Consider the following 1,037,597-nt stretch of genomic DNA (forward strand, 5'->3'; position numbering starts at 1 on the left):
CCGCCACCACTTTTGTAAGACTCCATTGGGAAGAGGAGAGGGCTGTGAAGAAATTAAGCCATACACATGCACACGTATGTTCCTTCATGGTGTTCTGCAGAGCTGAGAGACCCCAGAAAGCCGCCACACAAAGCAGAGCCCAGGGCTGGAGCCACCTCCCCGGCTCCGTGCCTGGCCAGGCCCGCGCGCAGCGCAGGAACTTGGCTCCCCACCCGTTTCATTAGTTGTGAATGGCTTTTGCATTACCAGATATCAGGCCTGTTCCTCCACCCCCCCGGCCCCCCCGACACCCCATGTACCACCCCTGTCACTTCCTGCAAGCAGCAGCACAAGCCCAGCTTCAACCCTCCAATTTGTCTGTTTAGTGTCTTCATAAAGGAGGTAGAGAATGAAAGAAAGAGGCTGGGGGAAGGGGACGGGATGACTAAATCAGTAACTTGTCTCTTTAATTTCTCTGCCCCCCCAACCCCCCCCCCCCCCATACATCCCCTGGGGACACGGGCTTCAAAGTGAGCTACAAATATTTACTAATTCTATTAACAGGATACAAATTGTTTTCAGGGGAGCATCAACCACACAAACCCGTGTCAGCCCCCTCCTGATCACAGACCCCCAGCGCACCCCCCCCGCTGCCTGCGCAGCCACATGGACTCCATAGCCAACCATTCCCTTCCCGCCCCCCCAATTTTTCCTAAGTTCAAGATGAGTTGAAGGGTCAAAAAGGCAAAGGGTGTTTCAGAAGTTTAGCAGACAGCATTTGGTAAAGGGAAGGCAGCGAGAGGCGGGAGGGGGCGGGGGGAGAGGGGAGAGGAGGAATCTGGCATGCATTAGGCTGAGCAGTTCCAAACATCCATCCTCCACAGACTTGTTACTTTCTTTCTTTCTCACAAGACTTTTTTTTTTTTTTTTTGTAATTTGTGGTTTGAGATTTTTTTTTCCTATCAGCCAACAACTGTATTTTCATCTCCTTCCCCCACCCTCCCGTGCTGCCTGCTTGCCTCCAAAAGCACGCACTCGCCTGCGATATTCGGACACATCCTCTGTGCCTCGCCGAGGAGCCGCTGCAGGGAGTTTGGCACAGTTGCTGGTACCCTCAAAGGCAAATAAAATACTCTGTGGTGGATGAGAAAGGAGCCCGAGGCGCTGAGATGCTCCGTGCCCACCAAAACACCAAGGAGGGACGGTGCTCGTACGTGGGCCCGTGAAGAGCATCCCACTGCTCAGCTGTAGGGGCAATGGGGAGCTCGCTAGGAAGGAGAATAAGATTCGTGGTCTTAGTCAAAGGCCATGGGTGCTGCTGCACAGCTCGGTGGAATATAATTAGAGTTAATACCAGCTAAGCCTTCGGCTCCACTAAGTCTTCCAGGATGTAATTTTCCCCAGGACTTAAATGTTGACCCATATCTCGTTATGTTTTATGAGCCCAAAATAAGAGCAGTACAAGCTTTGTGTTCAGAAGAAATAACACTTCCCAAATGTCCAGCTACCTAAAGCGAAGCCCTCTGGCTGACCAGACAGATGACCAAAGCACTCACGAGCATGTCAAGGTGACAGCAGGCCAGGTCCAACCTCTGGACACTGCCTCCTCACCCTGAAGGAGCATGGAAAACCCATCCAGGCATGACAGTGGGATGGACAGATGTGAAGTGACTCGGGGCAGACACGTCCCCTTGCTGTCACCAGGTGGGACACAAGATTATTCTCCTCCCACTGAACTGATGCCACGGGGAGAAGGCAGCTGCACATCGCTGTTTTTTAACCTTTTCTGGCATGCCAAATATTTTCACTTTTGTTCTGGGTCGAGGAGCACTGAAGATGGAGCTGAGTGTTCAGCACATTGCAGAGGAGCTGCTGAAGGACCTGCCTTCTGCCAACCAGATGGGAGAGCTGGAAGTCGTGGTACATGGGGATTAACACTGCAACCCACCTGACCGAAGACCTTCGGTATCACTCCACATCTTTGCTTCCAATAGCAGATGAAGCAGTCACTCCACCAGAATACTTTCCATGAACAGAACAAATAGATAAAATCCTATGCTTTAGGGGAAATTTCCCAACCTTCAAAAAAAGGGAATTCCCCCAACTTTTGGAGGAGAGAGGAAAGGGCACATGCACACAGGAGGGGTGAGCAGAGAGGGTCGACGAGGAACAGGAGAGCACTGCACCCTGCTGCACCTCGCCAGCTTCAGGCACTTCGCAGACACGCGTTTGAAGTCACGTTGCCCCCGCCTTATCAGTGAAAGAAATAGGTACCTCCAGAGGGCAATTCAAGTCTCAGGTGGATCGAAGTGCCCTTTAGCACTGAGCAGTTCAATAGTGCCTGAAATTAGCCCGGATGAATCTGGGCCTTAATCAGCAAATGGACTTTTCATGCCACAACAAGTGTCAAGATTGCAAATTATTTTTCATTTCAAATGAGGACCGAAAAAAACCCCACCAACATTTCATTTTCCCCATGATTTATTTTTAAATTAATTGGAGTTAATCAAAATATGTATTTTCAGTCCTTTCAGAAACATTCCCAGTTAATTTTACAGATCTTTAATTTGGCTAAATATAAACTACATTTTAAAAATTATTTCCCCCCCCCACAAGGAGAAAGAACAAACTCCCTTAGCTTGGAATTACTGAAGTCAGACCCCTGACATTATTTCCCGTTACATTATTTAAAACAAGAAGTCCTGAAAACGTATCCATTTGCACGTAGAAAAATAATGAGTTTTCAACCAAGGTGATGACGTTTTCCTAGAAGGAGCCGATACACTAGCATTTTCCAAATCACTTATGATTGCCATGACTTAATTACCCTATAGAGAAGGATAAGTCAAGGGCTGGACAGGGCTTTGGTGACTGCCAGCTTATCCCAGTCCACGATTCAGAGAAACTGAATGCTGCTTTTCCTAACAGCAAGTGACAAGGTTCCTAAATTCTTCCTACTATGAGCTATCATGTTTGACTATTCCTTGATATTCCTAACAGATCCACTTTATTCAATCTACAACAGAAGTCTTCTAATGCAGTTTAAGGGGGAAGGAGGGAGGAGAGGAAAAAAAAAATCTACCACCAAATTAGTTCTCTGATAGTTTTCAAATGTTCAAAACGTCAATCTCCTGGCAACACCTGCACATGGCACATAGACCTTGGCTTTCTGGAGTCCCTGCAGCATCTTTTCAAGTAATCTACAGGAGAATAGAAGGATGTGGCCTTGGAAAAAAACTCCTAAGTGCATAAACAGCTGTGGCCACATTTCCTACGTCTGACATCTCAAGGTTGCTGCAGGAGGGGAGAATAAGGACAAACAAGGCTCTGTAACAGGCTCTCCAAAGAAAAGTATTCCCCATGTGTTAGTTATTCTTTAAAGAGTGTAGCAACTGAATTTGTAGGAAGATTTTAGTTGCTTTCTGGTAGCTGCTTCTTGCAATAGCTGTTGGGTAGAAGATTTCTGTGCTGCCTACCTACAAATACCTGTGGGCACCTGAATATGCACGGCATACGGATGCTTGGGTAGATAAAGTCATAGATGTGGTAAAACACAGCAATAGAAACATCCTCCCTCATATGAGTGGACTTGCAAGGCTGATGAGCGTTAAAGTGACCACAACAGTCAAAATCATTACCGGAGCGTGGGCATTATGCAAACAGAAGATAATCCTGAGGATAACCTACAGCAGTTTTAGTTACAGTCATATCTACACCATCTGCAACACTTGACAACCTACCGCTATGACTGAGGCAGCAAATAATTCCCAAGCTGGGAACCCAACAGTTGCTCTCTCTCGGACAGCTCTGATGACACAGCGCTCACCTGGGGGACGGCGCCAGGGATCCAAGTGGCTGCTGTAGCCATTAGTGCTTTCTGGTTAGCTCATCACAGCGCAGGAGGACGTGAACGTCAATCTAAGGGGGGGACGTCTGGGTAATGCGTGCTAGCACCGAATGCAAGTCTGCATGAGGGGCTGGGGGCTCATCTACACCAGGTGTGATCTCCGAAGCTGAAGTCACGGGCTGCAGGGATGAATATTGGCAGGAGGGCAGGGACGGCACTAGGAATAATGCCTCTGGCTGAGGAAGAGACCTGCCTACTAAAAAGTGAGCTCAGAGTCACTGTATACCAGTGACATTGCTCCTAAAATGTCTTGCTACGCCCTGTAGAAATCCAAGCCCTGTTTTGCTCCCTGCAGGCTGTTTGACTAAACCCCGCGCTCCTCACGCTATCAAACACAGATAATGCTCAATCTAGGATGCAGATCAGAAGCACAAATGGGAATAAGCCATGTGAAGGAGGCATCTTTGAACACTGCTGAGCACTTGGTCAGGGAGCTGAAGAGCTGCTGGGCTGCGGCAGGTGAAGCCAGCTGTTGTGGAAAATGAGCAGAGCGCGAGAGGCTCAGCCTCCATCTATTCCCCTTGCTGAGCTCAACTCTCCATAATCCTTAAAAAGGGAGGAAAGAAAGCAAAACAAAGCCTCTCTGCATCAGCCTGTTTTGGCCATACATCCTCCCTACTGCAATGGCACTCAGACCATCGCAGCAACCCAATGAAGTGTTGCTGTAATTAAGGTTTAATGGAGCTGCAAGGCTGTGTCATAGCAAAGAGCCTTATAACGGAGGTGGAATGCAATTTACTACCCACCAGGTATAGAGCAATAAATCTGCAATATTTATTGGCAAGAGAAAGAAATGTGATCCAGAATTCCATATGCTGGGTTGGGGGAGGAGATGAACACCACTTCCAAGGGGGAAAACTTCCTCCGCTGCTCATAGCCTATTGCTGGTGCGTCCTGAAACAGGGACAGCATTTTTGTGCTGTAGCCATTCCCAAGGATCCCAAAGCAACTTCCAGACTGCACAGACTGCACCGACCTGGCTGCTACGAGGGCAGGGAGTGGCAGCTGGTACCCCGTCAGTCGCCGAGGGGAGGGAATACTGCTGCTAGCACATCTGGCCAGCCCTGCATTCCTGCAATATGAGCCCCAGGATAATGTGAACAGAAAAACCTCGGGGCCAGCCCTACAGCTGGTGTAAGCCAGCAAAGGCATACTGATTTGCACCCACTGGTGCTGGCCTTGGGTTCCCCCCCTTGCCTCTCTCGCTTGAAACTTGCGGGCAGGCAGTAAACTGCATTTTATTCAATTTATTGCCCTCAGAAGGGGGAAAGGCTGAGCAGGCTGCAGAGCTGAGCCTGCTATTCCTGAGGAACGAAGGCATTCCTGGCCTGCTGCTTGAGATCATTAAACCCTCCCCTTCTGCTATTGAGACCAATTCCCAATGGGGAAGCATCTGTTGTACCCCAAGTGCTCTGGCAAATTTGGGTCAAGTCACACTGCAGTGGCACGCTGAGCACAATGACACCATGGAAGTAGTGCTGAGGGGATGCCACTGATCAGTCCTCAAGTACAGAAGCAGTAACTAGAGAAGATCCATGTTGTTAAAGGCCTGAAAACGTATGAACATACTGTCAGAAAGCACATGTGCACAAGTAGAGACCACCATACCTTCCAACTTGCACAATACACATTTTATTCTATTAATTTGTTTTTAAGCTAAATGGAGTGCCTGTGTGGGAACGGGGTACAACATTCTTCATTGTCCAGAAGTGGATGGTCAGATGTCAATAGCTGAGAAATGCTATATTAGTAAAAGCACAATACAGAACTGCTGCCAGGTGGAAAAACAACCAGAAAAAAAAGCCCCAGTCCTGGAAGGTGCTGAGTACCTGTGCTGAGACAGTGGGAATGACAAATAGCTAGTCCCTCCCGTGAGACTGGATTAGTTGTTTCCTATGTGTCCAATAGACATTTTCTCTGAGAGAAGCAACTAGCAGGTGGCTAGTTCTGCCTCCCGAACCGGCTGTGGCAGATGCAGGGCTGCGCTGAAGGGGAAGCTAGGGTTTCACGTCCTTTAATTCCCTCCTAGCTAACTGGGTTGTTGGAGGGTCACCGACATTTGTTTGTCTGCATGTGCGAGTGTCAGAGACTGAGCAATGGACAAGAGGGAGTTTTCCAGCAAGATTAAGCCTCTACCAGAACTGGCTCTGTCCCAAGAGCGACTCTCGGAAATATTGGCATAAATCGGCAACTGATACTACTTGCTTCAATGGAGTTCCTTGGGAAGCAACTGACAGCAGCGTTTGGCCCAGTGGGTGCTGATCCCATGGCTTATGCTCTCATTTTCCCTCTCTGAATTTCCCACATGGATTTCCTATTCATCTCCACAGTTCAAAGGTTTAGGACCACAGAACTACATCACCATAGGAGCGATTCCCACTGAAGACCTCAGAGAAGATGCCTTGGCAGCAATACAGCTTGTACCTGGTACCATCTGTTGTAACTTTGCGGTGACGTTAGTGCTCTGGCTCCTGTCAGTCAGGAGGAGGGTGAGGTGACAGGGCCATGGGGCCCTTCATGTGGTTTCAGCATTTCAGCACGAGCGCGTTGTGGACTCTGGCAGCATTTCAAGATAGCGTCTGAGTTCACTGTAGACGTGCCAAGATGATAACCTTGGCCATATCTGCTGAGGCAAAGGTTTCAAAGGCTCCTCACGGGCCTGACTTCCAAGTTGAAAAAGCCCATCATTTATTGACTTAGGGAAAGAGCTTCATTACCAGCTGGGAGTGCACTTGAGATGAATAACCCTGAGAAACTGTAAATCTACCCAGAATGCAGACTCTTGTCCTAAGAGGTGTTGCATTAGCAGGCAGCTTTTCAGTCCACTTGGCATGGCGGCAGGCCCCTGCGGTGTTGGCAGATGGCCTCCAGCCTACAGTGGCAGCAAAACACAGCAGCTTTCACCCTACAGTTCTTGGGCAACTTCACAGAGCAAGCATTTCCCCCCAAGACTGCATGTCTAAAGGTTTCTTGTGGCCTTAGTGCATTCACATATCGCATACCCACATGGGACAGGGCTAGCCAGATGTCATACTGATGGGGTTCAGAGGGCAGGAGGTTTTTTTTTTTCCAGTCTTTAATTAAAATCATCTTTCTAAGACAGAGTCAGGTATCAACTGAATGCAGTGGTGTGCACCTCTAACTGCCGTGGGCTGAGCCACGTACCTCTGGAAGCCCAAAGCCTTAGTTCTTTGGCACACAGGAAAGGAAGACACAAGGCAGGTAAGACCTACCATTTCTGCAACATTCTTCCCAAAAGTCTTTCTGGTAGCCCCAAGCCTTCCATGGCGACAGGCCTCAGGCCACACCAAGTGCCTTGGGGATCTCTCCCCAGTTCTCCAAGCTCTGGAGCAAACTGCAAGAAACAGGATTTGGCTTTGGCCTGTTATACTTTGCTTGGCTTCCTTCACATACGACAAGCCAGAGACCCTTCTAGAAGGAAAGACCCTTTTTGGAAATGACACAAGCCACAAGAAGCTTATTTGGGCTTCTCCAGTCCCCTGCCTCAGCTGCCCTGCATTTGTCTTGCTCTACACCATCCTGCCCTGCTCTTCCCTTGCTGCCAGTGTCTGAGGGCTATCTTCAGCCTTTAAACCCCTACAGTCTCAAGGCTAATACCAGAGTAGCTGCATTGGTCAGCCCAAAGCCTCCATTTTGTTGGTCTAGATGATGTCCGGGACCTGCTTCAAGACAAACCTTCTCCACCACCTGCAGCTCCCACACCAGGGCCTGGCAGTACAGCACCAAGGGCTAACCCTTGCAAAACATGCCCTTTCTGCTCTGAGAAAAGCCCCATCTCTGGCTGAGGGCAAACACAGTTCCTCCTTCCCAAAGGCACTGTGAGGCTCTGTGCGCTGCCTAAAACACAGCAAAAAGATTGTTATTGGCTTTTTTTTCCCCACTCCTTCTCACTGCCTACAGAGCCAAAGGGCCTGTTTGCTTTCCTGTTACTTATCAGAAAGGTTTATTTGCGATTGCTTGAGAGGAGAAAAAACCCTCTGTAGCCACAGGCAGACAAGCTCAGTGCTCAGGAACGTAATGGCTGGAGCCCGTGGGCCCATATGCTCGCCATCCTGTGAGGTGGAAGGCCAGCTCTGATCATCTCCAGCTGCTCAGGATACAATTGATCAGGTATGGCTGCACGTCAAAAAACAGGAGTGGGTTGGCTGGGGGCTGTGGCAGGCAGCAGAATGGGCAAGGAGCTATTTAAAGCGTGTTGCAGCACTGGGAACGGTCCTGTTAGGAGACATCAGGGCTGCAAACACAAACACATGCACAGTCCCCGAAGGGAGGGAGGTTATATTTTCCCTGTCAGCTGCTATAGCATCCTCTGAGCTCCATGAGAGAACGAACTAAGCTTTCATACCGCCCTGAATAATTCGTGCATTTTTAGGTTCCTATTTCCTCCTCCCCAATGAATTAAGACCTAGGAATTCAGCTTGTTTGTTGTTGCTTTTGTTACTGAATATCCATGAAAAGCTCAATGTCCCTGGGAACTAATTAGGTATTAACCCTGCATTATTGCTGCATATCAGCCATGGAAACATGCCATTCAGATAAATCTCCTTGAAACATGGAAATATTAAGTGATCAGGTGGAATGGCTAAAGTTAAAAAATAGAAGATATGTGACACAGGAAAGAAAATAAAGAAGGAAATATTTCAAGTGAAAGCAACTACATGGTATTCTTGTATACCATTTGTACCAAGTGATAAACAAAACTACCAGATGGGGACAAATCTTTGCACAAAAGAACCATAAGGTCTCAGCTACCACAAGGAATCACGTCTAGGAGAACTGTGGGTGATGTTGGGAGCTATACAGGTCCCATTGTAACCTAACCTGAACTTCTTCTCTTGTTTTGTCCTTAGCACATCACCATACCTTTAATGTCTTTGTGCAAGATAATTTTGGAAGACCACCTCGACCAGGTCACATCTTCAAAGAGCAGGGCCTTTAGTGATGTTAGGCTCTCTGCAGGCAGTGATTTTGTATTTGGGAGGATCTCCGATGCACTGCAACCTTTCACAGCCCACTATTGCCTGACACAGAAGCACAGAACACTAATAGCATGAGATGAATAAGTGCGTGCATATCTACTTTATTTTTTATTACTCAAACCATTTCAAGAATTCACAGATAATTATTTCTAAATGCTTTTTCATCTGTTTTCCCTCAAAAATCTTCTCATTTGACTTAAAACCCTCATTTGCGGTCCAGGCAGCAACACACTTAATCACACTGAACGGGGCCACAAAGCAGCTCCAAAGATGCTTTTAAGTATCTGAAGAATCTGAAACCAAGCCATAGGCAATAGGATTGCTCTCATCCAGCCCCTCCTTGCCACAATATGCTACGTGCCCCCGTCCCAGGCCTTAGGAGAGACAGCAGAGATCCCGACGCCTCCAGTGGCAGGGATACAGCACCCTCCAACCTGGATGTTTCTACAACACTGTGGCAGCCTAGACAAACACTGACTCCAGTCAACACACCACTGAACCAAAATATTTTGATTTGATAAAACAAACTCAACAGCTGTTTAGACTTCAGCTGACCAGACTCACAATAGAAGTTTCCTTTCCAATTTCCCCTATTTATTCACACATCCCTGCCATCACGCAGTTTGGCGACCGCACCAAATCTATTCCCTTCTCCTTGCCTCCAGATCCCCTCCTTGTCCCTTCAGATGACCAGTTCCCCTGGATCATTTCCCACTGTTCGCTTGGAGCCAACACACAGGACTCTGGACTTCTTCAGGGAACACTAAGGCATGGCTATAATGATAAATTATTTTAGTTATTTGCTTTCAAGTTGTTGTACAAGCACTTCCCACAATCCACTGTGGAAGCGAAAAGCCTCGTTTCAATTGATAATGGATTTACAGAATTCGGTGGTCCTCCCACCAAATGTCATCTCCCTGTCACAATAAAATAATTCTGCCCCTGATGACAGCTGCACCCAGCCTGCAAGTCCCCTTGCACAAAAAACTCCCGAGAGCTCACAGTAGGTCTATTCCCACATCAAATTAAAGCCAGATAGAACCAATTAAAACAAAAAGGTTGGGGTCTGCTGAGACAACAGAAGGCATCTGGGGGCAAAGTCTCACACCTGAATTCAGAAGAGATGCCATGGCCCAGACTTTCTGGCTCCTCATTGAAAGCTGGGGCCCAGTGACACCTCTCCCTAGGACTGGAGACTGACAGTCCTAATGGTTTGTGGTGGGGCTCACAATGCTGAATAGCAGTGAAGACTAAAGTTTGGGACACTGGAAATCAGATGAGGGATTTCCTTCCATTACTCAGAGGCAACTAAATCCCGTGGGGGCCATGAGACAAGAAAACCAAACTCAAAACACCCCCAACAGATGAAGGTTTCATTCATCTGTAAGACTCATTTTCCACCATATATTCCTCTGCCATCACCAAAAGATCCAGCACACGTATTTACAGCTGTTCATACAGCCAGCCCCTCAAAAACATCCTCTGATGACCCAAGCCCTACTTGCTGGGAATGGCAAAGCGCTGCAGCCACTGTCCTCAGGAACAGATGTTGGTTTTGTAACGCCAGCCCCCTTCAGGCCACCCCCCTCCTTCTCTCCCCATGTGGCACTTTCAGCCTGCATGCCATCCAATTTGTCACCTACAAGGCAGGTCAGGGTCCCGCTGGGTGCTGCACATCTCCTCTCAGCTTGGGGCACTTTGTTTCAAAATTCCTCCTCCCCAGCAAGGCTTTAGTTGGGACAGAGAAAGAACAAGGCAAAGAAAAGACACTGACACAAGCCCTGATTAGTGAAGGATTTTTCTGTGTTGCTCCCCCAGCTCCCCGTAAATTCTCCAGTGTCCTACTAACAGCTCCCTAATTCCCAGATTTCCTGGTGTGTGTCAAATGCCTCCCCAAGATCCTGAGATCCTCAGCTTCCATCGGGAGCAAGCAAGCAGCATTAGCTCTTCTGACTCTGCCTAACCAGGCTGATTTGTGGTGTGAACACACTCTAATTAGTCATTTAACTTAAGAGCTAAGACTCCCAAGAGAATAAGATTTCAGAGGGGAATTCAGAGCTCTTCAGACTGAAATTATCATCAAGTGCCTAATGCAATTGTTCTGCTTCTCCTTTTCAAGGCCTCTTTTTCTCCATTTGACTCTTAAAATAGGCAGCATGAATGCTTCCACATCTTTACCAAACCACATCTTGTGTAGCCTCTCCTGAAGTCAATTGGGTAAACGCACATCCCATTTTTGTCTTCTGTATTTGCCCTGGGGAAAGGAAGGTGAGTCTCTTCAAGAGTCAAGAGCTGGCCAGCAACAAGTGCTACTTCATGCCTGCCTTACACAATGGATAGCAACTCACAGAAACCAGTTAAAAACTCCAAGACTCCCAGCATGTAAAGGGATTCTTAAAGATTCAGGATGCTCTGAACATTAGACTTGAACTGGACTGAGTTTTAAAGGTGATCAAATCTTAGTTTAAATCCTGATCTGAGCAAACCTGAGCCTGCATCTTGAAACAAGTCTAGTGCTAGCTGAACATCCTCACTCCTCTGAGATTGTTCAAAAGTTCCTGTAAATAACCACGATGAAGTGCTATCATTTGCAACTTTCCTTATGTACACCCAGAGACTGGAAAGCTTGTGTTTATGGCATTCCCAGCTCCAGTACTGTCATGCTGAGTAACCCAAACTCAGCACTATAGTTTCCCCAGCTCGTACTCCTCCTGATAGGATAGACAAGTTGGTGACTTTGTGCAGGGTTTGGAAGGTTTCCAACTAGTTTAGCACGGCTCTGTTCAATGACTTAATCCTCTGAAAAGATGCAGGTTGTGCAGTTTTTTGGCTTCGTATCAGATCATTGCCCAACTTGCTGGCTGTAAAGTAAAACCGACTTCTGGGCAGGCTAGTCTCCTGGAAAAAGCATTGGCCTGGGAAACTTGCAGCCGGGTTCAAATCACCCGATCAGGTACCTAAACCATGACTGTTGAAGCACCTAGAACATCTTCTCTCAAATGTTGCCCAGTCCAGAAGGGGCACAAATCTCATCAACACCTACTTCAGACGGCAATATCCCCCCCTGCACCTGTGCAGAAGCTCCTCTAGGTAGAGAAGCTACATCCCTTATTCTGCCACAACCCACACCATGATGTTCTTGGATGCTTCCAGCTCTGTTAACTCCACAAAGAGCCTGGACACCCGCATGCCACTGTCTTTAGGCAAGCACCTATTTCACGTGCCACAATGCCTAAGCCGGTATATAAAGTAGGTGTTAGGGTATTTGAGACAGGATTTCCTGTCTTGAATGTGCTACTGTCCCGCAAGATGGTTTTGAACCAAACACTGAGTGCCTATCTTTAAAATGGTAATGCAGGTAACATATAAAGCACATCGAAAGGAAGACAATCAGTTCTATGAGCTTGTGAATACACCATGCTTTACTCAAGACACTAAAAGACCCAATACACGGTCTGCTAAATGAAACTGAAGGCAAGATACTGGATAACTTGGTTAAGCTGCACACCAGCATTAGAAGATAAAAACCAAGCAAAAGTCTTGGTCACTATTGTGACACCTCAGAAGTAAATTCTTATTACCAGTAAACAATACCTCTTCCACCCAAACAAGAGAACTTACCTTTAGCCTGGCGTGTGCACAAAAAAAACCTGTTAAAATCTTTTTGATGTTGCTACAAGCGAAGTGTGAAAAACCTGCCATGCTGTCAGCTCTCCCTATCTTCTGAGCCCAGCTCTGCAGACAGCCAATATCATGTGCACCTACGTGTGATGGATCTGACTTGGGCATGAAATTTTCATTAGTTCTTGCACTGTGCACAGACACAGGGTTTCACTGATCTAATAAGCTTCACATACCACTACCTGGCTGCCTATAGCTCCATAAAAGAGGAATGTGATTAGACCTACATCTCTCTTTGTGTATTTCCAACCTTACCCCGCAACAGGATCACCAGACCTCCTTCCCAGTTCTTCTAGAGAAAATGTTGCAGTACAATACTTGAAAAAGATCTTAATTCCCCCCTATAACTTTTCTAGTCACAATAAAAATGGTTTTATTGGTGAGAAGGGTCTGCAATTTCTTCTTCAGCAGGACAGCTTCTGGAGGAGGTCCTGCAAAGATGTAAAGCAAGTTTGGTTTTGTTTTCTAAACAGAGACCGCCAGACAAGTCCTCAAGCTCTCTGTAATCTGTTCTTCCTGTTCAGTATGGTGCCTAAAGGAGCTGAACAGCTGAACTGTGAAAATAATCCATTAAAACTAAGTTCTCAAAGCATTCTTCCCCCAAGCACAGCACTGCATTTAAGGGGAAAAGATAATATCTTCTTGCAAGTGGGTACTAAATCCCTGCATATCCTTCGAAACATTCTGATGTCATATTAACATCTTTTATTCTGAGCCCTGGATCCCCCAACATCACAAGGAGCTCCTAGTAGCAATTCATACTAGCACAGAACATTGTTTAGCTCCTCTGACATCATAGCTCTGGACACCACACAATTCCTGTTGTTTTCTGAGAAATCCAGTGAAAAAAGTCACCACCACCATGAGATAGAAAGAATTTCAGCTAACACAGGGATCAAAGAAATCAATAGACTGAAAAAGAGCAAGCTTTGCCTCGCTAACCTTTTGAGCAAGAATTCCTGTACTAGAACTAACTGAGCTCAGAACTAGGCTGCAGGTTTCCCAGGGAGGAATCCTGTTTGTCACTAGTAAGCAGGTCCAGGGCTTTCTCCCCCAAAGCTTCAGATAACATTCAGATGATCCAATATATAACAGTCTGGTTTCACTGGACAAGTCTTCACAAAGCCAATACCAACAGCCCTCTAGGCAGCAAGTCACAGAACGAAAGGGGATGAGGCCCCCTAGTACTAGTGAAGACCCTGTGCAGCTCCTTACAGAACCCTCCTTGCTATTGCCACCTGTGCTGGCAAACACAGTACGTGATTTGCAGCAGTGACTCACATCGTTTTACCCATGTAAGAGAGGGAGGAAGTTGCACGTTTCCCCAGGCTTGAACCACCTGCTTTGCAAAATCCCAATCTCCAGCAACAGCCACACAGGACCATGGACAGCAGTCCCATGCAAGACGTGCCACACGCTGGTTGTCCACCTTGCACGCTTCAGCAGCCTCACAGAACCTGCCATACATAACAGATTTCAGAGAGAGGCTTGGTTTCTTAGTTAACCTGGACTAGAAGACGAGATCACTTGAATAAAGTATCTTGAACCCGTTCTGCTCATCCCGAGGTACTGCAGTTCTCCAGCAAGCATGCATTAGTCCAAGGAATGCCATTGTCTCTGGGGATCGCCTCAGCCAGAACTTTGCAGAGAACTTAAAATTTCTCTGCTCCATTGTAAACAGGAGCTGTTCCCAGCCCGCAGCCTGGTAAGTAGGATGCAATGACAGCATTTAGGGGAACACCTATTAGCTTCTCCTCAGCTCCCACTGTTACTTGGCCCCAGCTTCCAAGACACATCAAAAAAAAAACTTCTTTGTAAAGGCCAAGTTGTTACACCCCCACATACTCCATATGAATTCGCCCAACAAGCAGAGAGCATGATAGCATCTCATTTGTTTATCAACCATTTTACACAGCTGAGTTTACAGTTGTGCAACACCAGGTGTATAAATCCTTCCATAAGGAAAAAATAAACAGCACATTCATTTCTGCCATAGCACTAGTGCGAGTGATGTTAAATACCAATGCCCATTTATCATGACCTAATTATTAGTTCCCTCATTCCCAAATCCACACAGCAGACTAAACATAAGCAGCCTATCAGCCAAGTTTAACTAGCTGCCAGCAGCCACTTTTACTTCAACAAAGAGCACATCACTAAGACACTACAAGACCAGTGCTCCTATATGGAGGCTTCATTCTCATTCAGCATCCAGAGTTCAGCTTGGAGGATGAGGAAAACGAGAGAAACAGCTAGTGACAGTAAGCCTTGGTGGGGTCACGGGCTTCGCAACAGCTTCGGTGTGCAGGCGGGTGAAAACATCACTCACAAAGTAAAGGGACAGAAGAAAGAAACGAAAAAGGGAGGAGGGGAGGGAAGGGAAGAAAAAGGGAAGGGTGATGGACAGTTGGACTTGTTGAGGGTGAAATCAATTAAAGTGCATCAAATCCAGAATTCATGCTTTTTCAAAGTGACAAATATGTGCTGGAAACTGAGAAAGACGAAGGGAAAATAATGTCTTTGACCTCCCAGAGACCGGCTGTTCCTTCCGTCAGAGAAGCCAAAAGTGAAGTGAGATGCGTTCATGATAAATTGTAACAGCCAGGCAGCCACCTTAAAAAAGAACGAGGTGAAAAGGTTACAGAAGGAACCCAAAATGCAAAGAATTCAACCAAACATCAAGATAAATCAACTCAGGCCCTTGTGTATGCGTGCCCAGCCTTCACAGAGCTGCTGCAGCTCATCTCAATTTGTTAGCCTTACTTAAAGCGCAAGAGACATACACAAACATCTTGTTTACAAAAGCTTTTGAAAACATTGTTCCAGTGAAGGCGGAAGCCTTACCAAGCTCAGGGATGCACTGACTACATTACCTGCTGTCTTATCTGGGGCAACTGCTAAACAACTTGAGAATTTCTTCAGTGCACTCAAGTATCACTGCCACTCCTCTGTTCTGATCAATTCAGCTGCATTTTACATAAAAGTTTCCAAAGAGATAGAAACCTCTCTCCAAAACAGAACGTAAACCAGACAGTCACATCTCAAAGTTTCAGAAGGCAAAGTCTTAAGTATAACCTTATTTTCTCTCGCATTTAGGTATCATTTTCTGGTTTTGAGCTTCAAATCACAATACAAACATTTGTCTGGATGCATTGCAGCTTTAGATCTTTTTCCTACTGACAACCAGAAAATATTAAATCCGATCATTACCCCATGCGGAATAGTTCAATGCAAAGCTACAATATCAGAAAATCAGAAGGTACAAGATACCTATTAATAAAACTTGTTTGAAGCATTCCTCTAAGCTTTGTGCCCTACTTGGAAACATAACTTCACAACAACAGAACACCAACGCAATATGTTTTCAATATGTACATTTTCATGCAATACATTTTCCTTACATTCACAGAAAACACCAAGGCAAAACTGAACTAAACATTAAAAAAATGATAAGGCTCCCTCAACATTGGCATTTTCCATGTAAAGGAAAACTTGACAGTGGTATGCACAGCCGTTTTGGCTGAAGTTCTCCTAAATCAGCTCTAACAAAAAGCTTCCCCAGTGATGCATACAATGCTTTACGTGACCTGCAGCAAGCCAAAGCAGCATTTTAAGGGAACATCTAATGCAGTTCTGCATGCTCATTCACATCAGCAGGGTATGCCCAATACGCCTCCCATTCCAATACTCTGACTTCAGACTGACTCCCTGACATAGCCCATCAAGTTTTCAAACATCATACAATGTTGTGATACCCATTTCTTCTTGAATTATTAATAGTAATGGATATTGCCATTTGGTCTTGGAGCAAGAGTGGCCCAAGCCATGCTGACTATTCATGACAACAGCAGACAGACCTTTAAAAGGTTACTGAAGAAGCCATGCCCGCTCTCTTCTCTTGAGCTATTAGTGGCACTGAAGGGACCATACCAGGTAATTCACAACAGTTCAGATATCATCAGTTGAACCCGTTCACACTGCTGACTGTCACGTGGACGGTCATGCTTGTGTAGCCCTAAGCATGGGAGATGAAGGAGATTCCCAGCTGTGGTGGGGAATTTCTCATGCCCGGGATCCAAGCTGGCATCAAGAGTTTATTGTTGCAAACGCATCGAGGGGAGCAAAGTTCACATTGACATCGTGGCTGCAAGGAAGCACAACTATCAAGTCCTGGCTGGCATCCTCACAGCTCTGCCTTCAGAAAGCACTGGTGATCATCTCGCCAACTCCTCCTGACAGATGCCCACCCCACTACTGTTGCATTCTTCTTCACGACAACCTTCTCTGGACCGTCCCTTCCCTGAAACAGCATGATTCTCTCAGGGAGACACGAGTTCACATCAACAAATTCTTCCCGACACTGCCCTGAAGCACTTTCGCTATGATCAGCTATTCGGAGTGATGGGACACACTAGTTAGATCTCTCTGTGTGTTTATCAATCCCTTCTCAGCCATTTTCCTCTGTAAATCCGTCAAATCTTTTTCTTCAAGCTCTGTGGGAACAGTTAGGAGATATCTCCTCAGAGGTGCCTGCCCTGCCACTTGGATTTCGTCCCCCTCTTGGAGAAGTTGGCTGTCAGCAGTGGGAGGGCTGGCCTGCATAACACAGACACAGCGGCAGTGCCGCCAATGCCCTTGGAGTGGAGGGGTCCATATAAGACACCTCTAAGATCCCCTGTCCCTGTGCAGGGGACAGGGAGGAGCGCTGCCTCCTCCCTCATGAAGAAAGGGGGATAGGAAAGGCCCAGGGATGAAGCCGAGGAAGTCAAAATTCTGCAATCCCCCACACCAGACACAAACACTGTGCTCTGAGCTGAACCAGGGCACGAATTGAGCTGCTGCACGGGACCACTGGATTTTAGAGGATTTGAGGGAGATGGGACATAAAAGTGCATTGGACTCTACATCCATATCAGTATTTCATCTCTACTGCCACGATCCTTAACCAACATAAGGCAAGACATTTAAATGGCATCAAATCAAGTAACCAACCCATTACATCACCACGACAAGTGTAAATGAAGCCCCATACACCACCAACAGATTTGGGCCTTATAAGTTTCCTTCTATTCCTCCAGGGAATTTGCTGCCTGAAAAAAGTCACGCATCTTCCCTTTCAAACAGGGAGTATCAGATGGCATTTGCCTTCTAACGCTCGCAGCCTTTGTGGATGGCAGTGAATTGCCAGCCAGCCTTAATCATCATAGATGCTGTCCTACACAACTACAGTATGTAGCTTATATGCAGTGTGATTGCGCAGATCTAGGTCAGCATCCTGCATCCTGACAAATGTCAGATGAGAACACTTATTTCTCCTTTCACACTTGTCATCGGCCGAGCTGGTTATCAGCCCCATTTTGCAGCCAGGGGAATGAAGCACAAAGCAGTGAAGTGACTTGGCTCTGGCCATTTTGCAGGCCCGTGCCTCCAGGAACAGTGCCCACAGAAGCAAGTCCTGGGTCCTCTAAGCCACCACCCAGGGCCACACCACATCCAGAACACTCACGATGGTGCTGGGAAGATATACACGGCAGAGGGGCAAGAAAACCCACTTGTAGAGATCAACAATCAGATTCCTCAATCATCTACCTGAAATTACCAGAATTTCAGGTGGCTTGTGCAGCTTTCCCAGTGATAACAGACCAGAACTTAAGACAACACCTACTGACTTCCAACAAGCTCCATATTCTTTCCTTGCTCACCAGCCAGAATAAGCACTTGAGGTTTTGGATCCTTTCCTTTAAGCCCTGCAGAACGGGGCAGGAATCTCACAGAACAACCCTTCATGCTCTATTTCATCAAATCTGCTGAATGCAAGCAGAGAGACAAACATGAGATTAGATATACGAAACCAACGGAACATTTCACCATCCAAAAAAAGGGCTCTGTCACTATGATTGAATAGCTTCTGCTCCTGCTTCTGATGTCTCATGTCAGAAGGGGCAGATGAGAAAGGGCTGCATGGCAGAAACAGCTTCACGGAGGAGTCTGGTAACTGGCAACCAGACAGCTCCGTATCAGACATCCACAAGGTTCCCATGAGCCAGACAGCAACTGTTATCCTTTTAGGACTGAAATTTGTCTGTTTGTCCAAAAATATGTGCTGTCTGAACATCAGCACTTTTTATTTCAGTTTTGGAGTTTTTGTTGACTTCCACTAAATTGCCCTCATTCACTGCATGAAACCTTCCATCCACTCAGTGTTTCAGTTGTTTTTTTTCCATCTCTCCTAAACTCTTTTTCCATTTTTGTGGATTTCAAAGTAATTTGGTGCTGAAATATTTTGGGTGAACTGCAAATAGAGATAATGCTTTTAATTTTGGAAGGAAAAAAATATACATCTTTAAGCTCCAGTTTCATTGCTGCTCATTATACAAGTGAGCAAAATTTTATTTATTTATTTTTTTTTTAGAAGGAAAACCATCAGTAAAATGTGACCAAATAAAAGCTGCTCTTTGCTGATCCTTGACATTTGCCTTCACTACAGCTGCGGCCATACAAAGCCAGACCACAGGACTGGGGTTTAGACCCCAGGAAAGGTAAAGTTATATTTTTAGAAGGACAGTACAATTGGGGGGAAGAACCACCCCATGCCCCCACCTCCCCCCAAAACCCAACACCAACAGCAAACCAGCCTTCAGCTCTTTGGAGGACTGCCTCTAGAGAAGAAACAGAGCTCAGACAGCTACTGTCCAGGGTCCACAACATGCTGCTGATACACACCACTCACCTCCACACGTGGTAAGTGAGCATCCCTGGGTGGGAGCCGTGCTGCAGTGACCTTGCATGGTCCTCGAGCTCTGGCAGCTCAGGGCTCCTGCCTCCCGTGGCAGCGCGATCACCAAGCATCCCTACAGCATCGCCTGACCTGAGGGGCCTCCTGCCAGCGCTCTTCAAGATTACTTACTGCCTTGCTCCAGACTCAAAATGATTTAAGACTTTCTTGGACACCTTAGGCTCTATATTTCCTCCTGTCTCATCCCTTAAGGGCAAAGTGGTGATTTGTGTGGGGATGCCAGCAACGCCAGGATGCCTACGCAGTCCTGAGACTGTACTACACTGCTGGTACTAACACCATATGTGTGGCTTGTTGCTGTATTTGCTCCCTTTTGAGCATGGACTAGCTACAAGACCACATCAAACCTTCATCTACACCCTTAGACCCTTCCACTGCAAGCAGTGGCTTGAGCACAGCATTCAGGTTTGAAGGAACTGGAGCTCTCCACATGCCCCCAGTCCATCACACGAAGCATTTGTACACAGCACATGGTAAAGAAGTGGAAAATCCGTCTCCCCCTTGAGATCCCAACAAACAATGTTTGTTGGTCACACAAACATCTGATCTAATGGGGGATCCCAGGGCAAGGTAGGGGAATAAGTGCATGTTTAAGTATGGGATCACCAAGTGTTCTGTGCCATTAAGTCAGTGGAATCCACCACTAACTGAAATGGGCCATGTTGTCCAAAAGTAAATCCTAGAAGTGCTGGTGAGGGAGGGAATTCAGTAAAAACGCTATTACACAGTGCCACACATGCAACTCAGCTGGTTTAATTCACAGCTTTCCAGCCTTTGGAAGCCTTGACTTGAACAGATTTGTGAAGGACCTGAAGCACTAACCACCCCCTTCTTCCCTCTGGTACAGCTTCCTACACAAACCCTCTGGGACATTAAATCTTCCACTTGCCATATTCTCCTAGGCCAAGAGGATATGAATTTCATAACTCCTCAGCTGAGCTGCCATCAGGAGCCATGAAATACGACAGGAAGCCAACAGCATGGACCTGCTGCACTCCACGCACTCACATGAGCCGCAGGGCTGGACAAGCTATTAAAGAGAGCACACAGCACAGCTGCCTCGAGCCCAGAGGCACGTACAGAAGGGCACAAGTGCACTCGATCAAACCACAGAAGGATCAGAGGAGGACAGAGCCAACACCTGAGTTGAGGCTGGGCTTGCACAAGAAAGCCAGTGCTAGCCAGGAGTCACTCGTTACGTTTCTGACTTCAGGGCTTATGCAGGTACCGGCTGACAGCTTGGAAGGGCTGAAGGAGGGAAAAAAACCCTTAATTCACACGTTACAGCTACAAAACACCACAGGTTTCCAACCTGAACTTGCACCTCTCTGTTATATCCAAGTTGTAGGTGATGTGAACTGGTGAATGGACCAGACTTCACTGGGCAGGTGTGGTCTTGTTTCCCTCAGCAGGAGCTCTGCTCACATAGCTGTTTCTCCAGAAAATCACCAAGCCCAAAGGGCACAAGTTTTTTTTTCCCCTCATAAAATCTATTATGAGCAAGAAGTTCATTCAGATACCCTCTTTCACCTGAAGGCCTGCATTTTGAGCCTCCTTTCAGGATATTCACAATCAACTAAAATAAAAAAGTATTTTTTACATGCAAAACGAACAAAAAAAAAAAACACACTTTACACTTACTGCAGCTTTCAGTCTCTTAAATAGAAGGGCTGAATAGTTAAATCCCCGAAGGAAGTCAATCCTGTTGCCAGACAGTACCCTCCTGCAGATGCTATAAAGCCCTAAGACAGACAGCAGAGCTCAGCGCTTCCCCTGGATGTTTGGAAACAGAGGAGAGGGGGAGACACTTTGCAGCGGGTTCCAGAGTTGGTGCTGCAAACACATCTGACACTGTGCAGTAGGCTTTAGACGCCCAACGCACACCACAACTGGAATAAACAGTAACCGGGGAAGCCCCTTAGGGCTTAAGCAGGGGTCATACAGAAGGGAGAGACCAGACAAGGTCTTATTAATGCACCCTGTGTGGCAGAAGTCAAACCTACATGAAAGTGTGTACAGGAGAGAGTCTTAAACATCCACATGAAGTCTTGTGCTATGCAGGTGGTCAATACTCGTGATATACTGTAAACCAACTGCTGCAAAGCATCCAGAAGGCCCTTAGTACCACAGACACAGCCTGCTCTTCCAAATCAAGCTTCACCTACACCAAGGACACTCAGCAGCATTATAGCCATCCACGTGTTCATGCCACACAATACAGAATTACCATAGAATAGTGATAACATTCATTAATCAACCTGTATCAAAAGCTTTTGAATGCAACTGTAATATTTTTATTCTCATAGAGATCCCAGCGTTAAAACTGATATGCTTAGTTAAGGAGAAGGGAAGAGGAAAAAACAGACAGACTTGGATTTTTTGCTCACTGTTTGCCCACGGTCTCTAATCTGAGCAAGGTTTTAGTCAGCTCTCCATCTGAGCATGATTTGGTGCACTATCAAAGGAATCCCATCACATAAAAGCAACTTTTGAGAACACAAGTCTAACAGATGGACATTGTCACATATGGCATTTCTCCAACCAGGAAAACACTCAAGCCACACGCTACATTTGTCCAGAAAAACACGCGATCAGGCAACTTCAAAACAAGACAAAACAAGCTCAGCAAAAACAAAATGGCTCCTTGCACGTTCCCTCTTCAGGTATGCTCCAACCAGGATTAGGTATACGTCTCTCAACGTTTACAAACTCATTACTAAATTCCAACCTTTTTTTTTTCCCCAGAAAAGAACAGTACCTCAAAACAGCCAACTAACTCTTAACACACCCAGTGCTCCATCCTCCTGGGGAACTTGAACACCTCTCTGATGAGGCACCGCTCTGCAGTCTTCCTATCCACCACATACATTTCTTGTTATGCATACCGTATTTCCAGCCATACATGAAGTTTGCTTACTCACAGTCAGGAGTAGATGGCTGCTTTCCTTCAGTCTCTTCTAGTTGGTCCTCTTTCCTCGGGGTCCTTTGCAGCACGGCTGACTTTGAAGCCTGCAGTTTATTTTAGCCAGTCAATCAGTAGACTTCAGTAAAAGCAACTTCGCCCCACAGCGAGTTTTCCTCATGGCACAAGAAATACTTTTCTCATCCTTTGAGGAGGGCCTGCAGTCACTTGCAAACTCCACATTTGCAATATTACATAGGAACTGAGAACAAAAGGGAGTTTACTTATTACAAATCAACTCAGGTTGCCTTTTCTCCTCTTCTCAAAACAGCACAGACACCAGGTAACACCTCATGTACAGAATGATAGGATTTGAGTCCCAGCACATGACTACTGAACTTGAATCCTTCAGGTGAGGCACAAAGGGAAGGCCCACAGGTAGCCCCAGGCTCAAAGAACAAAAGAGGGTGAGGAACTGAGCTGAAATGGAGCAGAGAGGTAGGGAGGCAGCCCAGGTGAGGCTCATCAGGGCATTAAGGCTTCACTGGAGCACTCAGTACCCCGGTAATTTTTACTTAATTGCTGCCCATAGAAGACAGTTGGACATGTCCTTGCAACTTCTACCTAGAGAAGTTTCTGGACTTCTCTAAGGGAATGGCCCTCTTGGAAAGCCAGAGTGAAACAAGTGAATTTCTTTCACTTAAAACTTCAAACCCAGCTTAGGTGTCTCTCAGAAATACGGGGCTGTGATCAAGCCTCGCTGCTACCAGGAATTCAAACCAGCTAACCAGGCTGGTTTTGAATGTGATGAAGCCTATGAACCAGCACAGCTGCTGGGAACATAACACACCTCTGTCCCTGAAAGATCCTGCCTGCTTTTCCTTCCAGTCGAAGTGTCCTTTGGACTTTTGGCCTCAACTCTGCAAGGTGAAGGGGACCCAGACAGGGGCTGGCAAAACAGCCTGACAGAAGGCCCTTGTGTGAAACCCTTCCAGACCGTGGCACAAAACCTAAATGGAGCCAAGTCCAGGAGGACGAGGGGCACAAGAGGAGCACACAGGTTCCTCACCAAGGTGGCAGCTTTCTGAAGCTTCACTCAGCCAGCTCCACCTGGCTGGGATATCATACTCAGCTGGGCTGCAACCTCGCTCTTCTTTCACTTGCTGTTTGTTTTTGCTTCTCCTCTGCCTTCTCGACTCCCTGGAGTTAAGGAGATGAGTTAAGCACGAGTACAAGGAATTGTTTCCTTTTTTTTTCAATAGTCTTTTCCTTTCCTTCATGCTCTTCTTACCCCTTCCTGCACCCTGCCATCAGCTGCCTCCAGACAGCTCCTTGGCACTTTGTTCTCCTCGCTTTCCCTTCTAAGTCACCAGTAGCATGCTCCCCCCAACGCCGCTGCCTGCTGTGGCAGCATTTCTGCACCAAGAAGATAATAAATACATCAAGCCTGTCAAAGCCACGCTGTTTTGGCTGGGAAGAGGTGCCCCCCTGCCGGGTGAGATCACTTCCCGCTGCGATGTATGGCTTTCCCCTCACTGACAGCTCTCCAACAGGGAGTAATCGGTGTCCAACTGAGAGGAGTAGCCAGCTAACGCTGCTAAATGGCACTCAGGGCTGATGAGGGCAGAGAAGAGGAAAAAAGGAACATCAGGGCGATACACACAGCCTCTCTCTTGCTGGCGTGGTGTGTTGACAGAGAGACAAACTGGATCTCCTTGCTGGCCCTGCCTGCGGTTTCCCAGGCAGGAGGTGGCAAAGAGAAAGGGGAAACTGATATTCCTGCTTGAGTCTCAGGGCAAGTGTCAGCCTTAATCCTACACGGGGATGACACCTGTAGCTCTTGGTGCCAAAATGCATTAGCTAATGTGAAATTAAGAGAGGAAGGACATGAAGCAGGACAGACAGACAACACCTGTGTCCATGTGCTTAGCAGAGGCCAGGCCCTCTGCCCCCCATGCAGCAAATACTCCAGCAAAGCCCAGCCCCGAGCTGTGCTCCAGACACAGGACGGATTTCAGGGACAGGAGCTAGCAGGGAAACGACACTCAGTTGGGAAACGGATTTCCCATGGAAAAATTCAGAAAGAATTAATTTGGCTTGTTTGCATTTCACAGACGTCTAGGATGTTCAGCAGTATCTGAGACACCCAGGTACAAGCAACAGGTTTCTCACCTCCGGGTCACCCGCTCACCTCAGAAAGCTGTCATCATCGCCTTGTTTCTGATTAGGCCAGGTGAATTAGCTCTGTATTCATGGCTTTTTTTTTTTTTTAATTAAAGAAATATAAAAGAGTAAAATGATGATTGAGACACTGTGGCCAGACTGTGAGATACTAAAAGTCATCTGGAGTTTCTCTACCTCTAGACCGGCCTCTTCAAAGACACTTAAGGGAATCAATTGCCCGTATCCCACTAAAATCCTCTCTGTATGTGGTTCATGAAGCTCTGAGACCCTTTCCCGCCCCCACAGCCTCCATCCCTCACCTCTGAAGTCTCTCTAGTCCATTATTCCTGAGGCTGATTTGTGAACAATGTGTTCACTTTCCGTACTGCCTAATGAAGATGTTCCTGTCCCTGAATATTATATCTGCTGCACACTTAATGGAAAAAAATAGCTATTATTATCATTGGTGGTTCAGATGAGTTTCTTGGCAGTGAGGGTGGTACAGTTATGTGGACAATCAAACAAGCCAGTGATTATTGCCAATGCATTTTTGAGGAAATCATTGCTGTTTAAACTCCAATCACAACAATACCTCATTTAAAAGCATAAAAGCTTTCACTCAGCAGACCTACCTTTTTTTTAATAGCAAGACAATTAAATAAATCTCCTGACACTTAACCATCATTTACCCAACAGTCAGAAAATGGATTCAATGCCTTCGCATTAGTTAGATTATGATATTAAAGCACAAACTGAACAAGTACAAGCAGGTGAAGGAAGACCTTTGAGGAGTGCATGCAGCACTACAGGTATGGCATGCTTTTTTTTTTTTTTTTTCCAGGGGATAGGAGGGCAATTTTTTCTTTCCATGTTCAGATATCAGCTAAGTTCTTAGCATTATCACATTTCTTAAATTTCACCTTTCTTGGGAAAACGAGAAAGTTGTTCCTCCTTTTCTAAACCGGAAACTCAACTACAGCACTGATGATGCCATCCTGAAATTCTGCGTCTAAACCAGGAACTGAATCTGGATATGCTGAACTGTTCCACACAGTAACCTTTCTACACTTAAAACTGATTCAAGCTTTGTTTTGCTAGCATTTCCATTAAAACTGGTACCTAGAAACTTGAGTGTAAGTATGGATTAAAGCTCAGGAGGCAAAAAAGTCCAGGATCTAGTGCATTTTTGCTAGCATCTTAGGAAAGAATGAATTATCCTAAAAGACAGCCCCGAACTAACACTGAAGCAACTGTGACTGACCCTGCACTGATACAAACATCAGCCACTGACACATTATAGAGCTTTTATTACCTGTGATCCCAATGGTACCCTTAATCCCTGGCTCTAGCACTTCTCCCTCATTAGGCTCCTCGTGTGAAGAGCATGTTCCTCTGATACCATTATTCAGAAGCTGTTGCTAAATAGCTCCTGAATTTATTACCTTCTGCTGGCTGTCAGCTACCAGCATCGTAGTGGGAGTCCCTTTCTCCTCTCCAGGTAATAACAGCAATGGTACAAAATCCTTGTCTTCTAAGCAGTGTTTGAATTTAACATGGATTATTATATACTCACAAACCTATGCTGAATTTCATGGTCTCTTATTATAATATGCTTTCAGAAAAAAAAAAAAAGGAAGAAAGAAAGGACAGCTAGCAAATTGATCCAGTCTCATTCCAGACTCTAAATAACTGACAACTACATAGACAGCTAATTGTTTCCTGACCCCTGCTTATTCAATTTTTAAAGAGTTCCCATAGACAATTGTTACATAAGTGGACCTTTGCTTTTGCCTCCCTCCCAGCCCTCCTTTTTGACAGAAGACAATACCTGCACTTTGTAAAGATGTTTACGATGGGCTGGAAAGAGTTAAAACCTCATCTTCCACTCCTCCCTCTTTATCGTTTTAATTGGCTGTTCTGGTGACCTGACCACCTCTTTGATACGCATCAAATGCTGGCCCGTGAAATACAGAGCATGTCAGCCTGCCGAACAAGGGTCAACCAGATTGTCAATAAGGCCATCAATCAGACCTGGTGGCATGATGGATCCAATCCAGACCAAAAGTCCCAGCTGGAAACGAAAGAGCCTCCCCGCTGATAAGGCGGTGTGCAGCGCAAGGCCCGACAGCTCGCACCAGGGTCACCAGCCTGGAGGCCAGGAGGCGGCAAACTTCAGACTGGAAAAAGGCAACAGTGAGCAAACAATAAAACCCCCAAAACCAACAAAAAAAAAGAAGCCCTCTCAGCCAAGCCAGCGGTGGTTCCAAATCAAAGAAGCTCAGTGAGGTGAGAGGGGTGGGAGGACGTGCAGGGAGGCGACAAGGGAGGCAGCGGTGAGGTGACCTTCAAGGGCGAAATAGTGCACGTCTCGGCGAATGCCTCGCACCCTCATGCTTCTCCTCTGGCCTGTCCCCACAGGTGGGGAAGGGTGACACTGCCACAAATGAGTGCCACAATTGCACAAAAATGCCTTCACCCCTTCCTCGTCCTCCCTCATTCCCCAGTGAAGCGAATCAAGGAATAAATCTAAGGGAAAGCCAACTGTAACTCCTTCTGGAGATTTTTTGGGGACCACCAGGGAGCTGTAAGAACGCCTGTGCTAGCAAGAGACGAGAAAGCAGGAGTTTAGGATATTGCTGCTTAACTCCCTGGGTGTGATGGCTGCACTAGCTGCAGTGGTGGCTTATTTCTCTCTGGACAGTCATCATCACTGCAATCTACTTAAGATCTTCTGCTTAGGGATGGGATGTAAAATAGGGGTGATATTCCAAATAACTTTGCAAGGAGAAGCATCTCTAAGATGCCAGTCATTCCAGAAGTAGGATTTTCAGGTGCCATGACCACACCATGGGCACTGGGGAAAGGGATTCCCTCTTGCAAACCTGAGGAAAGACTTGTTCTTTCCAATGAGAAACTAAACGGCACAGAAAGGCCTAAAGACTTTTTGAGCTTTTTTCTGGCTCCATCACAGCTTGGCCTTCTGTGAAGGGATAAGGTCTGAACCCTCAACAGATCCAAGGTGTGTCTGTAAGGGCAGAAAGCTCAAGACAAAGTGCCTCAGCTCAATACGTATCACATGGGTAGTACACACACCCCCGTACACCACCATGCCCATTTCAAACCCACAGAAACACAGAAGCATACACACATGCCATGTGCTATTTTGAAAAACAGGAGTCTGGAAGCAGGATGGATAACGCCAGAAAACAGCACTTGGCTTGGAGTACCATCCCTGCTGCTGTTCACGAGAACCTGCTGCCCACGTACATTCACCAGATGACACCCACCACAGCACATGCAGAGGCCTTACCACAAACTCACACAGGCATGCACATTTACGCATACACCCCCAAAGACACATCCTCTTTTCCCTGGTGCCCCATCTTTGCTCTGAAGACCAGGCAGTCCCTTGCTAAGTGCTCCACGCCAACTGCCCCAGCTGCCGTTTGCTGGTTTCACACCCTCTGGCTTCCCACCCCTGCCCTCTGCTGCACCTACTTGTGTGGCTGCTCACGTCTCGTGGCTCAGAGCCTGGTGTGGTGCAAATATTTGCATGCTCTCTGGGAGGAACACAGTGCACTGGCCTCCAGGGGCAGGCTGTCTGCATATTTATTCTGGAATAGCAAACAACGCAGAGAGCAAAGAAGAGAAAAAGCCAGATAAGATAAAAGCGTGTTACCAGGTCTAACATAAAATCAACAAAGACCACAGAGAAAAGTTATCTGCAAAGCCCAGTAAACCCAGCAGCAACTGATTCTAACAGAGGAGCCCCTTTACAGGTTGGATCACTCAAAGGCTGGGGATACAGAGCTCTTTGTCTGTTGGAGTGCCCAGTATCAGGTCTTTGTAAATCACTGTGTCTTGTGACAATTTACATAAAAAAATCTTTTCTGGTCTCTGTCCTGCTCATGCTATGAACCTGCAAATAGCACCTTCATAATAACAGAGCTGAAATAAAAGACTTTCACACATATTATTAGATACGATTGCTCCAGAGCAAGCCGTAGCCTAACATCTGACTGAAGAGTGCTGTGAAACACTGCAGCAGTTCATTTCCAGTATGATGTGGGACAGGATATTTCTTCTAGAAGATAGATTCACCCAGCTGGAGGGTTTCCTCTGTCATTTAAAAAATATCCACAGTTGATGAAGTTTTAATTCATGTATGTGATTAATTTATAAAGTGAAACAAAGTGTAGTTGTTATACAAACTGCGCAGTGATGAATCCACAGGGAAAAAATAGAAGGGAGGTACTAGGAGAACCACATGTGAAAACCATATGGAAGGGTGTTCCACCAGCTTGGAACCAGATGGAAGAAAACATTGTCCCTGGACACTGTACAGAGTCCTACTGATAACACATGATAAATCATTCACTGAGTGTAAGCAGGAGAGTGAACATCACCACATACCAAGCTGCGCGGGGACAACAGGACCACAGGCTAGAGGACATTAGATAAAAGGACAGCATTAAATGCTCAGATGTTACCCCTTGGGTAGATCCAATCTCTGCTATTATCAGCAGGGACAACCAGAATAGCTGTAGAAAGAAAAAGCACAGCAGCACGCTTTGAATGCACTAAAAAACCCACAACACAGCTGGGTTTGCAATAATTGGAAGTTGAACATGAATGTTGTAGAATTGGGTTGATATTCACCCCTATAAAGAGGACGTGAACTTAGCCCTGTACCAACTTCGCTGTATGACCTTTGGCAAGTCATTTAAGGACCTCTGAATTCAAAGGGCATCCTTCCATTCGCTCCAAAGCACTGCTCACCAGCTGCTTTCCAAGCCATGCTTCAATTCCCAGGGGAGGGAAAATCCTTTCCCCTACACTCCTGCCCATTTGAATTGAGGTTTCTCTGGGACATTGTCTCTCTTCCCAGGAAGGACAACTGCTCCCAGCACAAGAGGACTCCAGGTTTGACTGGGTCAGATGAGAGGACAGCAAAAGACACATAAGTGACACTCAGAGGTATGTTAGACAGATAATGTGCCTAATATTCAGTAATTTATTTAGTGTCGTGAGTATCAAAAAGCACAGACTTCTGCAGTGGTTCTGCTTGAGCTCAGCGGGCCATTACATTGACGTGGAGTTGCAGATTTCAGACTGACAACTAGTTAAAGCTTTACATCCAGCTCAACTTCCAAATTCTGTTTATGGCCTGGAAGGTCACTCCCGGCCGTGACTCCTCTTCTCTCACCAGTCTTTCCATTTCTGTTTCACAGGGAATTTTCCTATCGCGGGGGAGGGAGCCCCATGATAAATACGACTACTTCATGCTCTCAGTAGCAGCCATGTGCACAATTATCTGTATAAGCACCAAATGACTTCTTGCCCTAAGACGGGCCTGAAATCTCTCTTACAAATGCAGTTTCTGTTTTGTTTTGTTTTTTAACGGTACAAGCCTGTGCAACAGACCCAAGAGCAGGATGGGTCATTGTGCACGGAGACAGGCAGACAAGGGAGCTGACCAAAACACATGTAGTATGCGGGACCACCAAAGATGACCCTAAATTAGACCACCCAGTCACTTTGTTGGCTCTATTTTGAGGAGCCAGGATCTCAGAGCAGAAAGCAGTGTCCTCACCCGGGTTCCTTGGCCTGCGTTTTAGACCATCGCGTATCTCCAGTGACTTCCTGCTACTGACCTCTTATAATAAATCATCCTAGCCAGCCTCCCTCCCTCCTGGCAACATCCTGTTCCTTCCTAAAAAAAAACCCTCCCACTCACAATTCCAAGGTTCGATATCAATCTTAAATAAATGCCTCTCCGGACTCAGCTGCATTCCCTAAGCCACCTTATCTCCTGCCTCTCTAGAATGGCTGCAGATTTAAGATGCATACACAGAAGCCTTTTGTGCTTTTTGCATTTCAATTCTACCCTAGTGTCTTCTTTCCTTTCCCCATTTTTTCTTACAGAGAAGAAAATTATGTTCAGGAGAATGTAAACCGCAATATAAGTGTGTGCTTATTTTTACTTCTGAAAGGGAAAAAAACGAAAGCCCAAAAAAGAGACTGAGCTGGAGTTTTTTTATACAAAATACAGTGAGAAGAGACCCTGCAGGAGAGGTTCTGTTGCATCGTCTCCCTTGCCCTGGCTTCCCTCACTTCATGGCTTGGGTGGAAGAAAACTCTTGTCAATATATATCTAGCTATCAGAGTACCTTCTTCAGCATCCAGAAGCAGGGGACCAGCTGTGTCCATCACCTGTCCACTTCCCAGTCAAGGCCTGGCTTGAACTAGGCTTTGCCAACCACAGTGATGACTGGTTCATGTTGGACTGCATTTGATTTTCACTCAGGAACTTTTTCCCCATATTCTTCGTTATTTCATCACTTCCATAACCCTTTTTGTTAATATATTTCCCTCCACCCCCAAAACCTTATGCCTAATGCTCTTCAGGTTACAATCCTTCCAAATGGAAACGACTCAAAAGCAATGACATTTGTCTGCTTACATTTCACATCTGTATCAGTATCTGTGGGATACTGGTGCTTATCTGCTCACCTGCTTCTTTTTACCTTCCTTTGCTCTTCCCTCATCCTTCCTTGCCTTTACAAACTACCAAAATGCTTGTGACCAGCTAACCAACTCCCTGGACTCCATTTCAATCTTTTTCTCACTTGAGAAGAATTCCTTGGGTCTCCCCAGACTTGTATCTCTCTCTCTCTCTTTTTAAAATGTAAGAGTAATTGACTAATTCATTAGCAGTTCACTTGATTACTGAGCCAGTGATCATCTATAAGAAAAGCAGCGATGAGCTAGCAGGCTTCCTAGTTAGAGGAAAAAGCTGGAGAAGAAGCAAAGAAAATGGGTTTTTAGTCAGAAAAACAAAAGGGGGTGAATAAGATGGCATGGCAGCCTCCTAAAATGCCCTCAGAGCTTATAAAGTAATCTTATTCCAGCACACACATCCCTCGGATGCCCTCCTTCTCCTTATCATCCAACTCACTCAACCATGTCACTGACATATGTACTTAGCAGCAGTTATCGTCAGTGGCACATAAATAAATGGCAGGTATCAAAGAATCAAGGTCGTCAACTCATCATGAATATTTCAGAGAGAAGCAACATGAAAAGCTCAAGTGTCCCAGCCTCTCAGATTTCCAACAGAAGGAAAAAAATACAAACCACACGCACACAGGCACGCGCACACACATACACTAGGTCTGCTGGCTTGGCCATCACATGCACGTAGTTCATTTCAAGGCAATACCACATATGTTCCAAGACAATCTGTCACATTTTAAAAATATATAAATATATATTATACATCTCCTCTGTATAATGTGCAAACTCTAAGCAGCTGGCAAGAGGGCAGTGGTGATTTAATGCAAGAAAACTGCGCTTTGCTGAAGGGGCTAGGGACTAGATAGCTTGGGCTGTAACAAGAAGCCTCTTTGACAAAGGCGCAGAGTGGCATCTTTTCACACAATTATATGTGGGTCACATTAACCTCTGCTGTGCAGGATTCCCTTGAGCTGCTTCTGTCTGCACGGCTCTGCAAAGAAATCAAAGCGGAAATTCCTCTCTCCCTCTCTTTCGCTGTGTAGGGTGATGTAGGGAAGTGATGGAGAGGGAGAAGGGGTTCCCAGCTCGTCACACAAGGCTTGTAGGCAAGGGCACGGGCCTGGTCGGAAACGTAACGAACTTCCTGGTTAACTGAGGGGCAAACTCCACACTTCAGGACCAAGCAGTTTCATTAATCAGGTACATGAATCAGTGGAGATATTTGAGATTTTGAGCTGTTTAGAGCATTATATTAGGATATGCATCTGTATATAGCTGAAGAGATGTTAAGTTTTGTTTTCAGCATATATGCCAGATGCTCTTTGGAAACTATTTGAATTTTGTTCTGTTGATGCAGAGACAGACGGATGGAAGAAGGCAGACAAGACATTTTTTCACAGACTGGAGATACAAATTTTCTCCTGTCAAATAAAACTCAGATTTGCAAACGGAAATTTCATCAAAGCCATCAGGATTTATTAAACAAAGCAAAGGTTTCTTTAACCAAATCATTTGGGCATTCCACTGTGTTCTGGATTTTTTTTGGTTTGATTTATTTATCAGACAACTCCATTCCTGGGAATGTGTCAGCAAACTTTCAATGAGATTAGTTTTCCACTTTCTAGTGCCTTGAAAGTTTGTTCTTTTCATAGATTTTTTTTTTTCCAGGTACCTCACCATATTCTTCAGCGTACCTCTGTATTTAGATGGTTTGATGTGGTATAGAGCAAATGATCTTTATGTTCTGTGGCAAACTGGATTTAAATGACAAGATCTTCTAGATTTGACAAAGTCACCATGAAATTCTGCTTTCATTTATATTAAAATGGGATCTTTCTCAACAAACTCATTACGGAAATGAAAGATACATTCCTTGAAGTGACAGCTGATACTTACACTGTCATTCAGCTCAAATTATTTTGTTCATTCCCACATTTTCAGTACCAGGATGCTGCAGGATTTTGAACTTGCAAAACACGAGAAGCTGGAAAAGTCTTTGAAGATGGCTGGAAACTGTGAGATAAGGACACATATTGGAAGTGTCTGCCAAGACACCTAAAAGTGAAGATTAAGACCAACAATTTTAGAGGTATTTGAGCATTTTTTACATGCTGAGATCACTTCCAGATCATGATCTGATATTATAAAGTACACAGTCGCATTACCAGAATCTGTAATTGCTGCTCACCTTTCACCCTGTGTTGCTCATTTCCCCTCCATGCCAAAGTGCTCTTTCCACTCACTTCTGCCAGCAAAACTGTGTGACCAGGCTCTGAACCAGACTGAGGAAATTTTCCTGTTTTAAACAAACAAACAAACACAACAAACTTATTTTATTTCATTTCATTTTATTTTATTTTATTTTTTGTGAGGTTGGCTTGCTCCTCCCATCTGGTTCGCAACCACATGAGTAGTTTTGCCAGCATAGCAGTACGAACAAGAGGCCGGGAGACAACATCTTAAACCAATGTTACCACCAAACAATTTGTAATATCAAACCACAGGCTAAATCTCAACTAAGAGCTTTTTGGGTTTAGAGTGAACACCTCTATTAAGATGAATTAAGCACTTCACAGAGTTCAGAGCTGCAGTTTCAATGTACTTCAAATCTCTATTTTCAACACTCAGCCCTGAAACAGAAATGGCCTGAAAGAAACCAGACAGGAAGACCATTAATTCCAGGTTTCTGTAGACAAGTGTTTTTGTGCATACGTTGTGTTTAATACAAAAGCACACCCCTGCACTGCAGTCACTGCCACTGTCACTGCACTGTACTGTAGAGACATCAGAGCTACCTTAAAATTAGCTAGCACAGGTCCTGATAACCATCTAGTCTCAACAGCACAGGCTCAGCATGGGCTAATTTGTTCTGACAAGATTATTTGCAAATTAGGTGAGGAGGTCAGACGACTGCCCTATAACTGCATTAAAATGCAGTAAACATTGGCTCCAAGTTCATACCCTGCCTACATTTTAAATGTTTTTCATGGGGCATTCACTTCATGTTCCCCCCTCAGCGCCAAGTTTCACCCACTCTCAGGCCTAGTTTCAGCCAAGAATACATTTAAATGCTCTGCTCAGTCCGATATTACAGGTGTGTGTCGATGCACGTCAGGAGTCTTTCAGTTGAAGGGTATCAAATAGATCCTCAGCTGGGAAGACTCATGAGTGGTGATGTTAAACACCACATGGAAACTGGATCGCTGGAATTAGACATGTAAAACCAAGGAGGATGGGAACAGGTTTTGTCCAGAACTATCAAAAAAAAAAAGAAAAAAGCCTTCTGGATGTTTCTACATCACATCTCTGCTAGATACATACCCTGCTCCATCTGGAGGGCTAAACTAGTCGGATGATGTTACTGTGAGAACAATTTTGGACTGCAAAAAGAACATCCTCCTCTGTTATGCTTTGCAAAGGGTCTGTCTCTGTTTTGTCATGCGGAGGCATGAGCTGCCTGTCAGTGAAATGAGTGGAGTACTGTGGGATTTCCCAAGCAAAATGATTCAAAACCCCTGGACTCACATGAACCCATCCAGATGTCTCAACAGTTTGTCCTGCCACACAGCATGAGCATGCCCACATGACAGTCTGAGCTGAAAGAGGCCTCACGCTTGTCTTTAATTCTCACCTTCGCAGGCTATTTGGAAATCACATTTCTGGATTTGTATGCCTTATTTTTGGAAGGATAACACCCCTTGAGTCTGGGGAGCCCTAAAAGAAGCAAGACTGGCTGGCTAGAGACATTTCATGTCCTGCAAAAAACAAGGTACAAGGACAACATCCCCTTAATCTTACTGGTATGTAGAAATGGTGTCTGACCACTCACACCTGGTCCCATTGCAGTCATGTCCTACGTGTCAATGCATGTCGACAGGCTGGACACAAAAGCAGGTATACACACTAGACTGACAAAAAACAGTGAAACCTTCCAGTGGAGTCATAAGGGCAGGAGGATGCAAGAAGCGCTTGGAACAAGAATAAGAAATGCTATACAGGGTCAGACCAAAAATCAACCTAGCTCGGTACCTGATATATACAAGTAGGCAGCAGCAGACACTTAAGAGAGATAAACAAACAAACAAACAAACAAAAACACAAACAAAACAGGTCCTCACAGGACTGACCTTTCCCTGTTTTACTTGGCCATTGTTTTAATAATGCTTAAAGGCAGCCTACAACAGGTGGCTCGTGCAACCATCAATGGAGCCACCCTCCATTTACACATCTGAATGTGCTCTGGACGTATTTGTGCCTTTGGCCATCGTGTAACTTGCCAATGACTTCCGCAATTTATGTAGCCACTGATGTCACAAATTATTTCCTTGTATTTGTTTTAAACTTATTACCTAAAGGGTTCTTCTGGTCCTCGTGACTCCAAAGCCTCCTTATGAGAGCTTCTGCCCTGTTACTGCAGTGAAGTCTCCCTCCCTCTAATCCTGACACCTGTTTTCTTTCCCTGACACACTGGGTGCATTTCTGACAAAGGAAGATGAACGCAGTATAGATTTCTCCACCTGAGCCAGTATCAGTAGGAAACCTTTAGAGTTAATAATAAGAAATAGAGATTTCCAAGGCATGATTCACATTATCCTGAAGTGAACCATTAAACAGGAATATGGATGACTAAATCATGTAAGCAACTGCAATGTAAACACCTAAACTCAGTTAAAAGAAATCCCACCTTCTGTCTTTGCTAAGACTCCTCTTGATTACAGCTTAGTGTCATGCACTCTGATTAGTTTCTTGTCATTTGGGTGCTTTAACAGGAGTGAATACTCTCCTCACAATATCCTTACTTTCAATGCCACTTTCTTCTCCTGATTTTCCTTCTTCTGTCTCTTTTCAGTGGTCTTGTTTTCCACCAGTCACACCAGCTGGTGTGGCTCACAAACTTACTTATCTCACAAACTTACTACCCAGCAGTCCCACTACTGAGAGTAATCCTCTTGTCCCCCCCAAAATAGTTTTCTAACGCTGCATTACCCTGTCCAGAAGAACCTTTGTGAAAGCCAGCTACGGATGTTCTCAGATAGCTCTGATGAACTAGGTTTAAATGACAAGTAAGGTTGGCTGTACAGAACAAAAGCTTCAGGTGTCCCAAAAATTCATTCAACTTTTTAGCATAATCATGACCTCCCAGCACCAAAACATAATGACACATACACAGAAATTAACTTGGCTAGCTACTAAATCAAAGCTGTGAAAGAGCCTTTTACATCACGCAAGGAACAAGCCTCTCTTACAACCTTGTCATATAAATGGCTTTCATTAGACTCCTGTTCACCAATTTGGGGCAGTTCCAAAGGATGTGGGGAAAGACACAGTGCCAAGATCCCGATGTGCTCCTTGAGAATGTCCCATGACCTTACCCCATCTCATGTATCTGAATAAGAACCTGAATCCCCAACTCATTACTCCAGTGTTAATATGGCCTGGGGATGGGGCAGTCCGTCAGGCAGGCAGATCTGAAGCCATTTAAGACTAAATTATAATTCTTAGAGTAATTCTCCAAGCTTTTTAGGTAAAGTGCTGAATTGGTTTCTGTCTGTGAAAATCCGATGTATGAAGAGGTTGCCCCACCAGAAGGTGACATAACCCAGATGCCACACTGACTTGACACTGGGTTTACAGCACTCTACAGAGAGGAAGCAACTTCCCCTTGATCAGGCAACACCCAGGACCTCTCCTGCATCACTGAACACTCAGAAGCTCCCCATCCCACTTACCTCCCCTTAGACAAAATGAAATGTTGTCCCTTATGCATCGTTCATCAAAGCCATACCCCATAATTAATAGCATCATTTGTTCAGGGGATTTCAATAGGTACTGAAATCTAAAGCATCAATTCAGCATTGTCTCAACCCAGCCTGGGTAGATAAAAATATGCCAGGAAGACTTTCACAGACGTGTGACACAGGAATCATCGTCCTTCGAAAAAGGGGTTTAAAGGTGTTTCAGCGCTATGAGATAGTGCAAACTAGGTTCTCAGCTCCAGCACAGATGATACTACTGAGGGGTGTTACACGAGGGGGTCACCCTTTTGGTATTTTGAGGCAACACTGTGGACTGGGACTGTCTTCACAGGAAAGGAAACAGCCACAGTTACAGCAAATTCCAAAGCTCCAAACAAGCAACAAATTAGGAGCAGCCAGGTTCACTGCAGGCCTGGTCACACTCCCTTTTCCTCTGGAACACCTCCCAGCCCAGCAGCAGAAACAACAGAGTGGCTCTTGTGAAGAGGCTGTTGTCCAAATCAGAGGTTCAACCCAGACCTCACCAAGCCAGTAACACAGGACTCAGCTGGAAACCCTTTCTCCCCAGCACTGCAGCAGACAATGGCTTGCCCCAGCGCAAGATCTCAGTCTCCTTCTTACAACTCTGCAGCTTCTCTGGAACAGTTTTTTGGGGCCTGTGGTTTTCAGCAAATAGGAATTTAAAGAACAAAACCTTGGTTCATTACATCATGGCTCCAGTAACGTCTAGGAACATTTTACATTTGATAAAATCTCCCCAGATTACCTTCTGAAAGCCTGCGGTCAAGTCACATGGCTGGAAACACAAGAATGATGTAAGTAACCACTGAATAGCCCATAGATCAGTTCTCTCATGATGCTAGCACAGAAGCTTGGGAGAGGCATCACATCTCCTTCAAGGGAGCATGGTAATTAGCTGAAGTCAAGGAACTGCTATGTCTATGCAGAGACAGGAAGAATGGCCTGGAGTTACACATGTTTAGTCTCACTTTGCAGGAATATTGGGTCCAAGGTTGTTTGCAGTGCCTACTCTCTGCACTAGTGCAGTCCAGCCTTATCTATACCTCTGTGTCCCAGTTTCCTGGGGGTACATTGTCCCACCTCCTGTCAGTGTGGTCTGGAAGCTCTCTGGGGAAAGAACATGCAAAACACACCTTTCACTGTGAGTTTGTACAGTCTGAGACTTTGCTCTCAATCCAGGTTCTTAAAACAAGGTTGAACCTACCTTAAAGGTGGGGACTGACATCTGAAGCTTGGATGTATGGGTGGACAGATGATCCACCAGAGCAGATGGTCAGAGGGCATCTCTTCCAGACTGTTAAACCTGGACAAAAATGGCATAGAAAACAGGGAGATGAAAAATGCCATGGAAGAACCTGAAGTAAACTTTTCCAATAAACGATTACTCTAAAGGGAATCTCTGTTTCATCCTTGTGCATTCTGCCTTCAGGAGAAAAAACACTTTGCAATCTATTATTTACAGGATAAGCCTGTGCTTTGGTGGGTACTATCCTCTGCCTTTCAGAGACAAAGTGTGAACCTTCAATCTTCAAGTAAAGCCACGTAAGCACAATCTGTACAGTTAACAATGGAAGGATGGGCAGGAGTCACCTTTAAATTCTGACCTCAGGTGACTTCTCTGATGTCAGAAAGTCAAAGATAAATTAAGGCATAATAACCAAGAATGCTGATTTCCAGACTGTACTCGCTACCACTAGTTCATGCTGCTTCTCATCAGAGCAATGTCACCATAAGACTTTTATTCATCTGAGAAAACAGAAGTGACAGCAGCTCTTTGTTGTGATTGGCCTCTAAGCTTCCCTTGTCACACCATAATTAGTTAGCTGGATTGCTTTATTGCAATTGGGGTATTTCATTTGCAAGTGCATTTGGATGGCTAATTCAAATATCAGTCTCAAAAGCAGAGAATAATACAATGTTACAAGCCCTACAAATGAGATGTTTCTCTTAAATAGGTGGCTCATCCATTCTGCCTACTTTCTATTATGGACTTATGGTCTTTATTTTTGCTCTGTAGACTCAAATCAGCTGGAGCTTTTATTGTAAGTGAAAGAGTCGGGGACAATACCTGTCCCAAAGAGCTATTTAAAACAGGTAATAGGTAAGAAAAAAAAAATCAACACTAATACTAGTTCCTCCTCTTTACAAATCAGGAGAAGAACCACAAGGAGATGAAATGACTTGCCTGCTCTCATTTCAGCTGAATCAGGTCTCACAGCTCTGGGTAATGACTCAGCCAGAAGCCCACCCTTCCTCTTCAACAGTCGCTGGAGGTCTGAATGCGAATAGCCTGCCAAAGGAGGGAATATATTGTTCACAGAGCTGAAGATTTCTGGATACCCTGAGGCTTTGCCACAAACCACCCCCCCTCCCTGCCTTGGCACAGGATCTTTGTCAAAGCAGCTAAAGATAAATGCTCGAGCCTGGTGTTGTTCCCAGTGGCCCATCTGCAAGCTTCAGTGCTAACTTCCTGGTAGGTGCCTCCCTTTCAAACTGGAATCCAATTTACAAAGCCTTTAATTTTAAACTTTCTCATCACTGACTTAATAAAACTAAATGACAGGTAATGGTCCCAGAAGCCAGGAACTATTAGATCCTTCTCAACACTAATAAGGGCTGATCAGATGCTTGTGCACTCTTTTTCCAGCTCACAAAAGCCCAGCTCCCCAAGGACTCTGCCACCGGGGGAGAAACAGGAAACCAACCCTCTCACAGGCAGGTGAAGAAGGGCAAGAAAAGAAAGAAGAAAAAAAAAACGGGAAAAAACCGACATCAACACGAACACTTTAAACTGGAAATGGGTAGCAGGATCGCTGTGGATAATGCCTGCTCTCTTCCTGGAGTTCATCTGGGGCCCACGTACTCGCTCCATTTCCCCACCAGGGCACTGGGGGCTCTCAGAGGCGCTACAGGCATCGTGGCTACGCAGAGGCATGGAGCAAACCGGCTCTGATTTCTGCCCAAAGGCATCAGTGTCATACCGGTCGGGATGTCAGCTCGGGAGAATGTCAAGGCAGCAGTCACGGTGTGCTGTCACAAAGAGAAATAGATATCATTTCAAACACACAGCTCTGGAGAGAGGAGGGAGAAGCAGAAAAGAGAATCCCATAATGCACTTCTAGGGAGGAAGAAATAGAGGAGGAGGCTTAACTCTGCTTTGGCCACACCAGAGGAGGCAGAAGCAGAGGATGCTCCATATCCTAACAGCCAGCGTGCCTCTAGGCTGGGAGGGGCAGGTGGGATGCTCCAGAATAGGCCTGATTCTTTGCTCTTTATTCACTTTTGGATTGAAAGAAGGAGCTGGAATCAGCCTCCGAGAATTATTTCCTGCTTTGTGGTCTTCCTTGACAAACCAGAAGCTGTGGGCTTAGCCTGTAGCACAAAGGAGATGGATAGTGATGTGGTGGCAATGAACTGGGCTCCAGTGGTTTTCTGTCCTCTTCAACACCTCCACACCTCCATGATAAAGGAGGCTTAAACCCAACCTCATTCCTACTCCAATTGTCTTAGTAAGAAGCAGACCTTATAGTCTTCACATCCCAGGCCTAAGGCAGCCTTACATACATTGTGTTACGGCCTTTCAAGGTGAGTGTTACAGTCATATCTTCCCCCATTACATAAAACCAGCAAGGTTACATGGCCTTTATTTGAAGACACTTCTCTTCACCTGCCAAGGGGGTGAATAGACTATGCTGTTCCTGTAGCCATTAAGTTCTTAGGCCTTGTTTTGCAAAGGGGAAGAAAGAGAGAATCTTCACTTCAGTCCCTTTGCCAGACAACAAAGTATGTAACCATATTTTCAAAGGAAGAAACACTTTTGAAATAAGACCTTTCAGTACCACAAAAATGCCATCCAAGAGCACATGTATTTTAACAAAAAGAGTGGACTGAATTACAGTTTGAGATAAACATGACATTTCCAAGACCTGATTATTCCTCCTTCCCCATAAAATATTTGCTTTCTGCCCATATGCACAAAGGGAACAGCACCAAGGAGTCTCAGGCTCCGTCTTTGAAGGCATCCTAGTGGAAGGCTTGGAGATGACACAATGAGCTTATCTTATTACAAACACACACACACGATATCGATATCTGTGTAACTTTTGTGATATACAAAGTCTGTATCACAGAAAGCCCTGGAGCCTGTTGCAATATAATTAATGTGATAGGAAATCTTGTACTGGAGCGCAGCCAGGATTTTCATCACACTCAAGCCTCACTCAGTAACCACTGGACTTTCCATTCCTCCCTCAGCCACCCACCTTATTTGTCTTTCCTTCCCAATTCCTCTGAAGCACCTTTTAAACCCTATTGACATGATTGTTAGCTATAGTAGCATGCTGAATCTATGAAGGACTCTCTGTCTGGAGCAAATTCCTTGCTTGCTGGCTCGTCTCTAGCCTAAATCAAGGCTCTCTTATCCTTGCACATGACACTAGCTCATATAGCCTTGAAATCTCTCACTTCCCTATTCCCATCAGACATTTTTATATTTAAAGTGGTTCCTCCTTCCTCACCCCTGTCCTCTTCCTCCCAAGTTTGGCTTTCCACATACAATTCTTCCAGCATTTCTAAACAGGGAGAAATCTCCCAAGACCCTGCGTTATGCTGGTTACCCTATACTTTGCCCTGTACTCTGGATCTCTCTCTGATAATAAGGTGCATACACTGTATATCACAGCTGTAGAAAGAAAGGGGATGTATACATGTGGCCTCTTCTAAGTGTAATACACAGGTCTGGATCCTCTCCCAACATCTGCTCTTAGTCTGGACAAAGGGAATGAAAGATGTTACAAGGTCTGTAGCTTGTGTAAGAAAGATCTCATGAAGAATTGCAATAGCATACTCCTAACCCATGGGAAATGGGTATGGACAGCCTCTTGGAACGAGGTGTAACCTTGACAGGGATGCTTCATCTTGCAACACTAGCTTTTTCACTGCGCTTTTTAGTAGTAAATAGCAAATAGCATTTGTATTGCTTCTTACAACACTGCACTGCTGGACAGATGAAGATATCTGTAGCCCGTAACAGACAGGATTACTAAAGGGGCTTTCCACATCCACACAATAAATGGACAGTAGGGTGAAGAAAATAAGCTGGTAGCTGGGGTTACATTGTTTAAAACATTGTTTATCCAAATGTTTTTAATCTTTTGGGAAAACATGAACTTTTTTTTGCTCTATAATGATTCTATGATTCTATTTCTACCTTCTGGTCACCAGTGGGCTAACACCAAGCTGTCACCCTCATCAAGGTGCTGGTTCATATCATCCAAAATCTGCTTCCACAGCAGAACATAAGTTACCCCTTGCTGGTAGTTTTGAGTTAACCTGGCTCTGAAGAAATGCAGCTCTTAACACTAATTATTCTTCCTTGTCCCCTTTATAGGATTTCTGTTCCTAATTAGAATGTAAATGTAACTGTGGCTTTTCTAACTGTCCATGTAAAGCCTGATACTTAGGTAAATTCATGGGAGTATATAAAACTGTTTCGAAACACTGAGCTTTATATCCATGTTTTAATATTAAATATGATAATGTTTAGGCTAGAACCTAATAGTTTAATAATATTTTAGGCTAGAACAAAGCACACGGTAAATTCCTAAAGCCTGTAAGTCAGCTTGCTTTTCACAGGACAAGATGGCAATACAAGGTTCACTGTAACACCACCAGTTTTAAAATACCCAAATAAAATAAAATAAAAGTTCTAGATGCCCTGTTCCTATGGAAATCCTGAATATCAGACCTTTGAGGCCTTGGGGGAATGCCCAAAAACCAGGGTTATCCTAAATCTGTAACTGAACGCTTGGATAACTGTCTTACCCTGTTGGAGCTCTCTCTCCTCTAGCAATGAGCTCTACCCCAGGCTACCATACATCCCTGGATAAGTGCTCTTTACCCAGACCCCAGTTTTGTCTTTGTCGGGTTTCACCACTTCAGACACTCTCCTGGGATTCCAGTTTGTTGGAGCTGTATCTGTGGTTGGACCCTTACGAGAAGTGCAGGAAAACAACTCTCAAATATTAATCTGAGGTGCACCGAAGTTCCTGGGTAGGAAAATATAAGTCCTCACCACACAATATAGACCATGCAGGTACAAAAGCAAGGCTGGCAGGTCTCCTTTCATAAATAACAATAATCTTTAAAATTCAGGCTAGGTGTTTCACCCGTCATAGAAAATAACAGCCTAAAAGGGTGTTTCTCAGAAGAGCTGAGTTGCTGTACTGATTCTGCTCCCACCTCTTTTTTAGAATCAAGGCAAATTTTTCAAAACCCAGGCCTCAGTTCTGCGTCTGCAAAAGGGACGCAACAGCCACACATCTCTCTTGGTCTCCACCTCATCATCCGCAGTCTTGTCCGAGCATTTCACAAGAAATGGCGAGGCCTAGTGCAATGACTTCAGCTGGGTCTTACGGGAGTGGCAAATAACAAATTCTAAGAGAGGAGCTTCTTGTCCCAGTAAATTGAGAACAAAAGATGAGATACTGTAATTTGGACAAATACAGAATAACACTCACTTCTGTGCCATGGCCGATTTGATTTCAGGAGAGCTGTACAGCATATGCATGATGCAGCTGGATTCTGCTTTGCGAAGCAGAGCCCTGAGAAGTTTTGCAGAGAATATTAGCAGCAGAATCTCACTGGTTGTTACAAGCTGTGATCTCCTTAGACTATTATTTTATTAAGGAAAAGCACATCTCTTGGAAATCTTCCTCCCTTCTTCCCTCCTGCGACTTTCCTTCTTGAGTTCCCAGGACTATTTAATAAGGCATAGCTTTCAAAGGAGCAGCAGCATGACCAGATGGTCTAGCGAAATACAGCTTGTAAAAAACAAATTCTCCATGAGTAGAAAACTTGGGATGCACGTGTCCCCTTGAAACAGATCTAAATGTGGATTTTGAGGCACACCATGTAAGGAAACGATGAGGGCCTGGGCTGCTTTCTATCTGGTACCTACCCAGTCCCACATATGACACACACTTATCCTTTTCATTGCTCCTTGTCTTTTCAAACCACACAACAGTGTCATTGTTCAGATGGCAACTTCACAGCAAAAGGCAATCGTCACATCCCTCAGCTGGAATTGGCTGCAGTTCAGATTTCAAAGCCCAGAGCAAGGTTTTTTCACTGAAGCTTTTCTTCTGGGAGCACGCTGACAGGCCGAATGGCTTACCCTCAAATGTGCCAGGCCATAATAAAATCACCAGTCACCCAGGATCTTCTCCAGACCAGACAAAGGTACTGCAAGGGCAGGGAAAACAGATGCCCTGCAAATGCCAGAAAATCATGTGGTGTTTACTAGGACTCTCAGCCTTGTTCCTGCCACTCTGCTGGAGCAGCTCCAGGCGTTCAGGGTTCACACTGGACTGACTCCAGTTTAAACGACAATGTAATAATTTATGTGCATCTCCATGCTTTGGTTTTAAAACCTACAATTAAAAGGATACAGGGACACAGTAATTTCCTCCATGAATCAGACCTGTGGGCCCGTTAACGCAGGATCCTACTCATTACACTGGTAAGTGGAAAGCTGACAACATAGTTCTCTCTGTCCTAGTATTTGGGAAATTGGTGCTTTAAGAAGGATGACAAAGGAAACTGGAACAGTCAGAAGTGACAAAAAAGAAAGCTTTGCTGAGAAGAACAGTGAGCTCCTCCTGCAGTACTTCCAGGATATCTGTACAGCATGCATGGTTCAGCCTGTGGGGAGCAAAAGAATAAATTTCCATTTGATAAAGAATTTTGTATTTTCATTACTTACTTATGTTTTGCTTTGGAAAAAAACCCAAAAGCTCAGTATTTCCTCCACAACTTTATTTTGAGCCCACTGAAATATGTTGCAAATGTTTTATGCTCTACTACATACTACTAGAAAAAGAAGCAAAAAACAAAACACCACTTGGAAAGAAAAGAACAACTAAATAAAAACAATGGCTTCAACCCATTCAGGCTCATCTCTGAGCAACAATAATGTTGCCCTGAAGAAAAAAAAAAAAAGTCAAATCAATATGATTTCTTCAACCATTTAATTTTTGCCAGAATGTCATTTTCCAATGGAAAACCACACTGTCGAAATGTTTCTGACCAATTCTATGTAAAATAGTTCCTAGAGAGCATCTATGTGAGCTGTGATAATTAGGACAAGATTTTCAAAAAATTACATTGCCGTGAGGAAATTCAATGCTTGCACATGGAATATAAGGCCATTCCTACCATTGTTTTTACCTTGAGCTTTGGACAATTTCTGGACAACTTACTGTCAGCCAAGAGATGTAGCTTATTACAGAGGAAACATATCAAATAGCGTCTGCCATGCAGACTTTATTCTGTCTGTCTTGTTTAGCTGTTTTCGGTTAAAAAGTCATTAGACTGAAAGTAAATGGTCACTCTTTATGGACTGAAAACACTGTGTATCCTTAGTTCATCAGCACAAAGAACACAAAACATAACGGATGGTTATCTTGTCTAGATGCCAATTAAACTTCTGTAAATGTGACCAGAAATTATTCTTACCAGCTCAGGAGAATCCTTTCTGGGGAAGATATTTCAGTGCTAACAGCTTTTGATTACATGAAAAATACTGTGCAGAAGTACTTTGTCAAGACATCTTGATAATCCAGCTGCCGATGCCAACCAGACAGGGGAATCTGAGAAGGGAATGAACAAATATGTAAGCATTTGTACATGATGGCGAGCTCTGGGACAGCCTGAAAAGCAGAGCTGTGCAGCTGCCCTGCCTTAGCAGGAGCTTCTCCACAAAATACTTCTTCCACAGCTATTTCCTACCAGTGGCAAGTTATTCCTGGCCTACAAGAGCAGTGAATTGCTTCCTCCCTCCTGGCCCCACACTGGCTCAGCTTCTTGGCCAGAAAGCAGAGGCATGAGGCCATCCTCTGTCTCTCTTCACCCTTTTCCCACCCAGAAGCTCTTTTTGAGCATTCCCACCTGCTCCTCCATGCTCAAATACAAGGTTGAGATAATATATATAGCGACATACTTGCTGTTCTAGCTCCCCAGGATAAATACTCTGCTTGACTCAGGATGGTGGTCCCAGAGTACAGGGAAATATTAACATAAAAATGTGCAATTCCCACCTCCTCCAACACGTTTTTATATTTTCCATGCCCTTTCAAGCCTCTTCAAACATTCTGTTTAGGTTCTGTTTATAACTTGGCTGAGAGATACTGTCTGCTGTTTACCTGCACCAACTCCGCACATCCATTCCTCTGTACAACGTGGGCAAACCCAATCCAGCTGAATGATACGTTCCTCTGCTGGCTGGAAATGGCTTTCAGATATGACTGAAGGCTAGAAAGGTCCTTATCTCCACACTTCAAAGGGCCTCCTCCCATTTGACAAGTTGGTGTCTCCCCTGGATAATTTGAAAATCTTATTCTCAACGGTTTTAAGCCTTTTGATCTTCATAAAAGCCAGGTCACAGAACATCTTATACTGTATGCCTTGAGGAATGCCATAAACTCTGAGCTGTTGCCACATCCAGGCCTCAGTACCTCTAATCTCGCAGTATTTATGAGCTCATATTTTCTTTGAAGGGACACAATCTACTTGAAAATCTTGTATTAAAATCACAAATGTCTGTACCAGTGCCTGCATTTTACATTAGTAAAAGGGGAATAAAATACATAATCTACTCATTTTTCTCCCATCAGTCCAACCTTTAAGTCATTTGCATTTACGTCCTCACCAGTAACAAAAGCAGATGAGGAAATTTCCAGCCAGTTTTGTTCTCTGGGCAGTGTTGCACATGCCAGTTCTACAGACGTCACATTGCGAATATTGCAGGGGAGTATTTTAATCTTAATAAAGACAATGCCAACCTGGTGTCTTTAAAATACATGCACAAATCCATTTCTTTTAGAAACACTTTGTAAGGCTGTTAAAATTGCAGGATACAAGCTCATTGATGACGTATATTTAAAAAACTCAGAAGATCAAAAGCAGAATGAAAGGGATTTATTTCTACACTCTCTTACAACATCTTCTTTTATCCATCTGTCTATGTGTCACTATTTCTGAAAGTGCTTTTCATCACCTTGTTATCTTAGGGCCTGATCTCCATCCCTAGCACTGAACACCCCAGAGGTGCAGAGGGCCCTCACAACTTCACTCATTACATTCAGAGCCAAGAGCATCAACCCTGAATTGATGTCAGCCTTGCCTGGTCTGGCCACAGCGTCATGAATACTGCCCATAGCTATCACCAAACATACCCTTCTGCATTTTCCAAAGTCAGGACATAGAGCTTGGCTGGGTTAGAGAAAGTGGTAACACATCCTGAACTCAGGACACTCCTGAGCTCAAGGATTCACATGGCGCACTGAAGGAATGTGCCACAGATATAAAATCCGGCCTCTAAGATCTCAAACACGAAATGGGTCTAGCACCAAGGTAACATTTCCACTGCTGCTAGAAGAACTGAAAAACAAGCTTCTTTCCAGCTTTGTTATCAGCGTATTTCAGCATAGATAAAGACAAACTATTTATGTAGCCCTATTTTGAGATGTGGGAAAGCAAGCAAATATCCTTCCTTTTCTGGATCTGCCACCCACGCAAGATGTGTGAACAGTTGATTCTTATTCCTGTCTGCTTGAAGAGGAAGATCAAGCTCTGCCTCTCTTCCTCCCCAAAAGAACAGTGAATCATGACAACTTGTGGCTTTTTTACTGTTTAAGTCAAGCACAACACAGATCTTTTTACAAACAATGCCATGGAGTTAGCTCCCTCCTTCCTGCTGGGTCAATACTTGTACAGAGACAGAAGTCTTGATCTGTTTTATGGTGATGCTCCACATGTCATGGAGTATTCCCCATCCCTCCTCCAAAAAGTGACAACAAGCAAGTACATGCCAAGTCATGGGGGAAAAGATGATGAATGTAAAGGGAATCTATTGGAGTTATGCTGCATTACAGAGTAAGGGAGAAATGCTTCCAATATCATTAAATTTCTCATTTGTCTAGAACATAACATTGGGGAAAAAATAAAAAAATCAACACACAATCAATAGGAAGGGAGGAAAGACTGATAAAATTTACACCGCCCCAAAATTAAGAGCACCTCAGATTTTGACATCATCCTTTTCTTCCCCTTTTAAGGGCAGGTTAAGGCAAGTAACAAAATTTTATACACACCACAAAGAAAGACAGGGAAGGGAAACAAAAAAAAAAAGGAAAGAAAAGAAAAGAAATCACAGGGCCTATGGGATGAATTTAGAAAACAAAACAAAACAAAACAAAACATAAAAAGGGTATTCCCCCTGCCAGCTGTCAGAGACTTGAAGGCACCTGGTACAACCTTCATCGATAAAGGCTCAGATCCGTATCATTAGGAGACAGCTCCACAGGTCTGAGGTCTAATTTATGATTTTCAGATTGCCAGCTGTGACATAATTCACTGGGCAGCAAGACTGAGGTCAATATACGTTTAAGTAAAAAGGTTTTTCGTAAGCCTGTGGGGTCAATCAGGAAAAGCTGTCATTATTGCATGGGAGGGAAGCCGGGGAGAACGGATGGGCTGGCAGGGGGAGAAGTGACCAAGCAGTCAATTCCCGTTAAGTAACCGAGGCTGTTTTATTGCTAAATAGCAGTCTAGCAACAAAGCGCATCCTGGAGCATCTGAGCCAAAGGATCCACTCCCTTGGAAAGAAATACTCTACCAAGTCTCCTGTCCCTTCTTCCCTGTTACCCTCTAAGCAGCTTCTTCCCAGACACACAGAGGGAAGACACACAATTCAGATAACTACTAAAGCACCTGGACAGACCTCACTTCAAGCAATTTAAGGTCCCTGTGCATGAGAAAAGCATGATGCAGGCCCTGCCCATCTCCTGCATCACAGATTCAGCAGCCTGTCCAACTTGAAAGGTAAGGCCTCCCAGACACTGAAGTTCCAAGTTTTACTCACACCTACCTTGCAGCCACGGTGATGTCATTTATTGTAAGACAAAATGCTTCTGCTTAGTAACAACCTACATATTCATACTTAAGCTGCGAAATTCCTTGTGGACTGTTCTGGGGAAAAACTCATGGCATCTAGACGAACTGACACAGACTAGTTTATGTCCACTCCTTGAAGGAGAACGCTCTCTGGTGAAGACAGGCTTAGTTAAGTGTTCCCTGGCCAAGTCTGAAACCTGCAATGCACATTACTGACCCAAGCCAGGCTTATATATGAGAAGAAAACTGGTCTTTGTGGTCAGTCCTCACTTCCTTAGAAAACTGTAGCACTAGCAGTGCATGCTCAAGTTGCCAAGATGAGATCTGGATCATTAAAGCCACACTGAGGAGACTGAACTGGAGTCCCTGTTCGTGTCTGCACCACTCCAAAGCAACACAACCATTTGTTTAACCTGACAAACGTCAACAGGAATCAGGCATGGGGTACAGAAGGAAAAGTGCCCCGTTGGAGCACAGAGGGTGGGAAAGGCTGCCAAGGTTGAGTAGGTAGTTTCAATAGCTTTTACTATTTGTACAGAAATGCAAAACGGCGAGAAGAGTTGAAACGCAATGCCAATCCAGCCCAAAGTATTAACGGGGTGACTACAAACAGATAAAGTAAGTATAGAAATTCATCTTCTTGCAGACTGTCTATGGTTAGACCTGGTAGCTGGAATCGTTCAGCAGGCTCTTGGTAAGATCTTAGCTGGCTGCCTGCACAAAAAAAGCCTGGGAAGCTGCTCTCCAGCCAAACTAGCTTGGAAAGCAGAGTTACTCACCAAGATTGTACCCGTGCTGTTCCAGAGAGCATGGATGTGGCCATGCAGTCCAGCTTGGTTTGGCACAAGAAGGTGGCTGCACAAACAGTGGTCAGAATGAGGTCCAAAGACAAGACCATTGCTCCCACAAGTGAAGATGGCACGACACAAAAGAGACAGGCCACCACAGGCAACTAACTGAGGCAGGGCATAACAAGTACAAGTTTGCTTTCTAGGTCCAGGCCATAACTGCTGACAGGGCTGGTATGTCCTAAGAAGTCACTAAAGACGAAGGCCAGGTTTCACCCACGAGCAGAAATCTGTATGACGACTTTTCAGTTCTAATGCAAGACCTCACTCTGACTCACCACATGAGCTGGTTACTGTTCACACTCAGCTTCAAATTTACTTTCCCTTCAGTTTGCTGGAGGGAAAGTATGTTGGCATTCATTTCTTCTCCTTCTTTGGCTGCTCGAATCCATGTCTTTACAGTACAGAACTGGCCTTTTTCTCCATACTTGGAGGGTTCTCTGCTGTGCGTAGGACTTGGGGATGCTGAGAGTACCTTCCAGAAAACCCCTTGCTGCCCACATTCTCAGAGGCTTCTGCAGCTGCTTCCTGAGACTCTGAGGTTTCTGTTCCAGGTAGCTGGGTCATTTCTGTTTCAAAAAAACAGCCTGAAAGCAACACTTTTATAAAACCATTAGGCATATTAAAGAAAAATATGATAGCGCATCCATTTCAGACAAGCTCTCTTGAGAAACAGGTATGAGTTGTTGGTTCAGGCCTCTGCTTTGAATAACTGAAATGTAAAGGAGCACACGGGGGTTTAGAAACATTTGATTTCAGTGTGGGACTCGGGAACTCAGCTCTTGCACAGCCATGACTGAAGATTAGGTACACCCACTATCTCTGGGCTGAGCACTTTCATTACATAGCATTTAGGATGGACTTTTGAGAACCTCAGCTGCAAGGTGCACACAAGATTCAAGTATTTTCCTCATTATTATTGCAGAGGCCGTAAATGGCAAAAGCAGCTCATGTCTTCTCCTGGTTTCTAACTTGCGGGAAAGCTCGTTATCAGCAGGGCATCCTTGAAACAGCAACCAAGAGCATTAACTTTTAATATTTAATGTATTCCTCAGGCTCTGGGAGAGCAATGTGAGAAATATCCCGTAAAAATCTATTAGTGTTAATAAAATACCACCCAACAGGTTGTCCATTATCAGCAATTAAAGTTTTCAAAGCAGGTCAGATAACTCCCTGGAATGATTTGTGTGGCCTTTACATCCGTTCTTTTCCTTCTTCCATTTTTTTTTTCTTTATTAAACTTTCTCAACTCTTTTTTCCTCCCTCCCACAGCACAGTCTGAGCCCTAACCAGTGAATTATAGCACTAATGAGGTGTTTATACTCTCTGCCCATCAATCACAGATGTGTGTGAGTGAAAGCGCCAGCCGATAGTCGGGAAGTGCTGCAGCCTTTGCTGCAGCCAAAAGAATATTAGACTGTAGCTAGATAAATCCCCTGCTCTTTTCCTTTGTTGCTCATGGCCACAGCGCAAGAGCAAATACACTCCATCTGATTTTCTACCCCCTGAAAAAGTGAGGACATCCCTGTAGTTCACATCTATAACCTTCTCCCATCCCATTTGCCTCACTTTACCCCTTACCCAGAGCAATGCATCCCTACAAAGTGACAGCCCTAACAACTAAAGGAGCAGCTAAGTTATGGTGCAGTGAAATAAGGCAATAGCTACCCCCAGTTCCTGTGACACAACAGAGCTTACTGTTGGCACCCCTCTCCTACCTCAGTGCTTTTCTCATCTTTTCATTGTTGATGTCTGGCTACGAGTCCCCAGAACAAAAATCTGCTAACGTGCTGGTGGCAGCACCCTGAAAGATGAACACCCAAACCATAATTACAAATCAGTTAATTTAAGATTTATGTTTTTTAATTATTGTTTTTAAGCACACTTGGATGTTTAATAGTGAGGCTTTGGCTTTCTCCCTGGCTCTCTCATCTTACAGAAAATCAACAAATCTAAATGAATGAATACCCATGTTTGCAGAGAACTCAAATAACTTTACACCTACACAAATGAAGTAATGAAATGAGGTCTCTGTGGTCTCAGTTTAGCATAACCTAGCAGAGAGTGGGCCAAACCCGGATGGGGTGTTCACGAAGAACTCAAGGTGTGTTTACTGCGGCCTTAGAGGTCCCAGAAGAAGACAAAGAGCTTCTGGCTGGTGCTCCCAGCAGCCTGGCACAGGAGTAGGAAGTCTCCGACATGATCTTTAAGAAAGGGAGTTGTGAGCAGAGACGGAGTTAAAGGGATGCTGCCACGGCTGCAGAACTAAAATCAGTTCCTCTAAAGCAGCTGCTTCTGCCCTGGTTTGAGAGCAGGATCCTCGCAAACCTGAGCCCCCCGTGCTGCCCAGAAGGGGAGCCAGGAGGCAGACGGCTGGGTGCCACTACGCTACTGGAGCCCAGAGCAGGGTGTGCAGTGCTGGAGCCTTCTCCCAAGGAGCTGTGGCTTTAACCTCACCTCGGCTCCTACGAGGGTGGAGCAAGCAGTTTTTCCTCATCCTGTTGAACGATTAGTAGGTAGGGCTTGTCTATTATTCCTAAAGAAAATTATATTTTCACTCGGACATGGTTGTTTTCTATGGTGCTTTTTGGAGCAGTATCCCCCCCACCCGTGGATTTTACAAAAATAGCTATCAATCATCCCATTTCCCCCCTTCCCACCATATTTCTCTCTTCCTCTTCTCCCAGGATCCTGTTCCTTCTCTTCTGGTGCATGCTCCATTCCTGTAAATAAAGTTCTCCCCATCTCCTGTACCTTTGGGTGCAGCCCCACACTTAAAGGCAATCCCCAGGGTGCTGCTTCTCTCCCCTTGCTCCACAGCTGCTCACCCATCGCTGCATCATCCTTTGGGGACGTTTCACTTCATTTGCAACAGGAGGGTTCTTGTCTTTCCCCAGGTTCACGGCTAGGGTAGAGGGTTTTAACTCTTTTCAATCTGTACCCCCCCAGCATTTTGTAAGGAAGTCACAGGTCCTTGTGCAGCCAATTCACACCTACGGACAGAAACCACGCTCTCCTTAGCTACTTTTTACAAACCCCTTCCCCATTATCCAGGCCAGGATCATGTTGAAAAACCTGATGACTTATCCCAATGGGAATAAAAGCCTCACTGCTGGGCCAGACCCCCCAGGAACCTGCTGCAGACTCCGGAGGGGCATCGCCTGCGCACCCTGAGATGGCTCAGCTGGCCCCACGGACACGCACATCGATAAGCAACATCGACAACATCACCCAGGGGCCAAACTGCTTTCAGCACTCACACAAATGCATCTGGAAGTAGCTTGGGTGCCTCCCCTCCCGCTGTGTGTGCTGTATGGGCACCTGGCTTTCTGAATTGGTAGGGAGGCGGATGAGAAGGGTAGGGAGGGAGACAGGCAGACACCGGGTCTGTGGTGAGCAGCGGGGAGCGGGGGCTTGGCAGCTCGTCATAGCAGAGCAGGAAGTCTTAATACTTGGAGCCAGTTGAGTAACCTCACTGACGACCTTCCATCGTAGGCGCCAGTGCTCTCACACAGGGGGAAAAAGCACAAGGAGAGAGAGAAACAGAAGCTGAGAGAACGTGGTGCAAACAGCACAGCACACAGCCAGAACGGACGCCACGCTCCCCAGATGATATCTGCACGTATGGGAATTGCTGGGGGGGGGGAGGGGGGCAGCAGATCCCCTTCCCTGGTGCACCTGGTCATAGATGTGATTTCTGCTCTTAAGGGTTAAGTTTATACTCATGCACCAAAACAAGTGGTTGCATTTTCTCAAGAACTTGGCGTGTTGGGAAAATGTGGCTTTGAGCGTCCCAGGGGCTATATGCAAATCACGGGGTAGGTGTGTCGTGCGGTCTCAGCCCTGAATCATTCAGACTGGTGACACGACCAGAGCACGCTACAGCTCCCTGACTCACATGCCCAGGATTCCTTCCTACGGAAACCAGAGCGTGGGAGGGGAGCAAACAGAAATGGTGCGCAGCCACATCTCGCAGCTGGGAAGAGAGGAGACAGTCTTCAACGCAAGAGTTGGGAAACGCCGAATATCCCACAGTTTAGCTAAAGCCCCAGGGAGCTACTGGGTGAGAAGTTCCCCTAAGAACTCAAGTTCTTATAAATCTTGTCTTCTTCTGACATCACAGGCAACAATAGGACAGAGGGAACAGGGGTGTCCTACTTTACCAAGACCACGAATGAGGCAATCTCTTTGGTTACATTTCACATATTTTTCTGTTGCTGGAATTGAGCACTCAAAATATAATTTGTCACCAAAATATTTTAAATACCTTTTTTCTCCCACTTTGTCTGGTGTAATGAAGGAGTTTAACAGAGCTTAGCAAATCATTTCCTTCCATCACAGAAACGAAGCCACCTCTAAGGAGGAATATCTGCTTAACGACACAACAGCTTCTACAGTGGAAGAATACATAGAGGTGCAAATGCCCACGTATGTTTTGAGACAATGTGTGCAAGCACGTGCAAGAGAGCCCCCAAACTCCTCTGGTGAATCCTCCTGCCCACAGCTCCCCACTCTACCTGCCTGCCAGAGCACTCTACCTTGCAGCAGGGTCAGCAGAGAAGAACGTGCCGCCATGCACACGACGGAGCCTGGGAAAGAGGGGGGAGAGCGTGGGCAGCACTGTGGTTTATGGGTAAGAATTCCATGTTTAGGACAATACTAGAAGTCAGCTGAAAATCATTAAGTTTGGTCACTTGAGTGCTTTTGAAATCCATGCCCCAGACATGAGTCTGAGGCAGCCCTGCTGCAGGGTGACTCATGCGGTGAGCATGCGAGCATCATACATGCAGAAGGACCCACACAACAGAAGCAGCTGTGTAGGGTGTAAAACAACAAAAAAATTCTAATTAAGGTCACCCTTAAATATGTCACAGCTGACACTGGCACTGCTACACTGCACATCAATTTTCCTTGCACTGTAGCCAGGATGGCAAAACATGCACTCTCCAAAGTCAACACAGGCAGTTTGGACAATGCCCAAGAACCCATATGTTGGGCTTACTCCAGCAAGGCTAGGCAGAAATGGCCAGCTCACAGCCAAAAGCTGTATTGCCACAACTCTGGATAAGCATGGAGCCAGGCTGGGCAAGCTGGAGTGAAAGGCGTCGATTCTATGCCACCAATACAAATTCTGTGAGCAGTGCTGAATTTCTCCTGCCTGTAGAATTAGGCTGTATATGGAAATGAGAGCCAGCATGGGAGCAGGGACAAGAGAACGAGGGGGAAGTCACACCCCATAATTTTAAGCCTCGAAAAGGTAGGGATTCAGTCCAAGCTAATTGTTTAAGTTCACTTTATATTTAACGGAGAAAGAAACTCATTGCCAGAATAGAATTTCTCTCATCTTGAATTGGATACGTGTTCCTCCCCACCTTTCTCTGTTAAAAAGAAAGGAAACAGAAAATTAGTTCAGTCTGAATACTTTAATACTGAAATCAGGTGAGATGAATCCTACCCTACATGTCCTATCCAGGTGAGAGTGACACAGCCAGGAAGAGAATGCAGGAGGGCAGCTTCATTTCCTCATGCCCTGACACACCGTCTCCTCTTTCTGCCACCTTTACTGATGGTGATCATCACCCAGCGCCTCGAGAAATCAAACCAGCTCCTGACACCGGGATGACTGGGTAAGCGGCAAAGTCTGACTTGCAGGAATAAAGGCAGGAATTTTGGGAACACGGGGGTGAGAGGCAGTTGGTTATTTCAAACAGCTCATACCAATTGCATGAGCTGGGGACAATTTCTCTTTAAACTGCCTACTTGACATATTTCTAAGCTAGATGAATTATCGGGCCCTGGCAATTCTCCCAGGGCACTGGAGCTTTCTTCCCAGCTTCCTCTCACTAATGGGCACAAGAGCTTGAGCCCCTGAACCCTTTCTCTCCTCCACCTTCCTTTGCTCTCTGCACCCCCAGCACACACTCAGACCCGCGCTGAGCACGGCTCAGCCTTTCTGTGATGGAAAACGAAGGCAGCTGCCAACACGCAGGGCTGCCGTCAATTCCTGAGTGCAAAGGAGGTGCAATTCACCTCCTCTGTGCCAGGTTACACCAACTCTGCTATCCGTGACATCCCCGGCCTCGCTCAACAGCTCCAAGCAAACTGCACGGACTTGCACTGATACAATTAGTCTGCCTCAGCCCCGGAAGAGGAGAACCCATGAAAATCTGCACTGAATCCTGTCTTGTCCAAAGTTCACAGCTTCCTTCTTTTCCTCCTTTCTTCATTTTTATTTCTGCAATTATTTCTCCCCCTTCCATTTTTTCCCTCTTCCCCATTAAGAGGGGAAAAACACAAGAAAGAAAACACAGGCAGCCAAAAGCTCATTAACATACTTGACCTTTTGGAAGAAAATTAATTCCAAATTCGCACATACCGGCTGTGTTGCTTGGTTTTGTCAAAACGGTGGCATCATTAGGGAGGAGAAGAGATGGCTCAAGGGGACGGGGTGTCTGCCACCTCAGTGGAACTTGCACCGAGTTACTGAGTGCTGGCACAAATAAAGCAATGACATGGGCCATTCTGTCAGCTTTTCACATGAAATTAATCTTCGTTTCGTTGGCTGTGTAAATTTTTATCACCACGGAGTGGGGGGTGATGAATATACCAAAGCATCCTGACAGCTATGGCCTGAAAACTCGAGATTGTCTCTGCATCTTAACCGCAGTGGTGCTGGAACAATTCTCTGCCCCTGATGTTCTCCCTGCGCGTGTGCACGCGTGCGTGCCTGTGCGCGCGGGTGTGCGCCGCTGCCTGGACGTGTGAGCACTCCGCTGACACTCTCTTTCAACTCGAATGTGCTGTGGCCTGGTAAATGCTTAGGGTTTGGATTTCCTGGCTTGAGGGCAATGGTAAACAAATTACTGCTTCTCTTTCACTCTCTGAGTCCCAATCCAAAAGCCGGTTTTGATCCCGGCGTGCTTTGCTGGGGTTGGCAGGATTTCCTAACTGATGATCAAAAAGAGCAGCTCTGCCTTCTCCTGTGGCTCTGGAGCTTGTTGGTGCTGCTGCTTTTACAGCGTGTGTCATGTTGCAGGCCAGGTAGAGACGTGACATTGTTTGCTGCTAGCAAGGATGTGAGAATAACACCCACCTCCGCGGCACTGCGTGCACGCTGCCTCCTCCCCAGCCAGCTCCGAACTAACACTCGTGCATCCACAGAGGCACCGCCACAAACACGCTCGCAGCCTCAGCCCTCCTAGCTGCACACCCACCCCAACACACAGGATAAGCATAAAACCACCCTCAGTGTACACTCGGATGCACATACACAAACGCGGCGCCACGTGAACCTGCAGACGTCCTCCGGATTACAGCGCACGCTGCGCTCCATGCTTTATCCGAGACAGATGGCAGACTTAAACCTTCAGGTCTCTACAGAGCAGCAATACAAATTTCATGAAGGGGCTCATCTCTCGAGCAGTCTGATTGATAATGGCCAGGAACAAAATCAGGAGGGTTGGCTGAGATGAGTGACCAGGCCTGTGGCCACGATCAGTCAGGCTGTGCTAGGCGTCACTTGCCAGTCAAGGGCATCAGCTGCTCTTTTTCAGAGCAAATGAGAGCTAGGCCAACCAAAGTCATCCCCCAACATCCCAGCTGTCAGTCAGAGGCAATATGCTAACTAGGAACTGCGCTGCTGACACTTTTAGCTTCACCTGCAAAGTCAGGATTTGGCCCCTGGGTGTAAAGCACGCGTCCCTTCCTGAACCAACCAATGCTCACTCTGTCCTAAAACGTGCATGCACAAAGTCTGGACAAACCTGCAGCTGCTGGGCGATAATAAAAGCACATCCAGACATGCATAACCACAGCCTGCAACACACACCCTGAACATCCACGCAGAACTGGCTGAGTGGAAGGATGCACACACCAAATAAGAAACCCATCTTGAAATGCATATGGACGTTCTCAGACGTGTGCACACATGAACATACAGATACACGTTCCCATTCTTGTATATTTGAAGAATCCCCACACATTATCATTACTAAGGTCTTAAAAGCAAACGTATGGGGAAACACTTAAAAGAGGTCAACCACTATTTGTAGTTAAGATGTTATCAATCTTATACCATTCCAATGAATGCGGCACTCGAGCAAATCATTGGAACCAGAGCTGAGCCTCCCTTACGCTGCGCCACAGGTAGCTAAAAAAAAAAGTTGTATATAAATACACATCCACACACATTCATGTCTGAAAGCTTTCAGAGGTCACTGTTCCCTGAACCCCTGGTTAACCACCAATATTCCATGTACTCTTACACACTGGTGGCCACTTCAAAGCCACTTCAGCCTGCTGTGCGCACCTTATACGTGGCGACAGCATTCCTGTGCTTTACATGCTTGTGGTGCAGACGAAAGCCTTAAACCTTGAGCTTCTTCAGCAGCACTGAAGAGTCCCAGGGGAAGCTCATCGCCCAAGCAGGCTGACTCATGGCCAAAGAAAAAGAATCAGGAATAGCTGGCTAAGAGGAGTGGCCTGGTCTCCAGCCACTATCCTGATCCCCATCTGAAAAATGAGAAAGAATCCCCCTCAGAAACACCAAAACCTACCCCCTGCTCCAGACTTCCTCCCAGCTTGAAGCCAAACTGAATGTGACAGTCACAAAGGCACATCACTAATGTCCACCTTGCAGGTGCTCTCAGTTTACCAGTTAGTGCTGCATGAAATCATCATCAGAAACAGAACAGAACATGATGTTGGGTGAATTTTTAGCCTAACAAGTTAGCCACCACAGCTTTGTCTTATCCAGATTGGGGTAAACACCCAGCATTTGCAGAATTTGACCTCTGACTGCAAAAATGTGAAAAAGCTTTAAAAAAGTCAGTTTCCTTGGATTTTTTTGTTAAAATGAAATTTTGCAGTTGTTTATTTCATATTCCCACTCACCTGAGTGCTTCTGTTCAGCATTCCTCTCTGCATGAAGCTGAAAAATGTCAACAGGGATTCTCCTAACTGGGGTCTGAAAAGAAGCTAAAAAAATACCCCTTTCCCTTCAGTGGATGCCTTACAGGATAATAGATAGGTAGGAGTCTCTGCAGAGTCTGAAGTTCTTCCCTGCATTAAGTACTGCAAGGTTTTAAACCTATGATTTGTAGGTGATGTGGATGAATCAAACTGAGCCACCTCTCGGTGCATAGCTATTTCCTGCACTGGAGGCTGTGTCAGTGCAGAAACACTGGTACTGTAAGAACACTGTGAGCCCATCGGTTGTCCTAGTGCTGTTCAGCAGAGCCAGTGATCATGGATGTCCCTCCCATATTCCTTCTGAAAAATGGGACTTGGACGGGGCCTTGTGGCCAGTGCAGATACCGGCCACCACAAGGACAGGACTGGAAGAGGAGATTTCAAATGGCTGATTCCCTCCAAACAAGAGGAAGGTAAAATGTTTAGTGGATCATCAAGGCCAGAAAGAAGAGCATGGAAGGTCATGATCATGCCGTTATGGAATAGATCTTGTAGGTCATCTTATCCACCCTCTTCTCCCCTAGCTAGATCAAGAACTGTGATCTCCTGAAGAGGGTCATGGAACTCTTTGAGGTCTCAGATCCATTAGATTTTAGCACAGACTGCTAAGAAGCTAAGCACACTGTTTGGCTTTCATATTTACTATTCTGTTATCAGTCCAATTCCAGCCAAGAGCACATGGATACTCAGCTGACAGGCACCTGGCAGCAACGAAAGCTAACAGCATCTTGTACTGTAACAGGAGCACAGCCAGTAGGTCAAGGGAAATGACTATTCCTCTGTAAATATCTCTGTATCCAGCTGTGGGTCCACAAATAGAAGGAAGACGCTGATGAGCAGACAGCCACCAAGATGGTGAGGGGGCTGGAGCATCGGCTCTATAAAGAGAAGTTGAGGGGAGTGAGTTTGTCCAAGCTGCAGAAGACTTAGGGGACTCCTAATAAGAGTCTTCTGATACCTACGATGTTATTGAGAAGACAGATGCAGGCTCTTTGCTTGTGTGTGTGGCAGGGAAGCAAAAGACATAAATTAATATCATAATGAAAGTCATAAATTGAAGGAGTGAAGGTTTTACCTGGATATAAGGACAGAAAATCGCATTATCAAAACTCTAACCCAGGAGGTTTTTTAAACATCTGACAAAGCTCTGAGCCTGTTTGGATGAGGAGGTTGGACTAAATCTTAAGAGGTCCCTTCAGACCTGATTTATTCATCCCTCCCTCCGAATTCTGCAGCTTCTTTGCAAGGCGCATAAATGTGCTTGCATCCTCGCACGCATGATTGCGAGAGAGGGGGAGCGTGTGTACTGGTGGCATTAACGTGCAGAGCAGCACATGCTGGTGGTTGGGGTTTCCATGAGTGTGATTGTGTGCACAGATAAGAGAATTTCTGCCTGTATTTATGCACGAATACAACAAAGTATTTGTGCATGTGTAAGCAAGTGTGTCCGTGTACTTTAACATCACTGAAATTGCTGCATGAGGGAATGTGTGTATGTGCACGCACGTGAGCTCAGGAGAGTGAGAGCATGTTTCTGGCTGCACGGAGTTTACAGAAAAGATCTCTGTGGAAAGCTGCACTAACAGAGCATCCTTCTCCCTCTTGCCAGACCGTTGTGGCTTGTTGAAGTAATGTAGTTTCTGAGGAGGGAAGTTTTATATCTTGAGACAAACCACATACCTCCAGGGCGTGCATCCAGCCTGGGAGAGAGCAGAAGTGAGACAAGAGAACAGCCCAAGTCTCTCGGAGGTGTCACTGTGTGCACTCTGAATGCAATGACTCGGTCCCATCGGAGGCGATGGGGTGAGAAGAGCAAGCGAGCTTCCTTGGGAGGACTTCAGAAATAGAAACAGGACAATCCAAACACGCATCCACTTGAAATCAAACCTCATGCATGTTACCAGTGTCAGGGATGCTCTAGTACGATCGCAGTTGGAAAAGTTGTTAAAAACCATGCTTAAAGAGAAACGTGAGGTGTGGTATTAAAGCGTGGTGTCAGAATACATGTGTAAAATGATGTGTGGCATCAAGTGCTCTCAGCCTAAATATTCACCAAAGGAGGTGCTGGTTAATCTCTAATGCTTTAATAACCCTCTTGCCAGCCTGGGTAGGAGCAGAGAAGCAGCACTCCCAAATTCCAGAGAGATGAATCACTGGGTAACCTGGGGGACCCTGGTCAGGCTGAGGTGAAGGAGAATTGAAACAGACTGCCGAGGAGCAGAAAGGCACACTGCGGGAGGAGGGAGAAGCACAGGGGATCGCAGCGCGTTCAACAGCACACATCCTGCCGCAGCCTGCGACACACGGTAATGTGAGAGGGAAAAACCCCTTCCAAAACCTTCAGCTCCAGCCACCCCGTTTGTCAGAGGAATTTGAATTTCAGCTCTGATTTGACTAAGGCGGCCCCTGACCGAGGAAGGTTACCAGGCAGCCCCGGGAGCTCTTCTGAACTTCTGGGTTGTTGCAGTTCATCCACTGGGTTATGAGCAGCAAGCTATGTACACAAGCCAGGGAGCTGTCTATCGAGCTCATTTCATCTGATAGGACGTGTGAGGGGAGACTCGTAAGTAGGTGACCAGAATAAATGATTTACCAGGGCACTAAAAGATCAAGGCAGTTGTTTCTAAAGGGGCTCAGAACATCTAAAGCCAAAAGCGCTATGGTGCTTTTAGGTGTACCCTCAGGCTGTCAACCTTGCTCCAGCTTCTTGGAATAAATAATTTGAACTGTTCCCCATTAGCCAAGTAGTAGAAAACCTGTTACAAAAATTGCTTGCACACTCTCCCAAGGAAATAGGCATGTGATAAATATCTGCCTCTTAAGTACCCACAGCCGATAAAGTAGGATAAAATTTCAGACTCATATTTAAAATAAGATCCCGTTTTGCAGCTCCAGTAGTACAAGAAGAAGAAAAAAGCTTCTGAAAATGCCTTTTCAAAGTCAACTCACTCTCACTCCACGTTTCATTGTAACTCAACAGCAGATGGTCCTTCTTGATACCCCCTTCAATTCATGGCTGTTTCTTTGGGTAATACAGCTGTAACACCAAAACCACCAAGCTTCCCTTAAAGGACATGAACCTCTGGGCTTATGGGAGCATAACTGGGGCCATGCCACCACATTAAGATCAGTATGGACTGTTCCACCCTCAATCACTATGAACAGTTTCTGACTGTAGGAAGTCCCAGCAAGTCAGTTACATGGTGCTCCTGAGCAGGTTGCGAGCAATGGGAACAAACTCAGTAGGTCAGGATTTTAAATAGCACTTCTAAATTTTAAGCCATATGTTGCTGGAGTGAAAATGGCTGCTTCGTTCGCTGAAAGGCGGTGTCTCACTCATAAACCTCTATGTGGCCAGTCACTAGAGGGGGCCAGAAAGCCACCTTGTAACAAGAGGGGCTGTAAAATCAATGGCGTGGACAAGGACTTGACTTCTACTCCCCAAGTAGTCCCCCTGAGATGAGTACGGCAGGCTCCTGAGCCTTTGCTTACAACAGATGCCATTTACTCCATGTGTAATTCCATGTAGATGAATGGACGTCTTCAAGGAGGCGAGTACTGGCCCCATGAGTAAATGTGACACAGTTCGGCCTTTAAATAGCACTACCCTTTTGACGACCTTCCACAATGACAAAATTAAGTCTAGAAAGAGCTGCGGGGTAAAATCAAACTGAATTTGTCAACATCTGTCAGAAAGAACATGGTATGTAGTCAACCTAGATGGAAACTTGTCTCCAAACCAGAAAAAGTTGGAGGTCACGAAGGAAACACAAGAAAAACTGAAGCCAAGTGAAGTCCACGGTGACATGGGAAGCACGCTTTGTAGGGCCTCTCGCTGCTCCCTTAGGGTTCAAGAAATGTATTTTTTTGGTTTCACAGCAGCACTGAAAATATTCTGCCTGACAAAGGGTCTTCCCACAGCAAGTACAAACACTGAGAATGTGGCAACTCAAAGATCTGACAGGCCACGAACACAAAAGAAGAAAAAGACCAACCTGAGACCCACAAACCCACCGACTCTCCAGATACCGGCACACCGGAGGAAGGAGCAATGCTCTGCCTGCATTAAAGTCCATGAGGGCTTTGGCCAGCAACCTTTATGTTCCTCACCCTTTGGTCCACACAGACAAGGGAGGCTCCTGGAGAACTTCTATGACCCCTGCAAAAGGTGACCAAGAAATGCAAGTGTCCTGTGAGGGGCTCCTTGGACAACTTTTAGGAATCCACAAATAGAAAAACTGCTTAAAGATAGCTCTGAAATCCCTGCTGTAAAGATGTATCCTGTGCTAGGAAAGAAGAGGCTCTTTGCTCTGCTGCTGGACAGCCCTTCAGTTTAGCCATTTATTTGCATAATACCCATCGTACAAAGCTCTGCCAGAAAAAGTTCTGATTAAAGTTATGAAAAGCTGTCAGTGATGAAAAAGGTAAGATTTGCTTTTCAACTCTTTTCTCTTAAACTGTCATTAAAAATGATTCATGATAAAGACAAAGTCTAAGCAACTACATGGTTAGAACTGAGACCCTCCATAAATTAAGGCTTTTCTTTCTGTTCTTACCCTGTTGTGCTGGATCAGGTTACCAGAACAGAATAACTGTATGAATCCAGAGACAGCCAAGTCTGACGACCGAAACTCAACTGCTACTTGTTTGAAAGGTAAGTGATATCTCAAGAAACACATGTTGATTGCGTGGCTTAAAACAATGGATCCTTGTAGAAAATAATAAACCCCTAGTTAAAAAAAAAAGTTACATTGTAAAATGACATTGACCATAAGCAGCAGACTCAGGGCACTGACACCACACGCCGCAATACTTCTTTAGGGCTGCTCAGGGAGGGAAACGAGAAAAGAAGAGCTGAGCATTGCAAGCATTCACTGGGTATTGAAAGAGGATGAACAGAGAATGCTTTTCCTCCTTGTTTCTTTCCCAAAGAGAAAAATAATGAAAATAGAAATTGGGAAAGTGTGGAGGAGTAAAAGAGCAGGGGGAGATGGAAAGAGAGATGAAAAGTCTATAGCTTACATGATTATTTTTTTTTTGAAAAAAAGAAAAAGAAGAGAACCCAGAAAATCTGGGGCTTGAATAGAAACTTAAGATTTGGAAAGTAAAATCTTTGAAGTCATAAATATGACTTCAGTAAGAAACAACAAATAATAAAAATAATATAATGTTCTATTATGACAACTGCATCACAGACATACACTAACTAAAATGCCAACTGCATATCCACAGCCACTAAACATTTTTGGATGACATTAAATAGTTTGGCAAAACGTATTTTGCCAAAAAGAAAGATGTGTCTTGTTTTCAGCTTAAGGAATATTATGCCCCAGCAAGACTAAAACTCTAGCTCCTATGAGGCCTTTCAAGGAGGCAAGAGGCAAGAAGAGTTGAGACAGTTCAGCTAAAATAAGACATCTGCTTCTCCTGCCCATTGTACAACTAAATTCAAACCTTAGGTGTAGGAAGTTCTGAGTCATTTGTTTCAAGTATCCACAGGTGTGGTTTTTCCTACCTGAACTGGAAAAGGAAACAACAAATAAATGCAGAAGACATTTTTGCTTAACATCTCTACAAAGAAGTCACGTGTTTTTCCAGAAAATCTTTTTGCATAAATCACAGCCACATTTCTGTAAAAGTGGGTGAAGTCTAGATCCACATCCTAATTTCACACACTCCACACAATATCCAGTCATGTACCTGTCCAGCAGTTAATGGATTTTTCTCCTCTTACGGTACATCCAGATCTGGCCCTCAGGTTCTCATCCCCCTGAGGCCGGTACACACGCCTTGCTTGCTGCATGCACGGGGCTAACAGCGCTCCTGGTCTGTCTGCATTAGCCACCACTACTGAATCCCTGTTGTCATAGATACTGCTACAGTAACATTATAGTTTCCACAAAGATGCTTCAGCAATTTACTCTGGTGATTAAACTGCAGCCATTTATTGCACAGAATAAATAACAGGGCAATGGTGAATTATGGGGCTACGACTCCATCGATGGGTCCCGGTGACATCATAAACCACAAGAACCAAGCTCGAGTCATCAGAACTCCCGAGATGGAATTATAAGCTCCATCATTCAAATTGTGCTTTTTAAAGATATTTGATATAATATATGGAGCCAACAAAATGAAAGAGAGAGAGGCAGAGACAGACCGTCAGGCTCTCAGGCCAACCACGTACTCTCCTGGCCACCACGAGTCTGAAGCCAAGATTGGTAACAGCTGCAGCTGCCACCGCGGCCGGGAGCGACAGACTGCCAGGCACTCGGCACAGCCAGGTACGCGGCCGCGGGTTGGCAGAGCTACTCGAGATCGATGCTGCCTGTGGGACCGCATGGCTCAGCACACGGGGCTCTGAACCCTGCAGCCCATCGGTCCCAATCTGGATGCTACAGAGTATAAAGAGAAGAATGAGCACGGATGAAGTATAGGCTTCATTTTCTTTGCTAGTTCCTTTTTGTTCTGTTAAACGGAGCGGAGTCACCTTTCTCCTAAGGTCTGATGAACTCCAGAGTGAGTGGGCTCAGGTTTTAAGGAGTCAGAGCAATCTCACATCTAACCGTTGAAGTAGTGTAACGATGTTTGTCTTGTGGCTCTGCCTCCCGGTGGTATCAATGAAGCACCTTTTTTAGAACAGGCCAAGACTATTTGCTGGCCAAGAATTTTCTTTTCTCTTAGGAGGGTATGGGGCCACGTTCTGAGCCTATTGTAAACTCCTGACATTGATTTAAATGAGCCAAGGCTCTGGCTCCAAGCCTACTGTGCTAGGATAGCATATACCTGCAGCTGACGACTGTGGAGGTTGAAAAACATTGATTGCTTCGTACGTTCTGGCCCATTAGATGTTATTTAAAATACTGAAGTATCAGAGAACAGAACAATCTATAAGATTAGTGATAGCAGATGGATCTGCTCACTCATGAAAGTTGTTTGTTTGATTTCAGTGCTTACCAAAAGTTGTCTTTAGCAGCTAGCCAATGTGAAGATTTTTTTCCCTGTTATTTTGAGAGCTTGGTGCAGCCAGCTACTCGTTTCTTGATGCATTCAGTAACATGAAAGACGTAAAATAGTCATTGCCAGCTCACTTTCCTGCTTGAACAGGTCTTCAGATTACAAAAAGTCCCTGGTGGGAAATCACAATAGAAATGCCAAAGCAGTACCGATCTGGGACGAATGAAACAGGGGGCTCTATCTACCTTTTTCTCCCTCTCATCACCATTTCTCAGACAGAACTTTAGGATCAGGGAACTTAGTCTCACTCTAGCAATTCCTCTTTAAATATATACTTAAGGGTAGTATTTTAAAAATCACTCATCATTGACCTAAAATGTGATGCTATTTGAGGTCAATGTTATATTTTCCATTGGGGACAGCTTGACCAATGTTGAGTACTTTCAAAATTTCCACCCATACACACACATATATATAGAGAGAAGGGAAGAATGTAGAATGATACATGCATCTTAATGTACCATACTAGACATGGAGACAAAACCACATTTTTAATAGCTTTCCATATTGATTTCAGAACTATTTATCATGTGCCTGCAATAGCATACATTTGCAGACTTTAAAAACTAAAGCTAAGCTTCAATATATTGGGCTTGATCCTAATCTCACTGTAAAATGACAACGTCTCTGACAAAAATAATTAGCCCACCGTAAATGTGATCAGAAACAGGTAATTTTGTCTCACTGTGTTCCTCTTTTCACCTTCTTTAGGATGGGAAGTTGTGTGCAGATACAGTTCAGAAGTGCCCAGACCTTTTGCAAGTTGGCTGGAATGACTCCTTGGAGCTGCAATTGCCTATACCCTCTCTTCTCTACAAGGGACCCCACCTGTTTCCAACACTGCAGCTTATTTTTTCTTGGTATTTCTTAGACATTGGCAAATTACAACAGGGGCTTTTTTAGCATGTTGATATCCTGATCTGTTTTTTTTTTTTAAACTCCAGTTTCTGTGGCTGTTGTTGCAGAAAACAAAAGGGTGGGTGGTAAAAAAACAACTCCTACAAAAACCACCACCAACAAAAAACCAGAGCACTTCACCCTGCATCCCCCCAAATAGTACCTGTTTTGCAGTGTGTAAAGATGTTAATGAAATGCCACATATTTCACCAGTTTTAACACAAATGCCCCCAAAACCTGAACGGAATAGCAACTTTCCCTCTGCTGCTTAGACTGCTTAAGACAGGTGGGCAAAGAAACCAAAATAGTATCATGATACCACAACAGGAACTGTGAACACCAAAAGGTAACACCTGAAAAAAATGACTTCGCTTGAAAACACTTGTGTTACTCAGCTAGTAACCAATCACTGTGTTCCATAGATATTCCAATTATCAATGTATCTGTTACAATGAATGCATCAACTTCAATTAGCCAAAGATTATAAAGAACAACCTTCCTTTCCTCTGAAGAACTCAAGGGTGGTGAAATGCTTCTCCTGTGGCAGAACACGTCTCCTGTGGCACCATCCCCATTAGCCAAATGTTCCCACATAAGCAGTTTAAACTGACCTGAAGTGCAGGTTGCTGTTTTCTATCTTTCTGTAAGTTTATTTTTATTGCCTTAGAGAAATGGTAGGTTTCTCTACAAATCTACACAGCAGAAGGATGATGAATTGCTATGGTTAATTAGTAATTTACTGATTGCACAGTTAGCAACCAAACAGAATTTATACTCTACTACACTAATCACAGCATACTCTATCTGGGAAAGAAAATGAGGTAAAGAGAGGGTATGAAGCAATGTGTTTCATGAAGACAGCACTCAGCTCTCTAACAGAGCTGCAGCAGGCAGTATCTTGGAAACACCCCAGAAAGTAATTTTACGGATGGCATAAACGCAGATAGCATAATGATGACAAAGATGTTGCCAGTGGACATTTCCCCTTCACACTAGAATGAGGTACCCATGTGTTTAAGGTGAGACTGTTGTCCATACCATCACAGAGCACAGATTTTGGGGACATTTCTAAAAAGACCAAAATTACAAAACAACACTACAACAGCAAGACAATTAGCAGAGCAGCAGACTTTGGCCTTTTTACGAATCTACTTGGAAGATAGAGAAGGACGTGGGATTTGAAAGATCTTGATCAGCTTTCATTCATTCCAGGTAGAAGCAGACTAAAGCCAAGAATGGGTCTAACTGGGCACAAGCTGATGTGTGTGTGTTTGTACTCACACACACATTGTGCACTGCAGTGGAAAAGGAAGCAGGAGAAGCTGTGAAATGTGGCATACTCTTTAAAACACAGGGCCTATTGTCTTACCTGACCAAATCTGCCTTAATCAGGTGCTGGCTCCATTTTAGCTCTTGAATACAAGCTCCTAGAGCTGCAAGGCACACAGTGCACTATAAAACCAAGCAAGTATAGGCCTAGCAGAGAAGGGGAAAAAACAGCCAAATACCATTTTGCTTTACCTGAGATCACTTTCACTTTAGTTCCTTTGCCCAGGTGAAAAGATCTTTTCACCTGACCAGAAAACAAAAGAACAGCAACAGAAAAATCAAATGGGAATAGCAGGAAGTGGGAGCAATGTAAACTGCCAGTTATTTTGTGCTTGCTTTTTTTTCTCCTTCTTTAATTTCAATTTGCAAAGACAGTGAAATGGAAAATGTGCCTCTAATTATTACCCCTCTGTGTTTCCTAAAAGCCTTTCTCTGAACTTTCAAGTCTCCTCAAGTTTCAGGTCCTCTCTCTCTCTCTCTGTCTTTTTCTCTCTCCCCCTTTTTTATTTAAACTAATCTAAAAAAGCTATAAAAAGCCTCTGACACTATAAATTTCCTTGTAAACCCTGGTTTTATAGGTTTAATTGCCTCATTTTACTGCCTTGCATGCTTTGTTCCTTCAGTATTTTAGAGAGCTGCCCCAGTATTTAGTACAAGCAGGCAACTTGGGGGAAAGAGAGGCCATCTCCAAGCCCTCTACTAGAATTTGGATGTGGTCAGAGCTTTGGCATGGTTAGCACCCTATGGAGACTGAGCCTTGAAATGGCTCCACTCAGACTCACACATGTGGGAAGTTGACCTAGACAAAAATGGAGAAAAACCTCAGCACTGGGAAATTCAAGTGTCACTTGGCATGGGATAAAATCACGCTCACAAGCCTTGAGGGTATGAGAGAAACCACAAAGGATCTCTCACAGGGGAAGGGGTGCTGGGAAGGTTCCTTTTGGTATTTCTATTACATGAATAGCTCTTTCTCAGAGTGTTTCCAAAGTATAATACAAGAATCCCAAAGAATCCTAAGCAAGTAGTAAGGGCACTCTTGTGCTAGGTGCTACATAAACAAGGTCAAAAAAATTGAGAACCTGGGCCAAAGAGCTCTCTGTCTCAACAACTATCATCTTCAAAGGTAAAGAGAGGCGTGTATGAAAATCCTAGCAAGATTTCCCCTTTATTCTTCATAGTCGGTAGGCTGTCTCTTGGTCACAGTGTTGATCCTAAAGCCTTGATGCCCAAGCAACTGGCAGAATCCACTTGTGCTTCAAACACACACATTTCCTAATTCTGTCACTATCTGCTAAACTGACTTTCACAGGTCTTAACTAGACACTGTGACTGTCCTGTGCGGTGCATCTTAGGGACAATCAGTGGGCAGAACAAGCTAGGATTTATCCTATCCATGTTCCATCCTTATCCCATGTGAAAAAAGAAAAAGAAATAATTCACTCCAGAGTTGAACTGTAGGGCACTAAATCGCACCAGGAGACATAGTTTTGAATCCCTGCCCTACATGATTGTAGAGGATGGACTTAGTCTAGGTCTTCTAAAGACAAACCTCTCAAGAAATGTCTACATTTGATCTCCAAAATCCTTCCACACTGCAGGACTTTCTTAATATAATCTGATCTTCTCTGTTCTCCTAATACCTTAACCTGTAGAACAGATGATTCTACTTTAAATAATACGTCAGATTTCTGGCTTAGATTTAAGAATAGAAAATTTGACTGATTTCTACAGCAAATTGGCAGAAGTCTGTTCTCTGCTATAGCATCCTGCAGGTCCCGTGCGTTAGAAGGACATACTACATGGCAACCCCAAGCTGCTCTGGAAGAGGCATTTTTTTCCTCAGGAATGGAACTGTCAAATGGATTTGCCTATTTGGGATTTTTCTCATTAAAGTACAAATAGAGCACCTTTATGTGCAGTTATTGTATAGGCACAGTCATCTTGCAGCAATGCTGTGGAAGCTTCTTTCTCACTGGCTTAAGCCTCAGATCCAAGATCTTAATGTAAAGTAAAATCAAACAGCACAACCTAATGCAGACCTTTCAGCGAAAGGGTAGGGCACTTTTCCCCTCGAGACAAAATCTTCAGAATCCATCTCATGGCTCCTGAAAAACATCAGATGACATCCTTGGCATCATCTAAGTCTAGAGATTTCTTTGATTATCACATCCAAGTGATCTACTAAGAACAACAGACTGTACAGGATTTTCTTTCCAAACTCCTTCCTTTCTTTACCAGTTCTAGTTCAGGCATGGGAAACAGAAAATACTAGAAAGAAGGGAGAAATAAATGAAAGCCTAAAAGCTTTCAAACAATTTGGTTTTGGCTTAACTGAGGAAATGGTAAAGGGATCCAAATGTGGGTTTTATTGGCAAATGAAGGTTTTTATTTTTTCTGTGTTTCCCTAAAGAAACAAGGCTTGTGAATCATGATGTGTAGGCATCTGTCACTACTTTTTGGTTTACAGTAACTTTAGACAATATTGAGCATTCTTAACCAAGTATGTCAGAGAGAAAGAAGTCTCAAGATTATTAAGTGTGTGTAAGTTTCATAAATGCTAGTCAGCCAGTAAAGGAGCAAGAAACAAATTTGTTTTCCCATGCTTAATCTAAACCATATAGAAACTTAAATTTCTTTATGCTGTTCACCAAGTTAACATTCTCTAAAATGGTTCTCCCAGCTCTGGTATAGGGGAAAGGGACATGCACACTGTATGAAGAACTGTTACCTTTGGTTTCTTCTGAATCTGCTTTTTCTGGTAACTGAAGTAAAAGAGTAGCAATCAATTCATTTTTCCAGGCCACTCATAATTTTATACACCTCTACTGGATCTCTCCTCAGCTACCTCGCAGGCTGAAGATCCCTGGTCTGTTTAATTGCTCTTCATAGCTACAATGCTTTTCCCTCTCCTCAGAATTTCTTTTGTTAGCTGGCTCCTATGAAGAAAAAAAGAAACATTCCTTAGTCACGGAAGGAGAATTTAAAAGTGTGTGTTCATACACATGCTATTCCCTGTGAACAAGCAGATCCTGAAAAAATACACTGCTTGTTTTAGTCATTAAGTTGCTGGCAGCAGGGCAGGCAAAGGGAACAACGATGGAAGCCTCAAAAGGGAAAGAAAGAGGAGGGAGAGGCACTTAGAGGATCAAAATCTGGAGGAAAAGTATGTTAAAAACAAATGAACTGAAGAAAGAAGTTGTTGTTGGTGAAGTTGATCCTTCATGCTGCCCTGCTATCTTGTAAAAGGAGTTTTATTTGCCTTTTTGTGGGAGTCCTGGGAGGAAACTATTAAAGGAACAGGCTTTAGGCAGTTTGTGGGGATGTGTATATAGGCATATTCGTGAGTGTGTGTGCGTGTGTGTGCTTGTGCATGCATGACTGTGTGTTTTCTCCCTCCCTTTTACAAGGGCCAGTTAGGTCGCAAGGTTAAAGCCAGGGGGGACTTAGTTTGCGTTGTAAGAATTTTTACAAAGTGTAAAGGATCAAAGTAATTAGCTAAGGGTGAGAGCCCAGGACTGTCAGAGAAGTAATGCAGCCCCTGCCCAGAGTCTTGATCGCAGCTGACCAGACTGAAACTCCAGATCCTGGGAATAAGGTAACCAACAGGTCTGAGCAGCACAGGGTGTGTTGCTAGATATGAGACTTGTAAGGAAGAGGAAAGGCAACATTTTGGATGGAGCGACTGGAAAATGTTCCAGGAGTGCGGCCGGATGAAGCACAGGAGCTTTTAGGTGCGAACATTTTAAAGCCAGCTGTCTGCTGCTGTGAGGGCTGCCAAACCACGCTGGCACTCTTCAGGGAGCAGGCCACTGCTTCCTGCTTCCAGCTGGCCTGCAAAGATTATCTGGAAGCGAGTCAGAGCTCTCCGTCCCTCAGCTTGGTCTTTCACAGCAAGAAGAAGACAGGCACACGGGGTGACAAAGCATCAAGAGAACAGTGGATCCCAGGGAGCAGGTCACAGCTACCCACAAGTGGCAGCCAAGCTCCTTCACGCTGGACTTCTTTATTGCCGTGCCAGCACTCCTGGCTGCCTGTTGCTCTCAGGATGCTCTCTTGATGCCGTCCAAATCAACAGCACTGCCACCTACAGCAGCTGTGCCAGGGCAAGTCTCCGTAGTGCCGGAGCATGGAAATTTCTCCTCTTACAGCAGTCCTGGGCTTCCTTGCCAAAACGTATGAGCAAGAAGCAGCTGAGTCACTCTCTTCCAGCTCCCCACAGGAAGGAGCTTTGCCTCTCTAAGCCCACATCACTTTTCTTGAGAAAGAAACTTTGATGACACAGATCTTCTCTGTCTATTGAAGTAACTCTGGTTTTCATTCCTCAAACGACAGCGGTATATGTGCATGCTATTCACCTCACAACAAGAAAATTCACTGTTACTTACATTGCACAATCTATCTGGTGATCTAGTGTTCCAGGTCCCCCCCACTCCTTTTTTTTTTTTTCTCCTACTGTAAAGAGAAATATCCAATATTGGGAAATACACGCTTGACACAAACTGTTATGGAGAAGTACGGGGATGAGAAAAGACCTCTAGCCAAAGAGATTGCCCTACCTACGCGTGACTTCCTCTGGTCCAGAGGTGGCTTCCATGTGTAAAAAGCCAAACTACAATGCAAATAAACACAGACTGCACCATGCAGAGCCTCCAAGTCCCTGGAGTCACCCGCATTTGTGATCGGCACTAGCAACTGAGAAGAACGGATTATTTTCTGTCTTGGAAACAGAGACCAAGGTCTTCCAGACAGCCACAGAAGAACTTGCTGGGCACTGTATGCTTCATCCAGCTAGGCCATCGGATCCCTCACCTCGTTAAACAAAACCATAGAGAAACTTAAATTGCAGGACCCGTTCAACAAAAATCTTATTAGCTGCCGCTATTAGAGTTCACAAAAATAGGAAGGAATTACAGAGTGAAACTCCAGCCATCTCTGCATCCCAGCTGGTGAGAAACCGTATGTCCACTTCAACCGGAACACTGGGGTGGCAGGAAGAGGCGGCATTTCTACACCCCAGCTCCAGCTGCTGTTTGAAAGAAAGGTATTTACTTGTGGAAAAGCTTCTTTTTTAAACTACTGCATTAGTTTTATTAACTGTTCATAATCTACATTTCACCTTTCCTCCCCAAATTATGCTCATCTTTGAGAGAGGAAAAAAACATCGATGCCTAACCACAACTTGGCTCAGAGCCGCCTTCTGTCTCCAGTCGCTGCGAGGATGAGTTAGTGCTCTGGAGGTGTTATCGATCTCCAGGCACGGATTGTCTGGCTGCATGCTCCTCGTGTCTCCTACCCTGCACCACTCCGCCAACCTGAGATCTTCCTTCCCTTGGCGTCCCCCTGCTTCTGAGCCTGTTTGAGATGCAAAATGTACAGCTGGCAGGTGTGGCTCCATGATGGCCCGCAGCCATTTATCACACAGTTCTCAATAAGCTAATAGCCCTAATGTGTGAAAATTGATTTCTGGGGTGAATGCAAAAGTCCCAGTGATTTACACTCTATTTCCAATTGATGAGGCTCAATTGATTTCAACGAGTACTAAAATATTTACCATAGTGAAAGCAGGGGGAGGGAGCGCGGTGTAGGACCGGGAACAGGCTCATCACTCACAGCGAGGCATCCAGCAGCACTTGTAAACAGCACCGTCAGCCCGTGGAAGGGCCCATCAGGAAATGAAGCGTTCGGTGCAAGAGGAAAACTACTGGGTCAGCATTAAGGTGCGCGAAGAAGGAAAGCAGTGACAAAAAAAAGAAGGAAAAAGGGATGTGTCATAAACACAGCCTTCCAGCTTTGGGGTGAGCTAAGATTCACAATGAGAATCATCTTAGGAATCCTGGAGAAATATCCCTGGGTGTGCTGCCAGGACCAGTCTGAACTCCAGGAGGTTTCACCCCTTCATGCAAGCATGCCCCATGAACTCCATGACTGCAAGGCTATGTTTGAGGTTAACGCGGAACCAAGGGCCAGCGAGCTGCCCAAACACCGAACCACAACCACCATCCGCTCTGAAGAAACCTCTCCAGAGCCAGCTTCCCATAGGAGAGATGTTTGTGCTGCGCCTCTTCACAGTCTGATGCTCAGGGCACCAGAGGGAAGCCACTGAGTGGGACAACACTGCCCACTACCTAATTCCCAAGTGGCAGCATCCACAAACCAATTGCCCTTGCGAAGCGGACAGGAGAAGGTGGAGAAGGGAATGGAGAACGGAGGTTGGAGCACTCTCACAGCCTACAAGCTCACTTGCTTCTATTTTCCTGAGACCTGCAGACTTACTACCCTTTATCCCAGTCCCTCCTTTCGCCTGAACCCGAACCAAGAAATCCAGCTCCCAGCTTCCCCTGCTCTTTCCCAAGCCATCCTATTCATCAATCCACTCCTCTCCTCCCTTTCCCTTGCCTCTGCAGGGTAAAGTTCCCATTTACCAGATCAAAGGTTAGCTCTTGTCAGACCAAAAGCTTTGATATACATCTCAGCAACTAATCATTTCCAAGTTCAGAGCTGACCCCATATCTTTGTCTTTGTCACTCAGAAGAGATTTCAGGGCTAGAGGCTTGTGAGCATTTCACAGAGAATGATGAAAAGCCATCTTTTAGCAATGGGGTCAGATCTAGATCTAGGTGTGAAACAGCTAATGGTCACTCGGTAGAATTTTTTCTAAGGGGCAAGGGATAGCTGGACAAGGGGGCTTTCGCCCAGCACACATCCCCTCAGGACCTTATCACGGGGAAGTGGAGGTGCTGCCCCATTCACCGCCCTGAGAACCTGTCTGCATGGGACTGCACCTGCAAATCTGGCAGCGTTTGGGTACTCATTTCCAGGTCAGTGCCAGCCCATTGAGCCAATATCGCCACACTCCTTGGGTTTATCGTGGCATGATCTATTCTGAGATCATCTCTCAGTAAGTGGTGGTGTATTTCCCGCATCACTCCGTCTTTTCTGACTTTTTGAAGACGCCTGCATAAGCAGAGTTTCTCTACCTCTTGTCATCCATCTACTCAGCCTGCTATTCATCCATGATGTCAAAATGCTCTGGAGACTATGAAGTAACAATAAACAAAGAGAATAAATTCAGCTAAAAAAAAATAAATTCTATTTCTACCAACTTCCCAATGCAGCAATGTCAGAAGATCAGGAGCACAACACGCACCGAGCTTAATGTACAGTGTGCAGTGACGTAACCCCTCCCAAATCTACTGCATTACTTGTAGATAACAGTGCCAGCTCCTCATCTGGAGAAGATCAGGACAAATCTGTTGAATCATCCAAACAAGAAGCTGCTTCAAAAACATTTGTGAAATCATAAAGGGAACAGCCAGATGATGAGCACTAGGACAATCCCAGCTAACAAAAAGCAAGAAGCCAATGGGGCTGTATTAGGCTGTAGCAGGCAACTCACTGAAAATTTAAACTTACCATTAGAAATTCTTAGCAAACTCCCAACCTGCCAGCTGCAAAGAAAATTACTGATCACTATTTACATTATTCACCTTTGTTATTCCGTTCTTCTTGGAAAGTGCAAATGAAAATACCAGCTTTGCTTCTCAGCAGTTTTGTAGGTTTTTTTCAGCCTTCGAATAGTCCAGTCTGACAGCTAAGCTTTGGGGTTGAACGCTCAGAACACCTCATTGCCATGGAAGTCTTTGTACTAAAACCTTAAACTTAAAACCTTGCCCTTTACTTCTCAACATACTGAATAGAAACACAATTTTGGCTGCTTCCTTCTCATCCTGGCACTCTATGGCAGATCCTTCAGCAAGAAGTTATTTGCCCGAGCAAAGATCCTTCTAGCTGCTAGGGAAAGAGCCTTGCTAGCACGTTTGCTTTTCTCATTTTGTTTGAAATGGCAGAAAAGGAGAGAAAAAAAGATATTAACGCTACCACCAAGTGAATATTGGTCAGCTACAGCAGTGATGAGTTCCATATAACAGCTCATCTTCCCTCTCACCCTCTGATTTTCCAGTTCCCTACTTTACGTAACTCCTTACTCTTCTTCTCAGTCTATACAGTTCCAAAGATCTCTCCCTTGCAAATTCAGGAGATAAGGGTGTGTAAAAAAAAAAGAAGAAGAAGAAAAAGCTACACCACCACCCATGTCTAATGGGCAAAACTAAAGCAACTCCAACTAAACTAAACTAAAGCAACTTCTTATTCCTCTGCCACTGACCTACTCCGTGACATCCAAAGCAAGTCACTTCATCAGTCCCTGCTTTCTTTCCCCTTTCTGACAAGCTACAAATTTGCGGCACTTGGAAAATTCAGTACAGTAAGCTCTCAGCAGTGTAAAGCAGCACTAATTGTTATTCACCTTCACAAAAAGATGACGTAGTGTTTCATCAGCAAACGTCCCCAAAGACAATTGAGCTCTCTAGGTGAAAAATGATACGCAAGTGCAAAGTGTTTTTTAAAAATACTGGAAATACATTTTATAAATAATAAAAGAGGAGAAACTTCCATTTTAGCCTATGTCTGTTCTTCTGGCCATCCTCATTCCCCCTTCCCCTGCTCACTCTGCATAGCTGTATAGAAAATCAGAATCCAGTCTCAGCAAATCCTATTGACTGTCTCCTGTCACTCACCTGATTAAAGGTTCCACTTACATCCAAATGGTTAGAGCCATGACTCTGAGCCATTCATAAAACTCGTATTGAAGGATTAGCTTTCACAAACTTTGCCTTAATGATTATGCATTCTATTGATCAGTGGGGGAAACTATAAAAATTGACACCAGAATAAACTTTGAAGGACTGCTCTCGCTCAGCAGAACTAGGATCAATTTGAATCGACCGGGATGATAGGGAAGGGGGGAAAAACAACTGCTCTCCATTAGCTGGGTGTAATCCTGATTAGCTAAATGTTTAAGTTTTTTTTTCTATCTGCCTCTATTTGACTGCTGAAATCTGACAGCATTTTAGCATGATGCAGACTATCAGACCTCGAGGTTAACTCTCTAAAATGCACTGGTGTATGCTCATTCCACCTTTGCTCCACAGATAAGCCCTCATTCATGACTGCTTTGATGCTGAGATTTTCTTATCCCCTTTCCCCAGTTTAAAACAATCCAACATACCACAGTGATTATTTTGTTCACGGAGGGAATAAGTATTAGCTACTGATAACAAAAAGGAAACAGCATGTTAATATGACATTCATTCTTAAAGTTAACCAGCAATTCTTTAGTTTTTACTCTTGGAATTCTTTTCCAGGGTAAAACCCTCTTTAGCCAGCATATGTATACATTCAGGTATCCAGTTTTGGCTAGCCTGTCCTAAAAAGGAAATGACTAGACACATGTACCCAGAAGTTCAACTGCTCTCTTAAATATTTCATTTGATTTAATAAAAGGGGAAAAAATCTTCTTCCCATAAAACTTTCCTCTTTCAAATTTTAGACCCTACAGTAGAGAAGATGACTTGCATTTACACATATGGTTTTCTATTGAGCAGACTCTGTTCTCCGGCTGCCAGCCTGAACATACAAACACATACACACCTGCCTTTCAACAGGCATCTGCAGGTTAGCTGCGATACCCATTTCCAGTTCCTCTTCTTCTTTGTATTTTACTGCCTAATCCCAATTATCTAATTTCATTTCAACAGTCGTCATGAATTTGAAACAGCAGTTGTAAAGATTGGTATATGGCCTTCCCAAGGCATTTCAGCTCCAGCACATGCAGAGGAAGAACAGCAGGAGCTCCCCGAGAGATTTTACAAGAGCTGCATCCAGAACCTGGATGACATTTCCACATGAGTAGCTGTCCTTTTCCAAGGAGTATGGATAAGATCCAGTCCAGCAAAGCCGATGTTTTAAATCACACAACGAACCTTACCTAGAGCCCAGCCTTCGTGGCCATTGGAGTGCAGCTCAAGTTTATATTATGCTAAGATATTTTCCCAGACTCGATTTCCAGGTGGTCACTTGAATCATTTGCAGTGGTCTCCTTTAACAGTGAGATTACCCACAGAACAAGTGATCCATTTTCTCTCGTTTGACACTCCTACCTACTGTTTTACGTGGTACCTCCGACACTTGGGCTAGTCTGAGGGAACAGGTTATCAAAAAGAGAACTGAGAATGAACCGATAAAAACGGGCAATTTGAAGCAGTAACACCCTTCCAGTAAAACAGGATGGCTATTTTTATTCTCCATAAAAATAATTTTGGGGTTATAAAAATTAAGCAATGGTGTGCAACTGAGCTGGATTCATGTCAGCTAATTTTAGCAGTTGGGAAGGGAGATCTAGCCAAGGCAGTCACCTAGCCTTACTGCTGAACCACTGGCACAGGAATCCCCAGGAAGTAACACAACCCATCCATTCTAGATACCTTTTGGGGGACAAAATGGCTCACCTTCTAAATAGGATGCACTAGACACCATCTCTGAGCTATCTCTATGGACCCAGGAAGAAGCAAAAAGTATGGTCAAAACACGTGGCCGAGGTCCACGTGATGAATACAGACAGCATTTAAAAATAATTCTCAGATGTCTTCAAAGACAGAGGCTCAGCAAAAGAACAAAACTGCGTACTCAATAACAACTTCAAAGGCCCCAAAGATAAACTCGGAAGTAAAGCCGATGTCATGAAAAGGAAGATTGCTGTAGCTTAAAGTAAAACAACGGGTGGATTACGCTGACCAGAAGCTACAGCCAGACATATTCAAATTAGCAGCTAAATACTTAGTCATGGTAATTAACTGTTGCAACAGACTGCTAGGATATGTTGGACATTGCCTACTTCTGAACGTTTGGAAGCTTTTCTGGAAGACGTATCTGCCACTTGTAACTAAATGCATTCCAACACACTCGCTTGCTTTGCAGAACAATTCAGACTGGATAATACATAGCTTTGACCTTTAATGCTATCAATTTATGAAAAGAGGCTTATTCTCATGATTGGAATAAAAAAGCCAAGCACGTAAACACATCTTCTGACAAACAAAATTTAAGAAAAGGCATAAAATGAAAATTCAATATTACACTTAAAAGAAATACAAACAAGAACTATCATAAATAAAAATATTCACAATCTTAACTGCATACAAGTTGCAAGTAAAGACCAAGTCAATGTCACCCTTTGAACGTTATTTATATAAGTGCTCTCTAGTATTCATTCTACTCCCAAGGTTCTCTAACAGTTTCTAAAAGCTCTCAAAGTGATGAATTTAGACTAGATGATGTTCTCATTTAGACTGGTGGCTTGAAAGAATACGTGGAAAATCTTTAAGTTTTGCAGCAGCCTAAAGAAACATATCTATGGTTGAACTTATAAAATAAAATAATGATATTACTAACAGGAGTGATCCATAATGGATGCAAGTTGAGTAAAGATGACTTAATTGCTGATCTAAGGAAAAGAAAAACCATAGCTAAAGTGTTTTGCTCCACAAGGCAAAGCAGATAGAGATATATGGGGATGATAAACTGATTTGGCAAAATTCATTCCAAATCTATAGATGGTCAATAAGTCCTTGTGGAAATTGTTGGAATATGAGGTTGCTGGCATTCGGCAAAAATACATTAATAGACATCTAAGTGGTTAAGATCATTTATTAACAACGTAGTTTTAAAATATTATGACATGACTAAGCTGGTTGTATTGGAAGCCCTGCTCCATACAGGCACAAAGTATCCGTCAGATTTTTAAAGTCATTTGCAATAGCGCATCTCATCTGAGCTTAATACAGTCCTAGGGGTGGCATGAAAGCGTGCTGACGCGGCACGCAGCCATCGCTGGGCCAGGGCCTTCTCTTTGGCCTATTCATCCTTAAGAAACAAGAAGGAAGTGCTCTAGGGCACAAGTGTCACGGAAAGCCAGACGAGATGGATAACAAAAGTCCTCCTAAAACCAAGTGGTCGTTCTGCTTGAAACTCTTTAGGGAACCTCAAGAGCTCTCAAGCTTTGAACCCCAAACATATTTTCTGTTCCAAGTAGTTCCTTGTCTAATCCAAGCTCACCACACCTGAAACCACTGAAAAATATCCAAGCAATGAACGCTGAACGAAGCAGGAAGCTAACCCCTCCAGACTCTTATCAACACCACTGAATCATTCTGCCCAAGAATGAAAGTTGTTGGGGAACGCTCACAAGGAGAGGCTACATCTAAGCTTCTGGGACATCACCAGATAGTGGGGTGAATATTTATCTTTCTAAAGAGCAACCAGGAAAAAAAGTACATTCCCTTTGCAGTTGCCAGTGATAATGGATGCTGTGTGAGCTAAAAACCCAGCAGTTAAAAGCTACATTTATTATCACTCTATCTCACACCAGCAAATTTATGATCCCTTCCAGACCTAAAACATCAAAGCAGAGCAGGAGTCAGAGCCTTTTCAGACTGTTATTTTTTTTTCTTCTTCTTTTCACATAGATTGCTTTATTTATTTTTTAAAAGGAGGTGGGCATTAAAACCAAAATCTGACCTTTGATCCCCTGAGGCAACTCATTACTTACAAGGGCAAATAGGGAGCTGAAAGTTTTTCCTGCATGAAACCGTAAATAATTCTTACATACATCCACAAATCACTCTAGGTTGGTAAAGTAAATAGTAATTGGTAGGTTTCTCCCTAGAGGCAGGTCTGAAGCGGGCTGTAGATTAGAGTTAGGGATTTTTTGTTTAAAACCATGTTTCCCTCAGCCCAGTGCTCCAGATGCTCAGGTAATACGTGAAGTTTTGGAGGTTTGTGTACGGTAGGATTGTGGGGAGGGGAAAGATTGGCCGTTTTTCTTATGTTTGGCAATTTCTCATGTTGGAATTTAAGAGATTCACAACTTTAGGGCAAAGGGGAGCATTAAAAAAATTAAATGCCGCATATGTACAACAGCCTTTTCCCTGCACAATCAAGGTTTAAAGAAGGGACGTTCTTCACACCTTCTGAATAATCAGCCCCATTGATTAGTTTGAAGAAGTAGCAGATTATTGCCTCCAACCCTGTTTTTTAATGTGAATGAACCACCAGAGTTAAACACAACGCACAGGCACTACACATTATCAGCTTTCAATGTTCAATAAATTTTACCCAAAGCACCTGAAGTCTACCAAAGTTCAAATCCCTTTTCAACCATCACTGTTTTAACTGTTATCCAAATGCTTTTATTCAACATCAGTCATTCAGAGAAATCTAAATAAGATATCTGTACTTGTTACTGGAGGAATACAGCTATTATAGCTGACCAGCTAATAGAGTGAGAAGGTGCACTAAGATTATCAACACCAGCTGACATCTTCCCATGCTGGACCAATCAGACCTGCCTATCATCAAAATAGGATTACCCAGTGGTGCACTGTCACAGCACAGTGATTTTCTCTGCAGGAAAATTATTTAAGAGCTTGCTGATAGCGTGTCAAAGAAAAGCCATCAAATGTAGAGGAGCTCTGTGCAAAACACCATGATCCCAGGAAAAAAAAAAAAAAAAAGGATACACAACTGTTACACTTTGATGAGAAAGGTCAGAATCATAAGGATAGCGAGAAAATGGAGCAGGAAAGTGGATGTTTATAAGTGTGACTGACACGTTTCTAACTGCATGGACTGACTACAGGCAAACACAGTTATTTGCAAGGAGAAAACTGGTCCCAAGCGTGGTTCTATTTCCAAGAAAAAACAGGGGCCATAAATCCACATTTAATAATTGAAACAAATGGCCTGACTTCCAGCCAGGCTGAGCACAGTGTACTGAAGAAACCTAAGGTATTGATTAAGACATGGGATTTTTGTACCTGGCCTCTGACGTCTTTGAAAACTTCAACCTCCAACGCTAAAGCCATGTGTGGAGTTTCATCTTAGACAACATTATGTTTGAAATTTTTTAGGTTTACCTTTCAGGCCCCTTCAGTCCCAAGATCTAAGACCCTTAGCATGTACCAGAAGAACTGCCAGGAGTTCTGCTGAGGACCCAGGAGACAACACAGCAAAATATGCAGGAGTTGCACTAACCTTCTAATGCAGCAGCCTCTGTTGTTACATGCCCTCTGTACTAGGCATAGCTGGTATATAAAATTGCACTAACTTGCACTACTGAAAATTGGAGTAGCAGAAACACTTGGTGTTTCCATATCTCTGACCTACAGCTTTCCCCCAAAGGATTTACGCTCTGGGGCAGGAACGACAAAGCCATACACGAAGCTGGTCCTGAACTGCTGCAGTTTGCATACAGAATTACTAAGGTAAAACAAAGCAATGTGCTTACTTTTAATAAATCAAGTTGAAAAATATCATCCATTCAGAGTGTGCTTCACAAGAAGTTCAGTCATCCTTCCTGAAATAATGGGAACCCAGGCCTTTATTTAAGTACATAACAAGAAAGTGATTTATTTTCAATCTCCCAGTGAATCAGGAAATTGTTTCTATTCCCAGACAGAGAACAGAGGCAAAGATAGATTAAACACCCAAATATCACACTAGAAGCCTTTGGCAGAGTAGGAAACCGAACTCACCCCTCCTTTCTGAAACGTAGCTCAGCTTCTTAAACATCAGACCATCATTCCAACCCTCACGTGATGCAGAGACACATACGCCACCTTCTGTGGGGCTCAGAAGCATGAAGGCAGCAGCTAGTAAAAGATTCCTGCTGGCCCAGACTCAGATCCTGTCTGGACTCAGGGAACAGGTTTCTGGTTTCAAAAAGCGCTGAGCTGAAGTCGGTTTCCATCAGTTGCAACCTTTTTAACAAAACAGGGAATTTTCTCCAGCAAGTAAAGCCATAAATCAGGACATCTCCCGAGGTTCTTTCTTTTGTTTTCCTTTTTTTTTTCTTCTAGTTAGTGTGCCCTCCCTCCCCTTTCCATCCCTCCAGACTTACTTCATAAACATTAGCTTTCAAGCATCTCTTCCCCCAGAGGACATATCATAAACATCATGTTAAATATTTAGAACAGGAAACCACCTCACTTTTCTAGCTACATAAAAGCTATCTTGGGAGGGTGCACTTTCTGTTCTTATGTCTTTTATTTATTTATTTCCTTGTGCAGATCACTTCAATAATCAGGGAGCTTACATTTGCCAGGGACATTTGACAACAGTGTTAAAAAGCCCCCCTGAACCTGGCCAAAGGGAAATAATCTGGGATACCTCGGGGTTAGGCAGTGCCTCAGAAGCACCCTGCTCCTTGCAGTGCCTTCGCAGGCCTCAGACAGTCACCACCAGGTCACCACAGGGCTCGGATGAGGGCCTCAACAATAACAAGGCAAGGCCACTTGGCAGCACTGGCTGCATCCACGTTAACGTCCAGCTTCTGGCTTGCTCACCTCAACTTCCCTGAGCATCCCCTGGAGCCGCTAAGTTCACATGTAGCAATGAGCTTTAATAACGGGCAAGCATTAAACACCACCAAGCCCCCCTCACGCTCAGTTGTAAACACTGGCAGTTCCAGGCTAGATTCAAAGCCAGACGAGTCAAAGGTATACAGCACAAAAGCCTTTTTGATGACTTCAGATGAAGGAGGATTTCTTGTTTCCCTCTCCTGTGATATGCCCCATGCCCTCACCCCACCTGGATTCATATAGGCAGACCAAAGGCTTTAAGCAGAGGGTGCAGTCCCAGCTCTGGGCACCTCTCCGTCCCTCAGACACCACGTTACCTCAGGACTCCGGCCACCTCAAACCGCTCCGGCCTCAGACTCACGACTGCCCTCGAGCGTTTATGGGGCTGTCCTCTTCCCTGCTCCTCCCCACACGTAGGCAGTGGCAGCAGCCCGGGCTTTGGGCCCATGCACACGCAGGACAAGGGCCCCCCCTCGCGTGACGGGGACGTGGTTGGGGCAGTGGCTGCAGGCCGGGAGCCAGCTGTGGACAGGAGAAGGCATTTGCTCAGCCCACACACTGCCTGTCACTATGATACAGTTTAGATCCTAACCAAACACCTGACGCTTCAGTTACCCCAATGCTTTATATTCTTAGGAGATTTCACAAACTAAGCCACAGACAAAGACTATGTATTCCTCCCATTTAGTGTGACCTTGCTGCCGTGCCCACCACACCGCCCAGGATTTTGTTCAATCTTCCCTTGAAAAATCCCACCTATTCTGCTGACTCCTCTAGCAGACAAATCCACATCCCCAAAAAACTCCCCTTTGCACTTCTAGTCACTGGTCCCAGCTATTCTTTTGGCTCCCGCTTCATCATTCTTCTGTGTACTTTGTGTGTGCCCATCAAACGCTGGCCTCTTACTCTACCATGCTGCACGTCGTTCGTATAAACTAAATCTGATGAACTGAGAACCTTTCCCCATTAAGTTGGTCTCTGGAGACCTTTAATATTAATTTACTTCATTTTAAGCTTCCAAATTTTGATAAGAAGTTGGCAAAACCTGAACTTAACAGTCCGACTAGCCACCAAAAGCACCAAGGCCATGGAGAAAACAAAGCAAAAAATCAGTACTGCAGCCCCTAAATTACCTTTCTCTTCCACAGCACATTGCAAGGTCGCAGTAATTCTTTCTCCACCATCTCCCCCTTCATCTGCCTGGCCCAGGGGAAGGCAGTGAGGGAGTTAGGCAAACCATGAAGTCCCGCTTCAGTCCTGTTTTGAAGATTTAAAAGGTGCAAAGGGGTTGATGTTGGCTTTTCAGATGTGGACAAATCTCACCCATTGTACTTAGGTGAACCAAATTCTCAGTGATGCAAACTGAAAATCCTTGCTAAGTATGCACGCAAGAGAAAGAAAAACAAAGACCATAAAGATTTATAGATTGCTTTAAAATGCATTCACCCTAAACCATGAGCTGCTCCTAAAAGCACTACCTACCTGGCTGAAAAGCTGTAGATACCTGAAGGATTCCTTCTGCTGGAGTGAGTGCTTTAGTGAAGATCAACAGAATTAACAAGCTAAACTTCAGAGTATTAGTTCAGTACCTCATAAAAACAATAACATTAAAAGTTTTATGTCTTTGAGTTATATGTTTATACTAAAAAGGACTTTTTAGGCCCTAGGGACGTACAGGACCACAGTGGTCCACTTCTTTATACTTAACGCCTAACACTTCTCACTGAGTTACATCAGCTGCTTGCTGCCAGGTCCACAATTGTGGCTACTTCGAAACGCACCCCTTCAAGAGACAAACCCAGCCATCAGCATAAACATTCAGTTGGGCAGGGGTCTAAATCTTCACACATGGTTTACCAGGCTGTGCAAACTCTGAGTTGGCGAAACAGACCTACAAATCTCTACAAGAACAAATGCCCTTGCACAATCCTAGTGTTTCCTGCTTTTAGTTAGGATAAAAACGAGGAGAAATAGCAGTCTCTATGGCACTAAAAGCACGTCCACTTTCACTACGTCAGAAGTGGGATCATGAATAGAAGTGTGTGAAAATAAAATGCACAAACATCAAAAAATAACAACAGATCATATTTTGTGATCATTTTGTTTCAGGCAGGAAGGCTGAGGCTGGTTCTAATTTGAATCTAACCAGTTGGCCAGGCCCTACCTTATATATTATCTTTGGAATGTGAGTCATTTTGTTGGCTTAGTTATTTCTTCTTCTGTAACATGGCACTCCTGACTGCAGCGGTATGTGGGAGCTATTTTTATTGGGTAGTAGTGAAAGGAAGTGATGGATAGAGCTGGTTGGGAACATTTCAACAAAACATTTTTTCATTAGAATTTCCTAGTTGCTCAAATGTGAAGTTGTTCACACTGAAATGGTTGGTTCCAGCCAATTTTTTATTTGAAAACAAAACTTGGAAAAAAAAAATCAAAATAGCCAATTCTAGTGTTTCTAAACAAAAAAGTTCTGCTGTTTCAGCCAAAATAATTTTGTTTTGAAATTAAGAGAGAAAAATTAAGTCAAAACAGAAACAAAATGTTATTTGAGAAAGACCAGACAAGCCTGATGAAGGAGCCATCCAAAGCATGCAAAGCCAAATACGTCCTCTGCGTAAGTATGTACTTGATTTTTTTCCCTTTAGATTTTAAGTTCTTAGATGTTGTCAAGCCTTTGGCTTTTCATCTCAGTTCAGAACAGTAGTTCCTTTTCATGGCCTCTTCGAGAATTTTAAGAACATCAAAACCCTCCTCCTGCTTCTTTGGCAGAACAAGCAGAGCACTGTATGAGCATGGGCTTGGGAAGGCAGAATCCGTGAAACACCTCCTGGTCAGGGTCATCTTGGTACTGTAGCACACAGTCCCTACCTGATGTGGTGTGGTCAAACGCAGATGGTAAACCACATGTTGGAAACCTACCAGTCCCAGGTGCCCACAAAAGCCAAAAATTAAAAGGGTGTATCCTCAATGGATGACCAGCCACTCCTGAGACCCTGCCTTTCCCTGTGGGCTTTTCGTAACAGCTTTCAAAAGCACGGCCAGCTACATCTTAAGCAAAGCTGGCCAGTGATCTAGGAAACTCTTCAATTATAGATGAGCACCAATAAACAGCCAGTGACTTGCTGGAAATTATGAAGTATAAATAATTGAGAAGCAGGGAGTTGGCCCAGAGGTACCCTTCTCTCTTGCTGATTCGTCTTAATGCATTTCCTTGATGCAACTCCCTGCTGTGTACCTAGCGCTGAAGGGAGCTGCAGGATAATGGCCCTTGAAGAATATGCTGACCTGCTTCTACATGGAGTTATAAATACGTGACCATCTACCAACCTGAAAGGTGCAACAAAGGCAAGGGGGTTAACTCAGGGAGCCCAATTCTCATCCGACTTCCAGCAAGGAAAGCAGTAATTGCATTTGAGTACAAAGGGGTTCTCCTGTCCCAGTGGAGAACAGTGTCTAGCAGCAGCTTGTGTGAAAGGACTGAAGTATTTATTTGCTGCTGCTTTTGCATGGTGTCATTAAACAGGAGACTCAATTACTAGAGTGCAGGAAGCTGCCCTCAGTTATTTAATGGGCTGACACCCTGAGCCCTCCTGTGAGAGGAAAGAGTTAACTTCAGAGATTCTGGTCTTCCAGCCTCGACAGCTAATGATCTGCAATGGATTTTCATATAGATGAATCCCAAAATGAGAGAAGCAAGCCTTTATTGGGGCTGCAACTCTGAGGCAGGACATGAAACAGAACCTGAAAGCTCAGCCCTCCAAAGAAGTTTCTTTGTGGGTGAACAGGGCTTTGGCCAGAGCTTCTCCCTTACTGCAACGGAAAAAGATCTTCTGGGTAACACAGAGCAAAATTTTCACCTTTGAGACATTTCTATGGAGCCTGTCAGATGAGAAAATGTTATCAGAGAGGATAATTTCTTCCTGCCCTGCTGGGTCAGAGATGCTGACAAAAACCAACCCAACAGGAAGATGTAGAGCAAGGACCACAGAGGCTATTTGTATAGAATCAAGAGCACCTGTCTATGCTCGGTCATGGATGATTCTAAAGGAATTTTATTAACACCCATCAGTTAACAGCTGTCTCACATCTTGCTGCTTATGCCATATTAATGTTTAATATAACTGTGGATGCTGTCACAATGTACATAAAATTTGAGGTCTCACTTAAAACTTGTAGCAAAGGTTCCCATTCAGTAACAAAGCATTGGGTCACAATTGTATCTATTTTCATGAGCTTTAAATGTGTCACTTAGCTTTATGAAAGTCTTTTGGCTCTTGCACTGAAAAAGAAATGCCTTATTTATCTCAGGTGTACACACTGGAAACAGGGAAGGAAAGAAGCTGAAAGGCAGATGAAGCACCTTCATAAGAAGTTTCTGATAAGACTTTCAGAGCTACTAAGGAAACTGGAAATTAAAGCATAGGATGAATCAGATCTAACTAAGATGTCTAAAACTGAGGTGTCTAATTAAGAGCTAATTCTCCTGTATTTTATTTATAGCCTTGGTAAAAGGGATATGATGTTTGCCTCATTATAAAACAGGCATCTTAGACCAGTCATATGAAGTGCCCTCTGGAAGTGTCTGATTGTCACCACTGACTCACATCAAGTGACACTACAATGCTTTCTTCCAAATTTTAGACACTTAAAGGAAGGTGACACAAATGAACTGTTTAAATTCTCATAAGACACATTTCCAGTTCTATCACAACAGGCAGGCCTCCGTGAATACTGTGCGTCACCCCTTGATGCCAGAAAGCTCACATACGCTGGTCAAAAGAAGAAAAACAAATATTTAAAAAAACAAACCAAAATAAAACAAAAAGGTTCAGAAAATCAGTGGGAAAGAAGGCTGGGGATGGCTACTGCTTTGCTCATGCGGTCCACCTGACCACAACTCTTTTTCAGCCAAAGAGAGCTCAGAAGTGTGGGGATTTCTAGGGACTCCTTCAGGCAGCAGAACGAGGCTAGCATGGAGGGAGGCTGGGTTTCAGGTAAGACGTTTTACCCGGTCTTCTGAAGGGCTTACTTCATTCTAAATTATTCCAATCAATAATGGCACAATATTCTCTTTTACATGAAGATAATCATGACAATTTTAAAACATCCGTGTATGTACAGTTATACACAGAGGGGTTAGGATCACCTGAGAGAAGACTTCTTACTCCTTTAGCACAGCACAGAGCACACCAACATCTCGCCGTGTGACAAAGATGCATCATAGCTTACCGAGCAAATAAAGTAAACATTCACGTAGGGGTAAATTTAGCTGTTGGCAATAATCAGGAATTTCTTATTAAAGAAAAAAAGCATGTATTCTGCCCCCCCAAATACCCGAGCAGTCCCCTCAGCCCCCTCCCGCACAGCAGAAGCGAGCAGTTTGCAGCAAAGCCAGCTGCAAGAAAGGAGACTTAAAAAGCATCAGGCGGCCGCAAGACACACAAAATCCTCCTGGACTAATGAGGTGGCTGCAGAAGGAACTTGGAGCTGGCAGTGTCTCCAAGGCCAGCATCAGGGCAGGATGGGCTGATGAAGTCTGAGTAGATGCCACAGCTCGTAGCTTTTAAGGTCTAAGTAAACAGTGTAAAGGGACATGGAACCAGGGCTCAGTATGCAGATTTTGCTCCATTACATTTCTGAGCTGTTTTTTCTCTTTTCACTCCCAGCTATGGAAGACGCCAAAGCTGTTAAATATCAAGCATGTATAATGGGAATCCCATAAGCTGGGGGAATGGCCAGGATTCAAGGATATGTCCAGAGCAGAAAAAAAAAATAGAAAGAAAACTAAGAAAGAAAGAAATAAGCATGGAGACGTGGGTGGATGAGGAGGAGGAGGGGGAGAGATCAGACCCACATCTTCTCTTTTGTTGTTCTGTTTTTTCAGGTCATGGTTTAACAGCACCAGAGTTGTTATTACTGCTGCTTTTGCTATTGTTATTATTAATTATAGCTTTTACCCTTGGTCCTAAGAATCTGTAAAGAACACAGACCCATTTATGCTAGATACTGCAGGTGAGCATGCATGCTGCTGGCCAGAGGTCTCCTCCGCAGAGCTCTCTCTGGGCTCTGGGCAGAGCACAATGTATGTCAGCCCAGCATCAAAGGAAGCAGGGGTGCCCCCAGACCTGCCCCCCTCCTTACCAGGCTGCTGTCACTGGAAGAGTCTTGCCCCAGCTGCTGGACACTGCCCTACTCTCTTTCAAAGACAGCTTCCTTCTGGGCACCAGACTGCATCACCAGCACAATGAGAGCAAAAACCAGCTCCTGCCTTGAGGTCTAGGGGTGACACGTAGCAGATGATGGCATGGGAGGCTGTGCTGTGCTCCCCATGCATCCTAAGACAGGGTGTGAAGGTAGGACATGGTCATAGAATGAGATAGGAGAAGAGTGCGTAATACAGTGGGTTTTGAATGATGCCGGAGACTCATTAATCTGATAATCCAGTCATATTCTCCAGACTGGCAAGAAACCCCTTATCACACAGGATTTCTCTTAATGCAGCCTCAAAACTCACAGCCTACACATAAAAAAATATAAAGGCCATTGCCTTTTTCCCATACTACTTGCATGCTTTTAATACAGGGGACAGGCTGAACTGGGGAATCCCAGCACAGTCCCAATCCAGTGGAGCTGCAAGCATTAGGCATTAAGAGCGGTGCAGTCGGTCAGAAGAAAGGGTCCTGCTACTGCCCAGGCTCCAGCAGTGCCTGGGGAAGGCTGGAAAGAGCAAAGGGACTGATGGGATCCCTCAGGACTAGACACAGTCTCACATTTTAGCAGTGAAAAGCTACTAGCACTTGCACCGAAGGGAGAACAATAGCAACAAACAAAGCCTTTGTCTTTGCCCCCTTTTTAGAGCCAGGTCCTTTCTTTCCATCCCATTCTAACACCATCAGCTGGGATCCTGAGTACCTAACTCTGGTTAACGAAACCATTCCTCAGTATTTTCCAAAAACATACTGTTTTTTTTGCCCCACTTTTTTTTTCCCTGCTGGGAATTAACTAGCAACTTAGATAGGCCCCGGACAAGCAAAGATGGCAGGAGGGAATCCTCTGGAAGAGGTAACAGGAGAGTCAGACAAAAAGCTCACAGTAAAGAAAGATAAACTGATAGAGCAGCTCATGTTATCTCACTGAAGATTCAGTTGACCCGTGCGTTATTTTTAAGCATGTTTCGTGAATTAGATACTATTTTCTGCATTTAAAAGATGGAAGAAATGAGGTACATGGCCAACTAAGTCCTTTGTTCAAGATTACAGAAATCTGAGGCAGAACCAGGACTTCAACCCTGATGCTATGTGTGCACATCCTGATAGTACTAATCCCAAGGCAGACTTGTTGAAGTCTTAAGCTTACCTTCAAAAAATCATTGTATCTGAACTATACTAAGAAATCTTGAAGATGCTCTTTGCTCACTGTTTACAGGGAAAATACTCTTGAAACGTGAGCTTACTTCTAAAATGTTAAGAAAACAAAAAACAACAACAACAAAAAAACACAACCAAAGCCTCCAGAAAATAAACGGAGGCTCTGAGGCTCTCACATAACGTTGTGATTCCAGAAGCTGGCACTTCACACCAGAGCACACACTTGCACGCTGCATAGTTTGCAAGCTTGCAGAAAGAAAACAAACCTGGCAATGCTGCAGACAGACAAGGCTACCAGAAAAAAGTAGCAGTTCTTCCCTTCCCATTCCAGTTTGCTTGGGTTTGTGTAGGAAAAATGCACTAGGAGGAGGGAGGGGGAAGAAAAGCTATTTTTATTTCCTCAGCCACTTAGCTAAGAAATACATCAGCAAATGCAACTTGGCCCAGGTCTATCGATAGCCATAAAGAGGCTCCTCCTTCTCACCAGCATTTCTTTCTGCTGGTTTGCTTAGTTTGCACAGGTGAATCTGAAGTACAGTTGCTGCTGAATCCCTGATGAAGCCATTTGATCTCAGCACAGCTCTGATTAAACAAGTGACTATTTTCAGTCCATCAGTCAATGTCAAATCTCAGACAGAGACAAGCACACTGCGAAACCCTGTGGCTTCAGCCCCGACTCACTGGCCAAGTCCTGAGGATCAGGACGGAGGCGTGTTTCTGGAAGCGGTTTACATCTTGCACAACAAAAGGAGGACAAATGGAAGGAGGAAAATCTCACCATGCCACTGAGAACCCTGATTTGGAGCTGCCTCACCCCTTACACTCCCAGATTCATTACAAAGATTTGGGAAATAAAGGAACAATTTAATAGGAAGACAAGATGCACTTAAATACACTGAAAAAGAACGGACAAGCACAATTAGCACCATGGTAAGAATCACTGCCTCTTCAAAAACATCTTTCCTTACCTTCTTGAAACCACTTCCCTCTTTTCAGGCATAAGTCCAGAAGGAGAAAAAGGATATTTTCCCTCCTTTTTGATAAAATAATCCATTTTACTGCTTCAGACAAGCTGTTATTCATCTTGAACCTGTCCATCCCTCCCACTGGGAGCTCCAGATTGATTTACCAGCTAATCCGGTTAGCAGCTCCTGCCAGCCACGGCATTCCAACATCCCCTAATACAAAGCAGAGGACAAACTGTGTAGGCATATACGTGTGTGTGACAGAGAGCATGTGTATGTTTGTACATGCATGTGTATCTGTGCGTTTGGGCCAGAAAGTGAGAAAGCAACAAAGAAATTGTTAACTCAGAAGTCCCTTTCTACTCTCAGAGCAGAACTACACTTCCAAGCTGAGGAGCAGAGAAGCTCTAGCAGAAGCTGCTAAATACAAGAACACAATGCTAACAGCAAAGTAGCACCGACTCTGCAGACCTCCTCCATACCCCCAAGCTTTCTGGTGCTGGTGTGAAAACAATCGTCCGATAATCCCTGAGATTTCACAAGACAAAGTATGGGTGGCAACAACACAGCGTCCTATGAACCCTTATACAGTTTTACCTATATTTGCTGACAGCCCTGCTTCACTCAACTCTCCAACCAACTAGCAGTATCTTTCCCTTTCCCTCGGGTCAGGCAGCTGGTTATATTACAAGAAAAAAAAAAAGTGGCAAAGATCAAAACTGCTATTGCCACATCTGCCACCTGTGACTCTGGCAGCAATGCTCAGTGAACAAGGAATAAATGAGGTAAGAAGAAAAAAGAACAGGCTGGTGCTGCCTGAATAGTATCACTGTCCCAGGATTTCCGACTGTACTGCAGTTGAGGTTAAAGCCTCACTGGAGTAGTACTGCAACATTTGGGGCCGTGCTTCCAAACAAGCATCCCTTTTCTAGGAAGACATTTCTGATAGCTCTGCATCCAGATTCCTATTCCTTGACAGAAGACAACACTGTTAGAGAGGCCGTGGGAGTATTTGGAAGACTAGGTAAGAAGCAGAAGTGTGGACATACGAAGAGGATGCATATGCATATACAAGACATGCCTGAGTATATCTTTGTGAGAAAGCAAGTGCGAGTATGTGCCCTTGCTGAGCGTTGAGACATGCCATGCTGTTTGCATGTTGTTACAAGCACATGGGATTGTTTGCAAAATGGCTTCAGATCAATGGGTCGACTCTCCAGTTGCTAAGCCCCTGCTGCTCTGGGTTCGCTATTCTTATACCAGGAGCTGCTCTAGCCGTACCGGGAAGGTACAAGAGCAGAGAAGCACACTAAGTGGGAAATGAGCAAGTGTCACGAAACAAAATCAATAGCCTGGAGCCAAAGCTGTTTCTCTCCCTTTCCTGTCTCCGATTTGTGTGTGTGCATGCGTGTGTGTGTGTGTGTAACTCCAGGGCTTCTTTACCTCCTCCATTCCCTTCTTTCCCTGCCACTGCAAATGTTGCAGAGCATGATAATGAAAGCTGGTGTCCAAGCCACCAGACAAGCCCATCACTGCAATCAGAACAACTGCACGAGATAGCAGCCTGCAGGCTCATCAAGCTGTCCTGACGCTGGCCAGCCTCGTGCACATGAAGATGCCAATCTCGCCTCTCTCCCATTCCTCCTCCTACTCTTTGGCAGCCCAGTCTCCTCACCCTCCTCCCGCTGCCACGCTCCCTTCCTCGCCCTCCCCCTCTCCTCCATCCATGCGCAGCACCAGAGGAACGCCAGCCTGGGCCACATCCCAGCCTTGTCTCTTAACGATTGTGATAGGAAATGCCCAGCAGGCTGAATCTTTCCTAGAAAAGCAAGGGGAGGTCGGAAGGCATATGGTTGCTGTCCTCTGAGCTCCGGGTGACAAGGTCTGTGATGCTGCCTCCTTCCCAGGCAGAAAAGGGAAAAAAAGAGAGAGAGAAAGAGAGAAATATCGCCTGCCTGGGCTTTGGGAAATCACAGGCTGCTCCCAGCAGTGAGCAAACCTCTCTGACCCTGTGCCACACTGCTGGGCACGTATCACACCATGCTGGCATAGCAGAGGCTGGCATTGTCCTAAAATGAGAAGTTAAAAATGCAGAGAGCCTGAAATCTCTCAGCTTGTTTGTTTAACACAGTCATGGGGTGCTCCACTCTTTGAGAGAACAAACATCGGGCTGCCTCTCCTCCCTGACCTAGAATCACAAATTTTTAGGCACATTTGGTACCAAAGATGAATCTCAAAGAGAGGACAGAAGAATATTCCTGTGTCTTTGCAACTTCTATTGTCATTGCTGGCAGATGTTTTGCCCAGTTCCATACACATCGTTACTTAAAACCCTGCTGGAACCAAGAGTTACCTGACTGTCCAGGCTGTGAGCTGGGCTGAATGTCTAGGCTGTTCGTTATGGCAAGAGCAACGTGCTCTCTGGAGAACAAGCTCACCGCTGCACAGGACAGGAAAGGTGGGCACAGAGTTGGCAATGGGCTGCACTCCGCTCAGAGACTCGCTCTTCCACTGGACAACCAAATTCAGCAGCTAAAAAGAAGAAGGACAACACTTCTTCTGCTTGCTGTATAGACCCTGTTGCAACAACCCCTGTCATAGTCATCTGTGCCACTGGCATGAAGGGAAGTTAGCAGTTTTGCATTTTAACCCTAAGTATAGGGCGAGTTTGGGTTATTGCACTGTAGGCCTTCTACAGGGTTGTCTTTCACCAGCAGCGTGTTCTCATAAAACACAGAATGGAACTACACGTTTCCCCACTAAACGAGCACAAGGGCTCTTCTTTCATACAAATGAGTTCTCTCAACATATGAATTCACTGATCTCTCTTACTGAAGCTACATAAAGCTTCTTTCCAAACCATACACCTCACCTTTAATAATCAATATTTCCTTTCCACTTGCTCAGCTTTCAAGGTCATATGTTGAACAGATTATTCACACTTTTAGAAATCTCGTCTTAGGCTGAGGCTAGCACTGACATTATGAGGAATTTAAAGCAAAAACACACTGAATCCAGCTTGGGGTTGACTTGCCAATGGAATCTTAGGCCAAAAAAAAAAAAGAAGAAAGTGCTATTTGTCCAAAGTAAAACGGTAAATAAAATCATTTCTAGGCTTTTAAAGAAGCTATTACATACAGCAAAGTAAAAGAAAGATTACTTGATGACAGTGGCCTTTTAAAATCTTACAGAGAGCAGGAGCACTAAGCAGTTAGCCAAAGGCTATCTATATTCTGCTACTCTTACACGTGCTCCTAGCTCCTGCTTTAGAAAATGTCCTTTCACAGTCATGGCACTGTATTCAGAACACGGAACAATTACCTGTAATCCTACACGCTATCATATCCATTGATTCCATGCAGTAGCTTTTAAAAATATTTATCTAAATGGGATTCGAGCATGCTGTAATACTAGCCTGCATTTGGAACGCAGTGCTAACTATAAGCAGAATGAAACAGAAGAAAAGTTCAGGAGCTTTTTGTTGTCTTTTCTTTTAAACACAAAATGTCTTCATTATTAAGATGATTTTATCCTAGAAGCAGAGAAATAGATTACTTACACCAAATGCCAGCGAGCACCATCACCTCTAGGAAGCTGTGGCTAGCCACAGCACTAAACAAGGTATTTGCTGCAGCTGAGCTTGTGCCAGAGTCTCCATACCTGCATGGGGAATGCATTGGTTTGGACAGGGCTGAGTCTAGCAGAAAAACCCAAGAGCTCACCAAGTACAACAGCCCAGATCTGTTCAGTCTCAGTACAAGATGAACTTCAGGTTCAAACATTTCAGCTCTGATATGGAACTGAAAGGGGGCTGTTTCCTGGAAATGATTAAATGGAGCGCACTCCACTGGAAATCTTCAGTGAGACCCTACATCACAACAGGCTGATGCCTCTGAAGACCTTGCTGGACTCCCACCACGATTTGGCCTTAAACCTGAAGTTTCAACACCCAGTTTACCACCCCCACCAGAGTGCTACTCTACCATTAACTACTGTTTTACCTTCAACACCATTTTTACCCAAGGACCTGAAAGCGCTCTACCAATATCAGATTTAACAATTCTAGTGATCCCTTGTCTTGGAGGCAACTAAGGCTTATTGCCCTTCTGTGGCAGACAGATACATTACTCACAAGGAGTTGACATGAGATGGAGAAGGTCAAACAGTAATGAAGTAGCAGTGGTTTGGAGGAGAACCCAGAAGTCCAGTAGCCCAGACCCCTGTTTAATCTTGTAGACTTCTCTATAACCAGTTTTTATGTTTCAGAAGGAAAACAAGAGTAACGACTGTGACTTATCAAATGTCTAAAAAGAAGTAGGGAAAAAAAAAAACAACAAAAAACAAGCGTGCTAGGCTGTCTGACTACTACAAAATGGTGAGCACTTTTGCATCCCTTTCTCTTGCCATGTCACTAAGAATTACAATCTGCCTAAATGCCTAAGCACATTGAGAACATATAATAATAATTTTAGTGTCAGAAGTCCCTTGGAGATCCAAGCCAGATCTTGTTTCCTAAAGTAGCTCAGGGAGAAGAGACTGTGACTACAATTTGCCCATTCTTTCATCAGCACCACACATTTAGAGTATTTTCATTTCCAGCTGAAGGGGCAGACAGGAGCCACCTGCACAACGCTCCTGATAGTCATGACATGTTTGTGACAACACAGCAAGGGCAAGTGACAATATGCTCTAGCATCACTCCACAATGGAGACTCCTAAGATTTGGAAAGATGAACAAAATTCAAAGCTTAGTATACCTGACTGTGTGTGACCACTGCAGGTCACTGCATCTCCCTTCAGCTTGGCAAGCTCGCGGCTCAGTTCACACCGAGAGTCTCCCATTTTAATGATTTCTCTATTTTCTGCTCTGCTAGAGTGTGATCACATCACTTGCCAAGGAATTTCAGCTCCCCTTACTTTCAGTGGCAAATGCAAGCCCTCTCTGTCCCTACACGAAGCATACGCTCCCTCAGAGGCCACCAAACGAAGCCTTCGAGCCATGTACAGAGTCTGGCTGCGAGCGTCTTATCTCTACGTGTTTCCTGGGCCAGGAACGGGTTAAAGCTATCAGGGCAACAACAAAAGCGAAGATCCTGAACATCATTTCATGCAAATGACCTTTCAGTGGCTTCCTGTTCGTTCACTGTGCTCTTGTCTGCCAGGGCCCCGGGGCCTTCAAAACCTGGGGCTAGATTTTAACTCATCTCCCCTTATCTGCTTGACTGACTGTCAGCCTCGCACATCTCCCCGCTTGTGATGAAGGCCTTAATTAGTGCTTGTCTGTTTACCCTTTTCCTATTGCCACCTCTCTTTTCCTCTCCCTCTCGCTATTCTCCTTTCTCTCTCCCATCACCCTCAGGCTTGTTTGCTTAGCTGGGCATCTCTTGTTTACTCAGTAGGGAGGTTATTATATATGTAAATAAAGGAAGCCAAACTCCACGGAAAATAAAAATATATCACATAAAAGATAAAGAAATATCAACACAGAAACATATTCTCACATTCAGAGACATCGTTAGAGCTGGCCTCCCTCTTTTTTCTAAGAAACAAAACCATTTTGCTGTCTTCTGAATTCAAAGGCAGTTAGGAAACTGAGCTGCTTCCCCCAGATTCCTTTCCTTGGAGACTTTATTATCACGAAATATGGACAGTGTGTAGTGATCACATCCCACCCACCTGATTTGATGTCTCTGGAGCAGACACCACCTACTTTCAATTAGCTAGTAGCAGCGTGCACTGCCTCACCAGGGCTTCTGCTCTGAGAAGGTATTAAAAAAATGTGAAACCTGCTCAGCTTTTGTACGATGAAAGAACATAGGATGCATGAAGATCAGGTAGGTTTCTCCTCCTTCAAATTATGTTGGCTACCAATTTGCTGTAAAAATTATCCAAAGAAATTGAAAGTTACAGACGAGAAAGAAGGATTAAAGTCAGGTAGAGCACCCAGCTTTCTAGTTTTGGCTCTCACATGTTTGTATTTTTTAGAATTATGTGGTCATCTTAGTGTAGAGGTCTGATCGATACATAACTACAGTCTGAAGCCCCTCAGACAAGGTCCCTGTGCTAAGCATGGCAGAGCCACATACACACTAAGAAATCACAAACACCTTGAAGATTCCTTGAACAAGCCAAGACACAACATGGAAGGATAAAGCCAACCTCACACAGCAGTTTACTGCCAGACTCAGAGGCAGAGCATGCACCTTCCGAATGCCAGGCTAGTTCTTATCCATTGGACCTGACTCTCCTTACTGGCCATGCTGTAAATGACGTGTTAAAACTCGTCTGCTTCCTACAGCTGCTCATCAGTCAGCCCTGGAATGTCTTGTCCTCAAGCAGAGCCTCTTTGCCCCATACCCCAGGCTTCAGACATGTCCTCCAGGCTTTCTGAGTGGCACAACAAGAAGCCATTTGAAAATCCATGCCAAATACACCACACCACTAGGACTGCTTACGGTTTTATTGTGTCTGCCCCTCTGACGTACCCCTCACAAAACACCTCTCCATGAACAAAATGCTGGGAAGTTTTGATGAAAACAAAGTCAGTGCCCTTCAAAAACGAAGTCAGTGCCCTTCTGCATAGGGGGCAGACAAAATCAAGAACTTGTGATGTTGAGGATATGGTGACCATGGTTTCACAACCTTCCCAATAAGCAGGGAACTAAAGCTAGCCTGGATGGTGAGAATTATATTTTATATCCATTAAAAAAGGGATGCAGCCTGCGTTTCCACAGTGACATCAGACAGCTGAGAAATCTTACCTGCAGAGCTTCTCCTGACACATTCCTCCCTAATAAAAGCTGCTTCACACCTGTAATACGGCTCATAAAATTTGCTTTGTAGCTAGACGTTTAGTAAAACTTCTGCAAGGCTTACAGGACTAAAGTGTGAACGTATGTAGCTGTTATGATCAAAAGAGGACCTGTGACTATTCACTCAAACACACAATGCAGTCTGGAGTCCTGAGCTTTTTAGACTCTTGCGGGTGGAGTTTCAAGACTTATCAAACCTCACAGGAAATAGCAGAGTTCAGGGGCTGCCAAAGAGCAAAGGACAGAAGAGAACAGTTCTCCCATTAGCAACTAAAAGCCATTAGCTTGAACAGAATAACGTGCTCACGTCATGAGAGAGGGGAAGGGAGAACTGGATGGAGGAAAGCTGGGAAGGAAGCATGATGAAGACTGGGGAGGGAGAGAAAAAAGCAGAATAAAACCCCTTTTTCTCTTTCTGACAGAGGATTACTAGGATAAAAATCATTCATGTTTCGGAATAACTCATACACTGTAGTGCTGTCTGGAACAGACAGACAGATATGGAGGTTTGAGGCTAGAGAGAAGAGAGAAAGACAGACAGACACAGGAGATCTCAGCATAAAAAAGAGAAAGGAATGTGGTAATACAGGGATAGATGGAGACAGGGCTGGTGAATGTCCGGAAGACAGTCACAGGCCTGGCCAAACATGTCCTGACCTATACAGCAGTTCAGCTCAATACAGGAGACAGACAGCTGTGCCAGACACCGTGCCGGGCAAGGCAAGGCCATCGGTTCAGGCAACACACCACTCGCTCTGCTCCCTGCCAGCTGCACACCAGCACTGTCACTGTTTTCCTGGGACTTACTTGGGATAAGGATCCTCGTAACAGATCCAGTAAAATTCATAGCAATAGGGTAGAAATATCAAGGGAAAGAAACTGAGCCAATGTATTTCTTGTGACAGTTTGTAATATTTCTGGGTAACTTCTTGAAGACTTGACATTTTTACACCTGAACTCAGTGGATCCACTCCCAGTTATGAACAGTTCGTGAATCAGAGACACGAGGTCATTTTTAATCGGGTTGAGAGACATTTCAGGGTCAGTTTGCAAGTATTTGTAAAAGGTGAAATTTTAGAGACTACTTACTCATTAACAGGGTGTGTATGCAGGCACACAATTAACTGCATTTCAGAAGATGATCAGGAGTGCTAGCTGCCTGTTGGGGCCTGAGCTCTAAGATCTCAGTTTGTCTTGATAATATCTTCTAAGACCTGAACATTGCAAGAGGTTGCGTCACTCCATGGCTTTAAATACTAGTGACACACCAGGTGAGAAACACCACACCTCAATCTCAGCACTCAGTATGAACCAGGGCATTCAACGCAAGCAGGAATTTATTTCCCTTTGGCTTCTAAGGTTAAAGGGCTGGAGCCTTCTCAGCCTAAAACCCACGTTCATCAAGACTACCCATGCTGAAAGCACTGACGTCAAAGGAGAAAACAGACAGAGAGTAAGTCCTTAATGCACGTGCCTTTTCTTCAGCCAGGTGCTCAACGTTCATATGATCCTAAAAACCGTATCTCAGCAGGTATGAAACACCAGGCTCTATTTTACAAACAGTGAGATCAAGTCTGCATGGCCTGAAAAAAGCTTAGAGAAAAAAGCAAGAGAAAAAGGCCTGCTCATTCCTCCTCTCTGCTCACCTACCTCAAGAGCGAAGGCAGCTGCTGCGGGCAATCTGAGCGATCGGCAGGAGTCACACAGGAGTTCTTGTGACAGACGAATTATTGCCTGGGCACAATCTCTTGACCTTGGTCAGGGTAACCAGGAATTGCACAAGTAGTCAATAAAGACTGACTCCAAGAGCTGCTTTTACATCTTTATCCTTCTGAAAAGGTAAAAACAGTCAATTGCCGCTAAAACACAGCATACAAAAGCAGCAAATCCAGACTGATGCAGCTAATTAAGAATAGAATTAACAGACATACATTTACATTATAAACCAAAGCAGTGGTCCTAAACCCCACCATCCTATCTCCTTGACAGATGACAAAATAGCTCTGCCTTTTATTGGGCATCTGCCAATAACTACTACCTCTGAAGCAAACATCAATGACTTTCTGACCACTAAGCCATTTTTAGTTACCAGGTACTGAAATATAGCCCAGGAGTCTGTAATTTCTGAGATGACATGCAGCACTTAATTGTACAGGTCAGGGGGTTGTTGTTCCACTCCTGCCTCCTTCTGTCTGCAAAAAGTTCACCAGAAATGGAAAAAAAAAACAAAAACAAAAAAAACAACAACACCAAAATTTTCATAAATGACACTTGGGAGTATTAGTTGAAGAGCTAGAAATAAGTTGCCAAGTAAACCCCAGAGGATGCTTGTTTAAGTGCAAGCTTAGACCTTTATCTTTAATTCCTCCAGAGCTCTTGGATGCAATCCATTTAGCCCTTCCAGAATACTGCTTCTTGACACCTAAGTGTCTCACCTTTATTACCTGAAAAGAGTAAAGCTGCAGTGGTAACTATTGCCAGCATCTGCTGGAAAAGAAGAAAGATGAACAAAAAGAATATTTAGCTGCTCTGAAGTTTTACTTTTCTCTTTGACTGCTTCTCTTCCTCTTGCAGAGATCTGAAAGATGCCCGTTAACCCTCAATAGACCTCCTTCTACTTCAAATGCTCAAGGAGTTTAGGGTCATTTTCGTTCCTTCAAATGTATTCCTATGTTATATTCCTTACGTTAGTAAGTATTCCAGACCAAACAAGAGCATTTCCACACTCACAAAGTTAAGTTTCTACATACAGTAGGTGAAGTTTACTGTTAGCCTTAATATTGAGCCATATTAACACTAATAGAAAGAGATGCTTCAGTTATTTTGCCGCTCTTTCCTCTAGACTCCTGGATTTCTTCTGTATTACTAGGTCTCTATTCACGTAGTATTTCTGGTAGAACCCTGGTGAGTAACTTTTTTCACTTTCATTTTTCATTTTTCTTTTACAGCTAACATTTTTAATGTTTTCTGCACTGAATGTTCTGGTTTCACCTACGCATTAGGAATACAACTAACCACAACAATATTCTCTTAGAAGTGCTTGGGCATGCTTCGCATCCCTCATCTCTACTATGTTTGGTCTAATTATTTCTATTCAAGTGTTAAGAACCTCTACTTGTTTGGGAAACTGACCTACTAGTAATTTCCACGTGATGAATATACATAATTTTCTTAAGAACTAAAATTCAGTTTTTGATGTAATATTTGATTTCCCACCATCTTTCCTCTTCAAAGAAAAGAAGGGATAAATCTAACCCCCAAAGCCTCAGAATGCCCAAATTTCACAGATTTAACTACTGTTCAAAAATCTTCTCCTTCTCAACAGCCAGCACCAGAAATCTTGACAGAAGGCCTAATCCTTCCCCAAAGGTGGGACGTCTGCAATTAATGCTCATCAGGGCAAATGGAAGAGGACAGAGTCACTGCAAAATGCACCACTGTGAACTTCTACTGATGCCTGACACCCATGGAGCACTCCACAAACATACATGCAACAAGCTTTGCAGCACCCCTGCCAAGTACAGAGCACCACTGCCCAATCTTCTCTGGGAGGAGAGAAATGGCAAAAGAAAAAGATGAGCCCATGAGTGGGCTAGGAATAAAACGTATATCTACCAGTGCTCAATTCCAACACCTCCACTGCAGTGTCATACTAGGGATGACATTCCAGCATGCATTAACCTCCTGGCTTCTGCCCAGCAAGCTACACAACAAAAGATAAACCTCACGTGTTATTGCTGGGAACGACTGAGAGCAGAGTGGCTGAAGAGAGCAGCGGATCTAAATAAGCACATTGCTGCAGTCTACACTCATCTTCCACTGCTCAAAAAGACAGCAACATGCAGACGGCTCCAGCTGTATCTATATTCTGTTCCTATAACAAAAAGAACAAAAAGAAAAAAAAAAACATGAAAAAATACGGGTAAATAAAGGCAAAATAGTCCTGGACGGTGCTGGAGGCAGATCACACACAAAATAAAAATAAAAATAAAAAAAAAAAGGTTTAACCAGTCACAGCTAGGGTGGTTGTGACGTCTTTGGCATCTTGTAACACCCTGAAAATCCGTTATGCTTCTCTTGTTGTGAGTTATCAGAAACACTTTCAGAGCAGTAAGCCACGGCACCAAATCAGCACTCACGGGTCCCTCTGACTCCTCAAATGACCTCAAAATCCCTTGAGCCAATTCTGCTGATCCACAAATCTGAACAAACAGATGGATATAGATAGTTGAGAGGTAGCTTCACTTGCACTCCTAGCTAGCAGGATGGAAACCTCTCCCTTCTGAAGTCCTTTAGACACATCAGAATGGGACTGTACCCCAGTTAACAAACCCCACTGCTCAGCAGGAAACACTGGGTCAGGTACGGGCCCATGGTAAAACACCAAGTATTTTATACATAATATCATGTAGGTCCTCTTATCTAACTGTTCTAAAATACACTGAAAGATTAAACTGTGTATCCACAGTTAAAATGATCTCAGAGCACACCTTGATTAAAGCTGGTCTGCAAACAGTTTCTGTACAAAGTTTCATAATGACAGAAATACTCCCTAACTGTAGTGAACCATAACAAGAAACTGAAAATTCAGAATTACCCTAAACCAGTAATTCTGGGGGAACAAAAGCTTGTTTAGTAGAGGTTCAAGCTCCTGCTTTCATAGCAACAATTATATTTTTATTGGATTTAATATTTATTTAATTCTTTAGTACATAAGAATGAAAGACGTACAGCTCAGTTAATATTTTGCCATGTCATAAAAAAACTGAAATGGAATTACTTTCAGCAGATTATGTTTCAACACTGTCAATATTTACATTTTGCTACTTGTAAAAACGAAGGATTTAGGTAGTTCCTGCTGAGCTATCTGACTGAAGCTGACTGCTCCCCAGAACCTCCTGGTGTCCAGAGGACTGCACCTTCCACCAACAACTTGGTTCACTGGACTTTTTTTCCCCCAAACACTTTTTACTAGAGCGAACACTTTTTTCTCCCATCTCCTTCTCTTCTGTCTCACACAGGAGTTGCTCCAAAGGGTGCCTGCAGTCAAATGCTGAGATTGTTTTGTTTCTGCTTTCATGCCAACCTTGCTGATGCCATTACCTTGGCTTTGGAAACGGAGCGTGGGCGCACAGCCAGCTGGCACTGCTTCAGCAGCATTTTCCTTTCTGGAGCTTGGCATATACCACACCAAAAAGACACTTTCCTAGATAGGTTGTGCAACACTTTGTGGGAAAAAGCAAATTAGTTGACAATGTCCCCTTCATGTTCGCAATGGCTCACACTAGAAAATTAATTAAATATTTTCTTCCTGCCACGTGCAACCAAGAATCACAAACTGCCTGCTCTCTTTATGGTTTTGGTTGGGGATGAAGGGAAGATTTGTTTTCCCTTTAATTATTACTTTTTGGTAAAAAAGAACCAACCAATGAAACAAAAAACAGAAATACCAATAAACCAACAAGAGCATCATATACTGAGAGAGCTGGAGAGAAATGATCCTGAGGACAGGAGCCCCCATGCACATAGACTATAACTCACTGCTAGGTAAAAGTCAGTGTAATACTTAATCCCCGCTTAGAGGTCAGCGGTGAGGGCGAAGCAAGCATAGGGAATTGTTTCTCCTCCACATGGGCTAAATTCACTTATGAAGAATAATAGCTACACCAGCACAGAACACATCCCTGCCTCTCTAAACAGCTCTCCAAGTCATGCTGGCCCCTCTGTTGAAACTGGCCTAGTGCATGTTACCTCCCATCCCAATCAATAACAGTGATGATCTTCCATCAGACAAGCTTCTTTAGGTATTGGCAATTAAATCAGTGGACCTGTTTTATACCGGCTTCTTAAATTTATCGGAGAATGACTTTTCTCTTTTAACCATCACAGCCAGAACTGAACAAGTGGCAGAGGTGAGAACTTCTGCAGTCTGTGCCATGGACAAAGGGTCACCCATCTGCTTTCTGGACTGAACTTTTCAGTGGGAAACCCGCTACTGGAACACACATCTCAAGCTGTAGGGAAAAACATAGAAAAGAGATACAACATTCAAATCCTCATTATCTGTTCTTTATCTTACAGCTCTTTGACTTGCCCTGTTACTGGGATTATTGCTGCTGCTGCTTTGAATTTTCTTGAGCACAAGCCACTATCTTTTCCCATCTATCCTACAGACACCTGCCAAGACAGAAGCTCCAGAGGAAGAAGCAAGGAGACACGGATGTGAACATGACCTTTCCTGTTTCCACCTCGACTTACGTTACACTGCGTCTCTGGCACAAGCCCCAGTTAAACATGCTTTTATTTCCCTACAGCTAGCATCATTTCAAAATCAGATGGCCTAAAACAGCAACTGGAGAACAATCCTCAGACAGTGCAAAGATGGGCACGCTCCCTAACAGGAGAATTGTCCTATACAGGTTGGAATCTGTTCGGTGTTAGGCTCTTCTGGGTTTATTTTAGTGCTGCCCCTCACCCCACCATCCTGCTCCTGCTGGGCTCCAGGCAAAGGTAACAGAGGAGGAGGGAAGGCTGTGACGAGGGAGTATCGGTGGACGAAACGGTACCAGGAATTTTAGTCTGCTGGGCGCGATGCACTTGAGTGCAGCTGACAAACCCAACTGCAGGAGACTCCTTTTGATGCTCTCTCCCACTACCGCACCACTCCCTAGAGCAGCAAGTGCCCTATATCTGCAGAGAGCTACGAGCCAGAGTTTTCTGAACACAATGCCAGAGTTACTCAGGAAAAACAACAACAAAAAAGTCTGTCAATGAGAACAGACTCAAAGAGGGCATTTCAAAAATTACACACAAGCAGCCATTTACTGTACGTGGAAAAGCCCAGCCAGTCTGGTGCTGCAAACGTAAAAAAGCCAAGAGAAGTGAAACCAGATGGTATAAACGTGGGGCCTCATGCCTGTCACCACCACCATGAACAGACTGGCATGACCCAAAGCTCTTGCTGTGGCTGAAGCCATGGCTAGCTTTTGGCTCACAAGTTGCCTACTGCCTCTTGTTTCCAGATAGCTGGTCTATAAGGTATAATACCACTGAGGGCACGGCTGAATAATAAAAGGAATAATAAAGACAAAAGGGAAAATGCCAAAGGGAAAACAAGAAGAGATCCCGGGCAAGAGGCCGCAGACACCAATGGAGGAATTGCACATGGGGGAGTTGTCAGATGCACCTAAATCTAGGATAACTCTCTTTTAATTCCCACTAAGAGGAGTCGTGCAACTCCCAAGTGACTTTCTAAACCTCCAATTTACTGGAGAAATATGTAATTGACTAGCAGCTACTGGAATACAAGAGACAGAAAATATAAAGAAACTGTGTTTAGGCACTCTGTCAATAATAAAATCCATAATAAATGTTTTTCACATCACCCTTCAGCATGTAGCCAGTGACTGTGTTTAGGAATAAATGAATAATTTCTCAGGTGACTTTGATGTAAATTGATCAAATTAAATAATAATTTCATGTTGACTGAATTGCCTTAACCATAGAGGTTCTGATCCAGAGAGGTACTATTGGGCCAGGGCAGGTGCTCAGCACCTGCCAGGATCTGGCTTTACCTTATCTGTTTCATTACCTTGCAAAGCTAGCACCACGATCCGTTAAACATGCTCCCTTAAAACATGGGTTAAATAAACAGCTGCCAGATTTACTCCTTTTGGCCCTTTGTCTCTTACATATACAGATACATTAGTCTTTTAAGCTTATCCACTGAGATCATTTCCTACAAAGCTGCAACCATCTCAAATTAGATTTTGACACTTCCACGTTCATTGATTAGAATAAGTACAGGAGGCAGCAATGAGAAAGGACACAAACGCAAATGTGTAAACTTCCAGAAAAGTTCTGGGTAATAAGACGTGATGCAAGACACTTCTCGTTACCCACTTCCAGCTTGTAAATGCAGATTAACCTCACCTCAGTCCATTTCACATTCAAAGGAGGTAGCTAGTCTATCCACCAGAGCAACATGAGAGACATCAGGACACCATCACAAATACCATGCTCATCTCCAAACAAGTTAAGTTCCTAATTCATACTTGCGCTTGGGAGATCTGCCTGTCCAAGCTTCAAGAGAATACCTGTATTTTCCTCATTTTTTTAATCAAAAGGAGTGTGCTGAGTGCTCAGTCTAGCTGTAATTATCAGTCATGGCCACCCTCAGCCATAACTGGGGGGCCATCTCCTGCCCAGGGAGCAGAGGGTCTGTAACACAGCCAGCGTTATTCTAACTGCTTGGGGGTGACACTTCCCTGTGCTTCAAATTGCTGCGATCAAAGCTTCTGCACCACTGACACACAGGAGGGCTTATGTAGGCTGCTTGCACTGCCTGTCCTGAAAAGGTCTGAATTTCACTGCGGGACTCCAACCCCAATAGCAGGGAGGTGTAAGTCTGCAAATTCATCCCAGGACTCGAGTGTTTGCTCAGCACTGTAAGTCTAGGTCAAACACAGAGCAAAACTGCCTGCCGCCTCATTTAAATATTCAGTGAACACGGCAAAGATTAACATTTCCTCTCTTGAATATCTAAATATTTGCCCACAATCCCCCTGCTAATGAGCAAAGACAAGTGCTGGTAAGTGGCAAGCAGCATTAAGCCTAGAGTCAATCAAATGAGCCCAACAGGCCCTTCAGCACCACCACAAGGCCCATGCGAGCTAAATTCAAAGCTGGTGGCTTGCAAATGGCCCTTCTCTCTCGCTAACTCTCCCCCCACCATACATCCACACACATTCCTCCCTCTTTCCTCTCCGCCCACTTTTCCGCTCCATAACCCACTCGGGGGCATAAAAAACTGGTACTGAGAAACCTGCCAACTGCTTTAGACTTTGGAACACAAGCTCTGCTCTTGTCAGCTCGGAGCCTTCCACACAATGGAAAACATTACACATTTCACTAGCTAACGACCACGCTGCTCATTTACATGTCGTAGGCAAATACTAACAAGGTCGCAGCCAGAAAAGTGCGGTCAGGAGCTGCTACTGCTCCTGGCAAGGGGTTAGTGCCTGGAAAAGGGCTGCACGGGAAACTCTTTAAACACCTTGAAACATGTGCTAAGCTGCTGAAGTATGAGGTGTGGTGACAGCAAGGTGTTGAAACAGCACTTTTAAAAGCTGCCAGTCATCATTAACACATCTCCGCAGAGCATTGGCAGCCAAGTCAAAGCCGACACCTAGAGCATCTTCTTGAAGGGTGGGTGGGGAGAACGGAAGAGGAAAGGGAGCAGGTGTGGGGAAGACAAAGGAAGCACACAGAAGTCGTGCAGAGGGGGTTTTCCCTCTTGCTATCATGCTCAGAGATTCCCATCCTTGTTTACAAAGAGGCAATGCGGATAGCTGCTCTTCATCAGCTCCTGCATCATTTGTCTGGGCAACCCGTGAGGGAAACCCTGCGTTACCCCTCCCTGCTTCTCCCTCTGAGAGCTTCTGACACTTTGGGGATCAGGTGGTCCTGTTCTTGGTTTTGCGAAGCGCCTGCCCCAAGGCTAGGGGCAGCATGATTAACCAAAAGCTGCTGAGACACCAGCAGAGAAGAGCTGTTGACTTGAGCAGCAAGGCTACCGGCAGAAATTTCTCTGTGCCACGGAGGAGAAAGTCCATGAGCATGGGAGAGCCCAAGAGCAGCTGCTAGCTGGAGATGCAGGGCAACAGCAGTGTTCACATCTCCTGCTCTCCTACTGCTCCTGGGTCCCCTGCAAAGAGACACAACCCACTTCTTTGTTCAACGGCGTTTGGACACATTTTCTTTCTTTTTTTTTTTTTTGACAAAATTTTGACTGATGTCTTTTCCAGTTGCATGCTTCCTGAGATTAATTTCAACTTTACATGAAATTCTCCCTTATCTCTGACTTTATATACTCAACCACTTTACAGAAGAGTCAAGTTACCAGTAGAAAATCTGGGGCAAAACTGCACCAGCCATGATGTTTTTCCTAGTACAAACACTAAGAAACAAACAAAAAGAAACCTAAAAACAATAAATAATAAAGTTCCTAACACTACAAAGTAGCTGGATAGGAAAATTTGCATGAATTAAAAGCGAACAGACATAACGAAATATAATCCTATGTTCTAAGAGTCTAAAACTATCATGCATCAAAACCTTAAATATTTATTTGAAATCATGCACCCTACTTATTCCATATTCTAAACCTGTGCAGCAGAGAGGCTGTAATTGTAATGGATTTAATAAAAGCTATCATATTTCATAATTCAGCAAGAAGGATTATGCATAGCACTAGATGTGACTAAGAATAGCTAAGTTTCTTCTTGTTGGTGATTGTTCTAAGAACTAAAAGAAAAAATTCATCCATCTCTCACGCTCCTTTTGCTCCCTCAGGTACTCAAGAAGCCCCATGCCCCACCGCTGGGCAGAATGCTCCGTTCCCCTCTCTTTAATGAGCTTCAGAGCAGTTGGTTCATTAACCCTTAGCAAGCACAGGCTTCCTCAATATTAGGGAAATTTCACCCCTAGGTTTCCAGGATGTTGCTGTAAGTAAGTGAACATCACTCCTAGCCCGACTGCTTAAGAAACAAATCTTTTTCTTTGACTGTGTTGCCAGTACAACTGCTCATTTCCCTCCTCATCGTGTAACTTTGGAGTCCGTCGTCCAGTCCTGGGCAAATCTGAAAGGGGGCAGAGTTTCCCAAATGAAGGCAAGGCAGCTAAAACCCAGCAGCTTACCTGTCATGAGCAGCAGGTCCCTCCCCAAAGGCTCCAGACAGTATTTTGTGCTTTGCCCAGCCCAGCGCAGTGGGGGACCTAGCAAGGACAGAGATGTCCCCAGCCATCTGCATTGGGAGACACAAGCTACAAGTCCGTGGGGCTTCACTAAATTCGCGGCTTCACTAAATCTGCTGCTCATGAAAAAACTTGTTTCTTTATCCTTTTTTTTTTTTTCTAAAACCGAAGCACTAAAAGATTAGAGAAAGCCAGACTTTTAAAGAGACATCATGGGGACTATGTACTTAATTACCTTTAAAAAAAAGTCTAAGCTGAAGTGACTTGCTTAAAGATAGAGCGAATGACTGAAACACATCTCTCAGCATCCAGATTTTCAGCAAAATCACTAAAACTTTTTTGATAATTCATTTCTTACCTGTGGATAATCATTACCGGAGAAGAAAGGTGAGGATTAAAAATAATCAAAACCCTTCTTTAGAGCCAGGGAGATGAAAATTACCATCCAACTTTCTCCTTCTCTTGCTGTCTCTCTTACACTTGCACACAGTTACATACCCATCTCGTAAACACGCTCCATCAGCTTGATGGATATATGCCACACCTGTTCCCAGCCCCCTTTAGGGAGGTTTTCCTCATTCATCTTCCAGGCAGGGACTGTCTCTTCATTATATGCCTGTGAAGTCCTTAGCACAACGAGACTGGGGCCTCTAGGCACTATCATCATAATAAATAATCATAATTCAGGAGTGTGATGCTTTCAAATCCCAAACTTACATTCTTCTGAGCTTCCCACCACACTTACATACACCTAACACGCCCTTTTCTCTTTCTGAATTTGACCTCTGCTCTCATTCAAAGCACAAACCCTCTGTTTCTGCAGGGGCTGAAGTTTGGTGGGGGATTCCCGGAAAGCCCGCTTGGGCTGCGTTTATTCCTGTGAAGCCAGGTGGGATGGGATGGCCATCAATCTGTTCACACCTTGTCAACAAGGGGCCTGCTCTGAGCACATCCCTCTTCTAGCTCTAGGAAATGACTGCAGATGATGGCAAGGAGCGACGAAGAGAAGCCGTGCACAGACGAAGAGACAGCAAGGAACATCTTGCACGGTAATGGTCCTGTGCACAACTCGCTCAAACACTGGGACAGGGCGGGACTGAGAGGACACTTCTCCATCTTGGATTCTGGGCCACCCTAAGCATTTGCAGGGGGGTTATTACCGACTCCCAGAAGAACCATCGTCTCCTTTTTTTCCCCATCAACAGATGACGGAGCCCAACAACTTTAGAATGAGTCTGCCCCCATAAATACGCCACCTGTGCCTGCCTCAGTGATGCCGTCGCTCCGCCCTGCAAGTCTTCCCCTTTTTCCTCTCTCCCCTTAATTCTAGCGTTGTTCTCCTCCCCTCATCTGGTCTTTTCTCTCTGTGTTAAAACTAATGGGTTTACCACATGTTGGAAGGCAGCAAAAGGAAGTGATGAAGTGACAAATGGGAATGCACATGCTTTAATTTATTATGACAGTCGTGCCCGGGTCCACAAAGTAAACTGAGTCAACAGAGAAGGACTTTGTGCCAAGTTATTTATCCACTTCTCTAACTGGGGGATCTTTTTTTTTTTTTCCCTAGCCAGCCATGAGACTGGTTAAACTCATCAAATTTATTGATGAACAGAAGCAGCAGGGAATTTTCTCACAAAACATGTTGTTGTTGAAACACTTGGATTTGTCCAAACCCAAACCTTTTTTCTAGGGATGGTTTGGTGTCACTATATTTCCAGACCCAAGGGAAAAAAAAAGATTGGGGGAAAAATCCAGAATAATCAAAACATGCTGTTTGAACAGTTACTAAAAAGACATTTGCTTTTTGTTCAAGAGAACTGTCTGTGCAGTTTAATTAAATTTTGAAATCTTTCATTTTGATTTTTTTCTTTTTCTCAGCTTTTCATAGAGATGTCAAGAAAAACATTTCAACTGAGAAAAACTTGTTTTTTTTTCCTTTTGGTTTGTCAGCACATGACATTTTCACTCCAGTCTGGCACAACACAATTTTTCAGCATTTCCAAATTTCCCAGCCAGCCATATCCATGAACACCCCCGACTGACCCCACTGAACGTAAGCCCAGGTACAGACAGGTGTCCTATGTGACCGGTGGATAGTTTGGCCCCAAACCTCAATCGTTCCTCTCTAGAGCAAGGCCACAAGCCAAAGCTGCTGCCCAGCATCCCAGCAGCAGAGCAAGGCACCTCTGTCCCCTTCCTTTCCCAAGTCACACAAACAGCCCAGCGTCCTGTAGCAGCTGTGACAAACAGCCACTGCCAAGGAAAGACAGAAAGGACAGGACAGGCACACGTAACATCTCTCCTGCAGAACGCTGTTCTGACCTCCAATTTGCACTCTGGGAGTTTACAGAGGCAGAAATGGTTCTTTTGTATTTACCTGCCCTCAACAGACCTTTTTCCAAGGAATTTCTTTTTCCTGCACTTTAGCTCTCTGGCTTTTGTCTCTTATTAGGGTCAGACCAATCTCCTAGGCGTTACCAGGAGCATTGTACCCAATGGAGGTCACAGAATTATTTCTTTCTGGCACATGTGAGTTCTCAGCTAAGTGCAGCATGTCGTTTTCAGATGCTGCATTTCAAGGGAAGGGTAGACAGACTGCATAAACCCCAGCAAACAGAAAAATGCTGAAGAAATGAAGAAAAATGCTGTAGGTGCAAGCAGCACCTACAAAGAAAGTTAGAAAGATGCGGGTCTCTACAGCATGCATGGGAAGTGAGCGCAGTGCTGGGCAGCCTCATACCCCCGATGCATGCAGCTGAGCAGGGATCTGCATGATATCCCTTTAAAACGCTGCTGTGTCTTTCACACTGAATCACATTCCAACATCGTGACACAACCTCCAAAGTAGCATTTTAACAACCTACAGTCAAAACAAGCAGGCATTGTTTGCCATCCTGCCTGTACAAACGCCCTTGCCATTGAGCTGGAACGTACCCACATCCGGGTGGAGGACACCAGGACTCCCAATAAATATCAAATCCAATAGAGGAGAATGGAGCTTTGATCCAGCAGGTACATCAATCAACAGCACCCGAGTATGCCAATGCAGACTAGAAGCCCCCAAATGATTTCTGTGCTCTCACAGTATTCTTTGGTCCGAGGTTAAGAACCTTCCTGCTGTGAAGCCCTTTCTTGCTGCAGTACAAGATGCTGTATTGCATCTTTCCTCGCCCTGCAGCATTTTTGAAACTGTACAGAGTAGGACATCTGGAAGGCTGATCCACAGACACAAGGGACATGAGTGGACTTTGTTTCTTGATGAAATAAATTTTGGCTAACAGGCATCAAATTTCTAATTCATGAACACCCAGGGCATACAATAATGCATGTTATCTATACGTAGAAAAATCAGAGGCACACAAGCTCAGGTGAACCCTCACTACCTTTCAGCTGAGTGAATTACTTACTAGCTTTTAGACAAACGATGCCGCTATACATCCTGTTACAGGGACAAAACCCTGGGTATTGATACATGCTGCTGGATCAGTTGATGCAGAGATCCCCCTCACTGCTCCTGCTTCCTAGGCTGAAATGAGGGAAACCAAAGTTCTAGGCAGAACCTACACGCTCCTCCCATGTTCACATCTCTTACCTTTAAAGGCAGGGAAACAGTTTGCATTTGTTGAAGTTTTTGTTTTTAGATCGCGTGCAGGCTTAGGCAAACGCTAGTTAAACTCAGGTGATATTTTCAAACACTTCTTCAGATCTGTGACAACTAAAATCTGAGGGTATCTGGGGGGAGGGAAGGACAATGAAAATTGAAATGTTGTTCTTCTGAGAGGTCAGATGTCTTCCATCTACTGTTGGATAGCTATATTTGAGCCAGGAAACTCCACTCTTCTTTTTATTATAAAAGGTAAGAAATTGGCATTTCCATAGCATGGATCTTCACCTGACCTGTTCTGGATGGCTTCTTTAGGATACACTGCCTCAGAAGTGTCTTTTTCACCACTGTAGTAATGTCAGCTCGGATGAAGCCACCTACAAACAAATCTACAAACCTGAACAAATCTGGATGGCTGAAATCCAGCCTACATGCTGAGGGTCTGAATCTGGTGGGTCTCCAGACTGGGCCATTGCTGCTCCTTCTCAATGTCTTCAACACAACTCTGCAGCATCATCCTCAAAAATAGTCCAGGATCTTTATTAAATACAACTATGACAACTTTTTTAGTACAACTAAGATAAATTTTGTCCTGGGCTACACGTTTGCGGAAGGCTTGTGCCACTGCTGCTTCCTTTATCTGCTCTGTGAATGTTATTAATGTCAACATACATCTTGAAAAGATACTCAGCTCTTCAAGGGGGTGATTTAACGTGTTTGACCTACTAGAGGTTAAGATGAGGTGTAACAGGGAGGCAGACTGTACAGCAACTAATTCATATAAGCCACACCAGTGGACTAGGTAGAACCTAGGTCTGATGACAAGTGACAACTCCTTTATTCCTAAATGTGGGCCTTTCTCCATCTTCCTTTGCCATCTGGGTAAACTACAGTCCTCTGGAGGAGATGTTGGACTTTACCTAGTCAATTAACCTGTTGCCCAGTCTGTTGGCCTGTTTCTCTGGCACATGGGCAAAGTTCACCTCTGGTACAGCTTCCCTGAAGTTGCAGCTCGTATGGTGAAAAAGCAGAACGCTGTAGTAAGATTTGCTTCCTTCCACTAAGGCTAAAGAGTTATAGTTCATAACTTCCAACTGAATTCATTGTACAGCCAAGCGTTTCTAATGAATTCTCCTAATGATCATGCCCTAACATTTGACTTCATTATGTCACTTTTGCAATAGTTAAGCTACAGAAGAACGTGCCTTTTTTTCAGTAAGGATCACTCAACACTCACCCTTCTCTCCAGCTGAACTGAAGTGCTGGCCCTGGGGAAGCTCGCTCCTTCCCCAGGCTCTGCCAGGAGAAGTGCCATACAGAACAATATGCCAGAGCTGGGAGTGGAGGAATTCCCAATGGGTCTTGCCCAAGCCTTTTTCCAAACCCTTTCTTCACTTCAGCTATCCTAAACAATACCCTTCAGATATCCCAGACAAAACCCACAAAACTTTTAGCTACTCCAGTCCTTGTCTTTCCATCAGGAATGGTGTAGAAATGCATTCGTAGCTATTTCCAGCTTTAAAGCACTGAGAAGAAAAGCTCTAGGTGCTTAAAGAGCTTCTTTTAAAAAACACAAAAAAGAAGAAAAGACCATTGTAGGGTTGAGAGACTCAGAATTAAAGATGCTCCTGACATTTTTTCCTGTGCATTACTCAGCCCAATCTGTTTAATGGGTCTTCATCAGTGATTGTGGTTGCTGATTCGTGCTGGCGACATCATTCAATTGGACATGGCTCTGAAGCAGAAGAATAATTATTTCCCATCTTCCAAAAGACCATTTAATTGACGCTCCCCAATCTCTGGGAATAGATAACCCATAGCCCTTTTAGTTCATTAACTCTCTGGGGCTGTCATCAAAGGATTGTCAGCTGCTCATACAGAGGTTGCACAGTTAGGAATTTGCAGCAAAGAGTGGCTGACAGCCTGCAGTGTCCCTTTTGCTATGGGCTCAGCAGGTGCTACTCTTGCCATGTATCTTGCCCCATCCAAACAGCTTCCCATAAAAAAAAGGAAAAAAAGGGGGAGAGGGGAATTTTGATTACCTCTCCCTCTTAATTCTATCAGACCAGGACCATGTCAGCGCACAATCCAGCAGCTGTCCTAAGGAAAACTCAATGCCAATGCAAAGAAGCAAAGTAAAACTGGATGCTAACAGTGCTGGGGAAAGCTGCGGTGATATGACTGGCAGAAGCAACAGCAGTGCTGGCGTTTGGGACTCAGCAGGACTGACTGAGGGCAGGATCCTCTGCCGCAGCTCACAGGGAAATCCAGCACCCTGACAGGCCACGCCTGAGGCTGTGCAATCAGTATGGACCACAACAGAGGAGGTAGCTGAGCCGGGCCATCCGGGGCAAAGACAGAGGTCAAGTTAAGTAAAATGTGGCAGAAGATGGTTTTCTTATTCCCTTCCCACCACAAATATCGAGATGTCTTGAAAAAAGGAAGCCAATAAATAAATAAAAATGCTGCTTTAAGACAGGAACAGAAGCTAGCTCTGTGAGGAGCCAAGGGCTCGAAACCCAGCCCTTATATAGTGCTTTTCAAGACTCGAGTTAAAAGCTCTGCGAAGGAGGTAAGTGCCATCATTCCTCCTTTGTGAAAGAGGGGAACTGAAGCTCCAACCGAGGGGAGCACGTACACAAACACACCCAACCGCCTAATGGCAGGCCCGGCGCAGGCCTCCTGTGTCCTGCACCCTCATCAACATCCGTCTCTCACCTCAGACACCTCCAACCCAGAATTAATTTCAGGCCCTGAGTGCACTTGGAGCTTTTTCTCTGAGATGGGAAATGTACAGACGTTGCAGCCAAAAAGCTCCACCTCTCTGAGATTATGAGTGGAAAGAATTTAGCTAAGAGGCTTCAGTAAATCAGCCCGAAGCCTCCTTTCCTCAGTTTGTATTATTTATCTCCCCATTCCCTTCACCACACTAAATTCTTAAAGGCATCTTGGCAGTGTACAAACACATAGGGGGAGTTTATTGAAAGTACTAACCATGTTCTAATTGTTTTCTCCTGCATTGCTCTGCTAAAACTTCCAGTGCCACGAGTGGCAGCGGAGGTAGACAATTACTGAGGCACTTCCAACCATCGTGCCCTTAATGTGTGGAAAGCGGTGAAGTTTAGCAGCACCAGGACCTCTTGAATTCAAACCTTCTCTTTGTGACTCGTTTTGCCTTTCAAAAAAGACTTTGTCTCCACTTCTCCAGCAGCAGTAAGAGGACAATAACCTTGTGTCCCTCATCACAGGATACTGCGAGGTTCACTTAAGCAATACTCATTAAAAAGCTTTGAAAATGATAAAGTGCTAAATAAATATTCAGTTGGACTGCAATTAAAGTTTTGGCATGTGGGTTACATGTAAATGCAGAAATGCCATCAATAAAAGTCAGCACATTCCTTTTTCCCTCTCTCTCATTCTTTCTTCCTTTGACTTTCTTTAGCTATTCCCCAGATCTCTGTCAGTGTTTGCTGAATTTTCATAAGGGAAAAAATTACTTCCTAAAATGTTCAAAAGCTTTTCCTTGGTTTGTTATTAGAGCAATTATCTAGCATAACACAGTGAAATAGCACAAAGTATTCTAATGGGAAACAAATGTGCCAAAGAAGTGACCAAACTTGGAATCTTTATTGAAAAATGAGGGGAAAGCGATTAGCTGAAGAGGCAGCAACGGAAAGATTTTCCACCTGGCCTTGGGCAACACATCAAACAGACCTCAAAAGAGTGCTATTTATAATTGTTGTCTGGCTGTCTATGGACCCCTGTCTGTCTGTCAGTCTGGTCTGTATTCTCCCTCCACCTCCTCTCTGCCACGTGTCCTGTCTGTGATTTGTTTATACAACGCACTTTCGGTAGGGAGGGAATCGGTAAGCATCTGAACCCGCAGAAAGGATGCCAATCTCACAGCCCGTTTGCTCTGGAGCAGCTCCGAGGGGTTCAGAGGAGTTACAGTGGGTAAACAAGCAGGAAACTGCCCCAGACACAGTGGTTTCTTTTTTTTCCCCACATCTGCTTAGCCTCTCTCAGGATACAGAGGCTTCTGAACTGTTTGCGTTACTGCAAAAAAAGGCAGACACAGGCAGAGGTGAGGGCTCACCGAATCGTATACGAAGTACAATATCTTGTCTGGCCATTTCCCTCAAATAACACCAGTTCATACTGGAGGAAAAATGTTGCCAGATCAAGAAGGTCCGATTTCACCTCCACTTTGCTCTGGTATAAATAGCTATGCAATTTGTAGGTCAAAGGCCCATCAGTCCCAGTGAGTTTGCTTTGGTGTAATTCAAGAAGCAATTACATTTTGCAAATATTGAGGTGATTTATAAGAACATCCGCACAAGTTTTAGGACCGTTGGTATCACAAACATAGGATGTGAAAGAATCATAATAGTAATTTCTCACTACTTGCTAATGGTCATTTATCATTCTCCTGTTTCATTTATTCAATTTAAATTGGGGAATAAAAGAAACATTGGGTGGCCAGATCCTCAGTTAGTATAACTTCTTGTAGCTTAAACAAGGCCTTTGGAGCTACAACCTTTTACAGCAACTGAGGGACTGCTCTTGTGAAGGTAACAAACTGCAAGGCACAGATACAAATGGAAAACAACTGACAGCGAGGTCAGAAAGACTAGTTTGCAAACAACACCACAGGCTTAAAATCAGTCCCATAAGCTATCTAGGAACTACAAGCAAGCATAACATTAATAGAAAACAGGATCGTTTAGTGATGGATCTGTGAACAAATAATGGGCAACACATCGGCAACAAGCGCTATTCTTAGCAAGTGCTACAAGATAGAGGCACACAAAAACCCACAAGCATGCCACAGCTTCATTAACCAAAATGGGGACTTTTGAAGTTCAGACATGAAAAATAAAGTCTGATTTTATCTGTTAGATTCCATTTACCCAAAGATGTCCAAACCTCAAAAGGGGTCAGATGTTCAGTGCAGATAATCACACAAAGTTGGGTGTGTAGTTGAAGTCTATCCAAATTATCTCAGGCTCTCGAGGATGAAGGATGGGAAACCTTGTGAGAAGAGTTAAGAGACACCACCAGAAGCTTTCTGGTACATTCTGCTTTCACTCTGATCATAAATACTGCAAGAACAGCCTTTGCTGTGGTATTTTAATGTTTCCAAACTCCACCTTCTCTCAGCTCTACTTAGAGCAATGCATTTATAAGTGCATATAATCCTCAGGTAAAATTCTGTGCCGTAGTTGGAAGAGCACTGTACATCAGGAAGCATCTATCCCCTGATTTACCCTATTTCCCATACACAATGAACCACCCCAAACTGACAAAGCCTCAGATAGGCACAAAAAATTCCACGGCGGCAAGGGATGGATTTATCATTCAGTCTCATCTTCTTCCCCTGTCCAGCCAAGGGCCAGATGAGAAGACTTTGGCACTTTTTCTCCTCTATCCTTGCAAGAACAGGCACGATTTGCTCCTTACCTGCATGCGTACACTCAGGGTCTGGGAACTCCTCAACCTGAAGCTCCCTCCGCTGTGCTTTCCAGAACACAACTGGGACTCTGAGAAACTGTCCCACATGGTCTTCTTGATGTACTGGTGGTCAAGGAGAAAACTGGCGTTAACAGCAGCAGATGTTGTAAAACATAGGCATTTTATGTTCCAATCAAACAGACTATATTCCAGAATTCCAAATTGTGACCAAATTGCCATAAAAATAATAGTTGTGTTTAGAGTTTAGCACAGAGAAAGAAGAATGGGTTTGCCTCATTAGTTCAGCTTTATGTTTCAGTAGTGATTGGGACATTAACTCAGGGAAGGACTCTCCTTGGGGTTACAGGAATCCCTGAGAGATTTCTAATTTCAACAGTCGCCAGCTAGAGAAAATGGAAGCAAATTGTCCATCGTCACACACAGCAGGTCAGTGGCAAAACCAAGAAGAAAGCTCTTGTTCTATTTCCCATCCGGCGTTCCCCTCACGTAAACAAACTGTGTGACACCAAGATGAAAACCTTCACTTCAACAAATCCTTTGTTCAGTGACACTTTCCTGTAATAGACTTGCTCTGAATTTATCCTTGATCCACCTTCTGCGGGTACACCCATACCTCCAACAGGCAATCAAAGAGCAGAGCTTAACCGAAGATGCCATTCTTTGCAGGAATGACGTTCTGCATATCTCTCCTTGGGTGGGACACCAAGCCCAGAATCCACCCTGACACATACAGGGAGCAAATCACCTATGAAATATTGTAACAAGGGTAAACACAGCCCTCTGCGGTATTTGTTGCCCATTTAAGCATTCAAAAAAAGATAAAAACTTTAAACCAGTCTCTGACCTCAAAAACTCACTCTCTGAATGACACTTTTTCTACAGAAGAGACTCTAGGGGTCAAGATTTCTGGGAAAGAACCACCCTATGCCTGTTCACAATCTTTCTTGTGTTTCAGGCCAAAGCTTTTCCTCATGAATAACTTCCAACTTTGTTACTGTATTTCCTCCATCTCTCCCAGACGCACCCTAAGCCCCGTGTCCATTCTCTCAAACCGAACTCGGTAGCCTCCAGCCACATATCACACACTGAAATATTTAGCCATTCACGTCTCCCACTGAAGTGTGACTGCGTAAGGCAGGGTTTTCCAGGAGACAATAGCTTGATTTTCTCTTCTTCTGACAAAGTTCATAATGGGATATAATATGTCATGTGAAGCACAACAAACATCAGCAGCATAAACCCCTGTGGAAACCATAATGAGCAATGCGTCTTGAACACATTGTTTGGATTCTTACTTCCAGTTGCAGAAAAGCAGCTAGAGCTGTGTAACTGCCTGAGATGCTCAGACTATCTTAATCAGCTTGCTGACCACTGTGTGTGCTCAGAGAAATAGTTATACCACACAAAAAAAAGCCTGTATATTTTCCAAAATTGCTTTGAAATAAATGAGGATGCTGACAGAAGAGCAATAGCACTCTCAGGCCAGGTGAAATGCTGTGAAAACAGCCCAATGACCAGCCTAGAGTCTTTCTGCAGGTGAAATGGGCATTTCGTACTTCTCTGATCATCTGCTGCTCATGTCAAATATGTTTCATATGAAGCCTTTTTCCTGGCAGATCCACCTTTGAAACTCATGCAAGGCCATCTTATCTATTTACCTGCACTCAAGTCTTCCTAGGCTTGCTGCACTGATGAAATAAATACCCTGTAATTCAGTAATACTGCACCTACGCATTAAGACACTTACTGGGAGCCAGGTTACCTGTATTCAGGTCCGAGCTCCACCACAGCCTTGATGAGCATGAGCTGAGCAACTCAGCTTCTGTTTTTCTTCAGCCTCCCCCTTTGCCTCTCGTCTGTTGGGACTGCAAGCTCTGTGTGACAAGAAAAATGTTTCCCTCAGTGTTTACTCAGCAGCCAGACTTCATCATGGTTGGGCTGATAGTTACCATCTAATGCAAGGAACTGTTATCTAACCAAGCTGTCTTCAACCTGTTCTGGGTACTGATTTACTGCCTGCAGGGGAGGTTCTGCTAGGGTGAACATATTCTGAAGTGACTTCACATGGAAACCATTACCTCATTTGCTGGAGTCTGACTAGATCGGGGCTGCAAGCAGCAAACGTTAAGAAGCTAACTAAATAAATGAATGAAGGAGCAGAATTTCAGTCACCTGTGAATGTTCGTCTTCAAAGAAAATCTAGTATTGAAAGTATCTGTGTTTTGGAATTATTCACTGGGGGTTTTTTGGTATGTTGAATAAATCTGGCAGCCTCTATGCGTGGGTCTCAAAACCTTCACAACATATATTCCTAACGCTTTCATCAACGGAAGTTTCATCTTTGTTTTCACTGAAGAGCTACCACCCAGATTCAGTCCCTGACAAATACTAGTTGTATCAACACCGGGTTGCTACAGGTTTTCACTCTTCCTTTCCACCGTCATTTATTTAGAAGCCTCATAAGAAGCCACGTCTGGTATGAGACCTGCAGACGCAGCAGAGAGCGGCCTCCCTAACCGTTCTTTTCAACCATCTGAACTCACAGCAGCAGCGATACATGCTATTTCCATCTTTGATGGAAATGAACCCTGCTGGGTTACATAAACATACATAGCTCAAAAGATGTCACAAGTCTGACCTCTGCCTTTCTTTGCTGGATTTCTCAGTCTCTGATGCTGGCTGTCAAACAGAATAAATGACGGGATGCACAGAGAGCAACATCAATGAGACCAAAGGAATTCTGGCCAAAAAGAAGACAATGAAAGATGGTGGAAATGATCTAAGGACATCACTTCACAACTTTATGATTGCTGTCCTGTCTTGTATGTATGACTTCTTAAAAATTTGGTTATACAGCTCCCTTGTGCCAGTTGAGATTAGAAAACCATTTGCACTGGTATCAAAGGAGACAAATTCTTTTTTCACCCTTTCTGATAAGAAAAGCAACGCCATCTTGCTCCTACCGGGCAAAATCTCATCTCGTGTAACTCCAGTGAAACAACGGAGTTTTATCAGTAATTAATTTGGTCTGTTGTTTGTCACAATGCCAGAAATGCAATAAATGTGCTGCTGTTGCTGGCATCTCTGGTGCGAGTTGCAAGGTAAATACTGCTCCGATATGGTCTCCCTTTAAGACAAACATCTGGATTTCCACTGACCTCAATTTAGCTGCATAGACAATGAAGGCATTATTGTTGCAAAAGGCATTAGAGGTTTCTATAGCACTGGCCATATTCAAGTGACCTTCAGCAGAACCAATTCTGAAAGGCAGTTTTAGCGCACACAGGAAAAAGAAGGAGGCACCTCATCACAGCTACTTTCCGTGCCACTTACTGGAGTGAGGTTCTGCTACATCAGCTACCAGACAGTTGTATAGGATTTAGTGGTGAATATAGCAAGTCCCTGGAGGATTTTATAGTTCAGATACAGGGAAGAGAACAGTCTTACAAGTCCTGATGCCAGTAAACATATAAAAAGAAGTGATGCGCCGGTATGAGGAACGCTGTACAGCTGCCTTATTTGTACGACCGAAACTGACTCCTGGAAGAGGAGCTTCGTGGCCTGGCTAACAGCGGAGAAGCCACTCCATTTCATGTTGGTGGAGTTCATCCTCCATCAGCTGTTACAACTCCACTGATAACAGCAGCAAGGTCACTGCTGATTTTCTAATGCTGTGAATTCTGATCTAATTAGGATTGCACTGAGACCACCAACTCCTTCCACTCAAGTTACAGAGCAGCATTCATTCATTCTTATCAGGAGTTAGGTCTGTGCTGAAAATCCCACCCAGCAAGTAGCCAGCCACTGTGTTTTCAGCTTCCGAGAGCTCTATTTTTGTTCTTTCCCTATGGAATAACAGTGAATCAAAGAACTCTCTTGAGCACATCATGTCTGACCCATGCTCAGGCTGTAAACTTTACAAGAGAAATATGTTTGGTTTCAGCTGTTCTCTTTCTTTTCCTTCCTTATTTTGTGGTCTTTGCACAGAGGTCAAAGACTCAGGGCCTCCCATGTGCTAGAGAACGTGCTACCGCAACTGTTGGCAGCTCTCTTCCCTAGGAATGATTCTGCCATTCATGCCCTGGATTAATCCATGACTGAACGATCTCTAGCGTCTGTATGTTTAACAGCCTCATTTTTCTCACAAGACACTGCTACTTAGCTTCTCAACTGTTAACAGTCGAGCTATTAGCACTATCCCCACGCTCCTTTCAGCTCAGTGCCTTGCAGATGTTTCTGGCCAAAAAAGGACCTTTGGGGACTTGTGTCTAAACTTCCTGTCGGGGTGAGAAAAAAGAACTGGCTTGATCTGGACTGCTCTAATCTGATTCCCAAAGAGGGAAATCCCTTTTCATTTCAGGCATCCTTCTCACCCCGAGCAGTGCAGCTGTGCGGTGGGATTAACCCAGGAGGACACTGCTGAGTTACCCAGCCGAGCATCCTGCATGGGACTGCCCATGGCTCTACTTTCCCACTGCGTCTCTCCCATCAACCACAGGACGCTGCTTCTCCCCTTGACACCACTTTGAGGTCATTATTGGTTGTAGTATGAAAAGGAAATGAGTTGTCAGTATTAAAACATAAACCATCTTCACTTATTGCAGTTGCAGCACGTTAAGTCTTCAGCAAGTGTTTGTCAACCTCGCACCAAAGTCGTGAAAGATGTCTTCAGACTTCTACAGCACTTTAAAGGGACTATAAAAGGGACTACTATACCTACACATCCCTTGCATGCTTACCTAAACGTTTTCAGGTTCTGCCTTTAAATGCAGATTTCTGTCAGACTTAAGCCACTGCTAAAATGTCTCAAGATTTTCTTTATGACGTACACTTCAAAATACCATGAAGGCCCATCGAGTGTGTTAGCACAAAGACCCAGATACTTCACAGTCTACAGATGTCATTAAAAAGAGAAGCTTACTCCCCAGAAGCAAATCCAACTCTTCTGGTTTTCATAAACATTATTCTAACCTGTGGGGTGCTTTCCCTCATCATTTTGCTTCTTCCTTCACAGTTCAGTGAAAATCCTGGTTCCCACAGGAAAGCAGTCTTCTTAAAAAAGAACTGTGTCATCCCGTGGCTCAAGCAGGAGAAATATTTTCTTCTTCCTGGCAGACTTGGTGGCAGTGGTGGTCACAGCTCCCGGACACAGGGTGGGCCATGCACAAGGGAAGGAGGAAGCATTTGGCTGTGGAAATTTTGAGCACTTGGAAACCGTGGCTTAGCAGGATCAAGGGTGTTGGGGAAGCACATGACTGAGTACCACAAACAAGGAATGCAAGACACTACGACAGTAGAGAGCAAAGTGAATTAACTGGCAATGTTTGGCTTAAATTATATTAATGCCACAATGTCAGCCTGACATTTTAAAATATACACAGTCATCTGTTTTGTTATGTCTTTGAAGGAAGCAGAACATGTAGGAACAATAATCGCACCAGGGTCAAGAGTTGAGATTGTTGTCATTCTTTATAGTACGGCAGTGTGAGAAGAGGCAACCAGGACAGGAGCCTCGCTGTGCTGGGTTTGGGACAGGAGATCGCACCCCGAACAGGCAAGCAGGGACGGGGAATAGGGTGGAAGGACAGAGCACCACCTAGGTCTCCTGACCAAGAACTTGTTAACCATTGCACTGCTCACCTGGTCCGCCGCCATTCCAGGACACAAGAATGACAAAAGCACATGTCTCTTCCCAGATTAACCTGTTTTGTCCTTTTTTTCCTCTCAGATAGAATACACACAGAGAGCCTTTCTGCTTTAATTGCATTTTTGGGGAAGAAAAAAACACACAGAATATTTTGTTTCCTGTATGCTGCTGTGTTTTCCCCAGTTGGGGAAAAAAAAAATCCACCTTGCGAAAATAACACCTTGTTCCTGCACATATTGGCACTTGCACTGCTTCCGTGTCATGTTTGCTCTGTCAAAACAAGTTTTCCTCGCCCCTCAGGGTCAACCTAGCTTTTGAAAACCAAGCTGTCGTCTCCAGGCATCATCACTAGCAGTAGCCAGATAACAGACTACGAGTTCACATTCCAGAATGGTTATGACTAGTGATGAATGAGCCAGCTCCGAGACAGAAGGAATTTCCTACAGGTTAGACTGCCCTTCCAAGAAACACGTTTGTCTGACTTAGTGAAGGCAGCAAAGAGGATGCAGAAGTCCAGGGGGTAGGAGGAGGAAGGGAGAAAACGCTGATTGCAATAGAGCAAGATACAGTACAGCACAAATCATTATTGTTCAGTGGCTCTGCGTCTCCCAGATTGTTCCAGGTACTTTAGCAAAGCATAGATAAAATAATAATAATATATTAAAGCACTATAAAGAGAGTATGTTCTTTCCACTGTCAGTGGAGGAAAACGGAGTAGATTACATGATGACAAGGAACTAAACAGTATGATCTTTTATGATTAACTCTTTGGCTTAAACATCACAAGCATCAGGGTGACAAAACATCACGCTCCTCAAAGCACACCAGGCTTAGTGTTCTCTCCGTACTGCCAGAATGCCAACTCCAAAGCCATACGTAGGCTTCCTGCCTGACATAGGAACCGGACTTTGCTGCCTGGAGACAGCCAGAACCTACATCCCGAGCTAGGTCATTGCTGCTGCAATTGCAGGCTTGGTCTGCTGTTTTGACACCTTCAGTGTATTTGAAGGCACACTGGCCAAACAAGCAATAAATCTACTCCAAATGGTGCATTTCAAATAGTCTGTTCATACAGTGCTGGTTATGAGATTATATAATCCCTCCATTGATTGTATCTACGTTCCCTGAATTTCAGCTGCAGCCCTAAACTGTTCTGCATAACTAATGAGCATTAATTCACCATCTATCACCATCTCTTGTAGCCACTGCACGAGTACAACAAGCACAGCCTTCCTCCCTTGGTCAGCCTTGCATATATTGCCAGCCCCATCCCCACCTGACTCCGAGCAAAGCCAGCACACAAGCTCGATGTAGGTTTTCCAGTGCCCAAAAGGTCCCCAGAAGGCTTTTTGCCACCTTCTGCGGAGCTCTGATGCAGGAGTCCTGAGCGAGAAAAGACTCTACAAAAGATACCACATTAAACCCTAAGATGCTATTAGAATCTCAGGACAAGACATTCAGAGGGAGTCGATCTGCATAGTTTTACTAACCCTGCATCAGCTAACAGCCTGATCCTTGTCATTCACCAGCTCATTTATTTGAGACGACACCAAAGCAGGAGATGCTGGAGAATGAAAAATTATCGTTAGGACTGGTGAGTTTATAATGCTTTAGGACAGACCGAGTTTTTCCCAAATTAAATTTTCTTATTTAGCTGAAGAGAGAAATGGAGACCTCAAGGAACATGACCTGCCCTAGCCAGCTGTAGCAGTATGTAGTATTGTGAATTCTGCAATTATATTTAAAACTTGAGAGAAATTAGGAAGGAGAAAATTAGGAAAATATTTCACTTACAAGCTGTTTTTTTCCTACGTTTTATGGATCAATAATTCTAACTCTTTGCTGAACCAGAAACATGCTGAGAAAAAAAGTTTTGATTGTGCTATTTTAGAATTTCCTTCCACAGCAAGAAAGAGGGAGTGATAAAAAACCCTTGAACTTCAATAAACATTTTGGAGTGAAAGTTCAAGTTGGTTCTCATTTTTTTCTGACCTGCTGCCTGTAATGATTGTTTACAGTTTTACATTTATATATATATATATCTTTGTTCTTAATCACAAAAAGGCAAAATAACAGATTTTTTGTCATGAGCAAACTTAGCCCTGCAATGCAACACACCACCTACAACTCATGAACTTCCTCTCAGAATGAGTAAAAATTATTTTAAAAACATTAATGTACATTTAATGAATGTGTATTCAAGAAAACATCACTAAGAACAGTGGTGACTTACATTTGTGTTCATTCTTTAGCTTTTTGTTGCATGCTGAAGCAGGGGCTTTACACAAGGGACCCTCCAGCTGGCTATTCACTGGCCGCAGTCCCCCCGGAGCTGCCCATGCTCCACGGAGCCGTGGAGAACTCCCCTGCACAGAGCGGCCACCCCAGCATCCTCCACCAGGTTCCTCACAGAGCAGGAGGAACGAACGTGTGTGCTCTGGTTGTGCTCAGTCTGCCTTGTTCTCTCTCTAGTTTATGCTTCATCACTTGCCATGGTCAACAAATATCCTTTGAAGGACATCTGCGCGCAAGTGAAAGGCTCGTCCCAAGTCTTGCTGAATGAGCCTACGCTTAGCCCCAGCTACAGCTAGGAGGAAGCATCACTTTTTGAAGAAGAACAGATGTTTTGACCCCAATTCAGCAACAGCCCTGCAGGGACCCCCGATCTGAGTTGCTGTGAGCTAGGAACACTAAATACAGCCATCTCTTGGTCCAGCGGGTAACAGGGAAAAAGACTGCAAAGAATACAACAATAAAACCATGGCCCAAAGTGAGAAAATGGAAAGGATGAAAGGCTAGGATGTTGTCCTTACCCCTAAAAGTCACGCTGCAGCTCAGCATTCAGGTCAGCTATGTTAACATCAATTTTTTGGGCATTGCAACTATTTCCATTCCTCTTAACTCTCCAACCTTCTCCCCCTCCCCGCACACTACATCACATCGTATGACTAATGAGTTTGACCCTTCTTCAACCCCTATCTGCAGTCTCTCATGGCTCCGTCACTGTGTGCTTCCTGCCTTTATTAAATCAGATGGGCTGTGTGTGCTCTGAGTCCCAGAGCCAGAGGAACACAGAGAGACAGAGAAATGAGGGCCATCCTCTCCGAGCCTCCAGGGCTGTGTGCCTTGTATTTCCTCACTATATTGCTTCAAGGACGTTCCACTCCATCATTTTTTCTCACTCTCATGATAAAATCACTAATTTCTCCTACTAGAAAGAGAAGGAAAGAAATGCAGGCCTCTTCATAATGTCATTCTACACTGTGCAGGACTGCATTATGGGTTTTCCAGGATATTTATTATTGTACTGCCTCGCTTCAGCAAGGGTGTTTCCTTCAGCTGCCGTCCCTTTCCCCACTCCCCGTTTCTTTCTTTCTTTCTCTCTCACTTTCCTGCACCTTTCACCTTTTTATTCCTTCTGTCTGCCTAACACACTGTGACCATTTGACCCTCTCTTAACATCACTTACCCATCTCTTAAAGGGAGACGATTAACACATCCCTTGCGAGCTGAGTATTTCTGATGGGTTTACTCCCATTTTGGGGCACCTTACTTGCCTTTTATCTCTCTGTGCTGGGATGGTTGATTCACTCAGCTTGTCTCGATGGGGTTAAATGGGAACAAGAAAGATGAAGTAGAAAAACTCAAACTAAATGATTCTTTTGGAAATTCAGACTGAAATATTCAGCAGAGATGGGTTAGTGTACCTCATTTCTGGTGTAAGATTTGAGGCAGACCTGTCTGCTTGGAATTCTCCAGAAACAAAGACCTGAGGACTTGTAGCCCAGGTCTCAAAGAAAGCCCATCACTTGCATTGCTCCTGATGGTGGTCACAGTGCCTGTTAGTGAAGATTTTCAACACCTGGGTATTTCATTTCTAATCTGAACAAAAACAAACTTTGAAATATCAACACACTTCACAAAAATACAGCTAGTTCTTTCTGCCTAGCTCCAAGCCAGGCAGCCCAGTATGAATACCACTCGTGGTATTACAGTCCAAGAGCATCACGCACCTGAGGACAGCATTCACCTATCACCGCTCCTGACAGCATCTGTCAGTTAAGCATACGTAAGTGAGAGATTTGTGTCGCCCATTATAGCAAGTGGGACTTGAAAGTAGATCCTGGAATTGAATGCCACACTTTCTAGGGTGGCGGATGTATAAATACTGCATGTAGGATCAATAAATGATTACTAGCTCTGTTAACAAGTGGCTAATGTCTTGCTACAGACTTTTATAGAGTCCAGTTGGTCAATAGGTTGCATTTAACCAAGACTTATGATCACCTATATCACATAATAACTATGCCTGTAATATGCTTACACAGTCTATTCATCATGCATTAATCCTTTTAAATTTATTTATTAATATACTCTTATTCTAATGCTTCACCAAATGGAATAATAACAACTGGCAAAAGAAGGAGAGCTATGCATTTTGCAGCCATGTTTTACCGTGCCCAGGGAACAAACCCACTCCCAGAGATTAGATGTGAAGCATTAGTTCAGGCTGGAAGCACATTCAGAGACTGCCAGAACTCCGTTAGAAGGAACACAGCTCTGCCATCTCAGAGAACGACAACAAAGGAGGAAAAACACCGAGATGTCTCTGGGGAGAGAACCAGGAAGGGGCAAACGGAGCAGAGACTCCAGTAATGAAAGTAGTAGAAACCATTGCAAAACCTCTGTTTAATTTCTTTGGACTAGACGCTTTGCCTAGAAAGCCAGTCATTGCAAATAAGCAGCTCCTTGAAGTGAGGAGCCATGCAGCGCACATAATGCACATAATGCACCCATGGCAGCGAGGACAAACAGGAAGACCCCTAGACTGCACATCTGCCCATGAATTCTTTTGCACACAAAATCTATCCCTGTTTTCTAAACTCCAGCTTGTACCTGTTGACTTGCTCTTACATTTGTAAGATGTACAGATGGAATCCTAGTAATATATTTACAACATATTATAAATATAATAACACAATGTATAAATATATTTATATATTATAAATATGTTATTATATAATATAATGCTATAGTAAAATACCATTAATTAATAATATTAATTATTGTATTATTAATTGTAATAATTCTCAATTAATAAATAATATTATATTATGAAATATAGTTCTCATGGACAGTACTAAACAGGTTCAAAACTTCAGCAAGCTCCCATTTATTCTAACATTAGGTCCCCCCAACACCCTTATGACAGCAAAGGCATTAAAACACAAGACTCTTATCTACTTTCTTCCACATTGCCAGAGCGGTGAACGCACGCATCAGGTATTGTGTATATAATTGTGAAGAGTGTGAAGTTTTGCCTATCATCTTCAAATCAAGCAGTTAGAGGGTATTTCAGAAATACTTAATGGGATTTTCCCACCAGTAAAGCCCATGCTCAATGGTACATTTTAATAAGAGCAGAATCAAAATCTCATTTATAGACTAAGAAGGTTGTACTGAGGGTAACATTAGGGGAGGCTTTGCCAGAGAAAACAGAAGACTTAATAAGAGCCGGGCTCAAGAGTATTAGTAAGAAAAGTTGTGAGCTGCCTACAGGCTTTTTCTCTTCTGGTATCAGAGTGGAAGAAAAGCCCCTGTGGTTGATTCATTATGCTGTTTCATTTCTTCATATATAATTTACATGCAATGTAAATACGGTAAATTATTATTTCTGGATTGCATTCTTGGGCCCCGATCCAAAGCCCACTGAAGCTGAGAGAAAGTCTTCTAGGTTGCAAAAATCAAACGTTATTGAGAAACAGGCCTATTATCCGCCAACATTCATTAGAAAGGAGTTTATATTCTAGCAAGGGTTAAAGACTCAGGCCCCAGCTCAGCAAAATGTTAAGTACATGCTTAACTTTAAGGTTACACTCAAATCCCAAGTGGATCTAAAGCACATGCTTAATTGCTTTGCTGAATCAAAGCAAGTACAGATTTTTATCTGAATTTAACTGCAGCGGTAATCTGGACTACTGGGTGGCTGATACCACAACGAACTTTCCTGAAGAGCTTCGGAACTTTCTTATTCTGGATCCAGCCAGACACAGAGAAACGCCACGAGGAATAATCATAATGATAAGGATTGCTTTGCAGGTTGAGGGGAAGAAAGAAATTAGTCCTCTATCAGTTTAGTTCTTAGACTAAGGCTTGTGTCTGTTTTTCTTTCATATGAACCTCTTTGTTCATCGCTGCTGTTTTGATTTTCTCATCTTTCTCCTCCCAGGGCTCTGGGTAAATCCTCCTGCCTCAGGAGCCGAAAAACCTCCTTATTTGGGTGGCAAACCAAAGCCAAGTGTCTGAAACCTCTGTGCCTTCTGATCCCAGTAATCCCGTGTTGGAACAAGACGACCTCAGAGGTCTTTTCCATTAACATCTTACAGACTTAATCATTCTTTTGGGTAAAAAGCAGTAATTCAGACGCTTATGTCCTATCTCCACCCCCCTAACTTACCTTTGCTGCCTTGCATTGGGGTGGGAGTACTCATGGACGAAGGAATTGTCTTCACCTCCCTAATGCAGCCCGATAACTTCAGTTTCTCCACGATTCCCCTCTCCCCACACCTGAATTTAAAGGCATCCTCACAACCTTTCATCCCCTCAACGCTTTTTGTCAGGTGACGAAGAACAATTAGTCCTGTTCCTAAGCTTGGGAACTGAAAGTCTGGCAGGTTTAACTATGGGCAAACCAGCTGCTGCTCAAGTTACTGAGCAAGTATAAACAGGCTGGCCTGCTCCAGCAGAGTAACCTTTTTTTTTCAGAACAGTCCTTTTAAAATTTGTATTTCAAAACTCACAACCCTTGTCACAGAAACTTTTCGGGATTTGCCTGGGATCACACAGAAAGTCTGCGGCGAAGCAGTGACAATGTCGCGGTCGTAAATCCACCAGCTCACGCTGGTGCTGGGCCGTCCAGCTCAGCCACGGCCCTCACTTGATTTTAAAGCACTCCCAGGGCACCTTTGCAGAAGGTAGCTTGGGACTTCCAAAACTTCCCTTGCCTTCCTCCGTATGGTGCTCTCGGAGTTATTTTAAGGCTTTCTCCCCATTATCTTGTATATAAACAGCAAGCATGAAAAGTAAGGATGCTGCAAGCAAGGAAAACGACTTTATATGACGAGTGTGAGCACAGATGTTCGTCAGACTTCCTGCTCAGGCCCTCCTGTCACCCTGGATGTGCAGATTTGTGAACACGCAGTGCCACGATCTTTCTGCGCTCTTCAGATGGCCGTGGCTGTTCCTGCTTTGGGGAATCTCTGGGGAAGCCCCACAGAGCTGTACGGTGATTTGTTAGCGTTACCAAGAAGGAGGAGAGGTTGCAGGGCAGAACACGTATGTATTAAAAACAGCGAGACAGCTCTGTTATGTGTGTCAGAGGTCTTCCAAGGTCAGCATATACCACTGGATTAATACCAACAGTTTTAAGGTAGAGGTGAGAAATGCCCAAATTATTTGATAAACTTCAAAAGGAAAGATCTTAATGCCTCTACCCTTTGGCATCCCTACTCTGTCCCAAGCCAAGAAGAACTAGAAAACTTCCAAGAAAGCCAGCTCCGTACCCCTGACCAATAATTCCAAAAAGTGTCGTAATCTTGGCTCACTTAAGCCAATTTCAAGAAAGGAAAAGCTGTGCCAGGTTTACAATAATTGCCTGTCAGGAGCCTCTTTATTGCAAAGAATATTTTTGCTTTTAAGTGGAAATTGTGAGAGTCATGGAGAAATATCAAGGCTGTATTTTGCACCAGTGAAAACTTTTGACAAATAGGCAACAGCTAACTCCCTCCAAGTTTACCATGGTCACCATGAGCCAGCAACGTGCCCTTGGGGCCAAGAAGGCCAACAGTAGCCTGGGGTGCAGTGGGAAGAGTGTTGCCAGCAGGGCCAGGGAGGGGATCCTGCCTCTGCCCCTCTGCTCAGCCCTGGGGAGGCCGCACCCGGAGCGCTGCGTCCAGTTCTGGGCTCCCCAGCACGAGAGGGCCATGGAGCTGCTGGAGCGAGTCCAGCTGAGATGAGGGGACTGCAGCATCTGTCCTGCGAGGGGAGGCTGGGAGAGCTGGGCCTGCTCAGCTTGGAGAAGACCGAGAGGGGATCTCATCAATATGTACAAATATCACAAGGGAGGGTGTCAAGAGGCTGAGGACAGACTCCTTTTGGGGGTGCCCAGCAACAGGACAAGAGGCAACGGGCACAAACTGAGACACAGGAAGTTCCAGGTGGATATAAGAGGGCATTTTGTCACTGTGAGGGTGACAGAGCACTGGAACTGGCTGCCCAGAGAGGCCATGGAGTCTCCTTCTCTGGAGATATTCAAAACCCACCTGGATGCCATCCTGCAGGGTGAGCCTGCTGGGCAGGGGGGTTGGACCAGGCGATCTCCAGAGGTCCCTGCCAGCCTCAGTCGTGCTGTGATTCTGTCTCACACAGCCTCCCCCAAACACATCGCAGCTGTCAGCGCCTGCCCACAGAGAACGACTTGTACTGACTCACTGAAGATGACCAAGAGTCCAAATTTGCCACGAAGCAGCAGAATTGCATTCAAAATATTTCCAGTGAATTTCTCTTCTCCCGTTCTGCCCCAAAGCTGTCTCAGCTGTTGCAGATTTCTCCTGTTGGCTCTCAGCCCGGAGAGCACCCCCAGAGGCCAGGCAAACCCCCTGCAGCAGAGCAGCAGTCCCCAGCCCCAGCAAGCTGCGGGCAAAACAATTCCTCCTCCGAGCATCCCTGCAGAACCAGGAGCCGACAGCCCCACTCTGCCAGATTAAAGCTCCTCTTAGAAATTTCCCTCTGCTGTGGAGCAACCAGGGACTCCAGGGACTCTAAACCCCCACTGTGTCCAGCAGCATGTTTCAGCTCCAAGTTTTAAAGGAGCAGCAATGCCACTGCAGTTCAGTTCCCAGAGCTGTGCCCTGCCACCAGCCCACTGCTTGACCTTTTGTAGCGATGGGTTCTGCTCTGGCTGCCAGTCAGCAGAGATGGAACAATGGGTATTCCCCTTTTACAGAAACGGAAGATAATACAACATCCCCGAAGGTGCAAGGAGCTCGCGCTAATAAATCAGGGAAATTAAATCCAGAGGATTGCGTAGGTGCCTGCTTTATATCCCATCGCCCCACTCCAAAGAGAGCTTTCCTGCTGCCACTCCCTAGCAACCCAAGAAAGCTGCTTGTTTTACGACTCCCTTTGAGCCTTCAGGTGTGGATGGCTGCGAGAGGTGCTGTGTGGGCCACCGGAAGATTTACGGCTGTGCAACGTAGCTGAGGGGCTGCGGGTAAAGTCAGGGCAGAGCCACACCCCGAGGAATACCTGCGCTGCCTTCTGGGCCCCGCACCAGCACCAGCAGGCAGACACGGGGCCGACGTGCAGGGCAGGATTAAGGTCGTCTCCAACCCCAACAGTTCCTCACGCTCCCAGGGAGTGACACCACGTAGCATGCTGGGTTCCAGCTTTAAAAAGTCAGATAAGGGCCCGAATTGGTGTATTTTAAATTCAGCTGTCCATAGTGTAAATAATGTTCCATCTGAATGCTCATTTTAGTTTTAATGAAAGATGACAAATTTGTCAGATTGCAATTCTAGCATTTTGTTCTAAGAAACAATATCCAGTTGCTATAGATGTAATATTTTTATGTAGCAGTGTATTTTTTCCTGAATCAAAAAAAACAAATCAAAAAAAAAACCCACCACACAAACCAAAACAAAACACCACCAAAGCGAAATCAGATGTCTACAAAGGGTTAAGCCAGAAATTGTTATTTAATGACTGGTGCACAACCTGCAGCTCCTTGGAAATAAATTCTTCTTTCTTTACAGGAAAGTATGAAGAGCATGAAAATGAAGGGATTACTGAAAAGAGCAAAGATCATACAAAAATGAGAAGTGGAAAACACTCAACCTAGAAATCTAGGAGGCTGGCAAAGACCCTTCCAAATCCACTTTCCCCAGCTGCTCCTCCCTGGCCAGTTCCCTACACAAGTCACAAGAAATTTTGGTGCACCAGCTGTGTAAGAAACTGCCCAGAGAAGAAAATACTGGGCTGGAAGCATTTCTGGGTACCAGAAGCAGGCTGTTTTTCTTTTTGGCCATCAGAACAGGCTGGTTGTGAGCAGTGATTACAGGGCACCATGCACACCTGCTTCTGCTGCTGCTGCCTCCTCACTGCTGTCCTCTTTTCCCTTGGCTGCTGATCTGACACTCCTTGCTTTCACAAGTTTTGAAAAAATACAGCACGTTCTCTAGGTCATAACTGTGCACTTGTTATCTTTAATGTCCCTGCTGCCATTAGCATCATGCAGCTCTAACGGGAAAACCTGGGATCTCCTCCACAGTTTACAATGCAGATTACTTAGTAAGAACTAAACACCCCATGTGGAATGTGAGGTCTCACCAACAACAGATTTTAAATGTCTCCAGCAAACCTTAAACAGATGAATTGCCATACCGTATGGTAAGACAACAAACCAAGCGGCTCCGTGCAGGTGGTGATGGTTTCCAGGTTCTGCTACAGTGGCACAGAGGCCATTCACCTCCGACAGGATCCTGTGTGAAAACCTTGCTCTTAAAACAACCGCTGCCTAACTCACGCTGTCATTTCCTTACGCACTTGGCTCGCACCAAGCCTGCTGGCCGCAGATACATGCCAGCTGGGTAGGAAATTGCAGTGTACTTCTCGCGTGCCAGCTTTTAGGTGTTGCAGACTTACTCATGCTCGTACCGTCAAGTTAACACGCTCTTGATTTGCCCAGACTAGAGCTGGCATGGCTTGGGGAACGACATTACTGGTCAGCTCCAGTTGACTCATTCCCGGTGGTTTTGCAGTCAACAGAACTGACATACACAACCTACACAGGGCTTACACTTTGTTTTACCTCTACTGGAACAAAAGTGGTTACTTGTCCCTGTAATTATGTACACTACAGTGATCCTTTCATATTTCTGGAAGACCTGGTTTGTTATGTCACGTATTTTAGCAGCTATCCTGCTCTGGGAGATTATCCTTTTCCTTCAGTGTCCTGGCCCCTTAACAAGTGCCTATATACCTAATATTTCCTGACACCACTCTGTACTATCTCTAGACTCTTCCCATTCTCTAGCACAGGTCTCTCAATCTTACTCCTACATTTTCTTCATCACAGAAGAGGTCTAGCCTCTTAAAAGCCCCACAGGTACATGAGCCATGGACACGCTCATTAGTTAGCCAAACTTCAGCGGACACTCGAAGGTCACTGGACCTTCTGGCTGCCTTTTGGCAACACCAGTCTTTTGCTAGCTTTGTCTTCAATATAGAACTAGAAGAGAACCCGAACTCACAGAAAGGTGGGCCAGCTGCCAGCAGTCACTTTGCCTTTACTGGGAATACCCTCGGTGCTATTTTTTCTATATTGGATTTTTAATAACCAACTACTGAACAAACAGGCATATCCAGATACTCCCCCTCATCCTGCTCAGAGTGGATACAAGTGCTCAAACTGCACTCACGCGTACACACACACACAGCTGAGACAGTAGAAAAAACTAAATTGTGACAGTGACAACTTGGAGCCAATGCTGACCCTGCAAGATCAGTTCAATGTCTGCAGAATCAAATCCTAGTTTGAGTACCAGTGCTCACAAACACCAGCTAAAATTAACAGAAGACAGACTTACAGTGTATTGCTTAGAAAACTCCATGATGGTGAATTTATATGCAATATACACCTACTTAAAGTGAAATGAATGTCATTTACAGTTTCCTAGAATGAGAGTGCCCGTTTTATAAGTCCTGTTACAATGAAGAATCTGCTAAGTGAAAGCAAATGCTCAGCTATGGCTAAGATTCTTAAGTGCCAATGTTAACTGAGGCTTCGAAATCTCACAGCTCAGGACTAAGAGTGTTTCACTAAGATCAGTATCTCCAAAGATACACATTTCCCTTTTTGAGGCTCTCACAGCACAAACACATCCTTGCGCATCTAGCTTATGACAGTCTCTCTTCAAACAAAGGCTAGCAAAGCAAGTGTGAACCTATCCTGCAGAAGTACTAGGTCCTAGCACTTATTGCACATACACACTCCCAGTACCTCCAAGCTGCATGCATGCCAGCTCTGCTCTTTTGCATGGGCAATGTTTGACTCAGTAAACCCAGCTGAGGTCATGAGAAAGACCAGGGAGTTTCTAACAGCACAGATGGAGTGTTCTCTCTGACCATGCTTCATGGGCAAGGCTAAGATGTAACTTTGCAATTCTGCAGCTGTTAAGTGCCTGACATATTGCCCAGATCTGCCTTTTATACTGCAAATGAGTGCAATAAAGGCAGAAGCAAAGTTAAATGTTCAATATGATGCATTATTACGTGGCCAGAATTTCCTGCTACAAGGGCAAGAGCACACAAGGTGCAAAGGAGAAGAGGTACCCCCCATGTGTGCTGCATCCACTTCCCTGAAGGAGTTTGATAAAAACTTGAATCCTGGGGCACCCCTACTCTGTACTTCTGGGGCTAGAACTTGAGCTGAGAAATAAACTTTATCTATGGGCACATAACTGCAGAATTCATCCAGAGGAACTTAGGCACTTTCATCTTGAGCACCTGGTATTGACTTCATATGCCATTGATTGAACCTGTTATGGTGATTCTCTTGCAAATAGCAATCATCTTCTGACATTGTTAAGTGGGAACAAAAAGGGAGAACAGACAGGAAAAGCAAAATTATCAGAGGCCACCACCAATTTCAGTTGCTTGGTTCTGGACACAGCATAACAACAAACCTAATGTACAAGCTGGACACAGACACGTTCCCCAGCTCACGGGTCAATTGACAGCAGAGAAAAAGAGATGACTCGCCTGCACAAGTTGATAACAAAGCAAAAAACAGGATCCAGACCAGACCTCCAACACCCAATACTGCATGAACTGAGAGACCAAAAAGCTATTCAAGGTTAATAACCATCACTCTGAACTATATCCAAAACTGAAATATGGAGTCAGACTATTGAACAAGCTAAGACTCATATTCTCAAAGTGTTCAAAACCATCAAATCAGCAACAGATTTCAAAGAACTTAACATCTATTGAATCCCTTAGAGAAGGGCAGACTTCCAAGAGAGGTCAGATGCTGGCAGACAAAGCAGTCACAGCAGTCTGTTCACCTGTTCAGATGGCTGAGCAGGTCTAAGGACTTCCAAAAAGGTCCCATTCCCACCCACGGCAGTCATGAAGAGACACCAGAGGAGTAACCCAGCCCGTGACAAGAACCGCAATGCTGCAAGGGCAGCATTAATCAAAGAAATCCAAGAAAAAAGACTCAGTAAATGAAAGCAGGTAGAAGAGTGATCCCTAACGCCAGTACTTGATTCTTTTTTTAATTTGATAGACCTAAAAACATAGCGAAACATCTCATGGCTCAGTTCTAGGTGCTGGCCAATTACATTTTGTTGGCATTTCAGGCCCAGCCATAACCTCCTTCACCTCACTTCATCTCCCAGCTCTCTGTGCTCATTCTAGTGGTATTAACTCCAGTTTACTCTCATGCAATAGACAGACAAGTTCAAAGAGTTTTTAAAAACTTCTGACCTACCGCTGAAGAAAGCTGATCTTTGGTGACAAGTGAAGAGAAACAAACGCTGCCTATTCACTGAGTGCCCTCCCCTTCAGTTGTGCCTCAAAGTTCTCCCTCATCCTCACTGCACTTCAAAGTCCTTCTGTTCTCGATGTGTCAGACCAGGCTATTCCACCAAGCTCTGCCCCTATTTATTACATTTCAAATACAAAGCATCCGAAATTACATTTGGCCTTTTCAGGCTTCCAGATCTTTCACTTAAAGATCCATTTCTTCCTTTGAAACTAGTTCCCCCTTTGGACATCCTCAGATCTCTTCCTACAGACAGAAAGCAAACGTCTGGGCTCATTCGGCTCGTTTGTCTGAACACATGTCCAGGAGAAGACAGCCTGGTTGGGTGCAACTTCACACACCCCTCCAATGTCTGCACAAGCACGGCTTGCGGGAGTCTCCTGCTCCATTACAATCAGGGCAGCTATTTCCAGTGACTTGCTGCGCTGGATCCAGAAGCCAAAAAGATTTAATGGGGAAGTCAAGTTCTCCTTGATTTAATGCAGAAAGCAGTATCACATTGAAAGTCTGCACTGCAGAACCAATACCACTAAAGTCTGACTACCTTTGTTTGTTGTTTTCAAAATTTCTGAAAGAATATTTTAAATGTTTCACTGTATTTAGAAAAGAATCATCTAAACAAGTCTGCTGCCAAATGGAATTTCTTTAACACTTTAAAAATCAGTTTGGCCCTTTATCTTTACATGAAATGCAAGAGATTGTCCACTTCTAGTTTAGATTCAAGTCTGAGATAGTCCAGCATTTTTTCCCAACTACATCTATATCTTACTAACTCAGCTGAATTGCAAAGAAAGCTGATCAGCAGAGCACATAAGCTAAAAGTTACAAGATGAGGAAAGCTTCTTTTGCTGTCTTTTTTGTTGTTGTTTGCTTGGTTTTTAACCTTCAAAATCAGAACATGCCTGAAACATCTAGTCAAGGCCAGAGAACTTGTGCTATACAAAAAAAAGTAGAAAGTGCCTGTATTAAAAAATTTCCATTTTCAAGAGTTTACAGAGTTTTCACAAGCTTTTACATGAACAAGCAATATTTCAAGGAGTATCAGCTTCCTGATAGAGAAAATCTCAGTAGAAGAGGAATTTTTTTTTTTAATATTAAATTACCAAAGGAACGTGTAAACCATATACAAGGGCAAATTTCTGGAGCTACAAAGAACAGAAAGCTATAAGGGTTTTATAATACCGCAGCTAATTTTTGGAGGAACCCATATTCCAGGTGTTTGTCTGCCAGACCAGACCAGTATTAGCTGTAAAGACCTCGGTAGATAACATTGTGAGACAATCTGATAATACTTGTCCAAGGCAATAGGAAGCATCCCCAGAGGTGTGTTGAGGAGCTAAAGTAAAGGCAAATGTGAATTTTTACAGTTGTCCCTGCTGGAGTAATGCAACTGCTGCCAATCGTTACCTGAAAGCATCTGAACTATCCGTTTATACCAGGTGTCCTTTTCCCAAAAGATGTATTTCTATGAAACACTAGACTTGCAAGGGAACAGTTTCCTAAACTGATAAGTGTTTCCTAAATCCCTTCCTATATAGCCAGGTGATAATGAGGAAAGCTGCCATTCAGGTGCGGATCTCCTGCTCTTCTCATGAGATTCCACCAACTGCAGAGAAGAAGAAAGGGCCAAAGACCCTACTTCAGGCATTTCAGGTAGAGTTCCACAGTTAAAATGAACGCACCTTCCTGCAGCGGAGAACTTTCAGAAATGTTTAAAAGAATCAGGTGGAGAAACTCCTTGAAGTCAATCATCCTCACGTTTGTAAATGCTTTTGACTTTGCCATTACTCACCTGACTTCAGTGCTTTGTGCTCTCCTCAATATATCAATATATAAACCTAGGTCACGGACAGATGGATGTTATAATGCTTCCCAAAATATTAGTGATTTATTCACAGTCTCTGAGATATTATTTTAATATATCTTACTTTGTCAATATAATTGTGATGGAATGCCCCTTCAGGTGAGTTGTAAAGGTGAAAAGAAAAACACCTCTGTTCAAAGCAGCAAAGAAATGAGGAAAAGCAAATAAGCAAGATGTGTTAGATACTGTCGGAGAAACACCTGCATTTCAACAGTACTTAAATGGATGTAGACACAACATCTATCAGGTCAGGTCTAGATCTCAGACAGCTCTCCCGCTACACATCTCTAACACACTGTGCTGCACGGCAACTCGTGCAGACTAATAGAGACTGGGGTATGCTTAATGTGAAATAAAATCTAGGCAATAAAAATACTTCTCTCACAAATTTCCTAGCAATAGGTAACTGGAAAAATCCTATGGAAAGTGAAATGAATGCTTCTTACATGCTTAGGCTCAAAGGTGATACATACTAACTTAGATATTATAAAATACATTGTATAAACAGAAATATTCAGTACAAAACCACAGAAGAAATAGTGATACAGTTTTACCATTTTTAAAGATTTTTAAAGATCTCAGGAAAGGAAATACAACCACGGATTATTAACTACAACATGCATTCTTTACTAAGGTGTAAGTACAGCCCTGCGCATTCCTGCATCTCTTAGTAAGTGTGGGACGTACTGCGGTATTCTTTACATGGAAAGATGTTTATCAAGAGACAGACATGACACACAACCAGCCTAAGTAAACACTGCAGTTCATAATTTGTATTTTTTGACATTTTGTGCAGCCTTAACATTAAATTAATCTTATTGCATTTATCTGAGCAACATTTGGAGCTGACAGCTAAGTTGCTGCTACCATCGGAGCTCTAGGAATTCGGTTTCTTTTCTTCATTTAAGGCAACTTTCTACAAGCTTCACTGATTTTGGTAGACGAACTCCTAGGTCATACCTTGATGATGACAGAAAATGAGGCCCAAAGTCTTTCTGAGAGCTTTTCATCAGCTGACAGGTAACTGCTTTCAAACATCCTCTGCGAGAAGTGGATTAAATACCCTAAAACCTCTCAAGTTCTTTAGGAGCCTCTCTCAGCTCCAAACACTAAGCACTCTCCCAGCACCTCTGGATCCAAGTAACAGCCATCAACACCAACAGCATCTTACAGGAAGAAAGCCAGGATTGCCTTATCTACAAACTGGACCCCCAAATTTACCTACCCCAAGTGTCAGGCTGGATTACCCACAGCTGAACAAGACCAAAACTCTCTAGCAAAGCCTCATTATAATTTGATTCTTTTAGCAGATCAGTAAAGGACAGAGAAATGCAGGAAGAGGTAAGAGTATAAAATGTAAATGCAGATGTATAGTTCTTCTATCGCTTTCTCCCTCTCTCTTTCACTGTGTATAAATACAGCCTCTCTCTCTCTAAATATATAACTATGCATCTTTGTGTACTGGAGCCCAGGGCTAATGTTGAGCTGACAATAGTGGCACTAATGCTAATGAATTCTGATTATTCGGATCGGTCATTAAACTAATAAGCCCATCTCCAAATTAGCGTGGCTGCTTCAGCCAGCGAAAATTTAATCAAATCTGCTTCATTATTTCAGACATGGTGCACTTGGCGAAAGTGACTGCGGGAAAGGAGAATGGGACCCTCATCTGATAATTTTATCACTTGACTGCCAGACCATGAAAAAATCGGTGTGATGAATTTTTTTTTCTGGGGGGTGAGGGTGTGGAGCAGAGGGTGGGTGTGTGCACGTGTGTATGTGCTGCTCTGAGCTTTCTCTCTTGTCCTCCTAATTAAACTAAACCCATCCTCCCTTCCTCTGCCCTGTAACTGTTTTGTTTTTTCCACATTTCCCCACCCCCTCAACATCTTCGCTCTCTTCTCTTCCTTCCCCCAGGTCCTACTCTGCCCCCATCTTATAGCCTTTGCACGCATGACCAAGGAACAGCTTTCAGCATCCACGACAGAGGCTGTGTGACTTGGGAGCTACGCAGCAAGTCAGGCTCTCTCCTCCCCAACTCCAGGCTCCTTACACACAAATGTGCCCCCCCTCCCTTTGCCCTCTCACTCTTATTTTTCTTTTAATTTCTGAAAAAAACAGCAGCAACAAACATGTCCCCTGGCAAAAACAATGTATAATATTTTTGGGTTCCATCTTTTACTTGGATTGTTAGCATTTTAAATGTGATGGGGAACATAAGGCCTATGCACTACACACGTTTCTATAACAGGAGCAGGGAGCAAGCTGGGGACACACAATGCCAGGACATGTAACTGAATACGTAAGCACACACTTAAACGCAAACTTGAAATTACCTTTCGTGGTTGTATTTTGTAGTATTCTTACATCTGTATGGAAATTAGAAGCAAATTTCTTGTTTTTCAATGGCAGTGCTGCAAATTAACAACGTGTCCAAGAATACATTTTCTGGCCACCCCACTTTCTGCAGCTCTAACACTGCTCCAGGGATGAAGACAAGCCCACCTGGGCCAGAGAGACTCATCCTTTACACAGATCTATCCCACTTGCACATCCATGTCTATAGCATAGAGACTCATTAATTCTTCCAGTTATTAAAGATAAACAAATGTTAAAATTTTCCCAAAGCCTACAGATATAAAAACAATATACTACAAAGCCAGAAAGTGAAAAAATTATGGAAAAGAGCAGGCCTCACAAATGCACGAGCCTCATCAATGCGCAGCCGTGCTCAGTAACTGCCTTCAGAAAGTGAAATCTCACACTGCATTTGGTGCTGGAGAGCACAGCTGAAGCTAAACAGAAAAAAACATTGTGTAAATAGCAAAGCAGTAAAGCACTGGCCATCCCACTAGCCAGGAAGAGGAAAGGAGCCAAAGCAAAGCACTGCCTTCTCCAGCACTGAGCAACTGTCCAACACCTGGCACGTGTGAAGGAACGGCCGTGTGAAGCAGCACTAGCCACTCCTGCTGCGGCACGGGGATTTAGCAGCACTGTGTTGGCAGTGGTATCAAAAGCACCCAAAGATCTTACGTTGTCCCCTGAGGTAGTCCCTCTTCAACCTCTATCAGAGATCTACCATCAAAAGCTGGCATTCAGTTCAATGCCTCATGTCGAATGGCTTTCCAGGTGTAATTTAGCCACCTAGATTTCCTATTTCTGCAAAAGATGAACCAGTGCTTCCAAAAGGCTACTCCAGGATTTCAGTCATACGTCTTACATTTTAAGGTAGGATGGACGCTCCCTAGATAGTTGCCTGTTTTGCCTGTTTTTCTTCACTGATTGTGTTGGAAATATACGCTGTTCCTTTTGACTTGAAAATAGTTGCATGTCTAAAATCAGGTAAATTGAGTTCTGGACCAAGGAAAAATTATACGTGATGTATCTTGGCCCGCCAAGGCCCAATGAAGATCTCAAACAGCTAGGTGCACAAGATTGATCTGCAACAGAAGTTCTTATAACTGAAATCAGACACCGAAGATAAAATTGACTGGCAGCCGACCAGGCTGTCAACAGCATCAAATACATTTGTACAGATGCCTTCCGAAGAAAGGTATCAGAATGATAATCTGCCATCAAACATATGAGCTCTAAACACTAACAGGAGAGCAGAAAGTAATGCTATGGATCTAATGCCATCAGCTCAATGAGGCAAACAAAACGCGTGCCCTCTTAGTTGAATCTCAGCCTGCTTGCTGCTTACTAGATGTCAGGCTTCGGCACGTTACATTTTCCATTTTGATATAGTCTTCCTCTCTCCTTCCACGCCTTACCTAGGCATCCCTGCTCACACTAACCCCAGCCTGTAGGCCTCCTAATAGACTGGCTCTCATCTAAATGCTCCTTGATTTTGCACAGAGGGCTCCATATAGACTGGTCTTACTCGCCCAGACAAGCAGCCCAAGCTCTCCAGCAGGACCTCGCTGCAATCTCCTTCCCTCGACCTCGCTGAGACGATGAAGCGGTTCAGATTCTGCTCCTCCTCCCTGCCGCCCAGCAAAGCCTTCAGAGCTCCCTTATTCGGTAAGACATTTTGATCTAATTTTAGATTTGAAGAACTGAAAAGGTACAAGACAATTAGTCTAATTAAGGCTATATGAGATAGCAGCTAGGAAAGGAACTGAGATCTTGTGACTGATCATTTCAGCTATTAGCCAAGTCTTTCTTTCAAAATTCACATCGATTACACTCACAGAAGGATCTCTCTTGCTGGCCCACATAAAAAAGGTGAAGGCAATAGCACTGACCAAGAGTGGAAACCACAACAGCACTGACTGTCTGTGCCCTGCTCCCCTGGAGAAGAAGCTACCAAAAGACAAGCAAGCTTAAAAGCAAACTCAGAGAATGAGTGGTGCAAAACACACCTCAAAAGTTTGGTAAAAACTATTATTGCGGAAACACAAGAGCTAGAGAGAACATGAGCAAGCAGTTCACAGAACAGAATGAGGAGCCAGGCTCTGCTGCTTGCTTTGCTGAGTTTCATTAAAAATGGAAAAAACGCCCTTCTGTGCAGCGGCTCTGAATGAACGGAAGCGGGGCTGAACCTCAGACCCAACGGGCCGTAAGGCACGCAGTGCGCAGCATCGCACAGCAGTGCCAGAAGAAGTTCAAGGTATAGCAAAAAAACGTTCTGGATGCTAAGTACTGATAGCAATGGCATTCTATGATTTAGGACCATCTTTTTCTGCTACCACGGTCTTTTCCAAAACCTTAACAATTCCACCCACCCAAAAAGAAATTAAAATAGCATAAACCTGGAACTAGAACTTAAAAATCCTGGTGCACCTGGAAAAAGAAACGCTGCCTTCATTCTACATGACCTCAGAGCGGAGGTGAAAGCATTCAGCAGCATGCAAAGGAAAGATGTAACACAGACCATTAGAGGAACCAAGGAACAGCCGACCAGAAATTAAGCTCGAGAACTGCTCTGCAGCCTTGCTCAGCCAGAGCCCGGCTGCACGCCGCTCATTATCTCCCCACTTGTACCCTCTTGTGAGGGACACGCTACAGCAAAGGAGCAAGAAAACACTTTCAAAGCCATAAGCACGGCAAGGCATTTAGAAAAACACTTCTCTAAGCAAGGCTGGCTGACCCTACAATCCCTTCAAAGCAACAAAGCAGAAAGTATTCATTTTCTTTTAGTCCCACAACCGGTGACAGCCAAGACAGAGGATACACAGAGACGTGCACACCCGCACGCGGAGCAGGTTTGCTATGAGATGGGTTCAAGCTCTCCTGTCCTATCGCCTGGAGGAGGCCGGGACATTTAGATCGTCCTCTGAGAGGGCCACGGAGACCTTTAAAACTGACACACGGGTTGGGAGCCCTCAGATTCAAAGAGACAGGTATTCCGGTGGCCTTCTCAACTTCTCAACTCCCTTTTTCAGTCGTCAAGACAAAACTCCATTGCAGACATGAACTATCCCCTCCTCTGAAAGGCCTCGCAATAGATCTGTGTCAACAGTGATTAGCTGTTGCCTGGCACGTCATCCATTTGCCATTTGTTAGGCCAAACATGCCAACATCGGTAATCTAATCTTTGGCCGGCAACGGCCTCTTCCAGGTTAAATGTATTAAAGGAGCCGAGGAAACCGGGCTTATTTCACAGGCTGTGGCCTGCAGCTTTCTAACATGGCCTGACCCCCCCTCCCGCCCCCTTCCCCTGGAGATTGCAGGGGTCAGGACCTGCACAGCATGGAGCTGAGTAAAACACTAACAGAGAGAGATGAGAGGATATTGGAAACATATTCTCAAGGCCTCAGTGCTTTGGAAATATGAGAAGAACATGAGGCGTTAAGTTAGAGCTTTCACTGCTGGGTTGTGTGTGCGTGTGCGTGTGTGTGTTTAAAAACATGTTTCAACAAGAATTTGATGAAGATATCAGGAAGAAGGACAAGGCTGTGGGTTTTTAACACGGGAGCAGCAAAAACATGGTGCTCTGTTCTTGGGAGAATCCATGTTACAAGGCACCTTAACGCACAGCTCACACGATGGGAAGAGGGACAGCTTGAATTTAAAGATATATGTTAAATATACCAAGTGTATCTTCTCCAGTAACAACTTTCCTTTTGTCTCCCACAGATTCCAAAGTATCCAGAGTTCACGGCACTGCTTGGTGGTCCAGCAGGAAGAGATGTTCCTGGGGACTCCTAAAATTGAAAATTATGGACCTGAAACTAAGCAAAATTGCCACCAGGCTTCTCAAGTATTTTCTTCCCTGAGAGGTAAGGGAACTCTCCTATAAAGGTGCCACTTAGCTGCTTGTGAGATCCTCTGGAGCTCTGTCTCAGACACAGGAGCAGACAATTCCCTAATGAGATAATTCCACTGAAGTTAGAAGTGAGAAATGAACAAAAGGCTTTAATATAATAAAATGTATACAGGACCAGTACTGAATGCCAGAGCCAGTCTCTGGAGCAGTCTAACATCAAATTACAGATGATGTTCCAGAAATGACCAAAAAAAAAAAAAAAGGCAATTCTCTGGCTTTAGTCCATCACAGCAGCCAGGATTACGTTGGTTCCCAAAAAGCTCATGGACACGAGCTGCCCATTCTCATTACCATCATTGCTTTTATGTGCATTTTTCTCTCCAAAGACTAGCTTGGGACATACATATCCTCTGCCCTGTCAACATCCATGAACTTGGAGGAAATTTCATACTTACACACACAAAAACCGTGTGCATCAAGTCTGCAATGTCCATTCCTAATGAAAGACAACTTCCATGCGTAGTGTCAAACCCCACAATTACATGATGCGAGACCTTTATTTCAAGTGTCTCAGCACAAAGTTGCATTTGCTTGTTAGAATTGGTTCTTTCCTTTGGGAAAAACTCCTGATCAAACTAAAGCATTTATAGCAAAATGTGGTTTGTTGCTAGACACTGAGAGTTCCCAGATGCTTACTGAAAGCTAACTTCAGGAAGCCAATTCCTTCTTTGTACTTTGCTTGGTGGTAATGTGTATTTTTTATCAGCTATTTCTTTGGTGCTAATTCATTCAACATCAAATAGGCTGCTGACACTACCGGCAGTGGGGTAGGAGCCAGATACAAAGGTGGAATCAATCAGCAAAGGGAGAGTGATCAGCACTGGACTGTGCTGGCAATTTGGTGCTGCGCACAGACAGAACCTGACACCCAGAAGAAGGCATTTAATACCATGGATGCTAAGTGGAACAGACAGGACATAGCAGCTGCAAGCAAACTTCCATTTCTTTAATCCTGTATTTCTGTTTAACATCCCCTTCGAGAGAAGAATGGATTGGGGGAGATGTCCATGATCTGTCTTCTGAGATGTCAGGCAGGACTAGGGCTTCTGGGGACTGCTAAAGGACAATGACTCTGGGCAGTGCAAGATTAAGCGCCATCTCATCCACCAGTTAAACTTAGCACAGCAGTTGGGTAGCTCAAGCATCCAAAAATCACTGCACAGACTGAATTCTTACTGCTAAGGCCTGCCCTCCCAAATGCAAGTGTTATATGAACAAGTCTCTTCAAATGAGATCATCCCACAGTACTCAAATGCTACAAGAAACACTGAGTTAGCACTTTCTGATTCAAGTTCAGAAGGAGAAAAGGCAGAACTATACCAAAAAAGCACTTTTACCTCACTTTTCCTAATTGCTTGCCTCAAATTTGCAGTAAAAACTCATGGCTGAAGGACCTACTTCACCTGGTAAATCCAACTGCAACATAGACATGTAGCAAGATCCCCTAAGAAAGATCCTACTCTCATTTGGGTGTGATTCAAAGACCTGAGAGCTATAGAAAGTATCTCACTTATACTGAAGATGTGAGAGAGACTGCTGCAGAGCCCAGCTGAAATGCTCCAACCACCAGCCCCCTGGGACAGGTTCTTCCTTAGGTCTGGAATCTGGAAAACACTTCCCTATTTCACATCCCCTTCAAATGACCTGCAAGATCTGGCGACAGAGCTTAGCTCTCCCTTAGATTTTATTTCTCCCCCAGAAAGAAAAGTTAAAAGAGTTCAGGAAATGTTTTCTATTTTGGACAAAGGTTCCATTTTCCCATTCACTGTGTGTATTCTCTGTGCAAAGCCAGAGCTGAGTATGACTGCACTTAGAAATATGCTTACTTTAATGAATTTGATGGGCTAACTTAACATTTCCTGATCTGGCCCAAGTCCATCCTTCAAAATACCATTTTTTCCTTGCTGCTCCCTGGGATTTGTTTTGTTTTGTTTCTGTTTTCCAACTGACAAGGGTCAAACACACAAAACCTGAACCAGAGACAAACCTGAGACCTGCTGGTGTCAAACAGGTTTGGTATGAGATCTTTATAGAGGCTGCTGAAATGCCTACTGACTTCAGTGCATTTCAAATCAGGCCCTTGCACTGCAGGCATAGGTGTGTGGGGTTTTTTGTTTGTTTCACTGCTCTTTTTTTTGTTTTGTTTTTCTGAAGGAAGCTGTTTAGGGTTCTTTAGAGCTGTTAAGAAACCGAAAGGGAGCTGCAGTGGTGAATTATTGGCATGACATTACTCTCGGGACCCCAAAAAAGAAATCCTATTAAATAGAGTCCTTGTGATCTCATCGCCGTGTATTTCATGGCTCTTCAAGAGGTTCTGCTAAAGTCATTCACAGAAAATTTCCCCTGGAAAGGCCCAGGGGAGAAAGGGGCTGGATCACCAGTTGGTCTGTTTAGCATTTACTGCCTCTGAAAGCAAGAGTTTTTTTCTACAAGCAGCACCGCTGTCTAAAGATGCATGCAGATTCCTAGAGGAAAAAGAAAATGTAGCCAGGATGCAATATTTTACAACATTCTCTCTTTATAGGGAGCCCTCAGGTCACAGTACAACTTCTCATATTAGAAGTATACTACTGACATTGTTCCCACTAATAAAACTTACTTTTAGTATACATTAGCTAGCCAAAAGTCACAGTGTGGTAAAACAAGGACACGCCGTGCTAAATGCCTGAAATCTTAAATAATCACAACCCCCAAGCAAGAGGGCCAGAGGTAGCTATCTCTGGGGATACTGACGATATTTGTTTTTAGGGAGGAATCCCAAACCAATGCATTCCCCCTGATAATTAGTGTAGAAGTTTTAATGAAGTCCCCTTTACAAAAGGACCTGTTGGGTAAGAAACCTCTTCAACACTTGTCTAATCCCTCTGGATGTTTTCTGTGTTACAGACCAGGTTACCGATTACATTAATTCAGTAATTGTAGAAGATTATTTCTTACCAAGTCGTGATCTGGAATCATTCATCCTTTCTCACTTTCGTCGTCTTTTCTCACTTTTTTAAAAGCACAGCAATCAGGATAACATCAGAACTTTAAAACTATTCTCATTGCACGCACAGCCAAACTCAAGCCCGTGGCATTCCCAATAGCTGCAACTGGGAATAGTGGGGGGAAGACGTAACAACAGCCCCCCCGAGCCTACCCCGACACTGCTCTGAGGGCTCGGTGTTGCATCTACAAACCCATTCCCTCTAGGCAGGCTGCATGCAGGATACGAAGGACAGGCTGGTGGGCTGGAACACCCAAATTTAAGCAAGAAGCCAAGGACAAGCTTCAGGGACAAAGCCAGACATACCAGGATGAAAAAGAGGGGGAAATGCAGTATATTTTGTTTTTAACAGATACTTGCAGTCATGCAGAGATATTAGCGCCAGACTCCTGACAGGAGGCAGAAGCTGGTGTTTCTTCCCTCAGTAGCTGTGCCTGTAAGGACAGAGCACCAAGTCAGGGGCCTCTGAGCATCACTGGATGGTCTGGCTGAGATTTATGTCAGGTACAAGGAGGAAAACGGAACCTTTTCAGCTATGCAGGTATGGAACAGGAGTGACAGCAAGATCTGACAGGAAGCACTCCTTTGCCTAGCACAGGGATGTCAGCGACTGAAATGAAGGAAGCAAAGGCAAAATCAAACCAAACCAAAAAGGGAGGATTATTCTACAGAGTCCCTTATCCTAAATTTGCATAGTTTTTCCAAAACAGTGAACTCACTGCCAGCTGCTCCAGTATCTAAACAAGAATACAGCAGAGGATTCTCAGAAGTTTTACCTAGCTTTCTATTTTCTCAGATGAAAAATAAAATCTCCTACTGAAGGAAGACAGTAGCTACAAGGAAAAATATCATGTTATTATATTTCTTCATGTATAATCAATACTCCATTTAAGAGCTACACAAGAGCTGCAGCTTTACAGACCCCTATCAGCATCAGGCAGGGATGTTTCCCCATTTGCAGGCAGACCTGGCCAGCCTGGCGGCTGCACTGCAGGAGGGCCAGTCTGACACACCATGCTCTGACACACCATGCCATCCCAAAAGCACAGCAGTCGCTCACAGCAGCGCAGCTGGCAGGGGGGTCTCCTTCCCGAGCCCCTTAGGCACGCACAGACAGCCCCAGGGGCGCTGCCCCAGCTCCCCGTGCACCAAGCCCTCCCGAGCACTGTGCACACCTCTGCTGTGAATGGCACAAGGGCTTGGACGTTATTTCCCTGTTTCACACGCAGGTAGGATGACGAAATCCAGAAGAAGCATTTTTAGCTGTCCAGTAGAACTATTTCATCAGGTTACTGTTCTGTACAGTTTGAAGATGAAATTTCAGAGCTCCCTCACCTTCACCTCTATCATAGATGGTTTTTGTCCGGCCACAAGCAGGTGTCATTAGCAAACTTCAGCTTTATAAAGTCTGATGGTTCACACAGCGATGACTGTCACTGAAATGGTGACATCAAGTGACATAAAAGGCTGGAAGGACTTGAAAGGGAAAGGAATTTGGTTACAAACCATCTAGCGTTCTCTACATTCTGGTTTTGTTTTGTTTTTGTTAGTACCTAACACCACTAACATTAACATGTCAGACATAAGTAACCTCTACCTAAAAATTCTCTTCTCCCTTCAGTATTCTACAGCACCACATCTCTGGCAAATGCAAGCAGTCCTCCAGGAAAAAAAAACATGAAAGGTAACTTTCATATTTCTTTTCAAGACACAAGCAATAGACTTTTTTTTTTTTAAAATATAAAACAAACATAAAAACAGAAAACACTTTCAGGCTTTTGTTCTAAAGAAGAATACTAAGGCCAACTTTGATTTCTGAAAAGAGAAAGAAAAAAAGCAAGAAAAGAAAGTTGGCAAGCCATCTTCAGCCACACATCTGCTTCATGGCTTCAGAAGGCTGCCATAATAAAATTCCTGTTTGCATGTAACCAGCACCATTTGTCTAGAAACTTGGTCAATCAAACCCTGTCCTGGATTATAGCTACAACACCCCCTCCCCTTGCGGAGATCGAAGGCAGCACTGCAGGGAATTGAGGGATGCTCTCTCCTCGTTTGGAAGTCCCCCTTTTTCTGCAACTTAAAAGAAACGAAAAGGGAAGGGAGAAAAATAAGTGTTTCACTCTGGGAAACACTAAGCAAGATACAAAATATATTCAAAACACTCAAATCAGATTGATCTTTAACTGTGAAACACATTTGTTTTTTAGCTAGATCCACTTAATACTGGATTTTTCCTTTTGGCTGTGGTGCAGCATACAGACTCCTCCAAGTGGGAGCTAATGACAGTTAGTCCCACTGTGCTTTGGGTGTGCTATCAGGTTAATGAAACTTGGGACTTTTTTTTTTTTCCCTCCTCCTCTTCTTTTCCTCTTCTCCTCCCTTCAGAGGAGAAAAATTCCTCAGTGCTGCAAGCCTCGGGGGAGAACATGGGGAGAGGGAAAAACAGGAAAGAAAGGGTAAGATTATAGTTCACTGGGGTTATGAAGTCTCGCAGAACAAACTATGTTTGTGCTGCTCCATCTTAGGCATTGTCTAAAGGATTTTTTCCTCTGATAATCTGTTCCTTCCGGTGAGAGCGCTCCATACGTGAGCTTTGCCTATAGCTCCCGTCACATCCCGTAAGGAAAGACAATATATCCTAAATACCTTCTTGATATATGGCAAATAGCCGCTTTCAATTTCCAATCACTCTCTTCGCGTTTGCCCATATGTTGATTGGAGTCTCCTCCGAAGATGGTGCGTATTTATTTTCTCATCTGGATACAAAGGGAGGGAAGCTCACAGAAGTTAACTTTCTGGGGAATTTAAGAAATGGCTCTAAATTATGGCTGAATGGAGGGACCTTCCGATACAAATCTTTCCCAAAACTCAGCAGTAAATCACCTGGCAGACAGCTCTCATGCAGCTGTAATACATGCACATAAGCAAGACGAGAGGAAGGTGGTCTTCCTCAACAGGAATCGAAGTTACAAAAAATCAAGTTGGGAAGTAAGGCAAAGGACTGAGGAAGTAAATGGAAACTTCAATCTGTACAGAAGTCACTGAAAGTGCCATATTTGGGGAATATAAAAGTTTAAGAGAAGGCTGAGTGCAGAATCTCTGTACTTTGTACGAGACAGTTTTCAGCAAAGCTTTCTCAGCATCGTGTTTTCTACAGCATTTTGCCTTTCCCTGTTACACTGTCTCTTGCAGGAAAACACCACCAAATTTACAGATAGTCCGTAGCATTTCACAGCATGGAAGGTACAAAGGAATTTTGTTCTCAAGCACCAATAGCATGAGGAGTTTGATGCTCTTGGGGTTATTTCAGCACAGTTTAGACAGGATTTTTGTTGCTCCTGGAAATTTTTTTTTTACACTGTAGCAGGGATCTTCCCAAACTCCCAATGCTTAGACTGACACCATGACCCTAAATCCATAGAGAAAGAATTGCTACTGAGACATTTATTCCAGACGGGGCTCCGTATCGCCTTGAATCTCATCCTAACACAGAGCCTCTTATTTTCTACAAGTGAAAACTGTGCACAGCTCAGTCACCAGACTCACTGCCTTAATAAGCCTAAAGTGCAGAACAAGGTTATCCCTATGAAATGGGACAAAGCCAAGCAACAAATTGAAATACAAGATCAGAACCTGAGGAAGTGACGAATGTCATCCTAAACACTGTTTCGTTTCAACTTCACATCCTTTCTTTTTCCAGTGACTCCTGCTCACAGCTAGTCTTATTAGAAACAGTCAGAAGATTTTATTAAAAAAAAAAAAACACTTGAAAAAGACACTGTTTTCTTTCTTCTTTGTTTCTTTCTCCTAGTGTGCCTGCCTTTAAAAGATTATAGTCAGAACCTCATTAGCAATTTCCATCCAGTTCAAATTAAAAGGTCATTAAAAAACATTAATTTTGTCATTCGTTGCTTTCCCAAGAAGCAAGGACAACACAGTGTTTCACTGACAACAGATATCCAACATCCATATCTGCATGAGAAATCAAATTCATCCTTCCTGACCTGTAATACTTACTTTCCAAGAGCAAATATTGAAATAACTTAAAATTTCAGCGTATACCCATTTGTTAATTTATTATTTAAAGTCAGTCAAGCAATTTTTATAACCCTTTTCATGACCTCTACCTAACAAATGACTTGTTACTAACCCTTCAAACTTTCCACACAATTAAAAAATGATTAACAACTGATGAATGGGCTACAATTCAAGAAATTAGGTTGCAATTAAGAAGACATTTAAATGAATGCTTAAAACTACTTGGATTATAATTAGAACCAGATCAACTACGAAGGTCACTCTAGAGCACTCTAGAGTGGTGTTCTTGTGGCATCAGAGATAATTCAGCCAAGGTTGAACAGCGAGATTTGAGCGGTCACTACTGGCATGGGATCGTGCATGGCTCAAATCCTCCTCAAAGCACGAGCCCAGACAGCCAAAGCCAGAGGCTGATCATAAAACGGACCCTGCGAGTTGCGGTCTTACCAGAGTGGTTCTTTCAGAAGCCAATGTTGCTGCATTTCTCTCTCAATAGCATCTTCAGTGCTTTACCCAGAAAAGATGTAAGAAATGTGACGGCACGAGGACAGAAGCAATACCGGAATTTACCAACTTTTCTAAGAGCAGCATTTTCAGTCACAGTGGCAGAGAGTTCTTCAGGAGCATAGGGCTGACAGCAAGGTGACTGCATGTAAAGCCGTTGGAATAGATCATTCATGGCTATTCTGTGAAGCTCAACCACATCTCAAGGCACTCAAAGGAAAGGATTTCCAATCTTCCAGCAGGGTTTGGACGCCCATTTCAAATGGCTTAAGGCAGTTTTGAAAATCTCAGTCAAGAGCTAATTCTTACTTTAAAAAAAAACAACTATCAGTATTTATCAGTATTGTTTATCTAAGTATTTAGCTTATCATTTATGCACTCCAAATGCTCTACACAAAGCCAGTAATTCTTAAATTCAAGTCAAGAAAAAAAAGTAAAGATTCTCATGACTAACTTCTGTGGTCACACAAGAAACTCCACAAAACAAAAGCTAAGAAACACCCGAAGAGAAGACCAACAATTTTGTTCATTCATTTCTTTCACAGAAGCAACCAACTACAGCCCTCCTATCAAAGCGGAAGAACTTCTGGAGATAGCTCATGGTCTGTGTTTACCCTAGCAGTCATTCCTTGTGACTCTTCCATCTGGCCCACTGCCACTGACCAAAATATTGCCTTTTACTGCATTCATGTTTCCATCATAATTGCTTCTCCCTCCTCAGTGCCAAAAAGAAATGACATCACATTTTAAATTGAATTATTACTCCAGAATGCTCATCTTCTGTGAATTCTCTCCATTTTTTTGTGCTCTGGGGAACAAGTTATGCCTTTCTTCTGCATTTTGAACAGCGTACAGCTAAGACCTTACCAAACAGCAGAAAATATGGCTGCAGCTACTGTCACACCACGTGTGCCTAGGCAGGCCTCTTAGCAGCAGATATTTTCCAAAGGTTTTGCTTCAGAGCCTCAGAGAACATCTTTAAGGAAGACCAAAGACTGCTGGCCGTGTTGAGATACCTCCAGCTGGAGTGAAGCAGCTCTGTACACTCAGAGAAGCTCGCTTCTTAGCAACCTCCAACCCCAGTCTGGGGAAAACACTGCTCTTTTCTGCACAGGTCCCATCAATCATTTCATCCCCAACCCAGCTCCTCGCTCAGCATCAAACGTCTAAGGCAGGGTAACGCGGGTGGAAATCCTTGTTTGCTATTAACAGCAGCAGCTGGGGCTTTCACCTTTTTTGTCACCTCAGGACCAGGTAAGATTTGCTCCATGTAACTCCCTGCAGGTCAGTTGTTTCTTTTGCCCAGGACACAGGCTGAAGGCTCTTTCAAACCTGTAAGACTGAACCCTTAGTTAGCTCAGCTCCTGTGCCTGGTGAAAAAGGAGACCGTGAGTGTTAAACAGAGAAATCTGCAGACACTCAGTGCCTGCACTGAGCAGTACTTCTGAGACAGCTCCTGTCTGTAACCGTCTGACAGTCCCGTGACTGTTCATTTTTAAGACTGAGGCCTGCGTATATGTGATGTACCAAGGGAACTCTTTAGCCTCACCTGCACGGAGCTGCATGCAGTCCCTGATTTGAGCAGCAATTGCCACCCTTGGGCTTGTTCCACAGAAGTGAAACAACATTCAGCTCGGCTCAGGGGTTTCTGCCCTAACCAGGAAGATTGCTGCAGGGCAGAACAGACAGGGCTCGGCAGATCTGAAATGGGAAGAGAAAGTTACCTAGAGGAGCTGCAAGTCAGATGGAGGTTTGATTTGGGGAGGCCGAAGCTTAAAACATAACAAAGCAAGGGGTGATCTACAGACTAGAACAAACAGGCATTTCCTGAGAAAGAGGACAGCAGTCGAGTCTGGAACCACTATGGATGACTTCATTCACTTGTCACACACTGGAGGAGAAGAAAGTACAAACAAGAAAAAATGGTACTCTGCCCGTTAGGAGGAGGTGAGAAACTCAGCAACCCCGTGTTGTCCCCGACCTCTTCAAACTAGCATCACCAGCCCCTCTCTTTCCAGAGGTTTCAATATTTATTGAGTTCAGTATCAACTTGCAAAAGGTGGGAAAACAAAACAAAACGACCCTTTGAGACCAAATCCAGAGCTGCTGCAAAGCCCGTGGAGCAATTCCAGCCTCCAGGTCTGAACTGAGCTCCCACCATCCCACTGTCCTTTCTGATGTCGAGTTGATGGATTACAACTTCCTAATGCAGGATTGATGCATTATGACATCCTAATGTTGGGACGATTGATTGTGACTCTTTTTTTAAGTATGGCTTACTAGGCAATTATTGACACCATCCATGCATTAGAGCCCTAATTCAGCAAAAAAGGGCTGACAGGCCAGCGCTCTGGGAAAAGATTAACCTATTCCAAATTTTATAGATCAGGGTGAGACAGGGCTTGTTCTGGGACATGGCCACCCTCTCATTACAGGCCTTTGGAGACAGCAAGAACTAAACAGTTTATGCCACATCTCGAAGAAAATTGCTTTATCCCTTCACCTTTAAGTGGATTCAGACGCTGCCAGTTGACTTGGGAGTGCTTTGGGGTCAGTGCACACACGCCGGAACATGGAGAGAGGAAAAAAAAATCCAAATAAAGGAAAGAGAGAGGTAAAAGCCAATGCTGTCAGCTCCTAGCCTCTAACATCTGTGAATAATGGAAGTGCGGAATCAAGGCTGGGAGCGGGGAGGTGAAGGGAGAAAGGGATGGTTGTAACAGTGACAAACAAGTCTAAAGGGACTTCTCTCCTCTCAAATGTCACTGGGGGAAGTAGACAGGAGACGGGGGAGGTAAGGAAGAGAGAAGGTCACGGCTGTAATACCCAGAGCGAGTGGACAATCAAATGTTTGCAGCTGGGCTAGGAAATGGCAATCCAGTTGCAGAGCACATCTGGCTCCCTTGCTGCACGCCATGGGGGCCACCTGGTTTTAATCATGCTGGGATCACCTTTGAAAAACAGAACTTAATCATAGGCCTAGTCCTAGCAATAGTGTTACATCCAGACTTCTCTCCAGGGGAGCAGAGGGCGGGAAGGGGGGAAAAGATGAGTTTAAAATATATATATATATATATATATTTCTTCTGTGTTTCGCTCAATCAAGGCTGGAACTTTGTCAACAATTTCATCTTTGTCAGGTTCAGTGGACTCCCTTTTTATTTTCTGCCTCTTTGCCTTTGATTCCTGCTTAATTTATACGTTCCCTACTACTATTTAGTCAAGCTTGCATGTGTGTAGGTGCTAAAGAGCAAAGCAAGTAGAGAAGAAGCTGTTTAAGGAGCCATTGTCCTTCTGCCCTACCTACTCCCACCACAGATAGGAACAGATGTATCATCCTTTGGACTATGAGGCCGTACACCATTCCCGCATAGTCTTCAAGATCATGAGGAAAGAACATCAGTGCCATGAGGAAAAGTCTTCCTTGGCTGAGAGAAGGCCCAAACAGCATGATCCTTCACTGTAACGGCCATGCTGGGTCAAACCACAAGTCTACCCCAACCAGACTTTCCTTCCAACACTGGCTGGTAGCAGAAAGATAGAAGAAGCTTTGCAAACCTTGTTCTTCAAAATTTTATTGACAAGTTTACTCTCCCAGATTAATTACAATCAACACATTCAGATCTGAAAAATGCAGGAGGAAAAAAAAAAGAATACATGCTAACCTGACCTGGGACACTTCCTTGAACATCTTGAGAGGAACAAAAACAGTTCAGCTGTTGCAAAATATGCACATCATTTACCCTTCTATTACCATCTATGTCAGTATCCTAAGAAAAATGAAAACCCAAACCTACCCAACGTCTTCAACCTCACTCTCTTTGCCTTCCTTACCTGGGTACCAACTTCCTCATATCTAATCTCTATTATTTCTCATTTCTAGAAAAGAAGTACCTAAGAATATTGGACATGGTAGAATATCATCATTTTTTTTTTGGTAACACTTTCATAGTAATTGGAGTGCATCAAATGAAGGTAGCAGATGTCAGGTTCAGAATAACAAAGGCAGCACTTCTTTACACAGAACATTGTTCAGTGATGGAACTCATTGCCACAGGATGTGACAAATGCCAGAAGTTTACATGGACACAGATGATGAAGTCAAGTCTCAGAAGGAAAAAACATCCACTGAGGGCCATTAAACATGCCCCACCTTTGTCTCAGGAAATGTCCAGGTCACTGGAGTTGGAGGGGTACTTCTAAGAAGTATCACTCCATTATTCCATTATTGTTATGTCTCTGCTTAAGTCTGCTTTTCGTGACAGAGAAGTGGGCTAGATGGATCTTTGATGTGACCCAGTGCACTTGGGTCACAAAACGTAGTCCTCAATCACAAAAGTAACTGTCAAATCAAACCAGATGACAACTGGAAAGCAAAGTAAGGAAAGAGAAACTGGAAAGGGAGATAAGATAGGAGGGAGAACAGGCAAGAAAATCTTTAAATGAAAGCATCCTAGGGGCAGAGACCATGGTATTGGAACCACAGCATCCTTAAACAAAAACCAAAATTGCAATTCTTGCTAACTAGTTGCTGGAGCAGCAGTAGTTTGGTTCACAAAGCCGAGCTCTCAGCCCCACCTCTTTCCCTTCAAATAGAGAAGAAAACATAGGTTATTTCTAGGTGACTCTCTCTTGAACCAACTATTGCAGTAAAAAATTGAGAAACAAAGATTCACTAGGTTCACGGATGTTTTCATGAACAGGAATGCTCAGATTGGTTCTTTACAGAGAAAACTATTTTGTAGGACCAAGGAACATCTCAGATATAAGTGTTTATGAAGACACGACAAGACTCAAGATGTGCACCTCACACGTTCTGGTAATGGAAAGGAAACCTCAAACCTTCAGTCCTACTTATCAAATACTTCAAATAACTCATCTTTCCTTTAGAGTTAAGATCAGATCATGAATAATCTTCTATCCATTGAAGTTCACTTTGTCACAGATACTGGGGTTAGATTCACTGGAATGCTTCAGCTGCTTCACACTTGTCATGCTGCAAAGAAGCTTTAAACGCAGCTTAACCACACCAACCACAAGTTGTTTTATATCCCATTAGAAAAATGACTTAATTTCCAGTATGATCTTGTGCAGAAGCTCAAATTTGCAACAGCAACAGAATCAGTACTGGAATATCATCTAGAAATATTATAATAAAAATAAACATAGTCAAAGAATATTTACAAATGTTAATTATTACTAGGGGAGAAAATCCTGTCAGGCAGGTATGTGATAGTAACAGCTATCTTATTTTACATGCAGGGAAACTGAGCCAGAGATTAAGAAGTTAAGTGGCTCGCCCAAGGCCATGAAGAGAAGCAATGTTAGGGCAAGGATTTACAAGCAGGAATTCCCAGCAGCCCTGCAGGCTATAAGGCCCTTTCTATGCACCTTTTTTTACCGTTCCCAAATCAGTTCCATTTGACTCCAATGGCTTCTCAGGAAATTTTCTGATAAGAAGTCCTGCCTGAGAGAGAATACACAAGAAGTATGCAACTAAGACTTCAGAAAGTTATCTTGATTTTCAGGAGTTTGACCGCACATTCTGTCGGAACTTTATCTTGGAAATAGTGCAAGAGAATCCAAAATATCTTGGCACAGCGGACAGAAAACAACCTTTTTTCTCCGTACCTGTTTGAAAGCAAGCCGCTGGAAACAGTCTGAGAAAAGTCATGATGTTTTGGTAGCCAGCATATCACAGTAGCCTCTTTTTTTTTTTTTTTTAATACTAAAAGTCTTTCCCATCACAGCTGCTTTTGCACTGTAAAATGATAGGAAGCAAAGACAGCAACTGCTAATGTGGCTTGGAAACACAAGGCTCGCTGTGCCACCTGCAGGGCTGGCTTGAAAAAATGCCTGTTGTAGGGATTAACACTGTCTCAGAAATCAGGAGCTACTGTTTTCATGCAGGATGGAGCAGCTTTGCAGCATCTAATTAGCCTGGTGAGCAAGAACATAAAATGAACTACAGAAAGGTCCTGTCTCATTCCATTGGGATGTTTCACTCCATTCCTGCCTGCGCTCACCTACCTGGGAAATTTATGTTCTGTTGAATGGAGGAACCTATGAAAAAGAAACACAGATGGGAATCTAAAACAGAGTTACAGTTTACATGCAAGTCTGTGGAACCCTCTCCCACCCACATAATACCTCTCAATTTCTCTCTACAATGAGCTGCCCAAGGACCCTTGCATTATGCTTCACTTCTCATTTAACACAAACATCACCCTGTAATTAGTTACTAATATTTCTCCAACTGTACACTTTTATCTAATGTTTTGCTGAACCAAATAAACCAAAAAAGGAGTTCAAGATTTGGCCTAAATATATACCTAAAACTAATACAGAAAAAGATCCAAAGAGTTCAGGATGGTCAAAAACAAATGTTCCACTTTGGATGGGACTTGCTTTACTTTCTTCTTTTGGTTGTGAGAATCTAGAGTGGAGGACACCAGCCAGAAGCAGGAGGAGTTCTGTTAAGTCATTGTGCTTTTGCTCATAGCAATAAGTGCTGGACAGGCAGTCCAGAATAATGAAGTCCTCTGTATTTGGTCCTTCTGACAACATAGGATTATTCCCCAACATACTGATTGCTAGTGCTTTCTGCAGTGTAGTGTTAGACGTCTCAGGGAATGGGGTTTCTACCACTTTCATTAGGAAATCGTTTACATAGCCCAGTAGATTTGACCCCTGGGGAGATTTTTTTTATTGTGTTTGGTTTCACTAAGAGCCTAGGTGTTGGTCAGTGATTGATTATTGTTTGTATTGTGGTAGCACCTAGAGGCACCAGCTGAAATTGCAGACCTGTTGTGCTAAGTACTGTACATGAGCAAAGGATGAAACAGCCTCTTCTCAAACACCTTACAGGAAGAAGAGTTCAGCCAAGCAAAAAGACACAAAGAGACAAAATGATTTACTGAGATCAAACAGCTATGCCTAAGCACAATCAGGAGTGGAAACACATCTGAGTCGGAGTCCAGTCCCTTGATGCAATTCCTGCCTTCACACCTATGTACAGCATCCAGAAAAACACCTCGAGTGTCCAGGCAATATGTACATACCCATGAGAGTTGCTTCTGATGAAAGAAGCACAAAAAATAACTATGCTGCAGAGTGAAATACTTCCATAAAAACTACAAGCCCGTTAGGGATAAGGATTGCTTTACATTACTCCTCTGCTTTAGTAGAAGCCACCTGCAAACAGGTTAAACTTCCACTGCACAATTCCCTTGCAAGCCATGGAGAAAGCAGAGAACTCCAAGGACGGTAACAGAAATGAAGAAAAATACAGGAAATATCAAAGGTTCAGACATTGGATGAGGTTGCAGGAGGAGGCAGATGATGAATTTTGATTAGATTTTTCTGTCCGCACTTTAAACAAATCCTCTCTTTTGGAAGCCAGTAGCCTCCTTCCCACTTGCTCTCAGATGGGGTTTATCAATTCAGAGCTAAAGCAAATCATTTGTTGCCAGGCTGCCTTTGCAAGCAGCATGGGGGACTTAGGTATAAAGAACAAGGTTAACACCTTCATTCAGCCAAGCTCTCCATTCAGTTGGGCAATTGCTCAACAGCTCTACAAACAGAACCCAACATCTCATTGATTTCATTACTTTCTTCCTTCCCCATGCAACTCTTATTCACAAGCCACTGGAGAACAGAAATACAGCACCCCATCTGAATAATAATAAAAATACTATTCCACAGTGCCGGCTAATCTGATGGATGTTTAAGACAGAAGTTAAAACCTGAGATGCACAAAAAACTGATTTTGCATTTTGCTTAAATTACAGAGAAATGGAGAAAAATTAGTTGGGTGATAACCCAAAATATTTTTTTCTGATTTTTTTTTCAGTGAACTGAAAAACAGAAAGAAGTAATATCTTGGTCTCAAGAAAAATATTTAATTTGACCTAAGGAAACAAAAAAACCTTTTAAAATAACATCGAAGTTAATTTCTAGTTTCTCATTTGAAAGAAAAATACTGGCAGGGTGTTTATGCTTTAACCGAAGTATTTCAGCACCGATTTGGGAGATATTTTATATGACCCACATCTGTATTTCCTGGTGTAGGAAAGAGAAAAGGAAAAAAGAGATAGAAAGCAAGAAAACAGGATTTTGGCCAACGACTGATGGTTTTGGTCACTACAGATCGCACTTGCCTTCCTCACTACTGACACAGCCCCGTGTTTGATTACAATACAGGAAAGCACACGGTTACATCCAAAAGAGCCTTTTATCCTGGGGAACTGAACGCCTATTGAGTCTCTCTACGTCCCCACTAAACAAACAGCTTTTTGGGTTGCTCCTGATGACACCGGGCAGGACCTGCCCACTGCCGCTACCAGATGCTCTTCCAGCAGGGTTGGTACGGGCTGGTTACAGTTTTGCTGGCACCACGCTTCACTGCCTCCAGCCAGATTTCTAAACTTCAGGTCCCCCATTTCCCAAGCGCACTCCTGTGTCTTTCAGATACGAGGATTTTGTCGGAAGTTTAAAGCTCCACTTCTTGTGTCAGTGTTAAGTGAGACACCGAGGGAAGGACACCGAGGCGTACAATGAAATGAGCCACTGCAATTTAGCCTCAAGGTTAGGGCAGGACTGAATTTCATCCTGTATTTAGTCCTAGCAGCAGCACCTTGGGAGAATGTGCTCAGTCACAGTATATACTACCGTCACTTGGATCCTCCTGTCTTACTCTCGAGCTCTGTTTATGAGGCTGAGAAAAGCTATCAAGAAGCTCACCATAATCCGTGGTGTGACTGAATATCCACAAAAGCCCCCGAGTCACAAAGATGACAAATGTGTATCCCAGCAAGGGCTGTTCTCCACTCCTTCAGTTTCAGCAATTCAAAATGAACGTTTAGAGCATCATGACCCTGTGAAGCCAAATCGTGTGTCCCCTGAGACCACTTCATTCCTTTCTCCCTCCCCCTAAGGCCCCCTCATCAAATAAAGTCAAGAGTACGTGCGTCATTCTGACACATACCCTTCAGGAAGTGATGGGAATAGGATAGATTTTCTTCCTCCTAATGCCCTGATTGTGTCCCTACAGCACGAGGTCCTTCATTCCCACAGTAACAGGCCTCCTCTTCTACAGAGCTGGGCGGAAACCTGAGGAGCCATGACCAATGTGATGTCGGATTAGCATCGCTCTGTGACACTGTCAGCAGCATTTTGCTGGGCTCTTTAAGAGAATATCCTGCTGTGATTCACAACAAGTCTTGTGTTTGAGAGACACAGAGATCTCATCCAGCAAATTAAAATGCGCTACAGGGAATTTCAGCGTTTCTGCTTGGAGGTCTCCCAGGGACCGACCTAAGTGGCGTGTGCTGTGTCGAGAGCAAGAGCCACCTGCTCCAAAACACCCGGACCCTGAGCCACCGCGACCCACCTGTGACAAAGGAGCACGGCCGATGGAACGAGGGGGCTGGAACAAGGGCTGATTCCCAGCTACAGTTTGGCAAAATAAGAAATAGGTTCATGGCACTTCAGCAATTTGTCTAAAACGTGTTGGATCACGTATCGGTAACTCTTCAATACATTCTGCATTATTCACTGACATATATTTGTTATCTTAATTACTAATTACAAAAAGTGGCATGACTCATTTACAAGATGGGTTGGAGAGACCACTGGTTTTACCAGACTTGCCTGCTGTATTGCTGGAGTTATGGTAGGTATATGCACAGCTGGCTGTGAATGAATTACAACAGAAGCCTGCTGCTTCAAAACCTTCTCACTTCAGTCTGTTTTATCTGCTCTGGGACAGGCAAAGCATTAGGTACTAAACGCAGAACAGATCAGGGAGCTGAAACTCACTGAAATATTCATAACATTCTGAATTTGAAAAAACGCTGAGCGGCGTGTGAAGAAATGCAGGAATCATTTGCATTTTTGCACGACAAATACCATAGTGCAGAGAAAAACGCTGCATCCCTTACAAGCAACAACAGAAGTGCACGGGCAGGAGGAAATAAGGAGAAGAATGTAAATGCTTTCACTGCAACATGCTAAAAATACAGGCTTTAGTACCTGTTTTCTTGTAAAATGGGCTTTTTTATTTCCACAAATGTTAGAACTGTGGGTTAGCATCTCCTTGGGAGGCAAATGCGTTGATCAGCACAGCACGTGCTAAATCCAACACCGGCAGTTGCTTCCCTTTTAGCTGAAAGCACGGAGTGCCATCAGTTGCAGTGCTCTCGTTGCTTGCTGCAGCAATGTTCCCCTTCGCAAACCCAGCTAGAAACTTACCTCTAAGCTGGGCCCTGCTTAGTCTGCAGGCAATATCCAGGCCCAAGGTAACATGCCTCCAAACACATTTTGATTACACCAAGAGAACAAAACCACTCAGCTGTGCTGCGGCTCCTCCTTTTTTCTCCCTCTGGCCTCCCACATTACAGATTAAAACAGCAGCGCATCTGGCATTTACCGAGCGGCAAATACTTCTCCGAGACCTCCTAGAACAAACAGGCCCCGGCTGCCTTCCTCCAAGCTGCTGATAGGTCTCCAGCATTGTGCAAGGGGTCAGACTTAGGAACTGTCAACAGCTTCCTAATGTATGCTCTTTCTCCGGGAAAGGGGGTCCCAGGTTTTATAGCCTAATAGATTCGTTAATCGGAACACACACAGGCTAGGAAAGCCACTGTTTGTTTTCTCTGACAAGTTTGGCATTTTCCTCCTGGGAGCCAGGAAGCTTTAAAGGCATAAGACTCTCCTACTTAACTGGACAAGAAAACCAGTCTGGACAAACCGAGACATGTCACTGTGTCTGCTTAATTCTGAGCCAGAAGGTGCCATTTTAGAGACTTTACAACAACATCAATGTCAGGGTAAAGGAAATTAAATTCCTCTCCCTCTCCTCCCCTGATGTCTCCATTTTCTCCAGGCTTCCCCTCCTGCCGCCAGGGTCAGGATCTGGTCCCTTGCAGGCACAGTACGTGCGACTGCACCGATGACAGGGATGTTCAATTCAGAAAGCAGCTCCAGAGGGAGAGTATAAAGCAAAGCAAAACTTGCTTGTGCAACAACAGCAGCGTGCCCACCAACTAATTCTGTTCACTCAGGACAGTGACTTCAAACACAGCAACACAAAATGGCAAACGTAGCAAGTAAACCTTCTACATGAAGCTACACACACACCTCCAGATCAGCAGTTCACAAACTGTGGTGTAGATTCTGCCATCAGAATAAGGATTTACTAAAAATATCAGGTATAATCACAAAGGGGGAATTTAAAGTGCTGCCAAGGTTGTGTAGCCCATGCACTAAAAATAAAAAAACCCCTATAGTAACACCTAGAAGCTGCCACAATTTAATTACTATACTTTAAAGGCCTGGAAGAGACATGAAAATTGTATGCTAAGATGTTATGCCATCAAGAAGAAAAAATCAACAGAGGGATTTCAGCAAAAATAATTTCAGCCTCTTTCCCTCAAGCCTTGCTAAACAGTGACACTTTCTCTCCCGTGAAATTGGTCCAGCGCCGAGCCCCAGTCCTCAGCCTGAAGATCCCCCTTGCTGTCTCCCTGGCCCAAAACAAACGTTCCGGTCCCCATGAAGTGTCCAGCTCAGCAAGTCCCCAAGCCACTGACTCGTCAATACTTTGCCTATTTCCTAAACTGGCTGCCTAAGCACCTGCTGTAAGGCATTGGCAGAGGCAGCTCCTAGGGCCAAACGGATCTTTGCTGTGACCATCAGAGCGCTGATAGGGCACATGGGCATGTTCCCGCTCTTCATCCCTGCATTCCTTCCTCTGCCCTCCTTTACTTTAGCTACAATCCCGTGGTCTCCACAACCTCTTCTTGCTCTGGTGCTCTAGCTATTGAAGCATGGCATGACAGGTACAGCCGAGACCAAGGAAGGCCAAGGAGTGTTTAATCCAACAGCGATATCTCGCAGAAAGAACATTCAATCATCATTCTTTAGAACGGGAACCAGCTTTATCTTTGATTTTTAAACACCCCCTCCCTCCTCTAAGTCCTCCAGTCACTTCTCCTGTTACTGGTTGAAGCAATGCTTATATCTTACTGAAGTCAAAGCATGTCCCGTTGAAGTTACAATGAAACACTGTGCTTAAGTGCTTTGCTGAATCAGAGCCATCGTAACTATCCATTAGGCTTTGATCTGGTTAATGTTTGTCCAAATATGGCCCCACAACGGGAAAGCAATGAACCATTATTAAAAGAAGGAAGGACAGCTGGAATTATTTTAGTGTGCAACTACATGCACAAACGTACACCAAGTATCAGACTGAAAAGCTGCTCTTGTTATCCCTCAAATTAGTCTTCCCCCGTTCTCCTAGTTACAAAACTATTAATTAGGGTCCTATTTTTGTTTCCCCCCCTTTAATGCACTCAGCGCTCACCCAATTTACACACACAGTTTATCTTGGCAAAAAAAGAAAGGGAAGGAGAATCTCTGTGCAGGGGTGGAGGGGGGAGAGGTGTTTGTTTGAGGGGAGTCACCGCAGTCATCACTCAGCCACTGTACAGCTGAAGAAGGAGAAAGACTAAGGAGGCTTAACTCTTCATGCTGTTTATACATGATAGAAATGTGATGTGTACAACTGAAGGGTAATTAAGTAAACACTTGCTGATGCTTTTTCACTCACACACACAAATCTATTCTTTCCATTTCTTAACAGAAAAAAAAAAAAGAAAAAGAAAAAAAAAAGAAAAAGAAAAAAAAAAAGAAACTGGCCTGCTCCAGTCCAGTTTCTTGAAAAGCAGGTTAGCTGCCAGAACATGCAGAAAGAAGACCTCTCAGCACAAAATTCGAAAGAACCGACTCCACCCATGACAGCAAGCTAAAACAAAGGCAAGGTCCATCCTCAGGGAGTTCAGTGACTTCTTCCTCCTCTTGCACTGACAAAGCCCTGCTCTATCTGAGGTGACATACGTCTGCTGGCACGTACCTTGCTTACACACTACCGATGAGGAGTTAATGGACGTCCACCACTGTACACCCCTGGCCTCTAGGCAGAAAAATGCTGACGAGGAGAGGAGCTGGATCCACCTTCAAGTACGTGGGTGGCTCCAGCACTTTCGTTTGATGGACTGCAGCAGAGTGCCACCATTCTTTTCTAAATCTTCCTGAGCTCCTTCTCACATGACTGGAGTGCAGGACTTCAATTCACCTTTGCCACTGCAAAGATACTATATACTCTATTTAGACAGCAGAGGTTTAAGAGATAAACAAACATTCTTTGTGGTATGTTCTGATTAGAAAACCCAAGTAAAAAGGCTCTCTTGATCTACCTGGTTAGGCTACTACAAACAAGACAGACACTCTCTTTCAAAAACGCTCTTTCATTCATCCATAGTTGATAAAGAGGTTTTTAGAGGTATAGATGAGCCATTTCTCCTGACATCGGTGAGGGTTGTGTGTGTGACCGAGGGCGTGTGTGCACCCATGTGTGGACACCTGTGCTCAGTCCCCCAGCGCTCCATTTCAAACAGGACCTAATAGGACTGCTCAAGGAAACATAAATATCAAAGGCAAGCTTAACAAGAGCATGAATAAAAGAGCCACTTGCTCTAAGTTTGGCATGGACAGGAGGCACCACCCTGCCCGTTTCCTGTTTTGCACTAGAACTAGCGCGAGGAGCTCCTGTTCCCCTGCCCAAACCCATCCCAGCACTTCGAAGGCATGGCCCCGAGGAGAGGAACTGCAGCACGTGCAGGTGGGGACATCCCACGTGAGCTGCATGCGGCCTGTAACAAAGGGCGTTATGGCATACGACCCTGCACCCAGAGCTTCTAGGTGGTGTTGGCAGACCTGAACTCCATCCCCAGCTTTGCCACTGACGCTGGGACCCTGGGCATCAACAGCTGCCGAAGCAGCACAGCACTTCTGGCCACATGTGTCACAAACCTTGTGTCCCCACCTCTAGACTATGGAAAATAGCATCGCTTACAGTCTCTGTAAACGCCTCCAAAGCCAGTGATAGAGGTGCTAAATACCCACAGTATCTCACTGAAAGCATGGATCCTACCTTACACCTCCAGGGACAGTCATCCAGTAACACTGGTGGGGCAGACACCAAACCTTTCCACCACGCATCTCTCTGGGCTACTCCGAAGGGACAGCACACACCTCTGCCCCTCAGCATCGCTGGGTTTGATATGACTTCAGATGGGAAGGCTACCAGTCATTTCCAGAGGGACAGAACAAATTGCTTCACCGGATCAGTCCCACAGTTCATTAATTTCAGTAGATGCAGTCTAATCTGGCTTGTTTTCTGGGACTTTTTTTTTTTTTAAGCTTTTTCCCATTCAGATTATAATTCTTCATTTCAAAACAGAGCAATAAAACAAATTGGAAAACCTTTTTCCTCTTTGTTAACACTATGACTTATTCTATTAACCTATTTTTAGAATTCTGACATGTATATAAAAATATACATTCCCAGAGGAATTTCATACCACTATGTAATGTGAACTTGTTTGAGGACAAATGACACACCCAGATTTATTGCTTCCCATGCTCTGTCTATAGTTTATTTTTTGATGAAAAACAAAATAAAACAAAACTAAACCAAACCATAACAAATAAAAAGGAAAGGATTTGTAGGTTTAGCTAAAAATAATTTTTTTATAAGCTGTTCACTGATACAAGATTTATCTTGTTTGGATATAGCTTTTAGACCAAACCTTCTTTTTACGGAGATTCGATAAAAATCTAGATGTGCCAGTATTTTTAAAACATCTTCTTTTTAGCTTCTCTTTGTGTTGAAGAAAAATTAGCCTTGATATAAAACTAAGAATTTCCCCTCAGAAATACTCAGGACTGTCAAAGACATACTGTTTGATTACATCTGGACAGATCTGAAGATGCTGATAAATTATTTATATATTAAAGTCGTACAGTTTTGTGACAGATTATTTTCAAACAATTTACTCTTGATTTAGAGGCTTGAGCACGTCTGTAGGGTAAGCTGTAGTTTTAACTGAAAACTTGGCAACAAATATGGTTTCAATGGAAAAAACTGGACAGTTTGGAGGAAACACATCGAGATTTCTCAGGTCTTGAACAGATTTATTAAGATGGACAGATGAAGAAAAGGCACTTAACGTGGACAGGAGTACGAAGTTGTCAGCCTGAGCCAACCATTCTTTGGATACCAACAGAACAGGGCACTGAGCTTGGATGAGAGAACTTACTGGTTCCTGAGGTTTTCACAAGCTTCCAGATGTTTCAATTCCACTGAACCAAGAAAGAATGGGCCATTTAAATACTTAAAATCTGTCTCAGCAATTACCTCAAATTTGCATATGGGGCTACAGTTTTTATGCACTTCTCAGGTTACTTTTGGCTTTACCTGCAAGACTTGTGCTTCCCATTTCATTTGTATCTCCCATGAAGTATTGCTGCTGCTTACTTTCAAGATGAACTCCTTTGTTCCAGGTACCTGGCCACTAAATAACACTAAATGGCAGGGAACATACAGCTGTAGGCCACTTTAAAAGCCTTAATAAATTTAATAAATCTTCAGCTCATGTTTAGCACAAAGATGTGTGTCCAAACTGTTAAAACTGCAGATAAGCAAAATCAAAAATTACACCTTTTTCTAGGTGTAAAAAAAAATGAGTGGAGCTTCTCTGCACACGTTGTTTAAGAACAGCTCTATCAGCTCCTTATAAACTTTGCATAGAGCCTCTCCTGTGCTCACTCTGCTTCTCTCTTTCGTAGACATGAATCAATCCACGACCAACCCATGCTCTCCTCAATGACAACAGCCCCGAAGGGTCCATTCCACAGAGGGAGAGGTCTGGCTTAAGAGGGATCTCAAGCCAAGTTCCGATCTCCACACAGCATCAAAACTCGTTGTCTTGGACTTTTATACTCAGTCTCACCCACTCGAATCCCCTCCTACAAATGAACAGATATACTCTGTAATCCTTATTGCCCTTCAAGGCCTTTGGAAGAGAGAACTGGAAGTGCCCAGCACATCACTGGCTTTACCCTAATAACAGTATTACCCTGCCAACATCTCCAAGTAAGAGGAGCATCTTTCTAGGAAGCATGAATCTTTATGCAAGATGTTAATTCAAAAGGAATTTGGCACCCTGTTGAACTCCTCCTGGCCAGGTCTGCAGGTCAAGTACCGCAAGCTGTGATAATGAGGCTTGATTCTGACAATTCTGACCAGTAGCTGTTGTCATCCTGACTTCTCCTACACTATCAAGAAGACACTGAATGACTTAGGCAGGGTTTATTTTTGGTATACAGATGTAAAGGAAAACGTAATTCAATGTCACCATGTCTGCCACAGTCTCCTAGGAGATCCGATTTCAGAAGCACATGAAGAATCTGCCCACCCAAGAGTATGCTCTCTGACCAGACTTCCCTTTCTCATTCACTGAGTTTGGATTTTTTGCCCACCCCCCCCCCCCTTTTTTTGTCCAGAACCCTTAAAATTCCACCTTTCTTACAAAGGATTTTCTGCCTGTAGGATATTTTGTGTTGAAGTGGTGTATACGTTACATCTCCATCAGTGAATAGAAACAGCTGTCTTTAATGTACCAATAGCAGAGAAAAAAGAAAGGTGGGGAGCAGGAGAAGCAACTGACAACAGTGAGAACGTTAACCCAGGCTCTCTTCTGCTTTAGTGTTCTTCTGACGCCCACCATGTAAATTACCCAAACGCACACTCGCTTCAGATCAGTTACACCCCATTTACATCGCTTGGCAATGCCGGCAATACCCAGCGGAGCTGTCACAGTCAGCCTCTAGGAGGGATGTGCTTCTAAAGGCTCCGGGCCCAGGAGGCTTTTAAAAGTAGCTCACAGTATCCTGTCACAAAGAGTCAAATGAGAGAAGCCTGTGCTAAGCTGGAGTGGTGTGCAAGACTCCGGCAGTTTTGGGAAGGAACAGCCCTGCAAGAGAGAAGGCCGTGACATGAAGGCCTCAAACCTGACATCCAGGTTGATCTCAGCTCTGTCACACAACCTGTGTGACATCGGGCACAAAGCTGATCTTGCTGACTGCTCCTCAGTCTTCCTACCTGTGAAAGAGCAATGAGAATCCTACTTTTGTCTTTTTAAAATATGAGCTTTCCATTTTTGAGACTGTAACTCATTCTGTGTACATACAACAGGGACTCGATCTCGGTCATGGCTTCCAGTTGCCACTGTAATAACTTAACATTGCAGAGTGCTTTAAGATAATGAAGAGACATTTGCCTACACTTATCCAAAGTTTGTGGGGACAGCTGACGGCTGCAATTCACAGAGAGCTTTGCAAAGGTTAATACAGACTATAAACGTATGGATCCCTTTGTCAGCTCAGCACTAACAGCTGCATCTTAACGACAGTGAAAATAATGGCCATGGAGTCGTTGTGCTATTCCAACTGTAATCACTAAATACACCAGCAGAAAAAGCATATAGAAAAAAGAGCAAAGCATAAACTTGCCAGGTGCAAAAACTATAGTCTGGATTCACATTCTTGTCATTTTTATCTTATTTATATTCCTTTTGAATTATTCTACGGAGGGATTATTAAAAGCCTAGAAAGGAGAATGCTGCCCATTTATTTCTCTAGGTCATTTCCTTATTTATTTACTTTCAACTGAAAAACTCACTCATTCTACTCAAATAAATCCGACAGAAATATTTTACATGTATAGTAGTCCAGGAATATAAGCATTAAATGTCTGATAAAATCCTCAGCTGAGGCAAGTCACCTGTAAAGTGCCTTTATGCTAGCAGAAGATCAGGCTCAGGCCAATAAGATCCCTCTTGCTGCTCTTCTGGAGTACATCGCTTAGCTCTGCCAGTATGACAGAAACAAGCCTTACCAGAGGCCAGCACTGATGTAGGTCCACCATCGCTGTAGGTCCATCCTTCCCCAAGAACTGCACGTGTGGATAGGCTGCGTGTTCTTACAACATGTCCCGGACAATGAGTACAAATCTAAAAATCACGTGTAAAGTCCAGGGATAAATTAAGCATCATTATGTCAACAGAACTGGGGGACTGAGATTTGTTTCTGTGGCTAAGGCTACAGCAGAACAGGAGACCCACACCACACTGTACCCTATCCAGAAATCAACTGACTGTAAGCCTTCATAAGCTGTGCCCAAAACCTTGGGCCGCCTGGCTCTCTGCTGCAAGGCAGATGAACTTCCTTAAGGCAACCCAACATTCATTTTCACTTCTCTCAGCAACATGGGAAACCCAGGCAATAGCAAAGCGAGGCCAGACACAGGGACCGGCCCTTCAAACAAACTCAGGAACAGAGATTCAGGTGTTCATCTCCCAAAATCTGGGTTGATGTTATGGAGTTCAGATCCTTTTGAGCACTAAGGGCTCTGCATTACCTAGGTGAAAATGACACAACACCATTAAAATGTTGGTTTCAAGTGATCAAAGAAGAGTGCTGAAGTATTTACTTGGTATATTACTTGTCTTTTCATATCTCTTCAGACTCAGAGGAAGACATTACAGATTCAAAGAATACCTCAAAGGAACAAGAACTGCAAGAATAGTTTCTACATCCCCCCAGAAGATATGTTTGGCCACTGGAAGTATTGTTAATTCTGAACAGTGGAACAAATAAGGCATGGGACGCAACAGAGAAGAAACCCCTGGAAAGAAAGATAAGGATCCCAGCTAAGTCTGCAGAAATTTTGCTAGAAGGAAAAGGCTCTGGGGCAGTAAACAGTTGCACCCTTTTTTCAACCAGTCATCAGGGTTATTATTACTAACTTCAGAGGAAACACCAGTAGGCTTATATCCCCAAGCCTCCGCTGCTTTTGGTTACACCATTACGCGTTTCACCATAAATCAGCCATTACCAAATTCAAAACAACTCTGAGCAGTGACTGTGGAGCAACACTGCACAACCACATAAGGGAACAGGCACAGACAATCTATTGATGCAACTTCTCTTTTATGCAAATGCCTGAGTTAAGACATGCAAAAACTATAAAAAAAAAAAACATGATCACAATACTTCTCTTGTCACTGTGGTGGCATTTACTTCCAAACAGCCTTTATGACGACGGCACCAGAAACTGACTTTGCCCTAGGGTGAGAAGGAAACATCTAATTAAGAAGCCTTAAAGAAAATGGTTGTCAGGACTTAAACCACACGTTAGACTGGGCAGACAAAACTTCTGCTCTTTGCAGAAACTGGAACAAGACCTAACTAGAGAGGGGGTGCTGAAAAACAGCAAAAGTGGAAGATACCAAAAGACGAACAACAGGAAAATAGTTTAGTTAAACTATCCTCTTTTTTTTTCCTCAACAAAATGTCTCACCGGGCCTTCTTTTTAAGTTCCTCCTGGTTCAATACTTGCTGAAATTAAAGTTTCATTAGGCTTTGCATCCCGCATTCCTAAATCTTTCCTGAACTCTGTCACCTGAAAGAGGAGCTTTGGGGCCTTGTAACCAACGAAGAGCTCAGCACAACCTGTGTGATAACTACCACGATGGCAGAGCAGAGACAGAGAGCGTTGTTCTGCTACTACTAAGAGTGTCAGCATTCATTTTTCTCCAGCCTCTGCTGAAACCTCCCCAAATACACAAGCAAAGCCTAAATCCTCTGCATAAACCCGGGATTATTACGGTCTTTCGCAACACAACGTCTTGTAACTGTGCCTTTCCCTACAAAAGACAGATCCTTGGAGATCCAAGACAAGATAGCCACAACCCCCGAAGTGGTATCCAATGCTACCATAAAAGTTTATGGGCCACACCCGCACAAGCCGCAGTTCTGATCTCTATCCAGTTGGCTCCAGGTATTTCACCTCCTAGGTATCTTCAGATCAGAAGGGCTCGGGCACTGAGTGGTGCTTAAACTCCCACCCAGAGCTGCTGGGTTAGGTCACAGCTCCTCAGCATTGCCCCAGAACTTTAACTACTGGAAGGAAGGAAGGATATCAGACCTTGGAGATCTGCTGCCCCACAGCTTACATATTTGGCCTGTGCAGTAATTCTGCTGGCCATAACTTAAGTACAGTCCCAGGCATAGCAAAATCAAAAACAATAAGAAAATTAAGAAGTAGCAGGGAGTTATTCTGGGTGCTGATAAAAGGGAAACAGGACAGCATGAAGAAGATGGGAAACTGTTAAAAGTCTTGAGGTATCAACTCCAACCCTCCCAACAGGGCCTGGTGTTATTAAACTTCTTTTCTAGTACTTAGGTCATTGGAATGTGCGTTTCAACATGGGACTTGAAACTCTTCCGATGCCTTGGCTACCAGCACCTGGAAGACGGGATGGATCAGTTGCAATTGTCCTGTTGGCTTATATTCTCTCCTGAGACACGCAGCATGGTATACTAGGATAGATGGGCCTTAGGATTAACTCATTACAGTAAATTCTTATGAACCCAAATCACAGGGATGCACGAATAGTAAAGATGAGTATTAAAACCTGGAGGCTTGCAGCCAGTGAGAGCCTCTCCTTTGCAATGCCTGCCTCTCCACCTCATTATCAAAAACATGTTGGGCTGAGATGTGGACGTGCTTGCAACAGAGGGAGCAACACGGATTTACACACAATTCACATACTGCCAACCACCTCCGTGCTCCTCCCTCAGGCCACCGTGCTTCTATAAGACACCACCGAGCCTGCAAAGTCACAACACTCTGGCCAATACAAATCAAGCCATCTTTTATTTCCTTTTCTGCTCACCGCTACTTTATTTTTTTTTATCTCACGTGTATAAACAGCTTGGTGTGAGGTCATGAGCGGACCGTTCCTTTCCAAGGCTGTGGGACACACCGCAGGACTGCTGGAGCACTGCTGGACGCAGTGTCAAGTAAGCTTCCTGAAGAAATTCCTCCCGTATTTGCTGTGAAGGAGGCTGAAGTTACCTGTTGACTCTAAACAAGATAAGTCTATCTAAAGGGCCAGTTGCAACATACAAAGTCGTATGAAGCCAAAGGTGCTGTTCTTAGAGAACGGAAGTTAGTTATATAAAGCAAATGGCTTATAAAGATAATCAAGAAGCACTAAGGTGGCATTAATGTGTTTGTCACGTGGACAAACCCAGAAAGGTCGCTGTCACTGAGCAATTAGCTAATGGAGCATTTCTGGTTACTGAAGATTGTCAAAACTCAGTAGTCAAATCTGTCCAGAATACCTGAGAACAAAAGCTTATCCGGAGTACACAGAAATCAAAGCAGATTTAAGAAGAACCATCTAGTAAAGCACTTCCTATGACAAAGAAAAGGGCAATTTATTTCTGAGTTGAGCATTTCTTTTCCTTTTGAATCATCTTCGTTTCCATCTTTTACAGGATTGCCAGACAGTAATACTGTGATGAAGATGAAGAAACTGAAAGATGAAGAAACACTCTGGGTAATAAACCTGGTCCTATGTCACACTGATTAGAACTAGTCAAGCTTCCTTAGATTTCACTAGAATGGTTTTCAGTTCCAGAGTTTTGGATCACACTGAAATGACACCACAGTCAGTGTTTCTTACCTCATTACTGCTAGAAGATTCTTCCTTCATTCTTTTATAGGGACAATTTTTTTTTCTTTCTTTGACATCAGTTGTCGAAATTAAAATATGGTGCTCAAAACTGTAAAAAGCAAGATCCTTAATTAGCATTAAAATTAAACTGTGTGGTGTTTTGATGTAAAGTAGCTGACTCTTTCAAGACAAGGTTTTCAAAGAAACAGAGAGGATTCAGTCATCTGACGTCACTAAATCCTCAAATATATTCCCCCAAGATCAGAACACACAATTCTGCTTCCAGCTCTGCCATTAATTTTCTTTGCATCTCAGTCTTGGAACACAGATAGCTTGATAAACTAAGTTACCAGGCTTCTCCTATCTGTGTGGTCACTGCACTGTGAGAGAGATACCTAACTGAGAAGAAACAGCTCTAACAGTTAGACTTACAATGGCAACCTCAATTCAAATTCAAGTTGAATTTGCTCTCTATATACATTACAGTTATTGACACAGGTTCTGATTTTCAGATGAGAGTTGGTCCGCTGAGCAAGACAGTGTGTTTCTGTACAGGCCCATTTTAGAGCAACACATAGGCAGATGCTCCCGAAACGCTTGGATACTGTCACGTGAAGACTTTTGGGTAAGACACACAGGCCGTGGGGAGGAACAACTCTTGGCTTGCTTTGGTTTTTGACAGGGAAAATAAAAAAGGGAGACACAGCAAAAAAAACAAGAGATGAAAGTTCATCTCCCCACCATAAATGAGGGCAGGCGACAGCAAGGGCTGGAAATCAATGTGCACACTGTATGTTGTTTACTCATCCCTGCATACAGATGAGAGGGCCATCTGACTTCAGCACACAGCCGCCTTCCCGGTAGCAGCATGGTGCCTGCCTCTCTCTGCTCCAGCGTGGCCATTGAAACGAGCCGATACAGACTTGACGGCGCCAGCAAACCTGCAATAACTTGTTCGTTGCCACAGAACTTCCAGGGCCCATCCCATCACCTATCTCCATTCACACTCCTCCTTATTGCTCACCTGATAACGATAGACCTGACTGTAATTGCTGGGCTGTGCTGTGGAGTGGCAGAGGAGTGGATAAGGAGTATCTATCCCTTCTCTCAGCACAAATGTGTAAAAGTTTGTTCAAGGTTTTACGAGGAACGGAGCAAAACAGTTGCTTTCACTGAGAGTCGAGGTGTTAACTGCTGAGGTATAGTGAGATGGCTCCTGCCTGCCCACTGTGTCTCTCTGGACAGGTCAACACACAAACTGCTGTATTGGGCTCGAACAGGTGTTAGGAAGGAAACTATTTCATGGCAGAAGGTGGGACAGAGGTAGGGATTTCTTCAAGTTTTAAAGGGCTGGAAAAAGTTGCTTTCAATTGAGGCTTCAAACAGAAAATATACAGCTGGAAAGTGAAGGCTTTCCCTGCCATGTCTCCAGTTCCCCACCTCTGCCTGGTGTTGCTGACCTGTTTCTCGAACTCCGAGGGGAATTTGTCTGACTCCAGATCTATAGCATCTCCTTCCAGGCTGTCACACTGTGAGAGTTGACTCTGTGATGCAGTTGCAAGTCCTGTACTGACCAAATTGAGATTTCTGATTCGTTTTGTATATAGGCCACAGAACGGCTGTCACGTAGTAAAACGTCTCAGGTGCAGGAGCCAGGCATTAATCAGCTACGAAAGTTGTGATTCTGAGCACAGGCTCTTATTAGTGGGCTTTTAATAGTCAGTATCCGAATGTATACACACGGGGATACTTCCCATGTTTACTGGACACTTAGTTCTGTCACCTGGGGAAGGCAGGTGTTGCAAACTTGATTAAGAAGAGCCAGAAGGAGGATTTTCACCTCATTTTGTCTGCACATAAGGCTTATTGGAAGGAACAGACTAATCCCTGGCCTCTGCTGAGGCTGGCTACAAAGCCAAAGGGAAGGTGTGTTTTTGACAGCAGTGGCCAAGCACTGGGTTAAGATCTATGAGAGGCTACCAAACATGTCACTGGGACATTATAAATGGAGGAATCGTGTTGGCTAATGCAGGTTTCCAGCTGTGCAAACAAACTCCTAGAATCTTGCACTGCAAATCCCCAACTAGTTGGGGAAATGGAGCGAAGAACTCTGATCCCAGCAATTCATCAGGCCCCTTCGCTTTGCAAAGCACCAGAGACACGAAGGCATACTGAACCACCAGTCAACTCATCGCATGCTACAACAGCTGGGCTTACTGCTGCCTGGGGATGGTACACATCCATGCCTGGATAAAAGGGCTTTGGTATCTTGTTCTTCTCTTCTCTCTCCAATTTTAAGAAGTTAAATGTCACATATAAGACACTATAGCCTTCAATCACAGTCTATTGTTGACTTTGAGTTTACTTTTTGCTAGCCCCCAGCATATGACCAGATATAGTTTTTCTACATGGGACAAACTGGGTCACAGAAACTTGGGACTGTGGAAAACAGTCGAGAAAGAGAAAAGGATTGCAGATAGCAAAAGGGTGAGGAAAAGCTGGAATTTCGAGGCATGCCAAGAGTAGGAGATTGGCTGGAAAAGACGGTGCAAAAGGGGGCCTTGGAAAAGGTGTGGGAGAAGGAGGGAAAAAAAAAGTAGAAGAGCAGCAGCATCAGAACTACCCCGTAATAGGCGTACGTAACACCCTAGGACAGGTGCCTCAAACCTCAAATAAGCACCAGTACTGCAGGCCTATGAAAGGTCTGCCTTTACCCTGTCATAAACGAGACCAGTTCTGGACCAAGGCTGGAAAATACCACCTCAGGGCAATAAATCTCCCATTGATAGGGTCTGGCAAACACAAGCTTAGAGAAAGGTTGAAGTCAGCTCTGAAGTATATAATGACTCACTTAGGATTGAGGGAATTAGAACGAAAGGCGACACTCAATCTAACAGCGACATTAATAAGTAATCGCTGCCTGCCAATGTCTGGGCAGTTATAAAACATTGGCAAGACAGACCTTCTTAATCTTACAAGCCTGGCTCAACTACATACAGCAAAATGTTCTTTATCAAGTAACCCTGGGGAAAGTCCTCCAAAGGATCCGTGCTGATAGATGATCACAGGTATCTGTTACACCTCAGCCCACACCTCCATAAAACCCTGCCATCCAGTAAAGTCAGAACCCTTCCTAGGGTCTCCTTCACAACCTTTCTGAAGATGTTTGTCAGTTCTCCCCCGCTTTCACGTTTGGTCCCATAAGGGAAAATTATTCCTGGCCAACTCCTGCATTTTGCACTGTATTTTAAACAAACCAAGGTGCTGGGAAGTAACACACAGCATTGGTGTAATCTGAGAAATGAGCTTTTTGGTCATTAGAAACGCAGCTAAAACAAATAATAAATATGGTGCAGTGACATTTATGGTGAAAGCCGCCAGAGCTTAGGAGATTTCCCTGCCTGGTGCCGTAAAGGCCTTCCCTGCACCAAAGGCATTTAAAGCTAAATTAAAATCCTCATTAGCTGCTCTTGAGTGTATTTGCATTGATGAGGTCCCTGGTGGATGTGGTTTTATGGGCATGGAGGTAAACCTGTGTGGCATAACTACAGAGAGAGCTTTCAGCTGCACTGATGTAACCTGCATGTGATATGCCAGTGATTGAGATATTCCATCATGAGCCAACCTAGTGTGAGTGCTCCATGCCACAAAACAAAAATAAACAAACACAAAACCCACAAACAATTGTCACTATGTTATCTGATTCAGAGAGGAAGATGTCGGTTTAAATACAGGTTTAAATACAGGCAAGGATGTTTATCTTTATACCCCGATACAAGAACATCCCAGAGCTACTGTTTATGTTTACAGTGAAAAGACTGGCCAGGACATTTTGTCCAAGTCTAAAATGAAGGGGATACAACCTGTTTGTATGAAAAACACTGACCATGATCACCCCTTCAGAGTCTCAAACCAACTAGACTAGCCTCTAGCCAGATTTTTAATTTAACTTTGCTTGGTGCTTTCAAGTCATGGTGATAGTAATACATAAAAGTCTTAAAAGAATAGACCGGCATATTAAACACATCCAGCAAGCTGTAACTCACAGTTAAAAGTAAAAGGAAGTTCAAGAAGAGCTCCTGAAGCGCCTTTCCAAGAAAAAGAACTCGAAGTGTGAGTTGGGATGAAAGGGGAGTAACACTGTGAGAGGTATTGCACACAGTGCAGAAACTAAGGGAAAAACAAGCCCTTTGGGAACCTCTAGATGTGTGGTTTGATACAAAACCCCAAGATAGCTGTTTAAGTGTGGGTGTCTAATTTCATATTAGAAAAGCACTCTATCTCGCACACATATCTCCCTTACCATGATGAAATAACCCTCTCAACATCCTGGCCAGGTACTGGAGATGAAACTCCCTGCAGGGGGAATATCCAGTTGATGTTATGCCATTTTGCTCAATGAAGGCTGAGTCAAATTATATAGCAGGCACCGTAGTGCTTCTGCAAGAGAAAGCTAACATTTAAATACAGTTCAGAATAATTACATTCTACTTATTCGTGATACTTTGATTCCATGGGATACAGGACTCTGCTTTCTGTCTAAAGAGCTCTTGTACATTTTTATAACTACCGCCAGTTTCCATTCAAATGTGACTGCCTTTCTGCACAGGGTAAGCACCTGTGCGTGAACGTATGTGTGTGCATGTTTTACATACACGCTGCTTTATACTGCCGTAAATGGGTTTGTGGATTGCAAAGTGGGTCCTATAAATCATTAATTAACGATAATACAAATATGAATAATGCAGGAGACAGAAGGGCAAGTGTCACCACTCCATCTTCAACACCATCTTGGATGCTTGGATAAGCAATGTGCCCACAACAGTCTTCCCTGCCAAGAGCACCATTACATACAGAAATGCTGAAGAATCACAAAAAGGTTGCAGTATGTTCCATGGGAAATGGAAGGACTTTATCAATAGTATGCTAATGCAGAGATTTAACTCTTTAAATCTTTCTGTCCATTCAAACTCCCCAGTTCCTGTTTCCTCAAACGTGGTCCATGGAATCAGGAGATAGTGCTGCATCCTGCTGTTAGAAACTGAACTGCAACTTGCACGCTACTCACAAGTTCACAGAAGGAGTTGTCCAGTCTTATCTTTATTAACTGTGAATTTATCTCTCCTCCCAGATACAATGTTGAGAGAGAAGGTGAGCTGGAGGGGGTCATTCCTGCTGTACAAGGATCAAATGCCATAAACGGCCCAGAGTGTGACTGTGTTTCGCCTGTACCCTTTTAATTGCACCCTTTAAAGCACACATTAAACACGCAATCCCTGTGACCAAAGGTAAGAGGGAGTTTGGGTGTAAGCAAGCAATCACTCGATAAGACAACAGCATTTCAAAACACCATAAATTAATTCCCTAGGCTAATTTCCCTAAGAGCAATGGAGATAATAAATCTCATTGTTGGCGTTAAGGGTGACTGAAGAATCTGCTTCATGTGCCTGCCAATACGCTACCGGAGCAATGCCACAGAACTGAGGCTTGCTGGCTTCTTCCACAGAGGAAGAGAAAAGAAAACAGTAGACATGTAAGAACGTGCTCCTGCCTCTGCTGCTGGGGCAGGTTACTTTTACCAAGGAGGAAGAGGAAGGAAAATAAAGAAGGAAACACAGAAAAACAGGAAAAGAAAGGTTCCACCAAATCAATTCATTCAATGAAACCAAGTGGGGAAATTGCATGTGGCAGACTGCAGGACATGCCCTAGAAGCTGGGACAGAAAATCATCCCTGAAGGCACAAGACATAAATCTAAATTACTGCGGATTAATGATTCAAGAGGAATGGGTCAGAAGGGCGATTTAAGGACACATACTGTCCTTGATCCATGTCTGGAACTGCCCTTGAAGGTTAACAGAAGACCCTTTACACATCAGAGTTACAGGAGGTCCCTGAAGCCAGTTCACCCTCGCACATGACGCAGCTCACCTCCTTCCTCATGAGTGTACAGGACCTGCCAAGCCTCCCAGCTTCACTCCCACGTTTCCAACATACATCTGCTGTGCATGAAAAGTCAAGGCATAGCAAGACAGTGTTACGACCTGGAAATCAGTCGGACCACCTCCTGTAGGCTTACACTGAACCCATTTTTCCCCTCCTCACTGTGGTTTTATATAAGTCAAAAGAGTTTACCCAATAAATGCAATGGGTGCTTACATGGGCCATCAGTATGAAAAATCTCTACCCACCAAATGAAAAACTAGCTCTTAGTACAGCTTAAATTAAAACAATTTAGGTAACAAAAGTCAATACAATGGAAGGATCAGATCGGTCTGTCTGCATCTCCTCCTGAGTTACAGCAGTTCATGTGCTGGAGAAGCAGTAAGCAGATGCAAAATCTCTCCCTTCAACCCAACACCATCCTGGCTCTACCTGACTTTGCAGAAACAGACCCAACAGCAGGCTATACTGGTTCACTATTACTGAAGTTGCTCAGAAATTCTTTTGAGTATTCTTATAGCACACATAAGCAGAGGGCTGGCAGGAGGGCAGAGGCACATAAGTAAAACACGACTTGGAGACAAAACATAAATGCTTTCTTCAGAAAAGGGCCCCCAAAAGTCTGAAAACTGGTTCAGATGAGCAGACGAGCTATTCAGAGATTTAATCAACCTCTACTTGCTATAGCTCCAGAAATTTTGTTAAAGAAAGTTGGGAAGTGACTTTGAGAAGTCCCCCCAGCCAGCCCTACACCCCAGTGCGTGCACAGAGCTCTGCTGCTCTGAGCCCACATCAGCAAGGACTTCTGAGTTTGAATGCCAGGGTGCTTTTGATTAGATTATTAATAAGGGCTAAACAGATGGGCATTTCTGGCAAATATTCAGAGGCTCATCTGTGCATAAGGGAATAAATAAAGGAATTCAAAAGAAAAGCAATGTATATTCCATTTATATATCCATATATAATATATACATACATTTAGGGGCATATATTTCTCTAACCGTGTTGCACAAATTATATATATTTATTAGATACGTTATGTATATATAGCATAATGCACTGAAGATTATTACAAATAATTTAGAAAACTGGCTAGTTTCCCTACTATTTAGCTTACATGGTACAACATACGATATTTTAAATACCATCGAAGCTGGCCAACTTTCCAATATTTAAATATCTGCGTTGTATCATCACAAACATTTTACAAGAGAAACATATGGCAAGCTTTGCGTTCTTTCTAGATAAGTGATAGCCAGATCCTCTGATACATGAACGATCCCCAGAGAGTCCTGCATTTTCACTGTTTTGGATGCGTTGCTTCTGATTTGGAGCCTTTCACTGAATCTTTGTCAACTTGAATGAAGGTTTACAGATTTCAGAGGCCCAGCTGTAAGAATGACAAGCGAGTGGTTCAGCAAGGGCATTTAGGCAGCCCATACGTTCAGTTCAAATTGCAAGAATAACACGCATTGCAAAGTCTATACAACATGACTATTATTTAACTGGGTGGGGAGGAATCCCAAACTGAAAACCTGGAGATTTTACCCAAGGTATTAAAATTGCTTTCCAACAGAGAAGTTAATTAATTTTTGAAGGAAGGAGATGCATCCTAGAAAATCATTAATTTCAAATGAAATTAATTTTCCTGTGAGGGTGAGTCTAATAGATTTTTTTTTTTAAACCAGCCTGCTATTTTCAGTACTCTAATGAAGCAGGCACTAAAACTGCCGAATATTACAGTCTGTAATATCCAAGTAACAATATTAACTCAAGAACATAGACATGAACAAATACAGGCTTTGATTCCTCATTTATGCTCCCACCTTTGTGCCAGCAACCCGCCAGCAGCTCCCTCCACTTGTCTCCAAAGAACAAGGGCACGCGTGCACAAGAGTGGACAAGGTGCTCCTCACAAGAGCCCTCTTTATTACAGACACACAGACTGGATGGCTGGCAGCTGCACAGGCTGGACTTGATTGTGCTTGACACGTTTTTGAAGAACTTTTGAACCCTTTAACTTTCATTAAGGGCTGAATCCAGGATTACCCAACAGTGAGGGAAGAAGCGTGATTCTGCCAAACTGTGACCAGCAAAGGGATGAGTCAGGTATGGCGTATGACAGAAGAAGGATGTGAGGGGGGTCAACAACTGAAACATATCGAAGAACTAAGGTAGGAAAAAGATGACCTGCAAACATGAATTCGAGGTCATTTTGGAATTTCCACAAAGACCAAGATGCCAATTAGCATAGGAGTCGCCACACGCTCAGCCTCGGTAGTTTTCTCCTTATCACAGGAAGGAAGAGCGTATTTGAAGATGTAAGAATGTCAGACAATAGAGAGGCGATTCCATAACTGGAAACTCACCAAGTTCAGAGGGAGGACAAATGTGCTCTATAACAGTAATTATATCCATTTGCAGGGTAAGCAACGCAGAGTTGCCAGTCTCAGACACGTATTCAGCATGCTCCCCGATACCAACGCAACCAGGAATCCAAGCACAAACTTCCCAGTTCACTGGATTTGAATTTCGTTGCTGCCTCCACATCTTTTGTTCATAATTGTTAGTAATAATAATAATGGCACCTAAAATTAAACTGCTTCATAACAGAGCTAGAGTTCCAAAATAGGTTCAGATGCTGGATCTATTTGAACTTCTTTGCATTAGTAATGTTTTGCCTATAAGACCACCACCATTACCCAAGTATTTTCCATCAGGATTCTCAATTCGTGCACAAAAATGACCTATTTAGAAGTTTAATCATGTTTCTGAGGGTGGATTTTAATGCTTGAGGAGGAAAGAGATGGGAAGAGAAGGGAAGGCCGTAAATGTAACTGCTGCATCCATCCATGTGCAGGACACAAGTGATTAACTGAGCCTAAGACCCTGGATTCTTTGAGTTTTCACTCGTGAGGACAAGTCAAATAAGCTGAATTTGGCAGAGCAATGAAGACCACAGAAAAACACAGATCTTTGGTACCCCTCTCCTTCCAATAACAAATAAAGCTACATAATTCAGGCCTGACACTTTATAAATCACGCTGATATCTACCTTAATATAAAACTAACCTCTGATTCTATTCACAGGGGTTTCAATCAGGCTGAGAAGTGATTACCATGGAGGACTGCAACACATCTATAAGTATGTTAAACCCCACGGTAAAGAGGTCTAGCAAAACTCCACCTAAAGATTTATCACAGTTTTAAAGACTTGGGGGGGGATGCAACCAACTAAAAGAATTAGAGAAAAGAATTTGAAATAGTCCTTCCTATAGCGTTAAAGCCCACTCACAGGAATAAAAAGTTCACAATATCTGGCATTGCACCACACCTGCAGAGATACAAAATGGAACACTTTGCTCAGGACCAGGGAAAGGATTTAATCTGTCTGAAAAAAAAAAAAAGCAATGAAACATGAAAGGGAAAGTGTACCTGTTCAACGAATACTTTTTGCATATACCAAATTCACCCCATTTGGCTCACTGAATCTCTCCTACATCACTGGAGAGCCCACCAGAAGAATGCTGTACACCTGTTGGAAGCACACAATTTTCAGCCCACACGGTTATGTCTTTCAACATGGTTTCACCCTGCATCATCTGCAGCAGTGAGACAGATGACACCTGCTATTACAGCTGCTAGCTGCTTTCCATTTGCAGTCATCAGCCCGCTCATCTGTTGCGAGCATCAGCATTAAGATGCTGCAGCCCTCCAGTCAACTGAGCTAAGGTCCATTTAGGACAAGGGGATGGGATTCCCTCTGCTCGCAGACTCCCAGCTCTTTTTTCCTGAGGGACGGGATCCTGAAGGCCACAATTTTAGGGACAGGGGAGCAATTAAGAGAAGTCTCTCCACAGTGCAGCTAGCAGGCACAGTAACTTTCAGTCTATAGGGAACACCCTTTTTCTGTAACAGATTCCATTCTGAGAAAGTCACTGTCGGTATTGATTTATATATCACTAGCACCTTGAACCTTCAGCTGATGTCAAAACTTACTGCACTGGGTGTTACACAAACCTGCAGGGAGGTGCAAAGGACACAAGTGGAAAAAGAGGAGCAGAAGCATGACAGGTAACTGGCAGTGAGATACCCAGAGCAAGTACTACATGGAGCTGGACAGCTTGTTACCCGTGTTCACCCATGCTCAATCCCTCGGTGGGATCACAGCTGTCAAGGTGGGAAACCTGTGCACTGATGTTGGATTGCCGTGATGTTAACAGGTTTGGGTTACAACTGGCAGCAGCTAGTACAGCACAAGTTGTGGAAGGGCCTTTATCTGTACAGTCCTCCAGAATTGATTTAAGAGAAACTAAATTTAGAATACGCGATAATGATCTCAAACACAAGTCATCACTTCCTGGTTCTGCTAACTTGGACTGAGCACACACAAACCAAACGATATTGCGAATGGCTGGGCAGTACAGCGAACAATACGGCGAACAATACCACAGCGAGATAATGAGGTTTCCAACTCTGTTTTGTATGCGCTATAGGTTCATATTAGTGCACAGCTGGTACCCTTCTGCTCATCAGCAAGGCAAAGAATGAGTAACCCCACTGACTTCAATAAAATTGTACTGATGCACAAGACGGTGGCACAAAGTTTGAACAATCTCAGTTCCTGGGAGATGCTGGTACACTGGTCTACACACTTTGAAGAATTCTTTTTTCCTTTTCTAATAACCACAGTGTAAATGATGAATGTTCCAGGTGTAAGGTGAAACTTATCCTGAGCAGCTGTAATAGCTGACTAGAAATAGTATGTACTATACTTAAAAGAACAACGTTTAAGTGGAGCCCGACAGGGAAAGAGGTCCAATAACTTAAAGGGAAGAGGGTAAAGAAAGGAGAAATGTGTTTGTATCCTGTTAACTAAATATCAATGCTTTTCACATAAGTTGCCTAAACCAAAACACCAAAGAATTATCATCTTAGCATGCCATAAACCTTATCGTCAGCATCAAACGCTCTATTGACTGAAACAAACCATAAAACACACGTCTGAATTTAAAAAACATCCTTATAACATTACCACTACATTCACTGTCAAAGGTTTCAGTTTTTAATATGCCTGAATGGCAGACCTAAAAGACTACAAGACACATCTGCAACTTACAGGATACCTAATTTAAGCAGCAGCTGTATCTCCCTGTTGTCATGAATTCTGCAGGTCTTACCGCACTTACAACCAAACAAGTGTATGGCAGCATCTGCAAGAGTAGAAATGTAACCTATAGGTGCTATATTGCCAGGTTCCTTTGAGAATAATGTAATAATAAAATAATACTGGAATGGTTGGCCTCATCCTTAAATCGTGCATAGTGATATTCTTTCTGTAACATTTCACAAAAGAAAGAGAGGGAACTTTCCACTGTTAAAGCACAGAGAAGTCTGGGGCAGAAATAGCAGCAGACGTTGTTTAATAATGCACATCTTCACAAATATACATCAGTTTCCTGCAGGAAGTGAGAATGTGTTTGCATAGAGATCAAACAGAAAGGGGAAACAGAATTTAGGAAAGGGAATTTGCTCAGTCCGATCAAAAAGCACCTTCATATTTGTGACATAAGCCACGTTTGCTCGAGTAACCACTGCGAACCAGGACCACCAGAATCGCAGTTCTGGAAGACCTGGGGCTGTCTGGCACTGCCCCGTGATCCCCGAGCTGGGGCACCGACCTGGCTCTGCTGCAGAGAACTGGACGTGGGGCTAGGCAGTGGGGCTTTTTCTTGATCCACTCTCCCAGCAGTCCTGCTAATCAGGGACAGCCCTAATAAGTTTCACCTGATAACAAGCTACTGTTTTTACGGTTGCAGCCCATTTTCTTAAGGGGCTTGTTAGATACAGCCTTACACGCAGCAGTGCAGCTTCCCTAATCCTTCCACCTTCCCAACGGGTCAGGTTTATTTCCTAAGCCACCTAAGTATCGCAGGCCAGGCTCACCAACTGCCCGAGAAATTAGGCAAGTTTCAATGTTTTTGTTCTTTTCCCAGGGAGATATTTTCGCACGGGGGTCACTGAACGAGCATCGTTGTCCCCTCCGCCCCCCACGCCCCCCAAACCCTAGGGGTTTCTGGGAACCCAACTGCAAATGACACTACCAGCTGAGACGTAATGGGTGTTGGAGCAGCGGCCGCTTCCTGCCTAGCAGGAACCGAATGCACAGGAATGTGGGAAGACTCCAGCAAGCCTCCTTAAGCAGCCAGAGTGGGCTGGGAACTAGAGCAGAGATAAGGGATGCCCTTTCCTCCTCCACCCACTGCAGAAGATAAGCATCATATGCCTCAGACATCTTGTCCACTGATCTGGGCTTTTCAACCGCGTCTCAGTATCTCTGACTCTACCTTCCTTCCTCCGCTGCGAGCACACCCCCTGCTTAATGAGCCAGTCCACCCAGAGGGCAGATAAACGCAGCCCGGTGACTGCAGAGTGACGGGCGAGGGGTGTGGAAGGGCTTCGCACCAGGAGACACCTGTCTCTTCCGGGGAAGGGACACGGATAAGAGACTTAGGCTCCACAGAAAGCAAACCTCCGTGTTTGAGGAGACAGGTGTGCTCTGACAGACGGAGTCAGAGGCTGTTTATTCAGGCACCATCCACAGGCTAGGCTCTAAAAGCAATTGATTTATAGCCTGTTTGGAAAGCAGCACAACCGCATACAAATAAAAAGTTAAGATTGCCATGAAATCACAAGACCTTGCTCAGCATATCGCAGCGCCGTGCCACTGCCCAGTCAGATGGGTGAGAGAGGCCGAACGGCGAAGGGACAGAGAGGCAAGAGCTCGTGCTGGGTAGCGCTGGGACGCCTTCCTGCCGCCAGAGCTGCGCCCGAGGGAGAGACAAGCACCAATTCCATCAGTTTGCTGCCTGGTCTGACAATACAGAACGGGGGCCAGAGGGCAAACAAGGAGGCCCTAAGATAAAAGCGTGCAGAAGTAGAAAGAGCTGATCACAGATTGCACATCTTCTGTCTCTGGAAGGAGGGCACTAAATAACTGACTGTTCTGCCTTGCAAACTCGCAGGCTTCAGGCCAAGATAACGACAGTAAGGCAGGCTGCATGTCAGTCCGGAGCATCCCACGATGCTGAGACAGAAGGCAGCAGCCGGTTAGGCAGTAGGGGAATTTAGGGCCAGCAGGAGCTAAAGATAAAGGAGTAAAATTCTTAGAAAATGGATCTGTGGAACTTCAGGTTATGTGCGCAAAAAGAAATAACCTTTCCACCTACCCATCTTACCACCAGCCACCCCCAGTAAAACTAATTCCAGAGTCAGGTGAGATTAAACAACCCTAAATGTATCTGCAGATTCAGAGGACCAGAAAGCCAGTGCTTTTTACGCTCTTTTAAGGTTTACTTGTTACTTATTTAGGTGTCTACCAGGGAGATTGTGCAAACGAAAGAATTTTGAGTCCCTGGCTTATCGTTAGCCCTGCTGCAGGAGCCAGAAGATAAGAGCAGGCGGGACTGGTCCCAGTGAAAAGGCTCAGTTCTGGCACTGCGGTTTTCCTTGTGGAGTGAAAAATTTCATGAAACTAGGGAACGCTACACTGGTTTGGAAGGCAAAACAAAGAACAGATTCAGTAACATTATAAGGTTTTCCTTTTGATGAGAGGATTTTGTTTTAATACCAACCTTCCACTTTCTCCCTTGCCTAAGCCTTCCTAGTAGAGAAGGTATAGCATTTCAACCCAAGCCCTCAACTACTTTAGTCTTCAAAGTTTCATTATTACTAAGGTGGAAAAAAAATCAGCAATATTCTGGACACTGCCTTGTTCTTACCATGCCTTGCCTTGCTCTTACCATCCCTTGTTTTGAACATTCAGCATGTTCTGAAATGATTACCCAACCTTGTGAATTTCTCCTGGTTTAGGTTTCATCTGATATAAAATCAGAAGAGCTGAAAAATTATTAAAGAGGTGTCTCTTGGGAGCTTTCTAATTCAGTTTTGTACAACCAACTTCAAAGAAAGGCAGTAAAAAGACAATTCTTATCTGAGCAAGTCCTTCCCATCTGCTGTATGAGCTGATGCTGAGCAGTTCTCTGATGACGCACCAAACTATTCAGCTCTGCACCACGCACAAACAAGCGTGTCAGTGAGCACAGAGGCCCCGGAATTGAATTGGTACCCCCAGAGCTCTCCTCTGAGCAAAACCCAAACCCTTCCAGGACCAGGCACATCTTGGTCCTATTACAAATTCAGGAATGTGTTTGTATTTCCGCAGAGGGGGCTCGCTTACCACTGACTGCCCATTTGCAGCACCGCCTTGAGAACGAGGGCAGGCAGCAGTCTAGATGACAGTGGCGTTTTGCTGTCTCTGCCTGCCCCCCAGCCCTCCCCAATCACATGCACACCCCCTCCTTTGTCAGCCTCTCATTTGGCTGTGATTGACAGACTCCTGAATTATGAAAAGGTAGAAAGAGCTTTGGTGAAGCACAGAGGTATTTTTATCACAGTTTGTGTCTCTCTTTCCCCCCATCATATATATCAGAGCAAGAATGCTTTTACACTGAAAAAAAAAATCTATAGAGTCCTCGAAGGAACAGTTTTTATACTCCTCTCAGCATTCTGTCCTCAGTCTAGCTCCCTTTTCAATGGGCTGCTGGCTCCTAGCTGTCTGCTGATAGGAAGGATTAGCTACAGAAATGGCATAGGGATAGAGTCAAAACCAGAGGGGAGCGCAGACCTCCAGCCCACCCAAGCAATTTGCTTGCATGCAACCACAGTGCCACAAAAGAAGAAGCTGCACGTGCTGCAATATTGCCTTTCACTGTCTGCGCCATCCCCCCAAAAAGCCAAGAGTCAAGTATCTGCAAAAGGATGAAAGGGGTTAAAAACAATAAAATACTGAAGTTATTAATGTACGCTTGCTTCCCTCCTTTCCCACCATTTTTAGTTTTAGATGCTATGTTCCCATGATGTTCTTTACAAACATGGACAGGCATTTTAATCTGTTTTCACAGTACACGTTTAGAGACAGAGTTTTCAAACTCAGTTGCAAAGCCACACTTTGTAATTTGGGTTAGCCATCATTCCTAAAGCACTGAGTATTTCCCCCACTGTCTTCCATGGGAAGCTTGGGCATCTTCGAAGATGGGTTACTTTCTCTGAGATGCACAAAATGAACTTCAGTTACATTTTAGGCACCAACAATGTTGAATAACCAAATCATTTGTCCAGGTTGGTCAAAAACAAGCAATAAACAGACACCAAATATCAGGAGTTTTGAAATGGAATCTGAAGATTTGGCAATGCTTCTACTACACGATCAAACACTCCCGTGTTATCTAACGTTTCTCCTTCACCCTTCAGTATCCTCTTCTATCTCTTATCATAAGCAGCCGTGTGTAAACCTTCTTCCTGAAAGGGAGAAAAGCTTCAAATCCTCCACTAACCTCCACACCCATTGAAAACCTTAATCCTCATTACTTATGTTTGTGTCTTCAGAAATACATACCATCTTGAGCTGAGCAACTTCTCAGCTGAGGAATCTGGCAATTCCATTAACTAGAAGCAAAACTGAATTTACAGAAAACAAGAGCTATTATCATTAGGTTCATGAAAGGATGCTCAGTAAGCAGGGAAAAAAAAGAGCATCTTCAACACCAAACACTCAGTGCTCAAGCTGCCGGACTTCATCTGTTCCTTCTGCCCACAGATAAACAAATTCCTGCAAAGAAGATGGCCTGGGGTCCTTCCTAGAAGGACTAAGTGCTGTCAGCAAACCGTGTGGATGTTGAACCCTGTGTAAATATCCTGAACTCTGAATTAAGGCTGTCTACAAGGAAAATATGGGCATCAGATCTAAGGAACGCCCCAGTCTCAAGTACAGTGCAAATATCTGCAGTAGAACCTCATCCTGGCCTCTTAATTTCATGATTATTTGCACCTCCTGCACAGATATCTGTATTTAAACAGGCCTAAAATAACACAAAGAGAAAATTAGAGGAAAGTCACTTCTCTCAGTCCTTGCTGTAGCCAAAACTCAGCTCACTAGCTTCTCTCTACTTCAGCCAAATGTTTCCCTACCTTTTATCCCCCACCCACTCAGCCACATGAAGAAACAGAGCTCCGTGACAAAGGCTCCGGAGTTAGTGGGAGAGGCAGTTAGCTGTTCACATAATAGGATACACAGCAAATTCAAACAGTACCTAAGATCATAATCCCAAGAAGTAGAAGCTGAACTAGGTTCCTCTGCATCCCCAGGAACTAGAACACAAGGCAGCTGGGACCACAGACTCCTGAGGTTCACACTTTTCTCAGGGCAAAGTGGCATCAGCTGTGTATAACAAGCATTTTACTACTTACACAGCACATGCTCTGGTTTGGAGGTACTTTCAGTCTGGCTTAGTTTACCTGGGCTGACAGAGAATTATTTAGAGGCTAGGCAATGGACTCACTCTTTGGGTATGTATCTGCTTTGGTCCGAGAACAAAAAAAGATTGAGTTATTGATAGTCCTCTGGTGCCTTCCCACAACTGTTCCACATTCACCAGGAAAAGAATACTAATGCATTTGTCAAACAGAATTAGAGGATATTCTTCCTGATGCACAAGAAAATACAGAAACAGCACCATAAGCATGGTATTTCTATCAGATGAGCAGAGACAAATCGTTAATAATGTTTCTAAGTCACACATTAATCACTAGCAAACCCAGAGACAGAACTACAGGATTTTTGACTGCACAATACAATTCTTTCTCTCCCTAAACGCTGACTTTTCTGCACCTCAGATATTTAAAAAAAAAAAAAGTTTGGAATAGTTTTACCTGTCTGTCACGGTAACCACCTTTTTAACAAGACCCTCCAAAATGCTTTGAAAGAGATCTCTGACACCAAACGCATGCAGTACCTTGGGAAGGAGCTGGTATCCCTGGTAAACATGTGATACCCCATTCATCACTCAAACCTTTATGATGCTTGCTCTATTATACACCTACTGCTTTTCAAAGCTTCAGTGTACACTGCTGAATCAGCTCTCCCTGTGCTACCCAAATAAGAAAATAATTTTTCATTTGACAAAATTATTTGGGGGAAAGAGTTTCCAAAAGGGCACTTAACGTGCCCCATTTCTGTTGAAGAACTACGAGGCTTAGGAGCTTAGACCTTTGAAATTCTCTCTTGGGTCCCGCAGAACAGTCGTTGTATATACTCTGTGAGGTTTTATATTTATTTCCCAGCAGTGTAAAAAGTCATCTTCTCACCCGTTTTAAGTACATGAGCACAAGTAGGCCAAGGCCTGCCTTCCTGTTTTAAGAAGTGAAAGCGCTAGGGCAGACTGCCAGAGGACTTAATATAGTCTTAGATCTAAATTTAACAACAATAACATGGCTCCAGTCTGACCCTACAAAGAAAAGTTTGGGAAAAAAAAAAAAAAAGCAATTCTTCACAAATTAAGAAAACAATAAAGGTCCCTTTCAAGTGTCAAGGAATATTCTTAGCCAGCCTACAACACCTAAATCAAGAGAGAGGTTGTTAAAATGGCATAATACCAGGAAATTCGCCTACAGGGTCTACTTCCTCCTTGGAGACTACAGCCTAGAGTGCCGGAGTCAGTGTGCTTGCGATGGGGGAGGCGGGAGGGAGCAACAAGGCTCCGACTAAAGTGACTATAACAAAAAGCCGAAGCTGGATATCAACACCACAGTCTTGAGATCTAAGATGATACAACCAGCCTTCCTGGCCCGAGATTCCGAGTCACATCAATAGCCTCTTTAATCCTTTCCCACCCAACATTTCCTGACACTGACCGCAAAAGTCAACAAGTTCAAACCCAGCACAGAAAATTAGCACTTGCACACAATACAGCCAAGTGATAATGCGGCTGTATTTATAGCACAGAGGCAGCCCCCTCAGAGGAGTTATTAAAGATCCTGGTGGGAAGAAAACACAACTAGAAGAAAGTTATTCAAGTAAGTTAAAGATACACCTGAACCCTCCCTTCCTCTCCCACCCCTCTCTGAGGTCATAACATCACAATATAGTCTCCTAAGCGAAGGACGTTCCTCCGGGACACACTGATAGGGAAAGTGTGAACAACAAAAGCCCATTGTTAGCAGGGAGCGTTGGTGCCACTTAGACCCTCGTTAAGTTCCCTGGGGGGATGTGGTTTGCGTTATGCAGGCTTAAAAATAAAAGGCACTAGGACAAGGGACAAACAAATAATGAAGTCATTTCCATCTACCTAAAGCAGCAAGGGGGTTGCCAAGCAGGGTAACCGGTTATCGCTGGGTGTTAGCAGCATCTCCACCCTGGGACTCCCACCTCCTCTATTCCACACTTCCACTGCAAAAAATTTCACATTGACTTACTTGACGAATTAGATGTGGATGACTCCCTCAGACCAATGCCACTTCTTAAACATCCTTTGTATCCTGAGATTTTCCTTCTAATGGCAAAATCAACTCAACTGCTTGGGAGTCTAGCACTCCTCCCCAGAATGGGAATATGCTTCTTAAAGGGTTGTGAGGTTTTCACTGGGCATTCCTCCTTTGGTCAAGAAAGATTTTTACAGGAGTATCGCAGCTGCAAATTGCAGTTAATTTACCTACCCTTGAATTACAATTCCTGAGCTATAAGGACGAGCGGTTATACCACCTAACAACATTCCAGCTACAGCATCTGAAATGTGCATGAAAGACAAATGCCATAACTCTTTGCACTGCCGAGCTGCTCTACTGATTCTTTCCCATTCACCTGCAAAATCTTCCATCAAACCCAAGAACGCATTATCAAAGTGCTGAGAGTCACCTTGAGTCCAGACTGAAGTAGTTGTGTTCATAGCTGACCAGGCGCATTAATCCCACATCAGCATCTCCTCCTAGATCAAATGCTTTGAACTAACAGCACGTCCACGTTGGACTGGAGAGTTCTTTTGTGTGAGTGGACTCCACGCTGGGTGCAATGCACACCCTATGAACTAATCTCGCAGTGAAGACAAGCCTCTAGGGCTGTATAGGGTCTGACTGTAGCTGACCAGGACAGTCCTCATTACCCTACTTCATAAATGCACAGCAGCTGTTAAATGGATTTAGCTTGCTGGAGGTTTGTCCAGTAAAGGTAAAGCTTGGGTAGCGCTAAATCCACATATCCACCTTCACATCACGCATACCTCTGGCAGCCTGAGAAGAAACATTTCAGCATTTACAGTGATTAGTAAATACCTAAGCAGAGGAAAATAAAGATGGCACAAATTCATCTTTGGCACTTGCTCAAGTTACAGTGAGTGCTGCTTCAGTTCCTATCAGTAGCAGCCTCATGAAGCGCACCATCATGAGTTTCCTCCTAGTTCTGGCTTTATTAAGCTGTGAAACCTGTAATGCCACTGGAAGCTACGCACCTGTTGAAAGGAGGTGCATCAATACTATGTATGCTACTTCTTTCCTGCAACTCAGTCTTTGGCATGGGTCGCCAACCGAAATCCTCCCTCAAGCGAACATTGAGGGCTGGGAAACCTCAACCACAGTAGCTTGCATTGATATGCCCTGAAGTTTTGAACACCAGAAATATGAAACGACGCTTTCCTGCAGATGCTGTTCTTCCCACTCCAGGCTTACCTTCTCCCAGTCAGGGAAGAAGAGAAAGAAAGTAATATTTCTGTCTGGAGCATTCAAACAAACAAAAACCCACCAGTCTGGAGAGCTGAACAACACCCTCCTACTTGGATTCAGTACTGGTTGTTCTTCCCTCCTGCACTTTGCATGCTCTAAAGCTGGAGACAGGATTTGGCTCCTACCCTGAGACAAAACGTAAACTTATCCCCCCCCAGCAGGGCACCTAAACAGGCAACACAGGAACATGGCTTCCTTACTTAACTCACAATTCACTTGTACATATGTGCAAAAAGCATTTGGAAGAATCATCTCTTTCCCAATAGCAAATCCTACTTGCAGTTTCATTTTGATGACCCTTGACATGATCAGCTCATGTACTTAATAAACCAGTAAAAAAATCAAGACTTCGAACCCCACGCATCGATTCAAAAGTTGCCCTTCGATGTCAGTGGAGGCAGCACTCGAAATGTTCTTTCAGACTTCTCTTCCTAACAATATTGGTGTGCCTGGAGTCGTGTGATTACACAAGGCTGTCAAACCTCATTCAGGAAAAAAAAAGAACGTTTCTAATCTTCATGGTTTCAGGGGACAGTCTGAAGACATAAGACCCAGAAAGAAGAAAAATCAGAAGGCAAATGTAAAAAAATAAACAAATGTGTCTTTAGATTTTTTTTTTAATCTCATCATTTTTAAGCCAGTCTCCATTTTAGAAGGCCTGATTCATGTTTTCAAAGGCTTGTGGTTTTCAATACTGCGAGGCTGAAATGCCAAAATGGCCCGCTGAATGCTTGTGGGTCTAAGCTAGCTGTTGGCTGAGGCTACAGCTGGAAAGTTTCTGCGTGTCAGTTCTGCTGGTAGTCAGTGCACAGCTCGGTGCCTAGACTGTGGGCCCACGCTGGAAGCGGTCACTTTGCAGTACAGCATGCATGCTGTTTTCCCACTCATCTGCCTTTAAAACAAAATAAAATGAACATTCACCACAACTGAATATTTGTGAAGCTTATTTAACATTTGATTTCAATCCAATCACAAACCACCAGCAAATCCCACATGCCATGCCTGTTTGCATCTGACTTATGATTGCATATTTTAACATGTGGTTATTTGTAGCCATAATTGATTATCAGTAATCATGGGAAAGTCACCCACTTCAATCCTGAAATAAAATCATAGAAAGTAGCTGTTCTACCCAAAACTACTCCTCTTTTTCCCACCAGCAAGTATCCTCCACAGGAAAGCAACAATGCTTCTACATACAGTTCCCTGTAATAAAGGACTACCATAAAGACACACAGCAGACTGAAACTACTCTCAGCTCTGTTTCATCTCCAAAATGCTTTGTGATCCAGAGTGATTCATTTATTTTTCCCTCTCCCTCAGTTTCCCCATCTATAAAACAGTATTTATTTTCACCTTGGGTGGGCTGAGAAATGTAGTTCTAGGACACTTCAGTATGCAAATAAAATATTTATATGTGCTAAGTATTATTTCATTTACTATTATAGTAGTACAAGCAGCTGTGTTGGGATTAAGTCTGCATAGCAATTTTCAATTAGTGGAGATTTCATAATGTGAGAACACCACACTGGGTAATCACTGCCTTTATACAACCCATTACTATAACAAAGACCGAAGGTTTGTTTTGCATTTACACTAAAGCTCTTTTATACATTCTGGCAGTAAATAAAAAAAATAAAAAAATAAAAAAATTTAAAGTGTATGCAATACTTCAAGTCTCTCTGGTACTACTTGTAATAAGATTTTAGCAGGAAGGCAAATTGGGCTCTGAACTTTTGACTAGTTCACAGTAACTCCGTTGAGATGTGGAAATAGAAGAGTTTAAATCTGGCTGCTCACTGGAAAGGGAGTTGGGCCTTTAAGGGTTCCTTTAAGTAACAAATGGCTTGCTTCCACCCATCAGAGTAGGAGTCCCTAAAATGAATTTCTCAGAGATAATCTGCTCCATTAATAAATTAATTGTAGTCAAGTTCTTATACCTGACAGCCTTTTCTGCCTAGGCATACTGACAAACACCATCAGGCTTTTGAAACTCCCTGCCTGACATTTATACAAATTTCCAAAGCTCTTATACAAATTTAGCAGAAATTTTGAATGGAGAAACTTGGAAACACTGCTGAGCTCCTCTGAACCCTGCGCAAAAGGTCTTTCCCTGCAGACAACTGTCAAGGGAGACATGATGGAAACCTCTGCACAGGCCCTCTGTGCGTACTGGCCACTTATGGCCACATCGGCAGCTACGCAAGGGAAATATATGCAGGGACTTGAGGGAGAGGCATTATTTTATCTTTAGTTATGTTGTTGTTGCATTTGGAAGCAAGCCTCTGAATTTTGAGGTGCACTTTCTAAGTCAATGGAGCCTTCTGCAGTTTTGCAGTCAGCAACATGGCAGCTACAAAGAGCACTCCGGGGCGGTTCATGGCTCCCATCAGTTCCGGATGTGAGGATCAAATGGGTCACACAATGAAATACATTTGCTAAGGAAATTGGCACTGCTAAAAAAGAAACACTCTGCGGAGAGCCAAGTAACATCTAAGGCTCCTTAACCCAATTAGCTAAACACTCTGCTGCAGCTAAAAAAAAAAAAAAAAAAAAAAAAAAAACTCGTGAAATTGAGATGAGTGAGTTTGGGATGGAAAGTGAGTATCTTGATAAACTGTTGGTATCTTCGCCTGCCAGAGCTATTAGCCAAGAGTCTGCTGAGTCTAGACAAAGGTTTGATTTTGAATTGAAAGGGGAATCATTTGCACAGAGTAAAGCAATTTAGGTTTTGAAAAACAACCATGAATTTTTAACTATTAACCCAAAAGAGAGACAAAGAGCCTCTGCAGGCACATAAGGCTTTTAAATATTACCCACTGCCACTGGAGGTCATTGAGATTGGAGTGATTTTAAGATCAGAGAGCTTCATTAGGCCAAAACATTTAATGTACCCAAGGGCTGGAGGGAAGAGATGAGATTGGAGGGGCTAGCAATGTGAAGGGAATACTTCGTATTCGCGTCAGTTGCTGAAATCGTTGGTTCTGCTCCGTATGATACTAACAAGGAGCAGCTGACAGTCATGAATCGCAGGAGAGGTGATAAGCACAAAGTACCAGATTGTCCCTGTTACCTGCATGACTGCGCAGGAGACAGAGATCAGGAAACTTGTTGCTCTATTTGAGCCTCTGAGTAGATTCTAGATATGAAATTATTTACCACGCAAGAACTTCCTCACTAGGTTGGTTTCAAAAAGCAGCAAGGGCTGACTGGGGTTAAAGACCCCCCACTCCAGCTCTCCCTTGACACACTGGAAGTGATGACCAGGCAGGGTTCTTCTGCTCTCAGACACCTTGAGGGGGAGAGGAAGGCAGGAGGCCTCTGCATCTCTGACACAGGCACTGCTCAGACTGGAGGCTGGGTGGACTGACTGCTGGGAAAGCTGGAGAGACTTTTTACAAGGGCATGTAGTGACAGAACAAGGGGTAATGGCTTTAAACTGAACGAGGGTAGGTTTAGATTAGATAAGAGGAAGAAATTCTTTCCTGTGAGGGCGGTGAGGCACTGGCCCAGGCTGCCCAGAGAAGCTGTGGCTGCCCCATCCCTGGAGGTGCCCAAGGCCAGGCTGGCTGGGGCTGGGGGCAGCCTGGGGTGGTGGGGGGTGTCCGTGCCATGGCAGGGGGGCTGGAACTGGATGGGCTTTAGGGTCCCTTCCAGCCCAAACCATTGCATCGTTTTATGATGCTAAATCCTGTTCTTCCTGCAGAGAATTCCAGCAGGAACTGTGACTCTTCTGGAACAGCATCTTCACCGTGTTCTATGAGCAGGAGAGGAAACTACTTTCTGTAAGGCAGAGCTTTGCAAACAGAACAAATGCAAGGCAATAATAACCTAGCCCAGGAGGTGCACACCTGAGACCCAGAGAAGCACCAGTCCCTGCCTCAGCATCAACACATGCATGGAGGGACCTGGCTGCTGTCAGATCTGCTACCCGCACTCAGCAGCACACCTAGTCACTGCTGCGAAAAGGGGTCCCTGACCCCAAAACACCAGACTGGGTGGGTCAGGCAATGCGGGTCCTCTCCGAGGTTTTGCGTCTGAGGAAGCCAAAGGAGGACGGGCTCCGTCCTGACCTCCCACGCTGTATGCCACAGCCATGTAAGCCTGTAAAATTAGCACATGGCCTTTTGAAAGAGGGGTTGTTTTCTTTCAAGCCCCCCAGCAAAATGTTATAGGAGGCTGCAGGTGAGAGCAGGACACCGAATAATGAGAAAACAACAGAATAATAAAGGAAAAGTCTCTTTATTTTCCATAGCTCTGTCTCACATAAAGGAGCCCGGAGGCATCTGGTTTGATCCTGGTTCCCTAAAGCAAGGATATGGTTTGACTCCTTTAGTGGTTTAATAACATCTAATTGCTCTGCACACCATCAACAAGTCTCAAAACTTCAATCATTTGGCAGTGGGGAAACTGAGGCACTCGAAGGACAAGGGACTTCCCTGATGCCACTCAAGAGGCTACTGACCCTGCCTACCCCCTCTGTCCACTGTACAACAGTGCCTTCTAGTGGATGGACACCAGTTACGCATGGAGAAAGGGGCCAGGCAGGAGACTCCATAGAAGAAAACCAAACAAACAAAAATCTATTTAGGGCTAAGCGGCTGTAGGCATGTGTCTTAACTACCGTCCTCTAGGAATTGTTCTGCGCCGGGCAATTTTGCTTCGCATGTTCCAGCCAGATTAATTTGAGACAACAAGGAGTCACTCTGGCCTTTGAGGATCCCTGGTAATCAAGCGTCAGGAAGTCTTCATTTTAGTAGCCACCAGCAGATCAAGCCACATCGTACTCTAAAGGTCACAGCAGTGCAATGGGACAAATATATTTTTCAGAAGGCACAAGGCATTCAGGCTCTGCTTTTGTGTTCTCATGACAATGATTGTAATGACGCAGCTGGAGTGGGAAATGGCCCAGCATAAATCCATCCTGGCAACAATACTTTTGTAACAAAAACTGTAAAAGGAGGCAGGCATGTTTAGGATAAGTTGGAGATAGTAATCTGGTTATTATTCAGAGGCCCTGCTTAGACACTACACTGAGGAGATCCTGATTGTGTCACCTTGGCCCCATACTGCACATATCCTTTGCTGAAGAACAATGTAGCCAGGAGCCTCTTGGACCGTATGAAAATCTGGGAGATAATTCTCAAAACAGGAAACGACACCACACGGTGTGTCTGCCACAGTCACTAATGGGGATGCGTTATGCAGCCAACTAGTTAAAATTACAGCTCTTCTGCGGGTGTGAGTTCAGGCAGCACTGCTGAAGGCAACAGTTACAAAGATTTGCACCCATGGAAGGAACTAGAAAAGACACTGCCATGAACGAGGGCAAGGAAGAGCTCTGAAAATTTGGTCTTGAGATGACTAAACCAGTGAAGAGAACATATCTAACCCACAGGGAGTTTTCCTGAACTGTTGTGTAAGTAGCTCATGTCCACGTCTGAGAAGCCAGAGGAAGTTGGTAAAGGCAAAGCAGTGGTCAACAGAGAGCTGGCCGGGAATTTATTGACGACGGGGTCTTCTGTTGAAAATGTTCATTAACCAAACCGGAAACCTTTTCCTCAGAATGTAGTGGTATGGAAAAAACTGTTGTGGAAACAGCATCCTTAGGTTCAAGAGGGAAATTCCACTCAGCAAAACAAACAGAGTAGCTCATAGCTTGCTGCTTTGGAGACTTCCTTAAGGTTTAGCAGACTCAGATTCAGTTTGCCTGCCCCAACAGAGGACTGGCCTGTTATCTATTTGGGGGGAGAGCTGAACCTGTTTGTGCCCAAGAAGGCTTTTGCTGATTTGCAAACCTCAGCCAGGACTTGTCAGCACAGGCACCTGGAGCTTTGATGGCCACCTTCCATCCTGGCCACCAGACTTTGGGCTGTTCCACACCTACATCCCTCCTCTGAAATTGCATCCTGACACAGGGAAATGATCCTGTTGGTATTCGGAAGGAGCCTGAGTCACTCTCCTTTCACAGTAACACCATCCATACAATTGAAAAGATTCCAGTACGGTTATACCAGGAAAAATGGGAACACCTCTTTTGCTGAGAAGTAATTGTTGATGGAAAGAGAGTGAAACCAGTTGTGACACATGAAAGAAGGGAGCCTTTCCTTCTGATGTGAGTGGCATTGCAGCATGCAATGCTATTTTACTTTAGACAATACATATCATTACACACTATGCAAAATGTAGTTATACAAGAGAATATGGATAGAGCTTTCATCCGTCCTCACTGATGTTTAGGAAAAAGAATTATAATCATAACACAATTCTTACTAGAGTATTTTTCACATATAGCTCCCAAGTGACTCGACAAGCAAACAAGAACTGTATTATTACCCCCATCCTAAGGAGAAGGCAGCATAACCTCACAGGGCAGGATTACAGGGACACACAATGTGTCAGCCCCTGGCGGATGCCCCCAAGGTGGACGTGCACCTGGGGCCCAACTCACCAGAGGGCACCAGCGGCTCTGCCAGCAGCCCGGCTGCGATGGGCAAATCGGGACACTCCACCCCAGGGGAACCCCAGCTTACCTGGAGCTACAAATGGCAAAGCTGTGCCTCATACCCATCTCCTGAAAGGTCGTGGACCGATCATCATCATAGTAACAACTGAAATGTGCAGCAGAAAATAAAATACTAATTTGCTGACACACCACCAGCAGCAGCGTTAGGGGGATGTGCTGACATACCAGGAATCTCCCTCCTTCGCGCCTCTGCTGGCTAAAGGTTTTACGTAGACCTCACTTCAGGCCAAGTCCATGTTTCAAGTCAGATCCTAAAATCTGATTCATCATTACAAAAATTTCTGATATAGAAATTTTAATGAGAAATATGACTTTTACCCAAAATAAAAACACCAGTACAAAGGCCTCGTGCAAACATAAAGACGACTTACAGCAGGCCACTTCACCTCCCGTCCCATACAGGACCAAAGAGAGCAACAACATAACTATGCCAAGGCAACAGTACCCACAACAAAAAGACTTTATCCTTTTAACCTTCCCAAAGTAACCAGAACAAGGCAGATTTTAAGGTAATTGCACAATCCTCGTGTTGTACCCCCAACATATAGGCTTATTTTCAGAAGTAACCATGAACTGTCAGCATACCAAACAGCACCCACAGAAGGCACTGCGACCTTCTGGCTGTGTCACACTTGTGGAGCTCAGCTCACTTCGGTATGCAGATTTTGTGATTCTGGTATCTCAGTCCTCTGGTCTACAAATCAAAAATTCCCTGTTCCCCAAGGAATGTGCTCCAGGGCGGGGGCTAATCCAGTGCAGAACTGAACCTCTCTGTCCAGCAGCACTCTTGTACAATTTTGAAGAGTGTAGCTGACTGTGCGACCACAGAGAAGTGCTTTCTAACATGACCAGGCGATTTTTAATGCTCTTAATGCCTGAGCACAAAACAAGAGAAGGCATTCCAAAACCATTCAATTGCCATACCATTCACTCCCCTAACACAGTAACTACAGCCAGTAAACCTTAAGAGCCCATCCTACACAGCTTGTGAGCTGCCAGTGTCTCAGCCTGCCAGAACCTCTCCCACGAATCACACAAATCTCCGCGAGGGCTTCCTTTGCAAGCACTAGCTTCTATCGTTTTCATTTCAGTTCACCAATCTACCAGTGGATGTAGTGTAACCCGTCTATTTCAGCACAGATACATAAAGATACTTCTGCTAGTACAGTTTACATTTACTAAGCTTTTTTAATATCATTATCACTGCAGCCACACAGAATATGTGCTTTCTATTAAGATGTAAAATTACAAGAAGCTGAGCATTTGTCCAAAATGAGGAAAAAAAAAAAGATTCCACTCCTGCATAACACCTCCAAAAGTCATTAATTTTGCTCTCTTTTTTAGACAACGGGTTGAACCCACAATTGAGAAGGTTTCTCTGTTCTTACATTTGGCACTTGTCTATTGCCCTTGGACTAACTCTTCTGGATTTGCATTTTGTGCAGAGTGTTGTCAGCTCCTGCTCCTTGGCTGGGTCCACTGTGACACAGAGGAGGTGCTAATCCTCCAGTAATTAGCACCTCATTGGGAGGTCAAGAAGGGGTCATGAAAGTGGGCTTGTTTATTTTTCAGAAGAATTCTGGTTCGCTCCTTGTTTTCATTAAGGCTGTGGGATTTTGAGGTGTTCCAGCTCTAAGCATGCTGATGCTTTGCAAAGCAAGAATAATATCCACCCTTGCTCTAGGCGTGGGCACCGATCGGAGCAGCTAATCTTCAGAGCAGAAGGGATCTCAGAAGAGTAAAGCAGCGATGAGTCTCATTTTGACACCCCTAACTCTCATCAGTCCTCACATGACAGGACCCCGACATACCTGGCTTTCATTTCTATCCGGGCCTGGTCTTTCTCCAACTTCCTGCATGCAAACAACGTTTGCATAAACTTTGTGTTACGCAGTAGACAAATATATTCACTTGGTCATCGTGACTCCTGCTTGTGAGAGCAATGACTTACACAGTGAGCCAAATTTAGGATCCCAAAATGTCTTTACTGTTTTTTGTTTGTTTGTTTGTTTTAGTAAAGGAATAGGACAATTTAAAGGAATGGGTCAATCCCACATAATTTAAATAACGAAAGAAAATTCCATTCCCCTTCAAACCAGGCAGCAAGGTCATCTGAGAGGAACAGCAGTCTTCCATCAAAAGTTGCTCTCTTTATGAGATCTCTGCCTACTTCCCCAGCTGGTAGCCTGTTACATCTTGGAGGAGGAACCCAGGCCCTAGCTGATTGCTCCCACCTACCTCTCAAGCAGACCCAGCTCTTCTCCAAGTTCTCAGAGTGCCCATATGCCTTTTTATTGCTTCTAGAATATTCATCAGTAACACAAGGGCCCTAATTTGCTTTCAGTGGCCACCACCATAAATAGAGTTTCACTGGCATCACATACCAGGTCTATCAGCAAGACAGCCCATCCCAAACCTAACAGAAACCTCCCCACAGCCCATGTGTGTGTGCTGCATATGCAAGATGTATGTAGAGCTCCTGATGGGTCACTGGGGATCTAGTTGCTGATAGATGGTTCAGGGAAAGTCAGAGAAAGTCCTGGATCTTTTATGGCAAGAAGTTAGGGTGTCCTGCCCCAAGCCCTTCAGATATGTAGCGATACACGAGTGAAAGCTCAAAAGGATGATTTCAACCCTGACAATCTTCCTAAAAAGGGTGATTGCTGGCGTTTAGGGGGGCAATACGGTAGTGCAGTAGTGCCGATTTGGAAGGTTATATCCACCATTTACAGCTATTCTACATTTACTGGATATTCAAAGCAGGGCATTAGGGTAAACTCAACAAACACAAAGGACATGGGGATCCCAGCTGCATTGTGCCTACAGCTCTGCTCTCATCACAGTAACCCTGTCAGGTTATGTGCAGTACTGCAAAAGGGCACTTCTCAGAGGACCTAGGGCATCCAGACATCCCTACCTTTCCCTACAGGATGCTTATGAATGCCAGCAGGAGCTAACAACAAAAGAGATGCTTACTTTCATGCAAAGGCCAGGACAACCGCTTTCTCTGAGGGGTCAGATCCCTTCCCTAAAACTCCCTGTTTGAATACTCAATCTCTACAAATTCCTCATTTCTCTAGAAACCGCAAGCACTTGCACACTCTTCCACCCAGAGCTGTCTGTCACAACCACTCTCACTCCCACTCCCCCGTCCATTCTCAGGCTAATCCAAAGAGACTGCAGAGGAAGAAAAGCTAGGACTTAAATCAGCACCAGCGATGCCAAGGGAGCCGTTACTGCTAGAATCCCCTGTTACTGAGTGGTCTCTATTAAGATCAATGAACCCTTGTGCTAGGCCCAGTACACAAATTATTAGCAAGCAGACACGTTAACTGCAGTGTCTATAATGACACAGCATCCATGGTCACTGGTTTCCATCAGGAAAAAATAAAGCCTGGTTAGTATTTCCCACATCTTCATAGCAAGCTTCCTTGCTATCTATTTGTGAAAATGTTTTTTACATATATATTGTATAAAGCACAGACTGACTTTTTTAAAAAATAGATATTTGGCCAGTTTTCAATATTTCAGTATATATGGAATGGTCCAAATATGTTTTCAATATATTTCAACACATTCAGTTGTCATATACAGGCCTGTATATTTTACTTATTAGTAAAACTAGCCAAGTATGTGCTATTTTTCAATATATTTGCTCTATCGCCTCATATATTTTAAAGACATGATTGTGCAGCACATTTTAGGTAAGATATTACAAATGAAAAGAGATCATTTTTCTCTTACAGAAAGGATGTGGTTTGCTAAATCACTTGGAAGGCAGAAGAGAGCCTGAACTGGATTGCTGTGTCACCTGGAACGGACTCTGAATACAATGCCAGGAGAAGAGCTGGATCGGAGATTTCTGGAGTGCCCAGAATAACCTGTTAGCACACTGCCAAATAGATACGGTACTGGGAAGAGCTTTTAGATGCAAGACTAAGGAGCAGAATAACCTGATCCATCTATCAAAAGTGGTGTTTGGGTTCAAGAAATACAGAAAGATGTATGTTAGATCTGACATCACCCAATTCTCTTTAAAATTAATAACTTAGCTCACAGTGTGACTGATCCAATAAGGACATCTGCTGCCAGCATTATCCAGTGACTTCACAGTCACTTCCAATGCCCCACAGACTTCACATTCACTAAATAGTGAGAAAAGCAAACTTGCTCGCTAGTGGAAGAGATCTACAAGGAAAAAGGTTGGCAGGTTGCAAGGAGAAACATCTCCAGACCTCACAAAGCCCTTTGGTCAACAAACAACTCTGAGTATTTAACCGAGTCTGGAGGAATAAAGAGCTGACCCAGACTGTCAGTATACTCTTTAGATTTCCAAAGGATTGCTAGTCAAGTCAGCAGGTTTAATTAGATGCAGCAGAGCTGTACATCAGTAGCATGAATATAGATTCAACCATGCTTGGTTTACTCATGTCTTGCACTACTGGCACAGGGAAAAGAACAGCACAGGAGGAAAATGACTGGCCAGGACACTTTCCACAAGTACTGCCAGCTTAAAATGTCTCTGAAACTACCCTGAGTCTTCTCACTAAATTCCAAGGACTCAGCAACAGTTTTTCTATAAGACTTGTACAGGAGATGTATAATCAGATTTGTCAACAACTGTAAATCTGAAATGAGTAGGGCTAACCTGTCCTGCATTGTATTAGTGGTGTCTGCAGCCTACGACTTCCACATAACCTATAGCTTGAATGCTGGACACCAATCCTGAAATCACCAACAAAAGAGTGAGGGCAGTAGCTCAACTCTAAAAGCAGTGATCTTTTGAAAAAATTAAATCACAAAACAACAAAAAATAGACTTCTGGCTTGCATATCCTTGTATCATCCCAGTAACATCACACGAGCATGGCAAGAATTGCATTCTGAGAGGCTCTACTCTCCTTTCTTTTCGACTAGTAGCATTTTACAGCACGCATCAGACAAGCCCAAGATTCACACTTTGCAGTGTAAAAGCTGCCATCCCAACAGCTGTGGCAGGTACTGTCCCTTCTCTCTCCTGCTACATGTTTTGAAGTAAATTGCTTACATATATATATAGGGAGCACTTGGTGTTGCTGGCCACGCTTGCACAGTTAGTAAAAGCTTCCCATATTTTCTCTGGACTCCTAGATGTTTACAGACATTTCATCCACTTAACTGGCTCCTTAAGCTGTCCTCCAGGTGACATCTCAATGTTCATTTAAAAAGGGGTTCTTATGGTTAGAACACAGCGCAGAACAAGGAGAGGTTTGAACTTTGCCACCACCAGAACACACATCCCTACGTATTTATATGTGAAACAAATCCACCACGTCTCTTGAAAAAGCCCAGACACGTCCAACTTTCAAGTTCAATGCTATACCTAGATGAAAAAAAAGCAGTACTAAAATTATGAAAATAGCATTTTGCATAATACAAAATACTTTCCTTGATTTACTTTCTCTTACCACAAGCTGAAGAATGATCCATTGGTTTTCCTAAACAAATTAGAGCACATGCTTGCTGGTAGTTTGAGTACAAAATAACAAAGAGAAGATTCCTACCCCAAATTCCCCCACTCATGGATACTGTTAAGCTTTTAAGTTGCAAAGACTGATATAACCATACCAAAAAGTTGGCTCTTCCAAATGTGTCTATTTCAAAAGCGTTCTAAATCACTTGCAAATTTGGAAAAAATTTACAAAAAGCATCACCAAGCTGTTGGAAAGAACATGCCTGCACTGCAAGGACAACTGTCAGCACCTTCTGATAAACTGCCAGGCTACCTTTCACACTTAGGTTTCACGGTACTTTGGGATTGGTCACTTTGATCAAAGGGGGCCAAGTTTTCCAAAAAGAGCTCACATCTGGGTTTCCAAGGGCTCAGCAGCCAAGGTGAAAGCTGCATAAGTACAGCGCCTGACACAGGAAGCTTATTTGGGAGGGAAAAAAAGGCGAAAACCTCATAACCCAAACCTACAAAACCTGTTTTGTTGCACTGCATAGGTGCTGAGCAATTCTGAAAATCCGGTGCTTGCTATTCATTCCATTTCCCTAACTAATTATCCAGCTCCTTGCATCTGAGGGAACAGATGAATCGTGTGCCACCTCCACAGGAACTGAGACAATTTCCTGCCTTCCACACCACTGTAACAACAAAAAAGGGGAAAGGGGGGAGGGAAATTCCTATAATCTACTATAATCTAATAAACCTTACAAGATCCATCCTCTCCATCACAAAAAAAAGAAGCATTCTCAAACTCTCTGGAAGTTTCAGAGTATGTATGTGTAAGGTACAGTTAAGACATTCATCTTGCAGCTTACAAAAAACAGGACAGATTCTTACAGCGAAGACGGACTGAAAGGGAAGCCATCACTGGAAGAAATCCTGGCATGGAGTCATAACCCAAAGGTCTTTGCCACACCAGTTGCACAGCCTTTGGGCTTACAGATTTTAATGAACCGAGACTCAAGTCCTCTTTGGATGTCTGAAAATAACACAGGCTGCCTGTCGTCTTCCAGGCTCTCCTCCGATCTGTTTCCTTGCTCGAAGGCTGACAGGAGCAGAGCCAGTCTGACTGCAAGCCCCAGAGCGAGGCGATGACCCACAAGATACCTCTGCACTCTGGAGGCAAATGCTCCTGCACCCCAGGGAGGTGAAGGGTCATTAGAAATCCAGGAGTAATGACTCCTAACAATATCATCTGATTGTGATATGTGATCAAGAAAAGGAATAAGGGTGGAATGCTAGAAAAGAAACATTTTTCTTTTGTTTAATCATCTTCTAGTCTCATCTTACAGTTTCCCTATAGAATTTGCTAATCTGTAAGAACAAAGAATACATCCTAGCAATACAAACAGAGGGATGGATAAGGAAAGTCCCTCTGTCCTTCTTTTATCCCTGTCTCTCCTGATTTCTGGGTTGCACTTTATTTAACCAAAATTTACAATTCAAAGTCAAAATTAAGTGCTGACTCCTTCAAAAGCAAAACCGTCACGTTCAATACAGTAATTCTGATATAATAAAAAAAAAGAAATGAACAAAGAAATTATGCTTTCCCTACTATTTTTTTTTTGGCTCTTGTGACTATGAGGCTAGCATAGATCCTTAAATGATCTAGCAGTCACTCCTATAAGGCTATTGGGGGCCACAGTAAATATAAGTTTTTTTTCAAGACTTCCAAGTTTCTTCTTCAGTGGTTCTCCTGTTGTAATCTCAAAGTGCAGATGAGATTCTGGTGCCTACACCTATATTTAACCTAACTGGTAAGTCTCCACCTCCTTGCAACAAGTCCTTGCAGAAGGACTCAAACAAAATCTCAGGGAATAATGACGGTAGCTGTTCCCTCTCCTCCTTCATAACAAGGCTAGCTTGTTGCATTGCAAAAAATAATCGCAGTTCTGTGTGGCACAGTTAGACTTTTGTAGGTTCTTCTTCCACAAGTTAGCATTGCCAAGTGACCTCCAGTAACACCTTGTTTCATTGGTTTTGTCAGCAGCCTGTGTTTGCTGGTCTCTCATTTTATGGTATGTCATCGCCACATGGTCACGTTCCTACTTACCACAGTTGCTGGGATTATAATGCAGCTGACAACTCGACTGCCTGTGATTGAACTGGTCATTAACCCAGAAATAAGGCAGGAAATGCAGAAGGTGGATGGCTGGCAGCCTTTTTCACCAGTGCTTGTAGCCCAGCGTGTCCAAGGCGCCAAGCTTCCATACACTGTCTTAGCTCCATTTTGTAGCTGTGCCCATGTTTGCTTCTCCAATACTCTCACTTACCACAGAGCTCACTGAAATGATGGCTAGGCCATGTTTCATGCACTGCTCTCTAGCTAATCTCACTCAAGGACTCTACGCTTGTAAACTTAATCTAGCTCATTAGTAGGAGAAGTATTTACAGAAATGTTCTCTGTTCAGAGCAATGTGCTAACAGTCACTAATTTTGTGGCTTGAAAGATAACTGTTAAAATGAGAATTTATTTCCTGGGAAGCCTTAGATGGATAGAGCTTGGGAAAAAATAAGTTAAGGAGAAGTTACATCACCTATATATAGACAAGAGTTGCTTGACTGTTCCTGAATTTCATGACGGATCTAAAAACTCAAAAACCTACAAAATCTTTAACAAGCCTACTCAAGAGTGCAAACAGAGAGAAAAAGAAAAAAGCAAGAAAAGGTAAGGAACAAATAGAGGAATGTCCTGTTTCCATCCTATCTTTCAGCAGAAGTCACCTTCAGGACCTGAACCAACCATGTAAAACAGACAGAGAAAATAAACATAAGCCACAAAAACCTCAACCCTCACAGAGACCATTTAGAAGGAGAAACTCACAGGGCTTCTCCATTCCACCTCACCCTGCTCATCAAATATTGATGAGAAACAGCAGTGGCAGTTGTTAGCTGGAGCTAGTAACGGAAGCATGAAAAGCAAAAATCAATGGGATTTTTTATTTTGATCAAGAAGAAAGGAAAAAACGTGTGTGGTGTGACTGCACGCTGAGTGTGCCTCCTCAGTATTTCTGTTTGCAAATACAGGGATGGGCAGATGGATATTACTTGGTGCATACACACATACTAATTCCTCTGAAGTCACATTTTTACATCCAGCCTTAAAACTGGCAAGTGTGATACACTTTGTACATCCGTGCCTGTACCTTGCGAAGAGCACGTGTCCTGGCATGGTCACACGGGTGTGTATCACCCAGCTGGGCTGAAGGGGCCTGTTTTTGTATGTTTTTGTCTGTGGTGGTGTTTCCTGCTCTGAGTACAAAGATACATTTTAATTTTATTGGTTTGCAAAGATACTCAGGAAACCTCAGACATTCTCCGCTCTACAAGCGTAGATAATGAGTTCCTTGATCTTTAATGTGCACACGTTTAGCACTAGGTAGCTAGCTAGCTACTAAGCCCCAGCTTTCAAGGAGAGTGTTTCTGTGTACTAACATTAAAGCAGTGGTAATGAATAGCTATTTACCATGTAAAAATTATCTTATTTCAATACAATGGCAAGTGAACCTTCATAGCAGTAATGATAACAACAGATCAACTATGCAGTTTGAGCAGCTCAGTAGGAATATGCTTATCTAAAAAGAAAACCGGAGATTACTTCGGAGCACATTTGATGAGGTCTATGTTTAGCACCTCGCTTGTATCGCACACACCACCACACTGAGGGAGCAGATTCTTCCACTCACTAATGGAAGAGGTCTCAGGTTCAGATACTTCCCGTCTCCACCCCAAGCAAAATTACAGTAATCACAGCCCTACATGCAAGTTGGTGACCCCTCCCCTTTTTCAGACTGGACTGGTTTGAAGTAGGAAGCTGACCAAAAGGTGTGAAGCACCGGGCCTGTCAAATTCATCTCCTTCAGCACCAATAAATTCACTTAAAACGTGAGTGCAGGGCAAGGCATGGGATAGAGGGAGCAGCTTTAAAGGCAAAATATTCTGCAATTCAAGCCAGTGGAACTGGCTTCTTCCCTTTATTCTTTGTCACAGATGCCTTTCAAAGCAGTACTGCACATAAATGGGGAAATCCTCTGAAGGAAGAAAAATAAGACCCAAGTTGACACAATGACTCAGTTCTTCAATTTCCCATGTTTGGCACTGAACCATTGGCGCAAATACACAGAAAAGAAAATACTTTGTCCTCTGCTTAAAGCCCTGATTCCAAGTCTGCTGAAGTGAGCAAAGACTCTGGATCAGTTTTGTTATGGGACATTAACCCATCAAAAGAGAGGAAGCAGTCTGCTGTTATTTGGATCCCATTAAAACTGCATTTTTTCTTGTTTTCCCTATCCAGGAAGCAATAAAATGTATCTTCTGTTGGTTTCTGTAGAAATAATGCACCCACCCACACAGAGACTTAAGCAGGGGTGTTCACTTTGAAAAAACGTTAGTATATTCTCCTTTCTTAAAGCAGTTAATAAGATTTAAAAGGTTCAAGAAACACTCAGCATGGCGCAAAGGGGAGTTTCATGCTTAAGGTTGTGAATTATTATTTGCAAGACCTGGGCTTGGTTTCTTGTACTACATACTCAAAAGCTGACAGGCCAGAAGTGCTAGAGGTCCTGCCCAAGACTCCAGCATTCAATTTTGAATGCAGAAGTCTGTCCATCCCTACTCAGCAAAACACCAAAGCGCGTGCCCAGCTGTAAGCACATGAATCATCAGCTCGGTGACCACAAGTGCTTTGTTGATTCACATCCAGGTGCTATAAAGCAAGGAGAGCCCTCACAGTGCATTACAAAGTTAAGCAGTTTTCAGTGAGGTAATCTCAGTTCTACAATAGATTACAAAAGAAATCCGTTCAACTCAAGAAATGAACTCAGCGAATAAAGAGCCCTCTGCGATACGATCTCTATAACCTCTAGAGTGTTATGTGGCCAAGCAGGGGGTAGTTTGGTTTAATCCAAATTCATCATTAAGTTTATAGCTGGATTAAACCAAACTAAGACCACAAAGGGACAATCTCACTGTTCCTAACTACCTGTTCTTGTTGCTTTCTTTCCACCACCACCAGTGATACTACCACTACAAAACTAGCCTACTCAGCTTTCTGATCTACAAATTAGCATAGCACAAAAAAAAAAAAAAAGGTCTCTCATTTTAAAGTGGATCAGAATGCTGACTTACATGTATGCCTGTAAGATCACTACTGTTGGCTCAAGTGAAGGCATGAAAACACACTGTAGAATGAAGGAAAATGAAGGAAAGAAGAGAACATAAACACAGTCTTAGAAGAGATTCCACCTGTCACGCAACTTCATTTTTGGTTAGCTGGGTATGAGTGAGCCTGGGTATCTCGTATCAGCGCTGCATTGCACTACGGAGATGTATCCAGAGTGACTAGGACAAGAAGTTGATTAGCAAACAGAATTCAAAGCTCAAAGTATTTTGTACACCCTGTAGGATCCAGCAGTAGCTCCAGAGGAAATGCCTCATTATCTGAGAAAAGGATGTGATGAACCTGTGCAAGTCATGAAACCCTTTGACAAGGAAGACTGAACTGAGAAAGAAAAGCCATGTACAGCTTTTTATTTTTTGTACCTGGTGCAAGTCTGGCCTGATATATCCTTGATCTACAATCATTTGCTTTTCTACCAAGCTTATAGGCTATCTTAAGGATGCCATATTCTAGAATTTTGTGTCCACGTGGAAGAGGTAGGCATATTTTGACTGTAAGACAGAACTGATCGTTCATGAACTTTAGATTTGGAACTTAGGTTTTGAAATAAATCACTCCAGAGCTTTCACTCGCTTTCAGCTTTCCTTAGTAAAAGTGACATGCTGTCAAATGAGCTTAAAAATCTCATACATCAATTCCACGATAACATTTTGAGAGGAAGAAAGAGGCAGAGAACTTTGGATCCTCAATCCTTTCACCCATGAATCTGCTCATTGTGATAATTTATAAAAAGCTTAAAATTGCCCAGATATCAGTACATTAAAATTTAATTTTAGAATGAAACTGTTATTTGAATTCAGTGGCCTGTGATAGATACATCTATTTAGAACATCCCACCAAGAGAACCTACTGAAGTACTTTCTGTAATTATTATTTAATACTGAACATTTTATACCAGCAGTGCCCTGAGGCCAAACAAGCCAAGTTATCACTGTTAGATACCACACAAATGTACCATTATTATAACAGTTCAAGGACGACCACTTTAAAGTTTTCTATGTGTTGCTCTGTGCAATGCTGCAAAACCCTGGTGACATCTATGGTTACGGTCCATTTTTAGGAGGGACTAGGGAAATGAAAATGTTCTGATTTCTAATGAGAGTAAGATACTGATCTCCTTATTCCCTCTCTTCTGATCACACCTTCCCATCCTTCTCCTTTGGGATGGAGTGATTCGACACTATCAGGAGATTTGATTTCAAATCCAACTCAGTAATATAATTACTTGAGCACATTGAAAGGAGGTGACGGGCACACGCAGCCAGGGATGAGACTGTACCTCTGGATGACTTGCCCTTCTTCACACAATCACACTGTCTTGAGTCAGCCATGAAACTGCATCCCCAGGTTTCCGGGTCCTCTGAAAACCAGACATGGGCACCGAAGTCACTCTGCACTGTCACTGAGGGGAATAAAGCCCAAAACACATTTGAAAATCTTGGCCTTTTAACACAGGAAGGATCTTCCCTACATAATCTGGATCTGAGGGACAGAATCTGAATTCAAGTGAAATTGGCTGCCACACAATGCCCTAGTCAAGGCTGTAGTAGTGCAATTCCAAGTTTCAGTTATTTGAACTTTCTAAACAAATGGTGGTAACCACCCACTGGAGTTTCTAGAGAGATCGCCACCTTGTTACTAGGATGTTTTAAAGGCTGGTGCACCATATCATCACCGGTAACGTTATTTACCTTGGCTAAATTAGTGTAAATATATCTTACCATACACTAAACTCACACCTTCATCTGACACAGCAAAACAGCTAGGCCATAAACAAGTCATTTCTCTTCACAGGAACTCTCATCACAGCACAAACTTAATTAGACTTTTCCTGCCTATTTAGAGATTAAAGTCTTAGAAGCAAAGATTATCTGTAACTGCATGCAGACACAATTCACAGCTCCGATCATGATCTGAATTAGGGGTCCTAGCTCAAGCAATTATTTCTGTACATATCAGCAACTTAGTGCAGTGAGGAGGTTGGGATTTTCTGGGGAGAGGAAGACTGAGATTTAAAATACACTACTGGTGTAGAATTTGACCTATTCAGCTTAAAAAATTGATATATATGTATTTTTAAATGAGAATTTATAATACATAGCAGATGTACGTCAAGGGCAGGAAGTGATATTCTACAAACCTGCATTCTAGAAAAACAGATTATAAGATAACAGATTTCTTTGGGAGCAGAAAGAGAATAAAGGTTTTGGGGGAAAAAAAAATCCAAGCAAACAACAAAGAGTTCTGTGATAGCAAGTCACATGACGACAAAGAGCTGCTCTTCATGATCTGAGCAGATGAAGACTGAGAACTTTAACATAATCAGCAGGAAAAATTATAGAAATAGAATATGATCAGCTTGGATCAAAGAGCCAAAATACCAAAGTTAACAACTCACCTCCTGCAAACAGAACCCTGGGCTTTGTAACAGACATTTGAAAGATGTCACTGTCAACAGCAGATCTGTTCCAAATGCAGCACAGTACACTGAAACATTTCTAACTTAGGATCAAGCTAAAACATGTACTTTTATAAAGCAAGAAGTATGAGTTCTTATCTATGTAGTTATACCAACCTAAGTCCTAATGTGGAAATAACAGAGGACAGACATATTTTGCCATGTCTATCTGTAAAGTGGAAATAATTAGTGACTCCAGTTCCAGCTTTCTTCTCCACCCCACCCACCCATATTTTAGAAGCTTACTACCCAAACAGCCATGCTGATTTGAGTAACACAGGTTGAAGAGTACTCACACAAGCATCTCTGCAGACAAATCAAAAACAGCATTCACCTCCAGCATGAGCTGAGGGGATAAGGAGCTGGAAGAGGGTCAGCACACAGCAATTTGTTCCATAGATACTGCTATCCACAGAACACACATTTCTCTACAAGAAAAAAAAAAAAAAAGTAGAGCAAAATAAACTGTGTGAAATGTGCAACGTTCATATGACTATACCATTCGGGGACACAAATAGTTGTTTTAGCGTTACCACGTATACCTGCGTGCTTAATACCTCAACATTTTCTACATAAACAAGGCTTACTAACAGAGGACACACATAAGTCTCTATCACCAGAAGTTGGATCAGACCTTTATAAGAAAGCAAGCTACACGCTGTCACTGCTGCTCATCCTGGCCTTGCACATACAAATCAGACCTTACCCAATTTCAGGGTTATGAACACGATCACAGCCTTAGCTGTCATTCTGTTTGGCTAAAATTTCCACGTGATGGAAACATCTGATGGCCCTAGAGCTAGCAAAGCTGAATCTTTAAACTAAAGAATCAAAAAGCAGCAATGGCAGAAAGCAGAGAATATATGAAGAGAAATAAAAGATCATTAGCAATTCTCACAATTAATTAAACAAAGCTAAGGAGGAAGAGGAACACAGCACTTCAGATAGCTCATCACTGGGACTAGAGGGAGGGGGGTGGTATTCTCCAAGGCCTTTTGCGGGTTACCACAAAGAGAGTTCACAGATCTTCCACTCACTTACTTAAATATTTGATATGAAATTAAAGCCCTGTTCCAACTTTTATGACCACTGTCTCCCTCACTCTCCCCCCCCCCTATTCCCAGCAGACCCCTTCATCCTTCACATGCCTGTCCTCAGACCAAGACATCAGCACAATTAGCACCAGCCCACTGGCGCCAATTAGCAGCCAGTAGTGTCTATATTATGGGAGGGGGGGATGGAGGAGCGGGTCCTGTGTCTCCAGCCTGCCTTCACACTCAATTAGATTAAGTGGAGTCTCCTGGCTGTGGTTGGTTGGACAGTTGTTGCAGTAATTGCGTCTTCTCTGTTGCTGCAGGCAACCTCCTCCTAGGCTCTCCGATCCCCCCTTTATTGACTCCCTGTGTTGTCCACTTACATCACGGCGCGTTTCTGCACAGAGGAAAGCAGAGAGGGGAGCGGAGAGGAGCAGAGGGGGGTTGGGGATGAGAGAAAGACCCCAATGTCTTCGTTTAAAACTTCCGAGTCTGAAACTTGAGGGCCATGTTGCTGTGGCCCCACTAGGGTTCAGCTGTGACTGCTCACTGTGACTGTCACAACCCCAGCTTCCAACAGGGACAGAGCAGGACAGAGCCAGCAAAATGCCTCGCTGGTGATCCAACTCGCCTCGCTTGGCATTTCACAGGGGAGCACCCAACAAACACTAATAACGTGTATTCAACTCAGAAGTAAACTTATTAGGAAATGAGCTGGTGGTTGCCCAGTCTTGCTCTTGGCCAGTGACAAACGCAGGGAAATGATGGGGATAATTGGAAGAGCAGCCTAAAGTTACACTGCTCTGCAACGCCTGAGCACTGCTCAGCACTACTGTAACATTTTCACTTTGGTTTTGTTCTCCTTCAGAACAATGCTTTGCAGGTATCTGACAAGAGTGAAATCCCATAATTTTTAATGCAGAGGTAAATAGGTACATATTTCTGTTTTTGTGTTCCCTGTTAATTTAAAATTCACTTCTTAAATTCTGTAGCTTTGTGCACTGCTTTACAACACCAAGCTGAGACAGCGCACTACTACCGCTGCTGTAATAGAACATACTCTGAGGGAATACTCGTTGCTTTCATTTTATTTTTAAACTCACGAAGGACAGCTGCTACCTAGCACCAATGTAAATATTTGGGCTCCTTTTGTAGATTCAAGTGTCTTCCTGTTTTGAACAGGACAGTGTGACTCTGAATAGGTTTCATTTCTATTTTGACACCTCTTTTAAGATGGGTTGATTTGTGTTCTGGAGCTGCAGATCTTCTCATACTGTCTACAGAAGACCTGCGGTGAATAGTTTGGATCAGATGGAAGGTCTTCAGATAACTAGACCAGAATGAGATAAATCCCACCCCCGATGCCACATAACCCATCACTGTTACTCCAAGTGCTGTTATGGACACGCAATTTGAAAGCAATGTGGAAAACACATATGAACCTCTACATAAGATACCTGATACTAGGAGGGGAAGAATCAGTTTTCCAAAGTAAATTTTTTCACAGGATTTTAAGAAATATCAGCACACTTACATGCGTTGATAATAAGAAATATTACCTTGGGTGGCAGGGGGGAGTTCCAAACCTTATTTTGACAAAAATGTGTGACCAAGACCAGGTTGAACTTCTATAGTAAATCTGTTCCAGGGAAAGGATAAAGGAGTAGGTTTTCAAGGAATATAAAGCCATAGTTTTATTCCTACATCGGGGCAGAAGTGATACACTTTGGGTATAACTGCTACCTCAGCTACCTGCTTCTTATCAGTAAATCACAAATGATACTTGCTATCCCACCTTGGGACTATGAAGGCTTACTACTAACGGTCATACATTGTGCGATACTTAAAACGGATTCTCTCTTGCTTTGTGGCAAGACTGAAGATTTTCCTTGAGATGCTGGCAAAATCACAGGGTTGATGTGGATTTCCTGAGGGAAGTTCTTTCCCTGTGCTGTATTCATTGGTCATTTTATATCAGCCTAACAGACCTTTCTGGATTTAAAATTCCTGCTTAAGTATTTCAGGTAAGAGCAAGGAATACACAGCTAGGAACTGAATACAAAGCAAAGAATTGCCAACAAACACTTGCTTCATCATAGCTCTGCTGCCTTCCCGAGGGCCTAGGGAACTGTGGCAATTTCTTGAAATCGCTTACTGCAAACTTGCATGGACAGAGAAATATCCAGAAAGAAAAAAAATGTTTCAGAAGAAAACAAGAGGATGCACAGACCAATGATGAAGATAGACTGAGGACCAGGATAGCTGAGTAGTTCAAGCACTGACCAGTTAGGTCTCTTAGGAAGGAAAGGTTTAGATTTAAGCAGGTATGCATGGTAGTTCTATCTCCAAAATCTTTTTTTTTTTTTGAGCCAGATTGTTTTTGAAACACCCTACTGATTTACTTAGTTTGCAGTTAGTATTGTACCAACTTGAGCATAAGTTGTGCTAAAAAATAACACTTGAAACTACATACTGTGCTGTATCAACAGCAAATTCTTGGAGTTTTGTTTTAATTTGTTATTTTACAATCCAACGATTCACATGGCTTTGGTCCAGGACCAAAATGGAATTTGAACTTTATCACTGATTATGCAGCATGTGCTCTGCTTATTCACAGTCAAACACCATTTTTCCAAGTTATTTAGATCAAATTCTGCATTATATACCAGTCTATAGAATTCCCTTCAGAATAGTGGTGTCCTCTACTAAGAGCAGAAATACCTGCACAGATCCCAGGCAGTGTGAAAGGATACAAACATTGGCTCCTTTTCTACAAACAGATGGGTGATTTCAGCTCACAGGCTAGATTTTCAAAACTGCTCTGCTACTGCAATGCTTCCCTTAGAAACATATTGTCAGATTTTAGACAGAGGATGCACATGATAATGGGCATCCAAGGCCAAGTCTATATTGAGTTTTAGCAGTCAAACCAAAAACCAGAGCTATCAATCATCTCTACTGAAAGCCCATCAACTCAGCTTCCAGCAGCCAGAGAGCTGCCTGCCTCTCAGCCCTACCCCCCTCCCAGGGTGTGTTTAAAGCATGCCCATGCTGTAGTTTGGAGCACAGGATGCCCACCAGCAACAATCATATAATGCCTGGTTCAGGTTTCCCATTTGCACTTCTCTTCCTGTCATCTAACTTGATGTAGATGTCTTATTTTTGCTCTCCAGTCAATTGACTACTTCAAGGGTAAGACTAAAAACTTGGCATTAATGTCAGAAGGACTTTCCCCCCATCCTTTCCCTTCACTTCTCTATGCCCAGGGTTCCTCTTACAAGCTCTGTCCCATCCTTTGCTGCTCTGGGCTTCTCAAGCTTTTCTGCAAAAAGGATCTGTTAGGTTAAACACTTCTCTCCACCTGTTAGTGCTTTCTTCCATTGTTCCTTTACGACTTTTTCTTCTTGTCCATTTCCAATGTGCTTTCAACCTTTCTCACCTCAGGTCCTCTCACATGCGTTTCTCTGTTGCTGTTCCACTCCCTCCAGAAATACTTCTTTTCTCCTTTTGCCATGTTATACTTTCTCTTTTCCTTCCTTTGTTCGTTCCCCATCTTTTTTCTCCTCTTTCAAATAACCTCTCTTCACATTCTTCTCTCTCATCTGCATCCTACTCCTCCATTATTTCACGTATGTCTTCCACCTTCTCTACTTGCCTGTTTTTCATGAGTGCGTTGTGAACTCTACTGGCTTTTTGTTGTGATCAGGAAACATTTATTGACATCAGAAACATCCTCATTAGCTCAGGACAGGTGGGAACCATCTTTGTTTCCTGCAGGCACCATCTCCTGTCTGCCCAGTAAGCCAGAATGACAGCTGCACGGCTCTGATGTGGAGATATCTTCCTCTCCCCACCCTTCCGTCTCCACCAGTTAGTAGGGCCCCAGCTCAAGCCCCCGCAGGTGGAGAGCAGGAAGAGGCTGATGGGCAAAGACGACCCCAATTAAATCCTGTTAAAACTCTTTCCTCTCCTTTTGACTTTGCTAGGATTGGAAGGTCAGGCTCAAGGGCTAAACATTACAAAGCTCTCGCAGCTGACTATTGCAGAATGACAGAAGTCAAGCAATTAAGATTATGAGCAACAAACAAAGGAAGAGAAAATAAAACAGATTCATTTTTTTTTCCCTCATTCAGGCAGTAGAAATTTTAGTTTTTTACTTTGATTTCACTGAAGCATTGAGCCTAGATCAATGAAAAGGCGAGAACCTGGTTCTGAGCTTGCTCATCACGTTGTAAGTAGGAAAACCGCAGGGAAGTCAAGGACATTTTACTGATTTAAACGGACGTCGGAATCAGACCAGTCATCTCCTTTCAGAAAATGATTAGCTTTGGTTGTAGAGTGTGCTTGTGTGCTTCCTGACAAGGCATTGGGAGGTACACACTCAAACCCACTAAGACATTATCTCCAAAGGCCACTCACTATAGAAAATCCATACATTCCTTCCCTTTGCACCACTAGGGACTTCTAGCGTTACTTTGGTTCTTAACCGACAGCACGTCAGGGGACTCTGGGCCAGTACCCCCCAGTGCACAGGTCTGACCATGTCCAAAGCATACTGGAGTGCCAATGCACAGATAGTGGAGCTAACTTGGAACAAGCTGACTGGGAAACCTGAGAAAACACGGTACCCATGGCTCGTCAGCAGGGTAAATTGCTTTGCACTGTGTCCAAGACACCCCTGCTATATCACATCAATTTCTCACGACTGATATAGCTTAGTTCCAATGTGTTTTCATTGCTTACAGACGATATTACATGACTAAAAGTACTTATGTACATCGATTATAAAACCCCGAGCTGGTTGGATTTTTCTGCTACACGTTAGTACACCAACTAGTACAGCAGGACTACTTCGGGAATGAGATTCGCCCAATGCTGTCTCCAACCTGATTTGCAACATTCCTAGAGGTAACGTGGGACGCATTTGACCATTGAAAGACACATATTTAAGAGAGCTGATTCATCCCATGGATATTTTTCTCAGAAAGAAGTCACGTGTTGGATTCAAAGGATTTAGTGATCCAGGTATGTTCCTGAGAGATGACTTCAAAACCTGTTCACGTAAACTGAGTTTTTCCTGGTTCCAGCTAATTAGGGATCAGACCTATGGATCAAGGCAAGATGGCAGAATTAAATCCCCATCTTCATCTGCCCATTCAGTCCTTCCATAAGTAGAGAAGTGTTATTCCATGTTGAAAAATGACTTCACTCCCCCCACGCTGAGCTCTAAGTGCTGCTCATTCTCCTACTATGAACCAGGACAGCAACTTTGCTTCCGAATTCGGAACCACGAGGAAGATTACTCTTATGTACTTAACTGTACTGCGAGGATATCTCAGACACATCTTGTCAGCACTTAAACATCCATGACAGGCTTCCCGCAACATTTTCCAGGTGAGCACCCTCGCTCCTTCTACCGTGTCACACGCTCATCATTCACCACTCAGACACGGCGGGAGCAGCCTGTTGACATGGTTTCTCTCACTCTTCCTGGCCCCTGCAGCTGACCTCCTGTCTCCCCAGCTAGATCAAATCCAGGAGACTGTACTTAGAGCTGGGTCACTGGATGGTGTTAAAAGCCTTTCTCTTCTTCTCTCAGCAACCAAAGTTGGAAGGTGGCAAGTGGGAGAGAAAACACTTCAAGCTGATTTTCCTTCAGGTGATGCATCCTGTCAGATGGGATGGGAAGGGCTCCCAGACACAGGCATGGGACAGGAGGGATTTGCAGAACTGCATATTCATGCTTTTGGAAGTTTAGGAACTACAGCTAGACATGCAGAGGCAAGGACCATATTGCCACATTTTTTCTTTCTCTCAAGTTCCGGCACACAGCAAAGGCAGGGAGAAATGATGATATGTAGAAAGTTCCCTTATCAGTTCTTCACTGCTGTTTGCAAACAACTCAAAGAAAACACCTCCTTTGAAGTCAGACAAACCAGGAGGTTCTGGCATTGTGAAATTTTGTTTTCCATGCCAGTATGAAACATTACGAGTCTGAAGGGGCTCGAGATTTCATTTTGCCATGTGAAACAAGCTAGGTCTGTCTCCAAGTTTAATTTAATGATCTGTCACTGACTACCTAAGAATTTGACAAAACGCTCTTGCAATTCAAAGCACACGCTCCTTTTGTAGCTCCAGCAAACTCGTCAAGTTGCATCTCACGCAATTTCAAGGGGATGTTGTGTCAAACTGAAAAACTAGTCTTTAGCTCTCTTTGTGGAGAAAAGGGCTAGGGCACCGCTGCAAAGATGCAGACCCCCCTCATCCTTCCCTTTCATGCCCTGAGTGTACTAATGGACCTTAACAGCCCTGCACAGCCTCACTTGGGACCTCCACCCAAGAACCCTCTGCTCCTTGGTTCTGAAGTTTCATTTAAGCCCCACTCCTTGCCTGAGCTACGACACAGAAACATCTGCGTCCTGCCTGTCCTTTGCTGCTCCTTGTTCACTGGCTGGGCTTCCCGTTTTGACCTCCGACGCGACTCATCACGTTGCATCTGTCTGTCTGGGCAAATGAGCCTGTGAATGGAAGGTGTCACTGCCACCACCCCTGTGTCAGTCTTCTAGTCCCGGGGGACTACACCCTGGCTGGTGAGGGCACCAGCCCTGCCTGGATTACGGTCACACTCAGCTCCCAGCTCACCGTCCCCTGCGGAGCAGCCCTGCTCTTGTTGCTGTTCCCTGCTAACAAGCACCCTTCTCTTTTCCCTGGTTATTCTGTTATCGTTCACTATTACAGCACAGACAAACCCAAATGCAATGTTCCTTCTCATGCTTTTCCTGAAGGTTTTCTTCAAGGCCTGTTCTATTCTTGTTGACTTTCTCTCAGCGAGCTCCTATCAACACCTCTGCATTGTACTATTTGGAAATAAATGTAACGGCACCATTTGGGAGCATACAGAGAAGCTTGCAGTCATATGGATGAGCTGAACAGCAACGACCACATCAAAGTGGGCGGCCATAAAATCGGAGCTACTTGAGAGATGATTTTTGCTGTGATTAAAGGAACAATTCTTCACTGAAACTGCTGAATAAAAAAACCACGATCTCTAGCTAACTTATGTTGTGATAATGAGCACAGCCTCCCTAATCCCAAGGCAGGATATGTTGGAATACTCTGCCCCAGAAGATAGACTGAAAATACTCTCACAGTATGGAACAATTTCAAATCTGGTCTACAGCTAAGGTATATATCCTTTCTTTTCTTTCTTTTTTGTTTTTTTAACTTCACTTCTCCATCATGTAAATTTTTTTTTGTTTTTGGCCACTGTAGGTAAAGGCATTTCCCTTCTTACGACAGAAAGTGACTCAGTAGCTGATCCTCACGTGAGGTGAAGCTCATTCCTTTACCAAGCTCTACCAGAATCTCTGCATCACATAAGCACGCCCATCACAACTCAAGGCCTAAGAACTTATGCGTTGACAAGTCTTCTGCTAGCTATCTCTAACTGTGCATGTTGCTGCTTGCTTTCCATGCCAAATACCGGTTTGTAACCACTGAAAGAATGTGCACTAAAAGTAGGCTTCCCCTTCCCAGAAGCGGTAATCAAACAACGCTTCTGTGGAAGCCATCTCCTTAAACGTGGCTTCCTCCCTATTCAAAACAATGTGGTCGGGATGCTTCATCCAGTCCATTGATCTTAGTGCTTTATAGCACAAGCCATAAAGCATATTGGCAAGTGAGCAAAGCTGCAAACACAAGTGTGTGAGCGTCCAGCATGTCAGATCCTTAGTGGGTTGGCATAAACAGGGAGGGTAAAAATATCCCATCATTGCAGCAGGCACAGAGATTTCTCAAGTGGCTTTTTTTAATAGGTCATGTGCCCCATTCAGCAGCTCCAGCTGATGCTTCCAAAAGAAACCCATTAACAGCCTCCCCTATGTGCTCCTTATTGTTTGCACAGCTTTAATGGCCCCATCTGGCATCATCCAAAAGCCTCCTGGTCAGAAGCAAACAGCAGCTTCTGGTTACAATGGCACGGGAAGTTGTACTTCTCAGCCTCCTTTCTTTACTCAGAAGATCTAACTTGCAAAATAAATTTGTTTTCTAAATGAAGCAAAGATTGGAAGGTGTGTAACAACCTGTAATCCAAGTGACACTACTGTGACATCAAACATAAACTCTCTTCCTCTTCACCAATGATACGGCACTGCCTGCACGCCAGGTGTCTGGGCCTCCTATCTGTCGTGGTATCCGTCAGTGCCGTACCCTAAGAGACTCACAGCACAGAAGGAGAAGAGGGAACCAAAGCATATCCGCAGTGATGAGGAATTCAAAAGGCCAGCCTCTTCAACTCCAGCACTACTTGCTAATGTGGGAACGGCCCACGACAGCTGAACAGGACGGATTTCTGCACAGAGAGCTACTACAATACAAACTACCTCCCAGAAAAACTGGCAAATCCACGTCATCTATTTTATTTGTTGAACAAGGCTGCTCAGATCTGACACCATGGTACTCCTTAGACAGAAAACAGTCAGGTTACTCTGGGGAGCCCCCAATGCTGTTTTACGGAGGCAGATCCCAGCTAGCCTGGGTAGCAGCAACATTGAAGATAAGCAGGGTAGGCTTCAGCACAACTGGGAAAAGCAGTGCGTGCGTCCAACAGCACCTGGTGTGTTTGCCACCACAAACCAGTGTGAGTGCCTTATTGATTTATTTGACTGCACAGACATACTCTAACCTGGGAGAAGTCCCTCTGCTTGGGAGGTCTCAGGATGGCTCCTGGGCTCCCAGACAAACACCACTTTATCAGTAACAGATGCTCTTTGGATACTCTTCAGAAGGCCACATCCTCTCTAGGTTTGGCCCTAGCCTGTCCCATTACAGGAGCTAGGCACACCTTTTGAGGTAAACCCCAGCCTAGCCAAGCATTAAAAGCACATAAACCCTATTCTACATGTGCATTAATTCCCTTTGAAAGCCTTAAGACCATAGGCACCTTCTGAAAACCGACTTCATGCCATTAGGAGGTTTCCAGTGTGCTTCTGGGAAGTGCAGCCAGACAGGAGGGTTATTATGAGAGCAAGAGCCAAGGCAGGAAGCTGACAGGGTTTGTTTTCTACTCTCTCTCCTTTCTTCTACAAAACAGTGTTGCTGAGAGCTAGCTGAAAGGTCAGAGACAGTCTGCAGTCGGCTGCTCTTTACTAAACAAAAGTTTACTTTCATCCACTGTGCTGCAGCCGCTGGAGTCACTTCCTCCTTCCTCCGGCCTTTCTTGGAGGCGAGAAAACAGTCGGCTCTTTCACCACGTTAAGAAACCCATTACAATCAATTTAGCCAGCGCACAGACAGACTCCGTGTCTACTGTATTCTGTTACCACCGGCCGGGGCGGGGGGAGAGAAGACCTACTGCCCAGCCTCCCCTCGCACTCCCTTCCGTAATGGAAAGGATGCCGGCGCCGCCAGCTATTGGAATCACGCTAACAAATGAAGCTGTCATCAAACACCTCTTGGGGGAAGTGGTGGGCAGCAGGGGAGGGTGCGTTCTTGCGGTGGAGTTGCCTTCGCTGCAGTGGTCCTGCTGGCTAATTGCTCAGCACAGAGAGCACACACTTAAAGCGCTATCGTCCTCGTCAATAATGGGGTATTAGGTGCCTCCTGTTCGGCGTGGCATTGATCTGTTCCAGCTTTCCCCTGTTGTTGTTGTGTTGGTGTGTTTTTTGTGTTTTTTTTTTTTCTTTTCCTTTTTAAGTGTTTTCTGAGCCTGTGTTTAGCGTGAGTGCTGCTTAAGTGCTAATTGTTACACCACAGATTGATTGGCGACAAGATGGCTTGCCAAGTTTCTTCTCCCATCTCCCCGGGAGGGGTGGGGAGGAAGGACAGCGGGTGGGGGCCGAGAGGTGGGGAGAGAGGGAATCCTTTTGCACTCACTGACTTCCTCTCCCACTGTCTTTCTGAGCTGGAAACTTTTGGCCTTTCAGACCTCCTCCTGCCAATTTCCATTCCTGTTTTGTTGCCTTCCTCCCTGCTACAGAAACTGTATACATCTTTCCATTATTTGAAATTTCCTTAAGATGCCGTCCTGTGAGCTAGATGACTTAATGGTTAAGAAGAATGCTGGAACAACAGAAGAGTCAGCATTTTGCCTTTCCTTATGAAAAGGAAACAAAATAAAAAATGAAACTGTTTAATTCCTCCAGATAGTCCCTTTCTCCACCACATTTATGCTTCCAAAAATCTGAAATCCTGAGGCCAACAGTGACATACAGTGAGAGCTGCATAACAAATGACACAGCAACTCCACAACTCTCCAGAATCCTGAAACATCCGGGCAGGCCCCAAAGCAAAGATTTGAAACCATCCCAGAGAATCTAGAACAAAGATCCGAAACATACAGATACTGGATTCAATACCTATACTATCCTCCTGGGTAATGTAAAACACTGGTAATGTTCCACCTGAGGTTCAAGAAGGTTAAACTCATTTTTCTTCCCAGTGTGTTCAACGGTTGCTTGAATGAAGATGTCCACTAACTCCAAAACTCGTGACTTCAAACCCTTTTTTTTTTGTTGTTGGTCACCAAACATTCATAAATTGCTATAATATAAAGAGGAGAAAGTTTCTCTGTAAAGTGGATGAGTACACAGTACAATCCCCAATTCATTCACGGGAAACTGGGGCAGGACTGATAGCTAACTAGTTTAAAGATACCAAGTTAAGGTCAAAACTGAAAATAGAACTCGGAACTTCCTGAGCACGGTATCTGTACAGCATCCTGTCACCCTGCATGTATTAGACCCTCACCTTCTTTTGGGAAAACACCAAGTATTCCACGGTATCGCATTTTCTGCCAGGCACTTTTTACAGTTTTGTATCCAAGCCTTATGCTAAATATCAGAGCTGAATAAACACCTTAGCGCATGCTGTATTCAAACACTGCCATTTCTTCCAACTTACCCAGCAAAGCATACAAGTGAATATAATCGCAGTGTTTACTACCCAGTGCCAGCCAGTCATGCTTCTAGGAAACAGAGGTGCCACCACATGACTGTACCGTGTCAACAAACAAGCAAGTTGTGAACTGAAAAAATGTCAAAATGAAATGTATTACTTCTTTTTGTGCCAGTTACAAGGAATTTTGAGCATAAGAGTCTGCTCTCTAGAACTATCAATTTGCATTAGCTGAACTAAAATCCTGGATTTTTTTGGAGTTTTGTATAAAAAAGTTCTAACAGAAGACACAGCTTTAAACCTTGCTTTTTAATTAACATGCATGCTACTAGCACCTCTGTACTTGAACTGACCAGAAAGCAAATGCAAGATGCAAGCATGCTCCAGTTGCAGTTTGCTTTTGAATTCATGCAAACTAACCTGCCCTGGGAAGGCTGCAAGAACCAGCTGTAGCGTTACCAGCAGGACCTGGCCGTCACTCACTTCCCTTAGAAGATGAAGGACACCCACGACTAGATTATCCTACCCCTCAAAGACCGGGTCAAACCATTGCAGAGGAATAAAAATGGCCTGTTGTACTCGTCCTGGCTTTACCCAAAGCAGCACAAGTAACTCCGCTACCTCTGGCTGCATAATGGGCAGCTGGAAAAAAATGAGAAGTGAGAAACATTCTCAAAAACTTGGCTGACTGGATGTCAAAAGAGACACAAGAAAACACATAGAAAAGCGAGAAACAGTAAATGAGAAACCAAGGAAACACGACCTTTCCTCATTTCATATCAGGTAGGGTATTTGTATTCTATTCCTTGCTCATCGTATGACAGAAGGTTAACATAGCATTGCTGGTAAGACTGAAAAATATATGAGCATGACAGCTATGAACTGATTGTAACCTAAATTTTCAGAAGACACCAAACACAAAGTTTTCCTTCACGTTCAGGAGATCTATGGACCTTCGGTACCTCTAAAAGTAGGTCACAAAAATACTCTGACAAAATTTAAGAGAAGCTTCGACTGGGAGAAGGTCAGAGGGGAGCGATAAGAATAAGAATCTTCTAAACAGCATTTGCTGTGCTAAACTTTCACATTTGCAATAGCAAATTTGACCTCATTCGGCTGCTAAACCCATGTGCACATTCTAGCCAAAACTTTTTCTATTACCATTTGCAAATAGCAACATGCCAACTCTCAAAAAAGCGTTTGCTCAGAACTTTTGCAAGACAACCCTCGGCAACATGACAAAGAAAGAGACCAGAAGGTACAGCTGATAAATCAGGATTTACAGAAGGCTTTTCATCACACACACACAAACAACAAGAACCAGCCCAACACCCAGAAAGAAAGAAATACACGCTAGGTAGAAAAGAGAGTCATGCTAGGAGTGCACACGCAATGAAAACTGTTTTCTGAGCTGCTCTTGTCCAAAAACCACAGAACAAATTGCCGAGGCTTTTCCCCACTGCACAAAGTGCCTTTTAGCATCCAAGGTTTTCTCCTGTGGGACAGGAGAGAAAGGGAAAGACAACTGGCGTCGAGCTGCATATTGTCTGAAGATGCTGTCAAGAACATCATAAGGAAAGAGCTGTGTCTGAGGTCATCAGATTAGAGAAGGAACAAGGAACCGAGCGGGGGCTGGGGATAGAAAGGGAAGGGGGAGGCACAGCGACCTGTGTGACCTCTACTGCACTAACTTGATATAACAAATAGTTCTGAAAAACCAAATACTGTTAACCCTTTTAAACTGGGTCATTCCCTGCTGTGGATGGCTCACAGAGCTGAGCCTTTAACTCCTTCCTCACCACACGCTTACAAACATCTACAGTTGACAGCACATTAGGGTATATTAAATTTACAGTTCTTACTACAAACCAATTCTTTTCCAAAAGAATTTCACCTTACCCAAGTCAAAGTATTTCGTGGATTGCAACTCCAAATTTTAGCCTGTTTAAGGCAAAACACAGGCTTTGCAAACAGAAAGGTGATCCTTTCTTTTGCAGAAAAGCTCACTTTTGGGTGAAAAGGCCAGTGTTTTTCTGGTGATACTCTTCAGAGTTGAAGAGATATTCTCAAGATGTACAGATCATATTTATTGAAAATCTCGTTTCCCTTTTGCGGGAAGGAGAAAGGAACAATGCTCCCCCACCACCTTGGACTCCCTGGAGCACCAACTGCAAACTGAGGAGGGGAAAATCTTCCAGGCCCCAGTCCTGCGCTTACAGGGCCTTACTCACACAGCTCTCCTTGCAAACCTGGCCCTGTGTTTGACCCAAGAACACACTCGGATGTCTGTTGTGTAACTGGAAACTGAAGCAAACCTCCTAACTCTGCAAAACTGAGCTCCAAACCTTTGAGGAAATGATTGTCTTCTGCGATTCTACTACATTTTTTAACTTCTGCTCACAGCTCCAACTGCTAGAAGAAATTGGGAGGTATCTTAGCCTCTCTGGTTCTATTCCTAACCACAAATTAAAATGGAAAAAATGATCCAGAAATTTCAGAACCCTAAAAAACAACTTGAAATTCCACTCTGGTTTTGAACATGGATAACTATTTCAACAGGAATCCTAAATTTTCCATTACCATTCTTTTATTCCTAATGGAAAAACCTCAGTTTTCTTATGCTGTTATTACCGTGACAGTCACTTGTTAGCACACACACCGCCATAGCAATGCAGATTTTTCCACTTGGGTGGCTGAAATGAATTTGCAGTTTTGAGACACCCAGAGCAAAGGCAGCCCATCGCTGTTCTAAGACAGAGGACAGCCTCCCTCTGGCACAGCTACCACGGGAAGGCCACTCCAGCAGCGAGGGCTGGCAGGGCTGCAGCAGTTCTGACTCCTCCAAACCTTAACGGGAAGACCCAGCTCTTTGTTGGAGGGGACTGAGGATGGACAGCAGCGCCCTGAGCTCCTCTTCCCCTCCACTTGGAGTGCAGCATGGATCAGATGACTTCCAGAAGTCCCTTACATCTTGAATTATTTTACAGTTCCGTGAAGAGATGAGGATTGCTTTGAAGAGCTATTTTTCCTATATTGGGTGTCTGAAAACATAAGGTGAGGGATGTCTTCAGAAGTATTTTCCTACGCACTACCAGACCAGAAAAATGTGATGTTCTCTATAAGCTGTCTCCTCCATCATGTTTAACATCAAAGAAGACATAGAAATTACTCCTGGAAGGAAAAATGGCCTTCTTGACCATTGCATGGGATTTTGTCTGTAGAGAGTGTACCCACTCCAAAAAAAAAGTGGAAGAGGATAAGATTCTTCCTGTTTCTAAACTTAGAAAAAAGTTCAGAAACCTCCGATTCATTATCCCTGAATCTGTAAGGTTATGTGGAAGTCTGCAGAGCTTTTTCCACTTCACATCAATGGTTACAGCTGAGATGAAAATCTAGTCCTTTTCCCATCATTTCATTTCAGTAGGAGAGAAATAAATTTCACAAAACCTCTGGCACTTTTTTCTTGGTCAGTTTGCTGTCTACACAGCACTTCCAGGCACACGAGACTGACTGGGTGCAGAGCCCTGAACTCCATCTTGCAGGTCAGCGGTACCCAACAACACAGGGACTAGGCTGAGGGTGGTGTTATTGTGCCAGACCAACTGGGCCTTTATAAAACTTACACCAGTGGTGTGAGACCAGTGACAAGCAAAAGCTAGTGCTTCCTTAGGTTGTTTGTATACAAACATTTTCCATGCTGATTATAAACATCTAGATGCTCTCCTCTTCCCCCCAAAGCAAAATAACAGATTAGGCACGCAGTGATGTAAAGCTGCATACCCCATCCAAAGAATATTGGCAGGATAAGCACTATTGAGGAATGGCACTGGCATCCCACCAAGATTGCTATCACAAGTAAATAGGACATCAATCGGTTGTTAAGAATAATAATTGACTTTAAAAAGGTGATGTGACTGGATAACATACCGGCTCAACTAGCTTTAAAAAACTGCCGATGCCTTTTACATAGAACACCCTACATGCTACTTGAATAGTTAACTGTTAAAAAGGTCCCAAGTCTTACTGGGGTGTCCAAGCACAGCCCACACAGAAATACTGACTCTACACAGAAAGGATTTTTGAGTTTAACATAGATTTGTGTTACACTTTGGCTCAATCACACCAGGAAGGCAAGCCCAAGAGCAAATTTCGTCATATGAAGGAGACAGTTTAAATCCAGCAGCTCTGGATTCTTGAGTAAGGAAAAGATGAGAGTCCCACAACAGTTGGAAGAGTCCCCTAATTATCCAGCAGTAACCATTCCGTCTGCCTGCATGGCCATAATCCCATTGTGCCAAATTTGTGGAGTGCCCCCCATACCATGGACGATTCCAGCAAGCTCACCAACAGGAAGCTGTGCCAATTTCCAGGCATGCAGTAGAGGCCTTCGACTTACCTGCTTCCCTTTTCCTATCCTCCTCTGCAGTTCCCTGGCCATCCTTACCCCAAACACAGCTAGGACCTTCCTCTTGCTGGTTCACTTGCACACGTGGCAGCTACTGCTTTATCGGTGAAGACTGGGAACCCAGGACTTCACAGCCTCCCTACCACCTATCCTTGCACTGTAAGGAACAAAGCAGAAGTAGGAGGTTGGCTGCTGCGGCTTACACACAACTGCTCTCTGCCAGAGATGCCCAGTTAAATTCTTTAAGGAATTTAAGCAGTTAACAGCTGCTTAAATACATCTCTCACTGATCTGCTTTTTGGTTAGTTGTGAACCTAAGCAAGCCCATCAAGAGACAGGTGAAATGGGGAACTCGGGCAAATTCAGCGTTCTCATAGATTAATGGTTTCCTCCACAGTAACAGCCGGGAGATACCTGCTTCAGAGCAGCATACACATCCTTCTCCCCTTGCGCCTTGGGCTCTAAACCATCCCATAAACACCTTAAAAACTAAACTTTAAATCCGGAGTAAGAGACCAACAGCCACCAGCAGGGCTCCAAGAACAGACTGTATAACACACTTGCTCCTTTAGCTTCAGGTAAGAAGCAAAGAGGACTTAGCTGCCTTTAACAGTGGTACCTGCAAGTGCACCAGCGTATCTCATTGCACTCCACCTGCAAAAAGGGTTAGGAGCAGTTTCTTTCTGCCTCTCTTCCTCCTGTTTTCATCAACGAATGTCTCCTAAACCCAGCATGCAAGGAGATCTCCTTGGCACTGCCTTTCTAAATAAAGAAGAAACTTCTCTCAGCTGCCTATTACAGGATGATTAAGGGGGAAGGGAGAATCTAAAGCAATCTGATGAGAATTTACAGGTCGTCAGCTCCCTTTCCCACTGTCAACCAGGGGGCAACCCTTAATGGGGTGAAACGGCTGCAGGAGAGCACAGGGCTCAGCCTTCGGTTCAGCCTCTAATGAGGGGCCATGGGCTCAGCTAGGTCAGCTTATTAGAAAGGGAAGAACGGCAGCAGAGTGAGAGTCGGGGATGGAGACTTACAATAGCTCTTGAGGGGCCATGAGCCTAAGCACAGGGGCTCCGCGGGAGGGGGAGGGGGCAGCAGCCATGTCGTCTGCCTGCTCCTTGCCTCTTAAAATCCCATTACCTTCCTTTTATTTCACAGCAGAGACCTGGTGGGGAGCGAGGCAGGGGGGTAGATGTCCAGGAGGAACTGCCTCTGTCTAGTGCCTTCCGTCAACAGAGGTCAGGCCCATAGGATCAATTTTTTTCCCTGTGTATGTGATTTTCTTGTCTCTCTCTCTCTCTTCCTCTTCTTCTCCTTTTTTTTTTTTTTTTAAACAAGAATACGGGCGCCAGGCTTACAAGAGGTCCTCAAGAGCTGTCAATCAGGGCATGAAATATTCAGAGAGCTTAATCTTCTTAGGGGATCTGTAGAGACCCCCTCATGGGGTCTGAATGCTCTTCATGAACTTGCAAAGAATGGGTAAGGGGAGAGGGGAAAATAAACACAGCTGAAAAGAATGAAAAGAGAGATATCCTTAGACAGACACCCTCATATCTTGGTGAGGGGCATATTATAAGAATTTAAATAGAATAGAAAAGACCTTTTAAGACCCAATTAGTGGAACAGTCTCCCTTCTGACTGGGAACCCAGAGAATCACCTTTGGGTATTCTTCATCACAGCTATTTCTTTCTTTTTTACTCAACAGGTAGCCCAGCTCGTTGACATGCCTAGCTCAATTATGACCTAGTTCTTGACCTTACGCAAGTTACTACTTCTCCACAGATTTTGCCTTTTCTGTGGGCCCAGCCAATACACAAGAACTCTACCAACCTGCTTAGTTAATGTTCAGGATCAGGTAGACTGCCCTCTGGGAAGCTTGCAAGCTGCATACGTTTCCTTTAAGGTCTCAGGAATGAGGTGTGGATTTTCCAAGGTACTCACATAGCTGAAAGTAAGCTGGTCTTCAGTTAGCCAACTACTGATTGCACAGCAGGGCTAACAGCATGTATTCAGAGCAAAGGAACACTCTCTGAATAAACGTATCTTGAGGTGTAACTCAGATATGTAAATAGTAAGAACACTTACGCATATCTAAGATAGAGATACATCAATTCATTTTAATATAGAAGTGAAATCTTGACCAACTATTTTTCAAAGACTACCCAGGGGCAGGCTGTTTCCTTTCCAGAAGTTGCTTATTAATTCAAAGAAGTATCAATAGGACAGCTACAGCTATGCAGATCAAACAAGGTGGATAAAGAAGAGAATTCCAGCAACTAGCCAGTTCAGGCTACAGGGGAAAATTTATACATAGCATTTAGGAAAAGAAGACACCAGTGTGGTAGAGAGAAAGGGGGCAGACAGGGGCAAAGGCAAGGTATATATTTTCAGTGGTAGTAACAAATCTAAAAAGAGAGACAGGGAGAGAAGCCTTCTTCCTCCTCCTCCTCTTCTCCTGCACCTGGGGTCATGCTGTGACCTTTTCGAAGATGGGATGTAAAAGTGACCTTTGTCAGAGTGTCACGGAGCGCCCAGCCCAGGTTTCTGCGAGGAGACGTGGGAGGCCTACAGGCAGTGCTCCTTCTGCGGGCAGAGGTCCTGACCCGCAGCAGCGCGCTCACAGAGCTGTCAGGGGCAGGCTCCCCATCCCCAGTTCCTCCACACAAGGAAACAATAAGAAGACAGGCTAGCAGACAAAGAGCCTGGTCTTAAAACTTTCTCATCCTACCTGTAAGTGGTATTGCTTGGGAGCTCTGAGACAACGCTTCTTTATTTCTCCCTCTCTCCCTTCCCTGAGTCTTAAAATAATCTTAAAAAAATGCCACAACTCTTATATGCTTGAGTTGCCTTCATGGAGCCACAGGCACACCTGCAGTACTTTCCAAGACAAGACAGAGAGGAACGGGGCCAGAGCTTCCTTGCTGCTTTACTTCCACTGCTTTATAAAACCACAACTCAGCACCCCTAACTGGATGTGTTGGTGAGGCACCCAACTAAGGAATGGCTTCACGGGCAGCCTTGCCTGGCTTTTCTCTGAGGGTGTGCATTGCTAACTACTCTGTGCCCATAAGCCATACCAGGGTAATATTCACACACTCATTTCCAAAATCACTTGCATAGTTGCTTGAGAAAGAAAGAATCCAGCACCAGGGCAGACACCAGCTTACTGTAAAGAAGTCAGTTGTGTGCAGCAAACCAAGCAAACCCTGGAGGACACAAAGAGAAAACACACTAGGAGCTGTCTGACACTGGGTCAGCCCCACACAGAACCCAAGAGCTCTGCTGCCACTCACAAAGACAGGCACTTCCTCCTTTCCTCCCCTAGCCCTGTCTTTTGGCTAACACACAGCAGATCTTCTGAATAAACACATCTCTGTTGGACGTGCAGTTCAGGTGCTGGCTGCTCCAGCTGCGAAGCCCCCATCTCCCTGCTATGTCCTGGAGGCACGAGAGGGCAGAGGAAGCAGGGCAATCTCCAACCTCCATCTCCTGCTGCCCCACGACCTCTGGGCTGCCACTGTTGACCCTGCTGGGGTTGCAGGGGGTGGACTAATTTGGACACGTTCAGGCAGTTGCTGTCATCAGCTTCCTGCTTTGTTGATCAGGGAGGTTTTTGCTGTAGGCGGGAGTCAATTATTTGGCAATCTCAGGATGATCGGAAGAGACTATTAGTGTTTGACATTTTAAAGGGAAATGGAAAACAGCCCACCTCTCCCTTTCTGCCAGCTAAACCAACCACTTCATATTAAACTTTGCATAGCTTCTTCCGCATACAAATTAGCTCAACAACTGCTGCTCTTCTACTATGTCAATGGGCCACAAAAAAAAATGCTTGACCATGACTCCTAACCTGCCAGCACAGAACACGGCCATCTGGACTGCAACGGCGTCTCAATAAGCCTACATGCAGCAAAAATCCCCGCACAGAAGACATAAAAGAGCAGGTTGAGCAGGGGATTCATGTCTGGAAGTATCCATAAAATTGTCAAAATAAACCAAAACTGAAATGCATGCATGGATGAACTGTGTTTGAAGCTTAAAAATCGTATTCCAGAGAAAGATCTGAGCTAAGTGAAAGGGTGGTAAATTTAAGAGCTGTTCAATAAACCCTTTTTATTCCTGAGAACAGACTCTGACTTTTTCAAAGACTTTTCCAAAGCTTTATCCTAGGCTTCCTTATGTGAGGAGTGGGCTGTCCACTCCTCCTCAAGATCCCTCTCCAGGGATTTGTTAAACATTTGTGCAGAAGAAACGACTTATCTTGAAAGTGTAAAACGGGGAGTATGACAGTCCATTTGGTAAGATAAGCAGTCAGGAGTCATAAACCAGCAGCCTTAGTTCCAACTGCAGTTAAGAAGTAGCCCTTGAGAAAGAAAAGAATATAGAGGGGCTCCTGGAAAACAATTTTCTCAGAACTAGCAGAAAAAAAGTGTTGTCTCCTGCCTGACAGGTCAGGATTTACAGCTTGGGTGTATACCTCCTGTCCTTCCTAACAGCAGAGTTATGTAGCACATTTAGATTTCCAGTACTGTTATGCAGGCATATGCAGAAATCCCAGTCAGAACCAACCCCTCATTGCACCTCATGCTATACAAATACACAGAAAACCTTTGATTTTCTTCTTTAATACTATGGGTTAAGATTTGAACAGCAGATTTGCTATTTCCAAAGCCTTAGCTATATTTACATCAGTAAACTCACAGAAAACCACGGAGTATTAATGACCTGCTCATACCGTACCCGAAAAGGAGAGCTGAAGGTGAAGGCCATGCTTCCCGATAAGAACTGCTGCAGGAAAGCGACTGCTCCAAAGCTTACACAAGCCAGTTCAGCAAGAAAAGGCCTGAAATGACTTACATTCTGTAAAACAGAGAGGAAGAAGACTTTAAAGTTTCAGTAAGTCCAGGTCCTCTGCTGTTACAAGTGCCAACAGTCACCTTAGATAAAGCCCTTTACGCTCTGGAATAACAACCCATGATGGAGTCTTAACAAGGAGCCTGCTGGTGGCGGCTTGCTCTCCCCCCGGCTCTCTATTACTACCAGTATCCAGTTGGACCAAGCTCCCCTGGGACTGTCCAGGATTTTTCTGTATGCAGACAGCTCTGATGTGGCAGCAGGGCAGACTCTAAGCGGTGGTGTGATTTAATAAACAGACACTTAAGGCAGTTTACGCTGGAGTCAGCCCACTTCGGATGGCCTTCTCTGCTAATTTAACACGGGTTGCAGCCCCCAAGCTGGCGTCTCCCTGCTCATTAGGGAAAAGGGGTGCGTATGCATGCGTGTGGGGGAGGAATTCTTGTTTCACATTGGTGCTCGAGAGACTTTATTATACAGGGCAGCTCGTTTCACTCACTATGCTGCAGAGGATTTTTCAACAGAGAGGGGGAGGCAGGGCATGCTAGTTGGGATCCTTCCCTGTTATTTTCATTAATTTTCCTCTTTTTTGTTTTGGTTAGGGGGGATGTGACAAAAAGGGACAATAATTGCCATTTGCCGCAGACTTCGAGGAGTCCTCCTCAGCCATTACAGATTAAATTGCATTCTGTACAAGTGTCCATCAGGCCCCAGCTCCAGACTCCAGGCTGGTTAGAGGGCAGCTGATTCAGCTGCAAGAACATTTTGCTCCGCTTCTGATCTGTCCTAATTATAAAAAGGATGCTCTTTCCTTTAACCCCTAGAGTTCTCTCTTTCCTTTAACCCCTAGAGTTCTCTCTTTCCTATTCTCATGGTTCAGTCCTTCAGCCAAGTATTCTGCTGGTTTACATGAGTTTTACGTGGACTGTCAGCAGCAGAGAAGCTGTATAGATCCATACTGCCTGAGCATCTCTTTTTTAATTTGTATCCCTCCGACCAATGAAAGACTTCAGATTTCACATAGAGAATGGCAAAACCAGGACACGTTCAGGACCCAAAGTATCTGCCTGAGCAGAATTTAGATTTTGTAAAATCAAATCTAAAACTAAAGAAAATACCCCCCACTTTCAGTCCAAAGCACAGGTAACTTGAATACACATGGCTGAGCTAGTTTTAAGGTAACAAGCACCAGTACATTTAGCAGTACAGCAATAGGAGAAGTAGAGCCTGTAATACTTTGAGAAGATAAGCTCATGGGCCCACATGGAGCTTATTATGGTTCTGGCAGTGCAGCCAGCTAGTTAACAGATGTCTCAGCAGAACTACACAAGCTGTACTGACAGCACTGCAATGTCAATACAGAATAAACATCTGGACTGCAACCAGGAAGTGGTAGGTTGTCATTTTCCCTTCAGCTGGTAAACAGTTCCATTTTAAAAGCTCTTACAGTGGATCTTTCCACATCTTTGGTTACAAAGTGGTGTAACAGGATGGAAAACAAAGAACACAGGCCTGATACTGATCACTTCAAGCTTTGCCTTGATGCAGCTCTGACTCTGACTTCAGCTGATTCACTCCTGACTGAAGCTGGTTTAGATACGAAAAGAATACGTACCACCTTTGTTGATCTCGCCCCTTATGTCCCATGCAGCGAAGCTTATGCTGCAGCAAACTCCTCCCCTCCTCCCACCAAGCTTCTGTCTTTTCCCACTCACAGCAAAGTCTTACCCCTTCTGCAGCCCCTCTCCTGGAAGAGGAGTAGGGTTGATACTCGGCATAGTTCTGGAAACTGGCATTGTGTTAACACTGCCCTGGGGTGCCATGGGCAGTTGTGAGCCCACAGCACCACAAACAGAGCAAGTCTGTGGCTTAGCACCACGCTTCGGGAAACGGTACTTTTGTAGGTTCACAGATCTAACACGAGAATGTACCAATACTGCCATATGGACTGAACTCCTGCAAAACAGACTATTCACAGCTCCTGCAGGGAAAGGAATTATCCTTCCCCCCTACATAGACTCAACATTACTAACAGCAATATCTCATGGTTGAGATGCAGAATAGTTTAAGACAGACATGCATTCTCAGTTTGTACACTCCATGTGATGATGAATCAACCACATCCTATGGCAGTCTGTTCCAACAGCAGCTTACCCAGCCAGACAGCGTTTTGCTTTTATATTTCCAATATCTCTTTGTCCTGAATACAAGAAAGTGCATTGTTTAGAAACATCTTGCTTTGGGGATACTGACAAAATCAACTGTCCCTGACAGTCAAATGTTGGCTGATAGCATCTAAATGATTTTTTTTCTTCCTTTTAGATACTCCCCTCTTTGTGTTAATGCCTTTGCTCGTTACCAAAATTCCATTAAATATTCTACCCATTCTGTTTTGTTAAGTTTGTTTGTTTGTTTGCTTGTTTTCCAATTAGTTTATTTCCTGTAGAATATTTCTTAGAATCAACAGCTGCCTAGCTATTGGTGGTATCTTTCAAATGGATTAATGGAAAATGAAAAAGAGAAAAGGGAAAAATCATATGTGGAGGGATAAAAAAAAGAGAAAAGCAAGCACAATACCTGTCTTCTCCAGCTAGTACTGGACAGCTCCCTCCAACCAGACTCTCATCCTCAATGTGTAGTGGCACTGGAAGCTTTTAATACCCTTCTGATATAAGATATAAAATCAGCTGTCACCAAACCCATTAGTCAGCTATTAACAATGACTGTCAGCACAGCTTCGAACACGGTGCAAAAAGCTTGCAGCAAACAATCTAGAGAAATGTTCCTTATCAATAAATTTCTCCTTACCTTTAGTAGTTAGTGGGTGACAGTGTTTGAGGTATCTGCCAGGTAACTTTTAGAAAAAATCCTTACCACTGCACTTGTGGAATTTTTATTATGTCTACCCTCTAAACAACTTTTTATGGAGAAGAAAAGTTCCCCGTACACTTTCTCCACATCATTCACTAAAATGACGAGCGTACTTATATCTTTTGGACTTACCTATCTGCATACGAAGCATGTAACATAGCAGCAGATGTGCTGTCAGTATCAGGTACTTATCTTACAGTCGATCCCACTGCCCAGTCCTTTAACACACAGTGGGTGATCTCCATTTTCTTAAAATCACATCTCTGAAAAACCAAAAATTTGCTACTTGAATGGAAAGAAAGCATGGCATTTCATCAATGGAATCTTAAAATACTGACAAATAAAGTCTATACAGGATTGCCATTTTTCCACTAGTTTTTGTCATATGCAGAGCTAAGGAAGGGGCAGAAATCTGTGCAAATTCCAATGAAGTATTCCACAGAAGTATGCAGGGAAAGGTTTGGTTTCAAACACAAACCATTTTGCAGAAAAATAAATGCTAAAATAGCAGAGCTCATGTTAGCCTTCTTTTATAAGAGAGATGGTTTACTCGGCTGGTTGAGTGTTTGAAAAATACAGATGAAAAAACACCTAACAAGAACCCTTGTAGTCTTCCAGTCAGATCTTCTATAGCTGAAGTCAAGCAGTAACTGATAGTGTTAAATCAAGACACTAAAAACATCTGTAGTTTTCTCAAGTCTTGAAGACCATTTCTTTTTAAAAGGTACTTAATCTTCTCTAGATGTAAACAAGGGTCAGCAAAACAAGTGCTCTGGAAAGGTTCTCCACACACAAATCTTCTACTATTCATGTAAGTAGTATTTACTAACTGTAGTAACTTACTAACCGTAAGTTAAAGCAGAATAAACTTCCTATTGCAGATCCAAATACACACAATTACTTCTTTGTGAAAAGGGAAAAAAGATAATTGTATCAATGCAAACTTATGCTCAAATTAGACGTTGCACTTCAGTAAACAACAATGTAAAAAGATCACATGCCTAAATAAAATATTTATAATGGTATAAATTTTATGAGTGAATGAAGCTGTAGGGATCAAACGCATGATCAATGATCAAATGTAAACAATGGACTGAATTTTACCAAGTTAGTCAGCTGAGCTACTGCAATTGGTCATATACATCTTCAGTTAATCCTAATTTTGAAAAATAGGGAGTTGAAATCAATAATTACTTAATGAGTAAATACTTAATTGCTCTTTTATTATTATTATTTTACATATTGCTGCTAGTGCCAGGAGGTTGAGGAATGAAGAGGTAGAGGGAAGTTTATCATAATAAGTGTGAGAGAGACACACGCTTGTTTAGGGAGCTTAAGAGGTGAGAGAAATGCTGAAGCCTACTAGAGGGGATGTGAACTGACTGAAAATCGCCACCTGAGATCTAATTAAAAAAGGTGACGATGGTATGAGGAAAGCAATAACACCAAAAAAATTAATTACACTGCAGAACCACCTCAGAATCTGTCACTGACCATCACCCTACTCTGCCAAGAGCTGAGAAAGAGGGGCCCCCGCAGGAAGACAGTAACAGCAATGTGGAGATCTCCACCTCAGTGAGTTGAAGAAAACAGTTTGACCAAAAAAACAAACCTAATTTATTCTCTCAACCACTGTCACCATTTCCCAATTGCGTTCTACAAATTCATATCCTGGCTTAAGGGAAATTACTTTTCCTTAGTTTACCCTGCGAGCATGTTGGAAAGATAAATACCTGTCCTGTCTGGAGAGAAAGACCCCAGTTTAAGAAAAGGAAATAAAGGCCAAGCTTTCAGCCATTTTGTGCTGCAGTTTCCAATGCCCTAGCACCGAGCTGATCGTGTCAGTATCTCAAGGTCCCCAGAGACGGTAATCTTATGTGTTCAGAGAGGCTTTAGTTCATGCAAGGTCAGAGTAATTGTGCATGATTAATGGTTTATCTCTTCCTGAAAGCCTTACACAAAGGCTCCAAACCAAGTTAGCCGTAATTCCATACTCCTTACAGTCTGCTTAAAGGGGCAGCATCCTATTTCCTCTTGGTGGGGCCAAGCCTGTTGACTTTATCAGAATTGGAAGCAGGCCACAAAGCCTTTGAAAGAAGTCTCTCTCCCCCATTCAGCTCCCTAGGTAACGTGAATACATTGTGAAAGAAAAAAAGAGTCCAAATTCAGTCTAAAACACCCCAAAGTCTTAAAAAAGACTGCTCTGTGACAGTCCCCAAACCTTTTGCTACAGGATTCTTTGGTTTTCTACAGAATTGGTCCTTAGCATATTGCCAGAGCAGGGCACATTAGAACCACCTTAGAATCCCATTTTTAGTCTGCAGCTGTATTTTGTTAAGAAAAGGATCATTTTTAATCAATTACAGCTTTGTGACCATGGGCAGCCACATAAGCTGATTAAATTATTATTTGCAGATAGTGCTCACAGATAATTCCTTAGGGATAGCTACAAATTTAGCCCTTTTTTTTGTTTCACAAAGCATTAACAAAGCTCGATTGCTTTGAATGTGCACTGTCTTCTGCTTGAGATTTTAACTGGCTGTTTTCAGACTATGGAGCATTTGTGAACTGTTCGGTTCAGCTATTTAGTTATACACAGTGTGTAATTGGGCACGTAAGTCATATGCTGTTGTTTCTGCTCTCTGAGTGGATGTCCTAAGCCCTTTACAGAAGAGAATAGTGAATAGTTTTGTTCACATACCAAATCTCTGTGCTCTCCTGTGACTAAGACGTTCATATCAAGCACAACATTCCCCGTGGTTTTCTGAGAATGAAACTCCCTGCATGTCAGGTTTGTTCACTAACAGCAGATGATAAGGGATCACAAACATGGCTGAATCAAAGCAGTCGTTTTCAGTCAATTTTTTTTTTGGTAGACGTAGTTCCCACAATTCAATCAGATTGAGTTTTGATTTAATTGGGAACTTGAAATATTCAGTGTTTTGTTGGGAGGAAGGAAAAAAGGCATACAGTACAGTTAGAAATTTCCACACACACGCAAAAAAAAATACAAAAGTCTTCTATAGTGGTCACAGAAAATCAGCTAGTTAGCCATCAGAAATGCAATACGGACACAGTCTGACTGCCACATTCTTAGGAACAGCTTTTTCTTTTAGAAGGTGGAGGAGTTGAACAATGTCAACGGCTATCTTAAATCTCTTCCTACCAAATAGGAACAAACCGGCTGAAAACTGCAACTGAAGGTAACTTGGAGGAAAGAGAATCATGACCGCTAGTCCTTTGCACTCAAAGAAAAAGTAAGATTACACAATGAAAAGGACACTGGACTACAAAACAGAAGATGGCAGCAAGCTGAGGGGAACTGGTAGATACAGAATCTCTTAGGAAAACTTCTAATGGGAAGCAACGTAGAGTAAAGTAGCACTTAATGAAACAGAGTATACAGTACTAAACTGACAGAAGTATCAAATGGAACGTCTCTGATTTTAATTAACCCCCAAAATAAACATTAATATTAAAATAGCAATACTTGAATAAGGGTTAATATCAAACAAGAACATGTGAGGAAGAAAAAAAATTAGAGACAGAACTTCAAAACTGATTATATATACCAAACATAAAGAGATGTAAAGAAAAAATAATAAAGTCATCAATGACTTTTTTGCTTCCAAATTCACAGAAATAGATTAATAGTGACTCACAGCAGATTTTCCTATCAAGGAAAGGGAGACAGTCGAGAACAAAGACCAGGCAGGTGAAATAACACTTTTGTCAGTACAGCCCAATCTGGGATCTGTTTGCCAAATCATGTCTTCTCCCAGAGAGAAAGGGAAACATCCTGAACTATCCAAGCTTTCAAAGAGCTTCTGTGCTTCCACAAGGCTTCGACCACCGCATACGCGAACAGCCAGGAACTGTGGGGGGCAGCAGGTCTCTCTGTAAAAGTGGGGACTGGGGTGCAATTCCGAAGCAGTGCTTAGACCCCATGGATGCCACATTCAGGTCGCCCTGAGCTACCTAAACTGAATACAGTCAAGTATTCAGAGCTTGATGAAATCTGTCCTAAAGCAGTTCAAGTACCTGAAGCAGTTAATCTGTGAATAACTAGCACTAATCTTGGTGTGATTTTGGAGAATAAGGGAGGTTCTGGAGAAACCATGGGCAAACAAAGGACTTATCTTCAGAAGAAGAACATAATTAACTGCACTGTCTAGAAAGACAAGAAAAAATTTAAACAATCAGTTTAGAAGTAACTGGAAGGTAATAGGATGATGAAAAATGTTCATTACGGAATGGTCAGGAACAAATTATGTTCCACCTATCATGTTCTATCGAATGGGGCAACAGTTGCAGTGATTATGGGGGGAAGCATTAGAGATAATTTACTTTGAAAAGTAAAGTAAAAATAGAACGCTTTTAATCCCTGCCCACCCAATGTTTTCAAAGTATACAAGGGAAATCAAACGTAGCTTAAAATCACTACAATTTGGGGATAAAGCTGTCTAGAAAATCCTCTGAAATTACTGGTAATTTGCTGTCAAATTGACAGGACACTTCACCTGGAGTTCTACAGGGGACCGTATTATCTCCACTTTTATTAGCATAGTCATGAGCATAGATAGGCCCTTACAGGTATGCAGCAGCCATATTTGAAGGTATAATTACAAGTCAACGATCTCCATAAATTGGAAAAAAAAATAACAGATTGTATCAAGATGGAACAAAATAAAAACGAGTACAAAATGTTGTATCTATCAGAAACAAACCCAAACAGATATGGACAAGTGGCAATATACAGAAAAGGATCTTTGACCTTCTAAGTAAATGCAAACTTAATTTTGATCAACAAATTGATGTCAACAAAAAAGAGAAGTGAGAGAGAGGAGGAAGACATCTCATCCCAGAACGTACTGACAGGTGAGACATGGAAAGTTTTCCCTGTTTGTGCTGTACATGGCTCAACTTAAGCCAAGACATCCAGGTATGGCCACCTCGCTTCAAGACAGATACAGATAAATGAGGCTATGAAGACCAATAGGAAGGTTCAAAAGCATCACTGAAAGGAAATGACTGATGGAAATGGACATCTGTTTTCCATCCAAAATAGAGAATGGGACATGATTATTCTTTTGCAGTATGCAGGTAAGTGGTGACTATGAAAAAGATGGTCATTGCTTTTTTTCTGTGGCCACTTGGGGATAGAACAAGATGTAATCGGTGTAGCATAGCTGACAGCAAGAATACTTGGGTTTGATATTAACATGACTTTCATGAATTTTTAAAATAAAAATAATAGTTAAACAATGGAATAAAACAGCTACATAGGAAGGAAAGAGAATTCATTTCAAATAAGGATTTCAGACAGGTTTGCCTCAGGGATAGTCTGAGTATGCACTCAGACATAAGCAAGAGCATCCTCAAGCTACTGGACATAAGTGTGTTATGGAAATTTCTACTCACCAGAAAATGGCTGCCCAGCTCTAAGAAGGACCAGCTCAGTATCTCAGGACACGGACCTGCAGTTAAATAAACAGCTTGTGACACAAGATGAGCAAGGTCTGGGTGATTAGCATAACTGCATCAAGTTACTATCTGCAGGTTGATTTAAAAAAAAAAAAAAAAAAGTCTTTGAGATGAAAGACGCAAGAATAATGAAGGATATCCTGACTGCTACTGCTGATAGTTGCAGCTGAGCTCCACCTGAGTAAACCCAGACTCCTGGTTGAGACAGCAGGTAAGTTCTGTACTTGCACTGGCCTGAACTAAAACACCAATAAGCCCAGAAAGCTCAGAAGCAGGCAGGCAATTCAAGATATTGATCTGATTAGCAAGATGTAGATTTGTGAGATTCACCAGGAATAGAGAATCGGGAATCTTGAATCAGCTTTCAAGTCCCCCATCAAAGTGCCTTGCACGTTTTGGATCTGACAGCACCGGACCCAACAGCGCCATACGAGGTCACAGTGCAGCATTTTCTCTAAACACAGTGTTATATCTCAATGTCATAAGGCAGCACTGTCTGGTATGTGGTCAAACCCACAACAAATGGTGACCTGCCATGTCAAATTTCCCTGGTTCGATGGTTATAAAGTTAGCATGTGATGCAGAACAGATTCAAAGAAGAAAAGAATTGCTTGCATCTTCAGTACACGTTTTCTGAAGCAGACCTAAAGTCACATCAGCTGGCTACCTTCTATTCCTTGTAACAGCCTTCTGTCCTGTTTTCCTCGGACTATCCCTGCACTGTTCTGAACACTCCCTGTAACAGCAGGCAACAACCCTGTCTTGGGATGCAATGTCCTTTCCAATATGGTAGCAATATATCTTTCCAAGCACTCATTTTTTTTAAAAAAAAAAAAACAAAACTGTGTTACAGTTACCAACTATTTGAACAATCTACCTCACAGTTGCCATGGAGCCTGGGCCTCAATTTCTTTTTCCTCTTGTCTCTTTGGGCTAAAGTAGATTTTTATGCCAGATTAACCAAAGTGCTACTCTTCTTTGATCTGCAGTTCAGGCCACAGTTCTGACTGGAGAAGGGAAAAATAATTCACCAGGGTACTCCTAACGTAAGAGCAGCCAAAAATGCTTGGGTTTCCAAGGTTTCCCCTATTTCCTTTTCAAAAGGGACATCGAGAAAATAGTAACAAGTTAAATATGTTGAAAGAGTTTTGCTCTTCGTTTCTTACTCGTGCTTTAACTTTCTCTACAAATGCAACTTGAACAAATACCAACAGTAGAAAAGCCTAAGGGTGCACCACCAGAAAAGCTAAAAATGCTTTTAAATTATTAAATAACCACAGCATCCTACCCCTCAATTTCCCTTTTTTACTTGGTCCCTCCCTGCCACCGTTTGGGTAGGTAGCCCTTCACAGACCACTGCCACACAGAACTAGCATGACCCACACCTTAGCAGGTTATAAAACAATCAGCTTGCATCATTGACCACAAGCACTTTTTGTTGTACAGCTTCTCCAACAAGTATCTAGTCCCACAAAGGACACCTTTGAAATCAGTTGAACTCAAGTAAATTTAATTTTAAAATAAATAAATAAAGTCACTTTAACAAAGACACTAGATTTTGTTTTTTTACTTTTTATATTTCTGATATCACATGCCAGAACATATATAAGGGAAACTCCTAGAAAGTTGAATTCAATCTGGAGCAGGAGATGACATATGACAGAGAACTTACAACATTCCTCAGCGCTTACACTTAGCCTCAAACCTTCATTAACTAGCTAACATTCAACAGTCTCTGTATAATTTTAAAAATTGTAATAGCAGTTACAGCTACCACTTAAATGAAAACTTTCTAAGTTGAGATCTTAACTGTTGGGCAGAATGATGAAGTCCTTCAGATAACAACAGTAAAATCACTTAAAGAGGGTAGATTTAGTGCTTTTCTTGCAGGGATCTGTGTTATTCTAATATGATGATGACATCTGCTTACTCATGACAAAATTAACATTAAATTCTGCATAACTCAGACACACAAACAATGCAAGGTGCTTAATTACCACTTAGCCTGGTGTTAATTACATCACATGTGAAACCCTCAGCTCTGTGTTTCAACAGAAAAGTTGTCAAGAAATGACTCTGCAGTCACACCAGAGGATTTGGAAACAGCTCATTAGCACCCTACAGAAAAAAAAGGATTAAGTTGTGCCCCAAAACATCTAGCTCATGCACTTGCGAAGTCATTCAACTAAATTCTGTTCTTTTTAGAATCATCAGGAAGTGAGACCTTTGGTGGGAAAAGTTGAGAAATCAAAAAACATCTTTCTTCTGTAGCCCCACAAATCCTTTTCTCCCACTATTTTTCCAGTTTCCCTCTATTTAGAGTTACAGAAGTTCTCCACTTCTAGTCTGACCTGCCACCAAGCTCAGGCAAAATATATTTTCCAGTTATCCCAGACCTACCTGCAAAATAGCATGGTTGTTTCTGAACCGGTTCTGAGGTAACCTCAATTTTTCTTTTCCCTCAAATGGACTCTGGAACAAACACTGGAACAAACTGATTTCAACCAGGCAGGTTGTTATTTGGCAAGTAGTAAGTGCAATATATGAACCAATATTAATAATCTCTACAACTATACATAATACACAAATGTCCAAGTCTGGGACTCCATTCAGGACATCACGAGGTAGACTTTTTTTTTCCTGTTACAATATTCAGCATGCAATTAAGGTAAATTCATCTGTTCTTTTCCATTAAAAGAAACATCCTTGACAAACCAAAATTTGACATATTTTTCTGAGCGATATAGGTAGCTGTTGGATTCATCATATAATCTGGGCCTACAGACAAGTGATAGAGAGAGTAATAGGCAAAGCCAACAGATTTTTTTTTTTGCCCCATTGCTGTATGCACTTTGTTAAGAAGAACTCACCAAATTTAAAATCTGGTTTAAAACCTCTGAGCTCAGGTGTACTAAACGGATGCAACCCTGCTTTGGAAGTGGTGTGGTGCTGCAGAATGCTAGAAGCAAGGAGGGTGACTGGGCCCAAAGACAGCTTGTGTGTTCCCAGAGATGACTTTGTCATCCGGTCTTCCTATTAAAGGAACATTCCTACCTGTTCCAAGAGGGACCTCTGCTGTCTTGGAACATCTTTCTTCCACTAGGTCAGCAGGTGATGAGAATCCTTCTGTGCAGAATTGCTCTCCACATCAACAGCATCTGTCAAAACAAAAAAAAAACAACACACGGTATCTCCTAATCCATGTAAAATCATGGAAAACAAAATCATCTTAAACAGTTGCAGCAGCACCTTCCTGAGTCAGTAGAGGCCTAGAAATAATGGTTCTTCGAGATGTAGTTTTCTCAGGAAGTTTCAGTATTTTACTAAGTAGAAAACACACAGACTTCAGATAAACTAACTACTTAACTTCTGATTGCTTCTAGTTACTTCTAACTACTTAACTTCTGATAACTTCTAGTCTGCATGTACACTCACATCCAAACTATTTTCCTTAGGTGTTGCAATCGGATAAGCTAAATGGATTGAGCAAAGTAGTTATTTCCTAATACCTGAAAATAGGAAATCTCTTCTCCAAGTGTATGGAACATTGACATCACCGCACTAGCCACAGTTTGACAGGGTATGATTTTGATGGGACAGCAAACACCACACAAACACATTTTGTGTTTTGCCTTAATATATGGTGCAGAAAGGAATTGGTTAACAAGAACACAGGAAACTCCTTACAAATTGGTAGTGTTGGCAATTTCCTGCAATAATTTAGAAGATTTTCACTTGCTTGGTTGGGTTGGTAACTCATATCCTTAGGTCGAAATTCAAGAACTTCAAGTTTTGACACACAATCCAATGATTAATAATATAGGCTGTATATACAAGACTGAAATATGCTGGGCCAAATCTATCATATAGCTACATTATGTGTAACAAAAATGCTTTTCAGGCCAATTTTTGATTTCAAGACAATTTCAGAAAGTTCATTATTGGAGAACAGGCTTAGAAATTTGACTCTATTGAAGAAAACCTACCACAACAGTCAATGAGAGTTACGTCTTTGCACTCTTATGCAAAGAATGAGCTTAGCAAAGACTTCAGCAATTATGATGGGATCAAAATCACTCAAACGATAGGGGGCCTACCAAATGATTTTTTTTTTGAGGCAGAGAGAGCATTCAGGCATACGACTCCTATCAGCTTTCTAAGGTATTAAGTTATTTATCTCCCACTTTTAAAATTTCTCTGCACAATCCCAAACCACCTAAGCACTTCTGAAAATTCTAACGCTAGCCCCTAGCATGAGAAGATTTAAGTCCTATAGGGTAAGTCCTATATGGTTATCAAGAAGCACACGCAGTTTTCAGAAGAACTCCTTACGCTGATTGTAGGTTAGCGCTGAGCTCTTCTGAAAATTCAGTCTTTTTATTCTGTTGCCAAAACATAAGCTAACATGCTGAAAACATTTGACGTGCAAACATCTGAAGATCCTTCTCTGACCTCCTCCAAAATCCATCTATTCCTGACTGAAATCAGAGGGGATTAAGAAAAGACACATTTGGATTAGCAGATTCTTGTAGGAATCTACTTCTGTACACCCCCCCCCCCCTTTTCTTAATGTGCACAGCTTCGGTTGATTTTTACGAGAGCTTCTGTGTTTAAAAATAGAATATATGGCTACTGTGTAATACACATGAGGCAAACAGGAGGAGAAAGAAGCTAAGAAAACACCCTGAAATCTCTGTTGTGAACCAGATGCTTCTACCTCAGAGCTTGACATGATCCACACGGTCTGATGTCCAACGGGCAGTATGTCATGCTTTAGTGTTACATTTTTCTCCCCTGTGGCAGCGAGTTGCATTACAATCTGTAAAGTAGGAAACCCACATATGCCATTATAAATAGCCATGGAATGCCCTGCAGTGACTGCAGTGGAGCTGGAACTGCACTCTGAGCCCCTCGAGGAAACTTCTGCTGTGGCTTAACTCCAGGGACATCGCTTATCCTATCAGTCGAATATCTATTAGACAGGTAGATGTGGGCCCTCACACAAGATGTGACAAGGTGTACAGCAGCGTCAGTGAATCCATGTTTGCTGTAATGAGGCTTTAGGGGCCTTCAGTCCCTGAAAACAGCAGTCATCGCTGTGCCATCTAATTTCCCAAAGTCTTTCTTCTACAGAAAATCATCCTTCTTGTTCAAGGGAAGAAGCAGTAGCTGCGGCCCAGCTCAGATCATCCTGAAAATAAACATAACACAGCTTCTTCCCTGGCCGACGTGGCGATTCCTCATGTGCTCCCTCACTGGAAGTTCCCATAACAGCCCAAGACGTACTTACAGCATCTATCTGGCTCCCTGCAAGATGGCTTAGAGAGAAGCCACCAATGCAGGCCACAGCCACCAACTACAGGGCACTGCTGAACTCCCCAGATGCTGCCTCCCCTTGGAGCTGAGCAGATTCACACCCTCTAACATCCAGCTATGCCTGAAACTTCCTCCAGGTGCACATGGAAATATGACTTGTCCCATTATGTGCCAGGAGTAAAACAGGAGACTCAACAATTCCCAGCTCATGCTCTGTCCATAAACCCTTTCAAAAGTAACGCCACAGCCTGAGGAACCCAGCACGTTCCATCAACGGGGAAGGTCCAATAACACATGCATCCTGTGGGAGGTCCTCTCGTTTCGCTTTTCCTCAATTTCTCCATTTCAACTTCTAACACATACTGCAGTCACCAGAACGGAACAAAGCTCAATTCTTTCTCTCTGCTGTTTGTGTCAGCGAGCATCTTGCCCTGCAAAATCAGCACAGAAACTCCTCCCAAGTCTTTCCTGGTTTTGTGGGTGACAATGGCTATTCAAAAATGGGAAAAGCAAGAACTGGAAAACATTCCCATCATCAAAAAATGTTCTCGTATTGTCACAAAACTGGACCTGAGCATGACCACAGTTTTTTTTTCCCACAAGTCCACTTGGCTCTTACTCTGAGCTTGCATTATTTGCTGCCAAAACCTGTGTGGTTTGATGCTCTGCCTTAGTCAAGGATTCACAGAACTTACTCACATGCCAGACTTGTTATGAAACCTCAGGCTGTAGGCTTCAGACAGCCCAGCTTTCATCGGGCTTCTGCTTTACCTGCCATGGAAGAAACGTGCTATGCAGAGCCTACCTTCCTCCTCAAAGGACAACGCAGGACCAGGCTGTCCCAGGAAAGCAGTATGCCCTAGAAAGCAGTAATTCTTCCAAAATGGCATAACATACACGTGGGTTCTGCTGTGCCTAGCCCAGTACTTGAGTGACACAGACAGAGGGGGACTGGGCCATGCTGCGTCTCGTCTCTGGTCTCCTGAAGCAAGAGAACAGAACGGACCCCTCTGGTCACCCAGTACTGAACCAATCCCTCTCCGCTGCATGAACACACAAGCTGAGATGACTCCTTGCCCTTCTCCCCAGGAACAGCCAGACACTGCCTACCTCGGGCAGATTTGCACTGTCCTGCATTTAATGTCTTAAACCCCCTCACATGTTCGTGTTCAGGACCGGAGCTGCGGCCAGCCCCCAGACAGGAGCCTATCGACACCCGTACCTGGGCAGTCACCCCGGAGCGGCACAACGCTCGTGCCTCCGCGCGGTATTCAAGTGCCGCAGCCAGCTAATTCTTTACAGCTTGCACTTTTTAGCCCTCGTTATGGCAGACAGTTGGGCGCCCCTGTACAGTTAAAGATCACAAGCCTTGATAACCTGGCTCTTTGATTTATGACAGCCCAGACCTCAGTGATCACCTAATGAGGGGAACCTGGAGTGTCAACCTGTTTATTAAATACCCAGAACCAGCTGTAGACCCAGCCAAGGAAGTAAGTTAATCATATTTCTCATTTATTTTGTGTATCCCTCTCACTCCCTGGCTCTCCCCTTTCTCTCCTCCGTTCTGCCTGGCTCCCTCTTTTCATCTCAGAAGGGGAGGGATTTCGGACAGGTCATTTACGGAGACTGTCAGGGGGCCGAAATGTTTGCGATTTCCTACTGATTTCTTAGGTGTTTAGAAGTTAATAATATTCAGCACCTCATGATTCTTTCCTAGATGTCAAACAAAGACATGAAAGGCAAGGAACCCAAGAGGAAAGGAGGGGGAAGGAGGGAAAGGGATGGAGCAGCAGGGGCAGTAGGAGAGCAACTTTCTTCTCCCCCGATGCAGTTTTAAAGAAAGCTGCATCCAAGAAAATCTGGCATTAGTCCTAACACACACACACACACACACACAAATAATAATCACGTAAGCATTGTGAAAACATCCCTCTGTTGCCTTTAATGAATAAAGAATTTCTTTGCTCATCCTCAGCAAGGCCTTGGGCAATAAAATCTGAGGTTCCAAAAGGCAAGGATTCAACCTGTAAAACTACTTCAGATTTACGAGTTTTCCCTTCTGTCCCTATTTAGGGCTTTTAGTTGCCTAATCCATTCAAGTTTTTATTTTATACTTTAATCCCTCTGAAGAAAGTTATGAAAGACAGGACTTGTTAAAAATCACTGAATCTATCCACCTGATAGGATACAAACATCCAGGGAGAAAAGTTACCAGATTTTATTGCAGTATCAGAAATCACATAAGTAATCTGGACAACTTAGATATAGAATTAATGCAGAGAAAATGCAGGTATGTTTATATTAACATTCTGTTAACTTTATAATCATTAAAAATTTAATAAAGCTCTGCTGTCACTTGTCCAAATATTTTCGCTTGCCTTTGACCACAACAGTTCACTTTTTGAACCAGAAGAGTTCGGATCAAATAAGTGTACGTCTTCTCACTGAGCACAGGCTCTGGTGTCTCACAAGATGAAGCTGCCCCCAGCAACTGTGAATCTGCCTCTGATTCAAGCCTGTCTGCCTCATCTGTACAAATGAACCTCAGAAACCAAGGGAATAAATGTCCTCATTTGTAAACACCTCAGTGAAACATAAAAGCAGAGAAACCGCTCAGATACCTGATCTGATCCCACACGGGACTATGAGTCAAAGCAAATCCTCTGCACTAAACTCAGAAAGGCTGAGCCAGCTGCTACAGAGCACCAGAAAGTCCAATATGTCGTGTTTTTAAGCCACAGTTTCCCATGTTTTACTTCATCCAAGCCAGCTGCATGTTATTTGAATTGCAATCAGAACTTTTCTGAAAAGCTGAAGACTTTCTGCCTACTGTCCTTGAGGTCACTGGGGCTGCACACCACAGAGGGCAGGTCCACAACCAACAGGAGTAGTTAAAGCCTCTGGGTTAGCTGTCAGGGAAAAAGGCACTACTGGCCTCCCTTAGCATTGGGGAGCACAACAGAAAAGATGCCTACAAGATGAGCCCATGCTTTTGAGTTGCAAATGTCAGAAATGTGCCTTTACTTCTGCTCCAGCAACAGACAGATATGCTTCCTAGTGCTGGGCTGGTCACAAGGGAGGTTGCTGCTATTCATACCTCTCTGCTTCTACCAGAAACTAGGAGGGCAGTAGTTGGCTTTTCAGGAAACGAGAAATAGGCCTGAATATTCCCTTCTTGGTGATTACAATTTTGATCCTTCTAAGGCACTAATAAGTGCCTCCCAGTGCCTTTGAGCAAAAAGCTTTCCCATACTTTTTCACAGCTGTGTCTGTGAAAGACAGGCCTTCCACAGGTGAAGTAGGAGAGGGAAGACAAAAAACCATTACAATTCCTTCTTGTTCACAGCTGCAGAAGAAACAAACCTCCTCACATGCCAGTCCTGCAAATCTCCCCAGGTGAGACGCCAGGACCTCCAGCAGTCTAGCTTATCAGAAATTGGTGTCTCGTCGTTTCAGGCTCAATATTAACAGAATTAGCCCAAGACATCAAGCGGTTCTGTTTGCAGAGGCTCTGCCTTGATACAGAGCACGGGATGATTTTCAAGTGTTTCAGACACCTGATCTCAGCTGAACAACTCTCCCATTTCAGCCCTCACATTTCAGTGTTGCACCCTCTCCTCAACCTGCGGCAGCACTTAACGGTCACAGGCAGCACTCACCTCAGTACGCACCTACCTCTATTTCCTTCTGCACCTTCCCAGCCCTGCCATCACACTGCGAACTAGCTTTTGCAACTCAGAAGTGAGGGCCCAGTGGCCCTTTTCTTCTTACCAAGACTGACAGGTTTACCAACCAACCTCACCGCCTGCTCTCACAGACGAGTGCTTCAAGCTGCCAAATTACTGCACCCTCTGTACCAAGAGCTTGCCTAAAGCTTCCCCACATCTCACTTCCATACTCAGGCCAGAAGGGCAGCCCAGAGTAGGCTTCCTCTGGTGCTTTGTCCAGCTTACTTGGAAATGATGGGGAAGCGTTTCCAGTTGCTGCAGAACAGCCTGATTTCTAGCTTCAGAAACCTTAACGCTTTGCTTGGTTTCCTTTTATCTGCCTCTTTATCTGTTTAAATTTAGCCTGGTTCCTATATTCTGTTTCTCAAGTCCGAGCCAATATCTGTTACCCAGCACCCAAGGGGGATCTTTCTCTGCCACTTTCCTTCTTCCTTCAGCTTTGCTCATCCTCTCTCAGGAGCTGAGGCTCCCTTGACCCAAAACAGCTATCCTGCTGGCAGCTGCTGCTACCGGAGGAAGATGTCTTCAAGGCATGCTATCAAGGAGTGCTGCAGAAAATAGGAGCAAGTCCTAAAGGCTGCCTGTGTCTATGCAATATATTTATTTAATTGATACGCTCTCAGCTTTCCTTAATAGAAATAGTCAGAAGCATCAAGTAAAATTGCCTCTTGCTATTTATAGGGTCCCCCAGAGCAGGCAGGTAGCAGATGGGGATGGGAGGAAATTGCTAACTGCCCTTATTGTGTGGAAATGAGCCTGCAAGCACTTGCAAAAGGAATATTTCAAGGCTCAACTGAGAAGTAATAATATGGGCATTGCAGCAAGCAGCTAAAGTGGGAAACGGGAGCAAAACAGGTCTGTGTTGAGAAAGGACTTGAAAGGAAGAGAATGTACCAAGTGGCTACTTGCATCAAGAGGCAGGCCTTGGGGGTGGCTCTCTAGCCGGGGATATTGGAGAGGGGAGGGAACAAAAGAGTTGTTTTCCTTCCCTCTGAAGCCCCTGCAGCCAACGTGACTGGCACTTGTCATTCAGGGCCTGTCTGCTGTGCTCTCTTTCACTCAGACGCCCTCGCTGGCATTGAAAAGAGCAGGATGTGTAAGGAAGCCACTCCAGGCAGCTGCCTCGGCTGCTCTCCTCAGCCCTCAAGGCTAGAGGGAGCGAGCAGGCACCACAGAGCTGTCACCAGCCCGCTGTCAGCCGGACACTCACAGCTCTGACGGGGCTGTCAGATCAGGGTGGCTCCCCCGGGTCAGCAGGGACGTGCCTCCCCCTCCTCCCTGCCATGCTCCCGACCCGTGATGTTTCTGACCGTGGTGCCGCTGCAGGGGAGCAGAAGGAGCCTCGTGGCACTCAGCCCACGCTCTTCCCCCTCTCGCAGAGCCACCTGAGGGGAGAAGACCAGTCTAAATCTTTCCTGCATCTATTTCAGTTTGAAGCAAACCCCTGTCACTACTTCACTGCAGGATGGACTCTTCTGTGCAACATGCTACCCAGATCACTGTCCCCTTCGGTTTTAACCCCTCAGCAGATCCATCAGGAGAAAGAATTTTCCACACTGAATGAGGATTTATTTCCACAGCTCTCCAGCGTTCAGATCTAAGATAGCCAGGCCATGGGGCAAGACAAAGAGATCAATCTTTACAACTGAGCATGAAGGAAGCCTGTTAAAATTTTTTTCTTTTCCCTTTCCATCACACAGAACAGCAAATCTATTCTTCTGTTAACATCCTTTCAGAATAAGAGTATTATCTCATGAGAAAGCCTTCAGGGCCAGCTGTGTCCATGGCCATAGCAGTAGGAAAAAGAACTGCAGTGGTTTGGATGCTTGGTAAAGCAGACTTGCAGCGGTGAACTGGAGCTTCCCTTGCCACAAACCTAGGCATGAAGACTGTTCGTAAAAAACATCCCTGCAGTGGTAGAGACCTGAAGGTTCTCTCTCACACAGCTTTAAGAGCAAGAACATTCTCCCTTGTCCTCAAAGCCTCCAGTTACATAGACAGATGAAGAATATCCTTGAAATAATTGCTGTAGCTACTCTGGGACAGAAGTCCATTTGGGCTCCAATCTTTCCCGTTCCTGTTTTTCTCCAACTCCACCAACTTGTGTTTCCTTTACTCTTCCTCTTGCTCCAAACACACTGCTAGTTTTGCCTTTTCACGTTTCCCTACACTGAACACTTTTTTCTCACCTCTCTTCTCCAAGGGGAGTGCAGGAATGCCATTTTCATCCTTCAGCTCTGGTTTTGTTATTGCATAACAAAAACAAACCATAAGCCGAGCACGCTGGGTTCCAAGCAAGTCAGTAGTTTCAATGCAACAACCCCCTTTTTGATGTTTACTCATAATTTTGTCAGGCAGCATTTCCAGAAATACCCCAGCAGTGACACCTTCAGCGAGACCGAGCTGAGCTCCAAGGTAAGGTGGGCTCCTAAAGACCAGCTCCACAGAGCTCTATCGGCAGCCACAGAATGACGTCTTGGACCAACCTTATCTCTACGAGTCACTTTGAAGTCAAAAGGAGACAGGTCTCACTCATTTGGTGCTTTTGTAGAGATCAGCAGGCATTTCAGATATCTAGACAGCTCTGTAAATTTGGCCTCGAGGCTCAGACCTCCAAAAAGGTGTTTAAAGCTTCCAGCCTCCGCTGCCTTCAGTAGAAGATAGGCACCTTAATACTTTTGCAAATCCAGTGCTCATGCCTAAATCACCTCGAAAACGGTACACGGTGAAAGTCAATACCACACAACAGCACACAGGGCAGAGGTCCCTAAGCTGCTAAATCCACCACACAGTAGAGCAGAGTGCTGCCTGGGTGCTGGGCAGCCCAAGGAGCAGCCCGGCTACATTAGCAGCATGCCGCATTCCCGCTGGTAAGCCCACCTGGTGAAGACATGCCCCGAGGCTCCTCTGTCACTTAGGTGCTTTTAAAATGTTGCCTTTCCACTAAATCCAGCTCCCAAATCAGTCTACTGACAATTCTGCCCCCTTGGCTTCAATTCTCCCCTCAAACGTTTATGTCACTGGAATTTGCTCACACAAACATTTCAGTTGTTTTCCTGCTGTAAATACAGACATCCATACATAAATCAAGGTGTTTGCTCATGCAACACTCCCCCAAACAACTTGTGTATAAAAACATAATTCCTTGGGAGACTCCTGACAAACAAAAATTCAATGCAACCTTGCTAGGCGGCTAATAAATTTGGCTCATTTCTGTCTTTCTCCCTCAGTCAGGAAGGAACCCAGCTATTTTTAAATCTGGATTCATGTACGTAGCCAAATATAATGTTCTTTCTTCTGTGAAAGAGAACAGGAAAAGATTTTAAATGTCCTAACATTTCCTAGGCCGGCTTATCTCTCTGTCACTCTCCCCCAGAGAGACCCACTGTCTGCTTTGTCTGTTTAGACTGATTTTTTTTTATTTTTTTTTTATTTTTTCTATTTTTTAGGCTGAAGCTGTCTTTTACTATGTGTTTGTACAAGGCCTGGTACAATGAGACCAGCCCACTCAGGGCACTGCTGTCGTAGGAATAACAAGCCTATGCTGGGGGTGTATATGGCAACGAGATCCCTGTTTCCCAAAAGGATTAGCATGCAGGTCTACGCCATGAAAGTATGCTAAAATTAAAAAAAAAAAAAAGAAAAAGAAAAAGAAAAAAAAAAACCCCAAGAAATAGAGATGAAGCTTTCTCAGATATGGGAAGCTTACACGCACCCACATCTCACTTCCTGGGACCCCAGCATGGCAGCCTTCTTTCCTTTGGTGGAATTGTTCCCATGTGAAGTATAAACAAGTACTTTTGTACTTTTCTGGACTGCAGCCCACACTGTCTGGCAGAGTGATAACTACCAAAGCTGATGAGCGGGGTGCGAATGCCTAGACATTAAGGCAGCCAGACGCAGGCCTTTCAAAACCCATCATTATTAAAGAGAGGTGTGGGTGGGAGGAGAATTCAGATCAGAAGGACACACCCAAGGTTACCACATTGTGTTCTAATTTTAACACTTATTATGACCCAGCAGCAGTACCTCTCGGGCTCTAGCTCATAATACCTACAAATCCAGGAAGCCATTATGATTCTTTAGGGTCAAAGGTTGCTTGCATTGTAATTCACTTCCTCCTTTGGAGATTTAATTTTGGAAATATTTCTAATTGCCATTGTACATGACATCGTCTTTCAGATAACCAAGGAATTTTTCTATTTGTCTACTATGACTCAACCAACTGAAGAAAAAAAAATATCCCCCTACTTTCTTTGGAACAATTCTTTGATAGTGACACAGCCTTTGCAGAGGCTGTTCAACAGTCTCAGTGCTCAGCTCCAAAAATAGAAGGGTGGTGCCTGTCATACCTCGGGTGTAAAGACTAAATACACTGACATGCTGTCAGTCTTGAAGCTCATTGTAAACAGCCTCCCCAGTCATCACAATCTCTGGTCCAATTAATGACTGTTCCACAGTCACAGAGAGAAATATTTTCAGTGGCCTTGAGCAACGCTATGGCTACCTGGATCTTTACTGCTTCACCTTCTGGTCCTTAATTACTGTACCTGCCAGCTCTGTCTAGGTACTTCTTCCCCCCAAAATCCCCTGATTTTGCTTTGACCCTGCTTCCTCCCCATCTTAATTTTCCTAACTTGTTCTTTGAACTCTTACTTGCTCTATTTTCTTGGCTCTCAACATTAGCCTGACCACAATACCCACTTCCATCTATATTCAGAACACCAAGGACCTTTCAGAAATGCCTGCTCGGGAGGACTTTTAAGAATTCCTAAGTGGATGATGCCACAGAAGTAGAAAATAGAATAGCGACAGAATAGAGACAGAATGTGTCATCGAAAAGAAAAGCATCTGAAACTTAACAGAATGTGGCTAACCTTACTGTGGCTGTTCCATTTCTCATTTTCCCCTGATTTCTTCCACCGGTAGCTTTATAGTTTTTTTTACTGGTCATTATTTTTTAGTGGCATCAAGAAGCTTGAGCGGACCGTATAGTATGCACCATGCAAATACCCAGAGGGTTACGGTTTGTGTCCCAGGAAGCTGGAAGACAACAAAGACAAGATATGAAGAGGGAACAAGAATGAAAGTGACTCAGCCAAGCCCTTTAGTATGGCAACAGCTGATTCACAAACAGAACCAGCTCTTCTAGCATAGGTGGCTAGTACAGGGGGCCGCAGTTAGTACAATCTCTGAAGTTTTCATGATATGGAGTTTAACAGCACTGCCAAATCACATTTGTTTCCAAACATACAAGAACAAACAATATATTTGAATCTCTCTATGACTCAGTCTCCCTAACACATTCAAGAAACGCATCTTTTTCATTCATTATATTTTTACCTTTATTTAGAGGACAAAATCACTATGGAAAAGAAACTTTGTTTTCATTAGGTTTAAGACCGGCACCTAGCGCAGTGGAGTCTGAATTTTTCAATGGGGACAGTAGGTGCTATTATAACGCTGTAAATAAATAGATTGAAAGACAAGTCAGGATATAATAGACTCGAGCAAATGTGGAGAAAAAATGCATTCGGTACAATTCAAAGAGATTTACATCCTTCTGCAACTGTAAGTTTTTTGTTCCACCCCCAGTCAAGTATTAATGTTTTGCTCACAGAACGTGCTTTACGCCCTGCAAGCTTTCAAGTGCTAAGGCCTAAATCCTTTCAGACCCTCCCCCCAGAAATAAAAATCACCCTCTAGGATTAACAGCTTCCAGCATGCTAACCCCCAACAGTCCACCCAGTTGTGCTGCTGGCGTGGAGGACTGTAAAGGAATGGAAACACTTTCAGCCCTGTTGACACCATGAACCGAAGAGTGGGGGCAGGGTGGGCTGTGGAGGAAGTGTTAGAAGTCAGACCCTGCTGGAGAAAGTGTGAACAAGCCAATTAAATCCTGACACTTCTGGACAAAGAGGTCTCTTAGGAAGAAAGAGATTAGCACCTCCTATTCATCAACAAACAGCAGCCAGCCTGGGCCGACTGCAGGCACCGAGGCTGCCGAGGCTTTACGGGGGCTGTAGAACTGCCTAATGTATCTCAAGCAGCAAGGCAAAGGAATGCCTGCCCTGCTGTCAGCGTGGTGTGAATGCACTCACCGCCCCTCCAGCAGAAGGACAGCTGGCACTGCAATCCACCGGAGTTTGCCTTTTTGCAGCTCGAGCGTGTGGAAAGAGAAGCAGGCGAGAGAGGCTCGTTTTTGAAATTGCTGCCACGCTGCTGTTCCGGCTCAGTCAAGTCGTTCTCTACTTTACCACCAAGCTTGTATTAATTATGCCGATAACTTTTGCCAATAGCGCAGCTGACTTCATCCACTTATTGCAACATCTTTTCTTCAAGCCTACGATCAAAAGAACAAGCAAAATTAGAGACAGCCACAAGGACTTCGTGTATTTGAATGAATTTGGACCTGGATGTGCGTCCTGATCCCTTATGAATCTAGTGACAATCACAAAATTTGAAGCTTGGTCAAAAATCACCATGTCACGTGCAGTAAGACTGTGCTGGACCGAGAACTGCAGAAAGGCCCTGCAAACCCGCCTGTTGGGCTTTTAAAGGCCCAGTTTAAAAACAAAATCATGACAGTAATTGCAGTGGGGTGCAGTATTCCTACAGGATGAAAAACATGCAAACCAAACCACGTACAATTTCTCAGTTAGGACACTGTAAATGAGGCAACAGAAGTACTGGAAATGGCTGAGCTTCTTGGACACACTTCATTTCCGCTTGGATTGTCATTCCAAGAGTACAATTCCCAACATTATTCACTTGACAGCAAACTGTTGTTCACCACTGCAGCTCCACTGTCTTTTATAAACTGCCACGCTTTACATGTGTTTCCATAATGGCAGTCACAAATTTAGCCTGAAGTTTGACAAGGGTCAGTAAAGCCTATGTCCGGGCCCTAAGATGAATGATTCCATGTTTACCTAACTAAGGCAAGTTGCCAGAACACAAGGAGGTGATGTGGTTATTGGAACAGAAAATGCATACTTTTTTATTAGTGAATAGGGTGCTAACAACCTATCTTTAAAAACATGGTCGCTTTTGAGACTTCCCACTCCTCTCTTCTTTGCCTTTTAGTTTCACACTTGCCCTGGCCTACTTAATGCCACCAATACAGGCAGGACTTTAAAGAACCATTTCCTTACATTCACCTAGTTACCACTGAGCACATACACATCCATAAACAGTCATTGCCCAAGTAGGATTGTGTAAAAATCAGCATCCAAAATTCACACATAGGTCAGCTGAGGTACTTTAAATAAAATGAACTCTCAATTTAGCTCGGTGACAAAATCTGTGAAAAATTATCTTCATGTGCCCTGGATCAGACGCTATATAGATCTGGTTGCGGCTGTTCAGTCTCTGACTTAGGTCCCAAGTGAACTTTCTACAACCTGAGTTAAAAGGGCATGTGCCATTTCACTGTTTCCTTGAACCTCTCCACACCTCATTCCCTTGCTCTTGAAATAATGCCAGAGAAAGCACAAGGATAGAGGGTTGGGTTATTAATTTGAGTAGTCAGGAGGAAGCAAGAAGCCCAAGCTACCAGCTACTAATGAGAGCTGATCAAATGCTTGACATTTTCTGTGGCTGTTCAACCCATGAATTCATTTTGCCTGTGTTCACGTTCCTTTGGGGTTCACTTTCCATGAGCAGTCCAGCCAGCCAGGTTCTTGGCAAGAAAAATCTCAGAAGAAGCCAAGTTCTAAAGAGACGTTTAGAGAAAACTTGTGGAAAAGGAATTTTCAGATTGTCATACTCAAATTTCATCCAAGCAATCAGGTCCTAAGTTCTATTGTATGTTTTCATCTATTAAGGGCACAGAAAGATGCCACATGATCAAACTATCCACCAAAAATTAGACAAAATTAGTTCTCTTCTGAACTTGGAGTATTCACACCTAGATGCTTACAATTTGCCAACAAGTTATTAAGAATATTATGTTTTGGAAGACCAGAAGCTATTTACAAAGATGAACAATTTTTAGAAAATCTCGCCACTAACCTGAGCCACGTCCCCTCACCAAAATCCTTCAACTTCCTTACCGTGACTGCAGTGTTAACCAACCAGAATGGCACATCATTGAGGACTAATCCAGGCCTTAAATGCTGAGACAGTCTTCCTTCGTATTTTTAAGCTATCTATGCCATCTCACAGTTCTGCCTGTGTGGCAATGAAGGACAGAAGATCTTTCCCTTAAAACCGTGGGAGACTTTCTGAAGTGGTTCTCCTTATACAGCACGAAGAATTGTGACTACATGCTGGGAGCACAGCTAGAACAGAGAAGCCTACCTCACAGTATGGCTGCTCCTACTTGGCCAACCGGAGAGAAGTACCCTAACTGTAGAGAACTTCAGTGACCTTGGGCAGTAAAGCAGATAGGTTTCCCATGTCCAACCTGAGCAGTTCTTTCAATACCTGTTTCTAAGTTCTTTGAACTTAGAAATTGTCCTTCTGTTAAGTTGAATTAGGTGAATTGAACACATTGAATTAGGTGACCACAAAGACATGGAAGAAAGTGTCCTTCAATATATACACGATGACTCCTGTAAAGTAACTTTTTGTCTTTCAGTTGAACCAATGGCCTCCTGTATCAGAGATCATTAAGGAAAAATGAGTTAGTTTGGTCTGTTCGGTATTTTGATTTAAAACCTTCGAAGTCTTTCTCCTTAGGGTCACGTGATCACCGGGTCTCACTGCGTTTGGTTCTTTTCCCTTCTCCTCCCGCATTTAATCACAACATTACTAATGAAAACAAAAAAGAAACTCTAGCTGTGCCTTGCATGATTTAGGGACCAAGTAAACAGTACTTAACAGTTCTAATTGAAGGTCAGTAAATCCCCAAGAGATTAAATGAATCCTGCAGTGAGATGTGTAAATCTCACTGCCTTTTACGGCGTCCCAGCCAAGACCCTGTGTTCGGTTGTGCAAGACTTAATAAACATGGTATGCACTTAATCAAAACCATTTTGCCACCAAAGGGGCAGCGGGTGTAAATCACAATTACTCTTGGCACTAAACCGCTGGCACAAAGAGGCCCACCGATGCCAAATATCATCAGGGGCTGACTTCTAGCCCCTAGTTAGCTGTCTGGCACTGCTTGCAGGCCTAAACGCCCATTTTGCTGCTCGGCAGGGGGAAATCCAGATGGGGAAAATAAAACACTAAAAAGGATAGCGAATGTATAAGGGTTTTGCTTCTCTCCATCTCACACTCTGTTTGCCCTCTGCCAGCTCTCACCCCAATTTAGTAACTATTAATAAGCTAAAGCATGGAGCTCTGGCAACAGCCTAACTCTTTGCAGCTAAACTTTGTAGATTTAATAATCCCATCCACGTTCATGTTCCAAATTGTATTTCTAGGTTTAATAGCTAGTGCACGGAGAATACTCTAGAAAATGTCATTGTAATCTTCAGATCTTTTTTAGCCAGTCTGGAATCCAGAGGGGGCAAAGGAAGCGTGACCCACCTGTGGCTCACGGTGGTCACCTCTGACCTTTTACCTGTGCCAAGATCAGCTACTGAAGTAGAATTATGATACAGAGACACTTGATTCCTCAAGAGCATAACAACATACAGAAATAGGTGACGACAAAGGACAGAGAATCTGACATTCGGCTTCAGTGCTGAAGTAGGTCAAAAGAGCTACAGAATAGAAAATCATGTTTACCTGGGTTACTGTAAAAGAGAAAGTCGCAGTGATGCCAAGAAGACAAGAAACCCCCAAACAAAGCTGCAGAGGTATGCAGCAGCTGTCGGAGATGGGAAATCCTTAGTATTCAAGCAACAAAACTGGAAAGATAAACGAGATCTAATAATGCTATCAAGCGGAAAAAAATTTGGGGTTCATAACAAACATAACTGCTGTCTCAAAAGCTCGTATCTCTTGGCACTTTAGTGTCCCAGTGGGCTGATCAGGACCCCTATATCTGTTCTGGTAACTTAGCAAGATTTTTGTCATGGCACAGCAGACGACAGACACGTCACCAAGCTTTCCAAATCTTAAGTGTTAATTCTGAGCTAGCCATTGTGAAACAGGGGTCTTAGATGCATCTTAGTTGCTCTTGAAAGCAATTCAATTCTCTCTGTTAATTCTAAAGGAGCATAAGGCAAATTTTGAGGTAGACTAAAAGTGAGATACGTAAGTCGGAACAAAATCCCACATGGTCTATTTCTTCCTGTATGCTGGTACTATGATCAGGAAGGGGGTTCGTGGCTATTGAGTACAGCCTCAAGACCAGAAGTTCTCAAACTCAAGATTACAAGATAAGGGTTGTTATAGAATTGGGGTCAAACAGCCAAAACAAACCCAAAAGGTTACGCCAGAACTTTTGTCACATGCACTTCTGAACTGGGGCTTACTACCTAAAATACTCGAGTGCTACTGTTCTGCACAAAACCACAGCAAGGTACACTTGGGACTGTTTTGTAATGCAAGGTAGGCTAGCACAGGCAACATCATGAATCAGTAGAAAGAAATTAATGCCATAAATTTGCTGGATTATGTGGCTGTGCTGCACCGTGACCCTAGGGGAGAATGACAGGTATCATCTGTTACTGCTTTATGCAAATCCTTTGCCCGTCTAATAGCATCCTTTGTGCTGAACACAAAGAAATCTTTTATCTGTTCCTCTTCTTAAACATAAAGTCCTTTACATACAGTGTTGGGCCTAACCAGGATATGTCTTGGTTTAAGGAACTGAGGGCATTTATGCCTTCCAGACATGCAGGGATAGCTCTGCAAGACATTCTCCTCCTCTCGGGTCCTGCTCGTGTACTTAACAATTCTGCAAAGTTTTCCCACTGACAGCAGCTGTAGAACAGCAGCCCATTTACATTTTCATTTCACTGGAATTGAGGAACAAAGGCATCCTCCAGCACCATAGTTGGTGGACTGGGACAATATGCTCTTCTTCCTGCCAGCCAGCAGCAAATATCTAAAAGTGCACAAGTTGCCCTTACCTTCCTGCTTTCACTGTTTTCCTTGCCACCTGTCTCATTCTATTACTTTTTCCTTCGTTCATCTCTCATGTAGTCACATGCTCATTTCTTTAGTGCTTTCATGCCTCCTCTCTCTTCACCACTCCCCTTTCTAAGCTTTACCATTTCCCCTTCTAAGACATTCTCACTTTTTTTTTCCCATCTTTCTCCTGACTCGTCCCATGCTGTTCTTATTTCCCACTCTTGCATTTTAGTTTCCCTTTCCTCCCCCTCTCTACCTTTTGCTTTGTCTCCTTCTCTTTCCCCTTCTCCATTATCTTACTTTTCCCTTATACCTTTTTTCTCTCTTCTCCTCCCCCAGTATGCCTGGAGCTTGAGCAGAAAGTCGGCTAGAGCCTTAATTGCTGCTCCCCTGCCTGACGTCAATTGGAGATGACATCTCCTGAACACAGAGCTGCAGTCGTCTTTTTGCATATTCCCTCTGTCTGAGTGCATCAGGAGAGATGTCACAACCAGAAAGCTAGAAGCCATCGAAGAAGCAGGGAGCCACAGAGATCATTGTGAAGCTAGCATGAAACATTGAAGAGGTTGGTAAGTCTTGTTTCCACAACAGGTTCTTCCAGTGCTTTCTGCACTGTTGGTCTCAGGCTCAGAGCATTTACAGGAACTGACATTTCAAACTTTGCACAGCAATGTTACACCAGGGCTTTTAAACAAAACAAATGTTTGTGTTCAACTCCATTATGGCTCTGTGGCTCCCTGTGGGAGGGTGACTTTCCAGTAATTGAGCAAAGATGGCATTTCATAGCATAGGGGGAACTGAGTAGTTACAGCATTTTAGACCTAGTCTTTGGTTGTGAAAATTAGATGCTCACAACATATGGAAAAGGAACTGTATTGGCAGCTCTGTCAATGCACTCGATTCCAAGACCTGACACAGGTGCTTCCATGCATGTCTTCCTGAGAAGATGCAGACCGCTCGCACCTCAGCCCTCATGGCTTTCCCCAAATCACTTCACTAACAGAGTTATTACAGCACACCTTCCCTTGCTGCTACTTCTGTAGTCTCTCATAATTTGCTACTAAGCTTCTTAAATCCACTTTAACCCTACAAATACACGTTTTCCCAGATTGGCAGTGAAGATCCATGAACTATATAAACACTTTTGTTTTGTTGATTTTGTTCACATCGTTATACCAAAGAGAACTTCCAGCCACTTCCCACTGAAACCCCCTGTAGCTCATGTGAAGCAGTGCTTTAGTTTGAGCCTCAGAAATATTAGGCCTAGCACTCTAAACTGTACAGGTGACTAGAAGGAGTAGGGAAATCCGGATGTCTGAGTCCTGAGCAGACGCATTTCCTGATCACCATTTGTCCACAAGCGCAATCAGGCACATCAGCTGCTGTCATATCGGTACCCTAATGTAGCAATTCAAAGTCCTTGCAAAGAACACCATTTCTCACCAAACGAGCAAGCATTTAGTAGCTGTTACAGATTCTATATTCAGTTTCATGGCTTTGTCTTAATTTAAAACTTCTTGATATATATTCGATTTCTTCTGCTGCTATGAGACCACTAGATACCATCTGCCAAATGTGTGGCTTGAAAAGTTGTCTGTCTTCCATCTTATCTCCGTTACAGAACTCAAGTTCAACAACTTAAAGGCCTGTTCTGTCCACAAAAACATAAGCTCAGCCTCTTTCAATTTTTTTTAATATGCGCCACCTCCAAACATGCACACAAACAAATAATGTGCACTCTCGTATGCCTCAGCAACTGCATGTGGTTCACATTACATCAGAGTCAAGAGCGGAGTTTAGAGCAAGAAGTTTGTTTTATTTGGTGCCTCTGAGAGATTTATTTTAAGATTTTACCTGAAATGGACAGTAATTGTCACTTTAAAAAAATAATAATAAAAAATGGATAATTTCACTTTTTATTAAAACCAAGTGTCAAAATGTCCGTGTTTCAGTTAACTACCAGGCTGCAAGCTTTTCTTTCATGATTTTTATTGTGTTCATATATTTTAATCCTTTCACTTTTCTATGTTTTCTATTTTATTAAACAGAGGCAATATGGTTAAGAAATGGACCACGCTGTGCAGGCATAACAGCACTAAACACATGCAGATCAGAAAGGGCTTCATAGAGCCCGGTAAGTATCCTTAGCACCATAATACATATGAAAACACTGAGACACCAGAAGGGGAAATCAATGTGCTGTATGACCACAGGCGAGTTAAGAACTCATGTTTCCTGGCTCACAAGTCAGTATTAGTTCTCATCATATCGACACTGAAAATTGCTTCATTGCACAGAGATTTGGAATGAAGCTAGTGTTTTGAACTGTATAAGTTTTTAGTGTTTGCCTGCCACTACAATTCACTAGTACGGCATTATAATAAAAATTAGCCAAATGAAGTTAAAAAAATTTTTTTTGAAGTACCTGAAGTATACCTACCTCATCTAGATACTAACTAGCTATTCCATAACTATCCTCCTCCACCTTCACTCTGTTCTGACCAGTGTCAGTTAGATTTTATTAGTATTAATAAAAATCAGCAGCAAATGCATAGAGTTCTGTGCTATTAACAGGCTTAGACCCAGTAAGTTATCAATATAAAAAGAAGGAAAAAGGAAATAACTATGATATCAGCTACCTGAAACCCAGGCATCTCAGCAAAGCAGGAAGGAAAAAGAAAAACGTCTGAGAGCTACAGCAAATCACCATCTCCAACAGAAGCCATTAAAGAAAGGTATTTACCACACGTAGGCTCCACATAGCTCCATGAAGCCATCCAAGTTTTAATGTGACTCCTTCTACAGAGAGGTGAGGCCCAAATCTCCTACTGGGGTTGAGATGGTGGGTGTCGTTTAGCAGCTCAAATTGCTGGCTGAGAATTCTGTGAGAGTGAACCAGAACTGAAGTTATCTGAACTCTCCATGTTCGCTTCATGCTAACCTTTTGTGGGAAATCATGCCTAACAGTCCAAGGCAGAACTATTTTCTTCACTGCCTCTTATAGGAGAACTTGTGCTCTGGAGCACAGGTCCTCAGACACCACTGACCTGAATCACATACTCACACTGCGTTACTGCAAAGCCAAAGAAAAATGTTCTAACTGCAACCTGATGGTACATAGCCCTAGGTCTGTATTCAATAAAGAACTGGACACAGTTATTGTAAAGACCCAATCTCAAAAGATGCATACAGCCTTCAAGGTTTACTAAATCCTCTGCTAACCTCACTGAACTCAGAGTTCAGGAGCAACTTGTGCAATTTAAAAACTGTGTTATGTGAGTAAGAAATTCAGTCCTGCCTTCCCCATTTTAAGCTGTCATACGGGACATGGGCTTTCTGATTCCAGGAAAAGTGTCTATTGACACACTGTCAGATAGACAGAGAAGGATCTCAATAGCTTGCTTAAGCTAGTGGAATAAAAGCAGACAAGAAAACCAGAAGAAAGAAATCCTGAATAAGTTACTACCGTTTCTTGCAAAGACCCCCAGGTTGGCCTAGGAAAAGTAGCTTCAGGTTTTAGAGATAAGGCAGTCAGGTACAAAGTAAAATGCAACAAATAAACAACAAGGAAAACTCCTTGAGTCCAAGAGTCTCTATGCCAAATCCAAAGGACAGATATACAGGATAGGTACAAGTAAGGACAGGCTGATCCTCAACCTAAACCCAAATGCATGTTTATCTGAGAGCGTGCACACATCTATGTTGTTATGCAGAGAGATCACTTGTGCACACCAGCTAAACCCAAAGTTTCATCTACACTGAAATTCAGTCTTCTGTGATACTGTGACACACTGATAGCACAGACACAGCCATTTCAGGCTCTAGCCATACAAATCTGAACAGACACTTCAGGAAGTTACAGTTTGACTAAAGGTACTGAAGCAAACGAGAGAAGATCAGAAAACTGTTTTCCCCTGAACTGGAAAAAGTGGAAGGTTTCTTCCTAACCCCCCCACTCTCCCCCCAACTTCCTAACAAAAGATGAGAAGTTGAAATTCTGGAAAAAATGTAATCCAATAAGTCACCAAAAAATAAAGTTTGCTTATATCAGTTAAATCATCAGTTAGAAATTCTGAAGTATTGAATTTTTAAAACCACAATACAAATTAACTAAAATTTCCAAATAAAATGCTTTCACAGCTTTGCTCTATAAAGTTCTAACATCAGAAATGGTTGGGAAATTTCATTTTTACATCTTCTCTTAAGATATAGCATCCGTATCAAAATGAGTAACTAACTCCTTGTCAGCGCCATGGCTTCACAGGCTGGTATGAAAATTCCATGCAAATTCTAAAATAGAATGGCACCATCCTTTTCCTCCTTTCCCCTCATTCTTTGCCTTGTTACCCTAACACCTTCCTCTAATGCGGCATGGATGTTAAGACAGTGAACCAAGTAAGGGAACTCATCTGGGCTACGGCTAGTCAGGGAAAAAAAAAGAAGTGCTGAGCTTTAGCCCTATCAACTCCTTGCTCCAAATCGGTACACACCCTCACCAACAGACAAGCTGGGACACGGACAAGGGAGGGAGGGTCATGCGCATCTTTCTATGGCATAGTTGGCTTAAAATGTTCAAAGAACTACTGGGTGTATGCAAGCACGTGAGTACACATGCATACATATATACACAACATGTGCATACATCCATCTCAGCATCAGAGCTTTCACAGCGCCAGCTGAAGCTTCTCAACAAGAACTTCTGTTTTCGTACTTGGGATGTACACTGGTATTCTGACAGGAGTAACCAAAAAAGGAAAGTGTGAAGACAGCTTAAGAGAAATAGAATTTCATATCACAATTCGTAGGACAGGCTGCATTGTGTACATTATACATTTTTTTCCTCAAACTTCTTTCCCTAGTTTCAGTGGAACTGCTACAGAACTCCCTACCTTCCATCCATGAATGCTCTTCAATCCAGAAAAATCCACTTCGTAAGTCAGTTTGACAAGGAGTCAAACCAACTGTTTGACAAAGAGTTAGCAAAAATCAATGGTCAAAATATATGTTTCTTGGGCCTTTCACAGTAGCTAAGAAATCCAACATTAATTTGTTCAATAAATATGAACCCATTCAAGTCTATCACAGTTAGTAGGAGTTAACCTGTTCCCATAAAGGCACTTCAGACCAAGTCCTTGCAGGGCTATGAGCTAATGAGCAGCGACTGGCCTGGTTCATTTCTTTACTAGAAGAGCCAATTAGAAGGATCTCTCTAAAGTTTTTCTGGGGAAACCTCTTGGATGCTTCAGTTCTGTCACAAAAAGGTAGTTTGGCCATAAAGAAAACAATTCAGTAACTATTTATGGCTATTACTTTCTCAGGAAAATCTTAGCTTTGCTACCTGCATTCTCAGCTCTGCTCCATCCACCTCTGTCCCATCTCCTGTCAGTGCCAGGAGCATAGGCATGAGGAAAAGAGGACCATTCAGCCCCTTCCCTTCCCCACTGCTTCTCAGGCAGGTCAGGAAGGAGAGGCACGAGCATGAGGTTTCATACCCTTGTTCACCTTCAGACCTCGGCACAAAGATGCCAGAAATAGTCCCACACCCTTTTTCCCCACCAGTATTAGCCTAGCTACAGAAACTAAACATTAGTGACAGTAGTAAGTCAGACAGCAACTGGAATATTTTGGAATCAATAGTATGAAGGAAAAATATCCTCAGGTGGGATAAGGGAAGGAAGCGATTCTTGTAATAAGCCACTTCCACATCACTGACAAGACAGTTCAAAGACTTGAAGCGAAGATCTGTGTATTCAGGAAGGAGGGGTAGGCAGCTGCACACAATAAAACCCAAAAGTGTCTCAGAAATAAAACTAAGCAATTAGTTCAGTCAATTCAGTCAGGCTGGAAGACCAAGACCACACAAAGGGATGTTTGTCTGGGATTCAAGTTCAAAAATCCTTGCTTACAGTAATGACAGAAGACAACATGTTAGCTTAAGTGCCCTCACCCTCTCTCTGCAGCAAACCTCTCCAATCATCACAGTAGCACTGAGCAGGATTTGCATCCTGATGGTTGGCAGAATTTATGTTCCTCAAACCCTCAAAAGGAGGAGAAAAGAATGAAATTAAGAAATCTTTCAGACAGTACAGAAATGTATCTGAAAGGCTGTGATTAAGTTAGCCTAATTTTACCTATTTTGACCAAGAACTGAAAGGGTGTTGGGGAAATTCTGTGCAAACACTGAACAGTATTTCTTCAACAACAGAAAATATCAATGGATTGTAGCCTTTGCTATCCTAGGTCCAAACTACAGACCACCTAGCAAAGTCTGTGACCTTTAGCAGTATCCAATATCTAGGGAAACAGAAAAAAAAAAAGCACAATTAATTAGGTAAAATTACCAGGCTTAAAGTAACTCTACATAATAAATGCTACGGCAGTGCTAACACACTGCTACAGTAAAATTCCTTGGTTTTAATTATGTGCATCTCCACTACCACAGTACTGAACACCTTCAGCTCAGGAGGAACAGGGACATGTTAGCACTTAAAAGTGCCGTTAAGTATCAAGTGCTGGTAGAATTAAGGCAGGTTGTGTCATTATGCACATGGTTAAACTCACTATTTCTCACTTCAGCTTCTGCACTTGTATCACACTTGAAAGCAAAACAAAGTTACTTATGCATGCGCTGCAATTCTCTCAATTTCCCATCCCTGTTCCCCAACTCCTAATACAGACCCACCATGATGAGATAAAACTCTGCTGAGGGAAGAGCACAAGCCCACAGGACAGATACTGAGGCTGCTCCTTAGAACACATATCCCCTCAGAAACAGAGCACTCAGCTCCCTTTCACCCACTAGAGGTTATCTGCATCTGTGGCTGGTGGTATTAGCGTAAGTGTCGAGGGGAGTGTAGATGTACATCCACGAAGTCATACCCGATAGAACAGGCAGCATATAGAGACAGCACACTTCCATATTCACCCACACAAGTCTATGTGCAAGCTATAACCTCTTATTCCCTGAAATGGGCTTCTAAAATCCCACTAACCTCCAGCAAAACCAAGACTCTCTACTCAAAGGATTCTTGAACTCCTATCTTCTTGAGCAGATAAGAGGAAATTTCCACCTTTTTTTTTTTTCTGTATTTTGCAACGGGATTCAGGCAGACTTCTTCAAAAATTTCACCTGGTGTGAAATAGAGTTTATCGTGTCTCCATCCACTGGGATCACACAAAATATCAACTTCCTATCCATCCCCCTCCTCTCTTTCCCTCTCTTCTCTTTCACTCCCTTCTTAACCCCTCCCTGGCTCCTCTCTCAGCTCCCACTGTCCCAGACAGAGCAGCTAAAGACGTTAGCTGACAGACACAAAAGGCGGCAGAAATCAAATAAAAGGCAAATGCAGCAGCCGCAGGTCAGCCTTGTATAAATATTTATGCTGGAGGAAGACTCAGTGCCTGAGTAATGACCTTGTGGCTGGTATTAATAGAGATAATGTGAGTCTGTAAAGACATGCTGCCAGAGAGAGGGAGAGTTTGGAGGGTTATAAATCTCCACGTCAGGCTGCAATGCTAGCTGACCTTTACACCGCTCTCTCTCTTGCCTTCCATCTTTCTTTTTCTTTCTTTCAATAAAAGAAAGATTGGTAGACCACATTAGCAAGGGGTGGAGACCCAAAATCCAAAGCACTTGCACAAGAGAATTTGGATTTAAGTCAGAATTCTTACAGCAACAAACATCGGAGCGATGAATCCAACAGGCACGTTCACCTATGTGACACATACAGACCTCTGCAGACTCTTCCAGGTGCATGCTTACGTGTTGCTCACAAACCATGCTCAGAAGCATAGTTATACCTCCCATGACTTGTCAGAATGCATACGTATACATATTTGCATCTCTATATATGTAAATCTCCATATATATATAGCAACACTCAGGTATCACAAACATAATGCTCACAACAGTAAGACGCACTCTCATGCATATATAATAAACAGGACAGAGAAGGGAGAGCTGCAAATAACAGCTTCAGGGAAAAAATTAAGATTATGCTGAAAGAGCTACAAGCCTCTTTGAATTTCTGCTACATACAGACCTGCAACAGGAGGTTTCAGGAGCTAAGGCTGCAAGGGTTTCATCACTAACAGCTGAAACATCTCTGCAGAGATGTAACGTAGCTATGGATTGCTCACTGAAGCGTTTCCAGCAATGCCAGCATCAGGGCACACAAGCTGTAGTGTTTAAAGCTCTTGAAACCAAGAAATTAAGCCACATGAACACTGGAAGACAAGAAAGTAAATCTCAATAAGAAGTGGGTCCTGGTGCCAGAGGCTGTATGACCGCAGCACAAACAGAGCAGCACACAAGCCATTAAGCATTGCTGTTGATGGTGTTGCTGGACATCAGTGCCTACAACTTGCACTGACATTTTCAACCCTGATTTCGGAGATAGAAAGGAACCGAAAGGCACACGTATGCAGAGCTGTGCTGAAAATCTGACTGCGGCAGACACATCAAGCAAAACTACAGCTGATTACTGCAGTAGCAGAAAGAGGGGAGGTAGGTACAAGGTTTTGATCCAAGACACAGCACATGAACATTAAGCATTGCTGTCCCTTATTAAGGGCTACTCCTACTGCCCCCAAAGTTGTAGTGGGAATTTCCAGATGATTATAAAGTGACTAAGATTGAGCTCCAAAACAGCCACAATTCCCTCTTGGGTGAACATTACTGGGCCATTAGTCTCAAGTCCCTAGAAGATTAACCCTTTGGCTTTCATCATGCATCATGGCATCTGTACTTAAGTCAGGCATCCAGAAATGCATGCTATAGAAAACAGCAGCATTCAAACTAAAATTTAAGAGCTAAGAGATGGAAGAGAGAAAATAGTTGCTCTGTGGTTTTTGCTGGCTTTCCTCTGTAACACTTGAGTAAAAAGAAAGCGAGAAACCACAGCAAATGTGCACAAAGTTCCATTTGGTAGGCACTTAGTCTTTAATATAGATTTATGCCTCTTGATATTTTTCTTCTGCAAAAAAAAAAAACAAACAGCCAAGCTTTATTAATATTTGATGGGGAAAAAAAGTCATTTGGTAGAAACAGACTCCACAATCTTTTTAATTCAAACATCTAAATGACAACTTTGTTATTTTACTGTACACTGACTCAGAGCTGGAACTGGGTTCTGCTGGGTCACACACAAAACATGATACAAAATGTCTGAAGTGGGGACAGACCAAGTCATGCTTTTGGTGTGCAGCTAGACAGGTAGAAAGCTTTGAAACTCGAAAGTGCTACTGGACCAAGACACTGGGTTTTGTAATGTCATTGAGACCCATCAGTATCAGCTACCCAAGAAAATGTTTCATAAAGGCAGGCTGAAGAGATGCCACTGACTTCCTGAGAGAGGCAACAGAAGGCAGACAGAAGCGTATGAGGTTCCCTGGGGTCAGGCATCAGAACCAGAATTAGATTGGCACACAGAAGAACATCGATGAACTACTGCTCATCTCACTGACAACACCAACATGACATTCCACCTAGACATAACTTAATCCTGGTTCTGTGGTATTTGCAACATGGGTATCTGCGTCAAACTCCACATAAGCCACCTCTGGTACCCTTTTCTTGAGTTTCTGTTCACTTCACTTCTACACTGATGGTTTTCCTCATTACTCTACTGCATTCAGGCACGTGTTTGATGCACACAGAAATCTTAAACTACCATGGCGGAAGAGCATTCAGTTACCCAGAATATTATAAGCTGTTCTGAAGTATTTCTCTGCCTCTTTTTTTTGATAAAATCTTTTTATCAGAATCTACAAAATCTTCTAGCATATGGGCAGTCTTTCTGTTCCTTACTTCTTTCTACCTGAGTTCCATTCAAAATTTTACACTGAAAACAAAAATAATTTCCAATAATCTTGCCCCTTCTGAAAGGATATGTCACCACATTTTTGATCCATATTTCACCACTTGCATCATTTGGGATCCTGACTTTTTTCCCTATAAGGCATTCATTCCATGTAAGACTTGTTTTGATTTTTGAGCTATGTTGTGACTACCCTGCAGGCCAGAATTTGCAAGATCTTCCCTAATACACGCAGACATTCCTAGCCCAGGGATATTTCAAGTAGTTACTACCTACATAGATGTCTGTGAAAGATTTGATCCTTTGGTTGGTATATAATATACGGTTAATGCCTAATTAGCCCATTCATGGATAATTCATGATTAGTTATTAACAAAAGCAAGAACAAACAAGAGCTATATGTTAAAGCTCTTAAATCATGGAACTAAACATGTCATACAAAAAGGAGAATGCATGATTTATTCAGGAAGGCAAATGTGGAGCCAGGCGACCACTGGGCAGCACAAAGCACCTCCACCCCAACAACCTCAGCTTGTCAGTCACCTGAGATGCACAGAAGTAAATGCCTGATTAAAAGACAAGCGTACACAGCAACTTCAGAAGAAGATACAGGTTTGTGGCTTACCTCTGACTCTTCTGAACAGGCCTGCATAGAAGAGAACAGGACTGTAAATGGAAAAACGAAGTGGCCCCAAGACATTTTGACTGAAAAGCTGACACATCAGTACATCTTAATGGATAGTTTAGGGACTAGGAAGTACTACCTATATTTTTTGCCTGAAAAGGAGCTGGATGTCATCAGGCCTGCTACACACTAGTCTACAAGCAGCAAGATAAACACACAAACATCATCCAGGGACAAGGAGCATCAGTGCGTGAACACTGCCACCTCCAAACATTACATCCCCTCTCATCAACATCATTCCCCTGTGTAAGTAATTCCAAATTCATCATAGCAGATACAGGAAAAATATCCCACAACATGGGAATATCCCTTGTGTAATACAAGTATTTAATGCAAATTGGAAGAGATCCAATCTGAAGAATTTTAGGAGCTCACCCTAAACACCTTAAACCTTGAGATAAGACTTACTCTGAAAAGCTTGTGTGAATTATTCTGCACCTAACTCAAGTCAGGATCTGAACAATGGAATAAAGCTCTCCCGTACCCGTTTCATCATTTCTGAATCACACTCTTCTTCGGACATAGAAGTTTTATAATTTTTTAGATGGATGCTTGAGCAAATATTGCTGAGATTACTTCTCTCCTGCACGGCAATTTGCAAAGGGACTGCTCCTTAAGCAAAACAATAGCAAAAAAACCCTAAAGATCAAGAAAGGTTTCTCTAACAAGTTTAGGCAATTGCTGCATATCCAAGAACAATTACTTGTGTTTTTTTTTTTTTAAATAACATTTCAGGAAGTAGAAGCACCATAGTATTTCAGTGACACACTGTAGAACACAAATATATGCACACAGTCCCCAAGCAAATAAGCAGAGAGAAACAGAAGCAACCTGTGCAAGGATCACCCTATAGGCAGAAACGTCTCCATATAAAGTGGTTGCTGAGCAATTTCAAACAATGAATACATTCCTAAAATATGTCTACTTGTGCATAATTCATGAACAGAAACAAGCACTAAATCCATTGGATAAATTGTGGACTATGAATCGTTTGCCCTGCTCTAATTATAATTCCATTTCAGCCTACTAATGGTACTATAAACCATTTGAGTTTCACCCTTGTGGTTTATTGCCTCATTAGCTCTCCTTTGAAGTAATTAATGCTTTGTCAATTTACCTGAATAGAGCTCCCATGGTGGCTATGGGTCAGATCCAACCAACTTTATGCACCCAGCAGACCTGGAACTTCGGCTCAAGTGGAAGACTCCAAACTCTTTGGGACAGAGGCTTTCTATTTTCTCATCCATACAACCCCCACCACAACAGGCCATACCTACATCACTGATCACTAATTTTGAGTGCTACAATAACATACACTTAAATCTAGATATGAATGACTGCATTTATAGGACAATGATTTCAGGATTAATTACTAGGGGGAGGGGGTGTTCACGTTTCAGCCAGCACTTTGCAGTGATATGATCGCTTTCTCTCATAAAACCTCTTGGGTAAACAACAGGCACTAGATCCTGGATTGGTTAGTCCAAAGTTAATATCATAAGCTCAGCTTCACTGAAAAAAAATCGTCTCTCTCCCTATTCCTCTCTCTTACTCAGCTATCCAGAAAGCTCCCTATTCTGCCCAACAGAGGGGAATCCTAGCCTTGGCACAAAATACACTTTTGAAAACTTAGCAAACCCCATCATTGGATTCAAACTGGACCACACGTGAGAAATTCAATAAACATCATTTGTCAGAAGCCTTTGTCGGCTCACAGCTGTATTTATTTATAGGCTCCCTTGTTATTTATAGGTCCTTGTGCTCTATATAAAAGCTTTGCAAAGGAAAAGTGGCCGTGATGCAGGGGGAAGGGAAGGCCAACTGTTTTACTGCTTATACCAACACCAGAGTCTCTTTTCTAAGGAGAACAACCAGCTGAGCATCTACTTCATTTCCCATCCCCTTCGTGTGGGCAGTGGAGCCAATGATCATCAAAGCCAAGTCAAACTACTTGCAATTGAGTTAAAAAAAGCATTTTAAGAACTATACTGGCTTAAGAGTTCTCCAAACGTGGCATGCTGCGGACTCCTACTAAAGGTAAATAACCTCTGTAGATGATACCTAACATAGAATCCTCTCATTCAATAACAGGAATTCTGTACCACAAACATCTCTCCTGCCACCCAGTTTACCAACGCAAAGCTCAGCTGCATTTATCTTGTGCATAGTTCTACACTGACTCCTGATTATCTGTTTTGTATCAGACCCTTGGGTTCAAGTTTTCAAATGCAGTTTCATAGGATCTCCTCTAAATGTTGTCTCCATTACTATTACTTCCAAGACTTTTTAAAATTGCATCCTTGTGTTTATAATACCTACTAAAGATTAAAATTACAGAACAATTCAAATCTACTTGATCTCCTAAGTAGAATTGATGTTACTTAAATTTGTGCACTCTGAACTTTAAAATTAGATTATAACCTCCCTTGATCTGAGGGTTTCATTCTCCCTGTAAAATCCAGATTAGAACACTCAAGTTTCAAGTTCAAAGAATTGTTTTGGCTTTAGAAGATGTTTTATTGAAGGACTCATGTTTGGTTCTCTTGAGGAGGGTTTGTTTGTTTATTTTTAGTGGGGAGACCAGAATATTAAATTATGAAAGTAAGTATAACTGATATTACACATTTGAAAAATCATCCGTTTCAAACAATGCTTCAAGGCTCATAAATTCACAGCTGAGAATAGCAGCCGGTAAGGATGGCAGCATGAAATAAGCATTTATGCCTACACAATATTTCTTCACTTGAAGTCTTGTTAAGCACTTTTGCTTTCCTTACTGACTTAGAACAGCTACAGTGGATCAGATCAACCATATATAATTAAAAAAAAGTGAGTTTCAAACAAATATTGATATAAAAGACGGTTGACAGCAGAGTTTAAGCAAGTCAGAAGCACAAGAAAATAGATCCTATTCTACCAGGCTTCTTATGAGGATGTAATAAGACAATCAAATTACATTTCCAACATGAACATATGGTTTCTAAACGAGATTTTTTGAAAAAACCTTTTTTAAAATCAAAAAAATAAATGTTTATGATATTCAAAGATTGACGACTTCTTCTAAGCAGAAAAGGACCAAAATTCTACTAGGGTTCTCGGTATGCTCCAGTGATGTTCTGACTTTTTTCCAACTCGCAGTCTCTTATAACAATGTAAGATGGATGACTTGAAGCAGCATTATCATGTCTTCCATTGCCAGCCGACAAAAAGAATACAGAGCAAACAAGAAACCAAAAAGAGAACCGGCACCAAGTCCTTGTAAATTGCATACACTATACAGAAGTGCCCACCTGCAAAATGTAGCGAACTGCATATGGACAACTGGGAAGGTCGTACGGCTGGCAACTCAGGCCAATCAGTGACATTTTGAAAGGGAAAGGATTACTAAACATCCCTGTGAGAAAAAAACTGACTTTCTACAGGAACTAAACTTTTAAATATATGGAACCATGAAAAATAATAGTACTTGGGTATGAAGCTCTGGACGTGAATATATTTCAATTCTAATGCTGCATAGATTAGCATTAAATTTAAAGGACATTTATGCCCTTCCTATCTAGTCAGCATATCTGTACCTAAATATAAAATTTTACATTTCTCAAATTAAGGTTAGTTATTACAAGGTCCCGTATAAATTGACCTTATGTTGCAACAGGGACGTTACTAATGTTTGTCCCATCAGTGCTGTCATTATTTATGTATTCCCAAATAAATTAACATCTCAAAATGGCTACAAGTCTATGAAAACTTAAAACAAGGAGGCCAAAGGGGAAAAAAAAAATCTGTTATTAGACTGAACAGGTGAAACATAAGCAGAGTTCACTGCCTGTTCTTCTGAAGTATCTGTAGGACTTGCAGATGATTCCACCACACATGACTAATGCAGTCTCTTTAAATTCATGGCAAAAGGTAACAAATTCCATCTTACCATTTGTGATGTGCAAAATAAAGAGCGATGCTGTGATTTGGAATGAAGCAGTCTACTCAAGGAACAGAGAGAAACAGAGAGGAATGACAGAAACCTAAAGCCTATCTGGGAATGAGTGGGGGTTCTATTTCCAGTGATTTGCCTTTGTATTTCTCACAGTGTTTCACACCCCTGATCCTTTGTCACGCTTTTAATTCAGGCCTCAGTTCAGATCATCAGTAAATGCTGTCAGCTACTGGCTGACACTAAGCCTACAGATACTTCAGGGTTGCTTGCAGCCAGAGATCCAGCCAGAACTTCAAATCTAGACCCATGTAAAACCACTCTGAAGCCCAGAAACACAACAACCAAGGGTCCTGAACTTTGTTACTGAATTTGCCTGTTCTGAAACTGAATTTCTCTTTGTTGGTTCAAAGAAAACCTAAAGTGACATTTTGTTCCATTTAGAAAAAAAGATGTAAACCTAGCGGATGTATTTTCCAGCCCAGTATTAGCCATATAATATAAATCCCAGAGTTACTGAACATGTAGAGGTAGGGTAAGAAGGGAAATTCCCAGACCTTCTACTTAAAAGATACCACAAGGAAGGTTAGGGGCACAAAAATAATAAAAATAAACACATTTAATTTGTATTAAATTTTTAAAACAGACCCCATGCACAGTATTTAATTCAACACACCCACAGAGAATTCTTATTATTCTTCAGCTCTTGACTTCATCAAAGAGTTGGATTCATGGTACAAATCAGCACAGCCTTGTTATGGCTCCATTAATAACAAATCATAGCTGATAAGGAACTGAATCACTGATTGATCAAATAATAAATCCATTCTGGGGTTTCCACTAAAGATTATGTAGTTGTGTGAGAAATTAAGAGGACAAAATAAAACAACCATATCATTGCCTCACTGAGCACGTTAAATTCTGGACGTCCTTGTCCTTAAGTTCATTTACCGAGTATACCAGCTGCAGTAGGAAGACTATTCTTAAAGAAAAAACTCTAGTTCAAGATGTACTCCGCAATGTGTACCTTGAAGGATCAATGAGAAATCAGAAATTGCACTGCTTGGTAGCTCTACCCAGAGCATCTTATTTGAGTGATGAAGGAATGTCAGTGTCATAGAACAAGAAACTATTCTGCACTCATCAATAGATGCATTCTTTCCAGTAGGCTGGTGGCTTGCACTGTAGCACAGTGTTGCCTTGCCTATGGACGGTTCCCTTTTGAAAGGTCATTAAATACTTTTGAAGCAGACGCTGTTTGCCCTCAAAAAAGAAAATTTGTAAAAGACTGTGGTTGGAAATACCCTAACGTCACCATCTAGAGCTGCTCTCAGCGAGGTAGATAGTAACCTTAGTTACCAGTGGGTGAAGTCAGATGAGCTACTCCTGTGAGCCAGACTCTGATGTCAGTCTCACGAGGGTAAATCCACAGCAACTCCACTGAAGCAGCTGGCAACACTCCAGGTATATCTAATGGCACTAAAATCACAGAACTGCTTTCTGCTAAGAAACTGTTTTGGCTTACTTCGTATACATCCCATTGAATTAGAATTACATCTCCCTGCCTTTCCCTTCCCATTAGACTGATTTCCATGAAAACAGAATCTTTGTTCCTTAAGGATTATGGATTTCTCTTTGGCCAAAATATGTCAAGCCTTGTTCTTCCAGAAACTTAGTGGCAGTTCCTGCATTCCCCACTGCTTGTAACCGTTGGCAGAAATTGGCAGCAACACACAAACATTCTTTGGTTGGGATGTGGGAGGGTAGGAGCACTGTTTGAAGAAATATTGGCTGGTAAGCCTTCATGCTATTTTTGGCAGGTGTGCATTTTGCTGAAACAAAAGGCTTAAGCAGGCTCTCCTGGAGCAGCATGGCCTGTGATGTTACATGGTGAGTGAAATATCAGAAGGTTTTGGTATGTTTGTTCAACAGTAGAAAGGATTCATTTTATAATGGCTGTTTCTGGGCTTGCAAACAGCATGACAGAGAGTTCTGCATGAGGGGTTGTAAAGCAAATACATTCCCTCAATGAATTATTGAATCCAAGGCATTTGTAGCCATGCCCCACAGAAAGCGAGTGTCTGTATTGATGGCATCTTACAGACATGGCTTGTCCCGGTTTCAACACCCATATTTACATACACTGCTGCAAATGCCATGTAGTATCTCCACTCTCCATAGTACAAATTCTGCTCCCAGACTGAACGTTTGAGAGTAAGTGCAGCATTTCCTATCACCATTTCTCTTCCAGCAGCTTCCCAGCATGATTCTTTACAGAAGTTTAAGCAGCCAGAGACTTAAGAGCTCCCTCCCTCCCATTCAGTCCTGATTTAGATGGGCGTACTTGGAAAACCAATGCAGAAATTCACAGTTCCAGGAATTTGAAAGTCAGTCACAGGATCCTAAAGCCAAAAAGACAAACAAACAAAAAGCAGCAAGTAACTTTGAATTCTGAAAAGAAAGAAGTGGGAGCTATTTTAATTTGCCTTCTGTTTTCCCATCCATTATCACATTTAGGGAGCACATTTTCAGGATATTCTCTACAACCAGGAAGACTAGAAATTTGACTCTTTAGTTAACAATAAGATTTTAATGAAATCCCAGAATGCAACACACCCCAAATACTGGAAGATTTGATAACACTAAGACAGATGCAAATCTAACATCACCTTTTCTTGTCAAGTCAGTAGAGATGACAGTAGCTCATGTGGACTCAATTTTCTTTGGTCTGCATACACTGCAGGGTAATCAAATCATTCCAGATTCATATCTGGAATCAGATGGAAGTTATAAACTGAGAGATCTGAGTTTGGAGCCTCAGCAGTAACCTTGTTACCTAACTTTGTCTTCTCCTTCTCACTTAACCACTGGTAGGAGAAGAAAGAAAACAAGGGGACAACAATGCAAGGGGGGCTGGAAATAAAAACGCTGAAGTAGATGGCAGTACCATCTGTTTTTCTACCATTCTGATAAAAGGATGGTAGAAATTACCATCCTGGTTTCTACCAGGAATTGTTGTCTGTACTCTACCCCACCAGGGGTATTAAACTTCTCAGTTAAGGAATTGACAAATAATTCTCCATTGGAAATTACAAGGGCAAAAGGAGGCAGAATGCAAGAGCAAGAGCTCAAGCTGTAAATTTAAGCCACATGCGACTGCCAATGGATTTTTAATGGCCCCCCAAGGAAGTAGCCACTGTCTGAGATCCTTTAATGATAGCAATTGCTGGTCATCCGTGCATTTGGTCACAAGTTTGTTTACCTGTCAAATAAACAATATTTTCTGAACCTTCTTCCCCACCCCAGAGATAGAGGATAGAGACTTGGAAAGTACGAACGTGCTTGCTATCTAGAGCATCAGATTCTAACAGAAGTTACGCTGACATGACTACTGGTTTTCTGAACCTCCTTACCCTGTGCTAATCACATCCGGGGCCTTCAATGCTCCTTTACTATCAACTGGACCAATTTCAAGCCTCATCTTTTACCAAAAAGTAACAACAAAAAAGTCCATTTAATCAGGTAGAACAACTTAATGGGGAAGAACAAACAAAGAAAGGAAGGGCAAGACAATCAGCAAAATTTTTTGTTTGGAAGGAAAACACTCCTAAGAGGAAAACGAAATTCATAGAGATGTTTAAAAAAAAAAAGTTGTTTTTCATATTCAACTGACTTCCCTGAAGCACAGGAAACCTGTCCTTCCTAAAGACTTATCTTCTGTCCTTGCTGTCTCCAAATCTCGTCTTCTCTTGATCACTAGAGATGAAAAATTAAGAGAATCCGTTGCAAACCGTTGCTTACATCAGCATTCACAAGAACTTGCTTGCAATACTACGCAGCATAATATCCCCAATCATAGAAATTAAGTTGTAGTGGGAGGAAGAAGCACTACGCAATCAAAGTGTCTGTACAACTAATTCTAGATTTTGAGATACACTCAAAGCAAAAAATCCAAACCAAGCAGGAAAGAGGGCAAGTAGAGAAGACTTAGATTTAAAAGGTCTGCCTTGGAAAAAATAAATCACAAATACCCCACATTATGAAAAAACATATTAAATATCATTAAAAAATTCTCAAACTGCTTATGTATTTTATGCTTTATGTATTTATTTATGACAATAGATAAAATACTTTAACATATTGTAGTGGCAACCTCTATTAGGATTACCATTTTAAAAAAAGCATACCGACATCGCATTTGTTTCTTCCTTTTCAGCACGTTACATCTAAACTAGCACTTGCTGCTGGAAGAAAGCAGATGAAAGAGTTCATTTACCACCATGTTAAGCCAGCCTCAAATACAATTTCTGGCAAAGGTTCCCTAACAAGAGTGTTCAAGGAAGCTGATCCAACAACAGAATGAACTTGCAACCAGTTAGTATCATAACGCCTCAAGTCAGAGTCAGAGACCTCTTTGTCTAAAAAAGCTTAAGCTCCTTTTGTTTGAAGAAAAGACTTATGCATACATTTTCAAAAGTACCAAAGCAATTAAAACACAAGCTCCTTTTAAATTCATCAACCCACACCATGCAAGCCACTTCTTATGCATCTCTTCCCTAAAGCTAGCCACAGTGTTTCTTGCTATTAGCTAAGTAAAATCCTTTCAGGCATAAGTTTACAAGCAATCCACCTCTCCTGGGCTCATTGATAAGGATCAGACCCTTGGAACAGCACAGAGGAAGCATGCACCTTGGGACACTAAGAGGTGGTTCTGCAGCTGCTAGAAGAAATGAGGGAAGAATAACGCAACCAGCAACTTTCTTGGCAAACCCTGACTTTAACCTCTGCTAGTGTGTTTGCTGTGCCAGAGGCAAGGTGGCAATCATACTATTTCCTCACCTTGCAGGGGTGTTGGGCTAGTTAGCTAATGTCTTCATAGTACAAAGTAAATGCTGACTATTATTATTGGCATATTATGTACTACCAAGTCCCTCTGCTCAGTAGGACAGGCAACGCTAAGTGGGAAATTGCAAAAGTAACAGCTAAAAGCTTATTCACTTTACAAGTTACCTCAATGTTTTTCTTTCCAGCTGTCAAACTGCTTTATAAGAAGCAGTTCATCTAAGCAACCCTCACCCTTTACAATTTGGTTTTGTTTGCTTCCTAACCTGGAAACGGGTGTCTCTTGTCTTTATTTCATTTCCAAGTCAAGCCTGAAAAGAAAAATGCTTGCAGAAAATCCTATAATTACCGGATCTGATTTTCATTTGAACTTTGATTCTTTCGTACAGTACCAACAGCTTTCCAAATTCAATGAAACTAATGTAATTACAATTTATATGGAAGAACAAGTGGGAAAGTTTTTGAAGGATATATATTATAGACTCTATGTCCATAAGAGAAAAATGTACTTACAGGATAGGCACACAGTGACTGGATCTGTAATAAATGAACCAGCTTTTCTGAGGAACCCAGACTCTATTTGGGAATTAAAGTAAGTGGCTAGCTTTTCTAACTTCCCTAGCTTCTTCCATGCTGAGCAATTTTGATTATCTGGCCATAAAAATGTCTCAGTGAGAACTGCTGGGTGCCAAGCACTTTTGGAAATCTGGGCTCAATTGTGGGCTCTCAGCATTTAAGAAACCACTAGCTCCAAATGTAAAGAGCGGTTGTATGAAGCTGTGGGCGAGGGCTATATAAGCAGCATATACAGGTCTCAAAGTACGTACATTTTCTCAGTTTCCCTTAAATACTCTGATTTATATCCTCCTTCTGCATGTTACCGTGTAAACAGACATAACCATGTTGCAAATCTTCGTACTGAAATTAATACAAATCTCAAAATAAGCTAAGATGTGTCCTAAATACTTTCTGCTTCAATGCAGAGTCTCTTAGGAAAAATACGATGATGCTCCTTAATAATGGTCCACCTTCATCTAAATGATGCAGTGCTGGTGCCAGCAGAGGATGAACTTAATTACCATGACAGGAGGAGCCACAGAGTCAGTAAGAGCTAGATTATGATGGACAGAATCCATCACACATCTGAAAGCAACATGTCTTTCCAATCCCACTGGAAAAAAAACAAAACAACAACACTACAAATCCTCAGTAAAGGAATCATTTGATTGGAAATAACAAACACTATGTCTCTAGCACTAAGTGCATGTTTATGAGACAACACCAACACCTTTTGCTTTTTTTTTTTTTAAGCAATCATAGGAGTGCTTGGATGTTCTCTGCAGAGGAAGTTACTAGGTTGTTTAGACATCTATTCACCACAACCCTAATTCTCGGAACAGATCTGGTAATGCCGAACGATTGGTTCAATGTTGACATTCAAACATTGTCTTGTCAATCCCCACTCCTGCACTCCCCTCCTGCTAGTCTCAGGAAATACACCGTAGCCTGCTGCTTCATGCTGTTTGGGGACATTTTGTAGAACACTGCTGTCTTGAGGCCTACAGACACGAGGGCTCCAAGGCTTCACTGAGTATGTCCTTGGATTGCACTTCCCAGAGTTTCTGAAAAACAGGCTGAACAGTTCATAGGACCACTCAGATCAGCAGTGCTTCTCCAGGAACACTGGTATATCTCGATCCCCAGAGATGAACAAACCACAAAGTCAGTTCAGCAGTAATTACTACCCTTTAGGTCAATCCTCTGCAAACACGCGCTAGAAAAATTTTGTTTGTAGGTAAAGAAAATGTTATGAAGTGTTGTGCCCCTCTGCCTCTGTATAAGTGTCTATTCTGTCAGTGTACACGTAGCCTTGCTGATAAGGCTCTTGTGGCATTGTGAGACATGTAATCAACAAAGAGAAATGAAACCACATGATCTAGAAGACCAATGGCATAAAAATTTGTGAGTAGTCAAGGAAAAACCATCTCAGAAAACTGTTTGTAAGCAACCCACAAGCCAAAATATGTTTATACGCAACATTTTTTAAATATTTTCCAATGACATGTATACTTGTAAAAATGCTTATGGAATATTTACAGACAAAATTTGCCAGCTTTATCACATCTTTTTGTTTGCAAGCTGTTTATCCAGCTCAATTCGCAGCTACATTACAGTAATGTTGGACCTAACTCCACCACCTTTAATCGTTTACAAGAAAATGAACAAATTCCAACTGATTCAGAAAGCTGCAAGGTAAACAGTCCCAGTCACTTTATGAAGAGGATACTTTCTACTAATCCTACATGCCAGTTACTTTCATTTTGTAAAAAGAAAACGAGTTTGAACTGTTGCTCAGTGCCCCAAGGGACTTTGCAGCTTTGTACAGATGCTGCTAATCTCAATGGTTAGGCCAGAATCACAAAAAGAAATCAAACACCCCACACAGACACAGCTTCATTAAACATTAAATTAAACTGGCATTAATTAGAAAAGCATTGATTAGTAATTTAATGAGAACGATGGACACACAGAAAACAAGGTGAAACAGGAAGACAAAGAAAAAGGCATGAGTGGTAAAAGAAAGGAAGAGTGGCATAAAACATTTTCTTCAATTGCTTTCTGTGCTCTTCAGAAGGGAATACACAATTCAATGAAGTAACATTTGAACAAAGAGGGTATTTTTGTTCCAATAAACGCTTCATTTCCCTCAAATCTGGATGGCAATGCTTCCTCTTTCAAAAGTGCCTCCTATTGATTCATAATAGTTAATCCCCTCATTTTTAGGTGACTCTTGTCTTTGCAAAGAAAAAAAAAAAAACACAGGAAAAAGGTTTTTGTTTCTTATTTTGTTTCCCGCACTGTTCTCTGAGAGCTTACAGAAAATGCATTCCTATCCATAGCAAGATTTCTAACAACTGCAATTTATATGTGCTAATGGAAACACTGGAAAAATGCAACTTTTACACATATGACTTTTTCTAAATTAAAACAATGAAACTTCTGTTGTGAAAGCTTTGGCCAAGGTTTGTTTGCTCCCCTCTTCTCCACCCTTGAGCCCCCTGCCTCTCTTCCTCTTCAAGTGCTTAAGAAATCAAGTGGCTGTTTTGTGCTTCAGTGTAGTAGCTTGTAACGCAAATGGATCAGATAGTACAGATTATGCCCTTTAGGCCTTTACAACACAAAACATTTTTTCCTTTTTAACTGTATAAACCAAACATTTCTTCGAAGCACAACTATTATTAAGCTACACCAAACCCTTCTAATCTGTATCAGCTAGAAACCAGTCATATGCCAGAAGAGCACTGGTGCACTCCCACTCACCACCTTTAATTAGTATGAGGAAACTGTCTGAAGTTCAAGTGTACAAAGCATTTGGAAATTTTCGCTTCCTAACACGGTAAGCTGTTCACAGCACTGTCTGGTGGATAGAAAGGGCTCCTAGACAGCAATATGCACTTACATGCGGTGACTGCAATGAATCTGAATGTGTTCCACAATCGATTACAAGCATGCGCACTCAGCTTAGGGTACTGAGAACGCGTCAGGCTTACTCTGTCTGTTTAGATCACACAGTGCGGTACATCCTATCCCGCATTACAACACAGCAGCTGTGTTTGTGGTGCCAATGGACATTCAGCAACCACAGCAAAAGTAGCATTCCGGCAAGACTGCTGAATGTCAGGAAATCCTGGGCAAAACAGGCAAAGCACAGAGTTCCTTTCTACTTATAAACAAAACTTCTGGGCAAATCACATAAACGGTAGCCCACACTTACCTGTTCTAGCTCTCAGCTACAAGTCTTAAGTGGTCACCACTTTGATGAAAGGAGCACTTTGCAACCCAGGACTTAATGGCCCTTGCATGTAACCTTGGTTTTTGTCACAAGTTTGCATTCCGCTCCATTTTGCACAAAAGGCCAGATTTTCAGAAAGGCTTAAGCTTATATTTAGGCTGTGGGATTACAAAATAGATTTTCTGAATGAGCTAAACCCCTCTGATGAATCCTGGATGGAGAAAATACATTGAATCCTTACTTTACTTACCTAGGTGAGAATTGAAGTCTTCAGAAAATCTGCTCTGCTAAGACAGGATGGCAGTCAGAAAGGTACTTTGGTTCGGTCTAAGACAAAACCAAACTATTCTGAATCAGGTCTGGCTAAGAGCAGTTTAGCTTCTAACTTCTACTAGACCAGAATTTTCAAAAGTCACCAGCATGAGCTGATTTTACAAACTGATTATTAGAAGAGATTATCTTTTCCCACTTCATTGCATTAAACAGCATAAAATCATTGCAAGTCCCATAAAATTTAAAGGATTAAGAAATAAGACTTTGAACTGCTCTGTATTCTTCCAGTGCAGTGTTAACTCCCAGGCTTTACCTTAGAAGTAGCTGCACTTGAGAAGCGATTGGTACTCTACATGATCCTGGTCTATACGGAGTTGCTGCAGTACCTTCTTCTCAGGGATGAAAGCAGTGACTCCCACAGTGGCTGGACAGTCCTGAGCAGAAATCTGCTGAGCTCCATACTCCTTCCATTCTGAGAAGACCTATTGATACAAGAAAATTCCCACTATTGTTTCCAGCATTAAACATCACACAAACTTTCAGTAGATTTCTGGGAAGATGAGGACAGAGAATACCCCAGCGAACAGAGGTTTTCTCTCTTCCCCACTTCTCCCTGTGAGCTTTTATCACTAACTTCTCACTCAGATAGACTTCCACTGTTCTTAGGCCCACTGCACTCTCTCTCACTTAGCTGTCTGACAGCCCCTTCTGTCCCGGTCAGTTTCCCTTTGCATTGCCTAGAAGAACGGTCCATGCAACTACAAGGGTTTAAACCTGCACATACTTTCTATCACAAGCGCAGATGAATACATACCAAATCTTCTTCTTTAAACTTGGAACCATTACAAACAATAGTAGATTTTATGAGTAGAGGTTTTTGTTTGTTTTTGCACTATCAGTGCAAGCATGTCTGTATCACTAAAAAGAATCATATGCACAGGAAAGTGATATGGTTATTAAAATGTCCTAGTGTTGATTTGTTTGATTTCATTTAATTTTGTTTGATTGTTATGCCAAGAGAATAAGAAATGCAGCTATCCTCTCTGTGCACTTTTTCATCCCAGACATGTTAGGTCAGAGTCATAATCTTGAGAATGGTTCTAGATTTTTAAAATTATATTAATACTTATTAATAATAAATGTTATGGAATTATATGCAGTATTAATTAGAGGCTCATTGTGGGCACAAAAGAGATTTTATGGGATGTGCTATATTTATGTATGGACATTAATGACAGGCAAAGATAAAAGGCAAGACTATTTTTAGAGCCCACAGAAGATAAAAATTGTGAACGTACGTATACATGAGTGTATGTGCCTGTATAAGACATGCAGAAGCAATTAGTGCCCATCAGCATGATCATCAAGAGACAATTCAGGGCATCTTTGGAATCCTTTACAGCATGAGTCTCACTGTTCAAAAATATAAATTATCCCAAGCCACTAGCAGCCTTCCAAAATTCAACACTACACATTCTTACAGTTTCAGTGTGTAAGCCTCCATTTTACTCTGACCCTTAGTCCTGCACGTCAGAGTACACTACTCTGCTTATTTTTCATTAAGTACACAATGATAAAAAAGAGTTTAATCTTGGAAATACTCCATGTAATGTCTCACAGAAATAAAAATATAAATAAAAACACCAAGACTGTAACTGCAGGAGATAAAAAGATTAAAAAATATTTTTCAAACTGTTTTGCTTCTTTTACTGTAATTGTTCTTACAAAGTACACTGGTTGCTTTGCTGCCGTCTATCACACAATGTTTGTGAAGCTCTTCAAAATATTTGAAAAGAAAGAACGTGAATTTGTTTTATATCAGAAAAAAGATATTTAAATAAATGCTGAAATATTTTGTTTGTCTGTAAAAAAAAAAATAATAATTTTGAACCTGCCCTAAATATCCATGCATTTTTAAGTATCCTCATGCACACAGGATTCTCTGGTTTCAACTCTTTTTCAAAGGGACCAATATCATCTGCACTTAGTAATTAGCTGCCAGCAGACAGTAACCATGGATTTTTAGTGTATATTTATTTCTATCTATTTTTGAACACTGCAAACATTGATGGTACTTTTGAATTCGATTTCCTCTGTCACTTGCTTTTAACCTGAGAAAGGAATATGAGTCCATTTCTCTTGTGTGCTTTCACAATTTGAGATATATGGAGGCAGAGGGTCTGTTTAATAGGAGATTATTTCCTAGTATTTTCTGCCCTGCTTGTATTTCCTTTCTTTCTAGTATTTTTAGATCCCAAGATAAAAAAAAAAAAAAATTAAAAAAAAGCTTGGTTTATTTGTGTTGTAAGACAATCCACCAAATAAAGCACGGATCACTGGGAGACTTTCTTCAATGAAAGGTCCAGTTTAACTGGTTCACTTTTAATTTAATGAATGGCTCTTTCCCTCAGACAAGAAGAAACAGCCACAGACATTTACAAAGACACAAAAGCCAACACTGGGCTGTTTTATGTTAGTTTCTTTTCTTAAAACATTTGTTTTTAACTTGAAATGTTCAAGGCAGAACTTGCAGATACAAATCCTTCCCCTTATAGAAACAAAAGTGTTTATACAGCCCATGGTAAATAAACCCTAATTAAATGTATCCATCAACTATAGTTCTTTTATTTTACTTATTATTTGTATTCAGCATCTACTATGATGTTTGATGGAGACCAAAAATTAAATCTTTATCATATATTGAATTTAATTTTTCTTTAGAACGTTACACACACTTTTCTTCCTTAGAAAGATATAATTTCTCATCTATGCAGCTTCTTACTACTAACTCCAGTACAATTTTCTGCCCTGTTTGGAAGTATTTTGACATAAAACATAACCATTTTATGCCATCAATTGCTGCCTCCACTTTCGTCCAACTGGTAATTACTGTGTATTTCTACAAAAGATTATTTCCTCTCTTCCCTCCTTCTCCAAAATTAAAATGCAAACAGCTCAGTGAGCATAACAAAAAGAAAAAAGAGGAATAAGAAGAAACAAGAAACAGGCCATCTAATATAGACCAGAATTTTTTTTTATTGTTTTTACAGAGTTTACACTGAAAAGAAAAAGGAAAAAATCATATTTTGTTTTTTGCCTTTCTAGTGGTTTGTGCTTGTTGTAGAAATAAAGTATTACAAATAGAAACCAGAGAGAGGCGGGAGGGGGAAAGCTCGTTTAGTTTCCCTTTTTCATTTCCTTTGCTGGAATACGGGTTTGGAACATCTGAAGACAAAAAGGATTTCAAAGTTCGATTTTTTGTTGTTGTTGTTGAAACGAGCCCTTGAACCAGTCCCAGGTTTGGCGGGAGTTCGTGGTGTCACAGTGCCCCCTGGAGGCCGGAGGAGGCAGCGCTGCCTCCTCAGCCTTGCCCTCCTTACCTTGCCTTTCTTTTGCAGCTCTCCAGACAGAAGGGAAGGGAAATTTTCAAACACTCAGGATCTTTGCTGCTCACAGCCGGACTGGGAAGAGGGTAGAGAATAACTGCTTAGTTATTTCAAACAGTTTCAAAAAAAGAAAACTCTTCCACTTTTCCCCTTTAAATCCACTTTAGTCATGGCTACTTCAGAAGGACTTACCTCCTATGGGTCTGAATTGCGCAGGTGTGCGAGGGCACAGAGAACTGCATAGACTTGTTTAAAGTCTTCGTGAACAAACTGATTATTTTTTTTTCCTGATAGTTTAACCATCATCATCGTAGGCTTCCCGCAATTTTTTAAACTCTCTCCTTTAGTGGTATCAATAGACTCAAGCGGGTAAAGAGTTCACCGCATTACAGAAAAGTCTGTCATATTTGTGTCTAATTGTTTTTGCTCAGTATGATTTTTAGAAACCTGGTAGTTATATACTGATCGAATTATCTTTATTATTAAATTAATTATTTTTGTTTGGTTTCAAAGTGGTGAAAAATAGTTACTTTTTGTGTAATAAAACTATTCAAAGCATGGTAGATTATGGATCTAATTTATTGCTTCATTAAGACACACTATTCACTATGGAAAATATCTCTGTGGATGCAAGACAAAACTAATCATGATATTTTGAGACATTAAGATACTTTTGATCCTTTTGGTTTTTTGACAAAAATTGCTACAGATACAGAAACATTTCATTATAATGTTTCAATAATTTAAGATGTACAACAAATTACAAATTTGGCCCAATATATTCCACACTTATTATCATTATATAATTTCAATGTTATTGCCTTCAGGGCTTTTCTTAGTATTGTGTGAACTCTCCCATCCCAAACCATTTCTTTTTTCCCTGTGGAAATATATAGTACAAGTTCACTTCAGCAGGAAGTAAGACTACGTAATTTTTTTTCTTTAAACCACCAGCACACAGACATTTATTGTCAACGGTAAAGAGAATACTAGGTTCAGTCACAATGTAGGATATTTCCTGTGATTTTGATAATTCTAGAAGTTTTTTTCCTCTAGAACATACTTAAAATTTAAAAAAAAAAAACACAAACAAACACATTAAATAAGTGATATTCTTAAGTTTGTTTCATATTTCAACAAAATGCTGTGTAAAATGTATCTGCATAATAATAATGTCTCAGAATGGGAAATACAAATATTGTACATCATGCTACATAGGACAAGTCAGTGCAAAACATCAATTTACACTTACAGTAACACTTTTTCAGTAGTCTGTAGGACTTTAAACAAGGTTTAATATATAATCAATGGATGTCTGTCTTGCAAGTAAAGTTACAAATGTGTGCACGTCACAGCGTTTCAAACTCTGTTGACAAAATCATGAAGTAGAAAGGACCGAGTATGTCAGATAAAAGCCACTACAATTTGACAATCATGTAAGTACACATATACACAAACATTAACCGTCTTGAGAATGCTATCCAAATTATTCTTCCATACTAAGCAAGGAACAAGTACCCTGTCCCTTCAGTTCTTGCACAACTAAAATCTCAATTTCTTGCACACTTCTTCCAATTTTATTACAACAGCATCTGGCTCTAACCAAATCATTGCTCTGGTAAGGAGACAACAGATCTTATTCTTACCAAATTCCCTCACTCAGACCATCCAACTGCTCAGCTTTCGAGCAAGTTTCCCTACTCCCTAAATCTGCTGTGAGACAAGAAACTGACCCCAGGGGCTCTAAATAGAGCAAAAGCAGACTAAAATGCTGAACCCTGGAGATCATTTGTAAAAAAGACCTTTACCGTGCATTTGAGTGAAAGACACTGGGCTGTTGGGAGAAGAAATTCTTTGATTGCTACCAGTCATTTAAATACTGGTGGGAAATTACAAAGCAGCTTTCCTTAAAGAGAGCTGACAGGAGATTTTTCTAAGAAATTATTCTCAAGTTCAGATTCATTTTCCCAATTGCAAATGTTCTGGTTGTATGTATAAAAAATGTTTGTATGTGTTACAACATTCTGGAAAAATCCCCCTCTTTGAGGAACTCAAGATCTTTTTATTAAGGTTATGATACAAACCAACAAAAGCCAGGAAGTACAATCTTAGGACTAACGCTGTGTTCGTACCTCTCTCATCATTGTGCTTCTTCCCACAAAACTGACTTACAACTGTGTGAAGTAACTAGGGAATATCAACCTTCACTTACATTTCCTGGCTTCCTCCAGCTGCTGTCCAAAACCTTCCTGTTATCTAGGCATAACTGAGTTCTTCAGTACTGCAGGTTTGCGTTGTACATGCAAAAACACAAAACGCATCTAATTATAAAGATGACAAAGTCTGAATAAGCAACGTCTTTGCGTGGTTAAAAAAAGATAAATTGTTATTGTTTCTATGATAAAAATATGGAAATAACAGGAATAGCTATCAAAGAAAAACAGAGAATTTTCTGTCACGTATACTACGCAACACCTTGTACTATTTAACATCACTAGCATTTTGGATTACACTAAATAGAAAGGGCACCAATGCAATTCACAAAAGAAGGCCCCGAGTCTCTAATGATATTTGCGTAAGAGTACAGTTCAGAAACACTCGGGTACATTTGAAGCATTTAGTCTAAGAGAAAGCAGAAAGTTTTCCAAAAGAAAGAATGGAAAAAGGCAAAAAAAACAAAAACAAAACAAACAAAAAAAAAAAAGAAAGAAAAAGGGAATGGACAGTTTGACTGCTACTATTAGTTTAGTGCTTAATAATTCAATAATACTGAGTGATGAAAGACTGAACACACAGGTTTTCTCCGTGTTGATTCTCTGCAAGTTCTTTTGCATATTTTCTTCAGCAAAATGTTTAAACTTTAACTACATTTTAGCATTTGAAGCATGATATATGTGCATGTAAAACTTCCTAGTATGTACGTAGTTATTCATTAAAATAAGCTTTATGGCACTTGCAGTTAATTTCTGCATTTTTAAGGTGCATGCAAAAAGCTTTTTTTTTTTTTTTAATGCATTTAAGTTGGATTTCATTGAATGTGTCATACACCTTGACATTTTAGGTACTTTAATGGGGTTTTCTTAGACACAAAAAAGAAGTTCTTGAAAGAGGTTTACAGGGGAGGGGGAAATCCTTTTAGAAGAAGGCTTGGGGCCGGGGTGGGGGGGGAAATGGGTGAAAAGACTTTATTTTCTACAGCTCAAATTCCAAAGGAGAAAGACGGGGAGAAATAGGAACTGAAACTAATTTACCTGCATTCCTTTGTCACTGCTTGGCCCTTGACTAGTAAATGATTCCTTTCACTAGCCAATAAAACCAAATCAAAAGCAGGCTTAGGCAGCAGAGGGGGAAGGAGGGGGATAAAGTAGAAGAGAGAATCAACTTAAACTCTGACACAAAAAAAAAAAAAGGAAAGCAAACTCACTCCTCTTGCTTTCCAGAAGCTCTCAGGAGCTATATGCCTAACTCCTGCGCTAACTTCCCAGCATTAGCACAGCACAAAGACGTCCTCTACCTGCTATCTCGCAGCACTACCTAAGGGTATTCCACTGTTACATGACAGAGTTGCTTTTGTCTCCTTTTGGAGCTGGCCCCAAAAGCCCTGCCAATTTAGCTCCAGTGGAAGGCCTGTACAACTGCTTCAGAGATTAAGGGCATCCGAGAACAAGTTTGCTCTGCATGGACTTGGTGCCCAAGCTGCATACCCCAGAGATCTGGTAAAAGGTCAGTTCAAAAGACTGCTGTATAGCAACATGACAGGCATTCAAGAACTCTGAAAAAAAAAATCAAGTCTGGTATTCCTGGACACCATGAAAATATATCTAGTAGTGGCTTCTACTTCTAGAAGAACTTCACATTCTAGAGAAGCAAGACAGAGGATCAGAGAGGTTGTATTGACAGGATCAAATTTTCAAAAGCATCTACACATTTAAGGCATACAGAAGTCCACTAATACATACTCAGAATTCTGAACTTAAATTTTACCCTATCAATTTTTACCCTATTAATCACTTTTAATAAGTCACAGCATCATAGAATGGTTTGAGATGGAAGGGACGATCATCTAGTTCTGAATAATAATTCCTGGTACAGCTAATGAACTGACTTCTTCAAAAGCAGACAATTGAAAAGTGTGCCATGGGAATTCTTTGTTCTTGTAACCACCATATCACCTTTTTAGCATCCAAGGGACTTCCTCAGAGCTGAGCAGATAGCATTTTTCAGGACTGGGCACCAGATTTTTCCTTCTTCCATCCCTCTTTTGAATAGAGAATAAATGGTCAGCCATCAGACAGACAAGCAGGCCAGTAAAGAGCATAACGGACAAAGAAAAAAGTCATATGTAGACCTCTGAGCTGTAAACGTGTTTTTATCATGTGTATCTAATGATGCCAAATGAAAGTCAGCAGGCATGATCAGAAATGGAAACACAGATCTACCAGGATGGGTAGCCTCTCAAGATCAGGCTCATTTAAAAATTAATGTTTTAATTTTCAAATATCCTCAGTTTATGGAGAAAAGACCCAGGGGCTATGACTCACTCTTGTCAGACAGAAACAGAGAACATGCTCTAGCACCCCACACGTGCTACCTGATTGATAAACAGTTCTCTACATAGCAGCAAAACTGGAATCATTAGGCCTGTGCGTAGCCACACGGTTCAGCAGCAGAAGAGAAATTAGATCAGATTTTTACTGAGATACCAGACTTAAATGCTCTGCATTTGATTGGAGTATCTCTACAACAGAGGTAAAGACAGGAGGACAGACACTCACCTCCTTTCTTCCTCCCCTGCAGAAGTGCGGAAGAATATACTAATCAGCCTCTTTTGCTGGAACATGTTGTTGGGCTGAGCAAGAATGACACGTCATCCCCATTGTAGAGCAAAACAAGATCAACGTGAGCATAGCCATGTTGTGGTGTTATCTGTATTATCAGTACTGCAAAAGACACAGGTTTCCATGGAACTGATGAACTTCCCTCCTACATGAACGGAAGGCTTGTCTTTGGACAGTACACCAGTTTTTCTAGCTGTCATATCCTTCCTGCTTAGGGAAATGCTGCCCATTTCATATGCCCATGCATATGGGCTCAGCATCCAAGTTACAGATGAAGAAGACATTTCTTCCCTTTCAACTTTCAGTCCAAGGGAACAGCCAAGATTCCCATTAAACAGCTTCTGGAGTTTAAAACAGAATAGAGTAAATGTATTGCTATTTAGTAGCTAATATAACACGTACAGGAAAGAATTCTGTCTTCAAAAATTCCCCCTTTCTACTATGCACATACTTATTTATGTGTATACATACACACACGTTTATCAGCACCTACTTTTCTTGCCCTTGTTTCACAAACACTCAAGCAACACTGTCACAGAGCATATGCATAGTCTGGGTTGTCTTGCTGTGGCACTCAATAGGGAAAGAAGAGAACAGTCAGAATTAATATGACAGAAGATTTCAGGAGCTCCAAATAAGATAAATCAAGAGCGCTGTACCGGTAAGGACCAATGGTCTGTAATACAGGGTTTTCTTTACAGTAATGAAATAAAAATTAAATGTCCTGGTGTAGGCAGTCTCTGTGTTCTTACAGTCCCACTCTGCTCCGAGATGGTGTACCACTGCATGGTTACGCTGTGGACAAAGAACGTAAGCAGAAAATGAACAATATTACTTGTGCTTCAAAGCTTTCTATGCACCAGTTGCTCTTGACAAGGACAATACAGACAGATAGTTGTGGAAGTTCCCACATCTCCCAAAAAAGAATATGGGGACTTTAAAGTAACAAGAATCTTAACTAACATATATCTGGTGTTTTCTTCTATTGACCAAGTATCTTACTTGGTAAAGTATGTCTATTCCCAGGCTTGAGCAGTGAAAAGTAAAAGCTGAGGCAAAAGGACTTGTCCTACACCGTACACAAAGCGCGTGGCCAGGCAGGATCAGACATCATGGCTCCTGAGCCCCAAACTTGAACTCATTCCTTCAGACAAAGTTGTCTCAAAACTAGAAAAAGTTCAAAGAACCTTTTTTCTCCAAGAGACTTAAGTTTTACAGTGTCAACCACACTCTTTATATAGGAATCCGAAAAAATAAAATAAGGACTGAACATCTATTTCACATAAGTGATCCGCAAAAAAAGAAACTGAAACAATTTTTATATTATATACAGGTGAATAATAGAACCTGCTAACATACAACAGTCAGTGTAATACCATTAAATAGGTATTTCTTTCCTTCTTTTTCTATCACTTTCTTCCTCCTGTAGCTATAATTTAGAGTTAGAGCTAACCCGTAGAGGGTAAAGAACCTCATAAAGCATCTATAACCTGAGATGGTGCTCTTCCACATTCCTTAAATGGAGTTTGTTTCAACTACAGAACGAAAAAGAAAAATGGGAATCGCTTAATGTTGTTTTCTTGAATGTCTATGTGCAGATGCCAGAAGTATGCTCAAAGGGCTTGCGCCAGTCACAAGCAATACCACTCCAATCACACTTTCTCAGCTCCTCTGAGAACTCTGAAAGCTGTGCAAATAGCACTGTCCTGATTCTTCCTTAATCTGCCTCATGTCTACAATCTTTCAAAAGCCACTGAGAGTCAGCTATCCAGCTCGCAGTGATTTTCAGTGAAAGATAAGCGTTTCATTCCATATGGCTCATTTGTAAAAATCTGGCACACATATTCTAGAGAATCTTTCAAGCTTGGAAAAGCAACTTCTCCTGTAATGCTGGGGACAGCAGAGAGAAAAAAAAGTACCTCCTGCACTTCCCACGTAGAGTGTGGCCAGACTCCCCAAGCTAGCATGCCCTGGTGTCACACTTAGTCACATATTAGACAGGACAGGTGTTAGTTATTTTGACCTGATATAGGTCAAAATTACCAAAAGATAAAAGATCTAACAGAGGCGTAAAATACCAGAGATAGCACAGTGAAGTTTATATGCAGATTGATTTTGAAATTGACAACATCTACCAGCTCATACCTCTGCTCTCACTGGGAATTTCAAAACTAAGAAGTAGAAGCTCTGATGTGGTGATTACCTCAGTCAAATCACCCTGAAGGACAGCTACATCCTAGAAGCTCCATACTGAGAATGGACTTTGAAGTGCTTTAAGGGGGGAATTTCAGTGACTTTATTCCCTAGCATTGCTCTCAACCATGTACCTACACAATTGCAGGTTGTCTGAGAGCACTTTTAAAGAGAAGGAAAAAAAAAAAAAGGCAAAAGAAAGTTAAAACGGAAGAAAACATAGAGAAGATAAGTAGTGTCACACCTCTTCCTGCTAGCTGAAAGAAGTCTTCACATCACAGCAGTCTTCACCTCTTCAGTGCAGATGCTAATAAACACACGAGTAACAATTTTTCCTTTTGTCAGAAAACTTTGATCAGACTTGTACCTCAGACATTCAGAAACATCTGAAGGAATAATAATGGGAAGTAAAATTAACTACAAAAAAAAGTAAACTTAATCGGTAGGAGTCTGTGAAGTCTGTCAACCTACAAGAGGGGAGGTGGTAGGAAGTCAGTTCAAATCAAAGTCACTAAGCCCAAAGTCGAGCTGTATAACGTGAACAGCCGGAGGAACTACGGAAGTCATGAAAATCCAGGAACATCATAGACATTTACTCCAACAAAAGAAAATGGCAAAAGATGGATTACACAGAGAACTCCAAAACATTTGTTAGAAATAACAAGTTACTATATGGCTGGCAAAGTATTGTCCAGGAAGCCAAATTCAGACCAGAGTAAGATGTCACTGTATGAAGCGTGGTAGGAACATAGAAGTCATAGCCCCTGTCTTGAAGTACTTGCATTTACAATGATAAAAGAAATTCATAAAATGTTGAATAGTTAGGATATTCTATGGTCTGTTTGCAGACAAGCCATGAAAATAAACAGGGACTGAAAGATTAAGTTTATCAGGAGAAAATACTCACTTTTCCGAGCAGACCTCTACAAAGCCAATAATAGCTTTTTTTTTTTTCACGTGTCACTGATCACTTATGAATATTTTTACTGATATGACTGCATAAACACATATTGCTTTCTGTAATCTTGGTTATAACCTGGTAAGGTGGAGCCAACCGTACATCAGTTCTAGCAGTAGGAACTTCAGCATAGTTAAGGCACCTAGCTTTTCTCACTTAATGCTGTGAAGTTTTTAAGACTAGCAAATTATGATGATATTTTGTTGCATGGAATAATCTTCCTTGCTCTCCCTAATCTCTTTGTCTCCACAGAGTCTATAATTTAATGGAGCAGGATGCTTCAAGATATTGCCAAGGCCATTATCTCTAGATGTATTAATAAACTTGCCTGCAGGACACGCCCATATTAACGTTACCACATACTGTAAGACCCATTTCACACAAAAAGTACACAAAATGCCTTAGCCCCCACAGGCAATGTTTTAAAGTTCTATGCAACAGAAATAGGTAGGGCATCGCAAACAGCCATACATGCATGCAAAAAAATGCTCTCAAATACACAAGAAAGCAGGCTGCGCAACTTATTTGCCAAGCTGTAAGTTTCCTCCAGCAAACAAGTCAGCAGGAAACTCCTCAAACAAGCCAGAGCTGGCCACACAAAAAGTGTCTGCTGTGAAGTAACCCCTCCCTTTGGTTGTTACATCAATAATGGGGCAATCCCTGGCCAGAGGGCTCAAGAAATAGGAAGGCAGGAACAGAAGATTTCAAGATTCAGCCCATGGAATGTCATAGTGAAGACTGCCTACCAGAGCACAGAAAAGAAAAAATAAATAAAAATGAATAACAGTAACACAACAAAAACAAAAACCAAACCCATCTCCAGCAAAAACTCCTGCAGTAGATACCTTGATCTAAAAGCATAAAGTAGATGGTTCAGTGAGACAGTCTTCCCAAAACAGTACTGAACTGCTTTGTCGGACAGCTGTGATTTCATAGGTGAGGAATCCATAAGTGCAGGTTAATATTGGCACACGTACAATCATTTGAAAGGGCAATGAAGTAAACGTGGAGTATCTCTGTCTGCTTTGGTAGCTAGCCTGCTTGCTACCAGTGTGCTTTCTAGGTACTGCAGAAATAAGAGATGAGGTTGGCCAACTGTAATCAGACATACAATGGGAACACACAATTGATTTCTGCCATACATTTTTGGTCCACATTGCAGTTGTGAATTCTTACCACAGGAAAAAAAAATATTTAGACCAACCTGATACGTTCCTAGACCTTATATTCCCACTCTGTCCTACATTATTTCTCAGATACGTACATTAAGCCAGCCCCAGCTTCAGCTAATACCAGACTGATTCAGAAACACTCAAGATCTTCTAGTTTCTCTCCTTGTCCTTCTGCTACTCAGATTTGTTCCTTTGGTGGCTATTACACTTATTCACTAATTCATGTCAGGACACTTTTCCTCTTTTTGATGCCTTCTGCAGCGTATGGTCTGCTAAACCAATGCAGGAGGCAACGAGGATTTTTCCCAACTTCATACACCATCTTTTGCCATTTGAGTAGATCCCCCCAAACAGTAGCAGAAGAGGTCATCGGGTAGCTTTCCTACACCTACAGCACTGAATTCAGTGATGACAATTACTTCTCTGCTATTTTGTATCTGAGTGCTTCTTTCCTTTTTCCTCTGGCTGTTTTGTCCCTGTGTTCTTTAGTGCCCGTATACCCTTTCTAACTTTGGCTTCTCTGCAGATGCTGTCCAAGATGGCAGAGACATTACTTCACTTAACAACACCTGCCTGCTAACAGCTACAGAAGAAAAAAAAAGTTCTTGAATACATATCCCAACAGTCAGACAAACAGAAAGATGTGTTGTTAGTACCTTATCTTCCTGAGCTATAAAATATTCCCTTGTGTATTACTATCACTTGTATCCCATTGCCATCATATGCCCCTCACTTCTCCCATTTTACTCTAGAACAGAAAGAACACAATTGCAGACACTTTTTTTGTCCTCTCAAATCTATCACTCTAGATACCAAAGAGTTGAGGCAAGGCAACATGTTAAAGTAACCAAGCTTTGGTCTTAGCTTCTACCTGGCAAAGGAAGTACCCTCCATACTTTGCCACTTTAAGGTCTTTCTTTGAAAATCCTTTCTTTTCTTTAAATAACAAGGGGTAGCAGTCAAGTGAAAGCACGGGCTACTTGATCCATTGTTTGGCCCCCAGCCAGGTTCTGCTGGTCCCGCTTTTCCTCTCTGCCACCCGTTTTTCTATCGTTCCTGTAATTTGGGGAGATTAAGATGTATAGCCTGTAAATTGGCTAAACTTTTCCAGGCTGCTTTAATGAGACTTCATATAATAGAGTTGGCTTTTTTTTTTTTTTTTAATATTTTCCTTAACATGACCCATATGGAAATAAAAAGATATATTTTTTAATGTATGCTAGATTATGGCCGACATTTTCCTCAAATTAAAATCCATGCTTCAGCAGCAGCATACATTTTCAATGATGTCAAATATATTTTTTCAGCCAACTGGCTGGGGTCACCCTTATAACTCAAAGTTTAAGTGTGCTGGATAATCAGTAGAACATGTGAAACTCTGTAGGGCACTGTGGTTGCCTCTGCACAGCAGCACACAGGACCTATTCTACTCTCAGGCACTCGTGGCAGGAGACACAGTGTAGGAGAGTGGTAAAGCTCTGCCTCCGAATGAGCTGACAGCCACATGGTTCACAGCAAGAGCCATGTGGCAGTAGCCTATGTCAACATCGAGCTCTTCCAGCAAAGATCACCAGAATGCAATCATCAGTCTATAAGCTTAGTCTTAGTCTGAGCATAAGCTAAAAATGCCAGGCACTCACTCACCTACCAATTGATGTGATGCCCTTCATTTGTGGATGCCATTCAAGCCTTGTCAACTAGCAGTGCTACCATTTAGTTGGGAACAATTCCCAGCGGAGGCCACCAATGGCTGTTGTCAACATTGTGCACAGCCTCTATGTTACTAAAGTACTTATCTCCCTGATATTTCCCACCTTAAAATAGGAATAAAGCAGGAATTTTACTTACAGAGTAGCAAACGCTTGGACCAAATTAACACTTTTTTTTAAGGCTTTAAATCAACTCATGCAATTTGCAACTGCACACAAACCAGAATTTAAATGAAATTCTGTCGGCATATCTGGATAGTCTAAATCTGAACAAATTGGAGAAATATTTACCAACAGTTAAAGCAAGAGAGAAGACTGTAACAATTTCCATATAGATATTATTGTGTTTTTCTTTTTTTAAACTACTCTTTTTGTTAAAAAGCCTCTAATAACAAAACTACATTTCTTTGGGAAACCAGAAGAAACACCAGGCTTTCAGCAATTTTCATTTCTTTCAATATTCTCACATTACAGTTTCTCATTGAAAATTGCATTGTTATCCTATTTAGACAAAAATTCCAGTGACCATAAAAAGAAGGTTAATTTATCTTTTCAAAACAATGTGTTTTGACTAATTTCAGAGCTTGCACAAGAACACAATGATATTTTAGGATGGAAAACTTGCCTACACTTAAGTTTCACATGAATATTTATAGTGGCTAGGTGTAGACAGTCACCCCGGTCATCCTAATGGGGATGCATTTCAAATGAGAAAAAAAAATTGTTTACATAGTTTATTTGGGGGAGTGGGAAATTATTATGAACCATAGCAACAAATGCTTCTTTCACAATAGAAGTTGTGACCCACTCAGAAGATTCAGCATTACAGCTCTATTAGTTAATTTATAGTGACAAATCCTTTGTAGTTAACACATAAATAGCTACCAAAGCTTCACTCATAGTTCAAATGGTAGATAACCGAGGTATAAATGATGATATTACCTGGACTAGGATTCAAAGAGGTTACGTGACATGCGTCAGACTTCTAAGAATAATTTTCTGTCACACCTGTCTTGCTGAACCCCTCAAACTTCTCCTCACCTTCCGCTTCTCTCACCTGGCTCCCACCGTTTAATGTTTCACCATGTGAAATATTCATTTCCAGCCTATGCCTCACAGACATCGAGCCTGGGTCTCACAGACACTGAGCCCCTTGGAGCCTCACTCTGTCACTGTACAGCCCTACAAATAATGAGAGCTATTACCAACTATATGCAGAACATATTTACAGTGGTGCATATTCACAGGTTTCCATCTGTGCACGGGACGTGCCAGTCCAGCACCCAGCTAGGCAGATGTGTGTCACCAGAGGCTCTAGCCCTGAAATAACTTTGTCCCAGGACATGGAGCACAGGAAGGGAAACGGGAGCAAAACACATTACCTGAAAGGCATGAACCTGCTGAACATATTTTGGATTAAAAAAAAAAAAAGAAAAGAAAAAAAAAAAGCTTTTTGATAAAAGCTGTCCACCTTCTTAAATAAAAATATACTTAATATTAGAAATATAGACTTCAGGAAAAAAAAAAGCAACCTTCAAACCTTCAGGTTTTTCATTATTTTGTTGATTATGAAATAGCACAACAAAAACCATCAGGTCATTTTTTAACATGCTTCACAAAGAACGAAACACATAACCCTCCCCCCCTTTTTGAACTTTTAAAAGGCACCCTTCAGCACATACTCACCACATGCAACTCCTTATGGAAAGCTATGACCCTTGAAGGCCTCCACAGTGCCTCATCCCCCCTCCAATCCAGTGACCCACAACTGTGCGCGTCCTTTCTGGCACCCATCTGCGTACCTAAACGCAGCCCTAAGTGCCTCAGGGCCACCTCGTGGTCACCTCAGGGCCACGCCGCCGCCATTTTGTGCCCTCCAGCACCTCGGCGGCTCAGGGCCGCCTCACTGCTCGCCGTGCCGCTCCGCACCTCAGCGCCTTCGCGCCTCTCAGCTCAGCGCGTGCCGCTCGGGGTCCCTTCACCGCCACGCGGCGCCTCCGCATTCCTCCGCCCCTCAGCATCCCACGATGGCCCCTTCACCCTCGCTTAATGCCTCTGTGTCCTCCCGTCCCTCCCCGCCACCTGCTGGCTCCTAAGCATCGTGCGGGGATAGACGGCTCCGGCAGAAAAGAGACGGCTCACCCGGCCCGCTCCTAGGGGTTGTGTAAGTAGATGAGGGCAGGCTCGCTGCTCCTCGAGCGGGTACTTATCGCCTCACACTGCCACGAGCACCTCAGTGCCTGTCCGGACACCCGGGGTGGCTTGTCCTGTCAGGACGAGGAGCAAGTACTCTTTTAAAACACCGTCAGGCTGTCCACCATGCTGGGAGGAGATGAAGTGCCAATCGGGGGGGGGTGAAGGCATGTAGATGCCCTTGTGTGACACAGAGGCGCTACCAAGTGTGACCTGTGGGTTTCTGCTGACTTATAGAACCCTGTACAAGGCTTGGCTCAACCTCAGGTAGGAGCTAGGGGTGGCTCTTGATGTCCTGCCCTCTCTCTAGGCCAGCTGAGCCGACTGCCTTTGGCTCTGGGGAAGCACGGGCAGCCAAAGGCAGATCCTGAGCCAGCAGCAGTGCATTAACTACTGGCAGCTCCGCTCCTTCCACTGGGGACCGATAGGGACAATTAATTCCAAAAAGCAAATCCAACCTCAAGGCGTTCTGTTAAGCTCACTCCTGGCTTGTGGACTGATCCACCATGAAGCAGAATGAAAAAGGGCCTGTTTTCTCGCTCTGTTCATTATTGTGTTGGTTTCAGTGGGGTTCCTCCTCATCTAAACCGGCAAGAGCAAGACTGAAGTATTCAGACAGCAATAAGTACAGAAACTGAGGGGAAAAAGAAACAATCAAGATGCTTCCTCATGAGATAGTTTGCCAGGACTAAAATCATGCAGGATATTGTCACATTTGTTGAAATAAAGCAAAAATACAATAGGTAATTGAGGCAATTTCTGTAAAAAATTGGGGGCCATCACAGAATGCTGCAGTGTATTATCATCAAAACATCTGGATATTCTCTTTTAAGAAATTCCAAGAATCTTTAAAATGTTTAATGGTATGCTAGGATGTGCTAGTGGCTGGCATGGTAGGCATCACCTGTAAGCATTCAGGATGAAAATCCTAGGAAGAGATTAATGTGCTGTGCAGTGACTGGACCAAGGAAGTTATTTAGAATATCATGGGGTAGGATGGGTTTTTTTTGTTTGTTTGTTTTTTTGTTTGATCTGACATTTGAAACACAGAATTCCTTTGTGGTACTAATTAACTGCAAGCTAGTAACAAGTTCAGTGTTCCAGCCGCTGGTCTGGATTAGTTCATATAGAACAGTGAGGATGGCTGGTAAGAGACTTCTGTGTGAATTTTTCAAGAGACAGAAATGCGAGGTAGCTCCGTTTGAAAACAGTTGAGGTGCCTAGTTTTTGAGTTCCGGATGATTGCTTATGCATTACATACCAGTGTGCTGTGCAGAGTTATCAAGATTGCAAATATTTTGGAAATAAGCCAATTATGATATGAAAACACCATTCTCAACATTATCAAACAAAAATACTTGTAAAGGCCCAGGAAATTGCCTCTGCTCAGCAGAATAATACTACCTATCAGCTGAAATATGGATTTGCTATCCCAGCTATATAGGATTAACTGTAGGATTTCATCTGTGGAAGCCTCTATTGCAAAGAACATCTCCACAAAATCATTTTCGGTATCGTAACATCAAATCATTGTACTTTGCTAAATCAAATTTGTAGCATGCTACCAAGAAGCAGAGAGGCTGAGTTCTGAAACCTGTTCAGTTTCAAGTGGTCTTTTTTGGGTTGGAGCGAATTCCCTGCCCAAATGATGGTTTGTCAACATATACAATCATATCAAGATGTCAACATATCTGTTTTGCAGAAGTTACATACTTCTGCAGATATTCATAGCTGACTACAAATAACAGTACTTCTATGAACTGTTCCTACTCCCAGTACTTAATTTCCCATACCACAGGGTATGCAATTCTACATTGTTGCAGAGCTGTATCCTCCAAAGAAGAACCAGAGTCACTTAAATGACACAACAAAGCAAAGCGAGACTGCGACTGATTAATGACAAGATGTTATTAAATTTTAGCTGAGCACCAGAAACATTTCTGAATGATGAGATCTGTTAGATAGTGAAACAGTCTTCCAGTGGAACAAGCAGAGGCCCTGTCATTACAGTCATTTGTAATTACACTGTACGAAATTCTCCAAAATATTCTGCAGGGAGCAGTTTCAGGAAGAAGCAAACTGATTTTCTCTCTCCAGGGTTTCTGTGGCTCACTGCACGAACCATGCGTGTTGGCAGCTGTGAGGAAGCTCGTGATTTTCCAGCCTCCTTGCCTATACTATTGACCTATGTGTGGTTGAATGTTCACTTCTGTAAGCTCTTCAGAACTTCCTGGAAAGTGATAAATAATCTTGACTCCCACTGAAAATTGAAATTACAGAGTTTTCAGTGACATAGAATGGCTGTATCCGCAGAATTGGGCCCAAAGTGAAAGGTGGGAACGCACCGGAGCAGATTTTGAAATTTGAATAGAGCATTGATACTTACGTTCCTTCTGGTCATCAAAATTTTTTCACTGTGTAGTCGTAACAAAGGCATTAACTTTGCACTTAAATCTCCTCATGCCACTAAATAAAACAAGACTTCGCTTCTGAACTTTAAAAAAGATTTCAGACTATTTTTTTTTCAATTCCTAAGTAGCTGTTAGGTTCCAGCTTCACTTGGGGATTAAAGGATGAAATAGAACTAAAAGACAAACTAAAAGAGATATTTCTAAATTAGCAAAGACTCAGATATACTAGAAATCTCATGAAAACATTACTTATCTGAGTTCTAGAAAGTGTTTTCAATCAGATGTCCAGAAAAAAACCTCCAAAGCCATCCAAGTAGAATAGAGAAAAGGGTGAAGAGAGAGAGAGGGATGAAGGTTTTCATAGAGGTTGAGAGATGCCGAACAGAATAAATCTGCAATGGGCAACAGGAAAAAAAGAAAAGGGGAGAATCATGTTACTGCTTTTCCCTTCAACAAGAAGTATTGCAGAAATACCCTGCTTTGGCTGATGATAGGTGGAGAAAGGGATACAGAGGATCTTTGAATACTCAGCCAAAATGATCATCTCTGTCCTCTTTTTAGGTTTCCCAAGCAATGGAGTGATTTGAAACCTTGTCTGCTCTCAGATACAGCTGTATTCAGCCACACAGCCAGATACAGGAAACCTTTCGTCTAGTTGCCAGGACATCCAGAGTGCAAAAGTAAGTAACATAGGCTGGTGTCACCTGCCAGTCTTGTTTGTGTGTGCAACAAGTGTTGCAGGGTCATTTCTGGCACAGTGTAATCTTGTTTCCCCTGTTTAGGTACTCTGCAGTTTCAAAAAATATATTGTTTCAAGTGGTCATCCAATACTAGCAAGTGTTTTTTACAAAATTGATCTAATGTTCATTATGGCACTACAGGAATGAAAATAGCTGTGGTCAGACTAGAAGAAGGCTAAATTAAATGAACAAACATCATTGCTACAGGACAACTGTAATAACTTCTAGTTACAGGGCAATGGAGAAACTGACAGCATCATTTCTTTTGGATACAATGATGTCACAGTGCACAGCTCTGGTCTGTTGACTGAAGGAGATTTTGTATTCCCATGTATCTTATCGTCAGCACTTTCAAATCAATTTTGTCCTTTTGAGGAAGGGAAGTGAGAGTTGGAGGTTGGGTTTTTATTAGACACAGCTGGTCTGAGGGACGTCATTTGTTCCTAAAGCTAGGGCTGTCTTTCATATGAAACCGTTAGCAATGGGGGTAGACGGTGGGCAGGGGGAATCACTTGAAGTAGTTTCAACAGCTGGGGGTCAAATTATAGAGAAAAGTGGAGAGAAGTGAAATTTATAATCTATAATTTGAAACCAAAATAAGAATGAGACAAGCTTATTTGAAGGACTGGAAGGAAAAGGATGTGATATATGGCCTGATATTGCCAAGCAAAATGAACACTGCCATTGCACTATTACTTTGCGGACAATCCAAAAAACCAAAAGGGCCAATTAAGGCTGCCTCTGTGGAAATCTAATTAGGTCATACAAACAATCCCTGTTGTTAATGGGACCCTTGAACTGCACACGGACGCCTTAAGAATTCTGTAGCAGATATAGGAAAGATTGTGATCCATGAAGGAAATAAGAAGTGAAAGAGAGAAGGAATAATAGATTAGGAACTGGCATAGGAGAAAATCTATAAAGACAAGAATGAAGGATGTAGGAGAGGAGCCAAATTGTTCCCCAGGTATGACATTGTCCTGTTGCAGGGGTACTTTGAATCTGCTTTCTTTGCTTTATGTTAAGGGAATGGAGAAGAGCAGTTGGTAGGCAACACGGCATTTTGAGGGAAAAGATAAAGAATTAAAGAACTTTCATAGACAATAACATGGGAAAGACCGTGTTAAAATGATGTGCTTGCCTAGATAGAGTTCTGATATCAGTGATTGCCCATAACATCCTAGTGAAAGAGATATAAAGGAAAGATCAGTATAAATTAAAACAGAAATATAAAAAGACCAGTGGGACCACTTCTGGCTTCAGGAACTCATGCAAGAAAGGGGTCAAAAGAATGTGGATCTGCACACAACGCCAACTGAACTTATTAAGGTAACAGCAGCACAATGGGACCTACCCATCCTTGTACTGAAATCATGGTCCCTCTTTACACTCGTTATCTTCTTTCCCTCCCAGGCTCTCAGGTAGCAAAGAGTTATTTCACACCCATTGCTCCCACTATGTCCCAATAATATTCTGACCACCTCTGTGACAGAGAACCCCACTCCTGTACTTAGTATAACTAAGTGTTGAGAAATATTTCTTTGAATATACCGTAGAATTTTGAACGAATTATGGATTTCAACGTAGCAAGATACTCTACAGACTGTTGAATTTTCAAGTTATGTAGCACTGTATCTACAGAGGGAGAATTTAATATCTGAATGTTTTCAGAAAGCACACACTGAATGGTACAGTTCATAACATACTTGGAATGTGCTGCTTGGTAACCAGTGAGGGTAAGGTATTCACATCACCTGAGTCTTGTAACTAACCCACTTTGGGTGAATTTGCAGATGGGATATTCACAGCAGGCAAGTTATGAGTTATTTGCAACGAGGAATATTGCACACCAACATTTACAAGTAATAATGCATAATGTGGTATTTCAGAATGTCACAATCCACTTGCAAATAGCTCCTTACTATAAAGGACCTAATTCAGTACTCAGTCATACACAATCTTCCTACAGACTTAAGTTCCCCAGAATCAAATCCCCAAAGAGTCAAAACACGAGAAATAAATACTTCAGGCAGCTTCAGTAATCATATGCATTCTAATCCAGCAAGGCAGAGGTACTACAGCCTTTACTGACAGCATTTAAGCTACTTAATACCCATATGAGAGAGAGGAAATATAGTGCTTTGTTTATGCTGCGTTGAAATAATTTCCTGAAGTTTGTATAAGGAACCTGTAGTTCAGCCTGCAAAAAAACACCACCCTAACCCATTCCTTGACTCACCATCAAAGAACGCTACAAGTATAAAAGTCCTGTGGAAGGAGATGCGTTAGATGACCTTTTAGTGTTCTTTCCTGCCCTGTTTTCTGTGATTCTATGCTGTTCTACCAAATAAGCCTGGGATTCTCCACTGCTTGGTATTTGGCAAGTCATAACTAGAGCAGCCGTAGTGAAGTGATCGTCTCTACTTGTTACCTTAGATAGTTTTTACCAATGTGTATTGCCTTAGAACCAAGAGCAAACTCTGACTGCAGACAGTCTCAGGAGGAAGCCATGAGTTTTAGAAGTAGTTCTGAAAAAGGCCTCAGCAATGGGTCAGAATTTCTTCAAACTCAACTGCTTCTGGGTAGGGCTTTACAAAAAAAATGTCCTAAATATGGAGTACTTTCTTGATTCACAGATCTGTCATTTGTATATACAAGGGAAGCAAAGAGTTGCATGAGAGTTCAGCCTGCCATGACTGAGCTGTTTCACTTTGGATTGAGATGGGACTTGTTTACAATAGGCCTTTTTCTGTTGCATATAAAACTGCAAAAGTTTACCTGCAGGGGTTTAAAATAGCCCAACAATAAAGTAACCAAAATTATTTTTAAGCATTTATAAAATTTAAGCAATATATATGCCAATTATATTCAGGCACCCTGTATATCAGCAGGTGCCATCAGACATAGGAAACTGCAGGCAATGATTTGGTAGCGAACTAACCGAGTTGATATGGTATTTTGCTGGTTCCTATGACATCATCATTGCTGGATGGCTCTCTAGAATAAATAACCTCTTCCACGTGTCCCTAAGCACACAGCTCCTGAAATAAATTTCTTGCTGTAAGGCTCAAGGACGTCCTAAATCACCTTGGGTTAATAAGCAGCAGGAATAGAGGAGGAGGGGGTCCAGGTTTTGTTTTCATTATTCCATCAGAAATATTCCAGATGAAGTCATTGTTAAATGCATTAGATAAAATGCAGGGCAATCAGGAAATAAAAATGTGAAGGCAGGAGTGATGTTTATATCGGATTTATCTACTGAAAACCTGGCAGGGTGTGGTGAGGTAATTCATGTATCCCAAAGCTCCATGTGAAATCCTGGCAGCATTCAAGGCAGGTTGAAGTTCCATCACTGTTTAAAGAGCAGTGTGTTTGTCAGGCATCTCTGCAGAGATATGTTCAGAGACATTTTTCAGAACAGAGAGGAAGTTGAATTCTGCGTAATCCATAATTCTGGAGTATAAATGGTGCCTTTATCTCATGTTGTCCCTCTGAACAGAGAAAATTTAAGAAGTCTTGAACAGATGCGCCATGGCTAAATAAGAAAGAAATGCCAGTTTAATTAGAAGTGTCAAGATTAGTTACTTGCTCTTCCAGGAACTAACATGAAAACAAGTCCTTGGCCAGTTTATGCTGGATCTCTTCTAAAAGGAGTACGGGTGAATTATTCCCCTGTCGTCTTTGCTTATCATTCTGTAAGACAGACAAAATTGTCTTTAGAGAGAACTTGTAGCATGCTTGCATATAGCATGACCTATCATTTCAACAAAAGGTAAGCCCTATCCAGGATACTCAGTTTGTTTTTCACTGAATTTTGGGGAGTTTTGGATGCAGCTTCTAGCCTGGAGTGTGTGATGCATCATAGAGAACACTAGGGTTGGATTCCCTACATTTTTGGGAAGACTGAATATGACTATCGATAGAGTTTCAGTCTCTAAAGACATCCAAAGTCTCTTACTACTCTTCATATGAGCACAGAATAGATTCCTTCCCGGTTAAACCCAGAACCTTTGGACATTGCAGCCTTTCAATACTTACAAAAAAAGGGCTTATAAAAAAAATAGCAACTTTTTACTCAGGCAGATAATGATAGGACAAGGGGGAATGGTTTTACACTATAAGGGGGGAGATTTTGATTAGCTGTTAGGATGAAATTCTTCATTCAGAGGTTGCTGAGGCACTGGTACAGGTTGCCCAGAGAGGCTGTGGATGCCCCATCCCTGGAGGTGCTCAAGGCCAGGCTGGATGAGCCTAGCCCTGGGCAACCTGATCTACTGGATGGCATCCCATCAGGGGGCTGAAACTGCATGGTCTGTAAGGTCCCTTCCAACACAAGCCATTCTATGATTAAATTACACTAGTGGAAAACCACTTGGTTTCCAGAAGCCTGCTGCTCACCAGGAACTCTAGCAATTTATTGCCCACGGTTTCACGTGCACCTAAGGTATTGATTTTGAATTGCAGAGCTCTATATAGTGTTTAGATGCTGTAAAACTAAAAATCTTCTTTTCCTTTACCACAACACTCTTAATTCCAGAAGAACTTTTCTAAAATGCGTAGGTACTGGTGCCTTCAGGCTAAAGGCACAGTCTTTGCTTCTGGAATTAGCTTCATGTTTGGCCATAAAATCCAAATGCATTAAGATAGAAGAGGATAATTTTTTTTTTTTGAATAGAAAAAGAAAGGGCTGTTTTGATGATGGACTTCATCTTGCTTATAAGACTGATTTTGTGAAGTTCATGGGCGATGATCGTGTTGTCAAAAGTCATTGTTCATAACTGTATAACTGACCGCCATAATCAATCACATTGACCATGAGCCTTATGGCATTTGTGTCAGAACAGAAGATGTACAGTTTTTCCAAAGTAAGTTAAAACCTTCTTGATATAGAAGGAGGGAAGATAATGCATTTATTTATACCCAGGCTTACTGTATTTTAAATGTGATCGCATGCAACTACAATGAAAGGCGTGCAGTAAAAACTGTTGGATGGGTATATGGCTGGATAGAAATGTCATTTATACTTGATTCATTTGCACCTGTGCCATCTTTTCTTTGTCTTGCATATACAGTAGCTTTTGAAGTCAGGCAGGGTTCACCAAAAGAGTTGGGGGTCTTCAGTAACATACTTTCACAGAATCATACAGGTTGGAAAAACCCTCTAATATGCCCTGGTCCAACCTTTAACCTAGCACTGTCAAGTCCACCATTAAACCATGTCACTAAGCTCTACATCTGTGTGTTTTTTGAAGACCTCTAGGGATTGTAGCTCAACCACTTCCCTGGGCAGCCTGTTCTTATACCTCACAACCCTTCCAGTGAGGAAATCTTTCCTAATATCCAACCTAAACCTCCCCTAGTACAACTTCAGGCCATTTGTTTTGTGTATCTCTCTGCTGCCTTTCTAATAGATGATTTCTCTCACTGAGTTGACCTCACCCAGACATTCCACTTGACTCAGTATCATAAGCTTCCTGAATGTCACCTCATCATCTGCAAAAGAGATATATTTGCACACAGGCAATCCTGGCCTTTCAACCCTTTCCCCACTAGCTCTGAACCTCTGCCCTTAATAGCTTTGGCCTGTCCAGGCAGGTGACAGCTGGACAGAAACAAAGATTGACAAATTGTTTGACCAGTAAGAAAAGGGACTAGTGAAAGTATACAGGTGCTGGTAAATTTTAAGTACAAAATATACAAAGATCATGTCCCTATGGCTAAGGAAGAGATAAGGGATTTCCTGGGGGCAAGGAGAAGGGGCTGGGGAAGAGTGATAACATTTTCCAGATTTGTCAGATTTTCCTTCTCCCTCCCCTCATGTTTTGTTCTCCTTAGACTGGATAATAAAGTATGAAAACATAAGAGCTTGACCTGAGAAGCGATCTCCTTTCAAGACCTAAAGGGAGTCCATTTACAAGGAATTGCTACCTCTTTTAAACAAACAAACAAAACAAGAGAAGAAAAGCTGAAGTTTGAGCAATTTATCTGCTTTCTATGAGAAAAAATAGGCTGAGCTTACAAATGCAATGGGAGAAGTACCCAGTGTCCAGAAACAGATTTTTCTGTTCCCTCCTTGTACACGGCAGTCCTCATACTAAGCTGAAACCAAGTTTCCCCCGAAAGTAATACACACCATATTGCAAAACCTAAAATTGTTCTGAGAGCGAAGTTCCAGGTCCTTTGTCTGGCTTCTGCTAACACACTATTGAGCACAATGCCATTTTGGTTCATGACAGAAAAAGGAAAAAAAAAAAAAACAACAACCAAAAAAAACCTGCTAACCTTTGATTGGTATCATCTGGCAGGTCAAGTCGTGTGCAGCTGAATTGGACTTAGAAGCTGTGTCACGTCTTTCAGTCAGAGAAACATAAGACAAAAGTCCCATCAGACCACTTTATGTACATCTCTACCATTGCTGAATTGCTCCCCACAGGACAATATTTCCCCTTGTCCTTTGTTCAACACTGTCTTAAACAATCCAAACAGCATGGTTTCACAAATTCCTTGCAGAGTCCATTCATCATCTCACATTTCAGCCCATCGCTACTCATTAAACTGCTCCAGAGAAGCTGAGGCAATACCTTCCACTGCTTGGTGGTTACGTGCTGGCGCGTTTGGCTTACCCACCGCAGCCCGGGCAGCTGTCAAAGGTGGAGGCGGTCAGAAAACAGTGAGTGTGAGACTAGAAGGGAGCACCTGGCACTGGGAGATCGTACTAGTAAGAGCTGGGTTAAAATTTCTGTCAGTGATGGGCAGTTGAGAGATACTTGACAGTTTTATCACAGGACAGTGGAGCACATGGTAATTTCACTGTTTACATGGTGGCATGTGCTTGCATTTTACTGGTGTTTGACTATCTCCTCACTTATCTGCCACACTTCTCTGCATGCAATGACTCAATTCACAAAATTGCTTTACACTTGTTCTCTCTCAGCCTCAAACCACATTACACTAGAAATTCAGTAGGAAGGAGTTTATATATCCCACCTCTCAGAAAATACTGTCAGAGGCTGCATGTTTTGAAATACATGAACAGCACAGGAGGTAGAGGAACTGTCCACTGATGAAAGTCATTGTTTCAGACTTCTGCCTTAGGTGAGCATTTCCTTAGCAATTTGCTATGTGGAAATGGTTCTCCCGTCCCTGGATCTAAATCCCAACCCCCCCTCCCTCATTCCCTACCTCACCCCCTGTATTTATAGAGCGTGTCAAAGTTACGCTGCAACATCATTACACCTGTCACAAAGTAGAGATGCCTAATCACAGTCTTTCGGGATTGTAGCTACTTGCAAGAACAGCACTGTCTGAGAAAACTATGGTTGCCCTTGTTTCCAGCTGCATGTATTCACATCATACACCTTATGGACCATGTAATGGGACAACTGACAGTGACACAGTCATGCTTTGGTTGTCCTCAGCAGCGCTAGCCAAGTGTTTCATCTTCAGATTGTAAAAGCTTCCAGCTCAGTTAGATCTATATTATGAAGATCCCAAGCCACATTGAACTATCATAACATGCTTGAAATCACACAGGCAACAAGCCTAACCTTGACATTAAATCTTATGAGGCAGAGGGACCTTGACAATCATTTCACAGTACTAAAGATGCCTGCATCAAGCCAGATTTTTGTAAGTCTTAACTTGTTCCACAATCCTTCCACAGCGAGAGTCTCGTGTGGTAAATTTTAAGTATGCCCTTCAAGGTTGCTCACAAGATTATTAGCACGTGAAAAAGCCCGCATGCTTTTCCATAAAAGCGTGGCACGCTGCCTGATGCACTGAAGCAACCAAGCTAGCAGATGACCGGTGTGTGCTCTCTGACCTCCCAAGAAGAGAGCCCAAGCGAGCCTCTGACAAGCCTCGTCCTTCACACCCCTGAGACCTTGCTGTAAGCGCTGTTCCTGCAGACCAGTCAGGGCAGCAAGAGGAAGGCTGGGACAGAGGACAGCAAGTCCAGGGAAGTTTAGTTTAGCAGGCTATAAATCCCCCTTCCCCTCCTCCCCTCTTTATTGCCTGTCTTTGGAAAACACAATCCGATATAAACCAGAGAGAGTGGAAGCAGGGCAATAAAACTGTACGGCAGGAGCAGCGAGTGTCGCAGGGGTGTTATATTACTGGCATTCCAAGTGGCTGATGTCAGGCAGTGAGCACGAGGGCCCACAACCCACCGAGGCAAAGAAATTCCCCAACTGTCCCTTGCAACCCTATGACATCCCTTCTTCTCAGATCGGTTCTCGGCTGTTATGCCATTCATCTCTTCTGCCCTTTGCTACTCCCAAGTCCTTGAATTATGGTTTGAAGGGCTCTGGTTTCAAAGCCATTCAGGCTGAGCACTCAGGCCTTTTGGCAGTGATGTTTTGAGTCAAGATGTTCTTGAAATGCACAGTGTGTTGTCTGATCCATTTGTCACACGATCAGCAGCATCACTCAGATAAAGATTATTTCTTAGTATTCACATGGCTGGCTTAAAGTATACATATTTCTGTATTATAAAAAATAATAATTTGCATGAATGTAACTCCTTTTGTATAGGGCCAAGAGTTTCAAACATGATTAGCAGTTTTGAGCACCCTACATAAGCTCCTTTAATGGGTGGTTTTCACAGGGTGGGCTCCTAGGACTTTCCAAAACTCAGGTACCTTTAAGGTAGCATAGATTCGGCACTGAAAAGAAGACAGACAGTGTTTCCACTTGTCTTTGCCAAAGCTTGCTGTGAAAAATTGAAGAAAGCTGTTTAACCACAGGACACGAGATATAAATATTGCTCAGAAACTCAGACCTATTTACATTCATAGGGGCTTGCACAGGTATTTCTTGGGGTTAGGTTTTTCTCTTCAATTGCCTGAAAGTTAGGTGTTTGCTATAAACTATCTGGCAAAGCTCCCTGTTTAATTGGTAGAGTGAAAGAAATATCTCTGAAAAACAATTCATCCTGCTTTTTTAGGATATGGTTGCACAATCAAAATTAAGCCTTCCTAAGTCATCGTGCAGTGACTCCTCTGTAACTAATCGTTTTCTCTCTCTTGTTGTTGTTATTGTTGTTCAGATTTGGTTTTACTTGGATCAGTTTCCCGACACAATTAGTTACGCAGCTGCATGAATGCCTGCTGGCACAAAGGAGATGGCAAAACATGCAGCTAGGGACAAGGGAATATGAGGTGAACTTGTTGTGGACAGCTTGCTCCTACATTGACTTAAAGCAATTGTGTAATGGCAGTCTCAAAGAGGCATACCAGGATCATCTTCTAGGGCTGCTTATCTCTTTCTATTGACTTAATCTAGACAACAAAACTAAACTAGAAACCTAACTTTAAACAACTGAAGTTAGATGAAGTAAATCCCGCCATTACTTAAGTATACACCAGGAGTACACAGCAACACCAGAATGCTCATAGAAGCAGAAAACTCAAGGTATTTTCAAAGCCCTTTCCCTTGCTCTAGATTCTGAGCCATCCTATAAAATATGACATATGCACTCTATGATACTTGTGGGCACGTCAGGAAAAAATATCCAAATTAACTTTTGAAGTGGACTAATTAAAGTGTAGTATATCCCTGTGTAGACACTCTTTCTGAGTATTGAAGAGGCCTTAATTCAGGTCAGCCTAATTTATTTTGAATTGAAGTAAAACAAATCAAATAAAGGTTGCTTTAATCCTAAATGAGAGTGCCTGCGCAGGCGGGTGAAGGGGGCTTAACGCTATTCAGAATTTAATAGTATTTGATAGCAATTACTTATAAAAGAGTAATCCCCTTTATGAGGTTTTTGGACCCTCCTCTAGAATTAAGTAGTACTGTATAACTGTTTGTTAAATTATATGGAATAAAGATAGCACTGACGAGTTAACATTGGAAATTGAATTCCAGAGGGCTTTGCATACGTGAAATGCGGAGGTTTAGAGTGACCGAGGTAGCAGGAAAAGGACATTTGACTATCTCATCATTGTTGATTCTGCACTGCTCTCCATATCGTTTATTTCTACACGTTTCTGCAAGTCAATGTATCACGTATTTTTAGATCTGAGCTTTTTGGTTCAAATGAACGTACCGCTTTCAATAGAAAGCTTTTAGATTAATGATCAAGTTTCCTCGTATGTATGTGTTAGGGGAAGTCCACTTATGTTCTCTTCTCTATACATGTATATGTAATGAATTGAATATCATAGTATTTTGCATTAATATATAACACTTCCTCCTGTCATCCCCAAATGCCTTTTGAATGTCCATGAACAAAGCTTCCCCACTGCCCCTGGGAAAATTCGCTAAGTGCCACCACCCCAATTTTACAGATAGGAAAGACAGGATGCTAAGAAGTGAATTGTCTTGCCTGAGGTTGTACAAAAGGAGAGAATGACTGCATGGAATAAAACAAATTCTTCTAAATCCCTGCCTTGTGACTCAGTCACAAGACTGTCCTTTTCTATTGTTTTATAACGAGCCTTTATTCCTCTATCTCCCTTTCCAGAAATTCTGCTGTCAATACAGGCCTTCTGTGGTAGCCACATTGTCTAGCACTATCTGTTACGAAGGATGGAGACGTTAGCGGTCATCTGGTTTAGGGCTGCCCTGACACTTCAATATGGTGGGCTCTTTCTGCTCCTAATCCATTGTATTAGCTTCTGGCAATTCAAGCACCGTCTACTGAATTGCTAGGGGTGAAAGGTCAATGCATTAAGCATAGCAGATTAATACACTGCAGTAAATCCCAGAACCAGCACTTTAAGGAGCCAGTAATATTTCACACGTGATTGTTCTACCAATTGATTGCACCATCTTGTGAGTGCGTGTGTGTATGTGTATTTCTTTTACTCCGTTTACGAGCTTTCCCAAGCTCCCCTGTTTAGTGGAGATTGCTGTGTCCCACACTGGTTGTACTTTGATCAGGGAAATTCAATACCTGAGGTCTGGGCTTTATAGGAAAGCAAGGTCCAGATTAAGGGAATTAGCCACAGTATATCACAACTAATAAAAGAGTGATTGAGCCCCACCACAGTGCTGCCCCAGGGGAAAGGAGGAAAAAGGTGGGGGGGCAGCTAGCAGAGGAGGGGGAGAAAGACTCGCAGATAAAGCCGTGTCCATAATTAGAAATGAACAAACCTGCTATCAGATCGTGCCTCTTATAGTCCTAGTAACCAAAAATTTTTTTCAACAAAATCTTTCAGCTAAAGCCTTTGCTTTACTATTTTCCTGATATATGTAAAATTCTTTCATTTTTCTGTTAACCTTCTCCATCCCCAGGTTTTCAGTGCAACTAAATTACTAGTCATTTTTAGGAACTGTATAGGGAAATAAATTACATATTCTGCAGATTTTCATGTCCATCTGACACAGTGATTAAATAATTTCCAACAGTAGAATCTGCAGTTTCAGACACTTGACAAAAGCAGGACTGGGAGCTACTGACACTGCCATTGTATGAATGTCAGGGCTTCTCTCTAGGTGAACCTGAATGTACCTTTTGTGAAGACCTATTTATCTTTATGATGAACCAGATGAGAATCAATCTTTCCTTCTCTGTGATGCTTGAAAAATGAAACCAGGTCTGAGGATATGGTTTGCTCTATAGCTGCTTTTTGCTGGACTAACTTTGTCTGAACGTTTTCCCATTGGTGTGCCAAGACACAGTCTAACATCTTCATATCTAAAAGAGGAGTTAATATTTGTTGTTGTAGAGACAGTGATTGAGGAAAGAGTGATGAGCATGCAATCAAAGAGAATCAGATAGCTGCACTATCAACCATTATTCAGTAACAAATATTTTGTGCAAAATATTTTTTCTTAAGATATATGCTCATTTTCCTCATATGGGAACACATTTCCATTTCTCTGCTGTTTTTTTTTTCCCCTGAGTTCTTAATTCAGACACAACTTCCATTGATTTTCTTTTCTTTCTTTCTTTTTTTTTAAGAGTTTTTTTCATTTCGGGTTCAAGCAAATCAGTAGGAAAAACAGCACATAATCACTGTGTCTGGCATGTCCTTTGCCATAAATGTCTGTGGCTGAGTGCGCTGTTGTAGGTGTGGTAACACATGGTCAATCTTGATTCTTTCCCAAAGTCTGAGTACTTGGCTTTCCAATTTTGATGTACTTTGTCCACGATACGCGTTTGAAAAACAAATACAGAAAAATAACTGACTTTATGGTATCAGTTTGCATTTAGACATCTGTTGTCATAATAGATTTTGTCATTTATTAGTTTAAATTTGCCTCTGTAGAGCAAAAGCATTTAAACATATGCCTAATTTGATTGTTGTATGCTTTAGGATCTTACTTGGAGTCAAATACAGGGTTAAGTGCTTTGGTGATTCAGTCACGTTAATTTAAACTACAGGCATTATGAAAGAAGGAATGTATTAATTATACTTAACGCTTTACAGAGTTTTATGTTTTCTGAGTGCTGAATAAATATAATCATCCTCTTCAGTGACAAATACCTCTCTTTTACTAAGTCTCGTACTTTCACCATTATCATTACCATTACTAAATCTCTTTTTACCATTACAATATGAACAGTGGTGAATACTGAAGCCAAGGGAAAGAACGTGTTGAACTAACTGCATATATGATCAGGTTCTGAGATACTATAACAACAAATGGTATGTGAAAATGGTATAAGGTAGATAGGTATTCTGTATAATTACGCTGGTCTGCCTGAAATCCCTATTCATTTGCCAGATAATGCATTCTTCACTCACATGGAACAATAATTTCAATTAATTGTAAACCTTTGCATTTTTTAAGAGCTTCTGACAATGCACAGTACTTCAAAAGCATACGCAAATATTTTTTCTCCCCTCATGCCCTACTGCTAATTAAATTTGCCCCAGGTTTTCAGAAGTACATAAAGTCAAACTTTTCCAGGACTGGGGCTTCCTGCTTTCTAACGCTTCTGCTTTCTGTAATAGGGATCTTCATGCCACAGCTGATATTTGTGCTTGTCATGTTTTCCCAGCCTTCTCAGCTTTGATATAATTCCAAGAGATGATACCAAAAAAAAAAAAAAGGAGGAAATAATGTTAAATTCAAATGAGAATTTGTAGTGAAAATCCATCAGTAACTCATGGACAAATGGTTGGTTGATGAGAGCAAACAATTTTAGTTAAATACCAGTTCCTGACACAACTGAGCCATCTGCTTGATCTGTATCTGTCCAAGGTGAACTAAACTTAAGAACAGGGTTCTATATACTAGTTGAAAGAGAGACAGTGACAGTGGCTTGCCTGGGTACACAAAAAGACCCACGTTGATACATAACATTGAAGCATTCATGTGAATATAATTATTTTTTTAATGACTTTGGAAATAAGGTAGATAAATTCACAGTTCTGAGATCACCTGCTTTTGAGAACTTTAATCTAAATTTCATGTCAGGAAAGAGGTTACTAGGTGATTTTCTTATGCAGCCTGCTACCTCCCAGTAACTAGAGACCAGTCCCATGGACAGACTGTCTGTGGCAGCACAGCTACTGAATCCTAGGTTACTGCAGATGGCCATTTTAGCAGTAAAGCTGAGCAGTTTTCCCTATGCTAACCCCCTGTATCGCCTATAATTCTGTCATTGGTTATAGTACATACTGGTTTAGATTATCCACATTCATTGTTTTAATATTTGGAAAAGGAAAAAGAAGAAAGAGAAAGAAGAAACTTTCTTTAAAAAAAAAAAAGGAATGCCATAGCTGTCATATCAGATGATACCTTTAAACACAATGACCCATGCGGGAACAGATCACAAATCGGGGTATCAGTGAGACGAAGTTGCCAAGGGAAATCATGTCAGTAAACAACTGTGGAAACTTGCTTAAGAAACCCATTTTAAATCATTAAAATTAGAGCAATACATGTACCTAATGCACTTAGGCTTTTCTTAACATCCCTAGACAAGTCCCTAATAACTCTCCAAGCTACCACAAGATTAAGTCTACTTCACAGAGACTAACATTTGAATTAGGCAAAAAGTTTGTCCCACAGAAGCTAATCTCCGGGATATCAGAAATGTCTAGGTAAGAGAAAAAAATACTGAAATTTTTTATATACCCATTAATCTTTCCTTCACACAGTACTACCATAGAACTATAAAACTGATTTCTTTCAGAATAAAAGAAGAAAGTAGTACCCACTAGTTTCTAGTTACATGAAATGACTTAAATGCAATTTTTTTCTTAACATTCATTCAGAAAAAGGTTATGAAAGGAGCAGTTTCCGAGTTTTTTCCAATCCACTAGCAACATACGCAGTGAGGTCTGAATTCCCACTTCATTAGTTTTTCCTTCCTGCTACTGTTCACATCAGTGGTAAAATTTGGATAGATTTGAATGTTGTATGATCAAGACTGAAAGAGCTGATATAAAGTCTGCTGAAGATTCTCAGCAACCCCTTAGTTTTTGAAGCAGGAGCCCAGATGAGCGTAAACGTGAAGCAGCTCAATGGAATTAACTAGAATAACCCAAGACAAGTTTGTGACTGTAACTTAACCCTGTTTTATAAAGTGGCAGGAAATGAAGATGCTGTTGATGGGCAGACCTCAGGAAACTGATGAAGACCCTCAATCTCTGTTTTTGAGATCCATCCCCACAAGCAGTGGATGAATGCTACAAGGGATGATAAAATACCAGTGAGCAGGGCCAGCCCACATCAACTGCTTAATAGCTGCTTGCCAGATGAACAGATTGGTTGTCAGAGCAGCAGGATAGAAACAATTTTCCAATAACCATAAGCTGAAATTCTGGCAAGGTCATTTCCTTCCTCACATCCTAAGACTGGGATGTTGACTTGTGATCCCTTCTGAGAATGTGATATAATGCATATAAGTTAAAACTAATTTCAAGTAGTTACACTGGTTAGTAGCTAGGTATTAAAATAGCTGTGTGAAGATATCCTAAACTGTACTGAGCACTTGCTGTATGTTGCTGTACAAAAGCTGTCCTGACGGGACTTTAAAATTACGATGTTGTCATCTCCGCATTGTCATGAAAGATACTTTTATGAGACTTCCCACATCCAGCTCCGTTAGCAGAGATTCCCCCTTCCACCTGGACTGTACGTTCCAGCACACTAAGTCCAGTCTCAGTTATCCAATAAAACTCATCTTTCTCTTTCATTTTAACACTTTTTATCCATTTATGTCAATATGTCTTACAAAGGAAGCCCATTTGTCCTTATCATTTCATAGAAAGGGACAGTGATTTACTCACGATCTCGAAACAGTTTAATGGCAGAGACAGCAATAAATGCAATCAGTTTCCTGATTCAGTGCCCTTTCACGGAACTACTCTCCATCTAATGCTCCATACCATCTGCAATCTATGCCATAGTCTATTATCGAAACCGTAATTATCTGGTATTATGCATACCAGTAATGTACTGCTTATAAAGTGTGTTCAATTCTTCTAAGAAAAGAGACATTAACTAATATTAGGTATAATGCCTACTTCTCTGGTTTTGCTTACTGTTTACCCAACTGTATAGTGTTGCAGTTGCCATCACGCCATCCCTCTCTGCCTGCTAATCATTTGTTACTAAACCATTTGACTGAAGTACAAACTTCATTTTACTAACACAGTAGGGGAGATTTTGACATCTCCAGTGCTTATGTTATTCTTCCCTTTTTTCTTCAGAAAGGTCCCTTATTAAAGTGAGAACATCTTCTATTCCAATCCTTTTCTTTATTGTAAATTAGCAGCCTGAGCTACAAATTCCTCTTACACGCACACCAGGTATATTTCTTTGCTGTATTTATAGAATGCTATAAACAGTTGTCACTGTGACAACTCAGTGGAGACTCTTTATCTGTACAACAAATAATTTTGTTCATTCTGTACTTGAGCTGGTATCACTTTATCCTCCTGCAGTTAACGTCTACCACATCACAGGGGATACTAATCACAAGCTTGTTCTATATTAACAGACTAATGACTAAGCCATTAGGCCTCCTGTTTTTCCAAAGCAAAGGAGAATAGAACATTCAGGACTACGGGTAATAGAAGGCAAACAAAATGCTTCCCTGGTCAGCCTGAAATCAAATGAAGCAAGGAATATTTTGTATAAATACATTCTCACAAGGTATTCAGAATATTTTCAATACTTCCTCATATAATGATGACAGTATGCAAGGAAGGTAATCCTTGGTTTGGGAAGCTGACAGATCTTATACCATAGAGATGACTATCATTGTATCCTGGCAGCTTCCTATTCTAGGCTGCCACATTTGGCATGGCTTCTGATTACCATTATGCACTAACAGACACTGCACATAACATTTTCTACTCAGACTGCTGTGATGAAAAGCCTTCTACACACTGATTCTGGCTGATCTTCTTTTGCCCAGAGGTAATCCTAACAAATGAAGTGCTGTAGTCAGGAGCATATGTTGGTATACACACATTCAGAAGGGTAGGATTGTTACTAAAGATAACATGGAAATAATACAGTGAAGTCAGTGTCTGAGTACCCTGCTGCCTTCAGTACTGCCTCCTTCTGTAACTGTGAAGTCACTTACATAAAACCTCTTCTAACCTCATACTAATCAGCTGCTTTGTTTACATCCATTTGTGTAGCCACTGTATCAATGAGAAGGCATGGGAATATCCACAGGTAGCTTTCAGATCTCTCAGTTTTCTTACGAGTTTGAGGACAGGCAGGATAATATATTTTAAGAGATCACAGAAGGGATGAAAGTTGTTTGTCCTGAGTGTCTTTGATCTGACGGAAGGGAGCCTAGTTTGGACTGGAGGCTAAGGTACCAGTGACTACAATAGAGCATTAGTGTGGGGACAAAGCTCTGCTGCACGGGATCCACATACCTGGAGAAACTCAGACTTCCATCACACTGTATAAACGGGGAAAACTTTTTCTAGGGAAAATTGGACTGTCACGGAATGCCTCCAGGCAGCAGCAGAAAGACAGTACAAAAGTCCAGTGACCTTAAAAAAAAAAAACAAAAACAAAATGGATGAGATGCCTAGCACCATGTGAATTGTGATGTCACATGGGCCATTGGAAGGATATAGGCAAGCCTCAAAACTTGAAAAATCTAGGAGAACTAGTATTTTGCCATTCTCTCCTCGCAAGTGGCTGTGTATCCTCCATGCTTCCTCTACCATGGAGCTCGGCAGTTTCACGCGGTGTCCCCACACCAAGTTGGTTGCCTAAGAGAAAGACTCTTCAATGAGCCCGCAAGGCCTAGCTGAGATAAAGTGAATGCTTATCCCTTTACTATGATTCCCTTCCCTGATTTTCCAGTAAGCACTCTAAAAAGTATATTCACACCACCCTAGAGGCAAGTTCTTAATTTGCTTCCTGCCCTGCACCATGTCTTACTCTTTCTTGTATTTTTCTCTTATTTTGAGGGTAGGGGACTGGGTTTTTATAGTGGCCATGTTAATCGTATCCCTGGTGGTCACAAAGGAGTTTAATAAAAGGGGTGGGTGGCTGGTTTAATTATTTTTTCCATCTGTATCAGGAGAAGAGTGTTTTAAATAAATACAGCTCTGTTGGAGCAGAAGGGTTGCAAGGGTAACGTTGTTTCCTTCTTTTTTCACCCCATCACCCTCCTTTCCCGCCCCCTAGTTTATTTCCTGCTGTGGAGACAAGTGACTTAATAAGCCATTATTTATTTGTTAAAGATGTCCCTTTCCAGCACTTACTTTCCTGCTAGGGAGATGAGTGCCTATAAAATATTTCCAAAGGTACCTACTTGAAAGGTTTAGTGAGGTTCCCCATTGCACACTCCAAGTCCCCTTGCTGTAAAGTTGGTGGCAGTTTATTTCACATGTGTAACACTGGGTGATTAAGCTAGAGGAAAGTTTAATTCTTCTCCCAAATATTTTATTATTTTATTATTTTATTTTATTTATTTTTATCTGCATCAACTTTTGGTCAATGTTCTGTAAAGCATGAGCAAACTTCCAAGCTAGCACTAAGCCTTATTTTGTTTAACAAGGCTCTGGTTTAGCTCAGGTTTCTACTGCACAGATTTGCTAAGCAGGACTCAGACTTTAATTTTAAACAACTCAGTGGAACAGTTGCTGAGCAGGGAGTCTTAAGTTGACTTGAAGGCCTTGGGCCACAGCTCGTAATATCAGATGGACCAACTCAGGTTTTTAGTGTTTCAAGATAAGAGTTTATTATTATTACTGCTACTTTGGGTTTTGCTTGTTTTGCTACACTGGTATACTGGGAGGAAACTGTACACAAATCAGGTTCTTGCTGCTTTGCATAGACTTTTTGCACCACGGACACACTGATTCATTTTATAAGAGCAGGCATTAGCTTCTCTTGGTTGCACAAAATTCAGTTTGCCACACTAAGTGCTGTATCCAGCACCATTCTGCTTTCCCCATAGAGGTCAATACAGTTTACTGCATAAATAACTGCATTCTAATAGTTTATGTCACTACAAATGGTATTTTTTCCCTCCAAAACTGTAGAATTAGAAGTTACTACTGTACATGGAAAAGTTTATGGAGGGAGTGCACATAGACTCCTACATTTATCAGTCGTCCTAAAGGTGAGGCCAGTCCAGTTCTGCAGGCCTAGCTTTCAAGAAAATGCAAACCGACACAGTGCCGCTTTTGGATGGGAACTCCTGCCTGTAGCAGGTTTTAGGCCAAGTTCTGGTTGTACAACACTGGTGTTGGACCTGTCACAACTGTTAAGCCCGGAGTCTGATTATGCACGCTTAGCAGCTAGCTTCCTGCTATTCCTGTCAGAAGCAGAAGAGCACTCAGGAACCCTTCCAAAAGGAAGGAGCTCTCTGTGGTTCTCTGCTTCCCCCAGGTGGAGGTAACTGTGCTAGCAATTGGCTGCTGACACTGGCATGCCATTCGCAGAGGGCATGTAGGGCTACACTAAGGGTAGGGGAAAGGGCACTTTTACAGAAACAGGGCAGGTGAGAACGCTACTGAAAGTTTTCCTTGAACAAAAATGGAAATAAGTCACTATGGAGAGTCACTGAGACAACTTAGGTGGAATAAATTGGCCCCTGAACAGAAGGCAGGAGTACTGGCAGAGGCAAGGAAGAGGGAATTCCTAGGTTGAGCAGTGGGCAGAATGAGATTTGGATGACCGCATTATGAGACTGACCACTATTCTGTACAAGCGATACTGGAGACTTCCTGACGTCTCCAGGGACCAAAACCACCACCACCTCATCACAGGGAGAGCTCAGCATTGCATGTGTAGGTACACATTACTTCTGAAAGAGTTTTCAGAATATTTGTGTTCACACTTAGATGAACTCAGAAGGAACAAACTATTCAAGGAGGAGATGGAGAGGGAAGAACTAATAGCTTGTCTGGAGATTACTTCTTTGAATTTGTGAAAAGATGGAGAGGTGTTACTTCTCCACTGGATAGAAGAGGAATGAAAGACCCTGAAGCAAGGAGTAAAAGATACTTCAGAAGTGTAACTACTGAGAGGTTGCAGTGGTATCTGCTGAGGATGCACAGAGCTCAGTGCCATGTGAAGAGAGATTGGCCTTGCGATGAGCAGAAAGAATACAGAGAAGGCTTGGGTAGCGGTGCTTTTTTGCCTACTCAGTTGTCTAATCACAGAAGTCACTGAATAGAGATGAATCAAAGCCTAAGAAATCCAGAGAGTGAATGGTGGAACCTGATGGTTAGCCAGCAGCAACTGGTAACCGTGTAAAACAGACAATTGTAATCGAGATTCAGCCCCACAACAACAGTTACACAGACACAAATTAGAGAACAGATTTTGCTAGCTTGAATTTCAATAGCCACAAGTACAGGACTCAGTCTGCTTTTTTTTTTTTTTTGGACACGTTTAGGAGTAGGACAGCTGAATGGAAAAAGAAATTAAATATTTAATTTCTGTGTAAGACTAAAAAAGCTAGTAAAATATATGAAGAGACATCCTATGGACTGTGAATGAAATAATTTATTATTCAAAACCTTCAAATTAGAGCTGCTGACATTACTCAACGTTATAGCTATGTATTATAGTAAGACCAAAGGATGACCCCAGTTTTGTCAGTCAATTAAAAAAAACAAAAACCATAAAACCAACAACAGTTGGATCACATGAGCTTAACTGACTTCAAACTAGAGAACTTACAACAGCGGTCTAAGGAACTTTCAGTTCTTGCTCACCCACCACATTTCTCAAAAAATCTAGCTGATGCACTTTGTTCACTTTGACAGCAATGTTGAAGCCATGCCAGGACTGAATTTAAGATACTGAAGCAACTGTCTCAAGACTGATGATCAAACTAAGTGGGAACTGGCATATTCAAAGCAGCTGAAAGAATTCCAGTTCTGACTTCCCTGTAGCTAAGGTGTGATGCTGTTGGTTTAGGGCACCAGCTTAGTGATAAATAGTAAATAGTGCTGCATGCTGTGACTTGGAAATCCTTAATAAACATCTTGAAAATACAGGTTGCCAGTAGAGCTTGGAAGCGGTTACCAGTCATATTAGATGAAAAGTTATGCAGTCCACTTCAGACTGTTACTTAGCGTAGAATCAGAGGTCATGAAAATAATTGATACAGCACCCACTACCCTGAGTTCAGACAATTTAACAATGCCATGGCCGTAAAACAAGCAGCAAGGTTTTGACTTCCAGCATCATCTCAGAATAGCCTTTTGTACAAAGGTACCTTACAGTTTCTGGTTTTATCATTGTCCTAGGTTGGTGGGTGTTCCCCCCCCCCCCCCCCCACTTACACAGAACTGTGAAAATCAGATCCTGGGTCACAGATACACCAGTGCAAAATTAAAGTATTCTGAAACATCCGAGGATTTGCAGCACTGGAATGTGAAATCTGCATCTTCCCATAGATTTAATGACACATTTCTTTCTCAGTGAGGCCCTCACTGATTTCAAGGACAGTCTTGCAAATGCAGTAAACGCTTCAAGCTTTGGCCCATAGTAGTAGTCATAAATTATTTTTTTGTTTGTTTTTGAAGAGCCTGATCCTTCACTCACTAACGTTCATAGAGAAGTTCTTATTTGACGTCATTTGGGAGGAACAGATCCCAAGGCGGTTGTTCTCAGACATATCAAAGCAACTATTTTGTATTGAAAGTGAATTAAAATGCAATATTCTTACGTTTGCCAGGAGTGTAAATCTCAACATCACTAATCAAATCTTAATTGTGTATCTATGTTAAATATTCCAAGTGAAACCTGTGACAGTCAGACAAGTTGTTGGCTAAACAATCTTTTAAAACCTTTGTCAGAAGTGAGATCATTCATTCAAATGATTACTTAAAATTACTTTTTAGTGGCTGAAGCACAAAGTGATCAAGATACAAACCTTAGGTGTAACAGTTTTTATTTGGAGTTTGTCTGTAGTTTCTCAAAGTTACTTGAGAGCAGAATGTCGCCTGAACGAGCTACTCCCTACACTAACCAGAAGGTGACTGGACAATTTACACAAGCATCCTTATTGACGGCAAGACTGAAGAATCTTTGTAGTTGGTGAGTCTTGCATCAATGTTATTATGGGGGAAAACAAACTAAGAAGAGTGAAGGAGGGAGAAGAGCAGGAATTTCAGAGTGATTTCAGTTTTCTGTGGCAGAAATGCAGAAAAAAACAAACTGAAATTGTTTCTGATCATATGGAATTTCAGATTAATGCTAGGATATTCAGAGTAATTCTTACTGCACCATTTAAAAATAATTTTCTTTCCAGTTTAGCAATCATACTCCACCTCACTTTTGTTCAATTAAAGTACAAAACATTCCTGACCCTGTAAATTCAATACTTAGTGCTTTGCATCCTTATTTTAAGAAGGAAAAATTTTTTTGCTTGTCACACCAGTAGGCAATTTGACTACCTTGAGTGACTTGCATGATTTAATTGCCATGGAAATCTTAGGGCATGTGTGTGTGTGCATATATGTGTATGTGTACACAAACACGCACGTTTGTAAGAAACTGAAATGAGTTGGTTTCTTTTCTGTTTTTCTCCAAAGTTTCTTTCCAGGCAAGGCAACTATTTCTAGGTTTTTATAAGCTGATGGAACAGGCTTGTCAAATAGTCTTTATGAGAGAAGAAACAGGAAGATGGTTTGGTTTGCAGACAGAGGGTTATTGGGCAATTATGTTTTTTATAGAGCTGTTGTAGGACAAATCACGGGCCTGCTTTTGCCTTTGATGCTACAAGGCAGACGGCCCAATAAAGATCAGAACAAGGGAGGGCAAAGAGGGTCAGGGACAGAGCCTTCCCTTGGGGTCCCGCTTCTGCCTCTTGGCTCAGAAACCAGACACCCCTTCCAGATGCACTGTAGCCACTCATCACGAGGCTTCGTTGTGACCCTCCTGATGGGCTGTGCTATGAAAAACGGGGACTGCTTCAGAAAGTTTTCGCCCTGTATATTTATTTAGATGCTTACATGGATGTTTGAGAGTCCACAGCCCTCTACTGTGTTCCCAGAACCAAGCATGTTGTTTGCTACCACGTGTAAAAAGCCATCGTACGAACTCTGAAGAAACTCAGTCTAACTGTAAGGAAAAAAAACCTTGCAGTTGTGTGACTGGCATAATCTCTCCCTGCACATGTTCCTTTTTTTGATATTGATTTCCTTTTGTGCTGTATGAACTCATCTCTCAGTCATTCTCTAACTTCTCGCAATTAGGAAGAATTTTCCTTGGGGCAAGTTGACCTATCAGTTTTTGATTTTGAGTTTATTTCACCTTTATCTTAGCATCTGGTACTGGTCCCTCTCAGAGACAGAATCTTGGCTTAGATAAACTACAAGTCTGTCTCTCTATGCCAATTCTTTTATGTAAAAGCAGCACTTAGTAGAATGGTGTGTTTATTTTCATGACGGGGATTCATCATATGCCCAGATGGGACACACTGAGGAAGTCACATCTCTGAAGATGGTATTTCACACAGTGTTCCTGGTCACACAAACATTTCTGCTGGCATTTATAGATATCCCAGTTGGCCAGTTCATTCCAGGTATAGAATTGAGAAATAAACTTGAACAACAACGGTACAATTAATATTGTCCTTTCCTCACTATCCGTAGCAGTATGTGATATGAACCTGAGATGCTTCTGTTGTAATTTATTTTTGAGACGCCTTGATGACAGCAGTAAGGTAGAGATCATGTCCACATAAAGTTATGACTACAGTGCTAGAGGTATCTGAGAACGAGAGCCTTGCTTTCAGACAGGTGATTGGGATAAGTGTCAGAGCCCAGAATTGCCAGGGGGGAGAGGCTAAATCTTTGGTGCTTGGCTAACCAAAATAGTAAAATGAACATATACATGACAATACAGGTAGTACCCAGGAAATTCTTTGAGCAGTAGAGCTGTTAGAATAAAATTGTTTCAGAGTTAAGACTGTGGCTTAGTTACATAAGAGACAGCTCCTGTACTGATATTTGGTGTAGGCTTTTAAATTAATCTACTTTGAAAAAAGAAAATATTTTTAACCACTGAGGTTGAAAAGACCCAGAAGAGGAGTTTAGAGGTAGGACAACCAGAATCATATGAGTTTATGCAGTGTATATTATGTCTGCGAAAATGGAAATACTCAGAGTAGGGTGTTTTGACCCTGGACTTTCTCTGCTGTGAGTATTGACCTCCTCATCACTCATGCTATCACAAAATTATCTGTTTAGTATGAACTGGACTTAGCTTTTGCACTGTCGGTCAGTTTTGTATTTAATAAATCCTTTTATCCCCTCTGCCCCCTTCCAGAACATAGTGTGCCACTGTGCTAGCTGAATACCAATGGAAAGGGGAATAAATGTATTACTTGATGAAGCTCGTGGGTATCTGCCATATAGTTTATTTGATAAATGCTTGATTACTTGCAGAGAAAGTAAAACTGTCAAATTATTACTGGAATATCAGGGAGATTAGGTAGTACATAAATGGTGTATAGATTGATCAGTTCTGCTTACTATACTTCTTGCTTTTAATATAACTAATTTTCCTGCTTGACAGACCTGTAACCTAACCTATCTCCTTTCTCTGCTATCAGCCATGGTTAAGCTTTTGCTGAGCTATCTGATGCTTCTTTCTGAGACATCCTTCAAATGAAAGTTTTCTCATGTCTGATTCCAAGTTTAAACCATAAAAGTAACATGACTGGCAGGTGTTCATTGATGTTATTCAAAACTCAGCTCTAAAAATTAAGCCTCATTCTGATAGTTTAACAAAGCTCTGAACTGCAGCACTGGAGCTACTGTCAGATTCAGACAGAAGCCTGCATCAGGGCTCTGTACGGGATGTACAGGGTTCGTGTTTCCATGCTTATAAGATGCCTAACTACTTCAAAATGTAAGAAAATGGAAAAGTCAGTAAAGTTTCATGTATGAGAGAGCAAAGGTTTTGAACCCAGAAGACCCTTCTTAATATGGGTATTGGAAGCCCAGAAGCCTTGAAGATGACTCACTACAGGGCTTAAATCTTTACCTCGTAGAGCGGAGGAATCCACATGTAACCCATTGCCTGAGCAGCGGGTTGCTGACAATCTGAAAAATGCTAAGAACTGTCCCTTAGGCCTCTTCCAGCACTGTCATGGGCAAGAGCCAGACAGAAGCACCAAGCACCATGCCTAAGACATCTTGAACACTTGAAGAAATTATAACTGCATACTCCCTGCCCTCCTATCTGCCTCTGCCCCCAAGTCACGTTTGACTCTGTAATTCACCTACCTTTGGAAATCTGCAAAATCTCACCTGTGACAGCTCTGCTGACAAACAGAGGAGATCAGAGTCTTTCATCTGGGTGATGAACTGCCAGACTGTCAGAACAGTGGAGTATCTGTACTGTGCTGAGACAGGTCAGAGCTGCCGCAGGGGGTCTCTGCATTCTGACCTTGGAAGGGTTTGGGGAGGACTATCAGCTGTGCCTGTTCTAAACTGTCAGGGTCTACAGGACAGTAACTATGTGTGTTCTTGTAAGAGACAGACACACACTGATATGCAAAAAAGATACATCCCTGAGTGCAAACAAGGCTTGGAGAATTTTAGAGAGATTGCCCCCGCTGCCTACAACTGTACTCCGCTTCTCAAATGAGGGCCTCCCACACTGGATGATTAATTGGCAAGTAGGTTCTAGAAACTGATAATGAGGTAATTACATGTAAAATTAGGTCTTTTAAGTACCTGAGTATGAAGCCTAGAGCATGGTATTATTTACCCACAGCACGATTTGATCCATTTGTAATTTTTTGTCTTAAAAAGAATCAACAGCAGCAGCTTTGGTTCTGCAACCTGGTAACCGTACATAAATTCCACTTTTCTGTGTGCAACAGAGTGCTATTAGAAGAAAAATCTCTTTTAAATACTGACCCAGGATGAAGAGAAGTAAAGTTCTCAGCTTTTTATTTCAAATAATGTTGTCTATCTGCTTTCTCCTGCACTAATTGCCCTCAGTGCGGTGACCTGGATAGCCACGCACTCAGCTCTGGATTGCAACTTGTTGATCTTTAATCATTTATTAGAGCAAATAGGAGATTGAATAGGAGGAAGATGACAGCAATGTAAGAGGACAGTAAGAGCACTGCTTTTTATTCTGTCACTGGATCACTGCAGCATTTAATTTTTGATTGCATCATGTTTTCAGTCTTGTAGTTAACGCTTAATTTGGTCCTTTAGCTCTATCTAAATTTGGAGCATGGGGAAGAGTTCATAGTCTTTGCTTAGCTACATTCACCACTTCCATTAAGCAGGGACTTGTTTGAGCTCAGAGTAAATTGTTAATGTTCAGAAGTTGAAGACAGAATGAGAAAATCCTAGACCAGATTTAGAAACGTATGAGGTGCCCAGTACTGAGATTTTTAAACAATGGCTTAATAAGACTTTCAGAAGTGCCTCCCATCTGCAGTTTTAAGCATCTATATACATTTCAAAAATAATCTGGCTGCAACTGGCTTTTTCTGATTACCCTCAATCAAAAGGACATCACTTCTATTTTTAAGCCACCATTCCTTTGTAGCACGGTAATACAGTTTGCAGAACAGGACATAACTATAGTCTGCTGGAAATAAAGCAGAATATCTCCATGAATTAAATACTTTACCCTTGATTATCAAAGGCCAAGAACTGATGTTATAAAACTGGTTTTGTTATTGTGCCTGGCTCCAACTATCTATTCAGCACCTTCTAAAGAAGGAAAAACAACTCACTTGCACAAAATGCTTGCTGTCAAAGCAGAAGGAAGTAATTAGCTCTAGCAGATGCAGTGACTGAGGATGGTCACATACCTTTAAGTGAGCTACCTCTAAGAGCGAGAGTCTCTGGAATATGAGCTCTGAAATACTGTCTTGTATGACACTGTGTGTATAAGAGCTGCACATGAATACTTGAGGAATTTCTCAACGCATCCTTTTCCAGCTTCACTGGATCTGATCTTTGAAAAGAGATGAGTTTTATCTGGATCTTTTGCTAACTACCTATGAGGACGCATTCTGGGTTGGGTTCTCTGCCTGATCATTACTGCTGGGATCAGTTCACTGAATCGCTCATTGCTGAGTATTAGGATATAGAAACGAGAAACATGTTGACCATTCAGCACTTTTTGACTGGAAATTGCTAAGTGATCAATTGAGAGGAGATTTCCATGACCTCCAGCTCCTGTTAGAAAATATGGTAACTCCCACAATTAAGCCTCTGAATGATTAATTTAATATTTTTTGGTCTGACAGCCAAATCCAAACAAAAAAGCAGGTTCAGATTACATTGACTAAATTACACATTTTACTACTAAAATGAGGCAAAAAGTTTTACACGGTATTTAAAAAAAAAACATTCCAACACAAAACAGACCTAGCTATTTCTTGGTAGAGGAAGAGTGGACATTTGTAAGAAAAATAAAGAAACCAAAGGTTAGATTCATTAAAGTACTTGCCATTGTTCCTTTACTTGTTAATCTCTTACTAAAAAGCATTCACCAAGGAGTTAGTAGGCCCACTTTCATTACCCCTTTCTATCTGGAGTAATCTGAACCCACATCTGATCTCTCTCAATAAAATGGCTTGAACAGTGTACTACAGTTAGTCTTTCTTGTGCCTAGGCTTAACATACATTATTTATATATATATATATATATATATATTAAGGATAGAACCAAAATAGAGTGATCAAGAGCATCTCTCTATCCCCAAATATCCCACATCTTTGTGTCAGTGCTTTCATAAGGAAGATGCAAGATAAAGGCTTAAGTGAATGAATGCCTTTAAGCCACATTATTAGTTGTAAGAATGAAAGCTTCGTCAGGCTGTCAACTTTATTTCAACCCCTCCTTTCAGTTGAAGTTATTTTGTCGTCTCAGAATTAATTTTTGTCAACACTTTGGAACTTTGTAGAGAAAGTTACCCTATCTTAACCCATTACAGATGCATTTTTCTACATACACCCAGAATGTAAAATTCCAGTTTAGAACTAGAGACAGAGGAAGTGGGGAAGGTGGCTTTCATTCAGGTGAAAGCCTCCTCTGGGTGCCCTCCTATGGGTGCACTGGTCATCTGTTTGTAACATCTGTAATTCCTGAGGGGACTGACATGGGATGAGATTACTTTATACTAGTCTTGTTTCTTATAACCTTACCATTTGCATCCACTAATAACCATTGCAACAGACTGGGTGCTGCAATAGATGCAGCTGTGATCTAATCTAGTTTGACTCCACTTGTGTGATTTGATAGGGCTCCAAAACCCTGCCTCCCCGGTGAGAGGATTTAAAAGGTTTACCCAGTTTAAATAGTCTTGATCAGTGAAGGTATGGGGCTGGGTTGCATGTAAACTCTTCACAGGACGGTGGCTTTGTTCATATGAAGTGGAATCAGGAGGCCTCTCTCTCAATGAAGAGCAAGCGCTATCATTCTTTTTCTCTCTCACTCCCTAAATTTAAGACACTGAATTGTTAAGATCAGTTGCCTCAGGTTAGAATGTTTCTCAGTGATATAACAGGATACTCTTCTCCTGGGGAAAGTACCGTGTCTAACTAGTTAGTACCTCCTTGCTCTTGGTGATTTATTTATAATGGCAGACACCGGAATTCCCCTTTCAAGATTTCCACAGTAGAAGAGGAGAAACTTTTTTCCCCCGATACCGTTTAACACTTTCTACATGTATTTTTGCTCGTTCATAGACATTGAAGTCTAGTGCTTCAACAGCTAAATAGATTTTCTCCCTTCCCATTTCCTCGAACATGCCAAGAATGTCCACTATTAAGTTGGAACTTAATATGTGGATGCCAAGTTAGCTGGATCAACAGTAACATTCAAAAAATAAGACACAGCAAGAAGTTTTGGGCAAGTGTTAATCACAGAGTCTGCTACGACAGTGGAAGGTGAACCTCAAAAAGAGAAATAATCTCTGAATGGCTCTTTTGGACCTCTAGATATCTGAGGATAACTCTAAGTTATAGCTGCTTAAAACATCAGAAATACACGCTTTGATGCATTTTGAACCCTCTCTGCTGCTCTCCTAGTACAAAGCACCCTTGCAGAAGTGGCAGAAACAGACCAGAGAAAAACTACTGCTTGGGAGGACTTCTCATCACTTAGTCCTTAAATCTAGCTCACTGAAAAATAAGAAGGATGCAACATAAGCACAACATTAGGAAGTAAAGAGGATGTGAATATGCTGGGGTGGTTCTACACTAGTGCTGTGAAGAGCCCCCTTGAAAGCAGATATAGTTAAAATGGAGTAACGTGAAGGTTGGTATGAAGACCAGTATGTAGCATCAAGAATGTATCCATCCTCTCCCTTAGTAAAGGAACAAAAAGTTGGCCTAAGCTCTTCTTAAAAGTTCCCATATTATAGTCCTTTCTAATTGCCTCTAATTCAGGTCTTAGAGATGTTTCACAAATTCTGCAGAAAAAGGAAATTTTATACCTGCAATATTGCAGAATGAAGAGAAAAGACTGAAGGGAACATACTGTCCTAAAACTCTTCAATTAGCTGCTTTTCCTCCTATTTCTCTCCTTCTTACCTCTGGGAGATATAAATTACACCACATCACTGCCTCCATCCATGGGAGTAAAACTAAAGTGCATAAGGGAGAAAGTGGGAAGGAAGAAGGAAGGGAAAGAATATGATATTCATGTTATTAAAAAGGAAGCAGGTTCAAAGAAGTGCAAGTTCTACAAGAAATACATGATGTTATGGGTCACTCATATCCTGCTAGCTGCATGCCAGATGCATGGAGGGCGATCTCGGTGAATGCTCTCTATGGTCATCGTGTTGTGACTGAGCTCACTTATCTTGCTTAAGTCAATCCAGCTCAGCTCCTATGTACTTTATTTTCTTTCTCCAAGGCTTTTGTTAAAGCACCCAGCTGTGGGATTTACAGATACCTTCGCCAGCCATATTCATCTGGCGAAAGAATGGCGTGTGCTCAAGTTTGTTTCACAAAACTGGTAGATCTGCCTTGCTGCCCTGTCATTTAGGGTTCTGTCACTAGACCCAGGAGCTGATGGGAAGACAACCATCTGGGTTTCAGACTACAACTTGTTTGACAGAAATTAAAAGATATAGATGGAAGAATCTTAATCTCAAGGCAGCCAGCCCTCTTTTCCCCAAATAAAAGCATCAGAGAGGGGCTTTCCTATACTCTTTGTAGAAATAAAGAACTGAAATCCCATTTCACCCTCCTGTTCAGGACTGCCTGCCTGTACCTGCTCCTCCTGCCTCTGCTGGTCTGGTGTGTGTGTTTGGAATGAAAGATTTTCCCTGCAAGCCACCCTGAACCTCTTCCCTGGCCTGTCTGTCAGATTCTCTTTTATCAGCACAGGTTTCTCTGTGGGCCACAGTGATTTACTGTCCAAATAGTTCTGTTCTTTGTCAGAGATTGTGATCGAAAAGCCTTAGTTTGCAACTAATAAGAATCTCTTCCCTTTCCCTCATGTTCTCTTTTTTTTTTAACCTTTCTTCAAATATTGTTTTACGAGCCTGTTGCTTGCTATCTGCTTAACACAGAAGCTGCACCTCAGGGCATCATTTTCTCACCTCCAAGCCAGAGGGTTGCTTCTTTGATGCTTGGTTTGAAAAGCTTGGAACAACTCCACATAGGGTATCTATCCTATCTCCCCAGGGCAATCTACTCATCTGAGGAAAGTGTCCTGCATGGTTCAAACTGGCATTCTTGGCTGTTTTTTCCAGCTGAGGCAAAAGAAGGAACAATTTTTATCCATTTGAATCAGGACACGAGCCTTTCATTCTGGGATCAATGTGTATGAATGCCCTGTACCTACTCAAAGCACGGAAGGCATTTCTGGAAAGAATAGACAATCCTGATTTTCCGAGTCCAAAATGAAAGCAGTTGAGAATCTATAGTCTTTTAAATTAAAAAATGTCTCTAAACAGACAGTACTCTAAGTCTCTTTATCAGTGGTTCTGATTCTGTATTTAAATTTAAAATGGTAGTTCAAGTCATGCAACCAGAATTCCCATTAACTTATTTTAAAATATCTTTCAGGACTTTTGCTTCTAAACTACACATGCAGAATCCGTGTCCAGATTTGGATTGCAGTCTCTATGCATATCTGGAATTATGTTAATCTACATCTGGTTTCACCCTATTAGTCTAGATAGATGCTATTCAGAACAGTGGGACCTGCTTGTAAACATCTATTGTTTTCCAAGTTTAGAAAGCTGGAGAATTAGAGTAGCCTTAAAAATTGAGAAGTAGCCTTAAAAATTGAGAAGGCTCTAGCTGCTAGATCATCAGTTCAAGCTTTTATGTGAATGTCTAGCACGCACCTGAAGTATGTTTCTGAAGGCTTATTTCATTTTGGCTCTAGTTCAAGTTGAGTGCTATCAGTACATGCAAATCCTTAACTGGGTGTGACACTGTCTTTGATGGATACAGTAGCTCACTGTAGCATGCACGTCCTTGGAACCTATATCCTTCCCTCTGAAACCCAGTTAATTGGAGGATCCTATGAGAAACTACTTAGATTACCTTGTTAATTAAGAAATCCCAAAGAGTAAAGAAACAAGACAGGAGGTTTCCCTGGATTCTTCAACACATCTGCAAGCCTTGTAATTCATTCATTTATCCAGCTTTTTAAGGGGGTTTGTGCCCCATGCCTCTCAGTGTTCAAGAGGCATTTGAGTAATACCCTTTATATGCTTTAATTTAGTTTAGCCCTGAAGTTGTCAGGCAGGTGGACTTGATCTTTGTAGATCCCAACTGAACTATTCTGTTCTATATTTGGTCTCCCATGCTGTTTTGGGAAATGCTTTGAATACCTTTGTTGTGTTTGAGTACGCAGGCACACAACAAAGATTAAAGAATGAAACAAGAACTGAATGGAATATCAAAACATTTAGAGAGGGAGAGGACTTAACATTTATGAAATGCTAGGAAACTGCAACATCAATAGGAGTGGGGAAATGCCTATAGTTCACTATCTGTATCTAAGGTTAAACTTCAAATGGTTGGACACTTTGTTCCTAAGAGGTCAACACAGCAATCAGGGAAGGGTACTCTGGACTGTGGTATACTTACAAAACAAAATAGAAGAAGACAGCTATCCTCTCACCAGCCTACAACTTAGATTACTACCTGTCAAGGTCCTACATGAATAAGAAAGGTGATGTTTTGACATGAGATCAATGAAACCAGAAGTCATGCTGCTTTGTTTTCATTAACAGTTTCTCACTCACTGCACTATTCTCAAAATAATACCATCCCATTTCTGCCTAGAAATACGCATACTGAAACTAGAGCCATAACCTTTATACAAAGTCTTGTCTTAAAATTCCTTTAGCTTTGTGGAAAGTCTTTTGTAACTGCTGATAAATAAATGGAAATTGTAAATGCTTTATATCTTTGTATCTTTAATTCAGGCACAAATACTGCAGATCAGACGCATTCAGTTGATGATATTTCAAGCACAAGGCAATGGAGATGTCTAGACTACTTGTAATTCCACTCTAAATGGATTTTTTTTTCCTCCTTATTTTACAATGGGGAATGCAAGTGTGCATTTCACTATTTATCTTCATACTGTAAAAATGTGTATTTTACCGTACCATTTTTCTCAAATGCATGTTATTATCTTGGTGTACACCTGAACAGTGATTTGACAGCCTATCATTTTCACATGTTAGAACACATTTTAAAATGTCTATTAAAAGAGCCTGTTCTTAACACCAACTACATTCACCCTTCAACAAGGCTGCTTATTAATCATCATTCACATAAAAAGCTGTTTCCTTTGACTGTGCAACAACACAAGAAAATGAAAAGGGCAAAAATGTAAAGATGCACAGATTCTTTGAAATTTAGCTAAGTACAATTGTAGATTGCATGCCATCTCTGGATGCAATCTTGTCAAATTGCATACATTTGAGCAGAATTACAGGGCAGACAACAATATGAGTTCCCAAGTAAACCTAGCATTGCAGTTAGTGATGTAGATCGTGCAATACATTGGGTGGCATGGTTACTAAACATCCTGCGGCACGCTCTGCAAGTATAGAGGTGCTAATCCTGACATCACGTCCAAATTCCAACTGTAATTATATTCTCTCCCTTAATGTGTTAGTGAATTTTCAATAGTGCATGCTTCTTTGCTTTCTACCCTGTGCTATTTTGTAACGTCTGTCCATCACATCGAATGGCTGTCAATTTCTGCCCTGAATGTGGCTTCATTTGTGCGATGGATTAGTGATGCTCCTTGTATGACCAAAACCAAGCTTAGTTCTTTGCTGAAACAGAAACCTCTTCCAACTATTCCACTGCACTGCTTGGTTCTCAGAAAGAAAAAAAAAAAACTGGACTTCCCAACTGGCTACAGAGAGTGCCGGTACCAAGAAAGTCAAGAGTACCCGTCTAAAGTGTGTGCTCTTCGACCAAAGGTCCAGAGACTCCATCTAATTTGAAAAGGATAACAGTATGTTACTGATATGCTGTGAAACTTAACAAAAGATCAGATAGATAGCTCTCCATTTATTTTCTTCCTAAAGTCAGGAAACCTGATCTCAAAGTAATAATAATAAAAACCCTTAAACTGAATGAAAAATCTTTCAAAGTCATATTGAAGCCTGTAAAATGCTTTCCAGTTGACTTCAGTGAACTTTGGCTCGTGCCCCTTAGCATCCGGCACAAATTTGCTTTGTCTCGTTCAGTTATGATGTCTTTAAGCTTTGAGATTAGCTTATGGCTGAGGTAAGAATGAGCATGATAAACATGTTGTTGCTGCGTATAAGCAGAACAATGAGAATCCTACCACTATAAAGGAATAAAATGCTATCTGAAATTCTTGCATCTAAAACGCGTTCAGCTGCGACTTGGATGAGTGACTCAGTTTCCCGAGATGTGAGGCCAGGAGTGAAGACACTCTTTGTGAAGTGATGTGCAGGTGAACAAGCTTAGATAAATGTTACCACCAGCCAAGCACAGGAAGGTCAGTGTAATGAACTCATATTCAAACTGAAAGATTTAAACTTCTACTGTAAGAGCCAGTAATATTCAAAAGAGTGATCCAAAAGATGAGATTGACAGGAATTTTTCTGTATGACATTTGGGTAGGGTGCCTGTATTCATTATGAAGAGTTAGAGTGATTTATAGTATAAATCAATGAAATTAAAATACAGTTCTTGATTTGGTACAGGCATCAAGAGTTCTGATAAGATCTAATACATCACAAAGCAGGACTAACTTTGTCTGATGTAGCAAGTGGTGTGGGTTTGTGAGGGCTATGAACGGCAGACTGCTGTGACTAAAGACAAGAATTGGACTTCATGTTCAACCACCTACCTCAGCCATATGGAGAGCAAGTCACATAATTAATATTCTGTGACTTACTGTCACAGAATTAATATTCCAGAGTAGGAAAAACACCAGCCCTTAAAATATACAGGATGGCAACTGTTAGCTAATTACTCAAATCTAATTGCTGAAGACTGTGGAGTTAAAAGTACTTGGTCACAGTAGATATCTGGATGTCAAATCAAGATGACTGAACTCCTGAAGCTGTCCCTCTGCGCTGAAAATTGTACAGAGAGATAGAGACAATACTTTTTCTGGGTAAAGATAACAGGGCTAAATAAGGAAAACTACTTCACCATAGAAACTGCTGCCTTTTAAGTGGTGACGGCTGTTACTGCTTAGTCCCGTTTTGGGGGATTTTGTTTTGGTTACCTTAAAAATATCAACTAACAAAGACTCAGAGTGGCCATATGCCTCTGATAGAATGAACCCAGCAAAGGGCTGCTTTGGTATGGTGTTTCAGTATTGGGTTAGCATCACACTGAGAAAAAGCTATCACACTGAATACTATGCTGATGGCTTGCTGTCCTTTCCTCATCTAACGCAAAGTCACTTTGCCACAGGATCTTGGAGACAGTTGGCTCTAATGTATGGAAGTCTTTTCATCCTTGATTCACTTGATGCATCTCCATGTGAGGTGTGACTATTCCAGAACTCACATTGGCACTCTCACTTGTAGGCACCTAAAAACAGTGAGAGGGTAGCGTGACTTGTGATTTTTCTCCCAGTTAAACTTCTTTTCAGAGTGATCAGTGCATTCTAGTTCTGTAGAAAAGTTTGCCACTTTCCTTCCCCAAACAAGCACACCCATTTGAGAGCAGAGACCCTCCAAAAGTGCGTTGAAAGAGCGCTTACTACATGAAAAACTTCTTACCAGTAGCCTTATTCTTCATGTTGCTTCTCAACTGAGTAAGCAAGAACTTTTGTTGTCAGTGCAGTTTTGTTGTTCTAAGTCAGATTTGAATTTGTTTTGTAGATGCCAAGTATTTATGGTATGCACGGAAGCGTTCAGCATTAGCAATTACGACTGGGAGTACTGTTCTCATGGGCCTCAGACATGGCATTTCTCACTCTTTCCTAAATCTGAGCAGCATTTGAGAATGAAGCCTCTTCATCTCAGCCAAGGTGGCTCGTGACTGCCATCTTGGTTCAAAGCAAGATCTCTTGTCCCATGTGACAGCAGGGTGTGGGGGGGAAGAGAGAGAGGGAAGACCAGCATGTACAAAATTGCAAACCTATGTTCCTTTTAAAAACCTGTTTTAGCAGTTAGAAGAACTGAGCTGTTTAAGCTTTAGGGCTGCTTAATTTTTTAGGCTCTTAGTTGTTGAACCAGCACTTCATCATTTCAGCCTCCTCTGCAGCTTTGACGTTGCCTGTGTCAGAAGCAATGTCACTCATCAGCCAAGTGCCCACTGACACAGGCACTGAAAATGTCCAAAATGCCAGCTGCAATTAGGTCCTTCTGTTATGAAGCCCCAGTTTGCACATGGTGAGAACAACTTTACTGCAATAGCCTTCCCTTCTCAGCAGTAAGAAAAACAATTTTTTCTCTTCCCAAGGAGTTTTACTTTCAGGTACTCACACTATCTACAAACATAAGCGTGCAATCTACATTTCAGCATGTAGATTTAAACAACGTATGACCCTTTTGTGCATCCATCCACTGCTTACAGAGAGCAGAAATACAATTAACCTCACTTCTGTCCTCAGGATTCTCTCTAAAAGAGCAAGCTACTATGTGAGAAAAGTCTGCTTGACTTCTCCCTGGGACAAAAGTGGTTTGTCTTTTTTTTTTTTTTAAAAAAAAAAACACCACCATGGTCACCCAGCAGAGCTAGTACAGTCAAGGAAGTGAACTGGATCTTAATGTCACTTGCTAACGTCACAGAGCTGACATCTTACTTTTCATAGGATCATCTTCATTTTCATAGGATTCATCTTACTTTTTCATCATAGGGAACATATTGCACATAGGGAAAATGCAACTGATGTAGTTTACCACAAGATTTGACCTATAAATTGCCTAAACCGATAAGGAGTTGAGGCAACAGGCACTCCCATTTCAGTATAAACCACTGCTTAAACACCGCTCCCAGGTTTGCAAAGCCAGCAGTTAAAATTGTGATTGTTTTACTCGCAGATTAAACACACTTGATCTGAAGTTTTTGCAACACAAAACAAGACAGTACTTCTTTCAGTTACTTCTAACACAGAATGGCCCAAGAGGCCCTTGCTCTAGTCCTCAGTGTTTATATGGGACTCAGAGTTACCACCTCAGGTGGCTTAATTTATCTGGTTATGACATACGACTAATGCAGTACTTTACCCTACACAGACTTTTTCTCCTTATTGCAGAGCAAATAGGTTTAGATAGTGCAGATTTGCTTTCTTCAGGGAGTGGGGAGAGAGAAGGCTGGGGCAATAAAATCCATTATATCTGTCTTTTTGTATCTCCTTGTCATGAACTTCTAAGAAAAGGAACTAAGAGGATCACTACTGAGAAGAGCACTATAATTGTAGCTCCTGAGCACCGCATGTAGAAGATTGCCAAGGCAACCAATCATTCCACGGCAAGGGCAGAGGTAGTTGAGTTAAGATGAGGTTGTTACAAACCCCTGTTGTGCATAATCATATAGTAAGCAACATTTTTAAAAGGCTCTTGAATAAAATAGGACAGAGGGAAAAGGAATGAGAGAAATTAATTTCCTCTATTTTTCTGCTTGCTCACTGATTGAGGTACAAGAGCAAATTATATGCATGTCCTGCACCTGAGGACACCGTGGGCTGGCAGGGAAAAGCTAGCCGCTTTCTTCACAAATGTAATGCAAGAGGCTATGACAGGTAGGACAATGGCTAGTTTTATCTGGAAAAAAGACAATTTAGTTCATAACATTTTTGAATATGAAGCCTGGAAAGAAAAGTGCACTGATGCAGAAGCTTAAGTCTCTGCCATTTTTGTTACAAATTGCATTCTTGGGGGAATGTTTGAAGTCAACAAGATCTTTTTGCAAGTAGAATTTACAATATGAGATTTGCAGATCAAACTCCTAAAATCTGAAATGGATAGGTCTTTCCCTAGCTTCCTCTATCCCATTGCTCCTAGTTATAGCAGTACAATGATTCATGGGACTGGACGGTCAGCTGAAGCAGATAAATTTTTCTGGCTGAAAGTAACCTTTACAGGGGGTTATTTCAGTGATTCAGCTTACACTGCTGCCCCACAAACAGTTCATCAGCATAACTGAAAGGAGTGTCTTGCCGTGGCGTAGGATGTTGCTAAATAAGATTCATTACTAAAGAAAGTCTACCATAATGCTTCACTGAACAGAGCTGGCAATTTATCACCTCATAGACACTGCTCCCCCCCACTGACCTTTCATTTTTCTTTTTTTTTTTATCTTTAAGAATAATTATTGCTTCACAAATGGCTGTTTCCTTTGGGCTTGCTGCTTTCCTGTTTTGAGCCACATTCAGTTGCTGGCTCCTTCACTAAATTCTTTGCAAACCAGCCTGGCAGCATTCTAGAGCCAGGTTGTGAGGATTCCAATTGCACAAGTTTAATTGACCCCTATGTTCCACAGCTAGATCTGCATCCACCAGATTTTCAGTTGCAATGGGAAAGAAAACAACACCCAAATAAGTTCCAACAGGTTCTTCAGCGTTACTTGTTGCCAATTTCCTCTATGTAGAGCATTAAGCATCACCCTCACAGCCTAATGTAAAAGGCATTGTGTTCAGGAGCACCAAGGGAAGAAGGATCAGAATGGAATTATCAGAATGGAATTGTGTTTCTCATCCTGTCAGTAACTTGTGATATATGGGACATTGTGATATATTGGACAAATCACTTCTCCAGTCCTCTCTTGCTTAATCAGGGGTAGCAGTGGTGTCTAAGCAGTAAAGGTACTAGATGTGGTGTCATATGCATAAATTCACCCCCACCAGCCCCACAAGAATGCTCTTATATCTAGGGGTTTGGCATGCATGGAAAAGGCCTTTTCTTTTACATTTCCAGGAAGTGTAATTGCTGTGTTCTTCTTTCACCAGCCAACTGTATTTTGTACACAGGACCCATTTCCTTGGTGTACAGCCCTTGCCTGTTGGAATTAAGACAAAAACTATCCCCATGAAACCAAAGGTGAGTATGGCAGATATCAGAAGTGAGATTCCCCCACTGTTGTCCTGCAGTGATGCTGTGTTGCAAAATTCATCTGCAGCCATAGCAGGGATTGATTTAAGCAAAACCCAAAACATTCCTCAGGGACAGCATTTTCCGACCTTACTATCTTACATGACCAGGAAGTTTGCTCATCAAGTGTTCTCCCCATCACATAAAGCATGGCTGTTAGCATTATTTAACTGAACCTCAGAGCGTACAGGAGTCTTCAAGGGCAGTGAGGGCCTGACATGGACTGAAGGTCCTGCAAGTTACTTTTCCCTGTTTTGTTAAAGACCTTTGGTGTCACCCATCTTTGTGGACTTAAGTACCTCCTTGCAGAGAAAGAGGAGGACGTTCTGCTGCTTGTAAAAATTCTTGATGGTGTTAAGCTTACTGCTCTTTCTTCCTCCTCAGTACTGTAGTAAAGCTAAGGCCAGATACAGGACAGCAGCTTATTTTCTTGGAATGTCAGTTGATTAAGTTTTCTTCTGGACAAAGTGAGCTAAGAAGAACAAAGACTAAAAGAAGTCTTGCTTGGCACTACTAAGTGTCAAAAGGGGCAAAAGGTCATGAAATGGGTTGGAATATGGCTCATTTAAGCAGGTGCACAGAACAGTACAAAGCCCTGAGAGGCGTGGCCATTTCTGAACTCATTATCCCACTATAGTATCTTTATATTAAAATAATTTCTTTACATACCTGAAACTAAGTAATTGCAATCAGTAAACTCTGAAAATTTAATATAAAATCCTGTGCAACAGATGTGAGATGAAAAACCATTATTGGTAGAAAAACTGAGGCCCTTTAGCAGCCTGTGACTTGCCTAAAATTTTGCATTAGAAAAGTATTGAAGTGTCGCATCTAATAAATATAGTACAGTTCTTTGCTTTATGGTGATTAATGGAGCTAATAAGTATTTAAATAGATATCTAGCAATGAACCAACTGCAGAGCTTTCCTGCACTGGGGTCTGTCTCAGAGAAGTTGCAGCTAAATGCTGTATATCCCTTAGCTGCATGTTTCTTTTACTGAAATTAGGCTGCAACTCACTCTTAAACTAGTAAGCTTCCAACTTCCTGTATGCTTGCCCATCTGGGTTTTTGGTTTGCTTTCCTGCAAAAAATATAAAATTTTCAAAGAACTGAAAAACAAGTTCTTCAGTTATCACAGGCCACTTGAGGAAATTACTTCTTCCGTAAATGTGAGATGACCAAAGAAATAGATATTTCTCTTCTGTAATTTTGAGTCTCTGGAAGCTTAGTTGTTTGACCTGCAGTTCAAGTTCCACCCTCACATTCATGTTCTAATCCTCTTCTTCATATTTTATGATCCTCAAAGTAAACTGCATGTTTTTCAAAGTAAACTGCATGTTTTTCATTGACATTCTGTTCAGCTCTTTTCCCTCCCTTTGTTTTAGTACACAAATGGGTCACAATTTTACTGTTATCCCACTCTTTTTAAAAAGAAGTATCTTCCCCATTTTATATACCCCCTTCAGCCTGCAATACCACATCTTCTCCATAAAGAATTCAGGTGTGGGTTTTGTTTGGTTTTGGTGAGGAAGGATGCTTTTATGTTGAGGCAGACAACTGCAGTTCAGGGTATTTAGGTTCTGCCCACAGGGCTTTTTACAAAGTTTTAACAGTTTGTTTAGCAAGTCATTACTTGACTTCTGTGGCATTGCTAAAAAAGATGGGAATAATACTTCGCTATTTCAAGCCAATGCAAAACTAAAATAGTGCTTTTGAAAGTATGCTGAAACAGCCTCTTTCCCCTCAGATAGAAGGTGCATTGGAGGCACTTCGTTAGTGTTATCTACTTACCCAGTCTCATCTGGATTTTACATGCTTTTGCCCTGTGGTTGTTTATGTTGAGTAGGTACAAATACTAGAAATATGATTATATGCTGTGAAGTAAATTGCTCTTATTTGCTGTTTTGTCCATAAAAGCTTCCCATAGGAGCTCAAAGGTAATTTAAGCCACATAAGAGTAGGTTTTATGCACCAACAAAAATTTTATCCTCTTCAATGTCCTCATCACTACCTCAATATGGCTTGTGTGTCCTCTTCTCAAGAAGTTTAATGAGGGGCCCATGTGCAGCGACAAGACTAACTCATCAACAAAAAATTGTGCCAAAGTATGCAGGAGAAGTGAGAACTGCCTTGAACAAAGCTATAAAGTCATGCCTAGTTTTACAGGCTTTACAGCCCCAATCGCACACATGCTTCTGTAAACATGTATTGCATACTAGTGGCTTGGACTAAGAGGACAAGACTTCTGGTATTATGGCTTTGGTTGTGCTCTGAAGACAGGAGCACTCTTCCTCTGAGTGTGCTGTATTTTATCCAGCACACTCCACAGAGAGAGTCTTATGTTTATGCCAGTGAAATTTCCCCATGAAATGAGAACCTATTTCCCTTCCCCCTAAGTTTGAGACAACGCAGATAGGGCTTCAGTTCACCAGGCCCAAGATGTTACAAACTTCTCTCACTTCTCACCTGGAAGCTGTGCATTCTGATGTCTCTCAAGTCAACATTTATCTCCCCAAATAAGTTGTAGGAGGAAAAAAGTTATTAAACTCCTGGGAGAAACTGGTTCCTTTTCTGAAAGATTTTGTTCCCTTTCCCATTGCCTATGAATGTCATTGTATCTGCTGTTTGCTGAGCAGGAAATGCATTATTAAAGCAGTTTCTCCTCCATAAACTGCTTTGCATCTGACTGTTTCATTGTAAATCCATAGCCACAAAGTCAGGCCACCTTGGGATAACCCAACATGAAATCTGACCTGATGAAAATGGTTCATGCCTCCCAGCCTGCATTGCAACCTGCAAGAAGGGCTTTTATTATTTATTCAAAACCTGTTTAAATCCCCCTTTTTCTGAAACAACCATTTTAAAAATATTAAAACGCCACAGCTAAGCTGGGAGATTAAACAAGTTTAAAGCTTATCATCGCAGGTGGGATATTAGTTCCAATAAAATGAGGAGAGATGGCAGGCTGCATGGTAACTGGAGCCCCTTCTACACAGTAACTAATCACTGAGAAAGCATTTGGTGAAGGAGGGGGAGAGCAGATGAGGGAGTGAGACAAACAATGCATCCAAGCTCCTGGCAACCCTAACTGTTTACCATGGTGATGCACAAAAGGAAGAATGCCATGCAGAGTAGCAGACCTGGATCTGTCCCCATAACACTTGCCCTAGATTCAAGTGCTCTGAGAAGCTGAAAATGTGACCTTCGGATATTTTTTTTGTGTTGGATGCTGCAGCTGGTCAACACTGTTCCAAAGCTGTCAGAAGGGTGCACAGTACTTACCTATATATCTTGTTACACATTTTTCTTCTAAATGTTCAGGTTTAAGTGCACCTCTACCAGATCTCTACTCTTGTACCTATACTTTTTAAATGGAGCCAGTTTTTTTTTTTCTGCCAGTAGTATTAACAGACTTATTACTTCATTAAAAATAACTGAACTAACAAAAAGGACCAAATTCCAAATTTTGCAAGGGAAGGGATGACTTCTTAAGTTCCCCTTCCCTCCTGCCCCCCATGGGAATAACACTTGCTAATGGGCTGGTCCTGTTCAGGGCATCATAGCTCCAGCTTTCAAGTCAGGAGTAGCCTACTGGAACAACTTCAATGTCCCACAACTAGGTCAACCCTTATCTTTCTCTCCCCAGGGTTCTCTCACAGATGCAAGCTTGTATCTAGTCCTGTGATGCAGAAGGACCACAAGTCGAAGCACAGAAGAAAGCTGGCGCCTGAGCACACAGGTTGGACGCCTAACTCTTGAGGCATGTACAGAGGAATCCTGCAAAACCTAATGAAAGTGCAAAATGAAGCTTTTATCAGTGCAGGTACTTCAGCATCTGAATGGTGAGAGAATCATTTACTGCCAAGAGAAATTACATTGGTTGCTTGCAAATATTCACCTCATTTGGTCATGAACATTGCAACCTACGTATCTGGTCCATTTCTAGGGCATCTTCCCCTAGGACACAATATAAAAAAAGCGCAAACCAGGTTTTGAAACCTGAGTGAGGGGCAGTAACCATTCAGTCCTATTTCAAGAATTCAAGTACACTGGCCATGAGAATCTTAAGAAAACTCTAATATGTAAAAACTCACTAGGATCCAAGTAGCTGGAGACAAAACAGTTTGGAACTACATTACTCCTGTCCCTCACTGTTGAATCTGACAAAGTTTTGAAGCAGAAACTAACATTGCCACTCTTCCACATACAAACACACTATAAGGACAGTTTTTCAAAGGAGAAGGAAAGCTTTGACAACCTGGAGCTGGCTTATTTGGGCTGGACAGCTTTTGTATGACCATCTTGGAGGAAAATGCTGGGCATACGTTAATCTGTCTTTTTTTTAAACACAGACCTGTTTCTAACAGAAGAATTTGTGCTTTTACCATGTATCACAGGCACTTAACTCCTTAGGCAGGCAGGCGGTGTGATTTGTATAAACCCAAGTCATTAAATAGCCCTTGGCCTTAAAGTGAGGCAAGTACCTGCCTGAGCTATGTACTTAAATTCTTAAGTGAGAAAACAAGGGGGGCAAGGTTAACAGAAGCCTCAAAGAGCTAAAAACCAAGCAAAACACCCAGGAGAACTCCTGAGTAACACATCCAGAAAGAAATGGGAGAAAATCTGATAAGAGCAAACAAGGAGCTTTGATGTCTCAGTGGGGCCACCAATTGGTGTCAAAGACTGAAATGCAGTTGAAATATTGGTGGAAAATCTTATACACCCTTGCTATGTTGCTTGAGACAAGATCAAGAAATAATAGCACAACCAGACTGCACATCAGGAATAGGTGTGGTGCAGAACCAGCTATCAGGTTCTATACAAGCACACCTGCTTGTGTACTCGCTGCCTATGTTGCAAAGACCTTAGTGATGCTCTCTGCCTCCTCTTTTCATGAAAGAGGACTGAAAAGTCTTCTTTCTGACTGAAAGGACACTCCACCAAGAAGCGGGACAAGGTTGATCATACTGAGTTAGAGATTTCCATGAGATTCCAGTGAGTAGCACATAAGTAAACCCACAGAAAGGGCCTGTGTGGGGTGCAAAACATCCCCATCTGTTTTCTCTTGAAGGATGGACTTCCTACTCATGAAGTGGTTCAGGTAAGTTTCCTACTGGCAACTTCAAAGGATTAGAGTGATTGCCCCCCTCCCCCTTTTTTTTTTTTAAATCTCCCTTCCTCCTAGTCTTTGCAGTCTAGGATATTTCCTTTTTCTGAAAGCGACACAGACAGTTCCTCCATATTCAGTATTCCTATACAGAGTTTAACTTTAGGCAGGGGACAATCATCATTTCCTATCTCAGCTATATTTGTCTCTTCCTATTTATGCCTATTCCTATGTATCAGCAGCCTATAATTACTGTTTGGGATGTAAAGCATGTTTAAAATGTCATGTTTAAATATTCATTGTCTGCTTCACCATTGTGATGCCTGCATCAAAGAGATGTACAGAAAAACCTCTCGATCTGATGTGCATGATTTTAAAACACCTCCACTCCATGTTATTTGCTGTTGCCTGGTTTGCACTTTGAAAATGTCACAAAACAAGCAAGCCCTGAGAATCCATTGTGCTGGCTGCCACAAGTACAACAAATGAATAGCATTAATAGCAACAAATAGAAGAGATACATAAATTTCTTATTTGAGTGTAATGGCACTCATTAAAACCCTGGAATTACAGAGATCGTCCACAAGACACGCACTACTGCCTTCTACTCGTGATGTGGTCCCACGATTCTAAGGTAACTGTGTCCTCAGTGGAAGAGTTCCTTAATTTTGTGTCTGCTTTAATGTAACACAGATATTAAGTCTCTTCTGCATGCAAAAATTCAATCCCTTACCAGACTGAGTGCAAAGTCCCTCTGCATTTCAGAGTTGCTGAGGCTTTAACACATAGGATGCCACACAAGGCATCCCAGCTGGCAGCAGGTTCAGCAGTCCACAGGTAGAGACCCACACTTCCAGTCCTGGCCCACAGGCGTGAAGGTAAGATTCTGTATGCACTTAGGTTGCGCTAACCACTTTGAATGTGCGAAAGAAAGGTTTACACGTGGAACTTCACCTTGCTGCTGTCAGAGAGCACCAGAGAGGCAGCACCGCAGATCAGCTAGTTCTAGCATCTAAGGTTTAGTTGCTCCACAGCTCTGCTTTTAGAAACCAGGTCTTCAAACACGGGCAAAAGACACCCCCGAGGCAGCAGAGAAGCCTCGTCACACCACGGCAGCACGACAAACTTTGCACGAGTGACCCGTGGGGCCTCCTGGCGCCTCCTGCTCCCCGGCACTCCCCAGCCTTGGTCTGCGGCGACACCTCCCGGATGGCTCCGGGAGCGGCCCCAGAGCAGGCGGCTGTCGGGATCTGTCGTGCCAGGACGGTGCACGCTTTCTCTCCTGCCGTTGTCTTTTGTCTGATACGTGGATTCGCTACTTGTAAAGATCCTTTTGAATTTAGATATTAAGACTGGGTCCAGGAACTCAACATCCTTTGGCAGCCCTTTCCCAAACCCATTCACAGAGGAAGGCTGCACTTTCTCCAGACCCTAACCCTAGCCAGAGCCCAGGTCCAACAGCACCCCGCCTAGGGCTGCCATGAAATAGTGCTCACAGTGGAGAACTTTGGGTAGCTCTCATCATCCTTTGGCAGCCCTTTCCTGAGCACAGCAAACAGATGCAGCAATTTACACAGCAGTGTCTGGGCTCTGGTTAGAGCTTTTAAGGATCTTGGTGGAGGTTGTAGGGTCTCCTGAGGAACTAGAGGTGATTATTGCCAGTCCTCTGATCAGACAGAGGTAGATTCAGTTGACTTGACTGAGTGGTTCAAGCACCCTGTGAGTCAGTGCCAGGAAGAGGCCTATATAAGAGCCAGGCTCGGAGCACAACAAACAGAGGCAATGGCTTGTGCAGAAGGGTGCAACAGGTCACCGTTGTTTCCAATCCTAGTACACATGCTTCCTCAGATATGGCCATGACACACCGCAGAGCATATTCCCCAGTAGCTGCTGGAGTCCCTGCATCAGCTGTGTCAGAGGTCTCAACCCAGACAGACCCCTGACAGCAGCAGTGTTTCTTCTGGTCTCAGGCTTGGGAGTGCTTGGGGCCTCTTTGGGAAGCCTGGACTGAGTCAGCCCTCCTGTAGAAGGTGTGCTGTTGTGCATGAGCTGTGCTGTCAGGTAAGGGAGTTACAAGAGGAAGTCAGCATGTTGTGAAGCATCTGAGAAGATGATCGAGAGATGGACAGGGTGTTCGTGGAGACCATACAGCTCCAGGAATCCCAACCCTGTCCAGCAGTGGAGTTGTCAGAGGGCTCTGCACAGAGTGGTACATCATAACACTATAGGAGAGGGCTGCAAGCTGGTCACTTCTCATAGGAGGAGAAAGGGTTTCTCCTTACTCCTCTTACTCCTTCTGAAGCCTTGCCATTGAGGAACAGGTTCAGTGCCCTACAGGCTGAGGAAGAGCTGGGCAAGACTTCAAGGGAGTCAGCTGCGCCGACAAAGCCTGTGCCTAGCAGCAACACCTGGAAGAAGCAGCAGGTGATTATGTGACTCCCTGCTGCAGGGTATGGAGGCACCTCTCTGATGACCTGACCTCATGTCTAGAGAGGTTCGTTGCCTGCCAGAGGCTCAGATAAGAGATGTCATGAAAAGACTGCCAAAGCCTGTTTGTGAGTCAGACTATTACCCTCTGCTGCTCATCCATGTGGGTGCTAATGACACCAAGGGTAAATTAGAAACCATCACGCTTTAGAGCTCTGGGCATGGTGATGGTGGTCAAGGGCCTGGAAACCCAGGTCCTTTTTTCCTCCATACTTCAAGCAGGCGGGAAAGATGAGAGGAAGAGGAGACATATTTCAAGTCAATGACTGGCTACGCTGCTGTTGTTGGCAACAGGGTTTTAGTTTCTATAACCACAGAACCCTATTTGAAGATCAAGAACTGATGGGGAAGAGTTGTGAGCCACCTCACTAAGAGGGGCACACGTCTTTGCTAATAGGATGGCCAACCTGGTAAGGAGGGCTTTAAACTAGGAAAGACAGGGGAAGGGGAGAGTTACAGGGACAGGGTAGATACGCCTTTTGCTGCCAAGTTGGGATGCCTCCAGCAGGCACATGCAGCCAGGGGAAGTGAGTGTAAGACATGACTATGGAGGATCCTCTTGCAGCCTTCCTGGGAAACCTGTAGGCTCAGTCACCTCCCTGAAATGCTTGTATAGCAATGCATGTAGCATAGGAAATAAACAGGAGGAATTGGAGATCTGTGTGCAGTTACAAGACTATGAGCTCATTGCAATTACAGAAACATTGTGGACTGGAATGCTGTCATGGAGGGCTATGTGCTTTTTTCGGAAAGACAGTCCAGGAAAGTGAGGTGGTGGAGTTACTCTTGATGTCAGAAAGCAACTGGAGTGCATTGAGTTCTGCCTAGGGGTAGATGAAGAGTATCTTGAGAGCTTATGGATAAGGATTAAATCAGCTCCATGCCATGGCTGATGCTGTTATGGGTGTTTGCTATGGGCCAGCTGATCAGGAAGTAAATGAAGCCTTCTACAGACAGGTGGAAGTAGCCTCACAGTCACAAGGCCTGGTTCTTATGGGGAACTTCAACCACCTAATATCTGCTGGAAAGACAACACAGCTAGGCACAAACAGTCCAGGAAGTTCCTGTAGAGCACTGATGACAACTTTTGGACATGTGTGGTCAAGGAGCCAAGGAGAAGTATGCTGCTAGGCCTTGTATTAAGAAACAAAAGAGCAGGCTGGAGATGTGATGGTTGGAGGCAGCCTTGGCTGCAGCAACCACAAGATGGAGTTGGGGATCTTGTGAGGAAGAAGCAGGGCAAGAATTAGGTTTGTAACCCTGGACTTCAGGAGAGCAAACTTTGGCCTCTTCAGGGACCCTCCTTGGAGGAATTCCATCGGCAAGGCCCTAGAAGGAAGGGGGGAATCCAAGAGATGATCAGCATTCAAGCATCACTTCCTCTAAGCTCAAGATTGATGTATCCCTATGAGTAAGAAGGCAAACAAATGAGGCCAGAGACCTGCATGAATAAGCAAGGAGCTCCTGGCAAAACTCAAACAGAAGGCAGCATGTGGAAAAGAGGGACAGGCCACATGGAAGGAATATTGGGAAGAAGACAGCATGTGGAAAGGGGCCAAGGCCCCTTGGGAATTCAGTCTCACCGGAGACATCAAGGACAAGAAGGGCTTCTTCAAATACATCAGTAGCAAAAGGAAGGCTAGGGAAAATATGGGCCCACTGCTGAATGGGGCAGGTGCCCTGGTGACAAAGGATACAGAGAAGGCAGAGTTACCAAATGCTTTCTTTGCTTCAGTCTTCACTGACCCTCAGGAACCTCAGGCCCTAGAGACAAAAGAGGAAGTCTGGAGAACAGAGGACTTCCCCTTGGTCATGGAGGATCAGGTTGCAGTCATTTAGGCAAACTTGACACCCACAAATTCATGGGTCCCAATGGGATGTACCCACAAGTGCTGAGGAAGCTGGTGGATTTTATTGCTAGGTCGTTCTCCATCATCTTTGAAAGGTCACAGAACAGAAATCAGAAATACCTGAGGACTGGAGGAAAGCCAGTGTCACTCCAGCCTTCAAAAAGGGCAAGAAGGAGGAGCCAGAAAACTACAGGCCAGTCAGCCTCACCTCCACCCCTGGAAAGGTGATGGAACAGCTCATCCTGGAGGTCATCTCCAAGCACATGGAAGACAAGATAATAGGGAAAAAGCTTAACAGTAGTAGTGAAGAGCTCTACTGCTTCTTGGCCTGGTGAAGAATTGTCAAAGGCCCAGAGCATATACCCTGCAGAGATAAATGCGGGCAGTTCCTGACTGTAGGTATAGACAAGAACATGTGCACACACTTAGGAAAGTTAAGTCTCAGGTCAGCCCCAAAACTTTCCCAAGTTGTACAAAGCCTTTGTTCTGGCTGTGACCTTTGAAAGGTGATACATGGGAACTTAACATGAGGTGCTGCTAGGGGACCTTTTAAAAGGTCTGTGGTGCAGCTGAGTCATTTCCACATTAGTCCCGTGCACACGTTCTCATTACTGATGCCTGTTGTACTCTAATGGAGGTGGAGAATTTGAGGCCTCTGTCAAAGACAGAACCTTCTGAAGTCTAAGCAGCAAGGAAGAGTCCTTAGCCTCCTTGCAATGATTTGGGCTTCCCTTAGCAAAAGGAAGTGTCCTCCATAGCTCTGAGTCACACACCACCACTGGAAACAATTCTCCGTACAAGTCCACCAGGTGGAAGAACCTGGTGACTGCAGTGGCTCAGGGGCCCTGTGGCCTCAGCTGACTTTGAGGGAACTTTGATACTTGTACATCCTTCAGTCTGCACTGGTGCACAAGTATCCTGCCATGTTGCCCTTGGAAGCAGAACTTGATTTCATGCAGGCTTCAACGTGCAGGTTGTTGAAGCTGGATACTGACAACAGGAAACAACTGACCTCTTCGTGCTACTGGAGGCAGCTCCTGCAAGCTCGGTCATATCCTCTCAGGTGTCCTCAGCACCACATTTCACCCAGGGACAGTTCTTACTACTCCAGAGACAAACATGCAACAGTACCATGACAGGCAGACACAAAAGCACACTTGATCTTCTTAATTTAACTGGGATCCTGAAGTATTTTGTAGAGGCAGACACCTGCTGTCAGCTGCTGTATCGTGAGCAGCACAAGAACACTGGCTACAGGACAGTGTCTCGCTACACTATTTACACCCCATCCCTGAAATGAGCGTTAGACCTGTAACTGCAGAAGTATTCCTATATGCTTGCTTTTCAGTCTCAGCTCTTCTCTATAATGTTCCCCACTCTGACCCCCCCCGCCCCAAGCCCCTCAACAGAACAGCACATAACAACTCAACAGAACGTAACAGCTTCTCTGAGGCCTCTTTGCAATTCTACAGGCTTTTGACACATTCCTCAGGAAGCACAAGGCCTCATCTAGTGAATGATTCAGATAAATATCAGCCTGGCAGCTAAAGATGGAGCAAGAGATGAATATAGAACTGGCTCGAGCTTTCTGGAACCTCTTCGCAGTCTTCAGCCTCCTCCCCTGGTTCCCATCTTCTTTGGAAAATAAACAGCTCCGATTGTTGTGCACTTGAGATTATGAAAACATCAAGTCCATTAGTATTTGGCAAAGTGCTCTCTCATTTCCTTCTGATGTAATAATTGAGAGAGAGGGAGAGGAGACTGCAGAGATAGCACAAAGCACAAGTTAATGACCTTCTCGCATGTATGTGTGGGCTCTTTTATAGGGAGCCTTTTCCAATCCCCATCTCGCCTCCACTCATACTGTTTCAGCTGAAGCACTGCTTCAATGTGGCTTTTATTATTTGATCTGATGTCCCTTGGCTGGCCTTCAGAGGCAGCTAAATGGCAGGCAGGTGGGGGTCTAAGAGACAAAAAGCAAATGGAGCTAGTGCTTCAACAGGCCTACTGCATACAGTCATCGAAGCTTCACTCTCAGCAGGCAAACGTCACTGTAGCCAAATTCTTTGCTGCTTTCACTTCTGTTATGCATTTAAGTTAATTTGTCGGGGTGTTCTATTTCCCTCTGTGGAAGATTATTTGGAAAACTGTAAGCCCAATACAATCAGGACATAGGTGGAATGACCAGGTGTAGAGAAGAATCAGCTGTTGAGGGAAAATTAACTGAGGTCATTGGTTGCCACTATGAAACATTGGACTGGCCACCCACTTATTTAGTTGCCAGATTTGTGGCTTTTCTTTAGGTACCTAGAGGCAAATTAAGGTCAGATAAATTCCACAGAAGGGTGTAGTGTTGCCTATTTCCTTCTAAGGACTTCTGTCTTTTGAATTGCTCCCAGAAGCCTCCAGAGATGTGTAGCTTAGCTGGAACCTATGCCAAAAATGCCATCTCATTTTGACAAAAAAAAATCTTAATTCTGATTATGAATCTAAGCTCAAGTTTTATGGAAAAGAAAATTACCTTTGTCAGAGGTGGTTTTAAGTTTCGGTGATCCACTAGGGAATAGCAAATTACTAGGCTTCCTTAGCAAAAAAAGGTGATAATGTGGATATTCATTCTCCATCACAGAAGTCCTCTGACAACTGCAGCTCAATCTAGCCCTTCGCCAGGTCTCCTTACCCCTACAGTAAGGGAGCATCCTGGAAAGAGGGTGCACATGCAAGGTTACAGGAGGTTTCAGTGAAACACCTGCTCCTATACATAGGGCTTCTGTCAAGACTGCCAGTAGTGCCAGAAGGCAAGTTACATATTTCCTCAGCGCCTGGAGGAGTTCTTCCCCTTCCTCCAAGATAAGGTTGTGCATACATCTGCTCCATTTGTATCCAAGACTGTTTTAATAACAGAATTAAGGAAGTTTGTCTGATGTCTCAGCAGGGTTTGGACCGTTCATTTTTTGGCCAAGGCATACTGAGCTTACATGTTCTTGGGCAAACCACTTATCCTTTGTGCAGCAGCATTAGAAGACCTGGCAACAGGTGGGGAATCAGTTTTACCCTCTCTTAACCTCCAATTCCTAAAAGGAACTGACAAATGGATTACAGGATTGATGTGTCCCAACAGATGCGTGATTTTTGAGAGGCCCTTTAGAAGGGCCACCAGCTAATTTCAGGACTGTAACAGAATTTCCTTGCCAATCTAATATACCCTCACATTCAATAAAGAGATATTTCATATCATAGAAAAGAGGCCTTTTTACAGACCTGGTTACATGTATAGTCATTTCCTTTTTCCCCTGTACATTTTCTCCTCCATATTTTATGCATGCAGAGACGCATACATTCTTACTCCTTTCTGCCATACTTATGGCTTCAGGTTTGATTTCATTGATTGCACACACCAATGTCTGCAAAGCTGCCTTAACTTGAAACAGTTGGGAATTCAAGGTGATTACATCTTTTTCCTTCAGATACATTGTTTTAGTTAAAAGCCACTCTGGCTGCTCCATAAGAAAGCCAGACACAGTGGTCCCCATTGTCCAACTCTTGGCCAAGGTAGCGTGTATGGATTAAGTGATGAATTGCAAAAAGGGCCTAAAAGCAAAGCTGCAACTTCACAAAAAGGCCATTAAAGGTGAGCGCTGTCGGTAAAGTGCCCATTTAGAATAAGCTTTTATGACCCTCAGTCTTCCCAAGACATACACAAGCCACAGATTGTTCAATCTGCCAGACTCCCGCTGCTGCAAAGTGACAGATTCTCATCTGAACTTGGCTAGGAGATCTTGCTGCAGGGACTGTGGTTCTCTGACTATAACTATCTACTCCCAGCTGGTGAGAGAGAACAAAACCTTGGTCCTGGTCAGAGACACAGAAGTTTGACAGTGAAACTTCAAGATGAAAAATTAAAAATTAGGAAAAGAAAATAGAACAGCTTTCTAGCCTCTCTCCCTCCCCTCCCCCACCACCACACACACTTAGCCCCATTCAGTTCTACTGAGTACCGTAAGAAATAGTTCTAAGAACCATTTAGCTCCCATACACCCCTTTATATGGTTCTAAGTCTATAAAGCATTTCAGACTCAGTGGTTTGCAGGTTTCTGGTAATTGGAGAGCCTGCAGTTGGTAGGAGCAAGGACTAAAGCAGCAAGAGAAGATTATAAAAGATGTCAGGTAGGACAGAAGTCTTCTTGACATGGAATTTATGGTTGGTCACCACTGTTAAACAGGCTTTTCAGACTTCCTGGGACGCTCTTAACAAGGCGGTTCCATTTTGTATGCATCAGTTTCTCACTGAGAGGTTAAGATAATTGCTGTTTTGGAACCAAAGCCCATGACCATCATTCCCTGATTTCAGATTGCTTTCGGGACCCTGACTGGAAGGTGTTATAAAGGACTGACAAATGTTTGCCGTTTAGATGCCCATGGTGTGATCCAAGACATTTCTCATTCTTAACGTGTCCATGCTGACTTTTTCCCCAAAAAATTTTCGAGTTCCTTCTGGAAGATTAGAAGCAGCTACCACAGCCTGCTATCAAGAAAGAAAATCACCACATCTTGAAGTGTGACCGCTCCTACAGCCAAATTCAAACCTAACCTACATATTCAGTCAAATGACTGCAACCCAACTAGAGCAAATGTATGTCCTAGAAACAGACAACAAAAGGCAAAAACAGACAACAAAAGGTAAAATCTTCACCAGCTGATAGCTCCAAATGCTCCTCTTTGGGTAGCCCTTGTTTCCCACCTGAGATGGAACAGCAGAAAGCTTGCAGATGTGAGGAGGACAACTCCCTGAACTGTGACATGCTCTGCCATTCTCCCAGCTGTTCCTGCAACCTTTCCTTTTGTACTTTGGACAAGCACATAGGAACAACAGTCGAACTCAGACAGAACATCTGAAAAACCTCTTAAATAGTAGTGTTGAAGTACAAGGATAGGCAGCTAGCAAACAGAAGGCTTGTCAGCTTGGGGAAGGAAGGGAAGCAATGCGTTTATGGCAGATAAATGGAAGACACAGGGATTCACAGTTAACAGAGAGAAACAGAAAGAGCAGGGAATGAGCATGTGTAAAGATAAGCAAGATGTTTCTTATGCAAAGGTCTAGACAAGAAACCACTCATCAAATCACATTACTTTGTAGAGCATGGTATATGGTGCTTTAGCTTTGGTTACTTTCTTGATTCCTCCATCAGAATTCAGGGAGAGGTTTCATAAACAATTATATCTGTCAATCCAGGAGATTATTAAGTACTTTTAAAAATAGTTTTATATGCAAAACCATTTGGAGGGCACAGGAACAATCTGTTTACTTCCACGTATTCCAAAGATTATTTTTAAGAGTCCCCACGAGCCCAAGACTTGCCCTGCAAACATTTGATTTTACATAGAAGAATAACCCAGGGAGGCTAAGAAGGATGCAACAGTGGCCCAAACCTAAAACAGGCTCATAACCAGGAAACGACAAGCTATTAGCAACCTGATCTAATTTTACAGTCCTTGTACAGCTAGCGCCCTGTGAGAGAGCAAGCCTGATGCATCTTTCCCTGGCACAAAGCCCACAAGTAACACTTTGCTATGTAGAAGAATAGAAGAAACACCAGTATAACAACAAATATATGAAAAGTTTATCAGCACTTGATAATTATTCTTACCTTGTAGGCTGCTTCAGCTGAGTACTAATTCCAGAGGTCAGTAATAGTTCCTCAAACAAGGACTACTTGTAAATGCCAAACACCATTTAAAACAAAAGAAACCTCAAAAAACAAACAAATGAAACCTCAAAAAACAAACAAACAAACAAAAACAGCCTAAACAAGAAGACCCCTTACAATGCCTGTACAGCTGATAAATATATAAGGATGCACCTATGGGCATACATGTATATATATGTATGTGTGTGTACCTGAAAGGGTAGATGGGATTGGTCAGCAAGAGGGCCAGAGAGTAATTTAGGGTCAGCTGACAGCAGAGACAGGTGGAAATGCTGAATGAATCAAGTTCTCTAACAAGTAGATAACTGAAGTGGGTTGAGCCTTGTCTAGATTGGGATGTTTTACTCTAGGAACACCTCTACACATTGTCACCAATACAGTATTTTTTGGGAAAGTCCAGATGACATGCTAGATATTTCCAGATTTTCTTATTATTATTTTTTTGCTGGGGGGAGGCGGTTCCAAAAAATGTAATCTCTGAGTTCAAAGGCATTCCATCTCCACTTGCTCATTCTGCCCAGCTGAGGATAATGGCTCTCTCTACAGCTGACTGTTGTAGATGATAAAAAGTTTCAGGGCATAGCTGGTTTTTATTCTTCCGTATCTGTTTGTTTTTCTAATTATTAGAAAGAAAACTCAGTTCTTGCCGTGCTTTTTGCACTTGAATCAGCCTAAGCTGTATGGATCTTAACTAGGGTTTGGTGATGTTGTAATGTGTTAGATACTTTTTTGAAATTCCATGGCTTTCCCAGTTACGTGAAGACTTCTAAGAGCACAAAAAATGCAGCGATTACACTTTTTCCTTTTCTGTATAAACAAATATTTTTTTGAAGTTTACATTGAATAAGACATTTTAAATATCCCAAAACAACGTATACGACTTTGAAGTTCCCTTTGTTGAGAGCTTCCAGATAGGTCAGAGGAGGATACAGTTTGTTACCATTCAGAACAACTCCTGACTTTGAATACTTCTTATAAAATGGGACTTCTACCTCTTGAGTGGCTTATATGTAGCCCGACATCTGTGAATGATAAAGAACAGCTCCAAGAGTTGTGCCACAACGTCCTCCATGGTGTCTCCTTTTTGCCTGTCTCAAATAGTCGAATTTGATTTCCCATTCTCCACCTCAAGTAGCAGAAGAGATCACACGTAATAGCATACCGTGCCACCAGTCCAAGCCCTTCACCCAATCCTTTTTTTTTCTTCCGTGGAAAATTAAAGGTTTTGGTTTCAATAATCAAAGCAACTTCCAACAGTATATTCCACCTGCAGCAATCTGAACCTCTGTGCTTATTTTGGCACGTGGATAAGGGCTGGTCTGTACTGCTGTCCATGTCTGGATATCGTGTAGTTGTACGGAGTGATCTGCAGCTAGATAGCACAGGTTCTGAAAGACGTCGTGGCAGTGATTTAGGCTACGTAGCGGTGTTACCTGGAGTTGAAGACAAGCTTGTAGAGGGCACACAAACGGCTCAGCTGGCAACATACAGTTGTCTTGAGAACATCTTCCTGAGCTGTAAGCTCACCTGAGGACTGCAACATACACATGCTTTATGGTGTAGCCTGATACTTTCTGTAAGCTAAACGTGCGTCTGAGTTAAGAATACAGATGAAGGAGATGGGACTGAGCCTAATTCTGATAGTTTCTATGACAATGTGGTGGACATATCAAGATTAAAAAAAAAAAACAACAAACAAAACAGTTTAAAAAGCAGCAGAATCATTATAGATATTTTGATTGCTCCCTGAAAGAAAAACATGCATTTTTCTCCTTCAGGGGGAAACTGAAAGGACCAGTTCACTAACTTCTGTGCGATGCTTTGAAATCTGTAATGTGGTGAATTTGTGAAAGGTTAGATGATGGACTGGAAAAATGGTGGTCTGAAATAGAGAGGGTTCTGCAAGCCAAACCAAATAACTTTACCTAGAAACTGGAGCACCAGATACCTTGTATAGCTTGAGGAAAAAGTTTTCTTGTTTTGGAATCAATAGCTGGAGGTGTTTCTTAGGCATCTCCAATTTAGCCTGAATTATATTTCCTATTTTTTCCAGCTATTGGCTGAATTTATTTCTTCAGACATCAAAGAAAACAGTTTTGACGTTTCTCTCTTCACAACACCGTATCCTCTTCTAGCCCTGCCTTTCTGCCCCAGCTGGCTTTGCAGAGATCCCCTTCCTTTGGCCTGCATTAGTGCTTCCAATTTGAGTTCCTGCTTCAGTCAAGGTGCAGCCTGTAATTCTTGCCTGCCTCCGTCATTTCACATTTGACTGGGAAGAACAGCCAAGGCTGTGCACTGTAACCAGTCAGAAGAAGTCTTCTGAATTTGATTGCAGTTATTTGCTTTGATGCAATTGTTTTTACATGAGTAAGTCCCTCCCCAGCACCCTCCCGGACATGAATGCTCTCCTCAGCCCTAATGAAGCCAGTCCTTCTGGCTCGGCGCCTGTGTTTGGGGCTTCACTTTGACATGTCATAGCCTCACACATTGCTGTGAAGGTGTTGGAAAGGCACCGCAGCCTCTCTTGGAGCGGTGCTTTTTAAACTTTCCACTGATTAGGGGCCTTTTAGCACTCAACTGGCTTTTCCTAATGGATTTTTCCTTTTCATTGAGACTTTTTTTTTTTCTCTTGCAGGCGTTGCCAAAGTAAACAGGCCTGGATAGCTATTTGGAAAGCAGGGGAGAGAAGAAAGGGGCAGAGAATCAGAACTGGTCCAAATGTGTCCCAACAAGCACTATGTATCAGTTGATATGTGTTGAGGGCCAAGTGCTGCCAGAATGAAAATCTCTGGGAAAATGAGGCCATTTGTTGAGAGACAAGCATGAGAGACAACTGCGAGGGCTTCTTTTGGACCAGAGATGCCACGCCTGCATCCCTGGGCCTTGAGGGGAGGTGAGGCATGAGGCTGGCATTAACCAGCCCCCTCTCCTCCCCCCATGCTTCTGATTAATATGCAGTTTTGAAGTCAGGAAGCATATGAGTAATTCCAACCTTAGAGCTTTCAAGCACATCAGCCCTTCACCGCTCTGAAGTAGGTAAACTTTGTTCAACTTGACGTGTAGGAGCCAATGAGGCACTATCTTGAAAGGAAGTCCCTTCCTTCTGTGCTGACCTGGTCACTGGCATCCCCACATCTCCTTTTGGAGCTGTTCAAAATTTAGTCCAGGCTGATAAAGAAAATAATGCCCAGCAGTTCTGATGTTCCCAGCTGGATAAGCATGGCCATTCACTTTTGTGTAGGCCCTCAATGCACTGCAGGTACACTATGAATGTAATACATTCATGGCCTGCATTTTTATCTATCAGAGCTTGGGGCTAAGAGAAAAATGTCCTGGATTTTACCGTTCTCTGATTCACTTCCACAAGGTATGGGAAGAACATGTCAGACCTATTGAAGTTCTTCCTTCCCTGTCCCAGGTCTGTACTGCTTTTGCCTGTAGCTTGGCCAGCTGCTGAATGCCCAGTCTGCTTCCTGCTCAGATTAGTAGCAAGAATTCGTATTTTTCTTCTTCAGCTGATGTTTGTTCGCTGCTGGAAGTTTCAGCTTTGTTTCATCACGCAGTGCACTGAGGGGTCACCTGCTTTGTTCTGGTCAAAGATGAGCAAGCTCCCAATGCAATGGGGTATTCTGCTCCAAGTTCCTCCACCAGCCAGTGCAACGGTCATGGACAGTCAGGCTCTGACCGGCGTTTTCTGGTGCTCACTACTTCCCCCGGCTCCTCTCCCCACAGCAGATCCTCCTGAATGGCCGGGTACAAGCTCTCGTATGACGTTGATCCATGCCAGGGCTGGATTCCAGATGGACACCTCCCCACTGCTGGCCTACGGGCATGTTTCACACAGGATTGATGGGGTGTTAATGATGCTACAATTTCAGCCAAGCTTCTTAGACATGCTGGGTTGGGAATGGGGAGAGCTCGGTTCTTAATCAAAACCTGATGTAAAATAGAGACCTCTACCTGCAGCACAGCCAGGGGAGTTACCGACACACCTGAAAGAGGGAAGTGAAGGCGGATACCTGCCTGATAGCACCCCACAAAGGCAGCAGTGGCTCTCTGGATTTTACCAGACTCCAGCTTGAATCAGGGCCCAGGATGAAACCATTTTTGGCAGGAAAGCCCTCACCACGGGAGCGGCCGAGGTTCCCACCTGGCACGCTGCCCTGCGCCGTGGAGGAGCCGCATGGAACCGGGCTGCGCCCCGCTCGGCTCCGCCAACGCCTGCGCCTCTCACCCCGACGGCCGCAGGCAGAGCTGAGGGACAGGATGCAGATGGAGCCCCCCCGAGGTATCCCCCCTGCCTCCTCCGCAGGGCCCTGGGAGCTTCAGGACGCATGTCTCTTCAGGTCAGCTCTGTGTGTCAAGGGGTATAAGAGTGGTTTCCCCTGCCCTGCAGGCAGTTTCCCAGGGCTTGATGCCACCCTGCAAGCAGAAGGGAGTGGAGCTGGTGGGCTCTGTGGCTGTTGGGTGTGCTGTGGTCGTTCTGGGGCTGATTGTCTTGGCTTTGTTTCAGGAGACGGGAGAAACCCAGTTTAGGAGGCAGATTTATCCTCAGTGGGGCTCATCCCTAGCGCTCAGCTGTCCTGGCTTGTGCAGGTTTTACAGGATGTTTCTAGGGCTCATGTTGTGTGAACAATCCTTGCCCTGTTGGGCTTTCCTTAACTTCAGACAGCTCTCTCTCTCTCTTTTTTTTTTTTTTTTCTTGGTGAAGCAAAGGACCCCAGTGTGTTTAGTCCTTCTTTTTTTTTTTTATGGGCATTCCTTGGTTTTGGTCATATTTGTTATTGTTTTTGCCTATCTATCTTTGTAGTTCTACTGTGTTCTTTCTGCACTGGATGGCTACAGGCGTGTGCAGAGCTAAAGGCACAGGGAAGCAGTGTGTGTGTGCTGGGGTTGGACTGAGCTTTCTTTTATGCTCTCTTCCCCACCGTTAAAGTCGTGACAGTCCATGTGGTTTTCCAAAGGCATTGTGCTACTTCCCCAAAGGCATTGTGCTACTTCCCCTCCCATGGAAATACCTGCAGTGACTTTGGGACCTTTTGCATATTGCATCCTAATTTACGTTATATCTTCAGATTGTGTCCTAGCTTAGAGCCGATTCTACATCCATGTGTTTTGTTTTTAACTTTTTGTATCTTACCATGCATTTTCTGAAACTGAATCACTTCTGCCATTGTATTTACCCCTTGCTCAACATTCTGGGATCTTTTTGTAAGTCTTTGCTGGAAGTTTTAGTTCTCACTGACCTGAATAATTTCATATCAACGTACTATAATGACTGAAGTTTGCAGACTAATTCTCCGCGTTCTTCTGTCCAAGAGTCTCTCACTTCTAATGAATCTGTGATCCAGACAGCTGCATCAATATCATTACGAATGCTACACAAACAAAGCATAACAAAGCCAACAGTTTGCCCAGTATCATCCATCTGTTACGGCAGTTTTAGAATTAGGGTTTTGATCTTTCCTATCTGCCCAATCCTTTTAGCATGTCTTGCTTATTAAATCTGGAGCAGTTCTTCTGTATAACCGTGGACTTAATAGCTGGAAACACATTGTTCAGGAGGCTGAAATGGTGGATCATATTTGCACAGAAACTTGGAACGGCAGCTCCATTCCACAACTGCTTGGCCTCAGGCATACTGGGATTAGGCATTAATGCTATGTGCCAGTGCCCCTCACCTCTGTCGGTGCTGTGGGCTGCCTTGTGCTTGCCCTGGTGGCTGGTTTGGTGGTGATGCCTAGGAAACAGCACAACACTTCCCTCCTATCTGCTAGATGTCAAAGCAAAGGGGAGAGGCAGGAGTGGGTAGAGATCTAGGTGGGACTGCAGGAGGGGATGTAGAACCACAAGAGGAAGGTGCACGTGTGGCCCGGTGACTGCAGTGAACAAGATGCAGCTTGGTAACCTGTCAGCTTGGCAGCTCTGCTTTTGTGCACTGAAACACGGAGTTTTCAAGCCATATGAAACAAGAAAAACAGCTCGTGAGTTTTGCAGTTGTACTGAGATTTTGCTTTCAGGTTATCCTTTGCAATCACATTGGTTAGAAACTTTTTTTCCTTTCTTATTTTAAAGCAAAGGGATGTACATATTCTTTAGCTGGGCCTTGGTTTTTATGCTGTGGTATTTAGAAAGAACAGAGATCAACAAGTGTGAAAAGCAGTGAGAAAGTAGTTGCCATGGAGGGCCCTACAGATGAGAATCTTGCAAGTGTAACAGAGGTCACCCTAAATCTTACTCACTGATCAAAAATCTGTAGACTATAACTAAGGGTTTGTGGTGCCTGTGTGGACAGAAGACCAAGTGATCCAGCTTGCTTTCAGAACTAAAGAAAAGTGGAGGTGTTCTGGGAAAATGGAGCCTAGCTCGCACAGCTGGTGGAATGGAGCCACTTGCCACACACAGGTGTTCTCAGGTTAGCGGTTGAAACATTTTAATTCAACCTTCTCCCTAATTTGTCTTTTTTTTTTTCTTTCCCTCTACATTCTTTCTTCTTCTGGTTAAACTTATTTAGAGAATGAAGGTTTTGCTACTTCAATGCAAAACTGCACTCGTGGAAATGATAATGTATGGTTACTTGAGCATGTTAGAAGACTGATTCTTCCAAGTGGAAGCAACATTTTGCTAGCTAAGAAGCCCCGACATCAAAAATAAGCCAACAACATAGAGTGGTAACAGAAGGGTGAGCGAGTGGTTGGGGTAAAGTCTCCAGTTCTGCTGCCAGCAGCAGAGGAGGGGTGGCCTATCCTGCCTCTGTCACTGTTCTGCATTATAGCATGACATGGGTCTTGATGAGACAGGCCTGCTACAATGTGTGTGTTGTTTTCCACTTGGACTCCCTGTTATTTATGTCTAAAGTCACCCTGAGACCAGGCTTGGACCCTGCCTAATCAGTGTTCCCCTTCAGGTTTCTTTTCTGCCTCCCGTCCATGGCTTGACGATCCAGTTGTGCACCAGCGTGTGTCATTGCAGCAGAATGCCTTCCCCACACGCTCCCAGCTTTTGAAGCAGGAAAGAAATACAAGGGCAATTACTTTTAGCTCCAAAATGCTGCTTAACCCAGCAGCTAGGAGAGTTGCTCCCAGCACCTTTCTTTTAGCACTTCTATGGGTCATTACCCTGCTGGGATTAACAGCCTCCCTTTCCCTGCCATACGCACCTCACCCCATCACCTGCTTCTCTTGTACTTGTCTTTTCCCCAGGCACTAATGAAATTACCACTGAACCTGATTACAAGTAGGGGTGGAGCACTTTGACCAATGAACCTGCACCTGTGCGCGTGGTTGACCTTTAATGATCGAGCTCTGTGTATGCGTGCAGTTTATTTATTTATTTATTTATTTGAGACAGTTCTATTAGGAATCTGGAGTTTTATTTGCCGTCAAAACGTGACCCCTGCTGGAAGAAAAGGGACATGACTTCAACTTCTTAATAATATTGTAGACAACACCTGCACAGAGACTCTAATAGGTGTGATTGATGCGACACTCCACAGCTGTCACTGCAGGAAGTCACAGACAACTGACAGAAATGGTTGGCTTAGAGAGAGAGACTTTTTGAAGTATTAACCCAACTACAAAGTTTAAAAACTATATGTGATTTTTTTTCCCTAACTCTGTGGGATTAGATTTTATAGAATTGCAGGAACCTGTGAGCTTTTTGTGCAGGTGTGTGTGGTCATTTGTTAAGTGGGACTCTGGATATTGGAATCAATTGGCAGGAAATATCTCAAAAAATGTGAGGGAGCAATGATGCATTTTAGAATGTTGTTTGTTCCTGGATTTATACTAGTTTGACGTTTTCTTGTTAGCATAATATTTAAATAAAAACAAAGAGAGTATTAGGCTGGTAGGATAAAAACATCTAATTTTCTTTGTAAGAAAAATTTCCTTTGTGAAGGGCCTAGGCGTGCTGTAGTTGTCACAGGGGTTGGACCAGTTTTCTGCTGGCATGTCTTTTAAAATGAGCCTCCTGAAATGAGTATCACTCTCTGTGACTTTAGAAGTTATTGATTTGTAGATGACAACTATCTTGCAGAAGCAGGCATTTCTGAAATGAAACATCTCTTGAACTGAAAAAGGTGCCTGTGTATAGAACAGAAGCCTGTTCATGGGATGTGAGGGTGGAAGAGGTGGCTGGGTACCATAACAACTGCGAAAGGAGACTTTTTTGTAGGTGGAGAAGTTGTTAACAGCAGAGGCTAGAGCCTAGTAATGGTAACCCTCTGTGTAAACCAGTCTCTGGATGTTACGGGCTTACTCTGAAGCAAGCAAAGGCTAGTAGGAGTTTCCCCTGGTTCTCGTTGCAGGGTAACAGAAGGTACATCGTCCTTGTTGAAAGACTGTATAGGAAGTTCTGGATATAAGTTTCCCTGCTTGCTTTCTACAAGGGGTCTTGGTGCTAACCAGTTTCATGTTTGATTTTATTTTTTTTAGTTTTGTCTTTTATAATGGTGTCATAATTTTGAAAGGGTTCTAATAACGAAAAAAACAAAGGGTAATGCTTATACATATTTAACGCATAATTCATATTTCTATCGCTTACATAAGCTATATTCTATGTTCTTATCACTTGATCAGCATGCCAGTTGGCTACTGAGTCCCCACCTCGAACCTCAGCGAGAGCCAGCGCGCACCGAAGGGTTTCCTAACCCCGGCCGGAGGTAACGCGGTAAGGTTGGTGGCAGCCGGGGGCACGCTGTTCGTCCAGAGCCAGCCTGTCAGAGAAGTGGCCGTCTTCATGTTCCATGGTTTTGAGGAGTATTTCAGATTTTGTTAAAATACCACTGAGGTTTATATATCCTCTGGAAAACCTTACGGGACTGCTGCTGGGATACCTGGTAGGCAAACAGTCGGCTAAGCATAAAATAAGCCGACGTAAACATTTGTCAGAGTGTTGAGATTCAGTTTCAAAATAGGGAAGTGGAAGCAGCATAATTTTATAAATACAGCTTTGTTGCTAAAGACCAAAGACTTCCTGTTTGGTGATCTCAGGGCTGTTTCCATTTCCACTAAAAATGGTGAGAGACTGAACACAGACCTCGTGTTTACTTTCATGACTTCCAATGCTTTCTACATGTGCTTAAACTGTTTTCAAGTGGCCGTGATATTTTGCTAAAAATAGAAATGGCAGTTAGGGAAAAAAATTAATTTCAGCCTAATCTTTAGAAAGCTTTTCTGCATTGGTATTAAAGAATCCATCACCACAGTAACATATCCATTTGTTAGAAATATCACATTATTGTTACAAATCAGCTGAGATTAATGTTTTTATTCTATTCTTGCTTGCAGTCCCCAGGGAACAGCATACTTGATTGGTAGATTATTTTTTTTTCTAAAGCCAATGAATTAGCCACTAAGTAGGCTCCATTTCAAAAATACTGCTCTGCAGTAACTCCCTCTGGTTACAGCACTCACAATGGAAGTATAACTTTCTCTAAGAACCTATGCGCGTGAACTCAATGTAATTTACTAAGAATTTACCAATAGTAAAGTGAACTAAAAGACAGAAATTTCTAAGTGTAAAAGATTAAAACAACTAGAAATCTGAGGGACTATTTTTGTATATGACTTTAAACTTAGAAGTAAGATGCATCAAAAATTAATGTAGGCTAGAAACTGCAACTACCAAGGAAATCCCAACTGGTCACTAAAACAGCCCTGAAACTGAGTGGCAATTCCTTGGTGCAGTCACAAGAGCTGTGAATGTGGGCTCAGTTTGTCTTCATAGAAAGTGAGTTGCTGAAGTATGCTTTGCAAGAACTACAAGACTGGTTTTAAAAGCATTTTGGGTCTGCAGAAACTAGCTCATCTGATTTTGACATTCATTGCTTCTGTAAATAGACAGCTCCCATCAGCTGTACAGGCTAATTGACGGTGTAGTTAGACCTGGCAAGAAAGTAGGGGGCAGGTTGCAGATTGCTTTTGTTTTTCTCTTGTTTAAGAGTAAAGCACAGGATATGATATTTAAAAAGCAATTAGCAAGGCCAAAAGTTTGTCATCTAAGTACAGAAAAATGTGTTATCTGAAGATTATTTTTTTCCAGAACTGTTCCTACAGGAGATGATGCAAAATAGACCTCACATTTTATATACAAACTTCTTAAAGTGTAGCACTGGGAAAGGGCTTGGGTCTAGTTGTTTGTCAAATTTTGCACTTCTGTGTTTAGAAAAGAACCTGCTAAGTACAGAATGTCTTAGTTTGGAAGGGACCTGCTGAAGACTAACCATCCAAACAAATCCCAGGTATAATTAGATCACATTGCTCAGGGACATGTCCAGCTGAGACTTCAGCACCTCCAGGATGGAGATTGTACAGCTTCTGTGAGCAACCTCAAGTGGCAGGTCTGGTTTTGTATTCCTCTCGTCTGGGGCTGACTGCACTTCAGTTATCTTATCTGTAATCCTGCTACAGGGGGAAGGAGCTTCAAGGCTTTGATGTGCCATTAAAATCTCCCATTACAGACTTACCTGGTATATACAGAGAAATTTCATCTGTAATTGGTGAAGCTCTTGTGATTAATGTTGCTAACACAAAGCAGCTACTGCTGCTGTGTCACCAGATTACCCAGGGTTGCTTCCACCCACCCCATTTGGCAGAATTTTAAATCTCTTCATCTCAACATTAACAGTAGTGGCACCAATTTCCTTCTACCAAAGGCGTAATTCTAAATAGAATCACTATTCTATTTTGCATGATAGCAATCTTAAAGAAAAGTACTGTTGCACTGTGAACTTTAAAATTAAAATAAGCCTTAGTGCTGTGAAAGGGCATCTGACAAAGCCATAGCTTTATCAACATGCAGCAAATCTAAAAGGCAAGCAGGCACCAAGTTAATTCATGGAAGGCAGCTGTAGCTCTAAAGTAAATAAATATTAAAGAAACTTTAAAATGAATTTCAGTTCCATTCACATCACATGGAATCTATACCTTGTAATGCAAGCCCTTCTTCACTAGGAATGCTAAAACTTAAGAGTTAAGAAAATACTTTTAAGAATAAAACTCCACCAATAGTTTCAGTAATTCAATAATTTATTCATCTAAAAAAGTGTGTAAAAGTATATAGCTCTCATCCACAAGGTATATATGAATGACATTTAAAATGGAGGTCTTTATTATTATTGTTTCTTTTTATCAAAGTCTTTTTTAGTGTATTGTACCAGCGATATACTGTAGATTTAAAATGAACTTCACATTTTTTTTTGTTTTCTTTCAAATTGTCGGCTATATATAAAAGAAGCTCACTGCAAAATGCTCAGAGAAAAAAAAAAGAAATTCAGAACTCCCCAGAAATGTACAGCTTTTACATTTAAAAAAGGTTCTGAAATATACATACAAGCATGCTGGACATTCCCCACCCCCCTCCCTCTCCCTTTAGCTCAAACAACTGTAATAATAATTCCGATTTAGGCATGAATTTCCAAAATTAGAAATAAAAAAAAAAAATAAAATAACTTTCTTCACTCTGTAGGAAAGCCAGGGCTTGTACATTTCAGATTAATTCAGTAAAAAACTCACAAGTAAAATAATGCATATTTAAGGGAAATATTATACAGAACTTTTCACACTGAAGTACATAAGATTTTTCTTTAAAATCTATTGCCATTCATTTATTTTGCACAAAAACGTATAAATATGTCACCAGCTTCTCTTAACTTAAAAAAATTAAATAAAAGACACCAGATGAAAACTACTCCTTGCTGCCCTTTTTTATTTTTAATTTTTGCTTAGAACCAGGTTTCTGGGGAAGAAATGCCCCTGGATAAAAATGGCCCATTTAAAAAGAACAAACAAAATAATAATCCAAAGTTCAGATGATCCTGGGAACAAATAACCCCCAAATGGTAAAAGATTACAAATGTCTACTTTACATTTTTCCTCCCCAAGTTAAATTTTTTATACAAGTTTACAATCTTCATTTTTTTATGCTCTTCAAAAGGCCTTGAGAATTTTCTTTTCTGATTAAGAAAAAATAGTACTGCAATATTTTTAAAGTCAATTTTACACTGTACACATTAGATACAAATGGTTTGATATCAGATTTTTTTTTTTTAACCTATACATTGCAAAGAAGATACCCACATGGGAGGTTTGGTGCAGAGAATGAGATAATCCATTTACAGGTTACTTCTCTGACTTCACCTTCTCATTACACAAGCAATTCTTATTTTTATATAATTTGTTTTAAATGTTACATTATCTCAAGAAAAATACTTTTTAAAATCATAGAATTTTCATTTTTTTTAACCAGAACATGAAAGTCTTTTGGAAGAACTTTAAAATTTGTAGGTTTTTCTCCACAGATAGATAACTAGGTCACACAGCCTGATCAAAGTGCCCGACCCCTCATATAAGGCAGTCCATGCCTGCTGCACAGTGCAACAACAAACATTAGAAAATGGAGTTTAAATATAAACCCCTTGAAGCCTGGAATGAAGGAGTCATAAAAATACTTCAATTAGCCATTAACCTTTGAAATGGCAATCATTTTACTAAACAAAGTAACTTTTCCACCACAGTGGTATTACTTCAAGTACTAATTTAATGATATAATTTTTAAAAATTATTTCTTTGAAATAATATTCCTATAGTCAGAAAAAATACACCAGATTTGTAACTGATTTAGTGTAAACAAAAACCATATTTTTGGATATGTACATGGACGAGTCTGCCCAGAATTAAAGGGCGACTTGGGTTTCAGTAAATAGTTTTCTAGTATCACTAAATTTATTGGAAATATATTTCAATCATAGCTCTACAATAGATTAATTTACCACTTTCCATTTGCCCTTACATTGGGCTTTAAAGTATTTTTCCTCCCTACCTCTCGGTTACTCTTCTTCCACTAGGTAGTGTTATCCTTCATTAAACACTGGCCTTTTCTTGCTTTAACCAGGCTAAATGCAGGTGAGAATTCCTTAAAATACAGGCACATCCTCACCAGGATATGCTCCCCTTCCCAACTTGGACTTTTGATTGTTATTAGCTTCATTTTTGATTTCTAGGTCAGAAGAGTGAGAGGTATGTAGATAAATAACCCTACAGTGAGTAGAACGGAGCTGGATTTTCAAGATATTCAACTGTTCCTGGTCCTTTATAATTTAATCCCTCCCCTCCCCAAACCTAAAAATAAATAAAATATCTCCAGACCATTCATATCTACATGGACAGGTAACAAATGCATGCATTCATCCCAATCCACTCTGACAGGAACTCCAGGTAGACAGAAAACTGCAATATTTATACGAGACCACAACTGCGTGTTTGGTTTTTTCCTGCCAAGTCCCAGTTTATGATGATCAAACAACAAATAGCTTTTGGACAACCCAAACTGGTCACTACAAGGTGTATTTACTTGCAGGGCTGAAACTGCTTATGGTTGTTTAGCAGAGTTCTTAATCCAAAAAGATACTGTAGTCTTCCTTAAAAAAATAAAATAATATTAAAAAAAATCAGACTGACCAGTAGTTACTGGGCCACCAAACTAACACTGGCTTGAGGTTACTCTGTGTTCACTGTTCTCGGATGTTCCCAAAATTTGGACTGAAGCTGCCAGAGATGTTAATGGGTGTTTTACTTTTCAACACTGCAGAATTCACATGTGCTTTTGGAGGAACAGAAGCACAGCACAGGACTGGTCTGAAGAGAAGCAAAATTGTGATCTTTGCAGACTGTGGCACATTTCTCAGGTTGAGGGGAGAATAAGCCAGAAGAACAAGTGCTTTTCTATCTATTAGAGTATATTCATGATGGCATTGTACAACTGGGTGAGCACCACAAAGTGGACAGGAAGGCAGGAGCTGCGATCCTGAGTGGCAGGGTTACACGTAAGCCAGGACAGTGCATTATACTGCTCCAAAACAAACCTGTGGAAGAGAAATGCAGAGAAAATGAAACTGGAATTTTACTATTCATTTTTTCTAAAAGATTTACTTAAACTTCTCTCTGATTTGTTCTGGTGGTGCGATGTGGTGAGGACTGCCTGACTATTGATGCTGGTGGTATTGGCAAAGTAGGAAACTGAGCAAAGAGTGTGTGCCTTAGGGCGAGGGGGGTAATTTTTGTTTTTAGTTTACTTGAACTAGGCCCATGCTGTTTGAATCCAGGCCCTTCCCCATTACACAGTAGAGATTACAGAATCATAGATTAATTTACATTAGAAGGAACCTCTACAAGTTTAATCTGCTACTGTATTAAAAACCTTGAATCTTGAACACCTCTCAGGATGGAGGTTCCACAGCCTCTCTGGGAAACGTTCCGATATTTGATCACAATTTTTGTAAAAATATATTTTTCTTTATGTCTGATTAGAATTTCCTATGTTCTAATGTGTGTCTGTTTTGTCTCCTTCTTTCCCTGTGCATCTCCAAGAGCATCATCCTTTTACTCAAAATGAAGATGCAATAGCTCAGTCCTTTCTCTAAGAGGACACATTCAGTTCTAGAATGGTACATAACCACCAATTTGAGTTAAGTAGATTGTTTTTCATGTTTCCTGCTAATACTATCTACTTGGTAGAAATTTACATGTTTGTGCACTGGTGTGTTCCACCCTGCATGCTATGCCATAAAACAGATCTATTTTCAGTCTCCAACAGGTGGCATAGAGGCAACCAGTCCTCTAGTTATCTTCTACAACAGGATAGATACACAACTCTATTGATTCGGGAAGTGTTCCCTTTATACCCCAACTCCTAAGATAGTGGGTATCAGCAGAGTACCTCTATTTCCTTTGATAATTCCGTTTGGTTTGGTGAGTAAAAATAATTATTTACACAGGCCAGATTAGACCGCCAGCTAAACCGAATGATCTTTGGGAGGCAAACCAAGGAGTCCACTTTATAAGGCACAAGTCATCGCTTGTCATAGCTTTGCAGAGTAGTATGGAAAATTGATGAAGTAACTCTCAAAGTCCTGCTCTTCGGTTGTAGTCACAGGAGCTATATATATTTTTTGTTTTGTTTTGTTTACGTGTAGGGCATAACAGAGGTGTAAACTGTTGATATGCCCAATAAAAGGTCCCTCTGAAATTTCATTCCAGTTCCCATAACCTTATGGAAGCACTACAAAACCTAAAAGACATTACCTCAAGACATCTGATGTAGTTTTAGAGTCAAGGGGGTGAGGAACTCGCTGAGAATTTCTGGCAGGTAGTAGCTCATCTGTCTGTGCTACCGAGATATGATGATGCAATGAGGCCTGTGAAATGAAAAAAACACAAACAATGTAACTCTTCATATAGCAAGTATTTATGAAGATTCACAGTGAACAAATATATTCTGAATTGTCTCTGATGGAAAGTTAGCGATTCTGTATTGAACCCACCATAAACAAGCGTATTTTGAAGTTCTATAATGATTACATCTTTGAATAAAATTTTTTTTCTTTTTGACAGGAATCAAGGATCTTTAAAAAGCACGCTGAATTCTATTCTTAGTTTTAGTCAGGGAAGAAGTGCTTGGCATATGTCACTGTTAGTAAAATACCAAACGAAACACAGTATTCTAATTCCTCAGACTTTCCCTGTAGGAGACCCACCGCAGAGTACCAGATCCATCAGAGTGACATGTCCAACCAGAACACTTAGTGCAGCCTTTGTCCTGTTTCATGCTTTCTGAACAGCTCTCATCTTCTTTCTGGAGTGAGTTTTGTGCAGCATAACTTTATGCAGGAGCAGGAAAGGGATTTCATATTGATGATGTGCCAGGGGTAGAGCCGACCATATAAGCCTTTCAAGTGGATAGCCTAATAGGCCACACAGCCTGCTGAGGCAAAACCTCTAATTTAGACTCCTCCAGTTACGGCATGCACCGTAGAGGTGAAATACTTCAACTCAAAAATACTTAATCCAAATCAGACAGAGATGACTCGAATCTGTACGTCTCACATGCCATACAAGTTTCCTAATTGCGCTGTGCAGCATAAAGGAGGCAGCACCACCTGCTCTCTGAACAGTGTACAAGTTACTGCATGAATTCAGCCCCTTGCTTTTATTAAAAATTGTCCAAACCAAAACGGTATGTTCCAAGTCAAATTAAACATTTAATTCAGCCTAGATCTGAGAGAGCAATTGTGTTAGGCTGAGGGGGAGTAGGGGGAAGGGTGGTGGCTCCTCTCTAGAACAACTCTAGTATAAGCTTATGGAAGGAATTCATGAGGTTGCCTGGAGCTCTTCTGACAGCGTTTTTAATGCTGGAACTGGAGTCTTCATATTATTCATTCACGAAAAAAGGTAGTTCTAAGATTAGGATAAAACTTACTGCTAGCTCCAAAAATATGCTGTCTTACTTTTCACATTATTTTGAGATCTCCATTCCATAGGTTTAGATCAAAGCACATGCTTCTGGGAAATCTATCCATGAAAACGTAGAGGGTGTAAAGAATTAGGCAGGTGATCTCACATATCTGGGTACTTTAGTACTTTGCTGTTGAAGATGCTATACTGAATATAAAGCCTGCCTTGCCGACTGCAAGGGACATTCTTAAATCATCAGTCCTAAAATGGCTTTTTTGCATGAGGAAAGAACTGAGAAATATCAAACACCTTTACTCTGATAATTGCCTGATAGACATGGATGAGAGAGTTTAGCTAGGAGACTTGCAAAAATGTTTAGCATTTGTTAATTAACATGGGAATGCATAAAGAAAGTGCAACTGTCTTAATTAGTTTTTATCTTGCTTGCTCGAGTATTTACATGACACTACTCAAGGCTGATTTTTCACCTTCCTTTTCCATCCTCGTTAGTTGGCATCACTGCAATAAGAAGCTGCATGTCACTCTACAGAGGTTGGTGAATCTCTAGTTGAAGCAATTCCGCTCTTGCAAGAATGATACCAATACCTCTCGCAAGAAATAGCCATCTTCTGGATCGGCAGGTATCAGGTACACTCTGACAATGAAGATTATACCATGCACCTTTTACAACTAGGGAAATGGATAGCAAGGGCTCTATATGGAAGTGCTACTCCCCTTTCTAGCTTTTAATCTCTGTATCATGACTGGATTATGACAGAATAGGAGACGCGTCCCTCCTGGCTTAGGTTAACTGAAATTTAAAAAATGAAAATTGGGACATTTCCTTAACAGTGGATACTGCTCTGATGAATCGGTACTTAGAAGCCGCGAAACTATTCCATTTTCAGGTAATGGCTTTAGAAGTAGAGGAGAGTAAGTTCTATTAGCCAGTTATCTTAAGCAAATTTAAACCTACAATTGTAATTCTGCCATTCCCAGTACTGTCAGGAGAAGTAACACCCAAACCCAACATTTTCAAAGGAAATTTATATGGTTTAAATACAATTCTCTCTCCCTTTCCCCTGTGAAAGGCTACCAAGACAGACCTTCAGGAAGAGGGGACACTGGTTTTGTGCCTGAGGACAGGATGACCAGAACCACTGTGGAAGATTCTCAGCTTTGGCAGTTGATACGAAGTATCCGAGAGCAAGAGGTTGCTGCTTCAGTTCTTCGGGGGCTTCTCTGGAAAGGAGACGTTCACCTTGGCTCTGAAAGAACATTTAAAAGCACATTTGTTGCTTTATGTTATTGCATCCCCTCCAATAACATTAATTTTGTTTTTACTAATCACTCAGTCTTTGATCCAGTTGTGTCTTGCTATTAATGAGCTATCCTTCAGTCATTCGTGAATTTAGTCAAAGATGTCTAATCACTTCCTCAGTTGGGTTCTCTAGGCTGGTGTTGCAGAATCACCTTAGGTATCTCTAACAGCAACGTCAGCCTCCTGAACCGAGGTGATTCGGTGTGGAGTTTGATGCTACAGAGTAACTTAGAGGTACTGGGCTCTGGCTATGAATCGGAATAGCTTTTCATGGGTGTGCACAGAGTAGAGCAGTGTTGAATTTAAGTTTATATAGCCTCACTAAGTTTACATAGCCTCACAGAATTCTCCCATACCTGGAAAAAAATATCTGCTTGAACTGACAATCTTCCCAAAGCTGTTCTTCTTCCACTCAAATATGGAAGAAAAATGAACGCTTGCATCTTCATTAACTTCATTGTGTTTGCTCTTTTAGTTAGTTACACTGATAGCTTAGAAAAAAAGAATGCTACATTTACTATTTGCTGTGAGAATAACTTGGGCAGAAGAAACTATGCCTTGTATTTGGACTACCAAGCAGAGGTGAAGTGTGGAGAAAAAAGATGCTGCTGTCCTGCATTTGTTTCTATCAGGTATTTATTTGTGTACTGTATTTCTGTAGCATTAGTCACTTGTGTTCTCATATGCGGACCAAAGTTATTAGGAGAGGAGAATTTTAAACAATTTTATAAAAGGTTTTAGAATTAGTTTCATCAAATTTGGGGTCACTGCTTGTCAGGATATACATTTGTGATTTTATTTCTGCAGATTAAAACCATGACAGATGAACCTTCCATACCTGAGGCTGTCGGACAGGAACACTTGGGTGTGAGCTTGTTTTCCTCATCCTGTCTCTCTCTCCCTCTCTCTCTCTACAGCCTTGTATATGACGGACCACAATACCATACCTACAAGTATCTCCACGGGTATCAGAAAAGGTGACTGACATTCCATTCTAGAGTACATTCCTTTTTTAAAGAAAATATTATTTTGCTTTCACTTTTTATTTCATAGAAGGTAAATTTAATCCATTTAGTCCATAACTTAGGCTATTTAACCCGTATACATCTTTTAAGTCAACAGGTAAAAAAGGTTTCACTGAAAGAAACTGGCTTAATCACCAAGCCTTCAATGCTAGCCCTTGAAGCAGGTCTTTCTCCAACAGTAGTATCTTGAACAGGAATCAAAGGAAGTTAAACAGTCCATAAAGCCTGGAGAAGATTGCAGCTCACCTGGCTGTGGGCGCTTGGAAAGCCTAACAGCAGACCTTGAAACTGGCTGCTGAGCAATCAGGACTTACACTGCTAAACTGCAGCAATCAATTATGGGTTACATGGACGAAGGCTTGACCTTCCCTGACCCACAAGGTAATGATCACACGCTGTTGCTTTTTTAAAACCAAAAATTACACATCAATTACTAGGCACTTGTTAATGGTTAAACTGAATTACTATGACAGGTTCATCTAGAAATGGCTTGTCCAGGTCTCTAAGCTCTTTGGTCATTAACCTTTCAGTGCTGTTCTTAGGGCCCTTGGATGGAGTTCCATTGAGATTAAGTTTTGTAAATGCATTTTTCTAAAAGTGGTACAGAAGAGAGAAAATTGTAATGAGTGCTTGTGATTTATGGCTGGAGGGTTTGGTAACTGAATTTAAAACTTTTAATTTGCCCACATACCAGTTTGAAATAACCAAGAGACAGAAACGTGCAATTATTTACCCTTTGACAAGTGGGTTGGAGTGTTAACATAAAAGTGAGGTGGTTGCGTACTGCATTCACAAAATACAGTACTAGCATTTTTGTGGCTGATGCAAAAGTGATTTTTCACTCACAGACTGTATTAAGCTGACCACTGAAGCATTTTGTCAGAGGTTACAAAGAAAATACAAGGATGACTTTCTCCTTGCGGGTGGTGAAACTGACACATTTCGTAATCTTGAAAATCAGTCATTTTCAGGGTGTGAGAATTCTTAAGAAGATATTTACATTTAGAAAAATGAGCTGTTTTAGTACAGGGGCTGAATGAGCAGCATCATTTGCAGTCAAATATCTTAGCTGCACATACACCTCTAAGTATTTTTGTACTTCCTTCCATACCAGAAGTATCATTTATCTTGATGAAACTGTTTCAAGCCACCAGTGATAATCACAGATACAGACCCAGTTTCTTAAATTACTGCAGAGCACTAAAACAGACCTTTTAAATGCATGGGTTTATCCATTTCTTCTAAAAAAGTTAGCCTATTCTTTATTAAAATACTGTGTCATTTAGAAAAGAAGTAATATGCTTTAAATATACCATTTCTAGAATAAATCTAGATGTACAACTAACTCTCTTACACAGCTAAATACATGAGTAAGAGTTCCATCAAACTAAAGCCGATTCAAAAAATACCTTGATTTACCAAAAATCATTTGCATTTTAAGTAACCACTGGTGTTGGAACTAGCTTTATAAAAGCCACTTCAAACAAAATAACTTACAAACGCTATGTGCTCTGGGCTAATTTCTACTAAGAAAACAACATTTGCATAAACACGCAGCACCTGTGGAGTTTAAATTGATAGGGTTTTATTAATAAGAGAATTATCTCCCTTCCTGCTTCCCTAGAAATTCACATGATCAGAGCTGCCATGCCTTCTTTTCTCTCAAAGACTTGTCACTTTGAGCCAGGGATATTACATGTGATCCTCCAGAGAAAAACGGATGAACACATTAAATTTATACAGGGTCATTAAATGTGGCTCTGCAACAAGAAAGCAAAGCCTCCTCTCTTCCTCTCAATTATCTTGTATGTAACAATTAACTTTAAAGTTGGAGATGTAAATAGTCATGGGAGAGGCATCTTTTACAATAGGATTTATCCAATCCCTTCACTTTTAATGTTAATTTCTGCTTACTGTTGAATTAATGTTTGAAAATCAACAGTAAAAAAGGTTTTGTTGGGGGATTTGGATTTTTCTGTTTCAAGTAGCGTATCTGTTATAGTGCTTACCCTACTATGCTGGAAGTGAGATCCCACTCCAATGCCAGATGGGGATCCAGGGGAAGGAACTGGGGAGGAATTTGGTGAAGAGTGAAGATTCCCTGTTATTAAAATTCTAATGTCATTGTCCATGTCATCTGGGAATGGGAGGTCAAACATATCATCTGAAAATAAAAAGAATGAAAAAAAATCAATTTTAATTTGCTGTACTCGTTTCTGTCTTGACATTTTTGAAATTTAGTGCCGGTGCCTTTTTTTTTTTTTTAATATATGCTTGAGACAGATGAAAGCAGTGATAAACATTTTACTATCTTAGTATTTAATCCTTCTTAGTACCTTTGACTACAACCACACAGACTTGGAAGGAAAAGTTGGCAAACATCTATTAAAATCGTGTATTTTAACAACGGTCATAGAGGGAACAAAAACCCTGTTATGCCAGCCTAATAACAATCCAAATTGTACTTTGTAGCAGAAAAAAAATATACCTCTCTGCAGCTGTTCAGAGAAATCCATTAAAAAACACTTGAAATACATTTAACAAACCAATGTATGTTACCCTCAGCAGGTGTTGCTCTTCAGACTTCTAGGGCTACACACCAGCACTTTGGCACATTTGCTCAATACTCTGGGAGCAGCCCCAGCAGCTTCAAGGAAGCTGCTCACAGAGTCAAGTACTACTCAGCAAAAGGGCAGCAAGGTCTGCTCCTCACTCACATGCAATGTACTTTCATGATTATTTCACATACTGCACCAGGATTTCCTACAGCTCAGCTTTTAACATTTCACTTTCATCTCAGAAATTAAATACAGTTGTATTATCATAACTTGTTCTTTTAATTTGCTTTATGTTAATATGTGGGAAAGGAGTAAAGATACAGGGAAAATGTGTTTGCATTCTATGAGAAGTACATTCCATTGCTCAGTCATTTGGAACACAAGTTATGATAATATGGGTAATTTACATGATGGAAAGCTAAGACATTAGAAACGCAGAGCAGAAAATTACAAACATCACAATATAGTTTAAAGGTCTTTTCCTTATCCAGGTTTTTCAGCAAAGATGTTTAAGCAGTACTAATGACATTTAAAGTACAGTTTAGGGGACAGAAATGGACATTGGGAGCTGTCTGAATTAGCTGGATTAATTACAATTGCAAACAGATTAACACAGAGACTTTAAGAGTTGTACATATCTACATAGTTTAGGAAGTGCTGTATAATAAATCATTTCTCTTGAAAAAGAAGAACTTGTTTCACATGAAAATAGAAAAGAATGTGTGTCTTGAAGTAATTTATTTCAACTTCAAGTCCTAGTGTTGAAATAGGCAGGTGGTTGTTTTTCATCTTCTGAAGAGTAAGACTGGACTGTAGAAGCAATGAATTAACTCCATTTATTAACTTCTGTCCTACAACCTCAGTAAACAAAACAGAACTAATGTCATGCTCTGCTTAGCCCCCAAAGCATAAATGAAATGGCTAATAGCGTAGGAAGCAGTTTAATCATTAAGTAGAACACAGTTAAGAAAATTAAATTTAACACCATTTTGGAAAACGCCAGTTCTTGTACCTGATTCTAATTAGCATCTGAGCACTAAAGGGCAGGTTAATGCAGGTTAAATATTTGTCAGCACTGCATTCAGTCAGGATTCTGGGGCCTTGAAAGGACAGCTGCTTAAGTATTAAGAGGGGTAACTTCCCTTCTGTGAGGCCCACTGAAATTCCAGGAGGAACAGATCAAAGCAGACTCTTTCATTAAAAATAGCGTGCCTTTTTACCTCTCTATACCATAACTTGCCTCTTAATGACATACTGTTATTGTAAATGGTTGTAGCTACTTTAAATTATTTTTTAATCATTTTATGACAAAGCAGTTAAGTAAATACTTAATATAAAGTATTAAGCAGAGTCTTGCTGATACAAATTATAGGGTTAATATAGGGTTAAATACGGTTAAATATGGTTTAGAAAAACCTAAAATTAGGTTTTTCTAAACCACACTGCTGATAGTTAAGAATTGTCAAGTTGGTCCATCTATTTTGCTTATTTTTACATGAGGATTAAAATTCTAGAACAAACACCTCCCCTCCTCACAACCTTTGTACGCTATAGAGCATGAAGCAAACCCTTATTACATAAAGCAGTTAGACCCGACCAAGTCACAAGTTAGTCACGACAAGAAAAAGCATTTTATAGTCTGTGCCATTTTGCATATTAATCGGTCAATATTGCTTTGGGAATAAATCAGTAGGTTTATCTGAAAACAAAGTTCATAAAAATGTAGTGTATTATCCTCTTAACCAGCAAGTAGGTGTTGTTCTCTTTAAATTAAATTAGGGTGGCATAGGGTTCATGGGAGAAGACCGGTCCATTCAGTTCCTACCAGTAACTGGTACAGCTTTGCTTGTATTCTAAATAGGCCACTGAGCATTTGCAAGTACTTCACCTCTCACACCAGACACATGTGCTTACCATTTGTAGGGCTGAATCCGTCCTCATTGGGGTAATTTGCAGGTGCTACCTGGATAGTAGCAGAGGTTGGGAAAACCAGGATGTGTGTACAGGAGGCATCCTGAGGGGTATTCAGCTGAGATGACTGCAGATTCAGCGCAGTACTTCGGCCAAACACTGATCCCATAGTGACAGCATCTTCCAGAACAGAAACAATGGCAGAGACATTAATTTGCATAGCCTTCAAAATGTATGTTCTGTGTTCAATTAAATTTCTAAGCATCTGATCTGGGTTTGCATGCTAATAAAAATGTTTAAAAGGTTCTTATCTTAAAAAGAATAAATTACTAGAAAAGACTGAAATTAAGATCACAAGTCATATAGATAATGTTTAGTGATGTGAATTCCCATACAATGCCCCACCTTTCCTTTCATTCTGCTGCCCCTTGATTTGCTTGTTAAATGAGCAAGGCAAATTTATTTTGGACACGCACATCAGTAGAACTCCAAATTATGCAATAATACCCCACTTTGGTTGGCATTAAAGGAGGGATAACTTGCCATTTACTTTCTCATGTTACAAAAACTGTTCTGAAAAATTATTCAACTTGGTGAGTAATTTTTAAAGTCATTTACTTCTGTTCCATGTAGTAATCTTTTCTTTCTAAACTAAAAAACAGAGTAGGTTTGTAAAGATCTCTCGTCACCTACACAAAAAGTATGTGTACAACAAAACAGGGAAGGGAAAAAATCCATTATGGAAGAACCTCAAACTTAAAAACCTTCAACTTAAGCCTATAGGTTGCTGCTTATAATAGAATTCTCTAAAAAACAAACAAACAAACAAAACCAAGCATATGAAAAGGCAAGCAGGCTTATCCTCACTCTCAACATCCACAGCCTCCAACTGTTACATATTATAGACTTGTACAGCATTTGCAGTCCTCTTTGCTTAAGGGTTTCTACCACATCAGACTTCAGCTGATGAGAACTGGTCTTCCTCAAAACATGACCTCCCCGTGGAAAAGTTCATCAGTTTGACAGTGGCAGAAAGTCATCTTTTGCTAGGAGTTAACACTCCCAACAAAGCACCTCTTCCTGATATTTTTGGGAATTCTGATGGCTCAACCTATTTTCTACCATATTTAGCCACACCAGTCAAGTCTTCTTGGGCTCGAAAGTCTCCCAAAATTGATTTACTTTTTATGTGGTAAGTATGATAAACAGAAAATTTAAATAGCTGGATAAAATTTACCTGGCATCACAACAAATGACCCTTGTGGCTCCATGGCAACTAAACAGGCACTGAGGATAGAAGGAGAGTCTGCTGATGAGATGCCGCACATGCGGCACACCTCCTTTAGCTGTTTGCTGATTGTCTGCAGGGAACATTCCCCAAGGAGGATACTCCAGTCTGAAATGAAGAAGTTTAGACAGAACAGGTAATGGGGTTGTGAAAAATCCAGAACTTGCTTCAAATTAGCAAAGTATTAATAACAGTTTATTAATAACACTTATTTCTTTAACACTGGACTATTCCCCCATGTAAACAAGTTGTATGACTCTTCAAACTGCTTTGAAGCAGTTACTGCAAAGCAATGATAGCTTGTTGGTTTTTCCCATGAGCTAACTGCAGTACTCGGACAAATCACTCAAGATGATGAGTTTAAAAATGAGTCTTTCATTTACCCATGAGGTATGAGATGTGAAACAGGGCAACGTACCATTCTTATTTGAAATGTTTTTATTTACATCCAAATCTTTTTCTGAACTGTGCTGATCCTTTTTTTTTGAAAAGGGCTATCCATTCTCATCTTACATGCTGCATAATCGGAATACTTGAAATGTATGCAAAGAGACATGAATTCACATACTTAATGTCAGATTTTGTTAAACCTCGTTATGAATACAATACACTAAATAAAACAAAGTGAAGGTTTCATCAGAAATTTTTCACTGGCGGTGTAGGTGTAGATATACCTTCAAGAAAATACATTTAGCCATTTAACTGGCATTCAAATAATAAAGGAAGGTGCTGCTTGTTGAATTCTATATTTGTCTTCCTGGCTTTGTTCCACTTAACTCCCATGCATGTGAAGGATAACAAATTCCCCTACCAGGACAGACAACATCTCTTCTTCCCCGCATGTACTATACGGGAGAAGGCATTTAACTGGTGCTTCCCCACCTCTCCTGAATGCATCTTAGTGAGAGGAATCACTGCTGAAGTGAAGCAAGGCAGTTCCTACCCTTGCTGAGTTAAGGCATTTAATCCTAAATCACTCCAATCCTCCATTTCTGTTCCCACTGAGCTGGTAGGAATGCTGAATCTTCGGACCCCTCTGCAGGCTGCAGGGAGTCTTATGGCTGGCTAACACCCATTATCAGTTAGTTTTGTGTACCACAGAAAAAAAAGTTACCTTTTTCATTCAGTAACTTTATCTGCAAGAATATTTTGTTTTAAGGTCAGGCTTGTTAATATACACTACGCTACAAGATGTGCAAGAGGGGTATCAAGCCTAGCGTACAAAACCAAGGACAGACTGAAGCAAATGACTTATAAAGTCATACATACAAGTCAAAGCAATACACAAATCCAGTGCCAGGGTAGGATTAGCATTCTACGTTTCCTGGTTGTAAAGTTTCATGATCAACTTTGTAAATCATCCTGCCTTGCAGACTACGGCCCTTTCCCTGTTGCAGAACCCCAGGCAGGACAGCATTGGCACCACGTACCTTTTAGCTCCCCGTGGCCGAGGCGACCGAGGCGGCCGATTACAACTCTCCAGGGCAGCGACGTCATCTGCACGATGCCAATGCACCATTCCCACAGCTTCTGCAGGCCGATTTTACGTGCAGACAACTTGCTCCTCCTTGACCTGGAGATTAAGGGGAAAAAACAAAACTTAGAGAACCAAGGACAACATTCAGATCTGTTACTGCTTCCCATTTATAGCAGTTTTTACAGTTCTGTGGAGTGCCTAACTAATGTTTTACTAACAAGCAGAAAAATTACGTCTGCTTTCAGTACCAGCATTGCAATGGTATGTGAGAGGTGTCAATAAGCAGCATACCAGTTGTACTTGAAGGTAAGATCTGTAGGCAGCATTTGTAAAACAAATGTAATACAATAACTTTTCCCCTCTGCAGTTTATAAGTTATACAAGTGCCAAATGAAATGTTATCCCTGTTAACATTATCGTGGTCACATCAGGAAATATGATTAGAATGGGAGGTGCAAGGAACAAATGCAGTGAGGGATGAGAGTGAGGGTTAGCAACTATACACCTAGATTTAATGTAAAATTAAAGGTTTCTACCTGTTTGGTAAATCGATATTAACTATGCAGGTTTCCAACAGTTCACCATGAAGATCAGTGCAAGATGCCAGAAGCCAGCGCTGATCATGAGACAAACAATATCCAACAAAAAGCACGTTGTATTTCTGGCTGGCCTCTCCAAATGTTTCTCCCAGCTCTGTCTGTTTGTCTTTGATGGGTGCCAATATGAAAGGAGGTGAGTATAGCTGGATTGGGCTGGGCCTCTGCAATAAAGTAAACACAATAATCAGCAGGTATGTCACAAAATATTTCATGCAAGAAACATACAACATAGATTGTCAGTGAGTACAGAGAACTATGAATTTGAAACAATAGATAAATTCAAGGCATTCATGGTCAAAAGAGATACTGGAAAAAGGGTGGATGTAGACAAATCATTTCTGCTAGTTAAAGCTGATGTACTTCAAAACTTATCTAAAGATTTCTTTTTATATAGGGAAACAAAGATATGAAACAGTTTCTGCCTAGGGTGCTATCAATCTCTGAAACAAGGAGGAGCTTAAACCTGTACTTCTGTGTATCCTTTTGCTAAAATTGATGGCATCTGCTCACCTCTTCACATACTGACTGCAGAACAATGGACATCATGATCTAATGCAAGGTTCCAAGGACATAAAATGGCAAAGGCAGAGCTCAGACTTCATGTAGAGATTTCTATCTAGGCATTAGGTGTAACATACTTTCATCAAGTATGATGTTTGAAATGCTTTACATCTCTCTTATCTCACAGTTTAATTTCAGAAATACTCTGGTCTTTGAAACGACTGAACATTGGCCTGCTAATTAATAAGACCCTCTATACGCATTATAGTGCTTATCTTTAAGAAACAAGCCACCCCCAAGTCCCTCAGAAAACCAACTTGTAGAAGATCGTAAGAAATCAAGGCCATTTAATACCATTAAATGATAAGCAGAGGCAAATTAGTATTGTAAAGAATACCATATGCAGTTCTGCTGAGTCTGATAGTAGCAAGCCATGAAATCTCTTTTTTTTTTTTTTCATAAAATCACATAAGGCTGAGACTAGAATGGACGTCTGAACATCTAGTCCCACCCTCCTGCTCACAGCAGGGTCCATTACGTAAGGTCACCCAGGACTTTATCCGGTCAGATTGCCTGGGCAACCTTTTCCAGTGTTCACCCACTACAACATGGGTGTTTTTTTCATTTTAACTGAATTTCCTGTATATCAATGTGTGCTCACTGATCTTGTCCCATCACCAGATACCACTGAGAAGAGTCTGGCTCCATCTTTACTCTCTCCCATCAGGCTCCCATTAGAGCCCTCCTGGTTGGACCACTCCAGCTCTCAGCCTTTCCTCATGTCCAATGCTCCCGTCCCATAATCATCTTTGTGGCACTTTGCTGGATTTGCTTCAGACACAGTACTACAGGTGTGGTCTCACCAGTGTGAGAAGAGGGGAAAAACCACCTCCCTGGCTCAGCTGCCAGCACCTTTCCTAACGCACCACAGCGTGCTGTTGGCTTTCTTTGCTGCAAGGGCACATTGTTGGCTCACGTTCAACTTGTACAACAGGGCCTCCGGGTCTTCTTCTGCAAAGTTGCTTTCCAGATGATGGGCCCCAAACCTGTCTTTGCTTTGTAACACCTCTTTGAAGAAAAAACTATGGGCCTGGCAAGATATGCATAATAATTTAGAAATAGGTTATTCTAAATTTTCAGGCAAAGTTTGGCAGTCTGCAGTGCAGACTGATAGCAAACGCGTGTAGAATGTTTCTCCATTTTATATTCCATAGCAGAAATCTAACATAATTATGCTAAATGCAAGCAGCTGCTCATGAAAACATTTACAGCCCCTCACCCCCCCAATTTTTGTGTCTTTTGTCTCTTCAGGAATTTCAACACAAAATGCAAATTGCCAGTTAATCAGCTCACATGAAAAAAGGTTATGGTATTTTCATAGCCATATTGTGAAATGAAAAAAAATAAATCTGAAAACAGATTTCTGCTTACGTCACTTTCGAGAAGTATACCACCTTGGCAGCAGTATAGGAACGGTCATTAAACGGAGGGAGATGCTTGCAGGGGTCTTGAAATTTTACTGCTCTTCCCCTTACACCTAACTACCCTGAAGTTTAACCATTGTCACTTGCTGCAAAATTAATCCTGTGGAACAGATATCCTTCTGCGGGAAGGATGAGGACAGAATGCAGAGAAGATATGCTAGGGGTGATGCTGCTTATAGACATTTTCTGTGAGAGCTTCTGCTTTTATACGAGTAGTATAACATACTGGTATTTTGGTTTTATGATTATTTTGAAACTAGGCTTTTATAAACCCTAACAAGCAGATCTTGATCCCAAGGTAAATGTTTAAGTGTTTAGTTGATTCATTAAATTAAATAAATCAGTCATCATTATCTTTGAAAGAATGAAAAATATTCACGGAAAGTAGGATGGATTATTCTTCTTTTGAAATCCCTGAAATTCCAGAAACAGGGCTTGAATATTTACAGTTTAAAAAAATCAGATGAAAGATAAGCCCACTGAAGTAGGGGGATTTCTCCATTACCTCAGGGAATTAGTAGAACATACATAATTATGCACAGCAACCTATTTCATATATATGCATATATTTCATATATATGCATATATACAAGTTAGACATAAACACTTTCTTGTAGGTCTACTATAGACAAAACTAAGATATCTCAGAATCCCAAATAACAATATACATTTTCTCTTCTTTCACTCTGAGCTTAAATTCGACCTTTGACTCTTACTCAAAACCATAAGCCTGACGTGTTTTGAAAGCAAGTAATCTGGCATTTTTCTTCCTACTTTCTGTTCAGTATTATCTTACCTTTTCCCTTTATATTATCTTTGTTTTCTGTACCTTGAAATAATCTTGAAAAAATATTCCTAAAAGTGTTTTCCTTACTTTTTATTTTATGTTTATTTTCTTGACACTGATACTAACCTCTGGATTTTTGAGGGTCATCTCAATGCTGGCAGCTGGCCCGAAGCCTGTGAGAGACTTGATGTGAATCTGTGTGGGCAGTGGCCTTCTGCATTGGCAGTACACTGAAAATGCCAAAGACTTCAAGTGCTGAATGTAGAAAACCTGCTCATCCTTCATTGTCTGCAGCATGTACTGGCAAGGCACAATCTATATAATTCATATAAACAACAAAACATGATTGAACATCTTCAAAGAGCTGTTCATTAATACCAACCTAGATTCACACATTAATCAGTCATTTAACATCCATGACACTTTGTATGTTGTATTCAATTATTTTCATTACAGTATCTGTAGTTTCCCATCAGGGCTGCTGCCCTTTTGCATGAATGGCTGCACTATTTGCTGACTACAGTCTGCGATAAAAAAGTGCTGTTTCCATTATAACAATATTTAAGGTTGAAAAGTCTCTGAGATAGCTAACACTTCTGTAGTCCAATATAAACGGAAAAGTCTTCTAATAAGGGCAACAGTAACTGAATGGTACTCAAAATTCAGGTTATAATAGCTGACAAGCATATCTTACTAGAAACTCTAAACAAACTTTACTTTCTGTGATTTAAATATCATTGAATGAAAAACTGTATCAACTACACAAAAAAGTCCCAAATCAAAAACCCATAATCAATCTTAAGTATCACACAACTTTTATTATTCTGTATTTCTTGCTTGAACCATTGGAACTTCGGTTCAATATTCTAGTTAAGATAATTTCTTTAGCCACGAATTTCAGGAGCTGGGCTCTTCTACTCTACATGTGAATCTGTAAACGTAATTTGTTTTGGTTTATTTTGAAATAAATGTAGATCTCTATATACTGTGTACAGCCGTGAGAATATTGTGCTGGTAACTACATCTCTTAGTGAAAATTGTCTATCATCTTGACTTAGTCGAAATGCCACATATTTTAGAAGCGAACAGTAAGCACCCAGAAAATAACAGCACTTATCAAAAATTTGTAAACCCATTCATTAGTCATGTTACACAAAGATACAGTTTCAGCATACAGTTTGTGTGTTCTTGTTTTTCAGACATGGTGATGTCAATGACTGTCAATTATTTTAGTATTTTCAGTTCTGAATCAAGTAAATTGCCTGCAGACTACCATAATTTGCAATTGTGAAACTGCTTTTCGGTTCATCCCCAAACCTAAAGTATTTTGGTGACAGTTTCCCCCATCACTTCAGGCGATGATAAAATGGCAACTAAGCAAAAGGTCAAGATTACCAAAAATGACAACTGTTTTCCATGACCAGTTTGATACACTGTAATAGCTTCTAATTCATCTTTTAATTAAAATATATTTAAGCCAAGTTGAGCACACATGAATAAGGCATTCAGAAATCATTCACATGTTGCTTCTTGCATGTGCTGCATACACACATGCATAGGTTGTAATCTCTGACTTCCCATTTCTTCCCCCCAGTTATTTAGGCTGGGTCACTCTAAAAGAGGCATGGCCAAATGCAGGCAGTCTGGACTATAGGCCAAGCTCTGTTTCAGACTACACAAATTCAATACTTAAGTAATTCCATAGTAAGTAAGTAATTATTATTATATGCCAAGGTACACGGTAAGTTATTTTTAAGAAGCAGATAATAACAATACACTAGTTAAATTATGCATTAAATGTCTGGTTTCACACACCTCTTTTGGATTAAACAGTATAATTCAGAGAGATTATAAAAAGCAAACAACTTGACATACAACCTAATCAAAGGAGAAAGAGGACACTTTTTGCTTGGCAATGGCAACCCAAGTAGCAAGTTAAATCCTTCTTCAGAAAGGATCTAGCATATGGGACTGCTAGAACCGTGCAACAGATTTGTTGTAAGGATACTGTGGCTGCTTTAAATTAATCTCTTAATAAAAATAAAAACATTTTTTTAATATATAGCCACGTGCTTTCAACAACGTAACTTGTAACTGCTTTCTAGATTTTATTCATTATCTTGCATTTTGTCTCCTTCAGTATAGCATACATATCAAAAGCACGCTGTGATACAATGACTCTCCAGTGTGAAGATGCAGTGAGGTAGAGTTACCTGGAGAATGAAAGAATTCCTCATATTCTCAGGCAAGTTATCCAACATTTCTGTGTAGCATCTCATCAAACTCAACAGCCAGAAGTTGGTTGAGGCAGATTCTTCATCTGCAGTGTAGGTAAAAGGATCCACCATGTAGATGACAACTGCTGGAGGGTAGGCATTGCTGTCCGCAGACTCTGGTTCAGTGGGAATCCCTATTCTCTCCCTCTCTGTAACACTGGAGATATGCATGTTGTTAAATTCAAAGGTAAATTACAGTTGTTAATTATTGGTTTTGCTCTAAAAGGGCAAGACTCTGAAGCAGGGGAGTAGTAACTTATGTTCAGAAACAAAACTAAAAAGCACAAGAACAGTGATTAAGTAGGGATGACTTTTATTCACAGCAGTACTTAATCCAAAATACCTGCTAGAAATGATGCATTGAAGACACTTACTGTAAAGTCTGCATTAAATGAGATTATAGTAATCAGAATAGTGTAGATCTAAGCAGTATGGAAAAGCTGACAAATACTAGGTCTGTGAGCTTTCTTCTGATGTTTGCACATGCCTGGTTTTGGTGCTGCTGTTTATGGTTTTCTTTTGGGAGAGGTGGGAGGGAAGAGGGAGAGAAGGAACTGAGAACTGAGGAAAAGTGCCAAAGTCCTGAAGTCCTCTGATTAGTTATAGAAAAGGTTCCCTTAGTAGTGGGAAGAGCAACTAAACATTTTTTTATCTTGGTAAAAATACTCCTCCATGCCTCAACTGTGAATGGGAGGCTCAACATCTGTAAGCGATAAAAAACAGCTCAGACTCACTTTATCAGAAACCACAGTGCAATTGATAAAGAGGTATTTTGCATAGATCCAGTGAACAGATGCCTTAAGAATAACCTGAACCAGTACAGGATGTGGGTTTTCACTTAAGATACAGGAACTTCATAACATACATCATGTCTAATAGCAATATGCATTATTATGAAAGTAATGAAAAGTAATGAAAAACATGTTCGCTCAGGAAGTCACTTACATAAAATATTAAAAAATATTTTCCTAATTTTAATGTTTGATGGATTACTATAATGAGGTCTTTAAAAATGTTTTGCTGCTAAAATCTATTTTAAGGTAACAGGAATATAATCCCATTTTCTGACCTCACAATATATCTCTGCACAAAACAACACTTGTAATACAAGTCAGAAAAAAATCCATGGATCTTATTTTGTATCTGTTAATAATACTGGCATGATGGAGTTGCCTGTGTAAGAGGCATTCAGTGCCACATGAGATATACTGCAGTACCTGGTGTGAGATGGAGCTAGCAGATATGGCACAGAACCTGAGACATCTTGTGGTTTTCTTGTACTGCAAATGCAGGCCAGGTGGGGTACCCTAAGGCACCTCAAACAGCATGACAACACCCATGTTCATGTGGTTGTATCAAGCTTTGTTTCTTATAATGAAAAGGGGAGATCTGTTTTTTCCAACTCTTCTTGTCAGTAATGACTACAAATGAATAAAAAAGGGCCTCGTTCCATTTACACCTGGACAGTAGTACTGCACATATCAGAGGGTCCTTTCATTTCAAGGATTTACATAAAGCTTAAAGATTATGAGTTGTACGAAAGCAGGAGAACAACGGATTTATTTAGTACTCCGAGTAATTTGAACACTTAAGTAACTTACCCTTCCTGTCCTTCTTGCTGCTGTTGTGGTAGGTTTTGACCTGATTCTGTGTCTCCTCCAGGACCTGTGCTTCCTTGTGAACGGTCTGCTGTATTTCCCCCGGCGCTGGCATTTTGCCCTGAACCAATGTTCCCACTAAACCCTGGAGTAGAGGTAGTGGTCATCTGGTTAACGCTGGGTGTTGCAGAAGATGCTGACAGCTGTGGCACAGAGGATCCAGAGGATGAACTGCTTCCTGCAGGAAGGCTAGTAGTCCCACCATTGGGAGTGGAGTTAAAAGAACTGCCTGTTGGTGGTGCCCCAGAAGCTGAAAGACATGTTGAATTCGAGGGTGCAGGTCCAGTGTTCCCAGGTATTGTCTGTGTCTGGCTTGCTGGGGTTTGGTACTTCGGTGGTAGCAAGAGGCTGCTGTCAAGCTGCAGAGTGGCTAAGTAAGGTGCTGAAATAGCATGTAAAAAGGAAAGGAGATTAATGACAGTCTTTCACATCAAAGTGAACTGGATTAACCCTAAAGTCATACAACACTTTCTGTGCTTTTAGAATATTCAAAGAGTGTACAAATGCTAAGTGAATATAATCTCCATTACAAATATTTACTTTGGAATTCATTCATTGGGGTTTTCAGCTGTAACCGATATGAATCAGATGTCTTTAAAAACAGGACTGACTTTGTGGAGCTTTGTGAATCAGAGTTGGTTCTGACACGTCATTACCTCTGGTTAGATTGTGTTGGGATAACACCTTTATACAGTGTTTGGCTTTGCAGTCTGTTACAGGTTATCTTCATCAGACTGAAAATCTCAGTCCTTTTTACCTTAGCTAAATAACAGCAAACTTTAATGCAGTTATTTCTACTCCCGAGCATCAGAAAAACAGATATCACAGTGATCATTTAAAAATAATTAATGAATAACAATAAATGAATTCCTCAATTGGCTGTGCATATGCTACATATTTCTGCCTGTAAGCCTTAAGGATTTATGTTAAGTAGCGTTGTAATAATTCCTCCCTCACAGTTATGTGGTAAATTAAAACTAAAAGCAGACTGGATGTGGTAACAGAATCATTTGAGATAGCTAAGTTCTATCTTTCATCAGACTTTCCTCAAGGGATGGGGTGAGCATTCAGCAGACTGTAGAACTGCCCAGCTATTTCTCATCTCTATATACTTTCCTAAGCTTTTCTCCAGTACCAAATGACCATTCCACACATGCAGACTCAAGAGCATTCAGTCCTTTTTCAGAACAAAGGCAGTAAGTGCTTTTCAAGAAACTGCTTACAAGTTCCTAGATATTTTTAAACAAAACGTAGTTTGCGTGCTTCAGCTCAATTAGAGATTTACATAGCCTGTGTTCTGTGACCACTGCCTGCCTTGCTGACCAGCACTATCTCAGCAAATGTATTTCCAGTGACATTTTGGATGGATCTGGGTCTTGAGCTAAGATCCAAGCCGTGTATGCCATATATGTTAGGTTGCTTCTGGATCTCTTCTGAAATGGAACAAGCATGGCTCTCCCCAGATGAATCTCTAACATGACCACCAGACTGATAAAGAACAACAAAACTTTCTAAAATAGACAAATATAACATGGAAGTGATTAAGAAATGATTAAGTGTCATCATACTTTTATTTATTTCTAAGCAGATCTTAACAGAAACTCCTCTGCTCCCACCGCTGCAAATAACATCTAAAATACCTACAGAAAACAAAATAGTCTTGCTAGCACCCTGGTAGACTTACCTAGGTGATGCCGGCAAACTTGCGCATAAAGTTTGAGTCTGGAATGATTGTCACACTCCTCAGTGCCCCAAGGCTGGTTAAACCATTCGCTCACGAGCTCATCCGTTAGCTTTTGTGCCACCGTCTTTCCCACCCGCATAATCCCATCACGTAACACTTTGCAGATTGGTTTGTGCTGGCCAAGTCTACACATCTGGTGAGGAAAGAAGAAATGCTCGTAACTACATGCAAAGTACCTGAAGAAGTTATGCAGCCTAAACCCTTCATGACCAGCATACATCTGGTGACCTCTTAATAAATATAAAACAAAAGGCTAGGTTTATCTGTTGTGTTGAATTGCACTTAGAGCAAAACTGGAGTCACAAAGTACTCTTAGACATTCAATAGTACACAATGAGCACTGTTTAAAAAAGAAAAAAAAAGGTTTTATCTCCAACATAAGCAACAGTTTCTTTAATTGCTCTGTAGGTTTGGTTGGGTGTTACGTGCTAGGTTGCACCTGTATCAATACTAGTATTGTATTCTCTGTATAGTTTATCCACTATAGCTGCTAACAGTTTGTTCATCTGTGTGATGTTTGAGGAACATCTCAAGTGGTTATTCCACATATAACCTTGTTCAGACAAACTAAGAAAAAACACCAAATGCTTTGCTTTGGCATTACTGAAACATTAACCAGCATTGCATATGGCCATATTCCAGGATTAAATTTTGTCTTTCATAGGAAAGAGATCAATCAAGATCCTAACAGTATCAGCTCAGTAAGAAATTATTCTTGACTCTGAAAGTGTAGAAAGTTCTCAAAACAAAAGAAATCCTTATACAAACAACTGTTACTTTAAAAACCATGGATGTCTCCCAATGAACATGCAGTAAAGCAGAAATGACACTTAAAGAAGAAATAATTCAGTGGGGTTCCTCTTTCCAACCTCGTATACAGCACTCAAGTCCCTGAAGAAAGTTTTGGCTCCATCGAGCAAGGCCTCATTTTCTGGACACACCACAATGTAGGCGACATCCCGATGGCCCCCGTATGGGTCTAGCAACAGCCTCTCCCAGAATGGCAAGGAGAATGGAGAGATTGTCAGGAAGTCCTTGTCATATCCCACCAGTAAAGTTGGGATTGGAAGAGGCTCAGGAGATTCCTCAGAACCTTTAAAGAGAAGAAAAAGAGAAAGAAAAGATGATGTTAAACATAGCTGGTTTAACTGCAGTGGGCTGGTTGATGTAACAGGAGGTTGGTGGTCTGGCAGAAATATTGGAGATCACCAACCCCTTGCTGTGCTGAGTTTCCTGGAAGTTTTACCACAATACAGGAACATATACAGAGACTGTATCACGTCTGACAAACCACAGCCTTTTCTATGGAAAAAAAAACTACCTTTAATTAAGGACAAGAAAGATTTACATTGTGTATCAGAAATGTCATGAATCATGAAACAAGTTCAGCCAACTGAAGCACCACTTCAGCTTTCCTAGAAAGATGCAATTAAACATGTTTCAGCGTAGTGTAAATAAATCCATTGCCCTTCCTGAGGCTTACTCTCGCAGATTTAGGAAGAAGAGGTTTTACTTTGTCATAACCATAACCACAACCACATGTCATGAGTGCCTATTCAACCAAAAGCAATAACATGAATACAATAAAATCTGATTTTATGGTTCTTCATCTACCTCCAGATGGGGGTGCACAATTACTGAATAAAATGGTTAGCCAAAACTTAGATTTCTAAGGCATATAATAGTAAGGAAAATTATCCTAATTCAAAAAATTGCCACTCTCCTTTCCATACCAGCACACTTGCTGTCACAGCTGAGAGGATTACCATCAAGTTTAATGTGCTATCTCCCAGCCACTGCTCATTAGAAGAATGCTGTTGAAAAATTCAAATAAAAATATGCTGATAGTTTCTGCAGAGTATTATACAACTTTTTAATAAAGTTGACATTCAGTAAAAATCGCTGAATCTGTATCAAAGGCTACTTACTATATGGTAGTTTGGGTTTTATTCTCTAGCAACAGTTGGCAGGTCCTAACTAACTTAAATTTACAAATGCTGGATAAAAGTTTAGATTAGAAATACTTCTCATGAAGCACAACAGCTTTAGACAGGAACTGTTAGCCAAATTGTCCTAGCCTTGAAACAAAGTAGCAATATATCAAATACTAGCAGGAGAAAACAGAACACTTCAAAACCTTAGAAAAAAATAAGACTATATCACTTAAGACTGAAATAAACTGCAAGCAAGAAATACATACTTAAAGGCAAGTCATGCACACACAAAATCTATTTTGTAATGTGTTTTTTTGAGAAGTATGGCTCATAACCAGGAGATGCTTGAACTGAAACTGAACTGAACTATGGGAAGACTATGGGAAAGCTCAGAAGCAGCACAGCTCTGTGGGGGAAGTATATGAATTTTTGTATTTGGAGGATTTGAGTGTTGGCTCACAAAGCCCCTCTTCCCCATTATGATTTGGTACCATTTTAACAGCTTCCTCTCTTCACGTTACACATATAAAGTGCAAGCCAAAGAATAGATTCATCTTTATCCTTGCCCAGCAATTCTGCACTCTAAGCGTTCATCATCTGGAAGGGTAAAACCTCCACTGCAGTACTGAAGTGTGTACTTCAGAGGCCATTTAAGACCATGAAAGTTATCCGAAGAGCCCACTGTAACGATGCATTTCCAGAAGAAAGGGTGCATTTCTAGAAAACTATACTTTCATTTTAACTGTTAGTATTTAACATAATACATGTACCATAGGTTCCTCGTCCTGCCATCTTATGGAACTGCTGCCAGGTGAGTGGTCCCTGCACGTGCTGGATGTTCTCCCAGGTCCGTCCTGTTCGCTTCTTCTGGATAGCGTCCTGGAGAAAGGGCTGCAGTGACAGCAGCATGCGCACCACATCCTGGGAGGAGAGCATGCTGATGTCCAACACTGCAAGACAAAGGAGCGCCTGTCATTTTCAGCGAGGAACAGGAGGAATGCTTTTGACATGGCAACACTTTTGGGCTTATTGTTCTTTTGTGTTGCTCTTCGCAGTGCACACAGAAGTTGAATAACTCTAATTAGCTTAATGGAATTTGGTGCGGTACTTTATGAAACCAACAATGAAATAAAGCTGTCATCGTAGTCCTTTTCACATACCTTTCAATGTTACCATTGCCCAGCTCAGCTCGTAAGAAATCAGAACATCTTCAGTATATAAACACCTAGCCTAGTATTTGAGTACAAAATCACTTTTCTATTTCAAATGACACTTTCATACAGTGCAGTTCTTTTCTGATGACTACACCCTTCTCCAAAAAAGGGCCATAATCCTGCCTCCCCCCAAATACTTGATGCTTCTTTCCATCTGTGCTTCAGATTTGTTAAAAGATTTGATAAATTCTGAGACAATTTAGACCACTAAATCTAAATGCTAAGGACAACTGGACTACTGTTATTTTCTGTGTAATTCATAATGTTTTCAAAAAACTACTTCTAGAATGTTTTAATGCATTTATTTCCTGCATAAAGATTAAGTAAGTCATGATTGCCAAGTTTCAAACAAAGTCATAAAGGTCACAAAATTTAAAGAAAAAAAACTGTTCTGCTCCCTACCATTGCTGTGAGGCCAAGAATGCACAGTGGCACTTCTTACTAGGGCTTCATCCACTTTTCCACCAGTGGGGTTATCGACGTACTGCCTGCCTTGCTCAAGGGCATTGAAGCATTCTATCCAGGAATCGTTGCTGTCTGCCTGCAGTCTGTCATAGCTCCAGTTCATACACGGGAGTGTCTGACGGTTATTGGAGGACATGTAATCCAAGCAGCTCAGAGATGTGAAAGGCTGTGTGTGCTGATTCTGGAGGAGCAGGAGGAGGCTCATTGGAGGTTCCTGGGTCCTTCTAGCTCCTTCTCCCATCTGAGAGATCAAGTTGCTCTGACATATCATCAGTCGTCTTTCTGCAGCTTGGCCGATGTCTGAGGTCTTGCCAAAAATATCCAACTCGTCCTCAATGAAGAGCCCAGAGTTGTAACCTAATTTGCGGTTCATAATAGCACTAAAGCCACAGGTGCAACGGTACTGATCCTCATTAGATGAATCTGGGATGTATAATCCAACATCTGCACCTTTAATATTCATATTACAGGCGCATATACAACAACTGTCAAAGTTACGATCTTTGAAGATGTTCAGCACAGAGTCTGAGAGAATCAAGGTGACGTACAGGCTGTGTGCTTCGGGGATCGGCTGAACAGTGGCTGGCTCCACAGAATTAAGCGGTCGTGTTGTAGATGGGGTAGAAGCAGGTGAACCTTGATCTGTGCTGTCGTATTTTACAGATCCTTGACCGCTCGCAGTACCCCCACCTCTAGGAGTCCTTGGGGTTCTGGGAGTGCGCGGGGTAGGGACAGAGAAGCGGGGAGTTGCTGGTGATGGCAGAACTCCTGCTCCACTGTTGCTGGCCGGAGCAGTACTATTCAGCGTCACTGGTGTATTCATCTGAGGAGTGTTCATCTGAAGATAGTCTTGGTCAGCCAAACTCCCAACACTAGGCACATTGCTACAAGGGATGTGAGAAAAACAGAGACAGATGCAACAAACTGGTTGGCTATGAAGACTGAGTTCATCAGAACATATTTTTAAATAGAGGGAGATGGTGAAAACTGAAAGGATTTATTGTAACTGCAGTAAAGAAGAAACACCATCAGACATTCTGCTCAGAACCTTTTACTTACGTCTCTTTCAACTACAATTTTAATTCTCATCATGAACATAGCAGTTTCTTATCAGTAGGATAAAAAGGGATCCTCTCAGGCACTTAACCCTCCTAAAGATTATTTCCAAGGGATAAAATTCAAATGCTCTTTAAAAGAACCTGTAGATAAATTAAGTTTTTAGGGTATTTGTAACTCTTTTATGAAAAAGAGAAGGAAAATTACATTTTGTTATTGTTTTAAACACAATTACCTGTAAAGAACTATACTATACATCAGTGGAAAAAATAAAATATTTCAGAGTCATAGAAATGTTACTTTATTTTTGAAATTATCTCTTTAAGTATCTTTCAGAAGTAATGCAGCATGTGGCACTTATGTAAGGTATTGCCTAATGGTGGTCTGCTATTAATAATAGCATTTTGGATATTATAAATTCAAAAATACTCATTCATTTAGCATTACATAGTCTGCAGCACAAAATGACAGGTACCATAACAAACTGTTAATCCACTAAAGCTAAGAATCATATTTTTGGGTTATCTCCTGTCATCAGTGATTTTTATTACTCTGTTTTTGTCATTTGCTGTAAAACTTAAGTGACCAAACCAGAGTTTGTATAATCCCATGACATCCATCTTCCCTCCGGAATGACTCATTTTATCAAGAAACAGGTAATATGGAGCCAACCAGAATAAAAAAATCTTTACTTGACTCTTTCCAAGTTGCTAGTAAGTTGCTCATTTTTCTTGAAATGTCTTCATTACACGCTAGGGCAAGGAAAAAGTGTAAAAGCTCAATATGTCTCTTAACAAAAGAATGGAAACTTTTTTTTCCATGTCTTTTTTTCCTGTGTATTTTGCGTATTATATAAAATGAGTACTATTTTAATGCTTACATCTTATTAGTAGCTTGAAAAGGGAAACAGTGAAGACCTTATTTCTTAGGATCATTTTATTACCTTGAACTCATGTGTGTCCAACTCAAAGCAAGAGGAAAAAAAATGAACAAAGGTTTGAAGGAATTCTGAACCTGAAGCATACTGAATGCCTCAGACTAACAAGAAAAGGTGACCTAGAAACCTTGATTGGCAATCACCGCTCTGTCGGAAGCCTGCGGTAATAATCTTCACTCTAATTGGATTATATTGAAAATGAAAGATTTTTTTCCCCCAACAAATACTTGAAATTAATAAGCAGCCCAGGCCTGGTGAATCAGTTACTATTATGAAAAAAACTGAGAATTAGATTGCTCCCTAGGCACTATCACTGCTTTACAATTTCTTTTTTGCAATTCTTTTGAGAACACTGAAGGATCCTTTGGAGCTGGAAAGGGACTGATTTAAAGGAGTTATAGACTGATTTAAAGATACAGGCTACTTCCTCTAGAAGCTCGTGCAGTGCAGAAAGGAGACCTTTGTACTATAGTGTGTTTTTTAAGAGGGTTTATGAACTTTATGGTGGAAATTCTTGATAGCTTTGAAGATGTCCAGCAAAGAATTTATTCCATAAACATTGCTAATTTCTGAGAACTGAGTAACGAATGCAATCTTTAAAGTTTACTAACAGTGATGGCTTACAGGTCACAGCACTGATACTGGCAAGAGGTGTGGCATCTCGTCTTTCAATATTTAGAAAGAAGACAACAGCACACATCCAATCAGCATCTATCCCAGCAGCTTAGTACGTGACCCATTCAGATGACACCACAGGAACTCAGAAGAGCTAACACTGGGTTCACAGACAAACTCACAGAGAGCTGTCACAGGCTTACTCAAAATTTTAGGAGCCTGCATAAGTCAAACTGGTATCGGGACCAGCTCTCATTGACCGACTGTAGCTCAAACTGAATATACAGGTACAAGTAAGAGCAGAGAATAGCTGCAGACCAGAGAACTCAATGCTGAAATGGGAGGACAGAGACCTGAGAGGTTAAGTGCATTCATTTTATTCCCTAGCTCTTCTGTTTTTATGTTGAATTACAATATATTCCTGTATCAGAAATTGCAATTAATTCAAGTACCATTTGTTCCTGTTTTTTTAAAAGCACTAAGAGTGCAGTGGACACAATGTACTACATTTTCCAAAAACTGTTTTTAATTCAAACATTCCTACAATCAGAACTTTTTTGATCTGAGGCAATGACAGATTTAAAAGGTTTAAAACACATTTGCAGGCTATTTTATTGTTCTGGTGCTTAGCTAAATACCCTTTAATATATGCAAGAATTTTAATTAACTAGCCCTTTGAAGTATGGGCATGACAAACTGTAATTTCCTGCAAGACTGTACTTACTTGTAGCCATCTCTAATGAAAGGGGCTGCAGGTGGCAAAGGAAGTTGTTCAATTTTAGGAGGAACAGCCCAAGAAGGCCTGAAAATGCAGGCATCCGGTATCTTCAGAGGTAGGAGGCACTGACTTGGCAGTATCTTCAGTGGAGCAAACATGGAGGAGCCCACAAAAGGTTGAAATGATGGAACTTTGTGCACGTACGAGAAATCCTGTAACATCCAAGTGACATTGTTTACAACACTGTGGTAAGGTGGATTTTTATGCTTACATATTTAATTAAAACCTGTTGTACTGTTTGAACCCTCTATAACCTCATTTTTTTTCCCCATAATTAAGGATATTTATTCATTCTACAAAACATTCAAGAGCAGATCCTTCAAGGAAACTCAGCTGAGGCTCCTTGGTACGCTAAGATACCATACAGCTTTAACTAATGGCAGTAGATTTACAATTACACTACACTCATTAAGTCTGTCTGAAAAGCAAATGGTATACTGTGAAATATTCATACTCTGACTTAAAGCACCTAATTTAGGCACTTAAAAGGTTCGTATTTACAAGACTTCTGTACTGATAACGGAGAGGTTGAGTCACACTGTGAAGAAAACTTAGGTGCCTTTAACTCAGCCTCTTTGAATAACCCCCACATTGGGGATGAATATAATCCAAATAATAACAGTGGACACTTTACACTAGCACCACTCCTAGTATTAAATATAAATATATTATTATAAAATCATTTATTAGAATATAACCAATACAATAAACATAATATAAAATATAAATGAAATCCAGTCAAACTGGACTTCCAATGGCTGTCATGGTTGGTTGCAGATAATGATGACAAGAACTTCAGCCAAGTTTCTAAAGCTATTCTGTGCTTCAGAAGAAAAGAACTGGTTCTTTTGAGGCATTACTGCAAAGTGAAAATAATTATTAAAATACTAACAGCAATCTTTCTCAGAAATTTAGTATTTAATATCTCATTAGATCTTTCCATTTTTTTCCCTTACATCTTGTACAGCATTGATAGATGAGAAATGCGTGGATTACTATCTTCAGCTGCTGAACATTCAGCACAAGAAATCTACTTACATGTTCTCAAAATGATCAGCAATGGGTTTAGGTGCTTGTTTCCCCCACTGGTGTATATGAGCAGGTGTGACACACTTAAAAGCAGAGTAAACTGTGCTTGTTGGAAATGTTATCAGGCAGCAAATTAAAATGTATATTTTAATACTCCTAAAACTGTTGCGAGGGAGAATAAAGTACCTTCAGTATCAATGACATGCTAAACTCTGTTTCCACTCACAAATTTTCAGCTCATCAAATCACAGTAAAGATTTTCTTACCAAGGCCAAATTATCCTACTGTTAGCAAATCGTTTACTTTGCAAACAGAAGAATAAAACAAAGCAAGGTTCGTGGCAAGGCAAGGCCTTACAGACCTTGATAAAAACTTATTTCAAGCTTCTATAATGATATCCAAATTGATAGACACACAAACTATGCAAAGAGAGTGGACAATTGTACATCAGTAAAGCCTTTGAGAAGATGCCTTTTCTCATCATGCCTTCAAGTTACCAAGCTAGGAGAGAAGGAAGAAGAGGTCTTGCAATAACACAGCAGACTTGCTAAGTGCCTGATTTTCCAGGTGGGTAACTCGTCAGAAGGGGGCCACTGCTAACTCACTTCCTTACACTTCTGCAAAGTTTCTCTTTCTCAACAGCATTGTTTGTGTGAGCTGGTAACTCCTGGATCTGACTAGACACAATTTATCATTATATGGAGCTGTAATCTTTGAATGCAACCATCTGTCCTACCTCCTCCCATGGAGGTACCTGAATGCTCTTACAGAGAAAGTCCCCCCATGGCTCGCCTGTACTTTACTTTCAGTCTGCCTTGAGTTACACCAATACTGCCTAGCAGGAAAATTTACTCATTCATAGCTGACTACATCATTTACACTTAGGCAAGATTATATATCAGTATTCCCATATTGAGTTATAGCCACTTCTTGTCCATGCAACTGCAAGTTCTTTATGTGCACAGCTCACTCAGCTTAATTAAAAATAAGCCCTCAGCTAATTCCTAGGAGCACAAAATGAAAGGGAGGTAGGTGGTGTAGGGGAAAGAAATGGCTGCTAAAATAAAAGGAACAGGCTGTGGCAGATTAAGGAAAGGGTGGGCCAGAAGGAGAGGATTTGGGCTACAAAATCAAAGGTTAGGGAATACCAGGAAGACAGAGTTCTTGTGTATATCTGTCTATTAATTACCTGTGTACAAACAAGTTTGCACTGCTGCAGAAAAAGGAAACGTGCAGTTTTAAATTCAAAAATCCCTCAAGCTATACACATGGAAATATGATAAAGATAACTTCCGACAAAAGTGACAAAAATTGGCCAAACAAGTTAAGTAATGCAGCATGTACACAATCAGGCAGAATGACTGTTACCTACCTGTTAACCTGGGCTAAAGATGGAACAATGAAATACAGATCAATGTAGACTGGGTGCTTATGTTAAGTCTTTTTATGTGATGCTATGGAAAAATGGATACATCTGGATATGTAAAGCAGGGGAGGTGAGTACTAGTACCCAGTAGCAGAGTCCCCATTTAAAAATACTTCTTTACTCAGATATACTATAGGACTCAATAGAGGAGTAACTATGTGACATTACCTGACCTGTGTTATACAGAAAGTCAGATAAGAATGGTCCCATCTGGCCTTAAAACTTGTGAAGTAACATCAGCTGAAGAAGAAACAGAGCAAGTTCAACCCCTGGGCTTTCTCAGTGATTTTCAACCCTAACCAAAAAAGGCAACATTTCAGAGAGAAAAAGGCAGCCTTTCTACATGCATGATTTTATCCTAGCTGCATCCCCAGAGACTGGCAGCAAGGAGTGGTTATACATAAAAGGTGCTACAGAAAAATTATCTGAAGAAATAAATCATTTAAAAGCCACATAGTCACAAGTACCATGTTTTTCAAATACGTTCATTCTTTCTGTTAGGCAGAGGGCTCATTTCACATACAATACTCTTTGTTTCCTGATAGCGCCCAAAAACATTACAAACATAAAATTATACCTATCATATGAGAAGAAAAATGCCTACAGTTAAAATCAGAGAAACAATTAAAAGCTCTTTTACTAGAGAAGATTTTTTTTCCAACTAAAGACCAATACAAACTTTATATTGATCTCATTCACAATTGTTAAAGTAGTCTGCCAGGCACGCTACAAGTAACTTGCTTATAAAATCAAAACATACACAGGTGAGATGATGAGAACACCACATGTGCAGCTTGTTACCTTAATTTCTTCAGGTTTAGGGCTACCTAATCCATCTTCCACCTCCATTTTGAATTCAGCAAGCTGTGTTGGAACCATGCTGACCATGGGACTTTCCATCATTCCCAAGGTGGTCACAGTCTCTGAACTTATTCCATCTTTATAACTCATTACTGGGGAGAAGGCAGGGTGTTGTTCTAAAGAAGGTGGTGTTGGGAACATCCTTTGGAGATCTGCCACAGCTGAATACAATGAAATAATGCACCGTTATTCATTCAAACATAAATTCTCATGGAAGTCCAATATAACAAAGGAGACGACTCAGTACGAGCTCTTATTTTGTCAGCTAAAACTTCATAAAGATTCTACAGACTTACTACAGGTCCGATGCCAGTAGAACTCTAGACTAAAAGTTAACTTCGAGGGATACATTTCAAAAACTCCTAGGGACACCTTCCAAACTTATTGTTCAGCAGAAACAGCAAACTGGTAGATACACAACTTGAAATATACAAATTTTAACCAAAAAAATCTTAATAGAAGAGATTAATTGACACTAATGGAAAGTTCATCCCAGCAGCTGTTACTACGGAGATACAAAATAGTTTCTTCCCTTTTTTAGAGCTGACACCAAATCCTAAAGCAAAAACTTTTGGAATTAGTGTGCACTTAGCTCCATTTTTCCACTGACATGCAGTCATTGCAGCCTCATTTGGTCCATAGCAACGTAACTCCTGACAAAAAGACAGGCTACCGTTGCTAACACAAACATGGGTGATTTTGCTTAGGAATCAGCCTGCCAGACATCCAAAAGTGTCAGTTCTCAGAGAAAGCTGCAAAATTATGATTTTGCATCACAAGACATTAAGCCAGGAAAATCCCTAAATTTCCTCTTGCTATATTAACACACTGTAATCCTCCATCACATATTTTTAATTAAAAAACAAACAAAAAAAAAACCCACAAAACTGAAATGCTTAATAAAATGTTATGTAGTCTGTATAATCAAACCGAAGTCAGAACAAAATCCTGTATTTTCTGCCAGCTACATTCTTTCTCCCTCCAGCTACCAGCTTCCATATTTATTTTGCTTAAAATTCAGAACACGTGCTATCTTTTCCTTACTTGAATTAGGACAGTTATTCTCTGGACATAACAATCACTCTGGTGAATTCATTGCTAAAACACTCAAATTAGAGCAGGGTAAATTCCCATAGGTGTCTCTTCTGAAATACTGTTTTTGATAGACTAAATGCCCAGTTCCTTTTCCATACCTATACATACCATCCAGCCACAGCTGATAGGACACAAGGACATACTTGTATGCAGTCTAAGGATTATGGAAAATTTATTAATAAATAGAGATCCATTTCTGACTTGGAAAACACTGAGCTGTGGAAATCAAAACTGGTGAAACAGTACAAGTCTCAAAAACTAATTGGAGAGGAAGGAAATAAGCAATGGAATTAAAATCATATATAGTTTATGAGGACATACACACAAAGAGCAAACAGTACGTTTTTGTAGGATGCTGCAACCTAAAGTTCTTTCTCCACTCTACCTTAACAAAGCCAAAACATGAATTTTGTTCTTTTTTGTGCACAGACCTTCTGTCTCCTATTTAATTCTTTAGACAAAATTAATCAATTTGAACAAGTGAAGTCCTCCCAAAATAGAGTTCTGGTGATTACAACAGTCAAAGCTGAACCCAAGTCTTGCACAACCTGAAGTAGCAGAGTAAATAACTGGCAATGCTAGTATGAAGTGCAATCTTCAGGATGCCACTGGGATTAAGTACTGCCTCTGTTTTTCAAAGAGATGGGTGCTTTAGAAAGTAGAGAAAGGGGACAGGAAAGAAGGTTAAAATGCAGCACAGTCAGTAGGACTTTACTATGATGTATAAGGTGTTTCGGTTCCCTGCAGATACTGTTATGCATCAACAGCTGGTGTCAAGGGGAGACGGCTACAAAACAGAAGTGGAGTCTATCTTACTTCATACAGCTCTATACTATATAGCTTGCTCACATTCAAGCCCCAGTTAGCAAAATTCTGCAATGCAGAGCCATAAAAAAAAGTTTAATTACAAAAATCCCCCAACCCTATAGCAACAGGCTATCATTATTCATTTTCATATGTGTTATGCTTGAAAAAGCTTTGCATATTTAAAAAAGCTATGGATCAACTAAACCTGTCAAAATTCAATCTCTGTATACTTCAGACTTCTACATTTGAGTAAATCAGCCCAGCTTTTATGGGTCCATAAAACTCTGACTCATCTCCTTCACACTGTATTTTTTTCCCCTCAATTTGTCCTCATTACCAGCTAAAGTTAATGAGAAGGCATTAAAGAATGATTTGCAGAGAGATTTGATTTCTGCTTATAGCAGCTACAAAAATCAAGTATTCTTACTTCTCACCACAAAGTAATTTGTAATTCATAACCTGATCGGTTAGTATCACATAAAAAATTCTCACCTTCTTCCTCACACACACGCTAACACAAATACATACACACAACTCTCAGGAGAAATACCACCTACATAAATAATGCAAGAAAACCTATACATCCCAGAGAGTAAAAGTTATCATTCCCAATATTTGCTGGCACAGTCCTTACAAAAAAAGCCCTATTGTTTTAATTTGCTTAATACATTTTCAGTGTACTGTTTTATTTCTAAATTTCCTGCGCTCCTATACCCTTCTTTGTATTACACGCGTAGTGCCTGCACAAGCATCACTTCTACCATGAGCATTTGTAAGAGGTTTATGACGTGTCTTAAATTAGAAGCTAGTACTTCTATTCCGTTGTATTCTAGATTCTTCCACACCTAGATTAAATCCTGAAAGCGATTTTAGTCTGAATTCATCACACGTTGAATGCAGTTTTCTACCAAGACAGTTGCACCATAATGGCCAATTGGTAAGTCACAGCTTTAAATCCTGAACAGACATGTAACAAAAGATTTATACTTAAAAATGCATATGGTAATGGTGTAAGTGACTAAATGAGTTTAAACACCGAACTGAGGATACAGGGCTAGCTTCCAAATGAACATTTTTAACAACTCCCTTCTGTGCTTCTATTCCAAGACAACAGTGTCAGAAGCAGAGCTTTTTAAATCTCTGTAGGCATATTAAAAATGTATGTCTGTATTACCATCCGCTGTTTTCATTAAAATACGCTTATCCTCTTTTAATACTGGCATCTAGCAATTACAGCACAAAATAAGCACACTAGCTCATAGTTCTGAAAAAGTGACATTACAAACCTCCTACAAAAGAGGGAGTGTGGTCACTATAAGGAGATTCTGACTGTCAACAAAGCGGTGATCACTTGTCGCTACTTACTTGGTGGGTAAGGTACTGCTGTTCTACCATCCTTCCCTACGGGGCGTTCCTCAGACCCTACTGCAGGCATTTTTGATGACCGAAGAGCTGGTGATACAGCCTAAAAGCAGAATAATTACATACCATATTAAAAACATATGAAATATTAAAATTCACAAGCTATTAAAAATTCTTAAAACACTCTTAATGAAATTCACAAAAACACAAGAACACAAACTGTACTTTTCTACTCTCCCATCCTGCCCCACTATGGAATTTGGATCTCTTTTTCACCCTCTTTCAATTCTAAATCCAAAAAAAGTCTCTGAAGTATTTGTGTTTGTACACACACACATAGACACATAGAAACACACAAATGTATCTGTATATACACAAATCATAATCACAAACACTGAGCTTGAAATTCATGTGACTACTCTTTTTTCCATGTTTGGACTACTCTAAATACGAAGAACTGAGGTAATACTGAGGGTATGTCACTAAGAGTAAGAATGCCATCAACAGAGTCTACAGGGTACAGGTGAACACATCGCAAGTTTTAAAGCAGGAAGAACGTGAGGTTCACCCAAGCCAACTTAATAGAAAAAGGTAATTTTTTTTTTGACAAAATATTTCTCTGGTAGATTGGTATATTAACGGTGACATCTTAAGTGCAGTTTTTGTGAAACCACAGAACAGGGAGAAACAGTAAATAAAGTGGCGTACTTGAAAAGTACTGCCAAGAACCAGGAATTACAGTTTTAAGCCATATTATCTATCATCAGTCAGCTTAGGATCACCTTTTGTAACAATATGGCTATTAAGCTTAAAAAGAGTAATTATTCAAATTTCGATGAGTCTTGTGGTTGTTCCCCCCCCCCCCCCCGGTTATCAATGTAAATCAGTTTTTCCTTGTGTATTTCCTGATTTGTCTTCTTTGCACAGAATAAACTGCTCATAGACATATAAAGAAACATGCTTCCAAGAATTACTTAAATAAATTTGGATTTATTTTTCCTTTGTGCAGCTTCTCAAACACGGTAAAAGAACAAATCATCAGTCAATGAAACTAAAATCTTTCCCACAGCTCTCAGAAACACAAACTACTGACACTAAACTAAAGACACTCAACTAGATCTAATGCACTCAAAAGGCAACTGCATTGCTTTACCTGAGGAATTACTCTTACAGCCTGTCTCTGCAATGACTGAGACAGCAAGTTAGTTGATTTTCCTCACAGTATACAGGTTCTCTTCATGACCAAAAAAATGTGAGATGACACAAGCTTTGACATTACCTAACTGATACTCTAATATTCCCGAACTGTACACAGTGATGATTTCTCTCTTTTGCAGATCTCCTTAAAGGATACGTCTGTTTGCTTTCAGTTATTCCTGGTTAAAAAACAAGCCTGCCCTGGAAACTGTCCCTCCTATCTATTAAGAGATAACTGCTCCCCACTACAATTACAGCATCTTTCTTCTGATTTTTTTTTTCCATTTGACAGGGTTTAAATTCACAGAACACTCAATCAAAGACTTACACCAAGCTCATCTTCATCTGAATTATCAAATATATTGTCTAGATCATGAAGTGACGGTGCCAGATCTGTCACCTGTGTGAGGCTACTAGAGCCTACTCGGCTTGCAGCATTGTCTTGCCGGGTATCTATCAAAAAGAATGGAAAAAATAGATGAAAAATAGCAGCAAACTTAAAAACCACAAAATTGCCTTTTTTTTTTTTTCAATTATACTTCTCACTCTAAACAGGGAAGAAGCAAGGATCACTGAGGTCCCTTTTCTACGATGTAGACTAGAAATAGCTTTGCAGCCAAGTTTTAAGCAAAGGTGATTGGGAAAGAACAAAGATAGCTACTGCTAAACTTTAATATTTAAAAAAATATGTATGTTGTTCTAAGAAGAACAAACAGAATCAAGCTCCATATCAGAAGCTGTCTGTAACTTTCATGTTATAGTACAGTGTTCAGTATACGTTTTTTTTCTTTGGGATTTTATTGTGTAGCTTTGAGTATTTTTGCTTTGCAGAATGAATTAAAGAGATTTTACTCACCAGTCTTAGGTGCAGAACTGAAAATAGACATGGCATCTTTTCCATCAGGAACTGGTGTAGAATGACCTGTTGTGGGGATTTCCTTGGTTCCAATTCCATCTTCTGACTATACAAAAAATCCAAGAATTTTTAATGGATATGAATTCAATCTATATAAGACTGACTGCTGTATTATTGGCTTTCCTATGTCAAGCTAAATTCAGGGCTTTTGATTCAATGTTTTGAGAAGTACAAAACATTTTAAGAAGGGAACAGAACACAATTGTCTGCTGCTTGTCTTAGTATCAGGAAAAACATGAAGTAACATAGTATATGATTTACAAAGGATTCCACACACATCAGATAACTTCAATAGGCAGTACAGAACATTAGCCACCTTGATTTCTTCACAAAACACATCTAGAATTTTAAGTGCAAATTTCATTGTGGTGAGGTGATATTTCAAGCTCAAGAAAGTAAGAAAAATGCCCAGCAAGTCCTTTTGTCTCTACAAGTGAATATAAGGCTTGAAATATTTTATTTCTTGGCTTAAATCTGGAACATGCAGTGGTCAAGCCAAATATACATAAAGAGTAGGCGTTCCTTGCAACAGCAGTGTTTTCGTCTAGAAACGGGTTCAGAGGGATGCCAGCAAATGCTGGTTCCAAAACACCACACTGAAACGAACCTTTTTCCTGTGTGCCTGTGCAAGAAAATCCCTCTGAGCATGCCCTGTGTAACAGGTTTGTGTCTTCCTGAGAGCTGTAGAGCAAATAGTGTGCTACGGTACTACCACCCCAGCGAGAACATTAATGATAAAAACTCTGGATTTATGTTACCTTGTTCTTTTTCAAAGGATCTTTTTCCGCCCCAAGTTTGCATTTTTTATTGCCAGTGAAGCTGTACTTTATGTCACCATCTTCAAAAGTGTAAGGGTCACTAGCATCTCCCAAGCCTTCTCCTGGTTGTTGTATTAGAGGCAAGGGATCAAGATAGTTCAGTGTCTGCACTGGTTTCTGTTCTTCCAAAATTTTAAACCGTTTATTAGGTTGTGCTAAGAGCCTGGAAGTAAAAATAAACAAGCAAACAATGCCACTATGAAACAAACCAAGCATACCTTTCGCAGCAGAGAAAAACAACAGCTCTTAAGATCTGTAGCTGTCACACAAAAATACAGCCCATGTCTCACTCCATCCTTTTTGATATAACAGAAATACATGTTTCCTCAAATAAAGGATGCATTTGCCTACACTTAGTATCAAACACCCCACTGTAATAGGAACTTCTACTATGGGACAACGAGAAAAGAGTGAAACTTGTCACTAAATCAATATTCTTTGAAGTACGTACATATAACCTTTTCAGCCTAGCAAGTTCCACAGTAATTATCAAAACTGATACTGTCATAACTAAAAAAGTGTTCTTCAATTAATTCTAGCTTAGTCATTTTCATTAACTACTCTTTGGTGCATTTTTTCTATGCATTGTCAGAATGCAAAACTCAGCCTGCATGTAATTAGTTCAGATACTCAGGCTACAGTTGATATGAAATATCTTTGCATAAAAGGAAACATAAAAAAGCTGAAAACTCTGTAACATTAGGTAGTTCACATTCCTTAGTGAAGAAGACACTACGTATTAGAAGCTGCAGCATTTCTAAGAGATCAGATTTTACTAATTTCTCTGTAGACAAAGCAGTCTGACAGTGTTTGCAGTTTCAATACCACAGAGGCTGAAGCTAACAGTAAAGGTCCTATCCTGGCTTCGCAGTACTGATGCCATTACAAAAAAGAAGGCTCATTCCATAATAAAGTATCAGCTGCTACTTCTAGAAAGCGTGTGGTACAGTGCAATTTTAAAACCACACAATTGCAGAAACCGCACTGAAGTGCCTCTCCAGTGCCAGAAACAGCACCTCACTAGCTGAAACCAAACATGTATATTGCTGTAAAGTTGCAGAACTGAGCACAGATTTTGTTTTTATAAGCTTATTAACTCTCTTCCATTTGCTCAATTATTTTGATATAGGTTACAAAAAAGATTCCTCAGTTGTTCCAATGTCCAACAGAAGGCCAGATATGAAAAAACAACGCGTATTACAACAGCACAATTCTACTTGAGTACTTAACGTTAACTCCAGCACATGTTGCCTTTGATGCTACAGTGAAGCCTTCTACCTGTTGCAGAACTTTTATTTGGGAGCAAAGAAATCAGATGAGAAAACTGCTATTAAAAACCTCTCTTCATTGGTTATTTTCCTACCAAACATCACTGTCACACAAAATTAGCAGGGAGAGGTCCCGTCTTCTACACCCTCCTCATCCCTACGCTTTTGATATCACAAGTGAATTGCATGCTTACAACTGAAAGCAGAGTTTCATCGCTGTTTAATGTAATAAAACCAGCATTCAGACCAATCTTCACTCTTACCTTTTCAGTGCAGTGCTGTCCGAGTTGACTTCCATCTTGGAATCATACCTCTCACATGGAAGATCCGGTGGCCTGAATTCTGGATCATCGCTCGGGGGGACGCTATAGGTCCTCCACATATCTAGTGACTCATTGTTCTGAATTAACCCACAATATAATGCTGTCTCACTGACCTCTGCCATCAGAGGTAACCTCGGTCCAACAAGAACTGTCCTATCTTCTAAGCTGGGCAACGGCTGGAGCTCCAGCCCACTGCCGTAGAGTGCTGGGTTTACAGGTACGGAAGGAGGGTCCAGGTTCTCTGCTTCCTGACCTCTTGGCTGGGGGCTAAGTGTAGGAGGCAGAGGGGAAGTAGGGGAATGGGGTGAATCCATAGGATTCATATTAATTTGCTTGCTTGGATTTCTAGCAGGTATAGATAGCGGCTTCTCGTACTTTCTGGAATTAGGGACTTCTAAAGAGGGATCCATTCCTGCTAATCCCAGTTTCTGCCCTGACGTGTCCTGCTCCATGCACAGCTCTTCAGTCACAGAGGGCCGATGGTGAAATGGCATCATGGGCCTTTTTTGCAGTTTATCTCCTTTTTCCTGTCTTTCTGTTGTTTTGTGCTTTGAAGAGGCGGGAGGTGGCAACGACGAAGATGACGATGTTCCCACACTGAATCCTGGTTGATTTATCGTTGGGGGACGGCTGGAACCAGCAGCACAACGCTGTTTGAAAACCTTGTGCCTGAAAACAGAGACAAAAGCAATTCAGTTCACGGTTTATACAGTTATCTGATCTAATGGGAAAAAAAAAAAAAAAAAAGGATAGCATCAAGAATCTGGATTTATTCCTGATCTTTTAACAGATTTTGGAAAAGTCACATGATCTGCACCAGACTGTTCAACCCAACTTGGCTGCAGCATCTCTGACCTATAAAATGGAGAATGACAGTCTCCAGAAACTAGAATTTGAAGCAAAGAAGATTTAATGTTTACAAAAGCTCAGTACTGCTCAGATCGGAACGTAATGACAAAAATAAAATAAAAATCAGGCTACTGTTTTCATTACCCTGAAGAAAGAGAGCCTTTCAGTAAAACGACTGCTGTGGAACTACACCACTGCTCTTGTACTCTGTTGAGCATCTGTTACAAAAGATACAGATCTGAATTGTTTTAGTCCACGGACGCAATATGCAGCAGAGTGCTTTCATGTCAGTTTCCTCCAGGTCAGGTTAAATAAGTAAGTATAACTGGTCAAATATATATATATATACATGCATATATATACACACATACATATGAAGGAAACATAAATCACTCCATCCCTATTTTTGTTTATAAACTGCAATATCTAGTAAAGAAAAAAAACCACCTTCAAAACATGTAATATGCTTCTTATTCACAAAGATGAAACTAGTGTCTTTCAAATAAGGTAGACTAGTAGACTGAAAAAAAATCTGCTTTTATGACTTAGTTATGAAAACATCCAGGTTTTACAGTACACAGTGGCTGTCAAATTGTACAAAGCACAACTACTTGTACTACATCTTTTTCCTGTTTCCTCAGATGGTTATCTATGTTGTGTGGTATTGTCCTGACTTTATTTGTGTTTGTTTTCTTTGTGTTAACAGGAAATGTTACAAGTTCTCTGTGCCATAGGTCGTCCTTAGATGCAATCACCCATAATGCAGACCTAATGCCCTAGTAACTGAAGATTTGCCTTAAGCACGTGCTTACAGCATTTCCTTGAGCTGATTTCTCTATCATTCACCACATGAATGTGACCCCAGAACTCCATGACCCCGGAAAATTTTTTTAGATGGTCTGTTACTCTATGCACAAAGCTGGTCTACAGAAGATTGAATTTGCTGCTACCTGACGATGCTTTAGGGCTCCATATTTAAGATCATATCTTCATATTTATGCTTGCATTTATACACTACACGGGCACATGTGATGACTAAACAATTATATTCATATGACCGTAGCTGTCCAGCTTCTGCAGCTATACAGAGAACTGCATGGCACACATTTATTGCTGTTTGAAATCCGGTTCCTCCTTCACCTCAAACATAATGTTTAGATTTCCCTGTAGCTGTATTTACTACCTTCAGCATGATGTAGTCATCAGTGGAGGTGTTAAGAAACCGTGTGAAATGCAGCTGAACCTATCTATAGATTCAGGCTTCCATTACTGGTTCCCCAAGCTTTCCAGGGAAGTCTGGACTTCAGTTTTCTACAGAAAACGCTTGGTATCTCGACGAAACATTTATCGGTTCCACATTCTTAAGCATATATACAGCCAATAAATAATCAAGAGTAAAGAGCAAGGCTGCAGAAGAGCAACGCTTTCACTTAGAATACATCACAGTCTGTCCAGACCGAACACTCTGCCCTCTGCATGACACACAGTTCCATTGCATCCCTTTATCTCTTCTTCTAAATACACAAAAAAGAACCTGCTTCATGAGAAGTCAAACACAAAAGGTACAAGGACACAATCGTGCTTCATTTCATTTTGTACAATGGAAATTTCTAAACAACAAACCTTCAGAGATCCGGAGAATGCTATATTCCTAAATTTCTCTGACAGCCAAATCTATACAGGAAGCTCTACAGAGACTGCTGTGCCAGGTAACACATTTAAAGATTCGGTGAGACAATACATTAATTTTAATATCACTAACTACAGCGTTATTCTCAAGCTTGCCCTGCTATTAAAAGAAGAACAATAACAATAACAAAACAGCTATGCCTAAACCAGCCAAAAAGCAGAGAATCATTTCAGCCACATCACTGGCCACTGCATTGACTGTTCCAGCACAGATCCTTCTTGTAGTAGTAAAATAAACAAAACCAAAAAACCCCAAAGCAAACAACAAGATACCAAAGGATTTATTCAGCATGGCAGGATCAGTGTTTCTATTTGAAAAGCCTGAAGGATGAGCTCATTACAAATGAGAAATGTTTGAGTGATTCTAGTCCCCACTCTGTAGTCTGGGATCATTTTTCCACTTAAGGTGGAAAGTGCGGCAAGTGGACAATGACAAGAGATGCTTATTAACCACCTGAATGTGATGTGCAGAGTTTTGATATTCGTTTCCTCGTTTTGGAGCTAAAAAATAACACACTTTGAAAAGCACGCCTCTGTTTGAATCGAACATGCTCTTTCAATATGAGAAATGCTTACTGTCTTTGAAGCTCACCTGGAACAAGAACAACTGACTCTTTGGACTGGATCCACAAAATCCCAAGAAACAGTATTGTTAGGAACTTCCTCTTCCAAATTTGCAGTTGTAATTTGACTCCTCCTGAAGAATAAACAATTATTTTAGTAATCATCACCTTGTGTAAAACAAAACTTAAAAAATACGCCTGCATAAATTCACGTTAGCCTCAAATAAATTACTTTCTTCTACTTCACCTTTGAAATAAAATTTTGTATTTAACAGTAATTCCCTCTAGTACACCTAGAGACTCACAGTTTGATTTGTATGGGAGGATGTTACCAGCTCTAAAACAGTTAGTTTTGTCTGGAGTTTGTACACAAGATACAAGGGCCAAGCAATTTAAACTGCGTCTGAAAATTCTTCTGACGTATCCAATGAGGAAATTGTATGGAAATACTGAAAAAATAAGGATTTTCAGGGCACATCATGCCATGAATAGACTTTAAAATTCAAGGCATACAATACTAACAGAAATACTTTACCATACCCTTATCGATTGGAATTTTAGTCTAGCATATGTAATGTAATGCTTCACAAGTATTACCTATAGAGTTCTAAATATCAAACGTATATTCTTTGTTCTTCACTACTTGTAGTCTAGGTACTAAAACTGGAGCAAGAAACTGCATCATTAAATCTGAAAACATCTAGCTGAAGGCACCTACTACAGATTTTTAACCTCAAAGCCTATCACAATTAAGATACGCAAGTGCAAATACAATGTTAATAGTGTTAGGAGTTTTCAGCTGAATGCAGTAACAAATTTTCTTTGATAATGCTGTTCTGCATCATTAGCTTTGATTAGTGCCAAAAAAAGTCTGTCAGGAATAGCATTATCTAAGGCGCAATTATTAAAATTTAAACTACATATTATGTGTTATTAATAATAAAAAAAACCAGGAGTACTGCCTTACTTGGACTGTGACCTGTTGAGAATGCATTCCTTCCAGACACGGTGAACCATATGATTGTGAAATTTTGGAGTAATCTTGCTTGATTTCTTTGGACTGTGTACACTGACTGTCCCCTCCTGTACAGCTGAATGGCTGATACTGCTCTGAGAGCATCCGCTTTCTCCTGGAATACAAATTAAGAATTAATGTTAGCGCATAATTTATGTATACTATTTGAAAGCAAGAACCATTTTTTTATACTCAAGATAAAACCTCAATGAAGAAATGAATGGAATAGTGTTACACTATTTCTTTAAGTTATGCTCGAATTGAAATATCAGAATCAAAACTTGCTTCAGTAAAACCTTACAATTTGGATGTGTACATTACAGAAATTGTTCAAAAACTGATTAGTACACACTAGCAACGTAGCATGTGAGGTTCTCAGTAATATTGCATGATTATCGAAAAGATAACAAGTGAAAATATAACTCCAACAGTTAATAACCTGAAATTTCCAATTTACATTCCACACTTCGTTTCTGTCTGTCTGTGATGCAGAAACTTTATCAGTTATTGATAAATAAGCAGATGTTTCTTTCTCTACTATGAAATATGTTTTTGTCATATTAACGGAAGTCTACTACAGTCATCCTTAAAAACCCAAACTGGAACAGCAGAGGGAGCTTTAGGCTCATTTGGCCTGGCAGCTGAGTAACGCTGTATTCTGTGTTCTGGATGGAAAACTAAGTAAGGATATGCCGCATTTTAACAAGGTCAAATCAGTGTACAGAACACTCTGTCCTTCTGCCTGACTCAAATTAAAAAGCCTTAAGAATGAAATGCTAAAAGTATTCACTGCCATACATCGCTGCATCTAACAATGCGGTTCTGCTGATTTCTACTAGGTCACTTTTTAAAATACACCTTTTAAAATTGCACACAAGCTGCCTAACTCTCCATCTTCTCTCATTCTTCATGCTTACGGTTATTTCCTCCACTCGGAACTTTCCTGCTTCTCTTTTGGCAAAGAATTCTAATAAAAAGGAGGCAGTCAGAAACATGTTCCCAGACATGCTGAGGCCAGAGGCTCTGACAATTTGTTTCACTGGCTTTCAAGTGTTTTACTTTGTTTATGAACATGACAGATTGGTAATTAAAAAAAAAACAAAAACATAAAAACTGGATCAAAACTTCAAGAATTAGCAAATCTGCCCTCCTTTTCAGGAGGGGCTGTGTATATTTAAACAAACTGCGTGAACACATACACGTTGCGTAAGTTAACAGCAGGACAGTTACAAGTGGTGGTTAGGCAAAAATAGTGCAATGGAAAGGGGGGGATAGGAGGTAAAGGAGGATAACTAATGGGCTACCAGAGCTTTGAAATTACATTTGAGTGCATTAACTATTGCTTTCCAAAATTCTGTAGTATGTTTATACACATAGTGCAGCTAGACGTGCCATAGCACGAAATGGCACTTCGCAGCAGGCACAAACATTTCGTTCTCATACTCTGACACTAATTTCTAGCCATGAAAATCACTGACAAGATACGGGAACACACACGTACATCCAAATAATTGTCATATAATGGTGTAAATACAACAGGAGGCAAACAGCCACTCACCAGTGGTCACTTCGCAATCCCACTGCTGCACTTTGTTCCTACACATGAAAAAATCCCGTTCCCTAGTTTCAGTGGCAAATTGTTTTTTTCCATACTTTAGACCCAATCATATACAGTATGCTTGGTAGAGACCTGAAGAGATCATCTAGTCTATCCTGTTTCATCCCTGATCAAAAATTGAATTGAAGAAAGGAAAAAGGAAAAGCAAAAAAAAAAAAAAAAAAAAGGGAAGAAAAAACCCCCGTGCCTCTCTGCTAATGGTAGCTTCCCACCAGCCAATTTATTCTAACACTTAATTATCCTTACTCAGAGAAAGTTTTTCCCCATGTTTAGCCTAGATTTGCTTTGCTCTAGTTTAGATTCATTACTTACTGGTTGCAGAGAAAAGATTTGTCTTTTTCCCTTTTATGTCTCTGAAGACTGTTTCACTGTCTCTCCTTCAAATTTCTCTTCTCTAGACTAAACAACCTCAATTCTTTCCATCTTTCCCTGTGGGCCCTGTTTGCAAAATCTATAACCATTCGTACTGCACTTTTCTGGACTCCATCCAGTGTGTCCACATCTTTGTTTAATAATGGTGCTCAAAACTGGACATGGAACTACAACCACATTTTTACCAGTACGGGGCAGAACTGAAGGATTATTCATGTGCCTCAGATTAACCCCGTTTATGTATCCCATTTACCAATTCCGAACAGCATGCCATGTTTTTCCAATCCATTTCTCCGATTTGTCAAGGTCTTTTAAAATGGTAAATGATACAATATAATGGAATCCTTTCGTTATTCACTGGGGAGGCACCAGTTTCATATTGCCCTCCTAAACAACAGCAGAGATCTGACAGAAATTGTGGGTGCCAGATCAAACAGTATGAACATTTTTTAGATGTTAATAGCTTACAAGCATTGAACTCGCTTGTGATGTTATGTAAATTTCACAGGGATCTGAAAAATTTAAAAATACAATGGCAATTTTTCACATTTTAATCTGCATTAGATACTTTAACAATCTCTAGATTATTTAGAAGTAGATTGTCTTGCTTCAGTTACTTACTAATAAAGTAACTTGCTTTTCGCTTATTTAAGCTATAAATTGCCTTGAAAAACACTATTTGAGGTGAATTTATATCTCACATTCTACTTGAGTAGAATTATTAGCAGTAGATACAGCATATTTTTTATTGTATTCATACACAAGCACTGTTCATAGACAAGTACTTCCATGGCAGTGGAAATGATGATGATTTTCCTGGGCTTTCCATTGAGATCGATCCTCCTCATCTGACAGAGGTATCTATTAAGTGCTAAGCCAGCCCAGTAGCTCCCTAGACCTCAGCGAGGGTATTGAAAGGGTTCTTCAGCCCCATCTGGGAGTTTACTCTCCCAGAAACTCGCAGGAGCTTCACATCTCTGACACATCTACTGCTCTGTCGTGGCAGACACTAATCAATGAGTTCAAAAAAGTACCCTCACATGTACTTAGTGTTTTGCAACTGCTTCAAATACTTTCAAAAATAAAGTTTAAATCCATTATTCTGCTCATGTACTTTGGGCAGCATGAACAGATGCTCCTTGACAGATGTGTATTGAAGATTCCACTGCGATAAAGGCTGAAATGTTTCTGAGAGGCCTCTGGCAGAAGGCTGTCCAGTGGGGAGTGGTCTCTAGTGATTTTGCTAAGTGAGAAAATCTGAGAACTGAGAACTCAATTCCAAAAAAAAATTCATTTGCAAAGCATAAAGCATGCCATTGCTTGTGAAATCATTATTAAGAAAAGTTACAAGGCGATTGAGAGAAAGCTGGGGGAGGAATGTGGATAAATACCTGCTGCGGAAAGCAGAGAGGATACCAGCCAGTGGTACCCGTTGAAAGGAGATGAGGCAGTGGGCACAAATTGAAATACAGGAAATTGCATTTAAACATGAGAAATAACTTTTTCTTGTGAAAGCAGTCAGCCATTGAAACAGGCTGTCCAGAGAGGCTGTGAAGTGTCTGACATTGGAGATACTCAAAACCTTACTGGACGATGTCCTGAGCAGCCTGCTCTGCCTGGCCCTGCCTTCTGCAGACAGACTGGACGAGATGATCTCCAGAGGTCCTTTCCCACCTCAACTGTTTTGTGATTCTGTTAGTAATTGGCAAGTTCATAAAAAGTATGTTCAGAAGACAAACTATACAGAAAATATTAGCTGTAAACATGCCTTGAAAACATTCTTTGAACAAAAGTCAGTTTCTTTTTTTCCTGTATCAGGTAGTTCCATTTTTTCTTTTACTTCATCATCTTAGATGTTTGCACACAAACATACATTTGACTCCTCTATTCCATAGTCCTTGTTTGCACACAAATGTATGACTCCTCTATTCCTTAGTCCTCACTTGTAACTGCAATCCTGAATTTGTTGCAGCATAACTACCCCAACAACAACTAATGTGAAGATCTCATCTGTATCGCAAATGACAACAGACTGTATATTTATTTTCATTTCTGAGGAGCAACAGAATATATGTATTTATTTCTAAGAAGCAAAATACTGAGGATCTAGCACCCTATCTACCAAATATTTGGATAATTTCCAAGATTACAACTACTATGGATCCAATCGCTTGAAAGGGGCATACTCCTCCCAGACAAAATAGGTATAATGCAGGTATAACGCAGCGCTCTGTGTGCCACTTGCAGATGATGCAAGCCCCTATCTGACCCCATTTGGGAAGCCCAGCTCTCTGTCACCAGTTCCAGAGACTTGTGCATTTCTTTTGACTGGCCTCTAATTAAAACCCAACTGTCGTGGGTAAAAAGAGTAGCTAGTATTTGCAGATTTTTATTACACCAACACAAATAACTAGTCAAATGCTCTATTTCTAGCTCTGTACAAAATGAGCTACATATCCCTGTATGTTCACTATACCCTTGTACAACAATGAATCAACACTCTCCTCCCACCATGAGCTACACAAAAATGGAAGAATGACTGCAGCCTGCTGAGCGTATTGCTTACCCATAACAGCCTGCTCTGGAGAAGTGGGTGGAGTGAGTGGCATCCCACAGGTACTAGCAGGATCTTTCATGCTTCCAAGTCCCTGCTGTCCCACATTTATATGGCCTCCAGTATTGGCAGAATTCTGTGACATGGGGATGTCACTCTGGGAGATGAGAACAAAGGCTGAAGGATATACCATCCTTACACCACCTACAAAGAAATGGAAAAACAAAAGTCTTAAACATACCATATAATATTCAGCAGCCCTAGTCCCTTCCACTTGATTTCAATGTCAATTAGACAAAACTTATCTGAAATACAAAGAGCTAAGGAATTTCACATACTAATAAACATTCAACCCTCTACAGCCAGTACAGGGAAGAAACAAGTAGCTTGATAATGTGAATAATAGCATGTGGGATACAGGGAGTAAAGAAGCTTGAGGCAAGATAACTAGTCAGATGTTCCAGTGTCAAGAGAGCTACAAGAGAAGATAGGAAAATTATAATAGCTGTTTCTGATTAATTAGATTTTTTTTTAAGCATGTGGAAGAACAAAATCCTTCAGGCAGAATACTGAAACTTACCAACAATGACTTCAACTGCCACAGGGAAATCGTTGTCATATCCCAGCTCCTCTTCCTCTTTCATCCCTTCTTTTTTCTTCAGCACCATAGGGTAAAAATACTGCCATTCCTCCATCAGCTTACGCGTTGCTGGGTCTGACATCTTATATGACTGGCCCGTGAGTGTACCATTCAAACCATAAGGACTCACCAAAACTGCAAAATAAGAAACAACAGTGCCTACAGTATGTATATTTCACCCATATCAGCCATTCTGTGCCTAGCTTGACTCACTATTCCATTTGTGTGCTGATTTAAGGAGCTGTCTTCAGGGAAAAGCCATTGCAAAATCAGGTAAGGTCATGAATTTAAAGCTTTATGACACCGTATTAGCATACTTACTGAGCTAAAAAACATTTTTTTTTTTTTTTTTTTTTTGCAGTTTAGACTAATGATATCAACACCAAAGTTATCAAGTGTACTGGAATGACACTCACTATGGCAAAGGGATGGTCATATATGGAAGTAATAGGAGACAGATACTCAACAATACGGTTTTTACCAGAACACATGGTACTCGGGCCTTCTCAGCATTAAAAAGGATAGAGACAGCAATACCTGAAGAAGACTACAGCCATGACAAACAGAGAAAACTAGTTGCTCTACAACAGATACTTCTATTCAGACTCAGTTTTGCTTTTAGTTATATTTGATTGGAGAGACTAATCAACTTAACTCACTGAAATAAAATCTTAAATGATTTAAGTGTCTACACTTCTGCCAAAACTTCACATTTTGTAATGAAACATTTTTCAACAAAATTTCTATAAGCACTCATTTTCTAATCTCTGTGTGTTTCTTTAATGTTTAACTTTATAAAGATCTCTTGCTTTGATTACTTTGAAATTACAATTTCAGACTAATAACAGTATAACTCAATGAATGAATTATTCTAAATTTGGGGGGTAGAGAGCTGCACTGCAATTGCATCATGATTTTAAGAAGCTGTAACTTAATTCTGTAAAACCCTAATTTCTTACACTGGCAAATATATAATCAGACTTTTCATTCTTTCTTATGTACCTTCATTCCTCCTTAATATTTGTATTCCTGCAGTATTAAAGTTATGGGTTTGAACCCACTGACCTAGACACCATGCAAGAAAATGGAATCAGTGCACTCACGTTTTAAAATAGTAAGTCCTCTAACAAAAAATATACACTTCTTTTTATTTACTACATATGCGTACTTTCAGAAACAATATTAATGAACAGAAAGCTCTGGAAAATTTGCAGACCATTCATGGCTAGCTATAGTTTTGAGGTCCTAACGACATTTTGCCTCATTGTCCACAATTTTCTGAAAATAAATTTGAGCTATTTGAAGAATTCCTTAATTTTATTTTAATTCATCTCTGAAGATAACATCACCAAGAGCCACACAGCAGTGAGGATAAGCACATAACGTTCCCAAACTACCTCCCTTACCTTGGAATGGCGATGGTGAGGACTGGGCCATATGGATATGCTCCTCGTTGATCAGGTAGATTGGCTGGTGTTGAGCAATCTCCACACTGGTGCACACATTGCTTTCCCCATGAAGAAAGAATGTGAAGGCACATGACAAATGTTCACTGGAGATGCAGGGAGACAAAAAAGAAACACGTTTAATTAGCATGTTAATGAACTCACAGGAGTGATTTCATAGCCTCAGAGGCCAAACTGGCTCAAAATACACTCTTAGGGTTTGTCACTTGTGGCTACTGAGTGCAGGGTGAAAGACTGACCGATGACCTTTTACAACAGAATGACCTCTCCCTGGACAGCTATTTAACAGTTCTGGCACCTCTCTCTAAGATGCGTTTTCCTGCCTGTTTCAATTAATAAGATCATTACAAACATACAGGCCTTTAACCAGGATTTAAGAGGTAAAAATAAGGGTCTTCAAAAAGAAAAAGCAATTCTTCAAAATTAACTCTGAAACTGATTCTAGCTGAATGGGAGTAGGGAAGGAACAGGAAAGATGTTTGTACAACACCTCATGAGAACCTCCATTAAGAGAAAATAAAAGCACTTGTTACAAGAAGCTGGCAATGTTCTAAAATGAACAATGGATCAGCTACTGATGATTAAACTTGATTTAAAGTGAATGCTATTTAAACCTTTCCTACTTAATTCTACCCATTAAGTAACTCTCATCACTGCCAACTATTTGCCTAAATATCCCTTGCAACAAAGTCACAAGAAAAAAAACGCACAACTGTGTTTCATGCTTTTTATCATTGTGATCAGTGAAAAATTTACAGAGCTGAAGTGGTAATGACGTGGTGATTTTTCAGTCCCATACAATAGCTGCACGTAGTTTTATAGCTGCTGGCTTTGACACAGAACCAGCCATCATTTTCAAGCCACCTTAACTACCTTGACCAAAAAGGATTAACACAGGCAACTGCAGCAATTCCGCTTCAGTATTTAATACAACCAACTGCTCAACTACTGTCACTTATTTCTAAACAAAGCACTGATGGGCTGGAACAGGAGGCTGTTTGCATCTCACTAAATCTCGGTATGATTCCACACATTGTGTAGGACAAGTTTTCACCCCATAGCACAAGTTAGCCATCTGTAAGCCTCAAACGTTACCAGAGGAAAACAGAAAATGGTCAGCTGAGAAAATCTGGAGAGAAAATGTTCCTTAAGTGAAAGAGAACAGCGAGACTTCCTTGGTGCTACCATTCTGTACCCAGCGGCACTTTGGGGCATTTATTTAACACTATGAAATAAAAGGGTTTTGTACATTTCCATCTTTACAAAGGAAAAAAATTTCAAGTTATTGCACATTATCATCAGTGTTGTAGAAGTGAACTGCACATTAATTCCTGGGAGGTGAGGAACAAAATGCGCCCAGGTATTCCTACCTGTCCATCTTTCCTGCCCCATGTTAAAGGAAAAACCAACGAACAAGAACGGATTGTGCACATCCAAGAAACACAAAAATAAAAGACCAACTATATCATCAAAACCCGTTACTTCCCTGACATACGACAATAGCCTTGAATATAAAGAAGATCCTACTAAATCAAAAAGGCTGAGAAATCTGGTGTAAGATCAAGCGGGAGGATAATCTCTGCAACAAGTTCTGTGTGCAGCAGGTCAGCCTCTCTAAAGGAGAGAGCAAAACTATTTGTAAAGGAGTCATTTTCAACTCCTGTCTTTAGGATATTACACAGAAATCCTCCTGATTCTGCAAGCGTCCTACAGTGTTTGCCTGTGAAAGTCTTGCTTGTCTTCTATTGAACTGCAGGAAAAATAGCCTTCTGGGACCACACAGGGACCCTTTCAAGCCTCTTGCAAAGAGGTCTGGCATGAACAAATCACGTGCCGTCTTATGCAACAGTCACAACTGACCATAAACACTGTCAGAATAAGAAATAGACAAAACCAGAGTTTGAGAGACAAAAGATGACTTTGTTTTTCCAGGGAAGGGAATACGTCTCACTAACTTTTTCAGAGAATCAGCTAACACTGAAATTAATCATTAAGTTCAGAAAATGAAACAGCTTCAGATAAAGAAAACGAGCATCCAACTAATTACAGACCAAAAAAATACCCAAATACAGTACTAGGTCCGGTTTAGTTTCCCGAAACCACGGCAGATGACAGAAGAACCGCACCAGCGTGGCCAGCAGCACACATTCGAGCTGTGAAGGACAGAGCACGGCCAGCACGAGGCACGCACAGAGCACGCACGGCGAGCACAGAACCCGCCAGGCACAGCTGCACCCTGCTGCCCCTCCTGCTCCTCTTCCTCAGCCTTTCTCCCTCCTCCTGGGGTGGCCCCCAGCACCCACGGGAACACTATGCTTCCTCCGGTGCCAGCATCGGTGCCACAAGATCAGCTTTCAAGACAAAAATTGTAAAGATCAAGGCCTGGGGACTTCCTACACTCCCAACAAGCTTCTGGCAGATGCTGAGTAAAATATTTACTTGAGTAACAAATAGGAATTTTATTTCAAGAAAATAGTGTCGGCGCCCGGTGATGTATTCCGCTCAGGCACGTACACCCCAGCCTGCTGACATTCCTGACTTTAGCACATTTCACACAATTCCTTAAATACCAAGCTGCAGCAATCACCCTCGCTGTGGACAAGACACATTGCCGAATGAAATTCACGCAGAAAATTTACCAACAGCCAGGCTTCACAGGCAGACTGAGCTCTCAAACTCTGCTTTTCAGAACCACCTCAACATACACCAAGACCTACGTACTTCAACCTAAAGCTCTAAAACCCACATGTTGTTCCAGTCCTCGCTAGAGCCCTCCAACCGCGTTTTATCTGTGCCCTGTGCTGCTGACCAACCTCCTGCTCTCCTGGGGCTAAGGAAGGCGCCGTACAACAGCTCCACACAGTGCACATCAGGCTGGAGATCTGGAGATGCTCAGCGCCATGTTCAGACTGATTTTCTTTTTGATATTTAAATGCATTTCGACCACATTCAAAAACAGAAGCTGTCAGGCTTTGGAATCCCACTCTACAATCTCAACAGATTCATAAACCTGCCAGTTTCTGTACCTTCTCTTCCTTGTCTCTCTGCCATTTGAAGTATCAGAAAGCACCAGAGAGGCCCGTGAAATGGCTTCCAGGCCATCTCCCCTGTTCTGTGAAGTCTGCTGCGCCACCTTGAGCTGCCAATTCATAGCGGCTCAGAACAAGCACAGTAACACAAGTACTACCACATTTCAACAGCTGCGTTACACGCTCTCTCTGCATGGATTAATGGATTGCGCAGGGAACGAGACTAGCTTTACAATCACACTTCTGAGCTTGTATTGCTATGCAGATGAAAGGAAGAAGGGCCAAAGCGTCCTCAGGTGGAAGGGCAAAAGCAGGGTGGCCGTCCTGAGCAAACTGCCAGGCAGCACAGCGTGCCACACGGCCCCTGGGAGCTCCCCATCAGGAATCAGGAGACCTAAGCATCTGATGGATTTAAAAATGTTGGGAGCATTCAAAGTTATTTCAGCCTTGGGTGTAGTACGAAGTGGAAATGCTTAGTGATACTTTTATGACCTTACACTTCACATATCTGTGATAAAGACTTCAGCTGGATTTACTCAGCCAGCTACAGGTTAGGGTTTAAGGTTTTTAATTCCTTCCTTTCCTTATTTTTTTTTTTTTGTTCAGGCATACAAACAGTGCCACCAGAGCCAGTGGTAGTTGCAGCAATTTCCCATCACAAAATTTCAATACAGATTTTCATAAGATCTATTCTTTTACCCTGTTTTATAAAAATTGAAAGCATCTTAAAAGAACGCAAATCTATACGGTACCTCTGCTAAGCCATGCAGGAATCATCATCCCCTTTTCACAGGTGTTTTTTCCAAAAACCTCTCTTTCCTTTAGAGGAGACTGACAGCTGCCGCAGTTGTGATGTCACATTCCCAAACAGAATATTTTGTGTTATTTCCAGCTGTAGCCGCATTTAGGCCAAGCTCTAAGAATGCTGAGCACTGTGGTCTTGAGCCAGCAAATTCTTGAGCATATACTTTAACGACTATTTCCAATCTATTTGCTGAGAAAGACTTATTTACTAAAATTCAAGTCGTTGCCTAAGTAAAAGGCTTCTATTAATAGAAATACAAAGAAAAAAAATCAAACCCCAATTCCACAGTGACAAATATTCCATGTCATTTCACTTAGTTGTACTTTGAATCTGTTCTTTGTGTAGGAAACTAATCCTACTATGCTTTAAGAGCAAGGAAATTGATAAGGAAAACCCCCAAAAGAAATAATGTTATCTAATTTTTTTTTGTAACACAAGCAAACATCTGTGTCCTCCTAAGTGTTACAGGTACTTTTGTTTTCTCCTCTATTTGCCATACAAAGCAAACAAGATTTATCGCAGAAAATCCTTTCAATAAAGACTATTTACATTTATCAGACCTTCAGTTTGGCACCTCATCACCTGCAACTGGCAATAACTGTCTTTCAAATACTTCCTCTGGGATCTCCATTCCCTTAAATAACTTCTGAGATACCTAAAAGGTACCTAAATCTCTTTTTAATATAACGTTTAGGGCTTCCCATAATCTTTCTGAACACCATTCCCTCCGTTACTATAAACGACTTAAAGGAAATACATGAGTTTAAATTTATGTATATATAAAAATCAGATGAGAACTATGAAAACATGACGAGGTTTATACTACACAACATTGGCAGAGAAAGGAGAACATCTGATGGATTTATTATCTTACTTTTCCCATATGTAGTAGGTTTATATAAACACCTGATGGAAAATGAGCTAGTCTGCATTCAAACTTTAAAGAGCTTATTTCCCTACAACTAATTTCAATGAAAAAAAAATGCTGAAGAATTGCATTTTGTAACTGAGCTCTGAATGCATGTACAAAATGAGAACATGCACACGTGGCTTATATGAAGCACTTTGACAAATGTTATTATCTCTTACTCTAAATTAAGACTGTATGTATTACGTGTTCTCAAACCCTCTCATCACCGGTACAGTTGTTGAAATGGTTGTTTATCATCATAAACGTAACCCCAGTCTTGGGTACACTTTTGCTCTCTTGGAGCACACCCCAAAACTTCCCTTCCTAACACAGCCACCGGAACTTTGAGCTCAAGCTGCCAGGCTGCTGGCTGTCGTGTTTCTCTCCTTTAGTTTGTAAGCTATTGTCAGTAAAGCCACTGACTGCCTTAATAATTTTTTGGTTGTTGCTTAATGAAGAATAATCTCTACTGCTGTTCTAGTTCCCCTCAAAATTAGGGTTGGGATCTGGAAGTCCCCAAATCACAGTTACCCCAAAATAGCTTTATTATCAAGCCTGAGCCTGATCTAAGAAGAGGCAGCAGTAAGCCATGAGCATTAGCCTCGTTTGTATGATGGTGTGTTTTCCTAATCACTTGGTTGATGTGGACTACAAAAAAGAGGGCATGAAAAGGCTCTGCACCAACTGGGAACATAAGAGCAAGAACATAATGATGGTTTCCTCCTGGTTTGTCTCAAGCAGCAGGACAGCTACGAGCGGGTCACAGCAATGGTCCCGGCAGGAGATGGCAGTGTCTGGACACCTACAGCTCCCAACATGCATGAACATGTGTCGGGACATTAACAGCCCAGTTTGAAGATTACCTCTTTGTAAATAATCTGGACATAAACATTCCCAGTCAAGTATGAATTTGACAAAGCTCCTCCAACTACAGATTGAACGTACTGGGAATGGAGAAAAGAGGCTTTTTGCTTTGGTTTTTAAGTCACACCTTTCCCAGTGTCTATGCTCATCCTTAAACGAGCAATGGTGTGCTCCCAGAGCGCCCGCATCAGCAGGACACTTCTCCATGACATACAATGGTGCAATTTAGCAACTGGTGCTGCAGGGACCTGCCAAGCAGCTGTGTTGAAAGAGAAAGCTTCTCCACACATACTGCGAGAGCAGAAGAGGACCTGGAACTGAGACTTCATCAATAGCAGCTAATTAAAAAGAAAGGCCAGGACCCATTTTCTGGCCCTTAAAGGAAATGGCACAGCCAGAGGATCATTCAGTTAAACCCTCCTCATCTCTCCCCCAAAAGGAGGCATTATCTACACTGATTTACTGGAAACCCTTGGCCCATGCTAGCCCCAGAACCTCTCCCCAGGCTTTGCCTTGGACGAGTGCTAGCTGCCACTGCCCGGAGCCAAGCAGGGAGCACGCAGCAATTAGGCAGGCGGGATGATTGCAGGCCCCTTCTCGAGACCAGGACCTGTCCGGTCTAATAACTGGTGTACATACAGCCTGAGAAGCAAAACATTTCCGTGGTATTTCTCGTGCTCACAAGTAACCCGTAACATCCCCTGCCTAGCAGATGGACTGCGAGCATTGCCCAGGCTGAAATAAGACGAACTGCATTATTCAGAGGTGCAGCTTCAGTACTCTGCAATATACAAACATTTAAGCAACACAGTGTGATTTGTAACCATTTCTGCAGAAACCACAATTAAACCAGAACGGAAAGCAGTTCTAGACATGGACAAACACACGAGTTCCGTGGATGCAACAGCCTTGCTGCAGGTGGTCGGCAGCCCACCAGAGCCGGTGGTTCCCTGTGCTGTGGCCTCAGACGCAGCCCCTCAGCAGGTAGGTGAAACAACCTAGAGCCTGCTCCTTGCTCTTCCTGTGCAAGGAAAACTGACCCCAGGAGAAACCTCACTACACAAGGAACACAATCTGTGTGTCTGTAGCTGTTCCTGCCCCAAGTCACCAACGGTGGGATGGCAGACAGTAAGGACACGGGAGGCCGAGCTGCAGATTCGATCATGCTGCTTTGGCAACTTCTCTTTTCCTGTTCTCTCTCTGGGGGCAGGGGGGCATGCACAGAGAACTGCAGTTCCCAGCACTGCCCAGGCCTTTCGGTGGTTACGTTTTGTACGTCAGTATGTCGACTCACGTGTTGTGCTGGAATTTTTTTTAAATGTATGAGATGCGCACCCAGAAACTCAGAATAAATATTAATTACCTGCAGCGTTTTTCCAGTGTGCTAGCAGTTTCACAAGGCAGCAAGCATTTAGGTAGCATTATCTAAACGCTTTTTGTGTTAGACTTATTATCTCAACGCTTCCTCAGGCATCACCGACAAAACCTCTTGCCATGGCTAACACGCCTCACCACGGAGATGCTCTCCCTGATCCCCCCTCACAGCCTGCCGTCCTTCCCTCCGCAGAAACGTATGCGAGGTGACACGGGCATTTATACTTCAAATGGGTACATCAATCTGCAGCACGGCAAGGCTAACAGCGGTACGAACACCTCCACGAAGTCAAGGGGAAACTGCTGCACACTGCATTAGCGAGCGCTTTGAGGAGTAATTCTATCAGAGGCTCTGCATACGAGGCGCGCTGCGGGTCTCTGCTGGAGGAAGGGGCACATACAACGTATGGAACCTTAACACAAACACAGTATAAGTTGCTCTGCGATTTCTGCACTGGCTGTTTATGATCTCTTAGATTAAGACAGTCCCATGTTTGTTTTCTTTTTTACCCCGTGACCTTAACAAAGATAGATGGGGCTATACACGGAGCGGCGGCGCAGCACTCGGCACTGTAAGAATATTGCACTGCGACAGCACTCCGGCTTCGGGGAGAAGTTTTCCCCTGTGTGGACAGAAGACCACCAAGCTTTTGCCACACAAACTGTGGAGGGAAGAACATGTTCTGCAGTACAACCCCCCAGTTTACCTTAAACCTATACAGAAATAGGCAAACTTTTACGGTATAGCTATAGGTAGCTGCCCCAGCCCACCGGCATTTTGAGATTTTCTGCCAGGTACAACTGAAGTAGCAGTGTTATTCCTTCCGCCCTCTGAATGAAATACCACACCATAACAAATGCACATTTCCCATACAGATTCAAAATTAAAACCTTCTTTTTCTCTGTTAGGTAAATGTTGCATGCTGAACATGGCAATGTACTGATTTGTTCCTAGCTGCACACATGTGTATCATGCGGCTTGTCAAAAACGTGCTGTTCTGATCAAAAATCTCACTATTATTTTGAAGATGAACTGCAGTAATTCCTAGACTGCTCATAGATACCGAACAAATAACCCAGGTTAACACAGCACTCCTGAATAATTGGAAATGAGGCTGCCTGCCCACTGTTAGGTTTTTCCTTTTATTACACACAGGGACAAATCCTGCTTTTCATCTCCGTCAGTGCCACTTGGGGCAAGAAGGAATACTGAAAGCCCTTGGAAAGCCAAGGATGAGGCTTATCCTCACACCACGTATGTGGAAATAGGGGACAATGACAGATGGCAAGAAAAGCCTGGTCAATATACCTGCTAATATAAAAATGAACCAGTTAAAAATCAGAGTAAGTTTGTTCAGTTGGCACTTCAGGACTAGTGGCACAGCGCATTCAGACGAAGCGATGCGACGTCCTGCTCTGCAGAAGCGTGCCACCTGCAGATCAAACAGCAGGAAACCAAACGCTGCGGCCACGCACGGGGAGACTGCGTGCATCTGCCTGCTAACAGTTAACACTTAGGAACTTTTAGGGTGCTGCACTTTACAAAATACACTGTCTGCAGATAAGAAGATGAGATAAAAAGAGAAATAGTTTCACTCTACCAGAGTGAAATAAACTTAAAAGAGATTCAGCATACTTAAAAAAAAAAAAAAAAGCTGAATAATGATTTTTTAATTAAATCCAATTTTTATTAAATCTATTCAATGCCAGATGAAAGCGACACAATGGAGGTATTTTGTATGCTACCAAATAAAATTTCTGCAGTGAAATCCTAAATAATGTTCTTCTCTTAGCAGCAGGTAAGTGACAGAGGCAGCGCTCCACCCTTGGACTCCCCAAACACCATAATGTACAGCTTGAGGCACCAGTGATTACTCAATGCATTTTCTTTTTATTTGTGTTGCAGTTCAAAGTAGTGCTGACTTAGAACTACAGCTGTTTTCAATTATCTAGATTTGCATTATCAAAAAAAATGATTCTGCAAGTTTATCACGTGCATTATGAATATCAAATCACTGTGATAAGACACTGGATCCTGCCTATTTAGGAAATAAAAGTAGTTGTGACCATATTCTTATTGCAAGAACGGATATAGTCTTTACAATGAAATCCAAAAACATACCAAAAAAAGAAACCAAAGTTATTAAAGGGATATTCAAGTTAATGTTCAAATAATTTCACTGAAACTTCTAAGCTTCCACAGGAAAAGAAAAAAACTAAAAAAAAAACAGGAATTTGCTTTTAACAGTACCAGTCTTACCAGGTATTTTGAAAACAAAAGCCCAGTTGGCAATAATGAATGACAGTTAACTAGAAAATTGTCACGATGTGGATGCAAGCTTTCTTGCCCTAGCATACTCAATAGAACGACATCAGGAAAAACTGTATATACGGTTTCTAAAATCACCACTGTTCCCATCCTTATGACCCGCCTTATCATTACTCTGCCTTCCCTGTTTGACTCATTCTGTTCTGTTTAAAACAGACTCCATGGGAAAATTCATTTCCACAGAAGACCTCTCTTTAAAACAGGAATGCAGCCAGCTCAGCACATATATCCACAGTGACACATAATACTCATGGTAGCTGCAGTGAGTAAGTTACATGTTAGGTAACATGTGGTATCCCAAAAAAGCACTCTTCTTGTGCTATTTCTCTTAGCTTTTTATTAAATACTATGCAGGCATAACATCACCTCAGAATTGTCATGAACGGTTCTGCTCTGGAGACCAGGACTGAAAAAAAATCCTTTTGAATGTTAATAAGCTAAAATCAAGAACAAGCCTGACTAATGCTGATGGAGGCTGGCCAACCTTTTTTTTTTTTTAAGCCTAAGGCATAAACTGACCTTTTCTCAACAGCTCAGTACTGCAAAGTTTAAACTCTGGATCTCCCTTGAATTACGCTTCCCTCAGTAATTTTACCACAGATAATACAGCTCTCAATTACTTCATCTCATGAAGTGAGCTGCAATCAAACCGCTGACCAGCGCATCCGTAGGGCGATCCACCCGCGGGTCACGGACCCCCAGGGCAGCTGAAGGAGCCAAGGAGGCTTCCCACTGTCCCCAAGAAAGACGTTTTCAGCAGCTGCACCGCGGGTGAAAGCGACGTTCCTTCCCTTGCCAGCGGCGTCACACTGCTCTGCCACTGGCAGCTGTGGCACACAGTTATCACCGTACCGCACCGAGGCACAGTAGTGATCTAATCACATTCAGCTTGTAAAGGAAAAGAATACTTACACACAGGTACGTATGAGTATCAAGCCACATTTACACTAGGAGCTTTGTTTTCATAATAGTAAGCGCATTAAGTAGCATTACTACTACTCTGGAAGCAAAGCCATAAGTTATTATCAGTCCTTTGGTATTATTAGGTGGCAATTCAAAACCATGTTAGACAGTTTTATTGTTTTTTTTAAATACACCCTTGTGGCACAGATTCACTCAAAGTCAGAACTATGTCTGTAAACCCATCTCTGCTCTGCATTCCCAAAGATTAAAAATACACATTTTTGAACAGACATTTTACATGGGATAATACAAAATATCTTCCAAAGGAAAAAGTAAACAAAATCAAACACACATTATATCTGGATGGTTATGTCAAAGTTTGCTCTGAAAGCTACACATTTCAGGTGCTCAACTCTATTCTGCCCTAAAAGGCTTTGAGCTCAATAGCAGTTTGTTAACAACCATCGCTCACAACGGTTCTGCAACTTGAGCGAATACTAGGACGTAGGTAAACACCACTGTATGCGTTCTGGGGAGCTACTATATCATTATGTATGTAAAATCTGAAATACCACAATGTTTTTTTTATATATGTGGGCATCTTTGTACAACATAGCTCTCGGTTTTTCAGTAACCAAGAAAACATTTTCTTTGTGTGGGGACACCTAGTTGAGAAAACTGCCCCAGTACTGTTCTAACAAGGCTACAGAGCCTTGATCCTATAGCTACCTTAGCAGAAAGCAAAAAATATATGGGGAAACAGTAGGTGAACATACAATGATTCTCAGATGGCAAATAGCACAAGGAACAAAAGTGAAGCAGACACAAGACATTGCTACTTCAGCACTCCTCCTTGCAACGTCTTGAAATAGATGGATGGCTTGCGTCCAGCCTTCAATTTATTGTTTTCCAAATCTTCAAAGATTATAAGATTGCTATCGATAAATCCCCAAAATGGGGCTCAAATTAATGAAACCTGAGGTCTTCTGGAAAAAAAAAAAAAGACAAATGTCCCTAATAATAATGGAAGCTAATTTTCTAAAAAGCATGCAGTCTTCTTTGTCGTTGCTTTTTGACTAATTTAAGAAGAGCTGGCACAGTAATATCAATCCATAGTATTTTACAAGTTAATAGACACTACAATTAATTTGCTGGATCTCAACTGAAATTACTTTTTCAATCACTCACAAATATGCTCTCCAGACATGCACACAGGCTCTGTCACCACAGAGAAGATACCAGACCACAAATATGTAGCACACTTGACGTTTAAGTTATAAAAATAAAAACACAGCATATCAAATACCACTCCTCTTTTCAGCAAGGCTTCTGAACAGACGCTTATTTTTGCTGTCTGCTAATGTAGGTTAATGCACCGTTCTTCTCTTCACCCCCACGAAAGCTGAATGCTATTATCCAAAGTAGCATTATATTAGATTAAGGCCATTCAGAAAGAATATTCTTGAACAAATAGGGCAACTGGAAGGGAAAGAAGGGACATAAGCCCATACTTTGTTGTCATTAAGTTCAGTGAAGATGAAATTACATTTATCTGTCTTGTTCACACAAAGTACATTAACAACGCTACTTAGTTTCTTCAACACAGAAAAATTAGGAAGAAACCTAAAAACTACCAATGTAGTTTTGATTTATACCTTCAAACAGCTGCTTACAACAGGCACCTCAAGGAAAAAATACAAGTAAATGCATTATATCATAAGGTTATGTGAATCTTTAACATAAAACTGAACACAAAAAAAAAAAAAAACAACACAAAACCCCATCAGGCATTAAATACATATATCTGTTTTCCAGTATTAGCCATTTTTTAGTTTCTCTAGCAGGTAAACTTCAGCTCTGTGAGCTCCCTGCTGCAGAGGCGGGCCGGCTCCCCGAGCACGCAGCGAGCTACCTTGTGACCATCCCAGATCAATTTCAAAATGACAATGGCATATGTGGGAAGACGTGACTCCCCTCTGTGTTTGTTTCTCTCCCAAAACAAATCTTCTGATACCTTCACATGATTATAAAGCTAGGACACCAAGCCTGCATTTGAATTACAGAACATGAAGTGATATGAAACTTGACAGAGAGCTTTAATATTCCTAGGACTTGCAGCCAAACTCTCACATTTAGCCAGAGGACAGCGCTACCATAAAATGAATGCCGTTTCTGTCCCCTAAAAGGAAAAAAAAACACACAAAACACCTACACCTCGACTGAATTAAAAACAACAAGAAAATCCCCAAAGTACTTAAATCTCCCTGCATTTCTTAGTGCTGCACACCTCAGTCAAGAACCAAGGAGTTGAGCACTTTTTTGGCTAAGGGTATGATGTCCTTCACCCTCCTGTTGAAGAGCATAAAGCTTAATGAGCTACACCTGATGGGCCTGAGTTTTTGGAGAGAGCTGGACCCGACTCATTTTATGGCATGGTTTCAGAGAAAATTTGTCATCCTTTGCTGTATCATCTGTAAAAGAGATTGCAGAAGATGTAAATACCTACTAATATACATTTAACATAATGCTGTAAGCCTGCTGCCAGCTGTGCTTCGAGAAGATGGCTGTGGAAAATTATTTCACACGCACCCATTATGCAGTATGATCGCAATTCATGGAATAAATTTTATGATCCAAAACCATATTAAACAACATGTAGAAAATACTAAAACCTTGAAAAATGCATTAATTTATTCGTTGCCATGCATTTGTGATCTTTCCACTTTCAGAGTACATTTTAATTGACTAGTTTAGAGACCAATTAATCCCTTTGCATTTAAGTCAATCACTGAATCCTCTCCAAATAATTTAGCGTCTACATGCTGGCTCCCATTTGATGTCCCTGAAGAGTGAATGCAGTTGAAACGGGTGGCACACAACTCAGGTCTAGTAATAGAGAAGGAAGTGCATTAACAAATATAAAACAAAGCTTTGCAGTTTAGTCAATCATATTCCCTGTTTCCTACCTCTGCAGCTCCTATTTACCTCCTGAAAGTTTTCTTCTTTTCCATGGCAATTTCTTTGGTACTAGTGTTTTTTCTCTATGGCACCTGGTCTTCTTCTCTTCTAGCTCTTTTATATTTAAACTAACACTAAATTGGACTTAATTAAGGTAACACATTGTTTACCTCTCATTTTTTGACTTAATTTCAATTTCTTTAATAACCACTTTCCTTCTAGGTTTACTCTTCCATGATCAGGATTTATTTTCTTCTTGCCAAGCTCCCATACCTAGTTTAATGAAATTAGTCCCACTGTGTCACTTCATATCGCTTCACAGAGACCACAACATCTTTAATACCAAATTATTTTCAAGTATCTCCTAAAGAGAGGGAAAAATGACTTTTTCCTATTAAAACCACTCGAAATCTCACTGATATTACAATTGGATAGGACATTTGCTTTCCCTCAAAATAACACATTGAATGGCAACAGAATGAACATGGGATTTCTCTGCTACACCAGTAAAGTACTTTTGAAAATGAGTCGCCTTTTCTATAAGCTGCCCAACCAAGCACAAAATCTGAAAAGAAAAATTATTTGCAATAAGCCATAGTTAAAAACACCCCCTGAAACTACATGAGGCTCAAATGAATAGAGCTTAAACAGATGAAAGGAAGGTATCATTTCGGTACATCTGTCCAAGATGTATTATAATATTTTTAACATTTACATAGACATATGATAAACGGATCATCTGAAAACCGAAGAACATATGTTCTGAGAACACAATTCAAGAAAATAATATGAGAAGGAAAAAAAATACTCTTCTATCATTTTAAATGCAAGATTTCTTGTTTTCAGTTCTACCAAGCAACCTTACAACACAAATTACTTCCTCCTCAGTTTTTCCCTTGTATTCAAAAACCGGTCTCTGGCTGAAACTTCTGCTGAAAACCACCACACACAAAAACACTTCTGTGGCGAGAACTGTTTTCTATAAATGCCAAGCATACCAGTCATGTGCCTTACAAGAAAGGAACTACAAATCGTGCTGCAGAGCGTGCTGAACCAAGCAGAAGGCTCTGGTGAGCAGCACCCATCCAATTGTGACTCCGCGAAGCCCAATGACCACCAGAGAAAGGGAAGGCAGCATCATTTATTCATCTGCGATCTTTAGCTGTGGTAATGCCAAAGCAAGCCAAATGCAGAGAGTTACGGATATCTCTGCTCTGAAACGCATGAGAACTGGGTGTAAGCCCTAAGTAGGCTTCCTCTCTTTCGAGCCCAGTGCCTGAGCCTCTTACTGCCATCTATACTGCTGACTCAGGACCGCTGCCAGTCCAAACAATTCCGTAGGAAGGAATGTGCTGCAACCACTCATTTCGTACCGAGTTCTCACCCACGTAGCAAAATGAGACGGTTCAAACTGAGGCTGGTTCTGTGCTACCAGCTATTGTGGTGATGGCACGTGTTTGCTCGCAAGTGTGGAACAACGTTGTTCAGAACGACTACAATCCAGGCGTGGAAGCGGAGTTACAACAACTGAGAGCTAGCTTAGGCCGCTAATTCCCCTGCAGAAGGCGCGCTGCTCTTGCTTGTATCCAGCCCCTGTCTGCAGAGATGTACACAGGGGTAATTCTGAGCTCCAGCAGACAACACAAGCCCACAGATCAGCAGCACGCTAGGAAAAAAGATGCAGCGTGCCCTGATCTCCAAACCAGCCTGGCCAGGTAAAGCACTGAAAGGAAATCCAAATCACGGGAACAGCTGAACTCTGCAAGCTGTCTGCATGTGCTGTTGGAAGGAAAAGCAGCTAGACTGACGCATACCTATGAAGTGTTTAGATTGTACAAAGTTCATGAAAGCTTTCTGAAAACCCCAAAGACTTCATTATTTCCAACAAGTCACTGAAATTTGGCAGGATTTCCCTCAAGGTCAGAAACTTTCTCTTCACGCGTTCAATTAAATACTGCTGAATTTTGACTGAATTACAGGGTGAAGAAAAAATAAATAACGGCTTCCCAGTTCTGGTTCTTCTTTCCACCTTCCTGCTCCCCCCCCCCCGCCCCAAAGTATAACTTGACAGCCTGCCAAAATTTCTGAACGTTTCAACTAAAGTCCTTGCTAGAGCTATTACCATTGCCATCCTATTCCTGAAGAATCCAGAAACAGAGAAAACACAGGTGTTACCAGTAAACGTGGGAGAAGGGAAATGAGTGAGACTGAAATCACGCTAATATCCTTCAGTATGATTTGTGGCTTCACGATCCAAGTTTTTTCAGTCTGCTTTACAGAAAATGTCTCCTAACAGAATTAAGAAAAGGGAACCAAAAGAAAAGGAGTTATACCTCTATTATTTCCTCTACTCCTGCTTTTCAAGCTTCTAGCTTTTGCAAGTCCTACAAAGCAATGCGCCATCCCCTATAAAAGCGCACGCGGTTTATTTACAAAGAAGCGATGCTCAGATTACCAGATGCAGAACCTTTGCTCCCCAGGAATCCTTGCATTGGTCCCCACCGGCCCTCCCAAAGAACCTGACGTAACTTTGCCTAACGCAGGTTTGTCTGCTCAGCGGTACCCAGGCTGCGGCCGACTCAACATGCTTTATACCACTGTTACTTGCCATTTCACTGCAGCTCAGAATGAGCAAAACAGCTTGAAAATATTTTTCTTTGCTGGCGGGTCAGGATTCCTGGAATGGGCCAGGAATCACTCCTGTGAGCATTCCCAGCACCTATATTACCATGGAAAAGAACTAGTGCCGTAAAGAGCTGACAACTGGAAACAACCCAACATGCTTAAAGAAATGGTCAAATGTCATCACTACCAGGAAATCCTGCCACAACATCAGCCAGAGCCTCTGCTGCCTCCTCAGACTCCTGTCTTTGTGGTGGCACAGCTGTTCCTCGGTGGTGCAGACAATTACTGTATGCAACATGCAGCCTCACCAAGCCCTCAGTTTGCTCTCTAGTGCTGCCTATCAACCCCGAGCTGTCCAGAACCACTGCATCCCAGTAGCTATAACCTCTATCCTGCCCTCTGCCCCGGTGGAAAAAGAGCTAACAGCAGAAAATAGAAGTTTCTTGGTAACACCAAACTGCTCTTTCTTCATCCTGACATCTGAAGACAGGTGGAGTCTCTGCGATGTGGTGTTTCTACACCCTACAAAGGAGGCAGTCATTTCCTTTTGAAAATATTCTGATAAATGGTGGGGTTGCTCACCAACCTGATTTCTATCAGGGAAAACAAGGCACGCAAGAAGGCTTTTGAAGATGTGAGCACAATAGCCTGCATAATCTTAACGCTGTTCCCACAGAGATGTCAGGTTTCCATCACACACTTCAATACCTGCCTGCACGTATACCTTTATCAAGCTCCTTTCTTCGAGCACAATCAACTAGTGCATGAGATGCATTCAAGTGTTGTAGAGAAAAGGCACGTAAATATGTGCGAGCAGAAGAGCAAAGGGGAAAGGCACAGCGGAGAGCTTAATGTGGGGTCTTGCATGTGGAACAGCTTAGTAACACCAACATTGAAAATGACTGAAAGGAACGGAGAATGTATGCAGTTATTTCACCTTCTCCTTTAGCATGTATGATTTTTCTCAATATGCAGGCTACCCACCTGGTTTAACTATTAGAAAGACACAGGCCTTCTTTGCTGGTGGTTAGTGACCTATTCAAAAATCCCACTGTAAACAGACTGGTTTCAGGTGTTACAGAGGGTTGTGAGATTCAGAGATAGCATTTGTTAAAGGCAGCAACAGACACGATGCACAAAAAAAATACTGAGTGTCTTCGTTATGTCCTAAAAAATTTTGGGGGCCTTGCTGCCACAGGAATGCCAGGGTTGCCCTGGGGAATCACCCCTACCTACCAAAAGGCAAGTCCTCCCTTGCATTTCCCTCCAGAATTTAAACCCAAAACGCAAGAGGACAGGGGTGACGCCTCCCCCAAGGACACCACTGCTCAGACACCTCCATATTTGGCCCTCCCCAGCACTGCCCAGGGACTGGGGCACCTCACCCTGCCCACCCCCCAAGAGTCACCCCACTGTCACAGGGCTCAGAATGAAGGTATCTCATGCCCAAGTGCCTTCATTTTGGTGCCAGGGAACTCTGGAGTTCAGAGAAAATGCTGGTGTTTGCAGTCTCATTCACTGCTAGATTGAAAACGTGCTGTCTTTCATCACAGGGGTAACACTAGTAGGCATGTTTTGGGGTAGTATTTGTAAGTATGAGTACTATGAATGCGGATTCAAAGTGGATCGACTGATTATCGGTAATGTATTTGCAATGAAAATCACAGGGGTACTTTATGTCCAAGAGCAGCAAACAGATACGATGTCAGAAGCTATAAAAGACTTTGCTGCATTCCTGCTGAGAACTCAGCTTGTTAGACACAGCATTCATACATTTCTGTCTTCTTTCTTTAACTCTCCGGTAAGAACAGACTAAACTAAGCATATACCTGGTAACACCACCTTCCTCTCTGACAAAGGAGATGAAAAACAATTCCATTGTAATACCTCTCATGTCACTGAAGAAATTCCCTTTCTGAACTTGAAGCTACATAGGAGTAAAAGAATTAAAAATTGCTCTTAAAATAACTTTCTATGGCCCAGTAATCCCATCATGACTTTAAATAAAATTTTTAGAATACCCTAAGTAGGTGTGTAGCAGGAAAATCTATTTTATTCTGATATATTCCAAAATTACATCTCTTCACAAAGAACAGAGAACTGCCACTTACAATTATTAGTAACTTCATGTACTTCCTTAACTGTAATAAATTGTTCCTTAATGGTAATAAATTGACAGAAGGGAAGAATAAAGAATAATAATTCTACTGCAGATTAAGATAAGATGCCATAGGCCAATCAGTTTAAAGAAAGCACCTGAGCAATGTTGAAAAAGCATTGGAACTGTACATTGTACTGATGTAATGACTCTTAATGTTCGCTTCTGATTACTGTAGGATTCCACAAGGATCACATTTCCACTCAAGACAGAAAATACAAAATATATGAATGAATGAATTTGAAAAATTTCTGCAAAACCAGAGGACTAACAATTTAATGAGAGAAAGCGGAGACCTGAAGCGTGCCCTGGATGACAATACAATCAAGAGACCAGAGGCAGGGAAGGTATTTATGTTCTCATCATTGTAACTTTTGATCCAATCCAGTCACACAGGCTTTAGGATGGAACTTAACCCAACTACATCTACTTCTCTCCAAGAAATGAAGCTTATTCAGCAACTTCATAAAGCCCATAAAAAAAAAGAGCAGAACAGTTATGATGCTGAAAGGAGCAGATCTTGTGGCATGTCTCAATCACCTGACTGAAGCCCAACCCACCACCAGTTTTAAGTTATTAAATGCTATCTTCCTGCAATTACCAGCAACACAATTCAATAGGAGTTTCTCAATCTTCAAGTAACAACCCCCCTCCTCCCCTCCACCAAGCAGTAGAGCTAACAGGACATGAGTGATTTTGTGGCTCCTTGGCACTTGGCTGCTCCCTAAGGCTCTGAGGCCCTGCATTTCCTACACATCCTGTAGCCTTTCTCCATCTTTAAGACACCATTAGTTTAGTTACGAGAGGCTTTCAGAGAAAATGTAAAGGCTTCTCTGGAATACAGAAGAATATCTGTCCTAAAATGAAGTTTAAAATTAACATTTGAAGCGTTAGATTATTTGTTCCACTGGCCAATACTAAGTATATGACAAAAATTGTGAACATTTTATATGTTTAGACATGGAGCAACTTGCCATGAGTATCGGTAATGAGACAATTTGTTTTGTCAGTGTGCATGCATTCTTCAAAAATTTGTAACATTATGCAAAAAGCTGCACATTTGTATTTTACATAAATATAGCTTTCAACAAGTATCTGCTCAGAGGAAGAAACATTTCAATGATAAAAATGTAAATATATATTCGCAAATGTAATTCATATTCATACATGACAATTATTTTTGTCACACAAGCAGTCAGTTTCAAAATCAGAGCCCGGTATGGAAAATTCTGGCTAATTCTGCTGCTGCTTCCTGCCAGCAGCAGTGCCGCGGGAGCTGGAGGGGTTGGCAGCTCTGCAGCGGCTTCCAACTGCCAAGCGAATGTGGTGCAGGGCCTTCTGCGAGAGGTTTCATGGATAGGGAAGGAGCATCGTGCTCTTCTTACTTCAGACTTGGTGGAAGACTGAGTGATTAAGCAGAAGCTGTTCATTATGGTACTCCTATTAAAGTCATAAAAAGAGTTAAGAAATGGATACAGCTCGTCTCATTCAAGACGTTTACTCAGTTCTGATCCATTTCACTGATTTCTTCTTGGGGGGGAAAAAAGAAGAAACAGAAAAACCAAGAGAATAAATGCAATTGCTTATCTTAAGCTGAAAAGAGCATGGAACACTTCAATATGATTTTCAGGTGTAAAATACAAGTGGGACACAGCCAACACATCAAAGCATTTGCTGGTATGAAGAAGGAAGCTCCAATTACCCCCGCTCCTCACAGACGTAACGATGCTGGCAATGGCCCCACCACAGATGAATCTACATGAGCAAAGCATTACCTTCTGCTAGCATGAATTATTTCTGTTCAGAAGTGCTTTAAGCCATTTTAATAAAAATAATTCTTGTACATTTAAGCTGTAGTAGGATGGGGCAGGTTTGTTGGTTCATTTCTTCACATACAAAGTAGAGGAAGACCTTCCAGTAGTTGTAGCTGTTCAGTCACTATGGTCAATAGTTAGAAGCAGGAATTCTGACATACACAGACTGGAAAAATCGATCTTTATCACAAATTCACATGTAGCAACTACTGGAAATGAGACATCCATACTTATCTATTAAAAACAGTCCATAAAAGTACCCATACAATTATCATATAGAGTATACGTGAGCTGTAAGCATAAGGTCATCTAAGTGAAAAACCAAAACTGTGAGCCAGCTGTGAAACACCATGTCTGTCTGCGTTTGGGGAGGAGGAGAATGACTTTTTGCAGCACAAAATTACTGGAGCAAGACGTGTAATGAAAGAAATGCCTGGTACTAGGAACACTGGCAGTGACTATAAAAACACCACCTTGTAGCAAGTAACAGCCAGTGTTGTAGCTAACTTCTAATGCCTAGGTAGGAAGTAATGTATAACCCTGTTTGGGTACAGTGTACACACTACAGTTGTTGCCAAAGAATTAAACCATATGAAACTAATTACAGACTGGATCCCATACTGCTTTATTTTTTTCTTAAGCAAACAATGCCAAGATTCTTAAAGCACCTAAACATCTCTCATGAGAACTTCGTAGTTAACTATGATTTTCCTCGCAATTTGTTCTTCCATAACCTAACGAAGACTAATCACAAGTCATGCAATGCTGATCCAAGCTACCCCTAAAATTTCCATTTCTAAACCTTTCTTCATAAAGCAGAAAGGATTTCAATTTTCCAGCACCCACAGCAATTCGAAAGAGCAGACAAAAAATCAGTTCAGATAGAGGGCAAATTTTATTACATGCAAAAGTGTGAAAGAAATCTATATCTAAGAAAATTATTTAGAAACCAAGCATGGTCTGGTTTTGTAAAAACTATGTAGATTTAGTACCAAGGCAAGACACTGCCATCAAATGGCTTTAGCAGGTTCTGTTTTCCTTGTGTTAGGATCAATTCATGAGCTGAGTATGAGAGAAGACTTCCTTCAGGGTTGAAAGGGTAATTTAGTTTCTATGGTCCATTAATTTCTTGGCTTCTTTCCCCAGTCTGCTCATTAGTGTGAAGTGCAGTGATGAGTTTCAGAACACGGAAGTTGAAACTGTATCTACAAAATTCCTTCACACAATGATTGCAAAACATCTATCAGAATTAATAAAGCTTTGAAATTTCCTGGCCTAGAAGTCATACTGGTGGCCTGCATCAATAACCATATTTACCTTTAAGAATGATTCAAAGTCAGTTAATTGCATTATTCATGGCTTCTCACAGTTATTCATCAGCATTTAAGCCAACAGCCTCCAAACAAACTAGTTCTACTTCTGCTGTATGAGTAACAGATGGAGAAGATACATTACCCTCAATCACAAGGTTAAACAGATAATTATGAGAAACACGAGCCTTCAATATTATCTGATCCTATTAAATGTTGCACGTGCAATAAGCAACACATAGCTGAGTTGAGGAACAAAGAATTATTTAGGTCACTTGTAAAAACTGGTTGGTCTACGATTCCTTTCCTTGTCAGCACTGACTGCAACACCGCGCTGCAGGAACCACGTGTGGCACTGGGGAGGCACACACAAGCCCCAAGCCCCGTGTAAGTTGTAGACTCCTGGAGTTACTGCTCTGCAGTACCAGCAGCTAGGTTTAAACACTAACATGACTTGACCCTTTTTGTTCCAGAGGAAGGGGTAGAAGATTATTACACTTCATTCTGATAGTCTTTTTACAACAACTGTGTATTACCTTTGTGTTGTGTGACACACAAGAAAGAACAATCCTTTCTTCTCTTACAGAAAGAAGTGGTCTTGGTCAAAAAAGGCTTATAGCATAGAGGCATTAGGGGTGGTCAGAAAAAGATTTAGTAGATTACTCTTCCTGCATTCCCACCCTATATCTCACAGCACGGTCCTTCATTTTTTTTTGTTTTTAAACCAATGATAAAAAACAGTATAAACCTGGGAAAATATTAATTCTTTTGTTAGAGTCCATATTCAATTTTAAAACTTTAAGTAGATTTGCAGCAGAAAAAAAAATCCGAGTAAAAACATACACAGATGTTCAAAAAAAGTTGAATTCAACCACTTTATGGGATTTGGCTTCATTGAAAACTCTTGACAAGAGAAAAAAACTTCACTGTAATTCCTGCCATCCAAGATGACTGCAGCAGGACTCCCTGCAAGCCTTAACCCTTGTCAACTCACAGCACTCGGGTGGTTGCACTGCCTGCCACACCACGCCAGCGGGAAGTTTCTGTTCCAACTATGACTGTTATTCTCCTTCGGGCAGGTTTTCTGTAACAAGCTCCTCCTGACGGAGGTGAGGAAAAAACCACAGATTTTAACAACAAATATACCTTGCCAGAACCAGGTGTTTGATCACTGAACTAAACCAACCACCTCCAGCTATCAAATGGCATTATTTCCCAGCACTGGCTTCCACACAGAGCGAGCTACTCAAGGCTAGAGAGGGCACTACAAAGGCAGCAGAGAACTCCCAGCCTATTTTATCTTTCAGTTTTTAGTTTTACACATATGGGCAAATTATTGCATAGATGATCCCAGCAAGTGTTACGCTACTGCTTGGAGGTGGTCAACGTACCATCTGTTACAGAGGTCACTACAGTAGTGCAGTCTTTTTTTTTATTTTAAATATATTGATTCAGCTGTTTCTTCTTTTGTCATTTCAGACTGAGACTGAAGGTGGTTGCTGCATTTTAATTGAATAGCCTTGCAGAATGGGATTTTGGCAAATGAAAAAGTAATACTGTAGTACACCTGCTTTTGAAGATGCAGACATAAAACAGGAGCTCTGCATGAAAATAACTTAGTTCATTGGAAAGGAATCAGACCACCTGCATTCCTTTCTTACTTTCTACAACAAACACTCTCCCAATATTAAAATGACCTGGGTGGAACAGCTAAGCTAACATTTTTCAACCATTAGGAAATGTTTTCATAATGCTACTGCTGAAAGGCAATGCTTTATCAGTAAGATATTTTAAATGAGTCTAAAAAAAGGAATCTACTATGAAGCCTAGGACAGATCAAGTTGCAAACAAGAAAAATCTAAATATTAAATTATAAATCACCTGGCCACAGAACTCAAATCTAAAATTAGGTTCCTAAAAATATGACTACATTTTTGAAGTGTTTCTTGAAACACAAATCATACCGTGTGCATTTTGCCAACAAAACAATCCAACGAAATAGAATTTTAATTAGAAAAATAAAGAACAAAATGATGAGGAGGAAATCAAGATATTTTTCAACACGTACAGGAATACACATTCACATACATTATTGATCTGAAATGATCACTTGTACCAAATCTAAAGGTTCACGTAGAGGGGTGGGGAAGGGAAGCAGATGCCTTTCGTCCTGTGCGTAAATACAGGCAAACACACAGTATGCTTCAGAACCTAATGTCACACTGGAGAAGTTTCAAGATTTTATAGGTTCATGACAAGTAGACGAGAAATGAATTTATCACAAAAACATGTGAATTCAAAGGATCTAGCAGAAGATACTGCTGCACAAGTATAAAAATCCTCGTTTTATGTGTGTTGGTACATACAGAGGGGTTTTATTAATACATGCTCAGGATAGCTGGACTGCTTTGCAAATGGAAAGTCCAGAACTGATGTGCCAGTCGAGACTTTTCAGTGTATCAGAAAATTTAAAGTCCAAACATAGCTAACATCTACTTTAGGAAATAGCCCCCAAACTCAATTTAAAATGGAGATTTCAATTTCACATTGAGATCACAAAGCATCACTGGCAGCTACTCGGCTGGGAAAAGAATCTCTTTGAAGCCGTTCATGACTTAGGAATGTAGAAATGAAGACTGTATCCTAATTCAGCCAGACAAGGAAGTAAGGACATAACTTTAAACAATCATGTGGTTACAATGGCTTCAATGGAATGTGATGCTCTGAAATTATGTGCAGCTCAAGTGTTTTTTTTAAGAACGTGAAGCAATCAAACTGCAGATGAAGGAGTCATAATACTATTAAAACCAGCACGCATCAGACAATATTTTTTACATGTTGTAATGTAACTGAAGTATTAAAGATGCATTTCTCACTTCATTATTTACTCTAGTTCACACACTTTACCTTCTACAATACAGATGTGTGCTAAGTTTATGCTTGCTGTGAGAAATCTACCCCTGATTTATGTTCCCTGACCATTGCTCTCATTAGGTTTATTTCACTTTTTGTTATTCACAAGACCTACCCCATGATAAATCAATTGTACGCTAAATATTTAATTGGCAAGTAACTAATTTAAAGAAAAATATCTAAACACTAAGCATGAAAATATCTAACACCTTTCCGGTTAAGTGTTCCTTTATTCTATGATTCTAAATATTTTAGGACAGATTTTTTAAAATTAAGTTATAGGCAGACTAGTGCATTAGGTCTATGGTTGGGGTTTTCCAGCACTGACATGTGCAAGCATGATTTAATTCCTCAAACATACCTTTACATGACTTGGTAAGTAACCCTGGTGGAACTGTTCACGTGCAAAATCAAATAATTGTGAAGTGTTTACCACATCTTGATCTTTAAGCAATGCTGTTTGGCTTAGGAATTTTAAATTGATTGCAAGTGCTGTTATTTAGTTTTTTACAGGAAAAAATCCATAGAAAAACATTCATAACATTCATATATTCAACTACAACACAGAAGAACAGCTGTGTCTAAGCATTTCATTTTTCTTACTAAAAAAAATAACTGAAAAATGTTTTCCCTATGAAAATAGCTACAAGGAATAGTGGCAATAGGTATCTGTCTATAGATGCATACAAAGGCATGACATGTGTGTATATACTGGAATGGTCCCACAAGTAGTGGCTAGGCATCATTTTTGGTCCCATTTCTGCAGTGCATTTTAAACTAATAAACAAGCAAAGCAAAAGTCCAAGGGGTTGCTAAGAAAGCTAATCACATGCAGATGTGTCATCTGTATTAAGGCAGAGGTTTAATTTGATCAGTGCCATTCTTTGAGACATAGAAGGAGCCATCCAGTAGCTAGAAGAGCCATTAGCATAGGAAATCCCTTCGACTTCATGGACAATGCAGATAAAAGCTTCTCACTGAGGGTCAGCTTTGCACAGTCAGCAAAAAGGAAAGTAAAAAACAGCTTTCCACTCCCACTTCTCCTGGGAAGGCTGAATATTAGGCTATTAGGTACTCAGATACATTATTTTATAGCTAGCAAAGCCCTTGGGTAATAAAGAATGAGCGCAACTGCCACAGGCAGCTTTACAGGAAATTGTGTGAAACAATGACAGATGCTCCAGAATTGTTTCAAAACAAAGATAGCCATGACGAGCACTGTATCAGCTGAGGGTTTGGGTTTTGTTTTCTTCTTAGCTCAGACTACATGCTCTAGTACACTGATGGAAACATGCATAAAAACTGCATTTTAAATTAGGCACATATGCGCATACACAACCATATGAATGCGAAGTTAAATGATTCTGCCAATAATTAAGGATGCTAATAAATATTTATTTATATCGCCATCCTGAAGAACAGCAGAAGACCTTTCCTCATGTGACAGGAATCGTTTGAGAAGCTGACTGTGAAAGAAATCCAACAGGAGTAAGTGACAGAATTAAAGTCTTTACAGAAGTCCCATTTTGAAAAACACCCAGGTGTTTAAAATACTAAACCTCACAAAACCTTGGCTGGATTAGTATTCCTCACTCAGTTCTGGACGGGGGACTTACACCACCTTCTAACTTTGGAGCGAGGTTTTAAAAGATTTTCAGAATTGCTTTAAGACAGAAGATGATGACATCGGGCAGAATCTTAAAGAACCCATTTTTGCCCAACTCCAGCTAAAACGAACATGAAATAGGAGCCTAAACATGTCTGAAGGCCCTACAAGTAGCTACTTGCGTATTAAATCACATAAATGTAATTAACTGCCCCCCACAACAAGTTGCTCAAGGTTTTTAACTGAAAGAAAAAAAATATCTTACACACTTAGGACCAGGAAAAAAGCACTGAGTCTTTCACACAGTTCAGCTGTGACCTGCTTACTGTTGGCAGGACGATGACTTATTATTTTGCAGTGCCATCTGACTGTTTAATAAATCAGGCCGACCCGCTCTGATCTTCTAGTTGTTCCATGTGTCGAAGCAACCACATCTTTTTCTCACTTAATATATGTTTACATTTCCAGTGTACTATTTCCTATAAATTGCTTTAATCTATTTGCTTTAATATGCTACCTATGCAGTACATAAAAATTAATTTGACTGGCATTTACAGAGACTTTTATAAGCAGTAATAATATTTAAAAGCTTAACAGTAAAATCACATCAATAAAATTAAGTTAATACTTTCTGAAACAAAGTACTGGAACTTCAGTACGGTATACATCTGCAAAGAGCACAGACAGGTGAAGTTACTGCAGCACTGCAAACTGTCTAAGCACTTGACTTCAGTTGTGATTCCAACTGTTCATTAAGATTTAGGGAAAACCCCGCTATTTTAAAAATAATTTAGTCAAGAGTATTTCTTCAAATGATCAACTTCTTCATTAAAAATGTAATGCTTAATCCTCTAAAAACACATCTGAAACGTTTGAACTGTGTAGCAACTGTACCTCAAAACTCTTAACCTGACAAAGTGAAGAAAGCACTACTCATTTAAAGAAATAATATTTTTAAAAAGGTGATAGAAACCAAGTTTTCTTAGGTTCAACATCCTCAGTTTTGCATCAGGGAAATTGTACACTCAGCTGTATTAGAGAAATCAGCAACAAGACCTGGAGGGAGGGAGCACACCTCCTAGCAGCCATCTCTGCTGTCAGAAAGAATTCAAGAGTCTAAGGTAAAGCAACACTACTTTTACATTTCTGTTGCTGTTGATTGCACCGCACCATAAATAGATTCTAAAATAAGTATCAGGGGTTGGTGAAGAGTTTATTAGTCCATCTGTTCTCCAGGAATGTTGGATTTTTTCTCTAGTGCTGTATAAATGACAAAGCTGCTGTGTATGAAGCTGTTCTTAAAAACAAATACATAAATCAAGAGTACTTTCACAAAAAAACATGCCACTAAACCAAGTCAGTCCAGTCTCAAAACAGCGGTTTACAGTTTTCAACTTTAAAAAAAAATCACTGAACTAACACTCTTATTGCCACATCTGTTATGACAACATATTGTGAAAGGGCTGACTAGTTTATTTTCAACTCAAAGTAAATCATCTTCACTCACACAAAACAGTCACTCAAAATTTGGAGCTTTTTTTTTGTATATTCTTGTACTAGTCATTTACATCCAAAATACATCTTTAGAGATCATAAATGCTACATAAAGGGAAAATGAGAATACAACTGAAATTACCAGTGTGTGACACCATTGTGAACATTCACGTTTTTGCAAGAATGAAAAGATGCATCTTAAGAAAGATGAAGTACAACAGAAAATCCTGCTATAGTGCACGCTTTGATACATATTAAGAACATTCACCATACTAGAAAAGATAAATTTAGTCCCATTAACGGTATCAGTGTTATCTCCTGTAAAGAAAAGTACTAGTGATGCATGGGGTGGGGATAATTAAGTCCATTGGCTAGTGGAATTTCAATCAACTGCTTTAAAATATTTAACTCCTTCATTCAGAATAACCTTTTTCTATCCTAAATTCCATCAGTAATACTTCCATTGATTTTTTGATAGTTCTTTAGTTCTTCCATTTATACAAACGCCATAGCTACTTGAGTACCTCTCCTGAGATCACCTAGGCTCCTGTGATTTCCTCACAGTATTTAGGCATACTCCTTGACTTAACTTCCCGTATAAAAGAAATGTCACAATTATTTGGGCTAAACAATGAGAATTACAAGAATCTCTATAAAATGAGGAAGAGAAGAAATAACATTCTGCTACTGCTAGGATACTGAAAAATGTGAAAAAACAGAACTCAAGGCAAAGAACTAGAGAACACCTTCACCAGCATTACTGATAGGATGAGAAAACTCACAAATGAAATTCATTAGAAAAACAAAGTAAGGGTGCAGGAGGGGAAAATAAAACATATTCTTTCTAAGGGATTCTGGTTTTGAGCAAGATATTGCTGGCCAGGAAAGAACTTACTGGATCTAAAGTAAACATTTCTACGGAGATGCATCAGTTTAGAAATAACAAAAAAATCCTAATCAAACAAAAAAATACAACAACGCTCAGAATTCAAATGTGTATAAAGAACAAACAGAAGATATCATTGCAATAGCCCATAAACCCATGAAAAATAGCAAATGCTCGTAAAACGCGTATTAACAGGTTTATTTCTGAATCCCCTTAACCTGAAGAAATGACAGTAGAAGTAAGAAATGCACGAGGAGTTAATTAAAAAGGTAAGTATAGAATGGTACTCATATGGAAACCATACATGAAGTATGTACGTTAAAGTACATAAAGAGTCTTCATTGTGAAGGCAATAACTAAAGGATTGAGACAAAAAAGGAAATAGTTACATTTTCTACTTAATGCTGGAAGTAAAAGACAAAGCTACACAAGTAAACCGGAACATTAAAATAAAACAAGAAACAATTTTTTTCATTCTTTGCATGGATGAACTATGGTATTAATTACCAACAAATATCTGCGCATGCTAAAATTCTGTGTGGGTTCAAACTCAATTAAACAAACTCACATAAGAAAAATTCACCAACAGTTATTAAACACAAAAATATGTCAAGCTATATTGCCAAAATCAGCAGGAAGCTGACCGAGAATACACAAAATCACTGTATTCTTGGCATGACCTTATACTTTTCCGTAAGCTGTTCCACTTTTGACCACTGCTGGAGACAATTTTTACATTAAGGGATTATTCAAGAAGTGTATCTGGGCATATTTAAGAAACTAAAAGCATATAATAGCAGACAGCTCCCTGAAACATCCAGAGTGTCTATATTACACTGCTTTTTATCTTACTTGGTTAAATGTCATGCCTGTCTCATGACTGGGCCCAAAGCAGACAAGATCTGAAACACTTTAGGCAACATCTCTGCTCCTTCCTAAATTAAATCTTCTTCTAGGAATTGGGTGGGACGGTAAATAATTCCAGTATCTCTCTCCATGCTAGAGAACCGTTATTCAAAAGACCAGGTCGTAAGTATAGTTGAAGCAAAACTGTGTGTATGCATGCAGATATGTTTTTACATAATCTGAAGACTAATAAAAAGATAATTCCATACATTAGACATCCAATTCCATAAATTAGACTGTCAGATCCCTCAGCAAGAAGGAATACATTTGCATGTTCTTTCTTCAGATCTCTACCACCCTCAATGGGCATTCTTTCCAGTCAACAGATGGAAGTTATAAAATTAAATGCATTGATACCATCATACAAAAAACACTTGCAGTTCCTCCAGTTCCTCTACTCATTAACAGTTGGTACCAAGAAGAGATTAAAGAGTTGAGAGCCCTCAAAGTAATTTTTAAAGCTTGGTTTATTAAAAAAAAAAAGGAAAAAACACCAAACAGAAAAGCAAAATCTCAGGGAATGTCTCCAGGAATGCCTGCTCTCCACCAACAGAGGAAGAGGAAATTTTAAAAATCAAATGTCACCATGACATTCTGACTGATAAAACAGAAAATCAAGGGAGCATAACTGTTTTCCATGCAAGTTTCAATTTGTACCTAAATATTCTGCTATCGTTGGCTTGTCTGTCTAGTTACGTGGAACTTAAAGATGACAATTGTTACAGAATATAGCTTAATTAAGAAAACTGCTTCTCAGTCCAAACCTGAACTGGTTCTCAGAAATACACAGAGAACTTGAACCACAAGCCAAGAAGAAGAGGGAAGTTGACTTCTGCAGGAAGAAAAACTCTTGAAAGCCAGATGCTGAAGAGGTTCACTGAGACATTACTAAATCCAATGATGCATGAGGATGACTGGTTTTCTTACAAATTTCCGAGGATCAAAAGGCATTGCCACACGAGTGATATGAGATTAGAGTACCTTTTATCTGTAACACCCTGCACAGATGAACTCTGACCAAAACATCAACTGAAATAATTCCACACAAGTACAGTTTTAGGATTTAGAGTGTCTTTTTCCTACCTAATGTAAACGCTTTGTAACAGACAGAAGCTATTCCAAAAGTAGTACTTTAAATCCTGAAAAACAGCATCCACATCCAAGTGTTACAATGACAGAGCTGCAGAGGAACAATTAACAAAGCAGTTTGGAACACACGTATTACCACAAATGCAAGCCACAACTGGATCCCCTGCTGGAACAACAGAAGGTGAGGTCAGTAGATGGCAGTATGAAGCATCTTATTGGTAAAGAGATCAGTTTGTCAATACTCGACGAAATGAGCTCTTTGCTGGCTACCTTTGCCAGCAAAAAGAGATTTTTCTCCTTAGTGATTTCTCTTTCTTAGCTTTATTATCAGGGTGAAGTCCAGTAAGACTAAATGCAGTCTGTACTTAGTATGGGTATTTTTATGTGTAGTGATTTTCAGGAAAGAAAAACAAACAGCATCTGTTGTGACTGACGGTGAAAGAGAAGACTGCCTATACACTTCAAGTCAGAAGCAAGAATGCCATGCAGGTGGATATATCCAACCTGAAGTAAAAGTCAGCTGGAATCCAAACACAGTAATGACCTCCACTTTTCTTTTCAAAAATTTTATCCACCCCTTGCTCACTTATAAAGTTGAGAAATCCTGGACAAGTGTATGCACTCGGAACATAAAAAGTCACTTCTCTGCCTATCTAAGAGCACTTGAAAATTGCCCAGCATTTATGATTGAGAAATGACCTACTCCACGCATGCTTTCTTCATCTTGCCTCGGACTTAGACCACATCTTACTTGTCTGAAGTTCAGACTGAAGGAACAAGGTGTACAGTACAAACTCCAAACAGGACAGGAAGGTTTTCCTGGGGAAAGGACAGACTAAATTCTCAAGAGGTGGGAAAAGGTGACACTCAGCAAGCACTAGTTCTGTACTTTCAACAATGAACTGAAGATGTACATTAAGACTTATTTTGCTTTACTCACTTGTCAAGGCAGTTGCAGCTAGCAGAGTTCATTAATGCTGATACACTTTAAGATGTATCTTCTCTAATTACTGTACATCAGCTGATGGGTCCTATGCAATGTTCATTTCAGTCATGAAAAGCATGGCCTACAGCTCACTGGTTCATTATTAAAAGGAAGAATAGAGTTTTATTTTTATTACTAGTCCTACACAGAAGAATTACGTAGCCTTATTTATATTATTTATGATACAGTGTTCATTCAAGTTCCCTATCCTCTAAACTAGCAGTAAATTAAAACTAAAGAGGAGCTATTTTGAATGTGTTTTATTATCTTGAATCTGAAAGCTTAATAAGCCAAAACATTAAAGGGATTCAGAAGACAGTGTAATTCAGCTTTCTCTTCTTTATGAACGGTTCCAGCCAATTATTTCAAAAAAAGGCATTTCCATAACTTTTTTGATATAACTTCAGTCACAGACCAGACTATTTATATCACATCTCCCAGTGATTTCCTACACAAGCAACCTGATTGCACAATGTCTGACGGATAGTGCGGTATTGCACAAAGATGACATTGTGCAGTATTTTAAAATACTTGTTCTACAGGCTACAGAGACGCGCAGAACACTGCGCTGGCACACTACCTGCTACAGCTCACATTCAGGAGAGATCCCTGAAGGTATGATCAGGAAACCAAGCTGGGGAAGAAAGATTTGGGTAAAGAAGAGGAGAGAGGAGCCTGAAATTGAGATTGCAACCAGTTAAAACAAACAAGCAAAATGTCATGAGTGCCTGGAGATGTGCTAGCAGAAAAGATTACCCATGAATTAAAAGGGAAAAAACAATCAAACCCACTGCAGTTGAAATAGCCTACGTCTTCAGAAATTAAAGGTTAGCAGAAAAATATCTAGGTGAACGTAAGTCTCAGAAAACACTTTCAAGATTATCTAGGTTATTTATACAGAAAGAACTTGGTTTCCAAAGGGAGTTTGGTTAATTTTAAAGAGGCATAAAAATGTCAGAAGAATAAATGAAAAAGGTATTATTGTTGACTGAAATAATTCAACGGAATTTCTTTATTTGAATTTTTTTTCCTATTTGTGAAGAGACTGAACGATTTTTTGGCTTTAGGCACCAATTTGATTTGGGAACACAAAGAGTGTGTTTCACTTCTGAATTGGACTTAAAACAAATCCTATACAGTGCCACTGCTTTCCCAGAACTTAAAAGACCACCTGCTGCCTACAAGGATTATAAATCAGCTTAAGCACAAAATACAGCTTGATTTTTCAGAAGTTCAAGAAAGCCGATACCTCTTCTGTTTGTGAAAGATCTTGGAATACAGTAAGCAGAGCTGTAGCTGTAACTACAATTAGAGTTGCAACAGAGTAAGTATTCAAAACTAAGGCCCTCTAAATATCTACAAAAGCCCTTAAGTCAATTCATTACTGATACAGCAAGTGACAACACTTGTGTTTGGCAGACAGTACAACTGGGAGTCCTGACAAATCTAATTAACAGCACATCAGGGGCACTTAGTTTATCCTTTATATACAGTGCCAATAGTGAGTGTATAATGAGAAAAGAAGCTTACACATTAGTGGGACTTCACTAATTGGTCACCAAGTCCTGATTAAGCCAGGCTTCATATATAATTATTGAAGTTCAAAACAGTTAAGCTACTAAGTAATTTCTACACTAGATAAGTATAAATGACTAATAAGATGACGACAATAGAAATACATAACCATGCTTTCCTTGGACTACTTGCTACTTGTATACCCCTACTCCAAAATATGTCAACCCTTTAAATAATTATCTTTTAAAAATTGGCAAGTGTGAAAAATAGTGTTTCAATTACATTAAATAATGTAAACATTTGGAGCACATGTAGGCATTCCAGTAACCTTAATATGTGCACATATTTGTATACAAAATAAATGTTGCCTGCAAATAAGTACCAGAAGAGAAAGTTTTGCAAAATGCAGCAGTTAGAGATGAGAAGAACAGTTTTATATAAATTTGCTTACATTCATTACACCAGTAAAATGATCTTTTATCTATAAAATTCTAGAGAAAATTGATTTGCATTTTATCTACAGGTGTATTTCACCATGTACCCCAAAATGGTGAAACTGGTGACCTAAACAGTACAATTAGATACACATGAAAAACACATACCTTCTGTATATCCTGGCTTTCTCAAAATCCTATACAGAAACAGTAGTTATAAACACGTGATGAAAATGCATGGATTCAGAGTGTTCCAGAGGGGAAAAAAATTATCCAGAGTTTCAGGCACCTCACCAAAATAAAATCTGTGAAAGCTCCATGATACTCAGTGACAGCACCTTGAATGTTTCAGCTGCCTCAAGTACAGAATAGGAAAAAAGGCTACCTTTAGAGGCCAGAGGGTGTTATTTCCTTCCCAAGGCAGAAAGGGGTAAGAATTCTGCTAACATTTCATTTTGAACTGGTAGAGGTCTGTCAGCAGCACCTTGCTTCCTTGCTGGAAACTCCTCAGAAGCCAAAGTGGAGATTACAAATGTCCTTTTCCAAGGTTCCTGGAGGCCAGGCTGCCACCCTCTGCCGCACAGCCTCCTGCCTCACACCAAGCTGCCCATATTTTAGAATTGCTCCATGAATTCAGGACCCACATCTTATATTGTCTCTGCCAGAGATAGGCAGGCACTCCAAAACTTATAGTGCGCTCCAAAACATAGTGCAAATACAATAAATTTCATTTGGCAAGCAAGCAGCAGTCTCATTTTGAGATAACACTGCATACACACACAGAGGCGACTGCAATAATATAAACCCTGCTATCAAGACAAGGGTGGACTCGCAAAGATGGAATTTCAAACTCACGTCTATCAGCAAAATGCAAAATATCGCAGAACTGAGCAACAAACGGCACACTTATCAACATCCCTTACATTTTATCTTGGCTGCCTGGCTCAGTTCCATGCTTTCAGCAAACAACTGTGTAAGACTTTCTCCAGCATCATGAATTAGCTGAAGTGGATACAGGCAGCATACGAGAAGCACTGCTTCTATGACATCCTACCAGTGACCCCACGTTGGGAGTCTTTCTATTGTTCCCAGGACTTTATTTTGATTGGCAAGGGTCAATGAATCTGAAGAATCAGTGCCTAAGGTTGTTTTGCCACTGTTTTTTCCTGCTCTTACCCCAGGGGAGGAAGATGAAAAGGTTGGGTCATTATGAAGAAAGCACAGTCCTCAGCAATGGCTGCTACAGGTACACAGCTCTAGATTCTTGTTTCATTTACTGAAGGCCAGCCATAAAACAATGTAGGTGGCTACGCGCCAAAACACACGGCAGTGCAGAGATAATGCAAGCCGGGTAGTGTATTTAATACACTCAATGAAAATTTTACAGTATGCGCTGTGACAGTTCTTACTGCCTTTTTCAAAACATTGTTTTATTATTTTCATTATTAAATGAAAAGTATCAGGAGACTGAATAAAGAATACAACTAAATTTATAGCTTATCTAGGAATTACCTTGGTAATAAAAACACATGAAGGCTTACAGTCCAAACCACTTTTTTCCTGCACAGTGTGCTAGCATCTTCAATCACATTTTACATGCAAGATTCTTGCAATTTGACACAAACATTCCAAGGTTACCAGTAGCATATATCCACGACAAATAACAGTAATTAGCAATTATTATTTGAATATTGTTTTTCCAAATTATCTTAATTATATCCTTAAGTATCCCTAATTAATTGTTTTACTATCTATATAAAATATTTATTGTACATATAAATTGTTTGAATAATATACTTGAACATAGTTTAAATATATTAAAATGTTTTAGAACATTATTAATATAAGCATATTGATATAAGAACTTTTGCTGAAAAATGCATGTGAAAACATGTACTTCACATTCTATATCTTATTCCTTCTGCTAAAATATGAATGCAGACTGCATTCCCATGGCCGCATTACCCAGTATTTCAGAGTAGGTACAAATAAAGTCAGCTTTAGTACACAAGGTTGCCAATATAATTAAAAAACAAACAAACCACACAATATAAGCTTGGTGTAAGAATTTTGCTGAAACCGTAAGACTGAGAAAAAAAGATTACCATTACTTTTCAGAATTTAAACCTTGGAGGTACAAAAACATTCGTCTGGGAAGTAAGCCTGTTCTTGAACCGAAACAGAAAAGCCTAATTTTTCAAGGGTGTGAACAATTATTGGAAAATATGCAGTATTTCTTACCACCCAGTAGTTCTCTCTCACTTATTTGAGAAGCAAGCAATAATCATACCTGATTTAGAATTAAATCAGGTTGATTTTTATTTTCCTTCCTTGTCTTTTCCTCAGATGCAACAGTGTTTGTTGGCTACACCGTGAAGATGTATTACTGGAGTACCACTATCTTCAAGAAATGCATACAATCACATTACTCAAATCTTTTCTTAACACTGTTAAAATACAAGTACATAAATAAGATTATAGAATTAAAACAGTTTAAATGGCTTGGTTTTGCCAAATTTAAGAAAGTAAAAAACCCCTCCAGTTCTAACTGAAGCACTGTCATTGCACTGGAGCAGACTGTACATGCACAATCAATCAATTACCATTTCTCAGCTGAGGAATTCAAATCCTATTAAAAATCTAACTAGATCAGTTAAACTTGTTTTACCATGCTCTTACTGAATTATGTCATCATTTAATGAATCACCTTGATACCATTTGCCAAAAGACATAATCTGGGCAACGTCATGTGCCAGAACCAAGCCTCTGTATCAGATTCAGACAAGGTGCTCCAGCCTTAGACAAGCACCAGTTCCACTGGTTTCCAGTTCCTCCCAGCACAGCACTGCAGTTTTTCTCTAGGGCTCACTAAAACTGATGTTTTCAGATGAAGATACTGACTGATAGGCGTTCCTAGCATGGTGAAAAGAACACAGCTTGCAATGTTATTTGCAAGCAATGCTGAATGTCATTGTTGGCATCACTGATCCCGATATTCCTTGGATAAGTCCTATGACTACTCCTAGGAAACTGAAGGCATTGAAAACTTCCAGGATCTCAAAGAGGAAGCTGTGCTTAAGGTGTCTGCAGTCTTCAGGTTTCAATGGCACTCGTTAACACCCCACTTTGATGCTTGCAAAGAGACGAATACAGGTATTGAGCGAAATGGATATGGATGTACTCTCTGAATTCCGTTAAACTGGTACGAGGGACTTAGAATAGTGTATTTATTAAGACACTGTCCATGAGCTCCTAATTTAGACAGTTCTATTCATCCATTCATCTATTCTGTTCATCCATTCACACACGGATGTCAGTTAACTGTCTTACGGGACAGTAACAAATCAAAAATCCGCTCTGAAACTGAAATTAAAAAACTATTTTTCATTGCAGCCTGACTGTACTTCCACTCTTCCACCTGCACAGAGGACAGCGTGGCTACCTAAACATCATTGCTTTCAGACCTCTCACCTAGTAAGGAGAAAAGAAACAAACTTGACTTCAAAATACTTCACTGATGGAACTTTTTTCCTCTTAACAGTAAGGAAAACCAACAGACTTCGGGAAAAGGAGTTGACCCATCAGTTACTTAAGCAATTTTAAAATAGCTTAACTTATGTTGTTCACACAATTCACTAAAAACTGTTTTTTCTTTCTCAATTTTCTACTACACACCAATAACACAGACACTAAAATAACTAGTGAAGATCCTTGCATAAGGTGGTTGTAGGATATTTTTTTTTTGTCAGTAACACGTTTAAAATTTTATGGCAGCGTTTTCAGAATCCACAACCCCAATACAGTAATTGGAAGTGATTGTGAATAGACTCTGAAGATGAGTTTTCACCACACAGTGCAAGGAACTATCAATTCCTTGTATCAGACAAATTCTGTAAATTACAAACATATCATCTCCTTTAGGAAGTTGTGAAGATAAATAAAGTTTAGTATTTTCCAGCAGTCACTTGGAAACATATTTTAGACACATGCTGCTGTAGAACAGACAATAAAACATGTAGTATTATTTAGGAAGTGACACATAATATTAAATGATGCTACCAACAAAAAGGAAACTCAGGAAAGAAAACCCGCAAACACTGCACTAAGTTTCCTGTCAAAAGCATCTGGTTCCCACTGTAAACAAAACAATTGCATATGGATCTGTAACTCCCTCTGCTGTTCCCTCACTTCTGAAAAAGAGCAGAAAAACTCATCTTGCGTATTGGTTCTCATACCTTCTGAGGGTCATCTGCTGTTCTTAGACCTCCTTTTCACATCTCAGGACTACATAGGTCACGGCCACTGACATGCTCCACTTCATCTTTGACTTCATTTTAAAACCACAGATCTCTTCACCCTTTTCCTTTAATGCCATTCACAAAAATCACAAGCCCTGAATGATTACTCCTTGAATGATACTCCTTGAAAGCCAGCTGCATGAGTTCTGCTCTTTCCCTGTTTCCTTATGCCCAGCTCAAGACTTTTCAAGTATATTCCTGAAATGAAGTTAGGAACTCAGGCTGTTCAAAATCCGAGATGACTATCTTTGCCACGAGTATAAAAACAGATTTCAGAACCATTTGTATTTCTTTGCCTGAATGACATTTGCTCATTTTTTCGTCCATTCAAGAAGGGGAAAAAATGTTAATTCTATAAACGTATATATATAAACATATGTATGTTTTTACGTATATCTCTTCCCTCTTTCAAGGGCAATATTGCATTCATTTTCAACATAGATTACATGCTCTCAGAAACCAACTTAATTAATGTACATAGGTGTAACTTATTTCTAGTATTTTATATATTAACATAGGTTTAGCTACTGTGTTTTCACGTATCACTTTTTTGTGGTCATGAAGGCATTATCCACAGTGCTAAAATACCTGGAGACCTTCAGCTGGCCTCTTCTTCCTGCAACTGCTCCTTATTGTGTTATCTACTACAAGCTGCTGCTTAGAACCAAGGTTTCACAAAGAATTTATATGGAACCAATGTGAATAAGTTAATTTGTGTAAAGATCACTTATTGTGCTGTACAGAGACTGAGACCGAGTAAGAGGAAAAAAGCACAAGACATTAAATAAAGTCAGGAAAAATTACTCCCCAAAGCCTTCTGATATTTGCTGCTACTGTCTGAAATAGACTCTACTGCCAACCTCTGCAGTCTTTACTGCCATCTTTCAGTAAGACTAGCCAACTCCAATGATACAGATACAGCAGAAAAATCACCAATCTCAAATTAGGCCATGATTATATTGCTAAATAAACACGTTGTGTATCCATAGGGTCTATAGTGACAGTTACTTCACAAAGAAAACAACAATCAATATCTTCGTCAAATCAAGAGTCTACCCTTCAGCCCTAAAACTCTATAAGAAGTCCCTTTATATACAGTAATAATTCAAATATGGTTTATAAGTTCAATGTTAATTCATTTTTTGTACCATGTTCCAAAGAAGACATACTTATGTGCATATTTTGTACATACATTTACAAACAAATGTAATGATCCCCTACAGATCACCCGGCTTACAAATGATATGGTGTTTCACAGATGTAAATAAGACACAGAACCTGCGAGGTACAAAAATTCTGAAGTAATGATCCCTTCCATGCCAGTGCTGCTGCTGTTTGACAGACAGTCTACTGTATCAGACGCTTCAGTTTTCAGATTGATGCACACCAGGAGTAAATATGAGATTCACAAATGCATTGAATTTGTTTTATCAACTTCATTGCAGCCTTAGAGCGAACAGCTTTTTCTGAAAGAAATTGTCTCCCTTTTCCAGAATCTAGTACCAAACCATTTCTGGCGCCACTTTAGGGAACTAATCTTCCAGAAAATTAAACTAGATATTGGTGCGATTAGAAAAAAACAGAAAACATGAGCGAGGAGGGGTTACGTACAGCCAGGACATAGAAAGGCATGTATAAAACTGGACCCTTCAACAGCTTCTTGTACTCAGGTCAAAAGGGAGATCACAAAGGTTATATATACTGTGTAAGCCTACTAAGGTACAAAGAGTTTCAGTAGTGCAAAAGAGATATTCATATGCTAAATTAATGCTTTCAGTTTTTAGAAAGACAAATTCATGTTTAATTACCACATTGTATCTTAAGAACAACTCCTGTTTAGATGTATCCAGTTAACACAAAGTCTGTTACAGAATGAAGCCAATGGTTTGCAATACTTCACTGTAACAGAAGACAGTTCCGTTGTAAGACAATGCAGTGAGATAAAGAGATGAGAGGCAGATGATACGGTCTACAGAACGATCTCCACCTGTACCTACAGCTACTCTCACACACTGTGACTAGCTACACTGGATGAAGAAGTTGCCACCCCACTTCATCTCCACTTGCTCATTACCTTCAAATCTCCCAGCATAACTGCATGTTTAGTCACTTCCTAACCCAGTTCTGTCAAAATGATTCCCGTTAGAAAATCTGTGTTTCAGCTTAACTCAGATTATTTTTGACAGAAATTGTTTAGCGGATGACTATAAATGCAAGTACCAGAAGATCTGAGAACATTGTAACCTTTAGAGCTAGGAGAGGAAATAGCAATGAGCAAGTGGAGACAGTTACCCCTTTCCAGGCTTCTGTAGCTGCAAGAGCAGCACATTAATCAGCCATAAAAGTCCGACTTGTCAGCCTGCCTCATCAATGAGAGCTGCATATCAAGGCTGGAAACTGTAAATAAAAGAAATAAGTAAATCTACAGACTACTTATTTTACTGCTTAAAATTTCAGATTGGGATTAATTGTCCAGAAATTCCAAAAAAGAGATTTTTAAATAACAATCTGGAATTCTGTTTTATGAGTAACAGACATGCTATTCAAAACCTATCAAGAAGTGTGACCTTTCTGTAAACTTAAGGGGCAAATACTATCCTCACCTTCTTATCTCAAATTATCATCACTAACAAAACCAAAACTACTTAATTATTTTCTGTGAATTATTGAGGTGAATAGTGACTGTGTTTTTCCTTGTTATATGATAAAGGAAATGGAAAACTACCATCAGAAGGCAGCAAATTATCAGTATGTGAAATACAACACTGACAGGAAAAGTACTTGTTACATAGATCACCTTACCTTTTATTAACAGGCTTCTCATCCTTGTCATAGGGTCTTATGAACCATTTTCCAATTCTCACGAAGTTTTTATCCATCAAGCACCTAGAAAATAATTATATCAACAATTAATAATTGTGTCTTAAAATGTAATTAAAAGCGATCTTTGAAAACCGTCAATTTAAGAGATTAAACAGTTGATTTTCCATCATACTGAAATCAACTCTGCTGTTTTTGGGTTCAGAGTTCCATGCAATTTCTCCACTTCCTGTTTTCCCACGAGTCACAGCACAATCACTGCCCAGTCTCACTGATGCTGATCTCCACACACACATTCTGCCCCATCTTTGACAGAATCCCTTCTGCTCCATGCTACTCTTTTTGCTGAATGATCCATTGCTTTATTTTTCGAACCCCTCTTCCTGAGCAAAGATGATTCATAACATATTTTCTACACTGTGTTTCTCTGAGATTTCATGATGAAGAATAATGTATTTTTGGCATGCAAATGACATAATATAACTTCCTGTAATTCATATGCCATTGTTAGTTTATACTAACCAAAACTTAACAGAGAACCATTTTTTCTTCACGTGATCCGCAACATTATTTCAGATCACTTAGATAATTGCTGTTTTCTCTCTCATAAAACCTTTCTTCAGCAAACATATTCCTATGTGACTAAATTCAGAGCAGTAAGTTGTCTGCTTTCTGTGATACTGTTAGAAGTGCACAAGTTCTTTACAGAAAAAGCAGGTTCTAGCAGGTTCTGTGGCTTTAAAGAGAGCAGTGAGAATCCAAAGCAATCGATAATCATTTTAGGCTGGCAAGTTACAGAAGTGCTTGATGACTGCCTAAGTCCACCTGTACCTATCAATCACACTAGCAATATGCTAAAACAATTTAAATATGCTTTTGTACCTTATATTTGTAGTTGAACATACAACCTGAAGGGATCACATACAGAAATCTGTTAGAAAGGCTTCTTTTTCAGTAAGGTAAATATTATGGTTTGCAAATTTTGAAAAACTGGTTGTTGCCAGTGGTTCATATTTCAATGTGTTTACAAATTGCAAGCATTACACAAGCTTTCCCTGCGCATTTCAGGTCTAAATATTATTTCATTCCTGGGATAGAAGAACTATACATCTCCATTCGTCAAAGTTTTTCAATCATTTATTTCTATAGCAGTAGCTAAAGAATAACTAAAAAATAATCATATGAAGTGTTGTGGGAAAACACGTTCTTCAAAGCTTAGAAAAACTGTATGACACGTAATTTAAAACTAGCAAATCTAGTATAGATAGATAGGAAACAGGCAACAGGCAACATAGGTACCAATATGTTCCCAATTCTTTGGTATAAATTTGGCAGGGTTTTTGAAAATTAAAACTAGGCTGAAGAAAACTCTAAGAGCAGCATTTCTCATTTAAAGCAAAAAGAATCCAGTTCAATTGAATATCCTGATATCTTTAACTGAATTGGGAAGCTAAACCAGGAGAGATCTAGAGACACGGATCTTGTGCTGGCAGAAAAGAAAAGCGCTTCAGTAAGTGTTTCTCTAGGAAAGATTTGCTGTCTGAGAAAGTCTTTCACTGTCAGCACACTTTATAAAAACAAAGGAAGTCTGTAGTGCTTACATTAAATGCCTAAAGAAAATAACCTATACTAGCAAAAAAATGTAATAAACTCCCCGCACATACACACACTTCAATGCCACATCATCATGTCTCAGGACAGCAGGCTTAACCGCCTCCAGCTAATGGTAATTTCCCAGCAAAGAGTCTTCATGTGTAGAGTTGGACTTAAAAATCAGCCACCCCTTGCATGCTAAGTCAAGTCTCAGGTTATTCAAAGTATAATCCCCTATGAAAGGGGAAGCATGATTGCAGAAGCATGGATCTCAAAGATTCGTCAGAGTGAACAATTAATGACAGCATTGCTTTTTTTTTTTTGGCTATGTAAGTGTCCAGTAGTAACTAGAGCACTAACAGTAAGCAGTAACGATGAACGTGAGTAAAAAAAAAAATATGCTGGTCATAAACCCCCCAAATATACACTCAAAAGCAGTTATTTAATCATATGAAATAGAGACATAAAATACTTTGAACTCCTTGGCTCATTTCTCTAGTTAAGGCTGAGTGATATTTTCTTCATAAACAGTACAGCTGTTATAGCATTTCACTATCAGTTGACCTCTCATATTTCTGATTTTACTTTTCTAAGATAAAATGACCTGAGGAGGGTATACTAATGATTATAGAATAGTACTGTAGTATTTTCAGTATTATGTCCTCAGATCTTATAAAGATTTTCTAAATGGCAAGCCACCAAGCCACTGGGGAGAGCAGACAACATACCTCTGTCTTCTTCACTCGGTTATACTGAATTCAGGGGCAGGCTGAAGGGGACAAAAGTAGCCTGAAATGTTTCTTCATCCCTGTCATAGCCAACATGGGCTTGATTGAGGGGATTCTTAATTTAATTTGTTGCCAATTATCAGGAACTTCTGATCACTAATTTGGGTAGTACAAAAAAAAAACAAGCTCCCCTCTCCTTGGCCACAACTCTCCCCTTCGGCCCACAGAGGCCGACGCTCCGTAACAGGCTGAGCAATCCCGAGGAGCGACGGTGTTAACTTCTTGGAAAGCCCAAACCACCCCGCTGAGAAACCTACATCTTGGTTGGACATGAGAGGTTTCAGAGACAGGAATATCCTGCCCTTCAGTAACTGTAAAATCAACTAAAAAAATTATTTCAAGCTAAGGGCACAGCCCTGTCACTTCCTGATAAGATCAAAAAGAAGTTTAAGACTTCTTGTTGATTAATCAAGCTTTTCCTAAGCACAGGATAAAATGAGTCTTTAAGAAAGAGAGAACAATATTTCACTCTTTAATAAAGCCTGCACACTTACTGCTGTTATTTTTAATGAAATGATTATGATGTTAAGACTTCATATGGCAAAGAAAGCCGCCAAAAATGGGATAATTTAAAATAAACTCGGCCTAAAATTGAGGTAGCTAATTTGATAGATATTTGGCAAACCACCATTCTCAGTCACCTTGCCAACTACTTCATTAGGATTACAAACTAAAGGGCTTCCCACAGGCCTCCATTGCGGCTCCTATGTAGCACGAGGCCTGCGCGGGGTTCCACCTCAGGAGCAGGCCGCCATGTTCTGCCCTGCAGCCGCCGCCAGCCCACAGCAAGAAACTGGGAACTTCATCTTCGAGGGCGAGAGGCTGAGCCCAGGGCACGTGCCTGCTCGGCCCCGGGGGCACCCAGCGCCGCTCTGAACACCCAGCACCATGTGCCAGCCAGCAGAATTGCAAAAGCTACTACTGAAAGAGAGCTTGAAGGTGTTCTGTCAGCTGTGACTGAACAACTTCACTAGCTCTGCCAACTGTTTTCACTACAGTTTGTTGTGGTGGTTGATGTTTTCTTTAGAAATTCTGCTTCAGAAGCTTAAAGTGTTCCAATAAATAAGAATATCCACTAGGAGCCACGCTTTAAAGCAAGTTGGCTGGGTACTACAGATCAATAAGCGTGTGTACAATGTATTTTTCACTTACACACTGCAAAGTGACAAACAGAGCTAGCGACCATTCCAGACTGGGAACTGAATTCCCGTATTTTTATTCACTTTCTTTTACAGTAGTCTAGACTGTTACTTGCATTAAAAATCCCCTAAGACCACCAATGAAACAGAAAAATAGGAAATACAGCACCTAGTCCTGAACCTGTGTAGGCAACCACTCAACATGCTAGCAGGCACGAACAGGTAACTGATAATCACAGGGAAGTTATTACACTCGTGGAAACACAGCCTCATGAACGTAATGCAAATCTGATTACTAGTAAGTAGATCAAAGCAAGCACTATACTAAATGAGACAAGATGAAAGTACTTTCAATTAGCTTACTTTCAGAGAAAAATATTTACTGCTACATTCTGCAAAATCACTCTAACACAGAGGTACAAGAGATGCATTACGTTTTTATTATTATTCTTATATATTAAAAGAAAAGTGGGAATAGCTTAGTGACACTTAATTCTGAGAAGACTTCCAAGTATGTAACAAGAAGAGCTGAAATATAACACAGAAAAGATGGTGTAGACCTGAAGAACTGCGAAAACAGACAAGGAATAAAATGAACAGTCTAGGTGCAGTATCACACACTGAAGGACTAACAACAAGCTATTCTTCTGCATGCTTATGATCTGATAGCTAGGTTAAGAAAAAGTCTTAAGTGTATTAACAAATCGCAAAATAGTTTTGCAGTCAAGCCATACACATACAATGATTTAAAAATGATTAAGACAAAAAGCAATGCTAGGTTACACTAGGGCAGTGAGACAGAGCTGTTAAACTTCACCCTGAATATGGTGCACAAAGTTAGCCAGGTTGTAACATGCATGTAATTAGGATGACTGGAAGAATGGAATTAAGATCTTTTAATATCAGCTGTTAAGATACGTACTATTCAACCTCAAAGGGGCTAGGGATGTGATATAATAATTCTATGCAAGCATAGAATGCCTTCTTACCTCTGTAAGAAGGTGTAAATTATACATATTTTTAACCATTTGAAACAGTTCCCCAGCAAGAAGAATCCAAGCAGAAAAATATATTGATATTATTTATTGTATGTTTAATTAGTCTGCACAGACCTTTATGATACATTACCAGATTCAGTGACTTATGAGATCCATTTCTACCCTGCATTTCTTGTACTGAAGTTCTACCTCTAAAAAACCTATTTTAAGATCAGTAGTATAAACTGTCTGTAAGTATTTCATTTTTATATTTAAAATAATGCAGGATTTTGAGTGCAATAGAGAGCTTCTTACCTTTCCAGAAGATTATGAATTGCTTTGAAGAGCAGGGTCCTACACTCATAGGAAAGTCCATTCTCCCACAGTCCTTCTTCCACCACTACAAAAACATAAACATCAACATGCTCAGAAGAGGGAAGTACAGACATTTCACTAAACGCAACTCCAACATTTTTTATTTCCAACAGCAACATGTTTCATAAAGCTATTTAAATTACTGAACACATTGTCAAACTAGATTTAAACTTTACTAGCTGAAGACCCCAACTTTGAATTTAAATTGTAGGAAGAAAACATAGCTACATAAAAGCAAACATTTGTTGATAGTAAAGTATTCAATATTAAAAGTGGGGGGGAGGAGTTCATGATCATTCTTTGCTGACAGATCCTTTAGAATTTATGTGCAGATGCAGATAACACGAATCGTTAAAGGAGTAAAATCAATTTATACAACTTAAGAAATATTAAGAGCTCTGCCGAACTCTGTCATATGCAACTGAAGTTCCTGCACTGTCCTGACTGAAACTGTGCAATGAAAATGCACAGCAGATTTTTATTCCAAAAATCAAAACTGAAAACTTGATAACAGAACTGCAGAAATTTATGAGAGTGAAAAAAAAGCTATTCATCTCTCTCAGTGGAATGCAGCATAAACTAGCCACCTGAATGAGTATCTCAAGGATCTACAAACCTCAGAAATACCTGCTGTCCTCATTCCACTGCTTTTGGATTCTAAAACTACCAAGAGTAAAACCATTTTTGGGATACCTGTTCTAGATTCTGTACCTCCTGGCTGCAAAAGATTTAATCTCAGCCACAGTGTAAAAGCAAATGATTAAATAACTTTGTCAAGGAGTATGGATTTGTTAATTGTCTGAGTTTTGTCATTTCAATTTAACAGGAATACTCCGCAGAACTTAAGAAATGCAAATGCAAAATTCTACAGCATGTTAAGAACTGAATACTTAACACCCCTCCTTGGCCAATTTAAAGGATGAAACCTTCCAACAGCATGTCTACCATGCAGAGATCATTATCTAAGTATAGTTTACTCTACATTAGGTGTTTAAAGTAAACTTCTAAGGAGTTTCTGCTGTATGAAAAATATTAAGATTGTCAACAGTCTTCAAACTGCAGCTTCAAAGCCTCAAAATGCAGCATTGTTCATTATTTTGCTTCTTCTCCCAGTAACCCTAAGTCATATACCTCAAACAAGAAGAGGCACATTTTTTTGAACGTGTAATGTTATGATATGCTAATACTGGTAACAGCGTCTCTCTTTTTGCAGGATGAATAAGCCAAGACTTTTGTACCTAAATCACCTTATCGAATACCACAGTTACTTTCTCAGAAGAATGAAAAGGCAGACTTGTGCTTCTGGGTAAAAGTATAAGCCAAACATCTGTCCCTATAAAACCATTAAAGGCCTTTTTAATGCTTGCAAAGGCTTACTATTACTAAATGTGTAGTGTGCCATAGACATCTAACTACACACTTCTTCACATGAACTCAGATTTCACTTTTAAAACAGTATTCTTAAAAAAAAATCATGCATTTTGAGAACTGTTGATATGTCTATATAGTTCATAGCTACTGAAACCTAAGAAACTGCCTCATGAATGTATGGTCTTGCATGCAAAAACTACAGAGTTGTCAAGTATATACTGTAACATGTAGCTACTTATGAGAGATATCCCACCTGATTTCATTCCTATGAAAACCCACACGTCAACACAATTCATTTTTTTTTTTTTAGACAGTCACAAAATTGGCAGAATTTGTACCAACAGTCAAAAGAAACTCGCTTACATGGCACTGAGCAATTCTCAAGTTTCACGCTTAATCCCATCAGAGCATCTGTGCCAGAAACAAGCATTGCATCTGCATTAAGAACCTCATGCAAAATGAGAGGGACAGGAATCCATTCCATCTTTTCACAGGAAACTTCTCACAGCTAGTTCTGGTGTTTCCAATCATAACTTGTTGTCCCTCTTTTCTTCTGTTCTAAAGTATGCACAACAGACTAACGGGATCCAATTAAAGAACAGCTCTTATCACCTCTCAGAACCACTTTCTGCAAGTATAATTTTGTCATTTACTCCAGAAGAAATGAGTTCAGATCGCACTGCTTCATAATTTCCAATGTAAAACGATTTTAACCCTACAGAACATCACTACCAAATTCATTAGGTACTTGGCATTGCCTGTATCGTTTTGCCCTGATCAGCTATGTGTGCTACAGCTCCTCTGTGGGCTCTGTGGCCCTGTTCTTGTAATTAATACTTCCTTATCCTACTGAAAACGTTCATCTCACAAGTGAGAGCCCGTACGTGTGCCTGTTACCATGAAAATGGGGGCAAGGGGGATTAGGACTGCAGAATTTCACTTCCTCTCTGCTCTCTGGCTTCCTGATCCAGTTTTCCTAAGAAAAGGGCTTAAATAACTGGAACAAATTACAGCTTCGAGATGCAAATGGTGACCAGTAACAAAACTTGGCAAAACACTAAAGCTTAGACTCTCTGCCATTTGCAAAGTTCCTCCCATTGTAACAACAGATCTAGATTTTAGATGTTGAAGAGTATTTTGAATTCCTTACACAAGACTGAAGACTAGGAAACAATCATTGCTCTCTGTCTGTCTACACAATGATTTGTAATGCTTTTAACACTCAGTGCTTTCAACTTAAGCGCTCCCCTCCAGTTTTTCAGCACTGCCTGGCAGCATTTTCAGGCACGCAGCTAACAGAAAGCAGGTGATGCTCAGGTTCAGAAACAAGCTTGTGCCAAGCACCTATATCCTGTCCTGAAGGTACGCTCTGTTACTCTGGTTGAAACATTTCTCTTCAGAGGCAGCAAATTTGGCACTACACTACAGCTGTGAAAGTCATCTTACCCCCCCCCCAAAATAATAATTTAGAGCAAGAACCAAGTAAAGACTGAATTTTAATAAGAGAAAAAGGATGAGAGAGCAGGTAAGTACTTTTTCCTCCATGGAAATCAGAGTTTGGAGAAGCAACAAAGCAAATGGGACAAAACTGCCAGCTTGCGGCTTTCAGACTGGGCTGACAACACCAGGCTGGTGAAACAGACCAGTCTCTGAAGCCTGTGTGTCATTTCCTCCACCTTTAATGACTAATGGAGCCATCTTAAACATTTTTTTTTCTCCCAATAGCTTTAAAAAAATATAGAATGAGAACAATAGCCAGTGTCCAATCATCACAGTATCATAAAATTAACTCCTTCTTCCAAAATTAATTATCTATACTGTTTTTAAGGCCATCACTTTCCAGGACCTGAGTAGAAAACCATTACTGAAGGGATCTGTTGTTTGCAGCAATCCCATTTTGAGCTGGGCATCAGACTGGGACTCCTAGCTCCTTCCCACCTGTGCGATCTTGTTAGATCTGCTGACACTTTACTGGGATATACGCAGGTATCCCTATGCTTACGTGTGTCCTCCTGTATGTCTGTATATGCTAACAACCTTATCTTATCCTCTGCATATGTACACTTGTCCTTGGCTACTCTGGAACATGAGCAGCTCATCCTTTCCAGTAAAAACAGGCAGAGGAGTTTATCCCCTTCTCGCTGTCTGTCCTGCGAGTGATTTAAACACTACAGTTCTCAAAAATAAGCAACAACTGTTGTTTTGGTTTTTAAAATGAAATCACCTCCCGGAATAAACAACTTAATCTATTATTGCTCAGTCTCTACAGATCTGCAATCAGGGGCAGGGAGATAACATCGTGGTATCTCTGCCATTAACTGGAACTCTATAAACTCCTTAGTTGAGATACTCAGTCTAACTGTCCTTACTACATCATTCTCACACTCTTTAAACCCCACGAAGATAAGAGAAAGCCAAAGAAGGATATGGATCTAAAGAGAAGTGTGAAATTTTCAACTCAAAAAAAAAAAGATTCAATAGCCAGTTCCACACAAGAACACTGTGTTCACATCTGAAGAGAACTCACTGCTGTAATCCATACAAGGAAATGAAAATAGGCACTAGAATTTTCATGTAAAAGGTGATAAAACACCAAAACAATGTTTTAATAGTTAAAATGGCAAAAAAAAACTTCTGTGTAAGTTGACATGGTGCTCTGTAGCAAAACCAGAAACTGGTTACAGCTCAGTACCTGCCGATTACCATTATCCAAGGTGTGTGTGCATACAGGATTAAGTTAAAAACCTTTTGCTTGCAACACCTGAAAGAGAACCCAACGCACTGTTTCTCAAGTGAAGTTCCACAGAAAAAAAATGCTTCTTTATTTTCTCGTTACTGAGATGTTAACAGGAAAATCCAAGAAAGAATAATGCATATTTGACAGTCATCATACTGGGTTACAACTGGGAGGCTAAGGATCTGCTGCTGGTCTCTACAGGATGGGAACTCATCAGTAGTCTTCACGTATAAAGCTTTTAAGTATGTTTGTTATCATTTTGTTTTCATTGGCTCCAAAAACGAACAGAACATTTGTGCTGGTTTTTAACTTCATCCTTACAGATCAGATGTTAAATTAAAGGAAACTACAATGATTTAGACTTGTGTTGTACATTTATAATTTAAACATACATTAATGAGCAACTTAGTTGGTTTGGAGTCTTTTTACTTTTAAATCATTGGAGTATTAAGGTCTTCAAAGTGCCCAACGATTTTTATGAAGCCAGCCATGTTCTCAAAAAAGCCATTATAAAAATTTCAAGGAGAAAAGTCACAGCAAAATATCAAAGCAAATACTTCAATAATTTTAGGTCTCCCAGCAGAGACACTGGAGAGATAATAAGATCTCTGTTCTGCTTCAGTGACCAAACTGACATATTTTACTTAAAAGAACTAGAGGAAGGAAGGAGAGAAAGCAAGTGGAGACTGTGTAGGCATTGCAGAGATAGTTATACCTTTAAGAAATTCAGCCACCCACATTTTAATAATTCAGGTCACACTGCCTTATGCAGTTAAAAAGTGGAATTAGTTTCAAAGAATACATATTTCCTCAGAGCTATGTTACATATTTCCTTTTAATGTATCATATTGCAGCAACAGCTGAAATGAATGTCTAGACATCAAAAACAGTCTTTATCCCCACCTACTGCTTTTTTACCTCAGGCATCAAAACTAATGAAACCTATTATCCAGAACATTGAGTTCAGTAACCACATTGGCCACTGCAAATATGAAAAAACACTCTGGGACAAGACCAGTTATTCAGCCATTAAAATTACTGAAAATCAATTTCTTGCTGCACACTGCAGAAATACTGATAGATTAAAGCAGGACACATGGGACAAGGAGATTACTTCGAGGGAAGATTACTGTGTCAAACTGCTGAGGACGGGGAGTTACTCAGCTACTTAGGATTCACATTTGGAGCAGCACGTGTTCCCCTTTACTCTTTGATATTTTGTCCCTTTCTTTCACGAAACATGAAGAACGTGGCTTCTTTTCCTTCCCTGTGTAGACACAACTTTTAAAAACACATCACCAAATAATTCAAACAAAATCAGAAATTCAATTCCTAAAAGCAGGCATTTCATTTTAATTTTTATTAACTGTGCTCTGAAAACAATATTTCAGAGACCAACCAGCATTTCTTCTAAAGAACTGAGTTAAAAGAGTAGCAAAGCAATGCAATGGTACATTAATTCTGAAAAACTATATTACACCCATAAAAATCCAATTAAATGCAATGCTATTGATCGATCATTGTTATACTGCCATTGATCACCTTGTAAAATCTGTGTTTGAAGTCATTAGTGATTAAATTGACTTATTACTAAATCAGATTCAACCCACTTAGAGATCTAATTTCCTTGCACTGGTTATGATCGTAGGGAAATTGCACTGCTAACTCTTACAGGACTGAGAATTCATCTTGTCTCTCCATCTCCCAGTCAATTCATCAGCCAAAAAAGAACCAACCTAGAAGAAATGCTCACCGGAACGATCCATTTGTTTTCATTTATTTGCAAACAGAACTTAGGTGCAGCTCTGAAAATACGCGCTGCCGATCCACAGAAGCACGTACAACGAACGTCCCAACAAGGCGTCCCTGCCAGCCTGAGTCCCGCATCGCGGGGCCAGGGCAATGAGAATCTTAACGAAGGCTCTTGCCAGATATTGCTGGTCAGACGTGACTCGAGTTTGCATTTCAATGGACCACGAGGTTCTATTTAAGCGCTAGAATTTTCTGGCAGAGCTACGAAAGTAAAATTGTAGCACTTCAGAAAAAGAGATAAATAAAATCTTCAAAGGCAACAGCTGTTGAATATCACAGGAATACTACAACGCTTTAATTGTTGCACACTGAAACAAAAATTAGCATAATAGCTATTTATTGAAAAACAGATGGTAGGTAAGTATCTGCACTTAGATTATGTTGGCGCTACTTGCGGCAGTACTTCCTCACTCCTGTTAGGTTTAAAATCATTTTAACAAATATAGATTAGATCTTGCATTGCTTCCCCTCTTCCTGTCCCGCTCTCTCACATTCCTCTACACCTGCATGGTCTTTTTGCCTTTTTGTCACCAAACACCACAATTCAGATATTAATAGAGAAATTTTTGCACTCTCACAATCAGCTGCGTAACATCTGAAAGGGCACAAGAAACAAACTGGTCACATAAAATTTCTGCTTCTTTAGAAGTTGACTTCAAAATATTCCAAAAATCATGGGGTAATATCTAACTTCTCCAAAACCAAAATTATTATCCATGAAGTCAGTAAAAACATTTCTGTGTAATTATAGCTCAAGTCTGCTTTCTATGTAGGAATGCAAAATTAGCTTTACCAAAGAGCTGAGCAGCTCGCTTCAGAGATGTAAATGTTTCCAAATAAAATAGTTACGCTTGCTGTGTGGTTTTTGCTTTGAATGCCTTTCACAATCACCAGCTCTGTCTCAAGAAAGAGTAAAGCGAATGTAAATAGGGCACAATTTTGTATGCAGTTTATGCTGCTTACAGCAAAGTGGGAAGCTGTTTGCAGTGTCAAACCTGCCCTTATGCTCCAGAAGATCCCCCAAAAATCCCTGAATTAAAACGTTTCATTTACCTCCTCCCCCTTTTTTTAAAGCAGTTTAACTTTCAAGCTACCTTATATTCTCCACAGAAGCCCTTCCTATAGAAGAAAAGCCAAAAACCAAGTTGCCTATAGTGGAAAACGGACTACAAGTACGGAGAGGTTCTCACCGTCTTCCTCTCAAGAGTTCAGGGGTAAGGATGCCACCAGGAAAGCAGCACTCTCATACAGCTACTCCAGGGAATTTCCCGCATTTCCTCCCACATTTCTGAACTTTTCCCTTCCCATTATAGCTCATTTTCCTCTTCAACTCTTTGGTACAAGAGCATTAAGAAGCAGTTACTCAGAAGAATGCAGAAGCAAGCCAAAGTCGTATTTTATTTTTCAAAATATGAATGTGCTCCCAGGAATTTCATTTGCTCTCTTCTTCCCCCTTCAGATTTCCTGTTTTTTTCATTTCGTTCCATTTCACCGACTTCCAGCCAGTGCAACCCCTGCTCCCCATACTAGCTGCACCCCCCAATTTCTGCCTTTTGATCTTCCTAGTTTGAAAGAAAATATAACTACCAAATCTGCATCAGTACGGTCTTCTTCTCTCCACTGATAATGGAGAAAATGCAGACCTGTATTTGTCTTTTCTAAAGACAAATGTTTTGCGTTGCCCAGGGGAGGGGCTCTGTGGGATGCAACAGGATGTAGAGGGCAGAGCAAGCCTCTTCCAGGAGGGATTTGGGCAAGTCCAGCCACCAGAGGAACACGAAGAATGTTCTTAGAAAAAAATACAGTTTGTATTAATCCATACTTGGAAAGGGAAAGGAACCGAAAGCCTTTCCTCATTTATAAAATATGTGAGACGTCACTCCCGACAAGCAGATCGAGCGCTTTGGAAAGCAGCACAGGGATGCTCTTTCTCCTCTCCTTGAGCACAGGTTTGCCTTCAATCCAACTGCACGGCTCAGGAGGGAGGGCTCCATTTTAACTGCAACCCATCAAGCCCCTGAGAAGCCCTCTCCTTGCCTCCCGTGAGCAATCCCTGCGGCCAGAGAGACGCGGGGCGCTCATCAGCATTCCTCCCACCCCCTCGCAGCCCCCATTTGTGCTTCCACAAGCTTCCTAAAGAGCATTTTCCAGGAGGCTCAGCCTGGCTGAAGGCACTGTGCAGCGTGACCAAGAGAACACGGAAACATGATTCATTAGCCATGCCTGGAGAGATAACAATGGGACCGCTTCTTGCTGCCTTTCATCGCTCACATCTCGATGGGGCGAATGCATTGCTGCTGCACAACAAGCGCACTTACAGACAGGGAAAAACACGATCATCTTTAAGACAGCCTTCTTTTTTTGTTGGTTTTCAGCCTTACAATATGCCTGCAGGCTACCACTGTTTTTAATTGATACATTAAGTTTATAAATGGAATATACGCACAAGATCTCCAAGCCATCCAGAGAGAGATTCAGAGAGATTCACAGGTGTGATGCTGCCAGGTCCCTCCGTGGCCTCTTGTACCTTCCTCCCACCCAGCCAGCCTGGGCTTCAGGGAACAACCAGATATAATATTCCATCTCAGTCATACACTTGTTCGTAACTGAGGAAATATTTGCATTTCCATTCTCCAAAATCTGAAGATTTTTTTTTGCATAAAAATTAAAATTGTGCTTACTTCTCATTCATGTGTCCTTCTGGTACTGTCATCCTGCTCTACCTGAACTACTTACAGCTTCTGCATTACCATTTCCTTCTTTACCTTCATGCTTTTTAATCTAATCATTATAGAAGTTGCAATTTTCATCAAAGAGTCTTCCTTAACTTATTTGTAACATATTACGAGAAGATTGCATTTTGACTTGAGGAATTCCGGAAAATATTTTGGAGCAGCTGCCCATTTTAAACACCCATCATGTCATGCAGACACAGAACTAATGGTTACAGGAGTGGACTACAGCACCAAGCTCGGGATATGCAGAACATCCAAGCTAAGTCCTCCTCTCAGTACTTTTTGAAACCTAGAAAAAGCATTGCTCAAGCACATTTGCTTCTTGTTTATACACCACTCGAAAATAATGTTTCCTGCCTAGCTACTGGAATTCATTATAACAGGGTACACAGGAGTGAAGTACAAAATTGATTTTGCAATTTGTTTATATAGGAACTTGCTGAAGGAGAAGTTGAAGCAATTTCAACAACAACAACAAAAAAAACAACCACACACAAGCACAATAACACAACTCCAAAAACACTGCCTACCAGCCCCAAATATGCAAGTGGAGAGTAAATGCAAACAATAAGAACAAATTTAATACTGCTGGTTCTGCTTTGTTTGCTTTTTGGTTGGTTGGTTTTTGTTGTTGTTTTGTTTGTTTGTTTTTTAAGAAATTAAGCTAAGCAGTACGTTTCAGCTATAACACTGATGTATACTTGAGAAGGAGAGGGTCTTGATTCAGCAGTAGCCTAACAACATTGCAAAAATGTTTATGGTCAGACTTGGTACTTATATACAAAGTACTGTATCAGAATAAACAGTAAGTTTCCAGAGTACCAGTTTTCTACTATTTTTGGGGAAAAAAATCAGAGTATGCATCTTCAGCTCAGGTATTAAAAACAGGAAAAGTGGTTCAAATAAAACTTCTTTTCAAAAATGTGACAGTACAAGCAGTTTCTCTCATACACGCATCTTTTTCAGAGAACAGCAGACTTTCAAAACCACAGCCGCAGAACAAAAGGCTAAAAAAAACACTTCAGAAACAAGACAACCAGATTTTTGTCATTTTGTTTATTCTGTACTGGATTTTAGTGCTCCCCAAGAAGCATGCCAAAATATTTTGTGCTCTTCTGCGAGCACAAGTTTACTGTAGTTTGCCACTACTTAAACTGAGCTAGGGTGAAATGACAGCTTTTTTTTTTTTTTTTTTTTTTCAACAGCATCGTATATCGAGTCCTCCCAGGGAAGGGCTCTGCTCCTGGGGCAGCCGAGTGTCAGGTTTGTTAATACACTTCTGGCATCTCCTGATAAGGAGCCAGCAGAGGGAGCTACGTGTAGCCGGTTCTTGAACTCCAGCAGGATCTGGTTTTCAAATCGAAAAAAAAAGGGGATGCAAGATCACAGATGCTAAAAATTATCTTCTGACAGAAATGACCACATTCAATAACAAATATATAAAAAGTACGCCAATTTTGAGTAGGAAAAGTTTAATCGCTTTTTTTTTTTTTAAAGTGAAACCTTCCATACAAAACAGCTTTCGAGGCAGAGTAACCTTCCTGAGAAAAAAAGACGAGACCTAGTCCCAGGTGTCCGGTACCAAATCATTTAATGGCCCCTTGAGAAAGGCTAAATAAGTTTAGTCAAAATCCAAAGATACCTGAAAATATTCAAATATCTATTAAGCCTGATGGAATTAAGGGCCATGCGGAGTATGAAAGACCACAGCTCACAAACAGTCTTTCCTGGAAAGTTTCAGGATTTCTGAGTTTGAGTTCTCAGTTAACCAGAGCAACGCAATGATAGGAGACCAACTCCGAGGCGGTGTGTTTCTGTTTTGTGTTTTAAGTAACACTGAGCCTCACTAAAGAGACCGGTTTTTACCATCGTAATGTTGGCAGCACCTCTCAACACAGAAAGCTTCAGCTGTAAAACCTAACCGCTGCAGATGTGCCCAGACTCTTCCACCTCCTTCCCAGGCTCATCGAGATGGCAAGCACAACACAGGGCTGTGTGTACGGCCGGCCTGACGAAAAGGAGGGACAAACACTCCAAGCCACAGTTACCAATAACCTCTCTAGTGAAAAACAAGCCCCCTCCCTCCCCACCCCGCCAAGTGCTTTTTTCAAGCTGGGAAAACTACAGATGCTCCTTCTGCTGGAGACAGAAAAACAAACTGGGAGCCCACACGTGATTTTCCTTAAATGGAAGGTATTACAGGAAAAAAGATAGTAAGGATGACAGAACTTAGCTCCCATAGGGGGTATAGCATTGCAGACAAAAAAAATTACTGAAGACTCGAAAGCTGTTCTGGAAATATGCAAATCCTTGGAAACATGCACAAATATCAAGATTTTACATGCTGCGTGAGACCATTACATCCTTGTCGTAATCAGCAAGACTGAATGGACAACTTATTTAGTAGTTGTTTAAAGCCAGTCCTGTTCTGTAGAGACCTCCCCAGCCCCTACAGGAGTTGGTGCAGGCAGAAGGTGGGACAGGAGGAGGCTCCCCAGGGAGCACAGGGTCTGGCAGAACCAGAACCTCCTTCCCAGCGAGGGAGGACAGAGGACTTTCTATTCAATCTAAAGCGATGCAACTTCAGACTCCCTTTTGTACTTGGGACTACTTTTAAAAATCGGTTTAATAGCATTTGAGACAACCCATCCACAAAACAATCCCTTTCCCAGGCGTTTCCTGCGCTCACTGCTGGAGTTATTTCACACGCCCGTGTTTCAATAGGAGCTATCTCCTCACGGCTGGTTCTGCAATGCAAATGTAGTATGTTGTTCGCTTTACAGTCTGTTGCCATGGATATTAATGTGATGTCATAAATTGTTATATCTTCATTGCAGAAACAAAATGAAGGGGCTTGCAAGCAGCAGAAAAACAAGAACTCATCTAAGGAACCATGTTTAAGAAGCAACTCTTGTGCAAGTCAAAAAAGGCACAGATTTATACTTCAGTTCAGAACTGTTGCATGTTTCTTTCACTGCATAAGAATGATTTAAAGATTACAAATTACCTATTTAATTTTACCTACACAGAAGGGACTCCCCAGCACCAAATACATCAATATTTCTGCAGTTTATCTGTTCACCACGTCTGAGAATATCTTAGTTGGGTCTGAACTCTCACCTCGTGTACTGGGCAGTGGCTCCATGCCCCAGTGATGCCTGTGTGACCTCTTTCCTCTTTTTTTCCTTTATTTTGAGCTACTTTTTGGCCAGTTCATTACATCTATTGCATAAAATTGGCCACGTCAGAAGCAAGGAAACTGCAAGGACTTCGCTTCTGAAAAATCAGGGTTGCTGATTGCCCTGAAAAATAATTATCATACACACATTCCTGCATTTTTGTTCTTCAAGGATTCCAGGAATAAACAAAGATAAAATTTGTCTTTGTTTTATTAGAACAGTAGTTAAGATTAGGAGAAGTTCGTCTACTTTACATACACAAAGAGAGAAGGAAAGAATAACTTAGCTCAGAGAAAAGTATAATACAGAACAAAGCACACCCACTGTTCATAGTCCATTTACATCTTTTAAGATGAAGAGAGTATCCAGGATTTCTCTCATTTTCAATTAGTCAAGCCCTTGTTTAATCTTTTTCCCAAACAGTTTAGCTTTTCTCGAAGTGGATTTAACGAAGTCAAAAGACACACAGCACACAGCAACTGGGGGATGAATGGGTACTTCTGCCTGCTCAGAGCTGCCGACCCGCCAAGCAATACGCTACGTGGGATTCAGGCCCTTCACGCGAAGCAGGAATCATCGGACACCCATTTAGTGCCCCCATGGCCACCGACACATCCAAGCCTAAGTTCAATGACAAGCAACTCATCTGCTTACAGGGGTATGTAAAATGTTAAAGTGTTCCTACCCTCTTCAAACTTACTTGAATTCTGTATTAAAAAATAAAATAAATCCAAGTCCTTCCATTCAAATTGGCCATCCGGTATATATGCAGGTTCAGAAAAGAGGACAGATCTGATCTTTCATGATTTAAGATCACTTTCCCTCATCTAATCTGTAGCTTCTGCTTCCCTGCTCAATCTAATGAGGAGTCTTAACCTTTTGCTGTAAGTCTCTCCCTGCTTAGCTCTCCAACATAACTCGTTACATACATTCTTGTTCCCATGCCCACAGCAATTTGTGGGAAAGAAGAACACGGAAAAAAGGGAAATACGTAAAGAACCACTTGTCTTTCAAATCTCTCCAAACCTCAAATGGCTTCTGAACAGCTGAACAGATAAAACATTTTTTTTTCTTTGACATCTTAAAACTGAGAAAGGTATTTTGTAACTACAGCTCCCCTGGTCTTTGGAAGATATTATAACTCCTTGTCTTATCACTTGCTTATGAGATCCGTTACTGGCAGTAAAACACACAACGAACAGTAACCTTCCAGTTCAACAGAAAGCACGATACTGCACGGTGAGGTGCACTTCTTTGGGAAGTTCCCACTGGCATCAGCTCTACAGCAGGTGCACACGTGTACCAGGTGTTTTAGAGTAATATAACTAATATATAATGTATGAGTTATATGTATTAATAATATGTATTAATAATCCATATAATATGTATAATTCTGTGTTCAGAAAGGGTCACCTACACACTGTGTTCCTGCTCCTGTTTCTAATTCAGAAGCTTAAAAGGGCAAACCAGCCACAAGCTGCCATCACCCCAGTAGATGCAGTCATTTTCCGGATGTTGGAAACAGAGGGCAGAAGCTAAAGGTCATATGCAAGAATCTAACTGGGGAAAAGCGGGCAGGCCTTGGGGTCTTGTCTTCCACCCGCCAGACTTCACACACAAGCAGAGGGTTAGTTTAAGACCAAAGGCAAGCCAAAACTCACGGACAACTTTGCCACACTCCCAGATTTGTTTCTGAAGCGCAACTCGAAGGAAACGAGGAGGGTTACCACCCCTCACCTGGCTGAACCTTCTTTTCTTCATACTGGGATTGTATTACCCATTCCCATTTAGTGAAATCAAGGCTGCAGACCCACATTAACTACTCACTTTCAAAACACTTTTGGGTGGGTATGGCTGAGTTAGATTCCTAGGCCCTGCACGCAGTTACTTGAGAAATGTCTCTGCTGCAGGACTGACTGCCAGCCGAAACTCGGCCGTGTTGACAAGCTCCAAGCAGGTAAACAACAGCTACTGTAACAAGGAATAATATTATGAATTGACCCTCCCTCAAGGATAAGGCTATCCCTCCTGAAATCCCAAGTCCAATGTCAAAGAGCAATAAAAAGCAGGCAGGTCTATAAGACCACCTCCAAACCCCAAGAACCCGCAGTGTAGCGCCACGCACAAACACCAAACAAATGGCACCAAGAACTGCACAGCCACTTGAGGAACACCTGCAGGACGCAACCCGAGGTGGAGGTCCTGACACTGGCAGACATGCCCTGCTCACAGTGCTCACGCTCTGCCAGCCGGCCCCTGGAACAGACCCAGCCAATGCCACACGAGGACCCGCGGTGCGGCCACAGCTGTGCAGCTCCTCGCCTCCAAGTGCTTCTGTGCATCTGGCTCTGTGCTCCAGCGCATAAGGACACAAAAATGCTGCTTTTCCAAAACCGTTATTAAAAAATGAGGCTTTATTTTATTAAAAAATGTACCCCTGTTTAAAAACACAGCTTTAAAGAGATTGTAATTCAGCCCACTTCCTTTTTCCCTTAATATTTCAGTAAATAACAGCCATCTATTTATGCATCCTGAAAGAAAGACCTTAGCTGTCAAGCAGAAGGACCTACGCACGGAGCTCTTTGCAAAGACTTAATTGAAATTAGAGCTGACACTGTGATCCCAGCAATCTTCACATGCCCTAAGCCGAAACTCTGTTCTGGCTGACCATGCAGCCCACGTCGCCGTGCATTAGCTTCAGATACCGCTCGCGCAGCAGTGAAGTGTTTCGTCCTTTTGTGCTTGCCTTAGGCCACAGCCTCCTTTCACGTACATCAAACCATCTCCACTGGACACTCCAGAAATTTAACAAGCAATCCAGGATGCTGACTGACTAAGCTGGGGAATCTGTGAGATCATTAACAAATGCAAGAGAAAAACGAAGTAAAAATCTGTTGCCAGGATGTCTTAACCGACAAGTAAATGCTGTAAAGGACATTTTGCCTTTGTCAAAAATTTTTGTGACGCAAATACACACATTCACCTATATACCCAATAGACTGCCTGCAAGAACTGTATGTGTTCTTTGTGTAGTCAAAAATCAGCTGGTTTTATACATATGATAAATTACTCCCTGAAATCCTCACCTACAAAGGATGGAAGCAAAAAAAGCCGTACCTTGCTGACTTGGTCATGCTACAGAAGCAAAAAGCAACTCCTAAATTGATACACAAACACTCCCATCATTGCTAAATACCAGTCACAGAGCTCACGTTTAAGCTGTAAATTAACAATGAGAAGTCCCCATCTGAAATACCACATCAAGCTGGCAGCCCTGCTCAGCTTGATCTTTCTTGGCCAAAGCACTCCACTAGCTTGTAACACTTAAACCTAATCTGACAGCAAATGAGGCTTCCAACAGAAAATTACTGAAAGGCTGGATTTTGCTTATTTTTTCCCCCAAGGAGAAAATAAAGGGACCAGAAATGTATCTTGTTGAATATTTACTGTAGTACATATTCCCTATTCTGGTCAAAAGGAATTATCAAACAATCAAAAGATCAGTGATAAACATTACTGACAATCAGATTTGTTTTCTTTTACGCTTTCCTCCTTGCTTATTTGATATCCATATAACCTATAAAATGCCTTCACCTTAAAGCAGAAAACTTTACAATTACTCTAGATATTAGTCTGCTGGCTTAAAAATCCAGATATAATAAACTTAAGTTTCTACAAAACTTATCGAGGTTGTTTAAACAGGGTAGCAAATATGGGGATAATCCCCATTTAATAGCTAGATCCATTTGCTCTGAGCCACCATCTGAAGAATTAGTTCTCAATAGGATCACAGCAGTGCCTCTTTCCCATAAACTTAATTCTACAGATGCATGAAGACTTCACTAGTACTTCGCAGAAAGTATAGTGAGAAGCAAAATTTATCTTGATTTTACAAATAAGCAATATGTAAGCTCTTTTTTTCCTGCCATTATCATCACATTGAAGCATTAGCATATTCAAATTGTAAATATGCAGGTTTTCTTCTAACAATTATTACAGAGGATCTACAGCTCTAAATTGCACCACCTCTTAGTTAAAAATAAATTTAGGAAGTAAATAAACAAAGCCACTACTGCTGCATTTAACCTGCATTTCCAGATCTTACTTTGAGCCATGGAAGTTGCAGGCTTTACCAGTGACTTCAGAAAGGAATTAAAATTAGGTCAGCATGGATAGTTCTGGAAAATTATGTTCATTTACTTATGCAATATTTAAATCAACCAAATGACAAAACTTACCAGAACCTAACTAGTCAACACATTAAGTTCCTACCTTTAAAGATATGAAACAATTTCACCACAACTGGTGATCATTTTCAAGACAGAACAGTAAAAGAGACAGACAAATTATTTAACAAGTACTTAATTTCCGCTGGAATCTTTCTCAACATAAAGCAAAAGACTCACATACTGCAATGGGAAAACAAGTTTGGTAAAGCAGCATTTTATACCTAAAATCCTCCTCACCCCTGACAAATTTGCAAAGAATTCTCAGCAAATCTGTAAGGCAATATATACTTTATGTTCTCACTACTGTCATTTTTTTTTTTTGCTTTTCACAAGAACTGCTTTGAATGTCTTTTCTTTTGACAAGGTGTCACTGGAATGATATATTTATTCTGTATTTAAGACAAATCTACCCCACTCAACTTACTCCTGGTCTCTATATATTTTAAAATGCCTTTTAATACACTATCAGTCACAAATTAGCCCCAGACTTCAGTTACTGCATTGCTCCACTGCATGCTGCCAGCAGTAGCTCAAGCCAGCTATCACAGCCGTAGCACTGCTACGCCCATGGGTGCCACGAGTGGCTTCTGAGACAAGGTTAAGGACAATATTTAGCACATACGTGCACCCAGCAACCTCGCAAGCATTGTTCATACTCAGTGTTCGAAACACTAAGATCCTAATTAACTGATAGTGTCTCCTTCCTCGTACTGTTCCAGAAGCTCAGAACCCTCAAGATGTTCTCTCCCTGTCCTGCGTCCTCAGCCAAGGACACCTTACGTCAACAACACTCAGTCCCAGATATTAATTGACATCAGATATGGTTAGAAAAAAAATCATAACTGTATGAATGATATGAACAATAACATTAAAAAGATCTAGCAACAGGCAGATGTTTATGAAATACAACTAGATTAAATCACCACTTTGGTCTTTAAAAATGCCCCCCACACACACAGCCCGTTTCTGTTTCAGGATTCCAGGTTCGCATCTTGTAGCCGAAGTTTCACACGCGGTGTCGTGTCTGCTAGTAGTACTGGGACACCATCCTCCAACCCCAAATTGGAGAAGCAAATAAGATGGCAATAGAAAAGTACTGACAAGATTAATGAAAATTTCTTTGAACCTACTCCTTGCTTAATTCTTAGCAGCTCTCACTTACAAGAAGTGATCAGCTCAAAATAGCAGTGATGCTTTCCTGTAACAAACACAGCCAAATGCTGTCTACGCAGTGACTGAGGCATTTTTGAGATGTCTGAACCCCTTACTAGTAATTATGAAATGCGATACTAAGTGAGAAAAGGATTAAAGTACATGCTTAAGTGATATGCTAAAGAACAGGGTTATTTACCTGTTTCACTAAACACATTGAGGAATATTTTGGAAGCAGAGGTTACTGAAATATGGGAGATACACCAAAGGGTATAAACAGGTACTTGTAAATGAGCCATTTTGGTAAAAGTTACAGAAGCAAATTTACCTAGGCTTAACTAATGGGAAAAATGAGTTCTCTTTTAGTTTGGTTCATTTTTAAACCCTAAGTTGTGAAAAAGATGTGGAAGTGACAGGCATCATCCTGTAGTTGTTTATTAAACTTACTTCCATGTATCAAAGGAAGATGTAGATATATACACACACACAAAAGTTGTCTTATAGTCTTCACCACCCTTTAAAATATTAAATCAATTTTCAAATAGATTCACTATTCATGGAAATATTACAGAAAGCTCCACAGACAATTTCAAACACAAAATAAAAAACTACATGAAGTACTCATAATGCTTCGGAACGATACCTTCCACACTCTGCGATATTCATGTCAAACAAGCGTGCGCTGAAACCTTGGAACACACAAAGGCTTTTCAGTGGAAGCTGTTAATTTAGTACTGGCTGGCTGCCCAGTGGATACCAGAATACATTTTAATCCAAACAACAGAATGGGAGGGAGGAAGCTCAAAAGCAATTTCAAATCTATCAAGATTGAAATATTACCTCAATACAATAACAACATTTTTACTTTGGGAGTTCTGCCAAAAGAGAATAGTTACCCTACAGTAACTATTGCTCTTTGGTATGATATTTTTAACAGAGGAGTACACCTACCGCTTGAGTTAGCTGTCTTCTGAGCAGCTAGAAATACCAAGGAGGGCAGGGGATCCAACATCTACAAGAGCCATAGGCAAATTGGTCGGGAGGATCTCCCTGCAGACTGCTGGCAAGAGGCATCCTTCCATGATCTTACTGGTAAGGAATTGCAGATTCACCAGTCAAAAAGGTACTGCAGTACCATTAGCCTGATTCTGGCACACAACCCAAGAATTACTGTCAAAGAATACAGTCCTATTTGCTGGCTCACCTCTCCCACATTTTTAGATTCCTGAAACAAGCAGAGCCAATTTTGACATTAGCTACAAAGACCTAGTGGAACAGACAGAAGTGGTTTCAAAACCTCTTTGATATGCCTCGAAATTTAGCAGAACTGTTGGCCACACAAGCTCAGCACCCAAAGCTAAGCAGTAAATTGGAGAGAGATATTCACTGCAGACGTAACGATGGGAGCCGCAGAGCATCGCACAGCGCAGCCTGCACGCACACCCCAGTAGGCACGAGCGTCAAATGTTTTGTCACACAAGACCACACAAAGTGCCAATAGCAAAATATCCAGCAAGGAAAAGGTTCATTTAACAACGAAACTAGAGACTATTGCAATTATATTTGCAAGGTACGATTCTTATTTCTACCTCCCAGTTTGACTCAATTTAACTGGTTATCATTTTTTATAGCTAAAGTAGCGGGGGAAAAAAAAAAGATCTGAGAGAAAGGATGAGTATGAGGATGAGTATGCTGTTGTAGGGGGGTGCATTTATCTGTACTTGAGCATTAGAGAGGTTTTGCTGTTCATGGATCAGTTATTTATAGCTCATCTGGGCAGCATCCACATCTTTAATTCCGTAACAGCTTTCCTTGCCTTTTGAATTAAAAATTGAACTTTACTCCAACTGATTCTCAAGGGGAAAGCATTAAATGTGCCACATCCTGTTCTTTGTTTCAAGGCAGCAGTGTGAAATAATGTAAAGAGCTAACACAGCCCTGATGATTACTGCATATTTCATTAAGACTCCAACACTCTTTGTCCCACTTAAAGGCTGACTACATGCTTTTGGCCATATGGAGTTAGTTAAGTAGGCCCTGCGATTACTACTTAGAAAAATCTACAACATATACAGATTCTCATGCAATTCTGAGTTAAAAAAAACAACTTAAAGTAATCAACCATATATCTAAAGCATCAAAAGGCCCTGACTTCTCAAAACCTATTAAAAGATGCAACAGGACTCACAACAAGCAACCGAACCCAGGCACCAACATGCTATGTTTATTTTTGAGCACTGTTTTTACTGAGTTTAGGGAAACCCAGTACTTTAAAATCAAAAGCCAGTTGTTGCTTATCAGGCCACAATACACGGCTGATAGGTGTTTCCCATGAACTGCAGGCCACCCTAACCACCAGCTTCTGTTAAGGGAGTTACTTTTGTTGTCCATCATCTGAGCAAAGCTTTTAAGCAACCTAATTTTGCTGGATCACTTTTTGGCTCTGTAATGAGTCAGAGATGAATTTGTGACCAAAACCGGTTCACTTGGGGCGTTAGAAGAGACTGCCTAGGGGGTCCAAGACCTTCAGCTGCGAAGAACCCGTGAGTCATGTCCCAGTGGCATGCCACCCGTGGGTGCCAGCGCCCAGTCCGCAGACAGGTGCCCATTTTCTCCAACTCTCTGGACACAGGACTGGTTAGTTAAATAGAACTGGGCAGTCAAAATAATTTGATAATTGTTGTACCACATCTGGGAAAGGAAGACACAATAATGTAATCTTTATTGACAATTCTATTTAAGTTTACAATGGACCCTTTGAAAGCGATCGCTTCCTTCTGCTCCTGCCATGCAGCCTCAGAAGCAGCTCTCCCCCTGCCATGCTGCCTGCCCCGTGCTCACAGACCTTTGCCAAGCGAGCAGAGATGGCACCTAGCAGCCAGCAGAGACAGGGCACATTGAATCAAGGTGATTTTCTGAGGTCTTTGGCCTGGTAAATTTCATAACTGAATCCTGACAACTCCTCAAGACACACCAAAACCACTCATCTCCCTGCCCAAAAAACAGACAAAACTAGTATCTGCTGCTGAATTTGGTACTCGGGTGTTTGCTACTTAGGATACAAAGCAAACTGAAGTGTAGATGATGAAAAAGAAATGGACAGAATTTCTGCAAAGATTAAAGGCAAATTTTTGTATTTCTTAGCCAGAATTTCTTTTCCAGAACCAGTTCTCTTCCCTCAGCTCGTCCCAAGCACAGACCTACCTACCAGCTCCTAGTGGCTTACCAACAACTCCGCTGGGCAAGCCTTTAACGTCAAATGCCCAAAATGCAAACTTTTTCATACGCTCGTAACAACAGCTTCTTCCCAGTGGCCCAAAGTAAATGCTGTATTTTCACATGGCTGCACATGAGGAAAAAACTCTCAAGGAGACGGAAAGAGGAGGCGAGGAATAAGGACAGAGCACGGATTGGAGTTTTTGCAGGGCTCCTGCACCTGCTGCTGCTCCCCAGGGACGCCATGCTCACTCCTTCCCCACCCTACAGCCCCAGTCCGATGCAGGGGAGCCAGAGGACAAGCAGAAGGAACAAAACTCCCACTTCCTCATGAACCAGTGCAAGGAAAGCCCCAGAAGAGAACAAAACCTAACAGAAGAAAAACACCACCTATAATTGCCCAGATCTGAGCAGTTGAAAGATGTTTTCCTTCTTCTCATTAATTTCAATGTAAATTGCAACACTTTTGAAAAATTAACATTATTACATCCCAGCAGAGTACTGCTGCATACATTCATCAGCATACACAACACAACATCATAATCCAGTAACTTTGATTTAGAAGCAGCCCATTTTCAACAGCTAAAATGAGAATCTGATTATTTAACCACAGAGGATTTCTGCCCTGCTCTCACTCTGGCAGGTTGTTGGTAATACTAATAGAGGATATTTAAAAGTCTTGGGTTTAGAGTTAAACATCTTTATATCAAGCAAGCCTTGCGCCTCTTCTAGCTTGTTCATTCGGGCCAGAAAACGCATAGAAGCAAAATAAATGTGTTTTATTTTAAAAGACTTTTTTTTTTTAAAAAAAAAAAGGTGAGCTCTTCAGGATGAGCTAAACCAAGAGAATTTACATTTTCTGAAATGCAGTGCAACTGAGCTCATTTTCAGAGAAGAGGGTGGGGATTTTTTTTCTTGACTTTGTTCCTCCAATTCAAAATGGCTGAAGAGGAGAAAGTTCTCCAAAATTATTCCATAAAATCAAAATAATCAGGAGCGATACTGACAACTGTCAGGTGCTATAATGGCATGTGATTTAGAGCAGCATATATGCTACTTTAAAAGAATTTCCCTGAGGGGGGTTCAGTGCTGTTCTATTACTTTGTGGCTTATTATAGTCCCGGTATTATAATGGATATTTAAAAGCAAAAGTAAAGAATTTTATGCAGAAAAACAACACTTACAGCATATGCAAAAGCTAGTTTAAGAGCAAGCACAGAATTAGCTATACAGATATTTTTTCAAGTTTGACAGTTAAGCCTTCTGTGCTTGTCATGCATATGCCACATTATAAAAAATAATATTCTTATGTAGTAGTGAACACATGTTTATTTAATGGCATCTGCCCAGAGGGATGATATATTTTCTAGTTAGCATTCACAGAACTGTTTCTATCAAACCAAATCACATTTGAAATATCTAGGTTAAAAATGATCTGGAACGGTTTGATTTTCAAAAAACAAGACCTCTTTAACTTTTTAGAATTCAAAACCACTTATATTTAAAGACATAGTTGCAGTTACTGTGCAGCAAAATACCCATGTGAAAAATGCAGAGTAAATTAAATAAAGAACATTCTTAAAATATTTTAACATTTACGAACAGAAAACAAGGTTTTGAACAAAGTACTGGGAAATTTTACTCTGTTATTCCCCCAAACCACACTGGATATCCTGTATTATCTACAACTTTAAGCTAGAACCACAAGGAAATAGAAACTAATGCTTCAAATGAGAACAGTTTGGCTTGCTTTTGTTTTTCACTTCAGAAGTTTTTTGTTTGTTTCTTGTGTTTTGGGTGGTGGTTTTATTACTTTTTTTTTCCTCCTGCAAGGCAATGGAATATTTTCTACTTTGAGCGTTTATTAAAGGAAACAATCATAATGCAGAAAAAGATTATGATTCAAGACTTACTACTTAAAAAGATTTAAAATGTTAGGAAGCATTGGGTATGGCTCTAAAATAAAAATGAGAAACCCTTTCTTTTGTTCCTTTTCCTCTTGTTCATATGGTCGTGACTTTAACAAAAACACAAGATTTGTAAATCTGCACTAACACTCACAAAGGCCAAACAGTACAAATTCATTCACCTTAAAAGCAAAACCAAAGAACGCCTCTCCCCAAAAACCAACCCCCTCTCCCAAACAAATTTTCAGATACATGAGTAATACACATACGTGTAAAAGGCTAGTCATTAAATAAGCGATAGGATCACTTACAATAAAATGGGGTTTGGGGTCTTAGATTCAAATTTGACTGGAACAAGTGAGAGGAGCCTGAAGAATTATAACCTCTCATACATTCTCCACCAATGCTCATCTTTAACTTTGTTCAATTAGTAACATGTAACAGCACACCGAACGGCATCCATCCAAGCAAGCTGCTAGCCTGCAGCAAATCTAGTTTTATTCTCAGTATTTCTGCAATAATTTTCAGCCAACTCAAAACCAAGTGAGGGTGCATAGTTATTGCTAGAGCAGAGGGGTTTTCTGTTTAGCAAATTAAGAGTCCTCAATCAGTGAAACACCACTTGTCTGAATTCTGTTTAGAATTCAGAAAACCTGCCGTGACATTTCTGCACAAAACACCATCAATTACTTCAAAATTCAGATGTACTGGAAGTTACAATAAACCTTACAATTTAGAAGACTTAGGTCTCTTTTGCTTTCTAACCTTAAAAAAAAACTGTTTATGGTCAGAGAAAGAAAAATAGTTCTTTTATTAAAGCACCCTAAAACATTTGTTGTAACATCAGGCAAAATGACTGATGTTTACTGTACTAGATTCTTTACAGGAATTTCAGCCCCCCCCGAGTCTATCTACATTCTGGCCATAACATCAGACAAACGAGAACGCCAGTGTGCAGCTGTATGACCACAGACTCGAACGCTGGCCATTCCTGTTCTGGCTCTCTTTGAGAGGCAGTAAAAAGAAGCAACTACAGATAGCTTCTGGATCAGGAGCAGTACAAAATTCCTAGTGAGCAGAAATCACCTACATCCTTATGTGCGCAGACACCATCTGATAATGGCTGCTGTGTATGTCACCCTGCAAGATTGGCAGGAATTACATACCTTGGTAGAGGCATGGACTAGGATTTGCTCTCGATTTAATCTGCATGCAAGTCTGCTGAAATCGTGAGCAAAGGTCTCGGAGACATGTATAAGCTTCTCCCAGAAGGAAATGTGACCCAGTCGTGCTTGCTCAACGCTTAAGGCAGGAGCAAAACGTACTTCAAATTTCAGTGAAGAGAGTTTCTCCCTGACTGATGATCGCTATTCCTCTATGGAAGTCTGAACACCTCTGAGATCCTCAGACTACCATGTGAGGAAAATGCTACAAACGGCAAACACGGGGTGTGCCTGAGGTGTCAGCATGAACACTATCAGATTAAAAACCAGAACAAGGCAACATGTATGCTGCCACAATCCCATCTCACTTCACCAGTGAAACCAGCACCGAGGTAGGTGAATACTTGTGGAACCCACCACATAAACACCGGCACAAAAAAAGGGGGAAAGCGTTACTGCGATTCTGTGCAAACATCCTGGAAAAGGCAGTATTTGAGATGGTATCAATGCCTGAACAGAAAAGCAGTGTTGAATCTACTGCAGGTAAGAACATAAACACGCTTGTATCATCTTCCCTGCTGCATAGCTACAATTTAGTAACGTAATACATTACCATATCTACAGCCTATTATTTGTGGCTGTATTAAGGCCTCTAATAAAAGTCCTAATCTTTAATCAAACGTGTTACTACCTACTTGTAGATGCACCGTTCTGTGACGGTACAACTTTAAACAGGTTGTCAGAAAATGAATCAATTGGATTTAGCACTCTGATGTTCTTCCAACATTTATATTGAAATCACTAATAACAAGGCCCTTCTTTCAACTGCACCGCTTCAACTTCCACAAAGAAGTAACTCACATGCATATAACCAATACTTAAAGAAAACAAGTAATCATGAATTTTTTATCTGTAACTGCACAGATGACTGTAGTTTGGGCTTCGGAGGGTTTTTGTTTTAAAACCTCTCATCCCTTAGTTAATTTTTACCTAGATTCATTATTCTTCCTAGACTACATATACGGTGTTTCAAGGTGTTCATCATGTTTATATAGAAACCTCACAGAAATGGCAGAGGAAGTGAACCACAAAAGCAAATAAACACTTACCTAAAAACACCACTTATCTGACAGAATAAAAGCTGAGAATTTAGTTTCTTAAAAATACAGAATAAAAAAAAATTGCCCAGTTAAATTCTGGCTTCTGCAATTTTCTTCAGGGAGCCCCGTGGACTCAGCCTGGGCATCGCCTACAACAGGTTAGGCCCCAACTTACGCTGCATGTGGCTCTCTCTTCAGGATGGCCTGGAATTCCATGCTATATGTTTTTAACAATTCATGTTTAAGGTCGTCTCCCTCAGAGCACAAAAGCCTTCAGTCCAGCAGGGACGAAGGTACTGAAAGATGTTCTGGGCAAGCAGAGTGACGAGGCTTTGTGAGGATGCTGCACAAGCGTTTGGCCTCCTGTCTTCGCTGAGAGGCAGCTGCACCGAAGGCCCTCAGGGCATTCTGAGGCCTACAACGTTACGGCTTAATATCCATGTCACAACACAGCCTGCGTATGCATTCCATCATTACTGTGACATTTGCTCCTCGCCGTATACAGCCTGACCCCTCTCTCCATCATTTTTTCCTCCCCGTGTCTCTTCCATTGTCACCCCCACTCTGACACCACTGCTCAGTTTCTGTCAGAAACCACGAGCCCGCAGACGTCTGCGACCTGCAGCCACAAACGGTGACAAAGACAGGGGTAGAAAAGCACATCTGGAGGCAAGGGGGGGGGGGAGATTTAATTCCCTGTGGCTTTTGGAAGGAGATTAGTTTCAAATTAAGATGATCCTGAAGACGTGGCTGGAAGCATCTCCTTCAGGAGGCAACAGCACGTTAAGATTTCCAGTACTGCCTGTGGGAATACAGGCTTAGGGGGAAACAGGTTCATGGAAACAAAATTAATGGCACAATCGATCACCGTTTAAGCAGAATTTCTGAAATATACATGTTGGTAAATTAGGGTTTGTGTGCCATAAACACCATGTCCCTGCCTAAAAAAGTCTAAGTAAGCTACATATGTAACACACATCATAATTACTAATACATTATCCTGTTTCTATGCCGCCTAAAGGACTCAAACCCAACTGCATTAATGTCTAAGGTACTGCAATTCTGCTTTGGCAGCAAAAGGCTGTAATGCATAACAAACTTTTCCTCCAAACATCCACAGAGACCTTAAAGAGGCCATTTTCTGTTGCAATATTTTGTCGTGCTTTGCAAGAAACTCCCTATTTCTGCTGTTACAAGGAAGATAACATTCAGCAGCACAGCAGCCTCCCCCGTGCTTGTTTGCTTTGCCTTCCTCCTGAAAAGCAGGGCACAGTGCAGAGGTTGCTAGGATGACAGTGATTAAGAGCTAAATGCTCTTGATTGGAAAAGCAGTATTGCAACTTTGCAACAATTCTTTGTGCCTTTATCATTATTATGCTGGAAATTTTGGAGTTTGTCAATTTTGCATTATTTCATTTCTTTTTATTGCTAATGCTATAATAAATTTATCATGAGCTATAAAATACATCATTTATTTCAGATAGATATCTGAAGCCAAGCTGTTTGTCACCCATTAATTAATCTTGCACGGGTTTTCAGGGACAAAACAGAAACAATAAGCCACTGAATAAATGGAGATTTAATTCCCTCACCCTCTCATCTTCCATTACTCGGAGAACACTCAGTATGAGGCAGTCTATTCGACAAGTATCAACATATTAAGCACACACAAAAGCCATCCATCCTAGAAGTGCTTCCTTCAGAAGCATCCATTAACTGTGATTAATTTACACTAATTTGTAGCTTAAAGAAAGAAGAAATTGATAAGAATGTTTCAGTCACCACTGAGATGAAAATGGGGAAAAACACAAAAGGCAACAAAATCTACTGCCTCACAACCATACGTAAATCAAGGGCCAAGTTTAAAGAGTATGACTTTGACTTTTTATCATATTCCACCCAAGAACCGTTAGCATTTCAATTGTCAGTGATATTTTAAAAGTGTGACTACATTCTGCACTTCATGGTTTCACCTCTTTAACCATGCTTTTTGGTTCGTGAACCTTAAGAGAATACTAATTGCTTAAAATGAAGGAGTGCAGCATACTACTTGCAATGTGCATGCAAACATGCCAATTTATGAAAATTACAGATTTGTCTTTAACTGAACACAGCATCAACTTGATTAGGTGCATATTTTTTTTACAGCTGCTACAAACTATTTCATCTAATGAGGAAAAAGATCTTAAATGTTACATTAGGTTAGTTTACTTGCATTTTAGTCTTATAAAGTGTCTTATTTGCTGAAAAACAAAGCATCACTTGTACTTATTTGTTCTCTTTCAGTAAGAATATTCTCTTTCCTTCCCATCCTGAGGGTTAACCTGCATTTGATTAAAGATCATTCAGAACCACCCTCCACACCCAAAGGCTCTAGAGTCAATAGTTATTAGCTGCTGTATACCCTCTTGCCTGCAGAACAATGAGTAAACTTTTTAAATTGCTTCCTTGCATCTTCCTATAGAAGTAACTACATTGTTCGTAAGATCTGAAAACACTGCTTGACATTTAACCTAAATTTGCACCACTAAAAAAAGCAGAATATCAATAAATTCAGAAGCAATCCATGCATTTCAGATAAACTTAACTCTTGAACTCCATGACTTAGAAATGTTATCCTTCCATCTAAACAATAAATTATGAAATTAATTTTCAGTGTTGTCCAGCAAACAAAAATGAATCAATTTGATATACAATCACACCAAGACCTCTTAATTCTTGCGGCCAGATAAATGACCAGCTCCTCTTAATCAAAGGTTTAGGGAAGTTTCAGACGATATTAAATCGGAACAAATATTTTCTCCCCCCTTTCACTAGTTAGCTTAGGTTTACAAGGTATTTGAAGTTTTGCCATCGTATTTGTTTTTGTGCTTTCTACTGTCTCAACACCAAGTTTTTACAGCGTTTTCTGAAACCAAAAGAAGAAAGACAACAGATACTACCCATGGTTCATAAAACCAAGTGCAACAAATGTCTCAATCTGTAACAGGAACATTCCCTAGATAGCTCATCTAAAGCTTACCTACAGAAAAGAGATAAAGCAAACAATAAATCACCACCACTAACCCCACTGTGTACATTCAGAATTCCTCTAAGTGTGAGACTGAGAAGCGTTATTACCCAAACATACATTTCGAGCTTTTCCCTACCTTAGGTTCTGAAAAACAGGCACACTGCTCCACGTTTTACTGTTTTCCACTGGAGTTTCACAATGCTACATTACAGCTATAATGAGAAACCGATTCTGAGAAACAAAATAGCTGAAGAAAGCTGGAACAGAGGAAGAGAAAGAGCTTAAGCCCTCTTCTAAATACTGGCTGTGCTTACTGTGTTCTGGTTTTGGAGTGAAGATTCTGCTTTAAACATTACCCACAGCATCACCTGTAAGTGTCTTCTGGAAGACAATCAACGCATATTAATAGAAGTAAAAGGAAGGGGTCTTTTGTCCTACTTTTCCTAAACAGCATATGATTATTTTGAAGGCTCAGCAGAACTGTTTGAAGCTGTTCTGTGGGTCACAGCAACAAAGTAATTTATTTTTTTTTTTAGTTTTGTGACCCTTACGCAATTATAAGTGAATCTAATTTGAAGAAAAACGCATTCTACGCATATAAAGCACTATGATCTAACTCTTCTTTCCCCTAGTAAACACTCATGTTACTAATCATAATATTTTCAAATGCACAATTCTTGGAATGGTTTAAGAGGACAAGAAGAGTTTGAAGCTCAGGAAGTACCTTCCTTTTTTACTTTTTAATTGCAAGGAGCAACATAAACACAAAGAACGTGACAGCCCACAGGCTCTGCTGGAAGCTGTCTGACAATGAAACACAATAGCTCTCTAGTTTTAAGTGTCGTGCTTTACCCAACGTACCATTCCAACATCCTCCAAGGCACAAATGATACCCAAGTAATCACGGATTTTAACAAAAGCATTCTTAAGCTATTCATCTATTTAACATAGCAATATGGATCCAGACTTGAACCCAGTTTTACTTGCACATTTTGCCTTTAGAAAGCATAATGCCTAATAAAAATCAATCCTAGGCACATCACCTTCAGAAGATTTTAATTACAGAAAGAGAGATTATGGCCACATCCTCAGATTCTTTCCAGTTCCTTGAACAGAGCTGAAATCAAGCAACAAGAAATCGCAATTCTGGTCACAGCTCCAAGTTTCCTTCTATATAACGAATGATCCAAACAGTTTGAGGTTTTCTTACGGCTCCATTCCAAAGTTGATTCTGCTCATGGCTCCAATTTTCCTGACCCAGCTTCTCTAATATTTTCTCCTGCTTCTCTAAAACAAACACACAATTCACTAATCAGTACTCTTGTTTTTGCAATTGCCGTGTTACCTCACAGGAAACCTTTCACCTCCTCGCCTAGTGCAGCTTTTGCTCAGCCTTTCCAAAACGTTTGTTTTTTTGGTAGCTATAGATACAGTTTCATGAACACACAAAAATGGGATTATTCAATTTTGCCTTCACTTAACATACATGGTTGCTATTACACAGACCTAGCCCCCCCTCCTTTTCTATCATTTCCAAAAACATTTGAACAGACTCAAAAGAACAAAAAGAACATATTTAGAAGCCACTCAACTTTTTTTTTTTCTTTTTACTTACCCTTCAAACATTCTCATTTAATTCATGTTAATTTGGAATGTTGCATACTCACTTCACTGTGTATTTCATGACTTAAAATGTAGAAGCTATCTCAAGCCACCATTTCCTGCTCAGTTACAGGTTTGTCACCTCTCCCAAGCTGCTGCTCACTGGCCCCTACTTGAGCCCAAGTTCTTGAGCAAGTGGCAAAAATCCCTCTTGGACTGCAGCTCCCAAGGACTCCAAAAGTCTCGGAGTGTGTGCCCTGGGACATTGGCTCTCTCCTCTAACCCTGAGGGAGCTTCTCGCAGAAGACAATTATTCCCATCTCAGCTTCACTTCGGTGAAGACAACACTAACACGGAGTTTAAGATGTCTGGTGTTGCTTACCCAGTTGAAAATTGAATTTAGTCCACAACAGGCACGCTGCAGTAGTGAGTGGCCATGCCCCCCTCCCCTCTCTGCACCCTGTTCTGGAATAGGGCCTGCTGCTGTGCTCTTGGATCTCATGCTCTGTACGGGAAAACGTGGAAAACTGAATTGTCATTACAGAGAATTCACAGGAGGAAAAAGGTTGCAGTAAGATGTTCTCGAGGTTTTTCCACAGTACAAGGAAGGCAGCGAGCATTTTAAAATATTAAAATTATGAAGGTTGGCCAGCAGCGTACGTCATCATTTCAGTAAGTCTCCATGGCCAACACACATATCATGTAATCTTACTGCAACTAGCAAGACATTTCTCCTCCAAAACCTGTCTGGTAACATGGAACAACAACAGAAATTGGTGAAAATGCTGTTCTACTCAACAAAGCCAGACTTTGTGCATTAGAACATGCTACACTTGTGCTTTAACAACTGCATATAAACATGACAGGATGAACTGGCCATTTAAGATAAGACGGATTAAATCCCATTTGTGCCTAATTAGCCACTTCCCCATGCAACTGGCTTTGGTTTCAGCATACAAAATTGCACGATGGACCTTTATATGATGATAGTTTGGAGGAAATATTTTCCTACGAGAGGAAGCAGATAACACGCTAAAAAAAATAGCTTGATTATATCTCACAAAGTATTCACTCCCTCTTACCTATTTCCTCTAATTTTCTAAAACAGAATTTCTAGCTGGAAAATGGATTACTCAGCATGCCAGCCACCCAGGATCTCACCCGGGAACACCCCAGTGCCACCAAAAAAGACACCTGTCCTTCATTAAGAACAGGGCCTCCTCCAAACAAATATCTCCCTTATTCAAAGGGTTTCACAGTAAGTGGTATAATGTTCTGATGTTCAAATCACAGTCAAGAAGAGGGTAGGCTGGTAGCTGAACCCAACTACAACAGACATTCCCACAGAAAGAAAAAATTCACACTAAGCTCTAACAAAGAGTTCTTCTAACAATACGTTCCTCTCAGGCAAAGGACCAGGTAAAATCCATAAACTAGTATAGAATTGCTCAAGCATTTAATTAAGGAAGATCAATGCCCTGAGTCTTAATTGTGATGTTTTTTGTACAACTTGGCATAAAATACTCTTTTTGTTCAATTGACATCATCTTGAGTCTTGACTGTTATATATCAAGAAATTAGAATGCTCAATTCAAATGAAAAGCAACTTTAGCCCACAAAAAAAGGAGGAAAAAACAAGAATAAAGGATAGAGAAAATAGCAAATGTATTCTTCTTTCAGCGCTGTATTACAGAAAGATAACTAAATATTTTTCAGGATATAAAAAGGGGTCAGAGCACAATGCATCACCATCGATGGATGGAAGTTGGAACTGCTCTAAATAGCATGCAGGGCATTTCATTCTGAGAACCTGAATTTCTTTAAGACTGAAATACTATAGAAAATGTTTCTACTTCTGAAAACAAGTCAAGCTGAACAAAAGGGGGTACTTTTCTCAAAGCAAAAGCTTTGTGGCAGAGAGCACTAACTAGAGAAGTTTCTAATATTTATTCACTTATTATATCTAATCTCTCAAAATCAACCCTGTATTAAAACAGAGATCAGCAACCTTCTTCCTGTAAAGAAGGCCTGTATCTACATCAGTTCGGGGTCACTTAAGTCCTCAAGAAAGATGTTTGCTTCGAAAAAATACTTTAAGCAAAGGAATCACAGCATAATTCAGACTGAAAACCTCACGAGGCTAACTGCTGTAACCCCCTGGTCATAGCAGGGCCAAACCTGAGGTTAGATTAATTTGCTCCACACAATTTGGAGCATCTCCAACAAGGCAAATTCTGCCACCTCTCCAGACAACCTGTTCCAGTGTTTAACCACCCTTGTTGGGAAAAGAAACAGCTTCTGATACCTAAGTGAAATTTCCCTGTTTGTGGTACCTTGTTTCTGCTTGTCTTTTGCTTTGCTTGGGAAAATACGGAGAAGTCTGCTTCCTTCTTCCCCGGAAACGCCTGGCAGGTAGCCAGCAGCAGCGGTCAGAGCCTCCTCCTTACCCTGAGGAGCTCAACTTGAATCCTGTCCTCCAGATGGGGTCTCACAAGTTCCTCGTCGGAAGTGGTAAGCCATTCCCAGAGCAGCAGGCAGCTACGCACATGGGCATTACCACCAACGTTCAACCTGTCGTCCATCAGGACCCAGACCACTTCCACAAAGTGCTCTGCAGACAGTTGGCCCCAGCCTGCACAAGGCAGCCCATGACATGACCCCAGGCACAGCACTCTGCAGTTCCTGTAGTAACTAGCAAGGAACAGCCTTTGCTAATCTAGATCACCAGCTGGAGTCTGAACCACTGGCCATTTCTGGTGGAACCTCGCAGCTCAGTTCTCCAATACCCAAGATCAAAAATATTCACATAGCAGCCGTAAGTTTATCCAAGCAGAGTCCAGAAGACACCACTGAAATCACAAGGCTCATTCTTCCATGGTCTTCCCAGCTTTTTTTTTTTTTTTTTTAACTGGCACAGGCCAGAATTGTCCAGTAAGAACACAATATCCTTTTGAAAGTTACGTGTTTCGTATCATGCTAGTGCAACAAAAAATCTCTTCCCACCTTACAGAAAGTGACATTACCTCAACACAAAATATGTTCCTATAAAACAAATACCATAAATTATTTTTCTTATTCAGTAATATTTCCTAGGCTTTTTGCCTTCATCGTTCCTTTCCAGGTAAACTCCTGTGTTTCAATACATGAGTTTGGTGATCAAATCATTACCTAATTCTTCTGAATGTTATCAGCACACCATTTAAACTGCTGACAGTCTATTACATGTAAGGGCTAAAAAAAAATTATTAAAGATTAAAAAATCCTTGCTCAATTTGTCTTTTTGAAATCATTCAAACGATTTAAAAAAAACTCAGAGCAGAAAACACCAATGTATTACTCTACATTTTGTAGAAGATTTTGGAGGTACCAAATTCAAAAAGGTACAAATTTTGGGAGGTACAAAATTTGGAGTCACATTACCTTATAGCACTACTATAAGATACTGTGACTTGATTGACCCAGCAGTAGATTTCCAGGTCAACTCAAGGACCACTACTCCTTTGTATAACATAACTAAACAGCAAAAACAAACAATGCAAGGCCAAACAAACTGCAGAAAGCTATCCTCACCCCAGTAAAGCCCATGGATCAGCACACATGCAAGTCTGCTAACAGTTGTTCTGCTTCATAACTGCAGAGGATGAAGACAGACTACAAGCCATGGCTAACAAAGCACCTGACTCGTACCTCGACTCACAGGAATACATGCTAACAGTGCAGGTAACCTAATCCTCAGAGCTGGAAACTTATTTCAACAAGAGGCAGAGCAAAGCTTCAAAACATTAATCAAAAGCAGCTTTCTATATAAATACACATTCATTGCCCTCACGCAACTGAATGTGCCACAGCACAGTAGAAAATGGCCTGAGCAGAAAACTGAACGAGTGCATCCATTTGTCCATAACAGATGGACATGATGGACTTGTTAAGGAGAAACCCTCTTCTACCACTAGAAAATAACGAAAACAGACGAACTGCGTCAAAAATGTAATACAGTGACAGTCTTCTAGGGAGAAGGAAGGATGTGCTGTTTGATTCTTCTAAAGGTTATTATCAAAACCAACACTTCAGGATTTTACGGAGTTTTTATATATCCTCATTAATAGGTGGCAAATATAAATTATGCCACATTGTAAGTGACAAGTAGTTATCACTGCAGATTCTACTTAGCAAGAAAGCCACCAGTATGAAATCCATCTCCGTAAACATTTTTGAATGTTCTGTGCTCTAAGAAATGCAGAGAAAAACTACTGTAATCTAAATTATGTCGCATTTGTGTGTGTGTACAGACAATGCCTATGATTAGGGCAAAATCTTGTAACTACATATGCATGTAGATACACGTGCATAGTTCTGGGAATTTGTTCTCATCACAGAGGTTGCGAAGAAGTGAGTATCTGTCATATAAAATCTGGGATCTGTTACCCATCCAACTGTTCCACTTAATCAAAAGCAAAGAGACCCGTAAGAGCTCTCTTGCTACTTCTGACAGCCAATTTCCCAAAGAAAGAGCAACTGGCTGCTAGCAGATCTTAATAATTCACAGGGCCTGGAGAGCTTTACCTAAAAAAAATGGGGGGGGAGAGAGGAGGCTTTTCTCTGACAGCAACCAGCCTCTTAAAAGAAGCAAGAAAGGCGTCTGCCCTGGCTGCATGCAAGTCTGCAGGAGCCAGGAGTGCCGACACCAGCACGCCCTGCTCCTCCGATGGAGTTAGGAGCTTTCCCATGCCTAGGCGATGTGCTACACCTCTGCCTCCTGTGTATCGCATGTCACACAAAACGCTTACCTTACAAAAGCACATCCCCTCAGAAGGCTACTGCAACCTTTTACAGGTGTTATTGTTCAATACGTGACCTTGTTAGAAATCATTAAAAGCACCACTACCAGCACAGCCAAATAGTCTGAATTTAAGGAAAAACAGACTGATAAGAAATTTATTTTCTCTGAATTGCAGTAATTAGAAGTACATACTATAATTTTTGTAGTTATGAACACCCCCCCCCATAAGCAATAATAATCGCCTAACTCCTGAAAGAATAACCAATAAATATAGCTCTAATCAAAATGACTGGCTCAGATAAAGCTTTCACGATTTGATTATATGCAAGTTATAGATGAACTTATAAAGTGAAACAATAAACTTTTTCTTACGGAATCATAGAAAATATCTTGATATTTGTAACAGAGTATAGCTCTAAACAAGTATTCAACTTTATTCTTCACTATGTTAAAAACACTTTTCTGCAAAAGAAAAGAAAGCCTGACTTGGAATTGAAAAAACCTTGCAAGATCCATTAAGACAATTAGATATGAAAGTGTTGTTCAATACTGAAGGTAACACAGCTGTTCAAAGTATTTCATTTGAAAATACCTTATTTTTGAATGTTTTTTTCCCTACTCTGGTTGTTTTAAGAAAGCCTCCCATTTCTCACCGCACCACGCCACTGTGCCAGAGGTCACTGTCCTCTCACCAGCACAGGCACAAAGGTTTCAGGCTGGTTCGGACCTGCCTGCGGAGCTCCCGTGCATGCACCTCCTACACACTGTGACTGATTACCAAACTTATTCAAACTTTAATACCTAAATTATATACACATTACTACGAATTCAATACCTGAAGTGAACTACACCTAGCGCGGTAACCAAGCCTTCTAAGATTGTTTGGTTAACAGAACTGGGAATGCAGGATTTGCCCCTTCTTCTGAGTAATGCCACTATCCTGCCTCCTACATCAGTCTCAAGTCTTCACAAGGGTGAACCCCGACATGAGCTGACAGTACTGACCTGCAAACAAATCCACGAGCCGCATCCCTCACTCCGTGTTCCCTGCCATGCAGATTCTGAAATGTAAATTCTCATTCACCATCCCCTCTAGTAGGAAAGAGCTCACTGATCAGGCCTCCCGACAGGAAACACTCACGAAGCTGCAGATGGCTAAAAGGAGGCACACTCTGTGCCAGAAATCTCTCTCCCGAGCTGAACACTTCAAACAATAACGTTTTTACTTTTTTTTAAGCACTGCCTGATGAAAAATAAGCACAAAGATGACTGGAAACGCTGGCATACTTACATCACAAAATAAGTCAAAAAGCAACCAAACCAACAACAGTTGGAAAATATCTCTCACTTTCTTATAAGAAGTAATTCAAGTCTATGAAGCAAAAGAAAAAAAATAGGGTAAAAAAGCTTAATCAAGAATTTACATACAGAAAAAAAACATTTTTTCAGCTGTTTTCAGAACATACTAAGTAAGGAATAAGAGCATAATAAAAGGATAACAAATTAGCAATCTAAGAATGGCTGTTACTCCATTTTATAGATTAGTATTAAATGCTTTGTTTTCTTGATTTGTAACTTGATTTAAAACCAGAAATATGCTACTGTTTATTTTCTGGCACTTCTGTTCATTTTGTTTTCTTTTATTTCTGGAGAAAGATAAGACCTTTGTTTCCAAGCCCATAAATCATGAACGAATAAACGAATGCCTTCAGGGTTTTATATTGTTTTCATGGCACTTCAAGCATCTACTTTGTCATTCCCTATGAAGGCACAATCAAAAAAAGGTGGAAGCGAGGTTAGAGAAGACCAGTTTACTGGAGGCAGGGGAGCTGGAAGCATGTCTACTCATATTGAAAAAGCTGCATGTTGCAGTTTTACTCAAATAAGTAAATGAATAAAAAATAAAATCAAAATTATAATGAAAATAAAACCAGTACCTCCCCCCCAAAAAACAAATAGTATGATAGCTAAAACTCTCAAGATCATTTAAAATCATTTCTAAAATGACAGTCGAGACAAATTATTTTAATTTACATGTTAAAAACTCCTCAGTTAAGCTCAAATTCTGTAGAAGTCAAAGGAATGGCAGAATTAACAAAGGAGATCTCAGCATTGGAAAGCCCATAGCTTCAGAAGTTTCATTAGTACCGTGCTATTAATTGACTGAATTTCACAGATGTCACGCTACTTAACGTGAAGTTTTACGCTTTCAAGAAAGAATTGTTTAAGCCAAGTAATTACATACGGAACAAAGACTGCGGAGTGTGCAGCACCGGACAATCTCTGCTACTTGACCAAAGAAGGACCTCAGTTCTGGGGACTGCTGGAAGAGAAGAAACTGCAACCTTCCCTGATCAAAAGACATGTTCTCTACAACTGCCTGCTGCTGCCTAGAAAAGGTAGAAGAACTTTGATCAAACACTTTTTTCTGTGCATTTTGTGCACAGAAGCACAAATGACCAGTCAGCACAAGCCTACATGTCATGAACTACTGCTTTACCTCCCATTTTCTACGTCACAGGCAAATTGTCCACAAACCAACCCCGATAGGAAAGGCAGTTTCAAGTACTTCCACACAGTCTTCCCTGCGAACAAGAGATGCGTTTAGGACTCTCCTACCTGTTTACAGTTCATATTCCTATTTATGAAATAGGAAATACAAATATACTTTCTCACTTCTTAACACTACTTTGTTGGGGCGACAAAATCAGTTCCCAAACTGTGAAACAAAAGTATGAGATAAAGCAGAAGTGGAATAGTGAAAGTCTCCAAAAACCAGTCCTCCTGGGAAATGGCAGGTGTGCCAGTGGCCCCCGCTCCTTCAGCCAAGGCAGGGGACAGACCAGTGACACCTTCAGCCACCCTGTCCCCAGTTGGGTACCACCCAGGTCCAAAGAGTTTGGTTCATGCACCTATAAAAAGGCTCCTCATTAGCAGAACATTAAAGCCAGAGAAGGTTATTACTAAGCAGCAATTAATCTATTGCCCTAACCAAGACCTGCTATACAGAACTTAAAAAATTGAAATAATTATAATAACATTAAAGTACAACATAACATGCTGGAAGAGATTTTTAGGTTAATTTCTCAAAACAATTCAGGGAATTATGACGCTATTTCCGTTAAATTGCAATTCACAGGCAACTGCTTCATCTGGACACTGCTAATACTCCAACTTTAACATATTCCTCAATGGAGTTCTGTCAAAGCCTTACTATTTGATGTAATTATGGTGTTTGTTCAACACATACCATTGTTTCCAAACACACCATGGAAGATGTAAACCTTGATAAGTTAACTCACAAGAAAGGAAGCCAAGGATGTCTAAATAAATGCATCTAACATTATACAGCTACACAGAAGAAAAATCTGATTTTGGCAAGAACGTCTTAAATGCCGTGACTACTCTAATAAAATGCATTTTCAAAAGAACTTAGAAAAGAGTCTCTAAATGGAAGTTCGTAAACAGAAACAGCAACACACGACCATAAACTTCTGACACTCACAGAAATCAGGACGGTTTTCATGAATAAATGGGTTTCTTATAATGACAAAAGGTCACCAACTCAAATTCCACTCAAGTACTGCAAAACCTTTCAAAAGTAACAACTGTATACCTCTTCTGAGACAAAGCACTGGAAACCACAGGTTGTTTTAACTCTAAAGTCATCAAGTCACATCGTTTGTCTACTAGCATGACACAAGCACACGAGACTCTTAAGAGCGCTTAAGTCTCCTTATAATAGTTATAATATAATAGCCAACATATTTTGATTTACTGCTTAGCACAACACAGGATTTCAAGAGTACTTGAACGTCAGGCTTACAGTTACAGCTCACTACAAAACCCTGCTATTGCTTGTCCACCTAATGATGCTGTTTCTAAAACTACTAAAAGCAGGGTGGGTTTTATTCACGGTTTCACCTCATCCCCCTCTTCTAAAGCACTAAGCACAACTGCTGTGAAACCCAAAATTCAGTTTAAAAGCACCAACTGACATGTAATAACACTAATAACGAAAGTCAGTCTAATAAAATACCTAATGCTATACCTTAAAATCCTCACATTTTGAGCCTGTAAGGGCAGGAGAAAGTCAGATAATTAAACAGCTTCGCTGTAAAAGGCAAACCCCATCTGGCTGCCGTTTGTTTTCCTAACTGCAGGATCACTAAGCACAATACTTGGCTTTTTGTAAGGATAAACAGAACAGAAAACTGGTTTTGTTCCCTCTCAGCTTTATTTTTTTATTTTTTTTAAAAGGATTTGCTATCCATATGGATGCCCCCTCTCTACTGTGCTGGAGAACAACTGTGACTGAGCTACAGGTGTGCAATATTAAAAGCTACAGGAGGGGGAGGCTCAGAAGCAAGGAGATACTGCTTTTTTGTGTATCAAAAACTATCCACAAAGGCAGCATTTTTGCTTCTTATGTTTCACAATTCTCTGCCTGCGTTATTTGATCACAAGCACATCCAACAGGACTTACACAGTGTGCCTGCAACAGCTCATTTCATCCTGATTTACATTTTAAAGAGTCCACCTACACATGACCAATATCTGCTAACTCTGAAAGATGATCCAACTGTTTTAATCAAGTTCATTCCTGTTCAAACTGGTCTTCTCATTTTTAACACCAAGGAACACTTAAAATTCCTAGTAAGTTATATCACTGTATTTACTAAATTATATCACTGTATTTACTAAAGGCAACCCAGTCCAAGTTTCCCACATCCCTTATTCAATTAACAGCTCTAGATTGTACAGGCACATTTGAGACAAATTCTGTTTCTGCAAACACTTCCCTCCTGTTAATCCTGAACACACATACCAGTTCAAATGAACCTGGGGTATCCCAAAGGATGGCAAAAATGAAGTCAGCGTTATTGCTACACTTCCACCGTTTTCCAAATGCACCCTGCAGGCCCAGGTCATTCCGAGCTGTTTCTGATCACCTGAAGCAGGTGGTCAGAACAGTAGAGAGAAATGAGTTTGGGCACTATCATTTGGTTTAGAGAACCACACATATGTAAATGTGTGCTTTATTCTTCAATCATTACTTTATGCAAACACTAGATATACCTACCCTAATTCAAACTTCTATAAGAACATACTGAGAAGCGACTAAGAATGTCACTTCCGAGACATGACGTGTTCCATTTACTGAAGCTAACGAGAAGGTCAAGTCCAACTTCGATGCTACTGCTTCTACATTTGTTTTGTCAACTCTGAGCAACATAAAACAGAAAGAATGCCATAGTTTACTACGTGGCCTCTCCTGAAATACAACTGATGTTGCATTCATCTTGAACTCCAGGATTAATTTTTTTCAGCTGTGTAATAGCACCAGAACTTCCCAGTTTCTAGAAGTTATGACAGGCACTTCCAGTAGCAATATCTACAGACACTGGTCTCAGGGCCAGGTAAACAGTTTACCATGATAAAAATCCGTAAAAAAAATGCTTACCAGACAAATTAAAAAAAAAGTAAAATTAGTACGTTAAAAACAAAACAAAAAGAATAATTAGCTTTAACTTTCAAACACCTACAGAGCAGAAGACAGAGGGTATCTACTGAGTTACTATTGAAGTCAGAGGGAAAGCTGTGCATTTCCTTGAATGGTTTCCCAAAACAATGGGGTTCGCCCCTCCTTCACACTGCCATATGACATGTTAGCTGAAACCTTGCATTATTCTGATACCAGTCTGTATTCGGGAATTCTGAAGGCTTTCAAATGGAGTGACTGCTTCAGAAGGAAGCATAGCTGCCTAGATCCCACATCTGCCTAGAAAGCCTGCTGGCGTCCCCAAGACCCACAATGACAAGTTTTTCTGGCACCTAGGCCAAATGCAGACCACTGCCTCTGATGCCAGCCCAAACACAAGTTAACATTGAGCTCAGCACTAGTATTACCAGTGCCAATGTCAATATATAAAAAGCTTCATTACAAATCAATAGGATTTCCATTGAAATGGGCTGAAATGCTCTCTCTGAAAGCAGCAAACTTACGAACACAGCACTCTAAGCTAAGACAGACGATGTGATATCCGTTACAAAGATGCTACAGAGCCTGACAGGATTTTAAAAGCAGCAAGTTTCCAGCACCTCTGGTTTATTATTAGAGTGGAACACCCCTAAATGTGACTTTAAATCTGTAAATTGTTTAAGGTTTTTCAAAGTCTTGAAGAAACACAAGTAGAAAGGGGACTAGGGGGAAGAAAAACAGTTCTCTCTCCTTTTCACTACACCATATCAGATTTTTAGCTCAGGAAATCAAAAACAACCTCAGAGATGTTTGTATTTATGATCTCATACTTGAGACAAAGAAATCTACCATCCTTTCAAAAGATTCTGGCTTCTTGATTGTTAATCTTTCCTATTAAAAAAATAAATCTCTCTTCCAACACTACCTACTCTGTCTCCACAGAGACTAAGTTTTGAGAAAGGTCATAAATTTTTGCGTCAAAAACGTTTGACTTACGACAACCTCTAGAAATGCCTCTTCTCATGAATGGAAATGAGGCTATACCTTCCCTCTAAAATGAAAACAGCACTTCTGTAATTAATTTGAAAATAAATAATCCTGCTTTTTTAATGCATCTTCCTAAACTATGCAGACATCCGTAAACGAGTATATTATGTGTAATACTGAGCCTTAGGCCTGCGTAGAAGTATGTGCAACAACGTTTAACAGTAAGAAAAGCATCCCATTTGAAGTAATGAACAAAGAGGCAGCTTTATGGCTTTTCAGTAATCTAAAAATACTCCTCGTAACTTTGATAAACATACATTTTCTTTATTCTCTGAGCTATCTAAACCCACATCGGGCCCAGAATAAAATAAATAAGAAAAAAGAGCATAAAAGCAAAAGCGAAGTCACAGCACCAGTTACAATGAGAGCAGTTCAAAAGCTACGTGCAACTCGTTATGTATACAAATAAAGCTGGCACAGCCTGTCAAGGGAATAAGTTCCATATGTTTGCACTTACTGTTCACTCTACTAAACAGATCCCATTAAATCGAACAATTGCTTACTGTCTGCAAGATAAGTCCTTGAACAGGTGTTGTGATCAAATCTTGCTTTCACCTTTATTGCCCTTGGCTAGAACACTCCAAACTTCAGCAATTTCACTTAAAATTATGGGCCAAGTTCATCCCGAGTAAGATGGCATTACTTGATCTGAGCTAATAAAGAGATTCCTTGGAGGTATTTAAGCCACTACTTTTTCTCCAATCTTATTTTTGCAGCAGTTTTATCTCAATAGCACAGAGTACCTCCAAAAAGGCAGGTAATAAATAATTACTCCAACATATTCTCAGAATACAATAATACAATACTTCCTGACCATTTCAGGGTAAAAACACATCCAGGGCTTCCTTTGACTTGAATTTGAAACAGGGGTGTTTATGTCAAGAAATGCTTATTTACTTCAATGATCTTGTCCAGGTGTTTACTTAGTAGGGTCCTTCTGAGAGACGTGCTTCAAAACTTAGGAGTTTACAGCACCAGTGACCCACAAATCTGTGTTTTCCTGGAGGGAAAAAGACAGTTCCAAGACCGCCACCACAGGTCACCCAAATGCACAGCTCTGGTTCCACATAGCTGCTGTCCTTCGTCCTCACAGGGGCTGCTTTATTGTCAAAGAGCATCTGAAAGAATTCAGCAGATGTCTGCTGAGTTAAAAACTGAGATGGTTCCCCCCCCCCCCAATAAATCAAGAAAACAATGAAAAAGTATGTGGCTTAAAAATATTGTCTCCCCTTACTCTCTTCCTCAGATGTTCTAAATGCATGATCCCCTATATCTGCCAATGGTGAAGATGCTCAGAAATCACAATTAATACTTCTCTATTACCACTACTATCACATACTGGCTATACTGAATTAAAAGTGATTTAAAAGATTCACTCAATTAGATTTTTTTTAAAAATGAATCGTTAAAATCTGACAATAGAACTAGAGATTACAGAGGTAACGCTTTAACACAGTTCTAGAGACTTATTCAGCATAAAGATTTTTTTTTTTGTTCTTTTCTGCTAGAATAACTTACACCACCCATGAGGCTTTACTCCAGGAGTGGAACTCACAAGTGTTATTAGAAGACAAATAATATATTTTTCTCATTTTAAGTAGCATACAAAGTTTTCTCTTACATAGTACCTCTGGATTTATACATCAGAGCTGTAACAAGGAGTAACCTTGAACAATGACTATGATTAAGAATTTATACTGTTTTCTTTTTAAAAAAACAGGGCAGTTGAAACCTCTCCCTACTGGCATTTTAAACACAAGCCCTCTCGCCCAGGTAGCTCTGTCTTCATTGTGTGATCAAGGACAGCTGTGTATGTGTACACACACACACTACTGGTTAGCTGAAAACTAACAGATAAAATCCAGGAGCCCTAAGAGACCAGCCAGTGAAAACCTATGAAGACTGATGTTACGCACAGAATCAGTTATCTCTTCTCCTTTGAAGTGGGAGAAGCAGCTAAGGGGAAAAAGCAAACCCTAACACCTTGCAGATTCGAGGTTTTAATTACTTGCCAGAAGTTACCCAGAAATATTGAAAGCTCAGTGCACTCAAGACAAACATGGTGATCACATAATCCACAAATTAGTACAAATTACTTAAAAACACAAAGAATAACACTACCACTTCTGTTTCTGTTCTAGAACGCCGGCTCCTCTCTGGAAGAGATCACAGAGGAGGCAGCACAGGATCCGCGCTGCTGAACCGCAGCGGAGAAAGGCAGCAGTTCAGGGAGTCCGGATTAAACAAAGCCTTGAGAAAGCCCATTAGGCACCCCCGAGTCCCACCCCCAAAACCCAGAATTCAGACCTGGAAGAATATAAACACGTTAGCACACACCAGCACGTGTCCCCAAATGCTACGGAGGTTTCACTGCCCCGTGGCAGCCTCACCTCAGCCCCACCTCAGCGGGAGTCAGGCCCTCACTGCCACGAGAAGTCTGCTCGAAACAGGGCTCTGCAGGCAGGGGATTCAGGAAGACGACACCGCAACACAGGAACAGGACGTTTATTTCACAGGAAAGAGGGGACCTCAGCAAAACCTGCAGGTCTTTTCTATTTTTCGCTTGAAACTAAGAAAAAAACCCAGCCTCCTTGCAATAGACTTTACCCTACAGCTTAAGCAATTAGACTAGATGGTTATTTTAATACATTTATCTTGTTATCAATGCCAACTCACTAACATCTCCAAAAAACATTTTTAACAGCATCCACAAGCTTCATAAACTAAACAACTTAATTTTGGGCTCACCTAGCACAAATGAAGCGCCCTAACGTGACTGAACACCACAGTGCACCACTTCCACGCAGCACCTTCCCCTCAGCTTTTTTTCCAGTGACAATATTTCTTGGCTTAAACAAATAAACATCTTCTCAGAGCAGTCCAATATTTTTACAGCTGATAGAGCTGTCTCATCCAACATGAGAAGTGCAGATAAACACTGTGCAGTGCGCTATACCCCCATAAGAAAAGCACAAAGGCAACAACAGACTGACAAAACACAGATCTGCTTCAAGAAGAAGTAATTCAAAGCAGCGAAGAGCCTGGGATGACTTCTTCTGAAGAAGTTTAGAGGATTAGTAAAATTTATTGAAGAAAATAAACGCTCACGGGCATAAGAAACACTGCCAGGGCATTCTCTGCGAGCACGGCACCATCAGACAGCACCAGCACAGGATTTATTGGCCATTCAGACCCGTGCGGCCTCTGAGCAGCCCCCCGACACCAACGGCTTTGGCTGCAGCACCGTGGCTCCGGATGAGGCCAAGGAATTGCTCCCACACGAGGATATCTGCCTGGAGAGCTGCGCGGATCCGCTGCAAACCGATTTACTTACCAGTATTTTGTCATCAGAGGGGTCAGTATTTACACTGCCCTAGGAATGCCTTTTCATTTCAGAAGTGTCAGGAAAGCTGAACAATGTTGAAACAGACAAACACAAATAAAGAGGTGCCGTGGGACTGCACTGGGGTATTTATTGCTCCCAGCTTCCCAACTGTAAATAATCTCCTGCCAGACTCGGGACTTGAAAGCAACTTCTGGAACAATATCCAGCCATCATCTCTTTTTGGTGTGGGATGAGGAAACACCCATTAGCCCACTCCCTAAAAGTGGGAATATTTTAACGGTCCCATTCGGGCTGTTGACTGAAACAAGCTTCTAGAGGGCTTTGAATCCGGCACGCAGGGTGGCCCATAACTTTATTGGGGAAGGAAAACTTCCACTGTGGACACTGCAGTCCCAGACACCTTCTCTATCAGCTTAATCTTTCACGTGCAACCAGCGAGCACAATTCACCTGCAACACGTTGAACAGCAGAGCACGGAACAACATGGCTGGAAAATCTGGGCTGAGCCACAGCCTTTCACCAAACATGAAGGAAGTTTTCGCTCATTAGAGCCTCCTGAAAAAAATCCACCACTTAAAAGGATAACTTCTGAGCTCCAACAAGAGGTCTTCTCTTAAGTATTTTTTGCGCTTTCTCTGTGGAAAAAAAAATTTACTTGCACTGCTCTAGGCAGTGAGATCTTAGATAACAAGCTCACGAGAGAAAGGGCGCGTATGACTGCAAAGTATATTTTGAAAGTCTAATGCTATGTTGGCGATTCAGAATTTTAAGCAGCTCAATCTATGTTTTAGATTTATTTCTTAATGCTTCATATGCATTTCCAATAAATAAAGTAAAAGATTAGAAAAAAGGTTAACAATAGCATAACTGCACTCGTTCTGATAGTTCTCAGAAACTGTTCAGCTCTACTTGTTCAAACACATTCAGCAAGCAGTGAAGATAATTAGATTAAGTTGTCAAGCCAATTCAAAGATGATGGATTCACAGAAATCTAAAAACAACAGAAATCCAAAGGGATAGTTTATTGTCATTATTACAAAAGGCAGTGTACATTGCATTCAATACAAATGCAGGAAGTACTAACAAGGGAAAGCCAAGGGTTCAGAAATGTGGTGGAGATGTTTATCTTATACCTAGCTGTGCCTCTTGCAGATGAAACTGTTACTGCAAAATAAGTTCTGCTCTTATGTTGGAAAAGAGAGATACAAAGCCCACATAGTTCCCGAAGTGCATGTTAGACAGATTTTTCTACAGAAACTCTTTTACCATGCTACAATCTGAAATTTTGAAGATTAAGTAACACAAAACCAAACAATTTTTGGCATACGTGTTCATGAAGTCATACTTCAGAGTTCCAGACATAAACAGGAGAGACCCCCTACTATTTGTTTTTTAATTTATACTTCTGATACTCAAGTTTCTAGATGAGTGAGAAGTTTATTAATTTTCTAGTATTATTTTCAGTATTAATTTTCTACAACTATTCCAAATAAAATTAAATCATAAAAAATAGAGATTATGCCATTTTTATCCTCCCCAAATAGGTACCCTGAAAATTACAGATAATGCCAGCCTCCTAATCATCCCAATCCCTGCATCAATCTTGAACTTCCTCCGAAACAGGTAAGCAAAATAGCTTTTAAACTGATTCCCTTTTAACATCACACATCTTTATAGCATAGTCAAGAGGAGAGAGCAATATTAACATGCAGACATTGCTCGTTGCAATGCAAAACAAACAACTACAGCAGTAGATATTGGGAATAATTGGGTATCCCAGGGAATTCTTCCTCCAGCGAGTTATCTTCCTATCACAGTTCATCTACATTTTTATTACTTACTATAAAGATATGCATACAGTACAGGAGAAAGAACAAACCTACGCTACCTTTCATGAGACTGGGATGGTTCAGGTTTGGACTTAGCGACTGCTTACTAAAGCAGGAATAGAGCTGAAGCTCCTGCAGACCTTACACTTCTGCTTAATAATGTTTCTCCTTCTCTTATCAATGTTATTTCAGGGCCTTTGTTTTCATATATCTAGTTAACACCTATTATTTTTTTCACTTTTACTCAATGATTTTGCACAAAGCAAGGTGACTGTAGAAATCAAAAGCACAAAGGCCAGTTAGTGGTTAGACTACTAGACCTGGCTCACGGCAAAGTTTTTATTTGCCCCCAGGAATGCTAGTTGCTTAAGCAAACTAAACACATTTGATGCATTTCTGTGTATAAGGATTGGAGTGCAGAGATCTAAGTCATGCCTTGGCAAGGTTTCATGGTTCACAGAGCAGGACACAGCCACAGCCAGCCAAGCCTTCCCCCGCCCTGCACTCCACCCTGCCCTGCTCTGCCGGGAATAAATTGGACATCTCCAAAATAAGAGAAACGGTCCGGATGTCAGCGACGTACAAGTCCTTCAAAACAAAGGTCTGTTGCTAAAGCCGAATTATTGCGGTTTATTATTCAAAAGCCATATCATAAATCTTCATCTGGCATAAAGCACTGTGTTATTTTGTTTTATTAGCAGGCTTCTCAACCCAGTTCCAGCTTTCTTTGATAGTTGTAACGGGTGAGCCCGTCTGATATTAGTTTCTACAGGACTGCACAGACACAGATAAATTGAGCAACAATCTGTTTGCCTAGAGAGAAAACTATTTTTTCCCCCCTACATATTGAAGTTACTTTTTTGTCACCTGGTTTCGATAAGCTGCTAAAGTTTGGCCTGCTCCAATTTGAACAGCTGCTCCTTGAAGATGAAGGGATGATGCCAGAAGTACTTAATAACTCTCTTAAATGGAAACACTGTTGAATCATTCATTTTCCTTGCAACAGATTGCGCAAAGACTTCTCCGTGCTCAAGTCCACCCAACCTTTTAACTAGAAATAGTTATTCTAGTTGAGATTTTTTCCTGTCCTGGCACTAGTTTCTCTTAGAAGCGTCCACCTGGCCTGCAGCCAAAGCTGTAAAAGGCATCTATTAAAACCAAATTCTGAGAGATGGGGGAAGGGGAGGTAGGGCCAGAAATCCAAGACAAAAAGCTGCACAGATTTCGGTTGTTACCTACAATGCACCACGATCTTTTCCTCTCCCTAGTTCAGAAACATCATTTGTTCTCCCCCTTGTTGTTTCCACTCCAGCCTTTGACTTGAACACTCACTCTCTACATCAAAAACATTGGCTGGAGAGAAGATAGCAAACAAACAAACAGCATCGACAACAGGAAAAAAAAAGGACAACGAAAGGAAAAGCACAACTAAACCAGGTAGATTCAAAGCAAGGTTTCCTACTAGCTGATTTAATTTTCAGTTAGAAATGGCAGTTTCCATCTTGAATGCAAAACAATTCACCTGTCTAAGCCTTCCTCAGTTTTGCCTCTGCAAGCTTCAGGTCAACTTGCAAGCACCATCATACAAGTGGTGCATTAAGTGAGGAGACAAAAGGACAGCCTCTCTTTACTGAGATGCTTGCAGTCCAAACTTTTCCCATGTAACCCCTTTGCATTGCTGTACTGTGCTCCCAATGCCCTTTAAAGAGAACGCTAGCCAACATGGCTACTAGGCTAGCCAATGTGGCTATGAGGAGCGTCCCTGCCCTCTGACTCTCCCTTATGTCCCCAGTCAGAGGGACAACAGCGACAAGACTTGAAAGCAAAAACATTATGACAGTCACGCTTATGCCTATCAAGAAAAAAAGTTCCTTAAAACATAAGCAAATAACGTACTTCTGGGAAAAGGGATGAACTTAAAACCCCATCAGCTCAAGGTGATATAAATTAATAAGTAATTCACTTGTAGTTTCCTCACATTCGCTTTTTTTAAAGTGTAGTTCTTCCCGTACTTGCTACTCCAATACTGGCACAAAGAAAGTTTAAGCTGAATTTCATGCAATCTCAAAAAACAAATGTTAACTGTAGTTTAAAATAGTTGGGATTGTTCACTCCTCCTCGGCTCTACTGCCAACTCAAACAGTGAAAAAATGATGAAAATAGAAAGGCTGCCAAAGTGAGCACCTCACAAATGTCAAAGTCACAACACAATACAGAAATACTAAGTCTGCTGCTTTATAACAGAGCAATTTGCAAACGTCCAGCGTGTTTCGGATTCATGTGCCTACACATCTAACATGTGCGTACCTTAATAAAATTCTTATTAAACGTGAACAGTCCTGTATATCTTTATGAAAATGTCGAGTTGCTAACTGGATTTGAAGCATGAAAGATGCTTAATATTCCATTCAAATGCAGATGTTTATATATGTATGTATACATACATACAGACATGTACACAAATATTTGTGTACACACACTCTTCATTTATCCAAGTAACTAGAAAGGATCAGCTTAAGGTGTTCTGGTTCTCAAACAGAAGTATTTAAGCCATAAATTAAAAGTCTCAGTAACTCCATAGGGAAACATTTTACTGAGCCCATAGTAAACATTCCTGATTGAAACACCTGCATTTAAAATGAAAGCTTTTTATAAAGTTGAAAAATATTAGTATTTTGAGTATGGTTCCACCACAAAAGTCCTCTTTTCTGAGAGCCTACCAACTACTACAAAGCCGTACAAAGTATACGATGTTACAGTACATTTCATCTTACACATTTTGTGAAGCAAATCTACAAGAATCACCAACTATTCAAGATCTTTGGGAGATGATGTATTTTAGGCTCCCATTGGTTGCCTAGCAGGATGGATTGCTGTCAACATTGTACGCCTTCTTGTCTATTATTTTCTATCATTATCAACATCTCTTTTGGATTCTCCATCTCTTTTGGACCTGCTATCAGCAGCCACTGATATGATGTATTATAACTTTCATGATCACTTGCTCTGAACAAGAATGACAATGTGCTGCTTAAAATGCTCTCAGCAGCCCGAATTCACATCTGAACATATTTGCATTCTTACCATCGAGCCGTACAAGCCAACAAAAACTACCGCACAATTCAAGTCTAAGAATAAAAACCAGCACTGATTTGCTGAAAGCTTTGAAAAGAAGCTTGTCAGGCTGGCTTGTAGCTCTGCACTTCGATGCAGCAGCTCCCACCTTTCCCTCGTGAACAACCCAAACCAGTGCTCCAGCGTCAGCAGCAGCCAACCTGCTCCTGCTGCGCGAGGCCAGGTCCTGCACACACGACAGTCAACCCACTCACTCAGCACACGACCACGCTGCACTGTTTAACTGGATTCAACCCACTGCGCAACCTGTTTGTCTCTAGCACAAACCAATGATCTCTCAAACTTTCCTGATTAACAACCCAAATCAGAACAAAGCGTGTCCACGTGCATCTAACACCAACAATATGCACAGACCCACTTGGGATGCTTCTGCTGGTGCTTCTGTTCTGTTGCTTTTGTTGACATTTCTCTCCTCTGAAAAAGTTTTTCTATCTAAGAGCGCAATCTCCAATATTACATATAGAACAATACATTTTCTTGATTTTGCAAAGCCTATGTATTACAGATTTTCTGTGGCAGAAGTTTGTAAGTTCTTTTCAGTAGGTTTTGGGTTTTTTGTTTTTGTTCTGCCATCTGGCTATTGCTGAATAATTTTCCTCCTGAACTTGTTAAGTGGCAAGAATTTGGTTTGGAATCTGCTTTGTAGATACAGAATCACAGCAGCTTTCAGCTACTGAATGGCCTGACACAGTCTCGACAAGGTATTTTGGGAGTACAGAGCAAGTTTTGCGCAGAAAACGGTAAGACCTCGCAACAGAAGAATCTACGTACAAGGCGACAGTTTATGCAGTTTGCAAAGACATTTTGGTTTGAGTCACTGTAACACCAGCTTGAAATGAGTTTTTCCACAGGGCAGACACCTTTTTAATAAAGTAATGGCAAACTCACAGAATCCTTTTCCTATTTTGAAGTGTCTGTTTTATCGTAAACATTCTGTGCGTAAAACCTACCAACTTCAGCTATTACGTGACCGCAGACAGACATACAGATACTGCAGATTCATAAAAACGTCATCTAATCACTTCCTCTGCCGTTCGAACGGTTCGCATTTCCCATGCCACAACCTCAAAACTCAGTACCAGGAACCCAGGGCTGCTGCTTTGGTTTGTGAAGGTCAGGTGAGAAAACTGTGCCGTAAGCTACAGCTGCTTTCTGTCCATCGGGAGGTGGCTGCTTGGAGAGGCCGGTGACTGAAGCGCAGCAAACCTGGCTCTGCAATTCAGAAGACTGGGAGGCAGTTATGAGTAAACCCTAGTGGCAATAAAACTGTTAGCATGAGGATGTACTTAAACATCAGAGATGGTACTTCTGCTTTTATAGGTAAGAAAGATCAAATGATATATGAAAATAGTCGGTACTTCAATGCATTTATAGAAGCCTTTCATGAATGTCAGGCAAGCTGACAGAAATTAGAAAATACCTTCAGCCAAGGAAAACTGTGCCTTCATTCACTGGAGCTATAGTAACCATCTGCTTTTTGTTGCCTCTGTACTTATACAATACTATTCAGAGCTACGATGTTCAGAGAGAGTGAACACGGGGCGGAGGGGAGGATTATTTACAGCAGTTCCACAGGCTCCTTTTAGTTAGATGTTCTATTTAAATATTCTGGCTGCCTCAACAGCCTAGTAAAACTGGCTTTTGTGGGCAGCGCACAAAAAGCAAACAGGAGAAAAATTCGGCATTTTTCCCCCCTCAGCCAGAACACACTGAAAAGAATGCTGTGTTTAAGCAAAGGCAGAGAGTAAGCTAATTATCAAGTACACAGCTGCTCATACCTGGCATAAAGCAAGGAAAAAAATACTATGAGTCATCAAATGCAGATCCTAAATCTGGAAAACCCTTACAAAAATAAGCTTCTACGAATAAGGGACTTGCTGTAGAGAAAAACACAGATAAAGAGATCATTATTTCAAAGTGGAAAACTGTTAACAGTTTGAAAGAGGTTTCGGTTTTTGTTCTTTTTTTTTTTTCCTTTGGCAAGACAACTGCTAAAGGTGTCACTCAGCTTAAACAACAACTCTTGTGGTTTGCAGGAAAGCAAAGAGATGTTCTGCCGGGTGCTTTTTGCACACTGAATGCTGAAGGGGGGTGGAGAGGAATCGTTCCTAACCAAACGAAGATGATACTTATTCATCCTCGTTATCACCAGCAGTTCTTACCACGCACCTCTGCTGACATACACCGCACTCCAGGTACTCAAGCAAGAATTCAGGAGCTACTTAAGACTGAATCTCAGTTCCCCGCACTGCACAGCGCCACGAATGACCCAACAGCTTTCCTGGTAGAGTCGCTTCTAGGTCCCACTCTAAGCAGGAAGAACAGCCCTCCTTTCCCAACTTTGCGGACACGCAGGCATACAAACATACGACTGCTTACGCTGTGGCAGGATAGCATATCTATTTTGCAAAGTCCCTACCTTGTATAATTTCTCATCCATTTTAGGAAAGCGCAAGTGAGACTTACAAATAGATTCAAAACAAGATAATTTGGAGTAAAGAGATCCACATTTTTCTCGCTTCATCTGAGAGTGCATTGCCTGAAATATTTGTTTTTCCACCCTCGCTGTTGACTTTATAGTAATCTTTACTTCTGTTAGGAGTCATTTCTCGTAACACTGATTATGATTGCATTAGTTATACTACGGTGGCCTTAAAGTTGAAGATACTTGAACCAACCCTGGTTTCAAGTTTCCAGCTCTGATCTCTTTTTTTTTTTAATTCCTTTGTTTGTTTTTATAGTTTTCTTAAGAGGTAACTGAACTCTAAAACACCTACATTCACGCAACCAAACACCCACTTAAATACAAGAGCTACTGCTGCCAGTCTCTTACTGAGTAATCCAAAACTGAGTTTTCTTCAGATCTCCTAATTTCTTTAGATCTCCTCATAGAGTTTTTTATCCAAATCTCAAACTTTGAAATTAAAATTGTACCTGAGGAGAAATACAAAAACTTGATCCCATGCAGCAGTTTCATTATAAGTTGCAAAGTATCATCAAAATGCATTAGAAATGCCAGTGGAAAGCCACTGCAGATCTCTAGATCCCGTTACAAGTATTCCAAGCATGATCTAGTCTACTCTCCCACATCTCTCTCCTCTTTATAAAAGTTGCTAGAATTTCTCTTCAGGTTTATTTTAAAAAGAAGCCCTTACATTTAACACAATTCACATTGCAAAGTACTCCTTGTTTAACATTCTCCCATTGCTAACCGCTTACCCAGTAACAAGGCGAGTTCAATTATTTTAAAAACATCGGAATCTATGCATAGAGAGTGTGCTCAGAAAAACAAGCAATAAGAGAAGCAGCCTGATCGGCTCACGAAACTTAGCATGCAAGGAAAAAAGGCCATGCTTTGTAGGAAGGTTGTCAAGTTTTCATCATCATCTCAGACTGGCCTTGTATTTTCAAATCTTGCACTTCCAACCAAAATTGGTTCAGCTCAAGGGAGTTTCTTTTTTGATACTTTCTTCCCTTGATAACTGGAGAGATTATCAGCAAGAAACAAGTTTCTTCTTTCCTTACTGTCAAACCTGCAAGCATCACACTACAACAGAATTCCCAGAACACACAGCAAGAGACTTGACATCCACAGAAGGGGAAAAAAAAGGAAAAATAAGCAAAACACATACCCCATTAGCACTGCTAGAGACACCATCAGATTAATAGAATTAATTATATATCTCAATAAGTACAATTCTTATTTCATCTCTGCTGCATTTCACAATGTTTTCTTAGTATGTTGATCAAATTTTCCAGAATCTCATTAGTTACTTAAATAATGACATAGATGCTTAATTTGTTAAAAAGAAACAGACTGGATTAAGGTTTGCTTTGACTCGTTTGTTAAGCATTAAGTAATTAGATTTTTCTTGTTGTAACACGAGGGATACACAGGTTGCTCATTTATGATCTAAAACCAAAATTCCTCCCCCCACTTTCACCCACCAAAATGTTTACTCTGCAGGGGCACTAAGAGGTGGCAGCATTTTCCAGAACATTTACTCATTAGCTTCTTCAATGCTTTGCAGCAGCAGGGCTAGGAACAACTTCTCAGCTATTGACTGAATAGGACCAATCTGCACCAGTCCACACCAGTCCCTTCCTACACTGCTCCCATTGGCCTCACTGGTGTAAAGCTGGGGTCACCATTACAGACCTGAAAAGGGACTGATGCCTTCACTGCCCCCAAGAATTTTCCAAGCTTAGATCACAGCAAAACAAAGGACAGGGGTAAAACCTGATACATTCCTACTGAATTAGACAACGGACCTAAATTTTACTGGAGAAAGGACAGCAAGAACATCACCCAGTAGGTTCTCACTTATCACAAAAATCTAAGACATCGGGGCCATTCTTGACCTGTTTCAGGTCACTGCAGTTTTTGCAGATTATTGTCTTTAGGCTTACATAGTCTAATAAATAAATTTCGATAATTAAGCTTGCAGTGTCAGGGTGGGAGTTTTGAACACGCAACATCCCAGGTATTTGGAATGCCTCTTAGCACACATCTTATTTATGACTTTTGATCCAAACCTTTAAAATTGCATTAGACTCAAAAGATGGGTCACTGCATGTTAAGCAAATTTTCAAAGGTACTGAGATATTTTAAGGTATAGGCAGGCCTGTCAAAATGTCCCAGACATCCGACTTCAATTGAAGCTAAGATAACCATAGAACAATGCCCCAAGATTATTGCTGTGCCAACAAAGGTAACCAAATTATTTTTTTCCTTTTTTTCCTTCCTAAAGATCCCAGAAGACCTGTTACATTAGGTCTAGCAAACAGTAGTAACTAACTTGGGCTGTCTACAACCCCACAAAAAATTTCTAGCAAAGTCATGAGGATGTACGTACAGTCACAAACCAAAATAAACAGGGAGTATTTTCATTTGAAAGAGGTAAATAAAATAAATCAAAGTAACATTTTAACATGTCTCTTTAAACAGAAATAAAGACTGCGCACAGTCACCTCAAAAATTCCAGAGTGTAACCTAGCTGTTGTGATTAACAAAACAATTTATTTTTAAAATGTCAGTTTTTTCTTTCTGTCCTTCCTTAGTATGTACTGCTACAAAAATAAAGATGCATCTCTCCACACCCGAACCTCAAAACTGAGTTCACAGAAACAGCCAGGAAAAAGACAGATACAGGCTACAGGATGAACTAACGAATGGTGACAAAGCCTGAAGCTCAGAACATACAAATCATGCTGTATAGTCAGAAGGCTGCCAATCCTATAAGGAAATACACCCCAGATCATTCACAAGATACAGCATCTAGAGATACCCCACGTGCCATATGTTTGTAGTGTTTAATACTAAAAAGAAAAACACAGGAAAAATAAAGCCTACAAGCCCCTCATTCACAGGGCAGGATTCGACAAAGTTTTCATCGAGTTTAAGCTTGGAAGGGCTTCCACACTCACTGCTTTACACTTCCTGAGAACGTTTACTCAAGTCGGTGTTTTCCATCACTGCTGTGACTCCTGTCGCTCGAAGCGCGCCAATAACCAACACACTGAAGAGTCAGTACAAAACCGGAAAGAAAACAGACAAAGCTTACGAAAAACACAGCTCACTTAGAAATCAGAAGTCACCTGTATAAATATCTGATTTTTAATTTAAGTGAAGAATAACCTCCCAAAAACATAAATTAAACTGAAAGAGCCTACATAAAATCAAGGAAGTTCACATACGCTTATATTGCATAATAAAACAGATCAGTTTATTTGTTATCTACAATTATTTTTCCTAAGACAACATTCACCAAAAGACAAATATTTAATATTACTCAAAAGCAACAGTCACTGTTTAAAGCTGTTCTGCAAGACCAACAACTCTACTAACCAGCCAGTGTTTATAACAAAAACGTGCTTTTTATATCAGACAGTTTGTGCTAACTCTGCAACATTTACAGTTCAGTACACTCTGTACTGCTGGTACTTGCCAGAAATTCAGTACTCCAAAAGCATTTTCTTATTTGTTAACTATTTCTTTCAAAATAAGAGAACTGATCGTAGTATTTCGAAATTCTCTTCGCAAATATTTAACAAGAAATCATTTAGCTTAACAAAAATAGACAGAAGGACTAATATAAATATAACAATAGTAAAAGAATTTAAACTATGTAAGTCATACAATCTGATGTTCTCGTTTAAATCCAGAACAACATGGAGCCGACCACTGCCATATTATTTATGAGGCTAAAGTTGAGAGAAATCCAACTATCAGTAGAAAACGCTTCTTGTCTTCTCCCAACTCCCAATGCCTATGTAACATCCAAAAGCTCCTTTACATTTTAATTTAGTAGTGATACTCTTTTATAGTTAATAAATATTCGGGACGTGTTGAAGTATTTCGTAACTTTAAAGGAGAAGGGCACTCAATCCTAGATTTCGTTTGCTTTGTAAGGGCCAAGAACACGGGCACTCCCTCACACAAGCACAATACCAGGGTTTTGGAGCAGAAAAGCACGTAGAGCATCATGAAGGAAACACATCCATGGTAACGATCTACAAACCTTCACTGGCTACATTCTCTCTTCCTAACTAGAAACTGTGCCTGAAACATAAGGACTTGCAACCTGGGAGTGTAATTTCCAGGCATTTTGCAGCCTTACCCAGATGACCACCATAAACCAGCACTGCAGCAGACCAGCAGAATAACACGAAATATCGACTCAACGCACCCTGGGTTCCTCAGGTTGATCACACGTGCAGACATTCCTTACTTGCACACCAAGATGTGGGTCTCCTACACACTCAAACAGCTCAGACACAAACGCACGCCATCACTACAAATGGTGTCTCTTCAAAGAAACTGTCACCAAGACCTAAAGCCATCCATGCAATGCACTCACTGTAGGCAAAAAAAGCCAATGACCACGGTAGTATTTAGGTATAAATGCTGATTAACCCTGATCGCCTATTATCTTATCATTCTGCCAGTCCTGGGACAAGCAAAATCAATTCCTTCTGGTGGCAATGAAGCCAGGATCTCTGTTCCACCTGCGTGTTGAAATACACCCAAGCCACTAACGTGGACAATGAAATTGACACTTCATAGTTTGAACTGATTTAAAACCATGCACAGTAAGGTCTTCTGGTGCAGCTGAAATAAAACCTCAGATTTCAAATAGCGTGGACTACAGGACCTTCAAAACAGATCGCTTTGATCTATTTAACTGCTTTTATTTCACTGAAATACTAACACAGATACCACCTCTGAAAAATTGAATGTACTTCCAAGAAATCAAACCGTGTAACTTCTGCTTAAGATGACAGGGTCCTAGCACTTCTTTTGAGTCTCATCCTTGGACACTGCACAGGGCAGTCCAATTCTTTTTGAAGCTTCCATTAAATAAACTATCATTACATAAACATAGCTGCATTTTCACAGTACATCCATTTTCAAAAACTCCCTTTGTACAATGGGCAGCTGCAACACTGAACAGAAGCTACAATCTAAGTTATGGTAAATGGTATGAAGTTTTGTGAGTCCACAGTTTCTGTATGTTTTTATTGGGTTGCAAAATTTATTATTTCTGGCATGTGATAGGAATTTACAACTGGTAATGCTTGACAGATCACAGTGACAGAATAATACAATACTTACTAAGTATTTCACTACGTATTGACAACCACCGTGGCAAATAAATCTTCTGCACTCTATTCTGTTCTGATATATTTATACAAAGTATCTCAACTCCTTTGATTTTCTTCAAGCTCCATATATTCAATGGCTTTTAAAAAATTACAGTTCATGGGATTTCAGGGTTGTGGTTTATTTTTTTTTTTAATTTATACTCTCATCCCAGATGTGTCATCAAATGCACACAGCAGGCTGTCTTCCTCAGGCATCACTTCGCAGAGGTCTTTGTGTCATTATCCAACATTTTTACCATGTGAGATTCAGCATGAAGACTTAGTTGGGAGCAAGGAGTGCAAGAGAAAGGGCCACTGGCTATCTGCTGCTTTTAAAACAATCCCACAACACCTCTCCCTTTCCCAGTTTGCCCCTGCTACCAGAACACAGAAAGACAAGGCAAAGTGATAAGCAAGCACACCTTAACAGTCATTAATCATTTACATTGCCTTCTTGCTTATCGTAGCATGTAAAGGCAGCCGTGGACCAGAACTCCCTCCTCCTCCTCCGCCACATCCCGGATACACATCCTGGATAACCTCCCAAATTAAAATGCTAAGGAAACTTAGATTATGCTGGTGGGAGGCAGGGGGGGAATTGCCAAACAAAAACAGACACCTTGGCTTGGCTAAGGTACCTTAGGGTGCCTGGTTACTATCAGCACAGCAGCAGGGGTAACCATCATCTCCTGCTCTTACAGTCATCAGCTAAAGGGTTTGCAAACCACTGTAAAGGACCAGCTGAGAGCTAGTATAAAGACAAGAGGTTCAATGTTCAGGTAGAAATTCACGAGCTATCTTGATACAGACATCTCTTTAAAAATTGTACAAATAAAAAGGATAAGCATGTTTCGTATACAGTGATTCATTATTCATTTCAGTGGCTATTCATTACATGGCTACTTGTGATGAAATAGGGACAACTCCACAAAATTCAGAAACTGTGCTGTTGAGTTTAAAATACAAACTCTGGAAAAGAAACACCGTACCTGCTGACAACAAAACTTGGAGCCACAAGAATGAAACCCTAGACCTTCACCTACAGACTAGCACTAATTGCAATTAACAGAAGCTTGTTCTAGCATGAAATGAGACAGCACAACAGCAAACAATCTTGTTATATGCAGACTGCTTCAACACAGATTAACAGAGAGGACTACAGCACAGTTACTATTAGTTATCATTTTGAATACATTAAAACCCAGACCAACATTTGTAACATTTATAACAAACAGGAAGCAGCAAGTAAACACAGCCACTTTGTGTAAGTGATTATACAAATTCACAAGGTAAAACTTAATTCAAGTTAATAGCAAAGAAAATTGAATGTAGACACATGCCATATAGAAAGTATATAAACAGAAGTGGACTGATAGCATCACATACCAAACACACAATTACTTAAACGCAAATGTTCCCCTTTTCATTCATGACAAGTTCTGATGCATGACTAGCACTTACACTTGGGAATAGATGGATATCAAGCTAATGAAGCACTAATGAAAGTATTAACAGCCATGGGACAGAGGCAGAGAGTTTCGAGAGCAGTAGGAAAAATGTGTATTTAAACTACTACTTACATAGCAAAAGTGTATGTGTCAATACCAAATACCATTGCTATGGCTATGAATGAAGAGTTATTCCACTGTTTGGGAGAACAGCTGAATAGCCACTTCGGCCACTGCATTAGGTTACATATCCATTATTTCTGTTTTAAAATACTGTGGATTGCTATTTTGAAAGTTCTGTACTGCGGGCTGAGCTCTGCTCTCCCCCAGCCACGTTCCCAAGGGGAGACTCTCAGCCCATTAGTTACATAAACTACTTCTACAGGCTTACCCACCTCAGTAGGTCATCTAAATATATGCACCAAGACTTAAAAACTGTAGTGCAATCAAAGCACTTTTTCTAGAACAGAAGAGCTGACAATTTATAGGCTATTCAGTTTTGCATGCTTTTATCAAGCTAGTTAGTTGAAAGAAAATGCACACATAATTACTTAATCCCATTAAAACAAAGACAAATGACAGCACAAAACCACACAGCTCAGCAGTTTGAGCAGCGAAAGATTCTGAGCTAACATAATAATGAATCATGCAGCCTTATCAGCGTGCAGCTCCTTCCACATTCCTCTGTTATTTCAGCTAAATCAGCATCATGTTTCTTGTATATGCCATTCAGCTATATGAAATAGTATCTTTAATAATGAATAGCTACCATAGATTTTCCAATCTATGACTAATCCAAGGTCTCTGCTTTTTCAGTAGTGATCACACATCAGTTAAACCAAGCAATTAAATTCAGATAAAAAATGCTAAAAAGTCATTTGCTCCTTCTGACATCTGGGGAGGGCAGGGGAACATAACCAGGAGGCCTTCCCCCTCCACCCCCCCCCCTTCAAAGTAAGTTTGAGAACTTATTTTTAGCTTCTATTCAGTGCATTATGTTAACAGATAAAGAGTAAACCATATCCAGTTACTGAAGAAGGAAAGAAAAAGTAAACACGTTTCCTACATATTACAATGCAAGTTTGCCGGTAAGCTTACTCTTAAGAATACGTAAATGTAAAATACTTGTAACAATACATTTGGTATTGTACATACTGTATTTTGTATAATGTAAGAATGCATTTTGTAAATGCAAAATACTTGTAGGAACACAAAACCGAGAGCTAAACATGTAGATTCCCAATTCAAAAAAATTTTCCCCCAACATGTATTTTTTAAATTTTTATAGATGTAATATATATTGCTTAGATATAAATATATAAATTATTACAATTTTTTGGTTAGATAATTAACTTCTGAACTTAAAGGCTCAAATTACTTTTGTGTTGCTAAAGCACAGGCTCAGCCATACTAAAAGCTGAGTGTCTCCCTGTGGCACAAAGTTTAATCCCAAAATCTGGGATGTACACGCAAGTAAACAATAAGGACTACTTAAGCAGAACATTTGCTCACCAGCTATATATGCATTTCGTGGGCTTACTGGGAAACTTTTAGGACAAGACCGGGCAGGACTCCAGAAAGGGAGGAGTTAGGAGTCCGAGTACTACAGTGCATTTCTTTTGAAACTAAGCACGGTCTCACAGGCAAAACATTTTTTTTCCCACTTTCCATGCCTTAACTGCAGTTTCCAGCAAAAGCAGCAATAAAAAATTATGCTTACTACAGTCTGGTTTAGTTTAAGAAGGGGGGATGGAGGGGCATCGCTCAGTCTTTCCAAACGGACTGAGAGCTCAGAGAGAGCTTTACGGACAGCTGGGTCCGTGGGCATCTGTCTGAGGCTGCCCATTTCCAGGGATCGCCTCTCCCAAGAAGCGAGTGTCTCCAGAGAGCGCTCTGGAACGCGTTGCTGCTCCTTCCTCTCAGCATTACCTCATCCGTTCATTAGCTCCTGAACAAATTGTTTCCCAAAGAATGGGAAAGAAAACAGACGACTGGAAACTCCTCAATTTGGACTGTGAACTCTTCTGGGTATAAAGTGCAGCTCTAAGTCTGGGCACGGTCCAAGACGAGATGGATCAGAGACTTGGAGCTGGGAGCATCGGCAAGCAAGCAGATGAGGAAACAAGGCTGTCGACCATACTGCAGCAAGGTATCAAAGTATTTTTAGAGTGTCCCATTAAATAATCCAGCATTTCACTTACCCCAATCCTTTTTTCATATTGCTGAACCACAAAGAAGTCGTACCTCCAATACACAGTTCCTGCACACACAACCTAACACTGCGTTACTGCAATCTCCAGGAAGAAAGGCAGTTCATATGGTGACACTCACTGCAATACACAGCACAAAGGTCAAGCTGCAAAAACATTCAGAGATCACTAAGAAATGCAGCGTATGAAAGTCTCCACAGCATTCGTTTGGTTTGCAGTATTGCTAGTTCTTCATGGGTACTACACAACGTTAAACAATCTGGAAAACCATGAAGTATCTTTAGGAGAATTACTCTAATTCCACTTCTCCTTTAAGCACCTGAAGCATATACATTTGAAATGAAAACCACCATAATTATTACTTTTTTTAAATTCACTAGCAATGACAGAGACGGATGTTAGACCAGAGCAGCAGCAGATGTACGTACAGAAATCTGATGAAAATCATCCACGGCTGTTAGACTTGACCAGCAAAGTTGGATTAAGATTCTTTCCATCTAAGATAAGAACTCTAGTTGGATATTTCATATTCTTCAAAATAATCATCTGAAGATAATAATCTATCTAATAATATTCTCAAATACTACTGTGTTTGAATTGGCCTGTTGGGCTTAAAATTGAACGACATTTCCTTTTCCCTTTAGACAGAAGTGTAGCAGCCTCTTCAGTTCTCTATTCTGAAGTGATTTTTTACTATGAAAAGGAGGTAACTGTCCGTATTAGCAGTTTAAGAGTAGCAGCATAAATAGCCTTTTCACCAGTTACTTTAATGAACAAGGAATGAAGGGGAACCTTTATATTACAGGTGTTGAATTACTTGCACCTCTTTTGCATCAACAAAACAAAATCTTATTTTCATAATTGCTCTCATTATGTTACAATAATGAACATCTTACTTCACTTTTTACAGAAAATCAGAGTTGTACTAGCAATTAAGGGCTGCTAAGGAGAGCAACAGAATCCATAACTTATTTTTAGGGAGCCATTAGCCCTGCCTATATACAAAATGAAATGCTAGCAAAAAAATTATGTCCAGCACTGAGTCATGAAAATGCGATCTTTCAATAAGCCAACTGCATGTTGCAAGAAGTCAAAGTAAACACATAAAACTTTTGTCAGACAAATTCCTCTCGATTCCCAGGCACATTTGGGAATACCACTGGAAAAAGCAGGATTTTCAGTTAAGCTTTTCATTATTTTACCCCAACCCAACATAGCCCAGCTCTGTATCCACTACTTCACCAGAGCAGAGAACTTCAATCAAACACAAAAGCCGTACTTGCTTTATAACCACACTGTTTATTACCATGATATTATCAAAAATAGCATCATATTCACATGGGAGAGAAGAAAAAAATGACAGGAAGATGCACGCTTCTCCCTCATTTGCCTTATGGAACGGATTCCAGTGAATCTTGTTAACACATGTTACAAAATATTGCCCGGAATAAATCTTACTGAACTTCGAAGAGACCAAGAGATTCAACTTCCATTCCACAATTGGCTAACCAACTCCCAGAACCATAAACACGGTAAGACTATAAGCTCTCCTGTTCCCCCTGTAGTCACAATAGTAATCTTCATACTTACCATTTCTTCAGAAAGCATTATGGAATATATATGAATGGCTTTACGAATTTCAAGTGAAAAAAATACAACAATACTATGATTGGAACCTTCCCTCAGCTGTAAAAAACGTTATTTACATTTCAGAGGAGACAGAACAACTACAGTGTCACTGAACAAGTCAAATTATTAATAAAGTTCTGGGGACAAGAGACATTTCCAAATAAATGAACAAAAAGTGAACATTTCTGTACAGTTACAGAAAATGATTCAACAGCAACATATGTCAGAAATACATGTAAAGGACAAAAATGTTCCTGTGGTAATTCCCCATCTGCAATCCACTGCTTGTCACTAAGTTTTCTGACAAACAAAATGTAATTATGCTTTTGAAAAAAAAACACTTTTTAAGGTGCGTTCCAGCCCATCACACAATCATTAAGATCTCAGTAGAAGATTTCTTATTAAGAAAAAATAGAAATTATCCTCTTTAGTTGAGGTAAGAAGGGGGTAAGGAAGAGAGAGAGAAGTGAAAACTCCCTCAGACAGAAAGCTCTGCTATATTTTACTTTTCCTGTTACGCTACCTACAATGGGAAAGCCGAACTGCCTTCGGTAAACTGCTGCCAAATGCACCACTTTGCCAGCACGTTACAGCGTGATGAACTTCCTAAGGAAGCAACCTGACAGTGAACACCACCACTGGTATCTCTGCAGTGCAACCTCAAATCTCACCAACTTGAATTAAGCTCCCTGACACTAGCAAAGGAGTTCAGACCTGTGAACAATTATTCCCCTCTCTGCAGAAGAGGATCCTCTTACCCCGCACAGATTGCTGTCCTCTCCATCATCACCCATGTGCTGTCACAAATGCCCCAAACCGTTGGGGTGACAGGGAAATAATTAGGTGAGACTTGCCCAGACAACTCCAGCAGGCAGACATCAGCTCATGCTGCGTGCCAAAGAGCAAAACCCCAAACTTGGTGCCAGCCTGCCCTGGGAAATTTCTCCATAAGAACCGTGTAACACTGACCCATTTTGAAAAGCAACCTGAAGCATCGAGTTTTATGAGGTTGCTTTTGATTGCTTGTTTTTAAAAACAGGGCATGAATGAGTACACTGAGGGCTATACGATTCTCACCGTTACGAGGCCAGCAGGTACTCGGGATGCTCTCTGCACTCCACGTGGAGTCAGGGTCCACAGAACCCTGGACCAGGAAGGCCCATCACCACTCCTCAGCCTTGTCACAGAGCATATATTCAAGAGATCCAAAAAAAATGTGTGTTGACCAGTCTCAGACTTGTGAAACATACAATTTTGCCTACCACGCTCACTTGCAGGATCTTCCAGAACACTGCAGCTCTGACATAAGACCATTTGTTAGCACAGACATTCTCTTCTGTTTCTAGAACTCTGGCCAAATGCAGACTCTTTCCCAAATTTATTTTCCATGTGTAAACGTGTACATGCCATAATCAGTCACCCCTCACCTTATCTCAGCTCCTCCACAAGGCGACAGATCTTTTTGGACTCTGCAGCATGCAAGTTTCCACACCTGTGATGGCACCTGCCAGGACCATATACAACAACCTAGGTGCATTTTCACTAATCCCTGGTCCCAAACACAAAAGCATCTAAGTAACCCTGAAACACCTTTTTAATTCACTAGATTACATCAGCATTTTTTCCGCAAAGGCATTGCCCCAACATTCCTGTCAGGGCAATTACCACCAACAACCTTTAATTCCTTCTCAGCGCCCTGCCTTTGAGGAGCATTTTCAACTGTATGAATGCATTACTTATATTTATCTCTGGAAATAAAAATGCAGGGTGATCAAATTAAGGTGCAATTGTGGCCATCTTACCACGTTACTCTACAACATCACAGGCTATTCTGTTTTACTGTCACAGCAATCTTGATTCTTTTTGTAGAATTTATGGAAAATTTGCCTAATTAAACCCTCCATCTTACTTGGTAAAACTCCTCAAAAACTACATTTTGGGATCACTAAACCTGTTTCTATTCCATCCACTATGGTCTTTGATTCCATAAAGAAAACCCCTAATGGTATCATCCCATTTTTGTCCTAATGAGATGATAATCTCCTTCCATGCAGGCAGTTCATTCCCTTGGTCATGCTTTGCAACCAGTCTGAGATGCACGATGGGGCAACTGGGAGAGTGATCCTCTCCCATTCAGCAGCTGGCTGGCGCTGGAGCGAGCCGAGAGGAATCCCGTCATCCCACCAACTCTTGGCAGAGCTGTTATGTGGGGATCACAGATTGAACAGCCCCAATCAGTACTTTACTACTTTGTTGCGTCCTCTCCCTTTATTATTCTGTATTTCTAATATTCAAACGCACAAGTTCCCAGACCTTCCACTGAACCCTCCTCATTGTGGAGGTGAAATTTATTCTTTTAAATATAAAGTCGCCATGCACTTGCCACATTGTTTAGAACACTAAGAATGCAAGCATACCCCAGTAATGTGCCTTTCCTCTATTGTACGCCTTTCCTTCAAATTATTTAAGTGGTAAGTACTGAAAACCAATTTAGCATTGTTTTGCTGGAAGTTCCAATTGCCATTATATGAATGGCTGCAACACACAGGTTTTTGGTTTGTTTTTAAACAGGAAGTTCCAGCTTTACTAACAGCAGACCTCCACCTATTTGTCTTCCCACCGAAACCCACAATTCTCATGGGCAAGAAATAAAGGTAAGAATTCAGCCTTGTCCTTAAGCTACTGTATGTACTACAACTCAACTGTTTTGTCCTTGCTCCTCCCCCCAATCCCATGCAAGAATATTGTTTTATTTGTGTATTTATGGCACGCTGGTTTGGAAATGATGTATTATAACCATACCATGCCCTGTAGTTTCAAATAAACCTCAGGAAACAGACTTCACTTTCAAAAACCTTCATTCTCATTGTACCACATTGCTTCTCAGATTTCATGGCTGCTCACTGACACGCTGAACTATATATCAAATCTTTTACTTTCAAATTGCTATATGTACACGTTTAGGTATCCAAGGACTTTAATACAGATTACCATCAAATCCATGGATAAGTAAGTGCACGTGTATAATTAAGTCCACTCAAAATGACTTGCCAGCTTGAGGATAAAAATTGTGTATCAAGATTTATAACCTTTAATAGGAGTGTTAAAATAAAGCAAGTAACTTTTATGTAATGGAAAACATACCTCCTTAAAGAGAAAGTAGGGGTTAACTTCAGAAGAGTCGTGGTTCTATGTTTTGTCTTTGCAATGCAGTAGCATGTATATATCACTAAAAGTTCATTAATTATTCCATGTATCGCTTTGCAATTACGCAAGTGTATGTTTATATGGTTGTTTACAAAAAAAAGAATCTTTTTTTTTTAACGATGAAATTTTCTAGTAAAGTTTACCCTGTGTTCTTAGGATTACCCAATACATGAAAATACAAACATCAGTAATGAGCTCTATTAATGCAGATTTCACTTCAAGCTAACTTAGATTTACTTCACACAGTTAAGTGAGTTCATTTCACTGGGAAAGAAAAAAAAAAAAGATCCCCTGAAGCAAAAACCATCAACTACTGTGGATGATATTGCCCAACACATTGCTGAAAAATAAATTTGTCTGATTGGATTTTTCTATTTTCCCCCCTCAAGCAGCACTTTTAAAAATACAATCTTTTAATGATTGTTTAATTTTCATATAACTAGAATATAAATCCTTTACATACTGCTTTGCTGCAGCTGCAGCATAATGTCTCATTTTTCATGGAAAAAAACTAATTACGTGGTTCACTGAGTTGCCTGTGGTAACACATCAATTTTATTTACATTCAAAAGTTGGACTTCAGTTTCATCTCAACACTCTTGTTAATTCCAGGCACATTTTATACAACAGTTCGCTCCAATTCCTTAGTAATACCTCACTCCAGCTTTTATTTGAAAGAGGTTCTGAGCTATTATGATCTCAGCTTTGAATTTCCAACACTTTTGGACACTACCAAGTTTGTAGCACCAATTCTGTTCTGTCCCTAGAAGTACACTATTTCCTATGGAGCCTAGACTCAGTGAAATAGTCCTGCAAAAGAATCAATGAATGATCACTAGGGAATGCAGCTAGTATGGTTTCACAATAAATGCCAAATCTTTATTTCCCCACAAAAAAAACAGTTATTTAATAACTGTTATTTGATAACTGACAATAATTAAAGATTAGTTATTCAGATTTTCAACTGTTTCAACTGAATTAAGATTGTATTTTGAAAGCAGGAGAACTAAGTAAAGAAAAAAAAGTTATAGTGTCCAGTAGAGAATTTATTGGTTTTACCTTCCATCGTATTTCCTTTAAACTTTTTTTTTTTTTTTTTGCTGTTAACAGTAAAATCACCAAATTCCCAAGTATGAAAGGATTTAAAAAGTTAATTCTCAGGACAGAGGGAAAATAGGAAGTATTCAGCTCTTTTACACAGCCCTTAGGTCAATTTCATTTTTCTCATTTAGGCTTAGGCCAAGGTATTGCAGACTGTAAAAATGGGAAAGAGGTGGAACATTAAAATGGTATGCTGCCGACCAGAATCGATAATGAATTCATGACTGCCATATGTATTCATTTGATACTACTCTAAGCACTGAGATTCACTGTTAGTGTTCAGAGGAAAACCACTGAAGAAAAGAACTAAAGAAAAATAAAGCGTGATTTGATGTCTAGATGGTAGAGTCAGATCTGATTCCTTCACACAACTCATACGCTGGCTGTCTATAATCATAAACCAATTTTCAAGCAGAAATAAGGAAGAAGCTGGGGTGGAGGAAAGAATATTTGTTTAAAAAACTAAAACAGACTAAAATGAAGACATTTTGCCCAGACACAATAAGGCTTTTGTCAACTTCTTCTCTATAAAAGGAGTTGACACTTTCCCATGAAGCAATTCCTTAATCCCAAATGATGGCATAATAACCTCATTCCAAATGCCTCCTTAAAAGAAAAAGTTTATTTTGTCTAAGCTAAACTTCAACTGGCAATCACCGGACACCAATTAACAGTGTCAAATATAAGGGTCACAGAACAATTCTGCAAGCTGAGAAAGTTTGAATTCATTCCTAAATCCTATCTTCTTCTCTGAAAGATTGTTCTAAAAGTTTAACTTTGTTTTCCTGTCTTTGGAAATAATCTATGCTAGGCAATTAAGAAAATGCAAATAGCTTACTGTATTGAAAGTAATCAGCCCAGAAACTTTTCAGTAACTTAATATTCCAATAAAGTCCTGTGTCATATGAACCTACTTGTTAATTCCACTCTCAACTCAAGAGCTGGCAATTAACCATTTTCAGATTTAACTTCAAATTATTAATAAGTGGTACTCAGCTGCTTGATATTAGAAACCGCCTTTCAAATCGAAAGCCTTCAAAATTACTTCCATGCTAGATTCCTTTTATTCCTTGTTGGTAAACTGCCTTTCCATGTAATAGTTGTTCTCCTTCCAATAATACTGTGCATGACAATAGTCATGAGTTTTGTGTGTTCTAGAGTACGCAAAACAATTCGCTGTAATACATGTTCCGTGCTGGTATGCTCTTCAGCTGAGCCCACCAACGCAAGGAACAAGGAGATAACCTCTTGGCCGTTTCAAAGAAGCCTCAAAGTCAGCCGTGATGCAGCTTCAGCAGCCAGCGCTCCCTTCCTTCCCACCTTCAGTTATTTAAAAGCTTGTAACACAGCTGAATATTTAAGAGCATTTTCATTAAAAGCCGTATTATTAATCTGTATACCCATTTCACAGGAAGTGGTGCGTATTCCCCATTTTATGTACTACTTCGCACATTCAGACAGACAGGAACACCTTATTCAATATTTAGCACTACACAGCATTTAAGAACGTATTTCATTATATCCCTGAATAGTCTTCCCAATCCCTTACAACTACAGGGAGTCACAGCACCTTGAAAGGACCCTAAGTATACTAGTCCAGATTGAGACAAAGTAGACTCCTCACTGCTTCTGTATCCTCTATTACGTTAGCAGAAACAAAAACAAATTTACAAATTTCAAGTTTTCCTTTTTAAAAAAAAATCCTACTAAACACTGAAAAACATGGCGTACTCAAGTCCTCTAAATTAGGTAAATTTTTAACCTGTACATGTTCACCAATAAAATAAACTTCAAAATCTTAACAAGCCAACATCAAGAATCCTATCCAGCTGTAGTAAAAACCACCTAAACTGAGCTCTGACAAGTTATTCCTCTCCAGAAACACAGGTGGAAACATACAGCTTCCCATCTACCCATCAGCAGTCTGAAAGCAGAGAAACAATAGCAGAAATTAAGCCTGGACCCCAACTGTATGGTCTAATATGGACACCTTAAATAATCCTTACCTTTGCTAACGTTTTTTCTCTCCACGTTTATCAGCGCACGGGATTACAACTGTGTCAGCCCAGCACAGCAACAATTCAGGAACAGGAAAAAGCTGAAACGCCACATTTTTCCTGTCACAGATCAGATTTTGACTACATTTTCAAACTTACCAAGCTGTGAATGTTCTAAAAATAAAAAATAAAAATAAATACTCCTTCCTGGAAGATTTAACCAATTTACACCAAGTAATCTTCTTCGTACAAGTTTCCACCAAAATCCTGCCATGTATCTATCCTATTACAAAGGTTATTGGTATCTTCTGGGGGAATTACCTCCAGCAATTAATGCATCAAGCGCAAAATACCAAATACATTTTAAAAAAAGGGATTGACTCAAAAAAAATTCAACCCACAGAAGACTGCTCTTCTCCTTGCAAGAGAGCAGTGGTATGGAAAGGACCAAACATCTCATCTGTTTGAGGGAAAGGTGTCTCTAAGTAAACCTGAAATGAGAGCAGGTCAACAACAACTACTGAAACACTTCCAAGAGGACTAATGTCCCAAGAGTAGCAAAATGCTAAAATTGCATTTATTCTCTCTCAACAGGCTTGGTACTGTTGAGCATCTATTTTGGAGCCGTATGAAGAGGCCCCTGACACGACGTGGTGTTTTCACTTCCGCGCCACGGGCACCGGTGCGTACCAGGGGTTTCTCACCGATGCCCTAAGTTCCTCATATTGGTTTGTCGGCATGGGTAGCTCTACAGAGGAGCACATCATGGCAATCCCAAATACCTACCAGGATCAAACAGTGATTTTAGGCAACCAAGCTATTAATCTGGAAGTTCTTTAAATGCAACTGCATCCTCTCAGACACCTCGAATCTCAGTTATTAGTTTTCACGGTGCTGCCTAAAAACTTGAGAGACTTCCACAGCCCATCCCTGGGGTCACGCTTACAAGTCCACAAAACTCCTTTCTCATTAGAGAGGCACGTCTTAATCTCTGCATTACTTCTGACCATTCAGGCATTCTCTGTCACAGATGCAACCTACAAAACGGAATATATCCATAAGCTCAATATGCAGATTAGAAATTTATCGATTAAACTGTCAGACAAAGAGTGTTTAAAATGTCAGACATAAGTACTCTTAGCAAAAAGAAAGCAAGCAACTAACAAAGAAACAATTACCACCTGCTTACGATCTAAGTGGAATGCACAGGGTACATGAAAAAAACAAAAAACAAAAACAGGAGTCAAGTATAAATTCTCTACGGTGCTCCAGATGGCATTTGGTCACCAAATGCAAATGAGAGTACTGCAACTTGCAAATCTACAACTTTGCTGTCAAAAAACGTGCCAACAGTAAGATACTACCTCTCTCCATTTATTTCTCATGTAGAATTTACAAAAAATATTTTAGTGAGAAAAGGCACAGCAGCTGTAACACTTGTCAAACCTCTTCAGGCAGTAATACCATTAAACAGCATTTCTCCTTGGGAAAACACCGCTTTCACAAATCAGAGTATTTCCAACTTCTTCAAACTTGTAAAATCACTCCATTTTTTCCTCCATTCAGAGACCCCATATCAATTATCTTCTTTCACTTGGGACAGAATCAAGATCTTCCATCTTCTTTCTACCAATTTAAAATTCAATCAAAATAAACAAAACTGAACAGCTGAGGCTGGCAGGAAGAAGTAGTGTAGGAGTATGTGCAAGACACACCCATGAGCACTATCTACTTCACAGCTGCCTAGCTAATCTAGCTGCTTAACTCATCCAGAGCTGTTCTACAAATAATTGTTTTTACTTAATCTTCCATGACAGTCTTTAATTATCTACACAGTTTTGGAAAGCTGCTGCATAAACAATTGTTCGTACTAGCGTCTGTTTGTAACTTCTAAAGTTGTCTTCGCTATGACTATTTGAAATTCTTGCTATATTAAAGACAGACTGCTGGTTCCAAAATTATCTTGAATGTTAAACAGATAAGGCAACCCACACGCAGATACAAAACTAAGAGGTGGTTCTGAAAGAAAAGTCTCAGTGTAGACTTCTCGTTTGTTAAGCTTAAGTATTGAATGTAATGCAACACAATTTAAGTGTGGGGCTGCCTTCTTCAGATAAATCGGTAATTCCAATCTATACTTGAATGAATAGAAGTATTAAAGTTGGCACTATATTTTTATTACCCTAATTTCACTTTTGAAACACGAGTCCTAAGCAGAAAACAAGAAATTCAGAACTGTGAGCAACTTCATACTCAGGAAGAAGTCGTGATCTTATGAACAGCCGTTACATTCTAGAGCTCACACATAATAAAGGCAGGATTTGTAAAGCAGAAAGTTGCAGATAGGGTACACTCTTCCACTTGGATTTACAGTTTCAGATTTCTGGGACTTGTGCTCCTAAGTGCACACGTACAATCACAAAAGCAAGGCCCTACTCACTGAACTAGCAAGTTACTGACCACAGTGACAATCCAACCGGTAGGAATGAGATTTTAAGCTACTGTAGTTGATTTTATGGCTAGGCTATGCTAAAAAAACATAATATTCTAGTATGGCTCAGCTGACAGGCAAGTCTATTAGTATGCTCACTAACTTACTTTCCTTTTGTATGCCAAAATGCAGAAGTCCTTTATATTTTCAAGAGCTGAGGAAACTAAACTATATTTTCAAATTGAGGAAACTAATTTTAACTTTCTAGTATTTCAGTACTGTGATCTACCTATAAAATAAAAGCCAAAATAACCTCGTGTCATATACCTTGCTGCTGCAGGAAATATTAAACACTGTCCTTTGTCATATTTCAAGGAACCAAAGTACATAAATGCCTCATTTTGCCAATCTGATGTTCAATATTTCATCAATAGGGATGTTTGAACTATAAAAAAAAAATGCTGAAACAGAACAGCTCTATCAGCAGTAATTTTATTTTTTACTATTTACATCACTTTGAACTATTATCTGATAAGTCAGTAATAGAGTTTCAATGTGCTTCTGATAAACAAAAAGTAAAGCGATGGTATGATTTACACACACTAGGAATCCTTTATAAGCCTGCAGTGGAATGGAACAGAAGAGATTACTTCCCAGATCCTTGCAGGGTCCTGACACTTTGCAAGAGCGTATTTAGTCTTCTTTCAATTATATTTCATTCCCCTGAATGAATCACGCTTAGTCCTCCTTTCTCTAACTCCAAACTCAACTTCACATCTCTTTACATTCCTCTACACGGTCCTTCCTTCAGACGTTACTTTATCATTGAGTGATCTTTACTTGCAATGTTCTTTCAAATTAAAGCAGTGCTGTTGTGCAAGGGCAGACATACCTTTTTCAGTACAGCTGGCTGCGGTGTTTGTGAAATACACCAAGCTCAGACTATTTTTCATCTATGTAATACTGCTGCAGTTGACACTTGCAAAACAGTGCTCTTGCAGCCAATTTGCAGCTTTAATTCCACTTAAAAGTTTTGGTCCTGAAGGCTCCAGCCTTCAAAACATTTTGGACCAGGCAGAAATGAGTCAAAGCGATGCCATTCACCGCTTGTTATACTCTGACCCATACTATGCTCAAGCAGGTTCAGCTACTCAAACATTTAAATGCTTCACCATACTGTTATTACTGGGTGCAATATTATATTGTTGTAACCAAAATGTTAGATCCAAACAAGCTGTATCAATTCACAACAGAAATAGAAGCTACAGCCTCCAACTCCCCTTTAATAAAAAGACACTTCAGTCCCATATACTACATTTGAAATACTAAGTAAACTGTATTTCCCAAAGAGAAAAACATATATTATTAAAGCTTTGCTGGGCGCATAGAAATATTATCCACGCCTTCATTCAAAACAGGTGCCTCATAAAAAATTCACAGCGGTGGAATGGCTTAGTGCAGCGCTTCGGAGCCATCTCTTTAATTATACATGAACACGCAGCTACCTGCATGAAATATGCCTAAAGATACACAGAAAGTGTTTCATATCTGATTTCGCAGGATATCTTACCAAACAAACAATACAGTATTTGTGAAAATATGAAGTCTGTAACCATCTGAATATAGGTGGTTAGAGCAGGATTAATGAGGAAGAAAATGAACATACTATCAAGCAGAACCAAAACAGCGTGAGGCAGAGGTGGGCAGATAACAGACAACTAAAGCACACTTGACAAATACGATATGGTATATGCTGGAACTGAAATCTTTATCACCAAGCAGCCAGAAGGTACGACAGGCTACAAGGATGAAAGTTTATTGCTAAACCCAAAGAACTGATCCTTGACCTTATACTATTATTATTATTCCAGGACTGGTAAACTTTCATTGTTTTAATCTCAGACAAGACTAAAGGAAAGTATTTACGGAGTCTAGTTAAATACCTGTTCAAAGTTATGAGTTTTCAGGCAAACTAGGTCGACTCACAGCAACAAGACATGACTGAAAAGATGGACAGATGGATGGAATATGGATGTAGTCAAAACCAAAAAAGGTTTACATCAGGTGAAGTTAATTTTGTTCAGTCATTTTAAGGCTACATATTCTGGAGACAATGAAGACACTCAAGCACAAAACTTACAGTCACATAAGCTTAACGTCACCTTTGTCCAACCTTCCTCTTCCTTTTATTACACTCACTTGTTGCAACTTGCCTCCATTTACACTCAAACCCTGCAGCGTGACCAACATCGCAAATTCTGACCTTGCAGAACCCCAGCAGTTTACCTGTGGTGCCACAGAGTTTAGCTGACCCTGCAGGATAGGTATTTTGTTCCATCAGCTATTACCTTATGCCAGATTTTTTTTTGTTGCAACTGTTCTTTGAACTTGAATTTACTCTAATTTTACAGTGCATCAGATTTCACACAAATTTAGGTAACGGCATTGGTTATTCTCCCAAGTTCAAGGTCTGTTTTGCACTTTATCTGCAGATCACTTGCACTGGAAAAGTCAATTTTATAAGTTTTTTTCCCTTTAGGTCTCAACATACAAGTTGTGACAAAATCGTATATGGTAGCTAATTAAAGGCTTTAATGAGAGTTTGTTTTCCACTGCAAAAAAATATATATAACTCAAGAAATACAGAAAGAGAACAACTTACTGTGCAGTTCCCGATGGATCACATCTACTAGGTTTGGTTCATCTCCCCACCAGAATATCCATAGTTCCTTACAATCCGGTTTGACGTCACGGCGCCACACACAAAGCAAGTTGGCCTGCAAGCAGCGGATGAAGCTGAGCAGAATTGGATCATCCTGTGCTGGGGCTGAAATGATAGGGCCACAGTCCCCATGACCTTCAAAATTGTACCTACGCCATTTGATGCCTGTGAGTTCAGCCTAAGGAGAGGAGAGAAAAAAAGCCGTTAAATCATTTCATTTCAAAACATCGTTATGCTAGTGGTTTGTTTCATTTTTTTGTTGTTTATTCCTCAAATTAAGCTCTAAGCAGCCAATTTTAAGAACTCGTCCCATTCCCATATTTTCCCTTTTCTCATCCAAGGAAAAAAAAAGGCAAAACAATTTTAGAAACAGTACTGAATAGAAACCTGGCTTACCCTTTCAGTTAGGTTTTTACCACAACCAGACTTATTTTCAGTGTTCCTAACCCAATTGTCATTTTACTGTAAAACAGGTTTAAAAAAAAAACAAACAAGGAGGAGGAGTAAGGCCTGTTCCCTCGTGCTGGTTGGAGGTTAAGTGATTTTGGCATCAGCCTGAAAGCTAGAAACTTGAAGATCACAAATATAAAGTGCTACAGGACATAACTGACTGACAGAAAATAGCATGAAACTAGTTTCATACTGTGATGCTTTAAGTTTGTCATGCATACTTTTTATTTTGCTCATGTGAATGAGAGTGGAATAAGGACAGTTGCCATTTACCGTCTCTTGACCTCACAAAATTGTGTTCGTTATCAAGAAAAAAATAAGAAGAACAGGAAAATGGCCACCTCATCTTCTGGGGAAGAGGTTCTTCTACAGACAGTGAAAATCAGAAAGTCTGGAGGTATTCCACTGCCTAGCCAAGCGAAGAATCAACTACCAGAAAGGAAGAAACCAAAGTACTCAAACCATGAAAGAACTGGCAGCTAGAGCCAGGTTAGGAGAGCCACCATTCTCTTTTTCCCTTTGCATTTTAGCAGCAGAGACTCATAGCTATCAAACATTGCTCCCCTTTGTTTCTGACTGCTAGGCTACTACTTTTTTATTTATTTAATTAATTAATTTCTCTCACCACGCCCATCACACCCCTCCTTTCCCTTCCCCAGCCCACTGGCCTGGCTCCCACCCTGCTTTTCCTGCACTCCCCATCCGGCCCCACACCGCTGCTGCTCCGTCCTTGCTCTCCACCTCCCGCTGCCCCCAGAGCCTGCCCAGGACACAAGCGGGAACGCTCGCTGGTGTGAGCACTGTTGCCAAAGACAGAAGCAGTATGTATGTGCTCTGTGTCCACAGTGGGCTTGTATTCTAGCTTCTAGCCCATGTTACCACATTCTCACTGCTGTTATTACCTTTACTGCTTCATTGAAAGCATTCACACCCTCCACTTTACTGCTCAGAAATAGCCGGTGTACTCAGCTCGCAAACGGTCCTACAGGAAAAGCCAGCTGGGCTGCAGGAGCAAGCTGCAAAGCTCAAATATAGCATCTACCCCCTGACAAGGAGAGTCAGTGCCAGGCAGAAGAGGAGAGACGCAGCAGTGGAAACACTAGCTGCAGGAATGGAGCATCCCCCCAGCAAGTAATAAGTTAAGCTACATCTAAATAGCAAGCATTCCTTGCCTTTCTCTGGGCGGTACATATGGGGAATATGAACAAGAAAGAGGGCCAAGTTTTAGTCCTAAAGAAAACAAGAGACTTGCAAGTCACATGTGCCTCCTAATGTCATGATTTGCAAACGGATGCTTTGCCTACTGACCTACACCGCACACTGTGCATCGCATACACAAAGATCTGTTTTCAAGTCCAGAAGTTTACTTTATTATCCATTTTTCAAAGGTTTTTTTTTTGCTGCAATTACTGGAAGCAGGCTGTTGCTTGTTAATGAGCTAGCTGCTAGTTGGCTGCTGAGGAGCTAAAGGTGACATTCATCGTACTGACAGCACAGGCAGAAAGTACTGAAGCTCCTTTGGCCTTACAGACGCGTCCTGTAAAAGTTTCCATCATTCTGTCTGCGTGCTGCCTGGCACAGCAGGGTTCTCACCTGTGACCAAAGCTCCTGGGACTACACCTCAAAGAAAGTTTTTCGCACACAGGAGCACAGCAGTGGCCCTCCCTGGGAAGGGGACAGCCAGCCAGAAGACCCAACAGCAGTGAAATTGCCCATACTCTTTGCATGTCCCTAAGCCACCGGTCATCCTCAGCCCCACACGGCTACCACCCTGTATCGTGTCAGCAGGACACCGACCGCAGCAAGCACTGGAGTCCCCACGCTGGGGATTCTCCCCAAGCAGCACTGCCACACTGGGCTCACAGAGACGCCGCCCCACTCAGAGAGGGGCGGAGCGATGGAAAATCAAATTACAAGAGGGGCACAGCATGCAGGCCACGTTCCTGGCACAAGAAAGGGCACAGGAGAGCAGGAAGAAGAGGCCAACGGGAAGGCCAAAAATCTATTTCTTCCACAGTAGGCTGCTGTGTAGTGCTGGAATACCTCACACATTACATAATACTCTAAAAGAAAGCACTTACGCATGCTGCTCCAAAACATCTGCATCTGTTCTACATGGATCCCTACCTACAGCTTAGAAAAGCAACATGCAGAGCTCCTGAAACACGGCGGTGGCTACTGCCGCAAGTCACAAAGCCTCAAAGATCAGTGCCAGCACAAGCAGCCTAGGAAAAAAATTACGTTAGATGTTTATATGTCGTAATCCTCTAGAAACACACAGTAGGTCACGAAGAACATGGAATAGGAGGGTAACAAAAGAAGTTACTCAACAGCACCACACGCTTGATCAACACAGCAATAACCAGAGATCAGCTGTGTGAAACAGCAGACAAGGTCCTACACAGCTTCCTGGTAGCTCAGGGGTATCAACCTGGGACTCTCCATCCATACCGTGAATGAAATACAGTCAAGAAGAGCACACAGAAGCCATCAGAGCTGCATCTAATTTAATTCTACACTAACACGTTTCTGGAGCATCTAACTCTGCAGACTGGGGGATGACTTCGTACTGGAGCTAACCAGGACCACTAGCGAGCACCCACGTAAAAAAAATGACACGCAAGAAAAGGCAGGCAAGGACTGGGGGTTTTGAAGTTAACAGCATCAAATAATATCTCAGACATGCCATTTCCTGGTCAAAGCAGCAGAGACGCTGCTCAGTGCATTTATTTGGATACATCTGTTTCTGCTTACATTTTTAATAGGTAAGCATCAATACTAATCCCTCCAAGCTTCCAGATTTTGTCCCTGTGTTTAATTAAAACTGATTTCAGGAGAAGATCTGAATCCAGAAGTAGTACACATGAGAAGATTGCAGCAGGTACACATACGTAGTCCGTGCCTCTACAGACAGCTTTCTGTTTAATATTAACACACTGTGTGGAGAATACCTGCACCCATACTGAGGCTTTTTAAATATTCATTTATTTAAACGAACATCACTACTTTTAGAAGCCCTCAACCTGTAGCCATGTTTTACAGACAAGACAGCCAATCTCCTGCGGGTCTGGTGACCCAATTAAAGAACCAAAAGGTGGCTGCGTTCACACGTACCTCAGCAGCGAGCACAGGCTGCGACCCAAATGGCAGCCTCTTCCTCATCGCCTGCCACGCGTTTCCATCTCCAGCTTTGCACCAGATCCAGCAATCATGCGATCACTGGGTGGACAGAGTCAGCTCACCAACTGGAAGATGGAAACCGAGAAGTAAAGCCCAGCAGCTCAACACACCGAAAGCTTGCCTTGCTCTCAACAGCCACAGAAATACTTGCTGCAGTATGACAGAGGACAGCAGAGCAGGTCCAGGAGCACCAAGCTGATGGTGTTAGAACAGCCTGAGCAGTCACTGACATCGGCAATCTTGGTTTCTGTTTGAGCACTAAACTGAACACTGCTTTCTGCTCTCAACTATTTAGAAATGAATGCAGAATATAGCAAAAGTCTTGCCAGGTGATGCAATCTATTGTTTTTCTTGCATCTTTTTCCATACACATAGTTTGGGCTTATATTTGCTACAGTGTTCTAAACACTAAAAATGATGACCAAGAAGGAGCTTACAAATACTTACGATTAACTAATATTGTCAGTAAGTCATGCATTATGCAAGGGGCTTTTTGCTTTGATTTTTAAAGGAACATATGCTTTGGAGAACTGGGCTGTGAAAGGTTCAACTTCATGAAAAAATCTGATTCAGTTAACTGTAGCTGGATGCAGAATGAAAGGTTTGCAAGAAGCCTGCTCTGCATGCACTGGACCAAGACTATAATGAAACAAAAGGAAACACACCTCTAAGTCTAACAATAATATCCAAAGTCTTTACTAACATTCAACTTCTGACAGAATTCCCAATACACTACAGGACTTGGTTCTGACACAACCAAGAGCAGCTATTGAGGGAGAAGAGTGCCAGCATTCAAACCCCAAATTCCACGGAAGCACCTGAACACACCCAAAACATACCCAAGAAATAGAAAGTGGTGAGAACAGCCATGCCAGTGCTGTCATTCAGAAACACGGCCTGAGAAAGAAGACCGCATGCCATCCTTTGAAGAGGAGCAAGAACACAGGTTCCTTCCTGACTGCCTTAACCACTACACTCTGCAGAGCAAAACAGCTCTCCCCTTAAAAAAAAATCTGAAAAAAAACCATACACCTCAAAAAAAAGCACCAGGAGTATTCAGTCCTCTGATATCCCCAATACACACCCTCAAGAGAGGTAGAGAAAGCAAATTAGCACTTTCTCTTGCAACAATTTGTCTGCTGCCCTAAATGCAGACAACTCCATCGCACCCATCCACAACAGCTGGGGGCTGCAGCCATCTTCACTCCAGGACAGCGCTCGGAACCGTAAATTCCCAGTAGAGATAAAACCTAAGCTGTGATTCTTCCCTCCCCAGCTTAAATCCGAATAATTGACAGGCAGGAAGGCTCTTCTGCTGAGCTCATAGCACTCCGCTCAGATTGGCAGAGTTGAGGCTGCTAAAAATCACAATTCCCCAGTAACACCGCCCGACTTGATTCTGGCACGCCACCAGCAGTCCTGAAGATTTAATTAGTGCTGTGTAGCCACTGTGACTGTTCTCCTCTTCTGCAGCCCCTGCAGATGGAACACAAACAAAACAGATCTTCCACCTCTTTTTTTAATTCCTTCTCATCTCCATCAAATGCTTGTCGGACTACATAAACTGGATGGGAAATCCACAGACCAATTCAAAATTAACTTCTCAGAAGACTCGGGGAAGTCCACTCATTTTATTAGACAAAGCTCCCTCGGAGAGATTACACCAGGATACAGCAAGGACCAGGCAGAGCATCAAAGTAGGAGAAATGCTTGCATTCAGGCACGCTAAGTATAAAGTAGGGTTCCTTCTGTATTCCTGCACATTTTATAGCTTAGCCATCATTTTAAGATACAGAAGTAATAACCACATGCCATTTTTCCTGCTTTATATAGGACAGGAGGGTAGGAAAAGCTAAGGTCCCAGAGCGTGGCAGATCAGCACTCCAGCACCTCCAGCGCAGGAAGAACACGCAGACAGGAGGCAAAGATCAACAGAAGAGGCCTGGAGGCTCTCATGAGCAGACCACCAGATATCACCCAGGCCCTCAGCTCCAGCCCTGACTTTCTCAAAGACTTCCAACATGACATCATTCAGGTCATTTCAGCTTTCTTAATTCTCCTACCTGGAACAGGAAAAAAACTATTAAAATATTTCCCAACTACCTGTCTGAAAAGTACCATGTAAAGTCATAGTGTTGCGAACAACTTTCTATAATTCTCTCAAGAAGAGAAGCAAGTAATGTTTAAAAACAAAACAAACAAAAAAAACCACACACCATCATGTCAGTCAGGCACCTTCTACAAACAAGTTTCAGTTAACTGGAGGGAGCACAAAAAAAGGAAAATATTCCCTGTGGATGAAGAAAACACATCAGCATTTAAAGATGGCACTCTTTAAAACTATTTAATTTTAGTTAGATTATCTCTAGGTAAATTATCTCACTAAGTAGGTGGGAAAACATTTGCTCCTGTTTAGGACAGCTCATACAGTCAGAACGGGTGAAAAAGCCCCCCAAAATCCAGCGAGCCCCACCTCCGAGCATACGTGGGGTGCAGCGCCGAGGCGAAGAGGATCACGCACAGCAGCCCCTTCCCTCGCAGCCCACCTGGAGTGAACGCGGTGCAAAAAGTCCAGAGGACAACAGACGATGTGACACCATGAGTACAGGCTACATCGCATGCCCCTCTTGCCAAGGCGAGGATCTTACACTGCCCCGAGTACCTTCCATCTATTTGCTAGCCCCTCAAGTTTGGTGCAATCTAAACCTTTGCTCTAGTCTCAACTTTTGTTTGCATCTACGTGGGAAACTGTAGTTGCTAAGTAGCTTTAGTCTACAATTTATGCTTCAATTTGGAATGTAAAAAATATAAGTGCCATATATATATTTGCCAATTTTATTAGTCTCATCTCAGAGAGCTCCATTCAAGTAAGTAGCTATTTCGAAGCCACTAGAGACTCATACTGAGGACTACTCACAGGAGTAAAAATCTGCATAAGGAAGCCCTTAGTTCATAGTCCAAGAATTTAAACTGTAGTTAAAGGTGCCATGGGAATTACACCACCATTTTAATTAAATGCTGTAAGATCTTGCAGACAGATTCAAGATTAGCACCATCTGTTTTGGTTACAGGGTTTCATTTCACTACATCATCCTCACACGGCAACAAAATACCACTTCACACTCTGCTCGAGCCACTCAAATACCAGACAAAATTTATGCCATCCTGACACACCTCGGTACGAAGGAAGGACAAAAGGATGGAGACAGAGGGACTGAGGAGCACTGCAGACGCGTGCCTCCAGCAGGGCAAACAGCACACGCCGACAGCAACTCTCGTCCCCCATTCCCACTGAAATAAAATATTTAGTAACATCTGCTGAAGTCCCTGTCAAGTGAATAGAAAGAACAAAGACAAGAAAAATAATGTACACACACATACATCCCCCAAGGAACAGAGGAGATGGCTTAGCTAAAAAGATGCTTTTTTGGGTCGTGCGAGTGGCTACAGCCAGCCTGAAGCAGCAGCAAGCAGCTGCAGGCAGACATTGTCTCCTACCTCTCACATTCCCAGCTCTGCAACTCTTTTGGGTTCAAAACAACAATAATAAAACAAATCGTCCCCAATGCTGTGCAGTCTCCTGGAATCAGACCATTTAATGAAGTACATATTATCACTCCCCTCTTTACCCTCTCCATTGGAAAGAGGGGGAATGGTTTGTGTTCCCTTCCCTCGGGGCTTACCCTCCTGTCCCCAGGAAAGGCAGGAACCCCACTGCATCAAAGCAGCCTCGTCCCATGCCACACACGCTGTGTCAAGCTCCAGAGGGCATTCCTGCAAAGAAACTGGCAGGTCGGTACCGGCTAGAGTGACTGCACAAACAAAATCCTGCACCAGTCTTTTTCATACTTTGAATTCAAGAACAAAAACCAGCATATTAAAAAAATCTCATACTGAAACGGCCTTCACATGGCCAACAGAAAGTCCATGTAATGCTGAACGCTTCAAAGAGCGGGGCCATCAGCTGGGCTGAGCGCCATTCCTACGTGTGCACCTGATGGGTAGCAAAATGACACTGGACTTTATTCCCTTCCTTCACACACGCTGTCAAGTGGCTGGAAAACAAAGGAGAGCCACTAAGGATCTTTTAAAAAAGGATGAACAAGTTACCCCTTTTTTGTTCATTTCTTCTCAAAAGCCAGCAAGCACCTGAGTACGCCCGGCACACAGCAGCAGCAGCGTGCCCCAGACTGCTTTCTGCCGGCTCCCTCTCCTCGCTCCGCAGCACGCTGCCCTCTCCCCACCGGAGCAGATTATCTGAGCGCTGCTACTTCGGAGCTGTTGGTGACGAGCAGCAGCATCGGGGTACTCGTAGGTCATCTTTTATCTTTGCAAGTCTCGGTGAAGGATTTAGCTGTAAGCAAAATCCTATTATCACAAGTACTCCTGATGGAGTCCTGTGCCTGAGAACATTTCAGATACCGCATCACGGTCCTGACGACCAGAAAACCAAGATATTTAAAACAAAGTCCATACATACCATCCATAAGAGCCACAAACTAACACTGGGAGCTGCTGTGCCTAAAAACTAACCAGTATCAACAGAAAAATTTCTTCCCCCCTCTCCTAGATGTCAGCACAACCCCATGTACGAGGGAGAAGAGGCAGCTAGGAAGATTAACAGATTGCTCCAAAACACAAAAGTCACACCAGTCTCAACAGGAATTTGAGGTGGTTACCATCCTTCCCAGTGGAGAATATAAACGGGCTCCAGCTTAATGCTCGTTTCAGCAGTCCTGGCAGATGGAGAAGCTGCCAAAGAATTTTTGAGTGGCAATCATAGAAGAAAGTAACCTGATACAAAGGCCCAAACTGCTGATATATACCCCAACAGCCACAGAGCTTCAGGGCTAAATAGTAAAACGAAAAGTCTAAAATAAAACACAGCAGAAAGAAGAAGGAGCACACGATGACAAAGAACAGCACCTTCCTAGAGTCCAGCATCTCAGACAGCTATAACCCAGAATTTCTTAAAGCTTCCATTGGAGAAGGAAAATCTGTGGAAGTGGAAGACCTTAATAAGCATTCTCAAATATTTATCAGAAATCAGCATATACTTTATTAATAAAGAAGCCAAATAAGCACAGGCCAAGAGGGAAAAGCACTCCTGCAGTTAAACAGCCACTTGACATGGAAAAACGTCCACTTTCACAGCAGAAAACACCTGGAATCAAAGCATAGAAAAGTGTTTTTCAAAATTTTCAGATGATAAAATGAAGGGGGAGAAGAGGAAACCTGCTAAACGACAAAATCTGCTTACAAAATTAGAGTAGGAAGGATAAGAGCCCACCAACAAGAGCTTAAAGATTTCACACAGTGGAAGAAATCTATGCCAAATTAACTCACTGACTTGAAAAGGGTGGCATAAATCAGGAGCGGGGTTTACACAAGCAAGAAAAAAATAAGGAATTCTTGGAAGATGACCTTTAGGGTAGATCAACAACTTTCCGCTGCAGCGAATGGCTTTGCTTGACAGATCTCCAGCCCGTTAACTGGACGGTGCCAAACTGGTGCCTGGTGCTCCAGCTCTCTTCCTTCCACCATAAAGACTGCGACGAGGTTCACCAGAGATGTACAAGGATAATGTGATAAGCATGGCCGGCAGCCAAAGGGCTGAGATTTAGCCACTACTTGAAAAGACGCTTTCAAGTCAAAAATATTCGAGATACACAAGATAAGGAAACTGAAATATGATAGCACCATCCCAGGTAGGCACGTGACCCAATCTCGCACAGGCATGCACTCGCACGCACCCCTGCTTACCAGTCTGAGTGCAAGAACTAGGACGTTGTCATGTCAGAGCCACAGCACGAGAAAGGGAAATTGAAAAGCCAATTTCAACAACAAAACAGGTAGCAAATAGGTAGGAACCCAGGTTTCACTAGGCACTACTAGGTGAGATCTATCTGCCTACACGGATAACATGCCTACCCCTTAAACCGAAAGCTGACAAAAGCATTTAAAAACAAGACGTGGTGGGTTTTGATTTTGTTTGGGGCATTTTTATGTGGAAGAGGGGAAGGCGAATGAAGCTTACCCATGTCAGAAGTGAGCAGGGAGGATAAACAAACATCTATCAATGTGTGCTGTATAATGTCTGGAAGCACAACATCTTCTCCAGGTCAACAGACAGAAGGAACTGAATGCTTTGTTTACATTTTAACAGACCCTAGGTTTACGTGTTTACTAACCTGTAATCCAGCTCCTACGATAGCTTGTAAAATTCTCCTTTTGTGGTTGATGCACTTAAACAAGATTTGTGGTAAGGCCTCCCTAACACTACGATCTTTGAACCTCTGCAGGTCAGGTTATGCCACGATTTTACTGAGCAGGCCAAAAGATAGCACAGAGCTCCACAGCACTCCGGCCAGTTTCTCCACAAAAGGGAACCCATTATATTTTGCTTCCGAGCAGACAGCTGAGAACAGATAATAAAATGAGAACTACCACCGCACTCTTCAGCCACTTCAGATAGCACACAAAAGAAAGCAAACAAATGTGCAACGTACTAACCAAATAATCCTTTCCCTCGCTCTAGAGGGAGTGAATGATTAGGTATCCACGTTCCCTTCAAAAGGACATAAACTAAGTAACTGCCCACTTTCCAAACTTTAAAATAAATCCCCTCTCACAGAAAAGAAGTTGTCCAGAAGTAAGTCGAAAGAAAAAGACAGAAGACATGTCAACAGCAACAAGAGAGAAATGAAAAGCAAATCTGCAAGTAAACGAAGGAATCTTCTCTCTCCCCCAACTTTAACTTTTTTATTTTTAACAGAAGGAAGGAAATATCAAACATCAGAGTCATACAATGGACTATCAGATGTTTCCCAAACCAAGTAATCTGACATATGGGCAGTAAAAAAGGAGGAGGAGGGGGGAGAGGAAATAACAACCCAAGCAGAGTAAACTTTGGCCTACTGAGTTAAAGGCTGCAGTTCCTTTTCTTCCCTTATTAAAAAAAAGCATCTCAGAGCTGAGAACTCAAACATTTTTGAACACCACATCTAAGAGCAGCTGCTTCATGACCACCGGCAGCAGCTCACGTGGTTGCTTCGCGCTGCCTGCCCCAACCGGCCCTGGCCCAGCCTCCTCGCCGTGGGCTGGGACGGTCGCTGCGGCACATCCACAGGTGGGCAGCCTCCGTCCTCCAGCATCAACACCGTCCACCCTCAACAGGGACAGCAAGGAATGCTTGAACTGGTAGGCAGCCTGCCAAAAGGCCTTAGCCTTAAAAAAAAAAGCCTACCCCTCTCAAGAATTCTTCCATATGAATCTTCCTTAATATAGAAGGAAGTGCGTAAATCCACTACATGACTGGTCATGTAGACTTTACTTTGCCAGCTTTCTTACTGTCACTCCTGCAAATACAAGGATCCAGCACCTTTTACCAGCAGGAAATTCTGGAAATTCAGAGAACTCAACTTAAAATTGTATTAAAACACACAAACAGAATTAAATAATCAGAAACACCAGGCTAACAATGAAACCAGCAAATTCAGAACCAAGTCGTTTAACCAATTAGCCTACTCTGCCAGCAGATAAATTATTTTTTTGTATAAAAAGTGTTTGGCATGGTTACTGCAAGACATTCCTGGAATTGATTTCATAGCTTGCCTAGCCCCAGCAACAAATTCAGTAGCATTGCAGACCATCTATGACTGTGAACCAAGACTTCGAAAAACCCGACCCTAAGCAAGTGCAGATGTACCAGACGAGATCTGAAAGCTTCCGAGTAAACTAGAGACTCCAAGGAGAAAAAAAATAAGGTTTTGTACTGTCACACACCGACACATTTTGAAACTTGTATCTCATAGCCGTTAGCTCTGAAAGCACCATAACCAAAAAATAGAAGGGTGCCAACACCTGGATCAGTATTATAGAGGAGTTTACCTCCAAGTTTTCTTTTTGATCCTCTGTCCTGACAAAATACTATCTTTTATGCACAAATATAGAGCTGTAAGAACAAGGCGTTGACTGCAGCATAACTCCTTTGCAACTAAAGGATGAATTAAGTAGTTTTACTGAACGAGCTTTAAACGTCCTTCTCTGACACACGGGCTGGGGTCACAAAGCCACTCGGACTTGGCTGCAACCCATGCTGTTGCCCAGCGCTGGAGGGGGGAGAAAGAAGTCATGGGTACAGGGCAAGAGCTCAGAGGAAGAGGTTTTCGCTATGTCAGTAGCCTGATCTGTGCTTAAACATGAGCTCGTGAATCCTTTCATGGTCACTAAGGCATAGAAAAGAGCGAAGGGGGAGGGAGAAAAATGAAAGGGTCGAGGGGAAGCACATCTTTTCCCCGTAATTAATATTATTTTCCTTTCATAGAAAGCTGAGAGTGGTACGTTACCCTGCAACAGTGGCTGGTGAGAGAAGGAAGTACGTAGAAGTGATCCAGAAATAAAAGCATGTCATATCTTACACTAAAAAATTAATTTTAGAGGACCAGCCATTTTTCTCCATTTTCAGAAGATAATTATATTCGTTCCTTAGCATGGGGACAAGACCTTTGCATATGTTTGACCTCATCTGTGTTAGTCACATCAACGTAAATATTGCCTAGAGGCACATTAGACAACAGCAACACAAAATTTCCTGTTTCAAAGAAACAAAGGAGAGAACGTCACTAAAAGCTCAAGTCATATTTCCATACGCACCATTGCAACTCTGCTTTGGAAAGTTAATTAAGCCACAAATGACTCAGTAAGAAATAACACTGTTCAACAGAGTGAGGTAGGAAGCAAGTCAGAATTTATCAAAACTAATCAAAAATCCCTGAACAAGCCAGCAAAAAGAGTGCTTAGACCTCTTAGATTTGTCATCTACGAAAATGCAGGCGTCACCTTACTGAGTAAGGAGCAAAGAAAGCTCCTGACCTGAAAAGTTAAACTTACTACAAGGCAAAATGGTCTGTTTTCAGTCATCATCACAATTTTAGAGCACGGAAACCCAAGACCACGTAACTCACTGAAGCCCCAGCAGGAAGCGACGCACGCGGCTGTCGGGAGCATCGCGTATGCACCTCGCAGCACCTGCAGAGGGAATCTAGCTCAGCACCGTGTTTGAGGGGTGCTGTGGGGCCTGATAGAGGAATATGTCTTTATTAGCTGGTTTCTCTTGGAAACTGCCAGTTGATGGCAGGAAATGCTGGGAAAGAGGAGCTTCAAATGCAAGCAGTAGTAAAGCTTGGGCTGAGCAAGAAGGATGCCCCCCGTGTAAATACACACTCTGTATAAACAAATCAAGAAGGACTGGGATGTGGGAAAACACTCGTGCACTTTAAAAACTGGCAGGATAATACTAAAACAAGCATACTTCTAATCAGTGCAGTATTTTTTTTCATATTATTTGTGTTACCATGGCACCACCAAGTCCCAAATCCCACTGTGCTGGACTCTGCGGGAAAACAGCAGCGCACAGCTCACGCAGAGAACACAAAATGGGGAAGGAATACAGGGATCGAGAGAGTACAAAGCTGAGCTGGTCAGCCTTGGGACAAGAGCCAGGACAGACCTGCACCTAGCCAGAGCTACTCAGTTGCCTGCAGGCATCACACACACACAAGATTAAGAGAAGGGTTCAGGACAGCAACCCAATTAAGTCCACTGGTAAACTTCATCAAACACCATGAGCTAGAAAAAACTAGGAAAACAATCAAAAGATGGTAGTTTGTTTGATGACAACAGCACGTACGGGAGTTAGGATTCACTGGGTACAAAACAAAAAATAAAAGGCAGAGACGGAACAGGGCTGACACCTTTGGAAGAAGTCCCAGTAACGCAGGAGATGCAAGAGCAAGGGAAGACAACGAGAGAAAGCGGAGGCACAACGTGGTCCCAGCCACAGGTTGGGACAGAAAAATGTAGCAGCACGCTTGGTAAGAGCAGGGATGGTTTAGGCAAATGGACAGAAGGATGCTGCCACAGCTGAGGGGGTAGAAGTGAGGACTGGGTGGGGATTCCCTGCAGCAACCAACCCAGGGCAGAGACAGAAGGTTGAGAGCCCTCAGCAGCAACCAGAAAGCTTTACCCAACAAGCACAAGTGTTCAGCTGATTACAAAGTATGCAATTCCTGTAACATTGATACCTCCGGGCATTTAAAGAGCAGTCTATCTACACACACACCCTTCACCAAGGCATAGCATTTCTGAATAATTAGAGATACAAAAAAAAAGGAAGAACATCCATAAAAATTCCTTTTTCACCTAGTGACCAACCCGATCCAGTTAACACGTTCAGCAGCTATCTCACAGAACTTTCTTCCCTGAAAATTTTAGTTTCTATGGATTTTGTCAAGACAATTGCACTGTAAAGGAGGAAAATAATAGAAGAAAGGTCTACATATAGGATTAAAGAGTTCCTTCTTTAATCTCTCTCACATTAGGAAGTGCTCTCAGAAGCAGAAGGGAAAGAAAAAAGAAACTTGGGATCAAAACGTTGTTGAGAACCAGGGTTCTGATGTCAGTGCTGCACCAGTTATGTAGAAAAATCCAGAAAGGCTTTTTCAGCTAGTGTTAGAGCAAGTGAAAGTTGCGATTCCTAAAAAAAATCCTAGATAAGCAGGTCAGCCACATCACTGCAACGTGAGTATTTTCTGAATTGTGCTAATGCTGACAGCAGCCCTCTCTCCAAAGGATTCACGCTGCTACAAGAAGCACGACGTGGTCCTTGGGCAAGGTTTCCCAGCCCCATGTGTGCGCTCAGAACCTCATCAGGAGGTCAAGAAATCCTCCCTCAAATATTTCCCATTGGCTAGCTCGGGACCCTTCAGCACACCTTGTCCTGATCTGCAAATACAACTCCTCCTGATTTTCCTTGTGTGTTATTCAGAAGAGGTCAGTTGCCCGACACATCAACTCCATTCCCAAGAGGGGGCAAGCTAAAGGTAGCACGGCTTTGAACGCCGCTCTGCCCCAACCTCTTTGGGAACCCGCACCTATTTGCTTTAAGCTCACACCTGAAGAGACGCCGTTAAACTCCTGAATACTCTGACAGGACAAAAAAGCCTACCCCCCGAGATTCTTCCAACTCAGAGTAAATAGTCTCCTATGAGATTAAAGTGAGAAAGCTTTCTAATGCAGCTTTTCTACTTCTACCCCGTTACCCAATAAAACTCAGAAGAAAAAGTAACTGAAGAATCCAATACTGCTGGGAAATTTCCGCAGTTAATTCCATTTCTTAAAAATATATACATGAAGTCACACCTCCATAAAATGCAAAACAAGCATGATACCTACCACGTAGAGAGGCAGCATCCTACCTGCCTTGGAGCCCCGCATAGATAACCAAGAGCTAATACCGGTTCATTTCCTACTGCTTATGGATTTGGTTGGGCAATCAACCGTTTACGACAAAGTCTTTTACTGACAATTATGCACCACTGAAGAGAACTTCTACAGCAAACTCTGCACTCCTGATCTTCACTTTCGGATGCCACAAAAAAAAACCTTTAAGCACAAATTTCCAACGCCCTCTCGGATCCCCTTGGCCCCTTTCAGTTTCATTATGAAAATGGCCACGAGACCCACTGATCGAAGTCAGCTCCTGTCACTGCCGGTGAGCCGAATGCAGAACCCCCCCAGTGACCCTGTAAGTTCGACTTGGAGCACCAGCAGGAGCAAAGACCAAATTCCTGCTCTCCAGCCCTTTCTTGCAGCAGGTTTCTGTAAGAATGCATTCAAACAAGTGCTCCCGACCTCTTTGCTAGCAAATGCTACCAAGCATTACATAAATTCGTATGGCTTCCCGAGCACACCGTCGTCTTTTCCAGGCTGAAGCCTCCCACAGCATCTAACCTTCCATCACACAAAAGCTGCTCCACATTTTCAGTCACTCCTGACACCTTTCTGCCCGCCTTCTCCAGCTGCAGCACACGAGATGTTGTGCAACCTCGGCCCCGTTTCAGAGAGCGACTCGTGCCTGTTGATCACCACAGCAGCCAAGCCGGACAGGTGAGGAAACGTCTCGGCACCTCGTGCAAGCCTTCGCGTGATTAACCCTTACGCACAGGAAGAACCAAATTAATTTCAGTAAGGCTACCTCTGTGATTCAGGATTATTCAGAGGAGGACGGTATTAAAACTCCAGGACCAGCATGTTACCTCGCAGCATTTTGTCTGGAGATAGTTAATAGCCAACTCTTCATTAGGATTTAATGAAACCAGCCCTTAACACTTTCTTATTAAGTAATGTTTTGACAAACAAACAGTCTTTTTCCGAAACAGCAGCAGACATTTTGACTGCTGCCGTAACAGTTCAGATAAATACAATTTCTTCTCCTGCTGGGCTAGAAGCGCAGCCGTTGGTGTGTTTTAATGAGCCCATCGCCCCGCAGAGCGCAGACAAGTTCTCATCCGAGGTGCACTCCGATGACAAATATCCGAAGCGACCCTTGCATCATCTTGCTCAAAGACGCTTGACGTTTACAGCAGGAGCCCAGAAGTCTTTGTGCACGCTGCCTTGCCCGGCAGAGCACACACACCACCCCGTTTTCTCAAAGGGCGCTGGATTCCTGCCTCGGCGCAGAACAATGCACGGCGCAGGCTGCAGCCCTGCGCATCGCCGCGTCCAGGGGGACACCTCACAACATGCAGCTGCGCAAGCCCGAGAGCTCTTTCAGTGACTGGATGCTCAAAGCCAGGTTTGTAAGACTCACGTCAGACTACACCTTCCCCTCACGTGAAATATTGTAAGCTACAGACCTGCGCACATTCTGGACGTCACCAATAAAGCAGAATCGGTTACTAGAAAGCTTTAGGTAATATTTTTCATACAAACATAAAATACTTTCAGAAAATATTTCCCCTGAAGAGATTCAAATAAAAAGCGGTGCTTGTCATCTCTCTAAGCTGCCTGCAGCTGACAGAAAAATAAAGCTACAATTCCCGAACTGCCAAAGCAACCCAAATCCACGACAGCGACCAGCACAGACTCGCGGCAGAGCCTGGGCTGCTCTGGGCTGGGAAGACGGCGCTCCTCGGAAACCAGCGCTCGTGGGAAGAAGTGCGCCTCAACACGAGCACGCAGAAATCCTATTTCTGAGCTGCAGCTCGCCAGGCAAGAGCATTCCTTCTCGATTCCAGCCCAAAACAAAGCGGGAGATAAACAATGACCTCTAGCAGCCAGCGCCTACCAGCAGGACGGGTTTAGGACAGCCTCGCAATTCACCGCGCTCCTAAAGACGGGTGATTTCCCATCCACGGCTAGCGGGGTTGCGCACCCTTTTCTTCTGCTGCACTGCAAAAGTAAATGATTGGCAAAAGCTTCTCTAATTAGTAATCCAGACTACTGTACCTTTAACACTTCATAAATTTTTGAAAGAATATGACAATCTGAGGTGAAAAGGTCAACCGCTGTCGGCCACAGGTTCCCAGTCAGTATTTCCTTTCCCAGTACCCTGCACTGGTATGTGAACCCCAGCAAACACTGATGTAACTGAAAATAACTCACACTAATAGTCACCGTGCATTTGTATATATGCGTGTATACACGTTTAAAAAAATACTATTTAATTGGCTATTTTTAGCACGTAGAGCCAGGAAACAATAAAAGCATTGCAGTTGGATGCACAGCACCCCATGCCAGGTATGGAGAGCTCTCACAAAATCACACCGGAGATTAAAGGGTGGCACGTTAAACTCATTATCATTATTAAGCCCACTCGCAAAAGAATTCGGCTGGATTTATTTTGACGATGTTACGCACCCATGTAAAGATTTAACATTTCCCTAGTAGGGTGAAAAACAAAGCAGACACACCAACCCACAACAACTATGAAATAACTCCACGTTCTAGCACGCGCTAATTGCACACCGCCAATTAATGCTGCCAATGACAGATCTGCAGTTTGCAGCTACATGAAGTTATGCTCCTCAGAAACACGCTAATCGATTTTCCGTGAATAAACGGGGACCTCACAACTCTATAGGTAAAGGATAAACATTCACCACCTCGCTCTTACAACCTGATACGATCGTCTCCCTCGTGCTTATTGTTTTTTCTCTGCGTGTATTCAGGATCCCTGTAACAATCCCCGCACCTCCACACACATAGCGCTGCTGTACACCAGTATGTCCCAGAAAACTCTGTCAAGCAAAAGCCTACGTACAAGCCTAAGTAACGTAAAAGTTCATCAAAGAGCCAAAGATAAGAACCGCATTTATTCTCGCGGAAGAATCTCTGGGCCAGTTTCCTAGCAGCGTAAATGACAACAGCTCTTGTCCCAAATTCTCAGTAGGTATGAGCAAAATACGGAAAGCATACAGACATAAACAAGCCAACAGAAGCAAAATAACAAACGTACAGCAACAGAAAAAAAAATATTAAACAAAAAGATGGATCATTCACATTTTGAGTTTCCCTTCCATTATTTTTCCCTTAATTCTTACAAGAGAGCTAACAATAGTCTCTTCCTTTCTGTTGGAAAAAAAAAAACACCTAAAAATCAATGTGTTCACCCACCTCCAATTCTTGCAGAGCACTGGCTAAGGGAGATGCTACCCACCAAGAGCTTTTCTATGCCAGAGCCAAGCCTGCGTTCCAAGTTTGTGGTAGCCGTACCACGCCACGCACCGTGAGCTCCTCCTTCCTCCTGCCCCAGCAGCAGGAGAAGGCTGGGGATGATCCAGCAGCCCTCCCACTCACCCGGCTGCTGCCCCGCCACAAGGGACGCGGCTCCTGCAGGTGGCAGGTAAAATAAGGCACGGCAATAGCCCCACTTCCAAGGGGCCCTGCCCTTACACGGAAACAGACCGTTTTCTCGCTTCAAATTTAGCTCACGAAGCTGCAGCTGGCTGATAACGTAATTCCTGCAGCGTTAAACCAACCGAGCCGAGTACAAAGTTGTCGATCACCAACGAGACGGGAGGATGACATCTCGGCTATCCGCCTAACCACCAGAGCCCATTTTCAGCTGCTTCCCTCCAGCGAAGGGAAAAAAAAAAGAAAAAAAAAAAGGCAAACAAACAGCATTTCTGCCCACCCGAGCCCCATACACACAGCGGGGCCGTGCCAGGACAGAGGCCCCCAGCCCCCGAAATGGCGCCTGTCCCCGCCAGCAGGGACCCCAACAGGCTGGCAGCGCCTTACCGGGGAGGGGGCCGCTCCATCCAGCTCCTGCCCCCCAGCAGCCGCGCGGGGAGGGCGCAGCAGCACGAAGCAACCCCGGGGCGCCGAGCCGAGGGAGGAGCCAGCGGGAGGAGCAGCCCCACGCAGCGGGGCTCTAAAAAACCCCCCACCGGGGCCGGCCGCGACCCACCCCCGGTACCCCCCCCCCCCCCCCGCCCTGTCTCCCCGGTGCCCACTCACCAGCGAGAAGAGGTTGGAGTGGCAGTCCTCCAGGCTGGCCCCGTTCGCCACCCAGTTGGCCGCCGCCGTCATGATCCTCGGCGAGCCGTGCCGCCGGAGCGGGGCATGTCTGAGGGGCCGGGCCCGGCGGGGCTGGGGGAGCACCGGGCGCTAAGCCCCGACCCCAGCCCGGGGCAGGGGGGGGGCAGCGCGGCCGGCAGGGGGCGTGAGGCGGCGACGGCGAGGCCGGGGCGGCGCTGCTTCAAGGGGGCCCCCGGCGGGGAGGGGGGGCGAAGCGAGGAGGAGGAGGAAGAAGGGGGGGGGGCCTCCCTCAGGGCCCAGCCGCGGCCCCCCCCCGGCGGCGGGCGGAGCGGCTCCGCGGCCTGCAAGCGGCGGGGAGCGGGGGGGCGCCGCCCGGCGGAGGCCGCGGCCCCTCCGCTCGCTGCTGCGGCCGAAGGAGCCCGGGAGCGGAGGGAGGGGAAGGAAGGGAAGGAGGAGAGGCGGCGGCGGCGGCCCCGGGCCCGGGCCCGGCCGCGGGAGCGCTGCTGGCGGCGGCCCCGCTGCGGCCCCGCCCGGCCGCCCTCGCGCACCCGCCGCTGCCTCTCGCCGCTCTGACAGCAATGGCGGCCGCCCGCCGCACCGCGCCTCGCCATTGGGCGCCGCCGACACACGTGACGCGCGGCGGGCGGGGGCGGGGCGCGGCGGGAGGCTCCGCCCCCTTTTTTCTCCGCTCCCTCCCTCCCCCGACTCGCTCCCCTCCCCTCACGGCTCGCGGCCCCGCCCCGCCGGGGGCGCGCAGGCGGGAGCGCGCAGGGGGGTCGGGGTGAGGGGGGGGGGTGATGGAAATGGGGCTCGGGGGCGGCTGGTGGGCACCCCGTCCGGGTAACGGCTGCAGGAGGGGGGGGCCCGCCGCACAGTGAAGCTGTCTCGTGTCATTATTGAGGATTTTGTTCGTAAGAAACCCCGAAATTCGGGATTTTCAAGGTTCACGGTGTCCTGCTGGGTCCAGCCCTCAGGAACCCACAGGTGCAGGTCACAGCTCAGCAGCCTGAACCTCACACGGACCGGCTGCTGCACCCTGCACGGGGGACACAAAGCGACTGTCACCGTCCGGAACACAAAGTTTGTTTAGAAACTTAAGCTTTGGGACAGAACTAGGGTCATAGAATCTATAGAATCATAGAACCTATGGAATCATAGGATCATAGAATCTATAGGATCTATAGAATCATGGAATCTATAGAGTCATCGAATCTATAAAATGTATAGTATCTGTAGAATCATAGAACCTATAGAATCTATAGGATCTATAGAATCATAGGATCATAGAATCTATAGGATCTATAGGATCATCGAACCCATACAATCTATCGGGCCGTAGAACCTATAGAATCTATAGGATCTATAGAATCATATAATCTACAGAAGCAATAGGATTATAGGATCTATACAGTCACAGAATCTATAGAACCATAGGATCGTAGGACCTATAAAATCATTCTATGATTCCATAGAAAATGTAGCACGTTTTCAGTGCTGTCATTCAGTGGGAAAAGTTTTCCCTCCGTGCCTAATGGCAGCTTTCCTTATCATGATTTTTAATCTTATTTAGGCTTTTTTTTTCCGATTATTTTCTTTGTAATAAATTAAGAAGATTAGCATCTGTTCTAATGACTGAATGGCGTTTGTTTGGACTTACCTCATAGTAACAAATCTCTAAGACAAACCGGCATCACTGCCATTCACCCAGCTTACGCACACAGCGAGAGAGAGAATTTGGGCTAAAAGAAAATTTCCACCCGGGCCGGCGTTCTCACGGTGTGCGTTCTGCCACTGACAAATCTATCAAGCCCCGTTCACGTCACTGTCACACCAAACAGGATTCTGTCTTGCAAAGACTGGGGCTATACTGGTGTTTTCAAACACACAATTTAAATATTCACATTCAGCTACAGGTGCACTTTTTTATTTTTATTTTTAAACATACTAGATTGCCAAATAAACTGCAAACTCACTCCAGGGAGAGAGAGACTTTTACCCTCCTTCATTTCATTTAGGAGATCAAAGTGCCACAAAGGTGTTGTGAAAGCTCCGAACTGGTAAGGGACAAAGCTGACAAAGTAGTCAAACTGCCAATATTCTAGAAAGCACTTGCTGCAAGCTGGCAAACCAGAAGCAGCAGAGTAGAGTACTCTGGTCCATATTACTCCCCTTTCTTTTGGAGACAAGTCTCAGAGAACACAATGTGACACTTGCAAATTTGTCAAGCAACACGTATTAACCAGCAAAGGTTGAAAAACACACCCTTCCCCATTAATACACTCCAGCTTCAGTTATAAGTCCAATTACTAAGTAATGCCTAGGGTACAACAAACACTTTTATAAAGCATCCGTTCCATTTCTGAAACATCCATTAACATGAAAAAAAAATGTTTTTCTTATTATAAAAATATTTTGAAATCGAGGATCACTTTATTATTTATCCCAGAGAGCAACAACACTGTGCAGAATTAGACCCTGAAGAAGAGTGTATTCATGTTTCCTCCATGGGCTGCTTACCCTCCAAACGGTACAACCAGTTGTCAGCATTTCTCTTCTGCATCTTCCAAGTAGAGATGACTTAACTGTGCTTGATTTTCTCCCCATCTTAAGATAACCCACACTGGGGCCTAACACATCATTCGAATCCATTTTCGGGGGAGAAATGTTAATATCCTCACACTGCTGCTTCGGCCATTTTTTCGGGATTCTTGTGAAAGCTAACAACTCTTTCAACTAAATATCTTTCACTGTAATTACATTTCCTTTGTGAGTGAATGTTTTAAAGTCGAAGAGTTGCTGTTCTGTTTGCATTTGTGCAGGGCTATCAGTTGAAAGTTTTGGCCACGTCTCTGCGTTGCAAAGTTCACTTTGTTTTTAAACTGAAAAAAAGATACCATCTCTTTAAGTCTTTTACTGGTTACTTGACTTCATATTATGTTCAATTTAATAGACATGAGAAATCACTATAGCCTAATCTTTCACTTCAGAGTACCAAACCAGGAGAGTTCCCTTGCTGTCTTCTGTCGATAGTGTTACTTAGAACAGAAATTGTTCCACTTACAGATATCATATACAAGCACAAGTGACACTTGCTCATGCATAATTATCCTAGATGGTATGTGGTGGAACGTGTTTCCCAACTCAGGGTATTCAAGTTTTATTCCCTGTTTTCTTTTACTGCCAACTTATCGATGAACATGAACAACACCATTGGGTCTCCTACCTTGACCAACCAACCATTTTTCTGCAGTAGCAAGGTATAGGAACTTTCTTATTAATTCTGCCAGTGTATTAATCTGCAAGCAGCAAGACCAAAACTCTGAACTAGAGGGGAGTTTCCAGCCTCCTGGAGATCAGCTGTGTCACACTTACCCCTCACTATTGGTAAGCGCTCTGGGAAGGAGCCAGTTACGTACCCTTCTGGACACCTCCCAGAATTAGAGTCCAAATAGTGATAGGCAAGATTATTTTATTCTACAACACCTTACTAGAGCCTACAGTAATGATCAAACCTGTTCTTCCAGGAGGATGGCTCAGCAGTTTCGTAGACTTCGTTTTCACCAGCAGGTGTTGCTTCTGCTTCAAACTAAACATGGAGGAAAAAACAAAGATGTCAGAAAGCTAAAACAAATCTGAAATGTCAAGCAATCGCTTGGGTTTATTGTTATTAAAGTACGTCAACTTTGCTGTGCTTTTAAGCACCTCAGATTTATAACAAAAATTTTTACTTGAGCAATACAACTCGCTTGAGCGCTGGATTCAGGCAGGGTTATGAGTTCGGCCCTTCTTACACCAGGAGCAGAACCGGAGGTCAGCCAAGTTTCATCAGTATCAAAAAGAAGTCGTCTTTGGCATTTCACGTCAAAGATAACTCATTTCTAGGCAAAAGAAATGCTTAGAAGCCTAAGTTGCAAAAACATCCCCCTCTCAATTGTTGTTTCCAGTACAATCATTATTGTCAAGATAGGCCCACGTGTTTATATGAGAGTAAGTCCAAATCCTAACTGAAATGCAACAGTGGTAGCTGTACTACTGACTTTGTATAATTCTGTATCTTGTCATTTTCCAATTTTCTTAGAAATTAGCCTCTTCTTCGACATCCAAGTATTACAAAGGCACAATCAATACAAATTACTTCAAAATGCAAGGCAACAAAAATCAATAAGAGACAGATAATCTTGTATTTCTCTGCTCAAATTTTATTTTTTAGTTTTATAGCTTAATAAAGATAAATCTATAAGGATTTTGCTAACCTAAGTCACACAGAAAACTAAGATTTGCAAAATTTTCATAAGGAAAATGAAAGGTTTATTTTAACATTATCTATACTTGTGGGTTTTGTTTGTTTGTTTTTTGTTTTTTTTTTTTTGTTTTTTTTTAACCTCCAGGAATATAAAACTCAGAGTTTGCTTGTTTTGACTGACAGTCTTGATAAAAAGTTTCAGGTAAATTCTGGTCAATTTTAGTCCTTAGCTGGAAGAGCAGCAAATGGATTTTTTTTTTTTGAACTGTTCCTAATTTTTCACACATTTGAGATAGACACTATGGTTATTCACAAGCACAGCTTCTAGCTTTTGCAGTATAAGTAAGGATTGTCTTGGGTCTAATTTAATCAAGCATCATTTTTACCGTTTCCCACATTTTCCTCTCCAGATGCCTACAATACCCAGGAATGGAAAGGATAGGGTAGAGGAAAATGATGAGAACAAAATTATGAATATAATACAAGTAAACGGTCTTTAACTTTTCTCCGAGTCAAAAAATAAAAATAAAAAAAATTGTTTAGATCCCCCCGCCCACCCATGAGATGCTCTTAAACAAAATCTCCTCAATTTAGTGATTTCAAAACCCTGACAATTTTAGAAGTTCATTGTCCATGATTCATGTAGTTTGTTACTGCATGTTTTTGCAATACAGTGCAGCTGAACAGGCTAATTTCAAACATGTTTCCAGTAGGCTCATTGTCTACTTTTTATGAGGCTGCATACATTTCTTAAGTGTTTTTTAATTTATCCAGTAATTACATTTTTTGTTCAAGTGGTTATGAATAAGAACACATAATGGTTTTGTTTTTAAACCAAATGTCTTTACTTCCACAAATTGAAGACTTAAAAGAAAAGAAAAATAGTTCACTGACATGAATAAATTAACAGCATTTAATTTTAACATAAAAATCAAAATTAAAAAAAAAAACATACATTAAATCCATACTAAACAGTCCTTTGGGATATTTTTTTAAAATATTCATAACCTAGAGATTGCATGTTAAGTAACTTTTTAATATCATTAAGATATGTGACTGGCTATATTAGTAAATTTATTCCTTGTATCAATAAAGACAAAAAATTACCTCAGCTTTACAACAAGATACCGTGTTTCTGAAGGGAGGTACTTCTACCTATGAGGAAAATAAATACATCAATAAAAGATCTGTTTGTAGAGAAGTAGTACATGAGGCCCGCAGTTTAAGCCCAGCTAGTGATTAGACTGTGGCCTTTGAATTAGTCATCCTTGTTCACCATCGTTAGCAATAAACATTGCAAGATAAATCCAGGCGGTCTGTTTACGATCACCCCTAAGTATAGAAATAGCTACAGACACTACGTATATTTTCAATCAAAACGAGTAGCAGATTATTTTATCGTGCACAAAAGCAATACAACCACATCCCACGTGACTCCAAACCTGCCCAAGTGAGGCTGTCTGAGGTTTTTCGTGTTCTCTGGTACCAAAGTGTTGTTCTTCGGCAATCAACAGCAGCAGAGATCATCTGCTGGGACTTCATGGAGTTTCTGTTCCTTGTCCTGGATAAAGAAAAGATCAAATATAGGCTGCTGCCAGATGTGGTGCCAGACCCCCCCAGCTGTTATTCTGCAAATGCCCTCACAAACAAACAGCTTCACCCCACTAAATCTGTTGATGTCACTGGGATTTCTGAGGTGAACAAAACCCACACGGCACAGCTGCCTCAGGGTCAGGCCCTGGTGGGGGTTCAGAAAAGCATGCATATGGCAGAGGTCAATGTTTCAACACATCTCTGAGAATTATACACCTGAAAATTCCCTGAAATTCACTTTATTTGCTCATAATGAGGACTGTAGTAACAGTGCCTATTAAGGAGTAGTTTGAGAAAAGGTTAATGACGTGGAAAGGCAATTTTGGGAAGTTTTACACACCTGGAAGATAACGTTGAAAGAAATCTTCAAACTGTTTTAGAGGACACAGATTAACTGAAGGTCGTATCGTTCACAAAGTGAAAAGAGAAGAAAAGTCCAGGTTAATAGGAGAGCCATAATTACAATTACCATGAGCCAATACACTTACCCTGGTGAAGCAGAAGGAAATCTGCACATGGGGTTACAAGAAAATGCTCCTATATTTTTATCAAAAACCAGAGGAATTATCTTAGTATTTCCTCATTTTCTGGATTGTAAAAGAGAGAAGAGAGGCAGGAAAGGAAGCAGGGGCAGGCAAGAGGAGCCTAGGTAAGGTCTTTTACTGGTGAGGAAGAGCAAAGGTCATTTCTTACTATTAGGGATGAAGTAGCAGCAGGAGCAGAGTAAGAGTGGTGACCAGTGGTATGAGCAAAGGAATGAGCTGCGAAAGAAAGGAAGGTGCCAGAGGTGCCTGACTTGTTATAAAGAGCAATATCAATAACACGGTGCCTTTACTAGTGACAGAAGTGAGGGAGTCAGGAGCAAAGGATGACTAAGTTTGGTCACGCGAAGTTTAAATTGCCAGCAAACAGTTCAAGAAAAGACAAGGAAGCTCTTTACAACGTGGTTTTGGATGGAAGGATAAAACCAGTTCAGGAGCAGAGAAGTACACTGACTTCTTTCCCATGTCATGGTGATATTTAGATGACATTTCAGGTATAACTGGAAGGGATGAATAAAACCATAGCCAAATGCAAACCGTTACTCTCAAGAAAATACCGTGCTAAAAATAAAAGTAGTTGAAAATAGTACTAAATAAGATTAATAATTAAAGCTTTAGGCAGTCCCATGTATGATGTCCAATCTGAAAGTCAAAATGCTATTGATGTGGTAGCAAGCTTTCAGTTAAAATATATATATATATTATATATATATAAAGGCGCCACAGGGACCTTTACAAAGCTGATGTGTAAGTGGTAGAAGTCTCCACATGAGGTGGTGGCCAGCAAGGACTTACAACAAGGGAGCTGCCCAAGGAGTGTGTTTATTTTTAGTTGGAGGTAAAGAACAGTTTTGTGCATCAGCATGCCCTGCTGGTTTCTGTGAGACACAATTGTAAATTCTCATTTAAATATTCTGTAGGACTGAGGCAAATGAGCTATTTGGAAAACCAGAAAGGAGAAAATGACAACTGAAAGTACTCCAGAATAAAAGCGGAGCGTGATTTAAGCGGAGCAAAATGGCAAATATTTTTTAATTGTAAATTACTTTTGAACTCAAAAGAGGAAAGAATTGTGATGTCTGCTAGATACCTTGCATTATGAATAAACATACCTGAGTTTCTAAAGGATTTAATAATCTAACATGAAGCTCCTACTAGCCCTCTAGGCAGAGAGTGGGCCTGTTGGGTCATGGTTTCATACCATCAAAGAGATAGATTTCATCTTTCAGATGTTGTTGTGCTCGCTTGGTAAGAATTCAGCTTATTAAAAGGTGTGAAATAAGATACAGGATAAAAATACTACAAGAGAGAAAAATTTAAAAGATTTAAGGCTAAAAGGCAAAGTAAATATGGAAATAACATTTGGCGAACACATTCTGAGAACAAAACTCCAAGTTTATTCATTGGAATAGATCGCAGGGTAGGTCTGGATGGGTGATGTAGCTTGATGTGCTATGACCTTGGAAGCAGGCAGTCAGGCAACACCCCGTGCTGCACATGTGGAATGTGCAGCTTTTGGCATGGGAGCTCAAATATTAAAGTTGGCCCATAAATCTGAGTACAGTTTTTAGTGTTTAAGAAATTTATTTTATCTGGATTAAAGTCCTCTTCCCCTTTGGCATTAGAAGGTGTTTATGGCTGTTAAAACAAGAATTGCAAAATATTGCCCTGAAATACATATGGATTTATCCTGCCAAGCTTACAAGGTTTACTCTGCAGTTCAGAATTAAAAAAAAAAGAAAAAAAAAAAGAAAAAAAAAAAGTCTGTCAGAGGCAGTATGGCCTTTCTAGACAAAGTGCAGGAAAAATATAAGCAAATTACAATTTTTTTAATTCTAACAGTTGTCTTGCTTTACTGTATCAGGAAAAGATAACGTAAAGGCTCTGTTATAAGCCCTAGGAAATCTGTGTTCTTCTTTAAGTCACGTTCAAGTTCTGTTACAATAGAGGAATGAAAAATGTGGCCTATGGTCTGTGATCACTGACCACATTAGAGCCTGAACCAATGCAGCTCTCGTGGGTTTCTGCTGCCAGTTTGTCTTCAGTTATCTCCTACCTCATCTCCCTTCAAATATGAATTCTTTCTTTTCTAGAAATACCCTTTCTCTTCTTGCAAATCATGTAACTGTGAATAAAAGCTCTCCGAGAGTTGACTTTAACACATCCTTGTAATTGTAGGGCTATTTTGATTGTACTCTGATGTAAAAAATTTCACACACTGTTAAAAGAAAGAAAACCAGGATTCTTTAGAAAACAGTATCACAGTAAAATCACAGTATACACTCAACTGAAGCACTGCCTAACGCATTTCTATATGGATACATGACAAGAGTTGCCACCACCTGAAAACATACAATAAACTCGTTCTAGACAACAGCTCCAGAACTTCAGGTCTTTTAGCAACCAGTGTGCAGATTCTTTGTAAGGAAGGGATCATTTTTAATATCTCATTGTACATATATCCATCACTCATACTCAAGTCATTACAGGCACTATTAAATTTGAATTGCAATTTTTCCTCTCCTCTTTTCTCTAGATTTGCTTTTCTTATCATTAAAAGTATATCTGATTGTAGCACCCCAGCTTTTTGTACTTCTAGATTTCTCAGGCTAAAAAGTTAGGTTGCAAACCGATGAGAAAAGAAACCATTGAACAAGTTTGGGACCCGAAAAGGGTTGTGCAGTTGTTCCTGCTGTATCCTGAACAAAACTGGGGTGAACAGAAACCAGTTTGAAGTAGATACCATTGTCATGGACTTTGTCATTTAAAGAGAGAAGCTCAACTAAAAACTAAAAAAGTTAGTGAGTCACAGGTGCATTGACAAAAATGCAAAGGTTATGTCCATGCATTTCACTTTCCTCAGGCACACGCATTACAGCATTTGCATTAATTTCTACTTTTGATGCCTGTTCTCCCTTCTGTCCTTCCTTTCCCCCATCCTGCTCCAAGTCTGGGAGTGTGAACAACTAGGAAGGACCCACTGGAGGCCCATCAGTGATAATGAGATTAAGTGAGAAATGTTTTGGTTTACATTCTGCTACTGCTCTCTTACTTCTTTAAGGCCATTTTGTTCCGGACCCTAAGTATCAGGACTTCCTTTTGGCCACAAAGCTGTCAAGTTCACTCACAGCTCAGTTGTAAGAAATGTAAATCAGAGCAAATAGTGAGTTCTAGCTAAATCCTGTCTTCAAGCCACATATAAACTGTATTTTTATAGAAAACAAAACATACGGAAGATGATGTTTGCTCTGTGAAAGATCCACGTATTAAAATAATTCATTAGATGTCTTTGATATTATTTTTTTTTCAGTTTTATGCATTCGGTTATCCATCAACTGCAGATAAATGTTGTGCTGAAAGCTTTTGCTGAAATTCAGAGAATGAATAAAAGAATTAGAGGCATAGCACTTCCACAGATGCCCTGTGTTGACATCCCTATTTCCAAGCCTTGTTAAATGAAACAACTCATTTCTCTGTGATTTTAAGGTTTCATGGGCCCTAACCTTAAAAAGGAATTACAGAGGAAATCCTATTTTACTAGGATTTTTACAAGGATACTATTTTACATTCCTACTACTAACAACTTAAAAGATTAGTCTTAGAAGAAATTATACTCATAGGTAATAAAATATTTCAACTGCTTTTGATTTAATTACTCAGGAAACTAGCCACAGCTTGAAATGTTTGTTTAACGGGAACCTATCTTTCAGACTGCTGGGCAAGCTTAGAGATATCTGTTCATCCTTCTGTTTTTCTGCAGGCCAGCGAATGCTGCTTTACTGCTTTTTTGGATTTTTCTGACAGAAACCACTCATCTCAGGAAGAAACTGAAACGGCTGTCTTTGCTTGACATGTGATAAAATGATTTTTACAGTAATATTTATTGTTTCCTTGCATGCAGACTGAAGCCTCTTGGCCTCACTTAAGACATACAACAAAACTAATACCTACATATCATCTCAGTTAATACTTTTTGCTGAAAATTCTTTGACTGAGATTTTATGCAGAAGAGCATTAAAAACGTGAATGGGTTTGCAAAACCAGATGGAAGGAGTAACATCAACCTGGTTATGACAGCAGCAGGCTTTCTGGCCCAAAGCAGGAATTGTCCTTGCCTTCTTGTTCTTTACCATCCACTGCCCGCTTGGACTAAGAGCAGTTCATATTAGAAACCTTATTTTCTGAAGGCTGTAGATGATTTTGTTCTTGTCTAATCCGGGATGACCTTCGGTTTCCTGGCACATGGACACAACTTGGGCAAAGATCAACTCTGCTGATTTAAACAAACCTTTCCACTCGTATTAGGAAACAAGTAGTGGTTGTACTCACTGATTATTTTGTATTTATCCCGGCTTTTGGGGTACAGCCTTATTCTGAGATTAGTTTTTTTTTTTTTTTGATAGAAGTATGGCGAGTGTTGCTAACAGAGATTTTTTAAGACGATTGACAAAGCTACAAGTCAGGCACACAGCAGTGTCTAAATTCTGTTCTAGAACTCCAAGCTAATACAGTGTTTGACAAAACACATTTGGTGTTCCAAATTCATACTTGGAAGAAATATTTTTGGGTAAAATCTAAACTAAAATCACAGCTGTTCAGCTTGAGGAAAATGAGAAAGTTATTCATGCTACTGAATCTCTATTTTGTCTTTTAATGTTAGCCCAGGATGATGGACTGTACAAATGCATGCAAGTCTTTATTTTGTTGCTGTTTAGCACAGCAGACACAGAAAGTCTTTACTAACATCCAACAGGACACAGACCCCCGGAGTTGCAGGGTGAGCAAATTCCCAGTCTCTAGATCTCTCCTCAGGGTATTAAGAACACAGAAGATAGCAAAATTGAAGAAAGGAATTGGGAGCGTAAGAGCTGGATAACATTTAAAGCATTATCCTCAATTCCCTTCATGGTTTTAGGGAAGTCAATTGGCTTCTGAATGTCTGTCTGTAATATAGGCCCAGTATTTCAGGTAATACTTGCAGATTTTAAACAAAGAATTACATCAGCGTGGCAAAAAGTTATTCCAGAACACTATTTTTGAAGTAGTGATACCATATATGTGCCAAAATCCAGTTTGCAGCTTCAGAGCCAGGAGTCCATCAGTTCCATCCGTTTGCAGACGCTGTGTCTACAGCGTCGCACTTGCTTCTGCCGCAGGCTAATACCTGAGGTCAAACTCTGTCATCACGCCCGCTGCCTGGATGCTGCTGTGTACTTTGGCTCCAGCCTGGGGTCAGCCAGCGATCTCCCTATCAGGGACGTTCTGGCACAGGGTGGGAATCAATACTCAAACCCTGCCTCTCGGCAGCAAGGGCACAAGTCCCCGGAGAGCACATAAGCAGACATTCATGCGGTACCAAAGGCAACAGAATTCCTTTAAGTTCAGTTTTCAAATACAATATGAGCTGCGGCACTTTAGCCTGTACACAAACTTTGCAGCCGAACAGCTGGGAAATCACTTTGGCATTGTTTGTGTCAATAAACACAAAGCAATCGGGAGATGTATTCTGTAATGATTCTGATACCCACCTTACTTCAGGAGAACCCACATTTAATAAAGCACTTGTAACTTCGCTGCAGGGTTCTGGTGGTCTGTTTAGACAAGGCACAACAGCCCAAGTCGGACGCACTGTACGTATCAAACCCAGCATTTGGTCAACAACATTCCTTCAGATCAAGTTTCGTAAGTAGTGGTCAGCTAGTCGGGCCGTGCAGAAATAAGTCCCGAACTGTGCTACCAGAACAGTTCCTGTCTCCTATAATTACTTCTACTAGGAGATGGCTGCCAAATTCTTCCCAGTGGACATATGGTCTCAGCAGGTAGGAACAGGCTGAAAGTGCTTTTCTTGCACTGACGTCAGTGGGGGAAGTATGACTGAATTCAGCTCCCACGAAAATTAAATATTACCTGACTAGTGCCTACTTTTCAAGAGAACAGTAGCTTGGCCTGCTTCTTTCTACAGCTTCCTGAGAGATCCTGATACTTTTTCTTCCAAATAGGAAGTGTCTTTACAGTTAATTAGAAGATAACACCAGTCAGCTTCTGCTAATTATTTGTATTTTCGCTTAACGGTTATAAATCTACTTGTTCAGGTATTATTACAAGCTAATATTTGTCTTGTAAGATGCATTACTCATTACAATTAGCAAGTAGAAATAGATTAGTCATGCGCAAACAATCTCATAAATGAAGTATTTATGCCCCCTTTGGGGATGGAAAGGAAGGTAATTTGAGCCCTTTATGATTATCAAGGGAAACCTGAGTTGTCTCCTCTATACACATCATTGTTTCGGGATTTCTTCTGGGGCAAACTAACTGGATGTGGGCTTCCTTTAAAGTCCAGTAGCACTGCTAGAAGCTGTGTTAGTGATTTAATGAAAACCATCAGGTGTTACCTTTTCTTAGGACTGCCAGTCTGCATTGTTCAACCGAAAGTCATTTTTTTTCTTCCAGAAATCTTTTCAGTTAATGTGTCTGCTTTTCCTGAGGCTGGAAGAAACCTTCTCTTCACTTGTATGATATTAGCTGTGAACAAGACCTTTATCCAGACTTAGTGCTCCTATTACCCCTCACTGAGAAAGGGAGGCTGAAGGTTACAGACTTGGCTTGAAGTGATTCAGACTGGGATGTCACCGAAAGCTGTGTGAGTGTGTGACCAGTGGCTTGCAGCTGAGCAGGCAGCTCCCTGCAAGACTGCTCTCAAAAAAATCCAAGCTGTGGTCAAGAGCTTCCAGAAGTACCTTCCAAGGTAAGGGCTATGCAATGAACTGGTTGAACATGTTAGTCCCCAGGTGTACCTATGGGAAGCACGAGAGGAATGGGTCTGTAAAAGCCTATTGCTTTTTATTCCACTCTCCATTGGCTTTTCTTTATGTCACTTCTTCCTTTCCAATTTGATTAGCCACTCAAAAAGCTCTCTTGTTTGTGTGTGGCCAACGTATCCTAAAAAGTAATTTTAAAAACAGGCTAAGTCAATACTCGAGACCATTTACAGATTAGAAACCTAAGTCATTTCACAAAAGTGAATTTAACAACTGCATTAACCTAATACTTCCTTCGCTGCTTATGCTACTTTCTTGCATGGGGCACAGGTAAGTGCACTACTACTGACAGTGCAACACGTCACTCTGTTCCTCCTCATGTTTTGTTTTGTTTTTTTCTCTTCGCTATTCTTCATTTCCTCTAGTATTTGGAAAAAAAAAAAAAAGAAAAAAAAACAACTACCTCACATCTCTTCCCAAAGGAAACATTTTCTCCACGTAAAGAAGTTGTCAAGCTTCCTGGAAAGGTATCAGGAGCAGGGAAAAAAAGGAATATGTGTTGCTGTGTTTAGCACAATTACAGAAATAGGTCACATATTGTTTCTGAAAGAAATGGATCACCAGAATACAGCCCCCCCCAGCTCATCCCGGTCTCCCTCTCGCCACCCCCGTACACAGAGCTTGAAGCATTCCAATATCCTTGCCAAATTCCCTCACAAATACTTTAATTCTTTACGTGCATGTCTCATTCCATCTGTTCCACATGCTCTTTACGCCATTTACATTCATTGGCAGAGGCTGTGAGATGACACCACACGTTATAAATTTGCCGTGTTTTAAAGTGGCTTAGGTACACCGAAAGGGAAAAGCAGAGCAGCTCAAGGTCTGCGCTTTTCTCCTACAGACCTGGGTTAATTCAGCTGCAGGGCAAACTGCACGTGAGTGTCACCAGCAGGTTTTCAGATCAGTAAGGCTGTGGCTGTGAAACATGCTACATTATGCCTTCAGGTTCAAAAGGGAAAAACAAAAAAAGGCAATCCTCTGCAGGATTCATGAAGTGACTGCGTGTATAAGAGATTCTGTGCCCAAACAAACAACAAAGAAAAGGCAAGCGTGATGTAAAAGGGGAATAAAGGAAAGCTGTGCTCAGTGGGAAAGGCAGTGCTTAGGCATATGCACTGGTATCACTTGTGAAGCAAATGCTATCGGTCTGATCCTTCACCACAGGGGCACACCACAAAAATGGGCCCACAAACTCTGAGTCTTCAACCTTTGCCTTCGGGAAATGCGCGGTTGGTTTGGGGGTTTTGCAGTATGGTCACTCCAGCCCACAACGAGCCCTAAGTCCGTCAGTGAACGCAGAGGGGCCATCTGTTGGACACAGATTTAAGAGTAGTTTCCAGGATAAGAACAGGAAAAGAAAAAGCTCTTCAGGTTTCAACACAGGGACATTTGTACAACCAAAACACAGATCAGCTGTGTGTTTGGCCATGTGCCTTAAACTCCTTGAACAAGCTATATGAAAACCTCAAGCCATAAAATTTCACTTAAGTGCTGGACACCAAACCTTTTCCTTCACCTGCATAAAAGCAGCTCAGATAAAAGAAACTCACACGTAAAGGACACAGAAGAGTCCAATGGAGATTCATCTCAAAAGCACCACAGAAGCTGAAGCTCAGAAGTGGCCAGGCTCACGGAAGGCAGCTGCAAGGCATCTGCTGGTCCCCTGCACACCCAAACATTGGTGTATCCTACTGCACGGAGAGAGGCTTCCTGGCCACCACACTGCAAAGCCAGGTGCTAGAAATCAGTGTTAGAAGCATCCATTTCTCAGACCATTGTGCAATCCAATTGCTTCACTACTATTATTAAGATGTTGTGAAAATACATATTATATCTCATCTGAGGTCAGTCTGCAGTTCTTACAGCTTACTTACCTGGCCAGACAGATTCCTCAACCTTTACCTCTCCATTTTTTCACATTCCTTTCCTCGTCTAATTTTTCCTGTTCAGCTTGTGCGCTCTACCCAACACCTTGTTATCTTCCACCCCATCTCTCTCTTTTTTCCCTGCCTGTTATTACTACATTGGCTTTAATGTTTTCCCGCTCCCATTTGTTGCCAATGTATAGTTTTCAACCGCTGTGAAAACGTTTGATTCATGCACTTCATTGTTTCTCCTGCAAAGGAATCATCATCTAAAATAACCTGCATATGCTAGTAGTAAAAGCAGTAAAGGAGAGACTGCCATCCCATGCTCGCTCTCACAGTTTGACATCTTTTTGGCTGCTGCATAGCAAATGAGAAATAAGAAAGGTAAACAACTGCCACTATCCTGAATGGGGAAGAAGCTTGAGATAGTTTTTTCAGCATGGCATTGGATTTGGGATGCAGGTTTTTTCATGTCAAGGAAGAATAAAGGCTAGATTCCGTGTTATCCAAACACGTGCCCCATACAGATGTGCCAAGTCAGTGTAGAATAGTATGTCTTTGATTCAGGACCACTTCGCACCTTCCTGCTGAAAAAAGCAGAGAAGAATCAAGAGCTTGAGGTGCTGGCATCATACTTAGTTGGTTTGGTCTACACCTGAGAGCTACCAGACAGGTTAATCTGACAGGAAAAGCACTGAGGGCTAGATTTACAATGAACTTAGGCTGACGCGTGAGCCTGTCTGAAAGAAGGCACTCTTCTTCCAGAAAGGCGTCCACAGGCATGTGTTCAGGACATACATTCGTGAAGGAAGTTTAGTTCCTCAGAAAGGCAGTCACAGAAGATAACGTGTTGCTGAGAGGACTCTTAGCCCAGCCAGCGGGAAACACTGAAGAAAGCCATGGTACAAAGTCTCTCCCTTCAACAAGGCTGGATACCTCTTGGTCCTCAGAAACAAGACGTTGACCTTCATGGCCACCTTTGCTCAACTCTGATGCAACTGGATCCCCAGCCAAGAACATTCTTCTCAAGTTTAGGAACCTAAGGTCTTTTTCTAGAAAATATTTTCTTAAGACAGTGGGGTAATGTCCCCTTTTAATCCAGTAACAAGGAAGTGGGAGACATCTGCCTGTGGAGGTTCAAACCCGCATCTCCCATGAAAATGACCTAACTGCTAAATTACAGGGTGTTCTAGGTGAAGTGTTCTCCACCCATCCTTTGATGATAGTCCATTGTGCAGCAGAGTGAAAGATACACTGGGCAAAAGAGAAGGAGAATTATTAAAGCCTGGTGATTAAGGCACTGACTTATTTTGCCTTGTTTTACCACTTACTGCTTTACCTAATGACATCGTGGTAGGCACCTTGCAAAAGAATGCTCTTCGAACCACAGAACCCCCAATCAATCTTTCAGTGAATTTGCTCATCTCATGAATTTACTTACCTACAAGTTAATTTCCCTTCTAACTTTATTTCATCTTTTAGATTTTCTTCTCTTTTTTAGGTGCCTATTGTCTTCGCTAATTACTGCATTATCTTTACATTTGAACATTTCATCCTTTGCATGTGCTGTTTGCATAACGGTGGAGAGAAAGAAATCATGTTAGAAGACCAGGAGGATGGGATACAATAAATGACTCAGTAAAACCATCCATGTAAGTCAGTCCTACTAGCTCCACTTCATCAAATTTAAGCAGTTCTACATTACAAGAGATATTAATTCATTTTATACTTTGCCTTCTTTCCAGGCAGATTTGAAATTTCACTTCTTCACATCATAAAGTATTACAGAACAATGTTATACACTGCATGTATCATTTATGGTTTCTTATATTACTTTGTGACCATATATTTGGGAGCCACAACGACGTGAGAATGAAAACTATGAGAAATATTTCCTATTCTCTGGTTAAGTTGCCAAGCATCTACACGTAGAAACAGAGAAGTGAGGAAAGTTCCCAACACAAATGTGTCTGCAAAGTCGCAGCCAATACAGAACGCTCTGCCATGTAATAAAGACAGCACCTTGAGCTGTCTTTATTGTAAATATGATCACACGGAAACAAAGTGCATGCTTTTGTTCTAATGTCCAAAGGTTTTTAAAGGAGAAAATAATCTTTGTTTAAAAAGTTGTGTTCTCAAAATAATTCTAACAAAAAAGTGAGTATGGAATAAAATCCCTATCCAAAGAGCTTCATTAGTATTTCTGTTTTACAAGTGAAATGTCATGAGCAAAGACATTGGAAACAACAAGAGTTGTTATCTACATCAGTTTAAGGTAGGGTTTAGTGTCTCCTGTGGTTTAGGTATGAAAAAGTCTCCTAAATATCGGGGAAACTGGTCACATGCACAGCGTGTAGAGAAGAAACAAGAGTACTCAGCTGACACATGAGGAGAAGCGACAGCACGGGGAAAGCACAGTATGTATTCACATTAAGCACCAGCCATACAGCGATTTGAATCAAATAAGTCTGAGTAGTAAGCCCAGTGGGACTTGGGCCAAAAGGGTGAAAGGAAGGGAACAGGAGGGTGGCTGCACATTTCAGTTGTGATTCAGGAAGTCCTGGAATCTTTCCTGACCCTCTAGGTCGGAATTTCTGACTCGACACCCTGCTTTGACTCAGAATAGGAAACTGTATCCTAACTGCATGTTTCTTTTTATAGAGTAAACTTTATTGCCAACTTCCTTTGGAGCACAAGATTATTCCTCACAGTCTTTAAGCAAGACGCCAATCATAGGACACAAGTGCAAGAAAACGTGATCTCTGTTCCCGAAACATAACACAGGCTTTATCCAAAATGAAAACAACAGAACCAAAGTTTGTCTTTACTACCCATCTCAGTAAATACAGTATGCTCCGAGGGTTTTTAAAAGCAGCTGGCTAATTTTCTCCTCCCCCTTTAAACTTGGCCAACATGAAACGATAGTGGTATGGTCCAAGAAATGCTTGCCAGGATTAGAGGCTAAATTGGAGATTTCTTGTGTAATGCAGTAACAGGCTGGGGATGGGAATATGTGCCCTCGTAGACACACTGATCACAAGGACTTCCACTAAATTCACCGGAGAGGAGATAGGCTGTCCTAGAGTATGAGAAGAGACAGCTCAAAGCTGCTTTGGACACTGGAACCGATAACTTTGCAAACAGCAGAATAGAATATACCTTCTGCAATGTATTTAGCTTTTGCGTTGATTACACCTTGAAAAGGAAGAGGTTTGAAATAATTGTTTCCCCTTTTGTATTATTTTATCTTTGAAAAGGGTAATTTGATTCTTTCAGCATTTCCATTCAATAGAGAAGACCAGAAATGCATTAAAAAACAAACCACACATAAATCATGTAAGCAAAGCAATACCTCTCAAAACCTTTTCAAAGCTTGAGCCAGCACCACCTCTTTGAAAAAGATGCACTTCACATATTTAATCAGCCTCGATCATTCCATCCTATTGTCTCTCACATGCAATTTTTTGAGTGAATGAATAATGCCAGATCAAGTGATGTTAATTAATTGTTCACTTTCCTTCTTACTGAGGCTTCTCTTTAAGGCTATGAAGGGGGCAAAGACAGCAGGCATGCTCCAGCTCTTGTCATCCAATTTGAGCCTGAATGAAAGAGAGGTGACTTGCCCAGCATTATGAAAAAATATATAGAGAAGCAACCAAACAGAAACTGTAGAACCAAGTCAAACACTTAAATTAAAAGGTCTTTTGCCCCATCCAAGAATTTTAAAAATAATATATCTTTAAGGATCAGAATTCCAGACAAAGGTGTTTGTAATACTGCATTTTAAATTGCTTGTTCTGTAAAGGAAATTAGTTTTAGGTAGTAAGCCAGCATTTTAAGTAGTAAGCCAGTGGTAAAATGTAAAGAAAGTCTTCCTATACGACAAAAAATCTATGAGTTTATGTTATAATATCTGTTTTCCAGAAAGACTTTTACTCTCCTCAATCCCATCCAGTGTTATTACTGTGGGAACTGCCTGTCTTTGTTACAATTAGGTAAAAGAATTTTGTACTGCATCATTAAAACACAGGTAAAATGCATACGTTTTGATTTTCTTCTTCATATTTTACCATTAACAAATAAATAAATTGCCGTATCTAGAAAGTGGACCTGAAAAGACTGTGTCCTCACGTGCATGGTCTCATTGAAATCAAAGGAGAGCAAAGAGCACAGGACTTACAGTAGGGTGAGTTTCTGTTCCTGGAAATACGCATCCAACTGCACTCAGCAAGCATCTGTAGCACATGGATTTAGCCCTTTCTTCAGTTTGCAATGCATGAAGAGTCCAATTCCTGTGGATTTGTTTCATCAGGTCCCCTGAACTGACTTTTGTCCTTGCAACAGGAGAAATAACATTTCAAAATTAGTAATGTAATTACTAATGAAATTTGTAATTACTAATGAAATTTCTACCATTTCCAAAATTGACGAATTCATCCAAGCCCCACTGATTTTCAGGAGGACTGCCAGGTGCCCAGGTCCCATTCCAACAAATATTTTCAAAATTTCACTCTGTATCTTTATCTATTTGCCGCATATGTCATGGAAATCACAGAATGGCCTGGGTTGAAATCTGAACTGGATGCCTTGTCTTGCCCTCTACCTTTTCTCAAATAAAGTGTTCTAGTGAGGAAGACACAGATTTCAAAATGGCTACATAAATACTTTTGCTGGAAATTACTACCAAAATACAATTACACTGGTATTTGTGATTTTTAATTTGCTTTTCATGCTACCTTAGGCATGGACACACACACATACACAAATGTATTTGTATGAGTCTGGACGGACAAAAAAAATTCAACAGAATATCCAGAATACACCTAGGTGAGATTTAGGATTTTATTCCAATTAATATTCACTGCTGCTATTTCATTGGATTTATTCATTCTAATTAGCTGCGATTTAAAGAGAAAATCCTGCTTGCATTGCCTCGAGGCACGCAGAAGCAGCAATTGACGTTGGCTTTAACACGTTCTTCCTACACAAGGGAAGGAAAAGTTACCTTCCCCAGTACAAATACTGAAAGGATTCAGACCCATTTCATCCCAGGGGTCTCCTCCCTCTGGAATTCTCTGCACGTGACAGAAAGGATGGATTGGAGGGACAGTGACAGCTTCCCCAGCCAACCACTCCAGCCCAGCTGCTAATGGAAGGCAATGCAGACATCTTTAAGGCAGCACTGTAGGGAAATTAATTCTTCCCACATGCTGGTAACGGCCCTGCCCGTAACCCAGGCTGCAGGGATTTGTCTCTAACGGCAAATTTTAGCTAGCAGGTTTGCAGAGTTATTGCCTCGTGATGAAGTCAGATTAGAGAAGCTAGTCACAGAAGTGTGCGAACCCTCGCCAACTTCTCCAACAGACCACAGACTGTTCACAGTTCCTCCAAGAAAATTTCCCTATCCCGTAAGAACCAGCTTAAAATGGTTGCTAGCAGCCTGACTTCAGTCCTGGTCTCGATCTTGGTCCTGGGCATTCAAGGTAAACCAGAGGAATATTCTTCCCTCTGGCCTGTTCTGTGTTGTCTGAGCAGAGCCCGTGCATGGAGCTCCCATAGATGTCAGTGAAAGTTTTATGCATGAAATGAATGCAGAAAGGCAGCTGAAATCTGCTCTGCGGCTAAGGCATCTGCATTGCAGATTGGAGAGGAAAATTTTGCCCTGAGTGCCAAATCTCATCTTTTAAGAGGAAAACTATTTTTGTTTTACACAAGTGCAGAAAATGATCATTTGGGTAATATGGAACTCAGAAGTTTAAAAGTTAAAAAATGCAACCTTCCTGTCATTTCACAAAGTATTTTAAAAATAGTTCATGTATTTATTTATTTATTAAAACACTTCTATTTCCACATGTTTGTAAGACTGACAGTAACAACACATGGTATAAATATATATATGTATATTTGCTTGCTAATTTTCAAAACAATTTTGAAAACCTAAGCTGATGTGCAGCGATAACTAATCACTATTGATGTGGGGAAAGGCAGCACCATTAAGGAGCAAGAGATAACTGTACCAAAATCAGAGGAGACTTTGATAGCAGCAGTGGACAGTCATATTGGGATCGCAATGTTTCACTGCAGTTTGGAACACGAAGAAAAGCGTGCCATGCAACACTTACATTTTGAAAACATAGTCAAGGATTTAGAAGTGGGTAAGCACTCGTTCAAGTTTGGGGTTATGTTTCAGATCTAACACATTTGGTCATGACTATCATGAGTGCCCTGGGATACTTCATTCCATCTTTACTGCAACCTCCACTGCTTGAAAAATAAGCGATGGGGAAATAAAAAGCTTCCTTGTTCTTTGATTCATACACTAGACAATGCTTTTTCCTTCTCTTCTCCTCTTTGCCCCACATTAATGATAAATCCAACATGCAATTTTCTGTCATTTCAAAGCCCAGTTTAAGTATGGGTTTAATGAATGCTTACAAAGAGTAGGTACATTTATTGATACACCTGATGATCTGAAAAATAGGTACTTATGCTTACAAAGTAAGTGTAGTGGAAGCTTTGTGTTATATTTCAGCTGGAAATGGGTTTCTTCACTAGAAATATGTTTTGTAGCAGTGGCATAGAATTAAGAGCGCAGTGATGGAGCAGTAAAACAGACAGGTTCAGCAGTGTCAATGACTGCAGGATGCAAAAAGAAATTGCTTTGACACATAAACTACTTTTTAAAATCAAATATAGTAAGTCCATTCAAGAAGCTCTAGCCTCAAATCCCATATCAATCAGTCTTTGAGAATAATGATAGAGGACAGCCCCTTTTTGTGTGCACGTGACAGTGCTTCAAGCACTCCTGCTACTCCTTTTCATTAGCCTGAATATGGTGATGCCTTTAACAGATACCTGCATCGATGACAGAGGAAATTATTTACATATTTGTAAAATCCTGTATGTGAGCAACCTGCCACTGTACCTGACCTCAAGTAATCTCCATCGGTTTCCAGATGAGCAGCTGAGTTTGTGAGTTGCAACTCATGCTGAGATCTCTTCAGCAAAGTAGTGTATCCAGCAAAGAAGTAAAACAGATGACAAATCCAAACAACGTTGCTTCATATTAGAGTTCAGTAATACTGCTTTTCACAATTTGGCTTTCCTTTCTCTGTTGCCATCTATGTGCTTCAAGGAGATATTCCTCCCAACAGCCCTTATGTTAATCCAGACAGTCTCTGTTGGCTTGGATGAAGCAGATAATGACTTAATCTGAGATTTGATGTAATAGTAAATGAAAATTGGCCCTGACATCAAACGCATTTTGGTAAAGGGACATGGTCTTAATTATTGCCTGTAAACAATCCATCTGTTCCCCTGAAAAAAAAGTTTTTAAAAAGTGTTCTGTGTATAATTTCAGAAGATGGGATCCTGTAATGTTTTCTGTTTGAGATGGCTCTTCATAATTCTTACTGTGATTGTCCCTGTTACATATACCAAAAACTGACAATTAATGAGCAAATGAATAAGACCCACCTATCAGCCAGGCACTGGCTGTACTCGTATAGCCAGAGAAACAATTACCTCACTATCTGCTTCAGAAAATGAAAACAAGGAAAAAACCAAACTCTTAGTGACATACTTGTTTTGAACATTGTGTGCATTTCTTTCCCCCTGTATCAATACAGTTAGCTCATGTTCTTTTTTCATCAGGTTACAGTACATTTCACTCTGTCAGCATGATATAATTTGCAACTGAGGTGATATATCTCCCTTGTTGAAATAAAGGATCTTTTCATACCGCTTAACAAAGCTCTGATTCTAATCACATTCATCACTATTTGGTTCTGAAATTTGCTGGAATATTTACATTAAGGAAAACAAAGCGATCTGAATAGACAATCTGAAAGGGAAAAACAAGCTTTACAGATTAAGAACGTGGCTATATCCAAACCCTTGAGAAGAGAAGCTGGTAGAACCTTAAAAGTTGCCATTAAAACACTTCACTTACAGCTAATCTCTCTTTCAAAGATTTAGCAAGGAAAAAAAGGGTTTGAATGAGACAAATCACAATTTCATAACAGTTAAATTACTTAAGGAATACTTACATAGGATTTTGTCTTATCCTTTCACTTGGTCCAGGAATGATGGATTCATTATATGAATTGTGATTCATGAGGGAGGGAATGAATAAGGAGGTGTGGGGGACATTTCTTTCAGCTAACAGCAATTAACATTTTGAATGGACTCACTGTATACCTTTCTTACATAGCAATATTCATATTTTAGAACCAAGAAAATTTTTGGAGTGTTTTCCATCAAATAACAGCCTTATTTGCCAAAACTGATGCCTGTAATTGATATTTGTACTTTGTATGAAAAATAACTTGTGAATGAGAATGACCAAATTTATACTCATGTCACCGGTATGCATACTTGTAAATTAATTTCTAGGTAGCATTGTGAATGCTGTGATATGTTTTTTATATAATGGTCCTTAAGTTCTTTAAAAGCACCGATTACCTTATTGCGTAGGGAGGATTGTCCTTATTTCACATGCACAGACACTGAGGAGCAGAGCCATGCAAGGACCCTGCAGCAGTGACAAAGTTGTATTAACTGGTTATCTTCAGCTTGGAGAAGGGGTAAAGAAGAGAGATGTAAATCCCGAGCAGGACAGATGAAGTGGATGAAATATTAATATTTAGCATTTCTCACATTACAAGGAACAAGGATCCATGGTGAAGAAATGCAGTAATTTAGTTTAAAACCAGACAAAACAAAGATATTCTCTTTTAGACATTTCATAATTGAAACTGTCAAATTCATTGATGCAGGATTTTGCGGAGGCAACATGACTCGAAAGGGCTTAAAATATTTCATGGAGGACTGATCCACTGCTACTTATTAAACATGATGACTTAGGTGAGACCCTCATATAAAGATACACTATAAACTACAACTGCAAAGGGCCAGGAGGACACGAAAGCAGGACTTTATCCTATGCATAGTCTATATGCAGCTCTAGTTTACCCAGCACAGCAGTTGTTGGTTGTATATTATTCAGGTGCCATAAATACACAGAAGTCAGGTGAGCTGCCCTGACATCCTCAGAGTTTTCAAAGAGAATTTCTACTTTGACTGGGAGTACAGGGATAAACAGGGGTACGTTTAAGCGGCCCTCTGCGGGAGGTCTGGGTTCTGAAACAAGGTCACAGCATGGCTTTGGATTCTGGGTCCTCATCCTGGGGCAGGAGCAGCCAAAATACCACAAGGATAAGCAATCTGAAATTACAAGATAATTTAACCACTTAAACAAAATAATTATACACAGCTTCTAGCCCAAAATTCATCGTAAGTCATCTTAAAATTCTTGACCCACATCCAGTCAGCTTTCTCCTTTTCTCCCCGATCCATTCTTTGAGGAGGAATGAAGAAACCCCCACAGAGCTGTGCAGAAACCCAGGCATACTTCTGGTACGTAGAACCGGACATCTGAATAGAGACCTAGTTTCCTCTCCCTACTTTCTGCTCTGGAGAACTTCGTTCTTCAGAGAGGAAGGAAGACACCAGGTTCCAGGGACGAGATGATCCTGTAAACTTTACATTTGCTGTCGAGCCCGGCCGAGGGCCGTCCCGCCTCAGAGCGCTCCTCCTTCCCACAGCCCCTCAGAGAGCGCAGGCCGTGTCCAGCGCTCAGGCCGAAGAAACTCTCCGACTGCATTCCCCAGCTCCGCCTGAACTTTCGACCCCATTGTATACTCTGATTACTGGAACCAGCAGGATTATTTCCACGACCTACTTTCTAGTATGTTTTGCTGCTGCAGAGTGATATGGCCCGAGTGCTACTCGATGCTGCAGTTTTCGTGTGGCAGGAGCTGTTCAGCTGCCACATTAAAACTCGTATGGAATAAAACGGTGCTCCTGAACTCTCTGCAAATACGTGACTATTATTTCCAGCAAAACAGCTTTTAAAAAAGCAAGCTTTCTGCTGCTGGAAGCTCCCAAGACATTGCAATAAACAGTTTTTGAGTGGTTCCTCAAACTCATCGACCCTGAAGTCAGAAAAACAGAGAGAGAAAGCCAAAGAGAGTTTTCTTCGTGGCTTTATTAATTAAGCAGCTGCTCCTGAGGGATTAGTAGGCGTACACCCTGCTCCAGAGACAAACATATGTTCTGCCCTTGATGTACAGCAAGGCATTGTCTGTGTCACATCCAGCTACCAGAACAACGGCACCTCTGCAGCAAGGCATCTTCCGTCCCACCCTGCTCCCAACTCTAAACCTTCCCCTTGTCTGCCAATACACCTTCTTACATTTAAGTTGTCCTCAGATTGCCCTGGCCTCAGAAGTTTTGTCATTTCAGATGAAACACCCTAATAAGCAGTGCCATTCACATCCTTTGGCAGGATGGATATGAAAGTGGTATGTTTGCTCTTTATGAGACTGAACTTACCCAGTTACACACACCATAAGAAAGGTAACGTTTTCACCCTTCCAGATTGCATCCTTTCTGCTGCCCTCAACTCTTGAATTCCTTTCACAGAACTGTAAATAATAGATAGTGTCAAGATTCCCAGCAAAAGATTACAGAAGCCTCTTGTCGTTCAGCCAAAGAGTACAGACCCTTTGACAGAGGGCACGTGTGTCTGCGCTGCTGTGTGAGCACGGGGCTCCTGAGCCCTGCTAAAATCAGTGGAAGTACCGTGGTAGAAAAGAAAAGACTATCGGGCACCCACTGTTTTATAGGGGGGCCTGCTTTGGTGACATTATGCAGTGAGTGGGTTCTTCTTGGCAAAGCCCTATCTTTATTGTATGTTTTACTAGGTCTGTCTAAACCTTAAGTAAGTCAGGTAGGAGCTGACCCAGCAGAGCTAGGCATTGCCATTTGACTGCCAGGGTTAAACTGACTTCTCTTCTACTTTAAGTTTATTTCCAGTATCAATGTAGCTGAACTTTTCCTTGTAATTCTGAGTATAGTTTTAATTGCTGTCTGAACAGCCGCCACCCAGCAGCTTATCTACATTACTGCTGCTTGACAGGGCTGTAAAAGGAGAGATAAACCCAATAGCAGGAGGTCCACTGCCTTAATGGCCATTGGCTTCAATAATTAACAAGCAAGGAAAAGAAAAACAAATACCGAGCACCAGGCCAGTGGTGCTGGCCCCAGAAGAATCCCTGGTGCAAGGACGCCTTCTCACTGGTGCACTGACCAGTCACACTGCTAATTTCTTTTTTATGTGATGCCTCTTTCTTCTCCAGAAATCTCTCTGCTTTCTAATACCGTGATGTCCCTGCATCTCCAGCCAGAGCCCCAGACCTTCATCCCAGCCATTGTCATCCTTGGTGTTCTAAGTTGAATACTTCCTTAACTCTACACAGTTACATAAAAGTTGAAAAAAATGTACGAAATATCACTTAAGAGAAGCAAAGAAACAAAGCCAAACTATACAAGAAAACTCTGAATAAGGCAAACATCCTGGGGTTATGATAAAACCAAAAATGACTGAGTTTCTCCGTCAAGTGAAATTCACTCCTTAGTTTACCTTGAGCTTCCTATATCACCCAAGGACAGGGAATTCATACCACCTCCTGGAGGTACAATGAAATCCTAACACTCTTATTCCAAAGAAGAGGTGCAAAAGCTTTCAGGAGGGCTGTGTCCTGAACATAAACTTCCCAGGCTTTGTCCAAAGCAGAAATCACTGGTGAATAACCCTGAAGCACAGCACTGGATTAAGCTCGAGGACATTTGCAGAGCGGGCAGGCTAAATCACTTCCAAGTTTGGCTATCTCCACGGTCGCACTGATCTGGAGCAAGTGAGTTGGGATGCTTTCTGCAGACCCCTGCCATACTCCCTGGCCCTGTGCTAAGAGGAGATGGTGAGATTTTGCAACAACACTGGGGTACCATAGGCACTAGATGGGTTGTTTTGGGCAGTTTGCATACACACTGACCCTAACACAGGGCGGGATGAAAGAATGCACAGAAAATGAAACTGATCTAGACAGTATTAGGCAACACTGTGAATAGTTTAAGTACTTCTACAAAGCACAAGGAAACACAGTAGCAGGATCTGTTTGTTCTTCTGGGGTAAATATCTCCGCTGTAGAAATCCATAACAAACACTCTGTAAAGAGCTATAGCCCTGTGTACTCCAGATGGCCCCTGGCCAACATCACTTACTCTGTAGGAGCCTCGTTGGAGACATTTTTGGAACCAGTCTTGACTGACTGACATTCATCCTTCTCTCTCCTGCTATAAAAAGGAAGGATACATTTGCCTGCGTGTTGTTTTTAAATGAGCTGCTTTTGATAGTGTTATGGAGGAAAAATAAACGTACACATTATTAATAAGCCACTGAAAATAAGGTAGTGTATCTGGAGTGTCTACATTTCAGCCTGTTCATAACCCAGAAGGAAATACTTTTATTGCCACGTCGTCAATGCCAGAATTAGTCCCCAGATTTTGACTTGGGTTGTTCTTCCTCCACACCATCAGAGAAGAGAATTCATGCAGCTATTTTCTGGAAGCAGAGCATGGTCAGAACACAGGACCTGGACCCAAGACCTGAAGTATAAGAGGCTCAGCAGACACAGGACAAGATGATGCGTTGCCCTTCTTGAAAGTCTTTCCTTTCCAACCCTGCTTTTAAAGCCACTCCATCATCAAATTTCCACACATGTATAAGGCTGCTCCTTTGTTTGTGAAAGGGATGAAAAGCCATTAAAGTTCTCATAATGTCATCTTTGTGATTCTTCTTTCCCCAGTACTAACACCAGTAGGATTCTCAGGACCCAGAAACTGGGAACTCTGTCATGAATTAAATGTGTTTAGGCTTAAATGACTTTAAAGCATCCGGTTCCAATAAAGTTATTGCAGTATTTCAGTTTTATGGTACATACAATTAACATGCACTCTAAGTTCACTGAATGCTTCAATAAACACAACGGTTTGATGGGCTTTCTTCTTCCACCCTAGCAATAGTTTAACTCAGAAGTAGCCATTTCCGCATAAAGGGATATGAGATGTTCCGTCTCTGGGGGTGCAGGTGCACGGGAACATAAGGGAACATTGTGGAAATCGCAGCGCAGCGAGATTGCTGTTTTGTTCAGAAATCTGTCAGGGCTCCAGAATGAACGCTCAGATGATCAAGCTGCCAAGCAGGAGTGGGTAGAGGAAAAGGGTGAAGTAGGAACTCTGAGCTGCATTACAAAATTCTGGAGTGACATAACAAGCGAGCGTACCTAAGTCCTTATAGTTTCAGTAAAACAGCCACAAAATATGTCTCCTTGAAATTCACTTTCATTGCTGGGCTGTAAATAAACTTTGTCTTCCATGTCTGTCTCTGCAACAGGCTTTTCCTTATGAGTATAAAGGGCTGAGGTCCTCCCTCTGCTCGGTGTTTCCTTTCTCGTGTGTGCTGGAGAGCCGTTCCCAGGGCTGGGGAAACCAAGAGAGGGAGGTCTGAACAAGGATGGCCAGGGACAGAGCAACTGTTAGAGGAGAGCCTCTTACTAAGCTAACAGGTTCGGATGGATTTGCTTTTCTACGTATGTTGCTACCTTTAGGCCTGAAAATATTACTTTATAAGGAGACTGGCCTACAAACACCTGAGCCAAATTCTTGGCCAGGGCTCAAACAACACGATCTGGAAAAATAATAATAATAAATAAATAAATAAATAAAGATACATAGAGAGTTTTCCTTTATCTACCTGCATTCTCCTGGGAACAGGAAAGCCATCCTGAAGTTCTCTTCTCTAAGCCACCGACACCACGCTTTTCCTCCCCTTGCTTGATCCTACTGGCATTGTCATCATTCAAGAAAAGTTAATTTATCCACCCTGAATTTACTTTCTTTCTGAGACAGAAATTTCAGCAGGCATGGCTTAGAACTGGGTCTCCTGCCAGCACTGCTATTGGTCTGCTGTGACCTTAGGCAAGTTATTTAACCTCTGAATGTCTCAATTTGCCAGTCCGATGAATGGCGATGAAAACTGTTTCATGATAATAAACTTTCTTAAAAAGTTATTAAATACCTTGCAATTACTGGATAAAGATTATTTTTAGCTGTTCAGCAGAATGCCTTCTCTTACCAGACATTGTAAACAGCTACTGGCCAAGCCTAGAGACCAGACACCTCCGAAGTGACAAATTAATTTTCTCAGCAGAGCAACACCACCTTATGCACATGTCTCAGCTTTGTGCCCTCCTTTCCCAGACACATGGTCTTTTCTGAATTCATTTCTTAAGCACAGTGAAATACATGCTTCTGGCTGCTGAGCCAGACAGTACTTGTTTCTAGGTCAACCAGCCATGATAGCTTATTTGAAACGGGGGTGAAATAAAAGATTGGTTTATTTAATTTTTTAATGTAACTGTGTTCCATTCATTCCTTCTTTCCAATCATTCACCTTCAGGAATCATCTTTGATTCTGCTTGCTCTTGTGTAATGCTCAAATTACCAACAGCTGATCAAATAGCACAGTTTCTAAGCAGTGACCCCAAATTCTTGGAGAGCCACAGAAGACACAGAAATGTGACCTGACCTGCTTAACCCTGTCTGACCTTCCTTGCCACGCAGTCTGACCTGACCTCACTCCTTTTATTCTTCCCAACACACTTTAATAGAATCCACCGGAGGAAAGCAGTGGGGGGAGAAGTAGTCAGCCTGCCTTAACGTCTTATTTCAGAGAAGTGTTTCCTTAGCTAAACATTATAACTCTCAACAGTGATTTCCAAATTGCTGGAACATTACCTCCCACCTCGTCACTGTAATCAGCTCTTTGCTTGGTACATATTCGAGAGTATTCTTGAGCCACCATGCCTTTGCCAGCAGCAAATTACAGCAAACAGAACACATTCCTGCGCAAGAATTTCTTGGTATTGCAGAAAACTTCCTTTTCTGTAGATAAGAATATTTGGGAATTTTATCCATCAGTTTGATAGATGCTTCCACTCTGCTCAGATTTGTTGGGAGAGGATTTGGAGGTTTTAGTTTGTCCTGCTGCTATATAATCCTTATGATAGAAGAATAAGTAACCATAAAGAGTTGCAAGTGCAAACCACCCCTGGTAAGAAAGAGCCAGGATTAGCAATAACCACACTACTGGATTTTAGCCAGTGACTCCTCATCACTTACTCCTCTCCCTGTTTCAAAAGCACAGAGATACTTCTGCCTTTCCAGGAGACCTGTATTTGCAGGCAAGTCTGAAAACTCAGAGACATAACAGATGTCTCCCTTCCCTTTAAATTTTTGCTTTTCTATCCACTTACATAATGCTAATTAATTTGGGCTGAAGATAGCTGAAATCTCCTATTCGTTGCTTCCACAGCATACATTCCAGCCTTGCTGCTCTCATAAGCAGCCTGATCAGCATTACTCTGTATGTTCCTGCCAAATGCAAAGTGCTATTTTAACTAAACCCCATGTCTCCCCTTGCCCCCATAACATGAAATATCACTGCTTTTGAATGGATTCAGCGTAGGATAATCATTTACACTAAGAAGTGCAAGTTGGTTTCCAGAATATGCACTCAAAAGCATTTCCCAATCACTATAAAGAAAGTTTTCTGTCTTCCCAAGGAGAACGATCTAAAAAATCAGGCACACAGAAGAGAAATAAAACTATTGAAATGGAAGGCACCTACGCCAAGGAGCTCCTGTGTATGGAAATTCACCTGCATGGTGAGGTTCTACCAGAGGGTGGGGAAGAACCCAAGGGAATATTGAAGACTGCATCTGAAAAAATGGGTTATCTCATGTCACTGTGTTGATCTGGAAATCAGGACAATTCTGTAATTTTGGCATCACATGATGTGTGGGAAGAGTTGGCAACACAAAGCTCTAGCTCTCTCCAAGCTCAGCTGGCATCAGGAAGACCATGCCTGGTTGGCAAAATGGATGCTAGAAAAACCAAGAGCACCCTGACCGGATACTCCAGAAGAATAACGCTGGACTGAAAGAACCCGACACCCAAAGCTAGAGTCGGCCCTGTGAAAAGTCAAGCTAATTTTTAACTGTCCTCCTAAAGGGAGGTTTGGAATACAATATAGGTGTCCCAGCAGACTTAGAAATGGAATATTTTTTTTAAGAGTATGAGAAAACAGACTTTGCTAACCAAAAGAGTCCTCTTGTAGGATGATGAGTTCCAGCTTTCAAGACTTTCACAACATTTCTTCCAATAGCTCCATAATGAAAAAGGAAAAAGTCATGGTGCTGGGCTGGATACCTCATTCTGAAATTTATAACACCCACCGCATCAAGTTTGCCTTGCAACATTTCTAACATCAAGGTAGTCTACATACCCCCATATTACCAAGAGCCTGGACACACGTTTGAGAACCGTGTGCTGCCTCCTCTTTTTCATTCCTGCCCACTTGTTTCATACTATAAATCCTTCAAGACAGACTCTCTGTTTTTGTTGTTTGGAAAACACATGGCAGAGAAATAATAATGCCACCACTGCCATTGTGCCACATCACCATGGCTTCTTCAGCTTTTCACCACCAGAATAAAAAACAGGTCAAAGTATGTATTTTATATATGTGTAGAAAATTTGATTCAAGAGCCTCACCCTAGCTGCACACATCATGCAAAGAACCCATTGTAGTGAAGGACAGAATCTTACTCAAGACAAGACCTGAGCTGGAAACCAGAATCTGGAAGGGGAGCTGTAACAAGTCAGATGTGATATGCACTGACATAACTTCTCAGGGAAGCCTGCACAGTAAACTCTTCCTCGGTGCCTGCCAAAGGCCAGTGTCATCATTCCTCATGTTACTCTAGGAGCCCACAAAGTAGTTACTCTTAATATTAATTATTTTTATTGATGACTATTCTGAATCAGCCATCAGGTAATGAATAAGTTCCTGAGTTGTCTTCATAATGCTCATTTTTTTCTTTGCATCTATTGAGATATCCCTTAATGAGCCTGAGAAAGTGTGATTGAACATTGGCACAGAAAGAGGACTTATGCAATGAATTACCTCCAGCGAAGGCCTGAGTCTGCTGCTTTTAGCGTGCCTCTGCTAATCCAGTGTGCAAGATGAGCAGACCTGGGGATGAGCACACGGCTATGCCACTGTGTTAGCAAAGATCCCCTGTTGGACTGGATGAGAGAATGGAGAGGTTTTGTTATTTTTGATGGTTAAAGAAAAGTACCTGGTAAACAGTACACATCCTATCAGCAGTGCAGAAGAAAGACATCAACCATGCAGAGAAACGGCAGAGAAGAATCTATAGAAAGTGGTGGAAAAGTATAGGCAGCGATAAACACAGATAGTATTTCCCAGAGTTTGATCAAGATTTCTTCACACTGTGTTGTTTGGTCACTCTTTTCACACCCAGATTTTCCCAGTGTTTACACCTCAGGCTCATTTCATACTTGTTCCTGCCTTCCTTTCCTGTTTATTGCCTTTTCCTACCTCTGATCTACTTCCAGAGTCTCCTATCCAAAAAAATCAAAAGCAAGAATGATTTTTTTTGCTGTCCTTACCTTCCTTGTTCATTTTATTTTTAACCATTTGACTTCTTATCAACTGCAGGCTCCTTTGGAAAGACTCCTGTTTTGATTGCACTCAGTGGGCCCAGCTGTGGACCGCTCAGTGCCCCTTCACTATAACAAATACGTGTCATTAATTAAATACATTCTCAGCACTTCAAATGTTAACAGCACAGGAAAATCCTGTCTGAAATTTCAGGAAAATAACCTGACCATCCTTGACTACAGATCTGCTTAGTTTGATTGCTCTTAGTCCTACTTCCCCACTTTTATACTTTGTCTCCCGAATGCCATTTGCTGAAAACAAAAACTACAGCAGGTATTTCCTGAAGATATTTGCTTTCTCTGCTTCAGTGCCTTCCTTGGCAATTTATGATCTTCCGTGCAAAATGTTTTTTCCTATTTATTCTTGGTTTCCAAATATATATATATATAAAAAAAAAAAAACCTTTCCTCCATTTATTTTTGTGTCAAAAGCCAGTTTAAATCCCTAAGTCTCAGCTTTCCAGAGTGTGATTTATTTGTCCTAACCCAGGCACCTCTGTCAGGGTGATACAAGGAAGACATCTAAGTTAGATCAAATGACCCTCCCTCTGGAATTGCCCTCCAGCCTTCCCAGACTGCAGGCAGAGCTCCTGAGTTATTCCTCAAGATGGATGCCAAAGCCCTGAGTTACCCAAGCGAAGTCCTCCTCAGCACCCCAAGAACAAGGTAGACAGCAAGGACAAGGACTCTTTCCATTTTCTAATGCTCATGACGCACAGTCAGACTCAGAGCGAAGAAAGGCACTTCCAGGATCTGCAACCTGGCAGCCCCTCTGCTGGACAGGCTCCTCCACCCAATTTGGTTTAAAATCCCAGAATCATAGAACAGTTTGGGTTGGAAGGGACCTCGAAGACCATCCCGTTCCTGCCCCCCTGCCATGGCAGAGATGTCGCCCACTGGATCAGGTTGCCCAGAGCCCCATCCAGCCTGGCCCTGAGCACCTCCAGGCATGGGAGAGCACTTTACACTGCAGTGTACTCCTTTCTGGAGTGGAAACTGATAGATACAGAGAGTTGCAGAATAGTGCTAAAAAGTGATCAAGCTGTTCAGGATAGTCAGAGCTGGGCACTCCTTGTACCTGAAGCTGCAGAGGGAATCCAGGCAGGCAAAGCCCAAGAACTGGAACCTGGCCAGCCAACAGTTCTCATCTCTTGCAGAAAGTGCTAACATGCAACGGGAGGTCAGAGCTACAGTCTTAAATCTCACAAAAAAAAAAAAAAAGGTTCTTTCAGCACAAGTCTCCCTAACACACCAGCGAGAAGTGCTGCCTATCTGGTCCCATTATGCAATTCCTAATGCTCATGCTTTGCCACTCGTACTCCCACGCCGTAACAGCACACACTGCTGGCACCAGCTGAGTTAAGATCTGCCCTTCACAGGCCCCTGCGGTGTTCCCAGCACACAGGCAAAGATTTCAGGAGCACTGCTGTAAAATGAAGGGTCAGTCTGTCAGGTGGAGGACGTCGTGCCGATTCCACCCCGTACTGATCCGATGTGTAATTAGAGAACAGGGCTTGAGGCAGTGCTGGTCACAAAGAACCCAGTGCATAAGGCTTTCTTCAAAGATGAAATTTCCTCCTTACCAAAGTTCATAAAGAACTTTTTAAACCTTAAGCAAATAAATTGGCCATTTTTCTTGTCATACAGAACCAGTTTTTCTCAGCATAAAGCTACGGTGGCTCAGCTCACACAAAAATCTTGGGTTTGTACTGCTCTGATTCACAGGCTGCCAATGGGGAAAGAGAAGGAGGACATTCAACTTTTTGTGTTAGCGTGCACAGCACACTTGATCTGTGCCTGCGGTGATCCTGGCACCGTCAGGTATTTCTGATCCGTGGGACAGCCTCCTGAGCAGATATCTTGCAGCACTCCCCTCAGCCTGTCACAGGAGGTACAAAGCTAACAACTAACAACCTAACTAACAACCAGGCAGCTGTGTTTAAAAGACACCGAGGCAGGCTTACGTGGTACCTCCAAGTATGTGCCCAGCCATTCAGGAAGCCTGTATCAAAGCTGGGAACCCATCCTGGGTCACCCAGCAGTCTTAGGCAGCAGCCAGACCATCCTTCCCCCAACTTCCCGCAAAGCACTTATTGTATCCTCAAAAAATAAAAAAAATTAATTATTAAAAAGCAAAACATTTCTCAGAGTTTAACAGCCATGAAGGGGAATGTTCAGCCACAAAACGTATATTTTTAATAATTAATTGCTGCTTTATTTAGCACAGAAGCTACTGTCTTAAATCAAAATTAAACCCTTGTAAGCGAGTTCCTTGAAAAGGGCCACTCAAAGAAAGTGGCATATAAACATTGTCACAGGAAGAAGAAAAGTAAAGAGTTCTATAAAAGCCTAACCTGAATACAATTGGGAAAAGGCTAAAAGGCTTGTGTTTTTCTTTTAACCACATGCACATTTTCTTCTCAGTTCCATACCCTGGATGTGACCTCCACGGATTTATCCCACTCCATGCCACCATTTCCACCACCTGGAAATGTTCTCTGGGCAGCACTGCAGGGAGCCAACAGGCCTGCCTACCTTGGCCACCTCTCCTGACCACGCTGCGACCACCCCGCTCCTCAGCATCCCTTCCTCTCCCTCCTGCTTCTCACGCCATCACCACCACCGCCGGGCTCTGCTGGGCAGCTACAAGAGGAAAAAGAAAAAAAAAACGAGTTACTTGGCTGAAGGCAGAGCAGGCAGCAGAACTCAGAGTCAGGTCTGCTGCAGGAAGTTGAAGGGGGGAAAGTGGGGTAGGGTACACAATAAATAGCATAGAAAGAGGAAGAAAACTTATTTTTCTTGATTACTTTCCAATGCACTAATAAAACCTGCTTACTTCATTTACTCCTGAGAGAAATACCATCTCAGAAGTGTTTTGCAACCCAGTTACCATAATGCCACGTTAGTGCGGGGGACTAAGAAAGTGAAAACATGTTAAAAGGAAAGACTGATCAGGCTGTCCGGCTCCCTTAACCAGCTCACAGGCTAAACTAAACGATTACAAAGGAGAAATAAACTGCATTAGCTAAAGATTTGTAGCAATAATTTAATTTTTGTACCAGCTTGATGCACAGCTACAGATTGTCAGTGTTGATTGCTGGGTACTGCACCATTTTAGTTTCTCAGAGCTTTGGCTGGGTCTGGAAGCCCAAAAACCTTTTTGTTTCGAGGGTTGCCCCAGACTAAGAGCGAAGATGCACACCCAGCACTCTCATATGGAGACACGGTGCTCGTTCACTGCAGTCCATGCCAACCTAAAATGGAAAAACACATTCCGTAAACAGTATATTCTTTGAGCGCCCCCAAAAAATAAACAAAAAAAAAAAAAAAAGAAAGACCAAAAATGTAAATGTGTGTTTTCAGGGGTCAGAGTCCCCTACAATAGATTCTCTCACTCGTGAGCCTGGAAGTTACTGCTGACCTTCAAGCTAAAGGATGTTAAGGCAGGAGTGGAGCCATAAAGTGGGATTTACAGTCCAGGGTAGGCGCATTCCTTTCAACCTGCAATTTAATCTCAGCTTTCTTTGAAATAGTTTTATGGTATCTTTGAGTAATTTTATTTGCTTAACCAATCCCCAGAATCTATTTCTGAGGCATGTTTTCTAGTACATTTTCAATTATTTTGAAAACATTAGCATCTCTTTGCTCTCAAAACCAATTCAGATTTCCACATAGATGATAATAAGGTGGAAAAAGTATTGACAAAATCAAGATGCCCCTCCACACAGGAAAGCTGAAGGCCTGTAACTATGTTTTACTATATAGAAAAAAAAAAAGAAAAAAAAAAGTTGGCTACTCCCTCCCTCCCTCCCTCCGTATGTTGTTCTTTCTCAAGAGCAGCTTAGTAGCTGATATAAAAGGCATGTTGCAAATCAAGCTCAAGGTGCACATGACAGACGTGGGACTGGAATAACAAGGATATCACAGTCTAGGATTCAGATATAAAAGCAGAAGCTGTATGAGAACCATCATCCAGGATTATAAGGAATGAAATATGTTTGCAGAACTGCAGGCAGCATTGCAAGCAGACTTAATACTTGGAAAGGGAGAATTTGAGAGCTCCAGACCAACTAGCAGAATGGTGTGAGGAGTTCAAGCCTGCTCCAGCCGTCCTGTTTCACTAGGTACCCATAAATACGATAACCATAATCTTTTCCTTTAACTGGTCACCTCATTTGTGGCAGTTGTAAAAGAAGAGGCATGACTAGCTGCAAAGGGGAGTTTTACATATGAGATAATTCTGCTCATGAGAAATAAATTAGAAACATTTGGAAAATAGGGTGTGTAAGTTATTACTGCCTGAGGGCAGCAGGAAATTATGAGAATAATAGTGTATGCATGTCTTTTGCCGTTATTTACCTTGGCATTCAATAAGCCATGTGCAGTTGCCAGAGCAACTTCCACAGCACATGGTACAAAAGCTGTACGTACACGCTGCTCCCTCGCAGACAGACACCCCCAAACCTTGAAATAGCAGGGCAGCTTTCAGAAGGAGCCTGGAGAGAGCCTGCTTCACGAGAGGTCTTCCTCGGTTTTGGAGTAAATAAATAACTTCAGTGAATCCACCTTCTGGCTGAAAAAATGTTTGCTGCAGACCCTATACTGAAACCTACACAGAGCCTTTAGCTGGAGCCAGAGCATGGCCGTGGTGCCCCAGGAAAGTTGCATTATCAACACTCTGCTAGCAAGTGTTTTCCAGCAGTACCTGTCAGAAGTGAATCCGACGTTGGATATTGAATTCTCAGGGAATCTGGCTTCAGTTTGGACAGCCCCTCATATCTTCCGCTTTCAGACACCGATGACCTAGGCATTGTCAGAGTCCAAAACAGAGAAGAAACTGGAAATCATAAAGAGGGGAAAAACCTGAGCAGTTGAGACAAGGGGCAGAGCTGAACTGAGCAGCCCCAGGCTTACTCTCAATGTCAGGCACCAAAGGACCTGGCACTTCACACGGAAGGCCAGCAGCTGGTTATTGACTTGGTAAGGTAACCAAAGGGATGATCAACACACAACTTGATTTATTTTTCATTAACTTATTTAGAAGAGTTCCAGACAAGAAAAAAAATATGACGTAGACATGAGACCCTTCCCAAACTTACAAGACGCACACATAACATCTCAAGTTGTCTTTATGTAGGACCTGGGCACCGGCAAACTGGTCTTGCAGGGCAATGCTACTCTGCAGAAGAACTTCAGGAAAAAAGACAAAACCAAGGAAAGATATTAAAAATTAAGTGGGATGCAAGCAGCAAGGCTAAAAGGAAGGATGGAGCCAACAAAATCAGTTGCTAGAAATGTTGGAGTTTTATAAGTACTAATTGTATGGGGGTTTTTGAGGTGGTCTTAGGAAAAGAAAACGCCTTAAGCTGTGAATGGGTTTTATGGTTGTGGATTAAATATATAACAATACTTAGTGGGTGTACACTGCTGTGCAAAAGGAGACTAACAATTGCAATGCAGCAGTCACTCTGGTTGTTTACTCTACCATTTACTGAATTGTGGGTTAACACAAATGGGAGGCATTCAGAGCACATGTGTTTAGGAAAGAACAGCACAAGATCAGAGCTCCGTAACCTGAAACGACAATGAGATGAGTTATAAACCCCAGCACAGCGTGCTGAATATGAAGTACAGGGGAGGAGGGAACACCACGGCAGTCCAGCAAAGAGTCTGCTATGAGAATGGGGCTTCAGCATCAGTGTGGTGCCAGTGCTGCTGCAGAGCAAGGGTTGTGCACAGGGCCCCCCGGGAAACCTGCATTGGCTTGATAAAACTAGGACAAACTGCAACGTTGTGAAGTTACATCCAATAGAGAAAAATCTCTTCCTTTCTTATAAATAATACCACATAGCGAGGTTATCCTCAGAGTCACATCATTTATTCTAATGAAAACATTCGGATTCTGAAAAGAAAAAGGGACACAATGTTAAAGATGAGCAGGAGACCAGTGCAAGAGACAAATTAGTTATTGCCAGAATTTTTCATTAGTTATTCTCACACACAGTAAAGTTCACTTTCCCTGTGCTCTCTGAAATTTATTCCTCATTTTGTGTTTGACCCTAGGATCTCAAAGTAGTTTAGAAAAATTAGCCAGTGGAAAAGCTGCTGGAAGAAAATAATATAAATAAATGACTTGGGTTAGGGGTTTTGTTTTATTTTTGTGTGTGTGTGCATGTGTGAAAAACAGTGAATTTTCAGAATTCATGTGTGGTATTTGATTTTTTCCTTTTCCTGTTGCTTACAACAAAAGCTGTTGTGAGTAAGTGTTAGTGCTTTGTCCACTCTCAAGATCTTGTAATGAATCTCAGTTTTATAATGTTTTCTTAAAGCCCCAGTTTCTGTGGCCACAAGACTGTCCGAGAACCTTTGTTTCAGTAGATGGAACTGTAAGTTTATTTGATTTTTTCAGCTGTGGAGAACAGTGAAAAAAAAAGAAAAGAAAAGAAAAAGAACCACAGTTTCATTAATCTCATGTGGGTTTTTGTTGTTGATGTTGTTTTGGTTTGGTTTTGTTTGTTTGTTTGTTTCTATAATTTATATTTTAAAAGTACTGGTAGATTTTTGATTGCTTGAGGTTGAAGTATGGACATTAGCTTATGCATGGTCACGTCTGACACAAATAGGGGGATACGTGAATACTCCTACCCAAGCTACAGCATTTGCCACAATTCAGTTTAAAAAGTATCACTCAGGAAACACACACAGCATTATGTAACTTAGGGGGCCTGACAAAGTGCAATAAATAAATAAACCAGCATTCCACAAAACAGCCCAAATGCCAAAAGCTGCGGGCACGGAGCAATGAATGGGGAGATGTGCAATAGCTGGAATTCGTTCTTAGGGAGAGACAAACCCACAGCAAGTAATTCTGCAAGCTGGGGGGACTTCTGGAGTGGTTCTGTGGCAGCTTCGCTCATCTAAGAAATACCGAGCATAGGTGACTTTCACTGACCTCAGTGGAGCTGAGCACCACGAAACCTTCTCCAGTTTGGTCTGTGAGCACTGGAAGCATGAAAGTGGCCCCAAATATTCTGGAAAAGTCTTACCTTCCTCTTTAGAAGAAGTAGGATCTCTTCCCTGATGGACTCTTTAGGTACGTGCATACCAACAGCTTTCAGATAGGGAGAACAAAACCAAGATATCGCAGACACCTTTCTCCTCTGCCTGCAGAAAGGCAGCCTCACAGGCCAGTGGAACAGAGTCTGCTTGCCACAGATAAACCAGCCTGTGACTTTGTTTCCTCGTTCAGAAAGTGAAGAGAGTACACATCGGCTTTGCAGGATTCCCAGCATATTCTTAGGGCAGCTCTGAGATCTGAGCAGGACGTTATAGTCCCAGGACTGAAGCCCCAGTCTCTTCACTTCCAGAGCGAAGGATTTCCTTGCACCAGTCACCTCCTGTTGAGCTCCTTCAGAAAAGGCTCCAGAAACGTGGTGTCAGAGGATTTCACTAATAAAATCTCCGGCCTTTTTACAGCATTTGAGCTGATGTTCCCCTAAGCTGCTTCTGTGCATTTGCTGTGAAACTGATGTTTCATTTCTCTGTCCGAATATCTGCTATGAGCAGAGTCGGGCTTGGCTGCCAGAGTTTTAGTGACCCCAGCTGGAAGATGCCTCTTGTAAAGGCATGTGTCCCATCCATACTTCAGGATGCCTTCAGGCAGAGGCAGCTTCGGAAAAGGTCATTTGCACCGAGGGCGGAGGTGTGCGGATGGGAGCTCTGAGAAAAGCCCGGAGGCATTGTGTGGTAGCACTGGTACCTACAACAGACCTGCTTGTACTCTTCTGCTTGCCTTGCTAGTCTGCATTGATACGTATAACACAGAATCATGTCAGAGAAGCAGAGAAGTTGAAAACTTTCCTTTCATTTTACAGTCCAACAACAGGCTTGTTAAACTGAGGCAGATTTGAAGCGAAGTCGAGCTGACAGCCTCTCTGGAAGGAGCCGAGTAGCAGGGATGTGATGCTCAGCGGGCTCGTCCCAAGCTGCAGGAACACCGTGGGGCTCCTGCGCCCTCCGAGGCAGAAATTACCCTCCGCACACCGAGCAAAATCAATGAAAATGCTGCAGGGGCCTGGGGCTGCCAGCTGAGAAACACTCAGGAGTGCTATTTACTGACAGAAAGGGGACATTTTTCTGCCTCTAACCTGCAACTAAGGAGGCACGCAGGGCTGCTGGTGGAGCCACGCAGCGCAAGGGGAGGGAGCACAGCATCAGCTGCTCAGCTCTTCCTATAGAGCCCGGAGGAATTCACCTGCCAGCACAGCCCCTGCTAAAACCAAGTGAGGAAGGAACAGCTAACGGACTTGATGCTCATCTCACCTGGCTATTGTGCCTTTACCAGGCCAATGCAGAGCTATTCCTGTTGAAATCAAGAGAGAGAGAGACTGGTGGCTCGGTGGGGAGAGCTGGTGGAGAGCTTTGGCTGGCGGAGAGTAGTATTCAGCAAAGAAGAGCTGGTCAGCCCCATAAATTTTCTTCTCTTGCACACATAGTAGTACTTTTGAGCAGATTCCTTGCAAATGCCCATGAAGGGAAGGATCTACTGTTCGCTGGACTTAGGGACTAAGGCAAAATCCTGATGTTGCCCAGTGGGCTGAACTGAAAGTAGTGCAAGCAAGGGCAGCCAAAACTGAATCTGTCAGGCATGGTGTTTGGGATCACATTCTGCCACTTGCTTTCTCATCTTACCCCTCTCCATGCAGAGGAAGACCTGTCTTTCCCCTCCTTATTCTGAAGTAGTATTCAGTGATCACACACATTACAGAGTAGCAGACAGAAGTGGAGAGTAGGCAGGCACTGGCAAGCTTCCCGCAGTCTTCTGGTGTGATTCATGTTCCTGTACTCTGACCTGGAAATCCTAGCGTTCATTCCCCTTTCGCAGGAGAAGAGAAGCAGTAAGATAAGGAAGAAAATGTCAAGACTAATTTTACCCAAATTACATCTAAGGCGGGCTTCCACTATATCATACTTCTGTTTTCCTCCCTAGATCCATGTCATCCTGATTACTGTGATGGGGGAAAAAGGATTATTTTGGATATTCAGATGTGTAAAAGCCAGACCACGGTGAAGAATTTAAGGTGGAGTAAATGGAACAAATTCCATTTAAGACAGCAAAGAATACATCAGACTACAACAACCAAGATAGTTGTAACCCAGATATACATATACAAACATCACATTCTGGGAGCTGATCTTGCCTTGCAGTATTTTGTATTTTCCATGAAGATCCAGCTCCTGGAATCAGACAATTGCATAGCAGTCATCACTGTCAAATAAGAGAGAGTTTCTGAAGTGTGTAGAAGGGTCTGGAAAACAGAATCCTTAAGGGCATCTAGTAAGCAAAAGGAAGCCAGGTCAATATCTTTGCTTCTGGGATCTGATTTATGACTTTTGTACACTTTGAATGTTCCATAACCATATAAAAGAAACATGTAAGTCAGCTGGAGTTGTTCTTCTCCTTTAAAAAACTGAGATATAAATTAGTATGAAGGAGTGAAACTTCAGAGCTCTAGGTCCTTCCTGCAACAGCTTTAAGCTAAAATGTTCAACACTTTCCAGAATTCATTCCTACATGCACATTGGGTGCATAAAACTTCTTTTTATTTCTACGCAGATTGAGTTCAAGCTCTCGGCTGACAATACAGAAACACATAACCTCAGTCAATATTAATGTATTTTAATTACATATAACATAATACTAACAACTACACCAACTAGCATTGGAAATCATGTGTCCAAACATCCATGCATTATCAAGCAAAACACCATAAAAATTAAGATTTATAACATTCTCACAAAAACAAGCCGAGCAACAATAGCATTAGGAGGTAATAATTTAGGCTGGTACACCATGAAATTTCATGGAACTAACGGGAACAAAAAGCTCGACTTGAAAACAATGTCAGCGCTGCTTTTCTGTAAGAATTTCTTTGTTTCCTCACCCCATATGAACTACTGCATATGGCAGAACCCCCTGTCCCCTAACAGGATTCCTGTCTTCAGTACTGCTTCAGCCCATGAATCCATTGTGTCCCATCTCCCTCCATGTCTCAGGGCTGTACCAGGCCTTAATCTTTTATTCTTGCACCCACATTCATAGTGGTTCTCTTCTCTCTGACCAAAATACAGAATCCAAGGGATGCATATTAATGATTAGGAAGAAACAAGTATAACCTTCTCTCCTTAACAGAACCAAACAATTACGCTTGTGCTCATCATGAAGAAAGAGGAAATTACAGACAGCCACAGGGCACGGAGTGCTTGAATCACCCCAGCTGTTTTCTAATTCTAAGATGAAAGTTTTCAAACCTTTCCTGTTTTAGAATAGTGGCAAAAATGATGGCATGCAGGCACGGGCTGAGAATCGCTGCCCCACCCCACAGATGAAAAGCCTGAACATTTACCTCCCGTTTCCTTCTTCAGAAGACAAGACTTTTGTGGGGAAGGGAGGGAATTTAAAATTAAAGTTCCCCGGGGTTGTCTCAGGTATCCTTGTCCTTTGAACAGCAGGGAGATCAATCTGCAGAGCAATGCATAGGCATGCAGCACATACTAATGACTTCCCATACCGCACAATTTACTGTTCTCACTTCTTGATAGCAAGGTTTAGCTTTAGTCCTTCTCTGATAAGTGAATTTTCACAAATCTTCTGTTGACAGTCATATTGCTCTATGCGGGAAAGAGGGGTTGCCTTCACTGCAGGGATTTGGTAGGCAAAGAAGACCAGAACTTTGTATCTGCTAATGCAAATGTGAAGCTGGGGGACAAGTAGAGGGCTGCTCACGGTGTGAACTATTGGGATGAACTACATGATGATATGCTGCCATGGGTGTGCTTCTCGTTTCTCCTGTTTCTCATCTTTACATTTAATTCTGGGATTTAAACCCCAGCCACTCCTGCCAACATCCTGCAAGTAATTTTGTACTATAGGAGCGCATCAGTAGATCAAAGCACACACTAAATGCAATCCCGGAGTTTAGCTTTGGATTATATTTAGCATAGTTCCATGGACTGAATATTCCTGCCACATATTTGGTTCAGGAATATCTGTAAGAACAATCTTTCTTTTGGATTTTTGTACCCCAACTGGGGTTGTGCTGCTCCTGGAGCAGAGCTTTTGTGTGGTGCCTCCTACAGAACCTGGTTGATGCATTCCAAAACCACTCCGATGCACGGCGAGTAGACATGATACGGGGACTTGCTTCCAAACTGCACTATTGCTCCAAATCAAAACGCTAATTCAGGTAAAGCCTCTTTGAGATGAAAAATAATCATTGATGCAGGGTCTCGGGCAAGTGGGATTTTGATAAGGGTTCATTATAATACCTACAACCATTACAGTGAGTACTGGAAGCTCTGTATCTTCTAACACGTAGCCATCCTTAATTTACTTAAGTCCCCAGCAAATCTTTCCCCAAACACAGGAAAGCCTCAGATTACATTCAGTGGAAAGATGGATGGCTTATGGTAAGCCTATGTCTGAATAAACCGTATCGCTTTCCTGAACACACCATATCCATTGCCTACACAACGGGAAGAAACATAATTGTTTTGAAAAGTATTTGGTTATGTTCCCATGCTGTGCACAGGACATAAGGATTCAAAATTATTACAGCCTAGGCTGTGGTTGATAAATATCACATTTAGTAATCTGTGTTACATCGAGTGTGGATGTGACACAGTAAGCTGCCACAAAAGCAGCGATTATCCATTGTAAGGATAATGAGAGATGGAGGTGAAGGAGAACTGTAGTTCTTTTTCCATAATATTGGTGGGTCAAGAAGCTTTCTCTGCTTCCACAGCGTAACTGATCTGATCAGAACTTTCCCTGGGCTTCCAGTGTAGCAGTGCCCACTAGAATCCTACCCAAGTCCATACCTTTAGTCCCTGAATATGAGGAACAACAGCTGTACTGCAAGATGCGGAGCTAACTATACAGATTTTAAGAAAGGTACCAAAGCCCAAACCCCATTTTGTGACCCACTTGGCAAAGATGCTGAGTCCATGAAGGAGCTGGTAGAACTTGAACCAAGGCCTCACTGGCTGTGTTTCTAGAACAACTCTTTTTTGTTTGTTTGTTTTTTGTTTTGTTTTGTTTTTGTTTGTTTGTTTTGTACAAATTTACACATTCATATTGCAGGACAGATATTACCAGGAGACCAGAAGCTCCTTCCTTAGCAAAAATCTTCTTTGAGGTTTGTAAAAGGTTGTCAATCTGAAGAGAAGATTTAAACCCATTACCATTTTTCAGCACAAAAACAGAAAGAATTCCAACCTAGAGAAAAATAAAAAAAAAAATTATAACACGATACCTGCCCCTAAGAGCATCCAATACCAGCTAAACAGCATAACCTACATAGCTCAGGCTATCTTAGTGAGCCTTCAGGATTTTGTACTGCTTAGCATTCTCCCTCTAGCAGCAGCTCTCAAACCACTGAAGGGCAGCAGTCTGGTTTAACACTGGCCTTGCTTAACTGTCTGCGTTTGTCAGACATCCCCCACTCAGGAGAAATGAGATGAGATCCTGGATAAGAGCCTTTCAGGACAATTCCTTTCCACTCACCCTTGCTCACTGCCTACAGATCTGCCTTTGGCAAAGATCTTTTCTGTATTTCTCCTGTCCAACCAAATCAGACACCCTGAGCTCAACGCTCTATCTTTTTATCCTTCCACATCACACAGGGAAATGGGGAAGAAGAGCCGAGGGGGCAAAGAAATTAGAATACTTTCTTCTATTGCATAGATTAAAAACAAAGGGGAAGAGGGGATGTTCTGCTGCTCTGAGCATGTAATTTTTTTTTCAATCCCTTCATAAACCCCATCTATTTTTTCACTACTTTAAGAGTCTTTTTTTCACCTATAAGAAACTCTGACCCACCGTAATCTGTTATTTCTCGTGCATCCAGGTTTTCTGTACAAAATGCTCCCCGGGTCTGAACTCCACTACTTCATTTACTTCTACATTTACATTACTTCATTTTCTTCACTTACTTCACTACCCTCTTTGGCACACCAGGAAAAGCATCCCTTTTCTTCAGGTCAGCGATCCACTGCTACACCTTTTTTTTTCCTAAGAAAATCCCAAACATGTTTCTTTCATGTATCCTTCCATTGCTGACTGACAAGTACTACTCCCACTCTTGAATATCAGCCTATTTATTCCTTGCATGTTGTACACAGGATGAGACTGTAAATTCCTCCAGGCAGGCATCTGCTTAACCTACGTGTTCTAAAAAAAATGTAGATTGGGTCAGACCGATTTTTCAGGATGAGGGGGAGTCAGGCAGAAAGAAAGGAGCCCTAGGATAAGGGAAAAAAGGGAAAACAAAGAGCAGTGGAATGAAGGGAAGAAAGGATAAATGAAAAGGGTTCCTGAAGAGTGGGAACAGAGAGAGAGCTAATATATTTGATGAAAATGCAACATTAGCAAGCACAGTGTGATTTGACAAGTGTGAACAAGCCCACACCAATGTTAAAAAGCACTACATCTGGCAATGTGTCAATGTTTAAGGCAGCACTTTGCTTCTCCTTCCCATGCTGGGTTCCTGCATCCTTGATATTCCCTCAGATCCACTTCTAAGCTGCTTAGGTCTATGGGAATACATTTTAGAGGTGGATTGGACAGGGAACAGATATAAATCAGTAGTAATTAAAGGCACTATCATTCTCTCTCTCCCCAGGTTACCTCGTTATAAAATAAAAGATCAGCAAAACATTTCAAAACGCTGATATACACCCAAACGCAGGGAATCATTTAATACAGAAATGTTGGGGTTAACCATATGGCGTTTAACCTACCTATCCCCTTGTGTATATTACTTTTACTCCAGCAAATATATGGCAATGAGATCACTTGTCTCTCAGAATATTGCAACAGTTCTGGGGCACTAAATTCAGCAGCTGCAGAATCTTAACTAGAGCAGGATACATATGTGAAAGGAATTTTTAAAATTTCCTCTAACAACTTTCTTTGGGGACCCACGTTCATATCTTTTCGTAAGGAAAGCTAGGCTGTCCCCCTGCTACTCTACGATTAATTCTGTACGTAGATCTGCATACAGATTTGACTGTAAGACATATCAGCACATTTTATCTGTATGCTTATACACACATCATACACACTTGCTATTTTCATGGATATAAAACCACGAGACACGTTAACAGTTAGTTTTTAGCAGGATTATCCTGTGCTGTTTTAGCCAGGGTTTAAACATTCTACGTTTAACTGTACTCAATCACCTTTTGTTCATTTTTTACCCACAGGGGCTTTGGTGGGAATTCCCTCGTTGCAGAACAGCAGGTCTCACCCTCCTATCCCGGTATCATCTAGAGAGCTCTGTATTTAATGACATGAACTACCAAATCTCCCACGGCCTTCAATTTTGGCAGTATTATGGAAGCAAAATACGACTCTTTGATAGTTCAGTCTGCATGAATTGCATTCAATATCGTACATCATCAATTTACAATAACCTAAATCACAGCAATACAAACTTCCTATTACTTATCTGTCTTCTGCTCCAGTACAGCTCATACGAGCAGATTGTTGTTTATTCTCATATGGTAAAGCATTTGGAAGCTATCTGTCATTTGGAGGGGGTAGGCAAGAAAGGAAATCCCCAAGACTTTGCATACAGGGACAAATTCAGTCCTGGATTAACAGGTGCAACAGTTGTTGGTTTTGCCAGATTGTTCTAGTCTTGCAGGACAGAGTTGAAAGATCACGGGCCGAGTAAAACAGATTTATCATTTAGACAAAAAATAATTTCTTTATACTCTGCATTTTGTGTCCTGTGCTGCTACAGAACTCTTCAAAATTCTTTTCTGTCGGACAATAAAATGGTTCCTGTGGCAACACCATCTGATGTCACAGAAACAAGGAGTGTGAGGTCATAAATCCTTCAGAGGAAAAAATAAAATCAGCAAAGGATGCCCCAAATCTTACGTATCTGTGATTTGGGGTTAATATTGGCTTCTTTGTTCTGTGAGACTTAGTTTCACTCTCTTTCTTTTTTTTTTTTTTTAAATAATAATAATAAGGAAAAAAAACAGTGGAAAGATTTGTCCCAGGAATTTCCTGTTGGCTGTTGTCCAGAAAACAGAGAATACCAGCAATAATGTGAACAATGCAAGTTCCTCCTAGGCCTGCTTGAAGAAAGCTTCCAAGTCCTCCTATAACTTGAGTGAAATATGACAGAGCTTTGGGGAGGCTGCTGTGCTCCACAGCCAGAGGTTTGCGCAGAAACATTTCAGCTTCTCTCCCGCTCCTTCCCCCTTCTCCAGGCTCCAAGTTCCAGGAATCCAACAGTTCGTGTTACCGAAATAAACATGCGACTACTGCTCAGTGAGGAATACATTCAACGACTTGCTTTGCAAGGGAAAATTCCAAGCTCGCATCTGCTGTATTATTTTCTGAAATGCGGTACGCAGCCAGTGTGGGTGAGCGGAGCAGAGCAGAGGAGAGGGGAGTGTCAGCCAAATGCTACGGCAGCGGTCAGCTCTGGGCACTGGAAAGGCAAGAGCCAAGAAAACCTGCAGAAAGCAGGTAGTTGTGAAACAACCTGCTCACGCGTTGTCATCTACCAGCGCTCAACACGCCTTTCAGAAGCAGTATGCTAGCAACCACGTGCACACACGCACACGTACGTACGCATGCAGGAAAACACAGGCTTACTTTTTCCTTTTAATCTCTACACCGTGGCATTTTTCTCTTCTAACTGTCGCCCTTTACTCACTGTACGCTAAAAAGTGAACCCTAATAGTGACAAAAAGGGAAGGTGTCTCAGTAACCGAAGACGATGTGTGGATGGTCTGAACTCCTCAGGCCTACCCACCTTAGAAAACCAGGCAGCCATGAAGTGGCTCCTGGAGTTTCAGTAAGGAATTGGCCGGCTCATCGAGAATCTGCCATACGAGTCAAAGAGAGGTATCAGGGGACATCCAGGGCATGTGAATACGGTTTTAAGAACTGAATTTTTCATTTGTTTTATATGCTGATGCATATTTAAGAGTATGGGTGTGTTTTTCACAGCTTCCATCCAAGGATCTCAAAACATTTTTTGAATGGGTTTCTAATTTACGCTTTGCTCTTTTATGAGCATTTTGTCAGTAAAGGGTATATTCAAACTCTAGAATAGAGCATGACAACAAAAATAGACAAATAATATTTTATTGTCAAATCCAAACATCCAAAATTCCTGAGCCAGGACCTTGGAAATACACCTGCTTAAACTAGAGGCTATATTAAAAAGAATACGTTTGAGTAATTTTTTTCTAGACTTAACGGTGCACTGAGTTTCTAGTTCAAGCTTTGCCTCAGCTGAAAAAACTTAGAGTATACCTTTTATGTAATGAAGTCTATTTCACATATTTGCATTACTTCAGGTGCTGGAACTTTTCGAAAACACAACTGTCCTGAGACTCAATAAAATCCTGAGAGCTGGCAGCACTGTGTTTGGGACAGGAAGTAATGAATGGCAGTGCTTTCATTCAAAACTCCAGGGAGAATTTAGGTACAACACAATTCCTAGAGTACGAACTCATACCAGGCTGTGCTTAAATATGCTCTCAGAAGAAAAAAAAAAAAAAAAAAGAAGCCACAAAACAAAACAAAACTCCACCACATCTCTTAATGACCAGAAGAAGCAAAAGTTATCAGGTATGTAATACATCACCATCAACCACTACCCTGTGCTTCGGTGTCTCCCGAAGCTATGCTGAAGCTACAGGTCACAACCGGCTTCAGTAATACTTTGCTTTCTGCTTTGTTTGGCATTCAGCTGTGAAAATACTGACTTGGAGCAGGGTATCTTAGGAGATAACAGGAGCACAGCACGAACACTATGGCTTTTATACTGCTGGGATGCAATAGAGTAATACAAAGCATTTCAATAAACTGTGGATGGTGGCTGCTCTACACACAGCCCCTCACCAGCCACCTGTTTGGTAAGCAGAAGTTAAATTCACTGTAATATGGTGTCGTGCCCACAGGTACACACTACTTTTCTGTAACAACTAGGCATATTCAAAAGGTGAAAATGGGCAGTGGTGAAGCACTTGGAGGTACATTTCAGAATGTTTTGTCTGGGGAGTAGAGTTTCAGAAGAGGCTGTTACCATCCTTCGGATGCTGGCAGAACAGGATAATTACCAGTGATGACCTAAGAGTGCTATATATACTTATACCACATACGTGGTCATGGAAACCACCACAAAAACTGCTGTATTTTCAAAACCATGATATAAATCTCAAACTATTATATAAAGTGGTTTTATACTTCACTGCTAGGGTGCACTAGCCTCTTTCCATACCATTCACAGCATAGTTACTATAGTAACTAATGTATTGCAAAAGGGAAGAAGAAGCTAAAAAGAAGCTAAAATTAAAAAAAAAAAATGATAAAGACTAAACAAAACCAGTGTCTTAAAAAAAAAAAAAAGAATGCAGGCACAGTTTTATGGTCATGTGTTTGGAAATACAAACACCATCTCACTTGGGATGTTGTCACTTAAACCCACAGAAATGGCTTAGCCAAACAGTTTTATGGCACCCCGCATTGCAGTACCTAGGTATACCTGAACTTCATTAAATTGAGATTTTACTCCCTTCCTTTCAACAACTCAACAAAGACAGAATCACCTAAATAACTTCCTCCATCCATCAATTAATATTGCAAAGCTTTAGAATCGTTTAAAACTTCCATAGCTTGTATCAAACGGCATGACCACATGTGGGAGGGGAGATCATTCTCTGAAATCCATGGCAAGTTCAAAATTCCATGTTTTAAAGTTTCATGTGCAAGGCAACCATCCTGGGCTTTAGGAGAGACGTGTGGGAGTGACAGAGCCACAAACAAAGTAATAGAAACTGTTACATAATATTGCATACAAAAGAGAAGAAAACCACATCAATGGAAAATAAGGCTCTCTCAAGTCAGGGATTAAAAAGGTTTATATATCATTTTACCTGTGTTCATGTGTATATACATACAATGAAGGGTCTGATTTTCTACTACTTCCCATACCCAAATCTTCATGTAAAATTATTACATCAGCTCTATATTCATTCTCATTGTCATTCTACAGCTATACAATGCAAACTAGCTGTGGGACAGTAGAACTAGATATAAAAATAGAAACTCAACAGCTTCAACTAGTTCAACATTTGGTTGCTTAAGGATATGTCTTATAAAGCCTATAGCTCTCTCTCTGCATCAGTGCTTCTCTTCCTTCAACCTTCTTTGATATTGTCTTCTTAACAAGAAAGCCATCATCTTATGATTTTCCGTTGAAATATTATTCTCTTCTCTGGTACCTTCACGAAGCTGTCACGAAAGCGACTATCCCCATAATACCCTTAAAAGACTGGACAGTCATTTGAAGGATGCTTTCTGCATCTGACATTTCCCAAACACTTTGTAAAGAACGTGAAAAGGAGTAAAAATGGTTTCCGCTGAATCTCCTGGGACTGGATAGGTTTAGACATTCAAAGGCTCTGACAGCTGGTCAAAAGTCACATGTCAACCACAATAAGCTAACCCATTTGGCTCAAAAACAAAGAATATACAGAAAATTGCCACCACAGTCAGTTAAATAATAAAAACACAGCAAACCATTTGGAAATTTCCTAAGACCTTTCATTTTGCAAATATTTTGCAAACCTCAGAAAACAATCAAAGTTCAAAAACAAAGGTTTTGCCACCAGTTATTTTTGTTGGCTGCAATAAATGAGGCAACAATAAAGCTTGGCTCCAGCATACTTCAGGCATCAAAAACATGCATCTCACCAACCACTGAACTTAGGACAATTGTAAATAAACCTTGAACAATTTGCAAGGGAAGAAACTTAACTCACATCCCCTTGTTCCCTCCCCTCAGTGCCTTATCTAAAATCTCGGTTGTGGATTTGGGAATTTTAGAAAGAAAGAAGGAAAGAAATTGAATTTTTTAATCAGCCACACTAAATCATACAAAAAGCATCTTACAAAAAGTTCTAAGCTTTTCCCAGTGAACCTGAATTGACAAGTTCACCTGTATTTCTCATTCCTTTTGATTTTTCTCTTTTCCTCAACACACAGAAAAGATAGCACATACTCTTCAGACAGTCTAATATTTTTTTAATCAAAAGGAAATTAAAGAAGAGGCAATGATGTACATTCCTTCTGGGGAAAGTAGAAGCCTCATTCCTAGCCTGTCTTAAAATAGCCTGATTGAACTACAATATTTGCATTACAATTCTGGGTCAGCTGCACCATGGGATTATGCGTGCAGATCAGAGGGGTGTTTAGGTTTTTATTTTCAGCCTTGTAGATTTTTCACATTATATCCATTCTCTGCACATTCCTCCTGACATTATGTATCAGCGCCGTTTGGAACAATCTGAGAGATTTACTCCCTAGATATCTGAAGTAGGAAACAGGGCCTACAGCAGTTTTATGCATTGGAAGTGGAAATCTTTGCTGCAGAAATCTCTCTGTATCAGGTGTCAAAACAGACAAAAGAGCCTTTGATTCTTTTCAAACACTGACTCACATTCTGATATTCTCGACTTCTCTATCAAATCACAGTAGCCCTCACTACAGTACTCTGGATTTTACCTGGACTATGTAAAACGAGCACCAAATAATGCTTAGGAGGTGCCATTTGGGAGAAAGTCTTGCCTGCCAACCATACCTGAACAAAGATTTCCCACAGCTCAGCATAAGGTCCCAATTCATTTGACTTTCTTCACATACTGGACGTCAAACTGTCGAACACAGCTTTTGTCAGGATAATTTGCAAACATTCACTGGATAATTCTTGATCTGCTGGCAAGTCTCGTTGGACAGTTCATACATACAGTTCAGGCTGGGCTCCTTCGTTACACGGATCAGATATTGTCCCATTCTTCTTCTGGCAGCAGCGATTCGAAGTAATGCGCAGACCTTGTAAACACCCACCTACAGAGATCTACGTTTCATACTTATCTCCCTTTCCCACTTTGTGTGTAAGAAGCAGAGCACTTGTTGATCTCAAAGAGAAATTTTAAGTATTAATTAAAGCTATTTAAAAACAATCCTTGAAAGGGGCTGCACGAGTATGAAATACTATTATGTGCCATAGGCTGAAACAGGAAACAAATCCAGGCAATTACAAAAACCAGAGAGAGAAGAGACTGCCTAGTCCTTAATCCTCATCAGTGCAGCAATTACGGTATTCTACGAATGTTATTCAGTCTTAGTGACTGTACCTCTGTCATATTTCTTAGAAATGGGCTCCTCTGTACGCTGACTCATTCTCAAGAACAAATTTCATCATCTCATTTTACCTCTAGAAGTTACACTCTTTTGTATCATCTTTAATGGTTTTTCCCTAGGGTTTTATGCTGCATGTTCTGGGGTTTATTTTGCACAGCATTTGAGACCTTCTGAAACATTTCAGGTTATCAGGCCATTTCCCTCTTACATTTCTCTTCCAAGCTGTACGCAAAACACTCTTCTGATTTGCCTTCACGAATCAAATGTCCAGGTGTTTCATCCTTTGAGCTGATGCTGATAAGAATTTACCCATGTTAAGGAGGAGACCGGTGACACCCACCGTGGCTGCACCGAGGGCAGATTGTGCCTAACAAATTTGGTGGCCTTCTACGATGGGGTTACTGCACTGGTGGAGAGAGGAAGAGCAACTGACAACATCTGCCTGGACTTCTGCAAAGTATTTCACGCTGTCCCCCACGCTATCCTTGACTCTAAATTGAAGAGACAAGGATTTGATGGATGGACCACTCGATGGGTAAGGAATCGGCTGGATGGTCGCACTCAAAGAGTTGTGGTCAGCAGCTCAATGTCCTGGTGGAGGTCAGCAACGAGTCGTGCTCCTAAGGGCTCAGGACTGGGACCGGCACTGTTTAACATCTTTGTTGGTGACATGGACAGTGAGATCGAGTGCACCCTCAGCTAGTTTGCCAGTGACATCAAGCTGTGCAGTGTGGTCAACTTGCTGCAGGGAAGGGATCCCATCCAGAGGGACCTGCACAGGCCTGAGAGGTGGGCCTGTGCAACCTCATGAGGTTCAACAAGGCCAAGTGCGAGGTCCCACATCTGGGCCGGTGCAATCCCAAGCACAAATCCAGGCTGGGCAGAGAATGGATTGAGAGCAGCCCAGAGGAGAAGGACCCGGGGGTGTTGGTTGACGAGAAGCTCCACATGAGCCGGCAATGTGCGCTTGCAGCCCAGAAAGCCAACCGTATCGTGGGCTGGACCAAAAGCAGCATGGCCAGCAGGGTGAGGGAGAAACATGCCATGTTTCTATGGTTCGACGCTGAGCAGTTGTTTGAACACACCACCTGCTGAATCAATGGTTTTAGAACGTCTGTAACAGGGAACAGAGCAACAGGGATTTTTCAGGGAAGGTCACGTCCGTTTAATGCTTACACCCAGTTGATGTACTCTGTGTTATGTTGTTGTTGATTTTTGCATCCTGATTTGGGTTATCAGCTTGGAAATCAGGAAGCATACTGGATCATGGGTCTTATGTTGCAGCACATGAAAGTAAGGCAGAAGAAGGAAAGGTTCTTCCATGAGCACGTCCTTCAGTGTTCTGCTGAGGTTTGAGAAGATGCAGAAAAAGGGACTGGGGGCTTCTTATGTAACCATCGGCACAGAAGAGTGGTTTTGTGATTTGTTTTTGAAACATTTGTAAAAAGAAAGAAAGTGTCACACAGTGTCATAGTATGTCCTAGAGAGTCACAAAGTGTTAGAATGTCAGAGTATCCCAGGACTCAAGGCGAGAGTCCCCCACAAACGCCATTGCTAGCAGCACCCACAGGCACTGCTGTCAGCTCTCTTTTGAGTCAGACTCAGACATTGTCTGTGGAACTGTCACGGCTTTTATTTTTCTTTTAATTGTAGCCTATGTAAGCCCTGCTAGTGGTGCCGGGGGGGTACCAGAAACATGTGCTGGGGCTGGAGAGCTACTGGAGAACGTGCTGCAGGTGAGGATGGCCCATTGTGATGTCACAGTGATGGACTGGGACATCCCAGGGGCGATGTCCCCTACTGGGGGGTGGCGATGTGCCCGGCATCTGTCTGTGACATCCCACTGATGCGCTGGAACGTCTCCAGGCGATGGTTTATGACTGTGTGGCCCTCACGGCTTAAATCTGGGCACAGCGGCTCAGCCCAGCGGTTTGTGCCTCCCCTCTATCCGAGCGTTTTTGCGAGGACTGGAGCGAGGACTAAGGCGTGCCTTGGGTCTGGAACGTGCTCACGTCTCCAGAGCCACTTCTCGTTTTCTCCCAGCCCTGTTCCCAACAGGCAGCTGGGACATCCAGGAGGAGCACCTGCAGCAGCAGAGGTGAGTTGCATGTGGACACGTCGCGCTGGCAGCAGGGGGTTCCTCCTTGAGGGACCCTCCCCAGGCCAGAGAATGACTGTGACCCCTCTCTTCCTCTTCCAGAGTGACACCCGCTGCTGCAGCTCCTGTACCTGGGAGGATATTGTCACCTGCTTCCTCCCAGCCCACCGCAGCTGGTGGTAAGCATGGCCGCGGCACTGGACACCCGCTGCCCCATATGTCTGGACACCTGGGGCAGCGCCGCGTTCACCATGCCGTGCTGCCACCAGTTTTGCTATCCATGCATCCGGCGGTGGGCGGACAGCAAGCCCCAGTGCCCCCTCTGTAAGCAGAGAATAACATCTATAGTGCACTCGGTGCAGGCTGATGATGAGTTCGAGGAGCTCGTCATCAGCCCGTCGGCAGTGGCATCAGCCGACAGCCCGCCTGTCCAGGCACCCAGCCCCCTGGTTGGCGGCCTCCCCGCGGACACCTGGGGCCAACTTTTCCGGCGGCACCCTGCTCTCCTCCGGCCCCTGCTCTCCTGGGTGCACCGGGAGCTGAGGCGCGTCTTCGGGGCACAGCGTTCTCAGGCGCTGATCCTGGAGAACGCCATCATGGAGAGCCTGCACCTCTTTGGGCTTGAAGAAGAGCTCCTAGTCCAGCTGCTGGAGCTCGACCTCAGCCACCACGCGGCGACGTTTGTGAGTCAGCTCTTGGAAGTCGCCGCACAGCGGTGCAGCAGGGAGGCCCACCGCCTGCTGGGACTGAACGCTCCACCTGCAGCCCAGCAACGGGAGGCCAGCCCCGGACCAGGACCATCCGGTCACGGAGGGGTGGCTCCTCCACCTGTCCCAGCACCCTCTCCCCAGCCCGCCAGCTCCAGCGGGGATGAGGTGCCCGGTACATCAAGAGATGCCCTTCGAGGGAATGGCAGCCGCCCTCACTCCCCCCCTGCTGCAGTCCCCATGGAGCAGGCAGCACCTCCAGAGGAGCCACAGGAGGCTGCACCAGGTCCCTCCAGCGCCAGGCAGGGCACGGGCTGCCCACCTGGGGGGCCCCGGCGAGCCCCCAAGAGGAAGAACAGCTCCTCGCAGGCCTCTGCACCAACAAAGAAGAGGCCACCCCGCCGGCAGTAGAGGACCTACTAAAACCAGGGCCGGACAGCAGCTGGGGGACACGCCGGCCCCAAAGGACCCAAACGTCATCAGGGTCCTATTCCACCACACAGAGTACAAATAAAATCATAAAATCACAGAAAACGTGTCAGTGTTGCAAACAGCACAGTGGTCATTGCCATCTCCGCCCCTGCTGCTTTCTCCTCTCTTTCCTGATACCGTGCCCACTTTTCGTACAAATTTGGCTAATTTTCCTTAGCCGCCACTTAAGTCTTCAACCTGAACTTCAGTATTTTCCCCTGTCAACTTGCATGACATGGGTCTTTACTTTGAGTGTTTGTTTGGTAGATAATATACATTCTACAAGAAGAAAAAAGAGATTTTTTGTTGAGGGTACATAGGTATGTACACAAAACAAGTCTCTTTTCTATTTCTTCTGTTTCTGTTTCTGTCTCTCTCACTCTTGTACCCACAGCTACTGTGTTAAGACCCAAGATGGAAAAGCCACAGTTAACTCCCCAGCATACAACAGTAACAGCATTTCATGTATATTAATGAAGATTCATTAAACATCTTTCACTGTGACTGAGCAAAACAGTGTTTGAAACCCATAAGTTATTTAGAGAGACAGAGAGTAATATAGAAATAAACACAACAACAATCTGAACAAGCCAAGGGCAACAGAGAGATTTTTCACTTCCTTTCTGCTAGCATCTGTAATGAAGAGAATGTATCAGAAGTCTCATCAGGTTCTACATGCTGACTGTGAATAGGATACTCTTGAGTACTTTTTTATCGTTTAATTGTGTTTAGTGTTATCATTGCTAATACCCACTTAGAAGCACAGAATTAAAATGTTTTTTTGTTACCACTATCATATTTTTCTGTTTGCCAGACTGATTATTTAGTCTTTATTTCTAATGGGACTTGAAAGGAATATGATGTGCAATTTGTTTGTGCACAAGCTTTTTCCTCGGTGTCTCAATTGAGCATTGCCCAAGGTGGTTTAGTAGTTAACTTTCACTCCCTCTGCTGGCTCTCAGGCATCAGAGCAGAAGATATTGTTTTGTTTAGGTCCTACAAAAATAAAATGTGTTTACTATTGATTTTATATAAATATAATGGTAGCATTTAAAGGAAATTCCTGACACATTAAAACAGATCTGTGTACACACTGTGTTCATATATTTTGCAAGTTCTTTGAATCTTTTGGTCTCCCGTTTTTGGGCCTTCCAATTCACTCTTCGGTGGTCCTAAACAGCCATGTGGACAGCCAAAGTCTAGCAGCCCAGCAGTCAACCTTTAACGCAGAATCATGGAGTAAAACATCCCGAGTTGGAAGGGACCCACAAGGATCATTGAGTCCAACTCAATAATCCACAAAGCTCCATAAAGAACCACCCAAAAAGCAGACCACATGTATGAGAGCACTGTCCATACGCTCCTTGAACCCCATCAGGCTCGGTGCTGCGAGTACGTCCATGGGGAGCCTGTCCCAGTGCCCGACTATCCTCTCGGTGCAGAACCTTTTTCCTAACACCCAGCCTGACCCTCCCGTCCCAGCTCCATGCCATTCCCTCCGGTCCTGTCGGTGTCGCCAGAGAGCAGAGCTCAGCGCCCGCCCCTCTGGTCCCCTCACGAGGAAGCTGCAGGTCGCCATGAGGCCTCCCCTCAGCCGCCTCTTCCTCCGGATGAGCAAACCAAGGAACCTCAGCCACTCCTCCTGCATCTATTCCTCCAGACCCTCCACCACCTTCGTAACGCTCCCTTAGGCACTAATTGGTTTATGCCCTTCTTATATTGTGGCACCAAAACTGTATAGAGTGCTCAAGGTGAGACTGTACCAGGCAGAGCAGGGTGGGACGATCCCTTCCCTCGACAGGCTGGGAGTGCTGTGCCTGAGGCCCCCCAGGGCAGGGTTGGCCCTTTTGGTTGCCAGGGCACACTGCTGACTGCTTTTCAACTTGCCATCAGCAGAAACCCAAAGGTCCATGAGCCGCCAATGGGCCCTTGTGGCCAAGAAGGCCAACAGTAGCCTGGGGTGATGTGGTAAGAGTGCTGCCAGCAGGGCCAGGGAGGGGATCCTGCCTCTGCCCCTCTGCTCAGCCCTGGGGAGGCCGCACCCAGAGCGCTGCATCCAGTTCTGGGCTCCCCAGCACGAGAGGGCCATGGAGCTGCTGGAGCGAGTCCAGCTGAGATGAGGGGACTGCAGCATCTGTCCTGCGAGGGGAGGCTGGGAGAGCTGGGCCTGCTCAGCTTGGAGAAGACTGAGAGGGGATCTCATCAATATGTACAAATATCACAAGGGAGGGTGTCAAGAGGCTGAGGCAAGACTCATTTTGGTGGTGCCCAGCAACAGGACAAGAGGCAACGGGTACAAACTGAGACAGAGGAAGTTCCAGCTCAATATGAGAGGACATTTGGTTACCATGAGGCTGACAGACCACTGGAACTGGCCACATTATACCCATTCTCTGCACATTCCTCTTGACGTTACGTATCAGTGCCGTTTGGAACAATCTGAGAGATTTACTCCCTAGATATCTGAAGTAGGAAACAGGGCCTACAGCAGTTTTACGCATTGGAAGTGGAAATCTTTGCTGCAGAAATCTCTCTGTATCAGGTGTCAAAGCAGACAAAAAAGCCTTTGATTCTTTTCAAACACTGACTCACATTCTGATATTTCGACTTCTCTATCAAATCACAGTAGTCCTCACTACAGTACTCTGGATTTTACCTGGACTATGTAAAACGAGCACCAAATAATGCTTAGGAGGTGCCATTTGGGAGAAAGTCTTGCCTGCCAACCATACCTGAACAAAGATTTCCCACAGCTCAGCATAAGGTCCCAATTCATTTGACTTTCTTCACATACTGGATGTCAAACTGTCGAACACAGCTTTTGTCAGGATAATTTGCAAACATTCACTGGATAATTCTTGATCTGCTGGCAAGCCTCGTTGGACAGTTCATACATACAGTTCAGGCTGGGCTCCTTCGTTACACGGATCAGATATTGTCCCATTCTTCTTCTGGCAGCAGTGATTCGAAGTAATGCGCAGACCTTGTAAACACCCACCTACAGAGATCTACGTTTCATACTTATCTCCCTTTCCCACTTTGTGTGTAAGAAGCAGAGCACTTGTTGATCTCAAAGAGAAATTTTAAGTATTAATTAAAGCTATTTAAAAACAATCCTTGAAAGGGGCTGCACGAGTATGAAATACTATTATGTGCCTTAGGCTGAAACAGGAAACAAATCCAGGCAATTACAAAAACCAGAGAGAGAAGAGACTGCCTAGTCCTTAATCCTCATCAGTGCAGCAATTACGGTATTCTACGAATGTTATTCAGTCTTAGTCAGTGACTGTACCTCCGTCATATTTCTTAGAAATGGGCTCCTCTGTACGCTGACTCATTCTCAAGAACAAATTTCATCATCTCATTTTACCTCTAGAAGTTACACTCTTTTGTATCATCTTTAATGGTTTTTCCCTAGGGTTTTATGCTGCATGTTCTGGGGTTTATTTTGCACAGCATTTGAGACCTTCTGAAACATTTCAGGTTATCAGGCCATTTCCCTCTTACATTTCTCTTCCAAGCTGTACGTAAAAAACTCTTCTGATTTGCCTTCACGAATCAAATGTCCAGGTGTTTCATCCTTTGAGCTGATCCTGATAAGAATTTACCCATGTTAAGGAGGAGATCCGTGACACCCACCGTGGCTGCACCGAGGGCAGATTGTGCCTAACAAATTTGGTGGCCTTCTACGATGGGGTTACTGCACTGGTGGAGAGAGGAAGAGCAACTGACAACATCTGCCTGGACTTCTGCAAAGTATTTCACGCTGTCCCCCATGCTATCCTTGTCTCTAAATTGAAGAGACAAGGATTTGATGGATGGACCATTCGATGGGTAAGGAATCGGCTGGATGGTCGCACTCAAAGAGTTGTGGTCAGCAGCTCAATGTCCTGGTGGAGGTCAGCAACGAGTCGTGCTCCTAAGGGCTCAGGATTGGGACCGGCGCTGTTTAACATCTTTGTTGGTGACATGGACATTGAGATCGAGTGCACCCTCTGCAAGTTTGCCAATGACATCAAGCTGTGCAGTGTGGTCAACATGCTGCAGGGAAGGGATCCCATCCAGAGGGACCTGCACAGGCCTGAGAGGTGGGCCTGTGCAACCTCATGAGGTTCAACAAGGCCAAGTGCGAGGTCCCACATCTGGGCCGGTGCAATCCCAAGCACAAATCCAGGCTGGGCAGAGAATGGATTGAGAGCAGTCCAGAGGAGAAGGACCCGGGGGTGTTGGTTGACGAGAAGCTCCACATGAGCCGGCAATGTGTGCTTGCAGCCCAGAAAGCCAACCGTATCGTGGGCTGGACCAAAAGCAGCATGGCCAGCAGGGTGAGGGAGGTGATTCTCCCCCTCTGCTCTGCTCTCGTGAGATCCCACCTGGAGCCCTGTGTTCAGCTCAAGGCCCCCACCACAAGAAGGACAGAGACCTGTTGGAGAGTCCAGAGGAGGCCACACACATGATCAAAGGGCTGGAGCACCTCTCCGACGAAGACAGGCTGAGGGAGTTGGGGTTGTTCAGCCTGCAGAAGAGAAGGCTCCGGGGAGACCCTATAGAAGACTTCCAGTGCCTAAAGGGGGCTACAAGAAAGCAGAAGACAGACTCTTTTATCAGGGGGTGCAGTGATAGGACAAGGCGTAATGGCTTTAAGCTAATAGAGGTGGCTTTTGAATATCTTCAAAGAAGGAGAGTGCTCAGCCTCTCTGGGCAACCTGTTCCACTGCTCTGTCCAACCCAAACCATGCCATGTTTCTATGATTCGACGCTGAGCAGTTGTTTGAACACACCACCTGCTGAATCAATGGTTTTAGAACGTCTGTAACAGGGAACAGAGCAACAGGGATTTTTCAGAGAAGGTCACGTCCGTTTAATGCTTACACCCAGTTGATGTACTCTGTGTTATGTTGTTGTTGATTTTTGCATCCTGATTTGGGTCATCAGCTTGGAAATCAGGAAGCATACTGGATCATGGGTCTTATGTTGCAGCACATGAAAGTAAGGCAGAAGAAGGAAAGGTTCTTCCATGAGCACGTCCTTCAGTGTTCTGCTGAGGTTTGAGAAGATGCAGAAAAAGGGACTGGGGGCTTCTTATGTAACCATCGGCACAGAAGAGTGGTTTTGTGATTTGTTTTTGAAACATTTGTAAAAAGAAAGAAAGTGTCACACAGTGTCATAGTATGTCCTAGAGAGTCACAAAGTGTTAGAGAGTCAGAGTATCCCAGGACTCAAGGCGAGAGTCCCCCACAAACGCCATTGCTAGCAGCACCCACAGGCACTGCTGTCAGCTCTCTTTTGAGTCAGACTCAGACATTGTCTGTGGAACAGTCATGGCTTTTATTTTTCTTTTAATTGTAGCCTATGTAAGCCCTGCTAGTGGTGCCGGGGGGGTACCAGAAACATGTGCTGGGGCTGGAGAGCTACTGGAGAACGTGCTGCAGGTGAGGATGGCCCATTGTGATGTCGCAGTGATGGACTGGGACATCCCAGGGGCGATGTCCCCTACTGGGGGGTGGCGATGTGCCCGGCAACTGTCTGTGACATCCCGCTGATGCGCTGGAACGTCTCCAGGCGATGGTTTATGACTGTGTGGCCCTCACGGCTTAAATCTGGGCACAGCGGCTCAGCCCAGCGGTTTGTGCCTCCCCTCTATCCGAGCGTTTTTGCGAGGACTGGAGCGAGGACTAAGGCGTGCCTTGGGTCTGGAACGTGCTCACGTCTCCAGAGCCACTTCTCGTTTTCTCCCAGCCCTGTTCCCAACAGGCAGCTGAGACATCCAGGAGGAGCACCTGCAGCAGCAGAGGTGAGTTGCATGTGGACACGTCGCGCTGGCAGCAGGGGGTTCCTCCTTGAGGGACCCTCCCCAGGCCAGAGAATGACCGTGACCCCTCTCTTCCTCTTCCAGAGTGACACCCGCTGCTGCAGCTCCTGTACCTGGGAGGATATTGTCACCTGCTGTTCCTCCCAGCCCACCGCAGCTGGTGGTAAGCATGGCCGCGGCACTGGACACCCGCTGCCCCATATGTCTGGACACCTGGGGCAGCGCCGCGTTCACCATGCCGTGCTGCCACCAGTTTTGCTATCCATGCATCTGGCGGTGGGCGGACAGCAAGCCCCAGTGCCCCCTCTGTAAGCAGAGAATAACATCTATAGTGCACTCGGTGCAGGCTGATGATGAGTTCGAGGAGCTCGTCATCAGCCCGTCGGCAGTGGCATCAGCCGACAGCCCGCCTGTCCAGGCACCCAGCCCCCTGGTTGGCGGCCTCCCCGCGGACACCTGGGGCCAACTTTTCCGGCGGCACCCTGCTCTCCTCCGGCCCCTGCTCTCCTGGGTGCACCGGGAGCTGAGGCGCGTCTTCGGGGCACAGCGTTCTCAGGCGCTGATCCTGGAGAACGCCATCATGGAGAGCCTGCACCTCTTTGGGCTTGAAGAAGAGCTCCTAGTCCAGCTGCTGGAGCTCGACCTCAGCCACCACGCGGCGACGTTTGTGAGTCAGCTCTTGGAAGTCGCCGCGCAGCGGTGCAGCAGGGAGGCCCACCGCCTGCTGGGACTGAACGCTCCACCTGCAGCCCAGCAACGGGAGGCCAGCCCCGGACCAGGACCATCCGGTCACGGAGGGGTGGCTCCTCCACCTGTCCCAGCACCCTCTCCCCAGCCCGCCAGCTCCAGCGGGGATGAGGTGCCCGCAAGTTCCAGAGGCGGCCTTCGAGAGACTCCCAGCCACCCTCAGTCCACCCCTGCTGCGGTCCCCATGGAGCAGGCAGCACCTCCAGAGGAGCCGCAGGAGGCTGCACCAGGTCCCTCCAGCGCCAGGCAGGGCACGGGCTGCCCACCTGGGGGGCCCCGGCGAGCCCCCAAGAGGAAGAACAGCTCCTCGCAGGCCTCCGCACCAACAAAGAAGAGGCCACCCCGCCGGCAGTAGAGGACCTACTGAGACCAGGGCCGGACAGCAGCTGGGGGACACGCCAGCCCCAAAGGACCCAAACGTCATCAGGGTCCTATTCCACCACACAGAGTACAAATAAAATCATAAAATCACAGAAAACGTGTCAGTGTTGCAAACAGCACAGTGGTCATTGCCATCCCCACCCCTGCTGCTTTCTCCTCTCTTTCCTGATGCCGTGCCCACTCTTAGTACAAACTTGGCTAATTTTCCTTAGGCCAATGGTATTCACAGTTTTACAGGCTGACGGTAGCCTGGGGTGCAGTGGGAAGAGTGTTGCCAGCAGGGCCAGGGAGGGGATCCTGCCTCTGCCCCTCTGCTCAGCCCTGGGGAGGCCGCACCCGGAGCGCTGCGTCCAGTTCTGGGCTCCCCAGCACGAGAGGGCCATGGAGCTGCTGGAGCGAGTCCAGCTGAGATGAGGGGACTGCAGCATCTGTCCTGCGAGGGGAGGCTGGGAGAGCTGGGCCTGCTCAGCTTGGAGGAGAGAAGACCGAGAGGGGATCTCATCAATATGTACAAATATCACAAGGGAGGGTGTCAAGAGGCTGAGGACAGACTCCTTTTGGTGGTGCCCAGCAACAGGACAAGAGGCAACGGGCACAAACTGAGACACAGGAAGTTCCAGGTGGATATGAGAGGGCATTTGGTTACCGTGAGGGTGACAGAGCACTGGAACTGGCTGCCTAGAGAAGCCATGGAGTCTCCTTCTCTGGAGATATTCAAAACCCACTTGGATGTTATCCAGTGCAACATGCTCTGGTTGAGCCTGCTGGGCAGGGGGGTTGGGCCAGGTGATGTCCAGAGGTCACTTCCAACATCAGCCACGCTGTGATTCTGTGATCCCTTTCCACGGGTCTGCTCTCCAGCCAAGCGTCCCCACATCTGTACATACAGACAGGGTTGCACTGTCCTAGGTGCAGAATCTGGCACTTGCTCTTGTTAAACTTCACGTGGCTGGATATTGGCCAGCCCTATGATCTGTTAAGATCTCTCTGCAAGGCCTCTCTGTCCTCAAGGGAGTCAACAGCTCCTCCTAATTTAGTATCATCTGAAAACTTACTCAGTGTGCATTCGACTCCCACATCTAGATCATATATAAAAACATTAAAGAGAATGGGCCCTAAAATTGAGAGCCCTGGGAAACCTCACTGGTGACCGGCCACCTGTATTCATTGCCAGTCTCAAGTTTAATGTCAGAGTGGGCATCTTAATCAGAACTTAACTAAAGAAAGAATACATTTGACATAGTTATCAGCCAAGACTATGAAGATCTTTTGGAGAAAATCAGCAAAGATTTTTAAATAAGTGTGAAATGTGGATGATAGGCAAACTAACAGCAGGTAGAAGCAGTAGACCAATTAATCCCCTGAACAGGAAGGGGAGCTCAAATTGAAAGATTCAGTTATGCATACCTACAAAAATGTGTTGCCAACAGCAAACATTATTCCTGATGATAATACCAGGAGCCCTTAGCCCATCATCCACAGCTTTTTTTTTTTTTCTTTTCTCTAATATCTGTGGAATTAGTGCATATAGAAACAAGGGTACTCTCAACCACTTTGCAGCATTATGGAAAAACAACCTCACTATCCGCATCTAAAATACAAAGGTCTTTTTCAACCTTACAGCTGGCCTTTCTGCTCTTCCATCATCAGAGTTGACACAGCTGACAAGTTTATCTATCTTAACAGTACTCTCCCTAGCTCAGCAGTAATTGCTGACAAGTATCTCTGCTTTCAAAACAAGCTGAATACTCGGTTTTCTGCAAAATCATGTCTGGAGCAATCACAGGATCACTCACCCTGAATCTGTGTTTGAAGAGTCTGGTTTTATTTCTGCTCTCCTTCATGGTCCTCCGCAGAACTCCCGTCTCTGACGGTGAAGCCTGTTCCCCCAGTGCTGCCTGCACACGAGTCTGGGAATCTGCTGACGAGACTGTGCAAGAAGCATTGAACTTCCATCTCACAGCAGGATCTCACCTTGTACTGAAACTTTCCTAAAACCTTATAGACGCTGAAAGCCCTCCCCAGAATTTGTCAGGTCAGTACCAGTAACACCACTAAAAAAGACTTCACATCAAGAGATGTGAACAGAAATCTATTACAATATTCTCTCAGTATCTATGGCAAAATGCAGACAACCTGGTGGCTAACAGAGAGAAGAGAAAGCTGAAAAAGAATCAATTAGCACCTTCTTGACACTCAAAATTCACATCTGTTCCTCCTAGGTGGTCTGTTTCCAAATGGCAGTATGCAGAGATTGTGAAAGTAAAAATTGTTTAGTCGCATTGAAAGTGCGATCACTGCCAGCTACAACAATCAATAATAACAGAAAAGCTTCCAGTAGCTACGAAAGCTGAGTGCCACAAAGAGCTGCCTAGAGACAAAGGTTATGATAATGACAAATAGACCTAATGCATTCTGTTCAGAGAAAAGCTAAAGCCTGACACATACACATACACATTTTTAAGAATGGCATGAAGCGTTACTGAAAGATTACAAAGAGTCATCAAATGAAAAATAATTATAAGGAGACCGTTACTATTAAAAATGTTTTTTCAGCTCTAAAGGTGATACCATCAGAAGTCAGCCTTCCTCAGGATTTCTGAGCTTTTTCTGAGAAAGTCTAGAAAATATTTTGAGCTTGAAGAAAACAAACATCATTTGACTACAGGTCTCTCAATGATATTCCGAGAGAGACGTCTTCAGAGAACATCTACGTGCATCCACGAATGGTCCCTGTTGTTGTTCCCTGTGTTGAGTGGCTTTATGAGAGACATGCATGCAGTGAGATATTGTTTAGAGATGTCATTAATATTTCTAATATTAGTGTCACCTGGCAGGCCAGTGTCCCCTGCCTGCAGTGACTGCTCCTGCAAGGTGACCTTCTGCTCTTGTGAAGTGGAAGTAACATGATCTCTGCGAAAACGCACAGCACAGCTGAGAAAGTCATTAGAGAGCTAGAACTGCAACTACCAAGAGTTGAAGAGCTTTTCGTTTAATATATTAAATGAAGCCTCCTTGAGGTAAAAAAAATACAAAAAATTAAACTATCTCCCAGATGAACCAAATGTCACATGGGACTCTATGGGTATGTAAACAGGTAGAAAGTGCCTGTCATTTCTTTGGGCCGAACATAGACCCAAAGGTCATATATTCGTCAGACCCTAGGGTCTATGACACTGACAAGCATGCATTAAGAAAAAATTGTGCCTGAAAGGAAGTGCAATTAAATGCACTGCTGCTTTACACAAGTGTGGAGTGCAACCTGAATTAGCTGGCATATTCTGGCAGTCTAATGCATTTGTATGGGTGATGTTCCACTGAAGACTACTGTCAGACTTCCATGTATTGGCATAAATGCTGGGAAAGTCGTGCTCAGCATTTACCTTGGCTCCACAGGATCCATACAGAAGCGTGTGCCAAGATGGGAACAGGCCAAATTTGTAATCTAAGCAGTTTAGAAACAGCCCTTTCTAGATTTCAGTCATTTTAATCTCATTGAACTGTACTTTGAATGTACTTGAACTGTTTCCACCTTGGAGTAAGAACTCCTTCTGCATCTAACTGGACAGATACACAGGAGTAAGAAAGACGCATAAGGATAAACTTTTCAAGCCTTCTCCTACTCTGTCTATAGCAGATGGATAGAGTTGGGGCATAACAAATTATGCACCACCACAATAAACCCAGGACTTTACCCAAAGGTATAACCTAGTCTAAAACCTGCATTTTGATCCCCCACTCTTTCAGCTGTCCTCTCAATTGCCTGCCGCAGTTGGAAACTTTGTGGAGTCTGGGACACAGGCTTTATGTTCTCCAGAATTCTGCAGTTTTCTGCAACTAAATTGAACGTGTATGAACTGAGGGATCCTCCTGCTTCTCTTTAATGAAACAAGTCATAAACCATGGTCCCTGTGAAGACCCAGGATGCCAGTCTCAAGTCTTTTTTACTATACAGTGTAGAGCCCACTGAGAAGATAAGATGTGGACAGATGAGAAAGACCTTCTCAGTTCCATTTTCCATGTATTGTATCATTCCAAACACTGCATGTCACAGCTTCATTCTAGCAGAATTAACTCTAACGAGGAAGAGATTTCAGTTAATTATTCTGCTTTTTCAATACTTGATTTGTGCTGAAAATAAAGTTAGAGACATTGAATGTATGGATTTTTCTGATATAGGTAAGAAACATAGCTGGAACACTCAGCAAAACCATAAGCCCCACAAATCAGAAACCAGAAACAGGACTGCCGTGCTTAACGGCAGGTCTGGCCAATAATTTCAGCCGAAAAACAAATTTGCAAGGATCAAATTACAGTGTCAAAAAAAAATCCAAATCCACATTTTCAGACTAGCCACTCCATCCTGCACTCTTAATTTGAATTCTTCTAGACTTCGTAATTATTGTAATAGTCACTTTTTTTTAAAACTCACAACAGAACAATAAAGGGTTAACAGCCAAAGATTTAAGGGCCTACCTAAGTAACCAGGGGAACATTGGATTTCCCAACCTGAGGGAAAATTTAAAGCATGGATTACTTCCTGAAATCTGCTCAAAATAAAATAAAAATAGCAGTAATTTTGACGAAGAAAAAAAGGAAAAAAAAAAGGTTGTTTCTTCCCAGTGATCCTTGAAGAGCAGAGCAGTGCAGTGGAAGGGAAGGGAAGCCAGCACTTGGCTTGTAGTGCATTAGTGCTCTATCACCTCTACTGCCAAAGCGAACCATTACTTACTAAAAGTGCTCTCTAGACAGGCCCCTACTGGGACAGCGTACCCATCACTTTCTGAAGGGTAGTTTGGAGGATTCCTCCCTTTTTGTTGGACAGTCCCCTGGGTTTCTAAACCTCATGCATTATGGATAGGATCTTAATGGAGACTGGCTGCATAAGCACTGCTTGCTGAGCCTCTCAGCTCAAGACAGCCATTGCTGCTCTGTGCTTTCCACTTTCCTTCCATCTTCTGTATGCCAATTAGGCTCTAATTTGATTTCTGTTCTATCTGTATGAACCCCATTAAAACCCAATTCTGCTTATTACCAACAGCTTTCTTTAAATGAAACTACTTTCCCTCTAAGGATTCTCCCAGATTCAGAGGCAAATCAATCCGCAATTACCCAATGTGTTGCCAGCCCATGCCACTTGGACTGTACCCCCGCTTTGCATTAAAAGCGAGCCTCCAGCTCACCGCCACCTCCTTGGCACTTTGCAACCTGCCACAATGCCGTCCATCTTTGCCTTACCAGATCAATAACGACAATTCTTGTACATAAATACCCTCAAATTACTTCTCTCTACAGTAACACAACGCCGGCGTATTCTCTGTAGTACTGGGTACACAGACATTAGCTCTAATGGTGGTCTCTGCAAATGCACCAATGATTTAACTTCTGAGGGAAAAGAAACTTGCTTATAAGATATTTGTCAGTATCAATAGGCAATTAATATCAAATAGCCTCTTAATGAAGAGTCTCCCAGATTATAATGAAGCTTTGTAGCTGTGTCCTAATGTTCTTTAGCTAAGAAACTTGGGATATTATAAACATTATGGAATCTCACTGTTGCTACAGACATAGAGGAATATGAGTGGGTGCGTGTCTTCTCTTAACAGAAAAGAAAGGGGCAGAACAGAAATAATTTTCTTTCAGAACACAAATAACCACAGTTTTGTATGACTCCTTGGAAAAGAAATAGCTTCAACAGGGTGCACTGAGGCTCTCTTCGTCGTGTCTTTTCCCTGTGAAGATAATAGCTGTTAAAAACAGGAAGCTGGTGTTTTGAAAATTGTATCAGTGTAGCTTGATAATAGACAACAAAATTTTCTACCCTCCACGAACAGATGATCTACTCCTTCCTCTTTTCTGGTTAGCCTTCCCTGTTCTTTACTTCAAGTAGATATGAAAACTGTTAAAAGGTTGTACATTTCCACAAACAATTGCTAACAGAAGGTACTTCAGATTTGGGGAAGATTTTACAATGACAGAACTGTCTTTAAAATCAGGGAGGTCTGAGTAATACTTGAACTCCAGTACATTGATGCTGAGGTTGTTTCCAAAGACAATGAGGACTGATGTCAACATGAGGTTTTCTCTCCCCAGGAAGGCTCTACTGAGAGAATGCTGATTCCCTAACACCTTCCCACGTTGAAGCTGGAAGAACCAGGGGCTTCACAGAATGAGCTCAGATGGAAGTGGTTTTGCTGACATATTACCTGCTGACGGGTGTGTTTTATTCATAATATTCTTGTCACAAGTAAAGTAGGTGCAGAAAAAGCATAATGTGGTATTTTCCTTTTCCTTTCTAGTTCTCACCTGAAGGTTTCTACAAGGAGAGATTTCCCTTGTAATCATCCCCATATAAGGCCAGCAGTTGAAACATTCCAGGTTGTTATGTACAAATGATATCTAGTTTTTCCTGATAGCTGCTCTGATTTTTTGTCTGGAACTTATCCAAGAAGAAGGAACAGAGTCAGACTAAAATTACTAAGAAGCCACAACAGAGATATAGAAAGTAATTAAAACTTATTTCATATCTAGAAACAGTGACCTCTTCAGAGCAAGAATATATCTGGCTATTTTAAGAATTGTAGCAGGCCTTTGTTGAGCTGCATAAATGAGTAGCACTTATATATACAACAGATAATAATAAATATAATGATATTTTATAAAGTATGCACATAAAATGGTAGCATGATAAACTGCAAAAACTGGCAATAAATCCTATTTTTCATTCAACCCTTGCCACCTCACCTGTGCTCTGTATGCTAACTCTCTTCTCCAAGGATTTATCCTATTCCAGAATCTAGAAACAGTTTGAAAAACAGCTGCTGCTTCAAATATAGAATGTGAAAAGCTGCCAGAAGAGTGGTTTCCTTTCTTTTTTTTTTCTTTTTTTTTTTAATCTTCCTCTAGTTACACAGGTTCAAAGTGTAAGATGGATAGCAGTCACTCTTGCATTTATGTTAAACTTAAAGGTCTGTTGCCCTAGTCTACCAGGGCTGGAAATGGGTGCTTTAAACCAGCTGGCCCACTGGTGTCAAGTTTGGGGAAAGGTGTAAATCCTGAGAAAGGAGAAACAAAGCAATCACAAAGCACTTCCTTTTAGCTGTTGGTTCTAGCTAAACAAAACTTCCTGCTCGCATAATGTTGCAGAAACACAGGACTGCTGCTTTTTTCCACTTATGAACAACAAAACTTGGTTTTAACTGTGGCTTCAGCCTCTGGGCATCAGAAAAGTTCATCTGAGTTCAGAACAGGGTAGGAAGCTGTATTTACTGTTGGGAAATCCTGGGTAGAAATACACTGTTTGTGTGCTCTGTAACGCATACACACAGAGCTTAATATATCTGGGACATGTAAAACCTTCTCTGCAGCTTGCTGGAAGCAGTACCCACTGCTCCGGCCAGGCTGCTGGACTGCTCAAAATCCAGGATAAAATCCTCAAATACCATCCAAGTAATATATTTTTGGAAAAAAAAAAAAAAGACTTAGCCAAGATGATACACTATGTGATTGTTCTGAGATGAGGAGGTAATACTCTAGGTACTCTTCAGCTTAGGCAAGGTCAACTAAATGAGTCCGAGTTTCCCTAGAGTCACTGTTTTTTTTTTCTTATTTCTCTTCACTGACCATCATCACTGTTTCTTTCTTAAATCTTTTGACAGCCAAAAACCTTATATCCTCATGGATATGTATGGCACAGACTTCCTACTATTATAGTATAGCTCCCTGGGTGAGTTTTTTTACACTGGAACAAACATATCCACACGGTGAGATACGCTGGAAGAGCCAGAGCAAAAGAATTACACCCCTGGGGGCAGGTAGGTCTGTGGAAGTTTCTGTGTGGACAAGGCCAGGAAGAGAGACTGGCTTCACCACCCGGCCTAATAAAAACACAGTTAACTCACTCTTTTCTCTATAGCTGGTAGCAAAGGAAGTCTTTATGTATTCTTAAAAACTTTCAGTTGCATAATGTCTGCCTGGACTACACCAACAAACACCACCACAGAGTCAACCAAGTTCTAATGAAATCTAAAATACCAGTTTCTACATCTGATGGATTTTTAGGTAACATCCTTACGATCAAACACAATGGTACATTTAAAATATGCAAATAAACATACATTTTAGTACCTCTGTGCACTATTGCCTGGCACTGTGGATGAGTCACCTCGGAATGAGGAGGCTGCAGAAGAGAAGGGTTGGATAGCACAGTTTGCTGGAGAGCACAGCACGGCTTGGGAAGTTCTGTAGGCACAAAAGGCAAACAGTAATGTCAAGCAGATGGCTAAAAACAGGAACCAAATGAGAAAGAATAAAAAAAAGAAAAAAAAGTTCCTTGAGAAACACACACACACATTTATAAGGTCTCACCGGCAAACCAGGACAATGACTCTTTGTACAAGGGAAATATATTACACAACATAAAGCCATATCACTCGCCACACAAAGCTGCATTAAATGAATCCACTGATTAATAAATCAGACATCAAGAACTACAAAAAATTGTCCAGGAACTCTTAATGCTGTATCCTTCAGCTGTGCACATAAATGACATACTATTGTTTCAAGTGGTCAGAATCATATCATATGTAAATATCATAAGCCCTTAATAGCAAAGAGCCTATGCAGATTCTTTTTTTAGCCTAAATGGTAAGAGACTTTGCTTTTGGAACAGGACAGTTCAAATTCTATCTCCAGTTAACCACAAAGCCCCAAGTGACTATAAAATGCAGTAGTGACATCTGTACAGTTTCAGAGGCCACAGATTGTTTCCATATTCTAATTACTACATCTCATTACAATGAAGAAAAATCACTTCTTTTTTTGAGTCGCAGATGTGAAAGGAAGATCTTGTGGTTAAAGGATTCACAGAACTCAGAGGCCTACATTTTTTCTCTTTCCAACTAAATTGCAGACTTCCAGCACAATAACACTCACTTTTTTCCACTGAGTCTTGGAAGATTTAACGCATCCATGTTCACTAAGTGTTTTGATGTCCTCATTTAAGTGACTCATGATCACTAAATACTTAAAATATCTTGCATGCAAAATTTTGATCATCACAGATCAGAAAGTCTGGAAAGAAGAGATTAGAAGAGACTTAATTCTTTATGGACAATTTTCTTGTCTTAATTTTGTTTTTAGAACACTAGACAATTAGGGGATACTATACCATAGTTGAATTTCTCAAAACATAGTCTGTGATTAAATCATTGTTATGTGAAAAAAGCCTGTAAAAGATAGTGTTCAATTCATGTAATACTGCTGACCTTTTAGCTTTTCTAAGGCATCCAAGACACAGGTCAACTACAAACACTGGTTCAACTGATCAACTGCACCCCGATGTTGTTTTCAACCCAGTGCCACGCACTACTAATGTAATTGTATTTAAATTTAAGGCAGCAATTGGCTGGATGGGTGATATTGTCAGCAATCCGCAATTCTTCATCAGCTTTTATAGACTGCAGCATCTTCTTTGGAAACTCTGAGTTTCATGTGAATGCTTGAGCAACAGCTGGCATGATAAGGCATGCATACTTCTGTCCAAAAATATGCACTCTGGGTGCGGTGCGAGGAACAAGGTCAAGGGACATGAGCCTTCAGGCCTAGGTCCTAGCTGGAGAGCTCACGTGGTGCAGGAGCACTTACCTGGTGAGGCACAGTAGGGCAGCACTCTTTTAAAAGGGGTTTTCATGACACATGAATGGAAGTCACCAATGGACTGCTAAAGAATTTAATGAGATTTATGCAGAAAGAGGTTTTTAATGGCACAAAAAATCACCGAGCTTGAATCTCCTACTGAAGCTCTAGAGCCAGAATACCTAAAAGGCTATGAAAAAGAAACTCGTGATTTTTTGTGAAACACAAGCAAATTGATTCAGAGGACACTCCTCTAACCCAGAAAACTTGTCCCATGAAGCAAGGTAGCTCTGCAGACCTGCAGAAGGTCCTGTGAGCCACTGTCTGGAAATATAGGTATTTTCCTGTTCCAAAAATGCAGACGCACCGTGTCGTGGTGGGGGATCCCCAAAGTGTGAGTTACCTGAATAGAGATGTCATTTTTCACCTAAGTAGCATGCCTAACTTGTTTTTGTCAGCAACAGATGCAAAATCAGAACTCTGGGGTTTCAGTCCCCGTTCAAGCTACAGTTATCCATTCTTTCTCTCCAGTTGAGCTCGCATTGACATTCTGCAATACAGAGTTAACTGCAGAGTGAGTGACATTACGGTGGTGACACCAGATCTTTGCAACCTGAACTCTCCAGTATAAACAAAAGGCAGAAATGAATCCCCTGTCTCCTGAGCATTAGCAGTTCCTGAAAAGAGCAAATGCAGAATTGCTTTCCTTATGGTCAAAAATGAATACTGCGAGGAAGTGACTGGAGGGCATTTTAGATTTCATGTTAAAGAAACAAAGCACAAATTGACTTTTTATAAAGGTCAAGTGAAAAAATGGATATCTTAAGGCTGCAGAGAATTTCTACTCTGTGTTCAGTTCTGTTTATATACAAAAACGAGGAGAAAAATATTGTCAGGGCCAGCTTAACAGATGATCTGGCTCGGGACAAAGGAAAGAAAAAAAGAGAGAAAAAGACAGTTTTTTCATGAAAGCCTGGTATTATACACAATATCATTTACAATAATTTTCCTCAATGGAAGTTATTATGTTGCCCTTTCACAAACCATCTCGGCACTAATAAAATCTATCCAGCATGGCTTGCACATAACCTGCAGGTTCCAGCATTTGCCACTGGTTTGTGAATTAGTTGGTTATGTGCTGAAACAGGTATTTAGGATACATAATTCATCCTCTATTCCAAAAATAAACAAAATAACAAATAATACCCATACTGAAAATCATATTTTCACATTGCTTTCACATGAGCTAAATCGTGTCCCATGTGAGCTAACCAAACAGCTTTGTAGTAATTTAAATAAAAATAATAATAATAAACAACAACAACAACAACTCCTGAAGCTGATATTTTAATCTGAACCAGTTTTAACCATTACACATCTGGTGACATTCATCCCACAGTTTGCTTTGTTCATGCCATTGCTCAATTCACTGCGGTCTCAGTACACTGTGGTTCACCTCCTACACGGGAGAGGAGCACTCGGACCAAGGACACCACAGCCTGATGAAAAGGAAGCAAGAGGGCAGCCTGGGGGAAACAGCAGCAGCACTAATGGAAACAACAAAAATCAGAATGGTCAGAAACACACAACCTAAAAAAAGGTTTTGCTGCTTCCTTCCCTACAGCCTCTCAGTGCTTTCTTCTCCCTGCACAAATACTGCACGTTTTGTGTGCTTGCTTGGGAAGGAGGCTACTCCCTTTCCAGAGATCACAAGCGTGTTTCATAAGGGGCTGAGCAAGCTCTTCAGAATAGAAGCCACTGCCCCCAAATGTTCATCTCCCTCCATCTGTACGCGAGCCCTCCCTTCCAGCCCCCTTTAAATTTTCTGCTCAGGGAGATCAGGGTTGTTGGGTCTTTAATCTCCTCCTCACAGTTTCACATACAAACCTTGGCTTCGATATTTGGACACATTTCCTCCTTTTTTTTTTTTTTTAAATTCTCTTTTGAAGCCAAGTCGCTGAGTGAATCGTAAAGGGAGAGAATTCCAAGAGCGTTAGCTTCTCTGCTGTTCCCAGGGCAGGTCTGGGCCAAAATAAACCCCTGCCGTGCCAGCAGCAGTTACTTACAGTCAAACACCAGGCAGCACAGCACTCTGCAGCTTCCCAGTCCGAACTGTCTCCCATTGCCCTTGTCAGAGATAGCCTCCTTAGAGACTCTGTCTCCAGCTGCACCCCTTCCCATGTTCGTCTTGAGTCACAAACTAACGAGCAGAAAAGAAAGCAGGGAGAAGGTAAATAGTCTGCCTTGGATCCTGAAAGTCTCTGCCCAGAGCACAACCTGCTTTGCTCCAAAACTTTTCCGTTCCCACCCTCACTTCTGCTTCATAGGAAAGGTTTTAGAAAGTAGTTACCGAAAGCAGTGGTTTACGGTGTGCCTTCCCTCCACCACTTCTGTTCGCGCAGTGAAGTTGGATGCCGAAACCAAATTCCTGTTAAAGAATTCGAGGAGCAAACGGCCGCCGCTTCACGGATCTCCGGTACGCCAGGTGGGACCAAACCTGACGACTGGGCAGAGAAGTAGCAGGCAGAGATCTGTCACCCAAGTCAGTCATTGCACAGAAAGATGCAATTATTTTTACCTTCTGGAAAGAAGCTTAACCTTAAAGCTCAAGCCATGGTCTGGAGCCCGTTACTACAGCTATTTGATCACGTTACAATTGATTTAAAGAATTTAATATCATTGTCTCATAAATTTCATTACAATCATGGGAAGAATTTTCCCCATAGTTGTTTTCAGTCTTCTACACAAGTAGGTGAATTTGCACCAGCTCTGTTCACACCCATTTTGCATAAACATTTATACCACAACTTCTGGTCAGTGTTGTGTTTGTACAGAGTAAATTTCAAATGTTTATGGGCAAAAGGCTGTACAGGAAACGCCTGAGCATTTGATCAACCAGCAAATGCAAACAACACCGTGACAACTGCAGTTTGAGTGATTGTCAAATAATGGCAATAAACTGTCCATGAGCAAGCCTCAGACATGCAAAATTTCATACATTTATAAAACGATGTCTGATCACTCATTCTGTATAGACAATAAGTATAACCAAGTAAACCGGGGATACTGAAGTGACAAATTATTGCCAGAGGTTCCGTCATCTTCAGGGTAGAGCACTGGAAAGCCTCACACTCTAATTTGCATGAGGTATGCCGGTAAGTCTTCAGGAAAATACCAACCCAATCTATCGCCCGATCTATTCAGAGGCACTATTTCCTCATTTTTTTCAACGCGTCTTCGCACTCCTCTCCAAGACCGGTAAGCTCCCTGCTCACAAGGCTGGCCCAGGAGACAAACAGCTCAACCACTCGCACCTCCACGCCCCGCCTTAGGGAAGAACCATCCTTCAGGTCACTTTGATTCTGAGACGGCATCACTGTAAACCACTGGCTTTTACAGCATTAAGGCATCAGGAAAGCATTCTCTTTAGCATGATCATAAAAACCTGAGAGTGTTTTTGACCGCTCAGTCACAGATTGAAGTGCCTAAGCCTGAACGAGGAGGCTAAGCTGGGAGTCCTCATTCTCTCACACATACACACACACAGACACACTTTTTGTAATTGGTTCTGCTCTAATCACAGCTCCTCCTTCATGCTTTCCTCTTCTTTGTATTTATTCCTTAGCGTTCCTAGCTCCAAATACCAGCCACTGCAGCAAATCCTCTAGTTCTCAAGGGCAGTAATAGTAGAAGGGATTTTTTAATTCAATCAAATGTCTAACAAATCACAGGAATTAACTGGTCTCTTTCATTTGTGTCGTTTTTCTCATGGTTGCAGTCTCCTCTCACTTCCACCCCGATCCTTTTTTCTGTTCCCCCCCTTTTCTGTTTCCATATGAATCTGACTTTTCATTTTCCCCGTCCGCGTTCCAGCTCTCTCTCTCCCCCTCTCACAGTGCTGCTGGAACATGCAGCAGGAAAATGATGGATGATCACCTGTCACAGCTTGTTTATTATAATTCAGACAATCAATTACACATCCCTAATGCTGGTTGTCCCGCTGGAAATTTACATGCTCGGCACAGACCAATGTGAAAATGGAATCTCATTTGCCAAATGTCTTTCTGTGGGTACGGCGTGATGATTACAGTCTGGTTGTTTCAACAGTTGTGTGTGTCTGACAATGTCATCGCTTACTGCTTGCCACAGGTCACATTGCTCTGAGGCATTATTTATTGTGTTCTGCAGGCTGAGGCTTTCAGAGGACAAAGATGTTGCTAAAGCCACCGTGCTCAGGGCATGCAGGCAAGGTAGATCAGAGAGCAGGCACACAGCTCCGGCGCCCATCACCTGCCTTTGTTTCCACTGGTGTGAATTCTTGTACCCTCTCCACCTTCTTTTCTTTTATGGATGACTGCCTTGTATTAAAGGGCTCCTGCCTTGACAGGCAGGGCTCTGGCAAGGGGAAAAGCTGCTCATGCAGCTAAATAATCCCAGGACAGCTAGGGATTTAATAAGGAGCAAAGAATTGCAGATAAATGAGACAAAGGGGAAAACCAAAAAGAGCTTGTAAGCGTTAAGCTAAAATGCAATAGGGGAGTCTGTGCCGAACCTGCTGGGAAAGGGTTCCGTGGATTTCACTGACTGATTTGAGTGGTAGGGTTCATTCTTCCACCTAATTAGAAAGAAGGTGGGAGATCCTGCAGGGAAAAGGATGTAGAGAATGGACTGAGCAGCCCGTCCTGGGAAGGTTTTGATCTGAGGGAGCCACAACATCAGGAAAAGAAGGGAAGATATAAATATCATGTGTGAACTGTGTTAATGAGCAAATTTAAAAACACAAATTTCTGTAAATGTAGGTTTTAGAAATCCTAGGAACGGCATGCTTCAACTGTATGCCCATCTGTGAATAGGGACACGCGTATACATGCAAACATGCATAATATACAAAGGAAATTTCCTCTCCCTTAGCAGGTGAGAAAGGCAAGGATAGGGGAAGGTACCTTTCTTGTCTGGGAGCCAAGTTTCTAACATCTCCCTGTTAATTGGAGAGAAGGACATAAGAATTGTCCCATTAAATCATCTTGCTGCCTCAGGCTTGCTGTTCTCTGGCACAGAAGTCAGCTGCTTCCCTCCACCTTTCCGCCGGACACAGACTGGTTTGGATTTTGTACCTAAAGAGCCTGAGCAAAAAAGCACCCACAAAGTCACTCCCAGAAGGCTCGGGTGGAAGATGGAGAGTAAAATTGTTATACCCACTTTCTAAACGTTGGTCTCAGTCGTGCATGTGGCTGTACTTTTCAATACAGCAGTTAATCTGTCGGATTAGTTACTTCACTTGGTTAAAATTATGTTTGAGTATTCAGCATCTAAATGGTGCTCTTCGATTTCACGCTGTGCACTCATTTGTTTTTCGGCTTTCTGACTTCTTAGAAAATCCTTCTGTTCTATGGTATTATTACATATTTATACTTGTATTGATATCAAGTGCACTTCCAAAAAATTTGTATAATTAATGGCTTGGTTTTCTTTTTCTTTTTTTCTTCTTTCCCTCCATTTCCTTCTCAGTAAAGTTACACTTTTCTTCTTTGACTAATTTCTGACTAGCGTGACTCCATGCCAGATTGTGCCACCACAAAATAAGGAATTCAAGGAAGTGCAACTGTCTTACTGCCACCGACTACAGAGCTCAGGTGCAAAACTGGAGCGGGGCACTAACGGGGCACTAGGGGAGCAGGCCTCATCAAGCATCCCAGTCGTCACTGTGGGGCACTTGCAGAAGGATGGATACCTGCTGATTTGAAAGACCTTCACACGAATTCACAGGAATTGGAACTATCTCCGGGAGCAGTCCTGTCTGTTATAAATGCCTCAGCACTGAACAGGACGGTCTCAAAGCAATTCAAATATTTCTGCATTCTCTCTCCTCAAGGCATTCACCACTGGCTCAGAGTTCGGGGATTCTGGAAGACTTACGTGCCACAGGAGGAAGAAGATAAGGAAGGACACATCCACATCATTTAAAGAGCAGATGTCGAGCAATAGCTCAGACATTGGCCTGTATGAGAAAGGATGGCAGTGCAAACACTCAGATACAGGCACACCAAAGCATGCATACAACGCTCAAAGGCCAAACACAAATTCTGTTGATCTGTGCATGTATGTAGCTCTACAGACGTAGGCTCAGGCACGCATTATGATAGAAAACTTCAGACTTGGCCATATCCCGAGTACGGTTAACCATGCAGGTTCTTAGAGTATTGGCAAAGTCAGGTTGGATGCCCATAAAAGAGATGTTTCATGGGACTTAGATATTTGTGTGCTGGCTTTGTGAATGGTAAACAGTTTGTTTCTGCATTTCTCATCCATATTCTGCATTCTGTTTTCATTTATTTACGTGCGGTGCAATCTCTTGTTCACCGAGGTTTTATCAGTTATACACGTACAACGTATGCACGGATGCAGAATTTGGCCTACTGTGAATGACAAAGAGAGGAAAATATCTGAGGGCTTTTGCTCCCTGTTTTCTTTCTGAGCACATTAAGCTTCTTAAGTTTGAATGTTCCTACTGAGTCAGATATTGACAGACATATTTGCCTTTTAGTGCTTTCAGGTTCATTGGTTGTGTGAACTTGAAAACACAGCTCGTAAATATGGAAAACATCCTCAATTTCAAAAGAGAACGTCGAGGCATTTGGAATTAGAACCAAAATGCAGATAAAAAAGGAGATAAAAAGGAGGAGATTTTCTCCTCCCTAAAACATGTATTTCATACATGAAATGTTGTCCAAAAAGAAAGACCTGCCCAACGCATTTGGGAGAAATGCAAAAACTAATTTCATTTGTATGACTTTGGACGTTCTCAGACACAATCAGACACTTCAACATGGGTTTTTGCAACAATAGCCAGTGTACTAATCTCAAAGCCTGAACAGACAACTTCATACAGAGAGGCGTACCTTGGTTGGATTCCAGTGTTTGGATGTGATAATCTCGCTCCATGAGACTGAAATGTATTTTCCCCACTTATTTTAATATTTCCATCTAATTAATATTTTATAGCAGACAAATACAATACAGTCTGCTTGAACGCAATACCACGAGCCTGTGCTTGTCATAAACGAGGCAGCCTCAGTGCACTGCATCCGAAGATTCAATAGAGTAAACTCTGACCTTTGAGTAATAGAGAAGAGGACTGGTAGATAGGAAAAATAACATAGGATACTCCTAACCTACATCTTCTTTCACTTAAAAAAATCAGAGAGTTCTATTCTCTTACTTCAGATTCTTTGATATCCAAATTTAACTGCAAAACTCAAGAATTCAGCCCAATGGATAAAGCAATTGTCACACACTACAATAAAACCTCTGATTCTTACACAAGAAGCCTCCAGTGAAGGTTCAGATCTATGAGAATGAGAACAAAGAAGTTCTTGTCTCTGTCCAAGTTACTTTTCTTCCCTTGCATTTTCTCCTCCCTAAAACAGAGTATTGATGTCTTTGCTTACTCAGTACCAGTATATATTTTTTTCAAAAATAAGTATACAAACTTTAATCTGTGAGCACAAAAATATTAGCACTGTCTGCAGAAAAGCCATGACATCTATGACACCCCAAAAAACCCTAGATTAAATAACAAGTTTCTACTTCAATAAGCAGGACTAACCCTAAAGAGGGGTGGCCTGCTGTTCAGAAGAGTTGCCTTACCAAAGTGGAGGACGAGCAGTGAGTCTTCCCAGGCAGCAAAATGGTGATGTACTGATGAGACTTTTAAAGATCTTATGAACCAACTACTGTTTTTTTCTCAGTTCTGTGTGCACATAAGTCAGAAAAGAGGCCTTTTTTTCTTCCTCACAAAATACAGGCAGAAGAAAGTACATAGCTTGGGATGACAGCTACAGTTCCCTGAGTGAACAGATGTATGAGATGTAGTTGTGTGCGACAGCAGAGGACCGGAGCAGATAAATTTAGAAGAACCTCTGAGACCTTTGTTCCTATTGAGACCATGTGTGATATCCGTGGTACTGGGCTCAGCAAGTCTGTGTGTAGCAGATCATGTTGGTTATTTATTCATATGTTCAAATCTCTGCCTCGGCAGCCCTGTGAAAAGTAATATTGGCTGCAAATCCCACTGAGTCAACTCAAACCATAACAAAGCACTCTCTCCCTCTGCATATACATGCACACACATGTATACACACACGTGTTGACCACGGTGGTTTTGTTTTTAACTAACCTGTTGTTAGAGGACCAGCACGCTTAGCATTTAGGCTACATGTGCATCTAATTTCACAAATGAGGCAAGAGCATGTGAAAGGGCTTGAGTCCTTCTTACATAGCACAAGGCTTCCTGTGCTCCTGAGAGTTCTGTATGAGTTGGCATAAAACAAAGTCTGCTGAGGGGGTTAGGGAGGAAATGGAGCAATCAAGTGTGTAAGGAGTCACTGCTACCCACAGAGGGAAATGTCATTCTGAAGCCGGCTGAAGTGAATCATATTGAACCCTCAGCCTCTTTTCTTTTTCTTTTTTCCTACTCCTGTCTTCAGAAAGATGCAATAGTTACTAATAGGAAGAAATGTAAACAAATGCTAGCTCTTATTGCTGTAAAATCCTAATTGTATACGAGAGAGTGTTTGGGATCAGGAAGGCCACCTCTGTCGTTACCTGTGGAATGTGAAGCCGGGCTGAAGGAGGAGGGAGCGCTGCGGCATCATTACTACTTGGCTTGGTATATTAGCCAGGCTGTGAAGATCAAAATGGTGCCAGCTGTCTGCAGGTGCTTAGTGAAGTAAGATCTCAAGAGGGACCCTGTAAAACAAGGCGTGCTCTGAGATACTTTGAGTGAGGACACGGTGCCTCCTGAGCCTGGTGCTAGCTGCAGAATGACTGCCCTGAACAACTGCAGGACTGTTCACAGCCCGGGCTGCTGGCTTAGGCAGCCAACCCTGATGCCTTCTGTGCCAGGCTCACAATTCGGTCAGTTCTACCCAGAATGTGAAGTATACCTTGCCTCCTTGACAGGCTAGAGACACACACAGATATATGAGTCAGGGAAGGTTTGTGTGCTCCCAGGGGGGTTTTCTCACTCTCCTGCATCAACTACAAACTTGGGAGCTGCCGCAAGACTCACTTCCAAACTGAGGTGCGGCCAGAAAATCTAATCCATTAAAGAAGCTTTTTTCCTCCTAAACTTCTACCTTGTGAAACAGCCAAATTCTCACACTTACAAGGAAAGTTCCTTTCCTGCTGCCCCCAACAAACTTGCTGCAACTGGAATTGAAGTTTGCTTATTACGGTGGACTCAAGTTACACCAGACGTCTCATTCCTCCTCGCTCTAACTGGTATTTTGCTGTTCATGCAAGTCCCGCTGTTTTACAAAACAGATCCTTTTCTACATTATTTTTGTTACTTATTCGTAGCATAGGAGCACTGAAAAGTTCTCCACCAACTCAGTTTTTGACTGTTAGGCACTACACAATCACATGCAGAGGGACCACCTTTCTATCACAGAATTATAGTCTAAACAGGCGATGCAGACAAAGGGCAGAAAACCAAGAGGCAGAGAGAGTTTACTTGTCCAAGGTCAAAAGCACAGCTGGTAATACAATCTTCCTATTCTTATTCCATTACTCAAACCACTAGGCAAAAGTGTCTTCCTAGCCTCCTCTCTCTCCAGTTCTGATCCACCCGCTCAAAATCCCCCAACTGCGGCGTGTAAACACTGCGCAAATCAGTAACACATGTGGAGAGCTCGGATGCTACCCCGTGCAAGGGATATGCTGAACCTGTCTGGAAAGCGCGACTCAAGACGCACACGAGACGTTGCACGTTGTCACAGGGCTGAGGTGCAAAAAGGGCTCGGTTCGTTCTGCAGCGCTACCCGGCAAGCACCGAATGCTCTCTGCTCCTACTGACAGAAGCTTTCGGTTCCCTGCAGCACCCCAGCCTCGTGTCAGCTCCTCTCTTTCTACACCATCGAGCGCTTTTACAGACATTGCCAACTGATGCATGCAACGTATTTCTGAAATAAAGACCAGGTACTTGTTCCTCCTCTGTGGGCGCGCTCCCCAGAGCAAATGATTCGTGTCGCTCGAGTCGGAGCACCGCCATCCGTGCGAGCGAACGCCTCGCTCTTCACGGGTTGCAGGAGGTAGCAGAGAGGACCCATGATTTCGCCCGCAGCATTCCTGGTCTTGCTTGAGTGCACTTTTTGACAGTTAAGAACGGAGTTTTGCTGAGTCAGGCAGCTCCCCCAGCTGCTCACCGGAAACACAGCTGTTATGCAAAAATAACCATGAAGGCGACAACTTGGGCTTTTTTAGAGAAAACGAAAAGCAAAACACAGTGACCCTCAAACTCAAGAACAGGCTCCTGAAGCTGTTCAGTTAGATGCAATCCTACTTCGTGCACCTCTCCTATTTGGGGCCAGGGCCTGTGCTGAGCACTGTCCTGTTCTTTTTAGGCTGTGTCTGGGTGACAGGGCAGGAACCAGAGCCATCTCCCCTCCTGATTTTGCTGATCCAGACCGGGAAATCTGAGCTCACTGTTTAATTAGGAAAGGATGGGGGAGGGTGACAGGCAGGTGGACAGCTAATAAGTGGAACCCCACATTGCAGCCCATTGCCTGTATCAGGTTATGGAACAATATCGAACCCGGGCTGGCCACGCTGCTGTTTCCTTTCGCCTGTGTCCACGGCGTCCCCAGTTGTGCAGTGGCACCTGTTCCTCTGAATGCGAGCACAAGCTGTTCCCTCGGCGCTCCAGCACATACGAGTCACGACTCTCAGATTCAGCAGCTACTTGGATAATGCCCTCATTTCTTAAAGGGCTCCGGCTCCATTGCTGCTGGCCAGCTCACTACCACCCTGCACAGAAACTGCTCCAACAAGAGCTGAAGTCTGGGAGAGGGCGGAATCAAAACACAGCCACCTGAAATGGGGGAAGCTGAGCAATCACAAGCAAAAAAAAAAAAAAAAAAAAAGAAAAAAAAATGAATTGGCTTCTTTAGGTAGCCAGTGGAAGATCTGCAGTGCTTTGTTGATCCTGAATGTGACCAGCACCGAGGCATCTGCTACGTGACCTCATTTATCACGGTCCCCTAGCTTCCAAAAAGAGTAGCAATACGTAGGGAAGCACACAGCACCCTCATCCTTTGGCTGGGTGACGAGGAGGAAGGAGAAATGAGGGGGTGTCTCTCTGTCCTTCTGTAAAAGCCCATGGTTTTGTTCTACACAGCATGTGCTGTAGATGGGCTAAACCCACCAGGCTTCTCAGCATCCCTGCCATGGATCTGCTGAAACGCCCTTCAAGCCTTGGGCACAGCGTTCATTTTGCCTCCAAACGGGCCAATTAAAGGTCAGTCCTGAACAACCTTAATCGCATTTCACCTCTCCCCAGCCGCTGAGGGAAGTGAGCTGCCCTTTCCCTCGCCCTACAGCTGCTGCCCGGGGAATTACACCTAGCAGTCCCCAGCAGATTAATTTGGAGAGGCCCAAAGTGGCAAATAAGCGAAGAGGGTCCTGTAGCAAGCCGCAGAAAGCATCATGTTAATGGCCCCAGAAATCAAAATGAAGAGGATAATTAAACCTAGGCTGGGAAGGAGGGAGTAGACGGGGGCAACAGAAGAAGAAAAGTTACAGTGGACATTCAAGCGAGGCAGCAAGCAGGTATTAATTCACATAGTGGTTCTGTGAACAACAACGGGTGCCCAGAAATTCTATTTAAAGGCTGTAATATTAATTTAATGGGGGAAAAAATCTGATACAATTCCCACAGAATTTTTCAATTAAATTAATGTGTTGGGCTTTAATGGATATCTTAAGTAGCAAGCATGATTAACAGAAATACTGCATAAATTACACTTATATATTTCATTTAAAAAAAACCTGGCACACGGCCTTGCCATGCAGGGAACCTTATTCTTTTAAATACAGTTACAGCTGGACGCCAGAGTTCAGAATTCCCCTGCTCGGAGATGAACCATTTCCTCTTGGGATTTTTCTCCTTCCCATAGTCTTGACCGGCAGCAATGCGATTCCAGAGAACCAGGAGGAGCTGGAGCTGTGAACCATGCTCTTATCCCCGTTTGTACAGTGTCTGGGGAACGCGGGTCTGGGCTGTGCGCAGGACTCCAGAGTTGCCGCAATACACCTGACGCGTTGTTAACCACAGCTTCCTGCGGCAGGAATGCACCCCGCCATGGCTGAACACTGGGGTAAGACGAGGCCAGGCAATGTAGCAAGGAAGAATTTTAACGACATACTGCCCCCGTCCTAACCACGGTGCCAGCACCACGAGCACAAAACCCAAGGCTCCAAGAATGGTACAGATGTAACCACAGCATCCTGCTCAGTCCTCCACAAAACAGACTTAAGGGCTTTCAGATAAGCTGCCCAGGTCGCGTAGCCCAAACCAAGCCCCGAACTGTACGGAAATAAGCTGCTCAGTCAACATCCCATCTCCAACCTCGTTCCCCTTCTCAACCTCAGACACCTCCCTATTGCCATTCACAGCCCACACGACTGCACCCTCACGCAGGAGAGCCTCGGTGCCGACCGTTTTGACCACTGATACCTCATGTGGTGTTGGTGAGGCCCTCCTAAAATCACGCTGCATTTCTCCCCCCTACTTCCTGCACTAGTGCATAGCAGGAACCAATGCAGAGGTGTCCAGTAGCAGATGTTGGCCATGCGTTACATGTGGTGACTTTTAATTCAGGCAAGAATTGCAGTGCTAGAAGAAGAGGTCTATATATGTACCAGTGTGGTGGGGCAGTGCCCGCAGTCAGCACCGATTGCTCAGGAGCAGCTCTGCAGTGCACCTGGAGAGGAGCCATTGCTCTCTTGGTTTCAGATGGCTCATCACCGTATTAATTAGTGAGTGCTGTCACATAGCTGGCTTACAGATTTTAACATTCGTAATGCAGAGGTGGGAAGAGTTTTGGTGGAAGCTCAAGGCATTGGTTGTTGCAGTACAACCACTTTTAGAAGCTGCATATATCATTCATCAGATGAGCTCAGCATAGTTGTACCCCAGATCTACTGTTTTTTTAGCTTATACCCACACATCGAGCTAAATTTTATCACAGAGATACCACACATACATTTCATACTTCCGCCCACACAATCCACACAGCGATGTATTCAACAAGCTTTACAAATACTTGAATGAGAAGAGGATCCTGCAGATAAAATAGATCCAAGTTTTATTCTCAGCTTAACTACTACGCGAACCGGCCGCCCCTCTGAGCAATTACTAGACACCAACTCTCAGCACCAGTGTCTCTCACCTCACTCTTAATTTTGGAGAACTGGGGCTCCAACTCTCCTCTTGCTTAGCAATTAGCCCTTCCTGAAGAAAGCAGGGACTGATATGCCCTGAACATCAGGACTCAGTTCCTCCAAGTCAAGCCTTCAAAAACGCTAACTTTCTGAATTAGCGGTAATTTTGAGTATTAAAGACACAACAATTAACTTTCTAATTTGCAAACCTAGTTCAATAAATTTTTACAATTTTCATAATCATGAATCCTAAATAAAATTTCGCCCAAGCACTTTAAGGCTGCTGGACAGCAGGTGCTAGTGAATGCTAGGTGTTACTATTTTTCTTGTGAAAATCCTATCAGCAGCTCCATGCTGTGCTATCCAGGACAGCCTCCAATGAAGAAAAATTGCTTGTCACTTGCTGCCTCAAGATGCGAGATAGTTAAAGTTAAGCAGAAGCCATATTGCTGTGTTTTCTCTTTCTTTCATAAAACACAAATAAAGTACCCTCTGGAAATATGTGAGCTGAAGTGACAGGCATCTCTTGAATGCTTTTAATTGCTGCCAAAAATAGTCAGAAGCTTTTATCAAAGTTAACATAGACAAAATTTTCATGGAAAGCATCAGCTCCATGTGAAAAGAAGCTAGCTATTTCATCAGTTAAAATAAAAACAGCAATTACACACTTTAGCTCTTCCAAAAATTCCATTTTACCTTACAACAGTGAGGGACATTTTAAATACAGTGGAGAATGCGTGACACTTGGCACACCAGCTCACTTCTATCACTGCACAGTAACACCATTCCCTGCCACTAGTAGGCAGATTTTAATCATCTTCTTTTCATTATTGTTACAATAGTCCCTAATAATGCCAGTCAAGGACTAGAATCTCATTTGCTAAACTCAGCATAAAGACAAAACGCTCCCAGCATGTTCAACAACAGACGTATTTAAATCACGCATTCAGAGCTCCTGTAACCTTGTATCGCTGATAAAAATTCAAGCTGAGATAGGGGAAGATTTGCTCCCGGGTTACAAAAAAAATTATCCTTCTCTCGTTATAAATGCAACCCGTACATGCTCCCCAGGCCAGCAGGAGGGCCTCTCGTTGCCCAAAGTCCTGTGCACTATAGGGTCAGCCATACGCAACCGCTTTGACCGAAGACATTGGTAGCGCTCTGAGTGCTCGTCCCACCAGCGCTAGCGCGTATCTCATGTTATAGCCAGGCAGAAAACAGTTTTCTTCTCTCCCAAAATGTTGCAATTTCTTTCCTCTTCCTGTCTCATTTATCATCACAAAGAGCTAAGAGGTCTCCTAGGCTGTATTTTTGATTGTTTCCCCCGTTTTCCATGAAACAGAAAGAGACTGAGATGTCCGCGTACTCAAGGCACTCATGTGGAAAATTGTCAGTCTGCCTGCTCCGGACCTCTGACCTGACCTAGATCTGCACCACCGCAGGTAAATTCTCTCAACATGAGGCTTTTATTATTATGGGATAGTGTTCTGGGACAGGTCTTCCTTCTAGCTAAAGCTAGAAGGGTAGAAGGTCTGGACCCAAGGGACAACCCTGACAGCGTTCCCCAGCCACATTCTTGACAAAGAAGACCCATTAATGGGTGTTTTCTGAAACATAAACTTTTTTTTTTAAAACATCCTGGCCAGCTGTAGCCTAAAACCTGTATTTCCTGAACACTGACACCTCCCAGTCAAGCCAACGCATTCACAAGATGTACACGATGCAGAATCAGGCTCCTTGTATTAAATTTACTATTTTTCCAGTTTGTGGTATTTAAGTTTTGCTTCTCTGGTATCCAGAACAAACATACATCAGCATGAAAAGAACCCATTAATATGTCTAATGCTTTCCCCCTAAAACTACCATGATCTCACCACTTCCAAAGCCCAAAGGAAATTAAAGCACAGCTCAAGAGGATGGCGCTGAAGGATACAACTTAAAACCCACAAAAGCTGGGAAATTTCTGTGCAAAGGCTGCAAATCCGGGCTTGGATAGACGCTCATAATGAGCTGTAATAAAATTATTCCAGTCTGTAACCTGAAAAAAAAAGAAAGCTTGCCATGTAGCAAACAGGAAATCCCAGAATTTATAGATGACCCTGTTACAAAGCAAATGTTTTGGAACAAATCGTTCTTTCCCTAGCGCCTGTTTTCCACTGTTTTCTCTCCTGCACTTTCCCCTATAATCCAAAGGCCAGAGCAGCACCGTCTGGCTGCCGCTGGTAGTGGCACTCCTCGGGCCCACACCCACCGGCACAAGACATGAGCGACTGAGCAAGGGACTCGGCCTGAAAGCGTGCCTGGGTTTTTTCAGCTCTATCAGTAAGCATAATACAAGGTATTACCCTCTCCCTGTAAAACTTGCCTTTTTCTGTTCCCATTGATCATTGTAACCGGAGTACAATTACTTCTTCTACTATAAAACTGAAGTTTAAAAAGCCTGTGCCTAGGTGTGTGACATGTGGAACTTCTGTCCTCAGCCAATCCTAAATTTCACCTGCTCCTTGTACGTGCAGTAAAGGGGACTGCAAGGAGAAGAGAAGCAGCAGCAAAGAAAACACCCTTCGCCAGCTCCCCTCCTTTTCTTCTGCTGCTCGCTGTGGTTCAAAGACTCAAAGGGACTGCTGAGAAAAGGGGGAGCTCTCAGTAACCCAGGTGAAGGTGGTCAGAAAGGAGAAGCACGGCTGGGTGCCAGTCTCACCAAGACAAGGAGGAGCCGCTTGCCTGCCTTCCTACCACCACAGCCCTTCTCACTCCTTTGGGAAAGAGACCCGTGAGGTCAGGAAATGCTGCGAAGAGCCACGCAGCACATCCCGCGCGGCCTTTGGGTCACCTCCCAGAGGCGTGCAGGACAGCTGGAGAGGCTCTGCAGGACTGCAAAAGGCCGTGTCCCTAAACGCCTGGCTCGGGAACGCCTGCTGCCCCACTGGTCTTAACCCAGTAGCTGGCAGGGCTGACAGATCTGCCCTGCGGGCACAGCGAGCATGTGTCTGCACTTGCTCCAGGTAACAGGGTCACGCAGCAGAGACTCTCTGTTATCTGTGCTTTTACAAAAAAACAGGCGTGCCAAGGAAGGCTGGGCTCAGCTGCACCTGAAAGAGCAAAGTCTGTGCTCCCAAAGGACAGCGTTCACTGCTCGGCATGACCCAAGGACTTGACTCCTGGCAGTACGGAAACCATCTATCAGAGAATCTCTCTTTTCCATTTCTTTTCTTGCTCTCATCCTATACTAGGACTGTTTAAAGTAACAAATAGACATTACAAAAATGGCAAAAAATACACACATTTTTCTTCTGCAGCTATCAAATTGCCTGGGTTCCTAAACACTTTAAAAAAACAGATATTGAATATGTCTCTCCTTAGCGAATTTACTCTGGAGCATAAAGCATTTCCCACAGGAAGTCTGTGAGGCTCAATCACTATGACACAGTCAAGGGAAATTTAGACAGTCAAGGGAAATTTAGACTGATGTTTGAGAAGCCAGGACAAAAAGGATCAGCCCTTCCCAGGATGAAGAGAAGGTGCCTCAGCTAAGTGGGGCTGGCAGAGCAGCTCTGAAATTCTCTTTAGATATGCAATTACAGTTATCCCTAGGGGTTTTGCTTTTGTGATGTTGCTTTTTAAAACCCTTCTCCAGAGTCAACAATTTGCCTGAATCGCTTCTTACTCATTTCATCTTCATGACTTCTGAAGGCATCTAATGAGCCACTTTGAAGTTTGCCTGAAAACAAAACAGAAAAAAAAAAAGGCAACCACCCTGAGATGACATTAAATCTTTCTCCTGAAACTATAATCTTCAGGATTAGAGCTCAGCTCAGCTTTGTTTTAACACTCTGCTATCTTTGGATTAATGGACTTTGTCCTTATTAAGTTGAAATATCTTGGGGAGCAAATCCAAAATGTGGCACCTCTGATAGAGTTATGCAGCCTTGATGGACTATATACAGACTCAGAGCTGGGTCCGAAATTAAACATTTGAGGAAAGCAGTTTGTTATCTCAGCTTCTGTTCAGAATACCATCTTGGCCCAGTCAGTTCTTAAAACACTGCAGGTGCAATTGTGTGCAATTTAAAATGAGATAAATCTGGAGTTGCTCATGGTTTTCAGCAGAAAGTTTTAGATTTACAGTGGTTCGAGTGCTTAATCTGGCCTCATATCCCTTGGTCAACCCCGCATATGCACACTCATAAAGCTACAGAAGCAAACATAATTAAAAACACTATTTAACTTTATTGCCCGACTCCCTTCTCAATATCCCTCCACAAAGATGCATATTTTTGGTAATTTAAGAAGAAATCAAAAGAGTGGAAGATCTATGGAGATACGGCCAGTCTCTGCTGTGGCTGCAGCCTGCCAAATCCATCAGCTATGTGGTTTACATGGTTATTGCCATCAGCTGAAGAATTTCTTTCTTCATTTTAAGAAGAAGGAAAAAAAAGCTTTTCTATTTTTGAAGACAGCTATCAACACTTTGTTATACAAAAGCATTTGAACTGTCTTGTAAAGGGCCCAATTGTACTGTGAGCTAGTTCTTCCTGAAGGGAGTCTGCAGGCTTCAGCCAGTTTATTCAATCATCTGTGCTAAGACTGATAATGTCGATGTGAGAGAGGCTGGGATTGTCAGCCTGTCTGAACGCTGACAGCTAGGGACAGATTTTCAAAGCAGCTCAGCTCCCACATATAAATGGCCACCTCTTAAAAACTGCCTCGCACGCAAGAAGCCATCAGCATGCTGTTTGCTGAGCAGTTTTTGAAATCCAGCCCCACGACGGATATGCAAAGATAGCCAGCCTGCACAGAGGAATCCGTTTCAGATTCTCATGGGGTATTGTGCCACCAGCACATGTGTTACCAGAGGAGCTTGTTTTTTCACTCTGCATTTTGTTAAAGCCAAATCCTAGGAAGGAAGTGAGTCGTGGCACTTATCAGAAGGTCCACGTTGTTCCAAAATATGGGCAGGAATGGTAACAACTTATTTCACTATTTGCCTGCATTCTTCTTTCTGCAGCCATGCACAGAAGGTAAGTTTGCAAAGTTCTCCATTAGAGCCATACATAGGTTCTCCTATTTTAATAGATCAACATCTGATGGAACAGCTGATGGTGAGACATCATCCTCTGTCCAGCCTGACACATGGATGGGATTAGATTTGATTTAGGCTCTTTTAGCCGAGACTCCCACCTTAATTTAACAAAAAAGGGTCCCTGTCTGTCAGCACCTTCTCTTTTTGCTGAGGTTTTAGACTGAAAATTCTTGATTTTTGTACGGAGGTTCTGAACTAAAAGGTTCATTTCAGCAGAGGTCTCATTATAACCTGACAGTTAATTTGCCACGAACTGCGAGTTTTAGTCAGCATTGTGTGGTTTTTGAGAGCAGTTTTGATGTGAACAGCAATACACATAACCAGTGAGTCACATAATGAAGCTTCAGTGCTTGAAGGCAAGGAGGACACAGCAAGCCACACCTTTGACATTTTGCCCATTCCTCTCTGCTACTCGCACCAAAACATCATTAGCTGTGCAGCTGCTGGTTGGAAACGTTTCCATAACTCCATGATGCACCAGCACAGTATTTGAGAGAGGCTATACCTAGCCAGCACGTACCCTTCGTTCCCTGATGGCACGTGCAGCAATTCAGAACACCTTTCTGCAACCACTAGACACCTTCAGGTTTCTCTCCAAATTCGTCAACCCTGAAGAAGCTGTACAGCATTAAGCAAAAGTCTTACTGAAATTAAAGTATCTTTCAAACTATATAGGCCACAATACTGAAAGATGGAATAGGGACAAATGAAAAAAAAAAAAAAACAAAACACAAAAAACAGAGAGTAATTGTTTGCAAATGTGCACGAAAGGTAAGATGCTTTATGACAGCTCTCTTACCTGAAAGTAGCATTTGGGGGAGAGAAAACTTCTTTCTTCTTCAATGCCTTGAGAGCCAAGCACATAAATATAAGCTACGAATTCATTATTCTGATGTTGATAAGCAGGAATCCAAACTACCAGATTATTTATGTGCTTTAGATAGCTAATTTTGCTCTAACAGCCTGCTAAAGAAGTAGCTATTTTATTTTCACAGCTGCTAGAGCCTGTTCTAAGGAAGACACACACACATTGAACTCTCTCTTGGGAATTTTGTTACTATTTAACCTTAAATTAGAATGAAGCTTTTAACAAGTATTTCTGAACTGAAAACATATGTCTGTCCTTTGAATATTTGAAATATAGCATCCGATAAGTAACACTGACTACAGTGCAAAGCAACTTCAGCTACAAGAACACTTGTTCCAGTACCGCAAGGACACTCAGCCCAGTGCTGCATTACAAGTTAGGAAATTGGGTATCAATATTCTCCACTGGGTAAAGATGTGCTCCCAGCCCTACTTAAGACCAAAGTGGAAGATGAGGTTTGGTGGCCAAGGATCACACGACTGTTAGTAGGTCTGTTTTCAAGGGGGGTGAAATGTAAAAGAGACAGAATAGGTAAATAGTGGGCTCGTTTGCTACCTTTGTGAAGTAGCAGCCTTTTAACAGTCTCCCCTGGTTAAAACCAGCTGAATAGCAGGCTTTAAATCCAAGAAACTAAAGGCTTCATAGAGGAAATTCATCTTTCAGTTGAGTTATTGCAATAAATAATAAATGGAAACTTAAGAAGCTGATTGTATTGTGGAAGCCCAAATCACAGCCGAGACAGAAACTTCTAGGAGTGTATCAGGGTGACAAGACTCCTTTGTATGTTGATTAAGCTCTAGAAACAGCAGCTATATTGACTGTGAAGCTTCAAAACACGTCTGATTGAAGTCTATTATGAGAATATACTCAACTCTTTTTTTCTCTGTGTTGCAGTGTTACCAGCAAGGCCGATTCGATTCCGTATCTCTGCTGCTCCTTTGTAAACTTAAAGAAGTAGCAAAAAAAAATCTGGCTGTCAGCCTAAAAGGCTTTGGGTAACCATCAGTATCTTCTGTTAATATAAATAAAGCCTAGATCTGCATAAAATCACGGCCCTCAAACATTTTCTCTGGTAAAAGATAAAACTAAGATAGTCTTACTTCCCTTAGGCCCATGTTAATCAGGCAAGAATCCTCCAGTATAAACGAACAAACTCAGCTCAGTTTGGAGGATTTTTTTTAACTACACAGCAGACACCACTGGCAAGTGGTCTCGGTGGGATCACCGTGCTGGTCAGAAGAGGTTCTTGAGATCTTGCAGGAGATTCAAGCAGACCTGAACTCTGTCATCTAGTCAAAACACATCCTCAAAGCATCACAAGATTCACCTGTCAGCAGAACCTGAATTCTTGGGCTTTTCCTTGCATTTTCTGTTAGTGTGGCTGAAAGACGACTCCCAAAGATCTGAATGTGCAGCTGCATGGCAACTACCTTTTCCTGTTTATACTGAACGTAGACAAACGGTGACCTAACATCATCCCATAAAGTGGTATATACTTCAGGGAGACTAGTAAAATAAATAAAAATGCACACAACAATGACATTCTTAATTCCATGGCATTTGAAACCGAACTTCACTCGCTTCCTTGTGCTAGCAGCTGAGAATTTGCAGATACAGAAACCCTGAAAAACGCACATGATACCTTACTTCTTGCACTTTGTTGGCATTGTCTTCAAGACGACTGAGTGCATTTGGCCTTGTTTTCACTCACAGCTGCATTGATTTAAGTAAAGAGTGACTTCAAATTCATTTATTCAAATGTTGGCAAACGTCTGTATGATATGTTTAGTTTGGTTTAGCTAACATGGATTCAGAATACGCAGTAAACCAAAATTAAACATGAATAAGGCCCTCTTAAGTTGAAATAGTTGTCTGCATAGTGGATGTTTAAGTAATGCTAGTTTCAAGTTTTTATCCAATTGACTTACCCTCACTTTCACATGTAGAAGGGGCCCCTGTTTCAAATGCCTCTTTTTTTTTGCCAGAAAAGTGCAAGGTAGCTTTGTGGGCTGGTAAAAATTCTGTTGAATGTTTCTGAGACAACTGCAGGCCACTTTGGAGAAAATATCTGTTAAGTACCCAAAAAAGAAACTAACCTTCCTTTTCTGCTTGAACGAAAAATGGTTTATAAACTGTAGATGAACCTCTAATCTGGTAAATCTCAAAATCTATGAAATGGCTTGGAAAACAGCAGTGCAGGGGAGGAAGACATTATAAATCATCTAGAAGAAGAAATACAGATCCTGGGTCCACCTCCTTCTTGCTGGGAAGAGCACATACAAGTTTTTCTGGCTACTGAGTAGTGCCATTTTTTTAACTTTTATATAGGAAATCAGCACCGTCTGTACTACAGTGATCTATTACCAGGAGAGAGGGGTTGTAAGGGAAGGGGGGCAGAGGGAGAGAGAAAGAAGCTGCCAGCATCAGGCTGCAGCTCAGCCAATGCTTGATTGCAGGTATAAACATTACACGCTGTATCAGCAAAGCTGTAGAGAGTCAGCCATAAACCTCCCAGGAGGGGCTTTACAGGGAAGGCTGACAATGCAAGTTCAGAGTGTGTGTGTTATTTGGAGACATCCTGAGCAGCTAAAAATACATAGCAGTCTTTAGAGAGAAAGCAAAAGGGAAATATTTTCCTCTTTCCAGTGCAAAGGGGTTGGGGGGAAGGAAGGAAAGAAGGCGTTACCAAAAAAACACATGGAACATCTAGCTTAGGGAAATCCTACAGGAGTGTATGTAAGCAGGTAAGCCACCTGTGCTGGCAGTTGTAGCTGTAGGTTCCTGGTGCTTGAACTGACTTTAAATGTAGGGAAGACTGCAGCCAGGGGCTTGCTCTAATCATCATTGCACTATCACCTTTAATAACTTGTCTCTGCTTGAGCAGATCCAGCAGTCACACAGCAGCTATTAAAACTAAATTACATTCATTAATAGAATTTCCACATTCCTTATGTGCATGTATCCGAATGTCGTCTATAAACGAACACTGAGCTTCACCAGAAGAACTCACAGCATAAAAATACTGGTACTTTGTAAGGTGTGACAGATGCAAGAGGTGTGCAATGTTGGGAACAGAACATGTAATCGGGGGTGCTAGCTCTTGTTTTATCCTACTGTGTTCCTCTCCTAAGCAGAAAGTATTTTGCTGAGACCCACAGCTAGAGTATTCAAAATGGCTCGTAAAATCACGGCTACATTTTCAAACATTATCCTCTGGGTAGGACCCATTTGGAAGAACTGTTGGCGATGGACGGTTCTGCAAGCAGCCTATGCAACTTCAACCACCTGCCCTTAGAGAAGAGGTCTCTTCCTAATCTGGCACGGGACTAGAAGTGTTCTCTAATAGAAGAAAAAGTAAAAATAGAAGAAATAGAAGAAGAAGAAATAGAAGAAAGTTTTAAGCTGTTCCATCTGATCAAATAGGAGCTACCTTTTCTAACCTTCTTGTTCTAATGCAGGTACCCCATTGAATACAAAGCTGCCCCAAACAACCTTTCCTTTAGAACTGCCCACTTTAAAACCTCAATCACTCTGGGGACTCAGGCCAGGACTCCGAAAAGCTGTTTTTTCCTGTTACTTGAATGAGAGGTCCTCTGATCAGTACCAGCTGGGGGGACATGTCCCAGGTGGCATTTCATGTTCAATGTGTGCAAATTTCTCAGAACAATAATGTGAGGATAGATCGTGATTATAGGTAATGACCAAGTGAGGTTATGTAAGTTGAGACTGAAATATCTGTGTTATTTTGAAAGCCTCTAAGATGTAGGATGAAGGCAAACATAACCAAGAAAACAGTAATTGCACAGAGTAAAGACTTTGCAGCGCTGTAACGACTACAAAGAGATAAACTGCAATCTTGATACAGAGGGTGGCTTGCACTGTGGCTCATGTTGCCACGTCGTCCTGGAAATAAGTTTAGAGCAGTTCCTAGTGCCAGGAAGGGCTGCTGCCTCTGCCATAGATGTTAAGTGACCCTGAATAAATCGCTCAGACTTCCAATTTATCAGCCTATACCGCAAGGATGACACGCATCTCAAAGTTGTTTAAGGAATTAACTCCTTAATGTTTGTAAAATGATTTGAAATCCCTCTGTAGAGGGTGCTGTAGAAGGGCAGACACATTATTGCCATCACAGATTTTAACTACGATAAGAAAAGCTCCTGCAGGAATACACTGCTAGGGAGCTTAACGCGGCTGTTAATCCTGCAAGGCTCTGATTTGCAGAACTAAGTGCAGGAGGTGCAAAGAGTTGGGTTGTGAATAAAAATGACCCTTTACACCTCTAAAGCTTTTACTACTCTAAAACTATAGAGCATCACATATATTTCAAGCACAAAAGGAGTATTTATGGTCCCAGAGGGCCAGCAGGCCACCCCACCAATTTGACAGGCTCAGAAATGAGGCAGAAGGAGTTCTAATACAGCAAAAAGCAGGCTTACTGGCAGGCAGGGCAAGGGAAGGACCAGAAATGGAAGTGCAGAGGTCCTTGCAGAACAAGATGGGGATGCCTTAGCAGAGGAAGCACAGGTAATAGCTAACAAAAACGTGAGACACCTCCGTTTTCAGAAGCAACAAACCTAATGAAGAGCCGTACTGACAATCTGAATCTGCATCTCTCTTCCCCTTTTCTCCTTCCTGCCTAATATCATTTCCTTGGGGAAGATTTCAGTTCTTGTTCACCTCTGCTGCGATTCCCTTGAAGTCTCAGCTGTTCCAGGGAAAGTAAATAGGGTTTAAAATTAATTATCAATTAAAATGAGGTTAATCAGCACCAGACTTGTCATCTATTATCCTTGTAAGTGAGACAATCCTGTCCCCCTGCAAAACCCCTACAAGGAACAAGGCCAATAAGACTCAGCAACAAAGCCTGTTCCCTCGTGACCTTTGCTATGTTTAGGAAGAACAGCTAAAATAAGCTCTAATCCTCAGCCAGGCCAAACACTGGCGAGAACAACTGTATTTAACCCTTTTGATGCACTGTGTAAGCAAAGTGTCTGGAGAGCAGAGCGCGTTTATTATCCTATACAGCCTGTTAGTATATTAGTTATAATATATTCGCTGGATATAGACTTCCAGCAGCCTAGCATGGAAGCAGTTAACATCTCCAAAGCCCTCAGCCACTCCATCAGAATATTTCCTACTCCAGATTTTTGGTCCTAATGGGATATGCTGGGTTCTACAACCATTTATACAAGCCTTTTGTTTCCAGTGCCTTCTGTGTTTACCGTGGTGATATCCCCAGCCACACGACCAGGACTATGCAGGCAACTTGCCAGGAAACCAGAGTCTGAACACGCTTACCTGCAATCTTAAATTGACAGAAAGCAAGAAATCTCACCGCTGGCATGTGCCAAGTATGAAACCCCAAACTTTCCCAGACATACAGCAGATACATAGCATGCCTGAGCTCTGACCTGTGCCAATGATTTATATGCCTTTATACTCCAGAAATCTTTTAAGGAATGGCTCAATTGTTACCCATCAGTTTCTGTATCTGTAACGTGGGAAAGTATTTAGCAAGGTAAAAAAGTTTGTTATCATTCAATAGAAGATATCCGTGGATGCAGAACATATCTGCTTCTCAGGGTTCAGATTTACACGTATTAACCAGAGAACAGGCACAGACCTATGACAGGATGCCCGATGCAGTCCCAGGGCTGCTTGAGAAGCACCCTTGCCTAATAACTTCTGTGAGTCTCCAAAACTTTTCTTAGGATTTTATTTCTTGCTACAAACCTGGAAAAGGAGACTTTTAGAGACACAAGTGAGTAAAGAAAACTCAAATCCTACTGAGTTGAAAAGACAACGCGAGCACTTGGCTCCTCTTTGTGTGTTTAAAATCTCCCAGAATCAGACTTGAACCGTGGACCTTTAACACGGGATTAGAAGAGAACACTGATTATTTTTGAATCTGATTGCTGCCTGCTCTTCCTTGCATTCAAAGCCATAGAGCAGAATTATGTGTCCCTTTTCTAGCATCTCTTTGGCCTCTGTTTTCATTTGTGTGTGTTTTTTTTCCTGCTCCTATTGAAAATAATTCAGTAGTGTTTGTGTGTGTGTGTGCATGCACTAAACTTCACTCCCAAAATACATATTTTAAAAAAAAAGCACAAACCACAAGAACAATTTGTTCCAATCTGCTTCTGCAAGTTGTTAAGGGGGAAGCTCAGCTGTTGCTGCCCTAATGGGCTTTATGCAAAGAGCTTCCTGCCAAGAACTGCCACAGAGCTAGAGCCTCTGCCTGTGCTAAGGCTTGGTGTGCGTCTTGAAATAAATGGAGCTGATCTATAGGATCTGGAGAGCAGCATCCCAGAGGGTGCAAAAGTAAAAGACTAAAAAATCTTGATGCTCAGCTACGCACAAGATGAACCTGGCCCCTACTTGTGCTGAGCAGATGCCATAGAGAAGCCCCAAGGAGCAGAGTACCAACGCAGAGGGTACACCACGGGTACGGATGGAGTCGATTTACAGCATGGGAAAGCGACAGATTCTCCAGATTCCTTCAGTGCAGTGCTTTAACCCTGGGATAACGATGGCAAAGGCAGCAAAGAAAGGAAATATCGCTGTGGTGAGGCCTCATGTGAGAACTAAATGTGGGTGAAGCCTCATGTGGAAACGTGTTTGCCTGCTGTAACTTGTTCTCTCACGGAGATATCTTCGATATGACACGGAAACACGTGTTATCAGAAAATAGCCTTGCTGTTTGACTAAGCTTTGTTAAAAGGAGACTTTTCCTTAACGGAAGCTTTGGCATGATAACATCAGGTTACTTGGTAGGAAAGAAAAAAAATAGATTTTGCAGGGATTTACAGCAGAGAAATTCTGGAAAGCCCAGGATTTCAGGATCAAGGCTTTCCCTCAGCCAGGTTTCTCAGCTGACAGATTCCAGTCTAGGACCAGCTCACAGCTAAGTTTTGCCTGGGCCTTAGTGGAACATGTGAAATGTCATTTCCTGAATCGCTACTGAAGGTCCTCTATTCTTACCATTTTTTCCAGTGAGTAGATGCTTTCATGGCCAGTAAGCCCCACCTGGCTGTCTCACTGGAGCCAGAGCTGTACTGTGTGTCTTCGTAGAGCGTGCCTTAGTAAAGTTAGGTGGTAAAAGTTAAATTAGTATCTCTCTTCTAGAGGAGATACAGAAACAGGTCCAGATTGGAGGCTGGTCTGCTCAGTATCTGCAAAAAGACATTACAGTCATTCTCTTTTGGGCACCCAAAAGTGGACCTCAAAATCCGCCCCAGAGGCAGACCCAAATAACCACCTTCTGAAGCTCTCATCTCATCACCGCTGCTCTGGGAAGCACAAGGGCTGGAAGGCAGATGTGCACACTTGGAATCCCACTGCGACTTGGATTTCTGTATCCAGTTACTGTCTCAACAAAGACATTTGGAAAATGAAGCTGTCTTCACCCTCCCCCTTCTCTCTCGCTGCATTACTGGTATCTATTTTTGGTTGTTGTTGGGTTGTTGTTTTTTTCTTTAGTGTTCCACTTAGAACATTTTGCTGTGTTCCTTGCCACAGTGCTTGAGAGCTCAGGATGCAGGCAGGGTGTACCTGATTTCTGTCACGGAAAGCTGGGATCACAAAGGGGTTCTCCTCGGCTTACAAATTCATGTCTTTTATGTCTTAGCACACTGAATAAAAGCAGGGGAGTAAATCCCTGCTGATCTGTATGCTTTTGTGTAGTCTTTTCTAAGACACCAAATATTAGAGTGCTTTATTTATTCTAGTCTAGTTAAAATAATTCCTACCCACCTATGCATCTGTACATATACACAGATCTATTTCCAGTGGTATGATACAGAAGATTTATGCCAACAACTGATCATGAAACAGTCTGGTACACTTTGGAACTGGTGCAATAGCACTTACAGTACAAACTGTATACATTTCTTACTATTTTGTAAGGAAAATTGCACCCTTATTCGATCAGTTTTATGGGTAGAAAGAAGCCTAGGGAGCAGAAGGGAGTTGAGGGACCCAGCTTGCCTGCCCCTCTGCCACCCTGGGCTTTGCTGCTGGCCGTGATGAGGCGTGGGATGCCCTCTAGTGATGCAATGTTCGTATCTTCAGAAATGCATTTTTGCTTAACGTGTGGCTTTTGAGGTCCCTGGACAGAAGAGCAGCTTGTGGCCTAGGCAGTTAAAAACAGCAGCAATAACACCACCGCATCCTGAGCCTTGGGGAAGAAGAGGTCCTGGGCGCATGTCACTCAGCTGTGGTGCCTCCTGCTTTTTGGACAGGACTGTGTGGAGCTGATGTTGGCAGGATGCAGAAGATGCCTCACACAGAGCACCTCTGTCAGAAGGAATATTTCTATGATAGCTACCTAGCAGAAAGGAACAAAACTAAGGAAAGGGTGGCTTCAGTCTGCTTAACCTTTGGTTAACTACTGGCTCTGGCAGAACCCTCGTTTCGGAAGGTGGATTTGAAAGAAGGGCCTCTAATGGGCAGGACTGTAAGAGCAGAGGAATACGGTAAAGGTAAGAAGGTTGTAGAGAATATTACAAGGGATAAGGAAGCAGTCTTGAGTAGTCAGTGGGGCACAGGCTCTAACTGCAGATCAGTCTTCGGTCTTTTGGGAATTTATGTACACGTGACTAGAATTTCTACTTGTTTGCTATGCCTCCAACTTCCATCAGACAGGTGATGATTCACATGCGCTGATTACTGCCAGTCAAAGGACCTACCTCATGTTGAAACCTATTTACTAAATTCCAATTTCTTCTGGCTTTTAAGGATCGCAGGGCAATACTTGCCCAACTTCGGTAAACCTGGCCAAATTAGAGTGGCCAGAATAAATAACTGTCTTCATGTTCAGCAGAATATTTTCTTTTCAAGAGGTTTTACAGCCGCTTAGAAGAGCCAGGAGCAAGGGGGATGGAGTGTGCCCTTGTATGACTGGATCAGCTCCATCACAATTATTTGATTCCACAAGAGGTCACTCACAATCTGTGCCCTGCGTTTCTGCCAGGACACAGCAGAGAGAGGCCGCTGCCTCCTCCTTGGCACCAGAAGCAGCATCACTGTGCCAGCCATGGAGCAGAAGAACTTCCTCAAAGGCGAGCTACAGCCAAGTGTCCAGCTGCACAGCCTTCAAAATGTATGAAAAACACTGAGTATTAGAAAAGCACTGTGGAAGATGGCAACTAAGGCTCATCTACGCACAAATTGGGATTAAGGCAATTTTAAGATACTACAGCCAAAAGACACATGTACGCACAGACCTGCACTGAAATATGTCAGAATAAATGAAAAATGTCAGAATAAATGAAAACAGGCTTTTGTTATTTTAGTTCAAGGTGCAAGTAGACAAGCTCTTGTTTTTGGAACCACAGCAGAAGAAATAAATTAAACATGCCTCCAAGTAAGATAAGCAGTAAATATTTTGATGTGCTCAAGATCCCAGTAATCTATCAGATCTGAAATTCATCAAGCGAATTCTCTTACATCATACAAATAATGGCAAAAAACTTGGTGACATTCATCATTTTCTTTTAAAATGTCAAACAAGAGTGCAAGACTGAAAGCCCAGCAACGCTACTGCTGCTGTCAGCAACTCATTTAATCAATGTAGATGTTAATTCTAATAATGTCCTGGACTCCATTTAATTTCAGTTACATCATTGTTTTTTCTCAGTAAAATTGTGCACAGCTCAGGTCTGCAAGTAAGTGCTTGGTATTTGATATTTTCTTTCTCCATCTTGAGTCTTTTTCTCTGCCACTTACACTATTGTTTAGCATATAGATTATTTGGCTGAGATCTAAAAAGCTAAAGCTCCATCTGCTCTGATACTGGAGATTGGACAGTACATTTAATTTTGAATAGCCATTTGCCCCAGATTCGTGGTTAAGATTCTGCCCACGAATCATATTCACAGCACACTACTTCCCTTGTCACCTGCTTTCCCCTAGACACTGGTGCATTTCAGTGACACTGTCAAATGGGAAATGTTGCTGTTCTTGACACATCTCATTCTTTCATGTCTTTTCATCCCCTACCATTTACATAGCTTCATTACTTTAACACCAATAATCCAAGCTAAACTACAGCATAAGCCAATAAGAAAATCATTCCAGACTGTATATTAAGAAAGAAACAACGGATTTTAAAAACAGAAGATAGAAAAATCCAGTAATTTATCTTGATTGTATCAGTAGAATCATCCTCCAACATAAACACACAGATATGCTAAATACAAGTCGAATGTGGTCAGAAGGGATGTAAACAAAGAAAGAATTACAATAAGCAAAGACAAATGAGAAACTAGCAAATAATACTGTGGTGTTTGCAGGGCTTGGAAACCTCTCAGATAGGACCAGAATATTTCTCACCTCTGAAGAAGCAAGCTTGTGAAACCTAGGCCTTGTAGTCAGATGGCTGCGTGTTTCTTTTTAAATATCAAATCAGTAATTAGAAGCCCATTCGTTTTCCACAGGAGCAGACTAAATGGGTTTCCATACTTGCTGCTTTGCTTCTACAGCCAGGAGGACAGCCCCATCAAAACCGGGTGCTATTGCAACAGCCGTTCTAGATTCCACTTGGACTGAAAAATTTACAGCTGTTTTAATGTTGGCAATTTCTCAGTTTTGCTAAAGACCCATACAATTTTTATGTGATTCCCAGCACCCATGAGTGTGTGGAAGTGGTCCGGAGGCTGAAATTCTCCATAATTGCCTTTGTGGCAGAGTTCATCCTTCTTACTCAGGTACTACAACTAATTTATTATACGAGTTTTATGTCTGAGCTTGTCAGCATTTAATTAATTATATCTTAGAGAACCGGCCAGTCTGTCCTGACAAACTACTCCTCTTCACACTGCTGCTCTGATTAGGCCATGGAACACTTGTAGCTTAACATTATACAACCAGTAACGCAACCACAAACCAGTGCATGGTGGACTGCAGCCTTATATAAACCACAGCCAGGCCCTCTAAATGGAGCACGAGATTTGGTCCCTGCAGCCTCCTGCAACACTGCTCAGGGGGACCCAAACCCTCACTTTAAGCAACCACGCGGCTAAGGAGGTTACAACACCACCCATCCATCAGATGGGGAGCTGTGTGCAACCAGGAACCTACTTATACACATAAGCTCTCATGTTTAAGACACTCAGTCTTGCCAAAATTCATGTCGTTTAAAGCCAGAAAAACACCATTAAGTAGCTTTATCTGACCTTTAAAATCAGAGACAGTTATGTTTCAGCCACTTACCTCATATGTGAACCCAGTACCTTGTGTTTGGCAAAGGATGTCGTTCCAGAAAGCCTTGTAGTTTGTATTTATATCAAATTGCCAGCTTTGGGACCTTGAGAACAAATACAAGGCAACTTTCTTTGAATTATGTTAAATTTTCGGTGGCTGCAACAATGCGATTTAACACGTGTATGCCATTTTGCAGAACGACTCTAGTTTGTTTTATTTCATCTTTTCAACAGTACCTATTTCACTTCACTTTCAGCAGTTTGTATATGTAGGATCAATCTGTCCATTACAAAATAAGTTTGCTTTAAATTAGACATAGGAAAGCACTCCGTTCAGGGCAGGACTACTTAAATTATTAATCACTAAATAGATTTCCTCCCAGCATTTTTTTTTCTTTTTAATATTTAGTCATTCAGATTTGTTTAACATCACACCACTGCCGCTCCGGACACACTACTCTGCCATTTTCCCCAGAAACAGACCCATCCTTTGCTCTCTAATTTCTGCTCCCTGTAATGTCACATTCTTCTGTTTCTTCCTCTTCCAAGGAAGCACTGAGATTGGAGGGAGGATCCACATGTTTGAGTTTGGATACTCTGCATTACAGGGAAGAAAGGAAGTGGATATTCCTTCTTCCTGCGAAAAGCTCTCGACAGGCCACAGACATGCAGGAACAGATGCAAGAATATCTGTCACATGAACTCCTATACACAGAGCAGCACTGAAGCCTTGCATAGTTCGCACAGCCTGAAAGTAGTACAGAGAAAAAGCACTTCTGGATGGTTTTATGTCTGTGCCAATAAAGCCATTGGCTGCATTGGTCTGTTCGGTGCTCTGTGTGCCTTGGAACTCACTTTTACTACACGCAGTTGTGTATCTTTGAAGGCAGCGAGGCTTTTGGATTGGCTCAGTAATAGTGCTGGGTGAATTGTAACATCCTGGAAAATCCCTTTCAAATGCCAGAGCAGGACTTGGAACACATCCAAGCATTTGCAGCAGGCACAGCAAAACAGCTTTTGGAATTTCACTTTTGTACTGTGCAGACATTTAAGACGGTAGAGGCACGTTCAGTAAAGCTAAGAGCACTTGAAGTCAAGCAGCATAAAATAACCCAGGACACTGGATTAACTGCTGCAAGATTCTGTACAGGGAAATTATGTGCTTGCCTGCCGGGTGAACAGGAGAGGGGAAGATTGCTCAGAAAGCTAAGCCTTGCGTTCACAATAAACACACTTACAGCAAGATCACTTCTTATGCAGTGGCTGGATAGGGATTGCTGGAGGAAGACTTTTTATCTAGGAGGAGTTCCAGCTGTTTGCGGGGACTGCCGGTCTGAGCATCCCAAGTGCTAAGTGATAATGAGAGCAGATTCACTCCACAAAGTGCCTGCTACTTGTCGTGCCAGCGAGAGAGCCCTCCTTTCTGGCTGTGGTCTGCTGGCTGCTCGGCACAGGAGCTGTCTCAGCTTCAGGCTGCCAGCTGGTAGGGAACTTCTGGATGATCCCCTGCTGTCAGCCATGGCCTGAGCAGAAACCCCTACAGCTAGGTACTCATTTTGGGATCTTTCCCCCAGTCAGCAAGCCTGGAGCTATCAGTTTCTCCAGATCCCCAAACCAGATCTGGCTAGCAATAGAGCAGCTCATTTTCTTTTAGGCGAAGAGCGGCTATAAAACTTCAAGCCAAATCCCTCAATTACATTTCCAAAATTAGCTGGTTTGCAGCAATTAAAACTAATCCTATTTCTACTGTATTTCTGAGTCCTGCAAATGACTGGTTCATAAGCTGGGCACTGCAAAGCAGGCTCAGTTTTTGTTAAGGGTAGCTACGAACCTTTAGAGCAATCTGTATCCCAGGACTGCCTCACCCTGGCTGTTATACACCGCTGTGCCATCACTAGCTAACCCAGCACTTTAAAGCAGTATCATCACACCGGCAGTTTTTACCAGCATCCCGAATGTTTTGCTTGTTTTTACAGATACTTCTGACTCTCACTGTTCGAAGAATTCACTTTGTAAGCACTAAAGAATGGCTTTACCACAAATAGGGAGCCTGAATTTAGAGGACTACTGCTGTCACGCTTATTGCGAGACGAGTTTACGTATAAAAGAACATGTGCTCTGGTTTCAGACTCTTTATCTTCCGATTTCACTTTTATTTGATACTAATTTTGCAAGATGAGCCAATGTTAAAGTGTCCTTTACATTTTTTCCCCACCATCTACTACTCAATGGGTACAGCAACATCTGTAGGTACCAGCCCATCCCTTCTCACGGGTTCATTTTTGTGACCTGTGGTAATCGTTACAGACCATTTTCCAGGTGATCACAGAACAACTTGCATTTCTTCTCTGCTGATGTGCAGTATTTCCATTAGACTGAAAATACTAGAGAGGCCTGGAAACAGTTCAGTTTGCTTCTTTGGGTAGCACAGATCTTCGTTGCTTGGTGGTTCAGGCCCTGCCGTGCCTACTGTAGTACAGCTCAGTGCCTGTCGCCGTGGAGCTTCTGTTATTGCTGCTCATCTGAGACTAAAAAACACCCAGACTGCTTTAAGCCAGGGCAGCACAAACTAGTGGAAATGAGGAAGCCCAGGAGCCTCAAGGGCTTTGTTTAATACTTACTCACAAGAAGTAGATCGCTAGCTAGGAAGCCTTAGTAGTTTTGTGGTATTGGTACACAAATACATTTTTTTAAACAAATATTTCATCATCCATGACAAAGTAACCTAAGAATAGCACTAAGGAAAAAAAGGAAGTTGTTATATAAAATGAAAGGAAACTTCTGTGTTTACTACAAGTTTTCAACAAACTGCCTATGGAACATGCTGCAAGTTTGTATTTAAGGCAGTGTTAATTGCTTTAGGATTGTATCTTGTGCAATTTTTATGTCCCTAAAAGGCTAAAATGCCAGGGTTTCAGCAGCATATGAGGGCAAAGGAGGAAAAGCAAATGTGGATTTGGCAGTGTGATGAGCAGTTGACAACAAATTGAGCAATGTAAACCATTTTTTTATAACTTGGTTCTAAAAATGGAAAGCTCAGAATCATCATCTCACCAGGAACAAATCTGTTTTTCCCCAGCTCTAGGGAAAGTTTGTTTTCGTATACGACTCTAGAACAGCTGTGTACCACTGGGACAGGGAGATTCTGCAAACCTATAAAGATGATGCCCAGTGGCTAAGGCATAAAAAAGACATGATGCATACGAGGAAGAGAGCTTGAGCTCTGTTGGTGAACCTGGGAAATCAACATAGCGAGGCAGTGAGATGCTGTGTTGGTAGATAAACAGCTTTTTATACACGAGGCAGGAACCGATGGTCATGAATTCATGTATCAAAGCTCCACTTGTAATTTTTATTTTTACTCGCAAATTAAATTTTCATGCCATCTATAGCTATTTAGGTGCCAAAAGCACTGGCAGTGTAAATGATGAGAGAGAAGGCAGAGCAGTAACAGTAGTACTTTAAAACACTGGTTTGGTAAGACAGAGGAAAATCCCAGACGTAGGGGAAACCAGAGGTCACAGCAGAGGGAAATGAACACTTGATGTGATGATACAGTGCCCGCCTGTTCATACAATCCTAGAGTCATTAAGGTTGGAAAACAGCTCCAAGATCATCTGGCCCAACCACCCCCTACCACCAATATCACCCATTAATCCATGTATCCATGTCCCCAAGCGCCACGTCCAACCTTTCCTTAAACACCCCCAGGGACGGTGACTCCACCACCTCCCTGGGCAACCCGTCCCAAAGCCTGACTGCTCTTTCTGAGCAGAAATTTCCCTCTGTCCCATGTACAATGCTCCTAGGTGTCCTGCTTTGCTACAATTTCTGCTCATTTGGTAGACATCTTTTTGAATCAAATATCCACAAGGACTGCTCAATATTTCCTTCTTCTGAAGTCCATCAGCATACCACACATAAAACGCTCAGATCATTTTTATCTGCATGTGGCACCCAACATGTAGCCAAATTAAATTTCATCTACTATCATAGTCATCGTCCCCGTGATTTACTTATCTTTGCATGACATTACAAGCTCCATAGCTTTTATCCACAAATTTTGAAAGCTTATGGTCCATTTTTTTCGAGGTCATTAATAAATTTAACATGTTAATCTCATCAGCAAATTCTAGAATACCCAGTTATTATTTTTGTTTCACTGCAAGATGCAGTCATTCTCAACAACTATTTTCCTTAACACTGCATTTTGTGCAGAAATCACACATTTAACTTCCTTTTCCAGACACTATCATATAGGTGTTATCTTTGCGTCAAAACAGTGAAGATTCCAGACAAGGTGTAAATTCATATTATATAGTCCTCCTCAGTATCTGTTGAGATTCTGGCTCCAAGAGGCCATCCAAAAAAATGTGTTCACAAGAAAATACGGTTGGTCAAACTCGGAAACCATTCTAGAAAAAGAAAGCCTGGAAATATTTCTGTTTGTTTTATCTAACAAGGGAGGATTAGCAGGAAATTTTCTGTGGAAAATAATATATATGAGTGGTCTGCTGTAGCATTCTTATATCAGAGCATCTTCACTTGCTACGGTTAGAAATAAGGTGTTTGTAATTGCTTATGTGACGTTAAAGCTCCCAATGACTCTTGGTGGCTACCTAGCTTTTCCTCCAAAATTTGTCAGAGCCCTGCACTGAATGTCTGCTGTGAAGTCAGAAGAACAGACCCCGTCAGCGCTGAAAGACACATCCACGTTGGCAGTCTCTCCTGGTTTTACGCCACTATGCAGCCAGTTGACAAAGTCATTTTATGGGGCCTTGGGCTTTAACTGGAAGCCTTTACTTTTGAGGTAACATAAAGGAAATCCTCCTGGTTTTTCCCGTTCCACTCCAAAAGGATTTTTAGGTCTTGCCTAGCATACACAAACATAAGATGATTGATGAGAATATTCATCCTCTGCTGCCTGTTTCATTTGCTAAGCACTTGGGAAGCAGAGAATAATGTAAACCAAAACTAATTCATAATTTTTCTTGTACAAGAGAGGAAAATTCTTCTGTAGAGTGCTGTAATAGACCTAAAAAAAAAAAAAAAAAAAAAAAAAAGCTATATCTGGAAAATAACAGCAGCCCTTTGGGAAAGGGATTTGTTGTTAAGATGACTGACCTCCCAAATCCTTCTTCAGAGTTCATGATTCATTTCTGTGAGCCCTCAGCTGGAAACTGAAGACAATCAGACAAGTAGTTCAATTACTAGCACACCACTAGCAGGATATTACCAAGGTATTTCATGGAGTAAGCCTGGTCTGCTGATGGCAGCGGTTAGCCAAATAAGACATGCTGACAGACAACACTTCACTTCTCTTTCTTCACATCGCTGAGAAAGAGATTCCCCCACAAGGAAACTCTTGATACCTGATGCCATGAAGTCACAAGGAAACGGTCAATTTCTATAACCCAAAAATCAATTTGATTCTCTTACAGTCCATCATCCTAAGCTGCCAATGCTCTCCCGTGCACCAGTACATCCACTCACTCATACAAATCAGCATCTAAGGTACAGTTCTTGCTGATGTAGAATTAACTAATATTGTCCTCAACAAGAGGACAATATTAGAACTTACTCAAATACCATGCCACTTTGGAAGATGCATTCCTGTTGTTTGCTTTCACTGCACTGGCAGCTAACCTCCAGCTGCCCCAGATGGAGCAGATTAATTTTGATGCATTCCTTCTCTCTCAATGTCATTCCCTGACCATGGCTTTGCAGTCCAGAAGCTTCACTTGTAATTCTATCTTGTGTTAGAAATTACAGTATTTATTAAGTCTCATTCTACATTTAAAACTGGTGATGTTTTAAAGAGGAGGGTGATATCTGTTACAAGGTCAAAGAGTCATAAAAGAGCATATACAATAAACTTGGCTGTCTGTGCTCATCTTAAATCATGTGACACCAGGGAAAAGCGTTCCCCAGAAGGGAAGGACAAACGAAGTGTACGGAAGGCAGAAAGTGGATGGACCATTGCAACACAAGCCTGTTCTATTTTCCCTTTAGAGGCCTCCCATCTGGAACGGTTCGGGGAAGAGGAACACTTCATATTGTTTGTGGCCCATTGCTAGCAGTAGTCTGCCATCTGCTGATCCACGCAGCTGTGTTTATAGCCTTCAAGGTAAAGCAGTCATCCATCTTTTCTCACAGTCTGCTCTTATTTCAGCGTATGCTGGTACATGAGGATATGAAATGCAGTGTCTGCTCATCTATGCTACAGGCAAGCAGAAGCCAAAGCCAAAACCACAGGATATCAAAGTGCAGCTGACCGTTACATTAAGATGCTTGGATCTCTGTCAAAAAGCCATTCCCCATGCTTCAAGCTTTGAACCATAACTTCAAAAAGAAGAGGAAAAAAGAGGGAAAAAGGGGGAGGAGAGGAGGGTGGAAAAAAAAAAAAAAGACAGTTTACCTAAAGTACCTTCCTGCAACCAACAGAAAGCGGTTCTTAACACAGGCCAGCAAATTGCTGCCTTTCTGAGTAATGCTGGAGCTGCCAAGAAGCTCCATAGCCGAGCACGGTTAACCCCTTCCTCCTGTCCCTACCTCTGCAACATGCAGTTGTTTTACTTCCCCCTGCTCAAAGCCAGCATCCTTCCACCGATTTTTCCCATGCATGAGTACTGACAGAGCATGTGGTAACTCCATTCTCTGCATGTGGCCAGCTGTACTACTGCATTATGCAAATGACAATGCTGATAATTAAAAGTGTTCATCAAGTAACCGCAGAGGAACAGGAGTCTCCTTCATGACCAAGCCACACTCTTCATCATCGTGGGACTATATACAGTGCCTATCCGTCATCTTTGCTACGATTGTCTTAGTAGTTATCCAAGGCACTGACAAAATACCGTATTTTTCTAGGAGTTGACTGGCTTTCATAGGATGCTGACTGTATCATGGATCTGATAATTACAGATTTGGGTATTAACATCTGGAAATGAACTTTGAAAATACAGCCTGTTCTGCCCTCCTTTTCTAAAGGAATTCACTTTTGAAAGATGAGACGTTCAGCTAGAAAAATAGAAGTGCATGCCTGGTGCATATCCAGGTCATACGCAGAAAAGAAGTTTCAATGGGACCTATTGTAATGCTCATGTTTTCTCAGACCTCTTTAAAGAAAAAAGAAGAAACAACACAGAAAATCATAAATCACGATGGCTTTGAGCACCCACCAGCACCATGAAGTTTAAAAGGAAAGAAGAACAGAATGAAGTACTAAATGAATTCTGAGGCTCTTTGACTTTCACACAGGAATACAAAATCAAAGATTTTTCACTCTCAATGACTTTCCATGAATGCATTTCAAGGGCAAAATGTGTAATCCATCTGAAAGGATAAATCTGAGAGAAACCAAAAATGGGAATGGGTTCAGAAATCCTAGAGTAAAGAAACCAAAGCAGGGCAACAGGCAGAGAAGTCCTGAGAGGGAGGAACCAGCTGGGGAGTCTGGAAAACTCGTGTCCCGTTTGTCCATATCACTTATGCAGCCTGAGCAGTAACAGCATTCATTTCACCAAATAACCTTATCCCTGAGGAGCCAGCCACCTTTGGAAGGAGACATTTTATTTTGCGTATCTATGAAGAACTAATTCCCATTTCTTTAATTAGCCTGAAGGTTCCAGCTGGGATTTGACCAGCTGTATCCTGGAGGACAAAATTCTAACCCACCAAGTGACTATCAGGCACACCAAAAAGCCATCAGTGTAAAACTTATTATTTGTTACTTGGACTGCATTTAAGCTGACACCTCTGAAGTTCATCAAATTGATTTTCTCAGAAGTGTCACAATCCATTAACAATTTGCCAAAATCAAAACAAATTTAGCAATGCTTTTGATGTCCCTGATAAGACTTCTCAAAACAAAACAGAAAAAAAATGTTATGGTCAACATTTGCCAGTTGCTAGTACTTAGAAAATAACAAAGAATGTTGTTTTGTTTTGCTTTTTACTGTAGTGATGTTCTTTTACTCCTTTCTTACTACAGATATGGTACGGTGTCTCCTATATTCACACCGGAATCTTTTAGGGGGTAAGATCAGTGACAATATCAGCATAACAACAAAGTGCTAACCAGTCAGAAACAGATTTAGAGTGGACATTAAAAAAAGGTTCCCTGACCATCAGACAGATGAGGTACTTTAACAGCTTTCCACTTCTGAAGTGATTACAAAAGAGCAAAACTATTTGTAAATGGAGGTTGGTAAGCACACAGAAAACACATCGGGTGCCTGAACTTGATGATGTGGGTCCACAAGGCTGGAGCAAACAACTGATGATTCTCCCTCACAGCCCTGCCACGGGTCTGCTATCTGATCTGGAGCAACTCTCCTAACTTTTGTATGGTTCGTAGGGATCTTGGAGACTTTCACTGGATAATGCCATAAGGAGCCCAGGACTTGAGTATATACAAGTATATACCTTGAGTGTATACAAGGTAGGGAAAAAAATAAAAAAGATTTACTTACATCTACAAAGATCCTTGACCAGAGCTGACAGTTGTTAATTGTCACTCCTGTTATTTTTTCCCTCCCATTAGAAAACAGGGTTCTCTACAAGCAAAGTGCTCCAGTTATTGAACAGGGAGGGCAGGCAGTGGAGAATGTTGCAGCCACTTGCAACTGCTAAAATGTGTCTTGCTGGCAGCTTCATTTAGAGGAAAAATATAATCTCAAGTAAAAGTGATTTATCACAATGACACATCTCAACGCAAAGCTCAGCAAGAGCCACTTAATACACACACAGAAATGAGAATGAGAGGCAGACACAAGAGTAAAAAAACTGCTTTTCTGATACCTTCAGAAACAACAATCCTTCTCCTCCATTCCCCACAGAAAGGGCAGCTTTCTTACCAGGCCCCCAATCCAATCCTCTCTCAAGTGCATATTATCCATTTAACTGGAAATCCTTCATTGAAAATACTTTTTTTTTTGTTTTGTTATCCATGGTAATTTAAAAAATTTTGTATCATGGAAAAAATTTATGAAGAAAAAAACCTTCTAATGATTTAGTCTTCTAATCAAATCAAAATTGAAACATCTGGCTACCTTTTTTTTTTCAGAAGCTAATATTCTTGAATCAAAACTGACTTTTTAATTTTTCTTAGCTTTTTAATTTCATCAAAAAGCAATTTTCTAGGGGAAAAAATGATAGAAAGGTGTTGATGAGACTTTTTATGTAAAACATTTAAATTAGTGAGTACTTATGAACTTCCTGGTTAACACTGTATTTGTCATGGTAGCAATAACAGAATTTTGGTATGCCTGCTCTAAAAACCCAAGCTTTGCTCTCCTGTGCAGCAGCCAATTTTCACGAGGTGTTGGCAGAGGAGCAGCAGATGCAGCTGAAGAGGTCTGACAGCATGCAGGAGGCTGAGGCACGCATACCCACAGCTCCGTGCGCTCCTTCACATCACATCTTCTGGTCACACTGTCCCAGCCTAAAGGCGGTGAGAGTAACAATATCCAAGAACTACTCCTTTTACCTCTTCTCAGAGCCTAACAGTTGCACGGGAAGCACAACTTTTCCTCGGGAGGTAGCCCAGGCTTGCGGAAGCTGCCATTCCTACTTCAGAGGGCAGCACAGTTCACACAGCTCCTGCCTCGTGGTGCCATGACCTGCAGAGAGCAGTGCCGGAGTGCTACAACAACCTGGAAGCGTGCGATGAAAACACACCCACGGCCCCTTTCCCCTCTGTAAAGAAGTTCATTACTGAAGCCATTAAAATAGCTTTCAATGCAAGATGAGAACTGGACAGATGACAAATAAGATTTAAGTCATCAGATATTGTCGAGGCTTTTTACGGGGAAAGAAACCACAACACACAGGTGTAGCGTTTATAAGCTCAGCATCTTGCCAGCAACAAGATCCACTTGTATCCAACCGTCTGCTACAGCACGGCTCGGTTCGCTCACCTGCAGCACAATGCTTACAACAAGGCCAGCCGTTCAGGCTGGTGCCCAAAGCAAAATCCTACAAAGGAAGACAGTTTTATTTGGCATCAGTTGCTATAGGTATCAGTGCATCTTGCTTTTAAATTAGCTCAGGTGTGCTTTAAACAGGAGAAATAAGGGATGCTGTAGAATTTTAGGAAGCCTGAGGACATTTCCCTTCAGAGATCAAATTTACCAGTGTCATATTCAACAGCTTCTCCTTAATAAAATAAAAATTCCTCAATAACCACAAATTGCTACTGGTTGTATTGGGATAACATTACAGTAATTTCACCACCTTAAAAGTTCTCAATTTAAATCACCAAGAAGAGGCAGAATTTATGAGGCTTGGCTCCAGATTTTCAATTCTGTCAAGAAAGCTGGGGAAAGAATAAAAATAGCAGCAAAGCTATGCAGTGAACACTGTCTTTGTCTACTGAATCATCAGAGTACCCTAGTACAAAACAACAGAACCAGCAATAAGCAATCACACAGCAGCAGTTTGTGGGAATTAACTAAAATAAAGCACATGTATTGAGCAAGGAGATCAGTGAAGTGTCAGAAAAAGCTGCTAATTTGAATACTGCATTTGTTTACATAGTAAGCACTTTTAATATAGTAATAGACATTTATTCAAAGAAATCATAACTGACCACTAATAAAATGAATGTTGATAAAGACCTTAATGGTAAGCAACTGAAAATGACTGCAGTTGTATCTTTTGCTGCCTAGTATACAAAATACCAAAAAAAAAAATAAAATTGCCCAACAGATGCAAAACCAAACAAACAAATGATTAAACAGCTCCCCGGCTGGGCTTTGCCTGCCAAATCTCTGCCTGGAGAGGACTTTTATGTCCACGTAATAAACCCTCAAAATTATGGACTTACAAAGGAAACAGCTGCTTAACCATAATGGCAATTACTCTGGTCAGATTGCAGAGCACCCAACCTTGCGGCTGTGGCTCCGGGTGCCCATCTTGTGCACCACGAGACAATGCAGAGATGGAACTGAGTTAGCGTCACCGCACAGAGCGTGCAGCTGACTCATCCGCACCGCCTGCCACGAGACAGGGTGAGGAGCACGACAAGGCAGTGCGGTCGGCTGGCTGCGGGGCAGGCCCTCCCAGGAAGGATTAAAGAGCGTGCCTCATACACACAGGCCAGATGGTTTCATCCTAAGCTGTTCGGGGATATTTGGAAGTGCCCCATCATGGCACAGCCAAACCCAGCTCATACATCCTACCTCTTGGACAGCTTTTAACCTACGCTAGGTTAGTGGGGCCAAGCTCCTCTCCCACTCCAAGGCTCACCCAAAAGCCACACTGAGACACTGTCGTAGGCTCCAAAAGCAGAGAGCTACCCCCTAGTACCCGCAGTATTAAGGCTGAAACTCTCACACAGCACTGCTGTCATCCCACTGGCCCACAGACCGTAAAACAACTCCGGGTGCACGGCTGTTCATCTTATTGAACCTTGCAGAAGGTGGTGCAGGCCCACCTGCTTCAGCACAATCGGTTATTTCAGGAGAGAGCAGAACCTGTCCTGTCGTAAGACTGTTCTCTAGCAGACAACATCACAGCTGGGGCAAACCTGGATACAAACTAGTGAAGCATCTTTCTCATGGTCATTGGGTAGTTGGGAGTGTCCAAACCCAGAAAGCAGGACACCTGACTCGGTGTTATAGCCACCATAAAAACACTGCTTCCTACAAGTGCTGTTTTCCATTATTATCTTGATTTTCTACATAAATATGAAAAATTTCATATACAACACGCCCTAAACTCTCCTTCTGTTCATGTTATCCCGTAGATGGAGGCTGATTCTCCCATTACTACAGATCCCACACCAAGTGGGGACACCAAACTGAAATGGTGCTCTGCCTTGCACAGAAATGATCAGCATGAAACGGATGTACCTGTATCACCAACTATTTATTCAGCAGCTGACAAAGGATACCAGTACCTACCAATACCTGCCCTGTAATTTCATACTGGCATGAGCATTTTTGGCCCAGTGACCTGCAGCGGTAACTGCACAGCACGACCTATGAAGTGCATCCATGGTACTGGGAACTATTTATGTATAAACTGCTCATTCCAATTAAAACAGGACGTAGAAGTTACTTCAATACTTAAGTGCACAATAGGATGCTGCTGAATGTCTCATCTGCCAAATCCATTTTTGATGGAAAGTGATTGCTGATATTATACTAGATAATTTCTCTATGAATTAAGTTAAACGCGGCTTGTAAGAGACCTGGACAGCAGTATTTCAAGAAACAGCCTGCAGATTAGAGACAAGTGACAAGACTGATCTCTGAAGCTGCAATTAACTGTCTTCCCTTCGGTCTCTCCTGCACAGTTCTAAGAAGGGCTACGTTTTCCTCCTGCTGATGAAGGTTGATTAGCAGTCAGGTGGGGAGAGGCTCCTGGGATGGCATGACGCATTAATTAAATCACTTTTACCAGCTAAGTGATGACACTTTGATTTATAGCAGAGCTCATTCAACCAGACACTGGCATTTCCTGGGCACCGAGATGAGGAAAAGCCAAGCTGGGAAGCAGGTGGGAGAAGAGGGGGATGTGCACATAAAGGAAAAAAGAGCAAACTGAAGTGAATACCTGCAGCTGATAGACTATTTTCAAAACAGAGTGCTTGCTGGAGCAGTAGGAATGACCATGAAACGAGCTGAAAATGATTTAATCCACCTTTCTTACACAGAAGCTATTTCATTTTGTTTGTGTCTATACCAAAAGCTGGTTTAGAATAGGGTCTTTTAAAAATCTCTCCAATTAAACGTGACACAAATTATTTCATAAGGCACTTTTCAACCTGATATACTCCAAAATAGCTTGCGGCTGTTGTGCCTGGAGATAGCACTGACTCATGTCTACAGTTACAAGCTCAGAAAGAGAAGGTAGAAATCTCCAGAAGGCAGAACAGGACAGCAATCTAGGGGCCAGGTTTGGATGCTACGCTCAAACCTGCTCGTGCTCCATCGCCTGTCAAGAACGATGTCTCCTAAACACCGTGTTTCAATTTCTCCCTCTGCCAAAGGGCGATAATGTTATTTCACAACCTTTGTAAAGGGTTACCTTCATCCAACTTTATCTATTTTGTTTAGGATTTTGACATTTGAAAAGGCTAACTTAAACAACCTTCCTATTAGAAAGCTTCTCTTTTGGTGACAAGGCTACATACCCTGCCTTGTGAACTCTGGTAAAAATCACAAACCTGTACAAGAGAGAAAATACTTCTACACCCTGGAATCTGAAATAGGTCAAAACATGATTATCACTACAGTACTGTATTTCAGTCCCTCTTCTCAGTCACCAGGCTTTGGTGATTCTTGGATTATTTTTTCTTTGAAACTCTGAAGCAAGCATTTGAGAACATTTTGGGGTCTAAAATATGCTACTCACTGTACAGTCCTGGGGTATTTTTTTTAGCAAGACATATCTTCATGCTTTTGAAAACAAAAGAGGTTTGTCTGTTCACAACATTGTCTTGGGTGAACAACATGTTGACTTTTTAATAAGAGCTCTGTAATATACATGCAAATTTTCTGCAAGAACCACTTTGGACATCTTAAACTACACCAGGCTCACTTCAGTTTGATACATGAGGAGGGGATATTTAAGGAAAACATGAAACAACAAGGTTGATTCAGAGGATGTATTCCTTTTAGTCAATATCACCATCTTTCTCGTTAACCTCTGCTACTGCAGCAGACAGTGACCTCAGACAGGACTGGAACCATGTCATGGTAGCTGCTTGTACGAGGATCTAATGAAAAGAGAATTCTTGTTCTCTAACATTTCACAAAAACCAACCAAAACAAACAAAAAAGACCCACCTCTACTGATATGGCTCTCCTAGCAGCAAGCAGTAGTAAAATGACTGCTCTTGTAAATCTAAATTCTGATCAGAAAAAGATCTCGTGAGCCTCTTTGCTTAGCACATGCATCATGCACATTTGTCTCATCTCATTAACTTTTGCTTATCTAGATATATTTCTCCTTTTAGCTCAAAGCCTTGTTGTGTTTGTTGTAAACAATTTCCATCTCTCCCTCAATGCTACATCTCATTTATAGGTGCAATTACTGTTACACAAAATAATATCTTCAGCTTTCCTAGCATACCCTCTAGAATCTCCAAGTGCCTTATAGCTAATTTATTGTGGGAGGCAGATATGAGAAAGCCTTCACAGACACAGCAGCAACACGGAAATTTGGGTCATAAAAGAATTCTGCAGCATACCAGTACATAGACCGGTGCTTAACCAATATCATTTGTCACTAATCTTCTATAATGCATTTGGATTCTTTTGCATCATCTGCACTTAGTAACAAAATACTTTATTTAACACTGGACTTGGTAGGCAGCTAGACGGGGGTGGGGAAAAAAAGCCAGCTCGCTTTTAAACAGATCTACATGCATCTCCTTTTCATCATTAGAATAAATTTCCAGAGAGGTGAGCAAAGGTTTAGCTGCATGACTCTCATTAACGTTAACTTTATTTCAGTAATGAGGTGAAAGCACAATCACTGGAGCTAATATAATCACAGTGATGAGACACAAAGTATGCTGCAGTAAATACGGCTGAAGAAGATGACATTGACAGTCCTGATAGGTTGTATCGAGGATGGAAAAACAGGCGTCGGTAGCAAAATGATGCAGCGAGGGTAAAGACCTTGCCTTTGCATCTAGTAGTAAAAACTTGAAACTAACAGGAACGAGCCCACTGATGTGAATGAGAGGACTGACGCTGGTCAAAGGACTGTCCTTCGAGGTATTCACCACACCAATGCTCACTCAGCTTTACTAGTTCCTAGCAAGAACTGAGGAAGCAAGGGGCTAACAGTACTGTGCCCTTAAAAGTCATTTAGGAAAGATAAGGAACATTACTGTAGCAGCTAAAAAGAAACGCTGAGATAAAAAGAAAACAGCAGGTGTGGAAAATCAAAAGCTATTGGTGACAGCCCTAGAAGACAATCCCAGTAATATATTGCACCAGAAAAACCTCGTATAATGAAAAGCGTGAGAGTCATCATGCCATTGCACTCCATTACTTTAGCTAATGGAATGATCTGAACAGAACAAGGCTGGGAAGAATTTTATAGTAATTAGCAAACCTGTTGGTGTCCATTTTTCTTCTGTACAACATATGAACAAAAGAAAAGTACGTACAGCTATTAAGGGAAACAGGCAAGAAGAAAAAGCGGGAAGACGGACAGCGATTTAGGTACCTCTGCAGAAATAAAAACAGTAATTACAGTTTTTATTACAAAACCAGCATACAAGGATTTTTAGCTTTGCATTAAAAAATACACTGCAATATAAAAACTACTAAATATGTAGCACATAAACATCCACATCCAAGTACTACTAGCACAGAAGGAGCAGAGGAAACATAATGTATACATCCACCCCATATAATTCTTGCAACATTCAGTACCTCTGTAAGCAGCTCAGTTAACTTCATCCAGATGTCATTAACTGTTGTTTTTTTGTTTTTTACAATCACATGGAACCGATCCACTGCAAGCTGTTTGTACAGAATCCACGAGAATAACCCTTTAGCTACAAATGAAGCGTACTTATAATGACATGTCAAACATGTGTCCTTTTCACTTGATTTTAGCATCTTACAGACCCTCTGAAGACTGGCACAGAACTGCCCAAGAGCTGCTGATGCTCAGCACTGAAGCGAGGTGGTAAGCCCTCTCACCTTCAGTATCAAGACAATGTATATTTGGTTTTGCCATCCCGGCTTGTTGCATTGTCCCAGCCATTGCTATTGCAGATATTCAACCACCGCAAGGAGAGCCCTGATCAATACATCTTTGTTGTGTCGACCGGAATTAACTACATCTCACTTTCCTTTGACAGCGACACAGATCACATGCAGCTGCTGCTTCCACTATGAGAAACACGAATTCTGGAAAGCATATTCATTATCTGGTTGTTAAAAGCAACGGAGCGTGCAAGCCTCACCCTGCCTGGGTTACCTGAAAAATCAAGATTTCTGTTTGATTAAGTGACTGCCAGCTAGTCACCTTCCCACTCTAACCTTGATGTGGCAGGACCGTGACAAGTGCATATAGTGTAACATCACAAAATGTTTCACTGATGCTCACAAATAGATAGCTTAATTTGTTTAAATAGCCTGGTTCCTTGCAGCATTTTCACTGGAAGCCCTGTTTTGAGGACAGAATATATCGCCTCTTTATACGGAACCTACCTGCAAGCCAGCTGGCAGGAAGTCAAGGAGAATCCTGATGAGGTCCAAAGCTCTCAGACTTTACCCAACTTACAGCAATTATTAAATTTCGAAGGAATTCCACCTGCCACCATCATTCTCTGAGTTGTAGGACTCAGGATCAGAAAATTTGACTTTATAAAAATTATAGCTCCTTAACAGATTTTCTGTAGCTGAGTATAACCTGTATACGACCAAAAAAACAAAGAAAGAAAACCACCACTAAAGGATTTTCCATTTGATGTACAGAAAAAAAAAATAAGCCCTTATAGGTTTGATTTCTATTTCACAAAGAAAAAATACTAAAGGAATTTCCATTTGCTGTACAGAAAAAAGTCCGTATAGGTTTGATTTCTATTTCACTCATAATGCAGAAATAACAGGGCTGTCATTGGTGCTAACTCTCACATTTTTTTTTCATGGTTTTCATTTGTTGCTTCTTTTCCACTAGCAGCTGCTGAAGTGAGGTGGCCAGAGAAACCTAATTTTTTACACAAGAAGGGAAAATGAGACCTCTACAGTAGTAGAGAGGAACTTAAGAGCTCTGCAACTTCAGTACTCCATCTTCAGACAATAAAAAAATACAATTTCTCCCTTATTTTTAAATTAATTATGGTGGGAGAAGCAGACCTCACTTGCAACTGCTGAACACTTGGGGTTAGAACTTGTAGCATTTAACACCGCTGTTTGTGATCACGTATCATCACTAAATCATCTCACTTCCAACTGCAAATCTTTCATCAGTAGGAATATGCATGATCCAGACAGAGCCCAGCTTCAATTTACAGACTAGCAAGACAGGAAAAAAAGCGTGTTGAGCACTGAGAATTAGTCTTCATAAGTGTCACTAAGCAAAGGAGATCATTGTTCATAAATTTTTGTGGAATTACGTTTCAGCACAGAGCTGGACTCTCATGCGGTGAGATGAAGGTCCATGAGTTCAATTCATCAGGGTTCATTTTGAGATAACGGAAAAAAATTAAGTAACTACTAAAACGAATGTATTACCAATGCTGGTGACATTTTGGCATTACAACAAATGCTAAATATAAGCCTTTCGTGATGAAAGATTGAGACCAGATAGCGTGTACACTTTCCTTTTTCATAAGCCATATTTATCCTGTAAACAAGCCTCACATGCTGTTGGCAGCAACGTAGGATATCATAATTAGGCCAAATGATTTCTTCAGTGAAGGTTTCTACCAGAATGCTTTCTACCAGTTTTCAGTAACTTTCAAACAGAGTGATTCTAAAAAAAGTAACCGTATGCTTACTAAAGCAAAACCCCATATATTAGAGATGCGTTTGCCGAGTGGGAACCAGCTCCAAGACCTGAGCTCCTAGGGACAAACGCAGCAAAGTTCATGCTCTGCTTCCTAGACCAGCTGACAGCATGGGTGCCAGGGAGAGCACCAGTTTTATCGCCCAAAACTCTGGTTAGGTGGTGGTATGCTTTTTAACATGTATTGCAACTGTGATACTATGAGTTTTGCATAAATACTCAAAGCAAAGGTGGACCCAGAGTTGAAAGCTACAGCCAGCACCAGATTAAAGTGGGCTGAAGAGAAATTGAAAATGGAGCCTCCTCCATTAGAAGGATATCCTTTTGCCTCAAAAGCAAGAGGGAGTACTACAATACCTTTTCTTACTTAGAAAAGCAACATTTCCTCTAGGAGTGAGGATTTCTGCTATTCCATTGCAACCTTCAATAACTGCAGCTGAGACAGATTCAAGGCAACACAGGGAAAAGGAGAAAAGATACAAGGGCCTTGAGGGGAAAAAAAAATCGTGAGAAACTAGAGCAGCCAGCGAGCTGAGAGAAGAAAAATGAAAGCAGGTTTAGGGTGGTGGAAGGTTAAAAAGCAGAAACAGAGCTCTCTGTGGTGAGCGGCTGGGAAAAGGGAGGAGGAAAACAGAGCTGTGAGGGGCTGGGGCGCTCGGTTTCCTGCAGCGCCGAGCTGCCTGCCTCACACCCTGCAGCACGCGGCCTGCTCCTGGTGCACCAGAGATGCAATGGGAGAGCAGGGAGGTCAACACTTAATTCCACTTCAAAATACGGGCTTACGGGCTCGTTTGAACCAAAATACCACAGCAGGCTGGTTCAGCTGTAGCCAGTCACTCTGGGGTTACTTCTAAGTGAGCGTAAACAAAAATACTTTTGAAATAAAGCAGCACCTCAGTGTTGACACAGGTTAGAGCGCTGCTGATGTGTGTCTCTGTGAGACCTCAAGCTGCCGAGACACCGCTGAAAGGGCACGCTGCCTTACCTGTTTTTTTTCCAGTCAGAGCTGCCATGGAGGAACCAGCAGGCCGCACGGTCGCGCAGAGGGGGAGAGGACGCTCGGTGGTCTGGAACCGGTCACAGAGCTCCATGAGCGGCAGAAAGCCGGTCGGAGGGTCCGGTCCTGCCTGACAGCCTCCATCCCAGGGCCCGGTTCGCCTCGTCCCGCCCGAGAGTGAGGGGAAAAAGGCGGGAAGCGGGGCGGGGCGGGGCAGGCCTGTGTGGTGCCTCCGTGACAGGGCCATGGCCCGGCGCCTGCCTCCAGCTGCCTCTGCTCTGACAGTCAGATGTTTTTTAATTATTATTTAGCACAGTGGGCGTCACTCAGGTTGCCCCCATTACCATAGCTCTTTTCCTGCAAAGCACGCAGCAAAAACACGAGTGCCCAACAGGTCAAAAACCCAGGCAGCCCTCCCCATTGAGTCCATTTTCTGGGTTTGGCAGCCCACGGCCAGAGGTGCAGGAGTGATTCCAGACAGGTCACACCACGCGTTTACTTGGAGCACTGTAGTGACTTTTGTTCTAGGCTTTCCTGCCTCACGCTGAGTGCAATGCAGCTCTGAGGGCCATCTGCCAGCCTGACGCCAGCTTTTATCCAAATGCTGTGGTAACCTCTGCTGGCTGGTCCTCGCCGTTACACTGGTTGAGACGAGCGACCAAAAGCCAAGCTGGGAGGCTGACAGAAGCACTTAAGCATACAAACCAGAAATAAAGAAATGAAAAGAGGTGTGTTACCTTTGCTTACTCATAACTACCACAGAGAATTGCCTTTTTTTTTTTTTTAATTTAATGTGCCTCTTAAAGCATTAGGGATTTAGATAAATTAGGACCATGTATGAACACGTTTATTTCCTCAGCACAACTTTGAAAGTTATTACTGAGCAGCCCTATAACTGTAATTTGCAAATCATTTGCATTTTTCACTGTGAAGATGTGGATGCAGCATAACCAGTGTCACCTTATACAGCTAATGTATGCATTTTTATGCATATGACAGCATCAACAGCTTAGGATGCTACACGGGCTAGACACCTGGGACTTTTTCCCCACTGTAACCCACTTCTCCAAATGGTGATAATTCATACATATATGGAAGACAGTACTACTCGTTTCAATAGTTACGTTAAATGTTTCATGTGAAGCCATGGCCAGAAGTAGTAGAATCTACAAGAGCCATCTTCTTGCTCCAAGAAATTTAAAATCTGAACAGATCTTGTGTGGAAGAGGAACAGAATGCATCCAGCTGGCACCTGATTTGCATTCACCTTGATTCCCACTAGTCTTACTCTGTAGGTGCATGCAGAAAGACAGAAAACATACTGGATAAATTGGAGCTGGATTTTATTGGAGTATTAATTAAGCTGGCAAAAAATCCGGTGCTAGTCCTAAATTCAACCACTACTAATAGAAACTGCTTAACTGTAATCTCACCCATGCAAAACCACAGGTGAACTAACACCTGCCTCCAAACCCTTTTGCAACTGTAATTCGTAATTATTTTAACCAAAATACACGCTAGAAGAGTTTCTACAATACAACCTTTTCAGACAGAATTAATCTCATTATATTCTTTACTCTGCAACTTTGTGCTGTTTTACTGATGGTAAAACAGCAGATCACAGCGATAAATGTGCTTCAGTTTGAAGGCACCTTGAGAATTCTGAACTAAGATCTATATCTCTAAACTACTAAGGACAATGATTTCTAAGAAAACAGTCTATTGTCACCTGACTGCTTCAAAAATGTAAATCATCATGTAGACAACATGCATGTTGCTACAAGTCAGACTTCTTGAACTGAAAATATTAGATGGAACTGCCTTTTTAATCAGATGTGGATCAAAAATTAAGACCTAAGTACTTTCCCATTGCTCCCTGCAGGTTTTAAAGCTGGCACTTTTCCCCTCCTCTATGTGAAGTTGTTTGCCTCGGGTTGTAGAGAAATGCAGAGGACTCTTATTAAAGCACCAATAATTTGCTGAACTCCGTTTCTGTGGAACTTGCTGAGTTAGAGAATTCCTTTTCATCTCCTCCCCCACCTCTCCTTGACTAGAATAACTGAAGAACAAATATCACATTATGGTGCTAGGTTAAAGGAACTAGTGTGCTTGCAGTTTAAGTGACAAGCACAAGACAAAACAAATCCTAAAGCTCAAGCTTGTCCAGCTAAATGACAAGGGCAGTCAGAAAAACATTTGCTTTTTGAAAGCGCATAAGAACTAAGACTCTTGTTCAGGATTTGCTGTGCTTAGCGCTTTATGTTTTGGAGACTGACAATTCATTAATCCTCACATAGTTTGTTAGAAACTCCTCCAAGTGATTAGAGCCCGAACACTTGCAGGAGATAAAGTGATGAATTGCAGCTACAATGACTGAGATTGAGAATACAGAATCCATGATCACAATTCAACTGTTTGGCATTGGCCTCAAGCCAGAAGTTTTCTTTCACTTTTTCAAAACTGCAGTTCACCACAACAGGAATTTTTAATCCAGTTCTCCATATACCACCCTTGTGGAGCAGTACAGCAGGTTTTTTCAAGGCCAATGGCTCACATTCAAGTTTAGCTAAAACACCCAAAGCAGACACTGCTTTGCCCCTCTGCCACAGCTTACTGTTTCCAAATTGGTATAGCCAAATACTATACCAGCTCCTTATCAGATGTGAACTGCTACCATTTTTCACTAGCATTATTATTCTTGTAAACTACAGAAATGGAGTACACAACCCATTCGATTATCCCCAGCATTGACCCCAGCGCAGATAAGTAGAGCTAGTCACTCCATCAAGTGCTCTCATTAAATCTGCTGCCAAAGATAAGTCAACAACCTGGATCTCTTAGCTGACAAATAGAAAGGAGATGCCAGTCACTGACAACCACAGAATCACCAGGCTTTTTTTTGCAAGAGGGATGGACATTACTTAAAACCACAGAGAAGTATTACTAGGAAGTACAGATTTGACATTTTTCACCATATCTTCAAGGCAAGAAGCAATCCTTTGCATTCCATTCCCTGCTTGGTCCAGTTTTTGTAAAAGCCCAGGTTTTTTCTGTGCACCATGGAGAGAAGCATGCTCTTTTCTGAAATTGAAGTGAGAAGTTTCCCATTTGCCTCTACCTCCTTGCCTTTATTCCACTTATTCAAGTTCAGTGTCCCTCTCTACTCCACCGCATTCTTCAAGTCTCCATTTTACTACAGGTGCATTGTAGCTCGAGAAAAGAAACGAGTACAGACACTATTTTGGAACACATACATTTTTAATGATTTAACATATAGCATAGACAATTTGAACAGCTTGACAACCAGGGAGGGAAAATACAGTTTCTGTCCCAGTGAATGGACAATGGTCACAATGCATTTCTGATCACATCCTGTTTCTCTGAAAGAGAAAGGGGCCAGGAATACCTACTAACATTCCCTGAATTAGGTTGGTTCTCATGATTTCTCACAATTACTGCTTCAAGCAGTGGTATCACCGGCTAAAGAATTAATAACAAGTTGGCTTCTTCTTTCATTCTTTTCCATCAGTATCTTGATCTTAGTGCAACAACATGAAGTGCTGGCGTACTTCTCAGTAGAAAAGATAGTACCAACCTGATGGTCTTTCCTGAGAAAGCCAGGTATAAAATGCTGGAACAGGGGCAAAGATTCTGTTTAACCCTGAAAAGAGAAGTGAGTAACCTCTGCTACCTTCTCAAGACAGTATTTCACACCGTGCCTTCACACTGCACCATGTCTGCTGCAGCAAGTTGCCATAGGATGGCAGCAAAGGGGAGACAAATTTCCAGCTGGATAAACTGCTAACACTAAAGCTTTTGCAGAAACAGGATTTTCAAGAGAATCTGCTGATGGGAATCATTATCTCACTTGATGACTTTTGGGAAAGAACAATAAAAACAATGCAAGTGTATTTTATCAGATGGCTGATAACACTTGTTTATATCACATCTAATTTTAACTAGACGCACATGAGAATATCCTGCAATAGCATTGTACGGATATCTTTTGCCACTGTGCTTGTTTTTTCCTAATAAAGCCTCTGTAGATTGTTTTATTTCAGTCAGGGAACAGGAAGTATCAGTTTAAACAAGCATACATAAAGTCAAAATCAGAAGTGCCCTAGCTGGACGGAGATGGCTAGGGCAAAAACAAGGGAAATGAGGCTCTGCATAGAAAAGAACAGCCCAGTTTTGTCTAGCATTTGGGCTTCACATAGCAACATGTGGAGAGAGCACAAATTTAGTCAACATCTTACAGGTTTTCTACCTGTATTGAGCAGCCTTACTTAGGAGGGAAACAAACTGAGATTTTAGAGTTATAGGAAACTGGAAGAACCAACCCTGCTCTACTGCCATTCTGATCAGGCTGAAATTTCAGAATTGCAAGCATGTCAAACAGCAAGTCAAAATACCCTGATGGTTTAACTGAACTCATGCAACACAGTTGTCCTCAGAGGGCTTGCGCCACGTTCTGACATTCTACCATAATTACTTTGTGTACAAGGACATCATTAAACTGGGATCCTAGACCAACTCCACCCTTTTGCCTCCTGCACAACCAGGAGCAAAGTATAATTGAATTACCAAGGCCTGAACAAGTTCAAGCAACTAAATTTTCAGTGCTTCCTGTGAAAAAGGGGACTAGCAGAGAGCTGTTTACAAGGCTAAGACTCCTCTTCGAGGAAACCTTCGCAGAGTACTAAGGAAAGCACTTACAGACAAACGTCCCATCCTGGGCAGATCCCTGCTCTTCTCTCATGCTATGGGACTTTGACAGAGTAACAACTCCATTGGAGTTCTGAATGCTTTAAATTCACTAAGAGGAACATAAGCTCTACAGCAATGAATCCCAATAAAAATCCTTTTTACTAAGGAGGAAAAACACCAACCCATTTTAGTCAGGATGTAAAATATCCTTTCGACCTGATAGAAAGAAACAAGGACTGAAAGGCATCAACAACTAGCTATGCAAAGCATCAATACTTTCAGCTAGTAATCCGTATAAATTGAATAAATAATTCATAATTACCTATGTAGCATACACCATGCATATCAGAAAAGTACTCCAGAAAAAGAAGCACAACAGGCATGCTTTACCCTCTAAAAGCAAGAATCCTCTCATTATTACTGTCATTCTGGAAAGTCTCTGGACTGCAGAGACAACTCAACCTACAGGTACAGCTGCGAAACTACATTAGATTTTTTTCTTATGATATTTCATAGATCCACTCCATGCATCCTAAAGCACTAGCTGTTGTAAGAATTACTCAAAGAACGCCCTTCCAGTGCTCTAAAGCAGGTGCATAACATCAACTGAAAAAAGCAAGATTCAAGTCCACAGAACTTAAGTCCCTTGCTTACACTGTACACCTCCTGGGTTTGCCGCCAGAAACATCATAAACTATTTACACCGAGGCTCTTGTAAAGCAACAGCTGTTGTCTTGCTTTTGGATCCCAGTCTCCAGTTCCTTCCCCTTGTTGTTTAGATCACGCAGCTTTCAAACAGGCAGCAGCTCGGGGGGATATTCACCATAGCAGTATTTTGCAATTGGATCTCTATAGGTGTTTTCATGCTGCACGCTCTGTTGGGAAGAGGAGGAGAATCCTTAACAATACACACGTATTGGAACAATACAACCCTTCACTGAGGGTCAAAACCCAGAGTGTTTGTGTATGCAAAAGAGCTCCCAAACTCTTCTGGAGTCAAACAACACTGCAGTCCCAGCATACATGAACACAGCTGCTAAGTTATAGCAGTTTCATGTTGAACCATAACCAGAAATTCATTTTCTGAAGACTACCCAAGTTAAGTGAGATCATATTCAGCATACCAAAGAGTTACCTATGCTTAGGAAATTGAATAGGGCAGAGCTAGGTTCTTTTCAGTTGTGGCCAGTGGCAGGACAAGAGGCAATGGGTAGAAACTGAAACACAAGAGGTTCCCTCTGAACATCAGTAAACACTTTACTGTACAGATGACTGAGCAATGGAACAGGTTGCCCAGAGAGGCTACGGAGTCTGCCTCCTTGTAGATATTCAGAAGCCATCCAGTCATGGTCCTGGGTAACTGGCTGTAGGTGGCCCTGCTTTAGCAGGGTGTTGCACCAGATGACCTCCAGAAGGTCTCTTCCAGCCTCAGCCATTCTGTAATACCATAAAGTGTCCTAGGCAAGCAAGGCATGAAATTGCTCCTGAAAATTTGTGCTCGATCCTGAAAAAGTTTTTGATTTTGGTAGATAAAACTAGAGATCAGATACTGTGGGTAAAAATAGCTTTGGAGACATTTGGAACTACGGCCTTTATTTGCAACTCATCCCTTTAGATATATTAAGTAATCAAGCTGCGTGACATGTCCGTCTGCATTTTCTAAGAGGTCCAATGCTCACTTAGACCAAAACTTCTGACAAAAATCACTGCATCTGTAATGGGTAACAGAAGTTCACCTCTTCTTAAAAAGCAAAAAAATATTACAACACACCTTTTTTTTGAGTGGCTATGCAGATAGCTGCAGATGGTAAAGCTAGAAACAAAACAGCAGGTAAATAGCATCTCTGAAGCCACTAGAAACAAGTCACATTGGTCTCATCCTTATGAGATCTTCACCAGTCATTAAACTCAGCGGGTCTTCTCAGTTTAGCACCTCTTTTCTAAAGACACGCTAACCGACTCATCCTGCTGTAAATGTATGCTCTGGTCTTCACTTACTGTTGTTACTATATCACCTTATAAATCAGAAAATTGCCCTCAGATGAGCTCTCAGCTATAGCTTCAGAGTTTGAGGAAGTGCCCGTATGCATGCAAGCAAAACAGACCAACTATTCTTAGAACCAAGGGCACTTTTCCTTTTTTGAGCCCTGGACATGTACTAGTGGCTTACCTGTGATGAAGTCCTACATTTCGCCAGACACAACTCAAAACGATCTTCGACTGCCATGAAGAGGTTTTGGAAAGCAATAGCTGCCCGGTTCAAGAAACGCTCCAGAAGGTGTTGCTAAAATAGTAGAAAAACAACAAAATAAGACTTTAATTCAACAAAGAGTAATCAAAACCCACCTTAATCTACGCAGCTCAAATTTCAGAGGAATAGCAAGTAACTCCCCTTGGATGTTTTAAGGAGCACTGAAAGGTCAACATCGTGAAACTCCAGTAGTAAGAGAATCTAGAGGAGCCTTACACTGTGCTTGGCTAACAGAATACACAAAGTACTAACCACAAAACTGATACTGTCTGTAACAGCTTTTCTACAATTGCTTCCCTTCAGCGATTGTAATTCCACTGAAGCTGAAATACTCTGCAGAGTTCCCAGTACTTCCTCCTCTCAAAAGTGGGAAGGATGGATTTTTTTAAAAAAAGCTTTTATTTATAGCTTGCCACATGTCCCTTGCAGGCTTTTCTCATCCTTCCAAGACAAGGAATTGTCTCCTCTAAGGAAAGAGCTCCTGACAAACAAGTGTTTTTAGCCACAAAGGAACCCGACCAACTGAGAACACCTGAAAAGCCAAAGAAAGTCTGTGTACCTTGCTGGGCTGCAGGCAACAGGAAACACAGTACTCATACACACTACAGCAGCCATTGGGAAGGCAGCTCTCACAGCTGTACAGCTTTGTGCTGGGCACGTTGACGTTACAACAGCCATTGACCAGTAAGTCCTTCCTCTCACAGATGTAGCCTAAAAAACAAAAACAACAGTAAGAACTGTGAAGACTTTATACATTTTTACATTCCTTTATGCATTCCATAGAAATGCTATAGGGAGAAACAGATTACTTGACAGTTTTATCATTTAGTTTGTGATTGTCCTCAATTTGACCGAAGTCCTAAGTAGCAATTCTTCAGCATGGCACGTGGACATAGAGCTGAGTTTTACAGCAGCCTGGTGTTATCTGCACAACTGTTACGCACCTACATTAGTATAGCATATATAGCATCATTCTTTAAATGCCTAATATTCTAGTTCTTATTTCTTTTTAGTATAGTTTATTGTTACGACTGGAAGGGGGAAGGACAAGCATGATGATTGTACTCTGTCCTGGTTCCAGTTAGGACAGAGTTAAGTAGCTCATAGTAGCTGGTAGGGTGCTATGTTTTGGATTAGGATGAGAAGAGCGCTGATAACATGCTGATGTTTTAATTGTTGCAGAGCAGTGTTTACACCAGGCCAAGGACTTTTCGGCTTCTTGCTCTGTCCTGCCAGCGAGCAGGCTGGGGGTGCAGCAGGAGCTGGGAGGGGACAGACCCAGGACAGCTGACCCAAACTGGCCAAAGGGGTATTCCATACCATCTGACGTCATGCTAAACAATATATAGGGGTGGCTGGCCGGGGTGGGGGGGCCGGCTGCTCGGGAATAGGCTGGGCATCGGTCAGCGGGTGGTGAGCAATTGCATTGTGCATCACTTGTTTTCTTACACATTATTATTGTTAATACTATTACCATTATCACTATTATTATTATTGTTGTTATTATTATTTTCCTGTCTTAATAAACTGTCTTTATCTCAACTCACAGGCTTCACTTTCCCGTTTCTCTCCCCCATCCCAGAGAGGGAGGGGGGAGGGTGAGCGAACGGCTGTGTGGTGTTTAGCTGCCAGCCGGGTTAAACCACAACATACTCGAAAAAGACTTTGACATGTTCTTTAACTAGCCTGTTATCTGGATAACTCTCTTTACAGTTCACTATGATGAAGAGACTAATTAATCCACACAGAGGAGCTGTAATACTCACTGTTTATAGGAACCCTTAATAGTGTATAACCAGAGCGTATTTCCTTGTTGTACTACCACAGAGTTAGACTGTGGAAGATATCACTGATTTTAGAGACCTTGGTGAATCATCAGTGAGTGTTAACTCAGGCAGTGCTCAATTTTAATATTTACATAAGTCACAAAAGATGTGATGATTTTTCCTACAGCCTTTCATTCCTGGTTAAGAACAGCCCAGTGCTTGAGCAACAAGAAGCACTTGTCCACGGCAGGAAAGGTTCCACACACTGAGAACACATAGTTAACTTGAGAACCTGCAGCAGAGATATCCTTGGGTTTACAAGGGTCAGATGAGCTTATTAGCTGTGACTGAGCACTAATTATACCAATCCTGACTTGCGTTCATGCAAGGCCAGTCAGGTCTCCCTAACACACCTGCCAGTAGGAACACACTGCAGGGAGATACAGACAGCTCTGCAAGCAACCACACTAAGTTCAGCAGGACCCAAGGTTTAGGTGCAGTGTAAAGGCAGCTGGGGTTTGCTGAATCTGAGGTTGTCCTGCGAACAGTACAGCCATGCTCGCAAGGTACTGTGCCTCAGCTGGACCCAAGCCTGCTGTGCACAAAATCAGATCAGCAGTGTCTGCAGCCACAGCAAAACTGACGTAGTCTGACCATAGCAATGCCAACAGCTGCGGTTCTACAGTAACAAAGCAGTAATAAGGAGCAGTTGTTGCTTGGAAGCCCCAGCAGCAGAGAGGCAAGAGCATTCAGCACCGCAATACGCAGAACCAGTTCTTGGTGTTAAGCGTACCCAGTTCATCTGTGATGAGGAGCTTCCCCTGAACAGAATTCCTGCACTGGTTGCTCAGATGGCTGCTGTTCCCTGAGCTGAACTGGTCCTTCCACAGGATCGGCTGCTCGTGCTCTTGCACTTGGAGGAGGTTGCGATCTCTCACCGTCCTTTCTTCCTGCAAGGAAAGGCAGCAATGCAACCAAACGCACACGTTCCTTAAAAATACCCAGCAGTTTTAAATTTCACAGCGCAGGAAACTCAAATGTCAATGGAGCACGCAACATACTACTTGCTTTCTTTTGCTACACACAGCATAAGAACAACATAACCCAGTAAAATGAGGGGATGCAAGCTCACCACAGGCTCATCTTTCACAGCTGGGCTCAGTCACTGTAGCTACAGAAGGGGCACGTAGTGTATTAAATAGTTGTAGATGCACACGTTTCTTTGCAGAGTGCTTTGCTAGGGGAATTACAGCTTACAAAACAGCGCAGCAGATCAAGTCCCTGCAAGATTTTCTTCCAGGCCAGGTTCCAAAACACTGCTGTTGTTTACCACGGCACTTGGTTAAACCCCGAGCTTTTCAAAGCTCCCCTCTTAGCAATGCCCCCAGACTTTTAGGGCAGCGCTGCAGGGGCTCCCCAATCGCTCCGGGGGGGGCTCTGTCCCACACCCCCTCCAGCAGGACGCGGCCGGGGAGGGAAGCACTGACCTGCTTGAAGGTGCTGCTGAGGAAATAAACGAGGGAGAGCCCGAAGACGACGCCGAGCACCCAGCGCTTCCGCAGCAGCCGCCGCCACAGCAGCGCCCCGCAGGGCACCATGGCGCTCAGCCGCCCGCCGCCCGCGGGCCACGGCAGCACCGGGCCGGGCCCCGCATCCCCGCCTGCGGCTCGGGGAAGGCCGGGAGCGGGGAGGGCGGCGGGCACGGCGGAGCCCCCCGGTGAGGCCCAGCCGCTTCCGCCGGCGGAGAGGCGGAAGCCGCGGCCGGGCGTGCGCTGAGGGGGCGCGGCCGCAGCGCCAGGGCGGCCCCGGGGCCGCTCGGCAGGGAGCGGGCTGCGGCCTGCGGGGCCCGGAGCTCAGCCCCGGTTCCTGCCTCCTCAGCCCCCGGTACCTGCTTCCTCAATCCCCAGGTACCTGCTTCCTCGATCCCCGGCCCAGCTGGGAGGTAAAGGCCTGGCCTGTCGGTACGCGTGTATGCATACAGCTGTATTTATAGGCATACGTCTGTAGGTATTATATACTATAGCATTTATATGGGTTTAATCTCTCTATGTACATGCTTTTCCATGTATATTAATTTATTTCTTACATGCACGTCACGAAGGCTGATCGCAGCCCAGCAGGTGCCCGGGGAATGGCGGTGTGGTGATCCCAGAGGAGAGCGGCCGCGTTGGGTGGCGAGCCTTCAGGGACTGCAGCACCGAGGTGCTGCTCCTCGCTGCCGTTCCCGAGGAGACAGAAAGGTGAAACTCTCTGTGCTGTGGTGAAAATGATTCTGTGTGTGTGCTTCTTACAGGTGCGCCTGTTTGAGCGCTGTGATCCAGGTGCTTTACACTCAGCTGGCTTGGAGGCCCTGTGATGAGTTTGCAAGTTGGACCGTGTCTGGAGTATCTGAAGGACTCGGTGCGGAAGGTGTTTGCACCCTCTTGAGCTGCCCTGTCTCCCACTGTGGCACCTTACACCTCTGGTTAAACCTGTTGTTCAGGTACTGTCAAAGTGTCCAACTGGTGAAAGATGAAAACCCCTAATCCAGAGAAAATGTAATCATTCGGTACTGAAGCTGAGTGCCTTTTGGAACAATGTCCCCTTAAATTGTATCTGACCTTAGATTTGTGGGACTTCTGGATGTAATACATAAGTTTACATCCTATGAAGTCCCGTGTCTTTAGTACTTAACATTAATGTCACAGTCCCCTTAATAGCTGATGACAAAAGAACAAGTCTTTCCCCACATAGTTGTGTGACATTTTAAAAGCTGTTTTCACCCCATATTGCAGTCTAGTAGACTTCCAATGGTTTGGAGGGGAGTGAAGGATTTTCCAAATTTCAAAGTTATCTCTGCACTGACTTCAGCTCAGCTTGTAGCCTGGGAAGGCTGACAGATTTCTTTATAAGCAGTGACCCCAGCATTGTTCATAGGTAGGACAGCTTCGTCTGCATGGGTGAAGGCATGGAGCCTTGACCGTTTAATCGTATCTTAATTATTGTTTTGGTTAAAAGGGAGATAAAATTATATACTCAGTCAACAGAGATACTGTCAGGTCAGGATTAGATAACGCCGCAGGGAAAATGTAAAAGCTCCCTGGAGAACTATGTGTTGTCAATACAAAGGCAGCCCTAAAAAAAATCTGGGAGAGAAGTCTCATATATATTTTTTATTTTATGAAACTTACAAATACTTGTAAAACAAAATTCGGCCCTGAAAACACAACCTAAATTGAAACATATATCTAGAGATTAAAAAATAGTTTGAAGTTACAAGATCAAAATTCTTATTTAGGAGAGTGTTGGTAACTTATGGTATCCGAAAATTTTGGTGAGAATTAGAGTTCTGGTACTCTTGGTGGCTACCTGTATCTTCTCCATAAAATGCGTTAAAAGTTACGTTCTTCCTGCCATATGTGATTGTCCCAAATTTTTATTTGCTTGTGTGTATTTTATTTACATGTGTATATTTATATTGACTGTCAAAGGGATGTCTGAAGTTGGTGTCTCATATTAAAAGCTTGACATTTTCTATCACCTACGACTCAAATCCTGTGTTGTCCCAGTTCAGCCCACTTGATGAGAGTCTTGAAGATCAGATGGTGCAAGCCAAGCATCTTTCTCTTTTTTGTAAACATTAACATTTCTTGTCATCCTTTTAAAAGTTCAATACAGTTTAGCTGTGTGATTTATGGATACAGGGCTGCACACTTATTTAGGTATACATATACTCACATATACACGAATTACATGGATTCATGCCATATAAAATGCTATAAATAATGTTACCGCTTTTGATATCCGGAAGTATTTAAAGTCTTTTACATTTTTATTCAGTAGCTATTTCAGTCTAAAGTTGAGTAGGATCAGATTTATGTATTTAAACGATCTCTTTCTAAATCTTCTTTGATGTACCTGTAGGAATGTGCACAAATCACTTGCAAAAATTGCCCGTGCTTCAGGTTTTATATAAGTGAGATACCCTTACACTGTGTAAGACTATTTGTCGGGTACTGTGTGCTATGCCTTGATGGTTTTCTGTTCTTTTTTGCTTTTGAATGATCTTGATTTTTAAAAATGTAATGTGTTTGAGGTTGTTCCCCTAAAATTAGCCACTTGAAAGCAGAGATTTAAATAACTAAATAAAGAATTTCTGTCCTTGTCCTAGTAAAAGGTCCTGAAGTTAATACAACTTCAAAGCTTTTTTATTTCCTGTTCCAGACCTTACTTTATTTTTGCTGACAGTTCAGAATGAATGGGACAAGAACATGTGATCTTTTGCACATGTGGATATCATTTGTGGCCATTGTGCAGAGTTCGCTAATGGCAATCTGTGGTTTAAAAGGAAGGGGATGCCAGTTTAAAAAAATATCGTCATGCCTTGATTGTATTTTTTTTCATTAAAAATGTTTATACATTCTTTTTTTTTCCTTCGGTTTAGCTCTTTATTGCCCTGGAAGTTTCTTCAGAAGAGGAGGAATGCATTTCATTTGCAGAGAGCATATGTTGATTCACGTGTCACATCTAGAACTACTCTGTCAGATGTCCTGAAGTTCCTGTCGGAGACCATGCCATCATACCTGTGTACTCTACTTGTGACTGCAACATGCTGCAGAAGGGGATCTGACTCATGCCTGCCCTACTTGGAGACCTGTTTGTGAGCGCTCCTGTTTGCCATTTGAAAGTTGCTTCTTCACAAGTGTACTACATAACAATTGCAAGCTTCTCTTCCAGAGAAGCCAGTGATTTACTCCAGCCATGTCACTAGCTGAAGGGGTTTCACAGCCCTCTGGCTCTGTGGACCTTTGTTAGTCACACTGAGAACTGGTGACCTACAACGTTAATGTTGAGCGTGTTGTGTTTTAAGGTTTTGAGGAAAATGCAGAGACGGCATAGCAGCAACACTGACAACGCTCCTCCTGAAAGGTAAATCTTTTTCCTTCCTTTTTCCTACGTTTTCCTCTCCAGGTGGCAAAGTTCTGATTTAAGCGTATGGTGTGTTTCATGGTAAGTTTTAGAAGACAAAAGCTCAGAAGTGAGAAAAACATAGACTTCCTCATCCTGTGCATGTAATGTGGCCAGGCTTTCTGCTTGGGTTTAGGGACAGATTTACTTTTCTCCTTCATGTCAGTTATTGACTGCTGCCAACAACAGTGTTACAGGTTTGATGATCCAGCATGGCACATACGGAGACAGCTGGCTTAGTAAAGGCAGGATGTTTTAGAGCTCTAAGAGCTCTCGAAGAGCAATCCATGGCACAGTCCTGCGGGGATATTGAGCGCTATCAGTCTGAAAGGGTCAATCGGTATGAACAGAGCCTGTATATACTTCTGTTACACAGTATTTTATAGCGATTTAGGATGATTCTTTACATCATCCTAGAATCTGTATCTAGCTTTGCGTATGTGAATAGTTAGAAGCAGAATACTGCTAATTCATTTCTGTAATTATAACATCAGCAAGGGAGGCTTGCCACTCTTGTTGTTCTGGTACTAAATACTCCCTTGTGCTTTCCCAGAGTTAGTGCTTGACTTTTTTTCTTTTTATTTTTTTTCTTCTAAAGAAGAAACTAATCTAATTACTGAGACAAAGATGGAACTAACAAATTTCATTGCTCTGGCTCAGCTGAGATTGTAAGTGAAAGATCCAGATCATAAGCAGTCACTTAATGTTTCTTAGTGGTTTTACAGGTAGAGGGGAAGCTTGATGTCGTGACCACTTTTACCACAGCGCCATTCTTAATTTGAGGGCAAAAGAAAAGCATCTTCAACTTGTTCTGTGTGATGCCACCCAAGCCTCAGTGCAGTCTACGGGTTTTTATCAGCAGGCAAGTCTGGGCCTTGAGAAGCACATCAGATGTATTTTGCACCTCTCATATGCAATGTAGAGCTTCTTGAGACTACAAACTTGTAAGACGCTTTGGGATCTGTTTGACCAGTTAAAAATATTCAGGGTACGTATCTGTTACTGAGTGCAAAAGATGCACAGGGTAATATCAACTGGTCTTTATAAATACTTCATTTTTTAACAGAGTAGGTACATGCCAGTAACGTGACTGAAGGTTTTCTAACTGTAGAACGAAATTCTTTTGCCACTGACGCTGTGGTCTTCACTTTGGTTGACTTCATCAGACTCAGAATTTCATCTGTGTATATTTGTTTTTAAATATGTGCCTGATTAATTCCTTCCTGCTGAAAGCATAGTCGTGTATCCTGGTAGTATTGTTGCAAACAATACTTTTGTGTTTGTCTGTAACACTGAGTTCCACCCAATGTGTTTGTTATGTTCCCAGACGTAAGTACAGATCTGTCACATTATGTCCCTGTCTTGGGTATACATCCCTGAGTTGTAACGTTAGGTGTAAAATTCAAAATCTGTTGATGAATATTTTGAACCAAAATAAGAAAGGTGTGCCAAATCTTGTTGACTTGATTCCTTGCTGGAGCCTGTGGAGAGATGCTGGGAATGGGCTGTAGCTATAAAAAGCCTTATTAGGAGTTTACTTAGTGGGAAGGTCAGCCCAGAGAGATTTGAAGCTATCTCCAGAGTCAGATGAAAGGCAGTGCTCTGTGCCCTGTAAGATGCCTGGGGAGGTTCTTGAGCCCATGGGACAGGGAGGGTTAAGGGCCCTGTATGTGCCTGCATGTGCTGTCTCAGCTTGTGACCACTGTTTCTAAAGTTAGACATCTCCAAGGCTTAAAACCAAGAGAGACTGGAGCTCTGCAACGTGCCTTATTTGCGGGCTATGCCTCTTGCTGCACATTATTTATTCTTTACTATTCTTTTGCAAATTAGAGAGATATTTGCTGCCTGCCAGGCATTTACTCCCTAATGGTTGTTTCTACCTGTTACATATATTGTTGCCTTTCGTCCAGACTTTCCATGTGTTCATTTCAGTACCACAGGACTGAATTCAAGTGAAGAAAGCATATTTTCTTCTGGTATTAGGATGAAGATATTTAAGACTTTCTTTTGGAATCTGGCTGTAATCTATCCAGCAAGCTTAGTAAAGAATCAGTGCCAGACCTGATTCTGCCCAGTGCCCAGTAAACTGAGTACCTCCATGCCCATTTTGCTGAGAATATCAAAGTAAAACAATTTTTCTGTGATCCATCAACACATCCTTATTAATATTTGTTGGAACAGGGACACACAGGCAGCTTGCAACACTTCTCTTCCCCAGCTGACTCTCTCATTTGTGTTATTCATCAGTGGGCAAGTATTGATCATCCCTAAATAGAAGATCTTGGAGGTAGAACATTTCCCTAAGGTAGCCTGATTAATTCGTATGTATATAATGTGTCCTGTCTTGGTTGCACTGTGTAAATTTACATGTTTTTACATATGTTTTCTTTAAATATTGAAATCGTTATTGAAGATGTTGAATTTGATACTAGATGTGTTGTATATATGTCTCCTCCAAAAGTAAAGGCGGTGTTTGGGAACTCTGATCCTCAGATGAAGGAACTGGTGCATCTTGATCAGTGCTTTAGAAATACTCTGATCTTGTTTCAGGAGTCTGGTTACTGGTCTCCATTTCTGCAGCTGTGACTTTCCAACAGCAAACAGGGTGAAAAGCATCTGTTATCTGGAGACCTACATATTCTGGCAGTGCATGAAGAACTCTTAAATGATACAGTCGGGAGTGGTCTAAAAGACCAAGAAGTTCTGTGGCACTCATTTAATCACTTTTCTTTAATCTCCTTCCACTGCAGGAACCGGAGCCAAACAGTCAGTTCTGAAACCAGCGTGGATGAAAGTGGAGTTTTTGAAAGTCTAAAGGCTGAAACGTCCTCACCACAACAGCTGTTCTCGGGCCTGGCAGGTATCCCATCGGGTACCATCACAGCCACGCCGTTCCAGTCAGGTTTGGTTCTGGGCTCTTCAGCGGGAGGTGGGGAAGTATTCATTCAGATGCCAACCCCAAGGGAGGAAGGAAGCAGTCGTACGGAAGGAGCCCCATTTCACCACCGGCAGCAGTCGCATCATTTCCACCATGGCCATCACCGGGGTTCGTCCCTGCTGCACATGGCTGGGGGAGACCGCCACGGGCATGCAGAGGAAGGCAGTGACGAACAGGCCGGGACTCCAGCCCCAGCTCTTTCAGAGTTAAAAGCTGTGATCGGTTGGCTGCAGAAGGGACTTCCCTTCATCTTGATCCTCACAGCTAAAGTGTGTTTCCAGCATAAGCTTGGTAAGTACGTATCCTTTTTGGATTGTAAATGTATTAGAGGGTGGGTAGGAAGCTTTATCATGCTGTGATGCCTGATGTATATATCTCTGTGACAGTGTCTAGAGCTAGAGGTATTCTAGCATGAAGGGGACGTATTAAAACGCATGGGATAACTAACCAGCTCCACATCCTTTCACCCGACTTTCAGCACAAGCTGTTTTCATCTGTGTTAGTCCCATCTGTTTCCTATCCAGACAAGTGGGAGATCATTTCTGTACCTTTTCCTAATCTCTCCATGGCATTCCTGTAGGGGCTGAGGATGTTACCAAGGCTTCCCACTCAGATCTCCCCCTACAAGAGGCAGAGAACTTACGTTAGTGACTAGCAAAGGCTTCTGTGTAGCACAGAAAGTCTCATGGGGATGAGACACTTGTACAGCTGGAACAGGGGTAGTTGTGAGAACAAGCCAAACAGCATCAGCTGTTACATCTTACAGTCGAGATCTTCAGAGTTCCTTGAAGAGTGTGTCTATCCCAGTTTCTTTCATGGGACTTTCAGACCCTCAGAGGTCAAGTAAAATCCACTCATCTAGTCCTTCTCTTACTGTGAAGTTTTACGTGTGGCATTTCTGAGGATCCTTACTCATTTTGGGAGTAGTATGCTGAGATTGTCACAGGGAAGCCAATAATGCCTAAGTTTATGCTGCTTATAGCTGCCAGCATTCCCCAAAAGAGGCATTGATTCATTTCTGCAACATCTTGCTCTTTAAACCTGGTATCCTATATATATGGTTTTGATAGTGTGCCCTATAATCTAGGATGGGCTGAACTGCTGCTGTAATACTGTCTTCTAGCTGACTTCTGTTTGCACAGTGCAGCCACAGCTTGCAGCACTTCTGTTCTTTTTCAGCACAGAGCCTGCTGTTAGGACAGAGCTTCTGTATTTGGCTGGGTGGCAAGTGCTCACTACAGCAGCTTCATTTTGGTTTAGCTTGTATTTGAATTTTGAGTCCAGACTTCCCAGTTTCGGTTGTTTATTTTAATTCCTAGTGCATCCAGAATATGACCCAGTAATATTTTTCAAAGCTCAAGATGCTTATCAAATGACTTAGGACTGAAGATCCTCCTACCTGGCCTTTTTGTACTCTAACAGTGTCTTTTCCTGCAGGGATTGCTGTGTGCATTGGTATGGCCAGCACGTTCGCATATGCCAACTCAACGCTCCGAGAACAGGTTGCTCTGAAGGTGAGTACAGCATCTTCCTCTCTTTTGCTTCCAAGCGACATTGCTCTTTGTATACAAAATAATGTCTGTGCTGAAAATTCTTTTGCAATCTAGGGTTGAACAGCATTGTATGTATACAGATCTGTCAGAACTAGAGTACTGTGACAAAATCCTCACTTCCTCTGCCTACTTCTCCCCACTGATGCTCTCCCATAGTTTCCATTCTGCACTTTTGTGAAAGTATGTCATAATAAAAGCAAGGGAGGAAAAGTTGGGAAGATTGTAATCTGCCTCTAGCACTGCACTGGTAGCTTCTCTATGCCTCAGTTTCCCATTGTGTATAGCAGAGGTGCTGAAACCAATTTCACTAGTTAATAATGATATTGAATTTATTAACATTTAGATGTTCAGCTGAAGGATTTTGTAAATGTGTTACCTGTTAGTATCTTTAGAATTCTCTCTTGATTATATGTTTAGAATGTAATGAAACCAGAAGATCTTTTCAGGTATCGTGATCTTCTTCAGTGTCAGCAAGGTACTTCAACAGCACTAAAAGCACAAAAACAGATCTGCTTTTTTGACAAAATGACATGGGTGGTACGAGCATATAAGTACATGTACCAGCAGCAGTAAAATAAATGTGATACAATGCTAAACGAACGGATGAACTGCACAATCGTGTAATAGATTGCTGTTGGCTTTCACTTTTCACCTCTGTCTTTCTAGCAGCATGCCCATTAATCCTTCTGCTTTAAATCTCAACCTAACATCCCTGGCTGGTGAATAGCTACAAAGAGCTATATTCTTAATAAATCAGCCTGCAAAAAAAAATGCTGTTTATTTTTTTTTCCCCTCCCAAGAGTAAAATTTACTCTTCAAGATTACACTGGACCAAGACCCAGGACAAGATCTTCTGTCTTCCAACTTCCATCTATAATGTTCCTTGTGCTTTGAAAAGTAAAATTCTCGCTTCTTTTGACCTTTAATTATTTATTGAATCAAAAAAGCATGTCCTGGAACCTTCATGTATTCAGATAGCATTCGTATGTGCTGCATATAGTGATGGGTTATGTTATATTCGATTTAGCTAAGCCGTCTTCTAAGTGACTATGGATTTATTTGTAAAACACCTATTTCACAAAGTGTCATTCCAGACAGGTGAAAGCTCAGAATTGTAGTACAATGTATGGAACTGACTTTTTAACCTGTTAGTCGAGCTGCATTTTAAATATCAGGGGAACTTAGTTGTCCCAGGAAAAATCCCAACTTTGAGCATTGTGCTCTGCAAGCAAGGCTATCATTTTCACCAGTGTAATTCCATTAATTTCTCTGAAATTGCTTTATTTGAAAAGGTTAGGTGAGTGAGAGCCATTTCTGCTTTTGTCTGTAGTCTCACAGCCTATTTGTGAGTCTTAGTCCTGTGTAAATAACTAATTACTGAATGCTTAATTGCGTATTTGTGTCTCCTGGGTTGGTCGTGCATTTTTCAGCAGTTAGAGGCTCAGTGCAACCCTTGAGACTTTGAATTTATCTTCTCTGCTTCTTTTTGTTGCTCAGGAGAAAAGGTCAGTATTGGTTGTCTTCTGGATCCTGGCCTTTCTCACCGGAAACACCTTCTACTTGCTTTACACATTCAGCTCCCAGCAGCTGTACAACAGGTGAGCAAAATTTACATTGTACATGATGGAAGCAGGGAGAGAAAGGACTTCAGGTGTTTGCTGTCTTTGTTAGGTTTTTGTAATAGCTTTCATTGGAGGAAAAGAATGTGTGTCACTTTTACCAGTGGACTGTGCTCCTGTCAATAAATGACATAACCAGGTCTGAATGGGCCAGCTATGATGATACACTACAGTTTCTGCTTGAAACATGTACGCTTGCCACTTTCTCATGTATCAAAGCAGGACAGATACTTTTGTATAACTGGACTTCTAAATTTCCATTTTGACCACTGTGTCTGAATGTAAAGAGCAGATGTTGGAAGCAGATAAGAAATTGATCCACTGTTTTGACTTTTCAAGTAATATTTTTTCTTTTCAGTCTATCCAGCTTTTAGTCTGTTACTGGAGATAAACTGGAGATAAAGTAGTAGTATTTTACCTCATTGTACTCAGGCTTGGAGGCATCTGAGTCTGGTGTAATTAAGATAGTCTCCACTTTAAAATGCTGACAGAAGCAGTTCTCTGGTACAGAAAAGTTAGTATCCATGGATATGGCTCAGTACTATCCCTGCTCATTGTAAAGGAGGGATTACATGACAAATAGGAAGCAAAGATACTTAAGCAAGGGGACCTTAGCAGAATAAATAAGAAGAAACAGAGCAATAATCAAACCTAGTTACTTGAGAAAGTAGTTCTGATACTACTAGTTAAAACCATATCAATTATCTTCCCAATTAAAATTCAGTCCCATTGAAGGCGACTTAGAAATTCAGACTGAAAATATTTACTGGAAAATATACTGTGCATCATATGCATCAGTTGGGCTGTGGCTAGATGGCTCTTGAGTTGTTTTTTTTCTCTCATTTACTTCACTGCTTCTCAGCTTCTTCCCATCAATACCGTCCGTTGAGTGAAAGAGTCAAGGGCCCACAACCCTGGTACCCTTTGGAATTGTCCCTGACAATTTTGGGTTTGATCACTGGAAAGCAGTGCGTGTAAATGCTTTCAGGAAAAGGGAGAGATGAGAAGTCTTGTATGTGTGGGTTAGAATGAGAGGTAGTGAACTATGGGGTCGTATGCGGTTTGCGGGAGGGAATGGAAGAGGAGAAAGAGGTATGGCAGAAAGGCTTTAGGAAGTTTATTTGCACCACAGGGAAACAGTGTGGCTTTAGCAAGTAGGTTGAGGTTAAACGGATGAATGGGCACAGTTTAAAATAAAAGATAGGTCTCCTAAAATAAAAGGGTTTCAGCAATTTGGGGCCATCCTATGCACTGTTTAGGGCATAGTTTATTAACCGTGAACAGTCTGGGCAATGGCTTCACTGAAAAGTGCCATTCCTGGAAGTGATGTAGTGGTGCATGATGTGCCATCCTTGGGCTAGTGGATCTGTTGCTTGCTGTGTGGGCACCTGTGCCCATGCACGAGGCAGGCCTGTGAGAAATAGCTGCTTTCATTTTGTTTCTTTCTCATCTGTTTTTCATTTCCTAATTTATTTACTTTTTGCTCATTTCTAGTGCACGAATAGTAGTAAAGTCTCTGATTCTGTTTCTGTTTGTAGGATTTAATTTTACCTGTTGTGCTGTGCCAGTGTTGTGAGTATTTTAAATTCATGCTCAGGCTTTTCATTCTGGGTTGGTTATCTTACCTTTCCATTTTTATTTCTTAAGTTTTTGCTTTCTACCATTAGGCTTTGGTAGGTAAATATCCTGAACAGGAATCCTATTTTTTCAGTCTGAGTAGGGTCCAGATCTCATGCTGCTCAGATCAGTAGCTCCTGCCCATGGCTACATGAAGTTGTGCTGTCCTGGACTTCCCTTCTTTAAAGGCCAAATGTTCAGCGCAGTCAATAGCATTATGTAAGGGATGCTACCTTTCTGGAGATTTGGTTCAGGTAAGAGCTGCTAACTAACACAGCCTAGTGAGCCACTGCTGGAGCATGACCCTTCTGAAGTTCTGACCTTTCTGCCAGAGTTCTGTCTAATACCACGCTTCCTTTGTCACCTGCTTGTTTCACACGCACGAGTAGCTTTAGAGACTGCTGCCCCTGAAATAGCTCTAGTCAGCCAGCCTCAGTGGAGAAAGACACGGTGGTCTTAAGTTGTCCATGACTTTCCTCTTCAAAGACTGCTGATGACTGAGACTTCAAGGGAAAAACCTTCACAGTCAGGCCTGAAAGAGCAAGCATATGGACTAAAGGCGCTGTGGTTAGACCAGAGGCTCTTTTCTGCTGTGGATTATAAGTTTTGAAAATTGCAGTCTCAAAAACAGATCTTGTATGTCTTTAGGTCCTGTTTTCTGATAGTGGGCAAACCTGCTGACCTCAGTAGAAACGGGCAAGAACAGACAAAGTCAAGAGGCCCAGAGGAACCATGGGACTAATTTGCATGTCTTATTCCTGTTGCCCCTGAGGACACTGAACTGAAGTTCAGTGGATTTTCTAGGCCTTCTTTGGCCAGCAGTGGATAGAGCTGGTATCAAGAAGCCTAAGTGAGGTTCTCCTCATTAGTATTTGAACCTTGTTGTCATGCCTTTCAGCCTTATATTTCTGAAACCCAACCTTGAGAGACTGGACTTCTTTGACCTGATGTGGATCGTGGGGATCACGGACTTTGTGCTGAAGTATCTCACCATTGCATTGAAATGCCTAATTGTTGCCTTGCCTAAGATCATCCTAGCTGTCAAGTCAAAGGTAAGAGCCTCTTCTCTTCTGGATGTATGGATGTTTGTCTTTGATAATCTGATACCTTTACAACGTGTACAGACAGAAATGTGTGGAAGGACAAAAATAAGAAAATCTCTGCTAAAACTTTGGTAGAGAGTCACCTGGGTAAGTTTTGGTTTTTGAACAATTGCAGACCTGAGCAGGGGTTTGGCAATGCCAGCAAGTGATTGAAGTCTAGAAAGAGAGGAGTAAACATTATTTGAGAAGGAACGAGTATGAGCAGTGAGATAACTGCTTTGCTGGCTGACGCTATTCTAAGTCTTGTTTTCTAAGCAGTCTTTGTCAATAGATATTTTTGAAGCACAAATTTCTGCTTGATAGAAAGAAAGAAGCAAGTGGTGATTTCTTTGGGTTTCCAGTTGGGTCAAAAAAGTAACAATATTAAATTGAAACTACTTGTGCCACACAAGATGATTGAAGAACTATTTTAAGTAAACAGTTAAAATGCTTAAATACATACAAAATCTTACATAGACCAGGCCTAACTTTTGAAACTTTCTCACTACACTTTCTCTCAAGTTACCCTTTCATACGTGTATATAAATTTTTTTTTTTTTTTTTTTACTCTTCACAGACCTGTCATGCTATCCCTTCTTCCACTGAGTAGTGTCTCCATTTCAGTGGCAAAGGTAGCAATGTATGCTATTTGCATTTGATAAAGAAACTTTCTGGCAAGTGTTTGGATGAAAGGCACTGTATAGACACAAGATACTATCATTAATTGCAGAAAGTCTCAGGCAGGGCACTTAAGGGGATATCTAAACTGGGAATAGTTTTGCTTACAAATGACATGGGTGGCAGGGGAGTTGAGCAGTTTGTTCCTGCACAGCAGGGCTATTTGAGATGGTTATTAATTTATTTCTGGCGAATGTCCAGGTGCTTTTTTTTTTTTCTTCTATTATTATTATTTTATTTTGGGAGATTAATGTGCTAGGTCAGAGCATAATCCAGGCCGGGGAGGGGAGGAAAAAGTGATGTGAATAGTCTTCCCAAGATAAATTGCAGCATTGGAAAAGGTTCACAGCCTTTGCTTGCTTGTCTGAGAGCTATCCCAAGTACTCATTAATCCTTGTCGGGAGAGAAGAAAGAGAAGGGGTCTTTATTTGCAGCTACAGTGGGAGGCTGGTAAGATCACATCTGTCACGGGCCTATAATGACTCAGAGCACAGATGCTTCATTTTTAATACCTTTTTCTGGATAGCAATATTTCTCACTTTTTTTAAGTCTCTTTTTGTCTTAGGATGTTGTTGATGGTCTCACTGTCCCTTGACATCTGAGACTGTTGTTACCTACTGCTATGGATCTGGATTTATTTTTTATCCCACCCTCTACACTGCATCCATTAAGCCAACTAGGGATGAGATCTGGTGTAACAAATTAAGTAAGATCAAACTGGGATGGGAGAGCTCCAAGAGAACCCCAGGATGCCATGGAAATTGTAATTGGTAACCATGTAGCTGAGCTCTTTCCCTGAGTCTGATGACCCAGCTTACTTCTACAGGCCAGCACAATGCTACACATGATTTTTCAGATGATTATTTAAAAAAAAAAATTATTTATTTTCTGAGTTTAAACAGTTCTGTTGCACTTCAGACATAAACTTGACCAAATTCTTACCAAGGTATTTGCCATCTGCTGTCTTAATGTTTGCCAAAGTTACTGTTTTCCTCCCCAAATGCTTGTAGTAGCATTTCTGCTTGAAGCCTAGTCAGTAGTTTGTGAACTTCTGGATGGCTGTTGCTTAATCACAGCAGGTAGCAAGCTTTTGGAGAAATAAATTTGTAGAGTAGAGCTATAAGGTGGCGTTTGTTTGTTTTTTTTTCCAGGAAATATTTACTAAGTTTTTTGTTTGTTTGTGGATTAAACTAGTTGGAACAGCAGCCTCTAGCTCCTTATAATACAGGGCCTGAAGAGGAGCCTGGTGCACTGTCAGGGATAGAGTTCAGCACAGCTGTGAATGGCTTAGAGGTATTTAATCTCGAATTTCCTTGCAGTACCTTCTTCCTGGCAGTAGATGATAAAACTTGCCAATGGACGGGATATCAGGGTCTCTGATCAACTCTGAGCAGGCCAAGGTATTCCTTGTTTGGGAAGTTCAAAGGCACTTCCAAAGCTAGTCTGGATTTTCATACTGCTCCTTGAGATTCTAGTCTTCTCTCTTACGTGGTTTTCACTGATGCTTGTGTAGTCTTTCTAGTGTGAAGCATCACCTCAGAATGGCCTTCTCTTAAAGCTCTTACCTCTCCATATCCATTGTGGTTGAAGCAAGATCAGATTCTTCTTTCTTTTAAACATTGAAGCCTTCATATATCCTCTCAGTCTTATGTGTAGAAGAAACAAGCCCAACTGAGTCTTTTCTCAGAGACTCATTCATTCCAGATCTTTAATTTTATTATTGTTCTCTGCTGGGCTGTCTGTGGTGTTTAATTAATTGCACCCCCAGGTTTTCCAGACCATTTCTCTAGTCTGTCAAGATGATTTTTGAATTATAATTCTTCCCGATGTGTTTCCTAGTTTAGTGTGAACTGCACATTTGATAATGATGGAACAGAGTAAGCTTAAGGTCGTTAATGAAAATAGTGAGTAGTACCAAACTCCACTTAGCTCAGATGCATTTTTTCATTTTGACAGTGAACATATGAAAAATACAGGCTAGCACACTCAGTTCTCCCAGTCTAAAGCACCTGGGTCGTGTACTCTTAGTATGGCCCCCTCACATCAAGAACCACCGTGGATCCAGTACAGATTTAAACGGAAAAAGCAAAGAGGCTTCCCATCAGCAATGGAAGTGAGGTTTACTAAAGCATGATCTGATGCTATGACTTAGAAAAAAGCAAGCTAACATTAAAAGGCAGAATCTCTTTGATTTGCCTTTTCAGTCTGAATAGACAGCAGTACACATCATTTTGGGCCCAAAACTGGTTGACAGGAACCAAAATTATACTCGGTGCTGGAATGTGAAGCATGAAGACTGCTGTGTCTTCCCAGAGTTCTCCAAGCTTGAGTATCTCAGAAGAGGACTATCTTTGCAGGCAACCCAGCCAAAGAATGAGGGAAGATTGGAAATTAAAAAAAAAAATCCCAGACTTTCCCAGGTTCTAAACTAGCCTGGAAAAACAGAGGTGCCAAGAGAATCTGAGACTGCAATCAGGTTGGAAGGCAGGGAAAGAGTGGCTTGAACAGGGGGGAGAAAAGCAGCAGAAAAAGTAAGGTAACCCAAATCAATCTGATCTTGTACTTCTGCAGTCAGAGGGGGTCTGTGGGAGAAGGAGCATACCTGTGGCTAAAGATGTCCCTTCCTCCCCCACGAGCTGCAGCATACCCTTCAAAGCTGGGTACAAGTTTTAATAGCAGCTGGGCTCATAATTTCTTTGGGAGAGGGGCTTGGCTCCCACCCTGCATGTTGAAGGCTCTCCATCAAAAACAGCAAATAAGATCATTTGGTTCAATATAAAATGAATTAAAGTAAATTAAACTGCAGGAGCCATGTGGCCTGCAGAGGCCTCCATTGTTGTGCACACATAAATGGCAGCTTTTCATTTTCACTGCTAAGAAATGACAGCTTGAGAGGGGTGGAATTAAAAATAAGGAAATAAATAATAAAAAGACATTTGCCAAAGATTTCCGTTTAGGAAATCCCAGGTGCCTCTGAGTCTCTCATCCCCTCCTCATGCTGCTGTCAGTAATCTAAGCTGATATCCTGAGGAATGGAGTGAAATATGGGGGAGGGGGTAGAGAAGGAAAACCAAAACAAAAGAACTATGTAAGAACCTTGGATATACAGGAGAGAAAGGCACATACCAAGGACACTCGTTTGCAATAGTCTTAATGGTTGGTGCATAAAAAAAGCCCTGAGTAAGAATTTTCTTTGCATGTTCAGTACAGGTGTGCAGCCAAGTTACAACACCACCAGGGAATCCCAGAGCTCCGTTTCCAGAAAGTTGAAAATTTCGTAAGGAAAATATTTGTTGAAAACGTAGCGCAAAGTTACTATTTGAATAAATACTTGAAAAGCTGGATCTAGACATTGCAAATAAGTTTTTTTGAAGTCTGCGGTGATACTGGCATTACTCATGACTTTTTTCTATATGCTGTTCAAGTTGCATCAGTGGCAAGTGTACAAACTAGCACCATTGACTGCTCACTGCATCTATGGAAATAGTTGCTTGTTCTCTTATTTGTTGGTTGCTTGTTATTTTTATTTTTTTTGAGTACTGTCTCAGCAAATCCAGTTGGGGAATACTTGGTTTGTATGTGACAGACATTCTTTACATGGTTTTGCACTTGGACTTAGGACTAAATACCCTTTTAAGGTGCACCCCATGTTTCCTAGTATGGAATGCTTACAGCTCTACCATGGAAACTAGCACATTAAGCTTTCCATATTCCTTCTGAAGCTTCATTTTGGACGTGAAAGAAATAGCAGAATATCTTCTGAACAAGGGAATACGATCATTCAACTGAAGCAAATCTTAAAGAATCTTAAAGCAATATATAACCACGCAGCTGATCTGTGGTAACTTCATTCTGAGTCTGAAGCTAGTAAGGCTTAATTCTAAGTAGCCCCAGTGCTCTTCCACATTAGAACGGAGCATGAGCACGAGTTACTTCAGTTATCATGTTTCTTTCTCAGTGCACAGACAGTTACTGTAAGGAGAATGAGCACTTACCTTACAGCGATTAGGACTTTTCTGCAGCCTGCCTCCATCTTCTGTCAGAGCTCAGCATCACAGGATACCACGGTTCAAAATGATGGGACCCTGCCTCTCTTACTGGTCAGACTGACCCATCCTTCATCACACAGTAAGTTGTACAAACAGCTTGCATGTGCAGAGGTTTTATGTTCCTTGAGCAACCAGCTCATCTTGCACACAGCATTCATGTAGAACATCCCATCACATAGAACAGGTCCATCCTGATGGCTCATGGGGAAGGAAGGCAAGCTGGAGCAGCTTGCAATTCCTGTAGACTTCAGCCTCTTCCAGAAGGCTTACATTAAGAGAGAAGATGCCAGAAGGGGTTTGAGTTGGTTGCAGTGGTGATGGCAACAGCCTTCTAATGTCCTGGCAGCCCCTCTTTCATCATAGCACAGGATATGTATCAGTCATTTAACAAGAAGGTGGTTAGTATGTTTTTTCATCCTGAGGGGGAAAAAAAAGTCACTTGGAATATTCGAGTCCTCTAGATGCTGCTAATGAAAAGTACAGAAGCATTAAAACAAGTCACACAAGCACTGGGAATTGGTACATAAATGATGTGTTACAAAAAATGTCAGTAAGATTTATTAATTAATCCTAATCTTCTCCAACAGCGTAGGTAAATTGGTGTTTCTAGATAGGTGACAATAGATAGGCCTATCCTCTTGTTCTCCTCTCCTTGATGATCTTGGATGCTCTTTGGGGGGAAACTCAGAAATGATTCACTCTTCTTGTAGAATAATCTGAGCCTTGATCCTCTAGACCATAGGAACTGTGTGAGGGTTCTGTAAAGGCTTTTCCCTCTTGCAGCCTACAGCAGGTGTGGCATCCCAGAGATGAAAGGAAGGGATTAAAGAACTAACTAAAGCATGCAACTAAGTTCTGAGGAACTGGGACTCTCTCCCATCCCTCTCCCTACCAGGCTTTGAAATTCATAGCTACTAATTTTTTTTAGAAGAAACACTGCTCTTAACTGCCTTCAAATTTTAACTTTCCAGTTTAAGCGATCTAAGGTATGACTTTCAGAAGCACTGCACTAACTATAAAATCTCACAGTCCCTCTAGTCCCACCTTGAAATTCCTTCTCAGTTTGCAGACAACACGCTGGAGGGAAGGGATGCCATCCAGAGGGACCTGGACAGGCCTGAGAGGTGGGCCTATGAACCTATGAACCTCAGGAGGTTTCAACAGGGCCAAGTGCAAGGTCCCACATCTGGGCCGGCGCAATCCCAAGCACAAATCCAGTCTGGGCAGAGAATGGATTGAGAGCAGCCCAGAGGAGAAGGACCCGGGGGTGTTGGTTGACGAGAAGCTCCACATGAGCCGGCTATGCGCACTTGCAGCCCAGAAAGCCAACCATATCCTGGGCTGGACCAAAAGCAGCATGGCCAGCAGGGTGAGGGAGGTGATTCTCCCCCTCTGCTCTGCTCTCGTGAGACCCCACCTGGAGCCCTGCGTTCAGCTCTGGGGCCCCCACCACAAGAAGGACAGGGACCTGTTGGAGAGTCCAGAGGAGGTCATGAGGATGATCAAAGGGCTGGAGCAGCTCTCCTACGAAGACAGGCTGAGGGAGTTGGGGTTGTTCAGCCTGCAGAAGAGAAGGCTCCGGGGAGACCTTATAGAGGCCTTCCAGTGCCTAAAGGGGGCTACAGGAAAGCTGGGGAGGGACTCTTTGTCGGGGGTATAGAGACAGGACAAGGAGTAATGGCTTTAAACTGAAACAGGGTAGATTTAAATGAGATATAAGGAAGAAACTCTTTCCTATGAGGGTGGTGAGGCACTGGAACAGGCTGTCCAGAGAAGCTGTGGATGCCCCATCTCTGGAAGTGTTCAAGGCCAGACTGGAAGAGGCTTTGGGCAACCTGACCTAATGGGTGACATCCCTGCCCTTGGCAGGAGAGGACAGAACTGGATGGACTTTAAGGTCCCTTGCAACCCCATCTATTCCATGGTTCGATGATTTTCACCAGCACCCTCTGTGCCACAGTGCTGTTTATTGCTCCTACCCAACGCGTTCTGATATTGGCAGTATGACCTGAAATCTCAGCAGAGCCTGCTCTCCTCTGATCCAAATTGCCAGCAGGTCTCAGTTTTTCTAGCATCTTCCTGTTTCAGTATATGTCCTAATGCTGCTGGCAGCAGAACAAGTGAGACTTGGAACTTCCCTTGAGTGCTAATCACAACTTACAGTTGCCTCATTGCAACTTCTCTCACTTCTTACATCCCATTTTAATTCTGCCGTGTAAAACCTTAGCGTGCCATTCTCCATTTCCTTCTGTGAGGCACATGGACGCTTACACAAAGCCTTATGTCAAATAAGACTACAACATCAATACTCAGGCTTTGTGGAAATCAGCATTGCTTCTGCAGCTGTAATTTGCCCCCCTTTGGTGTTGCATATGTTGCAATTCATTTTTTAATTACGTGATTTCATGTTATTTTTCTGTAAGACCTCTTCATCCATCACCAAACATGGTTTACTGTGCCCCACAGATGAAGCAAGGTGGTATATTGAAAGAAGCTGGTGTAGAAACTGGAAAGCACGTAGAGAACAAAGAGACCATTGGAAGAAGAAAAACACCCTATAGGTTAAAGTTGAATGCTACAATGGAGAATTAAATTCCATCTTTTTCTTTGCCAAATAATTCCTGTGTGATTGTAGGAAAGCCATGTACAGCTGCAAACTGAAGTCAGTGGTTTTAAAGGTAATGTGATCTATAAAATTGGATATATTAAAAACTCTAATCCCAGACATCTCAGGTTGAACACCAAAACCAACCTTACCTTAACCTTACCCTTCCTGTATCTCAAGTTTTCATTTAGAAAATGCAGATGATAGCTGTCCCTTATGTCAGCCAACAATGCAAAAAAAGTTTTTGAAAGTCTTATACTATAGTGGTAATGTCATAAAAAAAGACTCAGGGAACTTTAGTAATTTTATACTCAGAGCTTGAATAGCATGAAGTGATAAGATGCAGATTTGCCATCATCTAATGAGTGTATAACAAAACAGTAAAGTCACATGCTTAATGAGTACCACTTACCTTCTGTGAAAACAGTGGTCACATTGTTAAAGACTATGTAACACTGCGTCTACAGAAGGAAGATTGAGATTGTATGAAAATCCTGAATTCTGCTCTTCCAAAATAAGTGCTAGATTTAAAGTATAGAAATTGTCTTTTAATATGATTGAGGTAGAGGAAAAGGGAGGGTTACACAAGTCACTGACTTAGTTTTTAAACAAAGCATTCTGGAAAAAAACACAAATCTCACCATGTGGCATCACATGGCTCATCAGCAGCATTGGTAATAATTAGATCCACAGCACAGTCCTTCGCTGCTTGTGCTAATGAAGTGTTTGACAGCAGTAGGCTGACAGCTTTTGCAGTAACTGACCCTACAGAGGTTCAGCAGTGTACTTTCATTTTAGTCAGGCTTAATTCCAACCTGTTGCAAGGGCTTAATGAGACCAAAGCCAAGGCTTGTTCTGGTATCTGACTCTACCCAATGGAGAACTATAATTTCAGTTAATACCCTGTTTAGTCTGTGTAGTCCAGCGTGATGATATGCTTGCTCATGGACTGGGTCCTGCACAATTCAGACATGCCTCACACTCCGTAGAGAGCCTAGGTTTGCATAGATTTTCATGAAATAGGAAAAGTCACCTAACAGAAGCAGCCCTTGCCTTATCTCAAGTTGTTCCAAATCAGAGGTGCACAGGAGAAATAACTGTAGTCATGCTTAGTATAACAGTTCTTCCTAATGTGGATGAGAACTAGCTGAAATGCTTTAGGTTGAAGTTCTCAGACAAAATGCAGGTTAAAACAAGTATTTAGCTTGAAAAACTTCAGTCCAAATAGCCAAGATATAGTAAAGCTGGAAAACAGAAGACAGAAAGGAGTATTGGGTGCATTTACAAATGATGGGTGCTGCTAGCAGTGAGTTACTGCTGTTGGAAAGCTAAATTCTGCTGATGAAATTGTAGGTTACAACCTTGTTTTCTAAGCTTCTGGCTCAGCAGACCCCATTTATTCCTGGCACAGCCCTTTGCAGAATTACTTCTGATTTTCTAGGCGCTTTTCCTAGCTTAAAAAAGGGCTGGTGTTGCACTGACATGCCTGACAGGCCTTATTTTGTAAGCATTTACTGGAGCTGTAGTTCTCTTTTAAATGCTGCTCAGCTGTCCTTGTATTGCTTCCTTCCTCCTGGCTGTAATAACTCTGAGGTTATCAAAAGACCTCTCCTAAATGGTCAAGTGGGTGGTGGTAATAGACTGGATGGAAGGATGCCTCAACTGAAAGGTTTAGCTGCACTCCTGTGAGGGCGTTAAGTGTCTAGCTGCTAAGAAATCCCAGTACCTTGCAGTTACCAATGAAAACAAGGTTCGCGTCATAACAGAAAGGAATTCGGAAAGCTTCATAAGGGTGGGGAAATTTTGTGGCTAAAAAGAATTGAAATTTGTTACTTCCTGCACACTCATTTTAGAGCCCCCACTCTTCCACTTCTGCAGCCTGTGACGCCCCTTTCCTTACACTGTGCTGTGGGCTCCAGTGTTTCAGTGCTTTGAGTTAGAAGAGTTTCAGCTTTGCCCTGATTTCAGGCTTCAGAGGAAGGAGCTCGCAGACGCCCCGCGTGCTGGATCCAGAACTTCCGTCTGATGCAATGAGAGAGTAAGCAGTGACCTGTCCTAGCCCAGCCTGCTAGGGAAGCGAGGCTAAGTAAAAGCTGAGTGAGAGCCTGTTGGGAGGAAGGAGTCAGAAAGCAAGCAGCTTGCTGCCTCTAGCTTGCTGGTAGCTTTCATCAGAGCTGGCTGAGGAGGGGGAGGTGGAGAGCTGCCTGTGTGAAGGGAAGGAAGTGACAGCGTAGTCATTAGCAGACTGCGACCCTCTGTCACAAGGGCTCCAGAAATAAACGATGATTGTATTGAAGCACGAGGCTGGATAGAGCCCTCTGTGCTAATTTAATAAATTGCTTGCATTTAGGACCCCAGATTGGTGCTGTTACATTTTTGCTATGTGATGCCACCTGGGATTAGCAAGGAGGAGGGGACTGGGGGGGGGAGAAGAAGAAAGCAGCCCAGGTCCGTTAGCAACTGCTGGTGTGACCTCACTCCTTGTCCCGGGGGGGATATGAGATCATGAGAATGCCAGAGCTCTCTGAAGGATTCGATTTGTTCGGTACGGCAGGATGGCCTGCCGAGTGATCTCATCTCTGAGACCCAGGGGAAGGGCGCTGGCTGCCGCTAGCCTCGCGGACCGCGGAGGACTTAATCCCCTCTCCAAATCTCACCAATTAACAACTGACCTGTGATGACATCACTGATGACAAAGCTAACTAGGACAACACAGCAAAATTCCAGGGGAATTTCCCCTTCTCCCTGATCTTATCAAATAAAAGAATTTTGACATATCAAAAAAAAATTCAGTCTGGATAATATCAGTACAGTTTAAGCATAGTTCTGACTCACAGCTTGCCCTGACCTACTCCACTGTCACTGTTCTCCTTGTAAACCATGTGGGGCAGAACAAATACCCTCCTTGACCCTAATTTGATATTTTGATATTTGACCTATCTAATTTGATAGCCTTATTTAGCCAGTTTGTCGATCCTAGTTTTAGGTGGTTTAAGATAGAGATTGTGTTGTAGGAAAATTTCAGTTGTACCCCATGGTTGTGGTAAGCCAGGAGGGATTTTATTACCTTGCAGGTGGCCTTCAAGGAAGGCAAGCTTTCTAATTGGAGTGAACACCAGAATGGCAAGAACAGTTTTGGCAAAGATTTGCAAAGGATGTGATCACATCTTTGAGTCTTTTGCAGGAAACATTCCCAACAGCGTGCTTCACACAAACACTTTTCTTCTGTAAGGTCCTCGGCAAGGTTTGGCATCTTTGAGTTTAAAATGCCCTGATGGTTTTTCAGAGCCAGCCTTATCTGTGTACTGTAAACACTCCAACATCAGAGTAGAAGGGGAAGGACATTGGGAAATAGGTAATTAATTTGATTTTTTGGGTGATCTACAATGTTGTCAGGAATACCAGTGTCATCTTATATTTAAATCCCTGTACCTTCAGAAGATGTATAGCATGTAAAAGACCTCTTTTGCATTCCCTTTCTCATTATTTGTAGTATCTGCATATTAATCCCTGTAAACCTTAACCTCTACTGCTAACGTGCTTTAGCACTGTACAGATATGCTAAGAGGTATATATCCATAACCTGCTTTAAAAGTTTGTGACTCAGAAGTTTAAAACAATAGCTGGATAAGGCAAAGAACAAGAGGAACACTAAGAAATAATGATACGGGTTATCCTTTCCAGGTACTGGGTTAGATGGCTGCAGAGAAAAATACATCTTAATGAATACACCGGTCTTTGCACCATTTAACAGAGTGCATAGGTAGACAGTGAACACAAGTCTTATAAACTTCAAGCCCTGCACCTGTTAAATGCTCTTTTGATTTCCTGATAGTAACCATATATCACTTTTTTTAAAGGGAAAGTTTTATTTGGTTATTGAAGAGCTGAGTCAGTTGTTCCGATCCCTTGTCCCCATCCAGTTGTGGTATAAATACATCATGGGAGATGACCCATCCAGCAGCTACTTCCTAGGAGGGATTCTGATCATCTTGTATAGCCTCTGCAAGGTGAGTACCACCTCAATTAATATCTATAGCAAGAGCAGAGCAAGAAGCACAGCTGAGGGGAATAAATACACCTTTAAATTGTTGCCATCATTACTTAGGAAGGAAAGCTGCAGCAGCTGAGGACACCCTGTGCTTCAGTTGTCAAAATATTTTGCTTTACCACTATGTGGGCATTGGTGAGCTAGAGAAAGATGTGTGATTGCTCATGCAGTGTTGCATCAGGCTGATGAAGTCATTGCTGCTTTCTAATCCCTTTCTATAAAGGCTAGAAGAGAATGGGAGTGGAGCCTTGGGGGACCAGTATCAGAAGAGAGGTTAGCTATCTCCAGACTTCTAGATTCAGCCCTAAAAGGAGGGTTGCAACAGTTATATGTTTTTAAGTCTCTGTCTTTTGAGGCAGAATAGGTACTCTGTCATTCACAGTACAGAGTGCAGCAGGCAGAGTAAGAGACTTCCAACTCCTGCCTAGATAAAACAGGTAGTTCTGGCCCCAGTCTAGGTCCTGGTGTGGCTGAAACAAGTCCAGGATCTCAGTGACAAATGCCATTGACATTTGCTTAAAAGCGAGGAGTTTAAAAAAAACACAGAGTCTGCCTGTAAAATTGTAAATGAATAGGTGTGACTGACTTAGACAAGTCACAAAGGTGAGCTCTAGAAACAGCTGTATTTCTTATTTTGTGTATTCAACTCTGCCTAGGGTTGCTATCTTTTGTTTGGCTATGGCTGAACTGGAAACTAATATTCCTGCCCTAGGCAGAGCAGTAGCTGAAGCAAAAGGTAGATCTGTTATCCATTCCTCTGAGAAAGCTCTGAAAAAGGCCAAGTGAGTCTAGCTTGCTGCACCTCTGGTGCTTGCCTCACCCTAGGAGAAAGGGACTGGGGGGACTGAAGAACTGAGAGAAAATACCTCAGCTGAAAACAGCTCCAAGAGGCTAATGGGTTAGTGAACCATGTAAAGTCAAACTATAGTTCTTACCTGAGATATGCGTGTATACGTACAGAAATGGGGCATATAAACCCTGCTGTAGAGGAATTTAGAGCTTTTATAGAGATAAGTAGAGGAGGTCATGGGAAGCAAGATGGTCACAGACCCATTGCATCCAAGTCAAACCAGAAACAGAGCAAATACTGCCAGAATAACAGACATATGAAACTAGTGTGGTTCCCCACACACTCATCCTTACTCTTAGCTACACGCTTCCTGTTCTGAGCTACGGGAGAGGATTTTTGCCCCTTTCAAAAGTGTTATTGTCTGAATCTCTTCTGGAGAACAGTAATCCCACCCTTGCATGCCCTTCTGGCCTTGTGGGGGTCAGGCAGGCAGATCACAAATCAAGGGCAGACTTCAGGTGATCTTTCTGGCATCCCTTCTTGTGAAAAGGAAGGAACACCTGCAGAAGGGATGCTTACCTGCAGTTCTACATGCTGTCTGTTGCATCTGGAGAAATCACCATAGTGTCAAGGAGCAGTGGGGGGCCAGCTGCTCCCTGGGAGGAAGAAAGCTGAGGAGAACACAGGTGGGAGGCAAAGAGCCTCACCAGCCAGGGCTGAGGAGTCCAAATCTTCTTGTACATACATTGTGATAAAGCAGGTACAAGATAACAGCAGGAAGTTAATCCACAGGTCAGGATCAGAGGAAGGCAACCAGGGTCAGACATAGTCCCGTGATTGCTGGGTGTAGCCATAGTAATGAGACAGGCCCAGGGTCAAGGTTGGAAGTTACTCCATGGGTTCGTAAGCCAAGATAATTAGGATCTGTAGGTAAGTACACTTACAGCTGAACTGGAAACTAACATTTCTACAGCACAGCTTAAAGAGAAACTGAAGCTACAGAGCTGAGCTTAAATGGAGCTCCTGAGCCCATGGGCAGGGTGTGTGGGGTGGAGAGCCCAGGTGAATGCACTCAGGACCCTTATGCATAGGTACAAGCAGTCCTGTATGGATTGATTTGGTGCTTTCTCTATTGTCTAGGGATATTACTGTCTTATGTTGGTGCTTAGCAATAACTTGGTACCACAGCTGTGTATGGGTTAGGGTTAGACCTGTCCCTGTTGGAGACTTTGCTTGGAAGTGAGAGAGAAAAGTAGGAGTAATGGGAGTTCACTCTTCCAATGCAGGTCATGAAACACTAGGTATGTGCACCCCATCTACTATCACCAGAGCTGCAGGTCTAATTCCTTGCCTGAGACACTGAAAATATACCCAAAGGAGTCCACATTAGCAAAGCCACAAACCACATTAGAAAAACCACAGAAGCCAATTTGGCACTCAGACCTTCTGTGCTTCTGGCAAACATCCAGGGCTTAGCTAGGGCTGCGTCCCCTCTCCCCACACAAAGAGCAGACTTGGCTTTCCGAAGATTGCGTATAGTGCAGCTAGTGGGAGCTGTCTTGGTGTCTCTGACATGAACCTCTGATTTCGGCAAAGAAATCCCAGATGTTCGTAAGTAGGGGCATCCAGGTCTTATATTTCCCTGTCCTGAACAGAAGCGTTTGACTGAGGGTAGGAGTGGTATTGAGGGGGAGAAAATGACTGAGTGGTATAACAGTAGGTGTTTGCTTTCTTCAGGCTGTGAGTTGAACCCTACCTCGGACACACGCTCTTCAGCCTAGTTCGAAGGGGTGTGATGGCAATTAATTCTACAGTAGCTCTTCCCCTGACAAGAGAGCAAGCACTGAACCCAGCTGTTGCAGTCCTGTTGCTAGAAAGATAACTGGTGCAACGTAGTCTTCAATGCATCGGGAGATAAAGGGATGTTAAAGGAACTAGTGAAACATGCATTTTTTTGGGGTACGGAAAACTCCAGGAGAAATAAAGTTGAAGGGGGGGAAATGGGCTGGGAGAATTGGAGACATCAGAACCAGGGGAAAGGTGTTAAAAGTCCTGTTATAAGCAAAGCAACCAGAAAAAGCTGTGAACTGTACTGTGGGAGAGAGCTGATCCCTGTCTGTGTTAGAAGATAAAAAGTCTGTAGCAGTCGGCAGCCTCAAGTGCTAGTTGCTGACTGGAAGCATTACTGGAAGGACCCTGGGAGCCTTTTACATGCTGACTGGAAGCATTATTGGTGCCTTCATTTGATTCCACGTCTATTGCACGATGATCTCATTGGCATTCCCTGCAGTGAGCCCACTTAATCACGCTAGGAAAAAAAAAAATAGAAAGCCAACCCCAGGCATTTTGGTGCCTCTGCACTGCTAGTCCACTACAACTCTGCATGTTCTGCACCGCATCTTCGCCTGCCCTCCAGGCTGCTCCTCACTCAGGTTAGAAATGGAAAGGTCCCGTTATGTCATCTGGCCCTTTTCCCAACTAATGCAGGGCTGTTCTTTGCCCAGTCTTTATATCTTGTCTAGTTCATAGTATCTTTCTCTCTGCATCCTGCCAGCAGACAGGGAAGATGGCAAATTGGATTAGGTTTCCAAGCTGTTTTCCCTTTTAGTAGTAGTACTCTGTCCTCACCTTAAGGATGCTGCGTGTCTCCTCTCTTGCTGAGCCCCCAGATATTTGTAGGAAGTTTATCATCTTTTCCCCACGCTTTGGTATTGCTTCGCCAAGCTGTAAATATTTATGTATTTCAGTCTCTTTTCAGAAATCGTTTTCTGCAGGCTCATTTTCTGCCCTTCTCTGAACTGCTTTTAGTCTGTAATGAGGAGCACTGCTCTCCAGATGCAGTTACATCATGTTTGCTGGGCAGCGCAGGGAGGGGGAAGGAGAAGGACCTGGTGCTGTCCCTGCTCTTGGCCGTCTTTGGCTGTGTGCAAGCACCAAGGTGCTGGCAGCTTGTTCCCTTCCAGGCATTTAAAGTTTCTCACTCTTTAGGCAGACGGGAGCAAGCCAGCCTTAGTCCTGCTTCACATTCCTCGGGCTTTTCTTCTCTTGGTAGTATTTAATCACTAAATCTGTCCCTGCAGCAGGACAGGCAATTCCCACTCCTCTCATAATATCATCTGGGCCCTGAAGTATCAAAGTGTGTGGCAGAGCCCCACAGCCCTGAAAATCCTCCTTCTCCCCAGAGGCTGTGGAAAGCAGTTTCTTACCTCTTCCATGTAAAAAAGTAGCCTCTCCTTCCCTCTCTCTCGGGATAACCACAATGTCCTCTAGCCTTATTTCTGGGCTTCTCAGGGACTCAGGGTGGGAACGGCTCCATTTTAGCCCTTTCCCACCTAGTGAGGGTGGGCAATTTACCCTACCACTACCTCGCAATCTCTTTTTGTACTGTAAAGTCCCTCATTTGCAACCCATTGTTACCGGAGCTTTTTTTTTTTCGCTACCTTGCAGCACCATCGATTCACCTTTACTACATATTTCACAATCACCATGAAATATTTTTGGCACCATTGTTATCGAGGATCTTTGTTCCCACTGAGTATCCATTTGCAGGAACTCTGCCACGTGTGTCCTGAGTTTCTGAACTGTATGCACACACACACATGTTTTGTGAAAAATGTCTAAAAGTTAATGTCTTTATTGCAGTCTTTTGACATCTGTGGTCGTGTGGGAAGTGTCCGGAAGGCACTGAAAGTCCTTTGCACCCCACAGGTAAGTAGTCATAGGTTTCACTGAGCAGTTTCCTGGGTGAAACCATGTTACTAATGAATGATGGAGTTGAAAATTGTTCAGCGTATCAGGATCATAGAATAAAATAACTTGTCCCATGGCTTGATAAGCTGGTGTCTCTTGTCAGAGGTGTTAGGAACTTTTTCTGATATCTGCCCATGTCCCAGCTATGGTAAAGAGATTGTTGCAAGTCTGGCCTGCTTAGTCTGATTGGAAGCCCTGTGTAATGTGGATTAATCCATTGACATGAAAGCCTCACGAGCTGGCAAAACTTTGAGCTGCAGAGTGTGAGAAAGATTTTAAATAAATGTACGTAGTGCCTGATGTGCAGTGCCATTAAAAGAGATGCTACATTGCTTAGTACTGACGTTCAGATCTGTTGCAGTAAAACACTGAGATTTGTACTTTAAAATGGTAAAACCAAAGACTGTAGAGGAAGGGAACATAACATCATATAGTTCTGTTAGAGTTTGATTTGCTTATTCTGGGGGTTTGGGCTGGTCATTTTTCCTCAGCATGTTTCCATTTCCCCTACTACTGTTACAATAGGAGAAGCAACATTTACCTTCCAGTATTTAAGAAGAAAAGTGGGAAGCCTGTGGGTGCTGCTGCTGTTATTCTTTCTTCTGTTGTCTAACTTGCTAATAATAATACCTCCCACTATCTAAACACCTCTGCAAATGATGCTGAATTAATCCTTTCAGCTCCCTGTTGAGCTCATTAAATTTCATTATCATTGCTCCATAAGTGGAAACACTAAAAGATGGAGTCAGCTCGAGGGGGTAACAAGAGAGAGAACACACAACTGCAGTTTTCCTCTGTTCTGCATGCTGATCCCTAAATCTCCCTTCCCCGTACACAGTGGAGTAGCACCGGTTTCCTTCCCAGGTCATGCAGGGAATCTGTGTGTGAAAAACATGATCTATGGGTATTCTCAGACACAAACCAGGTTATCTTCAAACCTCTAGACAATGGCTTTTTTTCCCCTTCTTCCTAACAGACCTATGGAGTTCGTGCCACCAGCCAGCAGTGCAGCGAGGCAGGTGACATCTGTGCCATTTGCCAAGCAGAGTTCAGGGAACCTTTGATCCTTATGTGCCAGGTAAGACCCCAAGGTTCCCCCACAAGGTTCCCCTGTTGGCATTTCTAGGCACAGTTGGCCTAGGTAATTCTAAAATCTCTTGCTGGGTCTTGGTCTAGGCCCTAGTGGATATTTATCAACCTCTTCCAGATAGCCAGTGATTCATGAGAGCTGAGCCATACGAACTCCACTCTGTAGGGTCTGATTATAGCTGTTGAGATGGAAAAGATCAGCCTTGTAGTCCAGGGGCTGCCAGTTGGCAGTCCAGACCTTGGCTCTGGAATGCAAGACGTTTTTATCTGACCCTTGGGGAGACTGGCTAGTCAATAGGCCAGCTGAATTATGAGTGAGAGCTCTGAGAGGGGAACAGATCCAGAATGAGCCTGATAGGGAGCATTAATACTGGTGCAGCACCGTGTAACTGTGGTCTCTGAACACCTGGCCAGGAGTACAAGTAGTTCTGCCTAAAGAAGTTGGTCACCCCTGCCGGTACGTGGGAATTGTTCTCATTTGGTAAACACTGGCAAAACCTAGAGCTTAAGAATGTCATGCTCTGAGTAATGCTGTAGTCCTAACCCGGTGCTGTTAAAACCCTGTGAACACACCACGCTGACGTGTTTTGGTCATCTGTCAGAGGCCAGCTGAAGGCATTCCCTAGTGGTGAGGTCGCTGGTGCTTCCCCAAGGTTTTCTCTCGCCTGTCGGGGTTGAAATTCTGTATCCTGCAGATCGTCTCTGGGTGAGGTGTGGGTGTGCGCGGGAAAACCTTGATGGAGTCGCCTGCTCTCTTGTGATGTCAAAATAAAGCTTTAGAGCCCTTGTTTGAAGAGCTCTAGCATTCTCATCCTTTGGAAGAGGAGGTTCAAATTCAAGCAAGTAGGTCACCTGTGCATCAAGCATGCCTCTTACTATTCCTGTGAACATCTGTGCAGATGTTATCAAGCTGTAAGCCCCAGGGGAAGCTATTTTTGCATGTGCTTGTCAGAGCTGAGATTTTGATGAGTAACATTTCTGCTGACTCCACATGTGTTGAAGAGGTCTCAGCTTCTTACTGCTTCTAGAAATCCCTTCCCCCTTCCTGCTCTTCCAGTCTGGGTCTAGTTGGGGTTGTGTCCTGGGCAGCAATCCCGCCTCATGTCTGTTTCGAACCCAGGGCAGGCTGGAGGAAGAATCCTGTTGTGGCTCAGGATGGAAATGAGAAAAGATAAGGGGTGAAAACTGACTCTTATAGAGAAGGGGAAATTGGGACTATGGAAGCTACTGACTGGGACTGGGTGATGTGAGCAGAAACAAATGCCATAAGGGGAAGGAGAAGGAAAGGAAGTTGTTTGACTTGTAAAATAACCCAGGGATCTGAGGATTGAAACAGGGTAAAGAAAAGTTCGAAAGAAAACCTGTTTCTGCTCTCAGTTACTTCATAAGCCCAAATGTTCGAGGCTTTTTTTAGTGTTTCTTTCTATTGATATACTAAGAAACAGAATAATATCTCATTAGCTTTGGCAAACTGATGTACTAGTAATGCTGGGCTTTATTTTTCATGTCACTTGAGTACTGCTAGTTGGCTGCACTGTCCATGTGAACCTGAATGGTTCCTTGGTCCCACGGCTGTGCTGTGGAGTGTGCATGCTTAGTGACAAGACTGGACCTCCTGCCTGCATCGTGATGTTGCCCTTTTGTCTCCACAGCATGTGTTTTGTGAAGAATGCCTCTGCCTCTGGTTCGACAGGGAGAAGACCTGTCCTCTTTGTCGTTCTGTCACAGTAGAAACCCTGCGTTGCTGGAAAGATGGCACCACCTCTGCTCATTTCCAGGTGTATTAAAACCAGCACATACCAACAAATGGACTGACGTGTGGAGAGAAGGAAGAGACAGAAATCTGGTGATCCGGTGCCCCTGTTTCATTGCCTAGTGCTTCTTCCAGCTCTGTTTCTCCAAGAACCAATAGAACAACAATTGTTACTAGCCAGAAGTTTTACCCTCAAAGGCAAGTAAGATGTGTTTTGTGTTGTGGCAACCTCCATGGCTAAGCTACAGCCAGGACTTTTTCCTGAACTTACACGGTTATAAACTGCTTGGAATGTTTCCTTTTATTCTATCCTTTTAGTGTAGGTAAATACTGCATGTATAAGGAAAGTGTACTGTCAATTCACCACTGCACGTGTATAACCTGGTGTACTAGAAAAAGGCCGTTGTTCTCTGGCTCAAACCATGGGTGAGATTTTTCACATTAAACATCTCTAACTTCCCTGTATCTGTAGCTTCGTAAAATTACACAGTTCAGAACTCTTCCAAAACACCACTTCGGAGTTACATGCCTAAAGATTGTTTGGGGGTTGGAGAAATGTCATTTCTCAACAGCCATGTTTTTATATTAATTCCACAAATCGTGCGTCGTCACCTTCATGAAAAGACCGTGCTAGTGACGCTGGAGCTGACACTTGCTGTTCTTGGGAGTGTTTTTCCTCTTTAATTTTCATGATCAGACTTTCTGATTTCCTAGCATCTGGGGAGAACTGTGGGAGGCAAGGAGAGATTAAAGTCGTTTGATTTGACTATGTGAGAAGTTAAGGGCCTAACCAAGACCGTCTCACAACTTAAATTATCTCTGCAGTGTGCTCCTCGGCATAGCCACCTGGGGCAAGGCTTACTGGCTTTAAAATCCAGCACCCCTCGGCATCCAGAACCTGCGTGGGCCCAAAACCAGAAGTGTACTAGCGTACTCATGCAGCACTGAGGCCACATAGTGCTGTTGCTACCAGAAAGGCTGGGGTACCGGGATACAGGGCCCCCCGGAGAGACTGGATTTAGTGAGACTTAGTAGCTGGAGGGCAGAATTATACAGAAGCAGCTGCATTGCTTCAGGAGCCAGCCTGGTTTATACACAAGCTGGATAATCCACCTGTGAGGTGGAGACTTGATTGTAACACCTCCGCTTCAGAAAAAGCTCTTCGAGGAGATGCCTTGTATTGTTAACAGGAGAATTAACGTACTTCGTAGCTGAGGAAGAAGAGATTGCTGCAATTTCCATCTCTACTGAGGGTGCTGCAGGAGCCCTTGCATGCAAATTGAGTTGTCCTTCCTTTGCTGGAGCTTTCTCCATCTCTAAACAACCTCTGCTTTTTGCTGCATGCCCAGAGAAAGTGCCTCATTAGGCAACTGTGGCATCTTCCAGTGCTCATTGCTATGGAAATGGCCGTAAGGTTACAATCCCACTTGAGTGGATAATCAGGAAGAACTGTACCTGGGGGAAATGAGTGTCTGTGTGTGTACCGACTGCCGCTGTCCCCTCCTGCCGTGAAACTCCACAGGGAGAAGAATTAAAGCAAACAGGAGCTAATGGTAACAGGATTAAGGCTCAACATTTCTTTGGAAATAATAGTTAAGTATGGCTAGAGGAGAAATGATGAGAGGCAAAGCCTGAGCGGGGAAGATAGCCCAAATCTGGTCTGAGAGATACAGGGAGGTAGAGGAGGAATAGCTTTACTTTTCATAACAAAGCAATTTGATTCTTGTCAAATGGATCCCATGACAGTGGAGAACCTAGCCAAGGAATCCAGTGGCTGTCTGCAGTGGGAACAGACTTTCCGGGATGGAGAAAGAGAGTTCGGGGAGGAAGAAAGTGAGGTTTTCAGCGGGCATAAAAATGTTCTGCATGATAGTCTGGTATATTCACCAGGAGAAGGGAAGATTCCTGTGTCTGCCAGCAGACTTTAATTTAATATGAAAGTCTTCGGCTTCAGTTCTCAGTGCTGTGCCAATTAATTAAAAGGTTGGTAGTGTCTGCTTTTGAAACGTTTGAAAAGCTACCTCTAATTCTGATGTTTTTCTAAATGCTCCTGGACCATGTATTTGGAGAGAGTATGAAAAGGTCAGTATGAGCCTAAAACTACAAATAGCATTTGTAGCACTGGTTCAGAATTATTTATTTATTCGTTTTAGTTTAGTGATAAGGAAGGAAGGTGATCAACAAGAATGTATGGGGAATATATTTTGCCGTTCTTATAGCCCTTCTCTTTCTTTACATTTTTGTTTTATTGGCTGTTCTCTCCCAGTCAGCAATCTGGGTAAGAAAGAGAGGACTGTCACTGTCACATACTTCAAACCCTTTGCTACAGTCCAAGGACTCAGAAAAGATCATGTGGTAAGACTTGATACTAGCACACAGTGGAAGAATTGCCCTGTACCTTGCATGCCTGTGGTACCCATGTAAGAATCCCTGCACTGGCACCACAATTTTTTGAAGAACTTCTACTGCTTAATTTTTCATTTTCTTCATCTCAGCGATTCTCTCTTGATTTTTGCTTTCCCCCTCTATTCTAAAGCAGCATTCTGGTTCCCATACAGACGTCTGGCTCCTCTGGTGATTTTGTTTCAGTGGTATCTGACACCTGTGTGCACGTAACTCACTGCAGTGCTCCATTTTCTCAATACAACAGAAACTCAGGGAAGCTGCTATTTGGCTAACCTTTGAGACAGAAGGCTTCTGTTGCTATTCAAACAGTTATATCAGTGACAAAATGGAGCACTGCATTCTGTATGTGAGGCCTTCGGTATGGGAAGAGCCTGTATCTGAGAGGGCATGGGTGCCTGAGACTCTGTGGACCATCCAGCACTCCACCTCTCTGTTAAGATTAATTAGTGTTAAATATAAGGTGAAACTTTATGCTGTGGATATTTCTTCAGGTGGAAGCACAACAAAGATCAAATCTAAGTCCCGCAAGATTGAAGAATTCACTATAAGCCACTATTATGTAGCAGTTAAATTAAAACAACATCCTTCTGTCCCTATTTTGGGGCCTGGACACTGTGGAAATGACAGCTCTGTGGGGTCAGCTCCCTCCTCAGCTAAGTTACGGTGACGGTTTTGTTGGGCAGGATAATTCTACCCTCGCCTAAAACATGACACATGACTTTAAGATGTACAGGGGTGACAACTGATGAGAAACTTCTGTTGATTTCCATGGGAGGACAGGGTTGTGAAAGGAAATTATTCTCTCAAATTTTAGAGTGAAAAATAAAAGCCGGAGCCTTTTTTGCCATTTAACAGTAGTTTTTCTTTTTTTTAATAAAGTCATTATAAATATGTACAAAGAGTCTCAACATATGAAATTCCTTTTACAAAAGAGAGAAGCCACATCCAACTATAAACAGGAGATTTTGAATTTGTATCAACGGTAAGCATAGGCTTTGCTCTTGCTTTTATGAGGGTGGAAACTTGCACAGTGACTCTGCAAGAGTTTACATCCAAATAGTACTAAATCAGTAATGTGCAAGGAATTGTGTATTCACTGCATTTCATCAATTTTGTTCTGTTAGAAATGCATCTAACAGAAATGCATCTGGGAGCAGACTGGAAATTTTTCAGATGTCCTAAGGATTTAAGATGATGGGGAGATTTCTTCTTGCAATAAAACTGCAGTCTTCAAATTGTTTGGAAAGTTTATGCTGTGAATATCCATGAAAACTAAATCCCATTGTAGTTAGGTGGCATCTGTAACGAATAATGCATGGAGATTGACAGTTCAATACCCAGAAGCTTTCAGTGAATATTTGTCAAGCTCCAAAGTCACTTTCTGTAAATATTTAAAAACTTGTGAAATTCAAGTACTCAAGTATTTATGCAGAGTGAACGCTGAAGAAGCGTGATTGGAGTTAAGTGAAAATTCACTCTTGTTTTCAAATAAATATCGTCAGAAAAAATATTCACCTTTTTTTTCTATTTTGTAGTTTTCAATTTATCTTGCAGATGGGGAATGCAAATTCTGTACCTTTGGAAATGTCAGCTTTTTCCCACAACTGCTAAGGGCAGAGCTGTTGTTTGGAAGACCCGAATTTGGGAGTGCATTTGGAGTACATACTGATGGAGATTCTTTTTATGCAGGTGGAACGTGGTTCAAGCCAGTAGGATAGGCAGAGGGAAGAAGCACAGAAGCGTCTTATGCCAGGGACAGGAATAAACCTGTACCATGAGCAAAGATAGATAGCCCTCTGAATTAAAAGGCCTTGCACATTCAGACCAGCACGGAATTAGAAGAGCAAGGTAGAAGTGACTTGCAAGGATTCCTCTCCTCCATTCAGACCATTACTTTCCTAAGATCAAGTCCTACATTATGTATACTTCCCTAGGCTTTTGGATTTTGAGTTCATGTGGCCAGTGTCTCCTAACCTGTTGTACTGAGAGAGACGAACAAGTTTAACTCAGCATACAGAAAGCAGTGAACTTTCACAGTGTTACATTGAGGCAGAGAATGAGGCTGAATTTTTGAAGTTTGGATTCAAAATAATTTGCTGTAAGAACAGTTGCTAAGATATTGTTCAACCTGTTGTGGAGGTAGAATATAGCCCAGAAGTTTTGACATGCCTACAAAAAATGTGGGTTTCAGTGGGAGCCACGGTTAGTTTGTTACATACACCCAGGCTTCTGTTACGATCATGGACAGCTGTTTTCTCAAAACCATTTGTAGAAAAATTAAAAATATGTATTAAGGTAGATGTGTTATCCTGTCCTCACCATTAGCCATTTTGTACATGGTCCGGCAGAATTTCAGAAAGGAAGGATCTCCTTTGGTTTTGCTTCCCCTTTCTCCACTGCCTCCCAGAGGGAGATTCTCCTCTGCCTGTTCAACCTCTGAGGGCTTTGGCAATAGCAGTATTGAACAAATTGTTTCATCTTACGAGGCAGCAGGGGAAGTGCCTGGTGCCAAGGTGTTTGTGGACACAGAATCTGCACCAGTTTAACTAAATCTGCTTCTAATCATTTCCAGTAGGAGATACGGCTTCTGCTTTTGCAGTGAAGTTATAATTTTAGCATGGTATAGAAACAAAACAAATTCTCAAATCAGATTAAACTGATTTAACAAGTGTTTCTGATTTAAGTGAATTGCTTTAGTAATGGGCTTAGCTAAATTAGGATAATTTCTGCATGCCTACATGCTCTAAAACAGAAGCACGATGGGTTTCTCATTCCTCATCACTGGCAACTCATTGATTTGGGTGATTTGCTCTATGTTTTTATTGGGTGATGCTTGTCCTAGGCACATGAAAGTGTGCCACGGGAGGCACTGCTGTTCCTGTACAACATAAGAGGTAGAACTGGTCCCATTCCATATTTTCTTACCTACTTAAAATAATTCTAAGAAGGAATCTGGAATCAATAGGCTAAATTCTGTCCTGGGTGTAACGCAGCTGTCTGTAGTCAGACAGTGGTGATATCCTAGAATTAATGTGGCCAAGTGGCTTCTTTTAACAGTCAGGGGAGAGGAACTGATTAGTAGTCCACGCTGTACTGCTTTTTTAACTTGAAATATGAAATTCCAATATGTGATAGGAGCTATCTTGGTGGAGTGCTGCTTTAAAAATTAATAAAGACTTTCCTCACAGCCACATTATGCGGTGTTCTGTATAGACTATGATCTCATAACCTCCTCCTCTGGCTTGCACACGCACCGTCTGCTGAAACCTAAGATGAGGTCTTTTTTTTCATTTAGAGAGCACTCCCCAGTCTTCACCGAGGCACAACTGCGAAGCTAATCAAAATCAATGACTTCTTGGCTGCTGTAAAAAAAAAAAAAAAAAGAGGAGAGAGAAAGAGAGGAACTGTGCTGGTTTCCTACCCATTAGGAAGGTACAGAAACCCCCCACCACCTCACACAGCTGTTGCGATGCAGCATGAACAGCACTAGGGGAGTATACAGCATGCTTTCTTTTCTAGTACAAACATCAACCAGGGTTAAATCAGGTATTTTAAAAAGGATAAAAACACCCCTTTTCAAAAAATGGAGGCATTCAAGAATAGCAATTATACCAGAAAATGTAAGGCTTTGACAAATACATACCCTCTATTAAGTAATTCCATTTATGTACAGTGAATGCTAGCTATAAAGTGCTGGTAAGCTGTTTCTCTAGCAAAGCTTGCTTGACCCAGCAACTAACAGATGAAAGTCTCCAAAAGTTAACCCTTGGTTCACATCAAACATCCCATTTAGAACTATAAAAGTGAAGCAAATCAGGATTAAAGCAGGATCTGGGGTCTGTTCCTGCTCTTGTTTATACTTGGGAAGCACCATAGATATGGTTCTTGTTTCATGAGAGTAACAACAGGCAGCATGCCTCCTGCCATTTGGGCGGAATGCTGGGAACAACCAAGGAAGAGACTGATTCCCTGGGAGTTCTGTTCCGTTTTGTTTGGTTTTGGTTTGGTTCTGTTGCTTGTTTTTCAGAAAAGCTTGTCCATGGTGAGTTAGGACTCAGGGAGATTAGCCAATCACTTTGTGCTGAGGTTGGTCACTGATTTAAGGGGCTTTCCCAAAGGGGTAAGAACAGAACTTTCTTTTTCTTTCCTTTGCTGTGTGCTGTAGTGTTTCAGGGGAACTGCCTCTTTGGGAAAAAATGCTGCAAGAAGTCTCAAGGCTACAAGCCCAAAGAGCCAGCATGGCAGGAAAAACCAGTGGCAGTGCAAACCGTATGCACAGAAGATGCAAGGGAAAAGTAATGCACATTCCAGGTGAGTAGTTTATTAAACATTCAGATCTCAGGAGCTAATAGTAATTGTTAAGGGCGAGGGAATGTGGGAGAGCCCTCACACTTGCACTGAGAAATGTAAGCTAGCTCCTCTGTTGGCTGCGTTGTCAAAAGGCTGCCTCTGTGTATGTGGGGTACACACACAGGGTGAGAGAAGGGGTAAAGGGAAGGCCCCCTGCAGGTTATGTGTCCTCTATAGCAAAGTTGTGCATCCAGTCTTCCCAATCAATTATTTTCTGTTCAAATTTGACTATTGTGCAATACAGGAACACACGAGTTCACTTCCTTGTTTTAGTGATTTGCAGAAGATTGTATTTTTAAGACTATGCCTGATCCAGCAGTCACTAATCCAGCACTTGCAACCCTGCTGAAATCAGCTGAGGCTCCTCCATTTGCCAGAAGAATTCTTGTTTTGATCAGAGACTGAGCCAGGAAGGCATACAGGATGCCTAGTATTAGTGAGCATCAGGCCAAAAATGGTAGAAAAACGTTTTATCAGTGGATGTAGTCCCTGTGGTTCTGAGGCCATCCAAACTCTATCAATAGACAAAATACACTTAGCTACATGATCCCTCCCACCACTGCACATAAAATAAAGTAGGGCAAGGTTATTCATTAGCAACAATTTGCTCTTTCAGCGTAGCCCTTTCTGCTGTTTGTGAATTGACTTGGATCAATAATTCCCATGAATATGTGTGCAGGTGCCCAAAACACATTGGTGAATATTTGATAAAGAGAGAATTTAGCTTTTAGATTGCTTAGAAACATTTCTCCTGCGGTAGTGAAAAACGCAAAGTTTGACTGGGTCATAGCAACTGCTCGGTTTGTTCCTTGATTGGGCAGGAGTTAGAAAGTATTTTTAAAAGACAAGGAGCCAAGCTTTGGAAACTAGAATCTTGACATCCCTTTATGCCTTTGAAAATTCACCCCTGCCATGTGAAGGTTAATTTTGTGCTGCAAATATCTGAAGCCAGGAAGAATGTTTCTAAAAAATGCGCCTAAGAATTACCGTAAATAGCTTCTGGAAGGTATCCTGAATCTGATAGGTAGTTTTGGCTGCAAGAACAAAAGTGCTCAGTACTAGGCTGGGAAAAGCCTCTTGACTTCTAAGGACAAGTTCTCCTATTATCCTCTAGCCTCTCGATTAGTCTAGATATAGTTCTTTTCTATAGGTCTTTTCTTCAAATCCTGGTTAACAGGATTTGAGACCACTTGAGTCATCACCCAGGAGAACACTCAGCTCCAGAGCCGTGTAAGATTCTGCATTAGCAGATCTGACATGTACACTGCAGTGACAGGAGCTGGTGTGTCTTTGCCACCTCAGTGAATGCTGCTTCCCAAGCTCAGAACTGACAAAAGAAAAAGAACTGCCCCAAAGAAAATTAGTTTTGTGAAGTTCTGGGCTAGATTACTTTTTTTGTCTTAATTTATGCAGAGGTTGAAAGAAAGAAAAAAAAAATAGCACCTTCTTGAACAAGTATTATTTTTTGCTATTTTGTGTATAAATATCAATAACCAAAATAGATTTCTCCTTGTCCCATGTTTCAGAACATCTTCTTGGGGAAACTGTAGCACCACAAAGAGGCAGTTTAGCCCCAGACAAATAGTACATGTAGCACCAGAGAAACAAAAGTCTTAAGAAAAGCTTATCTCACCTGGTGCTATAGCGCTTAATATATACACACACAAACTGTCTGTTGTCCAAGCTGCTAAGCACCTCTTCCTCCGCCACCAAGGCTAGAACGTGCCCACTTTGCAGCGAGTTTGGTCAAGGTATTATTTAACTCTGGATGTACAGATAATTTTTCATCCTGCTGCATTGAAAGGGACATTTATGTCACCACAAACAAGGTGCAGTGGAGAAAATGCTAGCATTACAGCAAGGACATCACTAATCTTTTGACTCAGACTGCAGGAGCACGAATGCTCAGACCACCATCATCTACAAGGAATGTTGCTTACGTTCTCGACAAGGCATGCACGTTTTAACGTATGCATACAGGAGGGTTTACATTCTTCTATATATAAGCATGTATGTGTCTCTGTTTTGCTGCTGGGCCCTTGAACAGCTCCTTCAGTGCAAATCCTTCTTCACGTTGCCCAAAGCACTTCCAACATCTTCCACTTCTTTCTTTATCTCCACTCTTCACAGCTGCTGCTCAGGCTCTGGATTCCCTGTAGGAAAAGGGGAAACAATTTCTCCAAGGGCACAGGGTTTCCTCCAGCCTAAGAAAGCAAAAGAATTGTGTTTGGTTTTAATTATATTGATGCATTGGTTACAATAAAAGCTTCTTTTAAATTTATGCTTGAACCCTCCTGCTAAATTTACTGACTAGAAGAGGTATATAATTTATGGGGAAGATGGTTTTGTGGTTCAACACAAGAGATGATGCCTTCATCTGCGCTGCTGCAGGAGTTCTGGTGAGCTCTCACTTTGTGAGGCTCATTCTTTTGGGCGATCCATCTTCATTTACATCACGTTAACAAAAATGTTAACTTTTAGGGAAGCCATTAATTTCGTTCCAGGTAGGCAATGGGGTGCACTGAGTATCACAAGAGACTGGAAGAACTCGCTCGCTCCCGGTTCTGCCACTGATTAGATTTGTGGCCTTGGGCAAACCACTTCTTGCAGTTGCTGCTGTAAAATGAGGGCAGTAATAACTTATTTGCCTCATAGGTGGGCTGCAAGCCTTAATTAATAAAGTGCTCAGAGAAAGGCACCCATCTAAGTGCAAATTAGCAGGAGAGGTGCCCAAGGGGCATCTACTGTGAAATTCCCATTTCCTGCATTTATACCTAGGTTTGTTGATACCAGCATTTGCTGGGGCAGATCCCAACTTTCAGGCCGTGTCGTCTAGCTTGCAGAGACTGTGGCAAGGAGCGATCTTACAGAAACCTCAGCGGAGAAATCTCCGCTGGCCTTCGGGATGAGGTGATTTCAGCCAGGCGGGAGGAGGGAGGGGGGAGCAGCTGACTCTGCGACTGCATCAGCCATGAAGTCAGAGCGTAATTAGGGCTGGCAAACAGCTTGGGGGCAGATTCGGATCAGCGTTAATGTAAACCCAGATGTAAACCCAGAGTCACTTCCCTTCCTTCTGTAGTACTGCTCCGCTTATGCCGTTGCAGAGGTTATCACGATACAGCAGCACTGCCCCTGAGATGAGCTGAAACCTCTTCAGTGAAGGAAGTGGGCAAAACCCGTTACTGCAACAGGCTCCGAGTAACCTAGAACGTCCCTGGATCAGCCTCCTAAGATTTATCCCTATCTGCTTTATCCCAGGTACTGCCAGCTGCCCAGGCTGCTGCTGTGCACAGGATGTAGCAAGTACAACCTCTCCCGCTCTGTTTATGGCTTTTGCTTTCTAGTTTTGAGGCAGCTAAAGCAACAGTGAAAATAGCGTGAAGGACAAAAGCCAGAATGAATCATCTAGACTCGAAGCACATTTTCACTTGTCTTGCTGTGATCAAGGCTACCAGCTAGCCACACGGTTTTTACGGCTTCTGTATCTGCATGTGCACAGACTTCACACACACACCCACTCTGGAAGTACTGGAGACAGTTTTTCTTTTTGTTTTTTTTTATTCTTTGCAAAGCTACTTATTTTTTTTTGGCAGTAGGTAAATGGGAAAGGTGTTTACTACGTGAGGAAGTGTGAACATGATAATACCGGCTACACAGAAACAGCCCACGGAGCACAGTCTGTCAATAAACAGCCGCCAATAAATAGCCCAAAAGTTGACTCGTGTCCCCGTCTGGCCCCTTGGCCTGGCTGCCTGAAGTCACGCACCTTCCTGCTGCCCAGGCTCCCACACACATCCCGCTGGCATCTCAGCCTGGCCTCCCACACCGCACAGCCAGGTCGCAGCCGACGCTGAGCACAGACAGACAGACAGACAGACAGAGCCACGGCTCTCTCTAGCCTTCTGACGTTTCACAAGGAGGAGATTCTCGGCACCTACATTTCTCGCCGGGTGTCTTTATAGAGAGGTCTCCAAAATTAAGCACATGGGCTGGGGTGGGAAGGGCAGGCACAACCTGAGCTGACTGTAGGGTGCTGAGAAGGGCTGGCGATGCTGAGGAAGAGCCCGTGATGTCATTGCTTAAAGAGGTGAAATATTTACTCAGGTTACCTCTGTGTAAAGGCTTTAGGATTTGACTCAATGATTTCTTCCAAAGCAAAGCTCTTAATCCTTATTTATAGTTTCTCCTGTGGTAGCACTTCCAAATGCCAGCTATGAACCCCTGCCCTGGCCTGCAACAGATCATCCACGGTGTCAGAAGGTTTTACAAACGGTCTCGCTCTGTCACTTAACATACAGAAAATCTTTAAAAACCCGTAAAAGTTGATAAATCCTAGAACATCTTGAACTCCGAGTGATAAATCTGCTCTGGGGCAGGCAGAGAGCTCAGCGCGATGTTTATGCATCTCACAAGCCCTCTTTCTGAGAGCTTAAATGGCTCTTAAGTTCTGCATCGGCCTCGTGCTGGCCTTCTGCATAAAGGTGAATTTCATAGAAAGAATAAAAGAGAACCCCAGAATCCTGGCCTTCAGCCCGCCTTTCAATAAAGCAATTTTGAATATCCTAGGCTGTGTTAAAGCCATTTCTGGGTGCATATTGGCTGCATTGCCAGTATCTGACTCATTAATGGAATATACTTTGAGCCAAATTCTGATCTCATTTACGGCACTGTAAATCCAGGGCAACCCAATTGACTTCAGTGGAGTTACTCCAAATTTCCCACAATAGGCACTCAGCAGATAGATCAAAATTTGGTACTTCGGGTCTGAAAAAGGCTCAGGAAAGCCAAACTACATCCTACTTGTAATACTGGGATGGATAGTAAGTTGAGAAGAGTGCCAGCGTATTCACTCTGTAGAGCTGCTGAAAATTTGTTTATGTTAGGTGTCATTCGTACAGCGTTGAAACTTTCTTGGGGATTGTCCACTATTACAGACAAATTTCATTTATTCCTGAAAGAAAAGGAATTACAGCTGACTTCCTAAAAGAAAAATTATTGAGAACAAGGATTGTCTATTGAGAACAAGGATTGAAAACATGATAAAGAAAATAAAAATCATCTGCTTTGAAATTTTTCATGGTAGCTAACGTTCCCTTTGGTGATGCATCCCGCTCTTCCTGGTCACCTGAGGAGATGCAGCCTCTGCTCAGAAAGTTGCTCTTACTCGTTTCATCTCTTAAACAATAAGTTGTGAGATGACAAATCATGTTGGCCGATATTTGTAAAACCATCTCAGCCAGCCTCGATACACCCCACTGCTATTAATAATTTGGACATCTAGGCTTCTCAATTATTTTGAACTCTCCAGCCTTAAATTCCACAATTTTATCACACAGCCCGCTAAGGTGGTGTTTATGGAAAAAGAAAGCTCGAAAGGTGCTCTTCTCTGGGATGCTGCGTAGGTTGGGCATGAAACAACCCAGGCAGGGGGTCCCTGGTCTGATCTCAGCACTTCTTTAACTAATCTTCATTCAGAGGCACGACGCAGCGCCGCGGTTGGGTACCACCTGCACAAAGCCATAGGAAAACCTGAGCTCGTGTCCCCTAAAGCAGTTGGCGAAAGGAGTTCTGCTCACTGCTAACGTGCCAGCATGTCACTTCTTGATCTAAACGGCTTACACAGGCAATTCAGCTGGCACCCGTTCCACTCCTAATAAACAAAATAACAGTTATGAGTATATTTAAAGAAAAAAAAATATCCAAGGGCTTGGGAAAGCTGGAGGTAGAGACAAAGCTCTTGCTTCCTCGTGCAGCAGAAGGTTAATGAGGAAACAAGGGCTGGGCAAGAGCCCTGTCAAATTCCCCAGCAGCCTGCATCCATGTACACTCACACTTCATTAGCATCTCTGTGGGAGACAGAAGGGTAACTTGGAAGACAAAAAAAAAAAGAAAAAAAAAACAATTAGGAGGGGGCTCCAGAGGTAAGAGGAAAGAAGAGCAGATCTACTAGAGAAGAACTCGAAGAACGGTGCGACTGGGAGGTCTTAGTACGGGAAGATCTAGGAAGCCAGAGAGGGTAAAGAAATACGTGGGGGCTCACCTCTTCCCACGGAGGAGTGGGCTGCCTGGCCACAGCCTGCACGGGGAGAGGCATTTCTGGACAGCCGCTTATTTTTGAAAACTCTCGCTGCTTGTTCAGCGTGAAAGTTCACGCGTAAGGTTTTCCTTGCACAATTTAACTGGGGCAAGGGGTGAGGGGGCCCTGTGGGATTTGTGAGCAGGACGCTTGCCAGTAGGACGAGCAGGCTCCCTCGCCCCCCTCGCTTTGCAGGAGGACAAACAGCGCTCGGCTCTTTGTGTCAGGGAGGCAGACAGGGTGCGACACGCTGGATGTTTGTCCTCGTGCAAAGCCGCAGCTCGCTGCTGAGCCAGCCGGCTTCCCCCTGTATTAGCAGCACTGCCTCTGGTCCTTAATTTTCTCTGCACTCCTGCACAGCTCAGTGTGACATCTCCAGAAATCTTATCAACCCAATTTTAATACAGATAATTAACTGCACTGAGACTTTGGACAGAGCGGCTCTGCGTGAACCTAGCAGCAAACAGCGGGGGGAATTACTGGCAACGCAGTGGGCGCAGAACCAGGCTGGCGAGGCTGGCAGGGACATGTAGGGTTTGATTTTAATACACTGCCACTTCTGAACTAATAGAGCAAAATACAAGTGACATCCCATGCCAAACTGGCACATGACAACTATACTTCATGCCCTGGCTGGATGTTTGAAGGTGATGTCAGATTATATATTATAAAACTGCCATTTGCAAAGCATTCATCCCCAAATCCCAGGCATGGTCCACAGATACACAAGTCGGTGACATGCAGCAGCTTAATCCCGCTGCCAGTGGCACCATCACCTGGGGGCTGTGCGAGCAGAGGTTCCCCAGCACACAGGATTATTTCCTGAGCGCACAGCTGCGTAAAGCCACAAGGAGCTGCGGGAACAACCACCAACCCTCTCCCTCCGAAACAGTCTGCGCGCTCCCAGCAGTCGGCACAAACACTGTTACTGCTTGAAAAAGCAGGAGGGGAGCTCAAGTCGTTAGCCAAGCCGAAAGTGGCCCTTTCCCCTAACTAACTTCTCTATTCCTCCTGTGGCCACTAGATTGCAAGCCAAATGCTGACTCGGCAGTGCGCTTATTAGGTGCACAAGTTACTCTCCTTGTGTGAGCCATTCTAAAATCCCAGGACCACAAGTGCTCCGAGCCTGGACTTTCCATCCTGTTGCAGAACAAAGTTATTATCACCACACGGTGTCTCTGAGGATGCCCTAAAAATACCTGTTTTGTTCAGAAATACTCTGCTGAGTTAATAACACGCTGCTGTCTCATCACATCTCTTCTAAATCTAACCCATCCTCACTTGGGCGCTGCGACGCTGCAGATGATCAGCTGTCTCCACCGGAGCGAGCAAAGCGCTATCCAGGAAGACTACTAATGAAAATAAAAAGGCAAAAATAACACAGAAACTGAGCTGCAGAGGATATATTTATTACTCTGGGGTTGCACTGTGTTTCCATCTGCAGCTTGGTCACTTGTGCCTAGAAGCTTGCCGGGAGTCGGACAGGTCTGCCCGCTGTGCACAGGGCAGCCACGAGACTTATTCTTACCCTCCCACCCCTGCCTGCTGTATCCCCGAGACTGCTTCACGTCGCACACAAGGACCTCTGCAGAGACTGACATTTGTATTTGCGTCCATGAAGCCCCAGAGCACTTGGAGGTGGCTCAGCACGTCCTGTCTGCGGCAGCCTTTGAAGCTGCGAGGAAGGGCTGTGCATGCCGAAGGAGCCTCGGCTGCGCTGAGGATAACGCTTTGCTCCTCCACAGCGTCTTCACCAAAGCGCCCTACCAGCAACTGGTTAGCGCTGGGCCCGAAGTGCAGAAAGCCAGACAGAGGTGAGGGCTCCACAGCACGAAATCAGGGGAAAAAAATCATCTGCCTAACCACAGCTACGCAAACCTTCACAGAAACTTAAAATCCAAACAGCCTCGGCCCCGTGGGCTTGCCGGGAAGTCCCGGCTGCGTGTGCGCAGATCCACGGGGCCAGGCGCAGGCGGCTCTGCCAGCCCTTCTCACCTGGCACCTCTCTGCGTGGGATCAATTCCCAGCCTGGGCAGGGAATTCCCCAGGCTGGTAAGAAAGAAAAGGCCACTTGAGACATTAGGTAAGGGAGATCGAGACGCTAGATAAGGGAGATCGCTGCAGTTCCCCTCGGATTTCAACTTTTTTTGAGCACAAACAAGCGAGACGGGTGGGTTTGACTCCAAACACTACAACCATGCTTGCCACAAAGTGATGGGAAGGGAAGGCAGAGCCCACGGCCCCACTCCCAACCGCTGCCCCACACCGCTGGCACTACTTTGATTACCGAAAATAAATAAAGACTGGGTTTGTTTTCAAAGAAATCTTTGCAAGCAGCTGAAGCCGCTGACAGCCAGAGGAGCTGTGGCTCAGCCCGACAGACAACAACCAGCCCCGTGCACACGCACGCAGTGCACACAAGCACTCCTGCTGGAAATCCTTACTTTTAAACTCTCCGGATAACCACACTTTTCCCCACGTTATAGACATTTCCGACTACATTTCATGCACCTAAAAAGCACACAAGACATTTTGCAGTGTAAGTAAAGCCCTGACTCCTGCCAGACGAGGTCTGGCCCACGAGCACAAACAGCCCAGCTAAGACTAACTGTAGGCGGTCGGCCACAGCACTGGTGGCATTATTTGGCCGCTTTATTTTAGGGTCTTGTCTAAGTCCTACCTGAGCTGGTGGAATACGACACCAGGGGGCATTCGGAGCTGTAATGTAAAGCACCCGAAATGAGCCCCTGCTCCTCATGTCTGCGGGGGCACTCCAGAGCCCCCCAGTTGCCCCGGGGCTGCACCTGACAGTTTATGGTACCTGGGACCAGCTCCCCGCATCCCTGTGGGATCCCCGGGGCTCCCAGGGCTGAGGGTGCAGAGCTGTCCCCACCAGCCCAGGGACGTGACGAGGGTTACGGGACCAGGCACCTCCTGTCTCCCTGCTGGTTTGCTCGGTGGCTCCAGGGCACAGAGGGGGCTCTGGGAACCAGCAGGAACTGCACTCAAACGCTTTTTTCCCTGGCTTGTGGCTTGGGACTCCCCTTGGGGAAAGCCTCCAGCACCGGGCAAGGCGTTAACCAAAACACAGAGCCAGGGGGAGCCGGGCAGAGCCCCGCACTGCCCCTCTGGGTGGTCCTGCAAGGAAACCCCAGCACCCAGGGACCTCAGTGGTGGGTGTCCTGCAGCACCTGTGGCTCTAAAGCCCAGAGGGGATGGCAGGACACGGGGAAGTTCACCCACTCACAAGTGGGCTGGGGGCTCCCAGGTACGGGGCAGGAGGCTGCAAGCATCCTCCGTGCCCCTGGGCCAGCAGTCGGGGTGGTGTGGGACCTGCTCCGATCCCCGCCGGGATCTCAGTGCGGGCGCAGGGACAAAACCGGCCAGCGAGAGCACGGGGGGGCTGGTGGGGGAGGCACGGGGCTGGAAGCTGTGAAAGTTTGGGGAAGGGGAAAGGGGTCGTTTGGGGACTGCTGGGACAGGGGAACGGGGGGGGGGAGAGGAGAGAGGGGAAAGAGGGATGAGGGGAGAAAGGGGAGAGGTGAGAAAGGGAAGAGAGGGACGGGGAGGGAGGAAAGAGGGGAGAGAGGAGTGAGGGCAGAGAGGGATGAGAGGGACGGGGAGAGAGGGACGAGGGGAGAAGGGAGCGGAGGAGATCGCTACCACCACCGCCGGTCCCCGCAGCCCGGGGCTCCGTGCGCTGCCGGGGCCGCGCTCAGCCGCCGCAGCCGGTACCGCGGACAGCGCGCCGGGCCGTGCCGTGCGGGGCCGGACCTCCCGTGCCAAACAGTGCCGTCCCCATCCCATCCCCATCATCATCCCATCCCGGCCCCGTCTCCATCCCATCCCCATCATCATCATCATCCCATCCCCATCCCGAGCCCGTCTCCATCCCCATCCCCATCCCATCCCCATCATCATCCCATCCCTATACCCATCCCAAAACTGTCTCCATCCCACCCCCATCCCCATCCCTATCCCATCCCACCCCCGTCTCCATCCCAACACCGTCTCCATCCCCATCCCTATCCCATCCCAGCCCCGTCCCCGTCCCCATCATCATCCCAACCCCGTCTCCATCCCACCCCCAACCCCATCCCCATCCCACCCCCGTGTCCATCCCATCCCCATCATCATCCCATGCCTATACCCATCCCAGCCCCGTCCCCATCCCCTTGCCATCCCCATCATCACCCTATCTCCATCCCCATCCTATCCCAACCCCGTCTCCATCCCCATCCCGTCCCCATCCCCATCCCGTCCCCATCCCAGCCCCGTCCCCATCCCGTCCCCGTCCCCCCCCCCAACCCCCCCACCCCCACCGCGTCCCCCCACCTGCTTGCGCCTCCCGCCTGCTCCCCCCGCTCCGTCCGGCGGGGCCCCGGCTGCCCTCTCTCAGGGGCTCCTCCCGCGGATCAGCCAGGCCAGCGCGGCGGCGGGCGGCAGGGCGCACAGCAGCCACACGACGGCGGCCAGGCTGCGGCGGCGGCGGGCGGCCGAGGGGCCCCCTCCCCGCGCCTTGCGGCGCTCGGCCCGCTGCTGCAGCCCATCGGCCAGGCGGCGCAGGCGGGCGGCCACCAGGCGGGCGGCGGCCGAGGGCCGCTCGGCGCGGCCGGGGCCGCAGGGGCAGGGCGCGGGGGGGCCGCCGTGCAGCGCGCACGGGCACATGGCGGGGCCGCCGCTCGGCGCCGAGTGCCGCGGGAGTGTGCGGAGGGAGGGGAAGGGAGAGGGAGGGGAGGGGAAGGGGGAAGGCAGGGGGGAGGGGGAGGGGGGGGAGGGCCGGGGGGGGTTACATCATCCCCCGCGGGGCGGCGCTCGGATGGGGGGAGAGGGGGGGAGGGGGGGGGAGGGGGGGGGGGCGCGAGGGGGTAGCGGGGGGGGTATGGGGGGGCAGGGAGGGATGGGGGGCAGAGGAGGAGGGGGGGGGTCAGAGGGAATTAAGGGATTAGGGGACCAGAGTGGGGTGTGGGGACAGCGAGGGACGGGGGGCAGAGAGGGATGGGGGGCAGAGGAGGACGGGGGGGTCAGAGGGAATTGAGGGATGGGGGGACAGAGTGGGGTGTGGGGACAGCGAGGGGCAGGGGGCAGAGGGAATTGACGGATGGGGGGGCAGAATGGGATGGGGGGGCAGGGAGGGAGAGAGAGGGCAGTGGGAATTGAGGGACAGGGGGGCAGAGTGGGATGGGGGGGACAGACAGGGACAGGGGGCAGAGAGAATTGAGGGATGGGGGGGCAGAGTGGGATGGGGGGACAGACACAGAATGGGATGGGGAAGGGAGAGAGGGATGGGGGGCAGAGAGGGAATTGAGGGATGGGGGGGCAGAATGGGATGGGGGTACAGTGAGTGACAGGGGGGCCGAGGAGGATGGGGGGGGTCAGAGAGGGACGGGGGGGTCAGAGGGAATTGAGGGATGGGGGGACACAGTGGGGTGTGGGGACAGCGAGGGACAGGGGGCAGAGAGGGATGGGGGGACAGACAGGGACAGGGGGGCAGGGGGAATTGGGGGATGGGGGGACCACAGTGGGATGGGGGGGGCAGAATGGGACAGGGAGGGAGAGGGAGGGCAGTGGGAATTGAGGGACAGGGGGCAGAGTGGGATGGGGGGCAGAGCCAGAATGGGATGGGGAGGGGAGAGAGGGATGGGGGCAGAGAGGGAACTGAGGGATGGGGGGGGCAGAATGGGATGGGGGGACAGTGAGGGACAGGGGGACAGAGAGAATCAAGGGATGGGGAGACCAGAGTGGGGTGGGGGACAGAGAGGGACAGGGGGACAGAGGAGACAAAATGGGATGGGGAGAGCAGAGAGGGACAGGGGGCAGAGAGGTATGGGGGGCAGAGAAGGACAGAGGGGGCAGAGAGAACTGAGGGATGGGGGGCCAGAGTGGGACGGGGGGCAGAGAGGGATGAGGGGGCAGAGGAAATTGAAGGATGGGGGGGGGGGAAGAGATGGGGGAGCATCGGGAATTGAGGGACGGGGGCACAAAGAGAATTGAGGGATGAAGGAGACAGAATGGGATGGGGAAGGCAGAGAGGGAATTGAGGGACGTGGGTGCAGAGTGGGATGGGGGAAAAGAGGGATAGGGGGCAGAGTGGGATGAGGGGGCAGAGAAGACTGGGGGTGCAGAGAGGGAATCGAGGGGCAGAGGGGACCGAACGGGATGGGGGTCAGAGTGGTAGCTGAGGGATGGAGGAGACAGAATGGGATGGGGAGGGCTGAAAGGGACAGGGAGCAGAGAGGGACGGGGTGCCAGCGAGAGTTGAGGGACGGGGCAGCAGAGTGGGACTGGGGGCAAAAAGAGGGGTGGGGGGCAGAGAGGGAATTGAAGGACAAGGGGGACAGAGTGGGATGGGGAGTAGAGTGGTAATTGAGGGACGGGAAAAGCAGAGTGTGTGGGGGGGTGGCAGAGAGGGATGGGGCAGATGAGAATTGAGGGACAGGGTGGCAGAAGGGGGCACGGGGCAGAGAGGGGCGGGGAGCAGAGGGGGAATTGCACGAAGGGGGCAGAATGGGATGGGGAGGGCAGAGAAGGATGGGGCAGAGAGGGAATTGAGGGACGGGGCGAGCAGAATGGGATAGGGGGTAGAGTGGTAATTGGGGAACAGCGGAAACAGTGGGATGGGGAGGGCAGAGAGGGAATTGAGGGGCGGGGGGGGACAGAGTGGGATGAGGACACTGGGAGGGACAACGGCTGTGGGGGGAGCGGGCAGGAAGGGAGGGATGGAGGGGAGCTGAAGGACGGCGGGGTCATTGCGGGATGGGGGGGCAGCGTGAGGACAGAGGGACAGCACGGGGATGGGTTGGACACTGTAGGGGTTCAGGGGCAGTGTTTGTGTAGTGGGACATTCAGGGACCTGGGGACAGTGCAGGAGTTTCCTGAGACAGTGCGGCAATGGCAAGGACAGCAGGGGGGGATTACACAGGGCTGGAGGGGATTTCATCACCCGGAGCATTACTGATTCTGACCACAGTTTGTGTGGCTGAGGAGGAGCATGCACGGCGTCCCCAGCCGCCCCCAGGGACTGACCAGGGGGATGCGGAGCCCCCCAGCCGTCAGCGCACAGGAGCTGGGCTCGGGGCCCCCGGCAGGACACCCCATATCACATCAGCTGTGGGGACAGCAGCGGGGGCTCCCTGCAGCTCCCCATGGGCAGCAATTTCCCTATAGGGGCCCATTTCCCTGCTGCTCGGCAGGGAGGCTGCTGCCACCCCCTCGGCAGAGTACCAGAAGACCAGGGGTCTGTGGAGACCCTCCCGGGGGTTTTCTTCCCAGCCTGTCCTCCCTGGAGCTGCCCCGTGCCCTGCTGCAGGGGCACCTCTTGCTCTGCCGTCCCTCTGTCGTGGGGCTCCCCAGGTCAGAATCTGCACCCCACAGAGATCCTCCTCCAAGTCCAACTGGGAGTTTTATAGGCAAAAATCTTTTTTTTTCGGTGAAGGGTGGGTGTCTAAATACAGCATTTCCAGGATGAGGTAATCCACAGGAAAAAAAAAAAAACGGAACTCAAATGCCCCTCTGCTTGTGTTGATTACCTTTAAGCTGCTCCTCTGGACTTGCTGAAGCAACAGCAGCACCTTGGCCGATGTTTCAGCAGCTGGTCTTAGCTGTCACCTGAATTGTCTTCAAGCAAAGCAGGCTGATATCAGGGAGACTTGGGTGGACGTTGTCTCCTCCCTGAACACCCTTTCCTCCACAAACTGTCACAAAAGTCTCATGCTGGTGGGGTGTGAAGGCGGCCGAAGCCTCCCAGCTGCAGGTCTGTGCTGACTAATGTGTCGGACCGCAGCGTGGAGTGCTGAATTCACCGCCCCACAGGAGCGAGCACGACCTCAGACACCGAAGGGAATCTAAGGGGCACGGGGCGTCTGGTGAAACCTTAGCCAGCGGCACGGGTGGGAGAAGCGGGTGGCGTGGAGGCAGCGCAAAGCTCCCTGTGAGACCCCCTGTGAGAACCCGTGAGTCCCCTGTGAGACTCCTTTCAGCCCCTGTGAGACCCCTGTGAGACCCTGAGAGAGCCCTGGGAGCCCCCGTGAGACCCACAGAGACCCCTGCGAGCCCCTGTGAGACCCCAGCGAGCCCCAGTAAGACCCTGTGAGACCCCCGTAAGACCCTTTCAGACCCCTGCAAGCCCCGTGAGACCCTGTGAGACCCCCGCGAGCCCTCTGCGAGACCCCTATGAGCCCCCTGAGACCCCCTTGAGCCCCCGTGAGACTCCTTGAACCCCCTGAGCGACCCCTTGAGCCCCCTGTGAGCCCCCTCACGCCTTGCCCCTCGGCCTCGCACCCTCCCTCACGCCCACAAAATGGCGGCGCCCCTCAGCCCGCTCCCAGCCCCGGCCCCGGCGGCTCAGCCCGGCGGCGGCCGCCCCCCGGAGCCCCGCTCCCGCCGCCCCCGGCCGCGTCCCCCCGGCTCTGCGGGAACGACCCCGGCCGCCCCAAAACGGCGGCGGCGGCGGTAGGAACCATGGCGCTGCGGAACGGGCGGGCGCGGGGGGCGGTTTCCGCGCCGGGCCGGCGGGAGGCTGGGCCGGGCCGGCCCCGCCGCCATGGCCGGGGGCTCGGCGGAGCTGGAGCTGTTCCGCCGCCGCTGGCGGGAGGAGCTGGCGGGGGGCGGCAAGCGGCGGCGCAGGGAGGCGGCCGAGCCCGGCGGGGGGGAGCCGAGGGAAGCCGGGGAGCCGGGGGAGCCGAGGGAACCGGGCTACCTGGTGCTGGCCCGCGGCCTGCTGGATGGCGGCGAAGCCCCGGCCCGCCGCAGCCCTCCGCCCGCCCGCCCCGCCGAGGAGGCCGCGGGGGACGGAGGCGGGGACGGCGACGACCTGCTGGGGCAGCTCATCCGCGACCTGGTAGGACGGGGACAGCCGCGGCCCGGCCGGGGCTGAGGGGAGGCGGCGGGGGGAGAGCTCCAGGAGGGACCCCCGCGGGTCCGCCGGCTGTGGGGTCGGCCCCTGAAGGGTCGGGGGCTCGCTCTCAGCTCTCCCGAGTTTGCCTTGCAGCCTTTGAGGCGGTATCGGGGCGTTTTCTTCGATTAAAATAAGGTTGTGTTGTGCTTTTTTTTGCTTATTCAAGCTGTCTGACGCGGGAGCTGTAATGAAGGCTGTCCTGCCCTGTGACGCTGCAGCGTAGTAGGAAAACAAGTATGGATGCTTTACGTCGAGGAGTTAATTGGGAAATAGTTTTAAATACAGTTCTGAACCAGTTAAAAGTTATTTTGGTAAATCCTCTAAATGCAATAGAGATTTTATTTACAGAGTAGAAAAACTAGGGGGGAAACCCATTTTCTTGCTGCTCGCTAACCTAACTGTGACTAATTACTCTTTGCTTAAAAAAAAATTAAAAGGAACAGATTAAATTTCTGTCTGCAAGGCACAAATTAATCCATTTAAAGAATTAGCGCTCCATTAGTACACAGGAGCCCAAATCTGTCTCAGAGGGGATGGCAGTATTTGAGTTTTGGATTCATTCCAGTAGACTTGGAGTCGGGCTGATGCTGCCTTAACGTTACCGCTCGGCGAGCGCCGCGCTAGTAACGGGCTGCAGGGGTTTTTGGGGTGTAGGAAGGGACAACCTGGATCTCTCCCTAGCATTGAGATTGCTTTAGGATGGAGTTGGTGTGAGCTTGTGCTTTGTCACAAGCACTGTGCTTACAGTTTGACTATAAGCACTCCTACAAGTCAGCTTAAAAATCCGTATAGCTGCTTTTTTCTTTCTTTTTTTTTTTTTTTTTTTTACTTTTCCATGAAGGAGCTGTCAGCCTTGAGTGCTGTGCCTACACCGGCCTGTCTGTAGGCAGCCTGGATCCAATGATATCTTTTGGTACGTGCAGCCAGAGCAGGTTCTGCTGGTTGGAAGCGAGTCAACTCCAATTTGGAAGCAGTACGTTCGTAGTGGTGCTGTGCCCGGGCTCATACGCCTAGAGCTAATAAGCCTTGCCGAATGGCTCATCTTATTTGTTTGGGCAGCGCGTTGCTCCAAAACGGTTGTGTGGCTCCTGGACCCGGGCTGGTTCGCATCTGGCCAGCTCGGGGTCTGCCTGCGTGTGGCCGTGGAAATGCACTCGTAGAGCCCCTTTATTTATTTAATACTGCTTGGTGTCCCATTTGGAAATAGGTCCAGTTTAAACCACGTGAAAACAGTGTTTGTGGAAATCCACAGCGGGGAGTGGAGCCAGCGGTCCTCGTTTGGAGGGCGTCGAGAAGGAAGGGAGAGGAGAAGGGGCCGTTTGTGTAGGAGGCTGTTGTGTGAGAAGGGATGGGAGCAGGAGGGTTGGCTGCAGGTCTGACTTCAAGTAACTACAGAACAAGTGCAAGGTTCCAGTGTTTATTATAGACAGCGGGAGTCTTGCTAAAAAGGCCTAATGGGAACTTTGCCCATCTTTGTGCTGTCCACACACCTGTCTCTAGTGTGGAAAAAGCTTTACATTAGCATCTTTCACTTTATTTTACAATAGTTTCCTTGTGTAATTGTACTGTAAATAAACCTATTATTGCCAGTTTATTGGCACTGCAAAGAATCTAGGATTAAACGAGCGAGGAGCTGTTATAGAAGATAACTACTTTAAAAAAGTTACAAAGGTATCAGGGCTAGAGAAGCACTAAGAAGCAGAACACGGTCCTGATTTGGAGTCTGCCTGACTTTCTGGTAGCAGACAGCGGAGGGTGATGAGAACAGTTGGGAGTTCTGGCACACCTGAGAGGCAGGACATGGACACCAGGAAAAAAACCACCGGAGCATACAACTTCAGAGTGACTTATGGAAATGCTTACAATGGGCTGATTTTGCTCTCTCTGTGTTAGATAGTATAGAAAAATTGGAGTCTCCAGACAGAAATGCAGGAGAGGACAAATCTTGATGCAGCAATCGCAAGATTTAATAATGAGGTAGTTAAGGAAAAAAGCCCCTCTAGGGCATGTATGTTGTATTTAGTTATTTGGGTAAGTGATGGATTCTTTGGTGTAGAAGTGTTTTTGTGATAATTAGTTAAAGCAGCAGCTCTCTCAACACATTTCCTATTAAAAATGAAATTGATGTTCCTGATGAAGGACAGAAACAGACAGTAATGTCATCTCCATTCAGTTTTAAAATCAAAACGGTAGTTCGTTTTCCATCATCTGTTTCTGGTCTTTTTGACTCTGAAACCTCAGAGAAATAGTATTATTAGAAAGTCAAGACAAGTTCTGTGCCATCTGACAACAGACAAGCCTTGCAGTCCTCTTTGATTTGCTTTTTAGCTCCAGTTAGCAATATGACTCCCATTTACCTAATACAATTCAGGGAGAAGAGGGAGTAGCTCGAATATCTTCATGCCAGCATGATCTGTCTGATGTTGCGCCGTTATGGGATGGAGAGGGAGAATTACTTCTGCCTTTATTATGGAAGTGATGGCTCCGAGTACGAGTAGACAATCTCCTTTCTTAATACCATGGTAACTTTTAGTGGTATCTAGTTGTGCAATAAAGAATCTTAGCAGATTTTTTTTTTTCTTTTCAGAATGAAATAAATGAGGTTCCTTTCTTTGACGTCCAGCTGCCTTATGAACTGGCATTGAAGATCTTTCAGTACCTGGGCAAGGCTGAATTGGGAAGGTGTGCTCAGGTAAGCACCGCTGGCCGTTTGCTTCCCTTATTCCTCACAGAATGGGCAGACGTTCAAGCAACAGTCAGGCACTTTGATGCAAGGAAGGTGTGGGTTAGCCCTAGTGGCTCAGCTGATTGCACTTTTGGAAATGCTTCCAAAACTGCTTACTGAAAAGCAGTCATAACCGAGCTAGATTTATGGCCTCCAGTCGAGTATAGTTAGCCAAAACATTTGTGACTTGCACGTAAGTGAAACCTTAACATTTAAAAGAAATGCTTCCAAAGATCTTTTGATTCAAGCCAATGTAGCCAGAAGCAAATGACTGTCTTGCTGTAATATTTAGAGCTTAGCACTTTACAGTGAGAAGGGAATGGCAACAAAGCTGCTTCCCCCACGTTTTAGTGTGAGGCTTGAGCCATGGAAAGCTGACGAGTATTGTAGAGAAAAGTGGAGTAGCAACTTTTTGTCTTTAGATAACTTCATGTAAGGCTAATTCCTGATCCTCCCCTAGTCTATGTTATTCTCTGGCAATGCTTTAAGATAATGCTTTTAGAAGTCTGTTCTCAGATGCAGTTCTTGCATTGTTGTAAACTGCTTCTCTCTTCACGTGGCCTTACTGCCATACACACAACGTGCACGTGTTTATACTTAGGACTGCTCAGCCCATGTTACTGAGTCTCTGCCTCCTTTCTCCACACACTGAATGATGAACCTCCTCTCTGAACGAGTCTCCAAAGCAAACTTAATCAGCACGGGCTGATTACCCTGTGAAATAGAGTAGAATGTTGTGGATATGCGTTGCCAACTTCTCCCATGATCGCTGTTTAGTGTTTCCGGCTGGTGTTTATTGAACTGTGATGTGCAAAGCACGTCTTGCAACATTGCAAAATCCAATCAGAATGGTTCTTTGTGTTATACTCGAGGTATTCCCAGGACTGTTTGTAAGATACAGAAATGTTACTGTGTAAAAACTGAGAAGTGACAGGGGACATCTGTAGTGGATGGTAAACTAGACACAAATATTAACCAAATTGCACACGCTTTGAAATTAAAATGGGATTTTACCCTTCAGTATGAGTAAGTCATGGTTTTAAATAGTTACAGGTCTTTATTCCTTTAGTCTTCGACTTGCTCGTGCCTTTTAGGATTGCAGACTGGCAGAAGAGAAATACTCTTGCCAGGCTTCTGTTGCAGAGGTGAAAAAAAATCTCTAGAATTATTTTTGGTGCTGTCTAGAAGAAGAAAAAGCTTTCAGATATGCTTGAGTTTGTGCTGTTTGACATAGAGAGGTACAACCTGTAAAGGCCACATTCCGCAAAAAGGGGCAGGATTGCATTTTTGGAGTGGATTACTTTAAGGTTATTCTCTCTCTCTTTTTCTTTCTCTCAGGCATGATCAGGTTACCTCATGGCATAGTAAAAGATTGGCTGCTGAGGGGCTGCTCCTTTTTTCTGCACTTGAGCTGCGTTTGATTTCTCTCTCTCACGTTTGTTTTTAACTTGAACCTGCTCTCATAAGATGTGTTTAATACTTAGGAAATTTTCCACGTTTCTCATTTGCCTTCTAAGGCTGAGTCAGTTGGACCTAAGTGGCAGCTGACAGGTAGCTGAGCAAATGCCTGGTGTTTTACAAGGTTTTCCGAATGAGATGAATATCCAATGCTTTTAGTGCGGAGCTAGCTTCTTTTTATGTGTTTAAATAAAAAGCAAAGCAATAAAAATAAATACCATTTTCATTTTTCTCTTGGTGAGTTTGTTTTTGAAGGGGGGGGGGGGTGAAGTCCTCTTCTGTTAAATGGAAAGCCCTGCTGCTTTACGGTGTTGTCGTAGAAAGGGTTTTTTTATTAAAGCGCCCTGGGATTTTAGTGAAATTGGGCCAGTTAGTGGAATTGGCATCATGAACTATGTGAGTGCCTTCGGAGAAAACCTGTTTGCTTAGTTCTTTATGCCAAATTGGTAACCGACTAACAGTAAAGTAGCCCGACTGCGGAGTGTTTTTGAGATTTAACCACACCACAGACTGCTCTGGACAACTTTAATTTCACCCTGATATTTCCCTCTCCTCCTCTTCCCCGCAGCTTTTCTTTGATTTTTGGAATTAGTGCCATAAAACACAAGCTATCCGTATGGCACTTGAAATACTAAAGCCATGTGCAGCCCGTAAATTAATGGTGTCACCGGTTCCTGAGCTCTGGTGGGTTCGCAGTAGCTGTGTGATATTCGGTAGTATCCAGCAGACCAGTCCCAGCAGGTATCCCCTATATACAGTTGGAGGAAAAAGGTGTCTGGGACTTAATGTCTCAGCAGAGCAGCACCACTTCTTTTCCCCAGCTTTGTGCTGCCCCTACAGACTAGTAAGAGCACCTTTTGATTTCTCTTCTGACCACTGGAGGAAGGATCCATGCTGTGAGCTGCTGTTCTGTGACTTCTGCAACGAGGATTTGAGAACAGCCTCTCCTTCCTCGTGGTCGTGATGTAGAGGAAAAAGGAAAACAATCACTGGGGTCACTACGAGCATGACACACTGAAACGCACCAGAACCCCTTGTGGTATTTGGGGCTGATGCTGTAGGCATCTGGGCTTGAATTCACTCGTGGCCTTAGGATGTGACCTTCAAACTGCCAGCTTTGTGGTAAGGTGACATGTTCCATCTGGGAAGTTCTTTGTGTTCTTACAGCTGTGCTACTGCTTTCTAGTAAATACCAAAAGCTACGTAAATGACATGTTGTGGTGTGAAATACTTCTGGAGAGCATGTATGGAATTATAGCAGTGCTAGGGCAGAGGTGTGAGCATTTCCATCTTGAGATGATTTAGAAACGTTTCCCAGCACGACAACTGTATGTGTATCTAGGCCCAGGGAGACTCATTCTAGGAATTTGAGTGAATTGCATAAATCAAGAATTGCAGATGCTTGCTGTTAAAGCTTCTGGAATTGTTAAACTGGTAGCGTTTAGACATTTGAAAAATAAAATGTCAGTTATTTTATGAACATGCTTTTTTATCATGGTTGTTTATGGGTAAAAATAATCACCCATCCTCCTGGTTAGGAGAGGGAGAGCAGAGAAACGGGTGGATAAGGATTTCCTGATTCAGGGGCTCAGAATGAGACTTAAAATAACATTATGGCTGTGAATTGAAAAGATGAGCAGCTTCCACCTGGTAAATGTGCATCTGAATGGCTTTGGCTTAAATACTATTTGGCGCCAAGTGTTGTACTGAATTGAAGGTCCAGATATTTCTAATTGAGGCCCCTGGATTCAGCAAATGAACCTTGAATCTATCTTTGTGTGACCAGGGAAGAAAACAAACCTAACGAAACAAAGACTGTTATCAGATGGGGAGGGATGAATAAACCTTCATTAGGATTTCAGCCAGTTGATTAAGACAGGATTAGAAGAATTTAGGATTTGATGGAAGAGGTGGGTTCGTTTTAGTTTCTTTGTTTTGCTTGTTTTTGCACAGAAAAAAAAAGAATCCCCTGAACACAAAACAACATAGCAAAACCTATGTCAGCAAAAGCCTTTGAAGACCTTCTGAGCATTATTGCTTGCTGAACTAGAGATATAAAATTGTTCCCATGTAGAGCCCAGGGGAAAACGAAGTTTCTTTACTGAGAACAGTTGAGAACCGTAGTAAAAGGATAATAGGAAAGCTAACGACAAAATTTAATTGGAGACTCTAAATCTATAAACAACGCTGTAAGATGTTGTCATTGATCGTTGTCGGAGTTTGTACGTAGTGTAGGTTTGGAAATAATTATGCTCATAGTTTAATAAGAGCTTTGCGTGCCTCAGCTCCTCTCCAACAAGCAGGACGTATGGGTGCATATAAATAAAGCTGTAATACTCTGGCTTTCAGTGCCTCACCTGAAACTCGAAGTCAAGCAGATATAATAAAGCTGACTTCAAGCCAATGGCTGGTTTTAATGCAGCAGCTCACAGTGGTGCTGTAAAGTGAAATGCTTGAGACACTTTTATTAGAGATTTCTTGCAGCTGAGGCTCGCTCAGTGGGGCTTTTACAAAGGATTGTCATGCCAGTTTTGGTGCATTAAGAAAAGGCTGTGTTAGGGACCCTTTGGAAATTCATGCTTGTAAAGCAGCAGGATTCGATGTAATTTGACTTAAAAAAAATCATAATAGGATAGGATCTCTATTCCCCTTAAATGTTTATTCCTGAAAGTTGAATAGGCAGTCTAAATTTTATGTAGTCCTCCTCCCCTCTTCTTTTTTTTTAATGTCTTTATAAAATGCTTTTAAGACCTTGAAACCAGAAAGGTTTGTACAAACACCGTCTGTTTTGGCAAACTCCAAAGGTCTATGTTTTTTTTGCTTTGTTTTTTTTTTCTTTCCTTTAAAGCAAGTGGGCATAGTTGGGCTTTGTTCGCTTCTGTTTGTGCATTAGCCTCCTCCGTGTCAGCAGAAATGTGCCCCTGTTTTGGGGGCAGAGAGAGGTGCCTTCACTGTTCACCAAGCTTGGCCAGGGTGCTCAACTACTGCGGAACAGCTGCTTTTTTGTGTCAGCAAAAAGCTCTTTTTTTTTTTTTTTCCTTTGAGCAATACTGTGTGGGTTTATATTGCTTTACAATCAATTCAAGAGCAAATTCTCCATTAAAGTGTAGCAGTTTTTTTTTTTTTCTTCTGAACTTCGGGAGAGTGTCCCTAGAGTGGCAGGAGCATTAAGCACTGAAGTCCCTGCTTTTTTACTACAGAATGCCAAATCATGCTAGAGGGTACTTGGTGCTGTTTGGGTAATCTGTAAGGCAGTTGTTATTGCCCTATCCAGGTTGTTTTCTTTGATGATGGGAAAGGGTTGTGTCTCTTCTGGTGACTAACTAGAACGTCAGCTCTGCTGGAGTTGGACGTTCCTCTTCGAGAACTGCTCTCCTGTGTGGATAGAAAATAACGAAATATCCGAGTTGGAAGGGACCCACAGGATCACTGAGTCCAACTCCTGGCTCCGCACAGACCACCCAAAACTCAGACCATGTGTCTGAGAGCGTTGTCCAAACGCTCTTTGAAATCCAGCAGGCTTGGTGCCGTGACCGTGTCACATCCTCGGGGAGCCTGTCCCAGTGCCCGACCACCCTCTCGGTGGAGAACCTTCTCCTGATACCCAGCCTGAACGGCCCCTGTGGCAGCATCAAGCTGTGCTAGAAACATCTGTATGATGCTCAGTCTTCCCCCGAGTTTTCTCAGGTATCAAACCCTTTCCTTTTATCCTGGAAGAAATGGGTCACGAGGTATGATGCAGTTCTTGATTCCTAATGGGACGTTGTTTTTCGACAGCAGAAATGTTACGCATGCCTCCTTACAAGAAGACCAACCCAGACAGCACAACGTAAATAAAACAGCTAGAAGCTTCATAAAGTTTCCAAGGAGAGATCTGGGCACATACGGTGTTTTTGCACTCCTGTGACCCGAGGAGACCTGTAAGGCAGGGTCACATTTATGTGACCGAGAGATTTCTGGACCTCAACCTCTCTGCAAGCCGCACTGCCCGCTTGGGTACTCCAGTGGCTTGTGCTCTGTGGCCTTACTGCACATCTGTACCACCTAAAAGGATCTTACACCTTCGGTGGTCCTCATAGTATAGATAATCTTGTGAAGCTGTGCTTCATAGTTCAGAGCTATGTTTTTAAGAAGTCTGATGCAATGCATGCATGCTGATAACAAAATATAAAAGGAATTAATCTCAAAAAATACAGAACAAGTGATGGTTTATTTTTCACTGCACTGTGCCGTGTTTTACTTGTGTGTAAACGTGGAATGAATGGCAAGTAAACGTGAGGAGGTGGTCCTGTGAGTTTCCTGTGAACAGGAGACCTAGATTTTTAGGTGCAATCCTGGGAGTGAGACACAGCAGCTTACAATTAAGCATCCAAAAAGTGATGTCAGACTGAGAAGGTTTTTTTAGTCTTCCGGAAACAGTGTGTGATTGGTTGCTGCTTTCACTGGCAGCAGCTTTCATTGGCTAAACCTGTTGTTTTTTTTAGATTAAGAATTACAAATGCTACCTAAATTGCCTATTACCTCTTGAATCTTTAAATCTAAGCCTGCAATTAATTATGAAGCTGCACCCTCTGAAATGAACAGCAACTTGAGGCTACTTGAAAACCTGAATAATTCATTCCTGTTTATGCAAGCTGTAATACAAGAGGTGCACACCTTACAAAAAGGTGCTTTCTCTCTCTCCTAACCCCTGCCAGCACCCAGGTCCAACAGCAGCCCACCTAGGGCACCCACGAAATAGCGCTCACGATGGAGAACTTTGGGTAGCCCTCATCCTTTGGCAGCCCTTTCCCAACCCCACTCACAAAGGAGTCTGCACGTTCTCTCTCTCCAAATCCTAACCCTGACCCTTCTTAACCAATCTGCTGGGCAGGGAGCTTGGACCAGGTGATCTCCAGAGGTCCCTTCCAACCTCAGCCATGCTGTGAAATCACTGTCACCACCTAATCAGGCATTGTCAGTAGGATAGTGGTGTGATCTGCAGGGTTTTTCTTAGCTATAAATATGAAAATAAATTCATATTTTTGCTTGAAGCTTACAGTACTGTCTTAACCATTTTTTTTTTGCTGCTTTTCCTTTCCAGATTTTGTGTGACACTCATATTTCAGGTTAGGATTGTGGCCGCTGAACACTGGTGTGGAGTTTTAATGGATCAGAAACAAAGCGTTTTGACTCAGTTATTCTCAAGAGAATGAACAGAAATGTTATATTGTTTTATGTAAAATTGAACTTCTGCTAATAATTTAACATCATAATTCTATATACATATATATAAAATACGTGTATTTGATTTCTAGGTCAGCAGAACATGGAAAGTACTTGCAGAAGATGAGGTGTTGTGGTACCGGTTGTGCCAACAGGAAGGATACCTATTAGATACAAGCATCTCTGATCGTTCCTGCTGGAAGCTCGCCCTTAAGGACTGTCGTGCCAAAGAGCGCACTTTGAGAACCAACTGGAAGGTAAAAAGGGGAAGATTGGTTTAATGGGATCCAGGTGCTGTAGAAAAGTGGGAACCTCGTTCAAACAAGTGACAGTGAAAAGCTCGTCTTTTGTATTGCAGCTTCTTTTTGCTAGTTAAAAGGGAAAAGCTGCTGGGGGATTTATGAGACTTTGCCCCAGCTGTAATTATTTTTTTTTGCTCCTTAGTGACTGATTACTTCTGGGGAATGAGTCTTTCTGTTTGCCGTGCTACTCCCTTGACTTTGGTGAAAGAGCGATGGTTTTACTTCAGCCATCCTGTGGTGATGACAATCAGCCCTTAAGACGAAGGCTCCTTCTCAGTTCCTTACATATCTTAGCAGAAAGCAAGCTCCCATGTCTTTGTTGTGATAGTTACATTTCTCTGCTTAACGATTGTGAATGATAATGGAGAATGATAGCTGCTTTCTCCTTCGTTTTCTGTCTGTAAAAAAATCCAGGAGGCAAGCATAAAATAGATCAGTCCTCTCTCAGCTGCACTGCAGCTTGTCAGGAGCAATAGAAAAGCTCGGAGTTTGCTGTGAGGAAGCGAATGAACTTGGTAGATGAACACATTGCAATACCAACACCGTGTCTCATCTTTCTGCACAGAACCGCATCGGTGCTGTGAGTCAGCTGCAGTATGAGCTGGGGAAAGTTCTCTGTGATGTACATTCTTCTGATGGAGTCGTTATTGCTGGGTGAGTATGTTGTGTAATGCTCATTTGTCCTTCACTGAAATCTCATGCTGCCTTTTAACAAATTCAAATAAAGCATCAGTTTGAAGCAACAAGGGTGAATTTTTTTTGGCTGCAGTTCCCTTGTGGGTGAAAAACTTTGATCCTAAGGTAAGTGATAATTATAGGTATCTACAAATCGCTTCAGTAGTACAAGTTTTTATTGTAACTTCAGTATAGTCCCTGTAAAGACTGTAGTACTTTCCAATGAACTTTCCAATTAATTTTCCAATTTCCAATGAACTATATCTACTGCTTTGCTGCAGAAACACACAGAATGAAATAGATACATATTGAAAAATAGTTTATTACTTTTTTTTCCATGAAAATCTTCTCATCTGAAAGATAAGTGTGTCCTGTGGCAAGATAAATTTAGGCCTATCACTGTTCTACCCTATTTTTAAAAGACAATTAGGAAGAAAAACATGGAGAAACTCAATCTCCTCTTCTCGTAATATCAGACTTTGTCAGGACTGTGATTTAGTATTAGTTATTCACTTGTCTTACACTTTTAAAATGCCATCTTAAGAACCTCCCAAACTCTTGGCAGTGGTTGTCATGACTTGCCTCAGTAGAGGTAAGGTTTTACTGCATTGTGCTCGGATTTTACAGGTTCATTAATAGTTAGCCTTCCAGAAGAAGTCACGCTAGTAAATAGAAGTGATATCATCTTGGGGCAGAGGACATTGTCCTCTAACATACCAGAGTCCCGTATTTTATAGCACTCCAAGTTAATGGTTTGCTTACACATTGCGGTATGAGAGAAAACTGCCTATAAAATACTGTAAAATTGACTCGTCAGTTAAAGGAAGGGTGGCTTGAAATATATTGTGTGTAGGTAACTCCCCTATACACTGAAATGCTTTTGAATGCTGTTGGGCAAGTGAAAGCTGAAATGTGAACTAGGAGACAGCAGGAGTGAAAGGGGAATTTCAAGCTTTTACTGTGTTTACTGTTTACTAGGTGCTCTCCCCCTTGTTTCACTTCTCCTTTTGGAGGTCTCACTTTCTGATTTTTGCTGTCCCGTCATCTCGTTGACTATTGCTGCTCTTTCTCAGCTTTCCATGCAATGCTTTTTGCTACTGGAGTCGGTTGCATTAAAATGGTAAAAACGCTTCTGCCGAAGACTCGTGTAGCGTGTGACCTCTGGAGGGGCAGTGCCACACAGTGGTGGTTAACCTAAACAGTGGCCGTGGGAAGAGGCTTGAAAAACTCGTGCAGCTGGAGTACGGCAGGACTTGCATTGCTCCTGCCTGACGCCGAGGTTTCCTTGGGCCGCGGAGGCTCCTGTAGGACACGACGGGGCCCAGGCTGCTGTTGGCTGCAGCTGGGATCCAGCTCTGCAGATTGCAGCCTGCCTTTCTTTTGTGCCCTTCAGCCTGGGCACTGTGTTTCCTGGCCTTGGCTAGGGGTCCGCACTACTGTGTCTGTTCCGCTGTCTCTAATGAAACCTCCTGTACTTTTTTGGGAGCCAGAAACCCCAGTTGTCTCCACGTTGCTGCCAAAATCTCCAGCTCTTCTTTTTCTTCATTTTCTCCATTGTGTTTATATCCAAACATGCGGTACGTAGAAGGTAGGCAGAATAATTTCTAAAGGATTAATAAACAAAGGAGGTTTGTCCTGTATGTTAAACTCACTAGTCTATATTTTGGCTTGGTGTATCACAGAAGCCAGGCTTATGCATGGTTTCGGATGATCTTTTCATATTGATTCCTAGTTCTTTCAGTGCTCTTGATTCTTGTGAGTTCACCTGCTTTGGCACAGGGAAAGGAGGTGTGCTCTCGAGGAACTGACGTTCACAAAAATAAGTGAGCAGGTGAGAGACAACTGAGGGAAAAGCTGCACGTGCACCTCCATTGGGAAAAGTGATGTTGGGGTTTTCACTTAAATTACTTTTCAATAATTTCCCTTCCGTGAGAAAATGAATTTTGAGAATGAAGTGTCCTTTTATGGAGCGCTGAGCGTACATTTGATAAAACAACATGAGGAAATCAAATTCAGCTGTTTGACTTAACCTGTTCAGTAAATTAAACGTTTAGGGTATTGGAACACAAAAATTGTGTTACTTCCTTTGCTGTTTACCTCTTGCCACTCCCTCTGCTCTGATAGCTTGAGATCTCTGCAGGCATCTCGCAAATTGCTGTGAGCCAAAAGCAGTTCTGTAACTTGCTCCAAAGGTGAATTTGTTGTTTTGCCAATGATGATCAAAGTCTACAAGACAATAGCCCACTGCTCTCCTCCCGGTAATATCTCAAAAACTATTCAACTAATTGAGGAAGATGCAACAATAAGAAAATGTGACTACTGGTGCTGTTACAAAAGCTGGATGTGTCTGCTGCCTCAGGTGTCTTCAGCATCATACACAGATCATTGTTTCCTGACTGTTTTCTCTTTTCTCATCTTTTGATTTTCACTACCTGAGAGAATGCAGTCTTCAAGAATAAAATTTCTAGTTCATCCCCCATAAAAAATAAAAACTTTTTTTTTTTTGGCAGATCTCTGGCAGAGCATACAGATCTTTTCAAATTTGTTGTTTGTTGCATTATTTTTGTATAAATGTTTTTATTCCATTTGTAGTAGTGCAGATCAAAAAAGACAGACTTAGAGTTAAAACTTACAAGGACATTAGTTGATTGTGCAGGGAATTACTTTCTCCATTATGTACATTTGGTAACTATTTAGGTAGATTGAAGGGTTTTTTTGTTTAAATCCAAACATAACCCACCCCTTTCTCTCCCAGCTTATAGTATTGTACTTAATGGCATTGTGCTTTCAAATTTGTCATAAAAGTGTAATGAATCTAGTGATCAATAGTTAGCCGTTGCATTCTTTCAGTACTGAAGAAGTAATTTAATAGCTGAGGTTAACAGAAGTCAATTTTCTTCTCAGTATAAATATCAATTATCTGTTACATTTAATGATTATATCTCTAGTTTCACAAACACTTACGTGCTTAGCTTTACATGTGAATAATCATAGGTTACAGCGAGGCTTGCCATGTGCATACAGCTAAACAACAGCCTGTGACTTTGGAAGGTTGGACAAATTGGTGATGATCTTAGAGCTAATTTTGTGCATTTCTGTTTTTTTTTTTTTGTAAGCGGTGGCTTGTGGCATCATTTACCTTTTTTTCCTTCTATATTCAGGTTGCTGCACTGGAGACAAATAGGGCCACTCAGTTTTGAGCAGGTTTTTGATGCCTGACTTCGGGGAGCAGCTGCAGCGCTCTGGCTCAGCTCGGTCAGGCCAGCCAGGCATTACGTTCTGCCTTTATGGCTGGAAACTGTGGCAGTGCGTAGCAGCTGCTCCCTGGTTTCAGGAGGTTCAGCTCAGGATCTTGGGAGATCAGAGAATGGTTATAAAAATTAAAATAAATAAAAAGGAGGGGAGAATAAGGTTCTCCAGCAGAAATGTTGTGTATTTTGGATCTTGGAGCAAGCCTGGGAAAAATGTGCTCTGATAGACCTCATCTCGCATGCTTCGTTACACTGCTTCAGACTCTGCTGGAAAGTGGAATGATGCAGCTTTATTTTAGTTGCTGTAGAGGTTTTGTTTTTGTTTTAATCTTTCCCAAAATGAATTTGTACAGGTTGTAGACAGGGTGATTTATAACAGTGGCTGTGAGTGTAATCCACAGAGGCATAGCTTGCCTGAACTGGTCCAGGAGTGGATCTCTTTATTAATTTCTTTTAAAGAGGCAAAGATGAGCTATACAGGGTTGGCTCTTCCTTAGAGAAACGTCCCTGTTTTCTTGCACTCTCCTGTACTTTCCCCGTGCTGCTGCCAAAGCTCAAGCCAGAAGATGGCAGAATATCAAGGATTGATTAAGTGCAACCTGAGCTGTGAGTCGAAGGTGGCTGCTAGCAGCTCTTCTTTCTCAGAGCGCCTCACATTTACTGGCTGACATCAGATAATTCAATCTGGCCTGCATGCAGAGCATCTTGTGTTTATCATTAAAATTTTATCCCAGCGGTTACGATGCTTGTTTTCTGGGTCAGACCTTGAATCCCTTTTCATTTGAGACAGTGGTGTTTGTGGTTACCTCACTCCCAATCAATGTTGTATTTGCCAGCCTTTCTACAGTTACATGTCTCGAAGGATTTTCTTTAGAGAGATGTTGTCCTCCCCCCTCTCCTTATTCAATTCAAATGTAGTTTCTTCTTTAAGTCAGAGTTTACTTAAAGCAATTATGTCTGCTTGCTTGGCTCTTATAAATTACTGCTGATGCTTATGTTCGCTTTACCTGATACCGTTGTGCGTTTGGTTTCAATACAGGATGCCTGGATTCGCTCACTTTCTGTTAATAAAACCTTAAACAAATCTGGGTTCTTCAAGCAGGAGCATATTTGGATGGTAAAATCAGTCCTTTTTTTTTTCTTGATGGTGTTGACAGACACGCCGACAGGCGTATGTAGTCAGAGGTCAGGTCCTCCGTGAGATACAGATCTCAGAGTGTGAACCTGGGGCTTGCTGGTGGTGTCACTGTGCAGTGGATCTCGTGGTGTAACAGGTCAGTAGTGTGATGTGAGGCGCTCTGGCTCTGCGAAATGCTCACCTGTGGGTGTCCTTGCACTGCGTGGTAAACTTGCCCTGTGTTGGCGGCTGTCACCTCACCTCGCATTGCGCTGTGTACAACCACACCGTGTCTGCGTCAGGCCCAAGGCTGATGTTTTGTTGGGCATTGCGTTGGCTATTTTTATGCTTGCAGAGAGGGCACTTCGGCTTTGCTGGTGCTGCCTGTAGCTCTGAAAGCTTTCCAAGTGAAAGCAACAGAAGAGATCCATAGTTAGATCACTGTTCCAAAGGCCTGAAAATATAAAGGTGTCTGACACTTTTTCTTTCTTCAGTTTTCTTTGAAGAAAGGATGATAGATAAGAGCTTGCATAAATGGAGATTTAAGTGGCACATGCCTGCGCTGTGCCACAGAGACATATTAGCAGATGCATGGAGCCTCAGCACCACTTACAGATAGGCTGGGAGTCAGCCCTGGGTTCTTCTCTCTACATTTTAACCTCAGAGGTTTTCCTCCTTCTCCTTTCCCAGATACTTTTTTTTTTTTTGAGGTAAGGGCCAGTGAGATCCATCTGCTCTGAGTGCCCTCCATAAATCTGCAGGTTAACGCTTCTCCTTTCAGGGTGGAGCTACCTGGCACAGATGGTGTTTCTCCTTTATTTGGGCAGTGTTGCTTAATAAAGGCAATGAGAAGCAAAAGAGGAACTCTCTAAATACCCTGTGTGGTTAGGGGAATCGTCTGTTCTAGAGGTAATGATACATTTTGACTCTGCCGTACTGAGAAGCTGAATGCACCGAGATAACTTTAATAAAGTTGTCTTCGTTCTGGAGTCTTATGGGAGTTAGAGTTTAAACACTGCAGTGTCTTTGAACAGTTTGGGCCTTGCAGTTTAAGTCACTATAAGCAACATGAAGTCACTATAAGCAACATTAAAGCAGTTGCTAGTATATGGTGGATTTCTTTGTTCTCTAGGATCACCTTCCGCACTGCTTTCCTCTTGCTCAAAGGTGACCTGCAAATGACTTTTTAACAAATGGGCTTGCCACCCTTTTTAGCTTCATAATGATGTGTGAAACTAGCCCGAAAGGCTTGAAAATACTTCTCTGCACTTTTAAAAACTTCATGTCAACTCTCATCTAATTTGTTTTTTTGCTATAGGGCTTGTGGGCTATTCTCTAGGTATTTATTATTAGCTCTTGCATCTTAATTCAATATGCAGACCTGAGGAAACCAAAATATTAATTAGTAATGAAAATGAATAAAAGTTAACAAACCAAAGTCTTAAACAGCCTGAACAAACCCCTTCCTTATTGAATTGCTTCAGTTTCACTTGCATAATGTCGCAACTTGGAGAGGTTTTTCCCTCGCCTCCCGGTGGCTGAGAGCCTGGATATAAAACAAAGCAGGAAGGGAGGATGCAAAACCACTTGCCTTCTTCCTTCAACCTCCCCCCAAACCCTTTGTGCTCTCTTCACTCATTCTTGTCATTGTTAAGAAGTAATAAGTGTCAGACCTGTTTTTTCATGCGAGTCACCTTTAGGAGGTTGAAAATGGGATGACATCACGAGTTCAGAGGGGTCAGATGACAAACTCTAGGAGTTAGGTAAGGTTGTGTTAAGTGACAAGCACATCGGCTTCTCTGTCATCTGGTGAAAAAAGAGCCTTTCAGGTGAAACCAATAGTAGGAGCTTGATACTGACTCTTTGTGACAGCTCCCTTTCCAGCCTGGCCCACCATTAAGCTATTGGTTTACTTACAGGTTTGACTGGATGCGGAAGGACGCGTTGCCGCAGCGGGATTTGCTGTATGTGAAGTGATGCCTGCTGTTCTGAAGTCACAGCAGTTATTTTTATTGTAAAACCCAGCTTTCTGCTGAGGCTGGACCAGCCCATCCTTTTTCTTTTGTGAATTTCTTGGACAGTTCATTTTTACAGTGTTCGTGACCTACCGGCCTCTGTTGCCATCAGTGCCTTAAAGTTCAGGTGATGCTTTTCCTTTCTGCTCTTGCAGTATGTTGCAGTTTGCATCCCTTCTGACACACAAACAGATCAATTTACATCATCCTCAAATGGTCTTTTCAGTCCCGTGTCTGAAACCGGAGCCACTGTGTTATTTGTTCCATTACACGGTTGTCCTTTTATCAAATAATATGGCTGATGTACCAGATCCTTCCCAAATTACATCGTAATTCCTCCTGACTTCTCTTGAAAAAAATGTACGTTTCCACTCCTATGTCAGCAGCCATAGGCAGTACACACTGTGCTATGTTTCCTTGGTCAGAGCAGCTGGTTTCATTAATGGAACTTTGTTCTTAATGATGGGAGATTCTTGGCCTTAATAAAGAAATGGCTAGGGACAGTTTGGCTTTCTCTAAATTCTTTTTAAAGTGTTCGTTAAAATGTTTTGCCTGCCATATAACCCTTTGGCTTGTTTCTGTTCCCTTGGTATGGCATTTGCATGTGCTTAAAATTAATAAGAAAGTAAGGCACACAGAAGAACTTGGTGAAATGTTAATTTCGTTACAGATAACAGAAGAACTGCGTGCTATCTCAAGCAGCTTAACCCACTTTTTAGAGCTATGGTTTCCTAAATAAGGCCATGAGAATGAAGGTATAAGCTCTTTTCCAGCTTAGTTTCTGTAAGTGTTCAGGAACTGGTCACAGGGATGCTCAGAATGTACTTCCTACATGTTAAGACTCAGACTGTTTCCAAATCAGTTTTGGTACAAGTTCAGTCACTTTTTTCATAGTTGCTCTCGTGTAGCTAGCAACCCAAAGTAACGTTTGAATGGAATCGTGGACATAAAGTTGATCTACCAGTGTTAAAATGGTTTCAAGTGCTGGTTTTGTTTACTTCCATCTGTTTTTTCTTGTATTTTTTGTTATAGCTTTCCACTTCTCTGTGAAATAGCAGAAAACTTTCTCTTTTCTATTCCACTTGTATTTCATTTTTTGTCATCGTGTTACATTTATATTCCTTTCTGCCATACAAAGTAGCTCTCTTTACTCCACCATTGCATTCTGTAACTGCTACTAGACTTTTTTCCTGAATCTCTCTTAAGAAATCCCTTAGCCAAGCTATCTGCTGGTTTTATACGTAGTGGCAAAATCAATATCTCTAACTGTAAATGAGAGCACAGGAAGGCTGGGGAGCTGCTACATCTTTCATCCAGCCTTATTTGTGAGGTGTCTCCGACTCGTGTAAGCAAGCTGTGTATCGTTCTCCCTCGCTTCAGGGAAAAGCTGTGGGTCTTAATGTTGAGTATAATGAAGGTGGCAGAATCTATTTAATAATTTCAGCACTGTGTGTTGCAATGGAGATATCTTCCAACTTGCAACGTGTTTGATGAAGAGGTGTTTGAAACTGAACGTTATGAATTATCACTTTCTCACTTGAGCCTTATAGAAAAATGAAGCTTTAGGAGCAGATTGAACCAACTAACAAAGGTGTTTGGACTTGGATTTGCATAGCTAATTGAACTCTATTCTTAAGTCTACTGAGGGGGGTCATTGATTAGGTACCTTAATTAACGACATGAAGGACTGGTTAGGTGCTTTTGGTGGAATAAGGATGAAAGGTCTGAGATCCTTGTTGCAGCAAGACAGTGCAAAATACTCATTATTTTACTTGCTTATCAACAGGCATCCGTTTAAACAGAGCTATAGCTGGAGATTGTTACTTGAGCAAAATTCCTACTGACTTCAATAAAATGCATTGACGTTGTAAGGACTTCATAATAAGATCTTTTGAGTATTAACAGATGGTCACTGACTGCCTGAAACAAAGTTGTTGGATTTTTTTGTTTTGTTTTGTTGATCACCGCAGGTATCTGGAAACTGAACAGACTTTGCCTTCTGGAAATCAAACCTGACTGTGAAACAAAGGCTTTTCTTTCTCCTTCTTTTTTATTTTCTTGCTATGATTTCTTCAGAGAAAAAATATGAAAAATATAAACCGATTTGTGAAGTGTCTTACCAAAAGTCTTGGGTGTTCAGACCTAAGACTAGTGCCTAGACCTAAGACCTAGTGCAGTGAGACTTGCCCTGGAGTGGTGTGCTTGAGGCAGCCTCCAAAACGGACTTACACCAACATCCATTTTCAACAGAAAGCCAGCGATGGTCTGGTTGACCTGCTTGTTTGAAGTGAAATTCTGCGGTGCCAGCAGTAAGTGGGCCATGAAGGAAAGCGGTTTGTCTTTGCTGCTGCCATGGACTGAATGAGTAGAGTCTCTACTGTTTTGAAAATGTTCCTGTTAACAGTTTTTCTTTTGTGTATTTGTCAGTTTATATATTAGTTGCAGTTGTACTTTGCACAAACACTAATTAGACAGCCATCAACACTCAGGGCCAAAGGCTTACTAACAATGCAACTGTGATAGCAGTGTCTTAATTGGTTGAGTGTAATTGTCATTAGGCAACGATAAAGACATCTGGGGCTCTGGAGAGAGATCAGCCTCCCCCTCCTCCTCTTCCCCAAATTTGTTCTGGCTATTGCTATCCAACACAGTTGAGCTTTTTCAGATGAGATCCTGTGTTTTGACCAGTTTCCTGATGTTTTTCTCCTTATCAAATCGCCTGCCTCTTCAGCACCACTTCATTAGAGCAGTGCCCAGCCTCCATCTCTGCTTCCTCCCACATGTGCTCTGCACTTCACCACCTGCTTCCCAGCCATCGTGGGGCAGCAGCAGCTTTTAACCCGTCTCCTTCTCCTTCAGTCTTCTGCTTTTACTCATGCGAGAGGACACGAGGAAATTGTTCATCTCATTATGACGTTACTGTCAGTAAAAAGATGCTGAAATGCTTTTGATTAGTGAGCAGGTATTTTTATTGTAGTGCGTTTGTAGATAACGTATGAACTTAATTTTTATCAGTTTCTCTATACCGCATGCATTACACCTCTTGTTCTGTTTCAGCAAGTTTGTTTTACTCCTCTGTAAAGCTTAAGTTGAATTTGCAGGCTCTCTTACAGATGTGTATACATATCTGTCTAGAGTTACAGAACTGACTTGTCAGGGTGAGGAAGAGAAATACAGTTAAAAAAAAATATATATAGCTTGTCTTTCTCCAGCTGCTGCTACTCACGTGGATACACTGAGATGTTTAAAAGAACAAGAGCAAAGTGAAATGTAGGTCCATCAAAGAAGCTGAGTTACTTGGGTGGGCAGTGTCTGTCGAACACTAAGAGAAGGGTGGCTGCATCTGGTGAAGAGGGAGAGAAGCATGCAGCCCCAGAGCTGAAAGCCAGGCACTGGAGAAAGTCGGAAGGCATCAGGGCAGAGGGTATCTGGAGAGGGAAAAACTTGGGACTGTAAGCAATAGTCTTGTGTTGCTCCCTGTTGTGTTCAGGAAAGCAAGACTTGGAACAGCCTTTCTCAATGAAGTAGATCAGGTATGGTCTGTAACAGTTTTATTTTTGTTTCAACTTGAGAACCTGGGGTTTTAGGTTTGGGTTTGTTTTTTTTGTTTGTTTGTGGCTTTGTTTGTTTGTTTTGTTTTTGCAGCTGGCTTGTATTAGATATCAGAGTATGTATGTGCCACTGGAATAATCATTTCAATATACCCAGCGTGGTAGGCTATGGGGGAAAGCAGCAGCTGAATGCTGTTGGTTATTTCAAACAATAGACTGTATTTGCTGTTGTATTAAAAATAGTATATTCTGTCTCCAGCAGAAAGCTCTGTGGGTTTTTCATATCCATTGTGGTAGAAAAATCAGTAACTGAATGAGTTTGGAGCGTTCTGCCTGTTCTGTGGCAGCAGACTTCAATCTGGGGTTCTTTCATTCAGTAGCTGGTAGCCCAAGCAAAATTTTCAGGGGGAAATGTAAAGGAAAAAAATTTTGTGGTAGGAAATAAATAGAAATACTGAAATTATCTAGGACGAGGTTCTGTGCAGTGCAGCGTGTTCTTCAGCCATCTATATTGATATGGCAGATTTGTCAATTATCTGCAATAAAGCAGCCTTTTTATTTTTTTACAGCAAGGCATTGCTTTAATAGTTTAAAAGCCTTTTGTTGTGGTTACAAATTGAAAGTGTGTTGCTCTTTACAACAGCATTAAAAGCAGGGAGTTGAACCATTAAATTTTTTAGGTTGGAATTGGACTCATTTGCGTTTGAAACTCTTCCAGTTCAGTTCTGGTACGGACCCACCGTGCACTGGGAACCGGCAGCGATGGCCAGCGGGGTGTGCTGTCAGCTGAGGAGGTGCTTTATGTCTCCCATTTCCCCATTCTGATTCAATGCCCAAACCCAAACCTCCATTTAGGTTTCCAGTGTGGTCTTGGAACACCTCTCTGTCGGTGAGGTTTGCCGCACGGGACCGAGGTGGTGCCATGCTGCGCTGGGAAGGAGGTGAGTGGTGGTGCTGAGCGAAACGGGGCAGGAGGGATGCTGGAGGGATGGGGGCAGGGAGATGCCTTACTGCCCTCCTCCCTTCTCTTCCTGACGAACGTAAGGCATTTGTCTTGGCTTGTGGTGCACTGGTGGGATGTCTGGACCAAAACGCATGAAGTGAGAGTTTGGTAGGCGCTGTGTGGTTCTCCTGGCACATAAAATGCTCCATTCTGTGGTACTCGTTAGGTCAGGTTGATGGTTAAACCTGGTGATCTTGAAAGTCTTTTCTAACCTAGGGGATTCCGTGGTTCTCTCTCCTGACAGAATGGGAATGAGCATTACGACTGAGGTCGTCTTTTGTGGTATTCTGTAGTATCTGCCCCAAACCCACCAGGGCATACCTGAGGTACCCCTAAGAAGTTCTCGCATTCAGCAGATCCTTGCCGAGAGTGGGAGAGCAGCACAGCTTCATGATATGGAAGCGAAAGCTCTCCAGCATGTGCCAGTCATCGGTGAGGGAGTGAAGACAGGAGTGCAACCACAACAGATCTGTGCGATTACCTGTTCCAGATGCAATTTCTATTGTGCTTCATCTCCAAAGTTTAAAAGCTATCTGAAATGAGAGCTTTTCAGTATTGCAAATTGGTGATATTTCCTGTGGACTGGGCTAGACAGCTTGTCCAGTCCAGAGTGAAACATCTTTCTTTGCTTTGGGGAAGCTTCTTTCCCGTGCTATTCTTTTCAAATAGTGCAGCTGTAAATTGGAAACAAAAGCAAGATTTATAGGGAGACTTGGGCCTTATCTGCAAAAGGAGGAGGATGGAGAAGTGCCATCCCTCCTAATTCTCTCATTTTTTTCTATTTTGTGGTGTAAAGCACTGAAAAGGAAGGCAGGTCACAAGGACAGGGGTCTCTTCTCTTCCCAGTTCAGTGCAGTGAATTAACGTGCATCGCTTTTTGCTTAACAGTTTCTACCACCTCCTTTGGCACTTTAATCAGGTGCATGAGGTGGAGCATTTCCACCCAGAGATGCTGGAAATAATCTGCTTCAGAGTGCCTGCAGCCCAGGTGTATGATGCTCCCCAAAGAGCTGGGTAACCTGTCCTGAAGTCCAGCATCTTCTGAACCTTTATTAAGCACCTTCCTTTGCTACCTTTGTAAACAACTCCTTTCTTATTTTCATCATAAATATGGGACAGGCACATTTCTGCCCTGTAGACCTTTGAGGTTAAGAAGAAACACTCTTGAAATGTTCTTCTCCCAAAAGGCAAGATACAGCAACAAAGCTGACAGAGCAGGAAACACCCTTCATTTCCAACAGAATCCATGTCTCACGTATGGCAGAAAAGGACATCTGAGACTGTTCGACTGTTAATTGTTACAGTAGTGTCATGTCTTGCCTTTTAATAACTACTGAACTGTTCCAAATTGACCATGTTTTTTGACCATTCATAGAGGGAGCTTCTCTGCTTTGCCTGCGGGACCCAGGAATGATTTTTTTCCATTAATAGTACGTTGTGTGGCACCGAACAGTTTTTGTGTTGCTGTGTTACAGCCTTCACTCCATTAAATATATTCAGTATTATCTGAGCTTATTTCTGTTTTTTGATTTTCTCATTAGCAAAGTGTAGTTTGTCTGATGTTAAACTTTTTTTTTCTGATATTTTGGTAGGGGAGTCTTCTGTGAAGAAAGAAGTGTTGCTTTAATTCTGAAGACAACACTTGATGCTAGGAATAAATTAATTAGTCTTCAGAGATGTAGGCAAGTGATCTGTTGATGAGGCACTGAGGAGCTTAGTTCTATAAAGAGCAGTAGGTTGGATGGGTGTACGCGTGTGAATGCTTGTATGTATGTACATAAATACTCTGATTAAACAGCCTTTCTTTGGCACAACCACAATCATACATTTTTAAAGACTAAAAGGAAACAGATTGAAGTTTTGCCATGATGTAATTTAGACTCATTAGTGATGAACTTTTTTTTCCTGAAGCCCTGTTCTCGTTGCATTTTACCCGTAAAGCTAACATTGATAGTTGGTAAACTGTGGTAGCTCAGTGGTTTCATTCTTGTAGCTCCAATTTACCTGTCTTAGTAGACCCAATGCTGCATGCAGTAAATGGGAATAAAATGAACAAAGTTGGTAGGGTTGTAAACATGAGGAGAATCAGTCTAAGAGCTGTAAATGGCGTTGGGTTTCCAGACACTTCTTGTTCCTTCCTCTCTTCTCTTGTGGCTACCTCTTTTCAGATGTTTTTGGAATGAATAATAGCTTTCCTTTCCAGATACACATCGGGGGAAGTGAGGTTGTGGGACACGCGCACCTGGGACTACACAGCCCCCATCCTGGAACCAATGCACGGTCCTGGTGATGCTGGACCTCAGCCACATGTCTCCTTTGTGAGGATAAACAGCTCTCTGGCTGTAGCAGCTTACGAGGACGGTAAGTAACCACAACTCTCCTCCCTATTTAGGGGAGGAAAAAAAAAAAAGCTTTACAAAAATGAAGCAGCTGTGCTCAGCTTTTTGTGTGTCTGTAATCCTGTATATACACACACACGCACACACTTGCTTTTATGTGAGAAACTTGGCCAATAACCCTAAATGCATTAGGAGGCATTGGAACATAGCACCCATTAAAACTGATGTTTAATTCCTACTGGAACTGCTACACAAAGCTTGAGTGCCAGGCTGTAGTCCAGCCAAAGTATCTTAAGCAAATAACTTGTTTGGCTATAAAAATATTAAATATTCTTCCACCAGCATTCTCCTCTGTCCAAAACTCCCTCAGGGTAGTGTGGGGCTTTGTTATGGGAATAGTGGTAAACTTGCATGTCTGATTAGTCTGTGTCCTCTTACGTTCCCTGTGCAGTTTATGGATGCACATTTTCTTAACTAAAATACTGGTTTGCATTGTTGGATTATTATGTACTTTGATATAGAGAGATAAAAACTGTGACCTAATATTTAATGAAACTAATAAAATTCTGGTTATATGCATTGTTTTAAATATCCTTAGATGTTCATATAAAGGGTAACAAGAGCCATAAGCCAACTACATGTCTACTGGACTGGGGGACAGCAAATAAAAAAGTCAGGGTTGAACAGTGCTTGACAACTGGAATCCCAGGCTGAGTTGCCCAGGCAGAGCTCAGATCTTAGCATTTTTCTTTGGGTTGTGTGATTTGACACCTAAACCTTTTCTTAAGTGTGAATGATGACAGTGGGGTTTTTGTTTTTTTTTTCTTCTTTTTATTTGTGTGCGTTTTTTCATTTGTTTTTTTTAAGTTAGAGGGCATTGCACACATACTACGATCTTGGCGTTTTTGCATGTGGAAGCAAAAACGAAAATGGGCAATCCAAACAAAATCTCTAATCCTTATGTTTTATTTTATAAGTAAATTATATGTTTTATATCTGAAAATAAGTGTTTCAGATGCTCAGCTTTCTTAGTGTTGTTTCTAGGCAGGGTTGTGATATTATTGTTTTCTGGGGCTAAGAATTGTTGATAGGAAACGTTTTCTGACAACAGTGAGTCTGGTATTACAAAACACTCATTAATATTATTTACTTGAGTCATAGGAAATTATAACAGTCAGGGTTTTAAGTGTTGGCTTTTTGTCCAATGTGCCAAACAATGAATATAGCAGAGGTTCTTTTGTTTGTTTTCTAGTCTCCCACTGACTAATCTAATAATCTGTCTAGGGTTTTTTTTCTGTCACACTCCTTGTCGTCAGTCCTGTGTGTGCTGTGACTATGCTAGTTTGCATAAAGCTCTGCATCTTTTATTCTTTTGGGTAGAAATGTTAATGGGCTCTGTGATATGGCAGTTACTCTGATTTGAGAACCCTGGTCAGAATAGATTAGTTTCTATGTGAACAGGGGATTGTAAAAACTGTTTTTAGAAATGTTTACTAACGGGAATCTGAGAGCACATATTTACAGTTTGGTGGAGAGAATTATTTTCAACTTGGGGGGGGGAGGGCGGCTTTGAAGATAATGTGTTTGATTGTTCTTTGTTGTACTTTTCCAGCTCCCTTTTCTCTTTGTTTGTAAGTTTGACTAACACAGAGAAACCATCTGCTAGTGTTGGAGGTGGTGCTGTCAGGCAAAGAGTCTAGACTTCTCTGTCGAATCCCTGGCTAGCAGACTCGTTCAGATAACATCAGTTTCTCCCAGTTCAACAGAGCTCACGCAGTGATGTCCTTGGCATCTGATCACAGGGAAGAGCTAACAGGCAGATTCTGCTCGTGCCGTGCCTGCCTTGCAGCCCTGCTTTCTGGTTCGGTAGTAGCAAACGCTTCCCAAGGCATAGGAAATACAGCAAGGAAAAAGGGTGGTCTTACTGGGATGCCTGCATCCAAAGTGAATTGTAACTCCGCGATGGCACTAAAGAAAAATTGAATTGTGACTTTTGGTGAACGTTTCCGACGGTGTCATCCTCTGAGGAACAAGCAGCAAGGAGAGGTAAATGAGAGAGAAGTGTATGGGGAGAAAATGAAGTTTCCTCTGCCCATGCCAATGCTCAGTGGGGGCACTGCATGTACACCTGGGGCAACGGGACTTGGCAACTTGATCCACAGTTGTGATTTTTGAATTCCAACCCACTGGCCTCATATTTCTTCTGCCTTGTTTCCTATTGTCAGCACTGGCAGCCCTCCAGTTTGATTTTACCACTAATTGTGTTGCACGTTACCGAACTGAAATGAATCAAATCAAAATGCTTTTCCTGGAGCATTAGATAAAGCAGGCGAGGGTTCTGGGTAATGAGCAGATGCTGCTAATGCAGGGACAGTAGGGGCCTTGCCAGGACTCCATCTGCTCCATGCTTGCCTGCCTTTGGCTGCGAGCCACAGCTTTTGGGAAACAGCAGTCTACTTTAGCCATCACCCTCCCCCCGCCCTCCGGAGTCTCATAGTTTGACTTGAAAACAATGTGGTGTGACAAGAGAACGTCCGTGGGTGTTGGGTTTTGGGTTTTGGTCTTTTTGGGGTTTTTAAATGCAGCGCTTCATACTCATGTAGGCAAGATGGGGTGATGCTCCTGCTTACGGGAGCGCCCCGAGACCTGCGGGGAGGACTTGGGGACCCTTCACAAGACACAAAGCACCTTGGAGCAGGGGAACGTGGTTTCTGCAGGGATCAGAAGCGGTGCTTGCTTGTTGGCAGGCTCCAGGAAGGGAATTTTGGCAGTGCCGCTTTCTGGGACTGGAAATCTGCTGCCTTGTCCGTTCCGATGCCCTTCGAGCTGCTTGCGGGTGTTGTCCCTTCTGTACCCTGTTTGCAGAGACAGAAATGAAGTAATATGTTTGGAGTCTTCCCCCAAGTGCCAGGACCTGCTGTGAAATAGCTAGAGCAGGAAACAGGCTGCCTCAAATTAGAGAAAGTGAGTGTTTTGGGTTTCTTTGAAGAAAACTGCACGTAGCACGCAGCAGTATACTTATTCACGAGAGATGTACACAGGTGTTCAGGTGGCTTTCAATGCAAAACCCTTGGCTTGGCGAAATGGTGTGTGATTTTATACCCAGGTCAGGGAATTCTGCCTCTCGAGTCACCGAGTTGGGAATGAAGCGCAGGCTTGGTCATCTGTACCCCCAAATCATAAGGAAATAAATTTATGCTCCCAGCTTGGAGGAAAAAAATACAAATAGGAACTGTTTTCAGAGGTGGAGAACAGATTTGTTTTGTTTATTTTTTGATGAGCTTCTGTCAAAATAGGAAGTGGCAGGACTGCGACCTACAAAGAGGAAAAACGTCACGTAGATGATGGGAATTAAGCAGCTCCTGGCCTTTCCGTGCAGCTGGGCTGTGCAGGAGCTGGAGTGAGTGAGCGTGAAAACCAGGAGCATGTCCAGAGCCCCTGCTCTCGCATACGTATCCCTCTGTATTTGCTGTGGTTTGTTTTGTTTTGTTTTTAGGTAACAGACGTGTAAATTGTTCTGTGTATTTTCTAGGGCTGTCAGCACTGCTAGCAGCAGCATCGTAACGTGGGAGAGCTGATGTAATGTGTGGCTGGGAGCTGAGCGCAGGCTGCTGTGCGCCAGGACGTGGCCCTCCCTCGGCTCAGCCAGGGGCAGCAGGTAGCTGCAGGTAGCTTTTAGGAGCAGGGATGTGCCGGGCCACCCTGTCATGATGGTTGTAAACCTGATTTAACGTTTTTTTTGCCTCTGCGTTTACGCAGCCTTTTCCTGTTAGGGGATTAGGCTAGTTTATAGGAGAAGAGAGGCTTTGTTTTGTGGCAGAGGTGTTGGGTTATTATACCGGTGAGAAACCCAGGTGAGGACAGGTGTAAAAACCAGCTGCTTTTGCAGGATGGCTTTGTGCTTCCAGCTGTAAGGAGGGGACCGCACTGGAGCCCGGCGCTGTTAATGCTGATGGAGAGCAGCTTCCAGCCGTTCACCTTTGATAAAGCAGGAGCGTGCGTAATGCTTGCTGAGGCTTGCGAAAATTGGACCACACAGCAGCACGCTGCGTAAGGCACAACGGACTCATAGTTAAACATTGTATCCAAATATCCTGTTATCTAGAGTGAATTGCAATAACTGGACCTTTCATCAGACCACATTTCATCAACGTATTGGGTTAGAAGTTAAAGGCCTCGATTCTTTGTGCAACCTGGGCTGAAGTGACAGTCCAGGAGGCCGGTACAGCAATTGTAATGCCAGGCATCGGCAGTTACACCACCTTCATCAGCCTCTTGCCCTTAACTTGTTTCCTTGAACCGGCAACCTTTAAGCTGTAATTTCCAAACCAGTTTCAGGAGTTACTGTTAGAGTTCAATCCGAATAATCACAATTGCGGTGCAGATTTTAGCATGCTGTGAAAGCGTTACCTGTAACTTTGATTGAATTACTTTCTAACATGTTTAAGATTACGGCATTCACACGGAAAAAGACACCATATGCTTGCAGCCTTAACTTAACCTTAGCAAAGATTTTTGCTTTGGAAATGAACTGGTCACTGCTGGAGGCAGGAAGATAGACTATGTAAAGCAGTGATCTCATCTGCACTGGTAAATCTTATGCCTAATTTTTTTTATGTTGCCACACCAATATCTTTAACTATAAAGGTGACATTTTAGTGCTATTACACAAACAAGATTAACTGTTACAAAGGCTTACACACCAATAAATATATTTTGCTGTTTCTGCAATGAAATAGGGAAGAAAGAATATTGGAGGTAGCACTTTTAGAACTAGTAATAGCTTTACCTATTGATAAATACAGTGGAGTGTTTGCTTTTTCTGCGTAAAAATATACATAAATAAATTTTTCCTGTTGTCTTATGCAAATGAATAAACTTGTTTTGACTGGAAGTGAGGATGGAGGAAGTACATACAGAACAGAACACTATTTTGGAGGAGGGGAGAAGAAAGGGGGAGAAGTAATCCTTTTGTGAGAAAATAGTTGTTCATCCTAATAAAAGGAACGCAAAGAGAAATAACACTTCGGAGTTCTTCCTTTTACTCCTTATGTTGTGCTGCCTCATTAAACAGATGTTAACTTGTGACCTTACAAGTAATTAGTTTTGTTGGTCGTACTAGGGATATTTTCACACCATATTGTGCATCAGGTGTTGCACACGCTGTATTTGCCCGATAAAATGTTTAGGTGTCCTGGACAGATTTTGCTATTGAACATTTGGTAGGAAGCCACGTACCTGTCTTGAACAGATTGTATTATTGCATGCTCCATTTTCACTGTCTTCTCTTTGTGATGTTTGAGATGCAATAACAATGGCTTTGCCGCCTGGTTCTGGAGAGCAGAACTCTAAATTCCAGGTTTCCCAGTTTGCTTATGTGGTCAGAAGAGGGTTGTGTAACTTGAACATTTCTTGGTATTTTGCAGAACTTTGTATGTAAAAAACAAACAAGCAAGAAAGCAAACCATTAAAATACTCATCACAGAGGTGTGTAAACAAAAGACCACCCTGAAAGCAAAGCAGCTTCCTCTTTCCCTCCACAAAAGTGATCTTTGTTATTGCAGAAGGTTTATCCCAAACAAAGTTGAAGGTACCCTGCCTGGAGGAGCTTAGCAGTGACATTCCCTGTCCGAGGAAAAGGTCCGTGTCTAGCATCCGTGACATGACAGCACCAAAATTTTGGATCATCCTTTGTTTGCTTGTTTAAAATGGCTGTTCTGAGCTCAGGCTTGACCCGTTCCGTCTGCCGTGGCGAGGAGCTGAGGACTGGCAGCGTAGGGACCGAGGTGCGCTGCGAAGCCTGCGCGTCGGGCAGAGGAGACCGCAGCCCGTGCCATCCGTTTGTGTTTGTTAACTTGTTTTAAGTGTAAGTCTGCGTGATGCAGGCTAGCGTTCTGTTTTTCAAAACCAGTTCAGCAGTTATTTACCTTTCAAGCAATTAACATAATTACCATTATGCTAAGAAGTAATTTTGGGAAGTTCTGCTCTGAGCCCTTATGACTCCATTGGGACAGTTTTAGTCGGGACTTATCTTTTTGATGGAAGCCTAATTGCAGTTTTGGCTTTGTGTAAACAAACAGAGGCAGCTAATTGTTTAGGCAAATAGCAGATTAATTTAAATATGCATCCCTAATAAAACAAAAATGGTCCCCATTATGGTACTCATTCCCATGGCGAGGAATATAAATATTCAGTGGGAGTGCCATTAGACAGGGATCTTAAGGATTATCTGCATTATTTCACATTGGTAGCACTTTCCAGATACCAAATAATCTTTACAAAAGCAAACATAAATCAATTTAAACTCATTTAGATACCATTTCACTATGTGCAGTTTCATTACCACACTCTTGCTTCACCTCCTTTGGGACGCGGGAGGAGTGTTTGCAAACTGGCATTGGTGCCCGTCCACAGCTGCCTGTCAGAGCTTTTATGTCTCCTTTTGAAGGAATGGCTATCATTAATCATTTCATCATTAATGGCCGTACTTGAGTAGAAGGAAGGCTCCTCCAGCTCCAGTCCTGTCTATCATGTCTGAAGATTGCTTCTCAGTTAATTCAGTGCAAAGGTGGCCCAGGAGTCTCCAATTCTGTCTGGCCCTTCTGTTCTGTAATACGCTCCTAATTGCTTCAGGTTGCTCTTATTCAAGTTATTGCTTTAATGTAGCATGCTTTTAAATAGAGTATCAGTGATCTATGCAGGGAAAATGTGCAACCGCAAACGCATTGTCTCTCGACTTGCATTTCTGTATTCCTCGAGGTTTGTGCTTTTTAGCTTTCTGAGAGCATTGAACTCTTTTGCATTTTCAATTTTCCAGAGCATCAGGATTGGGAGCTTTGCTGCTGGTTGCAAACTAACTGTAAAGAATGGTATTGACATTGCTGGTCTGACTGCTGTGTGTGTAGAGCTTCAGGTCTTTCACTCTAAAACTTTTTATGTATGCAGCAGAAGGACTTAAATTTGGATGTGGGTTCTTCCTCGCTATTTCTGTGGTACTCAAAATCAAGTATGTATGTAGTAGAATAAGAAGTTAGGTCCCTCTTTTAAGTCTGATCTTCTCCAAATGTGGAAAAGGGAGAGAAGTCGAGCAGATTTCCTCAAGGTAGGTACCAATGTTATCTGAAAGTCAGTGTTGTAGGAGAGCAGCACAACCCATAATGCCTGCACCCCTAATTTTGGAAAGTTTTCTCTGAACCTGTTACGTGCTGTTACGCAGCATCCTAAAATTCTGTTTTCCTGCTCTGGAGTCTCTTTTCTGTATATATACTTTTTAATTAAAATGTTTATAAGCTTACATCATCAAATGATCTTTCAAGGTTTTCTTAAATTCTAAGATAACTTATAGGTGTTTACTTTTTTTTTTTCTACAGGAACTGTTAGTGTTTGGAGCCTGATGATAGGGCGAGAGCCAATCCACCGTTACCAGCACAATCAGAGGATACAAGCCTTAGCTCTTGGTTCAGAGGGTGCAACGGTAGCAACAGCATCTGGCTTCGAGGTCAAAGTGGAAAGCCCTGATGACAAGGGATTCTGGCAAACGACAGGAACGTTTGAAATCCAGAAATTGGTGAGTCTCCAGGCTACTCAGCTTCGTTCCAGGAGCTCCTGATCTGCTAATTATTTTTGATACAGTTAAGGGGGATCTTATAAAAATCTTATAAGGGTGTTGCATGAAATAGATAACAGCATTATCAGTTAGAAGCTACGATTTTGTAGCAGGTTAATGGATGAACCTTTCATTACTGAAGAGCAAGGGTGAAATGCTGGCTTAAGCTACAAGTGAAAATGAATAGAAGTCCATATGGTGCAGGAGGTTGGCTGTTTTTAATTATTTTTTTTGTCAACATTAAACTAAGTTGGCTCATCTTGTAAATCAGTTTTCTCGCATAGAATTGGAGCTAAAACTCAAGGTCTCATTCCAGATCAACGCTATCTGATTAATTCTGAGGCAGGATACTGCAGATGAGCTAATAGTATCACTTGTGAAGCTGTAACTAGTTGTGCAGCTTCTTTAGGTTGCACCTTCTGTCACTGAAGTTTTGAGACTATTTTAATTAAAAATCAAAAGCTATCCCATTCTCTGAAGTTTTACTGTGGCTCAGAGTATCAACATTTTCTGGAAAGGGGAAGGAAGTGTGGTAAGAATAAATTGAGTCTTGCAACTTCTCTCCTATTGCAAAAAAAAAAAAGACTGCATAGCTAATGGATATGAAGTTGGGATCTAAGCCATTTCTGATTTTATCCCCTCTTTCAAAGCTAAGTCAGTCTTATGGTACTTAAACAAAATCCCCAAACGTTTTAAGAAGTATCCCAGTAAAAATGTAAAAACAACACCATGCTCCATCATAGTTGGATCCATTGTATGCCTGCATCTTGCTGACTGTGAGATGTCAGTTTGCAACACACAAAAGAAACACTCAAGATACCACTCCTCTAAGGCTGGATTAGAAATCAGCTGTGCTCTAATGGAGTTTCAGCCCTTCCCATGGTAAGAGTTCTCTGCAGTGTCTTAACCATTTACTGAAACGAGAAGGGCCACATAAATCTGGCCAATGTCACACTGGAGGTCTAAGAGAAGATAGGGGGTTTGAAATTTGGGTTGTCTTGTAGTCAAGTCCCGACTTCTCTCTTGGTTTAGGACATAAATACATGATTTCATGGGAGCTAATCTTGCACATATTCTGAAACAAAATCAATACTCAGACTTGGTCTGAAATGAATTTGGGATGACTCAGGGTTGCTGATGACCAATAGTTATCAATAGCTTTGTTAGTTCCGCGTATGGCAGTAGAGATGTAAAAGAATTTTAGCCTGAAATAAGAATAAAAAGTCTGCTCTTTTTAGGTCAACTTCCTTAATCTGGTTCCAGATGTTCTGGGGAGTCCGGTGGCAGTGGCAGCTGCAGAAGATATCGTCTATGTCCTGAAAGGAGAAGATCCTGGCAAAATTCTCCATTCTGTCTATGGTCAGCCTGTCACGTGTCTCGATGTGTCTGCTCATGAAGCAGCCTTTGGGGTCAAAGGCTTTGGCTGGTTATTGAATGAGCCCAATCAGGTATTTATTTTTTATAGGAATTTTACACCTTCATAGTTAACAAAAGAACCTTTCATGCTAATGACCGTTTCTTTCATGCTCTTCAGCTTTTTTCACTGTAAATATTTTGCGTTCGCTGCAGAGTCTCAGCTCTGTGCTGCACCAGTGATCCTCTAGGGGGAACTAGTCTCAAAAAAAAAAAACACCAAACAACCAAAAACAAACCAATCACCCCCCCAAAAAAAAACAAGCAAACAACAACCAAAACAACAAAACCCAACAGAACAATACACCCCTGAACCTCTCTGATGAGGACATCCTGAGCCGCGTGTCGAGCCTTGCACACGTCCGTGTGCAGTCCTAGGAGGATGCTTTTTCAGTGTGTGCACTTGGGTGTTTGAACTAAGTTACTTACTGGTGAGAGTGGTGTGACTCTTGTATTAGAGGAAGCTAAATAATAATCATAGGTTTGAAACTGCTGTGACACAGGTGGCTTCTTTCATCAGCACATCGTAGCAGTGGCAAGGAAGGTCAAAACCACACTGTTCTGGTAACCCTGCTGAAAACTCATGGCTTCTAATGCAGCTGGTCTCAAACTTATTTGCTTGCAGTACAGGCTTTCTGGGGGGGTGTTTCAGACTCAAACAGGTAACAGAAATAACTGTTTATGTGGGGAATCCCACCGGAGATCACAGTTGGCAGCAGCCTCCTCCTGAATGCAGCAACCCCACCATGGTGCCCTACTCCGGGGCAGGGACCAGGCTGCAGACAGACCTGTTTCCAAGCACCTCGAGAAAAGTATCTATCCCTTTTCTGCATCTTTCCTAATTTGCCCGTTCCCTAATTTCACTCTGTTTGTGGTTATGCTTCAGGCATGTGATAAGCTAATAACTAATTGGGAAGGAGAGTGCTTCAGGCCACTGGAGTAGGAAGCAGGAGGTGAGCAACCAGATGAAAGGAGCTGTGGTCTGTGGTGTAAAAATGCAGTGTTTTCTCTGGCAAGCAACTAGACCAGGAATGCTTTATTTAGGACTACCTCTGTGTTATGAATAAATCTGTCCAGCTGCATCTAATTTACCCTCGAAATTCATGTTCACCAGGGAAATGCAGAGGCCACCATAAATACCTCTAGGGTTGAGAGATGCTGCGAGGCCACGCTGTCTTTATTAATTCCTTTGCTGTCCTAATCCAATTCTTTTCCCCCCAGAGGTGGAAGGTTAGGAGGTAAAATTGCCTCATTCAGGAGCATTACATCGGTGATCGCTTTTGTGCCTTGTAAAGGAAGAGAGAAACCTACTTAGGCCCCGGAGCGCCGCTCTGTAAAGCCGGACATATTTCCTCATTTAGTTCGGAAGTATTTGCCGTTTGATGGCAGGTTGCATTAAGCAGCACATCAGCACGCATCCTAATCAGGAAGATGGGGCTGAAGCCGTGCGGACGGCTGAGCTGTGTTGGACAAGGACGCTTGCTTGGCATTGCCGCACCAGCTGACATCACGTCGGAAATTAATTACTAATGTCTATTATGATAATTACTTACCTCGCACAGACGTGAAGGGACTTCACCTTGGTTGATTACGCTGGTCACAGGTTGACAATCTGTCTTTGGGAGAGCAGTTGATCTCAGAAACCTATTCATGAAGAATTCCAACCCCGTTTGGTTCTGCCGATGTTGCTGTGATGGAAAAGCCGGGGTTCTTCTGTTTGGGGTTTTCTTTATTTTCCCCAAGGGATTTTATTTTTCTTTTTGAGTGTAGGCACGCAATTGTACAGTTACTGACTGGTAACCTGCTTTCTGAAGATAGTTAGGAAAGCCGTCTTTGTCCGCCTTTTTTTAATCTTTGTCTAATTTTAACCAAATTTGACAGCAGAGTAGAGATCTGAGGCATACATTTTGTAGGCACTTTTATGTTGGAGAAGAGAAAAACATCAAATCTGTGACATAGACTTGCCTCTTACTAGATAACAGGCATCCATGCAGGAGAGAGGGGGAATATAAATGCTTCATCTATGAGGAAAAGTTCAATTTCCACATTGGTAAGCATCTGAAAACCCAAGGATGCTGCAGTGTCTTGAAAGTTAGTCTGCTGAGTGCTCCTCCAACTCTTTTCTGTTAGCTTAACATAAAAATAAATAAATAATTCTTTAGTAAGGGTTGTTTCAGCTGTATTAACTGAACATACAACGTATTATTTTCCTTAAATACCAAATTCAAATACTGAGATCTCTGTTCCCATCCTGGCTCATAAATGGGTAACAATATAGAGCAGGTAAGATACCACAAGATAAGGTAAGGTACTAAATCCTAACCTTTCCCTTTCGACCTTGAGCGGTGCTCATGACATCCAACAGACGTGCCTTGAGGGATGGTGTCCAGAAGTTGCACGTTCCCCTGAGTCATGCAGCTGGGAGACCCGTGATCCCGATGCTGCAGCAGCATAACCAAGAGTGGTGTTCACGTGTTTCAATTCTGGTTTTCGAATATTGTATGCAAAACCAGTTTCAAACTCCACAGGCATCCGCGGTTTTAAACTAGAGCTGGCTTTGGTCCCCTTCATGTCAGGATATAAATCTCCGAAGAAGGTAGTGCTGTGGCTGTCAGGATTAACGTCGTCTGATTGCTGATGCATTTGTCTCACTGATGGGGGGATCGGACTGAAGCTTTCCTCCTAGTTGGTACGTTTATAAGCATCCCTGAACGGACCTTCTGCTGTCAAGTAAGTCTGGGCTCCTACTGTAACCTCATGTGAGCTCTCTCCTGATGTGGATTATTTCTGTGAAACTTATAGGTGATTCATTCTCTTGAGGGGGCAAAAATACTTTATTTAAAATTTAGCTGAAATCATCTAATGTTTTCAACAGTTATTGGTGATTACCTCCTATTGTCATGGGAGGTGGTGGGTTTTGTTTTCTTTTTGCAGCAAAGAAATGATACGCAAGGGAATTTTATTTTAAACTCATAACTTTGAACTTCTTGTGTTGCATGCGTAAGGCAGTTCAGAGTGTGTCAATATTTTGTTTTTGTTTTTTTTTTTTGCACAGACGTAACCAATATTTCAGAACAGGTAGATGGGGGTGAAAGGAGGACAGTAATTAGTTTAGATCTTCCATCTTAAAAACAAAAGACAAGATATGTTGAGATCAGATGCCTGATCTCAGGGAATTGTTTGTTTGTTATGCTGTCACTTTTTCTTTTTTGAGCTCATGATTAGCTTCTACTTGATGAATACCGTTCAATATCACCTGTCTCTTCTCATCAGTGTTGGAAATACTGCTTCTCTGTACCTCTATTTAACGTTTCCAGAGTTCTTCAGTTGCCTGCTAACATCAGTTATCTCATGTTGGATATGTTAACTGATATTAACTGAAAAAAATGAAATCACAATTTTAAAATAATCCTTTAAATTGAATCTCATTCTTTACAGTTTCTCCTAGATGATATTTTTAGGTCACAGCTGTTTTACATAAACCATTACGTCTTGTACCTAATTTTAACTGAATTCCTCTTCTTTGTGTACTGGTAAGCTTGCATGGTCTCTTTTGGTGTCATGTCTCATGTTCCAAAGATTTCAATTTTCTGTAAGTGCTTTTCAGTTTTCTTAACCACTGTGAACCTTGTAAATAGTCTCTTTTTCACTAAATTGATCTCTATGAACTCTTGCTTTCATACCCCCATAGCAGGGCAGGTCTTGCTGGTGACTCAATTTGAACATGTGGGATTTGCCTGGAAGTCACTGCAAGGAATACAGTCCAGCAGAGAGACTAGAAGTTTTCCTTGCATAACTTTTACAGGATGCATTGATTAACCTCTGCCTGGCTGAAAAGTATCAGTAATCCATCTTGATTTTTCTATGCTTGTAAATGACCAAAAATAATTTTGCAAGTTTAAAAAAAAAAAAAAAGCCCTTTTCTACTGACTACTATTAATGACATTCTGCTTTCTTTTTCATTATTTGTACATTAATGTGAATACCTCAAAATTGGCACAGCTTCCTAGGTGGCAAGTATCTCAGGTTTTGAAAACGTAGCTGCTAGGATGTGCTGTGTATATTCAGGGTACTAATCTATGAAACCAAGAGGATTCATTAGTTTTTAAGGACTACTTTGCCTTCCTTTCACCTACCCTATTCTTAGGTTAGGGAAAGAGTGTTTCTGGGCTAGGGCTTGCATCTTTGTGGGTGGGTGGTTTGGTGTGTAAACATAATACCCATTCATCTCAGGGTACCTGACTCTTACATCAGTCTTCAGCCACAAGTTAAATGAGTCTGGTGCCCTCATTCCAGGTCCTAGCAGACATCTGTCCACATCACAAACCCATCAGGTTTGGCACAGTGCTGGGGGCTGGCAGCCCGTGCCCACGAAGTGTCCAGTGCTGGAACAGCAGGGGTTGCAGGTGCGTTGGCAGAATTGCACTGCCGATGCTTGTGCAGTGCTTGCCTGCACGGTGCTTGGCTCTGCTGCTTGCCACCAGCGTGGAGTCTTACTTTCGGCTCCAGTCAAAGGAAGACTTAAAAGGAAAAACTGTGTTCTGCTTGTTTTTAGCTTTATACGTGACTTTCTGGCAGGTGTGGGCATTTGGAGGAACAGGTAGCTGGCATCTGAGCTGCTGGATTTGCTGCAAGCTGCTCAGACTGTTATTTTTGCAATTCTCTGTGCGGGTTTTTAAGTATTGCTTAAGGCTGCTTGCTGCAGCTAAGCTCACGTGAAATAAGAGTGCTTGTTTGCCAGCATAAAGTCACCTTTAGGATGGCATGAAAGTCAATTTTCCACATGCTCGGAGAAATGGTTGTGTTACCAGCTTTACACAATGACTTATATCTGGCAAGAACTTGCAAAATAGTCTCTCTGGCTGATTGTCAAAAATTACATCATATTGGAGTAAACTGCTTTTAAATCAAACATCCATTATTCATGTATATTAACTGCTTTTTTTATTTTTTTTTTAGTGGCTGTTTTGTGTATGATTTACTCTTTTTCTTTCTCTCTGATTGTCTGTCTGTCTCCCTCATCTGCTCCTTTTAAATCTTAGCTCATCTTTAAATTTATGGAGCCAGAACACTTATCTCTGTATACAAGTATCAATATGCTGACCTTGCATTTGTTAATAGTCAAATTTTTTTGTTGTTGTTGCAGTGTTATGTGCCTTATTTACAGTAGGCAATTCAATACAGTTGCAGTGGGAAACTGTGCCCCCGAGGCTTGTAAACTTTGAAAACATTTTTTTCCACATCCCTTTAGAAATAAAATTCATACTTGCAGTGGTGTGTGCCATATGTTGTACTTAATTTGATGACTTCTCCTGCAAATGCATATGAAGTAGCCCTATCACTTTTGTAGATATTCTCTGGATTGAATAGTATTAACCTGAGCAAAAACCAGTTCCCTTTTTATTGACAGTGGACTTGAAATTTCATGACCCCCTTCTTTTGTTGGCAGTATTAGTGTGTACTCAGGCAGTGTTTTCTCTGGTTGGCGGAGGGATGGACAGAAGGAAAGGAGGAGAAAGATAATCTGAAAATAAATGCAGATTTTGTTCCCAGTCTTGCTGCTTGTTCCTCTGCATCTTTGGGGATCTTAGATTTTGAAGATTTTGATGTTGTTTTTGATCCGCTGCTTACTGCTCTCTGTAGTCACAGTTAGAAACCTCTGTCCTAGACAGCTCTTTCTGAGAAAGTAGTTCTCGAAGGTATCGTGGGTTATTCAATAAAGAAAGGGATGTAGGCTTTGTGAGCATGGTTTTCTGGCATATAGTTTGCGAATGCGTATGATATTCTGTTTAATACCTCATCTGAAGAAGAATTATGTATATGATATATATATGTATATATATATAAAAAGTGCTTCACCCAGTTGTGAGACAGCGTTTTACTAGCCCTGAGATGCGGTAAGTCAGGACAAGAAGCAGAAGCGTGATTGCGAGGGAAGCTAGTGATTTCACAAAGCAGTTGTCTGCTGGCTGTCAGCCAGGACGGTGGGTTGAACACCCCTGCTCTTGTTGAAAGTACCACAGGCTCTTTGATAACAAGTGCTTGGGGATTTGTTGTTTTAATGTTCCGTCCAAAAAAGACATCTCCAACGACGCAGGATCCCGAAACACCTGCTGGGGTATTGGACATGCATGGAAGAGTTCCATCAACAGCATTTCCTTCAGTTCCTTGGTTTTTCTTGGAAGTATCTCAACCAGAGTACATAGACCATGCTTGACCTCACTTAGCTGCGAGATGTAACAAAGCTCACAGCTTAGCTCTTCTGGCTACGGAGATTTAATTCTTTGTGAATTAATTTAGTCTTCTTTCTCGAGTTCTTGGACGGCATTTAAAGAGAGTTCCCCGTACCCATCGATCTGCAGTTTCCTGGAGTACAGTGAGTTTTCCTTTCTTCCTCTGCCTCTTCTAAGGAACTTGCCAGTTTCTCAGCGTGTCTATCAGAACGGTGACCACGGGTTGAGACTTGCCCAACGCAGGCAGTAAAGAGGGAAATTAGTCTAATGCACTGCCTTAACAAAAGAGAGTATGAGCATGAATAATTAATACCACCAGTCTGTGGCAATCGGATAAAATGAAGTCCCATTTGCTCAGCCTTATTAAAAGAGAGAGAGAGAGGGGGAGAGATGGTAAAGGTCGTTAAGGGACTTGTAACATGGAAAGAATCGCCTCTGAGATGGATAATGTGTTTTCTAATCTCTGTGGTCTTTAACTAAACATAATGGTAAAGGTACTCTAGCTATTTCTGGCTTGTTGAATTATTAAGCATTCTGGGAGATTGCCTGGCTCTCATCCAATAACTTAGACTTTTTCATTTGAGCAATGTTAATAGGTAACGCTTTTTATTTTGTGTGTTAGATCCTGATACATCTGCACGGAGTATTTAATGCTTTTCATCCCCTGTGTCCCAGAAGTCCCGGGGGGGGCAGGGATGCTCGTTAGTGTGTTATCCCAGGGTACTTCATTTCACACCCAAGTGCTCTTGGTTCGCTTACCTTCGGTTCTGTACCTATTAGGTCACTGGTCTTGGGTGTCCATTATAGGATTATAAATGTCTTTAAAAGGGTAATCCCCTTGCAGTGTGCATTATAGGATTATAAACCTCCTAAAGATCTTATGCTTTATCTGCCCTTTAACATACAGGCCCTTATTTCAAGTCCCTATTGACCAGGTATTTTCATTCTTTTTCCTTGGCCTTTGTAAAGAAAATCCTTGTTGCCTTGGGATATTAGAGAAGAGCTCATCAGAAGTATTCTAGCAACTTCAAAATTGTCATCAGTATGCTTTTAAAACCCCTGTCTTCAAGAAATTGTTATTCAGACCTTAAAATGCATTCTGAGTTCCTTTTGTTTCTTTACCTATCAGGTTGTCAGCATAAGGTTTTGAAATTCATTTACAGACCATAAAATTGTTCAAGACAGAAGTTCAATTTAAAGACGGGTGAAGCTTGAATGCTGAAAACCACAAAGAGCACCTTCTTTCCAAATGATAGGGCTAATTGGCTAGAAATACACAGGTGCGTTATAAAATTTTTTTAAAAGCAATCTTCCAAAGAATGAAGGCTGACACGAGAAGAGAAGGGGTAGAAGAAGGTGATGAAGACAAAAGCTTTTCTCCCCATTTCGTGGGTCTGAACCGTTACTTTTATAGATTCTCTTTCTTACAGATGCAAACATTTTTAAAGTGATGTGCATCTGCGAGTGAGGTGAACAGAAATCATTTTTCAGCTGCTGCTGCCTACATGTAAGGGTAAAATTGTCTAAAATTGAGACTGCAACAGGAGAGTATGGGACATCTGCTCAGACTGAAAACAGTGGAAACTTTAAATGCTGTGTGGAAGCAATTTTTCATTATAGTCTTTCATGGTCATAACTGCATGTTCAAGTATGTATAGTATGTTTATGGGGTAGATGGGAGCTCTGGTCATTCAGAGAAATTAATAGTTTATGGATGCTCACTTTAAGTATTAGCCCCAGGGGACTTTGGAGAAAGAAGCAGTTGGCCCTCTCTTCTCCAGAGTTGTAGTATACAGCTGGGAAGGGCTGGTTCAGAGTCACAAATTGGGAGCTGGAATATACTGCTGTTGACCCCATCCTTTATTGTTTGTAAGTTGAATTCAGCAGTTTATTGACTTTGTCTTTTGTTCAAAACTTTCCAAGGAGAAATTTGGTTGCCAGGCAGAGATATTAATTTCCTTTGCACTGGAAACTCTGCAAAGCGTCTTTGCCAGAATGTCATTCTCCCTGGTTTTGGGTAGTGAGCTGTTGGAAACTGCTCTGCAGGTGAGAAAAGGCTGCGTGTTGCTCTGCACCTTAATGACTAACATTTTCAATCAATTTGTAGCCACCTTTTTCATAGGTATGGAAGTTCAAATTAACTTTTAGCAACTTTTACGTCCCAAGTCTCCGTGCAAAAGTAGAGTGTCTCTTGCTTTACAGAGCTTGGCTAAAGTTGCTTTTTTGGGGGGGGGTCTTAGGGATGAAAAAACATACTGAAAACCCGTATTCAAGGCAAGTAATTTGAACAGCAGTATAACAGCAGATAGCTTAATGAAGACAAGGCTGGGAATTGGAACTGGTTAGGAGATAATAAATGTAAGCAACTGAGCAAATTGGATATGAATGTGCTGATTCTAGTAGGAAGCTGATAATATATATGTATAAAACTAAGCCTTCCTTTTAGCTTGGAGAAGTGGGGGCAGGAGGAGAAAACCTGCAAAGTCTCTGCCCATCTTTGCGTTATTCCTAGAGATTTATAAAGGTTTGTTTTTGTAGCCTGGAGGCATCCATCACAAAATGATCTCCTGCTCTCTTAATTCAACCTTTCAGATGCATGTTAAAATTGCACAGCTAGGAAGTAAAAGGCCAGACAGCATCACAATCGCTGTTCTGGCAAATGTTGAAATAATGTGCACAGACAGTGTAATATTTATTAAGCTGCGTGCTTTTTCTACGGAAAAGTAGAAGTTAAGAATATTCAAGTGACATTGACATAGCCATGCTGATATTGCCATGGAAACCACAGGGATTTTTTCTGTTGTTTTAAATACTGTTACTCTTCTCATGGTCATAGGGTTTGGGTTTTTTTTTTTTATTCCTTTGGTTTTTAATTAAAGGAGCATCACCATGAAATCTAATAATTTTTCCAAGTTCATGTAAAACCAGGAACTGTGCTGAGCTTCACTGGGATTTGCCCAGTATGTTTTCCTGTTTCTAAAAATACTTCTTCCCTCTCGCTGAAAGGCCCAAATAGATAAATCTCATCTGGCCCCTCAGGAAAGACGGTGAATGCGATTAAACTGACAGACAGGAGGGTGAACAGAAGGGAAACAACGCGTACCTCTCTTCCAGTCTTTGGCGGCATCATCTTGGATATTGCTTAAAATCCGAGATGTTTTTATTCCTTTCCCATCTGATCTGCCATTTCAGATGTTATATGTCTCTGAATCTGCTTGTTGAGTGCTCTGCAGAAAGCCTATCGCAGGGCCTGTCAGCGCTGAGTCAGTGCTCGGTTCTGCTCTGTAATTTTCGCTCTAGTTGATTGAGTCTTTCTTGAACAGTCCATCTGTCTAAACTTACCAAATGTTGATGCTGTTTACTTTTGCTATTCTTTCCAATATTCAAGTTGGTAAAGAAATAATTTGCTTTTCCATGTAAACCTTAAAAAAAAAAAATGGAGAAAATCTGTATGGCTTTCTCTGACTGCCTGAGACCTAAACCTATCTGATGCTGGTTGCCACGAGCCCTGAATCCCTGCTTTGCAGTGGTTTCCACTGTGAAACTTTCCTTTTTTTTTTAATGTATGTTGTTGCCCATCTCGATAGGGATAGATGTGTGTGTTGGCTACTTGTTAGAGCATTGAGACAGTGCTAACTCCCCTCTCCTTCCCACTGCAGCAATATGTGGTTGGGCTCATGCTACATTTAGCTGGTGTTTGTTCTCTTTCTGCCAGGTTCTTCTGTACAACCTGGAAACAAGTCAGTGTCTAAAGAAGCTAGGCAACTCGATGGGTGACTTCACGTGCGTCAACCTCCAGGACAGTCCTCCAAACATGCTCGTTACAGGCAATAAAGACAGAAGGTAGGTACTACCAAGAGCTGTAACCCTTCTCAAATTAGCTTACTTCCTGTCCTGCTGTCCTACATCTGGACCTGCTAGAATTTGTTTCTCCTCTAATGTTTCAAATGCAGCCTGCGTGAACTTCAGGAACAAAATATTAGGTAATAGTTGGATGTGGCTGCCAGTTTGCTTTGTTTCAGAAAGCTCCATGGGAAGACTTTTCTTTTTAAGCCATTTGGTGGACGCAGTTGGTGTACAGCCCAGCGAGACCACTTGGAATATCTTCCACTTCCCCACCACCACCCGCAAAATTAGTTTGGCATTTAAAAGCTCACTTTCTGATATTAAAAAAATAACCTAAGGGATGAATCATGTAGGATGAGATGGGTCCGTCTGCCAAATGATGTCAAGAGTGTATTTCGGAACACTGTGATGTCCCTCAGGTGACAAAAAAAAAAAAAGAGACTTTCATATGAACAGATTCCAGCTTCTATTTAGCTGATTAGCAGCTTTCTCTTTAACTCCTTGGCTTGGGGAGTAGGATTTTCCCTGCACAATATCTGGTGCCAGGAATGGACGCGCTGGGAACAGTCAGTGCGAAAGGATTAAAGTGCTTAAAAAGACCCTTTGAGTCCAATTTTTAGGTTTTCTTTTTTGGCTAGTTATTTGTGGGGTCTGATCCAGTGCACCAAAGGAGATGTGGGATGGCGAGGAGCCAGTCTCTAATGGCTCCCTGTTCCTTCCCTCCTCCTTTCTGCACTGGGCATCAGGCTGCAGGTGGTGGTCTGGTGTGGCGGTGGGTATCAGATTGTAAGGCGGATACTTCCCTTTGCCAAATCCCAGACCTCTGTCCCGCCAGTGCAGCAGCTTGCAAAAATGATTATTTTGTCAAACAGCTTTTTTCCTTCTCGGTGAATAGGCAGTGGAATCAAACCTCACACTTCCCAGCAAAGAGGATAAAGGAAATATCTGAAGTTTGATGGGTGTAATTGAATGCTTGAGAGTTTTTTTTCCCCCCTCTGAAAGCAGATAATTGATTTTTCAAAGCACCCCTGTAAAACTACCTGCAATTTTAATCTTTCCCACAATGATGAGAGAGTAGATAAAGTTAATATCCTTTAAGAGAGACTTAAAATTTACTCCCTTTATTTCAGAGTAAACGTCTTGCCCTTTCCCCTCCAGAAAGCTTTTCTGTTGTTCATCTCGAGCATTGACTGAGTTCAGGGGCTGGCCATCACTAAAATAACAAGAGGTTAGGAATCAATAGTTCAGCAAATAAGTTTGGCATCCAGGAGACAGGACCATGTGTATGTCAAAGGTCAGTTTCTCGTGCGGTGTTGCATGAAAGGTATTAATATGTGGGATAATCTACCTACAGGTGGGATGTGACTGGAACCTCCATAGCCCTGTTATGTAGCAAGTCTACTAAATAGGGACCTTGCCACGTGGCCACTGGGAAGATGTCTTGCTGGAAATAAACATAGCACTTCCAAAATGTTGCTGGCATATGCTGTTCTGTTAGTCAAAGCTATGATTTTGAAAAGTATGATGGATGATCCCACTGAAGTAACATGTTTTTGGTAGGGCCTATGAAACTCAAAGAATACTCCTGAAGCATTGGCGATTTATTTGATTACTTAACTGTGCTTCACGCTGGTACAAGATCTGATAATAGGGAGTGTGTGCTGATGCACTGCACGACAGCAGCCTTTTTCTTGGTGGGACCCAAGACAGTGAGTAAGTAGCATTGGGAGAGCAAGCATGGCAAACCCGGTGTTACACCATTGCTGAAAAGTGTGGATCAAAACATCTCCTAAAGGCAAGTGAGCTTACTGCACGAGTACTCAAACAGGAGAGTCAAAGCCTGGGCACAAGAAGGCTTTCCTTACAGCTCCCTTGAACTAGGATGCATCTGATGTGCTCCCACTGAGCCCAGCTGCTGAGGCAGGAGATGGAGGGCCATGCCAGGTCTGCATCAGAGCATCACATTAGATTTGCAAAATGCTTTCCCTTTTTTTTTTTTTAAACAAAACAAAAAAAAATCTGAGCAACTCAAGTGTGCCTGTAATTCTTCCAGGGGTGTGCCAGAATGGACACCTGCCTGAAACCTGGGTCCTTGCTAATGAAATAACCAGGACGCAATCAGATCTTTGTTTCCAACTGTGCTCACCAAACAGAAGAAGCTTTGATTGTCACACAGAACACATGCAGCAAGACAGGGAGAGCGCTGAGTGTGAACGCTTCCAAAACGCTCTGTCCTTACCCAAAGCACAGCTCTAATGTGTAGCCAAAGCTTTTCTCTGCTGGATTTGGAGAAAGCAAGAAGTCCTTTTCGCCATCAGTAACTGTTGTGAGGGGGTTTTCCTAAGGGTGAGCGCAGAGCCACACAAAGCGTGCTCCTCGCTCTGTTCCAGCATGTTTTTCTGCGTGTCAGATGGATGTTGCTCTGTTGGAGTTTTGGACTGTTCCACGGCCTTTTATTTCAGTTGCCGAAATGTGTTATTTGTAAAATCATATGATGCAATCTCCGTTTGAGAAAGGAAAAGGAAAGACTTGCAACACCATTAGGATCATAGCGGGGGTATTGAAGAAAATATAGTTAATGTATTGGAACAAGTGTGTTTTGGCCTTTTTTTAAATTAATGTGTACCTGATGGTTTCATTCTTGATAGCCCTCAGATGGGAGGAACTTTCTTTGGCTTCTTTTCAGCTGAGATCAGTATTTCCCCTTTCCCCTTTACTTCTGTTTTCACTCGCTGCATTTTTTTATTCTCTCATGCACTTTGCTTTATCTCTTAGTCTTGATACATAAGGATCAGAAAACATACTCTTTGTGATACGTACTGGATTTAAAACTTAACACCATTAGCTTTATTCTCGTGGACTTGTTGCACTCGTTGAAATCTTAAGCTCTTTTTCTGAAGTTTTGCTTCATTAAACATAGTCTTATGTTCAATAAGTCTCTCTTCAAACTCTTCATTCAATAATTTTTGAAACTCAGATGTATGTAAAAGGTGCCCAAAGTCACTAGGAGTGTTTTTGAAACCTTTTCCAAAAGAGATACTGGCTGCTGGGTACTTGTGGATAGCTCTGTTTCAGTATTGGTGATTAACTCAAATGTAGAAACCTGTAGAAACCTTGATTTGTCTCTTGGTTTGCTGCACACTTAATCACTTCCTCAATCTTCATAATAATAGTTTGTCCTTTCCTTGGTGTTTGTAATAGGCCTTAGTGGACGTGGGTTGGGTACTGAGGGGTCGGGTATGTTAGCGCTATGCCAAACACATGATCCTTTATGCCTCACAGCATTGCTAACGGTTTGAGGGGGAGCAGGTTTAGGGGAGCTTTCTCCAAATTTCACTTCCAGTTTCTATCGCTTATGACTTGCAAAGAGACAACAAGAGCCTGAACGTTGGGAGAAGTCTGCATTTAAAAACATTTTTGATAATAGCTGTCCGAGTGAAAATGCAGTGGCATGGAAAAGTGTCAAGCCACTACTGAGTGAGCTGGTGCACTGGGAGGACCTCAGCCAGGACCTCATCTCCTACACAATATTTCAAGTGATTCCTGTAATAGTATTCCTTTTCTCTGCAAAAGACTGGGTGAATTGCTGGTCGTTCAGTTTGGTTGAAAATACACTTAATATCTCAAGTCCGCTTGGAACAGAGATGCAGTAAAAGCTGCATTTGGCAGGTAAAGCCGTTGGATTAAGCAGCAGCTGACTGTTGGGATCCTGGCCCTGCAGTGAAGGTGGGACTGCACTGCTGTGAAAGCAGGGTGGCTGTCCCGGTCTTACTTTCACAACCTAAAACGTGTATCATCTCAGAACCTGCAGGCTGCAGATCCACAGCCGCTGTGGATTAATTTCTGTCCTTAATCTGCTTTCATTTAGGGTCAGGGTGTACGACCTCCGCAAAAGCGAATCGTTGTGCTCCTTCTACGCCCACCGGTTAGGGGTGTCTGCGGTACAGATGGATGACTGGAAGATTGTCAGCGGAGGAGAAGAGGGCATGGTCTGTGTGTGGGATCAGCGGATGGGCACCAAGCTTTGGGAAACGCATGCCAGGTAACTTTGTCTACATGGGGTCTTATGCAAGGGCTTTTGTCAGATCTGGCAGACAGGAGGAATGCGGGAATGAGATGATCCAGGGCCAAAATAACAACATGTCCATGTGTAAAGCTTCTGAGAGTTCTGTTTGTTTTCATGTGAATTGGGAACCAGTTGCCTCCCTGCTTGGATTCATGTGCGTGTTTCTGTGCACCATGAGCTTTCAGAGGCTTTTTACTTCTTAGTTAAAAAGAGTGCTTCAGCCAAGGAAGGAAGAATGAAAATTCTTTCTCCCCTGGATTTTCCATAGAGCTCAGTTGGCATCTTCATAGAATTGTAGAATGGCTTGGGCTGGAAGGGACCTGAAAGATCATCTAATTCCAACCCCCCAAAAAAAAAGTTCCATGGAGGACTGATTTCCCCCCCAAATTCTCACCTGCCTTTTCTGTGTTATTTCCAAGGACTTTATGCTGCTGCTTTTCCTCTGCTCCTTCTCTGACAGCCCTCCCCCCCCACCCCCGAGAACCTTTAGACCTCAGCTTCTTCTATCTGCCCCATCTTCAACAAGTATTTTACTTTATCGGTGTCAACCAGTATTTACTTTATACTTGGATTTAAAATGCTGGACTTCTGGCTGTTGTAAGTGGTTCTGGCTGTCTCTGTTCTCTGCACCCTGGTACAGTACCTGAGCTTCTGTTCACCTCCTTCATGCATTCCCTTAGCAGTAACGAGCGAAGCCAGATTGGGATTTAAACTCGGGGACGCTGATAAGAGTGTAACAGTTTGTACTGAAAGCACAAAATGTTCAGTGCTGAAAGTACAAGCTGAGATCAGTACCCTGGAATTGACAGAAGACTGTTAGTTGCTGCAAATCACAATTTTCTGATCACGGTAAAATTCCCAGCGAGTTTGCTTTGTCTGAATGAAGACCTCAAGGATTTAGCCACTGAGTGATACCCTGTTCTTAATAAAATGAACAGATACATCCTGATTTTTTTTTTTCTTTTAATGCCTCTTCCCCACAGAGGAGGTAGATGAGGTATTTACAGTCAGAGAAGTTCAAGTTGGAGTTGTCATTGATTAATAGCAGGTATCTCCTTCTCTTCTGACCCCGTGAATTACAAAGCCCGATGTGATGCAGCCGATGCATTAAGGACGATATTGCATTGATTATCTCCTGGAGCAGCACTAATGAGCATGCCAAGAAGGAGGGCAAGCAGGGCAGATCTGCTGAGCTTTGGTGTGGAGGGGAAAATGTACTCAAAGTGAAACCATTAGGTTAAACGTTTAAAATACTGTTTAATCTATATAGGACTCGGAAAGGAGCACTTCAATCAAAAAGGCCTTCACAGACCAAATTGGTGTGCGAGTTGTTATCCCTGCCAAGAGCCAGTGTCGTGAATGGAAAGCGAGGGCAGAAGCAGGGGAGAGGACAGGAGAAAGGGCCGTGGAGATGAGCCCTCTTAACCTGATGAGTTACCCCTCCTTGAACAGCAAACGCTGGTTCAGGGTTGGTTTATTCACCAGTGAGGGGGAAAGGCAAGACCAGCTCTCGTAGCACTCAGCCCTTGCTGAGTGCTTGGGAGGGGGCTGCGAGGTCCTGGCTGAGCAGCTCGCTTTGGGAAGCATCCTGCTCATCACTGGGGTCCTTAAAGCAGCGAGGCAAGCAGGCAGCCCGGATCCGGCACGGCCTGCGTGCTGCCAAGCATCTCAAATATTTTCTGGCCTGTATTCTGGTAATAGTCCACTAGATGGTGATAAAAGCTGTGTTTATCTGCTTCAGACAGGAGAGGAGCCAAAGGTGCAGCTTCCCAGCTTCTGGCCATAGAGGGGGCACTGACTGAGATGAATTCTTGTTTAATGCAGAGCAAATCCTTTACTGCGCTTGGATTTTAAGAGTCTAATGCAAGTGGCATCTCGCTCAGTGCTGTGGTTTATTTTTCAGACATCCAGTCCGCTATATATGGTTTAATTCCCATAGCCTCATCACTGCAAACATCCCTGATGAGAAGACTCCCCGAGGCGCCAGCATCACGGATGATGACCTTACTGCACACCGCAAGTGAGTAAGGCAGCTCTGAAGGGTAGGAGTTTTGGCACTGCGAAAAGATCAGCTTTATTAGATGTTTAAAAATGGCACAATAAGCACCTGACTCATCATCCAGAGCAGTAACAGAGAGGCATGGCATGTTTAAAAAAAAAAAGAGAGAGAGAGAGGACTTTCAAAACAGCTGATGAATTGGTTGTTTACTTCTGAACACACACAAAAAAATGCATTTCATATTTCAGCAGGTGAATATAAAGGCCACTGAAGCCAGACAGGGAATACAGCCCTTCCCTTGCTTGACCAATATTAGCAATGATGTCTCCTCCTGAAGGAAAGCTGCTGGTATTTAAACTCCAGGTTTTGATATTTGCATCTCAGATGGATGTTAGCATGTCTAATTGAACTATCAAACTACAATGTACTTCCTTCCCCCTTCCTGAATAGATGAGAAATGTGTCAGCAGATGACAGTTATGTCTCTGCGTCGCTAAATTCAGCGTTCAGTGTTTGTTGCCAGGGCTTGGTGGGGTCCCTGGAAGGAGGCAGGAGGGAGTTTTCTCATGTCGAATCTGCACAGATAGCCCCAGCGCAGAAGGGATGGGTTTTTATATTCCATCTTCCGAAGCGCTGAATTTTGGTCTTTTCTGGCAATTTCCAACTCTAATCTAATTTGCCCTGCTAAAATATATGATTAAGCTAGCACGCTGTGGTGTCCTGGTTGTGTTTTGCACAGGCATCGAGGAATCATCTATGCCTACGAGTTCTCAGTGGACCAGCTGGCTGCAGAAAGCGTCCTTCCTATTTGCCGCTCCTCCTACGATGACGTGACTGGCTACAACTACAACATCGGCCTCGCAGTTCCCTACGATAACATTTAGGTAACTCTTCACCTGGCTTCAGTGGTCCAGCCCTCTGCCAAGTCCGTGGCTGTAGGCAAAAAGGTTCACGAGGGACAAGTGCCAAAAAGATTTCACGGGCTGCAGGCGCATCAAAAGGGCTGAGTTTTACCCAAAAACCTGGGGTTGTGAACCAGAGCGGAGTATGACTGCCCTCGAGCATATCACTAAAACACGTTGCTGTGCTGTTCAAAGGTCTGCTTGGTGGAACAGAGACCGACGAAGGAAGGGGAGCAGCACGCTTCAGTGCAAACAGATGTTCGTTCCCACTGCTTGTGGGAAAAACGCCGCTGATCCCAGCTTGGCAGGGGACGCGGGCTGGTCAGGAAGCACGAACCTGGAGTGGCAAACTGCTGAGATGGTGGGAGGCTGGGAGCGCATCGAGGAATTCATAGCCTGCAGATGCCTGCCCGTCCTGAGGGGAAAGGACCGGCATCTTGCTGAGCCCTACGTGACTGAAGTTTCTTTCCTTATAATGAGCTGCTCGTTCTTCTTTTCCTTGGAGTGCATCAGAATGTGTCTAGAAACAGGAACATGCCCAGAGGGTTGCGGTGTTTGGGTAAGCAGAGGCTGATGGAGAGAGGGACGTGAAGGTTGGCCTCGTCCAGACTGGGTGCCTGGAAACTCAGCAGGCCACACGTATCAAAATTATTTTAAAATACGTAATTTTTCTTAAAGTCTCTAAAATCCTAGATCAAATGTTTTCTGATTGTATATATGTACATGTGTGTTTGAATTTTTGTTCTTAGGTCCGTTAGGGTGGAATAACCCCTGTGTACTGAAACAGAAGGCCATCATGTCTCAGGTTAGTCCTAAGGTACTTTATATGTTGGCTCTTGCCTTTCGTGGCACCTGAAGGCTTTGGCTTGGCCTGGTGACCATCCTCACTGCTGAGCTGGCAATTGATCATGTCAGTTTAATAAGCAGAGGGGATGAACTGCCCAGAGTCCCCCTGCATTGTTAATTTGCACTAATGTTACAGAGAAACACCAAGGCTGAGGGCTAAGATGCGATACCTCAGGTGAAATGAGGAGTAAGGATTTACCTTAATCACAGGCTGCACAGAAATAGGTAGAGCCAGTTAGGCTGACCGAGAGCTCAAGTCCTGTATGGATACGTTTTACTGTTGTAAAATTATTTTTTGTTTGTCCTCTGCCATTGCGAATGTCCTGGTGCAAGCCAAGGCAAAGTAAACCAAGTTTAAATTGAGTTAAGTTTCAACAACTTTTTGCTGGCTTAATGGAATCAGTTTGTAAGTACAGTCTGTTAAATCAGCGCGAGGAAATCGGTGCCTGAGCTCGCGAGAGAGGGGCTGGCTGCACTGTCAAGCAGAAGTTGCTTCAGTGCTTCCTCTGGTCACTGAGGCAGCCCCTGGAGAGCTTTGTTCTGCCCTCCTCCTGCCTGGAAGAAGTATTTCGCAGCTCTTTATTGGGTTTGGCTTGGGGTGGTTCTCCGTGACCCCTAGGCCGACCTTCACATGTGTGTTTGTGCTTTAACAGTTAGTTTGTTCGTGGTGATGGACTGATGTAAGAAGTGCAAGGGGGGAAGTCGTTCCGGTCACTCTGTCTGACGAATAAATTTTTATCTTTTCAAGAAGCCTTTGGTCTTTTTTTTTTTTCCTCTGCCGTTCTGGGAAGCCAGCTCCCCCCCTTCATTCCTGGAACAGCCAGAAGTGTCACGAATGCGTAGCTGGGGCAAGAGCTTAGTTGAAACCTGTCAAATAAATAACAGTTCCTGTAGCACAAGTAAGTTCTGGGGTTGCTCAAGCCTTGTGTCTTTTGATGTGGCTGAACACAGAAAGCTTCCGCCTTTATTGTTCTCCTTGCCACAGTGCTGTGACCCCGTGCCCCGTCTCACTTTAATACATCCTCGGCTAGTTAAGCCGCTGACTCTTCTATCTGGCCTCATTATCTCGGGGCAACTTTGTTCTTTCTTCATCTCTCTGCTGCACACAGCAGATAACTTTGCCTTGGGCCAGCGCGGGTTGAGACCTTTTCCGGCCATCCACCTCCCCACTTCCCTCTCCTTCTGCACTGCCTGGGGTGAGGATGTGTCCGTCTCGCTGTGCTGCTCCCTGGCAGCTGCTGAGCTGCTAGAAAATGGATGCACCTGGATTGGTGGAGGTATCTGCTGGCTTACACAAAGAGAAGACCTCCTAGTCATCAATTTGAGACCAAATGCCAACCCCTTGGGGTACTGGAAGACTTGGAGTAACCTCCAGGGGAGAGAGAGAGTCCCTCTCCTGCCCGCTCTGGATGCAGTCCCTCCGCGTGGGTCGGAGGGTGGTCCGTTTTTCATGTCACTGGAATTTGTTTAGGAAAGTTGTACCACAGCAGAAGATTGTGTATATATTTAACTGGCATTCGTAATGCAAATGAGGGCACTTAGGCTGTTGGAGAATATCTGTGATGGGAGTTTAATTTTTGATTCTGAAAAGGGATGATGTCCTACTTCAGTGGGTAGTCATTAATACTGTGCTGAAGTGGGTGCTGGAGTGCAGCAAATGCCGTTGCGACTGTTTAAATGTCAGCTAACCCTGGAGAAGATGCAAATGAAGTCTGTTCCTTAATAACTTTGAGAACGGCGTCGCCATCCAGTCTTTAGCAGAGAGAGCTGCTGCCTTTGGCTTTCCCAGCCGGGGCCTCCCTGGGACTTGGTGCTACTGGTATGTGGTAGGCAGAGCCCTGCTGTGTCCCCTAGGCACAGGTTCTCACTCAACGAGGGAACATCTCAGGTGGGTGAATGTGAACCTAGGCTGAGGCAAGGTTCAGGTTCAGGAGCTGCAGTCGGGGCACTTGGACCAGTGCTGTTGGCTCACCAGGGGATGGAGCGAGGCACCAGGCTGGTGGCCTGGGCAGCTGGGGACAGCTGAAGGAGGCATTCAAGGAGAACATGTGGTCCTTCTTCCCTGGACATGAGAAGTGTTGGAGCACGAGCTTCTTCCCTCTTTTATCCAAAGGGAATACATGATCAAAGCGGGTGGCTGTGGCTGTATCGCAGCTGCCAGCTGCTTCCAGGCGCCAGAGATCTGCTTCGAGAAAAAAGGAGACGGGTGGTGCGGAGCAGAGCAGCCTTGCAGCAAAGGACAGAGGTAGGACACCCACAGCTCTATTGCTGTCCTGACAAAACTGCTCTCCACATACTACGGGCCTAGGGCACCGCCAAAGATGCCATGGGAGTATTTTGTGTCCTTGGCTGGGCTGTGGCACGCTGTCCTTCCCCATCCTGATGGGGAAGCACATGGTATCGATGCACTGTGATGGTGCAAAAAAAAACCAAACCACTTTTTTCCCCTCTCTGCAGCCCTGTTTCCTTTCAATGACATTTGGCTGCTGATTTCCCTCTTCAGTGTCCCCTAAAACCTTCAGCTGCTGACTTTTCATTACATATTTCTAATGGCTCAGTGCATATGAGCCAGTGCTGGCGTCCTCCCAGCCCCTGGTACCTCGGAGCCCTCCCTGCTGCCGAAGGGGAGATGAGGCAGCGGTGGTCGGACACCCCCACGGCACCTGAAGTGCTGGTGGCTCAAGTGGTAGAAACTAACTGGGAAAGTGCCTCTCCTGGAGCAGGAATGGTGATGTCTGCAAGGTTCTGGCCAGAAATGCGGCTCACCCGCCTTTCCATAAAATGCATCTCCATGCACATCAGCTGCTGGTTCCCTTGGTGCAGACGGGTTCTGCGTCACCTCTGCCTTGCGCGGTGCCACTCGAAAGAAGGGGAAGCTCCTTGAAATTTGGTGTAGGAATACGCACTGACCCACTGCTGGAGAATTTTGCTGAATTTTCCAACATCCTGCCACGTTCACCCAGCACCTCGGCTGACCACTGCTCCCACCCCCATGGCAGGACAGCGCCCACCTGCCCCAAGGAGATGCTGCTGCGGGCAGTGCTCTGCGCGCTCCCTGGCCCTTTATCCTCGTCCCCTGCTAGCAGCGAGGCTCTGGCTTGTCTGGAGTGCTGCTGCCCCTTTCATCTGCTCCCTGTAACCTACCTCCTGCATTCTCCTCATCCCGTTTCCCAGAGAGGAGACAAACACGAGAGAAGCAAAGCTGCGGTCGAGGTGCCCTGGGCTGCCCCACGCTGCCCTTTTGCGCCCTAACGAACCAGCTGGGTGCAGATAATTAGCGTAAGGGCTATAAATAACCCTTCGGTCCTGCCCCCTTCTTTTTGCATGCTGCTTGCAGCCTTTGCTGGCTGCAAGAGATGCTGATGCTCCAAGAAGACTGCTAGGGAGTTTTCTCCTGGGGCTGCAGGTTTTTTTTTTGTCGCACCTTGCAGTGGTGCAGCACCCCCTGCGCGGGTCCCCGAGGAAAAGGACGGGGCGTGGAGCTGCGGCTGCCTGGGGGCAGCAGGGCCGTTCGCAGCATTTCTGTGGGAATTCCTGTTAGAGGAGGGGGAAAGGAGCCCATGTCTGCTGAGACCTGGGGATGGGGGCTGGACCTTGGGTTCTTGGGTCCCTGGGGAGGAAAGGGAGGACTGAGGGTCTGGTGCAGTGAGGAGGAAGAGGAGGAGGACGAGGAGGGGTTCAGTCCCAGCTCCTGCAGCCAGGAGGTCGAGCACTGAGGCTCTGCATGGGTTGGTGCTGATGCAGATGCAGCCGGGGGTGAGCCCAGGAGGGGTCTGGAGGATGACAGGGTTTGAGTCCTGCAGCCCCACAAACGCAGCCAAGGCTGTGGCTGCCCCCCAGGAGCACTGGGAGACCCGAAACGCAGCGCAGCGTCACTGGGAGCTCCGTGACTGCCAGCCCAATGCTCCCCAGCCCTCGCACCCGGGGCGAGCCCCACGTGCTGCTGTTGTACCCCCATGGCATCAGCCTCCGTGGGACTACACGAAGGGGCCAGATCCGTCCCCTGCTCCCCCTGGAGCAGCGCAGGGCTCCCCGGGCCAGGGCTGCATTGCAGGGGGAGGCTGCGCCTGCTCCCGCTGCTGCCTCCCCTCGCTGCAAGGGGGGTGTCCCCCAGCTCCAGGGGCTGCCCGTGCTCCAACGTGGTTTCCTTCCTGAGGGGCAAAGCTGCAAAAACAGCCTCCAGTGGGGACAGACCTCCCAGCTGGACAGACGGATGCCGGCCGGGGCTGGTGCTGGCTCCGGGTGCGTGGCCGAGCCAGCAGCGTTTGCTCCTGGGCTGCTGGCTGCTTGCCGGGGCAGGGGCTATTTCCATGTCACTGGGGGAAGCTATTTTTGAAAAAAAAAATAATAATAATAAAAAACAACCAAAAACAAAACCAAATCTTTCCAGCTTTTCTAAAAATAACCACTGCCCTTTCCCCCCCCCCCCCCCCCCCGCCGCCTTCCCAGCTCGGGCTGCCTTAGAGACAGCAATCCGCCTCGAGCCACCCGGTTATTAATACCAGTAAACAACCCGTTATCTCCGGTGGCTTGTAGGAGCGGGAACATGTGGGGGCGGCAGCACCAGGCTGCTGGGAACCCTCATCCTGCATCCTCGTGTACCCGTGTCCCCGCGTCCCTGCCCCACCGGCGGGGACCGGGTGCAGCCGCGGTGGCAGATCAGGGTCGGAGCTGGGGTATTCCTGGTGGAAAAAGTCACGCAGGTTTAAGGGGAGAGCAGGATTTTTGGAGGCTTCCTGCGCAGGGAGAAGTCCGTCAGGCACCGGGCGCTGGCTGCGTATTTCTCAGCAAAGGGTAAAAAGAGAAATATCTTTTATTACAGATAAAAGCCTCTTATGTTTCTAGAGAGCAGAACGCGGCCCCGCTCGGGACAGGCACGCAGGCGGCTGCACCGTGCTCGGTGCTGCTGTGGAGGCTTCGTCCTCCTCCTCCTCTTCCTTGTCCTCCTCTTCCTCGTCCTCCTCTTCTTCCTCCTCCTCCTCCTCCTGCCCCTCAGGGGTCAGTAGCAGTGCGCGATGGTCTCCATGTTGAGGAAGCGGACGTGCATCTTGGTCTCGATGTCGATCCCCTGCCACATCTGCAAGGGGCCGGGGGTGAGCGGGGCCGAGCTCGGGCTCCTGGCGGGGAGCTGAGCGAGGCCACCAACCTTCAGGAAGTCTTCGAAGGTGATGCCCTCGTACACCTGGTCCGGGCCCTGTGTGCAGCGAGAGAGAACACGTTATGGATGTGCCCATGGCACCAGATCCCCTGTGGGTTGGTCCCTGGGGGCCATGGGACATATCCCCATGGGTGCACAGCCCCATGACCAGCCCGAAAGCAGCTCCCAGCCAGCAGAGCATCGCTGGGGCTGCAGGGAGCTGCCGCTTTTGTAAGCACCGAAGCAGTGAGCATGGTGCTCTTTGGGGTGCCTCACCCCGAGGTGCTCTCACATGGGGAAAAAAAACAAAACAAACAAAAACCCCCAAAAGCTGCTGGCTGCAATAAAACCTCCTCAAGCTAAAGCCCTTTGGAGAGAGAGGGGGCGATGCTCGGGGCAGGACGGCCCCTTCCAGCCCCATTTTTTTGACACCCTCGCGGTAGAGCAAGGAGCCTTCTCCCACCATTTGTCCCACGCAGATGCTGGCTGCCTCCATCATGGCCCCGTCGGCGATGGAGCGCGCCGACTCCTTCTCCAGGTGGGGGTTCCCGGACAGCAGCTCCTCCACCACCTGCGGGGCAGCGGGTGAGGAGGGCGCCGCCACCGGTGGGGTCCCGGCCACGTGTCCCCCCCACCCTCCACGTTACATTTCGGTACTCCTGCAGCGTGATCTTCCCGTCGTGGTCCGAGTCGTACATGTGGAAGAGGACTGGCAGGGACAGGACGGGGGCGGCAGGGTCAGGCCCCCGCCGTCCCACCGCCCCGCTGCCGCCCCGCGCTCGCGGCCGAGCCTCACATTTGAGTTTCTCCTTCCGGAAGCGATCCAGCTGCTCCTCGTCCATGTTCATCTCGATGGGTCTGAAGTAGGACATGATGGTCAGGAAGTCCTCGAAGTTTATCTCATCCGCCAGCCCCGACGACTCCTGCCGCAGGTTCCTGCCGAGAGCGGAGCCGCTGGGGACGGGCAAAGCCGCGAGCCCCTTGCCCCATCCCTCCCCAAATCTTTCGGGTCCCAGAGGCCCTGGTGCTGCTCAGCCACCATATCGTGTTGCTCAGAGCTGGCACCAGCTTCTCCCCAAGACTCAGCTTCAGTTTCCATAATTTCCAGCCTGGCTCCATCTCTGCCCTCAGGGACAGGGGCTTTGCAGCCTGCCCTCAGCGTCCCTCATGCAGGAGCTGGCCCCAGCCCTTCCCGCGGGGCTGGGGATGCTCTTACCGCTTGTCAAAAAAGGCATGGACGATTTTGGCCCTGATGGGGTTGAACTCCAGGTCGGGGATGCTGTCGAAGTTCTCCTTGCTGCAAAGAACAAGGCAGAGACAGCAGAGGAGGGGGGAGCGCTGCAGCAGCCCCTGACGGGCTGGGGCAGAAGTCCCGTCCTTCCAAAGCAATCACAAAGAAAAGGATTTTGCATGAATTTGCCCTAGTTCAGAATGAAAGCAATTTGAAACTGGGGGGAATGCAATTGCCAAATCCACTGCGGCTGCTACTGAGCAACCTCACCCTTCCCTCCCCAAACTGATTTTAGGGCTAGGGTAAACAGGATGGTTGGCAGGGGCAATATTGCTCCCAGACCACTGCTTCACCACATCTTTTTTGTTCTTGTTTGCAATGCTGCAGCCTTCCTGGGACGGCTGGGAAGGATGGCATGGCCGGGCATCCCCCCATGGCAGCCAAAAAGCGAGGCTGGCCCCACGGCGGGGAGGGGGACGCCGTACCGGATTGTCAGCTGGTCCCGGCTCAGCTGCCTGAATCGCCGGTGCAGGTGCTCGATCTGCTCCGAGGTGACTGCCGATGGAGAAAACAGAGGTGAACGGGGCTGAGCTCCCCGGGGGACACCTGGGGACACCCAGCTCGTGTCCTGCCAGGGGGCACGGCCCCACTGCCACCAGGAGACCACTGGGCACCAAAACCTGCTGCAAAGCCTGGGGATGACACCAAAGCCCCCCCCAGCCCCAGCAAATCCAAAGAGCCTCCTGCTCCTGCTCCTGCTCCTGCTCCTGTTCCTGCTCCTGCCCCTTCTCCTCCTCCTGCTCCTGTCCCAGCAAACCGTCCCCGAGTACTTGCAGCCTGGGGTCGGTGCTGTTTCTTTGCCGCATGCTGGGAGGCTGATGGGACACAGAAAACAACACAAAAAGAAGAAAACCCCCAAACCAAGAGCAGCCACCTGTGTATCACTGGGGAGGAGGAAAGGCTGGGCGGGGGGAGCTGTGCTGGCACCCGAAAAGCAAAGGCAAGCATCAAACCACCGCATCCCCCAGGGCTGTCCCGCAGCCGCCCGCCTCGCTCCGCCGCGGGGTTATTTTATTTTGTTCTCCCAGCTGCTCCCTACAGGCTGGAACCAAGCCCCGCAACCCCCCGAGGCGGCACCAGGCTGGCGCTCGGCTGCAAATATTGACAGTGACAATTCCCAGGAGCCCAGGAGCCAGGGACGCGGCGCTCGGGGCTGTTTGCGGAGCCGGCACCGCCGTCGGCCTCCCCTGGCTGCGTGGAGAAAGAGAAAAAAGCATCCTGAAACACAGAGGAAAGCATCCTGAAATACAGCTGGGGGGCTGCGAGCGGTTAACTCCGGCAGCTGAAAGACAACAGGTCAATACCAAGCCCACGCTCTCTGGCTCTCTCTCTCCCTCTTTCTCTTTTATTTTGTTTAAATACCGTCCCTCGCTCCTGTTTTTTTTTTGCCGTTGTTTCGCAGCCTTGAAATAGAAGCCGTATTGATCCTGCCGAGCGTTTACAGAGCCCTATTAATGCTCCGGAAACCCACCTGCGCCTCGCGGCGGCTCCCTGCCTGCCCGCGCTGGCAGCTCTGCCTTCCCCCTCCATGGGATGTGGCCGGGGGCCCTGAGCTCCCCACCCCAAACCCAGCTCCACGTTGATGCATGGGCAGCCCCATTCACCCACATGAGGTTATTTTTTTTTTTCCCTAAATCCCTCTCCCCTCCTCCAGTCCCCAACCCCAACCCTGGCTCCGCGGTGACACACGGGCAGCCCCATTCACCCGTATGAGGTTATTTTTGTTTTTTTTTCCCTAAATCCCTCTCGTGCCTTGCTGCTGTCCACGCACATGGAAACTTTCTCTGGATTCCACTTTCCAATTTTGGCCGCGGCGCCGCGACCTTTCCCACCGCCCCGTGCCAGCACCGCCGGCGCCGTGGGAGCAGCCGGGCCACGGAGCCGCCAGCATCGGGGCCGTGGGTGCAACCCCAAAGCTTTCATGTCCCAGAAAACGTCACCGGGACAAAAACTGGCACCGCTGGGTGGATGTTCGTGGGTCCATCCCTGTGTCTCCCCCTGCCCCAAGGCAAAGGGAGGGATTTTCCTCCCTTTTTCTCCCAACACAGGCTCCTGCAAAGGGCAAAAGCGCTGCACCTGCCCAAAGGGCAGAGCCTGTCCTGCGGGAGGACGGCCTCAAGGGCAGCAGCGGCTGCTGGCATCGCTGCGAAGCATCCTCAGCGCTCTGACACAGCGGGCCTGTGTCCAAGCCGGGGGGGAAATATATATATTAGTATTAAAAGGAAGGTTTGCTGCTTCCCAGCCTGCGGCTGTTTGTGTTGCTCAAGCTAAAGGGGACGCTCCGGGGAGGCTCTGCCCTGCCCCTGCCGCCTCTTGCCACGGTCGGGAGCGGGCACGGTCCTGGAAGGGGCTCCCAGAGCCATGGGGGCACCTCCGGCCTCTGGGCCTCGAGGCACGGGGGGCACAGCCCCGTCTCTGAATCCCCCCGGCAGGCGGACCAGTGGGTGCAAGCCCCCCATCCCCTGCCCTCTTGTTTGAACGGGACTTCTTTGGGTGCTGCCTTCTCTAAGCCCCGCTCTAGGACCGACCCGTGATGCAGGTGCCGCCCTCGGGCAGCCTGGCAGCACCCCCAGGCCGGGGCGTTCCCCAAAAACCCACCCCACAGACACCAGCCCTCTGCCTGCAGGCAGGGCTGGGCTCCCCCCGGGGTCCCTGGTGGGTGCTGTGGTGCCCAGCCCTTGCTGATGGAGGAGGAAGAGGAGGAGAGGGGAGGAAGGAGCAGGAAGGGCGATGCGCCGGACCCCCGCGCCCCAGCACAGCAGAGCCCCCTTGCCCCCGTCCCAGCCCGCTCTCAGCATCCTGGGGCGATGACATTCCCGGGGGGGCACACAACCCTCCCACCCTGTGCACCCACCCTGCTCGGGGCCCTCTGCACCCCCAGGTGTCCCCCCCGTGGGTCCTTCTCCCCCCCGGCCTTCTCGCCCCGCACCAGCCCCGAGAGCATCGGGACGGAGCCGGCAGCGACGGGGCCAAACGGTGGCGTGGGGACAAATCCTCGTAGTGGTGGCACGGGGGGGGGGCTCAGTGCCCGGGCTGGGGGCAGCATGGGATGAGGGGGCTGTGCAGGTGCACCCCCAGGGGACACACCTGTGTCACCCCCAGTGACATGCCTGCACCCCTGGGTGCCATACAGTCCCCCCCCAGGTGACATGCCTCCCCCTCCTGGGTGCCATGGTCTGTCTCCCCCCACCCCCCCGCCGTGTGCCATGTCCTCCCCCAGTGCCACGATGTCCCCCCTCCAGGTGACACGTCCCCATCCCCCGAGGTGCCACACAGCCCCCCCAGGTGCCATGCCCCCCCTCCCATGTGCCATGCTCCCCCCGCCAAGTTCATCTCCCCCCCCCCCCCCAACCAGGTGCCATGTCCCCGTCCCCAGAGGTGCCATTCAGCCCCCCCCATGTTACATACCCCCTCCGGTGCCATGCCCTCCCCAGGTGCCATATCCCCCCCCCCGTCCCATACCTCCCCCCCGCAGGTGCCATGCCCCCCCCGTGCCATGATGCCCCCCCCATGTTCCATGTCCCCCTCCCATGTCCCTTACCTCCCCCCCCAGGTGCCATGTCCCCCCCAGGCGCTGTATCCCCCTCCATGCCCCATGTCCCCCCCCCATGCGACACGTCCCCCCCCCACGTCCCACGTCCCCCCTATGCCCCCCCAGGTGCCGTATCCCATGCCCCACGCCCGCCCCCGGTGCCATGCCACCCCCCGTGTCCCATACCCCCTCCATGCCCCCCTCCCATCTCCCTTGTCCCCCCCCCCGGTGCCCCGCTCCAGCAGCGGGCGGCACTCACAGCCGGTCCTGTCGGCCAGCGCCCGCATCTCCGCGGGCACCGAGTGCGCGGAGCCCATCCCGGGCCGTGCCGGGCCGAGCCGGGCCGGGAGGCGGCGCGCCGGGGGCCGCAGCACCGGGGCTCCGCCGCCGCTAAGGGCGGGCGCACGGGGAGGGAGGCGGCGGCGGCGGCGGCTGCGGGGCTCCCCCGGGTCCCTGAGCTCCCCGCCGCCTCGCCGTCGTTAGGTTTCAGAGTTAACGGGCCCCTGCCGGGGGTGGCCGAAGGAAGGGGGAGGTAAAAGGGGGTCCCCCCCGGCCGTGCCCAGTCGGGACGGTGCAGCTGGGGGGAGAAAAAGGTGGGAGGGGGAGGTAAGGGTGGTATGGGGCCCCCGCCCCAAAATAAAGGGCTGAAATCCTCCCCCAGAGCTGAAGGCGGAGGCCATGAGCCCAGCCAGGGGGTGGCAGCAGGGAGCGGGGGGGGGCTTCTGGCACCCTCAGCCTCTGCCAGGCCCCACGGCTGCACCCCGACAGCCTCCCATGGGTGCAGGGGGAGAGAAAAACTCCGGAGAAGCGAGGCAGGGTGTTTAGGAGGGGGGGGGCGCAGCAAAGCAGCACACTCCAGCAGCAGGTACCAAGTGGGGATGGTTCATTTTATTTTATCTGAAGCCACGCACAAAGAGGAAAGGAACCGCATCGCTTCCAGGCTCCGGCTGTCCCTCTCCTGCCCCACGCTGCCAGAGGGACGGGCGGCTCTCCCGCCTCCCCCCGGAGCAGCAGCACGAGGACAGACCCCTCCAGGAGGCTGCAGCCCCCAGTCCTTGCCTCTTGCCCGAGGGGCTCTGCCCCATGACACAGGGAAGCCACAAGACCCCTGCCCTGCTCTAACCCAGCCCACGGCCACTGCCCCTCTCTCCCTGCAGTTATTTTTCCTTTTCCCACATGAGGCAGCTCCTGCCCCTGCCTGCCTCCCCCACGCTGCCTCCTCTTCCCCCTCCACCCTCTTATTTTTTCCTTCACCCTCCAGAAAGCCATTTTCAGGTGACAGCACCTGCCCTGCCCCAGCTTGTGGCACAGAAAGGAGAGGGAGAAGAGGGGCATCAGCTGCAGCCCCTGCCCCAGGGGAGCCAGGGGATGCTGGTGCCACCCCACACCCACCAGGCCGGGCTTTCTGTGAGCTCGGGCAGTAATTCCACCTCCTCCTGGAAGCAAAACATCCCTTTTTCCAAGTGAGCTCTGCACAGACACAACAGAGGACAGGTGGCGAGGCATGACACACATCTCTAGCACACGTACATCGCTTGTAGGGACCCAGACCCTACTCACAGACACGAGGAACTCTTGGGATCCTCTCCTGTCTTCCTGGGGAAACGGCTGCTGCGAGGCCAGGAGGGGAGAGGGGGGACAGGGGAGCCACCGGCTGCACAGGCAAACACACACGGTGGGATCCCGGCTGCTGCGGATGCCTCCCAAAGCTGCAAATACTCACGGGGCAATTCCCCCTCCCTAAAGACCAGTTACGGACTGAACCCACAGCACCCAACACCGCCATCCCCCAGGCTGCAGGAGGAACACAAGGAGGGGGTGGCACACCTAGCCCCCGGGAGCAAAAGGGGGGCCTTCCCGTGCTCCTGCCTTTGGTTTTGTTCCAGCTCCCAAACCTGACCCCGTGCGGTGCAGGCCCCCAGGTCTCCGCTAGCTGTGGCACACACCGGTCACTTGCAGCACGTCCATGCCCAGCCGCACAGGAACGCCCCCCTGTCACACCCCGCGCAGAAACAACCCGCTGGAAGCCTCTGGCTGGGGAATGTGTGCAGGAGCTGCAGCCAGGAGCGCTTCCCAGCGCACATCCAGGCTCACTCTGGAGTACAAACAGAGACTGGCCCCAGAGGGCTGGGTAAAATGGGCTCTGCCGGCCGCTCTGGGACCCGCACCTTAAAGCACACAGCACATTTTCACGTGGATTACAAGCGCGACCAGCACCAGTTTTCAGAGAAGCTTTGGGCAGCTCCGTGTTGGTGACTGCCGCTTTTTTATGGCACGGTTCTACTTGGCATTCAGACAGCACACCAAGAGTCCTAGGAGCCCGGTGCGTGGTAACTGGGTGTGCCTGCGAGGGGCAAGGTGCCCCCGGACTGGCAGAGGGATGCGCAGAGCCCCAGGAAATGCACCGACACGGACGCTGTCCCAGGGCACCCTCAGAGCCGAGGCTGAGAACAGGGAGGCCCCAGCCCTGCTCCTGTTCTCAGCCACCAGCATTGACCTCATGACCCAAGAGTCCCAATTCCTTACCTTGCATCCCTGTCAGGATGCTTTGGGATCTGTTTTCAACCCTCAGAAAGGGTTGGAGGGTCAAAGTCTATCTACTCCAACTCTCAAAACCAAGAGGGATGGATTTTAAGATATTGCCTGACGACTTCCTGCCCTGCTTTCACTTGGATCCATTCGGCTTCGGAGGAAATTCCTCCCCCCAACTCCAAATTCATTTCAGTACACACTTACTGAAAGATGCAGTGGTACCTGGAGCGCAGCACCCTCACCGCTCCTCAGCACTAGCCATGCTTTTCTTAAAGCACCGAGATTCCTGCAGACCACCACCACCGCTGCTCCGCTGGGAAAAGTGCTGGGCTGTCAGTATTTATTTCTCGTATTTAACCGGTGCTCTGTACCTCAGTAGGATGGCATGCAGGTCAAGCATCCTCTCAGGAGGAGGGGTGTGGGATTGCATGTGGTGATACTTGAAGTGCGATAATAGACTAAGAGCCTCCGCCTAACAGGGCACAGCACCTAACTCTCTGACAGAACGATGGTGTTGTAACTGCTCAGTGACAGGGCACGCTGCTGCAGCCAGCCCGCAGGCTTTGCTTCAGGAACCAGGGCTCTGCGGGCTCTGTATACGCACACACACTTGGTCATTCCGCACCCCGTAATACCTGAATGCAGAGGAAAACCTTCTCTGCAGTGACACTGTTTGGGCCTTTAAGCCGTGTGGAAATCCACGTGCGCTGAGCTGCTAAGCCTCTTCCCTTCTGGGCACTGCAGTGCGTGTCCCCGCTCCACCCCCCGCGAAAATCCGGTCTCCTTTGGCAAAAAGGAAAAAGGCCTCAAGCTGCAGGAATTAACATCTCTCTTCCACACACCGCTGGGCTGTCTCCAGGGCTGGCCCGTTTCCAGTCACGATCCCACTGTATTGCATAAATACCTACAGCCCGGAGGCAGCGGTGGCCAGCAGCTCCCCACGGGTCGTGCAGTCGTTTCGGCAGCGACCTCCGAGCTCCCCCGAAGCAGTGCCGAGCGGCTCAGGGTCGTCCTGGGAGCACTCAGGGCTGTGCCGTGGGTCACAAGAACACACACAGTGAACAGAGCAAAGAACAAGGTGAGAACATGGGCTGGGTGGGCTTGGCAGGCGCAGGGAAGGGCTAGCAGCTCTTCTTCTGCATTAGGAGAGTCTGTGTCAGCTGCGAGGTGGCCGGCTGGACCTCTGTGTTACCATGGTGCTTGCCACCCTGGAAGCCCTGCTGCTTCTGTTTTCGCTGCAGGGGCTCTTTCCCGGTCAGTAAGGATGCTCGGAATCGGAACGGGAGCTCTGTGAACAATCAGACTACAGAGGTGAAGCACAATCTGACCAAAGATTCAGACCGGAGGAGACACAGTCAAACGTAAGAGGCTTTAAAAACTATCACCTGCATGATATATACATAAAAACCCAACAACAAAACCGACCAAACAAAAACCCCACAACATCGCAAGGACAAGCAACTTCTCTGCAAGTTGGAGTTTCTTCCAATATTCCACACCAGGGGTCTCACTGCGTCAACCTCCTAGGCAAGACGATCACAGAACGAGCAGTAGGGGCAAATCTTTCCGTAGGACAACGCGCTTCCTAGCACGACTGTCCCTGCAAGATCCTTACGCCTGGCCTCAGCTATCGACGTGTCCCTGTGGACCAGAATGGGCAGGCAGGCAACGGAAAGATGCTATAGCACCGGTTATGAAGTTTAATGCAGTTTTCAATGCATTAAAGCCAAAGGATTGTCACCAAACTTGCCTTCCAGGCAAGTTTTGCAAAAGAGGGCAAAGCTACACTCCGGCTGCTTCTGTCCTCACAACGCCTTTCGCACTCACTCCTTGCCTGAACTGTAGATCTTCCGAGCTGTGGCGCGCGTCAGCTCCAAATCCTCTGGGTAGCGAATTTCTAGCTCGGTATTTGCTAGGTAGTGAACGCCGGTAAACTCTGAAAAATAGCGGCCGATGTCAGGGTGAGGAATCTCCCGAGGCTCAGAGTTGTATTCCAGGTTCTCTGTTAGGAGAGGAAACAATCAGTTATTCCCCCACGAAATGGCCTGTGAGAGGGCCATAAATCCTGCGCCTCTCTCAAGTCCTGTTGATGTCTCTGAGCTCTGCAAACGCCACCTCCTGATGCTTTCAACAACAAAAAAAACCCTAACCCAGGTAAAAAAGCAGAGAATATCCCAGTACGATCGCTTACAGAACCTATTCTCCTAGCTGATGCTGACCCCATTTACCAGTGCCATCAAAAACATTTTCGGCCTGAGACCCCCTGGCCTGACGCTAGGCTGGAGCAGCAGGATGCCGACCTGCTCTGACGCTGCGGATCGCAGGTCTTGTTTGTAAACGCAAGGGGAAGCTGCAGCACTGAGCCCTGCTCCCTCAAGTCCCGCGGGAGATCAGTTTCCAGGAGAGATCCCAACGCTCCAAGGTGAGGGTGACTGCACAAGGATGCCCTCTGCAGGTCTACCAGAGCCACCCAGTGCCCTCTAGCTCCCCTGGAAAGCCTCCCGGTGACCCCCAGTTTCCTGTAGGATGCCCTGGAGGCCTCACAGGGCAAAAACCCTGAACAGAGTAATATACCTAACCCTAATTAGGACCCTAAAAAACACATACAGCGCCAGTTTCTCCCATCAAAAAGTGCTCCCAACAGAAGCCTTTGGGTACACCTCAACTCCCTTTGGGAGCCTTTACGCAACCCCACACACAACAGTACTCTCCTTCTCTCTTTCCAAACAACCCCAAATGTAACCCTAACTGGAACACTAAGCCTAACCCTAACTAGGACCCTAAAAAACATGCACGGCGCCAGTTTCTCCCATCAAAAAGCCTCGAGTGCCCTGCAGCTCTAAGGCACCCGCCTGCGTTTCAACACGTTAAGTCACCAGCCTGCTTTCCAAGCATGTCTCACGCAGCAAAATTCATTTTTCTAAATCCCAGGCTCCCGAATTTAGAAGTCCCCAGAAAGAGCACGTTAATTTTTTCCCAGAGCACCGCATTTCCTCCTTTGTACTAAACACTAACCTGATGAAGCACAACAGGTAAACAAAGCACTAGCGTTAAAATGCAACGGTGACCCAAGCCGAGGGCCTGTTTGCTCGCTGATTATTTGCTTAAATCAGGGTGACGGGGAGGCAGCCCAGCAATAAATCACCTGTGCAGGTGCCCTGCAGCAGTCCCCAGATGATGTCATTTTTTCCAGCACAGTGCCAGATACACAGGTAGGGGGAAAAAAAAACAAAAAACAACTGCCTATGTCCCAAAGTACCTTATCTGCAAGGCAAGGGGGGCAACACGTCGGGGTGCTGAGAACATTGTTCAGGAATAATCCATCTGCCTCTGAAACACATTCAGTTCACTTCAGAGAGCACATATGAGCCGTATTCATCCACGCAGGCTCTGCGAAGCAAGCTGGACTTTGGTAAGAGCTACCATATGTCCCTGCGTGCAGCCAAGAGCACGAGAGCTTACTGCACCTCAGCGGGCTGGTGCGGTCCTGTGGGCTGCGAGGCCCCTTCTCATCCCGTACAGCCAGGGAGAACGATTTGCACTGCGATACGCCCTGCAGAAACGCGGCCGAGCAGCGAGCTGCGTACAAACGGACAAACACGGTGACGGAACAGAAGCTGGCAGGGGGGAGGAGAACGGGAGAAGCGGATTCGGCCCGAGGTGGGGAGCCTGAGAAACGTGCTGACGAGCAGTTTTGCAACAGCAGGTACCTGGCCCGTGCTGCCAGCAAGCAAACAAAGGGAGGACAAGCGCAGACAGGTAGACACCAAGCCTGCTGTACGAGGCAGGTGTTTTGGAATTAGCGACAGCTCAACCTGCAGATTTACAGGAAGGACTCAAACTGAGCACACCTATAATAAGCTTGGTGTTATTTCTGGTTAAATCTACAAGCAGAGATTTATCTAAGACTCAGTTAAAAAAATATTATCATTCCCTTCTTAATGTCAGGTTGATAGGTTATGAAATACTCCCTTCCCAAGCGATCTGGGTTGTATTTTAGAGGGGATACTCAACAGACAGGCAGCAAGACTTCAGCAAGCAAAGACAACCCCCCAGTTTTCTCAAGCAGTATCAAAACTCTTGGATACCACTGACGACAGTTTCAAACTACAGCCTGGCTAAAACACAAAGTGCTCAGGAATCAGCTGTAATCAGAGCTGATTATACTTGTTTATAAACAATTAGAGAAAAAGAAATGAGATGACTCAACCCCAGAAGCACTGTGGAAAATTACCAAGTTAGTTTTCACTGAGGTGCGTATTTTAAAATCAATCCATGGCACAAAATAATTTTTGTTTTTTAAAGCTATTTAAGAGGTAAAGTACTGTCTAATATGAACCACAAAGTAGTGCTGCAATGTCCTGTGTCCCTACTCCATCCTTTTTTTCTGTTCTACTGAATATAATGTGACTGTCAGGAAGGTGAGAAACACCTGCACTCAAGGTGTTTCAGCCTACAGAGGTAGGAGTGTCCCCTCCTGTAAAACCACCTCTTGCTCATAGGTATGGGATCAGAACACGCTCGGGAGCACACCCTAGCAAGAGCTGAACCGCATTTTGTCCATAGTTTCCTGCTCAGCAGCTTCTGCATCTTCTCTTAACAAAATATGATGGGGCTGTGCAGCTGCCCTGCCAGCTGGATGGGATGTCTCTGTGTCACAGGGAGAAGAACACGAGGCAAAGAAACACCCAGCTTACAATGTACAGAGTTACAAACTTTTTGTTTTCTAACCCGAGTTCAATACTTCTACCTGTATCCTAACGTCATATTCTGACCATGAGATAAGAATTTTGCTCATGGCACGGTGTATAAAGAACACACGGATTTCTGCACCTCTTGGCGTTTGCGAAGAGGCGTTTGTTTTAGTCCCATTCTTACCAGAGATGGCACCAAAAGCCACGCTATCCGTGTTCTCTGGGCTCTTAGCACACAAAGTCTCTCAGTGAAAGGTGTTCAGAACCATGCCCTAACTAACAAAGTTTGTGCGTTCTCTCACTAGACCCTACTTCGAGGTCCTGCCCGAAGCATGACCATGATTTCACAAAGCAAGAGTTTCTGACAGAACTTTAAACTTCAGAAAAAGTTGAATTAGCTCTTTCAAAAGCAGTAATCATGGTTTATACCATAAAACCAATCACTTCCAACACACACTTGTTTCTAGGGCAAGAGGAGATTGTAACAAAGGGGTCCTTAATGTTCATTCCTAGCAGGACTGATTTCACAGAGAGCAAACAAAGTATGTCCCCGAATTCAAGATAATTCTCCTTCCTACCCCAACTTTAACTTACACTTTATGCCTCATACTTAAGAGCTGATCACTTAAGCATCGCCTTCTCCTACTGCACTTTTAAACAGAGAGCAAAGAGAGGAGACTCCCGCTCACCTTGAGCAGCGTATCTGCAAGAGCCATCTTCCACTAGCACGTTGTAGAAAGGCTGGTGGGGGCCATGCGGAAGGCTGTGGACGTTCATATTTCGGATCCATTCATGCCCCATCATGCAGGCGGGATCCCAGCCGTAAATGACGCAGTTGTAGCCATACCTAATTAAAAAGAATAGACTATGAAAACTCCAGAGCCAGCTCTTTTCGTCAAGGCTAATATAGCACAAACAGAACAGAAGCCTCCTGTGAGCAGGCACAAGGAGGAGAGGAGAAGAGAAGAACATCATTACAAAAAACTTGTGAGCGTACGTGTTTGTGTTCTGAGGTGGGTGGGAAATGACTAGGAGTGACTGGATAAATAGACAGGAACAAGCAGCTGAGGACAAAGGAAAGCCAAATTTGAACAAGAAATGAGAGCGGGGAAGAGACTGGGACGTCAGAAACTGGGAGAACAGGAAACAAGAAACAGGGAGGGGAATCAACCACTCTACCGTGCTGTGCAATTACTTCTGTTCCCATCACACAGACACTGTAATCCCAATGCTAACTCTCAGAAACAAAGCCAGCATTATTTTCAGAGTACTTATGAGATTAATTGTGAGGTATCATAACTGACACGGCTGACACTCTTTTAAAATATGCTTCATATGTCTCGTTGTTTGGAGGAATGGCCGAAGCCACACGGTGCCAGCATGTTGTTCTGGCAGGGCTGTGCAGACAGGCACACAAAGCCTCTGCGCAATGCAGGAAGAGGCAGTAATAGCAGTGCAGGGTAAGATTCATAAGCTGTCTTTGGAATCTCATCTCTTCTGAAACCAGTTCTGTTCCACAGTCCCTCATTAACCGATTACAAATGTTTCTTCGAGAGCTCTGGACTGTGGAAATTTTATCTGATACATGATGACTCACAGGAGGCACCTCACAAACCTCTCTGCAAACAAACAGCAGCAAAACGCTTGCTCTCTCAAAGGAGAGACAGAGCTGCTCCCATTTTTCTAAGAGGTATGCAGCATAGATGCATGTGCCTGACATTTTCTGTTCCAGGTACCTCCTTGGCAGATAAAACCCCGTCTCATTACTGCCAGAACAAACACTTCTGCACTCGTCATTACAGCACAGCCTCCTGCTAGCGCAGGGAAGGTTTTGAAGAGCTCACCTCTTGTGTTTCATAATCAGCCCAATGGAAAAGCAGACCTCTTTGTGTTTCTCGTCCGAGCGGTGCTTCACCTCGGGTCCCACCTCCTCCTTCCGGCGCTCAATATGCTCTAGGGTATGCTGAACTAAGTACCCGACGGCCCCGTGCTGGGATGGATCCAAGGCCTGAATATGCTGCAAGATGTCCAGAACCTTCAGCAAGCAAAACAAGATGACAGATTCAGAACAAGCCTCTGCAGCAGTCAAACACAAACAGATAGACCCAGCTAATATGGCAATTTAGCTATTAATCTAAGTGCCCAGGCCTAAAGGTCTGCCACACAAAGCTTCCGCACAGAACTGAGAACCTTTGCTCTAACTACACAGTTTCAAGGAGTTGACACTTGCTTATCGTGTAGAAATTGCAAACATTGCTCTCCTCTATTTGTAAAGCTCCCTACTTCCAAGGAAGGGCACTGCTGAACAAAGTAACTCCCTAAAACTAAGTCATACCAGCTAATGGCATCACATGTTTCAGCTACAGGGCATCAAAGACGCTGCTTCAAGGTTTCTGAGATGTTAGAAGAATTCCGAAGCAAGTCTGCTGAACCCCTGCTGTGAAGTGATTTCAGATGACTTCTGCTGTACTCGAGAACAAACATTTTAGCTTTAAAAAGTTCCTCAGCACAGAAGGAAATGCAAATAACCTGTACGATGCTGTACCATGAAATAGTGAACAGGAGACAGAGAACCTGCTTGACTCAGTATAACTAAAGGGCACTGACTTCAAAAGTGTTCCCAAAGCAGCAGACTCTGTAGATCCAAAGTACCAGCCTACCAACACCCTCTGGCACGCCATCGGAGCATCAGGACAGAACAGCTGCCACTAGCTTTGTTACAGGCAGGCAATGCAAGTTTTTACCTTCTTGCACCTTGTTCTTAACAAAAAATGTTGTCTAACCAGATTTGGAAAAGGCAGACACATCCATCCCAACATCAAACACCTCAAGTGCTGCCGCACTTCCAAAATCTGACACCGCTCAGCAGCTGGCAAGAGATCAAGGATTGTCTCCTTGATCACATGCTGGAAGTTTTGGTGAACGTGAATTTAGAGCGGGGCAGAAGAGGAGACCTCAGGCTACTCAGGATGAACATCAGTCAAGCACTGAAAAAAATAAACTCAAAAAAAAAAAAACAGAAGAAATACAGCTCAGGCTTCTCAGCACTTTAAATTTCTGGCAGGCATCTTACTGCCTTAAGAAGGGTGTGAAAACTGAAAAATCCTACAGAAAGGGGAAGGCCTAGCACAGTGACCATAGCTGCCAGAGATTCTTGGCAACTTCATTTACTGTTATTTGCAAACATTTAGGACAACATTCTGGACAGCTTTGCTTGAGTTTTAAGATTTTGTGCCACTTTCCGTAAGTTTGGCAGACCTCTATGAAATCTGGTATGTTCTGTTCTGTCAGGCATACAGGATTCCCTGGCTAACTATAATCCTGTACAATAGCCTGGAAGGACTGGATGCATGTGAGGATGCCAAAGGAGAAGTCTGGAGCTGTACATTTTCATTGTGTCTGACAAAGCGGCGCAGAGAACTACATGCAAGAGTCAGCCACGGGGGGCATTATCTGTCCCGAGGGGCAGCAAAATGCAAGTACGTAAAGCCCACATGCTTCGTGAACACAAAGCTGAGTGCCAGAAAGGGGAAATCTATCAGTATTTCATTTAGCTCTCCTCTATTTATGTACACTCATCATTTCAGCTCAGTGGGTCCCCCCTCACGAATTTCTTACTTTGGGCTGCTTTTTCTGTGACAACCCTAAAACTTGCTGCCCTAAGAAAGGAACAGGGAACTTAGCACCCTTTGTTCTTCAAAAGGAAGGCACCTTCTCCAGCAGTCACACGTTCCAGTTAATTTAGTGGGAAGAACTTTGCCTTCTGCTCAGCTGTCCAGCCAATCCTTCTGCCTCCTCACCCAAACCTAACGTTTGGATATGGCACAGGCAGTGCCCAAGGGAGTGAATTCCACTAAAGCACAGGCAGTTTTGACAAAGGAACCTCTCTGTGCTGTAGTGACGTGCTAAAGAAATACTCTGTTTGTTTATTGAGTTACATGCTTTCTCCCTATGCCTTCCCCAGTTTCAGTAAAGGACACAGATGACTTGGACAACTTGCAGGTCTCTGTACTGTCCTTCCCACGCTCACAGGATTCTTCAAGGCTGAAGGTGATGTTCACAGCCCTATCCTTGGGATTCTTTTTTAAGTTCTTTTTCACAAGAGCCACTGATTGTGTACCTAAAGTTTCAGAGAACAGCTTTGTTGTTTGCAAAAGATAATTTCCTGATAAGGTAATCGCTCCTTTCCTGTGACTCCAGCAAGACTTCTATCACCACCACCACAATCAAGGCATACCAAGTCCTTACCTCTTACACCTTACAGCTAGCTACAAGTCCACCGTATTGGTTTTAAGACAAATTGTCAGACTGGGGCTGTAAATCATAAATTATGACTCAGACTTGAGGCTGCTCACGAGTTTCCCCTAGAGCAAGCAAGAGTCATCCTCTTTCCTTGCTGCACGTAGTAGAAATTGATTCTCCGAAATGTGATAACTCGTTCAATTGCGTTTATTACAGAAACAACTTGTGGCAGACTGTAATGCAAGTTGATGTAGTCCAAAAATCAATAGACTAGTGTTAATAATGCTTAGCCTATCAGAAAACATATGACCGAGTGGCGAGGTACCTTTTCTGGCCAGATTCCCAGGTGGAAGTATAACCTAGCCTGGAGCATTAGATGCTGCACATTGTCCGGATACATGGCCAGGTACAGATCCAAGGAGTCTCTCAAGAGTTGATAAGACTGATCAGTGCTTTCTCTGCCAGCAAAAAAGAAACTCAATTGTAAGACTAGCTCTTCAATTCCTATCCCTAATACTCCGGTGTACAGGGATAGCCACCAAAAGCGATGCTACAGGTACAGGCACGCTCACTCAATGTAAGTGACAGTCAGCCCTGGAGTCACTCATCGCATCCAACAGCCTGCTGGAAAGGAAAAACGCTACACAATTGAAAACCGGCCTCTACCCTCCCACTTCACCGGTATTCTACTTGGTCAAATGACCGTACTCAGAGAATTCACTCTCAGAGTCACTTCCTTTTGAAATTTACTTTTGTTCCCCTTGCTTAATTAAACCTAAAGCGATCCTTTTACTCTCTGATTTCTGTCTGTTGCTACTTGGGAAAGTGATTAGCAGGGCATTTGAAAACAAAAGCAGATTGTCAACAATCCAACAGCACCGTTTACTCATTTAAGCATACGGCTTATGCCTACCTGGTCATAATAAAGGTCTCTCCTCTCAAGGGAACAGTTCCTATCTGCTTTTCGCATAGTAAAAAAACAAAACAAAACAGCTCTCAAGTGAAAATGATCTATTCTTGCTTCCATGCAATACTGCTGCATGTGATCAAAAAACTAGACACTGCAATGTGACATATAGAGTTTTCAAGACTGCCTGGTGTGACACCTCTAAAGCACTCGCTCAAGTACTGCGAAGAGGCAGTATTGGACAGGCAGACAGCACACCGTGGGCCCTTTTTTTCCCCCACAGCCCTTACAGGCCATATAACTTCAGTTACAACTCACCGCTTGCCCAGGTTTAAGAGGTTTCCCACCATGCGCTGCAAGACCTCCTTCGAAGTCACGACCCCATAGAACTCCTCCGTCACATGGTGGCCTATAAGGTACTCGCACTCCTTCACGGTCAGCTGCTTCCCCTTCCCAAAGGCGTCAATGTAAGTGTAGTCAAAAATATCTGTGCTTCTAATAAGACATCAAGGAAACTAAGCTGTGATGATGGGCCTTGTGGTGAAGCAGGATTACCTTTTTCTGTTCTCCTAGCACTTTCAAGCTTGTTTCTAAAAACGTGTCATTCATACCTCAGCTCCCTCCCTCGTATAAAGAGATCACCTGCTACCTTCTCTCTCATTTTCACTCCATCGTGCCAGTTCTTTCCTTCACATATTTTCAGGTTTGCTGTATTTATTGCTAGATTACATGATGATGCTGCACTGTGAAGTGTAACAGAGCCCACACATATGGCATCTGAAGCCTACTGCCAGAAGGGGTATATATAGACAAAAACATGGCTCTGAATTGGACTGCTGATGTCATTCACAAAACATACATTTCTGTAAATTGATCACGATCTGGTCAAAGATGTGTCCTGCACTGACTCAGAGAATTGAATGAGTGCACAGTACAACCGCAATGGCCTCTAGAAGCTGTTCTGTGTGAAAGGTTAAGTGAAATCAGCACCTTTTTTCCTTTTTTTTTTTTTCCTAATCTTATTAAACAGGAGAACAATCACCTCATACTTACTATTATTTCACACTCAGGAAATCTGTTACCTTTCACTAACAGAAGAACTGAGTCCTGGGAAAATTTCTTTAGAGGGCCGATCTTCTCCTTATAATTATGGATGGAAAATAATTGAACGTTCTGGTGTAGGTCTGGAGCTGTAAATTCTTTGTGGCTTTTATAAAAAAAAAAAGATAAAATTTCAAAATGCAGCAGATCACTTACCCTTCTTTTCCTTGACACCATCGCAGCAGAAAATGACTAGGGAAGTTGACTGGCTCAAGTTTGACTCCCAGCTGCCTGGCAATTGTTAAATAAAGAACAGACAAACTGATGGGAATTCCTGTCCTGCGGATCAAAACCTGAGGGATAAAAAAGTGAGGGATATTAAGAAAAAAACAACAGAAAAACTCCAAGATTTTAATTCACAGATGGAAACACGCCAACTTAACCAAATATGCACTAAAAGATGACAGGAAATTTACAGGAAATTACTCTTCAGAGACAGATTTTTTTTTGACTACATTTTGTCATAAGAAACACCACAAATAGCGTTTCAAGCCTTGCAGCCTCTGAGGTTTTGCCTAACGTGCACGTACCTGGTGAATGTATGAATTCAGGGAATTATAGTAATCCAGCTCATTTCCTTTGTATTTTAACTGCTCATACAGGACACAGTTCATAGCATCAAGTACCTGCCGCTGAAGCTCCACTTCTGGAATCAGGACCTCTCCTGAAAACACACAAAGAGCAATAAAGACAGAGAAGACAAACATACTTAACCTTCATGCACTGAACCTCATAGCAAAATTCCTTTACGTACAAAGAACATAAAAGACATCTAGATTCAAATAGTCAAGAGATTGGCTGGAGCACACAGCCCTAGCACTCCGCTCACAGTGTGGCCTGGCTCAGCGGATTGCCACGCACCTCAGCTCTGCATCAGTGCTGCCTTGCTTCCTCCTGCAGCTGCAGGAGCTGACCCTGACCATCCTGTGCCAGCACAGCGCTGTGGCTGGACAGTCTCACTGGCCAGGCATGGGAAGTGTGTTTTCACTGCTCGAGTCCCAGTTTGACCACTCCAGATATACAGACACAGACAGACCAGTCATTCCCTCTTTGAAAAGCAGCAAAGATGAGACTAATGCTTATAAAACACAAGAAGCAAGATGCTGTCTGACCTTTGGAGATGTTAAAGCATATACTTTTTCTATTGCTGCTGACTTCCCAAGACTTGCTGAGGAAAGGAACTGTCCCACGGCTCTGCTACACGTATCAGGACTGCTTAAGACTTCAGGGACAAATGAAAAAAAAAAACAAAACCACCACCACAAACCAATCCTTTTTGCCTAGACAGCATCAGATGGACAACCTTGGGCTATTGAGCTTCTGCGGCTGAACAAACAGCTGCTGCCTGAATGATGGTTTAAGCAAATGTCAGAACATGCTTCAATGGGATGAAGGACAATAATGCTTTAAGCTGCAATAATTCAACAGCTGTTTCACCTTATCTGCCTCTATTGAGACCAGCAGAAATGGTGTGCAGTAAAGTGTATGCTTCTATACAGTACCTGCCTTGGAAGCCAAGCTGGGGTGCCTCGGATTTTTTGTCCGAAGGACTTTGCGCACTTTATCTGTGATATCATCCACCTGTGCCTGGACACCTTTTAAACAGATGTCTGAGAGTGGGTTACAATATTGGTCAATTAAAACAGCACCTGGAAAAAACAAGCTACATAAGAAACAGGACTTCAGTTGTTTTTTTGTTTTGTTTTGTTTTTTTGCTTATTTTTGTCTACTCTAAATTCTAAATCTATGGCATAGAGCAAGCAATTGCAGCAAAACACAATAGCTTTCTTCTCAAAATTCTCATTTGTATATTGGATTTACCACAAAATGCAGAGAACAAGCTGACAATGATAAATGCCACTTAGACTCTGTATTCCCCATCCCACCTTCCTGAAAGGGAAAGCAATAGATTTGTACATTGAGCAAGTATGCTGCTGGACAAGTCTTACTTAACCAGCCAACTCCTGTCGCACTGCATCTCCTGGCATCCTCCCAGCTCATGTTTCTTGTTCAGAGCCTCAAACAACCTCAACTTCACTTCTGCGTCAGTTCTGATTTCTTCCTGCCACATCCTCAATCGCCGTCATTCTTGCTCAACGCTCCCTCTTCTGCTACATTCATCCTTCCATGCCTGCTCTCCATCTTCCTGTCAGAAACACACTATAACAGATTTTCATTTTTCTTCCGCCCAATCCTCTCCTGTCAAACTTTCGCAGGAAAAAAAATAGCCCTTTCTCAGAATATCCTCCTTGTCATCCTGTCAACTGTGCTCTTTCCAAAGCCTCCATATTGCCCATCCTTTGGAATCAACTACATTCACCTGCAATCAATTCACCTGCACTGATTCACCCTGCCTGCAGCATGCTCCTTGCTCTTGTCCAAGGAGAAAGGAGACAGGTTTTTCCCCTTTCTGGGGAAAGGAGATGGCAGGGAGCTGACTTGAAATCAGATCACTTGGTCTGATAAGCCCTGTTCAGCCCCTAGGCCACAGTTAAAATGCTTCTGCAATGTCAGCTGGTTAGGATGCTGAGCTACTGCTGATCTCTTCACTGCACTGTTCAAATCCAAGTATTTTAACTTTTTTCCTTTGCTTCTCTGTTTACCTGTCCATGCAGAACTATCTGAGCATACAGCACAGAAGGAAGCCAGTGGAATGCTGATTTTTTGATGTAATGCTATGCAATTACCGTAATTTTTTAAGGATTGCGGGTACAGCAAAAATCCAAATTTAATTCTGAGTCGCTGTCCAAGGGCTAGTTGATATGTAAGCAAGGAAGCTTCTCTCCAAGTAAAGCAACAATGATTGAAAGCTGTCATTAAGTGCTCTGCATCAGACTTCTGCCAAGGACTTACCCTCTAAAAACGACTGCTGATCAGTGGGGCGTTGAAGATACTCCTTCAAATTTTTTAATATATTCTGTTGCCGTAGGAAGTAGAGAATTTTCTTTGCATAGTACTTCCAGGTGAGGCCTTTCCTGCACAATTAAATACAAAAAATTGTATTGCCCTAAACAAGCACTTCAGGGGTGAACATTGCATTTAACTTTTCCAGTGAAGCCATCTACATTTTAGACGTTGCTTTTCTGAACGAGGCCGATGACACCACAGTCACCAAAGAGGTAAATATTAAGAGCAAATTCATTATCAAAAGAAACACAACTTGCGACGCTTAAAAAATATTGGTCCTATCATCTCCAGTTTTTATCCTGTCACTAAGATAGCATTTTGTGAAAATACTGTATCACAGGAAACAACACAGATCCTGCTTAAAGTAGCTCGGGAATATCTGAATGAAATACTATATTTTATTCATAAAACATCCTCTGACTCTGTGTCCCTCCAGAATATTAAAATATCCTCTCACCAATAGAAAAAAATAATGATGAGAGATGTGAACGTATGTCCAATAATATTCAGAAAAAAAAAAAACTGCCAGAGAAAAATGTCTTTTTTACTCAAAAAAGGCTGGAAGGGACCAACAGTTGGCCTATAGATCACGCAATCCAAAACCTTACAGTTTTCATAGTAAAATCCCTTCACTTTCTATATTAAGAAGTGAAGGCAGAGTGCCCAAAGAGAAGCAGAGAGCTGGCTTGAAGAGGTCACTGGAAATATGACAGCCCAATGTAGAGGCATTCAAATCACAAGCATCTGAGCAAGCCCTGGCCTTCAGCAACGGGTTACCCATTGCTTCAGCACACACTTCTACACCAAATAGTTAGGAATGGCACCCCCCAAAAACAAAAACCAAAAAATAAAAACAAACACACGCAAACACAAGAGAGGATTCTGCTGATATCCTGGCTCTGTCCTTTCCACATTTTTAAAACAAGTCCAGCTCCTTTCTTCATAAAAAAACAACCTTTTTCCCGCTTGCCTTTTCTCTCCTCCAGATTGCAGGTCAAATCAGTCTTCTCCATCCTACCGAACAGGAGAACAATCAAACCTCATAACACTTCATCCTCTTCCAATAAATTGGGATGCTCAATAGGGACAACTGCTTTATTGGGATATCTTCCAGGGAAATGATTTAGCCTAATGCTCCTGAATAGCTAAGACTACAGCTTAATCAGGGTGTAATTAGCATCAATTCTGCTTTATTGGGAGGCATTTGGCCAGTGGGAAGGCTCAAAAGCTTTTTAACCAGTTGTCAAACGAGAGATGTTTAGTCCCAGTTCAAATAGAAAAGGTAATAAAATGGATGTGAAAAAGCAAAAATGAGATGATTGTCATTCCAGTTATGTTTTTCCAAGCTCTACTAACAGTCCCTTTAATCAAGGCTATTAGACCCCATTAAGACAAATGTATTGCTGCTTTGTATCACAGCAAAAACAGCATTGTTTATATGGTACCAACAGAAAAACCTTCAAGCAAGCCAGTGAACTATTCATCTTGCTCAGTGTTAACCATGGTAATGAGAACACCCAGGCAGACGTGAACCAAAAGTTTTATTAACCCACTTGGTATTTCACCTGCAAATTTTGCAGTGGTTCAATTAAACTCAGTTGTTTACTTGGGGACAAAAAACGTACCTATCTACTACAGCTAAGAAAGGCAACAGAAGAGATCAAAAAAAAAAAAAAGGCTGTGGTTTTGTGGTTTCATGGTGTGGGGAGGGTTTTATGGTGGCAATCCACACTCAAGCACTGCTGTTCCCTCCTGTGTTGTAGGCCCATCCTGCAAATCAGTTCAGCAAACTGATCCAGGTTCAAATAGAAACAAATAAAAAGAACATGAGAAATCCTTAAGTCAAAACTACTGCAGAGAGGAAAGTACGCAAACTGAGAGAACTGTCGTGAACTTGAAAGGAAACAAGCAAGCAACAAACAGCAACACAAAGCCAGAGGACCTCCTTCTTGTGGAACGGTTTACACAGGTTCTTCTGGGAGTATTAAACGTGTTCTGCAATTACACACACAGCAATACTTCCAGCCTCAGTAAGGCTGGGGATGTTGGTTTTTGGGATGACAAAAGGACAGAAGCTGACATCAGGCACCCACCACAGTACCACTTGCCTCTAGCCAGAAAGGAGAAAATCCCTTCCACTTCTGATCCCTCTCACTCTTTCTTACCTTCCTTCCATGTTAAGGATACACATCAGCTCATCCTCAAAGAAGTGACTTGGGCATCCAAGAGTCTCAATGTCACTGAATCCATCACAGGGGACCTGTCAAATCAGACACTGAATTAGGCACAGCACAAGAGATTCTTTCCTAAAGAATGTGATTTCATAGAAAGTCTCAAAACCCTACAGTAATCTGAGATAACTACTACAGCATTTGGGGCTCCCTGCAGAGGTGTACGGACCAGCCCAAGCATATCGGATCATATGCAGGCTGGGCCCAAGCTGAAAGCAGCTTTAAGGTGGATTTAGCTTTTGCCTGTGGCTGACTAAACCTCTTCATACCCTCCCTAGTGTAGCAGATTGCTCCTGGAGGAAGGAATGAAGGAGCAGGACCTTTCATCTCAGCCTCAATCCTCATCTGTTTAAGCAATATTGACAAGGGCTAACCTGGAGCTATCAGGTTGTTGATCTAAAAATTATTTGAAACAATCACTTGTGTGTCTATATTCAGAACAGTCATTTTCTTGCAAAGTTTGGAATTCTTTTTAAACTCTGGTTGAACTGTAAAAAAATCTCTTTGCTTTCAAGCTTTTCACTATAGGAGATGAACAAACAGTAAGGAAAAAAAATGTGATTCCTATTATACTGTATCTTAGTCGGCACTCCACTGGATCTAGCAGAATTGGGTTGAAAGTCTCCTCCCTGCAATTCTAAGCAGGGAATCAAGCTGCAGTTTCTAGCCCCACAGGAGGCAGTCCTAATTTTTAGGAATTTGGGTATTGCTGAGTAATGGCCTCTCAATAGTCCTTGCATACATGATTGAAATGGTACAAAGCCAGGAGCCTCTGCACTCGTTTAATGCCCTGACACACATTCCTCCACAGTAAAATGTCTAGCTGCTGCAACCACAGTGGAACAGGTCAAAAAGAAGAGCTAAGACGTATGCATCTCCTAATACTCTACTGGTCTCATGGCCTTTCTCTCTGGGGATAAAAACCCGGTTGCCAACATTTGCATAAAATCAGACAGAAGACTTCAACATGCGTCTCCCATGCCTTAGGGGATTTCTCCACTGAACCACAATGTATTTGCAAAGGAGCTAGAGAGGAGCGGCCATTTACTGGCTCTAGCATGAACTTTCTAATTCAGCTTTAGTTACGGGCAGCTTTTAAGTCTATTTCACAAAATTTCAGGTTGACCCAAACCTTATAGGTAGCCAAAACCCACAGCCACCAACCGAGCAAACAGACAATGAAACCGATGTTCCCTGCTCAAGTAAGTTTTTCAAAGAGACTAAATTTTCACTTTTTACACAAGACACATAAGTGTGGTGTCATGGTTAGAGTTTGAATAATATACTTTCCAATTCAGTGAACCTATTGCACCTCAGTCCTGCTTTCAAATTACTCCTGACAACTCTCAGAGGAGCATATCCTTGCACAAGGCCTGCAGGGAGATAAATTGATAGGCTGCGGTATGTGCAGAGAAACTACCGGTCCTTCAGAAGTTGCTGAGCTCCCAGAGCCAGGTCTGAACATGCAGCGATGAGCAAAGAGCTCATAAAGACGCAATGAGACTCTCAGCAACAGCCATATGTGGTCTGCAGAATGTGCCCTGGACTCTGTGCAGTTTGTACCTTTGGATTTTGGACCATCTCTCTCATTTTGGCTGGCAGTCTAGCATTCTCACATAAAATGAGGCAATAGGAATTTTCTGACTGCACAGCTGAAAAATAGGTAGGGAGAGACAGGAAACTACTAGAAAGTACTAACCAAATAACTAGGCTATTGAACATATACAGGGATGACTTACGTGTTCTGAAAAGAACCTTTTGGAGAACGAAGCTACAATTCTCTGGGCTTCTAGTCCAGCATTGTGCCGTGCTTTGTATTCTTCAAGCCAGCTAACACCGTCTGTGTGGCTGTAGTATTTCAGCAGCGATGGCCACCTACACAACAAGACAGAAGCGAACAGGTTCATCAGTATTTCAACATCACTGAGGATCTCCAGAACTGTAAAAAGTTGTAACCACATGGCTTGAGGAGCCGAGCCACTGACAAGAGACAATACAACCTCAGATGTAATCGTACAAATTAACCCAGTGATTGACTCGGGCATCAAAGCATAAATCCAACTGATTTCAACTCAGTATGACTGGTTATTTTAAAAGTAAGCTCTCCTGTGGCCTGTCAACAGCAAATGTTAACAGGAAACCTTCAAAAGGTTCATACTCCAGGTATTTCAATATCTATACGTGCTGAACACTTCTGAGATTTCCTCTAGAGCTTTCCAAGATAAACACAGGTATCACATCAGTAAAACAGAGTTTTATAATAAAAAAGTTTGCCATTCTGAAGATGTACCATGTTCAAGCTAACTTGTCAACTAACAATCATAATTCATTGTCTTTTGTTCTTCCTCCTACCCTTGTGGGTCTAATTAAAAGGACGCACAAACCGGAGCTTCCTCTACTACCCTTGCTGGTGGCAGCATCTGCTGGAGGGAAACAGAGTTCTGAAGTCAAATCGTGACAGCTAGATGACTTTGCAGTTCATTTTTAATATAAGAAATATTAAAAAACAAACCCCAAACCAAACCCCTTTATTGTAAAAGAAAGCTGGATCTGCTTTACCAAGTCTAAAAGCTAACATACAATTTATAGTTTAATAAGAAGCATTTCAAGGTATGTGAACAGAAAGCCTAACTTAAAGGCAATGTTTTGGGGACTATTACCCCCGACAGCACCCTTTCTAATGAAGTGGGCACGTGCTGCTCTAACACAGCCCTACGCAATAAAATACATGCCAGTGCAGCTATACCCATGACTCTTCTGAAGGCAGAAAGACCACTTGGGTATGAATGTGACGCAGAACGAGTACAGGTGGAAATATTTTGGACAGCATGGGACAGAAAGACAAGAGAAAGGCCTCTTGTAATTTGCAGGGGGGCTTTTTTTTTTTTTTTTTTCCACATTTTGAAATTCTATTGGTTAGCATCGTTTTTTACAGTATTATCTTTCTTCAACTACATGAATTGCCTTAGGTTCTTTTCAGGTTATTTATATAAATATATACAAATAGTAATTTATGTGTGTATATATATATATATTTATAGAGAAAATAATATATATATACACATAATAATTCTTATATCCCTAGCTGCATATTTACCTCCAAATATTTACATCACTACTTCCGTATAATAATTTTTAGCATCAGACCAAAAGGCACTGTTCTGTCCATCCATGCCCTGAAGATATTTTACTACCTGTTAAAAATAAAACTACACTGCCATTGCAGTTACACAATAAAGTCAAAGACTAACCAAATAGCTTCACATCACACAGTAACCTTTCTCCTGATGGATCCCCGGCCGTTCATCTATCGCTGAAATGCAGCCACGTCGTAATAACAGTTACAATCATTTATTTTAGTAGGAGAAACAATAATTTCTTGGGTTGAAATTACACTGATGATTTTCAGAAAATAAAACGTAATTACGCAAGATGGAATCCCGCCAGGACGACGAGGTCAACATGCACGCTCCTGCCAAAAGCTCTATTATCAAAGACAGAGGAGGACTGCAGCGTGTGCTAATCACCCACCACACTCAATTTCAACTGTCGGATCTGAAGCATTTGTAAAAGTTCAGGTTCGCTTCAGAAATTAGAACCGCTGAACTGGTGAAAATACTTGGCCAGCCATCCCAAGCTCTAGCTTGCTGAACAGGGGAGGCTGTAATTGTCAGGCAGCCTTTTTTCAAGGGAGGAGAGGGAATAACCCCCTCGTTTAACTCTGCTGAATTCTCGAAGCCAAGTGGCTACTACAGAAAGGCATACTGCTGCTCTTCCCGTGCCAAAACACAGACAAAACCAGGCAGCAGACGAGCATGCCCTGCTCTAGACAGGCTGGTGGCCCCAGTGAACGTGTGTTGTTCCTACAGCCACAGAAGTATGCAATGCGGCCAATTCAACAGCTCCAGGGGTTTCGGCAGGGCTGTGCCCCTGCAAGGCACACCGTGACCACCGCAGGGCTCAATGAAACCCCAAGCAGCAAACGTCAACCCAAAGCCTCGTCCTGGGACAGGACAAGCCTCCGCAGCTGCTGGGGTGGCTGCAAGCCAGGAGAGCACACCTCAGTGGGACCGGGAGGCCAGCAGACATCCACAGTGCATGTACCCCGTCCCCCTCCCTTCTTCCTCCTCCTCCACCTCTTTTATCTTCTCTTCTTCTTCTTCCTCCTCCTCCTCCTATCCCTCCTATCCCTCCTCCTTTTTCTTCTTCCTCCTATTCCTCCTTTCTCCTCTTCTTCCTCCTCTTCTACTTCTTCCTATCCCTCCTCATCCTCCTCTTGTCGTATTCCTCCTCCTCTTCTCCTCCTCTTCCTCTTTTTCCTCTTCGTCCTCTTCCATCTCTTCCTCCTATTCCTCTTCCACCTATTCCCATTCCTCTACCTCCTTCTCCTGTTATTCCTCCTCCCCTTTCTCCTCTTTTCCCTCTTCTTCTGCCTGCTCCTCTTCTTCCTCCTCCTATTCCTCTTCTACCTCCTGCTCTTCCTCCTCCTCTTCTACCTCCTGCTCTTCCTCCTCCTCCTCCTGTTCTACTTCCTCCCATTCCTCCTGTTCTACTTCCTCCCATTCCTCCTCCTCTCCTTCCTCCTCCCCCTTCCCCTCCTCTTCCTCCTCCTCTTCTTCCTCTTCCTCCTCCTCTTCCTCCTGCCCCCCCCCGCCCCCCGGCGCTGCCCACCTGAGGCGGAAGCACTCCCGCCACACCTTGCCGCGGGGCTGGCAGGCGTCCCGCAGGCGGCGGCAGGTGCAGGCCACCCGCCCGATGTCGGCGGCGCCCAGCACCCCGCAGCACAGGATCAGCTCCAGCAGCTCCCCGGGCAGCTCCGCCAGGCCCGGCCGCCCGCCGCCGCCGCCTCCCGCCGCCGCCATCTTGGGTGTTTACCTGAGCGGGCCCCCCCCCGCCCCCCGCGGGCAGGGCTTAGGGAGCGTCGCTTCCTTCCCCGGCCGGCGAGGCGGGCGCTAGGGAGCGTCTGCAAAGTCCGCGCTGGCTGGCAGCCCTCCGAGCGCTGCTCGGTGGGGGCCGCCCGTCCCTACCCGGGGCTCAGCGGGGGTCCAGGGCTCGCAGGAGTGCTTTGGGCTGTCTGCATCGTACTAACGGGGCCGGCCGGGCAGGGGGGAGGATTGCTGGGGGTGGCGCTGCCGCCGCCATGGCTGTGGGAATGGCGGTGGGAATGCCGCTGCTGTGGCTGTGGTAATATCTGAGGGAACGCCGCCATGGCTGCGGTAATACCCGAGGGAATGCCGCTGCCGTGGCTCTGGTAATGCCTGAGGGAATGCCACCACCATGTCTCTGGTAAAACACTGCTACCAGCATGGCTCTGATAATACCCGAGGGAATGCTGCCGGCACATACATCGTGGTACTCGAGGTAACCCCGTCTCCGTGGCTGCAGTAACGCCTGAGGGAATGCCACTGCCATGGCTCTGGTAATACCTGAGCTAACACCACCTCCATGGCTCTGGTAATGCCTGAGGGAATGCCACTGCCATGGCTCTGGTAATACCTGAGGTAACACTGCCACCAGCATGGCCCAGATAATACCTGAGGAATTGCTGCCAGCACATGCATGGTGGTACCTGAGGTAACACCATCTCCATGGCTGCAGTAATACCTGAGGGAATGCCACCGCCATGGCTGTTGTAATCATAGAATCATTAAGGTTGGAAAAGACCCCCAAGATCATCTGGTCCAACCATCCCCCTACCACCAATATCACCCACTAAACCATGTCCCTAAAATACTGAGGGAATGCTGCCACCAGGTATGAGGTAATACCTGAGGTAGAGCCGCCTCCCATGGCTGCGGTAATACCTGAGGTGACACTGCCACTGCCATGTCCGAGGTAACTCTGCTGCTGCCGTGGTTGTGGTAACACCACCACAGGGACGGACTGAGGTGACACCACAGCGTCTGCTGCTGTGGCTGGTATAACGACCTGGCGATGTCTAACACATCGTATCTGCCATCACATCTGAGGTAACACCACCGCCACGTCTGAGGCAGCACCGCGGCGGTCTCTGAAATAACTGGTGATGTCCAAGGTAACGCTGCTGCTGCACCTGAGGTGTTGCTGCAGCACTGCCTGGGGTAAAACTGCTGAACACTCCTATCTGCCCTGCAGACAGCATGCAAACAGCCCTCCTTGCTCGGCTATGCTGTTTCCCAAGAGGACATGGTATAAGTGATATGAAACATGTAATGCTGTGAAGTCGAACAACCTTACAAGAAAGTGTTTGTGTCTTGCAGATAAGTAGATATCGCCGATTGACGCTACCGTCCTATTTATAGTGCTCTGACATTATGCAGGTGGCGGAAAGGAGCAAGGCCAAGTTATCAGAAGAGGCCTTTGAGCATTAAAAACCCACAGATAAGAGAAGAACGAGGTCTGCTGTATTTTAGTTCACTTTTTTATTTTGACTGTAATGCAAACAGGCATAAGTATTCCATAAAATCAGAAGATCGGAACTATACAGAAAGAGGTGCATGCTTTAGAACAATGTGGATATCTTGCAAACAGAGCCAGAGTCAGTCCGAGAGAGGGGGCTGGAGTACATTGTATGAATGGCAGAGATTTTAGCAGCATTGAGAGCTCAGAGGTAGGGGAAAACCATGTTTCTGACCGCTTAAAGCACTGGTATGATCAAATACAACACCGGCTCATCCCTGCTCCCACTGTCCCCACCCCTTCACTCCTCAGAAGAAACCTACCTTAGAATCACATGAGAAGCACATTTACAAAATAAACACCCCCCTCCACAAATACCTGTCTTATGGGATGCGAAGTGAGAGTAAAGTCAGTGTGCCAGTCTTAAATCATGGCATCATTTTACAAACCAAATGAAGGCACGGTGACATGAGGAGGTGCTCAGGGGAGGGAGGAAGGAGCAGGAGTACCAAAGAGTAAAGAGAAATTGGAGTCCCATCTAGCAGAGCAGAATTTACCCACATCTGAAGAGTTTAGAAAACCTCTGCAATGGAAATCTTGGGAGTTGCCTGTCCCAAAGCTCCTACCTTCACAGAGTGGTCTCCTTTCTCAGCTTGGAACCACTGCTCTTCATGAAAAAGGCCACCAGAAAACAAAAACAAAAACAAAACAAAACAAAACAAAAAACCACTAAAAACAAACAGACAAAACCAAACAAACGAACTACAAACCAACCTTTGATGCTTAGGCTTTTCAAAGGTGCCTAAGGAAATCAAGGGAATAAATCCCTGTTCCTATTACAAAAATTAATTGGCACTGAATATCAAATTCCCCGGGTGGCTGGCAGAACTCATGTTTCTAACTACATGCAATCTAAAAAGCAATGAGTCCTGGCTGAAAGTCATCTCACTCTGTTCATCTACTGCCTGGGGAATTGTGTACAATCTAGAAGAACTTGGGATGTTGCTACAGACTAAGGAACCTATTCTCAAGCTCTTTTTAGTGTATAGATCCCAGGGTTTCTGAAGGCATCTCAAGGCAGCAGAGCACATTTAACCTTGGGAATTCTGGACATACACCTGTTTTGTAGAATTCTAGCAAAGCAGACATCTTGCATTGAATTTCATTGGCTTCAAAGCCATCACTTCAATGCTGGGCATGGGGAGATTCTGAAACATCTTCTATTTCCGGACATCATGTTGAGTACTGTAAAGTATATCTTCTTAAGACATGATTCCATACCATGATCACAGAAGAGAAAAATAAAAAACAGGGTTGTCAGCAAGTAGCACTAATGCCACTTGTTGGAGCTGAATATGTATTAAGGCAGTTTTGTTGCCTGTGGAAAATTACAAAATCTCCATTAGCAATTATTGTGGGGACAAAATACTCAATTTCGTCCAAAAAAAATTGATTTACATTCTTTTGCTTTCCCCACTCGAAGCCAACGTGCAAAAACAAAGCAACAAAAAGAAGCCCCAAAATCAGCTGGTCCTTTAGGTTGACTTTTTAAGTATCTCATCTTTTTATTTTTGGCGTACTAAGAATGCCCCCAGAAGAAAAATACTTTGTCCAGCATTATGCACTAGCAGATTTCTGAACCAGCCCTACGGAGAGCCGTGTCCAAATACTGCAGTCAGGCCATGCAGAAGAATACCTGCGGCTCAGCTCCGTGCTACACTCCTCAGCCTCAGAAATACTTCTGCAAGCCTTGGCTCCTGCAGGTCCCAGAGAAACCCCCGGCACCTTTCCCACTTCCCTGCCCTGGTAATGAAGAGTGGCTGCAAAGCCTTGGCCTGCCAGCTCCTGTTAAATGAGAGATGCTGAGGGAAAGGCTCACACATCCAATTTTCTTGCTTTTGAAGTGTTTCCTCCCTCCTTCCATCCTGAAATCTGGCCAGGTAGGTACATGAATGAGTAGGCAGGAAAACAGCAGCCCTCGCAGTGAGATGCTCTCACTGGTAAACAAGCCGCGGCTGCTCAGCTATGAACTCTCAGTCTGGTTTTGTTGTTGGTGGTGGTTTTTCCCCCTATCGTTCCGATGGCTCAAACTTCCATCACAGCCTTCACTGGCAACATCTGTAGGGGTGGAAGCCAAGACTTTCCAGTCTGCTTTATTCCTGACACAGCAGGAAAAAGGTAAGACTGCATTACAGTGCTTAAATATTTCATGAGTTGCCCTTGTAGCCATGCCAAAATCAAGCCAATTTCAACCTCTGGTAAGATCTATTTTACCTCTGGAACCAAGTGCTTTAAAGCAGCAATCTCATTAGCTTTCTCCAGCTCCCCTGAATTCCTATTAAATACACATGGCCATATGGAAGAAGCTAGAGCTCAGATCTCCCCGTCAAGGGTAGATTTCAAATGGAGTACTAGAGTCATGCATTGCAGGCAAGTGCAAGTGCAGATCAACACACGCGAAAATACTGCCGTCATGAAATTGCTGCTGCTGCTGCTGCTGCTGCTGTGAAAGCCTTATCCTGCAAGCTGCTGGACATCCCCAGCGCCACAGAAAGCCGGTGGTTGCGGAGGGCATTTTGTACCTGGGAGGACTCAGACGCTGGGCTAACTTTGTCCAAGTTTGGGAGTACAGTTTTCAAGAGCATTCAGCTCTGGCCAAATTCTGCTCCTCCCATTATAGCAGGGGAAATTGTTCTGACAAAAGACAGAGCAACAGCAAAGTTGAATGGTCCTGAAAGTGTGTCTCCATCTGTTCTGTAAAGGGACTGCGCTCCCCTCTGGAACTATCAAAGCAATTGCAAAGTTATCAGAGCAATTCTGAAGCCAAGAACTGGTCCCCGGTGAAGGCAGGAACAAAATTTAGTTTTGAGCATAAAATTTTCCTTCCAAAAATGCTAGGAACTCTCTGCAGCTTCCCGGTAGGTATAAATCAGAGGACTGTAATGGCTTCAGTGATAGCGTGCCGGGAGGCAGCAGCTTTGGCTCGGGCTTGGTGCAGGTCCCCACGGCTGCAGCACAAACACAGCCCCCCAAACAGCTTAATAAAAAGGCGGCCTCCAGCCCGTGGCAGGTTCACAGAGTGGCGTGTCTGCAGAAAGTGGTGTCCAGTCTGCACCCACACCTAACCCCGCAACGCCTCCGAACCTCTGCAAAGCCTCAGCAGCAGCAGGTTAATTGCAGAGCACAGCTGAGCAGGGCTGTAAGCTTGCTCTCAGTTATCCCAGGGGAAATTTGCATGCTGAGAACATCACTTGTGAAATGAATTCATCTGTTCCTCTCAGCGACCAGTCTCTGTGTGCTCAGAGCAGATCTGGAGAGAGCAGGAACCAGAGGGCACCCCCAGGGTCTCCTCCCAGCACAAGGCACTGCAAGTCCATCGCCACCCCCGGGTCCTGCCCTGGCCCAGCAGCTCCCTGCACCTCTCGGGCACAAAGGCAGGGCTGAGACGGAGGAGACATCTCCAGAGGGACGTGGTGGAGGGAGCCCGGGTCAGGTGAGAGGCATCGCATGCCAACAAAGGAACCAGCAGAGCGCTCACAGCTGGACTGGACACAGGTTCATGCGGCTCCTGCCTCATCTCATCTCTTCTGCATAGGTGCAGTCATGTTTGCTCAGGACACAGCTGCGAATTTCCCAGTCCTGCACGGACACATTGGCTCAGGCTGCTTGGAGCATGGACCGAGTCCCGTGCCCACCACTGGGGACTTGCAGGCACAGGACGGGGCAGGGAGCGTGGCTGCCCAAACTCAAACCCCGTTTCTCTGGCCAGCGTGGCTGCAGCTGGCTCGGTTCCTCCGGCGCAATGAGCTCAGGTCTACCCAGCAATGATCGTGGAGGTGTTGTCTTTGCAAGTCTGTTCCTGGTGGGAGAAGTCTCATTATTTTCCCGCTGTCTCTCATAGATAGCAATAGAAAGAAGAACAGCAAACTCCCAAGCAGTCCTTCTGGGGAGATGAAACCTTTGAAGTCATCAACAACACAGGCAGCAGGTACCCTTGCACTGAATGAACAACTTATTTTCCCCTGCTAGTGGACACAGCAGGTTGGGAAAACAAAGAACTGTTTCCCACGAGTTTTCAAGTTCGTACACAGCTTTCTGTGGACATTGGAAAAAACTTACAAATTAAAATCTTTGAGAGAAAAAAAAACCTCACTTCGTAGCATCTTGAAAATCCAATCTCCTGTTTGGACAAGAGCCTCTTTGTGTTTAATCCTTGGGGAGCGAAAAGGAGCTGAGCTGCTGCAGGAGGGGCAGTGGTGGTGGACGTCGTCCAGGAGAGGGACTGGGGCACTGGGGCAGGACTGGTGTCCTTCAGGTCCTGGATTCCCTTGCTGCAGGAGACGCATGGGGCCATGCAGGAGCCTGGGCAGGCAGCAAGCACCCATGGGTGATGGATTCACAAGCCGAGTGTGCAAGGGGCTCAATCCCTCCAGGCGTGACGCCCCCAGGCAGCTCTGGGCACCAGTCCACGGCAGAGCCCACCCCGCTCTCTGCCGTTTAAGCATGCCCGAGATATTGTGGCTGCAGCCGCGCGTCAGACATGTCACACCGAGACGAGCAGAGTCTAGACAACCGGTGGACGAGCCGCATTTGCGGAATGATAAAGCAGATCCGCAAGTTTATTTCCCCCTTCGCCGTGGGAGAAAATTAAGCTCGAGGGGAGTGCGAAGCCCCTGCGGGTTAGGGGGAGGAAGGGGGAGTTAAGACGTCTGAGACTGACTCAACAAAAAACAATCAAAACTCCCAGTAGCGTGGCTTGCGAGGAGCGAATGGTCCTACTGAGACAGAGGGAGCAGGGCGGCAGCTCGGAGCCCTGGGGACGTACAACCTCACGGCCCTTCGTGGCAGTGACGGTGGTCCTTCTGCAGGGCATTTCCCTCCCAAAGGGCTCTAAGGGACTCACCTACCCCACGCCGGCTGAGCTCCAGCCAGCTGTGGCCGTCTGCCCCGTCGGACGTCCCACCGAAGGCAAGGCGCACAGCTGTGTGCTGCCCTGGGTTTCCACAGGCATCTCGGGTGGAAGCGGGGAGGTGGAGACGGCAGGCTTTGGGGCGCGGGAAGAGCATGCCAATTCATCTCAGGCACAGACTGCAGCAGCAAAAGGACTTCGACGTGAGATGTTACAGTAATACAGGCAGAAGGCAGGACAGGAAAAACCTAATTGCCAGCAACGCAGGATGAGCTAGAAAGAGGACGAAGACAAGGACGTTTCTTTGGGCACTCACTCTTTTTCAGGCTGCGTTGCTACTTCTACTAACAGGAGGAGCAGAGCACGACGTCTAGAGCCAGAATCATTTTTCCCAAAAGGCGGGGATGAGACATGAATTTGGTCTTCAGTTCTGTTTTTGCAGCTACAGGGCTGGGGGTTAGGGCCAGGCTTGCTGTACGTACACAGGTCCAGGGCCAGGAATTTAGTTCCCAGCAGCAGGACCTCTGCCCGAATTCACACACCCCAGCACCAAAGGGACCCAGCTCTGCCCCACTGCCTGCCCTGGGGCTGGGGCACAACCCCCAGAGGAGGTCTGGGGGGTGCCCTTTGTCCCATCCTGTCCAGCTTTCGTGTCCCCATCAGGAAGAGTCCCCAGGGGGTGACACAGACCCAGCCTTGCACCTTGCTACAGACCCAGCCCCGCCAGCTCTACGAGCTCGGCTCTGGCCACACCGTGGCAGCATTCATTCGCGTTTCGTGCCCTGCTAAGTGCTCTGCTGGGAGCAGCAAAACCGAGACCTTGATCTTGAATTCTCCAGCGCTTGGTGGCCTTTACCTCTGGGATCTTGGGCTGCAGGGAGTTGAGCACCCAGGGAGTTGAGCCTGATGAAGACGGTGACAGCACGAGGAGAAAGGGCTGAGCGTGTGACGTCTGCGCTGCCAGGGGAGCCAGCACACCTTGCACCTCAGGCTGGGGGAGCAGCAAACCTCCTGCAGCTGCTTTTTGTTCCGGATTCGTATCGGGGCAGCTAATCCTAGCCCTCTGACTGCAAAGCTCACCGCTACAGCTCCCGGACAAACCCTCTGCTGTCGCCGGTGCAGGTGCTTTGCTGCATGCCAGCGCACAGTGCAGCAGAGGGGGGACGGCAGGGGGACATCAGCTCCAAGCTCCAGCCCCGTGTCCCTGCTTCCAACAGGGGCTGCAGCCGTGCCCTGCCACCAGGACTGCCCTCGCCCTGCAGTGAAGGAGGCCAGACCTTCCTGAGGGGGAGGAAGGGAGGAGAGGGAGGAAGGACGCACAAGGTCGCGTGCGCTTTACCTTGCAGACAGCTTTCCTCTGCTAAGGGGACTGATACCTCCCCGCGACGGTGTTAACAGATTGCTCATGGGGCCAGGCTTTTGCAGCCAGGCTGAGGTGTGAGCGTGGCAGGACCCAGAGTCACGCAGCAGCTTTGCAGCTGCTCTCACCTCCCTTCTCACACGAGACATCCCGGCAGAGACAGCTCGTGCTGCTGGGACAGAGCCTGCGAGAGGGGACCGGCTTTGCCACCGAGGTGCCACGTGTTTCTTTTGGAAGGCAGGTTGCTCCCAGCTGGCACTTTCTGCTCCCGAAGCCACGGATGGGGTTGGGGTCTGCTGTCCCAGAACTGCTCGTGAGACTGCACTAAGGTGGAACCGATGCTCTCCAGGCTTTCAAGACCCCTCAGTCGGGCGATGGGAGCCTCTGTAGCCCTCCGAGCGCTGCCTTCCCGAGAGGTTTCATCACCGGGAGGTGCCTCCTGCACCTGGGGTTGGAGCTGCTTCTCTCCCAGCCTGGTGGCTTTCCAGTCTTACCTGGGAGAGGGTTCAAGCGTTCACAGCGTGCAAAGCTCTAGGATGCAGCCGGTCCCTGAACCTCTCCCCCCAGCGTCACGGCAGCAGGTCACGCATCTCCTGCAAAGCCTCTCAGAGGACAGCCTGGCCAAGCAGCAGTCATTGCCGTGAGTCTCTCCCCAGCACAGACATCACAGCCTGTGTGTTCGGTGCTTGCTCCTCTGCGGGAGGGCTTTCATGCCAGCAGAAGTGGGGATTGAGCAAAAGGAGAGACTGATTGGGAGCAGAGGAGGAGGCAAACATAGCACAGGGTGCATTTAGGAGGGACCATGACACGTGAATCGGAGACGTCCCACCCTTTGGATCAACACAGACACGTTTGCACCCAGGCTGCTCGGGGATGAACGAAGTCCACAGGCACGAGGACATGGCACTTTGACTGCCCCCAGCCTTGGGCGTGTGCCCAGGCATGGACAAGTCAAAAAAAAAAAAAAAAAGGCAGAGAAAGTGCAAGGATTCAGCCAAGGCCCAAGCTGGGGAAAGTGGGGCTGAGGGAATGACCCCAGCTCCGGTCAAGCAACAAGGCCCAGCCATCGCCCATCCCCAGCCACCTCTGCTTGCCCCCAAAACACAAAACGCAGATGGTCACAAAGGTGGTGGTTTCATGCAGCTGCAAAATGCCCTCAGGAGAGGATGGGGAAAGGGGAAGTTCTGTTAAGAGCCACTGCGGATTATAAAGCCATCATACTTCAGTGGGAGAATCCAGGGAAGGGGGTGAAAAGAAACCGCCACAGGACAAGAGAGAGAGCAAGAGAAAGAGGAAGAAAAGGCAATAAAAATCATCATCATCATCATCATCATCAGGACACAACAACAGGACGAGAGACAGAGCGCTTTCCATGGGCAGTTCCCCGCGGAAAAGGAGCCACCGTGTCCATGAAATACAAAACCCAGAGCCCTCCGGCGGGAGGGGGCAGCAGGTGCTGGGACTGCTTGGGTATCCCTTGGGGCGAAGGGTCCGGTTAGGAGCAGAAAACCCTGCAAGGGAAAGGGCAGAAAGGCCGGCCTCAGAGGGAGCGGTGAGCAGCGTCCAGCACCCCTGCTAATTAACACGGCTCTAACGAGGGGGGTGGAGGATGGGGGGAGCTGATGCAGAGCAAAGCCAGGCCGGAGCTTTGTCCTCTGCCGCGAGGAGGGCAGGGTGGGATCTTCGGGTGTGTTTTTGGGAAGCAGACTTGTGCTCTCCCGTGTACCCCCTGCAGAGCACCAGGCAATACAGCAGGGGAAAGGCAGGGGTGACCCCCGGACAGGTTACTGTTAATAGGAACACACAGGGCTGCGGTGAGCTGGCAGGTGGGTGCCCATTATCCCGACCTGGAAATGGGAAAATGAGGCTCTTCCTCCACAGTGCAACCCCCTGAGCGTGTGCTATGTTGGAGGAAAATTCCTACTAAACCCCACAGAGGTTGGGAAATCGGCTGTGGGTCAGCCAGCACCATGGGACACAGCCAGGAGCGCGGGGACAGGACTGTACCGCGTGCCACCAAGGGCCAGGACAAAGAGAGATACATGCCCATCCCTCATCCTAAATAACCAAGGGAAAAGTCCCCCCAGGACAGAATAGAATACATGGCAGGACATGACGGAGCAGAAAAACCCCATTCAATATTTTTACTTCTTTTGCTTGTTTTCACAGCAGTGGACAGACAGAAGAGCCTTCGGATCATTCTCCCCTGGATGGACATGAGCCCAGAGACCCTCCTGCTGTGGTTCCCTGCTGCCTGCATCCCCCAAGCCAACCAGGAGCCCGGCAGCCAGAAGGAGCTGGGGGCAGCCACCCCTCACCTCGGGTCCCCCAAAACCCTCCAGCCTGTCACTTGTGGGCAGGGCGGCGAAGGGTTTGGGTTTGCATCTGCATTTGGATGGGCTTGTCAGGTCTGAGCGCGTCGCTGTGACGGGTGCAATAGCCTGGGAAGGCCGGGGGGACTTGTCCTGGTGAGGTGACAGCTATTTCAGAGAGCCTGCCGTGCAGCAGCCTCCGCTCCCCGTGCAAAAATTAAATGCCTTTTCCAGCCGCTGCTATAAGAAGGGCCAAGATGTGCAGAAGTTAAAGCTCCCTTCCCCATCCCGCAGCCCACGCACTGGGGGGACATGAGCAGGGGTTAAAATAAACATGTCAACTCACTCATCTGTATCTTTTTTGCTCTCCTCAATGAATGCAATAGACTCGGATCTAAGGCGGTTAGTCACTTCGTACGTGCGCAGGGTGACTCCAAAAATATCCTCGTGGTACCGGCTGTCATCCTGGAAGCGAGGATGGGAGAAGGATGGGGGGAAAAGCGGAGGGTTTGCAGACTGTGGTGCTCCTGTGGCACCTGCAGTGCCGTGGGCAGGTACCAAACACACACCGAGAGATGAGCTGATGGGACAGGGGGGCAGAGACAAGCTGGGAGGTGAAACAACCTTCCCAAGGTCACGCTGGGGCAGTGGTGGGGCTGCTCAGGGCATTGGACCTCCTCAGCTGGGTAACCCCTGGGCCACGTGGCCTTCAGGGACATGGCCCATGTGTGAGGGCTTTGGCTTGCAAAGGAGCTAGAAAAGTAGTCGTGGGCTCCCTGGGCGCGTGGTTCAGAAGGGGTAGTCCCATAGGAACTGGGCTGAGGTGTCCTCCTGGGCAGAAGATCCCGAGCTGATCTCACTTCTGCTTCAGCTGCCTGGGGCAGCACCCAGACAGGCAACAGAGATTTTGGGAGGGGGACCCACAACCCCCCCCCCGCTGTCTCACTGCAGTGACAGAATGGCAGTGGGGACTTGGCGAGGCGAACGAGCCCTGCCTGGGCTACCAAGGGTGCCCCCAGAAGTCCTCACCCCAGGTCTTCGCACAACCCCAGAGCTTCTGCAATGCAGGACGACTTCCACCACGTCCCCAAAGCTTGGGCAGCCCTCGCCCGGGTGCGATCAGCGTGGGTGGGAGCCGCAGCCCACCCAGGCACCCGTCTCCTCGGTGCTGCCCCTCGTGCAGGAGGAGGCACCAGGTGCAGCGCCCGCAGCAGGAGCGGGCACGGCCGCCACTCACCCGCAGCTTGCTGATGAAGGCGCCCGCCTCCTCCACCGACAGCTGGCCCTGCTGCCTCACGATGCGCTGAACGGTCTTGAGGACGTCCCCGGCCATGGTGACGTCCCCGCAGACGTAGATGTGGCCTCCCTGCTCCTTCAGTGCTTTGTACACGGTTTGGGCCAGCTGCTCCTGCAACACGTCCTGCACGTATTTCTGGGGGGAGGAGGAGGAGGAGGAGGAGGAGGGAGGTGAGGTTAATTACAGCTTCGCAGCGCCATCCACCTGCATGCTGTGGACAGCTTTGGGGGCACCAGCTGCCTCCAGCGACACCACCACCTCCTGGGGGGGGAAACACATTGCTGCACCACCCACAGTGATGGGAAAGACTTGGGGCCAGCAGCAAAGCTTCATTTGGCTCCTGTTTGTGCTGCTTCTGGACCACCCTGCCTGGTGACATCCTCCCAGCCCACCTGCTGCCCTCGGCACGGGGCTGAATCCCCCCAGGATCCCCCCCAGCATCCCCAGCCGGGCTCGGAGCAGCGCCCACCTTTGGTTTGTCTGGCTCCCGGGAGTAGGCTGTGTACAGCTCTCTGAAGACACCTTGGGTTTTGGCAAAAAGCGTCTCCTCTTTGTAAATGTGGTCGATCCTGGACTGTCGGCACCCAAACACCAGGACCATAGGACAAGGCTTCAGGCCTGGGGGAGAGATGGGGGGAGCTGTCAGCCCAGGACCCACCGTGCCCCCCTCCCGTCCCTGCTGGCAGCCTGTGCCAGGAGCCTATCCTGGCCAAACGGGCAGGGGGAACACCAGCAAGGAGGAGGTGCTGAGCCAGCATTTGGGTCTGGGGTCACCTGGGAGGGGCATGAGATTTTGGAGAAAAAAATAAATAAATTTACATTTTTCACTGCTCATGTAGGGAAAAAATATTTTACATAAATTTACGTAAGTTACAATTTTACATAAAATATCCTTTAAAAAAAAAAAAAAAAGCAACCCCAGCACTATAGTTATACCACAAAACCTTATAATTTTACAAGGAGATTTTCATGGAGTTTGGGCTGAAGATCAGCCCCTTCGAAGAGGTCTTTGCTCCCGCTGGGGCAGCCGAGAAGGAGGCTGAGCCCCCCCCTCTCCAGATCCATCCCAGGGCCCCCGGGTGCTGCTGGAGCTGAGACCCAGGAGGAGCAGCCCGGACCCACCTTTGTGCTGGATTTCAAAAAGCCGCTGCTGCCAGAAGCTCCGGAACGGGGCGATGCCGGTGCCGGGGCCGATGAGGATGCAGGGCACCTGGGGGTCCTGGGGCAGGTGGAAGCCAGGCGCGCTGCAGGTGGGGAAGACACCGGTTAAAGCCAGGCACGATGCTCCCTCCCTTGCCTCTGCTCACAGCAAGCTGAGACACCGCCCAGGGAAGCAGGGTAGAAAAAGAGGTGAAATCCCCCCAAAACAACATTTTAGCACAGAAGAGAGGATCCGAGAGGGATTCGTGTGTTCACAAAGCCAGCCTTGTTTTCTCTGCACCCTTGGTGCTGTGCAAAGAAGGACCGAGGGGAAAGGGCTCATCCTGCAAGGGGCTCTCCCCATCCTCACGGCTCACCCCTCATGGGCCACTCACCCCCTCACGAAGCAGGGCACTACTTCGTCGGTCTGTATGCGGTTGAGCCAAGAGGAGCAGACTCCGTGGTGGATCGGGCCTTCTCCATCTAGGAGGGAAGGCGAAGGTGTGTGCTTGCCATGCCAGCCAGCTCCCCTTCCTGAAACCCTGCCTGCTATATCCCCACCCGCACCCCTCACCGAGACCCGCAGTCTGCCAGCATCTCTGCCTCCATCCCTGTGAACCTGGCAGGAGTTTGGCACTTGGGTCCCTCCGTGGGGCTACCCAACCGCCCACGGCACCAGCCCTGGGGGAGCTGGGCCACTGTGATACTTGGGAAGCCCCCAACTCTTCTTGGTCCTTCGTGGCAGAAGCAGCAGCGTTCTGCAATGCTTCCAGGTCAGCCCCAGCCGAATGGCCACCATCTTCCTCCGTGTCCCACCTGCTGCGGGGTCGGAGGGGCTCTGGCCATCCACACCATGACCAGGGCTGCTTGAGCACTCAGTGCTTGCACAGGTACAGAAACGTGGCTGGTAGTGGCAGTGTGGGCGATGAAACGGTCCCACATAGAGCCACCGGGGTCGCTCTGTCGCTGTTACACGTGCCAGGTCTGGCACCCCTGCAATACGCTGCCCTATGATGGATGCAGGACAGCAGTATCGTGGGCTGAAGGAACCTACCCACTGCAGGTAGAAAGGCTTTTAAATCACATCTCTGCCAGAGACCCGGTGGTGTTGCCCATGCTCCCCAACCCAGCCCGTCTCCAAAGCCCCCTGCATCAGCACAGTACCTCTCGTTCGGTACGAGACCACCGCCACGGTGAGGTGCACCTCGCCTGGGTACATCTCCGGGGAGGAGCTGATGGAGTAGTAGCGGGGCTGGAGCAGGGGGAGCTGCGTGAGCAGCAGCGTGGAGGGCATCTGCACCGAGGGGAACTCCTCCAGCACCTCCACGATGGTGGGGTTCTTGGACCACTTCCACTCCTCGTACTCCTGCAAGCCCTGCAGGGGGGGGAAAAAGGGGGGAGAGAGCTGCAGCATCAGCCTCTTCCGAGCTGGGTGCCTCTACCAATATCCCACGGGGTCTGTGGAAAAGCTGGGGTGGCTGGCAGCGGAGGAAGGCAGGAGGAGCCCTGCTGTAACCAGTACAGACCCAGCCAAACCACAGCATGTGCAGCACGGGATGAAAATGTCCTGTTTGTCCCCAGGGTCCTGAGGAACTTGGGGCTCAGTTACAGCGTTCAGTGATAAAACGTCTGGCTTCAGCACCTGTTTCTGCTACAATTCCCTATCTGGCTTCAGGCCACTTGGTTTCAAACCCTTCACTTGTGCTGGGGAGTTGAGGTTATACCCAGAAAGTTATTTTATCTGGAGCCAAAGGACTGGGCTACTAAACAGAGTTAATGGTCTTGGGAGAAGGAGCCACGTGGAAGCGATGCTGAAGGGGAGGGTCTGCACCCGGGGGCATGCCACGAGTTATTTCTGGGCTCACAAGGAGCCACTGGAGGGAATCCTGTTCTCACCTCTGGAAGGAGAATCGATGGCAATGGCCTTCCTGGTCTGCCACGTGTAAAGGAGGAGGAAAAAAAACGCCCCTACAAGTCCCTGCTAATGGCATTTGAGGCTTTACCTTGCTGAGGACCTGCAGACGTTTCTTCTCCTTGTCACTGGTGGCCAACAAAGCAAACTGCTGCAGCAGCAGGGGGGTGGGAGGTGTGGTGATGTCCAGATAGTACTTAAAGGCCTGGAAGATGGTGCACGGTGGGACACGGTTCTCATCCGTCCAGTTACTGATGACACCTGCCGGGAGGGAATCCAGCACAGCCAGGGGATCAGCTGAGTGTAAGTGCCAAAGGGGACACATCCTTGCTTCCACCCCCCCGCTGAGCTCTGAGACAGCGATGAAGAGCCAGAAGGAGACCTAAATAAGAGATCTTTATGCTACAAGTGAGATGCTGTGTGATGAGCACATATATGGAGACTGATACTCCACCACCCTCAGCTTCGGTCACTGAGTTTAGGTGGTTTTCTACCTCCTCTCAAACCATGCATTAGGGCATTGGACTCATCCCCAAAATATAACGCTGGAATGGACCATCAAGATCCCTTAACTCCTCTCCAGTCCCAGACATTGCTCACTCCATGAGAACATAAACACCTTTAGTTTGTCTGAAGAGCAAGGAAGAGCTCAGCCTCCCAGTGCAGGTGAGCCACGGCTCTGGGCAGCAGGAGGTGAAAGGAGGTGCTCCCAGTCCAGACAACTGCACCAGTGGGATGGGGAACAATTTCTCCTGGAGGCCACCGACCCCCTCGGGAGCTACGAGGACCACTTGTAGGGTGGCCCTGCTTACCCAGAGCTGTGTTCCTCTCCTCCAGGATCTCCACCTTCACCAGCTGGTTGGCCGGGGGAGCATCTTCAAGCCTGTCGATCAGGGCATTGACCAAGCCTTCGTGGTTCCCTGGAAAGACGCCCAGGTGGTCCCCGGGCAGGTACTGCAGCTCCTGGTGCCCGTTGGTGTGCAGGCGCAGGAAAATGGTCGAGCGACTGCAGGGAGACAAAGCAGGACGTGTTTTGGGGACATCCTTCAGGGAGCTGCGGAGCTCTGCTCTCGAGAGATGCTGGTGGCAAATCCAAACCCTGGTGTCCCGCTGAGCTTGTCCCCAAAGTCACAGCAGGGAGCTGGAAAGGACATGGCAGCGCCCACCTCCCCCTGCCACTGACTCACCCTCAGGGGCTTTCTAAAAGGGAGAAACAATTTAGCTTCTTGCTTCCACAACTTCATCCTTCCTGGGAATTAGCCCAATAAGTACAGCAAACCTTCCTCCCACCCTTCTGGAGGCTACACCACGGCCGAGGTCTCATGGGACAGGAAGGCAGGAAAACCCTTTGCCAGGCTCACAAGACTCTTGACATCGGCCGTGGTTTGCACAAACGTGGTATGCATGGGACATTCGGGGTCACAGACACGTGCAGCACCACGTGTACAGGTGCTTGGGTGCCCCGTGTGCGTGCTTGGCTCTGCATGCCCCAGGATGTCCACGTCTCCTACCTGGACTTGGGGCTCTGCAGGTTCTGGCGTGTGATCAGCCGGGCTGCGTAGACACGTTTTTTGTGGATGCTGTACAGTCCTGCAGAGGAGAAGCGCCCGTGAAGCAATGCAGCAGAGCGTGGCCAAGGCAAGCCTGTTGGATTGGGAGCCACAGGGGGGGAACCAAGCACGGGACCCTTCCTCTAAGGACTGAGGAGGGCTCAGAAACCACCCGCAGGAGGTGCGGGGACGTGCCCTTGTGCCGCGGGGCCAAGGCAGTGCGGCAGACCGTCCGCTGCGGGAGCGGTGCCGAGGGGCCAGGTGTCGGGGGGCTGGACCTGCTGTTGCACCGCAACGCTCGGCGGAGCGGCATTTGGACAGGGCGAGCTTGGAAAGCTCCCAGGTTTCCAGCTCTCCGCTTCAAAAAAAAAAAAAAAAGGGGTCAGGAGGAAGGGAGAGCAGCTCGGATCCCAATATCTCTGCTGCAGATACAGGCAGGGACCTGACAGAAGGGCCTGAGACCCACACAAATTCCCCCTTGGGCATGTGGTGGGGGGCAAAGGCAAGATTGAAATGCTGGGGATTTGATACAGAAGGATGGGGAATAAGCACGGAGGTCTGGCCCCTTTCCCCCCACTGTGTCTTCTTCTCCTCCACCTGCCCCTGAGCCCTCCGGGGCGGCCCCGTCTCTGCACCTTGTGTGAGCTCCGGCGCCTCGGCCACGTAGGTCAGCCGAAATTTGCTCCTCTTCCAGCTCCGGTCGTTGCTGATGAGGGAGTTGTTGGCCTTCTCGATGTTCACGTCGTCCCCCACGCAGAAGACATCGCACGCTGCCTGCAGCACGCACCGGGCTCTCAGGCAGCTCCCCGGCCTCTGCCATGTCCCACCCAGCCCCAAAGCCCCCCTTGTCCCCTAGAAAGCCCCAGTGGCCCTGGACTGTCCCAGGGGCTTATCTTGGGGTGCCCTCCCCATCTAGGTTTGGGGAACCTCCTTATTGAAAGCCAAGCTGTGACCGCTGGCTTTGCGGGCTCTGGCCCCGCGCCCTCGTCCCCCTGGAGCCCGAGGGGTGCGGATCATCACCTTGAAGACCTTCTTGGCCCAGGTCCTGAAGGACTCCTCCTGGCCGCAGAGCTCATCCCCTTCTCCCATGCGGAGGATGCGCTCCCCGCCCAGCTCCTCCAGGAGGGTGTCCACCGCCCGGGCAAAGGCGCAGAAGTGGGGGTAAGCGCGCGAGCCCAGCCCAAAGACGGAGAACCTGCGGAGGGAGAGGCGATACGTCTGCGGCTGCAGGGCCGGAAGGGCCATCAGGGTCTCCCTGGGTTGCCTCCCTCCCCGTCCCGTTTACCTGACATTAGCCAGGGGCCCCGTGCTTTCGAAGTTGTCCCTGGAGTCAGGGCCGTCGCTCGAGGATTTCCGTGCGTCCGAGTAGGAGGAGACGCTGTTGAAACGGACCTTGTAGCTCCTGCAAACACAGCATCAGGTATTACAGTGGGGACCCATCAGGCTGAGTGCTCAGAGGGGACCAGAGGTCAGAGGAGACCAAACCAGAGCAGGCTCAAGCTCAGGGCTCAATATTTCATGGGCAGATAGCATGACCAGGAGCTGGAGCAGAGAAATGCTGCATCCCCCCAGCTGGACCTGGCCTGGTGCGTGTGGTCCTGTGGTCACCTCCCGGCGGGTTGACCCAACTGTTGGTCCCCACGTTGTCACCAGCTGCGCGGAGCCGACAGGGGCTTGGGCTTTACCTGTCCTTCCCTGGCTGTGCACAAGGTCGGGCACGCGTCTGAACAGATATTGTGAAGTTGTTTCTTTTTTCAATTTGTAGGAAGTGAAAAAAGGGAGTGAGAGAAGAGGGGACGAGGAGGGGGAAGGGGAGCGGAGAAAAAAAAAAATCTGACAACAGCAGAAGTATTTCTGAATTGAACCATCTTCAGAAATTGCTCTACACAAGGGTTTCTAAATATACTGCCCGAGCAGCGAAGCAGTAGTGTGTGGATGAGTCACAGCAGCCCTCCGGCACCCGACACCACACGGAGGAGACAGCCCCTGAAGGAAACAACGCCGGGGTCGTAGAGCCCAGAGCTCCAGCCCTGCCCCACAGCCTCCTCCTGCCTGCCCAGACCTCTTCTGCCCTGCTCCCTGGGTCTCCTCTCTGCTCCCCTGCCTCTCTGCAGCTGGAAGGAGCCACTTCTTTCTCCCCTGAGCCGTGCCCTCCCCTGGGGTTGCGTGGGGAAGGCAGGACAGCACGGCCTGCGTGGTCAGACGGGCATGAAGCCCAAATTCCCCACTTGGGTGCTGGGACTGAGCTGCTCCTTCCAGCCCCTTCCTACAGACACCAGGCTGCCGCTGCCTCTTGTCCCCAGACAGTCTCCTCCAGGCTGCCTTTTCTCATTGCAAACGTTTTTTTTTTTTTTTTTCGTGCTTAATGTCAGCATCTCTTGCTGCCATCCAGAGCCACGACCTCTTGGCCTGTCCCGGGAGGGCCATTGGGAGTAATTTATTCCCTCCTCCTCTGCAGTCACCTTCTTCCGTATGTGAAATCTGCTACCGCGCTGCATTTCTCTCTTCTCCAGAGAAAATAGCTCTCACCCTTTAATCTGTCCTCATAGGTCACCGTTTGCAGTGCTCCCACCACTTCTGCTGTCAGGTAACCAAGCCACGGGCTGCTCTGTCTCTCAGAAACTCCTGCCAGTCCCTTAAATTACATTTAGAGGTGACTGGGACGGCTGAGACCAAGCTCAGGAGCTTGTGTCCTCCCCAGATCCGCCTGGCTTGCTGCGGGTGGCACCTCCACACCCAACCCGGCGTTGCACCAACCCAGCCCCAAAGGGTGAAGAACCGCAGACAAAATGCATCTTCTCCATCCGGACACCTCCAGGGCGTCCCGTTTTGTCAGCTGCCCCCACTAAGGGGTGAGGCTATTAGAAAAATAGTGGGGTTTTGGCTCCCGAGCCCTGTGGGGTCACTCAGTGAGGATGTCACTCCAGGGCTGCAGTGTTGCTAGTGGAGGGGTGGCACAAATTGGTGGGCAGGGGTGGAAGCATCACTGTGCCCTACGGTGCTCAGCGCTGCTCTCCAGCCCCACCAGCACTGCTCTGCGGTGCTCAAGCAGAAAGCCAGGGCTTTGGTGCCCATTTAAATCCCACTTTATCACCAACTGGGGCTAATTCTACCTTAATTAAGAAGCAACGTTCTGCCAGTCGTGAACGTCGCTGTGATAACTCAGGAGAGGCTCCACCGCAGAGCAGTGTCCCGGTTAAGCAAAATATATTGTGGCTTAGTGGCTGAAGTAAGGGGAGGCTGCAGGAGACTGACACCTTGCCAGCCGCCCTCACTTCCCAGCCTCTGGGACAGGCACTGAGATGCTCGAGGCTCATCTTCCACCAGCGAAGGATTTCCTAAAACCCCAATTACAAGCCTGAGTCCGTAGGTATGCCTGACTCGGTGCTCTTGTCCTCCCTGGGACCTTCACCTGCTCCGTCCCCTGTTCTCCAGGCACGTCCCATCCCTTGGACCTTTGCAAACTTGCAGCTGGGATTTCTCACCCCCTTCCAAGAGGAGGCAGACAGAGAAGCAGGCTGTCCTGGCTGCGGGGCTGCCAGCTGGCAGGGGTTGGGAGTGGAAAGGGAGGGGTTTTGGGGTGCTCTTACTTCCTCTCCTCCAGGTTGGAGTTGGGGTTCTTCATCTCCATAAGCGCACAGCCAAATTTCTACAGAAGAGATGAAGAAACAAACAAAAAAAGGCCGTCAGCTTTGCTAGTCCCCCTGCAGGAAGTGAAGCAGCGACCCGGGCTGGGGCTCTGTCCATGGTCTGCCTGCAGTGCTGCTGCACGGGGAGGCTTTAGCACGGCATTAGTTGCGTGTCTCCCCAGGGATTGCATAGATATCCCCACTCCAGATCAGTCTGGAGGCAGAGACAGGTGGAACACCAGCTATCACGCAGCACCCAGACCTTTTTGGGGCCATCTGAAGTCAGGACGATGCTTCTCCACCCAGCCCCAGCCCCATCTCCTCTGCCATGCCCCTGCTGCAGCCCCCAGCCCCCGTGCTCTGTCCTACCTCCCCGTTCTCAGGTGGGTCTCCGTTGCCAAAGGTGCTGGTGACCACCAGGACCATGGTTTCATGCTCCAGGTGCACAATGTCGTACTCATCCATGGACATCACCTGGGAGCAACAGAGGTGTTAACAAGAGGCCCTGGGCGGGGAGATCCCCCACCAGGGACTTCCTCAGGCCACCTGGACACACACATCATCTTTCAGGGGCCAGGGGCTAGCAGATACCTTGGCATCGAAAGCGTGCTTGAAGATTTCACACAGGGTTTTTGCGTAGACCTGTGACTTCCCTGTTTCTGTGGCGTACAGGATGGTGGCTTTGACCCTCTTGGCCATGGCCTGTCCCATCAGCTTGGCTGAGAACTTCACAGCTCTACGGAGCAAGAATAAATCCTGGTAAGAGAGCCTGCTTCCTTGTTGGCACCTCTAGCCCAGGCTATTCACACCATTTTATTTAGTATTAAGTGAACAGCCTGCCCTAAAAAACCCAGCAACACTTTCGTTGCTGTTAGGTGCCAAACAGAGGCTACGGGAGGGCCTTGAAGGCTGGACGGGGGGCTTGAGCAGAATTGGAGTGTCAGGAGGGGGATGCAAAATGAGCTGGGGGGGGTTGTTCTGCAGGGACAGGGCAGCAGCAGAAGAATCAGGGGCAGCAGTGAATGAAGCAGCGAGCAGATAACCTCGAAAGGAAAAGCTGGAGAGCAGCCAGTGCCCAAGCTAGGGGAGGAGCAGTGGCTTCTCCGTCTCTTCGTGGCTTTAAACTGCCTTTCTGCAGGAGGTGTCCAGCCGAGCAGGAGCCCCCAGACCCTGCACATCACACACAAAGCCCCGAGAGGCTGAGAAGGTCAGGCGAGGCTGTCTGCAGTCCCTTTGATTTGCACCCTGCAGATGCTATGAACTTCACCCAGAGGAGCAGCCCTCCTGAGGCTGGGAGGCCGTACATCTATCTGAGCCTTTGTAGGGCTGCGTCTGTGGCTGGAGTCGTGACTGCTCCGCATTTCCCCACCGGCACCACTCCAACAGCAGGGCAGAGGGGCTTTGAGAGGCCACCGGCACCGCTGATCCTGCCTGAGGAGATGCAGCACCTGAAATATTGCCTCCTCGCTACACTGGCACTGCTGGCTGGGTCGGCAGCAGGGTGATGGTGGGCAAAGGAGGGTGTCATGGGCCAGTTTTGGGGTGCGTGGCGGGGCACCTAGCCCAGCGTGGCAAATGGGTTGTTGTTGGGCCACCCGTCATCGCAGAGTTTGGATGGCAGGGATAGTTTTCCCAATATCTTGCAGAATATCTTAGTTTTTTTCTAAACAGACCATCAAGTTGATCTGTGGGGCCACCACAAAGGCAGGTTTGGATTTGGCTGGGTGCGCTGTAACAGGGAAGGGGCTGTTTTGGGGGGGCTGCTCCCCCTCCACGCTGCTATTCCCTCACTCCTCGGTGTAGTTCTGCACATTAAAGCCACTTCGCTTTCCCACCACAGCAGTGTCCCCAGGGCTTACCCCGGCCGCCGGGGCATGGTGGGGAGGGACTGCAGATTTGAGTGCTGCAATGTGGCCAGCCTGCCCTGTCTGAACAGGCGTCAAAATCTCACTGCAGCCGGTGCCAAGTGCCATGCTCAGGGCTGCTGGGCTCGGGCCGCCACTTGTTCAGCTGATTAGCTCAGATCCAGGACTGGTGGTGAATTGCAAAAATATTTCTTTCCCCCCACATCAGGAACAATAGAGATTTTTTTTTTTTAAATTACCTGCCATGCTCACATTTTTATAAAATCATTTATCAGCTGCACACACACAAATAAAGCTTTGCTTCTCCTAACTCAATGGCTCAATTAATCTTCCTGCGCTCTCCTCCAGCCCCGGGCTGCAGCACAGACCCAGGCACCGGTGTCAGCCTCAGGAGTATATTCATCAGCTGCTGATCATGGTTACGGATGCGCCCATGGAAAAAAAAAAAAACTTACAGAAGGTGACAGCTGAAGAGTGGGAACAAGCTGATAGTAGAGACACGGGAAACTGAAGCGTGGGGAGATGCTGTGAGCAGCACAAGGCCACCTGGCAGCCTGGCCATAGATACCGGGGCAGACCCAGCCCTCTCCAGCCTTGGTCCAGGCTCTGCTTCCTCGGAGCCCACTGCTACAACCCAAAACCCCTACTCCAACTCAGACCCCCTGCTGATGACCCCTGGGGGTGGCATTTGGGCCAGGATCAGCCAAAGCATCCAAACAACCCTTCATTTCTGCATCCCTGCTGACTCACTGTTTTGGCAGGGCAGGGGGACTCGTGTGGCCCATTGCCAGGGGTCAACCGGCCGTGAAGAGCAAATCTCAGCTTGGCCCCGGTCCCTCTGCTACCTGCAGGAAGATTCCTCAGTCCTACCACCCCCTCCTTGCAGTGAGACATCCAGAGGCTTAGATGTGCACTGGAGACAAGTAGCTAAAGAGTCAGTGGGAGAAACGGGGACACGAGTTCCATCCCACTCCTGCCTGCCTGGCCCTGAACCAGGAGGAGCGATCTCTGCCCCAAGAGGCTGTGAAAGCAGAGACAGGTAATAAAACCCCAAGACAAGAGAAAGCCATTCCTGAGCACTTAAGTATGTGAGTGAGTGAACCAGCCTGGGAGGGGAGACGACATGCAACACCCGGTATTCCCATGGCCACACAAATCTGAAGGTCTAACGGGATGTTCCAAGGGCTGCTGGTTTCTCCGGACATCCCTCTTGGCAGCTAAAGCCTTCAGCAGCCCGGAACCCAGGCTCACGACCCATCGGTTTGCACACACCCAAACCCAGGAGCAGCCCAACGCATTGTAGGGCTTTTCGGAGCCCACCAGTACTTACTTTGCTAACTTCTTAAAGCCAATGGCCCTCTTCTTGGTGGGCGTCCCGTTGACCCCTTTCCAGACGTGGGTGTTCCAGGGGTCCGGCTAGGAGGGAGAAGAGCAGCAGCAGCTGATGGGCAGCGCTCAGGGTTTGGAGAAATGCTGTAACCCCAGCTGAATCCCTCCGGTTGTGAATGGGAGGAATGGCTGGCGTCTTCCCAGCCCTTGGTCTCTTGTACAGGTCCCTGGAGACCCATGGGTTTCTCAGGGCACTTGGGCAGAAATTTGTGGTATATAATAAAACCTTTGTGGCTTCCAACAGCATCTGGTCGAACGCCCTCTCACCTCTGAGACGAGCATTAACAGGCCACGAGGAAAAAGAAGGGGAGAGGCAATGCGAGCACATCCTTCCCTCCCAGCCCACAGGTTTCTCTTTCTAAGAGGCCCTCTGGGAAGGGGAGGCAGCTGAAGCAAGAAACAAGAGCACAGAAGCTAATTCAGTGCCCTCGCAGGCGGCTGGCTGTAATCAGGGCCAGGAATCATCGGGGTTCCTGCTGGATTGGTTATAGAAATGAACAGACTGCTCCCGTTTTGTGATTGTTCCTTAAGGGCTCTTGACTAAAGGTCACATTGTGTGAAAACCACCGGAGCAGGGGCGGTTGGCTAATGAGGGTGTGTTTGCTCAGGGCCCTTTTCCCCGTGGTCTGAAGTGTTAAATACTCCAGCACCAGCATCTCAGCCTGCTGGGCAGGAACTCCCCATCAAAATCGTTGGATCCCCAGGGCTGGCAAGAGCCAGCCAGGCAAATCTGTAAGCTGGGGAGAGGAGGGACGTGGTGGCTAGCAGGGCATTTCCCCATCTACAAAGCAAAGAGCAGAATTAGGCCCTTCCTGAGGGATGAGCTTTGCTTAGTCCTGTTTGACCCAAGGGTTGGGGCCCATATTTCCAAGCAGGGGCAAAAAGGCTTTGCCCTGGGAAAAAAGTGGAATATCGAGGGGGTCCTTATGCCGTGCTAGAGGAGACCCATCAATCAGACTCATTCACAGACTTCACTGCCTCGAGGGGCAGCTTGTTGAAGGAGTTGGGTGGAGGGATGGGCGCAGACGGTACCTGATACTCGAAGGAGGGGGTGAGGCGGTAGTTGAGCATCTCCTGATGGAAAACTGGGGTGATGCTGCCCGACATTGGTGGGACGATCCACACCCAGTCGGCAGGGCAGCCCCCGCGGCACCGGTACTCGTTCTCCATGTGCTTGATGAAGGACTCGGTGGCCGAGTGGTGATCCACGATGGTCACCTTGTCGCTCTGTCGGAGGGAGAAGCAAGCCAACAGCTGCAGGTTAACACTCTCCAGGAGGTGAAAGCTAAACTGGCGGGGAGGACTCGGGCCAGGGAGCAGAGCTTGAGATGAAAATGCTCATCAAGTGCTCCACGCAATGGACATAAATGTTACCAGTGACCACTGGCCACGAGTCCAGGGCTGAAGGATGCCCGGTTTTGTTTCCCAATGATCACCTCCTTCCAAGGGCTCCCTCCCACGGCCCTACAGGACGGTCCCTTTGGAGGTGACACAGGGTGTCTCTAACCCTGGCCTTCCCAAGTAGCACAGTCATCAAGCAGTGACTGCAGGGTTGATAGGCTGCCCTTGTCCTTCCTGGGGGGCATGCGAGGGGATGGGTGTTCCTCCTGTTATTTGGCACGGGCTGAGCAAGGGCCAAGAGGGCACGGATGAGATGGATCATTCCCCTGGTCAGTCCCCTGGGGAGCTATTTCAGCGCTCGTAGGACTGAGGTATTAGTGTTGATCCCATTCCGGGAAGGACTCCCACTCCCCAAAGCTGGATTTCCAAGGACTCCTTTTGCTACTCAGCCTTTAAGTGCAAGTGTGGGGAGAACCTGGGCTGATTTGTGCCTCACAGGTGGGAGAGAAGGGCTGGATCCTGCCCCCCAGGCACTCCTGCTGGCCCAGCAGAGCTCAGACACTGGTAGTGCCGTCTTTCCAACATCCAGGGCAGAGACATCATTAAATCTCCCTGCAGGCTCCTGGAACAGCTCAGAAGGAGGAAGGCACAGCACAATTTCAGCTGAGTGCAGCAGCAGCTGCCGTCGTCCTTGTGCAGAAGTCTCCGCCACTGTCCCACCCGGTCCCTGTGAGCCAGACCCTGCAGCTCACCTACCTGGAAGCTGTACAGCACGGCGATGTTGATCTCCACCAGGGCTTGGTCCTTCCACAGCGAGGAGGTTTTCCTCATATCCAGATTCATTTTCTTGGCCACTTGCTGCAACAAAACGAGGTGGCAGGTAAAGACTTTTGTTGGCCAAGAACCAAGAATTGAAGATCTCTGCTTGGGGAGAGGGACCCAAAGGAGGGACCCAGGCTGGCACAAGGCACATGTAGGGCAGGGCAGCTGACATTTTGCCTTCCTCTGCAAATATGGGGCCCTGCCTTTTCCTCTCCATGGTGGGAGGACAGCCAGTCTGGCCTCCTCCCTGCGCCTCCTCCCCTGGGCACAGGAAGGTGACTCAGGGCTGCTGAAAAGGGCCACTGAAAGGAGACTGGTGGGTCCCTGGGATGGCAGGAGATGGTGGTGATCCCGGCAGGAACGGAGCCCATGGCAGACCCCTGCTGCTCCCACACTGTTCTTTCTCAGCCTGTTTTTTCTACCTGGAGTCCTTCCCCCCTCACTATTACAGACTTAATAGCAACACAAAGACACACGCTCTCACCCCTCTGGTTTGCAGGCGAGCTCTCAAACATCTGGGGCAGGATGAAGCCCCTCCAGAATGCAGCGTGCTCCTTGGGAGGGTGAAGGAACCACCCCAATGGATGCGAGCCCTCGACCTCCTGCACCCGCAGCTCCCCTCGTAGTGCTGCTTTCCCAACGCTTTGAGAAGTCTCAGGGGTGCTAAATAGGCACCATGCTGGATTGTTAGCTACCTGCTGGCCCCTTAGCACCCAAAAAACCCTTGCCAGCCCACCACACCCTTGGCTGTGTGGCTCCAGGACAACGTAGCTGCTATCTGTAAGGGAGACCTGGGCGTCCCACACTCCCCCCATCGCTGTCCTCAAGTCCTGCCCTGCTCCCCAGCACCTTCACTCACTGCCCGCCTCGAGGATGGGGATTTACCTCCAGAATGTTGTAGCGAGAGTTGTCGCAGTAGTCCCGGACCCCGATCTCTGTGCCCATGTACCAGCCGCTGAAGGGGCAGGCAGAGAACTCCAAGCCACCGATCTCGAGGAGCATGTTGGACACAGCTGGCAAACCGTACCACTTCAGGCCCAGCTCCTTAAACCATTCGAACCTGCCAGGATACAACTGGGTCAGCCAATCTGCCAGCCCCCCCCAGACCACCTACAGGGCAGGTAACTTTGCTGCTGGCCACCAGGACAAAGGACATGCAAGAAGAAAATTTCCTGAAGACATTATCTCATTTGGGACCTGCTTATGGGGAGAGGGTGCTGCATAGGAATGTTACAGAGAAAAGTCCTGGGAGATTTCAAGCAAAGGGAAACCAGCCCAGGGACAAGAACACAAGTTGATTTCCATCCCAGGGGAAGGAAGATCTGGAAGTGGGAGGGTAAAGCACCCAAGCCATGATAGGGAAGTCTAAGCAGAGATGATTTAAAGTGAACCCAGAGTAGCTGAGCCCCACCGATCCCCTCTGACTTACTTGGGATGCCGGATGGGCACTTCCAGCACGAGCTCAGGGGGGATTTCAAAGAGCTCGGGATCGTTGCCGTTGGCTTGGAGGAGCAGGGGCAGGATGTCAAAGCGCCCATGCGGTGCCTTCCACCCTTGCTGGATGCAGATCTACAGCCAAAACAACAGCGGTGTTAGAGGTCCCTGAGGGCCACCTGCCCTTTGGGTGCTGAGGTGGGACTTGTGGTGCTGAGCAGTGTCTCCTAACAGCATCCCTGCTCAGCTCTTTGGTCCAGGAGCTCATCTCCGTCCAAACGAGCTATGGACGTGGGCTTGCCTGTCATGGCCAACCCATGCATGGGAAGTTTTATTCCCAGGAAAACACCTAGGAGTGGGACAAATCCAGCGGGCAGGATGCACCCCCCCTGAGCCAGCACCCCGGGGTGCTCAGAGCCACCCAGACCCACGGCCGGTACCTCTGTCAGCTCCACGTTGGCAGGGTCTCCAAGGACGGAGCCATCGGGCTGCTTGTAGCCGGCGTAACGGATGAGCTGGGCGTTCCAGATACGGAAGTCGTGCTTGCTGTCCGTCCGCTGCGGGAAGATGGTGATGGCAGATCTGCAAGGACGGGGCAGCACTGTGAGCACCCGGGCTGTGACAGCACGGGGAGGGACAAGGAAGTGTTGCGGGGGAAATGTGCAGCCCCTGCCTGCTGCCACCCTGAGCCCCTGACCGTCTGCTTGTGGCCTGGACAAGCCCATGATATTTATTGTCTTTTCTTCACTGGGAGAAGTCTTGGCCAGGTGCACGCCGGCTCTTTTTTGGAAAGAGCTGGGGAGTTTGCAGCAGTTCAGCTCCAGGCAGAAGCTGGCAACGTAGGGTTTCAGAGAGAGAAAGGGAGCTGCCTGTGCTCTGTTTTTTAAGTAGGATGCAGGAAGGGTGAAATAATTGGAATATCTGCTCTTTGGGGTCCCACAGAGAGCAAGAACAGATATACTTGGACCAGCAGGACACCTTCCCCTGACATCAGATCCCTCTCGTTCTCCCCAGGACAGGGGCTGGCTACAGTGACCCTGCCGGAGGAGACAACGCCAGCAGGACCCAGAGTTGGGCTAACACATCCATGGCGCTTCGGGCAGAAACCCTGGGGACTCCCCGGTGGCTCACCTGAGGTTCCCTTTGTTGGTGGCGTATTTGATGTGGTTGCAGATGTAATTGAACATCCCGTGGGCTGTGGTGCAGTCTCGGGCATCAAACACCTGGAACAGTGGAAGGGATGGTGGTGATACTACAGGATTTGTGCTCCAGCTCCTAGGGCAGAGCCTGGCAGCAGGAACACAGCGCAGGGAAAGCCCTCGAGGTCACCTTGATCTGTTGGGGACCTAGAGCTCCATAATTATGTGTTCCCTGCCTTTACAACATTTGGACATCTAATCCAGCTGCTCCTACTGCTTTGGAGAGGGGATTGGTCTCCTGCCCAGGCAAAAACTTCCCCAGCCAAGTGCTAACAACTGGATGCTGTTTCTGGCTCCTCCACCAGCAGTTTTGGTTCCTGTTCTTTCTTGCAGACTCAAGGCTGAAATGGGAGAGGTGTGAGCCAGGTCTGAGGGACACTGAGAGGGTGTGGAAACCAGGAAAGAGGCTCAGCGGGAGGCTTGAAGCCAGCTTCTTGCAGAAATGGCTCCCCCAAGGCTTAGATGTGCCAAAAGAAGAGCTGAAGGCTGAGCTGGGAGTGAAGGAGGCCCAGCCTCCTGGCCCTGCATGGTGCCCATGCCCAGTGTGAAGCATCCCTAAGAACTGCTCAGCAGCACCTGAGTCGTGTTCTGGGTTACAAAGGGACACATCATCCCCATACCATGGGATTCCACTACAGATGCCTAATTCAGATCCTATCCACAGGCTTCCAGCTAGTCAAAAGTGCACCAGATCAAATTATCTCCTGCCATAGCATCTCCGTACCAAAGCTGAGCGTGTACTGCTGCTGTTCTCCAGGCAGAACTGCAGCTTTGGAAGCAGTATGTGAGATAGTGGAGCAGCGTCTGGTTTGGGAAGATGTTCCCTAGGGCAGCAGCTTTCAGCTGGCCCCATTTCAGACACAGACACCTCAGTACACCTTCCCCTACAGATGTTTTTCCGTCCCCTGCTGCCTTCCCAAAGCTGTTGAGGCGAGCGTGGCTGCCGTGTGCTGTGTGCACCCCTATGCCGTGCTCCCTTGGGTGTTTGAAAAGCAAGGCTTGCCTTTCCAAAACCCCAGCGCATCCTTTGGCAGCTCTGGTGCTCACCTGCAGCTTGGACCACTGAATCCTGCCCACGCAGCGGGCTGCGTTTCGCCAGGCGTGCTTTGCTCCGTAGATCAACTCCGTGTCCCGCAGCTGGTAGGTGTCGGTGGCTTCAATCTCCTTGGTCACTTCCTCCAGCCTTTCCATATGGGCCTTGGAGCCGGACCTGTGTGGGTGGGGAGCAGGGTAGATGGCATTCACCAACTCGGGTGGAGGGCAGGAAACCCTGAAGAAGCAGCCTGACTTTCTGTGACCTTCTCTGGCTGTTCTTACCTCTTTATGGAGGAGTAGTACTGGTCAATGAAGTCCTTAGCCAAGAGGAGCACCTCCTCTTTCGTCCTGGTATCTTCTGACTTGCGGACATGCTGGCTAGGGGTCATTACTGAGCCCATGCAGATCTGCTCAGTGCACGCGGTGGCCTGGTGGGACAGAAGGAGACAAGCATGGCTCGGCTGTGTGAGCAGGGCTGGGGAAAGTCAGCGATTAGCTGCCCAGGAGTTGGTGACATCTTTGACAAACAGGGGTATTTCCAGCCCTGTTCATTTTCACACCTCTCAGTACTGTCGTGCAAGACAGCTCGAGTGTGTGCAGTCACCTCCTGGCCCACCTGATGCAGATGATTGAGACTCATTAAATTCTCATCCCAGCTCGACATAAAGCCCTATGCCTTTCCTTGCTCCTCCCAGGGGGACTCCCCTCTCACCCAGCTTATTGCACCAGAGGTTTGAAATTCAGACACCGCAGGAGACAAGAAGGCTGGCCTGAACTCATCCAGAAGCATTTCTAGCCAAAAACATCTTGGAAACACCGTGATCGGCTCAGTTACACTCAGACAGCTTTCAGGCAGTCCTACCAACCCCACTCACCATTGCTGTCTTGAGATGCAGAGTGTCGTGAAGCACGGCGCCCGTCTCCCAGTTCTTGATTTTGACGAACCGTGGGCACTTGGAAGGGCTCCCATTCACTGTGCTCTTGGTCGGGGACTGCCGCCCCGACGGTGGCGGCTGGACAACAGAGAAGGTTAGTATTTGTCAATGAAATACACACAAGGTTAATATTTGTCAACAAAATACAGGAAAAGGGTCACAACAAGCAGCAGCATCTTCCATTAGTAAGTCCCAGTGCTTAAATCTTAATGATAACACAGTGAAAGAAGGCGCACGATCCAAATATTTGGCAGCATTTAGGATCCAGCAATGGTGCAACCGACTCTCAGTGTAGTTGAGAAGTCATCTCTGTTTACCAGACAGCCAAACGTGTAGGAGAGGAGTTAAAAAACAGACAGCAGTGACTTAGGAGAATGCCATGTTCAAGTTTCCCAGTGGAAGACTTATCTCTCCAAAATGTATTAGATGTATCTTTTTCAGGAGCATCACCTGCTCAGGTTTTACACATGCCAAGCTCAGCCTCACCAATATTAGCTCTCTGAGAAAGGGCTAAGAGCTGAGCGTTCCTCTGAGCAAGCCAAAGGCATGTCTCCTTTGCTATCTATGCTGGAAGAACGTCAGAATAAGGACGGATACATTACACAAGTGGGAGATCTGCTGAATTATGCATACTCAGATCACTTTGGGCTCAGCTCTCAGTCTCCAGCCCACCCCAATATCTTGCGTCAGGCTGGGCTCATCCAGCACGTCTTGAATTATAAGCCAGCATACGGAAGAGTCTCGGCCAGCTTGTGCTGAGCAGAGCTGGCTGCACCTTCTGTCTGCAAGCTCTTCTATTTGCACATGTTTTCAGAAATGTTTTCAGATATCATCATATCCAATATGTGTGCTGCAACCCTCGTTCCTCCACGCACTGGAAAGCTTCACAAGGAGTCGGTATCTGATGGCGTGCCACAGGGCATGAGATCCACGTTGGCGCTGGAAAACAGAGACACTTCTGGAATTGCACCTCGTGTTAGGGTGTGCTTCATCTGCTGCCACTGCAGAGGTGCTGCTGGAGGTCCCGGGGGAATCCTCATCCCACACCAGAGCATCTTGTCAGAACCCACTTGGATTTGACGCTGCTTAAAGGTTTGCATCTCTGCAGCGTAGATCTGGACTTGGATGGAGTTTTGGTGTAGCCTGCCTATGGGAACCTTGTAGTTTGTGTCCTTTTGTAAGTTTTTTTTTTTTTCCCTCTAAAAAAATGTAAAAATGGCACTGCCTTCAGAGTTTCACACTCCTTTGTGGTGGTCCTGCTTTGGGTCCTTGTCACAGTCGCAGCTCGCGGAGCAGCAGCACACCAGTGTAAATCCGGCATTACAGCCTTCCTCTCTGAAGGACCAGGTGGAGAACAGGCAGCACACGGTGGAAGAGCCTCTTGTTTCAGAAAAAGCTGCTTTGCTGATGGGAAAGCCAGGAGGGAAAGCCGCAGGGGCCAGAAGGATGACAAAAAGAGACGAAATACAAGACGAAGCCCTACCACCAAACTTGATCTTCCTCAACAACAAGCCGATCCTGAACCACCAGGGCAAAAGATTTCCATCCTCCCTCCCCAGGGGATGGATGCACCCAAATCCCTTGCCAGCGTGATGCCTGGGCTGACACCGACTCCTCTGTAGGACCTTCTTTAGTCCTCACAGTTTCCAAAAGCTTACCTCCTCACCTTGCCTCCACCAGACAGAAACCAGAAGTACCAACTAAGGCAGCAAGTGCTGGTTGCATCCAGAAAGAGCGTGTTATGGACCCAGATGTAGGAACGACCCCATCTGTGGTGAAGCAAGCACACAGTGCAAGCTGGTGGAGGATGGATACTTAACAGATGGGCTACCTTCAAGATCCCTGAAAGCTGCTCCCTTTCCTCTTTGGCTTTTCCCTGCAGGCACTGATGGAGTTTGCATCCTTGCTGCAACAAGGCCACGGTGCTGGGGCAGGATGAAGCCCCAGGTGCCAGGGGCAGCCGAGGTGACACCACCTACGAGAAGCAGAAGCACCAAAACCCCACCACAGCTGCACGGAGAGCAACACCCAGAAAAAACTGGGAAGGAGCTGCATGTGCGTATGTAAGCCTTCCTCGCACGGCATTGCTGGAACCAAATATTACCCCCGCTTCTCTCAGGGAGGCAGTGAGAGCTGCTTTCATGTTTTAATTAGGCAGCTGTGATATTAGTGACTCAAGAGTGGGACAAATGGAGGAGAGACTAACGGAGCAGTCGGGGCGTGTGCGTAAGATGCAGGCATCTACAAGGCACTTACCGGTGGTGTGCAGCTTGGGAGATGTCTGCAGCTCTTACAGAGGGAGGGAAGAAAGGCACCCAGCCCTGCCTGGGGGCAAGGTGCCTGGGCTGCAGGTCCTCAGCCCTCCTCCTGCATCCCTGGGTGGCAAACACCGTCCTGCCGACATGCATCGGCCGTGGGGGACCCGCTTTGGACCACTTTGCTGGGTCGTGGGTCTATTAGCGTGCTGACATTTCCTTGCAGACTGCATTAACTCCAAACTGTACATTTTTTTGTTTTTATAAGGCCGTAAATTATCCTTACAGGCACGGATCTGCTGCAAGTCCCTTGCCCTGCCACACATGTACGCGCCCGCCCGCATCGCCAGCAAATCAATCCGTGCGGACTGAAATACGGCCGCAGGATGCGGGCTGGTGAAGTCACAGCATCTCCCCATCAGCCAGGCCTAGGGCTCCTGGGAAACCAGCAGAGCACACTGTGTGATTTTGAAAAAAAATATTAAAAAAAAAAAACAAAACCAAACCCTGAGGAGCGATCGATGCCCAACCAGTCTTTCAGCACCTTATTACAAGCCTCGGTGAGCACTCCCCACCTGGCCAAGTGACTCCACCAAATCCTGCTTTAGAGAACAACGTGTATAAAGAGCTGGTGTTTGGCTTGGCTCGCCGCCGTGCTAACAGTATTTATTGCGGCTTCTGAGGAGTTCAGTGAAATGCCCGCTGCCCTTTCTTTCCTCCCGGCCACAGGCATCCCCGGGGAACGGCTGTGGGGAGCCAGGGAACCAGCCCTGCCTCCAGGGCTGGTGTGGGGATAAGAGGGATCAAAAGAAAGCCTGCACATCTAGCAGGGTGGGAAAAAAATTAAAGAGTTTAATAACAGCTTAAGACCGGGGATTTTGGCAGCCCTAGCATGGAGAGAAATTAAGCTCTGAACACAGAAGGTTATAAAGTGCTTATAGTAACAGACACGTACATGCACGGAGCTTAGAGAGGAGGCAGACAGTCTGCATCTATCCAGGAAGGGACAAGAGCAGCAACCTGTCCCTGCTGGGGTGGGATCCTGAGAGCTGCTGCAGAGCTCTAACCACGGAGCAGGACGTGGGGCTGCCTGCGATGGCTCGCTGCTGGCTGCACCCATTTATATGCACAGACGTGGGTTGGTGACAGGTAAGGCTCTCTGTGCTGCTGGCAGGGCTGACTGTGCAGGGAGGATGGAGATTGTCCCTGGCCACATCCGAGCACCCAGCCGGGTGGGTAACAGCCGTGCAGCAAGCCTGGCACAGTCAGGATCACCTCGGCTGTGTCACCTTATGTGACCTCGCGCCCTGCTCCTGGCTTTGCATCTTTCCAGTGCCTCTGCGATGGGAAAAGTGTAAGAGCCACAGCCCTGGAGGTGCTGCTGGGGATCGAGGCCAAGCTCAGCACCCATGTGCCCGATGAACCTGCCGCTGCAGTGGTCAGCACGTGGCAGGCAACGAAGAGCACTGTGTGGGGTGGCAGCTCATTGGGGCTGGGAAGAGGTGTCAGCCAGAGGCATCTGCTGAGGATGCTCCCGAGCCGAGGAAATATTGATTTTCTCGGAAATCTTCATGTGACCACGAAATCACTTTTCTCCCCTCCCCTGAAGAGTACAATGCGATCCTGACAAGTCAGGTGGGGAGAGGACAGGCAAGGAGAACACACGGTCCCTGGATCGGTCCCCCGTGTCCTGACCCACTGCTGGTTAATCCCATCGGGGCGACGCACTTGGCTGCCCAGGCTGGGCCGTGGTCACGGGTATCGTGTTTTCCCCAGGGGGATCCTGCCTTGTGTCTCTGGCTTGGCTGCAAACAGGGAGTTAATCCATTTTTGGCAAGGAAGCCTGAGAATTTATGTCTGTGGAGCGTGAGGAGATGAAAAGGCGCAGTACAGCATGTTATCTGAAGTGCTATGTTGAATTACCATTGCATAAATCAAAACGACCTTAACGAGACGGCTCAGCTTTTTGCCACCAAAAGGGCCGATGGTCCCAAGGGAGGTTTTGGAGATGTGGTCCCTGGCTATGCTCCCATTCCACCTTGGCTCCTTGGATGAGGAGCATCCTTCTCCAGTAATACGTGCCCTGCCTGAGCCCTGGGGAATTCAGCGTCTGGACCACATGTGCTCTGTGCACCATTGACTCCAGGTCTTGGGACCGTGGGTCCCCAGGACAACCCAGCAGTCCTTGCAGCCTCTCTGCAGTGTGAGAGCCCCCCAGGAGAGGTCCGCACCCTGCAACCCATCCCCACCCAACGCAGCACAAGCGACGGGCGCTTACCTGCTCTGCTTCGGAGTAGGGGTTGTTGAGGACCACGGGCACGTTGCTCTTCCCCCACAGGTCACCCAAGACACGGTCGTTCTCCATCCGAGCCGGCAAGGCTTTCTGCAGCTTGTTTTCCCCTTCCCTGAAACTGAAGGGTTAAGAAGCACTGGGGTGAGCGGGCTGGGGACGGGCAGTGGTGCCCGCCGCCGTCGCTCCAGTCGCTCCGTGTTCTGCTGGAGCCGCTTCCCGCAGGAGCGAAAACTCAGGCGTCCCACCAGGGGAGGGGAGGGAACACTCTGCCTTGGCCAAGGCGATGAATCACTCCTGTGAGGGCAACCCAAGCACGACGGGTGTTTTGTCGCGCGGGTGAGCGTGGTGCTGGCACAGCAACAGGGGCCCCGTGCCCTGCGTTTGGCCAGGGGACATTGGTGTGCCCGGCTCCCAGCCTGGCACCCCAAGGCGAGACCACGCCAGCCCTGGTGCTTGCTCTAGGGGGGTGATGTGCCAGGCACCCTGTCCCCCAAAATCAAGCCGGCTCCATCCAGAGCCCTGTGAAAGCAAGCAGAGAGGGGGGTGAAGGAGAGCCGTGCACATTTCTAGCTGCAAAGCCTCACGGCAAAACCGGCTGGGTTTGCAGAGAGCAGGTTGGTGCTGATGAGTGGAAGGAGAGGAAAAAAAAAAAAAAAAAAAAAAACAAGGAAAAGTAGGCGCTCCCAGGAGGCAGAGGCAATGCTCTCTCCTCTTCCTGACCTTTACAGATGCTGCAAATGCCGCTGTGTGCAAGCGGTTTTACCCGGGCGAATCTGTTCAAGCAAACAGACAGCTCGCCTACACGGAGTACATCTGTAAGGCTGGGGGACGAGGGTGTCCCTGGTGCTGGCTGCCCCTGCCTGCACAACAAGACGGATGAAACACACGGTGCACCGCGTCTGCCGCACACGTTGTGTCTGGGGAACGTCCGCAGGATGTTAGCGAGGCTGCTAAATGCCATCCAAACAGGTGATGGAAAACCACTGCCATAAAAGCCCGCACGAAGGAGAAAAACAAATGGGGTTTAGAGACTTGACACCCAGCGCATGCAGGCTGCAGCATCCAGGCTGAAGTGAAGGCACCGAAAGCCCTGATGAGGCTCCGGACCCGGTCCGGCACGGCAGCACCGCCGCTTTGCCCTTGCTCAACAGCCCGTCATCGAGCTAATGTGCTCTGGCAATGGCGTTGCTCCGGCTGTCAGTTCTTAAAACTCTTCCAGATGCCCAATAGAGTTACTAACGAGCCTTCTCATTAACAACGGCAGGCTCTGGGCACTGACCAAAGCAGGACGCTCATGCTCGGGACATAATTCACACCATCTCGAGGAGACACATACGTACAAAGAAATTCAGCTTCATGACCTCCCTCACCCTCAGCTTATATCTTTAGGTAAAGCTTAAGCAAAATACTTCATTTAAGGGCTCTCTCTCTGTGCTCTAACTTTCCAGCATTTTTTTTCTGCATTCACAGAGCAATGCTCAGCTGCCACAGTATTACACCCAGGTCCTGGACATCTTCCCAACATTCACTGCCTTAGGGTGGCCAACGTGGTGCAAGATAAGGGTTACAAGTGCCACAGGGCAGCTTGTACCCGGAGTTGTACCCCCTGCTGCTTGGAGAAGAAAGCAGTTCTTCTGCCCCGTGGCTGGTATGTGAAAGGCTGCCCATCAGATAAGGCATGAGGAACCACTGCACCACACAGCCACAGCAGGTGCCGGGTCCTTACTGCACGGCAGAGCACCCGGCGGCCACACCGGGGTGCGAGGTGTGGGGATGTACACCGCATCAGCCCCATGCTTGCTTGCTGAGGGAGAAGATGAAGAGCTTTGCTAGCTGTCCTCCAACCCACCTGTAGGATGCTCTAGCTGCTGTGCTTTGATGCCATCCATGGGGTGTGTGCGCACCACGGATTTGGGCATTGCATCAGGATCTTGTGTCACTGCTTTCCCCTGCTGGCTGCCAACTGAAACCAGGTCCTCAGGAGACAAAGCTTCTGAGACCCCAGCTCATGTCCCTGCCCTGCCAGTCTTTGCCCCGGGGAGCCACAGCAGCCCCAGAAGATACAGCCCTGCTTTGCTCCACACAGCCTTGGCACCAGCTTTGCCTTGGCTGCTCTTGGTGATGCTGGGGACCCCCACGAACCACACACCCTGCCCTCTGTCAGCCCACCAGGGGCTCCGGACACATCCAGCCTACCTCCATCCCAGCAGCAAGGCAGCAACATGAAAATGCAGCTCTTCCCCCTAAGGCAATCCCAAGACAAATCTGGCTCATCCCCCCAAGACAAGCCCAGCTACTGAACCTCCTGGAGAATACTCATTTCCACAGCTGCACATTCCTGCCCTCTTCCCTTAAGCCCCATCATACCAAGGAGCATGGAGCTGGCCAACACGGAGCCTCCACGCACAAGAAATGATGGGCATGCACAACCCATCTTGCAGCTGATGAGCCTCAACGTCCTGCTCCACAACTGGCCCAAAACCCGAGACACAAGCCCTACATCTGTACGGTGATGGAAGGAATCCCTCGGAGCCTGGTGCTGAGCAGAGGAAACCAGCCCCACGAGGGGCCACAGTGCCCCTCCGGCAGCACACACTTTGCTTCTGTGCAAAGAGGCTTGGGCAGGCAGACCCCAGCATGCCAGATATCCAGCAGGCACCTCCAAAATGACACCGAGCACACGCCTGCAGGCGCCTGGCACGACCTGCTGCTTGCAGAAAGGTGTCTGCAAGGCCGTCTCAATGGGTGCCTGCCGGCACGAGGGAACCTCAGGGAGGAATCCATCAATCGGCAGCGGCCGCCGGAGGACGCGGCTGGGAGGCTGCAGGCGTAATCTCATTGTCTGCACACCGGCGAAGCCGTGAATGCTGGTACCTGTGCCAACGGCACGGAAAAAGACCAGATGCTCGAATTAAGTCATCGCCGTCGTCGGCAGCTTCTTGCATTGGAAGTAGGACGGGTTTGCTGGAGCTGGCCCCAAAAGCAAGAGGCACCATCCCCGGGCACGGTGAGGTCCAGGAGGGCACCAGGGGTGAATGCCCAGGACCTGGCATGTTTGCAAGTGGGACAACACCAGGTTGCACGGTGCTATTTAGGCTCAACAGCAATATTGTGCACAAGGTAGTGAGGTGCTGCCCCTGGATAAAAAAAATGCAAAAGCGCAGCTGCAGCAAAGCCACCGGCTGAAGCTGAAGGTGCATTGCCTGCCTCTGCCCCATGCAAGGAAGGCTCTGTCCCTCGCAGCACGGCTGCTGTGTGCCCCAGCTGAGCTAGAGCAGACCTCCTTCGGATGCACACAAGCATCCGGCCCTTTCAGAGACAGAGGAGAGAAAAGCTCATTCAGAGCTGCCACAGCCTCGCCCCGTCCTAGCCCAGATGAGGGGGGAGAAAAAATAAAGTAAAAATAAAATCAATCGCTTCATTATACAAATATTTCCTGCCCGTTTCTTGCAATTGCCTTGTGTGAGAGCTCAGGCAGGAACGGGGTCTTTTGGGCCCGTTGTTTTCCTCTCTTGGCCCGGCTTCACGGCCGGCAGCAGAGCCGTGGGGCGAGCCGCCCACGCACACACAGGATGGTCCTGGCGGGGCAGCCAAAATCCTACAGCCTCCAGAAAACACGCCCAAAAGCACTTAGCAATGGGTGAGCCAAAAGGGGCTGCCCCTCCTGCTGCTTCCTTCGGAGAAACCCTCCCAACTCGCCCTCAAACCTGACCTGCACGCATGGACCCAGAGCAGGTTTTCCGAAGGGACCCCGCCTGTTTGTTCTGAAAGCAAAATTTGCAGCTTAAAAAGAAAAAAAAAAAAAGGCAGAGGAATCCTGTCCTCCCCCACCCGTGCAGCTTGCTGTCTCACCTCGGAAAGAGCATCTGGCTGTTTGGGAAAATGAGAGGCACCACTGTTTTCTTTTGACTAATTTGATGATGTTGCAGTGCTCACAGTGATGAAGCAGAAAGGAAGTTGCTGAGAACAGCCCTTTGAGAAACGTCTCCAAAAGCTTTTCCGAAAAGGAAGGGGGGAAAAAAAATAATAAATAAATATATGAGCAAAAAGAAATTTGTCACTCCACTCCTTTGAATTTGCTTGGCAGAAGGATCTCTCTGATTTCCCAGGCAGAGACGAGAGGCACAAGTGGCTGCTGCTGTCCCCAGGGGGCAGTTTGGATGGAGCAAGGAAGAAGCGGATGTCCACTGCTGCCGGGGGCAGACGGCTCCTCCAAGCCCTCATCCCAGCTCCTGAAAACCCTAGGCTGTGCTTGGGACCCTCGTGGGAAGCTCACCCATCAGCTGCGGGAGGGAAATACCTTTGCTTTCTTTGTTTCCTTTCTCCTGTGTTGTCCTTGGGGATTGCAAGGATGAGCCAAAACCAGAAGGAATCACTTCGAAAGGTGGTTTGTGCCCCCCACAGCCGGTGACCGCAGGAGCAGCAAGGCAAGAAGTCCCTTCCTAAATGAGAAAGATGACTTCTGACTGCATCGAAGAGAAGGGACAAAGCCAAACTGATGAGGATGTGGCGTGGCAGGAGCATGGGGCTCACCCTCGTGAGGCCAGGGGCATCGCTGCGCTGTGCCCTCTGCAGGAACTGGGGATGGACGAGACAAGCAGCCCCGGAGCGAGGCCGTGCTATGAAACAGGAGATTGCTAAACGTGGTGGAAGGGGCGCTGGCAGATAAAGACCTGGGAACAGATCCCGGTGCTCCGGCTGATCCTAGCATCATTCGAGATGCTGCCAGTGTCAGATCCGACCCGCAGCTGCTGTCCTTGCCCCTTCCCAGCCATGCCCAAAGGGCACCAAAATGATTTCAGCACCCAAAGGGCTTCAGCCTGAGCCCAGCCCAGGTCTGCCAGGGTCGCTCAGCTGGACTCGCCAGCAGGGACCAGGCTCAGGGACGGGGTGTTCCCAGTGCTCCCACAGCATTGGGGTGTAGCTCTCTAATCCCCCAAAGCACAAGTTGCCACCCTCTTGTTGCCACCCACACATCCGGGTGCTGTCTCCACCATTACACCTCGGAGCTATGTCCCCAAAGCAGTGCTGGGTCTCAGAAGGACAAGGACAGAAACGTGACACCCTGCAAGAAGGATGTTGAGCACCCTCTCTTAGAAGACTTCTCAGAAGGGTCTCCAACAGGGTATTTTGGTGTGGAATTCGCTGTTTTCAGGCACTAAACACCAATCTGGCTGAGCCTGATGAAGTCAGGGTGGTGAGGAGGAAGAATCCGTGGAGGGAGAAGGGGAGGAAGAAGAGGGTTACTCACTGCCAAAGCTTCCTGCCTCGACGTTTTGAAAAATAACACGATAGATCCAGGGAACCTTTTCATTTCAGAGGTTTTAAAGTTTTGTGTCCAAGTACAGAATAATGAAGACATCACAAATGCAAATGAAATGTTTTGAGCAACACAAAGAGATTTTGGCGGCGGCGAGGGAGGTGGGAGGAAGAGAATTTTCTCTTCGAGAACTGCAAAATTATGGGGTTTGTTCCAATGCAGGATGGAGCCTGAAACCCTGAAACCCTTCATAAACAGAATTCCTGCTCTCAGCACACTTCTCCCTCTCAGGGCTGCTGATGCTGCTTTTTGGCCCCCGAAGTGCCATGCTTCCATCATGCCGTTCATGTTACGGAACAGACCTGGGAAGAAAAACAAATACTGGCAACTTGGTGGGGGGAGAGGGAGAGAAAGATGGGACACGACAATCTCCCTAGAGCTCAGAGGGAAAAACAGACCTAGGTTAGCTGGCAGGGAGTGAATCAAACTCTATTTTTATTTTCTAGCCCACGGTGAGCCTCATGGCAGAAATGCCAGTTCTCATAATACCTTGCTCCCCACTTCCATGCTCTGTTTTATGATCAACCTCTTGGCAGATGGTTTGAGCCATGGAGCAGACATTCAGCTGTGGTCATGGCCCGTCCCATGGGCATGCACTGTGTCCACGGGGCACCTCGCAGCCAGAAGTCAGCAGGGAGAAAAAGCCAGGCCATGCAGGGGCAACCTCCCCAGGGAGCACAGCCCCTGGGTGCAGGGGATGGGGATGAAATGATTTTTTTCCCTCAATGCAAACTTCACAGTTTCCAGTTTTTCTTGCAGGAAGCAACGCGGGCACCAGGTGCAATCTGAATCCCTTTCAGCAAAGCCCACCTTGACCGAGAAGTGTTCGGCTGCTTGCGAATAACCTCAGCCTTGCGCCATCCTTTCGTGCCCTGGGAAAGCTGTCAAAGCTCTGCGAGCCCGACTGGCTTTGACAAATGCTGCTGGCAGTGAAGGTCAGCACCAGGCAAAGATGGAGACAGAGCGGGGTTGGACCCGAGACCAGCACCTTCCACTGGATCATGGTCAAGTGATCCAGACTGGAGGTGTAAGGCTCAGCCCTGAGCGAGGATTTGCACCCTCCTGATATTTAGGTAGAGCTCTGTTCCTGTTTTGATTGACCTCAGCTCTGCTTGGTCCCTCCAGCCTGGAGAAGACCCAGCCTAGGGCACCAGAGCTGCATCAATCCGTCAAGGCTTGCTTATTTTTTTGGGCATTTCTTTGGCATCGAGCACCGCAGTCTCTGCAGTGATCTGCTCCCCGTCGCTCCCTGACCTTTCTGCACTTCTCCAGACCAAGAAAACTCTCACTCTAGAAGACCTTCACCATGCCCCAGCTCTGCCTGAGACCGAATGGAGGAAATGAATCATCTGCAGCACGTCGCAGGATCGGGGGAGAGGCGGCCGAGCAGCGCCCTTTCCCCTGCAGAGCAGTCTCCGACATCCTCCTGCAGCGCATCCCCTTCCGCGCTCCCCCCGAGCACCCCGGTCCTCTCCCTCACAGAGCCCTACCCCATGAGCCGGGCTGCAGCTTTTCATCAGGCAGAAGATTGAAGGCTAATTTTGCTTGAAAAGTAGATTTTCAATTCCAAGCCACTTTTATAAATACGTATCTAAGATATTGAAAAATAAAGTGAGTTGAGCTTTGGTAAAGTACCCACTTTGCCGATTTTTTCTGTTGTTGGTTTGAGATCCTTCAGTTTAAGTGAATTTAAACTGTTTCTGTGTAATCTCTTGAAGAAGCAGAAGAGATCCCTCCAAGGAACAAAGCCTTTTCCATCTCTCCCCAAGCTGGAACATAATTTCCTTGGCGAGCCTGCAGCTGCTGGGCTGGGACGAGGGACAGGAGGGTGAGGCTGAGCCTTGTAGCAGTGCTTGGGACCGTGCCCCCCGGGACTTCCGAGCTTCTTGCAATGCACAACAAGCACTCCAGTGAGTGTATTTATGGGGTGAGAGGGAAAGCACCGGCCAGAAATGCTCACCGAGAATATTTCTTCCCACTTTTTACATAGCAGAGACTGCAGGTCTCTGGTGCTGGATGCAGCGTGCGGGGCCCCGAAATGTGCGTGGCGGGGGGATGCTGCCCTGTCCCACTGCCCATCCCAAACCTCCGCTAGTGTGGGGCAGAGCAGATGTGTCCTGCCGCATTGTGGCAGCCCCAACACGCTTTGAGCAGCTGAGTCCCCCGCATTGAAAACGCACGATGTGGGTGAGCAGAAGCGACAAGAAGAAAACAACCACAAATAAAGAAGGAGATGAAAAGCCTACATTGGGTTGTGGTGGGAGCAACCTCCTTCTTCTGATTAAAAAAAAAAAAAAAAAAAAAGAATCCCTTTTCAAAATCTGTTTTGTAGACAGCTTTTTTCCCCTCCCTAAGGAAGCAAGGAAACTTGAAGCTAGAAATCCGACTGCCACCAAACCTAGGTCGCCAGCTCCAGCAAACCCTCCTGCCCAAGCCTCCTGGCAGTTCCATCCCGTCAATAAACGAGTGCAGGCACAGCCTGCTGCGGCACTTGGCACGGCCCTAACGTGTGCGGGGACTCGGGGAAAGCGACAGGAAAAAGCAAAGTATCGTTGCTAATACGTGGCCAGGAGGCAAGAGAGCTGTTATGGAAAAATCACTACCAAAAACCCGAAGCACGAAGCACCACAGGGAGAAGCGCCGCGTCCCTCTGTAAACACCCCTGGGGAAATGCCGAGGAAGAGGGGAAGGATGTCACTGCGTGCACGGCCCTGTGCGGGGCAGGCGGCAAAGATGCAGCCCCCAGCTCCATCCCCCTGACTTCTCCGTCCTCAAGAAGCCACGGGGTGAGCGCCCTTACGTCCCCACCCTTGTCATGCACATATGCATACTGAAATTATTAACTCGATCGAGAAGCAGGGGGAGAACATGCAGCTCTTCTGCTGTGTTTCGGCAAGTGGTGGTGGTTTCTGAGTGCTTAGAGGGAAACCTGTTCCCCTTCCCTCTGCCCCGAGCGCGGCAGCACCCAGGGCTGGTCCTGCTGCCTGCGTGGGGCTGCCCCTGGCTTCAGCAGGAACCAGGATGGAGCTCTCCTTATCCCTCCCGAAGCCAGAGCCCCGTTAACAAATGACACAAAGTCCTGAGAGCCATTTCTCTCCTCCTGCCGCTCTGACCTTCCCTCTCCCTGCCGTTAATCAATAGCAGATTTCAACCGGAGGGCTCCGGAGCAGAGCAGCCAGGACAGCCTGTACCACGAGTTTTATTTGCCAAGGGGAAACCGAGGCACAGGGTCTTGTTTAACACCTGCAACCTCTGAAATCAAGAAAACTGAATAGAAAAAATCCCCAGCCCACAGTCCCCACATCGCACATCGGATCAGCTTTTCCATTCCTGATGTCTCCCCGATTTCCCATGCTTACACCTCTCTCCACCACCTGCTCCCAATTTTTCATTCCTCTTTTCTTCCCCTCATCAACCTCACCCTACTCTTCTCATACCCCTTCCTCTCCCACCTCCATCCTGCCGTGTTACACAGCAATTTCTGGAAAGGTGCTCCCTGGCCCCGCAACATGCCACAGTGAGTGACAAAAACTGGCACATTTCAACAAAAGTTAAAAAAATAAAATAAAATTATATATATATATATATATGTAGGGACCTACCAGTCTACCTGGACTTCTATATCTCTTGTCTCTACCTTGCAGGGTGCATCTCCATCGCCGTCCTTACTGCTGCTCTTCAGGAGATCCAGGACGGGCTCGATCTCTTTGAGCAGCTCGTTGTCTTCCACGCCGCCGTTGAGGCACAGGTGGCTGCAGGCACTCTCCTTCCCCTTGCCACCGTCCTGCCCCTTGGGGCCGGGAACGACGCCGTTAACGTGGACCATCGGCTCCTCTCGCCCCGTCTCCCGGGCCCACAGGGAGCCCATGGCGCGGGCGGCTGCTGGCAGCGGCTGCTCCTTGCCCTGGAGGTTTGGGTTGGACGGGTCAACTCCCTTCGGCGCCGGGCACAGGGGTCTGGTGACACGGATGGTTTTCGGAGTCCCGTCGCCGGCAAAAGTGGTCTCCAGGTGAGTGGTGAAGCCCTCGGGGCCCCGCAGGATGAGGACCACGTAGGTCTCGGAGGCGATGCTTCTCAGTATCTCCAGCGCGGCCTCATAGCTCATGTCCACCAGGGGCCTGCCATTGACGGCTAAAATGATGTCCCCAGCCTGGATGAGGCCGCTCTGCTCGGCGGCCCCTCCCCGGATCAGGTCGGAGACGATGACGGGCGGCTTGCTGACGCGCTCCTTCACCAGGAAGCCCAGGCCCCCCACCTTGCGCTTGAAGAGCCTCACCGAGATGACGTTGGGCTGTATCTGCTGCACGCTGAACGCACTCTCTTCCATGGCAGCCCACGTCACCAGCCTGCAGGCCAGGACCTCGACACTCGCTGAGTGCTGAGATTTGGGGAGCTGGGGGATGCTTATCAGGCTCTTCCGTGCCTCGTTTCACTGCAAAACGCCTCTGGGCTTCAGCTCCAGGCCGGCTTTCTGCAGCATCCTTGTCCTGGCCTCACCAGGAGAAAGAAGCAAGGCGAGGGGCAGGGTGGGCAGCTCCGGGCATCGCTCACCGAGCGGGGGCCACAGGGGACGACATGCTGGCTTCAAGTCACCCTCTGGTCCCGGAGGCTTGTAGGCAGCCAGCTTGCCACATGAGCATCCCCACGGGTTATTCAGGCTGCAAGCGGGCCACGAGCTGCTTTATCTAGAGGAGGAAAAGACAACAAAGGAGAGAGAAAGAAGTGACGTGGGGTGGGCGCAAAGTGCCACGGGCGCCCACGTGCATCAGCCCGTCCCCGCAGATGTCACCCCCCAGATGCCTTCGGAGCCAGGCTGCAGCCTCGCGTGGCTCCGGGCTCCCTTTCCTCCGCTCCCCCTGCGAAAATAAAAAAATCCACACCATCTGTTCAGCAGGGGATGCAAAAGGCACAGAGCAGGGGAGTGCTGGGAAGGGGCCGCGGGACAGCCCTGCTCCGACCTCTCCCTGCTTCGGTTTGAGCACAAACGCCCGAGCGAGTTGCACGAGCCAGAGCAACATGGTGCTCAGCGTGGTGCTCAGCAGGGCATCCTGCTGCTCGTCTGCCTGTGCTTTGCACAGTCCCCAACCTGATGCTCGAGATGGATGAGGGTGAGCTGGATGCTCCCTGCCCAGGACGAACCCTATTCCACGGGCACCTTCCCACTGAGCCCCATTCAGTGTATCGGGAGGAGGAGCAGCAGCCGGGAGCAGACATGGCAGTAGGAGAGGACGGTCAGCTCCTCTTACCGGCGTTGCTCCGAGTTATTTACACTGACAGTGCTTTTAAGCCTGGCTGAAGGGCTCGCAGCCTCGGCTCCTCCTCTCCCGTGTCCCAGCCACAGCACGGGGGTGCAGAGGCTCAGCTGGGCTCCCCCTGTGCCCAGCCCTGCCAGTTCCGCACAGCTCCCAAACCAACCAGTGGAAAGTCATCCGGAGGCGAAGCAGGGAGTTCAGCCAGCCCTCGGGGGACCCCAAGCATCTGGGCATGACTTTCTACGGCACTCGGGCGGCTTGGGGAGCCACGGGTCGTTGCCTCCTGATGAGGCTGTGTGCTTGCGCCGGGTAACGTCAGCTCCCAAACCCTCTCTGCATTCCCTGCACACTTCTGAGGTGCCCTGGAGAATGTTTTGCTGTGGGGCTATGCATTTAGCAGCAAGCTGAAATGCAGATGCCTTCTTTTTTCTTTTTAAATCTGAATTTTGGGGAGAAAATGGAGGGCGCTAGGCATGTTAAATCAGTCTGCTGCCCCCAGAGTATCACATTCAGGGGGTTTGCACCTTCGAGCATCCCACACCAAGCACCCCCTGCCCCATGGGACCCCAGGACGCAGCTGCAGACTCGGCAGGGCTGAGCTCCACAAAGCCATGGGCTGAGCTCCAGCACCCGGCTGGGAAAAAACAGGGATCTGAGCGGCAGGGCAGTGCCACCAGCCCCGGCACTAACTCACTCGGGCATTTTAATCTGCGTGTGACGAAGGCTGCTGACCCCAGAGTGGCTCTTTACAGGCGACTAGAGAACAAAGCAGAGACCCATAACCCCATGTGAAGGATTTAACCCCTATTGCCCTTCTGATATTGCCCAGCCCCTCCATCCCATTTCCATCAGCACCACTGGGGGTGCCCAATGAACCAGTCGAGTGTCTCTCAAGGGGCTGCTTCTCCCCACGCAGGCTCTTGTTCTCTATCCTCCCACTGCCACCAGCACGCAGCAGGGTCCCTGCATCTCCCAGCCCCATCCCTGCACCCCCCAGTCCCACATCCCCTGTGCAGAGGAGGTCACCACAACCCCACCACCACGCAGGACTCGTTCTCTATGTGATGCAAGAACAAACAACGCTTTGGGAGCCGCGTGAGTACCACGCGATGTGGGACCACCAGGTTCCCTGTCAGTGGAAAACCCTGTTATTTGCTCTGCATTAGTCACCGGCTCCACGGTGCTCATGAACCCAATGCAGCCGGCTGCATCCGTGTTTGCAACGAGCCCGGCACCAGACCCATGGTGCCAAACCCTCTGCAAGCAGACCCGTTGCAGCTGAGCCCCCCGGCCCCAGCACGCGCTGTGGACAGTCCCCAGGGCATCCAGCAGCCCCGAGGACCTGCCCTCGGTGTCCCCTGCACTCCTGGGAGCCAGAGTAAGGGGAAAAGTCACCGTGCTGCAAGTCAGCTTGTCAGCACACATGTGGTGACAGTGTTTTCCTGGACACCCATTAGAGGCTGTGTCTCATCCGAGTGTTTTTGCTGCCAGCTGCAAACCAGCATCACCAGCAATTCCAGCCAGCAACAGCTGTCTCCAGCCTGCAAAACCCCAGGGAGCGATGGCACTGCTGGGTGCACACCTCTGCCCACCCAGAAACCCACCGACAGCATTCCTTGATAGTAGGAAGAGAAGGAAAAAAAGGAGATGAAAGGAGAGACCTCTCACCAAGCTCGGGGTGAGCACCAGCGTGCCCCATACAGACAAGAGGATGCCTCGCTCCCCGGCCTTGCACGCTCCCACCCACGTGTGATCAGAGGCTGACATCTCCCACCAGCTATGGGCTCTGCATCAGCAAGTCCCCAGAAAGCCAGGGAAGGGCATCACTTGCCTGCTCAGGGTTTTTATTCCCCTTTAAACTCACTCCTTCTTTCTCCTGTTGCTTTTACCTGGAGTAAGGAAGGTGAGAGGGCGGAGAGGCAGGAGGGCAGGCGAGGAGGGTCAGGACAACCTGTCTTTACGCATTTCCCAGCTACAACACCTTGCACCATCAAAGCTGCGGGGAGACGCTGTCTGCTGGCGGTGCGGGTGCCTGGGCGCAGTTCTCTGTACAAGCATCATTAGCAGTCTGATTTATGAACCCAAGGGCAGCAGCACGTTTGCCAGGTCGTAGATTTAAAGCTACCAGCGGTGTCACGTCCTACTCCTTAGAACTGGTGCAGCAAGCAGTGTGTCACTGCTGGTGAGCACCACTTGCATGGAAATGCTTATTTCAGCCTGGAAAGGGAACCGAGAAGGGGACGATGCCATGGTAAAAGCCAGGCTCACTCCCTGCCAAGCCAGTCCCGTGTATTAAGCACCCATGGCTGGTGCAGTCCAGCTTTCTGCCTCAGTTTCCCTCCCCTTCCAAAGCGTAAAACAGAGGGAAACCAACCCAAATTACCAAAAAGCAGCAAACCCTGCAGAGCTGCAAGCTTCCAGCACCTCCGACCAGCATCACCAAAGCACTCTCTCCTATCTCAACATGCACCCATGCTGATGAGACCTGTTTCACAAGTGCTACCCAGCGCAGGACACGGCACAGCATGTGTGCCCCCACGGTGGCACTGATGGGGCTTGGCAGCTTCGAGGGCATTCACTTAAGGACCAACAATCCTCATGCAAATAGAGAAAAATGTTCTGAGCCACCAGACAAGGTTCCAAGCAAGAAACCACATTACACGTACGTTAATTGGGTGATTCGATTTCAAAAGACGGGCAGAGGAGAAATCCATCCTCTGCCCTTAGCACGATCTCTCCCCCATCGCAGGCGGAGGGAGCCCCAAGGTGCGGGCACCGGCGTGCCCCTGCCCTCACAATTCGATTCCGAGCCTTGTCTCTCGTAGATCTTCGCTGCGGTAATGGCTTACATTTCTACGTGCCAGCTTTAAATGGACACCATTGTCTTATTTAATTAGTTTTCGTGGGATTTATGCCGCTCCACGAAGAACCCCAGGGCTGATGGATTTATGCCCATTTAATTTTTACAACCCGTGGAGCGTCAGTGACTCTGATGAGGAGCAATGGGACGCAACATATGCACAGTTACTGTAAACCGGCATGTTTGTGCATCTGAAAATGGAGCATTAAAGTGATTCACTGGCAGGCAGCTCGCTCATGCCAGCACTTCTGCGCTCGACTCCCGTTCGGCTGAGACCAGCGCTGCAATGTATCTGTGTGCGCGGCCTCTCCATCCCCAGCACACAGACAGTTTCCCCCAGCTATCTCCATTTATCCACCTCCTACCAGCCTCACCGACATCCTCCTGGGAAGAAGCGAGCCCTTCCTCCTGCCCAGCTCCACTTATCCTTCCCGTCCCCATGCATGAGGCTGGGAAGTGGCCGTTTCGCCTGGGCCACCATGTTCCCTTCACCTCCCTGACAAAGTCGATTTACACCCAGGCATGAACTGAATAAAAGAGAACTTTTAACACCTGCACGACAACCTCGTGGTAGTGCGCAGCTCCAGGTGATGCTGCGGAGCTTTGTTATAGGGAAAGCAAAATGTTACGTTTGCTCATCACCATTTAGCCGGGCTGAAGCTCACAGCCTTCAGGCGTTGCAGTCCGAAATCCTCCTGACCCACCCATTTACGTGGCAGCTGGCACAAGGTTTTGTGCCCATAAGAATTTCTGTGCTCATCCCAACCATCCCTCGATGGGGGAATTCAGCATCTGAGCAAAGCCCAGTCCTGCCGGCACATCATCCTCATCGTGGTCACCTCGGTGCCAAAACTTCGCTGGGATTCAACACTGCCCCCGCGCCCCTGCCCCACCTGGAGCCGACCACAGCCTGCAAGGCAAGCGGTTTTAATGTTGCCAAGACAACTGTGTTGACAAAATTCCCTTTTTTTAGATGACGGAAACAGGGTTTTGTTTTAATTTAGAGTTCAAGGCTGAGCATATTTCAGTAACACGACTGCCGCTTCTATTTTACTGTTTTGTGCAATATTTTCTTGGCGCCTGCGGTGTGCGCTGAAACAAGAGTTTAGATAAAACCGTCAGTCCTGCCACTAACCCCGTCTCAAACTGATGTTCCTATTAGGGCTCGGCCCATCTGTAAAACATAAATTTCACTGCAATCAATTTGCTGAGAGGACTGGAGTTACACCAGCGATTCCGCTTTGACAAATGAGAGCCACGTTAACACAACGATGCTTCGCCCTAAATGACAAAATAGGTAGATGGGAAATAAATGAGAAAACACCATGTGATGGATGGCCTTGAAACCCAATCCCAGCACGAGAGAGGAGTCGCGGCTCCATTTAGAAAAAAAAGAAAAAAGGGAATTTAAGATCGCAGCAGGTTGGCTCGAGCTGTAATAGCTCCGGAGCCGCCAGCCGGCATCAATAACGCCCGTGGCAGAGCGCGCGCCTCGGAGGCATTGCAGGAGTTCAGCTCCAGGCTCGGTGCAGCTCTGCTCCTGTCCCCTCCTTCACTGCTCCCCCAAATCCCTCCAGCACCACGTTACGTTTCCCTGCTGTACTGAGGGAAGCAGCCCGATCAGGGCGATAAATGGCAATAAGCCTTATCACCGCCGACTTCCACCACCAGTGACTCACGTCACTATTTAAGACTCTCAGAAAATATTAGGCTCCTCGGTCCTGCTGGCTCTTTCCAGCAGCCAGAGGCACAGGAGAACCCGGGGTGCGTCCCCCCGACGCCTTTTGGCCCCTTCGAGGAGCCAAGGCCGATCCCTTGCTCCTGCTCTGTGCCAGCATCCCCCGTGCCCGCACCAAGGCAGTGCGTTCCTGCATTCCCGGCCGCTTTCCTGCGGGTTTTGCCTTCGCACTTGTTGCCATAGCACCACCAGCAGTGACAAAGTTCTCCTGGGACCCGTTCCTTGTCCCATGGAGGGCTCTGGCTCTAATTCAGGCAGGAACAGGGTGGGGGGATGTAGAGTTTTTGGCTTCCTGATTTTTGCTGCAGGTGCTGCCGGCGGGAGCGAGGCTGTTTGGTAGAGGCAGCAACAGCCCCACGCTGCTTGCTCTGCCGGGGCTCCTGGATAGAGCCCCGCTTGGGGCAGGTCACGAGTGCACGAGGAGAGGGTGGAAATGGCCCCAATGCTCCTCAGTTCCTGATGCTTCTCTCATGGGGCAGCCCTGTGCTGGCGATGCTGCTTTTGGTTGAAGCACCCCAGCAGGACCAGAGCCCCCGGCTGAGACCTGCCACTGCTGCTTTGATGGTTTTGGCGAGTCCTGCTCTGCAAACATGACTCTCACGGCAAGAACGGGCTGCGTGCTTCCAGCAGGTCTGAAATCATAAGCCCGAGAGCCTGCAAAATGGGATTAAGACAAGCCTGCCCTGAAAGGGTACCGCAGGATCTCGTAAGGCATTTCTGAATTGTCATGTAAAAGAGGAGCTATAGAAGGAGTTGCATTAGCATAAATACCTCCAGTTTTATCTACACGCATGCAGCGCTTGCAGGCTTCCACGCTCTACATATTGAACTGACACACGGATAACATATGGGCTTCACAGACCCATATCTACATGGCATGCTCTTGCTTCCCACGGCCAGATCCTGAGCACTTGGGTGCCGTGGGATCGGGACTTATCGCCACTCGCCCTACAGCAGCTGTGCTGGGCGCTGGGTGCCCGCAGCCTAACGCCGAGCTCGTTTGGAGCAAACGGAGGGATGCAAACCTGTTTCCATCCAGCTGCAGCCAGACTGTGGCTTACAGAGCCTTGGCTCCTCAGGACACAATGCGTTTATTTTTGGATGCCCACAAGAGATCGGATCACGTCTATAGGTTTCATGTAATACACAGATACAATCGGAGCAGCGGGAGTAGAGCGCAGGCTTTTCAGTTTCATTTGTAGTCTTTCCAAACCGGTCCCTTGCTGTCGGGGTTATTTCTTTAGTAAAAACTGATGGTATCAACAAGTATCAGACAATATTCTCGTTACTCGGGAAAGGTAAATGCTAATCTATGCGAGCTGAGCTCATGTGACTTATCGGTTACTAAATATAGTTGTTTTCAGGCGCCGATTTCGGCAATCTGGCAGATTTCCTAAGCCTTTGTACAGATCCACTACGGAAACACAAAACACACGAGCAAAGCGGTGGGGGGAAAACCCCCTGGCAGGGGCCAAATGGTCCCTGAGGGGCCGTTTTCGAGGTCCCCGCCCCGGCAGCAGGCAGGGTGGTGAGGATTGAGCCCCGACCCCGTGCAGAAGATGGCCTCTCCAGTCCTGGCTGGCGGAGGGAATGCACACAGCTCAAGGGGCGCGGGGACTCGTCGCTCTCCTCCGCTCGCGGGGAAGTGTAGCGCTTCCCCCGGTGCAGACGCCTCGTTGGAGAAACGTCCTCCCCACACCTTGCCTGCGCACGAAGAGGCTCTGTGCCGGGAGTTTGTTTGCAAACACAGGCACGTTTCAGAGCCAGAGTACACGACTGAGTTTGGGGCGTCTTTAGGAAAAGATTCTGGGTGATACGAGCTAGAAGGAAATAGGGGAAGAAATTGCTGATGGAAAAAAAAAATAAACTCTTTAAGGTAAGATTTCCCCATCTGAGACCTTTAACCAAAAAGGCACAGCCAACAAGAGGTGCAGGCAGAAATCTGGCAGGGTGCTGTTTTGTTGCCCCCCACCCCCCCCCAAAGCCTCCCCGTTGCTCCCCGTCTGCATAGGTCCCATTCTACCACCTTCCTGAGCCGCCAGCCTTTGGGGCTGCAGAAAAAGACGCAGCAAAGGGAAGCACACGAGCATTTACAGCAGCCAAGACCCCGGCCCCCGCAAACACCCCCCGCGATCTCCCCCCCATCCCCCGCGGCAGACAGCCCCTGCGCCCACCAGAAGGAAGGAGACGCTTCCCCTCCAGCTCGGTGAGAGGCGGAGCGGCTCCTCGGGGACTCGGCAGATAATTGTCAAGTTGCCTGCCAGAATTTCCTCCTGACAGCCAGAACTTGAAAGCGTTGGAAGAAAATGTCTGCACCTGGGCTGCGGAGTCAGCGCGCCCGGGGGGGGGGTGCGGAGCAGAGGCAGAGGAAGCGATGCCCGTTTGCACCCACCCCAGCACCAGGGGGTCCAGATGTGCATGCACGGGGGTCTCTTGCCCTTTTTTTCCCCTCGACAAAATCTTCCCACCACCCCAGCCGTTACGTGCAACCCGTGCCAAGAGCCAGACCCCAAGCAGGGCTCGTCTCTGTCGCTCCCTGCGCCAGGGACTCATGTCCCAGGGGACCCTTGAGTCCTTGGTGGGCAGAGCCAGGGGGCAAGGTGCAGGCTGACCCCCCCCTCAAGGACGGGAGCCAGCCTTGAACACCGTGTTCCGGGGCTTCGCTGGGTGCTGGGGCCCATTTGGGTGCCCCTTCCCCACCGGGACCGACCAGGATCTGGCCCCCTGCCCACCCCAGTGCCCTGGGGACCAAGGGGACACAGTGGGGCGGTGGGAACAGCACTGCTCAGGTTGGTGTCGGGTTTTTTGGGGGGGGGGGGGGTTCTCCTGCAGTGTCCCCCCCACTCAGTACCTGGGGGGCCCAGCGAGTGCTCGTTCAGCACCCGGGACAGCTCCGGCACCGCTCGCGGCTGGGGGGGGGGGCAAGACGCAGCCCCCTGCCTGACCCCCCCGGGACCCGCATCCCCCCCCGCAACACCAACACCCCTCGGGAACCTGTCCCCCCACCGCTCCCCCTTCATCTCAGGATACCAGACAAATCGCACCCGTCCCATGCCTGCCCTTATCTCCCTTCTCGCCCCCCCGCCCCCCAAAATTGTCCCCAGCCAAATTGCCCCCTCCCCCCCCCGCCCTACCCACCACCCCGCCTTCCCTCCCCCGGGGAAGGGAACCCCCCCTACAAACAGCCCCCCCCCTCCCCAGCAAACCGCCAGCCCGTGCCAGCGGCCCCCCCGGCCCCATACAAACTTGCTGCACAGAGTCGCGGGGGAGGGAGCTGGCTCAGCGCCCCCCCACAGCCCCGGGGGGGGCACACGGAAGGGAGCCCCCGGGGGAGGGGGAGCACACATCGCTCTGCCCCCCTGGGGAGAAAAAAGCGGCTTTGGCCGGGCACATCCCACGCGTGTCCCCCCCCCCCCGCGGTAGCTCATAGCCCCGGGGGGGGTTGGGGGGGGCACCCCCTGCCTCCCCCCCCCCCCTCAAAAAAAAAAAAAGGCACAGCGGAGCGGCCCCGGTGCCCCGCCGGAAAGTTTCCCGGAGAAGCGGAGCGGGGCTGGGGGCTGCCCGGCCGTCCCCCCCCCGCACCTACCTGGCGGCGGAGAGGAGCCGGCCCCGGCCCCGGCCCTGCCCGGAGCATCCCGCTGGGCTCGGCTGGGCTGCGGGGGGGGGGGGGGAGCCAGCCCTCGCTGCGCCCCTTTATCCCGGCAGCACCGAAACGAATCCGCTTTGACGTCCAACCAGGGTTTTTATGGGTGTGGAGCGAGCCGGTGCAGCCCTCATTAGGAGACACTCTGCTCTCCAAATCATACATCTTTTATATAACCTCATTTCCAGCCTGGCTTGTCTCCCCCCGCTCCCTCCCCTCGGCGAAGAGCCCCCCCCTCTTAGCCCCCCCCCTTCTTGCCTCCCCCGCTAATTAAAAAGCCGAGAGACCCCCCCCGGCCCCCACTTGTTGCCAGAAAGCTGCGCTCGCATCCCGCGGGCCCTCCGCAGCCTGCCCGGGGCAGTGGGGGCTCAGCCCTCCCCGGCCCCCCACCCAGCCCTGAGCCCCCAGCAGCCCCCTCCGTGCCTCTGGAGAGCCACAGCCTCCCGCCCCCCGCCCTGATCCTGCACCCTACTGATCAAAGGAGCTGCAGAAAAGCCCCCTCTTTCCCTGAAAGCAAGTGTCCCCCCCCCCACGCCAGCTTGTCCCTGCACCTCTGCGCCCAGGGCAGGGGGCACCAGCCCCACTGGGGTCCCCGCCTTGGTCCCCAGCCTGGAGCCTGGGCACGCTGCAGCTGAGGGCTGGGGCAGCCCCTGAGCCTCTGCTGTCGTGGGGGAGCAAGGGGGGGGCTCCCCCTCGCCCCGGCTCCCCTCCTGACTCTGTACCTGCCCCTGCTAAGGCCCAGTGCAGACCCAGGCTTGACATCAGTCTTCAGGCTTTGCAATTGTGCTCATTCCCATGGCAACAACAAACACCGAATTATAGATATATAATATTATATAAACCCCACCGGGCTCGCAGGCAGGAGCAGGAGGCTCACCTGCTTGCAGCCTCCCCCCCCCCAGACCCCAGAGGCTGCTCCCCCGGCAGCACGGCTGCGCAGCTCCAGCCTGGCCCCAGCTCGCTGCCACGGCTGCCCCAGGAGCCAGCCACCAGCCCCGCCGCCTCTCGGGGGGCTCCCAGGTGAACCGCAGCACATCGCAGGGGGCAGCCCGATTGTAAAAATTCCCCCAGGGGAGAAGGGAGCAGCAGCCCCTTTCCTCCCCCGGGGGACTCCTTGCGGAGGTAGAGAAGTGGAGAGGGCAGCAGGATGGGGGCTGTGCCCCCTGCTCCTCGCGCTACGCATCTATCAAGCTGTAAAGCACTGTCTGGGGCTAATGAAAACATAATTATGCCTGTTTAGATGCAGGAGGACTAATTTAATAGCAAGCTACCAAACGATGCCTGCTCTGCTCCATCGGGCAGGGAAGCCTGCCCTGCGGAGGGATGAGCAGCATGGGTAGGGTGCACACAGATGAAGAAAGGCTTCACGACCTGGTCCCAGGCTGAAAATTGTCACCTTCAGCCCAGGCTGAGAGAAGCCCAAGGGATTCTCCTTTTCAGGCTCATATTATTAAGCCTGGTGCTAGAGATGCTCAGGGAAACTGGACGGGGCCGTGCCGCGCAGCTGCCCGCGGACACACTCTGGAGCTGCTCCGTGGCAGGACCCCAGAACCTCTCCACCAGCCCCAAACCCTGAGGCTCACGGCTGCTTTTAGGGCTGGAGGAAGGAGCTGAGGAGCTGTGCTCATCCATGGGCCACCGCCTCGCCAGGGCATGGCGGCACGTGCTTCTCCTACGTAAAACTTAACGGAACAATGCTCACTTCTGTATCAGCTGGGGCTTTGCAGGAGCCCGTGAAGCCAGGGGCACGGCACAGTGTCAGAAGCTGCTGGCCTGTGCGTGTCCCACCATCCCCCTGAGACCAAGAGGAGCCCCAGGCAGCCTTTTCTTCTAATTAGGAGGTTCACAAGCAGCCCACGACCCAGGGCTTGACCTGGGGGTGTAGAAGGTTTCTCGCCACCTTCTCCATCCCCTCTGCACCGAGGGAGCCCATTCCTGGCTTGCCAACAAATATTTGCACCTCCCTTCCTCCGGCAAAGAGCACTCGTACACAGGATTTCTCCTTAGGGAGCATGTTCCTGTAATTCTGCCTCATCCTGCCTGTGGAGCCCAGAGTCACGGAGAAGACATCCATGCTCGGGAGAAGTGCCCCCACACCTCGTCCGTGGAAGTCGCATCTCTTTTTGCAGCCAGGACCAAACACTGGCGGTGCCACCGAGTGAGTTTCCCCCAGAAGCAGCTCGGGAGGGGGGCGCAGCCCCTGCCCTGCCCCTTGCCCAGCTCCCCCTCTGTCTGAAATCAGCTCAGTGCTGTTTGCCTCCAGCCATATGCTCCCGGTGCTTATAGAAGCCAAATATAAACCAAGCAGCTCGTGCTCCCCCAAGTTTCCTTTCCCCCCCCCTGCTCTGGGCTCGCCTCCCCTCCGCTCGCCCTCACCCACCTCTACCGGGAGCCGTGGGCTTGGGGGGGGTGCCAAAAATCCTGCTCCTGGTGCTCGGAGGTGCTGGGGAGCCGGCAGGGATCACGCACACACACGCAGCAGCCCCGGCAGCCGCCGCGCTGGAGTTATTCGGCTGCTATTTCTATGCCACCCGAAACGCGTTCGAGGGATTACGGCGGCGGGAATAAAGAACGGGCTAAACATATTTATACCGAAGCTTAAGGAGCCGATGTAACGGCACGCACACACACACACACACACACCAGCTGAGAGGGGGGTCTGGCACCGAGGCTGCAGCGATTTGGGACAAATCCCAGGATTGTCTGTCTGTGTGTGCTCCAGTTTAGAGCGAGTGTGGATGCTGGCGCTTGCCTATGGGTGGCAGTGAGCCTTCACGGTTGCTGCCCTCCCCGAGCAGAGCGGCTCCGGAGGGCCTGGGGAGTCCCCCAGCTGGGCAAGCTGCAGGACACGTTTTGGGGAAAAAGCTGGGGAAACCCACCCGAGAGCCAAACACACGCCTTCAGCCTCCCTGCACCGTGGGCTGTGTCATTAAACGTGCTGCTGGAAAGTCTTCCCGAGCGCATCTCGCCGCCTCCGACGGTATAAAGTGGGTTATAAAGGGTGATCTCTCTCTCACACGTACGCGTGGGCACGCACACACACACAAAATCTAATAAAAAGATATTAGTCGAAGAGTATTTGGCTTCTGGCATTAAACTCAAGCTTCATACAGACACCAAAGAAATGAAATTATGGGAGCTCACAAACAAGAAATTCCAGGGGGATGAATTAATGTTTCATCACTATTACAGGGCACAGAAGTACCTGTCTGTCTTCCCTTGCGTTTCTTTCTCTTGTACTTCAAAATGTGAGGCTCCTGCCTTTCAGAGCCACAGCATCACGTCTCCCACAGCACCATCCCCACCTCCCCACCTTCCCATCAAAACCGGGATTGTTTTCGTCGTCGCTTTAAGGACGCGCTGGAGGTCTGACAAACGCACCAAAGCTCAAGGACGCCTTGTAAATCCAGGGTCTAATTTGAACAGATGAAAAACCTGCTTTGAGCCCTCGCTTCGCATGCTGGAACCGGCTCGAGTTACTTCTGGGTTATTCAGATGCAAACACTGTTTTTAAACACAAGTGTCTGAGGCATCCGCGAGCAGCTGGAAGTTTGGGGGCAGATGCTCAGCAGCGGCAGAGCTACACGACTCCACCGAAATCAGCAGAATTGAGATCATTAAAGCTAGAGAAAAGCAGCCAGCCCTCAGTGTTTTATACCCCCCCGAGTCCCTGTCTCAAGCCCCTTCCCTTCTAGGAGGATCAGCCCCCAGACGCTGCCTTTTCCCCTTCGGATCAGCTATCGGGGCGACCCCAAACTGGAAAATCACTTTGTGTCAACCCTTAACAGTATATTTAGAGTGTTATTTCTATTAAGCCACACGTGGCAGAGGGCTGTAGGTTAAAGGCTCTTTCTAAAAGCCCCAAATCCCTAATCTCAAGCTAAAAGTTATCACCGGGGACCTCGGGGTGGGTAGTGACAAACACAGGAAAGGGCCCTGCGTCAGCCAGCGCCCTGGATAAATAGGCGAGGGGTGGGGAGCGGAGGGGCTGAAGCAGGCTGACAAGCCTGATAAGCCAAATCTGCAAAGCATTCACAGCAAAAAGAACACAAAGCGAAACCCAAAAGTGGAGAAACAGCTGCTGTTGAGTCCTTAATTTCCAAAAAAGACCCCGCTAGCAGAAAAAGAGCAGCAAGGAAAAATGGCAGAAATATTCTGCTACCCACCAGGAAAGCCCCTGGTGGGATGTGGAGATGGGTGGAGAGGGAGCCTGCAGCATCCCTGCTCCCCCACGGCTCCACCGGAATAAAGCAGAGAATTTCGGGCCTCCCACGAGGAAGGATGCGGCCCCTCCATCCCACTCACCCCTAAAAGCAGGGCGGCCCCACTGCAAAGACCAAGGGAAAGGTGGCAAAGTGGAAGGTCGGTCCCAGCCCTCAAAATACAGCTCCAGCAAATGCATGTCGGGGCGTACACCTGGACATGCACGTCGGTCACGCACCTCTGAATCAGCGTCCTCCAGCCCCAGCCAAGCAGCGCCCAAGGATCTGCCCCAGCCCAAACGCATGAGTCAGAAGCTCCCCAAAAAGGGAGAAAAACAACAACTGGGGACACAGAGCTGGGCCTTTTTCATTTTTTTTTTTTCCTTTCTCCCCACAAACAAAAGAAAGACGGCGCTCAGCCTTCCCACCAACTGGTGAGAAGTTTGCAGAGGCAATGCCAGGAATTCAGATTTATTTCTGGAATGACTTTAATGGGATATTGAAAGGCTGCTGTAATTTAGAGGTATTAAGTAGCTTCTCCCAGTTAAACCAAGACAAAGTTAAACACTGCTTGCTGGAGAGGAGCTGGCAGCACTAAAAAACAGCACGATTGCAACACTTCACCTCCACTGTTGACAATTTGTTCCCCTTGCCACCAAATCACTCCTCAAGAGCAAGAAAAGGAGGAAACAGAGCCTCCTGAACCCTACCGAGGCCAGATCCTGCCAGCCCTCTCACGCCTCGCGCCGCTTCGAGCCAGCGAGCCCAATGCAGGATTTAGCGTGCCAGGCCCCTAGCTCATGGCTTTTGGGAGTTTTTAAAGCAATTTACAGCTTTTTGGCTAACCCAGCCTAGTGATTCACGTACCTGCAAGCCATCCAGGTCCTGCTGCAGAAGGCTCCCTGAGGCCGGATCCTGGCTCAGCTCAGCACCTCTGCTTGCAGGCTCCCCAGGCCAACCCCACTAATTAGAGGGAAGCAGCTCTGTGGTGTCACCTGCTTCGTTAGCCCAGGTGTCACCAGCTCCAACGAGGTGCGGGACCCTCCCTGGGGCTGAGATGTTCCCTGATTTTCCCTCTCCCCATGGATTTCAGCCCAAATGTCAGCCCCTGCCGTGCCCCCCTCTCTGGGGCTGTGCAGCAGGGATAAGGTCATGGTCCCATCGTGGTCACGCTGCCAGCAGAAGCCCTTTGGCAGCAGAAACTGGGTTGTGGCTGTGACTCCTCTAGATATATGTCCCCTGCCACATGTCCCACCTCAGCTTTGCACCAGGGCAGCTCAACCTGCTGCACCCTCCCCAGCCCAACCCACATTTTCTGCCCTGCAGAGACCACTATGGGATAACTGGGGGCCCAGAGGTTCTCAGAAGACACCAGGAGAGCAGGCATCCTACAAACATTCAGATGTTTGTTTTATTTTTATCAGCATCACCTTCCCCTCCTTGTGTGAGTTTTTTTGCAGCAAGAGCACAGCCGATGGGCTGGGAACGGGCTCTGGGTTCGGAGCCAGAGGCACCCACCCACACAGCCTGAGGGGGAGCTTTGAGGCCAAAACCACTGCAAACAGGAAAAACAGCCTAAGGACCAGAGAGGCCACCTTGGTCCAAGAAGCACTACCCTATAGAAAGCCAGAAAACTGGCCCCCATCTTCCCAGCCCCTCTTTTACAGACGGGGAAACTGAGGCACGCGAAGAGACAGGGGTCAGCTGAAAAACCTGTATCACTCCCGATTTAAAAAGTGGAGAAAAAGCATCAAAGATCCTTTCTTTTCCCTCACCTGCCTGATGGGTGTGGGACAGGGCTCGGGGCTTTCCCCACAAGGCTGGAAGAACACCATGCCTCCCAAGCAGGGGGCGGCTGGAAAGCGCTCGCCCCGAGACACCGGCCGCAGCTGGAGCAGCCCAGCCCAGCACTTGGCAGAGCAAAAGCTTCTGTTTGCCATTTAGCAATAAATCAGCATCAGACACTCCAAAAGAAAGACCAGAAAGAAGGGAAAAAAACCCAAAGTAAGGTCACGATAGAGAAAGAAGTGTTGTAAAACGCCCCGTGGCAGCAGGGGGATCGCTGCCTGCTCTGCACGGGCAGCTGCCAGCCCCAAAACGCTCCCCAGCAGAGCCCACCCCGGGGCACTGAAGCAACAAGCCATCCCTGCCCCATGCAGGGTCCTCTCCCAGCGGGGAAAATGAGGGCAATTTGGGAAGTTTGGGGACACCTCCAATTTGGCAGCTTCCCAGGCGGGGTGTCCAGAGGCGGCACGGGGCAGGTGGCCCCAGCGCATTCCTCCCCAGACCTGGGCACTGCAAACATCCCCCAGAGACCCCGCAGGGAAGAGCAGGAGCCCACTTGCTTCCCCCCTTGTAGCTGCAAGGCAGAACAAAACCCACTTTGGATGCTTTTTTGCGCAATTCAGCTTTCTCACAAAGAAATCACTGTTTTTTCCTGGGGAATGTTTTCTCCTCGCTAGCTCCGCAGCCTGCTTCCCCTTCCCTCTCCAGCTTTCTGCCGGCTCATAAAGAAGCCTCTCTCGCCGTTTCTGAATTTTGGAGAGATATCACAACCTTGAATGTGTTTTTCTTGCTCCTGGGGTCCTATCAACCCCCTGCGGAGGAGCACGGGGCAACCTATGGCCCTTGCTGCTGCACTCACGGGGCGCAGAAGTGAGCTGCAATAAACAGCCACATCTGAGAGCTCTTCGCTTCCTTGATACGATCGAGATTGACAGGGCTTTGGACAGGCTTCCCCCTCCCCATGTTTTTTTTTTTTCTCTCTCTCTTTTTTTTTTAATTTTTTTTTCAGCCTTTTATTCCCAGTGGCCAAGAACATTTAGTCTGGCCGGGAAAAGGAAATCACATTAGAGAATTACGGCTCATTTAGCAGGTCCCACTGGAAGCCCTGCAATAACCACTGCCTTCCTAACAGGATTAGCCAGCGTCTGAACCTCCCGATCGCGCTGCAGTCGTCTCCACTCCCAGCATCTCGAGGACCCCAGAAAACACCAAGCGACCGCAGAAACCCCAAACAGAGGTGGACCTGAAGAAGGAAAGAGGGAAGAGAGGATGGAGGGGGCTGAGTCCTGCCTGCCTGCAGCCACAGACCCCACTTTGCCTCGATGACTTGGCCTCTCCCAGCCTTAGCGCTCTACACTTAGCAGTGTGAGTCGGATCCCGTGGAGGATCCAGGGGTATCAGCCTCAGAAACACACCAGGGCACATTCTGCTACAGTCTTAAGTATTATTGGGCTGGACCCAAACATTTCACTTCACACCAGCAGCAGTTTCTGACGCATGAAGGTTACCACCTGAGACGTTCACGTACGGTGGTTGAGGGTCCCCTGGCATCAGTCTTGGAGGCTACAGGAACACAGGTTTTGGGTTGACATCACACTTAGCATGTTTACTGGGATCGGCTCTCTGTCTTTAAGAGGGTAGGAGGGTTAGGAAAAAATGATTCAGAGGAGAAGATCAAGAAAAAAGCCAAATTACAAGGTGCCACCAGAACAGCCAAGATCAGGTTTTGCCTTCGGTGGTGCTGAAACTCCATCGCTTCTCCCATCCCTTCCCCACTCAGTATGAGGAAGAGGCAGTGAAAGGGCAATAAATCAGGCACAGCACCATGTATGAAAGCACACCTCTGTGATTTCACGGGGGCTGAACATCTGCCTGTCGCCGCAAAGCAGCTCCCAGCGCTTCGTCACCGCGCCGGCTGGCATACGGGAGAAAAGCGAGCGCAGTCCCAGCAGCTCAGGGCACAAAACACGGCAGGAGCACTGCGAAATGCAGCCCACAGCGACTGGCAAAGACACCACAAATCATCCCAGTGGCATCCCTCCACGGGGCTCCACCACGTCCTGCTGCACCTCGCAAGGAAGGGTGCAAAGTCTGGGAAGGATTTGCTCGGAAGAGCTTTTGGGGATGCAACAAAGCCTTGCCTTCCACCAGCATCTTGCTTTGCTTCAGCCAAAGCAATTCACTGAGACCGTGCTCTCACCAGTTCCTTACTCCATCACACTATGTGCAGCTTGTGGCATCACAGAGCTCCTGCTGAGCACCACACGCAGCTACCCACGGGTATCCAGGACCCCAGGACCCCAGCTTGGTCCCGCCGTGGTCCCTCCCCAGCCAGGGGTGGGAGGCTGGGAGGTGTTGGAGCCCCCCCAGCCCCACCACAAGGAGCCCAGAGCATTATCTCCCCACTTGGGTGCTCCAAGGGAGCTGGGGTGGCTGAGAAACCTCATTACTGCTGCAGATAAAAAGGCCAGGCTGGGCTGTTCTTATTTTAACAGAGCACCGCATCGCCGTCCCCGCAGCTCCCACGCTGTTCCAGCTCCTCCACGAGATGCTTCCATCATTAGCAAGACTTTTGTCTGCAGGTGGAGGGACCTTCGCAGGGCTGCTAACGAAGCTGCGTGGGCAGGGTTAATTGCCAGGGGTTGGAGCCATGAGCCCAGCAAAGGATGCTCCAGGGAAGGCTTGGGGAACTTGGGGGCTTTGCATTAACTCCGAGGACAAGGCGAAGGGTGACGAAGAGGGAGGGATGGTGCGGGGCCCAGAGCAGGGAGCTTTGCTCACGCACACAGGGTGTAATTCAGTCTGCAGGGTCTCAGCCAAGCCAAAAATCAAGCAAGAGGCCGAAAGGGCAGAAGTGCTAGTGTGGCTAATGAGCATGCATGGGCTGTGAGCATCACTGCTGGCGAGAGTACCGGAGGGGGGTTGCGAAGACCAGTGTTGGCCTCCCACCAACCTCAAGTCACTGGGAGCAGGAGGATGCTCACGGGGGGATGAGAGTTGATCTCCCTCCTCTCGGTGCCCCCAGCCTGGCCATCTGTCTGTCTGTCTGTCCCACAGAGGATGGGCAGCAACTGCCTATGCTGTGCCATCGTGCCATGGCAAGGATGCTCTCGCTTGCCCAGTGCAGAAGTTGCCGTTATCCCCATCACTTCATGCTTTGGGAGGTTTTTTTCCCCCCATGGGGCTGCAGACGGAGCCGGAGCAGTGCTTTGCTCTCCTCTGGGTCTTCTGCAGGGACCCCTGAGCACCGTCACCCTTCCCAGCATTGCTCCCATTAGTGCAGTATGGGACGGAAACGCTGCTTGGCAAGCTGGGAATGCACAAATCTGACCTTCTAGCACAACCATGTACAGCATCCAAGAGCATCAGCCATGGCAGAGGAGGCGACACGGAGCTTGTCCCAGGACATCTGGCTGGCAGCGAGTCCTGGAGATGCAATTAGAGGAACCCAGCAGGAAGGAATAAATATTCCTTTGCATTTATCCCTATGCCGTAACAGCTGCTTCTGCCACAGAAGTGACCTTTCCAGCTTTATTTTTTTTTTCACAATACAATTTGGAGATGGGTTAAAGGCCAAGAAACCATCCATAAGGGAAGTGCTACGAACCACCAGGGCTTTGTTTGCCTGCAGGAGGCAGAGGAACGACGTGCCCTCGTGTGCCTCCTGCCTGTGCCATGGTTCTGAGGAAGCCCTAGGGTTTGGTTTTTATCAAAGAGGGACCAGCTACCTGGAACAAGCCTTCTTGGCCACTAGATCCATCAGCCACCATTTTAGGAAGCTATTGCCAGCCTTGGTCTGTGACTACGGGCAACACATATCGCTGCCGAGTGCCTCGGTTTCTGTGTCTTTTAGGTGTAGTGGTCCACAATGGGTTGACCAAGGCACTACCCAAGAGGGGAGCCACCAGTGGCCCCTTCTCCTTTCACACCTCGACAGTTTGGGTTCCTTTTCCCTGAGCTGAAGGCAGCGCTGGCTCCTCACAAGTCCCATTTGCAGAACAGCCACGGAGAAGGGACAAGCCTTCAGTCCTGGACCTGCTTCACAGGCACAAGGCGGAGACTGCTTTTCCCATGTCCTCTTGTGCATGTTCTTGTGTTTTAGAGAAGCCAGCAGGTCCACATGATGCCTGAGACCAGGACAAGAAGGAGCTCCAAAGCATCCCTGCTTTCCCCTACCCCTTAGGTCCAGCCCATACATCTCCCACCACCCGAAGCAGACACACAGCTGCCCCCCACCCTCCTTCCCATCCTCTCTCGCCTCCTGTTTGTTTGTTTGTTTTGCCATCCAAGCGTTCACCAGGAGCAGCAGGGTCTGGCAGCCCGAACTTCCCTGGGGAAGAAGTTCTGGCATCCAGCATCCAAGTGGAAAGTTGCTCTGAGCCTGTCTCATCTCACTTTTGACATATCACCGCTGTCCATTTCCCTTCCCAAGGAAATCTGATTTGTTCCAAAGTTTATAGTTTCAGTGACCTAATCCCAGCATAGTTGTTCCTGTTTCCCTTTAATTTACTGCCTCAGCTTGTATTAATTGATGTATTGCAGAGGGCATGAGCCAAGCTAATTGTTTTAGAAAAAGAAAAAAAGAAGAAAGAAAGGGAGATGTGAGGTCCCTTGGCAGATTATTGAGGTATTTGAGTGGGGAAGCAGCAGCCACCAGCAAACAGCAATAGCTCCAAACAGAAGCAGCTCCAGGAGAGGTGGGGGCTCTCCAGCTGGCGTCATGCAGACAGAAATACCTGCCCCGGAGTGACCCGTGGGAGCCAGGAGAGGTGGGGGCTGTGATGTTTGCCCTTCCCTGCTGGGCTGCCTTAGCCCCCAGTGCTGCTTCTGTCTGATCTGGGGGATGAGGGCAGTTTCCAGAAGACAGGATAAATGCAGATGATGATGGGTGACATCCAGAGCAAGGAGGATCTACGGAAGCACAAGCTGCTTGCCTTGCCTGCGAAGGTGATGGAGCAAATCCTCCTGGCAGCTGTTTCCACCCACGATGGACAAGAGCGGCTGGGAACTGCCAGCAGGGATTTATCAGGTGTAACTCACGGCCAGCAGACCTGATCGCCTTCAGGGTGAGAGAACTGGCTCCATGGACAGGGGAAGAGCTGTGCCAGTTGCATAACTTCCCTTGGGCAAGGCTTTTGATTGTCTCCCATAATATTCTTGTGGTCAAACTGGTGTAATAAAGATTGGATAAGTAAATTGACGGAGGACAGAGTGCAGTCTCAGCACGTTTTCAGCTGACATCAGAAGGCAGGGCTGGAGAAATCCCCACGGAGCTCAGGGAGCCAAAAGGCAAAGCCCCTGTCCGGCCGCTGGGAGAGGAGACCCCGGTAACTGGGCAGGCTCGGCCCAAAAGGCTGGAGAGCAGCGTTGGAGAAAAGAACCTGGAGGCCCTGGTGGACCAGAGGATGAACCATGGTTTAGCTTGGCCAAAGTCTACGGCTTCCTGGGCTGTACAAGCAAAAGCAAAGGCAAAAGGGACAATTCCCCTCTATTTAACACTTGCAAGAGCAAATAGTGTCCAGACACGGCCACACAGGAGCTCATCCAGAGGAGACCACCGAGCTCCCAAGCTGTGGAGCTGGGGTCCTCCTGCCCAAAGAGGAGCAGGGAAAGAGGAGCCCCCACAGGGATGCAAGGACAAGCTGGAATATGGGAAAATTGGGCTCTCTGTAGGCAAAAAGAGGCTGCTTGCACAGCTTAGTTTCATTTTTGGAGACCTCACACTCGGCTTTGCTGGCTGGTCTTGGGCAGAAGGGGAGGAGAGGCATCACCTCCAGCTGACCAGACCACACAGCAGCTCTGGGACCCGACGTGTGAGCAACAAAGCTCCGTTCCCACATGTTCCCGGTCCCTCTGAAACCCAGCACCACCCTGTTAAAGTTTTCCAGAAAACAAACTTGCTCCTTGTTGTTTTCCAAACTGAAAGCCTTCCCCCCTGCCCTTCACATAAATCAGCACGGGCTCTTTCAGCACGGCTCTCACTGAGAGGTTGATTTATTCGGGAGCAACACAGGGAGTTTCCAGATTAACACTAATTGCTCTCCCAAATTACTTAATAGTTTAAATTGCAGCCCTCTCTTTGGAAATCATCTCAGACAGTTCAATAAAAAAAAAACTATCATCGGAGAGACAACTGCAAATTGATAAAGTCTTTGAGACCGGGCTAATATCATTGCTGTCTGGCAAATTTATTCATCTGAAACAAGACGAGAAGGATAAACACTCTCGCTCGGCAAGGAGGACACCGCCTGCTACCGAGCTGCTCAATTTTCTCTTCCAGAGACACTCTTATTGCTCCAAGAGGGCCACAACACGGCTGAAACAACTCAGCCGGCTGCAGCGCCTGTGAACGAGCAGCACCAGAGAAGAAAAAAATAAAGAGAAATGTAATAATGATAATAGGGTGAGCGCTCGTGCTTGTGGCAGCAGGAGCTCGACCTTCGCGGGTGCTCCTGGCCGGGGCCACGGGAGTTGGCGGCCGCAGAGCTCCCGCGGGGCTGAAATTGTCACCCAGGAGGGGAGGGGAAAACTTGTTTCATTTTGGCTGCTTCCCAATTTCCCAGCCCCTCCGGGGGCAGGAGGTGCAATGTCGCTCACAGGGGAGGCCAAGGAAGGGAGGGGAGGGAGAGCAGCAAAGCCGGGGGCCCAGCCTTCTCCTGCTGCGGGCAGGGGGGGCACCAGGGCAGACCCAACACACCCAGCCCGGAGGCTTGAAACAGCCCTAAAGTTAACCCAAAGGGGCAAAGATCCATGGGCATGGGTGCAGAGGGAGTCCTGGGGTTGTGGGGCGATGCTAACCTGGGCAGACACCTCCAGGATCATTGGGCACTGCAATACTCCGTGGTGTGCCTGTGCTGATGGTGCAGACCATGAAAGCTCATGCCTGGCACCTTGGTGGTGGCCAGGCTTGGCCGTGCCACCGGGGATGGTCCTACTCACCCTGCTGCCACCCGACCAAGCCCTATTTGCCTGCAGTATGCACCCGGCGAACAGCATCACACCAAAATCTGCAGCAAGCTGCCCTGCAGTGGGTCAGAGAGGGGACCTGACTGTGCAAAGAAACCTGCCCCGGAAAACCCCAGGCAGAAACCCCCCCCCAGCTCCGTTCCCGGCTCGGCAGCGAGGGGGTTACGGGCGGCTGCTGCCCAGCGCCGTGCTGGGAGCAGCGGGGGCTTGAGAGCCAGCCCGGCCGATGGCTGCCATCTGCTCCTGGCACCTCGGGCCACCGCCGAAGCCCAGAAGCATGGCAAAAAACAAAACCCCAGCCGGCAGGCTCGGGGCGGGACGAGGTCTGCTCCAGCCAAGCCAGCAAAAAGCCCTTTGGAGTATTTAAAGGGCTGTGAAATGCCACCTACATCGGTCCCCATCGTCCCCCACCCAGGGCTGGTGGGGGTCCCCCCTTGCTTCTGTGCTCAAAGCTGCCCTGGTGGCATCGTTTCTCTGCACCACGGTGGCAGAAACACCGATCCCGAGGGATCTCCCCGGGGATGCACGGAAGCTCGCGGGGCTGCCGTGCTAACGGGCACCAGCCCCGGGGGGCTGCAGCTTTGTTGCCCCCCCTCAGCAATGCACGGATCCATCCCCATTCCTCGCCTGCTCCGGGAAGGCGTCCAAGGGAGCCGGCTCCAAGAGGCAGCCAATTAAAGCAAGAAACGGGAAAAACACAAGCGCCGGCGGGTGCCTGCCGGGTGCCCTCCAAGCCACTGGCCAGCGAGCGCCAGGGGAGAGCGGCCAAATTCCCTGCCCCACAGCCTGACCTCCCCCCCCAGGGCTCAGGGAGGCAAAACCCCGCAGAAAAAAAAAAAAAAAGTCTCATTCATCATTCAGCCTCTGTTTGTTTTCTGCGCTCCGCTAAGCTCAAACAAGCAAAACAGATTAGCTGGTCTCATTTGTTTCCTACTTAATTACACCTCTTCGGTGCTGATGTAATATTTCAAGATTTGGGTTGCTAAGGATGAAAATCCACCTTCCCCCTCCCACACCCACCTTGGCTTTTCATTCCCATGATGAAAAAGCCCAGATGGGTTTGTGTTTCTTTTTTTCCTTTTTTTTTTTTTCCCCAAAAAGTCTAATTATTGAGGAATTCAAGAACTCTGAATTCAGAAGCTGCCAAAGAGCGCTCAGGTTGTCAGAAACAGATGGACTTCGGCTCCAGCTTTTCATCACGTTATCCAACACCACCCCCAAATAAAATGGAGGGGAGGGGTAAGAGCCCTGCATCTGCAGCCGCACACGGCCCCGGATAACTTCAGCTGTCCCCCCCCCCCCAAGAATTGCTTCGCCATCAATAGGACTTCCCAGGAAGCCGGCGCAGCTGCGTGCAGGCGCAGTTGCAGGATGAGCTCGGGGAAGGAGCAGCCGCCTCCCCACGGGCTGGAAATGCCTCCTGCTGAGCTTCGCTCTCCGCACGAGGCCCCCGCCGCCGTGCCTTTGTGCTGCTCGGCTTCTCCAACCCCAGCTCGTGCTCACGAGTCAGCACAGAGCCAGCTTGGGATGGGTACTGAAAGCTGAAGGTCCAAAAAAAAGAGCAGCAGCCACCCCGGAGGGAGCAGAGGGACCCACAGCCCAGCGAGCCGGGTGTGCTGCGATGTCCTGAGCCGGCCAAAGCGATGCTGATGGCAGCCCCCTGTGCCAACAGCAAGCTTTCATGCAAGTGTGGAAAAAGCCACGCACCCAGAGGGCCGGAGATGAGAAGCAACCACAGCACGATTCCTGGGCTAAGGGATCACAGGGGACAGGGGGCTTGGGACATCCAACCGCAGCCACCCCATAGCCCTGGCATTGCCACCTCTGCGTGTCCCCTGGAAACCTCCCAGCTCAGTCACAGCTCGGAAGCTCGGATATCTGTCCCCGTCCCCCCCTTCCCAGCCACGCAGGGACAACGGGGACACCCCACGGATGGGCTCGCGACACCGACACAGCCACCCCACCCTTACTTGTGTGCCGGCATCGCGCCCCCGCACGCGGGGCTCCATCGCGGGGAGGACGAGCGAACAAAAGCCACGCACCGGCTCCACGGCTCCGGCTGCATCCTGGGGCCGTCCGGATGGGGACAGAAAGCTCCCGGCGGCTCCGCGAACCGCGCTTGCTTGCAGGAGAGCCGCGGGAGGGCTGGCTGAGCCGTGCCGAGCCGGCTGCGCAGCCACAGCCAGCTTTCCCACGGTGGCATTCGCCCTCGCCGGGGCCCGGCCACGTCCCCTCCCTGTGCCCGGCTCCACGCAGCCCTCCCAGGGACCCCGATCTGCCCGACAGCCCCTCGGGGTCCCCGGGGGTGGGAGCAGGGGGCATCACCCCTGGTTTTGGGTAAAGCAAGCACCCGCGGGGTGTCGCAGCCCTGAGGGGTCCCAGTGGTGGAGGCGCTGGTTATTCAGTAACTTTAACCTCCGCAGGTGCAGGCTGCTCTGCTCCTTCCCAAATCCCACAAGCTGCATTTTTCCAGCTCATTTCCAAGGCATTAGGCGGCTTCAGGTCTCGCCCAGGTGCGTTTCAGAGGAGGAAGGGTGAAGGTGAGAGAGCGTTGGGTTTGGGTTCAAAACACCCGACTAAAGAGGAAAAAGAGGACGAAGCCCAGCAGGCGGTGCCGGGCCCATGGCACCAGCTGGGTGCTGTGTGGGGCGCTGGGACCTTCCCCACTGCAAAACCCTTTCCCCAAAGCCAAACAAGCCCCACTCCCAGCAAAAAGCCTGTTTCCACGCCACAGTGAGCAAGGCTCTCGTTTTGCCCAAGGAATTTTACCTACAAGGAAGCAGCTTTTGATTTTAATCCTTCCCTGAAGAGCAAGCAAGGAGCCCTCTTGTCCTCGGTGGTGGGGTTTCATCTGAAGGCCACCCCCAGCTCCATGAGGAGATAACGGCCCTTTGCAGGCACCTCAGAGGGCTTTGCACTGATTTTTCTCCTTGCTGTGGCTTCAGCCCCCGCAAAGCCTGAGATTTAGGATGTGGCCCAGGGCTCCACATTAATTACAGTGGGGCTTCGAGATCAGATCATCACCAGGATCCCTGCTGTCTCCTGTCACCTCCCATCGAGGCATGCACCTGCTTTCCCCACGCAAAAACTTCCCACCTGCACCTTTAGGAGCCTGAGCACGATCCTGAGGTCGGGAGCTGAGCCCCACGGGGCACGCACAGCCCCAGGTCTTCCTCCTCCTGCACCACCAAAGCCCTTCCTGAGCCCCCAGCCCTGCTCACCGGTGTCCCCTGGGTGCTGCAGCAGCAATGCCCAGAGGGAGCACAGCCCCACGGGTGACGGGGTGGGTGCTCCCCAGGAGGCCACAGCTGCTGCATTGTATTTAAGGTGTCCCAAAAAGCACCCGTAATGGAGCAATCCGTTTTCCTCCAGGCACTGGAGGCAAGATCGCTCTGGGGCAAGCCCAGAGGAAGGAGCAGGTGGAAATCACCCAGCCAAAAAGCAAAGGTTTCCCTGTGACCGAATCCTACCCTCCACAGCCCCAGCAAACCTCCCGGACAGCATCAGGGGGCCTGATCCTGTACCCTGCCCAGCACGTAGCCCCGAGCAGGGAGCTGGATGGGCTGCAGGTGGGCCTGATCCTGGCACCTTCCCCCCCATTGCTCCTGGCCTGGTGCAGATGCAGGGGCTGGGCAGGGCTCGCTGCACGTGGGCTGCAAAACCAGACGCGAAGCCAAGGCAGAGCATTGGGTACGGCGCCCAAGAGAAACCGCGCTGCTGGAAATGCAAAACTCAAACAGCCCCCTGTGGGGTTTGGTTTTGTGGGTCTGGGCTGGGAGCAAGGTTTGGGCACCGCAGAGGATTCAGTGGCTGAATCCAAGCAGCAGCAGCCCCACCGTGCGAGGAAGGGGTGAGCATGGACACATGGAAACATGCCCACAAGGGTGCTGGAAAAAAGGTTGCAGCCAAAAATAAGAGAAAATGAGAGAGGAAATGAGAGTGCAGGGGGCAGAGGCAGCAAGCAGACGCAGCACTTGGCACAGCAGTGCCTGGACTCTGCTTGGGATGTTTGGGGACAGCTTGGGGCAGCCCTTTCCCAACCCCACTCACAAAGGCAGTTTGAGCTTTCTCTCTCCTAGCCCCTAGGCAGTGCCCAGGTCCTACAGCCACCCCACTCTGGGAAATAAATCGCTTTGGCCACAGAGGGGCTGGGTTCACCCCTGCAGGATGCTTCCCCTGCAAGTGGGGGGGAAAAGCCCAGTGGGATCTGCCTTGTTCCCATTGCTGCCCCCCGGGGGGAAACCTGTGTCCCCTCCCGGCTTCAGGATGCTCTGCTTCTGCCGGACCCATGGAGAAAATGGTTTCTGGTGTCCCCCCTGCAGCACCACAGGGATGGGGACACGGAGCCAGCAGGTACCGCAGAGCATCCCTGCCCAACATCCCCAGGCTCACAGTTTGCCATACAAACACAGAAAGCCACCCTGTCCCCCCTCAAAAAAAAAAAAAAAAACACCAAGGAATAAACAGCTGCTAGGCACGGGAAAGCCTTTAGCTGGTTTTTCTACCTGTGCTGCCCAGGGCATGGTGTGGCACTTCACCCCTCAAAAGGAGCTGCAGCTGCGATGGTTAGTGCACAAAGCTGGGAACTGCAAATCGCTGCTCCTTCCCGGGGCAGGAGGGGTCCCCAGGGTGCCGGAGTCAGGCAGAGCCTTGCAAGGTCCCTGGGCACGGGGCAAGGCAGCGGGGCTCAGATTTCGGGAGTCGAGCACCCAAGGGCAGGGTAAAAATAGAGGTGAGGAAAGGGAATCTGCTGAGCAATGGGAGCAGCGAGACGTGCGGGGAGGGCGGGCAGGCACCACGGGGGGGGGGACCGAGGCACCCCCTTCCCCTCCAGGTGGGTAGGGGAGGATGGAAACCCAAGGGCAGCTCCCTTGTGTGCCCTGGCTGGCGTTAATCTCTGCAAGCAGCAAAGCAGGAGCAGCCCTGCCCCAGCTGGGAGCAGCAATCCTGTTAGAGGGTGGGCGGCCGTGGCGCAAGCAGCCAATTAGTCGGAGCATCGTCAGCCGCCTGCCTGGGGCTCCCCACGTTGCTCTCCAGAGCATTGGTGATGGAAAGGGTTTGGGTTGTCCCAGCCCCTGGGCAGGATGGCCCCTGACAAGATAGCTGACCCTAACGAAGGGCTGACGGATCCCCAGCCCGTGCCAGGACCCCCCCAGGTCCCTTGGTGCCCAGCAGGGACCGGCCCAGGGCACCCCAGCAGCGAGAGCTCGTTGCGGGCTCCTGAGAAAGCACAGGGAGGAAACATAAATCAGGGCGGGCGAACAATGCCCCATTGTGCCGGGCAGGATCCAGCACGGCCATGGGCACCGATCCGATCCGGGCACCCCCAGCCCCGGCTCCCCGCGGCCGCATACTGGTGCTGGGGTGGGTGAAGGCGCTACCCGGGGGCCACCCACCGCTTCTCACCCTCCGGGCTCACGATCTGGCTCCCAGCCAGGCTTTTTTCTCCTTTTTCTGCTGATCCAGAGCAGAAAGGGGGGAAAACGAGCCCATTCTGCCGTGCTGAGATGGGGAGAAGCAGTGCCCGGAGCCACCCCTCCGGTGACAGCGCGGTCCCCTCTGTGGTGGCATCCTGGTCTAGCAGCTGCATGGGTTTGGCACGTGTATAGATTTTTTTTTTAAGTTCATGCCAATAAATGGCTTCAGCATACGTTTAATTTTGGAGGAAGGTGTGCACGTATAAACCCCCTGCGTCCAGACAAAGGCGGGGCACCCGAGCAGCCGCGGGGACATGGGGACACCGTGCCACCGCCACGTCCCCAGCCCTGTCCCCAGCTGGCAGCAGGCGTGTTTCAGCTCCTCTTTGACGCCGCGCGCCTGTCCTCCACTGTGAAATATTAATGGCTCATGATTCATCGGCAGGGAGACGGAGATGACGGACACGTGCGTGCGTTCGTGTGGCTCTGCAACACATCCACACGCAGATCCGGGTCCAGGGGAGCCTCAAATCCCCAGACTCCATCACTGGGGCTGCTCCGGGGGACGCAGCGCAGATTTATCCCGATACTGGTGCTGGCACCTCGTTAGGCATGAGAGCTCAGCACCCCCTGCCATGGGCTTGGCAGGGGGATCGATCAGTGTCTCTGCCCCCGTGGTGGTGCCCAGTCCCCCACCACTGCCAACCAGTTACAATCCAGGCCAGTGGGACCCCCCCCCGGATTTAAACTGGGGAACCCTCAGGGCTATTGCATACGTACGGTGATGCTGTGGTGAAACCAGCGTCCCCATCAGCCTTGGGGGGGACAAAGTCTCGATCATACGGGGCATCAAGTGGTGACTCTTTGCCCCAACATCTCTCCCATCCCTCCCAGTCTCACTTTCCCCATCCATCCTACAAAAATCCCCCCCGGCCGGCCCCGCTGCCCCCCGGGATGTGCCTGCCCTAATTGCTTACCGCCTCCTGCAGGCTTTGAAAGATGAAAAGCCCTCGACAGGGTAACGTGTTGCGGGTTCATGGTTTATTAATGGCGAGCCATCATTATTTTACCTTTCAAGCACCCGGGCGATGCGGGAAGGGGCCGGGGAGGGAAGGGGAGGGGGAAGCGTCGCGAACCCGCCGCGATTTTCTTCCCCGTCACCTACCATAAGGCCCCCGCCGCTGCTTTCCGACGGGCGTTTTGGCAGATGGATGGTGGCCCCCCGGTAAAACAGCGTGGGAGAAGCGAGCAAACAGAGCAGCAGATGCGCGGCGCCCCCGGCGCTCCATCACTGGGCTCAGCCGTCCCAGGGGGGGCCCGGCTGGGGATGAGCACCCCCGGCAGCACCCGGCACAGCCCGGCTGAGATTTATTCTCCCGTTTGCTCTACCCTTTACCCGTCTCCCTGTGCTCCCCTCCCAGGTATTCACCGTGAATGATCGTCCCTAATTATAAGTCCCAGGTCAGCGGGATGTTGGTGAGGATGAGGAGGGTCTGGGGGGGGGGGGGTTAGATGCGATATGTGTCCCCCCGTACCGAGCACCAAAGGTGGGCACACGGGGCGCGCTCATTTTCCAAGTGTTTTTTTATTGGCATAAATAATTCATACACTGTCACCTCACCAAACACTGCACGACAAACCACGGGAACGAAGGGCTAACCAGTTCTGCAGGTCACGGAGATTCGCACTCAGTCAGACAGCGGAAATTATAAATACTTTCTTAAAGTGTAGAAAACGTTATAAATGTTACTGTACAAATTTACATCAGGGAGATCCATCGTGCCTTTCTCAGCTTTTTTTTTTTGTGTGTTTTTTTTTTCTTTTTTTTTTCACCAGAAACAATTGTTCTTTTCCAGTGACAAGAGTCTTGCAACGACAACAACAAAATATATATATATATATTTATGTATATATTTATAAAAAGAAAACAGAAAGAGGAAAAACGGGAAATTAAAACCAGCTCATTCTGCAACGGTCAGAACTAACACGGAGAAAACAAAGCAGCCATCGAGTTCGGTTTGAAACTGTACAGGATTCAGAGCTTGTTATATATGTATATATCTATATACATACATATAGAGATATGTATATATATTTATATATACCTTATGTACAAGGAAATGTAACAGCGTACTTTACAGGGAACGGAAATCAAGAAGGCTGACAAAGCTTCCTGAGAAATCACTTATCTGCAAACCAAGAGAAGTTAAATTAAAATAAATTAAAGGGCATTAAATAAATAAAGGGCAAAGCGTGCCCACCGCCCCGCCGGCTCCCACCCTGCGCCGCCCCGCAGCCAGGCACAGCTTGGGTGGCTGGTGGTCCCCGGGGGACAGGAGGTGCCAGGAGGGGGGGGGACACGTGTGTCCCACTGTCCCCAGATGTCGAGACCGAGCCGTTCGCACCGAGCCTGCAGCAGCATCTGCCAAACCCAGAGGCTGAGCAGCTCCAAGCACAGGCACCCAGCCCAGCTCTAATTCAGCCACCCAAGAAGGGCGCTGTGGGGGTCCCCTGGGTTTGGGGACGGTTCCCTATGCATCAAGCTGTTGCTTAAAACACTACTGAAACCATCTTGGCTCCCACCCGGAGCATCCCCAAATAAATCCCTGCCTCCCCTCTGGCTCGCGCCGCTCGATGGAGCGGGTGGAGGAAGCTCCTCGCGCCGTCGGATGTCCTATTAGGGAGCATTGTGGAGAGCGGCTCCCACATCCCCTCCGTGCTGAAGGGCTGGATATTTTTAAACTAGGGGAAAAAAAAAAAAAAACCCACGCACAAAGCTGGAGTCAAAAAATAAAAAAACAATGAAAAATAAATAAATAAGATTTGCGTTTTTTTTTTTTTTTAAATAATTAAGACTTTCAGAAATAAGAAGGCATGATGCAAATAACACGGCTGCACAAACAGCCGCTGCTGCGCTGAATGGAAGGGAGGGAGCTGCTCTTCTGGGCTCGCTTATGGTAAATAGAGGGCAGCTATTTTTCTGTTGGTGCCACTGTGCAACGGCTCCCTCTGCTCATGGCCTGGGGGAGATGCTCCCAGGAAGAAAAACAGGGCAGAAAGAGCAGAGCTGGGTTGGGTGAGACCTGTTGGCTGTAGCATCCCTCAGCTCCCTTCAGACGCCCGAAGCACAGCAGGTCTTCAGAAAGTCTTTCAAGTACCTCCACCACAAATCTGCACAGTGCCTACCAGGCCAGAGGACTTTGCCACCCCTGACGCTGAGCATCAGCCACGGCATCACCTCCGTGAGCTTTCCAACACGGAGACAAAGTGCCCGTGCTGTGGATTCCCCCTCGTGCCCATCCCGGGGCGCACAGAGCTGTGGGTGCTCAGCCTGCTGGCACGAGCAACGGGGACAGGATCGGTGGGGACAGGACGTGGGGACCAGTCCCCATCCCCAGCGACCCACAGCCCCCGGGGCTGCCGCGAGCAAAGGCATTGGTGAGAACTCAGAGAGGCTCTGAGCTTTAGTGCAACACTTATGGCACACGCACAGAGGATGGGGAGTGCAAGAGGAGGCTTTGGGAGGGGAGGACAGGCAGTGGAGGACACCGTCGTGGTGGCCCAGGTGAGATGAAGCTGGTTTGTGTGAATGAGGGAAGAGGAGGGACGTGGAGGAGGCAGAGGGCGAGCAGATGTGGAGCATCCTCCATCACCAGGACGGGGAGATGCTCACCACCTGCGCCAAGCCCTGCCGCATCGTGCAGAGGGTCCACAAAAGGACAGTGCTGCCCAGCGCAGGGGGAATTGGCACAGCCTGGCGTGCACCCTACGCTCACCTAGGCTCACCCCCTCATGGCCAAACACAGACTTGGTCCCATAGCCTCCTCCTCGCTTTGTGCAAAGCAGCAGGGACGTGACAGCACGGCACAGGACGTGCCCCAAAAGCACCAGCCTGAGCCCCGCCCAGAACAACCTTTTCCCAGGACCTTCTTAAGGAAGGAGCCTCCGGGACCTCCCTGTTCCCACGGCTCTTCCCACCTCCAGTGCTTAGCAGAGGCTTCTGATCCTCATCGATTTCAGCCAAAGCAGCAGAAAACACCAGCAAGAGCCGGTCGGAGGAGCAGCAAACACCACAGGGCCGGTTAGTTTGCAGAGCTGTGTAACAGCTCCGAATTAAAACCAACTCACACCACGACTGAATTATTCAGGGCAGCTCCTGTCAAGCAATTACGCTCGGTTAGAGCCCGAGAATGCAATTTGCTCTCCGCTGTCACTTGACAGCTCATCTAATGGGCTCGGGGACCCAGCCGAGCTGGCAGGGAGAGGGAAACACCGGCACGAGACGGGGCACCGGCCCCGAGATGCTGCCCCAAGAGCAGCGAGCTCAGGGCTTTGGCTGATGGATGGTGGATGTCCGGGATGCTGGGACAGCTATGGGGCCATGAAGGGGATGCCGGCTCTGTACAACCAGAGCCTGCTCCCTCTGCTCTATAGACAAGCCCAAAAAAATAACCCACAAGCTTGTCCAGCCCTCGAGCATCCGAATAACAGCCCTTGGCACGGCACAGCTATTTCTGGAGAGAGCCCGAAGCAAAGGGGAGAGGCGAGGCAGAGAGGTCGGCTGATTAGCTCCGCGCTGGGGCCAAGGGCTAATTTAGCGGGGCCGTGGAGCTGTGCCCTGCTGAGAGGGAGAGCCGGGGGGAGCCTAAGTGGGCACGGCCGGGAGCGGAGAAGCCACTTGTGAAAGGTCACCGCTGCCCGCCACGGGGTGCCGAGGAGTGGGATGCTGCGGATGCATTTCCCGGCGGGGGGCAGCTAATAGCAGCGGCACGGAACTTGTGAATCAGCAGCGTTTCCCCCCGTATCCCCCCCCCCCCCCAGATATTTTTTTTTTCATGAAAAAGAAAATTAAATAAAATCCCTAAGAACCAAAAAGCAAGCCAGCCCCAAAGGAGCGACATGAGCACTGACCATGCTGATTGGGATCAGAGAAGCCCTGGTGTTAAATTGAAGCCGCCCAGCCCTGCTCGGCGGGGTGCTGGCCCCGCAGCCTCTGTGCATGCGGCCACTGTCACCCCCCTGCCGCGGCGGTGTCCCCACAGGTCCCAGGCCACTGGCCCCTCTCCATCGGGGAGGAAGGCTGCGCGGAGCAGGCAGCGCTCCCGTCCCGCAGCGCCCACTGCTCTTTCTGCCACGGCGCCTGGAGGATAAGTGGTGAGGACGAGGAGAAGCGCAGGGGGAGGAAGGCACCGTCCCTCAGCTCCTTCGGTCACAGCCTGGGAAGGAGGTAAAATGGCAGAGTCAGTGTGGTTTTCCAGAAACCTCCCCAAACACCCTCTGCACCCGTCCTGCCGATATGTTACCGGTTAGGTTACCGAGGTGGGAAAGGGCTTGCAGCAGCTGCAGGACCCCCCAGGGGCTTTCTGTCCCTTGTCCCCACGACCTTTGTGCAGAGATGCTCCTGCACCAGAGAGGTCCCAGGACCCGGCTGCAGTCCCCAGCACCAGGCACTAAGGCGGGAGCCAGCTCAGAGCGAGCTGCCAGCAGCTCATGGGGCCGGTAACGAAGGGGAAGCTGCCGGGCAGCCCGAGCGTGGCTCGGTGGTTGCAAAACCTGCTCAGAGCCAACAGAGCAACTGCACAGCCTGCTGCTTTGGGGTTCATCAACCTTCAGCTTTCCTTGCCCGGCCGCCGGAGCCGTCCTGGTGCCTGCTCGGAGCATGGGCTGGCAATTAACTTCCATCCTGATTAATGGCTTAAAGTCCGGGTGATGTAGGGGCCGTCTGACTGCTGGCTTCGTGCTGCTCCCAGGAGCACCGAGTACATGGGAACACGCAGGTGGCACAGGGGACACTCAAGCCCCCAGCTTTGGGGCACAGGTAAGGAAGGGAGGTTTGGTTTTCAGGGGCAGGAGGAAAAATCTGTGCCTCAGAGCCCTCGGTGGGGCACAAGCAGGACCTGCAGCAGCCAGAATTGCCCTCGCTGCTCTCCCTTAGCTCGCCCTAGCGGACCCCCCCCTGTCCCCTAGGTCCCCGGGGGGTGCGGGCAGGGACTTACTCCGCCGACTTCCAGAAGTGCCCCGGGTGGGAAAGGCGGCGGTTGCGCTTTGGCAGTTTCTCCAGCATCTCCATGAGCTTGGTGAAGGTGGGTCGCTCCTCCTGCTCGTAGGCCCAGCAGAAGAGCAGGATGTCCTGCAGCCACACAGGGCGAGCGCGTGAGCACCCGGAGCCGCTCCTCGCCCACCACTACCCGTGCACCCCATATCCACCCCACACCCCATGCAAGGAGCCCCATCCCCATGTCCTTGTGAAGAGCTGACATGCAAGCGGGCGCAGTGGCAGCGGGACCAAGCCTCGCCAGAGGAACCCCTTGATGTTTTTTGCTTGCGAATCCCAGGTGGCACAGAGCATTTCCCAAGGCACGTCCCCCCTCCATGCACACATGCAGGGATCTGCTTGCCCCACAGCACGTACCGAGATCTCCTTGCCCATCCCGATCTGGCTGAGGTTGGGCTTCATCCCCCGCCCCACCTGCCATATGATTGCCTCCGCCGGCTGCGTCTTGAAGGGCCACTCCCGCGCGTGCAGCTCGTACCAGATGGTGCTGGTGGGAGACAGGGGGCTTAGGGGCTGCCAGGGGCTGGGAGCCACCCCGAGGGGGCACGGCTCAATGTCACACACCCGCAGCCACCTCTCCCTGCCCCAAACCCATCCACAGCCAGCGCAGAGAGCGCTCCCTGTCCGTCCTTATGGCCAGAGATGCTCAGTGCTCGTTACAAAGACATCACTGCTCCCCTCCATCCCTGCACGCAGGAGCACGAGCAGGGGAAAGGCGAATGTCCCGACCCAGGGGAATCGTCCCCAGACCCGAAACAGCTTCACCACACAGGATTCCTGAGCTGCTTCCCCCTCCCTTCGAGGCAGCATCAATCTCATGCGGCGATGCTGCAGGCAGCCAGCCCTGTCCGTGGCTATTGTTTTGCTCCACATTTATAAAATTTGCTGCGAAGGGACTCGAGGGGGATAAAATATCTGCGTGTGCTGTGCTCGACAGCAGTGATTGCCGCACAAGGCAGGCAGCAGGGACAAGATGCTCGGTGGGCACAGGGAGAACCCACCGCGGGATTTTGGCGGTGCCTGGGTGCATTAAATGCTGCAAAATTCAAGTTTCTATCTGGGAGCTTGAGGGCTGACTTTTCGCCTTCCCCAGAGTCTCTAAAAGCTCTTTCCCTGTTACTGTCCCCAAATCACAGGAGGGAAATTATCTCCAAGGGGAGCTGTGACAGTGACAGCCCACAGGGACCGTCCGGCATCCTGCCCAGCTCGCAGGAGGGCACAGAAAGAGTGAAATTATGAGACAATCTTTAAAGGAAACTGCTGGCTCCTTTACTGAATTGCTCATTCTCAAATAAAAAAGAAAGTCAAAGTAACCAGCTTTCACTTAGCCTGACCAGATCCCTTAATTACTTCTTTTTTCTCTTTTTTTTTTCTTTTCTTTGTGCTCAAGTTCTACCTTGGGGGGAGGAGAGCTCCAAACCCTTTCAGCTTTAATTACGGCGGTTTTGATGGAAATATTGCCTCAGATAAGAGCTTCACGTAAAGTAACCGCTGTGGCCCACAGTCTTTAAGGTGTGCACAAGAAAATTAAACCTCCGGATAAAACCTCCAGCCCTACGCCTACCTCGGGAAAGGTTTTATTGGGGCGTGATGGGGCTCCTGCCATAAAGGATGCTTTCTTCTAGATAAATAGCCGGAGCGATGAGCCGGTCGGCTGAACGCTCCCACTGAAGGAGACTCATCAATTCTCCTCTGCTCAGCCTCTTGGCATCTCCTCCCCCTGCGCGTTCAGCCCCCGCGGCAGCCACCGCCGCTCAGACCAACATCGGCAGGCATCCAGCCGGGAGGATCGGGGGGGTTTGGTGGCTTTGGGACCTGTGGTCCCTTCCTACGGCATCCCCATCCCACTGCATCATCCCCACTGCGTCCCCATCCCGCTGCATCATCCCACCACAACCCCATCCCACTGTGTCCCCATCCCACTGCAACCCCATCCCATCACACCCCCTTCCCATGGCATCCTCATCCCATCACATCCCCTTACCATGGCTTCCTCATCCCACTTCGTCCCCATCCCACCCCATTCCAGGAGCTTCCTCGTCAGTACCCATACTGGGAAGAGGCGATTTCCCCGAGTCACCCTTGTCTACACGTAAAACAGGAGGACTTGGTGATCTAGGGGGTTGAACCCAAGCTCTCTGGAAGCAGGATGATGCCCCGAGCCCAGCGATGGTCTCAGGCCGTGCCGCAGGGACTCACCCCAGCGCAAAAACGTCCGAGTGCTTGGAGAAGGGCAGCTTGTCTTCCTCGGTGTCGGGTGAGAGCTGGCGGATGATCTCGGGGGCGAGGTGGCACAACCAGCCGTTCTGGATCCGCAGCTTGTTCCCCCTCCTGCCAAAACACGGAGACAAGACTGTGGGTACCACGGGGCAGGCATCACCACCAGCAGCCCCCAGCCTCTGCTCTTTATCCCTGTTTACACCTGGTTTTCCCCAAGGCATCCTCGCAAGGCCGGGCTTTAACCCCACTGGGATAAACGCCAGCAGGCATGGTGGCTTCGTGCCTGTCCCTGCCAGGTGGCAGGGCACAACTTGGGCTGGCACCTTGCTCTTTCATGGCCCTCGCTGTGACCATTGTGCCAAAATGCCTCGGAAGAGCAGGGTAAAGCATTATCTTGGGTAAATCCCATCAGCATGAACACCTGTGCTGGTCCTGCTTTGATCCGAGCAGGGGCTAGGGACCTCCGAGGGTCTCTTCCAAGCCAAATCACCCTATAACAGTCCAGAAATTAGTGTTTTCAGGTGTTTGACCCCAAAGAGCCCCTCCAGGCCATCATTTCCCTACCTCCTCAAGATCCCCCCCAGCCGGTACAAATACCTTGGGTACAAATACATTTGGCCAACAGCTGAGGATGATGCTGGTGGCTTCCTCCCTTCGTCCTCCCACAGCACCTAGGATGCACCGGTGGCACAACTCGCGCCTCTCTCTGCTCGCTCCTGCTCCTTCTGGAGCTGCTTCACCAAATCAGTGCTTCTCCCCTGACAGCAGCAAGGAGGTGGCCACGGTGGGGACATGTTCCTGACCACGGTGGAGGGACACAGGAGGTCTGGAAAGGAGACGGTGTCGCCTTGGCGCTACAGCAGGCAGGGAGCACAGAGCAGCCGGTGGGTGGTAAGATGTTAAGCAGCTTCATTGCGTGTCGATGAAGAATTTGGCAGCATCATTCTTCAGGAGGTAACAGAAGTGCCCCACGAGAAGGAAGAGCTCGCTGTCTCCCATGGAGGAAGTTTTCCCAGTTTGTGCCTTGACACCTTCCTGAGGACGCACACAGAGCGCACGACCGCTGATGGAGCCCTGGGACTCGATGGCTCCTCTCCTTGGTGCCCCACCACGTGGGCAGTGCAATCCCAAATTTGGTTAAATTATGACAATTTGAGGTTTTGTAACAAAAGCTTGCCTGCCTTCATATCTGACCTGGCCACTTTGACTGCCAAAGGAGCACCACCAGCTGAGTGCCGAACACCACTGCTGAACGAGAGAGCGAGAGCGAGAGCAGAAGAGCTCTTCAGACTACTCCAAGCCACCCCGTGCCTCTCCTAATTGCAGAGCAGCCCTACTGAGCCCTGTGATGTTTAAATACAGGAAAAAATAAAGCCAAGATCACCAGGATAAGATAGTTTCAATAGCCTTCTCACATCTAGCAGGGCGAGCGCATTGCTGTGCTGGGTGCTTGCATGAACTCGAGGCAGCCTTGTGCTGGGTGGATGAGGAGGATTTGGAAACCCCAGCATTTTTTAGCCCTTGGGAAAACAGGCCAGGCTGTAGTCCTCAGTCACATAAAGTAACATCCCCGTCCTTCACCTGACCTGCAAGCATTTGCTCACACGCATGTGGGGAGCCTCCAGGGAACCCAGGTTGGGCTCGATCGCTGTTCCTCATCTGTGAGAGAGCGTAGCCAGCCGTAAGGAGCCACCCTGAACAGGGAAACCAGACCTGCCAGCACTTTCTGCTTCAGAACCTGTGGTGAATGATGAGTGCAGATCCCAGCCTTCCCCCAGCTCTCCACCGGCAGAAGACGTGTGTGGGGCCAACAGTCCAGGGCAGCCACCCCCAAAGCTCCTTCGGCAGAAATTTCCCCGTGGTTTCCATTTTCCTAGCAAAACACCGCTCGTTTCTGTTAGACCTTGCATTTCTGCCCTGCTCCGTGTGCCATCCGTCCTCTCCTGAACAGTCTTCATGGCTTCATCCCCCAATGTCACCTTGGGCAGAGATGGCCGTGCATCGCCCACAGCACCGGGTCCCCATTTCCCTGGTGCCTCACCTCGCTTTTTATCTCCAGAGCATCGCTGACGATAACATCGTGGAAATATCGTAGGCTCTGACCAACCGTGGGACATCCATGTCTGGCAACACATTCATTTCCAAAAAATCTTTGCCCCCTGGCAAAATCTGCCCATTTTTACCCAAAGCCTTTTGCTGCTGCTGCAGTGAACTGCAGCCTCGTACAGGCAGGAGTAAAGTCCCCCCAGCCACAACCTTCCCAGCAGCACCATGTGCAGTGAGTGAGGCCAAAAGTAGCCCCAGAGGGCCAGCTGGGCACCGCACAACCAGCAAAGGTTTTTGTTCAGCATTACCCAAACCAGAAAATAAAACCTCTATTCTTTTTCCCCTCGTTTCCTTTCCCCCACCCAGCTTTGCTTTTCTTCCTTTGAACGACTGCTGAAACTCTCCATGCTGCCATGCCAGCTTGCAAAGCTTGCAAACCTCCCCCCCCCAAAAAAAAATAAAAAAATCATTTAATAGGGAACATTTACCAAACGTGCTTGACTTCAAACCTAAAGAGATAACGAAACATTGCAACGCTGTAAATGTCCCAAGCTTGGCTCTCTGCTTGCTGTGCTCTGCTCCATGCCCTGGCTCGGTGCAGACACCACGGCCAGATGTCTGCAGCATCCAAAAGGTCACTGGCACGGCATCATTCAGCAGCCAAGGAGCACGGGATGGAGCAGATGCCGGTGGATTATAGCAATATAATTGGGGAAAGGACAAGGAATGAGGCAGCTTTCCTGGCCCTGGTGAAGTAGAGCCCGAGGACACCCAAAGGCCCCCTTGTCCTGGTGCCCACCAAGGCTGCAGACCCAGGCAGCCATGTGCAAAGGAGCTTTTGGGGTCCCTCCCCATATCCCCAGCTCAAAGGGGAGCTCCAGGACTGGAGACAAACCCAGGATTGCCATCGCGCCGTGTCCTACCTGCCTGCTTGGAGAACGCCCGAGATGCTGAAGAGGCCGAAGTCCGTGATCACCACCTTCCCATTGTCGTAGAAAACGTTTTTGGACTTGAGGTCCTTGTGAAGGATCCCCTTGGCATGCAGGTACCCCATCCCCTAGGGCAGAAGGGAGAGAAAAAAAAGAGCTGAACAAGAAGCACAAACAAAGAGGATAACGCCAGAAAAGGGGCAACCCCAAGACTGCTCCCTGATTAATTGATTACGCAGAGAAAGAAACAGCAAAGCAAACCAGCGTCCCTGAAATCCTCCACTGGGAAATTGATGGTGATGTTTTTGCCTTCCTTTTCTTTTGGGGTTGGGAGCAGAGGGGGAACAAGGCAGCACTCTCCATCCCACTATCGCATCCCCTGCCGGAGCCATTAGGGCTTCCCACGTGCGCACCGGCACGGTTAGACTTGGAACAAGAGCCTCGCAGGAGTCCTGCCTTAATTCCCTTCCCCTAGGAAAAACTACTTGGTGGTTAATTAAAATTATTGCTAATGAGGCAAAAAAAAGGCCGCGGGTGGGAAATCCAAACTCAGCTGCACCGGGCTTGTTGCGCGTCATCTCATGGAGCAGCCTGCGGGCGGACACGTAGCTCAACGGGACGGCGCTGGGGACATTTATCCTGGCTGCAAGGCTTGTGGTGCTGTCCCACTTTTCATCCTCCTAAGCAGACTGGGGAAACTTGTTCCAGATGGAAGGACCCAAGGATAAATGCTGAAGGGGCCACTGAACTGTTGCTTGAGAGCAATTATCAGTCCTCCACCAGTGACACGGGAGGGTTGAAGTGGGTTTCTGAGGCACCATCCGAGCTCTGATCTTTTCATGTATGGCCATGGACCACGTGGGAACCTGCCCTGGATAACCAGGGGGACTGCAGATGCCCGAGGTGCCACAGACGGAGCTGGATTTGTTAGGGGTCTGCAAGTCCCAGCACATGGAGCAATGATAAGGTTCAAAAATCTGCTGTAAGACACCGCCAGTGCCTTCGTGCCTCACGTTCTTCATGCGGTAGCTATACTGGGCTGCATCTACTGTGCAATTATTTCCTGGCATTTTGGGGCTGTCAATCACCCTGCAATCACCTCATGAATGCTGCCCATCCTGAGGCCAACCACCATGCCGAAATCCAGGTGCGCACCCAGACCCTGCGCCCTGGGAGGAGGGTGCAGCCTCCGTGACCTCCTGCTGAGGGTCTTGGGAAGAGGCTGGGTTTGGGGGCTGAGTTTCAGAGCTGGGGTGCAGTGGTTAGAATGGGAAAGGATGCTTCCTGAAGGGGCTGTGGGTGCCAAGGTCCAGGCTGGGCCACCCTCCAGCTGTGCCACCGAGCCTCCGGCAAGCTGTGTGCGATAACCCACCGCAATGGCTCTGCTCCACGACACATTCAGAGACCAGAGAGCATGGGCAAAACTTTGCTGTAGGCATTCCTGGAGGAGCAATCAGCCCCTCCGATGAAGCCAGTGACTCCGCGGGGGATACCACAGATCCCACAGCAAATTCCATCCGAGATAAGGCACGGCACGGCAGCGCCGTCATTTGCTCCGATGCCCCGCGTGAGCGAAAAGCCAGCTCCCTCTGCCGGCTTCGCTCCTTAAACAAATTAACTTTCGGCTCTGGAGGATCGCAGCAGAACAAGAGCCCTTGCACCCGGTAATCCAATAAGCTTAAAGGATCTCTTGTCTCATGCGGAGAATCGAAGGATAAAGTCACTCCAGCGCCGGGCTAGGCAGTGGAGCCGAAGCTCCCCACGTCGCCCAACCCGCACCTCCTTGGGGCGCTGCTCCCCAGCCCTGCCAAAGCCCACCCCACGCAATTAGACCTCTGCTAATTGCAGCTCCACCACCTCCTCAGGGCAGAGCCAGCATCCCCTGCCCGGTGCAGGTTGCAGGGGGCACCCAACCGAGCCCTGCGAGAGAGGAGAGGGTGCAGGAGAGCAGGTTTGCTGGTGGGGACGAAGCTGGGTCTACAGCACTTTTGCTGATTTGCTTCGGCTGATCTCACGGGTGAATTTTTCACAGTGATGCTTCCTTCTCATGGGTCCAGCCCTGCTGAGATCTCCTGTGCTGGTGTTTCCTTGCAATGTCACGAAGGGCTTCGGGTCCCCAACCCACGCCGAACACACGGGCAGCCGCAGGAGACAGCAGCCTCCCAGCCCGCTACTTGAAACCCCAACCAGTGGGAGGAAACATCTGGTACAGAGAGAGGGGCCGACCCGAGCCATCAGCTCCCGCTGTGAGCATTTGGGAGGCAAGAACATATTTGATGCCTGAGATGTTTGCTCAGCAGGAAAAATCCTTTTTTTAAAAATAGAAAATACAGATCAGGAATAGAAAAAAATGGAAAGCGGACACCCCAAGTTCAGGCCAGAGCTTTGCAAGAAGTTGCCACCACCAAGGTTGGGGCACGTGTGGGGTGGACGGTGTAACCCAAGGGGCTGGGAGCACCCATGGGACGGGCACAGAGCCCCATGGTGTGGGCCAGGAGCACCCATGACCAGCTGGGTGCCCCAGCACAGCACAGCAAAGACACGGGGTTCACCTCTCGTTGCTTCTCTCCATCACCACGACGCGGGGCTAAGCCATGTCTGCCCAGAGCCCCTTGCACCTCCCTGGCCTCTGCTCCCCGTCCCTCCCAGCCCCATGAACCCACGGCAACTTTACCCCAACTATCTTTTCCTTTGTGTCAGGAGGAGAGGAATGTCCATCTGCGGAAGAGCTGGACCTAAAACTCCTTCACCTCCAAGGGGGAAGAGTAGTTGGCACCAGGCTGGGCCAGCCGCGGTGCCCTTGGATCCCCCGGGAGCTGTAGGGAGCCCTTCCAGCAGTGCCCACGGATCCCCTGGGAGCTGTAGGGATCTCTGCCAGCCCTGTGTTTTGGACCCAGAAGGTGCTGTGGGTGCTGGGCCAGCTCGGCTGGGTGCTGACAGGCAAACAGGGGGGTCCTGCCCCAGCCCTGTGGTGCCACCATCTCCCCCCAGCACGCCATACCTTCACGATCTCTTGCGCTATCTGCCTCGTCTTGTTGACGTCCAGGACGATTTTGGCGTCTCTCACCACCGAGTAGAGAGTCCGTCCTTTACACAGGCTGGAAGGACAGGAGAAGGGAGAAGATAACAGCACCGCTGATAAATCCCCTGCCCAGGAACATCCCCCCCAGTGACAAAGGCATGGGTGGCAGACAGCCACCGGTGGTGGCACACCTCAGGATGCACTGGGGGCTCAGCAGCGATACTGGGGGCACTGGGAGGGAGGGAGCCACCTCTGCCACCCCCAGTGCCATCCCTGGGGCTTGTCCCCATCTTGTCCCCATGTCCCAGCCGGCGGCAACCCAGCTGGCCCTCTCGCTGCAAGCATCTTTTTTATTTATTTATTTATTTTTGGTGCAAAACTGTCCACGTCTCCTCCCCGCCTCTTCCCCTGTGGGATACAATGCTCACAGATGTAACATGAGTCAAAAGAGGAAAGACAGGGAGAAAAAAAATAAAAAACACACAAAAAAAAACCCCAATGCACTGTACAATGTCCTCCAATTTTCCTCCTCGTACCAATTACAGTAAAATCTATTTACAGAGCCTTAATTACCAAAGGCAGCTGTAGGGGGAGGGGGGGCATATAAACCAATTAAAAATATATTGACATTTGAATATCATAATGGAGTACGTGGGTGGATGCTGCCTCGACTCCCGCCCACAAAAAAGGGGCTTTTTTTTGCTTTTCTACATCCACCCACGCTCATTACAGGCAACTTTGGAAGGATGGGACTGGATACCTGTGCCTGAGAAACAAAGCGCCAGGCAGGCGCGCGTCTCGTTAAAGAGGCTTCAGGAAGCGCAGACGTTAATTGATCTTGTTCTCGTTAACGAACAAGAAGTTGCAGGATTTAACTCCTGTCCGCTCTCCCCTCCTCCTGCCCGCTACCATCCCCCGTGATGCAAAGCAAAGGCAGGTGTGGATGTCCCCAAATTTCCACCCAACTGCAGGGGCTCGCCTCCAGAAAGTGGGGGAACGCTGAGCTCCCGGCAGCACTTTTGGGGATTAAATTGGTTGGGTTGGGATAAATCCTTGCTTGCTCCTCTCAGACAGGCTCACAGCCGCTCCTGCCCCAACGCCCAAATCTCCACATGGCTAACGAGCACCATTCCCAAACTGTACTAACAAGCACCATTCTCAGGTTGGGCAGCGAAGCAGGAACAGGAGCAACCCAAAATTTCACATCTTTTGGGAAGACAACGGCACCCTACAAAGCACGTTCCTGCAGATCACGTTGGAAATAGCCTTGCCACGTGCACATGAGCCGGGCAGACACCGCAGGGCTCGGGGCATCCTCACACCCACCCCTGCAGCTGCCTGCTCGCCCCTGCCCAGCCGCCAGCACCTGCAGGAGCCACGCTTGTGACCGCACGAGCTGCAGCATCCGCAGTCATGAACGTCAGCTTTCTCTAACTAAACCAGCTGCTTTATCTGCCGGAATAGTTTGACTGCAGTCAGGGACAAATATGAGTTTTTCTGAAGATTAGGATGCTGGTGCTCTCAATATTGCTGGGGAATGAGTGATAAAGGCAATCCGTGCCCTTGGCTTTCTGCAGCTGGAATTAAAGGGGGCAGAATAATAAGGGACACGAATTCTGTCTCCACCATGAAGTTTTCTGCATTGATTTGCTAAATAGACTTGTAGAGCTTAAGCCCCACGAGGCAACAGGTTAACAGCTTCAGCCCCAGCTTGCAGTCCCCGGCTGCACACACACATGCACATGTTATCACAACTCTTTCCAACCCCCAGCAAACGCTGATTTCCCTCCGGAGCAAACTGTTAGCAAAAGTTGCTTATGGGCTGGATTAGTTATGAATCAACACTACAAATTCAACTTAAGAGCTTAGCTTTGATTTCAGCCCCGAAGTGAGTTAACATCAGCTGTTTTCCTGGAATAAAAAGGGCTGGTTAGGAGGAGAGGAAAAAAAAAAAAAAAAAAAAAAAAAACACCGATTGCTGCCTCTCCAAAGTGCAGCGATAAACCCTTTCCGATGAGATTCCCATCTCTGCTGCCTTCCCAGCCAGGGGGGGCTCCACGAAGGGAGGCAGTGGCCGCAGGAGCCCCAGTTCTTGGGGACACGCGGCCACTGCTGCTCCGTCCCCAGGGACGCAGCCCCGTGACTCGCTCCCTGGTGATGAATAGCTCCTCGGAGTGAATTCACCCAGCCGACACCGCACCGGGTGTTTGCTAGCGATTTCTTGCTGGATAAGGAGCTGCCAACGCAGCCACAAAACCGTGTTTGCACCTATTATGCAGCACCTGAGTCTATTTAGCAAGCACCTGCAGAACCTTTTCATGGCAGCCCCCGGCAATTTGGGTCCCTCTCTTTCCTCGCCCGCTGTGAATAGTCCCCATCCGGGCGGGAGGAGCGGGCACGGAGCGCACAAAGCGCACAAAGCGAGGTGCCGGGGGCGCACGCACGCACGCATCCCTGCCTCGAGCGGTCGCTGCTGGGAGGTGGCACCCACCCCACTTCGGATCACGCGGCGTGACACCTGAAATGAAGGTGAAATAAACCTCTCTGCACCCAGGCGAGGTGGTGACAAAAGACCAAACCCAACCAAGGCCAGCAGGGAGATGCTCAAATCCCTCCAAAGCCGGGGTCCCCTGGTCCTCACATCGACCCCATATGTTCCCTCGCAGCCTCCCCGTCCCCAGGACAGCCCCAGCCTCATCCCACTGCAGATGCTTGCTATTCAAGATGAGTTTTTGAAGTGTTCAGCCAAGCAAGCCAAATCCCAAATTGCTTTATAAACACTCTGCATTTCACCAGCGTGGGCTGGAGACATCAGCAACGGGAGCAAAGCCAAAGTGACTTGCAGAGGAACAATTCGGGAGGGATGAGTTAGGAAGAGCAGGAGCACTGCCTCTTGATATTTCTGCCATTTGATGGGGGAAGCAGCCTCATCCTCATTGCAGTACTGATGGCCATCACCTTGATAGGGTTTAAGACCTCAGCCTGGCTCCTGCTCACTCACGCTGGAACAAATTCCGCGCCCGATGGCACCTCCGCGGCCGTGCTCAGCTCATGACGCTGTCACTTCAGCAGGTTTTTTGCGCTTTTCTTCGCCCTGCCCAACCATCCATACAAATGTGACGGTGGGCCATTAAATAGGATCTAAATAGGATCGTTCTGAACACCCCAAAGTGATAAATGCCAGACTTCGGGCAGCTCATTGCTTGCTGCTGAATTGATGTATGGGGAACCGGCTCAGATGCCATGGTGATAGCCGGCATCATCCGCCCAGGGGAGAGACAGGAGGAGAGAGTGGGAATTACTAATAAGGGCTTTAATATAAAGCTACCCCTGCCAGCAGGTCACATCTGAGCTCGGGCAAAGCCAGAGCAAAGGAAGGGCTCTGCAGAGGCTGCTTGGATGCTTCCAGATCCACCATCAGTTTACTGCTTATTAGCATTTTGCCAAAAAGGAGCGATTTGGGGGCAATATTAAGAAAGACGCCGTCACAGCAAGCAGAGCCACATTGCTGGGACTCGCTACTTGGCAAGCAGGACCAGCACAGGGACAGCTGGCACGTGGCGGGTGCCGTGCAGGAACCCAGAGCTGCGTGCTCCGCAGCTGGGATGCCAGCAGCACCCGGTGTGATCGGGGACTGAGAAATCCCAGCCCTGCCAGGGCTGGTTTCAGCGGGACGCTCCGCTGCTGGAATCTCTGCATGAAGCCAAGCAGCTCTTCCCTTAGCCACCTAACGCCCCGAGATGTTCCCGTGGGGGAACATCCTCCCAGCCCCGAGACTTTAGCTTTAACTTCATTTTCCACCTCATCGCTACACCCCCTGGTAGGCAGGGAGCCGCCTTCCCTCCTCACTCCCAGCACTTGTGACAAGCGCCACATGGGGTTTCCTTCCTCCCGGGCACTGGGAGAACACCATCCTTCCTTGCTGGGCCACAAATACAAAAACGATGAGTGCATCAGCCTAAGGCACCGCCGAGCAGCAGCAGCATCGAGCCCGGACCTTCCTGGAGCTTCCCTGGGGGGGGTAAAACACTTCCCAGGACAAACTCCACCTCCCACCCGACGCCAGGCTCTCCCTGACTTTATCAAGCAGGAAACACTTGTTTCCATACAAAAATCTCCCAGCTCCCAAAGCTCCAGCAGTGAGGGAGGGCGCTCAGCACCCTCCAGGAGCGAGCTGTTCAGCCCCAGCACCCAGCTCGGGGCAAAGGAGGCCCAAAGACATGTTGCTGTGCTCAGCCCTCGCTTGCTGCCCCACGAAAACATCCTTGGACAGGCACAAGGCAGGCAGCTGGATTTTCCTCCCTGATGGCACAGAGCCAGCAGGGCTGGGGAAGGAGGAGGAGGAGGAGGAGGGCAATCAGCCCCCGCAAACAGAGGCTACAGCCCCAGCACGGCTTTGGAAGAGAGTAGTTATTTGGAAAAAGCCAACTCTATGCGTATTTATTTCAAGGAGATAGTGCCGGAGGAGGCGAGCTCTTCTACAGCTGCTTTGAAAACAGCCACGAGACAGGTGAATGCAAAGCAGCCACGCTCCCGAGAGGCTTTTCTAAAGCCCCAGTGGCAAACAAGTCACCCCAGAATACTTGATACGTGGTGCCTTTGGAAAGGGTGCGCTCGTAATCGGCTCGGGAAGGGCTGGCTGGGTGCACGGGGACATGCAAGGATGCTTTCACCCCTCCTTGTAGCCTAATGTATTCCCTGCTCCCTGACCCCCCTGCTACTCTGAACTTCAGGACGCCAAAGAAATAGAGAAACCCCTGCTTTTGAAGAAGCAGCAAGCCTTGTGATCGAGACGGCAGCTTCCCTCGAACCCGACTCTGCTCTGGAATAGCCATTGTAATAATTGTTAACAAAAAAAAAACACAAAACAAAACAACTTGTGTTCGCTCCCTTAATGTGCTGCCCACAAGGAGCTGGCCACGGGGATGGATCAGAGGCTGCCAGCCGGGACATGGACTCGAGACTCAGCCTAAAGCTCTCGCTCAGGCACAAAGCACGCCCCAAAGGACCGTGCCGGTGCCTTTCCCAATCCCCTAACCCTCCTCACCCCAAATATTTCGGTCTCCTCTCCTCCCGTCCCGCTCCTCCTGCCGCCACGAGCACCGCTGTCTCCAGGTGGAAGATATATGTCCGCTTAATGTATATATTAATACACGTATTGACTTTCCTGTTGTCAGTCGTTATCAAGATTTATCCAGCCTGATGGCCTCCTATTGATTGAAAAGAAGTGTATTCCCACGGGTCAATCAATTCTGATCCAGCCTGTGGCAAGAAGTCAATACCTATTTATTATGTGATCTATGGGCTTCATTACTTTAAATGCTATGGAAGGCGAAGCGCAGCAGAAGCTGGAGGAGAAAAACAAACGAAAAGGTAGGAAAGGAGGCTGCTCCTTCGGCCCTAAAGCAGGTGCTGGAGGACTCCAGTGCATGAGGAGGTTCATGGGAGGCAAAACCCCGCTGATTCTGCTCCCCGACAAAGCACCCGAGGGAGAGAACCCCCCGTCCTTTGAATCCCATAACTGTTCATCCCCCTGCTCCCTAAGCATTAAGGTCTACAAGCCCCAAATCCTGCGCAGCTGAGCTGGGACGCTGTAAATGTCAGGAGGAGAGAAGCTCCCCTAACTGCAGAAACAGGGGGCCAGAGCTCCCAGGCGCTGCAGTGCCATCCCTTTACCCCAGCGGCCTGCTGCTCGGGTCATTTAAACCTCAAAGCCCTGGGTGTTCTCCTCCTTTCAGACTTTTTCCAATTTGATCGTGGATGGAGCAAGAGGCGTGCGTCCCTGTAGCTTCCCCAAACCCAGGTGCTCTCTGGGATGGGAAGTGATGCAGGGAATGCAGGGAGGACCAATAGCACCCGCCCCGCATTTAAAAACACCGTGATAAAACAGCTAAAAATGGGACCCTTGAGTTAGATATCACCAAAAGGGCACTTTTCATCCTCGATGTCTGGCTTACGAGCAGCCTCGCTGGGCGGTGCGGATGTCTTGCTATGCCAAGCCGGCTGCCAGCCCTCCGCCGAGCAGCTGCTTTGCACAGAGATGCCTTCAAATCTCACGTCTCAAATGCCTTATTGCCCAGAGCAGAGGTGGGAATGCTTTCCCTTGTTTTATGCTCTTCCCCAGCACTCAGCTCCCCCCTCCATGGGCTGGCAATGGGGACCTGCTGGGAGCAGCTCCCTCCCCACCATAAGAACCCAATGTTCCCCTGCTGAAAGGCACCTTCGGCAAATTAATCCTCCTTACGTAGACCTGGCCTTGTCGAGCTTAATTCTTTATGTTCTTCAGCGTTCTCCTTGGTCTTCCCGGCGGGTTACACCAGGGACATCAATCAGAGTGCTCCCGGCAGCTCCTCTGCCCAGGCAGGGGGCTCACAGCAACGGACCTGGCTCCTGGTTGCACCCCGGTAAACTTGGGGTCCCTCCAGCATTGCACCACGAGGAGCAAGAGCCCAAAACTCGGCCAGGAGCATCCCCGGCTGCTGGGTGCACAGCTCCTGCTAAGCTTTCCCATCCATTTTTCCTGCTTGCAAGCAACTTTCCCATCCCACAAGAGCCCTCCGCAAAAAGCCCCAAGCTGCTGAGCCCCTCTCCCAGACCCCGGAGTGCCAGAAAGGATCAATAAGCACCAAAATTTGGGTCTTTTTTTTTTTTTTCCCCAAGAAGGAGCACGCAGACTCCCAGAAACCTGCAGTTTCTGCACCCTGGGGGCGGCTCGAGCCTTTTTGACAGCACTGTAAAACTCTGATACTCTGTCCTGGCGGGGTCCTCCTAGGTGGCCAAGGTGTCACCTCCCTCCCGGTGGCTGCGGATGGGGACAGCAGCAGTCTGAGCTCACCCGGACCCGGTTTCATCTCATTCATCGCCAGCAAAAGCCACTTCTGGCTCCCCTGCGTGCCGCACAAACTGCAGTTTCTCACTCTCTCCTCTCAGCCCGGCCGAGGACTTGGGAGCCGCTCCCCACGCTGTCCATTAAGCACTACTCGCGGCACCACGGCTCCCACCCGCTCTCGCTCGAGACTAATTAAGATGAATGCTAACTGTCCCCACCGCTCATTACCCAAGAGAAAATCCATTAGCGACTCCGGCGGAGCCGCCACCGTGCAAACCACCGCTGCATTCCTACGAGCAGCTGAATTTCTCCCCCTTTTCCCGACTTGTGGGCTCATGCCGGGCGGAGACACCTCAGGATGCTCGGGCTGGAGCAATGGTTATTGCACAAGAAGGCAGCCCTGCCTCAGTTTCCCCTCGGCTGTGATGATGTTTCCACATCGGGAAGCTGCACACGGGCTGCGGGGTTTGGAGGGGGAGATCGCTGCCTGCTGATGAGCGGCCTGGAATAACACGATTGAGCAGGAAGGAAGACGTAGGGATGTGAAAAAGCAAAAATAAACCCTCCTATAAATAACCCCTCCGGGCTGCACGGCGCGGTGAAGCCCCTTGCAGGCAGAGGCAGCTGCTTGGAGCGTGCCGCAGGAAGCTGGGGGGGCTGTAATAGCTGCCAGGGGTTTCGCTTCCCTCGGTGGGGAAAATTCTCCGTGTCCTTGCGCGGGCACCTCTGGGCACCCCCAAGGAGCAGGGCCCCTCCTGGGAGAGCCAGCAGCTCCCGTCTGTGCATCCTCAGCATCCCAGCGCCTTGGAGCATCCCCAGACACCAGCTCCTGCCTGTACCATGGCAAAAGGGGCTCCAAGATGTGGCAGGGACCCCAGGCACCGGGGAACATCCCTGCACCCTGCCCGGGGCAGCACCACGAGAACCCCAGCGGTGCTGCTGAGGATGTGGCAGCAGAATAAAGCCCCACGGGGAGCCCCAAAGGGAATAAAATGTGCCTGGGAATGACCTCAGGGCTAAGGGCCTTGCAGTCATGCATTTTCCCAAAAATCCAGAGACTGCTCTCTGCGCTTCCATCCACCACCCTCCTCCTCCTCAGCTCTCCAGCACCCTCATAGCCAGCCCAGCACCAGCACCGGCCACGAGCAGATCGTGCAGGAGGCAGGAGGAAGCTGAACAGCTCCCGGCTGAAACCGAAAAACTACAGCAATGCTGCTCCAGCCTTCGAAGAACAGGGATAAAAGTGGGTTCATGGCTGTAGGCGAAGAGCACGCAATGCTCAGTGATGCTGTGAGCACGGGTTGTTTTTCCAGCAATACCGTAACGCCGTATTTTGACCTTAAAAAGGACCGAGTGCAGCTGGGGAGGAAAAGAAAGCGGAGCGGCGTGCTTGGCAGCCCCATTAATGCATCAAGCGGCTGCGGCGCACGTATTTATTTTGTCAAAGCTGTCAAAAGCAGCACCTGAGCGGTTTTATATAAAGAGGCGTTAGAATAGGAAATACTTCAGAGCTAAATAAAATAAAATAAAATAAATTGCTCCACTCCTGGTGTTGAATAGAACTGGAGAGGCGAGCAGACCCGCGCCGCAAAGGGCTCGTGGCTCTGCGTCCCAAAATGCTGCCGGGAGAGGGATGGAAATTCAGCTTCACCTCGAGGAAACTCGGCTGCACTCATCATCTGGAGATGGGGGAGCAGCTGAATATTCAGGGATAGATGGATTTTACATGATGGCAGGTCAAGGCTCGGTGATCAGGAGAGACACGGGGGGATTCAACGCGTCTCTGCAGCAAGGTGCCTCTGCTTCTGTGCCCGAAGGCCACGTCTCCCTCCCCTGGCCCTGTCCCATGCACAGTTCTGGGGGTACCACAGGGACAAATACATCAGGAAAGGAAGGAAACGCTCCAGGAGACCATGACTCATCTTGCAGGGGCTCGGGAGCAAGGAGTCCCCATGGACAAGCCCTTGGAGCACCAGCCCTCCTTGAGCGCGCCCAGATTCCCACACTTCCGCTGCCCTTCTGGCTGTACCGAGGACAATGTGACGCAGCAGTTGCGCCCTGCTATGCCTGCAGATAGATTTCTGAGCCATTTCCACACCACCAGGCCACTCATGGGGCCTGCTGCCCCACTGCTTCACACCCTCCAGACGCCACCACTCACCCAGGCACCAGCCAGGGGACCACACAAAAACCCCTCCGGGACAGAAGCTGCCAAGACAGCACCATGCTGCTGGTTAAAACAAACCTCCCAGCTCCGTGTTTCCAGGAGATGAAACTGCCTGGCCCCACGCAGGAGGGTTTTGCTGTCCCACAGCATGCGTCACAGGAGATGGAGGACATCCCTCCACTAGGACAAGGAGGACTAGCCTCCTGGCACCTTATCAAGAGGTATTGTTGGCCTTCAGGAGGACTTTTTGGAAAGAAAACAACACGCATGAGATGCTGGGCCCTACCTGGTGATGATGGCGAGGTGCGGGGGGCTCATGCAGGCCCCCATGAAGAGCACCACGTTCTCGTGCCGCGTCTGTCGGTAGGCCATCACCTCCCGCTTGAAGGCCTTCAGCTGGTCCTCGTTGTCCCGCTCGATGTCGATGAGGCGGATGGCCACCTCCCCGTGCCAGCGGCCATGGAAGACCTGCCCGAAGCGGCCCTTGCCGATGAGCTCGCCGATCTCCAGCTGCTCGAAGGGGATGTCCCACTCCTGGAGGAAGATGCTGGTCTGGCTGGCCTTGCGGGGGAAGTTGCGGGCGGAGAGGAGCGAGAGGTTCATCTCCTCGAAGTCGTCCTCCGACTCCTGCGCCTCCTCGGCGCCTTCCTCGTTCTGCAGGAGGGGACAGGGAGGGGACCGTGAGCGGGGACCAGCACCCACCTGCTTGGGTGCTCAACGGGGCTGCACCACACAACACAACGCAAATTGGGGAACTGCTGCCAAGGGGATCCTTGCCCTGTGCCAAATTTTCAGTGCGTCTCATCAAATTTCACTGTATATAAACCTGGGGGCAGACACGAAGCCCATGAGGGACCCACACAGAGCCAGGTACTTCAAAATCACCGAGTCCAGCCATCAGCCTGCCCAGCCCCATCACCAAACCACGTCCCTCGGTGCCTGGGCAGGATTAGGCCTGGCTGTTAACTCGTTTATCTGCAGCTTTGCTGCAGAGATGCTAATCTCACCAGGTGCCTTGAAACATGCCTTGAAATGTCTGTAACATGGGTGCCCACAGAGCCCCAGACTGACCCAGACAGTTCTGTGCAATCATTTCTGGAGATGCACAGACAATAAAGGCATCAAAAGCCCAAATCCCCAAACTCTGGCTTAACCAACTTCAGTTTTGGGACTTTCCCTTTCACCCCACAAACAAAACCCACAGCAGCTCACCTCTGACGTGGGCTCCACTTCAATTTGAAGTAATGGATTTCCTTCCAGGCTGTTAAAAAAAAAAAAAAACAAACAACCGCGGTGTGAAAACAACGCTAGGTACGTCACTCTCACCCAAGGGATCAGTGAGGATAAGTGCTGGCTAATTAGCTTTGCTGCTAATTGGGGAGAGGCGGCCCTTCCCCACAAGTCGCAGCCATCCGAGGGGCTGATGGAGCACAGGAGGGGGGTGGATGGGATCCATTGCTGAAGTCCCGGGGGGGTTGGTGACAAGAAGCCCCCCAAGGACCTCGCAGCTTTGACCGTGTTGAAGCAGGGCTGGGGCAGGTATTTGTGGCACATTGAGGTGGTTTCTCAGATTTGACTTGTTTCTGACATCAGGACCTGGGGGGTGAAGGCCAACCCCATCCCAGAGGCAGGGCTGCATCAGCAGGAAGAAAGCGATGTAAAAAAACTCCCCGTCTCTGCCTCCTTGCAACCACTTTTCGTTCCCACATGCTCCTAGCACATAAACCCCTCACTGACACCATCCTCCCAAAAGGGCTCTTCTATAGGGCCCGGCACTCACATGGGGTTGGAGGTCACGGGGTGCAGGACCACCTGCGGGGCTCGGGTCGGCGTCTCAGGTACCACGTCTGGGGAGGAGAGAGCGCAGTGAGAGCCGGTGGGGTGCCCCTGGGGAGGCCAGCCCTCCCTCCAGCCCCCAAAAACCTTGGATCAGACCCGGGTGCAATTTTGGGGATAATCTGGGGCCGTCCAGCCCTGTAGTATCTTCATAGCGCTTGCGGTCCTGCAGCAATGTATGGGTTTGGGGGAGCATATTTGGGTTTGGGGGACCCAGCTCAACCTCCCTGCACGAGCCCAGCCATGCACCCACCCCCATGGGGACCCTCCCCTCTCCGAGAGCTGCAGCTCAGCACCCTGCATCATAGGAGAGCCTTACCTGGGAAAATGAACTGCTGCTTGTACTTGTAGTAATGGGAGGCTGCAAAAGAGAGGGGGGGGGGGGTAAACGCCAGCCAGGCAGGGCTGCGCCCAGTCCCCCACCACGAAACGCCAGCCCCGAGCCTGGTCCCTGCCCCACATCCCAGGGAGGACCCAATCCATCGCACACACGCTCCCTTGTTGGCTCCCTAAGCCCATCTGATGTGTGCAGAGGTATTTTTCCTCCTGTGCTTCCAGCGTACCCTCCGTACACACTTTTACTGTAAGCTCCACAGTGCTCGAGGGACGAGAGCCACCACGGTCGGGTTTGCTGTGTGTCAGCTCTTAAAACTTCACTCCTCCTTTTGCTGGCATCAGCGACCCCTTCACACCCGTAATTAACATCTGGGGAGTGCTGATGCTGCCTGTGGGATTCGGATGCCCAGTTTGCAAGCAAAAGCCCGCGGGTTTGAGCGGTGCGATCGGCCCGGCAGACACCAAGCGATGAATTTCCAGCTGCTTGCACCCGTTTTTGCCTGCTCCCGCCCATCAGCTCTGCAGCAGGACCCAAGCACACCTGAGCCAAGATCAAAGGAGACCCGGAGATAATTCTGGGCGAAAAAAGGTCACCGTGCTGCAACCCCCAAGCTCAAATCCTAATCCCCGAGATGACCATCTTGGTGAGGCCGCTCTGAACTTCCCGCGTGGGAAGATGAAAGCGCGGTGAGCCCCGCTTTGTGTCCGACCAGATCCTCTTCACTGCAGGGCACAGGGCAGGGGGTGAGCCCCTCTGAGCTCTGTGGGGCTGATCCTGCCCCGCTCCATCCCCGCTGGCTCGATGCAAGCCCCAGCCCGCGGGTCAGGAGGTGCTGCTGCCAGCTGCAGGCTTCCTTCTGCAGTTTGCACTTCAAAGGACATGAAATAATGTCCTTGGGGGAGGTTTCTTCTCCAGAAATAAAGTGTGATGGGGGCACCAAATATTCTGGGGGACCCCAAGACCCCCGCGGGGACCAGGGCTCGCTCAGGGAGTGGTTTGGGGATGTTTGGGGCCACACTCCTTGGACATCGGGACGCTTCAGCCCTAGAGGGTGGGAGCAGAAGAGGCTCTGCAGGTGGCACACATCCCCCCCATCTTCCTCCGCTGTCTTCCTCGTCCCCCCCAGCACCCTGCCCAGCCCCTGGCGTGCTCCATCCGGAGGGACCCAACCTCCTGGCTGCCCACCCAAAAGGGGTCATGAACCAAATGGGGTCACCAGCACCAGGCTGGCCACAAGTGTCTCAGAGTCTTGGAGCTGGGTCACAGCCGGGAGTCCCCCTTGTCACCCCTTTTTGGGACTGCTGGAGTGGGTGGGAGGGGAAAGTGGTGGCCATGGACAGCTGAGCCCCTGCATTTTGGGGCATTTAATGCACCTCCTGCATCCTGCAGCCACCAGGGACCAGCACCCTGTGACCATGTGTCCTTTTCCACCTTCCCTCTCGGTGGGATGAGCCATGTCAGATCCCCCCAGCACCAACAACTCCCCACGTGCACCCCGACCTGGCCCTGCAAACAGGAGGTGCATCGCCCCAAAGCACGGGGACGTCACCCCCAGGCACCCCAGCAGAGGGACAAGACCTTGTTTCCCACTGAGGCCACACACTGGGCACATGTTAAGGGGTGCCTGGAAAGGTTTTGGCAGCCTCGAGCCTCGGAGGTTGCTCACAGAGGTCCTGCTTCAGAGCTGCTCAGGACCAGCCTGGATAAAGCCCTGTGCTCTGACCCTGCTTTGAGCAGCAGCTTGGACAAGAGACCCCCGAGGTCCCTCCCGAATTATCCAAAACTCATTTCTGCTGCTTCTTCCCCTTTCCCAGCCTGGAGCAGACCCTTACCCTGAGGACACCCGCAGCAGACCCCCACACATGTGCTGGGGGGGCAGATGTGGAGGTGGGGAGCACGGCACATACCTGGCAGGTTGAACTGCTTCTGCTGGCGCGGGCACTGCGGCGATGGGTGCAGCGGGGACGGTGGCGTGGCACTGGGTGGCAGCGGCGGGGCCGGCGAGGACGGCGTGGAGGAGGTGGTGGAGGACGGGTTGCTGCTGGAGTCCGGCTGGTAGGGCACCGGGATGTGGTCCTGCACGACACGGAGAGGGGAGAAGGAGAGGGGAGATGGTGAGAGCAGTGCCGCTGCACAGTGCTGCAGCGCAGAGGGTGCCAGGTGACAAGTGGCAGTGACTCAAGTCTCCCTATTCCCATATTTTCAGGAGTCCTGGGGAACAACCAGAGCCCCAGCATGGCCAGGGGGGTGATTTCAGGCAGGATTGGAAGGACCAGCCAAGGCTCCTGCAGTCCAGGCAGCACCCGAACATCCCAAGACATCTCCCCGTGCCAGCTGACCTTGCCCTCCAATAATTGTTCCTAATCAAGGCAAGGACAAACGTGATGGGACACACTGGGATGGGTTATTCAGGGCCACCTGGGACAAAACAGGGCTGAGGACCTGAAGGATTTGAGTGTCTAGAGAGGAAAACTGGGGACAGAGTTCCCCACGTTGCCCACACCCATGCTGTCCAGCTTGGAGACATGTTGCAGGGTCTGATTTCCCCACTGGAGATGGGAGCTCCCCCTTGGCAAACCCCCCAGAAATCTGCACCAGCCTCCCAATTTTGTCCCATTTAATGAGGTTTTAAACGAGCTGGGCTTTCCAGGAAACCCACGTGCATTTTGTACAGTCCACCCTGACACACACGGCAGCCTTGGCTTGGCAAAATATTTTTTAAACCAACACCGAGCGCCACGAACAATGAGATTTTAATGCTGTGCACAGAGAACAGGATATCTCTAAAGAAAAGCTTTCAGAAACACCAACAAAAGAAGGGGCCCTGATGGATAAAGCACGTTTATAGAGGACACTTTAATGGGAACGGGAGCACTCAGGTCACAGCCTGGGACAAGCATGAACACGATTTCCTAGTGGCTGCTGATCCAGCAGTCGTTATCGGTCCTCCTTAGAAAAGCCCCATTGCATCCTCAGAGCCGAGTACAGCTCGGCGATCTGCACGTGCACATATTAGGACATACAGATATATGTATCAGCACGGGCATGAGTTTCATTTGTTGCTTTCAAAGCATGAGATAGGTCTACAAATATACAGCGTGCATCGTTACGCCCTGCTTAGGGGAAAGCTACGACAGGAGCACGGTGGCAGAAGGAGACTGGTGTTGCTGCCCTTCCTGTCCCAGCCCGTACCAGCGGGCTGAATCACTTCCCCAGTGCCCTCTAATAAAATAAAAGAGCGTGGCAGCTACATGAAAAAAATCACTGGAAGGATCTGCGATAGAAAGAAAAATGCATCTGGGTTTCTTTTAGCTTCCCGCGGCAGCTCTGCAGCCTCCCCAGGTGCCACCGAAGCCATTTGCACCACGCCATAACCACAACAACAACAAGGCAGATAATTACTCTGAGGATCTCCTAAGAGCCTGGGGCGTAAAAACTCTAAATTTCCTCCAAAATAAACCCATGCTGGTTTATTGCGATTAATGTAGCGCAGAGAAAGCAGCCAGGTGCACTGCCCGCTCTGCCTCGACCGGCGAGGCCAGGGACACGAGCAGACTCTGGGCTTGTCTGACTTGGAGCAGTTTTCCTGAAGTTTCAGGCAGCAGCACATGGTTTTTGAGCCATTTGAAAGAAATAAGCTTGGAGGATGCAGAATGCAGGGGGAAAGGTAGATGTGCCTAAAAACCCAAGGAGCCGCAGGAGAAGGAGATGCTCCACCCAGGGGAAAATCCACCGGTCCCCTCCTGCCCTAAGCACAGGGCACGTGAGCACGGGAATTTAATTAATTCTTTCCTTTAAGAATGACTTTCAAAGCTCCTGCATAGCAGAGGGGTTTGATGCTCCAGGGGAGGACACGGCCCGGGGCAAGTTGGGGATGGGGCTTCAGGGGTGATGGATGGACCCTGGGTGATGGACGGACCCAGGCAAGGGGCGGCCAAAGACCCAGCAAAAGCCACCGAAATTTTGATGATTCCCCTCTTGGGAGCACAGGAGGGGTCTGGGGCATTGAGGTAGGAGCAGAACCTCGGTGGCTGCCGGGCAGGGGTCTGGGCAGGGGTCGGGGACCACGCCACGCTGCTCACCTTGTTGAGCTTGTTGGTTTTGGGGAGCGTCTGGCTGACGTGCAGGTCCGAATACCTGGGGGGCTTCCGCAGGGGGTTGTTGATATCGCAGGGCACCGACTCTGTCCGGACTAACCTCGCTGCGGGGAGAGGGGACAGGGGGGACAGGGGTGGAGGGGGGGGGAAAGAGAGAAAGAGGGAGGCTGTAAAGGCGCACGTCGGAGAGCATCAGCAGCCGCCAGGAGCCCGGGGCTTCGGCCAGCACGAGCGTTTTCCCACCCAGTGCCACCATCCTCTTCCTTGCAGCAGGCCAAGGAGCCGGCTCAGAGCCTCCCACACGCAGCAGGGACGTTTTAGGAGCATTTGGGGGGGGGTTAATTCATTAATGCTGAACACCGGCTGCAGGGGCTGCCCCCAAGCCACATCACTCCTTGCTCCTGCCCTAAAACGTGCAGCAGGCAGTGCCGGCAATTTCTCGGCCCGCAGCCGTGACCCCAGTTTCTGGGAGTCGCCCACCGCCGAGCCCTGGTGCCACCAGCGCAATGCGTTTCCCTGGTATGGAACTGCTGAGCAGGCTTTTGGTGATCGGGTGGTGTTTAGCGCACACGAGCAGCCTTATTAGCTCAAAATTAAACTCAGAGCTGGAATTGGCTTTGAAAGCATTTCCCCTAAGTGATCTCAGCCCTTCGTCCTCCGCCGTCGGAGCACTCGGCCAAAAACTGGAAGAAAAGAGGTGGGAAGCGGCGCCCATCTTCCAGCTGCGAGATCTCCCTTTCCAGGCTTGCAAAAGTGCCCAAATTTCCAAATTTCTCTGTATTTCCAATGGATTCTCAGGGCAGGCAGCTCCGGAAACACGAGGAGAGCATCCGGAGGGGCACGGCCGGGACCCCCATGCACCGAGAGCCGCGGTGGGTCCGGGTGCCACGCGTGCGCCCTGAGTTAGCGAAAGGCTAAAACCTGTTGGCACTTACCCCGTGCGGTGGGGAATCTGAAAAGAAAAGGTGGCAGGGGGAGGGTGGGTGGAAGCGGTTTGCAATGCAAATCTGCCTCGCCCCGCACGGCTCGTCTCCCTACAAGCGGAAAAGACGGTCGGTAAAATTTTCACAGAGCGCCCAAAGCGGTTTCGGGAGCCTCGGGTCGAGGGCTCGGGCTCCCGAAAGTCGCCCGGGGGCTTCTGAAAGTTTTACCTGGAGGCAGCATCCCGGGAGGCAGAAGCGGAAGAAAGGCCCTTACCTCCGCGGTGGATGATCAGCAGGTGGCACGGAGGGGCCTCTTTGGTGCATTTGTTGTGGCACTTGAGCCTAAAGGGGGGGGACACGGAGAAAACCGTAAGGAATGGGGACGGACGCGGCCCCGGCGCATCGCCGTGTGCCCGGGGCCACGCAATTGTCCTCTGGGAAAAGCCTCCCTCCCTGCTCCTGCAACCCCAAATTGTAATTTCTGACTTTTAACCAAAATAACAGGAGCGTTTGTGGGACTTTTGGTGAATATTCTGCAATATTCTGGGGCATGGAGCCCACGGAGGGCTGCACCCCGCGGGCAGGCACATAGGCATCAGCAGGCTCCCACCCCAAAATGTTCCTGTTTGTTCCCAATTAGGGATGGGAAAGAGTCCGGAGCCTGTGGATGGGGAGAGCCAGGGGAAAAGGGAAAAAAAATAAAACACAGGAAAGAATTCAAAAACCAAGGGCAGAGGAGGAAAAAACGGCGGCAGCTACAAGTCAATGAGCTGGGTAATGAAAATTCAGGAGTCTTGCATGTTGGCTTTTATTACAAAGCCATTCCTAGAGGGAAAGGTAGAGATTAATTCAGTAGCTGAGGCTTGGGGGTTTTTTTGCTCTGTTTGTTTGGTTTACCTGCATTTCCCCTCCCCCTCGTTTGGGTAGGGGAACATAGCACGGGGCCAAGCAGCTACGGCAAAGTCAGCAAACACAAATATTTTGTGTTCATCCCAAGTTTTTAAAATACTTGGGATTCATTTGCTCTTTTCTGAGCAAACACAGGAAGCAGGAGCAGGACAGATCCTGGCCGTTTTTCAGCCCTTGTACACACAGGGGGAAAGGGGAAGAGCTCCCAAGGGAACAGGGTGATGCGTGCAGGAGGTGGCTCAAGTGAAAAATAAGCTGAAGAATCACCACTTAAAAAAAAAAGAAAAAAAAAAGTGTTTTTTAATGTTATCACTTCCAGAAAACCTCCACCACCACCCAGAACTGCACAATAGCTCCGCATTCCTTGCCCGGGTTTAAATCCCACTTTGCTAACTCATCAGCATTTAATCAACGGCCCCAGCGATCGTTATCGCTTGATAGCCCCAGCTAACTCAGTTACCAGCAGACAATCAGCAAATTCCCAGCACTGATCCCTAGCAGAGGCAATTGCGCCTCCAGAAGCAGTTTCACTAAGTGCTGATGCCTGCACAATACCGCGCAGGAGACGGGCGACCCTGGATTTTAAGTGGCATTACCATCCTCCTCGCTGTCTTTTCCCAGCCTTGCCCAAAAAATGGAAATGGACCCTCCGCCGCCGTCCCTCTCCTTTGCAAAGCATCTTAATTGGGCTCGTGGGTGGGCTGGCTGCTTGCCACCACGTGCCTGCCAGGAACTAGAAGCCCCTGCGACTTTCGCTGGGGAATAAAAGGAAGGATTTGGGCCAAAGCTGGGCGCGAAGCCCCCGTGCTGCCTGCAGGTGCACAGCTCCACACGGCACCCTGCCAGGCGAGCAGCCCCGGTGGGCAGCAGCCTCCCCAAGGACCTGCTCCCCTCCCTTCATGCAGACCTGACCTGGCCTCAGCCCTGTTTTGGGGCTTTTTTCACCCAATCCCATGTCTCGTCAAGGCTTCCTACAAGGTGGCGGGGTGCTGGCTGCTCTCCCCGTGCCCGAGCCCCTGCCCGGCTCCACCACCAAAGCCCTCGTGATGCCCCAGGAGCTGCACGCGGAGCTAGCTCCGTACTTGCAGTTTTTGCACTTCAAGCCAAACAACATTCCTTTCCCGCAGACGGTGCAGGTCTGAGACATCCAGTACTTGGTGGAAAACCTGCAGGGAGAAAGGCAGAGGGTGGCTGGGGCCGGGCACAGTGGCACTGCCCTGTCCAAGCACCCTCCTCCAGCACCAGCACCTCCAGGAGTCTGCCAAGCCGTGATTTATCCCTCCTGTGCTGCACTCAGTGCTGCTACAGATGAGAGGCATCACTCTAAGGATGCCAAAACACCTCTCTAAGTCTCCCTCTGGTTCATGCAGGCTGCTCCAAAGAAGGTCCGAGCAAGCCACCGAGAAGGACTCCTTGCAGCTCCCCAGTTTTGCCCACCCGATGTTGAGTCCAGGGCTCCAAAAATTCCCCCTTGCCCCAGGGCTCGGCTTCCCAGCCCGCACTGAACAGCAGCCCCGAGGCAATTTCCCGTGTTTCACCTTCCTGCCGCAGGTACAGAAGGGCAATAAACCAGAGATAGGAAATTTGCCGAAGGTTGGCAGGGTCGTGGGTAATACATGGCTTTTATTGATAGCGGCTGGAGCCTTATCTAACGCAAATCGGAGCTGAAATGGAATTTAAATGGGCTGCTAGGACAGCACAGCCAAGCATGGGAAACTGGGAATACGACACAGAGCCCCCGTCCCGGACAAGAGGAGGAAAAGGGGAGGCTCATCGCATCCCATGCGCTTTGCTGAGGCTGCTGCGTGTCCCCACGGGGCACAAGGAGAGGCCAAGGATGGCTCCGGCGTCCCCAGCGCTTGCTCCCATCCCACACCAGGGCCAGCGTACCTGTGCTTTATGGAGTTTCCCAGGTCTCGTCGGGGGATCTGTGGGGACCAGCGAGGCACTGACAGCGTGTCTGCATGGGACGAGACAAGGAAACCACCGGAGTTAACAGAGGCGAAAGCCAGAGGTGACATTTTCATGGGGGGAGCAGAGGACGCACCCAAAAACGAGGTTTTGCCAAACTTTTCGCTTGGAGACCCCCCGGTAGTCCCCATTTTTCCAAAGGAAGACACATCGAGATTTGGGTCTGGGGGGGATCGGGGTGTGCTGCCCCTCCGGCTGCCCCCACCACCTGGTTTGGGGCAGGAGGGGGGTGGGAGCCCCTGCACCCCCCTGTGCACACATGGGTGTGCGAAAGCTGCCGGAGCCACTTAGCAGTTTCCAAACAAGAAAAGGGAAAACGAAGCATAAATGGCAGCGGCGCCGTTTATTAATAAGACATCACGTCTTGGGGTTGCATTTCTGGCTGAACAAAAAGCCGAGCGTCAGCCGCTTGCAAGCCAATTTAACTCTTATTCAAGCTGATGATTAAAAAGAGAAAGCAGCCTCCGTATGCTTCTGCTGGGGGAAAAGGAAGGAGAAAGGGCAACGGGACCTTGGCTGGGTGAGGAAAACGAGGTTTGGGGATTTGGAGGCTGGGTGTTCAACGAGGGGTTCACCGGGGGCCTGCACGAAGCGAGCCGGCCCCAGCTGCAGCGCCGGCCGTTTGCTTGGCGTGCCAGCAAATCCCTGGCTAAACACACTTCCAATATCCCCCCTACGAGCGGGGAGAGCCGCTGTTTGCTTTAATATCCCATTTTAATAATTGCGCTCTGGCTGAAGGTTACATTTCCATGCCTGCGCCCACCGCCGCTGTGGCTGGAGCCCGAGCATCCCCAAAAACAGCCCAGCACCGGCAGCATCCCCAGCACAGCTTCTCCAGCCCCGACAGACCCTAAAGCACGGTCAGCAATTAAGATGTTTGAGGACTACAAAGCCAATTAAGGTAATTGCTGCCTGTGTTTTATACCGGTGGCACTCGTGCTTCTCCCGCATCAGCGCTCCCCAACCCCAGCACCATCCATCCTGCTGCCCCTACACCCACAACCTACAGGGAATGGATAGATTTTGGGGACCACCCTCCAAGCCCAGGGCTGGTGTGGGAAGCAGTCAGACCGCTCCGCACCCAGTCCTGCAGCACCAAGCTCTATTCTCCCCTAAATGCCATTTTCTCATCTGTAAATCACATTAAACAAATAAAATCCACCCCCCCCCCCCAACCGGTCCTTGATGAACCAAACAGGCAAGAACAGCTCCTCTCCCCGAATTAAATTACAACCTCCGCTTCAGCATCCACAATTTATTTCCACTAACTTTCAGCTGGCCTCAATTAAATCCTGCCATCCCGGGGAGGGGGAGAGGGGCGAGGCAGAAAGCTGGCCGAGGCTTTTAATTACTTTCTAAATGTGCTCGCTGCAAAATTTATTAAAGTGTATCGGGGATTTTAACCTCCGAACAAAAATGAGACCGACGTGATTCACAGTTAATTATTTCCATTACGGGGGACGACACACGCAAAGCAGAGGCCTCCAACAATAGGGCTGCTGTTTGCGGGGTCGGGACGCACCGAGCAGCGTGCAGGAGGGCAGGGGGAGCACCCCGTTGCCGCCCCAAGGATTTGGGGGCTTTTCAAGTTAATTGGCAATTCTCCCTTTTAACTTGTGAGTTGAGTTGTGCAGCTAGGGGAACAGCTTTTTCTTTTTTCCCATGGGTGATATTAATCGAGGGTTATGCCCAAAGGGAAGGCAGGGATGCTTCCATGCAGGCAGCGGCATCCTCCCAGCATGGCACAAATAATCCCATCAAAACCCCAAAATCACCAGGATGAGGGGCAATTGCAAGACAAAGCCTCGTGGCCACGGGATGGGAGCAGCATGTCGCACCGCCACAAAGGGGATGAGCCGCTTTTGGGGTAGATTCCTGCTGGTTTGGCACTGCTCGCACCCCTTTCGCAGTGGGCATCTCCAAGCACCTGCGCTGCGCCCCAGCTGCACCGGGGAGATTTTGTTTGCCCGGTGAGAGGAGAGGGCAGGGAAGAGCTGGCTGCAGGGATGCCAAGAGCCCAGCAGGGACCCTGCCGTGACAGCCTGCCCCTGCATTTTGGCAGCATGGAGCCTCATCACCAAAACCAAGCTGCCCTGTGACCATTAGCATCTCCTCACCTCCCCTGCCCCGCCATCATTCATTGCTGCACCACCTGCAGCCTCACTCATGGCCTGAAAATCAGAGCTCTTTAACCATATTTCTCCTTCCACCAGTGCACGAGGACAGTTTTAGGGTGGCGTTTTATCCCCCTCTCCTCCCAGGTGCATGGGGTTGATTTCAGAGGATGACAGAGCGGAGACCCCTCCGTCCCCACATCCCCCATCGCCTGCTGGAGTTGCTGCCCCCGGGATGCAAACCCCTCCTCGTGGAGCATCACCGCCCCCCCGGCTGGTGGGTACCAGCACTGTCCCACCCCAAAACCACCCCAAAACCTCTGTGCTTTCACCACCGCCACTGCATCGCACTCGCAAGCGGCTCCTCGCTCGGCACGGCGCGCTTTATCCCCGACCGACAGCCCGCGCTTGACGGGGATCAAATGTGCCAAGAGACGTCGGGGGGGGGGGGACGGTGACAGCCGCGTCCGGTGCAGCAATGACAGCAGGGACAGGAGCGAGGAGCTCCTGTCACCTCGCGGCGGTGACAGGCGGCGGTGACGGGTCCCTGAGTGGCACCCGTGCGCGGCGCAGGTGACGGGGCCGGGATGCGGGTGACGGGGCTGTGACGCCCCCCTGGCCCCCGCAGCCCCCACCCGCTGCCGGAGGAGGATGCCTGAGCGATGCTTTGCACGGAGAAGGGCAGATGGAGCTTCCCTGTGTCCTTTATTTGGGGTTTCCCCCCTCCCCGGGGACAGATGGTGCCCCAGGGCTCAGCATCGCCCTTGCTAAACGTGCCTGGAGCACCGCGCGGGGATGGGGTACGCTGAGCTCAGCCACAGGTGGGACTGTTTTGGCACGCTGTCTGCCTTACCCCCCTCCTGGCACCCCTCTGGACGCCCGGAGAATTTGGGTGAATTTGTTGTCAATCATGGTGGCAGCCCAACAAGCAAAGCCTCCCTCCCGGTACTGCAAACAGCACGGGGCTGTTTTCGCAACACGAGCGGGAGGGATAAGATGGATGGAAGGGGACAAGGAAGGTGGCTTTGCTAGGGCTGAGATACCGGGGGGAGGGATAAGGGGCCTCCTTCTCCCCCAGGAAACCATGTGCCAAAAACGGGACATTTCTCCCCATAGTGATGGGGGATGCTGGCAGAGGTCACTGCCCGCACGGAGCCGAGCCAAGCTCACCAGCAAACTGCTCCACGGCAAAGGGTCTGGGGGCACCCGAGGGTGCAAATCCCCTCTGCAAGGCACCTCCACACCTTGTGCTGGTTGGTTTTGAGGCCAAAAGAGGATGCGACATCTCCCCAAAGAGCAAAGGAAGGTGCAGCGATGCTCAGAGTAGCATCCCTAGCAGCTTTCCCCACGCAACGTGAACTCTGTGCAGAATTCGGGCTAGAAAGGGGTTCGGCCCCCCTCCTCCACTAGTGCACACAGGGTGGAAATGTGTCAGGGTGGCCACACCTGGGAGCAGGCAGCAGCAACCCGCGTCCCTACGGGATCACGCTGCGCTGCGCCATGGCGCGGGGACGTCCCCGCTGCAGCTGGAAGGAGGCTCCACGATCCCGCGGGCCAAGACGAAACCTCGGCTCATCAAAAGCAGCCGAGGAGAACAAGGCAGAGCTATTTCCAGAGCGTCTCTGCTAGGGAAACAGAAGTCACTTCATCATAACGGCAGTTCCTCTTTGCGGCGTGACAATCCTATTTATACAGCCGGAACGTCGCCTTCAGTCACTTCACTGGCTCAAATGCCTCCGTTGGGATTTTTCTCCCCATTCAGAGCCTACAGAGGCTGTTCAGAGGGTAGGAAATGCTACGAGGGGAAGACTTTGAGGGGCCGCTGCTCAAAGCTTCACGTACCAGGGGATGCTCCGTGCTCCCAGGCTAGGGAAGAGCCTCTGCTGTGCGCCGTACATTCAGCAAGGTGCCTGCACGTGGAGGCATCGCAGGCAGCCTGGGCTTGCTGGGGGCTGACGGTGGGGTTTTCCCTCCTGGGACGTGCAGGGTGTTGGGTCGCGTTGGGTTGTACCGGGTGCTCCTTTCATTCTGCAGGGTCAGACAGCAGCTGGAGAAGGGCAGCAGTGAGGATGGTCCCTGCACACCAAGAGCCACGTCCCCAGGTCCTCAGTGTCCCCCTGGCCACCAAGCCCAGGTGTGGGAGGGCGCCTGGTCCCCGGGCACCAGCAGCTTTATCTCCCGCAGCATCTCCAGCGAGGGGCTGCGCTCCCAGCAGTTCCCTGCCACTCCCTTCCCCTGCCTTCAGCACCACGTTGGTGTCCTGAAGATGCTGGAAATATTAAGAATAAATGCACCTGCAAGTGGCTCTTGCCAGGCCAGGACACCCGGCTAACAGAGGTGCTGTTAGGAGGGTCTGCAGCCATCAGCCTTTAGGATAAATAGGAGATCCATCCTGACCCGTGGGTGCTCCCAGCAAAGCCACAGGGTGGTGGCTCCTAAATGAGCTTGGCTCAAGGGCAGGCATGGGGCCGGGGTGCTCCTTGGGGACCACGAGGTGCACGAGCACAAGGGGGAAGCTCCTGCACCTCGGCGCGGGGCGAGCCGCAGGGACATTTACTCCTCCCCAGAAATAAACGGGCTTCTGCGCCGCTCGCCGTAACTCATCTTCTTGCCGCGACGTAACGAGCCCTGGCTTCAAGCTCCATTAAGCCCCAGCAAATCATCGCCCCTCAGTGCAGCCAGCACCATGCTCAGCACCCGCTGGCCCGTGCAGGATGCTCCTGCTTATTTTTCCTTTCATCGCGTTTCCCCGCAGCCTGCTCGGCGCCCAGGACCGAGGGCTGATGAACGCACGGACGCTGCTCCTGCAAGGATCTCGCTCTGTAGCTGATGCTAAAACCTCTCAACAGGGATCATCCTCTCTCCACGGCTCACTTCTAGCTCCAGAAACAAACATTCACGGCAGCCAAGGAAGTCAGAGGGCCAAGGGGAGGGAAATGCGAGAGGACACCTCTCCGGCAGCGCTAGTCGTTTGCTAGTCCATCACTTTTCATTGTCTCACGCTCCTGCTCTGCCACATTACATCAGGTTATCACGCCACGGGACGTAATCCCACGCTGATGCATGAGGGAGCCTAATGCAACCAGACACATCAGCGGTTTGCTGAGAACGGGCTTTATTTCTTGGTTTCTGGTCCGCTACTCCCCGTCGGTCCGGGCTGCAAGTCGAACTCAGCCGGTGCTGCGGGGGGAAGAGCGATGCAAAAATACCCTCGCCCCAGGCCAATCTGCTGGCCATGCCAGCCCGAGTCAGGTAGCCGGGCATCTCTCTGGAAATAGCAGCGCCTGCCCTCGGAGCTGCTGCCAGGTCCCATTGTCCCCAGAGCCCCAGAAGCGGGAGCGGCGGGACGCCAGGCGCAGCTCGGTGACTCTTCTGTGCCGCCAAATGGCAGCTGATGGGGGCGAAAAAAGAAAGCAAGAAGTGGAACTAGATGATCTTTTAGCCTCTTTCCAACCCAAATAGTTCAGTGACTCCGTGAAATGACGAGGTCTTTGCTGGCAGGGTGCTGGGTGAAGCAGGGGCCCTGCGATAGCGGCACAGGGCAAGGAGCGAACCCACAGGAGCTTTGGGGCTGAGCATCACACCTGGATCCTAAAAGCTTCAGGTCTTACAGAAGGCACCGGGATGTGAGCATCAGGCTGCCCCTCCTGGCCAGCAACACGCTGGCTCAGCTCCTCAGACCAAACCCCCCAAAAGCACCTCCAGGAATGAGGGCGAGCAGCCCCGTGCAGCCCCCAAGGCAGGATCTGGGCCGGCTGCCACGATCCAGCACCATGGGGCTTGCAGCAGGCTCAGCACCTCGCACAAAGGCAAAACCACGGCTGCGATCACAAAGGATCCCTTGAGAAACACCCACCAGCAGTAAAAGGCATCACCACCGACCCATCCAGCACGGGGAAAGCTCATGGATTTCCCACCTCCAAGCAGCCAATCTCCTGCACTCGTTACAATACCATAAATCCATTTGCACATCTCCCCATCCCTTACCGGTGCTTTTGCACCTACCCAGAGTTACGTCCTCCAGTTTGCAGGTTTTGCACGGCACACCCGCGTGCCTGCCGGCGGTGCCGCGCCGGGACTTACTTGCTGAGAAGGTGGCGTCGGTATGGACGGGAGGCGTGGAGGGGAGGAACGGCGGGTACCCCACGAAGAAGGACCGCAGGGAGCGCTCGGAGAGCAGCGGGGAGCGCTGCGAGGGGATGTTCTCACAGCTGCCCACGCTGTTGTGGATCTTGAGGTTCAAGGGCTTGTTCTTCTTCTTTACCCTGGGAGAGAAAGGAGAGGAGAGTGAGGGGCAAAGGACCTGGAGGGGTTTGCTCGCACGATGCTCCCCAGGGAGTGATGTTCACCCAGCAAGACGCTGCACTGCCCCATAAATCTAGCGATAATTAGACCCACATCCCTGGGAGAAGTCTCAATCCCTCCCGGACATCCAAAAAATATAGGGAATTTTCATGAAGTGTTAAGAACACGCTGCACTGGAGAGCTCTGCCACCCACAAAGCCTGGCTGGGAAGGGACGGCTGGTCCCAAAGCGCCTTCGGTCCCAAAAGTGTCCCTGAAGCCCTCGTTGGCCCAGCAGCTCCCATCCCCATCACATTGCAATAGCAAAAGGTGGAGAGCAGCACCGGCTGCTGTGCCCAGAGCAGCTTCTGGGAAAGACAGCTCAGCCCCTGTGGAGGATTTGGGGCAGAAAGACCCTTTTTGAGCAACAGCCCTTGGTGATCATGGTCCAGCTGTGGACAAGGGACCTCCTGCGCTCCCAGCATCACAGTGCCTGTACCGATGGTACAGTTAGCATCGACATGCAGCTGAGTTTCATCCTCTTATTCAGTCTGCTGCCTTTGATTCCTGGCCACATCGTTATCATTTTAATTAGACTAAAACCAATGTGGGAGCAGAACGAATCGTGGCACCTCTGCAACAGCAACAGCTGGGCGCATCCAGCCGCAGCCCAGGAGGGAAACCCACAGCAGCTGGCCCCAGAGCTAAACCAAGCGCCGTGCAATGCCAAGAAATGCTGTGCCATGCCATGCTTTGCTGTGCAATGCCAAGAAGTGCTGTTCCATGCCATGCCATGCCGTGCTATATCACTAAAATGCTGTGCCATGCCGTGCCGTGCCATGCCATCCCACGCCACGCTGCGCAATGCTGCAAGCCCTGCTGCAGCAGAGGACAGGAGAGCATAAACCCCAGCACTGCTCTCTCCAGAAACTTTCCTCTTCGTGCCCATCAGCTGCTGCCCTGCGAGCACCTGCACGCCCCAGGCCCCGCTCTGCCCCTGCTCCAGCAGCGCTGACCGAAGCTGCCCCCCCGGCCGCGCATCCCCCTGCGCAGCACCCGGGCATCTGGCCCTGCCAATTGGTAGGAAATGACCACGCTGCGCTCGCCAGCCCGCGTTAGCATCTGAAAATTAACCCGCCCTCTAATAAGCTAATTGTTTCCTTGCACAGGAAAAGCTGCTGCTGCTTTTAGGGTCTCTATAATGACTTCTTTGGGCACACCGCGCGCACGACTGCTGCAGTGATGCAATGCACCAGCGGTCAGTGCTGGCCATGCCCTGCACCGATCCTGACCCTAAAACCCCATCCCTTAGGAATGCGAATCCACAAAGCACCAATGTCAGAGCCGGTCTGACCCCTGCACCTGATCCCACCCAACCTTCCCATGCAGACCCAGAGGTCCAAGCACCACCGGTGCGGCTCTCCCCGAGCCCCCCTGCGCTCGGCCCAAAGAGCTTCCTGCAGCACGGTGATTAGCCACTAATCTCATTTTTTTCCACCCATAAATCAGTTCCAGACCAAATATTTACCGAGAGCATCATTTCCTCGCCAAGCAGGGCTGGTGACAGCTCTCATTATTAGGAAGGATGAGTGATTTTGGACAGAGAGAGATTTTTCCTCTCTCCCTGCTTCTTCAGAAGGAAGAATAATAAATACACGCAAAATCCTTGACCCCGCACGGAGACCCACGAGGGTGGGCCCACTGGATGGGCCACAGCCTCGGTCCTCTTTCCCATCCCAAAAAAGGGGGTTGGGGAGCAAAGGCTTGCCACCACCATGGAGAGGAATGAGGTGCTGTGGGAGCTGGGTGCTGCAGCAGGAGCATCCTCACAGGGATGTTCACAGGGACAAGTTTCCCCTGTGGGTGCTGCTGTGACCCCCCCACAAGCACCCCAGCACTGGGGACAGCACAGTCCTGGCCATTAGGGACCCCCACAGCGCCCCTGGGTGCTGGGGGACAGGTTTGTAGGACGGAGCAGGAGGCAGCACAGTGCACGGCCACCCCATCCTCCTGGGGAAGGTGGCGAGGGGGGTGGCACGAACCCCTGGCACCCCGAGAAGCAGCGTGGTTCCTCTGCTTCCCCACCACCTCCTCCTGGCCCCTCAGGGCTGGCCGAGCTGGGGAGGTGACAGCTTGACAGCCGCAGACAGACTGACACAGACAGACCGACCTTTGCGGGTCAGCCATGCCGTGCCAAGGATACGGAGCAGTTCCTTTCCGGCTGCTACTTCTTTACCCTAAACACCCTTCCCTGCCAGGGGAGATGCTGAGATCCCGCTCATCCTGATACCAGGCACGGGGTGAGGGTGGCTGACCCCAAACCGACCCCACAGGAGGGGTAAGAGACCCCTGAAGCCACCTCCACCCTCCTGGGGACGTGGCCCCCAGGTCACTTTTGGGGCTGCTTGTGCCAAAAGGGAGCGCCCTTGCTGCCAGGGCTCGGACCCCGATGCTGGTGCAAAGCAGGGTGCAGGATGCAGCCACCCTTTAGGGACAGCCCCTACGGAGGAGGTGTACGGCTCCTGGGATAAGAGCCCGGTGATTATAGGGCCGTGCTGCTGGAGGAGCAAACGCGGCGTGACGGGAAGCGCGGCGGAGGCTATTTAGACGGCAGCGATAGCGCCCGGCCCGCGGCCGTCACACCATGAGGACGCTTGTCCTCCGGTCACAGCTGGACAGCCTCCGAAATGAGACTCGACCCGCGCTCGGGGAGGCTGGAAGGGCACAGAGAGGGGGCTCAGGCAGCTTTCAGTATCCCTTTTGGGTTTTGGTCAGGTGGCTTAAAGGCTTTGTGGGAAGCAAACAGGAGCACCAAGTGCTCCCCTCTAGGCTCAAAGTCCCCAAAATCTGGGGAGAAACCCTGGGGTGACACCATGGCATCACCCACAGACAGCCACCAGCATGGGAACAAGGGTTTCCTCCCCAAAAACCACCCCAAAACCGGGAGGAGAACCCCAAATCTGAACACCCCAGCTATTTCTTCTGCCAATTCAGGAGCTCCATTACCTGTCCCCTTCCCCACCACCACCCCAGTTTGTCCCCAAACCCTCGGTTTCACCCTCGCAGGGAGGTGAATGCCAACTGTTGGGGACATCATTCCAGGCAAGAATTCGCTAAACACGTGCTCGTTTTCTAAAAGGAAAAAAAAGACGCAGCCGGCGCGCGGCGCTTGGTGCGGATCCCTCCAGGTGTCAGTCCCCGCTGAATGGCGCGTCCCCGCTCGCCGCGCGGCATCACTCAACTGCTCGTCACCGGCTGCGGGGACAAAATATAGGGTTTCGGCAGGCGGTGACAAACGGGAGCAGACACACGGGACAAAAGGCCCGTCACGGCTTTCTGCAGGGTTTGACAGGTGCTCGGGGACGGGATCTATAGGGCCCCGACAAAGGGATGGGGCGAGGATGCACGGAGCGAGGGCGCACGGCGGCACGGAGCAGCAGGTGCTGGGCAAGCTCCTGCTTCCCAGGGCACCTCAAAAAGGGACAGGGACAAGGACAGGTCCCCCTCCCCATGAGCAGCACCCCTGGCTCCTCTCTGCCCCTCCTCCAAAATAAAAGAGGGAGAGAATAGCTGGGTAAATACGCTGGATAAATAGGCTGGATAAATACCTGCTCTGTCAGCTTGCCGCCGTTATTATTTTAATACAAAGATTAAAAGAGGCAATTTAGCAGAAACAGGTGATTTGCCCCTGCAGCTGGCTGCGCCAGGCTGTGTTTTATTCTCCACTTTGCTCCTCTCCAGCACACTCCAATTTCAACAGGAGCGATGCTTTTAAAGGAAGGGAAATAGGGGGGAAAAAAAGAAAATCATCGGCATTTCGGTGAGCTCTCTGCAAAGGATTAAAGCTTGCTGCCGTCTGGGCTGAAGCGCACGGCCTCGGTCAGGATTCAGCCTGGAAGATTTATGGCCTTTTGACTGGCTTAATTGCACGATATTCTGTATTAAATCAGAGCGGGGAGCTCGGCAGGCACTGCCTGGGCATGCGGCCGCCTCCAACCCAGGCAGCAGCATGGATGGGCAACAGCAAAAAAAAAAAAAAAAGGCGGGGGGGGAGAGCCCCCAGCTTTGCTCCTGCATTAAAAATTGTGAGAAGTGCCCCTTCTGCTCCGTCCCTGAGCCTTGGTGGCAAAAAGCAAGCCCCCGAGAAACACAGGGATGAGGAGTGGGGTCCAGCGACTGCAGCGGGACAGGCGGTGGGGTTATTCAGACCTGCCTGGGCTGGCTGAGCAGGATTTCTTCGTTACACACACAGAACCGAGCTAGCACTACGCTATACTAGCTTGATATCGCCAAAAAAATGACTGTCGATCAGATGTTACATTTATCCTCCTCATTATTGTAAGAGGCAACAAAAATCTCCTCCTCCGGCCAGAGGAAAAGCCGGTTCCTCATATCAAAGCCCTGCCAGTTAAATATTTATCCGAGTGCCCGTCCCCGCTTCCCCAGGATGGCTGGATTTTGAGGTTCGAGTCTTACTGATCTATTATTCTCTTTTTGGAGCACAAAGCAGAACTTTTTCGTACAGCATAAAGCCGGGAAATTCTTTGAAGGGAGCTGGAGCCCAACGCGCCCCCCCCGGGACTGGCGCTCGGCAGAGCGGGTGCTGCGGGAGCGGCACGGGGAGCTAATTGCCGAGCTCCTCGAGGAGCTCCTGCTGCTCGTTAAGCCCTTCTGGTTCCTTCGTTTCCACCCTTAGGTTTCTCAGAGGAGCACACGAGGACCACGGTCCATCAGCCGATGGACTCAGGCACACGGCCGGCACTGGGTGGCTTCACCCCGACCAGACGAGCAGGACCCATTTTGGGAGGCGACTCCCAAAAAAAGAAGCAGAGGAAGGGCAAAAAGCTGGGCAGCCCTAGGTAGACGCTCGTTACGCTAATTACAGCGCTGCAAACCTTTCATCTCAGATGAAGCTAGGGGCACTTTTCCTCCGCGGGCCTCTCGCAGGCTGCCTCGGGGTGTGGTGAGCCAGAGCGCGCTCGGGGTGCAGCAGGTCTGGGGAGCTCTGGTCCAAAAGGAGGAGTCGGAGCAGAGCTGACGGCGTTTTGGGAAGCCTGCTCTCCTTCCCACCTCGGTCCCCATCTCTTAACTTCCAAGGAAGCCACCAGAGCACTCGGGTACGTGTGAGCTACACGCGGCAGAGGCCAGGGAACCTCTTCATGCCTTCCCCACGGAGCCACATTTTGGAGACGGCGAGCACAGAGGAGCTCGAGCGTGGCCCCCAGGTGCCTCACGGCTGATGGTGGTCAGCCCATCTCCTGCTCACCACCCACAGCCTCCGGCCCTCTCTGTGTCCTCCACGAGGCCAGGAGGCTGCGTATCACATCACGGTGCCTGCAGCAGGAGCTCTGCTGCCTCCCCCCCCCCCAGGCGTTAATTCTTATCTAAATTCAGCATCACGCTCCTCGCTCCCGAAGTGGCGAAAGGAGGCTCAACTTCTCATTAAAGGACACGGTGAGAAGTTTCTCTCCCAAGCATGTTAACGTTCCTGCCCCTTTTGATGGAGCACCGCAGCAGTAATTAACATTAATGACATACCTGAGGAGCGCCACAGCCCAGAGCAGGGGGATAATTGCAGCAGAGCGCCAGTTTGTTACGGAGGCTACCCGTCACTGTCAAGACGCGGTGTGCAAGCCATACTTCGAGAAGGCTGGAGACAATCCAGAAACTGTACGTGGCTCCACAGCCCTGACTCACCACCAAAGGCACTGAGATTGATCAGAAAGATGATTTGGGAGCAGAGAGGTGCTACTCGTTTTGCTCCCCAGGCTCCCACACCGCAACGCTCTCCGTGCTGCGGGAGCACCAGGCGGGTCTCTATGTTTCGGGACAGCACACCAGATGAGAGAAAACACCTAAAATACCGCATGGGGATTATTTGCATGGTTTGGCAGAGTCCCTGCTTTGCAAACGTCAGAGCATTGCTCGTCCCCACCACCAGGAGCCCACCTGCACCCCCCCAGTTGGAGGTATCAGAGGCACCAGCCACGTGGCGCTGTCTTGGTGCCGCTCCTTGGGACCCAGCAGGGTGGGAAATAAGTGATCTGCACGGTAGAGGTGCTGACTGGAATCGATACGAGGGGAAAACATCCTCATGACAAGGGCTGCAGGGCAGGAGCAGGAGTGCCCCATCACTGGGTAGCACTGCGAGCAGAGCAGGCTGCTCCGCACGGAGGGGGTGGTGGGGAAGACCCTGGGCCTAAATTTCTGCAAGACCGGGATGCGTTGGGTCTTTCCTCTGTGCCCGGAGAGCCCGGGTGGGATCTGCTTCACCCTGTGCCCACAAAGGGGCTCAGCTGGATCAGCGTGCAGCCAGGAGGGGAGCAGGGGGTCCTTTTTCCAAACAAAATGTGGCCAATGCGAGGACAGCCAAGCTGGTGCAGGTCCTGGGAGAGTTTGCGGGTGAAAGCCCTGGCCTCGTAGCAATGATGCTGAGCACAGGAGAGCCTTTGGAGGAGTTGCTCAGGGACAAGCGACACGGGAGATGTCCTGTTCGGGGGGATTCCTGTGATGTGGAATGGAGAAACGACCACCCAAAACTGAGGAGGTGCTGAGCTTGAGAGCTGGGTGGCACTAGATGCTACAGAAGGAAATGGGTTTAGAGCTGGAAATAACACAAGGGAGAGAGAAAATGGATGTGTGCTCTGTCACCAACTATAAGGCATATCTTCACCCATCCAGGTTATGAAAAATGGTCTTGAAACCAACCTCAGCATCCACAAAGCTACCGGACCCATGGCTTCAGTCAGACTCAGCCACCAGAACACCGAACCCTACCCGAAGCAATGCCCTGAATGCGATCACAAAGACAGAGGGCGAGGAGATCTCTGAATAAATACACCAACTCCTTACCCTGCATAAAGCTGCCCTGAGCTGTACCAGCCTCCTCCTGACAGCCCAAGCCTGGCCTCACATGCACCCCAAAAACCCAAGCACCCCGAGCCTCCAGCAAGGCAAAGGCACCGCGGCTGGGAAGCACAGGCAGATTTGGGGTCACCTCTCCTTCACATGGATTTAGGGACAGAGAAGGCAGCCTTGGGGCAGGACACCCCGTGGCAGAGGCTGCCTCCAAAAACCTCCAAAAAAAACTTCAGGGCTTAACGTGGGGTCTCTCGTGCACTCCTTTAACCATCTTGCCTCATGTTCCCCATCTAATGGGTTTTTAAGACCTTCCACTCTGAGTTTGTTTGGTGTTGGGTGTTTTTTTCTTGACTTCTGGCTGATGAATAATCATTAACTATCCATGGAAGATTTAAATGGCCCGTGGAATTCATGGGGTATTAAATGGGCATTATATTATCAGCCACTCTAAATGTTTTGTTTCCGTTTCGAGCCCGTTCATGAGATGTTTATGGGTTGTGGATTTATGGAAGCCGGGGGATCTTTTTAGGAGTAATGTTCCGTACCCCAGCGTTACGGTCAACAGCTGGAGGCTCCGCGCAGGAAAATCTGAGGCTGTAAGCTCAGGAAGTTTAACCCCTGCTTCGGGAGGCTTCAGCATAGAGAAGGACTGAACCCTAGAAATGGGTTCTGAAACACAAAATGCAAGAAACCTCGTGAGGTTGCTTGGAACCTCACCTTGGACAACCCAGGTGAGGAGATAACGACCCCAAGGGACACCAGCATCCCTCTCGGGGTGTTGGATGGGTCCCGCCAGACAGTGGTCTGCAAAGAGTGCATTGCATGGACGCTGCCATAAGATAAAGATTGTCTGATAAAAGCTCCCCAAAAAGCCACTTCTTGCCCTGGGTCAGTAAAACATCAGCCACTGCACCCAGGGTGGAAAACAGCTACAACTTCAGCACTCCTCTGCTGGAGGAAAGGGTGAAAAAGAAAGAAGCTGCCTCTTTAATGCGCTAATTGCTATCCTCAAACGCTAATGGGATTAGAAAGCAGGATTTACTGGTTGCATCCTGAAAATCATTAAGTGCCATTAGAGAAAATTAACCTCCCCAGCTCTCCGAGCAGCTTTGGGGAGCCCAGGTCCTTCCGCACCGACACGATGAGCCCCCCATCGGACACCAGCACTACAGAGCCCTATTAACGCTTGCTCCCTTTCCTCTATTAATTGAGTTTAATAATCCCCCTGGGCTGTGGCTGGTGGTCAGGGACTGGGAATTAAAGTCACATCACCGGGGTGGCAGCGGGCAGGGGACACCAGAGAGGCCAGGCAGGGACCGATGAGGGCAGCAGGGACAGGGACATCACGGGGATGGGGACATCGAAGCCCATGCAAAAGCCATTTCTGATTTCCTTCCACCCATTGCCTGCTCTTCCCTCTTGGCTCATGCAAGGAAATCGAGGCTCCCTGTGGGAGATGGGGAAGCAGCAGCAGCTGGAAGGGTTTTGGTCCGTACACGTGTCCAACCTCACCCCAAAGCTGTGCCACCACGACCTGGGGCGTGCAATGACCAGGTTGGAGATTAAATGCCTTGGGGGAACGGAGGCAGCCCCACTGCTCCCCCCGGTGCCATGGGTGACGTCCTGGCCCTACTAACTGAGGGCAGACCTTGGGTCAGAGGCTGACCCAACACAACTAACACGGGCAGCACGCTGCTCTCCACGGCTTCGCTCCCGTGACCGTGGCGGTGCCGACTGGGGCTGCAGCAGGGTCAATACGGCCTCAGGTGCCCACGCAAGAGAGGAAGGAATCGGATCACTTCCAGAGACAGAAATCCATCTCTGTCCATAGCGGGGAGGAGGATGATTGCCCTCGTTTCTTGCCGTTGCCACTGCCACGGCTGCGGGGACACAGCAAGCGGCAGCACCACGATACACGTGGGGAGAAGGCCGCAGGGCTGCCCCCCAAAACCGAGCAGCCCACGGCCCCCTTTATGGCACGGAGCAGTGGGGTTCTGGGCACGGCCACCAGAAGTACCCAAAGGGCCAGGGAGGGAGCGCGAGGCCGGCCCCGTTCCCTGCACTGCAGCAGCCTCTGCCGGCACCGAGCCGCAGAGCAGGAGGGAGCCGGAGCTGGTGCTGCAACAGCACTGGGGATGGAGAAATGGAAAAGGCCCTGGGGAGGGTTACAGAAAGGGGTGTAGAAAACGTGCACATCTCGGCCAAAAGAGGATTTTTCCCATTTCTGTCTCGCAGCCATGAGCAGCTCCAACAGACAGGCTGCAGGCGGCGATCCCACGCTGCAGAGCAGAACCCCGCAGCACCCAGACCCATCAAGTGGCACGGGAGGGCTTCACCGAGCTGCATCCCCGGAGCCCCTGGGTGCTCCCCACCTGCCCCACGAGAGCTGGCACACAGCACCCCGCTCAGCAAAGCCGTCCCCACCACGTGCTGCGTCCACAAAGGGTTCCCCAGCGTCAAGCTCCAAACCCTGCCTCGATGGGATGCCCAGACAGGAGCACCCCAAATCCCAACATTTTAAGACCCAGGATGCTTTCTGCATGGCATCAGGCCACCCCCCCAGCCCCGATCCCTCAGGACACCCGCTTACTTGGGGGTGTGCGCCTCGTCCACGCGGTGCCCCAGCTGGAACTCGTGAGACTTGCTGCGGTGCAGGGCGGTGAAGCCGGGCAGGAGGTGGATGAGCTTGCGCGACGCCGGCGGCGGTGTCCCGGGGGGCTTCAGCTTGTTCCTGCGCCGCAGGGGCGGCGTGCCAGGGGGCGTCATGGTGGTCACGATGTTGGGGGTGCGCGGCGGGGTGTGAGCCACGTGCCGCTGGCGCGGGGAGGGCGGCAGGGAGCGGTGGCCGGATTCCACGGGCGGGCACAGCCCCGGGTGGCCCTCCACGGTCAGGCGGTCCACGTGGGTGTAGAGGGGGCCGTGGGACGAGCCGGCGTGGCAGTGGTGCTGCGCGCACTTGGGAGGGGGCTTGGGGCTCTGCGAGAGGTGCGTGCGGATCCACTGGACGGGCTCCGGCGGGCAGCCCGGCTGGTTCTCCTTCCCCGGCTCCGCTGTGGGCCACTGGATGGTCCAATCCTGCTTGGAGAGGCTGCCGCCTGCGACAGAGCACACACACGGCCATGTGGGGGATGCCCCGTGGCACCCAGACCCCCTGCCCTGTCCTGGTGGGACCCAACACACCCCAAGTCCTTGGGGACAAGGGGGGATCTGGGTGCCAACCCAAGCACCAAGCCCCACCGTGAGCCGCCACCATCCCAAAGCACCACTGGGGATGGGGGACCCATTGCAGCACTACCATCCCTTCCCATTCACTCAATTTACAGAAAGGGGGGAAAAATACAAAAAAAATATTAAGTGTGGCTCCTCTCAGCTCCTAATTATTAGTCTGCACCAGTGCAGAGATGAGTAAAGACCTGTCGGCGCTGACTTCAGAGCACCAACGTGATGGAGCGGATGCAAGCTCCCCGCCCCGACTTCTTTTGATCGCCACCTCTAAGAAAAACAGCATAAAAAATGTAATCTCTTTATTTTAAAAAGGCTCCTTCCCCCATCCCTTTTTCAGTTATTAATTGCCTGTCCTGTTATCTACCCGTGCCTTTTCAAGGGGGGATGTTTTATTTCGAGCTCATGAGGGTGAAAAATAAAAGAGGAGAAGGCTTTTGAATGGAAAGCTTTGGGATTAGATTGATAAAGCTCCAGGGGAAAAGGGGCTGAGGAGGTAGTTTTTTTTTTTTTTTTTTTTTTTTTTTTTTTGAATTGTTCTCCTGAAGCAGAAAATAAAGCCAGCGAAAGTGGCAATCCTATAGGAAATGCTCACCCTGCAGCCCCTCGGGACGGCGTGCACCAAAAGCCGGAGGAATTGCAAGAGCCCTGGGGGTGCAACGCTTTGAAATTAATCCTCCTGCAAGCTCCTGACCCCCCAGCCCCATAAACCAGCCCACAATACAGCGATGTGCAAGCCTGCATGCATGTATGCAAATCAGGGAGCCCCCCATTGGCTGCTCTGCGTGCATAGATTTACATAACTCAGAGCTGCCCGGATGCTGCAGCCCTGCACTGCCACCTCCGAACCGCAGCAGCAATTAGCGGTAATTAAGGAAGGAGAGACGAAGCCGACCCAGGGTCCCGCTCCCACATCCCCCCCCGGCTCGGGTTGCCCTTTTGCTTGCTGGCTGCCCGTGTTGGAGCACGGCTGATGTGCCCGAGAGCAAAAATAGCCACTTTTTGGGTGCGTCAGGGCTAAAAATACCGCGGATCAGCTCGGCAAAGGTATTTTCGACAGTGGCTTCCACACACGCCGCAGGTACCGGGCACGCCACTCGATGGGATACGGCTCAACCGAGAGCGTGCTTTAGAGGCAAAAATAACAAAATCCCCGAGCTCTTACTCCTGCAGAGCGCGTGAAGCCCTCGCTGGTTCCTCCAAGAAACCCCACTTCCTCCGAGGGCTCCCTCGGGTGTTATTGCCACTCTGCCCGAGGGGGTTTCCATGTGGGAAATCAGGGAGGAGTGAGCACAAAAGTCACATTTTTCCTCCCCACATGCCCCCCACAATCTCCTTGCCCCACAGAAAACACCACCAAGATGTTCACCAAACCCCGTGAGCGCAGCACCGGCCAGCAGCTGAGCGTCCCCATAGGGATGCTCTGGATGTAGGTGCCCACCTAGCGAGGGGTTTTCAGTCCCCACCTCTGTCCCTGTCTCACGGTGCCGGGCATCCCGAGGAGGGCACAGGCTGCAGGTGAGCAGAGAGGCTCTTATCGGGCAGACACAGCCAGCCCCGTGCGCCCTCACTGCGTCCCACAGCCTCGTGCTCTGCCCTCAAACCTCGCGGGATCCTCAGATGGCAATGCAAGACCCAGGGAATAATTCTCCCTGGGGATCAGAGGGACAGCGCTGTCCCCAAAGCCCTCACCCTGCCCTTTTCCTTCCCCCAAATCAACAGTCCCGGGACCAGATGGGAAGCCAAAACCCACAAAACTGCAGCCCGGTGCCACCCCCGTGGTCCCACTGCAGGGACCAGCTCTGCACACCCACACACCGTGGGTGCTGCGGCTTTCCAAGGGGGCAGCCCTCGGCTTTCCCCCAAAACGAGGATGCTCACCACTTTATATCACACCCCCCCTTCTCCGCTCTGCACCTGATTTATTTATTTTAAGAGAGTCGCACTCTCCAAGCCAAAGCTTCCCCCGCAAGCAGCAGGTTTCAGGCAGAATTTTGGACCGATCCCTGCCTGGCAGAGCCCACAGCCCCTTCCCCATCCGGATCTGTCCCTGCCTGACCCCGCTTCCCGAGGCCATCAGGACCCACGGATGCCCAGCACGGGATCATTTTTCCCCGTAGGACCGTTAATCACCTCCCCGTCACACGCCACCAGCTCCTCGAGCCACAGGGGCACCGCTCGGCTCTTACTTAATATTAAATTAATCCTGCTCCGAGCCCGAACGCGACGCCTCGGCTGCTAATAAAATCCTGCTGCCAGCGCGCGGCTTCGCAGCAGAGAAAAATCCAATACGGGCTTGTTAACACGATAAAGCCGGGTTTTTATATAGGGTTGCTGCTCGCTGTATGCAATACAGTAACTCCTCTGGTCCGTGAGCTTTTCCAGGGATTTTTCCGACACGGGTGGAGCTGCCCCAAGGATGCTCAGGCCACGGATGCTCAGGCTGGGAAGGGTTCCCCGTTACCAAACCCCATCGCGATTCCAGCACTCAACCAGCGACCTGCTTCCTCCCTCCCTCCTTCCCCAGCCCCCATTCCCACAGAGAATTGGCCTGGGAAATTAGCTGTCTCTAATTAACAACTCAATAAATAGAGATTGATGGAAAAGGTTAATACCATGCCTTATTCCTGCTTTATTAATACTAATCTCGGCTCCTAGAAATCGACCACCGGCGCACTTGCAAAGAAATTACATGATGTTTTAAAGAGGCAGCGGCTTGCCTGCTAATTATATTTCCAGGCTAGGCTTGTCCCTGGCTTTGCGCGGAGCTAAGACAGACACAAGGGAGCCGAGGGCTCAGCACCACTCTCACCCACCGGCCCCCAGCGAGCATCCTCAGCCCCCTGGCTACTAAGGGACCCGGTCCCAAAACCCCAAAGCATGGGGCTTGATGCTGCTGACCGCTCCGTTTCCCTTCCCATTGGGTTTTACACCCGGACAGGGGTAAAACACACAGCTTTTTGGTGGCAGCCCCATCCCTGCTGCCCCTCGGATGGGCCAGGGGCACAAACGCTCTGCCTGGACCACGGCGCGAGCCTCTACAAGGGATAAAACCCAGGACCTGCCAAAAATCAGGGCCATTGGACCTGGCTCAGGCCATCGGACCTGCCTTGTGCCATCCACTGGACGGTGCAGCAGGGATTTCCGAAGGCTCACGTGCATTTCCCAGGGGGGAATTCCCTCGGCGGAGAGGGATTATCGGAGAGATTATCGGAATATCGGAGAGATTTGGTGAAGATGCCAAAGGGAAGAGGGCAGGAGGAGAGGCGGGAGCCGGATTTGGGGAGTGCAGTGGTGGGGCTGTGCAGGGAACGTCAGGCTGTGGGAAGGGGCTGCTGTGCCCTACGGGGGGGGGGGAGGGGCTGCCCTGCAACAAAACCCCACCAGGTCCCCCCCTCGCCACCAGTCCTGTCCCCAGGAGCCTGCAGACCGGACTCATCCTCCCCCCCCCCCGCCCCGGGATGCTTTATGAAATGATGCACTGGGGGGGGGTGAGAGCAGCTGCGGAGGGGGGCCTGGGGGGCTCCAAACCCCCCCCGGGACGGACGGACGGACAGACGGACACATCCCACCTGCACCCTGCCCGCAGCCCGCTGCCAGCCCCCGAGGATGCTCAGCGGCTCCCGCGGAGCTCTGCTGCCACCGCCCGGGCACCCGCCAGCCTCGCACCCCGGCCGGCTCCTGCGGGGGGAGCAGAGCTCAAACCCTCCCCAAACCCCCCCAAAAATAAAAAATTAAAAATTAAAAATAATCCTGCTTGGAGCAGGGGCACTGCGGGGAGCCTTTGGGGGTCTCAGCCTCCCTCTCCAGCAGCCCCCACGAGGAGGCGGGTGATGTCCACTGCTGGCACCCAGATTTGGGGGCACAAACGGGGGCTCCTGGCCCGATTTAGGATCACAAACCCGAGCGGTGCCCCCTGGGTGCCCCCAGGACACGAGCGCAGGGTGCAGACCTGACTCACCGGACTTGTGGACGCTGCGCAGGCAGGAGAGGGAGGCGTTGAGGCGAGCGCACTCCTCGCTGTTGGCCCCGAACTTCTCCACGGTCTCGCAGACCTGGTCGTCGGTCATCTCCAGCAGCTCCTCCAGGCTCAGCTGCCCGGGGGCGATTTCCTGCCAGGAGTGAGAAAAAGGGGGAAAAAAAAATGTCCTGGGGCATCTGCTGATACGTCAGCGCCTTGGGGCGCACAGGGAAAAAGCCAGACCCTCCTCCTGGGGATTTGGAGATTCCCTCTGTCCTATATGCACGGGAGATGCTACAGCCTGAGCCTCAGGATGGTCTCAGGCACATCCAGACCCCGCTCAGCACCGGGACATTGGGGTTTGCCACCAAATCCTGCCCCATCACCCACAGCTTCCTCGCAGGCTTCCTCTTCCTGAGCGCACCGGGGTGCCAGCCTCCAGCTGCACCCATTACTCACAGGGACCCAGGGCGTGGCCAAAGGTTTTGGGGGGACCTTGTGGACGCCTCCTTCACCAGAAACAGCAGTGAGATGTCCCCAGCTTCAAGGGACAGCCACGGGGTGGCCCCAGCCAGCACCTCCCTCCCAGCACCTTCCCATGCAGAGAAAAAAATTGGTCCCCCTGCCTTCCCACCCCGTTCTCTACCACCAACCCCAACTTGCTACAGGTGTCCCGTGGCCCAAAAATGTTGCTCCAAGACACTTTCCATCCTGGGAAACACTGCCCTCTTGCCAAACTTTGCTGGAGGATCCCACAGCAAACCTCCCGGGCGCGCGCTCGGTGCCCCCGCCTCACCTCCATCACCTCCTTGCGGATGTCGACGATGCGGAACCAGTGCAGGAGCTGGGGGAAGCCTTCCAGCTTGGCATTGCGCTCCTGCAACGCCACCTTCCTCTTGCAGGAGAGCTGCCGGCTGAAGTACTTGACCAGCTTGCTCTGGAAGAGGAGGGGAAAGCCCCGTGGAAGCTTTTTTTCCTCCCCCGTCCCCACGCTGGGTCTCCAAGGGGGCCGTTTCCCATCTTTCCCAGCTCCTTTATCCCCAACCCTGCGTGTCTCCGCTCTGCGGGCTGACAGCCCTCGCCCCCGGGGACCCCAGTGCAGGGGGGTGAGGGGACAGGAGGGACAGGATGCCCCTTCTCCCACGCTGCTCACCCACCGCCCAAAAGATGTGCTCCCCACCGCCATACCCAATCTCAGTGCAGAGACCACCCAAAGCATCCCACATTTGGAGCATCACTGGGTCCGAGCGTTTGCTCCCTGTTCCTAAGAAAACCCAACCCCATCAGCCCCTTCCTCCCACCCCATTGCAGACCCCACAGCCTCCGGGACCCCTTTGCCCGGCCGAGCATCCCCACAAGCCTCCCACGATGGGGACAAAGCCACCAACGTGTGTGCGAGGGAAAGGCTGACAGCTCCCGAAATAAAGCCTCTGAGCGACTGGCCTGGTTTCTTGGAGATGTGGAGCAGAGCCCTGCTCGCTGGAAACCTGCTGGGATTTCCCACTCCTGCTCTCCAGCTGGGAGATTCCCCGCCGCCGGCAGCGCTAGATGGTGCTGTGCCCCTGCCCAGCGCCCGCAAACGCGGCCTCGCCACCCCAAAAATAGATGAGCCGAGAGCAAAACATCGCAACGGCCTGGAATAGAGGGAGCCCCGGCCCCGGGGAGGGATGCGTGTCAACAGCTAGGGGGAAAAAGCAAAAATCAGCCCCCTTGCAGGGACCTTGCAGGGACCCAGCCATTGCCCTCCTTCCCCAGCCCCTTGTGCCAGGGGCTCCTCTCCCGGGCGCAGCGAGTGCCAAGCCCCAACGGGTCTGACAGCCCCAAAAACGGGGCTTCATCACCAAAAATTAACGCCCGAAGCAAAGCCATGGAGAGCTAACCAGGAATCACAGGGAAAGCTGTACAGAGTCCTGCCGGGGCTCAGCACGGTGCTGCACAGCTGGGGGCATCACCTTTGGGTCCCCCAGGGGTGCTTTTTAGCAAAGCCGCCCTCCTAGCACGGAGCACGAGGGGTTTGGGGAGCACCCTGCCCTTTTTCCCCCCTCAGTGGGGCTCAAGCAGCTTGGGGACACAGAGGCACACCCAAAGCTGCCCTGAGCTGACAGGAGGGCTCGAAGGCACACGGCAGCTCCTGCCCCACAGCCGCACACATCTACACCAAACCAGCAGGAACACACCAGGAAAGTCCTCCCAAAAATCCCCTCCACCCCAGTACCCTGCTCATCAGCAGCTCCTGCAGGCTGGGGAAGCCGCCAGGCTCAGAGCCCAGCGGGAAGCAGAGGGGATGCCCGAGGTGCTAAAATTAGGCTCCTGGAACGGGGACAGAGCCAGGAACTGGGGCAGAGCCCCCCCGAGGTGCCGCTGCCACCATGGCAGAGACGTACCGGGAACTGAGAACTGATGGGGAAAGGATGGGGTGAGGCTCCCACAGAAGGCAGCATAAAGCTACGCCTCTCCTGCAGGCACACTTTTATTTCAAGCTCCAGGTAGGGGAAATCAGCCCCACTTGCCCCTCGAGAGGGCAGAGGCACCTTCGTTAGCACAAACGAGGGCGCAGGTGGGACACCAAGCACAGGCAGATACTTCGGCAGCATCCCATGGGGCTGCACAAAGCATGGGTAAACAAGCTCAGCGCACCTCTGTGCCACATCCCCGGTGTCCAGGAACACTTCTCACGTTGGCGAGCCGGGATGGGAAGGGAAGTGGCTGGAAGGGACGGCACGCCACGCTTGCCTCTTGCTCCTGGTGCCACCAAGCCGTGGCTCGGCCGTCCCCGCGCCCCGCCAGGCAGGGAGGTGCTAAACGCGCCTCTGCCGAAAAGGCCGGATCCTGCCTTGCAATCCTGATGCTGTGTGGCCCCCTCCAGCCCTCCTGTGCCTCGGTTTGCCCGTCTGCAGAATGGGAAGCTGGGCGAGGAGGGCACCCGGGGACAAGTGCTGGGGTGCCGCTAGCCGCGGGGTGTTTGCTGTTGGGGGACACCAGAGCCTGCAATGCCCCGTGAGCACCTGGTAGCTGGGAAAATATGGGTGTATATACGGTGCGTGCATGTAGCTATACCTATCCACGTGCATTTTATATGTGTGCATTTTATATGTACGTGTATACCTGTGTGGGTGCTGTACCGGGTGATATACGTGCCCGCTGGCCGCCTCTCCCGCTGCAGCAGGACCCAAAAGCAGGGCCGGGGTGGGCAGCAGCGGTGTCCCCACTCATGTCACTCCCTTGGGACCCTGGGTGACAGCAGCTATGCTGTGGCCACCTCTGCCACCTGCAGAGCCTCCTCGAGCAGCACCGGGGACTTCCAGCCCTTTTGTCACCCCCATGAGGATTTCCCCCGCAGCATCACCCCAAAACATGATGAGCAAAGGCACCCAGCAGGTGCCAGCACCCAGAGGGAAGGCGGCTCAGCATCGGGGACAGAGCTGGCCCCCGCCCTGCCTGGAGGCTGGGAAAGGTGGCAGAAAATCCACCTGCAGGAGCACGAGGTTAACGCTGATCCCCTTTGTGTGGGGTCTGGCCGTGCCAAACATCACCGTGCCCGTGGAGCGCACAGGTTTTGGACACACACAGGGATGCTGCAGGTCTCAGTGGGGGAAAACGCCTCCAAATTCAGAGGCTCAGCCTCTGCCCTGGGACGGGGCAGCCCCAGCCCAATGGGAGAAGGCTCCCATGGGATAGGAACCGGGACCCTCGCTCTCCTGGTGCCGCAGCAACGGAGCAGATGCTGTCCCAAGCCGAGCGGCTCCTCCCCGATTCCCCCGAGGGCTTGTTACTGCAGACATGCCGGCAGCACAGGGGAACACCTCGCCACCCGGGTGTTTGCCAAGAGCTTTCCCTCTCCAGGCTCTTTGGAGCCCTGCTAGGCTTGCACGCCACCTCGGGCTCTGCGCGTCATTTATCTCAAGCACTGCTAAATGCTCCCTGGGGCTCTCCCACGAATAAACCCGAGCTGCCCCGAGTTCCCACCAACAAACCCCCGTGTGGTGCACGGAGCTGAGCCCTGCTCCAGCTCGATGCACCGGGGTTTAATTAATGGCAAAAGGGATCTCGACATCTGCCCCGAGATGGGACACATCTGGCTTTGACCGCTCCAAGCACTGGCAGGATTTCTGCCCCCAGCACCCAGCCACTTTGTGGTCACTTGAGCAAAACTTCCCTGTGATGCCAAACACTCGTTCTTCTGCTCCCCTGGTTTATTTTTGTCCTCTTTCCTTTGCTCTCGGCCCTAATCATTGAGTACCCAAGCGTTGCCCACCCCACAGCATCCCCTCTCCATGGGGATGCTGCTCTCCCTCACTCAAACGCCGCGGCGGGGCGTTAAAACCAAACACAACGATTTGCATCGGTCAGCACCAGGGCCGGACCCTTTCAGACAGATCCCACGAGCTCCAGCTCACGCCGTGGCCCTGCAGCACCCCAAAACCCAAATATAAGGGTGCAAAGCCAGAGTGCCAAGCTCGGGAAGGGGAACGGAGCCGCTCGCTCCCGGCCAGCGCTCCCTGCTCCGATGCTGCTCGGACCCAGGTCTGCGCAGTGCGGCGTCGGGCAGTGTTTCGGTTGCAGCCACTGCCTTGGTTTTGGCCAGAGCCAGACCCAAGGTGCAGGCAGGACCTCAAAACCTCCTGGCACCGAGCGCTGCCACCCAGCCCAGGCCACGGGCACCGGTACCCATCCAGGAGGGACGCTGCATCCCGGGGAGTTACCGGCTCCCCGTGCAACCACGGCACAGGGAAGATGGGCACTCGCGTGTACCCCAAAATTATTTAAAATAAATGAGCAGAAGCACCGCTCTGAATCCTGCAAAACCAGGATTTGGCAAAAAAAAAAATAAAATACAATGATGGCTTTACCCCTGCGTTGTTGCAGCTGGGTGGGAAGGGAAGCAGCGCCGAGCGGTGCCTCCGCACCTGCGTCACGTCCTTGGGACGTGGCGGTGGCGGCGGCGGCTCAGGGCCACGCTGGGCTCCTGCTTACACTGGTGGAAACCCAGGACAATGCCATCGGGGTCCCTGGGCTCCCCGGAGCCGGGCCGGACCCACACCAACGTGCCCAAACTGGGAACCCGGTCCCAGCTCCATCCGTTGTCACTGCCCTCCTGGAAATCGCCTGCTTTCTGTGCAAGGGGTAGAAGAGCCAAGCCTGGGGAAAAAGGTGCTGGGGATCCTGGGGCTCCTGTCCCTCGGTGCGTGCTGGTGCTGGACGGACACTTCCCTGCCAGTGCCCAGAATTTATGGGGCAGCTCCCAGGGTTTTCCCCCGGCCACCTCCGAACTTGCGTTGCCCACGCGCAGGAGGCAGGGACACGGTGTCCCTGCAGGGGATGGCTTCGCCACGCTCTTCATCTCCATCATCTTCATCAGTCCAGTCCGCAAGAGGCAGGTGGGAACTCGTGAGCGGTGCCGACCCTCATTTGGAGCGGGAGGAACACCGTGGTGCCCCGACACCGCGCCGCTCACTGGGCCTCCGACCAGGACCACGTGGGTGCGACCACGCAGGATGAAATCCCACCGTCCTGCATCATCTGATGAACCTGAATCCTCCTGCACATCCCAAAAGTGCTGCTCAGCCCCAGGAGGTGGCTGGGGACACTGCCCAGCTCGGAGAGGTCCGGGAGCGCAGCACATCCCACCCCGCGGCACACACATGGGGCGCGGAGCCCACCGGGGAGCCGCACACGGGGGGACCCCGCTGCTGCCCTGGAGCACCCCAGGAAGCTGCAGCATCCCACGGGAGGAGGTGGCACCGCATCCCCGGCCACCGCGGTCCCTGGCCCCGCGCCCTCAGAGCTGCTCAGCGGCCGCGATATTTCGGTTCTGCACCAGGATGGAAAGCAACAGCCAAAAAACCCGAGCGGGGCACGGCTCCGAAATCCCCCCGGCCGCAGCCTCCGTGCTTCCCCACCTACGAAAACCAGCAGCTGTAGTAAATAAATCCTCTCCTCTGCTCCCAGGCGCTGCACCTGCATAGGGGGGGCCTTGGGACTGCGCAGGATCCGACCCCGAGGCCTGTACATAAGGTACAGAGAGCCGGGATGCTTCCAGGCTTCAGAAACCCCTTTCGAATCCTTCTCACTGCCGAGGGATGGGGTCCCCCCTCATGCCCCCTGCCGCAGATTCTAGGACCCCTCTGCCCCGCGGGGCCACCGGAGCCGTGCAGGATTTCCCCCTCGGTGCGCCGGGGGAGGCCGGAGGCTGCGGCGGAGGAGCCGGGGGCGAGGATGCTGGTGAGGGTGCTGGTGAGGGTGCTGGTGAGGGTGCTGGTGAGGGTGCTGGTGAGGGTGCTGGCCTCCCGCAGCCGGGCAGGGAGCTGGGGGCAGGCTGCGGGTGGGCAGGGGGCTGCTGCTCGCCGGGATGGGGGCGGCTGGGGGGGGGAAAGGGGGAGCTGGGGGGGGACGAGGCCAGGCCGGGGGGGATGCGGGAGGCAGGGCTGCGGGCCGGGAGGCTGCGGGGCGCTGCGGCCAGGCCCGGGGCTGGTGGAAGGGGCCCGGGGAGGGCTGGGGGAGGCTGCGGCCGGCCGGGGGGTGCCGGGGGGATGCGGGGGGGGGGGGATGCGAAGGCCGGGGGCCGCTCCCGGCGAGCAGCGCTCGGCTGCCACCGGTCCCACCTCGGGCCACCTGCAGAGCGCGCAGCCTCACTCGGCCGCTCCGCACCGCTCCGCACCGCTCCGCACCCCGCTCCGCACCGCAAGGCTCAGCACCGCTCCGCACCGCACCGCACCGCAGCGCCGCGGGGGAGCCCGGTGCGATGCCCGTGGAGGGGGGGGGGGGGAGAACGGGGAGGAAAACAGGAGGAGGGGGAGCACGGGGGTGGGGGGGGGGGGGGGGGGGGGGGGATGCTCGCCGGGCCCTACCTCCAGGGTGGCGGATCTCCTTCTGCGTGAGGTCGTTGGAGGCGGCGCACTTGGTGCGGTGCCCCTCCAGGTTGGAGATGCTGATGTCGATCATGTTCTGGACGAGCTCGCACTGCTGCAGCGCCTTCTGCAAACTCAGCTGCTGCTGCTCCTCGCTCCTCGTCATGTTTTCCTCATCCATCGCTCGCCGCGCCCCCCACCCACCCCCCCCCTCCCGACCCCACCCCACCCCTCCGCCGCGGCTCGGCCCCCCCCCCCTCCCCGGCCCCCGCCCCCCCCGCCCCACAGCTCAGCCCCGCTCCGCCGCCCGCAGCATCGCGGCCCCGCGGCGCCCCCCCCCCCCGAGCCCTGAGCGCGGCCCCGCGGCGCCCACCGAGCCCTCAGCGCGCCGCCGCGGCCGCCTCCCCCCGGGCGCGGCGGGGCGGGGGCGGGGGCGGCGCGCTCCCGGCACCGCGGGGCCGCGCTCGCTGCGCGCCGCTCCGCGCGCGACCCCCCCCCCCAACCCCCCCGCACCCCTCCGCACGCGCGCGCGCCCGCGCACGGACACCCGCACCCGCGCGCACCCGCGCGCACCGCACCGGCACCGCGGAGCTGCGGGGAAAGGGGGGGGGTCGCGGCTTGGGGGGGCTGCGGGGCAATGGGGGGCAGTGGGGGGGCTGTGGGGGCTGTGGTGTAAAGGGGGGAGTGGGGCAATGGGGGGCACGGGGCAATGGGGGGGCAATGGGGGGTAATGGTGCAAAGGGGGGCATGGGGTAATGGGGCCATGGGGCAATGGGGGGCAGTGGGGGGGCCAATGGGGGGATATGGGGCAGTGGGGGGCAATGGGGAGCTATGGTGCAAGGGGGGGGCACGGGGCAATGGGGGCATGGGGTAATGGGGGGCAGTGATGCAGTGAGAGGCAATGGGGAGCTATGGTGCAAGAGGGGGGGCAATGGGGGAATGGGGCAATGCGGGGGCAATAGGGGGCTGCGGTGTAAAGGGGGGGCATGGGGAAATGGGGGGCACGGGGCAGTGGGAGGCAGGGAAATGGGGGGCCGTGGGGGGCTCTGGTGCAAAGGGGGGGCATGGTGCAATGAGGGACACGGTGCAATGGGGGGGGGCAAGGGGAGCTATGGTGAAAAGCGGGGGGCATGGTGCATTGGGAGCATGTGGCAATGGGGGGCAATGGGGGGCAATGGGGAGCTCTGGTGCAAGGGGGGGCATGGTGCTATAGGGGCACGGTGCAATGGTGGGCACGGGGCAACAGGGGAGCAATGGGGGGCATGGGGCAATGGGGGGGCAATGGGGGGGCAATGGGGGGCAATGGGGAGCATGGTGCAATGGGGGAGCTGGTGCAATGGGGAGGCACAGAGCAATGGGGGGCAATGGGGAGCTCTGGTGCAAGGGGGGGGCATGGTGCTATAGGGGCACAGGGCAACAGGGGAGCAATGGGGGGCATGGGGCAATGGGGGGGGACAACGGGGGTCTACGGTGCAAAGGGGGGCACGGTGCAATGGGGGGCGCGGTGCAACGGGGGCGCACAGTACAATGGCGGGGCCACGGTGCAAGGAGGGGACCGCTAGGGGGTGACATTGGTGGTGGGGGGGGGTGGTTGGAGCAGGTGATCTTGGAGGGCTTGTCCAACCTTAACACTTCTAGGACTCCATGAAAGAGGGGGGCATGGTGCAATGCGGGGGGGCATGCAGCGCAATAGGGGGCTGCAGTGCCATGGGGGCGCATGGTGAAGCAGGGGGCTGTGTTGCAAAAGGGGGGGGGGCATATTCCAAAGGAGGGTATAACGATGCAATGGGGGGGGGCACGATGCAATGGGGGGCCATAGTCTAAAGGTGGGCTGTAATGCAAAGGGGGGGCATGGTGCAATTGGGGGCTATAGTGCAAAGGGGAGGCCATGGTGCAATTGGGGGCTATAGTGCAAAGGGGAGGCCATAATCTAAATGGGGGGGCCATTGTGCAATGGGGGGGCACAGTGTACTGGGGGATATGGCGCAATAGGGGCCCTAGTGCAACGGGACATCCTCCCACACTGGGGGCCCTAATACAATGGAGGGGTCCTGCTGCAACGGGGGGTTCCTACTGCAACAAGGGGGGGGCACTGCTGCAGTGGGGGCCCTGGCACAGCGGGGGGGTCCTGCTGCAGAGGCCCCCAGGCTGGCAGCGCTGTGCGTCGCCGCGGGCAGGAGCAGCAGGTGCAGCAGCAGGGGGGTGCAGGGGATGCGCACCCCCAAGGGCCCAAGGAGATGGGTGCTATGGGGACCTGTGCTGCAGCCCCACTGCGGAAGGAGCAGTGCAGGATGGGGCAGGGGGAGAGGCACCCCTAGGGGGGGAGGTGGGGAGGCTGGGGGGGGGATTTGGCCCAAAACTGAGCAAAACCAACTCAAAATAAGAATGGCAAGTGGCTTCCTTGCATGCGTGGCCGCTCGCCCTCCTTCCCACCAGCTCCTGGCATTGTGATGCTACACCAGGTGCCACAGCAGGGTTTTAAATACTGAGGTTGCTTTTTTTTTCGGGGGGAGGGGGGGGGAAGCAGGCCCCCCTCCTTCCCCAAGCTTTGAGGCCACGGCGGTGTCCCCAACACCTGCAGAAAGCAAACAATCCCCCCAGCCCTGTGTGCATCCCAGATCTCCATATCCCAGCATCCGGAGCCGATTCCTCCCTATAGAAGCCATTTGGGGGGGGGTTCAGCCCCTATAGGTGATACCCGGTGCTGGCCAAAAGTGGCCAAGATGGGCCAGTGAGCTCGGGAGCAGCTCTGCCTGCCCCAGCCACCCCATTTCACCTTCACAGGGCTTTCACTTTCTGGGTACGTATTGCACTTTCTGGGGTACCTGCGCCCGATGTCTCCACTCTGTGGAGAGCATGAAGCTAACCCCAAGGGGCTTTATGCAGCAATTACACCTGCTGCCACTCCTAGCACGAGTTAGGATGTAGGTTACGAGGTCTGAAATTGGCTGGTCGGCACTTTGTTCAAGGAGAAGCTTTAATTTAGCTGCTTACCTGAGGAGCTCGTGCTGGGATGAGCACACACGTCCCCTTTCCTCCTCCTCACGGGCGAGCTGGTCCCTTGCAAGCAGCGATTCTGCCTTTAATGGTGGCAATGAACGTGTCGGAGGGATTTTATGGGAACCTCAAGATGGGAGCGATGCAAACAGAACTCCCCAGCACCGCAGCTCGGACGTATTGAGGCTGTCCAGGAGACCCTACAGGTGGGCGCCCATCCCATAGATCAGCTCTTTCACAAGCCGGACGAGCGTGCCAGAAACGCGGGCAGAGCTGCACCACCCCAGGGCGGGTATTCTGGATATTTGGCACGACAAGGTGCCGGGATATCTCACCCAAAAGGGACGGAGCCGTTCCCTTCTTGCCGAACTGTTTGGGAAGGAGCAGGGCAAAGGCGAGCGGTCTGCAAAGCGCCCCAGAGCCCGTGCTGGGAGGAAAAGCCATGTGCTTCCCCGGACCCCCCCAACCCCAGCCGGGGGCAGCCTCCACCCGCTCTGGGGGCTTTCCCTCCAGGAATAGGGGAGCATTCCCCCGGCTGCGGGCAGCCTCTGAAGGCAGCGATAGCCAGAGACGTAAATACCGCCCGAGCTCGAAACACAGCGCAATTCCTGGCATTTACGGGGCATGGGTTACAAAAAGATAAACCCCGCTGAAATTTTCTCTCCTGATGGCTTCTGTGGTTAGACACGCCTTTCGATAACCAAAACGGTTTGCAGCAGCAGATGTTTTTTCCTAAAACACCCCGGCTAGAAGCACAGCCATTTCTGTGCTCCCAGCGCCGAGCGCAAGGGAGGGGAGGACAGGAGGGTCCCATGCGGCTCAAAACGCTCCCCTGCACCCGCTGCCCACACGCTGCCCTTCCGTCAGTTTGGTGGCTTCCAGAGCAGGAAAATACCCAGGGTCCTGGTAGCTGCCCCTTAAAAAATAAAATAATAATAAAGTGGAATAAAATAAGGAAGAATAAAAGAAGTAATAAAATAAAGAAGAGGAAAATAAAGAATAAAAGGAAGAATAACGAAATGAAGAATAAAAGAAAGAAGAAATAGAATAGAATAGAATAGAATAGAATAGAATAGAATAGAATAGAATAGAATAGAATAGAATAGAATAGAATAGAATAGAATAGAATAGAATAGAATGCAGGGAGGCAAAAAGGTAAGCAGGTGCCGAGCTGCCCCGGCACACCCCACACCACGTTTCCCCAGGTGAAAACAGGCCTGGGACCGGGGGGACGAGGCGTGTTTTCCTACGGCACGGCCTCGGACAGCCTGAATTATTCATTTCCTTCTCGATCGGTGTCTGGATTTTGTAAACGGGCGAGATGTGAGCGTTGTTACTCGGCAACGTCAACCGCTTCGTTTCTTAACCAGAAGCCGTTCCCAGCAGGACCCGCTCCTACCGACGCACCTCGTGGTTCCTCGGCTCACCTGGGCCCCCTCCCCTGCCCGCCTGCGAGCCCGGACCCTCTCGGCACCATCCCCGCTGCCCCCTGAAATCCCCCTGGGACCCCTGCCCGCTTGTCCCCTTCCCAAAGCAGCATCCTTGGGGGGCCAGCCATCAATTACACATTAAAAAATAAGGGTATATATTGTGGAACCGACCTGGTCAGCCCGCAGCTGAGGTCACCCACGAGAAATACGGTGGGGAAATACCACGGGGGGCTGCAAACTTTGCCCCCAGCAGCAGAGTGCGCCTGCCCCCTCCAAGGCTCAGCCCGGGCTGCAGATGTAGTGTTGGCATGGGGGGGGGGGGGGGGAAATGCCTGGAAAATTGGGGTTTGAAGGGCCAGAAGCCTCCCAGGTGAACACCGGCTCCGGCTCCACGTCCCACACCCCGTGTCCGGCTGCCACCCCATGCGTGTTTGGGGTTTTCTATAGGGTTAGACCTGGAGCTCTTCCTTGGGGGGGATGTCCCCGGTACGTTTTTGCCCGCCAATACACATCCCAGCGCTTCTGCTGGTGGATTACCTTCTTGAAACCTGGGCTCCCCAAGACAGAGCATCTCCTTTTCCTCCTCCATCCACCCCAAAGCAACACCCGAGCACCCCCCCGGCCCCCCACCCCACCCCACCCCACCCCACAAACATGGGGGCCAGCAAGGAAACCCTCAGCCGGGCAGCCCCAGGAGCTGGGGGGGGGCCCATCCTGGCACCCCCCATGGCCAAACCAGCCGGATTTAAGGCCGCTGGACCCCAAACCACCCCGCAGTAGCCCCCCACCCCGCACCGCCCCACAGCCGCCCCCTGGCACCCATGGGTGCTGCCGACGGGGGGGGGGGGGGGAGGAGGGGCCTTCCCCATCCCCGCTGGATGCCCACCAGCGGGGGGCAGCCCCACAGCCGCCACCCCCAGCCCCGTCCCCGTCCCCAGCCCCGTCCCCATCGCTGTTCCCGACCCCCCCGGCCCCGTCCCCGGCCCCCCCCGGCCCAGCTCTCGCGAGGCCCCGCGGGGAAGATGGCGGCGCCGGGCGGGAGGAACCTGCCCTGGTGCGGGCGGGCGGCGGGGCTGGGCACGGGGTTTGGGGAGGTTTTGGGGGAGGGTTTAGGGGGGCTGCGGGTGTGGGGGATATGGGGGGGTCGGGGCCCCGGGTTGATCCCCGCCGTCCCCCGCAGGGTGGAGAAGTACCGGCCGCGGGAGCTCTCCGAGCTGGTGTCGCACCGGGACATCCTCAGCACCAGTGAGTAGCGGGGGGACCCCCAGCACCAGCACCCCCATCCCCAGCAGCACCCCCCTACCCGCACCCCCAGTACCCGCCCGTCCCCACCAGCACCACCAGTACCCCCCCATCCCCACCAGCACCCCCCAATCCCCATCAGCACCCTCCCACCAGCACCCCATACCCCTCCCAGCACCCCCCATTCCCTCCAGCACCCTCCCATTTCCTCCAGCACCCCCCAATCCCCCCAGCACGCTCCCATTTCCCCCAGCACCCCCCCATTCCCCCTACCCCCCCCATTCCCCCTACCCCCCCAGCACCCCCCCATTCCCACCACCACCACCCCACCACCACCCCCCCAGCACCCCCCCATTCCCCTCACCACCCCCTCATTCCCCCCAGCACCCCCCCATTCCCACCACCACCCCCCCCAAACTCCACACCCCCCCAACCAGTTACCCCCCCAGGGATGCTGTGGCCGCGCATCGCGCTCAGGCTTGCCCCAGAGCACCCCCCCGCCCAGCCCCCTGTGCCCCCTCCCCAGTCCAGCGGTTCATCAGCGAGGACCGGCTGCCCCACCTCCTCCTCTATGGCCCCCCCGGCACCGGCAAGACCTCCACCATCCTGGCCTGCGCGCGGCAGCTCTACCGGGAGCGGGAGTTCAGCTCCATGGTGTTGGAGGTAAGGGGGGGGCACCCGGCTTTGGGGTGAGAGGGAGAGCCCTGCACCCCCGCTGCTGTCTCTATCCCTCCAGCTGAACGCCTCGGACGACCGGGGAATCGACATCGTCAGAGGGCCCATCCTGAGCTTCGCCAGCACCAGGACCATCTTCAAGTAGGCTTCCCCGTGCCTTGGGGGCAGTTTTGGGGGGGGCGGTGGGGAATTGGGAGCTGGGAGCGTTCCTGGGGCCAGGGCTGAGAGGAGGCACCTCCAGCACCACTTCTCCAGCCCCAGCCTGGCAGCTCCTGAGGGGTGGGTTGGGACCAGATCCATCCCTTTCTGCCCTGTTTCAGGAAAGGCTTCAAGCTCGTCATCCTGGATGAAGCCGACGCCATGACCCAGGACGCTCAGAACGCCCTGAGGCGAGGTGAGGGGCACCCGGGGGGGGGCTCAGCGGCACCCCTCCAGCCTTCCCCGTTGCGAGAGGCTGCGGGGGCTCCATCCAGCTCCTCTCCTCCTTTGCAGTGATCGAGAAGTTCACCGAAAACACCCGCTTCTGCCTCATCTGCAACTACCTCTCCAAGATCATCCCCGCGCTGCAGTCCCGCTGCACCCGCTTCCGCTTCGGGCCCCTCACCCCGGAGCTGATGGTGCCCCGGCTGCAGCACGTCGTACAGGAGGAGGGGTGAGCCGGGGGGGCTCCGCCGCGCCCCCCTCTCCCCCTGCCCGTCCCCAGGGGCTGGAGGCCACGGAGGCGCTGAGCCGGTCCCGCTGCAGCCCCCATCTCGCCTTCCAGGGTGGATGTGAGCGAGGACGGGATGAAGGCGCTGGTGACCCTGTCGAGCGGTGACATGCGCCGAGCCCTGAACATCCTGCAGGTACCGACCGTGGCTGCAGGCGCTGGCGCCTTGTGTAAGCTGGCACCTCGGTGGGCCCCGCGAGCAGGGAGCTCTTCGTCCCTCCTCCACCTCCTCTTCCTCAGAGCACCGCCATGGCCTTCGGGAAGGTGACAGAGGAGAACGTCTACACCTGCACGGGGCATCCCCTCAAGTCCGACATCGCCAACATCCTCGACTGGATGCTCAACCAGGACTTCTCCACCGCCTATCGCAGTATCCTTTTCCTTCTGCCTTGGGTTTAATCCCCGTCGCCATAAATCCTTCCTTTTTGCTGGGGCTTCCCATCCTCCTGGTCCGGCTGGGGTAGGGCTGGCTTCACGCCGCTCGCTGGGGAGGGTCCCGCTCCCATCGGGGTTGTTGGATCCTGCAGGGAATATGTGTAAGGATCCCCTTCACTCACTGCCGTCTCAGAAATCACAGAGCTGAAGACGCTGAAGGGCTTGGCCCTGCAGGACATCCTGACCGAGATCCACCTGTTTGTGCACAGAGGTAGAGGTCTGCGGGGCCAGCTCCTGGCTCGCCGCCCCAAAAAGCCTCCCTAACTCACGCCACCTCCTTCCTCCCGCAGTCGATTTCCCACCCTCGGTCCGCATCCAGCTGCTGATCAAAATGGCAGACATCGAGTGAGTGCCCGCTCCCACCCACAGCCCGGTCGTGGGGGGCTGCCAGGCCCCTAACGCGCCGTGCCGTCTCCACGGCTGCTGGGGACACCCGCAGCCCCCGCGCCCCCATCCCTGCTCACTATCCGTGCTCTTGGCTTGCTCCATCGGGGTGCCGGTGCTGGTGCAAGCCGTTAAACTTCCCCTGCCTCCTGCTGCAGGTACCGGCTGGCTGCTGGCACGAGCGAGAAGGTTCAGCTGAGCTCCCTCGTCGCGGCTTTCCAAGTCACCAGGGACCTGATCGTGGCCGAAGCCTGAGCCCGGCGGGGTGGCTGCGAGCGTCCTGGCCTGCAGGGCATCCTGAGCAGAAACCCGAGGCGACCGCCATCAGCCCCGTGCAGCTTCGTGGTTCCTCTTTGCACGCCCTGGGCCCCCACCTGGGGCGTGCCAGAGCAGCCTGTTTTTATACGCTTCACCGGGAAATGCAAACATCTCTAATGCCAAGCAGGCTGTGTGGTTTTTTTTTCTCCCCTACAGCCACGGCTGAGGGGAGGTGGTCGAGCCTCACCCACTGCCTGCGTCCCATTGCAAAGGCCCTGGTGGCAGCTCCGGCTTCTCCGGGGCTTTGGTGCACGTAGCCCTCAGCAGCGCAGCGCTGATGCTCTTTGGCCGAGGGGAAGAGCTCAAAGCACAACCCTGCCGACCTTGGGGAGCTCAGCAGAGCTTAACTGCGCTGCTACCGGCCCACGCAGCAGCCGTGGTACACGCACACGGGCTGCTGGCACCTGCGTGCAGCACTCCTGGGGCCCTTCATGCAGGGAAGAGCTGCCCGAACTGCTAGCGGGCTGAGAAACAGAGCCCTGGCGGTTTGCAGGTCACATCTTTTCCTGGAAGTCTTTGGGAGATGACAGCTTTCGGGGTTTAGCTGTTCGCAAAGGAAAACATCGCAGGGAACTGCTCGGAGGAGATGTTCCCTGTCTTCTGCATCAGCTGGGGTCAGCCCAGGGCTCCTGCGCAGTCCCCCAGCACGCAGGGGGACACCAAGCACGTGCTGTCCCTCCAGCCACCAGCTCCGCTGGAGCGAGACGCGTCCAGGAGACGGCTGCGTGCACAGCAAGTCTGAACGCTGGGTGCACGCTGCTGGTGAGCTGTTCGAGCGCCAAGTCCTAGGGGCTGGCATGGGGGCGGAAAAAGCAACCGAGGAGCGAAAGCAGGGGGCTAGGCGAAGCCACATTCTGCTTTCACAGCTAACCACGAGGACTGAGCCTCCCCGGCGCCCACCACTGACCATCTGCTCCTCTCCAGAGCCGAGCGAGCAGCTCTGACTTACCCAGAGCTGCAGCAGCAGGAGGGTCTGGTCCCCGGGCCCCCGCCTGGCAGCCCCAGTTCACCTCTACGAGCAACGAGGGAAGAAGTGAGGAATCGACCATCTTTTATTCTGTCATCGCTGTCCCCCAGCCCGCAGAGACCGGCTCAGGTTTGTCCAGCTCATGCCCAGACCACGGGAACGGCAGAGCCCGCACCCCTCCGGCAGCTAAGCACGGGCTGATCCCGTCGGGGCTGGTGTGGGGGCTGGCTGTGGCCCCCGCTTCGCACCGACAAACGCTCTGCTCGGACTGCAGCTGCTAATCCTCAACCCACAACATTGCACTTGGAAGCAAAAGCACCTGACCCAAAACTTGCAGATAGCAGGGGGACAGGGGGACCCGCGTCCCCTGTGGGGTCACCAGAGCCGTCCCCCACGTTGTGCTGTGCCCCTTGCCCTCTGCATGCTTTTCTTTTGCTGGGTTCTAGTATTATTACACCAAAAAAAAAAAAATATCTCCACGTTCACAGACAGCCCCAAAACAAGGGGAGTAACAATCCTTCTGCCCCACGGCTCACAAACCAGCACGACAAACCAGCGGTGCTCTGTGAGCCAGGCCAGCCCTGCCGCGAGGCAGGGGGCTCTCGCCTGCGTGCCTCTGGTCCCTCAGAAGGTCCGGTAGGTGAGGAACTCCTTCAGCTTCCTGGGAATGGGGAGTGCAAGGACCTGGTACGTCGTCAGGAAGGTGCGCAGGGCTTTGCGGCACAAGTGCTTTAGTGACGAGAGGACTCTTGGAGCAGTCCAGAACTGGACGTGGCCATCTCTGGTCCTGCAACGAGACCCAAAGAGGCCCTGAGCGAGCATCCACCGCCCCAGCACGGCGCAGAGAGATGTGAGAAAGTTACCCCAAAACATCCTGAGCGTGCAGCAACCACATTCGCTCCCCAAGCTGGGAAACCAGCCTTCACCCTCAGGCTGATTTCTCCTGGAGCTCCCTGCAGCAGACATACGCACCCTGTGGCAATGAAGCCGCCGTGGGGAAAGTACATGCAGCACAGGCCGTTGGTCATGGGGGCAAACGCCACCGGGGATCGCAGCTCCAGCGCCCAGATCCTCAGGAGCCTAAGGAAAAAGGGAGGTGACACAACGTCAGGCGGTGCCTGCAGCTAAAACGAAGCCCCTGGGGCCACCCGAAAGCACACAAGCTGGGAGCTGGGCTTTATCCCGTGGACTTAGAGCCTCCCAGAAGTGTTACAGCTGGGCAGGAGCATTGTCCCCTGCAGAGCTGAGCCAGATGTGGACAGAGCAGGTGACAGTACCAAGGAGCACGGTAAGGGGACACAGGCCCTGGTTCATTGCTCAGGGAGGTGACAGGGCCCTGACCTCGCAACTCCTCACACAATCAGGGCTCTGAATGCGTTGGTCTCTTTGCCATGCAAAGTCTGCTCCCTGCTGGGACGCCCTGAACTTCTGGTGTGTCCTCTTAGGACTCTCTTTCCCTCTAGAAAGACCCGGAGGAGGGGTATTAACTCACCTGTCATCTGCCACCGTGGCCAGGTACAGGCCCTCTGGGGAGAAGCAGACCGACCGCAGCGAGCTGGTGTGGACGTCGCTGCTGTAGTCCAGCGCCGAGTGCAGGGGGACGTGGCTGCGGGGGGAGAACAAGCCCAGCCTGAGCCCCAAGCCACGCTCGGCCCCACCAATCCCCCACGACACCTCTCTACCCCATTCCTGTGGCCCCCATCGCCCCCCAGCTCCGTACCGCAGCGTCCTCAGCTGCTCCCCCGTGTAGGGGTCCCACATGATGACGCAGGTGTCGTAGGAGGCAGTGGCGAGGAGCGCCGAGTCCGGTGAGAAGTCGCAGGACACCACGCTGCTCTGGTGCCCCTCCAGCCTCCGGATGAGCGTGTAGGACCGCATGCTCCACAGCAGCGCCTGCGGGGCACGGGGGGTTGAGGCTGAGGCTCCCCGCACTGTCACACAGAGCCACGACAGCACGGAGCCACCAGGGCAGAGCCCAACAGAGGAGACGAAGCAGCAAGGGTGTCTGAAACAGCTGTGATAACAGAAAGGACCCAAGTACCTCACCAACCATCTCCCCCCGCCACATCCCAACTCCTCAGCGGTGAACAGCATTCCCGTGCCCACCCCGGATCCTCACCCAGCACGGAGGGACGGGGCGGGGGGCATGTTGGTGCTGGCAAGTCCAGGGAACAAGGCTGGCTCTCACCTCACCTGCTCCTTCCCACATGGAGGCATCTCACATACGGGCAACACAGGGAACGTGGCACTCAGTGGGACTGGCTGCCACGCTGAGGGACTCACCGCCTTCTCTCCGGCAGCCGAGCAGAGCATGCTGCAGTCAGGGGAGATGGAGCAGCAATAGACCCACTGCATGTGGCCCGTCAGCACCTGGACCTGCCGCCCTGGGGACAACGGACACACAAGTCATCGGAGACAGAGCTGAGTCACCAGGGACAGGCCCTGCCCCGCCTGCTGTCTCAGCCCCACTCCTAAGGAGGAAAACACATGTGGGGTGGGGGAATTTCCCTGTGCCCATCCCCGAGCTCTCTATCTGCGACACCTTCCTGCAGCCCCCAGGTCCCAGCTGGGAGGGGATGGCTCTGCTGTGTCCCAGGACCCCCCCTTCTGCCTCAAACACTGTCCCCAGAGATCCCCTCCCACCATCTCCCCTTCCAAGGTGTGCTTCTGCCCTCTCCTTGCCCACAGCTTCAGGAAGGGCTGACCTAGCACCGGGCACAGCCCCGCTCGCTCCTACCGTCTTTGCTGAGGTCCCAGACACGCAAGGTCCTGTCCCGCGACGCCGACACCAGGATGAGGCTTCCATTGGGAGCGAAGCTCAGGTCCCTGACGACGTCCTGGTGCCCCAGGAGGCTGAAGAGAAGGTGTCCTGCGGAGAGCGGCCGCGTCAGCCCCATCAGTGCCCTTTGTGCCCAGCCTGTCCTGCGCAGGAGCAGGCAGCGGCTCGCCCTTGGGAAACATTTGGGGAAGAACGGAGCCAGGACCTCCTTCCAAGGGGGAGCAAGGGCAGAGAGAGCAGCCTGAACCCACCACCCGGTGCCACAGAGAGCCGCTCACCTGTCTGCACCTCCCAGACTTTGATCTGCCCGTCGTTGAGGCCCGTGGCCAGCGCCAGGCAGGACAGCCCCGCGGCACCGTCCGGGTCCCCCGCCGCCGGCCAGGCGCTGAAGGCCAGGCCCCAGACGATCTGGCCGCACTCCAGCGTCTTCTCCTTGGCTCCCCGTCGGCTCCGCGCCTCCGCCTTGCCGCCGTGGCCCTTGCGCTCCGAGGCTTTGCAGCTGCGGGGCGAAGAAGGGAGGGCGGCGGGGCTGGCACCGCGGCGTCGCCTCGGCTGGAAGCGTCTCCCCCGTGCCCGCTACTCACAGCTCGGCCTCCTCCAGGGGCCAGGGGATCAGCTTGACCAGGCAGTGGCCCTGCGACCAGGCGAACCAGGCACCGTCGGGGGAGAAGGCCACGCTCCAGGTCTCGCAGCTCGACTTCCAGTCGTACTGCTGCGGCCGGCCGGGCTTCAGCTCCGCCAGCAGCACGGGCTCCTCTGGGCAGCGGGGGCAGCGCCGTCACCGGCCCGGCCCCGGCTCCCGGCTCCCGGCCCCGCCGCGACCCCCCCCCTCCGTCCCCCGGCCCCCTCCGGGAGCCCCGGGCCCGGCCCGGCCCTCACCTGCGCTCGGCTTCATGGCGGCGGCGCGGCCGGGCCCGCCCGCCCCGGGGAGGCCCCGCAGGCCCCGGCCGGGCTGGGCGCGGCCTCCCCGGCGCTCGGAGGCAGCCGGGCCGCAGGGAGCCCCCGGCCGCCCTCCGCCTCCCTCAGCCGGGCCGCTGGAGGCGGGGCGGGACCGCCCCGTGCGGGGCGGGGGCTGCGGGGCAGGGCCGGCGGCCGCGGCTGGAGGCTGGGCCCCGCGGCCTGCGCTCACCGGGCGGGGACGGGGACGGGGCCGGGGCCGGGGCCGGCCCTGCCTCCGCCTCCGTCCTTCCCTCCCCAGGCCGCCCCGGAACGGGTCGGACGGCAAACACGGCCCGGGGACCGCGCCAAGGGCCGGTGGCACCGTGCCTGGCCCGGAACCGGGCACCTGCGGGTAGTGGCACCCCGGGGACACAGCGCCCACAGAGTGACAAGGTGACAGTGTCCATATGGGGACACCCCCTGGCAGTGCCCCCCACCCACAGAGTGACACCCCCCGGCGGTGCCATCTCGGGGACACAGCGCCCACAAAATGACAAGGTGACGCCCCCTGGTAGTGGCACCCCAGGCATACAGCACCCAGAAAGTGACACCCTCTGTCAGTGCCACCCCGGGGACACAGCACCCACAAAGCAACAAGGTGACACCCCTTGGTAGTGGTACCTCAGGGACACAGCACCCAGGAAGTGACAAGATGACACCCCCTGGTAGCGACACCCCAGGGGCACGGTGCCCAACCACAAAGTGACACCCCCCGGCGGTGCCATCTCAGGGACACGGTGCCCACAAAGTGACACCCCCTGGCAGTGCCACCCCGGGGACACAGCACCCACAAAGTGCCACCCCCCGTCAGTGCCACCCCGGGGACACAGCACCCCTATGGGGACACCCCCCTGTCAGTGCCACCCTGGGGACACAGCACCCACAAACTGCCACCCTCCGTCAGTGCCACCCCGGGGACACAGCACCCATATGGCAGCTCCCTGTGGCGGTGGCACCCTGGGGACCCAGCGCCCGCGTGGTGCCACCCACCGTGCCGGTGCCTCCCGTGAGTCACTGCAGGAGACATCTGCGAGCCCCCGCGTCAGCCACCGCTCCCCCCCCCGTTATGGCACACCAAGACAGCAGCGGGGACAGGGGACGGACCCCCCACCCCACTGCCCCCATCCTCCCCATAATTGGGGTCCCCTGGGGGGTCATCGTGGGACAAAGTCCTGTGGGTATGGGACGCAGCCCCCCTCCTGTGACCCCCCCCGCGCAGCAGGGCAGGATCAGTCCCCCACATCCAGCCAGGTGGCCGAGCTGGTGGCAGAGCGAGCCTGTCCCTGGGGACACGAGGGGGGGGACACCTGCCACGTACGGGGACAGACCCCCCCAAGCCTGGGGACAGCCCCTGCTGGCTCTCGGCTGTGACGGGACAGAAATTACCCCCCTTGGGGGGGCACCCGGAGGGTCCGGGGGGGCACCAGGCTCGGGCCGCGTGCCTCAGTTTCCCCGCGGCTAGCAGCGGGGGGCACGGGGCCTAGGATGGCTTTGGCCACGCGGGTAGCACGGGGGGGTAGGGGGGGGGGTCCCCAGTGAGCCCCCCGGGCCGTGCCGCCGTGTCCGTGGGCACGGGGCCAGCCCACCCGAGCTCGCCCGCCGCCGCGTGCCCGCGCGCTCCGGCTCGCTGCCTCCCGCTCGCTCCGGCACGGAGGAAAACAAGCGAGCAGCGGCCGAGGAAGGACGCGGCGAGGAGGAGGAGGAGGAGGAGGAGGAGGAGGAAGCAGGGCCTCGCAGCCACCCCACCCCCCCCCCGGCAGCCCCCCATGGACCCCTAGGTGCCGGCCCCCCCAAGTTTGCCAGCATGGCCCAGAGCACCTCGCTGCGCTGCCGGGTGCTGGAGGGGAAGGATCTGCCCGCCAAGGACGTGTGAGTGTCGCCGGGGGGGTCTCTGCCCCCCCGCCCCGGGGGGACGTGGTGTTGGGTGGGCTCTGCTCTCCCCCCGGTTTTGGGGCTCCCCCCTCGCACCCCCTTGCTGCCAGGGACCCGTTTCCCCGAGGGGGGGGTCTGCTGAAGGCTGGGGGTGCCCCTCAGCCCCCCACCCCACGTGCTGCCCCCCAGCAGGGTGGGCTCGGGGCGTTCCCCCAGGGCTGTGGCAGTGCTCGGGGGGGGCGCGCAGCCCCCCCATGTACCCGGCGGGGTGCCCCCATCCCAGGGCACGCAGCGCGGGGTCCCCGCCGGGACCGTCCCATCCCTGGGGCTGGGGGCACCTCCCTTGGGGTCCGGCTCCCGGCTGAGCGTCGCCCCGGGGTGGGGGACTCAGGAGTGGGGGGCTCAGGAGTGGGGGGGCCCGGCATCGCCCCGCGCCCCCAGCACCCAGCCGGGAGGGTGCGGGGCACCCACCGGGAAGGAAGAGGCAGGATTTGGCCCTCGTCCCCTCGTCCTGGGGCATGGGCGCAGCTTTTCCGCCCCGCTGGAAGGGGTTAAGCCCGGGAGGGCCCTGGGCCAGGTAAAAGCCGGTGTCACCGTGTCACCGTGTCACCCTGACACCGCCCCAGCCCCGAGCCCTGACACCTGGGTGCAGGTTGCTACAGAAACTCAGGGCTCGGCACCGCCGCTGGCACGGACGCCTGGGGACATGGGGACAAGTGGCTCGGGGTGGCCCCGGGGTCGCCAAGCTCAGAGAGAGCCGGGGAAAGGCGCCGTCCCCGTGCGGGTGCGGGGCAGGGTGCCAGCTGTGGGGTCTGGCTGAGGAGCCCCCCCCCTCCAGCAGCACCCCGGGGTGCTCACCCCCCTGTCCCCTTCCCACCCCCAGCTCCGGCTCCAGCGATCCCTACTGCGTGGTCAAGGTGGACAACGAGGTGGTGGCCAGGTAGGGGACCGTGCCCCACTCGGAGAGGGGACATGGGGACTTTGTGGGGGTGGGCGCACCCCCATCCATGTGCCCACGGGGTTCCCGCGCCCGCAGGACGGCCACGGTGTGGAAGAGCCTGAACCCTTTTTGGGGCGAGGAGTACACCCTGCGCCTGCCCCGCGGCTTCCGCAGCCTCGCCATCTACGTGCTGGACGAGGACACCATCGGGTAGGGGGACAGCGGGGCGGGGGGGGGGGCAGGGGGGGTACAGGGGGTGGCAGCGGGGCTGTGCCACCCGGGGGTGGCCGTCCCCATTGGTGTCCCCCTCGCAGGCACGACGATGTGATCGGCAAGGTCTCGCTCAGCCACCAACAGATCTCGGCTCAGCCGCGGGGTGAGCTGGGGGCTCGGGGGGCTCGGAGGGGTTCGGGGGGACCCGGGGGGGCCGTCCCCATGCCGCTGGTGCCCACCCCGTCCCCCTCGGCAGGCATCGACAGCTGGCTCAGCCTGGCGCCCGTGGACCCCGACGAGGAGGTGCAGGGCGAGATCCACCTGGAGGTGCAGGTGCCCGAGCAGGGCCACCCGCGGGTGCTGCGCTGCCACCTCATCGGGGCCAGGTAGCGGCACCCAGGGGCGCGGGGGGGCTGTGCCCACACCGGGGTCTCGTTTTCGGCGGGTGGGGTTGGCGGAGCCATGAGTGGGGGCAGAGGGCACAGGGCCACCGCAAGTGTCACTGCTGTGTCCCGCTTGGGGACATCGGTGCTTCCACGCCGTGTGTCACGATGCCGTGGGGTCTCAGCGCCGGAGCGGGCAAAGTCCCCCTGTGCCACGCAATGCCCCCCTGTGCCACACGACGCTCGGACACTGCCAGCCCCGCTTGGGGCCAGGGGACAAAGGACAGTGCCGTGGGACCCTGGGGACACTCCCAGGGGACAGACGAGGGGACGCGCCGCATCTCTCCCCGTTGGTCGTAAAACTGGGGGAAACTGAGGCACGCCCCGAAGGCTGTGGGTGGCGTTGGGGTGGGCTGAGATAGGGCTGCCGGTTTCGGGGCTGGCAGTCTGCGTGCATACATGTGTGTGTGTGTGCGTGTGCACACGTGTTCGTGTGTGTGCACACGTGTGCCTGTGCGTGCCCGCGTACCCGCAGGCAGCTGGCAGAGGCAGGAGCAGCATCCCGCTGCCATGGCTACCGAAGCGGCTACCAAGGCAACGGGATGGCCGCGGGGACAGCCAGGAGGGACAGCAGCGTCCCCCGCTGTGCCACCTGCCCCCCCCTCCCCCCAGGGACCGGGTGCCAGCACCCCCCCGGTGCCATCCTGCCACCCGCCGTGCCGGCGCCTCGCTGTACCCAGGGGGACAGGGGACAGTGCCAGGGGACACCCACACACCCATACACACACACGGAGGGGGACGCTGCACCCCCCTGACCCCCACCCTCCCACAGGGACCTGGCCCCCCGGGACCCCTCGGGCACCTCGGACCCCTTCGCCCGGGTGTCGTGCTGCGGGCACACGCAGGAGACGGCCGTGAGTCCGGGTGGCACCGGTGGCACCGCTCCCCGCGGTGACACCGGGGGGGGACCCCAGAGGCTGGGGGCCTCGCGGGGACCTCGTCCCCTGCCGCCACCGGCCCCGTCCCCGCAGGTGATTAAGAAAACCCGTTTCCCGCGCTGGGACGAGGTGCTGGAGTTTGAGCTGGCAGAGGGCGAGCTGGGGGACGCCGTGCTGAGCGTGGAGGTGTGGGACTGGGACATCGTGGGCAAGAACGACTTCCTGGGACGGGTGAGGGCCTCGGGGGGCACGGGGGGCACCGGTACCGCTGTGCGCCCCCCCCCCCCGGCTCAGTTTTCCCCCCCCACACCCAGGTCGAGCTCCCCCTGGGCGCCCCGGGTGCCACCAAGGGCTGGTTCCAGCTCCTGCCCTTCGCCAGCAGCGCCGAGGAGCCGGGGTGAGTGCGGGGCGAGGGTGGACGGCGAGGGCTGGGGGTGGGGGTGTCAGGATTTGTCCCAGCCTCTCCCTTCGTGGGTGTCGTTGCAGGGGGCGGCTGGGGTCCCTGCGGCTGGCGGTGCGGCTGGTGGAGGACCGGGTGCTGCCCCCCCACTGCTACCAGCCCCTCATCCAGCTCCTCGCCGAGCCCATCCGCTGCCCGGGCCAGGTGGGTGCTGCGGGGCAGGGACACGCTCGTCCCCCGAGCCTTGTGGCGGCCCCCTGCCCACCCTGCCCTCCCCGCAGCCCCCAGCAGGCACGGCCCTGGCCGTCCTGGAGGAGGTGACCTCGGGGGAGAGCCGGCAGGACGTGGCCACCAAGCTGGTGAAGATCTTCCTGGTGCAGGGGCTGGCCGTGCCCTTCCTGGACTACCTCATCGCCCGCGAGCTGGCCAGGACCAGTAAGTGCTGGGGCTGGCTGCCCCCCCAGGCCCCCTTGGGAGGCAGAGTGGGGCCACCAAGGAGGACACGGGAATGTCCTGCTCTCTCCCAGAGGACCCCAACACCCTGTTCCGCTCCAACTCGCTGGCCTCCAAGTCCGTGGAGATGTTCATGAAGGTGAGCAAGGGAGGGGACATCGGGACGGCACCGGCCCGGTCACCCCTGCGCCCTCCCGTGACGGCATCAGGACACGGGCACGGTGCTGGGGACAGCTTGGGGACAAGGAGGGTGGCTCCCGCCCCATGCAGGTGGTGGGGCTGCCCTACCTGCACGAGGTCCTGAAGCCCGTGGTGAACCGCATCTTCGAGGAGAAGAAGTACGTGGAGCTGGACCCCTGCAAGATGGAGCTGAGCCGCGGCAGGCGAGTGCGGGGGCACGTCCCCGTCCTGGCGTCCCCCGCGGGAGGGGGGCCACCCGCTGCAGCGGCGCCCTGGTGGTGAGCCGGCGGTGTCCCCGCAGGAGGATTTCCTTCAAGGGGTCCCTGTCGGAGGCGCAGGTGCGGGAGAGCAGCCTGGGGCTGCTGCAGGGCTACCTGGGGGACGTGGTCGATGCCATCGTGGGCTCGGTGGAGAAGTGTCCCCCGCTCATGAGGGCGGCCTTCAAGCAGCTCCGCAGGCGGGTGGAGGAGCAGTTCCCCTCGGCACAGCACGAGGTGGGGGCCACGGCGGGGCCAGGGGGGGGCCACAAAGTGCTGGGAGGTGGCCGAGCCCTGAGCTCCGTCCCCCCGCCCCGGCAGGAGGTGCGCTACTTCTCCATCAGCGGCTTCCTCTTCCTCCGCTTCTTCGCCCCCGCCGTCCTCACCCCCAAGCTCTTCGGCCTGCGGGAGCAGCACGCCGACCCGCGCACCGGCCGCACGCTCCTGCTGCTCGCCAAGGTGCGGGGAGCCCCGGGACGGGGACCTCGGGGAGGGATGGGGACACCCAGGAGGGATGGGGACACCCAGGAGGGATGGGGACACGCAGGAGGGATGGGGTTCCCCAGTAGGGACGGGGACACACAGGAGGGATGGGGACACGCAGGAGGGATGGGGATCCCCAGGTGGGATGGGGACACGCAGGAGGGATGGGGACATCCAAGAGGGATGGGGACACCCAGGAGAGATGGGGACACAGAGGAAGGATGGGGACACGCAGGAGGGATGAAGACCACCAGGGAGGGATGGGGATGGCCAGGAAGGATGGGGACCACAGGGAGGGATGGGGACCCCAGAAGGGACAGGGACCGCAGAGGCGATGGGGATGCCAGGCAGGGAAGGGGGCCCCAAAGAGACCCTGTGGAGGGAGAGGGGTCCCAGAGGGGAACAGGGACCCAAGGGAGGGACAGGGACGGCAGGGAGGGCAGAGCCATTCCTGTCCCCATGCCACATGCCATGACCCACCCTGCTTGTCACCACCCATGTCACCATCCACCGAGCACGGGGCAGCACTGCCTGCTTGGGTCCCACCACCCCGTGCCGCTCCCCTTTCCCATTTCCCTCCCCCAGTTCCCACTCCCACGGGACACGGGGGACAGGGCAGAGGGGGGGGAAAAGCGCCGGGTGCCGGGGACAGGACCCGGCAGCGTGAGCCCTTCCCGCGCGGGGCAGGCGCTGCAGAGCATCGGCAACCTGGGGCTGCAGCTGGGCAAGGAGCCCTGGATGGCCCCGCTGCACGCCGTGCTGCTGCCCAGCGTCACCCGCGTCAAAGCCTTCCTGGACGGCCTCGTGGAGGTGGACAGCACCCAGGGTGAGCCCCCGGGGCACGCCGGGCACCCCCTGCACGGTACCGGGGCTCAGGGTGGCATCAAACCCTGCAAAATCCCCCAGGACCCGGGGGTGCTTCCACGTTCAGGGGATGGGCTCCGATTTGGGGGCGTCCTCGGGCTGGGCGAGGCGGTGGCACCCCGAGGTGACGCTGCCACCTCCGTGCCACGGCCGCAGCGGGCGAGGAGCCGGTGCCGGCGGCACCTTTCGGTCCCTCGGCCACCATCAAGGAGGGCTACCTGCACGTGCGTGAGGCCGAGGAGCCCGCGCTGCTGCCCCGCTTCGCCTTCAAGAAGAGGTACTTCTGGCTCAGCACCGAGGCTCTGTCCTACTCCAAGTCCCCCGAGTGGCAGGTGGGTGCTGCCCGCGCCCCCCCCCCCCATGGCCCCGCTGGCGGGCGGCGGGGCCGTGGGCGCGGTGACACGTCCCGTTTCAGGGTCCCCGGGCGCGCTGCCGCATCCCCGTGCCGCAGATGCGGGCGGTGGAGCGCGTGGACGAGGGCACCTTCCCGCAGCCCCACGTCATGCAGGTCGTGGCGCAGGATGGCGCCGGGCAGCTCCGCACCACCTACATCCAGTGCAAGGTGGGGGCCCCCACCCCGCACCCTGGGGACCCTGGGGACACGCCCCCCCGCCCAGCCCAGCACCCCAGGGTGCCCCTACCCAGGACACCAGCAAGCAGCCCTGTGGGAAGCGAGCAGTGCCTGGGGGTGGTGGGAAATGTCCCAGTCCCTAATGCAGCTATACTGGTTGTACTGGGAACAGCGGGGTGCCAGCCCTGGCTGTATGGGAACACGGGGGTATCCTACCCTGGTTGTACTGGGGTCACTGGGGTGCCTGCCTGACCTGTGCTGGGATCAGTAGGGTATGCAGCTATATCTGTACTGGGGTCACTGGGCTATCAGCTCTGATAGTACTGGGGTCACTGGTGTATCCAGCTATATCCGTACTGGGGTCACTGGGCTATCAGCTCTGGTTGTACTGGGGTCACTGGGGTATCCAGCTATATCCCTACTGGGGTCACTGGTCTATCAGCTCTGACAGCACTGGGGTCACTGGGGTATCCAGCTATATCCCTACTGGGATCACTCCAGTTGTACTGGGGTCATTGGGGTATCCAACTATATCCGTATTGGGGTCACTGGGCTACCACCTCAAACTGTGTTGGGGTCATGGGGATACCAGCCCTGTCTATACTGGGATCACTGGGGTACCAACCCTGTCTATACTGGGGTCACTGGGGAACCAGCCCTGTCTATACTGGGGTCACTGGGGAACCATCCCCGCCCCCACAGTGCCACCTCCCCACCAACACCCACCCGGACCCCTCTGCCATCACACCATCACTCGGTGTCACCGCGGTGCCACCCCTTTGGGGATGCTGGGGGGGGGGGGGGGGGGGAACCGTGGCCGCTGGCACCACGGGGGGGGACACCCAGCGGGTGCCACCCCCGCCCCGTGTCCCCGCAGGGCGCGCAGGAGCTGTGGCAGTGGCTGTGGGCGCTGCGGCAGGCCAGCAGCGCCAACCAGGCCATGCTGCCCACCTGCCACCCCGGCGCCTTCCGCGCCGCCCGCTGGTCCTGCTGCCTGCAGCCTGCCCGCGCCGGTAAGGCCGGGGACCTATGGGTGGCGGGGGGGGAGGGGGTCCCCAGCAGGACCCCCACCCACCCAGACCCTCCTCGGCAGCACCCGGCTGCAGCCGGACCCACGGCGCCGTGGCCCTGGGCGAGTGGAGCGACCCCCTGGACCCCGCGGCGGCGGCGCAGAGCCTCTACGGGCACCTCCGGGCAGCGGGGGCACGGCTGCGGTGAGGCGGGGGGGGGGGGGGGCTGCGGGGTGCCCCGCACCCATGGGTGCCCCCCCAGCAGGGCTCAGGGTCCTTCTCCTGCAGGGAGGCGGCAGACGGGGGGCCCGAGGGCGGCGCGGCGACGGAGCCCCCGCAGGCGGGGCAGGGAGGTAGGGGCGCGGGAGGGGGGTGCGGGGACCCCCACCCCAGCAGGATGCGTGCACAAATGCGCACACGCACGGGTGCACGCGTGCACACGCCCACGCGTGTGCACGCCCACGGGTGCTCCTCCACGGCGTGCCTCCTCCGCCAGGGGACAGCAAACACCCGCGGGCACGCGCACGCGGGGCCGCGCCCGGCTGGGTGCGCGCACACGCTCGCAGCCCGCGGACGCGCGCACGGGTGGGCGCGTGGGGCAGACACGCGCGCCCACGCGCGGCCCTGAGCGCATCCCCACGCACACGGGACCCCACGCGGCGCTTTTGGCCGTGCTGGGGGCGGGGGGAGGGCGGGAGGGGGTGCGTGGGGCGCAGCGGGACGGGACGTGGCGGCCCGTGGGGGTCGCGTGGGTCGCGAGTGGGGGCCGGGGGTCGCGGGTGGGCGCTGACGCTGCCGGTGCCGCAGGTGGAGCCGTCTGGGGGCGGCTGCAGGAGGTGCTGCGGGACCTGGACACCGCCCACGAAGACTTCGCCCGCCGCCACGGCGTCCCGAGGCCGCCCACGGACACGGACACGGACACGGACACGGACACGGACACGGCCCCGCCGCCCGCCACTTGAAGGGTGGCGGCACCGCGGCGCCGGCTGGGACTACAGCCCCCAGCATGCCCTGCGCCGCCGGGGCCCGGCCGGCCCTGCCCGCGCCGCAAGGCATACTGGGAGCTGTAGTCCTCGCCGCCTGCCTCCGTTCCGCTGCCCCCGTGGACGCGGGGACAGCGCAGCGGGGGCATCCCACGGACACGCAGGAGGAGCCCGTGGGGTGCACGTACCCGTGCACGCGTGTGCACGGCTGGGTGTGCAAGGGCTGCAGGGGCCGCGCGTGGGCTGTGGTGCATGGAACACGAGGGGGCGTGAGTGGCAGTGCTGCTGTGATCTCGGGGGACGGGGGGCGAGATCTCCACGGGGGGTGTGGGTACGCGTGGAAGAGCGTGTGTGCAAGTGTTTGTGTGGCTGTGAGCGCACGAGTGTGCACACACACAGCATGCACGAACATGAGTGTGCACACAGATGCACCATGCATGCACACAAGTGTGCGCACACGCACAGAGCCACCCCCGAAGGCCCACCACAGCGCAGCGTCCCCTGGCACATCACCGAGCCTCACCCTCCGCGACACCCCCCGGGGGACGGACACCCCCCGCGGCGGTGCCACCCAGCACCCCGTCCCCGGCACGGCACGGGCGCGAGGGCGCACGGTGCGGGGACGCAGCGGGACACGGCGTGGCGTGTATTCAGTAACACCGAGACGTACACATGGCACCGGCTTGGACGCGGCTCCGTGGGGCGGCGGCGGGTGGCACAGGCGGCACGCGGCGGCGGCTCACGCGCGAAGGGGCCGCGGGTGGACGCGGCGCAAAGCACCAGCCCGCCGCGCTGGTGGCCAGCCGGGATGGGGACGGGGACGCGCGGCGGGTGGCACCGGGGGGCGAGCCCACCCGGCAGGGCTGCGGCGTCGGCGGCGAAGCGGCGCGGGTGGCGGGGACGGCGGCGCGGGGCCGAGGGGGCGGCGGGGAGCCCCTCGCCCTGGCCTCAGTCCTTCAGGGTGGCCTCGGAGACGCCCTGGGCCAGCAGCTCGGCCAGGACGTTGTCCAGGTAGTTGGGGTCGGGGTAGCCGTGACCCGTCAGGTTGGAGCCGAACTCGGTCTTGTGGTGGATCTCGTTCCACACCACCGTGTCCGACTCGCCCGTGGTGTTGGAGGTGCCGATGGTGAAGATGAGCCGCCGGTCCCAGGCCACGATCAGCAGCTTCAGCACCTGCGGCACGGCCACCGCTGCGTCCCTCCCCTCCGGCACGGGCACCCCAAGGGCGCACGGGGCCGACCCCTGGGACCATACCTACGTGGGCGCATCCCCACCCAGGCACCCACGCCACCCCTGGGGACGCTGGGGACGCTCACCTTCCTGCCCTTCTCGTTGTCGGGCAGGTAGCAGTGCCGCGGGAAGCCACGCGCCGTGAACTTCTTGCCGGGGTTGGGGTGCTCGGGACCCTGGTGGGACGGCAGAGGGGTGAGCAGGCGGCACAGGGACACCGGGACGGGGGTCCCGGGGGACGTGAGCAGCTCACCTGGATGCCGGTGGGGATGTCGTAGACGATCCGGATGGTTTTGGAGTCGGTGTAACCCGGGAGGGAATGGGGGATGAGGTGAAACTCCATCTTCCCGGGGGGCTGCGTGCCCGTCTTCTCCCCGTAGATGGCCTTGCAGGTGGGGCACTGCAAGCTGCCGTCCTGCGGGGGCACAAAGGGTGGGCATGGGGGCCCGCACCCAGCCCTGCGCCACCCACCCATGGCAGGTGACACAGTCCCCACGGTGTCCCCAGGCGGGTCTCACCTTGTTGCCGTTGTTGTACATGGCCACGAGGCAGAGCAGGTGGTACATGTGCCCGCACTTGCCCAGCTTGCCCACCAGCTCTGGCTTGATGCCGCGGTGGCTCAGGACGCCCTCGTAGCCCGAGGAGGTGACGAGCCGCTCCATGCAGATGGTGCAGTCCTGGGACAGGGGGCACGGCTGTCACCCCGGGGCTGGGGGGCACACCAGCCTCCCTGCCCGCCCCCTGCCCTCCCGACGTGCCAGCCTGACCCTGTGGCTGCTCACCTCGTCCGGGGGGGTCTTCACCTTCTGGATGTAGCGCCGCACCACGTCCTCCGGGTTCTTGCCTGCCGTGGGTGGGGAGATGCTGGTCAGAGCCTTCCCACCTTGCCCCCCGGCCCCGTGCCTCAGTTTCCCCTCTGGCCGCCGCCCCGAGGGTTTACGGGGACGCCAGCGGCTCCTTACTCTTTTTGAGGTGCTTCTTCTTGGTTTTCCTGCAGATGCCGCTGACCCCGGGCACGGGCTTGATGTCGCTCTTGCTGACGGGCGGCGGGTGCAGGATGGGCTTGGGCGCGCGGGTCAGGCAGACGGGCAGCCCGGCGGCGCACATCAGGATGCCCGTCATCCCTGCGCGGGGACAGGCAGCGCTGTCTGCACGGCCATGGCCCCCCCCATCCTTGGCCCACCCCCCTGGAGCACCCATGGGTGCTCGTGGGGCCCCCCCCTCCCCCCCCCCGTTACCTGCCAGGGCGGGATGGACGGGGCCGGTGCCGTTCAGGTTCTTGACCGGGAGGGCTGGCACCCTGCGCAGAGACGGGAGGGAAGGGGCTCAGCGGGGCTGGCGCTGTCCCCCCGGCGCGTGGCACGTCCCCAGGGTGGGGTGTGGGGCAGGGTGTCCCCTAGCCAGCCTTGCTGGGGAGGGGGACACAAGGGGATGTGACCTGCTGCGGTGTGACCCTCTCTGGGGACCCAACAGCGTGCGTCCTCCATCGCGGTCACCGCAGCGCCAGCCCACCCCAAGCCCCCATCACGGTCTGTCCCTCCATGTCCCGTTGTCACCCTTGGGTGCTGGCAGCTGCTGGGGACAGCGGCCACCTCCCCTGTCCCTGCCTGCAGCCATGGGGATGTTCCTGCTGCCCCAGAGGGTGCCACCCCCAAGGAGAGGACACCGGGCACTGCCGCCACTCTGGGCACCCCGCTGGCACCCAGCGGGTGCTGCGGGTGGATGCTCCTCGGCACCAACAGTTCCCACAGTGGCAGTGGTGGCCTCGGGGACTGCTGGAGAAGCCACAGGAGCCCGTGATCCCCCGTGGAGAGATGTCCCCTGGCCCTGTCCTCTCGGTGGCACCGTTGGCACACACCTAAGGGAGAAAGGGGGTGGCACACGTGGCCGTGGGGGGGCCGCCGTGCCCGCGTGCGCCCATGCGTGCATCCCCCTGTGCACATCCCCGTGCACTCGGTGCGACCTGGGGGCTCGTGGTGGAGGTGGAGGTGGCTGTGCCCACGGGTGGGTGGGCGCTCTCCTGCCCCGGGGCGGCTGCTGGTGGGGGGGGGACGTGGGGAGAGCCCCCCGCACCGCAGCGGCACTGCCCGTGCCCTCCCTGCCACCTCTCCCACTCCCAAACGTGACCAGCCGGGTGCGATCCCCGCCCCGACCCCCACGTCCCCACGCACAACCCCGTGGCCACAACACAGGCACAAGACCCCAGCCCCGGGCAGGATCTGGCCCCCCTCTGCCCCCCCGACACCCCGGGCCGTCCTGTAACCCTGCCTGCCCCCACCTGCGGTGTCCTCCCCGTGGTCCCCAAACCCACCCTCAGCCACACCGAGGCTACAGGGGACAGTGGTGGCCTCGGCGCTCCTCGTCCCCTCCTACCTGTCCATGGGGCCGCGCAGGACAGGGGCGGCGTGCTGGCACGGGGACGGGGACAGGGACGGGGACGGGGACGGCTTGGCCCAGCACACGGAAGCGAAAGCAGCGCGTCAGCAGAGGAAGGAAACACGCCGGGGGCTCGGCGACCCTGCGTGCCCCCCTGTCCCCAGCCCCACCGCCCCTGTCCCCAGCCCCAGCTGGCTGCAAGCTGTGGTTATGGGCAGCAGGGGACACACAGAGGGATGTCCCCGCACTGGGCAATGCTCCCCAGCTGCCCCACGGAGCCCCACAGTGCTCGCTCTGCACCCGGGTCCCAGGGGACAGGCACATCCGCAGGGCTCGGCCCGGCAGGTGTTCCCACGGCACGCGCCCCAAAGCGGAGGTGGCACCCAGCGCGCTGTCACCGCCGCCGCACAGAGGTGCCCCGCTGCGTCTCCCAGCCCGGGGCCGGATCCTGCCTGTGGTGGCGGGAGGCGGGGAGGGATGGGACAGGATTTCCTTCCCCTTGTCCCCACGAGGGCTCAGTGCCAGCCCTGGGTGCTCGCTCCCCTCCTGGCAGCTCCCACCGAATAGCCAGGGTCTGGATCCGGGCCGGTTCCCAGCTCAGCGAGTCCATCCACTGTCCCCTGCTGTCCCTTGGCTGGTGACAGCCCCGTGCCCAGAGCCCCACGGGGACCCCTGGCCAACCCACAGAGGGATATGGCCATGGGGACTTGGCCACCGCGCTGCTGGCCTTGGTGACATTCCCTTGGTGAGACACAGGGGACACCAGGCTGTGGTGCCCGCAACCATGTGTCCCCCTGCGACCTGCTTGGTGGCATCGGGACACTCCGGGGTGACAGGCCCCACACTGGACAGTGGGGACACAAGTTCCCTGGAAGCTGGCACCCCATCCCCAGCCAGCACGGCACGGTGTGGCACGGCACAGAGTGGCACAGCATGGCACGCATGGCACGGCACAGCACGGCACAGCACAGCGCAAACCACCACAGCTCCAGGCACCAGCACTGTGGAACGGGGATGTGCCACCACGTCCCCACGCCTGGCGGTGACACAGTGCCGGGGCAGATGCGGTGACAACTGGCGCTGTTCCACGAGACAACAGCACAACCCACGCCACCTCCACTCCCCTCTGGTGTGCCACCACCCCGTGCCACCTCGCCCAGCATCCACAGCAACACCACACACGTCCCCTTCCCCGGGCCACCCTCCCCATGCCCGGCTTACCCCGGGGGCACCGCGGCGCGGGCGCTGACGCCGGCCCCCCGCTGCGTGCCGGGCCGGTTGAGGTTGTTGAGCCCGGGCAGCTGCGCACCGCTGGGCGCGCTCTGGCTGCGCCCAAAAGCCCCGGCGGGCACCCTCGGCGTCTCCCCCTTGGCCACGCCGCCCGCCACCGTCCCCATCCCCGCCGGCCACAGCGTGGCACCGGCGAAGGTGCTGCTCTGCCGCACGGGCAGCGTCCCCGCGCCGCCGGGGTAGAGCTTGCGGCGCTGCGAGGCCAGGATGGCGTTGGAGGCGGCGCGGGTGCTGTTGACCAGCAGGCACTGCTGGCACGAGCAGGGCTGCCCCGTGCTGGCGCCCACCGGCCACGACTGGGACTTGGGGATGGAGCCCATGGTGAGCGGGTAGGCCAGGTCCATGCGGCGCCGCAGGCGGCGCTTGCGCTGCGTCTGCCGGTTCATCTGCGACATGCTGCTGAAGTAGATGAGGTAGCAGAAGCCCAGGGAGGAGAGGTCCAGCCACGGGTGCTGCTTCTCGTAGGCGTTCTGGATGGTGATGCAGATGTCCATGTCGTAGGGCGTCCACGAGCTGTTGTCGTTCTCCCACTCCCACACGATGCCCTTCCCCGGCGCCGAGGACGGGTCATAGAAGTTCCTGCGCACGGGGCGCATGGTGCCTGCGGGGACACGGGGCTCAGCACCCGCCTGGGCTGAACCCGCGGCCGCACGCACACGTGGCCCCGCTCCCAGCCCATCATCCTCCCCCCGGGGAAAGGGACTTTGGGCACAAAGCCCCGCAGGGTGCAGGACAAACACCTGCAGCCACCGGGTGCGATCGATAGCGGTGTCTGCAGCGGAGTGCTGGCTGCACATCCCTCCCCGGGGACTCGTGGAGCGGTCACGGCGGTGCTCGCGCTCCCACACCATGTCCTGGCCGAGGGAAGGGTGATGCTGCTCGACCCCGAGCACTTTTTTCCATCCCTTCAGCCCACATGTCCCTGGCTGGGGACACATTTCCCGGTCAGGAGGGGTTTCCTTACAGCTGTGAACCAGGGCTTGCTGTCACGGCGTTGTCCTCGGCTCGGCTCCCATGCAAAGCCAAGTTCTGCTCCCTCCCTGTTTGTTTACAGCCAAAATGGTCTCGGCAGCAGCCTCGGAGCTCGCCCAGCCCTACAGGGCGCACGTCTCAGCCCCCAGCCCCGTATCCCTGCACCTTGGCCGCGCCGTGCCCTGCTCAGACAGCATGCTGCGCCTCCATCCCCGGCCGGCAGCGTTTGCCCAGCCCTATTAACGACTCTAATAAGGGCCATTAATCACCGGCCAGGCAGGCAGCAGCGCCTGGCCCCAGCTGCCGCCTGGTGCTGAGGCAGCGCTGCCCGTGGCCCCGTGGGGTGGGTCCGTGCGCCCCGCTCACAGCCGTGCCCTACATCCCACTGCCCATTCATGTCCGTGTCCCAAACCCCACTGCTGGCTCACATCCAGATCCCCCCGATGGCTCACGTCCATGTCCCGCTCACATCCGTGTCCTGCCTCCCGCTTGTGTTTGCCTCCACCCCCCACACCCCACGGCCTCCCTGCATCCACGTCCCTCATCCTGCTGCCCGCTCGTGCCCACATCCCACCGACGTCCCGCGGGTGCACGCCCCCGCTGCTCGGAACAGGGTCACCTCGTTTCACACCCGTGGCTTTGTCCCTATGCCGAGCGCCACCCCTGTCCCCAGCCCCCCAGCCCACACTGGAGTGGCACCGGCAGGACCCTCAGAACAGGCCCTGCATGTCCCCGGGCACCACGGACATGTCACCTCGGCAGGGGACAGCCTGCAGCACCCGCTCTGGTGGCACGCCACCCCCCAAACCCACCCCAGCACAGGCACGTGTCCCCAGGAGCACCCGGCACCAGGAAATGAGACATCTGGGGACCTTGCAGACAAGCATCGCTCAGCATGGTGCACGGACACAAGGGCCCCGCGCCACCCCCAAACCCTGTCACTTGTCCCCAGCGAGTCCCCCGGGGCGCAGCCGGCACGTGCCGGTTTAGTGGGTCACGGTTAATGGGGTTTGGGCCGGGAGGCGGCGCGGGACGGGGCTTGATTTCCCCGAGGACGCCCGTCCTGGTTGTGTGGCCCAGCCGAGGGGGCGGCACGTGGCCGCAGCCCCCACAGCCGCCAAAGCGGGGCCGCCCGGTTCCTCTTGTCCCTTTTCCAGGAGGGAAGGGAACGGGCAGGGGGAGTCCTGGGGGGGCTGCGGTGGGGAGTGGGCCCAGGGGGGCCAGGGGAGGACAGAAGGAATGGGACGGACAGACGGCTGGGGAGGGGATGGACAGATGAACAGTGGGTGGGTGGGTGGGCGGATGGACGGACGGATGGATGGATGATGGACGGATGGATTGACAGACGGATGGACAGATGGATGGATGGAGGGAAGGGGGGATGAATGGATGGACAGACGGACAGATGGAAGGATGGGTGGAGAACTGGATAAACAGGTGGATAAATGGATGGATGGATGGATGGATGGATGGATGGATGGATGGATGGATGGACGGATGGACGGACAGATGGTCAGTCAGGTGGACGCATGGAATGACAAACACACATCGGGATGGCTGGCTTGGCGGACACACGGATGGAATGCTGGACGAATAAGCTGTGCTACGCTGGGACGGATGGCTGCATGCATGGAACAAAGTAAGGAAGGAGCGAATGAAGCAGCAAAGCGAGGACACGGACAGCCGGACATGCCCTGGGACAGACGGACCCATCCCCTGCCATCCGCCCCCGGCAGACCCCCGGCCGCCCGCACACCCATCCCAGCACCTCCCCTTACCCGTGTCCTGCCGGAACTGGTGCATGGACTGCAGGTCGATGACGTAGGGCGCCAGCTGGACGTCGACCTGGCCCAGCACCACGCTGCCGCGGGCGTCCTCCTTCAGCACGTTCTCGATGTGGTGGCAGACGGCGGCCGAGTAGGGCCGCCAGCGCCCGTGCTCATTCAGCCACTCCCAGACCACCACGCGGGCCAGGTTTTGGGGGGGGAACCCCAAAGTGCCGGAGGCCAGCAGGGCCCCCGTGCCCTGCCGCGCCATGGCCGGGGCCGGCAGCTCAGCACCGCGCCATGCTCCGCGAAGGGACACGCGTCTCGGTGGCGGGGGATGAGGTGTCCTTGTCCCTGCTCGCTGCTCCCACCCGCTCCGGGGCTCAGCAGGGGTGGGAGGTGACACCCAGACCCCCGGGGCACCCCGTCCTGCTCCACCGGGGCCGCCGCCGTGCCGCGCCAGGGCGATCCATCACCCGGCACCGGGCATCGGGCACCGTGGGCACGTCTCCAGCTCCGGCAGTGTCCCCCAGGCTCGGCGGGGACACTGGGGACAAGTGACCCCAGGCACCCCCTCTTTCTCTTTCTCCTCCGGGCACAGACAATGTCACCGGTCTCTCCACGGCTCCGAGGACGCCACGGGGGTGTCACCTGCAAAACAGGACCGTGGCAGCGGTCAGCTGTGCCCCCGCCCTCACCGGTGGCAGCTTGGGGACAGTCCCCATCGCCCCGCGGAGGCCCTGGCTGTGCCCGCAGCCGGGTGGCATGGGCTGTCTGCCAGCCCCTCGGCCGTGACAGCAGAGCAGGGGGACAGGGGACAGGGGGCACAGGCGGTGCAAGGACAATTGTTCCCAGGGCTCGGGGGGGGGACAACCAAAAAGCCAGCGAGCTCTGTGGCCCCACACAGGCGGCTGCGTGCCGGGGAGCCCGCGGCCCTCCAGCTCCAGCCGGCGCTGATTTATGATCTGCACTGCAGGCATTGGGCTGGGGTTAGCCTGGGCCGCATGCCCCGGCCCCCCTGGCCTCCCCAGGCCCCCCGGCCAGCCCCTCGCCCACTGCCACAGCCCCACAGCCCCCGTGCAAGGGACGGAAGGGGACGGGGGGGGCTGTTGCACGGACACACGCCGAGCCACGGACAGACAGAGCGACACAGAGCCGCGCGCTGGCACCCGCTCCCGGTGACACAAACAGGCAGCGGGGACCCGCGCAGACAGACAGACAGACAGGCAGGCAGACAGGCAGACGCACGCCGGGGCCCACGGCAGCACGACAACAAACACCCACGGGGACACGCACGCACACACACACACGCGCGTGTGCACCCGCGCTCTCGCCCGGCACCCCCCGGCACCCCGAGCACCGCAAGAACCGGAGGGGCCCAACGACGGGAGCGACCCCCCCGGGGTCCATGGGCCACGGGGCAAGGGGGAGAGGCCAGGCCTGGCCCCACGGTGCCCACGGTGCCCGGCAGCCCCGGTGCGCGACAATCCCAGAACACAATAACCCCAGCGCACGGCACCCCCGGTTGCACGGCACCCCCCGGTGCGCCACAACCCCGGCGCACCGAACCCCCCCCGGTGCACGACAATCCTGGTGCACGCTACCCCCAGCGCGTGGCACCCCCCCGCGCACAGCACCCCCGGTGCACAGCACCCCCGGCGCGCCACAATCCCGGCGCACGGCACCCCCGGTGCGCTCTACCCCCCGGTGCGCGGTACCCCCCGGTAACCCCCCGGCCGCCGCCGCCGCCGCCGCCGCTCCCCCCCCCCCGGAGCCGCCCCCCCCGGCCCCGCCATGGCCGCCGCCGCCGCCGCCCGGCCTCGCCCGCGCCCCCCCGCCGCTACCTCCGGCAGCCGCAGCCGCAGCGGGACCCGCAAACCGCACCGGGAGCGGCGGCGGCGGCGGGCGCGGGGCCGGGCGGCGGCAGCGCTCCGGCAGCGCCGGGCGGCCACGGGCACCGGCGGCGCGCACGGCCGCGCGGGCACCCGCGGCGGGGACACGCGCCGGGGAAGCGGGCACCCGCACCGGGGGCTGGGCACTCTCGGCGGGGACCCCCCCCCACCACCATCACCACCACCCGAGACGGTGGCGCACGCGTGGGGTGCGGGGGGTCCCCACCCGGGGGCCCCGTGCCGGGCAGGGGGTGATGGAGGGGGGGGGAAACTGAGGCACGGTGGGGGGCTGTAGAGATCGGGGGGGGTTGGGGACAGGTTGGGGACGGCGCGGTTGGGTGCCCCCCCACGCACCCACCCCGTGTCCCTCCCGGTGCCGTCGCCCCACGGCCGTGGGCTGGGCAGGGCTGGGCGCGGTGGCCTCGCAGTGCCACCTGGTGGCCTCGCGTGGGGGGGTGGCACCGGGGCTCCACGCGGGACCGGGGGGGGGGTCGCGGGAGGCCGGGGACAGCCGCGGGGCACGGTGGCACTGCACCTCCGCTGGCTCGGCTCGGGGCCCGGGTACCTGCCTGGGCCATGGCATGGGGACGTGGGGACACGGAGCTGGGACATGGCATGGGGACGTGGGGACACGGAGCTGGGACATGGCACAGGGAGACAGAGCTGGCACAGGAACAATGGGGCATGAAGTTGGACCACGGCATGGGGGCATGGGAACACGGGGACATGGGGACATGGAGCTGGTATACGGCACGGGGACACAGAGCTGGGACAGGGACATGGCATGGGGACACAGAGCTGGGCATGGCACAGGGACGTGGATCTGGGCCACGGCACGGGGACATGGGGACCTGGAGCTGGGACGTGGCACGTGGCAATGGGACAGGAACATGGGGACCTGGAGCCGGGCCAGGGAGCAGGGGGGACAAGCTGAGGGTCCCCAGAGCCCGCAGTCCCCCAGCACCCCATCCCCATCCCTTCAGGGGACAACGGGGACGTCCCAGACCCAGGGCCACGTGCCACCGTGCGGTGTGTCACCTCCTGCCCCACCCCGGGGGACCTGCAGGACATCCACCCCCAGCGTGTTTAGTCTGAGGAGGAGGGGGGTGACCTTCGTCTGCTCCGCACACCGCTGGGGTAAACAGCACGGCCCCGTCCTGACAGCGGGGACACGGGGACACGGGGACATGGGGACACGGGGACACAGGGACATGGGGACACGCCACGTGGCCGGGGGGGATGTGGGGACCCCAAACAAACCTCGGGGCCTTGCACACACATGTGCATGTATGCACAGACGCGTATGCACACACATGCACAGACACGCATGCACACACGCATGCATGCACACACATACATGCACACTTCCATGCACATGCACGCACACACACTTGCATCCACACACATGGATGTGCACATCCATGCACACACACCCATGAATGCACATACATGCTCACTCGTGCACACACACACGTGCACGCACACAATTGCACACACACGTGCACATACATGCAGGCACTCACAGTTGCATGCACGTTTGCACACATTTGCATCAACACATATGCACACACATGCATGCACACACATGCACGCACACACATGTACACACACGCATGCACACCCACACGCATGCACACACATGTGCACACCCACACACACGCTGCCCATGCCCCCCCACACCCCCCCACACACGCACACCAACGCCCCTGGCAGGGACCACCCATGCGCGGCCCCATCCGCGCACGCCTGCTCCTTGCACACCCCCGGCACACGGACCACACACGTGCACACACACACGGCAGCGGAAGCGCAGCTGGGGCGACCCAGGCGCTGCGACGTACGCAGCCCCAGGCCAACATACACACACTGCTACCTGTATACAAACACCCACCGGACGCACAAACACACCTGCACGTGTGTGCGCACACACGGGGACCGACGGCACGGGCACACAGGGACACGGGGACGTGCGCACGGGGACACGGAGACGTGCAAATGCAGGCAAGCACCCAGGCACACACGTGCACGCAGGCACACACATGTGCACACATGCATACACACATGTCTGCGTGCACAAAAAGTGCATGGATGTGCATGCACATGCACATGTGCACACATACACACACACTTGCACACATGTACACGTGTACACACATGCTCACACATTCACATACATGTGCACACATGCATATATACATGCACACACAGGCACACGCACAAATGCATGCACACACGCACACAAATGTGCACACACATTCACACACACGTGTGCACACACTCACACACGCGTGCACACCCCACGCCAAGCACCACGAGGCTGCTCCCACCCACGGACAGCCCCGCTCACACCGCACGGGGCCGGGGGTCTCCCGCCCCACACCTTCCCCCTTTGCTCTGACCCCTCCATCCACAAATCCCCCCCCCCACGACCCCCCCACCCACAAACCCCCATATCCATGAACCCCCCCCGTCCATAAACCCTCATCCATGAGCCCCCCACGTCCATGAAGCCCCCACCCATGACCCCACATCCATGACCCCCCATCCACGAACCCCCCCATACCCATGACTCCCCATCCACGACCCCCTGTCCATGACCCCCCCCATCCATGACCCCATATCCATGAACACCCCCATACCCACGACCCCCCATCCACGACCCCCTCCCCGCCTCTCCCCCCCCTCCGACCCCCCGCATCGCGCCCCCCCACATCGCGCCCCCCATGTCCGGCGGGGCGGAAGGCAGCGGCTGTGGGGGGGGTCCCTTCCTCCCCCTTCCTCCCCCTTCCTCCTCCTCCTCCTCCTCCTCCTCCTCTCGCTCCTCCCCGCGCCCCCGGTGCCCGGGCAGCGCCGCCCCCTCGGAGCGGGCCGGAGCGGGCCGGAGCGGAGCGGCATGGGGGGGCTCGCCGGGGGGCTCGGGCACCGCTGCCCGCCCCTGCCCCTGGCGCTGGGGCTCTGCTGCCTGCTGCTGCCCCCCGCCGCCGCCTCCTGGAGCCCCCAGCCCCGCAGGTACCGGGCACCGGGAGGGGGGCACCGGGAGGGGGGCACCGGGGGGGGGGCACCGGGGGGGGGGCACCGGGGACCGGGCAGAGAAGCGCCGGGGGGGGGGGGCCGGGCACGGGGGTGTTGGCACCGGGGGGGGGGGGCCAGAGGGGGCAGGGGCTGCTTGGGGCTGGGGTGCTGCAGACCGGGGGGTGCTGGGGGGTACTGGGGCTTCCAGGGCTTACTGGGGGGTCCTGAGGCTGGTAGGGCTTACTGGGAGTGCTGGGGGGTACTGGGGGTTAACGGGGCTGCTAGGGCTTACTGGGAATCCTGGGGTGGTGCTGGGGCATACTGGGGCTGGCAGGGCTTACTGGGGGTGCTGGGGGATACTGGGGCTGGTAGGGCTTACTGGGAATGCTGGGGAGTGCTGGGAACGCTGGGGGGTACTGGAGCTGGTGGGGCTTACTGGGAGTGCTGGGGGGTACTGGGGCTTACCAGGGCTGGCATTGCTGCTGGGGTTACCAGAGCCACCAGGGTGCAAAGGTGCTTGGACACGCTGGGCTTGCTGGGGCTTACTGGGGGTAACTGGCTTTACTAGGGGCAAACAGTCTTACTGGGGGTGACTGGGATTACTGGGGGCGACTGGGCTTGCTGGGGGTGCTCAGCGCTGGGGCTGGCGCGGGGCGAGTGGCCCCGTCCCCGAGGCCCTGCCCGTGCCAGGGGAGCGGAGGGGATCGGGGCGCCCCGGTGCCGGGGGGATGTGGGGGGGCTCTGGTCCCTGTCCCTGCAGTCCCTTTCCCGGGGGGGCGGCGGGGGGGTTGTTTACAGGAAATCTTTGGCGCTGGCCGTGTCTCCGGCACCGGATTGCCGGGACCTCCCGGTTCCGCTCGGCTCGGCGCGGCGACAGGCAGAAGCCACCTCATTTCCCCTTCCCTCCCGGCCAAGGCCAGGAACCCCCCGGCACCCCAACACCACCCCGGAGGGCCCCCCCGAGCCTCCCCCTCCATCCCACAGGGCCAGAGCCCCACACACCCGGGCACGGGGCGGGGGGCACACGAGGCCGTGGGGTGCCGGCTCGGGCACTCTGCCGGGAGCAGAGCCCGGGTGCGCTCGGCGCACGAGTGGCGGCCCCGCAGCGGGTGGCCCGGGTCAGCCCAGGCCATGCGAGCGCTCGCACGCCCGGCCCGGCCTCGCCGCCGGCTCCTGCCCCGCTCCCGGGAGGGTTTCTCCCGCGCTGGCACCCGCCCCGCTCTCCGTGCCAGGCGAGACGGGCCGGGGCGCGTCCCCGTCCCCGCGGCGCAGCCGGGGCTGGCACCGTCCCCAAACCGTGCCATGCCTGCGCCCTGGCCGGCAGGCGGAGACCCCCCCGCTCAGGTGCCGGGGGTGGTCGGGTTGGGTCCCATCCCATGTCCCCCCCCCAGCCCCGGTGGCATTTGTCACCCCGGCGGTGTCACCGCGCGGCGCGGTCCGGGTTTGGCCACCGAGGCTCGGTGCTGTCGTGGCCCTGGCGCGGCGCCCGGCTGGGACGCTGCCCGGCCGGAAAGCCCTGTGCCACCCTGCTGTGCCCCCCCCCGGCATGTCCCAGACAATTGTGTTCCCCCCCCGCCCCGCCGCCACCAGCTGCAGCCACCTCCTTCCCCGCAGGCCCCCGGAAAGCTCTTCTTTCCACCCAAAGTCGTGGTGCCTGCGGGGAGGGTGGCACCCACCTCCGGACTGGGGGGCGCCAAGTGCCACCCGGCGTCGTTGTGGCACTCGTGTGTGTCCCCCCACCACTCGTGTGTCCCCCCCACCACTCGTGTGTCCCCCCCCACCCGGCCAGCATGGGGACAGCAGGGACCCGAAGAAAGGCGCCTTTGTGTGGGGCGGGTGGGGGGCGCGGGGGGGCCCCGCTCCAGGCGAGCCGGCGCCAGCGCGGGGTGGGTGGGAACGCGGCAGGAATGCGGGGCCCCCGCGTGCCCCATGGCCACGGAGGGTCCCCTCCCTGCCCCGTGGTGGCCGGGGGGGGCAGGGGGGGACACGTCCACCTCCGCAAGCTGGGGTGGTGTTTCCAGGAGGGAGCGGAGAGGTTGGGTGTCGCCATGCCCAGTGCCACCATGCGTGGGGACAATGTCTCACCGGGTCTCTGTCCATCCCCGTGGCACACGGGGGTGCTTTTGGGGACAGCAGGGAGCGGGGGGGGGACACCAGCTCACGTCATCCCCGTGGTGGCACCGGCGGTGGCACCGGCGGCTTCTCTTGCAGCAACTGGTGCTCCTACGCGGTGACGAGGACGGTGTCATGCCTGGTGCAGAACGGCACCTTCCTGCAGCGCGTCTTCCAGGGCTGCCGCTGGCCGCTGCCCTGCAGCGGGGGCAGGTGAGGGCCCCCCCGGGACCCGCGGCCCCCCCCCGGGGGTTGGTGGCAGCCGTGCCCACCGCGGGGGTGACGGTGGCACCCGCTCTGTGCCGGCAGCTACCGCGCCGTCGTCCGGCCCGCGTACAGGGTGGCCTTCAGGACGGTGACGGCGCTGGAGTGGAGGTGCTGCCCCGGGCACGTCGGGGCCGCCTGCGAGGAAGGTGGGAGCGGGCACGGGGTGGTCCCGGGCAGCCCCCCCATGGTTGGGTCCCATGGGTGTGAGTGGGGGCGGTGGGCACGTGGGGGGGGCGGGGACAGATGGAGAGGTGGGTGTTCCTGGGGGGGGGGGGAGATGGAGAAATGGTGGATGGATGGATGGATGGATGGATGGATGGATGGATGGATGGATGGATGGATGGATATTTGGATGGATGGATGGACAGACGGATGGATGGATGGATGGACAGACGGATGGATGGATGGATGGATGGATGGATGGATGGATGGATGGATGGATGTTTGGATGGATGGATATTTGGATGGATGGATGGACAGACGGATGGATGGATGGATGGATGGATGGATGGATGGATGGATGGATGGATGGGTGGATGGATGTTTCTTGAGGTGGGAGGATGGATGGACAGACAGACAGATAGATGGATGGATGGATGGATGGACGGACAGACGGATGGATGGATGTTTGGATGGATGGATATTTGGATGGATGGATGGACAGACGGATGGATGGATGGATGGATGGATGGATGGATGGATGGATGGATGGACAGACAGACGGATGCATGGTTGGCTGGACAGACAGACAGACGGATGGTTGGATGGATGGATGGTTGGATGGGTGGATGGATGGATGGAAAGACAGATGGATGCTCCTCTGGATGGGTGGATGGACAGAAGGACAGGTGGATGTTCCTCTGGGTCGGTTGGTGGGTTAGTGGGTGGGTGGACGGACAGACAGATGGATGGATGGAAGGATAGATGGATGCTCCTCTGGGTGGATGGATGGAAAGACAGATGGATGGGAGGATGGATGGAAGGACAGATACATGAATGGATGGATGGACACATGGATGCTCCTCCGGATGGACAGACGGACGGATGGATGGAAGGACGGATGGGTGGGTGGATGGATGGATGGACGGACGGACGGACAGACAGATGGAAGGACACATGGATGCTCCCCTGGGTGGGCAGATAGATGGAAGGATTGATGCATGGATGAATGGATGGGTGCTCCTCTGGATGGATGGATGGATGGGTGGATGGATGGATGGATGGATGGATGGATGGATAGATGGGTGGATGGATGGATGGATGGATGGATGGATAGATGGGTGGATGGATGGGTGGAAGGACAGATGGATGCTCCTCTGGATGGGCAGGCAGACGGATGGATGGACAGACAGATGGAAGTGCCTGTGTGCGGATGAAGGGCTGGGTAACTGGATAGATGGACGGGAGGAGGGGTGGTGGGAGAGACGGGCGGATGTTCCTGTGGGGGGGTGGACGGACGGACGGACGGACGGACAGGTGGACGTTGCTGTGGGGGGGTGGCTGGGCTGATGAGCGGGTGGGCAGCTGAACCCCCAGCGGACGAGCGGACAAGCGGACAGATGGACGGATGTACCTGTGTGAGTGGGTGGCTGAGGGGGGGGGGAGAGATGGGGAGGGGTTCTGGTGGGGGGTGGACGGGCAGACGGGCGGACAGACGGACGGACAGACGGACGGTTGGGTGGCCGTGCCCACGGACGGGGAAATGGAAAGGTAGGTGGGGAGGACGTGGGTGGGGGGCATGGATATTCCTGTGGGTGGGTGGCTGCCTGCGGTGTGCCACAGGGGGACCTTGTCTGTCTGTCCTTCTGTCTGTCTGTCCATCCGTCCGTCCCTCTGTGCGGGCAGCTGTGCCTGCGGGCGGCGAATGAATGGGTGCCAGCCCGTGCCACGGGTGGCCGTGCAGCTGCCAGCCTCGCGTTACCGGGGGGGGACACACACAGAGGGGGGGGGGACACGGCGACACGCACACACGTCCCCAGCCCCAAAGCTGGGAGGGCGCCAGGGCCAGCGGGTGGCACGGGGAGGGGATGGGGACACCCGGGGGGCCCAGAGCCGGCTGGGTGGCAGCAGCGGGGGGGTGATGGGGGGGCCGCTCCTCCTCCTCCTCCTCCTCCCCTGTCTCCTGCGTGCCTCTCCTCTCCCTCCCTCCCTCCCCTCGCCGCTGGCCGGGTGCCCCACATCTGGGCCCGCTTAGGGCGGCGCTGGCTGTCCCCTGCAGCCCTGGCGGTGGCCGTGCCTGGGTGTGGTGGCAGCTGGGGGGGGGACGGGGGGGTCGGTCCTGCTCCAGAGCCCCCTCCCCTGCTGCGCCGGGCAGCCCCCAGCCGTGTCCCCAAGTCCCCCCGGTTGGGACCCCGCATTGGGTTGGGGATTGTGCGTGGTGCCCCCGCCCCTCCAAACCCAGCCCGAATGGGGTTTGGGGGGGGGGGGCTCAGTGTGGGGGGGCTGGATTGGGGTACTGGGGGATTTGGGGGGGTCTGCTTCAGGAGCAGCATCGGGACTGGGGAGATCTGGATGGGGGTCATGGGGGGGTTGGGGGGATGTGGCTCAGGGTTATGGGGGGGCTGGGGTGGGGGCTGGAGCGTGGCCATGGGGGGGTTTGGGGGGGCTGGAGCGTGGCCATGGGGGGGTTTGGGGGTCTGGCTCAGGGTTATGGGGTGGGCTGGGGGGGTCTGGCTGGTCCTGCATGGGCTCAAGGGGAATCAGGCTCAGCGCCATGGGGGGGATTGGGGGGGTCCAGCCAAGGGCCGTGGCTGGGTTTGGGGCAGAAGCGGTGGCAGCCCCTGCAGCCCCCTCCCCAGTTTGGGGTGACGCACAGCAGACTTTCCCAGCCCCCCCCCATGGCCACAGCGTGTGTGTGTCTGTTTCGGGGGGGGGGTCTCAGCGGAGGCGATGCCCACGGGGGGGCCCTGACACCCCCTCCCCTCGGCAGAGCCCCAAGCCTTCCTCGCGCTGCGGGACACCGCGCGCCCCAGCACCGCGCCGCGCCGGACCCCCCTGCGCCCCACGGCTTTCTCAGGTGGGTCCTCGGTGACCCCCCCCTCTGCCCCCCACCCCTCCCCGGGGGGGGTCCTGGGCACCCCCCCGAGCCCTGCGCCCCACTCTCCTCCGCAGGGTGCCTGAACTGCAGCCGCGTCGGGGAGCTGACGGCACGCCTGGCCACCCTGGAGGCGCAGGTGACCCCCCCCGTGCCACCCCAGGGTGCCACCACCTCACCCCCCCCCCCCCATGGTCACGGGAGCCCAGGGGGTGTCACCTCGCTGTCCCCAACGCTCCCCGTCTCGTTCGCAGGTGGCCCGGCTCTCGGTGGCCGAAGCCTCCCCATCCCCAGCACCCAAAGGTGCCAGCAGGGGTCCGGACACCGGGCAGCTCTGGGGGTCCCCGGCTGCCCAGGGGAGCCCCGGGGATGAAGGTAGGGGGCTGCCCCACAGCCCGCCGCGTCCCGGTGGCACCGGCGGTGACAATGCCACATCCCCTGGTGGCAATGCCACCCGGCGGTGGCACCCGCTGGAGAAGAGCAGCCGGGTGCCATCGATATCCGTGGGTCCCCCTTGGTGGAGTCCCTCGCCCCCGGGGGATCCCGGTGTGCCCCCCAGGCTGTCCCCGGGGATGGTGGGGACACGGAGGGACACGTGGGGACCAGGCCAGCCCCCCCCCCCCGCCTGCTTCTGATCCAGGGTATCTGGGTCCGTGGGGCGGGGTGGGGGGCACCCGGGGGGTCCCACGGCACCAACGCTGTCCCCCCCCACCCCAGGGGTCCCGTGGGGCGGCGAGACGCAGCGGGGAGCCACCGTGGGGCGCGACAGTAAGTGGGGAGCAGGCACTGGGGGGGGGACACGCACGTGGACACCCCCCCGAGGAAACGGGGCGCAGGGTCCCCGGGGTGCTCCCCTGAGGGTGCTGCTCCCCCCCGCAGGCAGACCCGGCTCGCGGGGCCCCCCCGGCCCCAAGGGAGACGCAGGAGGACGGGGACCCTCGGGCGTTCCGGGGGTGAAGGGTCCCTCGGGGCCCCCAGGTAAGGGGGCATCCCCCAGCCTCCTGCTGCATACTGAGGGGGTCCACCCCCCCCCCCCCAATCTTCATCCTCATCTTCCTCCCTGCAGGTCCCCCCGGCCCCCCGGGCCCCCCCGGCCGCGATGGAGCCAGGGGGCTCCCCGGGGAGAAGGGCTTACCCGGCCCCCCCGGCCCCCCCGGGCCGCCCACCCCCGTGGGGCCGGCCATCCCCCGGCTCGCTGACCCGCGTAAGGATGGGGTTTTGGGGAGGGGGCTTGGGGGGGCCTGGGGGATGCTCCAGCCCCCCCAAAAAAGCCAGCTGTGGGTTCTCTGCTGTCTCGTATAAGGGTTGTGCTCTGCCTTTTGCTGCTCTCAGGGAGCTTGGAGGGGGGGGGTTCCCCTCTTCTTCTGGCCCACGGGGGTGGGGGGCACCTCCCCGGTGTGGGGTGGCTTGGCCGAGGGTGTCACCGCCTGCCCCCCCACCCCGCTGCTCTCCCGCAGGGGACCCGCTGCTCTCCAACACCTTCACCGAAGCGGCCGGGGGCATCGTGGGCCCCGTCGGCCCCCCCGGCCCCATGGGGCCGATGGGTGAGTTCCCCCCTCCCCTCCCTGCAGCCCCCACATTTTTTTGGGGGGGTGTCACCACGTTGGGACCAGGCTGAGCCATGTGTCCCCCTCCCTCCATCTCCTCGCAGGACCCCCCGGCCCCCCAGGACCCATGGGGCTGCCCGGCCCTCCAGGCCCCGATGTAAGTGCTGGGAGCATTTTGGGGGGGGGGGGCACGTCTGGGCCTTGGGGTGCCCCCCGGGCACGTCCCGGCGCTGATGGCACCGCCGCTGTCATTGCACAGGGGAGAGCCGGGGCGCCCGGAGCCGCGGGTCCCCGCGGGGACAAAGGTGACAGGGTGAGTGCCGGGAGCTGGGGGGGTGCCTCAGCTGGCACCCATGGGTGCCCCAACCCCGTGCCCCCCCCCAGCTCTGACCGGCTCTGTCCCCTGTCTGCCCCCCTCCACAGGGCCCCCAGGGACACCCGGGCAGCCGCGGCCAGGACGGGGCGCAGGTACGTGGCCCCCCCCGGGGGGGACGGGGCTGCGCTGGGGCGCGGGGGGGCCCCCCCTGCCCGCCCCCCTCTGCCAGTCCTTCTCCTTTCTGTGTTGCAGGGCGAGCCGGGCCCCAAGGGCGAGCCGGGCGACAAGGGCACATGGGTGAGTGCGGGGCACCTGGGGGGGGGGGGGCACAAATGTGCCCCGGGTTTGTGTCGCGGCCCTGGGACCCCAATAATGGCAGGGGGGGGGCTCAAATGTGCCCTGTGTTTGTGCTGTGACCCTGGGACCCCAGTAATGGCATGGGGGGCCCCAAATGTGCCCCGTGCTCACATCGTGTCCCTGGGACCCCAATAATGGCATGGGGGTCCCCAAATGTGCCCTGTGTTTGTGTCCCGTCTGGGACCCCAATAATGGCACGGGGGTCCCCAAATACTCCCCATGCTCATTTGGCACCCACTTTCCCCCCCTACACACACACACATGGGTGCTGGGGTGCAGAGCCGTGCTCCCCCCCATAGCAGCGAGTCTGGGGGTGCCCCCCAGACCCCCCCCCCTTACCCCCCTCCCCTCTTTTCCTCCGCAGGGGGAGGGTTTACACCAGCTCCGCGAGGCTTTGAAGATTTTAGCGGAGAGGGTTTTAATCTTGGAAACAATGATTGGGCTCTATGGTGAGTAGGGGGGGGGGCGCAGGAGCCAGGCAGGGCTTGGGGACCCCCACTCGTGGGGGGCCGGGCACCACGGGGTCCCCCCCGGTCTCCGTTTTGGGGCACGGCAGGTGCGCCTCCCCCCCCGCACATGGGGACCCCACGGAGGCTGTGTGCCCCCCGGCGAGGGACCCCCCCACCCAAGGGACCCCCCCCACCACCCACACCCCTGGACCCACGGGGACGGGGGGAACCCCCCGCATCCCCCTGGGGCCACGGGACCCCCCCCCCGGGAGACCTGGCACCCCCAGGCCACGCACCGGCCCCCCGCTCTGCTCTCTCCCCCCCCCAGGCCCGTAGCTTCCAGAGCCTCCTGCGGCAGCAGGCCCGGCTGGAGGTCCTGGCCAGGAGGGTCACCTTGCTGGAAGCCATCATCTGGCCAGGTAACGCCGCCCCCCCCGTGTCCCCCCCCGCCTCCTCCTCCCCTCCTCGCATGGGCCGGGGGCGCCGCGTCCCCCCGGGAGCGGGCCTGGAGCAAGGGGGGGGGGACGGGACGGGACGGGACGGCCGGGGCCCTGCGGCCTCCCCCGGCTCCTGGAGGCCACGGAGAGATGTGAGGAGCCAGGAGGGGCTCTTTGGGCTGGGGGAGGTCCCCAGGGACCCTGGGGGGTCTCCCGAGGGACGAGGGAGGCCCTGGAGCTCCTCTCGAGCCAAGGGAGAGCACGGAGGCCCTCTTGGGCCAAGGGAGGCCTCGGAGGTCCCCAAGGATCAAGGGAGACCCCTGAGGAGCAAAAGAGTCCCTGAAGCTCCTCTCAGACCAAGGGAGACCCAGGAGGCCCTCTTGGGTTGAGGCCTTGTGTCTCCTTGAGGTCATGGAGCTCCTCTCGAGCCAAGGAAGACCATGGAGGCCTTCTTGGGCCAAGGGAGGCCTTGGAGCTCCCCAAGGATCAAGGGAAACCCCTGAGGAGCAAAAGAGCCCCTGGAGTCTCTCTCAAACCAAGGGAGACCATGGAGGGTCTCTTGGATTCAGGGAGACCTTTTAGCTCCTCTCAGACCCAGGGAGACCATGGAGACCCTCTTGGGTTGAGGCCTTGTGGCTCCATGGACCAAGGGAGACCTTGGAGCTCCCTGAGGACCGAGGGAGACCTTGGAGCTCCTCTTGGAGCCAGAGAGCCCCTCTCAAGCCAAGGGAGACCATGGAGACACTCTTGGGTTGAAGGAGACCATGGAGCTCCCCAGGGATTCAGAGAGCCCCTGGAAACCCTCTTGGACCCAGGGAGACCATGGAGACCCTCTTGGACCGAGGGAGACCTGGAGCTCCCCGGGGACCAAGGGAGACCTTGGAGCTCCTCTTGGAACACGGGAGCCCCTGGAGCCCCTCAAACCAAGGGGGACTACGGAGACATCCTTGGGTTGAGATCCTGGAGCTCCCTGAAGACCAAGAGAGACCTTGGAGCTCCTTCATCTGGAGACCCTGGAGACCTTCTTGGACCAAAGGAGACCTTGTTGCTCCCCAGGGATCAAGGGAGACCCTCGAGAAGCAAAAGAGCCCTTGGAGCCCCTCTCAAACCAAGGGAGACCCTCTTGGGTTGAGACCTTGGAGCTCCCCAAAGACCAAGGGAGACCTTGGAGCTCCTCGTGGAGCAAGAGCCCTCCTGGAGCCCCCCTCAAACCACGGGGGACCACGGAGACCCTCTTGGGTTGAGACCTTGGAGCCCCCCAAAGCACAGGGGAGCCCCTGGAGCCCCCCAAGCCAAGGGAGACCATGGAGACCCTCTTGGGTTGAGACCTTGGAGCTCCTTCATCCAAGGGAACCCTTGGAGCTCCCCAGGGAGCGAGCCCCCGGCCCCGGGGCCGGGCTGCGCCCCCCTTCCCTTCCCCTCCCTCCGCCTCCCCCTTTCCAGCTGCGCTTTGCCGGGGGGGGGGCTGCCCCCCGTCCCCACGGGCCAGCCGGGGGTGCCAGCCGGGTGCCAGCGGGGGGGTCCTGATCCCCCGGGCCCAACGCGGGGATGGGGACACCACGGGGTGGGACAGGACGGGGGTGGCACTTGGGGGGGGCAGTGTGGGTGGCACTGTGCCACAATGGGGGGGGCCCAAGGAACCGTTATGGGGTCAGAGCCCACCTTGTGCCGTGGGGTGACCTGGTGACTGTGCCGGTGTGTGTGTGGGGGGGGGGTCCATGGGTGACATTTGGGGACGGGGAAGGGTCTCCGCCACCCCGCAGCCCCCCAGGCTCACCCCCCCCTCTCTCCTTTCCTCCCCGCAGAACCCGAGCCCGGTTCGGGCAGCGGGGGTCCGGCGGCGCCCGGCCCCCCCCGCGGCAGGCGAGGCCGCTCGCCCCCCGCCCGCGGCGCAGCCCCCCGCCAGGACCCCCCCGGCGGGCCCTGATGGATTGGGGGGGCCGGCTGTCACCCCGCCACGGGCACCGCTGTCCCCCCCCCGCGTCCCCACTCCTCCCAGGGGGGTCTTGGTGCTAACCGGTGGCAGCGCACCGGCCTGACCCCCCCCTGCACACCCCCTCCCTTCTGTCCCCCCCAGCTTCGGCCCCCGCTGCTTGCACCCCGCTGGGGGGGGCACGGGGTCCCCACCCCGGTGCTGGGGAGGGGACGTGGGTGTCCCCGCGCCCCCCGCGCTCCGTCCTGGCTGCTTTGGGCGCCGCGAGGTCATTAAAGGTGTCCGCAGAACTGTCACCCGTGTCGCTCCCGTGTCACCCGTGTCACCCCCCCGTGTCACATCCTGGGTGGGGGGCTGGCACCCACAGCACGCGTGGGTGCTGCTGGTGGGGACACACGTGGGTGGGTGCTGCGGCGGGGGGAGGGCTTGTCCCTTGGGCAGTGGGTGACGCAGTGAGGGGGGGCGCCCAGGGGACCCCCACCTACCCAGGGGACCCCCACCCACGTGCCTGTGTGACCCTTGCCCACCCAGGGGACCCCCACTCACCCACCCAGGGGACCCCCACCCACCTGTGGGACCCGGAGCCGGGGGACACCCACCCAGGGGACCCCCCACTTGCTTGTGTGACCCCCGCCCAGGGGACCCCCACCCACCTAGGAGACCCCCACTAACCCACCCACCTGGGGGATCCCCAGCCAGGGGAACTCCCACCTCCCTGTGGGACCCCCACCCACGGGACACCCACCCAGGGGACCCCCGCTCGCTCACCCACCCACCCGTGGGACCCCCACCCATCCACAGGACACCCACCCAGGGGACCCCCACCCACCCGTGGGACCCCCGCCCATGGGACACCCACCCACGGGACCCCCACCCACCCGTGGGACCCCCGCCCATGGGACCCCCACCCAGGGGACCCCCACCCACCCGTGGGACCCCCACCCATCCACAGGACACCCACCCACGGGACCCCCACCCACCCGTGGGACCCCCGCCCATGGGACCCCCGCCCATGGGACCCCCGCCCATGGGACCCCCACCCACGGGACCCCCAGCCACCCAGGGGACCCCCACCCACCTGTGGGACCCCCACCCATCGGACCCCCACCCACGGGTCCCCCACCCACGGGCCCCCCCCGTCTCCACGTGACGTCACGCGTGACGCCCCCCTCCCCCTCCCTCCCCTCCCCTCTCCGGGTCTCCCCGGGCCGTACCACCCGCCCCAGCCCCCCCCCCCCGCCTACCCCCCCCGCGCCCCGCCGCGGTTGGTGCGTGCCGGCGGGCAGGGCGGCGCATGCGCAGCGCGGGGGCGGCGGCGGCGGCGGCCGGACGTTGGGAGCGCGGAGGAGGAAGGCGACAAAATGGCGTCCACGGGTGAGGGCGGCCCGGCCGCGGCGGGGCGGCTCGCGGCGGGACGGGAGCGGCCGGGACGGGGCTGGCGGGCCCCGGGAGGGCTCCTCGGTGTCCTGGGAGAGGAGCCGGAGCCGGGCGAGCAGCGAAAATGGGGGGAAATGGGGGAAAACGGGGGGAAAAGCGGCTGCTGCTGGGAGCGGCTGCGGGGTGTGGGGGCTCGGGGGGGGTCAAATAACGGCGTGTGGGGGGCGGGGGGGAATAAACGTTACCTGGGGGGCTGCTCCCGGCTGCGGGGGCCTGGAGGGGCCGGCGAGGGGATGGGCGAGGGCCCCGGGTGGGCCTCAGGGCCCCGGCTGGCTGGGGAAGGGCCGGGCCCTGGGCTCTTTATAATGCTACCCCTTTATAACGTTACCTCTTTATAATATTACACGTTTATAATATTACCACGTTAGGGGCGCAGCAGCGGTGCCGAAGCGGTTCGATGCGGGGCGGCCCCGGTTTGTGGGTGCCCGGGGTCGGGGCTCGGTGTGGTTGTGGCGCGTGTGAGCGGGGCGCGGTGGCTGGGAAGGGGAGGCAGGTCTCAGGGAGCCCGCCCCGACGCCTTCCCGGGGTGTTCGAGGCCGTTCCCGCTCCCTGGTGCGAGGTCGGGACCGATTTCCGTCTGTCAGCCATCCCTGCCAGGCACAGCATCTCCTCGTGCATCACCCTGAGCTCCGCCGTCCGTGCAGGGAAGGGGGAGCAGCCCGCCCCGTAAGCTCGTGTATAGAGGTTGGGATTGCCCACGGGCAGATCCGTGGCCTCCAGAGCTTCTGGTGGGTGCAAACGGCATTTCCAAAATGATCCTGGAGCCCCAGCACCTCGGTGGCGAGCAGAGGGATAAAAGTTATGCCCCAGGGGTGGCTGAGGGCTTCAGGCAAGTTCTGCAAATTCATAAAACTCACTTTCTTAATAGAGGTCAGCTTACTCCAAGGTGCAATCGCAGCAGAAACACCAGAACCTTTGTCTGTAAGGGTCTAGGTAGAGCTCTGCTCCCGTTCAGTCTCTGGTTGTGGCTCAGTCAGGTGCTGTGGCCCCTGCAGCAAATGGGAGCGAACTCTGAGCCCGTTCCTGATCTCCGTCCTCGGGACCTTTCAGGTCCTGGGAGAGCTGGAGAAGCGCCATGGCTGGAAAGGTTCGGTCCGAGCCATGGGTTTGCTAAGGTTTGGATGGGAACTGGAAACCCTGGGTGACTTGGAGGGAAAACGTGCATGTAGGAGCTGTAATCATTTTAAATATAGCCTTGTAATTGTCGTGTGGATACGTTTTCCATCCCTAGCAGCCAGCCAGTCCAGCACAGGCTTTTTCTGCTTGGGTTTTGGGGATTTCATTTCTTTAAACCAGAGTATTGGCACGGGCCAGGATTTTGGGGAAGGAATCGCTGCCAGCTGCCTGTTTCGAGCCCTGATAGGGAAAAGTGTTAGAACTTTCCAGCGATTTGTTTGTGTCCTTGAAAGTTAAATAGAACGAGCGAAGCGTTGTCATTCCTACGGACCCAGAGCTTGCAACCTGGCCCTTTGAAACCAGGGGTTTTGTAAGTGTCAGCCCCAGTGTTTCTTTTGTTCCTAAACAAAACACCCCGCTGCCAGTCCCCTTGGGTGTTAGCCAAGGTGGCAGTTAAATTAAAGTAGGGTCATTTGAGATCAAAGTTGTGGCTGCAAGCAGCAGGAACCATAAAGGGAAGAGGGGTTTTGTTTCCTTTAAAAAGGCTGAGAAAGTGCATTTACCTTACTCTTTTGAAACTGGATTTCCAGCGGTTTATAGCGGTCCTTTGGAGTCGCGGGAGGAAATTCCAGCTGCTGCGTTCTTACACTGTTAATTTTGTTAAGCCTTTGTTAACCTTTTTTTTTTCTCCTTTTTCTCTTGCAGATTATAGTACCTATAGCCAAGCTGCAGCTCAGCAGGGGTAAGTCGCGTCGTGCTCTTATCCCACGTCGCAAAAAGGTGTAACGTGTGTGCGCAATAACTGCGGCGTAGCCTTAGCTCGCGTGTGTTCGCACATGCCAAGGTTCTCCCTTTTGTCTTGCCTCAGTGCTTCATCAGCAGCCGCTTGGATATGTAAAAGTCGTCTCGTGATGCATGTGTCGCGCGAGTCAGGGGTACGGGGGCGCATTATAAATCTCTTCAAATTCCTTTCGCAGCTACAGCGCGTACGCACCTCAGCCAGCTCAAGGATACGCACAGACCACCCAGGTAACGCACGGGGGGGGTTGGAAGCAATCGCGTGCCTCCCCGTAAACTACCCGGCGCTCTGCCGGCCCCGAAAAGCAACGTCAAAATCTGTCGCTGGAAGTTGTCTTGTAGCTTCCCCCACAGCCTGTGCTGCTTGCTTCGAGTGAGAACCGCCTCGACAGCAGGGAGCTTCCGCTTTCCCCTTCCTTGGCAATAGATGGGCTTGGAGGTCTCTTCCAACCTTAACGATTCTCTGCTGCTGTATCCAAACCTGTTGCTGGGAGGACTGTAAAAGCCTGATTCCTGGTGTGCGTTTGACACGGGCGTGTCAGTGGGTGTTTAGTTGGTGGTGTAGGAGAGAGAGACTGATAAAAAGAGGAGAGATGGGGAAATTGATGTTTGTGAAACAGCAGCAGTTGCAGAAATTAGAAGGAGAGGATAGATTTTCATGCAGGTATTGTAGCAAAAACTTACTATTGTCAGTTGGCTAGACTGCAAACTGATGGTGATCTTTAAGAGATGAATTGAATGATGCTTTTTTAATCCTCAGAATCCAAGCCACTAAAACCACAGCTGTATAAGCTCTACAAGTGTGTTTTCAGAGTAGTCTGGGTTAACTTTTCCCCAGTATCTCCAGAGAGCACTTTCTGAAAGAAAAACCCTGCCACTCAAAAAAAAAAACCACATCTGTACTCTAGAGTCAAAACCAACCGCTGTGCCATGTTGGAGCGTTACCGAGCAGCTTTAAACGGGTTAACTCCAGCGGTGGCGGCAGCTGGGCTGTGTTGCTGCTGCCCACAGCAGCCGGCTTGCAGCATGCTGGTGCTGCAAAACCTTTGCAAAAACCTTTGGTGCTGCGATACCTTTGCGAAAACATTGCCTTTACAGGGGGAGCACGGGCTTTTGTGTTGGCCAAAGGGAAAATACCGATACCTTGTATTGTGAATAAATATATCGAGAGAGAACAATGCGAGAGCTGCTGCCAGAAGCACGGGTTACACGGAAGGTGTAAGCAGACTGGCAAATGTAAGAAGAGGAGGCTTCGAGGTCCTTCAGTGCGCACTCAGCTGTAGGCAGCTAGCCATGGGGGGCTCGCGGGGTTTCCTGCCTCTTGGTGGGGTGAGCTTCCACAGGTGCTGGAAAACCCGGGCTGGTCAGAGTTTTTTCTCCTTGTTGAGGTCTGTGGCTTGGTTAGGATCTGTGCCGCTCGTGAGCCAGGGAGAGGGGCTCACAGGTAATGCAGGTTTAGGTCCCAAAAATCATTTAATTGCCAACCTCCCCCAGAAACCGGCGAATACCTCTGAAAATCCGGACGTTAAGGCTTGTATTTGTGCTGCTTCATGAGCTGTCACCGCAGCTTCACCCAAAATGCAGCGGCTGACCACGCAGAGCTGTTAGAAGCTGCCCGGTGCCTGAGGTCTGGGCTGCCTGGGCCGTGGCACAGGGCTGAGGGCTGCTGGCAAAACGGCAGCACCGGCAGCTCTGCGCTCAGCCAGTCACTCTGATCGGGCCGCCATGGCTGAAGGGCTGCTTTGAGTGCTCTCCTCGGGACCGAGCGAGGCAGCAGCAGTCCTTTAGTCTGGGCTTGAGCCCGAACTTTGGGTAGGTGCAGGTTAGCCCTCGGGAGGTCCCTGTGAACGTTCCTCTGTGCCTGGGCGATCACAAGGAGCTGGGTGCTCTCCTGCTCTGCTTCACGTAGAGCAAAAGGGTGTCGTGAATACGCAGGAGGCTACCCCTCCGGTCCTGGCATGGAAAAGCTGCGTTTGTAGCTTCGTTGCAGATCTGCACTGAAACTTGCAGTAGCGCCCAGTCTTTCAGAGTAGCCTTGGCTTGACTCAGATTGCTTTCAGTAGACCAGGTAACGCAGGGCCCCCGGTCTGTGTACAGCCCGTGCGTGTCCGTGCAACGCGTGCGAGTGGCTTCTGTCCGCGAATTAAATTCGTATCGTCTTTGGAGCAGACGTACGGGCAGCAGAGCTACGGAACGTACGGACAGCCCGCTGACACCAGCTACACGCAGCCGCAGACGACCGCGACGTACGGGCAGACCGCGTACGCTACGTCCTACGGGCAGCCCCCCACCGGTAAGAGCCGCTGCGCCCGCGGGGCCTCGCTCGGGCTGGGGAAGGAGCTGGGCTCCAGTCCGTGCTGGGGAGCTCCGGCCCAAACCCTGCTGAATTTCTGCGGGCAGCTGCCACGCGGAAAGGACGTGCTGTCTGCAGAGCCTTCCTCGAGGGAAGAGAGGTTTAAAAGGTGTGGGTGGGCCGAGTGCCCCAAGTAAGGGAGCGTACACGTTTAATTTTTTCAGGGAACCTTTGGGGTGCTGGTTCGTGCCGTGGAGCTCGGCATGGCTGCAGAATGTGCTGTGCTTAACAGGAGCGCAGCAAACACGAGCCGCACAGCAGCGCTCCTCGGGAGCACACGCTCTGGCTGCTCCTGAGCCCACGCAGGGAATCGGTGTCCCGAGCGCTCCCTGAAAACCAAACCCGGAAAGTGCTGCGTGCCTATTCTGATAGCGTGCCCTCTGCTTCTTGGCTTGTGCTTCCCACAGTAGAAGGGACCAGTACAGGTTTGACTCCTGCTCACCCTTGCGTGCAAAATGGCTCATCCTGTCCAAGCTTGCCGTGTTAACCCCCTAGGTGTCACTTCTAGCACCAAAACCACCCGGCATCACAGCGCACACGAGGACAGTAAGGGTTTGCTAGGATGCAGTGCTCTTTGCAGTCTCCATGTCTCTGTAACGGGTGGCTCTGAAAGGCCCGAGGGGTGTACTTTGCTTAGGAAGTTCTGTCCACACCACAGACAGCCACGCCAAGATGTTTCAGGTGAACACAACCCCGTTTTCTTACCCTTCCCTGAAGGGTGAACAGCGTGGTTAGACGTGTCCAGGTGCCCTGACCACCATCTCTGCACGTTCCACATTACGTCTCTGGGTTTCTAGTGCAGACTCACGCTCCCCGTGCTCTTAAATGCTCCGGACACGATTTCAACGTGTGCTCTTTGACCTGGAGTTCTGTACATGCGAGCGTCTTGATGTATGAAAGAAAACTATTGAGACCTCATTTAATTCTGGTATATTTGGACTGAATATTCAGGAGACTTCGCAGAAGAAAAGAGTTTTTCCTCTGAGCGGTGCCTTGGGTGCCCTTTTCTGCAGATTCGTCCTTGGCTATGGGAGGGCTTGCAAATGGCTGTTGGAGTGGGAGCTTTCTTCAGCATTTCCCAAAGCGTGGGGATGCTTGAACAGGCAGGTGATGTTCCTGGGGGGCACCTGGCCACAGAAACCACTGGGGAGCCTCGCAAGGAAGAGGCAGAGAGAAAATAGTATCCCGTAGAGTCGATGTGTTTGACGTCTTTACGTGGATGAGGAAAATCTCTGCCCGGCAGGTAGCACGTGTCCTGCAGGATGAGGAGCAGTGCCCTCTAGCCAGTGTCACTGCTGGTTATTTGCGGGTTTTCTCCTCGCCTTTAACGGTCCGTGGATGTAAACGGGCAGGAGCATTGACATGGGGACTCCTCAGATTTTTCTTGGAAATGTTGGAGTCCCTTCGTCCTTAGGGCTAACTCCGCCCCTGGAAGGGTCACAGGAAGCTGAGCTGGTTGTGTTTGTGCTTGTTCCTCAAGAGCATGTTTGCTGGAGTAATAATAATACCAGGCATCTTTTCTGCATGGCTTCTTGTGTAGGCAAAACGCTGCTTTTTTTTTTGTCATCCAAAAGAAAAGAAAGCTGAGGAAGTGGCCCAACGAAAGGTTACACCAGGCCTTCAGGTGCGATTTGCCTCAACCCGTGCAGCACGCCTGTGGCAGAGCTGGTGGTGTTACTCTCGAGGCAGAGTGCCAGGTTGTATTTATTCTTCCTATGCCTGCCTCTCCTTCAGGAGCTGGAGCTGGTCCTTCAGGAGCTGGAGCTGGGCAAACGAGGCTGATGGTGCTTACAGCCTGTCACTGCCTCTGCCGAGTGCTCCTTCTGGCTTTTTGTACCACGCAGAGCCCGTGGTGTTGCCTGGGGCATATATCTTCGTGTCCTGAGAGACTTGCAAGTTTCGCAGTTGAATTCCGGTTTCTTTTTCCTTGGCATCGCCTTTTTGTAGCAGACGAATTACCGCGATTCTGCACTAACTTAAAAGCCAAGCGACTTTTTTTGTCTCGGTGTATTTTTTTTGCAAGATGCCATTGTTGCCAGGGAAATTCAGATCCCGCGCAGATGTGCCCTCTAGGGACTGCGCCTCAGGCTGGGGCTGTTCTAAGGTGCCTGGGGACATCTCGGTTGGAGCAGCCTGCCTCCAGCCTCCTCACCTACCTCCTCACCCCCGTGGCTGCAGGAGAAGGTGACTTGGAGGCCTCTGGTCCAGCCCCCGGGGACGGGAGCCCGTGGGCTCCTCCGCAGCTCTGCTGGCAACAAGTGGATTAGGGGATTAATCAGCACCATCGTGCCTGCGGTCATGGTTTGCTCTTTAATCACTGCAGGATATAAGCCTGAATTACAAGAGTAAATAAACAGCTGCAGCTGGTATGGTTATTGGCTTTCTAACAACGTTGTTGGGGCCAAATGCATCATTTCAAATCTCTGAGCGTGAATCTGCTCGAAGTAGTTAAGCGGGAACTACTCGCTAACGATAACCAGCTCCCACTTCTCTTTCTACCTGCGAAATTTAAGGCTGGATGTATAAAGAGTTCCTCGTGTATTCGATGTTGGGAAGTAGGCACGCCCGTAGCTATGTCGGCTGCCCCAGTAACCTGTGATTACCTACCAAAATAAAGCAGGGAGAGGGCAGCTCCTGCTTCCCCTTCTCTGGAGCCTTGCTGGGAGGAGCGTGCGCCCAGCAGGAGCCAGCTTGCTTTGGGCTCGTGGACCCGTGGGGAGCTTCCGATGCTGCTCGAATCAGGGAGAAGCCTCTGAAGGCTGCTGCTGGCTGACACGAAGCCTGCTTGTTTCAGAATAAACTTCTTTGACCACAGTTCTTAGCTGATGCTCTCTGAGGACCAAATCCTGCGAGCTTCCCCACTGTGTGAAGGTTTCCTGGACTTCAATGAGGGTTTTGCTCGCAGGCGTGAGTGCTTGGAGAGAAAACTGAGCCACGTAACTGGGCTTCTTAAAGCAGGTTGTCAAAGTTCTTCTGTTCCCCTTTTCTCGCAGTATTTGTTCTGCAGATCCGCCACTTGTCTCATTAACTGCCGAGGGGAGGAGAGAGAAGCGATGCTGTGTAAACGTCCCCCTCAAAAATGCAGCTCTTGAGGGTTTTCTGAGTCTTTAAACTGAAGCTGCTGAAACGAAATCGTGGACCAGCGGGATGTTAAATCACTGCTTGTTCTTTTTTTGGCGCAGACGCTTCCCACTGAGCGCACTCGCTCAGGCGAAATGCTCCATCTAGAGCCGAAGCTTTAAAGCTCGGGATGTTTTTCCCCCCGTTCAGTCCACTGACCGTGCAGGGCCAGGTACCAGCAAGCCCACTCGATGCGGGAGGCCAGCGCTGCCCGACCCACGAGGCTCCCGGTTTGGGAAGAAGACGGCTCTGGCCCTGGGACCGCTGCTCCCCAGGGCACGGCTGGGCCCAGGGGCTGCGGTTTCAGCAGCACGCACGTCACACTGCCCTTACGCAAGCAGCAGGTTTTTTTAATAAGCGCTCAGGCTTCAGCCAGTTAAAGTAAGAATTCCTTCAGCTTCTGGTGTTGGCGCTCTGGCGAAACGCTGTGGGGGCTCACACTGAGGCGTTTGGGCTGTTTAAATTCTTCTGAGGCACCAAAACCCGTTCAGGATCGTTTCACTCGCCCTTCTCAGTAACGCTCGGAGCAGAACTTGGCTTTCCAGTGAACCTCTCGGCACCAAGGAGCAGCTGAATGACCAGGAAGAGCGATGTGCTGGCGGTTCCTGCCGCTATCTCCTGGTGGGAGGGGAGCTTGCTCGCCTGCCATAGTGTTTCCAGCCAGCTTTAGTGTTTCCAGCTTGGCAGGAGCATGTGGTGGAAGCCAGCCCGCGGCGTTCAGGAGGAGGGCAGCAGCGTGATAAGCCTGCGAGTGCAGGAGGCATCGGGCTTGTGGGAGCGGGCAAGGGCTTTCGGGCCGGCTGTTGCAGGTGGAAAAAGGGGAAAGGCTTCTGCCCGCTCGGAGCCCCTTCGTGTCAGCATCCTGGGACTAACTGGAGAGCCCGAGAGTAACGGGCAGGATGGGAGGCTGCAGCTTGTTTTTCAGGTCTGCTTGCAGACTTCTCACTTCTCCTTTCGCTTCTCTTGCCCTGTACTTGCTGGCTCGAGAGGCCTGGTTTTGTAGCAAAGCACAGCGAGGCTGGAAGTGCCGCTGGGCTTCGGGAGGGTGCGCTGGACGAGGGGAAGGAGCTGCAGCCATACGCTGTGCTCTGCTGGAAGTGCTTTCATCTGGGAAAGGAGGGAGTCGCAATAAAGAGCCGGGCGCAATTTGCCTGAAATGCTTTGTAATTAGAAGAGTATGTCACAAGTGTCCCACGTTTAATCAAAACATTAAGTGGTGGAGAAGCCGTTACCTTAATTGATGCAATTAAGATCACCTCAGTCAGACTGAGGCCAGTTGGCTGCTTTTTGGCAATCGTTTTATGTTTTTAGTAAGCGAGCTTTTGCTAACAAAATCTGTAATTGGTGGTTCTCCGGGTAAATCTTTTTTTTCATAATTTGGAAACGTGCTTGCGAGGTTCTTAACAATGAAAAAGCCACCGTGGCAGTACCTGGTTTATGGTTCTTTGTTGACAGGCCAAGTGGTCAGCTGCATTACCTAGCGACAGCTGCTGGTAAGGCTAATCTAAACAGAGCTGCTTTGGGGGCTTGGATATTCTCGTAAAATTGTGCAGAAATAAATTTGTGTGAGCCCTGAGCTTTTTATCTAAAGCGAGCTGAAATTCTGAGAGGAACAAAGGTACATAAAACATCAAAAACGAGGCACGTCAGGCAGCTTCTGACCTTTCCCTTAAGTTAAGGGAAATGTAACGTGCTCTCCCTTAGTTCCTAGGATTGCTGATTTAGCCTAATACTGCCTAAATGGCTCAGAAAAACTTCTCGTGTCAGCCTTGTGCCACTTGGTGCTTCTGTTTCTCCAAAAAGCTGCCAGGACGGGACCGTACTCCTCCAGTCAATTGGATTTCTTTTCCTCAAGCTGAGAGGAGCTTTGTCTGGCCTCTCGTGTTGAGAAGCCACTGCGTGCCTCGGCTTGTCCTGCCCAGGCTTTGCTGTGTTAGGTTAGCTGCAAGCAAACATCCTTGGATGCTGATCGAGGGGCGGCTTCCAGAAAGCTCCTCCGGGCGTGCTTTGGGGCTGGAGGGGGCAGAGCTGAGGGAGGTTGGGGTTTCCCAGGCCGGGGCTCTCTCGGAGGGAGGCGAAGGGGTGCCGTGGGTCGGTCCGCGGCGGCACAGCCGGTGCCGTTTCCGGGGTCTGGCACACCGCAAGCGAGAGTGAAATAGTCAGAAAGGTCCCGAAGCGAGGTCTCTGCGCTGATCTGACCAGGCTGTCCTCTGTTGTAGGTTACACGACCCCGACCGCCCCCCCGGCCTATAGCCAGCCCGTCCAGGGGTACGGCACAGCCGCCTACGATACCAGCACCGCTACGGTTACCACCACCCAGGCTTCCTACGCAGCTCCGTCCGCTTACGGCACCCAGCCTGCCTACCCTGCCTACGGGCAGCAGCCAGCAGCGTCCGCTCCCGCAAGGTAACGGGGATTCCTGTCGTCCTCCTCCGCTCTGCTGGTGGGGAGAGCCCCCAGGACGCTGCCTGCTGAGCTGGGGCCCGCTGGCTTTGCTTCCACCTTTTCTCTGCCTGTTGCGCTCCAGCTTTGCTTTTGCCGCAGCTGATCCCACCGCCTTCCCAGAGCCGGGGGAAGCAGTGTAGGTAGCTTCTGCTCTGGCACAGTGAGTCAGCGCCGTTACTGGGAGATGGGGGGAGCAACCAGGCAGCAAAAATGGGCTCTTGACTCATGATCTAGACCAGAAAATGGATGAGTCTGATGTGATCTTGAGTCATAGGGTTGCTAGGATGATGTTATGCCCTCCGATTTCTTGAGTGGGCGCACACGCTGAAGACAATTTCCTTTTTAAATCTCTTGTGTCTGGACGCTGTCGATAGCATGTTCAGCCTAATTGTTCGCTCAGGATGTGAAAGGTTTAGAATACAGAATGGAAACTTACTTAGTAATGAGCAAAAACGGCTTTATGCGTTTGCCTGATGTTTGCTGTAACTGTTCCTGTAAGGAAAGCCAGAGCTTGACAGCCCTGTCTGTATCGATCAGATTACATTCAAGTATGAATCCTGATGCCATTTTAAGTAATTTTACCCAGCTTGTAGTTCAGCTCTTCTTAGCTCTGATAAACGCTTTGATATTCTAAGCAGCGTGGGACAATTGTGAAGGAAGGGGACATGCAAATTGCATGCAAAGGGCTATCTTTATTTTCAGGCCTTGAGAGTTAATAATAAACATCCTTTCCCTTTCATCAGATAACGTATACGGGGCAATATCTGCCTGCAGTGGATTCTCCAAACAGTAGTGCCTTTAACTGGCAGCATTTCTGTCTCCTTTTGAGCTGATCATTTACGAGCGTTGTGCAAAAACGGCTGGAGCAGAGGGGCGATGCTGCTGACCGGCTTTCCTGGCCCGTTTGCGTCCTCCACTCCTCCCAAAGCCAAAGCCTAAGCCCCTCGCTGTAGGTTTCATGATGCAGCTGGTAAACAGATGCTGTAGTGCTCTTTTATGCTCTCAGCTCAGGATGTTGCCCGGGCCTTTCCTGGTGGGAGGGGAGCGTGCAAATATCCAGTCGGCAGCTGGTAAAACGTTTAGGGCTCGACGCGCCTCTCCTAGCCGGCACTGATGTGGTGCCAGCTTGTAACGCCTCCCGAAGAAAGTGTTCTGTGGTGGGATCCGAGGTGGGGGTTTGTACCAGGCTCCCCTTATTGTTCGCTGTTGCTTTTCAGACCCCAGGATGGCAGCAAACCAGCAGAGACCAGCCAGCCGCAGTCGAGTACGACAGGCTACAGCCAGCCCAGCCTAGGCTACGGACAGAGCAACTACAGCTACCCTCAGGTGCCTGCCAGCTACCCGATGCAGCCAGTCACTGCTCCTCCCTCCTATCCTCCTACCAGGTAATTCTTTCAGAAAGCGAAGCCCCGTGCGGCTAGCCTGGGAACTTGGGGGTTAACTTGGGCAAAAGGATTTTCTTTTTTTCCTCAAGGGATTTTAAATGAACAAGCGTAGAAAGAGGTTTGGTGTCCTGGAAGGAGGGAAGTGTGTTTCTGGTTGGGTGGTACTTGTCCAAGGGAAGATGAGGCTGGAATCGAGCACATAAACATCTCTGCCTGCACACCTGAAGTGGCAAGCCAAAACAGTGAAAAATGTTTTTTAAGAAATTCCCGAGCTGTAGAGTATGAAAGTGACCTTTTGCTGCCTCCTTACACGTGATTTTGAGAAGGAGCTCACCTCTTTCCCTCAGCTGTCTTTGATGTTTTGATGCTGACTGCTAGAGCGTATGTTTTGAAGTGTTCAAAGCCTGAAGTGCGCGAGGGGAAAAGTTTCACTATTCATCATCTGAAAGTATTTGAGTACTGAAGCAGAAGGGGAGGCTGTTAGCTGTCTTGCCGCTGACTTCTGCCCTTGCACTTCAGCCTCTTTCCAGAGGTAAACTGTGAACGGTCACGTTGGTTTTGTTTGTAGCAGTCTACCAGGTTTATTTTTCCTCCTGCCATCAGACCAGACTCCGTAGGATGACTTCACCTTTTTAAGTGGTTTGTGATGGTGCATATGGCTTATAATTGCCTTACTGCCTAGCGTGAGCCAATTCTGCAGCCTAATGCACACGTGTCAGTGGACTGGCTTATCTTCCCGTCTTCTTAATGCTTTTGTCTTCCAGCTACTCCTCTACGCAGCCAAGCAGTTACGATCAGAGCACTTACTCCCAGCAGAGCACCTACGGGCAACAGAGCACCTACGGCCAGCAGACTAGCTATGGCCAGCAGAGCAGCTACGGGCAGCAGCCGCCCCCAACGAGTTACCCGCCCCAGACTGGATCCTACAGCCAGGCCCCAAGCCAGTACAGCCAGCAGAGCAGCAGTTACGGCCAGCAGAGTGAGTGTGCTTAGCAGAGCTGCGGGATTGTTGAGGAAAGGGTCGGTCTCCGTCGCCCTTGCAGGGTGAGCTGTCTCAGAGGGAGGCTTTGCCTAGCTTTATTTGGGTCTGAAGGATCTGAGCGTGCGGCTGTGTTGAAGGGGGAGCATACTGTAGCTGGTTTTTGCCCTCGCTCACTGACAGACAGCTCGCCTAGCTCATTAGACAATTACGATGCTCCCCTCGGTGTGGGAAAGGTGGGCAGATGGTTGAAAAACACAGCAACGAGAAATACCACTGGGGCTGGGCTGGGCAAGGCTCGGTACAAACAACCCGGTGACCGTTCTGCAGAGGGCAGACCGGTAGGGCCTGCCTCAAAACCCGATTCCCCGAGTGGCATGTCTCTCCCGAAGTGCTGTAGCAAACCGCTTTCATGCAATGCTGTCTGTTCTGGTGCTGAAGGTAGGGAGGAAGGCTTTAAAAGGGGACAGGACCCGCTCTTGTCTGCAGCTCTCTGATGTTTTTGTCACAAACTTCCTCAGGCTCGTTCCGTCAGGACCATCCTAGCAGCATGAACGTGTACGGACAGGAATCCGGAGGCTTTTCAGGCCCAGGAGAGAACCGGAATATGAGCGGCCCTGATAACCGGGGCAGGGGAAGAGGGGGATATGATCGTGGAGGCATGAGCAGAGGTGGGCGGGGAGGAGGACGCGGTGGAATGGGGTAAGAGCAAATCTTTTCTCCTTTTATCTAATTCTGTTTCACCCATAGGATTTGAAATGGAAAGAAGGGACTGAAAGGTTGACATTCCCAGCTGTACTTCCATGGAGAGCATCTCTCTAGCAGCATTGCTTCTATTCCATGGAAATATTATCTGAGGGGAAATAGGAGCAGGATGTATGTTTTTTTCTGTCCTGCAGCTGGTTGGGCTCGGGGGAACTAGGGGTATTGCTAAACCTGGAACTTTCAGCTCCCTTCGTGGTCATGCAGAGGTGAAATCCTCTGTGGGGTTTAACAGTAACTTTGGGTTGAACACACACAAACCTCCCGCCAGGTCCAGGAGTCAATTCCTGTGCCTCACTCACTAGTGGGGCTCTTGAGAGTTTTCAGGTATGTACAAGGCAGAAGCCTCGTGGCAGCCTCTTTGCCTTAGCGGTAGCGTGCCGAGCTACGTCTGTACGTGTATGTGTGGGGCTGATTGCTGCTGTTGAAGCCGCGACTCCGAGTGGCCAGAACGCTTGGAGCTTGGCTGGAGCGTGAAGAAAGGCCCCGAGACCTTATAAAGCTCTGGCTTGACTTCCAGGACCGCTCCCTGTTGGAGCTTTCAGGTGGTCTAAATCAGTTTGGCCATTTTAACTGATGGCAAAACCTGGTTTGGTAAACCTGTGTCTGCAGGTCAGCAGTTCGTCTCCCTGTCTGTGCTGTTTGTTTGGATAAAGGCGAGGAAGGAGGACTGGTCCCAGAGGCGAGGAAGAGAAGGAAGATGTAGCTTTGTGTGTGTTCCATCCCTTCGCACCTTAGTTCAGAGCTATGCAGAGTGTCCGTAGATGCTCACTGGAAATGTGGCACGGGATGCAAAGCGCTGGCCCTCGCATTTGGCAGGGCAGGTGGAACTGCAGCTCCTCGCTGGTAGGCAACCTCTTGAGCTGTTTGAGTGCCTGGTGGCAACCAGAGCTCGGCAAGCTACAGTCCCACTCTGCATAGCTCTGTCGAAATGAATTGAAGTGGCATGAAATCTTTATCGGAGAAATGCAACCACCAATACGTGGAAACAGAAGAAAAAGCCTTGCTCGTGTTGGGACACATCTGGCTTGAATTGGCTCGAGTGGAAGCGAGTTCCACGGTTCTGCATAAAGATTTCACCCATGATGTATTTATTTCTCTAATGGTTTAAAGTAGATGTAGACACTTGAAATGTCTGTCATCACATCTTAAAATTTCTAGCCCCTCTGGAGTTTCTCATGCCAAAGACGTATCATTTATCTCTAATTTCACGCCGTAATCCCAGCGTAAATTACGTATTTAGCGATTTCCACCTGACTAGACCATAAAAGAGGGCCCCCTGCTTTATGGACGTAGACTTTCTGCTGTCCATGGAAAAGGTGGCCTTCCTATGAGCACCAAGGGGCAGGTAGGGGAACTCGGCCCTTCTTATTATGCTGTGGTGATGGATTTCAGTGTCTCCAGCAGGTAAGGAGCTCGATGTTATTAACGTGCCCTTTTTCATTGACTCGATTATTTTATATTTTCATTGGCTGTTAAACATGGAAACTTTTTAACATGCTTTGTCGCATTTATATGCTACAGGTTACAAAGTGAGAGCCTTGTATACACTTCAATACTTAAAAAGTACCCGTACTCAGTACTCAGCCGGCAGCATAATGAAAAGTGGGACTAGACACGGTGTCCATATGGAGAGGAAAAATATACATAGAATATTTTTAACCAAATGTATTCACTGTATAAATGGAATCCTTCTGTAACTTTGGTAACTGAATACTTGTTGTTTGGTAATAAAACCAGAGGAGGTATACTACTTTAGAATTGTGTAACATTAAAAAAAAAGTGTAAACATATATGTTTAAAAAGAGAGACATTACGTAAATGGTGTGTACTTTAACAAAAGGAGGCAAAGCTGCATGCAACAGCTTGAAACTGTGTATTGACAACTTCTTTTTTTCCAGTATTAGAGGTGCAATACTTGCTAGAAAATAGTGGTGCTCTCCCTCCTCTGCTCATCTCCTTCAAAACAGCTCTTGTCTTTCCAAAAAGAGAAAGAAATGACAAAATCCTTTTCAGGTGGCGTTTTCCTAATTAACCAGCACTTGAAAGCAGTCCTAAAGCGAAAGCTTCAGCCAAAGCTTTCGATGAAAGCTGCGGCCGTGAGTTTGCATTGGCGCATGCCAAAATCTTCGGTCCCGGTCTGTGTCCACAAAGCTGCACCCCAGGCCTTCGAGCCCTCGCTGTATTCTGTAAGTTCTCCTTCCACAGAGACTTGTTAAATTCAGTAGCGACCTGAATGTATGGCTTTATACCGAGGTTTTAGCGGAAATGTCATCTGAACTGTGTTGTAGGTATCGCGTATGGTTGTCTCCTACCTTTTAACTGTTAATGTCAGGGACCCGCGGGCTCGTGCTGCGAGAGGCTGAGGGTGCACCTTTATGTACACACAGAGGGGAGGGAGTTGACCAGCGAACGCCCCGGTGATTTCTTTGGAATAAAAGCACAATTTGTAACGCCCGAAAACATTTTTTGCCAAGTATTGCACTGATAATACCGCTACAAGTAAATGGAAGGGTACCGACAGCAAAGTGGTGTCTAAAACCAGACAAGCGAGGTTGTGTATGTAAAGGAAATTTGAGCAAGCTGCCCTGAAGAAAGGCATAGTGACAAGATGAGAGAGAGAGAGACAGATGCATTGTTTGGAGATGTTTAGCCAGTGCCCTTCTTCCCAGTGAGCCGCAGAGGCTCAGAGCGGTACTGGCTTTGTAAAGGGAAAGGCCTTCATTTCTTCGTTTATCCCCCCAGCAGCGCTGGAGAGCGAGGTGGCTTCAATAAGCCTGGTGGTAAGTTTTTGAGCATTACAATGGATAGTGTTAAAAAAAAAAAAAATTGCAGTCAGTTTTTAGAAAAAGTGTAATTTTTATTAGTTTAAGTGGTTAAAATGACATATGCAACAAGACTGTAATGGGTACTGCCGGCAATGCCTAGGGGTATGCGGTTACAGGACACAGGGTAACTTGGAAGAATTGAGAAACCACTTCTGTAATTTGGGGAAAATAAATGGTTTGGATTTGATAAATTTTTTTAAAAGTAACTTTTTTATTAATGAACTTAAAACCGATTGGCCTGGTAAAGCATTTTAAAAAAAGCGTAATAGTGGTTAATGGTTTGAAAGGCTGCTAAAACTAGCGAACTGATCACCAAGTAAAGGTGCATTGCTGACGTTTTTGCAATGCAGGTCAATTTGAGTTTAACCAACGCCATCGAATGGTGGTTATAAGTAGATAGCATTGTGTGTGTCGGTCCTTCAGCCTGCAAGGCGTGCACTAACACAGCTTCTTATGATTCTCTCCCGACTGGCAGGACACATGGAAGAAGGACCGGACCTTGACTTAGGTAATTGCAAATAACTTCTCGCAATCCCTCCCAGGCTCGCGAAATTGCAATTTCTGTGCTCGTCCTCTGCTCGGGACGGGGGCTGTAGCCGTGGAAGACGTTACCCCGTGTCTCACCCTTCTGTACAAGGAGTACGAGGATGCTCTGCCACTTGCAGTCTCTTTGTGGCCGGTTCATTCATTCCTTTATTCCTGACTCATCAGAGCACGGACTGGTGGGAAACCACAGGTGTTTGTGAGAGGCTTACGCTTCTCCGTGGGAACCAGGGGCTCTTCGAGGAGCTGCCCTGTAGCTGCTCTGTGCAGCAGAAAGCACGATTCAGTCTGGGGCTTGCAGGTGCTTGTCCAGTAGTCCCCTTCCCCCTTTTGCCACCCCAGCCTGCAGCCCTGTAGCTCTTTCCTTCCTCCTGCACAGGCGCGTGGCAGTTTGGTGTCAGCCTGCCAGGACCAGCGCCTTCCTCTGACCGCTGAGAAAAGCGGGGATTAGCGCAGCAAGGAGCGGGGCGAGCATCCCTGTGCAGGAGCCCGAAGGATGCAAAGGCGTGTTGTGCCTTTGGGTCTTCCTCGTGCCTCCTCTCAGAGGTCTCCCGTTACACCCAAGTGGCCGAACCATGCCCTTTGCTTGGCGCTGGGAGGGTCTGGGTGTCTGTCTGTCCCTCTGCAGGGAGCAGGGGAGGCAGCCGGCGCCTTCAGAGCGGAGCTGCCTCCCTGCCCTTAGCAGCTGGTGCGGGGTCACTGCTCTCAGTGCCTGCGTTCCCACATCCTTTGGTAAATGCGCCCATTGAAAGAGGAGCCGCAGCTGGCCGAGGGGCTGACGTGACACAAGGGCTCCGTGCCGCCGAACCGCTGCCGCTCCTCGCCCAGTGACACTGTGAATTGTCTCCTAGGCCCACCTATGGACCCAGATGAGGACTCAGACAACAGCTCGGTGTATGTGCAGGGACTCAATGATAATGTGACCCTGGAGGATCTGGCAGACTTCTTCAAACAGTGCGGGGTTGTCAAGGTGAGAGGAACCCGTGTGCGTGGGTCAGCACCCGCCTGCCTCCAGCGGGCAGAGCACAGGGAAGGGGACTGGGCTTGCCCGGCGCGTCGCTGGTCCCCGACGGCCCTTTCCCAGCAGCTGGGCAGGGCCGCTTGGGCAATAAGCTCACCGCAGCCTGGGGCTGCCGTGTAGCTCCAGCTTTCCCAAAGAACCTCTGCAGGATTTGTCCCTCAGCATCTCCATTAGGCGTGTGTGGAAGCAGCAGTGCTTACAGTCCTGGAGGAAGGAAGCGTGTCTCTGTGGATCTGCTGGTGGGATGTGTGACAGCTTGAGGGATCGGGGCGGTGGAGAGAGCGGAGGAGGATGTGGAGAGGCTGCAGCTCAGTTCTTGCACCGGCAGGTGCTTGTAGGAGAGGCTGTTGGGCCAGGCAGTGCTGTTTGGGGCCAGTTCCTCATTTGTTTGCTTATCTGGGGAGTAGCTGTCACACGTAGTAAGCCAGAGGGCCCTTTCTTCTGCCGTGGAGTTGCCAAAGTGAGGCTCACCTCGGAAGCCTGTTGTCTCAAATGGAAGCGGAACAGAGAAGAGAATCCCCCCTCAGCATGCAGGGCTGTGTGACTTGCCATGACATTTTGGTGTCCTGCTAGATGAACAAGAGGACCGGGCAGCCGATGATACACCTCTACATTGACAAAGAAACCGGCAAGCCAAAAGGAGATGCCACGGTATCTTACGATGACCCATCTACTGCCAAAACAGCTGTCGAATGGTTTGATGGTGAGCATGTGGGCTGTGTTTTGTGATGGATTTGCTTCATGACTTAAATTTGTGTCTGGCAGAAGTCAGCAGTTCTGTCCTCCGCATGGAGGCCGGTAGAGATTTAAGGCTAGCTCCAGACAGTCAAGCTCTTGCCTAAAAAGTTCCTAGTTTTAACTGAAACAGGTAAGCCTGGTACTTGGGTTGTGCTTGTCCCCAGTCACCCAGGCCTCTGTCACCTGCTGGGTTCTGCAGCTGAGTTTCTCTTAGCCCCACGGGTGGAGTTTTGCCCTCCTGCTATCTTTGATGGGCGATGTTTTCCGTGCGGTCAGGGACTGCGTGTGTGCCGCAGCAAGATGTGGGTGATACCAGGGTCTGGTGAAGAGTGGAACCCCCTGGCTCACAGTGAGGCTCTTGCCCTTGTGTTCCTCCTAGGGAAGGATTTCCAGGGGAGCAAGCTGAAGGTTACCCTCACGCGGAAGAAGGGCCCCATGAACAGCATGAGGGGCGGGATGCCGCCACGTGAGCAGCGGGGAATGCCTCCCCCTCTCCGCGGAGGTAACATCCGGCTCCCCCGGGCCCCAGAGGGGCCGCGTCCTCCAGCCGTGGCTCGTTTCTGGCCCTAACACAGCCTTCCTTGCAGGTCCGGGGGGGCCTGGCGGCCCGGGGGGGCCCGGCGGCCCGAGCGGCCCCATGGGCCGGATGGGAGGCAGAGGTGGAGACAGGGGCGGCTTCTCCTCCCGAGGACCGCGGGGATCCAGGGGGAACCCCTCCGGCGGGAGCGTCCAGCACCGAGCCGGCGACTGGCAGTGCCCCAACCCGTGAGTACCCCGCCGCGGGCCCCGCGTGAAACCCCCTCCCCGGGCAGGTACCCGCAGCGTGCCGCGTGTCACCGCAGGCACACGAGGGCCTGGCACCTGCGGAACCGCCCTGGGGCGGGGAGAGAGCCTCAGTCTGTTAACTCAGAGCGCCGCAGGGGACCTTTGCTTTGAGGTGCTGGCCAAGACAAATAGGTCCTTCTCAAAATAACTTGCTGGGCCTTCAAGAAGTTCCTTCCACCGTGCTGCGGGCTTGCTCCGGGACTTGCTCCAGGTCCTGCTGACCAGCTTTTGTGTTTCCTGTGCCCGGACATTGTGTTGCTAGTGGCCACGCAACGCTTCTGAGCATTACCTAACCAGGAACGTGTTCCCGGTCTTTGCTGACTGTTTGTTTGTTTTTTAACCTAGGGGATGTGGAAACCAGAACTTTGCCTGGAGAACAGAGTGCAATCAGTGCAAGGCTCCTAAACCGGAAGGGTTTCTGCCACCCCCGTTTCCCCCTCCAGGTACATGCGTGATAGAGTTCACGGCTGGGCTGGGCTGGTGGCACCGAGGTTTCCAGGACCGCCGTGAGGGCAGTAAGCTGCCCCAGGCACAGTTTTGGGGATGTTTAGGGAGTGGCTGCTCCCGGCCCCGAGAGCTGCTGGGGAATCATCCCTCTTCTGAGCTGTGAGGCAGAGGCTGGGACTGCTCTGACCTCAGCCTTTCCCACGCTTTCCTGAGCTGCCAAGTCTCTTCCTTGGGGCTGTCGCTGGCACTTCAGTTCCCTGCAGCACCGCTTTGACCTCATTACTCCCGGGCAGTGCCCTCTTAACGAGCCTCCTGGCTCTCGAGGAGACTTCCTTGCCACAAACCATCAGCCACTTGGGTCCCCCCCCAGCCCGGCCAGCACCTTGCTCCGTTTGGTTCTGCAGCCCGGGTGTAACAACCACCGTGTGTGCGGGCAGGACAGCACGCACCTCCTGTCCGCAGCCTCGTTTGCCCTCGGGCCCCACCAGCTCCTGCTCCTCGCCCCGTTTCAGCGCCAGCTGCATGTGCCCCGGGACATCCCTGGCCGGGGAGGGGACGGGTTGGAAAGCCTGGAGCGGTGTCTGGCCTCGGCAGGCTCTGGCTCCGGTTGCTCCGAGCTTTTTCCTTTCCTCCAGGAGGAGACCGTGGCAGAGGCGGCCCCGGGGGGATGCGAGGCGGAAGAGGAGGGGGCCTCATGGACCGCGGGGGACCCGGTGGCATGTTCAGAGGTGGCCGCGGCGGAGACAGAGGCGGATTCAGAGGAGGCCGGGGCATGGACCGAGGTGGCTACGGAGGAGGGGGACGGCGAGGAGGAGGACCTGGAGGCCCGCCTGGACCGCTTATGGACCAGATGGGAGGCGGAGGCAGAGGCGGAAGGCGTGGAGGACCAGGAAAGATGGACAAGTACGTAGGGGAGCGGGCTGGGGGCCATGAGGGCTCTGCTCTGCGAAGAGCAGGGTGGGAGGGAGGTGCTGGGTCATGGGGAAAGTCACGGGGAGACCCCAAACTCTGGAAATCGACACGGGGTGGTTCTGGAGCCCCCGGCTGGGAGGGGCGCCCCGCTGCCACGACTGACCCAGCCTCTCTGCTTGCAGGGGTGAGCACCGCCAGGAGCGCAGAGACCGGCCCTACTAGAGGCAGACCCCGCAGAGCTGCATTTACTACCAGATTTATTTTTTAAACCAGAAAATGTTTTAAATTTATAATTCCATATTTATAATGTTGGCCACAACATTATGATTATTCCTTGTCTGTACTTTAGTATTTTTCACCGTTTGTGGAGAAACATTAAAACCAAGTTCAACGGTAGCGTGCCGAGTTATTTTTTCCCTCCCCCCTTTTAAAAATGGTTGTTTAACTCAGACTAAACCGATGCGAACCCTTTGTTGTGAGCATGCTCGTATCATCGTGTGCCACCCCCCGGAGGTGGCGACTAACTGTAACGATGTTAATGGTTGTGATGTTTTTTTAAAAATAAAATTCCCGATGTTTATAAACGTACCACTTCTGGCCTCTCTTGAGCACGTCCCCCTGGAGCACCGGCCCTGCGAGCGAGCTGGGACCAGCAGTGGGCTCCATCCTGCAGGTGAGAGCTGCTGCCTGGAGGAGCACGCTGAGGGAGCTGCAGCCCCTGTCGGCCCTCCTGCGCCTCGGGGGGGGCGGTGGGCTTGCGTCCCCCTTGATCAAGGACCCTGAAACCACAGCAGAGCTTTCTCCTGGGTCTACCGGGCACCTGTGGGGTCTGGCTCATGCTGACCATCTCCCCCTGGGGGGGCTGCAGGAGCTCCTTGGGGCCCTGCCCTCGCTGCCGTGAGCCAGTGCCAGCACCCAGGTGTGGCTCAGCTTGGGGCTGGGTGGCAGAGCCCCGACACAGCCCCGGGGCACAGCGCTTCCCTGCGCAGCGATGGAGTGGGGCTGGAAGCAGGGCTGGGGACAAGGAGCCTGCGGCAGTGGGGGGATTGCAGGCTGTGTGTCCCTGGCACCCCAGGGATCTCCCTTTGCTTTCATCCCCATGGGGACGCCGAGGGTTGGGGTGACAAGGGGGATCCTGCTGCTGCAGCTGGGCCTTGCCCCTGCCACCAGCCTGGAGGGCCCCGAGCCCTGCTGCAGCGAGCGGCTGCTCTGCCCCTGCCTCAGTTTCCCCCTCTCGGTGGGGCTGGGGCCAAATCCTGTTCCCGCACTGAGCCACCACGAGGTGCGAGGTCTGGATGGTGCCTGTGTTCCTGCCTCCCCACGGCCATGTCCCCTTCATGTCCCCACGGCTGTGTCCCCCCATGTTTGCGTCCCTCTGTGGCCATAGCCCTGTGTCCCTGTAGATGTCCCCCCCCGTCTTGGCATATCCCTGTGGCCATACCCCCCCCTCGTGTCCCTGTCCCCCTGCAGCCACATCCCCATTGTCCCATACCCCCATATCTGCCCCTGTCCCTGTCCCCCTGTGGCCACATCCCCATCATCCCACACCCCCATGTCCCCATACCCCTGCCCCCCCACGTTCACATCCCCCCATGTCCCCCTAGATGTCCCCCCCCAACGCTGACATGTCCCTGCGGCCACCCCCCCCGTTTTCATGTCCCCCCATGTCCCCATCCCCGTCATCCCATCCCCCGTGTCCCTGCCCCCCCAAATTCACACCCCCCATCTCCCCAGCGATGTCCCCCCCGTGTTGGCATGTCCCTGTGGCCATACCCCCCCGCGTCCCTGTCCCCCCGTGTCCCTGCCCCCCCGAATTCACACCCCCCGTGTCCCCACGGATCCCCCCCCCACCTCCCTGTGGCCACCCCCCCCGTGTCCGTGTCCCCCCGTGTCCCCATCCCCCTGCCCCCCCCGCCGCCCCCCCCCGGTCCCGCCGCCGCCCCCCCCCGGCCGTGCCCCCGCCCCCGCCGCTCCCATCCCGGCCCTTTCTGGGCCGGCTCCAACTTCCCGGCCGGGCGCGGCGGCGGCGGGGCTGCGGTGGGGGCGCTCGGCCCGGTTCGGCCCCGGTTCGGCCCCGGTTCGGCCCCGGTTCGGCCCCGGTTCGGCCCCGGTTCGGCCCCGCTCGGCCCCGGGGGCCGCCGGCGGATGGCGGCGGGGGCGCGGGGCCGGGTGGCGGCGGCGGGGCCCCCCCCCGGCGGTCAGAGCCCGGCCCGGCCCGGCCCGGCGGCAGCGGCCCGCGGCGGGGAGCGGCGCGGGGGGAGCGGAGCGCGGGGCCGGTGAGTGCGGGCCGGGGGGGGGGCCGGGGGGGGAAGGGGGGCTGGGGGGGGCTGCGTCCGGCCCGGGTCCCCGTGCCCCCCCCCCCCCCATCCCCCGGTCGGCATCTGCCGCGCAGGTGCTGCCCCTCCCCCGACCCCCCCCCCCCGCCACCGACCCCCCCTGCTCCGGCAGTGAGACCCCCCCCCAAAAATGGACCCCCAGTTTGAGAGCTCGCCCCTCCCCCTGTTAACCTCCCCCCCCCCCCAGCACAGCGCCCCCCCTCCAGCAGACACCACCCCAAGACCCCCCCCCCCCGTACCCCTCCAGGGCACCCCTTGTCAGAGCCACCCCCCCGGCAGACACCACCCCAAAACCCCCCCATTCCCCCCGGGCACAGCCCCACTGCCCCCCCCCGGACACCCCCGTGTCAGTGCCCCCCCCAGCAGGGACCCCCGGGGTGAGGGGGTGGGGTGGGGGGGCTCTCCCCAGGGGTGGGGGCTCACTGGCTCTTGTGACCCCCCCCCCAATGTCCCCCCTCCCCCAATGCAGCCCCCCCAGCCCCACGTTAGACCCCCACAGGGTTGCTTTTGGGGGGGGTCTCCCTGGACCCCCCCCCCCCAAGGGTCCCTCCAGGAGGCACCCAGGGTGCTGGCAGCCGGGTGGGTGGGTGCCACCCACGATGACTGGGCAGCTTTGGGATGGGGGGGGCAGTGGGGACGTCAACCCCATCGGGGGGGGGGCACACAGCACAGCGGGGTGACGCGGGGCAGAGGGGACACGATGGGGGTCCCGCAGGCGGCGGTGACATCCCCCTGCCCATGGGGGGACGCTGGGCGGGAGGGGGCACCGGGCGGGGGGAGGCTGTGCTTCGGGAGGAGCTGCTGGGGGGGGTGCAGGGTCTGAGCCCCCCCCCAGTCCCTAACGGCACCCGCTGCCCCCCCAGCTCGCCATGGCCGACCAGAGCAACATCCAGTCGGCCGCCTCCAAGAGCATCCGCCCGTTCCGCTCCAGCGAGGAGTACCTGTACGCCATGAAGGAGGACCTGGCCGAGTGGTTCAACACCCTCTACGAGCTGGACGTGCAGGCCGACACCTTCCTGGAGAGCCTGGAGACGGGCTGCGCCCTCTGCCAGCACGCCAACAACGTCAACCGCAGCGCCGGGGACTTCCAGCGGCGGCACCCGGCCGCCGCCGCCCGCATGCGTGTCCCCCGGCGTGAGGTGGTCTTCCAGGCCCGCAACGTGGCGCCCGGCTCCTTCATCGCCCGCGACAACGTCTCCAACTTCATCCAGTGGTGCCGGCAGGACCTGGGCATCCAGGACGTCCTCATGTTCGAGACCAACGACCTGGTGCTGAAGAAGAACGAGAAGAACTTTGTCCTCTGCCTGCTGGAGGTGGCCCGGCGGGGCGCCAAGTTCGGCATGCTGGCCCCCATGCTGATCCAGATGGAGGAGGAGATCGAGGAGGAGATGCGGGACCAAACGGCCTCCGGCGCGCTGGGCGTGCACCACGAGGGCCGGGCCTCGCGCTCCCAGGCCCTCGCCTCGGCCGGCGGGGCGCAGCGCCTGGCCCTGTGCGACCTGAGGAACCTGGACGAGCTGGTGAGCAGCGCGGCCGCCGGGCGGCCTCGTGTGGGCGAGGGCCTCCGCGTCCTCCGGCGGGGAGGTCTGGCCTTGGGAGGTTCTCTCTAGCCACCCAACGGGGAGCTCTGTGGCCCATGGGAGGTCCTGTCTAGCCACCCAGCGGAGCTGTATGGCCCATAGGATGGCCTCTCCATCCACCCAACGGGAGCTCTATGGCCCATAGGATGGCCTCTCCATCCACCCAACGGGAGCTCTATGGCCCATAGGATGGCCTCTCCATCCACCCAACGAGGAGCTCTATGGCACATGGGGGGTCCTGTCTAGCTACCCAACGGGAGCTCTATGGCCCATAAGACGGCCTCTCTATCCACCCAACGGGGATCTCTATGGCCCATGGGAGGTCCTGTCTAGCTACCCAATGGGATCTCTATGGCCCATGGGATGGCCTCTCCATCCACCCAACGGGGAGCTCTATGACCTATGGGAGGTCCTCTCTAGCCACCCAAGAAGGATCTCTATGGCCCATAGGAGGTCCTCCATCCACCCAACGGGGAGCTCTATGGCCCGTGGGAGGTCCTCTCTATCCACCCAACGGGGATCTCTATGGCCCGTAGGATGGCCTCTCCATCCACCCAACCCGGACCTCTGTGACCCATGGCAGGTCTCTCCATCCACCCGCCCGGGCTCCCAGCAGCCCATGGGAGGTCCTCCCGGTGCGCCCAACGGGAGCTCTACGGCCCGTGGGAGGTCCTCTCCGTGCACCCAACCAGGCTCTCCATGCTCTGTGGGAGGTCCTCCCCGTGTGCCCAACCAGGCTCTGGCCAGCCCACGGGGTGCCTGCGCTACCCACCCAGCCAGGCTCTCTGCGGTCCGTAGGAGGTCCCCGGCCGCCCCGCTGGGCTCCGTGCCCTCCCGGCGCCGGGGAAGGGCTATTTCGGGGGCCGAGGCCATAATCGCAGGGAGGACGTGGGTGTCACCGCCACCACCACCTCCTCCCACGGATGTGGGGCTGCCACCCCGCGGTGGCCTCCCCGGGGACATGAGGAGGGGCACCGGGGGGGGCACACGGCACCGCGGGCGGCTCAGCCGGGATTAGCGCCGTGCTGGGCGCAGGATCCGGCCCGTGCGCAGGGCGGATTAACGCGGCCGAGGAGGGGCGGGGGGCCCTGCCCTCCCCTGACCCCCCCCATCCCCTAATCCCAAAGCCGTTTTTTAATCGAAACCCCGATTCCTCCCTAAGTCCCGCAGCCTGATGCAGCTCGGGGAGGGAGGCGGGGGGGGGACATGGGGGTGCTGCTGCCCCCCCACCCCGGGCACCCCACCTGCCCCGGTCCCCCCGCCGGGTGCTGCCAGCCCCGGGTGCATTTTTCCGGGCTGCGTAATGCCTCGCCATGGGCTTTTATGGGCAGCGATGGAGCCAGGGAGGAGCCTGCATCCGGCCTGGCCCAGCCACCGCACCGGGGGACGGGTCCCCAGGGGGGGCAGCGCTCGTCCCAACGTCCTCAGGGCTCGGGGTCAGGCCCCGTGGCTCCCCGCTGCCCGCAGCCTCCCCCCGTGCCTCAGTTTCCCCACGGCTGAGGGGCTCGTGGGGGGGGCCGCATCCTGGCCTGGCTGGAGGAGAAAGATGGGCAGGAAGGAGGAATTGCACAAAAAAATAAGAATAAAAAAGAGCAATTGCTAAAAAATGAGCAAACAGGGGGGGTTGGTGAAGCCAGAGAGGTGCAGGTGCTGGGGGCACCGTCGCAGCAGCACCCACCCCTCGGGCCGGGCCCGTGCTGATGCCGAACCCCCGCTGGGGCTTAGCCCAGGCACAAAAGGGGTGTGCCAGGGGGGTCCCTGTCCCCAAATCCCCCCCCCCCCCCGAGCCCCCTGTGTCCCCAGGCTGTGCCCCTGTGCCCCGCCACTCCTCCAGCCAGGGCAGGATGCGGCCGCGTCCCCGCGTCCCCCGGCGTGGACTGGTGCCTAATCCCTGACGTCAGCCCCGCGGCTTCCCGGCCCCACGGGCGCGGGCGGACTGGGACGGGGGACGGCGGGGGTCCACAGCCCCTTTGGGGACCTCCCCCGCCGTGGGGCACAGCCTCGCCGCCCCCCAACATCCTCGCTTGTTTTTATCCGTGCCAAGAATTAAAGCTTTCCTGAGTGGAAAAACCCACCCTGGGGACACGCCTGGGAGCCGCGGGAGGATTCTGGGGCTTTTTTAATTCTCCTTTTTTTTTTTTTTTAACGGCTGTTTTCGGTGCCCGGCTGTGGGAAGTCCCTGGGGCCCCTCTCCCAGGGAGGCTCTGTGGGCGCTGCGGCCCCCGTGGGTGCCCCCCAGCCCGGGGGGCACACGGGATGGGAGCTGCTCGGCTCCCCCCCCAGTCGTGGCCGGGGCACGCAGCCAGGTTTTGGGGTGGGGGGGCTGACCGGGGGGGGGGTCTCGTCTGTCTGCCCACAGGTGCGGGAGATCCTGGGCTGCTGCACGTGCCCGTCCCAGTTCCCCATGGTCAAAGTCTCAGAGGGTAAATACAAAGTGGGAGACTCCAACGCGCTGATCTTTGTTCGAGTAAGAGCCGCCGCACCCCACCTCCTGCTGCTTCCCCTGCCTGTGTTTTGGGGGGGAGGGGGCTGGGGACCCATCCTGCGCGGTGCTGGGGGGGGGTCCGTCCACGGGGGAACCCCAGGAGGGTCGGGGTTTGGTGCCCTGGGGCTCAGTGCCCCCAGCCCCGGGTGGGGACGGGATTTATCGTTCCCCACAACCACCCCACCCCACCCCCGCCTCCCTTTGGGGACCTGGTGGGGGCTCCCCCCGCACCCTGGGGGTCCATGGTGCCGTTTTGGGGGTTTTGGGGTTTTGGGGCTGACGGCGCGCCCCCCGCCCAGGTGCTGAGGAGCCACGTGATGGTGCGCGTCGGCGGCGGCTGGGACACGCTGGAGCATTACCTGGACAAGCACGACCCGTGCCGCTGCGCCTCCCTCTGTGAGTGCCCCCCCCGGTCCCCCAAAGCCCCCCGCTCACCCCCCCGCGGGGCCGTTTCGCCTCTCCTGTCCCCCTGCGGGGCCGTTTCCCCGTGGGGCGGCCTGCGCGGGGCTCTGATCCGGCTGAAACGGGGGAAAAAACGAGAAAAGTTTGTTCCCGCTTTCGGCCAAATCAATTCACCCCCAGAAAAGGCCCCGGGTCCCGGCACTGCGCGAGGGGCTGGGGGCGGGTGGGACGGGGCGAGCACCCCCTGACCCCCCCCCCCCCGCGTCCCTTTTCCCTTGCAGCCCACCGCCTGCCCCCCGCCCGCCCCCCGGCCTTCTCCCCGCAGAAAGCAGCCGCCAGCCCCAGCACCCCGCGCCGTGCCGAGCCCGCCTGCCCCGGGGACCGGGACCGGGACCGGGACCGGCGGCTCCCCGTTGCCGGGGGCTGCCCCCCGCCCAGCGGCATCCCGAAGCCGGCGGCCGGTGCCGTCCTGCCCCCGCGGGTCCCCGCGCACGGCTCCGCCAGCCCGTCCAGGAGCCCCGGCGGCGCCCTCAGGTAGGGCTCAGCGCCCATGGGTGCTGCTCGGGGGGGGGGGGGGGGCAGGAAACCGGGGGGGGCGGGGCCCCACGGGGACCGAGCGGCACCACAGTGCCCCCCCCCCCCGCCTCACTGCGCAGGCGCGGTGCGCGCGGCCCGGGAGGGGCGGGGCTTCGCGGGGCCACGCCCACTGCTGAGATTGACAGGAGGGGGTGGGGGTGGGGGGGTAATGGGGGGTAATGGGGGGTAATGGAGGGTGCAGTGGGAGGTGCAATGGGATGTAATAGGGGGGTAATGGGGCTGTAATGGGGGGGTAATGGGGGGTAATGGGGGGTAATGGAGGGTGCAGTGGGAGGTGCAATGGGATGTAATAGGGGGGTAATGGGGCTGTAATGGGGGGTAATGGGGGGTAATGGGGGGTAATGGAGGGTGCAGTGGGAGGTGCAATGGGATGTAATAGGGGGGTAATGGGGCTGTAATGGGGGGTAATGGGGGGTAATGGGGGGTAATGGAGGGTGCAGTGGGAGGTGCAATGGGATGTAATAGGGGGGTAATGGGGCTGTAATGGGGGGGTAATGGGGGTGTTATGGGGCTGTAATGGGGGTAATGGGGGTGTAATGGGGGTGCAGTGGGGGTGTCATGGGATGTAATGGCAGGGTGCAGTGGGAGGTGTAATGGGGGTACTGGGGGGGTAAGGGGGTGCAATGGGGGGTAAAGGGGGGTAAGGGGGGGTGTTAATGGGGGGGCAGTTCGGTGCAATGGGGTGTAATGGGGTTGCCATGGGATGCAATGGGGGGGGGGTGCAATGGGGGGTGTAATGGGGAGGTGCAGTGGGGGTGTAATGGGGTGTAATGGGGGGTAATGGGGTGCAATGGGATGTAATGGGGTGTAATGGGGGTAATGGGGTGTAATGGGGGTGCAAAGGAGGCTGCACAGGGCACAATGGGGGTGCAGGGGTGCAATTGGGGGGGGGGTGCAAGGGCTGCAATGGGGCTGCACAGTGCAAGGGGGGGGCGCGGAGAGGGTGCAGGTGCAAGGAGTGCATGGGGGTGTAATGGGTGGGTGCAGTGGGGGGGTCAGGGGTTGCAATGGGGGTGTACTGGGGGGTTCAAGGCATGAAATGGGGGGGGCAGTGGGGGGTTCAAGGGGTGCAATGGGGGGGTGCAATGGAGGGGGCTGGGGGTGCAATGGGAGTACAATGGGGGCTGCAATGGGGGTCCGGTCCCCTCACCCTCCTCTTCCTCTCTCCCCCCCCCCCCAGGCCCCGTGACCCCGCTCCCGCCCGCGCCCGGCGCCACTCCGGGGACAGCGACTCCTCATCGGTGTCATCGGTGTCCTCGGCGGGGCCACCGCGGGGCCACCGGCCTGCAGCCCCCGCGGCCCCCTCACCCCGCCGGCAGCCCCCCGGCCGCAGCCGCTCGGGCGACCGCAGCCCCCTGCCCCTGCGCAAGCCCCCCGCGGGCCTCGGGGACGAGCGGGGCCGCCCGCGTGTCCCCAACGGGCCGGGCACGGGGCCGCCGCGTGCCCGCAGCCAGGGCCGCCCCGGCGCCGAGGCCGTGCTGCTGATCCGCCGCGGGCGCGACGGGCAGCACTCGTGGGCACGCACCGACGGCGGCACCCGCACCCCGGCCAGGGTCCCGGCCCCCCGGCGCTCCTCGCTGCCCGGGGGAGCGGGACGGGACCGGGACCGGGACGGGGACGGCGATGGGGACGCCTTCCAGGAGGAGCTGGAGGAGCTGGTGCGGAGGCTGCGGGCCCCGCTGCAGCTGGAGCCCGGGCAGGAGCAGCAGCTGCTGGGCAGGCTGGAGGAGGAATTTTTGGCCAACACGCGGCTGATGGAGCTGGAGGACGGCGAGCCCTCGCCCCCCGCCGCCCGCCCGACCCAGGGGACCCCCGAGCCCGGCGGCGGGGCGGCCGCCGACTCGGCCTACTGCTCCTCCTCGTCCTCCTCGTCCTCCCTCAACGTCTTCGGCAAGCACGGCGGGGCCGGGCCCCCCCCGGCCGCCCCCCACCCGCAGGAGGGCAGCGGGGGGCACGGGCGCCCGTCCAGCTCCTCGGACGAGAGCAGCTTGGTGCCGGCCTCCGGCGCCGAGTCCGACCTCGAGTGGGTGCCGGCGGAGGAGGAGGAGGACGACGAGGGGCCGGGGGACGCGGGGATGCCGGGGGTCCCCTGCCCCGCGCCCCCCGCCCCACGGCCCCGCGCCAAGCCGCGGCTGGACACGCAGCCCGGCAAGAAGCCCTCCCGCATCCCCACGCCGCGGCCCCCCGGCGGCCCCCAGCCCTGGCGGGCCCTGCAGAGCGTCCTCTCCTCCCTGCTGGAGCCCCCCTGGGCGCCGCGCGAGGCCGAGGGGCTGGAGGAGGACGCCTGGCCCTGATGGGGGGTGGGGGTGGGGGTGCAGGTGGGGGGCACCCCCCCGGGGCAGCGATGGTGGCCACAGGGACGGTCCCCGGGCAGGTGATGGGTGCTGGGTTGGGGTGGCCACGGGGACGGGGTGGTGGCACCGGTGGCACCCGGGGGCTGTCGGAGGGTGGGGGCCCCAGGAGGGCCCCAGGGTCCCCGCGGGAGCAGCCCCGTGGCGGGGGCTGGAGCAGGGGGTGCGCCCGGCCGGCCATGAGCAGGGCTGGGGGCGCCCGGCGCCTCTCGTCCTCTTGGCTTCTCGTCCCACCTCTACTGCCCTTCCCCTTCCCCGTGCCTTTCTTCTCTTCTCCTCCTCCTCCTTTCCTTGCCCTTCTTTTTCTTGTCCTCCTTCTCCTTGCCTTTCCCTTCCTCTTCCCCTCCTGCTCCTCCTTTCTTTGCTCTTCTCCTTCCCTTGTCCTTTTC

At 46.2% G+C, this 1,037,597-nt stretch overlaps 19 protein-coding genes and 3 long non-coding RNA genes across 68 annotated transcripts in view; 9 read left to right on the forward strand and 13 right to left on the reverse strand.

The window, feature by feature from the left end:
* Nucleotides 1–119,840, reverse strand: part of TBX3 (T-box transcription factor 3) — a 273,513-nt gene extending 153,673 nt beyond the window's left edge. Inside the window, exons 1-17 of one of the 20 annotated variants that reach the window (XM_083804584.1) lie at nucleotides 119,729–119,840; nucleotides 117,955–118,068; nucleotides 103,239–104,149; nucleotides 101,864–102,009; nucleotides 99,786–99,966; nucleotides 70,466–70,673; nucleotides 69,777–69,842; nucleotides 45,922–46,094; nucleotides 45,236–45,369; nucleotides 44,170–44,422; nucleotides 43,240–43,392; nucleotides 39,505–39,751; nucleotides 38,907–39,011; nucleotides 37,926–38,024; nucleotides 33,133–33,240; nucleotides 32,841–32,999; nucleotides 22,285–22,527 (exon numbers count right to left, since the gene is read on the reverse strand). The gene's annotated coding sequence lies outside the window, so the exon portion shown is untranslated. Of the gene's footprint in view, nucleotides 1–22,284; nucleotides 22,528–32,840; nucleotides 33,000–33,132; nucleotides 33,241–37,466; nucleotides 37,829–37,925; nucleotides 38,025–38,906; nucleotides 39,012–39,504; nucleotides 39,752–43,239; nucleotides 43,393–44,169; nucleotides 44,423–45,235; nucleotides 45,370–45,921; nucleotides 46,095–49,799; nucleotides 50,091–69,776; nucleotides 69,843–70,465; nucleotides 70,674–99,785; nucleotides 99,967–100,579; nucleotides 100,599–101,863; nucleotides 102,010–103,238; nucleotides 104,150–108,833; nucleotides 108,947–117,954; nucleotides 118,069–119,728 lie in introns of those variants that run through there. The other 19 variants (XM_083804567.1, XM_083804570.1, XM_083804577.1 and 16 more) reach the window with 19 other exon arrangements.
* Nucleotides 119,841–192,575: 72,735 nt separating this feature from the next.
* On the reverse strand, nucleotides 192,576–302,490 carry LOC310883752. The gene is made up of 14 exons (XR_014573719.1): nucleotides 302,355–302,490; nucleotides 292,011–292,079; nucleotides 289,793–289,873; nucleotides 286,726–286,894; nucleotides 258,201–258,442; nucleotides 256,977–257,142; nucleotides 246,110–246,213; nucleotides 245,456–245,549; nucleotides 242,993–243,048; nucleotides 237,278–237,834; nucleotides 216,107–234,706; nucleotides 213,810–213,941; nucleotides 212,335–213,682; nucleotides 192,576–194,755 (listed from the first exon to the last, which is right to left on the reverse strand). It is a non-coding gene; the product is annotated as an uncharacterized lncRNA (long non-coding RNA).
* Nucleotides 302,491–302,697: 207 nt separating this feature from the next.
* LOC310883753 lies at nucleotides 302,698–376,524 on the forward strand. Its single transcript, XR_014573720.1, has 7 exons — nucleotides 302,698–302,832; nucleotides 305,834–305,952; nucleotides 343,768–343,858; nucleotides 347,557–349,011; nucleotides 367,642–367,732; nucleotides 375,805–375,942; nucleotides 376,386–376,524. It is a non-coding gene; the product is annotated as an uncharacterized lncRNA (long non-coding RNA).
* Nucleotides 370,075–560,422, reverse strand: MED13L (mediator complex subunit 13L). Of its 4 annotated transcripts, none has more exons than XM_083804565.1 (32): nucleotides 559,845–560,421; nucleotides 541,065–541,089; nucleotides 540,852–540,966; nucleotides 467,628–467,712; nucleotides 462,798–462,881; nucleotides 422,731–422,876; nucleotides 421,265–421,459; nucleotides 420,697–420,888; nucleotides 416,093–416,255; nucleotides 415,155–415,259; nucleotides 411,965–412,693; nucleotides 410,374–410,596; nucleotides 409,556–409,661; nucleotides 409,028–409,152; nucleotides 407,506–407,605; nucleotides 404,179–404,399; nucleotides 400,869–401,074; nucleotides 397,474–398,420; nucleotides 396,628–396,807; nucleotides 394,793–395,016; nucleotides 393,864–394,056; nucleotides 392,123–392,561; nucleotides 390,459–390,678; nucleotides 388,372–388,560; nucleotides 385,411–385,634; nucleotides 384,828–384,970; nucleotides 383,347–383,505; nucleotides 382,113–382,289; nucleotides 379,650–379,804; nucleotides 376,401–376,562; nucleotides 374,146–374,258; nucleotides 370,075–372,926 (listed from the first exon to the last, which is right to left on the reverse strand). In XM_083804565.1, coding segments are annotated over exons 3-32 (6,339 nt in total). In that variant the 5' UTR covers nucleotides 540,853–540,966; nucleotides 541,065–541,089; nucleotides 559,845–560,421; the 3' UTR covers nucleotides 370,075–372,793. The 4 variants fall into 4 exon arrangements, with proteins under 4 accessions (XP_083660691.1, XP_083660689.1, XP_083660688.1 ...); XM_083804563.1 differs by lacking the exon at nucleotides 559,845–560,421 and adding an exon at nucleotides 559,626–559,660; XM_083804562.1 differs by having other exon boundaries at nucleotides 540,852–541,089; nucleotides 559,845–560,422.
* An 807-nt stretch (nucleotides 560,423–561,229) lies between these two features.
* LOC310883252 (uncharacterized protein) lies at nucleotides 561,230–599,717 on the reverse strand (the record flags this gene model as incomplete). Of its 4 annotated transcripts, XM_083803268.1 has the most annotated exons (9): nucleotides 586,301–588,318; nucleotides 591,866–591,987; nucleotides 594,390–594,525; nucleotides 594,961–595,068; nucleotides 595,485–595,679; nucleotides 597,131–597,228; nucleotides 597,525–597,615; nucleotides 598,270–598,327; nucleotides 599,472–599,717. In XM_083803268.1, the coding sequence occupies 5 exons, from the start codon at nucleotides 599,715–599,717 to the stop codon at nucleotides 595,660–595,662; spliced, it is 513 nt and encodes a 170-aa protein (XP_083659394.1). In that variant the 3' UTR covers nucleotides 586,301–588,318; nucleotides 591,866–591,987; nucleotides 594,390–594,525; nucleotides 594,961–595,068; nucleotides 595,485–595,659. The 4 variants fall into 4 exon arrangements, 1 of the variants encoding a protein (XP_083659394.1); XR_014573402.1 differs by lacking the exons at nucleotides 586,301–588,318; nucleotides 591,866–591,987; nucleotides 594,390–594,525; ... (4 more) ...; nucleotides 598,270–598,327; nucleotides 599,472–599,717 and adding exons at nucleotides 561,230–562,744; nucleotides 563,378–563,451; nucleotides 565,216–565,263; ... (1 more) ...; nucleotides 579,116–579,269; nucleotides 582,984–583,392; XR_014573403.1 differs by lacking the exons at nucleotides 586,301–588,318; nucleotides 591,866–591,987; nucleotides 594,390–594,525; ... (4 more) ...; nucleotides 598,270–598,327; nucleotides 599,472–599,717 and adding exons at nucleotides 561,230–562,744; nucleotides 563,378–563,451; nucleotides 565,216–565,263; ... (1 more) ...; nucleotides 579,116–579,269; nucleotides 579,974–582,972.
* A 7,715-nt stretch (nucleotides 599,718–607,432) lies between these two features.
* Nucleotides 607,433–682,432, reverse strand: LOC310883250 (uncharacterized protein). The gene is made up of 4 exons (XM_083803266.1): nucleotides 681,359–682,432; nucleotides 631,005–631,118; nucleotides 624,674–624,807; nucleotides 607,433–616,933 (listed from the first exon to the last, which is right to left on the reverse strand). The coding sequence occupies exons 1-4, from the start codon at nucleotides 681,615–681,617 to the stop codon at nucleotides 616,877–616,879; spliced, it is 564 nt and encodes a 187-aa protein (XP_083659392.1). The 5' UTR covers nucleotides 681,618–682,432; the 3' UTR covers nucleotides 607,433–616,876.
* A 2,177-nt stretch (nucleotides 682,433–684,609) lies between these two features.
* SPRING1 (SREBF pathway regulator in golgi 1) lies at nucleotides 684,610–691,882 on the reverse strand. The gene is made up of 5 exons (XM_083803267.1): nucleotides 691,582–691,882; nucleotides 690,888–691,044; nucleotides 688,888–689,039; nucleotides 688,248–688,361; nucleotides 684,610–686,952 (listed from the first exon to the last, which is right to left on the reverse strand). Exons 1-5 carry the CDS (start codon nucleotides 691,690–691,692, stop codon nucleotides 686,869–686,871), a joined length of 618 nt encoding a protein of 205 aa, XP_083659393.1. The 5' UTR covers nucleotides 691,693–691,882; the 3' UTR covers nucleotides 684,610–686,868.
* Nucleotides 691,862–723,080, forward strand: RNFT2 (ring finger protein, transmembrane 2). 5 transcript variants are annotated; one of them, XM_083803261.1, is made up of 11 exons: nucleotides 691,862–692,001; nucleotides 692,388–692,576; nucleotides 694,518–695,002; nucleotides 697,792–698,270; nucleotides 699,417–699,493; nucleotides 701,030–701,130; nucleotides 703,667–703,820; nucleotides 715,043–715,192; nucleotides 719,666–719,731; nucleotides 720,750–720,851; nucleotides 722,515–723,080. In XM_083803261.1, the coding sequence occupies exons 3-11, from the start codon at nucleotides 694,920–694,922 to the stop codon at nucleotides 722,647–722,649; spliced, it is 1,347 nt and encodes a 448-aa protein (XP_083659387.1). In that variant the 5' UTR covers nucleotides 691,862–692,001; nucleotides 692,388–692,576; nucleotides 694,518–694,919; the 3' UTR covers nucleotides 722,650–723,080. The 5 variants fall into 5 exon arrangements, with proteins under 5 accessions (XP_083659387.1, XP_083659388.1, XP_083659389.1 ...); XM_083803262.1 differs by having other exon boundaries at nucleotides 691,883–692,055; XM_083803263.1 differs by having other exon boundaries at nucleotides 691,897–692,036.
* Nucleotides 723,081–728,387: 5,307 nt separating this feature from the next.
* LOC310883253 lies at nucleotides 728,388–743,663 on the reverse strand. Its single transcript, XR_014573405.1, has 2 exons — nucleotides 742,977–743,663; nucleotides 728,388–731,575 (listed from the first exon to the last, which is right to left on the reverse strand). It is a non-coding gene; the product is annotated as an uncharacterized lncRNA (long non-coding RNA).
* On the forward strand, nucleotides 729,209–742,915 carry LOC310883735 (uncharacterized protein; the record flags this gene model as incomplete). Its single annotated transcript, XM_083804549.1, has 4 exons — nucleotides 729,209–729,332; nucleotides 732,630–739,490; nucleotides 739,867–740,152; nucleotides 742,883–742,915. The coding sequence occupies exons 2-4, from the start codon at nucleotides 738,262–738,264 to the stop codon at nucleotides 742,913–742,915; spliced, it is 1,548 nt and encodes a 515-aa protein (XP_083660675.1). The 5' UTR covers nucleotides 729,209–729,332; nucleotides 732,630–738,261.
* A 289-nt stretch (nucleotides 743,664–743,952) lies between the features above and the next one.
* FBXW8 (F-box and WD repeat domain containing 8) lies at nucleotides 743,953–795,643 on the forward strand. The gene is made up of 12 exons (XM_083804051.1): nucleotides 743,953–744,286; nucleotides 746,931–747,035; nucleotides 753,824–753,988; nucleotides 754,599–754,687; nucleotides 767,849–768,006; nucleotides 775,355–775,551; nucleotides 776,829–777,038; nucleotides 786,952–787,079; nucleotides 790,951–791,124; nucleotides 793,052–793,168; nucleotides 793,886–794,030; nucleotides 794,244–795,643. The coding sequence occupies exons 1-11, from the start codon at nucleotides 743,990–743,992 to the stop codon at nucleotides 794,028–794,030; spliced, it is 1,785 nt and encodes a 594-aa protein (XP_083660177.1). The 5' UTR covers nucleotides 743,953–743,989; the 3' UTR covers nucleotides 794,244–795,643.
* Nucleotides 795,644–799,674: 4,031 nt separating this feature from the next.
* TESC (tescalcin) lies at nucleotides 799,675–805,272 on the reverse strand. 2 transcript variants are annotated; one of them, XM_083804053.1, is made up of 8 exons: nucleotides 805,114–805,272; nucleotides 801,748–801,817; nucleotides 801,248–801,328; nucleotides 800,828–800,889; nucleotides 800,679–800,740; nucleotides 800,495–800,602; nucleotides 800,041–800,088; nucleotides 799,675–799,971 (listed from the first exon to the last, which is right to left on the reverse strand). In XM_083804053.1, the coding sequence occupies exons 1-8, from the start codon at nucleotides 805,169–805,171 to the stop codon at nucleotides 799,894–799,896; spliced, it is 567 nt and encodes a 188-aa protein (XP_083660179.1). In that variant the 5' UTR covers nucleotides 805,172–805,272; the 3' UTR covers nucleotides 799,675–799,893. The 2 variants fall into 2 exon arrangements, with proteins under 2 accessions (XP_083660179.1, XP_083660178.1); XM_083804052.1 differs by having other exon boundaries at nucleotides 800,828–800,967.
* A 450-nt stretch (nucleotides 805,273–805,722) lies between these two features.
* On the reverse strand, nucleotides 805,723–828,363 carry FBXO21 (F-box protein 21). The gene is made up of 12 exons (XM_083804050.1): nucleotides 828,140–828,363; nucleotides 825,208–825,343; nucleotides 823,403–823,497; nucleotides 821,184–821,305; nucleotides 819,833–819,979; nucleotides 818,861–818,994; nucleotides 818,487–818,623; nucleotides 817,548–817,724; nucleotides 816,648–816,780; nucleotides 813,925–814,115; nucleotides 812,770–812,927; nucleotides 805,723–809,388 (listed from the first exon to the last, which is right to left on the reverse strand). Exons 1-12 carry the CDS (start codon nucleotides 828,328–828,330, stop codon nucleotides 809,210–809,212), a joined length of 1,800 nt encoding a protein of 599 aa, XP_083660176.1. The 5' UTR covers nucleotides 828,331–828,363; the 3' UTR covers nucleotides 805,723–809,209.
* A 1,491-nt stretch (nucleotides 828,364–829,854) lies between these two features.
* On the reverse strand, nucleotides 829,855–898,713 carry NOS1 (nitric oxide synthase 1; the record flags this gene model as incomplete). 8 transcript variants are annotated; one of them, XM_083804047.1, is made up of 29 exons in its annotated part: nucleotides 886,406–886,491; nucleotides 871,446–872,528; nucleotides 862,509–862,641; nucleotides 857,916–858,053; nucleotides 857,323–857,468; nucleotides 857,053–857,215; nucleotides 855,938–856,029; nucleotides 855,247–855,388; nucleotides 854,802–854,941; nucleotides 854,258–854,432; nucleotides 853,307–853,408; nucleotides 852,242–852,436; nucleotides 851,151–851,236; nucleotides 848,547–848,691; nucleotides 848,325–848,429; nucleotides 847,917–847,975; nucleotides 845,612–845,728; nucleotides 845,347–845,521; nucleotides 844,962–845,100; nucleotides 844,288–844,366; nucleotides 843,589–843,782; nucleotides 842,868–843,037; nucleotides 842,029–842,239; nucleotides 841,260–841,347; nucleotides 840,847–840,968; nucleotides 840,194–840,342; nucleotides 839,665–839,859; nucleotides 838,774–838,892; nucleotides 829,855–837,335 (listed from the first exon to the last, which is right to left on the reverse strand). In XM_083804047.1, exons 2-29 carry the CDS (start codon nucleotides 872,168–872,170, stop codon nucleotides 837,320–837,322), a joined length of 4,320 nt encoding a protein of 1,439 aa, XP_083660173.1. In that variant the 5' UTR covers nucleotides 872,171–872,528; nucleotides 886,406–886,491. The 8 variants fall into 8 exon arrangements, with proteins under 8 accessions (XP_083660173.1, XP_083660174.1, XP_083660172.1 ...); XM_083804048.1 differs by lacking the exon at nucleotides 829,855–837,335 and adding an exon at nucleotides 837,466–837,626; XM_083804046.1 differs by lacking the exon at nucleotides 829,855–837,335 and adding an exon at nucleotides 838,082–838,667.
* Nucleotides 898,714–905,698: 6,985 nt separating this feature from the next.
* KSR2 (kinase suppressor of ras 2) lies at nucleotides 905,699–960,535 on the reverse strand (the record flags this gene model as incomplete). The annotated part of the gene is given in 20 exon segments (XM_083803328.1): nucleotides 905,699–905,836; nucleotides 906,119–906,248; nucleotides 907,961–908,092; nucleotides 910,951–911,084; nucleotides 913,958–914,054; nucleotides 923,261–923,628; nucleotides 924,187–924,235; nucleotides 924,755–924,821; nucleotides 925,130–925,171; nucleotides 927,055–927,223; nucleotides 929,230–929,348; nucleotides 930,442–930,509; nucleotides 932,159–932,242; nucleotides 932,967–933,036; nucleotides 939,245–939,426; nucleotides 948,896–949,400; nucleotides 953,489–953,639; nucleotides 954,285–954,425; nucleotides 960,337–960,345; nucleotides 960,347–960,535. Coding segments are annotated over 20 exon segments (2,826 nt in total). The 5' UTR covers nucleotides 960,518–960,535.
* A 5,112-nt stretch (nucleotides 960,536–965,647) lies between these two features.
* On the forward strand, nucleotides 965,648–968,649 carry RFC5 (replication factor C subunit 5). The gene is made up of 11 exons (XM_083803334.1): nucleotides 965,648–965,817; nucleotides 965,944–966,008; nucleotides 966,532–966,668; nucleotides 966,742–966,821; nucleotides 967,001–967,074; nucleotides 967,173–967,332; nucleotides 967,444–967,525; nucleotides 967,630–967,759; nucleotides 967,958–968,035; nucleotides 968,115–968,169; nucleotides 968,367–968,649. Exons 1-11 carry the CDS (start codon nucleotides 965,786–965,788, stop codon nucleotides 968,461–968,463), a joined length of 990 nt encoding a protein of 329 aa, XP_083659460.1. The 5' UTR covers nucleotides 965,648–965,785; the 3' UTR covers nucleotides 968,464–968,649.
* A 911-nt stretch (nucleotides 968,650–969,560) lies between these two features.
* Nucleotides 969,561–973,311, reverse strand: WSB2 (WD repeat and SOCS box containing 2). The gene is made up of 9 exons (XM_083803333.1): nucleotides 973,152–973,311; nucleotides 972,857–973,028; nucleotides 972,551–972,771; nucleotides 972,231–972,362; nucleotides 971,777–971,877; nucleotides 971,214–971,386; nucleotides 970,986–971,099; nucleotides 970,466–970,573; nucleotides 969,561–970,280 (listed from the first exon to the last, which is right to left on the reverse strand). The coding sequence occupies exons 1-9, from the start codon at nucleotides 973,165–973,167 to the stop codon at nucleotides 970,118–970,120; spliced, it is 1,200 nt and encodes a 399-aa protein (XP_083659459.1). The 5' UTR covers nucleotides 973,168–973,311; the 3' UTR covers nucleotides 969,561–970,117.
* A 146-nt stretch (nucleotides 973,312–973,457) lies between these two features.
* On the forward strand, nucleotides 973,458–982,881 carry RASAL1 (RAS protein activator like 1). 2 transcript variants are annotated; one of them, XM_083803329.1, is made up of 21 exons: nucleotides 973,458–975,080; nucleotides 975,967–976,023; nucleotides 976,120–976,233; nucleotides 976,338–976,399; nucleotides 976,493–976,622; nucleotides 977,452–977,533; nucleotides 977,651–977,788; nucleotides 977,872–977,954; nucleotides 978,044–978,161; nucleotides 978,239–978,392; nucleotides 978,485–978,549; nucleotides 978,681–978,793; nucleotides 978,892–979,084; nucleotides 979,169–979,306; nucleotides 980,018–980,156; nucleotides 980,351–980,526; nucleotides 980,610–980,756; nucleotides 981,643–981,778; nucleotides 981,859–981,979; nucleotides 982,064–982,128; nucleotides 982,583–982,881. In XM_083803329.1, the coding sequence occupies exons 1-21, from the start codon at nucleotides 975,016–975,018 to the stop codon at nucleotides 982,735–982,737; spliced, it is 2,451 nt and encodes an 816-aa protein (XP_083659455.1). In that variant the 5' UTR covers nucleotides 973,458–975,015; the 3' UTR covers nucleotides 982,738–982,881. The 2 variants fall into 2 exon arrangements, with proteins under 2 accessions (XP_083659455.1, XP_083659456.1); XM_083803330.1 differs by having other exon boundaries at nucleotides 977,687–977,788.
* Nucleotides 982,882–983,388: 507 nt separating this feature from the next.
* On the reverse strand, nucleotides 983,389–992,358 carry DTX1 (deltex E3 ubiquitin ligase 1). Of its 2 annotated transcripts, XM_083803332.1 has the most exons (10): nucleotides 992,237–992,358; nucleotides 990,405–991,043; nucleotides 987,586–988,255; nucleotides 985,227–985,288; nucleotides 984,951–985,112; nucleotides 984,771–984,832; nucleotides 984,507–984,665; nucleotides 984,242–984,403; nucleotides 984,075–984,164; nucleotides 983,389–983,931 (listed from the first exon to the last, which is right to left on the reverse strand). In XM_083803332.1, the coding sequence occupies exons 2-10, from the start codon at nucleotides 990,661–990,663 to the stop codon at nucleotides 983,707–983,709; spliced, it is 1,851 nt and encodes a 616-aa protein (XP_083659458.1). In that variant the 5' UTR covers nucleotides 990,664–991,043; nucleotides 992,237–992,358; the 3' UTR covers nucleotides 983,389–983,706. The 2 variants fall into 2 exon arrangements, with proteins under 2 accessions (XP_083659458.1, XP_083659457.1); XM_083803331.1 differs by lacking the exons at nucleotides 990,405–991,043; nucleotides 992,237–992,358 and having other exon boundaries at nucleotides 987,586–989,867.
* A 2,742-nt stretch (nucleotides 992,359–995,100) lies between these two features.
* EMID1 (EMI domain containing 1) lies at nucleotides 995,101–1,006,044 on the forward strand. 5 transcript variants are annotated; one of them, XR_014573696.1, is made up of 17 exons: nucleotides 995,104–995,293; nucleotides 997,508–997,621; nucleotides 997,718–997,821; nucleotides 1,000,605–1,000,691; nucleotides 1,000,787–1,000,848; nucleotides 1,000,964–1,001,084; nucleotides 1,001,427–1,001,477; nucleotides 1,001,589–1,001,687; nucleotides 1,001,776–1,001,913; nucleotides 1,002,167–1,002,253; nucleotides 1,002,361–1,002,413; nucleotides 1,002,516–1,002,569; nucleotides 1,002,680–1,002,724; nucleotides 1,002,825–1,002,869; nucleotides 1,003,294–1,003,378; nucleotides 1,003,707–1,003,797; nucleotides 1,005,621–1,005,669. XR_014573696.1 is itself a non-coding variant. In XM_083804541.1 (16 exons), the coding sequence occupies exons 1-16, from the start codon at nucleotides 995,178–995,180 to the stop codon at nucleotides 1,005,740–1,005,742; spliced, it is 1,383 nt and encodes a 460-aa protein (XP_083660667.1). In that variant the 5' UTR covers nucleotides 995,102–995,177; the 3' UTR covers nucleotides 1,005,743–1,006,044. The 5 variants fall into 5 exon arrangements, 4 of the variants coding, with proteins under 4 accessions (XP_083660669.1, XP_083660667.1, XP_083660666.1 ...); XM_083804541.1 differs by lacking the exon at nucleotides 1,003,707–1,003,797 and having other exon boundaries at nucleotides 995,102–995,293; nucleotides 1,005,621–1,006,044; XM_083804540.1 differs by lacking the exon at nucleotides 1,003,294–1,003,378 and having other exon boundaries at nucleotides 995,102–995,293; nucleotides 1,005,621–1,006,044.
* Nucleotides 1,006,045–1,007,031: 987 nt separating this feature from the next.
* On the forward strand, nucleotides 1,007,032–1,028,045 carry EWSR1 (EWS RNA binding protein 1). Of its 4 annotated transcripts, none has more exons than XM_083804587.1 (17): nucleotides 1,007,032–1,007,122; nucleotides 1,009,007–1,009,043; nucleotides 1,009,279–1,009,330; nucleotides 1,011,269–1,011,392; nucleotides 1,016,792–1,016,978; nucleotides 1,018,235–1,018,402; nucleotides 1,019,167–1,019,381; nucleotides 1,019,903–1,020,083; nucleotides 1,022,889–1,022,926; nucleotides 1,023,447–1,023,479; nucleotides 1,024,366–1,024,484; nucleotides 1,025,109–1,025,238; nucleotides 1,025,653–1,025,775; nucleotides 1,025,861–1,026,038; nucleotides 1,026,444–1,026,613; nucleotides 1,027,181–1,027,448; nucleotides 1,027,640–1,028,045. In XM_083804587.1, exons 1-17 carry the CDS (start codon nucleotides 1,007,110–1,007,112, stop codon nucleotides 1,027,677–1,027,679), a joined length of 2,076 nt encoding a protein of 691 aa, XP_083660713.1. In that variant the 5' UTR covers nucleotides 1,007,032–1,007,109; the 3' UTR covers nucleotides 1,027,680–1,028,045. The 4 variants fall into 4 exon arrangements, with proteins under 4 accessions (XP_083660713.1, XP_083660715.1, XP_083660714.1 ...); XM_083804589.1 differs by having other exon boundaries at nucleotides 1,026,444–1,026,541; XM_083804588.1 differs by having other exon boundaries at nucleotides 1,022,892–1,022,926.
* A 1,491-nt stretch (nucleotides 1,028,046–1,029,536) lies between these two features.
* On the forward strand, nucleotides 1,029,537–1,037,591 carry GAS2L1 (growth arrest specific 2 like 1). The gene is made up of 6 exons (XM_083804631.1): nucleotides 1,029,537–1,029,733; nucleotides 1,030,657–1,031,313; nucleotides 1,033,733–1,033,840; nucleotides 1,034,158–1,034,254; nucleotides 1,034,542–1,034,794; nucleotides 1,036,038–1,037,591. Exons 2-6 carry the CDS (start codon nucleotides 1,030,663–1,030,665, stop codon nucleotides 1,037,149–1,037,151), a joined length of 2,223 nt encoding a protein of 740 aa, XP_083660757.1. The 5' UTR covers nucleotides 1,029,537–1,029,733; nucleotides 1,030,657–1,030,662; the 3' UTR covers nucleotides 1,037,152–1,037,591.
* The last annotated feature ends 6 nt before the right edge of the window (nucleotides 1,037,592–1,037,597 follow it).

This window comes from Anser anser, assembly GCF_964211835.1.
Source record: "Anser anser genome assembly, chromosome: 18".
NCBI classification, from domain to species: Eukaryota; Metazoa; Chordata; class Aves; order Anseriformes; family Anatidae; genus Anser; species Anser anser.

Coding starts and splice junctions, on each gene's coding strand:
- EWSR1 (XM_083804587.1), top strand. Junction 1,009,044..1,009,278: donor CAAGCTGCAGCTCAGCAGGG/GTAAGTCGCGTC, acceptor TTCCTTTCGCAG/CTACAGCGCGTACGCACCTC. Junction 1,011,393..1,016,791: donor CTACGGGCAGCCCCCCACCG/GTAAGAGCCGCT, acceptor CCTCTGTTGTAG/GTTACACGACCCCGACCGCC.
- FBXO21 (XM_083804050.1), bottom strand. CDS start 828,330: ATGGCGGCGGCGGGAGGCGGCGGCGGCGGGCGGCCGGGCCTGGCGGAG. Junction 819,980..821,183: donor TCAGCAGTCGTTTTTAGAGG/GTAAGTCCTTGG, acceptor TGTTTTTTCCAG/GTGCTGTTTTAATTGACCAA. Junction 812,928..813,924: donor CTGATTATGAAACACAAGAG/GTGAGCTCTTCA, acceptor CTTTTTAATTAG/GTATGGCTACAACTGCGTCA.
- SPRING1 (XM_083803267.1), bottom strand. CDS start 691,692: ATGGTGCCCTGCGGGGCGCTGCTGTGGCGGCGGCTGCTGCGGAAGCGC. Junction 688,362..688,887: donor GTTGCCTGCAGCCCAGCAAG/GTACACAGACTT, acceptor CTACTATTTTAG/CAACACCTTCTGGAGCGTTT. Junction 686,953..688,247: donor AATGTAGGACTTCATCACAG/GTAAGCCACTAG, acceptor TCTTCCCAACAG/AGCGTGCAGCATGAAAACAC.
- WSB2 (XM_083803333.1), bottom strand. Junction 972,772..972,856: donor CCCCTGGAGGAGGCCGAGCT/GTGAGTAGCGGG, acceptor TTCGCCCCGCAG/CTGCAAAGCCTCGGAGCGCA. Junction 972,363..972,550: donor AGTCTGGGAGGTGCAGACAG/GTGAGCGGCTCT, acceptor CGCTCTCCGCAG/GACACCTTCTCTTCAGCCTC.
- DTX1 (XM_083803331.1), bottom strand. CDS start 988,592: ATGTGTCCCCAGCCAGGGACATGTGGGCTGAAGGGATGGAAAAAAGTG. Junction 984,666..984,770: donor TGAAGACCCCCCCGGACGAG/GTGAGCAGCCAC, acceptor CCCCTGTCCCAG/GACTGCACCATCTGCATGGA. Junction 984,404..984,506: donor TGTACAACAACGGCAACAAG/GTGAGACCCGCC, acceptor GTGCCCCCGCAG/GACGGCAGCTTGCAGTGCCC.
- RNFT2 (XM_083803261.1), top strand. CDS start 694,920: ATGTTGAGCGTGTTGTGTTTTAAGGTTTTGAGGAAAATGCAGAGACGG. Junction 701,131..703,666: donor TCCCAGCAGCTGTACAACAG/GTGAGCAAAATT, acceptor CATGCCTTTCAG/CCTTATATTTCTGAAACCCA. Junction 719,732..720,749: donor AAGTCCTTTGCACCCCACAG/GTAAGTAGTCAT, acceptor TCTTCCTAACAG/ACCTATGGAGTTCGTGCCAC.
- EMID1 (XM_083804540.1), top strand. CDS start 995,178: ATGGGGGGGCTCGCCGGGGGGCTCGGGCACCGCTGCCCGCCCCTGCCC. Junction 1,000,849..1,000,963: donor TGGCCACCCTGGAGGCGCAG/GTGACCCCCCCC, acceptor TCTCGTTCGCAG/GTGGCCCGGCTCTCGGTGGC. Junction 1,002,870..1,003,706: donor CGGGCGACAAGGGCACATGG/GTGAGTGCGGGG, acceptor TCCCCCCCCCAG/GCCCGTAGCTTCCAGAGCCT.
- MED13L (XM_083804562.1), bottom strand. CDS start 559,916: ATGACGGCGGCGGCCAACTGGGTGGCGAACGGGGCCAGCCTGGAGGAC. Junction 420,889..421,264: donor GGCAGTTGAAGTCATTGTTG/GTAAGTTTCAGT, acceptor ATTTCTTTGTAG/GTGGTGTAAGGATGGTATAT. Junction 392,562..393,863: donor AGTTTGCCGGCATCACCTAG/GTAAGTCTACCA, acceptor ATGCTATTTCAG/CACCTTACTTAGCCACTCTG.
- RFC5 (XM_083803334.1), top strand. CDS start 965,786: ATGGCGGCGCCGGGCGGGAGGAACCTGCCCTG. Junction 965,818..965,943: donor GGCGGGAGGAACCTGCCCTG/GTGCGGGCGGGC, acceptor CGTCCCCCGCAG/GGTGGAGAAGTACCGGCCGC. Junction 967,333..967,443: donor CACGTCGTACAGGAGGAGGG/GTGAGCCGGGGG, acceptor CTCGCCTTCCAG/GGTGGATGTGAGCGAGGACG.
- TESC (XM_083804052.1), bottom strand. CDS start 805,171: ATGGGCTCCGCGCACTCGGTGCCCGCGGAGATGCGGGCGCTGGCCGAC. Junction 801,818..805,113: donor GCTGGCCGACAGGACCGGCT/GTGAGTGCCGCC, acceptor CTCCATCGGCAG/TCACCTCGGAGCAGATCGAG. Junction 800,603..800,678: donor CGCTGCAGGAGTACCGAAAT/GTAACGTGGAGG, acceptor GCTGCCCCGCAG/GTGGTGGAGGAGCTGCTGTC.
- GAS2L1 (XM_083804631.1), top strand. CDS start 1,030,663: ATGGCCGACCAGAGCAACATCCAGTCGGCCGCCTCCAAGAGCATCCGC. Junction 1,033,841..1,034,157: donor ACGCGCTGATCTTTGTTCGA/GTAAGAGCCGCC, acceptor CCCCCCGCCCAG/GTGCTGAGGAGCCACGTGAT. Junction 1,034,795..1,036,037: donor AGCCCCGGCGGCGCCCTCAG/GTAGGGCTCAGC, acceptor CCCCCCCCCCAG/GCCCCGTGACCCCGCTCCCG.
- FBXW8 (XM_083804051.1), top strand. CDS start 743,990: ATGGCCGGGGGCTCGGCGGAGCTGGAGCTGTTCCGCCGCCGCTGGCGG. Junction 747,036..753,823: donor AATTGGGAAGGTGTGCTCAG/GTAAGCACCGCT, acceptor TTTGATTTCTAG/GTCAGCAGAACATGGAAAGT. Junction 775,552..776,828: donor CGTTTGAAATCCAGAAATTG/GTGAGTCTCCAG, acceptor TGCTCTTTTTAG/GTCAACTTCCTTAATCTGGT.
- RASAL1 (XM_083803329.1), top strand. CDS start 975,016: ATGGCCCAGAGCACCTCGCTGCGCTGCCGGGTGCTGGAGGGGAAGGAT. Junction 980,527..980,609: donor CCAAGTCCCCCGAGTGGCAG/GTGGGTGCTGCC, acceptor GTCCCGTTTCAG/GGTCCCCGGGCGCGCTGCCG. Junction 981,779..981,858: donor CCTGCAGCCTGCCCGCGCCG/GTAAGGCCGGGG, acceptor CCTCCTCGGCAG/CACCCGGCTGCAGCCGGACC.
- LOC310883250 (XM_083803266.1), bottom strand. CDS start 681,617: ATGGCCCTGTCACGGAGGCACCACACAGGCCTGCCCCGCCCCGCCCCG. Junction 624,808..631,004: donor CCAGGCAATAGTGCACAGAG/GTACTAAAATGT, acceptor CTTCTTGCACAG/TCTCGTCAGCAGATTCCCAG. Junction 616,934..624,673: donor TCTTCAAACACAGATTCAGG/GTGAGTGATCCT, acceptor TTATTTTTGTAG/GACCTAAACAAAACAATATC.